The sequence below is a fragment of the Rana temporaria genome, chromosome 1 (genome assembly GCF_905171775.1).
Source record: "Rana temporaria chromosome 1, aRanTem1.1, whole genome shotgun sequence".
NCBI lineage: Eukaryota > Metazoa > Chordata > Amphibia > Anura > Ranidae > Rana > Rana temporaria.
The window spans coordinates 42,279,451-43,432,883 of NC_053489.1; the positions used below are offsets into that span (position 1 = coordinate 42,279,451).

General features: G+C 43.3%; 1 protein-coding gene across 1 annotated transcript; it reads left to right on the forward strand.

Annotated features, from left to right (window-relative positions):
• The first annotated feature begins 60,366 nt into the window (after positions 1-60,366).
• On the forward strand, positions 60,367-893,904 carry DCC (DCC netrin 1 receptor). The gene is made up of 29 exons (XM_040337108.1): positions 60,367-61,109; positions 371,613-371,933; positions 478,750-479,034; positions 492,071-492,221; positions 499,213-499,349; positions 588,094-588,248; positions 595,592-595,712; positions 656,988-657,144; positions 679,404-679,558; positions 706,195-706,343; positions 712,524-712,662; positions 716,320-716,369; positions 744,589-744,730; positions 751,520-751,630; positions 764,067-764,261; positions 790,240-790,335; positions 795,378-795,616; positions 795,871-796,009; positions 800,336-800,443; positions 809,777-809,971; positions 820,774-820,806; positions 833,861-833,926; positions 849,342-849,501; positions 856,316-856,539; positions 858,026-858,142; positions 864,034-864,189; positions 869,077-869,289; positions 890,071-890,213; positions 891,963-893,904. Exons 1-29 carry the CDS (start codon positions 61,022-61,024, stop codon positions 892,050-892,052), a joined length of 4,335 nt encoding a protein of 1,444 aa, XP_040193042.1. The 5' UTR covers positions 60,367-61,021; the 3' UTR covers positions 892,053-893,904.
• Positions 893,905-1,153,433: the final 259,529 nt, after the last annotated feature.

Here is a 1,153,433-nt window from a genome sequence, read left to right on the forward strand (position 1 = left end):
AAAATAGTTTTTTTAAAAAAAATTGGGATATTTATTATAGCAACAAGTAAAAAAAAAAAATATTTTTTTTAAATTGTTGCTCTTTTTTTGTTTATAGCGCAAAAAATAAAAACCGCAGAGGTGATCAAATACCACCAAAAGAAAGCTCTATTTGTGGGGAAAAAAGGACGCCAATTTTGTTTGGGAGCCACGTCGCACGACCGCGCAATTGTCAGTTAAAGCGACGCAGTGCCGGACGCTGAGATTTCGCCTGGGAACGAAGGGGGTTTATGTGCCCAGTAAGCAAGTGGTTAAAGGGTAAAAAAGTTTGTCGGCATTCCACAAGCGGACACAATTTTGAAGCGTGACATGTTGGGTATGAATTTACTCGGCGTAACATTATCTTTCATAATATTAAAAAAAAATGGGGATAACTTTACTGTTGTCTTATTTTTTAATTAAAAAAAGTGTAATTTTTTCCCCAAAAAGTGCGCTTGTAAGACCGCTGCGCAAATACGACGTAACAGAAAGTATTGCAACAATCGCTATTTTATTCTCTAGGGTGTTAGGATAAAAAATATATATAATGTTTGGGGGTTCTAATTAGGGGAGGGAAGAATATGGCAGTGAAATAGTGTAAAATGACATTAGAATTGCTGTTTAACTTGTAATGCTTAACTTGTAATACCAACGGCCACCACCAGATGGCGCCAGCTCACATCTGGTGGTAATAACTTGTAATACCAACGGCTCACCACCAGATGGCGCCAGCTCAAAAAAAAAAAAAAATTATTTTTTTGCTCCCCTCACTTCCACCCTGCCTGCGGGCCATTTATAACTTGGTCCGCGGGCCGCAAATGGCCCGCGGGCCGGTACTTTGAGACCACTGCTCTAAGGCCACCTGCGCCTGGGTATTGAGCTTAGTGCTGGTTTGGGTCCCTCGCCAGTGCCGGTACTCCAATTCCCCGCCAAAGGCATTGGGCTGGTATGTCTACTGCCGGATCTTGTTGGCAATCCATCAAGCCTATGTCTGGGTCCTGAGGAAGCCAAATGGTTGGCGAAACGTTGACCGAACAGGCAATATCACATCATACCCATTGTATGGATTGTACCTTATATATTGAACCTAACACACAAATGTTATATGTTGTATATTCTATATATAGTGTACTACTATTCTCCTTTGATTGAGGTTAGACAAGTATTGCTCCTATACTTTTTAACCTTTATACAACAAATATTATGTGATTTTATCTATTTTGTAGTGAGCTATTGTAGGATACGGGGGCATGTCTCCGGAATTTACTTAACCAATTCCTCTGTAATTTTGGATGAGACCAAAGTCCTTTATTGAACCTATAAGATTTGATGGTGGTAATGCACTAGGCGTTTGTGCCCTCCTGTGTTTTTCTACGCCGGGTGTAACACATGTAATGTCATGTTGAAGGACAAGCAGCAAGTCTGAACACTTTCGTTTTCAGCACTATTTCATGCTTTGATGATAAAACAGACTGATCTATGCACTGATTGACCACACGGGACAGTGTACTTTTATGTGCATCTTACAGGGGACACGTTGTCTTTATTAACTTTTGTAGCTAGATTCAGGTAGGGCGCGCAACGTTAGGCAGGCGTAGCGTATGGCATATACGCTACACCGCCGTAAGTTAGATAGGCAAGTACTGTATTCACAAAGCACTTGCCTTCTAAGTTACGGCGGCGTATCGTAAATTGGTCGGCGTAAGCGTGCCTAATTCAAATGAGGATGTGGGGGCGTGTTTTATGTAAAATAACTGTGACCCAACGTGATTGACGTTTTTTACGAACGGCGCATGCGCCGTCCGTGTACATATCCCAGTGTGCATTGCTCCAAAGTACGCCACAAGGACGTATTGGTTTCGACGTGAACGTAAAAACCAATCCAGCCCCATTCACGGACGACTTACGCAAACAACGTAAAGTTTTCAAATTTCGACGCAGGAACGACGGCCATACTTAACATTGACTAGGCCAGCTATTTGATGAAATAACTTTACGCCGGAAAATGCCTTATGGCGTATCTTTACTGCGACGGGCGCACGTACGTTCGTGAATCGGCGTATCTAGGCATTTACATATTCTACGCCGAACTCAACGGAAGCGCCACCTAGCGGCCAAAGGAAAAATTGCACCCTAGGATACGACGGTGCAGGCCATCGTATCTTAGCTAGGTTTAAGTGTATCTCAGTTTGAGAATACACTTAAACTTAGGACGGCGTAGATTCCGAGTTAGGTCGGCGTATCTACTGATACGCCGGCCTAACTCTCTCTGAATCTGGCTATTTCTTTTTATTTCACGTTTATATTTTATAAGCATTGGATGTTGTGTTTAATGGCGTAGAATTGCATATCCATTGCACTTAGTGACCCCATTCTCACTTTTATTTGGCTTTTAAAAGTGAATGAAGAAAGAACACACCCTGGACTGCAGCACTCCGTTGAATGGCGTCTTTATTGTATAAAAACAATATAATCCAAAATACAGTCAAATGAAAAGTGGACAAAATAAGGACAAGATGGCTAACGTGTTTCACATCGTAAGATGCTTACTCATAACTATGAGTAAGCATCTTACGATGTGAAACGCGTCAACCATCTCTCCTTGTTTTGTCCAGTTTTCATGTGACTGTATATTGGATTATATTGTTTTTATACAATAAAGACGCCATTCAACAGAGTGCGATAGTCCAGGATGTGTTCTTTCTTCATGGACCTGTGCAGAGCCAACACCTGTCGGTTTTGAGTAGGGCGGTGACGTTTGTTGGTGCAAGGGTTTTTCACTTAATCATTAACAAATTGAAACTGATCTCCAGCAAATACATCAAAGGCAGTTAAAGCGAACGGTTTTGTTCGTTTTGGGATATAGGTTTAATATAAATACAGTATATACTGTATAAGCCGACCCGAATATAAGCCAAGGCACCTAATTTTACCACAAAAAATGGGAAAAACGTATTGACTCGAGTATACGCCTGTGGTGGGAAATGCAGCAGCTACTATAAGTGGAAAAGAGGGTCAACAATGCCCATCTGCAGCCTCACTGTACCCATTTGCAGCCTCACTGTGCTCTTTTGCATGACTCACTGTGTCCTTTTGCATGACTCACTGTGCCCATTTGCATGCCTCACTGTGCCCATTTGCATGCCTCACTGTGCCCATTTGCAGCCTCACTGTACCCATTTACAGCCTCACTGTGCCCATTTACAGCCTTAATGTGCCCATTTGCAGCCTCACTGTGCCGATCCGCATACCTGATCTTGCGCTGTGTCATGCAGTTAGTCGGCGGCCGTCCAGTGTAACAAAGCCCCGCCTCCTCCTCATCCTCCTCCGTGATAGACGGAACACTCAGTTTCTCAGCAGTGAGTCAGTGTTCAGTGTTCCGCCTATCACAGATGAGGACAAGGAGGAGGTGGGGCTTTGTTACACTGGATGGCCGCCGACTGACTGTGCATGTTACAGCGGGAGTTCAGGTATGCAGATGGGAGAGACTCGAGTATAAGCCGAGGGGGGCTTTTTCAGCACAAAAAAATGTGCTGAAAAACTCGGCTTAAGCCACGTACACCCGGCCGTTTTAAATGTCATGGAAAAAACAAAGTTTTTCTCGACGTAATTCTTGTCAAGCCTGCCTTGCATACACACGATCGTGAAAAAAAAAATGCTCGAGCAAAGCGCGGTGACGTACAACGGCACTATAAAGGGGAAGTTCCATTCGAATTGGGCCACCCTTTGGGCTGATTATGCAAATTTCCCTTCTCATAACCTGCTTCTGAGCATGCGCGTTTTTTCCCCCATCGTTAAAGCCTACACACAACCATTTTTCACGACCTGAAAAACAACGAGAAAAAATAGAGCATGTCCTAAATTTTTTAATGCCCATTTTTCATGTTGAGAAAAATGCTCTGGAGCCCACACACGATCGTTTTTAATGACCAATTTAAAAAATTGCATTTTTCTCATCATGAAAAACGGTCGTATGTACGCGGAATTATACTCTAGTATATACGGTAGATAAAATCTGATCATTGTAAACCCCGTCAGTCCTGTAACTGCTACATCTGGTAGAGAGCTTGTTCTTTTGAAAAACAGCAGCAGACTTAGGCCTCGTACACACGGATGGACTGTCCGATGAAAACGGTCCGCCGGACCGTTTTCATCGGACATGTCCGCTGCAGGATTTTGGTCTGATGGTTGTACACACCATCAAACCAAAATCTCCGCGGACAGGATACGCGGTGACGTGGCCACGCCGCGACGATGACGCGGCGACGTGCGCGACCCTGGAAGGTCAATGCTTCCAAGCATGCGTCGAATCACTTTGACGCATGCGAGGGCTTTCGGCCGAGCGGACATGTCCGGTGAGTCTGTACAGACGACCGAACATGTCCGACGGACAGGCTTCCAGCGGATATGTTTCTTAGCATGCTAAGAAACATTTGTCCGCTGGAAACCTGTCCGATCCGCCGAAAAATTTTCTGGTCGGACGTACAGCCGACCGAACATGTCCGCTGAAACTGGTCTGCGGACCAGTTTCAGCAGACATGTTCGGTCGTGTGTACGGGTCCTTACTGGCTGGATCACCAGGTGAAAATAAATGAGAGAAAGCCTAAAATAGGAAACAAATGCAGCCAACACATCTAAGCAATAGTAAGCTGCAATATAAATGCTTGCCCTTGGATTTAATATTGCTTTAAAAATTGATCTTGAGCTTTAACTAGTTTTAAATAAATGTTGGAACAAATGCCATCTTTGAATAATTAAATTGGCTACATGGAGCTATCATAATAATCTATCAATTACGTTTTCTAATGGTTAAATGCTCCTTTTCTCTGCATAGAAGCTTTTGCAGCTTGCCAACAGAATGGTGGCCGGGCCTGGGTGCACAGTATAACATTGATACAAGAAAAAAAGGGGGAAATAAACTGCACTAATAAATATAAAAATACCCGTGTGACCACAGGTGTGTTGCTAATGAAGCAAGGTGTAAAGCGGCGACTTGCTGTGTGACATCAAACAGTGACCAAAAGTGTAAAAAGAAAAAATTGTGCTAAACATATGTAGCGCCCCCTTGCTTTTAGCATGGGCACTAAATTTAATTTAGTGGGGAACGGGAGAGTTACCTTGCTCCCATTTAATGTTTGCCCAAATTTGATGATCTCTGTCATTCTGGAAATTCCACTGGGTCAGACTGTGGTCAGGGAGTGCAGTGCCACCCCTGGCCGGCAGCTGGCGCCAGAGGGGTTCTGGCAGAGCAGATCTTCTCCCAGCAGCCAATTGGAGGATGCTTTCCCTTGCGGGGCATGCTGGGTGAGGGTATATCTGTGAGAGAGGTCATGTGTCGAAAACTTTCCGCGGGGTCCCCGTTCCAGGTGCGGTACCCACCTTCAGGGTACGCGCATCCATGGACCCTGCCGGCGTGGCCCACCTGGCCAGAGCTGAACTCTGCAGCAAACCTCTTCCTGAGGAGAGAAGGGACCCCAGTGCTCCACTGGGTTCCGAGGCCTATTGAAGGGATCCTAGTTTGGGATCGGGTGTCCGGACCACTGACAGGTATGCTTGCTGTCATCCGGGGACCATTTGCAAAAGAAGTTTACTGGGAGGATTCATTTCTCTGTCCTTATTTACTTTAAGTTCTCTATTGAAATTGGCCTGTGGCGGGGGCCCTAGAGACAAGTCTGTGTGGTAGACCTGTTCCTCCCAGTACTATTCAGAGGTGACGCTCCGGCTGCCAGGCCTGTGGTAGGGGTCTGCCGGGGGCACCTTACCCACTCCGAGCAGAGTGGCGATGTGTATGCATTCAGTTTAATGCCGAGCAGAGTATTGCTCAGTTCTATATCCAGGCCTGATACCGCATGGTTCTATTTCTTCCTTCATCAACCTTGACCTTCCTAATGTATGTTGATGTTGGCCGTGTTTGGCCTGGACAATAAAGTATTGAAAACTCTTTATTGGATGTCTGGACCTCCACTCACTGTTGTTATTCTCACAATTGCACCCTTAGACACTGCCAGGGTAACTTGGTAGGCCGGTCCCAGACATCACCGGATTCTGGGGACAGTCCCTGGATTGAGGACACTGTCCCCAGACCAAGTCTGTCCCCGGATTTGAATAGGGGCTGCGGCAATTTCAAAGACAGTCAGTGCAAAATAAAAATAAAAATCTGAATTACACCCCCCCCCCCCCGCTCTTACTAGCTTGATCACGTGCTGGTCGGAGCGGAGGGAATATTTCTTCCATTTCGGGTGCCCATTCAGCTCCGCTCGCATGTTCTTCTGTCTTGGCTCAAGTCCCAGCCAGCTGCCTGCCTGCTTATCTCCTTGCCTTCCCTGGTGGAATGATCTTCCTCCGCTCCCCACCCAGCAGTAGCCGGGGCCCGGAGAGTAAGACTTGACAGGCTGTGAGGCGGCAGCAATGGGCAGAGAGTCGCTGATTGCCACCATTACTAGTAAAAAAAATATGTCCCCGGATTTCATTAAAACAATCTGGCCACCTTACTCGATAGCGTAAAACCTTATGGATATTTAATAAATAAAAGCATATAAAATGTACACTCACAATTTTGCAGTGTTGGAAAAGCCTAAAGTCTGCTGTGCCGGCCGGACACAAGCAGGACAAACCCGTCCATCTGGGGAAACCGAGCAATCCAGGAGGGTGACGTCAGCACGCCGCTCGTTCCGCCCTACCGGTTTCGGTAGGGCGGAACAAGCCCTACCAAATTCTCACAAAACCGGTAGGGCGGAATGAGCGGCGCGCTGACGTCACCCTCCTGGATTGCTCGGTTTCCCCAGATGGACGGGTCTGTCCTACTTGTGTCCGGCCGGCACAGCAGACTTTAGGCTTTTCCAACACTGCAAAATTGTGAGTGTACATTTTATATGCTTTTATTTATTAAATATCTATAAGGTTTTACACTATCGAGGCCTTTTGTGTTTCTTTCCATACCTTATGCAATTCGGTGTCCCACGCTATGGAGTATTGAGATGACCACCAGCAGGCTATAGCAGTTTTCCATACCTACATTCTACCTAGGGTCCCCTATAATTAAGGGACCACCGGGATCTGGTAAGCAGATCTGTGTGCTTTGTCGGTGGAGGATTGAACTGAATGGGTTGTCACTTTCATCTGTGATATTATTTGACTTTATCGATTAAGAACTTTTTCACATTGGTGGAGGAAGATCTTCTTTTACCACTTTGAACTCTGAAGCAATGCACATTGAATTATTCACTTAATCTATGGACTTTATGGTTCGATAAACTATCACTGTATTTGTTCACTATTAACATATGAGATGACTATCCCCATGGGTAATAGGACTGTCAGTATAGTTAACGTTTTAAGTCTTACTGTTACTCGTATATACGTGTCTTGTATTCATTGTAATGATGTTCTTCATGACGTTATCTGTAATACTTCTGTAATTGTTGAAAATCAATAAAATGTTTTGAATAACATATGAGATTGTTACCGTATTTATCGGCGTATACCGCGCACTTTTTTGCCCTGAAAATCAGGGCAAAATCGCGGGTGCGCGATATACGCCGATACCCGCTTCCCGCGCTGAGTTTGAACCACTGCGCCGGCATATACCGAGCGCAGTACACTCGGGTATAGTTGGGCAGGCTCGGCTCCTCTCGCGGTCACGTCCTGTGCGTCCTTTACGTCCTTTGCGCGAGAGGAACCGAGCCTGCCCAACTATACCCGAGTGTACTGTGCTCGGTATATGCCGGCGCAGTGGTTCAAACTCAGCGCGGGAAGCCGGGGATCGAGCGGGGAGGACACCACGATGGCCTGAGAAGGACGCGGGACCTGACGAGGCCACCGATGGACGCGATGGACGACGGGCAGGACGCGATGGACGACGGGAAAGACACCGATGAGGGGCATCCAAACTAAGTTTTTTTTTTTTTAGGAATTTTTCAGGAATTTTTCTTCAAGTTCAGGGGTGCGCGCTATACGCCGATAAATACGGTAATTCTGATATTTATTCAGTTTATGCCTTTATTGGCTCATGTATATATGTTTAGCGCAATTTTTTCTCTTTACATTTTATAACATTGATACAGCAAGCCGTATTTCCTCGCCTTTGTATATAGAGAGGACCAGAGGGGCACCTGTAAGCACCAACAATCCACCAACTGGTCCGCTGCCTAATGTTGCTGGAAGCATTGAGAGTAGATCAGCAGCTTCCAGCATAGAACTGGGTATGACTGAAATCTCTGTGTATAGCCACAGCTGCACACATTTACTGTGCCACTTATCCGGCTATGCTCTACCATACTCGGGTCCTGTGGCGCTACAGACAGCCAGATTCCAACTGTCACGGCAGACCTCCTACGCACAATAGAGCAGTTACCTTGAATTGAAATGTACGGTTGACTTTCCTGCAGGTGGGCCTGCAGTAGGTTAACCACTACATTACCGAGCCTATTTCTGAGATTTGGTGTTTACACATTAAAAAATGATTTTTGTTTTGCTAGAAAATTACTTAGAACCCCCAATATATATATATATATATATATTTCTAACACCCTAGAGAGTGTTACAAGCGCACTTTTTTAGAAAAAAATAAGACAACAGTAAAGTTAGCCCAATTTTTTTTTATATTGTGAAAGATATTGATACCCAACATGTCACGCTTCAAAATTGCTCCCCCGTTCGTGGAATGGCGACAAACTTTTACCCCTTAAAATCTCTATAGGCGACGTTTAAAAAATTCTACAGGTTGCATGTCTTGAGTTACAACGACCGCCATTTTATTCCCTAGGGTGTCTGCTAAAAAAAAATATATAATGTTTGGGGGTTCTGATTAATTTTTCTAGCAAAAAAAATTTGATTTTAACATGAAGGAGAGTAGTGCCAAAATAGGCCCGGTGGACTAGTGGTTAAAATTGGGCTTAATAAAAATGTAAAATGTTTCCTGTATTTTTTTTGTGATAATGCTACAGGCCTCTGCCAAACATTCCTTTACTAGCAATTTGCCGAGGATCCATACTGCTGCACTATATAAGAACAATGGTCCGGCTCTCTAGAGGTCACACACGCCCCCTGCACAGCTATGTGGTTGAAACTTTTAAAGAGAAAGTAAACCCTGAAAGTAAACCCTGCGCTGGTGTCAGGGCCAAAGCGCTGTACTTCCTCCTTTAACACACCAGCGTAGTAGATTGGCTTCCCGACGGCTAACTGGGCACTTTAGGCGTGTGCGCATACACATGTGACCTCTCGGGGCCAATCACCAGCGTGACCGCCCTATTTAAACTAGCTCCTGTCAGTAGACAGGTTGCTGGTTTATCGTCAGCTACTTCCTGAACCTGTGTCTCTGGAAACCATTTCCTGTTGGAATTCCGTTCGACTCACCTCTCACCTGGAACCTGACCTCGGATTGCTTCACCACTCTATTGAACTCTTCTGACCCCGACCTCGGCTTGTGACCTGGACTCTGTTGTTGTTTCCCCTGCCCTTGAACCTCTTGGCTTGTGACCCGGATCTGCTGTCTTCTCTGCTCCCCGAACCTTGGCTTGCACCCCGGACTTTCCAGTTTGTTTCTTGGACTCTTTCAGTACCGGTTATCCGGCTTCAGTATCGTTTGTTCCTGTTTCCGTCTGCAGTCACCCAGAAGCACCTGTCATCTACAACCGTCACCGGTCAACGCTTCTCCACTGGCACCGGTACCGCCTCGTGCTTCCGCCACCTGTTCCAAAACTCAGTGGGCGGGCGTGCTTGGTCGTAAAGGTGAACCACCCTCGGCAGTTCGGTCTCGGTGAGTACTTGATTCCTGATAGTATAAACCAGCCGAAAACAAAAAATGTCCGAGACCGACAGGGTGCGTTCACCTTTCGAAACACTTTGCCAGCAGGTGTCCGCGCTTACCGAGGCGGTGCAGAAACTTCAGGAGGGATATGTCCAAGTCGATGGCCGTCTACAACAGTTAACTGGGTCTCCTGGGGTAGCACCCCCACCTGCTGCATCTGCTGTCGGGACTTCCTCATCACAGTCCATTCCCAGTTCAGCTGTCGGATTGATCCACCCGGAACCTCGGGTCCCTCCTCCGGAGCGTTTTTCTGGCGAACGCCGAAAATACCGGGCGTTCAAAAACGCTTGTACTTTATACTTAGACCTCCAGCCTAGAACTTTTTTCTCCGAGGCCGTGAAAGTTGGATTTGTTATTTCCCTCTTGTCCGAAGAACCCCAGGCTTGGGCGCACAGCCTAATGGAAAAACGAAGTCCGATCCTAGATTCACTGGACTCTTTCTTTGATCATATGGCTCAGTTATATGATGACCCGCAGCGTATGGCTTCTGCTGAGACCGTCCTCCATAATCTAACCCAGGGGAGGCGTCCGGTAGAGGATTATACCGCGGAATTCCGCAAATGGTCAGCTGACACCGGCTGGAATGACGCAGCACTAAAATACCAATTCCGCCAGGGACTCTCAGAAACTCTCAAGGATGAGTTGGCAAGAACCGAGGCTCCCGCTTCGTTAGAGGCCTTGATCCAGTCCGCCACCCAGCTGGACCGACATTTACGAGAACGACGCACTGAGCGCTTCCAGACTTCACGCCCTGCTTGGGTTCCACCCAGGGTAGTTCCAGCTGCATCCCCTCCTGTGGCTCCTCAACACGGCAGTCTTCCAGACCCGGAACCCATGCAACTCGGACTGGTTCGAACCCCTCTCACCAGTGAGGAAAGACTGCGTAGACGCCAGAATAACTTGTGTCTGTATTGCGGTGCCACCGGTCATTTTCTTCGCACCTGCCCCATAAGACCGAGTAAGTTCCCGATTCAACCCGTTTTCAACCTTCATGTCTCAAATAGTTCTCAAACTCATCTTGTACTCTTCGTCTCTTTACAGCTACCGGAAAAGACCATCCGCCTCCCGGCCATCCTTGATTCAGGTGCATGCAGTAATTTTCTGGACTCCAATTTAGCCCTTAAACTCCACATACCCCTTCGCAATAAGGATCAACGCCTGCAAATACATTTGGCCGATGGCTCTCTTCCTAAATCGGGACTAGTCTCACAGGAAACTGTGCCTCTTCTAGCCATTACCGATTCAGGTCATCGGGAATTTCTACGACTAGATCTCATTCCTTCACCGCTTTTTCCTATTATTTTAGGACTCCCCTGGTTGCAAACACATCAACCTTGCATCGATTGGCTGAAGAAAGAGGTCAACTTTACATCTTCCTTTTGTGCCCAAAACTGCTGCGCACCCACGGTAGCCACCTGTTCAACCGTGGTAACCTCACCTGAACTTCCACCTCACGTCCCCTCTGTTTACCATGAATTTAAAGACGTTTTTGATAAACAGCAGGCTGACTCTCTCCCTCCCCATCGGCCTTATGATTGCCCGATTGATCTCTTACCTGGCTCTGAAATACTTTTCGGCCGCATCTTCCCGTTATCTGAAACCGAGCTTGCGGCTCTTAAGGAATACATCAACGAAAACTTACAAAATAACTTTATCCGACCTTCTTGTTCTCCAGCGGGGGCAGGTATCTTTTTCGTTCAAAAGAAAGACGGCTCGTTACGACCCTGTATCGACTACAGAGAACTTAACCGGATCACCATCAAAAATAGGTACCCGTTGCCTCTCATACCAGAGCTTTTTCAGAGATTTCGAGATGCCCAGGTGTTTTCCAAATTGGATCTGAGGGGTGCCTACAATCTTGTTAGAATCCGAGTCGGGGATGAATGGAAGACCGCCTTCAGGTCACGGTTCGGTCATTTTGAATATCTCGTCATGCCATTCGGGCTCTGCAATGCCCCGGCCACCTTTCAACATCTGGTCAATGATATCTTTCGTGAGTATTTGGACGATTTTTTAGTTGTATACCTGGACGACATCCTAATTTTTTCCCCTTCTCTTGAGCTTCATAGGCACCACGTCAAGAAAGTTCTTACTATCCTCAGGAAACACAAATTATTTTTGAAAGCCGAAAAATGCGAATTTGAAAGAACGACGATACAGTTTCTAGGTTTTGTCATCTCCACCGGCGGTGTCGCCATGGATCCCCAGAAGATCAAAGCCATCTTAGACTGGCTGACACCAGTGGATAAGAAGGCAGTGCAGCGGTTTATTGGCTTCGCCAATTTCTACCTGCGATTTATCGTCGGGTTTTCTGCCATCGTGATTCCTATCACCAAACTTACCCACCAAGGCAGCCATTTTCACTGGTCGCAGGAGGCTCAGGAAGCTTTTGAGAAACGAAAAAAGATTTTTTCTTCAGCACCTGTCTTACAGCACCCTGATCCAAAGTTGCCCTTTACTTTGGAAGTGGATGCCTCTGAGACAGCCCTAGGAGCCATTCTTTCACAAAGGCAAGGGTTAAAGTCCCTACTCCATCCCGTGGCCTTTGCCTCCAGGAAACTAACAACTCCAGAGAAGAATTATGACGTAGGGGACAGAGAACTCCTCGCTATCAAATTTGCCCTCGAGGAGTGGAGGTACTTGTTAGAAGGAGCAATTCACCCGATTATAATTTTTACGGACCATAAAAATCTCGAGTACTTGCGCTCCGCAAAACGTTTGAGACCTAGACAAGCTCGATGGGCTCTTTTTTTTTTTACGATTTAATTTCCATAGTACTTATAGGCCTGGTTCGAAAAATGGAAAGGCGGACGCACTTTCCAGGATGTTCCCAGAGACTCCTTGCACAGCGGAACCAAGTACCATCCTGCCTTCCCGGAATTTTCTCTTGGTTTCTGAAACTGATCTGTTAAATTCCATCAAAATTGCATCCAGACAAATCTCGGACCCAGTATCATCGTCACTAAAGGAGCGCGATGGCTTATTTTGGCTTCAAGACAGGATCTACGTTCCCACCGAGATCAGGCAATCAGTTCTGAGCACCTTCCACGACCGTAAGTTAGCCGGTCATTTTGGGGCAAGGAAGACCTCTGAACTACTTTCCCGTTATTTTTGGTGGCCAAAATGGAAACAAGACTGTAAAACTTACATTTCTTCATGTGCAATCTGTCAACGCAACAAGGGTCCTAAAACCAAGACCTGGGGGTTACTTAAGCCTCTGCCAGTTCCAGAACGTCCGTGGGCTGATATTGCTCTAGATTTCATCGTAGATTTACCTCCATCGGAGGGCTTCATGACAATCCTGGTAGTCGTGGATCGCCTGTCTAAAATGGCACATTTTTTACCCATGGTTGGAACCCCTTCTGCTGCCAAAACGGCGAAAATTTTCTTCAAAGAAATCGTTAGGCTTCACGGGGTCCCCAAAACCATTGTCTCAGACATGGGGTCCAATTTACCTCTAAATTTTGGAGAGAGCTTTTCAGATCCCTGGAAGTCAAAACATGTTTGTCATCGGCCTACTACCCGCAAAGCAACGGGCAAACGGAAAGGACGAACCAAACTCTTGAACAATACCTCAGATGTTTTTGTTCTGCCTCCCAAGATGATTGGTCATCTCTATTGCCCACCGCAGAGTTTGCCTACAATAATTCTGTTCACACTACCACCAACCAAACACCCTTTTGGGCTAATTGCGGTTTTCACCCGGCCTTCCTACCAGACCCTCTCCCGGAGATACCTGTCCCAGCTGCCCAGGAATGTATAACCACCTTACAGTCTAACTTTCGGAAACTCAGGGATGTAATGCAGCAAGCCCAAGAGGATTATAAGAAATTCTATGATAAGGGAAGGAAGGACTGTCCCTCTTTTGAAATTGGGGGAGAGGTCTGGCTCTCTGCGGCTAATTTGAAGTTGCCAGTTCCTGCCCGGAAGCTAGGTCCGAGATTCATTGGCCCGTTTAGAATCAAACGCAAGATCAACGAAGTAGCTTTTGAACTTTCATTACCCAACTCTTATAGAATCCACCCGGTTTTTCATGCCTCCCTCCTAAAACCTACCATCCCCGACCCTTTTCAGGGAAGGACAGCTCTTCCTGCACCACCAGTGGAGATTGATGGAGAAGAGGAGTTTGAGGTCGAGGCCATTTTGAGCTGTAGAAAAAAGGGGAGACAACTCCAATACCTGATCAAATGGAGGGGCTACCCTCCAGAAGACAACTCATGGGAACCTTCAAGAAATGTGCATGCCCCTCGGCTAATTCGTGTTTTTCACCAGGAGCATCCGGAGTTGATGGCCAGTTTAGGCGTCCGGAGTCCGCCCCTTGGGGGGGGGGCACTGTCAGGGCCAAAGCGCTGTACTTCCTCCTTTAACACACCAGCGTAGTAGATTGGCTTCCCGGCGGCTAACTGGGCACTTTAGGCGTGTGCGCATACGCATGTGACCTCTCGGGGCCAATCACCAGCGTGACCGCCCTATTTAAACTAGCTCCTGTCAGTAGACAGGTTGCTGGTTTATCGTCAGCTACTTCCTGAACCTGTGTCTCTGGAAACCATTTCCTGTTGGAATTCCGTTCGACTCACCTCTCATCTGGAACCTGACCTCGGATTGCTTCACCACTCTATTGAACTCTTCTGACCCCGACCTCGGCTTGTGACCTGGACTCTGTTGTTGTTTCTCCTGCCCTTGAACCTCTTGGCTTGTGACCCGGATCTGCTGTCTTCTCTGCTCCCCGAACCTTGGCTTGCACTCCGAACTTTCCAGTTTGTTTCTTGGACTCTTTCAGTACCGGTTATCCGGCTTCAGTATCGTTTGTTCCTGTTTCCGTCTGCAGTCACCCAGAAGCACCTGTCATCTACAACCGTCACCCGTCAACGCTTCTCCACTGGCACCGGTACCGCCTCGTGCTTCCGCCACCTGTTCCAAAACTCAGTGGGCGGGCGCGCTTGGTCGTAAAGGTGAACCACCCTCGGCAGTTCGGTCTCGGTGAGTACTTGATTCCTGATAGCCGGTGTCTTCGGAGGAGATATTTCCAGCACCTACAGGTAAGTCTTAATCTAGTGGTTGTACAGGGTTTACAACCACTTTAAATATGTAGCACGGCCCCCTTGAGCGCTGCTTTGATTTACCTGTTCAATTGCACCGCTCTGACCCTGTGAACACTCCAACGCACCTGACACTCTGGGTTCAGACATCTTCTCGCAGACACCTTTAAATGCCACTCCAACACAAGTTAAATAGATAGTATCTTAGGTTTCACTGGAATAAAGGTATATGTACAGAGAGGGAAAGATCTGAAGAGGGGAACAGGCTACTGGGGGGTTGAGGGGGGGGGGGAGTGAGGTCCTTCCAAGTACAGGAGGGATAAGTATAGATGGGAACCCTGTCCTCAACGGACCGGTGGGACGAACAATGCCTTTTTTTTTGCTATTGATGGGATCAGAAAAGGGGGGAAAGGCGTTAGTAATAGGAAAGAGGAGGGACGGGAGAAAAAAGGAAATAGGAGAACTGAAATGCCCGAAATATATGAAGGAAGGGAAAAAATAAAGAAAGAGGTATGGATAGATGTATGGAAATATGGTACCCTTTGTAACTAATCGGATGTGATGTAAATTTATCTGATGTGACAGTATGGTGGTTTTCATTTTGTAAAAATAAAGAATTATAAAAATATATCCGGCAAAACAGCCCTGACCCTTTGGGGCATGGACTCCACTAGACCTCTGAAGGGAAGGTATCTGGCACCAAGTCGTTAGTGACAGGTCCTTTAAGTCCTGTAAATTGCAAGGTGGGGCCTCCATGGATTGGACTTCCTGCAAATGCTCAATTGGATTGGAAAATTTGGAGGCCAAGCCAACACCTCAAACTCATTGTTGCGTCCCTCAAACTATTCTTGAAACATTTTTTTGCAGTGTGGCAGGGGCCTTATCCTGCTCAAAAAGGCCACTGCCACCGGGGGAAACTATTTCCTTAAATTGGTGTACTTGGTCAGCAACTATGTTTAGGTAGGTGGTACGTTACCATCCAGTGACATCCATGGAAAGGCTTCCCAGCAGAACATTGCCCAAAGCATCACACTGCTTCTACCAGCTTGTCCTCTTTCCATAGTGTATCTTGGTGCCATTTCTTCCCCAGGTAAGCGCTCCCCCCCACCATCCACATGATGTAAAAGAAAATGTGTTTCAGACCAGGCCACCTTCTTCCATTGTTCTGTGGTTCAGTTCCGATGCTGGCTTGCTTTATTGTAGGCACTTTTGTCTGTAGACATGGGTCAGCATGGGCATCCTGACCAGTGTGTGGCCCTATACTCAACAAACTGTGATGCACTGTGTGTTCTGACACCTTTATTATCGGAACCAGCATTGCCTTTTTTTTTGTGTAATATGTAGCACTTCTTTTGGATCGGACTAGACAGTGGAGTCTTTGCTTCCGACATGTATCAGTGAGCCTTATCCACCCATGACCCTGTCACCAGTTTTCCTTTCTTAACCACTTGCTTACTGGGCACATATACCCCCTTCCTGCCCTGGCGAAATTTCAGCTTTCAGCACTGTCACGCGAAATAAACAAAAAAAGAGCGACAATTTTGAAAAAAAACTAAAAGCTATAATAAATATCCAATTAAAAAAATATATATATATAATTTTTTTCTCAGTTTATGCCGATACGTATTCTTCTACATATTTTTGGTAAAAATAAAAATCGCAAGAAGCGTATAGTGATTGGTTTGCGCAAACGTTATAGCGCCTACAAAATAGGGGATAGAATTATGACATTTTTTTTATTATTATTATTATTTTTTTTTACTAGTAATGACGGCGATCTGTGATTTTTGTCAGGACTGCGAAATTATGGCGGACACATCGGACACATTTTTTGGACCATTCACATTTATACAGCGAACAGTGCTATAAACATGCACTGATTACTGTATAAATGTGACTGGCAGGGAAGGGGTTAACACTAGGGGGCGAGGAAGGGGTTAATATGTGCCCTGCAAGGTGATTCTTACTGTGGCTGGAGGGGACTGACTGGGGGAGGTGACCGATGGTTGTCCCTATATACAAGGGACACACCATCGGTCTCCTCTCCCTGACAGGACGTAGATCTCTGTGTTTAAACACAGAGATCCATGTCCCTGTCTCTGTAACGGACGATCGCGGATGCCTGGCGGACATTGCGGCCGCCAGGCACGCGCATCGGCACCTGAGTGACGCGGCGGGCGTGCACGCGTGCCGCCCAGTGGCTGGAAGCCGGAGGCTGTATATAGACGGCCTCCCGGCAATTAAGAGCCACATTGTGGCCGTAAAAAGTCGTTGGGCGGGTGGGAAGTGGTTAAAATACTTTTGGTTGGTCCTGACCAGTGTTGCCAACCTACCAGATTGAAATTCACTGGCACGACACCTGAAATTTACTGGCGCAGCCACGTTTTTACTGGCATTTCACAAAAGTTACTAAATTACATTTTTAGGTGCAAATTTCAGTATTTAGGCTACAAACAAATACACTAGGCAAATAGCAATGTGATTTAAAGCGGGGGTTCACCCTTAGAGGGCACTTTTCCCCCTTAGATTCCTGCTCGTTTTTACTAGGGGAATCGGCTATTTATTTTAAAATATGTGCAGTACTTACCCGTTTACAAGATGCATCCTCTCCGTCGCTTCCGGGTATGGGCTTCGGGAATGGGCGTTCCTTCTTGATTGACAACCTTCCGAGAGGCTTCCGACGGTCGCATCCATCGCGTCACGATTTTCCGAAAGAAGCCGAACGTCAGTGCGCAGGCGCAGTATAGAGCCGCACCGACGTTCGGCTTCTTTCGGCTACGAGTGACGCGATGGATGCGACCGTCGGAAGCCTCTCGGAAGGTTGTCAATCAAGAAGGAACGCCCGCTCCCGGAGACCCATACCCGGAAGCGACGGAAGAAGATGCAGCTCGAAAACGGGTAAGTACTGCTCATATTTTAAAATAAATAGCCGATTCCCCTAGTAAAAACGAGCAGGAAGCTAAGGGGAGAATTTTTTTTTTTTTACAAATGGGTGAACTCCCGCTTTAAGGTAGATACTAAGGTACAATTTTCGATATAAAAAGGGCAAATTATTTAGTCACATCACTTCCTGCCTCCATCCCCCTCTGCCACCAACACCCCCTGCCTTCACCCCCCTCTACGGTGCCACAATCTCCCCCTGCCTCCAATCTCCCTCTGCCTCCAATCTCCCCCTGCCTCTAATCTCCCCCAGGCCCCCTGCCTCCAATCACCCCCTGCCACCATCGTCCCCTGCCTCCATCCCCCTCTGCGGTGCCACCAACAACCCCTGTCTCCATCCCCACCCTCTGCGATGCCACCACCCCCCTCTGCGGTGACACCAACAACCCCTGTCTCCATCCCCCTCTGCGGTTCCACCAACACCCCCTGCCTCCAATCACCCACTGCCACTAACACCCCCTGCCTCCAATCTCCCCCTGCCTTCATTGTCCCCTGCCTCCATCCCCCTCTGCTTTGCCACCGCAGCCACCATTACCCCCTGCCTCCAATCTCCATGCGCAGTTCCAAGCCAAACCGATCTCGGCTAATTTTTACTGGCACATTTCCACAACCACGGACATTTACGAACGGGGGAAAAAAGTGCCCGTTTTTACGAACTGTCTGTAAAAATATGGATGGTTGGCAACACTGGTCCTGACCACTGCAGACTGGGAACATCCCACAATAGCTGCAGTTTTTGAGTTTCTCTGACCCAGTCATTTAGCCATTACAATTTGGCCTTTGTCAATGTCGCTCAAATATTTTCACTTGCCCATTTTTTCAACACTTTAAGTTCAGGGACAACATTTTCCTGTGCTGCCTAATATATAACCTCCAATTTTCAGGTGCCATTGTAACACCATAATCAATGTTATTCACTTTACTTGTCTGTGCAGCAATGACGTTTAGTGGAAAAAAAAACATATACTGTCCTTCTTTTGTCTTAGCCAGGCTAACAAACAAATACAAAAATAAATATATAAAGGGCTATAAAAACTACACTGCTTGTTCTTAAAAATACTAACATACTTTACATAATTGAAAGACAATTTGTAATTGAATTTCACTAAAAATGGCATTTTATTTTGAATCGGCAGCCGCTGTAATTTTCTAAAACAGTACGAAAAAATCATGTTATTTTCTTACAACTATCAGTTTACAAGCCACCTCAAGAAATCTCATTTCCTTCTTGAATGATTGGCTCGCTGTTTTTTTTCTTTCTCAAGTCAAAGTTTAGGCACTCACTGCTATTGGAGGTTCATTTTTTCTGAGCTGCTCTTTGGTAAATCTTTGGGTTGGTAAAACAGTGTAATATTCACTTAGGCCCTGTACACACGATCGGATTTCTGATGGAATCTAATCCGATGGATTTTTTCATCAGATATCCGATGAAGCTGACTTTCATCAGTCTTGCCTACACACTATCAGACTAAATTCCGACTGTGCCAAAACGCGGTGATGTAAAACACTACGACGAGCCGAGAAAAATTAAGTTCAATGCTTCTGAGCATGTGTCGACTTGATTCTGAGCATGCGTAGGATTTTTCTCCGATGGAGTTCCACACAGACGATCAGAATTTCCTATCGGTTTTTTATCCATAGGAAAAATTTAAAACATTTTAAATTTTTTTACACAGATGGAAGAAAGACCGATGGGGCCCACACACAATCGGTTTGTCCGATGAAAACAGTTCATCTGTCTTTTTTCATCGGACAAACCGATCGTGTGTACACGGCTTTAGAGTTTCAATCACAAAACCTTCCTATGGATGGCACTAAAGTGGCCTGTTGCCGCGTACACGCGACCGTTTTTCATGACGTGGAATATGCCATTTTTTTTAATGGTTATTAACCACTTAAAGTGGAGGTTCCCCTAAAAATAAACTTTTAAGATTAGATTGATGCTCATTTTGTCTAGGGGAATCAGCTAGTTTTTTTAAAAAATGAAGCAGTACTTACCGTTTTAGAGAGCGATCTTCTCCGCCGCTTCCGGGTATGGTCTTCGGGACTGGGCGTTCCTTCTTGATTGACAGGCTTCCGACGGTCGCATCTATCGTGTCACGAGTAGCCGAAAGAAGCCAAAGGTCGGTGCGGCTCTATACGGCGCCTGCGCACCGACGTTCGGCTACTTTCGGAAAATCGTGACGCGATAGATGCGACCGTCGGAAGCCTGTCGGAAGACTGTCAATCAAGAAGAAACGCCCAGACCCGAAGACCATACCCGGAAGCGGCGGAGAAGATCTCTCTCTAAAACGGTAAGTACAGCTTAATTTTTTTTAAAAAACTAGCCGATTCCCCTAGACAAAATGAGCATCAATCTAATCTTAAAAGTTTATTTTAAGGGGAACCTCCACTTTAAGGACCGCCTAACGCAGATATACGCCTGCAGAATGGCACGGCTCGGCACAATCACGTACCTGTACGTGATTGTTAAATGCCCAGCCATGGGTCGCGGGCGCGCGCCCGCGATCCGGTGCGAAGCTCCGTGACCGCGGCCGCAGGACCCGATCGCCGCCGGAGTCCCACGATTGGTCCCTAAGGCTGAAGAACGGGGAGAGGTGTGTGTAAACACACCTTCCCCGTTCTTCACAGTGGCGCTGTCATTGATCGTCTGTTCCCTGATATAGGGAAAGGCGATCACTGACATCACACGTCCAGCCCCACCCACCTACAGTTAGAAACACATATGAGGTCACACTTAAGCCCTTCAGTGCCCCCTAGTGGTTAACTCCCAAACTGCAATTGTCATTTTCACAGTAAACAATGCATTTTTATAGAATTTTTTGCTGTGAAAATGACAATGGGCCCAAAAAATTTTCAAAATTGTCCGATGTGTCCGCCATAATGTCACAGTCACGAAAAAAATCGCTGATCGCCGCCATTAGTAATAAAAAAAAATGTATTAATTCAAATTCAAACTATCCTTTATTTTGTAAATGGTATAAATTTTGCGCAAACCAATCGATAAATGCTTATTGCGATTTCTTTTACCAAAAATATGTAGAAGAATATGTATCGGCCTATTTTTTTATATATTTTTGGGGGATATTTATTATAGCAAAAAGTAAAAAAATTTGGGCCAGATTCACGTAGGAGCGCGTATCTTTGTTCCGGCGTAGCGTATAGTGTTGAGCAGAATATGCCATATTCGATTTCGCGATATATCTCGAATATATATTCGAATATTCGAGATATATTCGCTAAATTCGAATATTCGTGATATTTTATCGAAATTAATTGAATGCGATTTTTCGCTATTGCGAATGCGAAAATAATTGCGATTTTTTTAATAACTGCGGTAGGAGCGCTCTGATTGGCTTAGAATATTCGTGATATTTTATCGAAATATCGCAACATGCGAATGCGATATTTATTGCGGAATTTCGAGATATGCTGGAGGAGCGCTCTGATTGGCTTAGAATATTCGTGATATTTTATCGAAATATCGCAACATGCGAATGCGATATTTATTGCGGAATTTCGAGATATGCTGGAGGAGCGCTCTGATTGGCTCAGAATATTCGTGATATTTTATCGAAATATCGCAACATGCGAATGCGATATTTATTGCGGAATTTCGAGATATGCTGGAGGAGCGCTCTGATTGGCTCAGAATATTCGTGATATTTTATCGAAATATCGCAACATGCGAATGCGATATTTATTGCGCAATTTCGAGATATGCTGGAGGAGCGCTCTGATTGGCTCAGAATATTCCTGATATTTTATCGAAATATCGCAACATGCGAATGCGAAATTGATTGCAGATATTTCGAAAACTGCTGTAGCAGCACTCTGAAATCGAATATGTATGATATTTTAACCAAAATACATATTGCGATTGCGATTTTTCGATCGCGCATGCGCAATTGCGCGAACAACACGCGACCATTTCCTGGAGCCTTGCCAGTTTCCAACTTATGATCGCAGCGCAATCACACAGCAACATGGTTGGAAGCAATTTCACTAAGTCTGAGGAAAAGTTGCTGATTTGTGTAAGTATTTTGACCACTGTTATTTCATCATCTTCAACTGCATTTTAGTCTAGTTTAAAAGTTAGTATATATGATCAGATATTAGTATTTCACAAAAAATGTGTCTCCTGCTTTTACAAAACTACAAGTCCCAGCATGCCTGGACAGCTGCAGACACCCTGGTTGGCAAATGTGTATTTAGGCACTTTTCCTTGTTATTTAGCATAATGAATTTAACATTTTATTGGACATAGGACGTATGCGAACGTCCTGACTTCAGTGTCCTCAAGGCCCAAGGACGTTCGAATACATATTGCCCTTTAGATGTTGCAGAACTACAACTTCCAGCATGCCTGGGAATGCTGGCACTTCTAGTATTGTAAGTTCTGCAGGCCCCCATTTTTCAGGCCTTTATGCACGGGTCTCTAAACTGTGGCACCCTAGATGCAGCAAAAGTAAAATTCTTAGCATGCACTGACAGACCGTGGCTGATGGGAGTAGTAGTTTTGCAACAGCTGGAGTTGGACTGGTCTTGAAACCCAGAGTTAGGTAACAAACCCGTAGTGTTTTGCAACCATTCTGCCTCCAGCTGGTTATTTTCTGTTGAAAAGCCTGTGGCGTGCAAAACACAACCCAAAAACTCCACCCGGTGCAAGGAAAAATTTGCACACACCTAAAGAGTGACATCACAAAAAACTGCGACGGTTGCATACGTCAGTGGTCCTCCGAAAAGGTCCCGTCTCTGACCCCCCGGGGCGTTAGGCTCCTGACAGGGAAAAGAGTTACTGTGGTCCATACAGCCGAAGCCATATGGACCCATCTCGGTCCAAGCAGCGCAATCAACACGCGAACAACACGCGACCATTTCCTGGACCCTTGCCAGTTTCCAACTTTATGATCGCAACGCAATCGCAGAGCAAGATGGTTGGAAGTAATTTCACTGTATCTGAGGAAAAGTTGCTGATTTGTGTAAGTATTTTGACCACTGTTATTTCATTATCTTCAACTGCATTTTAGTCTAGTTTAAAAGTTAGTATATATTCATAATTATGCAAATGATAATGGCTGCTATATTTATGTAAAAAAGGTGGCGACGGAAATGGCAGTATATAAAATCTGTCATGTTACCCCTGTCATTGATTAATAAGGCGAGAATGCTTCCAATTGTTGAATAGCATACATTTATGTCATATATCCATAAGGCTGTCAACAAAAGTATTACAATATACTTTGTTCTTCATCTTGCAGAAGTTCCTGGAAACAGGATACGATGAGCTGCGGAGGCAGCAAGAAAAACAGGGAGTTATAAGCTCCCTGATTGAGGAACTAGGCGAAGAACACACTCGCATGGCGATCCTCAAAAAGTGGTCCGACCTGAAGAGGCGCCAGATGAACCGGGTCAGGCGTATCCGGAATAAATATCATCCTGGTAAGTTATTGGTCACAGTTATGTTTTTTTTTCCCTAAAGTGTATTTTGTGCGTGTACTCGAGAGAGGAGCCGGACTGCAGGAGTTGGGAGTAGGCAGGCCTCCCCCAGAGGTAATCTGCCACCTTTCTCCATGCCCCGGGTGGCAATGGCGGGTGTGAGGGGGTCCTCCCACACAGACCGTCCTACCTGCTCCGCTTCGAAGCCCCACGGGGCAGAGGGACTCCCTATAAGGGAGTGAGAGGATTTGCCCGCTCAACCAGCCCCGTTAGTCCTTCGCCTCTCTTTTTAGAGACCGCATGGTCAGAGTGCGTGCATGTTAACCCAATTGCGAGTGCGTGTGTAAGTGTGGTGGTTTTTGTGGGAGGGAGGTGGGCATACTAAGCGCAGGCTTACCTCGCATAGCACACCCACCGGGGGCCGAGCTGAGACCACCAAACTCAATTCACATGTAGCCGAGAGCGGGATCCGAACCCCTAGCTGCAGAGGTGAATGGCTTGTCAGCGCAGTGGCAATCGCGTTGAGCCAGCCCGGGTCCCTTGGGGACAGTTATGTAAGGTCATATGTAATTAATGTAAGGTCAGATGTTGTTAACCAAGACGCCATGTTGTTGTAACATATATCACCACCAGCCAAGGTATTCATAGTACTGTTGGAAAAAAACATGGGACAGCAGACAGGAACACAGAAGTTATGTGGGAACATACTTTTCCCATTGCTTTGCATGGGACTTTAAACAAAAAGCCCGACCCTCACCAATGGGGTTAGTTAAGGGATAAATTAACGATCCTATACTTTAAGTGGACGTATAGATAACATGTGACCAAGTGTTATCGAAATATCTACAGCTGTTATGAAATAACATGTATTTCCCATAGAGTTGAATGGGACTTTAAAGAAAAACCCTGACCAAGGCAAATGGGGGTGGGTATGGGTTAAACCACCAATCCTATATTTGTGGCTGACATATAAGTAACCTGTGTGCCAAGTTTCATGTAAATATCTTTAGCCGTTTGGACGTGATGGTGGAACATACATACATACATGCACACACACGTTGAGTTTTATATATATAGATTCCCACTAAATTCCTGTGTTAGGCGTGGGGTTGTTATAGTAATCCTGTGTACTCCATCAAGTACTTTTTTTTAACATGAGATCGTCTGAACAAAACAAAGGAGACAAAAACAGCTCATTTTACCATGGTGGCAGCCCAGCTCACGCTCAGTCCCCTGTAGTGCCCACAAGACCCTTTAATATAACATTGTCCCATTGGTTAACTGTCTATATAAATTAATTTGTATTCATATACAATACAGTAGAGTACACAGAATTTGCATACGTCATTAGAAAACATTTTTATAATATATGAACATTGTGTTATTATAGGAGCTCCGCTACCAACTGTGCGCCCCAAGCGCACAAGGCGACAGGCCGCAGAGGAGGAGCAGGAGGAGGATGTGGAAGAGGAGGAGAGGGATGAGGAGGAGCAGCCAGGGCCATCCACATCACCACCCCCAGTTCCTGTGGAGGAGCAAGAGGAGGAGCTGCACCCCCCCCCCGAAACTTCTGGTGGAGTAGTGGGTGACGAGGAAGAGGAGCAGGATGAGACGGTTAATTATACCGTCAATCAGGAGGGTAAATATGTGCACATATATTAATAAAATTTCAACAATAAAATGTAGCTCTAAAAATGGACAGCATTTAAAGCAGGGCTGTGGAGTCGGTAGATAAATTTTTCGACTCCGACTCCTCAGTTTTATGTACTTCAGACTCCGACTCCCCGACTCCCCGACTCCCCGACTCCGACTCCTCTGTATTAATATGCGAATGTATTTTATAGATTCCTTGAGGGAAAGAAACGCAAACTACCACAGGACTACTGGCTGGGAAGCCAACAGTCTACTGTATTGCACAGTTTAAGCAAAAGACAAACACAATGAAAACAATCAAGTGACTGGATAGTAGCAGCAGGCTTGAACATCAGGAACATGATCTTTAACAGTTCAAAAATACAGACCACATTATTTGGCTGTTTTAGAACCAAAACAAAGCTTATCTATAATGAACCCAAAAAAAAAATATGAAAAACCTAGAAATGGTTTATATTAATCTTGAAATGTAGTTCTAGGCTTAGCAAATGCAAATAAATGCAATGTAGAGTTCTAAGGAAGAGAATTGCCTCTGCCAGATCCTCTTTCATAGAGTCTCTTAAGTCAGACTTTATTATTTTTATGGCTGAAAATAATCTTTCGTAACGGTCTTTGAAATCCAAATGTTTTTTTCTTATATCCTAACAGTTCTAAAAAAGCTAGAGGTGAAACAAGCTGCCATGAAAAACCTCACGAAGAGAGTAATGGCAAATGAGCAGCAGATACTGTTTTTGATGCGCCAAAATCAACAACTGGTGCAACAACTGGCGAAAAACATGGATGAGGTGACAGAGCTTCAGAAGTTAATGTCCTAATTTTTTTTTTTTTTTTTTTTAATAAAAAATGTTATATTTTGCAAAGGTTTCATTTCTTATTGAAATTGTTAGTTTTTTAAACACATCTAACTTCACATCTAACTTCACATCTAACACATCAACATCAACATCAACACATCTAGCTTAATAATAACCGAAAACATTTTATACTATTACTAGCTGAATACCCGGCGTTGCCCGGTCTTCCTATCTTAACCTTTTGGGGAGGAAAATCATAGTAATATAAATATACCCATCTTTTATATAAGGGTGTTGGTAAGGGTTAATTTAACTGTTATATATTTTTATTTGGCATATAAGTAATATGTATAGCGGGTATTATTGAAATATCTCCAGGCGTACAGAAGTTATGTGGGAACATACATTTTCCATTGATTTGCATGGGACTTTAAAGGAAAACCCCGACCCTCACAAATGGGGGTAGTTAAGGGATAAATTAACTATCAGTGGTATCAGTGAACAGCAGTGGTAATAGGAGTATATATAGAGTGGGAATTAACTTTTTACATAGGTGTCTTGACAGAGCAGCAGCAGCAGCAGTAGTAGTAGTAGTAGTAGATACAGAGTCATATCACTTGGGCAGGAGGTGCCATGATGAACAGCAGTGGTAATAGGAGTATATAGAGTGGGAAATTACTTTTGACATAGTTGTCTTGACTGAGCAGCAGCAGCAGCAGCAGCAGCAGTAGTAGTATTAGCAGTAGTAGTTGATACAGAGTCATATCACTTGGGCAGGAGTTGCCATGATGAACAGCAGTAGGAATAAGAGTATATAGAGTGTGAAACAACTGCTGACATAGGTGTATTGACTGGGCGGCAGCAGCAACAGCAGAAGCAGCAGTAGTAGTATTAACAGTAGTAGTTGATACAGAGTCATATCACATGGGCAGGAGTTGCCATGATGTACAGCAGTCTTAATAAGAGTATATAGAGTGTGAAATAACTGCTGACATAGGTGTATTGACTGGGCGGCAGCAGCAGCAGAAGCAGCAGTAGTAGTATTAACAGTAGTAGTTGATACAGAGTCATATCACATGGGCAGGAGTTGCCATGATGTACAGCAGTCTTAATAAGAGTATATAGAGTGTGAAATAACTGCTGACATAGGTGTATTGACTGGGCGGCAGCAGCAACAGCAGAAGCAGCAGTAGTAGTATTAACAGTAGTAGTTGATACAGAGTCATATCACATGGGCAGGAGTTGCCATGATGTACAGCAGTCTTAATAAGAGTATATAGAGTGTGAAATAACTGCTGACATAGGTGTATTGACTGGGCGGCAGCAGCAGCAGAAGCAGCAGTAGTAGTATTAACAGTAGTAGTTGATACAGAGTCATATCACATGGGCAGGAGTTGCCATGATGTACAGCAGTCTTAATAAGAGTATATAGAGTGTGAAATAACTGCTGACATAGGTGTATTGACTGGGCGGCAGCAGCAACAGCAGAAGCAGCAGTAGTAGTATTAACAGTAGTAGTTGATACAGAGTCATATCACATGGGCAGGAGTTGCCATGATGTACAGCAGTCTTAATAAGAGTATATAGAGTGTGAAATAACTGCTGACATAGGTGTATTGACTGGGCGGCAGCAGCAGCAGAAGCAGCAGTAGTAGTATTAACAGTAGTAGTTGATACAGAGTCATATCACATGGGCAGGAGTTGCCATGATGTACAGCAGTCTTAATAAGAGTATATAGAGTGTGAAATAACTGCTGACATAGGTGTATTGACTGGGCGGCAGCAGCAGCAGCAGAAGCATCAGTAGTAGTATTAACAGTAGTAGTTGATACAGAGTCATATCACATGGGCAGGAGTTGCCATGATGTACAGCAGTCTTAATAAGAGTATATAGAGTGTGAAATAACTGCTGACATAGGTGTATTGACTGGGCGGCAGCAGCAGCAGCAGAAGCAGCAGTAGTAGTATTAACAGTAGTAGTTGATACAGAGTCATATCACATGGGCAGGAGTTGCCATGATGTACAGCAGTCTTAATAAGAGTATATAGAGTGTGAAATAACTGCTGACATAGGTGTATTGACTGGGCGGCAGCAGCAGCAGCAGAAGCAGCAGTAGTAGTATTAACAGTAGTAGTTGATACAGAGTCATATCACATGGGCAGGAGTTGCCATGATGTACAGCAGTCTTAATAAGAGTATATAGAGTGTGAAATAACTGCTGACATAGGTGTATTGACTGGGCGGCAGCAGCAGCAGAAGCAGCAGTAGTAGTATTAACAGTAGTAGTTGATACAGAGTCATATCACATGGGCAGGAGTTGCCATGATGTACAGCAGTCTTAATAAGAGTATATAGGGTGTGAAATAACTGCTGACATAATTGTCTTGACTGATCCAAAGGAGTCATGGGAGAAAATCATGTGGTCAGATGAGACTATAATATAATTTTTTGATCATAATTTCACTAACCGTGTTCGGAGGAAGAATAATGATGAGTACCATGCCAAGAACGCCATCCCTAATGTGAAGCATGGGGGTGGTAGCATCATGCTTTGGTGGTGTTTTTCTGCACATGGGACAGGGTGACTGCACTGTATTAAGGAGAGGATGACCGGGGCCATGTATTGCAAGATTTTGGGCAACAACCTCCTTCCCTGAGTTAGAGCTTTGAAGATGGGTCGAGGCTGGGTCTTCCAACATGAGAATGACCCAAAGCACACAGCCAGGATAACCAAGGATTGGCTCTGTAAGGAGCATATCAAGGTTCTGGCGTGGCCTAGCCAGTCTCCAGACCTAAACCCAATAGAGAATCTTTGGAGGGAGCTCAAACTCCGTGTTTCTCAGCGATAGCCCAGAAACATGACTGATGTAGAGAAGATCTGTGTGGAGGAGTGGGCCAAAATCCCTCCTCCAGTGTGTGCAAAGTTGGTGTAAAACTACAAGAAATGTTTGACCGCTGTAATTGCAAAGAAAGCCTACTGTACCAAATATTAACATTGATTTTCTCTGATGTTGAAATAGTTATATTCAGCACTGTAAATACATCAGGTCCGGGGCTTCATCAGGGAATGCATGGCAAGGGACCCTTCAGCGCCCTGAACCGACGACGGGTGCCAGAAAGTCACCGCCGATCCAGGACTCATTCATCTTTATGAATGTCAGTCTGTCCACGGAGTCTGTGGACAGACGGGTCCTCTTGTCCGTGACCACCCCACCTGCCGCGCTGAATGTCCGCTCAGATAGTACGCTGGAGGGGGGGCAAGACAATAACTCCAGCGCATACTGAGCGAGCTCGCGGCAGGTGTCCAATCTGGCAACCCAGTACTCCATGGGGTCGTCGGTGCTCATACTGTCAGAAGCACCGACGGACGCCATGTAGTCTGCCACCATGTGGGCCAGCCGCTGGTGGTGACTGCTGCTGCTGCTGCTGGTGGTGGTACTGGGTCGCTCGGTTTGGAAGAACATCCTCATCTCTTCCATTAGGTCCCCTGCTCGGCTGCAGCTGGGTGCAGCCACCTGCTGGGTGAGATGAGGGGGGACAACTGGAGGCCGGGGAGTTGCCTGCTCCAACCGTCTGACAATGGCTGCCTGCAGTTCCTCCATCCGGTGCTGCCTCCGGCTGGCTGGGATGAACTGCTCCAGTTTCCCCTTGCACCTGGGATCCAAAAGGGTGGCCATCCAGAAATCATCCCTCGTCTTGATGGTCTTAACCCGGGGGTCCCTCCTGAGGCATCTCAGCATGTGGGCAGCCATGGGGAAGAGCACAGCCCGCTGTGACTCCTCAATGCTGGCCAGGTGAATGAGGTGCGACTCTTCTTCCCTGAGGCGCTGCTGGTCAAACTCAGACATGCCCAACCCCCGGACTATCGGTGCCCCCAACACCGGCTCTCCCTCCTGACCAGGCCCTGACTCCGGGACGACACCAGCAACCACCTCCTCCTCCTCTTCATCATCATCCTCCTCCTCCTCCTCCTCCTCCTGGTCCTGGCCCTGGTCTCGGTGGAGCATTGCTGACTCCTCCTGCTCCACCAAGGCACTCTCCCCAGCCTCGAGCAGGCGATCTAGTGTCCTCTCCAGCATGAACAGTATTGGCAGCACGCTATTGAGGCCAATTTGCTCACTGCTGACCATCTTGGTCGCCTGCTCGAAGGAGGACAACACTTGGCAGACCTGGTTTATCTGCCCCCACTCCGCACAGGCGATGAAAGGGAGTTGTGGTGAAGCCCTCTCAGTGCCTAGTTCCATCAGGTACTCCCTCACCGCCCTTTGCTGCTCCCACAACCTCTTCAGCATGTGGAGGGTGGAGTTCCACCGCGTCACACTGTCCACAATCAGCCTGTGAAGGGGCAGATTGTACTTCCGCTGCAATTTGGACAGGGACGCGGTAGCGGTTGGGGAGCGCCTGAAGTGGCTGGCAATCCTACGCGCCTTTGCCACAATGTCACTCAACCCTGGATAAGTGCGCAGGAACTTCTGCACCACCAGGTTGAGGACATGTGCCAGACAGGGCACGTGCGTCAGACTGCCAGCATGGAGGGCGGCGAGTAGGTTGCTGCCGTTATCGCAGACAACCATACCTGGCTGGAGCCTTCGGGGTGTCAGCCACTTCTGGACCTGAGCTTGAAGTGCTTTCAGCACTTCTTCTGCAGTGTGTCTCCGGTCCCCTAAACTAACAAGCTGGAGCACGGCCTGACAGCGCACGTGCCCCACACTTGAGTAGCTACGGGGGCGCTTGCTGGGAGGCTCAGCAGCTGCGGAGACAGTGGCTTGAGGGAGACCAGCAGTTCTCCCCTGGACACCCCGGGGCGGCACCACAAGATCGGTTGCCGACGATCCCTCACCGACGCCTCGGAGGGAAACCCAATGGGCCGTGAAGCTGATGTAGCGTCCCTGCCCATGCCTGCTGGTCCAGCCATCCATTGTCAGATGAACCCTGTCGCTGACAGCGTGATCCAGCGACAGGGTTACATTCTGCACAATGTGCTGGTGTAGGGCAGGGACACCAGTCCTGGCAAAGAAATGGCGGCTGGGGACACGCCATTGGGGTTGGGCCTGCTCCAACATCTGCCTGAAGGGGTTGCTGTCAACTATGTTGAAGGGCAGCAGATGTTGGGCAATAACCCTTGCCAGGAGCCCATTGAGGGAACGCACACGTCGGTCTCCAGGGGGGAAGGGAGTGGTGCGGTCAAAGGCGTCTGAAATCGACGCCTGGCGCCGGACGGCAGTGCGGGACACAGACGTGGAGGGTGCTGTGGAAGTAGAGGTCTGGCTGCCGGTACCAGTACCTCTACTAGAGGGAGCGGGGGGGCATGACCTGCTGGAAACAGATGAAGATGTGGCAGGGGCTGCTGTACCCTGCTCACTTGTGGTGGTGGCGCTGCTACCACCACCACGCTTCATCTCGTCATACAACGCCCAGTGGTTTATCCTCAGGTGCTGGTTCAGGGCTGTGGTACCCACCCGAGCCAAACACTTCCCTCTCTTCACCCTCACTTTACAAATCCGGCAGATGGCCACGGTAGGGTTGTCTGCCACCAGGGTAAAGAAATTCCAGACAGGTGACTTCAGCACCGCCCTCCTGTCAGATGGGGTGACGCTTACTTGCACCTGCTGGGATTCGGTGCGCACAGGTGGAGCTGCCTGCTGCTGCTGCTGCTGCTGCTGCTCCTCCTCCTGACACCTCCTGCTGCCATCACCAGTGGAGACCCTGACGATGGTCTCCCTGGTGGTGACCTGGCGCACCGTTTCACCAGGGTGCCTACCTTCCCCGTCGTCACTGACGTAGTGAGCCGACGCGTCAGATGGCAACCATGATGGGTCACCCTCTTCGCCCCCAGAGATGTCAGACCAAGGGCTGAGATGTGTTGGTCTGAGGGAACCACGTGACATGGAGCCTCTAGCCTGGCTCCGCTGTCCCCTCACCCACGCCTGGGTCTGACTAGGTGCTGCTGTTTCCTGCACCAAAACAGCAGCACCAGTTTGAAGGGATGTCTCTGGGATACTGCCAGCAGGTATCCCATCCTCCTCATCCATCCCTTCAAAAAGGTCCTGACCATCAGGACAGAGCTGGAGGTCTGCCTGATGCATGGCCTCCCCCAAGAGATCCCTATCACTGTCGCTGTCGAACAGTAAGATGCTGGACTCTTGGGGGCTGGGGGGGGGTAGTACAGGCAACGGTGTAATGGTGGTACTACTGTGAGTCGGGACCGACGACTCAGTGGCACTGCTGTGCCCCATGTAGTCCACCACTACTTGAGCCTGAGATGGCAATATCGGGCGGCTGCCCGATGGGAAGAACTCCCGGATCAGGCGTACTCCCCTTGCACCCGATCCTCTACCACTAGTAGGGGCACGAGAGGTACCCCGTGCTGGCAGCGATCCAGCACTGGGAGTAACTCCCCTACCCCTGCTGCCACGGCCACGGATGCCGCTCATTATTGCTGATATGTGTGTGGGGGGGTTAAACTTTATTGGGGGGGAAAATGTGAACAAAATGTGTTTTTGTGTTTTTTTTACAAGACAGGCACGCAGACAAAGACGTACACAGACAGCTACTAAACTATAAGAAAAGTAGTACACCAGACAAGGACTACAAAATTAAAGAAAAAAAAAAAAAAGCACTAAACAAACACTAACTTTTTTTTTTTTTTTTTTTTTTTAAACACAAAACACAGACACTAAACACACACTAAGCTAAGCTAGATGAAATAAATGTACACTAACAGTGTGTACACTTACTACACAAAATTTAACTAAACTGAACACAAAACTTAGCTTTTATAAAAGCTCTTTAGGGAAAACTAAACAAAATTTGAACTGAGATGCCTATCAAATATCACTGAACAGCGAACCTGCAAGATCTAACAGTAACACAAGATGAACAAAACTTAGCTTTTAGAAAAGCTCTTTTATAAAGCTCAGCAAAATGTGTTCTGAAATCTCTTGCAAATATAACTGAACAGGGAGGATTGCAGGATCAAACAGTAACACAAATGAAAAAAACAGCACAAAACAGCACAAAACGTAGCTTTGAAAAAAGCTCTTGGGTCTATTGCTTTGAAAAAAGCAGTTGATATACTGGAAAAGATCCACTGGAATCACTAAATAGCAATGCTGGTGATGATCTAAATCAATCAAGAACAAAGACACAGGAAACCAGGAACACAGAAACAGCCTCCACACTCTATAGCCAGCTTCTGAATCTGCAATGAAATGGTGCTGGGAGTGAGCTTATATAATGTCCATGCAGGCAGGTTCCTATTGGTTGCTAACCTGTGACGAGTGTGGAAGGAGAACTCTGATTGGCTCTGATGCAAAAGGGCGGAGCAAATAATCGCGCAATATTCCTATTGCCGAATATTCGCATTGCGAATATTCGGCAATATAAAATGATCGCTTCAGCTACTCGGCCCAATGGCTCTAATCATACCAGCAATGCTTTCAGACGTCTATGGAGATCACTAGGATGTGATCTGTTTTAAAAATGAAACTGTAAAAATCGCTCTGATGCGGAAGATCGGGGCGAGGAAAATAATCGCGCGATATTGCGTTTGCCGAATAATCGCATTGCGATCTTTCTGGAAAATTCAATGAACGCTTCAGCTACTCGGCCCAGGGTCTCTAATGATACCAGCAATGCTTTTAGACGTCGATGGAGATATCTAGGATGTGATCTGATTCAAAAAAAAAATTGTAAAAAATCGAATATTCGGAATTGCGAATATTCACCGCGAATTTCGAAATATAGCGCGATTTCTCGAATATGCTATATTCGAGTCGAATATTCGCAATGCGAATATTCGTGAGCAACACTAGTAGCGTATCGTATTTACGCTACGCCTCCTCAACTTAGACGGGCAAGTACAGTATTCACAAAGCACTTGCTCCGTAAGTTGCGGCGGCGTAGTGTAAATTGGCCGGCGTAAGCCCGCCTAATTCAAATGTGGAAGAGGTAGGCGTGTTGTATGTAAATCAATCGTGACCCCACGTAAATGACGCGCTTAAAGAACGGCGCATTCGCGCGCATGCTCAGTATCACGTCGAATTTTTTCCCTAAGTTACGCCGGCTCAATGCCTGTGACGTGAACCTAACCTACACATAGCCCCATTCACGTACGACTTACGTAAACGACGTAAGAAGATACGCTTGTGCCGACGTCCACTTTGCATTGGCTGCGCCTCATATAGCAGGGGTAACTTTACACCGGACGTAAGCCTAACGTAAACGGCGTAGCGGGCGCAAGTACGTTTGTGAATCGGCGTATCTACCTAATTTACATATTCTACGCAGAAATCAACGGAAGCGCCACCTAGCGGCCAGGGTAAATATGCACCCCAAGATACGACGGCGTAGGAGACTTACGCCGCCCGTATCTTGCCCAAATCTATGCATAACTGATTCTATGAATCAGGCGCATAGATACGACGGCTCGGATTCGGACATTCGACGGCGTACGTGGAGATACGCCGTCGTAAGTCCTTTGAGAATCTGGCTCATTGTATTTTTTTCAAAATTGTCGCTATATTTCTGTTTATAGCGCATAAAATAAAAACCGCAGAGGTGATGAAATACCACCAAAAGAAAGCTCTATTTGTGGGAAAAAAAGGACGGCAATTTTGTTTGGGAGCCACGTCGCACGACCGCGCAATTGTCAGTTAAAGCGATGCAGTGCCAAATCGCAAAAAGGGGCCTGGTCCTTTAGCTACAAAATGGTCTGGGGCTTAAGTGGTTAATAATCATTTTTATTTTTCCCTTTTTCATTTTTTCACATTTTCATCTTTACTGCATTACATTAGATGTTTTTTTTTTTTTTTTTTTGCACTTTGATCATTAAGGTCATGGTTTGACAGTGCTACACTTTTTTGATTTTAATTCTTTGAAAGAGGCAATATTCTAGGTGTCAGGGTTGACCGTTGTTGTTAATAATGTGCTGTGCCATGCAACTATTTCTTTCCGCGTTCCTACAACTTGAATACAACTTAATTTGCATTAAGGGAGATGAATTTAAAGCTTCAGTTTATACCCAGGACCAGTGGTGTATTTAGGTTTTGTGCTGCCCTAGGCCTGACGAAACTCATGCACACCCCTAATTTAAATATGACCCACAGCTTCCCACCCTTTCCTGTCAAGGCCACACCCCCACTTAAGACCTGTCCTGATATTTTCCAGTGGGGGCACCAGTTCTGAGGGCCTTGGGGGGCAGTTGTGTCCCCTAATTTGCAGGGATTTACTCTGACTTCCTGTCTTGCTTTGGAGCCTGTCAGCTGACTGTTTGACAGTTTTTAGCCTCCCAACATGGCATCTGTCTCTCTCTAGCTGAGAGCTCAGGTGGGAGGTCCACTGTTATGATAGGACAGCCAAAACTAGAAGCAACACAAAACCCCGCCCCCCAGTTGCAAAACGCCACCCGCCCACACAACTTATTGGTTGGGGTCTGACTCCCTAGCCTCCTCCATGTGTATGGGCTGCCCCCCCCCCCATGGTGGCCCTGCCAGTATCATTATACCGACAGTAGTGTGGTCGCTTTATGGGGGCACTAGACTGTTTTCCCCCCCGCTCATTCCTCCAAAGACTGGCGCTACACTAAAAGTGTAGTGCAAGCTACGGGGACTCTTTTCGTGCTGCCCCCTTGCAAAGTGCTGCCCTAGGCCTGGGCCTTGTTGGCCTAGGCCAAGATACAGCATTGTCCAGGACAGTCACCATGAGTACCTCTTGGAGCCATTTGGCTCTTGTAACTTCTGCATTCTTTAAGCACTTTGTCAACAAAATAAACTTTTGCCGTCTTGAATGATATACACATTTTCTCCTGCACCTGCCCACACAAAAACATCATGTCTGTACTGTATTGCAATGCCTCTTTGAAAATGAACTCTATGCTAAGGCCAAGAAGTTTCATTTAATACTCCCCGCTGTGCCTTTTTTTGGGCTATAAAGTCTCCAATGTTGGTCTTTTCATGGACCTTGAAAAAAATGCTACCTTCTTCAATTGGCCCCTGCCCAGCAGTTGCAAAGCTACACAGTGCTTTAAAGGATTCACAAATGACCTACAGTTCATCAACAACTACAAAGTTCCTATTGCCGTATTGGAGCTCTCACTTGGAAAGATGCCAACTCCAAACACTGGCCTCCCAATGCAGTTGAAGCATTCCCTGTTTGAAGCAAGCCCTCCTTTCTGGTCCACACATCACAAAACCCTCCTGCAATGAGGTCAATACAACTTCTGTGGGAGTTATGCCATCCTATTTCAGGCCCACTGTAGGCATAGGTGCCTTCTCCTCATAGAAATTCTCTCCAGGGAAAAATTAGACCACCTGGATTGGGAATATCTTGCCATTAAAATGGCTTTTGAGGAGTGACAATATGTCCTAGAATGCTTACCTCATATCTCGATATACATGAACCATAAAAGCCTTCACTTACAAATGGCCCATTGCCTAATCCCAGGAAAGCTTGTGGGTCTTTGTTTTTTTCTCACTTTCAGGATCCCAGGCCACCAACCCCAGAGCTGACTCTGGGCTTGTAAAGGTTTGTTTTTTATTTTCTAAATAGGTTCCTTTAAGCTAGTGCATTGTTGGTTCTCTTACCTTTTCCTACAATTTGCCTTCTAATGCCGCGTACACACGAACGGTTAAACCGATGAGAATGGTCTGATAGACCGTTTTCATCGGTCAAAACCGATCGCGTGTGTGCGCCATCGGTTACTTAACAATCGGTTAAAAAAAAAGCCAACTTGTTTTAAATTTAACCGATGGATTCCTAACCGATAGAAAAAAAACGATCGTTAGTAGGCACAACCATCGGTTAAAAATCCACGTATGCTCAGAATCAAGTCGACGCATGCTTGGAAGCATTGAACTTCGTTTTTTTCAGCACATCATTGTGTTTTACATCATCGCGTTCTGACACGATCGGTTTTTTAACCGATGGTGTGTAGGCACAACTGACCATCAGTCAGCTTCATCGGTTAACTGATGAAAACGGTCCTTCAGACCGTTCTCATCGGATGGACCGATCGTGTGTACAGGGCATCAGTCTGCTACAGAAGCCATCTCCATCTCAAGGTACTAAAAATGTTTTCAAGTTTCCTTTGCTTTAATGAGAGTATATGATGAGTAGACATGTGCACAGAAAAAAAAAATCGTTTTTTTTTTTGTTCTGTTTCGTATCGTTCCGTAGGTTCGTTTCCGTTCGTTTTTCGTAAGACGCCCGTTTTCCTGTTCGTTCCCGTTCGTTTTTCGTACGACAAGATTTTTTCGTATTCCGATCGTTTCGTATTTTCGTTACCGTTTTATTTTCGTACATGCGGGATGGTTCGTTATTCTGTTTAATTCATGTTTGTTCCATGAATTTTCATCAATGATTTGCATTCTGTGTTTTGGATTCCTTTTTCTGTTTGTGTTTTCGGTCGTGTGTTCGTGTGACATCTATGACAATTTGTTGTGGATGTCATGTGGGCATGCGACTGAAAATACAAACAGAAAAAGGATTTTCGTCATTTTGTACTTTCGTAAATATATCGCGGGATTTGCGGCACTTTCAACACGCGGCTCATCCATATTAACAATTGTTAAGCCCCATACACTTGGTCCGACTTTTTTAACAACAAACATAAAAACAATCGTTTTCCGTTCGTTCTCAGAAAATTTGTTCGTTTTTAAACTCCATCAGAAAACCATTTTTGGGTTCAAAAGTCTGGCCAACTGATCTCCCTTCAGATGAAAATCCAAACAGAGAGGGGATTCAAACAAAATACAGAATGCAAATCTTTTGTTGTAGGTGTCATGTGGACATGTGGCTGAGGATACGAGCAGAGAGGGGATTCAAACAGGATACAGAATGCAAATCTTTTGTTATAGATGTCATTTTCGTTCTTTTGCCGTTTTCGTTTTGTCGTATTTTCGTCGGATCGTTCGTTCGTATTTGCGGTTGTTCGTTATGCGGCTCATTCGTAATCCCGTAGTTTTCGTATTTTGGTGCTTTAATTTTTTCGTATGTACACATTATTCTGCGTACGAAAATAACATTCGTATGAACGGGAATGCACATATCTAATGATGAGGAGCTGGCAACTCACTCCCAATAAAAGTGCTTTATTGATAAAGGTTACAGTGTGCAAGTTACAGCAGCTTATGCATTTCAGTAAAGAATCGTATTCGTAGCCATTTCCTTGCTTTAACCTTTGGTCATGAATAGGTTTTCTTGTCCTTTGTCTTTAGGCACTCCATTCCAAGAATATGAGGTACACCAAATCCTGACTCCAAGATTACTAACGTAAAATTCAAAACTCAAATTGACTAGAAGTGCTTCCACCCTGAAGAAAGGTGCTGAGCCCTGTGTTTCAGCTCCCCTACCTGGAACAATGGCCACTTTCTATTAAAACCAGGACCTTGCCAGGTGGGGAAGTCCTGTAAAGGATCTTCTCTTCTGTTTAACCCAGAGTGTCAGCATGTGGCCAATCAGGGGACAGCTCTCCTAATCGGTGCTTGCTTAAAGGACCGGAAAATACATGACTTGGTGTTCAAGCAATTCGTTACTATATAGTTAGTCAGTTTGAAAAAAGTCCATCTAGTTCAACCTGTGACAAAGCAAAGCCAACCATGCTACTACAATCTTCCTTGCATTCAGTGTTTCTTTTTGGTCCATGACCCCTGTGTCTCAGCCTCTCCAGAACCATTGTAGCTTCCCTGTGCATCTACATCTTCCTCTACCTCTTGTTCATGGGCGTCCGCAAAACTTTTTCCAGGGGGGGCATCATTTTAAGGTCACTCCTGCTCCGCCCCTTCTGGTTCCAGGCATGTGCTATGTAAAGGGTGCAGGTTCCAGCCATGTGCTATGTACAGGGTGCAGATTCCAGGTGTGTGCTATGTACTGGGTGCAGATTCCAGGTATGTGCTATGTACAGGGTGCAGATTCCAGAAGTGTGCTATGTACAGGCTGCAGATTCCAGGTGTGTTCTATGTACAGGATACAGATTCCAGGCATGTGCTATGTTCAGGGTGTAGATTCCAGGTGTGTGCTATATACAGGGTGCAGATTCCAGGACTGTGCTATGTACAGGGTGCAGGTTCTAGGTGTGTTCTATGTACAGGATACAGATTCCAGGTGTGTGCTATGTACAGGGTGTAGATTCCAGGTGTGTGCTATATACAGGGTGCAGATTCCAGGCGTGTGCTATGTACAGGATGTAGATTCCAGGTGTGTGCTATATACAGGGTGCAGGTTCCAGCCGTGTGCTATGTACAGGGTGCAGATTCCAGGAGTGTGCTATGTACAGGCTGCAGATTCCAGGCGTGCTCTATATACAGGGTACAGATTCCAGGTGTGTGCTATATACAGGGTGCACATTCCAGGCGTGTGCTATGTACAGGGTGTAGATTCCAGGTGTGTGCTATATACAGGGTGCAGATTCCAGGTGTGTGCTATGTACAGGGTGCAGATTCCAGGCGTGTGCTATGTACAGGGTGCAGATTCCAGGAGTGTGCTATGTACAGGGTGCAGATTCCAGGTGTATGCTATGAATAGGGTGCAGCTTCTAGGTGTGTTCTATGCCAGTATGCATAACCAATCCCCCTGCAGAGCTCTCTTCCCCCCACAGAAGAGAATCGTCTAACTCACAGTGGCAGGTCAGGCTCCTGGTAGAGGCTTCTGTTTATACACGCTGCAGGCTTGAGCAGTTGTGGATAACCGTCCACCCCCTCCTCTGTTGAATATGCAAAGATATGAGAGCAGGAGGGGTTTGTGTATACTTATTCCCGATGCTAGAGGCCAGTGCTGTCTTAAAATCGGACGATGAAAAGCCCTGCTGCCACAGTGCAATCTTCCTTCTTGTGCCTCCCTGATTCCAGGGGGGGGCACTTGCCCCCCCCTTGCCCCTACCTACGAACGCCCATGCTCTTGTTCGCTCCATTGTCCCCATGCCTTCTCTGCCTCAGGTGATTAGGGTGTGCGTGCCTGGGCACATCCCGTGATTAGGGTGTGCGTGCCTGGGCACAACCCGTGATTAGGGTGTGCGTGCCTGGGCACAACTCTGCCTCAGGTGATTAGGGTGTGCGTGCCTGGGCAGAACCCGTGCGCACGCCTATGGCGGACACCTTGAAGATCACTGATTCCAGGGGGGTCACATTCCCCCCCTTACCCCTACCTGCGGACGCCCATGCTCTTGTTTGCTCCATTGTCCCCATGCCTTCTCTGCCTCAGGGTTCCAACACACCCTTGTGAGCCCCATGTCCTCATCACCTGCGTATGCGGGTGCAATCACCTTGACTGACCTTTCCTCAGTAGATAGTTGTCCATGACAAGCTGCAGCCAACTGCATAACAGTTGCCTTTTGCTTGCTTTTTGGTATCAGCGTCCACATTGTAGTTTTTTTAACACCTATTGATTGGTCTTTGACGCAACTATTGCCTCAAAGGATAACGTTGTTGCAAGGGTAACATACTGTAAATGTTCCATGCATGTGAATGTGAAAACACACAAGAAGGAAGGAGGCAGACATTTCAGTGCAAGCACCTCTGAGCGAGGCAAGACAACATAATTCAAAATGTGTTCCTATTAATGAAGTCAGTTATTAGGATGATCTTGGAAAAGGCTAAAATTGTAATTTTTGTTTAGCAAGCGGTAATTATTGTCAATACAAACTCTCTCAAATTAATCAGCAAATCTCACTAATTCATTTAACCTTTATTTTACACAGGAAAAAAAACTCCAAATAGCATATTAGCAAGGCAAATCTCTATCAATATAATTATGATCCGAGAGCATTAGGAAATTCATTATTTTGCAATTCCTCCCATCATTAAAAGGAGAAACTTTTTCACATTTGAGCAGAAAACAAATCATTCCAACTACCTTAAAGCGGGGGTTTACCCTAAAAACAATTTTCTAACATTACATTGGGCTCACTCTCGACATTGACAGTATGCCGTTTTTTTTTTTTTTGCTGTACATACCTCGTATAGCTATGTATCTAAATTCTTCTTTATAACATATATCATCTATTTTTCGTAACCATTGAGCTAAGTTCGGTGTAGGTTTTTACTTCCAATACATAGGTATTAAGGGCCAAATCCACAAAAGGGATACGACGGCGTAACTGCTGTTACTCCGTCGTATCCCTGTTCCTAACTATGGAACTGATCCACAGAATCAGTTTTCCATAGTTAGGGAGAAGATCCGGCATGTGTAATTGAATTACACTGCCGGATCTTAGGATGCAGTACCGCATTCGCCGCTGGGGGCATTTCGTGTCGAAATGCCGCCTCGGGTATGCAAATTAGCACTTACGGAGATCCACGAAGCTTTTCAGCTTTGTTTTTTCTCCATAAGTTTTAGTTTGCATACGCAAAATTAGGGCTGCTTTTACAAGGTGTAAAGTTAGTACACCATGTAAATGCAGACCTTTCTGTCCAGCGACGCGATTTTTTTTTAATTTAAAAAAAAAAAATTCCCGCCGTATCTTTTTTTTTCCCGACGCAACTTTATTGACCCGTCGCAATCCACAAAGCTCGACGTAACGTAATTTCGCGCTATGCATGTCGGGAAAATGACGTCACGAGCATGCGCAGTGCGGCTAGCGCTGGAGCGCGTCTCATTTAAATGGGAATCGCCCCCATTTGAAGAGGAACGCCTTGCGACGGCGGAATTTACGTTACACAGCCCAAAATTTCTAGGTAAGTGCTTTGTGGATCGGGCACTTAGGTAGAAATTTTAAGGCAGTGTAACTTAAATGGAAAAATTTACGTTAGGTACGATCTTTGTGGATTTGGCCCCAAGGTATTTTTGTTTCCCGTCCGCTGAAGGAGAAACCTAAAAAAAAAGCTCATGACCCTAACCCGACAATCTTCGCCAAATGACAGCTCTCCACAGTTGTCATCAGCAATTTTACAGAACTTTGTTGAAATGTCACAAACCGTATTGAAATATCAAAAGTGACATTTCAATACATTTCTTTTTTAAACATTTCAAGTTTATTGAAAGGAAAGAAAAGTAATCACATAACAGCATACCCAACACGTCATATGCAAGTACATTCATAACAAGAAGCAATGCAATACAATGCTGAACTGATATTATGAGGAATATGAAATGCTCCTTATACAAAGTAAGTATCTGAAGGCTGAAACTAAACCTTAAGGGTCAAGTCCCTTGGGGAACAAACATTCGAACTGTGAAGCAGTGACGCTTGTTGACAAATCAGTTCAATCTAACAAAGGGAATGACAAAGAGAGTCGCGGACCTATTTTCAAGGGAAATCCCACACATTCTGTATCTACATTAATGTACTTGCATAATGTCTTCATATTCCTGTGAATAACGAAAGACGAAAGACGAACCAAAGCTGCCATGTATTCTGGAAGGCCTCGACTCTGCCATATTCTTGCGCCATGGTGTCCTCCATTTCACAGATATCTCTGACTTTCTTTAGCCAGTCAGCGATGGAGGGCACAATGGCGGACCTCCAATGAATAGGTATCAATGACCTTGCTGCCTTAATCAGATGCTTGGAAAGCAAATTTTTGTATTTTGTGAGAGTGAAGTGATTGATATGTACAGGCGAAAGGACATTTCCAGCGGACATTCTTCCTCCGGATTTTGATCTGATGGCTTGTACACACCATCAGATCAAAATCCCAGTGGAAAACATACGCGGTGACGTGCCGCGCCGTCGCCGCGTCATCGAAAACATACGCGGCGACGTGCGCGACCCTGGAAGGTAAATACTTCCACGCATGCGTCGAATCACTTTGACGCATGCGAGGGATGGGGATCGGGCGGACTTATCCGGTAAGTCTGTACAGACGACCGGATAAGTCCAAGGGACTGGATTCCAGCGGATAGATTTGTTAGCATGCTAAGAAATTTGTATCCGCTGGAAATCCGTCGGCTGGATTTTTATCCGCTGGGAAATATCCGCTCGGGCCTACACACGACCGGATCTGTCTGCTGGAACTGGTCTCTGTTTTTTTTTTAAATCAATTTGGTAACTCTATCCCAAAAGGGTGTGATCAACGAGCACTGCCACCAAATGTGGAGCAATGCGCCCTTTTCCAGATGGCATCTCCAGCATGTCAGAGGTTTTTGAGGGCCCCATTTATGGAGCTTATCAGGTGTTTTACCAGTGCGTTAGCAGCTTGTAGCCCGTTTCTTGGATCAATGCACTTTATGAGCTAAAATGCAGGCATACCTCCATTGTTTGTTTGTGAGTTCCTCCCGCAGCTCCTCCGACCATCTCCTCCTGTACCCGTTCGCTCCACCACCTCCAGTCAGCTGCAACCATTTATACGAGATTGATATGGCCCTGGGCAGGGGTGTCCAGACAAGTCGACTCCAAGTTGGTCAGGGGTCTGTGAAAGTCTGTTTTGTGTTCTTGTCTGGTTAAGTAACTGTGTAATTGAAAATACGACCACCATTTTAACTGTGGAAGACCACTACTCGATTTCAGTGTTGAGAAGTCTTTAAATTTGCCCTCTGTGTAACAATCTCTTGCAAGCAAGGGGATGTCACCATGTGCTGGTTGGAACACATCGTTATCAACGTCCGGCGTGAAGTCCCCATTATCCCTTAATGGGGTCAACGGGCTGGTAGTGGTAGTGACCGATCCTAGTTTGGCAATGTGGTGCAAGATTCCCATGGTGTTGCCGGTGATTGGATGAGCGCCTGGGTTAAGTGAGTCGTAATTTTTTGGGGTCCACGGAGAGAATTTCAGCGGCTTTGCGCAGAGGGATTCCTCCAATGCCACCCAGTCTTTGGATTGTCTGTGGCAGTGCCAGTCAATCACCCTAGCAACGTGTGAAGCATAATAGTGGTGTTTGAAGTTCAGCAGCCCAATCCCACTTGCCTTCTTGGGCCTGGTCAGCCACGCCAGTTTTATTCTAAGTTTACATTGATTCCAAAGGTATTTCAATATGATAGAGTTGAGCAACCAAAAGAAATGTAGCTGAACTTTTATGGGCAGAGTCCTCAAAAGATAAAGAAGTCTGGGTAAGATGACTATTTTGACTATGGACGCACGTCCGAACCAAGAAAAATAACCAGTTTGCCACCTCCCAATGTCAGCCGCACAGCTTTTTAATAGGGGTGGAAAGTTATGTTCAAAAATATTCTGTAATTGTGGCGTTAGATAGGTACCAAGGTATTTGATGGCTCGGTCCTCCCATCTAAAGTTTGAGTCAGCTTTAATCTGATTCAACCGCCCAGAAGGCAGCGAGAGGTTCATGGCCTCTGATTTTGTGTAATTAATTTTTAGGTTGGAGATGTAGCCGTAATGTGTGAACTCGGTCAGAAGGTTGGGGATGCTGTGCGTCGGATTGGCTAAAAAGAAAAGAAGGTCGTCCGCGTACGCTGCCACCTTGAACTCGCCGTCCCAGACCCCGAATCCATCGATTGCCATATTCAGCTTAACTGATCTAATGAAGGGCTTAAGGGATAAGATAAAGAGCAATGGGGATAGGGGGCAGCCTTGCCTAGTGCCGTTTTTAATGCAGACTTTTTCAGAGAGTGTCCTATTTATTTTCAATTTCGCCATGGGGTTATGATACAAGGCAAAAATCCACGAAGTCATGCATGGACCCAATCCTACATGCTTGCATACTGCCTTCATGAAGTCCCACGCCACTCTATCAAAGGCCTTCTCCGCGTCCATGGACAGGAGAAGGCCTTCGATGTCCCCCACCTGCGACACCTGAATGAGGAGCAGGGCTTTGGTGACATTGTCTTTCGCCTCCCTGCTAGGCACGAAGCCCACCTGCTCCAGACCTATCAGGCCCGGGAGCAGAGGACACAAGCGCATTGCAAGAATCTTCGCGAAAAGTTTGGCGTCTAGGTTCAATAGGGAAATGGGCCTATAACTGGTGCAGTCCGCGAGATCCTTACCAGGTTTGGGAATTATTGCAACATGCGCGGATAAGAAATCTGACGGTATGTCCCGAGGTGTGGACATGGAATTCAAAGCAGCAGCGAACGGCTTGGTAAGTATGTCGGAAAAGGTTTTGTAATATATGGCAGTGTAGCCGTCTGGGCCAGGACTTTTCCCATTTTTCAGCATTTTAATCACTTGGGCAATTTCCAGGGGGGTTATTGACGTTTCAAGAAGTGTCGCGTCGAGGTCCGTCAGGCTTGGAAGCCCACTTTTGGTCAGATAGTCTTGTATGATTTGCGTCCTATCCCCAAGCATACCCTTAGGTCTGTGTTGGGGTGGTAGGTCATATAGCTTACTGTAATAGTCATGAAAATGAGCAGCTATTGCTTCTGTGGTCACATCTACTGTTCCGTTACCCCTTCTAATTCCTGCAATGTCGTTGGCTTAAGTGTGTTCTCTTAAGGCTCTGGCTAAAAGCTTGCCTGACTTATTGCCTGACTCGTAATACAGTTTTTTCCTGAAAAACCGCATGCGCTTTGACTTGGAGTCGAGTATGTGTTGTAGTTCCTTCCTAGCTTCTAGCAAGTCCCCAGCCGATTGAACTGAAAGCGAGTGTTTATGTAGAGACTCTAAGGAGTAGATTTGTGTCGTCAATCTGTTAATTTCTTTCTCTCTATCTTTTTTGCGTCTAGAGCCCATTCTGATCAGTTCTCCCCTAATTGTACATTTGTGCGCCTCCCAAATCATAAGGGGGTCTTCGTCAGGAGTGGAATTATGGCTAAAGAATTCCTGTAGGGAGGCGGTGATAGAAGGCAGAAGGTCTGGGTCAGTCAAAAGAGACGCATTAAGCCTCCATGTTGGTTGTTTAGGGGGTGCGGTTAAAAGATTTAAGCCTAGCGAAATAGGCGCATGGTCCGAGATCGATTGGATCCCGATGTGAGCTGCCTTTACTGAGGATAAGTTCCCCCGAGAGATAAAGATGTAGTCCAGTCTGGCGTGTCTGGCGTGGGGGACAGAATAATGAGTAAAGTCACGTCCTTCCGGGTTGAGGAAGCGCCAAGTGTCAACAAGGTGTAAAGTTTGGTGGGTATTCTATAGGTAATGCATGATCTGCCGTTTGAGGTGTCTGTCAGGGGGTTAAGCGGGAGGTTGAAATCCCCACCTAGTATGAGGCAGCCAGTGGAAAACCCCTGGAGTTCTGCAGTAAGTTGACCACAGAACGTGGCATGAGCTTTATTTAGGAAATATACGTTTGCTAGCGTCACCGGGGTGGTCCCATATTTCCCTTTTAGAAACGGGAATCGTCCGCCAGGGTGGCTTTTTTGTTCTGTGAGCTGAAAAGGTGCATCTTTACTCACTAAAATGGAAACCCCCTTTGACTTGGAGTCATTGGTGGCATGAAAGGCCTTCGTAAAGTATGAGTCAGTCAGTTTAGGTATATGTTGAGTCCTAAAGTGTGTCTCCTGTAGAAACACAAAATGGGGCCTACCTTTTTTAAGTTAGCGTAATAAGGTGGAGCGGCATTCTGGGATGTTCAGACCCCTGATGTTGTGTGAAATCACCGACGGTGCATGTCCTAGCGAGGAGTAAGCCATCGGTGCGGTACAGCAGGAGACGTTCCAGAGGGCCAACTGCAAAAGCGAAATCGGACAGATGCAAATTAGTACAACAGAAATAAATAATGTCAAACAGACGTCTTTCATCGATCCCCCAGGGATCTGTGACAGAAAAAGGGAGAGGCCAAAATAAAAAAAAGGAGAAGTGGGAAAAGAGTAGGGAGACACTAGGTCAGAAAGTGAGAAACAAGTTAAAGGAGTTCCTATGACAATTCAGAGGAGAATAAAGTAGAGGTATGTCCCCTGAGTGGGGCCTGCCCACCCAGGAGTGCGCACCTCCTTCGTGAGTAGTGTCCCCAGTGTCCTAAATCAGGAGCACTGGGTCACTCTGTGGGGTTGTAGGGAGGCACTAGACTACACGGCGTTACAATCCAAATATGGATGGCAACTAAGAAAAATACGTCTAGGGAAATAAGTGGCTGTTGTACACACAGCCGTACATAGAAAAGCATTAAACTGTGAGTCTGAGGTCCACATAAAGAACCGGGTAAGCAGTACTAACGTGACCAACATTTAACCATATGAACTCTCAGACTGGCAATATTGTTAACCCGACCTGGGTAGCGAAAAATTGCAATAATAAAAAAAATAAAAAAATAAAAAATAGAAAACAGTGCCAAAGAAAAAAGAAAAATTGGTAAAACGGTGGAAGGAAAGAAGGTGCAAAAAGGACACCACGGGTAAAAGGGCAAGTCTGCATCCCATTTCCAAATCTGAATGTTGGGCAGGCTGAGTGACCGATCCGATTGTGAGGTTCACCAACTGAGGGCCATCTCTGCAAGGGTATTCAGTTAGTCAGGCCACAAACACGACATAAAAATAAAAAAAAACCTTGTGCGGGTGGAACCGTCATATCGCCCCAGGGTGGTGGAGGATGAAAATGAGTTGTGCAGGTTCCCAAAGAGTTTCGTGGATTGAGCGCAGGTAACCCGTGTTGAAGTGCAACTTGTGGTAATAACGGGAAATAGGAGGTCATGAGGAGGTTAGTCCTCATCTTGGTCCTCATCAGGCCCAACTTGGCGTCTCGGAGTTCCCATCTTGGAGCATCTTGGAGCATCCCGCGCAACTTTGCTTTGGTTTTCTTTGCTTGTTGTTTCTCTGGTGTGGAATAAGGGGACCTGAGGAGGTTTTTGTCCACAGCTGGAAAACAAAAAACCGCGCTACCACAACAGAATCTCTAGGCAGCAGCTGACGTATGATAAACAAAGGTAATAAATAGTAAAAAAAGCCGCGCCAAACTTAAATTAAAATTAAAAAGTCTGTAACATTCAACGGATGGAGAAATGCTGAAATCCCCCGTAGAATCAATCAAATATTTCAGGTGGAGCCTTTAGTGTTGCTTGGTATAATGACACTGTGACTGGTCAAAACCTCAAACCGCCAGGTGACATGCATGCGTTCTGTGCAAATCCTCCACCATAAGTATAAGCAGCTTACCAGACAGCAAGCCTTTAATACAGTTGGCTATAGCCCAGCCACGGCCTTTCAATCCCTTGGACACTTAGGTTAGGACACTTCGTGTTCAGCAGCAGGATCCCAGGCTCGACGGTTTGGTGGAAATAGATTGCGGTTCACCCGCACTTACAACCCATCGGAAAACGGCTGCGTCAGTGACGTCACCACGCCAAGGAGGAGGGCTCCTCAAGCCGGCCGGCTTTATTTCTCGTTGCTACACGCTGTTTTTATCTTTACTTGTGTAAGTACACTACTGTTTTAATAAATATTGTACCCTGCGGTATCACGCTATTGTGTCCCTTTTTATCTCCCGCTATATGTTTTTTGGACTACTTGATTGCTGCCGTTTTCCGATGGGTTGTAAGTGCGGGTGAACCGCAATCTATTTCCACCAAACCGCCGAGCCTGGGATCCTGCTGCTGAACACAAAGTGTCCTAACCTAAGTGTCCAGGGGATTGAAAGGCCGTGGCTGGGCTATAGCCAACTGTATTAAAGGCTTGCTGTCTGGTAAGCTGCTTATACTTATGGTGGAGGATTTGCACAGAACGCATGCATGTCACCTGGTGGTTTGAGGTTTTGACCAGTCACAGTGTCATTATACCAAGCAACACTAAAGGCTCCACCTGAAATATTTGATTGATTCTACGGGGGATTTCAGCATTTCTCCATCCGTTGAATGTTACAGACTTTTTAATTTTAATTTAAGTTTGGCGCGGCTTTTTTTACTATTTTTTTGTCCACAGCTGGTTGGAGAAACTCGGCATACCAGTCAGGGAGATCTGTTTGACCCAGGTCCAGTGCAGAGCAAAATTCCAGCAGTTCAGCAGGTGTGCGAAAAACATGTTGCTGGCCATTGAAAGAGACTGCCACCGCAAACGGGAAATGCCAGGAATATCTTTCTCCCTTAACTTCTCCAGCAGGGTACGTAGTGCACGTCTATTTTTCAGGGTTATTTGGGAGAGATCCTGGAACAGCATTATGTTTTCCCCATTGAACACAATGTGGTCGTTTCTCCTTGCTTTACACATAATTTCATCCTTTAGAGCAAAGCACTGGCTAGAAAAAGCGCCCAGAGGCGATTCAGTTCGCATGAGTAGCGCTATACAAGTCATTCATTCATTCAAAGCTCTCAACGTAGCAGATTATGTCCCTGGGCAGTGCTGTGTCTGGGCCTTTCTGTCTCAGGGCTCTATGCGCCCTCACAAAGTCTATGGCCATGTCCTCTTGTCTTTCTAGTAGGCTATTAAAGACTCTCTGCAGTGCCGATACAATCTGATCGTTGCCCACTAATTCTCATTCAGCACTAACAGGTTGGTTTTTAAGTCAGTGATCGCTGCCGAGAAGGTAGACTTGATATCCGCCACGATCACTGACATGTCAGCGTAAGTCAGGGGGAGATCAGATCTCTTCTTACCCCTGCCTGTGTCCTCCGGAGTCGACTGGGAGTCCTCACTGAACTCTTCCTCGTGGTGCGACGGCGCCATCTTGGATTTTAGGCCGCTGTTCTGGGACACAGGCTTGCTTTTAAAAAGCTCTGAGATGTTCCTCGCTGGGTGTAGGGCCGTGTACAAGGGTGAGGGATGCTGTAGAGTTTCTTTCCGGGCATCTGAGTGCCGTAGGTCGGGTGAAAAGCTTTGTACGGCTGTGTGTGTCAGCGGAGCTCCCTCAGTGTGCTGCCGTCGTCATCGCGCACCAAGCCACGCCCCTTCAATACATTTCTATGCAGTGCAGTGGTGTTGAGATGTGGTGGCTCAGTCACGTCATAATCCATTGTGTTGGAAATAATTAAAAGTCCTTTTTTTTTTACCGGCAAACTGTCCTCCTTTTGGTGGGACTGTTTTGGGCAAACCTACCCAGGGCAGCCTCATCCCACCTGGTGTGAATGACCCCTAAAATGTGAAAGGAAAAAACTTACAGTGAGGGGAAAAAAAGTATTTTATCTCCTGCTGATTTTGTACGTTTGCCCACCGACAAAGAAATGATCAGTCGATAATTTTAATGGTAGGTCAAGAGACAAAATAACAACAAAATAACCAGAAAAACAAATTTCAAAAAAGTTATGAATTGATTTGCATTTTAATGAGTGAAATAAGTATTTGACCCCTTCACAAAACATGACTTGTGGCAAAACCCTTGTTGGCAATCACAGAGGTCAGACATTTCTTGTAGTTGGCCACCAGGTTTACACATATCTCAGGGGGGATTTTGTCCCACTCCTCTTTGCAGATCTTCTCCAAGTCATTAAGGTTTCGAGGCTGACATTTGGTAACTTGAACCTTCAGCTCCCTCCACATATTTTCTATGGGATTAAGGACTGGACACTGGTTAAGCCACTCCAGGGCCTTAATGTGCTTCTTCTTTAGTCCCTCTTGTGTTCGTTTGGCCGTTTGGTTTGGGTCATTGTCATGTTGGAATACCCATCCATGACCCGTTTTCAATGCCCTGGCTGAGGGAAGGAGGTTTTAACCCACAATTTGATGGTACATGACCCCGTCCATTGTCCCTTTGATGCAGTGAAGTTGTCCTGTCTCCTTAGCAGAACAACACCCCCAAAGCATGATGTTTCCGCCTCCATGTTTGACGGTGAGGATGGTGTTCTTGGGGTCATAGGCAGCATTCCTCTCTCCTCCAAACACGACGAGTTGAGTTGATGCCAAAGATCTTGATTTTGGTCTCATCTGACCACAACACTTTCACCCCGTTCTCCTCTGAATCATTCACATGTTCATTAGCAAACTTCAGACTGTCCTGTACATGTGCTTTCTTGAGCAGGGGGACCTTGCAGGTGCTGCAGGATTTCATTTCTTCACGGCTTAGTGTGTTACCAACTGTTTTCTTGGTGACTATGGTCCCAGCTGCCTTGAGATCATTGGCAAGATTCTCCCGTGTAGTTCTGGGCTGATTCCTCACCGTTCTCATGCTCATTGAAACTCCACAAGGTGAGATCTTGCATGGAGCCCCAGACCGAGGGAGACTGGCAGTTATTTTGTGTTTCTTCCATTAGCGAATAATCGCACCAACTGTCACCCTCTTACCAAGCTGCTTGGAGATGGTTTTGTAGCCCATTCCAGCCTTGTGTAGGTCTACAATCTTCTCCCAGATCTTGGCCATAGTGGAGAAATTGGAATCTGATTGATTGCTTCTGTGGACAGGAGTATTTTATACAGGTTAGGAGCACTTCCTTTAAGAGAGAGCTTCTAATCTCAACTCACTACCTCTATAGAAGAGGTAGTGAGTTGAGATTAGATCTTTCTGATTGACAGGGGATCAAATCCTTATTTCTTTTTTTTTATTATTTTATTTTTTCCTTTTATTATAAAACAAAATAATACAACACGTAGTACACAAACAATAATACAGCCACGGTAACAGTCCTACCTGTTCTTATACATCCCTTGCTGCATTATGATCTACATTAAACATATACATCAATCATACCTATCTCTTCCCCCCCCCCCCCCCCGCTTCCCGGGGAGGACATCCATGGAAAAAAAAATCCTTATTTCACTCATTAAAATGCAAATTGATTAATAACTTTTTTGAAATGCGTTTTTTCTGGATATTTTTGTTGTTATTTTGTCTCTCACTTGTAAAATAAACCTAACATTACAATTATAGACTGATCATTTCTTCGTCAGTGGGCAAACGTACAAAATCAATAGGGGATCAAATACTTTTTTCCCTCACCGTACCTGTTGGAAGTGTTCATTTGTTTTTAAACGTTTTAAATCTGGAGCTTTTATAAAAATAATACCTGGTTATCCTACTAAAAACATCCTTAAAGTGGATCTAAAGACAGAAGATTTTTTTACCTCAATGAATTATATCCATTAAAGCCTTGCTCCTCCCTCTTACCGGGTGCCCCCACAGCAAATAGCTTGCTCTGGGGGCATCCAAGCATGCGTACCCCCCAGCCACGGCTCTGTGTCCATTCACTAATGGAGCTGTGGCTTGGCCCTGCCCCCTCCGTCTCCTGATTGGCTCACTGGCTGTGATTGACAGCAGGTGGGGGGGTCAGTGGCTTCTGCCAAAGGCCAATTAGGAATGTGAGTCCCTGGCGAGGCAAGGTTCTCGTGGACATTTAGATTTAGAGGGGGCTCAGTTAAGTATTAGTGGGGACGGGAGGGGCTGCTGCACACAGAATTTGCCTTTACAACCACTTTAAGGCAAAAAACATTCTGGGTGCAGCCCCCGCTTCCCCCCAGTCCCCCTAATACTTACCTGAGCTACATCTCAATCCAGCTATGTACATGAGCGCAGTGGCTCTCCCATGTCTCCCTCTCCTCATTGGCTCACACAACAGCAGGAGCCATTGGCTCCTGCTGTTGTCAATCACAGCCAGTGAGCCAATGAGGAGAAAGTGGGGGGTGATGTGAATGGACAATGTCCATTCACATGAGCGTGACTCAGAAGCAAGCCTGCTCGAGTGCCGAGCACTCAGCAGGAGGGAAATGCCAAGGCCGCCAGCGGGGGACTTGAAAAGAATAGGATGGGGGCTGCCCTGTGTTTGTGCTGTGTTTTTTTTCCATGTCTTTATGGACCTTGCTTTATGTACTGGCCAAACTCATTTGGTGAAGGGGAGATTATAGTGTGGGGTTATTTTTTTGGGGGTTGGGCTTGGCCCTTTAGTTCCAGTGAAGGGAACGCTTAAGGCGTCAGCATACATTTTGGAAAATTTAATGCGCCCAACTTTGTGGGAACTGTTTGGGGACGGCCCCTTCCTGTTCCAACATGACTGCCCACCAGTGTACAAAGCTAGGTCCATAAAGACATGGATGAGGGAGTTCGGGGTGGAGGAACTTTACTGGCCTGCATAGAGTCCTGACCTAAACCGGATAGAACACATTTTGGATGAATTAGAGCGGAGACTATGAGCCAGGCCTTCTCATCCAATCTCAGTGCCTTGCCTATTTTCAATGAAAGTAGTGAAAGAAAACTGGTTACATTTCACAGGAACCTTTAGGTGTGGAATGAAAGGATGCAGATACTGGGCCGGATTCAGAAAGAGATACGACGGCGTATCTCCCGATACGCCGTCGTATCTCTGAGTTCCGCCGGTCGTATCTATGCGCCTGATTCAGAGAATCAGTTACGCATAGATATCCCTAAGATCCGACAGGTGTAAGTGTCTTACACCGTCGGATCTTAGGCTGCAATTCCGGGCTGGCCGATAGGTGGCGCTTCCGTATTTTTACGCGAGGGATATGCAAATTATGATTTACGCCGATTCAGAAACGAACGACCGCCCGGCGCTTTTTTTTTACGTTGTTTGCGTTCGGCTTTTTCTGACGTATAGTTACCCCTGCTATATGAGGGGTAGCTAATGTTAAGTATGGCCGAGTTTTGAAATTTCATGTTGTTTGCGTAAGTCGTTCGCGAATACGGCTGGACGTAATTTACGTTCATGTCGAAAGCAATGACGTCCTTGCGACGTCATTTAGAGCAATGCACACTGGGATATTTTACGGACAGCGCATGCGCCCTTGAAATAAAACGTAAAAAACGCGAGGTCAACACAAATTTAAATAAAACACGCCCCCTACATCCCCATTTGAGTTACTCTGCCTTACGCCGCAACACATACGTTACGCCGCCGTAACTAAGGGCGCAAGTTCTTTCTGAATAAAGAACTCACGCCCAAAGTTAGAGTGGCGTAACGTATCAGAGATACGTTACGCCGGCCGGACAGATACGCCATTGTATCTGAATCCGGCCCACTGTCATCATATCGAGACTGGACAGCACGTGCGCTTGTATTCCACTAATAAAGGCTTCGAAATAGAACAATTTATTAATTGCAATGTATAAGGATGTACTACAGCGCTACTACTTAATAATAAGCAAGAAAAAAACACAACAAAAATAACCAAATGGTAAAGCTGTATACAAAGAAAGGTGTACAAAACCAATAAAAGTGAAAAAAGATAATAGTGATGCGCTAATACCAACATTTGCTGCTGTTAGTATACAGTAAGCAACATGTGCTAATGATACCAAATGTAAAACCAAAAAATAGGAGGTATCAATCAAATACAATGTGAGGCAAAATTATATATCAAACCATTGTGTGAAAACAAACAAACACAGAAACACATCCCCCTTTTCCACACACAGACCAGTGCAAATTGACTTAGTATGAGAAGGAACAATCCTATGGTGTACTGGGAGTTTTCACGGTGCTTGTTTTAGTTCAAATAAATACAGATGGTGCAGCGCTCAAATAAAATAATAAAAGATGAATAGAAAGTCCATAAATCGCAGTACACCTCCAGTGAGTGCCAATGTAGACAGACAGATGACTGTGTAGGTAACTTCACACGTGCTAGACACACATCCACCACCACATGAAATGGCCTCTCACCTCACCACCTGGACCCTTTGATTATGGAGGGTCAAATGCGCTTTATGTGTAAATATCAGCAAATCCAACAGTAGTAGAGACGTCACAGAGAAACCGATAATTCATCCCAGGTCATGTAATAAACAAATGCCAAAACATAGTGCTCTCCGTTTGGATAAACGATTTAATCGTAATAAAGGTAAAAAAACACTCACAATGAAGGCACCACGATCAGTGCCGATGTATACAGCGTGTATATTGAGCGAAGTGATAGCCGCGGGTGACGCCACAAACCTCCCTCCGTACGCGTTACGTCCTCTATGGACAGGGACTTCTTCAGCGGTGAAGGAGGCATCTTGTTTTAGTTCAGGCTGACGCTCTGGTGATTCAGGGTGACACAGCTCATGAAAAAGACACATATATAGTGCAAAGTAATTTTTGTAGCACTGAGATTGTGGTTTCTGTATCTATAGGTAATCTGTGCAATAGTGGGTTGCATTTATACTGTGCAATAAGTTGTTTGTATTACAGTAATTATTTTATTTGTATTACTCTATGCATTTTATATGGTAGTTGGTACTACATTGGGGGGATTAACAAAGCAAAATAAAAAAATGTGGTGTATTTTCCCGGCACCAAATTAACAATGCAGTTATGCAAATTCTTTTGTTGCCCCTAATCATGTTAACGTTACGCTGTTTGTAGAAATGTAAAAGTCAGCAATAACACATACTTAGCAGTCCAGAGTATAGATAAACAGTCTACGGACTCCACCGCTGTCTTCCCCATGGTCAATTCTTCATCCGGCTTCATCTCTCTGGCACCATCAGCTTAGATTAGGGAGCTGGCTGTGTGTCTCCAGATATCTCAGCCCCTTACAACAGGGCCCCCATCAGAGTGCCCTTATACAGTACATCAGAGCCCTGCATTACATCAGGGTCCCCGTCAGAGCCCCGCCTTACATCAGGGTCCCCATCAGAGCCCCGCCTTACATCAGGGTCCCCATCAGAGCCCCTCCTTACATCAGGGTCCTCATCAGAGCCCCGCATTACATCAGGGTCCCCATCAGAGCCCCGCCTTACATCAGGGTCCCCATCAGAGCCCCGCCTTACATCAGGGTCCCCATCAGAGTTCTCACTTACATCAAGGTCCCCATCAGAGCTCCCCTTACATCAGGGTCCCCATAAAATTTCCCACCTACACCAGAGTGGCCGTTTACATCAGGGCCCCATCAGATTTCCTGCTTAAATCAGGGTCCCCATCAGAGCCCCGCCTTACATCAGGGTCCCCATCAGAGCCCCGCCTTACATCAGGGTCCCCATCAGAGCCCCGCCTTACATCAGGGTCTCCATCAGAGTTCTCACTTACATCAAGGTCCCCATCAGAGCTCCCCTTACATCAGGGTCCCATCAGATTTCCTGCTTAAATCAGGGTCCCCATCAGAGACCTGCCTAACTTCAAGGTCCCAATCAGAGTCCACCCTTACATCAAGGTCTCCATCAGAGTTCTCACTTACATCAGGATACCCATCCGACTTTCCGTTTACATCAGGGTCCCTGTCAGAGTTTCTATTTACATCAGAGTCCCTGCTTACATCAGGGTTAACATCAGAGTTCCCATCTATATCAGGGTCCCCATCAGAATTCCTTCTAACATTAGAGTCCCCATCAGAGTCCACACTTACATCAGGGTCACCATCAGAGTTCCCATCTATATCGAGATCCCCATCAAAATTCCTTCTAAAATAAGGGTCCCCATTAGAGTCCCCATTTACATTAGGGTCGCCATCATAAATGCTGCTTACATCAAGGTCCCCATCAAAATCCCTGCTTATATCAGGGTCCACATCTGAGTCCCCGCTTACACCAGGGTTCCCAGCGAAGTTCCTGCTCACATCAGGGTCCCTCCAGAAGTGGAGACTATATACATCCTCTGCTGACCTTTATCAGTGCACATTGAGGATATGTCCCTGACCCTGACCCTAGATGGGGATCATATGAAATGATATAGCGGGCTGGATGTAGCCATAGCGGCCATGGTTTGAAACCCACTGCACTAGCTCAGCGTATAAAATCCGAAATACTAACAGCATACAAAGCCATCTACAACTCTGCCCGCAGTTAAAGCGCCAACTTCATCTTAAAATATTGCCCAAATAGTCAACTCCACTCCTCCCAAGACCTCCTGCTCACTAGCCCCTCATCACCTCACCTCACCTTCTCGAAGGCTCACTACCAGACCCTCTCCAGAGCCTTTCGCATCCTCTGGAACTCCCTACCTCCTACTCTGTCTGCCTTTAGTTGATCCCTGAAAACCCATCTCTTAGACCTGCCATGCCTCCACCTAAAAACGGTACTTCAACCTTTTCCATCAGCTCATCCCTCACAGTTATTTATGTTTTGTACCACTTCCCTATTTTAGACTGTAAGCCCCACAAGCAGCCCCCCCCTCCCCTCACACTCTTGTATTCAATTTTCTATCTCCCTTAATTTTGCAAAGTGCTGCACAAACCATTGGTGTTATATTAATCCTGTATCCTGAAGCTCCTCTTTTTCCCCTTCACTTCAATTTGTTTAGATCAAGCAGTGTGCATTAGTTGCAGTCATGTACATTGCTCTATGCACACGACAGAGCCCATTGACCCTAGACCATTGCGAGCGAAAAAGAGAAGGTAGCTATGTTCCTACTTACAGTTCAACCATAGAGAATGAACAGAGCCACCAATTTTTTTTTTTTTTAAAGGGGGCTGAGAACAATAGAAGGTACTTTTTTGATTTACAAATTGATTCAATTTTTTTTTATTTTTTTTTTAAACCAGAGTTTAGTGTCGCTTACAAAAAAAATCCCATACTATAATGCCAAGTTAAACTTATAGATGATGAGGTCCCCATCAGAGTCTCTGCATACACCAGGGCCCCCATCAGACCATCAGAGCCCCCCCCCTTAGACCAAAGTCCCCATCAGAGTTCCCACTTACATCAGAGCCCCTATATCAGGGTCCCCATCAGAGCCCCCCTTACACCAGAGTCCCCATCAGTAATCCCACTTACATCAGTATTCCCATCAGAGTTCCCACTTACATCAGGGTGCCCATTAGAGTCCCAATTTACATCAGGGTTCCCATCAAAGCTCCCACCTACATCAGAGTTCCCACTTACATCAGAGTCCTCATCAAAGCTCCCACCTACATCAGAGTTCCCACTTACATCAGAGTCCCCATCAGAGTCCCTGCTTACATAGGGGTCCCCATCAGAGTCTCTGAATATCCCAGGGCCCCCATCAGAGTTCCCGCTTACATAAGGATCCCCATCAGAGTTCCCACTTACACCAGGGTCCCGACTCCCCATCAGAGTTCCTGCTTACATCAGGGTCCCCTTAGAGTTCCCACTTACATCAGAGCCCCTATATCAGGGTCCCCATCAAAGCCCCCCCTTACACCAGAGTCCCCATCAGTAATCCCACTTACATCAGTATTCCCATCAGAGTTCCCGCTTACATCAGAGTCCTCATCAAAGCTCCCACCTACATCAGAGTTCCCACTTACATCAGAGTCCTCATCAAAGCTCCCACCTACATCAGAGTCCCCGCTTACATCAGAGTCCTCATCAAAGCTCCCACCTACATCAGAGTCCCCGCTTACATCAGAGTCCTCATCAAAGCTCCCACCTACATCAGAGTCCCCACTTATATCAGAGTCCTCAACAAAGCACCCACCTACATCAGAGTTCCCACTTACATCAGAGTCCACATCAAAGCTCCCACCTACATCAGAGTTCCCACTTACATCAAAGTCCTCATCAAAGCTCCCACCTACATCAGAGTTCCCACTTACATCAGAGTCCTCATCAAAGCTCCCACCTACATCAGAGTTCCCATTTACATCAGAGTCCTCATCAAAGCTCCCACCTACATCAGAGTTCCCACTTACATCAGGATCCCCACCAGAGTCCCTGCTTACATGGGGGTCCCCATCAGAGTCTCTGCATACACCAGGGCCCCCATCAGAGTTTCCACTTAGATAAGGATCCCCATCAGAGTTCCCACTTACACCAGGGTCCCGACTCCCCATCAGAGTTCCCACTTACACCAGGGTCCCGACTCCCCATCAGAGTTCCCACTTACACCAGGGTCCCGACTCCCCATCAGAGTTCCTTCTTACATCAGGGTCCCCTTAGAGTTCCTGCTTACATCAGGGTCCCCATCAGACTGTAAGCTCCACCAGCAGGACCCCGTCACCCTCTTGTAATTAATTGTTCTATCTCCCTTATTTTGCGTAGTGCTGCACAAACTGTTGGTACTATATCAATCCTGAGTCGAGTGTTCCCAGCACACAACGGGCGATAGACGGGATGTGACGGAATGCCCGTCTTTCGCCCGTAGCGTGTGGCCGGAAGTGGGTGCAAATACCTGTCTTTAGACAGGTATCTGCACCCATCTCCCCCCTGAAAGGTGTCAAATGTGACACCGGAGGGGGGAGGGTTCCGATCAGCGGGACTCCACTTTAGGGTGGAGAACCGCTTTAACAGGAAGTCAGATCACAGCAAAAAGAAAATAAGGATTTTGAGATTTAGAGGGGGCTCAGAACAATAGAAAGTACGTTTTTATTTATTTACAAATACCTAATTGAATCGGTTTTTTTTGTTTATTTGTTTATAAACTGTTGACTTGTTACTTAAAGTGGAGGTTCACCCGAAAAGTAAATTTTTAACCTTAGATTGATGCTCATTTTGTCAAGGGGAATCGGCTAGTTGTTTTTAAATCGAAGCAGTACTTACCGTTTTAGAGATAGATCTTCTCCGCCGCTTCCGGGTATGGACTGCGGGACTGGGCGTTCCTATTTGATTGACAGGCTTCCGACAGGCTTCCGACGGTCGCATACATCGCGTCACGATTTTCCGAAAGTAGCCGAACGTCGGTGCGCAGGCGCTGTATAGAGCCGCACCGACGTTCGGCTTCTTTCGTTTACTCGTGACGCGATGTATGCGACCGTCGGAAGCCTGTCGCAAGGCTGTCAGTCAAATAGGAACGCCCAGTCCAGAAGACCATACCCGAAAGCGGCGCAGAAGATCGCTCTCTAAAACGGTAAGTACTGCTTAGATTTAAAAAAAACTACCGATTCCTCTTGACAAAATGAGCCTCAATCTAAGGTTAAAACATTTTTTTCGGGTGGACTCCCGCTTTAAAAAAAAAAAAAAAGAAAGTCAAACTGAAAGACCGGTACGACGCTGGATACCAAGCGCCTTGAGGCGATTAAGTTCGCAATTGCTGCGCTATTCAAGTCACTCACTCACTCACTCACTCACTCACTCACTCACTCACTCACTCAAACTCTATTAGATTGTAAGCTCTTCTGAGCAGGGCCCTCCTAATCCTCTTGTATTTTATTGTATTATAACTGTATTGTCTCCCTTTTATATACCATCCCGAGTATATAGAAAAATTAAAGCGGAGGTTCACCCTCAGAGAGCACATTTTCCCCTTAGATTCCTGCTCGTTTTGTCTAGGGGAATCGGCTAATTGTTTTAAAAAATGATACGTACTTACCCGTTTACGAGATGCATCCTCTCCGTCGCTTCCGGGTATGGGCTGCGGGAATGGGCGTTCCTTCTTAATTGACAGTCTTCCGAGAGGCTTCCGACGGTCGCATCCATCGCGTCACGATTTTCCGAAAGAAGCCGAACGTCGGTGCGCAGGCGCAGTATAGAGCCGCACCGACGTTCGGCTTCTTTCGGCTACGAGTGACGCGATGGATGCGACCGTCGGAAGCCTCTCGGAAGACTGTCAATCAAGAAGGAACGCCCGCTCCCGAAGACCCATACCCGGAAGCGACGGAAGAAGATGCATCTCGAAAACGGGTAAGTACTGCTCATATTTTAATACAAATAGCCGATTTCCCTAGACACAACGAGCAGGAATCTAAGGGGAAAAGGGGAAAAATGTAATAAATGGGTGAACTCCCGCTTTAATACCTCAAAGAAATTGGATTTTAAGGGCAATGAAAATAATATACAAAAAAGTATAAGTAAATATAGAAAAATATAGAAAAATATAACATTTAATTTACTTTACAAAAGTTATGAAAAAAGATTTTACAGTTGTAACAATCGCTGTAACAAGTTTGTTTGCATAATATGTAGACCATACGGATCCTGTATGGTCTACAAATTATGCAAACAAACTTGTTACAGCGATTGTTACAACTGTAAAATCTTTTTGCATAACTTTTGTAAAGTAAATTAAATATTATATTTTTCTATATTTACTTATACTTTTTTGTATATTATTTTCATTGCCCTTAAAATCCCATTTCTTTGAGGTATTTATTTTTCAACTTATACATGTTTTTTTTTTTGCAAAATACAATACTTGCTAAATCTGAATCTGAGACACTACCAAGTCTCCACCCATAGAGGGCGCTCATGCTTATCCTTTCGGACACACATTGGCACTGAACAAAGCCTGTGCATTGCAAAGTCTGTCTTTTTTCTTCCCTGCAATCCTCATTAGAATCCTGTTCCTCAATCTCCCTTCCCATTTCCACATTTTCATTCCCAACCCCTCCACATCTCCTGATCAATGGATACACACACACACATCATCAGACTCTAAGCTCACATACACTGCTGCTGGACCTCTCTGCTAACAAGTCAATGCCTTTTTTTTTAACCTGCTCTCCCAAGAAAATATAGGAACCTGGGATTTTTCTATTTTGTATTTTTGCTTTTTTTGTGGCTTTTTTCTTCTTCTTTTTTTTTTTAATGCTCAACATGGAACTAACTCTATATAGATGATCTGCCCCAAAGGATTTAATTCTCTCCAGGATTTTTGGATATATTAAGAATCTTCTCATTTTTTTTTTTTTTTTTGGATGGTTACTGTAGAGCCTGCAGCTTTCCTTCTTGAGCTTTTTGAGTGAGTTGGATCTATTGGATTGTGCTGTGTTGGGTTGAATTAACTTTGCCTGCTACTACTACGACAAGCTTACAGTCTAACCTGATACTGGGCTCTGCATGAAGGTGCCAGGGCTCAGGGTACCAGCCTTCAGAGGTGCATGTTGAAATATGGAGGGATGCCTTGGATTGTACTCATTGCCAAAGGTGGGAATTGTCATGCTTTTGACATTGCTGGGATCACATCTATCACAAGCTGGTAAGTCACATCTCTGCTGTGTGGATACAGCAATCCTTCCCTTTTCATTCTGCTGTACTTTTTACTATTATGCTATATTTTACAGCTTCGCATTACAAAACATATACATATTAACAAACCTAAACCTTGCACCTGCAGCAAGGATGCCATGAATTATTTAAAGCTGGTCTCTCAAGGTTTCATGGGACTTGATGGATGATATATAGTAAATTAGCACATGTTTGGAGGAAATTATGCACCCCCCCCCCCCCCCATAGCCTCATCCCCAGGCTTCAGGCACTTTGGCACAGTTGTGAACTGCTCTAGTATATAGATACATTGCTACAGCTGTGGATGGGTGTACCTTATAGATATACTTCCACAGCTGTCAATTGATGTAGTAAATATACACACTGCTGCAGCTGTCACATGCTGTAGCATATATAGCAAATCCAACTATAGCGTTAAATTGCTGTAACCTATCCTTATCCCATAGAGATGTAAGTTGCTGTAGCATGTAGTTAGCCTATACAGCTTTATATTGATGGTAGCCTATTGTTACCCTATAGATATATTAGTTGCTGTAGTATGTTGTTAGCCTATACAGCTGTAAATGGCTATAGTATATAGTTATTGTATACAACTTTTAATTGTTTTAGCATATAGTTATCCTATAGAGCTGCAAATTTCTGTACCATATACATATTTAAATTGTAGTTACCCCCATAAATCTGAAAATTGCTGTAGCATATCGTTACCCTATAGAGCTGAACATTGCTGTAGCATATACAGCTTTAAATTGCTTAAGCATGTAGTTAACCTATAGAGCTATATATTGCTGTAGCATATAGTTACCCTATAGAGCTGCAAATTGCTATAGCCTACAGTTACCCTATAGAGCTAAAAATTGCTGTAGCATATACAGCTTTAAATTGCTTAAGCATGTAGTTAACCTATATAGCTATATATTGCTGTAGCATATAGTTACCCTATAGAGCTGAAAATTTCTATAGCCTACAGTTACCCTATAGAGCTGAAAATTGCTGTAGCATATCGTTACCCTATAGAGCTGAAAATTGCTGTAGCATATAGTTACCCTATAGACCTGAAAATTGCTGTAGCATATACATCTTTAAATTGCTTAAGCATGTAGTTAACCTATAGAGCTATATATTGCTGTAGCATATAGTTACCCTATACAGCTTTAAATTGCTTCAGCATACAGTTATCCTATAGATCTGAAAATTGCTATAGCCTACAGTTACCCTATAGAGCTGAAAATTGCTGTTGCATATACAACTTTAAATTACTTTAGCAGATATTTACCCTATAGAGCTGCAAATTTCTGTACCATATACAGCTTTAAATTGCTTTGGCATGTAGTTAGTTACCCCCATAGAGCTGAAAATTGCTGTAGCATTTAGTTACCATCTAGAGCTGCGAAATGCTGTAGCATTTACAGCTTTAAATCGCTTTAGCATATAGTTACCCTATAGAGATGCACATTGTTGTAGCATACAGTTACTCTATACAGCTTTACATTGCTTAAGCATACAGTTACCCTATAGAGTTGCATATTTCTGTAGCATACAGGTACCCTATAGAGCTGCATATTTCTGTAGCATACAGGTACCCTATAGAGCTGCATATTTCTGTAGCATACAGGTACCCTATAGAGCTGCATATTTCTGTAGCATACAGGTACCCTATAGAGCTGCATATTTCTGTAGCATACAGGTACCCTATAGAGCTGCATATTTCTGTAGCATACAGGTACCCTATAGAGCTGCATATTTCTGTAGCATACAGGTACCCTATAGAGCTGCATATTTCTGTAGCATACAGGTACCCTATAGAGCTGCATATTTCTGTAGCATACAGGTACCCTATAGAGCTGCATATTTATGTAGCATACAGGTACCCTATAGAGCTGCATATTTCGGTAGCATACAGGTACCCTATAGAGCTGCCTATTTCTGTAGCATACAGGTACCCTATAGAGATGCACATTGCTGTAGCATACAGGTACCCTATACAGCTTTAAATTGCCTAAGCATACAGTTACCCTATAGAGCTGCGAATATACACTATTACCCTATAAAGCTGAAAATTGCTGTAACACGCAGTTACCCTTTACAGCTGTAGCTTTTAGCGATCCGATATAGCTGTGAATTGCTGTAGCATTTAGTCATCCTACAACTGCTAACATTGCTTTTAGCATATACAGTGGTTACCCTATACAGCTGAGAATTGCTGTAGCATACAGTTAGTTACCTTATGCAGCTGCGAATGGCTGTAGCTTTTAGGTACTCCGCTGCTACTTAGAATTACTGTAGCATATGCTTACTTTACTAGAGCTGTGGTCCGTTACAATATATAGACAGGCACACTAATGCAGTTGTAAATTGCTGTGATGTATAAAGATACACTAATTAAATTCTGAAATACAGTAATATGAAGGTGAGATGCTACAGTTGGGAATTTCTGTGGGTGCTAGTGCATATAGGTACGTTATAGCTTTTAAATGCTGTACATGATATAGGTACCCTACTACAGTCGTTAATTGCTGTAATATACAAGAGTTCTATATTGCTATAACATATACTGGCAGTCATGTACCCTACTAGTGTGAAAAGCTGTAATATACAGGTACACCATAGAGTGCCTTATTGTTGTAACATAAAAAGTACCCTAATGCTATACAATGCTGCAATATACAGGTATACATATACTACTGAAGTTTTATATTGCTATATCATGTACAAGTACTCTGTTACTACAATGAAATGCTGTAATATACCCTATTACTATAAGAAATACTGTAATATACAGGTACCCTACTACTATAAGAAATGCTGTAATATAAAGGTACCCTACCACTATAAGAAATGCTGTAATAAACAGGCATACTATTATAGTTGCATATTGTTTTGCCCTGTTCAGATACCCTACTATACTACCCTATTAGGTACACTACAGTTCTGTATTGTTATATATGGGCACAATACTAGTATGAAGGGCTGCAATCTACAGGTTCACTACTAGAATTTCGAATTTTCTATATAGGTTTCTTCTGCTACTATGATAGGATGTAATATACAGGCACACTACTAGTTTTATATTGCTATAACATATACAGGTACTGTACTCTACTGCTATAACCTACTCTACTACTACGAAATACTCTAATGTTCAGATACGTTACTACTATTATGAAATGCTGTAATATGCAGGCACACTACAAGAGTTCTACATTGCTATAGCAGCATATACAGGTTCTCTACTGTTTTGCTATAACATACTCTACTATTATGAAATGCTATAATATGCAGGCACACTACTAGTTCTACAGTGCTATAGCATATACAGCTTCTCTACTATTTTGCTATAACATAATCCACTACTATGGAATGCTGTAATATGTACTTACCCTTCTCCTATGAAATGCTGTAATAATAGGTACCTTACTACTATGAAATTCTCTATATGTAGGTATCCTACTACTATGAGATGCTCTATATGTAGGTATCCCACTACTAGGAAATGCTCTATATGTAGGTACCATACTATGAATTGCTGTAATATGTAGGTAGCCTTCTACTATGAAATGCTGTAATAATAGGTACCTTACTACTAGGAAATGCTCTATATGTAGGTATCCTACTACTAGGAAATCCTCTATATGTAGGTATCCTACTACTATGAGATGCTCTATATGTAGGTATCCCATGAGATGCTCTATATGTAGGTATCCTACTACTATGAGATGCTCTATATGTAGGTATCCCATGAGATGCTCTATATGTAGGTATCCTACTACTATGAAATGCTCTATATGTAGGTATCCCATGAGATGCTCTATATGTAGGTATCCTACTACTATGAGATGCTCTATATCATTGATGGCGAACCTTGGCACCCCTGATGTTTTGGAACTACATTTCCCATGATGCTAAACTACACTTCAGAGTGCATGAGTATTGTGGGAAATGTAGTTCCAAAACATCTGGGGTGCCAAGGTTCCCCATCACTGCTCTATATGTAGGTATCCTACTACTAGGAAATGCTCTATATTTAGGTATCCTACTACTATGAGATGCTCTATATGTAGGTATCCTACTACTAGGAAATGCTCTTTATGCAGGTATCCTACTACTATGAAATGCTCTATATGTAGGTATCCTACTACTAGGAAATGCTCTATATGTAGGTATCCTACTACTAGGAAGTGCTCTATATGTAGGTACTACTATGAAATGTTCTATATGTAGGTATCCTACTACTAGGAAGTGCTCTATATGTAGGTACTACTATGAAATGCTCTATATGTAGGTATCCTACTACTATGAAATGCTCTATATGTAGGTATCCTACTACTAGAAAATGCTCTATATGTAGATATCCTACTACTAGGAAATGCTCTATATGTAGGTTTCCTACCACTAGGAAATGCTCTATATGTAGGTATCCTACTACTAGGAAATGTTCTATAATGTTGGTATCCTACTACTAGGAAATGTTCTATAATGTTGGTATCCTACTATGAATTGCTGTAATATGTAGGTAGCCTACTACTATGAACTTCTGTAATGTAGAAGTACTACATTTCTCTATACCATATACAGGCACCATACTACTGTGAATTGATGTAGTTTGCAGGCATACTAGTTCTATATTGTTATAACCTGTACATATACAGGTCTGTTACTACTACTAAATGTAATATACAGCTACCCTTTTACTACTATGAAATGCTGTAAAATACAGGTACCCTTCTACTACCAAGCAATGCTGTAATATACAGGCACCCTACTGCAGATCCATATTTCTATAACACACAGTTACTCTACTACTAAGCAATTCTGTAATATACAGGCACACTACTACAGATCCATACTTCTATAACACACAGGTACCCTTCTACAGATAACAGACTGGCACACTGCTATACACTGGAGAATTGTGTAGAATATAGACAATTGCCACAACTGTGATTTGCTGTAGGTTGAGGCTGTGATTTGATTTTCTGTATAGTACAGACACATGGTCACAGTGGTGACTTACTGTAGAAGATAGGTACATGTGCTTCTTGAAAAAGCTTAGTGATGATGTACATTAATCCATGGCAACCAATGGCATGTTAGCTGGATGCCAGGGACTTCCATTTCTACTATAGATGGCTGCATTTGCACGTTATCCTTATCTGTACTCCTTTATTTATCAAGCCCCCTAATATAAGCTTTAAAGGGTGTTCAGATGTAACACTGGGAATGTGGGGTCTCCATAGTGCCTTATTATAAGGAAGATCTTGCTTCCCTTGAAGTTGCATGATGTGTTTGATAGCTTGTGCCAGTAGAAGGGTGAGTGAGGGTTTAATGTATTTCTGCTGTAAACGTGCTGTGCAATGGTAATGAGTTTCTGCAAAGGGATGCACAGGCTGAGCCTATATGCTTTCCATCAAGGATGGCTCTCCAGCTGTAGTGGGACTAGAAATCTCAGCATAGGTGTGTGCACACAGGGTGTGCCAGGTGTGCCCAGGCACACCCTAATAACCCTATGCAGCACAGATTCCCTCTATTGCCCTGGCTCCCATCTAAAACAGCGGTGCCGGTGATCTGCCGATATGGTTCCGGCTAACGTGAAAGTTCCTGCGCAGGCGCAATCTGATCTGCCGATATGGTTCTGGCTAACGAGAAAGTTCCTTTAAGGACTGCGCAGGCGCAAACTTGCAGACGGAAATCTCCGAACCTCGGCCGGCATCCAGGATTTCGAGGAAAGTGGGCAGTCGGCCTCATGTCCTCGCTTCACTCGGAAGGCTCGCTCCGCTCGCTCGGCCTCCTGGCTCTTTTTTTTAACATCCTCCAATCCACGGGGATGTTAAAGAATGAGCCTGGATGCCGGGCGAGGTTCGGAGATTTCCGTCGGCAAGTTTGCGCCTGCGCAGCCCTTGAAGGAACTTTCATGTTAGGGGAACCTTAAGGACAAGTCACCGGCTTCCCTCCTCTCCTATCGGTTGTTGCTGCTGGGATGTTTTAGGAGTGGGGAAGGGGCCAGTAAATATGTAATTTACAGACCCCTTCACTTTCTGAATGAACACCATGAGCAATCAGTAGTGTGTGTTTGGACTTTGGGGTGCACACCCTAATGCAATAAGTTGCGCACACCAATGAGTCTCAGCATGCTCAGGTCTATAGCTACACTACAAAAGATGAATCAGATATCTCTGTATATTGATTTCTGGGCAATGGGTGGCTTGCAACAGTGTCTTAAAGTGTAGCAGCTCCACAGTCAATGTGGCCACCCACCCCAATTTCCCAGCACAATAATTGAATGATCTCCATAGAGGGGATCAGGCTGGGCATTGCTGCAGAAGGCGATGACCCAGAAGGTTGGTAATGCAATTAGCAATAAATCAGAAGGGCATATAGCTGTGCTGATACGGATTCTGGGGAACTAAAAGTCCCAGCACACCCTGCAGATCCCCCATCAGCTTGCATTAGACCCGGTCCCTAGCTCTGCTGTAGTCCCCTCCATGCGTGGTGCTGAACGGACAGCGCACCGAGCTCTATGACAGCCTATGCACCCGACACACCATGCATCCTGATCTCAATGAACCGCTTCTGAAAATCTCATCTAATATCCATTGACTTTAAGAGGGGCTGCTAAGGCTTGACCATTCTGAACTGAAAGAAGCATTTGTGTTCCTGCAGGGCAAAGCAGCTGCATTTAATTCCTTGCACATTCATGCTCTGCTCTCCCCTAAGAAACAAGAAGGGCAAGGAAATGAGCATTAGAGGGAAGGAAGAGCCTGTAGGAGGTGCCCACAAGGAATCTATCTATAGGTAGTAGCAGAATCACATTCAGTTTTCTCTGCTTGGCAGCCTATACCACACATGCATCTGTTTGGAAGCTTGTGCTTTCCAAGGTTGAAGATTGAATAATGCATTCATTGTATCTCACTGGCTGAGAGAAGCTGAGGAGTGCCAGAGCAGTTGGGTATTACTCACAAGTGTGCTTTTTTTATTTATTTATTTGTAACTGCTTTCAGTGTCACTTTAATTAAATACTAATAGCCAGATTCAGGTAGTGTTACGCCGGCGTATCTAGTCTAGTTCCGCCAGCCGCTAGGGGCGTGAACGCTGATTTACGCCTAGAATACGTAAATCAGCAAGATACGCCTATTTACGAACGTACGCTTGCCCGTCGCAGTAAAGATACGCCGTTTACGTAAGGCGTTTTCTGGCGTGAAGTTAGTCCAACAAATAGCTGGCCTAGCCAATGTTAAGTATGGACGTCGTTCCCGCGTCAAATTTTGAAAATTTTACGTCGTTTGCGTAAGTTGTCCGTGAATGGGTCTGGACGTAATTTACGTTCACGTCAAAACCAATAAGTCCTTGCGGCGTACTTTGGAGCAATGCGCACTGGGATATGTCCACGGACGGCGCGAATGCGCCGTTCGTTAAAAACGTCAATCACGTCGGGTCATGGTTTATTTACATAAAACACGCCCACCTCTTTACAATTTGAATTAGGCACGCTTACGCCGGCCCATTTACGCTACGCCGCGGTAACTTAGGAGGCAAGTGCTTTGTGAATACAGCACTTGCCTCTCTGACTTACAGCGGCGTAGCGTAAATACGATACGCTACGCCGGCTGAAACATACGCCGCCCTACCTGAATCTGGCCCTAAAATATCATCTTTTCTGTCAAATGCAGCCAACACTATAATAAAGTCATGGGTGAGATGGTAGCATGGGCAGTGGGGTGCGTTATGGAATTTGGATTTCTTGAAATTTGATTTCTTTCTATTGTATTCTTTTACTTGACAAAAGGAGAAAACCTAATAAAAAGTATTGCAAAATAAATGCGATTGATTGCTGCACTGTACAGTTTACGAAAAATCAGCCTCCATGGCATTTCATCTTTCAGTGGCATCACCATAGGCTTGCGCAGGGGTTGTGCCAGGTGTGCCTGGGCAGGGCCGGGACAAGGAGTGGGCAGGAGGGGGCGGCTTCCCTGGGCACTGTGGTATCATGTAAGGCGGGAGGGCGCCACAGGGAGACTGGTGGGGGGAGGGGACTTGTGCTGAAAGGGGGAATTTTGGGGGCGGCAGGGGTTAAGTATTGTTCTAGATGGGGAAATTTGGGAGGGGGAATGCTAAGAGTGGTGATTTAGGGGGATTTGTGTTGGGGGGGGGGGGGAGATGTTTGTAATGGGAGAGGGGATAAGAGGGGAATTTGTACTGGGAGGAGGAATTGAAGTTGGTGGAGGGGGGGGGGGATGTGTACTAGGATTGGATTTTTTTCCTCTGGGGGGGATTTGTACTGAGAGGGGGGATTTCAGTAGGGGGTGGATTTGTACTAGGAGGAGGGGGATTTATGCTTAGGGGGAAAGCATGCATCTTTTTTTAGTGTCCTGCCAGCGCAACGCTCCAGTGGGAAAGCCCTCGGGCTTTCCCAATGGATATAAGGGGGCGGCTCTTCCAGGGTGCTTTGCAGGCGCTATTGTTAGCGTACTAGCGCCTGCAAAGCGCCTCAGTGTGAAAGCAGCCTAAAGGTTAATACCACCCGAAGATGGACCACGCGTTGTGCAGTGACTGCCATGCGATTTGAAAGATTCTGCTGCGACTCCATATTGTGAAGTACGAACGGAGATTTATGCCGCGAACACACAATCTAATTTTCCTTCAGAAAAACCTTGGATGGTTTTTCAGATGGAATTTCCGCTGAAGCTTGACTTGCACACACACGGTCACACAAAAGTTCTCTGAACTTTCGTCCGTCAAAAACGCTGTGGCGTGCAACACTACAACCAGCCAATAAAATAAAGTTCAATGCTTCCGAGCATGCTTTAAACTGTTTCCGAGCATGCGTTGAAATTTTGCGTGTTGGAATTGCTACAGACAATCGCATTTTCCGATGAAAATCTGAAAATTTGGAAACCAGCTCTCAATCTTTTGTTGGCGTAAAATTCGACAGCAAAAGTCAGATGGAGCCTACACACGGTCGGAATTTCCGTTCAAAAGCTCACATCGGACTTTTGCTGTCGGATTTTCTGATCGTGTGTACGGGGCATTAGACTCTTTCCCACCCATAACCTTCTAACAGCTGAATTCTGATGTGTTTAAAGGAACACTAAAGGCAAAGTATTTTTTTTTTTTTTAAATAACAAACATGTTATACTTACCCCCACTGTGCAGCTAGTTTTGGATTGAGTGTCCCCTAACCCTGTCTTCTGGGGTCCCTCGGCGGTTGTCTCGGGTCCTCCTCGCAAAAGCTTTCCACCTTCATGTGAACAAGCTCGCATGGTGGAAAGCTTTTGCGAGCGCGCTCCCGTGATACAGCGGCGGGCATAGCCGCCGACTGTATCACTCGTTCCCGCCCCCCGGCGCGCAGCGTCATCCGCTGTGATTGACAGCAGCGCCAGCCAATGGCTGCGCTGCTATCAATCCATCCAGCCTAGCCAATCAACGGCCAGGCTGGGAACTGAAGAGGATCACGTAGACGCGCACGGGACTTTCGAGGGGGCAGGTAAGTAAAACGGGGTTCGTGGGGGGCGGTACCGTCGGATGTTTTTTCACCTTCATGCATAGGATGGTGAAAAAACATTTACCTTTACAACCCCTTTAAGGCTTGCATCATTTTTCCCTTCCAAATTGGGTCCCATCCCTAAAAAGAGCCTGACGGAATCATACTTTTCACTTCCTAAGTAACCAATGAGATTCTTTCTTGCTTGCAACCCAGCATAGGAAAATGACAGGCAAATCCAGCCGGTTGCTGTAGGGAGCAAGAACGGGGCTATCTTCTGACACTTCTATGCATCAGGCTTAATTATGTTGATAAAGGCCTTAAATTCCTTCTTGCAAGTCAAACTCTTTATTTGTAATACACGCACATATGTCTGTGGGCATCATGTGTAACAAGTAAATGTAACAAGTTGTGAGATTTTATACAATTTGCCTTGAAATCCTGTTAGGTTTACTGGTGCATGTTGCTGAATAAATCAACAGTGACAAGTCCCAGCATCTGTTTTATGTTCTTTATTGCTGCCCACTGTGCTGCTGTGCATCGCGCTAACGTTGCTGATGTGAGGAGTATTTATTGGCATGTTAGCTAGAGGGGTGTAACAAGGGAACATCTGTAAGATAAGATCAACGATGGGAGCTTTTCTTTTTTTTTTTTAATACAAATACCCATATCTTTATTTGGTATAATTGCAACATGTGCGCTAATAAATGGCGCTAATGATATGAATTCCCTTCGCAGGGTCAGGGAGAGTCTTTGATTTTTAAGTATCAGTGAACCCCCAGATGGGCAATACAATGTGTAGCCGAGATTTATGGGAAAATCAAAAGCTGTTTATGAGGCCATTGAGAACCATGTAACAGTGTGGGAATAGCACTGACAAGGCTCTCTGCATTACCTTCTAGCTGTGATTTCCTGCATCCGTGTCAGCTTTGCAAGAATGTGGCTGTTAACTCTGAAGCCTCGTACACACGACCGAGAAACTCGACGGGCTAAACACATCGTTTTCCTCGTCGAGTTCCTTGTCAGGCTGTCGAGGAACTCGACAAGGCAAGTTTCTCCATTCCCGTCGAGGAAATAGAGAACTTGCTCTCTTTTTGGCTCGTCGAGTTTCTCGACAGTTTCCTCAACGAAAATGTACACACGACCGGTTTCCTCGGCAAAAAAAATATCTCCCAGCAAGTTTCTTGCTGGTTTTTGCCGAGAAACTTGTCGTGTGTACGAGGCCTAAGACCTCGTACACATGACAGAGTTTCTCGGCAAAAACCAGCAAGAAACTAGCTGGGTTTTTTTTTTTGCGGAGGAAACCGGTCGTGTGTACATTTTCGTCGAGGAAACTGTCGAGAAACTCGACGAGCCAAAAAGAGAGCATGTCTTCTTTTTCCTTGATGGGAATGGGGAAATTTGGCTCGCCAAGATCCTCGACAGCCTAACAAGGAACTCGACGAGCAAAACGATGTGTTTCGCCCGTCGAGTTTCTCGGTCGTGTGTAAGAGGTCTTACAGTGTAAGACCTCGTACAGTTCATCAGTCAAAACCGATCGTGTGTGGGCCCCATAGGTTATTTAACCATCGTTTAAAAAAATGCCAACTTGCTTTAAATTTAACCGATGGATTCCTAACCGATAGGTCAAAACCGATCGTTAGTAGGCACAACCATCAGTTAAAAATCCACGCATGCTCAGAATCAAGTCGACGCATGTTTGGAAGCATTGAACTTCATTTTTTTCAGCACGTTGTGGTGTTTTACGTCATCGCGTTCTGACACGATCGGTTATTTAACCGATGGTGTGTGGGCACGACGGACCATCAGTCAGCTTCATCGGTTAAGCGATGACAACGGTCCTTCAGACCGTTCTCATCGGATGGACTGATCATGTGTACGAGGCTTTAGAGTGTCGCAGAACTGAAATATTATATATAATAATAAGACTAATGCCCCTTACACACGATCGGAATTTCCGATGGACTTTTTTCCATTGGATTTTCCGATCGTGTGTAGCCCCATTGGAGTTTTTTCATCAGAAATTCCAATGAATTCCATCGGAGTTTAGATATAGAACATCTATTTTTTTCCAATGGAATTCCGAAGATTTGGCTGGGCAAAAGCCTGATCGTGTGTACGCGGCATTGCAGTATTAATGATACTAAGAATAATAATTAATATTATAAGAATAAGCATAGCAATTACTCTAGACCAGCCATTCTCAGCTAAGGTTCTGTGGAACCCTTTGGTTCTTCTAAAGTTTATGAGAGTTTTCTTAAACTCTGACCGATTGACCTCCCATCTGATGGTGCCTGCATAGCTCTAGGTCCAATGCCACTTGGCAGAGCCAGCGGCTTGACACCAATGATCTTTTTAGATGTCTGTATAGGTGACATTCTAACCACTACTTTAATGCCGCGTACACACGATCGGAAATTCCGACAAGAAAACCGTGGATTTTTTTCCGACGGAATGTCTTGCATACACACAGTCACACAAAATTCCGACCGTCATGAAAAATAAAGTTCAATGATTCAGAGCATGCGTCTAATTGATTCTGAGCATGCGTTTTTTTTTTTGCACGTGGAATTTCCGACAAGAACTTTTCCCGTCAGGAAAATTGAGAACCAGCTCTCAAATTTTTGTTGTCGGAAAGTCCGATGGAGTCTACACACGGTCGGAATTTCCGACCAAATGCTCACATCAAACTTTTCTTGTCGGATATTCTGACAGTGTGTAGGGTGCATTTTTCCTACTGTCTAATGTAAAGGGCATTTTCTCAATTTTTTTTAGCAGGACTTCCCTGAGACCTAAAAAATAAAAATATGTGTTCCTCAAGGGTAAAAAGTTTGAGGAAGATTACTCTAGACCCATGATTCTCAACTGTAATTGTGGCATTCTAACCACCATTGAAGGGAATCAAACCTCCTACTGACCACCAATGTAAGGGGTATTTTTGACCCCCAAAAAGCTGGTTCTAGTAAGGGTTCCCCCAAGACCTGCAGGGTTCCTCTGGGGTAAAAGGGTTGAGGAAGGCTGCTCTAGACATAAAGTTACAGTTTAATTTTTGAACCACAGTACCACCTTCTGGTTGGTGCAATTTATAAATATGATTCTCTATGGAAATCATTGCTGTGGCCAGACTTTAGCCTTTAGTCTACTTTTAACTAACAATTGGATTTTGCTTTTATTAGTAGCAAGCATTGCAATGAGGTTGATTCACTTAGCAAGGTGAGGTACAGGAAAATGTGTAATACTTAGCAACTACATTTGCATAAGTTTGAAGAAAACAAGCTTGCCTTCATGTCCTTTTTATGCTACTATAAGAAAGGGGCCTAAGTATGGAGGTTTTTAAAATACTTAAAAAATTCAGCTTTTTCTTTTTTTGAATTGCAGTACTAGGATAATGTAGCAACTACATTTTTTTAATTTTACCATTGATTAATGATTGTAGACAATTAAGAGTTTAATGGATACATTTTATTGATTAAATTATTACAGATACAATCTCTAAGAATGACTTAGGTCCCAGATATTTTCTTCAGGCTTTATATTGAATTATATAAGGTCTGAAAAAGGTATCTAAGTCACCCTGAAATCTGGCATATTTAATAACCTAAGTTAGCTAATAAAAGTTATCACTTTTATTTATGATAAAATATTATTTATTATATATTTATTTATTTATGTCTATCTATCTATCTATCTATCTATCTATCTATCTATCTATCTATCTATCTATCTATCTATCTATCTCTATCTATCTATCTATCTATATATATATATGTGTGTATTTATATATATATATATATATATATATATATATATATATATATATATATATATATATATATATATATATATATATATATATATATATATATATATATATATATAATATTTATTTATATATATTTATTTATTATTATATAAAATATTATATATGTTATTTATCATATATATTTTATTTATCATATTTATTTATGGGCCTATATACTCCAAACTTTCTTTATAAGAATCATATATTTTTCTCAGTGTGCAATGTATTATATCACAATTATCTTGGATCCCCTATAGAAATGGGTCTTTGTTTCATACTTCTGCTGTGTTCATACCTCAAATATTTAGTTTTATTTATTTTTTCCAAATTGATTATTATCAAAAGCCTAAAAACATGAGAATTTAATAGGCAGTTAACAATAATCTTTTTGGGCTTACACGATATTCAAGCATATAACGCTTTTGTGACTTATACTGATGACATGGAATTTTAAGATTACAACTAAACAAAGGCTGGGGTTGCCCCCCTAAAGTAACAGATGCCTTTTAGGTATCTGCTATTATCCCAGCTATCCATTCAGTAAAAATACAAATGAACAGTGGGCATTCTGCAAATGTAGTCTCTCATCAATTGATATGTTTACGCGGGAAGGTCCTAAAGAGGACCTGCCTCTCCAGGGGGCCATGCAGTTAACAAAAAGGGGTTGAACAACAATGCTTGAGGCAACAGATGGAGGGTACAGAGGGGTCAAACAGCCTTCACTGCCCAGCTAAAGCCATTGACTTTGGGATTAGGGTTGGTTCACTGATGATGTTGTGTGGAGAAGACAAGGAAAATGGCCTTTATACAAAATTACAATTGCATAGTTGCAAACCATCTCCGAAAAGTCAATTCTTTAGCCGAATGTGCAGCTGAATCTCTTTTTACTGTTATATACGTCCTGATAAGGCATATCCTTCAACTTTTTCTTATAGATATATGAAGAGAACCAATGTTTTAAAGGGATTCTGTCACCACAAAGGCACACAAACAAAAGACAACTGTTGGCAAAAGCGGATTGTATCAGACCTAATTTGCTGATAATTGGGGTGCACATGGGTTTTATAAGCCTTGTCAGTTGTTACTGCATCAGATATCATTTAGATTATATAAAACATTTGTTTTCATGGTCTCTCTTGTCCCCCAAAGATCTTAAAGTCCTTCAAGAGTGATAGATAGGGATGAGCTTTATGTTCGGGTCACACATGAGTTTGACTCCAACATTGGCTATTTGCCCTTTCGCCGAATAGCGAACAATTTGGGGTGTTCGCGGCAAATTAGAAAGCCGTGGAACACCCTTTAAAAGTCTATGGGAGAAATCAAAAGTGCTAATTTTAAAGGTTATTGTCATAAAAAGTGTTTGGGGACCTGGGTTCTACCCCAGGGGACATGTATCAATGCAAAAAAAAGTTTTAAAAACTGCCATTTTTTCGGGAGCAGTGATTTTAATAATGCTTAAAGTGAAACAATAAAAGTGAAATATTCTTTTAAATTTCATACTTGGGGGGTGTCTATAGTATGCCTGCAAAGTAGTGCATGTTTCCTGTGTTTAGAAGTCCCTGCACAAAATGACATTTCTAAAGGAAAAAAGTAATTTAAAACTACTCGCGGCTGTAATTAATTGTCGGGTCCCGGCAACACAGATCAAAGTCATTAAAAAAAACGGCATGGGTCCCCAGTCCTTTACCAGGCCCTTTGGGTCTGGTATGAATATTAAGGGGAACCCTGAACCAAAATGTAAAAAAATGCGTGGGGGTCCCCCCAAATTCCATATCAGGCCCTTTAGGTCTGGTATGGATTTTAAGGGGAACCCCATGCCAAAATAAAAAAAAAATAAATAAAAAAAAAATGGCGTGGGGCCCCCCAAAAAATTCATTCCAGACCCTTATCCGAGTACACAACCTGGCAGGCCGCAGGAAAAGAGGGGGGACGAGAGCGCGCCCCCCTCCTGAACCGTATGTTGATGGGGACAAGGGCCTCATCCCCACAACCCTTGCCCAGTGGTTGTTGGGGTCTGCTGGCGGGGGGCTCATCGGAATCTGGAAGCCTGCTTTAACAATGGGGACCCCCAGATCCCGCCCCCCTATGTGAATTGGTAACAGGGTATATTGTACCCCTACCATTTCACCCGAAAAAGTGACAAAAAAAACACACACACAGCTTGGGACTTTAAAGTCCTTTAATAAAAAAAAAAATCCTGTAATCCTTCTTTGATCCGCTGCCACCATAGGAAGTGCCCACCGAATGACATTTGACCCATCTTCTCTCATGGACATATGCTCCTGCACAAGGATTAGTTCAGTAAATTTCCAGCTGTACAGGGCATGATACATGATATGATTATTGACAGTGTTACCAACTGTTGGTAAATTTACTGACAGTTTGTAAAAGCTAGAGGAAATTTTCCATGTGTTGTCAGTAAAAAATGCTGCGGGACATTGGCAACACTGATTATTGGTGATTTTATAACCAGATTCAGAGAGAGTTACGCCGGCGTATCAGTAGATACGCCGTCGTAACTCTGAATCTGCGCCGTCGTAAATTTAAGTGAGATACACTTAAATCTAGCTAAGATACGACCTCGGGCGCCGTCGTATCTTAGCTGTCTATTTAGGCCGGCCGCTAGGAGCGCGTACGCTGATTTACACCTAGAAAGCGTAAATCAGCGAGATACGCCTATTCACGAACGTACGCCCGGCCGTCGCAGTAAAGATACGCCGTTTACGTAAGCCGTTTTCATGTCTAAAGATATTCCACCAAAAAGATGGCACAGCCAATGTTAAGTATGGACGTCGGACCCGCGTCTAATTTTAAATTGTTTACGTCGTTTGCGTAAGTCGTCCGTGAATGGGGCGTAATGTGAGCGTAATTTACGTTCACGTCGAAACCAATAAGTCTTTGCGGCGTAATTTGGAGCATGCGTACTGGGATATGTCCACGGACGGCGCATGCGCCGTTCGTAAAAAAACGTCAATCACGTCGGGTCACGTTTCAGTAGCATAAAACACGCCCACCTCTTCACAATTTGAATTAGGCGCGCTTAGGCCGGCACATTTACGCTACGCCGCCGTAACTTAGGACGCAAGTGCTTTGTGAATACAGCACTTGCCTCTCTAACTTACGGCGGCGTAGAGTATATGCGATACGCTACGTCTGCCTAACGTTAGGCACGTGTACCTTAATCCAGCTATTAAATACCATATGGATTTCAGGGTGCACAATTTGTTTTCAGAATTTGCCAAAAAGTTAATTATTTTTAAGGTTTATTTATTACTATAGTACGCTCCTCATAAAAATAAAAATAAAGACAAAGAAGACCTCATACAGGGGACATTAATTCATCAGCTTCTGATCTATAGAAGTCCCCCTCCCCCACAATGAGGAAAAACGGATTGCGAAATGATCAGCCTTTGAATGGTAAATAGTATATATGTGTAGCAATGCTATGAATAACCAAGCATATGATATTCTGTTTTCTACCTCCTTATCATCTGGGCCGTTGCCAGCCTGGAATATGGCTTGCGTTGTTGCATGAAACACATAACACACTCAGATTAATTGCACTAGTCATTTGTTGTGCTGTGGACCCCTGATAAGGAAGGAGGTGGGCATGCTAGCCTACATATAATAGAACCATCTGGCGCATCTCACATATGTTGCTATACATGGCTTCAAAATCCCTTCATTGTGCTTATTTAATCATTAATTCATTTCATGTTTAAATATCAATTAGGGTAAAATGGAGCACATTTAATCCAGGTGCTGATAATGGAATTATGTGCGATAAATATCGCTGATATCGGCTTTTGTGGTTTGAGGGTTGACGCTGTGCAAATAGCTAAATAAATAGTAGACATGCGTTTTCTGAGGCTGTTTTACCTTCCAAAGGGTTTGTAAGTTTGCCTACAATTTATACTGTTCCCCTAGACCAGGGGTCTCCAAACTTTACAAACAAAGGGCCACTTTATTGCCCTTCAGAATCCGCCCCAATCCGCCCTTCAGTGGCGGATTGGGGCCAGCAAGGGAAGAAAAAGTCACGGGCCCGGCATCAGTGAGAACAAATATGGCCTCAGGGTTGGTGGTCAATAGGAAGAGGAGTATTCCCCCTATTAGTAGGAGGAATAGTATCCCATCATTGGTATCAGTGGTTAATATAGTGCCCCATTGTTGGTGTCAATGGGAGGAATAGTGCCTCATGTCAGTGGGAGGAATTGTGCCCCAAGGGCCGGATAAAGGCTAGCAAAGGGCCACATCTGGCCCTCGGGCCACCGTTTGGAGACCTCTGCCCTAGACAGCACAGTCCAGTCGGAGACCTCACTGTTTAATATTGCAGTTAAACAACACAGCCTGGTCACTGCCTAACCCTCATCTGTGATTGGGTAATGAGAGAGTAGGGGACTGATGACATCAGAGCTCTCCTTCCTTGCCGACACATATGAATGCAGCACAGCTGTTGGCCGATTTGTGTAGGATGTTATATACACAGACAGGGGTTGACAAATTTGCTTGGAATCCAGGAGCCAGCTAAAAAAGTTAGGAGCCAGAAAACGCGCCCCGTCCCGGCGAGCTCGCGCGCAGAAGCGAACACATACGTGAGCAGCGCCAGCATATGTAAACGGTGTTTAAACCACACATGTGAGGTATCGCCGCGATTGGTAGAGCGAGAGCAATAATTCTAGCCCTAGACCTCCTCTGTAACTGAAAACATGCAACCTGTAGAATTTTTTAAACAACGCCTATGGAGATTTTAAAGGGTAAAAGTTTGTCGCCTTTCTACGAGCGGATGTAATTTTGAAGCGTGACATGTTGGGTATCAATTTACTCAGCGTAACATTATCTTTCATAATATATAAAAAAATGGGGATAACTTTACTGTTGTCCTATTTTTTAATTAAAAAAAGTGTAATTTTTTCCCAAAAAAGTGCGCTTGCAAGACCACTGCACAAATACGGCGTGACAGAAAGTATTGCAACGATCGCCATTTTATTCTCTAAGGTGTTAGGATAAAAAATATATATAATGTTTGGGGGTTCTAATTAGAGGGAAGAAGATGGCAGTGAAAATATTGAAAAATTACATTAGAATTGCTGTTTAACGTGTAATGCTTAACTTGTAATACCAACGGCCACCACCAGATGGCACCAGCTTACACATCTGGTGGTAATAACTTGTAATACCAACGGCTCACCACCAGATGGCGCCAGCTCACCAAAAAAAAAAAGCCCCCCCTTCCAAGCCAAGTCGCCAGGACCCTATTTCTAGTCGCCATGGCGACCTGGCGACCGGGATTTGTCGAGCCCTGTACACAGATATATATATATATATTACAGTGAAACCTTGGATTCTGAGCACAATCCGTTCCAGGGGAATGCTTGTAATCCAAAACACTCACATATCAAAGCGAGTTTCCCCATAGTCATGTTAGGTATGGACGTCGGAAACGTACGAACAGCGTCGTATTTTACGTCGTTTGCGCAAGTCGTCCGTGAATGGGGCTGGGCGTAGGTTACGTTCACGTCGACTAAGCATTGAGCGGGCGTAATTTTCTTTGAAAATTCGACGTGAAACTGAGCCTGCTCGCGCATGCGTTGTTCGTAAAGCGCGTCATTTACGTGGGGTCACCAATCATTTATATACAACACGCCCCCTACCAGCCTAGTTTGAATTAGGCGGGCTTACGCCGGCCCATTTACACTACGCCGCCGTAACTTAGAGCGCAAGTCCTTTCTGAATATGGGACCTTCCGCTCTAAGTTACGGCGGCATAGTGTATCTGAGATACGCTACGCCCGCCTAAAGATAGGCGCTTCTTTGAGAATCTGGGCCTGTGTGTCTAAAACCCTTCAGCACCAATCAGTTTCGTTTTCCAAACCATCACTGCCCTGTATTGGCTCTGTGGCTCTGTACATTACAGAAGCAGGAAACAACATGCAAAAATGAAACTAAAACTGCAGGTACATTATATGATTGATTTTTATCTATTTTTAATCATTTTTAAAAGGAATCAGTTAACTATTATGTCTCTATACCCTGTAATCATTTTTTTAGAAAAAAAAAATGTTTCCTTTACAACTCCTTTTTTTTTTTTTTTTTATTATCAAAATTTTTATTCGTTTTTCAACATTTCCATTTAACAATATATTACATTATATCACATCCTTGTACAATAAACATCCTTATCTGTATCCCATACAACTCCTTTTAACCACTTCCCGACCTCCTCATGTACATTTACGTCGGCAGAATGGCACGGACATCAACGTACCTGTACGTGCCTGCCTAGACGTGGGTCGGGGGTCCGATCGGGACCCCTCCGGTACATGCGGAGGTCGGGTCCGCTCGGGGAGCGATCCGGGACGACGGCGTGGCTATTTGTTTATAGTCGCTCCGTCGCAATCGCTCCCCGGAGCTGAAGGACGGGGAGAGCCGTATGTAAACACGGCTTCCCCGTGCTTCACTGTGGCGGCTGCATCGATCAAGTGATCCCTTTTATTAGGGAGACTCGATCAATGACGTCAGTCCTACAGCCACACCCCCCTACACTAGTAAACACATACACAGTGATCCCTAAATGTTACAGCGCCCCCTGTGTTTAACTCCCAAACTGCAACTGTCATTTTCACAATAAACAATGCAATTTAAATGCATTTTTTGCTGTGAAAATGACAATGGTCCCAAAAATGTGTCAAAATTGTCCGAAGTGTCTGCCATAATGTCGCAGTCACGAAAAAAAAATCGCTGATCGCCGCCATTACTAGTAAAAAAAATAAAAAAAAATAAAAATGCAAAAAAACTATCCCCTATTTTGTAAACGCTATAAATTTTGCGCAAACCAACCGATAAACGATTATTGCGATTTTTTTTTACCAAAAATAGGTAGAAGAATACGTATCGGCCTAAACTGAGGAAAAAAAAAATTATATATGTTTTTGGGGGATATTTATTACAGCAAAAAGTAAAAAATATTGCATTTTTTTCAAAATTGTCGCTCTCTTTTTGTTTATAGCGCAAAAAATAAAAACCGCAGAGGTGATCAAATACCACCAAAAGAAAGCTCTATTTGTGGGAAAAAAAGGACGCCAATTTTGTTTGGGAGCCACGTCGCACGACCGCGCGATTGTCTGTTAAAGCGACGCAGTCCCGAACTGTAAAAACCCCTTGGGTCTTTAGCCAGCATATTGGTCCGGGGCTTAAGTGGTTAAGCCTTCCATTGTGATAACGGCAGCACAAAAGATCATAAACCATAGTAAGACCCAATACCCATCAGAGATTAGAACATACAAAATGAATGCTGAAATTTTGTCCTCCTAAACTTGTTGTACCAAAACTCCCACCACGCTCCAATCCCATCACAGCAAGTTTAAGATGCCGAAAGCCAATGATCCGTCCCCACACTTTAGAATGATACGTTCTCTTCTCTCTTGCTCTCTTCCATGCCTTCAGCGATGTTCTTATATCATCAGATTTAGTGGTTTGCTTTTGTTGCTTTTGGAATTGACACCGCTGCTGTGTTCACTGTGGTGGATATAATGGATGGCATCCAGAAAACTAATTTGTGTTATATCAAAGGGCAATGTAGGCGAAAATATGTTCCCAGGAAATGTTTATAAGAAACTCATCAAAGGCCATTGGCTTGCCAATGAGATAACGTTCTTTGAAGGCATTGATGCTCATTTAAAGGTTTAGTGCATGTTTGTGAAGAAGAAAAATTTGAAATGAAATGTAATATCCGTCTTCTTTATTCAGCTGGGTGGATTTACTAAAGGAAGGAAAACTGTTCACCTAGGAAAGAGAGAAGGCTCACTTTGCTTAGTGAATCCAAAACTGTGTTCATTTAAATCATCCAAGAAAAAATTCTATTGTTTTTTTTTAAATTTCCATTGCATATGATTTGGTATTCAGTATATATACAGTATAAACCAAAGTATATTTAAAAAATATATAAAATATACACAATATTGTCAGAAGCACAGTGCCACAAACAGGGGATCCAGATCCTGACACTGAGGCCCGGATTCACGTAGAATGGCGTATCTTTGTGCGGCGTAACGTCTCCTATTTACGTTACGCCTCCGCAACTTTTACAGGCAAGTGCCGTATTCTCAAACGAAAGTTGCGGCGGCGTAGCGTAAATCGGCCGGCATAAGCCCGCGTAATTCAAAGTAGGCTGGTAGTGGGGGCGAGTGATGACAGGGCTGCATGACCAATCTTCCTCCAATCTGTGCCTACACTTAGAGTCCCAATGAGATTGGCGGCCGAAGAGGAAAGGTGCATGCTCGGGAAAAGTAGTCTGTTGAGCAGAGCAGGCAGAGCAGTACACAGGTGCTTTCCTTACAATTCTCATTAAACCATGGGACCTAACAGTATGACCTCTCTGAGCCTGCCCCCCCTCCCCCGGGCCCCGACCAATGTAGCTGGAGAGCAGAAAGTAATGAGTGAGGTGGAGGATTGCCAAAATTACCACCCTGGTGCAGCGCTCACTGAAAGTTGCCCTGACATGAGAGCGGCAGCCTTCTAGTTTGTGCAGTTTTCTTCTCCTTGTGCTCTATGTAAGTGTCCAACAGTTTAGCCTGAGCACTGTGAACAGACTGGTCTCAATGTGTGCTGTGCGCTGTCAGTGTGCGCTGTGCTATGGTGTCAATGGCTGTGCAGTTGTGTGGATCTCAGCGCTGGATTGTACTCCCTCCCGCTGTGCTGCAGCTCCTCTCCTCTCTGCCAGCCTGAATAAAAGGGGGAAGTGGGGACATGCAAGCGTGGAGCCGCACACACAGGCTCCTGATGATGAGATGAATGGGGGAGAGGATGGATGGGAGTTGCAGAGGAGACAGCAAGAGAATGGGGAAGAGACCCAGTTCTAGTGCCCTGTCCCTCTGGTCTGCCCCCAGTGCCCTGTCCCTTTGGTCTGCCCCCAGTGCCCCGTCCCTTTGGTCTGCCCCCAGTGCCCTGTCCCTCTGGTCTGCCCCCAGTGCCCTGTCCCTCTGGTCTGCCCCCAGTGCCCTGTCCCTCTGGTCTGCCCCCAGTGCCCTGTCCCATTTTGTTAAAGTTGTTGTTGGTAATATTAATCCACTTTATTTGTATTTCTTTTCTTTTCTTATTTCATACATAGATATGCCTATTCGGCATCCATTTCATTTGACATACATTATACCACATTTTTATATTCCTATACTATTCCAATGTACGTCTCTATCTTTTTATATCCCCCCTCCCCCCCTGTCCTCTGCACCCTACGTAGAAAATCTATCCGTCACCAATTTTGGTGGTGCGACACTCGCATCTCTCAACCAGGAATACCAAATCTCCTCAAATTTACCCTCTGCTTTCCTACGTTTGTAAGCCAAGTGTTCTCTTCCCAACAGAAAAGTTGTTGGTAATATTGAATTTTGTAACTTGATTCTGCATAAAACATTGTCATTCCATGAGATAATCTACAAGGGCGTGTTTACGGGTGCAATTAGGCGCAGGGCAGTGTATGAATTAGGTGGGGCAACTGGTGGCGAGTAACTCTTGAGGCCTGGCTAGTAGCTCAGGACTTGAAATTTTGAGCCCTGCCCTAAGATACGACGGCTCAATGGCAACGACGTGAACTTAACCTACGCCCAGCCCCATTCACGTACGACTTACGTAAACGACGTTAAAATAGAGAGAGAGAGAGAGAGAGAGAGAGATTAATTCATATAGGTAGATTCAGAGAGAAGTGCCTACAGTTACGGCGGCGTAGCTTAGTGTGTTTAGGCTACGCTGCCATAAGTTAGCAAGGCAAGTACATGATTCACAATGTACTTACCTGCTAAGTTACGGCGGCGTAGCCTAAATCGGCGGGCGTAAGGGCGCCTAATTCAAATGGGTTTGAGGGGGGGCGTGTTTTATGTTAATGGGGCTTGACCTTAAGTTTTTTAAGTTTTTTTGTTACTGCGCATGCGCCAGGCGCCTATATTTCCCAGTGTGCAATGCGGCTAAGTACGCCGCACGGGCCTATTGATTTCGACGTGGACGTAAACGACGTAAATCCCAATTCACGGACGACTTACGCAAACGACGTAAAAAATTTGAATTTCGACGCGGGAACGGCAACCATACTTGACATTACTATTCCAACTAGGGCTAAGCTCTAACTTTACACGGCCTATCTCTTACGTAAACGGCGTAAAAGTACTGCATCGGCCGGGCGTACATTCTTGAATCGGCGTATCTCCTCATTTACAGATTCTACGCCGACCGCAATGGAAGCGCCACCTAGCGGCCATCCAAAATATTGCAATCTAAGATAGGACGGCGCAAGCCTAAGTCGGCGTACCCTTAAACATAAGTCCTAGATTCTGAGTTAGGTCGGCTTATCTACTGATAAGCCGGCCTAACTCTTTCTGAATCTACCTAATAGTGCCTAAGGTGCCATTATGCTTTAACTCTCACCTATTACATTAAGACATAGGATCAGTTTATTGTCAGCTGCAGTCTCGTGTTGGTGTCCATCTTTGATCCATAATGAATGTCTCCGGCTTTCTTCTTGCGGGGGGGAATGTTTGATTTAATCAATAGGAACAATATCCAGAGCTTACCCCATACCTGAATCCCCTATGCTGCCATCCTCCCTGCTTACAATTCCTCTGCAGTCCTTCCAGACTGATTTTATGCCGTTCTTTCCAGGACCAGAACCCTCCACACCATCTATAATGCCGGATAGTTTTATGGATCTTTCTAATAGCTGAATCTAAAAGTGTGTCGGGATTTTCTCTGGATCCGTTAATGGGGAGGAAAAAGCTACACGACTCTCTTAAAGATTTTCATGTATAATTACTCAAAAACTTGCGCCGGCGTAACGTAAATCAGATCTAAAGATCCGCTAACCTATCTGAATCTAGCCCAGTGTCTCCTGGGAAGCGGAGTGTTCGGCCTATAAGGGAACAGCAGAAAGAGGGGCACGGCTTTTCAAAAAAGGACGGCCGCGATCTGCATGTCACGGTCCCGGATAAGGTAAGCATTAGGTTACCAGCGTATAAGACGACCCCCAACTTTGAAGAAGAATTTCAGGGGTTAGAAAGTCGTCTTATATGCCGGAAAATACGGTACTTATAATTACTTTCAGTAAGAGCGATTTTAAACAAGAGAACATGCCATAAATCAAAGACTAATCAACGCAAAGGGCACAGTACAGGGGGAGGCAGAAGGGCACAATGAAGGGGGGGGGGGCTGAAGAACACAATACTGGTATCAGGAGGACACAGTACAGGTTCTGGGATGCTTCCCGGGACACAGCCATCCCGGGACAGCTTAGTAAAAAGCGTGACTGTCCCAGCAGATCCGGGACAGATGGAAAGTATGATGTAATGCAAGGTTATCATGGGGCCCCATGATTAAGACATCCCTGGGTTTTACAGTATCAAAGTTCATCTATACATTGAGTTAATTTACATACTAAGGGCTAGATTCACAAAGATCTGCCTATCTTTAGGCGGGCGTAGCGTATCTCAGATACACTACGCCGCCGTAACTTAGAGCGGCAGGTCCTGTATTCAGAAATAACTTGCGCTCTAAGTTACGGTGGCGTAGTGTAAATAGGCCGGCGTAAGCCCGCCTAATTAAAATTGTCCAGGCAGTGGGCGTGATGTATTAAAATGAGCCTTGACCCCACGTAATTGACGTTCCTAACGAACGGCGCATGTGCCGTCCGTGAACGTATCCCAGTGCGCATGCTCAAAATCACGTCGCAAATAGACAATGCTTTCGACGTGAACGTAACTTACGCACAGCCCTATTCGCGTACGACTTACGCAAACGACGTAAACAACAGAAAATTTTACGCTGTCCCGACGTCCATACTTAACATTGGCTACGCCTCATATAGCAGGGGTAACTTTACGCCGGAAAAAGCCTTACGTAAACGACGTAAAAAAAATCCGCCGGGCGCACGTACGTTTCTGAATCGGCGTATCTAGCTCATTTTCATATTCTACGCGGAAATCAATAGAACCGCCACCTAGCGGCCAGCGTAAATATGCACCCCAAGATACGGCTGCGTAGGAGACTTACGCCGCTCGTATCTTGGCAACCGTGAGGCGTATCTGATTCTTTGAATCAGGCGCCAAGATACGACGCCTCAGACTTACGATGGCGTATCTGGAGATATGCCGTCGTAAGTTGTTTCTGAATCTTCTAGCCCAGAATCTTAGTTATTTTCTTTTAATTATTCAACCATTTTAATTGGGATTTCTGGTGCCATTCTCGTTTTTACAATTAAAACTCAGACTTCCTTTTTATAAACATTTTTCCAGATTCATTAACAAGCCGGCCATGCAAACTACCAGTCAGAGGTCATCTTAAATTAAAATGTCTGAAATATGGGAACAGTTGTTGGAGTTAAGTAAAGTATGTGACGGGCATTAATCTATTAGAACGCAAGTCTGTTCATGCTGGATTCCGGTAATTGCCGCATACAAGTAGGACCACAACCATCTGGCTTATCAACAAAAATTGGGCCACTAATGAATATAAAACTGATGTCTTGACACATCCCGGATTTCATTTGAATTCCGAGTACTGAGTGTTTTTTGTTTTTGAAAGGACCCGACTAGACCTGGTAAGTTGTGTCCTGAACAGGAAATAGCTGCAGGTTTTTATTGGATTTAAATTGCGGTTTAATTTGAAGCAATCATTTTAGAAAAAAATATGTTATTTTTTTTGTGTAAAGCCTACTTTGAAGATCTAAGGGGAGAGTTCTCTTTACAATCTAATTGGTTCTATCAATTACTCCAACTTAGACATGCTTTAAATACCCAATTATCTTCTGCTAGGATAACCTTGTTTTTGATGGTTGAGCGAGTTTGGGATGGAGGAACTTAACTGGCCTGTACAGAGTCCTGAACTGAACCCAACAGAGCACCATTGGGATGAATTAGAATGGAGACTGTAAGCCAGGCCTTCTTGTCCAACATCAGTGCCTGACCTCATAAATGCGCTTCTGGAAGAATGGTCAAACATTCCCATAGACACACTCCTAAACCTTGTGGGCAGCCTTCCCAGAAGAGTTGAAGCTGTTATAGCTGCAAAGGGTGGGCCAACTCAATATTGAACCCTACGGACTAAGACTGGGATGCCATAAAAGTTAATGTACGTGTAAGGGCAGGTGTCCCAATACATTTGGTAATATAGTGTGTGTGCATATATATATATATCTATATAGATTTATATATATATATATATATATATATATATATATATATATATATATATATATATATATATATATGTTTACATATATACATAGATTTATTCATAGTGCCTAAGGTGCCATTATGCTTTAACTCTCACCCTACGGGCTAAGAATGGGATGCCATTAACGTTCATGTGCGTGTACAGGCAGGTGTCCCAATACTTTTGAAAATATAGTGTATGTTTATATATATATATATATATATATATATATATATATATATATATATATATATATATATATACACACACACACACACATTTTGCTTGTCAATTGCTAGTTGTACAGGCAGACGTCCCAATAGTTTGGTAATATATAGCTAGATTCACAAAGAGTTAAGCCGGCGTATCAGTAGATACGCCGTTCGCTAGGGGCGTGAACGCTGATTTACGCCTAGAATGCGTAAATCAGGGTGATACGCCTATTCACGAACATACGCTTGCCCGTCGCAGTAAGGATACGCCATTTACGTAAGGCATTTTTCAGGCGTAAAGTTATTCCAACAAAAAGCTGGCCTAGCCAATGTTAAGTATGGCCGTCGTTCCAGCGTCAAATTTTTAAAATGTTACGTCGTTTGCGGAAGTCGTCCGTTAATGGGGCTGGACGTAATTTACGTTCACGTCGAAACCAATAAGTCCTTGCGGCGTACTTTGGAGCAATGCACACTGGGATATGTCCACGGACGGCGCATGCCGGCTCAAACATACGCCGCCCTACGTGAATCCAGCTAATAGTGTATATGTAAGATGCCATCAATCCTGCCATGCAAGTAGAGTCAGGATGGTGGTGTTTAAAGGCAGTGCATTCCTTCTAATGCCCCATTATGCCCTGGAAACATGAAAAGGAGGAAACTGTGATTTCAGATATGTGACCTCGTAGACTTGGTACTGATAACGGGTTAAGCCTAGGTTCACACTGCTGCGAATTCAAAATCGCGGTAAAATGCGCGATTTTACCGTGATTTCGGCCGCAATTTAATGTAAATCGCGGCCCGAAATCGCAAAAAGTAGTACAGGAACTACTTTTTGAAATCGCACATGCGGCGTCGCACTGATTAGGACAGTGCCATTGCCGACAATTGCCGCCGATTTGAGATGCGATTTGACATGTCAAATCGCATCTCAAATCGTTCCAAATCGTACCCAGTGTGAACCAGGGCTCAAAGCATCTCCAACTGGTAGAAGTAAATAAAACTTGGATGAATCTTATCTCAGTAAATCTCCTTTCTGTTCTGTTCAGCTCTTAAAAGGACGGTGTTCCTCCACCCATTAAGAGAAGAAACATGCTGTTAATTCATAATTCATTGTGTTCTTTATAGCCTTGGAATCGTACCAGTCAAGTCCCCCGAGAGGGTTATCAGTAACACAACTGAACGATGAGTTAAATGTATTTCTATCAGCTGTGAGCAGTGTCATGCCCCGATGTTAAGGGGACTGTACTTACTTTGCTGTAGATCCGAGGGGGACATGCAAGGGAAATTAAAAAAAAACAGCATTTTAGCTTGCACATGATTGGGTGATAAAATCAGCAGAGCTTCCCCTCATTTCAGGTCTACCCCTCAGATTTACAGAGACTGTACTTCCAAGTGCACTTTCAGTCTAATTTCAAGTGCACTTTGCACTTGTAGGGCCAGATTCACGTACTTGCGCTTTGGCGTAACGTATCCCCTTTACGTTACTCCGCCGCAAGTTTTCATCGTAAGTGCTTGATTCACAAAGCACTTGCGTGTAAACTTGCGGCGGCGTAGCGTAAAGCCGTCCGGCGCAAGCCCGCCTAATTCAAATGGGGCGGGGACCATTTAAATTAGGCGCGTTCCCGCGCCGAACGTACTGCGCATGCGCCGTCCCTAAAATTTCCCGACGTGCATTGCGCTAAATGACGTCGCAAGGACGTCATTGGTTTCGACGTTAACGTAAATGGCGTCCAGCGCCATTCACGGGCGACTTACGCAAATGACGTGAAATTTCTAATTTTGACGCGGGAACGACGGCCATACTTAACATTGGCTAGACCACCTAGGGGGCAGCCTTAACTTTACGACGCGTATCGGTATGGAAACAACGTAAATTTACAGCGACGGGCAAAGCGGACGTTCATGAATCGGCGTAACGAGTCATTTGCATATTCTACGCCGACCGCAATGGAATCGCCACCTAGCGGCCGGCCTAGAATTGCACCCTAAGATCCGAAGGCGTACAAAGCCGTAAGCCTGTCGGATCTTAGCCAAATGCCGTCGTATCTTGTTTGTGAATTACAAATTAAGATACGACGCGGCAAATTTGAAAGTACGCCGGAGTATCAGCAGATACTCCGGCGTACTTTTTCTGTGTATCTGGCCCATAGTTTGCACTTGTAGTGCAAAGTGGATTTGCCTTTTGTAAATAAGCCCCAGTGTGTAGCGTGTTGGTGTAACAGATTAAAACAGACATTTTGCTACACGTTGGCACATTGCATTAGTGTGATTGGACCTTTGAGAAAAGGACGAGATTTTTCACTAATCTTGTTTGTTTTTTGGTGAGTTTGTTGCGAAGCGGCGCGGTTCTCCCCATACAGAAGAAAAGCGAATGATTAAACAAAGTCCGTGACTCTCTTCTGAACACCCAGGCTGAATTCATCCAAAAGAAAGAAAATTGTAGACTGTTACTACAAACATCATCACCTTCTTTCTTCCCCCCGCTGCTGACTTCACTATCTGGTGCAGCCATGCAGAACCGGCAATGCTTTTAAAGTAAGTAGCTTGCGAGTGAATCCAATTAAAGTCCACTATTTCTGAAATTGTCCTAATTAAGTGCCCTCTCGCCAGTCATTCAGAAAATCCTCGAAAATATAATTTCACCCAGGAAGGTATGAAATAAAAAAAGCTGCTGCAAAAGAGAAAAAAACTAAAAGCAACAAAGTGATGCTAAAAAATAATACAATTTTTTATTTTATTTTTTGTGCTTATATAATCAAATCCAGTTCCTTCAAATATTTTATCATAATTCAAGTAAAAGTCTAATTACCTAAATCTACCATGTACCTAGACCTGTTAAATTATATTTGTTTATAATCCGTTCCAGGAGAATGCTCATAATCCAAAGTACTCGCATATCAAAGCGAGTTTCCCCATTGAAATCAATGGAAACGAAAATAATTTGTTCCGCATTGACTTCAATGCCATGCAATACCGCATGTGGTCAGGGGTGGGAGGGGGGCGCCGGAGAGCCTCGGAAACAGCCAGAAAGGCCAGAAGACAGCTTGGCAGACCTCGGCAAACCTCTGAAAGTATTTCCATGTCTTTCCAAGCATTTCCAAACGGTGCCGATCAGCTCCGGCGCCCCCCCCCCCCCCCCCCCGCCTCAGGCTAAATGCCGTACTGCACACTGCTTTGGCCTGAATCCTGCTAGTTTTGCGAGAAAACACTGGCAAAACGAGTTAGGATTTTTAAAAATACAGTGCTCTTATTGCGAAACGCTCGTTAACCGCGTTACTCGCAATTCCACTGTAAATGGATCAGAGATAAGCACAAAAAGGGCTTAGTCAGATCCTAGGCCCAGGCTATGCATTGGACCTTGGTTTATAAGTGGGCTTCACCAGGGACAGGGATCAGCTTTAAAGTGAAACCTTCACCTAGATTATGGCGAACCTTGACACCCCAGATGTTTGGGAACTACATTTATCAGGATACTCAACTATACTGCAGAGTGCATGAGCATCATGGGAAATGTAGTTCCAAAACATCTGGGGTGCCAAGGTTCTTCATCACTGAGCTAGATTGCATATTCTGAAAAAGCATTACAAGCACTTTAAAACAAGCCACCATTTACCTATGTAGCTATAGGCAGTGTGGATAAATTCATCATCAAAATTTAAAAACTCTGTCCTTCCCCTTTACTTTTTTAGGGAAGCAGAATCTTGGCAGCTGGGAAGGCGCTTGTAAACTAGAAACCAAATTTAGAGTCATTGCGATCTTTGAGCATTACTTATTTCAGATTACATACAGCTAGGTAGGACATGGTGGCATGTTTTAAAGTTTCTTTTACTGCTTATTACGTTTATGTAAATACTTACATGTCCATAGTCTTTGTACAGGTGCACATTAAGACTAACATGGATACTTAGAGACACCACAAGGTGCCTGAGCTTCAGAACTGTTGCTATTTCAAAAGCATCGCAGACCAGATCTGGTTATAGGATTTGCTTAGAAACGCTCAGTGGTGGATATATTAACACCAGAAGACAGCATCATAGGTTAACTAGTTACTTTTCTCCTGAATTTATCCTCATGCTTAATTTACCAGCAGCACCATGCCATCTTCCCCAGCTTCCATTAACAATCAGTTGACAGTCGCAGAATCTGGAAATTACGCATAGTTTGATCTATTGCGTAAATTAGTCGAACAAAGTGGTGTGCTGCGTCTTCATTAAAGGCAGAGAAAGTAATCATAGAATCGCGTTCCGTTCTGTTGTGCCGCTGAGATAAAAAATGAGTGTTCAATGCAGATTCTGTTTAAGGATGCTAACCAAGTTTCAAGAAAAGCATGTTCCTACTCCCTGGGACCACCATGACCAGGATAACCCATTGGGTGGTCTAACACCCAGTGTGAAATCTGAGGTCCCAATGTGAAAGGGCGTGTCAATAGTTTTATAATGTTATCAAATATGATGTAAAGCAAGATTATCATGGGGCCCCCATGCACTTGGGTCCCCTGGGCAGTGCACTTACCTTTTCCTTTGATTTCCCTTCTAAATGTTTGTTTTCTTTGTCTGAATTTCTCACTTCCTGTTTCTCCTCTGTAAGCTTGCCCCCATCATCTGGCTGGGGGTTAGTCAGCCAGAACAGCTTACTGAGGAGAAACAGGAAGTCAGAAATTCAGACAAAGAAAACAAACATTTAGAAGGGAAATCAAAGGAAAAGGTAAGTGAACCAACAATGCACTAGCTTAAAGGAACCTATTTAGAAAATAAAAAACTAACCTTTACAATCCCTTTAAGGTTTAACAAATACATATAATTATCAGGTTAGAAGAAACCTATATACTTTTTTTATGAGGTTGGCAGTTGACATACGAGTGGTTTTTCATGTGCGCACAACCTAACCAGCCTCAGGGCAACCTGTCTACAGAATGCTCCATAGTAAGGTCAGCTCCCGGCCACCCTAACAGGTGTATGTCAGTGGAAGCGGAAGGGTTTAAGGGCCGGGAGCAGAAGGCCTACAGTGCTTATTACAGGGAAACATAAATCAATTCAAGGTTCAACATTTCCAACTGACAGCAGCTGGTAGGGGACGGGATTGTCACCATATCAAATTGAAACGGGGCCGACAACTTTGTTCTCTTGTGTCTGTTTGTTCCTTGGGTTATACAGTATATATCAATGATTAGTTGTTACAAATCCTATCAATCTTAATGGTTTAAAAATGTGTTCATAGTTTGCAAATACATATTAACATGGGGGGAAATATTTACTCAATATACATGGGGGCCGCACTTATCGCTTACTAGCCCTACACAATGGCTGCTTCTTTCTCAATGCAAGTCATGGCAGTATGTTATTTCTGAGCAGGGTGACTTTCCATTTTGGTGCTAGGTAGCTTGGGAGCTGAAAAATTAAAGTGGTCATAAAGGCTCAAGATTTTTTTACCTTAATGCATTCAATGCAATAGGCAAAACACCTTCTTGGTGCAGCTCTCCCTCAGACCCCCCCTCCCTGTTATACTTACCTGAGCCCCATTTTGATCTAGCAATGTGCACAAGAGCAGTGGCTATCCCGGGTCTCTCTCTCCTCATTGGCTCATACAGCAACATTGGTTCCTGATGCTGTCAATTACAGCCAGTGAGACAATGAGGAGAGAGTGAGGGCAGGGCTGAGCCATGCTTTGTGTGTGAATGGACACACAGAGTACGGCTCGGGAGCGAGCCTGCTTGAGTGTCCCATAGCAAGAGGCTTGCTATTCAGAGCATTTGGCAGGTGGAGGAGCCAGGTCCGCCGGTGGGGTACCCCAAAAGAAGAGGCTTGTGGCTGCTCTGTGCAAAACCATTGCACAGAGCAGGTAAGTATAAAATGTTTTTTTTTTAATCTTTCCTTTGGAACACTGGTTCTCAACCTGGGGGTTGGGACCTCTCGGGGGTCGAATGACAATTTGCCAGGGGTCACCAAATCGTGGGCTGTTCCTGAAGTCTGCGCTTCTCTCCCAGTCTTTTCGCAGCCGCCCAGAAAGGCTGTCCCTGGAGCTGCCCAGCTGGGCTGTTCCCGGAGCCTGCAGCCGCCCATTCGGTTCACGGCATGGCTGGGGCGAAGAGACTAGAGGTCTGCTGACTGGTGAGGAATGTAAAGTGGGAGGGGCTGGAGGAGACGCCATATCCTGATTTTGGCATAGGTGTCACTGCTACGAGACACCACAAAGTTGGAGACACAGTGAAGCTGGAGACAGTGAGTAATACTACCTGTGATTATAGTTCCCACTAAAAGTCCCCACTACATTTCTCAGATCAGCAGATGACCTTGATCAAGACCTAAGTTGGCTGATCAGAACTCCACCCAGCACTGCCACTAAATCCAACTTCCTGCCAGCACGGCCACTCATCACATTAACCCCCCCCCCCCCCTACCAAGGAGTAATACATGCAATGGAGAGGAAAAGAGGGGGAGGACCAAAGAAAAAGGGAGAAAAATTGTAAAAAAAAGTGGGCTAGAAAGAGGGATGGGGGAAAAAAACAAGAAATTTGCATAAAGAGAGATAAAAGGTAAAGAAAGGAGAACAAAGAGAAAGAGTAGTACATACTAAAATGTACCATAAGTGGTTTTAATACCGTACAAGTGGACAGGACTCGTGGAGCGCTAAATGCCTGTGGGTTAGGGGCGCAAATTACTTATCTTGCCTTCTGTGCCAACAACCCACGCTACAAAAATAATTTTACTGTTAGGGGTCCCCACAACTTGGGAAATTTTATCACGGGGGTCACCGCACTAGTAAGTTTGAGAACCACTGCTTTAGAATCACTTTAAGGCTTCATGTACACTGGCAGGTCCTAAACTTGAGTTTTTGGGCTAAACTTCTAAACTCAACTAAATGTACACACTGGCTTTTAGCAGAGTTTAGGAGCTGCCCATTTAGGTGAGGTTAAACCTCCCTCTAAAAAACATGGAAAAATCGCATTCAGGTCAGGAACGTTTTGACCGCCGGCCATGGAAAAACACAAAACGCTGCAAAATTGTGACAAAATCATGGCAAAAAGACTGTTTGCGAAAGATTTGTTGGAATGCACAAAGGTGAGTAAGAACATCCAAAACTCCCAAGCGGAAAGAAACAATGTTGGGAGCTACAGCATGGAGATTTCGGATGTTGGAGCATCCAATACAAATCGATAGCCAGGGGATGACTTATGCCTTGTACAAAGGGTCGGACTTTTGACCAAGCAAAACTACGGAAGTCTGACGGAAAGAGAACAGGTTCTCTATTTAAGGTCCGTCGGACTTCCGACAAAAAAAGGATGGAGGCTACACACGGCCGGACTTTCCGACAAAAAAAGCCTGTCTGACTTTTTTTGTTGGAAAGTCCGGCCGTGTGTACGAGGCATTAAATTGTATTTTCACATTTGCAGACAAATTGGGATAATCACACCTACTTTATATTTGTTACAAGTTTCCATTAACATAGCATAACTCTATTCAGCAGCAGCTGCTGATCAACAAAAAATTTCCGGCATGTCCATACGATGGTAGTCAAGTAGAGACGACCACACAATGGTCCCTGGTGAACCATCTACATTTCAGTATCTATGGTCAGCTTTAGCCCCCCTCGAGGCCTCATCTATGACTAAGATCTAGATGTGAGCCCTTCGCCATTGCAAGTCCTGTGCTCCCCAGTTTGGGGCACCACCAATGTTGTGTGTAGCAGTTGGTTGCACAGCAGAGAATGTTCTAACTGCTTATATAAGGAAATCGTAAACACACATCTGAGAATTCTTCGCACATTGCTATGACCTTTACACCAAACTCAATTATCTCATTTATCAGATCAAACGACCAACAGGACACATATGTATCATTAATTTTTACAGCGCAACACTGATCTCTCTACAAAATGTTTGAGGGTGGTTTAGGGCTCCTGTAGCCGCTTTATACGTGAAATTAATTCCTAGCGGTGCGCGCAAGAAGGAGAAAAATCCATTCTCATTATAACTTTTATTTGTACTAAATAATTCTCTAACAACTTTTTATTGATCATACAGTTCTAGGAACAAAACGAGGATTAGCTGGTATTTGGGGGCTGGCACATGCTGCCTGCCGCTGCTGCAAATGTATTCCTGTATTAACTCCCAGCGTACTGGAATGTATCTGGCTGATTGCAATCATTTACTTAATGTTAGGAAGTGGGTGTTTAAAGGGAACCTGTCACTTAACCCCAGCATCTAACACAGTGATGGCAACCCTTGACACCCCAGATGTTTTGGAACTACATATCCCATGATGCTCAACTACACTGCAGATTGCCAGGAGCATCATGGGAAATATAGTTCCAAAACATCTGGGGTGCCAAGGTTTGCCATCACTGATCTAATACCACGTCATATAACCTTAATATCAATAGCCAATGTAGAGGTACCCACATTGGACTGATGTATTGGTGGAGGGCCAAAGATGAGGATGCACCCAGGATTTAGGTTGAACGAGGATAAGTTTGATACAATATAAAAGTACAAACAGACTTCTAGGTGTACCTACTGAGATATATTAGGAAAAGTGACAAGTTTGCTTGAATAAATGTACCAAATACCAAAATAGGTCCTACTCAAAAGAAGTTAGTGCTAATACAATACAGAGAACACAGATTAAAGAGAACCTATCAATTTTTTTTAGTGTTGTGTGAAAATGTAACACTTCCAGGTATTACCAGCACTTTCTTGACGATGCCTTTTATGCCTGTCATATATAGCACCATATTTGTGCACTCATCATTTGTAGAAATTACGGGACTCCCCTGACAATAATACTGGAAGAAAAAATTGTGATACTAGATCAGTGGTCTCCAAACTGTGGCCTTTGCTAGCCTTTATCCGGCCCTTGGGGCACTATTCCTCCCAATGATATGAGGCACCATTCCCTCCCACTGACATCTACAAGGGGGCACTATTTCTTCTACTGATACCAATGAGGGGATACTATTCCTCCTACTGATAGGGGCACTATTCCTCCTCTTACTGACCACCCCTGAGGCCATATTTATTTTCACTGATGCTGGGCCCAGGACATTTTTTGCCCCTGATGGCCACAATCCAGCCCTCCTAAAATCTGAAGGACCATAAGCTGGCCCTTTGTTTGAAAAGTTTTGAGATCCCTGTACTAGTCCAACATGTACTTATTTGACTACATTTGTAATATTGCTTATATCTTATATCTACATATATCACTATATGTCAACGTGTATTTGTACCTTGTCCACTTTTATTATGACATATCTACTATGTCTTATTTTTAATCTTAATATGGAATACATTTTGTATATTTTATGTAAACTGGTATTAATTTTATTTGGTGAACTGGAAGTCCCATGGGCACAATTTTTACTTCCTGTACTATATGAAAATAGGGCCTGAGTTCTGCCAACATCTTTGCACTTGTGGCCCTCTCATGTTTATGGCTACTCCCCTGACAATAACTTCATGTCATAATTGATACCATTTTCATTCAGGTGTCTTCTATGGCCACCATTTACCTGGTTGGAATGAGATGCACAGTCTTGTAAATCCAGTTTGTAACTGTATTCACACATCTGCCACGGATCAGCCCCTGTTGCAGCCTCTCATCTTGTGACTTGCTACAAATTTACAATCAGGGATGAGCTCAGCATGTTTCGACACAAGTCTGAACCAACCTGGGCTATCCCGCCGGGAAGCTTTCAAAGTCAACAGCCAATCATAGGTAATGAAAATATTTCCTGCCACACGAATGGATTGGGGTATATACGTGCGGCTGCAAGGCGGGGAATGCCTTCACCATCTATGATTGGCAGTCAACTTTGTCAGTTTCCTGGCACAATAGCTCGGGAAGATGACTGTGACATTGCAGTGGACAGATCGGACACCTAACTGACATTTTTGACACTTTTTTGGGAACCAGTAACAGCAGTGATCAGAGCTAAAAATATGCACTGTTATTGTACTAATTACACTGGCAGGGAAGAGGTTAAAACCAGGGGCGATCAAGGGGTTAAATGTGTTCCCTCGGTGTGTGTTCTAACTGTATGGGGGACATTTTGACTGGGCAAACACACAGATCCATCTTCCTGCTTAGCAGAAAGACATGATCTGTATGATCTTCCTTGTCAGAACAGAGATTTGCCTTGTTTACACAGGCAGATCCCCGTTCTGTCACTGCGGAGAATATTTGCGGGTGGCCGGCGGACATTAAGTCTGATTGGCTTCTCCACTGGCCAGTGGGCGTGAGGGTGTGCCCTCAAATCGCCATTTACGTGCCAACATACAAGGACGATGATTTGACATTGCCACTGGATAGCATCGATAACTAATCAATTTCTTTTGAAATGGTTACTCTGGTGCAAATTGTAGTTCAAATGATGCCAGAGAACCTAAATCTGTGTTATTGTAATGGGTGTGGATCAGGGGAGAGCACAAGCCGTGCAAGATGGATGGTAATATCCAGGGATGAAGAAGAAACAGTCCATAACTCAGGGCGGGCCTCTTCAGGATAGCAGAAGCACATTTCAAAACATGTAGAACAAGGTTAAAGAAAGAGGCGCCTTCTAAGTATGAAATGTAGAAACTTTATAGTACAATAAATAAAAACACTTACATTGAGGTTAAAAATGATCAGCATGAGGAAAATCCTGCAGCGGTGCATCTCCTTGCTCGCTGTTTCAACAGGCTGTGTCACTCAGGAACCCATAGAAGTTGGTAATACAGAGGAGAGGTCTGAGGCATCAGGCGAGGTTAGACCTCTCCTCTGTATTACCATCTGAGCCACAGAGTGTACAGAGCCAGCGGACGGCTTTCTATAGGTTCCTCAGTGACACAATCTGTTGAACCAGCAAGCAAGGAAGATGCACCGCTGCAGGATTTTCCTCATGCTGATTGTTTTTAACCTCAATGTGGTTTTATTTATTTATTGTACTATAAAGTTTCTACAGTTCATACTTAGAAGGTGCCTCTTTCTTTACCCTTTTTCAAATCGATTGCTTTCACCAGGGGTCAAGTCCTGGGGAAAAAAGTGTGGGAACTCCCACCCAAGATCCACTCCCCCACCAAAAAAAAAAAAAATGATACGCTCATATGCATAATTACTAAACCGTTCTTTCTAAAGTTCTTTCTAAATCCCACGATAACTCGCGGCAGACCTATGCAATGTCTCCTGGGAACAATGACAAAAGCTCCCAGGAGACATTGCAGGATCGAGGAAGTGACGGAATATCCGTACACTACCTGATGAATCCATATACAGGAAGCGGCCAGTAACATAAAGGATTACTAAGGTTCGCCTGCCCCTGACAGTGACTCGAGCTGGGCATCGCTGCTTGGTGAAGGATTGGCTCGGGCGGCTCGGCTGCTGTCAGCTGGTCTAGTCCCTCAAAGGGAACTGAGTTCCTGCTGTGAAAAAAGTGCAGGAACTCCGTTCCCACACGTTCCCGCAGGACTTGAGCCCTGGCTTTCACCCAGTGCTTGGAATTACATCTTCAATATCCAAAATCTGACGACTCTTGATGTTTAGAAGTTCTTTCAAGTTTGCATTCCCATGGGACTTTAAATGAAGCACATGACATCAAAGTATTAAAAATCAATACACATGATTACAAATTTATCAGTCCAATTATAAACAGATGTGATAACGAAATACATATATAATACTGAAGAGCTGATAAGTAGCAAGAATACAATATCAATACATGGGTAATACAATTGCAATAAATTCATTCATAGTACAAAAAATAAATAAATATTTAGAGGTTCTTTAGACGTGTGCGTAATACCTTGCAACTGCTTATAAAGTCTGTAATCCATTTTTATTTTTACCACAAAAGTGCAGTTGTTCTTTAAATTTGCTTTACCGAAGAAATCAGCTCCACCACTGATGTCTTCATTTTCTAGGTCTGTTAGATCTGTTTAGTGGGAGAGTCTCGTTTATCTTGCAGGTCACAAAGATAATTAGGACAATGATAATGTCCCGCTGTGTGATCAATATATACTGGACAGGTGGGGAGACAATGGAGCCGGGATGATTACAGGTTTTCAGGAAAGCTTTGTTTACCACATGGAAGCCTTTGGGATCTTCATTATGTTAGAAACAGAATATGCAGAAGGAGCGGTTTACCAGAAATAGCTCCTATCTTTGCCCGTACCGCCAATACATCTGGCCCTCGGTATTAGATGACAGCCAAGCCGTTTAAAAACCAACAGCTAAACATTTTCTTTTACATCACTATAGCATGGTGACATGTCTATAGAGGAAGATCTTGCTGTGAATATCTGGCTCAACAACTGAAGGGTCGGCGTAAGGGGAGCTGATACTTCCATTATACAAAGATACCCAGCAGGTTATTTCACTTAAGCAGGCCATAAATTCTGCAATTTTTTTCATTCCTCTGCAGCCGGAAGGAAAGAAAATTGCTCAATTCCCCCAGTAAGTGTTGATGGGAGCAGTGCTATTGTGTTCTGCCGGCTGGGAGCCTTCACTGCCAGCAGAGCACAATGATCGCCGCTTTTGGCTATAAGCGCCAACAGTGATCACGTAAAAAAAATCCTACAGGCTGGTTATACTGAAGTCAATCGATTGAGGCCTCGTACACACGACGGAGAAACTCGACGGGCGAAACACATCGTTTTGCTCGTCGAGTTCCTTGTGAAGCCGTCGAGAAACTCGACAAGCCAATTTTCTCCATTCCCTTCAAGGAAATAGAGAACATGCTTTATTTTTGGCTTGTCGAGTTTCTCGACAGTTTCCTCGACGAAAATGTACACACGACCAGTTTCCTCAGCAAAAAAATATCTCCCATCAAGTTTCTTGCTGGTTTTTGCCGAGAAACTCGGTTGTGTGTACGAGGCCTAATAGATTTCAGTTCAACCATCCTGCCCATAGATGGATAAGATCACAGCCAGACCCTGCTGAACCGGCCAACATTTGATCTATCTATGGCCATCTTTAGCCTCTTTTTATATCTCTCCTGGACTATGCAGTCCTTGTACCATTGGGGAAATTCGTTTTCACTTCCTGTCCCAGAGATGCAACAGGAAGTTAGTTTTTTTCCCACAAGTGAGGTTATTTTCCTCTAATACAATTGTTCCCAGAAGAAATGTCTTTATTGAAAGATTTCTATTTACTTATTGTTCAATGGACAACTCTAACATTTTGGATTACCGTTATTGACAACGATGGTGAATCTCGTGGTGAATCTCCCCCAAGAGGCATAAAAAACCTAATAGAGGGCTGGTTTAAACTTTCCCCACTGTAGCCAAAACAAACTAGCATTTTAAGAAGGAAGTCGTCAATGGCAGCCTTTATACCAGCTATTCTCAACCAGGGTTATGTGAAACCCTAAGGCCTTGTACACACGATCAGTCCAAACTGTTGAAAACCGACCGTGTGTGGGCCCCATCAGTCAGTGAACCTTCAGTCCAGAAATTTATAACTTGCTTTAAAATTGAACTGATGGATTGGTAACCGATAGGTCAAAACCGATGGTTAGTACACAAAAGCATCGGTTCCAAACCCGGGCATGCTCAGAATCAAGTCGAGGCATGCTTGGAAGCATTAAACTTAATTTTTCTCTGCACGTCGTTGTGTTTTACGTCACCACGTTGAACTCGATCGGTTTATGAACTGATGGTGTGTAGGCACATCAGACCATCAGTCAGCTTCATCGGTTAACCGATGAAACTGAGCTTCAGTCCGTTTTAATCAGTTTGGCCTGATCGTGTGAACAGGGCCTAAGGTTCTGTCAGGAACCATGAATCAGACGGAGATGCAGAAAATGCAGTAAAAATCACATCTTTTAATATAATGGTAAAAATGGTACAAATAGTAAATGTAGTCAAAACATAGCCAGGGTACAGTAGGCAGAGCGGGCAGACAGAACAAGCCAGTAAATCAGGAAGCCAGAGATCAGCGTAGTCGGAGGCAGCAGACCGGATCAGGAACCAGAAGGGATGTCAGGCAGGAAAGTCTTCAACAGAAACGCAACAGAGAGTCTCCAGATATGTTTGACCAAGGTAAAAGCACGGAATAAATGAATCAGGCCGTTTATTAGCCAGAAGGGGCTGGCTGTAGGCTGGACTGACAAGCAGGAAATGATCACCAGGTGAGCCACTGTGGAACGATGAGTATTGGCAATTAAACGACAGCCGAGCAACCTGGGCACTGAGAAGGGAGGGCTGAGAGCCCAGCCCTGACAGGTTCATCCAGTAGTTTCTAGGGGTTCCTTGAGCCGTGGCTGATTGACTCCCCATCTTATGTCCTTCTGGGCCCAACACCACTTGGCAGAGTCAGCAACATGACACCAGAGATCTTTTTACCTGTCTGTAAGGGTGGCATTCAGCCATTTTTTCCATTGACCACCAAAGAAATGAGTTTTAGCAGAACCTGGGAATAATTTTAAGGGTTCCTCTTGGTTCAGAAAGGCTGCTCTATATTCTCTTTTAGCAGAGGTTCTTCAAGAAATAACAGCACCCCGTAGCTGTTTAGTATATATTTGGTACATGTCCTATTAAAATGAATGACAAGTGGGAATTCTGCCCACAGATTCCTTCGCACAGGTGTTTGAATCAGATTTTTTTTTTTTAAGGCAAATCCAAATTGAGGAACTTGTTATCTATGACCTCTATATCTAGAGCTGTGACATTTTATGGATGAAATAATTATAAGCCGCATGAATTAATTATAGGTGAATTTATGAAGGTCATTCGTAGTCACAGCTGCTGATTAGAACAGCTTACTGGAACTAGTAGAAGAGGGCTCTAGGGAGGAGTTAAAGAGTCTTCCTGTCTTCTCATCTGTGTAACCAATTACAGGCGGGACGAGTTATACCGCAACAGCTGGCGTTCAGTCCAGAGTGGCGTTTACAGTACAGCGTTACAGATACCCATTTATAGACGGAGCTATTTGTATCACGTCAACGTCTCTGATGCATGCTAGCCATGGAGGATCTGTTTGGCTATTATATTATTATTATAATTTTTTTAACTATTGATCTTTATTAAAGTTGTTTAGAAATAATAATGCAAAGAGTAGCATCAATTGCACCATTAGGTGGGATCACAATGCAAAATTCAAAGAAGAGAACCATGTTCGTAGATGAAACAACATAAAATGTTGGGGAACTTGGTTAAAGTGGAACTTTACTCTCTCAATCAACATTGACTATGTTGAATCCTTATTCTGCTAACATTAGTAAATAGATAGTAAATTATTATGGTAAGTAAATTAGTAAATAGATCTGACTGTGATGCTGTTTGCATGTTTAATTTTGAAAGCCTAATGCCGCGTACACACCATCACTTTATGTGATGAAAAAAAATGACGTTTTTAAAAACGTCACTTTAATTGACTGTGTGTGGGGGAAAACGTAGTTTTATGTCTTGTAAAAAACGACCAAAAAAAATTGAAGCATGCTTCAATTTTATGTGTCGTTTTTCAAAAGTGCACTTTTTACTTCACAGAAATTGACCGTGTGTAGCAAAAAACGTCGTTTTGTAAGACGTTTTTTCATCCACGCATGCCCAGAAGCTACTTCAATGGTAAAACGTGGTGGAACGTAACCTCACTTTGCAAGAACATTGTGAGAAAAACGATGGTGTGTAGGCAACTTCGTCTTTGAAAATTGAAGTTTCAAAAACGTCATTTTTTACTTCACAGAAAGTGTCGTTTTTTTTCATCACATAAAATGATGGTGTGTATGCGGCATTAAGGTTCAAGCCCTGTACACACGGCCCAAAATCTCATCAGGAAAAAACATAGGCCCGAATTTACATACACTTACGCTGACGTATCTACAGATACGCCGCGTAAGTGCACGGATGTGCCGTCGTATCTATGCGCCTGAGTCTGCAAGCAAGATACGCCTGAAATTTGGCTTCATACGACCGACGTAAGTTTCCTACGCCATCATATCTTGGGCGCATATTTACGCTGGCCGCAAGGGGCCCTTCCATTGATTTACGCGCCAAATATGTAAATGACCGAAATACGCCTATTCACAAACGTACTTGCGCCCGTCGCTGTAATATGCGCCGTTTACGTAAGGCGTACGTCCGGCGTAAAGTTATTCCACCTAAAGGAGGCGCATCCCATGCAAAGGTATGGACGACGGAACAGCCGTCAAATTTTACGTCGTTTACGTAGGACTACGTGAATAGGGCTGGGCGTAGCTTACGTCACGTCGTAGGCAGTGATTCGACGTATGTTATGGAGTATTTTAGACGTGATTTTGAGCATGCGCACTGGGATGCGCCGTTCGTTTGGGCCATCATTTGCATGGGGTCACGGTTCATTTAAATGGATCACGCCCACCGTCCACCTACTTTGAATTAGGCGGGCTTACGCCGAATAATTTACATTACGTTGGCGCAACGTAGGGAGCGAGTGCTTTGTAAATACTGTTCTTGCCTCTCTATGTTACGTCGCCGTAGCGCATATGAGATGCGCTACGCCGGCAGAAAGATGCCTGGCTTTCTGTGAATCCGGCCCATAGTTTTTCCTGATGAGATTCTTGGCAAGAATCTCTTGCCGGCCGAGTGTACAGACACTCCATTCAAAAGAACCGCCGTTCTTTTGAATGGCACGAACGCGGTGACGTCATCGACTACGACGAGCATGCACTCATCAAATTCGATGCCGTCGCCGCCATCTTGCTACACCCTACCTATGCCTTGGAAGCTCAGGTTTCTCGGCAGGAAAACACTGCCAAGAATCTCACAACGAGAAAATAGAGAACATGTTTTCTTTTTTTCTCATCTAGATTCTGGGCAGTTTTCTTGACAAGAAACCTCAAAGCCCCGTACACACGTGCGGTTTAACCGAGCGGATGTACAATGTTTTTGCCCTGACCAGGGAGTGGTGTACCAACTTGGCCTCCGCCACCTTCCTACTGCTGGCGTCCAGCTTCTTTCAAAATGTAACATCAAAACAGCATCACAGATGTCAATATACGATATTTATTTATATACGCTCACTTTATTGCTAAAATTACTCTGAAATTCAAGAAGTAGCTGGGTGTAGTAAGATGTCCGCTACTGCCTTCTGACTGCAGGTGTTCTGTCAGATTAGCAAACCTGGTAGCCATGGAACGCATGCGCTTACCTGACAGAACACCCGCATGCCTGAGCCAAGGGCATATGGATTCCATGAAGTAAATGCTCCATGAATCATCTGCCATTTCTCAAGATGGCCACGACCATAAATGCTTGGGCGGTGTTTTTCAAACAGTCCTCCTCTATTTTTTTTTTAGCGGACTGCATTGGTCCCAAGTCCGTTTACACCCGCCGTTCCATAGTAATGCATAGACCAGTGATGGCGAACCTTGGCACCCCAGATGTTTTGAAACTATATTTCCCATGTTTCCCATCTACACTGCAGAGTGCAGGAGCATTATGGGAAATGTAGTTCCAAAACATCTGGGGTGCCAAGGTTCGCCATCACTGGCATAGACCTTCCACCTGAAAAACTGAAAGGCGGACCTGATCGGATTGCCCATGTCAAAGGGCCTTAAGGTCAAAACTGGGTCTGGAGAGCAGAGAATGTGGATTGTGAAGGTAATATGGAAATGGAAAATGTCTTTCTATTGTATTTTTTTTTTTCGGTCTGCAGGTGTAAAAATATGACATGTGCATTGGATAGCTTTAGCCATAGTGAACCACATAAGTGATAGAGGGCCAGATGCATTTTATAAAGCTAAAGAAGTTTATCTAGGTGGGCGTTTTTTAATTGTTGGGTAATGGAACCAAATTATGGGGTACAGGACTAAATCTCAGAATGATTTAAAAAAAAAAATGGGAATGCCTGATTTTGGCTTCAACGACTGCACTCTGTGATTCTATCCGCTGATTCTTACATCATTGCAGCATATATGGCGCAGGGATCAGAAGGAAGCACAGAGTGCAGTATTGATCAAGCATCTGATGCACCTGGAATCGTGCCGCATGTTGAAGATCATTCATTAAGCTTTTCTCGAGTTCTGCAGTGTGGGCAGAGGGACAGGTAGGTATTAACTGTTTGTTTGGTAGGCAGCTGCTGTTTAGAGCTTTTAATTTCAATTTTTTATTCTATGCATCCAGCCAAAACTTAGTTTACACTTGCAGTTGAGTCGCGTTTTTAGCAGCCGCCAACCAATTCCTCTAAGCTGCAAAGGCAGCCATAAGAAGATGTCCTTATCACCTGTTTTAACCCATAAAAGCCAGCAGCACCGTGCTGCATTGCATGCAGTTACAGGGCAGCCAAATACCCTCTGCAAAGAGATCCACTGCGGCTCTATCTTCAGAGGGCTAACGCAAATGTAAACAAGCCCTAAGGATCTGATTTTCAGATCATCTGCCCAGTGGCGTAGCGTGGGTTGTCAGCGCCTGATGCGAGGCAAGTAATTTGCGCCTCCCTGACCCATGGACTTACCTATTTTCAGCTAGCTTCAGTCTGGTCACATGATCCACTGTGTGAGACAGCAGTGGCTGTAGGGAAGAGGAGAGTGTGCTTGATAATGACTGGTAAAGCCTGGAGTGGTGGCATCATGCATAAGTTCCTATGTCCCATCTGTTGTTGGCGCTCCCTCCTCTCCACACTCGTGACAGCGCCCCTCTAAATTTTGCGCCCGGGGCGGTGGACCCCCTCGCACCCCCCATGCTAAGCCACTGCAACTTCCACCCCTTTCCAACAATGCAATGAATGACCTTATTGCCTACAGATTTTTGCCATTACTAGTAAAAAATAAAATAAACGCTATATAAATGCCACAAATCTTTCCCATAGATGCAAAAACTTTTGCGCAAAAAAAAAACAATCAATATACACTTATTGCGATTGTTTTTGCCAAAAATATGTAGACTACAAATCGGCCTAAACTGAGGAATTTTTTTTTTTTTAAATTGGGATTTTACTATAGCAAAAAGTAAAACCGCAAAGGCATAGGTGTGCACAGCCTTTGGCATTAGGGTGTGCACCCCTAAGCTCAAACACACTCTACCGATCACTCACAATGTTCATTCAGAAAGGGAAGGGGCCAGTAAATGGCATATTTACTGGCCCCTTCCCCCACTCATCCTAAAACATCCACAGCAACAACCAGTGGGAGAGGGGGGAAGCCGGCAGTGCTGTGGAGGGAAGGAGAGGGAGCCAGGTCAGTAGGGGGAATCTGTTCTGCACAGAGTGATTAGGGTGTGCCTGGGCACACCTGGCACACCCTGTGCGCACGCCTATGCACAAAGGTGATCAAATACCACCAAAAGAAAGCTCTATTTGTGGGGGGGGGGAAGACGTCCATTTTGTTTGAAAACAACATCGCACGACCGCGCAATTCTCAGTTAAAGCGACGCAGTGCCGTATCGCAAAAAAATAGCCCATTCATTGAGCAGCCAAATCTTCTGGGGCTGAAGCTATTAAAAACACAAAACGAGGTAAAAACGCACAACATGCTTTTCTGCAGCTTCTCCATTGAAATCTATTGAACCCAAAAAAGAAAAAAAAAGCAGTTTTGCGTTTAAAAAAAAGTCCCGACCCTGTCCAAAAATGCAGAGACACAAAAATGCGTTGATGTGAACATCGTAGCATAAAGACATGGCTCAACCGCAGACGGGAACAAGCTTTTAGTATGTTGGGCGGCACATAGTAGTCAATAGCCAAATTTCTGAATAGGTTTTGATGCATTGGCTACATGTATTATGAAGTCTTTGCCAATGGCTAATAGGAAAAAATATTGGATGCACTCCAATTAGCTCTTCTTGCAGTATTTTTAATCATCAGTGAATTTACTGCATACACTGATGTTTCCAACCCAAGACCAATCTTCCTTTAGGCGTTTCACCACTCTTGGCTTGCTTCCAAGGATAGGAGAAGTTTGCCTTATCCCCTATCCTTGGAAGCAAGCCAAGAGTGGTAAAACGCATCAAGGAAGGTTGGTTTGGGGTTGGAGACATCAGTGTAGGCAGTCAATTCACTGATGATTAAAAATACTGCAAGAAAAACTAACTGGAGTGCATCTGATATTTTTTCCTATTTTCAATGAAGAGTGGAGACAGACTGATGGTTGGCATCCAGGTTGGCTATGTGCAGGAGAGGCCATTTTTGGATCTGTTTTTGGCCAATAGCTGTTATACTTATCCACCCATATTCTGAATTCAAAAACTCACGCACGTGAAATTGTAAGTCAACTCAACCAACAAAGAAAAAGGAACATTGACTCGTGACAATGTAGGTGCCTAAAAAAACGCCCAGACCTAAATGGGTCCTTTAAGATGAAAAACGTCTCACTTTAAGGCATGGTACCTTTTATCTTGGCTCAGACACCTGCGAAAGTGAAAATAGCAGTCCGTCTAATGTAATAGTTCTGGGAGATTCAGACGGTGCAGTGTGAAAGAGGATTAACACAGCGTGCAGCTATACCCAGCTGCAGGTGACTGAAATGCTGCACGAGCCTTGTCATTGTTAGGCTTGAAATATGCCTGGATCCAGGGATGTCTATTATAATTAATGCAGTTTTTGGCTTCAGTCCATTTTCAAAATGGGTTACTTTACTTTGCTCCCGGTGCTCCCAGACAAAAAAAAAAAAAAATCTTCAAATACGCTCTTCACCTCACAATCAACACGCTGATGAAAATACTCGGGGGGGTTTCACAGTAAATGCAGGTTCATTAGATTTTACGACGGCCACCGCTGAGAGCGCCACAGGCTGATTAAAACCATTTTGTTGACAGTAAAGGGGTTATATTGAAAATTAACACGTTCCTCGCTTGGTCCTGGAGTGTTTTCGATTTTATTCTTTTTGCCAACTAAGATTACATTTATTTTATTTCATCATAAGGCCCTTCTTTTTTTTATTGAACCATTTGCGACAGTCTGTCTTGAGGGAGCTTACAATCTACTGTCCAACATGGCTACAAAAAAAAGGCCAATTTGGGAGAAAGCCAGCTCTCCATGTAGCCCCAACTTACCCATGGGCAGATAAGGAGGACTCACAGGTCAGGTGGCTTAGTGGCCATTGCAAGGAGTTCTTTCTGCACATCCAATAGGGTACTAACCTGTGCCATTGGTTATTCTTTGTAGTATTTTACTACAAAGGAAGTCTGGAGCTGCATTTTTGTCTATTTTGGGGGTATCCTGCACCCTCTTTCCTGTAATTTATTTACTTAGAAAAAAAAACGTTTGCCATTCTAAGGTGACCTTTTTTTCTCAAAACAAGCCAAGGATTCCACCTGGAGAGTTTAAATGCTAGCCCATCAAGCCTCCTGAGGGTCTTCCTCATCTGCCTATGGGTAAGGGGGTGCTACACCTTTAATCAGCCATTCTTAATCAGCTCTTGAGTCATACACTCGGCGTCCATAGATGCAGAATGTATGACTCGGCCCTGCCGCTCGGTGCACGCGTCATTGGATTTGATTGACAGCAGCAGGAGCCAATGGCTGCACTGCTATCAATCTATCCAATCAAACCTGAGAAATTTGGGTAAGTAAAATGGGGGGGGGGCTGGGGGGGCCAGACGCTGCAAGTTTTTTTTCCACCTTAATGCATAGGATGCATTAAGATGAAAAAACACGTAGGTTTACAACCCCTTTAAAGTAGGAAAAATTCGAAAAATAATGAAACATAAGAATGTATAAACTTACTAGAACTATTAAGGTTTTAATAGCAGGCAGACTTGAAACTTTGTTCCGTAAAAAAATAATTTTGCTTCATTAAAACAAAAATAGGGTATTTAAATGGGAGCTTTATTACAAGAAAGAACTCTAGGGGCCGGGATTAGGACAGAACTCACCGCAGTCTCAACTATAAGACGATAAATTACATACATTTTTCAATTTCCTAAAAATGCACCACAATTAAACCATCCTTTGGCCATGATAAATTACCCCGATGAAAACAATAAAAATAAATAGGAAGTTGCCCCTAAAACAGCAATTATGAAAAAAAAAATGTTATAAACGAAACAAAAGAAAGATCTAAAACCGTAATGTCAATGAAGGAGAGTAGTCCAGAAAGGGCAATTTGCTTTTTTCGAGGGTAAAAGCTTTTGTTACTTTGTTTTCCTTCTGGCGACCAAGAGATGAGCGGCACGTCACATTTGCAGAATTAGAAAGCATTAATCACTTAAAGACAATTGGATAAAAGCTTGGTGCATGTGGCGTGCATCAACTTGTTCAAACCAATTATCTTTGTTTATTTGTGAAGGTGCTTTCAAAAATGCTCAGCACTAAAGTTTCATCTTGGGCAGCGGCGAAAAATTTATTTTGCATTACGACTTCCGTGGGGTAAAAAGAAAACAAAAAAAAAAAGTTATTTTGTTTATTTGAGTGGTCCGCGGTTCTTCAAATTAAATAACTCAGCAGAATTATTAACTCACAGCAAACTGTTGTTTAAATTAAAATCAATGCCGCATACAATTGCTATTTATTTTGCTTCACAGAAAAGAGTCAGAATGATTAATAAGAGGAAAAATAAAGTTATTATGTTGATTTTCTTTTTTTAAATAAATGCAAGTCTTAGTCAATTAGCCAAGTTTGCATTGTACACAAATAGCTAGATTCAGGTACAATGGAGCAAACTTGCGGCGGTGTAGCTTAGTGTGTTTAGGCTACGCCGCCGTAAGTCAGCTAGGCAAGTACATGATTCACAATGTACTTGCCTGCTATCTTACGGCGGCGTAGCCTAAAGCGGGCGGGCGTAAGGGCGCCTAATTCAAATGTGTTTGAGGGGGGCGTGTTAATAAAGCTTGACCTCACGCTTTTAACGTTTTTTCGAACTGCGCATGCGCCGGGCGCCTACATTTCCCAGTGTGCATTGCGGCTAAGTACGCGGACGTGGACGTAAACGACGTAAATCCTGATTCACGGACGACTTACGCAAACGACGTAAAAAAATAGAATTTCGACGCGGGAACGGCGGCCATACTTGACATTACTATTCCAATAGGGCCTAGCTCTAACTTTACGCAGCCTATCTCTTACGCAAATGACGTAAAAGTACTGCGTCGGCCGGGCGTACGTTCGTGAATCTGCGTATCTCCTCATTTACATATTCTACGCCGACCGCAATGGAAGCGCCACCTAGCGGCCATTCAAAATATTGCAATCTAAGATAGGACGGCGCAAGTATCTCTGTTTGAGCATACGCTTAAACATAAGTCGGCGTAGATTCTGAGTTAGGTCGGCTTATCTACTGATAAGTCGGCCTAACTCTTACTGAATCTACCTAAAAGTAATTTTTTAGTTTGCTAACCATTAATGATAGATCATGTAGTGGTTGATTATAATTATTGCACGGGTAGGGGGCCATTTACATTGTTGCGTTTTAATGCATGCTTGCATTACGCTGAAATAATAAAAATAGTGTCTGTTTACATCTCAGTGCCACAGTGTATTTAAAAAAATACAATGGAACCTTGGATTACGAGCATAATCTGTTCCAGGAGAATGCTCGTAATCCAAAGCCCTCGCATATCAAAGCGAGTTTCCCCATAGAAGTCAATGGAAACTAAAATAATTTGTCAATGTTTCAACGTTGACTTCTATGGCATGCAATACTGCATGTGGCCAGATGTGGGGAAAACCCTTGTAAATACTAGGAAAATCTCGGGGACAGCTCGGCTGAACTCGGAAAACCTTGGAAAGGCTCGGGAACTGAGTATTTCCGAGTATTTACAAACGATTTCGATCGGCTCCGCACCTCTGGACAAATGCGGTACTGCACAACGCTGTGGCTGGAATCCTGCTTGTTTTGTGAGACAACACTCGCAAACCGAGTCAGATCTTCCCCCAAAAAAATGCTTGTATTGCAAAACGCTTGTTAACCGCGTTACTCGCAATCCGAGGTTTCACTGTACAAAATGTTCCTTTTTCTGCATTTTAGTGCATTGGCAGGCCCATAGAAGTCAGTGGTAATGTACCAATGTATATAACGTGCATTTTGATGCATTAGCAAGAGGTATTAATAAGTCATGGTCAATGGCTGTTAATGCTATCTATCTACCTCTACAAATACTAAAGCAAAAAACACATTAAAAACACACGTCAACACGTGTCAATAATACATTTCAATGCGCTAAGGAAACACACATTGACACATGGCAAAATGGAACCCCAATGAACTAATTCCCAAAAGGAGTCATATGTATTCTTTGGTCCAGGTGCGTTATCAAAAGTGACATGTATTTTTTGGTTTGTTGCAGTGTTTTAGCAATCCATTCATATTGATAGGGCTGCCTTAAAGTGGAGCTCCACTCAAAAGGGGAAGTTCCGCTTGCATGCTTCCTTGAGGAGGAATAGGATAGTCAGCATAGGCAGTCTTCAAGGGATTCCAGATCCATAGCAAATTCAATCAGTTACATCAGCATCAGGTGTTTGATAGCTGATGATCCAAGACTGATTCATTTTTATGAATGTGAGCCTATCAATGGAATCTGTGGACTCCTTCCCCCCTCTGCTGCCATATTTGGCACCTTTTGGGGGCACCTGTTTCTAACAGGTACTCGCCCCCACTTCTCGGGAGACTTCGCTACATTTGGCCCCCCTTCTCCTTTGAACGCTTCCGGAGCATTCAGAAAGAAACACTCTTCGTGCATGCGTAGTAGGGAACCGGTTATGAAACCGCAAGATTTCCCTTTCAAGGAATGGCAGCGGTAGTACCCAAGAGCCAATTGGAGAATCGGATGGGGGCCAACATTGCGAGATCCCTGGACAGGTAAGTGTCCTAATATTAAAAGTCAGCAGCTACAGTATTTTTAGCTGCTGACTTTTAATTATGGGGAGGGGGGCTGGATCTCTTCTTTAAGGTGGTTGTAAATAAAAAAAATTAACAAAGCTTATCCTTCTATAGTGATTATTTGCCTCAATCCAATGCACTGAGTGTGATTTCTGTTTGCTGTCTCATTCTTCTGCTATTTGCATGAGTCATACTAACAGGCTGTGCTGACTCCAAGTAATCAAGAGCAAAGAGAGGGGGGGCTTCCAGCACACAGCCTGTGAGTGACAGCCTCAGCTGTTCATGTTTTCCTATGAGACTGCGCAGAGTGAGGTGTGTCCATTCCAACCCATAGGCCAATTATAACCAGTCCTTTCATACAACTGCCACTAGGGAAGGTAGGAGGATGGAAGAAAAGCAGTAGAACCCACTGCAAGGTATACATGCTTGATTTGCCTAGGGGAAAATAAATAAGACAATATACCTACCTTATTTTTTGCTCCAGCAAGCTTCCTCCTCTTTGTGCAACCAGTCTCCTGAAGCATCTTCTCTTTGATGCCCAACTTGCCACAGCTCTCTGGCATCATTGTGCACAATACAGGAGCAACAATCCTGCATTGTGCAGAAGGATGGTGAGGACCCGTCACGTTCCAGAATGCAGATCAATGGAGAAGAATGCCAGCTGCCAGGGGAGCAGGAGCGGACTGACCAGCACTGCCCGAGGGCCCTATGCCACTAGGGGGCTCCATTAGGGTTGCCAGTCTCAGTAAAACCTGGGACGGTATGTAAAAATCTGTGTTTTTTTTTTTACATCTGTCCTTGAAATGTCCCTTACCGACATCCTTTTGGTCTAAAAATCCCAAGATTTTAGCTGCCCCGCCTCTCCGGTACCTTTTCAGTGTGTGTATGTGAATTCTGTGTGAATGTATACTGTGCCTGTATACTGTGTATGCATACTGTATGTGTGTGTGTGTGTATACTGTGTGGCCCCATAATCTATTGCCTGGGGACCCCATTATCTCCTATTGCCCGGGGGCCCCATAATCTCCTATTGCCTGGGGGCTCCATAATCTCCTATTGCCTGGGGGCCCCATAATCTCCTATTGCCTGGGGGCCCCATGAGTTGTAAGTCCGCCCCTGCGGGGGAGGGAGGAATAACGCAAGTATACCACCTCATTCCTCATCCCCTAGGTGAAACAAGCAGGTAACCCTTGCGGAAGCGCACCTACTGCAAATGTAAAGGTTTTCCATCCCTGGAGTTTAACCTCATTGGTGGAACTCCCAAAAGCAACAAACACCCAAAAAATTTACTATTTACGCTAAAAGGAGCTATAGCTCCTGAAAAGAACCAAGTGTTGGATATTATACAACACTATCAAATATTTTTAGCATACATTTTTTTTTTTATGCACATGTGACAAACTGTAAGTACCAAGATGTATAGCTCTGACAAATAAGTGAGATTAATTACGATTTCTAAAATTATGGTTTCAATATTATTTAATAGATGGGGAAATAATACAGGGAGTAGCCTTGTGACCGAGCGTGTGTTTAAGAAAAGACGTTAAAAGATTTGCCATAAACCCGTTTGAATCACTATGTCAGCAACTTTGAAAAAAATCTTATTAGCGTAGCAGCAGTTTCATTTGTAAACCACAGTTTTCCTAAAGGCTCGTTCCCACCAAGTAAAATAAAGTGTCACATTAAAATTTTGTTGCTGTACATTACCCAGAATCCAGTTTACTAATTGTAGGAGCCTTGCCTGAAAGTTTTCCTCTTGCCCCATTATATGCTATAGATTGTCATGAAGCAGCGCCCCTAGTGGTCAAGGTGTGGGCTAATTTTCAGCCAAAACTGCTTTTGTTTTTTATTTCAGAAAGAATTAGGGCCCTTTCACACGGAGCAGATCCGTATTGATCCGCCCCATGTATGTCCGTCGGCTCAGCGGGGATCATCCGTAAATCCCCGCTGAGCTGTCGGCGGACAGGGCGGTCCCAGCACACTGTGCAGAGATCGCCCTGTCTTTCCTCCGCTCTCCCCTATGGGGAATCGGATGAATACGGACCCTGTGTCCGTATTCATCTGTTCCGTTCCGCCGAACGGAAGAAAAATAGGGTTGTCTTCCGTCCACAAAAGCGGATCTTTGCAGACGCGGATGTTTGCGGATGCATCATCCGCTAACGTCTGAAATCCCATAGGGATACATTACAAGTCCGTAAACGGACTTGTAAAAAACGGACCGTTTGCCCGTACGTGTGAAAGGGCCCTTAGGTTTATATTACAAATTTTACATTTTGTAACATATGTATGTTCTTATGGACATTTTAGGAATTTTTGGAATATAATTTGCAGAAAATTACACTTTACTGAATGTCCCATTAGTTTGTGATTATTCTTATTTATTATGTCCAGAACTTTAAAAAATATATATTTTTTTAAATGTTTTAATTACAGTCTGATAAATATTTAAAAAAATACATGAATATATTTAAACATTTCAATTCATAGTTACCATTTAGGCTCCTTTTCACAGACCAGGGTATAATTTCCATTAAAGGACATTCCTGTGAATTTCCCTTTAAAGGATTTTTTTTTCTATTTATTTGTATTCATTTTTATTTTTTTTGCTCAGGCCTAAAAAAATATATTGCAATTAATTTTATAAAAAAACTTCATAGAATTATTTTATATCAACAGTTAATTTTCTCATGTTTACTAGAGCAGAATATAGGTTCCATAAAAGGACACTTCTGTGAATTTACCTTTAAAAGGAATGTTTTTGTTTTTCTATTTGTTTTTATTCATTTTTTTTTTCAGGCCTAAAAATTCTATTGTAATTAATTTTAATTAAGTCACATAAATATAAAAAAATCCATAGAAATATTTTATATCAACAGTTTATATGTTCCCCCTAGGCTCCTTTTCTAATGTTTACTAGAGCAGAATATAATTTCCATAAAAGGAATATGAATTTCCCTTTAAAAGGATTTTTTTTTTCTATTTGTTTTTATCCATTTTTTATTTATTTTTTTGTTCAGGCCTAAAAAGGACATTGTCATTTTAATTAAGTCACATGAGTATGAAAAAATTCTACAAATATTTTATATCAACGAATTATAGGTTCCCTCTATGCTGCTTTTCTCATGTTTACTAGACCAGAATACAATTTCCATAAAAGGAATGTGAATTTCCCTTTTAAAGGTTTTTTTTTTCCATTTGATTTTATTCATTTTTTTTTTTCAGGCCTAAAAATGACATTGTCATTTTAATTACAGTAAGTCACATGAATATGAAAAAATGCTACAAATATTTTATATCAACAATTTATAGGTTCCTTTTCTCATGTTCGCCAAGGTAATCGCAATTACCCTGCTTAAAAAAAAAATGTACTGGGCTGAAAATAGCTGAAGCTCAAATTACGCACCCAGCTGGATCATCCTCCACACCCCCCCCCCCCCCCCCACGCACACACAAACACACCTTTTCTTAGCAGCCCCATCCACTGTTTCAACTAAAAATAGAGTCTGTCTTCCATTGTGTTCTCATTTTAGAAAAAAAAAAAAAGCAGTGTTTATTGCAATGGTTGCACCCTGTATTAAATGCAGATTTATTAAAATAAATTTATTATATAAACAGTAAAAATAAAAATGTAGCATACAATTGCTTTAAAGTCATTATAATTTCTCTCGTAGAAGGCTAGGTGACATGATGAAAACACGTAGTGGGGCATTATGGGAAGGCACAGCTGGTTTCCACTACACTTCATTACACAATAAAACTAAGTAATCTACCAAGTCTCTGATGAGCATTTTCTTCCCAACACAAAATATTCCTTGGAAAACAAGTCGTTTCTTAAAAGCTACCTTGACATCGCTGCCATGCTGCTGGGAGATAGGGAGAGTGTAATTGTAAGAGATAATAAGAAAATTTCATTTTCATCAAGGTGAGGCTATATTCATCTCTCAAGGTTAGAAAATAAAGTGTATTAGCAATACAGTGAGGTCGGTACTTTCACAGTAAAGTAAGGCCTCGTACACACGTCCGAGTTTCTTGGCAAAAACCAGCAAGAAACTTGCTGGGAGATATTTTTTTGCCGAGGAAACCGGTCGTGTGTACATTTTCGTCGAGGAAACTGTCAAGAAACTCGACGAGCCAAAAAGAGAGCAAGTTCTCTATTTCCTCGACGGGAATGGAGAAACTTGCCTTGTCGAGTTTCTCGAAAGTCTAACAAGGAACTCGACGAGGAAAACAATGTGTTTCGCCCGTCGAGTTCCTCGGTCGTGTGTACGAGGCTTTAGGCCCCATACACACCATAGAATCTATCCGCAGATAAATCCCATCGAATGGGTTTCAGCGGATAGATTCTATGGTGTGTACACTCCGGCGGATATTTATCCGCGGATATTTCCGAATTCCAGCAGATATATATTTGTCGACATGCACAGAATATCTATCCGCTGGAATCGGATCCCACGGATGGATCCGCTCGTCTGTACAGACTCACCGGATCCATCCGTCCAAAGGGATTCCCCGCACGCGTCGTAATGATTCGACGCATGCGTGGAATTTCTTTATATGACAGCGTCGCGCACGTCGCCGCGTCATAATCGCGGCGACGGCGCGACACGTCATCGCCAGAGGATTTCCGCGCGGATTTCAATGCGATGGTGAGTACACTCCATCGCATAGAAATCTGCGGAAATCTTTGAGAGGATTTATCCGCGGATACGGTCCGCTGGACCGTATCCGCGGATAAATTCTCTCGTGTGTATGGGGCCTTAGAGTTATGTGGGACTTTAGGTCTTCATTGTCAGGTCGGCTCTGTAAATGATCAAACTTTTATTGGATCTCAAACATCAGGGTTGCCAAGCATTGGGTCAGTTGGCAGTAACCTCCTTCTGTTTTTTAAATTGGTGACAGCCCTAGGACAGGCACACACTGAAACACCAGGTAAGTTGTAAGAAAAGTAAAGTTAAAGTAGTTTATAACTGAACTTTAGCCAGGCAGGCAGTCAAATATACAGTTGGAAGGTAAGATCCAACACCTCCATTTAGCATCAGTTGAACAGTGAAGGAGCAACAGCTCACTGATGAGGTCATCCCTGTGCTTAAAGTGATTCGAAAAGGAAAGAATTAAAAACATTTTTTTTTTACTGACAATTTTGCACAGAGCATTCCCGTTCCCCCTCTTTTTGGGTCCCCCATTTGTGCTTCTGACTCCTCCACCTTGCCAAGGGCCCCTGACAGGTGCGTATGTGCTCCTGCTCCGTCATAGCTGCTGATTCCAGCATCCTGGTTTTGGCTGTGGCATTTTCCTTGTCTGTCTGTCCACCTGCAAGGTGATTGATTGTGACCAGACTCTGGGTGGAGACCAAACCTGAATTAAGTCAGCCAAACCTTCAGTCTCATGCTTTGTACATGTTTTCCAAGCTGGGACCGTGTGCTCCTCAGAAGATTGGTGGTTTACGCCAAGTTTTTGGAAGCGCAGGCACGCTGATTGTTCAGGTGTGGACTGGCTTCACAATAGACCCTGGGGGTTGAGCTCAGGACTCAACCTAACAGACAAGAGGTCTGTGCATGGGAGTCAGGTGGACTCCAATCCTCTCCAGGAGTCAGAGAGGCTGCATGGGGCAGCCAGAGCGTGCATGTCTGTAGGAGGCATATTTTGTTTGGGACAGAGCAGCAAGGAGATGATTGTGAGTAAGCCACAAGAGAGACTTTAAAGAACTCTTTGTATTGATCGGAAGAGCAGACCTAAGACTTAGGCTTGAGGCCTGAAGCAGCCGAGTGTCCAGAGAGTAAGCTAGGAGGCTGAAGTATTCTGATTTGTGCAAGTTACATAACCCCTTGCGTGGGCAACTAATGTAATTTGTGAACTTTTCCGTTCTTTTAAATAAAAGTAGGCTACCATGCCCCTAAAAATACAGTTTTGGACTGGCACAACCTTCTTGAAAATGCACCTACCGCTTGGGTCTAATCACCCCAATCTTACAAAGCTTATTACCTTGCAACCGAAAGGTGGGATCTCCCTTAAAAATGTCTTACATGGTGACTTCCTTCCTTTAATACTGGTTTTACGTGGCGCCATTCGTTGTAGTCACTACGAGTACCGTCGGGACTGTGCACAAGACTTGCTTTACAGTACATGCTCAAACAATCTCACATTGGGGCTATTCCCAGCCCTATGCAATTGCCAACTTTCAGAAAATCACGTGCATTCGTTTTCGTCCGCATGCATTTTCATCTGAATTTCAGGGATTTTCACAAAATTCCGAAACAAAATATATCAGTGTACACATGTCTACAATTTTATGGAATTACAAGGAGCTGTTTTGGCAGACTGGGTAAATGCATGTTTTTTTCAGTTTTATTTCTTCGCCTAGGTGGCCTTGATTATAGAATCATGCTAAATAGAAAAATATATATATATATTTTACAGAAATCTAATTTTTACATGCTTGTTTGACATGTCTTTTACTGTCCTAGGTTGGCAATAAACAGTTAATGCCTTAGCAAGCTTGAGTTTTTTATGCCTTCCCCTCTTTTTTCTGGGGCATGTCTATATCTTATATCTGTGAAGGTTCTCATTTATCTAGGTCATGGTATATCTAGTAGTAGTTAGTAACATGCAACTATACTTCTTTTGTTCTGTTAAAGACATTTTGTAGCTTCTCCAAACCATTTTTTGTCTTCTAACGAATGTCAGGAAATATCCACACAGGTTGCATCGATACTTTTATCCTGTTACTAGGGAAAGGCAGATGGTATTATCCAAGAACAGTATAAAATAAATGAAAGTTGTGGAACCACCATGTTCTAGTGACATATTACCATCACTGGTGTCAGGAAGGATTCAAAGGTGTTATTCCTTTGATTTACTGTAAATGGCTGTATGAATTTTTAAATGTATACAATTTTAATATCTCTACCCTGGTGGTTTGACAACGGTTCACACCTTTAAGCCATGTCAATATAACGATTGATGCCTATGAAACCTCCCAGACATCAAAAATGGGATTATACATTATACTGTAAATAGAAGAGGTTGGTTCCACAGCTCACACCATCCATCCTGGTTTTGGAGAATACCATCTGCCTCTCCATTGTGATTGGATCATGGTGTCGGTGCTACCTGTATGGATATGACTACTGGGGTATGTTGTGTATACCTATAGAACTGAAGAAGTGGCTTGGATGAGCTAAAACACTTCTTCAAACATTACAGAACAAGTCCAGTTGAATTTGACTAAGGCAGACCATATACAAAGTAGACATGTGCATTTGTTTTTGTCCGAATTTCTGGGATTTTCGCATTCGTTTTAACAAACGATAACGAACACGCAGAGTCCAAAATCCGAAAAGATCTGATACAAAAAATGATTTATTTTCGTTTTGTTGCGACAACAGTTTGATACAGATAGAAGTTTCAACATGACGGTTACAATAGCGATCTGTGTCTATTGAACCTGCAGTTGAATGTGCCTAACCTAACTCTATTAGTCCGAGATTATTCGACATAAAGAAAAAATATTCTACATAGAGAGAAAAGATTCGACATTATAGAGACATGAAGATTCAACGAAGCAGCTAAAAACATACGATTGACGCAAGCGGACATTTATGGTCAAATGCTCTGCCCATAGGCTATAGAAGAATTCTAATGTCCGATGAAGCCTACAACCGGTCCTAATTTCTGACAACAAGGTCCCATCGAACATTTTTTGTCGGAAATTACGAGCATGTGTACGCGGCATATGAGTTAAATTGCCACCTCAACAAAGTTTGGATCTTTACATCTCTACGGGACATATAAACCATAAAATCCCTATAGAATTTTTTTCCTTGACGTTTTACGAGTCCATTCGCTTTTTGCTAATCTGAAGGCTCCATCTCTCCTTTCTCTTGTCACGTTCCCACTACTCGTAGAATTTTTAAAGCCAGATAATTTATAATTTAAATTGTCCATCCCTCTACTTTCCCTGCACCGAGTCTCATCACAAAATTTCATGATCAATTTTCCCTTTCATCTTTCTGGAAGTATATGAAAGGGAGCCAATTATATTTTCTTAATAAAAAATGTGGAACTTGATTAATTGCCTATGTAAAGAGATAGGAGATGTGAGGATGAAAAGATCTATATAACGACACCGTGATTAATATCGCCGCTCGTGACGGCAGATAATGTGCAGCTTACTCTTTGTCACCGGGTGAATGTACGGTTAGTGGGGGGGTGTTTATGAGGTAGAAAACTCCAACTACACAGACTGATTAAAAGGGTGACCTGAGTGTACAACTTGCATATAAAGTGTATGAACTTCTTTTATTTGCTTCCATGCTTTTCAGATGCTGCAGGTGAGCAGGCTCCTTCTGCATTGCCCGGCCTCCATCATGGCACCTGTGGGTCAGTGTGTACCGCTTCAGTGCTAGAGGGGGCAGCACTAAGCCTCACTATTTAAGAAATTGTGATAACTTTTTTCCCAATTAAGTTCTGTTCTTCTGTCCTCTGGATATTTTTGTAGCAAAAGAACTGTAGGGGGGAATGGGCGCAACCAATGTTGAAAGGGGTCAAAGTTAAATGACATGTGATGTTTGTCAGTCCATCCAAAATGTCAGTTTTTGGTAGTCGAAGGCTGATCATTTTAATTTAAGCAACATTATGAATAAATGAATAATATTCATTATTCCCTTGAATAGTTTACGTACATGGGGGAAGCCATATATGTTCATTAACTATACAGGCTATGCTACTTGCATTTTAGTGCAGCATAGTGATTGGGCTTTACTGCTCCATTCTTGGGAAAGTCAGATTTGAATAAAAACAGACTTTCTACAAGACTTTAACCACTTCTTTTGGTGGTGTTTAATCACCTCTGCGATTTTTATTTTTTGCGCTATAAACAAAAATAGTGTTAATGGCACTTTTTCACTTCTCCTTCTAGGAAGATCACAACTATTGAAGAGGATTGGAATATTTTCTTTATAATTCATACTATTGGGACTCTAAATATTCCATATACATTTGACCTTTAACACATTGAATGACATTGATGTGCTATCACTAAATGTGCAGCGCCGTCTGCAATATTTGGGACTTTATTTAATTATTGTTTCTAATTTGTTTTGTTTCCTTAAAATATTGAACAATTTTTTTAGGTACCAGCAAATCTTTGCTAATTAGTTGGTTTGATTGGCCTTTTTGGCACCTTGCACTGATTATTGCTTAATATATGTGTAATTTAGCGCCCTCTATCTTCACTTATAATTTTTAACTATTTGCTATAATAAATACCCCCAAAAAAGATATAATTTTTTTTTCTCAGTTTAGGCTGATACGTATTCTTCTACATATTTTTTGGTAAAAAAAATCACAATAAGTGTTTAACGATTGATTTGCGCAAAATTTATAGCGTTTACAAAATAGGGGATAGTTTTATGGCATTTTTATTAATATTTTTTTTTTTACTACTAATGGCAGCGATCAGTGTTTTTTTCATGACTGCGACATTGCGACATTGACATCGGACAATTTTGACACATTTTTGGGACCATTGTCATTTTCACAGCAAAACATGCTATAAAAATGCATTGTTTACTGTGAAAATACAATTGCAGTTTAGGAGTTAACCACTAGGGGGCGCTGTATGGGTTATGTGTGACCTCATATGTGTTTCTAACTGTAGGGGGGCAGGGCTGGACATGTGACGTAACTGATCGCCTTTCCCTATATCAGGGTCCAGGGAACAGATGATCAGTGACATTGCCACTGTGAAGAATGGGGAAGATGTGTTTACACACACCTCTCCCCGTTTTTCAGCTCCTGTGACCGATCGCGGCCAGGCCTTCTTGTCTCCATCATAAGTGCCTGACCTCACAAATGTGCTTCTGGAAGAAAAGTCAAACATTCCCATAGACACCCTCCTAAACCTTGTGGACAGCCTTCCCAGAAGAGTTGAAGCTATTATAGCTGCAAAGGGTGAGCCAACTCAATATTGAACCCTTAAATTAATATATATATGTTTAAAGGTGGACCAACTCAATCTTGAACCCCATGGGCTAAGACAGGGATGCCATTAAAGTTCAAGGCAGGTGTCCCAATACTTTTGGTAATATAGTGTATATACTGTATATAAAGCCAAGTAGGGGGAGGGGTTAAAACCGTTCTGTTTGTCCTGGTGACCATTGTCTCTGGAACAGAAAATTATGGAATGGAAGAGAAATCATTTAATGGGGACAGCTGTTCTGGTGACAACTGTCTAAGAGGGGGGTTCCATTTACTTTGGAGAGATTTCATCTCACTGTATAAGAAGAAACTGTTTTAGCTGTGCTTAGCTTATTACATCATAAGTAGTTTTTTGTTTGAGCCTTTTAGATGCACCTGAAGCATGTGTGTTTATCACATTCCCTGATCTTGAGGAGACCAACAGGGGGAGCAATTGCAACTCTATATACAGAAGGCATTAATGAAAATTTGGAGCATCGAGCAAGTAAAAAATTGTGAACAACTTGTCAGATATTACTTTTAGGTAAATGGCGTAATAATGAAATGCATACTTACTGAAAAATCACAGCAGTTTTCCTTTCAGTAAAAGAAAAAAATAGTAATAATCGTAAAATTAGATGAGAATTGTTTCCCCGGCATATTGTTTGGCTGAAAGGTTGGGCACCTCGAAAGTCTTGTGATACCAGCAGGATAATCCTTTAAAAAAAAAAAAACATAAAAATTTATGAAGCAAATAGTTTAATAAAGCATAATATATCCACCGCAGAAACGGCTTATTTTATGCAGAAATCTGCTACGATAGGCAGGAATTTTCACTGTTGAGGCACTTCTTATTTTTCTTTGTCAGACCTGGGCCCATTATCTGCATACATATTCCAGAATCCTAAACGCAGAATAGTAATTGATGTAAAGTTGAGGTTTAATGAAGTGACATTAAACAGGCATCATTAGGCACTTAGCTTTTCTATTAGGTTAGACAGACTGTTGATAAATACATTATGTTCCTTCAAACTCGGCAATGAGAGTAGAGGTTATTCATAAACAGATTGCAGAAGAGGCAACGCATGGTGAACCACAGCGACCAATCAGCAACTAGCTTTGATTAATGTAGGGAAAGTTGGACAGGAAGAAAAATATCTATCTATCTATCTATCTATCTATCTATCTATCTATCTATCTATCTATCTATCTATCAATTTTTTATCTGTCCATGAGGCATTAATATGAAGCAGGCTCCCCCTTTGCATCTTTACCAGCCTCCACTCTTCTGGGAAGGCTTTCTATACGACTGAAGCCTCGTAGTCGTACACACGACCAAGGAACTCGACGGGCGAAACACATCGTTTACCTCGTCGAGTTCCTTGTTAGGCTGTTGAGGAACTCGACAAGGCAAGTTTCTCCATTCCCGTCGAGGAAAAAGAAGACATGCTCTCTTTTTGGCTCGACGGGATCCTCGACAGTTTCCTCGTCGAAAAATGTACACACGACCAGTTTCCTCGGCAAAAAAAAAATCCCAGCAAGTTTCTTGCTGGTTTTTGCCGAGAAACTCGGCCGTGTGTACGAGGCCTTTGGAGTGTCTGTGGGAATTGTTGCCCGTTCATCCAAAAGGGCATTTGTGAAGTCAGATACTGATGCTGAACAAGATGTAAAATCATCAGTACTTCCAATGTATGTTGCACACCTTTAGGCTCCATTCACACCTAATGCCGATGCGGCTCACAGCAGGGGTCCAGTGTGTCCCGAATTTTGGGCTGAATTTGGACCTAAAACGTACCAAAGGACCCACAGGGCTCCTGTGCAAATTTGCATCGGAGCCGCATCAGAGATATGTGAACCGGCTCCATAGAGAACCATTCACAATCTTCTGCTATTGCGTATTGGATGCAGGGATCCCGCATCCAATTCACAGTAGCGTGAACCCGGCCTTATTGTGGAAACAGCCAATGTTTCGGGGCCTTGACTTTAAGAAAGGGACCATGCGAGGCCCTGAAATGTTGGTGTCAGGTATCAACAGCAGGGATAACCAAATATGCCTTGCTACAGCAAACATAACGATAGGTGAACCAAAACCCCAGTAAACAACCTAACAGAGTAACAGAAAGAATAAGGCAGGCCATAGACAGTGCACATTTCTTTCATGCAACCACGGGATGCAGGAACAAGGCAGCAGGGTTAAGAGCATAGGTACAAGGCAAAGAGCACAATCAGGAGCCTGAACAGGACAGGAAACGGCTAGCAGTAACTGGCAGCAAAGCAAACCACTGGAGCGAGAAGGACATGTAGAGGGGGAACTTAATACCCTCCCAGCAGCCAGCATCAGGTAGAAACTGATTATTAGGATTTGCTGGCTGCTGGGAGACACCCGCTGGTGGAAACTGGAACCACAACATACTGCTGTGGGAAGCACAATTCCACAAGCAGGTGATCCAGGTGCTGACAGTTAAATTCTGATGTATGTGACACTATTTTCACAAACAATTTGTGAAACATATATCTGAAGTGCTGTTGACTTTACATCTCCTTGTTCAGTATATGCATGGCATCACTTGTTGCAAACACTACCCACAAATTCTAGTGGTCACATACTATAAGGAGTTCAGATCCCACTACGGCCGATTTAAGGTACTAATGTGCGATGAGAAACGTTCCAGCTAACCCCAAAGGTGCTCAATAAGGTGGATGTTAAGGATCTGTGTGAGGCCACTTGGGTTCCTCTACACCAGTGGTCATCAACCCTGTCCTCAGGACACACTAACAGGCCATATTTTATGTATTTCCCTGGAGAAATGCAGACTAGAATACTGCAATCACTGAGCAGCAAATTATATCACCTGTGATGTATTTCCGTTATCTTGCAAACCTGGCCTGTCAGTGGGCCCTGAGGACAGGGTAGAAAATTCCACGCACTTCATGCCCCGTGTCACAATGTTGTCTCTGGGATAGGAAGAGAAAAATCTCTTTAGCTGAACCACAGACATTTAGGGACTCTTAGTATATTTCAGTATATACTTCATTATATAAAAATGTTATTTAAAAAAAAATGGTCACTTGAGTTCCCCTGTTTTGGTACAGCATTTTTTTAAATAATTGGTGATGTCATTTTATTATTCAATATATTTTCTGTGTCATTTCTTTCTATTTCTAAAAGAAAATATGGCAGTACAGTGCCTTAGAGGACGCGTTTTCCGTGAACTCCAAATTTTACTCACCTCATCCCCGTTGCAGTTCATGAAAGTAGGCGGACAGATATCAATCACTTGTCGTGACTCAATGCCAAGGTGAAAAAAAGCTGACTAGATTGGCAGCTTCTTGCAAAGAGTTGAAAGTGTAACATCCACATAGTGTTCTAATTTTTTTTTTTTGGGCACAACTAAAACTCAGCATTCTAGAGTGGTTAAAAAATACCTATTTCCCTGTATTTGTTCTGTGTCTTATTCCTGCCCAAGTTAATTTTTATTACGTATAACAATGGTACTGTTATCTTTTTAGGCTAATTACAATTGGGGTTGTTGAACATTGTGGGGAGGGCCATCGGGACCCCACTGTTTGGTCAATGACACACTGGGGTTGATTTACTCAAGGCAAATAGACTGTGTGTAGGCAGGTACAGTCTATTTTCTTCACAGTAGATGGTGCTCTTTCGGAGTGGTACTGTAGCTGGAGGACTTGGTTTCTCTGTGGTTCCCTCGATTCCCTGGAGAAGCGTTCCTGTTGTCTACACTGCATCCAGATGACCCTGGTGGCCATCTTGGGTGACGCAAACAGTACTCTTGCTGACTCTGAGGTGAACTCCCTGTCGGGTTGTTATACTGTCTGCAAAATCATTTATTACACCGTTTAATGCACTCCGTGCCTCTGTGTGATTACTGTCCCCACACCACACTGCACCTACCCAACATGTGCACTTTGCAAGTGTAGTTTGGTTGAACTCTGAAAGTGCAGTTGCTCCAGAGCTTCATAAATGAGGGAACACTCTGCTGAATTCTAGCATCCAATCATGTGCAGGCAAAAATTAAATTAAAAAAATATATATTTTCCTTGCATGTGATTGTGTATGATTTGCAAAGTGAAGCTTTAACTCATTTACTAAGCTCTGGAGCAAATGCACTTGCAAAATGCACAGTATATTTGCCTTATGTAAATCAATCCCACTGTGTTATTTGTCAGTGTTCATACTGGGAACTCTTGTTTCTATAATAACTTATACTAATTCATATTACTAACATAGGTGTGCGCACAGGGTGTGCCAGGCGTGCCTGGGCACACCCTAATGACCCTGTACTAGGCAAATCCACTCTTCTGCTTGGCTTCTGAGAAAGGGACTGGATAATCTCTGTCCTCAGTCCCTTTCTCTATCTGAAAGGTGAGACAACGGAGGTCTGTTTATTTCACCAAAGCCCACCAATGGGGCACCTATAAAAATAGTAAAAAACAATAGTGAAAAAAATACTGTAAAATACATATTGTAAAAAATGATAAAGTAATATTCAAAATATATAAAAAATAAACTACTGACACCAATCTCTGCCCTTCTGACGCCGTCCATTTCTCCACTGACACCAACCTGTGCCTTACTGATATTGATCCCTGCTCTACCGACACTGTCCATTGCCCTACTGCCCTGTATGTATATACACACGGGCGTGGGTGCACACCTATAATTACTAATATGATAAATCCTATAAATTACATGTTCACACCACCATATATGATGTAACTGTGTCTCTTGACCCCTGTTATTATGATTTTTTTGACTTTTGTGTTGGTATTAATGCAAACTTTAAAAAAAATCATCTTAAAAAAGATAACATTGTCCAGCTGAAATCCTAAACCTTTTGATCTCCTTGAAGTCTTGAAAATGCTTAAAAATACCTTTTTCTTTTAACAAAAATTCTCCTTCTGGCCCTCACATTGCAGTGCCCTGTGCAGGCAGAGCTGGGTAACAGCCACACCCATCAGCCCAAGTGTTCTCACATAGACTTGCATTCCAGAGAAGGGAAGGGGGCGTGTCTGACCAGTTTGCTACATTGCTGTTAGTGTTAGTGTTGGGTCTAACTCTGGTGTTTGTTGAACTGCACAGTCATTGCTAGAGGAGGAGGTAAAATTAGAAACATGGAGGTTGTTAGTTGAAAGTTTGACTGCATAACAGTAAAGCCTCGTACACACGATAGGTTAACCAGAGGACAACGATCTGAAGGACCGTTGTCCTAGGTTAACCGATGAGCTGACTGATGGTCCGTCACGCCTACACACCATAGGTTAAATAACCGATCGTGTCAGAACGCGGTGACGTAAAACACAACGACGTGCTGAAAAAAACGAAGTTCAATGCTTCCAAGCATGCGTCAACTTGATTTTGAGCATGCATGGATTTTTAACCGATGGTTGTGCCTACTTTTGACCTATCGGTTACCAATCCATAGGTTAATTTTAAAGCAAGTTGGCTTTTTTTAACCTATGGTTAGATAACCTATGGGGCCCACACACGATCGGTTTTGACCGATGAAAACGGTCCTTCAGACCGTTGTCCTTTGGTTAACCTATCGTGTGTACGAGGCCTAAGAGATCTTACCACTGGAGTCCCCAACAGAGATAAAAAGAAAAAAAGGATTCACCTCACCAAGATGTGCCAATAAGTGGCCCACAGTATTAATTTTAGTGTTCTTATGCAATCTCTTAAAATGCAAGCATGTGAGCACTCCATCCTCCCGTTTGACTTTGTACTATACCATGCCTTTGATAAAAAATCTTTGAAAAATCTTGTAAAAAAAACTCTTGGAGGAGGATGGTGGTGATGGAGGGGAAATTTTTCGTCACCCATTTATTACTGGATAAAAAGAATCATTTTACGTATGTCACACAGTGAATGCATCAGCCACACTTTTCTCTTGTTCCGTCCATCCCACTCCATCCCTGCAGAGCAGCGTCAAACTCTTCATGTTCAGAGATTCTAGCTCTGCCTGGGTAACCCATGCTGTGCTTCAAAGGACGGTTCATCCCAAAGGCACATAGAGTTCCAGGATGATGTTAAGAAACAATCACAGAGTCTCAGTGGGAGACCATTTACATGCCATTATTTAGAAGCCTAGTCTCAGCTCGCAGTATTGGCGGGGTGTGTGATTACAGTGCTGGAAGTTGGCGAACTTTGCATGTGTTTTAAAGTCAAAATGAGGTATTTTTTTTAAGGTTTTCCTAAGGCAGTTTTACTCTGTTCATTTCTGAAAGGGCTCATTGCATAGCCAATTATGTTTTAGGTGACTAGGGTCAGATCAGATATTAGCTGTTGTTGGCTCCTGAATGGACCTCAACCTAAGTTCTAAAGCGCTTTGCCAATAAGGCAAGCATGAGCATGGGAGTGAAGGGACAAAAAGTGAGCATAAATCTAACAATCAGGTGTAAAGGTAGATTACGCAGTTCCAACATCTGGGTTTAGGTGTTGTGGAACAATGATGTGTTGCCTTTCTCCATGGGGGAAACCATCTATGTATAAGCCTGCAGGAAGCCATCGAATTTTACGTCGTTTACGTAAGTGGTACGTGAATGGGGGTGTGCGTTCACGTCGAAAGCATTGAGCCGACGTTTCTTAGGGAGTATTTGCGACGTGATTCTGAGCATGCGCGCGCATGCGCCGTATGAACGGCCATTCATTTACATGGGGTCATGGCTAATTTACATGGAGCACGCCCCCTACCTGCCTATTTTGAATTAGGCGGGCTTACGCCGGACCTATTTACACTACGCCGGCGCAACGTACGGCGCTAGATCTTTGAGAATACTGGTCTGGGCTCCCTGTTTTACGTCGGCGTAGCGCATATGAGATGCGCTACCCCGGCCAAAAGAAGCGCCAAGCTACCTGAATCTAGCTCTTAGTCTTTATGCAGTATCTGAAATATATGAATGTTCCCATATTCCAGATTAAAATACATCTACAAGCCCTTCCACAGAAAATATACAAATGAAATGAATAGCATGCACAATAGAGCATCTGGGGTTTTGTTTCTGTGTTGTCTGAGTACAGGTACACTTTGGATAAAACAAAAGGCAGCCATGGAGCCTGTTCATTAGAATATTTAGGACATAAGGAAGTAAGTTTAACTTTACGCTAAGACGAACTCGGAATTCTCCTCGAAGGTGTTGGCAGCTTTTCCGCACTATTAAGGGCTACGTTAATTAAACTGTCTAAAACACAGTGCTTGCTAATTGTCATTATTTTACATGATTAGCTGCTAACTAGTAAAAATGGGTTATTTCATTTTAGTAAATAGCACTGAGAACTTGTTAAGAGGGTGATTGCTTTGCCGTTGGCAATGTGCAAACATTCGGTACAACCTAGAAAGTGTCCTTAGATGACATTAAGTTTTAGAGTTGGCTGGAATTCAAAGGACCAGTAAGTCTATAGTCTTAGTGGTGTAAAAAGACTTTCTTGAGATAAACTTGAAAAGTTTTGCTATATATGTACAAAAGATAATGTAGTCTGCATTGTATTTACAGTAGGGTTAATCTTTAATTTCGAATGTTGTCAATTTTCTGACCAATTTGAATGGCCATATTTGCGTCCGAATTTCAATCTAATTTTTGGTGGTTCATATTCCCAATAATTTTTTTTTTTTAAGTGACCAAAGGCTGATGCAAAGGCTTCAACTGCTTATCATGTTGTCTGGGCATCCTTGGCCTGACTGCCCGTGCCACCAGGTTCCACTCTTCTATCTTAGTATCTCTGGTAGAACTTTTTTTTAAAAAAAGTGTCTTAGACTGCTTTTTGAGCTCATTGAGGCTAAAGGGTTTACCAAACCGAGTAATTGTGAATATTTTTCTGTTCTGTAATGTACACCTTTTTGGAACCATATTTCCATTGGGTTCAGTAGAAATTCTAGTTCAGAAATTAGGAATTATGATCCTGATTTTCAAATGGTGTTAAAATTGTGACCACTTTTCACAACTTTGGATGGCCAAATCTGAATGCAAATTTCAGTCTTAATGTTGGTAGTTACAATTACCAAAAGATTTGTAAAAGAACATGACCAAAGGTTGCTCCAAAAGCTTCAGCTGCTTCTACTGTTGTCTGGCCACCCTTAGCTTGACTGCCTGTGCCAGCAGGTTCCACCCTTCTATCTTAGCATCCCTGGTAGAACTTTAAAAAAAAAAGTGCCTCGTACACACGACCGAGAAACTCGACGGGCAAAACATTGTTTTGCTCGTCGAGTTCCTTGTTAGGCTGTCGTTGATCTCGGCGAGCCAAATTTCTCCATTGCCGTCGAGGAAAAATAAGACATGCTTTCTTTTTGGCTCGACGAGATCCTCAACAGTTTCCTCGTCGAAAAGTGTACACACGACCGGTTTCCTCGGCAAAAAAAAAAAAAAACAGCAAGTTTCTTGCTGGTTTTTGCCGAGAAACTTGGTCGTGTGTACGAGGCCTTATGCTGCTTTTTGAGCCCATTGAGGCCAAGGGGTTTACCAAACCATTCTGAGTAATTGTGAATATTTTTCTGCTCTGTAATGTACATCTTTTTGGAACCTAGTTCATATTTCCATTGGGTTCAGTAGAAATTCTAGTTCAGAAATTAGGAATTATGATCCTGATCCTGATTTTCAAATGGTGTTAAAATTGTGATCAATTTTTACAGCTTTGAATGGCCAAATCTGAATGCAAATTTCAGTCTTAATGTTGGTGGTTACAATTACCAAAAGCTTTGTAAAAGAACGTGACCAAAGGTTGCTTCAAAGGATTCAGCTGCTTCAACTGTTGTCTGGCCACCCTTAGCTTGACTGCCACCAGGTCCTACCAATTTATCCTAATATCCCTGATAGAATTTTTTTTAAGAAAATGCTCCAGACTGTATTTTGGCCTCAATATCTAAATCAGGCAAGGTTGCCATGGGTTTAGAAAACTATCCTGCATAATTCTTAATAAATTGCCGATCTGTAATATACACATTTTTGAAATCTGCTCCTCATTTCCTTTAAGTTCCATAGAACTTCTTGTTTGGAAAACATGTATGCTTATTTTTAGGGTTTTTCTGAACCACAACTGTTTGCACTTTTAAGAAGTTTGGTTAACAGTAATTTATAGTGGCTTCAAATACCAATTGCACCAAGTCAAACCGAAGCTATTTGCATTGCCCATTGTAGCCAATCAAAATGAAAACCTGTTTTGAGCACTAAAAGTTATTTTGGTTTCTGAAAGCCAAAGTGTTTGTGTTTTATAAATTAGGGCCTCATCATGCCCCCCCCCCCCCCCCAAATAAACACCACCACAACACCAATTGCAGCAAAGTCAAACAAAAGCTGTGTGTTGCCCCATAGTAGTCATTAAAAATTAAAACCTGTTTTGAGCATTAAAGTTATTTTGGTTTCTGAACGCCAACGTGTTTGTTTTTTTATAAATGAGGGTCTCATCAGGACCCCCAAAAACATTTTGGTTCTCCTTTTGAAGGTTCTGAGATTCAGTAGTAGGAGAAGGTAGTCGTATGACCCGCTAGTTGCTGCTGAACAAGGTAGATGAGAAGGAAGTAAACTACAAGATTCTGCTCCAGAGTCTCAATATTCTTCTTCTAGTTCATTATTCATGACTGAACAAGACGCGGTACACTGTAGCCTGCGGTATGGCAGGGTCCTTGCTTACCTCTGTTCCTCTGTTCCTTGTCTGCTGTCACTGCATGAGCTTGTCACTAAAGTACTTCCATGACCACTTTTAAATATGAATAGATCCCTCCGTTTTGTTTTTTTCATAAAACCTTGTCTGCTTCGGTGGCATTTTATTGCTCCTCAGAATTCCTGGTCTTTGTATAGCTAAAAGTAGTTCAGTTGGGAAAACTAGATTTAGATAAAAACATATTAAAGTAGAACTCCCAGAACAGGAAAGCCAACAATTATTCTGTACACTTACCTATATTCTGTTTGACCTTCTATGGGAGTCACTCCCATTACACCTGAACGAACACCAGTGGAGTTTCCGCTGTCCATTGACACAAAAAAAGTCTTTGGCATTGGCGGAATCCCATGAAAACACAAGTATGAGCATGCAAAATATATGCAGATAGTGTTTTGACTGGGATGCAAACCATGGACACCGGTCCTACAAAGGCTTTCTTTAAAGGGTTGGACTTTGAGGTGAGATTTGTAGCCTTTGAACATTTCACAGACCTGCAATGAGTACAGCCAAAAGAGTCCCCTATCTAAACAGGTGTAGTTTAAATGTACAGAACAAATCAGCCTTATGCCGTGTTGTTGGCGATTCCCAACAACAAAATCGTGGAATTTTTTCTGACGGATGTTGGCTCAAACTTGTCTTGCATACCCACGGTCATACAAATGTCAGAAATTCCTGAACACCAAGAATGCGGTCACGTACAACACGTACAACGGCACTATTGAAGGGAAGTTCAATACCAGTCGCGTTAGTAGAAGTTTGGTGAGAGACGATTTGCGCTTTTCAGCCTCGTGTTTTTCAGTCCATTACAGCGTGACAAATGTGCTATCTCCATTACGAACGCTAGTTTTACCAGACCGATCGTTTCCGTCTTGTACTTGATTCAGAGCATTGTCGGAATTGTCTACACACGATCGTAATTTATGAGAACGGATTTTGTTGTTGGAAAATTTGAGAACCAGCTCTCAAATTTTTGTTGTCTGGAATTTCCGACAGAAAATGTTCGATGGAGCCTACACGCGGTCGGAATTTCCATCAACAAGCTCCCATCGAACATTTGTTCGCGGCATTAGAGTAAAAGAGAGAAGGTCTCTTTGTGTCTCACTTGGATTACAAATCCAAAATAAATAGTTTCAATAATAAAAGGTGTTTCCTGCTTATTTTGGGATAGTAGGCATACATCTATTTCTGGCTTGTTGGCCATCATCAGTGCAGTATGTGGAAATAATGGCTTCTATTGCACAACAAGGAATAAACCTGATATTTTATTTGTTTTTTGATGGAAGTGACACAAACAGGTACCATCTACCGTGCTTCGCACTGGTTTATTGTAGGGTGTGTTGGTTCTTTTCAGCCCATATCCTGTCTGGTATTATTTTCATTTTAGTAAAACCATTTTTGTGAATGAAGATTGAACACTAACATATAATATGTGTTTTTTTTCTGGTGGCTGGAGTTTACGCAAGAGCTTTTATAAGTACTTTCAATGCTTTGGTACTGTTTTTCTTCCAATCATAGAATTTGAGAAGCAATTTATGAGTGCTTTACAAGCCTATGCGCCATATTGTAGTCTTTCTGGGTACTAAGCACTTAAAATGAGTGTTTTACAAGTATTCAGCTTTGAAGGCTTAGATTCGCTGCATGCAAGAGATTTTCAAAATGCCTTACAGATTGAGCAGCACAGACAGTGCAACTGCTGATGTTCTTCAAATTTTGTAAGTGTGAACAGGCTTGACTGATTCGTTAATTTTATCCCCTTGATGAATCCCAATAATAGATTTTATTTAACCACAAAACAATTAATGGTTCCATGTAATAGAAACCAAATAAAAAAACAAGTGTTGGTTATGAGAATGGGTCTTTTTTTCCGCTAGCAAAAAAGCTTCACAAAATTCCGCCTTCGTTCCCAGCCACACCCCACTGGTTTGAGAAAAGCTCCAGAAAACAAGTGACACCAACCGGGGGCGCACAATGAATGAATGGGAAACTTATATAGCATGACACATGCGAACTTAATCGCCTCTGGGCACTTGTTGTTCCTGTCTCTTTTGATATCAAAAGAGATGAGTTTTGATCTTTCTCCTGAAGGCTAAGTGGTTCTCCTCCAACCGAATGCTGGTTGGTAAAGCGTTCCATAGTCTGGGACCTTGGACCGCGAATCTTCTATCTCCTTTGGACTTGTAGTTGGCTTTCGGTATCTGGAGAAGATTTTGATTGGTGGATCGCAGAACGCGATTGGGATTATGAGCTTTTATTTTTTCGCATAGATAATGGGGAGCATTCCCATGGATACATCTATGGGTTAGATACCATGAGATCAGCCCCCCTGCTTTGTAACCTTCTTCACTTGTTGACCCAACAGGGGGGCGCACAATACCATGAGATCAGCCCCCACTGCTTTGTAATCTTCTTCACTTGTTGACCTTCCATCCGGAGCCTCCCTTATACCTGATCCTCGACCTTCAGTCAGGCAAGGCCTACTGTCTTTTAATCGTTTGTGTTACTATTCTCCAACCCAGTAATGCAGTCCCTTAGTTTCCTCCGGGTCTGTCTGTATGGCCATATGGATTGTGTAATTTTAAGCAATTTCAGTAAGTTATTTAAAGTGTTTGTAAACCCTTACGCATACCCGCTGAAGTGACTAGCATTAGATAATACACAGAGATAACACAAATTCTCCTACATAAGTTGTACATGTTTAGCTACTGCCATTACTTCTCTACAGCCTCCTAAAGCACACATTTTACACAACAATTCTGAGCTCTAGCAGGCACGGTGTGAGGATCTGACTTCATACCCTAAATGAGCAGGGAATGGGAAGCTAAGTGTAATTTGAGACGTGAGTGAAGGAAAAGGACACACCTCCTTCTACAGAGTCTTATAGGGAAAAATTCACAGCTGAAGCTTTCAATCGCCTTCTTTGTTCTTGGAGGAGGGGGGGGGGAAAGGCCACCCCCCCTGGAATTCTGTAGTGTTGGCACATAGTCTGTCACAAGTGACTCATTCTGATAGCAGAGGCAAAAGAGAGTAGGTAGGAAACACACTAGGTGCCTTGGACTGATGCCAATACAAAATACTGATGTATTTGCTTTGTTAATTTCTAATTCTAACTGCTGTTCTCATCGTGATAGGTTCTCTCACTCTCTGGTATATTTTTTTATTTATTTTTATACGTTATGAGAATGCAACAGGCAGGGTTGGGGTACAATAAAGTGGGTGGGAACACCTAAAACTCATAGGTTGACCGGGGTAGAGCCAGGACTTAAAGAGGACAGATCTTGTTCTTGAAACATATAAGGAGCCAGGGATCGACTCAGCACACCAGACTCCCATCTATAGCTAAATATCATTTTTAAATGGAACAACCCTTTAAATGCTGGTTTATGGACTATTCATATTTTATTATTATTATTATTATTTTTATATATATGTTCTGAGAATATTCACTTTATTTATTACAGGTATTTATGCAGCACCAAGAAATTATGTACATACTGTACAAACCCATTGAATAAGGAGCTTACACTCTAAGGCCCGCACACGCATACACATATTAGGACCAATTAAACAGGAGCAATTTATCCTGCCAGTGTGTCTGTTTTGACTGTGGGAGGAAATTGGAGTACCCAGAGGAAACACAAGCAAGCACATGGTTTGGTTCCTTGGTTTGCATCTCAGCCAGTACACTAATAGAGTACTCACAAAGTTTCCATAACTCTGTGAGTACTCTAATAGTGTACTGTCTGAGATGCAAACCAAGGACCCCAGTGCTGCAAGCCAGAAGTTCAAACCACTAACCCACCCTGCTGCCCATTTGGATTTTGTTTGGCATAGCACGGTCTTAGCCCTCTCATTACCAAAATTAGTATTGCCTGCGTAAAATAGTTGGTCATATTTTCCACATTAAAGTGGAGTTCCACCCATAAATATAACATTACATCAGTAGTATTAAAAAAATGTCATTAGTCCTTTACAAATTTTTTTTATTTTTTAGATGCCTTCAAAGTGTTGTTGCTAGGCAGAATAGTTAATCTTCCCACTTCCTGCACCTAGGTGCTTAATGCTTCCTAACCTACACCGCACAGACTCCTGGGAATGTAGTGGGTGTAACTTTCCAGGAGTCTGTGCACTCCCCAGTCTCAAAGAATCATGTGACTTGGACAGCACAGGTGCTGAAACCTGATCTGACACTGCTTGTGCAGCACTGAGCATGTGCGAGATCTGCAAGGCTGAAATCCAGGAAGTCATACAGTCTGGCTTCATGATGCCCACACTTAAGATGGCCCCAGTCAATTTCTATTTTATAAAGTGTCTAAATGCTGTAACAACCTAACAAAACGGACCTTAGTTTACAGACTAACTTTACTAGAATACATTAAGCTTGTGTATTACAGGGGTATTTATATTTAAAAAGTGAAATTTGTGGCCGGAACTCTGCTTTAATACTCATTTTGATGGAAGTTCTATAGGCACCCCCAGTGCGGATCAGCACACTCTCCAGAACGAATATTAGAATGTAATCAACAATGCTGCTGTCACTTTATTGGCCTATGGGAGATTGCATATTCATTTTTATTAACTTTAATTATACCAGCTCTATAAAATACTCTCGTTCGGTGTTGTGTGAAAAATGCGCAAGTTAATCGCTCGTGACATTTAATTGGTGTGTTTTTTTTCTCTTTTTTTTTTACAACACAGTCTTGATCTGCAAAAGGGCGAGTGAAGAGAATGTTTTTAAGATATTGACACACATTTAATCCATAAAACATTTATTATGTTGAACCTTCAATATCAAACTCAATATAAAAAGTTTGAGAATTAGATGACTCTGGGGTACCTATAATTGCTTGTCATCATCCCCTGTTACAAGAAAAAAAAAAGTAAAGAAATACATTTAGAAAAAGATATATATATATATATATATATATATATATATATATATATATATATATATATATATATATATATATATATATATATATATATATATATATATATATATATTATATCTATCTATATATATCTATATCTATATATATATATACATACATACATACACACACACAAGAGAGAGAGAGAGAGATCTCTCTCTCTCTCTCTCTCTCTCTCTCTCTCTCTCTCTATATATATATATATATATATATATATATATATATATATATTTATAGATCTATCTATCTATCTATCTATCTATCTATCTAGATAGAATATAATGTATAGCATTGCTTCACAAGACACTTTGTAATTTAAAGCTGCTTTTAACCGCTTGAGGCCCACGCTATAGCCGAATGACGGCTACAGCGCGGACCTGAAAATCCAGCAGGACGTCAATTGACGTCCGCCCATTTGCTTGTTCCCCGCACGCGCTCCCGAGCACGCAGCAGGGAAATTCTGTGCTGGCCGTGTCCCTTGGACACAGCCAATCACAGATCGCAGTGAACGGCCAATCAGAGTGGCCGTTTGCTATGCAATCTGTGCGGCCAATGAGAGATGATTTCAAATGTAAACATATGAGATCATCTCTCATTGCTGGCTTACACAGAGACAGCGTCCTGTCAGGGAGAGAGGAGACCGATCTGTGTCCCTTGTACATAGGGACACAGATCGGTCACCTCCCCAGTCAGTCCCACTCCCTCACAGTTAGAACACAATGCAGGGTACACATTTAACCCCTTCCTCACCCCCTAGTGTTAACCCCTTCAATGCCAGTCACATTTATACAGTAATTAGTGCATATTTATAGCACTGAGAGCAGTAAAAAGTGAATTGTGCCAAAAATGTGTCAAAGGTGTCCGATGTGTCCGCCATAATGTCGCAGTCCCAATAAAAATCGCAGATCGCAACCATTACTAGTAAAAAAATAAAAAATAAAAAATAATAATTCTGTCCTCTATTTTGTAGGCGCTATAACTTTTGCGCAAACCAGTCGCTTATTGCTATTTTTTTTTTTTTACCAAAAATATGTAGAAGAATACGTATCGGCCTAAACTGAGGAAAAAATGATTTTTTTAAAAAAAATGGGGCTATTTATTATAGCAACAAATAAAAAATATTGTATTTTCTTTCAAAATTGTCGCTCTTTTTTGTTTATAGCGCAAAAAATAAAAACCGCAGAGGTGATCAAATACCACCAAAAGAAAGCTCTACTTGTGGGGAAAAAAGGACGTCAATTTTGTTTGGGAGCCACGTCGCACGATTGAGCAATTGTCAGTTAAAGCGACACAGTGCCGGAAGCTGAAATTTCACCTGGGCAGGAGGGGGGTATATGTGCCCAGTAAGCAAGTGGTTAAATCACATCACATCAATTATTTTTAAATAGCTGAGTGTACCAGCTTTGAAAATATAATTTATAATTTTATTTTATTTTATTTTCCTTTTTCTTTTCTTTGTGATTTGCCTGGCTGTTAGGTCACTCCTCTTGCTTCAGTACTTTGTACTTAAGTGCTTTGAGCGAAGCATCCAGACTCCTGACTTTTCTTACAAAGTATTACAACCAGTGGGGGTGACGAAACTGTCAAGCAACTTAGGAAGGCTTGCACTGAGCAATGCATTATGAGACACGGGGTATACCGGGGAATTTAACGGGACATGTGTAAGTAGGTAATTGGACAAATATTGCTAATTAAATACGCACTAGCAGGATGTACAGAATCCTTATGGTGTTTATTATTATATCATAACTCAAGCCGATTTCTCTACTGAAGATAGGATCGGTTTAAATTCAGTTGACATCTGTTGATATTTTCGAAAATGCTTAAAATGAATGTGGCCTAAAAATAGCATTCCATATGTGTATTCTGATTATATATAAGCCTCCTAATCGAGATCGGTGTGTGGTAAGCTTAGAAACACGTGCAAAGAATGCCCGGAAAAAGGAGAAATGACTTCTAGGTAAGAGTGTTGACTGGTCTGTTAAGCTGGCCATACATGGTCAGCCATTGAATGATGTGAGACCTCCATCCATGCATTCGAGGTGGAGGGGGAATCCTTCCCGCTGTGGTATTGACAGCGGGTAACCTTCCCTGTCGTTAGAATACACTGATCAGTGTTGTCGGCTATAGCTGGCAGCACTGATCGTTTAAGGAAAAACAGGCTGGTTATACAGAAGTCAATCGATAGATCAACTTGTGTATAACCAGCCAGCCAATACATAGATTGAAATTCATCCAGTCCCTGCTGAGCTGGTCAAATTTTGATTCATGTATGGCTTCAGTGGCTTAAGTGACTGCCTTCTCCATAGCTCTAAACTGTCCCTGATTTCAAGGGACTGTCCCTGATTTGGAGCAATGTCCCTCCTCATTTGTCCCTCATTTTGGTCTAATCTATAAAGCTGTATATAAAATGCACTTTTTATCTTTCAAAAAGTGTTTCCCAGTGCTAAACCTTTCATCCAAATTCTAAATTGCTGCATGTGTACATTTTAAAAGCCAACATAAAGGAATAGTAGTGGTAAACAAATTCCCTTGTGGACTTAACCTTTTTTGGGGTTAATTCTCCTTTAAGGGGATGTGGCATGGGGCGTGTCCCATGCCTACATATGTTTGCTGGTAGGTGTCCATCATTCCCATCTCAAAATGTTGGGAGGTATGGCCTTGTCCACTGAAAATTTTGACGTGTCATAATGTACAGCAAGCACGAAGCCTCGTACATACGACCGAGGAACTCGACGAGCGAAACACATAGTTTTCCTTGTCGAGTTCCCTGTTAGGCTGTCGAGGAACTCGACAAGGCAAGTTTCTCCATTCCCGTCGAGGAAATAGAGAACTTGCTCTCTTTTTGGCTCGTCGAGTTTCTCGACAGTTTCCTCGACGAAAATGTACACACGACCGGTTTCCTCGGCAAAAAAATATCTCCCAGCGAGTTTCTTGCTGGTTTTTGCCGAGAAACTCGGTCGTGTGTACGAGGCTTAAAGCGGGGGTTCACCCGAAAAACAAACTTTTAACATTTGATTGAGGACATAGCCGATCGTCGGTGCGCAGGTGCCGTATAGAGCCGCACCGACGTTCGGCTTCTTTCTGCAACTTGTGACGCGCTGTATGCGACGGTCGGAAGGCTGTCAATCAAATAGGAACGCCCAGTCCCGCAGACCATACCCGGAAGCCGCATAGAACATCTATCTCTAAAACGGTAAGTACTGCATTGATTTAAAAAAAAAACACCCGATTGTGCTTCCCACAATTAGCCTCAATCTAATGTTAAAAGTTTGTTTTCGGGTGAACCCCCGCTTTAAGTGTTTTCAAAAAGTCTATGTTTGAATGCCTTATAGCTTGTACATTTGCTGCAATATCTGTGCATTAACCTATGTTACTGCATAGAAGCAAGTTCCAACATTTTTCTGCCTTTGTAACTTTATTTATATATATATATATATATATATATATATATATATATATATATATATATATATATATATATATATATGAAACTTTTTACACTAAAAACTATTGAAGCAAAAAAAAAACAAGTTTTTTATTATAGAGCAAACCTTGAGCTTTAATCGCTGACATTTCCTAGGCTAATATCAGGACCTTGCCACCCTTCACCCATGAGGCCTATTGAGGTGCCTCCTCAGGTAGCACTCATGGAGGCATAGAGGAGGGTGTCACTTAGGCTGGATTGTCCATTCTGAACACTCTTTCTTCAGTTAATGTTTAACCCTGTGTATGTTTAGCCCCTGAGCCCCACAGCATCATGGGAGTTATGGTGCAGGCAGTTGGCTGCCTTATAACAAACAATGACAATTTCTGGACTAGCAACCAATGATGCTCTGTTGCTGCCAGCTTCCTAGCAACCAACCATGCAGCATTTCCAAAAAAAGAGACAGAGGATCACTCACGGTATTAGATGACTAAAATCCATTTATTCATCAGTCCAACAAACAGATCAGTCTATCCCAGGTACAAACAGCTCCAACATGTTTCACTTGATAAGGAGCTAATCCTTATCGAGTGAAAGTGCTGGGATTGTTTATACCTCGGATGGACTGGTCTGTTTGTTAGACTGATGAATAAATGGATTTGAGGCATCTAATACTGAGTGGCTACTTTTCTCTCTTTTTTTTTTTGTATAATCTCTTTTTATTAAAGAAGAAAAATAGAATTTCAATACAATGAAATAAAAAACAGTACATAGAAAAGAAACAGAGGGTGTGTGAACCATCATTCCAATCGATTGAGGTTAGGGTTGAGGTTAGGGTTGGGGTTAGGGTGAGGATTGGGGTTGAGGTTGGGGTTGATGTTAGGGTTAGGGTTGGGGTTAGGGTTGGGGTTAGGGTTAGGGTTGGGGTTGGATTTGGGGTTAGGGTTGGGGTTGAGGTTGGGGTTAGGCGTGGGGTTGAGGTTGGGGTTGGGGGTTAGGGTTGGGGTTGGATTTGGGGTTAGAGTTGGGGTTAGGGTTGGGGTTAAGGTTGGGGTTGGGGGTTAGGGTTGGGGTTGGTGTTTTTATTTGTCATTGACTATAAGGAACCTGCTCCTGATATTGGTGAGAATGTGGGGATTATAGCCTTGAGCAGAGCATTTCCTTTCTTTTTATCAACCGATCATGTTGTGTGGCTGCCAGTGTCTTAAGGCAGAACTCAACCCAAAAGGGAAAACTCCGCTTATTTGCCTCCTCCGCTGCCACATTTGGGGGGCGTGGGGGGGAGGCTGGAGCGAGTACCTGGTTTTGGCATGTACCTGGTCCCACTCCGGCTGAGTTCCCCATGGCAAACTCATCCAGAAGTTCAGGCCCCCTCCTCCTTCCCCCACTGCATAGCCATTCACAAAGTGCAACATGCTTTGTGCATGTGCAGTAGGGAACCAGCTGTGAACCCAAGATGTCTGCAGCAGCACCCAAGAGCCGATTGCAAAATCGGCTCGGGTGAGTACATCGCTGTATTCGGGGTCAGGTAAGTGTCCTAATATAAGTCAGCAGCTACAGTATTTGTAGCTGCTGAGTTCTATTATTATTTCTGAAGAAGCCTGGAGCTCCACTTTAATAAACCAATGACACCAATTGGCCACCAACACCCTAGCAACCAATGATCTTAATACCCAATGATGTCATTAGTTTCTTGCAGACAGAAGTAAGCATTTCCTAAATCTCCTATCCCTCAGTGATCAGATCATTCATTGTAACTTTGTAGCAAGTCATACGGTTAGAGGCTGCACCAAGGGCTTATCTGTGTCAGGTATTTGTGAAAACGATCTGCATCGGCACTAGGATTTACAAGACTGTATTATCTCTGAACCAGCATCCCAGTCCAGAAAATGGGTGAGGACCCTTGATTATACCTAAACAAATACGGTGCTGTCCTTTTTGGAGAGAAAAGCAGATGAAGGCATCGTAAGAGAAAGTACTGTGGTCTCAATTAGGTAGATTCAGGTAGATGTGCCTACACTTATGGCGGCGTAGCTTAGCGTGTTTAGGCTACGCCGCCGTAAGTTAGCTAAGCAAGTACATGATTCACAATGTACTTGCCTGCTAAGTTACGGCGGCGTAGCCTAAAGCGGGCGGGTGTAAGGGCGTGTGTGTAAGGGGGCGTGTTTTATGTTAATAAGGCTTGACCTTACGTTTTTTAATTTTTTTTGTTTTTTACTGCGCATGCGCCGTGCGCCTACATTTCCCAGTGTGCATTGCGGCTAAGTACGCCGTACGGGCCTATTGATTTCAACGTGGACGTAAACGACGGAAATCGCTTTTCGCAGATGACTTACGCAAACGACGTAAAAATTTTGAATCTTGAAGCGGGAACGGCGGCCATACTTTAACATTACTATTCCATCTAATAGATGGAATAACTTTACGCCTGATAATGGCGTACGGAAACAGCGTAAATGTACTGCGGCGGCCGGGCGTACGTTCGTGAATCGGCGTATCTACTAATTTACATATTCTACGCCGACCGCAATGGAAGCGCCACCTAGTGGTCATCCGAAATATTGCAACCTAAGATAGGACGGCACAAGTCGTCCTATCTTAGATATGTTTAAGCGTATCTCTGTTTGAGAATACACTTAAACATAAGTCGGCGTAGATTCTGAGTTAGGTCGGCTTATCTACTGATAAGCCAGCCTAACTCTTACTGAATCTACCTATGTGAGAAGAAATACAGATCTATAAGTGTTATACATTTCTTAGCATGTGCTGAGTGTGATCTGATCCACTGTAAAGACTCCCTATTGTTTTTATGTATTCTTTTGACCTTATAAACAAACTGTAACCAGAAAATAGTTGTTTGCTTTATTTTCTTTTTTAAACCACTAGTGGCAGTCATGCACGAAGACAGGGCACCATTCTTTTTTATTATTATTATTTTTCCACATTATATTTTTGTGGAAAACATTGTTTTTGGCCACGTTGTTATAGATGACAGAACTGTCTTTGTTATGTCCATAAATGTCATCCGGGGAATTGATGGGCTCTCGCTAGTGACAGGTATCGTTACCGAGCCTGGAATTTAGGGAGGGGGGATGGGGGCGGAGGGCGTTAGGAGAAAATGCGATTGAAATTCTATCAGGACCTTTCAGTCAGTCTTGCAAATTTCCTGGTTTTTGAATTACCCTTGCATTTCATTTGAAATCACTGGAGATTATAGGCTGACACTGAGCGATGTGCGGGCGGAATTCTAAAGACCCCAAATGCAGCAGGTGAGATTAGGATCTGGAATTGCGACCAGGCTCTGGCTGCCTGTGGAAAATAAGCTGTCACCAATCTCTAGATGGTAGGCTGGGACGCCTAAGTCATGCCGCGTGCTGCCGCAGACTGACAGGACTCCGCGTCCATTGCACCAGCTGCAGGTAACGTGCGTTTAACACATTGGGGACGGATTTACTAAGGTTGCACACTCGCTGGCCAGGCTGTACAATCCAGCATGGATGCCTAACCCTGATTTTCTAAAAGAAAACCCTTCTTGCCATACCAGACCAGGCAAACAGAAATTGTAGAAATTAATAAAAAAATTGCTCAATGTTCAACTGTACTGATGCATGAATTTTCCTAATTTATTGTAATTCGATCAGAGCCAATGGTAAAAATCCTGCTCTTGCAACAGTTTGCCTAGTGTGTTCCAGCAACCTCATCCACGAGTTTCTTTTTACCAATTTGCTCACAAATTTTTTGAACACATTTGAAGGGTGGAGGGAGGCCAGGTTGTAGGCACTCCTGAGGGAAGGAATGACACACACAGTGGTTGGAGTTGCAGGAATTGTATTGTCAAAAATGTTTCAACATGCGGTAACAGAGTCTGTGTATCTTAGAACTGGCGGCAACACTCACCGATGAATATACAGTACTGGAGGAGACCGGAGACCTAGCACAGGAGGTGGCTGGTAGGCAGTAAGCAGCATAGGAATAGTAGAGGGAAGGGTTCCCCACAGCAGCACTAATGATCAGTCCCTCTGGAACTTCTCCCTCACTCTAAGACCGCGCACACACGGTCGAACATGTTCGCTGAAACTGGTCCGCGAACCAGTTTCCGCGGACATGTCCGACCGTTTGTACGGCCTAGTGGACAGGTTTCCAGCGGACAAAAGTTTCTTAGCAAGCTAAGAAACTTGTCCGCTGGAAACATGTCCGTCGGACATGTCCGATGGTTAGTACACCTAATCGGACATGTCCGCTGGTTATGACGTGTAACCAGCGTCCCGAAATCCCGCGCATGCGTCAAATTGATTTGACGCATGCGTGGAAGCATTGCACTTCCGTGTTTGAGAACGTCAGTGTCTTCTATGTCACCGCGTTCTCTGTCCGCGGGGATTTTGGTCTGATGGTGTGTACACACATCAGACCAAAAGCTCCCTGGAGACATGTCCGATGAAAACGGTCCGCGGACCGTTTTCATCGGACACGTCTCCTCGTGTGTACGGGGCCTCAGGCACACTCTCCCTGTCCAGTGGGATCCTGTCCCTGACCTAACTACATGCAAAATGCGTGCCAACTGCAGTGAACCATTGCCTTTTATAAGCACTGCCCTCACTAAAGATGGCCGTATTAGTCATCTGGGTCAGCAGCCTCCAATTGGACAGCAGCTCACCCAATGACACTTACGGAGGCCTAAGAGGAATGTACATTCCTCCTGCCCTCTACTTTCTCTGCTAGGTGGTTTCAAAAGTTCTACCTGTGTAGGGAGGTCAACCTACACCTGCCTACACCTATCTGATGGCTCTTGCCAGCCCCTTAGGGGATTGTCAATGCTGGAGGCTGGCTCACCAGCTCCTGATCGTAGACATAGACAGCTCGGTCACAGTGCTGGGGGCACCGAGCGAGTACATGAGAACATAACAACAGCACCAGCTGTACACATATATGTGTATAGCTTTAAAGCCCACCATTATGCTGCCACATATGTGTACAGCTGGTGTTGTAGTTATGTGCTGGGAGCACATTCACTCGGTGCCCCCAGTATAGTGACTAAGTTCTCTATGATCGGGAGCCAGTGAGACGGGATCACACCTACCAACTTTAGCCATGGGGTAAAGCCCACCATAGAGGTGCTATCCATATGTGCACAACCGACACTAAACATATTTCTAGGCAAAACTATTTTTTTCATTTTGGATGAAATGAGGAAGAATTTTTATGACTTTTGGCACCCCTGATGAGGGGGCACGCCCCTTTTCTTTGTACGGGAGTCCATTGTCACTGAGAAAGAAGGCGAGGAGCAAAATTGTCCCTTGAACAAAAGGTATGGGTAAATCTTCCAATGGGGATGCCTGTTTTGGGGTCAACTGTGTAAGAGGGGAATTCCTCTCACTAAGGGAGATCTCCCTTAACTTACTGTTGCAAATCAGGCAGGAAGTAAAGAGAAATTTCCCCAATGGTACACAGACAGCAAAAAAATAACCTGGTTGGTCTTTTAAATCTAATTTACTCTATCCATAACTAAGTTTTGGTTATAGATGTACTTTAATAATGTGTGTACTTACACCAAAAACACCAAGCATGCTTAATAATAGTTGATCTCCCAGTAGAATAAAGTTCTTTTGAGGCTAACGTCACCAGCCTGTACAGGGTTTTCAACCAATATCTTACTGGCAGGGTGGGGGTGGTAAAAAAGATTGTCTGCCAATGTCTGTGACTCATTCAGTGCCAAGTGCCAGCATCTCATGATAGCCCTCATTGCCAAGGTCTACCCATCCCAATACTGTTGCCTGCTGCAGGACTCCACCTTGGAAATTAAAGGTGTCAGATCTTACTTGCCTGTAATAGATAAAGTGACAGGGTCTCTTTAAAGGAATCCTGTACAAAGAGAAATATGGGGGCCACGTTTCCTGATACCCAACTGAAAATGCTTGGCTGTCATATTTATATCTGGTTTACTTTGAATCTCAGACCTGGAGGACCCATGTAGCAACTAACATCAAGGTCAAGTCAGAATTTCCTCATCGGCCCACTTGTTGCTTGTCAAAGACTTGGAAAGTACCGAAGACTGTGGATAAATATGACAACCATTTGGATAGCATTCCTAAAAGAGGTTTTTGTTGGCAGCCTCCATTCCCTTAGTACAAGTTTTCCTTTTATTCAAAGAATATTTTAGCACGGTACTTGAAATTGGCAAAAAGGTCTCCACAGAAATTCTCAGATTTAGGCATCCCCATATATAGGAGATCTTATACCTTTATGTATATGTAAATGTAGATTTAGAAATCCCCAACAGCCTCACTGTGCAGAGCTTTGCTTTATCTCGCTCCGTCTCATAAATATGAATGCCATGAGAAATACTCTTTGAGGCGTGCATAATTCAGCGAGATCCCGTCTCGGTGATTGTCACCTGAGTGACACCTTCTGATCTGCCAGTAATAGGATGAGGCTTGGCCTCCTGTGTGTCTGGCTCGTCTCTTTCTTGTGTCTTTCCAGCCTCCCATCTCTGTCCAGACTGCTCATTAAAAAATGCCCTGACTTTAAGAACAGCTGCCTGAATAAGCATCATGTATCCGCCAGGCATCATACAACTTTATTAATGACAATGCATTGATCAGAATGGGCTTGCAGTTTATTATCGATAGATGCATCGATAATAAGGTTATTTCAAGAGAAATTAGAATTGAATAATCCTTGATCCATTGCAAGATGAAGAATTATCTCCTTAAAGCTCAACCCCACCAATTTGTTATAGTGTTAGATACAAAAGAAAAGAATAAAAATGTTAAAAAAAATGTCAGGTTCTCATTTCTTTCTGTGACCCAATTAGGGATTTTTTTTGCCCTTGTGAAACCCATAAAAGAAATGGGGGGGGGGGGGGGGTTTCTCACCAGGGCAGGAACAATGTACTAACAAATAAGTACACCCATGAAAATATAGGATGTCAAAAATGATCTTTAGCGTATAAGTCCCTGTGCTAAACAATGACAAAATAGTCATATCATTTGAGGAGCAATATAGAACATTGTTAACATACATCAAAGTCTTCGATGCAATATGGAATACCTATAACAGTCTAGGCATGGCACAAAGGGAATAATAATGTCCGTAAGGTCAAGAAAAGAAGAGGTCCAATGACGACACTTCTTTCTCAGAAGAGCCTTTTTTGAGAAAGGGGTGACAAACACCCTATATACAAAACACATATACAAAAACAGCATAGACATATAGATACACAGAGTAAAAAGGAATATCAATGGTAATAAAGTCCAAGTTCATGCTTCAATGTATACAACACCCTTTCTCAAGAAGAACCTTTTTTGAGAAAGGGATGTTGTGCACCCTATATACAAAATACATACTGCATATACAGCAACAGCCTTGGCATATAAATAAAAAAAGCAAAAAAGGAATTCCAATGGTAGTAAGGACAACAGCCCATCATATAGATACAAAGAGCAAAACAAGAATACCAATGGTAGTAAGCACAACATCCCAACTAAAGCCTCGTACACACGACCAAGGAACTCGACGGGCGAAACACATTGTTTTCCTGGCCGAGTTCCTTGTTAGGCTGTCGAGGAACACGACAAGGCAAGTTTCTCCATTCCTGTCAAGGAAATAGAGAACTTGCTGCTCTCTCTTTTGGCTGGTCAAGTTTCTCGACAGTTTCCTCGACAAAAATGTACACACGACCGGTTTCCTCTGCAAAAAAATATCTACCAGCAAGTTTCTTGCTGGTTTTCGCAGAGAAACTCGGTCGTGTGTACGAGGCTTTATACGTAGATACAAAGAGCAAGAAAAGAATACCACATGCAGTAAGGACAACAGCCCATCGTAAAGATACATGGAGCAAAAAAAGAATACCAATGGTAGTAAGGACAACAGCCCATTATATAAATACAAGAAGCAAAAAAAGAATAGCAACGATTATAAGGACAACAGCCCATCATATAGATACAAGGAGCAAAAAAAAAATACCAATGGTCAGGGCCGGGTGCATTGCACCCAGGCGCCTGCAGAGGTGGGGGCGCCGAACATCTAACAGACTCTCTAACAGAAGCCCTCTCTGTGTCCATTAGAGGCCCCCCTCCAGGTCCCAATAAAGTACTCTGCTTCTCTTCCTGTATTTTGTTTATTGTTAATAGATCACTAAAGGATCCCAGATTAATGAAGACTTTGTGGGGGAGCATCTCTGTGGCGAGTCATTGCCAAAGAAACATTTGTAAAGGGGAGGAGTTGGTAAAATTGCGACGCCCATGTGGGGGCGCCAGAAATATTTCTGTACCCAGGCGCCTGTGACCCTAAGATCAGCCCTGCCAATGGTAGTAAGGACAACAGCCCATCATATAAATACAAGAAGCAAAAAAAGAATAGCAATGATTATAAGGACAACAGCCCATCATATAGATACAAGGAGCAAAACAAGAATACCAATGGTAGTAAGCACAACATCCCAACTTATACGTAGATACAAAGAGCAAGTAAAAAATACCACATGTAGAAAGGACAACAGCCCATCATAAAGATACAAGGAGCAAAAAAAGAATACCAATGGTAGTAAGGACAACAGCCCATCATAAAGATACAAGGAACAAAAAAAAAAGAATACCAATGGTAGTAAGGACAACAGCCCATCATAAAGATACAAGGAACAAAAAAAAAAGAATACCAATGGTAGTAAGGACAACAGCCCATCATATAGATACAAAGAGCAAATAAAGAATACCAATGGTAGTAAGGACAACAGCCCATCATATAGATACAAATAGGTAGATTCAGAAAGAGTTAGGCCGGCTTATCTACAGATAAGCCGACCTAACTCTGAATCTGCACCAACCTATGTTTAAGTGTATTCTCTAACAGAGATACACTTAAACATATCTAAGATAAGACGGCTTGCGCCGTCCTATCTTAGATTGCAATGTTTTGGCTGACCGTAAGGTGGCGCTTCCATTGCGGCCGGCGTAGATTATGTAAATGAGCTTGTACGCCGATTCACGAACATACGCGCAGCCGCCGCAGTCGAATTACGTAGTTTCCGTAAGAGATAGGCCGCCTAAAGTTAGAGCTATGCTCTAGTGGACTAGTAATGTTAAGTATGGCCGCCGTTCCCGCAGCAAAATTTGAAATTTTTACGTCGTTTGCGTAAGTCGTCCGCGAATCGGGATTTACGTCGTTTACATCCACGTCAAAATCAATAGGCCCGTACGGCGTACTTAGCCGCAATGCGCACTGGGAAATGTAGTCGGCCGGCGCATGCGCAGTGTAAAAAAACGTCAAAAACGTGAGGTCAAGCCTCATTACCATGATACACGCCCCCCTCCAAGTCATTTGAATTAGGCTCCCTTACGCCCGCTCGTTTGAGGCTACGCCGCCGTAGATTAGCAGGTAAGTAGATTGAAAATCACTACTAGCCTAGTTAATTTACGGCGGTGTAGCCTAAACAGGCTAGGCTAGGCCGCCCTAAAGTTAGTCCAATCTCTTTGAATCTACCTAAAAGAGTAAAAAAAGAATACCAATGGTAGTAAGGACAACAGCACAGCATATAGATACAAAGAGCAAAAAAAAAAAGAATTCCACATGTAGTAATAACAGCCTAGCATATAGATAAAAGGAGTAAAAAATTAATACAAATGGTAGTAAAGACACCAGCCTGGCAGATAAATATAAGAAGCAAAATGGAATGGTAGTAAAGTTAGGAAAAAAGAGATCCTATGTCAATGTTTCGGGGTGTACAACACCCTATTTCTCAAGAAAGGCCACAAAACACAGTATTATATTTACAACAATAGCCCAGCAAGTAAATAAAAAGAGAAAAAAAAGTCACGAAAAACAGGGCGGCTGCTGCACACAGAAACTTTTTCTATCATAAGGCATAAAATGCCCTAAGATAAAAAGCCTTCTACTTTTACAACCACTTTTAAGTGATTGTAAACGACGACCTTGTAAAACAGCCCATTCAGTTTAAGAAATGAAAGGCAAAACATTTTTGTATAGATGTAAAGAACATCATAAATAACTTTTTCCCTATTGTTTTTATTATAAGTGATCACATTCCTCTGTTCTCAGCTGCATAGGAGCTAGGGGGGAAGGATAAGCTGGAGCACACTGAGCTTGCCAGTGAATGGCTGTGCAGGGGTGAGTGTCAGGACAAGTCTTATCACTTGAGTTCACTGCACAGCTAGAGAACTGACCACAATGTGCTCTTCTGCATAGTGTGGTCAGTTTTTAATAGGAAAGCGAAGGGACTGGCATGACCACCAGGGATTTCACACAAAGGAAGCAGAACAAAGAGAGCAGGAGACTTTCTCATACAAGTACATGGTACAGCAGGCACATATCAGGAATATGAAGTATTGGGGTAACAAACGCTTAACAATAATTGTGGACATTTTCTTTCAGTCTGACAGCATCACAGATTTTTACTGACCCTAAACTGTCCAGTACTACAGTGGTGGAATTTGTAATGGAATGAAAAAAATAGATACCTTATTTTCTAAAATAAACTTTACTGTGTTTCACAATGGAGTGCCGGTGACCATCTTCAGGTGTAGGCGGTAATCAATGTCATATGAACCAGTAGAAGGGTGACGATTCTCGGGTCTCTGCCACCCCTTGTCATACCAATTGTCAGACCTGGTAGCTGGTATCATCCTTGACATGAACTTGATCTCACTCACAAAGAAGATAAAAACCACCAACAAAAGCATCATCATTTATTAGCCTAATATTTAATATGGAAAACCATGATCTACATTCATTTCTCTCCTCTCATCAACGATGGCTAATCTTTGGCACGTCAAGGTTTCCCTTAATAATGTATGGCTTCTTATTTTTCAACAGTCCACAAATGATGTGTCATTATCTTGACTTTCAGAGTAATAAACAACACAGCACATTAAAATTCATGCTGAAAGCTTATTAGAAGATTGGCTCCTTTTGAGCTGTCGGCCCGAAGGTGTGAATGAGTGGCCTATATCAGTGGCAGCCGTATTAACCTCTAGAATTACTCATTGTATTGACTGACCCAGAAAAAATGGTTAGCCTTTAGTTTTTTTGTCAAGGAGAATCTGTTATTAAATCAAAGCAGCTTAAAGAGAATGTATACTGTATATAGACTCAATTTTTTTAGCTAACGTATATACTCGAATATAAGCCAACCCGAATTTAAGCCGAGGCACCTAATTTTACCACAAAAAAATGGGAAAACTTATTAACTCGAGTATAAGTCTAGGGTAGGAAATGCAGCAGCTACTGTAAGTGGAAAAGAGGGTCAACGATACACAGCTTCAGCCTCACTGTGCCCATCTGCAGCCTCCCTGTGCCCATTTGCAGCCTCAGGCCTCGTACACACGATAGGTTAAACAGAGGACAACGGTCTGATGGACCGTTTTCATCGGTCAAAACCGATCCTGTGTGGGCCCCATAGGCTATTTAACCATCGGTTAAAAAAAAAAACTTGCTTTAAATTTAACTGATGGATTCCTAACCGATAGGTCAAAACCGATCGTTAGTAGGCACTACCATCGGTTAAAAATCCACGCATGCTCAGAATCATGTCGACGCATGCTTGGAAGCATTGAACTTCATTTTTTTCAGCACGTCGTTGTGTTTTACGTCACGGCGTTCTGACACGATCAGTTATTTAACCAATGGTGTGTGGGCGCGACGGACCATCAGTCAGCTTCATCGGTTAACCGATGACAACGGTCCTTCAGACCGTTCTCATCGGAAGGACTGATCGTGTGTACGATGCTTCACTGTGTCCATTTGCAGCTTCACTGTGCCCATCTGCAGCCTCACTGTGCCCATCTGCAGCCTCACTGTGCCCATTGCATGCCTCACTGTGCCCATTGCGTGCCTCAATGTGCCCATTGCATGTCTCACTGTTCTGATCTGCATACCTGTCATGCAGTCAGTCGGCGGCCTTTCAGTGTAACAAAGCCCCCTCTCCTCCTTGTCGTCATCCGTGATAGACGGAACACTCAGTTTCCCAGCAGTGAGTCAGTGTTCAGTGTTCTGCCTATCACGGACAAGGATGAGGAGGAGGTGGGGCTTTGTTACACTGCACGGTTGTCGACTAGACTGATGTCACAGCGCCGGGATATCAGGCTTACAAAGCTGCAGATGGACACAGACTCAAGTATTAGCGCACATGCACCCCTAGTGGCCACAGGGCGAAGTAACATAACGTCGTTTTCGCCGAGCCATGTTGCCGCAGTAAAACTGCGGCGGCTGGTCGACAAGTGGTTAAGTAAACTTTCTGCTTAACCTTTGGGTACCGAGATAGTCCAACCTTCTCTGTTTTTGCCAGGGGCATGTTTTGGGGCAGCCCCAGGTTTTTCATTCCAAATCCTCCCTTAGACCCCTTTCGCACTGAGGAGTTTTTCATGCGGTTAAGCGCTAAAAATAGCGCCTAAATACCGCCTGAAATACTCCTGCCATGCAGTCTTAATGTGAAAGCCCGAGTGCTTTCACACTGAGACGATGTGCTGGCGGGACCGCTCCAAAAGTCCAAAAAGGTGTGTTTACCGCTCCTCCACCGCTCCTTCCCATTGAAAACAATGGGACACCGCGGTAATACTCTCTGCAAAGGCGCATTGTGGGTGGTATTAACCCTTTTTCGGCCACTAGCAGGGGTTAAAACCGCACCACTAGCGGACGAATACCGCCGCAATTCCGACGGTATAGCGCCGCTAAAAATAGTGGCGCTATACCGCCACCGCACCTCCCGCCCCGGTGTGAAAGGGGCCTAACGCTATCCAAAATGAAAAGATATTTTTTTTGCCTATAGTTCTACTTGTAATATAAATCATTTTATGGTTGTACTACACTCACATTGGTTTCAGTGCAGCAGAGGTAGCGTGTTGCAAACTCACTACAGAAGGTTAGCAGCACACGGGAGACAAAATATGCAGAAATGTAGATGTACTGGAGAGAGATGCACTAAATCAGATTCCCCCCCCCCCAGACATACACTTTTACTATGATAAGAAGTGATATGGCAGAGCAGGCACGCAAGAATGTAGAAATGCCATCATAAAATATTGAAGACGAATGTTACAATAATTAGTGGAAATACACAAGAGTTTCCCCTTAAAGATAAGTTTATCCACCTTGAAAAATGCTATTATTCCTTTTATGGTGACTGCATCTAAGTCGTACCGAACATAGATTTATACCTCTGCTGCTTTTGGAATTCTACAACAAACCCCCACTGACAGTAAACCACAATGCACGGCTATCACGCAGCTATGACAGTGATAAAAAGGAAAAATATATCTCTTTAGCTCAGTAAGTGGTGATTCAGTTTCATGTGACCACCTTAGGAGGTCAATTTTCCTCTCACCTGATGTCTATAGGAAGTGGCGGTCAAATAAAGGGAAGCTAAACACGAATCTTCCAAATAAATGTCAGACGCTGCAGAGTACGCTGATAATTCTGTTCCAATGGGGCTTAAAGAGAACCAGCCACCTCCTTACAAACTTTAAATCGTATGCAAAAACCAATAACGAACTTCTCTTAATTGCTTCTTTTTATCTGTTAAAGCGGTTGTATACCCAAAAACACATACAAATAAAAATAAAAACCTGCAAGACAAGGGCATAATGAGCTAGTATGACTAGCAAACTAGCTCATTATAAATGACTTACCATAGATCGAAGCCTCCGCAGCGACCCTCGTTCCTCTCAGTCTTGTAGAGTCAGGGCTGATCCTAGGCAGGGTGCACAGGGTGTATTGCACCCAGGCGCCTGCAGAGGTGGGGGTGCCAAACATTTAACAGACTCTCTAACAGAAGCCCTCTCTGTGTCCATCAGAGAGGCCCCCCTCCAGGTCCCAATAAAGTTCTCTGCTTCTCTTCCTGTATTTTGTTTATTGCTAAGAGAACATGTAAGGATCCCAGGGTAATGAATACTTTGTGGGGGAGCATCTCTGTGATTGAGTCATTGCCATAAAAACATTTGTAAAGGGGAGCAGTTAGTAAAATGACAACGTCCATGTGGGCGCGCCAGAAATGTTTCTGCACCCAGGCGCCTGTGACCCTAGGATCGGCCCTGTGTAGAGCGGAAGTATTACCATTTTATCTCTGGAGTTAATCCCCTTTTTAATGCATGCCAATATTCTGTTTGCTTTGTTAGCAGCAGCTTGGCATTGCATGCCATTGCTGAGCCTATCATCTACTAGGACCCCCAGGTCCTTTTCCATCCTAGATTCCCCCAGAGGTTCTCCCCTCGGGTGTATAGTGCCCCATCATTGGTATCATTGGGAAGAATAGTGCAGTGTCGTTGGTATCATTGGGAGGAATAGTGCCCCATTGTTGATGTCAGTTGGCAGAATAGTGTCTCGTATCAATGGGAGGATTAGTGCCCCATGGGTCAGATGAAGGCAAGCAAACTGCCGGCCGCAGTTTGGAGACCATTGTTCTACAGCTTCCCACAGGTATGGCCAGGGCTCAAGTCCTGTGAGAACGCGTGGGAACGGAGTTCCTGCACTTTTTTCACAGCAGGAATGCAGTTCCCTTTGCAGGACTAGAGCAGCCGAGAGCAGCCGAGCCGCCCGAGCCAATCCTTCACTAAGCGGCGATGCCCAGCTCGAGTCACTGTCAGGGGCAGGCGAACCTTAGTAATCCTGTTACTGTCCGCTTCCTGTATATGGATTCATCGGGTAGTGTGCGGGTATTCCGTCACTTCCTCGATGCCGCAATGTCTCCTGGGAGCTTTTGTCATTGTTCCCAGGAGACATTGCGGAGGTCTGCCGCGAGTTATCGTGGGATTTCTTTCTAAAAAAAAACATGCTGTTTATTATTATTTTTTTTGGTGGGGGAGTGGATCTTGGGTGGCAGTTTCCACACTTTTTTCCCCAGGACTTGACCCCTGGGTATGGCACATACCGTATTTATCGGCATATACCGCGCACTTTTTTGCCCTGAAAATCAGGGCAAAATCGTGGGTGCGCAATATACGGCGATACCCGCTTTCCCGCGCCGAGTTTGAATACTGCGCCGGCATATACCGAGCGCAGTACACTCATGTATAGTCGGCCAGTCTCGGCTCCTCCCGCGCTCACGTCCTGGACGTACAGGACGTGAGCTCGACTGTAGCCGAGCCTGCCCGAGTGTACTGCGCTCGGTATATGCCGGCGCAGTATTCAAACTCGTCGCGGGAAAGCGGGAAACGAGCGAGGAGGACGCCACAGAAGGATGCCGGACCCGACGAAGAGGACACCCGAAGCCGCAGACGGACCCCGGACCCGACGAGGCCGCCAATGGACGCCACGCAAGACACCAAAACTGTAAGTACAAAATCCTTTTTTCCACAGGAATTTCTGGCCAACTTTAGGGGTGCGCGCTATACGCGGGAGCACGCTATACCCCAATAAATACGGTACTTATTTTGGTCCAAGCTGGACCGATGTAATGAAACAAAAATAGCCATACCTAAACTTCAGTTTTAAAACAGATCTAACAGAATGCCTTCAATGGTATATATATATAAGAGACCAAAAAAAATAAAAGAAGTTCATTGCTAGGTTTTAAGACTGTCCAACTATATAGTGTGGGGGGTTCAGGTTATAAATAACTGAAATGGGTTGTTGGTGTGGCAAAGTACATGCCAGTTTATAATCCTTCATTGTCAAGAGATTTTATCTTCTCAGCCTGAAGGACATTAACCTATAAAACTGCTCATGGCCTTGATAAGCTATGCCTTGAATAATTACTCCCCTTTATGAATAATCACACGCTTTTAAAAAATCCACTTAGCGCAGCTTATAAATCTCATCCCACAGAGCGTCAGCAGTAATAAAAGTTTCTGGCTGATGCTAAAGTACTCACAAGAGATCATCTGCCTCTTCGTCTCCAGCGTGTCATTCCCATCCTTGCAGAGAAGACAGCTGCACCACTCCATCAAGCCCTGCGGAGGGCTGGAGCATGACAAAAGCTGGATGCGGTGGCCATAATTATCCTCACATGGATATGCAGCGCGGACGAGTACCTGTTACTAATACGGCTGGATTAGATCAGTTTCTTAGCTACTCTTCTCAAGTTAACTAAGTCACGTCTTGAGGATTCACCGATTCTCGAACCAAGCATGATATTTCACGCACTGAGATTATCTATTTATTCCTCAAGTAGTGGATATCCATACGGCTTTGTGACAAGCATTGTTATTTTACTTTTAAAGCCACATCCATATCACTAACGCACTCTAGGCCCTAAATTGTACTAAATTGTAATGATCAGTATTTTTCATATTGCCCATTATTTTCAGAAATAAGAGCCATTGATGAATGAAAATAACAGTTGCCCACCCCTCCTCCTACACCCTCTCCCTCCCCTCTCCCCCCTCACTCCATCTCCCCATACCTCACCCCTTTCAGGTATCCCGCTTAAATACCCACTTATAAGTACCACCTTTCCACTTCACACAGTTCCAAACCACTCATCCCAGAAATAAGGCTCAGGACAAAGACATAGCTATCTCTTCCCAACTACTGACCACACCCACACTCAATTGGAAGTCTACTACAATAGTATCCCATGCCCAACAAGTCCTTCCCCCTATAACACAGTTCTAGCAACTAGACAACTACGGAACATTTTTTGGACCTTTCTCCGAGTTATAGTTCGCTGCCGAGTTTCAGTACACTTACACTTAGGCCTTGTACACACGATAGGTTAACCAGAGGACAACGGTCTAAAGGACTGTTTTCATCGGTCCAAACCGATTGTGTGTGGGCCCCATAGGTTATTTAACCATCGGTTAAAAAAAAGCCAACTTGCTTTAAATTTTACAGATGGACTCCTAACCGATAGGTCAAAACCAATCGTTAGTAGGCACGACCATCGGTTAAAAATCCACGCATGCTCAGAATCAAGTCGAGGCATGCTTGGAAGCATTGAACTTCATTTTTTTCAGCACGTCGTTGTGTTTTACGTCACCGCGTTCTGACACGATCGGTTATTTAAGGCGCGACGGACCATCAGTCAGGTCCTTCAGACCGTTCTCATCGGATGGACTGATCGTGTGTACGAGGCTTTACAGGTTGGGTCCTAATCCCTCACCAGCTTTCTTTTTACATCCATCTTCTCACTGAGTTTCATGTTGGCAGAGACCATCATGGCTTCCTTGATGGTTAAATGTGGTAATAACATATCATCTTGCACTACATAACAGGACATCTTCCTGACTGCTCATTGTTCCCTTTAATGCCAGGGCCAATAGTCAGTAGGCAACAGGCTACCCTGCAGTTATCTCCAAAAGCCACCCGGTTGGGTCTGTCACAACCATGGCTTCTATGCACCAGAGATTGGGAACCAATGAGAAGGTATAGCCTAAAGAGTTATGATGTAGTGGGCCAAAAGGAACCAACTGAACCAAAAAAAAAAAGAGAGGAATCTATTTGTCTAGGTTTTGTACTTTTTCCCAACAATCCCCAAGTTTTCAAACCTTCTTCAGCAATGAAGATATATACCAAGCAAGTAACAATTGAGGAACTCACATTGAGTGGTTTCGGAGGTCCCTAATATCATACACATCCTCTTTGAGGGTATTGTATCATTTAACACAGCCTCTGCTAGGAGAAATAAAGCGTATTTAAGCTTAGATAACCTTACTGCTTATTCAAATAGCACTGAACATTTCTTTGCCACAGTACAACTGTTATGGATAGATGGCCTTGTCCGCTTTTTTTTGGCTACATTCAAATCTTTGTCATGAGTACAGCTTTATATTGGTCTCTGTAAGCCGAAGAGGACATGTTATGAATGCACATTTCCTTTGCTACATAAAACGGAATCTGAACAAGATGCTTCCATTAAAAGCTCCATTTCAGGCATAAATATTGTTTATGAATCTGTTAACAGTTCGCTTGCGGTTTATGTAAATTCCCCCTTTTCACCGCTGTTTTCAGGCTGGACGCTCGTGTTCAGTGATATTTAATAAGGCAAAGCAAACCTGAGCCTCCATATCTTTCCCTTTTTGTTATTATTATTTTTTTCCCCTTCTCCGCGTCTTTGAGCTTCATTGTTGACCTCTCATCCCTTTGCCTTTTGCTTCGTCAATGAAAATTCCTATCGTAGAAAAGCCAGCTGAAGCCCTTTCTTCCCCCTACATTTTATGAGATGAACAGAGTAATCTTTCACACTGCTGATCTGGAACTAGAAGAAGGAAAAAAAAAATCGAGCAAAACCAGACCGTTCTCTAGTCTAGTCACGTCCATCAGACTCAATTGTCTTGCTTGGTGCCTTCTCAAACATCTTCACTCCGGCCTTGCATTCTCAATGTTATCTCCGCTTCGTGCCTTTTTTTTATCTTCATTATCTTTTTGTCCTTTTGTGTGCGATCTCTCAAGCAGTGGTCACTGTTCTCTGCATTCCGTATTTATTAGTTTAATTGTGAAAAGCTATTCTAGCGACACATACTTCTTAGCTTTTAATAAGCAAAGTAAGCTCGTAAACATATTTTATGAAATGTTGTTGTGTTACGTGGAAACCGTGGTTAAAATTATCATCAAGTGGAAAAATGTGTCATTCTACAGATGGCCAAACCATTTGATGTTGTTTATTAGTATTCTTCGTAAAATTTTTATATTTTTTTTATTTCCTATTTAGCATGTAAACAGGGTATCTTTATTTTTATTGCAAAAAACATATTACCATTTAAATATAACCTGAAATGTGGAAGCTGTGCTCAATAATAGAAAGCAGAGGACAAAGGATTAGTCACCAGTATTGCCTATGATCTCCCTGCAGCTGAACCTTTCTCTATTAATGACATACCAAGCCTTGTTCTGCACTGTGTCTCTGTGTGAAGGTGGCCATCTTGATAGAGACAGGGCTTTGCTTCCTCTTGTCAGAGCTGCCCCCCTGATGACTGGTGTCCTGATGGTTAAGAAGCAGCAAAATAAGTTCAGGTAGCACATATTCACAGGATGAATTAAGTAAATACAGGGAGAACCTTGCACTAGTACAGCTTCCTCTCCAGTAAGGAGAACAGTGAGCAACACAATAGTGACATCATAGCTCCCAACTGTCACTGGGGCTGTCCCTCTTTTGGAACAAAGTCCCTCTGACAATTTGTTCCTCATATTGGTCTGATGTATAACAAAATGCACTATTTATCTATCAAAACGTGTTTTACAGTGCCAAACCTTTCATTCAAGCATGTAGGAAGGGAAGACCCTCATCAATGCCAACATCCAATATATATATATATATGTAAGGATTGAGAGACTTGAAAAATAGGTGGACTTTGTGGGCACATAATGAGAGGAAAACTGATTAACAATGTATATATTTTATTACAACATGTTGTAATAAAATGTATAATTTTTCAATCAGTTTTCCTCTCATTATGTGCCCACAAAGTCCACCTATTTTTTTGAGTCTCTCAATCCTTACATATTTTCATTCAAGCTCTAGATTGTTGCATTTGTATATTTCAGAAGTAAGTATATAGAAATAGGGCTGGCAGGAGTGTGTCTCCCGTTTGCCTACATACTTTTTGCTCATAGGTGTCCCTCTTTCCAATCTTAGAAAGTTGGGACTCAGGAGGTATTTTGAAATACACTATATTACCAGAAGTATTGGGATTTCTACCTTTACACACACACATATGAACTTTAATGGCATCCCAGTCTTAGGCCCCATACACACGATAGAATCCATCCGCTGAAAAATCCCAGCGAATGGGTTTCAGCGGATAGATTCTATGGTGTGTACAATCCAGCGGATCTGTTTCCGCGGATTTTTCTCCCATGCGATGGATTTCCAGCAGATAAATATTTGAAGACATGTCTTCAAATCTATCCGCTGGAATCCATCCCAACGGATTGATCCGCTGGTCTGTACAGACTCACCGGATCAATCCGTCCAAAGGGATCCCCCGCATGCGTCGTAATGATTCGACGCATGCGTGGAATTCCTTATATGACTGCGTCGCGCACGTCGCCGCGTCATCATCGCGGCGACGGCGCGACACGTCATCGCCAGAGGATTTCGACGCGGATTTCGATTCGATGGTGAGTACACTCCATCGCATCAAAATCCGCGCAAATCCTCGAGAGGATTTATCCGTGGAAACGGTCCGCTGGACCGTATCCGTGGATAAATCCTCCCGTGTGTACGAGGCCTTAGTCCGTAGGGTTCAATATTCAGTTGGCCCACCCTTTGCAGCTATAACAACTTCAAGTCTTCTGGGAAAGCTGTCCACAAGGTTTAGGAGTGTGTCTATGAGAATGTTTGACCATTCTTCCAGAAGCGTATTTGTGAGGTCAGGCACTGATGTGGACAAGGAGGCCTGACTTGCAGTCTCTGCTCTAATTTATTTAGTTATTTTTATTTCAGGTACTTGTATAACGTTGTCAAGTTTACGCAGCGCTTTACATATACATTGTACATTGACACCCTCAAGGAGCTTGCAATCTAAGGTCCCTAACTCACATACATAATAGGGCCAATTTAGACAGGATCTAATAAACCTACCAACATGTCTTTGGTGTATTTCATCCCAAATGCATTCTATCGAGTTGGGGTCAAGACTCTGTGCGGGCCAGTCAAGTTCCCCCACCCCAAACTCGCTCAACCTTGTCTTTATGGACCTTGATTGTGCACCTACCAGCTGATTTCCTGGACTTTCAGTGTCCTTTTATAATCAATGTCAACAGCTTGCACAGTGAGCAAAAAAAGGCCCTGTGGAAGGGTGCTAATAATTCATGCGTGTGTTTCGAAATGTTCAACATGTTTGAAAGTGTTATTTGTCTGTGTTATTCCTTCAAAAAAAGCTAATACTATAACCAGAGCATATATGTAAGTGCTCATTGTCTATATGTATCAAGTCTTTTGTTAACAACCATAATCGCATGGACAGATGACATGTTAGTTGTCTAGTTGAGAGATCTTGGTGCTCTTCATATGGCATTGCTATGAAACGTGTTATAAAAGAATCTCCCTTTGTTTGCCATCATTACTTACATCATAGGACACAAGGAACATCACTAAAGTGGTATCTAACCCTCTTTCTTAATTTCTGCCTTCCCACTGACCTAATTGATCTTTTTAGCTATCTGTAAGGGCATAATTCTTCTTAATGACCACAAGTGTAAGGAGCATTCTTCCCACTGACCATCACACTAATGCATCATGAGTTGTAGATACCGTAAATTATGGCAGGGGTTCCCGGAGACCAGAAAGTCTTTACATACAGTAGGTTCCTATGTGCTGAAAAGGTAGAGAAAAATTGCTCTAATTTCTGTGCCCATCCTAAAGTAGGCCTTGTATAGCAATACAAAGTCCACTTATTGCCTGGTTCTTCACTCCCTGAATAAAGAATGCAAAGAAAAACTATTTATTATGACTGACCTTACACCCCAGTTTCTAGTGCACTCCAAAATATGGCGGTGTCACATATCTAGTGGAGATGGAGCTGTAGAAAGGGCTTCTGTTGCACCTCCTGTCCAACGCCCCTGGTAGAGATGACAGGGAGTGAAGGACACAGAGTGGCACGAGGACCGATGTAGTAGATGGAACCGGTTGGGCCTTGGCAGGGACCTGATGGCTGGAGATCACCGGGCAGGTACTGAAGACAGGAACACGTGTCGCTGGAACAGCAGGTGGAGGCGTAACCGGAACGAAAGCCAGGGGGTCATCAACAGCCGAGCAGAGCAGGTACTTAGACATGAGGCAGAGACATAGACAGGGTACAGGCTGGTTCGGTACACAGTCGGGCAGTAGGGTACAGAAACATAAGGCAGGAGCAGAGTCAACACAAGCCGAGGTCGCAGGTAGGCAGGCGGAGATCCAAAGACAGGTACAGGTGAAGCCGGGTCAAAAACAAGGAACTGGAGCAGATCTGGTAACAGGGAACAAGCTGAAAGACCACACAGCAAAGTGTGCATGTCATTGCCTGCTTTAAATAGGCGGACTGGCGCCAATGCGCGCACGTGTATCTGTGCGCATACCAATGCATACACATGTGCGAGCACCGGCTCACGCCTGCGCACGCTTGTGCATACCCTTTCTTGTGCACATCCTGGTATGCCCATGCCTGCGCACCAATGCGTGCTTGTTACCAGGGTTTATCTTACAGGCGGTGACATCACTTGGCCTTCTTGTGGGATCCACTTCTTTTTTTTTTGGGGGGGGGGGTTGCTAGCTTATCAATAAGCAGAATTCGCATTTTCATGCAAGGCCTGCTTGAAAGAATATTCCTTTGCTGGTACCCGACAGGAAGTAATGGAATAGGCTAGATAGTGCAGCCAAAGAGTTAATCAACTACACGGTTCTGACACATGTGTCGCCCCATCCGATTCCCAATAAATCCATGACATCTCATCACCTGCTAGGGATTAAGTGAAGCCTTCAAGTAAATGCAGAAAGTGTGATGGCTCAGCCATTTTTTTCTAGGAAAAGCAAGAATCAATCCATTTTTTTGCGTGGCGGCACACTCCACGCCTGCAGCGCAGCTGACAAATCGCACATGACAGCTGATTGCATTGCAGGTAATTTTTGTACATGAGAAGCAATGTACAGGTACCCGGTTTGTAAATGTTAGCATCAGATTACATTATTTTTGGAATCTTTTATTTATAAGTCACCTGTGTGTTGTGCTGACTGGGACTCTGCGGAAAATATATTTTTGTAGCTTTGTATTGCAAATCGTTCTGTACTGTCAGCATAATAATTAAATGAATGGGTGTATATATATATATATATATATCTATATCTATATAGATAGATAGCTTCCGACAGGCTTCCGACGGTCGCATACATCGCGTCACGATTTTCCGAAAGTAGCCGAACGTCGGTGCGCATGCGCCGTATAGAGCCGCACCGACGTTCGGCTTCTTTCGGCTACTCGTGATGCGATGTATGCGGCCTGTCGGAAGCCTGTCAATCAAATAGGAACGGCCAGTCCCGCAGCCCATACCCGGAAGTGGCGGAGAAGATCGCTCTCTAAAACGGTAAGTACAGCTTCGATTAAAAAAAAAACACCCGATTTCCCCTTGACAAAATGAGCATCAATCTAATGTTAAAAATTGTTTTTCGGGTGAACTCCCGCTTTAATTTGGTCTTATGTTTTAGGAGAGGTTACCACCATGGTAGTGAATGCATAGACTTCTCAGTGGTCAAAGAACCCAAGCTTTGGACCTACAAAGTATATTTGATTTCTTAGCCCACCAATAAACACAGGTGTTAAGTAATAATGTACCTGTACGTCTCTGCTCTTGGTGTCAGCAGAATGATAACTTGGTTCCCATATGGCTTTGTTGGCATACAACAGCTGCACACCTGATCCCATTATAGTTTCACCACTGGGACCATTTGCTAATGTCCAGCTGCTATCTGATGCCTCTAGCCATATTATTGTGTGGTTATTTTTCAGAGGATTTCAACTCTTCAGAGACGGCCCTTGTAAAGCATTAACATTTTAAAAGATTATTATTGTGGTTTTGTGCCATCTTCTTTATCTTGATAACATTGAACAGCGGCTTTTAACTACTTCTCAACTTAGAAAGTTTGCGCAGGTTGGAGTGGTCAAAAGGAAAATTAATGTGTGTTTAAAGGGGTCGTAAAGGTTCGTTTTTTATTTTTTAAATAGGTTCCTTTAAAGGGGTTGTAAAGGAAAACATTTTTTTCATAATAAGCATCCTTTACCTGCAGACTTTCCTCTTTTCACTTCCTCATTGTTCGTTTTTGCTCAGAAGTTGCTCTATTTCTTCTCTGTTCTGTTTACTTCCTGCTTGTCTAATTTTACTGACCACCGTGATGGGAGGCTTTACTGCGGTGGTCAGTGACGTGCTTGCCCCCTCCTGGGAACTACATCTGTGCGGCAGGACGCTCTCTACGTGTTAGAGACCTCAAGGAGGTGTGAATTACTGGGCGTGCCGCAATGCATACTGGGAAATGTAGTTCTTACATGAACGATGCAAACCAGGAAGTGAATGAGAGAACAGAAACTAGAATACCGGAGGTGATATAGATGAAGGAATTTAATAGGTATTTACTCGTGTTTTAACAGAATCATTACACTATTCTGTCTGTCTACTTTGCAGAAGTTAATTTTAGCCCCAAAAAAAATCCTTTACAACTCCTTTAAGCTAGTGCATTGTTGGTTCACTTACCTTTTCCTTCGATTTTCCTTCTAAATGTTTTTTTTCTTTGTCTGAATTTCTCACTTCTTGTTCCTCCTCAATAAGCTTGCCTCCATCATCTGAGCTATTCTGGCTGGGGGTTAGTCAGCGTGCTCGCCCCCTCTCTTGGGACTACATCCCTGCGGGGGGATGTGAACGTTCACAGCGTCACCCCACAGGGATGTAGTCCCAAGAGAGGGGGCGAGCACGCTGACTAACCCCCAGCCAGAATAGCTCAGATGATGGGGGTAAGCTTACTGAGGAGGAACAGGAAGTGAGAAATTCAGACGAAGAAAAAAAACATATCTTCACTTCCGGGCGCATGCCCATTCAGCTACAAACGCAGCAATTTAGAAATCAGATGAAAGGTTTGGCACTGGGAAACACTTTTTGAAAGGTAAATAGTGCATTTTATATACAACTGTATAGATCAGACCAAAATGAGGGACAAATGAGGAAGAAAGAGGGACAGAGGGACATTGCTCCAAATCAGGGACAGTCCCTCCAAATCAGGGACAGTTTGGAGATATGAAAGTGCAATGAGTGAGCATTGCCACCCTAGGACAGGAAGTAACTGACTCATCAGCTGAAAACAAACAAAAAAAAAGCCTGGGAAGAAAAACCAACGCAGCCACCACATCTAATGGCTGGTAAGCTGCAATATATTACATTTGTGCTTATGGGTTTATATACACTTTAAGACCTCTGCAAAAAGCATTTTCTTTAGCGTTTCTAAGCGTTGCATCCCAATGAGGTTTTCTGGTTAACTATGATAGATATAACAATACGTTTTGTTTGCTCTGTTCTCTTTCTATTTGCTGGTAGTGTTGCCTTCATTTTTACGGCCGTTTGAAAGATGGAGGTTACGTGCATTTCAGCAAGTGAAATATAAAAAAAATAATAATCATGCCTTGCAATCTCAAGGGGATCATTTTAGAAAATGTGCCTATATATTACTTGGTAAGATATTTTAAGTTATTGCCATATTAACAGCATTGCAGATTTAAGTTGGGTAATAACTGCTGGCGTTTACACACTGTCACGGCAAAAAAATCCTCAGCACGAGTCATAACTAACTCCCTCACATCGTGTGAAAGGCTTTTCTGCACACAACCCCTTTTATTTATTGTAACTTCAGATAGATATTTCATAATCTGTTTATTTGAAGTCTATATTTTAGTTATATGTGTGAGTAAAACTAGGGTCTTATCTTGGAAGGCGCAATAGGACCCAACCAGTGACATACAGAGAGGTGGGTGTAGGGTCAAGAGCGTTCCTTGAGCACCATCAAAAGGAACAAAGGGCCAGATTCACAAAGAATTGCCCTTGCGCAGCGTATCAGAGATACGCTACGCCGCCGTATCTTACCTGGCGGAATTTCGAATCCAGGAAGATTTCGCGCCATAAGTTACGGCGGCGTAGTGTATTTCTCGGCGTGTATTTCAAATTGGGCGGGTAGGGGGCGTGATTCATTTAAATGAAGCACGTCCCCGCGCCGATTGAAATGCGCATTCTCCGTTTTGAAATTTCCCGCCGTGCTTAGCGCGAAATGACGTCGCACCGACGTAATTTTTTGAACTTAGACGTGAGTTACGTCCTTTCCTATTCACGGACGACTTACGCAAAAAATTTTTTTTAATTTCGACGCGGGAACGACGGCCATACTTAACATGGCAAGTCTATCTATAGGCCGCAAAATACCAGCTTTAACTATAAGTCGGGAAAAGCCGACTAGCGACGACGTAAGAGAATGCGACGGCCGTGTTTACCTTCGTGAATCGACGGAAAAAGCTAATTTGCATACCAGACACGCAAAACAACGCGAACTCCACCCAGCGGGCGCCGAAGTATTGCACCTACGATCCGAAGGCGTACGAAGCCGTACGCCTGTCGGATCGAAGCCAGAAGCCGTCGTATCTTGGTTAGAGGATTCAAACTAAAGATACGACGCGGCAAATTTGAAAGTACGCCGGCGTATCAGTAGATACGCCTGCGTACTCGCTCTGTGAATCTGGCCCAAAAGGTCTATATTCCTATTAAGCTTGGTTCAGACAAGGGTGGACCTCACTAAAAACAACAGAACTGCCATGCTTCAGTTGAGCTGATTCTAGTTATGTCCATGTCTAGTTGAATTAATACAATTCTGAAACTGAGATTGAGTGCAGACTTTTTGTTCCTTAACCACTTCATTACCCGCCCATAGTCATATGACGTCCTGGGTTTCCCGGCCGTCTAGGGGGCACGCCCCCGCCGCGTCACTCCGAACCTGGTGCTCGTGCCCGGCAGCCGCAATTTCCGCCGAGCACCCGCGATTGCCCATTAACACAGCAGGAACAGTACAGAGGAACACCGATCGGTCTCCTCCCCTTGTGAGTCCCCGCCCCCACAGTTAGAATCACTCCATAGGACACACTTAACCCCTTGATCGCCCCCTAGTGTTAACCCCCTTCCCTGCCAGTCACATTTACACAGTAATCAGTGCATTTTTATGGCACTGATCGCTGTATAGATGCGAATGGTCCCGAAAATATGTCAAAAGTGTCAGATATGTCTGTCGCAATGTCACAGTCACGATAAAATTCCCAGCTCGCTGCCATTACTAGTAAAAATGACATAAATATATTCCCTATTGTGTAGACGATATAACTTTTGCGTAAACCAATCGATATGTGCTTGTTGCGTTTTTTTTTTACAAAAATATGTAGAAGAATACATATCGGCCTAAACTGATGAAAAATGTGTTAGTTTTTTTTTAAACTTGTCAGTCTTCTTTTGTTTATAGCGCAAAAAATAAAAACCACAGAGGTGATCAAATACCACCAAAAGAAAGCTCTATTTGTGGCGAAAAAAACATTCATAGGTTACAGTGTTGCATGACCGCGCAATTGTCATTCAAAATGCGACAGCGCTGAAAACTAAAAATTGGTCTGGGCAGGAAGGGGGTGAAAATGCCCTTTATAGTGGTTAAAATAGAGATACATATGGTTTGTCCCAAAGTTTTTGCTGGATAGCATGTAAATGTGCTGAAAACGTAAAAAGGCATGTGAAATAATAGAATTAATTAATTTATTCATAGAATTATAATCATACAATTTGCTATGGTGGCCCTTTAGTATTCTTCTCTGTATCTAAGCTTGGTGCGTTTTTCGTATGAAGTTTGGTTCATGTCTTAAGCCTTGAGGAAGAAGGTTACCAAAGCATTACTGGGTTCAGGTAATAAAGTGCAGTAAGGAGAAAAGAGAAATTAAATTAAGAATTATCATCACCCTGAAATGTGGACAAAAATTTTGGTAAAAGGTCACCATTTTGGCGCATAAGTCTGTTTTTTGGTGTTCTTTTTTTTAAAGGTACAATGAGCTATTATTGTTCATGTGCTGAAAAATGGCCCCCCCATTAAACAATTTAGCAGTTTCCAGAAAAAAAATTGGCAAATGGTGATCCAAAATATTTACAGTAAATCCCCGAAACAAGAGTCTTTTTAATGGGAGCAAGGACACGTGTCCACAACCATGTCCACAAAAACTGGGCCACGCTTGTAAAATTTGAGTCCAGTCTGTCTTGGGACTTGAAAGACTGTCTTGAGACATTTAGGCCCAGATTCTCAAAGGAGATACGACGGCGTATCTTCATATACGCCGTCGTATCTCTGAGTCTGATCCATCGTATCTATGCGCCTGATTCTTAGAATCAGTTAGGCATAGATTTCTATTAGATCCGACCGGCGTAAGTCTCTTACGCCGTCGGATCTTAACTGCATATTTACGCTGGCCGCTAGTGGGGTGTACGCTGATTTACGCCTAGAAATATGTAAATCAGCTAGATACGCAAATTCACTAATGACGCCCGGCCGACGCAGTACAGATACGCCGTTTACGTTAGGCTTTTCCCGGCGTAAAGTTACCCCTGCTATATGGTGGCGTACATGCGGCGTACCAATGTTAAGTATGGACGTCGTTCCCGCGTCGAATTTTGAAAAATGTACGTTGTTTGCGTAAGTCGTCTGTGAATGGGGCTGGACGTCATTTACGTTCACGTCGAAACCAATACGTCCTTGCGGCGTACTTTGGAGCAATGCACACTGGGATATTCCACGGACGGCGCATGCGCCGTTCGTTAAAAACGTCAATCACGTCGGGTCATGGTTAATTTACATAACACACTCCCACCTATTCACAATTTGAATTAGGCGGGCTTACGCCGGCCTATTTACGCTATGCCGCCGCAACTTTCTTTTGAGAATACGGCACTTGCCTGTAAAAGTTGCGGAGGCGTAACGTAAATAGCATATGTTACGCCCGCACAAAGTTACGCGCATCTACGTGAATCCGGGCCTTAGACTTTAGCACTATTTAGGAAACCGGCAGTAAAGCTTTAAGTATTTATTTTTTTCAACTTGAAAAGAAAGCTATTGGAAATGTGAGCATGGACAGATGGTCTAGACTCACTCTTGAACTGAATAGAGGCAATTTTCAAGAGATCGCAAATCAATTTGGCAATGGAAGAGGTTTTGTTGTGGCAAGTGGTTTGGATGTTTGTGTATGCAGTTAATTCTTATCTTCTGGTCCTTACAGAGAAAAAAAAAGTCTGGTGTAGAGAGAAGGTAATGGTCAATCTGTCAGAGCTGTGATGCAGGCAGAGTTACCGGGCTGTGCATATCATCAGGAGAAAATGCTGGGTTTAGATGTCTCAGTTCATCCATGTGCATTATCTTGGGAAAAGCTTTTATCAGGATGTCATGAATGGGAGGGCACAGCCTGATAGAGGCCCTCTGAGGTTATTCTGGCAAAAAATAACTCCAGGAAAATAGTACAAAGCACCCACAGGCTTAGAGGAGTGAAAGCCTCACTGAAAGCATTGCGAACTGAATAGGTCAAATCATAACTCTGTGCTTTATGGCAAAGTTGTTAGCCAGTCCTGGGCTTACAGGTAGTTTTAATGAAGAGGTGAGGGAGTATGGCAATGAACTGGAGAAGGATGAAGAAGAGGGATTGGGACACAAGATTTAAAATGGTCATATTGATCAACTGTGACCTCTGAATAAATTGCTTTTCTCAAAAAAAAAACTCTATTTTGTGGGCTTTACCATCAGTTGATGGTAAAGCCCAGCTCTAACCTTAATTCCAAATACATTTTCCTTCCGCTCTCTGCACAGCCGTTGTGCTTTTATTAAAAGTTTTTCCCTCCACTGCCCTTAAAACCCTTTTCCAGGTGGTGCTCACATGACCTATGACCTCCTTGGTCCTTGATCCTGTGGTGTCTAATGAACAAACAATGATGGCATGTGTAAGTGCTGGCAGACTGGCTGATGGCTTTCCCTTCTGTAGTCCAGAGGATTACAGCAGGTGGAATTATGGCTGCCCATGTGCTGACTTTTATTTTAATTGAGGTTGGACACCATTAAACTTGGACTGTAAGCAGGTGCAGTCTTTATCCCTCACTGTAGGTGGCGCTTGACCAAAGCGGCAATTCAGAAAGAAAACAAAGTCATAGGGAACTTGGTTCCTCTATGACTTCCTGTGGTCACTAGAGAGACAGCTGTCCGATTGAATGCTGGTGCCCCATGTGACCTCAGCAGCCATCTTGGGGAAAGACAGAGTGTATTTAAGCCTCCGGCTCCCAGGCTTGGTGTACTTTATGCGAGTGACTAAAATAGGGGCAGGTTCCTCGTCTGTCAGAGACAGGACATAGTGGCAGGAAAGGTCCTTAAGGAGTAGGGAAAATGCAGGGACTATGCCATCTCCCTGTAAGAGGCCTCCAGTTTGGGTGTGGGCCAGCCAGGTCGCAGCCTCGCTGCAGAAGCTCATCATTTCAAGATCACAATCCCCTGCTACTCTTTGTAAATGGCTCCAGTTGGTTGTGCCTACCTGTGGGACTTGATTATACATTGCTGGATCTCTCTCAATATACTGTTCTCTTTCACCATGACTTCTGAGTGTTTTCTCTGCCGCTGGGGCACTATGCTGCACCCTTGCCACAGGAGTAAATATAGTGTCCATCCTGACTCCCCACAATCCTGGGGGGGCACTCCATCCACCCCAAAAAAAATCACTTATACAAGAATCAGAAGAATGCGTAAAGATGACAGGAAATTAACCATAGTTATCCAAATGTATCAAAAACAATATATCTGTTTATTGCTCATATATACTGTGTATGTATATATGTAACAGCACTTCTCTAAATAATGGAACTATCAAGACAGCTAGTTTGAAAGGAAAGTGCTTTTATATATTTTTTTTGATATGAGCAACAAAAAAATCTATAATTTTTGATATGTTTGATTAAATGCATTAATTTCCCATCAGCTTTACCTATTACTTTTTGCATTCACTCCTGAATATCACAGATATATCACTATCACTATCACTATCACTATATAGTTTTGGCTCTCAGTTGTTTTTCCCAACCTGTGCTACAAGAATGGCTGAGCTACAGGAATGACTATGCATGGCTTCATTCCACAGAATTGTATTATTATTATTATTTTTGTGGGGCTAAAGCAGCCCTAACACTGATTGGCTGCAAAGGCTGTCACGTGTAGCTTCACCCCCACACCTAACTCTGCCATAAAAAGGTATTCAAAATTCTATCCTCAGTCATCACCATGTATCACTTTTCCGCAGTGAAGCATTTTATGTGTTTTATAAAAAAACAAACAAAAATCCTGTACCAGTAAATCTGGCAGAATTTGTTCTTGATATCCACTGCTCACCGTACAGAGCTTTTCCATTGTTTATTTTCAATTTTCAAAATTCACAACTGTACCCAGCACAGCTCTCTCCATTGACAATGGATTTAAATCCCATTTTATGCTTTTCATTTCGCCTTGAACTGCAGTGTTTGCCTTTGGTATTGTGAGACGTTGTCATTTAACTGCCTGTGACAAAAACCAAGTAGGCAAACAAGAATATGAGAGAGGTTCCTGTTTCCTGCAAGTGTCAATGTTTATTCTGAAGATTGTTTTGTTCCGTGGGTGTCGCTCTGAACGCGTGATGGCCGGGAATGTTGGTATGTAGCGGCGACCTTACTGTACTTTGTGTGTGTTGCTACGTTACTGCTTAGTTCCCCCCAGTAAACACTTTCTTTACATGGCACATTTAGAGAAAGAATTCAAAAAGAATTCTGAAAAAAAAACGTATTTTACTTTCAGTGCTTTACAAATGTTGAAAATAGAAAAATGTGAAAAGAAACTTGAAAAACTTGATAAAAGGTTTTCAATTTCATAGTTAAACTATATAATTATTACACTGTTTTAGAAAACGTATTTTTCTTTCCTTCCTTCCCTCCTTCCTTCCTTCCTTCATTTATTCCTCCTTTTATTCTTCTTCCTTCCACCCCTTCCTTTCCCTTCCTTTACGCTCCTTTCCTTCCCTTCTTTCCACCTCCTTTTTTCTTCTTCCTTACTTCCACTTCCTTCCTCCTCCCCCCTTGTCCCCCGTCCTTCATTCTTTCCTCCATCCTTCTTTTTCTTCTTCCTTCATACTCCTTTCTTCCCCCTCCTTTTTTCTTATCTTCCTTCCTTCCTTCCTATCTCCCTCCCTTCCTTCCTATTTGTTACCCCTTACCCCTTCCTTATCATTCCCTTTTCGTTACTCCTCCCTGGCGCCCTGTCCTTCCTTCCTTCCTTCCTTCTTTCCTTCCTTCCTTCCTCCCTCCCTCCTTTTCTTCTTCCTTCATACCCCTTTCTTCCCTTTCCTTCCTTCCTCTCCTCTTCCCTCCATCCTTTTCTTTTTTTTCATACCCCTTTCTCCCCCCTACTTTTCTACATTCCTACCTTCCTTCCTTCCTCCCTCCTTTTTTCTTTCCCCTTTCCCCTCCCTGGCCTACTGTCCTTCCTTCCTTCCTTCCTTCCTTCCTTCCTTCCTTCCTTCATTCCTTCCTTCCTTCCTCCCTCCCTCATTTGCTTCTTCCTTTCTTCCTTCTTCCTTCATTTTCCTTCCCTCCTCCCTGGCCCCATGTCCTTCCTTGCTCCCTCCTCCCCCCATTCTTTTTGCTTCATACCCCTTTCCTTTCTTTGCTTCTTCCTTCCTTCCTTCCTTCCTTCCTTCCTTCCTTCCTTCCTTCCTTCCGTCCTCCGTCCCTCCCTTCTTTCCTCCCTCCTTTTCTTTTTCCTTTATACCCCTTTCTTCCCCTCCTTTTCTGCCTTCCTTCCTTTCATCCTTCTTCCCTCACTCACTCCCTCCCTCCTTATTTCGTTTCCCTCCCCCCCTCCCTGGCCCCCTGCCCTTCCTTCCCCCCTCCTTTCCTTCTTTCATTCCTACCCCTTCATTCCCCCTTTTATTTTTCCTTTCCTTTCCTATCCTTTTATTTTATTTTATTTTCTTTCCTTTACTTGTCTTTCCCTTCCTGTTCCTTTCATTGTCTTTCCCTTCCCTTCCCTTCCCTTCCTTTCCTTTCCTTCCCTTTCCTTTCCCTCCCTCCTTCCCTTACCTTCATTTTATTTTTTCCTCCCCCTACCTCTCCCTCTTTGACACTTTCGCTGCTCTGCTTTCTTTCCTATTGTCCACCGTTCCTTCCTTTCCTTTTTCCATTTTTTATTTCATCCCCACTTTCTTACAACAACCCAGTACTACAAAAGGAAAAAAATAACTTTCAGTATAGTTTGACATTCACATCCTTTCTCTTTCCCTTTTCCGAGCATGTAAGGGATCTTACACACTTTTGCTACTCTGCAAGTTATACACATTTTTCCAAATTAACAGAGAACAATGGTTCCGTTAGAGTCCTGCCTCTCCAAGGAAAAATCCAGTTATGTTCCAAGGCAAGAAAGATTAGCAGGCAGTTTCTGAGTCCTCCCTGTTGCATGTTCTCTTTCGTCTAATGAATGAATGTAACCCATAATAAAAAGTCTTGGGGCTTCATCAGAATGCAGGCCGCGGAGTCAAGTTTCCTCGTGCTGCCTTCAAATGAGGTCTGCCTCATAAACTGTAGACATCCATCATAGAAAAGTAGCTAAGACATTAGACGGAAAGCTCTTTTCATGAAGTCAATCAAGTATTCTTATCACTTTGGTGACGCGCTTCTCTGCTGGGAGGAGTGGCGGCAGAAGGGCCTTGCATATATTTGCAGGCTGCGGAGACTATTATTAAACCCTTGGCAGTTGTAGAAAGCAAACATGGACATAATTGTAATTGGAATAATCGTACTAAACAAAGTGTTTTAGAGCAGTATGGGTCTCTCCCAGGAACCATCTGAGCTTCCTTTCCATATGTTTAAATTTACACGCAAAACGCGGCCAACGCGTTTTGACAAATACTTTATTAATTGCCTGTGAGCTTATATTTCCCAACTAACAGGTGCGAACAACTTTAAATCAAAAGCTGAAATGTAATTATCACATTGGGAAGTAACAAAAATATAAACAGCTTACTATAAGCGTCAATGTACAACATATAAGATGGCGATGGTGCTAAACCCTGTTCTGGACCTGATAACTAGGGATGAATTATTTTTCCAATTTTGATTTTGTAGGGGCATTACTAATTTCATCCCCAGAAAAAATTGATAGGAATTAGCCTTTAATTGCACCATGTAGAGTGCTAAAGTGAAGTTAGCGTGAAAAAAAAATCACCTGGCATGGTTTTCAACAAAGCCATGTGATCACCATATTAACACTGAGATGGAGATCAACAGAGATGAGGTTTGTATTCACAATGAATTTTGAGAATTTGCAAAGTTTGCAAATTGCTAAATTTTGACAGATTCATTTATCCGACTATGTTGATAAATAAAGCCCACTTCAACACTTATGCTAACTCTAACCAATTGCTTATAAACAAAGTCATTTCAGCACTATCATGGTGTTCATGGTGTTTGTTGCCATCCAAAATGAAATAAAATATTTTGGCTGGCTTAAGGTCAAGATTGTGGTCATCTGACCATTATGCTTATAAGAGCTTGTAGGAGGCTACGTTAGGCACCGTAGAACGGGTCACTCAACTGGGGGTACCTTTTTTTATATACACTTGAATAAATAAACTGGACTCCATGCATGCACTTAGTTAAACTCTTCTACTTGCACAGGCTGGGGACCTCTGCAGAGCTGACCTGCCCCCGTTGCTCAAGGAGAGAGTGCTGATGACAACTTCTACTGCAAGAAGCTATCCCACCTGTCACTTATGCACACTTATGGCAGGCTACTAGAGAAACCTTTGTTATCCCTAGTAACCACTTGTATTAACTCTTGTACTGATGTCTTCATAGCCCAATGTGCTTAGTGTCCTGAGCTGTAGACTACGTGTGTCGGTTACTTGCATTACACCCCTTGAGCAACTTTAGACCAGGCAAGGACAACGTTTCAAAAGCTTTACTGGAACTCTCAGCATAACAGTTACCAAAACAAAGTGCACAGTCATTTTCCTAAACAAATGCCTAACCCCAGGGTACAGACAAGAGCCCATACAAAGCAGAGTCCACAGTGGCACTTCTCCCAAATGGGTGTCTTAAGGAAGGACTGCAAATAACAGCAACTACCCTTCTCTCTTCTCTGTAAGCAGCTAAAGATTACATGCTGTGGCTTGTCTGTGTATTTTCTTCCAATGCAGACTGTGGGCCAGATTCATCAAGAGATACGACGGCGTATCTCCTGATCCGCCGTCGTATCTCTGAGATCCGATGGTCAGATCTATGCGACTGATTCATAAGAATCAGTTACGCATAGATCTCCCTTAGATCCGACTGGTGTAAGTGACTTACACCGTCGGATCTTAGGCTGCAATATCCCGCCGGCCGCTAGGTGTCGCTTCTGTTTTTTACGCGAGGAATATGCAAATTCCGATTTCCGCCGATTCAGAAACGAACGCCCGCCCGTCGTTTTTTTTTTGCGTCGTTTGCGTTCTGCTTTTTCCGGCGGATAGTTACCCCTGCTATATGAGGGGTAGCTAATGTTAAGTATGGCCGTCGTTCCCGCGGCGAGTTTCAAATTTTTACGTCGTTTGCATAAGTCAGTCTGGAATACGAATGGCCGGAATTTACATTGCCGCCGAAAACAATGACGTCCTAGCGACGTCATTTGGAGCATGCGCACTGGGAAATTTCGCTGGCGGCGCATGCGCAGTTAAATCGGCGCGGGAACGCGCCTGATTTAAATTGTACACTGCCCCTAGCCGCGGAATTTGAATTCTGCCGGGGAGTTACGATCCGCCGGCGCAAGTTTGGAGGTAAGTGCTTTGTGAATCATGCACTAGCCTCGCCAAATTGCACCGGCGGATCGTAAATCACATAGATTACGCGGATCTAAAGATCCGCTAATCTATGTGAATCTAGCCCTGTGTGTCTGGGCAGAGTCCTTCCCCCTTTTATTATCAGCACAGGGAGAGAGGCAGAGCTCAGCAAAAAGAGCAGCAAACAGGTTAGCTGTTAACCTCCCAGCTGGAGCACCTGCTAATTCACTAATTGGCATTTTTAGTCAGCTAACAAGCTTGTTAGACATCCAAAAAACACAGGCATTAATATGGAGTTGCTCCCCCTTCCACCCTACAAACACACTTACAGCTATAACAGCTTTCACTCTTCTGGGATGGCTTTCTTTATGATTTTGGGGTGTGTCTGTTTGAATTGGTGCCCATTCAGCCATAGGAGCATTTGTGAGGTCAGGGACTGATGTTGGATGAGAAGATCTGACTTGCAATCGATGTTCCAATTGACCCTAAAGGTGTTCATTAGAGTTGAGATCAGGATTCTGTGCAGGGCACTCAAGTTCCTCCACATCAAGTTCATTAAACCATGTATTTTATGGAGCTGGCTTTGTACACAGGACCATGGACATGTTGGAACAGAAAAGGGCCTTTTTCCAAGCTACATAGTTACATAGTAGGCATACCTCCCAACATTTTGATATAGGAATGAGGGACACCTACGAGCAAACATATGTAGGCATTGGACACACCCCCTTGCCACACCTCCTTAAAGGAGAATTTACCCCAAAAAAGGTTAATTAAATCCACAAGTGCTTTTTTTACCACTACTATTTCTTTTTATTGGCTTTTAAAATTTACAAATACAACAATTTAGAATTTGGATGAAAGGTTTAGCACCGGGAAAAATATTTTGAAAGATAAAACGTGCATTTTATATACAGTACAACTATATAGATCAGATCAAAATGAGGGACAAATGAGAAGGAAAGAGGGACATTGCTCCAAATCAGGGACAGTCCCTCGAAATCAGGGACAGTTGGGAGCTATGACTAGGTGAGTTTGAAAAAAGACACAGCACCAGCTGTTGGGCCATACAGTATATAAGCTCTGGTTGCCCCCAGAACCATGAGTTGGGCATCAAGCAGTCAAAGCTAATTCTAAAAGTCTGATGTCTTACGTAAACAGTATAAAAAATGCTTTATAACAAAAGAATATTTGTTGATAATCCCAGTTCCTGTCAGAAACAAAATTATACCCTGTCATCAGAACCATATTTTGTTGCCTCCACTTATGTTGTTTTCAGAAGAATAACAAATTTGCATTGTTGACAACTCTGAATAAGTAACCACTGATTTACGAAATCTTAAACCACTTTTCACTTTTTTTTTTTTTATTATTACTTCTATTATTTGTTGGCTTTTTTTGCACAGATTACAAGCTGCGTCCATCAAAATGGTCTCAGATCTTCTAAATGTCACAGAAATGGCTGGATACATTAACTTAAGTCTTAAAGGACCACTAAACCACAAAATTGAAATTTTCATTAATGGACCATAAAACTATAATGGAATGTTCCGTGTTAACCCGACGGTCCGTTGCAGTGGTGGTAAAATTTCATACTGGATGTTAACATTCAATTCCATTATGATCAAGTTGAGTTGAAGAAATAAATGCAGTTAAACGGTGCATGGAAACTACAACAGAAATGTTCTTCGCCGACGTCCATAGATCTGTTCATGTGAACATGTGTGTTGTACTAAGCTGCATTTTTTTAATTGCTGCATGCTGCAGTTTGGCAGACACTGTACATACATTAACTCACAGAACGATGAACACATTCAGCTGAATGCACATTTTGGAGTCATATTGAGTGGAAACTCTACGAAGCATTTACTGGGTGAACATTTACCTGGTGCAATCCATCAAAAGGGCATAAATGCAAAGCCTTGTCCTTCTGCTAATCCTTTAAGCTGATCTTTGAATAAGAGTAAAATTTCCTCTTGCAAGGAAACTAATCCACCACATATAAGGATTAGCAAATTGCATTATATTACATTTTGTTTTTGTTTTTAATACCTCTTTAACGTTTTTTTTTTTCAGACTGGGAAGGGGAGGAGACAATCACTTGGATTATGGTAATCCTGTTTGCTAACAGGAGGAGAGAGCAGAAAGATGAGCTCATTAGTCTGCTCCTGCTTTATCACTGTCCAAATCATTAGTAAGACCTCATCTGGAATATGCAGTTCAGTTTTGGGCACCAGTTCTCAAAAAGGATATCGGGGAACTGGAGAAAGTGCAGAGAACGGCAACCAAACTAATAAGAGTCATGGAGGAGCTCAGCTATGAGGAAAGATTAGAGGAACTGAATTTATTCTCTCTTGAGAAGAGGAGAATAAGGGGGGATATGATTAACATTTACAAATATATAAGGGGGTCCATATAGTGAACTTGGTGTTGAGTTATTCACTTTACGGTCAACACAAAGGACAAGGAGGCACCCTTTACATCTAGAGGAACAGAGATTTCATCTCCAAATATGGAAAGTTTTTTTCACAGTAAGAGCTGTGAAAATGTGGAATAGACTCCCTCCAGAGGTGGTCCTAGCCAGCTCAGTAGATTGCTTTAAGGCCCCTTTCACACTGGGGCAGGGGCGGCGGCGGTAAAGCTGCGCTATTTTTAGCGGAACTTTAGCATCAATTTTGCAGCGCTATTCGGCCGCTAGCGGAGTGCTTTTACCCCCCCACTAGTGCCTGATAAAGGGTTAAAACGCAGGTATAGCTGCGTGTCCATTGATTTCAATGGGCAGGAGCCATTTAATGGGCAGGAGTGGTGGAATGAGCCATTCAATGGGCAGGAGTGGTGGAGGAGCGGTATACACACTGCTCCTTCACCACTCCAAAGATGCTTACCAATGAATCAATAGCAGTGTCCATCATCCATCACCAAAAACCACAGTGAATCCACCACGAGCTGGGGGTCGAGGTACGCCCGTGGCTTTTTTTTCACTAAAAATATGTAGAATACATGTCGGCCTAAACTGAGGAAAAAAAGAAAACATTTTGATAAAAAATTTGGGATATTTATTATAGCAAAAAGTAAAAGATAGTGGCCCGGATTCACAGACACTGGCGCATATTTATGCCGACGTAGCGTATCTCCTTTACGCTACACCGATGCAGCGCAGAGAGGCAAGCACTGAATTCACACAGCACTTCCTCCCAAATCTGCACTGGGCTTCTCAGGCGTAAGTGGAAGTGGGCGTGAGCCATGCTAATGAGGCATGACCCCATGCAAATGATGGGCCGAGCACCAGACAGATATGTATAACCAACTGCGCATGCGCCGTCCCGTGGGCGCATCTCAGTGCGCATGCTCACAATCACGTCGGATCCCTGCCTACGGCGTGAACTTAACCTACGCCTAGTCATATTCACGTCCTACGTAAACTACATAAAATACGTCGGCTTGTGTTCCCTGGTGCAGCCATTTGCATGGATGCTGCTGAGTTACACCTCCTTTATTAGGGAAAAACTTTACGCCGGACGTATAACTTTACGCACACTGCGTCGGACGGACGTACGTTCGTGAATCGGCGTATCTCCCTCATTTGCATATGTGAATAAAAAATCAATGGGTGCGCCAAATACGTCCAGCGTAAATATGCACCCACTCTATGCCGGCGTAGGCAAGTTACGTCGGTCGGATGAAGCCTATTTTCAGGCGTATATCAGAGTTTCTGAGTCCGGAGCATAGATACGACGGCGCATATTTGCACTTACGCGGCGTATCTTGAGATACGTCGGCGCAAGTGCTTTGTGAATCCGGGCCAATGTGTTTATTTCAAAATTGTCGCTCTTCTTTTGTTTACAGCGCAAAAAAACGCAGATGTGATCAAATGCCACGAAAAAGAAAGCTCTATTCGTGGGGGGGAAAAGGACGTCAATTTTGTTTGGGTACAACGTCGCACAACTGCGCAATTTTCAGCTAAAGCGATGCAGTGCCGTATCGCAAAAGTGCTTGGTCATTGGGCAGCCATATCTGGGGCTGAAGTGGTTAAGGATGGGTCTTCCCACAAGACCGTCATGCTCCTAACAGTCTAAGCATCCTTTTCATCATAGCTCAGGCTATATGTGGGTGTAAGGGGGCCCCATTGTGTACAGATTTCCAAATTCATACTGCACCATAGAGGGGTTGTCCTCCTCGGCCTTACAGGTCTGGAGCAATATACATCTTCTCCTTTTGCTGCATTTATTTAACTAATCTCCTCCCTGACCCCATGCTACTTGATGCAGCTCTTCTGGAGGAAATCTTCATTTCCTAGAGAGTCTGTGTCACGCATTTGCACACAAGATGGAGAAATAAATGTGGGGAAACGAGCAATTGTAACCCATCAGGATTTTTCTGTGGTCTGTCATGCCATCCGTTCTCTTTCATTACAAGCAACTATATCAATAAGAATAAAGAACAAAAAATTCCCCTTAAAGGAGGTTTATAACCCTTGAAATGCAACCTCGTTCCAACTCATGCAATGTACTCGAATAATCCAAGCTCACATTTGTATAGAGATACGATTTCATAATATGATCTCATGTACTAGCCAACACTAATCTACTGCATAACCACAAATGTACATTAAGTTAATGAAGTTATAGAAGTCTTTATATAATGCGTCGTGTTAACATGTGTTTCTGTAAAAATATCTCAGCGTTTAAATCACCTTTTAAAATTAGATGGCTTATTGCTTGTTGGTAACTCCCTCACTTGATTTTAAAGTGGTTCTAAAGGCTCAAGGATTTTACCTTCAAGCATACTATGCATGAAGGTAAAAAAACCTTCTCTGTGCAGCAGCCCCCTTAGGCCAACCCCCCCCCCCCCCCCCCAATGCTTACCTGAGCCCCATTTTGATCCCTTGATGTGCTCTCTGGACTCCTGGGACTCCCCCTCCTCATTGGCTGAGACCGCATCAAGAGCCAATGACTGCCAATCACAACCAGTGAGCCAATATGAATAGTAGCAGGGTGGATATTATAATCTCTCAGGGAGAAATTAGTAAACAGTCCAAACCAGGGAACTTAAAGGGGTTAAAAAGGGAAGGATGAGACAGAGGTCTCAAATAATGTTTTGTAAAGCATGCCATTCAGCATAGTAGCGCGAGCTACAGTATGCCTTTATATATTTTTTTGGCGCCGTACTCACTGTTTAATCGCGTAGTAAAGTTTCAGGGGAATGGGCGTTCCTATGCAGAGGGAACGTGATTGACGTCCGGCTATGGCGCGTCACGCTTCCCGAGAAGAGCCGAAAAAGGGCTTTGCTCTTCACGGCGCCTGCGCAGTCAGCTCCGATGTCTGTGCGCAGGCGCCGTATAGCGCCGTGAACAGCCGAGTCCTACTCCGGCTCTTCTCGGGAAGCGTGATGCGCCATAGCCGGCCGTCAATCACGTTCCCTCTGCATAAAACGCCCATTCCCTGCGGGGAGTCTGAAACTTTACTATGCGATTAAACAGTGAGTACGGCGACAAAAATATAAAGGCATACTGTAGCTCGCGCTACTATGCTGAATGGCATGCTAGAAACTTGTTTTTCAGGGTGAACCACCGCTTTAAGGGAGAATCAACAACAGGGTCGAATGCAATGATAACAACAACTTTATTGATGAATACAAACACAGTATAATATATAAAGGTCCAACTGGGGTGGTACAAAGACCTAATAAACTTTTATTATACAACGTTGTCATTTTGCATGTAATTTTTATAGATAATTTTACATTGGAGGAATGGGTCCCACTTGGGAGGTCTTTGTACCACCCCAGTTGGACCTTTATATATTATACTGTGTTTGTATTCATCAATAAAGTTTTTGTTATCATTCCATTCGACCCTGTTGTTGATTCTCCCTTAAAGACATTATTTGAGACCTCTGTCTCATCCTTCCCTTTTTTACCTGTTACTCAGCGTCTATTGGGAGGTATCCTGTCTTGTACAGACGTACCAGAGGTTTGGAATATAAATAATACACCCCAGGTTGAATTCCATTATTTTTATTTTATTAACTTAAAGGGGTTGTAAAGGTTTGTTTTTTATTTTCTAAATAGGTTCTAAATCGCAAAAAGGGGCTAGGTCCTTTACCTGCATATTGGTCCGGGTCTTAAGTGGTTAAGCTAGTGCATTGTTGGTTCACTTACCTTTTCCTTCGATTTCCCTTCTAAATGTTTTTTTCTTTGTCTGAATTTCTCACTTCCTGTTCCTCCTCAGTAAGCTTGCCCCCATCATCCGAGCCTTTCTGACTGGGGGTTAGTTAGCGTGTTTGCCACCTCCCTTTTGACTACATCCCTATGGGAAGACGCTGCGTCTCCCCGCAGGGATGTAGCCCCAAGGGAGGACGCAAGCACACTGACTAACCCCCAGCCAGAACAGCTCGGATGACGGGGGGCAAGCTTACTGAGGAGGAACAGGAAGTGAGAAATTCAGACAAAGAAAAAAACATTTAGAAGGGAAATCGAAGGAAAAGGTAAGTGAACCAACAATGCACTAGCTTAACCACTTAAGACCCGGACCAATATGCAGGTAAAGGACCTAGCCCCTTTTTGCGATTCGGCACTGCGTCGCTTTAACTGACAATTGCGAGGTCATGCGACGTGGCTCCCAAACAAAATTAGCGTCCACAGCTGAGCTCTTAAAGGCGACATACAGGTACGTGCCTGTGCCCAGGCGTGCCATTCTGCTGACGTATATCGATGTGAAGGGGTCCTTAAGTGGTTAAAGGAACCTATTTAGAAAATAAAAAACAAACCTTTACAACCCCCCCTTTAATATATTTTTAAATGCTGCCATGAAATTTAATTTTTAAGTATAACTAAAATCCAAACTTTTTTTGTGATAAGCGCTGTATCCATCACAAGTTGTCTTATTTTTTACTCACGTGAATATTTTAATATAAAAAATAATAATGGGGCAGTTTTGGAGGCCACTTATCCCTTTTTCTTCCATAAGGCCTCGTACACACGATAGGTTAACCAGAGGACAACGATCTGCTGGACCATTTTCATCGGTCAAAACCGATTGTGTGTAGGCCCCATAGGTTATTTAACCATCGGTTAAAAAAAAGCCAACTTGCTTTAAATTTAACCTATGGATTGGTAACCGATAGGTCAAAACTGATCGTTAGTAGCCACGACCATCGGTTAAAGACCCGCGCATGCTCAGAATCAAGTCGACGCATGCTCGGAAGCATTGAACTTCTGTTTTTTTCAGCACGTCGTTGTGTTTTACTTTACCGCGTTCTGACACGATCGGTTTCTTAACCGATGGTGTGTAGGCGCGACAAAACCATCAGTCAGCTTCATCGGTTAACCGATGAAAACGGTCCATCGGTCCGTTCTCATCGGATGGACTGATCGTGTGTACGCGCCATAACTCTTCTATTTTTCTGTTTCCATGCACAACTGCCTGAGCGATGGAAGAATTAGACAATTCCAGGAATCTTGATCTATGGATTGTTACGATTCTCTGCAGATTGCTTCCGTGTTGGGAATTGCTTGTCGCAATGATGCCATCACTACTCGCCAAAACACACGCTGTCATTTTCTCAAGGGTTTGCAGCATTCCCTAGGAACATGAAGGCAAGTCATTTGTAGTGGAAAACTGGAACACTTAGCTATTCCGCATTAAAACATAATGAGATCATAATATTATAGTAACAAATTTTTTTTTCAGAGGCACAGAAGTTTCTGCTCCTATTTTGCGACTTACGGCATCAATAAAATATCAACCGGTGAACTTTCCCAGAGGTGAATCGTTCTGGGTTGATGTTTTCAAGCTGAACACGCTCAGAGCTGCCTTTCTTCTCCTATTCTTCTCCATCTAATTATAGAAATTATTATCTAAATTGACTTGATTTGATTCAGCAATACATGGCTATAGACTTTAACACATTACTTCTATGATGAGTTGCGATGATGGAAAAGATAACAAAATCAAAGTTTTTGAAATGAAAACGATTTCACGGGTACGACGCGTCAGAATCATACATTTGAATAAATTAGCACAAACTGTATAGGCCGTGTACATTCAATTCTGCATATTTTAACATGATTCTACTCTTAAGAAGCTGTCATAAAATCATCACATGCATTTGACTGTTAGGTGACACTTGCTAAAATTTCATAAAAATAGATTCCTATTGAAAAAGAAAAAAAAAAATTGTAAAAAAAATAAATAAATCTAGTGCTGGCATTCCGACAAGAGTGTACTGGAGCAAAATAAAAAGTAAAGAATAGAATAAATAGAGTAATAATCAAGAGGACACATTAGCATATGGTTTGCATATTTATAAGTTTCTATTTTGAGGAATAATGAATGAATCTTATTAATTACATTCATTTTTTAAATGCTTCCATGAAATGCTATTTTTAAAGTATAACTAAAACCCAAACTTTCTTTTTTTCTTTTTTTTTTTTCCAATAGTGGGGTGATTAGAACCTCAGTTTGGCTTTTATTGCTGTCTCTATCCCCCAATCGGATCTGTGGAATTTTGTCCGAAAGGCGTTGGCTGTGAACTTGTATTGCATACAGACAGCAGAACTTTTTCAGCCAACATACACAAAACCACGTTGTTTTTCCACTCTTTAGCGCCACCCTTTGGGCAACTTCTGCCAATGTTGTCTGATGGTTAGCATTGGTTCGGAGCCGATGGAACACATTTGTTGTCAGACAATTTTAGAGCATGGTCATCCAACATTTGTTGGAGCATACAGACGGTCAGATTATCCGACAAAACACGTCCATCACATAATTGTTGTTGGAATATCCAATCGTGTGTACGAGGTTTAAGGATTATCGGTATTTACTCTCTATTTGTTCTGGTGACAGCCGAGATTAGAGAAGATGTCAAATTTCAGTTGTCACAGTAATAGCTGGACTGGTAACAGGAATTTATTGTTTCTTCTTACAAGAAACAAAATAGGTCTCAAGAAAAAAATATATAGTTGTCATGTTAATAAACCCAACAAAAAACATATACCTAGTTGATACCCAGATTGTAGATGGATAGTAGAGTTGGGCCCTCGGCCCCATGTTGCCTAGTTAATCTGGTTCCTGTGTATATATATATATATATATATATATATATATATATATATATATATATATATATATATATATATAAATAAAAAATGTACATACACTATATATACTGTATATATAGATATATCTATCTATACTATTTATCAGGGCCCCTAAGGTAGAAATAAGGAAAACGTAATAATCCCACTGCCAGATGTTTTTTGGCCATCTGTGTCCCAGAAAACTCCTCCAAAGTTGGAGAAATCCCTTATAGTCATCAACGTTACCATAACTGAACAACTAAATGCATAGCTCCCAACTGTCCCCGATTTCAAGGGATTGTCCCTGATTTGGAGCAAAGTCCCTGTGTCCCTCTTTCCTCCTCATTTGTCCCTCATCTTGGTCTAATCTAATTAAAATGCACTTTTTATCTTTAAAAAAGTGTTTCCCAGTGCTAAACCTTTCATCCAATTTCTAAATTGCTACATTTGTAAATTATAAAAGCCAGTATAAAGAAATAGTAGTGGTTAAAAAAAAAAAAAAAAAAACCTTGTGGATTAAATTAAACATTTTTTTGGTCAATTCTCCTTTAAGGGGGTGTGGCAGAGGGGCATGTCTAATGCCTACGTACGTTTGTTAGTAGGTGTCCCTCATTCCCATCTCAAAACGTTGGGGGGTATGTAATTGGAAAATGTACTTCCTACCCCGGTTCGGGTGATCAAGATTTGGGATTTTCTTTCCCTTTCATATTTAGTGATAATGATCACCAAGGCAAACAGTAAAGGCGAATCTCCCTAAAGGCACAGATGGTCACACAAATAAATTAATAATCAATTATAAATTAAGAATTTGAATAAATAAAATCATATATATATTGATATACAGTGTGTATATATATATATATATATATATATATATATATATATATATATATATATATACATATATAAAAATGTATTTTATTTTATTTATTTGAATTCATTGTGTGAGATGCTAATGGTCTTTGGTTTACATTTTGCAGTGGGACCTAGATAATTCATTCTATATCTATATCCAACAGTGACAGTGTCAGAGTCAGGGTAACAAATCATTTGCAGAAGGTGGAATCTGCCTATGACAGCCAGCATGGTGTCACTTCTCACTTATATCACGAGTAAGTGACACTCTTTCCATCAAGAATCCAAGTGCCAAATTTATCACAACATTCCACTGCCTTTCTTATTTACATCTATTATTTATCTGATCAAGATTCTGATATGTTAACTTTGCTACTTATAATCACTGAAACAATTTGTATGTTTGTTGTGTTCCTTGATCTCCAGAATGAATAATGCCCTGGGATCTGACTGCTTGTTTAGTGTTAAAACACCCGACATAAGTATTTTTTTTTTGCTATTTCTGCGAATAATAAAAGATATATTTACAGATCTGGGGGAAGCTGCTGGCTGATGACACATCTTCATGCAGTTACGTCAACTCATGCTTAGATCCCTAGTGTATTCGTGTTTTGCCTTTGTCTCAGTGAAGACAAGACACCTTAGGTAACCTATGGAATTCCTGTAACATCGGATGACGCATCCGCAAAAAGCACCTGCATTATCCGTAGGGAGAATATCGGAAGTTGTAATAACAGCTGAGTAAAAAAAGACTCTGGTGGATTGTAGTGCAAAGCGAAGCCTAGAATGCCTTGTAACATGTTATGTTTTTGTAAAATTGATGCATACGTGCATCTATAGAGGACTTTCTACCATAAGTTTAATTGATCATGTCCATCACTACTCACCATTTACACATATTTATACAGTATATGTATACTTCATTATTTTTGGTCAAAGTAAATTGGCTATGGTGGCATTGGTTGTCTCCATGTTGTGGTCAAGTAGACCATATAAGTTGAAAAATGTCATTTTTAATTCCCCCAAGTCTACCAGCGGATGAGGAATATGGAGCTCATTTTCCTAGAGCAGCCGGGGTTCTTAATCAGGGTCCCATGTACCCCTAGGATTCCTCCAGAGGTTGCTAGGGGTCCCTTTAGCAATGGGCAATTTCTGCCTCTCTGGTGGATGTTAGAGACCTTGCGCTCCTCCACCTTTTGCTTGAGGATGCCCCACAGATGATCAATAGGGTTTAGGTCTGGAGACCTGCTTTAGCAATGGGCAATTTCTGCCTCTCTGGTGGATGTTAGAGACCTTGCGCTCCTCCACCTTCCACTTGAGGATGCCCCACAGATACTCAATAGGGTTTAGGTCTGGAGACCTGCTGGACCAGTCCATCACCTTTACCCTGAGTTTCTTTAGCAAGGCAGTGGTGGTGTGTTTGGGATCGTTATCATGTAATTTCCCACTGACATCAATATTCTTTTTAGCTATCTGTAAGAGAGGAATTCTCCTAACTGACCATCACACTCATATTTCATGAGTTTTAGCTATAGTTATCTTACTAGGTTTCTATCTCATCTTAAAGCAGTTGCAAACCGCTGAACCCCCCCCCCCCCTCCTCCCTTACTATGCACCCCTGAAAAAGGAGTCAAATATACCCCGAAACGTGTAGGGTGTGAGGAAGCTTTCCATATACCCTTCAGCACAGTGACAATTACCGATAGTGTTCAGATAAACCAATACTTCATCTGTATTTGTACCTACATGTTTTTAATGATGTTTAGATTTGAATAAAAATCATTTTTTTACCCCAAAACTTGTATGCTCACCCATGACTACTACGCCTTAAACATCCGCTTAGGGGAAATCTCTCTTCTGTACTTGACTATTGGATGTGGCACGACACCAATATAGATTTTTGCCATTCGCCAATTCTTCTGCAGGACAATTATAAAATACTCACCTTAGAACAAAGCCCCCCAGCAGCGCCCGTTCACCGCTGAGAGGGCTGACATCTTCCCCCGGCCTTTCTACCAGGTTTGCGGGAACCGGCGCTGTAAGTGGCTGGAGCTGCAACGGTTCCGGCAAGAAGCTCTAAGGATCTGGCACAGTATCCCGGACCTTCAGAGCGTATTCACCGCTGATGTCAATGGCTGCATAAAGGGTGAATATATCCTAAACGGTGCATCGTTGGTGACACTGGGTGCCATCATTGGTGCTATTGGGAGGAATTGGGCCCCATCCTTGGTGTCATTGGGCCCAATCCTTGGTGTCATTGGGCCCAATCCTTGGTGCCATTGGGAAGAATTGTGCCCTATCATTGGTGTCATTCAGCCTCATTGTTGGTGTCATTGGGAAGAATTGTGCCCCATCATTGGTGGCATTCAGCCTCATTGTTGGTGTCATTGGGAAGAATTGTGCCCCATCATTGGTGGCATTCGGCCTCATTGTTGGTGTCATTGGGAAGAATTGTGCCCCATCATTGGTGGCATTCAGCCTCATTGTTGGTGTCATTGGGAAGAATTGTGCCCCATCATTGGTGGCATTCGGCCTCATTGTTGGTGTCATTGGTAGGAATTGTGCCTCACGATTGATGTTCTTGGCAGGAAATGTGTTCCTTCAGTGGTGACCATGGATGAAATAGGGCCGGAAAAAAGCAAGAAAAGGGTTACATCTGGCCCCCGGTCTGCAGTTTAGAGACCACTGCTCTAGAAAAGGGGGAATCTATTCTTCATCGGATGAGAGGGGAATAAGGGGAATCTATTCTTCATCAGATGAGGGGGAATAAGGGGAATCTATTCTTCATCAGATGAGGGGGAATGGGGGGGGGGGGCAAATTCATTTTTTTTAAAGACTGCTGACAGCTAAAAGATTCCATTCAATTTACCTTGATCTGAGAATACTGTAATCAGCTGCAGCAAGAATCAAATTAGCCCCTCACAGGGTGACTGGGAATTTTCTTCCTGAAGCCTTTGCTGTGTAATCATCTATATCCCTTTGTTTGGTGTAACAAACTTCAACGCTTTTGGGTTTTGAAGCACCAGTTGTATAGTGTGTGGACCGGATTATTTAATAAACTTGAATTTCGGCTTTTACTATGGTGAGCAGCGCTCCACTTTCTTCCACGTGGCAGAAAATACCTGGTGTTCTTGCAAGAACTGTTGTGTCCTTGTCACTTTCTGAGTTGCACAGAAGAAAACCTTCTTTCCAAGTTTTGTTAAGTAAGCTACCAATTGCCTTGCCCCTATGTAATGGAGACAAAGAGATTTGGACATGTTTGTAGTCCATATCAAGAGAACTTTCTAGGGTGACGACCATGGCTCCCTTCATAGATACAGTGAAGGAGTGAGATAGCCACCCAGGGAAAGGAAGTTCATTATTTGCAGGATTACCAGGTGGAAATTAAACAAAAAAAGAAGCTTAAAAAAAGACTTTAACGTCTTTTCTTCTGTCTCTTTGTGCCCATGCTGGGATTAACAAATTAATTTTCATTTATATTTATTCCACAAGTTAGAGGGAAACTTGACACAAAATGTTGAAAATAATTTGCACAGCCGTAGGAGGCCATTTTTCTTCTATGAAGAAAAATAATAATTTTAACTGGTGTGACTTCTTTTATATCATTAATTGCAATATCTTCGCTGAACGTCTGCTGTAGTCATTGTAAAGTTGTCATAAAAGTCTGGGTCCTTAAGCCACACTTACATTTTTACAACATCCTTTCTGGCTGTTATGCTGAAAAAAAATAAAAAAGTCAATTTTATTTTACATTATATTTAGTAACAGAATGTTCGCCCAGGAGAAAAAAGGTGAAAATAAATGGGCCGTACGTGCTTTAAAAATATAGATTTTGTGGATGTAAGTGTAAGTGCTATCGTACCTGAAAATAATTATCTAATAACTTTAGTTATTGGCTTGAGCTTGTTCTAGTTTAGATTTGCTAAATTCGCTCCCGTTTTCCTTTTTTTAGTGCTCGTGATTTTTGCCGAAATTTTATGTCGCCGCATAGTTGTACTTAAACTCAAAAGCTGTGATGTATTTCAGAGTAACAGATAAACCAAATTGATAAATACAGCATGAGACAGCGAAAGGTATATTTATATAAAAAAAAATTATAAGGTTATTTCCTGAGCTGGTTAATTGTTTTTCATTGATTTAAAATAGTAAATGTGGCATCAGGCCACTAGATGGTGCTAAGGATCAAAGGAATGTATTATGATACTTAGTGCCATCATGTGGCCGAAATGTGGTATTTTCTGTTTTAAATCAATGAAAAACACAGAATTTTTTTTTCTGTGCAAGTTTTTGATAAATACAACCCCCAAGTGTATAATTTTGCTTATTTTAGAAACAATAGAGCATTAATATTAAAATGGTTCTAATGGCAGGACATTATTTTACCTTAATGCATTTCCTGTCCATTGGTTATGTTGCCCCCTCACCTCCCTAAATACTTACCTGAGTCCTATCTCTCAATCCAGCGCTGTGCCCGAGTGCAGCAGCTCTGTTCTCTCTTCCTTTCCTCACAGGTGCCATTGGCTCCGGCTGCTGTCAATCAAATCCTGTGAGGAGGGAGTGGGGCCGAGCTGTATCTATAGATGCAAACAGCCCGCAGCTGCTCCTTCATAGGAAGTGGCTGCCTATGGGGGGGCACCTAGAGCAGGAGGAACTGGGAGTGCTGGCGGGGGACCTAAGAAGAGGAGGATCAGGGCTGCTCGGTGTAATACCATTGAACAGAGCAAATAAGTATAACATGTTTAATATTTTATTAATAATAATAATAATAATAATAATAATAATAATAATAATAAAAAAATAAAGTATAACTAAAGGAAAAAAATGTTTTTTGTGTTTGGATTGGAGATGGATTAGAACCCCAGTCAGTTTTTATTGCTGTCTATGCCCCATTAAGAAGATCCGCCCTCTCTATTTGTCCTGTTTAACATTATTTTATTATTATTATTATTATACAGGATTTATATGGCGCCAACAGTTTGCGCATCGCTTTACATGATCATTAACATTATCATCAAAAGTGAAAGTAAAAGAAAATCCCAAATTTTGGGTTGTCCAGAGAAAGGTGATAGAGGGGAAATCTTCCAATGGGGTTATTGGTTCTGGTGGCTTGGGGGTCCCCAGGAAATTCCCTGCATTTGCAGGGATTTCCTCTCACTTCCTGTTTGGCTATGGAGCAGGAAGTGAAGCAAAATGAAAAAGTTTTGCCTATAGTTATACTTTAAACTTTACAGTCACCTTAAGGGTCAGGCCACCTAAAATTCATAGTCAAAGTATAGGTAGAACCCGGTAGGCCAGACACTGGTTGCTTATAAGGTATACTTTATCTTGGGTACTCCAATAGCAAGATTTTCCTACGACTGTTGCCAGCTTTGTTCCTGTCCTTTAGGAAACTTGGGGTATCCCCCCCTAACTTTGTGTGTTTAAGCTTTTCCTATTACATTCTCCATCACATAAAATAAAGACAAATCCAGCAGGGATGACCAACAAAAGGTATACAGAACCCAGGAACTCAGGGCAGGGATGGTGGAAGCCCCTCATGATGGGCACAACAGGTGTGCAGACCTCAGAAATACCCTTCCTCTACTTAAAGCATTTCCAGTTATGTGTAAGTTGCTGTTAGAGCAACTCACACATATGGACACATATACAGGGCCCTCTGATCCCGCCTGTATTGAATTGTATTGTGACTGTACTGTCTTCCCTGATGTAAAGCGCTGCGCAAACTGTTGGCGTTATATAAATCCTGTATAATAATAATAATAATAATATACATAATTTCCCATACGAGAACAACCTTTTTACCAGACAGGAAGTGAAGAATTTGCTCCAATGGCACCTCCGAGGATGCTAAAAGTGAATAAGAGTTCTAAACCTTCCCCACTTTATCGAAAACTAAAAAAAGTTTTGGTTATGGATACAAATTTTAAAGGGGTGTCAAACTCTACTTACTTACCATGCCTTGTTTCACACTGTCTCTGTGTGTAGTTGGCCATCTTTGTAGAGGCAGGGCTTTGCTTCCTCATGTTAAAGCCACCAACAAACTTCCCCTCCGGCAAAGAGAACAGTGAGCAGCAAAGTAGCGACCTCACCAAATCCCACTTGAGATCTGATACTAGCAGTCAGAGGCAGCAGTGCCTTGGATTTCACACTGTAGATATGCAGGGGTATACTCAAGGTATTGGTGTGCCTAGGCACACTCATATAGCAGGAAGTGCACTGCTATTTAGTAAGAAGAACTGTGTACTGCTAGGGCACAATTAACATTTCTAGAGGTCCCCTATAACAAAATAAATCTTCATTTTTTGAGTCCCCATCCACTTAAATTTATGCATGCATTATAAATACATTTTAAAGAGGTGTTGCACTTTCCTGGCTTACCATGCTGTGTTCCATATTGTATTGTATACATTTTGTTAAAGGCAGGGCTTTGCTTTCACATGTCAGATGCTCCAGCAAGCTTAGTCTCTATCAAGGAGAACATTGATCAGCACAGTAGTGACCTCACCAAATCCCACTCCAAATCTGAGACTAGAGGCATCATAGCCTTAGATCTCACACTGCGGATATACAGCTACGAAGATGTAGGCACAGGGGTGCCTAGGCACACTGACCTACCTGGAAGTGCACTGCTACTTTGTAAGATCAATTCCACACAAAAAGAAGATTTTTCATGGTACTGTTTAGGCATAATTACCATTTCTTGAGGTCACTTATAATATAGTGTTCAAGTCCACTTAAAATTGTGGAAGCATTAAATCTTGGCCTTGTTAGACACACATTGATCAAATTTATAAATAAATTAAATGATTGAGGAACAGCACTGACCTTTTACAGGTCATTCCTCCATTACAAATCCAAAAAAAAAAAAAAAAAAACGAGGGGTTACTCTCTCTGCGGCTTGGTAGTGCCGTGCAAATCATTGCCAATTTTGTGTCCAGAACCGTTGAGTTACAAAGCAAGTATGAACTGTTCTTCCAGCCCGTGCATTAATGTTGTAAAAAAAATTGAATGTCTGCCCAAAATGTTTACCACCAAGACCAGAATACAACAACCAAGGTACTAGATTCATTAAATATATACCAGATGTATTGATTTTTTTATACTGTTTTTTCACTATGTGTGCTTGTTGGACGCTTCGGGATGCAGTTGAATTTCCCATCTCTAAGTCTACAATAGGAAACCATAGGGACTGGATCATCTGATTTCATGGTTTGACTACCATAGTCTCCCCTGTGACTCCTCTGTGTGTCTGCATGTGTCAATCACAATATGTCAGGAAGACGGCTAGTTATGCAGCTTTTGCAGCCTGGAGTGTGAAGGTCACTTCATACGGACAGGTCACAAATGAATCACAGACCTTTAGATCCTGAGATTGTTCACAGACCATGACTGGTGTGAGGTTACCTTGGGACTGTGGTTTGTCCCGAAGTTTAGAACAAAAATTTGAATAGATGAATGCTTGCCAGATGTGTTAAAGAAGAATTCCAGGTTTGGATATTTTTTCTTGGGCCAATGTAAATATGTATGTATCCCATACCTAGCCAATGACCCTGAAAGCTTGTAGGTGGGGTTCAACATTGAGCTACGGCAATAATTCAGTCAGGTGCAATAGAAGTCTCGTATTGAAGTAATGCAGCAACAGTTTGTAACAAATCCTGTAGGAAGGCTGGCCAACTGGATACACTCACAGTTTCCAGTAACGTAAATAGAGCAGGGATAAGCCGGACTGACAGCATCTACTAAAACTGCAGAATGCAGCCTGGTTGTCTCGTGCCCAAGTGGGAAGATGTCCAGAGGAGTTGCGACTCTACGCTTTCCCTCCTCGTCAGGAACCTTTCCCTACCACTAATACTGTCCCTGACAGATGGGGTGTCTCTCCCTATGCTCCCCACTTGCATAAAGTGTGCCAAGACCCAAGATGGCTGCCAGAGTCACATGGGGATAGCTTCCCCAGTGACCCAGGAAGCCATAGCGGGACTATGTTCTGCTTGACTTCCACTCCATCTACAAGGCCGCTGCATATGAGCGCCACTTGCAGTGGAGAAAGTAATAAGCTGGACATCGCTACTTGCCATCGCCATTTGCTTCCGCTTCCCACGACGAGTGGCTGCACTGCTGCATTCCGAAAACAAGAGGTTGGCCAATCAGTACCAGCGGCATTCAAAGAATGCTTTACATTTTCTGAATGATTCCTAAGCTTTCTTTGATTGAACGAGGTAGAGAGGCAGAGCGGTGACGCGCGGTGAAGTATTCTCTGAATGGTGCTCATGCCAAGCGGACCAATCTTCTGTGTTCAAAATGCTTCAGGCCAGCACCTCAGCATGGGGTCCGGAAGCAAGTGGAGATCACTGGAGTACTGGTGTCTCTTATAGTGATTTCCAGCTTCCTGGCTTCCTAGCTTGGCATCGGCCAAGTATGGTATTTACATATATAAACCCTGAGTCTTGGGTTTAGCTCGCATTTGGTGAGTGGCTACTGTAGAGATCCCCCATCTGTTAAGGACAGTAATTAGAGCCAAGGAAAAGTTCCGTAGAAGTAGGGAAAGTGCATGGGCTATGCCAACCCTCCTGGAAGCCTCCCATTTGGGTACAGACCAGCAGGCCACATTCCGCTTCTCAAGACAGATGCTGTTGGCATCTACGGTTCTCCAGTCTTCTGATCCGTCTCTGTTGCCCTGTTAGTCAGGTCGCCTCCCTGCTGGGCCTGTTGTGTACTACTACTGAGCATTTGTTACAATATACTCCTGTTACTGCAATTGGACTTGGCTTAGTGCCTATCAGTGTAAGTGTTTAAGGGTTAAGGGCTCTTCTCAAGAGCCCTCAACCTAGATGCATGTAGTGGGTTTGCTTTTGAGAGGAGTCATGCAAATTTCAAAATGGCTTTATGAGTAGGTATCAGTCTAGAGGAGTGAGGGTTCTTAGGCAGGCTGTTTTTGCATGCAGACACCCACATGTGATTGTGAGCCCCCATAATAGAAAGAACTTGGTGAGCCAAGGATGATGTTGGATGTGATTCAGCCACCAAATGAGGTGGGCTGTATCTAACTTGCTGCAACTTCTAAGGCACACTGTGAGCAACTCTCACTGTGCAGCAAAAATCAGAAAAGCAATTTCATTACAGAAGAACAAAACTGAAAATCAGGCTGGATTTGATCTTTAATATAGAGTTGCAGTAATTTGCAGGGTCTTTTAAATCTGTCTGTAGTTCTACTATACAATAGTGGCTTAAAGCAATATATTTCTCTCAGCCAGTTAAAAAGAATGAGCCATTGTGTAGGAACCTCATTAACTTTGTTTAGGAGCGGAATCCATTACCCTTTTCCATCCATGTCCTGGTGGTGAATGGAGCGTGCAGCGGTTGGAGGAGTCCTTGAAGTAGTGTACACATTTCCCGATCATATATTTGTCATGTGCCCAGGATAAAAAAAAACAGCGGAAAGTAATTAAGCATGAAAACTCAGCTCAGCCGCAGAACACTAATCACTAGTATTTGTGCCAAATGTCACCTAAAGCAAGGAAACGCGCTCTTTAAATACGGTTATTTACAGTAATCGGATACAATAATTGCGAGCTGTATGACACCAGCGCCATGCCTGATCGCCTCCATACACAATACATGTGTCCAAAACATTGGGTATGACAAGAAAGGTATCGAGGGGTGAGGAATTTATACGCCGACGTGGTGAGGGATGACGCCATTATTTATTGTGAGTTGTTATAGAATACCCGGCGTGCACGTTTATCACAGGCGACCGATTGTCCAATGTCATCACCTCCTTCTTTAAGGTAAGAGTGCATTGCTTCGATTTCACTTGACCTCTTTACCTCTATTATGTTTTGTGCCCGGCTCATTTATTCTTACAGACAATAATACTTTAGCCTTCCATAGGGTTATAACGCTTTCTTAGACTGCTTTGGTTGTCCTTAAAGGAACACTAAACTCTGGTTTAAAAACAGAAAGATTATATTCCTGTATGTATTTCTAACTCCAAAAAATCCCTTCTTTTGCTCTCAGCCTCCTCCAAATCTCCAAATTCCTTGTTTTTTGCTGCTGTAATCTGACTTCCTGTTAGAGGGTGGCTACGTTCATTCTTCATGGTCCCACTGTATGTAGGAATGTAACTACCCTCCCTTGCTCACTGATGAGATGGATTGTGAGCTATGGGATTTGTAGTGTGCATAGAGCAGTATATACTGTATAAGATAAAAGATGAGGTACGGCGCAAAACCAATGTATGTGAGAATTTGATAATGCTACCAAAAAAATTAAAAATGAATACAAAGTATTTGAACAAAAAACTGAAATCTAAAAGCAAACTACCACCTGACGTGATTAGCTATAAATCATATGTATATATCAAAAATTAGATATGTGAATAACCATCTGATGATAACCAAAAGTAAACACGTAAAATACAAAAAAAGTGACATTAACACAAAATAAGGTATAAATGAATAAAAAGTCCATAAAACAGTCCCAAGTGTGAAAAGAGTTTGTGAAAAGTAAAATCCAACAATCTTCTTATAGTGGGTGTTGTGATATTTAGGAATGACACCTCCTTCCACCAAGTGTACACCCGATTGTGAGAGATGTAGTCTCCTTACCAGACACTATGACCACAATGAGGCGGTCAGACCAGGCACAGGGTATTTTAAAGTCACCCAATGAACTGTAAGCCAGAGCTGGTTCCAATATAATCAATCAGATGCTGGTAGGTATCTCGGGCAGAAACACAAAAAGGAAACCCGTAGTGTAGACTTGCGATGCAAATTTTAATAAGACTCTTTACCTGACTCTTTACCTGACACCCTGCAACAACGATCGCCGTGATGCGCGCCCCCGGGGGGCGCGCAGCGGCTCAATATTCTGAGGACGTCATATGACGTCCACTCAGGATATTGAAACCACTTTGCTAACGTCAATCTGTCATTGGCGGGCGGCAAGTGGTTACAATTTACAAATGCAGCAATTTAGAATTTGGATGAAAGGTTTAGCTCTGGGAAACACTATTTTAAAGGTAAAAAAATCATTTTAAATACAACTATATAGAGCAGACCAATATGAGTGACAAATGAGGTTGGAAAGAGGAACAGGGGGACATTGCTCCAAATCAGGGACAGTCCCTCGAAATCGGGGACAGTTGGGAGCTATGCACATGTAGGTAGGAAGTGGTTGCGGGAGATCAGCAGCACTGAGTGGCAAAAAAGGTCACAAAAAATGAAAAAAACATTTTTTTCGAAAAGAAAGTGTTGGAAATTATTCCGCACATCTTCGTTCATTCTGCCTTTTCACATAAAATGGAAAAAAATACCGGCTCTCATCGTTATCCATCGGCAAGAAATAAGCAGATCTAGTTAAAAAAAATGGCGGCCAGGGCAGAGCGAGGCACAGGTTGATTTCCAGGGCAGAGCGAGGCACAGGTTGATTTCCAGGGCAGAGCCTCCTCAGCAGCTGCAGAATCTCTTAGGAAACCAAGTAGTCAATCACCGTCCACTGGGCAGAATAATGAGTTGTAGCCCGGCTCCCCAAGAGGTAGGACAGAAGCACAGGACTACCCTTCATTAGCCTCCGTGTTGGTTTTCTGATGTTATCATTAAAAGCACACCAGCTGGGGAGCATCTGCCCTTCCCGACGCTCAGCGCGCTTCTCAAAGTTCAGGCCACAAATTATTTTCTCTGTAAATGTTCACAGAACAGAAGTCTTTTTTTTTTTTTAAATATAAAGCAGGAATCAACCACTGCCATTTAAAACACATGGACCTTGAAGATTCACCGGCAGTGAATGCTCGATGAATGTCAGATTCAACGCTTCATAGATATGAATAGTGAAATCAAACCAAAGAATACTCCATGTATGGCTATAGCAACCATTAACCACTTAACCCCCGGACCATATTGCTGGTCAAAGACCAGAGCACTTTTTGCGATTCGGCACTGCGTCGCTTTGACTGACAATTGCGCGGTCGTGCGACGTGGCTCCCAAACAAAATTGTCGTCCTTTTTTCCCCACAAATAGAGATTTCTTTTGGTGGTATTTGATCACCTCTGCGGTTTTTATTTTTTGCGCTATAAACAAAAATAGAGCGACAATTTTGAAAAAAAAAAATACTTTTTGCTATAATAAATATCCCCCAAATATATATATATATAAAAAAAATTCTCCTCAGTTTAGGCCGATACGTATTCTTCTACATATTTTTCGTCAAAAAAATCGCAATAAGCTTTTATTGATTGGTTTGCGCAAAAGTTATAGCGCTTACAAAATAGGGGGTATTTTTATGGCATTTTTATTAATATTTTTTTTTACTAGTAATGGCGGCGATCAGCGATTTTTTTCGGTACTGCGACATTATGGCGGACACTTCGGACACTTTTGACACATTTTTGGGACCATTGGCATTTTTATAACATTGTCCCTTACTTGTTTGGAGAGTTCCTTGGTCTTCATGGCAGTGTTTGGTTAGTGGTGCCTCTTGCTTAGGTGTTGTAACCTCTGGGGCCTTTCATAAAGGTGTGTGTATGTAATGACAGATCATGTGACACTTAGATTGCACACAGGTGGACATCATTTCACTAATTATGTGACTTCTGAAGGTAATTGGTTGCGCCAGAGATTTTTATGGGCTTCGTAACAAAGGGGGTGAATACATACGCACATGCCAATTATCATTTTTTTATTTCTGAAAAATAGTTTTATGTATATATTTTTCTAGTTTTACTTCACCAACTTAGACTATTGTGTTCTGATCCATCACATATCATTCAGATTTAAAAAAAACATTGAACTAAAAGATGTAGGGGCAGATCCACGTACAACGGCGCATATTTCTGTTGGGCGTAGCGTATCTAAGATACACTACGCCGCCGTATCCTCAAAGAATGCGCGCCGTAAGTTACGGCGGCGTAGTGTATCTTTGACGGCGTAAGGGCGCGCAATTCAAATCGATGTGATGGGGGCGTGTTTTATGCAAATACGTCGTGACCCGACGTAAACAACGTTTTTTTTGAACGGCGCATGCGCCGTCCGTGGGGATATCCCAGTGCGCATGCTCGAAATTAAACCGGAACAAGCCAATGCTTACGACGGTGACGTCGTTCTACCGAAATCCCTATTCGCGAACGACTTACGCAAACGACGTAAAAAATTCAAATTTCGACGCGGGAACGACGGCCATACTTAACATTGAGTACGCCACCATATAGCAGGGGTAACTATATGCCGGAAAAAGCCGAACGCAAACAACGTAAAAAAATGCGCCGGCCGGACGTACGTTCGTGGATCGCGGTATCTAGCTAATTTGCATACTCAACGCGGAATTCGACGGAAACGCCACCTAGTGGCCAGCGTAAATATACACCTACGATCCGACGGCGTACTAAGACGTACGCCTGTCGGATCGATCCCTCATTCCGTCGTATTTTGTTTTGTGGATACAAAACAAAGATACGACACAGGAACAATAGATACGCCGGCGTAATTTCTTTGTAGATCTGGCCCGAAATGTAACAAAATAGGTAAAAAGCCATATAGATAGATAGATCGATACCGTAGATAGATAGATAGATAGATAGATAGATAGATAGATAGATAGATAGATAGATAGATAGATAGATAGATAGATAGATATATGTGTGTGTGTGGATAGATAGATAGATAGATAGATAGATAGATAGATAGATAGATAGATAGATAGATAGATAGATAGATAGATAGATAGAGAGATAGATAGAGAGATAGATAGAGAGATAGATAGATAGATAGATAGATAGATAGATAGATAGATAGATAGATAGATAGATAGATAGATAGATAGATAGATAGAGATATATGTGTGTGTGTGTGTGGATAGATAGATAGATAGATAGATAGATAGATAGATAGATAGATAGATAGATAGATAGATAGATAGATAGATAGATAGATAGATAGATAGATAGATAGATAGATGTTTAAGAGCCAAAAATGTCACCACTAAAATAATATAAAAAAAATGTTTTATATTATATTTCATTTTTATATAATAATTTTTAACATTTAATAATAAATAATAAAAGAATTCTTCTCAAACCTCATTGGTTTGATGTGGGCCGATGTTTCTCCATCAACCTTCAGTCAAATGAGCTCAACACCAGTAAATATGTCATAATTAAATAAAAACAAAGTATTTCTCTGCTAATAACTCAGCTTGAAGTCTTGCGCCTGACCAATCGACTAAATTGAGTGAACTGAGTCGTAGTGTAACTTGCGCTCTTTGATGAGAACAATTAGCTCGCGTGCACTTTTTCTAGAAGCGCTTGCTTTGATTGCTCCATTTCGCTGTCCCCCTCCGATGTGTCCCTGTGAAAGGGCGACCTAAACGGTTCCAAATGGAAATGAGAGAATCTATCAAGGCTCGCCTTGAATGGAGCCACTTCAGCCACTAGACCTATAACAGATGCTACTATTGGCAAGAATAATAGAGTCAAAGCTTCCGTAGGTGGCCATTGTCATGCAAAGTTTCCCCGGAGACTGATCTAAAAATCCGAGTGTTCCGAGGTCCATGCTGTGCACATTGTATCTTAACAACCGTGCAGTGAAGCCTTCTTTGTACAAAGAAATAGAAAAAAAAAAAGATGGGGGCGCACCTGGAGTATTGAATAGCTTGCGGTGACAAATAGTAGGAAGGGAATTAGGTGGGCAAAGCAGAAAAAAAATAATATATATAACACAACAGGAAACGTGGCGACAGATGTCTATTCCCAGACTGGGAGTACGTCAGCCTGGCAGAAATACATGGGGTCCGCTGACTTCTAACTTGAAGACACTCTATACTTCCCTAAAGAGCACCAAATCCCCAGTAAATTATTACACCTACCAGCATGATTTCAAATTTTTATAGCCCTTAGGGGATAATAAAAAAAAAATTATAAAAAAGAAGGCAACATAGAAAAAAATAGAAGAAAAGTAAAATAAAAATAGCAAACTAAAAATTGATAAAGTAAAATAAAGAATAAAAAGGCAAGATAGAACACTGAAAAAAGCAAACTTAAAAATCAAAGGGGGTAATCCACAAAAGGGATACGCCGTCGTATCCCTGTTTCTATCTTTGGAACTGATCCACAGAATCAGTTTCCAAAAGATAGGCAGAAGATCCGACATGTGTAATTGAATTACACTGTCGGATCTTAACCTGCCTGGCGGTGTTCCCGAGACTGACTCGGGGTTAGATTTTCCTGCTACGATCGGTAACCCCGAGTCAGTCTCGGGCTTGCCTCGCTAGATCCACAGGCACTTTTTACTTACCTTGTCCCTGGATCCAGCGATGCCACCGCGCTGTGTGAGCGAGCGGGACCTCGCTCGATTCACATAGTGCCTCCGTGTGACGCCGATCTCCGTTCCCTGCGACGTTACGACGCACGGGGGCGGAGAACGGCGCCAAATTCAAAAACGTAAACAAACACCTTACATACAGTATACTGTAATCTTATAGATTACAGTACTGTATGTAAAAAAAACACACCCCCCTTGTCCCTAGTGGTCTGCCCAGTGTCATGCATGTCATTTTATATAATAAAAACCTTTCTTTCTGCCTGCAAACTGGAGATTGTCCATAGCAACCAAAAGTGTCCCTTTATGTCAAAAATGGTTTTAGATCAGCTAAAAAACAGCGATAATAAATTGTAATCACTTGCAGAATTGTGCGATAGCGATTTGTGGGGAAATTCGTCATAAAAAAAAAAAAATAATGACAGCAACAATTCTGCAACTGAGCAAATTTCAGTGATTTTAATTTGATTACATTATTGAATAATTTTTATTATGATTATATTATTATTTGTTATAATTATTTATAATTATTTATTATATTATAATTTATAATTTTGTTTTTAAAAAAATGTCATACCCGGGATGCCTGTTAGAATCTTGTTTGGTCAGATTTAAGTGAGTTCTTTCTAAAAATGACAGACCTACAATATAAAACGCCAAATTTCCTTGCAAATAATGGTACCGCTTTCAGCATGTTTTTTCTGAAAGAATCATACCGCCAGGGAGGTTAAGGATGCAATTCTAGGCCGGCCGCTAGGTGGCGAGGCCAATGCGGCCGGCCTAGAATATGCAAATGAACACTTACGGCGATCCACGAACGCTCCGACGGGCCCGTCGCTCTAATGCTACGTCGTTTACGTCGAGTTACACCGTGTAAAAATAGGGCTGAGTCCTATTTGACTAAGCCCTATTAAGTATGGCCGTCGTTCCCGCGTCGAAAATTTAAACTCTACGTCGTTTGCGTAAGACGTCCGTGAATGGCGCTGGACGCCATTTACGTTACCGTCTAAGCAAATGACGTCGGAGCGACGTCAGTTAGCGCAATGCACGTCGGGTAAGTTACCCGACGGAGCATGCGCAGTACGTCCGGCGCGGGAGCGCGCCTAATTTAAATTGGACTCGCCCCATTAGATTCGGCACGCCTTGCGCCGGACGGATTTGAGTTACACCGCCGCAAATTTCCAGGTAAGTGTGTTGTGGATCGATACCTAACTTAGGAAATTTGCGGCAGTGTAACTTAAATCACTTAAGTTACGTTGCGCTGCGGGGCTGTGGATTTGGCCCCAAAAGTATAAAAAAAAAATAAACAAAAAATAAATAAATGTATAAAGTAAAAAAAAAATAAGAAGAAGAACGCAAAATAGAAAATAAAAGAAAAGACTAACTAAAAATGCATGAAGTAAAAAAAAGCCAAAATAGAAAATAAAGAAAGCAAAGTAAAAATTCATAAAGTTAAAAAATAAAATGTTAAAGTAGACATAAACCTTTGCTTTAATTATTTGATCCCCTGCAGATTTTGAAAGTCTGCCCACTTACAAAGAAATTAAGGGTCTATAATTTTTATCATAGCTTTGACAAAAAAATAACAGTATTCAGAATCGCAGTTTTTGTCGATCTGAATACTTTGCAGCGCAAAGGAGGGATTTGGTGTCTTTTACACCTCCGATCACTTCATAAAGAGTACCTGTCACCACCTATTACTGTCAAATGGGATGTTTACATTCTATGTGACAGCAATAAAAGTGGTAAGAATTTTTTTTTTAAAGTGACAATATAAGAAAATAAAATAAAATAAATAAATAATAATAATAAAAAAAAATGTTTTAAATTGCCCCTGTCAACATGAGCAAAGAAACCGCATGCGTAAGTCGCGCCCACATATGTAAACGGTGTTCAAATCACACTCATCGCGATCGCAATAATTCTAGCAAAAGACCTCCCCTGTAAACTCTAACCTGGTAACTGTTACATTTTTTTAAAGCGTTGCCTATGGAGATTTTTAGGTACTGTAGTTTGTCGCTATTCCACCAGTGTGTGCAATTTCAAAGCATGACATGTTTGGTATCTATTTACTCGGCGTAATATCATCTTTCATATTATACAGAAAATTGGGTTAACTTCACTGTCTAGTTTATTTTTTAATTCACGAAAATTTATTTTTTATCCAAAAAAATGCATTTGAAAGACTGCTGAGCAAATACTGTGCAACATAAAATATTTCAATGATCACCATTGTATTCTGCAAATTTTTTATATCTATATATATATATATATATATATATATATATATATATATATATATATATATATATATATATATATATATATATATATATATATATACATTTTTATGATTTGGGGATTCTACTGTAAGTAATTTTCGAGCAAAACATGCAGGTTTTAACTTGTAAGCAACAAATGTCAGAAATAGGCTTAGTCATGAAAGGGTTAAAGTATACCTAATGGCAACACTTTAGGTGGGGGGCACTTTAATACCAGAGGTTTGTTACTGGCTGGATCACTAGGTGAAAACAAAGAGGAAAAAAGCCTAAAAAAATAAAACGAATGCAGCCCCCACATCCAATGACTAGTAAGCTGCAGTCTGTGAAATTTTCGGTTTTGGGTTATTACCGCTTTAACAATTTTGTCATTACATAAGAAAAAAAAAAGTCCTTTTTATATGGTAACACAAATGCAACTGATATATGTTTAATTAAGTACAGTACTTATGCTCCTCATTTATGAGCATCTAAAGTATATGCGCACGCACTAACCATTATGGCTTTTTAACGACCGTTTATTCTAAATACTGTTAACAACCGTTTACGGTCTTTGGATGTCATACAAATATCCACTACAAATACAAAAAAAGTGTTGAAATCAAAGTTGCTATTAAGTTTTATGAGAGGTGCTTATGAAGATTGTTTCAGCCTTTCATACATTAGAGGCATTTTGTAGCAAATTCTATGGAATAAAACTTGTTGTACGGTGTATGGAGAGGAGCCGCAATCGCACTACTGGCTGGCCTACCCATAGTGGTCCATAGGCTGGGCTACCTATAGTGGTCCATAGGCTGGGCTACCTATAGTGGTCCATAGGCTGAACTACCTATAGTGGTCCATAGGCTGAACTACCTATAGTGGTCCATAGACTGGGTTACCTATAGTGGTCCATAGACTGGGCTATCTATAGTGGTCCATAGGCTGGGCTACCTATAGTGGTCCATAGGCTGGACTACCTATAGTGGTCCATAGGTTGGGCTACCTATAGTGGTCCATAGGTTGGACTACCTATAGTGGTCCATAGGCTGAACTACCTATAGTGGTCCATAGACTGGGCTACCTATAGTGGTCCATAGACTGGGCTATCTATAGTGGTCCATAGACTGGGCTATCTATAGTGGTCCATAGGCTGGACTACCTATAGTGGTTCATAGGCTGGGCTACCTATAGTGGTCCATAGGCTGGGCTACCTATAGTGGTCCATAGGCTGGGCTACCTATAGTGGTCCATGGGCTGGACTACCTATATTGGTTCAATGGCTGGCCTACCTATAGTGGACTAAAGGCTGGGCTACCTATAGTGGTCCATCGGCTGGACTATCTATAGTGGCCCATAGGCTGGGCTACCTATAGTGGACCATAGGCTGGGCTACCTATAGTGGTCCATAGGCTGGCCTACCTATAGTGGACCATAGGCTGGGCTACCTATAGTGGTCCATAGGCTGGACTACCTATAGTGGTCCATAGGCTGGACTATCTATAGTGGCCCATAGGCTGGGCTACCTATAGTGGCCCATAGGCTGGGCTACCTATAGTGGACCATAGGCTTTGCTACCTATAGTGGCCCATAGGCTGGGCTACCTATAGTGGACCATAGGCTGGACTACCTATAGTGGTCCATAGGCTGGGCTACCTATACTTGAATTGACCTTGAGGGTCCATAGAGATCTATGAACATGCCTAAAGGAGCAATCGTTCGCTGTGTTGGCTTGTATCAACCTGTGTTTTTTTTGTGCGTTGCCATGCGATTTGACGCGTGCTGATGTGCATTTCCTATTGGTTTTGAATGTAGAATTTGGAGTAGATCCGGTTAACAGCCATTTACCGAGGCTTGTTAAAGTGGTTGTAAACCTCAGACATGAAATATGAACAAAGCATATCCCTGTATAGTGTGTACTTATCTCAGTTCAGAGCACTAAGGGGTTCATTTACTAAAGGCAAATAGACTGTGCGCTTTGGAAAGTGCAGTTTCCCTCTGCAAGTGCAGAGCTTAGTAAACGAGGTAAGACTTCACTTTGCAAAGAATACCCAATCACATGCAAGGGACTGCGATATTGCGGCGGACAAATTGGACACTAAGTGACACTTTTGACAGGTTTTTAAGGAACAGTGATCAGTGCTAAAAAAAAATGCACTGTCACTGTACTAAGGACACTGGCAGGGAAGGGGTTATCAGGGGCGATCAAAGATTAAAATGTGTCCCTAGGGGATGTTTTCTAACTGCGGGGGATGTGCTTCAACTGTGGGAAGACAGAGATCCGTGCTTAGCAGAAACACAGGTGGCTAGATTCACGTACCGCGGCTTAACTTTCTGCGGGCGTAGCGTATGTTATTTACGCTACGCCGCCGCAATTTAGATAGGCAAGTGCAGTATTTTACAAAGCACTTGCTCCGTAAGTTGCGGCGGCGTAGCGTAAATTGGCCGGCGTAAGCCCGCCTAATTCAAATGTGGAAGAGGTGGGCGTGTTTTATGTAAATTAATCGTGACTTCACGTAAATGACGCTTCGAACGAACGGCGCATGCGCTGTCCGTGAAAGTATCCCAGTGCGCATGCTCCAAATCACGTCGCAAAAAGTCAATGCTTTCGACGTGAGTGTAACTTAGGCCCATTCACGGACGAGTTACGCAAACAACGTGAAAAATTTGACGGCTGTCCGACGTCCATACTTAACGTTGGCTGTGCCATGTTTTTGGTGGTTTATCTTTATGCCTGAAAACGCCTTACGTAAACGGCGTATCTTTACTGCGATGGCCGTGGGTACGTTCGTGAATAGGCGTATCTTGCTGATTTACATATTCTAGGCGTAAAGCAGCGTACACGCCCCTATCAGCCAGCGTAAATAGACAGCTAAGATACGACGGCGTAGGAGACTTACGCAGGTCATATCTTAGCAACATTTAAGCGTATCTCAATTTGAGCATACGCTTAAATATACGACGGCATGGATTCGGACTTACGATGACGTATCTACTGATACGCCCGTCGTAAGTCTACCTGAATCTAGCCCAGGATCTCCATCTTCCCTACTAGCAGAACGGCGATCTGCCTTGTTTACATAGGCAGACCGTCATTCTGCCTCTCTCATGAACCATCGATGGGTGCCGGCCGACATTGGGTCTGCCATACGCACTGATTGTCTCCCGCTGTGTCAGCAGGGGCGGGACGCAAGCAGCGCACGCCCCAAAACAGGTAGAGCGAAATCACGTACAGGATAACGTTTTTACATAGATAAATAAAAGCTGATCATTGTAAGCCCCCCTGACAGTGTTAAATGGTTTGTCCCATCCATGTAAACTGATACAGCTGGAGAGACCTACTGGCTGGATCATCAGATAAAAATAGAAGAAAGAAAAACGAAAACAAAGAAAACAAATGCAGCCAACATATCTAAGAATTGGAAAGCTGCAATATAATAAATGTTTGTACTGTTTTCATTTATCTTGCAGCCTAGGTATGAGTGTATGGAAAGCTTTGCGCCTGCCATTGATCCCGGACACATGTTCCCACTTTGCAGAGTTTTGGGTGGTGTTGATTAGCATTGCCTTCCATGTGCCAGACGCGGATCCGCCGAAGGGAGATGTACTTACACTTTTAATGAAACAAGTTGCCCACAGGATGCCGAGTCTGTGTACTTGTGAGCCGTCCTCACTCTGCGAGCACATCTGGGTTGTTTAATTAACAAGTCTTCTTATCTGATGATTGCTATTAACACTCCCCCACCTGACTGCCGATCGCCGCACTTCCCAACGTCTCACTAAACACCGAGCGCTGATCATTAGGCAAAGCTCATTAAAGGGGGCCTCATATCATTTCTCATGGTGAGTGTATATATGATAAGACAAGTAAGATCTGCAGGTATTTATGGCATCATCCAGGGTCATCATCATCCACTTTCTGGACTGGCTCAGGGATGACACGATCATGTAAATCCTGGTGCAGTCATTGGGAGGAATGGAGACATAGGAAATGCTTCTTCCTGCTTGCAGCAGACTGGTGACATAGGCCCAGATTCACAGAGTGTGGGCGCACATTACGCCGCCGTAGAGTAACCAATGTACGCTACGCCAACGCAGCGCAGAGAGGCAAGCAATGCATTCAGCAAGCCAGTGCTCCCAAAGCTGCGCCAGCGTGGCGTGGGATTCGAAGGCGTACGACGGCGTAGGTGGAAGTGGGCGTGACCCATGCAAATGAGGCGTGACCCCATGCAAATGATGGGCCGAGCGCCAGACAGATACGTATCACGAACTGCGCATGCGCCGTGACGTGGACTCATCCCCCTGCGCCTGCTCACAACCACGTCGGTACAACTGCCTAAACTATGCCGGATCACTGCGTACGGCGTGAACGTAACCTACGCCCAGCCAGACACAAGTCCAACGTAAAATACGCCGTCTTGTGTTCCCTGGTGCAGACCTTTGCATGTCTGCTGATGGGTTGCACATCCTTTATGGGGAATAACTTTACGCCGGACGTACAACTTACGTGCACCTCACGTAGCTTGCGTCGTGAATCGCAGTATTTCCCTCATTTGCATGTTTGAATGGCTAATCAAGGGGAGCGGCAACATGCACCCAGCCTAAATGTGCACCCAACGTACGCTGGCGTAAGCAAGCTACGTCGGCGGGGTGTAGCCTGGTTTTAGGCGCATATCTGTTTGTGGGTCTGGCGCAAAGATACAACGGCACACATTTGCACTTACGTCGCTGTAACTTGTTATACGTTGGCGTAAGTGCTTTGTGAATCTGGGCCATTATTTTAGCCTAGGCCAGGGGTCTCCACCGACCTTGGGGCACTATTCCTCCCACTAATACCAATGATGGGGCACTATTTCTCCCACTGACACAACAATGGGGTACTATTCCTTCCACTGACACCAACAATGGGGCATTATTCCTCTTACTGATATCATAGATTTCAGAGATAGAGAACTAATTTTCCCACTGACACTGATGATGGAGCATGATTCCTCCTATTGACACTAATCATGAGTCACTATTCCTCCCACTAATACCAATGATGGGGCATCAAATTACACCAACTGCAGGGCACTATACCTCCCACTGACACCAACAATTGGGTAATATTATTTCCAGTGACACTAGGGTTAGGGATCTAATTCTGCCACTGACATAAATGATGCAGCATGATTCCTCCTATTGACACTAAGGAAGGGGCACGATTCCTCCCACTAATACCAATGATAGGGCACTATTCCTCCCATTGACACCAGAGATGAGGAGCTCATTCTCCCACTGACACCATTGATGAGGCACTATTCCTCCCACTGACACCAATTATGGGTCACTATTCCCCCCACTAACACCAAAGATAGGGCACTATTTCTCCCACTGACACCAAAGATGCAGGACTGCTTCCCCGACTGCCACCAACAATTGGGTAATATTCTTTGCACTGAAACCAGAGATACGGAACTAATTCTCCCACTGACACTTATGATGGGGCGCTATTGCTCCCACTGACACCAAAGATATTCCCTTCATTGACACTGATGATGGAGTATTATTCCTCCTACTTACACCAGATATAGGGAACTCATTCTCCCACTGACACCATAGATGTGCCACTTATCCTCCAACTGACACCAACAATTGGGTAATGTTCCTTTCTCTGACACCAGAGATAGGGAACTCATTCTCCCACTGACAGCAATGATGGGGCACTATTCCCTCCTCTGACACTGATGATGAGGCACTATTCCCCCCACTGACACCAAAGATAGGGCACTACCCCCCACCCTCGACACTGATGATGGGGCATTATTGCTGCCATTGACACCAATGATGGGGCACAACTCCTCCCACTGACACCAACAATTGGGTAATATTCCTTCCACTTAAATCAGAGATGGGGAACTAGTTCTTCCACTGACAGTAATGATGGGGTACTATTCCCCCATTGACACCAGTGATGGCAATATTCCTTCTATTGACACCCGACATACATAACTAATTCTCCCACTTACACGAGTGATGGGGAACTTCCACTGAACTCCAAGCTTATGGCATTGTTTAATATTGCTGATGCCAGGACAATTTCAACCCCCCAGTCCGTCCCCACCCCCCCCCCCCCCAAAGTTTGAAGGACAGTAAACTGGCCCCCGGCCTTGGCTAAGTCACTGAATGGCCTATATTTTGATGAGGCCATCGTCCATCTTGGTTGTGCTACAAAAGCTGTAAAGTCTTTAATGCCAATTTTTTGTTCCCTGAGCGCTCACTAATAGGGTGACAACACTTAGCATGCACTGTAAGAAGCAGCGTTGTCATCCTTCTAAGTTGAATTTTTCAAAATTTCAATAGTACATTTCTCCTCATTGGGACTCAAAATGCTTTATCTGCTGTTGTGTCGGCCTTCTTGGCCACATACAATTGAATTTCATACTAGAGTCAGATTTAGACAGGGGTCAGTTCACCTACCAGTATGTCTTTGGAGTGTGGGAGGAAACTGGAGAAACCCATGCAAGCATATGGAGAAAATGAAAACTGCTTGCAGATGACCACCTGACCGGGACTAAAACTAAGGACCCCTGTGCTGAAAGTACTAACCACTAATGGGGGACACATCTTGCCAGGGGCATTTATCAAAGGTAGGATCTTTGTGTATTTTCTTTTCACTTCCTGTTGTGTCTCTGGGATAGGAAGTAAAGAAAAATCTCCCTAATGGAGACACAATTACCAATAAAAATCTATCAGAGATTCTAACCCTCCCTGAAGTTTGGCTGGGGTCAGTGGCAGCCCGTCCATTAGGGGCACCTGGGTGCCACCCCCTCTCTCCAGCCACCTCCCCCCTATATGCAGTGGATAGGTTCATGCATAGCGCCGCAGCCACCTCCAATTCATGTGTCTGATCCCTTTCAGGGCACCGGGCGCATGAATTACAGCTGTCATTTTTTTTTGGAAGAACCTGATTAGAGTCAGGCCCCGTACACACGTCCGAGGAACTCGACGGGCAAAACACATCGTTTTGTCCGTCGAGTTCCTTGTGAAGCCGCCGAGGACCTCGGCGAGCCGAAATTTCCCATTGAACAACGATGAAATAGAGAACATGTTCTCTATTTCCTCGCCGAGGTCCTCGTCGGCTTCCTCGGCCGAAAGTGTACACACGGCCGGGTTTCTCGGCAGAATATGGCTCCGACCGAGTTTCTGGCTGAATTCTGCCGAGAAACTCGGTCGTGTGTACGGGGCCTCAGAGGCTCTAATAGGGTGGACTCGGGACGCAGAGCCTTGCATCTAGAGCCCACCCAGGTGTGTTGCAACAGTGAATTAAAATTCACTGTTGCAACACTGTTCCTCCTCCTGGCCAATTGGGAAGCATGTACGAAACTTGTTTCCTGATTGGCCAAAACATGAAGCGATTCTATTGGATGCCTAGCGCCGGGAGGAGCAGAGAGGAGACACCACGGAAGCTGCTCCAGGAGAGGACTCCGGAGCAGCTTTCCACAAGCCCGCCACCCTGGAAATGGCCACCTCCGACCGCTGCTCTCACATCCAGGATAACGACAGCGTGTGGTGGTGGTGGGGTGTGTGTGTTAGTACTGCGCCGTGGGGGGGTAGGTAGCAGTTGTGCTAGTGCCGCTCCACAGACAGCTCATGGGGGTTGTTTGCCACCCCCCCCAAAAAATGAACCCCACCAGCCGCCACTGGCTGGGGTTTAAGCTCAATAACGAGCAAAATGAACAACGCAAATCAAAACTTAAAAAGGATGAATTTTAGTAATCCAATGGTGTACCAGTCACCATGAAAATCCCGCTTCAGGATATTTATTTTCTCGTGCTTTGATAATGTCAACAATCGGATACAAAGCAGAGGAAGAGCTGACGAGATTCCTGCCAAAGGAAAATTGATAGATTGATTCATTGCCGTCTCTTGGAAGCGAGGTCTGCCGTGTAACATATTATAGAGGTGTGAAGAGAGACACAAAGCTGGCCTGTATTTCATTACCCAGAATCCTCCACTCTTGACCACAAAGTCGCTTGACGATGAAATGATTGAGGGAAGCATTAGTGAATGTATTGGGGTCTCAAAGAGTCATTCATTTTTAGGTTTGTGTGGAGATTTGGCTTTTCGTCTCCTAGGTGACAGCAGCATGATAGGAAGACGGGAAGGATTTTTTTTTTTTTTTTTTAAGTGTACCTGTCTACTGTAGGCAGTAAGTAACCCACATCTCTCACTGTGGTGTAAGGCACAAAGAAAATCCTGCTGAGTTATGTTCTTTCATTCATTTACTGACTGCTCCCTCTGAATTTCTGAATCTACTAATGAAATGGAGGCTGTATATGGATGGTCGGCACATTTTAACTACTTAAGCCCAGGACCTTTAGGCAGCTAAATGCCCAGGTCAGGTTTTGCGATTCGGCACCGCGTCGATTTAACAGACAAATGCGCGGTCGTGCGACGTGGCTCCCAAACAAAACTGACGTCCTTTTTTCCCCACAAATAGAGCTTTCTTTTGTTGGTATTTGATCACCTCTGCGGTTTTTATTTTTTGCGCTATAAACAAAAATAGAACGACAATTTTGAAAAAAATTCAATATTTTTTACTTTTTGCTATAATAAATATCCCCCAAAAACATATATAAAACCTTTTTGTTTTCCTCAGTTTAGGCCGATACGTATTCTTCTACCTATTTTTGGTAAAAAAAATCACAATAAGCGTTTATCGATTGGTTTGCGCAAAATTTATAGCGTTTACAAAATAGGGGATAGTTTTATTGCATTTTTATTCATTATTTTTTTTTACTACTAATGGCGGCGATCAGCGATTTTTTTCATGACAACGACCTTATGGCGGACACTTCGGACAATTTTGACACATTTTTGGGACCATTGTCATTTTCACAGCAAAAAATGCATTTAAATTGCATTGTTTATTGTGAAAATGACAGTTGCAGTTTGGGCGTTAACCACAGGGGGCGCTGTAGGAGTTAGGGTTCACCTAGTGTGTGTTTACAACTGATGGAGGGTGTGGCTGTAGGACTGATGTCATTGATCGAGTCTCCCTATAAAAAGGATCACTCGATCGATGCAGCCGCCACAGTGAAGCACGGGGAAGCCGTGTTTACATATGGCTCTCCCTGTTCTTCAGCTCCAGGGAGCGATCGCGATTGGGCGGCTATAAACTAATAGCCGCGCCGTCGTCCCGGATCGCTCCCCGCGGGTTACCGACCGCCGCATGTACCGGGGGGGGGGTCCCGATCGGACCCCCACCCACTGAAAGGCGGGGACGTACATGTACGCCCATATGCCTGTACGTGCCATTCTGTGGACTTACATGTACATGCGGCGGGCGTTAACCGGTTAAAGAAGGGCTCCATTCTAAAGGCAAATAAACATTTTCGTTTTTTAACCACTTACGCCTTAAGGACCGAACCTGTTTTCAGATGTGTTGTTTACAAGTTAAAAACTATTTTTTTTTGCTAGAAAATTACTTAGAACCCCCAAACATTATACATTTTTTTCCAACACCATAGAGAATAAAATGTCGGTCATTGCAATAATATTTGTCACACCGTATTTGCACAGCGGTCTTACAATACAATTTTTTGCATTAAAAAGTAAGACAACAGTAAAGTTAGCCCAATTTTTTTTTTATATATTGTGAAAGATAATGTTACACTGAGTAAATTGATACCCAACACGTCACGCTTCAAAATTGCGTCCGCTCGTGGAATGGCGACAAACATTTACCCTGCATGGGCCAGGTAATGTAAGGCCTTGTTCAAACAGAGAAGTACTATGGTGTACGCCCGTGTGAGGCCTGTGTTCACACGTATTGTGATGCATTGGTGTTCCATGCATCCCCATGCAAGTGGTCCCATTCATGTCAGTGTTATAGTACACCCTGTGTGAACAAGGCCCTGAGGCCCCTTTCACACGGGGCGGATCAGTAATGATCTGCCCCGCGAACCTCAGCTTGCTCAGCGGGGATCGCTCCGTTGATCCCCGCTGAGCTGGCGGATGACAGGGCGGTCCCCACACAGTGTAGGGACCGCCCAGTCTTTTCTCCGCTCTCCCCTATGAGGGGATCGGATGAACACGGACCGTCTGTCCGTGTTCACCCGATCCGCCAAACGGATGGAAAAGTAGGTTTTTCCTCTGTCACACTTTGGCGGGTCGGATGTCAGCGGGCATGTCAGCGCTGACATCCGCGGTTCCATAGAGGAGCACGGAGCGCCCATTCAGGTCCGCCAAAAAAACTGTGAAAGAGCCCTAAAGGGTTAATTCACAGATGCAGATAGGAGGTGTCTGTAGATAAAAACAAACTGTGCAGCTTTGAATAAAGTTGAATAACGCCCTTGCTATAGGTGTAGGCTATTTATGTACCTCATGAAGCCTGACTGGAATACTCCCATGACGTTGGTTGCTAGGACGTTGCTAAGTGAGGTCTAGTTGTTAACGCTCACTTCCTCCATCACAGGGAAGAGTTTTTTTTTCTCTGATTCAAACCCCCTCACATGGATCTTTCTCTCCCTTGATGCAGTAGCTCAGTGTTTGAGGGCTCACTCCTGTGATGGTGGAGATGAGCAGTAACGACTAGGCCTCACTTAGCAACATCCTAGCAATGTCCTGGGAGAATCCCAGATTGGCTTCATGAGGTACATAAATGGCCCACACCTATAGCAAGGACATTATTCCACTTTAGTAAAAGCTACACAGTTTGTTTTTTATCTATAGATGTCCTTTTATCTGCATAGGCAGTTTTTTTTTTATAAAGGTGAACTAATCCTATAAATGTCTTCATTCAGGAACCACATCCTGAGCATTATCAAATACAAGGACATTGACAAACTACCAAGGCCTTGGTTCAATAAAAAATGGAACCTCCTTAAAAATTATTATGATATAAACGCGGACGATTTGCCTCTGAAAATATGTGAGGTAATTATGCATTTGTTCCGGTAAATTAAAACTAAAATATCGCTGGGTTTGAAGTTCACCGCAGAAACAACAGTGAGGGGATAAAAAGGCCGTCAACATAATTATTTCTACAATAGCTTAAACAGTTTTGACCTCCACGGTCTCGCCGAGCCTCACAGCGCCTTAGAAATTACTTGTCTGGGCGCATTTTTTCCTTTTTTTTCCCCTCATGTGCATTTTGGTTTGTTGATTTGGGCCTTGTCAGAATTTCCAGTTTAGGGCTTCAATCTCGGGCTGGTAATGAATTTTAACGGCGAGCTGGGTGACCTGCTGACACAGTATTAGCTCCGCCACGCTTGTTGACAGGCTACTGAACTGCTGGATGTGACTCCTGTCATCTCTGCGGCTCCTGTCTCAAAACGGAGGAGGTGGTGGTCATGCTGCCGGCGACATGACAAATTCAATCTCTCTGACAACACTAAAAGTGAGTAAAAACAATTCTTGGGGAATATGTAAGGCATAATTGCAGAGGTAACGTGCTGAGATGCAGTGTGTTGTTTGTAAATAAAGTTTTATAGTTCAGACTTATGCTCGCAAGATGGCTGACAGAATACATTAAATTAAAAAAAAAAATGGCCATTTAAAGTGAACCTGTCAGTTTGGTCATGCAGGGCAAAGTGGCAGATTATCTTGCTAGCCTGCCACTCTCAGGCTGACACTTACTGGTCGGGTTCACATATGTGCGAATGGGATGCGGTACTGCTTCTCTCACTGGACTCAGGCACTGCAAGAGGTTTATACCAGGTCAGATTCAGGTACTCACTCTACTTCCATTAAAAAGAAAAAAAAAACATTTAATTACATAATAATATAAAATTAAGCACAAGTTTACTAATGTTAGTAGATTTATACTTTTTGTGGAGAAGGTTGCCAACCCCTAATCTGACTTTATATTTCATCAAACTATTTGAATACATCCCTGAGTGTTGTTGTTTGCATAGCATTCTTTAGGTATTCAAGGTCTCAGCCGGATAGCCGTACAATGCAGTGTTAGCCATTTTTCTACTCTGTCTTATTAGAACCTTTTTTGTCCATTTAGAGCAATTGTGGATTTCAGTTCCATTGATTTCCGACATTCCACAAATGATCATTTACTTAAATAGACCAAACGATGACTCAGTGGGATTGTTATAGACGTCGTTGGAAGCTGTTTTCAGTGCATGACTTCTCCTTGGAGAAAAAAAGAGTGATGGCGTTAAATGAGAACGAATGTTAAGTGTAATCTATTCCCTGAATTTCTAAGTTATTCCAAATGCATCATTACTGTTCGTGCTCTATTTACTTAATTTTTACTTTTTTAATCCTTAGCTATATCAGCACATACTATCAAATATTTAACCTTTTCCATCTGGAAATCTAGAGCCCCTACATGGGCTTTCCAGTCATGTGATCACTGTGACAGGCTATAGGAGAACATCAGCCGCACTCCAGTTAGCTCTTCTTGCAGTATTTTAATAATCAATGTGTTGACTGCTTACAGTAATGTCCCAAACCCAAAATCAGCCCTCCTTACCACGTTTCACTACTCCTGGCTTGCTTACAAGGAAAGGGGAAGTTCCTAGTCCATCAATATATACCAAAACCAGAAATGCAAGATCTACTGCTCATGTGCTTCCATGGGAAGAAGCCACCCAGGTATAATAAGGCTTACACGTTTCAAGGGGAGTCCCCTCTTCCTCAGATCCCTTTTTATTGCTGTCTGTGTCCCTTAGTGTTGAGCGGAATACGCCATATTCGATTTCGCGATATATCACGAATATATAGACGAATATTCGTGAAATATTCGCTAAAATCGAATATTCGTGATATTTTATAAAAAAAAAATGTTGGCGAAATTTCGCTAATGCGAATGCGAAATTGATTGCGAAATTTTGACAACTGTGGTAGGAGAACTCTGTTTGGCTCTGATGCAAAAGAAGGGCGGAGAAAGTATTCGCGAATATTCGTGATATTTTATTCGAAATTTTGCTAATGCGAATGCGAAATTGATTGCGAAATTTTGACAACTGTGGAAGGAGAACTCTGATTGGCTCTGATGCAAAAGAAGGGCGGAGAAAGTATTCGCGAATATTCGTGATATTTTTTGCGAAATTTCGCTAATGCGAATGCGAAATTGATTGCGAAATTTTGACAACTGTGGTAGGAGAACTCTGATTGGCTCTGATGCAAAAGAAGGGCGGAGAAAGTATTTGCGAATATTCGGAAATCGAATATTCGCGATTGCGAATATTCGGCAACAGAAAAGGATCGCCTCAGCTTAGCTACTCGGCCCAGGGTCTCTAATCATACCAGCAATGCTTTTAGACGTCGATAGGATGTGATCTGTTTTCAAAATAAATTTGAAAAAATACGAATATTCGGAATAGCGAATTTTGGCTGCGAAATTCGAGTTATTCGCGAATATTCGAATATGCCATATTCGTAATGAATATTCGCAATGCGAATATTCGTGAGCAACACTAGTCCCCATTGGAGAGATTCGCCCATGAGTTTTTTTCACAGTGACCATAATCACCAGCATCGAAACCAATGGGAAATCCGATAATTTTCAGTTGTCACCAGCACAAAACTAGAGTAGCAGTTTCCTGATGAGGTCATCTCTATGCTGTCCCCTCCTGTAAGATTCTGTCGGTGTTAGACTGACAGCGCTGTTCAGTAAAGTATTATCTAGATTCTAATGCAGGGGATACTATGAAGATAATATAAAGACAGACTTGGATATTTTTATTAGCTAAATGTAAAAATAAATAGGTGTTTTAATAAATATATGACAAGGAAGGATTCAAAATGAACATTGCTGGATTGGGGGGGGGGAGGTATGTTACTGGGTGGCAGTCTCTCAGGAGGGTGGAGTGGGGGAGAATTGAAAGGACAATTAACCAATATGAAGTTGTCCTTAAAGGTTGATTGTCTTGGGAGGTAGTTGGGTGTTGAAAGTTATTTTTTTTAACTGCTTACTAAAACAATAAAAAGAATATCCCCAACCTGGTTTATGTATGTCATGCATGACTGAATACCTAAACATATAACATACAACACATTTAATACAATACTATACAATACAATAATACAACAGCTGTAGAGTAGCCTCGAAGTAGGGGCTTCTGCCAACCATGCCCTGGCCTGTACCACAAGCCAGAACATCTCAGTATTACTATATGGCTTCTGAAAACAATTTTCTAAGCCAAAATATATTCATAGCGATACAAAAAATGTACTTTTGATAACTGTTTTGGGAATTTAAGCGGAATAAATTCTGTAATTGGTATCTGTCAAATGCCGAAGATGACAACTCTGCAATTTTCTGAAGATCTCTAAAATGGGTTATAAATTAATAAATAATCTGTAAATTATAAGTAAAAAAAATAGCAAAAATAACACTTGAAAGGTATGTTTTGTTCTACGTATATTTTATGTATGTATTTTTAAAAAATGGAAAAAAAAATGTGTAGTGGAATAAAACCTGTACTGCCAATCCTTCCTATGAAAATCTCAATTGCCTGGATTTCATGATGCTTTTAAAGTGCATGTTAGGCTAAAACTTTTTTATTTTTTTTATAAAATGTGGGAAATGTAAAATCCCCTTTGCTGTTCTGGAAACAGGACAGAATATTAGATACAATTTTCCCAAAGAAAGGGAACATTCCTATCCTAGACAGCTGTCACCAGAATATTTCCTTTTTTCTGGTGACATCAATTTTAGACATTCCATCCATTTTTGTCAATAGTCACCAGTACAAGCAGAAGGGTAAATCTTCCCCATGTGGGTACAAACAGCAATAAAAACCTCTATTCCTCTACCACTCTACCCAGAACAAAGGATTTGCCTCCAAATAGACTTTAATAAAGAGAATGTACTGTACAGTCTTTTTATTTAATTATTTTAAATTTGTTGTTAATATATATATATATATATATATATATATATATATATATCTATATATAGATATAGATATATTTATGTAGAGATGTGAATATATAGATAATAATACACATATATATATATATATATATATATATATATATATATATATATATATATATATATATATATATATATATATATATATATATATATATATATATATATATATTTATATTTATATATGTATCTATTTTTTATAAACATAAATTAAATAGATCAGCTTGATTGATATCATATTATCAGTACAGTTAATATTTTATAAACCTTCTCCCCTCATATAAATTAAAATTAGATGTGTAGATGGTGGGAGCCATGTTTGTCCATTACTGCTGATAAATCCAATGAGATTTCACTGAAGCGTAAACTTTCCATTTCCCTTTATTGAGCAGCTTAGATATAATCTGATTGCGTTTTTGGGGAGGGGTGAAAGAATTTATTTAGGGTAGTTTAGTTATTTTATTTAGCGTTCTTTGTATTTGTGTGTTTTTGACCTTTTTTTTTGTGTGTGTGTGTGTTTGTCTCTGATTATTCACATACTGCCGCTTTAAGTTTTTTATTTTACATTTTGCTTTAAAAAAGCTTAAGTGGCTTAAGTGGCCTTTCTGGCACAAGAACAAGTCCAACATAGTTGCAAGCAGTAACCATACCAGTAAATATCAGGGGCCAGTAACGCCCATTATACCCTTAAAAAGGTATTTCAAAGACCAATTTGCTATAAGGATGTATGTATGGTGCACTGGGCTAGTATATATACTGTAGGCAGCATTTATTGACATGTGAGGAAAAATTTAAAAAAATAAAATGAATAGAAAATGAAGCGTAATTTTCATGCAAGTCCTAACTAATTAATGTTTATTTTTATTTTTTTAATATTGTTATCACATTTTTCATCCTTGCATTTCAGTGCTGCAGTATTTTTCCACTTTATGCACTCCAGCCATGTCTGCCTGGTACTTCTAAGGACAGGGTTCTGGATGGTGACAAAAGGTGGGGACATAATGTATGTTGGCATGGCTACATGTGGTCTCCTTTAGTAGAGAGACATGGTGGCAATGCAGGAGCACCATTTAAAAATAAGAGTGGGGTCACCCTATACAGGAAGTACAGGAACAAGGGCCTTGGTCTAAACAGAGCAATCTAGACCCCTGAACAAGCTGCTAGTGGGCTTATCTATCTCTGATGGGTATCACTGTCCTAAAAATACTCATAAACTCACATGTTACAAACAGATCTCTCAAGAGGAGAAGGAAATCATCAGCTCTTTACAAGACACGTTTCCACGATTTATTGTAAATATGTCACCATGGTCAATCTGCCAACGTTTTGGGGCCTCACAGGGTTCACCTCCTCAGGGTGACCAGTGACTTTAAAAGGACTGAGGAAGACTCATCAAGCGGGACACCCTGAGGAAGGGACCCTCTGAAGCCCTGAAACATTGGCAAGTTGACCATTGTGGCATGATATATTCACAACAAATCACGGAAATGCATCTTTTCGAGTGCTGGTGACTTCCTATACTTCTATTTTGGTTTTACTCAAGACCATCCATAATGGTCATTACAAGCACTCCTTGAAGTTATTTTTGGTCCAAATGCTGTCAGAACCATGCATCTTCATCATTGTTTTTTTTTTTTTGATTAGCAGAAGAGTCACCAGCTCTCCACCATTTATTGTAAATATGTGACCACGGTCATTCTGCCAATATTTTGGGGTTTCACAGGGTTCCCCTCCTCAAGGTGACCAGTGACTAAAGAAGTTCTGAGGAAGACTCGCTAATGGGTTGCCCTTAGGAAGGGGACCCATTAAAGTTTTATTTGGCCTAAGCACTGTCAGGGCCATGCTTCATCCATAAGGTTGAATTACTAAAGCTGGAGAGTGCCAAGTCAGACTCACTTCTGCAGGGAACCAATCAGCTTCTAACTTCAGCTTGTTCAATTAACCTTTGGCAATAAAACCTGGAATTTGATTGGTTTCAAATGCAGAAGAGAGCCTGATTTTGCACTCTCCAGCTTTAGTAAATAAACCCTATGACTTTTATATGATTAACAAAGAGACCTCTGCAGAAGAGTTATGCCCTGTACACACGAGTGGAACTTCAGACGTAAAAAGTCAGACGTAAGCTTTTCATCTGAAATTCCGTCCGTGTGTATGCCCCATCGGACTTTTTCCATCTGAAATTCCAAAGGAAACATTTTTCCGATGAAAACAATTTCTCGCGGAATTTCCGTTCGTCTGGATGCAATTCCGACAGACTAAAAACCATGCATGCTCATAATCAATTTGACGCATTGAACTTCATATTTCTCGGCTAGTCGTGGGTTGTACCTCACCACGTTCTTGACGGTCGGAATTTGGTGTGACCATGTGTTGCATACACATGGTCACACCAAATTCCGACCGTCAAGAACGTGGTGACGTACACCACGAGACAGCTTAGGCAGAATTCCGTCAGAAAAACTGTCAGAGTTTATTTCGACGGGAAAATCGATTGTGTTTACAGGGCATAAGGAAGTCACCAGCTCTCCAAATGTCGCATTTCCATGATTTATTTAAAATATGTCACCATGGTCAATCTGCCAACATTTTAGGGCCTCAAAAGGTCCCCTTTTTCAGAGTGACCAGTGACTGAAAAAGGACTGAGGAAGACTCGTCTATTGGTCAAAATGAGGAAGGGACCCTCTAAGCCTCAACACCTTAGCAGGTTTACCATTGTGACATGATGTGTTCACAATAAATCTTGGAAACAATCTTTTGGAGTGCTGGTGACTTTGGGCCAGATTCACCAAAGAGATATGACGGCGTTTCTCCTGATACGCCGTCGTATCTCTGTTTCTATCTATGCGACTGATTCATAGAATCAGTTACGCATAGATATCCATAAGATCCGACAGGTGTAATTGTTTTACACCGTCGGATCTTAGGATGCAATACCGCGGCCGCCGCTGGGTGGAGTTCGCGTCGTAAACCAGCGTCGGGTATGCAAATTAGCAGTTACGGCAGATCCCCGACGGATTTTCGCGTTCGCTACGTCGTCCGTAGTCAAGTTTCCCGTCGCAATTTTAGTCGTTATTTGACCTGCCCTAACTTTAGTCAGCAATCGTATTGCTGTCTAAAGTATGGCCGTCGTTCCCGCGTCGAAATTTAAAATTTAACGTCGTTTGCTTAACACGTCCGGGAATACGGAAGTACGCTACGCGCGTCGCCCTTCGAAAAAATGACGTCACGGCGCGCAAAGCACGGCGGGAGTTAGGAAACGGAGCACGCGCAGTAGGTCTGGCGCGGGAGCGCGCCTAATTTAAATGGCACACGCCCATTTGAATTGGCCTGCCTTGCGCCGGAGGCCGCCGGCATAGTTTTCATCGCAAGTGCTTTGTGAATCAGGCACTTGCGATGAAAACTTGCGATACGTTACGCCGCCGCAGTTCTATGTGAATCTGTCCCTTCATGTTCTTCTACTTTGGTTATACACAAGGCCATCCATGACCATCAATACCGTGCAGATCCATCTGCACAAAGCGTTGGTGCTATATAAATCCTCAATAATAATAATAATAATAATAATAATAATAATTATTATTATTATTATAATTATTATTATTATTATTATTATTATTATTATTATTATTATTAATAATAATAATAATAATAATAATAATAATAATAATAATCTATGGCTGGCTGCAGTCCTGACATAGGTTGTTTTCTTTTTGTTGAAACAAAAGGTAGACAGAGCCAAAAGGCAGACAATACTATTGTTAAGGCCTATTTATTACCGAGTTCTCTCTATTTTCAGGAGTCCTGCTTTAAAACAAGCGGCGTCCTCTCTTCCATGGCAAAACCATCTATTTTCGGAGGTTCCCAGATCCCTTACAATAATTTCATTTATTCACCCTGACAGTATCATCCATGATTAAATGGGACTATTTTCTGGTACATCCAGGTTTTTTTTTTTTCTTTACCCCAAATCAGATTGCTGTGCTGTTTTGCATGCTGGAATTGATAGCTGCAATTTCACAGAACACTGTTGCTAGCGCTGTCTGACGGGAGGTGGGGAGAGGGGGGAATGTATTAGATACCTCTGCTGCGCATAAGAGCCTAATAAATCAGATCACGGAAGTGAAAAGGATCCCAAGAGAGGTGTAACTAAAATGCGGTGAAATTGATGGCTGTCTGCGGTGTAAGAGTAACCTGTTTGATGCGTGCACAGATAATGGCGCCATTTATCTTTACACTGCTTGAAGTGTCAGCTCTTTGGGTCAAGGCTTATTCAGATGAATCAAGGATTGGTGCGATCCAGCTTCCTAGTGAATCAATAGCAAGGGCATTAGGATATTGGCTAGGGGGGGGAGTATGAGCAAACCGGCGAACAGTCGTTTTCACAAATAATTATTGCATAAACATGCATGCACATATTTTGCTTGCAGACAGCCCGCCATAATAATCAATTGCTATCTGCAAGGAAAAAAAATTCAGCTTGGCCGGTTATTGTCCTGAGAACAATAGGCCAGGGATGTTTACTGTTTCTGTATGAACATCTTGTGTCTATGCGGTTCTTACATCCTTGCTGGAATATTAAACTGAACTGAATATTGGTAATGAATACTGATGACTATGGAAGCAAACTAAATATTCTATCTCAAATCTCTGCTATGCATAAGAGGCGGGTCCTCTTTAAAGGGGGCAAACTGACAGTGTAAGGAAAAGGCCAACCCAAGACTCATTTATATTTCCCTCTCCAGCACTCCCCTGCCACTTCTGCCTTTAGCTCCACCGGCAAACAATTCCCTCTAGCTTCTGGGTATGGGGTAGCATGTGACTTTCTCCCAAGCTTCAGTTAAAGATCTCTCCAGTTAAATCTGATCTTTCTTATGCTGGGTAGAGAATATTAGGTGGACGTTCACCCACCTGCTTCTTCTGTGCCTTATGGACTCAAGTGGCATGTTCTTCCCTTATCTCCTTTATGGTTTCTGAGTCCCTCTCCATTTTGTGCAATATCCACAGGCAGAAGCCATTGCATATTTGCCAGCATACCCATCTCAGTCCCCAGGATGATGTCACCCCTACCCACAGACTACACTTAACATGCACACCTTATAGATCACGTCTACTAAGCAGAAACTACCCACTTTTAGATATAATCCTCTTAGTTCAGTGGTCTCTAAACCATGGTCAGGGGGCCAGATGCAACCCTTTGCTTGCTTTTATGCGGCCCTTGGGGCACTACAGCATTTCATCCACTGATACCAACAATAGGGCATAATTACCCCCACTGATGTCAATGAAGGGGTTCAATTTATTCCAATAATACCAAAGATGTGGCACTATTCCTCCCACTGACAACAACAATAATGGGGCACAATTACTCCTGCTGACACCAATGATGGGCCAAAATTCCTCCCACTGATGGGCCACAATTCCTCCCACTGACACCAATGATGGGCCACAATTCCTCCCACTGATCCTCCCACTGATACCAATAATGGGCCACAATTCCTCCCACTGATACCAATGATGGGCCACCATTCCTCCCACTGATACCAATGAGGGGCCACAATTCCTCCCACTGATACCAATGATGGGCCACAGTTCCTCCCACTGATACCAATGATGGGGCACAATTCCTCCCAATGATACCAATGGTGGGCCACAATTCCTCCCACTGATACCAATAAGGAGCCACAATTCCTCCCAATGACACCAATGATGGGGCACAATTCCTCCCAATGACACCAATGATAGGGCACAATTTCTCCCGCTGAAACAAACGATAGGGCACTTTTGTTTCCCCACTGATGTTGGGACATTTTCCACTCCCACTGGCTACACTCTGGCCCTTCTAAAGTCTAATGGAAAGTAAACTGGCTCTTTGTTTAGAAATTATGGAGACCCCTGTTTTTCATGCTTTACTGTGCATGCTCATTCACTCAAATGAGGCTGACGTGATGACTTAAGGACACACCCGGGACACAGCATCATTGAGACAAAGCACCTAGATGTCACTTGCCACATGCCACTTGAGTCCATGAGGCATACAAGAAGCATTCTCTACCCAATATCCTGGCCAATCTGGCACATTTGGCATCTATGCCATTGTAGCGATCATGATGGTATAAAGATCTCATCATCTAGAACAGACTTTCTCTACCTTTTCAACACAGAGAAGCCCTTGGAATAACATTCCATTCTTAGGGAACCCCTGCTTAAAAATGACTCAGTCTACAACTCATGATACATTAGTGTGATTGTCAATGAGAAGGATGCTACTTACACTTGCGGTCAATGAAGAATTCCAGCCTTGCAGATAGTGAAAAAGGATCAATGGTGTCAGTGGGAACTTATATGAGAGGCAGAAATTACTCATTGCTCAAGTAACCCCTACCATCCTCTGTAGGAACCCTAGGGTGCCATGGAACCCTGCTTGAGAAGCTGTTACCTCAAAGCTGATGGTGTATTAGCTCACTGGTGCTCATAATGGATTGACCCTTTAACTTATTTTTTTCGGGTTCATTTGTCAATATATGATGAAAGAAAAAGCAAAGAATTTTGCAGGGAAATGTTTTGACAAAATGCTTTTTTTTGCTGGAGCAGCAGGTCTTTTGTAAAAATCAATACCCATAATAAAATGGCGAGGAGATGAAGCAGCATGCACGTAAGCCAGTATTGGAGATGAGAGGGCGGTACCGCTGTGGTTTGCTCTCTGGTATTACTGCCATTGCTAACATAAAACATTTTTTGGCACCCTGTCTAATTATTTTTATTTCATTTTAAAATAAAACACTTAATCCGTTTAGGGTTTCAGCATTGTGCATCCCCGACCAGCTGATATTGAAAGGCTGCATATGGATGTCTATTATATACTTAGTTAAGGAGAGATAACTGGATTTGGAAAGTACATGCATAGGACGTAGTATTTTTCTGTGTATCGGCTCTCATTAAGACCCGGTTCACACTGGGGCGACACGACAGGCATTCAATGCAATCGAACCGTTCTAATAGGCGCGACGCAAGTCGCTCTGACTTAGAAAACGGTTCCTGTACGACTTCAGTGGCGGCTCGGGGCGACCTGCATTGACTTCTATACAGAAGTCATTTTGCAAATTGCCTCTGAAGTCGTCCTCAGGATGACTTGCAGAGTCGCCCCCGAAGTCGTGCCGCTGCTGTGTGAACCGACTCTAAAGAGGTAACAAAGGGAAAAACAACATTCTTTTAGTGTAAATTTCGGCACCAGATCAAAATGTCATTACCAAAGTCTTCTGTGTCGTTGCGCCAGCCAGGCCAAATAGTGATTGAGATCTCTTTTTAGCATGCCTTAAAAGTATAGTTTCACTTTTCAAGAAAAAAATAATAAATGCCCATATTTGTGCAGGAAAAAAGGTGTGCATCAATTCTGATTTATTTTTACAGGAACCTAATCAGTGCATTAGGGGTGCAATCTCAGGCTTCTGCAGACAAGCCCTGCAGATTTCTGCCTGTACCTTTATACAGGCTGTCTATTAAAGTAGCGGTGGATGTTGGTAGTTGTAGTTCTCTCATTCACAGGAAACTGTGGCTTCATCTAGTTTTTTGACTATGTGCTGTCAGGTCTTTTGACCACTTAATGGCAAATCACATACATGTACCTGATTTGGCTTTAAGTGACTGTACCAGGATGATGCCTGCAGCTTAGAGCTGCACAATTCTGGCTAAAATGAGAATCATGTATTTTGTTGCTTAGAATAAAGATCAAGATTCTCGTGGTGTAACATCATCTTTCACATTATACAAAAAAATGGGGCTAACTTTATTGTTTATTAATTTTTTTAATAATTAAAGTGTATTTTTTCAAAAACATATTGCATTTGAAAGACCGCTGAGCAAATACGGTGTGACATAACATATTGCACTGACCACCATTTTGTTCTCTAGGGTCATTTACAGACTGAAGTTCATCCCTTTGATCTAAGAACTAAATGTTACAATGTTTCTCTTTATCTCCGCCTAAGCGATGTTGTATAAAAAACTTGTCAGACTGCCTGTTTTTTTTTTCACAGCCGTCAGCAGTGAGCAGAGAATGGCTTTGCACAAGCAAATGTGACATGCCAGGAATGTAACTGTTTTTTTTAAAACTGTAAGGCCTTGTACACACGATCGGATATCTGATGGAATCTAATCCGATGGATTTTTTCGTTGGATATCCGATAAAGCTGACTTTCATCAGTCTTGCCTACACACCATCAGTCAAAAATCCGATCGTGCCAAAGTTCAATGCTTCCAAGCATGCGTCGACTTGATTCTGAGCATGCGTGGATTTTTGACCGATGCAGTTCCATACAGACGATCTGATTTTTCTATCGTTTTTTTTATCCATAGGAAAAATGTAAAATATGTTCTATTTTTTACACCGATGGAAATAAAACCAATGGGGCCCACACACGATCGGTTTGTCCGATGAAAACAGTCCATCGATCTGTTTTCAGCGGACAAACCGATCATGTGTACGCGGCTTTAGGGCTCTTTCACACGGGCAGACCGTATGTCCGCTTTTTCATCCATCCGTTTACGGATGAAAAAGGGACATACATTGATCCCTATGAGATTGCGGGTGTCAGCGGATGAACATCCGTTGACACCCAATCTCATCCAGGTACGCAATCCTCCGATTCTGCAGATGGAGGAAAACCCTATTTTTCCATCCGTCTGCGGATCGGGTGAACACGGACAGACAGTCTGTGTTCATCCGATCCCCCCATAAGGGAGAGTGGAGATCTGACAGGGCAGTCCCTGCACAGTGTGCGGGGACCGCCCTGTCATCCACCGGTTGAGTGGGGATCAGTGGAGAAATCCCCGCTGAGCAAGCGGAGGTTCACGTGGCGGATCATCACGGATCCGTCCCGTGTGAAAGAGGCCTTAAATTAATGGGTTTAGGTCTATTTTAACTGTTTTCACAATACAGGTATATTCAAAGCATGCATGAATAATAGCTGTCAGTCTTTTATTCCTCTATGGAACTGTCAAGTTATCAAATTGCTGGATTCAGAATTGATTGCATGTGCAGTACCATGACAGATCAAACAAAGGCTAATATGGCAACGTCCTTGGCTGTAAAGAATAGGGGGGTTTAGTTCTGTTTTAACATGGAACCAAACCCTCCTATCTTTTTCAGCCAAGGAAGTTGCCATCCTACAGTAGCCTCTGTTAGATCTGTAATTGGCATTGTGCTGTACATGGGATCAGTTATGACACCAGCCTTTTGATGGTTTGACTGTTTGGTTGGGGACACAAGCAAATGTGTCAGTTAGCAAATCCAGCATTGCAGAACTGTTTTTTGAAATTGTTAAGTCGCTGGGTTTAGTTCCGCTTTTAGCCCCCGTTCACACCTAGGCGTATATACGCCTGTAGTGCGACGCCGCTGCAGCCCTGAGACGCCAGAGGGATGATTTTACATTGCCCTCTATGGAGATGGTTCACATCTCCACGCCGAACGCCGTACGCCTGCCGCCTGAAAAAAAGTCCCGAAACCTTTTTTTCAGGCGGCTTTCGGCGTTCGGCATAGGAGATGTGAAACATCTCCATAGAGGGGGTGAAGGCTGCATTCACAATCGCGGCGTTTTGTCGCCGCAAATCGCGGTACAAAACGCCGCTATTTGTCGCCGCAATTCGCGGGACAAAACACAGCGATTTTGTACGCCGAAGTGTGAATGCAGCCTAAGTGTGGTCAGTGGGTAACAACTAGGTTTTAACATATATAGCTAGCTCTAAATTTACCAATAAAAAATAAAACTTGAAGACCTACCAAACTGAATACAACTGAATTTTATAGGTGAAATTAAATTTAATCAAAAGCAGATTGTAGAGAGATTGTACAATCAGATTGTGCTGCATTTGGTGTACTTTAGCATGAACGCTTTTAAGAATATTTGTTGATGTTTCTCTACTTAAAATATTGCTGTAATATTTAAATACTGCCATTTATGTAAACACGAAATTCAATAAGACGAGCGTGTCTAAATAGGGAAATGGAGCAATCTATAACTTTTACTATCAGAGCAAGGCTGTGCTGTAATTGGAATAGGGAATGCAATGCATTCAGTTTATATAGGATTATAATTCTATGGCAAGATATAAAAAGGGCAATGTACTTTAAAAGGAGTGCTGATGTGTTTGAAGACAACTGCGGAGCTCTTTACGGCTCCTTAATTTTAAAGCTCAGGGTACGCCACAAATCTGTCCGGCCGATAAAACGCTGTGCGGAAGGTGATCCCATATACTATTTATTAGTAGCGTTTTAACTGACAAGCATTAATACAAAATAATCCACATCATTAATTTCATCCAGAGAGAGGTGACTTTACCCAGGGGCACAAGATATCGAAGTGAAGTAGCTTGAGTTTTGGCTGTTTGCCGATACCAGAGAGCACCCTATTGCATGCGTCCTGTTGAGAAATGGCAAATCTCAGCTATCTATTGCTACCTTTCCAAACTGTAAAAAATATTGTGCTGGAACTAAACTTATTTTTGTCTGACTCATTAGACTTTTCGAGCCAGATTCATAAAAGAGATACGACGGCGTATCTCCTGATACGCCGTCGTATCTCTGAGATACGAAGGTCGTATCTATGCGCCTGATTCATAGAATCAGGTTACGCATAGATCTCTCTAAGATCCGACAGGTGTAAGTGACTTACACCGTCGGATCTTAGGCTGCAATTCTAGGCCGGCCGCTAGGTGGCGATTCCATTGCGGTCGGCATAGAATATGCAAATGACTAGTTACGCCGATTCACGAATGTACGCTTTGCCCGTCGCAGTAAATGTACGCCGTTTCCGTAGAGATACGCGGCGTAAAGAGAAAGCTGCCCTCTAGGTGGTCTAGCCAATGTTAAGCATGGCTGTCGTTCCCGCGTCGAAATTTGAAATTTAACGTTGTTTGCGTAAGTCGTCCGTGAATGGCGCTGGATGCCATTTATGTTAACTTTGAAACCAATGACGTCCTTGCGACGTCATTTAGCGCAATGCACGTCGGTAAATTTTAGGGACGGAGCATGCGCAGTACGTTCGGCGCGGGAACGCGCCAAATTTAAATGGTCCCCAGCCCATTTAAAATTAGGCGGGCTTGCGCCGGGCGGATTTACGCTACGCCGCCGCAACTTTACAGGCAAGTGCTTTGTGAATCAAGCACTTGCCCGTAAAACTTGCGGCGATGTAACGTAAATGTGATACGTTACGCCGCCGCTACGTTACGTGATTCTACCTGAATCTGGCCCTTCATGTTTTCAACTTTGTTGTTTTAAGTAAAGCCAACTCGATTTTTTTTCAGTTTATAGACCATAGTGTTTTAAGTTAGGAATACATACTTTAACTTGTCTGGAACTATAGTTTTAAGTAAAGCCAACTCATTTTTTTTCCAGTTTATAGACCATTAGGTTCAAGTAAAGCCAGCTCAATTTTTTCAGTTTATAAACCATAGGTTCAAGTAAAGCCAACTAAATGTTTCCAGTTTATAGACCATAAGTTTAAGTAAAGCCAACTCATTTTTTCCAGTTTATAGACCATAGGTTCAAGTAAAGCCAACTAAAATGTTCCAGTTTATAGAAAAGTTTAAGTTAGGAACATATACATTACCTTATTTTTCCAATATACTTAGAAAAAAAAAATGTCATATATATATATATATGACATGTTTACAATAAATTGTAAATATATCAGTATGTCATATGTATAATTTTTTTACCCCAAATATATTGGAAATATATTTCTCTTCCATGTGGGAATCCTCGTTGCTTCCGGTTTCATAGACCATAGAAATGACAGGGAACTTCAGCTCCTCCTCCATCTCTATGGTCAACCGGTTTCAGTCCAAGGCTCCCGGGGGAATGGGAAAGTCTGGGAAGGTGGTGGGAAGGGTGAGGGACCCCCTTCTGCCACATGTATAACTGATCAAATTACTTTTACATGATAGAGAATCACTGGATGAAAAAAGATACTGGGGTCATGACTGCAGCTGCAGCCATTACCCCGGTATAACAACTGGAACCCTAGGATGTACAGGAATGTCCTATGTGGGGGACATGGTTAAATAGGCACCAACTCTACTTTTTAATAAATTTCACCCTTTTTTTGGGAACCAACCACATCTAGATCTGGTCAACGCTGCTACTTCCAGATGATCGATAATAAACTGTAGCCAGATTGGAAAAAAAGCATTCAGATGTAATATAAAATGATCAAATTATTATTCCAACATGAAACAATGCCAGTTTTGAAGTACCTTTATTGGTAAAGACAGAAACCCAAACTACTGCACAGAAATTTCTCTGATGGAGTTTTAAAGAGAAATCAAGATGGTCAGGTGATTTAGGTGTCCAACCAACCTGGAATATCAATATAGAATGGAACAACACTTTAACTGAAACATGTAGAATTGACAGTTTGTGGCTACGTTGGCTTAGACAATAGAACTCATTAAAAATCACCATTTCTTATCTTAATGCCCAAAAATGCTAATTGATTTAAATTCAACACCTCCGAGAGATGTGCTCACATCTGTTCTCCCCAAAGGTGATGCTGGTGCTAAGTCTTGCATACAGAGCTGTGCCCATTAGAACACTTCTTCAAGGTTCCTGAATCCAGCCCCCTTCCCTTCATTGACATCCGCTGCATGTTCCTCGAGCCCCATCTCAGGATTAATAGCGTTTTATCATGGCTGGCCTGGCTTCCTGTCTGATTGCCATTGGATATTTATACCTTCATTTTATATGGGTACAGATTCATTGGCGTCTGCAAGGAAGATGGGTAGAGAGGATGAGGGAATCTGAATTTCCAAGGAGTGAAGTCTGCATATCAATTCACATTTTAATGCATGAATGGCCTTGACAAGCTGGCATGCTAGAGCTCATATGTTCAGTGAATAATAAAGAGAACCAGTCACGATTAGGCTAAAGCAAGACTGAATATTCTGTCTTAAATTATTAACTTTAAGCAAATTTTTCTTTTTTTTTTTTAATCAGGATTTTATTTTTTTATCGAAATTCAACAAACAATACAAATTTAAATCGCATTCCAGAGATTCAGTTCACAATTAAGCCTGTCAATGTTGTTTACAAATACTTTTAGTACAAAGTGCATTGAATTACAGATCTACACATAATTGGTCTGCTGTACCCACAACCCATCTTAAAAACATACTGTGATAACCCCCACCCGCCCCAACCCCACAGAACATAATGTGTTATATTCATAAATAGTGTTGCTCACGAATATTCGTATTGCGAATATTTGGCTCGAATATGGCATATTCGAGTATTCGCGATATATTTCGAATTTCGCAATGAATATTCGCAATTCCGAATATTCGCATTTTTTCAATTTTTTTTTTAAAACAGATCACATCCTATCGACGTCTAAAAGCATTGCTGGTATGATTAGAGACCCTGGGCCGAGTAGCTAAGCTGAGGCGATCCTTTTATGTTGCCGAATATAAAAAAAAAATTGCGAATTTTCGCTAATGCGAATGCGAAAATTATTGCGAATTTTCGATAACTGTGGTAGGAGAACTCTGATTGTCTCTGATGCAAAAGGGGGGGGCTTTGTGTATGTTTCTGTTATGAATATTTGTATGTTTGCTATTATTTTTTTTTGTAAGAAGGAAAAAATTGCGCATACCTTAAAAAAAGGGGAGAATACAGCAGCAACTCAAAAATGTTATACAACATAAATTAATACAAGACAGAAAATGGAGTCGCTCTACAAGAATAAAAAATATGTCTAGTGACAAGACATGTGGGCAAATTATAAAATAAGCAAGCGCAAATAACTTGTGAAATACACAGTGAAACAAATATATAAAGAAATATAGTCCCAATAATAGAAAAATAATCTTTCATAAAAATGTCTTTGATATGTGAAGTGAAAAAAAGTCCAAAGCATGCAGCATGAACGTGTTCAATCTTCAAGGTGTTTGATTGACAAACGGCTGTGACAGATGGATAGAGTAAAGAATCACCACCAATGCAAAACACTTTTTATTTTCTATTGTAAAATATCAAGAATATTCTGAGCCAATCAGAGTGCTCCTTCCGCATTTGCCGAATATTCGCAATTATTTTGTATTGTAAAATATCACGAATATTCTGAGCCAATCAGAGTGCTCCTTCCGCATTTGCCGAATATTCGCAATTATTTTGTATTGTAAAATATCACGAATATTCTGAGCCAATCAGAGTGCTCCTACCGCAGTTATCGAAAATTCGCAATTATTTTCGCATTTGCAATAGCGAAAATTCGCAATTATTTCATTTCGATAAAATATCACGAATATTCGAATTTAGCGAATATATCTCGAATATTCGACTATATATTCGAGATATATCGCGAAATCGAATATGGCGTATTCTGCTCAACACTATTCATAAACACCAGATTGTTACAATAGCAGTCTATCCAATACCAGATCTACTGCAGCTAGGCCTGCTGTAGCTAGCCAATAGCCACCTACTTTATCAAATTTAAATGGATTACCCCTGTGCTGATAAATTAGACGCTCATAACGAAGCGCAACTCCCATGTGAGCTATCTACATCCTTGTCGTAGGGGGCCACTGTGAGATCCAATTCTGTAAAATTAGTTCACAAGCTTGAAAGATGCAACCTCTCTAATATAGACATCCTGTACTACATCATCAAGAATGGCCAATAGGCACAGTTTAGGATCTAGTGGTATAGACAGTTGAAAAATAATGTTGATGATAGTACCAATAGAATCCCAATACCCATGGAGCATTGAGCATCTCCACAATAAATGTATTAGATCCCCCTTGTCCCTACATCTTGCGCATAATTGATCAGAGCTTAACCCAAGAGAAAACAATTAAAGGGGAGTACAGTGTGATCGTAATAGTACCTAAGGCCCCTGTCCAGTGGTCTCCAGAAATGGTTCCTACATCTTGCTTTCATCTCTCCATTGCCGAGTTAGGGAATTGTTCCAGGTAATCCACCAGCAGCATAACGTAAACTTCTAGAGATAGCCTTTAGTGGAATCGGATTACTGCATGATATTGAAAGACTTCCTTTTAAAATATATATTTTTGCCTATTTTTAAATAACTTGCCATACCAAGGTGTGCCATGTATTGTAGATATCTGCAGATTCTCATAGTGCATATTGTATGTTCACATTATGCAGTCAGCTGCTTTGCTGGATGACTTCTGAGATAAAGTCAGTTGTATAATAAAACAAATTAATCATTATAAATCTCCATAGAATTATAGAGATGTACTAATATAAAAGGGGCAATAGAACATAATTACTGTTGGAGCAGGAAACGCAGCATGCAAAATGGGCAAATATGGCTGCTGCCTGTACATATATAAGTGCAAGCTAAGCAAACTTCTAAATTGCCATCCATCAATAGATGGATGGAATATATTACTCATAAAGTCACATCATAGTCAAATGGAATGTGGCATTTTAAAGTGCCTCAATCCACAAGTTATATAAATACACTATTAAAGTGATTGCAAAGGATTGATTTTTTTTTTAAATAACACACATGTTATACTTACCTGCTCTGTGCAGTATTTTTGCACCAAACAGCCACAATTTCTTCTTCCGGGGTCCCCAGCTGGTACTCCTGGCTTCTCCCCTCCCATCGAGTGCGCTCATAGAAAGCTGCTTGCTATGGGGGCACTCGTGCATGCTCGCTCCCGAAGCCTGCTCTGTGTGTCCATAGACACAAAGACAATGCCTCTCAGCCCCACCCCCCCCTGCTCCCTCCTCATTGGCTGTGATTGACAGAAGCAGGAGCCAATGGCTTCCACTTCTGTCTCTGAGCCAATAAGGATGAAGAGACCTGGGAGAGCGGCTGCTCTTGTGCATATCTATGGTCTGAGATTAGTGTATTGGCCATTGGTGATTATTAGAATGAATGCCCCCTTACACTGGAAGCATGCCCTCTTTACACTGGAGGTCAGAATGCCACCATTACAGACATCTAAAACGATCTGCCAAGTGGCTCTGGACCTAGAACTATACAGGCACCAATTGGCCACAGCTCAAGGAGCACCTAGCAACCTCTGGAGAAACTCTTATGCTGCCTACACACGCTCGGAATTTCCGACAAAAAATGTTCGATGGGAGCTTGTTGTCATAAATTCTGACCGTGTGTAGGCTCCAAGGAACATTTGCTGTTGAAATTTCTGACAAACAAAAATTTGAGAGCTGGTTCTCATATTTTCCCGACAACAAAATTTGTTCTTGTAAATTCCGAGCGTGTGTAGAAGTACGAGATGGAAGCGCTTGGTCTGGTAAAACTAGCGTTCATAATAGCGATAGCACATTTGTCGCGCTGCAAATTTGTTAATCTTTTAATGCAGCGCAATCTCTTCTTCTTTATAATGCTAGAATAATGAAGTTGTTTTGCTGCTGATATTCACACAGAGTTCTGACAAACTGAAGAGCAGTAACGGACTGAAAAGCACGAGGCTGAAAAAGCGAGAATCGTCTCTCACCAAACTTCTGCTAACACGAGATTAGCTTGGTATTGAACTTCCCTTTTATAGTGCCGTCGTACGTGTTGTACGTGACCGCGTTCTTGGCGATCAGAATTTCCGACAACATTTGTGCGACCGTGTGTATGCGAGACAAGTTTGAGCCAACATCCGTTGGAAAAAAAAACACGATTTTGTTGTCGGAATGTCCGATCGTGTGTATGCGGCATTAGGGTTACATGGATCCCTGGTTGACGATAGTGGAAGCATGGAAGAATGTTTCCTACATTGGCCAGTGATAAGAATGCACCTTACATTGGTGGTCAGTGGAAAGAATGTTCCTTACATTGGTGATCGGTGAAAGGAATGCTTTTTACATTGGTGGTCGATTGGAAGAATACCCCCCCTTACAGATAGCTAAAAAGATCATTGGTGTCAGTGGTAGCTTACAGGCAAAAACTACCCAAGAAACCCCCTAGCAACCCCTGGAGGAACCCTAAAGTTCCACAAAACGTTCTTTGAGAAAGGTTGCTGTACCCAATCAGCTGAGATTTACTGTACATATCAAATTATTACAACGCTAAGTGTAGATGTCCCTAACCTCCAGTCAAAAACAATTTTCTTAAGAAAGAAATTAAAACAAGCGTCCAATTGGTCAAATGGGTTAAAACCTGCAGTTATTCTACAGAACCGTCTGCGGTTACCTGAAAGACTTCTAGAACCTGGTTAAGATTGAAACCTGTTTCCACAGTCCCGGGGTTTTATTTGTTTTTCACTTTGTGTATCGGCTATGAATCAGAGTGCTGATTAATTACCTGCCTCTGCATTCTAAGTGCTGAATAATTAAGAGCTATATATTATATTGTGCTACAGAGATTTAAATCAGAAAACTGCCGCTGCCAAGCAAGCGTTACTACCGCTGGCATAGCCGGTGTTTAATGACAAATATTTTGCAGCCTGGCGGGATTTTGGCTTTGATGATTGTATCTATCTAATAACGAATAACTTTACGGATATTTTTTTTCCTCAACTCATTTTCAAAACTGAGCACATACAGCTTTTCTATTCTAGATATTGCCTATTTATTGTTCCGTGTCCTTGGCTGTTACTTGAAGGGATATTAATATCTATCCCCTCCAGCAAAAAAACAAGGATAAAATATAGAAGAACAGGACACCACTGGATTCTGTGATTGTACACTTTCTCTCTTTGCTTACGCTCCTTTTTCTTTTATAATACTTTGAAATTTGGTAAGTTTTATGTTGCTGGTTTATGTGCAGTGCTTTACAAAAACGCTTTGCTTTAATAATGGCTTTAAAAGTGTAAGTGTGCCTCTTGCGATCTCCCAACACGTGGTTGATTCAATGCCTACATTGTCAACAGCCTTGAAATCAGGATTTTTATACAGTAACTGCCTTCAAGAAAGTGTCTAGAAGTATGTACAGCGGTCATATTTTATTTTGGGGGGTGGAGGGGGGTAGGTTTGGAAAAAGCAGTATACTGTTTTATTTTAAAAGGAAGTATCCTACAGCATCCCTGGAGATGTGTATGAGCCTCCATTGATGTCTACCTCCAACTCTAGTGCTAGATATAAAATGGTACATGTACCTCTTAAAGGGATTCTGGGAATGCTTTATTTGATATTAGCCTGACTGCAGGTGACTTCATCATAAAGTAGAAAAAAAACTAGCACAATGCTTGATGAACTCTAATGCCGCATACACACGTTCGGAATTTCCGACAACAAATGTTCGATGGGAGATTGTTGTCAGTAATTCTGACCGTGTGTATTCTCCATCGGACATTTGCTGTCGGAGTTTTCGACAACAAAAATTTCAGCGCTGGTTCTCAAATTTTCTGACAACAAAACTTGTTGTTGGAAATTCCAAGCTTCTGTACACAATGCTCAGAATCAAGCAGAAGAGCCGCACTGGCTATTGAACTTCATTTTTCATGGCTTGCCATATGTGTTGTACGTCATACGTGTTGTACGTCACTGCGTTCTTGACGTTTGCAATTTCCGACAACATTTGTGTGACCGTGTGTATGCAAGACAACTTTGAGCCAATGTCTGTCGGAAAAAAATCCACGGTTTTGTTGTCGGAATGTCCGATTGTCTGGACATGGCATAAGTATAGTTTTCAATGGACAGAAGAAAACATTAAATGGTGATTGGTTATTCTGACATACTTGCATGTCAAATATTTTCAACGTTCCCTGAGTTTCCTAAATTAAGGATAATAAAAATAAAGCAATGACTAGAATATAATATTATGGGTCCAGGAGGGGATATGATCAGTGTTATGAGCCGTCTTGTCTGCCTTTGTTGGCAGTTATGGGATTGAACTGATGGGAATGTCCCCATCATATTTTGACCAGACTGAGGTGGGATCTATTAATTGACTTGGTACTTTATAGAAAACATGTGATTGGTTTACAGTATATGAATTACATGAAGATATAAAAGGGCTCATAAACTTTACATTCAACGAGATTGGACATGTCTGACTATAGGATTTTATAACTCTGCAATTTTGAGGTTTGTTTTAATGATGCTTTATATAGATCTTTAGGAGGTACAGTAAAAGGATGATTTTATTAAAGACGTTATCAGTCTGAAATGCTGTTTATAGTATTTTGGGAGACAGGAGATATTTTCGCAACCAAGTCAATAGCTCCACTGCTATAGGAAAACCAGCATAAAAAATGGTTAACAAAATATAGTGTAGCGCGACCAAAAAATCAAGTCCAAATGTTATTTAAATTCCACCGTTGTGCAACTTTCAGTGACAGTTCTTAATATCCAATGACTTTAGTGGCCACCACCTCTAGCTGAAATGCCTTCTCACCTCCAAAAGTTGACCCCACTACAGAGTCTCACACGCCTGGTATTATATCTCTCAGGATACCTCGGGAAAACAATTCCTTCTCCTGGTGTTCCTGGACAACAGAGACCTCCTCCCGGGTTCTCCCAATGTAGACTCCACCACAGAGTCACACAAGCCTGGTGTTATATCTTTCAGGATACCTCGGGAAAACAATTCCATCTCCTGGTGTTCCTGGACAACAGAAACCTCCTCCCGGGTTCTCCCAATGTAGACTCCACCACAGAGTCTCACACGCCTGGTATTATATCTCTCAGGATACCTCGGAAAAACAATTCCTTCTCCTGGTGTTCCTGGACAACAGAAACCTCCCCCTGGGTTCTCCCAATGTAGACTCCACCACAGAGTCACACACGCCTGGTATTATATCTCTCAGGATACCTCGGGAAAACAATTCCTTCTCCTGGTGTTCCTGGACAACAGAAACCTCCTCCCGGGTTCTCCCAATGTAGACTCCACCACAGAGTCACACACGCCTGGTATTATATCTCTCAGGATACCTTGGGAACACAAATCCTCCTCCTAGTGCCCCTGGGTGGCTCAGACCTCCTCCCGGGATCTCATTAAATCATGTGTGGCCATATAATGACAAAGGCAAACCATAGTGCTCTCTGCTATTAACATTTATTTAAAACTTAACTCAGGGATTAAAATACTCACATAAAAACAACTTTGATGTAAACAGAGAAAAACATCCTGAATGGCTTCACCTCACACCTGTACACACCACGCTCTCTAAAGAGCTTCTTCAGCAGGTCTATAAAACTGGTTATTTATGAAGTAAGAGTGTATGGCCCATTTCATTAAAGTGAGTGTCAATCCTAACAATGAACTTTTTTTTGCTGGTGTTCTGATAAACATCACCTAACACTTCTTCTATATTTACAGTCTACAGACTAGTGAACTAGAAAGGTGGTGAAGTAGCTTTTAAATGCTTAGACTAGCTATGTTGATGATCCGAATTTTTTTATTTAGTTCAGCCAATGTATCTGTCTACTTCGGAACTTGTTTTTCTTTAATAAAAAATACATTGAAATATAAAAGCTTAGACTAGAAATAAGCAAATTTTATTTTTTAAGCAATCAAGCCACTTAACATGGACAAAGCCACTCATCGCTTTCAGACGTGGAGGGGAATTCTTGTAATGAATATTCAATTTTTGAGACAAAATGTAAGGCTGAATATGGAATGGAAAGGCAACAAACTAACTATTTTGCATATATATATATATATATATATATATATATATATATATATATATATATACACACACACTCATATGCTGATAGATCTAAGCCTATTTCTAACGGGAATACATAAACTTACTTTCTTTCTTATTGCTTTAGTAATTCCCAGGGAATTTCTCTTCTTTAGCTCAAATAAAACAGTATTTTTATCAATGAGACACAGTCATCAATAATATATCAGATAAATGCCTTACAGCTATCTATGAAGAAAGGATGAAAAGCTTATTGAAGGGTCCAGTCTACAGGGATGCCAGTGTCATCACAAGGGCGTAGGGTTGTAGCTTTGAACTGATTGTTTAATAAGTTCTCAGAAGCAAGTAAATGTCCACTCAAAGGGTATCCACTGCTCAACTTTCATGCAGTTTACATAATCATATATTCTGAAGGACATCTACTGCATCCTCTGGTTATTTTCCCCACCAATAGCACCTGTACTGATATCTCCAACTGTGACCTATGGACAACTTGGGACCTAATTAAAGAAGGAGTTTTATGTAGTGCTGTCTGTTGAGATTTTGCCTTATGGCAACAATTTAACCAACGAAACTTACTTTAATGGATATGGTAGGATTTCATAAATGAGCATATATGAGAAATCTAAGATCATAGATTGCATTAGCTTATTTAACTACAAGACTGGACAGAGTGTAGTCACAGGATTTAAAGTGGTTGTAAACACTTATATATACTCAGTGAGGTGACTATCCCCAGGAGATACACAGAGATGAAACAAATCCTTCGACACAAGTTGTATCTATTCATCTGCAGTCTTCTCTTCTCTACATCTGTTCAAGGTGCTTGGCTGAGCTGTGTGAAAAAAGGGGGCGGACAGCTGAAGTTTCACTCTGCAGAGCTCAGTGAGTAGAGCTCTGAGAGCTGATTGGGGGGAGGGCCACAACCCCTTCCACACAGCACATGTACACAGAGCTGAGGCTGTCAATCAGCTGGAGCTCCCCCCTTTGTTAGCCTTTTTCTCTTGGTGTCAGGAAAACTTGTCAAAAGTGATTTATTCTGCTAGCAGAGGAATGAAGCTGCAGACAGAAATGACACTTAAGCCCCATACACACCATCAGATTTTCTGCAGATTTTTGTCTTCAGATTTACCAAAACCATATAATATGATGTCAAACCATAAAGCCCCATACACACTATCAGTTTTCCTGCTGGTTTTCTCTTCAGGTTTACCAAAACCATGTAGTACAAGGACCTGCCTGATTGCATTCAAATTGAAACGTTAAGGTTTGACCTCATATTAGATAGTTTTGGTAAACCTGAAGAGAAAACCATCAGGAAAACTGATAGTGTGTATGGGGCTTAAGAGTTTCAATTTGTATGCAATCAGGCAGGCCCTTGTACTACATGGTTTTGGTAAATCTGAAGACAAAAATCTGCAGATAATCTGATGGTGTGTATGGAGCTTAAGTGCTCTTAATTGAGTACACACTATAAGGCAGGGATAGGCAATTAGCGGACCTCCAGCTGTTGCAAAACTACAAGTCCCATCATGCCTCTGCCTCTGGGTGTCATGTTTGTGGCTGTGAGAGTCTTGCTATGCCTCATGGGACTTGTAGTTCTGCAACAGCTGGAGGTCCGCTAATTGCATATCAGTGCTATAAGGGGATATGCTTTGTTCATACTTCAGGTCTGAGGTTTAAGGCTACTTTAACTCACCCTTAGTTCTAACTTACCAACGATAGAAAGTGACCCTGTTTGGTTTGCATAAGGGACAATAGGAAACACATTTTCTTGTTTTATGGTACACTTTTCGAGCGAGAAACCTATAATTTTTCAAAACTAGCCACAGCATGCATTATGGAAACCACAGAACAGTCTAAGTGTTCAAGCAATTACATGGTGTTAAAAATATAGCCTTACATTATCTAGTAGAGTTGGAAACATTTAATTAGACTTGTTCTGTAATCGTAAAGATGTTTCGTAACTTATCCACGCCACTTCATCAGTTCTTAAAGCTGAAGAAGTGGCTTGGATAAGCTGAAAAATTATGTTCAAAATGACAGAACAATTTCATTTGAATGTTATTACTACTTGATATACCGTGACCTGGTTAACAGAAAACTTTGATAGACAGTGGGGTTGATTTAATAAAACTAGAGAGTGCAAAATCTGGCGCAGCTGTGCATAGAAACCAATCCGCTTCCAGGTTTTTTGTTTTGTTAAAGCTTTATTGAACAAGCTGAACTTAGAAGCTGATTGGCTACCATGCACAGTTGCATTACATTTTGCACTTTCCAGTTTTAGAAAATCATCTCTATAGTCTTATGTTATAGCAAATGTACCAACTAATGAAAAAAAAATGGGGTTTAAAGTGGAATTCTAGCTTAACCCTAACTACACATTATATGCCCCTCTCCCCCCTTCTAACAGCTATGCTTAGAATTCCTCCTCTGATAAAGGGTGTGGGTTCCTTCTCTGGTAGAAGGAAAGGTGTGTGTTCATCTTCTGGTAGAGAAAGGGGTGTGGGTTCCTCCTTTGGTGGAGAAAGGGGTGTGGATTCCTCCTCTTGTAGAAGGAAAGGTGTGGGTTCCTCCTTTGGTAGAGGAAGGGGTGTGGGTTCCTCCTCTGGTGGAGGGGGGGGGGTGTGGGTTCCTCCTCTGGTAGAGGGAAGGGCATGGGTTCCTTCTCTGGTAGAAGGAAAGATGTGGGTTCCTCCTCTGGTAGAGGAAGTGGTGTGGATTTCTTCTCTGGTAGAGGAAGTGGTGTGGATTTGTTCTCTGGTAGAGGAAGGGGTGTGGGTTCCTCCTCTGGTAGAGGAAGGGATGTGGGTTCCTCCTCTGGTAGAAGGAAAGGTGTGGATTCCTCATTTGGTAGAGTAAGGGGCGTGGGTTACTTCTTTGGTAGAAGGAAAGGTGTGGGTTCCTCCTCTGGTAGAGGAAGGGGTGTGTACTCCACCTCTGGTAGAAGGAGGGATGTGTGTTCCTCTTCTAGAAGATGGAGGAGTGTGTCTTCCTTGTGTAGTAGAGGGAGAAGTGTGTGTTCCTTTGCTAGCAGAGGGAGGACGTGTGTGCTCCTCCTCTATTAGGGGTTGTAGAAGGACAAATTTTAGGTTACTTCTTATTTTCTGTTAAGCTGACAGTAGTCACCAGGACAAATAGAGTAAATCTTTCCATTTGTGACACAGACAGCAAAAACACATGGCAGACATTTAAAGGAAAACTTTAGGCGCTACATACACCTTAGGCAAACAGATGTAAGCTGCTGTCATCCCTTTCCACAATAAGTACCAATAGCGGTTCTTTCCTAATTGCCTCTGTTCTCTTTGGATGCATGATTTGGAAGAAAAAACGTAAAAGATTCCCCCAATCGCCTCTGTAACGTCTTGTCTCTCTACCATCTTTATATGAAACAACATAAAGTAAAGCCCACGTGGACCGGTTCACTTTAATTCTCCAAATTCTTGCTGTTACTGCACGGCGAATAGACAATGTGGAGCTCAAGCAGGGAGATAATAGGAAGAAAACATCTGGCTTATTGCCATTCTGGCTGGAGAATATCTGGCAGCACAACACAGGCTGGTTGGGCTGCGGAGGGGGCAGAGTTAAAGCACTTCCAGTGAACCGCGATGGACAGAAGCCATCAGAGATAGAAAGAAGAGGAATGATAGAATGTCAGCAATCCCTGCATGGACCTGCGTGATAAAATGGAATGTCACTGTCACCCATAGAGTGAAGACAGCTCCAGCTGCACCAGAATAATACTGCATCATTGGATGGACTGCATGTATTGCTGGGCTCATTATTAGGGGCTACCTAAAGCTTATTTAAACCCTAATTTATTTTTATCTAGCTAGCTAAAGCACTTGTATCATGAATAATTGACATTGTGTTTTAAATAAAGAGGAACTTCTTACACCCTAATGCTGATCCCTGCCCAATTATCACCACCAGTGCGGCCAACTTTAAATGTTTGGCGCATATGCTCTGACAAACAAAGGTCTGGGACCTCCTTAACTGTGTGCACAGGCACAGCACAACAGGGTAAAAAAAGCACTTACAAAATCCGGTGTGGGAGAGGAAGGGGGAGAGGGGGCTGTAGCAAGTTGCAATTTTTTTGGGGGGGGTAGGGGGTAAGGGTCCTGTTTAAATAATTGTTTCTTCCATTTCTTATTCTCTTATCCTACGTTGCTGCTGATCACATCCAGCTCCTTTGCAGTTACCTCCTGTCTACATGCACTCCAGTGATGGCGTGGTGCAGATTTCCTGATTGTGACCAAAGTGGACCTCAAGCCTGGGCCATGTGTATTGTGTAAGCCTCCATCGGAAGCTCATGTGACATTATGTCAACGCAGGAGCACAGTTGGAAGGCAGGGACATAGCATTGTTACTACTGATGAGTTAAACTGCCCTGGGTTCGGATCAAGCAGGGTTCGTTGAACTTCAACTTCATCCAACCCCAACCCCACTGAAACCAATTTGAGTTGAATCTGTAAAATTAAAAATGCCCATTTCTAGGCTAATAGGCAAGGGGGTGTCCAATAATATCATGGATGTGGGCCCTGCCCTTGGGAACATATACCCAGGGCTTTTTTTCTCCGACAATAGGTGCCAGGACTCCCCCTTTCTGAGTCACCCCTTTTATCCACCCCTACCCACCTCCGAGCACCGTCCCTTGATCCCATCCCATAACCACCTCCCAGTACCGCCCCTTTTAGGCAATACATAGTATTAAAGCTTAAGAAGCATTTATGCTTCTTAAGCTTTAATACTACACTATTGGAGGCCCTTTCTTCTGTCCCTCTTGTTCCCGGGTACGGAGTCCTTTTAGGTACTTAATGGAGACGGGTTAAGGCTTAAGCTATCCGAACCGTGAGACACTCAGGAAGTCCGTGTATTGAATAGTGTATACATGTGGATACATCTCTTATTGTACCGCTGATTTTATCCATTGGTGAGGTGAGAGTTCTGGGAGACCAGATTGAAGTCTTTTTGGTGCAGTTTCTCATTCCTCTCTGGGATTGGTGGACATCTATTCTCCTTTAGCAGTGTTTACTGCCACTTCACGTATGGACTTTATTATTATTTGTCTTTATAATATTTGAATTATTTGGTCACCTACAGCACTCTACACTATTTATTTTTTGGTCACTACATATTTTTGGTCACTATATGACTATATGTGTTTTATATATTTTTGCGCAACAACCAGACTCCTAAGGATATTTTGTCACTTGACCAAACAGTCCCTAGCTGTCACCCTATAACAGGAAATGCCTGAGCAATGACCTTCATAGCAGGATCACCGGCCATTATTTTAAGGAAAGCTGCAGATTTAAAAAGATTTCAAATGACGAGATAAACTTTGTAAGGTTTATATGGAAATTTTAGTAAATGAGTGCACATATTCTTAAAAAATAGCACTCACAGCTTTGTAAATTGAATCTTATGTGTTACATAGCAGTACAAAACTGGGTACTTTACAGCCCTAGCTATGCAAGTTGGCTGCCAGACTCCACCGATAAAAATAGATGCCCTCAGCTCAACACTTCTTCAAAATTTGCATCAAGTGCGAAGTTATAGGCCCAGCTCCAACGGGGGACCATAAAACCCACTCATTTTACATTCGGATAGTTAGAAGTACCTGGGAAATAAAACGCCTTTATGGAAATAAATTGCCAAGTAGAGCTAATTGTCGTGTTTGCTTGAATAAGCTTTCCATATGCACTTTATTACCTTGGGAACTTGCTAAAAGCCGGCACATCATCTGTGATAAAAAATGGATTCGGAAGGGTTACAATATTTATAGCTGGGAATATTTAAATCATTTTTTCAGTCTATTTCCGGTTGCACAGCACACGCCGTTTTTTCTTTGTTTTCCCCAATCGCTCGGGTTGCGCTTTAAAAGCCCCTGGAAAAGAAGTTTAAATATTTATTTGTGTAGACTAGGTAGACATTAAAGCAACCTTCACGCTCAGAAGGAGAAGAAAATACAATCTTTTAAAAAAAAAATTATATTCCTTTTTATATGTAGCGAGTAAAGAATTCATTAATCATAGGTAACATGGAAAGGCAATCAAATGGGTTTTGTTCTGAGCTGGTGATCATAGGACAAATCTCAAGTTTTTTCTATCTTCTGCGCTATCTCTATGATTAATGTCTACAAGGCCAGGTTTTGATTAATGTGTAAAATAAAAAATAAAAAAAGGCTTTGTGTAGACAAACATTTGTTGAAATGCTGTTTGAATCAATTGTTTTTTTTTTGTTGTTTTATTGCCTTTTTGCTTATGGAGCCTTTCAAACTAGCTGTAAAATTTCAAAGACGGATAATGGAAGAACATATGCTGCATCTAAACAATGGCAGTACAGATTTCCAGTTTCCATTGGTTCCACCTGTGTTCACTTTTAAACAACCAATCGTACTCAGGGGAATATGAAAACTTGAGAACTGCTTCTGCTCATGCTTAGATGCAAACACATTGCATCTACTTTGCTCTTTAGGCTCTGTCAAGGATGATGGATGGAACTTCCTGGTCAAAAACCAACCCATTGATGAATACCTTTAAGCTAATTCTAAATAAAAATGAATGGTCTGCCTTACGGTAATTCACACTAATACAAGACACCTGTCAAACAAACACTTAGGGGTCTATTTATAAAAATATTCACTGTGCAGATGTCTTCAGCATTCACACAACACATCGAATGATCACTGTATTGCTTGTAATATAAATATTATATATGATTGTCAGCTTCATCTGGTGGCCATGGTGTGGCCTATGATTGTCAGCTTCATCTGGTGGCCATAGTGTGGCCTATGATTGTCAGCTTCCTCTGATGGCCATAGTGTGGCCTATGATTGTCAGCTTCCTCTGATAGCCATAGTGTCGCCTATGATTTTTAGCTTCATCTGGTGGCCAGAGTGCGGCCTATGATTGTCAGCTTCATCTGGTGGCCATAGTGTGGCCTATGATTGTCAGCTTCATCTGGTGGCTATAGTGTGGCATATGATTGTCAGCTTCACCTGGTGGCCAGAGTGTGGTCTATGATTGTCAGCTTCATCTGGTGGCCATAGTGTGGCCTATGATTGTCAGCTTCCTTTGATGGCCATAGTGTGGCCTATGATTGTCAGCTTCATCTGATGGCCATAGTGTGGCCTATGATTGTCAGCTTCATCTGGTGGCCAGAGTGTGGCCTAAGATTGTCAGCTTCATCTAGTGGCCATAATGTGGCCTATTATTGTCAGCTTCATCTGGTGGCCATAGTGTGGCCTATGATTGTCAGCTTCATCTGGTGGCCATAGTGTGGCCTATGATTGTCAGCTTCATCTGATGGCCATAGTGTGGCCTATGATTGTCAGCTTCATCTGGTGGCCAGAGTGTGGCCTAAGATTGTCAGCTTCATCTAGTGGCCATAATGTGGCCTATTATTGTCAGCTTCATCTGGTGGCCATAGTGTGGCCTATGATTGTCAGCTTCATCTGGTGGCCATAGTGTGGCCTATGATTGTCAGCTTGCCTATGATTGTCAGCTTCATCTGGTGGCCAGAGTGTGGCCTATGATTGTGAGCTTCATCTGGTGGCCAGAGTGTGCCCTAAGATTGTCAGCTTCATCTGGTGGCCATAATGTGGCCTATCATAGTCAGAATCATCTGGTGGCCATAGTGTGGCCTTTTTTCTTTTCTTTATTGAAGCGTTTCAGAAAAATACTGTATTATGACCACCAGATGGAGCTGATAAGAGATTTAGCATCCATAAAAAAATATATATTAGTGCCTCTTTTGGGACACAGGATATAAAGAGCATACAAGTTTGCACCACAACCTTTATGAACAGGTCGAAATTGTAAGAGTTGGAGCAAAAAAAAATTCCTTTTTTGTAGCATTGACCATGGAAATAGCATACAGGTTTGCACCACATTTAGAAAGTCTTTTTTAACAGGTCACGGTTTCTAAGAGCCCCATTAGGCATTTTACATCTGTAAAAAAAAAAATATATAGGTTTAAAGTGGTGTTCCGCCCCCAAACAAAGAATTACAAAACAGCAGCTACACATACTGCAGCTGCTGGCTTTTAATAATAGAACACTTACCTGTCCTGGAGGCCAGCGATGTCGGCACCCGCAGCTGATGTTTCCATCAGCTGTTGGGTACTGCCGCTGCCATTGTGGGTAAGGGTACCAGACAGTGTAGCCTTCCTCCAATTTAAGTATAATGCAAACATCTAAATATTCATTATTAACACATACAATTATTAGGTTGGCATAAATCCAATGACATATTAAAATCTTGAAAAAAAAAAAATAAGTAACAAAAGTAGACATAGTACTTTAGCTATAGCACAGTGCTAATATGGAAACTGGGGACAAATATATGATTTTTAAACCAATGCTGGCCAAGGATTACCATAACAGATGTTCGAATCTCTACACGTTCGCATTGCCGTGTCCTTGGTCAACATAAGGCCCGTAGTTGGCCTATAATAGAGTGGGTTGATAGAGTGCATATTTAATTGAGGCTCTGTTCTGGGCAGCTAAAATAGTCGCTGGTGACATATATCAACAGCAACAACTCAGCGTGTTTACTCAGTTCTAATGTCGCCAAGAGGTCCTTTGTTTCCATGTCTTATTCATTCTCCTCCTCCCCGCCGCGCTCTCGTGACATATGGCTTACCGGCCTCACTTTTCTAGACTATGAAATCGCAGCGGCCGAGCTGAAAAGAACTTTAATGACAAAGTAACAAAAGGGATCTTTCAATGAGCTTGGGCGGATTTAGTCTTTTGTCTTTAATGGTGGAGGGACAAAGTCGTCTGATAGACCAGGACGAGCGTACAGCGAGGTATTGTGTGTGGGCTCTGCGACAGCTTTTCATTTGTATTGAAAATACAAGGATGGGAACGCATTAAAGAAACTTTATTTAGAGATAATGGAGGCTAGGTGAGACTTTAATGAGGGCTTGCCTATAAAAGGGATCTCTGAACTTCTCAGTACAAAGGCCACATTGTATATTTTTACAAGTGTTTGTGGTCCAAAAAAAATATGTTTTGTTAAATGAATGAACCGCAATAAAAACAATGAATAGGTTTTACTTGGATCTCCTTTGTAATCAGCATGATGTGACTCAGAATAAAAATGTAAAATAAACAAAGAAAACTCCCCCTTAACATAAGTATCCACATCAGAGTCCCCCCTTATGTAAGTGTCCCCATCAGAATCCCCCTTTACCTCAGTGTCCCCATCAAAGTCCTCCCTTTTGTCAGTGTCCCCATTCATGTCCCCCTTATGTAAGTGTCCCCATCAGATTCACCCCCACAGCAGTGTCCCCATCAGAGCCTCCTCTCACATCAGTATCCGGATCAGAATTCCCCTTTACATAAGGGTCACCATCAGAATCACCCTTTACTCCAGTGTCCCCATCAAAGTCCTCCCTTTTGTCAGTGCCCCCATCAAAGTCCCCCTTATGTAAATGTCCCCATCAGATTCCCCCTCACAGCAGTGTTCCCATCAGAGCCTCCTCTCACATCACTATCCGGATCAGAATGCCCCTTTACATAGGGGTCACCATCAGAATCACCCTTTACTTCAGTGTCCCCATCAAAGTCCTCCCTTTTATCAGTGTCCCCATCAAAGTCCCCCTTATGTAAGTGTCCCCATCAGATTCCCCCCTCACAGCAGTGTTCCCATCAGAGCCTCCTTTCACATCAGTATCCGGATCAGAATTCCCCTTTACATAAGGGTCACCATCAGAATCACCCTTTACTTCACTGTCCCCATCAAAGTCCTCCCTTTTGTCAGTGTCCCCATCAAAGTCCTCCTTATGTAAGTGTCCCCATCAGATTTCCCCTCACAGCAGTGTTCCCATCAGAGCCTCCTCTCACATCGGTATCCGGATCAGAATGCCCCTTTACATAGGGGTCACCATCAGAATCATCCTTTACTTCAGTGTCCCCATCAAAGTCCTCCCTTTTGTCAGTGTCCCCATCAAAGTCCCCCTTATGTAAGTGTCCCCATCAAAGTCCCCCTTATGTAAGTGTCCCCATCAGAGCCTCCTCTCACATCAGTATCCGGATCAGAGTAGAGTGTCCCTTTACATAAGGATCCCCATCAGATTCCCCTCTTACATAAGTGTCCCCATCAGAGTCCCCCTTTACATCAGTGTACCTATCAGCGTCCCCTTTATATCAGGGTCCCCATTAGATTTCCCCCTTACATCAGTGCCCCCTTCAGATTCCCCCTTACATCAATGTCCCCATCAATATCCCACCTTTATGTCAGTGTCCCCATTGGAGCCCCGCCTACACCAACTGCTGTTGTTTTTTTCCTTCTTTCCTTCCTTCCTTCTTTTCTTACTTACATTTTGCCTTCCTTCCTTTCTTCTTTCCTTCCCTTCTTCCTGCCTTCCTCCCTCCCTCCATCCCTCTTTTCTTCCTTCCTTCCTTTCTTCCATTTTTTTCCCTTCCCTTTCCTTCCTTCCCCCCTTTTTTCCTCACCCTTCCTCCCTCCCCTTTTTCTTCCTTTCTTCCTATAATCTTGAAAATAAAATTACAGCTGGAATTTATTTCCTGCAGCCATTTGTATTACAAGGCACACAGTGTTTCCCCTCTCTATAGTAAATGATGGGTTATTTCTTGCTGGTAGTACATAATTGATAGGCTAAAGTGATTGGCAGGCTATTTCCCTCACTCTATAGAATGTTTCTCTGCTAAAAAATGTAATCAGATTCTCCCACAGCTGGTGAAATCTACGGATCTCCGTAATGCAAATGATGCTGGGATTTCGAGTGAGAAATGGTGCAGGTTAATCTGAAGATTACCGTTGTGAATCTGAATTAGAAATGATGGGACGTCACTTCTGTACTGGGGGTTGGAGACGTAGAGATATTTTCAGGCAAACAGCTAAATGCACATTGGAAATACATATATGTGAAATGGCTGGATTGCCAGAGGATTTACAACTCTGTTCGGCTAGTCTTAGGAAATAACATGCAGCGGTACAAGGATATAAGGTATAAAAAGGTATACTGTATCAATTTCATATTCCAAATGTATGTTGAGGTTAAGGGTCATTAAGCGACTATTACATTTTCAGGAGTTGAGTGATAGGAGTATAACTCGTGCAATTATTGGCCACAATCTGGATGCCACTTTTCTTGCACCAATACTCCTATGCTACAAACAACCAAACCAATTATCGTTCACAAGCCAAAAGCTAACCTATATGTATTTATGTATTCGCCTGGAGTTATTCTATGCCTTGGCTTGGGTTTAATCACGGCAGAGGATTGTTTGGCGGCTTTCAGAGATTGCCTGTGATCTGCTTCCACCCTAAGCACAGCCATGTACAAATATTCTGCTTGCATTAAAGGGGCAAATAAAGCATAACGATGGTCACCACATATCAATGCGAAGAACACCCGGAGTGCAACGCTGTGTGTTACCATCTCTCCAGGGGGCATTATAATGAGGTAAGGATAAGGAAGCTCAGGACCTGCGATGGTAGACTCACAATTTATCACTACCTTCATTTATACATGTTGGTTGCTCTGCAGTTTATATATATTTATATAATATATTTGTTTATTCTTCATGGGGGTCAGATAGTTATTCAAACTATTGCAGAATAAAAAATATATACAACCTTGTGATGCTGACTGTTTGAACATTATCTATGTAGTACATCTCTGTTTGTACTGCATGTTCTGAAATTCAATAAAAATTGTATGCATAAAATATATATATTGCAGCTTAACCACAAGTGTTTTTTTTACCACTACTATTCCTTTATACTGGTTTTTGGTTTACAAATGTAACAATTTTTAGAGATTGTATAAAAGGTTTTGCAATGGCAAACACTTTTTGAAATATAAAAAGTGCATACCGTATTCATCGGGGTATTGCGCGCTCCGGCGTATAGCACGCACCCCTAAAGTGGAAGCGACATTCCTGTAAAAAAACATCTTAGTACTTACTGTTTTGGTGTCTTGCGCGGCGTCCATCGGCAGCCTCGTCGGGTCCGGCGTCCGTCTGCGGCTTCGGGTGTCCTCTTCGTCGGGTCCGGCGTCCTTCTGCGGCGTCCTCCCCACTCGATCCCCGCTTTCCCACGCCGATTTTGAATACTGCGCCGGCATATACCGAGCGCAGTACACTCGTGTATAGTCGGGTAGGCTCGGCTACTCTTGCGCTCACGTCCTGTACATCCAGGATGTGAGTGCGAGAGGAGCCGAGCCTGCCCGACTATACACGAGTGTACTGCGCTCGGTATATGCCGGCGCAGTGTTCAAACTCGGCGCGGGAAAGCAGGTATCGGCGTATATCGCGCACCCACGATTTTGCCCTGATTTTCAGGGCAAAAAAGTGTGCGGTATATGCCGATAAATACGGTATATACAACTCTATAGATCAGATCAAAATGAGGGACACATGAGGAAAGAGGGACAGAGTGACTTTGTTCCAAATCAGGGACAGTTCTTCAAAATCAGGGACAGTTGGGAGCTATGGACATGTAATGGAAATGAACAAAAGCAAACATGTTTGAAGTCCAACCTGCATGACAACCATGGCTGTCTCCATAGATACAATTCAGAAATTAGTGTAGACACAAATGGGGGGGGATTTACTCAAACTGGAGAGTGCAAAATCTGGTGCAGCTCTGCATAAAAACCAATAAGCTTCCAGGTTTTATAGTCAAATCTTACTTGAACAAGCTTAAGTTAGAAACTGATTGACTACCATGCACAGCTGCTCTGGTTTTAGTAAATCAACCCCAGTAGGTCAGGAAGTGTTTTATTAGCAGGATCATCAGGTGAAAATAAAGTGGGAAAATAACTGAAGAAAAGAAAACAAATGCAGCCAACATATCTAAGCACTGGTAAGCGGCAATATATTATATTTTTGTTTCTGGGTTTAGATATTATTATTATACAGGATTTATATAGCGCCAATAGTTTACGCATCGCTTTACAATTTGGAGGGTAGACAGTACAAATACAATACGGTACACTTTAATACAGTAGGAATCAGAGGGCTCTGCTCCTAAGGCCTCGTACACACGATAGGTTAACCAGAGGACAACGGTCTGACGGACCGTTTTCATCGGTCAAAACTGATCGTGTGTGGGCCCCATAGGTTATTTAACCTTCGGTTAAAAAAAAGCAAACTTGCTTTAAAATTTAACCGATGGATTGCTAACCGATAGGTCAAAACCGATCGTTGGTATGCAAAACCATCGGTTAAAAACCCGCGCATGCTCAGAATCAAGTCGACGCATGCTTGGAAGCATTGAACTTCGTTTTTTTTCAGCACGTCGTTGTGTTTTACGTCACCGCGTTCTGACACGATCGGTTATTTAACCTATGGTGTGTAGGCGTGACGGACCATCAGTCAGCTTCATCGGTTAACCTAGGACAACGGTCCTTCAGACCGTTGTCCTCTGGTTAACCTATCGTGTGTACAGGGCTTTAGAGCTTACGATGTAAGAGGGAAGGTCAAGAGATACAAGATTTAATAACTGTGGGGCATGTGCTGATGAAATAGATAAATGGACAGTTGTTAGGTGGGGGCCAGATAGGTTTCTCGGAAGAGATTGAAATTGGATAAAGTAGGAGAAAATCGGACAGATTGAGGTAGAGCATTCCAGAGGATTGGAGCGGCTCTGGAGAAGTCCTAAAGGTGAGCATGGGATGAGGTGACAAGGGAGTTAGAGAGCAGGAGGTCATGGGAGAAGCAAAGAGAACGATTAGGTTGGTATTTTGAGACTAGGCTAGTGATGTAGATGGGGGCCAGGTTGTGGGTGGCTTTGTAAGCTATAGTTAGTATCTTGAATTTAACTTGTTGGCTGAGTGGCAGCCAATGGAGGGATTGGCAGGGGGTTATAGAAGACATCGAATGGTTTGTGAGGTGGATGAGCCTGGTAGAAGCGTTCATGATGGACTGAAGGAGGGATAGCCTATTTAGAGGTAAGCCAATGAGGAGGGAGTTGCAGTAGTCAAGGCGAGAGATGACCAGGGAGTGGATTAGAAGCTTGGTGGTGGCATTGGTTAGGAAGGTAGCGTATCTTGGAGATGGTGCGGAGGTTGAGGTGGCACTTTAAATGATAAGGAAACTTTCAAAAATATTTTTCGTACAGTTTCCCTGACCATTTTGCCACCCCGAAGCCCTGTACACACAGGCCAGAATCTCATCAGTAAAAAAACTTCTTGGCAAGAATCTCTTGCTGCCCGAGTGTACAGACACTCCTTTCAAAAGAATTGCGGTACTTTTGAAAGGCAAGAATGTGGTGACGTCATGCGCTTGTCACATTTGATGCCGTCGCCGCCATCTTGCTGCACCCTACCTATGCCTAGGAAGCTACCGCGCATGTGTCAAAGTCATTTCGAGCATGCGTGGGTTTCCACAGCGACAGGTAAGTATACACACTCTCGGGTTTCTCGGCAGGAAAACACTGCCAAGAATCACGACGAGAAAATAGAGAACATGTTCTCTATTTTTCTTGTCGAAATTTTAGGCAGTTTTCTTGATGAGAAACCTGAAAGCCTCGTACACACGCTCGGTTTACTCGGCAAGAAAGCTCTGCCAGCTGTTTTCTTGCTGGTTCTTGCCGAGTAAACTGAGCGTGTGTACGAGGCTTTACTGGGCTAGGCTGGATCTGGCTATGCTGGCTGGCTGGGACGTCTGGACCCCAGAATAGGTGTATACAGATCAGTCAGGAATCAAAGTCGCACATTTTGTTGCGAACGCAGAAGGCAAAATAGAATATGAAAATCACCAAAGAATCCATTTCACTTGTATCCAATTCAGCTAACCGATCAGTTGTTAGCTTGCAACAAAGTAACGCCATCAAGCTAATAAAAGATGGTTTCTAATTGGATGCTCTGGGTTTTCTTTAAATCCCTGCCCTCTGCTATGCCATTAAACAAATCCCTTTATCTTTCCATATACACACAGATCTTGTAGTTAAACACACATACAAGGGCCCACGAATTGCACCGCAATGGCAGCGTTCCTTCATTTGCACATGAATTATAAGATCATCCCGAAGGTTAATACAGGGCACTGCTGCTAATTTCCTCAATAATATATTAATTGCTGTTTCTGACATTTGCAAGCTCACAACCAAGGATGATGCATTATAAAGTGCTGCAGCCTGTGAGGATAATTTTTTTTTTTAAGGAGTTGAAAGGCACCTTCTGTAATTGCCACGGAGGAAAAAAAGGGGGTGCCTTTTAGATCAGGCTGGCTTGCGTTCATGTGCTAATCAGGAAGGCCTATGGTACAGGTGTTATTATGCCAAGAGCCGAGAGACTGAAGAACTGCTTGCAATTACTGCACTTAGCTCCTTCGATAAAGCTATTTTTGTCCATGGCTTTAATTATAGTGTTGCTGTTGGAGAGCATAAGGCAGGTGCAGGTGGTCCTCACTCCCAGAATATATATAAAGATCTATTGATGCTAATGACCTAGAAGCAATGCCTTTAGGAGGAATGCCAGCCAAAACACAAAATAGAAGTACTGTATTTATCGGGGTTTACCGCGCTCCGTCGTATAACGCGCACCCCAAGGTAGTTTAAGGGAAAAAAAACTAAAATTTTTGCCCTGCGTCCATCGGTGGCCTTGTCCGGCGTCCGTCTGCGGCCTTGCGCGGGGTCCGTCCAGCCTTGTGGGTGTCCGTCTGCGGCTTCCTTGCACGGGGTCTGTCCAGCCTTGTGGGTGTCCATCTGCACCTTGTCCGGGGTTGCAGCGGTGTTTGTTTTTGGATTTGGTGCCTCGGCCGAGCCGAGAGGAGCCGGATTTCCTGTGTGTTCGGCTCCTATCGGCTTGTCTCGGCTCCTCTCGCGTGGCTGCGGGCGGACCCGAGCGTGGCCGAGCCTAGCCCAGTGCGCAGTACACTCGGCTCGGCTCTAGGCTGCGGCGGGCGGAGCCGAGCGTGGCCGAGCCTAGCCGAGTGCTCAGTACACTCGGCTTGGCTCTAGGCTGCGGCGCTCAGAGACAGTGGGGATCGGCGTATATCGCGCACCCACGATTTTTCCCTGATTTTAAGGGGAAAAAAGTGCACGGTATACGCCGATAAATACGGTATATGTCAGCAAAGTAAGGCTGAGTTTAGACCAGCAAACAAACCCCGTCCCATATAATGCTCTACTCCTGTGAAGTCATTACACATTCGAAATTCTAGGTTTGGAGGACCTGTAGGACTGGCTGGTAGAAATTTTAGAACTTTCCTGGCATATGTTCTTCCATACTAGGTCTCTGTTTGGTGAGGGTACTACAGTAATGCCCCGCACACACAATCAGAATTTCCGTTCAAGCTGTCTTGCATACACACTGTCACACCAAATTCCGACCGTCCAAACCGTGGTGACGTACAACACTACGACAAGCCAAGAAAAATTAAGTTTAATGCTTTAGAGCAGGGATCCTCAAACTACGGCCCTCCAGCTGTGGTAGAACTACACATCCCATGAGGCATTGTAACACACTGACATTCACAGACATGACTAGGCATGATGGGAATTGTAGCTCCTGAACAACTGGAGGGCCGTAGTTTGAAGACCCTTGCTTTAGAGCATGCGTCGACTTGATTCTGAGCATGCATGTTTTTTTCTCCGTCGGAGTTCCATACAGACAAACGGATTTTACAATTTCATCAGAAAAAAAGAGAACATGTTCTCTTTCTAAATCCGTCGGAATTTCCAAAGGAAAAACTCTGATGGGCCACACACACGGTCGGAATATCCAATGAAAAAATTCCGTCTGACTTTTTCAGAAAATCCGATCGTGTGTACAAGGCATAAGAACGATCATTCCTCCAGGACAATAGGTCTAGGGATTGGAAAGCTGCAAGGATCTTGAACCCTTGGAGATTTTCTATCTTGGGCCTAGAGCAGTGGTTCTCAACCTCAGTCCTCAATTATCCACAACAATCCGTGTTCTGGGAATCTCTCTAAAGCCTCGTACACACGATCGAATTTTCCAACAAAAAATGTGTGATGACAGGGTTTTGTCGGATAATCCGACTGTTTGTATGCTCCATCGGACAATTGTTGTCGAAATCATAATGGTAGATCAGTCTTTCAACATGGGCTGCAGTGTTGCATGAATAAGGGTAATAACGATCTTCTATAAGACAGAGTATATTTATTATGTGCCAGTGTTATAGATCATTTGATAAAAGATATGACGGCTGGGAAAATAAACACTTCTGCAGTAAAGAGCGTGCGTTACATGCTGCATGTTACAACGCACACATTTGTCTCACTTTGATGTGTCCCTGGGCTAAGGCTGGTAATCCATACAAAGAATAATGCAAAGACCCCTCCGCCAACACATCTTCTATGGAAAAGGAACGTTCTCTGACAAGTGGCCGCTCCTATCATCTGTGTGCTATCACCAGTAATTGATTCTACTGGGAATCCATCAAAGTTTCCAAAGCAATATCACTTGTAATTTGTGGTGTGTGAGCCATTATGACACCATCTAGACTGTGTGCTCTCCCCATCCACATATGTAGGAGTTCTGTGTACAGGGCTGTGTGTATGAGTTATCTGCAGATGGGAAAACTTGTATTCACTTTTTTCTACCTCTGTACCCAGGGGGGCTCCAAACCACATCCTATATTCTACTGATGGTCACAGGATGGGAAATATCAGTATTACAAATCAACGTTAATGTGCCCCCCCTTACATCAGAGTACCTAGAGTCACCCCTTACATCAGAGTATTTATTATTATTATTAAAATACAGGGTTTATATAGCGCCAACAGTCTGTGCAGTGCTTTACAACATCTGGGCAGACAGTATAGTTACAATACAATTCGATACAGGAGGAATCAGAGGGCCCTGCTCATTAGAGCTTACAATCTAGAAGGGAGGGTCATGTGGAACAAAGGGTAGTTAAAGTGGAGGTTCACCCTCAAAAATAACTTTTTATCTATGCTATCTGCAGCCTTAATAAAGGCTTGTAGCGTTGTCATTTTTTTTTTAAATCTGGACACTTACCTGTCTTCAGCCTCACTTCCGGGTCTTCTTCCTTGTGGGGAGTGGGCGTGTCGCTCCTTTTCCCCGACGGGGAGCTCTGCGCAATGTCTCCTGGGAGTGAGTGTTGGTTCCTCCCAGGAGACGATTGACATGCGGGTAAAGCGCGTCATCACCTTTCGAAAAGATCCGACGGGGACTCGGCTCTTTACGGCGCTATACGGCGCCTGCCGTATAGAGCTGACTGCGCAGGCGCCGTAAAGTGCCGAGTCCCATCTCGGATATTTTCGGAAGGCGTGACGCGCTTTACCCGCACGTCAATTATCTAGGCCTCGTCTTAGGAACGCCTACTCCCTGGGAGAGCGAGAACCCGGAAGCCGGGTGAAAAGAACGTAAAGGAAAAGTAAGTAAAGCGAAAAAAATAATAATCCAGCATACTGTTGATGTCAGCAGTATGCTGGAAGTAAAGATATAGAGATGTTTTAGGGTGAACCCCCGCTTTAATGTGGGGGTGATCAGATGGACAAAATGAAAATACAGTTGTTAGATGTGGGTAGGATAGGCTTCTTTGAAAAGGAGGGTTTTCAGGGATCATCTAAAAGCTAATAGAGAAGAAGATAGATGGACAGATTGGGGTAAGGAGTTCCATAGGCTTGGAGAGGCTCTGGAAAAGTCCTGGAGATGAGCATGGGAGGAGGTGATGAGAGAGCTAGAGAGTAGGGAGTCTTGAGAAGAATGAAAGGAACAATTAGTACCCAGAGTCAACCCTTACATCGGAGTCCCCCTTTACATCAGAATCCCCTTATATCAGATTCCCCATCAGAGCCCCCCCCTACATATTATTATTATACAGGGTTTATATAGTGCCAACAGTTTGTGCAGAGATTTACAACATCAGGGAAGCCAGTACAATTACAATACAATTCAATAAAGGAGGGATCAGGGAGTCCTGCTCGTTAGAGCTTACAATCTAGAAGGGAGGGTCAAGTGGAACAAAGGGTAGTAGCTGTGGGGGATGAGGCGATGGAAAAAATGAAAATACAGTTGTTAGGTGTGGGAAGGAAAGACTTCTCTGAAGAGGAGGGCTTTCAGGGATCGTCTAAAAGCTAATAGAGTAAGGCCCCGTACACACGGCCGAGAAACTCGACGAGCAAACACATCGTTTTGCTCGTCGAGTTTCTTGTGAAGCCGCCGAGGATCTCGGCGGGCCAACTTTTCCCATTGAGGAACGAGGAAATAGAGAACATGTTCTCTATTTGGCCCGACGAGATTCTCGTCGGTTTCCTCGGCCGAAAGTGTACACACGGCCGGGTTTCTCGGCAGAATACAGCTCCGACCGAGTTTCTGGCTGAATTCTGCCGAGAAACTCGGTCGTGTGTACGGGGCCGAAGAGATAGACGGACAGATTGGGGTAAGGAGTTCAATAGGCTTGGCGAGGCTCTGGAAAAGTCCTGGAGACAAGCATGGGAGGAGGTGATGAGAGAGCTAGAGAGTAGGAGGTCTTGAGAAGAATGAAAGGAACAATTAGTACCCAGAGTCAACCCTTACATCGGAGTCCCCCTTTACATCAGAATCCCCCCCCCCCTACATACGACTGTGTTTCTGAACTGCAGATGAGCAGTGTCCGGTCAGGAACCTGACTATGATGTCTGGTGGTAGGTCGGTGTAAATCTCTGAATGCCCAAAACAAAAAATTCTTTGGCAGCTAAAACATCTCCCATATACTGTATATATTTCAACAGTTTCGTTTTTTCTGTATCAGCTTTAATATTCCAACAGAAGCTGTAAGTAATCTGAACGATTAAAAGGTATCTCAGCTTGGGGGGGCCCTTGGATCCCTGGAACCCAAGACCAATTGTCCCTTCCCATCCCTCTTTAATTCCAGCTCCGTTTTTTACAAAAGTAATTTTGAAGCAAAAATTTGTAGCATGCTCAGGAATCTCATTAACATGTTTGGTGGCAGAAAAAAAAAATGAGCTGCAGTCAGTGTAAGGTCAGGGCTGCAGAGCAGCACAATCAGTCAACCGTCAGATCTTACTGATGGCTGTAGAATGGTCACCTGAGATTTAAGGCTGTGTAAATATATTGTGACTATTTAGCCCTGTATATTGTGCTAAAAATGTGTGTGTGTGTGTGTGTGTGTGTGTGTGTATTCTACGTACTACTAAAAACCATCATAATGCATGATCACCCCAACACACAACTACAGCAGCAATGAAAGCACACTGCACACTGCAGAGCACACAGTGGGCCAGATTCACAAAGAGATACGACGGTGTATCTACAGATACACCATCGTATCTCTGACTTACACTGGTCCTATCTATGCGCCTGATTCATAGAATCAGATACGCATAGATAGGGCTAGATCCGACAGTGTTACACTGTGTTACACTGTCAGATCTATTTTTCAATTTAAAAATGGCGCCGGGGGCGTTCCCGCTGATTTACGATAAATAATATGTAAATCAGCGAGATACGCAAATTCACGAACGTACGCGGACCCGACGCAGTCTTCTTACGACGTTTCCGTAGCGGCTTACCCATCGTATACTTACCCCTTCTTTTATCAGGCGCAGCCAATGTTAAGTATAGCCGGCGTTCCCGCGTCGAATTTGAATTTTTTAACGTCGTTTGCGTAAGTCGTTCTCGAATACGGACGGACGTCGTTTACGTAAGCGTCGAAACCACTGACGTCCTAGCGACGTCAGTGGGAGCAATGCACGCCGGGAAATTTCGCGGACGGCGCCTGCGCATTTAAATCGGCGCGGGAACGCGCCTGATTTAAATAGTACACTCCCCTAGCCGCGGAATTTAAATTCCGCCGGGGGATTTAGGATCCGCCGTCGCAAGTTTGGAGGTAAGTTGTTTGTGAATTAGCCACTTGCCTCCTAAACTTGCGGGAGCGGATCTTAATTCACGTAGATCGAGCGGATCTATAGATCCGCTGCGCTACGTGAATCTGGCCCAGTATGATGTACATTGGGCAGGAAGGGGGTGAAAATGCACGGTATGGAGGTGGTTAAAAATACACATAAAATCTACTTTTTTTCTTCTTTTTTTTTTTATGTGGACAATGCAAGCCACCCCTGGCTGCTGAAGCCAAAACCATCTTGGCTCAGTTCTGCCGTTTCTCTTACTATTAATATTTTCCTTAAAAGAAAAAAAAAAAATACTACTACTAATAAAAAAACAATAATAGTAATAACAATAACAATAATACTAATATAAAATAATAATAATATTACATTCATATTATTATTATTTCTATACAGTAAATACTACTAATAAAAAATAATAATAGTAATAATAACAATAATACTAATATAAAATACTACTACTAAAAAAACAATAATATTAACAACAATAATACTAATATAAAATAATAATAATAATAATAATAATAATAATAATAATAATAATAATAATAATAATAATAATAATAATAATAATATTACATTATTATTATTATTTATATACAGTAAATACTACTAATACAAAAAACAATACTAGTAATAACAATAGCAATAATACTAATATAAAATAATAATAATGATGATAATATGATAACATTCAACCTGGAGAGAAAATAGCAAAATCACATTCGATTTTTTCCCTATTCTATTTTATTTATTTATATATAAACACACCTCTATGTGTTAAAGGGTTTACAGGGTATAGAGATATAATAGTTAACTGATTCATTTTAAAAATGATTAAACATAGATAAAAATCAATCATATAATGTACCTGCAGTTTCTAGTTTCGTTTTTGCATGTTTCCTGCTTCTGTGATGTACAGAGCCACAGAGCCAATACAGGGCAGTGATGGTTTGGAAAACGAAACTGATTGGTGCTGAGGGGTTTTAGACACACAGTAATCACACCTCCTTGATTAGTGACCACAGAGAGAAAGCTCCCAGTACTGTGGTTATCAGGAAACAGACAACCAGGAAGTGTGGAGATTAGAGAAGAATTACAGCAACTTGAGAGCAAAAACGAACAATGAGGACATGAAAACAGCACTGCATTAAGGTAAAGGAAGCTATTAAGATAAAAAAAAAAAAAATCCTTTACAAACCCTTTAACCCAAGCGTGAATGGACCCACACTCATGCAAAAACTCTTATGCCTTGTACACACGATCGGATTACCGGAAAGGGAATTGTGTGATGACAGGCTGTTGTCAGAAAATCCGACCATTTGTACGCTCCATCGGACAATTGCTGTCGGATTTTCCGCCAACAAATGTGGGATAGCGTGCTATAAAATTGTCCGCCAACAAATGTGTGTTGTCGGATTATCCGATCGTGTGTATGAGGTTTTAGGCTGCTGCAATTCTCCAGAGAAAACAATCCGAGTGAATTGGGGCAGCTACAAAGTGGTGATTGGGTCCAGAATGGGCGGAGGATTCCCCATCCATGGTTCTTTGTCAGACCAGGGCCGATCCTAGGCAGGGTGCATTGCACCCAGGCGCCTGCAGAGGTGGGGGCGCCGAACATCTAACAGACTCTCTAACAGAAGCCATCTCTGTGTCCATCAGAGGCCCCCCTCCAGGTCCCAATAAAATACTCTTCTCCTCTTCCTGTATTTTGTTTATTGTTAAGAGATCATGTAAGGATCCCAGGGTAATGAATACTTTGTGGGGGAGCATCTCTGTGCTTGAGTCATTGCCATAGAAACATTTGTAAAGGGGAGGAGTTAGTAAAATGACCACGCCCATGTGGGGGGCGCCAGAAATATTTCTGCACCCAGGCGCCTGTGACCCTAGGATCGGCCCTGCGTCAGACAATCTGTAAACTCAGGTCCAGGCTCCCATTTGATTTAGATTAGGCTGAAACGATCTCCATTCTCCATGTACTGAGAATCCGACTCTTATGATGTGTCTGTAATCAATCACAGCTCTCCTTAGAGTATTCCCAAATCTTCAACCGCAGGAATCTTCTAGATTAACTTAAAAAAAAAAAAAAAATTCTCTGTTGCTCATCCGTCTTTATCTTGTGAACCCCGTCTATATATTTCCGTGGAAATCACGAGCGAGCTCCTTAATGGAGGCCTCAGTGTTGGGAAATATATGGAGGGCAATTTATCAAACGCAACCCGGCAATATCAAGTCAATAAAAAATGTATAAGGTTCATCTGATGTTATTGTATTAACGAAGCGCACCTGTCTTTGTCATTCATGCGACTTTCTTGTTTCAAATATTGAATTGAATTTTATAATTATCAACAAAATTCCATTAACAGAGCATGTACAATAATATAATAGAAATAGATATTATATTAACCACTTCAGCCCCCCCGGAAGAATTGACCCCTTTCCTGACCAGAACACTTTTGGCGATTTGGCACTGCGTCGCTTTAACTGACAATTGCGACGTGGCACCCAAACAAAATTGACGTCCTTTTTTTTCCCACAAATAGAGCTTTCTTTTGGTGGTATTTGATCACCTCTGCGGTTTTTATTATTATTATTATTTGCGCTTTAAACAAAAATAGAGCGACAATTTTGAAAAAAAATGAATATTTTTAACTTTTTGCTATAATAAATATCCCCAAAAATATATAAAAAACTTTTTTTTCCCTCAGTTTAGGCCGATACGTATTCTTCTACATATTTTTCATAAAAAAAATCTCAATAAGCGTTTTTTGATTGAAAAGTTATAGCGTCTACAAAATAGGGGATAGTTTTATGGCATTTTTATTAATATTTTTTTTTTACTAGTAATGGCGGCGATCAGCGATTTTTATCGGTACTGCGACATTATGGCGGACACTTCGGACACTTTTGACGCATTTTTGGGACCATTGGCATTTTTATAGCGATCAGTGCTATAAAAATGCATTGATTACTATAAAAATGACACTGGCAGGGAAGGGGTTAACACTAGGGGGCGGGGAAGGGGTTAAGTATGTACCCTGGGTGTGTTCTAACTGAAGGGGGGGAGGGACTGACTAGGGGAAATTACTGATCGCTGTTCATACATTGTATGAACAGACGATCAGGCATTTCTCCCCCTGACAGGACCGGGAGCTGTGTGTTTAAACGTCAGTCTAGTCATGGGCACAGTGAGGCATGGGCACAGTGAGGCATGGACACAGTGAGGCATGGGCACAGTGAGGCATGGGCACAGTGAGGCATGGGCACAGTGAGGCATGGACACAGTGAGGCATGGGCACAGTGAGGTATGGACACAGTGAGGCATGGGCATAGTGAGGCATGGGCATAGTGAGGCATGGGCACAGTGAGGCATGGGCACAGTGAGGCAAAATGAGGCACAGTGAGGCATGGACACAGTGAGGCATGGGCACAGTGAGGCATGGGCACAGTGAGGCAAAATTAGGCACAGTGAGGCATGCAGATGGACACCCTAGGCTTATACTCGAGTCAATACGTTTTCCCAGTATTTTTGTGGTAAAATTAGGCGCCTCGGCTTATATTCGGGTCGGCTTATACTCGAGTATATACAGTAATTATTTGGGATAGTCCCCATTCTGTCTTCGGATGGTCTGCATGAGTTTGTATGGTATAGAAGTACCATGCGTTCCGGCTGCAGTGTGTTTTATAAAGTAGTGCATGTACTGCTTTCAGTGTGGTCCAGTGCGCTTTATCCATAAAAAAAAAAAAAAAAAAATGGGGTCAAATTGTACTTTGTACTACACTGCATGCGAATCGCACAGAAACGAGCAGCAGGCATGGGTTGCCGGCAATATCTTGTGAACAAGACCTGTTTCATCACATCAAAGCTAAAACTTCATTTTCCAGTTCCTTGGCTGGTCATATAATGGATTGTTGGGATGAGGAGATCAGGAAACACAAAGCACATGACGTAGATGAGGTGGACCCTGAAATATGTATTGATCTGTTGTGCACATAACACCCCTCTGTTAGGGAAGACGTATGGTGTGTCTGATGGTGTGCTGACATGTCAGAGAATATGATGTATATGTGATGAGTGTGGACACCACCGCTCCCCCTGACAAGGATGGATATTCATAGGCATGCTTCCATTTCCTCCATACCGCGGTGTGTGCGCTCACTAAGAATGCAGGAGACGCTCTGATCGCCCTCCCGTGACCTCACAGACGTTCTGGAAGCATCAAATCAATTGTTTACATATTGTTATCTGTATCCGGAGATAGAACATTCTATAGTATAAAAATAAAAATTGCGCTTATCCAGCTAAAAAATTAATGCACATAAATTAATATACCACAAGAAATATATAAATCAAGGAGATATATATATGAACAATAGGGAAGGCAGCAGTTCTGGTGCCAAAGCACAAAATATAAGAACAAGGAAAAGGGGGGTTAGAACTGCGCCATGGCACCCAGACTTCGTGTGTTATAAAGTCAATTGAATAAAGTGGACGTCGGGATTTTAATGAAGAAAGTCAAATAAATTTCTCCAGGGATTCCACGATCATATATATGGGATGGTGAATCCCACCCAGATGGTCCACACTTGTTCCGTATGAAACTAGACTGCCAGAGTTATGAGCAGCTTACCAGATCATTGGTTTAAAACAGCAGTCGACTGTGACCCAGCCGCGGCCTTTGAGGGGAGGAGGAGGGGGGGGGGGGAAGACCCACTTCCTAGATGTATCACTCACTCCCCAGAGATTAAGAGAGGCACAGAGTCAATGAGAGAGGGTCCACCGTGATTCACAGCACGCTATGTGTGAAATCCCACCACCGATAATAGAAGCAGCTTACCAGAACTCCAATCATAAACCACAGTCGGCTATGACCCAGCCGCGGCCTTTGGGGAGATCCCACTCCCTGACTGAGAACACCACTGGCACCCTCGATAGTAAACAATGGTGTCACCGCACAAAAAAGAAAACGGCAAACATAGCGTAACTCCGTGGGATAAGTTATTTAATAAAAACAGTAGAACAATAAAAGGGTTACTCACATTAAGTAGTAATCACGAATAGCTTTTGAAATTGCCGGCCGGCATGTAACAGAGCAAAGCCCTTACTCCAAAAACGTAATGACGTCACCGCACGTCCTCCCAGACGCGTTTCGTCATTCGACGTTATCAATGGGATAGGGCGTTGCGGTGCGTCATCCTATTAATAGGCTCAGAACCCACCATGAGGTGCGAGCAACTATGCAGCAGACGCCATCTTGGTCGTGGGCAAACATGCCCATACCTAACAAACATCTAACTGGACCCAGCTTAATTTGAATGAACAAGTAAATAGGCAGTGTTGGCATAAATTAAAAATTATAAAATTAAGTAAATAAATAAATAACTAAGCAGTCTATTGCGAACGGGCAATAACGCAACAGACTGCTAGAAGGTATCAGGATCTGATTTGCAGGCGCACGCTGTACGCAGTGGCGGTACCAATACCGGCATATAGGAACAAAGTGTCACCTAGTGGTGGCTTCACGATAGTGTACCATGAATTCGATTAAAGGAAAAAGGTGAAGAAGGAATCCCTTAGGGAAATCCTCATGTGCATAAATCCATATTAAAGCTCACAGGGGACTGATAGCTGCCAATCTCCGGAGCCAACATGGAAAATTACTAAGCGTGTACATATATAATTACTAAACGTGTACATGTAAAAATACAGTGTATGTACAGGTGAACAAATTAACGTAATTCTCAATTATGTGCAAAATTTTAGGTGAAAAAGACATATGAATAAAAAACATATGAAAAAAACTATTTAATATAACACCTATAATTCTTTTAGTCATATAGGTGACAGGGTTAGACTAAATACTGCTTCATATTTGAGCAATATTGTGTAAATGCAGAACAAACAGCATGTGACCAAAAAAATATAAAAATATAAAAATAAGTGGGCAATATGACCATAAAAAATTATTTCATAATGAGTGAAAAAAGATGAATAAAATTGGATAAAAAATAATGAAAAAAGAAGAAGGGGGGGGGGGGAGGAGGGGATGCATTTATAATAGCCCGTAAGTTGTTCAAAAAAACCCATGCCTCCCATAGGGGGATTGATGACATTAGGGGCTAATTGGGACCTTAAAGATTGGGCCCCTCTAAAAATAACTCTAGGTTTAGCTGGAAGAGCTTCCTTTAAAACATTGTCATTGAGCGCCAAATGCCAATGCTTGCTACATTCTAGAACATTCTATACCAAAGCCATAAATCGTGACACATCACAAATCACCCATCTATCTATCTATTTATCTATCTATCTATCTATCTATCTATCTATCTATCTATCTATCTATCTATCTATCTATCTATCTATCTATCTATCTATTTATCTATCTCTCTACAGTATCTATCTATCTTTATTATATTATTCTATCATCGATTTATCTATATATATATATTTTTTTTATCTATCTAGTCTATTGCTCTCTAGGGGCCAGATTCTGGTAGATTCTGCGTTGGCGTAGCCATTTACACTACGCCACCGCAACTTACTGGAGCAAGTGCCGTATTCCTCAAGCACTTGCTCCGTAGTTTGCGGCGGCGTAGTGTAAATGGCCCGGCGTATCCCCGCGTAATTCAAAGGGGGCGGCTTGTATGTAAATTAAGCGCGCCCCCGCGTCGATTGAACTGCGCATGCGTTGGGCTGAAAAATAGCCCAGTGCGCATGCTCCAGCTCACGACGGAAAACGTCAATGACGCCGACGTGTGCGTCATTGACGTAAAGTCGTATTCAAGAACGACTTAGGAAAACTACGTACCCGACGGGAAAAGACGACGCGGACCCGACGCCATACTTAACATGGCATACGGCGGACTGGCGTAAGGTTACCCCTCATATAGCATGGGGTAACCTTACGCCTACGGAAACGACGTAAGTGACGACTACGCGACTCAAATTTGTTCGGGAATCGGCGTATCAGGCTCATTTGCATAGTCAAATGAGACCTGAACGTAAACGCCACCTAGCGGCCAGCGGCGAATTACATTTAAGATCCGACAGTGTAAGTGACTTACACCTGTCGGATCTTCAGCGTATCTATGCGAAAATGATTCTAGGAATCACTCGCATAGATACCCGGGGCCAAAAACAAAGATACAACGGTGTTTCCTGAGATACACCGTCGTAACTCTTCTGAGAATCTGGCCCTCGGTCTATACTTCTAGGCAGGGCTTTTTTTTTCAGACAATAGGAGCAGAGGGGTAGCCTTGATTAAAAGAAGGGTAGCACTACAAGTCACAGCAAAAAAATGAAAATAAAACCTGGCTGCTGACGCGTTTCGTACTGGTACTAATGCTAGACTAAGCACTAGTTCCAGTGCGAAACGCGTCAACAGCCAGGTTTCAATTTCATTTTTTGCTGTGACTTGTAGCGCTGTCCTTCTTTTAATAAAGGCTACAATTTGTTCAGAATGCGGCTGTCCAGAGACATTTTTTGTTCCTGCCTAAATCTTTTCTAGAGTTTTGGGGAAAATGCTTATAAGACACTTGTAAATGCACCAATTTGTACAATATGTTCCATAGGAGCATTTTTTTCTGCTACTTTTTTTTTTTGCCAACAGTTATGCATTTTTTTTCTGCTACCTAGTGTGCATGGACCCTACCAACCAGTGAGCTTTTAGCAATATCCACTTTGAATTATAAATGAAAAAACACATTGAAAAACACATGTCAATGCCCAAAGGAATCACATCTTGGTGCATGACAACAACACCTGCCTATGGCTACAACCAAACCTCTAAGCACACCCACAGAAATGAATGGCCCCCAATACACATTGTAAAGAAAAGCATAACTGAATTCATTTATATATATATATATATATATATATATATATATATATATATATATATATATATATATATATATCAGCTTTAACGACAAATTCTCGACAAGTGGAAATTACTCATGGTTGATCAAAACACTTATCGATCGCTCAGCACTAGAACAATTAAGCTCTACAGAACAAGACACATGGTTGAGTGCAGCTCAGATTATCTGCAATTAACTACGCTTGGTGGTGGCTGGCTGTGTGAGATTGTGCTAACTGCAGCAACACACATCTAGAATTCCAACTCTGGAGCTCCTCATCATTCACATGTATTGTAAGATCAGTAGGAGGTCATTTTCAGGTCTGTGGGCCTAGGCCCAGATTCACGTAGAATCGCGGCGGCGTAACGTATCGTAGATACGTTACACCGCCGCAAGTTTTCATCGCAAGTGCCTGATTCACAAAGCACTTGCATGAAAACCTACGCCGGCGGCCTCCGGCGTAAACCCGCGTGATTCAAAGGGGCGTGTGCCATTTAAATTAGGCGCGCTCCCGCGCCGGACCTACTGCGCATGCTCCGTTTTGACATTCCCGCCGTGCTTTGCGCGAAGTGACGTCATTTTTTTGAACGGCGACATGCGTAGCGTAATTCCGGATTCCCAGACGTCTTACGCAGAAACAAAAAATGTTTAAATTTCGACGCGGGAACAACGGCCATACTTTATACAGCACATACGTGGGCTGTGTAAAGTTAGGGCAGCTAAAACGACGACTAACTTTGCGATGGGAAACTAGACTAGCAGCGACGTAGCGAACGCGAAAAACCGTTGTGGATCGCCGTAACTACTAATTTGCATACCCGACGCTGGTTTACGACGCAAACTCCCCCCAGCGGCGGCCGAGGTATTGCATCCTAAGATCCGACAGTGTAATTCAATTACACCTGTCGGATCTTAGGGCTAACTATGCGTAACTGATTCTATGAATCAGTCGCATGGTTAGGAAGACCCTAAAACAGAGATACGCCGTCGTATCTCTTTTGTGAATCTGGGCCTTAGTCCTTAGTAAGTTAACGTATAACTAAATGCAAAAGTTTATTTTTTTTTTAGATTGGAATAGGATTAGAACAAGTTTCCAGGAAAGTTTGATGTGAGCTTTTGGTCAGAAATTCTGACCGTGTGTAGGCCCCATCGAACTTTTTCTGTCGGAATTTCAGACAGCAAAAATTTGAGAGCTGGTTCTCAAATTTTCCGACGGGAAAAGTTCTTTTCGGAAATTCCGAATCGTCTGTATGCAATTCTGACGCGCAAAAAAAACATGCGTGCCTGGAATCAATTTGATGCATGCTCGGAATCATTGAACTTAATTTTTCTCGGCTCGTTGTAGTGTTGTACATCAACGCGTTGTTGACGGTTGGAATTTTGTGTGACCATGTGTATGCAACATTCCGTAAAAAAAAAATACACGGTTTTCTTGTCGGAATTTCCGATCGTGTGTACGCAGCATAAGAGTTTTGGTGTTCTCCATAATACGAATAGATGGAAAATCAGATGCAAGTTCTGATGACTACAAGAGATTCCCTGACTTTGGAGCGATTTCCTCTCACTTCCTGATCTGGGACAGGAATTATAGGGAAATCTCTCAAATGGTAGACAGATGGCAAAAAAAAAACCCCACCTCTGCCCCACTTCCATGTCTTGTATTATACCACATGAGGTTACCATTTTTTCCCCCATAGAATACTGACATCTAGTGGAGACAGCTTATTTACAAATGTGATTTTGGGATCTTCCTCTGTCCTCTCATTCTGTTTAAGTGCCAGGACCTGGGTCTGAACCTGTGGCCTCTACCTGGTGTCTGATGATATCCAATGCTGTATCTTGGCCTAGGCCAACAAGGCCCAGGCCTAGGGCAGCACTTTGCAGGGGGGCAGCATGAAAAGAGTTACCGCCGGCTTGTGCTACACTTTTAGTGCAGTGCCATTCTTATGAGGACTGGGCCGCAAGACAAATCGGTCTTGCGCCCCCCATAAAGCTGCCACACTGCTGCCGGTATGATAGGGGTGGCGCAGACACAAGTGACACAGACATGGTCACATATACCTGGCAGGTAGGTAGTAGGACTCTCCTGCAATCCTTTGCTTGTGTCAGTTGTACACATTAACGAATCTTAATTTTATTTCTGTTGATTGCCATCCGTTCATTTCCCTTCATTTCCTGCCCCATAACCAAACAGGAAGTGAGAGGAAATCTCTGCAGATTAAGGTAATCCCTCCCCCACCAAAGCCCTCAGAACTAGTGTTCCCACTGGAAAATTTCCGGGCAGGTCTTAAACAGGAAGGGGTGTGACCTTGACAGGAAGGGGCGTATCATATTTAAATTAGGGGTTCCACAAAATTAGTCAGGCCTAGGGCAGCACAAAACCTAAATACACCACTGGTGATATCTCTTCTTGCTGAATCACCTGGCATGCTGGACAGCTTCCTGAACAATTCCTTGAATGATCTAACCTTGAACCTTGAACCCTTTGCTCCTCCCATGAACTTCCTATTTTAGCTATGCCTTTGCACTTCTTGTTTGCCAGATTATTGTGCTCTCTCCAGCTGCCATCCATATCTTCACTGCCACTTGTTACCAACCTTTAGCTTGTTTCTCACCTATGTTTCTGCTTGATCCCAGCCTGCTATATCTGATACTAGACCCCGGCTTCACCTCCTGTCCGGGTGATCCTGTAGACTGCGACCTGGTACTAACATCCAGCAAAACCCATCTGCATCATCAGAAGCTCTGGTGGTTGGTGCTTAGAATCCACACCTCTGGGGAGCCCTTGTCCTCCGCCAGGATGATCTGCTGCTTCAGTTATCCGGCTGGTTAGTGGGAGCCTCTCTACTAGGGTGACCAGACATCCCCAGTTTCAGGGGACAGTCCCCTGATTGAGGACACTGTCCCCGGACCAAGTCTGTCCCCAGATTGGATTTAATAGGGGACAGGGGCAATTTCAAAGACAGTCAGTGCAGAATAAAAAATAAAAAAAATAGAATTACACACCCCCTCCGCAGTGCATAGGGGGGTTGTATTTTCCCATTATCTGTGCCCCTTTCTGATGCTCATGTGCTGGTCGGAGCGGAGGGAATATTTCTTCAGTTTCGGGCGCATGCCCATTCAGCTTCTCTAGGCATGTTCTTCTGCCTTGGCTCAAATCCTGGCCAGCCACCTGCTTACCTCCTTGCCTTCCCTGGCGGAGTGATCTTCCTCCGCTCCCCATCCAGTAGTAGCCGGGGCCTGAAGAGTAAGACTTGAGAGGCTGTGAGGCGGGCGGCGATGGGCAGAGAGTCGCTGATTGTTGCCATTACTAGTAAAGAAAAAATATGCCCCCGGATTTCATTTTAAAAATCTGGTCACCTTACTCTCTACTGCTATGCAGTAGCTACTGGTCTCCAATCTCCCTTCACTTCCTGCTCCATAGTCAAACAGGACATGAAAATAAATTTCTCCAAAGTGTAAAAATTTTGCGCGAAGGCGCCCAAGAGTCAACACCAATTCAAAATAAAACATAGGACTATTGCCAGTCTGAAAATGCCCAACAAAAACTTATGCTTGCTTACTTGGAACATTTCAGATTGCCTTGTGAATAACTTTAGACTCCTACAAAACAACAAACTAATTTGGTCTTGTAGAATTACTTCTATGCCTGCTTCTATTTTGTAAATGAAGATTTGTGATATTTATTTTATAGCAATAACTATCTGGTAACTTTCATGATTTATGCATTAGCATCTTGCGCCTCTCCACCCAGGCTTTGTCTTGTTTGTACATGTAAAATTAAATGGAGGCTATCACTTCACATGTCTTAAAGATGTCAGGCTGTACAAATGAAGAAACATGTCTGCTGCCTACAAAAATTAGCTGACAATGAAGATAAATTGGTTCGGTTCATGCTTTAAGCATTTTACAGCTGAACAGGAAACATTACATTTTCCCAGGATCTCATCAACTGAGGCTGAATCGGGGAAGCTGTGCGGTTTCGAGGTTCTGCTTTTCTGTTTTAAGTGGACCTGTCATAGGCACACAATTGAATGGCAGCTCGATTTTGCTTGTTTTGGCCAAAAGAGGCATGGATCTTTTCACATGGACAATGGAGCTCATTAAACAAATAGGAGTTAAAGGGGATCTGTCAAGGAAAAGAAAATATGTGTAAATAGCCATAATAGAGACTTATTTTGTGGTGTATTTAGGACTGTAATTCAATAAGTTTAATTTCACTGCTCCGGAATTTGGTATGTTGGTGTGTGGCCAGAGAACTTGCAGTGGTTATTCTCAATGTGCTTTCTGCAATTGAAACCAGTTTTTTTAAAAAAAAGTGTGTAAGCAGGTCCCTTGTTGGCCAGCAGCAATGGCCATGCTGGCCCTTTGTCTACCTAAAGGGGGAAGGAGATGGGGTATCAATCATGTTTATTTTGGAGGAACTTCTTGGATAATCACGCAATGAAGCCCACTCTATACTCTCCTGTCTCAGGTAGACAACAGGGACCCTTTGTTTATCTAAAACAGGAAAGAAATAAGGTATCAATCATGTTTATTTTGGAGGAACTTCTCCATCTTGGATAATCACGTACTGAGGCCCACACTACACTCTCTTGTCTCAGGTAGACAACAGGGAGCCTTTGTCTACCTACAACAGGAACAAGATGGGGTATCAGTTACCTGTATTATGGAGGAACTCCTCCATTTTGACTAATCACGTACCAAAGCCTACTCTTCACTGGGATTTTTCCATTGGTTGCCAATAAACGATTGTTCACAAAGTCAGCCTTTAAGAATGCTTTACTGCAAATATGAGCAGGGAACAAAGTAGTCTTCCGCCAGGTCATACGTTTCCTCCTTGTTCACATCGATTAACCATACCACTGTCTATTTTTATTTCAACTCAACATGGGGATGCCAACCATCTCCTCCTGCTTCCCTCCTTTGTGAGGTTCTCTCTTTAATGGGCTCTCCTCCCATCTCTACTGTGGGCCCAATGTTTTGTAGCTCACATGGTAGCTCACAGCAAGTTCCCACTTCCAACCACTTCCAACCAACCTGCCTACTACCCCGCCGGGCTCTAATGCCTAGTACACTCGATCCTTTTTCCCATCGGGAAAACTGCTGTGTTTTCCTTTGGCCAGGAAAACCCGCCGTGTGTATGCTCCTTAGCAGTTTTTACGACAGGAAAACTGCGGTTTAAAAAATGAGAACATGTTCTCTTTTTTCTCGCCGCGGATCGCAGCATTTTTTTCGCCGCAGTTTTCCTATGGCATACACATGGCCGATTTTCCCAACCAAAGTTCTCCTGGCAGTTTTGCTGTCGGGAAAACCGGCCAAGTGTACAGGGGAAAAGGGACCGAGCCAGTTCTCGGTTTTCCCCTCGGTTTTCCCGGCGGGCTTTTGACCATTGGGAAAAAACAATCGTGTGTACTAGACATGAGACTTTCATGGGAAAGGGATAGCCCAAACCACATTACAAACACAAGGGTGGAATTTGCCTTAAGAGAGTACTAAACCCCCACCTACAAGTATTCTTTTAATTATTTCTAAACCCTAACCATAATCTATTACTTAAGATAATTCTAACACTTAACCACTTAAGGACCTTGCCTATTTTTCAGATTTGGTGTTTACAAGATTAAAACAGTTTTAATAATGTTACGCCGAGTTAAATGATACCCAACATGTCCCGCTTCAAAATTGCGCTCGCTCGTGGAATGGCGTCAAACTTTTACCCCTAAAAATCTCCATAGGCGACGTTTAAAAAATTCTATAGGTTGCATCTTTTGAGTTACAGAGGAGGTCTAGGGCTAGAATTATTGCTCTCGCTCTAACGATCGCGGTGATACCTTACTTGTGTGGTTTGAACACCGTTTTCATATGCGGGCGCTACTCATGTATGCGTTCACTTCTGCGCGTGAGCTTGTGATCCCCTTTAATACTCCCCCACTGCACCTATCTATTCTTCGGCGGTGCAATATACTTGCTTATTCCAGCTACCAAGGGGGGTGGGATGTGACTGCTTCCTGTGTGACAGTGATTGGGTATAGTGGCCAGTTGTAGGGTTCTGTATAAGGAGGTTTCCAATTTACTTATTAATTTTCTATTTTCTATTGATCGAACTCAAAGGACTTGTGTCTTGTTTAACCTGTCTATCTAAGTATCTATGTAACTTTAGGAATATAAATAATCTAGACACAATATATATATATATATATATATATATATATATATATATATATATATATATATATATATATATATATATCCCCTTTAAACTAACCCTTGCAATGCCATACTAAGGTAAGATAGGGAATGACAGCAATGATGGCACAGTGCTGGACCTCACAGCAGCACAGCAGCTAAGATTTCATATTTGCGGGATTTGCACTTTTAATTCAAATTTTTAATGGTATAAAATGTAGCAAAATGCCATTCCCAGTGGCACCATTTAGCGACATTAGGACTTTTTTTCTTTCTGTCGCCTATTAATGGGAATGGATGATTGAATTGCCATGTATCAGGGATATTGCTCAGGATGTAGAAGGTGCTGTATAGCAGTTTATCAGCCAGTAAAACCATTGCACATTGTGTCATGCCATAGGCTGAAACATTCCATCCATTGTTCTGTTGTACTCGCAATTAATCTCAGCACACTGAGCAAAAGCAAAGGATCTATTTGCATAATTATAGTGGTACAGACCAATAAAATATTAGACTGGAATTGCTTAATTTAATTAGGCTCAGATCCAGCTCTACCCTACTCAGCAGTTTCAATTCGTTCCCTATTCTTTTGGGTTATCATAGAATATTTGTAGGGGTTACATGGAGAAATTATTTGTGTGTTTTTTAAATGTTGTTTATGTTAGCTCTCGGTGCATGTACCAGCTTGTATCCAAGCTTTTAAAAACTGTACCGACATTTGCAATCTTCAGGGCAAAGATTGCGTTTAAAGAGTATTGACAGCGGCTCCTGTAAGGATCCTGCATTTGTGAAATGTTCCCATTTATCCATTTTTACCACTGAATAGTCCTGATTAACTATATTATCTCCCTTTGTGTTTTTGTCCATTGTATAACTTGTTATATAGTTTTATATATAATATTATATTTATTTTATACTGTATATCATTTTCCATAATTTTTGAAAATATAGTATTATCAGTTTATTTATCATTTGTGTCTATTTTGTTAATTTTTGTAGTGCTATAGTAAAATAAAATCCACAAAGTCTCATTATATAGCATTAAGCATTTATTTCATTTGTAAACAATGGCCCAGATTCACAGAGAGCAAGGCGCACATTACGCCGCCGTAGAGCAAACACTGTACTCCACGCCCACGCAGCGCGGAGAGGCAAGCGTTGCATTCAGCAAGCCAGTGCTCCCAACGCTGCGCCAGCGTGGCATGGGTTTCGAAGGCGCACACTGGTGTAGGTGGAAGTGGGCGTGAACCCATGCAAATGAGGCGTGACCCCATGCAAATGATGGGCCAAGCGCCAGACAGGTACGTATCATGAACTGCGCATGCGCCGTGACGTGGACGCATGCACAGCACCCCAATGCGCCTGCTCACAACCATGCCGGCACAACTGCCTAAGCTACACAGAATCACCGCGTACGCTGTGAACATAACGTACGCCCAGCCAGACACATGTCCAATGCATAATATGCCGGCTTGTGTTCCCTGGTGCAGACCTGTGCATGTCTGTTGCCGGGTTGCCCCTCCTTTATGGGGAATAACTTTACGCCGGAAGTACAACTTACGCGCATCTCGTGAAACATGCGCCGGGCATGCGCACATTCGTGAATCAGTGTATTTCCCTCATTTGCATGTTTGAATGGCTAATCAATGGGAGCAGCACCATGCGCCCAGCCCATATGTGCGCCCACCCTACGCCGGCATGTGCAAGCTACGTCGGCAGGGTGTAGCCTGTATTTAGGGGCATTTTGGTTTGTGGGTCTGGCGCACACATACGCCGGCGCACATTTGCACTTATGTCAGCGTAACGTGTTATACGTCGGCGTAAGTGCTTTGTGAATCTGGGCCTATGTCGCTATATTTTGCACCAAAAAACATTAGTTTAGCACCTCCATGAAGTGGCCATTTGGCTATGGCCATCATTCAATGCTGGTGGCTTGGGAAGGTTTGCATGGGACAAGGTCTAGCTTTTTTCCACTTTTAAACATTGGAGAATATAATATAGTAATGCAAATCACAGCATCATACTTAGTAGCAGAAACATAAGCTTGGCGTCTCCGTAAAATGGACATTTGGCTTTGACCACAATTCAGTGCTGAGAGGGTTGGGAAAGATTGCACAGTACAAGGTGTATCTCGTTTCCACCTTTAAACATTGAGGGGTATGACATAGTAATGCAAAAAGAAGGCACCATTCTTTATACCAAAAAACATAAACTTAGCACCTCCATAAAATGGGCATTTGGCTATGACCAAAGCTTAGTGCTAGAGGACTTGAGAAGGTTTCTACAGGACGAGATGTACTTTTTTTCCCACTTTTAAACATTGGAAAGTATAACATATTAATGCAAATAATGGCGCCATTGTACCAAAAATGTTATGTGGTTTTAGATATTCTTTAAAGTGATTTGCATGAAATGCGTCAGCCTTATGTTCATTGTCTAAGAAAGCTGCTTGGATGAGTGTTCAAATGTCTTCAAGATTAGAGGACGAGTCCAGTTAAATGCAAATGACCGGTATTTACTGTTAGAGGGGAAGTGCATGTTAATTAAGCAAGCGCCAGCATGGCGGTGACCCTGAACATTCTGGAGGAATAGACAACAAAATAGACAACAGCCGCTCTTTATGCTTGAGTTCAGAGTTGACACACAATGAACTTTACATGAATGTTTCCCTCAAATATTTAACTATGCAAGCCATGAATATAGCCCATAAACAGGATTGCATTCAGGTAATAAAGTTTATGCATCAGACAATAAATCATAACATTTCCACTTACCAAAAGCAGCATGACACCTCGTCCTTCGCTGTCAGGGAAGTAAACAGGCCGTATTTCCCACCAGTCCTGTCTGTAATAGGCGATTCATCAGCGCGGGAGAAGGGATTGGCTGATTGCGCCTCTTAGGCCCATGTGTCTCTTTTAAATTAGTAAATCAAATGGCCATTATTGCAAGTCATAAACTTGTTTTCATTACCTTTCCGAGGCGCCAGTGACGGCCGTCGCTCCACTCGCCTGTGTTTGGAGACAATGAACATTTTAAACGACCGTTTCTTCGAAAGTCGTAATTAATATTGATGGGTTTCTCAGTAATAAATACACAAGGATCTTAAGGAGCAGTATTGATAAGTTCCGAAAAAGGGGAACTCAAGAACTGGTGTATCAGTGAATAGAACTAAAGCAACTCCAGACAGCAGTTCATTTGATTGGTGAATCGGTAATGCCACAGTTCAAAATAATTTGCTCAAATACTTTATATCCAAGTCCAAGTTATATCTGTATATCACCAATTTCAGTTGAATTCTGCAAGGTCATTAGCTATTCTTCTTAGGGGGACTGAGGTACCTTGTCACATGACTCTGTCCTATAAAACATTGCTCTCCCTGTGAGACAGCAAGGAACCTAATGTGGACGAAGTTTAGACCACTCAACACGCAGGGTTAGAATCTTAATATGGGCAAAGTCTAGACCACTCAACCTGCAAGGTCAGGATCTTAATATGGGTGGAGTGTAGACCACTCAACCTGCTGGGTCAGGAACTTAATGTGGGTAGAGTTTATACCGCTCAACTCACAAGGTCAGGAACTTAATGCGGGTGGAGTTTAGACCACTTAACCTGCAGGTTCAGGATTTTAATGTGGGCAGTGTTTAGACCACGCAACATACAGGGTCAGGAACTTAATGTGGGTGGAGTTTAGACCACTTAACCTGTAGGTTCAGGATTTTAATGTGGGCGGTGTTTAGACCACGCAACATACAGGGTCAGGATCTTAATGTGAACAGAGTCTAGACCACTCAACGTGCAGGAACAGGAACTTAATGTGGACAGAGTTTAGACCACTCTACCTGCAGAGTCAGGATCCTCATGTAGGTAAAGTCTAGACCACTCAGCCTGCAGGGTCAGGATCTTAATGTGGGCATAGTTTAGACCACTCGACCTGCAGGGTCAGGAACTTAAGATAGTTTAGACCACTCAGCATGCAGGGTCAGGTTCTTAATGTGAGGAGAGTCTAGACCACTCAACCTGCAGGGTCAGGAACCTTAATGTGGGTGGAGTTGAGACCACTCAGTCTGCATTGTCAAGAACTTAATATGGGCAGAGATTAGACCACTCATTCTGCAGAATCAAGAACTTGCAAAAATAAATTGTTTTGCTGGAGTTAGGCCTTAAAAAGGAACAGATGAACTGACAGTATTTCTGATTGCACACGATTGGATGATGGAAGTCAGCGGAGCTTAATATTAAGCCAAGAGAACAGCCCATTTTCCTTTAGTAAACCAACCCCCTTAAGTACAAATAGAAGAACTTTGAGAGAACCATCTTAACCTGCTTGTACATCTATTTTACATTTACTGACAACTCTGCATTACAAGGATTAAATTAATAGTTTTGGTATGTCCACAATGGTTGCTGGCAAATCTAAAGATTATACATTGTTCTGCAATTACTGTATACTGTAACATATGTGGCTTGCATTACAATCCAACATTGTTTAGACCCTTAACATGATCCCCCTAACCCTAGCTGAGAATCTCTCCCTGGCCCCTACCCCCGGCATACCCACCTCCGATTTATCTAGAGCAGACCTTTTAACAGAGTTATTAAAATAACAAACATGGAAATTGAACAATATCCTTGTTATAGTAAAAGGCTATAAGTATACTTCATTTTAATGACTGCCTCTTGTCAGGTGGATAGAGCTCTCCTCTCATTACTTCCATCCACAATCAAAATGAAAGTTGGTAGGACAAGCTCATAGATAAGTGAACATTACTCTGTAAAGCTTCATGATGCTGGAAAGTTAATTTAATTCAGTGAAGTTAACGTGATCAGTATGCTGGCATGAATGTTTGACCTCTCCAGTTGAACTAAGTGGAATTATAGACAGGTCGGAACAGGTTAATATAGAGCACATTAGACTTGCCCTAAACTCTGATTTTGCCAAAGAGATTTAGGGGCAGATTCACGTAGAAGTGCAGCGGCGTAACATATCATAGATACGTTATACCGCCGCAAGTTTTCATCGCAAGTGCCTGATTCACAAAGCACTTGCAATGAAAACCTACGCTGGCGGCCTCCGGCGTAAGCCCGCGTAATTTAAATGGGCGTGTGCCATTTAAATTAGGCGCGCTCCCGCCGGACCTACTGCGCATGCTCCGTTTCGAAATTACCGCCGTGCTTTGTGCGAAGTGACGTCATTTATTCGAACGGCGACTTCTGTAGCGTCTTACGCAAGAAGGAAACATTTTTTACATTTCGACGTGGGAACGACGGCCATACTTTATACAGCACATACGTGTGCTGTGTAAAGTTAGGGCACCAAAAACGACGACTAACTTTGCGACGGGAAACTAGACTAGCAGCGACGTAGCGAACGCGAAAAACCGTCGTGGATCGCCGTAACTCCTAATTTGCATACCCGACGCTGGTTTACGACGCAAACTCCCCCCAGCGGCGGCCACGGTATTGCATCCTAAGATCCGACAGTGTAAAACAATTACACCTGTCGGATCTTAGAGCTATCTATGCGTAACTGATTCTATGAATCGCATAGATACTCTGAGAGATACAACGGAGTATCTTAGATACTCCGTCGTATCTCCTTTGTGAATCTGGCCCTTAAAGCCCAACTGAACTATAAAATCTTGTATATACTGTATAACATGTGCATAAAAAGTGTGTCAAGTTTCACTTTCTTTTGAAAGCAGCCACAGCCTGACTAGAAAAGCCTGACCCTAGCCAGCACGATGCATATGAGTGGCATATCCTCTGCTGGAAGAACTAGAACTCTCCAATCTGCACCCTTACTGCTGATTGCAGAATAGTAGGAGGCGTGTTGGATCTCTGCAGAGAGAGCATTTCTTCCACACACAGCGAAGACCCTTTTCTGCAGCATGATTGCAAGGGACAGGTTTTTCTATTCGGGCTGTAGATCAGGGGTCTCAAACTGGTGGCCCTCCAGCTGTTGCAGAACTACAATTCATATATGCAGAGGCAAGATGGGACTTGTAGTTCTGCAACAGCTGGGGGGCCACCAGTTTAAGACCCCTGATGTAGATCATGTGATCAGCTAAAGAGGAGGACTGGACCTCAGACACTACCTCCACCAGCCAGTTCCCTTAACCCCTATTGACTAAAATGACATGACTAGTTCTCCAGCATGTCATGATGTCCTTGATGCTGGAGAGAGCTGAAGGTATTGAAGCTGCCATTATGATCTTTCAGGGATGGGGTATTTCCATGGCTCCATACTCATGCTATTTTCCCAACGTTTTCTGGTCCTTTAAATACCACAGCCCCTGAAATATTTATACCATAAACCCCAGAAATTAGCCCTGTGCCCTTTGTTGACTGTTCTGCTTAACTTTTTGAACGCCCCACCGCCATAAATTAATCATTTTCTAATTTCTGCTTTTTTATTCCAATCAATAGTAGCCCTGAAGCGTCTATTGATTGATTAAAAGAATGTGCTTTGTAAAAGATAGACGGGATTTAGTGCTCCACGTACGGCGATAAACTTAGAAATAAAAGTTGCGTGTAACTGTAGGAGATTCAACATTTGGCTCTGTTGCTTAATAAAGGATTTTGATAGCTGCGTGCTTAGTTGTTACATTCTTGTAAAGAACGCCAGTATTGTTCTTTCTTTCGGCTAATTAAATGTATATATTCACCTATTTGCAAACAAGCCTTGAGAAAAAAAAGCTGTTTAATAGCAAGGAATTTTTTGTCAGTTTTTAACAATGTAGCAAAGAAAGAAAAAGTGTAATTTAAACAAATAGTATTTTTTGTTATTATTGTACCTTTTTTATATGTTTTGAGAAGAAAAGGCTATTCTAAATCAGGGTTCCATGTAACCCCAGGAGTTCCTTCAGAGGTTGCTAGAGGTTCTTTGAGCTGTGACCAATTGATCTCCCATCTGATGGTGCCTGCAAAATTCTGGGTCCAAAGCCACTGGGTGGATCTTTTTAGTTGCCTGTGATGGTGGTATTCTGGCCACCAATGTATAGGGGGCATTATTCCAATGTAAGGGGTATTTTTCCTATTGATCACCAACCACCATGTAAGGGGACATTCGACCACCAATGTAAGGAACATACTTCCAACTGACTACCAATGTAAGGGGGCATTGCTCTCATTGACCATCAATGTAAGGAACATTCTTCTCACTGATCACCAATGTAAGGAACATTCTCCCCACTGATCACCAATGTAATGGAGCATTCTTCCCACTAACCTCCAATTCAAGAGGAATACTTCCCACTGACTAGATGTAAGAGCATTTATCTCACTTACTACCAATGTAGGGTCATTGGCCAGATTCGTAGATACGTTACACCGCCGCAAGTTTTCATCGCAAGTGCCTGATTCTCAAAGCACTTGCATGAAAACTTACGCTGGCGGCCTCGGGCGTAAGCCCGCGTAATTCAAAAGGGCCTGTGCCATTTAAATTAGGCGCGCTCCCGCGCCGGACCTACTGCGCATGCTCCGTTTTGAAATTCCCGCCGTGCTTTGCGCGAAGTGACGTCATTTTTTCAAACGGCGACGTGCGTAGCGTACTTTCGTATTCCCGGACGTCTTACGCAAGAACAAAAAAATTTCAAATTTCGACGCGGGAACGACGGCCATACTTTATACAGCACATACGTGTGCTGTGTAAAGTTAGGGCAGCAAAAACGACGACTAACTTTGCGTCAGGAAACTAGACTAGCAGCGACGTAGCGAACGCGAAAAACCATTGTGGATCGCCGTAACTACTAATTTGCATACCCGACGCTGGTTTACGACGCAAACTCCCCCCAGCGGCGGCCGAGGTATTGCATCCTAAGATCCAACAGTGTAATTCAATTACACCTGTCGGATCTTAGGGCTAACTATGCGTAACTGATTCTATGAATCAGTCGCATAGATACTCTGAGAGATACGACGGAGTATCTGAGATACTCCGTCGTATCTCTTTTGTGAATCTGGGCCACAGTTCCCATTGACCACCGATGCAAAGGACATTCCTCCCAATGACCACGGATGTAAGGGGCAGGGATGGACTGGCCATTGGGACTACAGGGAGTTTCCCGGTGGGCCGATGGCTCAGTGGGCCAGCTTCAGTGACAGCAGACCGCCGCCCCCCCCCCCCTCCGCTCCTCTGTCTTTCCCTTCCCACAGTGCTCACCTCCTCTCCCTCCCCGCAGCGCTCACCTGGGGGGAGCAGAGAAGCAGGGGGAGGACCAGAGGAGCAGGGACGACGACAGAGGAGCATGGGGGAGGGGACAGACAGCTGACTCAACAGCTATGACTTGGGAGTTTCTCACTTCTGCCTAATCTTGTCCCATAAGGGGGGGGCACCGAACTGATCCTTTGCCCCGGGTGAAATAATGTCTAGCTTCCCCACTGGTACTGCCTATAAGAGTACCAGTACCAGTCGTTCTACTCTAATAAAGTAGAATGGCTAGTTGCTAGTGAAGGGGGAGAGGGGGCTTGGGTGGCCGAGGGGGGGGGGGGTGCGCGGGAGTTGTCAGGCCGCCATGGGAGACACCTGGCAAAGTGGGCCAGTGTGGATGAAGTCCAGGGACACATTTTTGTCCCAGTCCAGCCCTGGTAAGGGGCATGCTTCCCACTGACGATCAATGTAAGGAGCATTCTTCCCACTGACCTCCAATGTAAGGGCATCCCTCCCACCGAACACCAATGTAACCGCGTTCTTCCTACTGACCCCCAATAAACTTGTTTTACCAGGGGTGTTTGGAGATCGGAACATTTTTTCAAGGGGTCCTCTGGGGTAAAAGGATTGAGAAAGGCGGATAACGTTTTTTTATTATCTGTAGACTTGGGATTAGAAAATTTGGGAGTTTTTACATCACAAAAATGTCAACAAATTTTAGGACATTTTAGCATTAATAGCTATAAAGCCCAAAGAAGGGATCTATGTCATACTGAAAGCTACCGTCTTTAATAACGCAAGTTATCCAACAAAGGGTATCACTTAAAGCGGGAGTTCACCCGAAAAACTTTTTTTAACATTAGATTGAGGCTTATTTTGTCAAGGGGAATCGGGTGTTTTTTTTTTAAATCGAAGCAGTACTTACTGTTTTAGCCCTGGTTCACACTGGGTACGATTTGGAACGATTTGAGATGCGATTTGACATGTCAAATCGCATCTCAAATCGGCGGATATTGTCGTCAATGGCACTGTCCTAATCAGTGCGACGCTGCATCTGCGATTTCAAAGAGTAGTTCCTGTACTACTTTTTGCGATTTCGGGCCGCGATTTACATTAAATTGCGGCCGAAATCGCGGCAAAATCGCAGCCGCGATATCGCGGTAAAATCGCACATTTTACCGCGATTTTGAATTCGCAGCAGTGTGAACCTAGGCTCAGAGAGCGATCTTCTCCGCCGCTTCCGGGTATGGTCTTCGGGACTGGGCGTTCCTATTTGATTGACAGGCTTCCGACAGGCTTCCCGACGGTCACATACATCGCCTCACGAGTAGCCAAAAGAAGCCAAACGTCGGTGCGGCTCTATACGGCGCCTGCGCACCGACGTTCGGCTACTTTTGGAAAATCGTGACGCGATGTATGCGACCGTCGGAAGCCTGTCGGAAGCCTGTCAATCAAATAGGAACGCCCAGTCCCGCAGCCCATACCCGGAAGCGGCGGAGAAGATCTCTCTCTAAAACGGTAAGTACAGCTTCGATTTAAAAAAAAACACCCGATTCCCCTTCACAAAACGAGCCTCAATCTAAGGTTAAAAATTATGTTTTTGGGTGAACCTCCACTTTAAACTCCAATCTTTTTGCAGGAGCTTTCGGTAAAAATTGGCTTGGAGTCATTGGGGAACATTGAATCAAAGTGTTTTTTGGTGATTTTTAAGTGTGTGGAGGGCTTTAATAGCTCTTAAGATTTACAGGAGTTATTTTAAATGGGAACTTTATTTATCTCTAGGTCTTAACCTTAAATGGGTTGTAAAGGTTTGTTTTTTATTTTCTAAATAGGTTCCTTTAACTACTTGCCGACCAGCCGCCGCAGTTATACGGTGGCAGGTCGGCTCCCCTGCGCGAGGTCACGTAGATCTACATCACCTCGCGAATCAGCCACTAGGGGCACGTGCCCCTGGTCCCGACGCGTGTACCCGGCGGGCGCGATCACCCTTGGGCACCCGCGATCGCTCGTTACAGAGCGAGAACCGGGAGCTGTGTGTGTAAACACACAGCTCCCGGTCCTGTCAGGGGGAGAAATGCTGATCCTCTGTTCATACAATGTATGAACAGCGATCAGTAATTTCCCCTAGTCAGCCCCTCCCCCCTTCAGTTAGAACACACCTAGGGAACATAATTAACCCCTTCCCCGCCCCCCTAGTGTTAACCCCTTCCACAGTGCTCGTATTGCGAAACACTCGTTAACCCCGCGTAAACCACTGTAAATATTAGTTCAGTGATTCACAGGAAAGCGAAATCTTCAAGTATTTTTCAGTTTATAAAACGTAAATGTTTGAGTTTTTTAAGAAACATTTAGACGCTGCTGTTTTTGGAAAAGCCTAATATTGCTTTTTCCTCACTTTCTGTAAAGTAATACATTTGAAACATTTTTCTTCATGTTTTGATTTGGAATAGACTGAGCAGTGTTCCCAATGCATTTACAGGTGTGAAAATAAAAGCTGTTATAAGGATTTTAACTCCCGGTCCTGTCAGGGAGAGAAATGCTGATTTTCTGTTCATACAATGTATGAACAGCGATCAGTCATTCCCCCATGTCAGTCCACCCCCCCCTACAGTTAGAACACACCCAGGGAACATACTTAACCCCTTCCCCACCCCCTAGTGTTAACCCCATTCACTGCCAGTGACATTTTTATAGTAATCAATGCATTTTTATAGCACTGATCGCTATAAAAATGCCAATGGTCCCAAAAATGTGTCAAAAGTGTCCGAAGCGTCCGCCATAAGGTCACAGTACCGATGAAAATCGCTGATCGCCGCGATTACTAGTAAAAAAATAATATTAATAAAAATGCCCTAAAACTCCCCCCTATTTTGTAGATACTATAACTTTTGCGCAAACCAATCAAAAAACGCTTATTGCGATTTTTTTTTAACAAAAAATAGGTAGAATAATACGTATCAGCTTAAACTGAGGAAAAAATGTTTTTTTTATATATTTTTGGGGATATTTATTACAGCAAAATTTAAAAATATTCATTTTCAAAGACGGAGGGTGCCCACCTGATGTCCTCAATGATGTACCTACCACACGTTCCTTTCCCTTTCCTATCCCTATCACTAACCATATTATGACTTTGTTTATCAAAAAAGGAGAATAATCATCTTGTGAGATACAAAGTGAAAGGATTGTTCAATAGGCCCTCACACTTTCCAGCTTTGATAAATCTAAATTATATAGTACAATTAGGTATTAAGGTAAATGACCAGCTTCGCAAAATGGGGTTTTAATGACAGAAACAAGAACTAGCTTCAATAAAAAAAACATTTTACCAGCAAACCAGAAATATTTGCAGGTACACCTGCCCTTCTGGCAGATGCCCATATTGCCAGATTGTTAGTCCAGGTTTGTTTGGATAGCCTTTAAATATATTTTCAGTAATATTTGCCTTGAGTTGTTGGTAACATAAGTATTTACATTTGCACCGGCCCTAAATTGAAATCCTAATTGACAGCAGTGAGAGTGTTTTCAGTTGGCGCTTCTGCTCTGGCAGGTTTAAAGACCCTTGGTGCCACTTAAATGTTTATTTAATTGGCTTATCGTCTTTTCAGGCTTGGGATTTGGCACGATTGCCATAACAGCATGTATTGGACTCTGCCTAATCTGTTGCCAACAGGCCAAATGGCAAAACTGCTTGGTTGTCTAATTATTGGGAGATGCACCATCTTCTTGTTATCAATTAATCATTCAAAGAAAATTAATTCTAAAAAAAAATGATATTATATATTATACTGTATATCATTTAATAATGTAAATAATCAAAACAAAATTACCAAAATTGTTTTTGTGAAATGTAATAAACTTATAAAAAATAACCTTTACCCTATATTACTTGTTATAGTTTGCATGCTTATCTAAGTAAAAAGCTATTTAAAAAGATTTAGGGCCAGATTCTTAAACGAGATACGACGTCGTATCTCTGAGTTGCGCGGTCGTATCTATGCGCCTGATTCTTAGAATCAGTTACGCATAGATTTCCTGTAGATCCGACTGGCGTAACTGTGTTACACTGTCATATCGTAAATGCATATTTACGCTGGCCGCTAGGTGGCGCTTCCGTCGAATTCCGCGTCAAGTATGCAAATTAGCTAGATACGCGAATTCACAAACGTACGCCCGGCCGACGCAGTACATTTACGCCGTTTACGTTACACTTTTTCCGGCGTATAGTTACCCCTGCTATATGGTGGCCTAAGTGCGGCGTACCAATGTTAAGTAGGGCCGTCGTTCCCGCGCCGAAATTTTTAAATTTTTAAATTTTACGTCATTTGCGGAACTCGTCCGTGAATGGGGCTGGACGTAGGCATATGCATTTCGTTCCGAATGGAAATTTGGACAAATTTTTCATTATTCGGACATTCGGATGCATACGAATTCCCGAATTGCAACAATTTACCGAATCCGAAACCCACGGACGAAATTCGATCGGAATTCGAAAAAAAAAATTAAAATTAAAATCGAATTCGAAAACAAATTCTATTTGAAAAGAGACTATTTGTTTTCAAATCCGGTCGCAATATTTTCAAATTCGACCAGATTTTTCGAAATTCGGTCGAAAACGAACGAATTCCGAAAACGAATTTAACACATGTAACAAATCTAACTTAATGAAATTAATTAAATAACAAATTAAAACGAAACAAAACAAAACAAATTTTTCCCTTTTGCACATGCCTAACTGGACGTAATTTACGTTCACGTCAAAACCAATACGTCCTTGCGGCGTATTAGGAGCAATGCACACTGGGAGATTTCCACGGACGGGTCACACAACATTTACATAAAACACGCCCCCTCTGTTCCAAATTTGAATTAGGCGGGCTTACGCTGGCCGATTTACGCTACGCCGCCGCAACTTACGGAGCAAGTGCTTTGAGAATACAGCACTTGCCAGTCTAAGTTGCGGAGGCGTAACGTAAATCAGATACGTTACGCCCGCACAAAGATACGCGATCGTACGTGAATCTGGCCCTTAGCATTTATAAAGATCATGGTGTCAATATTTATCGTCACATAATTTTAATAAATAGCATGCCTACGGAATAATGTGATGCAAACTCTTAAAAGGAAATTACACTGCATCTGAGCACCACAAACCAAAAACCATTGTTTTATATTAAAAGCAAACTCCGCCATCCATCCATGTCTCTATGTTTAATCTCTCTGAGAAATCACTCATCGCCCCCTAGTATTTCCCATCTTGAGTAAGAGCAGATGATTCATGTAGCATTTACTCCCTGGATTTCATCTGCCCTTAGCTCAGGCATGCAGACAGGAGGGTGTGCTTAGCTGAGAAAACCCCTCCCTCTTCAGAGGCGATTCAGTTCGCATGTGCCGCGCTATATAAGTTTTTCATTCATTCATTCATTCTTCTCTTGAACTTTCATGGGATGTATGAAATAATTTGCCTAGGCCAGAAACCAGGAAGTGACTGAAGAAGTTTAAAACAAGAAAATATACAATACTTTCTATCTATTCACTAATGCTAGTTGCATTAAAAATAGTCAATGTTAAAAGAGTGAAATTCCACTTTAAAGCAGAGCTTCGGCCCCCCCTCCAAAAATGTAAAGTCAACAGCTACAAATACTGCAGCTACTGACTTTTAATATTAGGACACTTACCTGTCCAGGGATTTCATGATGTCGGCACCCCAGTCGATTTTCCCATTGTGGTAAGGAAAACCGGTAGTGAAGCCTTTCCGCTTCATGGACGTTCCGTACTGCACAGCCACGTTTTCTGACTGGCCTGGCGGCGGAGGAAGGAGATGGGGGGGTGGGGCGAACTCCCGTGGGACCTCGCTGCATCACGCCGCAGCCAGGTTCCCCAAAAGTGGGGATGGGTACCTGTCAAAATCAGATAACGGTTCCCCCCTCCCCCTGAAAGGCGCCAAATGTGGCATCGGAAGGGGGGGAGAAAACAAGCGAAGCTTCCATTTATGATTGGAACTCCGCTTTAAGATAATTTAAGATCAGCTCTGTCTGTGATAATGGTGGTAACATTGGGTAACATGTTAGGAGAGCGATAACAGGTTTGCTTTACAAATTGATAAAAATGTGTTCAATTAGAGATATTGGGGCAGATTCACATAGAATGCGCGTTGACGTAGTGTAAGCCATTTACACTACGCCGCCACAACTTACTGGAGCAAGTGCCGTGTTCTCCAAGCACTTGCTCCGTAATTTGCGGTGGCGTAGTGTAAATGGCCCGTCGTATGGCCGCGTAATTCAAAGGGGGCGGCCCCGCGCCGATCGAACTGCGCATGCGCCGCCCGAGACAAATGAGAAATCATCGTAAACGCCATCTAGCGGCCAGCGTGTAATTACATCTAAGATCCGACGGTGTAAGTGACTTACGCCAGTCGGATCTACGCCGTATCTATGCGTAAATGATTCTAAGAATCACTCGCATAGATACCCGGGCTCAGAAACAGAGATACGACGGTGTATCTTGAGATACACCGTCGTATCTCTTTTGAGAATCTGGCCCTCTGTGTGCAGTCAGGTCAAGCTGCCCAACAAACATCCCCTGGGGGAAAGGAGCGGTGAAGTACAACCATTGTGTAGCACTACGAAAACTTTAATGCTGAGACTGTCTCTGGTCTCCCAAAATTGTCCTTAGAGGTCAGTGAGGGATCACATGAGCATAGGTGTTTATTTTTTAAGGTTCTGCTGGAAACTGTTGGATAATGACAACATTTCTGTTTTGGTAATAAAAAGGGGAGGAGCAAGACAGACAGTCCGAGATGGCTTATCTCCAGGGAAATAAAGATTGCCGGAGTGTCCAATCTTTTTGTCCTTTAATAAATAACTGTTTGCTGATGTGAGAGGGAGACACCTTTGGGAACAGCTCCAGGGAAAGAATAATTTCCAATTTTTTTTATCCTTCAAAGACAGATATGCAAGACTGATTGTGGATTCCCAATGCATATATATATATATATATATATATATATATATATATATATATATATATATATATATATATATATAAAGAACAAAAAAAAAAATATATATATATATATTCATTGAGAATCCACAGTCTTGCATGTCTGTCTTTGAAGGATACAAATATTGGACTCTTTGGCGGCAAAGGTGGACCTACTCAATATTAGGTGAGTGGTCAGAAGGTAATGGCTAATTGGTGTATATATATATATATATATATATATATATATATATATATATATGATATATATATATAAAGAACATATATATATATATATATATATATATATATTATATATACCTGGTCAGCAACAATATTTAGGTAGGTGGTACGTGTCAAGTAACATCCATATGAATGGCAGAATCCTAGGTTTCTTAGCAGGACATTGCTGGCTTGCCTTCTTCCCATAGTGCATCCTGGTGCCACCTCTTCCCCAGGTAAGTGATGCACACACACCCAGTCCTCCACCTTTAAAAGAAAACACCATTCATCAGACCAGGCCACATCTTCTATTGCTGCTTGGTCCAGTTCTGATGCTCATGTGCCCATTGTAGATACTTTTGGCTGTGGAAACGAGTCAGCATTGGCACCCTTGCCAGTCTGCTCCCACACAACACATTGCAATAGCAATTTTTTTTAGCTTTCAATGCATCAACTTCAGGAACAACATGTTCATGTGCTGCCTAATATATGTCACCAACTCTCAGATGACAGTATAACAAAATAGTCAATGGTCATAAAGTTATGACTGATCCTGCCTTTCTGTTTGTCAGAGGACTTCGGGGCGGGTAGGTGACGGTAAGGAGGAGGCCTTGCCTGGGCACAGGATGTTCCCATTAGGGGTGCCTGGGTCAAGTATGACCCCCTCGACCAACTATCCCCTTATCCCATATGTCGAATGCTTATACTGACATGCCAGGGGAAATGACTTGGTTTTCTCCCATTAAACCCACATTGGCACCTTGAAAGACCTGAAAGGGCCTTGTTGCTGATACTTTGTAACACATCCCATCCCTTTACGATGTTTAATGTCTTGTTATATATTGTGCTGATATTATGTTCTGTTTATCTTCTGCAATGAAAAATAAAAATCTATTGAAAGTAAAGTTATGACTGATCAATGTGTGTATATATATATATATATATATATATATATATATATATATATATATATATATATATACTGTATATTTAAAGTATACTGCAGTTTCATTTTACTAATGAGCTATTTCTCATTATAAGTTTTACTATGCGGACCGATTAGCTAAAAGCGTCTTATATTCATAGCACAATTATCTTTTCACACGTGCATATCCTACACACATGCTACAGAAGATTTGCCAGCAGAGCCGAGTAAGACATTTATATATTAGTTATTTTCTACTCATCCATACCACAGCAGGCAATATAATACCCCAAGAGCCCTTCTATTATTGTGATATAACCATTTGCCATACCCGTGAACCAGAAAAAAAAAAGGCTCCAGTCTTTCATTTCAGTGGCATCTTCGTTTCAGGGTCTAATAAAGAATTTAATTTCTAAAGATCGGATCATAATTCATCCTGGACAATTTCAACACTTTTATTTCTAACAATGCGCCAAGCGTAGAGTCGAGGAAGGTCTGTTTACATTCTCTCCACGTGAGCAGCAGAGCCAAATGCAATTCCATCTGCTAAAGTCAATTTGCAATAGCGTTTCCAAACAGAGCCTTACGAAATTGCAGGGCGACAGGTTTCCTAACCAGCGTTAGACACTTTGCTGCTCTAAAACTGTCAATGTAAAAGTTGACCCTTCACCCCAATAAATTTGGAATTTCATCATACCTGCTGGAAGACCTGACTGATCATAGTTGTTAGGTTAATATTAACCAGAAAATGTGTGCCTTCTCTAGAATGGCCAAAGTTGGGGTGGCTTGACTATGGTTGGGATGGCTTGAGTATGGTTGGGGTGGCTTAAGCATGGTTGAAGTGGGTTGAACATAATTGGGGTGACTTAAGCATAGTTGGGGTGATTTGAGCATGGTTCGGGTGGTTTGAGCATGGTTGGGGTGGTTTGAGTATGGTTGGGGTGGCTTGTGTAGTTGGAGTGACTTGAGCATGGTTGGGATGGCTTAAGCATGGTTGGGGTGGATTGAGCATAATTGGGGTGACTTGAGCATGGTTGGGGTGGTGTGAGCATGGTTGGGGTGGCTTGAGCATGGTTGGGGTGGTTTGAGCGTGGTTGGGGTGGTTTGAGCGTGGTTGGATCAGAAAAACTAACAAGGCCCCTCTAAGTGCAGAAATTGAAAAACACTTTTAATATGACCTTTTTAGTCACTGGCTGAAGAAGGAACCAATGAGCTGTTCAGAAACACGTCCCGCCTTTATGACACACTTCTTGCCCTCTTCCTGTTTGTGTTCCATGCTGGTTTTTGTCTCGCTTCCTCTGACATCATCACCAGGCTCCATCACCATTGTGTTCCCTATCCCTAAACACTCATAGCACAAACTGGCTGTTATTTTGTGGATTACCCTGGAAGATTTATCGTCAGACTGGGACTGCCCTGCCACTGGAACATCTTCTGGACACACTTACCTGCTACATGCTTGATTCATCCACCATCTTGTAAGTGTTTTTAACCCCTTTAGGGGATATTAAAAGTTTTATATTTCTGCACTTAGAGGCGCCTTGTTTGTTTTTCTGTTCCCATTAGAGATTGCTTGTCTCCCTGAGTGCTGCCTAAAGTGTGTGAAGATCTGCTACCCTCTCCAACACAGACTTTATCTGTCAGTATTCAAATTCTTGGAGCTCCCTGGATATACACATTTTTCTGAGCGTGGTTGGATGGCTTGAGTATGGTTGGGATGGCTTAAGCATGGTTGGGGTGGATTGAGCATAATTGGGGTGACTTGAGCATGGTTGGGGTGGTGTGAGCAGGGTTGGAGTGGTGTGAGCATGGTTAGGGTGGCTTGAGCATGGTTGGGGTGGTTTGAGCGTGGTTGGATGGCTTGAGTATGGTTGGAGTGACCTGAGCATGATTGGGGTGACTTAAGCATGGTTGGGGTGGCTTACACATGGTTGGGGTGGATTGAGCATAATTGGGGTGACTTGAGCATGGTTGGGGTGGTGTGGGCATGGTTAGGGTAGTTTGAGTATGGTTGGGGTGGCTTGTGTAGTTAGAGTGACTTGAGCATGATTGGGGTGGCTTAGTTGGGGTGGCTTGAGCATGGTTGGGGTGGTTTGAGTGTGTTTCGGGGGGCTGATGGGCTTTTAAGTGTGACAGTTAAAAGCAGGGGTGAGGAAGGATAATTAGGTGAGGGTGTAAAGTGTGTGTGTGTGTGTGTGGGGGGGGGGGGGGGGTTATGCATAATATGAACATTGCTGGTTGCTAGCATGTTGTGTTCCTTTTAACACCCCAGTTTGGTTGGGTAAGACCAACAATAGAGAAATTAATAATGATCAAAGAAAAAGTACCCACACTGTCAAGGGTGGTGGGCGGATGTGGGACAGTGGGGGAGTTTGAGTTTTTTTTTCCAACTCTTTGATTCAACAGATATGCCTTTCTTCCCTAAATGCGTTCCAGGCTGGGGAAGAAGTACAGTAACCTCAGTGTGTATCTAACCTTAGTGTGTGCCTTGAACTTGTTTGGCTACCAAACAATGGTCACCAGTTAGGGAGAAGACATTTAATTTAAAAAGAAATGAGTTGCATTTGATGACACCATCATTAAATATAAATATATTCTGACATTCCCCATGACAACCAATATTATATTTTAATTAGCTGTTCCCAGAGTTATTGATTTAATAAAACAATCTGTTCCACTTGTAGGCTTTCATTATGCATGCAATTATTCTCAGCATTGCGTTAAATCTTATTATATATCCCACAAGAAATATACAATACCCATTTGTTGAAAGGTTGTTTACTGCTATCTTAAAGTGGAACTCTGGACAAATGCTAAACGGACATGTATGATGGGGCCCATCACTAACATAAGCACAGTCCCTTCTGTAATATAGCTTGAGGCCCCGTACACACGACCGAGTTTCTCGGCAGTATTCAGCCATAAACTCGATGGGAGCCGTATTCTGCCGAGGTTCACCCTAAATTAAAGTCCACCTTAATCACAGGGGATCAGTGTGTACATTTTGCGTCCGCTGTCCAAAAAATAAAAAATAAATTCCATACCTTCTTTTCTCCTTTGTGAACCCGCGGAAGTGGGCGTGTCACTGTAGCTGCGATGTCTCCTGGGAGCACAGCGTGACGCTGCCCAGGAGACGATTTCTTAGCTGAACAGAGGAACTCTTGCGTGATTTCCTACGTCACATGACTCGTGCAGCCGGTCATGTGACGAGGGCGGATACAATTCCGCCATGTTAAGTGATGGCAAGCGAGTGAAATCGCCGGCCTTTGTGATGGAAACTGTCCAGTGTTGACGGCGCGGCTCGCCGTCAACACTGCAAATGCGCGGGATAGAGCGGTGAATGCTGGGACATCAGCATTCACCGCATCTCTGAAGGATTTGCTTGTGGGCTTCTGAGCGCCCACAAGCAAGATGGAAGCCTCCAGAGAATATTTTTATAAGTTATGTTTTGCGGCAGTAAGACATTGCGGGGCCCTACGAAATAAGGACACGTGAGTACAAGAATAACTGTGGGATGAGCGGAAGATGCATATAACAAAAAAAAAACGTATTCCAGCAGAACCCCCGCTTTAAAGGAATCTATTTAGAAAATAAAAAATTAACCTTTACAACCCATTTAAGGAATTTTAAGGTGTAGATATAAATGTTGGGGTATCAGCCTGGCGCTCATTGGAACTCAAAAAGTGGCCTGTATAAGAAATAAAGTGTCTTCGGCATTACAGAACAAGTCCAGTTGCATGTGACTTACAATTACTATCTATGGGAATAGTTAGTACTGGAACAGAGAGATCGTGTTCTCTAGTTGGATAGCTTTGACCATAGCTTGGATATCAGTAGCATTGTGCTCCAACAAAATACTTCTATATAAAATAAAATCTTCTTTAACCTTAGCCAAGGTAGAGTGACATCTGCAACGCAACACCCACCTATCCTTTGCAGGGCAGAATTAAGAGGATTTGGGTGGAAGCTGTTCTACATATTGATTCATGGGCCAATATTTAGGCTGTAATTCTCATAGTTTATTGCCATTGACCAGGTCACTTTGTCAAAGTAGGTATTCGCACATTTTTGGCAAGGCTTCAGGCCAGGGCTGTCTTAATGAGAGGGCACACCTGGGCACTGCCCAGGGGCCCCAGCTGCATGGGGGGCCCTGTCTTTTCCCCAAAGCAGCTTGTCCTTGAGCAAGGGCTGCCCCAAAATTGGGGCAGCCCAGGCTGTCCCTCTACATTCCAGATGTTCCCCCAGCACTCTGACCCCTCTTCACCCTAGATATCCCCCCAGCACTCTGACCCCTCTTCACCCTAGATATCCCCTACCTACTTGATTTCTGTTTACCTGCACTGTCTCCATTGTAGGGGCCCCATAGCATTACTTTGCCATGGGGCACATGATGCTATTAAGACGGCCCTGCTTCAGGCTCTGTTTGAAGAATAACATTGGCAACTGTGCCCAGTGTAGTAGCCAATGGGTCTCTGTGGCTATAATTACGCCCATGAGTGTAGAATAGGTCAAAAGGACCAAAGAGAAAAAACGATTGTAGAGGATACCAAGCTAAATGTAGAATTAACAATGGGAACCTGATCATAAAAAAAAGAAGGTGGACTAGGAGGAGAGCGATGAGGACAGGTGACTGATTTAAAGACCAAGCTTGGAGAACCTTTGACCTTCGGCATCTAATATTGCATTTTTGATTGTTTGGGGGTGTGTCCGGCCATAGCTTGAATATATTAATGGTGGTAGTAAAGGGTGAGGTAGAATGTCAGTTCACAATAGAATTCCTTGCACGATTCAACATATTTCACTAGGTGACATTCTTAAAAAAAAAAAAAGAATTCAGTATGAAAGTCTTTTTCTGTTAGATTCTTCAGGCTGTACTACATGAAATGCCAGTTACAAATATAGCAGTGAGATTCTCCTGCAAGATACACAATGGTATCTCAGCTGTAAGCTCTTCTCCATTGAAAGTGATCTCAATAGATTGTGGGTCTTTGAAGACAATGACTTTTCTTTGGTCCTAACACAGTTGCCTCCCTGCCTGGTCCTGCTCCCGAACCCCGCGCTATCAGAGAGGGATGAGTTCTTTAAGGATTACTTTTAATAAACACCCAGAAGATGTCAAAATAAAGCTACCTAGTTGTGCTATTTCATGTTGAGACTTTGAGATATATTTCAGCACTCCGGTGACAAGGGAAATAAGATATTCGTGACATTCAGGTGACATTTCTTATAAAACAGAGGACGGCAGTGAATCAGCTCCACACTAAATCGCATGCAGAAAAAACTGTAAAAGAAAAACAAATCTCCTTTTGAAGGACAGCCAGGTTGCAGTTGTGTTATTACTGATGGATAGGTGAAAGGAACAGTTAAGGGCTTCACATTCCAGCTTTCCTAATTCTAGCATTGCATAATGCTGTTGATCCAGAAAAACAAAACTCAATGTATAAAGAACACGAAAAAATGTATAATAAATATATTGCGCTAATCTGTAAAACGAAAAATAGGCAGCCAACACAACAATGGAACATTGTGACAAAGATAAAGGAGAAAAAGTGCAGCGCCAATATAAACACCCCCTCGATGGCAGGAATTCACATAACAACCAAAAATATAAAAATATGTAATGGTATAAGCGATCAGGAGCAAATATTACTCCAATGTATGTCCCTCCCACCGTGATGGTGGGGACAATAACAAAAACTTTGAAGTAAAACCCTGTGAAAGGAAAACAGCAAGCAATGTGCTATAAGTGTGAAATAAACATTTCAATAAAGTTCTCGTAGATATACTTCAAATCAAAAATGGACGACAGTCCATACACTGTGAAAGTGATAAGGGAGTGGTTCCCATAAGGTAGGCGAAAGATGAGGTATATTCCCAAAGATACAGTCCCCGGAACAAATGAACAAATGAAAGGTGAAGGTACCCTTACCGGATGGAGTGGACCCACAACTCACCGTACGGTGGGGGGTCACAAAGGCTTTTTTGGGCCGATTGCCCTCTCAGGTCACCGTCTCGGTCCACTGGACTGCTTGCGATAGGCGTGGTATGTACCAGGTTCGATCAAGATGTATCCGCGACCAGTTAACAGGCCCCAGACCGGATTCCGTAAAGGGAAATAATTCACCAGAATATTCCAATAGGGGGAACAAAAAAGAAAAGAGATCGTCTCCTCATAGTGTAAAAATGTAAAATTTATTCTAAAAATATCAAAGATTAACACTGAAATCCAGCACACTAGCAAGCCAAATCCACATCAGCCAAAAAAACGAAAACCAAACAATCCAAAAGAAGGTTACAAAGATGGAAGCTGTCGTGAAAAATGCGCAGTGAGGAAATGGTGAGGATCAGTGTACCCAACCAGTTTCGTCTCTAAAAGACTTCTACAGAGGCGCATTGCGGGCGGTATTAACCCTTTATCGGCCGCTAGCGGGGGTTAATACCGCACCGCAAGCAGCCGAATCCCTATTTTTAGCGGCGATATACCACGACCGCGGCTCCCGCCCCAGTGTGAAAGGGGCCTTATTCAACTGGTATCGGGGCATCCCTAAAATAAGTAGTACTTCTGAGTATGGGTATCCTCCCGTGATGCAGCACATGGTGTCTGAGCAGCCAACTGGGCCGGAGTAGTGTCACATGGGGGGGGGGGGGTCCTTAGTGTACAGGGCTTCTTTTGAAAGTTTTTTTTTGGGTAAAGCAAGTAGCTGAGCCTGTTGCTTGGCCCTACGTGACAAAAGTAAAGTATCACTGTACACAAAACATTATGGAAGACTACACAATAAAGAGCACGAGACTGTAGACTCAATTAAAACGAAGGAAGTTTCATTTTAGGAGGTCCATCAACATTCCAACCCAGTGACTCCAAATTCGCTGGACTTAAAACATCTCATTGCAGACAGAATTTATTATTATTCTTTTTTTTTTCTTTTTATTTGAACTGTGTTTTTCCAACCCCGTTACTCGGAGACCTGATACAGATGATAAGACATGCATCCTATTAGTGTAACACACAGGATCATGCCGTCCATTAACAGATATATAGGTTAGGCACTTCAGATAAATTAGTTAGCATACAAATATTTCTAACCATTTCTACAAATTAATTAGCCATAGAGGTAGCCCATGTCGCGCTGTGATCTCTTCAGTTCATACCATTGCCTTTGAACAAAACGTCTGTTTTTAATGAGCCTATTAATACCCGTATAGCTACACAATGTTGTTTAATGACTGAACGGAGGTGTCAATGCACTGGGGCTCTTTATAGAACATTAATGAATGTACAGAAAATCCCTGATGCCATGGAGCCTTGCACTGTACGCCTTGTTTACATCTCTGTGTATATATTATTTATAAGGCAACGTACGCAATGCCTTTACATGCCTTCCATTAAACATTCAGTGGAGATGTGTTGTGCCAACCCTCTATGCAAATTGTATCAAATATCTTCCAATTACATTGGCAAGTCTGCCAGACAGTCATTAGGGAAATAGATTTGAAATTATCTTATAAAAGTATAGGGACGCCTGCCTTTACACGCACATGAGCTTTAATGTCATCCCAGTCTTAGTCCGTAGGGTTCAATATTGAGTTGGCCCACCCTTTGAAGCTATAACAGCTTCAACTCTCCTGGGAAGGCTGTCCACAAGGTTTAGGAGTGTCTATGGGAATGTTTGACCATTCTTCCAGAAGCGCATTTGTGAGGTCAGGCATAGATGTTGGATGAAAAGGCCTGGCTCACAGTCACCACTTTAATTCATCCCAAATGTATCCTATCAGGTTAAAGTCAGGACAGGTCAGTCAAGTTCCTCCACCCCAAACTCGCTCATCCATGTCTTTATGGACCTTGCTTTGTGCACTGGTGTGCAGTCATGTTGGAACAGGAGGGGGCCATCCCCAAACGGTTCCCACAAAGTTGGGAGCATGAAATTGTCCAAAATGTCTTGGTATACTTTAAGAGTTCCCTTCACTGGAACTAAGGGGACAACCCCCACACCATCCCCCCCCCCCCCAATCAAATGATTTGGACCAGTGCACAAAGCAGTTTTGTGTAGTTGATTTTTTTTACAGTTGGTTTTGGTGTATAAAAAGTAAATAAAAATTGGATGGGGTTGGACTTTAAGACGTTGCCCTAAGGCCAGTTCAAGGTTAGTGTCAGGGCATGTGGGGGAATACTTTTTTTAAACTTGATTTTGGTATCAAAAACATTGTTCTCAAACTGGCACTGGGTTCCCGGCACCAATGATGAACATACTGCATTAATTACTCTGTTCGAGGAGATTTTTGACTTTTCGCCATTGAAAGATTTTTTTCCAGGCTTAAGCCTCGTACACACGGCCGAGGAACTCGACGGGCGAAACACATTGTTTTGCTCGTCGAGTTCCTTGTGAGGCTGTCGAGGAACTCGGTGAGCCAATTTTCTCCATTCCCGTCGAGGAAAAAGAGAACATGCTCTCTTTTTGGCTCGACGAGTTCCTCGACAGTTTCCTCGTCGAAAAATGTACACACGACCGGTTTCCTCGGCAAAAAAAAAAAAACAGCAAGTTTCTTGCTGGTTTTTGCTGAGAAACTCGGTCGTGTGTAAGAGGCCTCAGAATTGTTAGCTGGTAACTGAACCTTCAGACCCTGTGACCCCTCTATGATAAGCATATGAAAAATAATGAGGATAATAAGGATGATAAGGATGTCAATTAAACGATTTAGTCTAGAGGGAAATGTCATGGGGTCAGCTGTTGCATGGTTTCAGTGACAATCCTTAACCGCTTTGTGTCCAGCCAGCTTTCCTCCTGTCCTGGGGGCAGCTTTAAGGTTTTCGGGAGGCATCAGTGTGTTCTTTGATTTTACTAAAACTAACTGAACTTGACATTTTGATGTCAATGTCCTTTACCCCTTCTCAGTGTAGAAGAAGGACATTATGTCTGATTAAAAGTACAAAGCATACCAATAGAATTAGAATGGATTGAGTTGTATCTAAATCTCCACTCTCCATTTTTTTTCTTCATGTTTTGGATAGGATAGGAAGGGTTAAGGGTTTTTATTGCTCTCTATGTCCCTCAATGTATGTGCTGGTGATCACCAGGACTGTAAATGAGCTCAGGCATATTTGGATCCTAGTTCGAACATGCCTGAGCTACCCTGCCAGGAAGTCACCACTGTTGACCACTAATCATAAGTAGTGTTGAGCGGAATATATAGACATATATTCGTGAAATACTCGCTAAAATCGAATATTCGTGATATTTTATAAAAAAAAAAAAATTGGAGAAATTTCGCTAATGCGAATTCGAAATTGATTGCGAAATTCTGAAACATTCAATTTCACCTGCCCTTTGGAAAAAGTGTGGTTTTACGTAATGGACCCTGCAACTAACAAGGTATTAATAAAATAAATACATTATTATATAGATTTGAGGGTTTACTTTGACCAATTTGTATATTGATTAGTTTAATAAATATTGAATAACCATAGATTTAGAAAATACAGATCTCTCCTCTAGACTGACCTGTATTGAGTTAGGTAAAGATCAACCGCACACTGGGGCCCCTGATTATGTTGAGTTAAAAAAAAGCCAAGTAAACCGTTTACGTTGACATCTCTTAAATGTCTTTATGTTAAACAGTTATTATTCTCATTAAAGAGGTGAAATGCAAATGATGACACAAGACAAAAGATGGAAAATTCTTTGAAGATGTGATGCACTGGAAAAACGCACAGAAACACTCCACTCTCTCTAGCCACCTTGTGAATCTGCACTGAAATACTGCTGGGAGTGATCTTATATAATGGTCGTGCAGGCAGGTTCTTTTTGGTTGCTATAGAGGTTGTTAACCTCTGACAACTGTGGTAGGAGAACTCTGATTGGCTCTGATGCAAAAGAAGGGCGGAGAAAGTATTCGCGAATAATCGTAATACGAATATTCGCGATAGCGAATATTCGTCAACATAAAAGGATCGCCTCAGCTTACCTACTCGGCCCAGGGTCTCTAATCATACCAGCAATGCTTTTAGACGTCGATGGAGATCACTAGGATGTGATCTGTTTTAAAAATAAATTTGAAAAAATGTGAATATTCGTAATAGCGAATTTTGGCCGCGATATTCGAGTTATTCGCGAATAATCGAATATGCAATATTCGTAACGAATATTCGCAATACGAATATTCGTGAGCAACACTAATCATAAGCAGCCAAAGTATTTCCTGCCCTGTAGTCACTTATATGCAAGGGGCATGTATGCACATAGTTGTTGGATGGGGAATATTTCTGCTGCTTATGATTGGCAGTTCACAGCGACAGTTTCCTGGGTGGATAGCTGACGTAGGTTCCATCTAAGATCAACACATGCCTGAGCTGATCCCAGATCAAGACTGAAAGTGAGGGAAAATCCATACGCAGAGACAAAATCTTCCAATGGGGACACTTGTTCGAGTTACAGCTGTCCAATAGTGAATTTCTCTCAATTTGGAGTGTTTTTTCTCTCTCTTCCTGTTGTGTTTATGGGAAAGTTTCTTAAAATATGAACTTTGGTCTACATTTTTATCAAATGAGAGCTATGAATATTAGGCTGGATTAGGCTAGGACAGTGATGGCAAACCTTGGCACCCCAGATGTTTTGGAACTACATTTCCCATGATGCTCATGCACTCTGCAGTGTAGCTGAGCATCATGGGAAATGTAGTTCCAAAACATCTGGGGTGCCAAGGTTTGCCATCATTGACCTAGGACAAGGGTGTCCAACCCTTTGACTTACTTTGCAGGAACACAGGATTCATGCCTTTCCTATGTAAACAAGGCAGATCGCCGTGCTGGATAATATTGCGGCTTCACAGCCGGATCCCTAGTACGCATGCGAGAAGCATGCTGCACTCTCTAACTTGCCCGGTGGTGGGGGAAGGAGGAGGGAGGAAGGGGGCCGGACTCCTGACGTACCTTGACGTGGCGAGGTACAAAGCAAGTGAGGACAGGTATCTGTAAAAATCAGGTACCCGCTCCACCCGAAAGGTGCCAAATGTGGCACAGGGAGGGGGGGGGACAGATAAGGGGAACTACCACTTTTGGGTGGAACTCCACTTTAATGATCACTGATATAGATAATGTACCTAAAAAAATCAACATTTTTAAGTAAGTTTGCGATTTTGTGTTGGGCTGCATACATAGCCATCTTGGGCTGCAAAAAAAAACAGAATTTCTTCATGCACATGATTGGATGATGGAAGTCAGTAGAGCGTCACCACATTCACTATGGTAATTAAGGATAGAAAACCCTTGCAAAGTGAACAGCCTATTTGCTTTAAGTAAATCAAGCCAGTTTCCTTTGCTTCAAATACCACCCCCCCCCCCCCCAAAAGGAAAATAAGCATTATTGCATGATACAGATCTGCCTTCAGAACTCACCAAGGGGTTAGAGAATGGTCTGTTGCCACAAAACATGCGCCAACCTGCCAAATGACCATTTTCTTGGCAGTCAGCTTGTTTGTAAACAAATGCCAAAAGCCTCCTACGTAATGATGACTTTTTTTTTATTTCCTTCCAGGCGAAGATGCTGAACCATGAGTAATGTTAATGCTGAGTTTGGCCTTTGTAAATACGTATATTAATGATCGGAGCTGGACAGTCATTGTATTAGACATTCAACAATAATGTCTACCCCATACAGCATACTGCGGATCATTACCATACAAATGTCCTGTGCAAGTGTATTGATTACACTACCCAAGAATATTAGCACTGGATGAACTGCTAAATTAAAATGCAGATTTTTACATTTACATTTTCCATTAGTACAAGAAAAACACACAAAGCACAAATCGCTGCAGAGAAAATGGGTGGAAGAAACAAGAATAACATTACATTACAAAAAAAAAAAAGTAATTTAATCCCTATATGTAGATGGGCGAATAAAATCATCAGCCATGGAATTTATAGCAAAGGCATTAATTATGATTATTATTACTATTAGTAAAAAGATAGGCAAAATAATTAGTAGTAGCAGGAGAAGTAATGTTGCAGTTGTTGGAAAAGGCATAGATGTAGTATAATAACTATAGAAAGTATTAGAACTAGAACAACAGGTAGTTTTAGAAGCAATAGAACATAAAGCTGCAACAGTATCAAATGCAGTAAAAGTGGAAGAGCAAGTAGAAGAAGTTATGGAAAAAGCATTACTAGTTGTGTTACTAGAACTAGGAAAATTAGAAGTAGAATTACATGTTGTACAACACATAGCAGCAGTTGTAAAAAAAAAATGAGAAACAACAAATAAAGTAAACTAGTATTTGTAAAAGTAGTATTAATAGAAGAAATAGCTGCAGGAGTGTAACAGCAGAAGTAGTAGTGGAGTAGTATTGCAAGAAGTGGTAGCAGTAGAACAAGTATTACCATATTTTTTGGACCATAAGACGTACTTTTCCCCCCAAAAAATATGGGGGGAAATGTCTCTGCGTCTTATGGTCCGAATGTACATTAGGCACCGCTCCCCGCTGCCGCTGGCAACGCCCCACCGCCACTGCTGGCAACGTCTCCCGCTGCCGTTGCCACATTAATAACCGGAAGAGAGGCAGGAGAGTGGAGGTAAGACATCTCAAGCCCTCACGAGCGCCGGGCAATCTCCAGGCTGACACTTGCGGAGAAGACAGAACAGCCCGAGCGATGGCATAGGTCAGGCTGCAATAATGGCATAGGTAGGTTTACACACAGAGATCCACGTCCCTGGTTCTGTAAATGCCAATCACGGGTACCTGACGGACATCGCGGCCGCCTGGCTCGAGCATCGGTACCCACGTGATGCGGCGGGCACAGATTTTCCCTGATGCGCACCGGGGGGAGCATGCAGGGAACTAGAAAACATGAGGACGTCCAGGGATGCCCTCCCGGCAATTGAGCGCCGCGCTGTAGATGTCTTTTGTCTATAGCGCGCGCGGGAAGTGGTTAAAGTTCCACCATATTAATAAACAGTGGTAGGCTATCTGCCATTGGTGGCAGCTGTATTGTATTTTTGCTCCTCAAAATATTGCAACGAATAAGAAAATATTCGTCTTCACGCAGAGTGAAATAAAAGAGTGATTTCTGATGTTTAGTGCCTGAATTGAAGATCCACATTTGCTTTATATATTTGCTTTATATATTCACTGTAACTTGAGGTCACATCTTTCGAAGGGAAAAATATCTTTAATGGATGAAATAAAAGAAAAAAAAAACTGAAAACATTCAGTACATTGCAACATGTAAATGTAGTTTAATATACAATCATAGAGAAATGTAGAAGAAGGCATATCTATATCATATCTCTTATAATTCTCAGGGCATGACCTTCACAATTCTGAGCGGCTCAGAAAGCTGTGTTAAAAAAAAAAAAAAAAAACATTTAAATAGCAGCTGGTGCTTCTTTACAGTTTATAGTTTTAAAGTCTAATCTCTAATCTTTTTTTTTTTTATTTAGTCTGCTGTAACGTAGTCAGTAAAATAAGCAGCAAATTTAGAGTATAGCATACATACATCTGAACAACTTAACAAGCCTAAATGCAAACTTTGGACATTGCGCCTGAGCCTTCGCTTTGTTGTGCTCCCACACTTGAGCACACTTCACTTTCTCTCTCTTTTTCTCCCTCTCCCCCTCTATCTCTCCCCCCTCTCCCTCCCTCTCTTCCTCTCTCTCTCTCCCTCTCCCCCTCTATCTCTCCCCCTCTCCCTCCCTCTCTCTCTTCCTCTCTCTCTCTCTTTCTCCCTCTCCCCCCTCTATCTCTCCCCCTCTCCCCCCTCTCTCTCTTCCTCTCTCTCTCTCTCTCTCTCTCTTTCTCCCTCTCCCCCTCTATCTCTCCCCCTCTCCCTCCCTCTCTCTCTTCCTCTCTCTCTCTCTTTCTCCCTCTCCCCCCTCTATCTCTCCCCCTCTCCCCCCTCTCTCTCTTCCTCTCTCTCTCTCTCTCTCTCTTTCTCCCTCTCCCCCTCTATCTCTCTCCCTCCCTCTCTCTCTTCCTCTCTCTCTCTTTCTCCCTCTCCCCCTCTATCTCTCTCCCTCCCTCTCTCTCTTCCTCTCTCTCTCTTTCTCCCTCTCCCCCTCTATCTCTCCCCCTCTCCCTCCCTCTCTTCCTCTCTCTCTCTTGCCCCCTCCCTTTCTCTCCCCATCCCTCCCTCCTTCTCTCTCTTTCTTCCTCTCTTGCTTCTCTCTCGCCCCCTCCCTCTCCTCTCTTTCCCCATTCCTCTCTCCCTCCCTCCCCTCTCTCTTTCTCTCTCGCTTCTCTCTCTCCCCCCATCCCTCTCCCCATCCCTCTCTTTCTCTCTTCCTCTCTCTCTCTTCTCTCTCTTCTCTCTCTCCCCTCCCTCTCTCTCCCCATCCCTCTCTCCCTCCCTCCTCCTCGTTCTCTCCCCATCTCGCTTCTCTCTCTCTCTCCCCATCCCTCTCCCCCTTTCTTTCTCTCTTCCTCGCCATCCCTCACTCCCTCCTTCTCTCTCTCGTCCTCTCTCTCGCTTCTCTTTCTCTCCCCATCCCTCTCGTCCTCTCTCTCTCTCTTTCTCTCTCGCCCCTCCCTCTCCTCTCTCTCCCTATCCCTCTCTTACTCCCTCCTCTCTCTCTCTCTCTCGCTTCTCTCTCTCTCCCCATAACTCTCCCCCTCTCTTTCTCTCTCTTTCTCCCCATTCCTCTCTCCCTCCATCCGTCTCTCTCTCTCTCTCACTTCTCTTTCTCTCCCCATCACTCTCCGCCTCTCTCTCTCTCTCTTTCTTCCTCTCTCGCTTCTCTCTCACCCCCTCCTTCTCCTCTCTCTCCCCATCCCTCTCTCTCTCCCTCCCTCCTCTCTCTCTTTCTCTCTCACTTCTCTCTCTCTCCCTATCCCTCTCCCCCTCTCTTTCTCTCTCTCTTCTCTCTCTCCCCCTCCCTCTCTCCCTCCCTCCTCCTTTCTCTCTCTTCCGCTCTTGCTTCTCTCTCTCCCCATCCCTCTCCCCCTCTCTCTCTTTCTCTCTCTTTCTCGCCATCCCTCTCTCCCTCCCTCCTTCTCTCTCTCTCTCTTCCTCTCTCTCGCTTCTCTTTCTCTCCCCATCCCTCTCCCTCTCTCTTTCTCGCTTCCTCTCTCTCTCCCTCCCTCCTTATCTCTCTCTCTCTTCCGCTCTCACTTCTCTCTCCCCATCCCTCTCCCCCTCTCTTTCTCTCTTCCCATCCCACTCTCCCCTTTCTCTCTCTCAACCCCCGCCTCTCTCTCCCCTCTCCCCTCTCTCTCGCCCCCTTCCTCTCTCGCCCCTCTCTCTCACCTCCCCCCTCTCTCTCCCCATCCATCTCTCCCCCCTCTCTCTCTCTCTCTATTCCTCTCTCTCTTTGTCTTTATTTGTCTCTCTCTTTGGACCATGAAGTAGCTTTAGCTTTAGCATGGTCGTCACAAATGCTATGCCCCTGCAGGATTAGTTTGTGTAGTTGATGAACATCAACAGCATGCTGCTGATGAGCTGATGGTCTCTTCCCCATGCATCATCCCCTGTGGTCAGATCACAGAATAAAGCATAGGGAAGCATGTGCAGGCGAGGGATGACTGAGAAGACTTCTCTGTGGTCAGCACCTCTCCTCTAATTTCAATATTTTGTGAGTGTTACCGAGGAACAGTAATTGGTAAAAGGTTCTTGTCACAGCCCCATACCCTCCTGATCACAAAGGCAGGCGACCATGCTTCTGCATGTTGGAGAAATGAATAACTCACATTTTCTGTCAGTAATGCGTTTTACCTATTTTAGTCCAGATTGCTAATTAAATTTGAATGCTAGGCAGACAAGAACAACACAAATTAACACTGCTGTGTAAGCATTAATACTATTTCTAATTCAAGCAGTGTAAGAAATTCTGGATTTGATATCTGCTTCTTGCAGTCCCATTACCACAAAGCTCAGAGAGTGGAAAGAGAAAGCAGTACAAGGAGCCAATCAAGTCATGTATGGACAAAAAAACACTGATAGACAGGGCTGGTGCAAGGATTTTTGACACCTTAGGCGAAACCTTATTTTGCCGCCCCCATTGGCTCCACCCCTGAATCCACCCCTTTACCCTACCCATGTGACAGGAGGCAGCGCTATACAGGAAGCACCGGCTTCCTCCAGCGCTGGTTTCAGTTCTGCGATAGGCCTCTAATTACACCACCGGTCTGACAGGGCAGCTGCATGGGACTGAGTTAGTTACATGCTGCAGCCTGCAGAGCATGCAGACACGGAGGGAAACTAATGTCTGGCCCTTAGGCAGCAGTGCGTCCTAGTCTGCTGCCTAGTTTGCCTAGTGGTGGCACCGGCCCTGCTGATAGAAGGCAAGAACAGAGTGACAGAGACTGAGAGATGAGCTTATAACTATGTTACTTCTTCTTTCACTGTCCAGTCACATGTTGAGGGGAGGTCCAGGAAGACCTGAGCTTGGAGTAAGTGGGTTGAATTATGCTGGCCATCAGACTGAGGATACATAAGAGGAAATACGTTGATTGAAGCAACATTTTGCAACAAAATCTGTTCTCCTAATGTTATCTTTTAATTTGATATTTCATTGTTATCTTGTATTTGTTGGCTGGAGTTCTGCTTTAAAGAACTTGAGATCACATGACCCATCGCATGCTGGTAAGAGATCAATTGAGACAGGTAACCTCTGTCATTTTAGTTAATCTTAGACATGAAAAAGATTTAAATACATAAATCATAATAATAATACTATAACTATTATCGTTTGACTTTGACTTTCCTGGTCTATCTAATTGTCAACTAATCTTAGTTATAAAAATATTTAAGTACAAATAATAATAATTATAATAATATTATTTGGCTTTTTTGATCAGCTCTACAATTTTTCAGATACAAATTATGATGTATATAGAGTTAAATACATAAAATAGATAGATAAATAAATAAATAAATAAATACATAATAATAATAATAATATACTTGTTATTCTTAATCTTTGACTTTGACTTTCCAAATGTACCTACATTTTACAGCTAATCTTTAGATATAAAAGGACTTAAATACATCATATTAATAATACTACTACTACTACTACTACTACTACTAATAATAATAATAATAATAATAATAATAATAATAATAAAATACAATTAAAAGCTTGGAGTCTCATTCAATAATAGTAGTTTCATTTGTGCTTTTTATTTGATTTTATAAAACCTATTAGCTTTGATGACAGCGGTGTGATTGGAGTTTAAATGTGCCACCTTCTCACTCTCAAAACCCACAACAAGTTTTCAAAAAGTTGCCGCCGTTGTGAAAGTTCCCCAGGAGCTAGCTCTTGCTAGTTTGAAATGACGGGGAATTATTATTGCCTCTCTGTTATTAATAGCACATTGTACATTGCTTTGAGTTGAATTTTCAATTTGAAATGCCATCGCTTAGCAACAAATATGATATTCTGTTGATGGCGGTGACAGCGGATAATAAATCTTCCTATCCACCCCCCCCCCCCCCCATATTATATATTTCTGGAAAATATACAGAGCCTGCTTAATATGATATGCTATGATGTGTCACTCGTAATCCTGGGGACATTTAACCTAACGATGATGTAGCAGAACGATTGTTAATCTTGAAATATGAGAGATGGGAAATGTCAACTTGTAATATCTTTTAAAAAAACAATTAAAATATTTTGTAAGTACTGTAGATGGAGCTCCCTCCCCACTCCTTCCTTCCGCTCCCTCACCACTCCTTCCTTCCTCTTCCTCACCACTCCTTTCTTCCTCTTCATCGCCACTCTTTCCTATCCCTCCCCCCCAACTCCTTCCTTCTTCTTCCTCCCCACTCCTTCCTTCCACTTCCTCACCACTCCTTCCTTCTGCTCTACCCCCACTCCTTCCTTACACTCCCTCACCACTCATTCCTTCCTCTTCCTCACCACTCCTTCCTTCCTCTTCCTCACCACTCCTTCCTTCCTATCCCTCCCACCCCACTCCTTGCTTCTTCTTCCTCCCCACTCCTTTCTTCCACTTCCTCACCACTCCTTCCTTCCTCTTCCTCCCCACTCCGTCCTTCCGCTCCCTCACGACTCCTTTCTTCTGCTCTCTCACCACTCCTTCCTATCCCCCCACCCCTCTCCTTCTTTCTGCTGCCTCCACACTCCTTGCTTCCACTCCCTCCCAACTCCTTCCTTCTGCTCCATCCCCACTCCTTCCCTCCACTACCTCACCACTCCTTCCTTCTGCTCCATCCCCACTCCTTCCTTTCCGCTCCCTCCCCACTCCTTCCTTCTGCTCCATTCCCACTCCTTCCTTACTCTTCCTCCCCACTCCTTCCTTCAGCTCCCTACCCACTCCTTCCCCCCACTACCTCACCACTCCTACCTTCTGCTTCCTCACCACTCCTACCTTCTGCTTCCTCACCACTCATTCTTTCCTCTTCCTCCCCACTCCTTCCTTCCATTTCCTCAACACTCCTTCCTTCCGCTCTCTCACCACTCCTTCCTATCGCTCCCACCCCACTCCTTCCTTACGCTCCCTCATCACTCCTACCTTCTGCTCCCTCAGCACTCCTTCCTTCCGCTCTTTACACACTCCTTTCCTCCACTACCTCACCACTCCTACCTTCTGCTCCCTCACCACTCCTTCTGTGACCATGGCAATACCTGGGCCTTCTGGGTTTGTGGGAGCATGTGACCTCCTCCCATGTGACAGTAATTATGTCTAGGAGGCAATCTCTAGGCCTGAGAACTGTCAGATGTTGGAGCGTTTTCACCAATTTTCTTAGCATCCGAAACAAACGGATCCTAGGACTGATTGGGATGAAGAAAAGAGAGGCGAGGTAGTGTTACCAACTATTAGGGGGTCAGAGGTCCCTTTGCAGGATTAAGGCCCTTTTGCCTTTTATGTTATCTTTAAAGTGATTGTAAACATGAGACATGAAATATGAACAAAGCATATCCCTTTATAGTGTGTACTCTCAATCAAGAGAGTGTACTTTCTGTCTCTTGCCTATATAATATTTTGGGGGTTCTAAGTCATTTTCTATAAAAAAAAAATACTGATTTGAAATTCCAAACAAAAAGTGCCAGAAAATTCCTGGTCGGCAAGTGGTTAATTTTACATTCTCTGTTGCCTCCAAATTTGCAAAATTTTTCTAAATTATACAAATTAATTTTACTGAACTTTTTCAGAAATTAAAACTGTGATCCACTCATACCTATTCTTTGGTGGACTCTGCTTTTTTTTTTTTTTTAAATATATGAATTTTGAATAAACTGTTGAAATAATCATTATTGCCAGAAAAAAATTATTAAAAAGAGCAATAAATTTACTAAGCACACAGAGGTGTCAAAATGGAACAATTCACTGTGAGAAGGGCTTGGGCTGTCTGTGCTGTACTTGGCATATACAGCAGTTTTGCTCTACATGGCATCTAACAGTGTTTGAGCATTTATCCGCCTTCATATTCTGAGTTCTGACTATAAAACCGCTCTTTCTGTCAATAAGTGAAGCAAGCATAAATGTTTAATTGAACATGGCTGATCTTATGAAGAAGCAGAGATGGAAGGCAGTAGAAGGAGCACCTCTGCTCAGGCTGTCAGTGAAGTGATATTATTTTCTGGTGTTACATTGATACACTACATTACCAAAAGTATTGGGACACCTGCCTTTACACTAACTTGTACTTTAATGGCATCCCAGTCTTAGTCCATAGGGTCCAATATTGAGTTATTGAGTTAGCCCACCTTTTGCAGCTATAACAGCTTAAACTCTTCTGGAAAGCCTGTCCACAAGGTTTTGGAGTGAGTCTATGGGAATGTTTGACCATTCTTCCAGAAGTGCATTTGAGAAGGTCTGGCTCACAGTTTCCGCTCTAATTCATCCCAAAGGTGTTCTATCACATTGAGGTCTGGACTCTGTGTAGTCTAGTAAAGTTCCCCCACCCCAAACTCGCTCATCCATGTCTTCATGAACCCTGCTTTGTGCACTGGTGTGCAGTCATGTTGGAACAGGAAGGGGCCATCCCCAAACAGTTTCCACAAAGTTTGGATCATGAAATTGTCTAAAATGTCTTGGTATGCTGACACCTTAAGAGTTCCCTTCACTGGAACTAAGGGGCCAAGCCCAACCCATGTAAAACAACCCCACACCATAACCCCCCTCCACCAAATGATTTGGACCAGTGCACAAAGAAAGGTCCATAAAGACATGGATGAGCTAGTTTGGGATGGAGAAACTTGACTGGTCTGCACAGAGTCATGACCTCAACCCGATAGAACACCTTTGTGATTAAATTAGACAGAAACTAAGAGCCAGGTCTTCTCGTCCAAATCAGTGTCCCATAGACACACTCCTAAACCTTGTGGACAGCCTTTGCAGGAGAGTGGAAGCTGCAAAGGGTGGGCCATCTCAATATTGAACCCTACCGACTACAACTGGGATGCCATTAAAGTTCATGTGCTTATAAAGGCAGGCGTCCCAATACTTTTACTGCCAGCGTCATCTTTCCTCTGTCCTAAAAGTTTTTCATTACTTGTGGAGAAAAGCAATTTTTCCATTTTCAATCTTATTGGAAGATTTTCCCTCTATTTCGGTTCCGATTACTTTCAGTCACAGTGATAACGCTAAAACAACTTTAAAAGTATTAAAGCCAAATACAACCTAACAAACCAGCATTTTTAGAAGGATGCCAGCAATGCCAGCCTTAATACAGGTTCTCTTTAAAGTCCTTGATATTTCTTTGGCAAGCAAAGCCGGTGAAGGCATCCAGATCCAAGCTTGTGAATACTCGTGGACTGAACCTCCTTTATATAGTAATGATCAGTACAAGAAGTTCATCTGTATTACAGCTACACACAACTACAGTACAGTTGAACAAATCTTCCACAATCCGCAGAAGTGCAGTTGATTTCATTACCGGAAGACACGTAAGCCAACGGTAGATGGACAAGACTGAAGCGCTTCTCAGTTGTAATGAAATAACTTGTGTCTTCTATCCCAGAACTAATTTAAAAGAGATTTATGGATTTGGTGGTGGCAAATGAAATGAGGTTGGATAGCCTATTGGAGGCGTCCAATAATAACATGGGCTTAAATGAAGTAGGGGCTATATGTAACTCTAGTAGGGAATGCGTACCAGAGCCTGGCTCCAAGCGGTGGGGGGGTCACTTTATCAGATTGAGTTCATGGGCCTGGACGGCAGAGTTGGCATCTCATTTCAAAACCGACTCCGATCGCCTTTCAAGAAAAGCCTACAGGTCACCTCTAGAGCACCGCTTGAAGGGCTCACTGTCTAGCCCTTTACAATTCTCTCGGATAGATAAATGGAAGACTTTCGACCCTGGAGCTGTTGTAGGCTTTCCCGTAACAAGTCTGCAGCGCGAATGTAATAAAATAACGCTGCCTACAGAGCTTAACTTGCACAGGTCAACCCCGGGCAGTCCTCTGAGATTTTATCTGGTGTGTTGCTTTAATGCCTCTTGCAACTTTGATGGGGAAGAAAAAAAAAATGCTTGGAGCCTACTTGGTGAGACTGGTGTGCGTATCGGGGGAATAAAAATGGTTTCATACCACCGTGAAAGACTCTTTATTTGGTGCGGATGGTTCAGTTTCATACGTGCATCTACATACATGCAAATGTATTATTATTATTATTACGACTATTATTAATATTACTATTTTCATTATTTTATATTATTTTAATTATACAGGATTTATATTGTGCCAGCAGTCTAGACAGTGATTAAGGCTGCATTCACACCTTGGCGTATTTACGCCCGACGCCCGACGCTCGTGCCGCTGGAGGGGTGATTTAACATTGATGTCTATGGAGATGGTTCACATCTCCACGCCGAACGCCGAAACGCTGTATGCCTGAAACTCAAAACAAGTTCCGGACCCTTTTTTTCAGTCGGCGTTCGGCATAGACAACAATGTTAACAATGTTTTGTAAAAAAAAAAAAAAAAGGTTAAAACGACTCGTTTTGTCGCGGCAAATCGCGGTACAATACGCCGCAATTTGTCACGGCAAAATACGCTGCGTTGTAGTGTGAATGCAGCCTTACAATACAAAACAACACAGTGCATTTACAATGCATTTAAGGACAAGAGGTTTAAGAGGGTCCTGCTCCTGTGAGCTTACAATCTAAAATGGAGCAAAAAGGTTATAAAGTAATTATGTGGGTTGGGAGGAAGCAGACGTGACGGGTCCTATTTTTGAATGATATAAAGTGGCTCATATACAGTATACATATATCTATATATATATAGATATACATATATCTATATGCATATCTATACCTCTATACACACACACATATATATAGTATATAATATATATATATATATATATATGTATATAGATATATATGTATATAGATATATATCTATATATATATATATATATATATATATATATATATATATATATGTGTGTATTGTTAGTTTTTAACCTTTTATTATTAAAAAGATGAACAGGGCCTTTGCCTAGGGTAGGGTTTTCTCTCCTCCAGTGAACATTTTCATGTAGGGCGATTTGCTCCGTGCCCCACGCAGGGCTGCCTTTTATCGGCACAGGTGCTGCCTACATCCCCGTGGCAGCGTCTCATTATATTCTTTTGGATCATGTGGCTGCACGGACACACCCTGTGTGCGTTCGTCGGACCCGCACCCGCATACACCTACATATCATATAGGGATACAATGACTGTGTCCCTGTAGCCACTTATCCCAATAGACTAAAATGGGATGCCGGTATGGAGATGCCCATAGCATCTGTGCATCCCTGTGCTAGTAAAATACGACCCTGCACAGGGCATGGGTAGGGTTGCCACCCGTTTGGGATTCACCTGGAGAGTCCGGGTTTTGAATCAGCTGGACTGAAACCCAGACACATGCTTCAAAATCCAAACTTTGCCGACATTATTCAGACAGGCATGTGGCTTGGGACAGAACTGCTCAGGAAAACAGGATTTACAAGCCTATGTCATCTGTGAGATTGTATCTCAACCCTGGAAGTAGATGCTGACCCTGGATGAAGTCTTAACAAAGATGGCTCCATTCTTCTGGATAGAAAAATGCGGATGAAGTAATTTTCACGGGGAATATTGTGATCTCTGTGAGACATAATAACTGTCTGTTACGCTTTAGCATGCATGTACTTATGGTGAATAAAAAAATGTATGTGACGATAGGTTTACTTTTTGGGTAAGCAAATTGATGTGGGTAGGGGGGTAGAGGCAAAATATAAGCAGATTAAACTTCAGCTTTAAAGGAGTTGTAAAGGAAAATGTTTTTTCACCTTAATGCAATCAATGCATTAAGATGAAAAAACATCTGATGTTGCCGCCCCCCCCCCCCCCCGTTATACTTACCTGACAGTCCCGCGCGGTCCCGAAATTCTCTTCGCTGCTCAGCCTGGCTGCTGATTGGCTAGAGCGGATGGATTGAGAGCAGCGCAGCCATTGGCTGGCGCTGCTGTCAATCACATCCAGTGACGCTGCGCACAGAGGGGCCGAGTGATACAGCGAGCGGCTATGGCCGCTCGCTGTATCACGGGAGCGCGCCCGCAATTAGTGACCACCATGCGAGCTCTCGCATGACTGTGGTGACTAATTGCGGGGAGGACCGAGACAGCCGCCGAGGGCCCCCAGAAGATGCGGATCGGGTGCACTCTGTGCAAAACGAAATGCACAGTGGAGGTAAGTATGACATGTTTGTTATTTAAAAAAATAAAATAAATTCCTTTACAAACCCTTTAAGTGTATAGCGGTATGGGTGGTTGGATATCTGTATACAGCATGTGATGGAAAGTTGATAGCGCTGTTATATTTAACCGGGGGGGGTTCATGATAACCCTATTCTAGCCCCCCCCAGTAGCAAGTAGCATTGGCTTATGATACCTTAAGAATCCAGGTTATCCTCTCCGGCAGCTCACGGCCCCATGATATACAGAGATGTTCCTGGCAGTCTGCCGCTCATCCAATCTTTTTATGACATAAGTGCTTCATAAATCAGCCCCATGGGCCCGCCGACCATGGCGCACAAATCCCCAGGACACTGTTTCATCGCTGTAACGCTTGATAAATGACAGGGACTCTTCTCCAGGAGCTCTGCAGGAAAACGCACACAGCCAATGGGGACTTTTGATGGATTGTGACAATAGTACCCAAATTGGAACTGGCATTCAATATAAAGATGAAAAATGTTCCTTCATTTCTTGCATCGTGTCTTTTTTTTCTTTCTAATTTCAAGGATCTATCCACCTGAAACAGATGTTTTAATTTTGAGTGGAAGCCAGTAGATTGAATCACTTCCAACTTGCTAGATCTAGAAAAAATTAGGGGGAAATCTGCCCCTGACAATAGAACTGATGAAATATGGCATTATAGTTCCCACAAACCCCTCTACAGCAAAACTTCAGCTGAGAATCTTAGGCACTGTGCCGTAAGGCACTACTGCATGGTACATGGCTGCTTTCAGGCACTGGGCGCATGTACTGTATATATGGTGTTATTTTCCCAATAGGCAGACAGGGGACTCAGGGAACTGCTGCAATAGTAAATCAGTAAATATATTTCAAGAGTGTTTAAAGTACAGCTATACCCCAATTTTATAATTACCCAGCGCCTACACCTTGCTGAATTGATGCTAAAAATAATGGTGGCCACCCAAAATATTGACACTTTGGGCCCAATTTGGACATTTTCACTTAGGGGTGTACTCACTTTTGTTGCCAGCGGGTTTAGACAGTAAAGCGGAGGTCCGGCGGTAGAAAATAAAAAATGTAAAGTCAGCAGCTACAAACACTGTAGCTGCTGACTTTTAATAAGCACTTACCTGTCCAGGTTGCCTGCGACGTCGGCCGCCCAAGGTCGATCCATCCCACGGACCGTGTCCCGGCGCCACCATCCTCGCTAAGGGAAATTTGCGGCTTCACTGCACGTTTCCTACTGCGGCTTTTTGTGAATGGGTACACCATCCTGTGTGTCCCAGAAGGCAGCGCACCTCCATTTCCCAGGAGGCAACACGAGGAGAACACAGAACCTCACCGTGGGCGAGGAAGAGGCAGATTAGGACGATCTGCCTACAGTAGTAACAGCCTTTTTCTGGTGAGTATAAATGTTATTTATTTTAAATTTTTTTATTTTTTTAGCCTTTTTGGCTATTTTTTTTTTCTTAGGGTGGACCTCCACTTTAATGTACACTCACTACTTTACATTGTAGCAAAGTGTCACTGCTTCAGTGTTCTCACGTGAAAATATTTACAAACATGTGAGGGGAGTACTCACTTTTGTGAGATACGGTATATATATTGTATTACTAGGTGTATTAATATTAATAGTAATAAAAAATATATAATAATAATATTGTATAATATTAAATATATATTTATAGATAGATAGATAGATAGATAGATAGACAATTATTATTGTTATTATTATCAATGATAAATGCTGTATATAATATATTATTAATTCCAATAATAATGTTAATAATAATAATAATAATAATAATGATAATAATATCAATAATAATAATAATAAATATCATTAACCTGCCTGGCGGTATTCCCGAGTCTGACTCGGGGTTAGATTTTCCTGCTGCGAGCGGTAACCCCGAGTCAGACTCGGGCTTGCCTCGCTAGATCCACAGGCTTGGTTTACTTACCTTGTCCCTGGATCCAGCGATGCCACCGCGCTGTGTGAGCGAGCGGGACCTCGCTCGATTCACACAGTGCCTCTGTGTGCCGCCGATCTCCGTTCCCTGCGACGTTACGACGCACGGGGACGGAGAACGGCGCCAAATTCAAAAAAGTAAACAAACACATTACATACAGTATACTGTAATCTTATAGATTACAGTACTGTATGTAAAAAAAACACACCCCCCTTGTCCCTAGTGGTCTGTCCTGTGTCATGCATGTCATTTTATATAATAAAAACGTTTCTTTCTCCCTGCAAACTGTAGATTGTCCATAGCAACCAAAAGTGTCCCTTTATGTCAAAAATAGTTTTAGATCAGCTAAAAAACAGCGATAATAAATTATAATCACTTGCAGAATTGTGCGATAGCGATTTGTGGGGAAATTCGTCATAAAAAAAAAATAATAATGACAGCGACAATTCTGCAACTGAGCAAATTTCAGTGATTTTGATTTGATTACATTATTGAATAATTTTTATTATAATTATATTATTATTTGTTATAATTATTTATAATTATTTATTATATTATAATTTATAATTTTGTTTTTAAAAAAATGTCATACCCGGGATGCCTATTAGAATCTTGTTTGGACAGATTTAAGTGAGTTATTTCTAAAAATTACAGACCTACAATATAAAACGCCAAATTTCCTTGCAAATAATTGTACCGCTTTCAGCATGTTTTTTCTGAAAGAATCATACCGCCAGGGAGGTTAATAATAATATTAATAATGATATTATTATTATTAACAATAGTAATAATAACAAAATATTAAATATAAGCTGTTGAGCTCAGGTCACATTATAATTTACCCACTGACTTTAAACGACTGATACCCCCATAGATTTTATTTCATCAGGATCATTTGATGGTGATCTAACATTATAGCACATCAGGGCTAGGACGCGATACAATCATATGGCCTGTGGGCAGACCATATAACCAAGCAGCTATTGGGAAGTGATATGATCCATTTCGTTACTAGCTTCTGTACATTTTACAGCTGCTGCAATACAGCAGTTGGCAGCATGGTACTGCAATCTTCAGAGGACTACAGTCTGACAGGGTTTCCCTATGTGATATCCAAAGAAAAATTGGCTACAAAGGTAATGCCATCTGGAAAAAAACAGCCAGCTCATTGAAACAAATAGCCTGAGTGTAGGGCTCTTCATTTTAATTAGATTGCTGATCCATCGGCCCTGCACTGGAGGAAGACAGTGCTATATTATCTGTGTGGACACATCATAGAGTGATGATAGGAGCCCAGAGTGTCTATCGATCTCCTGGTAACTAGCCACGCTAGCAGATTCAAGCCAAACAGACTGACCTTTACCCTTCTTCCGAAATGAAAGGAAAATCATTAAGAGTTAGCCGCGGTTCTCGTAAGGTTTGCTATGAGGGTTTAATGAAGCAGTAGAGGCTTCTGGGAAGGACCCTTTCATGTCCTTCCAATGGCTGCTAATCCTCTGTCAGCACTGCAAAATACCACAGTGTTGAAGATGAGGCTACCAGTACCAAAATAATGATTAAAGAAGAGGCCAATAGGAGAGCTAACCATAAGATGAGATGCTACATGGAGAGCTGACCATAAGAGGAGATGCTACGTGGAGAACTGACCATAAGAGGAGATGCTACATGGAGAGATGACCATAAGAGGAGATGCTACGTGGAGAGCTGACCATAAGAGGAGATGCTACGTGGAGAGCTGACCATTAAAGGAGATGTTACGTGGAGAGCTGACCATAAGAGGAGATGCTACATGGGGAGCTGACCATAAGGGGAGATGCTACATGGAGAGCTGACCATAAGAGAAGATGCTACGTGGAGAGCTGACCATAAGAGGAGATGCTACGTGGAGAACTGACCATAAGAGGAGATGCTACATGGAGAGATGACCATAAGAGGAGATGCTACATGGAGAGATGACCATATGATGAGATGCTACATGGAGAACTGACCGTAAGAGGAGATGCTACGTGGATAGCTGACCATAAGAGAAGATGCTACATGGAGAGCTGACCATAAGAGGAGATGCTACATGGAGAGCTGACCATAAGAGGAAATGCTACACATGAGAGATGACCATAAGAGGACCTATCCGTTGAGGTCTACAGATGTCCAAAAAGCAATGCTAACCTGAGTGTATTTAATTATTACAGGTACTTTTATAGTGCCAACAATTTACCTAGTGATTTACATATATATAGTCCATTTACATCAGTCCCTGCCCTGAAGGAGCTTACAGTCTAATGTCCCTAACTCACATTCATACATACACATATTAGGGCCAATTTAGACATTTTGACCTACCAGCATGTCTTTGGAGTGCGGGAGGAAACCACCAGAGAACCCGGAGGAAACCCATGCAGGTACAGGGAGAACATGCAAACTCCAGGCAGGTAGTGACGTGGTTGGGATTCAAACCACAGACTTTAGTGCTGACAGGCAGAAGTTCTAATCGCGAAAGTGCTAGCCACTGCCCGTATTGCCTTCTACCATAATCAGATGATGAAACAATTGCATTTACCATTGGAAGGCCAGCCAATATCCTGCACTTTGGCACTCTTATTTATTTTTGTACTTTTTGCACGTGGCGCTTTACTCTCTCACAACCAGTAGGGTGTAGGCTCTTGGACTTGGCCTGAAAGTCTCGGTAGGAGAAGGTATGTGTCCCTATGGCCAGGTTCTCCCCCTTCCATGTGGCCTCTGTTCAGGGAAGCCCCACCTAGTACTTGGGTGGACCTTGCCTCGGCAGGTCTCCTAAAGAATGGAGTACGCCTGATTACCTTGTCCCCGTCTGGAATATTGCACCCTGGGAATTTAGGGCTAGGGTCCTTTCTTTCTCTTCCGAGGAGGACCATGTGTTATGCCGCGTATACACGATCTGATTTTCCGTTGGAAAAGGCTTGGATGGTTTTTCCCGCGGAATTCCGCTCAAGCTTGGCTTGCATACACACGGTCACACAAAAGTTCTCTGAACTTTCGCCTGTCAAGAACGCGGTGACGTACAACACTACGACGATCTGGGAAAATTAAGTTCAATGCTTCGAATTGTTTCCGAGCATGCGTCAGAATTTTGCGCGTCGGAATTGCTACAGACGATCGGATTTTCTGATAGGAATTATTTCCGTCTGTAAATTTGAGAACCAGCTCTCAATCTTTTGTTGACATAAATTCAGACAGCAAAAGTCCAATGGAGCATACACACGGTCGGAATTTCCGTGCAAAAGCTCACATCGGACTTTAGCTGTTGGAATTTCCGATTGTGTGTATGGGGCATTACACCCCATGTACTTTTTTATTGCACCTGTTTGTTAGTTTTGTATGTGCGTACTGCGACGCACATCAAACCATGGTAAGAAAGAAAGCTCATGGTGCTGCAACCTTTTAAGAATAGTAAGTTGCAATACATTACTTCTTTTTTTTGGTCTTGGCTTTAGATACACTTTAATAGACAATCTCTTCACTCATTTAGCAAACCAACCTCAATGTGTATCTAAAAGGATACATTTGTATTCAGTTTTTCCTCTAAGACTTGATCACATTATCCCTTCCTTGAGTTAGGTAGTGCTGCAAGTATAGTGTGTTCTTCCTGAAATGATTGCTCTTCATCTCTGGTAATGTTACTAATAGAAGAGATCATTAACATGATGCATTTATGGTGGATGAAGCTCAATCTGTTGGAATTGAAGCTGAAACAGGTCAGGGTAATGTTCTCAGCGCCAGCATATAAATCATAGCGGTGTCATTCAAATAAATAAAACTTTATATACAATGGAATTACCTCTCTATGCGCATTAACCTTGCTGTCGGAGAATCGCAGTGCCCTGAAGCTAAGAAAGAATTAATCTGACTTCCCTGATGATACGGTTGTCCGTTAGATTTATTGGTTAGTGAGTAGGTAAAGGGTGAAGAAGCGGCGTAGAAAGTCCAGTGCATTGTGCGGGGTATAAATTGTGCTGGAAAGTGGCGTATGTTTCAGGCGCGGCTCACAGAAGGGTGCCTGTGTAAGACGCCGCAGATGGAAGTCGTCTCACCCAATGGCTGCATGATGTAGCTTTAGTCACATCTTAGGCCTTGTACACACGACCAGTTTCATCAAGAAACTTGGTGGGAGAGATTTTTTGCCGAGGAAACTGGTCGTGTGTACATTTTCCATCGAGGAAACTGTTGAGGAACTCATCGAGCCAAAAAGAGAGCATGTTCTCTTTTTCCTCGACGGTAATGGAGAAAATTGGCTTGTCGAGTTCCTCGACAAGCCTAACAAGAACTCGACGAGGAAATCAATGTGTTTCGCCCGCCGAGTTCCTCGGTCGTGTGTAGGAGGCCTCAGATCTAAGGGGAGTAGCAAAATTCACTCACATAGACAAAGTAGAAGTCTGAGAGTCAATTGTTCCTCCCAAAACTAAAAATATTAGTTCTGATATACAGTAGCTTGATCTTATGCTCTTCCTTAAAGTGGTTCTAAAGGTACAGTTTTTTTATTTTTTACCTTAATGCAGTCTATGCATTAAGGTAAAAAATATATTTTTCAAGCAGCCCACCCCAGGCCCCCTTCTTTCCTATACTTGCCTGAACCTGATCTTGATCCCATGATGAGCATGAGAGCAGCGACTCTCCTGGCTCTCTCTCTCTGATCATTGGACAGAGAGGCAGCAGTGAATCCATTGGCTCTTCCTGCTGTCAATCACAGGCAGTAAGGAGGGATCGGGGGGGGGTCAATTGACACACAGAGCCAGCTTGGGAGGGAGCATGAACAAGTGCTCCCCATAGCAAGTGGTTTGTTATGGGGCCACTCGGCTGGGGGGAGGAGCCAGGAGCGCTGGTGGGGGAGCCGAAAATAGGAGGATCAAGGATGCTCTGTGCAAAACCATTGCACAGAGCTGGTAACTAGAACATGTTTGTTATTTTTTTCTATACATTTTTTTATGAAAACATTTTTTTTCATAAAAAGTTTTTACCTTTAGAATCAATTTAAGGTGTGTGCAAACCCTAAACTAACAAAAAAAATCTTAAATGAGTGCGCACTCTTCATGTAGGTTATGTAATCTTTATTTGACGCAGGTTTCTTCTGCTTCAGTTTTGGTGATCCTGCCAAAATCAGCTTTCCTTAGAACTTCTTGTCCTTAAGCCCTGGTTCACATTGCAGCGATTTGGCATGCGATTTGACATGTCAAATCGAGTCTGGGATCAAAAGTTCTATTTCAGTCTTTGCAGATGACACCAGATGACTTGGGATGATTGCCCAGATTGGCAAATGACACCAAGCTATGCAGTGGAATAACGTCCTTACAGGATGTCTCCAATTTACAAGCCAACCTCAATGCTCTGTCTAATTGGGTGACTGTGCGACAAATGAGGTTTAATCAGGGCTGTCTTAATGTGAGGGCACACCTGGGCACTGCCCAGGGGCCCCAGCTGCATTTACTAAAACTGGAGATTGCAAAAACTGGCACAGCTCTGCATTGAAACCAATCAGCTTTTATTTTGTCCAAGCGTTTTAGGAAAGGGCCGGGGACTTTTTCCCTGCAAAATGCAGCATTTTGCATGTAATAGAATTTAATGGACCAACATTCAAAACGCAATTTTGATGCAATTTTGCCGCGTTTTGCTCTTCTTTTTTTTTTACACTGTACAGTATATACTGTAGCTGGTTGCTAAGGAGGGGGCCAGGAAGCCGGCTGCCGAGTCCTTAACAACCAATGAGTCATCAGCTGTCAGCTGGCTTCCCTCTCAATGTAAACAAAAAAAAAAATGCAGGCTAAAAAAAAATCCTGAAAAAAAACAGCACGGGGTCCCCCCCAAAATCCATACCAGACCCTTATCCGAGCATGCAGCCCGGCAGGTCAGGAAAGGGAGGGAACGAGCGAGGCATCCCCCTCCTGAATCATACCTGGTCGCATGCCCTCAATATGGGGGGATGGGTGCTTTGGGGCAGGGGGTGCTCTGCGCCCCCCACCTCAAAGCACCTTGCCCCATGTTGATGGGGACAAGGGCCTCTTCTCAACAACCCTGGTCATTGGTTGTCGGGGGCTGCGGGCCGGGGTCTTATCGGAATCTGGAAGCCCCCTTTAACAAGGGGACCCACAGATCCTGGCCCCCCCTATGTGAATGAGTATGGGGAACATTGTACCCCTACCCATTCAATAAAAAAAAGTAGGCTGTAGCATGCAGCTGACATGTAGCGGGCCGAATATTTCCCAGCTACTGCACATGCTGAGCTGTGACCTGCACACAAACCAGAAAGCCTGTCCTGAGAACCACAACTCTGGGAATGGTGTGCGATGGTTTAACTGGCAAAAAGTATGTTTGAAAAATAAGGATTTAAAAATAAGGATATTATTTTTTTATTTAGTTTAATTACACTTTAATAGCAGCATCTGGACTTACCATACAGAAGGTATATATAGAAAATAAATATGGACTATTTATAAAAAAAAAAAAAAAAAATCATAGATTGGCCATAGGATTAAAAATCAACAATCTGAAGAATAAACAAAGATTACAAGAGAAAGTGTACAATGTACTCTGTAGCTATAAACTGTAAAGCCAATAACCAGCAACTACAACAGTGCCACCTGTAGTTTTAGAGGAAGAAATGCACCAGCTTTTATTAAAGAGAACCTGTCAGGTCCTAATTTTCCTGGATCGGCCATGGCTATTGCCAAGTACAAGGGGGCAGGATTGGTGCAAATTGTGGAGCACTGGTCAGTGGTAAATTATCACTCACAGCGGCGTATCATCACCACTCCCCTAGTTAAATGAAAGTAACCCCAGTGCCTCAATAAGATCCTCCGCTGAGCCAGGTCAGTAAGGTTCTAATAAACTCATTTTAATAGAAAAACAATAAAAAAATAAGGAGAGCACATTTGATCATTTTTTTTAAAGAAATTTTAACATTTTGTCACACGACTAAGCCTTTTATAACAAGTTATTCAATTAGAATAAAATAAAATAATAATGGTGATAATAATATTACGTTTGTGGAATCAGTATTGGGACATATATGGAATGAAAGTGAGAACAATATTAATAATGCATTAAAATAATAATAGTAAAAAAAAAAGTTATTATTATTTACTATTATTACTATTTTAATGTATTATTATTATTATTTATTTATTTATTTATTTATTTTTTTGTCTCACTTACATTCCATATATATCGCATGCCCTAATACTGATTCCACAAACTGAACGTATGACTTTATATTTTACTGATTCAAAAAATAATACATTTTCTACAGACCTATAGGTAGATTCAGGTACGAGTGCTTAAAGATGCGGCGGCGTAGCTTAGCCTGTTTAGGCTACGCCGCGGTAAATTAGCTAGGCTAGTAATGATTCTCAATATACTTGCCTGCTAATATACGGCGGCGTAGCCTAAAGCGGGCGGGCGTAAGGGCGCCAAATTCAAATGTGTTGGAGGGGGGCGTGTTTGATGGTAATGAGGCTTGGCCTTACGTTTTTTACGTTTTTTTTTAAGTGCAAATGCGCCGGGCGCCTACATTTCCCAGTGTGCATTGCGGCTACGTACGCCGCACGGGCCTATTGATTTTGACGTGGACGTAAACTACGTTAATCCCGATTCGTGGACGACTTACGCAAACAACGTAAAAAATTCGAATCTCACGGCGGGAACGGCGGCCATACTTTAACATTGTTATTCCACCTAATAGGTGGAATAACTTTAGGCCTGCTAATGCCTTACGGAAATGGCGTAAATCGACTGCGGCGGCCGGGCGTACATTCGTGAATCGGCGTATAAACTCATTTACATATTCTACGCTGGCTGCAATGGAAGCGCCACCTAGCGGACATCCAAAATATTGCAACCTAAGATAGGACGGCGCAAACCGTCGTATCTTAGATATGTTTAAGCGTATCTCTGTTTGAGCATACGCTTAAACATAGGTCGGCGTCGATTCTGAGTTAGGTCGGCTTATCTACTGATAGGCCGGCCTAACTTTTACTGAATCTACGTATTTGTTATATTTATTTATTTATTAAAATCCTTTTTTGGAGCGCAGTTATTACCCGAAGGCCTCGATTGTCTTATTCGAGCCGTGCATCCTAACATTATCATTATTAAATCTGGCATTGTCCACGTTCGTCTTCCTGTCTCTGTATGAATCGATACATTTTCGCTATCATTTTTTATTTTATTTTCTTGTCCACTGTTTTAAAAAACACTACAAATACAAATATTGTCTAGGATTTTTTTTTTTGTATGTGATTAGGGTGGAGATTATAGAAGAAAACATTCCTGTAGGATTATTTAAAGGAAATCGTACAAATAAATAAAAAAAAAAATGAAATAAAATATTTCAAGCATTTTGATGTAAAATATGCAGCCATGGTTTGAAATATTTGAGCTTTTGTTTCCGCGGGAGGTGGCTGCATGCTGTTTCTCAGCTGTCCCACGGTCCATGACATTCTCGCTGCTCTTTCTATTCCCACACAGGCAGATATTGTCAGGGTAACCTACTGACAGGAGGCAGCCTTCACATCTGTGCCCGCCAGCAGTGCTGGTGTGTCATCCACCCCCCATTGACCATCATGTGCCTGACAGCTGACAACAACAAAAAAAAAAAAAACGGAGACAAAAAATCTCAGGCCATTTATTTTCCAGCAGTATTAGTCACACCCATTGCTCATCTTTGTGAAACCTATCAATAGATAATTGGTCAGCATGTTCCAGCTTGCCAACTGTTACACACCTCCCAACTGTCCTTTTTTCAGATGTGGATCCCCTTTAAGTTCCCCTTTTCCATTCCAGTTTTGGATATATATATTATTATTATAATACAGGATTTATATAGTGCCAACAGTTTACACACCGCTTTATAATATTAAAGAGGAGACAATACAGTTATAATACAATAAAATACAAGAGGATTAAGAGGGCCCTGCTCAGAAGAGCTTACAATCTAAAAAGGGTTGTAACTGTGGGGAAGTGGTAAAAGATTGGAGATATGATAGGCTTCCCTGAAGATATATAATATATATATATATATATATATATATATATATATATATATATACATATATATATATATATATATATATATATATATATATATTATAGATTGGACTAGTGTAACATTTCTGTAAAAACAAATGCTGAACGGATTGCTCAACTACAGCACCATTGGCATGTTTTTTGGAAAAGGGTCAGGGACTTTGTCGCGTTTCTCACGCATTTATTTCAATGGGTTGCCCCAAGAACAACGCGCAGGCAAGGCTGTCTTTTTGCATGGGCACGCTGGGAAGTTGCCCGGGGGCCCCACTTGCCTGGGGGGCTAAGAGAAGGGGCACGGAAGCTGTGGCACGCCGCACGCTGCTCACTCGACTACACTGGTTGCTAGAGTCGCAGGCCGCCCAGCGCCTAGCAACCAGTGGACCCTAGTGACGTTAGAGGCTGCCCTAGCATTTAGAGCATGCTGCGGCCGCCCCAGCATTCAGAGCGTGCCACCAGTTTCTTGCTGTTTTTTGCCGAGAAACTCGGTCGTGTGTACGAGGCCTGATTTGTAGTGGAGATGTGAACCATCTTCATAGAGAATAGTTGATTTTTTTTTTCTCCTCCAACGTTTTGGAGCTTCGAGCTTCAAGCTACAAATCGCTGAGGTATGAATGGGGCCTTATTGTTTATGGCACCCCACAGCACCATGTAGTTGAGTGCGCCATGTTTTTTTAGAAAGGGGTCAGGGACTTCTTTTCCATGTGTCTTGTGTTTAGGAAAGGCCATTGAAAAAAAAAAAAAATGGGCACATGCACTCCATTGTACCTATATGGTGTGAACCTAGCCTTGTTTAACTCTATAGCCTTTTCCTGTCATCCATTGCCACTGCTGTTTTTTGTTCCGAGCTGCATAAACCCAATGAGGACCCTCCTCCGCTTTCCCTAGCATTACCTGGCTTGTCTCTGTCACCACTCATGCACACAACTGAGGCCCCGTACACACGACCGAGGAACTCGACGTGCCAAACACATCGAGTTCCTCGGCGAGTTCAGTGTGGAAGCCGCCGAGGAGCTCGGCGGGCCGACTTTCCTCATTGAACAACGAGGAAATAGAGAACATGTTCTCTATTTGGCCCGACGAGTTCCTCGACGGGTTCCTCGCTGAAAAGTGTACACACGACCGAGTTTCTCGGCAGAATCCAGCTCCGACCGAGTTTCTGGCTGAATTCTGCCGAGAAACTCGGTCGTATGTACGGGGCCTGACAGTTACTGAAGCAATGCATTAGGAAGGTGATATCAGAGCAGAAGATAAAGTTTTAGCTTTAGCCAAAACCAGAGTGTACATGTTAAAGCAATAAGAGCCAAGGGAATAGTTTAGCACAGGCAATTAAATTTCATGCGGCACGTTGTCTCAAGGGTGGATGGAAGACAATGGAAGACGTACTGTATGTCATTTTATGCTTAATCTCCATGAATCATTCAATGTCAAACCCAGTGAGACCAGACCCAACAAATGTCATTCTTGACATTGGCTGCCTATTTACCTAATGATCATTAGGAGACATGTCTGGTGCATTTCGTGGTAAACAAATATTTATTGTGCCAAGAAAAAAACATGAAGAGACCTTCAAGCAAAGGTAAAGAAGTCCAATGACTCTTAGTGAAAGTTATTGGAAATGCTTCTTTCTATTTAAACTGTGCTTTAACCTATAATTGGTTCTGATGTTGAATGTTCTTCACCCCCTATTTATAAATTCAAATGGTTAAATTGTAAGCAGGCTGTGTTCGAATGAGAAACTAAGGCAAAGGCAAAAAGCCTAAAAAGTATCTGGCTTTCTCCTGAACCCCATATGGTGAGGATTATATTGGCTGTGTGGCAGCTCTCAGGTTAAGGCCCTTATGATTACCCAACTGACAAAAGATGGTGGTCATAGAAGACCAGGCAGAGTTGTCCAACACAAGCCAATTAGGGTGACCACGTGTCCCGGATTGCCCGGGACAGTCCCACATTTTGCAGGTCTGTCCCGGGCACCTTTATTCCAGGGCAATACAGTGTCCCGGAATGAAACTGACACAGCCACCACCCAGGCCAATCTGATGCCCCCAAAAAAGGCTGCCACATAACTGCTTTAATCACAGTACTTGTCCTGGCCGGGAATGCCTGGAGGAGCGCAATCCTTGCCCCCTGTTTGTGATTGGAGAAATCGTAAATCCCGCCTCTTGGGTCGAATCACTGTGCTGTGATTTGTTACAGCACAAGCTGATTTTTGGGAAGGGGGGTGTCCCTGAATTGTAGTTTGGAAATGTGGTCACCCTAAAGCCAATGGCTGGAAACAGGCATAGCCAAAGGACCATGCAGAAGGTCAGGGCAGGCAGCAAACAGACCAGCAAGCAAATCATAGGACAGCCAAATTCAAACCAGAATGAAAGTCAGCAATGCAAGGAACATTGAAGTTCACAAGAAACTTTGTTTAGGTTTTTATAAAATGCATGGTGCTCAATTCTATCTGGTCTTCTACATGGCAGTCATGGCCCTCAACTCTGTCTAGTTATCTATAGAGCATGCATGGTCTTCACCTCTGTCTGGTCCTCTGCAGAGCACGCATGGTCTTCAATATTGTCTGTCCTTTACAGAGCATGCATGGTCCTGTCATGATCACGTAGTGCCCCTGTTCCTCATTCCAGCACCCAGGTGTTGGCTGTTGCTTTTCCTCCCTGTCTGTGTTCACCTGTTAGGTGATTGATCTGCTGAGTCACCTGATCTACGCAAACCAAACACTATCCCTTGCTTGTGATAGAGACCTGTATTGTTCTGATCAAGTCTTCCGTTTGCTTTCACTACTTTTCTACTTTGCTTTGCATTAGGGTGTTCAACCCTAAGCCCAAACACACATTCATGTGTGTGTGTGTATATATATATATATATATATATATATATATATATATATATATTGTTATATATATATATATATATATATATACACACACACATACATTACATATATACATAAACACACACAGACAGACAGAAACACTTTTATAAATAAAAGTAAACAAATATTTTAAAACATGGACAGTGTCAGTAGAGCAGTGGATGTGTCAGTTAAACAGTGGACTGTGTCAGTGGTGCCATGTACTTTGGGGAAATCTGCACTGCTCACAGGGTGATTAGGGTGTGCTAGGGCACCCCCAGCACATCCCCCAGCACACCTATAGACAAGGGTATGAACATTCAAGTTTTTACTTAAGTAAACAAGTTGTCAATGTCTTTTGCAACTTGTTTTCTCTGAGCTCTGTAGCTACAGGCATTGTGGAGCTATTGGACTTCAAAGTTTACAGCAAAAGCAATAAAGTCCTTCAAGTCCTTAACTCGGCAGCTTAGCTTCCACTTTTAGACGATCTGTTTTTGTATTAGAGGTTTGAATGCCGCTGAATCACTGCTAGGGGAGGGAGCAGGGGGAGTTAAGATGCAGAGTCACTGCTGGCAGAGGAATCAGGGGGAGCTGAGCTGCTACATTACTGCCGGTAGGAGAAGCAAGGGAGAGCTAAGCTGCTGAGTCACTGCTGAGACAGAGAGCTGAGCTGCTGAGTCAAGGCTGAGAGGAGCAGCAAGGGGAGCTGAGCTGCTGAGTGATGGCTGGGAGGGGAATTGGGGGTAGCTGAGCTGCCAAGTCACAATGAGTAGAGGCAACAGTGGGAGGTGAGCCACGAGTCGAGGCTGTGAGGAGCAGCAGGAGGGAGGAAGGCTAAGTTACTACTACGAGAGGGGGCGGGTGGGGGGAAGATAAGTTGCAGTCATTGCTGGGAGGGGGAGCGGGGGGGGGTGAGATACTGAGTCATTGCTGGGAGGGGGAAAACTGAAATGCTGAGAGATCAAATACAAAATAAGTTGATAATGAATTACTCCACGGTGCCTGCATTTACAAAGATGAGTGAGGACTTCTTTTAAACCAAATCACTGCTTGTCAAGGATATGTAAGTTCTGCGATGTCCATAGATCGACCACATATTCACTTCAAAAACAATCCAGCTGTGTTGGCTTTCTTACATCTATCCTCACATGTCCTCTTAAAAAACTTGGCATGCAATCTTTTCGTGTATTTCTTATTTTTCCTGAAATTCTGTATCTTGTAAATGTGGGGCTGACTGTCCTCATTCTATCACAAAATGTTTCCTTTGAAATAACAGGCAGGGGGAATGGATACACAAACACCCATTTGCAGTTTTTGTATATGTTTATAATAGCGCTTGAGCGATTTTCCCCAAGGTTCAGTGCTCACTGACACATGTACAACGTCCAGAGGCAGCGGCTGTGCCTGCGAGACAGCACTGTCATGTGCGAATCGCGTACTGAATGGAAAAACAAAGTTACATAACTGTGCATTTAGTAGCAATTTTAACCGAAAATAGATGCCGGCGATCCACAGCCTTTTTCGGCTGGTGAGGAGCTGACAATTCCAGCTCACCCGTAGGTCCATTTTTATGAAAGAGGAACCTCATCTTTATACTACAAAAATGGGGTTGATTTACTAAAACTGGACAGTGCAAATCTGCTGCATGTGCCTGGCATCCAATCAGCTTCTAACTTGTTCAATTAAGCGCCTTTGACAAAAGAAAAAAAAAAACTTGGAATCTGATTGGTTTCTGTGCAGAGCTGCACCCGATTTTGCACTCTCCTGTTTTAGTAAATCAAGCCCCATATCTTGTCTCCTGCTTTCTAATTTTCAGCCTATGAGAAAAGCGGGGAGATACTGGGGCAGATCCACAAAGGTATTACGCCGGCGTATCTCTTGATACGCCGCGTAATTTCAAATTTTGCGCGTTGTATCTTTGTTTTGTATCCACAAAACAAGATACGATGGCATCTCTGCTAGATCCGACAGGCGTACGTCTTAGTCTTAATTTTTCGGCGGCCGCTAGGTGGCGTTTCCGTCAAATTCCGCGTTGAGTATGCAAATTAGCTAGTTACGGCGATCCACGAACGTCTGTCCGGCCGGCGCATTTTTTTACGCCGTTTGCGTTCGTCTTTTTCCGGCGTATAGTTAAAGCTGCTGTTATGAGGCGTACTCAATGTTAAGTATGGCCGTCGTTCCCGCGTAGAAATTTGAAATTTTTACGTCATTTGCGTAAGTCGTTCGCGAATAGGGATTTTCGTAGAATGACGTCACCGTCTAAAGCATTGGCTTGTTCCAGGGTTAATTTCGAGCATGAGCACTGGAATACCCCCACGGACGGCGCATGTGCAGTTAAAAAAAAACGTTGTTTACGTCGGGTCACGACGTATTTACATAAAACACGCCCCCATTACATCCATTTGAATTCCGCGCCCTTACGCCGCCAAAGATACACTACGCTGCCATAACTTACGGCGCAAATTCCTTGTGGATTAAAAAAAAAAAAAGTAAGTTACGGCGGCGTAGTGTATCTTAGATACGCTACGCCCGGCGCATAAATGCGCCGCTGTACGAGGATCTGCCCCACTATATTTACAGATTTAGGACTTTAAATGTGTTTTTCAAAAAAGCCAATTGCCTTATATTATGTATGTACTGTGAGGCCCCGTACACACGACCAGTTTCCTCGGCAGAATTCAGCTTCCGACCGAGTTTCTGGCTGAATTCTGCCGAGAAACCTGGCCGTGTGTACACTTTCGGCCGAGGAAGCCGATGAGGACCTCGGCGAGGAAATAGAGAACATGTTCTCTATTTCCTCGTTGTTCTATGGGAGAACTCGGCCCGCCGAGGTCCTCGGCGGCTCCAGGACTGAACTGGCCGAGGAACTCGATGTGTTTGGCACGTCGAGTTCCTCTGCCGTGTGTACGGGGCCTGAGAGTGCAGGCTAATGGAAATAGCCTTATCAGTGTGTCAATGATTTAACAGATAATATAAAGCAGGGCCGGTGCTACCACTAGGCAAACTAGGCAGCCACCTAGGGTGCACTGCTGCCTAGGGCGCCTGGCTACTGGTGTTCCTACTCTCTTCTCTCTGCAGCAATCATCTAAGTCTTAGCATCAGAAGGCAGACGGTCCGTGTTCATCCGATCCCCCCATAGGGGAGAGCGGAGATCTGACAGGGCGGTCCCTGCACAGTGTGCGGGGACCGTCCTGTCATCTGCCGGCTCAGCGGGGATCAGCGGAGCGATCCGCGCTGAGCAAGCGGATGAGACATGTACGGATCCTCACGGGGCCCCCAAACCTCTCCCATAGCATCATTGTTTCTTGGTAATTGGATGCTCAAGCGTACGGGGCAACATTGCGGCAAGACTTTTTTCTTGCCCCCGATTGGTCAGGGGAAGGATGGAACCGTGATTATGTGGTGCTGGTGTGAACAGTAGCTAAGCAAACCTGTAGCCCTTACCCACTTTGGAACAACACAGGTCCACTTTAGGACCTTGTACGAGCCATTTTTGCTAAAAAAAATCCAATTTTTTTTTATTTTTCGCCCCAGGCATGGGTTTATACAAACATAAGTGCTCAGCTACCGAGCCCGTCTCGCCTTTTATACAAGGAGTGATTATTATGCAGGCTGCATGTCAGGCCTGTGTCTGCCGGCAGCCTCTGCTGTTCGGGGTCAGCGTCTTAATAGACAACTTAACATTTTTTTATCCCGCGAATGCACAGTCACAGCAACAGACTCCGGATCGGGTGTGATGCTGCATAATCACAATGCCTAATGACTGTTTATAGGCTCACACTTCTTTCTGGTTTGTAAATATTTGGGAATGTTTCCTATGCCAGGCGTCATTGTTTTGGCCAGAGGGCCAGGTGGTGAAGTGCGCCAAACGCCAATTATCGCTTCCCCAAATCAATCTGCAATATGCGCAAGTCATACCGAAGGGAGCTCGGATACTGTTTGTTGCCTGAATAAGATATTAGATTAGATTAGACTTGTATTCTGTTGTCACACGTCTAATAGTACTACCTCTCTCTAGATGGGAATTTCCGTCATAGACCCAGCCAATGCGCTAATGGCTCTAATTTTTATTCTAGCATTCATTGTCTGCCCGCGGTTGTCCTGCTCATTAAAATCCCATCATTACTGGTATCCTTATTATCTATACAATTCTAAACCTGAACCTTTGAAAATCCAGTGTGCTAAAGTTCTAGCCCTCATAGAGGAAGATTGAACAAAGAATCATGGGACAGGAAACCGCACTTTCCTTAAAGTATATGTGAACTCTCACTTTGTAAAACAATCCATTCCGTTTAAAATAGAAATGCAAGGAAAACAAAATGTGTGTGTGTGTGTATATATATATATATATATATATATATATATATATATATATATAAAAATATATATATAAATACTGGCCCGGATTCAGCTAGATTTGCGCATTTATTACGGAATTTTTTTGCGCTGCCCTCGATTCACGGAGCAGAAGCTCCGTAAATTGCGCGGGGGCGCGCCAGCAAAATGCCCGGCGCAAGCGCGCGCAATTTAAATGATCCCGTAGGGGGCGGGAATCATTTAAATTAGGCGCTCCCGCGCCGATCGTAGAAACTTTCCCGACGTGCATTGCGGCAAATGACGTCGCAAGGACGTCATTTGCTTCAAAGTGAACGTGAATGCCGTCCAGCGCCATTCACGAATCACTTACGCAAAGTACGTAAAATTCAAATTTCGCGACGCGGGAACGACGGGTATATGTAACATTGGCTGCCCCTGCTAATAGCAGGGGCAGCCTTACGCAAAAACCGCCGTACGAAACTGACGTAAATTGCGTACGCAGGGCTCGCGCAACGTTGTGAATCGGTGTTAGTATGCAATTTGCATACTATACGCTGAGCACAACGGGAACGCCACTTAGCGGCCATCGCAAGAATGCAGCCTAAGATATGCGGGCATAAGAGCCTTATGCCGCGCAGATCTTAGGCTGCAGTCGGCGTAACAAGGTTCCTGAATCAGGAGCACTCGTTACGCCGGGGCAAGTAAGCAATTGCGCTGTGTAACCAATGGTTACACAGGCGCAATTGCTTCTTGAATCCACCCCACTTTTTTTTTCTTTAGAAGTGATCACATAATCTCATCTGCATAAGGGATTGGAGAGCTGGGGGTGGAAAAACAGCAGCACACTGATCTTCCCAGTGAAGGGGGGTGGGGGGGGGTAGGGTGACCACATTTCCAAACTACCATTCAGGGACACCCTCCTTTCCCAAAAATCAGCTTGTTCTGTAACGAATCACAGCACAGTGATTGGGCACAAGAGGCGGTATTCATGATTTCTCCAATCACACGCAGGGGGCGGGATTGTGCTCCTCCAGGCATTCCCGGCCAGGACAAGTACTGTCAGTGAGTAAAGCGGTGATGTGGCGGCCATTTTTTGGGGGCATCAGATTGGCCCGGGGGGTGTCTGTGTCAGTTTCATTCCGGGACACTGTATTGTCCTGGAATGAATGTGCCCGGGACAGACCCGGGCAATGCGGGACTGTCCCGGGCAATCTGGACATGTGGTCACCCTAGGGGGGGGGGGGGTGTCAGCACAAATCTTGGTAACTGGAGGATAGGCAGGCTGTTCTCCCAGCACATGCACAAAACTGACCACACTGGAATGGATGTGCTCTCATGATTAGCGTGGTGAGTTTGCAATAGCAAAGCAGAGGGACTGGCAGAATCACCAGGCATTTATTTATTTTATTACTGATACTTGTATAGCACCATCAATTTACGCAGCATTTTACATATGCCCGCAGGGGAAAGGACCCGATGGTCTCCGCCGCTACCAACGGCTACGGTAAGCGGGGAGGGGGTGGGCACCTCTCCCACCACCAATAAAAGTGATCTTGCGGCGAATCCGCTGCGGAGACCACTTTTATCTGAAAGCGGACCGTCCGCTGTTTAAAAAAAATAGCAGGGTTATGGCAGCTATCTTCTGCCATAACAACGGCATTCAACGTCAAAGGACTGATGTATATCGACGGCGGGCTGTCCATAAGTGGTTAAAAAAAGTGTGAAGCGCGCTTTCCGACGTTACAAATGGCTTCTTCCTTCCATGCCACTAGAGGGCACCATCAGGGTTGCCAGGCTCAGTAAAACCAGGGACAGTATGTAAAAATCTGTGGTTTTTTTTTACATCTGTCCCTGATATGTCCGAAACCGACATGCTTTTGATGTGAAAATCTGGAGATTTTAGCTGCCCTGCCTCTGTACTGCCTCCTGGCATGGTGGCCATCTGTAAGCCCAGGGGCCCCATAATCTTCTATTGTCCGGGGGCCCCATGAGTTGTCAGTCCACCCCTACAGGTACCATATGAGCACTAAACACCGAGCCTTGGAGTAAATTGCTAAGGGGACTAAATTACCCTTTTTACAAGGTTCACCTGGGAAGCTGGAGCATGCAATGAACAAAAAAAAAACAGCAATTTTTATTTGCACATTATTGGATGATGGAAGTCAGCAGAGCTTCTGCTCATTTACTAAGCTATTGCTGTTTCAGAGTGCAACTGCACCTTACAAAGTGCACAGTCCATTTGCCTTTAGTAAATCCATCCCCCTGCCTGGCAGATTTGCTCTTTTTTCTCTGGTGAATGCATTTGCCTATCTCCAGTCCCTGTATATGTTCAATAAATGGATGAGGGCACACCGGAAAATCCATGGCACAGCAGGATATGAGACCTCTTATGCTTCCCCAACGCATCTTGTATCCTCTTGTGCCGTGTTTTCAAAAGTTAATAAAAACAGCCGCATGGATTTTCCGGAGTGCCGCCATCCATTTATTGAATATATTTGGGTTTATTTAACCACTTGAGACCCGCGCTATAGACAAAAGACGTCCACAGCGCGGCTCTCAAGTGCCGAGTGGACGTCTTTAGACTGGTGGGCGCGCAGCGGGTAAACACTGTCCCAGCGCATCGCCAAAGAGCCGATGCGTGTACCTGGCGGCCGCGATGTCCGCCGGGTACACGCGATCGTCGGGAACACAGCAGGGACGTGGAGCTCTGTGTGTAAACACAGAGCTCCACGTGCTGTCAGAGGAGACTGATCTGTGTCCCTTGTACATAGGGACACAGCATCGGTCACCTCCCCCCACACAGTTAGAACATACCCAGGGAATACATTTAACCCCTTCCTCACCCCCTAGTGTCAACCCCTTCCCTGCCAGTCACATTTATACAGTAATTAGTGCATTTTTATAGCACTGATCGCTGTATAAATGTGAATGGTCCCAAATTTGTGTCAAAAGTGTCCGATACGTCCGCCGCAATATCGCAGTCCCAATAAAAAATCGCAGATCGCCGCTATTACTAGTAAAAAAAATAATAATAAAAAAAAATCATAATTCTGTTCCCCATTTTGTAGGCGCTATAACTTTTGCGCAAACCATTTTTTTTTTTGTTTTCACAAAAATACGTCGAAAAATACGTATCGGCCTTAAAGCGGAGGTTCACCCATACATAACTATTTTTCCCCTTAGATGGATGCTCGTTTTGTCTAGGGGAATCGGCTAGTTGTTTTAAAATATGATCCGTACTTACCGTTTACAAGATGCATCTTCTCCGTCGCTTCCGGGTATGGGCTGCGGGACTGGGCGTTCCTATTTTGATTGACAGTCTTCCGAGAGGCTTCCGACGGTCGCATCCATCGCGTCACGATTTTCCGAAATAAGCCGAACGTCGGTGCGCAGGCGCAGTATAGAGCCGCACCGACGTTCGGCTTCTTTCGGCTACGAGTGACGTGATGGATGCGACCGTCGGAAGCCTCTCGGAAGACTGTCAATCAAGAAGGAACGCCCGCTCCCGAAGACCCATATCCGGAAGCGGCGGAGAAGATCACTCTCTAAAACGGTAAGTACGGCTCATATTTTAAAACAACTAGCCAATTCCCCTAGACAAAACGAGCAGGAATCTAAGGGGAAAAGAGAAAAAAAAACTTAATTGGGTGAACTCCCGCTTTAACTGAGAAAATTTTTTTTTTATATTTTTTTTTAAATTGGGATATTTATTATAGCAACAAGTAAAAAATATATATATATTTTTTAAATTGTCGCTCTTTTTTTGTTTATAGCGCAAAAAATAAAAACCGCAGAGGTGATCAAATACCACCAAAATAAAGCTCTATTTGTGGGGAAAAAAGGACGTCAATTGTGTTTGGGAACCACGTCGCACGACCGCGCAAATGTCAGTTAAAGCGACGCAGTGCCGGAAGCTGAAATTTCGCCTGGGCACGAAGGGGGTTTATGTGCCCAGTAAGCAAGTGGTTAACAACTGAAAATGGAGACTTATTGAAGTCAACAGTTATGATCTGGATTAGCACCTGGTCTTCAGCAGGCAAGCGTAGACTGACCCGGAGTCTGACTTTTCCTAGTATCCCATAAAAAAATCCTCAGCGATATCACCTGATGTTTTTCTAGCATGTAAATCAGCACAGATTGTCTTTCATCCGAACACAAGGTGCATCATTTGGTGGCCACAGGGAGTCTGGGTAATCTTCTGGTGCCTGGAAGCAGTGCAGCCTATTGTTCCAAGAGTAATGGTAGATTTAAACTTTAGAAGGAAGCATGTTATTACCACTGTCAGCCTGTATTTTTCCTTTATAGACAGGGGTAATTTTTTTTAGCCCTCTTCACACTAATTTACGGCTTAACTTCTCCACCAGCTCTTAACCCATCTGCTGCAAAGTGGGGATTATACGTGTGCCACCTGAGTCAGTAGTCACAGCTGAGCTCCGGCTATTGTGCTCCTTGGGTGCTGCTGTGCCTTGAAGGGGGACGAGGGAATAAAGTCCCTCATTGTCTCGTGTTTGTGCTGTGGGTTACCGAGCTGGGCTTCCCTTTGTCTCCATCCTTTTACACTTCCACGGCAAATTAGAGCAGTTGATGCTCTGTTTAAAACATGCCAAGTCATGTGAGGCTCTTTCATGTAGTCCTGCTGGATTAAGGATGAACTGGGGATCCATTGTGTCCGGCATTGTCTGGTCACATTTTCTGGATCTTCAATACATTTCTGACTGCGCAGCTGATTCAAATCCAAAAATTGGGCGACAGTTGCCTGTTGGATTGTTGTAATTCACTAAGGGCCCATTTAAAATAATGCATTGTAGTAACGTGTGATAGCCCTGGAGCATGCACTACCATGTGTTGCAGCAACCTTAGTATATTGGACTGCCTTTAAAAATTTATAAAAAATTTGTAGATACCCAAAGCCAGATACAAGTCCAAAGGAAATCGAAGATTTGCAGTCCAGGGACCTCACCTGTGGAATGCACTACCAACCACCGTCCGACTGGAGTCGGACCACTTGGTCTTCGGGAGAAAGATTAAAACCCATCTCTTCTGAGGTCAAGGGGTTCCTTACCCATGAAATGGATACAGCGCCCAGAGGCGATTCAGTTTGCATGTGTTGCGCTTTACAAGTCTCTCACTCACTCACTCACTCACTCACTCACTCACTCAGTAGCAACCCAAAGTAACACATGGTACATGCATTAACCCAGTGTGGTAACCCAATGTCAATGAATGGCAACCCAAGGTGCTAAGGTAACATACCAGTGTTGTAGGGTGCTGCTATGTATGCTAGTACAGTGCCCTGATGTAGTACCTAAAGACAATGCATGGCAACCCAAGGTGCTAAGGCAATACACCAGTGTTGTGGGGTACTGCTACGCATGGTAGTAGATTACCCTGATGCCGTAAACCCAATGGCAATAATGGCAACACATGGTGCTAAGGTAAAACCTTAATGCTGTAGAGTGCTGCTATGCATGGTAGTGCATTATCCTGATGCAGTAACCCAATGCAGCAACCTTAGTATATTGGACTGAATTTAAAAAAGAATAAAAAATCTGTGGCAACCCAAAGTAACACATGGTACATGCATTAGCCCAGTGTGGTAACCCAATGTCAATACATAGCAACCCAAGGTGCTAAGGTAACTTACCAGTGTTGTAGGGTGCTGCTATGTATGCTAGTGCAGTGCCCTGATGTGGTACCCAAAGACAATGAATGGCAACCCAAGGTGCTAAGGCAATACACCAGTGTTGTGGGGTGCTGCTACGCAAGGTAGTGGATTACCCCGATGCGGTAACCCAATGCTAATAATGGCAACTCATGGTGCTAAGGTGAAACATTAGTGCTTTAGGGTGCTGCTATGCGTGGTGGTGGATTATCCCGATGCAGTAACCCATTGGCAATGTTGGAAACCCAGGGTGTTAAGGCCACACACCAGTGTTGTGGGGTGTTGCTACGCATGGTAGTGCATTATCCCGATGCAGTAACCCAAAGACAATAAATGGCAACCCAAATTGCTAAAACAATACACCAGTGTTGTAGGGTGCAGCTACACATTATTGCGCAATTCCCTGTTGCAGTAACCCAAAGAAAATGAATTGAAAACCAAGGCAACCAAAACAATGACTGACCTAGGGCCAGGTTCACACCATACGGGGGCGTCCGAGAGCGCTCACTGATTCTGCGAGTTTTCTGTGCATTCCTCACGTGTCACATGTAGGGCAGCCCATTCATTTTAAGGGCTGCCCCACGTGAAATAGGTGCAAAAAAAGACCCTTTCTCAAAATCACAGCGCTGTAGTGCCATGCGATTTGGCGCATTCATGAGGGTGCCATTAACAATGCATTACTGTGCATCTGCTAAAGGGCAGCACGTTTTAGGGAAACCTTTCAATTTTGCGCACATTCCTGACGCACACAAGGTGGAATCCTAACAACGTGTGCCATAAGGTGCGTTTCCACAAAGAAGTAAATGGGCTCTAAAATAGTTTTTTGGGGCATCCAACGTAAATTGCGGCCATATTTCTGTGCCTGGGAGACAGCTGCAGTATACAGCCACCCATAGTATGGCCTGTATATGTCATGCATGCATGATCTCTGCATCCCTGCATGGATTTAAGTCCCTGTAGGATTTATAGTGGTGCGCGTGCTCCACTTTACTTAAACGTACCTCTGCACAGATACACAGGTTGTCACCCTATTACATGGACTTTAAATGGGGACTACAGGGGCCAGGGCTTGTGTACACTGTGCAGGCATGGTCCACTGCTGTCTCTATGAGGAAACCCAACTTGAGGAAAGCCATGTGCAGGGCCAGGACAAGGGGTGGGCAGGAGGGGTGGCTGCCCCTGGGGCAATGGTTCATTGCAGGGATGGGGGGTACCCTGACCCTAACCCTAAGAGAAAGGAGGGGCGCAGTTTGGCATCTTTGCCCCGTGCGCTGTATGACCTTGTCCCGGCACTGTCCATGTGCATAGAGAGTGCAAAAAGATGGAAAGTGGCTGCAAAGGAGCTGCAGGAGATCAGATTTGTTTAAATGTTTAGGTGCAAAAAATGCCGATTGATTTTTTTTCCAATACAAGAAAGATGTAATGATTGATATATTAGAGCTACTCGTAAAGGTGAAGGTTCCAGGACCTTCATCAATCTTTATTGAGTTTGTTTCGGTGGACACTCTGTTGCTGATGTTACCCAAACCATATGCCATATCTCTATCGATGACACATGAATGATACTAAAAACAAGGACAACTTCCAAGGACAATTTCTAGGGATGAATCCTTCAGCTGTCAGGTCAACCATGAATGTCAAGACTTCTTCCTCCTGGGAATTATGAAAGGGATCCATGAGTACAGGAACTGAGAGGATCCCCAGCCTCCTCTATGTGGGGCCTTTACATCCTAAATTATTGGTGCTGATCGGGCCAGATTCACAGAGAGATACGACGGTGTATCTCCTGATACGCCGTCGTATCTCTGACTTAGGCCCGTCGTATCTATGCGCCTGATTCATAGAATCAGTTACGCATAGATATGCCTAAGATCCGACAGGTGTAACTGTGTTACACCGTCGGATCTTATCTGCAATTTAAAAATGGCGCAGGGGGCGTTCCCGCTGATTTACGCTGAGAAATATGTAAATCAGCGAGATACGCCAATTCACGAACGTACGCGGACCCGACGCAGTGTTGTTACGACGTTTCCGTAGTGGTTTTCCCGGTGTATACTTACCCCTGCTTCTATGAGGCACAGCCAATGCAAGTATAGCCGTCGTTCCAGCGTCAATTTTTTTTTTTTTAGGTCGTTTGCGTACGCCGATACGCTCACGCCAAAACAACTGACGTCCTAGTGAAGTCAGTGGGAGCAATGCACGCCGGGAAATTTCGCGGACGGCGCATGCTCATTTAAATCGGCGTGGGAACGCGCCTAATTTAAATGGTACACTCCCCTAGCCGCGGAATTTGAATTCCGCCGGGGGTTTTACGATCCGCCGCCGCAAGTTTGGATGTAAGTGGTTTGTGAATTACACACTTGCCTCTCAAACTTGCGGCAGTGGATCTTAAATCACATAGATCACGCGGATCTAAAGATCCGCTGATCTATGTGAAGCTAGCCCGAAACCTCTAATACAGAGCAATCGGCATCACCGGTCTACCAGGGATTTCAACGGTGACTGCCGCAAGTCTGACAAAGCTGATTTTCCATGTAATAGTTCTGGGAAGGGAATCTCTCTAAATGGGGAAATTCATGAGGTAACAATATAATGATATCACCAGGAATTCTATTCTCTCGGTTTTATCTATAACCTGAGGAGCCCCGAGGCATAAAGGAAATAAAACTCCGAGAGAGGGATGGGGAGGCCAAGGATGACAGATACTGACTACAGGGGATTCCAGAGGAGCAGATCATCACCACCTAGTGGGGCTACAAGAGAAGGCTTTTTATCTATTCATCTATCTATCTATCTATCTATCTATCTATCTATCTATCTATCTATCTATCTATCTATCTATCTATCTATCTATCTATCTATCTCTCTATCTCTCTATCTCTCTATCTATCTCTCTATCTCTCTATCTATATATCTATCTACAGTATCTATCTCTATCTCTCTCTCTCTCTCTCTCTCTCTCTCTCTCTCTATCTATCTATCTATCTATCTATCTATCTATCTATCTATCTCTCTATCTCTCTATCTATCTCTCTATCTATATATCTATCTACAGTATCTATCTCTATCTCTCTCTCTCTCTCTCTCTCTCTCTATCTATCTATCTATCTATCTATCTATCTATCTATCTATCTATCTATCTATCTATCTCTCTATCTCTCTATCTCTCTATCTCTCTATCTCTCTATCTATCTATCTATATCTCTCTCTCTCTCTCTCTCTCTCTCTCTCTCTCTCTCTCTCTCTCTCTCTCTCTCTCTCTCTCTCTCTCTCTCTCTCTCTCTCTCTCTCTATCTATCCACAAAGGTCCCAGAAGTTTTGAACATTTTATAGGTGACTCAGTAAGAACTGGAACATAAGGTAGACGCAGTAAAGGACTTCTGGCCTTTCCTACAATTAATAATGTCCATGTTTATAATAATGAATTTTTGGATGCAGGGAATGGAAACAATTACCATTATGTAGTTAGAAAAGTACCTACACCCCTACCCACCGTATCCCTAAACTCAATGCCCAGGGGGTTTTCTGTTTTCCCTGTGAAAGGTTCACTTTGATGAACAAGAATGATTTTTCAGCCTTATTAACTTTGTAACAATGCATCTCAAAGCCCCTCAAAGCCACTGGCATCGAGTAGACCTATAGAGATCTGAACAGGCAGACCCCTTGCTTTACAGTAAAGTAGTTGAGAAAAGCATAGGTTTTCTTATTCAGAAAAATGAGTAAGATGGATGGAGCTTCATCAAAACTTTGACAATAAAAGCACTGCTGTTTTTGATCTTCCTCCTCTGCAAGACCCATGAGTCCCTTTAGTTTTGGATTCATATGGATTTCTGTGTGGGTGAGCATTGACTTGGGCATTGACTTCAAGCATAAAGTACCAAGGCTACCCTTGGAACTATATATATATATATATATATATATATATATATATATATATTTATACACCGATCAGCCATAACATTATGATCACCCACCATAACCTGTTGAGGCCTGGACTCCACTAGACCAATGACGGTATGCTGTGGTATTTGGCACCAAGCTATCAGTAGCAGATTTTTTATGCCCTGTGGGTTGTGAGGTTGGGCCTCCATGTATCGGACTTGTTTTTCTTGCATATCCCACATATGCTCAATTGGATTCAGATCTTGAGAATTTCGAGGCCAAGGTATCGCCTCAAACTCATTGTTGTGTTCCTCAAACCATTCTTGAATTCACCAGACCAGGCCACCTTCTTCCATTGCTCCGTGGTCAAGTTCTGATGCCCATTGTAGGCTCTTTTGGCTGTGGACACGGGTCAGCAGGGGGACCCTGAATGGTGTACAGCTACACAGCCCCATACACAAAAAAATGTGATGCAATGTGTGTTCTGCCAGAACCAGCATTAACTTTTTCAGAAATTTGACCTACAGAGCTACAGTAGCTCTTCTATTGGATCAATGCATCAGTGGACCTTGGTCACCCAAAACCCTGTCACTGGTTTGCCAGTTTTCCTTCCTTGGACCACTTTCGGTAGGTCCTGACCCCAGACCGGGAACTTCCCACCAGAGGTGCAGTTCTGGAAGCTCTGACCCAGTCCTCTACCAATTACAATTTGGACCTTGTCAAAGTCACTCAAATTCTTATGCTGGCCCATTTTTTCCTGCTTTTCAGTACATCAACTTCAGGCACAACATGTTCACTAATATATAAAACCACGCTGTCGTAACAAGATAGTCAATGGTATTCACTTTACCTGTCAGTGGTTGTCATAATTATTATGGCTGATTGGTATGTTTGTGTATATATATATATATATATATATATATATATATATATATATATATATATATATATATATATATATATATATATATATATATATATATTTGTATTAAAAAAATATGTATAAATATTCATATGGATTTCTGTGTGGGTGAGCATTGACTTGGGCATTGACTTCAAGCATAAAGTACCAAGGCTACCCTTGGAACTATATATATATATATATATATTTTTTTTATTTATTTATACATATTTTTTAAAACAAATATACAAATATACTGTATAAATATGAATATATATATATATATATATATATATATATATATATATATATATATATTCATATTTATACAGTACATATTTTTTAATATATATATATATATAATATATATATATATATATATATATATATATATATATATATATATATATATATATATATATATTTATACATAGTTTTTTAATACAAATATATATATATATATATATATATATATATATATATATATATATATATATATATATAAAATATGTACTGTATAAATATATATATATATATATTTGTATAAAAAAAATATGTATAAATATATATATATATATTTCATATTTATACAGTATACATGTATATTTGTATATTTGTATTAAAAAATATGTATAAATAAATAAAAAAAATGTTTTGCCTGAGCACAATAAAAAAAAAAAAAAGCTAAATTGCACTTATCCTTTAACTGACCAATAGTTCCCTCCGGTATGGTGGTTGTTGCGTCCTGTGCTTCTACAATGCCCACTGTCTTCCGCTCCTTTGTGAATTTAATGAAGAATGTTAGACTGAAAAATAAAAGAAAAAAAAAGCCCCACCGCCGCTTTCCAAAGCCGTCCGCTAATGAAAACCTCTTTTACTAAATCCACAAAATGAATTTGCATTTCATCCCTGTCTGATTCCTAAGCAGTAAACAATTATATCATATTTAATAGGATTAAGGCCAGTAATGCTGCAAACAGCAGTTTTTTTTTTTTTTTTTCACTGGTGGCTTTGTTTATTACATCGCCCACAGCCAGCACTGAGAGGAAAATGTATGTAGGTTAATAAAAAAATCCCTTTTTTTTTCCTTAGTGAAGGTAATTTCAGCGTCTCAGTGCCTTGGTGCCGAATTTTATTAGCCCGGCCTTCTAAATCTCGAATGTCATATTTTTGTATTTAATGAATAGATTACAATAAATTGTTCATTGTTCACCTAGAACATAATAGTGAGCTTATCGAGGAGCAATTGAATATTATGCATGCGAACGCCATGGCATAACTGCAATGCGAACATTACCATTTTTATCTTGAGATTAATGAATAGAAATGGTGATTTCAACATTTAAGGAAATAATTTGTGTTTGTCAGGCAACGTGATTACACGCTTTGCCACCTAACTTACACCTACACTTTTTCCCTTTTTTTAATATATATTCTATGTGGTGCTGAGTGAAGTCATTTCAGAAGATTTATAGCTTACTGGGGCCTATGAGCGCACATTGATTCTTTTAACCACTTCAGCCCGGAGCGATTTTCCCCCTTAACGGCCATGTCCTTTTTTGCGATACGGCACTGCATTGCTTTAGAACTGACAATTGCGCGGCCGTGCGATGCTGTAACCAAACAAAATTGACGTCCTTTTTTCCCCACAAATAGAGCTTTCTTTTGGTGGTGTTTGATCACCTCTGCAGTTTTTAATTTTTTTTGCGCTATAAACAAAAGGGCCAGATCCTCAAAAGAGATACGACGGCGTATCTCCAGATACGCCGTCATAGCTCTGAGTCCGGCCGGTCGTATCTATGCGCCTGATTCTTAGAATCAGTTACGCATAGATATCAATTAGATCCGACAGGCGTAAGTCTCTTACGCCGTCGGATCGTAACTGCATATATTTACACTGGCCGCTAGGGGCGTGTACGCTGATTTACGCATCGAAATATGTAAATCAGCTAGATACGCGAATTCACGAACGTACGCCCGGCCGACGCAGTACATTTACACCGTTTACGTTTGGCTTTTCCCGGCGTATAGTTACCCCTGCTATATGGTGGCGTAAGTGCGGCGTACCAATTTTAAGTATGGCCATCGTTCCCGCGACAAAATTTGAAAAAGTTACGTAGTTTGCGTAAGTCGTCCGTGAATGGGGCTGGACGTCATTTACGTTCACGTCGAAACCAATGACGTCCTTGCGGCATACTTTGGAGCAATGCACACTGGGAAATTCCACGGACGGCGCATGCGCCGTTCGGGAAAAACGTCAATCACGTCGGGTCAAGCCTGATTTCCATAACACACGCCCACCTCTTCACATTTTGAATTAGGCGGGCTTACTTTTTTTTGAGAATACGGCACTTGCCTGTAAAAGGTGCGGAGGCGTAACGTAAATAGGATACGTTACGCCCGCACAAAGTTGCGCCATTCTATGTGAATCTACCCCAAAGACTAAACATTTTGAAAAAATAAATATATATATTTATACATTTTTGCTATAATACATATCCCAAATAAAAAAAAAATTCTTCATCAGTTTAGGCCAATATCTATTCTTCTACATATATACATATTTTTAGTAAAATAAAATCATAATAAGTGTATATTTATTGGTTTGCGCAAAAAGTTGTAGCGTCTACAAAATAGGGTATAGATTTATGGCATTTTTAGTATTTTTTTTTTTTTTTTTACTAGTAATGGCAGCGATCTGCGATTTTTAGCAGGCCTTCGACATTGCGGCAGCCACATCAAACACTTTTGACACTTTTTTGGGACCATTGACATTTATACAGCGATCAGAGCTAAAAATAGCCACTGATTACTGTATAAATGTCAAGGTCAGTAAAGGGGTTAACACTAGAGGGCGATCAAGGGGTTAAATGTGTTCCCTGGGTGTGTTCTAACTGTAGGGAGGGATGGGTTACCTAGGACATGGCATGACTGGGAACAGAAGATCTCCGACAATCACTAGGCAGAATAGAGAATTGCCTTGTTTACATAAGCAGTTCCCTGTTCTGCCTCTGTACACCGCCATTGCGGGTCGTTGGCGGACATCGAGTTTGCGGAACCCACGGGCACACTACCGCAGTGCATGCGCGCCCGATAGCCTTCCTGCACAGACCGGCGTATGGAAGAATGATGGTACTTTCCTTGAATGGTATAATTTATGAAAATGTATTAATTAATAATTTCATGCCATCAATGAAATAATGCGCAAAACCTCCATACATTGGGGTAGATTCAGAAAGCAATTACGCCTGCGTATCCATAGATACGCAGCGTAATTGCTAAGTAGCACCGGCGTATCGACGTTCTGTATTCAGAAAGCTAGATACGCCGACTGTAGCCTAAGATACAACTGGCATAAGTCTCTTATGCCGTCGTATCTTAGGGTGCATTCTGACGCTGGTCGCTAGGTGGCGCACCTGTAGTTGTCAGCGTAGAGTATGCAAATTGCATACTTACGCCGATTCACAAACGTATGCACGGCCGGCGCTCGTTTTTTACGTCGTTTGCATACGTCGTTTTCGCCGTAAGGCTGCTCCTGCTATTAGGAGGCGCAGCCAATGGTAAGTATGGACGTCGTTCCCGTGTCGCGATTTTCAAAATTTGCGTCGTTTGCGTTACTTGTTCGTGAATGGCGCTGGACGCCATTTACGTTCACGTCGAAGCCAATGACGTCCTTGCGACGTCATTTACCGCAATGCATGTCGGGAAATTTTCCCGACAGAGAATGCGCAGTACGTTCGGCGCGGGAACGCGCCTAATTTAAATGATCCACGCCCCCTACGGGATCATTTAAATTACGAGCGCTTACGCCGGCCACTTTTACGAAACGCCGCCGCAAATTACGGAGCAAATGCTTCGTGAATGAAGCGTAGCGCAAGTCATTTACAGAGGCGTAGTGTAAGACCCCGTTCACACCTAGGCGTATATACGCCTGTAGTGTGAACGCCGCTGCCGCCCCGACACGCCAGAGGGATGCTTTAGCATTGCCCTCTATGGAGATGGTTCACATCTCCACGCCGAACGCCGGACGCCTGACGCCTGCCGCCTGAAAAAAGGTCCCAGACCTTTTTTTCAGGCGTCTTTCGGCGTTCGGCTAGGAGATGTGAACCATCTCCATAGAGGGGGTCACAGGCTGCATTCACAATCGCGGCGTTTTGTCGCCGCGAATCGCGGTACAAAACGCCACTATTTGCCACCGCAATTCGCGGGACAAAACGCCGCGATTCAGTACGATATAGTGTGAATGCAGCGTTAAAACGATACGCTGCGCCACCGTATCAGTGCGCGCCCCTACCTGAATCTGGGCCATTCTTTATAACACAACTTGTTGAACTGTATTGACAGAACGTCCACTCACACTATACATGCACACCTAGAAAATGAATGTTTGCAATGCTTTACTCTAGTCTATAATCATCATATTGGTGGCCAGTCAAGCTTGAGTCATAGCGTCATCATAATACGGTCAGTTGCCAAGATGCAATTTTCTATGCGTTATACGTCAATACCCGGTAATTACAGTTCATAAAAGAATCATTATACCCCATACTGTACTCCAAGTACTGCCTCATAATGATGTTTTTTTTTTTCTTTTTAAAGATTCTCTCTCATTAACTTGTCTCTAGGTAATTGTGCAATTAAGTGTAATCAGGGGCAGGAGAGAGTGTGAATCCTTTGTACAGTGAGTGATTGCAGTTCTTGACTTGAAGATCTGGCTCCTGTTGTTTTGACAACAAGCGTGTTGGCGGGTCACGTCACTGTAAATTACGAGCGCTAGGAGTCATTTCGGAAAATTCGAACTATAGGGGTGTTGGGTTGACAAACAATCTTCTCCTTTCCTGCTCATCAAATTCAAGGCACGGACAGCAGGCTTTCGGGTCGTCTACGAAATAGAGGAGATGTTATCGGTGGACTTCCTAGCAAAATGAGATCAATGCTATCTTTCGAGGCAGAATATCAATAAAGCTTTTAAAGGTTTTTTTTTTTTTTTTCTAACGTTCTTGTTACCAGGAAAATGTTGATGAATGTTTAAAGTAAACCTGTCACAAGGCCAGTGGCATCTTAAGAGCATTATAGGCCCCCGGGCAATACAGTGCACTGGGGCCCTGTCTAGACAATCGTGCACGAATTTACTGACAAAAATCATGAAATTTACTGGCAGAACCACATTTTTTTTACTGACACTGCAAAAAAGTACCTAAAATTACAGTTTTACAAATTTCTTCATTGACATGAAAGTTAGGTTACTATAACCCAGCCTGCTCAGAGTTTCCTCTTACATCAGAGTCTGCAGGATTCCCCCTTAGGCCGCGTACACACGGTCAAACATGTACGATGAAACCGGTCCGCCGGACCATTTTCACCGTACATGTCTGCCCGGGGATTTCTGTACGATGGCTGTACTAACAGAAATCCGCGCGTAAACAATACGCGTGGCGTGTCCGCGGCGTCGCCGCGACGATGACGCGGCGACGTGGGCGGGCCTGCCAGTTAAATGCTTCCACGCATGCGTCAAAGTCATTCCACGCATGCGACATGTACGGTAGGTCTGTACAGACGACCGAACATGTCCGAGCGGGCAGGATTCCAGCGGACTGTTTTAAAACAAGTCCAGAAATATTTGCCCGCTGGGAAAAGGCCCGGCTGGCAAATGTTTGCTGGAATCCTGCCCACTCGGGCCTACACACGACCGAACATGTCTGCTGAAACTGGTCCGCGGACCAGTTTCAGCAGACATGTTCGGTCGTCTGTACGGCCCATTACAGTGAAAGGGAACTCTTATGTGAAGGGGAACACTGCAGATCATGATGTAAGGGGGGACTCTGGTGACCAGAGACCACCTTATATCAGAGTTCACTGCTTTCTCTTTACATGAGATTTCCCACTTACATCAGGGTCCTTGCACTGTAAGAGGGAATCCCGCAGACTCTGATGTAAAGGGGAACACCAGGAACTCTGATGTGTGGGGCACTCTGGTGACCAGAGACCACCTCTTGTAGAGTAAATACACTAAGATAAGTGGGGTAACTAATATTTTTGTATTCACTCCCCCCTTACATCAGCAACCACCCGCCCCTTAGACTGGCCTGGCGGCGCTATCACTGACCTCCTCTCAGGTGCAACATGCACGGCTCAGTCAGATGGCTCCAGCTTGGCTGCTCTGGTTTTATCCTACTGTCTCCTCATGTCTGACTCCTCCCGTGACCCCCATCCCGGCGGCGCTCCCACTCTTGACTCCTCTTCAGACTCTTCCTCAGAGACTGTAGACACAATACAGTTCAACAGTTCTGACCCGCTGCTCTACACCATTTTTTACTGGGGTCGCTGGGCAGCCGATGGGGGCCCCCCAGGCAAGTGGGGCCCCTGGGCAACTTCCCGGCGTGCCCAATGGAAAAGACAGCCCTGCACAAGGCTAGACAAGGCCGTTGGCGCTTATGATGGGAAAAATACAAGAGCAGAGGTTGTCTTCAGTGAAAAATTATCGAATAATCAGTAGACCAAAGATACAAATCATAAGCTAATCTCAAATATTTCCATAGAAGTCAAGCATGGCCAAGACTTCCCTAATGGTCAGCAAAGGGTGCCCATCGCATTATAGGAATAGGACTAGTAATGGCCGCGCGCGCCTGCGACCCGGCCTGAAGCTCCGTGACCGTGACAGGAGCTGAAGAACGGGGAGAGCTGTGTGTAAACACACCTTCCCCGTTCTTCACAGTGGCGCTGTCATTGATCATCTGTTCCCTGATATAGGGAAAGGCGATCAATGACGTCACACGTCCAGCCCCGCCCCCCTACAGTTAGAAACACATATGAGGTCACACTTAACCCCTTCAGCGCCCCCTAGTGGTTAACTCCCACACTGCAATTGTCATTTTGACAGTGAACAATGCATTATTATAGCACTTTTTGCTGTGAAAATGACAATGGTCCCAAAAATTTGTCAAAATTGTCCGATGTGTCCGCCATGATGTCGCAGTCACGAAAAATCGCTGTTCGCCGCCATTAGTAGTACAAACAAAAATTATTAATAAAAATGCAATAAAACTATCCCCTATTTTGTAAACGCTATAAATGTTGCGCAAACCAATCGATAAACGCTTATTGTGATTTTTTTTACCAAAAATAGGTAGAAGAATACGTATCGGCCTAAACTGAGGAAAAAAATGTTTTTTTATATCTTTTTGGGGGATATTTATTATAGCAAAAAGAAAAAAATGTTGATTTTTTTTTCAAAATTGTCGCTCTATTTTTGTTTATATAAGTAAAAGTGATTCAGCGCTGGAAAATCAATAAAATTAAACTAAATTGCAAGCCAGCACTGTAGATATAATTTAAAAATATCTCAAAGTGAATATGTAGAAAAATAGTGCAGCGCAAATAATACAATAAATACAATAATAAATCAATATTTATATTGATTTATTATTGTATTTATTGTATTATTTGCGCTGCACTATTTTTCTACCTATTTTTGTTTATAGCGCAAAAACTAAAAACCGCAGAGGTGATCAAATACCACCAAAAGAAAGCTCTATTTGTGGGAAAAAAAGGACGCCGATTTTGTTTGGGAGCCACGTCGCACGACCGCGCAGTTAAAGCGACGCAGTGCCGAATCGCAAAAAGGGGCCTGGTCCTTTACCTGCATATTGCGGCTTCTTTTGTTTAGCTTCCAGGTACAGGGGACAGGAAAAACATGTAGAATTTTCAGAAGGGATGGACAGCCACACTCCAAAGGAACTTCAAAAGTTGTCTTTATTTGTAAAATCAATGGACATACATCACAGAATACAGTCTGAAAAGGGACAGCCGACGCGTTTCACACTGATTCAGTGCTTAGTCATGGCTCAGGAAAACAGGAAAAACATGCATGCACCCTGTCTTTGCTCAGACACACCCATAAGACTCCTTTAGCTATTATTCATTGGTTGTTTGTATTAACTCATTCTGTTGGAAGGATTTCCTGTGATGTCACTTCCCATGGAGTAAGCGATTGGATGCTGGAGCCATTACTTCCTGTTTGTCAATTGTTTTGTGATTTACGAATAAAAAGCCAAGCCCACTGGTTGCTGGGGCAGTCATGCTGATGGAGCGGAGAACGTGAGCTGTGGTGATGTCTGTTTACTTGGGGATATATACGGGAAATAGAGTGCTAGGCAAGATGCATTATATCATTAGACCAAATGTGTGCTTATTAGCACAGGAGATAGTGGCCCAGATTCACAAAAGAGATAGGACGGCGGATCTCCAGATCCGCCGTCGTATCTCTGAGTCCAGCCGGTCGGATCTATGCGACTGATTCATAAGAATCAGTTCCGCATAGATCTCCCTTAGATCCGACTGGTGTAATTGACTTACACCAGTCAAATCTTTGGCTGCAATCTACCGCCGGCCGCTAGGTGTCGTCGCGTTTTTTTACGCGTCGGATATGCAAATGAGGAGAACCGCCCGCCCGTCGCTTTTTTTTCACGCCGTTTGCGTTCGGCTTTTTCCGGCGGATAGTTACCCCTGCTATATGAGGGGTAGCTAATGTTAAGTATGGCCGTCGTTCCTGCGCCGAGATTCAAATTTATACGTTGTTTGCGTAAGTCGATCGGGAATACGGATGGCCGGAATTTACGTAGCCGCCGAAAACAATGACGTCATTTGGAGCATGCGCACTGGGAAATTTCGCCGGCGGCGCATGCGCAGTTAAATCGGCACGGGAACGCGCCTGATTTAAATTGTACACTCCCCCTAGCCGCGGAATTTGCATTCCGCCGGGGGAGTTACGATACGACGGTGCAATTTTCGAGGTAAGTGCTTTGTGAATACTGCACTAGCCTCGCTAAATTGCACCGGCGGATCTAAAGATCCGCTAATCTATGTGAATCTAGCCCATGGTGTGCGCATAGCGTACAGCCTAATTTCCATGACACTACGTAATAGTAAATAATAGTAGACTCTGCTCAAGGTCTTACAAAATCAGACATGCGGTTACATAATAACACAGACATCTGACATAAAGCTTCCAGACATTGAATATGTCCGCTATTGATAGACTTCATTTTTAATAGCAACCACCCAGGCTATTTATAGAGCATTAATAGTGTCCTTTATCAGCTTCACTGACTCAGCGGTGGATTCTAGGATTAGAAAGAGGACCTCATAGCGCACACAACACACTGAATCTGCTTTGTCCAGAGATTTCTGAGACTTGTATTACACTACTGTTTATGAAAAACATTTAAGGCCAGTATTCAACCCAAAAACAAAGATGTATTATACTGCAGCTTATCAATTCTTACATGTGATGGCTGCATTCGTTTTCTTTTTTAGACTTTCCTTTTTCTGTTTTCATTTGGTGATCCAGCCAGCAAGTCTGTTGTTTTTCAAAAGCACAAGCTCTCCATCAGAATGTCTGATGTGCCTCCTGTTCTCATTCATCCAGAGCAGTGTCTCACTAATACAGGAGATGTTTTACTGGCCAGATCACCAGGCGAAAACAGAGATAAGAAAGCCAAAGAAAATAAAACCTAATGCAGCCACCACATCTAATTACTGGTAAGCTGCAATATACCGTATTTATCGCGGTATAACGCGCTCCCGCGTATACCGCGCACCCCTAAAGTGGCCCCCAATCCTGTGGAAAAAAAGTTTTTTTGTTTTTTTTTGTACTTACAGTTTTGGTGTCTTGCGCGGCGTCCATCAGCGGCCTCGTCGGGTCCGGCGTCCTTCTGCGGCTTCGGGTGTCCTCTTCGGTGGGTCCGGCGTCTGTCTTCGACGGGTCGGGTGTCCTCTTCGGCGGGTCCGGCGTCCTTCTGCGGCGTCCTCGCGTCCTCCCCGCTCGTTTGTTTGAATACTGCGCCGACATATACCGAGCGCAGTACACTCGTGTATCGTCGGGCAGGCTCGGCAACTGTCGCGCTGACTTTCTGTACGCTCAGGACATCAGTGCGAGAGGCGCCGAGACTGTTGGATGGGAAGAACTGGCACACAATCGCATTCTGACCCATCGTAATGTTGTTCAGTAGGGTTGAGGTCGTGTTCTTGTGCAGGCTGCTTTTGTTTATCTACACTATAGGTTAGAGTTCCGTGCAAGCCACTCGAGTTCCTTCACAATAAACATCAAATTGTGTCTTTATGGAGCTTGCTTTGTACATAGGGTCACAGTCATGCTGGAAAAGAACATAGACTTTCCCAAACTGATACCATAAGGTTAGAAGTGCATAATATGTCTTTGTACTGTATGTTGTAGCATTAACAGTACCCTTTACTGGAAAACCCAAACTCAATAATTTCGAGGGGTCCCCAACATTTATATATACACACATCCAATTCTATTTCATCTCCACTTACCAGTAATTGCTGTCCATTAAGGGGACATCAGGTATAGAATTAAAGAATATATATGTAATATGCACCACAATCTAGGTAAACATCCCTGATGAGCTTCCCTGCTGGGGACGAATCGTATATGGCTTAATGTAAGTGGTGCCATTAAGCGAATGTCTCTTCAGTACTCCAGCACAATGCTCTCTTGTCTAATTGGCTTTCAATTTCCTCCCCATTTTCTGCCTCTGAAAACTGAGGGTGTGCCTCTCACCCCCTTTTTTCCTAATTAAGTCACATAATTGGTAGGAATGAGCCATTTGGGAGCTAATGTTTCTTCTGCAGTTAACAGCAAAGTGACTAAATGTTGTTGATTCTAGAAAAAAAAGACCGCTGTTAATTTCATAAAAAAAGACTGCTGGGTCACCTTTGCCCCGCTGGGGGTGGCTGTTCCATAATCAGAGCATTTTGAAAAGATGATGTTTAGTGCATTCTAATTAATGTAGAAATATGTTCTTTAAATAAAAGCCTAAAGCAATTAAGAGGAATGATAATAGGAAAACAAGAAGCTGAAGTGTTTATCACAGATGTTTTTTTATTTTATCAATGTATATAGCACCAAAGTATTCAGAAGCGCTTTGCAAGGAAAACTAAGCCGTTCGCATCCGCCACTTCCCCAGTGGGGGTTTACAATTCCTCTTGGCCGTACTACACATTACATAGTGTACAATGTGTTGGGCTACCCATGGCTATAGCCTTAAATTGGACATGCCCCCCTCAGTGCCATCTTAAGAGCATTATAGGCCCCCGGGCAATACAGTGCACTGGGGCCCTGTCTACACAATCACGCACAATGGCGTTTGAATGGCATAGTAGCTGTGTTGAATGGCACAGTGGCTGTGTTTGAATGGCACAGCGACTGCGTATGAATGGCATAGTGGCTGTGTTTGAATGGCACAGTGGCTGTGTTTGAATGGCACAGTGGCTGTGTTTGAATGGCACAGTGGCTGTGTTTGAATGGCATAGTGGCTGTGTTTGAATGGCATAGTGGCTGTGTTTGAATGGCACAGTGGCTGTGTTTGAATGGCACAGTGGCTGTGTTTGAATGGCACAGTGGCTGTGTTTGAATGGCATAGTGGCTGTGTTTGAATGGCACAGCAAATTACTTACAGGGTGAGGCCGAGGGTCAGGTCAGGTGCAGTGCAGTCACTCACACTCCCAGCAAGGCAGGCTCAGGACAGGCTCAGCTCAGTCAGGCAGCTCCTCTCAGAAGTTCTCCGCTGTCCGCTTGCTCCCCTCCCTCTGAACAACGCTGAGTCTGAAGACGGCAGAGGTGGGTGGGGCTAGTTTTCCAGCCGCGGAGGCGGCATGCTCTGAATCCTGGTGTGGCCGTGGCGCGCTCTAAATGCTGGGGCGGCCAAGGCCCGCTCTGAATGCAGGGGAGGCCGCGGCGCGCTCTGAATACTGGCTTGGTTACACTTCTCCCAGGTCCTCCAGAGGGACAGTCTCACTCCAAAGAACACTTGGCATGGCCTAAAAGGCTTTTGAAACCCACCCTAGCTTCCTCCACTATAAGAGCCAGAATGTCTACAGCTGGCTCTTCTGGGTGCAGGTTTACCTCTGAGATGGCATCTCAGTCTAAGAAATAGATGAACAAAGATGGTGCCATCCTTCTGTTGATGTCTAGGGAAGGATTATGATTTCTGTGAGATGTAATTAATACCTAGAGGTGTTACATAATACTTAGCATGGGTACAAAAAAATATAGCTGATGCTAGGTCAGTTTTACGAAAGGCAACTCACAGGCATGCTGGGACCCCTCAATGGCTTTTTTTTAGCTCAATTTTAAAGCATTTGGTAGTTTAGTATACGATTTAGCATGAAATAAATTCAAGTCTCATTCATAACCTCCTATTATGTTCACTAAATAACAAATCTATAAAATGCACCCAGCTCCCAGCATCGCATCCGCCTGTAGATTGCATGCCGCAGTGTCATTTTTCTATATTTCAGCTATCAAACGTGATTAAACTTGTCCACGCTGTGTCCTCTGAGACGTTAATGTGACATATGATGTCAATCAGTATTTAATCATTAAAGATGAACTCGGTAGAGTCGCCTATTTTGAACAGACTTTAGAAGACACGCCGTTATTGATCCCATATGCTTTCCCTGAGCCTCGGTTTTGCAGAAGATATTAAGGGACATCTCCACAAGAAAAATAAATATCTCTTTTTCAAGCACTTCAGCCACTGTCTGCTCACAATACATATTTTTTCTGTGCAGCCAGTCAATATTCCATCTGTAATAAAATGTTGTTAGGAGGTGCCAAACCTAATCTGAGCTTTATAAAATCCGCAGGGTTTATATATGGGCTGTGGGCTCTCTTCATACAATGTCATGCTGCTATATCCCTTTGATCTTTTATTGCAGTGGTTATTAACCATCGGGCCATGACCCACTGCTGGGCTGCGGCCTTCCTTCTCCCAGGGTTTCAGCTGACCCTTAACCTTCCACAGTGCCTCCCAGATCTCATAGTAAACCCTCAACCACCCATAGTGGCCCACAATGCCCCCTGAGAGACCTTAGCCTCCCACAATGCCCCCCAGGCTGCTGCAGAGCATCCAGTCCACCATAGTGCCCTCAATCTGCCACAGTGGCCAACAGTGTCCCAAGGCCCCCTGAGAGCCCTCAACCTCCCACAGTGCCCCACAGCCTGCTGCGGAGTATCCAACTTTCCATAGTGCCCCCCAACCATCCATAGTGGCCCACAGTGTCCCCCAGGCCTCTAAGAGACCTCAGCCTCCCACAGTGCCTCCCAGGCTGCTGCAGAACAACCAGTTTTCCATAGTGCCCCCCTCAACCTCCCACAGTGCCCCAAGGTCTCCTGAGAGCCCTCGGCCTCCCACAGTGTTTCCAAGCTTCTGCAGAGCATCCAGCCTCCCATAATGCCTCCCAACCTTATATAGTGGCTCACAGTGCCCCTATGCTCCCTGAGAGACCTCAGCCTCCCACAGTTCCTCTGAACCTGCTGCAGAGCATCCAACATTCTATAGTGCCCCCCAACTTCTCATAGTGACCCACAGTGCCCCAAAATCCCCTGAGAGCCCTCAACCTCCCACAGTGCCCCCGAGCCTGCTGCAGAGCATCCAGCCTTCCACAGTGCCCCCAACCTCCCATAGTGGTCCACAGTGCCCTTAGAACCCCTAAAAGACCTCAGCCTTCAACAGTTCCTCCCACAGTGCTTCCCCAGCCTGCTGCAAAGCATCTGGCCTTCCATAGTGCCCCCCGACCTCCCAGAGTGGCCCAAAGTTCCTCCGGAACCTATGAGAGAACTCAGCCTTCAACAGTTCCTACCACAGTGCCCCCTAGCCTGATGCAAAGCATCTGGCCTTCCATAGTGCCCCCAATCTCCCAGAGTAGTCCAAAGTTCCTCCAGAACCCCTGAGAGAACTCAGCCTTCAACAGTTCCTACCACAGTGCCCCCTAGCCTTCTGCAAAGCATCTGGCCTAACATAGTGCCCCCCAGCTTCCCAGAGTGGTCCAAAGTTCCTCCAGAACCCCTGAGAGAACTCAGCCATCAACAGTTCCTACCACAGTGCCCCTAGCCTGTTGTAAAACATCCAGCCTTCCATAGTGCCCCCCACCTCAAGCTCACATAGTGGCCCACAGTGACCCAAGGTCCCCTGAGAGCTCTCAACCTCCCACAGTGTCTCCAAACCTCACATTGCTGCCCCAGCTTGCTGCAAAGCCTCCAGCCTTCCACAGTGTCCTCCAATCTCCAACAGTGTCACACCACTCCACAACCTCCATCCCCTCACAGAACCCCATCTAGACTTTCCATTTTTTTAATACATGTTTTGCATTACCATACATTTTTGGATTAGTATACATCTCTATCTTTTTACTTTTGGGGCATGGAAGGTTTTGGAAGACTTTACCGGGCCCTGGTCTGGAAACGGGTAAGAACCGCTGTTCTAGTGTCCGTGGATAAGAAGGAGCAGTGCAAGAGTCTCCCCCATAATTCTTAAAGGGTCTGTCTACCCAAAAGTTATATTTTACGTAGTGGTAAAGACTAATAGGCTGAGTCAGCTCCTTGCTTCTTATATATCTTCGATTGTCCAGCATTTAGATCTTCCTGTTATAAATCTTGAATCTGTTCATACCCACCTGGGAGTTTGGGTGTTCTCACCCACATTTGTGTGTTCCAGCTTCTCCTGTCCTGTTACATTCTCCATATTATAAAAGAAATACAAAAATCCATCAGGCATGGTATAGCTCTTTATAATGGGCACAGCAGGTATGCAGAGCAGATAGCTTAGCTCAGAGCTCTTACCAATAGAGTCATCAAATATAAGAAATTCGTAAGTTTTTTTAACCATTCATCCTCCACCAAACATTGAAATATCAGGGAAAATATATTATGTTCACTATAAAAACAGAATGGTAAAAATAGTTTTATTTGGCATAAAGTGATGTTAAGTGATGTGACAATAGCCAGAGCAGACCAGACAGCTGTAATCGGCTTGGGGAAAGCCCCATTAGGGAGCCATCACAGATGGGGGGCCACCCCATCAAAGTTTTGCTATGGGGCCCATAAAAAAATAGTTACACCCTTGCTGATTGTTTTTCATGCTAATACTGACACATTGGTGTGACCGTGACCACATGCTCCAGCATCATTAAAGGCTTCCATACATAACCCAATAGGCTACAGTTTGCATGGGAATCCTTGGAATTTTATAAGTCTCAGATTAAAGCAGAACTTGGAATTTTTTTTTTTGTATTAACGTGCATCCTCTAGGCCTTTTTACACGTCATACAGGTTACAGCCATAGGCGTGCGCACAGGGTGTGCCAGGTGTGCCTGGGCACACCCTTATCACCCTGTGTGGTGCAGATTGCATTGAAACGCGCACTAACAGGAAAATACAGCATTAAACGGCACATAACACACAGAAATATACAACGTTAAACGTGCACTAATGCACAGAAATATGCTGCATTAAATGTGCAGCAACACACTGGAATATACTGCGTTAAACATGCAGTAATGCACAGAAATATACTACGTTAAGTGTGCAGTAACGCACAGAAATATACTGCGTTAAGTGTGCAGTAACGCACAGAAATAGACCCCTGATATTTCACCAAAGCACCCTAATGGGGCTCCTAAAATAAATATATAATAAAACTAAAAAAATACCAACACTCACCACTGCCCTACTGACACTGTCCACCGCTCTGCTGACACCATCAGTATACTGTATATACACATGCAAATATGTTTGAGCTTTGGGGTGCATACCCTAATGCAATAGGCTGCGCACACCTATGGTTACAGCATTAACATAGTGATTTAAAAGCCCTATAAAAACACCATCTAGTGGCCAAACGTGATATGTTTTGCTTTAAATCAATGAAAAACCTTTGATTAGCATAGGAAATAGCCTACAAATATATTCTTTTGGGTTTGTTTTGCTCCATTTGCACTTTCAATGAATTAATTGAAATGCATTTAAAAAAAGAAAATACACCCTTTTGTAATAAGTAGACATTGCCTTTTAGTACAAGGATCGCTTTAAAAGAGCTGTATAAACTTTTACAAACATTTTCAATACTTTTCCTGCCATGAAATATGCCCAGAATAAATATACTTTGTTTTCAAGAAAAATTAGATATAATAAACACATACTTGGAATGCATTCTTCTATAACTAATTCCTGTTTGAACAGATACTGAAATTATTTGCACTTTATCATGGTTTTTCCCGAGCAGACGCATGGTTTATTTATTGTGTTGTTGTGCTGTTTATTACATCGCATTGCTGGATTTTGATACATGGTCTTATTTGTTTTTGCGCTTTCAGACTTATGTTTGTATCAAATATATCTACAATTTTTCTGCCGCCGAGTTCCAAAATGCAATGTATAGCTGAGTACTGGATTCTTTATGAAAAGTTGTTTATTTTGAGTAATAATGTTTGCTGTTGGAGGCCGTTAAATTTAAAACAGCAATCTTAACAGAAAGATGTGCTATGAGATGTGTTATCTCGTTCAATACACTTTAAAGAAGCAAGCATGTGGCAAGTAATATCAACTGGTAGTGCTAATACCATTCAGGAAGCATTGCAACTGTGATAAAGTCAGAAGGTTAACTTGGGTAAAATATTTTATGCAATCTGATTTTCCGGCTTCTCATGGGACTTCTGGATGGGACTGCAGCCTCTTGCCGCTCTTAAGCTGATCTTAGGCTGGTTCACAGTTATGTGTTAAGGTAATGAGCAGAGACAGAGGAAAGTAAAAAAAGAGAGGCTAGTCATACATGTATGGATTTCTTTCCTTCAGGTCATGGGCTGAACAAGATTCCTCCATCCAAGCTGAACACATTTCTACTGATGGCTATATCATTGTGGTAGCCGAGACCTGTGACTACCAGAATACACGAGCAGTGACTGCATTTGATTAGATGCAGCCATTGTTTTTTTGAGAATTTTCCACCTTCTGCAAAAATCAATTGGAAAAATAAATAAATAACTGAAGTGGTGCCAACAGTACAACTTATGGCTCAATAATTTCAGCTGATTTATCAAGAATATATAGAAATCGGGTCTTTGGACCCCAAACCAAAGAGCCAAAAGAAGGGGGGGGGGGGGGCAATTGCACTATTACGGTAACAGTAAGTAGATGAAATCAATTGTAGAGATACAGGTATAAAACATTTAATTTAAATTTTATTAGAACAACATCAAAAACACATAATAGTGTACAATTTAAAAACATAGTGACACGCCATAACATCACCAGTATAATGATCCCCAAAGGGGGAAGATCAGAGTGGAATTGAGGGTCACGACAATCATCTCAACTAGTTTCGCGGCCAGTTGCCGCTTTATCAGGAGAATATCTGTAATTGGATTGACAATCAATCAATAGTTATACAGTTAACAAGAGCAACAATGTGTGAATTGGGGAGTAAGGGATGAGCTGCTTACCTAAAAGACACCACCGGTCGAGGGAAACAAAGGGCACCAAACAGGGTCTCCCAAGGCGACCAGGGGGGACGTACATGTAAATGGACCTACTTCATGAATATATGAGATAAACAAAATTGATATCTATAGCCCATACCTTAAGGCTAAATGGGGGTGCAAACACACGTGGTCACTATGTGCAAGTGGTGAAAAGTGGTGGGGGGGGGGGTGGTGTGGGAGAGTGAGTGAGTGGAAGGAAAAAAGGTACAGGGAACGGATGGGAGCTGGAAGGGGGGGAGCGGCAGAAGGGATGGGGGGAGAAGAGGGGAGGATGAATCTGGGCAGGGGGGGGAAAGAATCTGGAAAATTTAAATGTGTATGGCAATCTTTAGAGCAAGGGAGAAAATTAGAGCAAAATGTAAAGAGAGAAAGAAAGAAAAAAAGGGAAGACATGAGGACAAGGAGAGAAAAGAGAGAGAGAAGGGCGATATAAGAGCAAGGAGAGACAGGGAAAAAGAAGGAAAGGATAGTAAATGTGAAGGAGAGGAAGGAAAGGAGGAAGGGAGGAAGGAAAGGAAGAAAGGGGAAGGAAAGGGAGAAGAATTGAGGAAAGTAAGGAAGGGAAAGGAAGGGAGAAAGGGAAGGGGAAGGAAAGGAAGAAGAATTGAGGAAATGAAGGAAGGGAGAGGAAAGGAACACGAATTGAGAAAGGGAATAATGGGGGAAAGGAAGGAGAAATAAGAGAGCAAGGCAAGAAGGAAAGGAAGAAACAAGGAAAGGTAGAAGGGGGAAGGGAGAAGAGATGAAAGGAAGGAGGGAGGGAACGAAGTCAAAGAAGGGAGGAAAAAAAGAAGGGAGGAAAGGAAGAAGGGGGAAGGAAAAAAGGGGAATGAAAGGAAGAAGGGAGGATAGGAAGCAGGATGAAGGGAGGATAGAAAACAAGGGGAAGGAAAAGAGTTAGGCCTCGTACACACAATAGGTTAAACAGAGGAAGACAGTCTGATGGACCGTTTTCATCGGTCAAAACCGATTGTGTGTGGGCCCCATCGGTTATTTAACCATCGGTTAAAAAAAAGCCAACTTGTTTTAAATTTAACCGATGGATTTCTAACCGATAGGACAAAACCGATCATTAGTAGGCACGACCATCAGTTAAAAATCCATGCATGCTCAGAATCAAGTCGATGCATGCTTGGAAGCATTGTACTTAGTTTTTCTTCAGCACATCGTTGTGTTTTACGTCACCGCGTTCTGACATGATCGTTTTTTAACCGATGGTGTGTAGGCATGACGGACCATCAGTCAGCTTAATCGGTTAACCAGTGAAAACGGTCCATCGGTCCGTTCTCATCGGATGGACCGATCGTGTGTACGCGGCATAAGTCTTCTCTCCTTTCTCCAAGCTCACCGAAGACAGCTCCAGAAAGAAAGATAAGAAGGAAGGATAAGTAAGAAGGATAGAGAGATAATGACAAGAGGGGAGAAGTAAGATAGAAAGAAAGATAGAGAGAGAGGATGTAGAGAGGGGGAGTAAAAAGGCATGGTGAAAGAAAGGATAGGGGTGCCAGAAGACATGGGGTGGAGAAACAGCATTAGAGAGAGAGAGAGAAATTGAATTGAGACAAAGCGGTAAACAGAAGGAGAGAGAAATAGTGGAAACGAGAAAAAGATGGGGAGGGGTGGGGGGAGAGTAGAGTAGGTGAGTAGGGAAAAGAGTGAGTGAGAGAGTGGACGAATGATACTTTGGGGGAGATTTACTAAAACTGGTGCAGCTGTGCACAGTAACCAATCATCTTCTAACTTCAGCTTGTTGAAATAAGCTTTCACAATAAAACCTGGAAGCTGATTGGTTACCACGCACAGCTGCGCCAGATTCTGTGTACACCAGTTTTAGTAATCTCCCCCACCGTATATTTTAAATACATATGATTATTTTTTCTTTTTTTACCCTTGTCTTTTTCATCTTATTCTCAGTAAATTTACACAGCTACTAACTTTGAGAATTTAAAACATCATTTTTTTCCTCCCATAGTCCAGGCCTTCTCGTTGTGGGAGAATTTACTGTTTATATAAACATAAATAAAATGTTAATAAGGCGCAGATCTAGTGTGGTAACCGGCTGCTAATCTTTCCTCTTTGTTATGCCTCGGAGGACATATATAACGGCCTCAGCCGGTTGCCGACAACAAGTCTTCTCTCCTTTTTCCGTGCTTGCTGAGATATATTATGAAGACAGCTCCAGCCATTACGTTGCTTGCAGAAATGATCGTTTGGCCGAAAAGTGGCCACATATTAAAATACTGTGGGGCCAGCAGTTTTTATGTGATGCATCGCTTATTAAATCACAGGCAAGTTCGTTACTTGTTATTCCCCAACACTGAAATTTATGATCAAGTTGTGATTCAGTATTATGCTCACTTTTCAATAAATGATTGCAGCCTGGGAAGCTGGACCCTTCAATAATGCATGACCCGTAGTTATGCGAAAGGCTTGCTAATATAATTGGTACTTGTTTAGCTGTATTTCACTTGTTTAGGTTGTCAGCTTTTTGACACCTTCACAAAAAAAACAACAGTAGACTTAATATTGCAGAGAGGAAGCTCTAGGAAGTTAGGTAATGAGAGTTGAAGGGGTCAGACACAGTTGTTGAGTGGTTGCCTGGAGGGGTGATGGAGTTCTTAAAGCGGTGGTTCCCCCTAAAACACATTTCTAACAATAGATTCGTAAGACCCGTTACACTGCGGGTAGGCTGGCTTTTTTTTTTTTTTTTTCGTACATACCGAGATCTCGGCGTCTCGTCCCTTGGCGGTGGGCGTTCCTATTTGATTGACGTTCCTCGGACGGGCGAATACGTGACGTCACGACTTTCCGACAGAAGCCGAACGTCATTGCGCATGCGCCGTATAGAGTCGGCTCTATACGGCACCTGCGCAGCGACGTTCGGCTTCTTTCGGAAAGTCGTGACGTCACGTATGCGCCCGTCCGAGGAACGTCAATCAAATAGGAACGCCCACTGACAAGGGACGAGACGCCGAGATGTCGGTATGTACAAAAAAAAAAAAAAAAAGCCAGCCTACCCGCAGTGTAACGGGTCTTACGAATCTATTGTTAGAAATGTGTTTTAGGGGGAACCACCCCTTTAAGTTCTTCAATGGCTTGAGTAAGTCAGAATAGTCTAAGGCCCTGTATACATGATCAGTCCAAACTGATGAAAGCGGACTGAAGGTCTGTTTCATCGGTCCAAACCGACAGTGTGTGGGCGCCATCGGTCAGTTATCCTTCGGTCAAAAAAAATAGAACTTGCTTTAAAATTTGACAGATGGACGCCTAACCGATTGGTCAAAACCGATTGTTAGTACACAAAAGCATCGGCTCCAAACCTGCGCATGCTCAGAATCAAGTCGACGCATGCTTGGAAGCATTGAACTTCATTTTTCTCTGCACATTGTTGTGTTTTACGTCACCGCGTTGCACTCGATCGGTTTTTGAACTGATGGTGTGTAGGCACATCAGACCATCAGTCAGCTTCGTCGGTTAACCAATGAAACGGACCTTCAGTCCGTTTTCATCAGTTTGGACTGATCGTGTGTATAGGGCCTAAGGCCTCGTACACACGCACGGTTTTCTAGGCAAGAAAGCTGCTGGGAGAGATTTTTGCTGAGAAAACCATGCGTGTGTATGGTTTCTCGTTGGGAAAACTGCCGGGAATCTCAACGAGAAAAGTAGAGAACCTGCTCTCTATTTTCTCGGCAGTGTTTTCCTGCAGAGAAAACCGAGCGTGTGTATATGCTTACCTGTCCCTGGTAAGCCCGCGCATGCTCGATGAGACTTACAAGGGCAATGTAGGGTGTAGCAAGATGCGGCGACGGCATCGAATGTGATGAGCGCATGCTCATCGTAGTCGATGACGTCACCATATTCTTGCCATTCAAAAGAACGGCGGTTCTTTTGAATGGCCCATGTGTTCACTCGGCGAGCAGAAAAGCTTGCCAGGAATCTCGTCAAGAAAACCGATGTTTTTTTCCAGACGAGATTCCAGGCCTTGTGTACAGGGCTTAAGATGTATTTTAGTGGTGGGTTTTCTGTACAATTGGAGTCCATGCACACTAGGCTTAAAAAACGCTGCTTCTAAAGGAATTTTGTGTTTTGCCTATAGAAGCAGCTCAATGTTATCTTATGTGTCCATGAACATTGGGACATTTAGAGGCATATCTTAAGCTCAGCATTTAGCAAATGAAAAAAACCCTTCTCTTTTATGCTATTCAGAGGAGTTTTCTATTAGCAAAAAATGTTCCTTAACGTGTGTACATAAACGCTCTATATGAGCATTTTTTTGTTCTGCCAAGGGAACTGGCGTTTTTTTTAAGCTAAGTGTGCATGGACCCTTAATCTTAGAAGACCAATAAACCTAAAACAAAAAGTGGTGTAAAATAAAAGTCCAAAACCATCCAATTTTTTTATTTCTTCTTGGATAAACCAGAGAAAGCATTAGAACCCTTGTTTGGATCGTATTGCCTGTTTCCTTGGACAATCAACATCCTATTTGGCACATTGCATTGTGATTGGATTAAAGTGTATGTATTGCATACATATTGGATAGAGTGGCAAAGGGTTAAAACCACAATCTATCATTTTTTGTTGTATCCCATTGGGGAAACTTCCTGTTTCAGTAAATTCTCAACTTAGACAGCTGTCAACGGATCTGGTGTTGCTATTGGCGGTTTTGGCAGCCATGGCCCACAAGACAAAAAGAGCGAGTGAATCTACCACCTAACGGGAACACAGACAGCACTAAAAAGGTTTATTCAAAAGTAAGATCAGGGGGAGATTGTGCACATGTCCAAAGTGTTTTGGGTGCCAGGTCTTGTCCTTTCATCGGGGCTTAAAATATGGGAATTGTCGTATATGGACTTGGCAGCAAAAAAACTTTGACTGGCGTATTTAAAAAGGCACATGCTTGAAATCAACTTGCATTAGCAGAAAAACTTTTGCTACAAAGGCCAGTGTCGACGAGTGAGTGTTGCTCCCTAAAACACAAAGGGGTTGACTTACTAAAAATGGAGAGTGCAAAATCTGATGCAGCTCTACATAAAAACCAATCAGCTTCTATTTATTTTTGTCAAAGCTGAATTGAACAAGCTGAAGTTAGAAGCTGATTGGCTACCGTGCACAGCTGCACCAGATTTTGCATTCTCCACCTTTAGTAAATCAACCCCAATGTGTAGAGTCTTCCCCTGATTTTACTTTTGATGAAATCTGTATATGGACCCTTAATAGCACAGAGAGGTGCCTCACTTTGGTCTACTACTACTATATGTCCAGCTCAAAAGACACTCTATACTAGCCCTGTGAAATAGTTCTCCTTTCTCCCCTCACATAAGCTTCATTTATATTGTGAACACTCAACAGGTGATAAAACATATGGCAATAGAGAGACAGCATTATTACCCCCATATGCCAATGATTGAGATAATGATTGTTCTGTTAATTAACCTTGTAATTAGACGTACAGTAGATTAAGCTCTTCACAATCACCCTGACAGGGTGACTAATTCCTCTTTCAGCAAGGAACAGGTTAAACCTTCCTTTGAAGGTACTATATAACACTGTAATGCTTTACCATAATAATGATAAAGGCTTACTAATTTCCTATTTTCATGTGTAGGCATCTGAAGGGGGGTTTCTACAGCTGCCCCTCTTTTTAACCATGTTCGCAATCGCAATTAATGTGATCTTCCATACATGTAGTTATTTAATTTAAAAACAACCTCTGTTCTTAGATATTCATGACTTTTCAAGTTCAACTGGTGCTGTAGCTCAATGCGTCAAGTGTCCAGTGGAGATATTGGATTAGGAATGCCCACGCTCAACCTCCCTACGCTGCTCATGCCATCTCCCTGGCCTGCAGTGTATTAGACCAATGGTCTCCAAAATGCAGCCAGTGGGCCAGATGTGGCCTTTTGCTTGCCTTTATCTGGCCCTTAAGGCACCATTCCTTCCACAAACACCAATGATAGAGATATTCCTTCCATAAATATCAACAAGAAAGCACCATTCTCCTGCTGATACCAACAATGGCGCACTATTCCTACCGTTAAAACCAATGAGGAGGCACTGTTTACTTCCTCTGATGCCAGTGAGTTTTCTAATCCCACTGACCACAGCCTGGCCCCCCTAAAGCCTGAAGTACAGTTAACTGGACCCCTGTATTAGACTAATCATTACGAGCATATTTGTGTGTCTAGGCATAACCCAAATATACCTCTAAACCTTCCTTCACCCTAGATCATGTCTCATATTTTACTTTACCTTATTCCTGTAGTGTGAAACATTTTTTTATTACTTGCTGTAATATTTTTATCTTTGGCTTAGCAGTGGAACCTCGGATTACGAACATAATCCGTTCCAGGAGAGGAAAAACATATAGGATTACTCAGAGGGGGTAACCAATGGTCGGACTTTAAAGGGCGAAGCAACAATAGAAATGCCAAAAAATATTAATATTTATTACAGAAAATACAAAAAAATAAACACAACGTTCAAAAATAAAAAAAACATACAATATATTGTAAAGTATGAGTTGGGTTCCTTGTGCGTCGCATTGGGATGGGCATTGTGAGTGATTTCCCTTTCCTCTTTATTACCCGTTCCAAGAGAATGCTCGTAATCCAAAGTACTCGCATATCAAAGCAAGTTTTTCATTAAAGTCAATGGAAACTAAGTAATTCATTCCGCATTGCGGCCAGAGGCCAGAGGTGGGGGGGCGCTGGAGAGCCTCAGAAACAGCCGTAAAGGCCCGAGAACAGCTCGGCTTGGAAAGGCTCAGGAACTGAGTATTTCCATGTCTTTCCAAACATTTCCAAACGGCACCTCTGGCGCCCCCCCACCTCAGGCCAAACGCGGTACTGCACACCGCTTTGGCCTGAATTCTGCTCGTTTTGTGAGACAACACTCGCAAACCGAGTTAGGATTTTTAAAAATACAGTGCTCGTATTGCAAAACGCTTGTTAATCGTGTTACTCGCAATCTGAGGTTCCACTGTACATGCAGCCATTCTCAACCAGCAATCCATAGCATAGTAAACCCTAGGGTTGCTCCAGAGCAGCCTTTCTCAACTTTTTCAACACAGAGGAATCCTTGAAATAGCTTTCCAATCTCAGGGAACCCCTACCCAAACTCACTATATCTACAACTCGCGATACATTGGTGTGATGGCCAGTGGGAAGAACGCTGCTTACACTTGTGGTCATTGGGAAGAATTTTCCCCTTACAGATAGCCAAAAGGATCAATGGTGTCACTGGAAGGCAGTCATTTCTCATTGCTAAAGAAATCCTTAGTAACCTCTGGAGGAATCCTAGGGTTTTACGTCACCTTAGGGTTACTGAGGTTTACTAGAAGCTATGGCTGATTGACCTTTCACTTGGTGGTTCCTGCTTAGCTTCAGGCCAACACCACTTGGAAGAAGGTCATTCATCCCATTGACCAACAATGTAAGTAGCATTTTTCTCAGTGACCCCCTGATGGATTCGTTCTTTTAGAGTACTCTGAAAGGGTAGAAAGGTTAAAAAAGTCTGGTCTAAGGGAACCAGGGGTACTTTAGAGACCTGGGACCAAACAGTGTTAGAGGTCGACCGATATGGGTTTTTCTCTGGCCGATGCCGATGCCGATATTTAGAAATCGCGGCGGCCGATAGCCGATTTATGATACCGATTTTTTTGGGCCGATATGTTAAGCCGATTTTTCAGGCGCTTTTGGGCTAAACAGTAAAGTTAGCCCATATTTTTATTTTTTCGTCCAAAAGTTTTCATTACCTGTTTTTGTGTATTACATTTTATATTTATATATATATAAATATATATATATATATATATATATATATATATATATATATATATATATATATATATATTATATTTTACACAAAAACAGGTAATGAAAACTTTTGGATGAAAAAAAAAATATGGGCTAACTTTACTGTTTATTTTTTTTTTTGTTAAAGTATATTTTTTCCCACAAAAAAATGTGTTTGAAAGACCGCTGCGCAAATACCGTGTAACATTAAATATTGCAGTAATCGCTATTTTATTTCCTAGGGTCTCTGCTAAAAAAAAATATATAATGTTTGGGGGTTCCAAGTAATTTTCTAGCAGAAAATACAGGATTTTTACTTCAAGTGTCAAAAAAGATTTAGCCTTTAAATGGTTAAACTGAGAATTCTCCTACACGGAGTTCAGTTAATTGATAAGTAGCAACATTGTATATCTTTTCTAAAACTTGGCAGACTGCCCAGGAGAGAGAGAAGGTCTTCTACGGGAAGCTTCAGGCAACTTGCATTGACTTCTATTACAAAAGCTTTTTGCAAGTCGCGGTGCTGAAGTTTAAATCGGCATTTTTTTTTTTTTTAACAGTAAAAGTAAATCGGCATTTTTAAAGCACAAATCGGCCGATGCCGATTGATTTAAAAACGCCAAATATCGGCCGATATATCGGCCAACCGATATATCGGTCGACCTCTAAACAGTGTATCTAGTAGTAAGTGGTCACATTCAACTGGACTTGTTCTGTAATGTCGAAGACATTTTGTAGCTTGTCCAAGTCACTTAAAGTTTTAAAGAGTATTGGGAAAATACCCCCTTCTCATAACCGAAGAAATGGCTTGGACAAGCTCCAGACTCAACATTACAGAACAAGTGCAGATGATTAAATGTGACTAACTACCACTGTATATACCATGACATGGATACATTAGAACCTTCACAGACATATGGACCAAACAGTGTTTTAGTGTTTGCGAATGCAGTCAACTGGAGGTCTTATCCAGCTTAGCCAATGAAACTAGTGTTTTTTTTTTGTCCCCTAGTTTTAAAGAGTGCTGAGGGGTTAGAACCAATGTCAAGTTGTTATTGCATTCTTTGTCCATGTTTGGTAGTTCCACCCTCACCATTTTTCTGGTGACCATTACGACATTTGTTACAGCTGTCTTAGCCCATGCTGGGTAGTTCCACCTCACCATTTGTCCTGGTGACCAGTACTACAGTTGTTATTGCTGTCTTTGTCCAAGCTTGGTAGTTCCACCTTCACCATTTGTCCTTGTGGCCATTACCACAGTTGTTACAGCTGTCTTAGTCCATACTGGTAGTTTCACCCTCACCATTTGTCCTGGTGTCCATTACCACAGTTGTTACAGCTGTCTTAGTCCATATTGGGTAGTTTAACCCTCACCATTTGTCCTGGTGACCATTACCACATTTGTTGTAGCTGTCTTAGCACATGCTGGGTAGTTATACCTCACCATTTGTACTGGTGACCATTACCACATTTGTTATAGCTGTCTTTGTCCAAGCTTGGTAGTTCCACATTCATCATTTGTCCTGGTGGCCATTACCACATTTGTTATAGCTGTCTTAGTCCATACTGGGTAGTTCCACCCTAAACATTTGTCCTGGTGACTATTACTACAGTTCTTATTGCTGTCTTTATCCATACCTGGTAGTTTCACCCCCACCATTTGTTCTGGTGATCATTATCACATAGACAGAATGTGATGGGAATTTAAAAATGTTACAGTTGCCACCAGAACAAGAGATAATAGAATCCTTCTAGTAAGGAAACATGTGCCATTGCCAACTGTCTAACAGGGGAAGTTCCTGGAACAGCATTTTCTGCTGGGGAGGGGCAGTGAGGGGTGGGGCAGTTGTCTGTCTCTGTGTATGTCTCTGCCGAATGTTCCAATGGAGTTTTATTGACAAGAGTGGAGACTGGGCAGTGATCTGATGGGGCGTGGTGTTACAGAGCAGAGAGGAGGAGGACTGATTGAAAACTGACCGAGGCGGGCACAAAGCTCCGCTGCGCTGACTGTACTAGGATTTATGCAGGAGGATAGCAGAGGCGGCTCTTTAGGCAAACTAGGCGGCAGCGAGGCCCCTAAAAGGGCAAGGCCTTAGGCGATCGCCTAATTAGAGAGCCGCCCCTGTTCCTACAGTGTGTACAGATTTCCTCATACTTCCTATTGTATCTTCCCCAACAGGATACCAATACCAAAAAAAATCAACAACAAAAAAGCTTTGGTTTTACATACACTTTAGCATCACTGTTAACAATATTTGTTCTCTTCCTGCCATTGAGGCTGCATTGTGGAAGAATCTCTGGGAGATAATTGGTATTTATTTATTTGTCTTTTTGTAATTTGAGGCTTTCAGCTTGCTGATGATGGGTATAAATCACACATGTACACACAGCGCGGACATGTTTATATCTATTAAGAGTCCCTAATAAGAAAAGGCGTTGTTGTTCTATGTTTTTTACTTTAACACCCCACTGTGCAAGATTAAGATTGATTGAAGTGCTTTTTTTGTCCCTCGCAAAGCACTCTTTAATTATTGTGCCATTATGCTAATGCAAGCAAATGCTAAAAAGTGTTCCCTTGGTTGGGAGTGCAGGGAGCACACAAAAAATAAAAGATTAAAGTGTTATTCTAAAGTACAAATTAGTTTATTACATTACTAAACAGCCTTCTAGGATGCAGGTGTCCTGCGTAGAAAATAAACAGCACTGTTGTAAGGGATAAAACGCGTTGGGATAATGTTTTGTTGTGACTCGCAATGTACTTAAAGGTGTTTGGAAAAGCAATTACGCGTGTTTATGTGGTTGTTGTGGCGGCTGTATGTTAAGATTAAGCGGCGATCTTGTGTATAAAAACACTGGTATTGGTGGGCTTTTCAGTAATCTTGTTAATTACATTCTTGGTTTACACATTTATAAATGTATACAGTAAAGCCTTTCCTTAAACTGGAACGGAAGACATTATTTTCACTAAGCTGAAGTCGTTAAAACTGAACTCCAGGCAAATAGCCAGATAAACAGGTGCCATACATATATACGTGAGCTGTTTTATCTGCCAAGGTATTTGTATTCCTGTCTATCCAGTTCTGAGATTTGCACAGCTCTGCCACATAGCACGTCCCTGTCTGACCTGATTTTTCTCTGCTGCTGGTTGGCTGTAAATCTTTAAAATTAAAAATGAACAAAGCACATCCTTCTATAGTGTTTACTTGTCTCTATCCACAGCATCTATTGTGATTTCTGCCTCCTCTCTCATTCCTCTGCTATTTGCATGAGTCATTTCTGACACCAGATAATCATGGGAGACTGCCTTGCCCGCCCCCTCCAGCACACAGAAGGTGATTGACAGCCTCAGCTCTGAATGCTTCCCTGTAGAAGGGGATGTGTACATTCCCTCCAATCAGTTCTCTGTGTGATGTCACAGTGTGTGACATCACGAGATGATGATTTTTCTACTAGGACAAAAATGAGTGTCCTATACCGATACAGACATAAGCTGCACCTTTATCTCCGTAGGCTGTAGACACATGCTTACTTGGCTTAAAGCGGAGGTCCACCCGTTTTTTTTTTTAAAGCCAGCAGGTACAAATACTGCAGCTGCTGACTTTTAAAAAATGGACACCTACCTGTCCAGCGTAAAAAACAACGTTATGTTGGGACTGTAAGTGAGACCACGGCTAGTAGTATATACCATGGTCTCTATTCCTATTGCTTGTAGAAAAAGAGAGAGCATATATTGGGGAAAGGAAAAAAAGGGGAGGGAAGGGGGAGGAAAAAGGGAGAGGAAGGAAATAGGAATAGTGGGACTATCACAGTAAATAATATACAGATAATGATAGGCATGATTGGTAAATCAAAAAATTACATAACATAATAATACCTATGGTGTAACATAGTATGCATCACTGTATCCAAATTGATATATAAGCTATAAAATAGAGAGTATATAGACCTAATTGTCAAAGCACATGATTAATATGATAGTGGTTGACAGGATATAAATTAATTGAGTCATGATTCTCAGAGATAAAAATCGTATGATATGATAAAGTTGCTGTGACATAACATCAGTAAAAAGTTTGACGCGTTTCGTGGATAAACTTCCACTCGTCAGGAGCAAGTATAGCCTGGATATATCTGTAAATATAATAAAGATTCACTAAATAATAGTTTAGTTCATATGACAGAAAGAGGAGGGGGCATAAAATATAGTCCCAATGCTCTTACCTTTGAGTAAATTGACAATTAGAAAACATAAGTGATAACTGTCGATGCTGGCATCTAGGGGCAATGTGGAAAATATAATCCCCAAGCCATCATAAAGGGGATCCAGTAATACTGATCATCTACTCTTTCTGTTTCAGGTTCCCAGGTTAAAAGCTTCACTTCATTATGGTTCACCACTGAGCCTTTAGATGTGGTTACGATACGGGGGAGTTTTGTGGTGTTAAACTGTTCAGCGGCCTCGGATCGGGGGTCTCCGACCATCAAGTGGAAAAAGGATGGCGTTTACCTGAACCTTGCCATCGACGACCGAAGGCAACAGCTGCCCAATGGCTCTCTTATAATACAGACTGTGGTACATTCCAGACATCACCGGCCGGATGAAGGTTCTTACCAGTGCGAGGCATCTTTGGATGGTATTGGCGCAATTATTAGTCGGACGTCTAAAGTATTGGTTGCTGGTAAGTTTATTTCAAAAGCAATTTGTTTATGTGAAATCATGTGTTTTTGACGACCATGTTCATTGGGATGATTCTACCTTCAGGATTTGACTTGATTCTACCTTCAGGATTTGACTTGCCCTCCAAGAGTCCTTCAGACTCTTGGAGGGCCGGACTTTGGCCAGCGGGAGTGGAAATTTTCTGGGCATCATTGTTAGTAAATATCTGGTATTAGGGGGAGGAATAGTGCCACATTGCTGGTATCATAGGGAGGAATAGTGCTCTATTAGTTGTGTCAGTGGGAGAAATGGTGCTCCATTGTCAGTGTCAGATGGCAGAAAAGTGTCTTGTATCAGTGGGAGGGATAGTTCCCCAAGGGCCGGATAATGGCAAGAAACGGGCCGCATCCGGCCCTGGGGCCAGCAGTTTGGAGACCACTGCTGTAGAGGGTACATAGGCATCCCATTCTCCTGAAAGCATCAGATATGAAGAGTTTTAAGGTGACCATAGGTCTTGAACATAGCAAAGATTTAAGTAATGGGCAGTGGGACAGGTGTGTTTAAATAATCTTCTATTGCAGATGTGCTTTTAGGCTGGGTTCACACTTGTCCAACAACGGTCCTACATTGGGAGCTCATGTAGCATGACGTGTGAAAATCAATGTTTCCCTATGAGGCTGGGTTCACACTACTACACTACTTTGATCCTACTTTGCTCTGTGTTCAATGTTTCCCTATGAGAGCGTCTTGTAGTGTCCTACACAAGTCGGTCCGACTTTGAAAATGCTCCCTGTACTACTTTTGGTCCTACATTGATCCTACTTCAGGCCCATTGAATATCATTGAAGTCGGACCAAAGTAGTATCCTGTTCATGAAAGTAGGATGGATGTAGGACCAATGTAGGATAAATGTAGGACCGATGTAGCAGAGCAAAGTAGGATGAAAGTAGTGTAGTAGTGTGAACCCAGCCTAAGGAATCACTCCCAGTGAGGCCTTCAAAAAAAAAAATGCAGGAAACTGTATTTTTTTTTACCTACATTGTAAAAGCTAAGGAAACCTAATACATGTAATAAAAGTAACCCATTTCTAAACTACCGCTTCCTGATTTAGCTCCGTTTATAATTGAATCTGACGTTATTACAGTGTAGAACCACCAAAACATTTCATTCCTGCAAATTCTCCATAATAAAAAGCGCCTGGAATATAAAGTGATTTAAATTCTTAATTACCCTGATGTACAACAATGTCGGTTAATGTCTCTGTATAGATCTGCCGGGACTGACACGAGCACAGCTGTGTTTCTGTAATTTCATCCAAAGATCTGTTCAGTAAGTAACTCACAATCTCCTGTGAATTCTTCTCGCAGTGCAGTTCTCAGGAATACTTCCGCCTCGATACTGAATGAAGCCATATAGTGGAATAGCATAAAGATGTAATGGGCTTCCTTCAAAGGTCAAGTTAAGCTGAAAGATTAATTGTGTGTGTTGCAGATTAATAAACATGAAATTATTCATTATTTACTTAAATAAACAGTACAAAAGTACCGTATATACTCGAGTATAAGCCAAGTTTTTCATCCTTTTTTTGGGGCTAAAAATGACCCCCTCTGCTTATACTTGAGTCAGCCTACCTGAGTCCATTGCCGCATGACCTCACCGTGCCCATTGCAGAATCCGAGTCCGTGCAGTGTTAAAAACTTGTGATGTTCCGTAATAGGCGGAACACTTGGTTTCCCAGCAAACACTGTGTTCAGTTTTCCGCCTATCATGGACGCCCTCTCGAGAGGACAAGAGGGCATCCGTGATAGGCGTAACACAGTGTTTCCTGGGAAACCGAGTGTTCCACCTATCACGGCGCCCTCTCGTCCGTGATAGACGAGAGGACGAGAGGGTGTCCGTGATAGGTGGAACACTGAACACAGTGTTTGCTGGGAAACCGAGTGTTCCGCCTATCACGGAACAGCACAAGGAGGAGTGCGAGTTTTTAACACTGCACGGACTCGGGTACACAGATCGGACTCTGCAATGCACACGGTAAGGTCAGGCTGCAAATTACAATGGGTGCTATGGTAATGGGACCTGCCGGGGCAACCAACTGGATCCTGCCATACTACGAGTACACCCAGGAAGACTCACATCCCCACAGTGATGGCACATTCCTTAATGTTACAAACAGTACAGAGAATGTAGGTGAGAGGATGGAGAATAGAGGATCTGGTTCTCACAGCCCAAAACAAAAGAGAGCAATACACCAAAACATGATCAAGCCAGGGTTAAACACAGGAAGACAATCTGGAACAGGCAAGAAGCAGGTCGAAGCAGGTCCATGAAACAAGCCGGGTTCAGAGCCAGGAGAGAAGCCAGAGCAGGTCAGGGTAAGCTGGGTCGGTAACAGGTAAGCAAAAGGAGCAAGGAACACAGGAACACAAGAACACAGGATACAGAGCTGACGATAATCCAGCGATTTATGAGAGCAATTGGATCCTTATATAGGCTAGCAAAACACTAGTAATTGGCACGTTTGCGTACGAACGTTAGCACGTATGTGTATGCATGTTAGCCGTTGCTACTGTGCGTTCGCCGCTACGCGCCGATTTCTAATGCGCAATAAAGGGTATTGCCATATCTGCCAGTTCTTCTCCAGTTTCTTTTCCGGCCCTTAGGGCACTATTCCTTTCCCTCTACACAAACAATGGGGCACTATTTCTCCGACTGACACGAACAATGAGGAACTATGCCTCCCACTGACACCAATGATGGGGCCTTATTCCTTCCCCTTATACCAACAATGGGGCATTATTCCTCCCACTAATGCCAATGATAAGGCATTATTTACTCCTATTGATGCCGAGACATTTTCTACTCACACTGGCCACAGTCCAGCCCCTTTAAAGTCTTAAGGGTAGTAAACTGGTCCTTTGTTTAGAAAGTTTGGAGACCCCTGCTTTAGGGCATAAGGACATGGGAAAGCATGAAGGAAAGAAAATGCAACAGGAAAGAAGGAAGGAAGGAAAAGACAAGATGGTACTGTCTACTTTTTCCTCTAGATTCACCTATCAAAAACATTTAACGCACTCTTGAGTTGCTTTATAGCCAATCAGGTTCTATCGACTGATGATGCTGGTACAGAATTATGGTACCTCCCATTCTATACAGTCATGATGGTGTGCATTATCACCTTTACATGTATGGAAAAGGTGATGCCAGATTAAAGCTGAGGTTCACACAAAAATGGAACCTCCGCTTTTCGGAACCCCCCCCCCCCTCCGGTGTCACATTTGGCACCTTTCAGGAGGGAGGGGGTGCAGATACCTGTGTAATACAGGTATTACCCACTTCCGGGCATTGACTCCCGCCCCTTCCCGTCCCCATCCCCCGCTGTCTTCTGGGAAACACACAGGTCCCAGGAGACAGCGGGGACCAGTGAGAATGCGCAGCGCGACTTGCGTGTGCGCAGTAGGGAACCAGGAAGTGAAGCCGCACTGCTCTACTTCCTGATTCCCTCACCGAGGATGGCGGCAGGGGCAGCCAATACCCGAGCGATTGCTCGGCTTCGGCTGCCGACATTACGGGCACCTTGGACAGGTAAGTGTCCATTTATTAAAAGTCAGCAGCTGCAGTATTTGTAGCTGCTATCTTTTAATTTTTTTTTTTTTTTTTTTTTTTTTTTAGGCGGACCTCCGCTTTAACAGATTAAAGTAAGCTAAAAATTAAAAAAGCTGTTTTTTGCCTCTAGAAATGGCAACAAGACAAAACGGGTGATGTCACATTGACATCTCTGATAGCTTAATGGCTTTATTCAAGCTGCTGAATCTTCCCTCCTAACAAATTAAATGCCTTTTCTATTTAGGCTTTGAAAATCGTGACTTTCTTTTTTTTTTCGTAATGCGTCTATTTTCTTATATATAAGTGAAAAGGTTTTCTTCAATCACAGGGTAATGCCTTCTGCTGCTTTCATTGTATAAATAAAACATAAACATCCGCCAATATAAACTGTGCACAGTGGCTTCCAAATAGACAGAACTAATTGCTGCTTCCTTGTCTGCTTATTATTCCTGTAAAAAGGGTGATTATGAACATTACAGCCCCAGGCAAAACACGTGTACTTAACCAGCTGCATTTTATTTTCTAATAGATTAAAAAAAAACAAAAAAAAACATGGCATGGCAGTTTTAGAGTGATTTCAGTGCACATAGCCGGAGTATTCCTCTGCCCTATTGGACCTGGAGACAAAAAATGTAATCGGGTAGGAGCTTGGCCAAACTTCTTGGGCCCTTTATGCAATATCTGATCCATGACCCCATGATATCTTCTTTGTTTTAAACTACTATAGTTTTTAGATGATCCTAATTTCACAGATTTTGAAGATTTGCCCCTGAATTGTGTTTACCCTGGTATGTTTCACTTATGACAAACTGAAATATTATATATAAATTAATTTTTCAATGCACATGCCCACTTGGGCCTGAAGATGAACAATATCATTGGGCGGGACCTTGGCCAAACTTCTTGGGCCCTTTATGCTATATCTGATCCATGACCCCATGTTCTTGCCATATCTGATCTTTGAACCCACGTCCTTGCCATATCTGATCCATGACCCAACATTCTTGTCATAGCTGATCCATGACCCCATGTTCTTGCCATATCTGATCCATGACCCCTATGTTCTTGCCATATCTGATCCAGGACCCCATGTTCTTGTCATAGCTGATCCATGACCCTATGTTCTTGCCATATCTTATTCATGACCCCATGTTCTTGCCATATCTTATTCATGGCCCCATGTTCTTGCCATATCTGATCCATGACTCCAAGTTCTTGCCATATCTGATCCATGACCCCATGTTCTTGCCATATCTGATCCATAACCCCATGTTCTTGCCATATCTTATTCATGGCCCCATGTTCTTGCCATATCTGATCCATGACCCCATGTTCTTGCCATATCTGATCCATGACCCCATGTTCTTGCCATATCTGATCCATGACCCCATGTTCTTGCCATATCTGATCCATGACCCCATGCTCTTGCCATATCTCATCTATGACCCCATGTTCTTGCCATATCTGATCCATGACCCCATGTCATGTTCTTGGACCCTTAATGCATTATCTGATCCATGACCCTTTGATGTCTTCTCAGTTTTACCCTGCCATAGTTATTAAATTACCCTGATTTCACAGATTTTAAAGAAGTGTTTCTGAATGGATTTTGTTTGCCCTGGAATGTTTTACTAATGACAAACTGGGAAATGTCATAAATTATCAATTTTTCAATGCACATAGCTTTTGTACCATTGGGTCTGGAGACAAACAATACTGTTTGGGCAGGAACTTGGCCAAATTTCTTGGGGCCTTTGTGCCATATCTGAACCATGCCCCAATGATGTCTCCTCTGTTTTCACCAACCATAGTGTTTAAATATCACTGGATTTGTTGTCCTGGAATATTACACTAATGCCAAACTGGTAAAGGTTATACAATTGTTAGTTTTCCATGTCTGGGGTAGTTCTGGTGTAATTTGATATTAATTCCCTCTCCCTCCCTTTCAGCCACAACAGTCTTCCTTTTTCTGGTAAGGATCCTTTCACATGGGGCTGTCCGTGTGCGGGGTCCGTTTTAGCTCAGCGGGGATCGCTCCGTCGACAGACAGGCAGATGACAGGTCAGTCTCTGCACACTGTGCAGGGGCCGACCTGTCAGACTGCCGCTCTCCCCTATAGGGAATCGGATGATGGTGGGCCGTAGTGTCCGTTGTTCCGATCGGATCTGTCAGACGGATGGAAAAGTAGGTTTTTCCTCCGTCACACTTTGGCGGATCGGAGCAGGTCGAATGTCAGCGGGCATGTCACCGCTGACATCCGTGGCTCCATAGAGGAGCACGAAGCGCCCATTCAGGTCCACCTGAAAAACTGACAGGTCTGCCCGTGTGATAGGGCCCTAAGGCTTTCCACAAGATTTGGAATGTTTGTAGGCTATTTTTTTCAGCCAAAACGGAATTTGTGAGGTCAAGTACAGATGTTGGATGAAAGGCCTGGTGCACATTCATCATTTCAATGCATTCAAAAGATGTTCAGACGTTCAGAAAACATTCAAAAGATGTTCAGTTGGGTTGAGAACAGAAGTATGTGCAGGCCGCTTGAATTCTTGCACACCAAATTGATTTCAGTCATGAGTTTGTAGCAGACTTATTTTTTAAGATGTTTTTAACATCTATTTAAATTGCTTCTTGAAGCTAGATGAACCAGAGCTAGTTGCTCTACTGGCCATCTGGGTGTTACACTATTACAGTTGCAATAGTCCTCTCCAACACAACTCAGCAAGCCTAGTTGTATAAACACCACATGCAGATAATATTCTTTTGGCTCTTGCCCCTATTCTGTGCCAAGACCTAGTATGCCTACTCCACCCAACAATTTAAACCCAAATGCCAACCTTGTTGACCCTCTCTCCCAACAAGGTAGTTACATACCTGCTATTCATTTGCAAAGCCACAAAAAATTGTCATTGAAAACTGTGTACAAAATACACATCTTATTTTCCAGGTTTTTGTAAAAAATATAAATACATATGAGCTATGGTTGACATTTTTTCCTGTGGTCCCTTTATTGCAGCAGTTTTTGCTATTAGAATGAACTTATTTTAAAGGACTACAAATTTTTCCAATGTTCCACTGGCTAATTAGACTACTGTCCTGGCACTTAAAATCATTTAGTCAATTTATTGAGAATCAGCCGGTCAGACAATGGGATTGGGATGGAGTCACATCCCCATGCGCCTTCCGCTCTGCTCTTGGAAGCAATTTAACCTGCACTGCAGAGACGACCTTTTCCATTTGAAATCCATATGTGTTTCGGAGGTTAGATTTAATAGGATAGTCAGGTTGTTTACAACGTGAAATTGCTGACCTTTCCGAGCTGCTCGAAGAATATAAAGAGGATTTGTTGGTAGCTTCAGGTTAGGAAAAAACTTCTTCAAAGGGCTGTCCAGCAACTCTGGACTTTCTTGAGGCCTTAATTAAAGGGACACTTAAACTCACCTTATAACTCTGACAAAGCATAAATAGGTATGGGCATAGAATAAAGCCAAACTACAGGCAAAAAAATAAATAAAAAATCCCTTGCAGTGGGGCTGTGCCTGCACCGCTAAGGTTAATTTATTGTTTATGACTAGAGGAACAATAAAAGGAGATATACTTACTCGAACCTTTGCTCCCCCCCAGACCGGTCTTCGCAGCTTCTGCGCTCCCCACGCACTAGCAGTCTAGGATCCTGAATGTACTCAAACCCATAGCAGGGTTCATAGCCCTGTTCTGGACTTTAATAGTTAAGGGACAGTACACCGGGGGATCATGGGTTAACACCTCAAGCCCTTTCATTCATTGTACTTCAGTTCCTTCAAAAACAGAGGTTCAGCATTACAGGTGGGTGTTACCTAGGGTGGTTTGCACGCATATACAGCCTGCTAGGAATGCCCACTCCTCCAGATTGACATCAAGGCTTTTTGATATTTGCATAGGTCCTTCCAAGAGTCAACCCACTGCTTGCATCAGGTTTACATCACTACTTGTGTAAATCCTTACATGGCTTCGGGCATACAACCTTGGATGCATACAGACTGCGTCCAGGGGAAGGTGGCTTAACCACTTGCCCACGGGACGAATTCCAGCACTCCTCTCCTACATGTAAAAATCATATTTTTTTTGTTAGAAAACTACTCAGAACCCACAAACCTTATATATATTTTTTTAGTAGAGACCCTGGGGAATAAAATGGCGGTCATTGAAACTTTTTTGTCACACAGTAATTTTTCAAACGTGATTTTTTTTGGGGGAAAAAAACACTTTCATTGCAAAATTGAATTGCAAATTCATTGCAAGTTGCAAAATATTTTTTTTACAGGTTACAGAGTTGTTTAGAGTTACAGAGAAGGTCTAGGCATTTTTTTTTTATTGTTAATTTTATTTACTTTTTTTTTTTTGATCACTTTTGTTTTTATTACAAGGATTGTAAACATCCCTTGTAATAGGAATGGTGTGTGACAGGTCCTCTTTATGGAGAGGTGTGGAGTCTAAAAGACCCCACATCTCTCCTCTAGTTAAGAAAGGCTGAGATAAAAAAAATCACGATCTCAGCCTTTCCTGCCGAGTCCCTGACTTTATTTACTTCCGCCGGCCTGGATGTAACATCATAACGTCGCACTCGGGCCTCCGAGAGTCATAGAGATTGCCGTAGACCATCTGTCCCTCCGAAATCTCTATGGCTAATTTCCACCGGTGGTGGGTTCCTTCTCCGGTTCGCTGATGGTATGGATGACTCGGGAGTAGCACCGAAGGGTTGAGGAAGGGGAGGGGGCTGGGACGTCCCCTCCCGCTGCCTGTAAGAACGATCAAGTGGATGAACAGCCGCTATGATTGATCTTACGGTGAAGGGAATCAACAGCGGAAAGGATTGATATCGGAATGATGCCTGTACAGTAGCTGCAGACATCATTCATATATCACCACTAAATGCCCAGGACGTCATATGATGGCCAGTGGTAGGCAAGTGGTTAAGGGATGCACAGGTTTATGCAAGTAGTGGTTGTAGTGGTGTAAACCCACGTACAGCCATTCATTACTATGCGTGGCTGTGTGCAACAACTGTGTATACCTGCCAAGAACTGGATCACCTGCTGGCACTGTGGTTTCCAGACCAGAAGGTTGTAGTTCTGGTGTCCACTAACTAGCAAGTGTCTCCTAGCAGTCTGCAGATCTCAGCAATTAGTCTTCAACTGATGCTGGTTGTTGGGAAGGTATTTAATGCCTCCTCTACTATTTCCTCTAGTCTCAATGTTTTGCCTGCTAGCCAGACACCACTTGCTGATTAATCCTGAGCCTTATTCCTGCCTGAACCTCCTCCTGCCCTGTACCTGTTCTCAATACTATTCTGACTTTTTATCTGCTCTCCTTGTTCCTGATCCCAGTTCTGGTTCCCCTTCCTGACTATTCCTTGCATCTCTGGTTTTACTCTGTTTACTCGTACTCCCCTTTTGTTTTTATATATTGCATTATAGCTAGTTTATTATTTATTTTTTGTTACTTAGTTTGCTAGTTATGTATTTTGCTTCTTGTTTGCTGTGTAGTCTGTTGGTGTTTGGATTGGTTTTGTTACACTAGTAATACATCTTATTTAAAGGCTAAGTTCACCTCTTGTTTGTCTAAATTCCAGCATCAATATATCATTAATCTACTTCTGTTGCAGAAAAGAAAAAGCTTGCTATGTATTTTAGGACAGGGCCTTACCTCAACTTCCAGCTTGTTCCATACAAAAGCTCATGGCTTCCTTGTATGTAGATGTAATGCCGCGTGTGTACATACACACGATAATTTTTTGGCATGAAAAAAAACGTAGTTTTTCAAAAACGTAATTTAAAATTATCATGTTTGGGCTACACATTATTTTTCAGGTTCTGAAAAACGACAAAAAAAAAATTCGAACATGCTGCATTTTTTAACGTAGTTTTATGTGTGGGCTAAAACGACGTAAACAACCTGTGCATGCTCAGAAGCAAGTTATGAGATGGGAGCGCTCGTTCTGGTAAAACTACCGTTCATAATGGAGTAAGCACATTCATCACGCTGTAACAGACAGAAAAGCGCAAATCGTCTTTTACTAACACGGAATCAGCTAAAGCAGCCCCAAGGCGAATGGAACTTCCCCTTTATAGTGCCGTCGTACGTGTTGTACATCACCGCGCTTTGCTAGATCATTCTTTAAAAACGATGGTGTGTAGGCAAGGTCATTTTAATGATGAAGTTGGGAAAACGTTGTTTTTTGGACATGCTGAAAAACTACGTTTTTTTCATGCTGAAAAATGATTGTGTGTATGCGGCATAAGGCATGGAAACTGTTAAGACACAGGAAGTAATTTGCCAGCTGACTTCATTAACACAACCCCAGCACCTGCCCTCCCCCTCCAGAAGATTGCTCCCACCAACCTCTATACTGACATGCAGTCAGTAGTATTGAAAACAGAAGCGTGTCCCTGGAAGTCTGTAAAGCTCACCATATACTGTATAATCTAATTGTACAATCTGCTTTAGATCTACAAGCAACTATGTAGTGCAAGGGCCTGCCTGATTGTATACAGAGAGATTGGATCAGCAGCGGTCCGTCCATACGGCGCACAGCCCCCCTAATCCACGTGCCTAATTTACTTGTAGGCCGCCAGATGTATGGATTCCAATGTTTTTGTTTTTTTTAAGCGTATGATTAGAGCCCAAGGCTCTAATTGACTTCAAAAAGGGTTGGCTTGGGGCGCAGAGCACTGTTCCCCGATACCACCCAGTTGTGTAACAATAGCAAATTAATATTCGCTATTGTCTTCCTGATTCTCCTCCCAACCAATCTCGGCTTAGGAAGCGTGTTCTGAGATCCGTTGGCCAAGAGGAGAAGCAATCCTATTGGTCAGCCGAGGGGGAGGAAGGAGGAGACGCAGGGTGAAGCCGTCACCCGGAGGAAGCCCGCAACATAGACGGGGTAATTGTGGGGACCGATCCACTGACCGGAGGGATAGGATTGCTGCCCCCTCCCCCAAAAAAATACCACCAACCGTCCCTGGATTGGATAGATAGATGTGTCCTCCTATTATAAAAAGTGTAGCCTTTAAATTATATATAGCCATGTTTCAGTTTCCTGAGTGCAGCTACATAGATCTGGTCATTGCTGCTGCTGAGCGCCTGCTTTTAGTATCCCTGACAATACCGGATGTGGAAATTCACCTGCAATTTACATTGCATGCCCAAAAAGGCATAAATCCTTACATGATTCATTCCTGTGCATGATCTCGCTCTTGCTGCAGATGTAGGAGGATAGCATGGTGAACCAAGAGAGGGTTTTTTTCTTCAAACCATGGTATTTTTAACATGGAACAAGTGACAACCCTACTGAGTGCTTATTCAGCTCATAAAATGACAACGCCAGAACAAAATGGCTGACTCAGCCCCATTTTTTATTTTTTTTTTCGTTTTGATGTTCCGAGTTGTTTGCATTAAGTAAATAAGTCCCATTGCTGCTTTCATCCTCGTAAACCATGAAAACCACTAAAAGTTCAATCATTTTTAGGATTAACATTATCATATCTTTTCATATAGGGAAGGGCAATACATCAGCGGGGAGATGGTGTATGCGTATAGCGCGTCTGTTTTGCAAATTTGAATACTGCTGACAATAACAAGTTTAGTTTAATGGAGATGAATATTTTTCAAAGAAGCGGTAATCTCCGCATTTAAGTGTGGGGATGCATATATTTAAATAACAGAACTGTCTGGAATTATTGCCCGTCATGTCCCATAATTCAACGTTTTATGTCATGTATTTGTCTGCAGTGTAAAATCATTTGAAGGACTCTGGGAAAAAAAAAATGCACAAAGCTCACGTTGGTGGGGTAATTCAACACAATGGCCCATATTCTCTCTAAAAATCCGCGGGCTGCGCTTAAGGCACTTACACTCCGCTGTCCCAACTTACAGGAGCAAGTGTTGTATTGTATGGGACGGTGGAGTGTAAATGCCCCGGCGTAGCCTGGCGGATCTCCAAGGGGGCGGCTTGTATTCAAATTAAGCGCGCCCCCGATTCTAATGAACTGCGCATGCGCCGGGCTTCAAAAAGCCCAGTGCGCATGCTCCAGTTCTCGGCGGAAAACGTCAATGACGCCGACATGTGCGTCATTGACGTAAAGTCGTATTCAAGAACGACTTACGGAAACGACGTACCCGACGAAAAAACACGACGCGGACCCGACACCATCCGTAACATGGCCTACGTGGGACTTGCGGAAACTTACTCCTCATATAGCAGGAGTAAGTTTCTGCTTACGCAAACGACGTTAGCGACGGTTACGCGACGCAAACTCATTCGGGAATCAGCGTAGAAGGATCATTTGCATACGCAAATGAGTCCTTCACGTAAATGCCATCTAGCGGCGGCCGGCGTCATTACATTTAAGATCCGCCAGTGTAAGTGACTTACAGATGGCGGATCTTAAGTGTATCTATGCGAAAATGATTCTAAGAATCAGTCGCATAGATACACGGGCCAAAAAAGGGAGATACGATGGAGTATCCTGAGATACTCCATCGTAACTTCTATGAGAATATGGCCCAATATCCTCAGACTGAAGCCAAAGGGGCTTATTTAGAGTAAAACTAATTATTGAGTGCGGTCTTGTTCTCTTTAACCACTTGAGCGCCAGAATATATATAGCCCTTCATTACCAGACCATGGCTCGTTTTTCAGTGCTATGATGGTCTAAATGACAACTACCCCATCATTCAACAAGGGTCTGGAATGGATATTTGGGGGGAACCCCACGTAATTTTTTTTAAATTGACGGCGGGGTTCCCCTTAATATCCATTCCAGACCTGAAGGGCCTGGTAATTGAATTTGGGCGGACCCCCACGCTATTTTTTTTTTATGAATGAATTTGCTCTGAATTGCCAGAGCCGACAATTCATTATAGCCGCAAGTCAGTTTTAAATGTCTTTTTTTCTTTCAGAAATTACACTTTGTGCAGAGACAGTTCTAAGTACGGGAAACATGCGGTATTTCACATGCTAACTTTACACTCCCCCTAGGTACGAAATTTAAAGGAATATTTCACTTTTAGCATTATTAAATTCACTGCTCCCGAAAAAACAGCCGTTTTTAAAACTTTTTTTTGCTTTGATACATGTCCCCCTGGGACAGGACCCAGGTCCCCAAACATTTTTTAGGACAATAACTTGCATATTAGCCTTTAACCACTTCCGGACCGCCTCCTGCACATATACGTCGGCAGAATGGCACGGCTCGGCACATATACGTACAGGTACGTCCTGTACTAGTACCCAGCCGTGGGTCGCGGTCCGATTTTTTTAACCAAAAATAGGTAGAAGAATACGTATCGGCCTAAACTGAGGAAAAATTTATTTTTTTTATATATTTTTGGGGGATATTTATTATAGCAAAAAGTAAAAAATATTGCATTTTTTTTAAAATTGTCGCTCTATTTTAGTTTATAGCGCAAAAAATAAAAACCGCAGAGGTGATCAAATACCACCAAAAGAAAGCTCTATTTGTGGGAAAAAAAGGACGCCAATTTTGTTTGGGAGCCACATCGCACGACCGCGCAATTGTCTGTTAAAGCGACGCAGTGCCGAATTGTAAAAACCACTTGGGTCATTTAGCAGCATATTGGTCCGGTCCTTAAGTGGTTAAAATTAGCACTTTAGATTTCAAACGTTCGAGTCCCATAGACTTTAATAGGGTTCTAAAGTTCACACGAACATTTGGTGTGTTCGCAAGTTCTGGTGCGAACCGAACAGGGGGGTGTTCGGCTCATCCCTACAGTGGAGTCTTCTCTGACATGCTGATCGTGATGCAATCCAGGTGATGCTCTTAGTCAAATCCTAGTCATAAATATTAGTGATTTTATTGATCAAAGCCCACACTTTACAGGCATAGAGCCCACATGGCTGCTGATCATATGGTTGATTATATTTATGTGGTTGTACTCTTGATGCTAATAAATACTGTGTTTATTAGATCTGACTGGGAGCATCACCTGGATCACAAATGCCGATCAGCATGTCAACAGAGAAGGTTATACAGCAATACTGCTGCTAGGTGACCAGCTGGGGGCTCTCTATAACCAATATTGCCAGCCTTCCCCTGCATGCACCCATAATGTTACCAGCACTAGGTCCTAATAGACTGCCGCCGCTGCCAAGGAGACAGATGCCAGACCAGCGCTGTAAATAGCAGGGACAGGATAGCTGGGGATCCCCACAGTGGCAGAACACCATGGCCCGGTGGCAAGACAACCTTTGCAACAATAATTGTTCTCCCACTGCTTTGGACCCTTATATTTTCTTGGTGTGCTGGTGACATATATCTCTTGTTTTCTGCCACCCTGGGGGGCCCCAGTATAGTAGGAAGGGAGCTCACTGCAGAACATGTGAAAGGGCCCATAGTGGGATCGTAGTAAAGGGCCCCAGGATATATATATATAATTGCATTTTATAGTTGGCCCCCCTACTTTTGTCCCTGTCCCCCCATGTGCCTGCCTAAATATGAAAGCTGGAGACGACACTGTAAACGCCCCACCTTTGAAAAAAATTCTAACTGTCATTGGTGGTGGAGTTTCAAGCCCACCCAAAAACAATCCCACAGTCATGGAGGTCAGTACACTTTATCCCTCCCCTTTAAAAAAAAATCTCAGTCGTTGGTAGTCAGCAGGGCTTTAAACCTCCCAAATAACAATCCCATCATCATGGTGGTCTATAGCACAACAACTCCACCACCTTAAAAAAAAAATGTTTGGTGGTCAACGGAACTTTAAACCCACCCAAAAAAACAATCCCCCAGTCATGGAGGTCAGTACACTTAACACCCCCCCCCCCCCCCGCATCCTTTAAAAAACATATATATATATATATATATATATATATATATATATATATATATATCACAGTCATTGGTGGTCAGCAGGGCTTTAAACCTCCCAAAAAACAATCCCATCATCATGATGGTCAATAACACAATCCCCCTACCACCACCACCTTAAAACAAAAAAAAACTAGTCATTTAACCAAACCTCACCATATTAAAACAAACAAACAAACAAAAAAAACACTTTAGCACTTTAATATTCCTATGATACTTAGTGCCATCTAGTGGCCAAATGTAGTGTTTTCCATTTTTCAAATAATAAATAAAAAAAAATCAACCAGCACAGGAAATAGCCTTATTACTTTTGTTTTGTTTTTTGTCCGCTTTTGTACAGAATGAATGTACATGCATTTTAATTGGGTGAATTGTGTTATTGTATTTTTTTTTTCATATAAATACACCCCTTAGTATCTAAAACACTTTCCCACCCTGTGCCATGCCTATATAGATATCTCACATGCTGAGTCCAACAAAACCAATACAGTAACAGAGAAAAAAGAGGGAAAACAACGTGCAGATTTGCCATGCCGAACGTATACGACTGTCTGGGCCAAGGAATCAATAGCGTGTTTCAACAGGAAAGGCAGGCAGACGACTGCACATGGAGATCAAATAATGAATTTTGATCAATTCCCCCTGCAGGAAATTATGATGAAGCATATCTTAGCTGTCTATCTACAGAACAAGCTGACCTTCTGATGCTCGCAGAATCTCTGCTGACATGCTGTCATACCGGAGGTCAGACAGCCTGATCAATTTTCATTGTGGGACATGTGACCTCTACAAGCTATAACATCCCATAACAGCATATGAACAGTAAACATGAACCCGGCGCTGCAGAAATCTATCCCTAGCATCACATAGATGTGTTTTCTTTTCACCAGGTTCAAGTTTGGGGGTCGTTTACACAAGGCGTGCTGATCTGCTTTGATCAATAACGGCTCAAGTCAAGGACATTGACAAAACAATTGTTCTCTATCGCCGCGTACACACGGTCGGAATTTCCGATAAGAAAAGTTCGATGTGAGCTTTTGGGCAGAAATTCCGACCGTGTGTAGGCCCCATCGGACTTTTTCTGTCGGAATTTCCGACAGCAAAAATCCAAGAGCTGGTTCTCAAATTTTCCGATGGGAAAAGTTATTGTCGGAAATTCCGATCGTCTGTATGCAATTCGGGCCCCTGGGGACCTCTGGGCCCCTTACAGGTGTACTGCCTGTACCCCCCTAATGGCGGCCCTGTATGGGCCAATGGACAGCTGAGGTTCCTGTGCTGAAAGTGTACTCACTGCGACCTCCCAACTTTCAGTCTCTAGTTATGATTGGGAGCTGCTGGCATAGGCTCTTGATCATGTGACCACTGTGACAGTCATTAGCAGTGGTCATGGGACCAGGAAATCTCTCCAACCCCCTGTCATCCCTTTATAAGGGTCTTTACCCTGGGACATGACAGCTCGGTCGCTGTGGTGGAAGCACAAGGTGAGCACTCTCTCAGCACAGAAACCTCAGTTATCTATAAACGTCTGCACAATGTACATATGGACAGTTGATCAAGCTGCCATGGACAGCTCTCGGTCTCTAGTCATGACTGAGAGTTGGTGGGATGGGTTACTGATCATGTCACCACTGTGACAGTCAATCACAGTGGTCACAAGGTCCGGAAGTACATCCCATCCAGCGGGTGTAAAAACCTTTTTAAAGTGATGCTAGGGATGGGTGGAAAGGGGTTAAATTACCGTATTTATCGGCGTATAACACGCACAGGCATATAACACGCACCCTAACTTTAAGAGGAACTTATAATAAGGAGCAGATAAATTGTTTTTGGTCCGAATGATGTTGCAGACCTGCGTGGGGGGGGGGGGGACAATCACATGTTGGTGGTTAACTAGTTGAGATTCATAGCAGGCAGGTAGAAGGTACTCTTGGATTATGGTGCCTCCTGCAAACAGTCAGGATGCTATATATGCACAGAACACATCTACCCAATTATAGAATGGACAGTATTGCACCTAATTACAATAATTAAAGTGTATGTGATTTAATATAATGTAGAAATGCTGTTAAAATAAATCTCATTGTTGGTGTTCAACTAGTTGAGATGCATAGCAGGCAGGTAGAAGGTACTCTTGGATTATGGTGCCTCCTGCAAACAGTCAGGATGCAATATATGCACAGAACACATCTACCCGATTATAGAAGGGACAGTATTGCACCAAATTGCAATAATTGCAGTGTATGTGCTTTAATATAATTTAGAAATATTTTAAAAATAAATCACATGGTTGGTGTTTAACTAGTTGAGATGCATAGCAGGCAGGTAGAAGGTACTCTTGGAGTATGGTGCCTCCTGCAAACAGTCATGCTGCTATATATGTAAAGAACACATCTGCCCAATTATAGAATGGACAGTATCGTACCTAAAAACAATAATTATAGCACAGCTATATTTGCATTTGCTGTATTATTTTTCATGAAAGTGAAGTTACCCTTTCGGAGGCTGATATTAAGAGTAATTGAAGTAATAATAGTATTTGCATTTAAAAATAAATGTATTATTGTATCACTGAATTCATTTTTTATCTGTACATATCTTCCTGAAAGGCAGATTTAAAAAGGCAAGTGTTTTTAGTAGTATAACGGGACGGTTTGTCCTTGCACATCACAGAGAGGTTTGCTTGACAGGTACACTTTAATGACCTGCTGTACCTTGGCACGCTGCTTATTACTAATGAGTACACCACATAAAAGATAAAACATACAAGCAGGAAAATTTAGGCTTAGCTTTATATCCATCAAAATCAAGAATCCAAAGATGCTTATAATAATCCCAACCCATCTTCAATCTGTAATCTCCTTATTTGATTTTAGAAAGGCTGAAGAAGGAGAAAAAGTCTTTAAGGAGCGGATTTCCCAAAAGCCTTGGAATAACAGAAGGCATTGTCACACACCTTTGATGTTAAAAAAAAAAGAAAAAACATTGAAAAAGAGAAAGAAAATCAGTGCCTTTTGTATAGAAAGCAACAACAAAAACCTGTCTAGTGTATTCTGGCTGCATGACGGCAATGAATAGCTGGAGCCTTTCTTTTAGTAGTGAGACCCAGAGGCAGTCGGCTGTGCTGTTCTGTAAAGATTTACCAACACAATACACAGGCTGTAGCTGCAGCGCTTAATTCCTACCATAGGAATTATGGAAAGGCTAATGTGTCCGCCGACCATGGACAGGCAGCAACTTGTATCTGGTTCATGGTCAAATTGCTAACATGGACATCAAGGAAGAGGGGACAATTGCTGATGCACCCAGATTAAAAGCCTTTCACCTCTCGGTGTGACTCCAGGCTTCACATTGGATTATTGCTGTTGCTGGTCATCAATCAAAACACTGACAGAGCTTTAGGGCTTTAATAGGGGTCAGACCTCCTGAAACTAGAGATGAGCAAACTTCTGAAAAGTTTGATCTGCTGTGGTTCGGCCTAACTTTTAAAACAACTAACAAAGTTGCCATTATAGCAGTACCGTATTTATCGGCGTATACCGCGCATATTTTTGCCCTGAAAATCAGGGCAAAATCGTGGGTGCGCGGTATACGCCGATATCCGCTTTCCCGCGCCGAGTTTGAATACTGCGCCGGCATATACCGAGCGCAGTACACTCGTGTATAGTCGGGCAGGCTCGGCTCCTCTCGCGCTCACGTCCTGGACGTACAGGACGTGAGCGCGAGAGTAGCCGAGCCTGCCCGACTATACACGAGTGTACTGCGCTCAGTATATGACGTTGCAGTATTCAAACTCGGCGCGGGAAATCGGGGATCGAGCGGGGAGGACGCCACAGAAGGACTCCGGACCCGACGAAGAGGACACCCGAAGCCGCAGACGGACGCCGGACCGGACGAGGCCGCCGATGGACGCCGCGCAAGACACCAAAACTGTAAGTACTAAAATCTTTTTTTACAGGAATGTCGGGTCCACTTTAGGGGTGCACGCTATACGCCGGAGCGTGCAATACCCCGATAAATACGGTAATTAAAGGGGTTATAAAGGTTTGTTTTTTATTTTCTAATTAGGTTCTGTCATGGACCTTGGAATGCTGAAGTATATCTCCTTGAAATCTGTTACACAGTGGGGGGGTCTTCTGCCCTGTCTTAAGGCTAACCCCCCCCCCCCCCTCCAGACGGCTCCATGGTCTGGAGGAAAAGCATTGTTATGTGTCTAGCTGTTTGTGTACTGTGATTGCCCCCTGGGGCTTCTGTCTCATTACACATAGCAGTCCTCCTGTTCAAGCTATCAGACCAATCCCTGCTGACCCTGTTTCAAGTCCTCATTTACATGGCTAAGAGGACCTAATTGAGAACTACAATGTACTTTACAATTGACCAATAGGAAAGCGGTTGTTGGGGGCGGGGTGTTCAAACTGCTGTATAAAAGTGTGTTGTGTGCATCCAATAAAAGAGTCGCCTGTTTGAACTTACATACAGCCTGCCTGGTGTTTGTTCTGATGGATTTCGAACGGCACATAGCTGTAGGTCGAATCCCGGAGCCTTGGATGACCGAACCATCAGACGTTGCGATCTGCAATCTGATTCAATAGGAGCAGAGGAGTGTCGGGAGAGTGGAACCGAGCGAGCAAGGGTCTCGTTACTTTGGTGTGGCAGCAGTGGGATTGGTCCGATAGCTTGAATAGGAGGACTGATATGTGTAATGAGACAGAAGCCCCAGGGGGCAATCAATGTACACAAACAGCCAGACACAGAACAATGCTTTTCCTCCAGACCATGGAGCCATCTGGAGGGGGGCTCCCAGCACAGCCATGGCTAGAACAGAGGCTAAATTGTGCTTAATCATTCTGGTCTGAGCCAAATAACAGCTCAGACCCCCACTAAATTTAGAGCAGCACCTGTTCTTCAGGAGCAGGGCGCTACATGTATATACTTTGTGAATGTGATACTATGACGCCGAGATGTCTCCAGTAGAATTCTTAGCGCCATCCAAACACCTTGTTAATTGCATACCGATACACCTATAAGGGATTGCCAAAAATTTACAGTAATCAAATCATTGGGAAATCAGCTAATCAATGAATTGGCCATTGGATCCTCCAGGAAACAGGAGAAGCTTGTGCTTTTCATATCTACAACTGCCTCGTCTATAACTATCTATGACTGTTACATCCCGAAACTAAAACATCAGTTTTAATGAAAGTCGGCTTTAAAAAAAAAAAAAAAAATGTAGGGATGACTGACAGACACACTGTAACAATAAGGGATAAACGCTAATGGATAAATCCTGTTTGCAATGGAACAAGTAACCTAATCCTTAATCCGCTGTGATTTCCTGGTTTTTATCGCTTAGCCTTTCAGGCCAGCATGTGAATGGCCACAAATCTATTTAGACATTCAAAATGTCACAGAGAAAGAACTTTGGAGCGATAACACAAGCAGCCAAGGAAAGAGGTGGAAATAATGTATTTGTCCCCCAGGCTATTGAAAGGATTGGAAATATTTCCATTTCCCTTCCAAGCAACAGAGTTTTTATTAAAAATCAGTCATAGAGAGTTAGTTCCACTCGTAGTTGCGCAAGCTGCCTCTGGACACTTATGACAAAAGCCATTCGGGTCCCAATGAAGTTCTGCTGAACTTTATCTAAGACTTCAGACAACTGAGCGCACAATTTATGACCGCTCTGCTCATATCAATCATATACAGGGCAAAACACATTTGTATGGCACACTTGACATTCTTCAAGTGAATGTGTGATCGTTTTATATCTTAAAAATGGATTTAAGAGATAACGGTAAAATAAAGCTTGCTGGCAAAAAAATCTTACCAAGGTGTATTAAAGAGGAAGTAAACGCCCTCTGCCTATAAGGCTTACCTATAGGTAGCTTAACCAATTAAGGACCCCTTCACGCCGATATACGTAGGCATACGGCGGCGCGCACCAATCGATAAACGCTTATTGCAATTTTTTTACCAAAAATAGGTAGAAGAATACGTATTGGCCTAAACTGAGGAAAAAAAAATTTTTATATCTTTTTTGGGTATATTTATTATAGCAAAAAGTAAAAAATATCAATTTTTTTTTAAATTGTTTATAGCACAAAAAATAAAAAACGCAGAGGTGATCAAATACCACCAAAAGAAAGCTCACCTTGTGGAAAAAAAAGGACAATTTTGTTTGGGAGCCACGTCCCACGACGTCGCAATTGTCAGTTAAAGTGACGCAGTGCCGAATCGCAAAAAGGGGCAAGGTCCCTAACCTGCATAATGGTCCGGGTCTTAAGTGGTTAATGGAGTTATAAAGGTAAATGTTTTTTTACCTAATTGCATCCCATGGCGACATTAAACACGTCCACCTAGACAGCAGTCCAGGTGGCACAGGACCCCGATCACCTGACTCCACCCAAATAAACAGGCTCTCCCAGCAGGCTAAGGGACTAACGAAACCCCTGCCAATTGGCTGTGATACCCATCCATTCGTGATCTGACCTTGTCAGTCTAATGTCACCAGCCACAGTGCCACCTAGTGACAAAAGAGAAAAGGTGAAACAATTCCAGAGTTAGAGAGGAATCAATTGATCTTCGAACAATTAACCAGGACAATTACCCCCTGGCAAACTAAATTTATTAGCAACCCTGCCTAAACACCAGGGTGCTGCACAGTCATGGCAATTACACTCCCTGGTATACAGGTGACTGTTAAAAGGGAAAACTAGATCTGTATGTGAAAAAAAAAAAAACGAAATGTGCAACAACAAGGAAATTAAAATAAAGGCCATGGCCTCATCAAAATTCATTTTCGGGTAAAGATTATAATAACTCGAAAATCTGTACCTTCTGAAAAGAAACCACGCTTTTCCTGTAAGGCAATTGCTTCTATTCAAACATTTTATTATACCTTGTCATACTTTGTATTCTGGGTCAGATTTCAAGTAATTAGATTTCAATTGTATTATACAAACCTCTCATAGGAAAAATACATGTTTCTCATCTGTGACAAATGTTTATTTCCCAATGCTCTTCTCATTTCTTAAGCGCCTGATTTAAGGAACGAAATATGTTACACTTAGCAAGCAAAGGACAGCTTGCTGCCCCCTATATTTTTGGGCATTGGTCACATCTACATGGTTTTCAGAGGCAGAGCAGTGTCATGATATGTAGGGACACCATGACAAACTGAGAATCATGATCATGAATAATGATCTTACTGCATTGTGGCATGCTTTTAAAGGAGAAGTCCAGCCTGAGCTTGTTTGGCTGGGCTTCTCGCATTTCTGTGACCCGTTTTCAGTAGAAAGTGGTCTAAGGCCTCGTACACACGAGGGGACATGTCCGATGAAAACGGTCCGCGGACCGTTTTCATCGGACATGTCCGCTCTGAGATTTCTGTCTGATGGTTGTACACACCATCAAACAGAAATCCGCGCGGACAGGATACGCGGTGATGTGGCCGCGCCATCGCCGCGACGTGCGCGACCCTGGAAGGTCAATGCTTCCACGCATGCGTCAAATCACTTTGACGCATGCGAGGCCTTTCGGCCGAGCGGACATGTCCGGCGAGTCGTACAGACGACCGAACATGTCCGACGGACAGACTTCCAGCGGACATGTTTCTTAGCATGCTAAGAAACATTTGTCCGCTGGAAACCTGTCCGAACCGCCGGAAAATTGTCCGGTCGGCCGTACACACGTTCTAACATGTCCGCGGAAACTGGTCCGACGGACCAGTTTCAGCAGACATGTTCGGTCGTGTGTACGAGGCCTTATTGTCCGCTCTCTGCTTACATCACACAGATCAGTCCAGGCACCGCATCATCCTGACTCTGGGAGTGATAACCGTCTCAACCTCTCAGCGAGCCGCTGAGAGGCTGAGACGACCGCTCCCCACCCCTTCCACAGCTCAGAGCTCCAATGAGCGTGGAGGGGCAGAGCAGAGAGCTGCTGATTGACAGTCAGCAGCCCTCCTCTCGGGAGCTGAGAGAACCGAGGCTTTGGCAATGTTCGATTGCTCGGTTCTCAGTGAAGAGGCGGCGGGGGACAGATGCAGAAGTGGTCTGATCCACCTAGGTAAGTAAGATGGGTTAAAAAACAAACAAACTTGTACTTCTCTTTTAAATGAAAGTATGGCCATATGAACATTCAAATATTTATATATTCCAAACAGATAGTCAATATACTTTACTGAAGTCCACGGGCTCTACCAGGGTTGCCAACCTCCCGCAGCATTTTTTACTGACAAAACATGGAAAATGTACTGACGAAAACAGAACTCCTATTGAAAACTAACACAGTGAATATTTGAAGAGTATGAAAAACATGATATGGAAACACTGACAATAACTATAACAAATGATTTTTTTTTATTTACACTTAAAAAGTCAACACAACATGAATCTATCAGCTCCTGATATTTACTGGCAGTTGTAAAAAAATCACATATTTTTACAAACTGTCAGTAAATTTTCTGGCGGTTGGCAACCCTGGGCTCTACCCATACAGGAGCCTCTGATTTGTGTTCCAGTTTTTTTCCACTATGTGTAACAGCATGCAGCCAAGCAAACAGCAACATTCATTCCTATGGCTAAAATAGGGGTTGCTTTTTTTCTATAGTTTATTGCAGAATAATTTGGATGGGGCTCAGGGAAGCTCTGGGATACTCCAGAACACTGGACTGAAATATGAGGACAATTTTCCCCTTTGTAGCTACTTCTCAGAACAGTCCCTTAAGCAGTAGGACATGAAGTGGACAGCACTGGGACACCGTCCAAAGCAAGGCAGGCCTTACTAGTGCACCAGGGGTAAACGGCATAAACAGTTACTAGGATCTCGATCTCAGGTCTGTACTCAAGGACTTAGATGTCTCCAGATTCAGGCAGCCTTCACACTGAATCCTCAGTGAAACCCCTTGTTTAGGAACTTGCAGCGTTATAGGCACCACAGCTATGTGTAGCAGAGACCTTGATGAGACTAGCAGGATCTTCAGCTGAACTGCCAGCAAAGGCAGCAGCCCTTCTGGTTGGGAACCTCTCCTCCGGGGGGAAAAACAATTCTCTCCCAGACTCTAAGCCTATACTCCCCCAGCCATTATCTGGGCACCTGCCCCCAGGGATTGACTGGGGCATAAATATTCAGCTAAATTCTAGATGTCTCCAAAAGGCAGGGGGAAGCAAGCAAACTCACAGTCCACAGAGCCCAAGGCAGACCAAACCAATCAGAAGCAGGAACTAAAGAACTACACGTAACTATCCTAGCTAGTGCTCAACTAGGGTGGTGGTACACGTATGTGTAGTTGGATTATACACAGCCCTGAAAGGGGTTGTAAAGGTTTCCTTTTTTTTATTATTAAAATAACAGCCTCGGCGGCTGTCTCGGCTCCTCCCTGCATCAGCTAACCCCCCCCCGGAAGCGCTCTCCCAAGGGGGTTAGCTTGCGGGTGCCCCCCCCGAGTCCTGTATTTGGTGTCCATAGCCGCCAACTACAGAACTGGGCCCTCCCCCCGGCCCTCTCGTCATTGGAGTTCATTGACAGCAGCGCAAGCCAATGGCTGCGCTGCTATCAATCTATCCAATGAAGAGCCGAGAAGAGCCCAAAGCCAGCACGTTCATGACGAGGGTTCAGGTAAGTAAACGGGGGGCTGGGGGGGCATTAAGGTGAAAAAAACACGAAGCTTTACAACCCCTTTAAGTCTCCTGGAACACATGACTGGGGTATCCCAAGAGTCCGATTACAGCAGAGCCACAAGAACGAAATTTGCCTATTCCTTAATAGCAGCCCATCTAGGAGGGTGCTACATTAGCAAAAAACGAAAACTGTTCAAATACATATATTGTATGGAATCTGTTTTAAAGGATTTCCTATGCTGCCCATCCAGTCCTTAGATTTACCATGCCATACAGTACAGTGTGGCTGGTGACCTCACTTTTTTTGTTTTAACCACTTGCTGACGGCCGTACGACTTTGTACGGCCTCAGCGCGGCTCCCAATCCCTAACAGGCCGTCTTTTTACGGCCTCCCCTTTTCGCGTTCCCCGCGCGCGTTCCCCACGCGCGCTCCCGAGCGCGCAGCGGGGAACTGCTGTGCTGGCCGTGTCCCTCGGACACAGCCAGTCACAGATCGCCGTGAACGGCCAGTCGGAGCGGCCGTTTCCTAGGCGATCTGTGCGGCCAATGAGAGATGATCTCATATGTTTACATATGAGATCATCTCTCATTCCCGGCTCTCGCAGACAGCGGTGCTGTCAGGGAGAGAGGAGACGGATCTGTGTCTCTTGTACATAGAGACACAGATCGGTCACCCCCCCAGTCACCCCCCCTCCCCCACAGTTAGAACACTAATTAGGCTACACATTTAACCCCTTCCTCACCCCCTAGTGTTAACCCCTTCCCTGCCAGTCACATTTATACAGTAATTAGTGCATATTTATAGCACTGATTGCAGTATAAATGTGAATGGCGCCAAAAATGTGTCAAAAGTGTCCGATGTGTCCGCCATAACGTCGCAGTCCCAATAAAAATCGCAGATCGCCGCCTTTTCTAGTAAAAAAAAAAATTTATACAGTAATTAGTGCATATTTATAGCACTGATTGCAGTATAAATGTGAATGGCGCCAAAAATGTGTCAAAAGTGTCCGATGTGTCCGCCATAACGTCGCAGTCCCAATAAAAATCGCAGATCGCCGCCATTTCTAGTAAAAAAAAAAAAAAAAAAAAAAAAAATAATAATAATTCTGTCCCTTATTTTGTAGGCGATATAACTTTTGCGCAAACCAGTCGCTTATTGCGATTTTTTTTTTTTTTTTACTAAAAATATGTAGAATACGTATCGGCCTAGACTGAGGATAAAAAAAAAACGTAAAAAAAAAAATTGAGCTATTTATTATAGCAACAAAGTAAAAATATTTTATTTTTTTTCAAAATTGTCGCTCTATTTTTGTTTATAGCGCAAAAAATAAAAACCGCAGAGGTGATCAAATACCACCAAAAGAAAGCTCTATTTGTGGGGAAAAAAAGACGTTAATTTTGTTTGGGAGCCACGTCGCATGACCGCGCAATTGTCAGTTAAAGCGACGCAGTGCCGAATCGCAAAAAGTCCTCTGGTCAGGAAGGGGTTTAAGTGCCCAGTAAGGAAGTGGTTAAAGTGTATTTTGTACTCGAGAGAGGAGCCGGACTGCAGGAGTTGGGAGTAGGCAGGCCTCCCCCAGAGGCAATCTGCCACCTTTCTCCATGCCCCGGGTGGCAATGGCGGGTGTGTGAGGGGGTCCTCCCACATAGCCCGCCCTACCTGCTCCGCTTTGAAGCCCAACGGGGCAGAGGGACTCCCTATAAGGGAGTGAGAGGATCTAGCCCGCTCAACCAGCCCCGTTAGTCCTTCGCCTCTCTTTTTTTAGAGACCGCGTGGTCAAAGTGCGTGCATGTTAACCCAATTTCGAGTGCGCGGTGTAAGTGACCTCACTTTTCCCTTTTGCAGTTGGGCAGTACAGCTTGGTCACCTCCTCACTCTCAGCTTGTGATTGGACACTGATGGAGAAGACTGTTGAGCCCAATGAGGCCATGACCTAAAACAAACTGAGAGGAGATTGAACATCTTCTTATTTCATCCAAAAAAAAACAAAAAAAAAGTTTTGTCTTATGATGTACTTTAAGTTGATCATCTTAACATTTTGCCATTGTGTGCTCTCAAAAGCGAGGCACCGTTCTTACATGAGATACAAAATGTGTTCCGTCAGGCTAGAGTCAAGCCACTGACCTGTGCAATTCCTGAAAAGCAGCGAGAATTCTCCGCAGAGCAAAAATACTTCTGAATTCTGAGTTCATTTTCCTTGATTACATCTTTTTCCTGTTTCCATGGTCACTAATGCTCTTCTCTATTAGCTATTAAACCTATTGCACGCTCGTGAGTTTGGTTAGAACATATTTTCATTGTGAGACAACACAGTGTCACACCAGATTTTTATTAGAAGCAAAACTCTTCACCAATCTGGAAACAAATAATTTCTGAAACAGCAACACTTTTTTTTCCTCCACTTTACAGAGAACACTGAATAATTTAAATCAGTTAAAGAGCTAAAAATGCAATGAAACTAACGAAGTCATAAAAAAATAAAAAAATAAATTTAAACATCGACCTCAGTGCTACAAAACAAAGAGCTTAACCACTTAAGACCCGGACCTTTAGGCAGCTAAAGGACCTGGCCAGTTTTTGCGATTCGGCACTGCTTCGCTTTAACTAACAATTGCGCGGTCGTGCGACGTGGCTCCCAAACAAATTTGGCGTCCTCTTTTTCCCACAACTAGAGCTTTCTTTTGGTGGTATTTGATCACCTCTGTGGTTTTTATTTTTTGCGCTATAAACAAAAATAGAGCGACAATTTAAAAAAAATAATCCAATATTTTTTACTTTTTGCTATAATAAATATCCCCCAAAAAAGATATAAAAAACATTTTCTTCCTCAGTTTAGCCTGATACGTATTCTTCTACCTATTTTTGGTAAAAAAAAATCGCGTTTATCGATTGGTTTGCGCAAAATTTATAGCGTTTACAAAATAGGGGATAGTTTTATTGCATTTTTTTTTTTTTTTTTTACTACTAATGGCGACAATAATCGATTTTTTTCGTGACTGCGACATTTCGGACATTTGCGGACACTTCGGACAATTTTGACACATTTTTTGGGACCATTGTCATTTTCGCTGAAGGAGTTAAGTGTGACCTCATATGTGTTTCTAACTGTAGGGGGGTGTGGCTGTAGGTGTGACGTCATTGATTGGGTTTTCCTATATCAGGGAACACACGATCAATGACGGCGCCACAGTGAAGAACGGGGAAGCTGTGTTTACACACAGCTCTCCCCGTTCTTCAGTTCCGGGGACCGATCGCGGATTCCAGTGGCGATCGGGTCCGCTGGTCCCGCGGCCGTGGTCACGGAGCTTCGGACCGGGTCACGTGCACGCGCCAGCGTGACCCCATGGCTGGGCTTAAAGGGCCACGTACAGGTACGTGGATGTGCCCAGCCGTGCCATTCTGCTGACGTATATCGGCGCGAAGGGGTCCTTAAGTGGTTAAAGAGTAACTCCACTTTCGTGGGGGAAAAAAATAGCAAATAAAGAAAAAATAATATAGCGCATATAATTGCGACACTAATCATTTTGTAATTGAATGTTATTAAAAATATCTTTCCTTTTTTATCTGCAGCCAATGTAATTTTCTGAGAATACATTGCAATAGGGCTACCTGAAGTTGTTCTGTACACAGAGTGTGTACTGACCACTCCCCAGAAACATCATTTCCTGCTTGTGTGATTGGCTCACCAATTTTCCTAGAAGTCTGCCTAAGATACAAGTCAGATTTCAGGCATCCCTTGCAACAAAAATTCTCCTCCTGGCCAATCGGGAAGTGGGTCTGATACCCGTCACCTGATTGGCTGAAAGGACAGGCGATCATATTGAATGCTTAGGAGGAGGGGAGGAGACGCACGGCGGAATTGAGGAGAAGAGCCGCTGGTCGATGCCTGGATGCCTGATCGCCGCCGGGGGGGTTGGGTGGTTTGGTTGTTTGCCACCCCCCTCCCAGAAAAAAAAACACTGCTACTGTTTTCCAGTGTATCATTGGATAGCTCATACATGTGTCGCCTTTAAAGCAAAACAAAGCTAATCACTAAATAAAAGCCCCACAAAAGCTTCAGGTGCTGTATGTGAGCGTTATCATAAATTTCTAGGATGGCTTTGGAGACGCTTTGAAGCACCAAGAAAGCGACATTGGGGTATCATTTTTGAAGCAAAGCAAACACAACAATATGAACAGGACTATAAGGAAACCAATTTATTTAGTGAGAGGTACTTTTATTGGCATTCAGAATGCTTTAAAAAATCTGATGCCACATTTTGAAGCAAGTGATTTGTTAAATACTATGGGGCAGATCCACAGAGCTAGTACGCCGGCGTATCTACTGATACGCTGGCGTACTTTCAAATTACCCGCGTCGTATCTTTGGTTTGAATCCTCAAACCAAGATACGACGGCATCTGGGTTAGATCCGACAGGTATACGTCCCTGTACGCCTTTGGGATCTAAGATGCAATACTTCGGCGTCCGCTGGGTGACGTTCACGTCGTTTTCCGCGTCGGGTATGCAAATTAGCTATTTCCGTCGATCCACGAACGTACGAGCGGGCGGCGTATTTTTTTACGGCATCTCTAGTCGGCTTTTTCCGGCGTTTAGTTAAAGCTGGTATTTCGTTGCGTATAGTTAGACCTGCCATGTTAAGTATGGCCGTCGTTCCCGCGTTTTTTTTTTTTTTTGCGTAAGTCGTTCGTGAATCGGGATGGACGTAATTTACATCTAAGTTAAAAAAAAAACGTTGTTGCAACGTCATTTAGCGCAATGCACGGCGGAAAATTTAGAAACCGAGCATGCGCAGTTCATTCGGCGCGGGGACGCGCTTCATTTAAATGAAACACGCCCCCTAATCGCCGATTTGAATTCCGCCGCCAGAGATAGACTACACCGTCGTAACTTACGGCGCGAATTCTTCCAGGATTCGAACTAAAGCCAGGTAAGATACGGCGGCGTAGCGTATCTCTGATACGCTGCGCGGGTGCAGATCTCTGTGGATCTGCCCCTAAATGAGAGGGAGTGTCAGAGCAACAGAGAAGTAAGATTGAAAAGGAGGGTTTGTGTAGCCTTTTCATTTACTTTAAGCATCTACTTTTTTTACAAGATCCTTTCAGCTCAGCAAACAGAACACTTTGCCAGCAGTGACTTGATTATGCCGCGTTTTAATAGGGCACTATCGAGGCTTGCAGCAAACATTTATTATGGAATAATAAATATCCTAAGTAGACAATGTGCTCCCTCCTTTACGCGAGTCAAAGATAAAGCCAATTTTATGCCTTCGCCAAATTTTGCAATGCTAAGAATGCCGCCGAGATTTAATGTAGCAATTACCAAGCCTTCAAAAAAAAAACAGGTACTGCATTTTGATTTTGTAAAATGATAGTATGCCACTGTATAGCAAATGGTTTCCATGGAGCCCAGTGGTTACATTAAACTAAAGGGTCGCGTCTATAAAAGTGTATTTTTTTTTTTGCGTGCCGCCAAGACCTGAATAAGGAAGCCCTGAAGCAATGTATCTATTAAGTTATCTTCACATGATCAAGCAGTACTGAGCATAATAATCGGCAGATGATAAAATTATTAGCTTGACATTGCATCACAAAAAATGCTCCGGATGTTGCATCTGGCTGGGGAGTACTCTACTGTATTCATTATTCGAGAATACCAATAGGTCCCTACAACCATCAATCAGTGTCTGATCTGGTGCATAGCAGGTCCTGACAGGAACACTTAATTCAAGGACTCAACCATTCATTCCATTTTCTTCTGAACGTCAAAAACGATCAGGACCTGCAGTTACACACTTAGACATACAACACCGAAAACAGCTAGAAAACGGGCAATTTGAAATCTATAGTAAAAGAGCCCTGTGCAGGGGAGCAAAAGATAAGCTTCTTTACTAGTTTTAAATGCTTTTAGCTGGATTCAGGTAGATCGGCGCTTCTTTAGGTTGGCGTAGCGCATTCCATTTGCACTACGCCGACGTAACATAGTGAGGCAAGTACTGTATTCACAAAGCACTTGCCTTCTAAGTTACGTCGGCGTAGCGCAAATGGCCCGGCATAACCCTGCCTAATTCAAAATAGGCAGGTAGGGGGCGTGTTGTATGTTAATGAATCGTGACCCCATGTAAATGAAGGCCGTTCGTCCGGCGCATGCTCAGAATCACGTCGGAAATACTCAATGCTTTCGACGTGAACGTCACCTACGCCCAGCCCCATTCACGTACCCTTACGCAAACAACGTAAAATACGACGGCTGTTCCGTCGTCCATACCTTGCATGGGCTGTGCCATCTTTTTGGTGGTTTATCTTTACGCCTGAAAAACGCCTTACGTAAACAGCGTATCGGGCGCAAGTACGTTCGTGAATCGGCGTATCTTGCTAATTTACATATTCTAGGCGTAAATCCACGTACACGCCCCTAGCGGCCAGCGTAAATAGGCAACTAAGATACGACGGCATAGGAGACTTACGCCGGTCGTATCTTAGCAACTGAGAAGTGTATCTCATTTTGAGAATGCACTTAAAGATACGGCGGCGCGGATTCGGACTTACGACGGCGTATCTACTGATACGCCGTCGTAAGTCTTACTTAATCCGGCTATTTGTTTCCATAAGTTTTAAACCTGAACATGGCAATCCGCCCAATATACATAGTATACAGTACATGCTCTACCTGGCCAAAGGTTTTTGGACACCTGATGCCTTGTACATTGGAAAGAAAGAGAACAGATTCTCTATCTAAGATCTGTCGGACTTCCGAAAAAAGTCCAATGGAGGCTACACACGGCTCTGACTTTCCTAGAAAAAAGGCCTGGCTGATTTTTTTTTCTCTGAAAATCCGGCTGTGTGTACGAGGCATGACCAACTCACCTATATGAGCTTGTTGGACATCCCATTCCAAAACCATGGTCATTAATATGGAGTTGCCCCCTTTTGCAGCTATAACAGCTTCAACTCTTCTGGGAAGACTTTTTACAACATTTTGGGGATGTGTGCCCAATCAGTCAATAAATCATTTGTGAGGTGCTAATAATGGAAGTGTTGGCTTGCAATGAGATTCCAATTCATCCCAATGTTTGGTTGAGGTCAGTTGCTGTACAGGTTACTCAAGGTACATCATATCATGTCAGGTTTTAGTGATAGTGAGCCCTTGTAGATCTCCGATTTAGGGTTCCCCACCCTTGTAGATCGCCACTTTAGGCTTCCCCAAGGTGTAGAGTCTAAATCTTAGTACACACCCAGCATGTTGAACGAAAAAAACTGACAGCCCCAGTCGGAGCCACTGTACTAACAACCAGATTTGAGTATAGCGATCTCCCCTGCTGTTCTGTTGTGTTCTGACAGGGAGATGACCAGAACCCACCAGAACACTCCAGTCAGTGCTCTCAGCCATTGGTTAACTGGTCAACTTTGTCTAGGGAGAGGAAAAAGGAGATTTGCTTACCTAATCCTCCGATCCTCCCAGCACATGATCGGTCCAGCACCCCTGTGCTCTAGCGATCTTGAGTTGTTGACTGTTCCCGACATCATCAAACCCAGAGCAGGCTCCACAGACCAGGAACGGTCCACGGCTGGATCCTGGGGGTGCACATTTTTCCAGTGAAACAAAGGATTGGGTGAGTATAAGCTTTCTCTTCACCCCCTAGACATAACGCACAGTCCCACTGCATGGAAAAACTTTGGGCTTTAAAGGATATGTCAAGCCAAACGCTTTTTTCTAGTTGGTTTAGTTTAGTGGATAGAGTATGGAAGAATTAGAACCCCTGACTATTTTTACTGCTGCCTGGAGTGATTTCCTTGCACTTCCTGCACTGCTCTCAATAATTTTACCAGACAGAAAGTGAGGGAAAATTGACAACAGGGGCACATACAGCAATTAATTAATAGTAGTTCTAGCCTTCCCATATGCTACCAAAGGAAAATATTTTGATTGTTGTCTGTGTTGCTGTTGCATAGTTCCTCAACTTGTTTGGGAAAAAGGTTGTCAGCAGGACAGGAAGTGAGATCAAATATCTCTATTTCAGCCACAGATAGCAAAAGCCTGACAGGGGTTCCTTTTTTTTCACACTCTATCCACAACTAAGAAAAAAATTGGCTAGACATACACTTTAAGCAGTCAGTAATTAACTATGCAGATAATTTACTGTAATAATAATACAAAAATATATATACACTGACTCCATATAAAATTCATACTGTTCTTGTTTTTCTCAAATAGTTTTTGCTATGCCCTATATTTCACATAAATGAGATAATTAACCATGAGGCTGCCTGTTGTCTCTCCTGAGCACGCCCCTAAAATACAAGGGTATACAATGAAATCTTTGCACATCTAATCTGATCTGATGGAGAGGTGAACATAAAATATGGTCAAGAAGAGGCACCATATTTTGTGTCCTTGACTCCCATATCTGCCAGGAGCTTGGATAGTTTTTTAAATATTCTCTATTCTTCATTCTTGGAAGAAATTCCTAGAAACAAGCCATAGATTGTCGTTCTCACTTCTCTTGACAGCTTCAATAAGGGGATAAATTATTAACAAAGCATTGTACCAGGAGATGTAAAAGCATAAGTCATATACTGAAAAAGGGAAAATGCTCAACTGACATTGGCAGCAGTAAACCATGCATGAGACAGGGACACCCGGGTACAGTTCAAGCAGGCTTTGCTCTGCACTTTTATTCAGTATGGCAGTGAATAAACACAGGGCTTTGTACAACAAGTTCATAGCATACAACAAACAAAACATCTGGTTGTCCAGGCCACTTATTAAAGCTATGTCAGTTTCTGACTAACAGGGTTACCCAAATGGGATCCCCAAAACAAACAGACAGGACCTAAACTTTTTTAGTGTTCTGTCAGCAGTCAGATTTTCACCCAGCAGTGGGCTGTTCCAGCAGAGAGAGTGGAAGAGAGATTCTAGCACAGCCATTGTAAAACCAAGGTTCTGTGGAACCTTAGGGTTCTTCAAGAGGTTGATAGGGGTTCCTTGAACTGTGGGTGATTGATCTCCCAGCTGATGGTGACTACATAATTTTTGGTCTAATGCCACTTGAGAGATCAGATATAAAAAGGCCTGTGGACTACTTAGTACAGGTAAGAAGTCATCTAGGAATGAAGGCATTATCCCATCCAAAGCCCTGTAAAGACTGCAGGCTCCAGGACCCAGAACTGAATTTATTACAATCTGGGAACTCAACAAGGTCTGTTTCCACCACACAAACCCTGGAGCCCCTGAAATGACAATGTTGTGATAGTTTTAGAGTCTTAAACACAACAGGTTTGTGAAAGTTCTCATTAACCAGGTCATGGTATAGCTAATAATGATCAGTCATGCTCATTTAGGCATGTTAGGGTTAGGGGTTAGGGTTGGGTTAGGCTAGGACTCAGGAATTGGAACAAGGACCTCCCCCAGATGTCAAAGGTCAGAAGGCAGGTTTCCCGGGGGTCAATGGTCACAAGGCTTGACTGACCCAACCCCACTAAAGTGTACCACCTACCCCAACTAAGTCGGAGAATGAACAAGTCGGGAATGGCATGTTTTCTAATGGTGAAGATAAAGGTTCACAACTATGGCTTCCTCTGTCCTTTTTTGAAAGAAAATTTCTGGGTACCTTAAACTTTATTATACCTGAAAAATGTCCCTTGACCTTAACTCCAACCCAGCCATTCTCAACTAGGGTTACTCCAGAAGTAAGTGGGGATGGCTTGAGCTGTGACTGATTGATCTCAAATTTGATGTTGTCTACATAGTTTTGGGGTTAACCCAACTTGGCAGAGTCAGTGGCAATGATTTTTATGGTTATCTGTAAGAATGGGGGGGCATTTTGACCACAGCTGTAAAGGGGGCTCTCTTAGCACTGGGTCACCGATATAAAGGGAATTGTGCCCTGATTGTGAAGTCAAACCTGTAAATTATTTCAAGGGTTCCTCTAGGGTCAAAAGCTTGAGAAAGGCAGCCTTTAAGGTAATCCTAGACCCAGTCCTATACCTGAAATCAATCCCCTAACCCATGTGACACAGATCAGACCCTGCTGCAACCTAACTTTCCACAAAATTACAGTGTTGTAGTCTGATCACTGGGGGGGACTAAAAAAATGCTTTTTCCTGCCTGCAGCTGACTGGTGATATCTTCTCAGCCTAGGTAAGTCTCTTGAGTGCAGCGTGTGGATGGTGTATTGATGATAACATTTATAGCATTTTTTAAAACAATTAAACTGTTTCTGTATATTGTGATGTGCCAAAAGTTTATGTATGCAAATTTGTAAAGTTACTGAAAGGTCTACTTTGAAATTCTGATGATTTTTACACCAGGGATGAACTTTATGTTTGCGCACAAACGTATATACACAACTCATGGAGAAATTCTTTCTTGCCTGTTACAAATTAGCTATCCTGGGGCCCAGCCTTTCGACTCTCAATACCTTGACCCCAGAAATATCTTACCTGTATTATCAAGAAATTGTAAGTTTGACAGCTGAGAATCAATACATACAAATATTCTCGCAAACTATGCATAAGCAGGAGATAAAAAATCTATATTGTGCTGCAACAGAATCTAAAGGTTTAAATTAATGCAATACATAGATAGCCAGATTCAGTAAGACTTACGATGGCGTATCAGTAGATACGCCGTCGTAAGTCCGAATGTGCGCCGTCGTATATTTAAGCGTATTCTGGAAACCAGATACACTTAAATTTGGCCAAGATACGACCGGCGTAAGTCTCTTACGCCGTTGTATCTTATGAGCATATTTACGCTGGCCGCTAGGGGCGTGTACGTAGATTTATGCGTCAAATATGCAAATGACCTAGATACGCCGATTCACGAACGTACTTGCGCCCGATACGCTGTTTACGTAAGGCGTTTTTCCGGCGTAAAGATAAACCACCAAAAAGATGGCGCAGCCCATGCAAGGTATGGACGACGGAACAGCCGTCGTATTTTACGTTGTTTGCGTAAAGCGTACGTGAATGGGGCTGGGCGAAGGTGACGTTCACGTCGAAAGCAATGAGTATTTGCGACGTGATTCTGAGCATGCGCGCGCATGTGCCGTACCAACGGCCCTCATTTACATGGGGTCACGGTTAATTTAAATGAAGCCCGCCCACTACATGCCTACTTTGAATTAGGCGGGGTTACGCCGGGCCATTTGCACTACGCCGACGTAACTTAGGGAGCGAGTGCTTTGTGAATACAGTACTTGCCTCACTATGTTACGTCGGCGTAGTGCAAATGGGATGCGCTACGCCGGCATAAAGATACGCCGCCATACGTGAATCTGGCTAAGAGTGTATGTATATTGAGCCTTGCTTTGTTGAACCTGTCATTTATAACAACACGGGTAATTCAATTATCTTCCAATCATGATAAAATGTGTTAAGTCAGATGCTGATTGTCTAAGAACATGATGGAAGGTATGAAGGTCTGTGAAATCATTTTGTTCTAATGACAAAATCCATCCCCCATGGTGCCATGAAGTCTGTGACAGGTGTTAATGGTTTGATTTACATGGTTGAACATGTGTGAACACCTGGAAAAGAAATGTTAAGCTCTGTATATACAGTATCTCTCAAAAGTGAGTACACCCCTCCAATTTTTGTAAATATTTTATTATATCTTTTCATGACACTTTGCTACAATGTAAAGTAGTGAGTGTACAGCTTGTATAACAGTGTACATTTGCTGTCCCCTCAAAATAACCCAACACACATCCATTAATGTCTAAACCGCTGGCAACAAAAGTGAGTACACCCCTAAACGAAAATGTCCAAATTGGCCCCAAAGTGTCAATATTTTGTGTGGCCACCATTATTTTCCAGCACTGCCTTAACCCTCTTGGGCATGGAGTTCACCAGAGCTTCACAGGTTGCCACTGGAGTCCTCTTTCACTTCTCCATGATCACATTACGGAGATGGTGGATGTTAGAGACCTTGCGCTCCTCCACCTTCCGTTTGAGGATGCCCCATAGATGCTTAATAGGGTTTAGGTCTGGAGACATGCTTGGCCAGTCCATCACCTTTACCCTCAAGGCAGTGGTGGTCTTGGAGGTGTGTTTGGGGTCGTTATCATCTTGGAATACTGCCCTACGTCTCACTTTTGTTGCCAGCAGTTTTAAACATTATTGGCGTTGTGTCGAGTTATCGTGAACAAATTTACTGTACACTCACTACTTTACATTGTAGCAAATTGTCATTCCTTCAGTTTTGTCACATAAAAAGATATAATAAAATATTTACAAAAATGTGAGGGGTGTACTCACTTTTGTGAGATACAGTACATGATTTTCATTTTGTATGATTTGTCAACTGCAGCCTACGTCATTACCATAGATGGTTTGAATCTTGGCCGGTTCAGCCGGGATTTAAACCATCTTTGGGCAGGTTGATTGCACTCAACTCGATCCATTGATCGACTTGGGTAAAACCAGCATGTTGGATTTTTACATGTGATTATTGCCAGGACCTATAGCCCCTCATCACTGAGGGTATATCCCCTCATCATTGTGTTCTCCTGGTAGAGAAGGCTCCAGACTACCCTCCTGCCGGGAGAGCACAAGAGCTCCGTGGGAGCGATTCCTCCATCAACACTGACCGAGGTTGCAGGAAAGAAAATCGTGTCATCTATGGCCTGCCTAACTCTTTATGTACTCACATTCCTAAGACTCTTATAAGAAACCAAACTGCCTATATGCTGCATTGTAATATTAAACTGTAATTTTGCAATTTTAAAGGGCCAATCCCCCCAAAAAATCATATCTCACTTACTGTATAGTTGGAATCTGATGCCCCTGCTTACCTACGTATATTATCTTGGATTCCCCAACACTGAGACCCCCCTGGCATAATTTTCTGTTTCTGGCCACCTAGGTGTTTTGGGTTTTCCCACCCACCTTTGTGTGTTCCAGCTCTTCCTGTTACATTCTTCATAATATAAAAAGTCTGAGCCCCAGATAATGAGCCCGGGAACTCATCACAGAGGTCTCACCAACAGAATTTCATGAGAAATAGAAGATACTGAGAGGTGGTTTAACTTCCCAGCATCTACCAAAAACTGAAATGCTGACTTGGGTGAACTGACCCTTCAAACAAACTATTTTATAAGAGGATTATAGAAACTAAAATCTGATGACTATGGAATGTGGTTGGTATGTCCTTAATAGATAAGGCACCTCATCCCTGAATTTTAGGAAGAAATAGAGAAATGCGAGTGGGGATTATTATGGTGCCAAAACAACTCAATCAAAAGTATACGTTAAAATGACAATTTTTATTACATTATAGAAAAGTCACATGAAATAAACAATCAAAAATGGGAGCATATAAAATATACAAATGGCCCAGATTGAAAAGGCCTGTTCTGGTGACGGATCCAATCTTCCCTACATGTTTCGCCGAAACATCGACTTCTTCAGGGGAATAGGCCGTGACCAATGTAGCATATATTGCTCTAAAAAAGAGAAATGTAACAATAGATACATATAATGGGAGATTTTCCTAGCTTGTGACGGAAAATATTAATTATATGAAGACAGGAGGCGAGTATCTTATGCATTATCTTTCTTTATTTTTAATGCTCACAGCAGAAATGTGTTTCTAAAATCTTCAGTGTAAAAAACTTAAACAACTACCACCCCCAGCAGTCCGTACAGTCACTAACCACACCCCAACGGGGTCTCCATAAAAGGGGCTGCTTGTGGTGGTTCCTCCTCTTTCTTGCTGCGACACTCCCTTGAGTAGAACGGCATCAAACGAGTTGTAGAAGGTGGAACCTTGGACCTAGACCGGCCGGCCGACGTCCAGAGTCTTCTGTGAAGAAGAAGTAGTCCTCCACTGTGACCCAACAGGGGTCCAGGAAATGAACGATCCCAACGGGGAAAACGAAGCAGGTCTATGTTTCAACCCCCGGACGGGATGACCTCATCCTTTAAACTGGATATTCCGTCTGCAACACGCAGGCTGTCGGTCAGTAACCTGTGAAGAAGAGAAAAAACAACCGTAATAGGGAGGGTAGGGAGGGAAGATACTCGCCTCCTGTCTTCATATAATTAATATTTTCCGTCACAAGCTAGGAAAATCTCCCATTATATATCAGACAGGAGGCTCATATCTTATGCAAGTTCAAAGCTGATGCAACAAACATATCAATGACATATTATATGATAACCTTAAGAGAGAACCGACCTAGAAATATGGTCCCTAGGTCTGAAATAGAATTGACGGAACGTGGTCTCCGAGGACCAGTCCGCTGCCTTCAGTAGGTCGTAAAGGGAGCCTCCTGAGACGAGCACCTTGGTGGCCATGGCACCCCTGGTGGAGTGGGCCCCGAAAAGGGTGACGTCAATCCCCGCCATGTCCATGGCGGTTCTAACCCATCGTGCTAAGGAAGCAGACGAGACTGGGAGATGGGGTTTCACATAGGACAGAAGGAGTTGAGAAGAGCCCACGGGGCGTAAGGCGGAAGTCTGGGATTCGTATGTCTGCAGACAACGAACGACGCAGAGAAGTGGATGATCCGGAAACGAGGGGTAGAAAACCGAGGAGATGCCGGTTTTCGTCCTGCGCGTAATGGAGAATTCAACTCCCTGTGGTGAGAACTGTCGTCTGGAAATGTCCAGGGCTCTAACGTCTGACACTCTCTTAACGGAGATGAGGCAGAGAAGAACCGTCAGTTTAATGGATAACATTTTAAGAGAGAGATCTGAGTTGTCCCCCCAACTGGCGAACATATCCAGCACCTTGGAAACGTCCCAGGTCGCTTGGTATCTAGGCCTGGGGGGACGTTGGAATTTTGCGCCTCTCAAAAGTCGACACACAAGAGGGTGTCTGCCAATGGGTAGGGAATCCACGGGATGGTGATATGCTGAGATAGCTGATCGGTAGATATTAATGGAGCTATAGGAGCTACCGGAGTCAAAGGAATCGGCCAGATAGTTAACCACTAGTGATACAGGAGCTCGAACGGGATCAACCTGTCGTTGATCACACCAACAAACCCATCGTCTCCAGGCTGATCTATATGCCGATCTAGTCCCGGGGGCCCAGGCCATGGCGAGGAGGTTCCGAGCTGACTCTGAAAGTACTCTATCAGGGGTTGTGATCCCGACACTAACCACGCGAGAAGCGGAAGGTTGCCCTCGAGGACTAGGGGATGAGGATCCCCGGTCGGGTTGGTGAGGAGGAGAGGAAATTGTGGAAGAAGTCTGGGAAAGTCTATCGACATTGCTAACAACAGTGGGAACCAAGGTTGGGTTGGCCACCACGGTGTTAACAGTACCACAGTTGCTCCCAGGTTGGTTATCCGGAGGAGAAGTCTGGAAAGTATTTGAAAGGGGGGAAAAGCGTAGTGTGTTCCCTCCGGCCAAGGTTGGCGGAGAGCGTCCACCGCATAAGCTTCCGGGTCTGGCCTCCAGCTGAAGAAGCGAGGCAGTTGACGGTTGAGTCGAGAGGCGAATAGATCGAAGGATAGCGGACCCCAAAGCTCCTGCAAGAGGAGAAACATTGATCGATCTAGTCTCCAATCGCTGGAATCCCGAAGATATCGAGAGTTCCAGTCCGCCACGGAATTGAGGGTACCCGGGATGTACTCCGCTATAGGAGTGATGTTGTGGGTCAGACAAAAGTGCCAGAAATCCTTCGCGATATACGCCAAAGTTTTGGATCTGGTGCCCCCCAGGCGGTTGACATATTGTACCGCTGCCACATTGTCCATGCGAAAAAGAATACAGCGTGCGGGAGAATGAGGCATGAAGCTCTTGAGAGCAAAAAGAGCTGCCAATAGTTCTAGTGCATTGATATGGAGGGATGTCTCTGCATGTGACCAGGTCCCTCCTGTAGAGGCTATGCCGCACCGGGCGCCCCAGCCCAAGCGGCTGGCATCCGACTCTATGATCACATCCGGATTGGGGCTGAATATGGTTCTGCCGTTCCACTCGACGGCATGGTGAAGCCACCATTTCAATTCCTCTGTGGTCTCTTGACAAAGCGGGATCTCGTCCGAGTATCCGAGGCCTTGTCTTAAGTGCATGATCTTGAGCCTCTGAAGGGCTCTGTAATGCAGAGGGGCTGGAAATATGGCTTGGATAGAGGCCGCCAGCAGACCCACCAGCCGGGCTAAAGTACGTAGGGAGAGGCATCCCCTGCGGAGGGCAGAGCGAATCTCCTTGCGGATGAGCGTAAGTTTGGTCTTGGGGAGGCTGAGGGTAGATTGTATGGTGTCCACTGTAAACCCTAAAAACTCCATCTGTCTGGATGGGATAAGAACCGACTTGTCGTGGTTGATTATGAATCCTAACCTCTGTATGAGTGACATGGTCCATGACATGTGGAGAAGAGCTTGGGGTTTTGAATGGGCCATTATGAGGATGTCGTCCAGATAAATTATCAGACGGACTCCTCTGCTCCTTAGAGCTGCCACCACGGGTTTCATGATTTTGGTGAAACCCCATGGGGCGGACGATAGGCCGAAAGGGAGACAAGTGAACTGCCACATCTTGCCCTTCCACGGGAAACGCAGCAAATGCTGGGATTCCGGATGTATGGGGACCGTCAGATATGCGTCTTTGAGATCTACTTTCACAAGCCAGTCTCTGGGTTGGAGAAGGTCTCGCAGGAAGTGAATTCCTTCCATTTTGAAGTGTCGATACTGGACGTGTTGATTTAAACCTCTGAGGTTGATCACTGGGCGGTAGCCCCCCCCTTTTTTGTGTACCAAAAATAGGTTGCTCATGTACCCTGGGGAAGAAGGGTCTACTTCCCTGATGGCCTGTTTGGTAAGCAGGTCCCTCACCTCCCTGTCTATGAGACTGCTGTTTCGTTTTGCGAAACGAATGGGAGGGGGAATGACATTGAGGATTGGAAGGGTAAGTAATTCTATCCCGAACCCCTCTACAGAACTTAAGATCCACGCGTCTGCCGTAATCGCAGACCAGGCGTGGGTAAAATATCTCAGGCGTCCTCCCACTGGAATGTGATCGAGTGTGGTGTGGTGTATACTCACCGGTATAGGGTCTTGTCACGTACCTTAAGGATGAGCCCGACGTGCAGGAAGTGGCTGCTGTTGCTCCTCTGATCCCGGACCCCTGGTAGAGTAGACAGGGGGAGCGGGAATGCAGAGTCGCACAAGCGCCAGGGATGACGCTGGTGCAGGGGCCGGATGGAGCTTCTGCGGAGTCCGAGGAAGTCTCTGAAAGGCAGGTGCAGGCTGGTAAGTAGCAGCCTGGATGCAGGAGCACTGGAACAGCAGGCAAGCCGGAAAGGAAGGTATTCTGAAAGTCTGGCCGCAGCAGGTCCCAGAAGACTGGACAGGGTCCCAGAAGACTGGACAGGCAGGAGCAGCCGGACTGGTAACCGGAGAGGCCCAGGTAACAGAGAGGTCGACTAGCCGGGTCGGCAACAGACGGTCAGCGGAGTACCAGGGGTCAGGCAGAAGGATGGTCAGAGCAAGCCGAGGTCAGGGCAGGCGGAAGACAGGAACAACGGAGACAAGCCGGGTATCAGGATCTGGATCAAGCAGGAGTAGTTGGTACAGGTACAGGTACAGGTACAGGTGGTCTCAGGAAACGCTGCAGACCGGACAGCAAGGGGCCAGGCTTCCAGGACACTTTAAGTAGGTTGTTTTGGCGTCAAATAGACGCATGCACGTGCCCGCGCGCCGTTACCGCCGATGCGCGCTCCCGTGCGCCGTTACCGCCGGTGCGCGCGTGCACGAGCGCGATGCCGTGGTTGCGCGCGCATTGCGCGTGCCGATGCGCCGCTAGCGCCCTCTGGTGGCCGAGATAATTCATGACATTGCCCCCCCCCAAGGGGCAGCCTCCGGATGCCCAACTGAGTCATCTTCAGCGGGTGAGAGTCTTTAAACAACTGAATTAGTCTTTCGGCGTGTATGTTGTCCTCCGGTTCCCATGAATTTTCCTCTGGCCCATACCCCTTCCATTTAACGAGGAACTGAATTTGGTTGCGTCTCTTCCTGCAATCCAGGATAGATTCCACCTCAAATTCCTCCTCACCGTCGACTAATACTGGTTCTGGGGGATCGGTATCCCGTCCAGGGAAGGAGTTGGGGACGTCCGGTTTGAGCAGGGCCACGTGAAACACCGGGTGGATTCGAAAGGACTCTGGTAAGTCAAGTTCGTAGGCCACCTCGTTTATCCTTCTCTTGACAGCAAAGGGACCCACGAATTTAGGACCCAGCTTCTTCGTAGGGCATGCAAGCCTTAAGTTCAAAGTGGACAAGTAAACTTTAGTTCCGGGTACTAAGTTGAGTTCCCCCCTTCTTCTCCTGTCAAAGATTTCCTTATTACGTTCCTGTGTTTGGGTCATGGTTTCCTGCAGGATCCTGTTATTTGAGTTAAAGAAATCCAAGGTGTCTTGAACGGCGGGTACCGTACTTTCCGGAACAGAATTAGAGAGGAACAGTGGGTGGAACCCATAGTTGGCAAAAAAAGGAGACTGTTTGGTGGCCGAATGGATGGAATTATTATAGGCGAACTCCGCCAAGGGCAGCAGAGAAACCCAGTCTTCTTGCGAAAAGGACGAGAAGCAGCGGAGATACTGTTCAAGGGTCTGATTCGTCCTCTCCGTCTGCCCATTTGACTGTGGGTGGTATGCTGAGGAAAACGATAGGCCGATCTCGAGACTGCTGCAAAGTGCCCTCCAAAACCTAGATGTGAACTGTACTCCACGGTCGGACACAATATCCGCAGGAACACCGTGGAGTCTGACAATTTCTCTGATGAAGGCTTTAGCCGTCTCTGGAGCCGAGGGTGTGCCCTTTAAGGGGACAAAGTGTGCCATCTTAGACAGCCTGTCCACTACCACAAAGATAGTGGTGAAGCCCTCCGATGGGGGAAGTTCCACGATGAAGTCCATGGAGATCCTTCTCCAAGGCCTTTCCGGTACGGGTAATGGTTTAAGGAGTCCCCAGGCTCTGAGTTTACTCCCCTTGTTTCGAATGCACGTAGTGCACGATTCCACATAATCTTTGCAGTCCTTTAGAAGTTGGGGCCACCAAAAGGTGCGTTGCAGAAGTTCAGCGGTCTTTTGTATCCCAAAGTGCCCAGCCAGCTTGTGGTCATGACAGGAGCCCAGAACATTAACTCGCAGCCCCTCGGGTACGAAGATCTTATCCCGGTACCATAGCAGACCGTCCCTGGATTGTAGCTCCGGATCAGGTGGAGAAGAAATGTCAGCGGATGCCTGCCTGATCTGGGGTACCAAGTCTCTTTGTAGTAGCAAAAAGTTCCCTGAAGACAGAATAGTATCCGGAGGGTTGGGAGGCTCCGAACTGGCGTACATGCGGGAAAGAGCATCCGGTTTGACATTTTTCGACCCTGGCCTGTACGTGATGTGGAATGAAAACCTTGTAAAAAAAAGTGCCCACCTGGCCTGGCGTGGTCTAAGTCTCTTGGCTACTTTTAGGTACTCCAGGTTTTTGTGATCTGTAAAAATCAAAATCGGGTGCGCTGCTCCTTCCAGGAGGTACCGCCACTCCTCCAAGGCGGCTTTTATCGCCAACAGCTCTCGGTCTCCAACATCGTAATTTTTTTCTGCTTCAGATAGTTTACGAGAAAAGTAAGCGACGGGATATAGCAATGCCTTGGGACCCTGCCTCTGAGAGAGGACTGCTCCAACCGCGGTTTCAGATGCATCCACTTCAAGGATGTAGGGCAGGCTTGCGTCGGGATGTCTCAGAATGGATGCCGAGGTGAACAAGCCTTTCAGGGTTTCGAAGGCTGCTTGGGCCTCCGGTGTCCAGCAAAACCGAGCAGACAGTTTAGTCAAGTCCGTTATAGGAGAAATGATGTTGGAAAAGGCTTTGATGAACTTCCTATAAAAATTCGCAAACCCGACGAATCGCTGAACACCTTTTCTGTCAGTCGGAGCTGGCCAGTCAAGTATTGCGGAAACTTTCTGAGGATCCATCTCAACGCCCCTTACAGAGATGATAAGTCCCAGAAACTGTATACTGGAGCGCTCGAACTCGCATTTGCTGGGTTTTGCGTACAGTCCGTGGATACGGAGACGTTCAAGCACCTTCCTCACATGTACACGGTGTTTCTCTAGGGAAGGGGAGAAGATTAGGATATCATCCAGATAGACAATCACAAAGAGGTCCAGATAATCTCTAAAAATGTCATTGACAAAATGTTGGAATGTTGCCGGAGCATTACAGAGCCCAAAGGGCATGACTAGATATTCAAAGTGCCCGAAACGGGTACGGAAGGCGGTCTTCCACTCGTCGCCTTCGCGTATGCGGACAAGGTTGTAGGCCCCTCGGAGGTCCAATTTAGTAAAAATGACCGCGGACCCCAGACGCTGAAATAGTTCGGGTACCAAGGGAAGAGGGTATCTGTTTTTAATAGTTATTTTGTTGAGTTCCCGGTAGTCCACACAGGGGCGAAGGGAATGGTCTTTCTTTTCAACAAAAAAGATGCCTGCACCCGCGGGTGACGTGGAGGCACGGATGAACCCCCTCCTCAAGCTGTCATCGATATAGGTTTTCAGGGTCTCAAGTTCAAGTCCGGTTAAGGGGAAGATCCTTCCGAAGGGGACTTCGGCACCAGGAAGGAGTTCGATGGGGCAATCATAGGCCCTGTGGGGTGGGAGGGTCTCGGCCCCCTTTTTGCTGAAAACATCCAGATAGTCATGATAAATTTCTGGGACGGATTGACGAGTCTCAATGTCAGAGTCCGAACAGAGTAATGGCAGGGGTGGAGACGGTAGTTGCAGGCAATGCTGTCGGCAGAATGGAGAGTTGAAGTCAATTTTACCAGTGGCCCAGTCAATCTGGGGGTTGTGGACTTGGAGCCATGGTACTCCCAGTATGACAGGGAACAGAGGGGAGTTGATCACATCCAAGCATAAGAGTTCGTGGTGGTTATCGGCAATGGTGGTGGCAAGAGGCTGGGTCTCCTGGGTGACGGGACCAGATTTTAACACCGAGCCGTCTGCTAAGTACACAGAAAGTCCAGTAGACCTGGGGCGGAGAGGAATCTGATATCTGAAGGCAAATGATTGATCCAAAAAGCAGCTACAGGCTCCTGAATCAATAATGGCGCTGGTTTGTATAGTTCTTCCTGGAAGCTGAAATAAAACAAGGATAGCCAGATGAGTGGAATTGCTTGGACGGACAGGTAGGGATACAGACGACAAGGATTGACACTTACGCAGCTTGGCAGGACAGGTCCTCACGTAGTGTCCGGACTCCCCGCAGTACAGGCACAGGTTGTTGGCCCTACGGCGTTGTCGTTCCTCCGGAGTAAGTGAAGGGCGAAGGAGGCCTAGCTGCATAGGCTCTGAATTATCAGGGGTAGAAGAGGCTGTGGGCGCTGGTAGAGGTGGATTGAACGTGGAAGGTACCCGTGGCATCATCCAGACCGGACGGGATGGGGCAGTGGTCCTTTCAGTCCTGCGCTCCCTCAGGCGCCGATCGATCTGGATGGTCAAGTTGATTAAAGCGTCCAGGGTCCCAGGAACTCCTACCCGGGCCAGCTCATCCTTTAGCGGTTCGGACAGGCCAAGGCGAAACTGGTAGCAGAGAGCCGAGTCGTTCCAGGTTGTGTCAGAACACCATTTGCGGAATTCGGACACATAGTCTTCGGCGGGTCTACGACCCTGTTGTAGAGCATGTAATGCGGCTTCTGCAGTGGCGGTCTGATGCGGGTCCTCATAAAGCAGAGACATAGCCTGGAAAAAGGCGGTTAAGTTGTCAAGTGATTCATCCTTGATCTCCATGAGGCGATGAGCCCAGGTTTGCGGTTCGCCAGACAGTAGCGAAACGACGAAGCCCACCTTAGTAGCTTCCAGAGAGAAAGTCCGGGGTTGGAGGGCGAAGTATAATTCGCAAGCGTTGCGGAAGGCTCGGAATTTGTTACGTTCTCCCGCAAACCTCTCGGGCATGGGAACTTTAGGTTCAGGTGGCAGCATTATTACTGATGGCGAAGCGGATGCCCCTGAAGTCGCAGAGGCTGTGGCAGGAGTGGACAAGGCTTGGACCCGATTTTCCAGACGTGTGTAACCTTCTTGCAGGGTTCGGACGGCCTGGGTTAGTCCTTCCAAATGGCGGCAGAGTTCCTGCATCGGATCCACTCCCTGCGCGGGCTCGGACATGGCTGTCCGGTACTGTCACGTACCTTAAGGATGAGCCCGACGTGCAGGAAGTGGCTGCTGTTGCTCCTCTGATCCCGGACCCCTGGTAGAGTAGACAGGGGGAGCGGGAATGCAGAGTCGCACAAGCGCCAGGGATGACGCTGGTGCAGGGGCCGGATGGAGCTTCTGCGGAGTCCGAGGAAGTCTCTGAAAGGCAGGTGCAGGCTGGTAAGTAGCAGCCTGGATGCAGGAGCACTGGAACAGCAGGCAAGCCGGAAAGGAAGGTATTCTGAAAGTCTGGCCGCAGCAGGTCCCAGAAGACTGGACAGGGTCCCAGAAGACTGGACAGGCAGGAGCAGCCGGACTGGTAACCGGAGAGGCCCAGGTAACAGAGAGGTCGACTAGCCGGGTCGGCAACAGACGGTCAGCGGAGTACCAGGGGTCAGGCAGAAGGATGGTCAGAGCAAGCCGAGGTCAGGGCAGGCGGAAGACAGGAACAACGGAGACAAGCCGGGTATCAGGATCTGGATCAAGCAGGAGTAGTTGGTACAGGTACAGGTACAGGTACAGGTGGTCTCAGGAAACGCTGCAGACCGGACAGCAAGGGGCCAGGCTTCCAGGACACTTTAAGTAGGTTGTTTTGGCGTCAAATAGACGCATGCACGTGCCCGCGCGCCGTTACCGCCGATGCGCGCTCCCGTGCGCCGTTACCGCCGGTGCGCGCGTGCACGAGCGCGATGCCGTGGTTGCGCGCGCATTGCGCGTGCCGATGCGCCGCTAGCGCCCTCTGGTGGCCGAGATAATTCATGACAGGTCTGGAGCGAGGGTAACCGCGTCCCCCACGTCCGCGCCAGGGTCTGCCTCTGGGAGGGAAAAACGGTGCAGGTTGAGCCACCGGGGTGGAGTAGGTTGGAGCCTGGTACTGGTATTGGGCGGAGTTTCTACCCTGTGGCCTGTAAAAATTAGCGCGGCCGGCAGAACGGCCTCTACTTCTGCCGGCCCTGTTGAAAACCTTATTGGTTCCTGTGCGTCTCAAAGAGTTTTGCGCTTTGTCTAAACTAGAAAATAAGCCGACAAACTTGTTGATGTCCTTTATGACCGAATCCCCAAATAGCATGCCCTCGGCCGATGGGCCGGGTTCAGACTCTGCTAGGTGTGAGAGTTGGGGATCCAGGCGCATCAGGATGGACCTGCGCCGTTCTACAGAACATGCCGTATTGGCGGTGCCTGCTAAGCATAGGGCTCTTTGCGCCCAACCCCTCAGTTGTGGTAAATCAACTGCTTGTCCCGAGGATACTGCTTGCTCGGACAAGTTGAGGATTTTGGTCAGTGGTCCCATAAGGTCCAGGACGCGATCTTGTATTGACCGAAAGGACCTCTCTATGCCCTTTTTCTGAAATTTACCTGTTTTGATTAGGTACTTTGTAAGGACTGGATCTACTTCCGGGGTAGCTACCACCTTCTTGGGCAACGAGGGTCTGGGGCACTCGGCCCTCAATTTGTTGCGAGCTGTTCTGTCCAGGGATTTCCTGGCCCATAGCTCTACATACTGTGCCACATGTGGCAGGGGGGTCCAGTCTCCGGAGCGCGGGTGCGTAATCGCGTCCGGGTGGAAAAATGGCTCCCCCAAAGCGTCCAGGAGGACATCGTCCTGCGTAGCAGGATTGGCGATTGTGTCGGTCGCCGTGGCCCCAGCATCGTGACTAATAGATTCGGAATCTGATAATTCTGATCCCTCAGAAAAGTCTACTGATTCCTCCGCAGAGGAATCCTCGTAGGAGTCCGGCTTAGTTCTTCTAGCGGACCTATACCCCTTTTGAGTCTCCCTGGGGTCCAGGGGTCGAGTCGAGTCAGATAGATGCTGGGGGCGATAGCCCGTGGTAGGGGCTATCTGTTGCACATTATTTTCTTCCCCTGCCGGGGAGTCAAGTACCACCAGGGTGTGTTTTCTTTTGTGTAAAACTTTACCCTTTTTTAAAGGTGGTTCGCCGCTCTGAGGCGGTGGTGTAGGTGTAGGTACCACAGTGGGTTGTAACGCCCAAGCGGATGGGGCGGTGGAAGCCAGGGCCGCTTGTATGGACATTTGAATAATGTCTTGCAGTTGTGAAGCACTTAGGGTATGTGAAGTGCTATTGGGGTTGCCTTCCCCATTGAGGGATTGAGGGTTAATCTCAGACATTTCAGTAAGAGTATATATATAGACTGTATGGTAATAATCAAACTAGTGCAGGATTAGCACTGCAGGTATCTTTAGGTTATATATATATATATATCTCTATGCCCTTATATTGAGAACCTGCTGCACAGTGTCTCTATGCTGCTCTGTATAGCCCTCTCAGGGACAATAATGTATTCTGTGCCCTGTAGTGGAATCCTGATAGGGATGTTATAGGGCCGGGGGAGTGGGCGGAATCGCTATTACCCGGTATAATACGGGAGATACCTAGTGTCTCAGGCTCCAACTCGTCCTCCCTTCCGTAGGCGCCGAATGGCGCCGGAGGGGAGGGGAGCCTGGACTCTCCCAGCGGCCCGGGAACGAAGTCTCGCGAGACTACGGCCGCTGGGTGCTGATTGGACGAGCGCTCGAGGAAGACGCTCCGCCCCCCCGAACGCGCGCTGCAAGCAACAAGAGCTGAGGGAGACGTGTTCTCCCTCAGAATGGCGGCGCAACAGTAGATACACTGAGGGGAAGTCAGCGGGAAGATGCGACGATGCTGCTGGTCACGCCAGCCAGCAAAATGACACGATCACAGGGGGAAAAAATTCCTGTCAGAGTAGTAATATAAGAGAATAAGACAGTGATAGGAATATCACCGTGGGGAATTAAGATGGCAATCTATAAACAGTACATAAATAAGATTGTCAAATTACAAAAACGGTAAATAAGATGATGATAGGCATAATCAGAGGGAAAAATAACAGGGATGGAAGGATCCCTGATGATCCTTAATGAAACAAAGCGATATCAATCAAATGGTAACAATAAAAGTACTTATCTGTTCTGTGAGCAGAAAGAAAGAGGAGGAACCACCACAAGCAGCCCCTTTTATGGAGACCCCGTTGGGGTGTGGTTAGTGACTGTACGGACTGCTGGGGGTGGTAGTTGTTTAAGTTTTTTACACTGAAGATTTTAGAAACACATTTCTGCTGTGAGCATTAAAAATAAAGAAAGATAATGCATAAGATATGAGCCTCCTGTCTGATATATAATTAGAGAATGCAAAAACAAAAACTACACATAATGCATGATATTAGAAATGGGACAGCAGGGCACCCGGGACACCAAACACCCCCCACCCACTAATAATCTGATGGCATTTTTGTATGGTATACATTCTCTCTCTATACCCACAATGTCCCAGCATTTATCAGCCCATCAATACAATAACCAACTTAGCCATTAAAATAAACTCAAAATGACCTATGTGCAGCGTTGACCAAAGAGTCTACCAATTATACTACGTTTTCTGTTTTGGGTGACAAATCTGTTGTTTTTCCACTGATTATAAAGAAATGTGTGAGCCATTCCATCATCACAAAACAAGCAGCTCTGCTAGTCTCTAGGATTTATTTCTTTTTGTGCTTCATGCTTGCAAATACATTGATCTGAAATGATATAAATTAGACAGGAGAAAGTGAAGGTGAAGACCTCGCTACATGCTTCATGATTACCATGACCCTTTGTGTCTAAACAGGAAAGTGATTGGCCCCGGTGGTCTCAATGGAAAACGTGACCTTAAGCCTCGCCGTGCAATCTTTCCACTTCATTGGTGACACCTTCTATTTCATCAGCTGCCGGTACAGAGCGATGACGGAATGAACTGAATGCACCTTTCCTGCCGCACTAAATTTTTAATCTTCTCTTGCCTGTAAATGCCATCTTCTTCCCAAATTACTTTCTACCTGCTGAAAATGATCTTTTTTTGTTTTTTAAGATCCCCTCCCCTTGTTTTATTGCTTGCAGAATGTTTAAAATACTGCAGTCAGTTGATGCATAGGTTTATATACCATCTGAATACAGAGACATTTATATAAATGGCTGAATTTGCAGTGCAATATTATTAGTGACCGAAGCAGCTCCCTTCTGTTAGCTCGGCGTACCTTTTGGCCGGCGCACGAATGCTCAGAGTCACGTTGCATATACTCCCTAAGATACGTCGGCTCAATGCTTTCAACGTGAACGTAACCTACGCCCAGGCCCATTCACGTACCACTTACGTAAACAACGTACATTTCGACGGCTGTTCCGACGTCGATACTTTAACATTGGCTGCGCCTCATATAGCAGGGGTAATGTTACGCCGGACGTAAGCCTTGCGTAAACAGCATAGCAGGCGCAAATACGTTTGTGAATCGGCGTATCTAGGTCATTTACATATTCTACGCGTAAATCGACGGAAGCGCCCTAGCGGCCAGCAGAAATATGCACCCTAGATACGACGGCGGACGGCGTACTAACACTTACATCGGTCGGAGGAAGCTATAATTTAGGCATATCTAGTTTCCAGAATGGCATGCATATATACGACGGCGCATCTTTCTACTTACGCGGCGTATCTATAGATACGCCGACGTAAAACAATGCTGAATCTTGCTCATACTGTATATATATATATATATACACACACACACACAGATTTTCTTTCTTATTTTCGAATGTTCGAATTTACGAATTGCGATCATAATGAATGACACGGAAAAACAAAAACAGATTAATAAAAATTAACACATTTTTCAGCAGTGCACATGTATAATAAAACACATGTGTGTTTTGGCCCTCAGGCTTATGAGCCATTGATAAGCCATGATTAATGCCACGTACACACGATCGGTTTGTCTGATGAAAACGGACCGTTTTAATCAGACGAACCGATCGGGTGTGGGCCCCATTGTTTTTTTTATCCATCGGTTAAAAAACTAGGAACTCGTTTTAAAACTATGTGATGGTTAACTAACCGATAGAAAAAAACGATCGTCTGTGGGCACGTCCATCAGTTAAAAATCCAGGCATGCTCAGAATCAAGTCGACGTATGCTCGAAAGCATTGAACTTCATTTTTCTCAGCACGTCGTTGTGTTTTACGTCACCGTGTTCTGCGGCTCCCAGCCTCAAAGGTCTCTGGAAACCTCCAATCTACAAATATACAAAAGTAGAGGCTGGAGCCAGTGGAAAACAGCTAAAATGTATAGTCCTTTATTAAATGTGATGACAAACAGTCATAAAAATACAACGTTTTTCAAACCTCAGGCCTTAATCATGGCTCATGAGCCATAATTAAGGCCCGAGGGCCGAAACACGTTGGCTTTTTATGGCTGTATGTCACCACATTTAATAAAGGACTTGGCCAATAAAGCTGTCCGTACTGTGGACGTCTTGAACTTGGTTGAATAATGTTAACTGTCCGAACTTGGCTTAATAATGCTAGATGAGCTGAAATTCAAGCCATGGTGGCCTTGCACCACCCAACAAAAGTGGAAAACGATCAGCCAAACAGTTATTGCATCCTATCAGGTTTAGTTAATGCTTGGCAGCTCAATTATATTCATGCAACTGTGGGTGCTGCAACAGCCTAAATACGATAAAGGACCTCCAACCACTCTGTTAGCATGGATGGGGAAATCAAGCAATTTTCTCTCTGTCTCTTGTGGGCTGCACTTCCAACATTTAAAAAGTCTATGGCCGCGTACACACGATCGGTCCATCCGATGAGAACGGTCCGACCTATCGGTTAGGCGTCCATCGGGTTAAATTTTAAAGCACGTTCTCATTTTTTTGACCGAAGGTTAACTGACCGATGGGGCCCACACACGATTGGTTTGGACCGATGAAAAGGTCCTTCAGTCCGTTTTCATCGGTTTTGACCGATCGTGTGTACGCGGCCTTAGCCCAGTCTCAGAACCTTGCTGCAAAACAACCAGCTTCAAATCCCACACCTAGCAGAGAAAGCAAGCAGAGTAGTCCTCAATTATAGCTGCTCATGCCATAACTAAGAAACAACCAACAATAGGTAGCCTATTGATGTAACTCTCCAGAAGAATGCTGTAGCCTGTAGTATAAGAGGGAAAGCCTGTATCACCAATGCAAAGCGATCTGGGGCTCTGTCACCATGCCAAAGGTAGGAAGCAATAGTTTAAGTCGGAAGATTAATTGAGGCATTTTAATTCATGTCTGTGTTTGTGTACAAGACAGTAATGATAGTTAGCTGTGTGTAGGAAAACTCTTTAACACCAGTCACACAGTGCTCTTTTCCGCTGATGAATATGCAATATTTGAAAACTCATTAAGAGGTAATGGGATTTTTCTTGTACTGGGACTGAGAAGACAAACACATTTCAAAGTGAGATAAATTTAAATAAGAACAAAAAAAAGTTTTCACTGCCTCGTTATGAGTGGCAGCCTGCTATTCCCTCATTGGGATGTAATTTGTGAACAGTGTAACTACGTAAATGAAAATTTCACATCTGCCTACAACTTTTGTCAGTTGTTAAACTCATTTTTTATTATTCATTAGAATGTAGAAAGTTTTTTTTTATGTAGTCTTGTGAAGGAGAGAACCTGTACTGTACTAAGAATATAAAAGAAAGAAACATTTAATGAAGAAAATGGGGGAACAGGTTTGATTTTGATAAGGGTTTTAGTGTATTTTGGAAGTCTCAATTGTGAGGTCTGCAAAAGAGTTTCACGTAGAGCTTCACAATCCTGATGGTGCTTAGACCAGATATAATTTCAAGGGGTGCTTGTGGGGACTGCAATGTATGGCACCGCACATAACCAGAGCCGCCAGCAACCCAAAAAAATGCATTTCCATGATTTACTGTGAATGTATCTTGTCACATAGGTCAAACTGCCATGCTAATGTTTTGGGTGTCTTACAGGGTTGTAGGCAGGTGCAGTCTACTTTCTCCACTGTGTGTGGTGCTCTTTTGTAGCAGTACTGATGTTAAAGAGAGAGTCAAGAGAAACAGGACAATTCAGACAACATTTTTATTATTCGGAGATTTGGATGCATCCAAATCTAATGGTAATGGATTTTAACAATTTCAAAATAAACTATACAGAAAATAACAAAATCATTTGTATTTATTTATGTCATTCAGATGGCCGGATGCAATAGTTTTAGCCTTTTGCTAATGTTTAAATTAGGGGTCTCTAAACTTTCTAAATAATGGGCTTCAGACTTTGGGGGACTGAACTGTGGCCAGTCAGAGTATAAAATGTCCTAAAATAAGTGGGAGTAAACCAGTCCTCCTTTGGTATGTGGCGAGGAACAGTGCCCAATCATTGTTGTCAGTAGAAGAAATAGTGCCCCATTGTTGGTGTCAGTGTCAATAATTATCCTCCATTGTTGGTGTCAGTGTCAATAATTATCCTCCATTGTTGGTGTCAGTGGCAGAAATGATCCTCCATTGTTGATGTCAGTGGCAGGATTAGTGCCTCAAGGGCCGGATAAATAAAAATAAAGGGCCATGTCCAGCCCCATGGCCACAGTTTGGAGACCACTGGTTTAAAACATCTGAAATAACGTTATGTCATAATGATTGATCCGAATTGATTTGGATCCATTCATTTTTATTCTAGTTTTGTCACACACTGTATTGTTATGATTGGCCAAAGTTGCAAAACATCAAAGTTTCATTAAAGATACATTGACTATGCACTAAAGTCACATCAAGTCGTAATGCAAAGCCGCACACATTCGGGGTTGCCGCAGTATGAACCGAGCCTAAAAGTGAAATATTGTAAGATGATTCCTACTTATTGGGGGTTATTTATGAAAGGAAAATCCACTTTGCACTACAAGTGCAAACTACAAGAGCAAAGTGCACTTGAAATTGCACTGAAAGTGCACTTGGAAGTGCAGTCACTGTAGTTCCGAGGGGGACATGCAAGGAAAATAAAAAATAGCATTTTATCTTACACGTCATTGGATGATAAAATCAGCAGAGCTTCCCCTCATTTCAGATCTACCCCTCGGATTTACAGCGACTGCACTTCTGAGTGCACTTTCAGTGCAGTTTTATGTGCACTTTTCACTTGTAGTTTGCACTTGTAGTGCAAAGTGGATTTGCCTTTCGTAAATAACCCCCATTGTGTTTGGGTTGGATGAAAGTGGATCCATCAGAATCTCTCAATCGTAACATAACAAATGAATCTTAATCTTCTGAAATAACCTCTGAAAACACAAATCGATTTGCAACAACGAATATACAAAATTAATCCGAACATACAAAATGAGGTCCGGAAATGAATTATTCTAACATAACGAATCTGTCAAAGCAAAATGAATAACTTAATGAATGAATGTGAAACAAAACATTGTGCACATGAGGAAAAAATGATCCGCACTCTGGTCGTTGCTCTTTAAAAAATCTTTGTTTTGATTGACAAGCCACAGTGAACAAACAAATGAGAACAGTTGACGAGTTTCAACCTATAAGGCCTTAGTCATAACCAACACTTGTGCACGTCTCTATGGATTTAGGCTCACCAAGGCATATGGCCTGGATACGTTGTCTGGCAAGGATGTGTGGGTTGTAGGAATAACTGAACAAAATCACAGTCACTTTAGCAAACAAAATATCTTGCATATATGCATATCCCTCCTTTGTACCTGTTTAACTTGAAAAGGCTCTTTAAAGTTGAAATTCTCTTTTCATGGAGATGCTGCTTTAACAGAGAACAGAGAGACTTTTTGCTCTTTAAGCAAATTAAAGACTGCAAAAATAACACGCTGTCCATCGCACTTCTAATAAATGCCGAAAACTGTAATGCGAAGCAGTGCCGGCTGTTAAGAATACAAAAGTATAGACATGGGGATGCATTTTTACACTCAATTTGAGAGAAATTATGCATTAACCTGTACTGAAGTTTCGGTCAAGCACTTACCACCGAGGCCTTCGAGATTTCTCAGTTTCTACTTTGTTATTACCCAACAAAAGGCTCTCAAAGTATTTTTTTTTTTTCAAGTTGAAAACTTGTGTTTTTTTTTTTATTTTATTGTAATTAACTGAATTCATTTGTATGGAAGAACTGAGTGTTCCATGCAGAGAAGATAGCTTTAAACCATTTGAAAGATTTAAATCATATGATAATCCTCATGCAGTGGACGTCCGTCCTAAAACTATTCACTTCCCGCTGTCAAGTTGGCAGAAAGAAAAAAATAGGTACGAAGAAAAAAATGTCCAAAGGGAGCCCATTACCCCGGAATAATTCCAGGCAGTGACAGAACTGGACAGTAAATTGGACTTAAACAAGCCGTTATAAGCGAAAGCAGAAAATCCTGACCTTTTACAGCCTTTCTGTATTGAATGCACGGTCTCTTGCTTGTTATTTGGCAGTTAGTGCATTCGACTCTCTAAAATGTATATTTTTCATTTTATCTAGGCAAAGCCCCTCAGTGGAGGGAAAGGTTAGAGGCCGCTTATTATTGGCTTTGATATGCTGCTTTGTGTTTTAGTTCTTACTGAACAACAAAATAGTTTAATTTTTTTTATTTTTTATTTTTTTAAACCACTTTAGACTTCACCACAGCAAGAGACTTGCTCATGATTTCATTCTTTAATGTTGTCTCTTCATCGGTTTCGCATCATTTGTGGTTTTCCAAATACTAAATTTATATAATTATCTTTTACTTTATTTTATATATACCGTATTTATCGGGGTATAGCGCGCTCCGGCGTATAGCGCGCACCCCTAAAGTGGACCCGCATTCCTGTGGAAAAAAGATTTTTGTACTTACAGTTTTGGTGTCTTGCGCGGCGTCCATCGGCGGCCTCGTCGGGTCCAGCGTCCGTCTGCGCCTTTAGGTGTCCTCTTCGTCAGGTCCGGCGTCCTTCTGCGGCGTCCTCCACACTCGTTTCCCGCTTTCCCGTGCCGAGTTTGAATACTGCGCCGGCATATACCGAGCGCAGTAGACTCGTGTATAGTCAGGCAGGCTTGGCTACTCTCGCGCTCACGTCCTGTACGTCCAGGACGTGAACGCAAGAGGAGCCGTGCCTGCCCGACTATACACAAATGTACTGCGCTCGGTATATGCCGGTGCAGTACACTCGTGCCCGACTATACACGAGTGTACTGCGCTCAGTATATGGCGGCGCAGTATTCAAACTCGGCGCAGGAAAGCGGGTATCGGCGTATACCGCGCACCCACGATTTTGCCCTGATTTTCAGGGCAAAAAAGTGCGCGGTATACGCCGATAAATACGGTAATTATCTTTTACTTTATTATATATATATATATATCCCCCCCCCCTCCCTTCCCCTCCCCTCACCCCTATCCCCTAATGGTTTGTTCCTTCCTTTTTTTATTTATTTTTCCTTTCATCTTATGTTGTCCTCTATTATTTTTCCAAGGTATTCCTCCGATAATTTAAAATCTTTCCACTGTCTCCATCTTTTATTGTGTATATTGAGTTGGCCCGCATCACAACTACATAGATATTCCATTTTATTATAGTTTTCCACTCTTTCAAACCATTCTTTTATATCTGTTTTTTTTGTACTTCGCCAGTTTCTTGGTATCAGTCCTTTTACGGCATTTATTAATGGTGGAATTAATGTTTTCCTATAACTTATATTTGATTCTTTTGATTCGTGGAACACACACGCCTGTATGCTATTAGATATCTTTTGACCAGTTATTACTTCTACATATTCCTGAATTTCCTGCCAATATTCCTTTATCTTTGGACAGTCCCACCATATGTGTGCAGTTGTTCCAATCTGTCCACATTCTCTCCAACACAATGGGGATCTATCTTTACTGAATTTATGAATCACTTCAGGTGTCCTGTGCCATCTCGAAATACATTTATAGTTCATTTCAATTGTATTCATATCAGTTGCAGTATTATGTACGGATGCTATCATTCAAATGGTTGTTTTTAATAATAGATCTGAATAACATTTACTCATTACATATGCACGGTTTGCTTCATGCTCAGCATGGTGATTGTGCTTCATGGACAGTTCTGTCAATAGTATATCAATGAAAGCAACAGTATCAATTCTGGTTAACCTGACTACCGGTAGAAACCTACCAGCAGCTTTTTGTGGTTTTGGACCCCTTCCCCCTATCCATATAAAAAATTGGGATAGATTTTTTTGTTATGTGTATTTGCCCTATCCCAATTTTAGCCTAGGCAAGAATGATGTCTCCAGCACTGTGAAGCCTTCTGGGATATGTGTGACTTCTTCCAGGATGCTTTACTTCCATTCACAGAATTCTGCACTAAATTTCTTTGAAATTGCTCAGCCCCTGTTCAAATCCAATCCGGGGACAAAACTGGGGACAGACTTGGTCCCGGGACAGTGTCCTCAATCCCGGGACTGTCCCCGGAAACCGGGCATGCCTGGTCACCCTATCATAAGTGGGCTTGAACCAGGAGGAGGCACCCTGCAACGCAAAGAGCAAAGATGCCAGCGCAGACTATAAGGCCCCGTACACAAGAGGAGACATGTCCGATGAAAACGGTCCGCGGACCGTTTTCATCGGACATGTCTCCTGGGAGCTTTTGGTCTGATGTGTGTACACACCATCAGACCAAAATCCCCGCGGACAGAGAACGCGGTGACGTAGAAGACACCGACGTTCTCAAACACGGAAGTGCAATGCTTCCACGCATGCGTCGAATCAATTCGATGCATGCGCGGGATTTCGGGACGCTGGTTACATGTCATAACCAGCGGACATGTCCGATTAGGTGTACTAACCATCGGACATGTTTCCAGCGGACAAGTTTCTTAGCTTGCTAAGAAACTTTTGTCCGCTGGAAACCTGTCCGCTAGGCCGTACACATGGTCAGACATGTCCGCGGAAACTGGTCCGCGGACCAGTTTCAGCGGACATGTTCGACCGTGTGTACGCGGCCTTAGACAGCGGTGCAACAGGTCACAGCACGACAGCACTGGATCCTCTGGGCATGCAAGCTTGTGAGTTTGGAACAAAGTTGCATTACAGGTATAACAAGGAAAAAATGCTGGTGGGTAGACCAAAGTTTCTTTTTACGGGTTCGTACACACCACCGCTAAGCTGAACGTACAATGCACTGATCCTGGCAATGTACTGGTTCACTTTTTTCTTTTTTTTTTAAATAGAACTTTGCAGAAATGTTGCAAGTGACGTTTTATCATATCACTGAGTTATACTGACCACAGTGTGGTATTATACTGTGGATTGCATCGCCGCATTGAAAACAAATATTGCAGCCCATACTTTTTTTCACTGCTGTGAACTGGCCTCGTATGAAAATGCGCTGTCCCAGGATGCCCAGTGTGAACGGGCCCTAATTCCGTTCATTAGCCTTTCTGCTGTACAATGCCTCTAAATATAAAAAAAAAAACGCGCTGTACACAGTCCAGTACTGTACAAAGTCTGCGTTTTGCACTTGGCTGCACAATTTGTACGCTCGCTGCCATATATTAAACTATGTATAGAAGATTTATATTAGAAGAAAGCTCCCATGACTATTAGCATTACATGTCAGAGCAAATTATCCATGTTTTTTGTATACATGCATTAAAAACAGCGTGCGTTGTCACATCACATTATTATCCCGTCCGACTGTAGCAAAAATAAAACAAAACGCATAAAAATGAAAAGACAAACGAAAGATGCTTTGAAGTTCAGTACACGGATTTCTATTGTTTTATTTGGTCTGCATTGTACAAATTAAAAAACGCAAAGATAAAAGGATGTACAGTATGCTTTGCTACAACTCTTATAGACCTCGAGGCCGATGTAAACCATTTAATGCAGTTTTTTATTCTTTGTTTCATTCGGTTATTTAATGTAGCAAAACTTCTACCTATTCTGCTTTTCCTCCTCTTGCCCCCTCCTCTATAACCTTTGAAAATGTTTTTTTTTTTTTTTTGGGGGGGGGGGGGGGTCAGGCTTTAACAGGCGTTCTGAATGGAGAAATTGTGTTGTGGATAACTCTGCGCTGCTAAGTGAATTTTTTTTTAAAGCCGCTAACACAGCTAATTGAAAAAAAAAAAACAGGTGAAAGATTGTGTTGGTAAATGTGTAGTGCCTAAAAAATACAATATATGATAAAATAATTGTATTCAAAGGTGACATAAATAATGCATACTAGTAGAAACAAACACGATAAGACAACTAGTCCAATAAAGTCTCTTAAAAATTTAGATAGTGAACCAAATAATGAATGTCCATATGTGACCATAACAAAACATCCACCACGTGTCACAATTGTGTTTGAAACTGGAATATTGAAGTGATGAAACAAATGATGAAAGTGACTTCTTATGTGCAGAAATGACCCTCCACCGATAAGGATGTAGGCCTACCGGAACATATGGACTCGAAAAGATGTATATCTCATATGAGTCAAACAGGCTTAGGGATCGATACAAACTCCAAAGGGATCTCATTGAGAAAAAATAGGTCGACCAATGGCTCTTCAGCAGAGATGCATTCGCCCAATGACGAGTAGACAATAGCCACAATGACTTACAGCAGGCATCTCCAAAGTCCGGCCCGCGGGCCAAATGCGGCACGCATTCCAGTTTAGTATGGCCCCCCTGGTGATTTGGATGCATATCTTTTTTTTCAAACCCCGTACTCCATAGTCTATAGTCCATCTTGGAATCGAGCAAGTATGTTCCTACATACAGTGGGGGACCATACAGAACTAATGTAGCCACCCTCTAACAGCTATTCAGATTTCAGTAGTGAAAACAAATAAAATCAGAGGTCTGGAGGAGGCTAAAATCAATACAAGGAACTTTTTTTTACAGCTAAGAACACATACTGGAATAGATTTTTTTTAAACCAGAATGTAGTGTCTCGTTATTTCTTGCATCAAGTGGCCTTGCCTCACTCTTGCCCACCAAAACTCTTCAAATGCCATGTAAATGCAAATATCAGATAGAAACCTCATAAGAGTCTAGTTCTTGACCTTCATCAGTTCCTCTGTTTATGCAAATATAATTGTAATACCGCTTCTCATTGATTGATGGTCATGTATTCCTCTCTCTCTGCTATCTATGCTCTATGCTCTCTGTATTCGTACATACATTATCTAGAACTGTGGAGACAGATAATAGGAACACTTGAATAGCAGTGACTCACTGACTCAAAGGTCTACTAGTGAATTATCTCTCATGACTTGGCCTTCTAAGATACTAAAGAAGAGGTTGTATTCATTGCCCTGAAGTTTGAAATGTCTGCAATAACCATGGAAGCGCTGATGAAAAAGGCATCAAGATCAATTTATTCTAATTCTTAAAGTGTTGATCCTGAAAAGGCCAACACAAGAAGAACGCACTGGGACAGATGTTTACTTATTCCCGACTGGCTCTTGGGTGTTGTCCCGAATCTGGTGGGGTGCTGGCACAGTGGCATGGGGCCACCAGAATCCCAGTGCTGGTCGTAACTTTACAGGACACCTGAAGGGCAACCCAGCCTGGTCTAACAGTATTCCCCAAAGTCCACTTCTACTTGTTGCAGGCTTAGCCAACAATGGATCACGCTATGACCTCATACTTAGGGCCATTTCCAGGAGCTGTCTCATATAGATTAGAGGAACATTTCCACACACTAAATTAAAATGTTTCAGCATAACAGTTCAGCCACCCCTGGGGTACAAATGCCAGCATTTCAAGTGTAGAGAGAGGGGCATAAAGCAGCAGGAACTACACTACCTAGCAAGGAGGAGTGTTCAAAGTCCCAACATTGCAAAAGTCAGTCCTGTTTCAAAAAGTACAAAAACAGCCCCCTGGCTTCTCCCTAAGGGGAAGCTAAAATTAAGATGGCTTCCCACTTACATAAAAGAAAAAGGGGGGGGGTTAACTAAGGCCGCGTACACACGATAGGATCGCCAGAAGAGAACGGTCTGAAGGACCATTTTCATCAGTCCAAACTGATCGTGTGTAGGCCCCATAGGTTTTTTTAACCTTCGGTCAAAAATTGTAGAACTTGCTTTAAAATTGAACCGATGGACTGGTAACCGATAGGTCAAAACCGATCGTTAATATGCAAAAGCATCAGTTAAAAACCCACGCATGCTCAGAATCAAGTCGACGCATGCTTGAAAGCATTGAACTTTGTTTTTTTTTTAGCACGTCATTGTGTTTTACGTCACCGCATTCTGACATGATCGTTTTTTTAACCAATAGTGTGTAGGCGCGACGGACCATCAGTCAGGTTCATCGGTTAACCGATGACAACGGTCCTTCAGACTGTTCTCATCGGATGGACTGATCGTGTGTACGTGGCCTAAGTGTAGTATGCAAGATATCTTTAGCTCATTTAAAGGGGTTGTAAAGGATTTTTTTTTTTTTCATAATAAGCATCCTTTACCTGCAGACATTCCTCTTTTCACTTCCTCATTGTTCGTTTTTGCTCAGAAGTTGCTCTATTTCTTCTCTGTTCTGTTCACTTCCTGCTTGTCTGATTGTTACTCACCACCGTGATGGGAGGCGTTACTGCGGTGGTCAGTAACGTGCTCACCCCCTCCTGGGAACTGCATCTGTGTGGCAGGACGCTCTCTACATGTTAGAGACTTCAAGGAGGTGTGAATAACTGGGCGTGCCGCAATTCATACTGGGAAATGTAGTTCTTACATGAACGAGCGCCACAAACCAGGAAGTGAATGAGAGAACAGAAACTAGAACACCAGAGGTGAGATAGATGAAGGAATTTAATAGGTATTTACTCATTTTTAACAGATTCATTACACTATTCTGTCTGTCTACCTTGCAGACATTAATTTTAGGCAAAAAAATGTTTTCCTTTACAACTCCTTTAATGCAACATGCTGTCTGGTAGATCAGCCAAATGGTGTGCTCATGGAAGGTGAAAACACTCATGCAGCCATGCGGCCCTTTAAGTGTGTGCAGGGCGCTGGACACACAGCTGCTATGGGAAGCATGACATGTTTTCAATCACATGATTGAAAACAAGAAGCTCTATGGGCTTCTTTTAGAAAGTCCTCGGGGCGCTGAGCTCTGCGCCCTAAACACACCCTCTGTAGCATTGTTACCTGCTGTGGTGTGGTATTGGCGGCTCCTGTGCCTTTACTTCCGATTTCTCTGACTCATCCTGGCCACTTGCAGTTGGATGACTTGTGTGAAAGCTGCGAGTAGGAGGTGGACTCTGATGGGGACATCTGATGTAAATGGTCCCTAGCCTAGTCTCAAAATACCAACCTAATCATCCTCTTCATTCCTCCCAAGGCCTCCTGCTCTCTAGCTCCCCCATCACCTCCTTCCAGGACTTCTCCTGAGCCTCTCCCATCCTCTGCAATTCACTGTCCCACTCTCTCAGACTGTCTCCAAATCTATCTACTTTACGGCGGTCCCTGAAAAGTTTTCTCTTCAGAGAAGCCTATCCTCCCTCCACCTAACAACTGCACTTCCATTTTCTCCATCAGCTCATCTCCCACAGCTATTACCCTTTTGTATCACTTGACCCTCCCTCCTAGATTGTAAGCTCTAACGGTCAGGGCCCTCTGATTCCTCCTGTATTGAATTTTATTGTAATTGTACTGTCTGCCCTCATGTTGTAAAGCACTGGGCAAACTGTCCGCGCTACATAAATCCTGTGTTATAATAATAATAATAATAATAATGAAGGGGCGCTGATGGTGACATCGGATGTAAAGGGGGACTCTGATGGGGACCTTATATTAAAGGGTTTTATTTTCTTTTTCTTTAAATGTGGATGTGATTGGCCTACTGTGACGGGCACAGTGAGGCTTAATATGATGGGCACATTGAGGCTGCAATTGATTGGCACAGTGAGGCTGCAATTGATTGGCACAGTGGGGCTGCATATCACGAGCACAGTGAGGCTGCAATTGATTGGCAGAGTGGGGCTGCATATGAGGGGCACAGTTTTATCCAGCAGTAATGATACACAATCACCTGATAAATGGCTATTACAGTCCTGCATTACTAAGGCCCCGTACACACGAGAGGATCCATCCGCTGGAATTGATCCGCGGACCGGCTCCAGCGGATAGATCCCCTGGTGTGTACAATCCAGCGGATCTGTTTCCGCGGATTTTTATCCCCTGGGATGGATTTCCAGCGGATAAAAATTTGAAGACATGCTTTCAAATCTATCCGCTTGAATCCATCCCAACGGATTGATCCGCTGGTCTGTACAGACTCACCGGATCAATCCGTCCGAATGGATCCCCCGCATGCGTCGTAATGATTCGACGCATGCGTGGAATTCCTTATATGACAGCGTCGCGCACGTCGCCGCGTCATCATCGCGGCGACGGCGCGACACGTCATCGCGATGGGATTTCGGCGCGGATTTCGATCCGATGGTGAGTACACTCCATCGGATCAAAATCCTCGGAAATCCTCGAGAGGATTTATCCGCGGAAACGGTCCGGTGGACCGTATCAGCAGATAAATCCTCTCGTGTGTACTAGGCCTAACAGTTTCCATTTTTTAGTTTGCATGCACCCTCCAAACATTTTTGAGCACCAGCCGCCACCAATATAACTATTATAAACAGAAAATAAAGTTCAAAAATGCTTTGTCTATATGATATCTACTAAACAATAATTTGCTTTGAGCAGAGCTGACTTTTAGAAAGTGCAAAGGTCTGTGCTATTTATGGATACATTTAACCCGTTAAGCGAGACTAATTTGACGCACATCTTCAGCGAGGTGCAGATGCATATTACCTAATTCACTGGATGTATGGCTATTATGGGATTATGCATGCACTCTAAAATATAATTTGTTTAATGACATCTTGTCATAGGAGAGAAAGCAATTCCTTTAAGCGCTCAAATGAGATTGAGAGCTGCCAATTAACCCTCAAAGTTTCATGTTTAACCTTGAAATCAACAAATGTGATGATAAATAAAGAAAAAAATTTAACTTTTTAAAATTCCCATGTGTGTTCCTAATATAGGAGTGTGGAAAACATTAGACTCTTCTTATAATCTTAGCTGCAAGCGCCATATGTACACCCTACCTTGTTTGTATAGCAGCAGTCTACATGAAGAGTTTAACACCCTTCTGAAAATCTTGTTTATGGTAGAATCTCATGTAATAAGTGACTACAGGAAAAAAAAAAAAATTATGTTCTCCTTCCTTAGTCACCTTCCTTATCATAATTTTTTTTTACAAATCGCAACATTCAGCGATAAGGCCGAAGTGATAAAAAAAAGTTGTGCTCGGCACTCACAGTATGTTCTCTGTCTTTTGGATTGAACCGGTATTATTTAACCTGGCAGACTGGGGACATCTAGTGGTAAAACAAAGATTACGGTGGGGAAAATATATATACACTATATTGCCAAAAGTATTGGGACGCCTGCCTTTACACGTGCATGATCTTTAATGGCATCCCAGTCTTATGGCCCGTACACACGATTTGAATATCGTACGACAGATCATACGACTTTTTCCTATTAATAGTCGCAAGTAGAAATTGAATAGGGTACTAAAGTCACGAAAATTCTCGTACGGCAGACAAAAAAATTGGAAGTGATGTGTAATGTATTTGCATTGTATTTTCAGACGACAACTATATTGACTAAACGAAAATTGTACGATCTGTTACCGTAGGGGGGAAATTTTCGTGCTTGTCCGAGCGAATATTATCGGATGAACTGTCGTAAACGGGTCTCGAAAGTAGTACACGATCCGAAAATCGTACGATTCTTCCTCGGACTACAGTTTTCGTCCGATATTCAGATCATGTGTACGGGCCATTAGTCAGTAGGGTTCAATATTGAGTTGGCCCACCCTTTGCAGCTATAACAGCTTCAACTCTTCTGGGTAGGCTGTCCACAAGGTTTAGGAGTGTCTATGGGAATGTTTGATCATTTTTCCAGAAGCACATTTGTGAAATCAGGCACTTATGTTGGATGGGAAGGCCTGGCTCGCAGTCTCCGCTCCAATTCATCCCACCCGGCCAGTCAAATTCCTCCACCCCAAACTCGCTCATCCATGTCTTTACGGACATTGCTTTGTGCACTGGAGCTCAGTCATTTTGAAACAGGAAGGAGCCATCCCCAAACTTTTCCCACAAAGTTGGGAGCATGAAATTGTCAAAATGTCTTGGTATGGTGACGTCTTAAGATTTCCCTTCACTGGAACTAAGGGGCCAAGCCCAACCCCTGAAAAACAACCCCACGTCATAATCCCCCCTCCACCAAGTAACAACAAATTTAACACACCTGCTCCCCATTTACACCTGAGGCCTTGTAACACTAAGGCCCCGTACACACGGTCGGACAAAACCGATGAGAATGGTCCGACGGACCGTTTTCATCTGTTCACCTCTGAAGTGGCCGTACGGCCTGATATGTGTACACACCGTCAGTCCAAAATCCGATCGGGTCAGAACGCGGTGACCTCAAACACATGTTAAATGATATACCCCAACATTGTCTCTATAATGTCAAATCGTTTCTCTGTATGTCGAATCTTTCCTCACTATGTAGAATAATCTCGGACTAATAGAGTTAAGGTTAGGCACATTCGACCACAGGTTCGATAGACACAGATCACTATTATCAGCGTCACGTCGAATCTCCTATCTATATCGAACTGTTGTCACAACGAAAATGAAAATAAAGCATTTTTTTATGTCGGATCTTTCGGATTTTGGATTCTGCGCATTCGTTTTCGTTTGTTAAAACCATAACGAAAATACCCGAAATTCGGACGAAAACGAATGCACATGTCTAATATATATACCAATAAAAGACCCCTTTGTTCCCCTCTAATTTATTTATATTTATTTCTGCAGCTCCTTAACATTTCATAGAACAGCAGATTTTATTATATGTAATTATTTCTTTTTTTTTTTAACTTACCAGTGATTGCTACCCTATCTTTCATTAATTACGGTAAGAAACACAAGTAGCTGATTGCTAATCGTCTCCAGAATGACTGCCATTTAATCAGCGGATCTTCCGCCGAGATATGCGCATGTAAATGTCTGTTGTATGTATACATTATGTTTAAGTCAGCACTGATTGATTCCAGAGTCATCAGGATCCCGGTGATGGAAAATCATTGCACAGTCACTGGCTGAATGACATTGTCAGCCGGTGTCTGTGTGCATGCAGATGAGCCCAACGGTCAAATTGCCTGTGCCTGTGAGATAATGTGTCTGTGTGTCGCTTTTAAATCAATGTTTAATTATCCGCATTCTCTTGGAGGTACGGAGCGCTTCATCTGCATAGCTCAGGTGTGCTAATTGCAGCCTCTAAACTGTGATTTTTGTCCCTGTATCATTAACCCCATTTTTGCAGTTGTCATGCTCTCGGATGCTAGTCATTTGAATGGGGGGGGGGGGTAGAGTGATTGCAGGATCAGAGTCTTGGGTAGGCGCTATCTTAAAGCATATTTAGTATCAGATATATGTTACATGTTTAGTGCATGTAACTTGTCATTATATAGCCTCGTACACGCGATCGAATTTTCCGATAACAAATGTGTGATGGCAGGGTTTTGTCGGGTTATTCGACCATCTGTACGCTCAATCGGACAATTGTCTGAATTTTCGACAAAAAATGTTTTATAGCATGTCTTCAAATTTTCCGACAACAAATGTGTGTTGTCGGATTATGCTCCGAATCAATGCTAGCCATAACAACATTAGTAGAAGTTGCCCAAAGGGTGGCGCTAAAGAGCTGAAAAACAACCTAGTTTGGTGTATGTTGGCTGAAAAGGTTCTGCTGTCTGTATGCAGAACAAGCTCCTGCCAATGCCCTTCGCACAAAACTCCACGGATTTGTCCGATGGAAATCCAATTGTGTGTATAAGGCTTAAGGCCTTGTACACATGACCGAACATATCTGCTGAAACTGGTCTGCCGGACCAGTTTCCGCGGACATGTCCGACCGTGTGTAGGGCCTACCGGACAGTTTTCCGGCCTAGCGGACAGGTTTCCAGCGGACAAAAGTTTCTTAGCATGTCCGATGGTTAGTACAACTCATCGGACATGTCCGCTGGCCCGAAATCCCACGCATGCGTTGAATTGATTCGACGCATGCGTGGAAGCATTGACCTTCCGTGTCAGAGAACGTCGGTGTCGTCTACGTCACCACGTTCTCTGTCCGCTGGGATTTTGGTCTGATCGTGTGTACACACATCAGGCCAAAACCTCCCAGCAGACATGTCCGATGAAAACGGTCCACGGACCGTTTTCATCGGACATGTTCGCTCGTCTGTACAAGGCCTAACACTTGCAGGTATGTATTACCTCTTAAAGAGATCACACTACCCCTATGACAATGCCTCTATCTATTTTCCCACTAGAAGGGCAGCACCATCTTTGTCCATGCATCATCCAGGGTAAGAATCTGTTTCCTGGATTGAGATGCCGGATCAGAGATGACACAACCATAAAAATCCTGGTCTGTGCAGTTCTTGGATGTGTAGCACGGCCCCTTAGAGGGCTGCTTTGATCCACCTGTTCATCTGCATCGTCCTGACCCTGTGAACACTCCAACCCACCTTACACTCTGGGTTTAGACATCTTTTTGCAGGCACCTTCAAATAACACTCAACACAAGTCAAAACTTATAACTGCGAGTAACGCGGGTTAAGAGCTGTTTCTTTTTCTAAATCCTGACTCGATTTGCGAGCGTTGTCTCGCAGGATTCAAGCCTCTGGGGTGTGCAGTACCGCATGTGACCAGAGGTGCAGTGGCGCCGGTGACGCTCGGAGACGCTTGGAGATGCTTGGAGACACTCGGAAACACTGTCTCCGAGTGTCTCCGGCACCCCCACCTCTGGCCACATGCGGTACTGCATACACTAGCAGTGACACTGAAACAAATTATCTGAGTTTCCATTGATTTCTATGGGAAAACTTGCTTTGGATTACAAGCATGCTTCTGGAATGAATTATGCCCATAATCCAAGCTAATACTGTATACTACTGTGTGTATATATATATATCGTATTTATCGGGGTATACCGCACGCCGGCGTAAAACGCGCACCACAACCTTAGAAAGGTAGTTTCAGGAAAAAAAAGAAAACTTAAATTTTTGCCCTGCGTTCATCGGCGGCCTTGTCCGGTGTCCGTCTGCGGCCTTGCGCGGGGTCTGTCCAGCCTTGTGGTTGTCGATCTGCGGCTTCCTTGTGCGGGGTCCGTCCAGCCTTGTGGGTGTCAGTCTGCGGCTTTGGAGGTGTCTGTCTGCGGCTTTGGAGGTGTCTGTCTGCGTCCTCCATCCAGGTGTCCCTCTCCGTCCAGCGTGTCCGTCTGCACCTTGCCCGGGGTTGCAGCGGTGTTTGTTTTTGGATTTGGCGTCTTGGCCGAGCCGAGAGGAGCCGGATTTCCTGTGTGTTCGGCTCCTCTCAGCTTGTCTCGGCTCCTCTCGCGTGGCTGCGGGCGGAGCCGAGCGTGTCCGAGCCTAGCCGAGTGCGCAGTACACTCGGCTCGGCTCTAGGCTGCGGCGGGCGGAGCCGAGCCTAGCCGAGTGAGCAGTACACTCGGCTCCGCTCTAGGCTGCGGCGCACAGAGACAGCGGAGATCGGCGTATATCGCGCACCCACGATTTTCCCCTGATTTTAAGGGGAAAAAAGTGCGCGTAATACGCCGATAAATACGGTATATATATGTATCCGTCGTCCGTCTGCGGCCTCGATGGTGTCCTCCCGGCTTCTCCAGCTTCTCCAGCGCGCGCCTCAAGTCGAATCCCCGCTTCCCGCGCTCAGTTCGAACGCCTCCGCCGACATATACCGAGTGCAGTACACTCGGGTACATTCGGCAAGGCTCGGCTTCGCTCGCGCTCACGCTCTGTGACGTTTATGCGTGAGCACGAGCGAAGCTGAGACTAGCCGAATGTACCGAGTGTACTGCACTCGGTATATGTCGGCGCAGGATTTCAAACTGAGTGCGGGAAGCGGCAATCGGCGTATATGGCGCACCCACGATTTCCCCCTTATTTTAAGGGGAAAATACTGCGCGATATACGCCGATAAATACGACAACAAAGGGCAATTGATCAACTGAGTCCTGGATAACAGCCACACTCAGAAGAGGAATCCCCTTAAAGTGTGTTTTTGCCAGGATTTTGCGTTTATAATTTGCCCAACAACAAATTGGCCAAAAAAATAACACATAAAAAAGCAAGAGGCTATAGTCGCTAGAAATAATCGCATGTAAAAATCCAACATGCTAGTTGTACCCAAAATGATCAATGGTGGATTACCTTGGGTACAATCAGCCTGCCCATAGATGGTTTGAATCTCAGTTGGTCACTACCGAACCGGCCAAAATTTGAATCATGGTCTAAGATTTTGATATTTTTTTTTGTTATAACCACTTGAAAAGTATTTTCCATTTGAAACTGAAAGTTTTCAGTGCTTCCCCCTGAGCAGAGGCTTCCCGACTAGGTGCCCTTTTTGTACAAATCAGTAGTAGTATTTGTGCTGGCAGAGCAAATGAATTTTTATCTTTCGATGTTATCTAAAGGCATCACAGCCATGCTCAATGTTACTTAAAACAAATTCCTTGCACGACATATCCCTTCAGAAACTACTGGGAAAAGTACGGACTAGCATGCAGCTTTCCCATCTAAGACTTTTTTTTAGTTTACATTTTTGACAGCCAATTTAGATTTGAAAGAACCCGGCTAAAAGATATGACATTGCAGCTCACCCTTTTGGGCGTATTAAATAGAAGTTTTAAGATTTTGATCTTTCTGGCTTGCTGCATGCTTATTCTCCTAGATAAAGTGAGAAAATTGAGACTGGTATTATCTAGTGGAAGACAGGCTAATCCGACGGCTGAAGTTCATTACATGGCTTGTCGTAAATGTGAAATCCATCGGCAAAACAGAAACGCACGCTAAAAATATCCATTTACCATCAGGGAGAAGCGGTCTGAAATGCGGGTATAACGAGGGGGCCATTTGGGCTCAGATTTATCAACAATTTTAACAGCTAAAATGGCTTAAAATTGTCCATGTTGGTAAAGTGTCCATTGTTAAAACAGATCTACGCTTGGAAATATACACTATGGGCTAGATTCACATAGCCCGCCATAACTTTGCGGCGGCGTAGTGTATCATGTTTACACTACGCCGCCGTAAGTTAGCGAGGCAAGTACATGATTCACATAGTACTTGCCTGCTAAGTTACGGCGGCGTAGCCTAAAGCGGGTGGGCGTAAGGGCGCCTAATTCAAAATAGGCTGAGGGGGAGTGTTTAATGTTAATTTTGTTTGACCTGACGTGATTGACGTTTTTTTGGAACGGTGCATGCGCCATCCGCCTACATATCCAAGTGTGCATTGGTGATCTGCACTTTGATAGACAGATCACCCGTCCAATCACAAGCAAGGGGGAGTGTCTATACGCGGCACGGAACAGACAGCTATTCAAATGAAAGCTGTAATGTTCCCCGCACGCTGATTAAATAGGCGGCGGGGGCGTTGCGGTATGCGGCGGCATTACGGCGGCGGGGGGTAGTATCGGATCTGGCATCGGGGGCATTTGCGGGAGTACAAGTACTCCCTCAAATGCTCAGTATCGGTCCCGATACCGATACTGGTATCAGTATGGGGACAACCCTAGTTATAATGACTGATTGCTGGAGCCTAAGCTGCTGACAGAAATTCATACCAGCCCACAAACATTTGTAGGAACAGCCGCCCTTCTGGCAATTTCCATAATTGCCTGACTAGCCTTCTGGGTCAGTTGTACATCAACCTTGTTACTGTCCATAGTTCTTGATATAGCGCATTGTTCTTTTTTTTTTTTTTCTCCTAGTTATGAGTCTTTATATCCTACAGTTCTCTAGTTACAAAATCTGTCCATTTTTTATACACCCCAAGGCCAGAAAAATTCACTCAGCAAGTGATGATAATAATTTCAGCACAGCTTATACGTTTGGTTGTCATTAAGTGTTTCCAGCATCATTATCAGGAAAGCTAATTGTGTGAAAACTAACGAGGTCTTGAACAATGCGTATTAGCTGTTCCCTTTCATGTGTTGTTAATTCAAAAATAATAAGTAATTGACCACCTGCTAATTTATGAGTGCTACATCAGGCTCTTGGGTTAAAAAAAAATATGTGTGCCATTAAGATGTATTCATTTGCATGTTTTTGTGTGTAGTGTCAGCTTAACGCCCAGCTCAAGGATTTTTTTGACTACTTGAGGTGGGACACCCTGCGAGGGTTGATTTAGTCTAGGGGTGCAGGAATTGGAAATAATACTTACCTTGTTCCAACTTCTGGCAGGGTCCCTCCAGCAATGCAACCAGTCCTGCAAAGCCTCCTCTTTAAAGTGTAGCAGCTGTGGCCACATTCCTGCGAAGCCTCCTCTTTCAAGTGCTCCCAGCTGTGGTCACACTCCTGCCCCTCCACTCACAATGCAGGTTGACTAGCCCTGTGAGAAAAATATAAATCGCGTTACCTCTAAACCGTGTGAAACAAATGTTTGAATCACATAACACACAAAACTATGTGATATATATTGATATAAATCATAAACTATGTGTTAGATGATGGTATATATAAATCACTAATATACCAAAAAACAAGAGAGGTTGATAGCCACTAGAGGGCACTATATAGCATTCTCAAGTCCCTCAATAACAGTAATACAGTGATAAATGAACATAAAAAAAAATTGGGATCATATCATTAGATCAATAAATACTAACCAAATAAAAATATATATAGACATATAAATAAAACAAATATTGTAGCAATAAAGTCCATAAATGTTTAACACATACAGTAGGTGAAGCCGATTTTGTGTCAATCTCGCTCTCTTTCTCAGCGAGATTGAGCACCTACGAGCCCCATCGCGGGAGCCAGCGCCGAGCTGGCTTGCCGCGATGGAGACAGAGCCGTCATAGAAGCGACGGGAGATCCGACTTGGATTCCCGCCAATTCTACACGTGTGCGGCGTTTGTTATGAATCCTGAGGGGAAGTCCCGCCGGATTTTAAATAAAAATCCGGCATGGGTCCCCCCCCCTCAGGAGCATACCGGGCCCTTAGGTCTGTTTGGGTTGTAAGGAGAGCCCCCTACGCCGAAAAAAACGGCGTAGGGGGGTCCCCCTACAATCCATTACCAGACCCGTATCCAAAGCACGCTACCCGGCCAGCCAGGAAGGGAGTGGGGACGAGCGAGCGCCCCCCCCTCCTGAGCCGTACCAGGCTGCATGCCCTCAACATGGGGGGGTTGGGTGCTCTGGGGCAGGGGGGCGCACTGCGGGCCCCCCCACCTCAGAGCACCCTGTCCCCATGTTGATGAGGACAGGGCCCCTTCCCGACAACCCTGGCCGTTGGTTGTCGGGGTATGCGGGCGGGTGAGGCTTATCGGAATTGGGAGCCCCCTTTAATAAGGGGGCCCCAGATACCGGCCCCCCCACCCTAAGTGAATGAGTATGGGGTACATCGTACCCTACCATTCACCTGCAAGAAAAGTGGTAAAAACACAAATAAAACCACACAGTGTGATTAAAATATTTTATTTTTCTGCTCCGGAGGCCGCCCCTGTCTTCTTTATTAGCTCTTTTACCAGGGGGAGCTTCTTCTTTGACGTCTCGGGTGGGTGGGGGCCGCGTCTGTTCTCTTCCACCGCCGGGGGGGATGGCTTTAAAAAAGCCCCCACCCCCCGGCGGGTTTCCTCCGGCGTCTTCGGCGGGCTCTTCTTCTTCGCTATCCCGACGGGTCTTCTCAACTCTCCGGGGTTCTCCTTCTGTCTTCGCCGCTCTCCGTTGTTGACTCGTCGCAAACCCGGTTCTTCGTCTCGCAGTCCGGTCCCTTCTTCCGTGCTGTACGTCTTCTTCTGTGCTGTGAGTTCTTCTTCCGCGCTGTACGTCATGTTCTTCACTTCTCTTCTTCTCCCCATGTTGACTCGCCGGTCCTCCTCGCGGAAATGACGGATGCGCGCCTTGCATCGGACCTAATAGGCCTCGCAGTCCCATCATGCTCTGTACCTACCCATGTGATACCTACCCACGTGGTGTAGGTATCACATGGGTAGGTACCAGAGCATGATGGGATTGTGAGCCTATATAGTCCGATGCAAGGCGCGCATCCGTCATTTCAGCGAGGAGGACCGGCGAGTCAACAATGGGGAGAAGAAGAGAATGTGAAGAACATGACGTCACAGCGCGGAAGAAGAACTCACAGCACAGAAGAAGACGTACAGCACGGAAGAAGGGACCGGACTGCGAGACGAAAGAACCGGGGTGCGACGAGTCACAACGGAGAGCGGCGAAGACAGAAGGAGAAACCCGAGAGTTGAGAAGACCCGTCGGGATAGCGGAAGAAGAAGAGCCCCGCCGAAGACGCCGGAGTTAACCCGCCGGGGGGGTGGGGGCTTTTTTAAAAGCACCCCCCCCGGCGGTGGAAGAGAACCAGACGGCGGCCCCCACCCCACCCGAAGACGTCAAAGAAGAAGCCCCCCCTGGTAAAAAGCTAATAAAGCAGACAGGGGGCGGCCTCCGGAGCAGAAAATAAAATATTTTAATACACTGTGTGGTTTATTTGTGTTTTTACCACTTTTCTTGCAGGTGAATGGGTAGGGGTACGATGTACCCCATACTCATTCACTTAGGGTGGGGAGGCCGGTATCTGGGGGCCCCCTTATTAAAGGGGGCTCCCAGATTCCGATAAGCCTCCCGCCCGCATACCCCGACAACCAACGGCCAGGGTTGTCGGGAAGGGGCCCTGTCCTCATCAACATGGGGACAGGGTGCTCTGAGGTGGGGGGGCCGCAGTGCGCCCCCCTGCCCCAGAGCACCCAACCCCCCCATGTTGAGGGCATGCAGCCTGGTACGGCTCAGGAGGGGGGGGGGGGCGCTCGCTCGTCCCCACTCCCTTCCTGGCTGGCCGGGTAGCGTGCTTTGGATACGGGTCTGGTATGGATTGTAGGGGGACCCCCTACGCCGTTTTTTTCGGCGTAGGGGGGCTCTCCTTACAACCCATAACAGACCTAAGGGTCCGGTATGCTCCTGAGGGGGGGACCCATGCCGGATTTTTATTAAAATCCGGCGGGGACTTCCCCCTCAGATTCATAACACGCCGCACACGTGTAGAATTGGCGGGAATCCAAGTCGGATCTCCCGTCGCTTCTATGACGCGCTTGCTGGGATGTGCTGTCACTATTCCAGTGAGTGTGAGATGCCGGCGAGATCTCGGCACCCCTGTCGCCGAGAATCAGCGCGACGCTTGTCGTGCTAAAAGCACAATATCACAAACACCTACTGTAAAATGCCAAACACTCGTGCTCTGTGCCAAGTTCCAAAATCAGTTGAAAATGTGTCCAATGAAAAGTGATGTATCCTCCACCAAACTATAGATTGGCTCCTAACCAAATCGCCATGATCCCTTATGACAGGGGATCATGAACAGCATATAATAGGTAGTCACTCCCAGTCTTGCAGTTCAGACAGATACGATCCTCAACATTGGGTCTCATCCACAAGTGATTAAACTTCACCAAAATCAATGCCCACCATGTAAAAAACAATAACAGCTCCACATAGCGCATTACATGAGTAAAAAAATGTATTAAAAGTTGTATTGCACTTACAAACATGCAGTAAAAAAATGCCTCGAATCTGATGTGCCGGCCGGTACACAAATTCCCAGACACCCATCCACTGGGGGAATGTTTGAAGCTCTTGGGTGACGACAGTATGCCGCTCCGCCCAGGTTGACTAGCCCTGCATTGTAAGTGATGATGCCAAGTGTCACTTACCTGATGGGAGACTGAAAGGACAAGGTCGGCCTCTCTTGTATCTCCAGGCCCCACTGGAAGTGGAACAGAGGGTAATGAGTGACAGGAGAAACACAAGTGCCAGCAAATGTTGATAGGTGAACATGCAACAGGAGATATGGTTCCAAGGAGACTGATGGGCCAACGGTTCAAGATCAAGAACAGTAGCTGGGTTCTGTAAACTAGCCCATGTTTAAGGGGCACACCGCTTGTACTGCAGGTTCAGGACGTGTGTCTTGTCAGAGCTCTCAGCAGACTTGAGGCAGGAAGACTCAGAGGTGCACAGAGCTTGTACAGAAGACTGCCAGGCAGGCACTCAAGCAGGACAGAAAAGCCAGGTTCAGAGACAGAAGTGTGGTTTACAGAAATAGCCAGGGTCATCAACAGCCAGGCGCAAGGTACCAAATCATGAGGTAAAGCCAAAGTAGGACAGAGCCGGAATCAGGAACTGGCGACAGTCAGGAGCAAAATCCAAGATCTGGTCAGGAGCAAGTAAGAACAAGGGAATCATACAGGATAAATGTAGGACACAGGGAACAACAGCTGAGGATCAGCCAGCACAGAAACGTGGGACATGAGCATCCTTTAAATAGCCTCGTCTGGCACCAGTGCACATGTGCGCGTACGTTGTGTGCATGTGTGCGAGTAGTCATCTTTCTTTGGGAAATACCATACACATGCGCATAATCTGTTGCGCCAGACGTCTCAAAGGGATTCCATTACACCGAGGGACTGCCCACCGCCCAGGTCACCACGGGCAGAGGTGAAGAGCACTAGAGCTGGCCACAGTGTAAGGTAAGTAATGCATACTTTTCAGCTCCCCCTAGACCTAAGAAGCCAGTAACCCCTTCCAGTGTGGGGGGTGCCCTACTACAGGGGTAGATTTTGTCTAGTTCCTGGAGTTGGGCTTTAACTTTGGTGTGCCTTTCATAACTAGGGATAAGCAGATAGGCTCATCCAACACAACATTTGCTTTTAATTGGGTAGATTTATTTACTCAGTAGGTGATCTGTAACAAATATCTGTTTACTATAGGTCATCAACCCAAGCAATCCTTTGCAAAATAATAAAGGGGTCCCTAGGTTCACTGATACACCGCCATCTATGCAGAGCCAGATCCCTAACCCTCTGTGACATCTTTGCTTACCTCGTGAACTAATAAGGGCTTCCTAGAACCCCTTTAATACTTCCTTATATGCTGTGCCAATATCCAATAGGCAGGGGGATTATTTGCAAGAACCACAATCTATTTGAGATTAACAAAGGTCAAAAAGTAACTTGCAGCAGCCACAATAACACCAAACACACATGATTACATCTATGCCCAATGTTATGCTTTATCCATAGCGCATTTTCTTATTTTCCCAAGATGCCCATATAATGGCTGTCTTAAGGAAGATGCCAAAACACTATGGGGAAGAGTCCTGTAGCTAAATGTCAACAGATATTAGGATTATTGGTGCTGTACACAGTTTAAAATCTTCCAAGCTCAACATTTCTTTGATATACGGGGTAATTAAGTTCTAACACATCTTTCGCAAGAGCCTGGAAATAAAAAAAAAAGATTGCATAGGGCGATGAGTGATTACTGATCATTAGCCTCACAAGCTAAATAACAAGATATTTTGTATGGCTCTGTAGCCGGTGTTTGGATAAAATTTTCATCACGCAAAAGACCAACCACCCATCCCGCTGGTTGAGATCAAAGCTTCAAAGAGTTATACCCAGCTAATGTCACTAACTCTATTATATTGTAAGGCTTGGGCATCCATAACCATTTTGTAAAGCAATTGGAAAAGATAAGCAGAACAGAAAACTTAATTCTGTAATTATTAGAATAATTGAAATCCACAGGGGGCCTTGTGATGAGGACAACTTCTGACTCGATTAAAACTTCCACATTACTTTGAAGTTGGAGTTATTAGAGATGATCGTGATAACCTGTACATGTGTGAGGCTCATCTGCTGGTGATGATATGTAAAATGCCAAAGTTATGCTCCTAGCAAACAGCAAAACTCACAGATGAAATACTGAATAAAGGAAATACTAAAAATATTGGGGACATTTCATCTTTGTACTTCTTTTTTTTTTCTAAATTCAATATTTAACATTTTAAGTAGCAAGGATTTAAGAAAATAAGAAAGAGATTAGATTCCTCATGTCGGGCTTAACACTCGTATGGCAGTATAAATAAAATCAGGCAGACCCACACAAATAGTATATTTAAGTGAGTCTATACAGTACAATCCATGGACGTGCCTATTCATCACATTGAGCAATGGTTCCACGTTGCATTGAGCAATGGTTCCATGTTGCACGGTCAGCACATTGAGCAGTGGTTCCATGTTGCATGTTCATCACATTGAGCAATGGTTCCATGTTGCATGGTCATCACATTGAGCAATGGTTCCATGTTGCATGGTCATCACATTGAGCAATGGTTCCATGTTGCATGGTCATCACATTGAGCAATGGTTCCATGTTGCACGGTCATCACATTGAGCAATGGTTCCATGTTGCATGGTCATCACATTGAGCAATGGTTCCATGTTGCACGGTCATCACATTGAGCAATGGTTCAATGTTGCATGGTCATCACATTGAGCAATGGTTCCATGTTGCATGGTCATCACATTGAGCACTGGTTCCATGTTGCATGTTCGTCACATTGAGCAATGGTTCCATGTTGCATGGTTATCACATTGAGCAATGGTTCCATGTTGCATGGTTATCACATTGAGCAATAGTTCCATGTTGCACGGTCCTCACATTGAGCAATGGTTCAATGTTGCACGGTCATCACATTGAGCAATGGTTCCATGTTGCACGGTCATCACATTGAGCAATGGTTCCATGTTGCACGGTCATCACATTGAGCAATGGTTCCATGTTGCATGGTCATCATATTGAGCAATGGTTCCATGTTGCATGGTCATCACATTGAGCAATGGTTCCATGTTGCATGGTCATCACATTGAGCAATGGTTCCATGTTGCATGGTTTGGTGTCACAATAGAAGGTCAGAGGGAAAGAAAATAAGGGAAAGCTAGAAGGAATACTGGTGGAAATAAACAGAATGGAGACTTTTTAGGGCAAGAGGGGAGAATAGGGAAGCAAGAAGGGGGGAGAAAAGAAGGGAACCACTTCACCACCCAAATATGGGGACCACTATGAAAACTGTATTTAAGGGGGCTGAGTTGGACAAACACAAATGGTATTCTGAATAAAAGGTGAGGTAATGCCAGTAAAACTAAAGGCCCATGCACACAATCGGATTTTTCGACAACAACGGTCCGAAGGACGTGTTTTAGCGGACAATCCGACTGTCTGTATGCTCCATTGGACAATTGTCGGTATTTCAACGGACAAATGTTCGCTGTGCATGCTCTCAAACTTTCCAACAACAAATGTCTGATGGAGGATCATCCCATCGGACTAAAGTCCAAAGTACAAACACGCATTGCTCTGAACCAATGCTCAACATCAGACAACAATAGCATAAGTTGCCCAAAGGGTGGTGGTAAAGAGCTGAGAAACCACATGATTTGGTGAATGTTGGCTGAAAAAGTTCTGCCGTGTGTATGCATACCAAGTTCACGGCCAACGCCCCTTCGGACAAGAATCCACGGAAAAGTCAGATGGAAGTACGATTTTGTTTTCATAATTGTTGCTCTTTTTTTGTTTATAGCGCAAAAGAAAGCTAGCGCAAAAAAAAAGTCAATTTTGTTTGGGTGCAACGCCGCAATTGTCAGCTAAAGCGGCGCAGTACAGAATCGCAAAAAGTGCTCTGGTCAGAAAGGGGGTAAATCCTTCCGGGGCTAAAGTGGTTAAACTGGTCCAAAATAAATCAATGTACCTATGTGAAAATTGCCATACCTGGAATTCAGCTTTGAACCCTTTGAACCTTTTACACTAAATTATTTAAGAAGCAAACTTGTGTTTATTTTCTGATACTTTTAAGAGTACATACAGTACTTGTTCTTGTTCAGTGGCTCAGAAAATAGTGAAACCAGCGGATAAGCAAAAGGCTTAGTTCGTCTATGGTCTGGACAACGACTATCTTGGATCTCCTTCAAAGAACCATTCCTCCCATTTGATTGGCAGCTGAAGAGAAAGAGTGGTTTGCAAAGAGATCCTGGACATGGTATTTCTTTATACTGTACTGATGTGTGTTGTGCCGGGGGACATCATGCTAAATTAATGTAGTGACACGTGCAGGTCTTACACATTCCCCGGATTACATTCGCTTTTAAGTATTCAAATTCAAACTTTCTACTTTGCATCTCATTGTCCTGTAGGGCAGCTACAGGCAGAAGTGATTAGCTTTTTGCTGTGGTTATCTCAGTCTAAATACATTAAAAGAAAATGCTTTTTATTTTCTTTCATTGGAATGATGAATTTACTTATTTGCAATGTTTCTATTTAGCGTCAGGGCGTGTTTTATTGATTCACTTTCTCCAATTTTCTTGAGTAAATACAGATTCTGCCGAATGAGAGGAAGAATGATTGCTGTTAAGGCTGAGCTCTGGTCTTCTTCTGGACTTCAAGGATTAATTACTCTTTTTATTTTTTGTCTAATGCAATGGCAGCTGGTGCCCAATTTTCTTGGGGGGGTCAGCCTGTGGCCTCCCCAGCCACCCCTCCCCCCAACCTGCCAGCCAGCCAAACCAACCCCCCCCCCCTTCCCGGTGCTTGCTTGTCACTTCCCCCGTCACTCGATAGCCGCATCGCTTACCCATAGCCCTCCAGGCCCTCTGCCAGCCCCTGCACTTACCCCATCCAGGTCATGGCTTTCCCCCCTGTGTCTCCTCCCAAGTCCTGGTGGTTGCTTCTCCTCCCAGCCAATCAGCCCCACGGCCAATCGGGTCCTAGGACTCCCAGCCAATCGTGTCTCAGGACCCACTTCCTGATTAGCCGGAAGGAGAAACAGGAAGACATTAGCGAATATTTTTCGCTAATGTCACACAACTGGGTGAGCTCTGGGCGCAGTGCTCTTTTTAAGCCAATTAGAACCTCTGGCTATAATCATGTGCTTCTAAAAATAAAAATAAAACATTGGAATCCATGCATCCAGTGCCCTGCATGTAGATTAGGGGCGGACGCATGGATTAGGGGGGCGGCACCCCTGTTCCCTGCATGAGCGGCCACCACTGGTCTAAGGTAGCATTAAAGCATGGCTTCACATCTATTCCTCACAGAAGTCGGCACTCTCCAATTTTTGGGGTTGTTGGTGGGACCTCCGTGCTGATCCCACACTGTACGTGATGACGCAGATTACCCCTCTCCTCTATGAGGCAATCGGATCCATCCAATCTGAACCGCTCTGTGATCCCGCGGCTCTCCTCTAACTCCAGTCACTCTTCTACCTGGAGAATGGCTCCCGATCAACTCTGCCCGCCACTCCCAGGCAGCCCAGCTACTCGCCAGCCCTCATTTTCTACTCGCAAAATGCGAGTAGGCGAGTGGGAAATTTGAGGGCTGTATACACACCTTAAAACAGAAAAGCAGAACCATAGTGCTCTCTCTATTTAAGGCTGGGTTCACACCTAATACACAGCAGGGGGCCAGGGAAGAATCAGGCCCGAATTTTGTGGCTGAATTAGGACCTGAAACTGAGCCAATTAGGATACCTGTGCAATCCGCTCCGCAGCCGCCACGGGGATGTGTGAACTGGCTCCATTAAAATTTGGTCTCAATCTCCTGTCATGCAATTGGATGAGGTAAACCCACATCCAATTCACACTGAACCCAGCCTAAAACTTTTATTTACTCCCACAAAGGCCACGACAGCCTAACACTCCATCTCCCTCTTCCACCCAAACATTACACTCCCCAGCTGGGCTAACCTTGAATATTTGAGGAGGCCTACCCCCTGCCAGCCCTTCTTTGGGGATTGGTCAGGGCTCTCAGAATACTCCAGGAAGCTCCACCTTACTTTCCCTCCGATTCTTCTAGAAGGTTCCAGTACATTATAGTAGGGGGGAGGTCTCAGTGATGCTGCCCACGAGTCATCTTGCTCTCCCTGGATCTCTGCCCAACCCAGAAAAACACACAGGCTTGGCTACCAGCCAAGCCTGAAAATGTAACTACACTAACACAAAAACTCTAGCACTCTAGTAACACTAGGGGGTGCTACAAAAAAAATTGCCTGGAGTTGTACTTAAAGTAAATTGTTTCGAAATAAATACGATCTAATTTGCCTAAAAACAAGGACACATCTTTGTTCAAGTGGCAGAGGATCAGTTTACAATTCAGAATTTTCAGATTCTTGAATTGCATGGCTCTCTGCAGACATATCGATACTCGACTATCATAAGCTAGCACATTGTCTGGTAATATCACTTATTTATTTTCTTATCTTTTTTTTTTTTGCAACAAATTCCTGGCTTCTGCGTCTTTACTATTCTTGTTTTTTTTTTCTTTGATAAATAATTCATTCCAAAACAGCTGTCTGAAAAAACATTATTATCAGTTAATAACAAGTGAGATGATAAATGTCATTCTCCAGTCTTCAGTGTCAATTATCCTTCTTGTAAAATATTATTCTCACCGCACGGCCCTTGTGAAAACGCCACGGCGGCCTGTTTCCGAGTTCAGCTACTGCATGCTGTTATGGCTTACAGTATAATTACTTTCACTTCAAACACATGGAGATGAGGTGGCTCATTCAGGTCAGGAGACTGCCATATTGTCGAATTACACAGAATCTTCTGCTTCACAAACCTTTACGATGAAGACCCTATTTAATTCTAATAACGCGGAGCCTGTGAGCCCCAAATGGTGGGGTGAGCTGGCTTTCCGAGGCAGCCACGCGATTGACTTGTATCGTTTTGAATATATATTTGCTTCTTGGTGGAAAGACTGCATCAACCTCGGGGGGGAAAATATCCAGATTATATCAACAGTCATTTAAATTGAACAATGTGCAAAAACAAAGATAGCCAAAGAGAGGTAATAAGCTGGGAATATATTAAAGCAAACTGGAATTGAAATACGTGAGAAAATTTATATATGTGCAGACATAAAGAATATATAAAAAAAAAACATCAAGAAGAGCAGAAATTAAAAACTATAGAAGATAAAGAGAGAGGAATTTGGTAAAATAAAGATAAAAAAAAGAGTTATATTGATAGAACGGCTATAATTGTACCATTAAAGTGTCAGTTGGGTCAGTGACCCACTTGGTTCCCATGGCTCTCCGTTGGCAGTATGTTACTTCTTGGCAGGGACACCTTAGGATGGCTTTTTGGTTAATAAAATTGGCAAGGAGCCCCAGTTTTACAGGTCAGGAAGGCAAAATAATGGGCAAGTGTAAATGCAAAATAATGGGCAAGTTTGAACTCTCCCTATGCCTGCATACTGACACTGTAACCCTGCTTTAAATCCCAATTGCTGGTGCAAGGTTTAGTAAAATAAGGCTCGTTGTTGCTCTCAGAAGGAGTAAAATGAGCCCCATTGTTGGTGTTAAGCTTACCACACACGAAACAGTCTGTTTGTGCAATTTCCTGTAGATCTACCAACAAGTATGTAGTACAAGGGCCTGCCTGATTGGATACAAATTGATAGGACAGTTTAGGTAGATCCTGATATTACATAGTTCTGGTAGCTCTAAAGTTGATCGTACAGATATTGTATGATCAGAACATGTAAGGTGGGCCTTTATAGGGTAGAGTAAAACCAAATCATTGGTGTCAATGGGATAAGATAAACCTCATCATTGGTGTAAGTGGGATATTATAAGCCTCATCATTGGTATCAGTGGGATAAGATAAGCCCCATGGTTGGTGTCAATGGAATAAGATAAGCCTCATCATTGGGGTCAGTGGGATAAGACAAGCCTCATCATTGGGGTCAGTGGGATAAGATATGCCCCATGGTTGGTGTCAATGGAATAAGATAAGCCTCATCATTGGGGTCAGTGGGATAAGATAAGCCTCATCATTGGGGTCAGTGGGATAAGATAAGCCTCATCATTGGTGTCAGCAGGATAAAATAAGCCCCAGGGTTGGGTGTTAGTGGAATAAGATAAGCCTTGTCATTGGTGTCAGTGGGATAAGATAAGCCACATGGTTGGTGTTAGTGAAATAAAATAAGCCCCATTATTGGTGTCAGTGGGATGGGATAAGCCCCATGTTTTTTGTCAGTGGAATAAGATAAGCCCCATGATTGTATCAGTGGGACAAAATAAGCCACGTCATTGGTGTCAGTGGGATAAGATAAGACCAATGCTTGGTGTCAGAAGGATAAAGTAAGCCCCATAACTTGTTTCAGTGGGGGTAAAATAAGCCCCATTGTAGGTGTCAGTGGGAGTAAAATAAGTTTCATCATTGGTGTCAGTGGGAGTAAAATAATTATCACGGTTGGTGTCAGTGGGAGCAAAATAAGTCCCATCATTGATGTCAGTGAGATTAAAGGGGTTGTAAAGGATTTTTTTTCTCTCTAAATAGGTTCATTTACCTTAGTGCAGTCCTCCTTCACTTACCTCATCCTTCCATTTTGCTTTTAAATGTCCTTATTTCTTCTGCGAAATCCTCACTTCCTGTTCTTCTGTCTGTAACTCCACACAGTAATGCAAGGCTTTCTCCCTGGTGTGGAGAAAGCCTTTTTGAGGGGGGAGGGGGAGAGCAGAAATGTCAGGATGCCCACTAACACACAGCTCCTTTCTCTATCTGCAAAGTAGAGAGTGTCCTGACTTGCCTGCTCGCCCCGTCCCCCCTCAAGAGGCTTTCTCCACACTAGGGAGAAAGCCTTGCATTACTGTGTGGAGTTATAGACACAAGAACAGGAAGTGAGGATTTCTCAGAAGAAATAAGGACATTTAAAAGCAAAATCGAAGAATGAGGTAAGTGAAGAAGAACTGCACTAAGGTAAAGAAAGCTATTTAAGGGGGGAAAAAATACTTTACAGCCCCTTTAACTAAATCCAAATCATCGGTGTCAGTGGGATAAGATAAGTCCCATGGTTGGTGTAATTGGAATACAATAGGCCCCTTTGTTGGTGGCAGTGGGAATAAAATAAGCCCCATCATTGATGTTAGTGGGAGTAAGAAAAGCCCCACAGTGTTACCTTTAGGGGGAGCGAAAAATCCTCATTTGAATAAATTGGTGTTTAGTATATATTTACGTAATTACACGCTCCTTGGCTGCCTCCTCACTAATTGGAGCAAGAACTATCTTGCAAGGCAAAAGCTACCATCTGTAGAGCCAAGCTCCAGAGCATTCCAACACATGGCGCTCTCTGTGCAGAACACACCTTGAGTAAAGCTTGTTGCCAAAAAAAGTAGCAGCAGCTTCAACAAATGCTGATTCACTTCAATGGGCTGCCCTTTGCACGACATGCAAAATCACCCACACAAAATCACGGGTGGGAACATGAGCTCCCAGTATGCAAAGTGTGAATGAGGCCTTTGAAATACATTTTACATCTCTATTAGGGATGAGCTTCGTATTCGATCGAACATACGATGTTCGAGTCAAACATCGTATATTCGATCGTTCGTCGAATTACGAACGTTTTGGCCCATTCACGCCAAATTCGAGTGGCGTTTCACGGCCCATAATTCACTGCGGCATCGCAGTGCATTGCTGGCTGATGATTGGCCAAGCATGCACTATGACCCGCATGCTTGGCCAATCACAGCTTGCAAAAAATGGAAAGCCATAATTGACCAAAGCCAGGGTGGCTTTGGCCAATTATGGCTCAGGGGGTTTAGTACACGCCCCACACTATAAAAGGCCGCCTGCAGGTCGGCCCTGTGTAGTGTGTTGCGGTGGTTAAAAGAGAGAAGACAGAGAGAGAGAGAGAGAGAGTGTGTCATTTTTAGTAGGTAGATAGAGCAGACAGGCAGGCAGGCTAGTCAGTTAAAGTTACAGTGTGTAGAGGATATATATGCATCCCAGGTGTTGTATATATATGTATACACTGTATGCACTTCCTAATTTACTGGCAGGCAGGTGATTGTGCTAGCTGCAGTTTTCTCACATGGTGTACTGCCTGTGTCCTCTGCAGTGTGCACCTAAAGCTACATGGTGTGTGTACTGCCTGTGTCCTCTGCAGTGTGCACCTAAAGTTACGTCGTGTGTACTGTCTGTGTCCTCTGTAGTTTGCACCTAAACTACGTGGTGTGTGTACTGTCTGTGCCTGTACTATTTTTCTCAATTATTTTCATCCATATTGCAGGGACCAGACATTACATTAAAGCTGCAAGCAGTTTTAAATTACTTTTTTCTTAAAGTAATCTAATTTTGTGCAGGGACAGTTCTAAACACGTGCCACCTCACAGGCATACTATAGACACCCATCAGGTACAATATGTAAAGGAATTTTTTTTTTCCACTTTAAACATCATTAAAATCACTGCTCCAGAAAAAACGACCGTTTTTAAAACTTTTTTTCCATTGATACATGTTCCCTGGGGCAAGACCCGGGTTCTCAAAGACGTTTTACAACAATAACTTGCATATTAGGCTTTAAAATGGGCACTTTTGAATTCCAACCTTCGAGTCCCATAGACGTCAATGGGGTTCTGAATGTTTGCGCGAACGGTCGGTCCGTTCGAAGGTTCTGGTGCGAACCGAACGGGGGGGTGTTCGGCTCATCCCATATTTCTTCCCTTCTTTGTCCTTATATGCTCTCATAGGTGTCCTTGGCCTATTGCATTAGAGTAGGCACCCTAAAGCTCAAACACACATGCGTGTGTGTCTACATACAGTATATATGACTACAGCACATTGATCTCTCTGCCGACACAGTCAAAGTGTGTAAACACTTTTCTTATGGCAGAGCCGGTAAGAGGGAGATCTTTCACATCTTCCTGCTGGCACACAGAGCAATAATGCCAATGCTCATATGGTGATAAGGGTGTGCCCAGGCACATCCGGCACACCCTGTGCACACACCTATGGATGCTTTTTTTTATGTCACAATGTAGAGAATACAATTTCCTATCATCTGTGCCCAGTCTTGCCACACAGAGTTAATCCAGCGCTGAGCAATCTTCTTTTTATTGTTCAGTGAAATAAAACTGACTTCCAGATAAAGACCAACGTCTTTGCTTGAGTGACAGGTTAATTACATATCTCATGCACTAGCTTGCAGACATGCACAGCTTCTTGTCTATGTATATTCTGATGACTGTTTACACTGAACTGTGGATCACCCCATATTTTGAAAACATTTAATCAAAACACAGGAAAGACAGCCAATCCTGGGACAGCTGGACGGGAGAGGAGAGGAGGAGAGGGGAGAGGGATGTGAATTGTGCACTTTACAGAAGCTGTGCATGTCTGCAAGCTAGTGCACAAGATATGTAAATAACCTGTCACTCAAGCAAGGACTTTGGTCTTTATCTGGAAGTCCGTTTTATTTCACTGAACAATAAAAGGAGGATTGCTTAGCGTTGGATTAACTCTGTGTGGCAAGACTGGGCACAGATGATAGGAAATCTTATTCTCTACATTGTGACATCAAAAAAATAAATACAAATTGGGGGGTTTACATCCACTTTAATATTAACTAGCCATACTTTATACTTCATACTGAAAGTCTCCCCCTCCCAGCAGTTGTATAACCTCTGAATATTTAGTAGCTGTGCATGTTCGAACCCCAAAGCCTGTCTCCTTAATGATAAGTATGTATATTAAGTGAAATTTAATTACTTAGGGCCATATTCTCGTAGATCGGCGCATATTTACTCAGGTGTAGCGCATCATAGTTGCGCTACGCCGGCTTAACTTGGAGAGAGCTCTCCCATATTCCCGTACCACATGCGTCCTACGTTGCGCTCGCGGAGCTGAAATGTGTCGGCGTAAGTAGGCGCAAGTGACGGTAGGAGGGATGTGGGCGTGAAGAATGCTAATGAACCGTGACCCCATGCAAATGATGTCCAGACCGAACGGAGCATGCGCCGGACGTGCCCCGCCCTCTGCGCATGCGCAAAACAACAGTAGGCGTAAATCCCTGCTGAGTTGGGCCGGCCCAGTGTATAAATGCGTCACCACATGCGCCCAACGAGTGCAAAGTGACTCCATATTGATTCTGTTGGTGGAGATTTTTCTCTTTAGCTTTGCAATGCCTGGACCCAGGAAGGAAAGGAGAAAAAAGAATTTCACCCAAGATGAGAGGGCCATCGTAGTCTCTGCCATGGAGAGATACGATTCAAGACTCCATGGTGCTGACAGTGGCAGCACAAGTAAAACCAAAAAGGAGGAGATCCTTAGGAAAGTGACTGCCCAGGTCAATGCCTTAGGCCATGAGGCAAGGACCCCCCAGGAAATTCAGAAAAAAATGAATGACCTGCGTGGTGTGGTCAGGAACAAGATGGCCATCATTGCAAAGCATGCCAGGGGCACAGGAGGGGGGCCACCCTGTTCTACCCGGCTCACTCAAGAGGAGGAAGTGATTGCCCGCTGCCTTCGGAGGGAGCAGGTGGAGGGCCTGGAGGGCCATGACTCAAGTGAGCCACCCATGAGGACAGGTAAGTGTGTTTTATCTTCTGGTGTGTTGCATGTGTGGTGGGGGTGGTGGGTTATGTGACAAGTGTGTTGGTCCACCAACATGTGACTGTTTTGTGTCATCCACAGGTGAGCAGGATGAAGCGGGGCCATCCAATGCTGCCAGTGGCCGTCACAGACCATCATCCACTGAGCAGTCTGCTTCTGTGACTGACCTCCTGGGAAGCCAACAGGCCTTGGTGGAGGGGAGTGGTCAGTCCTCCGCGCAGGAGGTTGTTGAGGAGGAGGTCCATGAAGAGGTGGTCCAGGAAGAGGAGGTCCAGGAAGAGGTGGTCCAGGAAGAGGTGGTCCAGGAAGAGGTGGTCCACAGCGAGCAGGAGGTCTTCCTTTTTTTGGAGGAGTCGCATGTGGTGGCAGGACCATCACAAAGCCCCCGCATATCCAGCCCCTCAGGGTCCTCCAACACCCTCTCCAGTCCCTCCCGTCCCATCCCCCTCATCTCCAGCCCCTCCAGGTCCTCACTCTATGCAAGGGGCCCAGCCACTCCTGTCCCCAGGAGGGCTACCCACAGGACAAGGGGTGCGGCAGAAATGCTTCATGAGAATCTGGCCAGGCAGCAGGACCAGCAAACCCGTCATATGGGTGAAATCTTGGTGGAGTTGAGGCGCCTGTCCGACAGCTTGGCCTCCTCGGGAGCAGTACCAGATGCTCTGCAAGATGTGGCTGGAAACTGCGCAGCCACAATCACCAGCCTGGGTGAGCTGCAGACTACAACTGCCGAACTTGTGGGGGAGGTCAGGTGCCTGCGAAGGGCTGTTCAGGCCCAGACAGCTACCCAGGAGTCATTGCTCACCCGCATAGCACTAGCTTTGGAGGGCAGACAGGCAGGCAGGGAGGCACCTGGGAATGTTCCTCCACCTGGAGATGTTCCTCCACCTGATGCCCCAGCTCCCCCCAGGCAAGTGAGGGCCAGGAACCTGGGCACCAGGCGTAGCCCGCGCCGGGGCAAGTGATTATTTATTGTTCATTTGCTCTGGTTAAGAGCTTATTTTATTATTTGCTCTGGTTAAGAGCTTATTTTATTATTTGCTCTGGTTAAGAGCTTATTTTATTATTTGCTCTGGTTAAGAGCTTTTTTGATTATTTGCTCTGGTTAAGAGCTTTTTTTTTAATTTTGGGTGCTGCACACAGGCAGTGTTGCAGAGTACAGTGTGAATGGTGTGTGAATGTGGGGTGGTGACATTCCTGCCAGTAAGGGGTGTCACCCTCGGGCGCTGGTGATAAGTTCTCCCCAGGTCCGTATGAATGACGTATGAATGGACAGCAACATCATTGGGGCCTTGACGCGGCGTTGCTGCTCCTTAGTACCGTGCGGTGTACTTCGGTCTAATCCAATGTTCTGTGCATGTGGGGTGTGTGTTAGGGACCACAGTGGTGTGCATGCGTGCATTTTCTGTGTGCCATGTTTAATGTTTGTGTTTAACGTTCAAAGATTCGCTCCACGAGACATCTCCTGACTGCTGTACCATCAGCAGACGGGGTATCCTCGGTTAGGGGGGGACATGGTGGTTGGGGGGTCAGGTCCTCACGTAGGTCAATCTGCAGGCCCTTTCTCACTGCGAAGTTATGCAGCACGCAACATGCAGCGATGATTTGGCACACGAAGTTGGGGGAATACAGCAGGGTACCCCCAGTCTTATCCAGGCATCGAAATCGTGACTTAAGGAGGCCAAATGTTCGCTCAACCACTCCACGGGTGCGTGCGTGTGCTTCGTTATATCTTCTCTCTCCTGGTGTTTGCGGATTGCGGAATGGAGTCATGAGATGAGGTCCCAGGGCATATGCAGAGTCACCTGGAAGGGAAAAGACAGGAGGATGTTAGTCATGCATGTGCCCCTCGTGATGTCTGCATCATGGGGGGGGACAGTCATACCTGACACCCATGTCACTCACCAACCAGCCAACTGTCCCCATACACATTCTGCTCAAATTGTCTTGGGATGTCACTTTGCCTGAATATAAAGCTGTCATGGCTGGATCCGGGGTGTTTTGCACGGACGTGCCATATGAGGCCATGTGCATCCACGATCACTTGGACATTGATAGAATGCCAATGTTTTCTGTTGCGGTATATGTGCTCGGTCTCGTGGGGGGGCTGTATTGCCACATGGGTACAATCAATTGCACCCACAGTGCGTGGGAAACCATCAATTAGGCAGAAATCTGTCATTGCCTTCAGCCGCATGTCCTCCTGGGTGGGTCTGATTATGTGGTGCGACATGCGTCGGAGTATTGCGGGGACAACTTGGTGCACGCATCTACTCATGCTGGTTTGGGATATCCCAACCACGTCTCCACTGGTTCTTTGAAAAGAGCCTGTGGCAAGAAAATGCAATGTTGCCAGGACCTTCACCAGTGGCTGCACTGCATGGGATCGTTGTGTTGGGCTGCTGATGTCATTCTTCAGGGCTCTGGTAATTTCAAGTATGGCATCAGGGCTGAATCTATAACGGTGAAACACATCCACATCAGCCATGCCAAAGAGGCTAATGCGCTGTGGGTAGATCCTCTCACGTGCCCTCCTCCGTGCCCTCCTCCTTCTAAGTGCCTCTTCCTCCTCACACACTAGCAGTGCTAAGACCACGCCTGCCCCTGGCATGTTGGCATACGAATGTGTTGTCCTCAAAATTTGGTTGCTCAGCTCGTCCGGGATGGTGCTGCTGTATTTGCTTTTTTCAAGCTAACTTACTCAGGTCTGGAGCAAAGTTAACCGAGCTTTATAAGGGGTAACTTTCAGCCGGACAATCGTCTTACGCGCACAGCGCGTAGCCTAAGCCGATCGCGCGTAGGTTCGGGAATCAGCGCATCTACATCATTTGCATATTTGAATACTAATTCTATGGCAGCCTAGGATGCCATCAGCTGAAATATACGCCTACGCTGCGTAAACTTAAACTAGTTAAGACGGACAGGAGTAGCCTGATTTCTGGCGGATCTGGTTCTGTGACTACGGCGCATAGATAGGACGGCGCATCTTTACACTTACGCCGCGCATCTCCATATACGCCGGTGTAACTTGTTTGAGAATATGGCCCTTAATAATTATACCTTCTGCAGGGGAGGAGAAATGGGGAGTCCCGATAGGCTCCCATCAACACCCCGGGCTAAGTTGCAGCACTGTGCACAGTTTTTCCAGATTAGAATTGATTTCCAGGTACGAAATAATACATTGCAGCACCGTCTGCAAAACAAGACTCCTGTGGGAATAGAAGCATGAGAGTAAATTGAAAGAGATTTCATTTCAAAACCAAGTCTCTTGTTTTATGTTGTGTTAAAGGGGAGTTAAAGCTTATACTGCATTGTCATCAAACAATACAAAGGTTCCAAAACAACCATGTTGTGAAGTAAATGAGGCTATACGGAGCAATGGGATTGAATGAGGTCCTAAAGAACAATCTGATTGATTTCTGCAGCCTTGGGGCTGACCCTTCTAGATTCAAGTTTTCTCTGCCCCCCTTGTAGTCCCCTCTACAGGTAGGCATGAGATATAATGAATCCATGAAAGACACTCTGGGTCAGTATAATGATTGATCACTCACTCTTCTCTGAGAGATAACATGAAAGCTGTGTGATTCCTCAACTGTCCAATAGAGATGAGCTTATTCCTCCAAACTCATATCTAGCCAAACTCTGAGCTTGAACCTTGAACTTGTTTTCTTTTCCCAATGAGCCACAGGCTGGGTCATTCCCATTTGACCCCATCTAACAGGGGGTCCAGCGTATCTGGTAAGAGTACCCACCTACCTCTCTTCTGGTGTGATCTTGAAGATTCTCTTCCTTTAAACTATCTTCTTCTGAACTGGTGGTGGACTGCATCCTTCCAATTTTTCAAAGTTTTTTTGGATCCATTTTGAAATGGGACAATTGTTTTCATTAAATTTCTTGATTCACTTGGTGTTTTCCTTCATATTGGATATATGTTATTTTTGACTCATGGTATTATTCTGATTACCTTGAGTGATCAGGTTTCACATTATATCTACATAAGTTTGTTTAATGTATAGGAATAGCATATTAATATTCACATTTTAATTTATTTCTGTTTTTATAATTCAACTAAATATATATTTTTTTCATAATATTTTTACTCTATACACATATAATCAGGTTGTATTTAGTTTTCTAGCGCAACCCTTTTTTCTTTGTTTCCATATTGTTACGTGTATATCATATGTGTTTAGGTGGTGCTGCTTGATTTATTAATTTATATTTACGTTCATTCATCAAATTTTTCAGTATTATTTTCACTATTTCCTTAGCGCAATATAATTTTCCCTTGGTAGACTACACTCCCATTTAACAGTCTGACACTTTGGGAATGACCTATCCACAGCTTATTAGCATCTAAAATTTCAGGGTTTCGCTAGAGATAAGTTTGGAGGACGCTCAAATTCATCTCTACTGTCCAATAAAGATGAGCTTATTCCTCCAAACTCATATCTAGCCAAACTCTGAGCTTGAACTTTGAACTTGTTTTCTTTTCCCAATGAGCCACAGGCTGGGTCATTCCCATTTAACAGTCTGACACTTTGCTTTGGGAAGGACCCATCCACAGCTTATTGGCATCTAAAATTTCAGGGTTTCGCTAGAGATAAGTTTGGAGGACGCTCAAATTCATCTCTACTGTCCAAGCTTGCAGGGAGGATGGAGCACTAGTATCTCAACTATGTTACTTTTTCATGTACCCAGCTTTATATTTCTGACCATCAGCAATGTAAAGCCAATCTAAGCCCAAATTGGGGTGCTCATTTAGAGTATATACTGTATATATCCCCTGTAGTACTGAACAAGATGCCATCAGTCGGCAAGGTTGAACAACATCCATTGTCACTCAACCTGGAAGAACGAAGAGATACTGATAGGGCAGGGTGTCATGGGCCTGTCACCATGATGTACCCAGCTTTATATTTCTGACCATCAGCAATGTAAACCCAATCTGAGCCCAAATTGGTGGGCTAATTTAGGGTATATACTGTATATGAGCATTTCTTGTACTCTATGTATATCCATGCTTTTCCTTTGTTGTATAATCACAAACTTTTAAAAGGAGGTATGAATATATTTCTAGTGCGTTTAAGTTGTATGTTAGTATTGCAAAATTGACCTGAAAACAAGTCTTTACCCAACTTTTGCACTTGTACTTGCATGTTGTCCCATATTTTCCTTGTATTCTATTTACATATTTAGAAATACTGCCTCTAGTGGTCAGCTGTATATAGGGCATTGTGATCAATATTTCTGCCTAAAAAATGTTGTTAAAGCGGAGTTCCACCCATGTTTTAGTTTATTAAAAGTCAGCAGCTACAAAAAGCATAGCTGCTAACTTTTAATAAACAGACACTTACCTGACCCACGGTCCAGCGATGCGGCCACCCGGATGCTTGCTCCTTTCCTCCTCCTCTCCTTGGCACCGTCATCATAACTGTGGGCACCCGGCCATAACAGCTTACGGCTTCACGACCGGGTGCGTGCTGCACATGTGCGAGTTGCGCTGTGCTCTCCTATTGACCACCTGATCTTCTGGGACCTGAGTTGTGTACCAGAAGATCGCTGGCAGTGAGGGGCCACCTAGGGCGAGAGGAGGAGTCACCTAGGCAGCCGAAGATAGGAAGGAGGAAGTGGGACAGGAAGTCCCACTAAAAATATGTTACCCTCCCCCCCCAAAAAAAAATGACATGCAAATGTGGCATGTCAGGGGACGAGGAGTGCCTAAAGTTCCACTTTTGGGTGGAACTCAGCTTTAACCTCATAGAGGTTTTTAGTAAGGTCTGATTTGAGCTCTAGACCTGCCCTAAGGAGGGAAGCAATTAAAGCCAAACTATTTTATAAAACTGAGCCCCAGCTGGTATTAAACATAAAAAAAGCAGCACTGGCTGCAATACTCATCTATAATTCAGTGTTGTCCCCTGTAGTACTGAACTAGATGCCCTTAAGCCCTGTACACACGATAGGTTAACCAGAGGACAACGGTCTGAAGGACCGTTGTCATAGGTTAACCGATGAAGCTGACTGATGGTCCGTCACGCTTACACACCATAGGTTAAATAACCGATCGTGTCAGAACGGAGTGACGTAAAACACAACAACGTGCTGAAAAAAACGAAGTTCAATGCTTCCAAGCATGCGTCGACTTGATTCTGAGCATGCGTGGATTTTTAACCGATGGTCGTGCCTACTAACGATGGTCATTAGTATACCGCTTTGGCCTGAATCCTGCTCATTGTGCGAGACAACACTCGCAACCCAAGTTAGGAGGTTCCACTGTATACCATAGTAATATCTGACAAAAAGATCTAAAAACACTGAAGCAGCAGACTTTGTGAAAATTAATATATAGTCACCTTGCAGCACTAGTGTGCAAGAAGCAAAACAGGAATATACTGTATAATGACCTGGAACAAAAAAATGCAAATAACGATAATCAGAATCAATTCGGAACACTTGTCTGTATACTTGTTTTGAATCAGTAAGTACTGAAACCACTGATTCACCATGGCAGCCAGGCAACTAGCATTTTCAGCAGAGGGCACAATGGCATCCTCCGTACTTCTTCTTTTCCTTTAAACGTGTTGAACAGAATTGGTACAAAGGAGAAGATAGTTGACTGTATTATTCGGTTTGGTTTGTAACGTTTCGGATCGCAGAGCTCAAGGTTTACATTTTAATAACAAAGGACAGATTTGGCTTCTTAATTGTCTGCATTCATTTCACAGTTATTATGGAATCAAAAAAGGTGTCAGTATTAGCAACATTATGAGAAACGTGCCATTCATTCCAAACATTGCAGCATACTATGATGTCCCTGGAATGCTAGTGAGCAGCCGAGAAGAATGTGTCATATTTTTCTATGATTTTTGAGAAAAACAGATCAGGTGGATGTTAAGAATATTAGCAATGCGCGTTTTAGAAACGTTGCTTCTGTATATAGTTTTTAATTATTTAAGTTCATGGTGGCAGCCTTATTTGCTCACTACATACACTTCATAGTACTGCCTCTGTTCACATCGCCAGTTTATGACCCAACGAAAACAATTCACTGTGCGGCTCAGACTTTATGGCAGCAGCTGATATGAAGAGAGGCAGAGTGACTGAAAACGGAGCGCCTGCTCCCTCTAGTGGTTAAAATATAAATCACTCTATTTAACACAACTATATATAAGAGCAAGGATATCAAAAAAAGGTAAATGTCACATCAAAATGTACTTTGTCTAAAAATACTTACAATATGTCTTCAAAGAAAAGACACTGTACTTTTCCTATAGCTGTAGAAACAGCCAACAAACCCCGCTCCAGGTCTTTGTGCATAACCTCTCAGCTCAGTTTCCACACTAGATGCTGATTCCAGAAAGGAGCATGTCCTGCGCCACACAAATGCTGAATTATAAAACTCCAGGCCGCACTCTAAAGACATCAATTATTCGGTTTATTCTAAACCACCTGCTTCTGCACAATCCCTGCCCCATACCACACACCCTGATGATTTTCACCTGAATTGAGATTATTCAAAGAGGTAGAAACTATAGTCTTGTTTGCACTTATAGTCTTGTTTGGAGCTTTTATTATTTATTATTATTATTATTATTATTATTATTATTATTATGACACCTCCCCATTGCATGTGAGACTGTGGTAGTTGTGACCAGGTCTCCAGGTGAAAGATTTTACCTAAAGATTGCAAATGACTGTTAAAACTGGAGAGAGTCTTTAACATGTAAACCTCAGAATAATAGCATATCCCTCTATAGTGTGTGCTTGTCTCAGTCCAGAACACTAAGTGTGGTTTCTGTCTCCTGCCTCATTCCTTTGTTATCTGCATGAGTCACTTCCTGACACCAGAAGGTAAAAAGGTTACAGGAGAGAGAGCTCCAGCATGCAGCCTGTGATTGTCAGCCTCAGTTCTCTTCAGGGATGTCTTTAAAGCAGGGCAAAAGGGACAGCTTCCTTGGGCCCTGTAATTGTCGTGGGGCCCAAAGCAGCTGCCTCATACTTGCCAACTATTCCAGTTTAAATGTCCTTATCCCTTGATGTTTTAGTCCTGTGCTGTGTCCTAATATCTCAGTGTGAAGTGCTGCTACTAATGCTGCCCAGCTCTGCCTATTGTTTGTGTACAGATGACTCACCTGCATACCCTGAGTTTATATGTAAATAACCGTCATTCATATGTAAATAATGGGGACATTCATATGTACATAGCTGAGGTCGGCAGCATTCATGTGTAAATAAATGTATATCATGTATATCATGACCCTCTGCAGTGAAGAGATGATGTGCTGTAACCTCTAGCAACCAATCAGTGAGTAGTATTACTGTACAGTAATCTCTAGCAACCAATCAACAAGAAGAAAGCATGTGCTGTAACCTCTAGCAATAAAATCAGTGACCCATAATGCATGCTGTAACCTCTAGCAACCAGTCAGTAAGTGGTAATGATATGCTGTAACCTCTGGCAACCAATCACAATCACTGCCTGATCTGATACAGTAAACTGATTTGAAGTCTAGCTGATATTTATTGTATGTCTCAGAGCAGATGGAGACCAAGAAAACTGTTGCCCAGGGTCAATCAACATTAAAAATTACCCTGGCTCTCTTCCTGTGTTCTGTGTGAAGGGGGGTGTGTCCCTTCCCTCCAATCAGCTCTCAATGGCCCGGATTCACAAAGCACTTACGCCGACGTATCTCGAGATATGCCGCGTAAGTGTAACTATGCGCCGTCGTATCTGTGTGCCTTGCCCATAATCTGAGATACGCCTAAAAATAGGCTTCCTACGACCGACGTTAACTTGCCTACGCCCGTCGTTTCGTGGGCGCATATTTACGCTGGGCGCATTTGCCGCTCCCATTGATTTTCTATGCACATATGCAAATGAGGGAGATACGCCGATTCACGAACGTACTTGCACCCGGCGCATAATATACGCGGTTTGCGTAAGTCGTACGTCCGGCGTAAAGTTATTCCCCATATATGAGGCGCAACTAATGCTAAGGTATGGATCAGGGAACACAGCCGTCGTATTTTACGTAGTTTACGTTGTACGTGAATAGGGCTGGGCGTAGGTTACGTTCACGTCGTAGGCAGTGATCCGTCGTATCTTAGGGAGTAGTTCCGAAGCGATTCTGAGGCATGCGCACTGGATGCGGCTACAGGACTGCTGTAAAAACTGCAAAAGGAAGAAACAGCTGCCTCTTTCTCTGTCCAACAACTGCGCCTTCTTTTTTTTATCACTGAATTCCTCTATGGCAGATTCCACCTCCTGTTGGCCACTTGCAAACTTGCCCACACTGGCAATGCTCACCCTGAGCTTTCTTCTTTTTATGTACAGTATGCAATAATCTGTTCAATCTTAATCTCAGCTTTTCTATGGGTCAGCTCACTGGGCACCATGTCTGATGAGCTTAAGGGTTTTCCATAGAAATTTCTGGGCAATTTTTACGAGGTAGGTTGCCAGATCTTTTCTCAATGCTCTTCAATTGCTTAGCTTGGGACTGGCATACAGAATGGGATAACACGTGTGCATAGCCAATGTGTATATGTACTAGAGCCAATTTAGACAGGAGCCCATTAACCCACCAGCATATCTGTGGAGCGTGGTAGAAAACCAGATTAACAAGAGGAAACCCACAGAACCACAGGGAGAACATGCATACTCATGCAGATGTTGTCCTATCTGAGATTTAAACCAAGGATCCAATGGAGCGTACTGCCTTAACCACTTAAGACCCCGAACCTTTAGGCAGCTAAAGGACCCAGCCAAGTTTTGCGATTCGGCACTTGCGTCGCTTTAACAGACAATTGCGCGGTCGTGCGACGTGGCTCCCAAACAATATTGGCTTTTTTTTTCCACAAATAGAGCTTTCTTTTGGTGGTATTTGATCACCTCTGCGGTTTTTATTTTTTTTGCGCTATAGACAAAAATAGAGCGACAATTTAAAAAAATGCAATATTTTTTACTTTTTGCTATAATAAATATTCCCCAAAAATATATAAAAAAACAATTTTTTTCCTCAGTTTAGGCCGATACGTATTCTTCTACCTATTTTTGGTAAAAAAAACTGCAATAAGTGTTTATCGATTGGTTTGCGCAAAATTTATAGCGTTTACAAAATAGGGGATAGTTTTATTGCATTTTTATTATTATTTTTTTTTTTTTTACTACTAATGGCGGCGATCAGCGATTTTTTTCGTGACTGCGACATTATGGCGGACACTTCGGACAATTTTGACACATTTTTGGGACCATTGTCATTTTCACAGCAAAAAATGCATTTAAAATGCATTGTTTACTGTGAAAATTGCAGTTTGGGAGTTAACCATAAGGGGCTATGTGTGACCTCATCTGTGTTTCTAACTGTAGGTGGGTGTGGCTGTAGGTGTGACGTCATTGATTGTGTATCCCTATAAAAGGGATCACACGATCGATTACGCCGCCACAGTGAAGAACGAAGAAGCCGTGTTTACACACAGCTCTCCCCGTTCTTCAGCTCCGGGGACGATCGCGGGACTCCAGCAGCGATCGGGTCTGCGGGTCCCGCGGTCCCGGAGTTTTCGGACCCACGGCTGGGTACTAGCACAGGACGTACCTGTACATGCATGTGCCCAGCCGTGCCAGTCTGCCGACGTAAATGTGCAGGAGGCAGTCCTTAAAACGAAACCAACAAATTAAAAATTTGCTCCATTCTATGCATTAAGATAAAAAAACCTTCTGTGTGTAGAAGCTACCCCAGCACCTCCTAACATCATTGGTTCTCACGGCTGTCAATCAAAGTCAGTCAGCCAATCAGGAAGAGAGGGGGCAGGGCTGGGTCAGGGCTCCTTGTGTGAATAGACACACGGAACTGTGACTTGGCTCCAGTGCCCCCATAGGAAGCTGCTGACTGTGGGGGGGGGGGGGGCACTCGATAGGAGGGAGGGGCCAGGAGCAGCGAAGAGGGACCCGAAAAGAGGAGGATCTGGGCTGCTCTGTGCAAAACCAACTGCACAAGGGAGGGTAAGTATAACATGTTTTAATTTTTTTAAAACAAGATTTTACAATTACTTTACAGTTTCAGATCTGGCCGGAGAGTTCCCTTTAATTATCCCAGTGCTCTTTTTTTAGAATCTGCCGCAGCATTTCTCATATAAACGAAATGTCAAACGATAATAGGAATTGCTTTTCGCGGAGCAGATGAAAGCGTTAATACCGAACACAAGAAAATATATGAAAAGAAAAAAAAAAAAACCTTGACTGCTGAAATGCTGAGCCCAGGGGCAGAACACACATTTTGTTTGTTTTGGAGACGTAATGGAGTGAAAATAAGTTGAATGACTGATTTGGTAATACGTAAATGGTAGCCTGACAGAGGGATTTACACGCTGGTGCTTTGGGAAACAGGTTCTCTGTGCGCTATGCATATAGAGTCACAGCTCTCGGCCATACACCATGCGTCTTGAACCTTCTATGCTAGGGGTAGTCTATAGATGTAAGACTCATGGCCCATTCCTTGGTCATATAGAGCTTTCTGTACAACTTCTGTATTATACATTAAATTCTGTATTATTTTTCAAATATCTTATGATGGAAAAAGCTATCATTAAAGTGTTACTAAACCCAGGAGCCTGCATTCACTATATCTGGTCTCCCACAGAACACAGAACATGGAAATGCAATCGTTTTAGTAAATATAAACTGATAAATACCCTTTCTCATCAGCAGTATATAGCAGTCTTGTGACTTCTATCAGTGTCTGGTTAAAGCTTGTGGGAGGAGTTTTCATACTGCACTGAGCTGTCCTATCAGGGTCCAGGACCCCTAAGCCTGTGTTTGGACAGTGCTGATTGGCCCTGTGTTGATAATATGCAGGGGTGGACTGACCATTAAGGCACTCGGGCACTGCCCGAGGGCCCCATGCCACTAGGGGGCCCCATCAGGGTTGCCAGGCTCATTAAAACCAGGGACAGTATGTAAAAATCTGTGGGTTTTTTACATCTGTCCCTGATATGTCCGAAACCGACATGCTTTTGATGTGAAAATCCTGAGATTTTAGCTGCCCCGCCTCTGTAATGCCTCCTGGCTTGGTGGCCATCTGTAAGCCCTGGGGCCCCATAATCTTCTATTGCCCAGGGGCCCAGTGAGTTGTCAGTCCGCCCCTGATCATATGCACTCTCCCAAGGAAAAAACTCTCTAGAGATATACACCAAACTGAGCATGTGCAGCCTGACTCCAGTAACTCTCTCTTATCCGTACATGTTCTGGAGTCAGTGGAAGAAGGGGAGGATCCAAGAAGATATGATCAAGCAGCCTTTTTACGCAATGCAGAGGATTAACCCCTTTAGGTTCCACAGTGAGCATAACAAGCATGCTTTACTGCATGAACAGACTGATTTTACTGTTGTGGGTTTAGTATCTGTGACGGGAGGGCCCATGGAACCAAGAATCGCTTGGAGAGGTTGGGAAACCCTTGTTTCAGCTCCCCATGCACCTCCTATGTCTAAGGCCTTGTACAGACGAGCAGACATGTCCGATGAAAACGGTCCACGGACCATTTTCATCGGACATGTCTGCTGGGAGATTTTGGTCTGATGTGTGTACACACCATCAGACCAAAATCCCTGCAGACAGAGAACGTGGTGACGTAGACGACACCGACGTTCTCTGACACGGAAGGTCAATGCTTCCACGCATGCGTCGAATCAATTCGACGCATGCGCGGGATTTCGGGCCAGCGGACATGTCCGATGAGTCGTACTGACCATCAGACATGTCCGACGGACATGGTTCCAGCGGACAAGTTTCTTAGCATGCTAAGAAACTTTTGTCCGCTGGAAACCTGGAATCCGGTCTGCTAGGCCGTACACACGGTCGGACATGTCCGGGGAAACTGGTCCGCAGACCAGTTTCAGCAGACATGTTCGGTCTTGTGTACGAGGCCTTAGCCACCCTGTGTCCATTAGAGGCACAGGGTGAATGAGAAAAATGATGGACAGCTGTTTAATGGACAATCAGAAGGTGGTTACTTTAATATAACAGTAATATTTATTCACAATATCTCCCAGGATATATATAAAGAGCTGATCACAGGCCTCTAAAACTGGGAAGGAGCCGGACAGTCTACTCCTACTATAGTTTTCTGCCTACTAGACTGAGGAGGGGGGAGATCACTGTTTGTATTGTTAATTGTAATTAGTTTCTGCTATTGTGAGAAGGTTTTCTGTATTTTTTTTTTATGATAACGTTGATTGTGTCTTCTGAGCTAAAAGACGGCAAGTCTGTCCTGAAAGGTCATGCTTCTGTGCTCCACATCCCCCATCTTTTACATCTAGTCATTTTTGTCTATTAGAAGGATCATGTCTTATTCAGACAAATCAGTCCCATGGCGGCTCTCTCGGCTCCTCCCTGCCTCAGATACCCCCCTCTGGGAAGCGCTTTCCCAAGGGGGTCACCTTGCGGGCACGCTCCCGAATCCTAAATTCAGCGTCCATAGCCGCCAAGTACAGGACTCAGCCCCGAACCCCCAGGTGCCTGCTTCATTGGATTTGATTGACTGCAGCGTGAGCGAATGGCTGCGCTGCTATCTATCTATCCAATGAAGAGCCGAGAAGCCCGGGCAAAGAAAGAGCGCATTTGTGACGCAGGACTTTCCAGGGCTCAGGTAAGTAAAACGGGGGGGGGGGGGGGGGCGGTAATCGTAAGATGTTTTTTCACCTGAATGGATAGGATGCATTAAGGGGGAAAAACATGAACCTTTACAACCCCTTTAAAGCGGTTGTAAACCCTCCTATCTTTTTCAGCCAAGGAAGCTGCCATCTTGGCCTTTGTTCAATCTTCAACTGCCATGAAGCTGCACATGTGATCAGTTATGACACCAGCCATTGGATGGTTTGACAGTTTGGTTGAGAGCACAACCAATGTGCAGTTAGCATTCCCGGCATGCCGGGAATGTTAACAGTTTTTTTTAAGTGTTACATCGATGGGTTTACAACCGCTTTAAGTTTTATTGTCTGCCGCACAGTATAAGACAGTCGTTTGCTTAGAATTGCATTGTGCTGAAAAGAAGCAGAACCTGCTATACTTTTTTCAGTGCACACTACCATAATGTGGTGGCATGAACTGGCCAGGTAGGAGATAAGGCATTTTTCTGTTGAGACTATGCTGTAATGGCCGCCCAACGTAGTCGTTTAGCACTTGGTATGAATTTTCCTTCTAAAATATCAAAAAAATATATTTTACGCTAGAGCCACTAATGACTTCCTCTGCTGGCTGCCCAAAATAAAAATATATCTTTTAGATGGAATTAAAAAACTTTTAGGCCCAGATTCTCAGAAGAGATACGACGGCGTATCTCCAGATACACCGTCGTATCTCTGCGTTGCACGGTCGTATCTATGCGCCTGATTCTTAGGCATAGATTTCCCGTAGATCCGACTGGCGTAACTGTGTCACACCGTCGGATCGTAACTGCATATTTACGCTGGCCGCTAGGTGGCGCTTCCGTCGAATTCTGCGTCGAGTATGCAAATTAGCTAGATACGTGAATTCCCGAACGTACGCCTGGCCGACGCAGTAAAGTTACGCCGTTTACGTTAGGCTTTTCCCGGCGTATAGTTGCCCCTGCTATATGGTGGCATAAGTGCGGCTTAACAATGTTAAGTATGGCCGTCGTTCCTGTGTCGAAATTTGAAAAAGTTACGTCGTTTGCGTAAGTCGTCCGTGAATGGGGCTGGACTTCATTTACGTTTACGTCTAAACCAATGACGTCCTTGCGGCCTACTTTGGAGCAATGCACACTGGGAAATTCCACGGACGGCGCATGCGCCGTTCGGGTAAAACGTCAATCACGTCGGGTCACAGTACATTTACATAAAACACGCCCCCCTGATCCAAATTTGAATTAGGCGGGCTTACGCCGGACGATTTACGCTACGCCGCCGCAACTTACGGAGCAAGTGCTTTGAGAATACAGCACGTCTAAGTTGCGGCGGCATAACGTAAATCGGATACGTTACGCCGCCGCTGGACGAGAATCTGGCCCTTAGTATTTTCCCCCAAAATATGATACCAAACAGTAAGCTCAACATACTGTAGTTACTGTAAGTGGCAGTGGGGGGGGGGCGCCTCTATTACATAAATAAAAGACTAAAACATTTATATTCTTCATCTGCTCTGTAAATGATTGACAAGTTAATGACATTTTATTTTCACCTCCAACGCAATTTGGCTTTCTCCCATGCTTGGCTCACTCTTTGCTGTTGTTATTGCTGTCAGTACTTTTTGCTGTTTACATAAAGGTGATCAAACTTAAAAAAAATCCTTTATGATTTTCATATGCCCAATACACGCCTAATATCCACTTTAAAGGAATAATCTAGTGAAGACCGGAAAGCAAACCTTCAGATATACACAGGTAGAGTAGTCTGCCTCTTGGGTTGTTCCATTATTCCATCCAGACATTGATGTAGTACACCAGTCCATATCAGCCCATTGTGTCTGTAATCTGATCATCCTGGAACACGCCTGCTGGGGATGCTGGAACACCCTCTGCACTGCCTCTCACACAGAGAAAGACTTTTGTAGATCTAAAAACATTTCTCATAGCCACAAATTACATTCAAACCTGTCTTGGAAGTTTAAAAGGGATTGGTAATACAGCAGAGGGATAAGTTACACAAAACAGAATTCAGTAAGTAGAATCCTACTGCCCTCCTACTTAGTGCCAGGAATAGACCATCCAGTGCCCAAGGCGAAGACGCTACACCGTGCCTTCCCCTTCCTCCTGATTGGAGTACCCATACCCAATCATCTTCTGCAGTTGGGATCTATGATACTTATGTAGAGCTCACTCCTGCAGGAGCCCGCTGTTTAGGTCCCTAAGGTCTTTTACCCGCAGTCGGGCACAAAGTCACAGTCACTCCTTTGGCTCAATGAACAGTCTAGGGGTATGTTTTTCTGATGCTTTCATATAGAATCAAAACTTATATAGGGTAGGGTAACTGTACTCCAGTAACTTTGGCAGCAACTTGAAGACACTAATCTTCCTCCTATTATTCTGAGCAGAGTCCTTGCACAAGCGGACTGAGCTATACCAGGACAACTGGCAAACTGGGGTTGATTTACTAAAAGGCAAATTCCACTTTGCAATACAAGTGCACTGCACTCACTAATGTCCTTGGATCTATGGGTGCCTCTTTCCAGTATCTTCCAGACACCACTCCAGTAATACCAGACCAGATCCCCAGACGAATGGCCCCCCTAGCTGTGACCTCAATGAACAGCAGACCCATGGCAAGCCTGCTGGGAGGGCAGCAGTTCTTCAGGCTGAAATTTCCTCTTTCTAGGACAAGAACCCCTCTTTACCAAGTCGCAGATTATTTATGCTCCCTCCCAGACACCATCTGGGCATCTCTCCCCAGGAATTTGCTGGTGTGCATAAGTATTCAGCTGCTGATTTGACTCTCCCAGCCCACTATCTTCTAGAATCTTTCCAGACAGACAGGGGGAAGCAGTCAACCCTGCAGCCAGTGAAACCCAGAAAAGACCAAAACAATCACGCGCAGCTCAACTGATTACACTAAGTCAGTAAATGCACCTAACCTAGCACCTATCTAGGAGGGTGCTACACCAGCACTACAGTGCTGCTTCTGCTTGTTTGACAGTTGTAATGTGCATGGAGACATTCATGCTCCTTTGCTTGGGCTCCACCTGTCAGGTAAGGCAGCCCCAAAGCAGGATAGTAATGGATGGAAAGGGTGAGCAGCTTGGTTGAATGAACTGTACATACTGCTTTCTCCTAGTACCTCCATGACACATAAAAACACTGTGCCCCAGGCAGCTTCCCCTTCAACCCCCCAGTCCCAGCCCTGCTCCTACTGACCCTCTATGGCAGTGGTCGCCAACCTTTCAGACCTCACAGACCACTAAACCCACAATTTTGAATCCCATGGACCACTAACTTAAATTTTACATGCCTTATACACACAATGCTCCAGCTCTCTAACCCCCCACCCCCCCACCCCCTTCAACTCTTTGCATCACACTGCTGCCTTACATAGACTCACCTCCTTATCAAGCCAGTTGCTCAAGCTCCGTGCCCCCCCCCCCCACAGTCTGTAATCAGCGATGCCATTGGAAATCCCCTCCTTCTTCACCTCCCCCTCTTTGTAGTACTCATCTTTGCAGTACTCCCGGCGCCTCCTTCTGAGTTCACAGGAGCCAGCTAACTACAGAGGAGGCATCGGGTATTAACTGTCAGCGCGCATTGAGGACAACACTGGAAACAACATTGCTCGGTATACATCTGTCACAATGTTGATTTGAGGCAGAACCCCTGAGGACCACTAAAATTTTCTCATGGACCATCAGTGGTCAATGGACCACTGGTTGGTGAACCGCTGCTCTATGGAACTGTGTCTGCTTATTCTGCAGCATAGAAACTATATTAAAGGTAAATTAATGTAATGCTCTGACTTTGCCCCTATTGCTTTGTTTACTGGTTGGCATAAGTAGCTGAATGTTTTAACTTGGTGCATGGGATTGCTATTTAAAGTAGAATCCCATGCAAAATGTTATATCACCACAACAGTCAAGCAACTAGCATTTTTAGAAGGAGAGGTCAGCAGTTGCACCCCGAAACCGCCCCCCCCCCCCTCATATTATCTCAGCACAGGTTTTCCTACCCAAGATATCTCAGCCCTTGTGATGGTCTATGATTTGCGTTGATTTTGTTTTTCATCTTTTGACATGCAAAGGCAAACTCGCTTTTAAATGTTTTTTTTCTTTGTCTTGTTGTTGTTGTAGACTCCGAACAGGCGCAGATAAGAAAATGGCAAATTGATTTTCTTGAGCGCAGCTGAGTCACTATAGATTCTCAATACAAGGATTTATCTTGGTGATTGCTAATTACATTTCTTCTCTAATATCTCAGTTTCCACCCAATGAACACGGAGGGACCGATGCGTCCTTGCGGCGCGGTTGCCTTGTGCCGTCTCCGCTATCTGCTCGCGATATCATTTGTCTGCATTGCATGAAACAGGCCCCTTGCGCATTCCATTACGGCGCACAAACGCAATTATTGGCAAACCGCAGTGTTTTACATGATAAGTGCTTTGTAATTGCCAACATGCCTCTATATTCATCAATCTGAATCTATTTCCAATTAAAGAGTATTTTTACAGAACGTCAATGGCTTTTTCAGTAACTTAGAAAGAAAAGTTGGAAGATGGACTTGATTAATACTTGAACAAAATAACACACACTTTCAGAACAGTGTAGTCCCCTGGTGCTCAACTTGCTGCCTAAGGGCTCTTTAGTACTTACAGTGTGGCCCATGGCCCCCAGAAGCCAGTACCAGTAGTGACAATACTGATTTGTACAGTAGAAGGGGCTGTAATGTTAGTAAACTCTTAATATAAGTATATATATATACAGCCAGGTCCATAAATATTGGGACATCGACACAATTCTAATCTTTTTGGCTCTATACACCACCACAATGGATTTGAAATGATTTGAACAAGATGTGCTTTAACTGCAGACGTTCCGTTTTAATTTGAGGGTATTTACATCCAAATCAGGTGAACGGTGTAGGAATTAAAACAGTTTGTCTATGTGCCTCCCACTTTTTAAGGGACCAAAAGTAATGGGACAATTGGCTGCTCAGCTGTTCCATGGCCAGTTGTGTGTTATTCCCTGATTATCCCATTTACAAGGAGCAGATAAAAGGTCCAGAGTTAATTTCACATGTGCTATTTGCATTTGGAATCTGTTGTTGTCAACTCTCAATATGAGATCCAAAGAGCTGTCACTATCAGTGAAGCAAGCCATCATTAGGCTGAAAAAACAAAACAAACCCATCAGAGAGATAGCAAAAACATTAGGTGTGGCCAAATTAACTGTTTGGAACATCCCTAAAAATAAAAAATCCAGTGAGCTCAGCAACACCAAAAGATCTGAAGACCACGGAAAACAACTGTGGTGGATGACCGAATAATTCTTTCCCTGGTGAAGAAAACACCCTTCACAACAGTTGGCCAGATCAAGAACACTCTCCAGGAGGTAGGTGTATGTGTGTCAAAGTCAACAATCAAGAGAAGGGTTCACCACAAGATGTAAACAATTGGTGAGCCTCAAAAAGAGGAAGGCCAGATTAGAGTTTGCCAAACAACATCTAAAAAAGCCTTCTCAGTTCTGGAACAACATCCTAAGCAGCAGGATGAATTCTGAAGTGTTTTAGGCAATTTTATTATCGGCTCATATTCAGCCAAATGCTGTTTGCAGTGATATCATCAGCTATTTCAGTACAGAAGAGGAACTGTACAATTGTGCCAGGCTGAAGGGAAGGCTGGAGTTTAGCTTTAAAATATTTAGAAGTTTTAATATCAAACAACTATTTCATTACTTTAAATTTCGAATATATACACACCTATATGACAAGGACATTGTATTTTTCATTTTGTAGGTTTAACCCCTTTTGTGTTATATTTTCAGGTCCGCTGAGGTTCCTGTCCCAGACGGAATCCGTCACGTCTTTCCTGGGTGATACGGCTTTACTGAAGTGTGAAATAGTTGGCGAGCCCATGCCCTCTATCCATTGGCAGAAGAATCAAGAGGATCTGGTACTGATTCCTGGTGACACGCGTGTGCTGGTCCTGCCTTCGGGGACACTGCAGATTAGTCGACTTCAATCGGGAGATGCTGGACTCTACAGATGCTTGGCCAAAAACCCCGGCAGCTCCAGGACAGGGAATGAGGCTGAAATCCGCCTATTATCCGGTGAGCATACTTTCAGATTTTTACATGCTTAACTTTGGATAAGGGCATTTAATGCTCTTTTGCTTTCCCTTCATGTGGCGCGGACGTGGCACAGACAACTTTGATTGAACATTAGAAGACTTAAGTGTGAAAGTGGCTTGGGATTTCTTACCTTCCTTTTTGATTTCACGCCCTTAACCTACCTACCATCGTTTCATTAAAGTCACCACCTATAACTTAACCTTCTAGTGCTGCCATGTTGAAAATGTCTGTAGTGCTTTCCCCCATCAGAGCCACTTAGATGAACTGGTTCTGGTGCTGAGCCAGACACACAGCAACAGTCCATTCACTAAGGCTCATTGAATAGTCTAGGGCAGGGGTCTCAAACCAACGGCCCTCCAGCTTTTGCGAAACTATAATACCCATCATGTCTCTGCCTGTGGGAGTTATTCTTTTAACTGTCATCCTTGCCATGCCTCATGGGACTTGTAGTTTCACAACAGCTGGAGGGTTGCCAGTTTGGGACCCCTGGTCTAGGTGGTTTGTCTTTTTCTGTATTTTATTGCTGATAGGAACTATGGAAGGGATTTGGGGTGGTGTCGAATATGCCAAAACTTCGAACAGTAATCTACGGAGGACAATTCTCTAAACAGCGAAAAGCACAGTTTCTTTTCACTCCCAGCTGGGCACCATGAGATATTTTGTAAATCATATTCAGCAAGACGGGAACAATCTTTAGATTCATGGCTGAGGACCATGAAGTAGTTTACAGAACAGATAGGCATAGGCTAGACTGGTACAGTATATAGGTTCACAGATGGGGACCATGAAGTAGCTTGTAGAACAGATGGATTAGACTGGAATAGTATTTAGGTTCATAGCTGGGGACCATGAAGTCATTTGCAGAACAGATATTGCCAGACTGGAACAGCCTAAAGGTTCACAGCTGGGGACAATGAAGTAGCTTGCAGAACAGATATGGCCATACTGGAACTATCTAAAGGTTCACAGCCTGGGACCATGAAGTAGCTTGTATAACAGATACGCTAGACTGGAACAGTATTTAGGTTCATAGCTGGGGACCATGACAGTCTATGGCTAGACTGGAACAGTCTAAAGGTTCACAGTTGGAGACCATTAAGTAGCTTGCAGAACATATATGGCCGTACTGGAGCAGTTTAAAGGTTCACATCTTGGGACCATGAAGTAGCTTGTAGAACAAATAGGCTAGACTGGAACAGTATTTTGGTTCATAGCTGGGGACCATGAAGTAGCTTGCAGAACAGATAAGCTAGACTGAAACTGTTGCCTCGTACACGCGTACGGGATTTCCGATGGGAAAAGTTCCTGTCGGAAATCCCGAGGGGAAAGCCGAGAATCTCTCCCCTACACATGGCCGGTTTTCCCGACAGGAAAACTGCCAAAAAAACATTGGGCAAAAGTCTGCCGGATTTACCGGCAGGAAAAAAGAGAACTGGTTCTATTTTTTTGTCCGGTGGATTTTGGGCAGTTTTTCCCTCGGAAAAACTGTGAGGAGCATACACGCGACCGGGATTCTAGGCCAAAAGCTCTACCCCGTCTGGAAAACTGATCGTGTGTACGAGGCTTAAGTATAGGGTTCACAGCTGGGGACCATTAGGAGGATTGCAGAACAGATAGGCCAGCCTGGGACAGCCTATAGGTTCACAGTAGGGTGCCATTAAGTAGCTTGCAGAACAGATACAGCCATACTGGAACAGTCAAAAGGTTCACAGCTGGGGACCATGAAGTAGCTTGTAGAACAGATAGGCTAGACTGGAACAATATTTAGGTTCATAGCTAGGGACTATGAAGTAGCTTGCATAACAGATAGGCTAGACTGAAACCGTCTATAGGGTTCACAGCTGGGGACCATGAGGAAGCTTGCAGAACAGATAAGCTAGCCTGGAACACCCTATAGGTTCACAGTAGGGTGCCATGAAGTAACTTGCAGAACTTATATGAGGCTTACTCACCCAAATTCAGGTGCAGCCCATTTTTAGTAGCTCAGCATCCAATCCCAAGGAGGCCAGGGCCAATCAGCCCCTTTCTTTTTTTTCTGCTCACTTATCCATTCCCTAAGGAGGGAGAATGAGAATGAGATCTCCTCAGGAATCCAAACTATTTAACAGCTCTCCCAGCCACCAACTTGGTACACCTCTCTAGGGATTGGCTGGACTCTGTTCAATATTAAGGCTGGTCATTTAAATGCTCCCTCCCTAAACCCTAGAAACTTATTTTAGAGCCAGGGGGAAGCAATCAAGACTACGACCAAACTGTCATGGACAGCTCTAGGTCTCTACAGGACAAGCTCTTGATCATGTCACCACTGTTACGGCCAATCACAGAAGTCACAAGCTTTGTGTGCTCCCAGCACAGTGACTGAACTGTCATAGACAGCTCTGGGTATCTACAGAACAGCCGCTTGATCATGTGACCACTGTTACTGCCAATCACAGAGATCACGCGCACTGTGACCAAGCTACCATAGACAGCCCTGGGTATCTAGTTATGATCAGGAGCTGTCAGGATAGGCTCTCAATGATCTGACCACTGTTACAGCCAATCAGGGCCGTTGTTAGAAATCATGGGGCCCCATATAGCCCACTCTGAAGCAATCGCCAATACTATGCAGCAGCCGGCATGAGGGAGAGGAGAAGAAGCTGTCAGCACTGCTGGGTGAGGATGATAATTGGTGTTGCAGGGGACTTTTACTAGAACAGATCCCCTTTAGTTCCCCCCTAAAACAGCCAAAAGCTTCTGCAGGCAGAGTCATACAGGGGATCAGTTCTAGTAATTCCACCCCCCACCGCACTGGTTACTTCCTCCTGTCCATGATTTTATTCTTCATGCTTCCTGGGCCCCCCTGCTGAAGTGATGGGGCCTTTGCCCCCGTATAGGAGGACAGCGTCACACGACCGTGCAATTGTCGAATGGCAAAAAATGGCCCGGTCATTGGGCAGCCAATTCTTCCGGGGCTGAAGTGGTTAAAAAAACAATTGAATCTTTAGTATATACACCAAGCAGAAGGGAGAGATTGTAGTATAGTCACTTTCTGTAATTCCCCGTCAATTCCGGACCCACCGCCGTCTTTTCTCGAAACGGTCCCCAAAGCACAGCGCTGCCTAAAACTTTATCCGGCCCGTCAGTCTCCCAGCGTGCTCCACCTAGCGAGCGCGCTGTTCAGTCTGAAGCGTAATTAGGAGATCTTGCAGTCGGTGTCTTGTTTGGGAATTTGTATTTCGTTAAACAATAGAGATTTATCACCGCCGCTCGTGCTGGAAATGACTGATCTTTCAGATCGGTATAATTTTACTAGACTGGCAGATTTCCCAGCTTTTTTTTTTTTTTTTTAACTCGAAGAAAAACTCCTGATGTGAGAGCTGACATGATGTACTACCACCGCGCAACAAAAAGTATCAGCTGTGTCACACAATAGAAGCAATGAATGGCTTTTTATTTATGGAACGATAGATAAATAGCAGCGCTGGAACAGGGAAATATTTTAGAGTGTTTACCTGAAACAAGCAATAAAAAGACAACAGAAAGGCGATTGTATGCGGCAGTGAACACTTTGGCCCAGTGGTTGTCAACTTATGAGCTAAAGGACGCCTCGAATGTGGCCTCTGACATCACCAAAGGGTCGTACATAATGTTCAATACACACTATATCACCAAAAGTTTTGGGACATCTGCCTTTACACTCACATGAACTTTAATGGCATCCCAGTCTTAGTCTGGAGGGTTCAATATTGAGTTGGCGCACCCTTTGCAGCTATAACAGCTTCAACTCTTCTGGGAAGGCTGCCCACAAGGTTTAGGAGTGTGTCTAGGGGCGGAGTGATCATTCAGGCACTCGGGCACTGCCTGAGGGCCCCATGCCACTAGGGGGCCCCCATCAGGGTTGCCAGCCTCAGTAAAATCAGGGACAGTATGTAAAAATCTTCTTTTTTTTTAAATCCCAAGATTATAGCTGCCCCGCCTCTCCAGTACCCTTTCAGTGTGCGTATGTATACTGTGTGTGTATATTGTGTGTCTGTGTGCGTATACTGTGTATGTATACTGTATGTGTGTGTATACTGTGTGGCCCCATAATCTAGTGCCTGGGGGCCCCATAATCTCCTATTGCCCAGGGGCCCCATAATTTCCTATTGCCCGGGGGCCCCATAATCTCCTATTGCATGGGGGCCCCATGAGTTGTCGGTCTGCCCCTGAGTGTGTCTATGGGAATGTTTGACCATTCTTCCAGAAGCGTATTCGGGGGGGGTCACACACTGATGTTGGATGATAAGGCCTGGCTAGCAGTCTCTGCTCCGATTCATAACAAAGATGTTCTGTTGGGTTGAGGTCGGGACTCTGTTCCTCCACCCCAAATTCCCTTTTGCATGTCTTTATAGACCTTGCTTTGTGCACTGGTCCAAATCATTTGGTGGAGGGGGGATTATGGTGTGGGGTTGTTTTTCAGGGGTTGGGCTTGGCCCCTTAGTTCCAGTAAAGGGAATTCTTAAGGCGTCAGCATACCAAGACATTTTGGACAATTTCATGCTCCCAACTTTTTGGGAACAGTTTAAGAGTAATGCCGCGTACACACGATTGGTCAAACCAATAAGAACGGTCTGATGGACCGTTTTCATTGGACCAAACCGATCGTGTGTGGGCCCCATCGGTTATTTATCCATCGGTTAAAAAAAAGCAATCTTGTTTTAAATTTAACCGATGGATACCTAACCGATAGAAAAAAATTGATCGTTAGTAGGCACAACCATCGGTTAAAAATCCATGCATGCTCAGAATCAAGTCGATGCATGCTTGGAAGCATTGAACTTCGTTTTTTTCAGCACGTCGTTGTGTTTTACGTCACCACGTTCTGACACGATCGTTTTTTTAACTGATGGTGTTTTTTTAACCGGTGGCGCGGCCTCATCGCCGCGTATCGTGTACACGCGGATTTCTGTATGATGGTGTGTACAGCCATCATACAGAAATCTCCGGGCGGGCATGTACGCTGAAAACGGTCCGGTGGACCGTTTTCATCGTACATGTTTGCCCGTCTGTACGAGGCCTTAGGGTGACAAGGACAGATAGTGTAAGAATTTGATCTTAAGCCCCGTACAAACGATCGGAATTTCCGACCGCGTGTATGCCCCATCTGAGAAATTCCATCGGAAATTCAGATGAATTCCATTGGAGTTTAAATATAGAACATCGGGATGTAAACCCGAAATGTTTTTATTTATTTTTTTTATGTCACAATGTACAGTATAAGATTTCCTATCATCTGTGCCCAGTCTTACCACACAGAGTTAATCCAGCTCTGAGCAATCCTCTTTTATTGTTCAGTGAAATAAAACGGACTTACAGAGAAAAATCTTAGTCCGTTCCGCCCCCTTCCTGTGAGTGACAGTTTATTTCCATATCTCATGCACTATCCTGGAGACAGGCATTATTTTTCAATTCCCACCCCCACTTCTTTTCTGGTTGTTTTTTTTTTTTTTTCCTTTTAAAGTGTATTTTGTGCGTGTGCTCGAGAGAGGAGCCGGACTGCAGGAGTTGGGAGTAGGCAGGCCTCCCCCAGAGGCAATCTGCCACCTTTCTCCATGCCCCGGGTGGCAATGGCGGGTGTGAGGGGGTCCTCCCACACAGCCTGCCCTACCTGCTCCGCTTTGAAGCCCAATGGGGCAGAGGGACTCCCTATAAGGGAGTGAGAGGATCTAGCCCGCTCAACCAGCCCCGTTAGTCCTTCACCTCTCTTTTTAGAGACCGCGTGGTCAAAGTGCGTGCATGTTAACCCAATTTCGAGTGCATGTAAGTGTGGTGGTTTTTGTGGGAGGGGGGTGGGCGTACTAAGCGCAGGCTTACCTCGCATAGCACACCCACGGGAGCCGGGCTGAGACCACCAAACTCAATTCACATGTAGCTGAGACCGGGATCCGAACCCCTAGCTGCAGAGGTGAATGGCTTGTCAGGCGCAGTGCCAATCGCGTTGAGCCACCGCAGCTCCCCACTCCTTTTCTGAAGTCATGTGGTTACTTTTCTGGATTTTGACTGGATGTTAGTGATCATAGCAGAATTTAGTGTAAGGAATACACAGGAAAAAATGCATGTTGACAAGGGGAGTGTAGAGGTGTCTACTGACATCACAACTCCACCCACCGAGCTCCAGACAACAGACCCACCCACAGAATCTGCAGGTTTTCAGTTCTTATAACAGACAGAGGGGAGACATTTGACAGGTAAGGATACATGCAGGAGGCATCTATATCCTTATAGATCAGCACTATGGCAGGAGTTTAGAAAGGATGAGAGAGGATTTACATCCACTTTAAGGTTACAGATGAATTTAGGGTAAATGTTGGTGTGAGATGTACGGGTAAATGTTAGTGCAAAGCTTCTGAGTAGTCGATTGCTTTCTTCAGCCATGCATCGACCACTACCTGCATCGAAATGGGTCCGTTTGGAATAACCATTATGTGGATAATGTGCCGATGCAATCAACCAAATCTCTAGGATGCCCATTGACTCCCTTATACAGAATTGTATCCACTGATAAGATTTCTCTACACCATCGGCAGTTGTCACCCTGCAGCAGTGATTTCCTACCATTTAAGCATCATCCCATTATCAGAACCTCGTCTACATTCACATTTGATGTCTGTTAATCCTCCGAGCCGTTATCTCTCATTGGGGAAATTGTCATTCCCCTCGCAGGCGCAGCACACCTTTTAAAAGTAGTTGTAGCCAGTTTTCTTCTCTCCCAATTACCGCTGACACACTTGACCTGGCTGACACCACTTACAGCAAATGCAGTGCTCCGTACATCTCCCATCACGCCATTTTCTGCCGGGCCCCGTCACCTGAGAACTCGGCACTTCCATGAAATCATCACTAGGACATTCCCACACGTTTTTATTTCTACATCACAAAACCTTTTGGTCATTTCCATTTTATCGGCGGGAGAAAGCAGGATTGACGTTACATATTATGTTCTGTTTGAAAAGAAGCAACTATTATGGGTAGAATGGTCATGCCATTTACATGGTTTGATTCCTGCAATCAGGGGATTGCTATGTGGATAATGTGCCGATGCAATCATGGAAATATGAATAGACATGGTGACCTCGGTCATATGGCATCAAAATTGCAGCGGAAAGGGTTTTCTCTTCTCCACAATGGAAGTAGTGCATAGCCACTTCCGGAAACACAGTGGGGTAGATTCAGGTAGCAATTGCGTCTGCGTAACCATAGTTACGCAGCGCAATTGCTTACTTGCCCTGGCGTAACGAGTTCTCCTGATTCAGAGAGCTCGTTACGCCGACTGCAGCCTAAGATATGCGTGGCATAAGGCTCTTATGCCCTCATATCTTAGGCTGCATTCTTACGTTGGCCGCTAGGTGGCGTTCCCGTTGTGGTCAGCTTATAGTATGCAAATTGCATACTAACGCCGATTCACAACGTTACGCGAGCCCTGCGTACGCAGTTTACGTCATTTGCGTACGTCGGGTTTCGCGTAAGGCTGCACATGCTAAAAGCAGGGGCAGCCAATGCTAAAGTATACCCGTCGTTCCTGCGTCGCGAAATTTGAAATTTTCGTTGTTTGCGTAAGTGAATCCTGAATGGCGCTGGACGCCATTCACGTTCACTTTGAAGCAAATGACGTCCTTGCGACGTCATTTACCGCAATGCACGTCGGGAAAGTTTCCCGACGGCGCATGCGCCCTACGCTCGGCGCGGGAACGCGCCTAATTTAAATGATTCCCGCCCCCTACGGGATCATTTAAATTGCGCGCGCTTACGCCGGGCATTTTGCCGGAGCGCCCACGCAATTTACGGAGCTACTGCTCCGTGAATCGCGGGTAGCGCAGAAAATTTGCAGGGGCGCAGGGCAAAAACGGTGCCCTGCGCCTACGTAAAAAAAGCGCAAGGCTACCTGAATCTGGGCCAGTATTTTGTCAAAAGTATTGGGACGCCTGCCTTTACACACACATGAACTTTAATGGTATCTCACTCTTAGTCCGTAGGGTCCCCACCCTTTGCAGCTATAACAGCTTCAAATCTTCTGAGAGGGCTGACCACAAGGTTTAGGAGTGTGTCTATGGGAATGTTTCACTATTCTTCCAGAAGCGCATTTGTGAGGTCAGGCACTGATGTTGGATGAGAAGGCCTGAATCGCAGTCTCAGCTCCAATTCATCCCAAAGGTGTTCTATCGGGTTGAGGTCAGGACTCTATGCAGGCCAGTCAAGTTCCTCCACCCCAAACTCACTCATCCATGTCTTTATGGATCTTGCTTTGTGCACTGGTGGGCAGTCATGTTGGAACAGGAAGGGGCCATCCCCAAACTGTTCCCACAAAGTTGGGAGCATAAAGTTGTCCAAAATATTTAATAGATGGAGAGAAAAAAAATGACTGAAGGTCTGCTTTAAATCAGCTTCATGCATTCCAGTTGCATCAAAACAAAGTTGCCCAGTGTCTAAGGCCTCGTACACACCAGCGGATCTGTCCGCTGTGTCCGCTGCCGGATTTCTGTCTGATGGTTGTACACACCATCAGACAGAAATCCACGCGGACACGATACGCGGTGACGTGGCCGCGCCGTCGCCACAACGATGACGCGGCGACGTGCGCGGCCCTGGAAGGTCAATGCTTCCACGCATGCGTCGAATCACTTCAACGCATGTGAGGGCTTTCGGCTGATCGGACATGTCCGGTGAGTCGTACAGACGACCGAACAAGTCCGACGGACAGGCTTCCAGCGGACATGTTTCCTAGCATGCTAAGAAACATTTGCCCGCTGGAAACTGTCCGATCTGCCGGACAATTTTCCGGTCGGCCGTACACACGACCGAACATGTCTGCTGAAACTGGTCCGTCGGACCAGTTCCAGCGGACATGTTCGGTCGTGTGTACGGGGCCTAACAGTTCATTTTCTTTCTAAAGCAGCCATAGGCTGAGTAGAAAAGCCTGTCCCCTGCCCGCAGCTGCACAGAAGGACCATTGCTCTCTGTGGGGAAGCAGTGATCTCTCTGCAGAGGTCCAACTCCCCCCCCCTCCGCTGAACCAGAGCTCTCCAGAAAGCATGATCTTTGCTGATTGCTGAACTACATTTATTATAGTAGAGGGGTCTGGGGCAGGGTGACCACGGGTCCCGCATTTTGCAGGTCTGTCCCGGGTACCTTCATTCCAGGACAATACAGTGTCCCGTAATGAAAGTGACACAGCCACCTCCTCTGAGTCAATCTGGTGCCCCCAAAAAAGGGCGCCACATCACCACTTTACTCACTGACAGAACTCGTCCTGGTTGGGAGCACAATCCCTGCCCCATGCTTGTGATTGGAGAAATCATAAATCCCGCCTCTTGTGTCCAATCACTGTGCTGTGATTCGTTACAGCACAAGCTGATTTTTGGGAAGGGGGGGTGTCCCTGAATGCTAGTTTGGAAATGTGGTCACCCTAGTCTGGGGCTCCTGGGGGGGGGGTATACCAACAATATGTTCCATGAATCAGTGAAAGAACTAACCAATCACATTGCTGGTATTGGTATGTGGGGCCCTCCCAGGAGCCCCAGACCCCTCTGCTATAATGAATGTGAACCATTTATTCTGCAGCGGGAAGACATGGAAGGGCTAGAGCCGGTAAGAACGCAATAATAACATATTTATATTATCACTCAACTTTGACTGCACTGCTTTACATAGCAGCTATTCAGTCTAATCCCGTAATGAACAGAGGCCATCATAGTGTGGCAGAGCAAATGGAACCCCGTGTACCGTCCTCCCTTCCCCGGCTTATCCGCAGTCTGCTCCCTTTCTCTCAGATAAACCTCTTACCATTATTTTCTCTGTGCCGCTTATTATGCACCATTATTTTTTCTTTGTGGATCGGACTGTTTTGTTGACCTGAAGTTTAAACTCTGGGTTTGCAATTTAAACATTGTGCTTGGATCACTGGGCAATTATGTGATGTGGTCTCCGATAGTGGAGGAAAGTATTTATAGAGCTAAACATTGTACAATAATCCCCGGGATGGAGGGAGCCATGCAAAATAAAGCACTACAGTATTCTGTACTGAGCCAACGTGGGCACCACACACCACAGGGGGCCACAGGGACCACCATACATGGGGACCGGGGGGTCCTATGAACAAAAACTGCTCACCACACACCACAGGGTGCCACAGGGACCACCATACATGGGGACCGGGGGGTCCTATGAACAAAAACTGCTCACCACACACCACAGGGTGCCACAGGGACCACCATACATAGGGACCGGGGGGTCCTATAACCCAACACTGCTCACCACACACCCCAGGGGGCCACAGAGACCACCATACATAGGGCCTGGGGGGTCCTATGACTAAACACTGCTCACCACACACCACAGGGTGCCACAGGAACCACCATACATGGGGAACGGGGGGCCCTATGACCAAACACTGCTCACCACACACCACAGGGTGCCACAGGGACCACCATACATAGGGACCGGGGGGTCCTATGACCAAACACTGCTCACCACACACCACAGGGTGCCACAGGGACCACCATACATAGGGACCGGGGGGTCCTATGACCCAACACTGTTCACCACACACCCCAATGGGCCACAGGAACCACCATACATGGGGACCGGGGGGTCCTATGACCCAACACTGTTCACCACACACCACAGGGGCCACCATACATGGGGACCGGGGGGGGTCCTATGACCAAACACTGCTCACCACACACCACAGGGTGCCACAGGGACCACCATACATGGGGACTGGGGGGTCCTATGACCCAACACTGCTCACCACACACCCCAGGGGGCCACCATACATGGGGCTAACACTGCTCACCCCACTAGACAGGCAGGGGAGGAGTTCAGGGGCAATAGCTGAGAAAAAGTGCTATCTGTCTATCTATCTATCTATCTATCTATCTATCTATCTATCTATCTATCTATCTATCTATCTATCTATTAGATTGTAAGCTCCCAGGAGCACAGCCCATCTAACCCTCTTGTATTGAATTACATGTTGCTGTATTTTCTTCCTTATATATTATAAAGCTCTCCACAAACTGGCGGCACTATATAAATCTAGTATAATAATATCTATCTATCTATCTATCTATCTATCTATCTATCTATCTATCTATCTATCTATCTATCTATCTATCTATCTATCCCATTAAAATCCATGCGTCCAGCACCCCACATGTAGATTAAGGGGCATGGATAGGCTGCCACTGCCCATTATTGGCTGCCACTGCCCAATGGGTTCCCCAAAACAGCAGCTCTTGGGCCAGATTCACGTAGATCAGCGGATCTATAGATCCGCTCGATCTACGTGATTTAAGATCCGCTCCCGCAAGTTTGAGAGGCAAGTGGCTAATTCACAAACCACTTACCTCCAAACTTGCGGCGGCGGATCCTAAATCCCCCGGCGGAATTCAAATTCCGCGGCTAGGGGGAGTGTACTATTTAAATCAGGCGCGTTCCCGCGCCGATTTAAATGCGCATGTGCCGTCCGGGGAATTTCCCGGCGTGCATTGCTCCCACTGACGTCACTAGGACGTCAGTGGTTTCGACGTGAGCGTGACTTGCGACGCACGTGTTTGTGAATCAGCGTACGCAAACGACGTTAGAAAATTCAAATTTGACTCGGGAACGCCGGCTATACTTAACATTGGCTGCGCCTGATAAAAGCAGGGGTAAGTATACAACGGGTACGCCGCTACGGAAACGTCGTAAGAAGACTGCGTCGTGTCCGCGTACATTCGTGAATTTGCGTATCTCGCTGATTTACATATTATTTATCGTAAATCAGCGGGAACGCCCCCGGCGCCATTTTTAAATTGAAAAAAAGATCCGACAGTGTAACACAGTGTAACACTGTCAGATCTTAGCCCTATCTATGCGTATCTGATTCTATGAATCAGGCGCATAGATAGGACCAGTGTAAGTCAGAGATACGATGGTGTATCTGTAGATACACCGTCGTATCTCTTTGTGAATCTGGCCCCTTGTATCTATGTATCTATGTATCTATCTATGTATCTATCTATCTATCTATCTATCTATCTATCTATCTATCTATCTATCTTTCATTAAAGTATCTAAGTATCTATCTATCTATCTATCAATCGATCTATCTATCTATCTTTCTATCTATCTATCTGTTATTTAATAAAGTATCTCTGGCTATCTACCCCATTAAAATCCATGCGTCCAGCAGCCCGCATGTAGATAAGGGGCCGGATGCATGGATGGGGGGCGGCACCCCTGCACAGCATCTCCTGTATCTATGTATCCATCTATGTATCTATCTTTCATTAAAGTATCTATGTATCTATCTATCTATCTATCTATCTATCTATCTATCTATCTGTTCTTTAATAAAGTATCTCTATCTATCTACCCCATTAAAATCCATGCGCCTAGCGGCCTGTATGTAGATTAGGGGACCGGATGCATAGATAGGGGGCGGCGCCCCTGCACCTTGCATTATGGGCCACCACTGCCTAATGGTTTCCCCAAAACAGCAGCCCTTGTATCTTCTTAGTTTTCTGTCAGCAGTCGGCCTTTTCGCCCAGCAGCAGGTTCCTACATAAAAGCTTATGTGAATGGGGGGGTGGGTAAGTGAACCTGTTTCTTTGGCCTTTATGGAAATGCACCTATTTACTGTATTTATTGTACGTGGTAAAAGCCGAATATTCTTTGTGAACTGATACATACAAAATGATACAAATATTGATAAGAAAACTATAAAGAAAAATATAAATTCAGTGGATCTGATTGTTGAATAAAAAGTTTATTTTTGGGTAGTAAAAATGAGCAAGCAGCGAGCAGATACCGTCTCCAATATATTACTAAATGCCGGTAGAGAACACACAAATCTTTTCAGCTGTTGAAAATTCCTCCAAAAACAGGCCAATCATACGGAGCTAATTAGGCTGATTGGAAACGCAAATGATGTTTTTCACAGTTTGAATATCATAATGCACACCACAGGCTTTTCCTTTTCTTAGAAGAAGTAACCAGCTTTTCTTGTTTGCAGAATCCGGCTTACATCGACAACAAATCTTTCTGCAAAGGCCTTCCAACGTCGCTGTTGTGGAAGGACAGGATGCGGTCCTCGAATGTGCTGTTTCTGGATACCCAACACCCACCATCTTCTGGATGCATGGAGAGGAACTCATCCTGACCAGGCAAGTCCTTTACTTTGGATTTGTTTCATGATCACCTAGATTTCTATAAACCTCAACAAACAATTAATTTTAGGACTACAACGCTTTAACCATATTATGAGAACGAATGAATGGATCGGTGCAACCTGCATCTAGTGATGAGCGAGCCAAACAAAGTTTGGTCGGCTGGACGTTGGCCAAAAAAAGTCCTAAACCCCAAACCTAGCACCGAAACCCCCATTGAAGTCTATGGAAGCCAAACCTTGTTATTTTTTTCTGTCTGTTTTTAACCCCTTTGCAACCTTCACATGTGTTAGTAAAACCGTATAGATCCTCACAGGTACTTTGTGCATCCAGGTGAATTATACTGCGTTTTTTTTTTTCAGGAAAAATTATCCTTTCATATGGTGGTAAATAATAATGGATATTTCCAGATTTTTTTTTTTATTATTATTATAAAAAGGAAACTGGCCCAAAATAGTAAAAAAAAAAAAAAAAAAAAATTAATGTAGCTGTATATTTTAGCTTGTTACTACCCTTAACTTTCCACCGAAGTACAACCCAAATTTTTCCTGCTCCTGATGATCTCAGGTATACCACATACCGTATTTTCCGGCGTATAAGACGATTTTCTGGATGCAAAAACATGCATCCAAAGTCAGGGGTCGTCTTTTACGCCGGGTACGGTCTCAGTACTCACTTTTTTTTTTCCAGCGGTGACAGTCTCCCGTGCTGCGAGCGCGAGCGTGAATGATTTCAAAGCCGCGCCTTCTCTTCAGAGTGTTCTGTGATAGGAGGAACACAAATCTTCCCAGCAGCGCCTCTGTTCTGTGTTCCTCCTATCACAGATGCCTTCTCATCCTCGGACGAGGATGAGAAGATTTGTGTTCCGCCTATCACAGAACACTCTGAAGAGAAGGCGCGGCTTTGAAATCATTGATGCTCGCGCTCGCAGCACGGGAGACTGTCACCGCTGGAAAAAAAAGTGAGTGTTTACGGTTATTGCACTGGGGGGCAAGTGGTGACACAATGAGAGGCAAGTGGTGACACAATGAGAGGCAAGTGATGACACAATGAGAGGCAAGTGAGGGGCAAGTGATGACACAATGAGAGGCAAGTGAGGGGCAAGTGATGACACAATGAGAGGCAAATGATGACACAATGAGAGGCAAGTGAGGGGCAAGTGATGACACAATGAGAGGCAAATAATGACACAATGAGAGGCAAGTGAGGGGCAAGTGATGACACAATGAGAGGCAAATGATGACACAATGAGAGGCAAGTGAGGGGCAAGTGATGACACAATGAGAGGCAAGTGAGGGGCAAGTGATGACACAATGAGAGGCAAGTGATGACACAATGAGAGGCAATTGAGGGGCAAGTGATGGCAATGTGGGGGCATGTAATGTAATGGCACAGTGAGGAATGTAATGTAATTGCACAGTGAGGTTTGAAAAAGCCTGTTTCTATCAGCGGTTCTGGCTACCCCTCAGCTTCCAGAAAGACTAGTAAGAAGGGGGTAGTCTTATACAGTGAGTATATCCCAAAACCAACATTTTTCCTGGAAAATTAGGGGGGTCGTCTTATACGCCCAGTCGTCTTATACGCCGGAAAATACGGTAGTTGTCTGTACTCAGAAACAATAGTGCACATTGGTGCAATGCGCAGGCTCCTACAGACTATGATGCTGCGTACACACAATAGTTTTTAATGGTCTAGAAAAAACAACGTTTTTTCGACGTGATTCTTGTCAAGCCTGCCTTGCCTACACACGATTGTGAAAAAAAAAACGTTTGAGCAAAGTACGGTGACGTACAACACGTACGACGGCACTATAAAGGGGAAGTTCCACTCAGATGGCTGATTTCGTGTTAGTAAAAGTTTGGTGAGAGACGATTTGCGCTTTTCAGTCTTCGTGTTTTTCAGTCTGTTACAGCGTGACGAATGTGCTATCTCCATTACAAACGCTAGTTTTACCAGAACGAGCGCTCCCGTCTCATAACTTGCTTCTGAGCATGCGCATTTTTTTCCCGCCGTTAAAGCCCACGACGTGAAAAACGACGCGAAAAAAAAAGAGCACGTTCTAAATTTTTAATGCCCATTTTTCACGTCATGAAAAATGCTCTGGAGCATGTGTACGCGGCTTTACTTTTCAGGCTCAAATTCCAAAAATATTAAATGCAGTTTTGCTTTTTGCTATAAAGGTGCAATTGTTAGTAATATATATATATATATATATATATTTCATTTTTATTATTTTTTTTGAAAATAGGTAGAATTCTAGAAATTCCGTAGAAACTGTTTGTACGGTTTGTTTAGCTCTATCCCTTTTTTTTTCTGTTCAGACATTCCCATTATAGTTAGGAGTCTGCTGAATTCCTGAGTATTATTTTTCAATCACTACAAATCCTGAGAAAATTCAGCTCTGTGTAATGGCAGTACGGCGCAATGTGCAAGAGATAACAAGTGTCACCTGCATCTCAAGATGTCATTAATTCTGATTGTAATGTATTGTTCCATCTGAGAAAACGGCTGTGCTTCTCCACAAGCATCATCCACCTGACTGGCTGTGGAGGGGGCAAATTATAGGACACGGAGGCAGAGAGCGTTCCGTAACCTACCAACACCGAACTATCTAATAAACACCGTCATAAGGAATGAGCCTTGCTCTGGTATAAACACACAAAATAACCAAGGAGGGTGAAACATTTTACAACAGATTTTATTTGCTTGGCCTTTAGAGCGTATTTGTAATCGAAAGCAATTTTCGCTGTTATTTTTTTTATGCTTTGTTTGTGTTCTGATTATATGTTATAGACTGTTATTCTATGTTATAGGTTATGTTTTATGTTTTTTTTATGCTATGCTCTGTTATTATTTATCCTTTTCCACTGGCCTTTTAAAGTGGAGGTTCACCCGAAAAGTTAATTTTTAACATTAGATTGAGGCTCATTTTGTCAAGGGGAATCGGGTAGTTTTTTTTTAAATCGAAGCAGTACTTACCGTTTTAGAGAGCGATCTTCTCCGCCGCTTCCGGGTATGGGCTGCGGGACTGGGCGTTCCTATTTGATTGACAGGCTTCCAACAGGCTTCCAACGGTCGCATACATCGCGTCACGATTTTCCAAAAGTAGCCGAACGTCGGTGCGCAGGCGCCGTATAGAGCCGCACCGACGTTCGGCTTCTTTCGGCTACTCGTGACGCGATGTATGCGACCGTCGGAAGCCTGTCGGAAGACTGTCAGTCAAATAGGAACGCCCAGTCCCGAAGACCATACCCGGAAGCGGCGGAGAAGATCGCTCTCTAAAACGGTAAGTACTGCTTCGATTTAAAAAAAACTACCGATTCCCCTTGACAAAATGAGCATCAATCTAATGTTAAAAAAAAAAAAATTCGGGTGAAAAAGGTCAGGTTTACCTTTTCATGAAAAATAAAAAAGATAAAAAAACAGCTGACCAGCATTCTCACTAATACAGTGGAACCTCGGATTATGAGTATAATCTGTTCCTGGAGAATGCTTGTAATCCAAAGTACTTGCATATCAAAGCGAGTTTCCCCATTGAAGTCAATGGACTTCAATGGCATGCAATACCGCATGTGGCCAGAGGCAGGGGCTGCACCGGAGAGCCTCATGCTGCATACACATGATCATTTTTCGGGATGAAAAAAACGTTGTTTTTCAAAAAAGTCATTTAAAATGATCATGTGTGGGCTTCACATCAGTTTTCAGGTTCTGAAAAACGACAAAAAAAAAAATCAAACATGCTGCATTTTTTAACGTCGTTTTAAATTATGTCGTTTTTTGGGTTGTAAAAAATTATTGTGTTTGGACTAAAACGACAAAAAAAAAACGACGCATGCTCAGGAGCAAGTTATGAGACGGGAGCGCTCGTTCTGGTAAAACTACCGTTCATAATGGAGTAAGCACATTCAGCACGCTGTAACAGGCAAAAAAGCGCGAATCGTCTTTTACTAACACGGAATCAGCTAAAGCAGCCCAAAGACAAATGGAACTTTCCCTTTATAGTGCCGTCGTACGTGTTGTACGTCACCGCGCTTTGTTAGATCATTTTTTTAAAATGATGGTGTGTAGGCAAGACCGTTTAAATGATGAAGTTGGGAAAACGTAGTTTTTTCGACATGCTGAAAAACAATGTTTTTTTTCATGCTGAAAAATTATCGTGTGTACGCGGCATAAGAAACGTCCGAAAAGGCCAAAGGGAAACATTGGCTGACCTCGGCAAACCTTGGAAAGACTTTGTTCCCGAGATTTGCCGAGGTCAGCCGAGCTGTCCTCTGGTCTTTCCGTGCATTTCCGAACGGCTCCGCTCAGCTCCGGCGCCCCCCCCCCCCCCCACCTTAGGCAAAATGCGGTCCTACACATCTCTTTGACCAGAATAGTGCTCATATTGCAAGACAACACTCACAAAGCGAGTTACGATTTTTAAAAACACAGTGATCGTATTGCGAAATGCTCGTTAACCGAGTTACTCGCAATCCGAGGTTCCACTGTACCCACAAGGAATTCGACAAAATCTGTGACCTGTGGATCACATATTTTCCTCCCAAAGATTTAACTAACTAGAACCTTCGGAGCAGGGCTGGTGCAAGGATCTTTGACACCCTAAGCGAAACCTCTTTTTACCGCCCCCATTGGCCCCACCCCTCTTTGCCCTGCCCATGTGACAGGAGGCAGCGCTATACACGAAGCATCGGCTCTGCTTCCTCTAGCGCTGCCTCCAGTGCAGCGCTGCCCCTCAAATTACATTACCGGCCAGATGGAGCAGCTGCCTGAGTTAAGCCTCGTACACACGATCAGTCCATCCGATAAGAACGGTCTGATGGACCGTTGTCATCGGTTAACCGATGAAGCTGACTGATGGTCCGTCGCGCCCACACACCATTGGTTAAATAACCGATCGTGTCAGAACGCGGTGACGTAAAACACAATGACGTGCTGAAAAAATGAAGTTCAATGCTTCCAAGCATGCGTCGACTTGATTCTGAGCATGCGTGGATTTTTAACCGATGGTCGTGCCTACTAACGATCGGTTTTGACCTATCGGTTAGCAATCCATCGGTTAAATTTAAAGCAAGTTGGCTTTTTTTTAACCGATGGTTAAATAACCTATGGGGCCCACACACGAACGGTTTTGACCGATGAAAACGGTCCATCAGACCGTTGTCCTCTGTTTAACCTATCGTGTGTACGAGGCCTAAGTTACATGCTGTAGCCTGCAGAGCATTCAGACATGGAGGGAAATCAGCGGTCGGGCAGCCGACCCTAGGCAGCAGTGCGACCTAGGCGGCTGCCTAGTTTGCCTAGTGGTAGCACCGACCCTGCTTCGGAGCCCCGGTGCCAGGGTTAAAGTTAGGGTCAATGTCAGGGTCAAAGGTCAGGGTCAGTATTTTTTTTTTTTGGTTAGGATTTTTTTTTTGTATCAGTGTCAGTGGGCCAAATCCACAGACGAAGTACGCCGGCGTATCTACTGATACGCCGGCGTACTTTCAAATTTCCCGCGTCGTATCTTTAGTTTGAATCCTCAAACCAAGATACGACGGCATCTGGGTAAGATCCGACAGGCGTACGGCTTCGTACGCCTTCGGATCTTAGATGAAATACTTTGGCACCCGCTGGGTGGAGTTTGCGTCGTTTTCCGCGTCGGGTATGCAAATTAGCGATTTACCATGATCCACGAACGTACGCGCGGCCGTCACATTTTCTAACGTTGTCTGTAGTCGGCTTTTTCCGGCGTGTAGTTAAAGCTGGTATTTTGCGGCGTATAGATAGACTTGCCATGTTAAGTATGGCCGTTGTTCCCGCGTCGAAATTTTAATTATTATTTTTTTTCCATAAGTCGTCAGTGAATAGGGATGGACGTAACTCACGTCTAAGTTCAAAAAATTATGTCGTTGCGTCGTCATTTCGCGCAAAGCACGGCGGGAAAATTCAAAGCGGAACATGCGCAGTTCAATCGGCGCGGGGACGCGCTTCATTTAAATGAAACCCGCCCCCAACCCGCCCAATTCGAAATCCGCCGCCAGAAATACACTACGCCGCCGTAACTTAAGGCGCAAACTCGCTGAGGATTCAAATATACGCCAGGTAAGGTACGGCGGCGTAGTGTATCTCTGATACGCTGCGCCGATTGCAATGTATGTGGATCTGGCCCAGTGTGTTTTAGGTAAGATAAAAAAATCTAAAATCAAAATGTGCACTATTGTTACAGAGATATACACATACAGGGATATACAATGTAATACTGACATATAATCACACACATAGGTTGGACTTGATGGACTTGTGTCTTTTTTCAACCTCACCTACTATGTAACGTAAACATTCTTGAGTTTGGCTTTAAGAAAAGTGGTTACTGTAAGGCCCCATACACACGAGAGGATTTATCCGCAGATACGGTCCAGCGGACCGTATCCGCGGATAAATCCTCTCGAGGATTTCAGAAGATTTCTATGCGATGGCGTGTACACACCATCGCATTGAAATCCGCGCTGAAATCCTCTGGCGATGACGTGTCGCGCCGTCGCCGCTATTATGACGCGGCGACGGGCGCGACGCTGTCATATAAGGAATTCCACGCATGCGTCAAATCATTACGACGCGTGCGGGGAATCCCTTTGGACGGATGGATCCGGTAAGTCTGTACAGACGAGCGGATCCATCCGTTGGAATGGATTCCAGCAGATGGATTTGTTGTGCATGTCAGCAAATATCCGATCTGCTGGAATCCATCCCAGAGGAGATTTATCCGCGGAAACAGATCCGCTGGCGTGTACACACCATAGGATCTATCCGCAGAAACCCATTTGCTGGGATTTATCTGCGGATGGATTCTATCGTGTGTACGGGGCCTAAGAGGTCGAAGCCAAACCTAAAAACAGATTTTGTCTTTCATACACTTTAAGCCTTATTATTCGTTTTACCTTACACAGCAACCAGTGAGAACCCCATTGCTTCTCTGATACATTTTTTTCATTTTCATTTATTATTTCAGGACAAGGAAATACTCACTGCTGGGAGGCAGCAATCTGCTGATTTCCAACGTAACAGAAGGCGATGCGGGGACATACACGTGTGTGGTCATCTACAAGAATGAGAACAGCACCGCCGCGGCAGAACTAAGCGTCCTGGGTAAGCACTACATGCTGATTTCAATATTCTACAAAAGGTTTAATTATTATTTAAAATGCAGTTAATGGCTACATGCGACTTGCTGTGATGTAGCTCAAGAAGTAATAACCGTGAATCTCTCCCCTCTGCTTGTTCTGCATGTCAGCAATAATCCAATGTTTAATTGCACATACAGTACTATTAATGCAGCTGCTTGTGAACTTGGGCTGTGGTTACGTTTTTTTGGGTGCTATTTGCAATTCTTCTGTAAAAATCTATATTCCAGGATGTACTCGGTTGTTTCTGCAAGTTTGTGCAGGAAATGTATGACTAAGGTTGCCAGCGCTTGGCAAGTAATTGAGTTTTTGTGGTAGGGTTGTGGAGTGTGCGCCAATTCCAAATAAGAAAACATTATTATAAGACAGGGCACTGAAGTAATGACATTTTTACTATGCTGGATAAAGTGTGTCTTGGACCAAGTAGTATTGCTGAACTGCAGTAGAGAAAAGTGAGGTCAACAACCTGGTTGTGCTGCCTGATAGACTGACTGAAAATAACTACAAATGTCTTTGCTGGTAGAATTCACATATACACTGTGGGCCAGATCCTCAAAAGGGATACGCCGGCGTATTTACTGTTACTCCGTCGTATCCCTGTTTCTATCTTTGGAACTGATCCACAGAATCAGTTTCCAAGAGATAGACAGAAGATCCGGCATGTGTAAGGGACTTACACTGCCGGATCTTAGGATGCAGTACCGCATCCGCTGCTGGGGGCATTTCGCGTCGAAATGCCGCTTCGGGTATTCAAATTAGCACTTACGGAGATCCACGAAGCTTTTATGCTTCGTTTTTTCTCCGTATGTAAGTATTAAGTTGCATGTGTAAAATTAGGGCTGCTTTTACAAAGTGTAAACTGTTTACACCTTGTAAAAACAGACCCTTCTGTCCAGCGACGCGTTTTTTTTTTGTTTTACATTTTTTTTTTTTCGCCGTATCTTTTTTTTTTCCCGACGCAACTTTATTGACCTGACGCGATCCACAAAGCTCGGCGTAACGTAATTTCGCGCTATGCACGTTGGGAAAATGACGTCACGAGCATGCGCAGTACGGCCGGCGCGGGAGCGCGCCTAATTTAAATGGGAATCGCCCCCATTTGAAGAGGAACGCCTTGCGCCGGCGGAATTTAAGTTACACAGCCGCAAATTTCTAGGTAAGTGCTTTGTGGATCGGGCACTTAGGTAGAAATTTTAAGGCAGTGTAACTTAAATGGGAAATTTTACGTTACGCCTGCTCTTTGTGGATCTGGCCCTATATTGTGAAAAGTATTGGGACTCCTGCCTTTACATGCACTTGAACTTTAATGGAATCCCGGCCTTAGTCCGTAGGGTTCAATATTGAGTTGGCCCATCCTTTACAGCTAAAATGGCTTCAACTCTTCTGGGAAGGCTGTCCACAAGGTTTATGAGTGTGTCTATGGGAATGTTTGACCATTCTTCCAGAAGGGCATTTGTGAGGTCAGGCACTGATCTTGGACGAGAAGGCCTGGATCACAGTCTCCACTTTAATTAATCCCAAAGGTGTTCTATTGGGTTGAAGTTAAGACTCTGTGCGGGCCAGTGAAGTTCCTCCACCCCAAACTCAATCATCCATGTCTTTATGGACCGTGCTTTGTCCATTGGCCAAATCGCTTGGTGGAGGGGGGATTATGGTGTGGGGTGGTTTTTTAGGGGTAAGGCCTGATTTCAAGGATTCCTCATTGGGAATAAGGTTGATAAAAACTGCCATAGACACACTCCTAAACCTTGTGGACAGCCTTCCCAGAAGAGTTGAAGCTGTTATATCTGCAAAGGGTGGGCCAACTCAATATTGAACCCTACGGACTAAAGCAGGCCATACGCGGTCGAATTTCTTTTCAAAATCAGAAAGTTTTTTTTTTTGTGATCCGATGATACCATCATTGATTTTCGAAATTCACATTCCCGGGAATATTCTTTTCTTTCCGGGAATATTCTTTTCTCTCCGGGAATATTTTTTTTCTTGCACATGCGCATTTTTTTTCTATTACATTTCTCGCACGATTCTCCCATCATTTATCAGAAAATCGTTTGTTTTTCAAAAAAAATTCCAACATGTCGGATTTCTCAAATTTGTTTGCCGCACGAAAATCGGTTGTTGCTGCAGCCTACTAACGATGCGAAATTCGTACGAAAGTTCTTTGATACGATTTTTCGAAAGAAAATTCTTTCGAAATTCGAACCATGTATTGCCGCCTTAAGACTTGGATGACATTAAAGTTCATGTGCGTGTAATGCCCGGTACACACAATCCGATTATCGTGCGTTTTTATTTGTATGCTAATCTCATGTCAAATCTAAAGTCACGAAAATTCTCGTACGTCAGAATAAAAAATCGGAAGTGATGTCATGTGTTGTAATGCATTTGTATTGCATTTTCGAACGACAGCTGTACTTTCAACAAAAATCGTACGATCTGGCATTGTACGAAAAAAAAATCTGTACATGTCCGATAGAATAAAATTGGATGAACTGTCCTGATCGGCTCTTGGAAGCTCTGTACTAACGATCCGATTATCATACGATCGTTTTGAAAGCGGCATTTTTCGTACGATTTTCGGATCGTGTGTACGGGGCTTAGGCCCCGTACACACGACCAAACATGTATGCTGAAACTGGTTCGCGGGCCAGTTTCAGCATACATGTTCGGTCGTGTGTAGGCGCGAGCGGGCCGAATTGCAGCAAACATTTGCCCGCCGGGCCTTTTCCCAGAAGACAAATATTCCTGGACGTGTTTTAAAACCGTCCGCTGGAATCCTGCCCGCTCGGACATGTACGGTCGTCAGTACAGACCTACCGTACATGTCCGAGCGCCCGCCGTCCCTCGCATGCGTCGAATGACTTCGACACATGCGTGGAAGCCTTTAAATGGCAGGCCCGCCCACGTTGCCGCGTCATTGTCGCGGCGACTACGCGGACACGCCCCGCGTAGTGTTTACGCGCGGACTTCTGTACGATGGTTAGTACAACCATCGTACAGAAGCCCTCTGGCAGGCATGTACGGTGAAAACGGTCCGACGGACCGCTTTCACCGTACATGTTTGCTCGTGTGTACCGGGCCTTAAGGGCAGGTGTCCCAATACTTTTGACAATATAGTGTATGTATTTGAACTGTATACTTGACTCTTTGCTTGAGGTGTAATTACTTTAGTTCTAGCTTGTAATACCACTTTAGTACCAGGCATTTTTTCAGTTTCTAATGCAAAGTGGTTGTGAGGTCATTAAAAAAAACTGTAAGGCCACAAAAATAGTACCCGACATCGATGACTTTGTTATTCAAAGTGTAAGTTACAGGACTGGCATTAATTTTTATTACCGTATTTATCGGGGTATTGCGCGCTCCGGCGTATAGCGTGCACCCCTAATGTGGACCCACAATTCCTGTAAAAAAAAAACATTTTAGTACTTACAGTTTTGGTGTCTGCGTTCATCGGCGGCCTCATCGGGTCCGGCGTCCGTCTGCGGCTTTGGTGGTGTCCTCCCGGCTTCTTCCGCGCTGTCTCCCCGTCGAATCGCCGCTTCCCGCGCTCAGTTTGAATGCCTGCGACGACATATACCGAGTGCAGTACACTCGGCTGCATTTGGCCAGGCTCGGCTTCGTTTGTGCTCACGCTCTGTGACGTTTATGCGTGAGCACGAGCGAAGCCGAGCCTGGCCGAATGTAGCCGAGTGTACTGCACTCGGTATAGGTCGTCGCAGGCATTCAAACTGAGCGCGGGAAGCGGGTATCCGCGTATATCGCGCACCCACGACTTTCCCCTTATTTTAAGGGGAAAAAAGTGCGTGGCATACGCCGATAAATACGGTATTTCACAACTTGCTAGCTTACTGCCTTGAAACAAGCATGCAGACAGTGCAGACGATTTTCACATGTTTGTACGGAGTCAGTAACTCACCAGGCAGTGAGCAGGGATTAGTATGATGCCTATGGAGATTGCACCTTCAAAAAGGAGTCAGCAATGGCATCTATCTTAGTTCTGTCCTGGTGGGTTTCCTTCAAAGCATATCTAAGGCCATGAAGATTTTTTTTACAGTTTACCAGTTCTTGATGTGGTTGCTGCATTAGTTTTCCTTTTCAGGCTAAGTATATTATCTGGGAGTACAGAAAAATACCCACTGACTGGTAAGCTGCAATACATTACATTTTTTTCTTATGCCGCGTACACACGATCATTTTTCGGGTTGTAAAAAAGGACGTTTTTCAGGCTCTAGAAAAAACGAAGTTTTTTTCAACTTCATCATTAAAACGATGTTGCCCACACAAGATCGTTAAAAAAAAATGCTCTAGCAAAGCGCGGTGACGTACAACACGTACGACGGCACTATAAAGGGGAAGTTCCATGCGGATGGCGCCACCCTTTGGGCTGTTTTAGCTGATTTTGTGTTAGTAAAAGACGATTCGCGCTTTTCTGTCTGTTACAGCGTGATGAATGTGCTTACTCTATTATGAATGGTAGTTTTACCAGAACGAGCGCTCCCGTCTCATAACTTGCTTCTGAGCATGCGTGTTTTTTTCACGTTGTTAAAGCCCACACATGACCATTTTTTACAACCCGAAAAACGACATAGTTTAAAATGTCTTGAAAAAATAGAGCACGTTCGAAAAAAAAATTGACCGTTTTTCAGAAAAATGCTCTGAAGCCCACACACGATCGTTTTAAATGACATTTTTAAAAAACTTTGTTTTTTACAACCCGAAAAATGTCTTAAAAAGTAGTAAATGACGTATTTTTTCTTTTATTTTTTGTAAGCACAGCTTGTGCCTATGTAGACTTTGACGCAAATATCTTTCTTATTCAGTCCCTTTAACTTTCATACAATACATTCAGAGCTTATCTTCTTGTCAGTTATGTAAGGAACCTAATTATACAACATTTTCCCAAAGTATTTTTGTAACCAAGAAAGAAAAATTGTTATGTGACTAAAAAACGTAATTGTCAGTAAGATGCAGCGATACATGAGTCACAAAGGCTGGTAAATCAGAAGAAATGGATCTTAGGAATCGTCTATAAACAAATAAAAAGGGAGAATGAAACTCTATCTTCTATCCATTGTTCCTGAGCACAATTCCATAATCAGAGGAAAGCCGAATCCAATCCCGTATCATTTACAAGCAGAGGACATGAATGCAGCAACTTTTCACTTTTTAAAAAAAAAGACCATTGTGTTTTGATTGAAGTCAGATATACAGCCGGAAAACATAACACACTCTCTTCTCCGATGTACGTAGATGGCTGACGATGTACGACACTGGAACGAGGGACTTTTTACTCATCATTCTTGTTTGTTTCAGAGTTTACTCTAGGAGTTAATGTCACCAACTTCTTTCTTTCTTCCTTTCTTTCTTTCTTTCTTTCTTTCTTTCTTTCTTTCTTTCTTTCTCTTATTTTTTCTCTCTTTCTTTCTCCCTCCTCTCATCTGTCCTTGTATTCCCCTCTCAGTCCTAACTTCAAAACTTTCTTTCCTTCACCTTTCTCTCTTTCCAGCCTATTGTCCTTCTCCCTCCTTTTTTTCATTCTTCTTTTCCTTCACCTTCCTCTTTTCTTTCCTTCTTTTTACTCTCTGTTCCTCTCTTCCTGCAACTTCTTTCCTTCTCCCTCCTCTCATCCACTCTTCCTTTCCTTCTCCCTCCTCTCATCCACTCTTCCTTTCCTTCTCCCTCCTCTCATCCACTCTTCCTTTCCTTCTCCCTCCTGTCCTCCGTCCTTCTTTTCCTTCTACCTCCTCTATTCCATCCTTCCTTTTGTTCACCTTCCTCTCTTTCATTCCATAATTTCTTTACCTTCCTCTCATCTGTCCTTCCTTTCCTTTTCCCTCTTCTCTTCCATCCTTCTTTTCCTTCTACCTCCTTTCTTTCATTTTCCTTTCATTCATCTTTATTTCTTCTATCCTTCTTTCCTTTTCCCTCCTCTCCTTCATACTTTTGTTTCTAATTCACCTTCATCTCTTCCATCCTTCCTTTCCTTCACCTTCCTCTAATCCGCTCTTTCTTTCCTTCACCTTCCTCTTATCCGCTCTTCCTTTCCTTCATCCTCCTCTAATCTGCTCTTTCTTTCCTTCACCTTCCTCTTATCCGCTCTTCCTTTCCTTCACCTTCCTCTAATCCGCTCTTTCTTTCCTTCACCTTCCTCTTATCCGCTCTTTCTTTCCTTCACCTTCCTCTTATCCGCTCTTCCTTTCCTTCATCCTCCTCTAATCTGCTCTTTCTTTCCTTCACCTTCCTCTTATCCGCTCTTCCTTTCCTTCACCTTCCTCTAATCCGCTCTTCCTTTCCTTCACCTCCCTCTAATCCGCTCTTCCTTTCCTTCACCTTCCTCTAATCCGCTCTTCCTTTCCTTCACCTCCCTCTAATCCGCTCTTCCTTTCCTTCACCTTCCTCTAATCCGCTCTTCCTTTCCTTCACCTTCCTCTAATCCGCTCTTCCTTTCCTTCTCCCTCCTCCCATTTGTCCTTCCTTTCCTTCTCTTTCCTCTCTTTCACCCTTCTTTTCCTTCTCTTTCTTCTCTTCCATCCTTCTTTTCCTTCTACCTCCTCTCTTCCATTTTTCCTTTTCTTAAGCTTTCTCTTTTCCATCCTTCTTTTCCTTCTACCTCCTCTCTTCCATTTTTCCTTTCATTCACCTTCTTTTCTTCCATCCTTCTTTTCCTTCTCCCTCCTCTCATCCATCCTTTCTTTTGTTCTCCTTCCTCTCTTCCATCCCTCTTTTGCTTCTCACTCCTCTCTTCCATCTTTTATTTGCCTTACCTTCCTCTCATCTGTCCTTTCTTTCCTTCACCTTCCTCTCTTCCATATGTATTTTCCTTCTCCCTCCTCTCTTCCATCCTTCTTTTCCTTCACCTTCCTCTCTTTTGTCCTTCTCTTCCTTCTCCTTCCTCTATTCCATCCTTACTTCCCTTCTTCCCCTCTCTTCCATCATTCCTTTCTTCCTCGTACCTTGATTTCCTCCTTCTGTAGCTTCTTTCTTTATTCTCTCCTACTTATTTTTGCTTTTCTCCCTCCCACCTCTATTTCTGTACTTCTTTTCCACCACACTCCCTCACATCCCCCTACCCTCCACCATTCCTTCCTCTCTCTCTCCTTCCTTTATCCCATCCTTCCTGTCTTCCTCCTTCCTTTGATCCTTCATACCTTCTCTCACTCTCTCAACCTTCTTTTCTCCCTCCTCTGTTACTTCATTCCTGTATTCTACTCCCCTCCATGTCTCCTTTCTTTCTCCAATCCTGACTTTCTTTTTGCTGTCCTATGTCTTTTTCTGGGCACCTCTCTTCACTCTTCTCCTTCCGTTCTGTCCTTCATCCACCCAATGATATGGCAAGCCATTCCTTGCAGTAAGCTCCAGAAATTGCCGTATGAGTGCGCACATCGCAGTCATGCCACACAGAACATCCTCTTTTGCTTTCTCCAGCCTGTGGAAACATGCAGTTCATTTTTTTTAACTCCGCTCTAAAGAGACAGTGTTTTATGAAGACGTAGAAGACTTGGCTCTATCTTATAAATTGGAGAGATAATTGGCCCATTGGGGGGAATGAGACTTCTATTATATCAAATCCGCCATCATCCATTAGCATGCCGTTGCCTGGAATAATGCTTAACGTACAAGGAAGGCCAGCTTGGCCCATAAGTGGTTGGTAATGATGCAGGTATTAGCGAGCAATGCTCTGTGGTTTCATCCTCTCAGCTGTTTGGGAAGGTGACGCATGGCTGAGCAGTCACTCAATGAGTTATGAAAATGTATCTGGGTAGCGGAGAAGAGGAGGCGACCTGGAGGGTCTGAGCGTCAGAGGTCAGATCAATGAACGTCTGCTGACAGAGCAAGGTGAAATCGCACTCTGGGGAACCTCAGCCATAAACTGGGCAGATTCCTGGAAGTAGAATTGATGCATTTTTAACAACACATAGAGAAATGCAGAAATTCACACTTAAAGGAGCCGCAATACAAAAAAACAAAAAAAATGGAGACTAATAGCCAGATTCAGGAAACTTACGACGGGCGTATCAGTAGATACGCCGTCGTAACTCTGAATCCGCGCCGTCGTAACATTAAGCGTATGCTCAAACTGAGATACGCTTAAATGTTGCTAAGATACGACCGGCGTAAGTCTCCTACGCCGTCGTATCTTAACTGCATATTTACGCTGGCCGCTAAGGGCGTGTACGCTGATTTACGCCTAGAATATGTAAATCAGCGAGATACGCCTATTCACGAACGTACGCCCGGCCATCGCAGTAAAGATACGCCGTTTACGTAAGCCGTTTTCAGGCCTAAAGATATTCCACCAAAAAGGTGGCGCAGCCAATGTTAAGTATGGACGTCGGACCCGCGTCGAATTTTAACATTTTTACGTTCTTTTGAATGGCCGTCTGTATGCACGGCAAGCTTGACAGGAATCCCGTCAGGAAAACTGATGTTTTTTCCCTGACGGGATTCCCGGCCGTGTGTACAGGGCCTCCCTCACACATTACTGTGGCACGTTGTAAATCATCAATGCCAAAATAAATAAAAAAAGTTTGGGTGATGTGAAGCCTCTATGAGACATAATTCTGATGAACTATCTGTAACAGCAAATACTATAACATATGTTTTTTCCTGTTTTACGCCAAAGGTAGTAAATCAGTTAAACTTTCTGCTAAATTGTTAATGTTCCAGGTCCCTACAGAGGGAATTTGCGTACACATCATTTAGTAGGAAAACAACAGATTGCTTCAAATTTACTTTTACATACATAGTCGACTTCTTTTCTTTTTCTTTTTTATTTGCTGAGGATGGAGGGTGTACATGATGCAGTGCTACTGTCTCTTGTAAAGAGTATGCTGCGTACGCACGATAATTTTTCGGCATGAAAAAAACGTTGTTTTTAAAAAAATTTAAAATGATGGTGTGTGGGCTTCACATAATTTTTCGGCTTTTGAAAAACGACAACATTTTTTTTTCGAACGTGCTGCATTTTTTAACGACGTTTTAAAATATGTCGTTTTTCGGGTTGTAAAAAATGATCGTGTGTGGGCTAAAACGACGTTAAAAACCCGCGCATGCTCAGAAGCCAGACGGGAGCGCTCGTTCTGGTAAAACTACCGTTCATAATGGAGTAAGCACATTCACCACGCTGTAACAGACAGAAAAGCGCGAATCATCTTTTACTAACAAGGAATCAGCTAAAGCAGCCCCAAGGGTGGCGTCATATGCATGGAACTTCCCCTTTATAGTGCCGTTGTACGTGTTGTACGTTACCACGCTTTGCTAGAGCATTTTTAAAAAACGATGGTGTGTAGGCAATGTCATTTTAATGATGAAGTTGGAAAAACTTCGTTTTTTCTACATGCCGAAAACTACGTTTTTTTCATTACCGAAAAATGATCGTGTGTATGCGGCATTACAATTTGGTGGAACTGCAAAGCTGAAGTCCTGAGTTTTTTTTACTCTCCAAAGTGTTGCCTGCATGAACTTTGTACATCCTCCCTATGTTTGTGTAGGGCCCCCTTTATTCAAAAACATACTAGATGCTTAAAGCGGATGTCCGCTGAAAACAAATATATTAAAAGCCAGCAGCTACAAATACTGCAGCTGCTGACTTTTAATATTAGGACACTTACCTGTCCTGGAGTCCAGCGCCGTCCGCAGCAGAGGACGAGCGATCGCTCGTCACTCTGCTGCCCCCCCCCCCCGCCATCCTCGGTGAGGGAACCAGGAAGTGAATCGTTCCTGCTTTACTGCCCGGTTCCCTACGGTGCGTGCGCGAGTCGCGCTACGCCTGCTGATTGGCTCCCGCTGTGTTCTGGGAGCCGAGTGTTCCCAGAACACAACGGGGGAGGGGGGGTGACGTCCTGCCCGCAGTTTACCCGAGACTGTGTGGCCGGAAGTGGGTGCAAATACCTGTCTAAACAGACCCCTGATGTCTCACTTTTAAGACAGAGAAAGAAACTAAGACAGCGATTCCTCAGTCCCTTTCTCTGCAGCCTGCAGTAAACATAGTTTACTACGATTTAGTTAAGAATGAAGACAGGAACAATTAGTACAGTTCATTCAAGAAAAGGAAAGCCAGTTAATGACATGTTTACCAGCCCCTTTCCCGCTCCTGAGAGGAGAGGAGGGAAGCTGGCAGCACTGCAGGGGGAGATGGGAAGCAGCGGGAATCTGCACCACACAGGGTGATTAGGGTGTGCCCAGGCACACCTAGCACACCCTGTGCGCACGCCTATCGTGGCAATGTAAACTGACCTGAGCCTGTTCATTTGTAAGTATGTTGTCATGAGGTGATAAAATGCAGATCAACATTCTGTTTTCACCACCCCTTGGCCACCTGCGTGAAACTAACCTAATGTCGCGTACACACGGTCGGAATTTCCAATGGAAAAAGTCAGACGGAATTGTGTGTATGCTCCACCGGACTTTTTCCGTCGGAAATTCTGACGCACTTAGAAAGAGAACATGTTCTCTTTTTTTCCGAGGGCAGTTTCTATCCAAAATTCCGTTCGTCTGTATTGAATTCCGATGGAGAAAAAAACATGCTCGGAAACAATTCGACGCATGCTCGGAAGCATTGAACTTCATTTTTCTAGGCTCGTCGTAGTGTTGAACGTCACCGCGTTTTTTGACGGTCAGAATTTGGTGTGCCCGTGTGTATGCAAGACAGCTTGAACGGAGTTCCGTCGGAAAAAAACGGTCGCGTGTACGCGGCATTAAAGGTTGTTCCTGCATTTCAAAACCCAATGCACACAGTCCGACAGATAATCAGGATTGATGAAAAAAAGAAACCATTTTCCATAAACATGACGGAACAGGAAAGGTGAATTCTCTGGGGTTAAAAGTCATGTCAGTGCTGGCAGGTTAATGAGCCAGTTAATCTTACGAGTTAGCGATGAGGCCAGCAGACGTTCATGGCAGCTTCAAGACTGTTTCATAGATGTCGGCTGGCTTATCTGTCACGTACCCTTTGAAGTTACCAGGCGAGGTGCCAGCTCTCTTCCCGTTTGTAGAGAGTGGACCTGAACAAATGAGCGTGGGTCAGCTGTCATGTAATGGGCGTTTGGCTGGTCTGCGAGTGAAATGTTGGCCTCGTTCTTGGCCTACTCACCAAATTCTAGAAGCCAACCCTGCTAATGAATTGTGACATGAGATCACAGGGACAGTCATATCTGTGACAGAGAACCTCATGTACATCTCCAAGCAGAAACATCTCCTTTTCATAACAGCCATGCAGTAGAACATATATTGTGTATTTGCTATGGTAACAGAATATGAAAAAGCATCTTCAGGAACTTGTATAATGAATAACAGAACATATTCCAATTACAGGCTGGGGTTTAATGGAACGCATCGGAAAAAGTATAAATCTCACTTTGAAAAAGCCTCTTTGATTTGAAGTGAATCTTCAACTTTGTTATTATTGTTGTAATTTTTCAAAATGGGAGTCAGACAGGGGTTTCTGCATGGAGGGTGAAGCTATTAGCCTTGCATTCTGTATTTGAAATTAGAATTTCATATTCCATAATACTAGTCTAGTGGAGTACCTGATGGAGGCTGGGAGAATGCTGCATGACAACAAACGTATTATTCATAAGTGCATTGTATGAAATCTCCATAGCATTACTCTAGGCCAGTGGTTCTCCCAAGGTCTGCAAGCATGGGACCCAGTTTTCCCTTAAAGCGGAGGTTCACCCATGGAGAACACATTTTCCCCATAGCTGGATGCTCGTTTTGTCTAGGGGAATCGGCTATTTGTTTTAAAATATGATCCGTACTTACCCGTTTACGAGATGCATCTTCTCCGTCCCTTCCGGGTATGGGCTGCGGGACTGGGCGTTCCTTCTTGATTGACAGTCTTCCGAGAGGCTTCCGACAGTCGCATCCATCGCGTCACGATTTTCCGAAAGAAGCCGAACGTCGGCGCGCAGGCGCAGTATAGAGCCGCACCGACGTTCGGCTTCTTTCGGCTACGAGTGACGCGATGGATGCGACCGTCGGAAGCCTCTCGGAAGACTGTCAATCAAGAAGGAACGCCCGCTCCCGAAGACCCATACCCGGAAGCGACGGAGAAGATGCATCTCGAAAACGGGTAAGTACGGATCATATTTTAAAACAAATAGCCGATTCCCCTAGACAAAACGAGCATCCAGCTATGGGGAAAAGAGAAAAAAAAACACAAATGGGTGAACTCCCGCTTTAATAAGTGAGTTCCATGGTGCAGAAAGGCCGAACACCAGCACCATCACAACCAATGATACACTAGTATTGGTAGTACTGGTAGTGGTTTCCAAAATACAGCCCAGGGGCCAAATGTTTGCCCTTTTTCGGCCTTTGGGGTATTATTACATCCACTAACACCAGTGATGAGGCACAATTCTTCCTACTGACACCAACAATAGTACACTGACACCAACAATAGTACAATGACACCAATAATGGGACACTAGTCCTCTCAATCATACCAATGATGGATCACAATACCTCCTACTGACGCCAACAATGGGGCACAACTCCTTCCAATGACACCAATGATGAGGTTCTATTCCTCCAATTGACACCAAAAATGGGACACCATTTCTTCCGAATGACACCAACAATAGGGCACTACTCCCCCCACTGACACCAATGATGAGATATTGTTTGCTGCCACTGACACCAGAAAATGTTCTATTCCCACTGGCCACAGTCTGGCCCTCCTAAAGTCTGAGGGACATATCACAGGAGTGCAGAACAAACTGCACACCTGTGATCTGTAGGAGAAATATGGCCAAAAAAGCTTTGTCCATACTTCTCCTTTTTTTAAATAACAAACATGTTATACTTACCTCCACTGTGCAGCTAGTTTTTCACATAGTGGCCCCGATCCTGGTCTTCTGTGGTCCCTCGACTGCTGTCTTGGCTCCCCATCGCAAAAACTCATCACCTTCATGCGAGCGAGCTCGCATGGTGATGAGTTCTTGCTGCTGGCGCCCGCCTGTGATACAGCCGGCGGCCATAGCCTCTAACTGTAACACTCGCCCCCCCCCCCCCCCGGCGCACTGAGTCATTGGATGTGATTGACAGAAGCGCCAGCCAATGGCTGTGCTGCTTTCAATCAACCAATGAATGAATCGAGAAGCCGGCCGAGAAGCAATCGCATTTCACTTTTACCTTTACAACCCCTTTAAGCCAAAACTTTTTATTTTTATTTTGTATGGAGCAGGTACCTTTTTTGACAGAAAAACGCTCCCACTTCCTCAATCCTTGCTTAGACAAGGATGAAGTTTGGCGTACTCCTGCCTGCAGCAACATGTGACACGTCCCAGGAGGCTGAAGGACCAGGTTCATAGCACCACAGTAGAGGGTGGGGGGAACTGGCTATGTGGCATCCGAAAGTCACAGCTGATTGCAATATCCATGATTGAGGCACTGGAGATCAGAATAGGGTGACCACATTTTTAAACTACCATTCAGGGACACCCCCCTCCCAAAAATCAGCTATTGCTGTAACAAATCACAGCACAGTGACTGGACACAAGAGGTGGGATTTTTGATTACTCCAATCACAAACAAGGGGCGGGGATTGTGCTCCTCCAGGCATTCCCGGCCAGGACAAGTACTGTCAGTGAGTAAAGCGGTGATGTGGCGGCCTTTTTTTGGGGGCATCAGATTGCCCCAGGGGGTGGCTGTGTCAGTTTCATTCGGGACACTGTATTGTCCTGGAATGAAGGTGCCCGAGACAGATCTGCAAAATGCGGGACTGTCCTTGCCAACCTGGGACACGTGGTCACCCTAGATCCGAAGCTGGGTAACGAATTTGTTCTGGGAAAGACAGCGCTGGACTTCATGGGCTGGTAGGTGCCTGTTTGTTACTAGTCAGCAGCTATGTTATTTGTAGCTGCCGACCTTTAATTAACCTTGGATGAAGTGTCTATCTAATTGAGAAAAAAAAACAGTAGCAATTTAAAATAACTTTTTTTTCCTGACCGGAGCCCCCCTTTAAGTGGTGTAATGAAGAAAAAAGAAAAAAAAATGTATCAACTGATCATTTACAAATAATCCAAGCAATCTATCTTCCCTGCCTTTCCTCTTTTCAAGAATTCATTGATTCAGTATCTCGGTGAAGACCAGGCTTTCTCTCCATGCCATCATTAGCATTTTGTATTGAGTGAATATGACATTTAATGAAATGGTGGCATTGTGTTTTGTTCAGACTATTGATACAAACAAAGCCACGGTGATGAATTATCTCAGAGTATCATTGCGAGCGCAGAGATCAGCGGGTGTATGCAGGAACGTGCTGGAGATCTATATGATGGATTAATTCTTAACAACGTTAACAGGATAACTGGATATAATAAATGTTTCATATGACAGGTGGGAGATTCATATTTTGTTCTGTAAACAAGAGAATTACTTTACATTTAAGTATAAAACATTTAATTTCTGTAATAATTTCCACATTTAAAAGTGATAAAATTGAGCGATAAAAAAAATGTGTAGACCAAGACTTCCATAGAAAGATTTGGGCCATAAGGTTATAGATCTTACCTCTAATGTCTGGAAAAGCCAGATATGTTCAATCAGGAAGAAAGCTTAACTCAAGACAAATATTAAGGGAACTTTACCTTCCCCCCCAAGAAAATACAATTAATAAGTCCTTCACCTCTTGTCTATTTTCTATGCTGCATAAATATACTCTGAAGCCCAGTGGATCCAACGTCATCTTCTTCTGCACCATTCATCACCTAAAGGTCCCATCCCATGCCGCATCATCAAGGGGTAGCTGTCTTTTCTGGGTTCTTGCAACTAACCCATGATGCTGTCAGGTGTCTATGATAGTGAACCCTTGCCGATCACCATTTCAGGGTTCCCCAAGACCGTGAAGTCTAAGGCCCCGTACACACGACCAAGTTTCTCGGCAGAATTCAGCCAGAAACTCGATCGGAGCCGTATTCTGCCGAGAAACCCGGTCGTCTGTACACTTTTGGCCGAGGAAACCAATGAGGATCTCGTCGGGCCAAATAGAGAACATGTTCTCTATTTCCTCGTTAGTCAATGGGGAAACTTGGCTCACCGAGATCCTCGGCGGCTTCACAAGGAACTCGACGAGCAAAACGATGTGTTTTGCTCGTCGAGTTTCTCGGACGTGTGTACGGGGCCTGAACCCCAGCCTGCTTCTTCACCAGGGCCCCTGATACTGGGCATGGACTTGCACCAAGGTCTCCTTGTTGATGATAATGGGATCCCTCCTCTGGCCTTCCAATTGTACTCTCCTACTTCCTGCCTTTCCAACCAATACTCTTCCTTTCAGGCACTTATACCACGTCATCAAGGGGGTAGCTGTCTTTTCTGGGTTCTTGCAACTAACCCATGATGCTGTCAGGTGTCTGTGATAGTGAGCCCATGTAGATTGCCAACTCAGGGTTCCCCAAGACCGTGAAGTCTGAACCCCAGCCTGCTTCTTCACCAGGGCCCCTGATGTTGGGCATAGACTTGCACCAAGGTGGAACCAGGGCACGGCCCCCAGGTACGCCCAGCTGCACATACAGAGACCACTAGCGTGTGCAGAGTACAATGACAGGAAACAGAAGGAAATCCAGGAAACCTGCTGGAGACAGGGCAGGCAGCAGGCAAGCACAGATGGTAAACAAAGCTGAGGTCGGTACATGGGAAGCCAGACACAGAATACTTGTAAAAGTAGGGAAATGGGAGCTCAGAGGAGAGTGAAGTTGCTCAGGCAACACAGGCTGCATTGAGTAAGTGTATATATAGGGAAGAAAACTGGGAGGCAGGCAAGGAATTGATGGAAGGAAAAGGAAATCTGAACTTAGTAGGTAGGTGAGCTCAGAAGCCAAACTACACATGTGAAAGGAATCGGGACTAGGAGAAGCACTGCAGCAAGGAATTACACAGGCAGGGATACTGCAGGCTAAATCATGACAGACGTACGCCATGGTTGCACCAAAGCCTTCTGGGATGAATGCTGTAGGCATCCCAGTTGGCTGTGGACAATGTGGGCTATGCTCTTCTCACTTAGGCAAGAAACTATATGTATTTTTGAGCACTGTGGTGCTTTGTGCATTGGGCTCTACTGTACAATATGTGCCACAATCAATGGTATTGAAATGCGTCGCACATAGAGCAGGTTTGTTACCGTGCATTGTGACATAATGTGAAACGTATCAAAGTATTTAAATCAGAGAGAGCCAGGTGGATATTGTTTTCAGACCTAGATGAGCAATGGCGGCTTCCATATTTCTCTGTTACAAGGTTTCCTTTGGAAAGGTTTAGCCCTGCTAGCAATTGAGATCTGTTCTTGGAGGAGGCTGATGAGCCCAAATTCTGGCTTCCCAAACATTGGAACTTTTTTTCCTTTTTCTACTGAGCTAGCTTGTTATAAGTGACCCCTCGCTTCATCTTCATAAAAAAGCTTATCCGTTGTGTTAAAGACTCCGATGCAAGCAAGAAGGTTCATTCCGAGCCGGCTCTGTACACCATTGTAGTTTGTCAGCTTCTATTATGCTGTCTCTGTCGGTGCAGACTTCAAAAACTACAGTTCAAGCTCCGTACACATTTGACAGCGGTACACGGGTGCGGTGCAGCCCACACACTCATTATACATCTATTCAAAGACAAGGGAATTACAGCATGACACCAGGCTCTGCACATTTCTACATAACCCTTCATTCTCGCAAACACTTCCAGATAATATTACCTTTGCCGACGAGCAAAACGTAAAAAAAAAAATGCATTTTAGTCAAATTGTCTCACAGATAATGAGCGCGAAAAAAATTATAAACGAGGAGCGAACATACAGGATCCTCACCAAGATCATTTGTGTAATTGGCTTTGTTATGGTAAATACATACTCTCCATAGCAGGGAATGATGTGTCACGCTTGGCACAGCTGCTAGCAGAGGTGATAATAGAGGTTTCAGGCAAAAATACTTTATTACTGGTGGGATAAGCTTGTGTTGAATACCTCAAGTGCCAAGATCCAGTCAGCTGGCTGCCTTTGGCATAATAAGCCTCTACATACAAGGGTTTAGTCTTAAAGTGGTACTGAGTTCCACCAAGTTCCACCTGAAAAAAAAGCCCTGGCGATGTATAGCAGAGCAGGTCTTGGATGTGCCAACATTGTCTGTCTTGAGGGGCGGAATGTGGCCTGGCCGGTCCGTACCCAAATGAGTAGGTTTCCAGGGAGTATGGTGTGTCCCTATTCTTTCGCTACTCATCTGAAACCTCTCCCTGCGTCTAATCACTGTCCTAGTCAGATTGGTGACCCGTTCCTGCACTACCCACACACGGAATGCGCACCAAGCCTGGGAGCGATGGCCTAAAATATGCTCTGGCAAATCCAAGATGGCTGGCAGAGTTACATGGGAAGGCAACATTTAATCGGATATCTACCTCAGTAACCAATTGACTTGACTTCAACTGAAATGTCGCTTCGGTCGAGCACCACCAACAGTGAAAAAAATTGACTTTTGCCTGCTTACAAAGTTGCACGGATCTCTGCAGCATTATTTTATGAGTTCAGGATGTTGGTGGAGTCATGAGACCTTGCGCTTACAGGAACTGTGTTGAATTACGCTGGGTGTCATTGAACAATGAAGTAGGGTGGCGCTACACTGGTAGATTGATAAATCTGCTGGGGATAGTGATGGTGGACAGAAGATGAGTATACCAGCAGGAGTTGCTATAGGGCAAGGGTGTCCAAAGTTTTTCAAAGAGGGACAGATTTCATGAAGTCACCATGCGTGAGGGCCGACCATTTTACCTGACTTTCTTTGAACCATTAAAATGAAATGCAAATGAAATATTGTATACAAAGTTTATTGCTCAGTGCCTGTGATTGCCTCTGCGCGCTGTCAGCTTCATAGCGGCTCTGGCAAATAGACTTGTGAACACGCCCAGCTACACGCCCCGCAACACGCCCCCCGCAACACGCCCCGCAACATGCCCCGCTACACATCCTAACAATGAGAGCTGCATGCTGAAGGGGTATCCAATTTTTTTTTAAATAACACGCGAAAATACTTGGGGGGCCACATTAGAATGTATATGTAATTCCCAAATCTGGGCCCCATCAAACCGGAACGCGGGCCGCAAATGGCCCGTGGGCCAGACTTTTGGACATGCCTGCTATAGGGGAACCATTTATTTTGCATAAGCTGGAATTAGGCTTTAAAAGGGTGTTCCACTCATTTTTAATGTTTATTAAAAGTCAGCAGCTACAAAAAATGTAGCTGATGGCTTTTAATAAACATACACTCACCTGCTACACGTTCCAGCGCAGCGCCGGCCGGGGCTCCGCTCCTCTCCCCCCCTCTCCGGCCGGCATCTTCATTCCAAGTGTGGGCACCCGGCCGTGACAGCTTTCGACTTCACGGCCGGGCACCCACTGCGCATGCGCGAGCGCCGCCATCCGATCGGACAGGCGATCGCCTGGGACCTGTCACGTGTCCTAGGCAATTGCCTACAGGGAGGGGCTGCCAAAAGGCGATTAGATTTTTCGCCTTTGCAGCCCCTCGGCGGAAGGAAGAAGTGGGACAGGAAGTCCCACTCCTCCTGAAGCCCCCACTCCCCCCCAAAAAAATGACAATGCGGCAAGTAAGGGGGCGAGGAGTGGATTAAGCGGAAGTTCCATTATTGGGTGGAACTCCGCTTTAAGCAAACTGTTTGTATTTATTTGTTTGCATTTTAAACACATCTTTTGACTTTCAAAATATGTCAGTTTATTGTATTTAGTATTTCGTTTACCACATTATAAACTTACGCCTGAACTTTGCCTGTAGATAAACACTGACAGCTTTTTATATTTTAAGCCTGATAATATTTGCAATATGAACTTACTAGTCTGAATGTCAGAGCCCGCTGTCAGTGTGTTTTTATTTAAGTTTATTGTATTACAGGCTAAACCAATTGGTGGAAAAGACACCTGCTGCAGCGCTTTATCATCAACAAATGTCACATCTCAATTATATATTCCGCAGATGATTTAACCCACCTACCTGCATTATATCACCAGGGATGTCATTAGATAGGAGTTGTGTGATTTCATTCTAAAGGTCACAGTTAGCGTCCCGTCCCTCTTATCAGGGATACAGTTAGATAAATAGTTTATGGCTTGTCATTTTTGTCTGCAGTTAAATGTGACAAACACTGGTGACGGAATGCATATCGGCTTTAATACACCAGTTATTCTCGGTTGCATTTCTGTGTAAATGAAATACACTATATTACCAAAAGTACTGGGACGCCTGCCTTAACACGCACATAAACTTTAATGGCATCCCAGTCTTAGTCTGTAGAGTTCAATATTGAGTTGGCCCACCCTTTGCAGCTATAACAGCTTCAACTCTTCTGGGAAGGCCGTCCACAAGGTTTTAGGAGTGTGTCTATGGGAATGTTTGACCATTCTTCCAGAAGCGTATTTGTGAGGTCAGGCACTAATGTTGGACGAGAAGGCCTGGCTCGCAGTCTCCACTCTAATTTATCCCAAAGGTGCTATCAGGTTGAGGTCAGAACTCAGAACTCTGCAGGCCAGTCAAGTTCCTCCACCCCAAACTCACTCATCCATGAAGCACTTTGCGGTTTAACGTGCTTTGAAGGAACAGGATTTTTTATGGTTACAACCACATTAAGTATGGCAGAGGAAAAAAAAATTTAGTTACTCAGAGATTTCCATTATGCCATAATCTTATAGAAGTAGGTGGAGGTGAAGGATGAGCAGTAGGGGAAGGAGGAGGTGGAGGAAGAGGTGAAGGAGGAAGGGGAGTAGAAGAGATGAAAGAGGAAGAAGAAGGAAAAGGACTAGGAGATGGAGGAAGAAAAAGGGGGGGGAGGGAAAGAGGAGTAGAGGTAGGAGAAGGTGGAGGTGGAGGAAGATGTGAAGAAAGACGAGGAGAAGGAGTAGTGGGAGTATGAGGTGGGTTCAATAAATTTGTCTCTAGTATACTTTAACTACAGCAGAGAAAAACTCAGCTCCTCTGAAATTTCCATCACGCCACAGTTTTATAGAAGGAGGTGGAGATGAAGTGGGAGCAGTGGGGGAAAGGTGGACGAAGAGGTGAAGCGGGAATGGGAGAAGACGAGATGAAAGAGGAAGAAGAAGGAAAAGGAAAAGGACTAGGAGATGAAGAGAGAAAAAGAAGGCTGAGGGAGGAAGAGGAGTAGAGGGGGGAGAAGGTGGAGGTGGAGGAGGTGTAGAAAGAAGGGGAGGAGGAGTAGTGGGAGTAGGAGGTGGGATTATTAACTGTCTCTGGTATCCCTTTAACTACAGCAGAGAAAAAAACTCAGCTCCTCAGAAATTTCTATCACCTGGTAGATGGAGGTGAAGGAGGAAAGGAAATAGCAGTAGGAGGATGAGGAGGTTGAGGAAGAGGTGAAGGAGGAACAGGAGAAGAAGAGATGGAAGAGGAAGAAGAAGGAAAAGAAGGCGGAGATCAAGGAAGAAAAAAAAATGCTGAGGGAGGAAGGGGAAGAGGAGTAGAGGGGGGAGACGGTGAAGGAGGAGGAAGAGATGAAGAAAAAAGGGGAGGAGGAGTTGCAGAAGTAGGAGGAGTGGTAGGAAGAAGGAAGAGTAGAGGGAGTAGGCAGTAAAGGAGGAAGGGGAGGTGAAGTAGAGGGAGTACTTGGTAGAGGTGGAAGAATCGGTGAAAGAGAAAGTGGAGGAGGAATAGAGTAGGAGATGGAAAAGGAAGAAGAGGTGACAGAATAAGGGGAGAAGGACTAGAGGGAGTGGGAGGTAGAATAGGAAGAAGAGGTGAAGGAATAAGAGCAGAAGGACTAGAGGGAGTAGGCAGTAAAGGAGGAAGGGGAGGTGAAAGAGAAAGTGGAGGAGGAATAGAGTGGGAAATGGAAAAGGAAGAAGAGGTGAAGGGATAAGGGCAGAAGGACTAGAGGGAGTAGGAGATAGAAGAGGAAGAAGAGGTGAAGGAGAAAGGGGAGGAGGAATAGAGGGAGGAGGAGATAGAAGTGCCTATTGACACTAAGGCCCCGTACACACGAGAGGATCCATCCGCTGGAATTGATCCGCAGACCGGCTTCCAGCGGATAGATTTCCCTGGTGTGTACAATCCAGCGGATCTGAAGACATGCTTTAAAATCTATCCGCTTGAATCCATCCCAACGGATTGATCCGCTGGTCTGTACAGACTCACCGGATCAATCCGTCCGAATGGATCCCCCGCATGCGTCGTAATGATTCGACGCATGCGTGGAATTCTTATATGACAGCGTCGTGCACGTCACCGCGTCTTCATCGCGGCGACGGCGCGACACGTCATTGCGATGGGATTTCGGCGCGGATTTCGATCCTATGGTGAGTACACTCCATCAGATCCAAATCCGCGGAAATCCTCGAGAGGATTTATCCGCGGAAACGGTCCGTTGGACCGTATGAGCGGATAAATCCTCTCGTGTGTACTAGGCCTAAGAGGAAATTCATAAAACGTGACAACTCTATTTTGTTTTTTCCTCGATAGCTCCCCTATAACCTTTTTTTTTGTAAGGAACAGTATTTTACAAATGCATTTTACAAGTCGAAAGACAAGTGCCATGAGTGGCACGAGGTCTCATTGAGCAGGCTGGCACTCTCTACAGATATCCGCTGTCAGGCAGCAGGTGGTACTGCCGATTTAAGCGGTAAAGCAACATCCAGTTCGCGGTTACCTGTTCAACTTCACAAATCAATTTGCCCTTATCATCAAACTACTCTGCTGGAAATGCTGTGAATCTGATACTAGAGTAGTTATTGAAAACCAATTCAATGCAATGCTTTGAAAGTGCTCAACAACCAAAAATCCAGCTGTTGGGCAGCAAACCTCAGGCCTCTTGGACTTGTAGTTCCAACCAACTGCCATTACCCTTGGTTTTAAAGCCAATAAAGGCATTTTTTTTTCCCTATATAGCTTCCTTACCTCAGTGCAGTCCTCCTTCACTTACCTCATCCTTCGACTTTGCTTTTAAATGTCCTTATTTCTTCTGGAGAAATACTCACTTCTGTTCTTCTGCCTATAACTCCACACAGTAATGCAAGGCTTTCTCCCTGTTGTGGAGTGTTGTGATCGTCCCCTCCCTTGAGGGAGGAGGAGGCGAGCAGGAGAGTCAGGACGCTCTCTACTTTGCAGCTAGAGAAAGGAGCTGTGTGTTAAGCCTTTTACACACGATCAGTCTATCCGATGAAATTGGTCTGAAGGACAGTTGTCCTAGGTTAACCGATGAAGCTGACTGATGGTCCGTCGCACCTACACACCATAGGTTAAATAACCGATCGTGTCAGAAATTCTTTCTGTCAGAATACTTCTTTATTCATTTTTATAAGTATAACAAAGTACAATAATTGTCATGTTAGGCAGGTTATTGAGAAAAATGAGAATACAGAATAAATAAGTGACAATAAAATCACACAGCATTAAGTTTGCTTGTCACATCCAATCACTTCACATGTACTGACATAAGGATCCTTGTATTTCTGTCATCTAAGAGGTGTTGTGCACTCAAGACAGCAGTATAAATTATTATTAAGAAAGGAAAGGAATGGGTTTAGAAGTAGAAAGAAACAATATAGTTTTTTGATGCCAACAAATACAATTCAAAGTACTAACAACAAATTACAAAGCCATCCACAACTCTGCCCCAGCTACATCACTAACCTGGTCTCAAATTATCCTCCAGGACTTCTCCCAAACTTCTCCTATCCTTTGGAACCCCCTACCCCAATCTGTCCAACTATCTCCTAATCTATCCATCTTTAGATTTTTCCTGAAACCCTTCTATGCAAAGAAGCCTATCCTGCTTCTAACTAAAACACTGTGGCCCAGATTCACAGAGACTTATGCCGACGTATCTAATGATACGCCGCGTAAGTCCACGGATGCGCCGTCGTATCTATGCGCCTAATTCACAGTACAAGATACGCCTGAATTTTGACTTCCTACGACTGACGTAAGTCTCCTACGCCGTCGTAGATGGGTGCATATTTACACTGGCTGCTAGGGGCTCTAAGTGGGCATCACCATGGTGCCCTTTATTTACAGTGTGCTGGTGCAATAAGAGGCACTGACATCATATGCATCAGTAGGGACCACCAAGCCCGAAGTAGAGGCAAATATGAAGAGGATCTTTTGTTGTCACAGGACTGGCCTTAAGACTTTAGAAAAGGACTTTCGACAGACTCACAGCGGACTTTTGCACGGTCAAAAGTTCGACCGTGTGTACAAGGCATTACAACCAGCGGGGGCCAGAGGTGAGAGGGACGTCTTTTTAAGCTAATGCTGTGTACACACAAAAGTTCTTATTGGAAATTAACGATTGTCTGTAGCCAATTCCAACGCAAAAAAATCCTACGCATGCTTGGAATCATTGAACTTCATTTTTCTCGGCTTGTCGTAATGTTGTACCTGAACGCATTCTTGACGTTCGGAATTTCCGACACCATTTGTGTGACCGTGTGTATGTCAGACAAGTTTGAGTGAACGATCCGTCGGAAAAAAATCCACGGTTTTGATGTCAGAATGTCATCAAAAACGTGACATAAGAGTTGGGCTTTAACTGTCCATCATTACCAAAAAAAAAATTCTTGTATTTATTTATTTATTTGTTTGTTACAGGTACTTATATAGTGCTGTCAGTTTACGCAGTGCTTTACATATATATTGTACATTAACATCAGTCCCTGCCCTCAAGGAGCTTACAATCTAAGGTCTCTAACTCATATTCATACATACACATACTAGGGCCAATTTAGACCAGTGTGTTTTTGGAGTGTGGGAGAAAACTAGAGTACCTGGAGGAAACCCATGCTGGTAAAGTGAGAACATGCAAACTCGGTGCAGGTAGTGCTGTCGTTGAGATTCAAAATATCAGACTTAAGTGGAATCCATGGTAAGGCACACCGCTCCAACATCCTGAATCCTGGGTCCTCCAGCCATTGGGAGGTGCCCACCCGAGAGCGCATCTCCGCTCCATAGTGGACTGACCCTCTAAGGATACACAGAATATAGCATACAATTGTTATTTTAGATTGTACGCCTAGAGAATTTTTTTTTTTATGTAATTGTAAATTTTTCACTGCTCAAAGAAAAAAGGATAGAGATAGTAAGCAGTATCTTTTGTAATTTCCGAAAACAAACTGCAGGGAAGTTATGGGATGGAAAGGTGCTTATTCCTTTACACGAGTAAGATCAGATTTATAGAGTAACATATAAAAAATGCAGCGCGTCTCCAAACTCTGTAGATTTTCCCATTAGCTGCAAGGTATGCTAATGTTATGCAAGAGTTAGGCCAAATGATTTGTCTAGCACAGCCACTAAAAGTTCTGGCCGGAAAGCTTGGAACAACCGAGGAAAAAACACATCACAGAAAGCCATCAGATCATCCTCTAGACTCTGTGTATGCATTCAAGCCGGTTTCCACTTCCATTTTCTCTTACCCAGCATGGTGTAACCAGATGGGATTTGAACAATTGCAATAATGTAGCAACAACAAAGCACCTGCTTGCTTAAAGGAAATCTATTTAGAGTGAAATGCGTAGGCAGCTATTGTTGACCTCTTCAGAACCTGCTGGTTCCCTGGCTGTCATCCTGATGCTTTGACTTCAGAAATTTTTTGAAATGTTTAACAACTATAGTGATATGTATTTCTAACATCAAATGTTTCATGCATATGATTAAGATGTACTGAAGTCAGAGGCAGCCAGGCAATGGTAGCTTGTTCATTTCTTTCTCATGCCAGGTTTGCGGTTAAAGAAAAATCACCATGACACAGGATTCCTGGAGCAGTGTGGGTTTTCTAAGGGCCCATTTACACTTGTTTTGATGCTTTGCAGTAACGCATGCACTACCACCATACACATTAGCACGTGTTACGTGCATTAGTGCGTCGCTGTGCACCTCATGTATGTTTACCTTCAGGCTCTCAATCTGGTATTGTAACTCAGTATACCCGTCTAAACCTTCCAGTCAGGGAGGATGCTCTGACTTATTCACTCATTTGGGTGTACATATAGGCTTGAGATACTGAACTCTGTAAACAGGAGATGATCTAGGGACAGCCTTCAAACATGTAAAAAGTAGCCTAGAGCTTCTCCTGGTGGACAAGAAAGGTAATTTAAAATATATTTTTTTGTCCTGTCCATTAGAAAGGAAATGTAGGGAGTAAGGAAGGAGTAGGTAAGGAAGAAAGGGAGCGGAGTGGAGGAAGGAACCAAAATAAGGATAGTATGGAGTCCAAGAGTGGTAGGAAAAGGACAAAGAGAAGACAAGGGAAGGGAAGGAAATGGAGAGAGATAAACAGGGAAAAAGAGAAAATAATAAAAGGAGGAATGAAGAAGGAGGATGTAAAGCCAGCCCTACATGGATCTAAATTTGGCCGTTTAGCAGGGCCAGCCGAATTGTGATCCATGTATGAACAGGCTGGACTATATCCAAGTTAATCCATTTTTGGCATGTTCCCAACCCAGTTGGCAAGCGATTACTGCCAATGGCTATAGCCACTAGCAGTAAATTTTGACTAGCCATTAGAACACAATAGTGCTGCAGGAGAGGTTCCCCCAACAACAGTGACCATGGTGGAAGAACAGAAAATCTAGTCATCTATGGCTTGCTATAGGAAGATATGGAGTATAGTGGAAAGAAGGAAGGAAGATAAGTAGGTAAGAAGGGACAAAGCGAAGCTTGAGAGTAAAGAATGAAGAATGGAGGGCAAGAAGGCTCCATTGTGAGCCAGTGAGGTATGTCTATGTAGCATTGTACATTTACTTGTGCTCACAGAGGCTTTAGGTGACCCCACTATGGCTAGGAGGATCCGCCAAACCCATGTTTAGTAGTAAATGTGATGACGATTGTGTGGTAGTCCCTTTAAGTATTCTATGCACAGGCAGTGCTTAGATGTGTCTATAAGATGGCATTATAGCTAAATGTAAATGAAAAGTTCCAGAATGAAAGATTATCCAATTTATCAGGTGCCCTAGGAAGTGTAGGGCTGTATCACAATTCTCTTCCAAGAATTGCGCTGAAGGTCTCATTCAGTAAACAGGATTGTAATCCGATTTTTTAAGGGCAGATAATGTTTGACAAAGTAGCTCAGTTGTCTTTGCTTTGAAGCCAATAGCTGTTCTGTATTTAATGTATCAATACACTGCAGAGTCGAGCAGATGCCTCCATTCGCTCAGTGTCAGAAAGTATTACCTTTCTCTCTCTGCCAGATTGGCATCTTCTGTGGCCTTTTTATGCCTGGCTTACCAACTGGCAGGCAGAACGCAGTCAGAGCTGACTGATGCACTTGACTGCTTGAAGCCGTAGAAAAAGATGACAAGAGAAAGGCCATCAGGAGCAAGATTTGTACTTCATCTGCATATAGACAACACTGTGACTAGGAAATTCACTGCCAATGCTGAAAAAGTTTTGTGCTATTTTACTATATTATATTTCTCATAGTAGATTACACTTCATCCAGCCTCACCGGAACCAGTGCTGGTTTACTTTTAAATTGGTGGGCTAGAATCTGAAACCTCAGGGCAGAATTCTTGACCGTATGTGGGGTGGAAGAAATTGGGCGCCAGTCACTTTATAGATTTTAACAGAGTTTATTTGGCACAATAAACTCAGGATAAGATGGTTACTTAGTTACATTGTTAGTCAGGTTGAAAAAAGACACAAACCCATCAAGTTCAACCAAAATAAAAATACAATCCCATATACACAAACCTACACCCTCAATTGATCCAGAGGAAGGCAAAAAACGCCAGCAGGGCATGTTCCAATTTGATAGCAACAATTAGTACAGAAATTAGAGTCTTTAATCCAAGACCAGCTGTTTGTATTCTTCAGACTGTTGAGCAGTTTCAAGCAAAACAAATATCTTTTCAGTTGAGCCATCAGACCTCCTGCAATGTCCACCACCAGCATCTTATACCCAGTTCTCCAGGATATTCTTCATCAACAAAGCTCGAACAAGGTTCCAGCTTCACTCTTCCTGAATGTGCCTTCCAGTAAAGCATTTGCCTGACGAAGGGGCCCTGCATGATTCCAAAACTTTGCTGTATGTTATGTGACCTTGAAAATAAAACTTTGGCCCCTTTCGAGGAATCCTTGGTGTGCTGATGACATTCTTCACTCCAGCACATCAGTGTAATCCCCTCTGGCTCACTCTTGACTTACTCAGGTCTAGGTGGTAGAGACCTCCAACACAGTCTCCCCTCCTGAAAACAGCCCAGGTTGCAGGACAAACGACCTTTCTGGAAGGTCAAACCAAATATTTATATCCTTCCTCAGCATGCACCACCGGCAATGAACCTTGTATCGGTTGGCCATGGAAACTTACATTCACTCATAATGCAGTTTTGTTTTATCTTGAGTGAGTGAGTGAGTGAATAACTTATATAGCGCTACAAATGCGAACTCAATTGCCTCAAGGCGCTTGGCATCCATTTTCCTTCTATTTAGCCTTCAGAAAAGATGGGTCTTGAGTTTCTTTCTGAAGGCCCGATGATTCTCTTCCGTTCGTAAATGAGTTGGTAATGAGTTCCAAAGTCAAGGTCCTTGGACTGCAAATCTTCGTTCTCCTTTGCTCTTGTAACAGGCCTTGGGGATTTGTAGTAGATTTTGGTTGGCTGATCGGAGAATGTGATTGGGGTTGTGGTATTTTATTTTCCCACATAGATATTGGGGGGCAATGCCTTGTAAACACTTGTGCGTCAGGCAGAGGGCCTTGAATGTGATTCGGTCCTTGACGGACAGCCAATGGAGGGACCAGTCATGCTGCCGTGTTCTGGACGACTTGCAGACGGACAATCTGGTATTTTGGGAGACCTGGGTACAGGGAGTTAGCATAATCGAGCTTGGAGTTTCTTGCTGTTCTGCCAGGGGTACTCCATAACAGCAGGCAAGAAGCAAACAATAATCTGGGTTTAGGGAAGCCCAATGAAAAAAGTACTAACCACTGAAACTCAGGCTGACTACAGCCTAGCATTGGCACTAAATTTCAGCTTGGCCTCTCCTGCATAAGGCTGGAACATACAGGCCCGGATTCAGAAAGGAGTTACGTCGGCGTATCTCCAGATACGCTGTCGTAACTCTGAGTGTCCTCACTGTTGCCTAGATACGAGCGGCGTAAGTCTCCTACGCCGTCGTATCTTGGAGTGCATATTTACGCTGGCCGCTAGGGGCGCTTCCGTCGGTTTCCTCGTAGAATATGCAAATGAGCTAGATACGCCGATTCAGAAACGTATTGGTTTACGTCGTTTACGTAAGACTTTTTCCGGCGTAAAGTTACCCCTGCTATATGAGGCGTAGCCAATGTTAAGTATGGACGTTGGGACAGTGTAGAATTTTGCGTTGTTTACGTAGTTTGCGCAAGTCGTACGTGAATAAGGCTGTGCGTAAGTTACGTTCACATCTAAAGCATTGACTATTTGTGGCGTAATTTGGAGCATGCGCACTGGGATACTTTCACGGACGGCGCATGCGGCGTTCATTAGGAGCGTCAATTACGTGGGGGTCATGATTAATTTGCATACAACACGCCCCCTACCAGCCTATTTTGAATTAGGCGGGCTTACGGCGGCCCATATACGCTACGCCGCTGTAACTTCGGGCGCAAGTTCTTTCTGAATACGGGACTTGCCTCTCAAAGTTACGGTGGTGTAGCGTATATGAGATACACTACGCCCGCCTAAAGATAGGCAATTCTACGTGAATCTGGCCCACACTCTTTATACAGTATAAATGCAATCTGAACTCCAAGCAGATCTATAAAGCACTTAAGTGCAAAATCCACCTGTGTTTGTACAACATTAAAATGGTTCTTAGGGCCGAAGGTTTTTTACCTTCATGCATTTTGTGCTCGAAGGTAAAAAAAAACTTCAGTAGGCAGCTATCTTTGCAGCTCCCCCTAATACTTACCTGAGCCTGATACTGGTCCAGTGATGTGCACAAGAGCAGTTGCTTTCCCAGGTCTCCTCATTGGCTGAGAGCCTGCAGGGGGAGCCATTGGCCAGTGGGGAGAGAGAAAGGCTGAGTGTAATCCCGGTTCTGTGTATCTTATGGACACACAAAGCGGGAACCGGGAGCGAGCATGCAGTGCCTTGCTATGGGGGCACATTAAGAGGAGAGGAGGAGGCAGGAGTGCTGGTGGGTGACCCAAGGCTTCTCTGTGCAAAACCATTGCACTGACTCGCTGACCAAGACAATCACTTTCTCTCCAGTTATCATAGTTTTACAAAAAAAATAAAGCAAAAAATAAATAACAAATAAAGCAAAAAAAATAAAAAAGTTAAACCTCTCGGAAACGACCAATTTGGCTCCAGGTTTGTCTGATTGCTATTGGCAAAATACATTTTTTTTCCTAGATAGTTTTGCAAATGAGCTGAACCACGTTGGAGATGCTCAGGATCCAGCTCTCCCTCTACAGCAATTACCCTCTGTGCAGACATGGTAAATAATTAAGTAACTGTTGTTCCTCCACAGCGGCTCATATTCCCGGTGAGGAGTATGGCAGGAATACTCCAGCTCCAGAGCGAAACTTTCTCATACTCTGGCACCGGCGCCAGCTCATTTTTCAGCATGCCCACAATGCTATTAAGTAAATGAGGTTGGTAAACATATCATAAAGTAAGCTCATTATAACATGGCAGGCGGCGTTGTTGCTTTCATTCTGAACATGAAGATCGGCTTTGCTCCATGATCACCGTTTAAATTAGTAATATTGTTTAATGTTAATCTTAATGGTGTTTCAGCGGGAATGTACTTTTTAAAATGTCTGGTAATTGCTGGTCTCTGGAGTTTTCTGCCTTAGGTTGGCGGGGATTCAAAGAGAACCTGCCACCTTGGCATGCTCATAGCGGAAGCTGATCTAGCTTAAAGGGCAACACCATATAGCATTCAATATAGGAATGTTTTATTTATTTGTCAGAAGATTAGAATGTCACGCAAGCACTGTTGTTATCCACCTTTCCCTGCTGTGTTATATATAGTTGAATAGTAATAGCATGGGTTGGGAAGCGAAAACATTCTGCAGAGATCGCAGTTCTGCCTATTCTGTATTAAATGTATGTAATTCGAAACATGTGTTTACTAGGGATGAACACAATTGTCAGATATTAGATCAGAATCAGAAAGTGGATTTATCATTTTACAATAACATATCATAAAATGAAACACAGTTGTAGCTCCCTCACAAGAAATCCCACGTCTAACATAAAAACACTTCAATGAAAACAACACACATACCATAATAAATGTATAACTCCAATCAGTCTATACCAAAACACCTTGAGCATTCAAGAGCCGTATGGATTGCTTTACTAACATTTTGCCATTTCAGATACATGCATTGGACTCAAGAGTAAATGCAAAATATAGATATTTTTGTTGGTTGGTAAGGGTGTGCTGGCTTTTAAATGGCTTTTTATAGATAGAGAAACTCTTATCAACTTAAAAAAAAATGCTAATCCTCATACGAACCCTAACGCTAACCCTAAAGCCGTGTACACACGATGGAAATTTCCGTCGGAATGCCGATGAATCTGACTTTCATCAATCTTGCATACACACTGTCAGACTAAATTACGACCATCCAAAACGCGGTGACGAGCCAAGAAAAAATAATTTCTGAGCATGCGTCGACTTGATTCTGAGCATGCATGGGTTTTTTCTCCGTCGGAGTTGCACACAGACAATAGGAATTTCCTACCGTTTTTTTTTTTTCCATCGGAAAAAAATAAAACATGTTCTATTTCTAAACACAGACGAAAAAAAGTCAGATAGGGCCCCCACACGATCGGAATTTACGATGAAAAAAGTCCATCGGAATAACACTATTCCTAGCACTAACCCTAATTCTACAGTTCATCCTAATATTTGCACTTACCCTTGCAAAAGCCTTATGCCGCGTACACACGACCGTTTTTCGGGTTCTAAAATTTTTTTTTTTTTTTTTAATGTCATTAAAAACTATCGTGTGTGGGCTTCAGAGCATTTTTCACGAACTAAAAAATGGCCATTAAAATTTCGAACATGCTCTATTTTTTCACAACGTTTTTAAGGTTGTAAAAAATGGTCGTGTGTGGGCTTTAACGACGTGAAAAAAACACGCATGCTCAGAAGCAAGTTATGAGACGGGAGCGCTCGTTCTGGTAAAACTACTATTCGTAATGAAGTAAGCACATTCATCACGCTGTAACAGACAGAAAAGCACAAATCGTCGTTTACTAACACAAAATCAGCTAAAGCAGCCCAAAGGGTGGCGCCATCCTAATGGAACTTCCCCTTTATAGTGCAGTCGTATGTGTTGTACGTCACCGCGCTTTGCTAGAGCATTTTTTTTTCACGATTGTGTGTGGGCAACGTAGTTTTATTGATCGGGTTGAAAAAAATTGTTTTTTCTAGACCCTAAAAACTTATTTTTTTTAACCCGAAAAACATGTGTACACGGCATTAGAGTTAAACCTTAACCCAACACTAACACTAAACCTAGAGCTAACCCTAATACTAACACTTTCCCTAATGATAAACCTGGTGGTCAGACGCTGAAGCTGGCTACTGTGTTCTTCACCTATATAAGCCACTCTTTTCCATATGGCAAGCAAGCCTACCAGGTTTTGGTTGCCCCCCAGGACTTAAATACAATATTATAGTGCCTGGATACTATGCCAGTGCATGCCCAAACTGAGCAAAGCAAACAAGTACTGCAGGTTGCAGACAGGCAGAGTGGTTCAGTAGACAGTCCAGGTAAAAACCCAGCAGGGTTTAGAGAATAATCCAATATCCAATCTGAATTCATACATAGGGAAATCCAATCTAGCAGAGCAAGGCAGACAAACAGGCAGCTTGATCCGTCATTACACACTCTAACCAGGCTCGAGTCCTGCGGATCGCATGGGAACGACGTTCCTATACCTTTTCCACAGCAGGAAAGTCGTTCCCATAGTAACCGGGGGCGCTCTGTCCTCCCCTCCCTCGGTCCGCCTATCCTCCTCCTCCAGCGGCTGCCGTAACAAAGTCTCGGCTCTAGTGGTGGGGTGCAGTTTCACCCTAGCACCTGCAGAGGTGGGGCGCCAAAGTGCCATAATGCTCCCATCCATCCTCCCTCTCCTTGTTTGTTTCACACACGAGTCGGGCTGTATCTGCTTGTCTTCCTAGCTCATCCCCACTCGGCCGTCTGGTCCAATCCAAATTCCTCCTCCCCTTTGTTTCCGCCCACAGTCCAGCCTGCATGGAGCCTCCAGCATGGACTTATATGACTAACCAGAGTTGTAAGGTACGTGAGCTATCTGCAAAACCCCCCTCTCCTCCCCCCTGAATTATGTTTTCTTTGCCTCTGCTTCTCTCTCATTTCTTCCCCGTGCAACTGGGGGGGGGGGCGTTTGCGTAATTGTGCAGACTGAGGGAGTAATTGTGAGGGATGGGGGATGGGGGGGAGTAGTTGTGCAGACTGGGGATGGGGGGGGGAGTAGTTGTGCAGACTGGGGGATGGGGGGAGTAGTTGTGCAGACTGGGGGATGGGGGGAGTAGTTGTGGCAGACTGGGGGATGGGGGGAGTAATGTGAGGATGGGGGATGGGGGGAGTAGTTATGCAGACTTGGGGGATGGGGGGGGAGTAGTTGTGCAGACTGGGGATGGGGGGAGTAGTTGTGCAGACTGGGGGATGGGGGGAGTAGGTGTGCAGACTGGGGGATGGGGGGGAGTAGTTGTGCAGACTGGGGGATGGGGGGGGAGTAGTTATGCAGACTGGGGGATGGGGGGGGAGTAGTTGTGCAGACTGGGGGATGGGGGGAGTAATTGTGCAGACTGGGGGATGGGGGGGAGTAATTGTGCAGACTGGGGGATGGGGGAGTAATTGTGCAGACTGGGGGATGGGGGGAGTAATTGTGCAGACTGGGGGATGGGGGGAGTAATTGTGCAGACTGGGGGATGGGGGGAGTAGTTGTGCAGACTGGGGGATGGGGGAGTAGTTGTGCAGACTGGGGGATGGGGGGAGTAGTTGTGCAGACTGGGGGATGGGGGGAGTAATTGTGCAGACTGGGAGATGGGGGTAGTAATTGTGCAGACTGGGGATGGGGGGAGAGGTTGTGCAGACTGGGGGATGGGGGGAGTAATTGTGCAGACTGGGGGATGGGGGGGGAAGTAGTTGTGCAGACTTGGGGGATGGGGGGAGTAATTGTGCAGACTGGGGGATGGGGGGAGTAATTGTGGAGGACTGGGGGATGGGGGGAGTATTTGTGCAGACTGGGGGATGGGGGGAGTAGTTGTGCAGACTGGGGGATGGGGGGGGAGTAATTGTGCAGACTGGGGATGGGGGGAGTAATTGTGCAGACTGGGGGATGGGGGGAGTAATTGTGCAGTACTGGGGGATGGGGGAGTAATTGTGCAGACTGGGGGATGGGGGGAGTAGTTGTGCAGACTGGGGGATGGGGGGAGTAGTTGTGCAGACTGGGGGATGGGGGGAGTAGTTGTGCAGACTGGGGGATGGGGGGAGTAGTTGTGCAGACTGGGGGATGGGGGGAGTAATTGTGCAGACTGGGGGATGGGGGGAGTAGTTGTGCAGACTGGGGGATGGGGGGAGTAGTTGTGCAGACTGGGGGATGGGGGGAGTAATTGTGCAGACTGGGGGATGGGGGGAGTAATTGTGCAGACTGGGGGATGGGGGGAGTAATTGTGCAGACTGGGGGATGGGGGGAGTAGTTGTGCAGACTGGGGGATGGGGGGAGTAGTTGTGCAGACTGGGGGATGGGGGGAGTAGTTATGCAGACTGGGGGATGGGGGGGGAGTAGTTGTGCAGACTGAGGAAGTTTATTTGTTAAAAAAAAGTAGTACATAAAACACACACATGCAATTTAAATTTTTTTGAGGCGGGTGGGGAATCTTGGGTGAGTTCCCACACTTTTTTCCCCAGGACTTGACCCCTGACTCTAACACACTCTACCACAAGCATGAGACTGCAAGCTTGTCTAGCTTGTATCCAGTTTGGTCTCCACCCAGAGACTGACCACATTAATCACCTTTTTGGTGGACAAACAAGGAGAATGCCACAGCCAAAACCAGGATGCTGAAACCAGCAGCTATGATGGAGCAGGAGTGCACCTGCTCCTGACACCCTGGCACTAACACTAACCTTAAAGTTCCTTTTTATTCTAACACTTACCCTAATATTAACCTAACACTAACCCAACTAACCCTAACCCTAGAGCTCACCAAACTGCTAGCACTTATGCAAGCAAACCCAATACTAACACTAATCCTATAATTGTCACTGAGCCTATGACTAACCCTAGCAATAATACTCATCCTAATCTCAAAGGTAACTTTAACCCTTGCTTTAATATATCCCTAACCCTAGCTATAACCTTAACCCTTTTTTGTAAACTGTGGGCCAGAAAAAAGATCCGACAGTGTAACACAGTGTGACACTGTCGGATCTCAGCCCTATCTATGCGTAACTGGTTCTATGAATCAGGTGCATAGATAGGACCAGTAAAAATCAGAAATACGATGGTGTATCTGTAGATACACCGTCGTATCTCTTTGTGAATCTGGCCCAAAAGGTTTAGGGATGTCACTGCGATCAAAGAGCAAAATTTGTTGATCAAAGAAACTGGGCCTCATAGCTAGGAGTGCTAAAAAAAGGAAACGTTTCCTATATGCTAATTTCTTTAATATGGTGAAATTAAAAGACCAAGTTTTTTTAAATTCAGTAATTTTTGTAATTGTTTTCAACAACATCATATACAAATTAGAGCATTCTACATTCAAAATACATTTGAAAAATCCAGATACAGTAGGCATACGCATATAGTAGGAAGACCAAAAGACCAAGTTTAGTGAAATTTTGGCAAATTTCAAAATTGCTTATTTCACAGAAAAATCAAGTTGACCAAAATCTCTACACTCATTTTAGTACTTACTAAAAAAAAAATGATATTTTATGTTGTGGAGCCAGAACTTGAATGCAGTACCATTTGATGGTGACATAGGATGACCTCAACCCCTGTGCCGAGATTCTATATCAGGCCATTGGCATAATGGCACAGAACTTAAATCCCAGCACTGACTTTGCTGAAAACACATGATGATTTCCCATTGAAGAGCCCCAGATATAAACACACACACCTCACATCCACTCCTTGACAATTCTGCCTAATTGGTTTGGAACTTATTTGTGCATCGCTGGTTTTGATAATGAAGCAGCAATCCATTTGATGAAAATAATACAATGCTTTCAATCAACCGGGATGGAAAGAGCTAAAACAGATCGAGCCTTGAGATTGTGGCAACATCTCTATATTCTGAAATTGATAAAACTATTGTATTAACTTTCTTAAAATATTTCACTGTTATGAAGATACGGCACACAAAGTAAATTTACATTTTAATTATAATGGGAGACAAAAAAAGTGACACAGCAGTTTTGAAACCCGGAGTTATGGAAAAGAGAAAAAAAAATAAAATAAAAGAATTATGATTTTCCACTAGAAGATTAATGGGTGTATTGTATCCCGCTTCGGCTCTGTTCGGGAATGTGGGTTTTTGTTGGCTTCTTTTCATTTATGAAAATATTTAGCTTTTTTCCCTTTTGAATTCCATATCAATAATGAACCATTGTTTTGCAAAGTGACTGTCAAAAAGATCATATCTGATGAATGCATTTCCTGGGGGGGGGGGGGGTGGAAGACAGTACAGCATTGCTTTCTTTACTCAGAAGTACAAAGTATTCTCTATGCCTTTGAAAATATCAAACAAATTGGTCTTTTTTCCCTCCTTTACCCTGGTTCAATTGTGCTACGGCTCACAAGGTGGTCAAGGCAGGGATGACATTTCTCACATGTGCTAATAAAACAGATTTTAAAATTCCTTTGCATTTTATAGCTATATACTGCTTATAAATGTGATATAGAACCAACCTTGGCACTTTCAGGAGGATGGAGCAGCCTTCATATATGCTCTCAACAGGTTTCCTTTAATCATTTATTTATATATTCTATCAAATTGCAAGAATACAGGAAATATGGATTTTCAAGGTGCCAAAATCAATACGTCAAAAAAAGCATTATTAACTATATAATAAAAAAAACAATAACAATAAAAACACATTATATAGAAGTGCCATAAGTATAGAAACGTTTTGTTGTGGTACCTTCGTCCCATCAAAATGTGAATAGATGGAGAAAGAGGCTGTATTTGGACTTTGATGGTATCATATATTAACTGATATTAAGCAGTCAGAGATTAAAAATATTGAAAATATTTTTAATATTAAAATATATATATTTTTGTAATAAAAATATTTTTAATCTCTTTAACCTTGACTGCTTAATACCAGTATGGTACAATCAAAGTCCAAATACAGCCTCTTCTCCTTCTCCTATCAACAATAAAAACATAAGAATTTTTAACACGTCAAATTAACAAAACAATCATTCACAAAACATACAGTATATAGAGCATATTGGAGGGATATCCTACAGGGATACTCAGAAGAATAATGCTGCGTACACACGATCAGTCAAACCGATGAGAACGGTCTGATGGACCGTTTTCATCGGACCAAACCGATCGTGTGTGGGCGCCATCGGTTATTTATCCTTAGGTTAAAAAAAAGCAATCTTGTTTTAAATTTAACCGATGGATACCTAACCGATAGAAAAAAAAACTATCGTTTGTAGGCACGTCCATCGGTTAAAAATCCATGCATGCTCAGAATCAAGTTGACGCATGTTTGGTCAATCAGACCGTTCTCATCGGATGGACCGATCGTGTGTACAGGGCTTTAGATAACTCAAACACAGCGTGCATCAAACATAAAAAGGAAGGCTAGTCCAGGAAGATATTAGTGACCATAGGAGGAAAATGTGCTACTAAACCCACAACAGTAAAATCCGTCTTTATATGCAGCAAAGCATGCTTGTTATACCCACTGTGGAACCTAAGGGGTTAATCCTCTGCAGTGTGTAAAAGGGCTGTTTGATCCTGTCTTCTCTGATCCTCCTCGTCTTGCATTGTCTCCAAAACATGTCCAACTACCACCAATTTTTTTTTTTAGACATTTTTCCTGATAAGCATGGGGTTAATTTAATTACATTGATAACATCCTGCGAGCTGTAGATTAAAATTTTAGCAGGGGCTCCCTAAAACCTGAAAATGAATTCATGGGTTCCTCTGGAGTGAAAAAGGCTGTATTACAAAAAAAAAAACCCCATCATAGTTACTAGGATCATTAGTGATCGTTTTTACTTGTAGCATTCACTTTGATGGCAGCCAGAGAAGGACTTGGAGAATTGGTGTGATGTGGGAACGGTGGCACTCATTTTTCAGCATTCAGCGCTGAGATCAAAACAACAGTCAAAGATAAAACACCTGCTGATTTTTTTTTTCTTTTTTGGCAACAAATTAATTTGCTTGTTTCCATGCACAGCGCTGCGATTTCGGGATACATCCTCTGGGAAAAATCCATTTCCATATTCAGCCATCCCGAACAATGTCAATGCCTTTGCACCTTCTGGATGCAATATTTATGGTCTCGTTCCAAATAGTGCGCTTACATTTGTGGCCTTTTAAAATTAATAATCCATTTCCAGGGGGAAATTAAAAATGTGAATATTGATTTACCAAGGATTACTCTGTGACTCACATCTTTTTACTAACCTCCACCTCCTTGCTGGGAGGATGAGAATAACCTTTCATTTTATAGCAAATGTCACAGGAAACAATGTGACTCATCACCGCGGAGTGCGCGGCACAGGAGAAGGCAATCTGTAGTTTTCAGGTATATTGTAATGCCATAATTAAAGGATTAGCACAAATGTCATTTAAAATCTGAAACACGTTTGTTGCTTTGCAGTGTCCTGGGGGAAAAAAAGGTTGTTTTCTTGCATTGACCCATTTCAAAATTAGTGAGCATGCTCATGAACATTCATTTAGGTGATAGGAGTTGTGTAAGGTCTCGTACACACAATAGGTTAACCAGAGGACAACGGTCTGATGGACCGTTTTCATCGGTCAAAACCGATCGTGTGTGGGCCCCATAGGTTATTTAACCATCGGTAAAAAAAAAGCCAACTTGCTTATGATTTCCTAACCGATGGGGAAAAAACGATCGTTAGTAGGCACAACCATCGGTTAAAAATCCACGCATGCTCAGAATCAAGTCGACGCATGCTTGGAAGTATTGAACTTTGTTTTTCAGCACGTCGTTGTGTTTTACGTCACCGCGTTCTGACACGATCGTTTTTTTAACCGATGGTGTGTAGGCGCGACGGACCATCAGTCAGCTTCATCGGTTAACCGATGAAAACGGTCCATCGGTCCGTTCTCATCGGATGGACTGATCGTGTGTACGAGGCTTCAAAGGATCTCAGCTAGAGAGAATAGCTTAGCATGCTCATAAATAAACACACAAGTGTGAATTGGCGCTTAAATTGCAACTCCAAGTTTGGGGCCTCTCCCTATTTCCTGACCTCCACAGCCTCCCCCCAACCCTTAACCCCTCTTGGCACTCCTCTTTTGCTTTACCAAAAATGTTGATACATGTACCTTTTTACCATGGTCACACCATGAGGCCGTGACCTCACAAGGCCTCTTCCTCCTTCTCTTTTCAGGAAGCGTTCCTAAGAATTCCATACCTTATCCAAAACTAGAATCCAATTTAAGGATTAATAAAGGTATATACAATAATATTAGTTGAGTGGCCACACAGTATTCTGTAAATGGATAAGAAGGAGGAGATGGTGGCTAAATGCTGAAGTTACTCAACTGCTGCTTTCATAGCCACAGTGGGCCAAAAGGACAATGATAGTGGTAGTATCTAGTGTCAACAAAAGTAGTTATTTTGAAGGTATAATAAAACAAAAGTGCAGCCCAAATATTATGCTATAACCATAAAGGAGTGATAATCATAATACAACACAGTAAATAGTGAAGATATCAAGGTTATACAAAAAAGGTTGGCCCCCTGATGACATCATCTTTGACGAAACACATTGGGTGGAGCCACTTACACAAGCTACTACACATGTGTGGCCGAACAACGACCATTTTGGTTTCTGGAGGAGGATTCTGGCATTTTTTATATGCTTTCCTGCAAGTTTTAACCATGTAAGTGCAATACTTTACAATAAATTAAGGTGTTTTACAATATTACACTATTTTGGGTTTTTACTTCATATATGCCACTATCTGCTGAGAGAGAGTTTCAAAATACATTTCTATTGTTATCAAGAGGTTCCTGTGTTGTTGTTTGTTTCTTCCATGAGACTCGTTATCTTATAGAACGAGCTTTGACCACCCCAAAAAGGGGGTCACTGGCAAGCCTCTGGTGTGGATCTTTCTTTGGGTGTCACCATGGCTATTCCTGGATTGCTAACAACTTAGCCATTGTGCTACCACACAGAATCATCCAGCACCCAGGGCAAGGATGCAAAACTGTGCCCCCCAACCTCCGCAGCTAATGCATGACATAGAATGTGTGTACTACCCTATTCTCATTCTCCCCCCCTTGCTCCAGCAGCCCATGGTTCGCATGGAGTGTGCATTGCACATGGATGGCCAATTGCTTGTTTTCTAGTAACTAGAAGGTAGTTGCCCATGCATGGTGGGTTTTTCAAGTCAGCTGTGGGTGGATGGGGTGGAGAGTGGGCATATTAGACAGTAGTACTGTAGCTGTCAGAGCAGACATTAAACTCTGGCCCTTTAGTTGCCAGCTACCGATCTGGAGTGTGCAATTAGAGGGCACCCCATCGCCATTGCGTCTTAGGTAGCTGCCCCACCCCTTATCCCAGCCCTGACTGTATGCACATCTGATATTAAAGTGATTGTAAAGTCTTGTTTAAAAAAAAAATAACAAACATGTTATACTTCTCTTTTCTGTGCAGTTGGTTTTGCACAGAGCACCCTGGATCCTCCTCTTCTCGGGTCCCTCTTTGCTGCTCTTGACCCCTTTCTCCTATCGTGTGACCCCACAGTCAGCAGAATTCTATGGGGGCACTGGAGCCGAGACACAGCTTCCTGTGTCCATTCAGACACAGAGCCCTGACCCGGCCCTGCCCCTTCTCTCCCCTGATTGGCTGATGGTGCCGCTGCTGTGTCTCAGTCAATCAGGAGGAGTGTCCCAGACAGCTTAGACATTCGTGGACATCCCTCTAGAGAGATGGGGTTCAAGTAAGTAATTAGGGGGGTGCTGGGGTGGCTGCTACACACACACAAGGTTTTTTATCTTAATGCATAGAATGCATTAAGATAAAAAAAACTTTTGCCTTTACAACTCCTTTAAGGAAAACAAATGTGCCTGGAGTGCAGCGTTTAATATCATTGCTCCTTGGTGAATCAGAGTCGGGTTTACTTTATTTAGTGTCCTTCCAACTAGACAGAACTGTCACAGCTTTTCTTAACAGGTTAGAATATAGACAGTATTGATTTATTACATCACCCGACAGAATACTCTTTTTGAATATATTCATATCTACCGCAATTTTCAAAACCTTAACATATTTTAAAAACTCTTTTACATAAACCTATTTGCAATTTAAGTTTAGTAGCATTTTAACACATACAGCTTGTGTTTCTAATCACAGAGATTATTGACCCTCACATTTTCAGTTAGGGGTAATGCAAACCCAATTTATGAATGCAGTTCTGATGCGTTGACATGCAGCTTTTAAAGTGATCATAAATCAAAATGAATGCGTCCTGTTATTACCGCAGAAGAGTTATGCTGTTCATGCCATTATCATAACAGAATGCACAATATACGTTAATATATTCATTCCCAACAACATGTTCTCTTTCTCTTCACTGATTCAATCCATTTTCCATTAAATTTGGCTTTAGTGAATGCAATGCTGTTTAAATCCCCAGGTCTGGCTGTAAGACAACGGATAAGGATTGGTATGAAGGAAATTGATATGCTGTAACATAATATGGAATATATTTACAAGAAAATCATCGCGCTTTCTTTATCTACAAACAATGAAGAAATAATAGAGTCTGAAAGGATGAGCCAACCCAGTATTGAAATCTCAGTTATGGGTGGTTATGACGTGGTTTACGCAAACTCTAGCCTGATAAAACTTTGTGGGCTTGTTAAAACGGCAGCTGTAGGAAGTACATACAGCATACAATGTTTACTACAGCTTCTTCAGTTCTCTGCTCCTATCCCTTTCTATGTTTTTTTTATACCTGTAGGCATAAAGCTTACCTACCCAAACTTTAATTTCCCTGGACAATGTAAAACAAAAGGCTGTGTTGAGAGTTTCTGAAAAGTATTACACTGCATTATGCAGAAATAATTGTAGCACTGAAAATATCCAGGACTATAAAGTTTTATAGGTCTGAGGTTAAAAAAAAACTGTTGGGAAAAGATCCAAACTAACCATGCCATTGAGTAAATGGCCCTAGACCATGTCAGCAAGATACTATTGGCTGTGTTGGGGGTTTCTGGAAACTCCTATAGTGCAGAATGTTAAAATAACTGGAACATTAGCAATATCCTGGACTTCAAAGTTCATGGGGTCTGAGGTTAATGAACACTGTTGGAAAAAAGACCCACACTAACCATGCCCCTGTGTAAATGGTATCCTTCACTGCCCTTATTTTTGTTCCCTACATCCCTCTGCTTCCAATACCAGTGCTGCAACCCAGGTAGTAATCTCTTACTTTAAATTATTGAGCCTATCTCTGCCCTGTTATATTGCAGGGCCTGGAAGGCCAGGTGTTGGACCAGGAGTGGTCCAAGTGGTTGTGCCTAGAAGAGTTCCAGTGCTACTACTCCTAATAATTGTGTATGAGCTGCAGTGGTGGCCAGGGTGGCAGATATAACTGCTGAGAAACATAGGCGTAAATGCTACATATAAAACACCATCCCAAAACGGAATTTAAAAAGAAGAGCAATGAGTTTAATACAAGTAAACCCACTGAAAACTGGTTGTGTGGGTACATAGCAAGGCTAACGATGTATTGCCTTATCATAACAGCAAACATCCAGTCAATATCCAATTGCTCAAACCCCTTGTGCCAGTCACAGATGATCTGTAAACAACCAAGTACTAGACTGTAGCTGTCTAAGGCCCGGATTCACAACGGAGTTATGACGGCGTATCTCCGGATACACCGTCGTAACTCTGAGTTGCTTGGTCGTATCTATGCGCCTGATTCATAGAATCAGTTACGCATAGATTTCTATTAGATCCGACTGGCGTAAGTCTTTTACGCCGTCACATCTTAACTGCATATTTACGCTGGCCTCTAGGGGCGTGTACGCTGATTTACGCCTAGAAATATGTAAATCAGCTAGATACGCGAATTCACAAACGTACGCCCGGCTGACGCAGTACAGATACGCCATTTACGTTAGGCTTTTCCCGGCGTTAAGTTACCCCTGCTATATGGTGGCGTGCATGCGGCGTACCAATGTTAAGTATGGACGTCGTTCCCGCATCGAAATTTTGAATATTTTACGTCGTTTGTGTAAGTCGTCCGTGAATGGGGCTGGACGTCATTTACGTTCACGTCGAAACCAATACGTCCTTGCGGCGTACTATGGAGCAATGCACACTGATCCCAGTGAAAAACGTCAATCACGTCGGGTCACAAGTTATTTACATAAAACACGCCCCCCTGTTCCAAATTTGAATTAGGCGGGCTTACGCCAGCCTATTTATGCTACACCGCCGCAACTTACGGAGCAAGTGCTTCGAGAATACAGCACTTGCCCGTCTAAGTTGCGGAGGCGTAGCGTAAATAGGATAAGTTACGCCCACACAAAATTACGCCGATCTACGAGAATCTGGCCCTAAATGTTTAGTTCATTTTCTCTATTGATGCTCTTTAAATTTCCCAGTGGTATTTGGTTTCCTAGGTACTGTATGTCCAACATGGGTTTGGGTTATTCTGAAACTGATGGTGAGGACAGTTTTGAAGACTCACCATCAGTTCCAGAATATCTTGTACTGCCCCCTTTGGCAAGTATCACAGCTTGTAAATGCTTTTTGTAGCCAGCCAAGAGTCTTTCAATTCTTGTTTGAGGTATCTTTGCCCATTCTTCCTTACAAAAGTCTTCCAGTTCTTTGAGATTTCTGGGCTGTCTGTCACGCACTGCTCTTTTAAGGTCTATCCATAGATTTTCAATTATGTTGAGGTCAGGAGGTTGTGAAGGCCATGGCAAAACCTTCAGTTTACGCCTCTTGATGTTAACAAGCTGTGATACTTGCCAAAGGGGGCAGTACAAGATATTAACTCTGCACAGTGCCCAAACTTTTGCAGACGCCATTTTTTTGTTTTCTGTAATTTTGAAAGTGTAAATGATGGAAATAAAATCTAACTTTTTTTGACATATTATAAGAATGTCTAATCTGTAATTTGATGCCTATTGGAGATTTTTCCATCTTTCCTTGGCTTCGTTATGCACATTAATACAAATTTTTACCTGCGGTGCCAAAACTTTTGATCCCCACTGTTTATACACTTTTCCTGGAAATAAAAAACAAACTACATATTTTATTGGTATAGGAACATGTCCAGGATAGTTGAAAGGAACTTTGGAACCTTCAACATCCACTTTAAGCCCACTTAAGCAAGTCCATTTAGCCTTTAATACATTGCAGCTAGATTTATTTGAAATCAAGTGCCCAGATCCAGAGTGAGAGTACGCCGGCGTATCTACTGATACGCCGGCATACTTTCAAATTACCTGCGTCGTATCTTTAGTTTGAATCTTCAAACCAAGATACAATGGCATCTGAATTCGATCCGACAGGCGTACGGCTTCGTACGCCTTCGGATCGTAGATGCAATACTTCGGCGCCTGTTGGGTGGAGTTTGCGTCGTTTTCCGCTTCGGGTATGCAAATTAGCTATTTCCGACGATCCACGAACATACGCGCGGCCGTCGCATTCTCTTACGTCGTCTCTAGTCGGCTTTTTCCGGCGTATAGTTAAAGCTGGTATTTTGCGGGGGTATAGTTAGATTTGCCATGTTAAGTATGGCCGTCGTTCCCGCGTCGAAATTTGAATTTTTTCTTTTTTTTGCGTAAGTCGGGATGGACGTAAGTCACGTCTAAGTTCCAAAAATTACGTAGTTGCGGCGTCATTTCGCGCAATGCACGGCAGGAAATTTCAAAACGGAGCATGCGCAGTTCATTCAGCGCGGGGACACGCTTCATTTAAATAAGTCACGCCCCCGATTTGAATTCCACCGCCAGAAATACACTACGCCGCCGTAACTTACAGCGCAAAATCTTTGAGGATTTCAAAGAACGCCAGATAAGGTACGGCGGCGTAGCGTATCTCTGATATGCTGCGCCTATCCATTTTTATGTGGATCTGGCCCAAAGATCTCAATTTATTTTCTCCCCATTTATAATGCATAATAAGAAGCAATCATTACATCTATTTCATGTTTTTGTTTCTATATATGTCTTTTCATTCCCCAGGGGCTGTTTATAAATGACAGTTAAGAGCCATTTTTTTTATTTTATCTTTTAAATATTATTTGTCCCTGATAGTAGAAACAAACAGCAATAGTCAAACATCTGTTATGTTGACTTGTAAAGATTTGCTTATCCAACGTTAAGTACGCCTTTTTTTTCCCCCACCTGAGATGATTGTCTGTGACATGGTAAATGTAATCATTGTAGCTAATATCCTTTGAAGGAAAGCAATGTACTGCCATGTCTGGTATAGATAGCAGTATAAAAGACAAATATATCCTTTGATATTGCACAGAAACTCTTAGATAAATGTTAAGAGCCTTTCAGATCCTTCCATTAGAAAAGGCGATGTTTTATAAACAATGGCGCTTTTTATGTATTTATTGACCGCGCAACATAACCCTAGTGCATTTTCAGTAATAATAAAAAGAGCAATTCTTTCTTTAGAAGAAAACATGTTTATGGAGTTTTTATGCCTAAAATAGTCAGGCATATGTGGCAATATTATTGTGTGTGGCCAATCCTTGTCTTCATTGTGTCAAAGCTGGGTTGGTTGGAGGGGTGCCACCTCCCAATGACACCCCATAATGTTAAATGGAGAAAAAGACTGGACAGCCGCACGAAATTCTTAAAATGTTGCTTTTAATGGTAAAAAAAGGAAAGAGCACTACAGCACTAAGCAGTGATTCCCCCTGTGCGAAACGCGTCAGCTATCCACCCCACTGTCTGCTGTGATCTGTAGTGCTGTTTCCATTTTTTACCATTAAAAGCAACATTTTAAGAATTTCGTGTCCAGTCTTTTTCTCCAGTCTTCGCTCCTTGCATTGCCTGCACCCACGCTTCCGAGAGGACACTGATTGCTGAGTGCACTCACCTGGAGCGGCAGTTTCCCTTTTCTCCATAATGTTAAATAGTATCTAAATCTAAGCCTAAGAACAACTGAGTATTATATTGCAGCCTACCAGTCCTCATACATTATATTGCCACAAGTATTAGGACGCCTGCCTTTGCATGCACATGAACTTTAATGGCATCCCAGTCTTAGTCCGTAGGGTTCAAAATTGAGTTGGCGCACCCTTTGCAGCTATAACATCTTCAACTCTTCTGGGAAGGCTGTCCACAAGGTTCAGGAGTGTGTCTATGGGAATGTTTGACCATTCTTTTAGAAGTGCATTTGTGAGGTCAGGTACTGATGTTTCATGAGAAGGCCTGGCACACAGTCTCTGCTCTAATTCATCCCAAAGGTGTTCTATCAGGTTGAGGTCAGGACTCTGTGCAGGCCAGTCAAGTTTCTCCACCCCCAAACTCGCTCATCCATGTCTTTATGGACCTTGCCTTGTGCACTGGTGTGCAGTCATGTTGGAACAGGAACGGGCCATCCCCAAACTGTTTCCACAAAGTTGGGGCCATGAAATTGTCCAACATTTCTTGGTATGCTGATGTCTTAAGAATTCCCTTCATTGGAACTAAGGGGCCAACCCCTGAAAAACAACCCCACACCATAATCCCCCCTCCACCAAATGATTTGCACCAGTGCACAAAGCAAGTCAATAAAGCCATTGATGAGTGAGTTTGAGATGGGGAAACTTGATAGGCCTGCACAGAGTCCTGACCACAGCCCAATAGGACACCTTTGTGATAAATTAGAGCCGAGACTGCAAGTCAGGCCTTCTCGTCTGACATCAATGCCTCACCTCACAAATGTTCTTCTGGAAGAATGGTCAAACATTCCCATAGACACACTGGATGGACAGAAATAAAAATCTTTGTGTGAGTAAAAAATCCCCCATATATGTATTTGATCCATAGCTGTGCTCAGCCTATTGCATTAGGGTGTGCACCCCCATGTGTGTATATATGCTGACAGTGTCAGTAGGGCAAAGATTGGTGTCAGCAGGGCAGTAGACAATGTCAGTAGTTTTTTTTATTATTTTTTTATTTTTAATAATTTTTTTAAATTTTATTTTATTTTTTATTTATTATTTTTAGATGTTTTTAGGAGCTCCATTAGGGGGCTTTGGTGAAACATCAGAGGTCTAAACAGTGGGAATCTGGACCACACGAGGGGAGATTAGGCTGTGCCCAGGTACACCTGGCACACCCTGTGCACATGCCTAGGATTTGATCAATGTATTTAGCTGCATGCCTGGAGTTCAGCTTTAAATAACTTATTACTTTATCTATGCTATCTATAACCTATAAATTCACAGCAATGCATTATTTATTAAAACAAGCGCACATTGTCTGTATCGTACACTAATGCGTTTTATATCAGAAGAGATAATACGGGGTAAGATGTGTAGATATGTTGGCCATTCTTACCCAGGACAGGATATGAAGTCGATCGTATCGCTAGATTATCTCACTGCTCTACCCCGGTTTACTTAATAACACAGTGTTGGCTTTGCTGAAAATCAGCTTCAAGGAAATTGAACCAGAATGGTATTGTCTTCTTTTGTGTCTCCATCACATGCAGGAAACATCATTAAATGTGAGTCCAAGATACTGTACTCCACCCAAACCAAAATGGAGGGAGCAAAATAATAGATTATTACTTGCAAGCTAGATAAATAGTATCCGGCAGCAGCCTTCTAAACGACCCAGGTCACCCCAGGCCACTTCTCTGGGATTATAACAGTGGGACATAATTCTCTGTAAATCCACTTGTGACATATGTATTATGTTTATTTATTTTTTCTCCAAGCAAAGTCCATGTATCACATCCCCTATATAAATACCAGTAATAAATACAATTAATAAATGCAGTTATGTACAGTATATTACCCCAATACGTTTCCCTTTAAAACTAGGAGCTTGCTGTGCGTCTTGCTATCGGTCCCCGACACTGTGTTAGATTACTTTATTCATAAACAAAGCCATGTGATCACCATCCTAGCGCTGACATGGAGATCACATGACTTTGTTTACAAACTTTGACCTCATAAACACTATTAGATTTTTTGCAGATTTTTGTCTTCAGATTTACCAAAACCATATAATATGAGTTAAAACCTTAAGGCCTCATACACACGATAGGATAGCCAGAGGACAACGGTCTGAAGGACCGTTGTCTTAGGTTAACCGATGAAGCTGACTGATGGTCCGTCACGCCTACACACCATAGGTTAAATAACCGATCGTGTCAGAACGTGGTGACGTAAAACACAACGACGTGCTGAAAAAACGAAGTTCAATGCTTCCAAGCATGCGTCGACTTGATTCTGAGCATGCGCGGGTTTTTAACCGATGCTTTTGCATACTAACGATCGGTTTTGACCTATCGGTTAGGCGTCCATCAGTTAAATTTTAAAGCAAGTTCCTATTTTTAAATAACCTATGGGGCCCACACACGATCGGTTTTGACCGATGAAAACGGTCCTTCAGACCGCTGTCCTCTGGCTATCCTATCGTGTGTACGAGGCCTAAAGCCTCGTACACACGCTCGTTTTTCACGACAAGAAAACTGCTGGCAGAGCTTTTTGCCGAGAAAACCGTTTGTGTGTATGGTTTCTTGTCGAGAAAACTGTTGTGAATCTTGAGGAGAAAAAAAGAAAACCTGCTCTCTATTTTCTCGTCGGGAGTCTCAATTTTATCGTCGTGATTCTCGTTGGGCTGGTTTACGATGAGAAAAACGTTTGTGTGTATGCTTTTCCGAGTCTTAAAAACATGTGCATGGTCAGAATCAAGTATGAGACGGGAGCGCACCTTCGGTAAAACTAGCGTTCGTAATAGAGATAGCACGTTTGTCGCGCTGTAAGCACGAAGACTGAAAAGCGCGAATCGTCTCTCACCAAACTTTTACTAACATGTGGCAACGTGAGATTAGCAAAAGCAGCCCCAAGGGTGGTGCCAGTGGAATCGAACTTCCCCTTTATAGTGCCGTCGTACGTGTTGTACGTCACCGCGCTTTGCTAGAGCATTTTTTAAAAACCATGGTGTGTGGGCAACGTCGTTTTAATGATGAAGTTGGAAAAACTACGTTTTTTTCTACATGCTGAAAAACATCGTTTTTTTTTTCATGACGAAAAATTATCGTGTGTAAGCGGCATTAGTGTCCCCACTTTCTCAATTCACAGTGCTTCCACTACCTGGTGATCCCAAATGAACAAGCCTCTTACCAGATCCTGTGGACCATTATAAAATATGCGTGTTAAATCCCTTTGAATAGAACTCCAAACACCAGGTACATATCCCGTCCGGGTTGGTTCATCAGCTTCTACATGGATGGTGTAATAATCTCTCTGTATATGGTCTCCTCTACTGTATCCCATCATTGTTCAGGGTCACATTGTATATGATCAGACTTCCATTCTCTAATATCCTTGTATTGGGATAATATCTGAAATCAGACAGCTTCCAGTGTTCAGCTATTCCTTCCTATTGTTCAGGAATTTCCTCATAGTACCACAAACGCCTCACATCACCATCTATCTGTATGGTTGATGGAGTCTGATGGGGAGGAGAAGGTCAGATCCCGGCCAGGTGAATATTTCCCAGTGAACACTCTGGGCATTTTCTGCGTTACAACAGAGAAAATATATACTTGTGCTACCCTTTATTTTTTTAATTGTGTATTTATTTTTTCAGACTTCTTCATTAAGACATGGCTGTTGTCTGCTTAATGTTGTCCAAAATCAGCTTTAAGTGATACAACTGCAATTACAATACAAATCGCAGTTTTGTGTTTTGTAAGTGACACTGAACTGAATAATCACCCTTCTTGAAAAGGCTTTGAAGGGAAAGATAAAAGGTTTTTGGCAGCAATCGGGTAAAGGTAATACCAGCTATGATGCGTCAAAGGTTCTAGGCCAGCCAAGGTTTTGCATACTGATGTGTTAAGTGTTGTATAAATGAACAGGAGAAAAAGAAAACAGATGAAGGCACTTGTAAAAGATAAGCTGAAAATTGACTAATACAGTGAGAAAACTTGACAAACTTACCCTTTTAAGCTAAAAACGTACTTATAATAGCCGTTGACATATGAACAAATGATTGGGTGTCCTGATTTAGCATTTACTGAATAATTGTGTGCGGTTTTAAGTCAAATTTCCTGCTAGCTGAGTAGAGGTTTTAAAACTGAACCCCAGCCAGATAGAAAATAAACAAAATAATGCAGATCTGTATTCTTTATGCTTTGTTAACCCATTGGCATCATCTACATCTGGCCCTTTAAAGGGTTCTGAAAGATGAGAGGTGGTGTTCATGATTATTTGACCGCTGTGATTGGCAGTTGCAGTGGTCACATGATCTCTGGCAACCCTCCGAGTACGTTCTTTGGAAAGAAACGTGTTTGGACGAAACCAAGTGGTGACAGTCTTCTACTGCTACTTTTAACTGTCTAGTCATAGGGTGGAGGAGAAACAAAACCTGTAATTTGAAATGACATGCAGCAGAGAAAAATCATATCTCCTGCCCTATTAGACGGGGGTTGTGCTCTGTTATCGTGTACCAGGTGCTGGAGGCCAATGGAGAGAGGACTTCCTTTGCAGCTAAGTTTCAGACTCCCCTGAAGGCGAGACAAGAGGAGTAGCACAGGTTGAATGTGGAGTTGCTTGCAGATGGACTCAGGAATACTGCTGATGTGACGAACAGAGCCTGCAGGCAGGTGGCGCCTGTGAGATGTGACAGGTCTGTAGAATCACTGAGACAGTGGGATAGTCAACAGAAGCTGGGATCAGGAACCAGGTGGGAAGCAGAGCCGACAAAGTCAGGTGAAAGCTGAGGTCAGCACGAAAAGCAGGCAGATTGTATCCGTTAGACAAGGCAGTGGTCAGGGACTGGAGACAGGTAAGGAACAAGCTGGGTCAGAAACTAGGGATCACAGGAGCAAGAAACGACAGGAACACAGGTAACAAGCTGAGGATCAATCAGCAACTTCAACCACTGCCAGGCTTCCTTATAAAGACCCATATGAAGTGCTGGTGGAGATGCTGGGTCCTAGAGTCCTTCTCCTGTCATTGGTGCTCTGACAGATACTGTGTCCTAGAGTCCTTCTTCTGCCATTGGTGACCTGACAATTGTGAAGGACCAACATGAAGTTGAGAAGGGTAGAGCTGATCTCAGCTTTTACATAAAAAGTCAGGATGTGTATATGAACTAAATTGCCTTAGCCACTGCCAGGTTTTTATCACATCTGTGTACTAATTTGGGAGATTTCCCCATTCAAAGGGTGATGGGAAATATTCCAATAAGGGCACAGAGAAAAACAAAAAATCGAGGAAGGCATCGAACTTCTGACATTGCTTTTATTTATTTCCATGCCTACCTGTCCCAGGGACAACCCCTCCTACCAATTTTTTGTGCTGCCTTTATAAGAAGAGGAAGTGATGTGGAAAATCTTCCCAATTGGGTCATAGTCAGGAATATGAGCCTAATAGAAACGTTACCACTTTCAACATTATCGAAAACTATAAAAAAAATTATAATAATTTAGGGCCTGTTTAGAATATGTCCCCTTTTCACGCTGCAACATTGCCTTCAGGGTCATTGTTTTTTTTTTTTTTTTGCTTTGCAAACGAGTGACTTTAACAATTCAATGAAGTAAAATAGGAAAACAAATAGAAAAAAAAAGACAAATGGTAGCCACAATGTATCTGTTAAAGGATTAAAAAAAAGATTGTTGTAAAAAGGACTGTGGAAAAAAAGCATTATTTTAGCATGAGGCTAATGTGAACAGATTGTTTAGTGGCGGGGGAGGGCCGATCAAAGAAAAGGCAAGAAATTAAATGGAAAGGAAAGCTTCCATATATACTACTTGCTCCGGAGCATTTCTGTATTTTTGTATATCTGTGAAAATTATGGGATAATTAGATGATGATGTATCACACATATTAAAGCGGTGGTTCACCCTCCTTAACAACAGTCTAGCATTAAATTCGGCATAGTAGCGCGAGCTACAGTATGCCTGTCTGTATTTTTGTATCCCCGTACTCACTGTGCAATTGTATATTGAAGATTCCGACTCCCGCGGGGAATGGGCGTGCATATGGAGAGGGAGGCACGTCACGCTCCCCGAAGACAGCCGGAGTAGGTCTCGGCTCTTCACGGCGCCTGCGCACAGGCTATGCGCAGGCGCCGTGAAGAGCCAAGCCTATTTCGGCTATTTCCGGAGAAGCGTGACGTGCCAGGGCCGGCCGTCAATCACCTTCTCTCTCCATAGGAACGCCCATTCCCCGGAATCTTCAATATACAATTACACAGTGAGTACGGGGATAAAAAAATACAGACAGGCATACTGTAGCTCGCGCTACTATGCCGAATTTAATGCTAGAGGAAAAAAATATATATATTTTTTTTTATATAGGGTGAACCCCCGCTTTAATGCTGATACCATTTGGAATGGAGACTTGGTTCAAATGTTTTTTTTTGTGTTTTTGTTTTACTGGTTTCTATTGTTTATTTGGTATGAAGCAAAACATTAAAAAAATTAAATCTGAGGGAAAAAAGTTGGGTTTTAAAACCTTCTTTCCATCATCCCACTAAACCAGGTCATGGTCAACTTTAGTAGCAAGTCAACCACAACCACAAAACAACCACTTACCTCAAGTGAAAGCAGTCTCTTATGCATCATTCATACGACCGGTTTTCTCGATGAGAAAACTGCCATTTTTTAGATTGGTCGGGAAAACCGGTCGTGTGTATGCTCCATAGCAGTTTTCCCGACGAGAAAACTGCCCGCAAAAAAAATTCAAACCTGCTCTATTTTTTCCCGTCGTGTTTCCTGTCAGTCTTTTTCTCGTTGCGAAAACCGCTCGTGTGTATGCTTTTTCAAGGGTAAAAAAAACCCACATGCTCAGAATCAAGTATGAGACAGAAGCGCTCGTTCTGGTAAAACTAGCGTTCGTAATGGAGATAGCACATTCGTCACGCTGCAACGACTGAAAAGCACAAGGCTGAAAAGTGTGAATCATCTCTCACCAAACTTTTACTAACACGAGGATCAGCAAAAGCAGCCCAAAGGGTGCCGCCATTTGAATAGAATGTCCCCTTTATAGTGCTGTCGTACGTGTTGGACGTCACCGCACTTTGGTCGAGCATTTTTTTAAAAGAACGTGTGTATGCAAGGCAGGCTTGAGAGGAATCACGTCGTAGAAAAACATCGGGTTTTGGCATGTCATGAAAACCGGTCGTGTGTACAGGGCATTAGAGTTGCCACTAAATAGCCCAATCCTCATCCAAGCATCTCACTGGGTAGCTGGTTGGTACTATTGAATCAGTTTTACAGTATATAATCGATGGAAGCAAAGCTGGCCATAGACAGTTCGAATCTCGGCCAGTTCAGCAGGGATCAGGCAGGATTCTAACCATGTATGGGCAGGCTGAATGTATCCACGTTGTTTGATTGATCAACTTGTGTACATCCAGGCTGTCGGATTTTACATGTGATTATTGCTATTGACTATTATTGGGCTAGATTCACGTACATTGGCGTATCTTTGAGCGGGCGTAGCGCATCTCATATGCACTACGCCGACGTAACATAGAGAGGCAAGACCAGTATTCACAAAGCACTTGCTCCCTAAGTTACGGCGGCGTAGCGTAAATAGGCCGGCGTAAGCCTGCCTAATTCAAAGTAGGAAGGTAGTGGGCGTGTTGTATTAAAATTAAGCGTGACCCCATGTAAATGAAGGGCCGAACAAACGGCGCATGCTCAGAATCACGTTGCATATACTTCCTAAGATACGACGGATCAATGCCTACGACGTGAACGTAACCTAGGCCCAGCCCCATTCACGTACGACTTACGTAAACAACGTAAATACGACGGCTGTTCCGTGGTCCATACCCTAACATGACTTACCCCTGCTTTATGTGGAATAACTTTACGCCGGACGTACGCCGTACGTAAATGGCGTAGCTTACTGCGACGGACGCAAGTACGTTCGTGAATCGGCGTATCTAGGTCATTTACATATTCAACGCGTAAATCAATGGAAGCGCCCCTAGCGGCCAGCGTAAATATCCGCCCAAGATAGGAGACTTACATCAGTTGTATTAAGCCAAAATTCAGGCGTATCTTGTTTGCTGAATAAGGCGCATAGATACGACGGCGCATCCGTGGACTTACGCAGCGTAACAATAGATACGTCTGTGTAAGTTGTTTCTGAATCCGGGCCATAGTCTCTAGCAGTAACCACAGGGATGGCTTCCTTAGACCCCAGTTTCTTATGACTATGTGATGCTGCCTTTACAAAAAATATGTGAAACACATTTATTTGGACTACTGGTAGCTGTGTAGTTTCATATTGAGTTTTAACTTGGCGTCATCTGTAGTAATCTCTGTGAGCTTCCACCAGCTATTTAAAGTGTAAGTAGGAGAGCAGCTTCTATTTAGACTTTACTGGTGAGTAAAACACACACCTTTACCAAACTGCCGGAAACCATTCAACTTTTAACCTTCAGAAATCATCGAAAGTTACTATAAAACAAGGAAGGTTCCTTTCTGAACCGCTTTCTAGATGCTTTTACAAATTTCTGAGCCCCGTCTGAAAATTCTAAAAAGCTTTTTCCCCGCAGAATTGAATTTAATATTGTCAACATGATGTTTTATCCCTTTTTTTTATTTATGCGATATTGGCAAGACGTGCGGCAGAACATGTGCCAGTATTTACTAGAACTCAGAATTGCTTTCGGCATCACTCAGTTTTGCAAATAAATCTCAAAATGCAGACTACCAGTGAGGTGTTGGAGGTGTATACTACAGACGGGCGGAAGAGTGTTCTCTTATAAATCCTCCATGCGCACATTATTTATTCCCAAAAGGATAATCAGTGGATTGTTCAGAAACTAGGACAAAAGGAAAATAAAACATGATAAAGTAGATTCACTTTGCTGTCGGTGCTGTACCATACGTTCCAACTTTCCTAGAGGGACAGAAAGAAGACACATCTTTCCTCCATAATGCCTTCATTATTTTGCACAGAACATAGCACCTACCAAGGTCAAATGGAAACACATAAAAAACACACCTTCGTTATTTCACAAAGAAAACAGCACCTACCAAGGTCAAAACGAAAAGAAAAAAGAAAAACCATCACAAACAGGTGAATGCAAGGTTGAGTGGGTTGAGGTAACATCACAGTTTTTTTCCTTCATACAATGACCAACCAAAGAAAAGAGTTATATAACTCTATGAAACATGTAGGTTTGCTGCACTCTCAAAAGTTGTTGACCATTGCAATATGGAGCGCACAGTTACTAATTGTTGATACTGTCAAATAGCAATATATCCAGTAGTGACTAATGGCGCGTACACACGGTCGGAATTTCCGACAACAAATGTTCGATGGGAGCTTGTTGTCGGAAAATCCGACCGTGTGTAGGCTCCATCGGACATTTGCTGTTGGAATTTCCGACAACAAAAATTTGAGAGCTGGTTCTCAAATTTTCCGACAACAAAAGTTGTTGTACACAATTCAACGCACAAAAATCCTATGCATGCTCGGAATCAATTCACCGCATGCTCGGAATCGTTGAACTTAAGTTTTCTCGTTGTAGTGTTGTACGTCACCGCGTTCTTGACGTTCGCAATTTCCGACAACATTTGTGTGACCGTGTGTATGCAAGACAAGTTTTGCGTAGTCAAGTCGGGAATTGATGATTGTTCCAACTACTACTGCTGTGTCTCCTTCCGGGATGAAGGGGATGAGTCTCTGCAGCAGGCAAAGAAGGTGGTGAGATCTGCTGACTACTGATCCTAGTTGTGCATCCATAGTCATGTCTGAGTCAAAGATGACTCCAAGGCTTTTGATTTTGTTGCTTAGGGTGATGGTTTGTCCAAGGATGGTGGGTGGTGTGCATGTTGTGCTAGGGTTTTTCTTTTGGTTTGTGTGGAGAAAGAGAAGTTCTGTTTTGGATCCATTAAGTTTGAGGGAGCTCTCCGTCATCCAATCGTCAATCAATGATAGGCAGTTTTCTAGTGCGTGGTATTGGTCTTTTTTGTTGGTGATGCGAAGATAAAGTTGGGTGTCATCAGCGTAGGAGTGATAAAGCAAGTCCTGTTTGATGATTTTTAGGAGTGGGCAGAGGTAGATGTTGAAGAGCACTGGCGATAGGGGTGATCCTTGAGGGACTCCGCATGTAATTTGATGTGCTTCCGAAGTGAAAGCTCCAAGTTTCACTTTCTGGGATCGATTCCCTAGGAAGGATGCGAACAAGAGTAGAGCTGAGTCTGCTATTTCTGAGAGACGAGTGAGCAGAGTTTTGTGGTCTATTGTGTCGAAAGCTGTGCAGCAGCACCGGGAGGCACGATTCTCCGTCATCTGCTGCTTTGAGGGCGTCATGCCAGATTTTGAGAAGTGCAGTTTCTGTCCCGTGGCCGGGGGAAAACCAGATTGTAGTGGGTCCAAGAGTTTGTAGGTGGTCCTATTTCCTCTTCACAGTTTTTTTTAGTTTGACCTCATTTAGACCAGTTCTGGGGACCTCACTTACAGAAAGATATTGATAAGATAGAAATCGTAAAAGGTCTGGGGGATAAAACAAATCAGGAACTTACTGTAATATGTACAGTCTTGAGGGAAGAAGGGATGTGGAAAATGATTGGTACTTTAAATATTTTTATATTGTGAATAAGGTAGGATAGTATTTTAAATTTGAAAACTAAGATTATTATGAACATTGACTTCAAAATGGCAGGAGTTCAAAGTTCAAAACTAATCTTTAAAAAGTATAATTTTATGGAAAAAGCAGTTGATGCTTGGAAAAGAATTCCAGCAGCGGTAGTGCGCTAGTCAGTATTAAGTGAATTCAAATATGTTTGAGACACACAAAGATCTATACTCAGATAAAAAATAAAATAAAAAGTTAAGAAAAATATAATGACAGTAATTGGGGCAAACTTGATGGACCATGTTGTCTTTTTTTCTATATGTTTCTATGTTTTTGATCTATGAATAGAGAGGTGAGGGGTTAAAATCTCTCTGAGTTTATTTTTTCCTGTCTGTGTTCTCACTTGGGGAATTTACTCTATCTGTACTGGTGACCATTATCACAGGGACCAAAAAATCAAACATTTTCCTTTGTCACCAGAACAGAAATAGAGTTCTTTGTGTGTTCTTCCAATGAGGGCACATATTCTGGTGCCAACAGTCTAAGAGGGGATTTCTCTCACTTGGGAGATATTTCGACATTTCTTCTCACTTCCTCAAGTCTACGGGACAGAAAATGAAGGGAAATCTCCCCAATGGAGCATTATTAAAAAAAAAAAAAAACCCTTATCTACTTTATTCCCAATAAAATAAGTGGATGATTGGACAACGTACAAGATCACTATTGTTATGTACAAGAAGTGTATCCCTCAGTAGCTTAAGGCCAGCAGGCAGTCTGTGCCATTTTCAAGTCTTGTTGTTGAACAGGAAACAATGTAATTGGGGCTCTGAAGCTCTTAAATGTCACGTCATAGGTTTGTATAATAATAGGTCATGGCAGTGATTCTCCTGTAACTCAGAAAACATTACTGAACTGGAAGTCCACTTGCTGTGTTCCTTTTTAGGTGCCTTATTGTTAGAGGTCTGTCTGCCAAGTTTGATAAAAATTTCTCCTCCTGTAAAGGTTACAGGAATTGCAGGTTTTAACCTTTGATGGAATATGGTGGAAACAAATTATTTTCTTATTGTGCTATGGTTTATCCTAGCAGCAACATACACAGGTCTTTCAGCCTTCCAAAACAAAATAAAAAGTTAAAGGGGATTTTTAGCATCAGTCAGTGTAGTACTGGCTTGCGTTTTTTAGGTAGAGGTTGGCAGGGAGAAACAGTCTCCAGATTCTTACATATATATCGCTCAAGAATTCTGAATACAAAATAACTTTTTTTCCCAAGTTGCCCAACTTACCATCACAGTAATGGTATCTTACTGTCTTGGCTGATTGTGTGCACAATAGAGCTCAGACTGGGGGAGGTAGAAGAAGCACAAGGAGCCAGCCAGTTGGTACACAGTACAAGTGCCATGTACTGGGCACAGGTGCTACATAATTTTTTTAATCCCACTGACCACCAAACCGGAGACTTTGGCCCAGATTCACAAAGCACTTACGCCGACGTAAGTGCAAATGTGCGCCATCGTATCTGTGTACCAGACCCACAAACAGATATGCGCCTAAAACCAGGCTACACCCCGCCGACGTATCTTGCTTATGCCGGCGTAGGGTGGGCGTACATTTAGGCTGGGAGCATGGTACCGCTCCCATTGATTATCCATTCAAACATGCAAATGAGGGAAATACGGCGATTCACGAACCTGCGCGCGCCCGACGCAGGCTACGCGAGGTGCGCGTCCGGCGTAAAGTTATTCCCCATAAAGGAGGTGCAACCCAGCAGCAGACATGCAAAGGTCTGCACCAGGGAACACAAGCCGGCGTATTTTATGTTGGAAGTGTATCTGGCTGGGCGTAGGTTACGTTAACGCTGTATGCAGTGATCCGGCGTAGTTTAGGCAGTTGTTCCAACGTGGTTGTGAGCAGGCGCAGGGGGATGCGTCCACGTCATGGTGCATGCGCAGTTTATGATACGTATCTGTCTGGCGCTCGGCCCATCATTTGCATGGGGTCACGCCTCATTTGCATGGGTCATGCCCACTTCCACCTGCGCCCTCGAAACCTACGCCACGCTGGCGCAGCGTTGGGAGCAATAGCTTGCTGAATGCATTGCTTGCCTCTCTGCGCTGCGTTGGCGTAGCGTACATTGGTTACTCTACGGCGGCGTAATGTGCGCTGCTCTCTGTGAATCTGGGCCATTGTCCGTTACTGTGGCATTTTCTACTCCCACTGGCCACAGTTAGGCTTCCCTAAAGTCTAAAGGACAGTAAACTGACCCTTTTATAAGAAAGTTTGGAGTCCCCTAATGTAGGTAATTGCACTCCAACACAACCACCTTGCAAACTTTTTTGCATGTATTCAAACAATAATTTTTTGGGTTTACCCTTTTGCATGCTTCCATCTGAACAAAGCATGAACTGGGAACAAAAGTCATGCTGGCATCTACCCACAGCTTAGAGTTGGCTCATGTAGTCACCTTATAAGATCTGCTAGTCCACAGTTGATCATGCATTTGAAGACTTGATTGGTCAGGGCTGACAAATCAAGCCTGATATTTGCCCCCTATACTCCTGCAGTATTATCCATATATATCTCCATTCTCTTCTTTTTTATTAAAAGAAGTTGGCAGAAAGTTGAACTTCATGCTCCAACCTGTCAAATCCTGCACGGTGTGACTTTTGAGTCATATCATGCATCAGTATATTGTGTGTATGGGCACCGTATGGTCAATCTTTGTTTTTACTTTCTCCTTGCTTGAACTCCACTGACACCTTTTATCAGAACATATTAGTAGCTTTTAATGGTCCCATTGTTTATTGTTCAAGCAAGGCTGGAGAAACCACTTAGTGCACTGGCCCGTAACACTGCTCAGGGATAAAAAGCCAACATTGGGTCTCTATTGCAGGAACGAACACAACCAATTACAGCTAGCCTGCACTAGAGAATATACATTGCCTGGTGTTTTGACCTCATCGGTGTCTGAGTGGCCTTCCCTAGAGACTTGTGTCATTAAGACCAATCTGCAGTGCATGAAGGCTCTGCAGTGACTATACATCACAGGATATTGAGGGAAAATGATGGCTGACAGTAAGGTTAAGGACTTTAAACAAACTCTGCAGTACTCCATGAACAAAAAAAACACAGAGAAGAAAATTACACAATAGGCATGATTAAAGTGATCCTTTTTGTCTGACTTAATAGAGCTCAGGGCAAGCAGGTTATTTGTTATCTTAGAATTTCGCAGTTTTCAGTTTTGAGTTTATCATGAAACTCTACACTTGGGACAGAAAAGAATCCCTACCAGGCCATTTGTACAAATCGCCTGGATTGTAGAAAATGTTTGTTCTGTAGATACTAAGACAAGTCATATCAGTAATGTCCTCAAACTGATTGCTAAGTGTTGGAGTCTACATGAATGTGCTCATAATGCACCCAAGCAGCACTGTAGCTTTGCATTTTTATTATTTATTTTTTACCATGTCACAAAAAATGAAAGCCTCATTGTAGTAAACAATGGGGCACTGTTTGGGATGGCAGAAATTTGACCTTAAACTCTGTGCAGATTTCTGGTAAAAGACACTAATGCCACGTACACACGATCGGACATTCCGACAACAAAATCGTGGGTTGTGCCTTAAAACTCCATGCCTTCTATTCCAATTTTCTTGTTCCGCATGTATATAAGTATTCACAGCCTTTGCTCAATACTTTGTTGAAGCACCTTTGGCACCAATTACAGCCTCAAGTCTTTCAGAGTATGATACTACAAACTTGGCAAACTTTTGGTCAGTTTCTCCCATTCTTCTTTGCAGGACCTCTCAAGCTCCATCAGGTTGGATGGAGAGCGTTGGTGCACAGCCATTTTCAGATCTCTTTAGAGATGTTCAATCGGGTTCAAGTTTGGGCGCTGGCTGGGCCACTCAAGGACTTTCACAAGGTTGTCCCATAGCCACTCCCTGTTGGAAGACGAGCCTTCACCCCAGTCTGAGGTCCAGAGCGCTCTGGATCAGGTTTTCATCAAGGATATCTCTGTACATTGCTGCATTCATCTTTCCCTCGATCCTGACTAGTCTCCCTGTTCCTTCTGCTAAAAAACATCCCCACAGCATGATACTGCCACCACCATGCTTCACTGTAGGGACAGTATTGGCCAGCTGATGAGTGGTTCCTGGTTTCCTTCAGACATGATGCTTGCAATTAAGTCCAAAAAGCTCGATCTTTGTTTCATCAGACCAGAGAATTTTGTTTCTCGTGGTCTGAGAGTTCTTCGGGTGTCTTTCAGCAAACTCCAGGTGGGCTGTCATGTGCCTTTTACTGAAGAGTGGCTTCCCTCTGGCCTCTCTACCGTACAGGCCTGATTGGTGGAGTGCTGCAGAGATGGTTGTTCTTATGGAAGGTTCTCCTCTCTCCACAGAGAAACGCTGGAGCTCTGTCAGAGTGACCATCGGGTTCTTGGTCACCTCCCTGACTAAGACTCTTCTCCCCCGATCGCTAAGTTTGGCCAGATGGCCTGCTCTAGGAAGCGTCCTGGTGGTTCCAAACTTCTTCCATTTACGGATGATGGAGGCCACTGTGCTCATTTGGGACCTTCAATCCTGCAGAAATGTTCCTGTACCCTTCCCCAGATCTGTGCTTTAATACAATTCTGACTTAGAGGTCTACAGACAATTCTTTGGACTTCATGGCTTGGTTTGTGCTCTGACATTCACTGTTAACTGTGGGACTTTATATATAGACAGGTGTGTAACTTTACAAATCATGTCCAATCAACTAAATTTACCACATGTGAACTCAAATCAAGTTGTAGAAACATCACAACGGTGATCCGTTAAAACAGGATGCACCTGAGGTAAATTTTGAGTTTCATGGCAAAGGCTGTAAATACTTAGGACTGGATTCAGGTAGATCTGCGCATTTTTACGGCGGCGCAGCGTACTGTATTTACTCTACGCCGCCGTAAGTCAGAGAGGCAAGTGCTGTATTCACAAAGCACTTGCCTCCTAAGTTACGGCGGCGTAGCGTAAATGGGGCCGGCGTAAGCGTGCCTAATTCAAATGAGGGGGCGTGTTAATTATCGGTGACCCGACGTGATTGACGTTTTTCCCGAACGGCGCATGCGCCGTCCGTGTAATTTCACAGTGTGCATTGCTCCAAAGTACGCCGCAAGGACATCATTGGTTTCGACGTGAACGTAAATTACGTCCAGCCCTATTCACGGACGAGTTACGCAAACAACGTAAAATTTTCAAATTTCGTCACGGGAACGACGGCCATACTCAACATTGGCTACGCCACCTAGCGGCCAGCGGAAAAATTGCACCCTAAGATACGACGGCGCAGGCCGTCGTATCTTATCTAGGTTTGAGGCCTTGTACACACGACCCGACATGTCCAATGAAAACGGTCCGCGGACCGTTTTCATCGGACATGTCTGCTGGCAGAATTTGGTCTGATGTGTGTACACACCATCAGACCAAATTCCCTGCGGACAGAAAATGCGGTGACGTGGCGGCGACGTAGCGGCGACGATGACGCGGCGACGTGCGCGAACCCGGAAGTTCAATGCTTCCACGCATGCGTCGAATCACTTCGACGCATGCACGGGATTTCGGGCCAGCGGACATGTCCGATGAGTCGTACTGACCATCGGACATGTCCGACGGAGAGCTTTCCAGCAGACATGTTTCTTAGCATGCTAAGAAACTTTTGTCCGCTGGAAACCTGTCCGCTCGGCCAGGAATCCGGTCCGCTAGGCCCTACACACGGTCGGACATGTCCATGGAAACTGGTCCGCGGACCAGTTTCAGCAGACATATTCGGTCGTGTGTACGAGGCCTGAGTGTATCTCAGTTTGAGCATACACTTAAACTTATGACGGGCTTAGATTCCGAGTTACGTCGGCGTATCTACTGATACGCCAGCGTAACTCTTTGTGAATCCGGCCCTAACAGTATGTACATGTGATTTTTTTCGTTAATATTTTTTATAATTTTGCAAAGATTTTAAATAAACTTTTCACGTTGAACGGGAAGATGTCCAAGGAGATTTCAAGCCCTATGCTTTCCCTTCTTAGCTGGAACGTTACCCTGCTGCCAATACTTTCCCTGACGGACAGGTGACCTCCCACTACACTACCCAGAAAATTACAGCAGACTGCAGATTGAAAATGAAAGACTATTTTTAATAACTTTAAATTACAACATAGAGTGTGTAGCTGTGTGTAGTTTAATATGTTAATATGTTAAATCGTTTTTTCTTTATTTTCTGTATTTTTTTTCAGTGGAAGTGGAGTTATCCTTTTAACATGCTTTTAATATCCTTTCAAGAGTGCAGAACACAGATAGAGCAGTGCTCTTGTTGTCAGTAGCTTCTTTCCGCTAGTGTATAAAATTTAACCTGCTGTACTTTATAACACTCGAAGGACAGTTTTGCTTTATGCAGAGAAAGTTTCCTCAGTGTTTATCACAGTCAATGAAGTCTGATGCTAAGATTTACGTCCAGGGTCTGCTTGGCTTGTTCTTTATATTCTGTAGAGTACGGTCTGTCACTGCCGTTGTTTCTGAACAAGTCGAGGGGAACAATGACAAACTGTTGGCCTTGAAGAACATTTGTAGTTCATCTATTTTCATTGTGAAATAAAGAACATGTTTTGATTTATTAAGGGAACCTGAGGATGCTCAATAATTGTCGTTTCTGCTAGACTTTACCCAGTGACCTTGAAGTAAAATATATTGTAATATACTAGATAAAGAAAACATTATAGGGCTTGTTGGCCTTATACACAGCCAGGATCTGCACTCATGACCAGGTCTTGATTTTACATACTGTACCTCCCAACATTTTGAGATGGGAATGAGGGACACTTACCAGCAAATGTATGTAGGCATAGGACACGTCCCTGTCATACCCCCTTAAAGAAGAATTAACCATTAAAAAAGGTTAATTAAATCCACAAGGGCTTTTTTTCTACCACTACTTCTTTTATATTGGCTTTTAAAATGTACAAATGCAGCAATTTAGAATTTGGATGAAAGGTTTAGCACTGGGAAAATCTTTCTGAAAGATACAAAGTGAATTGTATATATACAGTAGGTGAACCCGATTTTGTGTCAATCTCGCTCTCTTTCTCGGCGAGATTGAGCACCTACGAGCCCCATCGCGGGAGCCAGCGCCGAGCTGGCTTGCCGCGATGGAGACAGAGCCGTCATAGAAGCGACGGGAGATCCGACTTGGATTCCCGCCAATTCTACACGTGTGCGGCGTTTGCTATGAATCCTGAGGGGGAAGTCCCCGCCGGATTTTAAATAAAAATCCGGCATGGGTCCCCCCCTCAGGAGCATACCGGGCCCTTAGGTCTGTTATGGGTTGTAAGGAGAGCCCCCCTACGCCGAAAAAAAACGGCGTAGGGGGTCCCCCTACGATCCATACCAGACCCGTATCCAAAGCACGCTACCCGGCCAGCCAGGAAGGGAGTGGGGACGAGCGAGCGCCCACCCCCCCCCCCTCCTGAGCCGTACCAGGCTGCATGCCCTCAACATGGGGGGGTTGGGTGCTCTGGGGCAGGGGGGCGCACTGCGGCCCCCCCACCTCAGAGCACCCTGTCCCCATGTTGATGAGGACAGGGCCCCTTCCCGACAACCCTGGCCGTTGGTTGTCGGGGTATGCGGGCGGGAGGCTTATCGGAATCTGGGAGCCCCCTTTAATAAGGGGGCCCCCAGATACCGGCCCCCCACCCTAAGTGAATGAGTATGGGGTACATCGTACCCCTACCCATTCACCTGCAAGAAAAGTGGTAAAAACACAAATAAACCACACAGTGTATTAAAATATTTTATTAGTCTGCTCCGGAGGCCGCCCCCTGTCTTCTTTATTAGCTCTTTTACCAGGGGGGGCTTCTTCTTTGACGTCTTCGGGTGGGTGGGGGCCGCCGTCTGGTTCTCTTCCACCGCCGGGGGGGGGTGGCTTTTAAAAAAGCCCCCACCCCCCCGGCGGGTTTCCTCCGGCGTCTTCGGCGGGGCTCTTCTTCTTACGCTATCCCGACGGGTCTTCTCCGCTATCCGGGGGGTCTCGCCGCTCTCCGCTGTTGACTCGTCGCACCCCGGTTCTTCGTCTCGCAGTCCGGTCCCTTCTTCCGTGCTGTACGTCTTCTTCCGTGCTGTGAGTTCTTCTTCCGCGCTGTGACGTCATGTTCTTCACTTCTCTTCTTCTCCCGATGTTGACTCGCCGGTCCTCCTCGCTGAAATGACGGATGCGCGCCTTGCATCGGACCTATATAGGCCTCACAGTCCCATCATGCTCTGTACCTACCCATGTGATACCTACGGGTAGGTATCACATGGGTAGGTACAGAGCATGATGGGACTGTGAGGCCTATATAGGTCCGATGCAAGGCGCGCATCCGTCATTTCAGCGAGGAGGACCGGCGAGTCAACATCGGGAGAAGAAGAGAAGTGAAGAACATGACGTCACAGCGCGGAAGAAGAACTCACAGCACGGAAGAAGACGTACAGCACGGAAGAAGGGACCGGACTGCGAGACGAAGAACCGGGGTGCGACGAGTCAACAGCGGAGAGCGGCGAGACCCCCCGGATAGCGGAGAAGACCCGTCGGGATAGCGTAAGAAGAAGAGCCCCGCCGAAGACGCCGGAGGAAACCCGCCGGGGGGGTGGGGGCTTTTTTAAAAGCCACCCCCCCCGGCGGTGGAAGAGAACCAGACGGCGGCCCCCACCCACCCGAAGACGTCAAAGAAGAAGCCCCCCCTGGTAAAAGAGCTAATAAAGAAGACAGGGGGCGGCCTCCGGAGCAGACTAATAAAATATTTTAATACACTGTGTGGTTTATTTGTGTTTTTACCACTTTTCTTGCAGGTGAATGGGTAGGGGTACGATGTACCCCATACTCATTCACTTAGGGTGGGGGGGCCGGTATCTGGGGGCCCCCTTATTAAAGGGGGCTCCCAGATTCCGATAAGCCTCCCGCCCGCATACCCCGACAACCAACGGCCAGGGTTGTCGGGAAGGGGCCCTGTCCTCATCAACATGGGGACAGGGTGCTCTGAGGTGGGGGGGCCGCAGTGCGCCCCCCTGCCCCAGAGCACCCAACCCCCCCATGTTGAGGGCATGCAGCCTGGTACGGCTCAGGAGGGGGGGGGGTGGGCGCTCGCTCGTCCCCACTCCCTTCCTGGCTGGCCGGGTAGCGTGCTTTGGATACGGGTCTGGTATGGATCGTAGGGGGACCCCCTACGCCGTTTTTTTCGGCGTAGGGGGGCTCTCCTTACAACCCATAACAGACCTAAGGGCCCGGTATGCTCCTGAGGGGGGGACCCATGCCGGATTTTTATTTAAAATCCGGCGGGGACTTCCCCCTCAGGATTCATAGCAAACGCCGCACACGTGTAGAATTGGCGGGAATCCAAGTCGGATCTCCAGTCGCTTCTATGACGCGCTTGCTGGGATGTGCTGTCACTATTCCAGTGAGTGCAAGATGTCGGCGAGATCTCGGCACCATGTCGCCGAGTATCAGCGCGACGCTGTCGTGCTAAAAGAACAATATCACAAACACCTACTGTACCTACTGTGGAACCTTGGATCCGTTCCAGGAGAATGCTTGTAATCCAAAGCACTCACATATCAAAGCAAGTTTCCCCATAGAAGTCAATGGAAACAAAGATAATTTGTTTTCCGCATTGGCTTCTATGGCATGCAATACCACATGTGGCCAGAGGTGAGGGGGGGCGTCGGAGAGCATCGAATATACTCGAGGACAGCTCAGTTGATCTCGGAAAGACTAGAGAAAACCCGGGAACCAAGTGTTTGCGAGTATTTCTGAGGATTCTGAATGGCTCCGAGTGTCACCGGTGCCCCCGCACCTCTGGCCAAATGCAGTATTGCACACCCCTTTAGCTTTAATTCTGCTCATTTTGTGAGACAACATTCGCAAACCGAGTCAGATTTGTTTATTTTTTTTAAAGTTGCTCGTCTTTCAAAACGCTTGTGTTACTCGTAAACCAAGGTTCCACTGTATACAGATCAGGCCAAAATGAGGGACAAATGAGGAGGAAATAGGGACTGCTCCAAATCAGGGACAGTCCCTCGAAATCAGGGACAGTTGGGAGCTATGGTTTTAGGTCAGTACCATAGGCTACTTTAAAAGGAACATATAAGGCCCGTACACACGACCGAACATGTCCGATTAAACTGGTCCGCGGACCATTGAACTTCCTGGTTTGCGCAGATTGAACTTCCTGGTTTGCGCACGTTGCCGCGTCACCGTCACCGCCACGTCACCGCGTTCTCTGTCCGCGGGGATTTTGGTCTGATGGTGTGTACACACATCAGACCAAAATATCCCAGGAGACATGTCCAATGAAAACGGTCCGCGGACCGATTTCATCGGACATGTCTCCTTGTGTGTACAGGGCCTAAGGGTTTTTTGTCAGTTCTAGTTTTGTTTTGTTTTTTTTAAACAAAGTTCTGAGGAAAACAGAAATGACCATTTGCAGTGGTTCTGCCCAAGGGTTAATTGCTCATTTGAACTCATTTATGACCCCATCCTTACCCCATTCCACAGGCTCCCTCCTTGCTGCTAGACTGGTCCCCACATCCCCTATGCTTCAGCGGTCACATTGATCTCTGATCTCATTAAGAATAATGCAGGGCCAATACATTGGACGTTAGGACGCAGATTTTGCATAGGTGAGTAGGGATAATGCTGATTGTTGAAGGACAAACCGGAAGCTAGAGCACAGGACAGTAGAGGAGAACATCTCCTGCCAAGTGAGCAGAGATCAGTAAGTGAATGCTTACCCCAAGACCTGACTGAGCATTTAAACCCTGCAGTTTGACGTATCCTTCACTACAAGAGAGAACTTTTATTTTCTCTTGAGATGGCCTTTAAGTTAGGCTCTGTCTGTCACTAGCATTTACACAACAGCTTTTGTTGTTCTGAGTCCCCATATAATATAATTGTATTACCTGTTGAGGCCGGCAGATGATTATCTCCTTTTTCACTTACTGGAACTGGTGACAACATTGTTCATTCGTCAGCATTGCCACCTTGTAGACAAGCTGGTTTGAGATGGACTAAAGTATTTTTGTTTGCTGTTTGTGTACAATTGAGATGATTTTCCTCACGTTCTGTCCCAAGACACACAAGAAAGTGATGTAGATCTCTCTAATGTTGTTACCAGAAGAAGGCTTCCCATTGGCGACCCCACAGCTGGGCTTAAAGAGCCACGTACAGGTACGTGGTGGATGTGTCCAGCCGTGCCATTCTGCCGACGTATATATATACTTATTAATCCTTTTTTTTTTTTTTACATGACAGAATAAAAACAATGATCAAATACATACAAATAAAAAAAAACTCTAAAGGATATAAGGTAAACTATGTGTATATATACCCCACCCACAAACACATTTTTAAATAATAAAATCAAGAAACTATTATTTCTTCTAAGCAGTTCAACTTCATTACAAATAACTCTCATCCCAAACAATTATATATAAAAAAAGCAACAATGGTGGACACCTATTGATGGATTTTTAATAACTGAGACGAAGCAATATTTAGATGTGTTTAGTCTCAATATCTTATAATGTATATTCAATTTGTTCATCTGTCATGAATTGATAGCTTTTTTCTGTTTTCGTACAGATCCAGTCACAATGATAATGTTATTATAAGTACCAGATGCTTCTTCAAAATTAAAAAACGAAAATTGTACAAGCAAATACAGAAAGATAAGGCATTCACAGATGCCCATAGCTATTGTATGGGGTGTCAGAATAGCTATTTGAGTTTAAATTGCAAACTGAATTACTCTGGGAAAATTATCTTATGATAACTTTATTTTAGAACCGTCAAATTAATTTATTAAAGCAAAAAAGTGAACTGTATCTATGAAATTCCTTAATGAATCGCTTACCAGTTCCTGTAGAATTCAGGCTTGCAAATTACACAGAGGCTAATATTGAACATTTACTGAATCCACATTTCATCGCTAAGGCACTTGGGGGGTAGATTAACTTTTTACATAAAAAATGTAGGTTTAAACAAATATTTTGAGAAGGTTAGAGAAGCACAAAGTGTTTCAAGAAGTTTAGTGAGAAACTTGGTTCATAACCTTCAAGTCCAGCTTCTGTTATGATGTATGTGGCGCCCTTCTAAAGCTCCTCAAAGTCCATCCCGGAGCACCTCTCAGTCTCTTCCAGAAAGGCAACAGCCAGAACCTATACCAGTCCCACCTGATACCATACCCCAATCCGTCAGGGAACTCTCTGGAGGACACATTGACAGTGTTGCCAACCTACCAGATTGAAATTTACTGGCATGACACCCGAAATTTACTGTGCAGCCATGTTTTTACTGGCATTTCACAAAAGTTACTAAATTACATTTTTAGGTGCACATTTCAGTATTTAGGCTATAAACAAGTACGCTAGGCAAATAGCAATGTGATTTAAGGTAGATATTAAGGTAAAAAAAATATTTTATATTTAATCAACCCCTGCCTCCACCCCCCTCTGCCACCAACACCCCCTGCCTTCACCCCCCTCTGTGGTGCCAGAATCTCCCCTGCCTCCAATCTCCCTCTGCCTCCAATCTCCCCAGGCCCCCTGCCTCCAATCACCCCCTGCCTCCATCCCCTCTGCGGTGCCACCAACAACCCCTGTCTCCATCCCCCACCTACTGAGGTGCCACCATCCCCCCAGCGGTGCCACCAACACCCCTGCCTCCAATCTCCCCCTGCCTCCATCCCTCTCTGCGGTGCCACCGCAGCCACCATCACCCCCTGCCTCCAATCTCCCTCTGCCTCCAATCTCCCCCAGCCCCCTGCCTCCAATCACCCCCTGCGGTGCCACCAACAACCCTGTCTCCATCCCCACCTACTGCGTGCCACCATCCCCCCCAGCTGTGCCACCAACACCCCCTGCCTCCAATCTCCCCCTGCCTCCATCCCTCTCTGCGGTGCCACCGCAGCCACCATCACCCCCTGCCTCCAATCTCCCTCTGCCTCCAATCTCCCCCAGGCCCCCTGCCTCCAATCACCCCCTGCGGTGCCACCAACAACCCCTGTCTCCATCCCCCACCTACTGCAGTGCCACCATCCCCCCCAGCTGTGCCACCAACACCCCCTGCCTCCAATCTCCCCCTGCCTCCATCCCTCTCTGCGGTGCCACCGAAGCCACCATCACCCCCTGCCTCCAATCACCCCCTGTCTCCACTCTCCATGCGCAGTTCCAAGCCAAACCGATCTCGGCTATTTTACTGGCACTTCCCGCAACCACAGACATTTACGAATGGGAGGAAAAGTGCCCGTTTTTACGAACTGTCTGTAAAATACGGAAGGTTGGCAATCACTGCACATTGACCATGTGTTCCTTCATTTCAGATGCAACCAAATACAATCCCAGACTAATTGGTTTAACAACCAATTCATATCTGAAGCTTTCACTAACATTACACATGGTGGTTCTGCCATGATGGGCCTAATTCTGGTAAATCCTGCAACAAAGTCCAGGAAAAGCGTAACACCGCTCAGGCAGCAAATGATTAACAAATCATAGCAGGGGCTCATCCTGGCTCATCACCGTCAGTAGTCAATATAAGGAAATGGAGGATGGCCGCACACCACAAAGAGATGAAATACTGTATGAATATTCTTTATTGTCAGAATACCAGATGGATGTCACAGGAGCATTTGTTGATGCATTTCACACAAGTATTGTGAACAAGCACAAACTGCTTGTGGTGGTGAGCCGGGATGAGTACCTACAATGATTTGTTAATCATTTGCTGCCTGAGTGGTGTTACGCTTTTCCTGGACTTTGTTGCAGGATTTAACAGAATTAGGCCCATCATGGCAGGGCCACCATGGTAATGTTAGTGAAAGCTTTAGATTTTATATGTAAAAGAAGACTTGTAAAATTCATTTACACGTGAAAGCTTACAAAAAAATCAATTTTAGGTTTTGGATTTGAAGATAATTAAATATTAATTAATATGTTTATTGAGTGTAAAATTAGTTGGCATCAAAAACTCTCTAAAGTCAAACAACACATTTTATCAAGCCCATTTTATTAATACTTTGTACTCTATAGTTTATTCTTTGTAAGTGTTTTTCCTTTTAAAACAAAACTTGAACCTGCATGTGAAGCTAGCCATGGGCGGGGAACAGTTGTGCTTGTTTCCTGTTGCTTAAAGAGGACTTTGGCAGTTGCCCGCTTACTGCTGGACTCCAGCAAATCTTAAGCAAAAAAAGGAGTAAGAACATAGACAGCATTTCACAGGCATAGCTGTATTCATCACCACCCAAACAGTGAAATTTCCTTTCATCATCCAGTGAGCGGGCCTTGGGCAGCCAAAACGAATCAAGACTTAGACACTTTTATTACAAATGTAATAAGGCGCTAGCTGATCCAACTACAAAGAGACGTCTTAACATTTTCAGTTGTTGGCTAAATCTTGAAAGCTGGAATTAAAATGTGTGGGAATCCCTGAGTCAATAACTGGCACCCCTGCACTATTAGGCATTCAGCTGTTGGCAAGCTTTGCAAAATAAAGACTTGCTGTTCGGGAAAATACACATTAGGCTGAATAAATAACCTGTTAATCTGGAGCTGCTGTCGCCTGGGTGGATTTGTAAAATAAACAAGCCCTTTAAATAAAAGAACATCGTAGAATGTAGATTTACGGTGCCTTTTGGTTGAAATAAAACCACCTTCCTGTGGTTGATGTAAAAGGTCCCAACATATATGTAGGGAAACATGATGGAATTGGCGTGTTGCCTTATTGGCCTGTGACACTTGTGGACCAATACAAGGCCAGTAGTGTAAGATAGGGCAATTTAAAAGTAATGATTTTATATTTTTTGCCATGTATGGCTGTTTCAGAACACTAGTATCAGAAATTGAAGGTGCAAGGTGATGTTGGTCGGTGAAGTACTGTATGGTCGGTGATGTATGGTCGGTGATGTATGGTCGGCTGGTCTTGAATCACAAAACTTTTGGTAGCTCAAATCATATGCAGGCTTCTGTCAGATGGGCTTTTCGGCCTAGATTACTTGGGGCAGATCCACAAAGAGAGTAACGCCGGCGTATCTACTGATAATCCGGCGTACTTTCAAATTCCCGCGTCGTATCTTTGTTTTGAATCCTCAAAACAGATATGACGGCAATCTGGGTTAGATCCGACAGGCGTACGTCTTCGTACGCCTTTGGATCTTAGATGCAATTCTTCGGCGTCCGCTGGGTGGCGTTCCCGTCGTTTTCCGCATTGAGTATGCAAATTAGCTATTTTCGACGATCCACGAACGTACGAGCGGCCGTTGCATTCTTTTACGTCATCTCTAGTCTGCTTTTTTTGGTGTATAGTTAAAGCTGCTACTTGGTGGCGTATGCAATGTTAAGTATGGCCTTCGTTCCCGCGGATAATTTACAAATTTTTATTTCCGTCCACGTCAAAACAATGACGTCCTTGCGACGTCATTTAGCGCAAGGCACGGCGGGAAATTTAGGGACGGTGCATGCGCAGTTCGTTCGGCGTGGGGACGCGCTTCATTTAAATGAAACACGCCCCCTACTCGCCGCATTTGAATTGCGCGCCATTACGCCGCGAGAGATAGACTACGCCGCCGTAACTTACGGCGCAAATTCTTTCTGGATTCGAAGCCAACATAAGTAAGTTACGGCGGCGTAGCGTATCTCAGATACGCTGCGCCGGGGCAGATCTTTGTGGATCTGCCCCCCAGTATTTATTTGGAGATTTGTTTATAAATGAGACTCAGAACATTAGCAGGAATCAGAAGAAACTTCTAGTAGAATCTGGAAGAACTGTTTTTCATATTATTTTTATTATTTGGGAAATGCCATATGAAACATACCGGAATATAATTGTTACAATAGATATCAAATAAAGGCATATCTCATCAAAGCGAGATTATAGCATTTTGGATACATGATAATAGCATGGCACTTCAAGAGCAGAGTTTTCTTTCCATAGTAAGATGTAGAAGAGGTAGTAGGTATCAGACAATCTCTGCAAAGGTGCTAACAGCAATGTAATCATAGATGTGCGCACAGGGTGTGCTGGGTGTGCCTATGCACACCCTAATCACCCCATGTGCATTAGCATTATCGCTCTGTGTGCCAGCAGGAAATGGAAAAGATCTACCTCTTACCAGTTCTGCCATAAGAGAAGTGTTTACGCACTTCTCTTTCACTGTATCGGCAGGGAGATCAATGTGCCAGGGTTATATATATATGTAGAAACACACACTTGTGTGTTTGAGCTTTAGAGTGCACACTTTAATGCAATAGGCTGCACGCGCCTATGAATGTAATCGATGGTGAAGGTGGCGGGATGGAGGCTCTCACATTGGACGCTGGAACCAGGTGTGCAACTGTGTTTTTCACTTGCACCCAACTTGGTCAGTGATTAGGATCAACGTGAAGACATACATATTGTGTGAGAATGTGCTCTAAATAGGATCCTTTGAATGCCAAATGTACTATTAAAAATGACCAAACATCCAACCAACCAACCAGAGTAGGGAAAGGAATAGTCGGCACTCAGGTCACTTTTTTTATGCTTGTTTATTTTATATGCCTATACCTTCTGTGATGTGTTCCTTTGCATGGAGTCATGTCGGGGTTTCCCTTTTTCATTTTTAATTCACCTGGTTGATTAATCATGTGACCTTTTTATATACTGTTTAAGTGTTTTTTATCAGCCATGACTAAGGACTAACGTCTGAAACGCATTGGCTGTTTTACAGCATTGTACATTTTTACCTAATAAAGAAATGCTATTTTAGATGTAATCCTGAGTGCCGACATCCCTTTCCTTACTCTGGTAAGTTGGAGTTGTCAGCAACCTCAAGGTCTTTGAACCGGGCGGAGCTTTTTGTGGGTAGGTTGTAGTACCTATACACCTGTCAACAAACCAACCAATACTGCAGTATCCAATCAAGACATTATATTGTCATTAAACCCATAAATGACCTTAAAATCAGGTGTCTATTCTCCCAGTGGTATCTACCATTAATAGCTAACCCTAGATCAGGTATATTCTCCTGGAAAGAAGTAGAAAACCTGGGCCTTGCAGAGTCCCACCATCAGTAAGGCCAAATTCCCACACATTTTACACTTTCAGAAACATTTGCCTGAGTAATAGTGGCAGTGTGTGGTGAACTAGAAGGCTGCAAGCCTCCAAAGCATCCCTATATTTGGATATCCAGGGGAATGGTTTCACAGAGATATGAAAGTAGTTGGATGATCAAAGTAGAGCTTGTGCACAAAAGGCAGTCGCTTAAATCTCGAGATTTAAACAAAGGGAGGAACTTTGAGGTTACATGTTCAGTGCTTAGACTTTATAATTTCTTTAGTAGAGCCCTGAGAAAGGGAGAGTGGGAGTTGCAGTTCTTAGAAGTCATGTGGACCAACATTTTAAAGAGGAGAATTGGAGGATCAGGGAAGCAAAGGTTAGCCTAGATTAGAGAGTACGTAAAATCTCTCTTGCTTTTCTTGAAGACTTACCCAGAAAACATATATTAATGTGAGGAAACTTGCTTCAAACTTAAACTGTCTCACATTGAGACTTCCAAGAAAAAACGATCGTGTCAGAATGCGGTGACGTAAAACACAACAACGTGCTGAAAAAAACGAAGTTCAATGCTTCCAAGCATGCGTCGACTTGATTCTGAACATGCATGGATTTTTAACCGATGGTCGTGCCTAATAATGATCGTTTTTTTACTATCGGTTAGGTATTCATCGGTTAAATTTAAAACAAGATTGCTTTTTTTTAACCTATGGATAAATAACCTATGGGGCCCACACACGATCGGTTTTGACCGATGAAAACGGTCCATCATGCCCTAAGCGTGAGCATAGACGGGTGATTTGAAGGCTTGTTCGCACATTTTTCGTAGGTTATAGTACAGGAGCAGAGTCACATGTTTTTGGCCCCTAGACTTTTTTAATAGGAGCACATAAAGAGCACGCTTAAACCAACGTTATTCAAGCACATTTTATTTGACAAACCCTTTGGTGCTGTTAGATTCGGGAGGCCTGATTGATATTGCCTTAGGCCCAGATTTATGCGGCCTTGCTACAAATCCTGCCCTGCTCTGTAGAGTCCAGGGTCTGCAGTCAATGTAAATTAATCTAAGACTACACAGTGGAATATATTAACCAGATATTATCCAATAAACATTTCTGAACAGGCCCCTCTGGCACGCTTGTCTTTCGATGAACAGACGTGAACTTTACCCACAACACAGGCCTGGTAGAACCTTGATTATGGAAAACCTCGGGCAGAGAACAAGTCAATCTTCTCTCTTCTCTAGTGTAATAAGAAAGTCTCACTAGTGGGAATTGGCAGTGTTCTAATCTAGGAAATAAAAAGGTTCCAATGGAGACCTTTTGCCCTTACATTGTGGACGACTGACCTAACTCCAGCTCAGCAGCTATCAGGAGCAAGCCTGCCTTTGTTAATATCTGAAATCTAAAGCGTGCGCTCTACAAACGCTTTTCGGAAAGAAAATATATAGTGCGGTTCTTTTTTATCACAGCAACTGGCGGTTATTTCTCCTTCACCTAACGGTCCTTTTGCCTTCGTATCTGGCGGATATCATATATAAGTCACAGAAGTTACGTCAGGCAAAAAGACTTTAAACTACAATTGCTTTAACCTTGCTTTTAACCTCTGCCAAACATCTACTACCGCTCGTCATCACTGTCCACTGTACTTAAATGTCGAGCCCGATAAATTTAGTAAGTCTAAAGGAGAAGGAAATCTATACTTAGAGATATACAGGGGCTGCTATTACTGACCTCCTTCTGAAAATGCTAGATACCTGGCTATCTCTGCCATCAATATTTCCCAAGAAGCAAGCAAATCCAGGAAAGTCATAATTGGGTCAGGTCTTCTGATCTGCATGGTTTTTCAAGGTTAGTGATTCAGAAAGTACTGAAGCCACTGGATCAGAATGACAGCCAAGGAACTATTAGGTAGATTCACAAAGAGTTAGGCCGGCTTATCTGCAGATAAGCCGACCTAACTCTGAATCTACGCCGGCGTTTGTTTAAGTGTATTCTCAAACAGAGATACACTTAAACAAAGCTAAGATAGGCCGGCTTGCGCCGTTCTCTCTTAGCTTGCAATGTTTCTGGTGGCTGCTAGATGGCGCTTCCATTGCGGCCGGCGTAGATTATGTAAATGAGGGGATACGCCGATTCCCGACGATTTACGAGCGTACGCCGGGCCTACACCGCCGAGTTACGTCGTTTCCGTAAGGGATAGGCCACCTAAATTAAGAGCTATGCTCTAGTGGACTAACTATTGTTAAGTATGGCCGGCGTTCCCGCCGCAAGGTTCGAATTTTTTGCGTCGTTTGCGTAAGTCGTCCGCGAATCGGGAGTTACGTCGTTTACGTCCGCGTCAAAATCAATAGGGCCGTACGGCGTACTTAGCCGCAATGCGCCCTGGGAAATGTAGTCGCCTGGCGCATGCGCAGTACGCAAAAACGTTGAAAAACCTGAGGTCAAGCCTCATTTCCATAGTACACGCCCCCAAACAAGTCATTTGAATTAGGCGCCCTTACGCCCGCTCGTTTTAGGCTACGCCGCCGAAAATTAGCAGGTAAGTGGTTTGAGAATCACTAATAGCCTAACTAATTTACGGCGGTGTAGCCTAAAAAGACTAGGCTAGGGCGTCCTAAAGTTAGGCGCCCCTACGTGAATCTACCTATATATATATATATTTGTTTTTTTAGAAAGGGCAGCAGTGGCAGCCTCCATCCTTCCTCAGTAAGGCCTTGTTTAAAAAAAAAAAAAAGCGGGGTATTAAAAATGTGTAGTTGAGCTGCGTTTTTAGTTCTACCCCTTAACCACCTTCCCTTAAACTACAATGGTTGTGAAGGGGGCACATGTCACAGTTGTGATGTTTTGCTTTGCCCCTATGGCAAAAACTATTCAACATGTCACAATCAGCGGGCAGAAAGCTACCCATTCAAGCGATTGAGGAAACACCACAATTGTCCCATAACTGTGTGCAATGCAGGCTGTTACAGAGCTTGTGTTTGGGAAAAATGGGGTTAAAAGAAGCAGTGAAGAGGCATTACATCACCTCCTCGCTGCTTGTCAACTGATTTTGAAAATCAATCCTAAAAATGGATTGCTTTTCAGAGGTTTTAGGTGCATGTCTAAGCCTAGCCCTAGGGTTTCTTTTAAAGTAGATCAGAACGCAGAATGCACATGTGTTATTAAAAGAGGTCTCTACTTGTTCTCCAAGTCCCTACTTATGATATACAGCAACGCTATATATTAAGTATATTATAGTGCATCAAAAAATAAGAAAAGTCACTCCTACTAGTAAAATACCATTGTTGAGGGCCAGTCCAATGCTGAAACATTGTTATCAGTCTGATACATGCACGAAGAAGCATTGTCCCAGTCTCCCCTCCTCCAAAAATTTCACTGTAACATTGGAAATTTGTAGCAAGGCACAAGGTGAGAGGATGCAGCAGGGGCTGATCTTTGTCAAATTTAAGTGGGGGCACTGCTGAGTTTTCCACTGGCCCGTACTGACAGGAGTGACTGCAGTGTCACTCCTGTCAGACGCATCAGCAGCCGAGGGGAGGATTCAGCTTTCTCCTCCCTCCAGCCTGCATGGGGCGGAAAAGAACTTCAGTCTTGGTACCTTGCTTCTGAGGAAATAGGATGGACTGTGTCGGATCTTAGGCTGCAATCTCCCGCCGGCCGCTAGGTATCGCCTCGGTTTTTTACTCGTCGGATATGCAATTGAGGAGAACCGCCGATTCAGTAACGAACGCCCGCCCGTCGCTTTTTTTTCACGTCGTTTGTGTTCGGCTTTTTCCGGCGGATAGTTACCCCTGCTATAGCAGGGGTAACTGCGGCGTATCCTATGTTTAGTATGGCCATCGTTCCCACGCCGAGTTTTAAATTTTAACGACGTTTGCGTACGTCGATTCAAAATTCGGCCCGACACAGGTTACGCTCACACCGAAACCACTGACGTCCTAGCGACGTCAGTGTGAGCAATGCACGCCGGGAAATTTAGCCGGCGGCGCATGCGCATTTAAATCGGCGCGGGGACGCGCCTGATTTAAATACTACACTCCCCCTAGCCGCGGAATTTGAATTCCGCCGGGGGAGTTACGATCCGCCGTTGCAAGTTTCGAGGTAAGTGCTTTGTGAATACTGCACTAGCCTCTCAAAATTGCACCGGCGGATCGTAAATCAGATAGATTACGTGGATCTAAAGATCCGCTAATCTATCTGAATCTGGCCCCCTGTGTCTATTAAGGGTACAGGGTGACTGAGAAAATGATGGAAAGCTATTTAATGGACACTGAGAATGTGATTTGGATTACTTAAAATGGAACAGTAATATTTATCAACAATATCCCCCAAGAAATCTATAGTACATTAATTCCATTGTATCAGAAGTCTCTGTATCAGTTGACCTCTGAGTCAACTAGACTGGTTAAATGACTAGTTAATTGGTTCATGTTAATTTATGTTTCTGGTTACAATTTGTATTGTTAGGGTAATACAATGTTTCTCAATTCCAGTCCTCAGGCCCCCCCAACAGGTCAGGTTTTCAGGATTTCCCTCAGATGAGAAGGCTGTGGTGATTACTAAGGCAGTGAAACTGATCAAATCACCTGTGCAAAATAATGGAAATCCTGAAAACCTGACCTGTTGGGGGGGGCCTGAGGACTGGAATTGAGAAACACTGGGTTAATATGATCAGCAGGGGGAACCTCCTTCTCAAGTGTATAAAAGCCTGTATTCTTGATAAAATAAACAGTTCTTATTCTGGTTTACTGCAAAACTGGTATTGCCTAGTTATTGGGGTAACTATAGCCAGAGCTGCGGGTCTCATGTTTCAGAACTTGGGAAGCAGCTTCTTGGCGGAGATACCCAACAGGGTGTCCTGAGTCTGCCACACAAGGGGAGGGAAATAACTTGGGATCATGGGGGCACCTCATGTAAATGGGGACTCCATCAGGGACACCTAATGTAAAGGGGAACTCTATTAGGGACGCCTGATGTAAAGGGGGATTCTATTGGGGACACCTGATGTAAAGGGGGACTCTACTTGGGACTCTACCTCATGGGGGGTGCAAGTCGCCATCTTAGGCACTGGATGATATTGTCCCAGCACTGCTAACCACCACTAGCTATCCCTTGACCTGGATGATTGAGAACATTCACAAACTTACATCATGAATTATAAATATGAAGAGATCTAGCTCAGCCCATTAGAACTAAAGGTCTTGTGGCCACTGAGTTGGGTCAACAGGTACAAAAATGTTTTTTTTCTTTATCCTCCACAGTGAAGGACAGAGTCACTGAATGGCCCCTATGCAAGACCATTTTTGGGGCCTCCCATTCAACTACTAGCAAAGTAAAAGACTTATTTACTCTGTAAAGCTAGACATAAATGAGCAGTGTCAACGTCTATGTGAGTCCCAGCACAGATCTGACCCACATTTAGTAAAAAATGGATATCCCAGAGGGGTCCCCGATCTACTCTAGGATAGAGATTGTAGTTCCCGAATAGCTGTGTGCTGACTAGGCAGTTCTAAAGGATGCAACTTTCCCTCTTATCTCTGGAGCATTTGATTTTTTAAACAAGATACCTCCTTTATCTGAAACAACCGTCCCTTTGGTTTCTTGGTTTCACTTGAATTCCAATCTCGAACATTATCATAATGGAACATAATTGAATTACTCTATTCTGGACGGACTAGAAAACAAAAGCAATATATTAAACAGCTACAGGACAACCATAATTACCATTATAATTTACTTTGTCACACAGTGCTGAATCTGTGCCCAGTGCAGCCACTCTCATTGCTTCTCTAGAGATATATGGTTATTCCTAACAATTTCCCGCGGCGATGATTGTGTGCCTTTTAATTGTAAACAGGGACTTTGACTACTCTATAAACCCTGAAAGAACTCTACGTTATCTAAGGGTCATATGGGCATGAAAGTGTCTCTTAAAGGGCCAGTCCACCTAAAATTGGTGTTTCAGTTAAAAAAAAGAAGTCTGATGGGCTGACCTTGTATTAATGGGTGCTTGAATTGACTGCCACGCATGGCGACCTGCCAGAAAAGAATGAAAAGTCATCAGCTCTCCAAATAAATGCTTTTTATGAGTTTATTGTTAAGACGGTGTCACATAAGGCATAGCTTTGTAGAGTCGTTTTCTCAAGGCAACATAGTGACTGTCACTATCTTGCCTTGAAAAGGGGACCCTGCAAAGCCCTGAAACATCATGCCGTCTTCTTGGTGATTTCTCTGTTGTAGTTCCTGACTCTATTGATGCCCACCTGGAACTTGAGTGGCCTGTTTCAGAGTCTTAATCTTAACCCTACAGAACACCTAGGGGATTAATTGAAATTTGCTTGCAAGGCAGGTCTTCTCATCCAACATTAGTACCTGACCTCACAAATGCTCTGTTGGCTGAATGGGCACAAGTACCCACAGACACCCAAAAATCTTGTGGAAAACCTTACACGAAAGTGTAGATTGTTATAGTCACAAGACCATATATAATGGCCATGTTTTTTGGAATGGAATGTCCAATAACCTGATATACAGTAGGTGTATGGTCAGCTGTCATATATGTTTGGCCATGTAGTGTACCTTTTAGTCTTTAGAGCAGCCATTTTCAGCTAGGGTTCCTCAAAAGATTGCTAGGGGGTTCCTTGAACTGTTGCTGATGAACCTCCTTTTGATGGTCCTGCATATTTCCCAGGCCAAATCTACTTCACAGAGTCAACAGGATGACAATCGTGATCTGTTTAGCTACCTGCAAAGCCCCTGATGAATTTGTTTAAGCAGAGGTTCACCTGAGACTTGAAAATAATTTCAAGGGTTCCTCTAGGGCAAGAGTATTGAATTAACATTCACAGAGGTGGGGGCAGTCAGTAACATTTTCTTGGAGCAGAGGTATACATATTTTTCCAATGACTCAGATCCCTTACATCCCCCGCCCCCCCACATTTATATCACAGCCCCCTTCTTACACCAGTAATTTTAGTTCCACCTTCTCTACTTACACCATTGTCTTTAGTTCCCCCTACACATCACAGTCCCCTCTTTACATCAGTGTCTTCAGTCCCCTTCTTCACATCAATCTGACTCACCCCCATTAGCCCTACTTTATAGCACTGTCCTCTGCCCCGCCTTAAAGCAACATCCCCCCTGCCTTTATAGCAGTGTCCTCCACCCCCTTTAAAGCAATGTCTTCCCCACCTTTATAGCTGTGTCCTCACCCCTTCCTTTTCACAGCAGCATTCCAGCCCTACCTTACACAAGGCAGGTCTGGACAGAGCGTCCGAGTCCAACTTTTCTTGTTCACAAGCTAGTGATTAGTTGCAGTGTCCTGTTGCGAGGATCATAGCTCAAAACTCTGCAAGAATCATAGCTCTAGGGAAAGAAGTTGGAAAAGTATATGTGCAGTGGCCAAGGCAGAAAGAGTGACCCTAAATGGTGGGACCACGCCGGTCTGTCATGGGACTTAAGCCTCGTACACACGGTCAGACTTCAAACAAACTTTTCTGTGGATTTTTGTCCGAAGGGAGTTGGCCGGGCACCCATAGCATACACACTTTCCTAAAGCTTTCCCAACATCACATGGTTTTTCTGCTCTTTACCGCCACCCTTTGGTCAACTTCTACTATAGTTGGTTGATTTTAACATTGGTTCTGGGCATGCATATTTATACTTCAGACAAAAGTCAGTGTCAGGAATAGGATGGGAGACTGATTTGATGAGGTCGGCCTCTCTTATATCTCCTGTCCTGGCTCCGCTGAAGGTGAAACAGAGGAAGCCGAAGGACAAGAGGGACACGAGTGCCTGGAGCCAGGGGTACCGGGAGAACAGCTTGGCAGGGTTCAGCGGCCTGGAGCAGACTGTGATGAGTTGCGCAGAAACAGGTGATAGCCAGGCAGGTAACCGAGGGTTAACAGCAACCAGGAACATAGACGGGAGCAAGGTCTCAGGGATAGCCAGGTTCGTCAGCAGGCGGGCAGTGAGGTACCGAATCATAGACAGAGCCAGAGTCAGGAACGGAGCCGGGTCAGGGATGGACATCAGTACAGGAACAGAACACAGAGCCAAGGTCAAGAGCAAGCCGGGTCAGAATACTGGGAAGACATACAGGATCAGAGCAGGATATAGGAACAAGCTGAAGATCAGTCAGCAAGGCACAAGAGTCCAGACTCCCTTTAAATAGGCTGTCTGGCGCCAAACTGAATTAGGCTCCTACGTGTGCACGCGTGCCCGTATCTGTACGCGTGCCCGTATCTGTGCGCATGCGTGCCCGCAATTGCGAGCTCTGGCAAAGGCTATGCGCTTGCGTACGTCTATGTGCAAAACGTCTTACAGGAGTTCCCTGACAGTCAGATGGATTTCTGTACACACGATAGGACTTTGCACCGTAGGACTTTTGTTGCCGAAAAGTTTGTCCGTTTGCAGAGCGAACTTTTGTCCGAACAAAACCGAAAAAGTTTGTCCGATGGAGCGTACACACAGTCGGATGTTTTTGAAAACGTGCTCATTTTAAAGTCTGTTGGCAAAAAGTCTGATCGTGTGTACGGCCTTAACACTCAGTTCAGATCCGGACCATGGTCCACCATTTAGTTATGCCTGCTCCAGGTTGAAACGGACGAGAAAGGCTGCATTAGAGGGTGTACCTTTCTGAATATAAAGCAATGCATCCTGGCTGAAAGATGAGAAAAATTTATTTTTATTTTTAATATTGTAAAATACAGACTTGCAGATACCAGAGAGCACTTCTACCAATATATGAGTCAAGGGTCATCAATATCCTTGCTGAAAGTTCATAAAAGCGATCATTTTATCTAGAGATTTTTTGGTCAAATAGAGATTGGATAAGACATTTGACCTTTCCAGTGCTTCTATAATGATCGTTATTAATGGTAAAAGCAGCAGTACGCTCGGAATGTCCCCTCCATAATATTTCACTTGATATTTTTTTTTACAATAAAGTCACACGAAACTGCAATATTCAATATAAGTACAGTGCTTGAATTGGAAAGATGTCTCAGTTCAGTTAAAGGAATACTACAGAGAGGTCCACCAGTTTTACATTATTATCCGATGGTAAAGTCGCTCCGGAGGCATCTCATGCATTGGAAATCAGACAATGAAGGGCTGCATTTGCAGTGTTCTAACCCTTCATGCTGAAATTATACAGACTTCTAATAATGTTCCGAGGAGCCATTGCTCCAGGGAAGGATGGCGGGGGAGGGGGGGGTCACTCTTCTTCGAGGTTGCAGATAATCATAGCCACATCCGCTACATCATTTAAAGCTTGAGATCCTGTCATATGGCAGTTAGAACTTATGCAGAATGATTTAGGTGATCTTTACAAAATACTTTTCCCATATAGACGTTTTAAAACGTGATTTATTTGTAAGTGGCACCTGTAGATATCTTATTTACTTTTCATTTTAGTTTTCTGTTTGTATTTTTTCTCAGAATGTCAATAAAGTTCAAAAAAGTACATAAATAGGTTGATTCAGGTACAATGACCTAACTTTGCGGCATAGCTTAAGGAATTTAAGCTACGCCGCCGTAAGTTAGCGAGGCAAGTACATGATTCTCAATGTACTTGCCTTCTAATATACGGCGGCGTAGCTTAAAGCGGGCGGGCGTAAGGGCGGCGGATTCAAATGTCTTGGAGGGGGGCATGTTGTATGGCAATGAGGCTTGACCTCACGTTTTGATGTTTTTTTGTTACTGCGCATGCGCCGGGCGCCTACATTTCCCAGTGCGCATTGCGGCTAAGTAGGCCGTACGGGCCTATTGATTTCGACGCGGACGTAAATGACGTAACTCCCGATTCGCAGACGACTTACGCAAACAGCGTAAAAAATTCGAACCTCGCGGTGGGAGCGGCGGCCATACTTTAACATTGTTATTCCACCTCATAGGTGGAATAACTTTAGGCCTGCTAAGGCCTTACGGAAACGGCATAAATCGACTGCGGCGGCCGGGCGTACGTTCGTGAATCGGCGTATCAACTCATTTACATAATATACGCCGACCGCAATGGAAGCGCCACCTAGCGGCCATCCGAAAAATTGCAATCTAAGATAGGACGGTGCAAGCCGTCGTATCTTAGATATGTTTAAGCGTATCTCTGTTTGAGCATACGCTTAAACATACGTCGGCGTAGATTCTGAGTTAGGCCGGCTTATCTACTGATACGTCGGGCTAACTCTTACTGAATCTACCTAAAAGACATAAAAAAACAACCATACAGCTATGTATATAAAAAATGCAAATGTTCTGCTATCATGTTATTCATCAGTTACCTACGCATTTCTTATACCCTTGCGTCATGTTCATGTTTAAGTGTCTAGAGGATTACATTTGTATTTGATACTTTGGTGAGGGAAGAAGTTGAGTGAATGAAAATGCATTGGTAGAGAGTTGTAATTCTTAAAGTGGTTGAAAACCTCAGATATGAACTATGAATGAAGCATATCCCTCTATATTGTGTACTTGTCTCAAATAAGAGCACTAAGTGTCATTTCTGTCTGCTGCTGCATTCCTCTTCTATCTGCATGAATCTCTTTTGACGAGTTTTCCTGGCACAAAGAGAAAAAAAAGTGATAGGGAAGGGAGCTCCAATATACAGCCTGTGATTGACAGCCTCAACTCTGTCCCTGTGTGTTGTGTGAAGGGGGTGTGTCCCTTCCCTCCAATCAGCTCTCAGAGCTCTCTTAACTGAACTCTGCAGTGTGTAATTTCAGCTTTCCTCCCCCTGTTTTCTGAAAGCTCAGACAAGCTTTATAAATTACGGCCTTTGAACAAGTAGCATGTAGGAGTACTTGTTTCATCTCTGTGTATCACCTGAGGTCAGTCTCTTCACAGAGTATATGTGTGGGTTTACAACCACTGTAAGCTTAAAGGGTTGTAAACTCTCAAGGTTTTTCACCCTAATGCATTCTGTGCATTAAAGTGGAGGTTCACCCAAAATTTTTAACATTAGATTGGGCCTAATTACGAGAAGCAGAATCGGGTGTTTTGATTAAAATCAATGCAGTACTTACCTTTTTTGAGATAGATGTTCTCCCGCCACTTCCGGGTATGGGCTGCGGGACTGGGTGTTCCTATTTGATTGACAGCTTTCCGACCGTCGCATACAGCGCGTCACCAGTTTCCGTCACCAGTGCGCTTGTGCCCGCCGCATCACTGAGATGCCGATGTCCGCCAGGCACCCGCGATCGGCAGTTACACAGACAAGGACGTGGATCTGTGTGTGTAGTGACATCATCGCGGCCTGCTCAGCCAAGGGGCTGAGAAGTCAGAAGCCAAAAGAAAATCTGGTTGAAAATGTCAGCACCCATGTCCCCTTCGTTCCTTTACCCTCCACTCCAAGAAAGTTCAGAATTTCGTACGTCCCGAGCAAATTCTTCTAAACTTCTTTGCCTTTTTTAATCTTACCCCTTAAATGTTTACAATCAACAAACAGGTGGCCTGCTTTAATATGCCGAGCCACTCTTCTACTTGTAAAAATTGTAATTATTCGGCAACTTCAATCAGTAACATTATTAAAAGTATTTAAGTAATCAGCGCAATCTACTAATAAATAACCAAGTTGGTCCATAAAGCCGGCACCAGGAAAAAAGACTGATGTCTGCAGACTCATCAGAAACCCGGCAGCAGTAAAAGAAACTCACTTCCACAAGGGTTTTATAGAGCATGTGATAATTCTCAGCTCTCATTTTAACTGGAATCAAGATTTTTTTTTTCTTTGCTGTGCATAATTAAAAAGAATTAATGTGTGAACGGAGACCTCGTGCCATTAGATGCTTCAGACATTTTATGATTAAAAATCTAAAATGTGTGGATGGAAATGGAAGGGAAAGACGAGGAAGTGGAGTAAGCGGTATCTTATATACAATGTATGCATTTTCTTTTTTTTCTTAAGCATTTTCTTAAATCTTTTTTTTTTTTATTATTATTTAATTTTTATTTCTATTAACCACTTCCTGCCGGCCGTACGACTATATACGGGCGCAGTGTGGATGCCAATTGCTGGGAGGGCGTCTATATACGGCCTCCAGCCACTGGGGGGCGTGCGCGTGCCTGCCGCATCACTGAGATGGCGATGCGCGTGCCTGGCGGCCGCGATGTCCGCCAGGCACCCGCGATCGGCGGTTACACAGACAAGGACGTGGATCTGTGTGTGTAAACACACAGATCCATGTCCTGTCAGGGAGAGAGGAGACCGATCTGTGTCCCTTGTACATAGGGACACAGATCGGTCACCTCCCCCAGTCAGTCCCCTTCCCCCACAGTTAGAAACACTATGCAGGGTACACATTTAACCCCTTCCTCACCCCCTAGTGTTAACCCCTTCCCTGCCAGTCACATTCATACATAATAGTGCATATTTATAGCACTGGTCGCTGTATAAATGTGAATTTGTGCCAAAAATGTGTCAAAAGTGTCCGATGTGTCCGCCATAATGTCGCAGTCCCAATAAAAATCGCAGATCGCTGCTATTACTAGTAAAAAAAAAATAATAAAAAATAATAAAAATTCTGTCCCCTATTTTGTAGGCGCAATAACTTTTGCACAAACCAGACGCTTATTGCGTTTTTTTGTTTTTTTTTACCAAAAATATGTAGAAGAATACGTATCGGCCTAGACTGAGAAATTTTTTTTTTTTTTTTTTAAATTGGGCTATTTATTATAGCAACAAGTAAAAAATATTGATTTGTTTTTCAAAATTGTCGCTCTTTTTTTGTTTATAGTGCAAAAAATAAAAATTGCAGAGGTGATCAAATACCACCAAAAGAAAGCTCTACTTATGGGAAAAAAAGGACGTCAATTTTGTTTGGGAGCCACGTCGCACGACCGCGCAATTGTCAGTTAAAGCGACGCAGTGCCGTATGCTGAAATTTCACCTGGGCAGGAGAGGGGGTATATGTGTCCAGTAAGCAAGTGGTTAAAAGGCTGAACTCCAGGAAACCAGCTAAATAAAAATACAAGAGACTTGTTTTATCTGCCAAAGGGTTTTGTATTCTTGGCCATCCAGTTCTAAGATTTATAGAACCCTGCCATCAGTCCTGAACCCTGCACTCTGTATGTAGCACACTCCTAAACGATGCACTCTATATGTGAAACACTCCTAAACCCTGCACTCTGTATGTAAATCACTCCTGAACCCTGCACTCAGTACGTAGAGCACCCCTAAATGAAAATAATGCACCCCTAAACTCTGCACTCTGTACTTAGTGCACACCTAAACCCTGCACTCTGTATGTAAATCATTCCTGAACCCTGCACTCTATATGTGAAACACTCCTAAACCCTGCACTCTGTATGTAAATCATTCCGGAACCCTGACCCCAGTACGTAGAGCACCCCTATACCCTGCACTCTGTAGATAATACACCCCTGAACTCTGCACTCTGTACTTAGTGCACACCTAAATCCTGCACTATGTATGTAAATCACTCCTGAACCCTGCACTCTGTACGTAGCGCACCCCTAAACCCTGCACTCTGTAGATAGAGCACACCTAAACCCTGCAGTCTGTAGATAGTGCACCCCTAAATCTTGCGCTCTGTATGTAAAGCACTCCTGAACCCTGCACTCTGTACGTAGCGCACCCCAGCCCTTTGAGGGCAACCAAACTGCTAAAGTGGCCCACGATTAAATTGAATTTGACACCCCTGTGTCATCAATGTGCATTTGTGTGTATCTTATTTTATTTTTTATTTGTTATAATACATTTTTGTAGCTGGAGGTGCTCTATATGAAAATTTTGCGCACAACCCCATATATCCTTGGAGGATTACCTGTTCGCTAGTCCTATGCTAACAGGGCCAATAGATGTATATAATGGCATGGCGCATCTATATTTATAGATTCATTTTATTTATTTATTATAGGTATTTATATAGTAATCATTTCTAATTTAGGAAGCGTTTACATGTCTGCTTTACATAACTGTTCCCCATTGGCCAGTCCACTAATTCTCCTCAACTGTCCCACATTTCATTTCTTATTCAGAGCAATTCCAAGAGATATACAAAAAAAAATAAAAAATGAATGCGCAATGACATATTTGCATAGTTGCATTCCTTTCAAAATTTTTCATTTATTTGTATTTAAATGATATGCAAATATATGGATGTCAGCTCAGTGCGCATCACCGGTGAATTAGTTCAGTGGGCAGATGTCATAGAAATATAAATATTCTGAAATGTTAATTTTTTCCGACAAGAGGAACAAGCCAGCGAAATACGATGATGTTTATATCATTATTCAGATATTCGGCCTTGCTTGGAATCATTGACAGAAGTGATGGATCCAGAACAGAGAGTGGGGCCGCATTAAACTGGAACGTGGGCCGCAAATGGCCCATGGGCCGGACTTTGGACATGCCTGATCTAGAAGATTTGCCTATTCATTTAAAGTGGAACTAAAATCCACTATACTTAGCTCTGTTCCAACGGTCTGTCATCTGCAAGGTCACTCGCCAACTCTCTCCTGCTTTTTCCTAGTGCAGCTCTCTTGCGGGGGGCAGCATTGAAGATATCATAGCTGCTATTTTAGTCTTGTGTGCACTGGACTTGGGTTGGGCTTTAAAGTGGAGTTCCACCCATAAATATAACATTACATCAGTAGTTTTAAGAAAATGTCATTAGTCCTTTAAGAATTTTTTTTTTTTTTTAGATGCCTTCAAAGTGTTGTTGCTAGGCAGAATAGTTCATCTTCAATCTTCCTGCACCTAGGTGCTTAAAGCGGAGGTTCACCCATAGAGAACACATTTTCCCCTTAGATGGATGCTCGTTTTCTCTAGGGGAATCGGCTAGTTGTTTTAAAATATGATCCGTACTTACCGTTTACGAGATGCATCTTCTCCGTCGCTTTCGGGTATGGGCTGCGGGACTGGGCGTTCCTTCTTGATTCACAGTCTTCCGAGAGGCTTCCGACGGTCGCATCCATCGCGTCACGATTTTCCGAAAGAAGCCGAACGTCGGTGCGCAGGCGCAGTATAGAGCCGCACCGACGTTCGGCTTCTTTCGGCTACGAGTGACGCGATGGATGCGACCGTCGGAAGCCTCTCGGAAGACTGTCAATCAAGAAGGAACGTCCGCTCCCGAAGACCCATACCCGGAAGCGACGGAGAAGATGCATCTCGAAAACGGGTAAGTACGGATCATATTTTAAAACAAATAGCCGATTCCCCTAGACAAAACGAGCATGAAGCTAAGGGGAAAAGAGAAAAAAAAAACGAATTGGGTGAACTCCCACTTTAAGCTTCCTAACCTACGCCGCACAGACTCCTTGGAATGTAGTGGGTGTAACTTTCCAGGAGTCTGTGCACTCCCCAGTCTCGAAGAATCATGTGACTTGGACAGTACAGGTGCTAAAAACCTGATCTGAAACCTATTACACTGCTTGTGCAGCACTGAGCATGTGCGAGATCTGCAAGGCTGAAATCCAGGAAGTCATACAGTCTGGCTTCATGATGCCCACACTTAAGATGGCCCCAGTCAATTTCTATTTTATAAAGTGTCTAAATGCTGTAACAACCTAACAAAACGGACCTTAGTTTACAGACTAACTTTACTAGAATACATTAAGCTTGTGTATTACAGGGGTATTTATATTTAAAAAAGTGAAATTGTGGCCGGAACTCCGCTTTAAGTTGATGAAGGCTTCCCTTTAGTAACGTATTCTTCTGTTTCCTTACAGTGCCTCCACGGTTTCTAAACCACCCAGCCAACCTGTTCGCCTACGAAAGCATGGACATTGAGTTTGAATGCGCTGTCACTGGAAAGCCAGCTCCGACCATCAAGTGGATCAAGAATGGAGAAGTAGTTATTCCCAGCGACTACTTCCAGATAGTGGTAAATAGATTGTTTATATTTCTGGTTTCCAGCAAAGTTTAAAGTAATGTATATCTAACTTGTGTCGTTTTGGATAGAGCGGAAAGTGTTGGAACCTTTGTCGGGTTTGATTGCTGCTTGTTTCCCAGTTGGAGAGATTTCTCTTCATTTCCTGTCTAATGCCGCGTACACATGACCGTTATTCATGCTTTTTTCTTGACGTGATTCCTCTCAAGCCTGCCTTGCATACACACGATCGTGATAAAAAATGCTCGAGCAAAGCGCGGTGACGTACAACACGTACGACGGCTCTAAAAAGGGGAAGTTCCGTTCGAATGGCGCCAACCTTTGGGCCGATTATGCAAATTTCCCTTCTCATTACTTGCTTCTGAGCATGCGTGTTTTTCCCCCCGTCGTTAAAGCCTACATACGACCGTTTTTTACGACGACAAAAACGACGACGTGAAAAACGACGAGAAAAAATAGAGCATGTTCTAAATTTTTAATGGCCATTTTTCTCGTCCTGAAAAATGCTCTGGAGCCCACACACAACCGTTTTTCACATCCAATTTAAAAAATGTTTTTTCTCGTCATGAAAAACGGTCGTGTGTACGCGGCATTAGACACACAGAAGGAAATGAGAAGAAGCCTGCTCCTTCACCTTCCAATCATAGGCAAGTGACCAAGTTATCTAGCTTAACTGCAGCAGAGAAAAGTTGGGTCACCGACCTGTCTGTATAAGGCCCCGTTCACACCTGCGGACTGTTTGCCCGTTTTTCATCCATCTGCTGACAGATGAAAAACGGATATCAATGCATCTCCCTTGAAAAACGAATGTAAACGGATCTTCATCCGTTTACATCCACTTCTGCCAACATCCGTTTTTAAAAAATGGATCAAAGCCCCATATTTCTTCCGTTAAATAAAACAGATCGGATAAAAAAAAAACGGATGTAAACGGTCAATGGTTCAGTTTTTACATTAAAAAAATGGCTCCAGGACTCAATTGGTTAAGGACCACAGATGAAAAACAATGGAAACTTCATCCATTTTTTTTATTTTAAACAACGTGATTGAACTGATAAAACGAACGATCCGCATGTCTGAAAGGGACCTTAAAGTGTTACTAAACCCACAGTAAATATCAGTGTAGGTGTATATGCAGTAAAGCATACTTGTTATACTCACTGTGGAACCTAAGGGGTTAATCCTCTGCAGTGTGTAAAAAGGCTGTTTGATCCTGTCTTCTCTGATCCTCCCCTTCTTCCACAATCCTCAATCCATCTGCTGATAGTACAGAGCCTTGGGGGCACTCTGCACATGCTCAGTTTGGTGCGTATTGCTAGAGATTTTTTTTGGTATTGGAAGGAGGGTGCATTTGATTAGCATGGGGCCAATCAGCACTATCCAGACAGGGGGTCAGGGGTCATGCAGCCCTATAAGACAGTCAGAGAAGAGTGAAAACTCCTCCTACAAGCTTTAACCAGTGCTTGGTTGGACACTGATAGAAGTCACAGCTATATACAGTACTGCTGATTAGAAAAATGTATTTAGCAGTTTATAGTTACTAAAATAATTGCATTTCCATGTTCTGTGCATATGTGTGGTTGTGTCTCCACTGGGGAAATGTGATTTTCTTATTGGGACAGAGAGAGATCACAAGTCTCTCCAGTGGCGACACAGACCTTTTATTTAGCTTTACAGTGGAACCTTGGATTATGATCATAATCCGTTCCAGGAGAATGCTCGTAATCCAAAGCACTCGCATATCAAAGCGAGTTTACCCATAGAAGTCCATGGAAACTAAAATAATTTGTTCCACATTGACTTCTATCACATGCAATACCGCAGGCGACCAGAGGTAGGAGGGGGCGTCGGAAAGCCTTGGAAATACTTGGAAAAGCTCGGGGACAGCTTGGCTGTACTTGGAAAACCTCGGAGAGGCTCCAGAACGGAGTATTTCCATGTTTTTTCAAGGTTTAGCCAAGCTGTTCCAAAAGCCTTTTTGAGTATTTCCAAGGCTCTCTGAGTATTTCAGAGTATTTTGGCTCTGGTGCCCCCACACCTCAGGCCAAATGTGGTACTGCACATTGCTGCGGCTTGAATCCTGCTCCTTTTGCGAGAAAACACTCCGAGACAGGATTTTAAAAAAAATGCTCGTATTGCGAAACGCTCGTTAACTGCGTTACTCGCAATCCAAGGTTTGACTGGGAAGGGTTAGAGTCTCTGTCAGGTTCTTATTACTGTATGTGTCTCCCCGTCCCAGTGATAAAAGCTCCCCTCATTTCTCACTCCGGTGTCACTGATAAAGGAAGTGAGGTGGGATCTCCTTATTGGGGGTCACAGATTGCAATAAAAACTTGGCAGCAGTTTGGCGCTGGACTTTATCAGTTGAATTGTAGTATGGAGTCATTCTATTCCAAGGGCAATCTAATATAAGCCTTTATACCCTGTCTAAATAAATCAGATTCTTCCCTGTGCGGGGGAACTTATTAAAGTTTAAGTGACTCTTTTGATATGTGTGAGCCCTGTCTGTGCTGTGAGATGACGCCGGCTTTTACCAAAAGAGGTCTTGCGTAGAATCGTCCTCTGCTTCTTAGACAGCTCCTGCTGTGACCTGAAGGACGATATAATTACTGGAAGTCTTTCATTATATATTAATAGAAGAGTGTCAAACCGCCACAAGGAAATGTATATAATTGAAGATCTCCGCTAAGCACTGAACATGAAGTGGCCACACACCATATCTTCGTGACTCTATAGGTTAACACTTCCAGACTAGTGACTCCAGCAGGACTTACTTTTTCTGATAATAATTTGATTAATGTGGTTATAAACAGGGCTTTTTTTTCAGGGGGAACTTGGGGGAACTCAGTTTCACCGCATACTAGCTCATTATGAAATACTTACCTTGGAACGAGGTGTCATCTTGCCTCGGCGTGTCTTCCGGGTATCGCCGCTCCAGCGCTGTGATTGGCTGGAGCGGCGATGGCGTCGCTCCCGAGCATGCGCACGGGAGACTTCATTCCGGGCAAGGTCCGGCGGCAGCCGGGCCTTTAGCCGAGTATCCCCGCTGTGCATGTGCCTCTGCAATCAGCGGCGCATTGCGAGGGGAATATCTCCTAAACCGTACAGGTTTAGGAGATATTCTTTATACCTACAGGTAAGCCTTATTATAGGCTTACCTGTAGGTAAAAGTGGTAGTAAAGAGTTTACTACCACTTTAATGCATCCTATGCATTAAGGTGAAAAAACATCTGATAGTTACAGGCCCCCCCGAGCCCCCGTTTACTAACCTGAGGCCCGAATCTCCGTGGGCGCGATCCAGTGTTGGTTTCCCCCAGCTCTTGTGGCCTCGTCTTTGGATGATTGATAGCAGCACAGCCATTGGCTCCCGCTGCTGTCAATCAAATCAATGACGCGGCGTGCCTGGGGGGGGGGGCGAGTGATACACTTGGCGGCTATCAGGGATGGACTGTCCATTGGGACTACAGGGAGTTTCCCGGTGGGCCGATGGCTCAGTGGGCCGGCTTCAGTGACAGCGGACCGCCGCCCCCCCCCCGCTCCACTATCTCTCCCTTCCCACAGCGCTCACCTCCTCTCCCTCCCCACATCGCTCACCTGGGGGAACAGAGAAGCAAAGGGAGGACCAGAGGATAAGGGGGGACGACAGAGGAGCATGGGGGAGGGGACAGACAACTGACTCAACAGCTATGGCCCGGGAGTTTCTCACTTCTGTCTAATCTTGTCTCATAAGGGGGGGCACCAAACTGATTCTTTCCCCCGGGTGAAATTATGTCTAGCTTCCCCACTGGTACTGCCTATAAGAGTACCAGTACCAGCCATTCTACTCTAATAAAGTAGAACGGCTAATGGCTGGTGAAGGGGGAGAGGGGGCTTGGGTGGCGGGGGGGGAGGGTGCAGGAGTTGTCTGGCCGCCATGGGAGAAACCTGTCAAAGTGGGCCAGTCTGGATGAAGTCCAGGGCCAAATTTTTGTCCTGGCGGCTATGGCCACCTCTGAATCACACTGGAGCGCGCCTGCAAGCTAACCCCTTTGGGAGAGCACTTCCCAGAAGGGGGTTAGCTCTTGCGGGGAGGAGCCGAAACAGCCGCAGAGGGACCCCAGAAGACGAGGATCGGGGCCACTCTGTGCAAAATGAACTGCACAGTGGAGGTAAGTACGGTATGTTTGTTATTTTAAATTTTTTTTTAACCTTTACAACCCCTTTAAAGTGTCTCAGAACTGAATATCCAGATTCTTGAATAAGCTGATAACTGGTTCCTTTATATGTATGTTTAGGCCAAGAGTACATTTTTAGGAAGTGACACACTGATAATATTTGCTGCCTTTGGCCACCGTCACGGTGACATCTCAGCAGACTTGAGCCTTAAAATGCCACCTGTATTCTCTAAGCCATCATCTCGCTGCTAAGCACAGCTGACAGCGCATTCACAGCACAGGAGGTAAAGCTAATGTTTGCGTTTTTGGATGGCCTCAAGTTTTTTTTCAGGGCGACGACTGAATTTGATTTGCTGGTCTCGTTCCCCAGAGCGAAACAACACGCTGCTCTTCTCGTCTGCAAATATGCTCTCTACTTATTTCAACCACAGCCGGGCTTCTTGGAAAGGGTTCAGATGTGACGGGATGCCACGCATTTGTCTTATCCTTGAAAGCAGCGCCCGCCAGCAAAACATTTTCGATTAAACTTTTGCTCCGATGATAATTCCCACAGGTGCCCTAACATAAAGAGGCCTTAAACTGCGGCAACGAGCGGCTGACAGGTTCACACTTTACATCGCTCCCAGACACGTCTTCTCATCCCGAAACACAACGAGGACCCGAGACAAGCCGGTTATTAAAATTGTCATTCCCTGTCTGCAGCTCGGGATCATCATCGCGCTTTATAATATCGCCAGACGTGGAACACTATGGGATTTATTAAGTAATGTTGTGCAAAGAGCAGCAAAGGGCATTCGTTTGCCTTCATCAAAGACCTCAATCAAAAGTCGTTACCACCTGCGTGGCATTTTTATGTTGCATTTCTGTAATTAGGTTTAAGATACAGCAGTCATTTACACTGCCAAGGGAAAGTTAAAGATGAAGTTTAGTGATCTTTTTTTTTTAAAACCAGTGCAAGGAACAGTACTTGTGGGGATGCACAGCATGGTGCCACGGCAGTGAGCTCACAGAGTCCATATGCAGAGAACAGAACTTGTATTAATGCAGAATCCAATAATTCACAACAAACCTGGCGGGAATGCACCCAACCAGGAACATTTATGGCATGTAACAGCAACATGTAGCATAGCAGGTCTTAGATGTGCCAACAGCATCTGTCTTGAGGGGTGGAATGCGGCCTGGCCGGATTGAACCAAGATGAAGAGATCTCCAGAAGGATGGTGCGTCACCAGCTTCCATCTGGAAACCCTCCCTGATACTAATTATTGCCCCTGTCAGATGGGTGACCTGTTCCTAAACTACCCACACGTGAAATGCACACCAAGGACCTTAAATGGATCTGCCTGACCCAAGATGGCTGCTACAGTCACATGGGCGGCAGCATCCAATCGCATAGCTTCCCTAGTGACCCTGGCAACCATAGAGGAACCGTGTTCAAAATTCTTTTGATCGATCAAAATTATTGACGTCACCGGACAGCCTGGACAGTGAGACTTACCCTGCTGGATGCGAGCAAACTGTACCCATTGGATATAGGTACCTTTGCATCTGTGGAGCAGGAGGATGCATCAGGCTCCATCAGGGGAAGGGGCAAAAATAACCATCGTTTTCCTGTCCTAAGCAGTTTTGTGCAGACAATTCTTTGTGTATCGGCAACATCTGTTCCGTGCGAAAGACTGTTCAGTTCTTCAGGGTATATTGTCAATAAAATGCGATCATGTCTGCTTCCAGAAAATGTAAACACTCTGGTATGTCTGTGTGACTGGCTAAAGTGATGCCTACTTGCCTACTATAAAGTGACTGACAGTGAATATACTAGATACGTTTTATAATTAAAGTTAAACTAACTTTCTACATTTTTCTTAAAGTTTAATAAGAAAAAATTACTTACCTGTTCGTCAGTGCTACAATTTGAATTTAAAACGTTTTTGTGTGAACTGTGAAGTTAAGTCATGGATTGTGGAAACTAACTAGTGTCGGGTGATTGTATATAGTGGGGTAGATTTAGAGAGAATTTACACCGGCGTATCTATAGATACGCCGCGTAAATTCAAATCTGCGCCGGCGTATCTTCTTTCTGTATTCAGAAAGCAAGATACGCCGACATTAGCCTAAGATACGACTGGCATAAGTCTCTTACGCCGTCGTATCTTAGGGTGCATTCTCACGCTGGCCGCTAGGTGGCGCTCCCGTAGTTTTCAGCGTAGATTATGCAAATTACCTAGTTACGTCGATTCACAAACGTACGTGCGCCCGACGGTATTTTTTTACGTCGTTTGCGTAAGTCGTTTTCGGCGTAACGTTGCTCCTGCTATTAGGTGGCACAGCCAATGTTAAGTATGGACGTCGTTCCCGCTTCGAAATTTGAATTGTTTGCGTTGTTTGCGTAAGTCGTTCGCGAATAGGGCTGGACGTAATTTACGTTCACGTCGAAACCAATGACGTCCTTGCGACGTCATTTGAACCAATGCACACTGGGATATGTACACGGACGGCGCATGCGCCGTTCGCCAATCACGTGAGGTCATCACATATTAGCATAAAACATGCCCCTCCTTCCACACGGGCTTACGCCAGCCCCATTTACGCTACGCCGCCGCAACTTACGGAGCAAGTGCTTTGTGAATACTGCACTTGCTCCTGTAACTTGCGTCGGCGTATCGTAAATACAATACGCTGCGCCACCGTAACTAGGCGCGCAGGTAAATGAATCTGCCCCAGTGTATACCACATTTACCACTGATTAATGCAGAGTTGCAATGCAAGGAGATCAGCTAAAAGTAGTTGGATCTGTATGTGCGTTATAATTAATCGAAATTAGTCGATTAATCGATTAAAAAAAAACAATTAATCGAACACGAAAATTTTAATCAGTAACAGCCCTACTTTTTTGTCTTTTGTGCGGTTGCCTTGTTATATTATATGTTAGACCCTAATGTATTTTACAATATATGTATGTAGCCACACTTTCTCCTGAGCAGGACTTATGGTAGTTAAATTCTAATCCCATGATGGAATGTGAGTGTTCCCCTTATCTGCGTGATTTAATGGAAGATATTTTATATTAAAAGGAAATATGCTGTTACAGTTAGCTGCCCAGGTGTAGCTCTGATTATCTGCAGGACATGCCGTTTTCCTTTCATCTGCCAGAATCTTCATAATGATGTATTTTGCTCATTGCAGAGTGGCAGCAATCTCAGGATATTAGGTCTTGTGAAGTCGGATGAAGGTTATTATCAGTGTATCGCTGAGAATGAGGCTGGGACTGCTGAGACATACGCTCAGCTCATCATCCCTGAACCCGGTAAGTAATACATTTTATCTGTAGTGTATGCTTGCCGGTGATTTGTGATATGCAATGTCTGAAAATTGGATCAAATGACATTTTATTAGTCTGTTAAAGGGTCTGTACATTTAAAATTGATATTTTAGTTCTGCTGGGTCCCAGATAGTTCAATCATTGCAATTTTTTTAGATGAAAAAGCAAAAATTATGTATTCATTCTTTGCCACACCCCTAGTTATGGAGACCACCAAAAAGTGGTTGTAAAAGTTCATGTTTATTAAAAAACAAAAACAAACGTGTCATACTTACCTCCACTGTGTAGTTCGATTTGCACAGAGTGGCCCTGATCCTCCTCTTCTGGGGTCCCACGGTGGCTCCTCCCCACAGTAGATAACCCCCTCTGGGAAGCTCTCTCCTGAGGGGGTTACCTTGCGCTACCGTGTCATACACTCAGCGTCCATAGCCGCTGAGTGTATGGCCACGTACACACGATCAGTCCATCCGATGAGAACGGTCTGAATCGTGTCAGAACGCGGTGACGTAAAACACAGCGACGTGCTGAAAAAAACGAAGTTCAATGCTTCCAAACATGCGTCGACTTGATTCACAGCAGCGGGAGCCAATGGCTGTGCTGCTATCAATCTATCCAATGAACAGCCGAGAAGCCGCGCAGAGAGCGATGCAGGATCGCGCCTACGGAAATTCGGGGCTCAGGTAAGTAAAACGGGGGGGGGGGGGGGGCTGAGGGGCCCGGATGGATGCATAGGATGCATTAAGGTGAAAAAACACAAAAGTTTACAGCCCTTTTAATATGCAAAAAAAATTGGTTAAACTAAAGCTGGCATTAGAATCTTGGCTGGTTCAGCAGGGACTCACCGAGATTAGATCCATGTATGGGCAGGCTAATTTTACCCAAGTTGGTTGATCGATCAACTTTTGTACAACCAGTTTGTCAGATTATTCATGCGGATATTGAAATTCACCAGAAGAACACAATAGTTCCATTGAGGGGATTCTTCCATCAACACTCAGGCCTCGTACACACGACAGAGTTTCTCGGCAAAAACCAGCAAGAAACTTGCTGGGATTTTTTTTTTGCCGAGGAAACCGGTCGTGTGTACATTTTTCGACGAGGAAACTGTCGAGGATCCCGTGGAGCCCAAAAGGAGAGCATGTCTTCCTTTTCCTCGACGGGAATGGAGAAACTTGCCTTGTCGAGTTCCTCGACAGCCTAACAAGGAACTCGACGAGGAAAACGATGTGTTTCGCCCGGCGAGTTCCTCGGTCGTGTGTACGAGGCTTCACAGTATGGATGGGGGAATCAAGCGCTTTCCTTTCCTGCGACCATGGCTCCATCTATAGCCGGTTTTCATTTTTTCATCACTTTTTATCTTTAAAAAAATTGCAATAATTTAAAGGATGATTACATAGTTTAATGTAGAGAAAATGTCTGGTTAAATAACACATTTTTTAGAAAGGCCATCAGACCAAAAATGGGGACAACCTAGGAGGAAAGAGGGGCAGAGAGATTTGGTACTAAAAAAAAAGTCAGTCTTTCTAAACGAAGGGCAAAGTTTTGGCAATGAGATATTTGGATCTAAATTTCGAACCCCACCCATACTACAACCATAATAGAGAAGTGAAGAATGTAGCAGTGCAAGTGAGATTCATGAAGCTCTGGTGTGAACACCTTATATGGCGTACACACGACCGTTTTTCGGGTTATAAAAAATTACGTTTTTAAGGGTCTAGAAAAACCTGACCATTAAAACGGCCTTGCCAACACACGATCGTGAAAAAAAAAAAATGCTCTAGCAAAGCGCTGTGACGTACAACGGCACTATAAAGATGAAGTTCTATTCGGATGACGCCACCCTTTGGGCTGCTTTAGCTTATTCCGTGTTAGTAAAAGATGATTCACGATTTTCTGTCTGTTACAGCGTGATGAATGTGCTTTCTCCATTACGAACGCTAGTTTTACCAGAACGAGCGCTCCCGTCTCATAACTTGCTTCTGAGCATGCGCACATTTTTCACGTCATTAAGGCCCACACACGACCATTTTTTACAAACGACAACATTAAAAATATCGTGAAAAAATAGAGCATGTTCGGAAAAAAAAAAAATTTAGAACCCGAAAAATGCTCTGAAGCCCACACTCGGTCGTTTTTTAGAACCCGAAAAACGGTTGTGTGTACGCGGCATTACTGCTTGGGTTTTTGAAACCCAATTATTCCACTTAGCAGTATCACCCAAATTTGAAAACTTGGATGTGGGTGATCTTGGCATTTAAATTATGCCATGTTGAAGTGTGAAATGTCTTTTCAGTCAGCACAATACAATCAACCCCTTCCTGTAGATTATATGAGTCTGTAATGTAACTTATAAGTCTGGATGGCCAATTGTTTACTGAAACACATCTCAAACTAATGCTTTGATGGATAATGGATGGATAATGTAAAATATGGCACCCAGTTCTTCAACACAACACAGCCATCCAATCTCCTTTCTACTCATAATTACTCTATCCACTTCCTGTGAGCCCAGGTTGTCCTCTACACACCTCTGGGGGGTGTAACATCACACAGCCTGAAAACACAGTATAGGACAGTGATGGCGAACCTTGGCACCCCAGATGTTTTAAAACAATGTTTTCCATGATGCTCACCTACACCGCAGGGTGCATGAGCATCATGGGAAAAATAGTTCCAAAACATCTGGGGTGCCAAGGTTCGCCATCACTGATATAGGACATCATTCACATGTCACAACATAAGTGCTGATCAATGCAGCATTGATAATTGCCCATCAATATTGATAAAAAATGTAAAAAGATGCACCCCGGCTCACCATGTGGAAATAAGGGGTGTAATAGAGACATGAAGGACTGGAGTGGGGGTAACCATTAAACAATCTAATTCATGCTTTGTTCTAGCTTCAGTGGCTCCACTCCTATCTGAACAGAGACCTACTTTATCCTGGTGTTGAGTCTATGGAGCCTGATCCAAGCTTTAGAGTTGGGGCCTTGCCAACCATATTGCTGAGTTCAGGTAGACTTAGGGTCAGAAGGGTGCTAACTGCCTTGCTCAAAGGTGCTAAACGTATCTAAATCTGCCACTGTGGACTGTAAAATGCATTTTGTGTGGCTTAACATGAATTAACGTAATGCCACTCAAATTAGTTTACAGGGCAAGTTTGGCAAAAGACATCTTGATGATTGTGGTCATGATGTCCCCTCAGATTCTTGGAAACATCCTTTTTACAGATTAATTTTGTCTGAAAACAATATTACTTTTTGACCTTGTGTTTTCTTCATTGCAGAATGTTTTTTATAATGATATATTTTTAGAAATGTCGTTTTTTTTCCTGTAAATTAAATCTGAACATCAAACAGATACAATATAAAGAACAGTCTTGTTATATAGGCTTTAAAAAAAAGTGTTCCTAGATCCAACTGCTATTATTATCAGAATATGCCTTTGTATTGGAACTCTTTTATTCTTTGCATCGTAACACTTAGACCAGCCTTTCTCATCCAGGGTTCCATGGATCCCTGGGGTTCCTCCAGAGGTTGATAGGGGTTCTTTGGGAAGAGGTTCCTTGGCAGACTGAGCTCCTGCCTACACTAACGACCACCAATATAAAGGTTCACTTCTACAGTGACCACCAATGTAAAGGGTCACTACAATTTTTACCATCTGTATTTATTTTGTGGCCATCATTATTTATTTCTTGGTTATTAAGTAACCCCTATTCTTTATTATTTTATTCAAAACTCTCCTTCTGAAGGTCTAATCATTTTAGTAAGGTTCCGCAAGACCTAAAAACTATTCCAGGGGTTTCTCTGTTGTAAAAGAGAATTGAAAAAGGCTGACTTTGACTAAGAGAGGGAGACAGTCAGAGCTACATTGATTAGCAGAGTGCTGTCAGTCTGACACTGTGAACATGCTTACAAGAGGTGAAGGCACATGGGAAACTTCATCTGTAGGATTCCGCTCCTTTGTTGTCCAATTAGAATGATAGGTAGGTTGTGTATTCAGCTTGTGGGTGGGTACAGCATGGTGCTGTGGCAATAGCACGCGCTCGTCCAGATGTAGATGAAAACTTGTATTGACGTCAAGGTATAACAGTTCACAAACAAGCCTGGTGGAAGGAGGCCCAACTGGGAAACACTCATGTATGACAACAACGTATAATGGAGCAGGTCACTGCCGAGCTGGCAGCATCTGTCTTGATGGGCGGAATGTGGCCTGGCCGGTTTGAGCCCAAGTGGGATGGTCTCTAGGAGAATTGAAAATCCCTCCACGTCTGGAACTTTTCCCTACTGCTAATACTGTCCCTGACAGACAGGTGACCTGTCCCTACATTACCCACATGCTAAACCCAGAATCCAGGGTGTTAAATCGACTCACATGGGCAGCCAGCACTGCCCCAATGACCCAGGAAACCATAGAGGAACCATGTTCCTCTTGACTTTCTCTCCCTCTGCAATTCTGCTGCGGTTGAGAAAGTGGACTTCACCTGCCTACAAGCTGTAAAAATTAGCTATAGCTTTCTCATATCTCTGGATCTAATGGTGCTTTTGACAAGATAACCTCTACTAAAGCTGGTCATACACTATGCAAAATTTGGCTAATCCTGATGAAATTTGCTCTATGGGTGGCCCTGTCTCCACCCTCCCTCCCGAAATCCTCCTATAAGAAAAAAAAATCAAAGGAGCCAGATGGAAAATTTTTGGCTGAAAAGTGACTGCATCCAATCAGATGCAGGGTATGGTGTTTGGGATGCTGTTTGGGTATTTTGACAGCCAGTGCTGGGAGACTTGTCCATATGCGCTGTATAGTGTGGATGGAGGAATCTGTACAATTGTTTTCATTCAGCTCACAGGCTGAAGGAAAATAAATCTAAGGCTGGCCTTAGATGAATCTTTTGTTTTTTCCATTCAACCAGAGGTTTCAAGTGGCAAAAATGGTAGAACAACTGTAAAACCACCCTGCCCCAGCATGTATCGAAATTCGTCAGTTCGCTGCTGAATTGGCCACATTTCAATTCATGTACGGCCAGCTTTAAGGGTCTATGCCCAATTTTGACCTCTACTTTTAGGTCGCCTGTACAAAGAATTTGGAGGCATCCATTGCTGTCCTCTTCTCTTTGTTTCTTGAAAGTCATTGGTTTTAGTATTTCCTGGGTCACGGACCTGGAACAAGTATGCAGATCAGAAAGTCTGACTTAAATTTGACTTCCCTAAACTGTATGCATGGTGTGGGTCGGTGACCTACAAAGTACTGCAGCCAGGAAATGCGTAATGCAATGGTCAGCAATGGTGGTGTACATATTCCCCTCAGTACAGCTTTCAGTTTTGCATATTTCTTGATGTGCTAAGGTTGTATTGTTCAGGTTTGTGACAGGTTGGCTTTACGTGATAGAGAAAATGATGAAAGTTGAATTTCAAAATGTGTTGTTTCTGCAAAAGTTCCCGAGCCAGCCTGATGTGATATATCCTTTGTTATCACTGGATTTAGGGGGAATTACACACCAGGGGCCTGTCTGTTTTTATCTGTAGCTTTGGGTACCTGAGCTTCTCACACTGCCCCACCTGACCTCCCTCATCTCAGCTCAATGAAAAGTACCAAAGCCATAAAAGTTGCTCCCGGTGATGAATTACTGGCCTGGGAGATTCCACAGACCTGTAACTTGCAGAGACAGTAAAAGCTGTGCTTGGATTTTTCTTTCCACTTTCTGGGGATATAAGGGCAAGCGAGTTTCTATATAAGTCTAATTTATGAGATTCTATGTCCACTACTATTCTATTTATAATAAAACATAATACAATGGTAGTCTTTTCCATGGTTGGGAACTTTATGAAATACAAAACCCTACAAGATTTGATTGAAATAAAGGTAGAAATAAAAAATAAAAAAACAAGCCCTTAAAAGTAAAAAAAAAAAAAAATATATATATATATATATATATATATATATATATATATATATATATATATATATATATATATACAGAGCTTTTTTTCTCAGAGAATAGATGCAGGAAGTCCCACTTTCCAATCCTTTTTCTCCACCCCTACCCACCTCCGAGTACGCTTCGTTGGTTTCACCCCCCTACCCTCCTCCGAGCACTGTTCCTTGGTTTCACCCCCCTACCCTCCTCCGAGCACTGTTCCTTGGTTTCACCCCTCTACCCTCCTCCGAGCACTGTTCCTTGGTTTCACCCCCCTACCCTCCTCCGAGCACTGTTCCTTGGTTTCACCCCTCTACCCTCCTCCGAGCACTGTTCCTTGGTTTCACCCCCTGCCCACCTCCGAGCACTGTTCCTTGGTTTCACCCCCTACCCACCTCCGAGCACTGTTCCTTGGTTTCACCCCCTACCCACCTCCGAGCACTGTTCCTTGGTTTCACCCCTATCCACCTCCAAGCACTGTTCCTTGGTTTCACGCCATACCCACCAACGAGCACTGTTCCTTGGTTTCACCCCCTACCCACCTCCGAGCACTGTTCCTTGGTTTCACGCCCTACCCACCTCTGAGCACTGTTACTTGGTTTCACCCCCTACCCACCTCTGAGCACTGTTCCTTGGTTTTACCCCCTACCCGCCTCTGAGCACTGTTCTTTAGTTCTACCCCCTACCCTCCTCTGAGCACTGTTCCTTGGTTTCACCCCCTACCCATCTCCGAGCACTGTTCCTTGGTTTCAACTCCTGCCCACCTCCGAGCACTGTTCCTTGGTTTCACCCCCTACCCACCTCCGAGCACTGTTCCTTGGTTTCACCCCCTACCCACCTCCCATTACTGCCGTTTTGGAGAATACAGAACCAAGTATCATTTGTGGTGATAAGTCATTTGTATGAAATATGTTAATGCTAGCAAGAAACACAGTAAAATAGATCCCCTGCAGCCAATGACAATAGAGCCCCCTCTAGCAACAATAGATTCCTTCAACAACATTGGACCACCTGAAACAAACCCACCCCCCAGAGACAAAAAAATCTCCCAGTAATAATAGACCCCCCCCAGCAGCAACAGATCTTCCCACAGCCAGCACCAATAGACTCTCCAGCAGCCTGCAACAATATATATATATATATATATATATATATATATATATATATATATATATATATATATATATATATATATATATATATATATATATATATATTGTGTATATACCTTATACTGGCTGTATAATGTATATACACAATATATATGCAAAAAAGGTGTAAAAAAAGGCCTACTGAACACCTCCCAGCGCCCGTATGGAACCAAATTGCAATGAATGTAAATAAAGACTACACACTGGAGTGCAATACACCTAGAAGAACCACTGACAACTAAGAATTCATTTTTAAATTAAACAAATCAAAAAGGAAGTATAAAACTCAGCAGCTGTTTAAAATAACACAAATATCAGAAATAAATGGTAGTATAAAACTTGTATGGTCAAATGTTCAAGTCCTTTACCACAAACAGCGCTAATGTTGGTGGTAAACAACAAAACCCCTCATAAAATGCACGTGCTGAAAAATAGAAGGAGTAAGCGTATAATCACCGTCTCCACATGAGGAGAAGAAGCCGTGCGGACCTAACGTGGATAGCCGAACGCTATCACTTCCTGGTTCCGGGTATGGCAGCGGTGGAACGCAAACGTCACTTCCTTGCGTCGTGTAGGTCACACCCTGGCATGTGGAGACGGAGATTATACCCTTACTCCTTCTATTTTTTCAGTACGTGCATTTTATGAGGGGTTTTGTTGTTTTGTGGGGGGCTTCCTATATCTGCAATAAAACGGAATTACGCTATTGGCATCTTTCTGCCTTTTTGAATTGGAGCCTCTAGCTGTTTATACATCCCTGGGCTGTGACGAGTGCATCATCCCTTTGGAGTTTATACATTGCCTGGCTTTATTATCCATCTGGTGAGTGTGAAACCCGAAGGGGGAGTGTCTGTCCCACGAGGTGGATTTGGATTTTGTGGTGGAAGGTGCACGCCGTTTTCTTCAATAGGATCACTCATGGACTTTCTTTTAATGTTTTGCACTCTATCATCCTCCTTTATTACTGCTGTGGAGTTGGTCATTTATTTATGCTATATATATATATATATATATATATATATATATATATATATATATATTTTTTTTATTATTATTATTTAAAGTGGAGTTCCACCCATAAATATAACATTACATCAGTAGTTTTAAAAACATGTCATTAATCCTTTACGAATTTTTCTTATTTTTTTAGATGCCTTCAAAGTGTTGTTGCTAGGCAGAATAGTTAATCTTCCCACTTCCTGCACCTAGGTGCTTAATGCTTCCTAACAACAAAAACCTGGGGAATGCCCAGGGAAAAAACCAAGCCTACTTACTGCTTCCTAACCTACCTAACCTACACCGCACAGACTCCTGGGAATGTAGTGGGTGTAACTTTCCAGGAGTCTGTGCACTCCCCAGTCTCAAAGAATCATGTGACTTGAACAGCACAGGTGCTGAAACCTGATCTGACACTGCTTGTGCAGCACTGAGCATGTGCGAGATCTGCGAGATCTGCAAGGCTGAAATCCAGGAAGTCATACAGTCTGGCTTCATGATGCCCACACTTAAGATGGTCCCAGTCAATTTCTATTTTATAAAGTGTCTAAATGCTGTAACAACCTAACAAAACGGACCTTAGTTTACAGACTAACTTTACTAGAATACATTAAGCTTGTGTATTACAGGGGTATTTATATTTAAAAAGTGAAATTGTGGCCGGAACTCCGCTTTAAGTAATCGGCTAGTGTAATTATTATATTAATTCTCATAATAATTTCCTGTTATCCCTTGCACAACCTAACTGAGCCTGACAGTGGCTGTGAGTCAATCACACTCATTTATAGCACCCCATATAGCCACACTAACATGTTTCAGGCACTGGGGATGTTTAGACAGCTTTCCAGGCAGAGCATGGATGAGACCTCATTCATAATGCTATGAGCATATTGGAGGTCAGGACACAAGACAAGAGAATGCAGAGATGATTAGTGTAAACCTCCAGCTACACAGTGTGGAAGGAAGGTGTGTGAATCATAGGGCTGTCTAATAAAATGTCCGTTCTTCTGGCAGCTTTGCAGTTATTATTTATGTATTTCAGCCATGTGTTTGGCTCTTTGGCTGGAGTCTTGCTTTAAAAGTGATTCCTGTTCATTCCACTCTGGATAGTTTTTATTTTTGCATAAATTATTCAGCTGTTATGGTCCAGTACCCAGAGAGAAATTACAATCATTTGAAGGCGAGGGATTTGCAGAGAAAGGTGTCACTTGCCTTCTGAAAACCAATCTTATTTTCTTTTTTTTTTGTATCTTGTTGGGTGACTTCCGCTTCATGTAATTTCAGATGGCTTCATGGTGGGAATAACAATGCGCCTGCCATTTCACCCAAGCTGTGTACTGAATTCCAGATCTGTAATTCAAACGGACCTTCCTTTTAATTAAATTCAAAGCCATCCGTGCATTTTTGTTGTTCATTATTTATCTATTTGTTACAGAAAGGCAAGTCAGACGCTCGGGTTAGTGCAGATGGTAGCGGGGGGGTCATGCAGAAAAAAGATCGACATAAAAAGCAAAATTCTGTTTTGTGGGGGGGATCAATGTAAAAACAAACAAAAAAAAGAAAAACGTGAAGAAAAAAAAAAAGCACAGAGATTGTCACAAATCATCACACTTCTCCAAATCCTTCCCCAAACCTCTTCCCCTTCACACTAAATACATAAATACATAAAGCATAATAATATAAAAAGCATAAGAATATATATATATATATATAGTACATATCTTCTAAAACTGTGCAAGTTTAGGAGATATTTACAGTACTTACACAGTCCCGCCGCACTCAGCCCTCCGCGGTCCCCCCACACTCAGCCCTCCGCGGTCCCCCTGCACTCAGCCCTCCACGGTCCCCCCTGCACTCAGCCCTCCACGGTCCCCCCACACTCAGCTCTCCACGGTCCCCCCACACTCAGCCCTCCATGGTCCCCCCGCACTCAGCCCTCCATGGTCCCCCCGCACTCAGCCCTCCACAGTCCCCCCACACTCAGCACCCCCTGGGTCCCCCCACACTCAGCTCTCTAGGTCCCCCCACACTCAGCCCTCCACGGTCCCCCCGCACTCAGCCCTCCACAGCCCCCCCACACTCAGCCCTCCACGGTCCCCCCGCACTCAGCCCTCCATGGTCCCCCCGCACTCAGCTCTCCACGGTCCCCCCAGACTCAGCCCTCCATGGTCCCCCCGCACTCAGCCCTCCATGGTCCCCCCGCACTCAGCCCTCCACAGTCCCCCCACACTCAGCACCCCCTGGGTCCCCCCACACTCAGCTCTCTAGGTCCCCCCACACTCAGCCCTCCATGGTCCCCCCGCACTCAGCCCTCCACAGTCCCCCCACACTCAGCCCTCCACGGTCCCCCCACACTCAGCCCTCCATGGTCCCCCCGCACTCAGCCCTCCACGGTCCCCCCGCACTCAGCCCTCCACGGTTCCCCCACACTCAGCCCTCCACAGTCCCCTTACACTCAGCCCTCCATGGTCCCCCCTGCACTCAGCCCTCCATTAGGGTGACCACGTGTCCCGGATCGCCCGGGACAGTCCCGCATTTTGCAGGTCTGTCCCGGGCACCTTCATTCCAGGACAATACAGTGTCCCAGAATGAAACTGACACAGACACCCCCCGGGCCAATCTGATGCCCCCAAAAAAGGCCGCCACATCACCGCTTTACTCACTGACAATACTTTTCCTGGCCCGGAATGCCTGGAGAAGCACAATCCCCGCCCCCTGCTTGTGATTGGAGAAATCATAAATCCCACCTCTTATGTCCAATCACTGTGCTGTGATTTGTTATAGCACAAGCTGATTTTTTGGAAGGGGGGTGTCCCTGAATGGCAGTTTGGAAATGTGGTCACCCTACCCTCCATGGTCCCCCCACACTCAGCCCTCCATGGTCCCCCCGCACTCAGCTGTTCACAGTCCCCCAACACTCAACCTTCCACAGTCCCCCCACACTCAGCTCTCCACATTCCATCCACACTCAGCCCTCCACGGTCCTGGCACTTGCCCTCCACATTCCCCTGCACTCAGTCCTCCCAAGCCAAGTAGAGCCTCAGGCTCTAACCATGTGGCTTGAAAAAAAAACTCATAGAAACCTCTGAGTCTGGCGCCCCTCATGCAAACTAGGGGGGCGGTGCCCCTGCGCCCCTTATGGAGCTGCTCCTATAAGGTTAGATATATGAAGCTTTTCAATGCATTTATTTTCATTGGTTGGATTGATTGAACGTGTGCCTTTTTTTGCTGGCAGAACGGAAAGAACCTGGCTTCATTAGTTACTTATAGCACAGAAAAGTCAGGTCACCACCCTGGCTGTGCAGTCTGGCAGGTCTGCTTAAATCTCAGGACCAGATCTAGCGAATTACAAATCCCTTTTTCAGTTTAAACCGCTCCCATTTCCTATTTTAATTCTAAATTCATCCGTTTGCCTTTTGGCTTTAACAATTTACTGTAAGGATACATTATTTCATATGTAACTTGTATTACCTTTTATTAAACTACCGGCATTTGGGAAACTGCTAAAAAAAAGAATGATGCAGTTAAATATTCTTTTTTGTCTGCGCATAGCCTCTCTTTTTCTCTGGATCCAGTGTAAATAATATATTTCCCACAGGATGCGATTCTTTGGCTGTGATAATATTCCTGATGCGTGGATCATGTCAGCACTATAAGGTTTCCCTCCCCATGGAAATCACCTACTTTCTTTGCATAGTAGTGAGATATAATTTTCGTGTTATTTTAATGCAGCGGCGAGGACAGCGTAACGGCCTTTTAGGAGCTGAATGTAGTGCGCCGGTTGTTTGTAACAACTCTGGGGAGCTCTAAACGAATCTTTTAAAAAGCCAAGTGATGATTACATAAGGACGCATTTACATTTGAAATGTATGTCAGAGAATTGCAGAAAGGTAAGCAGGAATCGAGCAGGCGCGTGCTCAGGAGAGGTAAGCCGTGGAGGCTGGCAGTCCTCTCCTTTTCTCCTCCATAAATAGTTGCACGTTTTCTTGTGTCTTTTAGCTTCATTTAAAAGGGAACAGAAATAATAAAAGTTATATAAAATACCCCCCTTGATTCCTTGTCAGCTATAAGAAAATATGTAAAATATAAAATATAGCTGATCTGATCGTTATTAAAAGGAATGTTTAGTGCTTCTGCACACATTTTTTTATTTAGGAGATTAAAAAAAGGGAAAATGAAAACATAATTTTTTGCTGGATTTATTGCAACATATTCACCTGTCTTTTCTTAGCTAAACTGCTGAAAAAAAAGCAGTTGTTTACAGACCTTAATAGCTGAAGCTGAAATCTAAACACACGAGTCTGAGCAGTCAGGAGAATTGCAGTTTTTCCAATTAATTTTCATTTATTTATTTTTGCTGCCATCAGGGGCGGCCCGTCTATTAAGGGTGCCTAGCATTAATCTACAGTAGGTGCCGCCGATTTTGTGTTTCCAGCGTGATGGAAACCGGCGATGCGAGGCAGTCCTTCTCGCACTCGCCGCCCCCACGAGATGCACAAAAGCACCTGATTAGAGCCATAGTGCATCCAAAGGAATTTATTGGGGGGCGGCGAGCAGGAGGAGTGACAGAGCTCAGTGCTGGCTATCGCCGCTGCTGAGCCTCCGGAATACACAATGTCGCGGTCAGGTACTGTATCCATGGCCACTGCGACCATCCCCTATTCATATGTCTGGCCCCTTTCATCGGCGTGGGTGTTTTTTTGAAGCACCTGATTAGAGCCACAGGCTCTAATATTATTATTATTATACTACACAATTTATATAGAGCGAACAGTTTACACAGCGCTTTACAATGTAGATGTAGTACAGCACAATTACAGTACAGTTCAATACAGAAGGTACAGGAGGGCCCTGCTCGTAGAGCTTACATTCTAAAGGGAGGGGGTGGTGGTACAAAAGGTAATAGCTGCAGAGAATGATTTGATGGGGGTGGCTCAGGGACAGTTGTTAGGTGGGTGTGGGATAGGCTTCCCTAAATAAATGAGTTTTCAGGGATCTCCTAAAGGTAGACAGGGTAGGGGCTGATCGGACATACTGGGGCAGGAAGTTCCAGAGGATGGGAAAGGCTCTGCAGAAATCCTGAAGGCGAGCATTGGAAGAGGTAACAAGGGAGCTAGAGAGCGATGTTGTGAATAGCCTTGTATAATGGCCTCTAATAGGCTTCAAAATAGAGTGGACTCGTGGCGCAGAGCATTGCGCTCGGAGCCCACCCAGATGTGTTAGAAAAGCAAATGAAAATTCACTTTTCTAATGCTGAATCGCCTCTCCGCTATTTAAGAAAGTGCGGGTCTTTTACCCGTTTCCTACTTGGCTGAAAGGTCAGGCGATCCTACGCCTGGGAGGAGGAGACGCAAGGTGGAAGCCACTGTGATCTCAGAAGGGAAGAGGACACAGGAGAGGCTGCCAAATGCCCGCCGTAGCCAGTCCCCTTGTCTGATGTGCCCGCCGATCCCCGATGTGCCGCCAACCCTGATATGCCTGCTGATCCCAGATGTGCCTGCTGATCCACACCGCTGATGGGGTAAGTGCCGGTGGACCGGCAGACAGTGGGGGGAGGTTTGTTTGCCACCCCCCAAAACAAAAAATCACCAGCCACCACTGGCTGCCATAGAGCAGTGTTTCTCAAGGCCTCAGATAGTTTCCCGCCTATCGTGTACCTGGCTGTTTGTATCATGAGTTGTAGATATAGTAATTATTAGTAGGGGTACCCTGATACCTAAACGTTATTTCAAGGGAACCTCTGTGTTGAAAAAATTGAGAAATGCCTCGTACACACGGTCAGACTTTTGACCATGCAATAGTCCGCCGTGAGTCAGTCCGAAGTCCAACGGAAAGAAAGAGAACAGGTTCTCTATCTAAGGTCCATCGGACTTCTGACCAAAAAAGTCAGATGGAGGCTACACACCCTGGGACCTTCCAAGCAAAAAAGCCAGTCCGATTTTTTTGCCCAGAAAGTCCGACCATGTGTAAGAGGCATTAGGCTGCACTAAGGAATAGAACTCAGGACAAATAGTGGGAACCGTTACGGGTCTGCACGCTACATAGTTGTAGGCGTGATGGTGAGATGTCCACAAATATTTGGCCATATACTTCATTATAAGCAGGGCAATCAGAACATCTGTGTTGGCACTGAGCAGTATTCCATGTGACCGTGGGTTCCTTGGCACTGTTATGTAGGCATCCATGTTTTTTTTTTCATGGACGTCAAAATAAAGACATTTCATATACAACATGTACAGCAGGGGAAAAGATGGAAGAATCCATGTGAATGTTTTTGATGACGTAAAGAACTCTTTGCTCCAAGGGTTGTTCGCTCTCAGAAGGTAACATTTATAAATGAAATGTAAGAACAGCACTTAAGCAGAAGTAATTTAGCTAAATGTTTGAGATGGGAGAAACATATGTTCCTATTACTGGGAAATATTTCCTTTAACCAAACAGATGTCTCGGTAGCTCGTTTTTCACGAAGAACAGTAGATAATAGATAGATAGTATACAATATCTAGCTACCTTCCTGTCCTGGGGGAATGACAAGTTCAGTGCTGTATACAATGCTGTATACATTGCTGGAGGAGGTAACACAACTTTTGTTGAGAAAAAAACACTCCCCTCTGGGTGATCTATGTACATTGCAGGGATTATAACACTTTGTTGCATATTCCTACCCTTTGTTATTTTGAAGAAATAGCGGTTTGTCTGTGTCCATGTGTAGAATGAGTCTGTATGGGAGTGATTTTATTATTATCAATCAGCTGCTGCGCCTGCAGGGCTATAATGAGGTAAGTGTCAGGGTCTGCATCCCTTTTAGATGTGATTTCTCTTTAGGAGTATTTCACCAAAAATACAAATTTTATAAATCTTTTGCAAAATCTGACTTATATCTCAGTGTAGACTTCTGGGACAAATTAGTAAACCAATCACACAAGCAGGAAATTACATTTCTGGTGTGTGTTTGGTACACCATCTGTGTACAGAACTCCTCCAGGTAGCCATATTGCATTTTACAGAAAATTACAGCGCTGCATATTGAAAACAAATGATCATAACATTCAACACGATCAAAAGATCATAACATTCAATTACAATATGACTTGTGTCCCAATTGTATACGCTATATTATTATTTTTTGTTTGCTATTTTTCCCACATAAACTCCAAAACCGGAAGGTCTTTAACGCAACAAAATCCAATATCAGACAAACACTGTAAGACAGCTGACGTGTTTCGAAGGCTATACCCCTTCTTCAAACCAATCTCCCTGATCCTGTTTTGATTAGGGTGATACAGGAGGGAAGGGTTAATGGTCCCTCCACTCTTGTATCTTAAGTAAGAGGTGTTAGGAAGTCCAGACCAGTTTTGGTCTGAAGAAGGGAGTATTGCCCCCGAAACACTTCAGTAGGTTTAGATGTTAGTCCCATATTGGATTATTTTAAAGACCTACTGGTTCTGGAGTTTATGTACAATGCTGTTACATTCATTGCTTTTGTTAGTATGTACTTTTTTTTTTTGCCTAAATTAAGAGCAAATGATAATGCACTAGGCCTTTGCGCCCTGTGTTTTATCTTTTGTGCAGTTGCAAGATTCCCAAATTTCAGGAGGGCAGCATCAATTCCATCCACTGGTCCAGTTTAAGAATTGATGGTCTCTATCTGAGGTTAGCAGCCAGTCTGGTCTTTATGGTCAAGCCATTATCTTGATGAGCAAATTATTTTCACTGAATGCAAGCTGATCTGTGAATAAAGGAGGTATGGGTGATTGTCACACTCCCCCTTCCTGCAATCACAAGATACCTTGTATCCATTCATTTAGTCGTTAATTTTTATATATTCATTCGTGGCCTGCCATTGAAGGTGTAGATGAGCATGCAGGCCAGTCAAGTTCCTCCACCCCAAACTCGCTCATCCATGTCTTTATGGACCTTGATTTGTGCACTGGTCCAAATCATTTGGTGGAGGGGGGGGTTATGGTGTGGGGTTGCTTTTCAGGGGTCGAGCCCGGCCCCTTAGTTACAGCTAGGGATGAGCCGAACACACCCCCCTCGTTCAGTTGGCACCAAAACCTTCGAACGGACCGAACATTCGCGCGAACATTTAGAACCCCATTGACGTCTATGGGACTCGAATGTTCAAATTCAAAAGTGCTAATTTTAAAGCCTAATATGCAAGTTATTGTTGTTGTTTTCAGGAGCAGGACTTTTTTTACATTGATACATTATCCCTTGGGCAAGACCCGGGTTCTCAAAGACGTTTTCACAGGAAAACTATAGACACCCAGCAGGTACAATATTTAAAGGAATTTTTCATTATTATTTTTTTTTATTTAAGATTTTACAATCACTGCTCCTGCATATTGTACCTGCTGGGTGTCTATAGTATGCCTGTGATAATGTCTTTAAATAGCACAATCACCTGCCTGCCAGTAAATTAGGAAGAACTGATCTAGCTAAACTATACAGTGTATAAATATATGTACAACACCTGGGATGTATATATATCCTCTACACACTGTAACATTAACTGACTAGCCTGCCTGCTCTATCTACCTGCAAAAAATGACACTCTCCCTGTCTCTCTTTGTTCTCTGCTAACTGCCGCAACACACTACACAAGGCCGACCTGCAGTATAGTGTGGGGTGTGGCCAATTATGGCTCTCCGTTTTTTGCGCGCTGTGATTGGCCAAGCATGCGGGTCATAGTGCATGCTTGGCCAATCATCAGCGTGCACAGTGAATTATGGACCGTGGCGCGTCACTCGAATTTGTTGCGAACGACCCGTTTTGTTCGTAATTCGACGAACGATCGAACATACGATGTTCGAGTCGAACATACGTTCGACTCGAACACGAAGCTCATCCCTAGTTCCAGCTAAGGGAACTCTTAAGACAGCTAACCAAGGCATTTTGGACAATTTCATGCTCCCAACCTTGTGGGAACAGTTTGGGGATGGCCCCTTCCTGTTCCAACATGACTGCACAACAGTGCACAAAGGAAGGTCCATAAAGACATGGATGAGTGAGTTTGGGGTGGGGGAAATTTGACTGGCCTGCACAGAGTTCTGACTTTAACCCGATAGAACACCTTTGGGATGAATTAGAGCGGAGACTACTCACAAATGCGCTTCTGGAAGAATGATCAAACATTCCCATAGACACACTCCTAAACCTTGTGGACAGCCTTCCCAGAAGAGTTGAAGCTGTTATAGCTGCAAAGGGTGGGCCGACTCCATATTTAACCCTACAGGCTAAGCCCGGAATGCCAAGTTAATTTACATATAAAGGCCAGCCTCCCAATACTTTTGTTAATATAGTGTAGGTTTAATATTTAAATACATAAAATAGCATGAAATCCAAAATCAGATCAGGTAAACTCACATGGAGAGCCCCTGGCGTCCCTCCGCAGCAAGACGTCAGCACCAAAGATCCTATCTGACGCATTTTGTCCAATGGGACGTTATCAAGGGTTGATATGTACATGTCCCTTGCTTATGTATAGCTGGGGAATGCCCTGGCCACAGCTGATTGGGTGGCAGTGAGTGGGAGTGACAGCTTCCTTCCAGGTTAAGCCTGACCCAAGTTTGGACCAAACCAGAGCTCATCCGTAAATGTAAATCAAACATTTGCTGCTAGCTATACTGTATGGATGAAAGTAAAACTTTTACAGAACGCTGCAGCCTACACAAATGGCATATGCTTCATAAGTGCTAATTTATTTTTACAAAACACATGTCCAAAAGTTGTTTTTGGCCTGAGTTCGGCTATGAAGAAAGCAGAGGATTTAAAATGTATTTGAAAATAGCCTTTTAAATGCCATTACCGCATTAAAGCTCATACTGTATGAGTTTAGTGAATGAATGTACATTAAATGCATATTTTGATAAGAATATCTCTGCTGCATTTCATGCATGGCGCCACACTATCACCGCAACTTTGTAAGCGGGTGGAGAGACTCTTGGTGCATCTCACAATATGGCCACCTGCCTAGCATAAGAATGGCTGGATGGATTCACCCCATCCTCACCTCTGCTGCTGGCGGCTGTCGATACTTTTTTCCTACAGAGAATGGAAGAGAGCAGTGTGAGACATTTGTTCGGAGATGATTGATACGTTCAGGGCATATTATAGAACATTAGGACGTTAGATACCAGGCAATAGAGTCTGCACGGCGCACACAAAAAGACCGCAGGGAATGCTGCTAGTGCATTCTGCCTCATTCTTGCAGCAGACGTACATTCAGTTTAAACAAATGACTGATCATTGAATCAGCCTGGAGATGAGCGCTTATTAACTGCATGTAGACTTTTCACAGCCGACATCCAACTCAGGAGGAGAAGCAAGCACAGAATACAGAAGCTGCTGCTGCAGATCGTGCTCAGGCATTGATTGGAAGGGGCTATTTTACATATGCTGAGTTGATGTAGCTGATCTTTGGTGACAGTTTCCCGCTGGGTCAAGGCTTTAACATGTAATAAATGCATCCGCTGGTGGAAAAAAAAAACGCCTTTCTTTGTGCCCGGTCACAGTTATAGGTCATGGAGACTTTGATTAAAGGAGAACTCTGGGAAGTCCCACCAATGGTCATATTTGACATCTAAAGACTGGGTCTAGATTTGATCACCAGCTCCTAGCTTACAGTGAAGCTTTTAGTAACTTTATAATTCTGTGGGGTGGGATTTACTAAAACTGGAGCAGACAGAATCTGGAGCCATCTTATATATTGCCCGCACACACGTTTATGGGAACAAGGCTCATCGGTAGTGGGTACTGCAGCGAATACCAGCTGGTTATTGGAAAATCACAGGTAGATCCACATATTCGCCAGCATACCAAGCAGTGGCGACTGGTACTATATTTTTTGGGGGGGGCGGCAAACAATCCATCCACCCACCTCTCTCCCAGTCAGTCTGTCGGTCGGATGGTTCACCCATGCCCACCCTCTGTCGGTCGGTGACCAACACCTCACTTACCCCATCTAGGTTAGGGGCAGCGCTTCCTCCGGGCGTCTTCCTCTATTTTTTTTCAACAACAGATCAAAAAGAGTCTAAGATGGCAGCTTAGCTTTCTTAGCGGTAAAGTATAGGTGGGTTTAGTTCTGCTTTAAGGTTTGAAAATAAACACTAGCAGCTGATTGGTTGCCATGCACAACTTCTGTCTGCTCCAGTCTTGGTAAACTCCCCTCCTGATGTGTCACAATGTATAGCAACAATTTTTTTCTTCAAAAAAGCTTCACCTTGTATTATTAAAAGTATGTGATCCAAGTGTAATAGAGAAAAGAGTGCGCCAAATGGAAAAATCATTGGGTGTAACATGTAACATGCTCCAAAAGCTAAACATATCCTTTAAGGGCCAATGTTGATGTCGCCCATCATCAAGCACCAGCAGGGTTTAGTTCAGCCTTTCAGAAATTTTTCTAACATGGAGGAACCCTTAAAATAATTTTCAGGGCTCAGGGAACACCTGCCAATAATTACTATGTCTACAGCTCACTGAACCCTTAGCATGGTGGTCAAAAGGGAGACTGCTTCTTATATTGGTGGCCACTGGCCAATGGACAGAATGCTTCCTACTTTGGCGGTCAATGGGAAAATACTTCCTACATTGGTGGGGGGAAATGCTTCTTACGTTGTTTGCCAATTAGGAGAATATGTCTTACATTGGTGGTCAATGAGGAGAATGCTTCTTACATTGGTGATCAGTGGGAAGATGCTTCTTACATTGTTGATCAGCGGGAAGAATGCTCCTTACTATGGTGATTAGTGTAAAGAATGCTTCTTACATTGGTGGTCAATGAGAAGAATACCCACATTACAGATAGTCATTGGTGTCAGTGATTACATAGATGGGGGAGTGGGGGGGGGCAAAAACTGCTCATTGCTCAAGGAACCACTAGCAACCTCTGGAGGAAGCATAGGGTTCCATAGAGCCCTGGCTGAGAAAAGCTGGTGTAGAGGAACCAAGGGGAGTGAGTCACATGCAGTCTGGTTACCTTTGTTCGCTCCCTGTAGTGCAAAGGCAGCAGTTAAGTGAATCTGTAGCTTCTCCCTGCATAGACATCGCACATATTCACATTAACGCCCCTTATTAATTCAGATTTCCAGGCTAAAACTTATTGCGACATTGGTGTTCTGCTCCTCAGGTATCCCACCTCCAGTAATAAAATTCAGTCTTAAAGTGTATATAATGCAAAACTTTTTATTTAAGTTCTTGATTGGGAAACATTGAACTCACTGTCAAGTTTTGATTGTTACCTGTGTCCCTGATAGGTAGATCCACCCCTAGATCCTCCTGTCCAGGAGAAAGAAAGTGGCGAGGAAATCTAAAATGTTAGAGTTGTCCCCAGAACCAGAGGAGAGGGGAATCATTTAATGGGAACAAAGGTTCTGGTGACAAATGTCCCTCATTTTTGGGTGTTTTCCCCTAATGTCATGTTTCGTCCTTAGGAAATAAAGTTAAAACCAATCTCCCCAGGGGAAACCAGATAACAAAAACTAACCTGTCGTGGGTGTAAACCAGGGTTCTTCAAACTTGTTTACCTGTTTATTGTTCTTCAGAATTTAGGGGGCCGGATTGTGGCCAGTGCGAGTAGATAATAGCTCAGGCTTGGTGGTCAATGAGAGTAGCAAACCCCTGTAGTTAGGAGGAGGAGAAATAGTGTCCAATCACTGGTATCAGTGGGAGGGATAGTGTCCCATGGTTTGTACCAGTGGGAAAAATAGTGCCCCATTCTTGGTGTCAGTGGAGGGAATAGTGCCCCATCATTGGTGTCAGAGGAAGAATTTATGTTCCATCACTGGTGTCAGTGAGGGGAATCATACCCCATTGTTGATGTCAGAGGGGGGAATAGTGTCCCAAGGGTCGGATAAAGGCAAGTAAATGCAAGAAAAGGGCCACATCCGGTCCACGACCCACATTTTTGGAGACTGGCACTGGTGTAAACCATTTCTTACTGTATGCCTTGTACACACGATTGGAATTTCCGATGAAAAAAGTCAGACGGAATTTTTTTATCGGATATTCCGATCGTCTGTGTGGAACTCCGACAGAGAAAAAAACACGCATGCTCAGAATCAAGTCGACGCATGCTCGGGAGCATTGAACTTCAATTGAACTTTCTCGGCTTGTCGTAGTGTTTTACGTCACCGCGTTTTGGACGGTCGGAATTTGGTCTGACAGTGTGTATGCAAGACAGCTTGAATGGAATTCCGACGGAAAATTCCATCGGATTTTATCCCATCGGAAATTCCGATCGTGTGTACAGGGCATTACTCTATCTGAAAAAAAAAAAAAGATTTACTATGCATACACTTCAGATTTCCCCAAAACATCACAAAACACTTTTTTTCCCACCTTTATTCAACATGACATTTCTTATCATTTGCTATTTTTTACAAACATCCTCAAAATCCACTTTATTGTAGCTTTGAATTCATGAAACTGTTTTCCTTTAGATGAGAAAAATGACAAATTTGATTTATTTTTTTTCTTCCTAATGAAAAACAAACTCGTTCAGGCATCTGTAATTCCTGCAGACCATGTGACCCATCAAACTTTATCTTCTGAACATAATCAGGTCACTTTCAGGCCAAGTGCGCTGCCTCTGCCATCCTATATCTGGCTGTCTATTCCTTCCTGTAATGTCTCAGTCCCGCACCTCCACAGGCCCACTGATTACAGTAGGTGCCACACTGTGAAATTAATAACAAGAAAATCATTTAATAAGACACCTTGCAGCTGAGGCCGCCGGGCCAAGTATCTATGATATATTTTGGCGTCGGCGACTGCTTTTGAGGAATAACAATGCCGGGTAAACATCGGCCAAGATGGTGCAAGTCCAACGGAGACTAAAAAAAAAAAAAAAATGATCCCTGTAATGAATTATCGCACTTTATAATGACGGCATGGCCGGCACAGATAACCAAGAACAAATCGGTTCACTTGGTGCCCTTTAAAATGCCCGTCATAAATATTTGGAGTTTGGCGGATTTGGCGTCCTGCTCATACATACATATTGACATTTATTTGATTTCGTCTATCTCCCCCAGTCGAGTGCGCCACGCGCCCCGTGGATCGTGTAGATACATCACTGTTGCCAGAGCAAACTGATTGGCATTCATGGCTCAGTATCTTTTTTTATTTTCTCCTTGGCTGATGGGCCCAGCCTCAGTAGCTCCAAAACTAAAGAGCTTCATCTATTAAGCGTGACAGATTTGTATTCAGCGGTAAATGCCTGACCTTGCTCAGACTCCTTCATCCATTCCCATCATCCTTTTCCCAGATGAAAGGTTCTGTTTAACGCATGCTTCCTGTCTGTTGCCTTAGAAACGCAGAGTAAAAGACGAACAAATCCTAAATGAAGAAAAGAATTGAGATTTAGAATAAATATTAAAATATTATGTAAACAAATAAATTAATAAATTACTGAAAAAAAAAAATTGACAAAAAACTGTAGGAAGAAGAGATTCAGTCTAGTTGAGGAGATCAATACCATTTAAAAACAAGGAGCCGTTAAAATGGCCAAGTACAGCCAGTTTAAGGAAATCTATTGGGCAAGGAGGCATTCACTGTTTGTATTGTACACATGGACATTGTTGACTGACTTTTGCATTTTGTGCTCGCAATGATCAGACTTGAGTCTGCACCATCTGCTGTTTGTTTCTCAGCACTGTAGATTGGATCTCCACAGCATGCACCTGTACCCTAATCAGGAAAGGTTAAATTGAATGCTGGGAGTTTGCATGTGCAACAGGTTTGTCTGTTTGCCCATGACTTGGAGAGAAGGCGGGTCTTTCTTTGAATTCTGGCCATAGATGATTCATTTTTTTGGGGGTGATTTAAAAAAGAACAGAGTCCCCCATCCACACAAGCCAGGTGGATAGAGGAATCCTCACCACTGTGCTATTGTATTCTGACATACTGATCAGCATTACAGCTGATTGGCTGCACCCACTGATCGAATTTTTTCAACAGTCCTGTTCTACAAAAGTCAATCATTAGAATGACTTCTTTCGAAGGGGAACAGCCACAGGTGGATCGACATTTTGATCCATCTATGGCTAGGTTTACTGTTATTGCTTTGGGTTTTCCTGTGAACTGTATAGGCAGTGTTTGTACTCAGTTTGTCTGTGCCTATCTTGATCGTCAAGCTGTTCTACCCAGTTGTAGACATGTGCACACTGAAATATTTTGTTTCAGAATTTCGTTTTCGTTAAAAAAAATTCAGTTATTTAGTTACTCCCTAAATTCGTTTTTATTTATTTTGTTTTGTTAAAAAATGCATTCGTCTGAAAATGAATTAATTAATTAAGGCTGAATCTGTCATTGAAGGCTTATGGTGTCTGTTGAAAATTCTAAGAAGATTTGACGGAGCAACAAAACTGTACGGCGCCGCAATTGTACATTTCCGGTCGAATGTTCCGCCTACAAGCTATAGAATTATAATGTTGTATGACACTAGTAATAATTATATTTATAAATTATTATTATTATTATTATTATTAGTCAACCAACATTCAAAAACTTCTATAGCCTATGGGCAGAGCATTTGACTGGAAATGTACGATTGCGGCGTCGTACAGTTTAGCTGCTTGTCGAATCTTCTTAGAACTTTCGACAGACACCATAAGCCTTCAATGACAGATTCAACGTTGTATGTTTTTTGCTGATTCGTGGAATCTTCGTCGTTCATGTTGATTTGGTCAAACCCAACACTGTCTCTATAATGTTGAATCTTTCCTCTCTATGTAGAATATTCTTGGACTAATAGAGTTAAGGTTAGGCACATTCGACCGCAGATTCGATAGACACAGATCACTATTGTCAGCGTCATGTCGAATCTCCAATCTATATCGAACTGTTGTTGCAACGAAAACTAAAATAAAGCATTTTGCAGGGATCCCTTGTAAACAAATACAGCCATACAGTAGCCTATGAATGTAATCTTCATCACTCACTTTAGCCCTTCCTAGGCCAAAATGGGCAACCGGCCTTTCCAGCCCTTGCTGCACAAACCTACAGGTGTGCTGAACACCTGCATCCCTCTCTTCCTCTTCCCAGCACAAAACAAAGAGGGTCCAGTCAGGCTTGAATAAATTGAACACAAGCATTACTGCAAATATTGTTTTACATATTTATTTTCTTCTCCAATAAAGTGGCAACGTGATTCCTTTAGGGTGGCATGCAGCATTGTACAAGATGTATTGTGTTTGGTCAGACCTGCTTCTCATGAAACAACAACACAAGAGTATTTCAAAGTATTTAGTGGTCCTAGAAACAAAATCCAATTGTTTCCTCCCTGAGGACAACATATTTCTTTGTAACTGTTATTGAGTGACATTTTGACAGCACATAGTGTTATAAAGCAGTATCGTGATTTTCCTGCTAAATAGTAAAGCAGTATGGTTGTCTGTATAGATACGTGTTGTTTTTGGAACTTATTTGGAGGCAATGCAAATATAGGTTATCTCAAATAAGCAATTAATACAACAGAGGGGTAGAGGGTTTAAAACAGCCTTTCTCAACCTTTTTACCCCAGAGGATAATAATTTTTAGTTCTTAGGAAACTCCCGCTAAAACCAATTCATTGAGAGTCAAAAGAGAGTGGACAAAATTGTATTAATGGCCAATTGTAAGGATGCCCCCTTAAACTGGTGGTTCGAATGACGCCTATATAGACAGCTACAAACTCCTTGGTATTATACCTCTGGCTCTGTCAAGTGGTGCTGGCCCTGGGACTATGCAAGCACTTTCTTTTTTTAATTCAGATTTAATTGAAAAAATGTTTTTAACAAATAAACAAAAACAACAAAGATCATCGCTCTAAACAACCACATCTAGTTTTCGCATGACATTCACAGATACTCATAAAGCTATAAACAAAATTATTCAAAGAATTTTTAAATATATTCAGAAGTATTCAGAAACATTCAGAAATATTCAGCATATAGAATTACTCTAGCACAGGTAATATATACTGTAGAACTTTTGCAGGGAAGGAAAAACATCCACAACATCCCCCTAATATTTAGCAGGGATTTCAATTAAAATGAGAACACGATACATCAATCCATTTTTTCCAGATACTTTCAAACTTCCAAAAGATATTGCGTCAGACATAGGTATGTTTTTCAAACGTTAAATATTTACCCACTTCCCGAATCCAGTCCCCCAAAGTAAGGGGATTGGGTGAAACCCAACGAGAAGCTATTAACTTATGTGCTATAAAAAGAGATCTCATAATAGCCACTAACTTCTCACGATCCATACCATTAGGATTCACTTAGCCCAAAAGATAAAAAACAGGGTCTAAATTCAGCATCATATCGTATATGGAGTTTAGCACGCCCAACACTTCCTAGCAATACCTGAATACCTTTGGGCATTTCCAAAAAATGGTGCATGAAGGAGCCGGGAGATTAAGCGCATCTAGTGCATTCTGAATTTTCCCTACCCTGTGCAGCAATTCCAGAGAGGGATAAGCTTTATATAGAATGAAAAGTTGAGTTACTCTGTGGGTAGGTAATATTGAAATAACTGTACATTCTTTAATATTTAATCCCATATATCCCCCCAGATCTTTGCCTATATGGAAAAGTAAGGCCAGAGAGCATTTCTGTCAATAGTCGCATATATAGCTAGATTCAGGATGGCCAGCGCATAGTTGTGGCGGCGTAGCGTATGGCATTTACACTACGCCGCCGTAAGTTAGCAAGGCAAGTACATGATTCACAAAATACTTGCCTGCTAAGTTACAGTGGCGTAGCGTAAATCGAGCGGGCGTAAGGGCGGATAATTCAAATTTGGCTGAGGGGGCGTGTTTTATGTTAATGGGGCTTGACCTGACTTGATTGACGTATTTTACAAACGGCGCATTCGCTGTCCGCCTACATATCCCAGTGTGCATTGCGGCAAAGTACGCCGCATGGTCCTATTGATTTTGACGTGGACGTAAATGACGTAAAACCCTATTCACGGACGACTTACGCAAACGATGTAAAATTTTCAAATTTCGACGCGGGAACGACGGCCATACTTAACATTACTATTCCAGCTATTTAATGGAATAACTTTAGGCCTGATAATGCGTTACGTAAACGGCATATCTGTACTGCGTCGGCCGGGCGTACGTTTGTGAATAGGCGTATCTAGTGATTTACATATTCTACGCCGACCGCAATGGAAGCACCACCTAGCGGTCAGCCTAAAAATTACACTTTAGAATACGACGTTGTAAGACACTTACGCCGCTCGTATCTGAGCCTAATTTAAGAGTATCTGGTTACCAGAATACGCTTAAATTAGCGCAGACGCAAATTCAGACTTAGGCTGGCGTATCTACTGATACGCCAGCCTAAGTCTCTCTGAATCTAGCTAATAGACCTTAGTAATAAGGCCCTTCGTAGTGTCTGCTTTGGCTATACTGTCCAAAATAGGAACCGAGAAGGAGGAGACCGTTGAAGTCAAACCTCAAATCTTTAGAGCATGTCTTGATTGCAAATACTGAAAAAATAATTATTTGGTCTAGGTTATATTCATTACAAAGTTGTTGCTATGTTTTCAAAACCCCATTAGAATATAGTTGTAATGGAGTGGTGATCCCTGCACGCTCCCATCTGGAAGATCCTTTTCGTTTTAAAATTCCCGTAAATGCTCTACTTGACCATGGTGGCGTAAATTTTGTATAGCTTGACCTACCCACTATTTTTTTGGGTGGACTGCAAAACCTTGTATATGAAATATAGTGTTGGATAGGTAAATTGGTTTAAAAGGTGGAATAGTGGGATCTATGGTCAGCAAAGGATTAAAATGATGAAATATTATAAGAAGATGCATGCAAGCTGCCTATTTCCCAGCCTACAAGATGCTGGAGTTGGGCCGCCCAGAAATATGCCCACGGATTTGGTGCTGATAACTCCCCCTGGTTGTTTGGATATTGTAGGAATTAATTTCTAATTCTAGCAGTGTTATTGCACCATATCCTAAAGATCATAGTAAATTCTTTAAAATATATAAGCAAAATCCAACAGGGCAAATTATGTAAATAAAACATTAATTGAGGCATCAATATCATTTTTAAAAGATTGATGCGTCCAGCCACAGAAAGTGGCACCTCGCCCTGGAATTTAAACTTCTAAACTAGTGGTGCCAAATTTTGAGAGATCTACTCTCTCTAGGATGATTAGAGATAAATACTCCAAGATATTTAATTTTAGTGTCAATTTTAAGTTTTGTTACTATAGACGGAGGGGGGCCCTGTAATGGGTCCAATGGGAGCAGTATAGATTTATCCCAATTTATTTTGAGACCAAAGAAGGAGCCAAACTCATTCATAGCAGACATTGTGGTGGATAGCAATCCATGAGTATCAGCTAGATATGGCAACATATCAATCGCCCGCATACAAAGCAATTTTTTACAAAAGCACTTTCAAATAGAAGCCCAATCAGCCACAGCTTAAGAAACAGCTATTAACCTCTCGAGGAACCCTAGGATTCTGCAAAAACTTGGTTGAGAATGGCTGGATTAGAGCAGGAGTCCCAAAACTACGACCAACAGGCCTCATGCTGCTCACTACAAAATTTGTCCAACCCCCCCAACAATAACGGATGTGAAGTGGGATTCTGATTTAAGAGTAGATTCTGATGGGACACTGATATAACTGGGGACTCTGAAGGGGACATTCAGGGCTGCTGATAGGAGGGGACCAATAGACCTCTTGTAGGGGGCCCCTGGCACATAGGGGGCCCAAACAGCAGGGGGAATCAGAGATGTTGGGCATAGGGGCAATTACAAAAGGATGCCCTTAGTGAGACACAGACCCAGGGCATCATTCCATTAAATGCTTGATGCGCACAGATCCCCCTCCTTATTCTGCCTTCTTCAGACCCCCCCCCCGTGTGCCCCCTGTCACTCAGTAAATAATTCTTAATAATTGTAAAATATATACATTTTAAAAATGTAAAACATAATTAAAGAAGGCTAATTCACACAGGTTCTCTGTGATGTTTGTGTCCGCTAATAATGATTTTAGTGCATTTTAAGTAAAAATATAGGGCCATATCCACAAAAGAGATACTCCGGCGTAAGCCGTCGTATCTCTGGTTCTAACTTTGGAACTGATCCTCAGAAGCATTTTTCCTAAGTTAGGCAGAAGATCCGACATCTGTAAGGGACTTACACTGCCGGATCTTAGGATGCAGTACCGCACCCGCCACTGGGGGCATTTCGAGTCGAAATGCCTCTGTTAGTATGCAAATTAGCACTTAGGGCGATCCTCAAAGCTTTTGTACCTAGTTTTTACGCCGTAAGTGTTAGTTTGCCTGGTGTAAAACTAGGGCTGCTTTTACAAAGTGTAAAGTTAGTCACACCTTGTAAAGGCCCATTCAAGCGACGGCATTTGGTATGCATTCCCGAGGGAGAACTCCATGCCAATTTTCAATGAAAAAAACGGCATGGGTTCCCCCTCAGGAGCATACCAGGCCCGTAGGTCTGTTATGGGTTGTAAGGAGACCCCCCTCCGCCGCAAAATTGACGTAGGGGGTCCCCCTACAATCCATACCAGACCCGTATCCAAAGCACGCTACCCGGCCAGCCAGGAAGGGAGTGGGGACGAGCGAGCGCCCCCCCCCCCTCCTGAGCCGTGCCAGGCCGCATGCCCTCAACATGGGGGGGTTGGGTGCTCTGGGGCAGGGGGGCGCACTGCGGGCCCCCCCACCCCAGAGCACCCTGTCCCCATGTTGATGAGGACAGGACCTCTTCCCGACAACCCTTGCCATTGGTTGTCGGGGTCTGCGGGCGGAGGCTTATCGGAATCTGGGAGTCCCCTTTAATAAGGGGGCCCCCAGATACCGGCCCCCCACCCTAAGTGAATGGATATGGGGTACATCGTACCCCTATCCATTCACCTGTAGGCAAAAAGTAAAAGTTAATAAACACACAACACAAGGCTTTTTAAAATATTTTAATATTCTGCTCCGGACGCCCCCCCTGTCTTCGTTATTAGCTCTATTTCCAGGGGGGGCTTCTTCTTCCACTCTCCGGGGGTCTTCCGCTCTCCGGGGGTCTTCTCCGCTCTCCGGGGGTCTTCTCCGGACTCCGGGGGGCTTCTTCCATCTTCTCCCCTCTTCCGCTGTTGACTCGGCGAACCCCGGTTCTTCTGCAGCTCTCCGGTGCCTTCTTCTTCAGCGCTGGCTGCCTGCTATGTTTGTGTGTTAGCTCGATTTCAAACAGGCAGCCGGCGCGGTCTTCTGTGATGTCAGGGTCTTCTGGTCTTCTGTTCTTCCTATGTTGCCTCGTCGCCTGTTGTCGCTGTAATGATGGAAGCGCGCCTTGCATCACATTTATATAGGCATCGCCGTCCCATCATGCTCCGGTAGGTACCCACGTGGTGGGTGCCTACCCACGTGCACCCACCACGTGGGTACCTACCGGAGCATGATGGGACGGTGATGCCTATATAAATGTGATGCAAGGCGCGCTTCCATCATTACAGCGACAACAGGCGACGAGGCAACATAGGAAGAACAGAAGACCAGAAGACCCTGACATCACAGAAGACCGCGCCGGCTGCCTGTTTGAAATCGAGCTAACACACAAAGATAGCAGGCAGCCAGCGCTGAAGAAGAAGGCACCGGACAGCTGCAGAAGAACCGGGGTTCGCCGAGTCAAGAGCGGAAGAGGGGAGAAGATGGAAGAAGCCCCCCGGAGTCCGGAGAAGACCCCCGGAGAGCGGAGAAGACCCCCGGAGAGCGGAAGACCCCCGGAGAGTGGAAGAAGAAGCCCCCCCTGGTAATTGAGCTAATAACGAAGACAGGGGGGGCGTCCGGAGCAGAATAATAAAATATTTTAAAAAGCCTTGTGTTGTGTGTTTATTAACTTTTACTTTTTGCCTACAGGTGAATGGATAGGGGTACGATGTACCCCATATCCATTCACTTAGGGTGGGGGGCCGGTATCTGGGGGCCCCCTTATTAAAGGGGACTCCCAGATTCCGATAAGCCTCCGCCCGCAGACCCCGACAACCAATGGCAAGGGTTGTCGGGAAGAGGTCCTGTCCTCATCAACATGGGGACAGGGTGCTCTGGGGTGGGGGGGCCCGCAGTGCGCCCCCCTGCCCCAGAGCACCCAACCCCCCCATGTTGAGGGCATGCGGCCTGGTACGGCTCAGGAGGGGGGGGCGCTCGCTCGTCCCCACTCCCTTCCTGGCTGGCCGGGTAGCGTGCTTTGGATACGGGTCTGGTATGGATTGTAGGGGGACCCCCTACGTCAATTTTGCGGCGGAGGGGGGTCTCCTTACAACCCATACCAGACCTAAGGGCCTGGTATGCTCCTGAGGGGGAACCCATGCCGTTTTTTTCATTGAAAATTGGCATGGAGTTCTCCCTCAGGAATGCATGCCGAGCGACGCTGTCATTTTTTTTTAAAATTATTTGTTTTCCCGGCGCGTCTTTTTTTCACCCGTCGTAACTTTAGTGTCCCGTCGCAATCCACAAAGCCGCCCGGCGTCAATTACGTTCGCGCGATGCACGTCGGGAAAATGACGTCACGCGCATGCGCAGTACGGCCGGCGCGGGAGCGCGCCTCATTTAAATTGTAAACGCCCCCCGGAGAGGAGGAACGCCTTACGACGGCGGCACTTAACTTACACTGCTTGAAATTTTTACGTAAGTGCTTTGAGGATCAGGCACTTAGGTAAAAACTTTAAGTCAGTGTAACTTAACTGCTGAAAGTTAAGTTACGCCGCCTGGCTGAGGATTTGGCCCATATATTTTAAATATTTGGGGGCTATATGGGTCCTCGTGATTTCTAACAGCAGCCCTAGGGACACTGATGTAAGTAGGGGACCTTTATGAAGACCCTAATGTAAGAGGGAACTTTGATGGGGACCCTGATGTAAGAAGGAACTTCGATGGGGACCCTGATGTAAGGGGGAACTTCAATGGGGACCCTGATGAGGACACTAATATAACCAGGGACTTTAGTGAGGACACCAATATAAAGTAGGACTTTGCTTTGTTTTAATAAAGCGGAGTTGCACCCAAAAGTGGAAGCTCCGCTTATCTGACTCCTTCCCCCTCCAGTGTCACATTTGGCATCTTTTGGGGGGGGGGGGGGCATGTTTTTTTTTTGACAGGTAGCTGTCCCCACTTCCGGGAGAACACGCAGCGGCGTGATAGCTCGGAAGTTCGGTCCCCCTTCTCTTTCCCCATCGCAGAGCCATTAAGAAAGCACAGCGCGTTTCGCACATGTGCTGTAGCGAACTGGCTGCGAAGCTGCAAGGCTTCACTGCTGGGTTCCCTTACCACAAATGGCGGCCGCAGCACCTAAGAGCCGATGGAAACATCGGCTGTGGTCCCGACATCGCTGGAATCTAGGACAGGTAAGTATCCTTATATTAAAAGTCAGCAGCTACAGAACTCCTCTTTAAGTTCCTTCTCTTGTGTTCTGAGTCATACTATGCTGATTACAAAAGGGATCCAAGTAAAACATATAAATTAATTTTATTAATTCATTGGTAAAACTGATTTTTTTTTTTATTATCTCACAAGTATTTATTAATTTATACAATATGGCCCTCGTCCTGAAAAGTTTGGAGACCTCTAGATACGAGGAGTAAAAAAAAAGGGTGGTGATTGGTGATGAATATGAAGGGGGGAAAATATATATATATATATATATATCTCAATATTGTACCTTGACCGATTAATCACTTATCACAAATGTGGCAGGCTCTCTTCAAACACACAAAAAATAAAAAATAAATAAAAAAAAAACTCCTTTGAAACAAGAATTATCCATAACCCGGCCTGTTAATAGCTATACTATATTGCGTTCCTCTGTGCTGATGTGAATTTCCAGCTCTGGATATCAGAGTGTGGAGCTGGAGAGCCGTCAGTCACATTGTCAGAGAGCAGACAGCTGACTGGCAAGATATGACTCTCATCAATGCCGGCTTCTAACAATTCTCTGCTCAAATGGGCTTTCTCCATCTGAACTCAGGACAGAGCACACTTAGACATTAAAAGAAAAAAAAAAAAAAAAAATTCTACTAACAGATTAGACCAAATCTAGAGATTTCTTTAAAAGCACACATTTTAGATTAATTCAAGAATAGGTCTTTTAAAGCTTTCCACCACAAGGGAGCGCTGCAGAGTCTTCCTCATTTATACTGCTTGGAACTAGCAGTGTCAGTGATTTGTATCACATACCTGCTATGGTAGCTTTAATGGAACCGTATCACTTAAAATACTGTGAAATACTGTAATGTATTAAATATAAAGACAGTTGACAGTAAAAAAAAAAGCAAACTTGTCTCAAAAATGCTTTGGGCCAGATTCACAAAAGAAATACGACGGCGTATCTCCTGATACACCGTCGTATCTCTGAGATACGTTTGTCGTATCTATGCGCCTGATTCATAGAATCAGGTTACGCATAGATAGCCCTAAGATCCGACAGGTGTAAGTGACTTACACCGTCGGATCTTAGGCTGCAATTCTAGGCCGGCCGCTAGATGGCGATTCCATTGCGATCGACGTAGAATATGCAAATCACTAGTTACGCCGATTCACGAACGTCCGCTTTGCCCGTCGCTGTAAATTTACGTAGTTTCCGTAGAGTTACGCCGCGTAAAACTAAACCTGCCATCTAGGTGGTCTAGCCAATGTTAAGTATGGCCGTCGTTCCCGCGTCGAAATTTAAAATTTCACGTCGTTTGCGTAAGTCGTCCGTGAATAACGCTGGACGCCATTTACGTTAACGCCGAAACCATGCGACGTCATTTAGCGCAATGCACGTCGGGAAATTTTAGGGACGGAGCATGCGCAGTACGTTCGGCGCGGGAACGCTCCTAATTTAAATGGTCCCCGCCCCATTTGAATTAGGCGGGCTTGCGCCGGGCAGGTTTACGCTACGCCGCCGCAAGTTTACAGGCAAGTGCTTTGTGAATCAAGCACTTACGCTGAAAACTTGCGGCGGTGTAACGTAAATGTAATACGTTACGCCGCCGCAGCGTAGGGCGATTCTACGTGAATCTGGCCCTTTATCTGTGAAAGGGAAATCGGTAATCTTTAAAACATGCATTTTTACAGTGTGTGTGTATATATATATATATATATATATATATATATATATATATATATATATATATATATATTTTTTTTTTTAATTATTATTTATTATTATTATTTAAAGCGGCGTTCAGCTACAAATACTGCAGCTGCTGACTTTTAAAAAAAAGAGCACTTACCTGTCCAGGGAGCCTGTAATGTCCTCATCCGAAGCCGATCCCTACTTGCTTCAAAACATGGCTTCGAACACGCTTTTTTAAAGCTCTCTGACATCCAGTTAAAGCTTCTGTCACTATATAAAATGGTTAGCTTATAGTCCTGTTTACACCTTGCTTTTGCTTGGTACTTTGATGAGGCTTCGATGAGGCTTTGGTGAAGCTTCGATAGAGCTTTGTGGGGCTTCGGTGAGGCTTCTTGGGGCTTTGATGAGGCTTCAGTGGGGCTTCAAGCGAGCTTCGTCATAGACCTCTATGGATGCTTTGCAGACGCTTTGAAGCACCACTGAAGCTACATGAGGTTTCATTTTTGAAGTGAAGTCGAAGCAAAGAAAAGCAAGGTGTAAACAGGACTGTAAGTTAACCATTTTATTTAGTGACAGGAGCTTTGGTTAGCATTCAGAGAGCTTTAACAAAGCCTATCCAAAGCCTTGCTGAAGCCGAAGCAAGTGTAAATGAGCCCTAAGGGTGATTTCCTTAAACACAAGGATAGCTGCTGACATTGGCTTAACCAGTCAGATTGGGTACTGGTTCAGGAGGTGCACATTCAGGAATAGCTGACTTGATGGATGTGGAGGTCTGTGGTGAGAAACTTATCACAATCTGTAAGCCCCCTTTATAATAAGTGGGACCCTAGATATAATAATTGGGACCCTAGATGTGCCCTCTAAGGAGTAATCCCTTGCTACTCATTTACTCTTTATTGTAAAAATAATATAATAAAAACTAAAGTGTCTCCTGATGAAAATCATCCACTGATATAGATCCATATCAATCATTATGACCTGTCAACATGACAATCCCCAAGGACCAACAATCTTCACTTGTTGCTACTATTGCCCCAGTAGCAGAACCCCAGCGTTGCTAAAGACTAAAAACACAGTGGTAGGAATTCTGGGTGACATAATTGCCAAATATAGCCAAGACCATAGACCAATCAGCCAAAACATTATGGCAACCCACCAAAGCCCATGGAGACATGGACTCCACTAGACCTCTGAACGTATGCTGTGGTATCTGACACCAAGGCATCAGTAGCAGATCTTTTAAGTCCCATGAATTGCAAGGTGGGACCTCCATGGACTTGCTTTTCCATCACATCCCACTGATACTCAATTGGTTTTTAAGAACTAAAGAATTTGGTGGTAAGCCAAGCCAAAACCTCAAACTGTTTGTTGTGTTCCTCAAACTACTGTTGAATTCATCAGATCAATCCAGTTGTGATGCTCACATGCCCATTGGAGGTGCTTTTGTCTGTGGACAGAGGTTGGCATGGGCACCCTGAGCTATGCAGCCCCTATAAGCAACAAACTGATGCACTTTGTGTTCTGACACCTTTCTATAAGAACCAGCATTAACTTTTTAAGCATTCTGAGCTACAGTAGTTCTTCTATTGGATCGGAATACACACGCCAACATTTGCTCCCCACGTGGATCAGTGAGTCTTGGCTGGCTATGACCCTTTTGCCAAATTGCTGACTTTCCTTCCATGGACCACTTTTGGTAGGTCCTGACCACTGGGAACATCCCACAAGAGCTGCAGTTTTGGAGTTGCTCTGACCCAGTCCTATAGCCATTACAATCTGGCCCTTGTCAAAGTCACTCAAATCCTTACACCTGCCCAATTTTTTTTCTGCTTTCATCAGCTCCTGGGAAAACATGTTCACTTGCTGCGTCTAATATAACCCACTCACTTTCAGATGCCATTGTAACAAGATTATTATTATAATTTTACAGGATTTATATAGTGCCAACACTTTGCACAGTGCTTTACAACATGATAACAGACAGCGCACTTTCAATACAATTCAATACAGGAGGGATCAGAGGGCCCTGTTCAATGTCATTCACTTTACCTGTCAGTGGTCATAATGTTGTGGCTGATCAGTGTATTTGGACAGTGATGTCACCCAGGGTTGCCAGGCCATACTGCTATTGTTGCTAGTTGCTAAATTACAGTTCCCCTGGTTAAAAAAAAAAAAAAAACACAAACTGGCGGGGAACTGTCGTTTAACGGTGGGAGTGGTACTGCTGCTAAATGACAGATCCCTGCCTGCTGTTTGTAAAATATAAAAAATAAAAAATGATCTTTTTCAGTTAATTAGGTAGCCTACGCTCTGGAACTTTATGGTTATGGTTTCCACACACTAGCTGAAGATGGAAATAAGACTTTCAGAAGGTGTGTCTATATCATAAACTGACTGCAAAGGTGTCTTTAAAAGAGGGAGAGCGCTCAGGGGCCACAATCATGTTGACAAACTTTAGTAGACCAAGAAACATGGAGGAGACAGGGAAGTGACATAGAGTCTAGGGATTGCAGTATCTGAAAACTGTTTGTCACCCTCATTATACTATGAAGCCATAAAATACAGCGGAGGTGGGCACTTTACATGTCTTCTAGCACATGAAACAGTTGCAGTATATATGTTTTATGTGTGTATTTAGTGGCATGGGTGGAGCTGCCCTTTAATAGTGACCAAGGAGCTATAGTACAGAGCAAAATGGAAAGATAAATTGCATTTCGTATCATTATTTTACTCCATCCGCTGCAGTACATTCATAAATAAAAATGCCACGCGATTTATCTATTAAATTCAAAGCGTGATGTACACCAAGGGAAAAACTATACATTTCAATGAGCCATACTTTATGTTTTATCTTATTGCGTGCTGCCCTTTACATAATATGTGTGCATTGCGGCGGTGTTATTTCAGCTTAGCGTGAATTTATAAGGGCGCTGGAAATCCGAGGGAGCCTCAAAGATGAGCCAGTATTTCTTTATCATCCTCTGACAACTTCCAGCCTGAAATCTTTATGTTCCACCATCACAGCTGACTTCAAGGATTATCCCGGTGTGACTGGGGTTTGAATGCTGGATCTGCGGCTGATTTTTAGTGCCGGAGGCGGCCTTGCCGCCAGATGTTGTTACATTACCCAGATGACCCCAGAAGTTAAAGCGGAAGCTGACAGGCTGTCTTTAGGCGAGCAGAGTCCGCTTAGATTGCCGGAGATTTACACCTCCTGCTTAATTCACATTCTACATTTATATAAGACGCCTGGGGGGAGTTCAACACATAGACAATTGTAAATTGGGGAAGATAAAAGGAAAATATGATTTGTAAGCTCATCCGAGTATCTGTGTGTGTGACATATAATTATAAATCATGAGCTGAACATTTATTTCCTTATATCACAGAATATCTATCTATCTATCTATCTATCTATCTATCTATCTATCTATCTATCTATCTATCTATCTATCTATCTATCTATCTATCTATCTATCTGTAGTGTATCTGCCTTTCTATATGTTGGAGAGCCATTAAGTTCACCCACCTCAAGCTCTGTTGGTGAGCCAGTGAGTGCAAACTCCTCAAACATGGTTGGTGAGCCAGTGAGTGCACACTCCTCAAACTTGTTTGGAGAGCCAGTGAGTGTACACTCCTCAAACTTGTTTGGAGAGCCAATGAGTGTACACTCCTCAAACTTGGTTGGAGAGCCAGTGAGTGTACACTCAAACTTGGTTGGCGAGCCAGTAAATGCACACTCCTCAAACTTGGTTGGAGAGCCAGTGAGTGTACACTCAAACTTGGTTGGCGAGCCAGTGAGTGCACACTCCTCAAACTTGGTTGGCGAGCCAATGAGTGCACACTCCTCAAACTTGGTTGGAGAGCCAGTGAGTGCACACTCCTCAAACTTGGTTGGCGAGCCAGTGAGTGTATACTCCTCAAACTTGGTTGGAGAGCCAGTGAGTGCATACTCCTCAAACTTGGTTGGAGAGCCAGTGAGTGCACACTCCTCAAACATGGTTGGCGAGCCAGTGAGTGCATACTCTTTAAACTTAGTTGGAGAGCCAGTGAGTGCATACTCCTCAAACTTGGTTGGAGAGCCAGTGAGTGCACACTCCTCAAACATGGTTGGTGAGCCAGTGAGTGTACACTCCTTAAACTTGGTTGGAGAGCCAGTGAGTGTACACTCCTCAAACTTGGTTGGAGAGCCGGTGAGTGCAAACTCTTCAAACTTGGTTGGAGAGCCGGTGAGTGCAAACTCTTCAAACTTGGTTGGAGAGCCGGTGAGTGCATACTCCTCAAACTTGGTTGGCGAGCCAGTGAGTGCAAACTCCTCAAACTTGGTTGGTGAGCCAGTGAGTGCACACTCCTCAAACTTGGTTGGAGAGCCAGTGAGTGCACACTACTCAAACATGGTTGGAGAGCCAGTGAGTGCACACTCCTGAAACTTGGTTGGAGAGCCAGTGAGTGCACACTCCTCGAACTTAGTTGGAGAGCCAGTGAGTGCATACTCCTCAAACTTGGTTGGAGAGCCAGTGAGTGCACACTCCTCAAACATGGTTGGCGAGCCAGTGAGTGCATACTCCTCAAACTTAGTTGGAGAGCCAGTGAGTGTACACTCCTCAAACTTGGTTGGAGAGCCAGTGAGTGTACACTCCTCAAACTTGGTTGGAGAGCCGGTGAGTGCAAACTCTTCAAACTTGGTTGGAGAGCCGGTGAGTGCATACTCCTCAAACTTGGTTGGCGAGCCAGTGAGTGCAAACTCCTCAAACTTGGTTGGTGAGCCAGTGAGTGCACACTCCTCAAACTTGGTTGGAGAGCCAGTGAGTGCACACTACTCAAACATGGTTGGAGAGCCAGTGAGTGCACACTCCTGAAACTTAGTTGGAGAGCCAGTGAGTGCACACTCCTCGAACTTAGTTGGAGAGCCAGTGAGTGCATACTCCTCAAACTTGGTTGGAGAGCCAGTGAGTGCACACTCCTCAAACATGGTTGGCGAGCCAGTGAGTGCATACTCCTCAAACTTAGTTGGAGAGCCAGTGAGTGTACACTCCTCAAACTTGGTTGGAGAGCCAGTGAGTGTACACTCCTCAAACTTGGTTGGAGAGCCAGTGAGTGCAAACTCCTCAAACTTGGTTGGAGAGCCGGTGAGTGCATACTCCTCAAACTTGGTTGGAGAGCCAGTGAGTGCAAACTCCTCAAACATGGTTGGTGAGCCAGTGAGTGTACACTCCTTAAACTTGGTTGGAGAGCCAGTGAGTGTACAATCCTCAAACTTGGTTGGAGAGCCGGTGAGTGCAAACTCTTCAAACTTGGTTGGAGAGCCGGTGAGTGCAAACTCTTCAAACTTGGTTGGAGAGTCGGTGAGTGCATACTCCTCAAACTTAGTTGGAGAGCTAGTGAGTGCATACTCCTCAAACTTGGTTGGAGAGCCAGTGAGTGCACACTCCTCAAACATGGTTGGCGAGCCAGTGAGTGCATACTCCTCAAACTTAGTTGGAGAGCCAGTGTGTGTACACTCCTCAAACTTGGTTGGAGAGCCAGTGAGTGTACACTCCTCAAACTTGGTTGGAGAGCCGGTGAGTGCAAACTCCTCAAACTTGGTTGGAGAGCCGGTGAGTGCATACTACTCAAACTTGGTTGGCGAGCCAGTGAGTGTAAACTCCTCAAACTTGGTTGGTGAGCCAATGAGTGCACACTCCTCAAACTTGGCTGGAAAGCCAGTGAGTGCACACTCCTCAAACTTGGTTGGCGAGCCAGTGAGTGCACACTCCTCAAACTTGGTTGGAGAGCCAGTGAGTGCACACTTCTTAAACTTGGTTGGACAGCCAGTGAGTGCACCAATAGCTCTAAGATTGATGCCTATTAAAGTGGTTGATGTTAATTTTCTCCAAAAATTCAGCATTGCTACAAACAAAATGGCAGCTTCTAATACCAAGAGAAAACATTGTCAGTATTCACACACATATTATTATTATTATTATTATTATTATTATATAATTATTTGTAGTACTGTTGTAAAAATATTTTCATTTTCTTAATGTTTGTAGTGCTCATGAACAATCTAAAACTCAATACAGGGGTCAATGAGATGAAGTGCATGAGAGCCCCTTGCTTTGGATACATCTTAAGCTTGTTTTTGGGCCGAAGCCTAGTGAGAGCACAGACACAAATGAGATTGAAACATTGGACTCTTAACACGCACACGATTGCTAACAATTCAATAGAGCAGAGAAAGGTTGCCAAAGTCATAATAAACTCCCATGGGCCTGCCGCTCGCCTGAAACCGACAAGCGACTTCATGAAATGCTTATTTCATCCCCCTCTATGTGTTTTATTTCATTTCTAAGCATCCATGCTCTTTATGCTGATTACGGAAAAAAAAAAGACAATTAGGAATCTTTTTCAGCACAAAAATATGAACATGTTTGTTTGCTTAACAATGGTAACTGGTAAATGATCCACTACACATCTAAAAGCACATTCCTCTGAGAAATAAAAGACAATTTCAAACAGACCATGCAAAGGCAGCAGAATACAGATTACACACCAAAGCTGATTTGGCTTTATGCAAACTCCCAAGTTTAACCGTCCATTCCATATTGAATAGACCACACTTCCTGCATGGTTGAATTCATGACTAAATCCACAATGTTATGGTTAAAAAATAAAACATAACACAAAAACATTTGTTATACAGCAATACAGAAATACAAAAAGATATAAAGTGCTGTATTTTGAAAGTAAATGTGATTGAGTAAAGCTAGACCCATAGAGGAAGAATGGTTGGAAAGACTGCATGATTAACTACTTAAAGGGTTAGTAAAGGAAAAAATGTTTTTCCTTTAAAATAACAAACATGGTATACTTACCTCCACTGTGCAGTTCGTTTTGCACAGAGTGGCCCCGATCCACGTCTCTGGTCCTCCCCGCAAGTACTGACCACAGTCATGCGAGAGAGCTTGCATGGTGGTAAGTAATTGCAGGCGCGCTCCTGTGATACAGTGAGCGGCCATAGCCACTCACTGTATCACTCGGCCCCGCCCCTCGGCACGCCGCGTCACTGGTTGTGATTGACAGCAGTGCCAGCCAATGGTTGTGCTGCTCTCAATCCATCCGCTCTAGCCAATCAGCGGCCAGGCTGAGCTGCGAAGAGGATCTCGGGACCGCGCGTGGGACTTTCGAGGGGTCAGGTAAGTATAACGGGGGCTCGGGGGGGCCATCAGGTGAAACATCCTGACAAATTGCGGGGGGGAGAGCGGCACGGACGGGGGAAGAAGACTGCACAGACATGGGGAGAAGACTGCACAGATGGGGAGAGAAAACTGCACGGACGGGGGAGAGGACTGCACAGACGGGGGGAGAAAACTGCATGGACGGAGGGAGAAGACTGCACGGACGGGGGGAGAAGACGGCACGGGGTAAAAGACAGCACGGGGAAAAGACAATACGGGGAAAAGACAACACAGGGAAAAGACAGCACGGAGCACGGGGGAAAGACAGCACAGGGGGGAGAAGACTTGCAACTCCCCTGCCTGTCCAGGTATTGGGTGAGGCATCGGAGCATTTCCCCCGAGTACAAGTACTCAGGGAAATGCTCAGTATCAGTACCAATAATAGTATCGGTATCGGGACATCCCTAATATTTACTGTAGTTGCTGCCTTGAATTCAGTTTTAATGTAGCTTTACGTTATCATCAGAATATAGGTCTGCTTCGAAAGATGTCTTTATCGGAAGAGTGTGTGGAGCTCTTCTTAAACATATGACCCTTGTGTTACCATACTTTAAAATCTTTATTTGCGCTTGCTTTTCTTTTTATTTCCTTCAATGAAAGCAAGAGATGACAAACACTTAACGGCAGATGATGGATTTGCTGGAACAGAGCTTATCTACAACCCTTTCTGAATTATAATCACACTTATTGATCTGAGAAGCTTCGCCGGACAGCTCAGGTCACATGTGAACCTTTCATCTCCTCAGGACTTGCACTTGCTGTATCGATTGAAACTTGTATCGAGAGCTATCTCACTTACTCTCTGCTGTGCACCAGTATGAAGTCTTTCAGAAGGCTGTGATATTTTCCAGGAATTTAAATGTTTCTCATTTCAAAACATGTATTTTCCATGATAAACAAGGTTGGTAGCTGGTTGGTGCTTGCTAGAAACCGGAGCTTCTCCAACTTCTAAGGCCCACAGAGGCACTTCAAGCAAACCTGCCAATAAATTGTGTGTTTGCTCCACATTGTTCAAATCTGCTAGCTGTTAAGATTGACTTTCTTAGGTGTGTAAAAGGATAGTGTTTATTAGAAACGTTCTTAACTAAGGCTTGTTGGTCAAAATGTTATGCATAGAAGGGGGAAGGTTGGGACTTTGAATGAGGTGTATGTGATGGAACCAAAACATAATCATATGGCTATAGATAAATAATATTTATTAATACACCAATAATTGACATTTCATAAAACAATATAATTTGCATAAAAGCTGAAAAAATTCAATATTCACGATAAAATTATATATTAATACAGCACATAGTACATGAAATTTTCATATATAATCCCCCATGTAGTGGATAAAAGAGGTCACAAAATGGAATCTAACAACATAGTAAAACCATCTAAAATTATTGGAATATGGTAGATGCATCAGAAATAATCTTTGACACGTTTCGTGGCCTTCTACCCACTCGTCAGGAGCACAATGCATCAAATTCTACAAAAGAAGGGAATAGAAGAACCAATGATCAAATGTGACTACCCATATGGGGAAGATAGGGATGAGTAAAAGTGAAGACTGTCCATGCCTACTAAATACTCACGCAAGAACAAATATAGGCGGCCGTGTAAAACCATATGCCAAGGATCGGCTAATAAAGTCCCAATTTGTCCCCCCTTCTTCGTTGGTCAAAATGTTGGTCAACCAACTGTATCCAAGGTTTTAGGATTTTAACACTATCAGAGACTTTTAAAGAAACGAATCACTGGCAATGAGAGTCTTTGGAAAATCATAGGAAGAAATCACCCAAGGATGCCCATGCCCATGAATACATATACACTATATGGATAAATGTTTGAGGACACCTTACAATCACACCTATGTTATATGGCACATATCTAGTAGTATTTAGTCACATTCAGCTAGACTTTTGAGTTTTCATTAGGTAGAAAGACAGTTATTATTAATGTTACAAAATAGGTACCATTATAACATATAATATCCCTGAAAATTAGGAGAGATTCACTTTATAACATTCAGATGCTTAAAAAATTTCACTTCAAGAGTTCGTGGGGCTATAGAGCAAAGCAAAGGTTGTGTGCAAAGCCAAACTGAGGACTGAGAGGTTTCCATCTGCAGTCCAAATTGTCAGATCATGATAGACTTAAGCCACCGAAGTAGTCAACTTATTCAGGGACCAGTGCAATGACGCAATCATACATTTCTGGTCGAATGCTCCGCCCACAATCTATAGTAGGATTCCACTGTTGTATGACTAATAATAATTATATTTATTTACTATTATTAGTCAACCAACATTAGAATTCTTCTATAGCCTATGGGCAGAGCATTTGACCATAAATGTCCGCTCGTGATGATCGTATGTTTTTAGCTGATTCGTTGAATTTTCATGTCTCTATAATGTCGAATCTTTTCTCTCTATGTCGAATAATCTTGGACTAATAGAGTTAGGTTAGGCACATTTAACCGCAGGTTCGATAGACACAGATCACTATTGTCACCATCATGTCGAATCTTCTATCTATATCAAACTGTTGTCACAACGAAACGAAAATTAAGCATTTTTTATGTCGAATCTTTCAGATTTCGGACTCTGCACATTCGTTATCGTTTGTTAGAACGAACGCGAAAACGAATGCACATGTCTAGTCGGTATTAGAATTGAAAAAGATTTGGATAAGCTACAAAATATTACAGTTAACTTAAATGTGACTAACTACTACTAGATAAACAATGACTTAGGTAAATGAGAACCTTCACAGATATATATTTTATTAAGTTAAGGTAAGTTTAGGTGTTTCCAGTAAACTGTGCCTTTTCAATCTTCTAAAAACAGTTTGGGAAAATCTCTTTTGTGTTCCAGCATGATTGTGCCTCGTCCACAAACTCAGCTCCATTAAAGTGGAAATAAACCCACCTATAATTTTCAGCCAAGGAAGCTGCCATCTTGGCCTCTGTTTAATCTTCAACTGCCATGATGCTGCACATGTGATCAGTTATGACACCAGCCATTGGATGGTGTGACAGTTTGGTTGAGAGCACAGCCAATGAGACAGTTAGCATTTCCAGCATGCCGGGAATGTAACTGTCTTTGGAAACTATTAAATCGTTGAGTTTACTTTCGCTTTAAGACATAGTTTGATAAGTTTGATGTAGAGGGCCTGTGCAGAGCCCTAACCTCAATTCTACTGAGCATCTTTGGGATGAACTGGAACAGGTCCAACATCAGCACCTGACCTCACAAATACTCTTTTGGCTGAATAGGCAAAAATTCCTACAGACACTCCAAAATCTTGTGGAAAACCTTTTCCAAAAGAGTGAGGTTATTACAGCCATAACTTCACAATAATGCCCATTATTTTGCAATGAAATGTCCACCAAGTTCATATAGTTGTGATGGTCAGGGAAATTCAAACCTTTGACCACATTGTGTACTTCGGTATAGGACATATGTCCCCCATGAGAGTCCATACATCAGTAAGTAGTGTTCTGAATATGATATACAGTATGTAAAAGTTTAACATCCAGTAGATACATAATTTGGTCCACCAAGTGAATACAAACAAAAGCAGGTCTTTTTGTGCGTTTACGCAGTCTTAAGAGTTTACTGAATCACAACACTGGTACCAAACATAGAGTCAGCATAGAATAACTCCACTGTTTCAACTCTACATTACATATAAAATATTATTACTCAGCTCCAAACTTTATTCTTTGTGAAATGTGAAAGTCATTTTAGTTTGCTCATATTGAGATTAGTGCTGTTTCAAAGTTAGGATTTTAACTGCAAAATCTTTATAATTTATCCAGAAGGTCAAACCTACTTCACATTTTCCCATATAAAAACTTCACTCCCTGGGTACTCTATCTGCTTTTGGATTCAGACAGTCTGGATGTCCTCCAACTTCTAGTTAAATGCAATTAGGATGCCAGAATCGAGGTGGAGATGTGAAACAAGCTACCTCAACAACTTTGATACAGTGGTTGTGTCCTTCTCTACTCATTAAACATATCACCGGGTGTTGAATGTGGCAGGTATATATAATCACTGCCTGTTCTTGGCAGATGTACAGGCGTTCATAAATTTATCATTGCCAATCTCTACAGAACACTTGTAATCCAAATCAATCATTTCTTGTCACTTGTCATTCATAACTCATCAAAACTCGGTCATTCCTCGTCCCTTGTCAGTTGTCCCATATCAACAACACAGAAATCATGGTATTGTGAAATGTTCTTTGTTTCTTGTCATTCATTACCTGTCACTGCCTGGTTGTCATTTGACCCTCCTCGGATGTCACTTGTCAATTGTCCCTCTTCAGTCGTTACTCACCAAACCCTTTTGTTGTGGTCGGTTAAGGTTTATGAGATTTATCTTTCTTCCTTTGACATATGCCCCTAGTCACTCTTCAGTTATAAATTGTCTTTTTTTGGACATAACTGGAAACGTATTACCTATTATTCCTCAGTCAATGTGAGTAATAAGTCATGCTCTTCTATTTTGAGCAAGTCTGATAATTAGTGATAAGCCAAAAATGAGCACCATGCATGGAAATATAAACTAAATGTCACATAGTATTAGATTTCTAATGGTTTGTAATATATGGATCTATTTAAAGTTAGTCTAATATTAACTGGACATCTTTCATTGTAGGAAGGTTGGCCTTAATTTATTTATTTTAGATACTTATATAGCACCATCAGTTTACTCAGTGCTTGACATATATATTGCACAATCACAACAATCCCTGCCCTCAAGGTGCTTACAATCTAAGGTCCCTAACTCACGTTGGGATTTGAACCAGTGACCTTAGTGCTGCCAGGCGGAAGCCACTATGCTGCCCACAGCTACATCTTGATTCTGGCATCCTAATTACATTTAACCAGAATGGTCTTAAAGGGGTTGTAAAGGTACAATTTATTTTTCCTAAGTAGCTTCCTTTACCTTAGTGCAGTCCTCCTTCACTTACCTCATCCTTCCATTTTGCTTTTAAATTATTTCTTCTGAGAAATCCTCACTTCCTGTTCTTCTGCTTGTAACTCCACACAGTAATGCAAGGCTTTCTCCCTGGTGTGGAGTGTCATGCTTCCCCCCTCCCTTGGACTACAGGAGAGTCAGGACGCCCACTAACACACAGCTCCTTTCTCTATCTGCAACGTAGAGAGCGTCCTGACTCTCCTGTAGTCCAAGGGAGGGGGCGAGCACGACTCTCCACACCAGGGAGAAAGCCTTGTATTACTGTGTGGCATTACAGACAGAAGAACAGGAAGTGAGGATTTCTCAGAAGAAATAAGGACATTTAAAAGCAAAATGGAAGGATGAGGTAAGTGAAGGAGGACTGCACTAAGGTAATGGAAGATATTTAGGAAGAAAAAAAATTGTACCTTTACAACCCCTTTAAAGAACCATTTTGTAGTAGAAGTGGAAATGCAAATGAGGGGCTAGGTTTACATTAGTGTTAGGGTTGCAGGGAAGGTTATTGTTGGAGTTACAGGAAACATTAATGTAAACTTTAGGGATACAGGGAACGTTAGTGGTAGGTTTCGTGTTAGTGTTACAGGGAGAGTTAAGCCCTGTACACACGTTCGGTCCATCCGAAGGGGAACGGTCTGAAGGACCGTTGTCGCACGGTCGCACAAATGTTGTCGGAAATTCCGAACGCAGTGACGTACAAGACGTACGACGGCACTATTAAAGGGAAGTTCATTACCAGACATGTTAGTAGAAGATTGGTGAGAGACGATTCGCGTATTTCAGCCTCGTGCTTTTCAATCTGTTACAGCGTGATAAATGTGCTATCTCCATTACGAACGCTAGTTTTACCGAACACTTCCGTCTCGTACTTGATTCAGAGCATGCATGGAATTTTGTGCGTCAGAATTGTCCACACACAAAATTTACGAGAACGGATTTTGTTGTCGGAAAATTTGAGAACAAGCTTTCAAATTTTTGTTGTCGGAAATTCCGACAGCAAATGTCCGATGGAGTTTACACATGGTCGGAATTTCCGAAAAAAAAGCACGGTTTGGGCAATAACAATTATTATTTTTTTTCTTAAAAATGGCTGGTCACTATTTGTAAGTGACAGTAATACTGTATATCTTCAATGAGCCTATCATGGTAGATAATTAAAAAAAAAAGTTTTGTTTTGCTTGAAATGTATCAAGTATGAAAATTTCAAACTCAATAACGACAAATCACAACTTGTTTTGCTCCTACTTTAGCACATTTGATTGTGTTGTATACAAACACATTCATCCCATGGGGAAATGTCTTGAATACCTTGTTTTCTTGTATAATCAGCAGCGCATTTCCTTCCTCCTTGTTTTTTTAGATCACTAATCGATTATGACAGGTGTCAGTTGTAACAGAACGGCGAGCGAATCTCAATGTCGCACCTTTCTTTAGCTACCAGATGGTAAAACAATATTGATTTTTTAGAAGAGGGCTGAACTCTTATTTTCTGTATCGATTTCCCCCGGTTCTGGTATCGGCGTAATTGTGTGGAGCCGGCTAATAAGAGGGACACTTGTAGGAGTCGGGTGTTTGGAGGATGCCACAAGCAATTATTAAGCTAAATGCAGCTCTGCAGAAACATTATCAGTCGTTTGAAAAAACGGAGAGCTCAATATAGCAGTATATCCCAATAGACACATGTAAAATATACAATATCTCACACAAGTTAGTACGCCCCTCACATTTCTGAAAATATTTTATTCTATCTTTTCATGTGACAACACTGAAGAAATGACACTTTGCTACAATATAAAGTAGTGAGTGTACAGCTTGTATAACAGTGTACATTTACTGTTCCCTCAAAATAGCTTAATACACAGCCAATAATGTCTAAACCACTGGCAACAAAAGTGAGTACACCCCTAAGTAAAAATGTCCAAATTGGGCCCAAAGTATCAATATTTTGTGTGGCCACCATTTATTTTCCAGAAGTACCTTCACCAGAGCTTCACAGGTTGTCATGGAGTCCTCTTTCACTCCTCCATGACGACATCACGGAGCTGGTGGATGTTAGAGACCTTGTGCTCCTCCACCTTCTGTGTTGAGGAGCCTCACAGATGCTCAATAGGGTTTAGGTCTGGAGACATGCTTGGCCAGTCCATCACCTTTACCCTCAGCTTCTTTAGCAAGGCATTGGTCATCTTGGAGGTGTGTTTGGGGTTGTTATGTTGGAATACTGCCCTGCGGCCCAGTCTCCAAAGGAAGGGGATCATGCTCTGCTTCAGTATGTCACAGTACATGTTGGCATTCATGGTTCCCTCAATGATCTGTAGCTCCCCAGTGCCGGCAGCACAAATGCAGCCCCAGACCATGACAGTAATCCATGTCCTTAGTCTGCTTGTCTTCAGCAAACTGTTTGCGGGCTTTCTTGTGCATCATCTTTTGAAGAGCCTTTCTTCTGGGACGACAGCCATGCAGACTAATTTGATGCATAATTTGTATGGTCTGAACACTGACAGGTTGACCCCCCCGCCCCTTCAACCTCTGCAGCAATGCTGGCAGCACTCATACGTCTATTTCCCAAAGACAACCTCTGGATATGACGCTGAGCACGTGCACTCAACTTCTTTGGTTGACCATGGCGAGGCCTGTTCTGAGTGAAACCTGTCCTGGTAAACCGCTGTATGGTGTTGGCCACCTTTCTGCAGCTCAGTTTCAGGGTCTTGCCAATCTTCTTATAGCCTAGGCCATCTTCATGTAGAGCAACAATTCTTTTTTTTCAGATCCTCAGAATTTTTTTTGCCATGAGGTGCCATGTTGAACTTCCAGTTTTCACTTAGGGGTGTACTTACTTTTGGTTGCCAACAGTTTAGACATTAATGGCTGTACCTTGAGTTATTTTAAGGGGGCCAGCACATTTACACTGTTATACAAGATGTACACCCGCTACTTTACATTGTAGCAACATTTAATTTCTTCACATGAAAAGATATAATAAAATATTTGCAAAAATGTGAGGGGTGTACGATTTTGTCTGCTCCAATTTTTATAAATTTCCTTCATAGTGTTTTACAACATCTGTGGAGTGTCTAAACCACTTTTAGGGGAGTATCTTCATCCCGTACATACACTATATTGTCAGAAGTATTGGGACGTCTGCCTTTACATGCACATGAACTTTAATGGCATCCCAGTCTTAGTCTGTAGGGTTCAATATTGAGTTGGCCCACCCTTTGCAGGTATAACAGCTTCAACTCTTCTGGGAAGGCTTTCCACAAGGTTTAGGAGTGTGTCTATGGGAATGTTTGACCATTCTTCCAGAAGCACATTTGTGAGGTCAGGCACTGATATTTTGGTGCGCAGTCATGTTGGAACAGGAAGGTGCCGTCCCTAAACTGTACCCACAAAGTTGAGAGCGTGAAATTGTCCAAAATATCTTGCTGACGCCTTAGAAGTTCCCTTCATTTGAACTAAGGGGCCAAGCCCAACCCTTGAAAAACAACCCCACACCATAATCCCCCCTCCACCAAATGATTTGGACCAGTGCACAAAGCAAGGTCCATAAAGACATGGATGAGCGAGTTTGGGTTGGAGGAACTTGACTGGCATGCACAGAGTCCTGACCTCAACCTGATAAAACACCTGTGGGATGAATTAGAGCCGAGACTGCGAGCCAGGCCTTCTCGTCCACCATTAGTACCTGACCTCACAAACGCGTTTCTGGATGAATGGTCAAACATCTCCATAGACAAATTCCTAAACCTTATGGACAGCCTTCCCAGAAGAGTTGAAGCTGATATAGCTGCAAAGGGTGGGATAACTCAATATTGAACCTTACCGACTATGGGCCAGATCCAGAGAGAATTGGATCCGCACAGCGTATCAGAGATACGCTACGCCGCCGTACCTTACCTGGCGGAATTTCGAATCCTCAACGATTTTGCGCCGTAAGTTACGGCGGCGTAGTGTATTTCTGGCGGCGGAATTCAAGTCGGCGATCAGGGGGCGGGTTTCATTTAAATGAAGCGCTTCCCCGCATGCATCGTCCAGAAATTTCCCGCCGTGCTTTGCGCGAAATGACGTTGCAACAACGTTATTTTTTTAACTTAGACGTGAGTTACGTCCATCCCTATTCACGGACGACTTCCGCAAAAAAAAAATGTTGACGCGGGAACGACGGCCATACTTAACATGGCAAGTTTATCTATACGCCGCAAAATACCAGCTTTAACTATACGCCGTAAAAAGCCGACTACAGACGACGTTAGAAAATGCGACGGCCGCACGTACGTTCGTGGATCATCGTAAATCGCTAATTTGCATACCCGACGCGGAAAACAACGCAAACTCCACCCAGCAGGCGCCAAAGTATTGCATCTAAGATTCGAAGGCGTACAAAGACGTACACCTGTTGGATCATACCCAAATGCCGTCGTATCTTGGTTTGAGGATTCAAACTAAAGATACGACGCAGGAAATTTGAAAGTACGCCGACGTATCAGTAGATACACCGGCGTACTCGCTCTGTGGATCTACCCCTAAGACTGGGATGCCATTAGTTCATGTGCGTGTAAAGGCATTAGAGAATAGATATAGACAGAAAATAACTTTCCTGGGATTTTAGGGTACTACATTTATAGGTAACTTTTAACCCAAAAAATTGAATTTATATTAATAAACTCTCAAAGCTATAAGGAAACGGCTAGTACAAGTAGAATATCCTAATGCTATTGCACCCCCTCTAGGTATAGCCCCACCTTAGAAGATAAGAGTCATAAAAGATATCCAACTTTCTTGATGTAATCAATTTATAGGACTGTGATGGAAGCTCTTGATGCATTTTGTAGGCGTTAAAAAGTCTGCTTCTCTGAGGAGAAGTAGGGGGTAACAAGTTATAACATTTAAGTGAACAATTAACATCATATATACAGTATTTAGAATGTAGTAATCATAGTTTGCTGGGAAGCATAAGTACACTTACAATTAATATAGCAATATGAGAGCAGAGCAGTCATGGAGTTTTACATCTACTTTAAAGTACTGAGGGGAAATGATCGCTTGTTATGTGCTGATGAAGAGGTCAGAAGACTTTTCATACTAAGCACTACCTCCATGGTGACTATATATATCATCATTCACCCATAAATAGCAAGATGTGACTGAACAGATGAAGGCCCGGATTCACAAAGCACTTACGCCGATGTATCTCAAGATACGCCGACGTAAGTACAAATGTGCGCCGTTGTATCTATGCGCCGACCCACATACTAAGATATGCCTAAAAATAGGCTTCCTACAACCGACGTAACTTGTCTACGCCGTCGTATCGTGGGCGCATATTTACGCTGGGCGCATTTGCCGCTCCCATTGATTTTCTATGCACATATGCAAATGAGGGAGATACGCCGATTCACGAACGTACTTGCGCCCGGCGCATAATATACGTGGTTTGCGTAAGTCGTATGTCCGGCGTAAAGTTATTCCACATATAGGAGGCGCAACCCATGCTAAGGTATGGACCAGGGAACACAGCCGTCGTATTTTACGTCGTTTACGTAGTACGTGAATATGACTAGGCGTAGGTTACGTTCACGTCGTAGGCAGTGATTCGACGTATCTTAGGCAGTTGTTTCGACGTGATTCTGAGCATGCGCACTGGGATGTGGCCACGGGACGGCGCATGCGCCGTTCATTTTAAGTATTTCTATGGCGCTTGGCCCATCATTTGCATGGGGTCACGCCTCATTAGCATGGCTCACGCCCACTTCCACCTACGCCGGCTTACGCAGAGGAAACCCAGCGTATCTTTAAGAGCGAGTGGGAGCAAGTGCTTTGTGAATCCAGTGCTTGCCTCTGTGTGCTGCGTCGGCGTAGCGTATATTAGATACGCTACGGCGGCATAAATATGCGCCGATGTATTTGAATCCGGGCCATAGAGCACAAGTATTCAGAAATGGTCAGAATCATTATTATTACACAATCTTGAATGCTTTATATGGATGCCTTTGTTGTGACAGAGAGGGAGTGTGAATGTGGGTACATACACAGTGGCACGGCTACTACCCTAGAAGCCCATGCAGCTACTATGGGGGCCCGAGGGGATAGAGATGAGCCCGGTTAGTATCAGGAGGGGTGTCCATTGGGGTCCAGGGTCACCATCCCTTACTTGCCTTGCGTGGGGCATGCAGTGCTTCTTTCATGCCTAGTACACACAATCGGTTTTCCCGACGGTCAACAGACCGCCGGGAAAACCGAGGGAAAAACCAAGAACCGGCTCGGTACCTTTCCCCTGTACACACGGATGGTTTTCCTGACAGGAAAACTGCCAGGAGAACATTGGTTGGGAAACCCGGCCGTGTGTGTGTGCTCCCTTGCAGTGAACCTGGGGCAGGTTTTTGAACAATCAACCTCTGCCTTGACCATTCAATGGTGAATGGATCAATGTGTGGGTGCTACCCATGTGGATATAAATGTGGGGTATGTTCTAAACCCTCATTAAAAGTGAAGTAGTAGCTTGGAGAAGCTACAAAACGTCTTCAACAATACAGAACAAGCCCAGTTAAATGGGACCAACTACTACTAGATATATCATAACCTGGGAAATGTGAACCTTCACAGACATAATTAGAGTGTTTTTTGTTTCTGTAGGGATGGGACCCCCATAAAAAAAGTTTTCTATGGAGCCCTGTGATTTCTGATTACGTCCCTGCACACGCATGTGCCAAGCAGCGGGCTCAAGCAATGTACCGGTAGCCCTTTAATGTGGAATTGGCACCAAGCTGGCTTCAGATGCTAAATTCTTCAAATGAAAAAGAGGATTATTTTTAGCTGAATGAAACAAACATAAACTGCATCAGAGCATTATTTCGGGGATGTGATTTCCTCTTTTGAATTTGCATAAATTAGCATGCCAGTGATTGTTTTGTAATGGTTGTCAGTTTGGACAAGTGGCTGTTTACTGTTGTTCCAGAATTCAGTAGTACACAAAGCCTATTGCATACACGTTTGGAAAGCATTATACAATGCTGTTCTGCGAAGAATAAACAGGAAATTGACTGCTTTTCACAACTGGTCTTCATAAATAAACGCCTAGTGAACCAAGGCTAGGAATTTAGGCCGCTGTTCTTTAAACGTCGCTAGGGCAGAAAATAGCATTGTCTATATTATAAGACATTGTGGCTGTGATTTACTAAAGCATTTGCAACACTTTTCTAATGTTATTGTCTCACTAGAAAGGACTGCGTCCTTTCATAAAAGCCTTCTGACAATGTTGGTCATAATTTCAATGCGTGCTACGAATTAAGGTACTTCTTATTTGCAATACTTTCCTAATGTGTTTTGAAGCAAGTGTAAACTAGCCGTTAATTTGTGTTGAAGCCGAAGCAAGTGGAAATGAGCCCTAAGTGTGCTGACTAGGGATGAGCTCCGGCGTGTTCGCACACTCCACATGCAGAGCCCGCCAGGAAGTCGGCGCTGCGCTAATCAAAGGCAGCGAGACATTTCCCGGTCTCTGCAGCTGCGCATCGGGACAATGTCTCCCTGCCTATGATTAGTGCAGCGCCGTGTCGACTTCCTGGCGGGCTCTGCACGTGGAGTGTGCAAACAGGCCGGAGCTCATCCCTAGTGCTGGCCATGGTAATCATGATACCGTGGTCAGTTTACTTGCCTCTGTCAGCCAACAGTCTCTTCCCTCCCTCCCTGTCTGTCAGCTCAGGAGTCTGTGTGTGAGCCATCTCCTCCCCGCCCCTCCCGCCGCTATACCTGTAAAATCACTAATCCCAAATCCGGCATGCCCATGTGTTACAGAAGAATATACTGAGCAGTATTTGTGTTTTAAAAACTGGCGTATAAGACTACATTTTACACTTAAAAAAACTGGCCAAAAAGCGGGGGGTCGTCTTATAGGCCGGGTCAGCTGCTCAGATGCCTGCTGGATGTGCGGTAATACTGTATGTAGCTTCGGATACATACATTATATACCGCTTAGCCAATCCCGGTGAGCGTTGTATTCAAATGAATACAGAGCCTGCTTGGATTGGCTTTGAGAGTCAGAGAGGCGTGGGATGATAATGTTACAGCCTCTGCCAATCCAATCAGGCTTTGTATTCATTAATAATACATCGCTCGCCGTGATTGGCTCCAGCTCCAGCAAGAATGAAGAAGAATATGGCTTCAAGAGGGAAGAAATATGAAGCGTCGGAAGCCACGGAAGGGTCGGCTTATACGATGAGTACAGGCAAAAAATCTTTAAAAAAATGTAAAATTAGGGGGTCGTCTTATATGCTCGGTCGTCTTAGGCGGCATACACACGGTCGAACATGTCCGCTGAAACTGGTCCGCGGACCAGTTTCCGCGGACATGTCCGACCGTGTGTACGGCCTAGCGGACAGGTTTCCAGCGGACAAAAGTTTCTTAGCAAGCTAAGAAAGTTGTCCGCTGGAAACATGTTTGTCGCACATGTCCGATGGTTAGTACACCTAATCAGACATATCCGCTGGTTATGACGTGTAACCAGCGTCCTGAAATCCCGCGCATGCGTCAAATTGATTCAACGCATGCGTGGAAGCATTGCACTTCCATGTTTGAGAACGTCGGTGTCTTCTACGTCACCGCGTTCTCTGTCCGCGGGGATTTTGGTCTGATGGTGTGTACACACATCAGACCAAAAGCTCCCAGGAGACATGTCCGATGAAAACGGTCCGCGGACCGTTTTCATCGGACATGTCTCCTCGTGTGTACGGGGCCTTATACACCAGCAAATACGGTACCTTATTTCAGAGCACTGTTGTGTGCTCACGTGACCTACCACTGCTGCTCTTCTTCTCTCCTCTTGGCCGTAGTTCTCTAATTGGGGAAGGAGAGCGTCAGGATGTCACGTGAGCGCACAGCGACGCTCTGAAATAAGGTATTTCGCTGCATAATTAAAAAAAAACACATACACTGCACAGTATATCTTTGTGTAACAGAGGGGATTCTGGGAGTTGTGAGTACAGTAGTGACTTTACACCACTTTAATGTGCCTTGTTAGACTTATTTCCACATAAAACATTCAAATAATCATAAAGGTATAAATCTATAAATATTTTACAAAAAACGCATAATAGTAACAATTGGAGTAGGAGCCAATTACCCCACCAGCATGTCTTTGGAGTGTGGGAGGAAACCAGAGTAACCAACGGAAACCCACGCAGGCACAGGGAGAACACGATAACTCCATGCAGATAGTAACAGGGACAACGGGGCCGCAAGGCAGAAGTGCCTTTATGAATACCAATTCAAAACGATCTATTAAAAAGTATATACTGTATTTTCTGGCGTATAAGACTACCTTTTACACTTAAAAAAACTGGCCAAAAATCAGGGGTCGTCTTATACGCCGGGTCAACTGCTCGGATGCCTGCTGGATGTGCGGTAATACTGTATGTAGCTTCGGCTACATACAGTATATTCCTCTTAGCCAATCCCAGTGAGCGATGTATTCAAATGAATACGGAGCGTGCTCGTATTGGAGTAACAACCTCTGCCAATCCGAGCAGGCTACATACAGTAGCCTGCTTGGATTGGCTTTGAGAGTCAGAGAGGCGTGGGCTGATGATGTTACAGCCTCTGCCAATCCAAGCAGGCTTTGTATTCATTGATAGAATACATCGCTCGCCGTGATTGGCTCCAGCTCCAGCAAGAAGGAAGAAGAAAATGGCTCCAGAAGGAAGAAATATGAAGCGTCGGAAGGGGGGTTGTCTTATGAATGAATGAATGAATGAATGACTTGTATAGCGCTACTCATGCGAACTGAATCGCCTCTGGGCGCTTTTTCCAGCCAGAGTCTGCTTGGCTGGTGCAGTCATTTTACCCCGTAGGATCGTGACACGCTTGGGACACACAGTCATACACACACATATACATATATATATACTGGGCCAAGTACAGGCAAAAAATCTTTAAAAACAACTGTAAAATTAGGGGGTCGTCTTATACGCCCAGTCACCTTATACGCCGGCAAATACGGTATATTTTTATATTGAAGTTAAATAGATAATTAGATTTTTTGGTTTATCATTTGTCACATATAAAAAAAATAAAATAAAAAAACATCTTGGCAATGGCATTTTAAATGGGTAGATATCGATGTTCTGAATTTTGCCATGTTTCCTCATAGCTGTGTGTGGATAATTACAGGCATATTGTATCCCACAAGAGCCTCAACCACCCCTCAATATAATATAATAAGCACACCGTCTACATCTTTCATCAACATTGAGTTGGTGCTTTTTCCATGACAACCGATAAGTGATATGTCGCCATGGTAATGGTTTGCATGTCTAGGCCGTGCAAGGTAAGGTTTAATGATTGCTAATTCCTAGATTAAGCTTTGCAAATGAACCAGCCTGAGACAAGTGGCAGAAATTGCAGGAGTTGGTTCAGCCAAAGCGTGTTAGAAAGGGAATCTGCAATTATGATATGGTTCAAATGGTTGTGAAGTTCTCCGATTTCAATGCAGGGCAGGCCTCTTTATGTAAACGGCTGTCTAAAGAGGGCTTTGGTCTAGTCCAGGGGTAGGCAACCTGGGTCCCTCCAGCTGTTGCAGAACTACAAGTCTCATCATTCCTCTGGGAGTAATTGTAACTTCCAACCTTGCAATGCCTCATGGGAAATGTAGTTCTACAACAGCTGGGGGGCCCCGGGTTGCCTGCCCCTGGTCTAGTCTGTAAGGAAACTGGGGCATAGATAAAAACATAGCGTCTCCCCGCAGGGGAATGGCTTGCATGATGGGGGCAAGCTTACTGAGGAGGAACAGGAAGTGGGAAATTCAGACAAAGGAAAAAAAAACATTTAGAAGGGAAATCTAAGGAAAAAGGTAAGTGAACCAACAATGCACTGGCCTAACCACTTGCCGACTGCCGCACGCCGATTTACGTTGACAGAATGGCACGGGCAGGCAGATTGGTGCACAGGTACGTCCCTTTAAATCTGACGCCCGCCGCGTGCTTTGCAAGTGCGGCCACGGGTCCTGGGTACTCGATGTTCCCGCGATTACGGTTGGCAAGGGCAGAACAGGGGAATGCCTTTGTAAACAAGGCATTCCCCTAGTCTGCCTAGTGACACCAAAATGACACCAAAATGGTCCGGGGCTGAAGAGATTAAAGGAACCTATTTCGAAAAATAAAAAACGAAACTCTACAACCTCTTTAAAATCAGAAAGAATGATTATAATTTTTAATATTATTACTACTACTACTACTACAGATAAATAATTTACACCTTTAAATACATGGTGTGGTTTTTGTTTAATACTTTACACTTGTAGGCACCACCTTTACTTTGAAGGTGTAATAATAACCTATTAGAATGTTGAAACAGTTGAAAGGTTGACAATCTCAATAAGTTGGAGTTAACATGGACATACAGTAAAACCTTGGTTTGAGAGCGTTTTGCAAGACAAGCAAAATTTTTTTAAAAATTTGACTTGATATACAAGCAATTGTCTTGATATACAAGTAGCACCATGTCACAACTAAATGTTGTACCTTCATTAAGTGTAATCATATTACTACACTAATGCCCCGTACACACGATCAGAAATTCCAACAGCAAAAGTCTGATGTGAGCTTTTGAACGGAAATTTTGACCGTGTAGGCTCCATCGGACTTTTGCTGTCGGAATTTCCTCTAGCAAAAGATTGAGAGCTGGTTCTCAAATTTTCAGACGGAAAAAATTCCTATCGGTAAATCTGAAGCAATTCAGACGTGCAAAATTCCGGCCCATGCTCGGAAACAATTTGATGCATGCTCGAAAGCATTGAACTTAATTTTCTTGGCTCGTCGTAGTGTTGTACATCACCGCGTTCTTGACAGTCGAAAATTCAGAGAACTTTTGTGTGACTGTGTGTATGCAAGCCAAGCTTGAGAGGAATTCTGTCACAAAAACCATCCAAGATTTTTCCGACGAAAATCAGATCGTGTGTACGCGGCATTAGAGGCGCCTCTCTTCTCTTTTATACTCTGGAGCTCCTGCTGGATTTTGCTTCTAATCCCCTTGTGAAGGCTTCCATTTGTGGATGGGCATTTTATGGTTACACAACTTATCACATTGCTATAATCTTTTTATATCGATTATAAACTGAAGGACTTATGTATAAATGGTTGTGGAACGAATCATGTGAGTTTCCATTATTTCTTATGGGGAAATTCGCTTTGATATAAGAGTGCTTTGGATTACAGGCATGTTTCTGGAAGTAATTATGCTCGCAATCCAAGGTTTTACTGTATTTCATTTAATGTTTTGTATCTATCTATAATATAAATTAAAATTACCTGTTGGTAACAAATATTATGTGTAAAAGATTGAATTGAGAAAGAAATAGTTCCTAAAAGAATAAGAGGAAAGAAAATAATAAGAAGAAGAATAAGAAGAAGAAGAAATAAGAGTATGAGGGTAGGGAAGACATCAGGGTTCCAGAGGCAAATATTTTTATAGACTGTGATGAAATGCTTCTCCAAATTTTTGACACATGTCTGGTTTAGATCTATCTATCTATCTATCTATCTATCTATCTATCTATCTATCTATCTGTCTGTCTGTCTGTCTGTCTGTCTGTCTGTCTGTCTGTCTGTCTATCTATCTATCTATCTATCTCAAATCTATCTCTCTCAAATCTATCTATCTATCTATCTATCTATCTATCTATCTATCTATCTATCTATCTATCTATCTATCTATCTATCTATCTATCTATTGGAGAGCCATTAAGTTCACCCACCTCAAGCTCTGTTGGCGAGCCAGTGAGTGCAAATATACATATACATATACATATATATATATATATATATATATATATATATATATATATATATATATATATATGAGAGAGAGAGAGAGAGAAATAACAAAGGGTACTTGATGGACCCCTTGGTCTTTTTCTCTGTCACTTTTCTATTTCTAAAAATAAAGTGAGTCTGAAAGCTGTTATTAGCTGGTGTTTATTGCTGTAATTATCTTTAAAGGGGAATCGTTATCAGAGATAATATAACCTCATTGGATTGTTAGATGATAAGTAGTAGCTGTGCAGAATGAGACAGGTGTTAAGTGGCAGCACTGGAGCTGAGCTGCTGGCAGCCTGGCAGGACCATTCCCTGCTCTTTCTGGATCTGGGAACGCGGAATGAATGGAATGACTCTAATGCCGCGTACACACGTTAATTTTTCGGCATGTAAAAAACAACGTTTTTAAAAAATGTCATTCAAAATGATCGTGTGTGGGCTTAACATCATGTTTCGGGTTCTGAAAAACGACAATTTTTTTTCCGAACATGCTGCATTTTTTAACAAGGTTTTAAACTATGTAGTTTTTCGGGTTGGAGCGTTCTGGTAAAACTACCGTTCGTAATGGAGTAAGCACATTCATCATGCTGTAACAGACAGAAAAGCGCGAATCGTCTTTTACTAACACAAAATCGGCTAAAGCAGCCCAAAGGGTGGAACTTCCCCTTTATAGTGCCGTTGTACGTGTTGTACGTCACTGCGCTTTGCTAGAGCATTTTTTTTTACAATCGCGTTTTAATGATGAAGTTGGAAAAAACTTTGTTTTTTCTAGAGGCTGAAAAACGTTGTTTTTTACATGCCGAAAAATGATCGTGTGTACACGGCATTAGGACAGTTGCATGGTGAGCAAATTCTTTATCGCTAGAGACACTAACACTGTAATAACGGCTACTAAATATAAATTGTATGGAAGGTTATGTAAGGCTGGGTTCATATATGAGCACACAGCGGCTCACAGCAGGAGTCTGGTGCGGCTCCGTTCACCATTTATTATAGGATGTTTTCAGAAAACGCATGTTTGGGCTATTACTGAAATATTTACCTTAAATATATTTTTGTCACATCTTTTATATTTTATTTACTTTCTATCTAATAATGTGATTGTTCAGTTTTCCCACAAAGCTTCTTTATTGGTCACATGGTGTCAAAGATGAGGGTCATTGCTCAGTCAGACCCACTGGTTAGCCCTCCCAAGCATCTTCAGCAGAGACATTGGTCACATGATTTGATCCAGAACAGGAATCCTCCTTTTCTTGGCATTGTTGAGTAGCTGTGATCCCAGACTAGCTATTGTTTTCACAGCAACATAGAAACTTAACTTTGAGCGCCTTGGTACACACCTATAATATGATACAAATGTATATTCTATATGGAAGTTTCTGTGAGCCACACTCTACTAGAGCCTTTCTCAAACGTTTTAACATGGAGAAACCCTTGAAATCATTTTTGGGTCTTAGGGAACCCCTGCTGATAATTACTCTAGGTACAGCTCATGAGAGGTTAGCATGACAGTAAGTTAGAAATAAGAATAAATAAAAAAATTATATTTGTGGTGTAATTACCATATTTATAACCTACATATGCTACGTATGCTACATACAACAAAATAATTTTCAGCGAATATACACTACCTGCGTTCGTACATTACGTAGCACCAGGACATCTCCGGCACAAAATATGCAGCGCGTTTACGCTGTTCAGGTGAATGGGTTCATGTGTATGAGTTCTTACATTACTGGTCAGTACAGTACATCTTACACTGGTGATCAGTGGGAAAGGTGCCATCTTCCACTGGTGGTAAGTGGGAGAAGAGTCCCATTACACTGGTGGTAAGTGGGAGAAGGATCCCATTACATTAGTGGTAAGTGGGAGAAGGGTCCTATTACACTGGTGGCAAGTGGGCATAATGCTCCCCTCAGACTCTCACAAAGAGAGAGTCAACAACTGTTTATTGCTTCAGGAACTCCTAGCAACCGCTGGTGGTTTGTGGAGATCTCTCTTACATTGATAGCCATTGTAGACGGACCCCCTTACATTTGGTGCCACTGAGAGTAGTTCTGCCTTCTATTGGTGGTCAATGGTAGGCTGGTCCCATTTTTTACTGGTGGGAAGTGGAAAGAATGCAGATGGTAAAGATTGCTAATTGCTTAGGGACCCTCAAGCAACCTTTGGTGGTCTGTGGAGAAGTGCCCCCTTACATTGGAGAAAGACTGTTTACATTGGTTGTCTAAGTGAGAAGGGACACCTTCTACAGGTGTCTATAGAGAAGTGCCTACTTTTACTGGTAGCTACTCGAAAAGTACCCCCTTCCTTGGTTGTCACTGGATAAAGAGTTGTCTTCTACTGATAGCCAATGGAGGAAGGGTCCCAATATGCTGGTGGTAAGTAGAACGAATGCCCCCCTTACAGATAGCTAAAGATTGTTAAATGTTCAGGGACCCCCCAGCAATCTGTGGATAAGTGCCCCCTTACATTGGTAGCCAGTAGAGAAGGCCACCGTTTAGTGGTGGTCAGTGGGAGAAGAATCTCACCACACTGTTGATAAATGGAAAGAATGCTCCTCTTGCAGATAGGTAAAAATATTGGAATCTGTGATTACTTATCTGAGAGTCAGAATTTGCTCATTGCTCAGGGAACCTCTGAAGGAACCAGGGAACCTTGGCTGATAAAGTCTGCTCTAGTGCATTATGTGTGACTGCTGGCTACAATTAGCTTGAGTTTATGATGTGCCATATACCTAGATACTGTTGCATGCACAGATCACCCAAGGCAGTAAGCAACCCTAAAAAAGTGGGCTAGGTCTGAAGGAAGCAAAGCATGAATATGACAAAACGTTGGTAAAAATACTTCACTACAACTGGGAAATGATTGTCATAGGTTGTGAAATCTTGCACAAATTGTATGCTATTGATCTCCTCCAGAAATGTTTTTGCTTTCATTGACAAGTATGAAGCTCTTTTTGTCACATATGTCTTTAATTTATATATTTATTCCTGCTCCACATCGCTTGGCCCTTTGTGTTTATGAATAAATTAGCTTCTCCCCCCACATTTTACCCTTCTGAGTTCCTGACCTCTGTGTTGCCCACTTCTCTGACTGAATCCACCCGTTCCCCCGCAGCTGTTCCCAGCTCCAGTGTCCTCCCCTCTGCTCCCCGCGATGTGGCCCCTGTCTTGGTCTCTAGCCGATTTGTACGTCTCAGCTGGCGACCCCCTGTGGACACGAGAGGGAATATACAAGCCTACACCGTCTACTACTCCAAGGACGGAGCACACAGGTAAGCTTGTGTAACTGAGTGTTTGTATTGGATCATTAGAAAGTAATGCAAAATTCCAACTTCAGCCAAAACTTTAAATTTTTGTTTGGATAGAATGGGTTTTTATTGTCGTCTGTGTCTTTGTTTTGGAAAGTGATGGGAAATCTCATCAACTGGGTTAAAAACAAATTTTTAGTTGAGCAAGGAAGGGTTAGAATATCAGATAGTTCTTTCATTTCTATCTGTAGTTTTCTGTCCTGGTGACAAGGACACTCTCCATTTGGTGTACAAGGGACATTGCCTGGACAGTCCAACATTTTGGCCCTCTGTCCTGCCAATGCTTTGTCCTAAGCTATGTCCTGGGATCACAGCATCAAGCTTATCGGAGTTACTGTTTAGAAAGGCTTTCATCTTGGGGATCTGGTCCGCTAGTGGGCAGGTCTGGGTGGGACCAACCTGTAAGTAGACATGAAGAGCATTCCCTTCAAAGACGAATTTTGAGAAGGGCCAATTTGTAGAGTGGGTGTGATTTGTGCAAGTGGGTAAATGAAATGCAGATCATGGGGGGGTAACAGTGTCCCAGAATCCAGGACTATGGCCTCGTACACACGACCGTTTTCCTCGATAGAATCCATCAAGAAACTTGGTGGGAGAGCTTTTTTGCCGAGGAAATCGGTCGTGTGTACGTTTTTCATCGAGGAAACCGTTGAGGAACTCGACGAGGAAAAAAGAGAACAAGTTTTCTTTTTCCTCAACGGGAGTCTCAATTTCCTCGTCGTGTTCCTCGTTGGGCTGGTTTTCGGCGAGAAACGCGAGCGTGTGTATGCTAAGAAACCCGCGCATGCTCAGAATAAAGTATGAGACGGGAGCGCACCTTAGGTAAAAGTAGCATTTGTAATGGAGATAACACATTTTTCACGCTGTAACAGACTGAAAAGTGCAAATCGTCTCTTACCAAACTTTTACTTAACACGCAGTAACATGAGATTAGCAAAAGGGTTGTGCCAGTGGAATCGAACTTCCCCTGCCATTGTATGTGTTGTACGTTACCACATTTGAGAACGAGGAGATTTTGTCTTGACCGTGTACGCAAAGCAAGCTTGTCGAGTTCCTCGACAATTCTAACAAGAAACTCGTCGAGGAAAACGATGTGTCTTTTCCGACGAGTTCCTCGGTCGTGTGTACGAGGCCTCTGAGGATAATATGTATGGTCACAGGCACAGGTAGTGAGGGAATATCTCCCTATTAGGTTTACAGACAGAAATAAAACCCAAGAGAAATGTTATTGATTCCACGCTCTATCAAAAAAAAAAAATTGGCTGGAGTTAGGCTATAAAGGACACATTCTATGTCACATTTGTTGTAAAGTAATTTTGCATGCGACTTTCATATTTTTGCTTGCTTGGTGTTCCATATATTTATTTTATTTTTATTATTGCATTATATTTATAAATTTGTAAATACTTCCATTAGTGGTATCTGTGTTTCCGTGATTAACATGTTTGTTGAGATAAAATGACTTGGCCTTCTACAGTCGGGTCATGCCTGACGTACCAACTTGTATTAAAACACATAAGAAAATGATTCCGGATGGCTGCACTGCCAAAACGTTTTTTGGAACTCTACTTTAAAGTGAAACTGTCAATTTAATAAATATCCAGATGAAGGTTTCCTGCGAGGGAAGAGGTTGTATACTCACCTCCCTGGTGCCTGTGTCTACTATCTCCCCTCCATTTAAATGCTTCAGTTGGCATTCAACGCTTTCTGGAGCTTGGATGCCTGTCCTCCCCATATCCTGTGCTTTGAGGTTCCTTTCTTCCAAACGCCTACGCAACTGCTGCTTAGTCCTGTGGTGACATTGGGTTTGGAGCAGTGGCGGTCAAGTTTCATGGGGACTCTGATGTCACCAAAGGACCAAAGATATTCTGTGAGTATACTTCTAAAGAAAACTGTCAGAGACTGCAACATAACATGGCCAGAGACTGTACACCTGCTACATTTTGATGGTCATAGACTGCAGAAATGCAGAAAGTGATGGTTGGAAATGCAGACACATGACAAGACATAGACTGGAAGATGATCACAGATCATGGATGTGGAACAGGACATGGTCAGTGACTGTAGACATACAACAAGAGACGCTCAGAGACTGCATGCATGCCACAGGAGATGATCAGAGACTGTAGACATGCAACAAGAGACGCTCAGAGACTGCAGGCATGCCACAGGAGATGATCAGAGACTGTAGACATACAACAAGAGACGCTCAGAGACTGCAAGCATGCCACAGGAGATGATCAGAGACTGTAGACATGCAACAAAAGATGGTCAGAGACTGCAGACTTTAAACAGGAGATGGTCAGACCGTTCTCATCGGATGGACTGATCGTGTGTACGAGGCCTAAAGGGTCACTAAAGGAAAACATTTTTTTTGCTGAAATGACTGTTTACTGGGTATAGAGACATAATAGTTAACTGATTCCTTTTAAAAACGATTAAAAAATAGATAAAAACCAATCATATAATGTACCTTCAGTTTAGTTTAGTTTTTGCTGTTGTTTCCTGGTTCTCTGATGTACAGAGCCAGGGAGCCAATCGAGGGCAGTGAAGGTTTTGCAAAACAAAACTGGATTGGTGCGGAGGGGTTTTAGACACACAGTAATCACACCTCCTTGATTAGTCACCACAGTGAGAAATCTCCCCAGTACTGTGGTGATCAGGAAACAGACAATCAGGAAGTGTCCAGAACAGAGGAATTACAGCAACATCAAAGCAAAAACGAACAATGAGGACATGAAACCAGGACTGCAGTAAGGTAAAGGAAGCTATTTAGCTAAAAAAAAAAAGTTCCTTTAGTGACCCTTTAACCTGCCTGGCGGTATCCCCGAGCGTGACTCGGGGTGGGTTTTTTATGTTGCGATCGGTAACCCCGAGTCACGCTCGGGGTAAACTATGCAGAGCCTGCAGCGTGCGCTGGCTTACCTTGTCCTGGATCCAGCGATGTCACCGCGCTGTGTGAGCGAGCGGGACCTCGCTCGATTCACACAGCGTCCTCCTGTGCCGCCGATCTCCGTTCCCTGCAACGTTACGACGCACAGGAGCGGAGAACGGCGCCAAATTCAAAAAAGTAAACAAACACATTACATACAGTATACTGTAATCTTATAGATTACAGTACTGTATGTAAAAAATACACCCCCCCCCCCCCTTGTCCCTAGTGGTCTGCCCAATGCCCTACATGTCATTTTATATAATAAAAACCTTTCTTTCTCCCTGCAAACTGTAGATTGTCCATAGCAACCAAAAGTGTCCCTTTATGTCAAAAATGGTTTTAGAGCAGCTAGAAAACAGCGATAATAAATTATAATCACTTGCAGAATTGTGCGATAGCGATTTGTGGGGAAATTCGTCAAAAAAAAAAAATGACAGCGACAATTCTGCAACTGAGAAAATTTCAGTGATTTTGATTTGATTACATTATTGAATAATTTTTATTAGAATTATATTATTATTTGTTATAATTATTTATAATTATTTATTATATTATAATTTATAATTTTGTTTTTTAAAAAATGTCATACCCGGGATGCCTATTAGATTCTTGTTTGGTCAGATTTAAGTGAGTTATTCCTAAAAATTACAGGCCTACAGTACAAAACACCAAATTTCCTTGCAAATAATTGTACCGCTTTTGGTACGTAATTCCAGACAGAATCATACCGCCAGGGAGGTTAAGGCTTACCGGTAGGTGCTTGCAATATCTCCTTAACCTACATGGTTAAGGAGATATTTGCAGAAAATCGGGCACCGATGTCTACGCAGCATTCACACCGTAGACAATGGCGCAGGCGCACTGAGCGTGCTGGGTCTGGAATGTGAAAATGCCGGAAAGTACTGGAAACTCGCTCATGCGCGTGGATCGTGTAACGTTATCGCCGCTCTGGCCAGTCACAGTGCCGGAGTGGCGATACCTGGAAGTCTCTCCAGGTATCATGGCGGCAGCGGAGGAGAAGAACGAGGGTCACTGCGGAGGCTTCGATCTAACGTAAGTAATTCATAATGAGCTAGTATGCTATGCCTTTTTTTATGTGTTTTTGGGTATACAACCACTTTAAGCTGACATGGTTGCTTTAACCAGACAAAGATAAAGAATGTTTTTTTTTGTTTTCCCTTCTTTTTTAATTATCTTCTTGGAATGGAATCTCAAAAAAAAAAAAAAAAAAAACCTTAGTTATATTATTCAACCCATAAAACTATTTCTCTGTGTGTGTGGAAAAGATAGCGTTTGTTTGTTTGTTCCGGAAATGAACTGAAAAAATGTATTTCAAATCTCGGGCAGTGTTATTGCCCGGAGCCACTGCTAATCTTAGAAAAACGCTAATTAGATTTTTTTCCCCCCCCCTTTTATTATGGTCTTTCAGTAATTAGTCTAACTTGTCAGATATTTGCAGATGGAACATTGTAAATGAGTCAGCATTCTCCAGCAGAAACAGTATAGCTTTCAGAAAGGATCTGACATGCAAGGACTATAGAAAATAAAATGCAACTTGCTCGTAATGCAGTATTCCAGATATTTATGATCGCTGTAAGACTGGTGCAGGCTTCTAGGAGGCGAAGAGAACACAAGTACTTTTCCATTTACTAAAAAAGAACTTCGGGCACAATACAAAAGTTAGCAATAAAGGAGCCAATCGAGCTATTGCGTCTGCAGTTTTTGCCGCCTATGGAAGAAAACTCTAATATCCTTCCTTGTATTTCAGTCTGCCGTAACCCCCCAAAGACCTGCATAGTGGTGTCCAGACCAGCTTGTACTGCTCAGCAGCAGTGTAGTCTGTAAAGAGGTCTTGGGGAGCGCTGTGCTATCTGCTTCACAAAACTGGCTGAGCAAAGTTTTCATAGTTATCGCTTTTTAACCACTTAAGACCCGGACCTTTAGGCAGGTAAAGGAACAGGACAGTTTTTGCGATTCGGCACTGCGTCGCTTTAACTGACAATTGCGCGGTCGTGCGACGTGGCTCCCAAACAAAATTGGCGTCCTTTTTTCCCCACAAATAGAGCTTTCTTTTGATCACCTTTTTTTATTTTTTGCACTATAAACAAAAATAGGGCGACAATTTTGAACAAAATGCAATATTTTTTACTTTTTGCTATAATAAATATCCCCCAAAAAAAATTTTTTTTCCTCAGTTTAGGCCGATACATATTCTTCTACCTATTTTGGTAAAAAAAATCACAATAATCGTTTATCGGTTGGTTTGCGCAAAATTTATAGTGTTTACAAAATAGGGGATAGTTTTATTGCATTTTTATTACATTTTTTTATTTACTACTAATTGCGGCGATCAGCGATTTTTTTTGTGACTGCGACATTATGGTGGACACTTCGGACAATTTTGACACATTTTTGGGACCATTGTCATTTTCACAGCAACAAATGCATTAAAAATGCATTGTTTACTGTGAAAATGACAATTGCAGTTTGGGAGTTAACCACTAGGGGGCGCTGAAGGGGTTATGTGTGACCTCATCTGTGTTTATAACTGTAGGGGGGCGGGGCTGGACGTGCGATGTAATTGATCGTGTTTCCCTATATCAGGGAACACACGATCAATGACAGCGCCACAGTGACCGATCGCGGGACTCCAGCGGCGATCAAGTCTGCGGGTCCCATGGCCGCGGTCACGGAGCTTTGGACTGGGTCGCGGGCGCGCGCCCGCGACCCACGGCTGGGCACTTAAAGAGGATGTACCTGTACGTGCTTTTGCCCAGCCGTGCCATTCTGCCGACGTATATCTGCAGGAGGCGGTCCTTAAGTGGTTAACAGTGGGGTTTATTTTATTTATTTTTTTACGAAAAGCAAATCCACTTTGCACTACAAGGGCAAAGTGCACTTGATATTACACCAAGGGGGACATGCAAGGAAAATAAAAAACAGCATTAGCTTGCACATGATTGGATAATAAAATCAGCAGAGCTTCCCCTCATTTCAGATCTACCCCTCAGATTTACACCGACTGCACTTTCAAGTGCACTTTCAGTGCAATTTCCAGTGCACTTTGCACTTGTAGTTTGCACTTGTAGTGCAAAATGGATTTGCCTTTTGTAAATAATTTTTATCAGCTGTTATGTTCAACTTTAAAATGAACCTGTGCCTGGACTATGCACATTAAGGCCCCATTCACACCTGAGCGTAGCGTTTTTGAGCGTTTTTCTGGCGTTTTGTCGTGCGTATTCGTGAGTATTTGCACACAGCGTTGTTCGACGTTTTTGAACTTCGTTGTTTTTTATTTTAGCCAATAGGAAAAATTATCATCTCTTTCATCATTTGTTGCTGTGTTTGTAGATTATTTTTATCTACTTCCCGGGTGAATATTCTATTTCACAGAACAGATTAAAGCGACAAAACGCCCGTAGAAATGCTCGTTGTCTCGCTAGACGCTTGAATCGATCGTTTCCATTAGTTTCTATGGGAATACAAACGTTCAAAAACGCCCAAATCAACCCAATACGTGCAAAGGGTCCAGAACTTGTTTGAGCTTCAGGCGTTCGGCTTCTGGCGTTTTGGAGTGGAGATGTGAACCATCTCCATTGAGAATAATGAATTTTTTCCCCTCTAGCGTTTTATAGCTTCAGGCTACAAAATGCTTAGGTGTTAATGGGCCCTAAAGGCTTTACATATATACAGTACAGTAAAAGCATATTCATCTCTGTAGCCATAGGCATTGTGGAGAAATGTATCTTCAAAGTTTATAACAGAGACACAAAAATCTTTTTATTTCCCTTACTAATTTCTACCAATAGAAGCATTTTGCTGCTGTTAAAGCGGTAGTTCACCCTCCTTCACCTCATTATTCCATTACTTTCGGCATCGTAGCGCGAGCTACGGTATGCCGGTCTTAAATTTTTAATCCCCGTACTCACTGTGCTATTGTTGATTGAAGAATCCGACTCCCGCGGGGAATGGGCGTGCCTATGGAGAGGGAGGATGATTGACGGCCGGCTCTGGCACGTCACGCTCCCCGAAGACAGCCGGAGTAGGTCTCGGCTATTCACAGCGCCTGCGCACAGGCTATGCGCAGGCGCCGTGAATAGCCAAGCCTATTTCGGCTATTTCCGGAGAAGCGTGACGTGCCAGGGCCGGCCGTCAATCACCTTCTCTCACCATAGGAACGCCCATTCCCCGGATTCTTCAATCAACGGTAGCACAGTGAGTACGGGGATTAAAAATTTAGGACCGGCATACCGTAGCTCGCGCTACGATGCCGAAAGTAATGGAATAATAAAAAAAAACATTTTTTTTTTTTTTTAACAGGGTGAACCCCCGCTTTAAGTTCAACTTTAAAGTGAACCTGTGCCTGGACTATGCATATTAAAGGGGTTGAAGTCAGAAGATTTGTTATCTTAATGCATTCTATGCAAAAAAGCTCTGCCACCAAGTTTCTTGATGGATTCTGTCGAGGAAAACGGTCATGTGTACGAGGCCTAATTTACAACATTTTATAACAGAAACAAAGAAAAACATATTTTTTTTTCCAAATTTTCTGTCTTTTTTTATTTGTTTAGCAAAAAATATAAACCCCAGTGGTGATCAAATACCACCAAAAGAAAGCAAACAAAATGATAAAAATGTTGTTTGGGTACAGTATAGCATGACCGCGCAATTGTAATTTAAAATGCGACAGCGCTGAAAGCTGAAAATCGGCCTGGGCAGGAAGCGGGAAACAGGGCGGGTATTGAATTGGTAAGGCCCCGTACACACGAGAGGATCGATCCGCTGGAATTGATCCGCGGACCGGTTCCAGCGGATAGATCCCCTGGTGTGTACGATCCAGCGGATCTGTTTCCGCGGATTTTTGTCCCCGGGGATGGATTTCCAGCGGATCAAAATTTCTTGACATGCTAAGAAATCGATCCGCTGGAATCCAGTCCAACGTATTGATCCGCTGGTCTGTACAGACTCACCGGATCAATCCGTCCGAATCCATCCCCCGCATGCGTCGTAATGATTCGACGCATGCGTGGAAGTCCATATATCACAGCGTCGCGCACGTCGCCGCGTCATCATCGCGGCGACGGCGCGACACGTCACCGCGGACGGAATTCCGCGGGGATTTTGATCTCATGGTTAGTACAACCATGAGATCAAAATCCGCCAGAGGATTTATCCGCGGAAACGGTCCCCCGGACCGTTTCCGCGGATAAATCCTCTCGCGTGTACCCGGCCTTAGACTTGTGTGCAAAAACTCAAAAATGGCTCTGGCAGCGAAAAGGTATTGACCTGCAATACCTGAGTGTTGGGAAGGTGCCATTCACAAAAATTGGCACTGTAGTGCACCAACACATGTAACGTGTGTTTCTGCATGTTACTACACATTATTGCAGTGTGGTGGTGTGAATAGGCCCTTGGGGAGTAGTTATTGGAGCCTGTGTCCCGACTGGATAATGTTCTGGTGACAGATCTATAAATTTGGGGTTTTCCCATCAGTTTTTGTCTCTGTGACAGTGGTCACCGGGACAAATATAGAGAGAGAGTGAATCTGCCCAATAAAAACCTTCCAAAGGTCCAACCCCTTACCACTTTAACCAAAAACGAAAAAAAAAGTTTGCATTTAGTTGCAATTTGATCTTTTGTTGCTTATTTATCATGACTCTAATATATTGTAATATAGAAATTCTTAATGCACATACAGCTGTGTTGTCTTGCTGGTTAGATGAATGCATATACATGTTTATACATAATTATAAATAAATTCATTGTTATCCTAATAATTCCATAGTTCTATTCAATCCACATAACGTGTTTCGCATTCAGCTGTGACACCAGTAATTCTCCTATCCGGTCAGTCTCTGCTGGTTACAAGCTTTAATGAGAGGATTTATGCAAGCACCATCCAAAGCCTGTGCATGAATTTCCCTAATATGTTTATCCATTCTGCCCTAGTGATGTTAAGGAATAACGCCGGTATAATTAAAACGAAAGGCGTTGTTTTTAAATGAGTTGCTGATGGAATCATTAAATCAGTTTATTTACATATTTCATTCACTTGTTTATAGAGCTCCTAAACTTTTTAAACTTAAGATTAAGAAGAGCTGATCACATCAGATTTGGTCCTGAAGAAGCTCACTGTTCACTTTCCCAGCTACCAGGGCATTGGTGCTTCAGCAGGAGGAGGGACGCAAAAAAAGGGCAGGACCTGTAATCTATGTTGCTAAATTAGTTGACAGCTCACAGGGTTCGAGGGATCTACTTTGGCCTTTTTTTCTTGAGTGGCCTACTTTGGCCTTTCACCTTAGATGCTAAAGGGCATTGTCTTGGCACTGCCTACCACACTGTCATGCACACATGACACCTACCAGTGTCTTTTATAATTGTGTGAGCAAATATATGATGGAAGGGGAGTAAAGAACAATTAGAGTGAGGAAGATAAGAGAGGTCATGAGAGGAGGAGAGCAGATGAGAAGGAAGAGAGAATAAAATTAGAGGGTTGGAGGTAATTAGAATAGAGAAGGAAAGTAGGGATTGGTTAGACGCAAGGAGAGGACATGAGGGTAGAGGTGGGGAAAAGTGTACAGGAGGTGAAAAAACAAAAGAGGGGATTTCATGGGAGAAGAGAAGTGATTAAAAGAGAAGAGGAAAGGAAAGGGAGAGGACTTCCAGGAAGAGATGGAGGGGGGGGGGGGCCTTGGAGAGGAGAGAAATGGGGGGGGGGCGCAATGATGGTGTAGGTGAGGAGAGGAATACAGAGGGAAGACAAAAGAACAGGTAAAGATGCTTCAAGAGGGGAGGACAAAAAAGAATAATGCCGCGTACACACAATCAGGCTCTTGTCCGGCCAAATCACATCGGAATTCCAACGGAAAATAGAACATGTTCTATATCTAAACTCTGATGGAATTCATCTGAATTTTAGATGAAAAAACTCTGATGGGGCTACACACGATCGGAAAATCTGATGGACTTTTTCCATCGGAAATTCCGATCGCGTGTACAGGGCATAAGAGGGGAAATGATGAGAAAGATGGGTAAGGGGAAGGCATGGGGAGTAAGGGGCAGAAGAAGAGAGTAAAAGGAGTGAAGAGCAAGGGAGGAGAGGACAGGAATGAAGGAGAGATGAGGGCAACAGGAGTGGAGGGAAGTGAATAGGAGGAAAGGACAGGTGGGAAAGGGAGGAATGGAAAACAGAGGAGTGGTGGTCAAGGGCAGAGAGAACAGGAACTGAAGAGAGGGCAAGGGTGAAAAATATAGGAGAGGAGTGGAAGGAAGAGCATGAGAGGAGAGCACATGAGTGAAGGACAGGGGAGGCCAAGGGAGGGAGGGACATAAGTAGAGATTAGGGGAGGGGAGCAGAGAACAGAAATGAAGGGGAGAGGAGCAGTGGCGGAAGGGACAGGAGTGGAGTGTAGGGGAGGGAAGCAGAGGACAGAAATGAAGAAGGGAGGAGCAGTGGAGAAAAGAGACAGGAATGGAGTGTAGGGGAGGAAAGCAGAGGACAGAAATGAAGGGGAGAGGAGCAGTGGAGGAAGGGACAGGAGTGGAGAGTAGAAGAGGGGAGCAGAGGACAGAAATGAAGGGGAGAGGAGCAGTGGCGGAAGGGACAGGAGTGGAGTGTAGGGGAGGGAAGCAGAGGACAGAAAAGAAGGGGAGAGGAGCCGTGGAGGAAGGGACAGGAGTGGAGAGTATGGGAGGGAGGCAGAGGACAGAAATGAAGAAGGGAGAAGCAGTGCAGAAAAGGGACAGGAGTGTAGGGGAGGGAAGCAGAGGACAGAAATGAAGGGGAGAGGAGCAGTGGAGAAAAGGGACAGGAGTGGAGTGTAGGGGAGGGAAGCAGAGGACAGAAAAGAAGGGGAGAGGAGCAGTGGAGGAAGGGACAGGAGTGGAGAGTATGGGAGGGGAGCAGAGGACAGACATGAAGGGGAGAGGAGCAGTGATGGAAGGGACAGGAGTGGAGTGTAGGGGAGGGAAGCAGAGGACAGACATGAAGGGGAGAGGAGCAGTGACGAAAAGGGACAGGAGTGGAGAGTAGGGGAGGGGAGCAGAGGGCAGAAATGAAGGAGAGAGGAGCAGTGGTGGAAGGGTCAGGAGTGGAGAGTAGGGGAAGGGAGAAGAGCATAGGAGAGGAAGAAGGTAGAGAACAGGAATGGGTAAGTAATAGAGCAGGGGTCTCCAAACTGCGGCCCGAGGCCTTTGCTAGCCTTTATGCGGCCCTTGGGGCACAATTCCTTCTACTGATATGAGGCACTATTTCTCCCACTGACACCAACAATGGGGCACTATATATTTTACTGATACCAATGATGGAATACTATTCCTCCTGCTAATAGGAGGAATACTCCTCCTATTGACCACCAACCCTGAGGACATATTTATTCTCACTGATGCTGGGCCCGTGACATTTTCTGCCCCTGCTGGCCACAATCTGGCCCTCCTAAAGTCTGAAGGATAATAAAGTGGCCCTTTGTTTGAAAAGTTTGGAGACCCCTGTAATAGAGGAATGCAAAAAAGGACTACAGTATTCTTTTTTTTTTTCTCCTTATTCTTCCACCTTATAAACTCTCCTCACCTTCAACACCCTCTATTTCATTTTATCCCCTAGTAAATAAGTGTCAAGAAGTACCTATTTAGTTTTGAAAATGAAGCCAAGTCTGGCATTTTTATACGCTGCACGTTAAACCATTTCTATAATCAGTTAATAGGACTTTACTTGACATAAGCAGTTAAGCAGGCCAAAAATTTTAATTATTCATTGTGCAGACAATGAGAAATATGGTAATGCTATAATGTATTATTGGGTGCATGCATTATTTTGGTTTGCACGGCTTAAACTGATGTCAGTTTGAAAAATTACAGGTCAACCCTTTTATGTCTAACACTAAATTAATCTGGGAAAATATGCGCCGATGCTAAAGAGTAGCTGTTATTTCCGCACATTCATTTGAGAGTGTTCGGCACTTGGATTTTGTCTGAAACTACAATTCACATTAGAAGGATTAAACATTAAACACTCTTTCCATTCTAAATGTGTTTGTATAAATTTAGCATGGCACAAAACACTTCACGCCCCTATTTACATTATATATATATATATATATATACTGTGTATATATATATATATATATATATACTGTGTGTATATATATATATATATATACTGTATATATATATAAGTGATTTTGATGCAATGCAGGGCTTGCTGGAAATTGCACAAAAGCATTTTGTCACACATGAGCAATAACAAAGTGTCAGGTGTTCTAAGCCCTCTCTACTCCATACAAAACAACAACAAAAAGTTTTGCCTTTAGTTATATTTTAAAGTAAAACTGCAAGCATTTTTTTTTATATAATTTTGGATACAGTAAGATAGGATTACAGTATAACCCCTTCTCAACCACTCCCACTCTCAGATCTCCACAATATAAATTTCTAAAATAATTAAAAAAAAAAAATGTTCCTTGCACTAATTAAACAGATATAACAAAATACTTTTAATGGTGAATAAACAAGGCAAAAGCAAATCAGAGACGTTCATGTTTAGGGTTTACATACCTTTTCACCACTTTAGTGCTGCGCTATAGCCGAAAGACAGCTACAGCATGGCTTTCTAGTTCTGGGAGGGTGTCCATGGATGTCTTCAGGGAAAACGCAACGGGCGTTCTCTGTGACCACTGTGTCCTTTGGACACAGCTCATCACGATAAAAAGCCCATCAGCACAGCTTATCAGTATCCATTAGTGCCACCTATCAGTGCGCATCAGTGACGTCAATCAGTGCCGCCTATAAGACCCCATTCACACCTGGGCGTTTTGTAGCTTGAAGCCTGAAGCTACAAAACGCTGGAGGGGGAAAAAATCTATTATTCTCTATGGAGATGGTTCACATCTCCACTACAAAACGCCTAAAGCCAGAAGCTCCAAAACGCCTGAAGCTCAAACAAGTTCTTTTTTTTAGGCAGATGCAGGCGTTTTTCTGTTTTTAACATTGGTGACCCTAGACCTGTCCAAATTTGCGACAAAACGCGGTAAAAATCACGGCAAAAATCGCGGCAAATCGCGGAAAAAAAAGCTGCCAATATCGCGGCAAAACGCGATAAAAAACGCTGCAAAATCGTGACAAAATGCTACGCTCAGGTGTAAATGCAGCCTAAGTGCCAATCAGTGCCACCTCATCAGTGCCTCCTCATCAGTGCAGCCTCATCAGTGCCCATCAGAGAAGCCTCATCTGTGCTGCTTTATCAGTGCAGCCTCATTAGTGCACATCAGTGAAGAAGAAAAATAACATGCATTTATGTTCAGTAATTTTTCATTTGTTTAGCAAAAACAAAACCCCAGTGATGATTAAATATCACCAAACAAAAGCTCTGTCTGTCTCCAAAAAATTATAAAAATGTCATATGGGTACAGTGTTGCATGACCGCGCAATGGTCATTCAAAGTGTGACAGTGACGAAAGCCAAAAATTGGCCTGAACAGGAAGGGATTGAAAGTGCTCGGTATTGAATGATGTTTTCTTCAGCGGGGACAGGAAAGCTGGTCAGAGTTGATGGGAAGATGGATGGAGCCGAATACAGGGCAATCTTAGAAGAAAACCTGTTAAGCCGCGTACACACGATCGGATATCTGATGGAATCTAATCCGATGGATTTTTTCATCGGTTATCCGAGGAAGCTGACTTTCATCAGTCTTGCCTACACACCATCAGTCAAAAATCTGACCGTCCCAAAGTGCGGTGACGTAAAACACTACGATGTGCTGAGAAAAATGAAGTTCAATGCTTCCGAGCATGCGTCGACTTGATTCTGAGCATGTGTGGATTTTTGACCGATGATCGTTTTTTTCTATCGGTTATTTATGAATAGGAAAAATGTAAAACATGTTCTATTTTTTTTTCACCGATGGACAAACCGATCATGTGTACTGGGCTTTAGAGTCTGAAAAAGACATGAGACTGGGGCGGAAGTTCACCTTCCAGCAGGACAACGACCCTAAACATGCAGCCAGAGCTACAATGGAATGGTTTAGATCAAAGCATATTCATGTGTTAGGCCCCGTACACACGACCGAGTTTCTCAGCAGAATTTAGCCAGAAACTCGATCGGAGCTGGATTCTGCCGAGAAACTCGGTCGTGTGTGTACACTTTTCAGCGAGGAAGCCGACGAGGAACTTGTCGGGCCAAATAGAGAACATGTTCTCTATTTCCTCGTTGTTCAATGAGGAAAGTTGGCCCTCCGAGATCCTCGGCGGCTTCAACACAGAACTCGACGAGGAACTCGATGTGTTTGGCACGTCGAGTTCCTCGGACGTGTGTACGGGGCCTTAGGCCTCGTACACACGACCGAGTTTCTCGGCAAAAACCAGCAAGAAACTTGCTGGGAGATATTTTTTTGCCGAGGAAACCGGTCGTGTGTACATTTTCGTCGAGGAAACTGTCGAGAAACTCGACGAGCCAAAAAGAGAGCAAGTTCTCTATTTCCTCGACGGGAATGGAGAAACTTGCCTTGTCGAGTTACTCGACAGCCTAACAAGGAACTCGATGAGGAAAACGATGTGTTTCGCCCGACGAGTTTCTCGGTCGTCTGTACGAGGCTTTAGAATGGCCCAGTCAAAGTCCAGACCTAAATCCAATTGAGAATCTGTGGCAAGACTTGAAAATTGCTGATCACAGACACTCTCCATCCAATCTGACAGAGCTTGAGATATTTTGCAAAGAAGAATGGGCAAAAATGTCACTCTCTAGATGTGCAAAGCTGGTAGAGACATCCCCAAAAAGACTTGCAGCTGTAATTACAGTGAAAGGAGGTTCTACAAAGTATTGACTTTGGGGGGCTGAATACAAATGCACACCACACTTTTCACATATTTATTTGTAAAGAAAGATTAAAAAACATTTATAATTTTCCTTCCACTTCACAATTATGTGCCACTTTGTGTTGGTCTATCACATAAAATCCCAATAAAATAGATATACGTTTCTGGTTGTAACGTGACAAAATTTGGGAAATGTCAAGGGGTATGAATACTTTTTCAAGGCACTTTACTATCAACCCAGCTGTACCTGCTAACCTACTGTATTTCTTGTACAGTAGCAACATTTCTATTATAGCCCTAGCAATACGACTGGTATTACTTGTTTCTTGTAGTTAAAAAAAAAAAACACACTCCTCTAATAGAATTTATTCTTTGGAATCACAGGAAAAGGGTCGGCTTGTTTCCGTCTCCTTAAAGTCACTAATTAGGCATTTGACATAACGTGAGATCATTTGTAGCTGTACAGGAGCAGCCTAATTACATTGTGCACATTTGGAGGATGATCTACAGTCACTTTGTAAACGGTATAATGAAGACTCTGCTTTTGAAGCCTTTCACTGCCCAAACGTGTCTGGGCAGAGGCGGCCTCTACATCGAGATCACCTATTCCTTCCCTTCCATTGAATTACATTCTGTAAGTGAGAAAATGATGGCCTGCAGCTGCCTGCAGATCACCCCTGGATATTACGTTTTGTGCATTCCTTATGGGATTTAAAGGACAACTCCTTGCAATATACAAAACTTGGCTTTAAAGGGGTGTTCCAGGCTTTTTTTTATGTTGATCCCGTGGGGGGCAAACGACCACCCTTGCCCTATGGAGCGGACGCCAATGATTACTACCCCTTCCCATTCCAAACCCAGTCATGCAGGCCATGCACAGATACAGATACCATGCTCAAATACCTCTGTCTACTGCTTCAGGCCTGACTCACATATTTAAAATACATTAACGTAATGTAAAAGTATGAACAGGTACTAAAACAGCAAAAAATAAAAATAAAAAAATAATGAAGATTTTCAGCTTAAAAAGTATTACAAAATGTCTCTCAGCTTACAGACAGGTGTTAAGTGCAAGAGAAAAACATGTCTATATTTAAGTAAAGTCAAAATGCATTGACAGCTGCAGCAGGTGTTGGTGTCATGTTATCACAGGAAGTGTTAAAGATATAATGAGACGGTGCTAGAAAATTTCACAAAAGTCTTACTTAAAACACATTAAAAAAATGACTAAAAAAACATTAACTGACTAATACACCTATATTGTAATAAAGATAATATTGCATTGAATTTTTTTAAAGTGTACGTACACCTGAACAAAGAACTTCTCCTATTTGCTGCATTTTGGTTTGTTAAAGTGGAGATTCACCCTAAAACAATTATCTAACTTTACATCCAGCATACTAACGCTGGTATTTTTTTTTTCTTTCGCCGTACATACCGTTATATTGTTATTTTCCCCCCGGGTTCTGATTCCTGCGGGACTAGGCGTTCCTATTGAGAGGTAGATGATTGATGTCTGGTGAAAAACTTCCCATGGCGCATAAGGCGCGTCACCAGTTTTCCGTAAATAGCCGACCTGCGAGTCGGCTCTATATGGCGCCTGCGCAGTGAGCTCTACACGGCGGGCGCAGGCGCCGTATAGCGCCTACTCGCAGGTCGGCAATTTACGGAAAACTGATGACGCGCCATGGGAAGTTTTTCACCAGCCGTCAATCATCTAACCTCTTAATAGGAACGCCCAGTCCCGCGGGAATCAGAACCCGGAAGCCGGGGAGAAAATAACAATGTAACGGTATAAACGGGGAAAGAAGATAAAATAAAAATACCAGCATACTGTACATGTCGTTAGTATGCTGGATGTAATGTTAGATAATTGTTTTAGGGTGAACCTCCACTTTAAATATCCCATTAGAAGCGTTTTTTTTAGATCTGTTTATAAAGTACAAAAAAATTACTTGGCAAAGCTGTCCTGTGCACACATTTTGTGTTATCTCAAGGAACCTGATTAGTCCTCCCAGTTCCTATTGTGAGCTACAGAATGATTAGCCCTTATCTTGGGATGAGAACTAGGGAAGAATTAAGGAGTTTAGTAAAAGATAAAAAGGCAGGGCTGACACTTTTCAGTCCACAAAAATGCTGTATGACTTCAGCCCACAACAAGAAATTGGGAGCTGAGTCCATTGCTGGTAGATCAACAGGTATTTTTCTGTACTTGTAGGGACTAACAAAGAGATGTTTAACAAAAAAGTAGCCATGACATACACTTTTAAAATAACTCTACTAGTTCAGGTGTGGAACGAAAAACAGGAGTTCGCCCCGGGGCGTTAAATGAGGTGAATGCAGCTAGCCAACAATTGACAGAGTAAATGTAGTCTCAAAATGTATTAAAATTGTCATGCAAACATGAACAGGAATCATAGCCAAGCCACTGAAATGATACATACAGTAAAAAATGTCGTAACACGTATCATGGTATAAAATGTAAATTGCAAAGTACACAGGCATTAAAAGTATACCAACGCATTTCGCAAGACCATGCTCGCTTCATCAGGGGTAGATGCGTGTGTAGTACATCAAAGGCTGGATCAGACTACCCATTGCTGGATACCCAGAGGCGGCAGTAATGAGCGTCTGGCTCGTGAACTGAGGAGGCAGAGGAAAAAACAAACCAAACAGAGCTGAAACATGGGGGGAGACATGGCTGGGGTGAGGGAATGTGTCACCAAAGATCTCCCAGTATACATTAGTAATGTCAACTTGAATGAAGTGAAACTGCTGCATGTGAGTGAAACAGGAAACAGGAAGTGACAAACAGGTTTGATGGGATGGGAGATCTTTGGTGTCACATTCCCCCAAATGTATCATTTCAGTGGCTGGGCTATGATTCATGTTCATGTTTGCTTGACAATTTTGATACATTTTGAGACTGCATTTACTTTGTCAATTATTGGCTAACCGCATTCACCGGTCCTGGGGCGATCTTCTGTTTTTTGTTGAATATATTGGGATGGAAGTGGTTTGCGGGTGACACCAGACCTTTTCCTTTTTGTCTAGTTCAAGTGTGGAGACCATCATGGTGGGTTTTCCATGTCTTGGACCTTGATGGGGACACACACATTGGGGCTGATTTACTAAAACTGGCGATAGCAAAATCTTGCGCAGCCCTGCATAGAAACCAATTGGATTCCAGGTTTTTTCGGACAAGCTTCATTGAACAACCTGAAGTTGAAAGCTGATTGGCTACCATGCACAGCTTCACCAGATTTTGCACTCTCCAGTTTTAGTAAATCAACCCCATTGTCTAGTATTGTAAGGAAGGTTTATTATCTTGTAGGATTGTATTGCTTCATAATATTGATGCACACATTCTATGCATTCCAACACTTTTCTCGACATCCCTCTGAGGGCTCTGTTACACCTGTGGTCGGCAAACAACAAAAAATAATTGGCTGCGCTGTTTTCTCACATCTCAACTGCTCCCTATAAGCAGAACTTCACCCTCAATAGTATTTATTTGCTCCATTCCCGTCAAGGAAATAGAGAACTTTCTCTCTTTTTGGCTCGTCGAGTTTCTTGACAGTTTCCTCAACGAAAATGTACACACGACCAGTTTCCTCGGCAAAAAAATATCTCCCAGCAAGTTTCTTGCTGGTTTTTGCCGAGAAACTCGGTCGTGTGTACGAGGCCTGACATGTGTCTATTATGAAAAGTCTAATTTTAGGGATTTCTTCTCATTTCCTGTTGTGCCTTTCCCTGTTCACCACTGGGTAATTTTCCCAGTGGTGAATAGACAGGAAAAAAAAAATATTGACAAGGGTTTCAACCTTCTCTACCCTATCCAAAGCTAGAAAAATATGTCTCTACATAATAATTGCATTGCAAGAAACCTGCTTAAAATCAGCTGTACAGAAAAAGTAGCGTTGAGCATATCAACCAATCAGAACCTAGCTTTCACTTTCTATGCACTCTGATTGGTTTCTCACAACTTTAACATCTTTTTTCTAAATAAACATATCTAAATACAAAAACACAATCCTTTCAGCATTGCTTCCCGCAGGATCAAATCCTCATCTGTTTTTATTTTACAATGTTATTTCACATTATTAAACCCTAAGAGGGAAAATGCGTAAAAAATGAAATGCATTTTGTAGCCAGAAATAATAGTATGAAAAAATGATGAGCCTGGTAGTTTTCCTAAAGTAAATTATCTATATTCTTGCATTATTTAGGCACTATGAGAAAACCGTAGCTCCAGCTCAAAGCCTGCTAACATCCTGTAGACCTCACAGCTTCTTCTTATACCTTTTTGTATTAGTGGGATCTTGTCATGTCAGGTTTCCTGGCAAAGATCAAACCTAGTTAAGAGAACAGCAGAATCCCGTATCTCAAGTCAAGATGGAGAGGCTTTCAAATGTTAGGTGACAAAGTACCTCATATCACTTGGAGTCGCTAGCTAAGGTGGAAGGAAGTCATGTGCTGTCGACATGTGTTCTAGTCTTCGCAAACCCTCGTCTTTTGTGTCGCATAACAGCTGTTCAGGCCTCATTCATTATTCCTTTTGATTACTTTTTATTTTTGTCCTCTCTTGAGCATCTGAATGTTCAAAAAAATTTCTCTTGAGCTATTTCATTGTTCACAATACAAGGTCTTTATATATGTACCTCTATCTCGGTTTCTAAGCAGGCCACTCAAGAAGGTATTAGAAAGCTGAGGCTCTGTTAAAGGAAGGACAAAAAGGTTCTAAAAATAAATCAATAAATAAAGACTAAACAATAGAATAAAGACTTTTTAGCAGGTCTAGGTACTGAAGCCTCGTACACACGACCAAGGAACTCGACGGGCGAAACACATCGTTTTCCTCGTCGAGTTCCTTGTTAGGCTGTCAAGGAACTCGACAAGGCAAGTTTCTCCATTCCCGTCGAGGAAAAAGAAGACATGCTCTCTTTTTGGCTCGAAGGGATCCTCAACAGTTTTCTCGTCGAAAAATGTACACACGACCAGTTTCCTCTGCAAAAAAAAAATCCCAGCAAGTTTCTTGCTGGTTTTTGCCGAGAAACTCAGTCGTGTGTACGAGGCCTGAGAGTTTTTTTTTTTTTCAGTGAGATTTTATGGTGCAGATGGGTTCTGCTCTCTTCTTAATGTATTGGGCTGTGCTTTTGGGTAAAGGCCAGCTCAACAAAAGGCTTTCTTTTTTTAGTTCAAATAGGTCTTCAGGTCTTTTAGAAGTTTGCAAGTTCAATGTTAAACATATTGATATGCGTTAAACAGTAACAAAAGTTAAAGGCAGGGCTCAAGTCCTGTGGGAACGGAGTTCCTGCACTTTTTTCACAGCAGTAACTCAGTTCCCTTTGCAGGACTAGTGCAGCCGAGAGTAGCCAAGCCGCCCGAGCCAATACTTCACTAAGCAGCGATGCCTATCTCGAGTCACTGTCAGGGGCAGGCGAACCTTAGTAATTCTTTATGTTACTGGACGCTTCCTGTATATGGATTCATCGGGTAGTGTGCGGGTATTCCGTCACTTCCTCCATGCCGCAATGTCTCCTGGGAGCTTTTGTCATTGTTCCCAGGAGACATTGCAGAGGTCTGCCACGAGTTATCGCGGGATTTCGAAAGAACTTGCGGGTAACTTGCGAATACCCGCACACTACCCGATGAATCCATTGGTCGGGGAATGGATCTTGGGTGGGAGTTCCCACACTTTTTCCCCAGGACTTGACCCCCTGGTTAAAGGGGTTTTAAAGGTACAATTTTTTTTTTCTGAATAGCTTCCTTTACCTTAGTGCAGTCCTCCTTCACTTACCTCATCCTTCCATTTTACATTTAAATGTCCTTATTTCTTCTGAGAAATCCTCACTTCCTGTTTTTCTGTCTGTAACTCCACACAGTAATGCAAGGCTTTCTCCCTGGTGTGGAGTGTCGTGCTCGCCCCCTCCCTTGGACTACAGGAGAGTCAGGAAGCCCATTAACACACATCTTCTTTTTCTATCTGGAACGTAGAGAGGGTCCTGACTCTCCTGTAGTCCAACGGAGGGGGCGAGCACAACACTCCACACCAGGGAGAAAGCCTTGCATTACTGTGTGGAGTTACAGACAGAAGAACAGGAAGTGAGGATTTCTCAGAAGAAATAAGGACATTTAAAAGCAAAATCGAAGGATGAGGTAAGTGAAGGAGGACTGCACTGAGGTAAAGGAAGCTATTTAGGAAACAAAAATTGTACCTTTACAACCCCTTTAATAGGGAAGGGGGGACAGAGAGTAAGGCCTCGTACACACGATCAGTCCATTCGATGAGAACAGTCCGAAGGACCGTTCTCATCAGTTAACCGATGAAGCTGACTGATGGTCCGTCACGCCTACACACCATAGGTTAAATAACCGATCGTGTCAGAACACGGTGGCGTAAAACACAACGACGTGCTGAAAAAAACTTAGTTCAATGCTTCCAAGCATACGTCGACTTAATTCAGAGCTTGCACTGGTTTTTAACCGATGGTTTTGCATACTAACGATCGGTTTTGACCTATCGGTTAGGCCTTCATCGTTTAAATTTTAAAGCAAGTTGGCTTTTTTTTAACCTAAGGTTAAATAACCTATGGGGCCCACACACGATCGGTTTTGACCGATGAAAACGGTCCATCAGACCGTTGTCCTCTGGCTAACCTATCGTGTGTACGAGGCCTAAGGGGAAAACCAAGGAAAGATGGAAGAGGATAGGTGTAAGGTGAAGGCGAGGGAGGGTGGAAGGTAGGAAGGCAAAAGTAATCATGATAACAGTCATTTCTTCATAATGTATGACAGTCATTATAGAAAGGGTATATATCTGAATAGAGTTGTAGGGGGAGATACCCCATAACAAACATTGGTGAGGAGGCCAGGGTTGTTAGGGTTACCTAAAGGTATAGGGGGTGGGCAAAGGAAATAGTTCAGTTGAAACCAAAGGGGGAAAATTTGCCTAATGCAAAGTTAAGACACACAAAAGAGTGGAGTCTCTGTGAGTCCACTATCAGGTCCACAAGGATATTAACATTTTTGGAAGATGCTAGAGAGATAATCTGACAGTTTATTTCATTTCTCATGGACTATTGGTACGATCTCTTCGATGAGTTCCCAGGGTTGCCCACCTGCTGTTTCTATTGTGAAAGTTCCTCTGTTTCCCTATTTATTTTATAATATGGTGAATGTAACAGGAGGAGCACACCCAAAACTACAAGTTGGATAGAGAGTTCAGTTCATCAGTTCCTGCTGATTTTGCTGTTGGATAATCCAAGACATTAGAGGCCAGTTGCTGACTCAGACAGCCAGGCTCCATTAGGAGCTAAATCTTTTGTCTAACCCTTTACTGAAAGTTTTATAATCGGTTTTGCCAACCTCAACTAACAGTAACTTGTTATATTTGCGAATGGCTTGCAAATTCACAAAGTTTGGAGAAATGTAAAAGTTATATGCTGTTTCTGATGTGCTGCTGTCTCTCTCTATAGGGAACGCGCCTTGAACACAACGCAGCCAGTTGCCTTGCAGCTAACAGTGGGGAACCTAAAACCCGAGGAAACCTATTCTTTCCGAATTGTCGCCTACAATGAATGGGGACCAGGAGAGAGCTCACAGCCTGTTAAAGTTTCAACACAACCAGAATGTAAGTATAAAATTAACCAAATAACTCCTATTCGTAAAATAGTTTTTGGTGGATTCTTTACCTGACATCATTGTACATATATCACTCTCAGAGACAATTAACGGTCATTTTCTTTGTTTTGTTTGCGGATTGGCCTTCTGCTGTGATCTAGCACACCATTCTTTACTTCTCCCAGCCGACAACTCCCCTCCAGTGGACTGGACCTGAGCTTATATGGGAGGCCTGCCCCCTGCCAATTCCAGTTGGGGATTGGTCAGGGCTCCTCACATGAGCTCCCTGTCACTCCAGCTCCCAGACCTGCCCCTCTTCCAGAACATTCTCCCTGGAAGCAGGGGAGGTGCCCAAGAACTGAAGCACATGTGGTCACACCCACTGCTACTCTAACCACTCCCTGCCCTCATATCAAAACAAGCAGGCCTAGCATGCAGCATAGGCCTGCCTAAATTTACCTACCTGGCAGCTACCTTACAAAAAATCCTCACCTCTAGCACCTACCTATGGTAGAGGGTGCTACAGTTGCATATTTCAAATCCCTGCATTGTTGCAAACACCAGCTTTTTGAAGCTGACTTCTTTATTTTGAGAAGATTTGTCCAGGCCTGGTAATGACACTCATCTGACTAATGATTACAAGAAAAAAATGGCTGCTGAACTCTTGCTTCCCTATTAACGTCTCTTCCAACAACCTTGACTGCACAGTGAAGGAGTGGGGAAGCAGGAATGTACATTCAAAGATGCAGCCAACATTCAGAAAAACTACCAGCCCACTTTAAAGTGGACCTGTCTTTTGAGAAAACTTTGAGTGACTGATCAGGAAGCATACAAATCGTGAACGTCAGTAAGGATTTAGAAGTCCTTGGCCCGGATTCAGATACATTATCGTATCTATCGGCGGGCGTAGCGTATCTCAGATACACTACGCCGCCGTAACTTAGGGCGCAAGTTCCGTATTCAGAAAGAACTTGCGCCCTAAGTTACGGCGGCGTAGTGTAAATGTGTCGGCGTGAGCCCTCCTAACTCAAATGTGGATGATGTGGGCGTGTTTTATTTAAATTACTTGTGACCCCACGTAATTGACGTTTCTTCCGAGCGGCGCATGCGCCGTCCGTTAACGTTTCCAAGTGCGCATGCTCCAAATTACGCCGCAAACTGTCAATGTTTTCGACGTGAACGTAACTTACGTACAGCCCTATTCGCGAACGACTTACGCAAACGACGTAAAATACGACACTGTTTGTTTGTTTCCGACGTCCATACCTAACATGACTTAGCCCTGCTTTATGAGGGGTAACTTTACGCCGGAAAAAGCCTTACGTAAACGACATATAAAAAATGCGCCGGGCGGACGTACGTTTCTGAAACGGCGTATCTACCTAATTTACATATTCTACGCGTAAATATACGGAAGCGCCACCTAGCGTCCAGCGTAAATATGCAACTAAGATACGACGGCGTAACTCATATCTGAATCCGGGCCCCTATCTTCTTGGTTGTTCCTGGTCCCTGGCTCAAAGTATAGAAGCCAGATGAACAACATTACAACCAGACAACTGGCATTTTCAGTAGATGAAAGCATCAAAGGTATCCTTCAGTTCTTCTTGTTTTTAATGACCAGTTCTCTTTAACCTCTTAAATGAAAGAGAGCTAAGATGTCCTTTTATTTTTTTTCAAGAGTTCAGTCAGTCAAAGCAGCCTTAATTTTTCCTTTTTCTACATAATCGTCACAATTTCAAGAAATGAACAGAAGCGAAGATTAAATCCTTATAAGCTCACCCTTCCGTCTTTGCTTTCATAATGTATAATTTCACCAAAGTCCAATAAGTCGTGATTTTCAGTGACGGCAGATAGAAACGATGTACATAATCTTTTTATACCACATACTGCGCGCAAAAGATTTTACAATTTATTTTCAGTTTTTCCACTTCTTCAGAATGTCAAAAGAGAAGCATAATTAAAAAGCGAATCTCTTTTTTATTTGTTAAGTAAATGTTGAGGAGTTTATTCTTCGGATAAAAGTATTAAGGAAAATTACAATAATCTGCGTTTTATGCTCTTATCGTCACACACCCAGCGGATTAATTGTGCAATGCCGCCGTGTATATTGACACTTTGAATGCTCACTGGTAATTGTCATTAGGTGGAAAAGCTACTGGTTTTAAATAATTTTTTACAAAAGCCGATGAAAGTGAAAAACTTTAAGGCGGCGTAGCATATCGTATTTACGCTACGCCGCCTTAAGTCAGAGCGGCAAGTACTGTATTCACAAAGTACTTGCCTCCTAACTTACGGCGGCGTAGCGTAAATGCGGCCGGCCTAAGCGTGCCTAATTCAAATGAGGATGGGGGGGCGTGTTTTATGTTAATTACTCGTGACCCGACGTAATTGACGTTTTTTTACGAACGGCGCATGTGCCGTCCGTGTACATATCCCAGTGTGCATTGCTCCAAAGTACGCCGCAAGGACGTATTGGTTTTCGACGTGAATGTAAATTATGTCCAGCCCCATTCACGGACGACTTACGCAAACGACGTAAAATTTTCAAATTTCGATGCGGGAACGACGGCCATACTTAACCACTTAAGCCCCGGACCAATATGCTGCCTAAAGACCCAAGGTGTTTTTACAGTTCGGGACTGCGTCGCTTTAACAGACAATTGTGCGGTCGTGCGACGCGGTTCCCAAACAAAATTGGCGTCCTTTTTTCCCCATAAATAGAGCTTTCTTTTGGTGGTATTTGATCACATCTGCGGTTTTTAGTTTTTGCGCTATAAACAAAAATAGAGCGACAATTTTGAAAAAAATGCTATATTTTTAACTTTTTGCTATAATAAATATCCCCCAAAAACATATATAACATTTTTTTTTCCTCAGTTTAGGCCGATACGTATTCTTCTACCTATTTTTGGTAAAAAAAATCGCAATAATCGTTTAACGGTTGGTTTGCGCAAAATTTATAGCGTTTACAAAATAGGGGATAGTTTTATTGCATTTTTATTTTTTTATTTTTTTTTATTTTTTTTACTACTAATGGCGGCGATCAGCAATTTTTTTCGTGACTGCGACATTATGGCAGACACTTCGGACAATTTTGACACATTTTTGGGACCATTGTCATTTTCACAGCAAAAAATACATTTAAATTGCATTCTTTATTGTGAAAATGACAGTTGCAGTTTGGGAATTAAACACAGGGGGCGCTGTAACATTTAGTGTTCACTTGGTGTGTGTTTACAACTTATGGGGGGTGTGGCTGTAGGACTGACATCATCGATCGAGTCTCCCTTATATAAGGGATCACTCGATCGATACGCCGCCACAGTGAAGCACGGGGAAGCCGTGTTTACATATGGCTCTCCTCGTTCTTCAGCTCCGGGGAGCGATCGCGACGGAGCGGCTATAAACGAATAGCCGTGCCGTGGTCCCGGATCGCTCCCCGAGGCTTACCGACCTCCGCATGTACCGGGGGGGGGTCCCGATCGGATCCCCCGACCCACGTCAAGCAGAGGACGTATAGGTACATGCATGTGCCTGTCCGTGCCATTCTGCTGACGTATATTTACATGAGGAGGTCGGCAAGTGGTTAACATTAACTACGCCTCCTAGGGGCAGCTTTATCTTTACACAGCGTATCTCTTACGGAAACGGCGTATCTTTTCTGCGACGGGTGCACGTACGTTCGTGAATCGGCGTATCTAGTCATTTACATATTCTACGCCGAACTCAACAGAAGCGCCACCTAGCGGCCAGCCTAAAAATTACACTACGGCGTAGGAGACTTACGCCGCTCGTTTCTTAGCCTAATTTAAGCGTATCTGGTTTCCAGAATACGCTTAAATTAACGCCGGCGTAGATTCAGAGTTACGACGGCGTATCTACTGATATGCCTGCGTAACTCACTCTGAATCTGCCTAATAATGCCTATATTTGGGCTCTGTGCCCCCCTTTCCCAATGGCCCCCCATGAGAATCTCATTGGCAGTATTTTATGATTTTTTTTTTTTTTTTTATATCTTTCAGGTAACTGACCTGAGCTCTGGCCAAAAGTTTGTGACTCCCTGACCATCATATCCATTATATGGCCAGATGTATGTGGATAGCCCTTAATTTTTTTTTAGTTCATGTGTTTCCAGTGAAAGTACTGTAAAGCCTCATACACACGATCAGACTGCCATCAGACTTTTCCATGGATTTTTGTCCGAAGGGGCGTTGGCTGTGAACTTGTTCTGCATACACACGGCAGAACTTTTTCAGCCAACTTTCACCAAACCACGTGGTTTTTCAGCTCTTTACCGCCATCCTTTGGGCAACTTCTGCTATTGTTGTCTGATGTTTAGCATTGGTTTGGAGCATGCATGTTTTTACTTTGGATTTTAGTCCTTTGGACTTGTGTACACACGATAGGATTATCCTCCATCGGACCTTTGTTGTCGGAAAGTTTGAGAGCATGCACAGCGAACATTTGTGAGTGAGTGAGAAACTTATATAGCACAACACATGCGAACTGAATCGCCTCTGGGCGCTTGGTATCCATTCCCTGGGCCCTCAGAAGAGATGGGTCTTGATCTTTCTCCTGAAGGCCAGGTGGTTAACCTCCAATCGGATGGTGGTTGGTAGAGCGTTCAATAGTCTGGGTCCTTGGACCGCAAATCTTTGTTCTCCTTTGTCCATTGAAAAACTGAAAACAATTGTCCGATGGAGCATACGCACAGTCGGATTGTCCGATAAAACACATCCGTCGGACCGCTGTTGTCGAAAAGTCTGATCGTATGTATGGGCCTTTAACTCTTTATCACTCCAACTTTAAAGCAGGGGTTCACCGTACATTTCGTTTCTCCGTACATACCGTGATATTCTGATTTTGTCTAGGGCTTCCGGGTTCTGATGACTGCGGGACTGGGCGTTCCTATCCTTGGATTACATGATTGACGGCTTGTGAAACAGTTCCCCTGTCGCACAAGGCGCGTCACCAGATTTCCGGAAATAGCCGAGCCGTGAGTCGGCACTATGCGGCACCTGCGCCCGCCGTGTAGAGCTGACTGCTCAGGCGCTGTATAGTGCCGACTTGCATCTGGGCTATTTCCGGAAATCTGGTGACGCGTGTTGTGCAACAGGGGAACTGTTTCACAAGCCGTCAATCATGTAACCCAAGGATAAGAACGCCCAGTCCCACAGTCATCAGAAGCCCTGGACAAAATCAGAATATAATGGTATGTACGGAAAAAAAAAAATGTACCTGCATACAGTAAATGTCCTTAGTATGCTGGCTCTAATGTTAGAAATTTGTTTTTAGGGTGAACCCCCGCTTTAAGGCCCATACACACGTTTGGATTTTCCGACAACAATTGTGTGATGGCAGGGTTTTTGTCAGATAATAGCCATTCTCTCAAATTTTCCGACAACAAATGTGTTTTGTCGGATTATCCGATCATGTGTACACAAGTCAGTCGGACTAAAATCCAAAGTACAAACACGCATGCTCCGAATCAATGCTACATTACAACATTAGCAGAAGTTGCCCAAAGGGTGGCGCTAAAGAGCAGAAAAAACACGTTTCGTGTATGGTTGCTGAAAAAGTTCTGTCATCTGTATGCAGAACAAATTCACAGGCAACTCCATTCGCACAAAATTCCACGGATTTGTCCGATGGAAACCTGACCGTGTGCTTTATGACGCATACACACCAAACCCGAAAATGTGAGCTTTTGGTCAAACCGACCGTGTGTATGCTCCATCGGACATTTTCTGTCAGAATTTCCGACAGCAAAAATTTGAGAGCTGGTTCTCAAATTTTCCGACAGCAAAAGTTATTGTCAGAAATTCCGATCGTCTGTATGCAATTGCGACGCACAAAAATCCTATGCATGCTCGGAATCAATTCGACGCATGCTCGGAATCATTGAACTTAATTTTTCTCGGCTCATCGTAGTGTTGTCTTGACAATCAACATTTGTGTAAAGCCTCGTACACACGACCGAGGAACTCGACGGGCAAAACACATCGTTTTCCTCGTCGAGTTCCTTGTTAGGCTGTCGAGGAACTCGACAATCCAATTTTCTCCATTCCTGTCAAGGAAATAGAGAACATGCTCTCTTTTTGGCTCGTCGAGTTTCTCGACAGTTTCCTCGACGAAAATGTACACACGACCGGTTTCCTCGGCAAAAAAATATCTCCCAGCAAGTTTCTTGTTGGTTTTTGCCGAGAAACTCGGTCGTGTGTACGAGGCCTGACCGTGTGTATGCAAGACAAGTTTGAGCCAACATTCCGTCGGAAAAAAATCCATGGTTTTGTTGTCGGAATTTCCGATCGTGTCTACGCAGCATTAGAGTGCTACTATAGAGGAGCAACTATACGGCTTTGAACAAGAATTGATGTTGAATTACTAGTGCAAACAAAGTAAAAATCAAAACAATAAAGAAGGCCTGGGAAAAAAAAATACAAAATTAACTGCATTTTTTAAACCTCTATTGTGTCCTTTCATCATTTGAGAGAACAGCCAGCAAGCAATTCAATTTGCTTTGCTTACATTTGTTTAATATCGCCTTTTTCAACCACATATAAAAGGCAGCTGCTCTTTTTTTTTTTCGGAGGGACAAAAGGTCGATCGATAAGTTGATCAATAACATTACCTAAAGCTGTTAAGTCCATCATTGCTGGTAGGACCAGTAACTGTGATGAATGCATGGCAATGCATTGTGGGCCTTTTCGGCTCCAGTGAAGAAGAAGAAGAAGAAAAAAAATGAGGCTGTTAATGCATCAGCCTGGTAATCGCTCACAGAGAAGGGGGCCGCTGTGTGGAATAGGATTTGGAGGCTTCTCCTAACCGCTCCTGCCGGCCTGCCTGCGCCCAGCTGCATTGAGCAGTTGTTTTTTCTGATTCTCTTCCATTCAGGCGCGCAGTTTGTCGTACATGAGGATGGCAGCTGTTCAAGAACACGAGGAATGGTTTGAAACGGAAAGCCATCAGGTGCTCATCTTCCGCCAGGCTAATCGGTTTTGTATCAAAGGAGCTGTTCAGTGTCTGTGTGCAGGTGTTTTCCGGGTTTTTGTCTCCATCGTTTTCTGGCTTATCTATAAAGATTGTTGAAGCGTTTTAATCTTGCAAGAGTAAAGTAATGTCCTCCGAAAGCAACACTCAAGGCAAACAATACACATAAATGTGGAAATTATAGCGTCTGTCAAAAATGAATCCTAATCTTCTATCTAAAAATATGTATAGGTGTTGTAGTGACCGTCTCTATTCCTTTCCCCAAAATTAGTTTATAGACAAAAAAAAATAAAAAATGAACAAATAATTTTAGTATCATATTAAAGCGGAGGTCCACCCTAAAAAAAAAAAAAGTTGCAGCACTGAGTGCTGTTTTTTCTGGACAAGTCGGGGCTTTTACAGCTGGTGGGTTAAAAAATGCTGATGACAATTGGCAACAATAACCAGGAATCATCATGGAGGGACGGCCTCTTCCTGTTCTAACATGATTGTGCACCAGTGCACAAAGCAAGGTACATGAAGACATGGGTGAGTGCGTTTTGGGTGGAGGAACTTGACTGGCCTGCACAGAGTCCTGATCGCAATCCAATAGAACACTTTGGGATGAATTACAGCAGAGAATGTTATAGCTGTTATAGCTGTAAAGGGTGGGCAAACTCAATATTGAACCTTACAGACTAATATCTAGATTCAGGTAGGCAGGCTTATCCTTGCGGCGGCGTAGTGTATCGTGTTTACACTACGCCGCCATAAGTTAGCGAGGCAAGTACATGATTCACAAAGTACTTGCCTGCTAAGTTACGTCGGCATAGCGTAAATGCGGCGGGCGCAAGAACGCCTAATTCAAAATAGGCTGACGGGGCGTGTTTTATGCTAATTTGGGTTGACCTGACGTGATTGACGTTTTGTTGGAACGGCGCATGCGCCGTCCGTGTACATATCCCAGTGTGCATTGCGGCTAAGTACGCCGCACGGTCCTATTGGTTTCGACGTGGAACGTAAATGACGTAGATCCCTATTCACGGACGACTTACAATTTTAGAATTTCGACGCGGGAACGACGGCCATACTTAACATTACTATTCCAGCTATTTGATGGAATAACTTTAGGCCTGATAATGCGTTACGTAAACGGCGTATCTGTACTGCGTCGGGCCGGGCGTACGTTCGTGAATAGGCGTATCTAGTGATTTACATATTCTACGCCGACCGCAATGGAAGCGCCACCTAGCGGTCAGCCTAAAAATTACACTTTAGGATACGACGGTGTAAGACACTTACGCTGCTCGTATCTGAGCCTAATTTAAGCGTATCTGGTTACCAGAATACGCTTAAATTAGCGTCAGCGCAGATTCAGACTTAGGCTGGCGTATCTACTGATACGCCAGCCTAAGTCTTTCTGAATCTAGCTATAAGACTGGGATGCCATTTAAGTTAATGTGCGTGTAAAGGCAGATGTCCCAATACTTTTGGTCATTTAGTGTATGTTTCTAGCATCAACACAGCAGTTTTAATATCCTAATCATTCAGTACAGAAGACAAGATCTGTAGTCATAGACAATGGATTATACGCCACTACCTTCAGGAGTTTGGACAATAGCAAAAACTTTGCTGGGAATGGCCCCTCCAATGCACACTCATATAACCTCACCCACTCCATTGGACTCCATTCTATAATAAAGACTTCCTATCTTCCTTATTGCGATATGCTTTAGAATATACACATAGGTAGCTTGGTGTACATTCTCAGCAATACTTGGTGCCAGGATGAATGAACTCTTGTGCACTTGTGCAGGAGTAACATGGTACCGGCCCAGCCAATCAGATTAGATGAAGACTGGAGCAGATGATTCATGTAGCTCCTGGAGTCCACCTGCACTTGGCTCAGGCATGCAAGCAGGAGAGGATGTGCTTAGCTGAGAAAGCCAATCCTCTCCTCCTTCACTACTGAAGACTCCTGGGATGTATGACATCATTTGCCTAGGCATGGAAACCAGGAAGTAACTGAAGAAATGTAAAAACAAGCAACTACGATGTGCTTTCCTACCAATTTACTAATGTTAGCAGCATAGGGAATTAAAAATAGTTAATAGTGAATGAGAGAGTGAAGTCATTTTCCTATCTCTACTCATGATCCCAAACATATCTACAGAATGCTTGACATTGCATACTCTATTTTGCACATTTTTCTCAAATCTCACTTAGCAAATAAAGTATTTATTATTTGCAGCTTATACATTTTACTATCGCCCTGCTAGTTTACAGTGATTAACGCCCAATAACTTTAGGCAAATAAATAATAAAATTATGTGTGAGTATATTTGGCTTGATCTCCGTGGAATGACAAGAGGCTAAGTGATGTCTAACGTTATTAAATCTTTATTTTTCTCTGTAACACTCAATAAAACCTCAGAGTAATAAATGAGCTGGCATACAAAGGCCATGTATTCCCACACTAAACAGAGCTAGTAAAAAGCTGCAGTAATAAGCATTTCTTTGGTGTCTTCTCTACTTAAGTACACACAAAAAAAAATCTCCCTGGACTGATTAATGTACAATGCTGCCTTGTCTGGTGCCCAAATATAAAAAGACAAGCCCATATCTCTGCACTTCCATTGACCTTTTCAGCAGACAGCAGGCTGGAGCCTGCTGTCAGGTGACGTCATGGAGTCGGTCCAGGCTCGGGCAAAATTGCCACAATGAAGTCGGGATCTACCCACATGCCTGATCTGGCACCCAACTCAACCTCTCTGAGCTGCTGAGAGCCTGAGCTGGCCACTCCACAGCCCAGCGCTCCAATAAGCAAGGGGGGCGGGGGGGGCAGAACAAAGGGAAGTGACTGAGGCCCCGTACACACGACCAAGTTTCTCGGCAGAATTCAGCCAGAAACTCGATCGGAGCTGAATTCTGCCAAGAAACCCGGGCGGGTGTACACTTTTGGCCGAGGAAGCCGACGAGGATCTCGGCGAGGAAATAGAGAACATGTTCTCTATTTCCTCGTTGTTCAATGGGAAATTTCGGCTCGCCGAGATCCTCGGCGGCTTCACAAGGAACTCGACGAGCAAAACGATGTGTTTTGCCTGTCGAGTTCCTCGGACGTGTGTACGAGGCCTGACAGTCAGCAGATCTCTGCTCACGGAGCTCTGAGAACGGAGCAATCGGAGGTGTTTGATCGCTCGGTTCTCAGTGTTCGAGCTGGCAGCACGGCGGGGAGGGGGTAAGTCCCCTCCCGTTGCCGCTAAGAACGATCAATTGGCTGAATCAGCGGCTATGATCATTCTTAAAGAGGAAGTAAACCCCCGCCGATTTTTCATTTTTTTCAATTTTCAAATACAATAGCTCATTACAAAGTATAATACATTAAAATCTGCCTAAAACGAGGTCTGTAAATACTTTATTTAGCGTCTTTCTAATGTCTCCATTTCCAGGTATTGGCCACACCATTGCTTCTACTGTTTTCTGAATCTATTATGGACGTCACTTCCGCCCTTACTCTGTTTCCCTTTGGAAATCTTGCGCATGCGCTGTAGTGCCGTAACCAAGCCAAGGAGAAAACGATGTGTCTTTTCCGACGAGTTCCTCGGCCGTGTGTACGAGGCCTAAGAGTCATAAACCTGTCAGGAGATATAATGCACCTCCTTGGACTTAACTCATAAGGGTCGATTTACTAAAACTGGTGCACACAAAATCTGGTGCAGCTCTGCATAGAAACCAATCAGCTTCCAGGTTTTCTTGTCAAAGCATATTTGAACAAGCTGAAAGGGGAGTTCCAGCCATTTGTATGTTTATTAAATGTCAGCAGCAACAAAAAGTGTAGCTGCTGGCTTTTAATAAACAGACACTTACCTGCTCCAGCGCTCCAGCGACGCGCCAGCCGGGGCTCCGCTCCTCTCCCCCCCTCCCCGGCCGGCGTCTTCAATCTCAGTGTGGGCACCCGGCCGTGACAGCTTTCGTATTCACGGCCGGGCACCCACTGCGCATGCGCGAGCGGCACTGCGCAGCCGCGAGCGGCGCGGCCCGGCGACGCACCGTGTAATTGGCCAGGAGATCGCCTAGGACCTGTGACGTGTCCTAGGCGATCGCCTACAGCAGCCCCTTCCTGAAGGCGATTAAGCTTAGTCGCCTACAGGAAGGAGGAAGTGGGACAGGAAGTCCCACTCTTGCTGAAGCCCCCACTCCCCCCCCAAAAAAATTACATGCCAAATGTGGCATGTAAGGGGGAGAGGAGTGGGTTAAGAGGAAGTTCCAAATTTGGGTGGAACTCCTCTTGAAGTTAGAAGCTGATTGGCTACCATGCACAGATTCTGAGTGTGCCAGTTTTAGTAAATCTCCCCCATAGCGTGCCGGAAATTTTTACCAAGTGCTCTAAAAAAAAAGAAGGGATGATTCCCTTTAATTTACTGTTGAAGCAAGGCAGGTTACAAGTCTAGCTGTAACACTAGTAATACTGTAGACATACAGTAAGAATGACTATTAAAAATGTAAGCCATGTCTCGAAATGAAAAAAAAAATACAATTCTTCCATTCAACAGATTTTCATTACATATCTATTTTTTTTTAGTCATCCATTCTGGATGCCAAGAAACCCTCTCCAGCTCCCACTGACGTATTTCATTAAAGGCGAACGTTATATTTTACGCCATCAAACCTATACCATGAGATCTGCAATCTCCCGGCCAGAGATTATTTATAATGCGGCTGATAAAGAGCCATTTACTGTCGGCTATCTATCTGCTGGATCAGGACCATACTTCTCCAATGACAGAGCCACAGTTTGTATTAAGTTTCTTTCATTTTCAGAATTTCAAAGATAAGGAGTTCATTAACTTCTTGGCAGATTCTGTCTCCAGTGGAGATAAATAGAGAAAGACAAATAGATTTCTACATTAAATTATTGAGCAGAAGTTTGCGAATGGCTTCAATTAAGAACGAATCTCCCGTGTTGGGAAGCTCGGGGAGATTGCATCTCTTGCCTCCGTGTTAATTGATAAATTCTGTTTGATTATGTCATCCTGACATTAAATGAAATTGCAAGGTTTACAACTGAAATGGGATTGTTTAATTGTGTTTGGAGAATAAGTCTTTATTTGTTGACGGCAAATGATTATTTCAAAAGGAAAGCCCATTAGGTGGAAGCAAAACAAATGCACATTTTGAATTTGCTTATAATAGGCATATCAAACTTAGGGCTTTTTTTCCTTTATTACTTTCTTGATTGCTTGCAAAAAGAGATGAGCAAGTAATGGAAAATCCCCCTGGGGGACCCCCAGCCATGTAGTGGGATTCAGCGAGGTCCTCCTCCCAGTCTAGACACTGTACATGACTGATTGCCTGGACAAAATAAAAAAATAAAAAACGCATTTTTAGTATGTCTGTAATATATGTACATTTCCACATCCAAAGAAGTCTTTCTCAACAGGGATTCACAGAACTCTATGGTTCCTCCAGAGGTTGCCAGGAGTTTTATAAGCTAGAGCCATTTGTATTGCTGTCTGTGCCCCCATTAAGGAGATTTAACCCTTCTATTTGTTCTATTTACCGTTATCATTGAAAGTAAAAGAAAATCCCAACATTTTGAGTTGTCCCAAATATAGTAAAACAAGGCGAATGTTCCGATGGGGACACTAGTTCTTGTGACCTGGGGGTCCCCAAGGAATTCCCTTAAGTTGCAGGGATTTCCTATCACTTCCTGTTTGGCTATGGGACAGGAAATGACGCTCTCTACGTTGCAGATAGAGAAAGGAGTTGTGTGTTAGTGGGCGTCCTGACTCTCCCGTAGTCCAAGGGAGGGGGCAAGCACGACACTCCACACCAGGGAGAAAGCCTCGCATTGATGTAATGAGCTATAGATCTAGAATTCGTATCAGGGGCTTCCTGAACCAAGAAAGTTATTTCAAGGGTTCCTTTATGTTAAAATGCTTGCGAATGCCCGTATTTTCCACCAAAAAAATAATAAAAAAAAGCTTGCTTCAAACACATTTTCCTATATTCTATCCCGTTAAACAATTAAATAACAGAAATATACCCTCTGATCCAGAGATTCAGTATATGCCTAATCTCCTGTTTGGGCTGAAAACACAATGCCATTCCAATACTGAAATCCCAACCAGCGTTCATAGCCTGCTTGCTGGACTACAAAAATCTGCCTATTGCCCACCCTGTTCTGTTGTCTCCACATGCTTACATTGATATGCTGCTGTCTTGACTCCCAAGAGTCTGCCCACACACTGGGGTTGATTTACCAGATCTGGAGAGTGCAAAATCTGGTGCAGTTCTAGAAACCAATCATCTTCCAGGTTTTTTTTTGTCAAAGCTTAATTGAACAAGAAGAAGTTAGGCCCCGTACACACGTCAGAGGAACTCGACGGGCAAAACTCATCGTTTTGCTTGTCGAGTTCTGTGTGAAGCCGCCAACGGTCTCGGCGAGCCAACTTTCCTCATTGAACAACGAGGAAATAGAGAACATGTTCTCTATTTGGCTCGACGAGGAACTCGTCGGCTTCCTCGGCCGAAAGTGTACACACGCCGGGTTTCTCGCCAGAATTCAGCTCCGATCGAGTTTCTGGCTGAATTCTGCCGAGAAACTCGTCGTGTGTACGGGGCCTCTGAAGCTGTTTGGCTACAATGCACAGCTGCACCAGATTTTGCACTTTCCAGTATTAGTAAATCAACCCCACTGTGTGTAGGGAAAGAGCTCCTTGGGAGATGTTGTTTTGGGGGTGCGCTGGCCTCCTACCAAAATATTTTACAATTCTGGTGGTGATGCACAGGGAGTAATACATATATGCTGGGGCATGATCAAAAGTTGAATAGGTAGGTTTGGGGATACATTTGGGAAATGCCTGACTATACCTTTTAAATGGTTTCGTTTTTGCCTGTAGTTTAGTTTGAATAAAATCCCTTTACTACATCATTAGCTTAATATAAAATGTAATTCTTCAACGCAATGATGCTGACTTTTTTTTTTGCCTATTTGCCTTCTCCTTATTACCAACACAGAGAGATACGACAAGGGGAATAAGGGGTTAATCCATTCATTCAATTGAGCAAGAATCCATTGTTCTGAAGGTCATGGTTACCAAGGTTGAAGTGACTTCACAAAGTTTGGTGCCCTGGTGTGTGAAAATACCAGAAAACACCTGAGCTGGGGCCCAGAGCTTCTTATGAGTAATACGAATTACTGTAGGAAGGAGATTGAATTGATACAATTGCTGCTGAGAAGAGAACAGAACAGTATGTACTGATATAACTGATGCAGACAGCAGATACAAACAGTGTGTACTGATGTACAGCTCACAGTCTCTGCTGGTAAAACTCAAATTACTACACAATCTACACAATTGTATGTCATAGCTAACATTGTCATCACTTAAAGTAGTGGTTTCCAAACTGTGGAGCGAGGACCAGTTGTGGCCCTTTTATCACTTTATCTGGTCCTTGGAGCACTATTAATGTGAATGTTCTGCTGATTTCCATCATCCAATGATATGCAAGCAAAAATGTTGTTTATTTTCCTTGCACCTGATTGGGTATTCTTTACAAAGTGATCTACAAAGTGAGCATTTACTAAGCTCCAGGAAAAAATAGTGCAAGTACACTTCCAAAGCACACAGTCTATTTGCCTTTAATAAATCCATCCCATTGTTCCCTCGTACTAATGCTGGGGAATTTTCTACCCCACGGTGTACACATCATTTCCCTCCTAAAGCCTGAAGGACAGTAAACTGGTCCTTCGTTTAGAAAGTTTAGAGACCCCTGGCTTAAAGGGTTATTCTTTCCTCCTAACTTTTTATGTAGGCTAACATCGTAGCAAATAGAGATGAGCTTGAGCACCCTCCAAACTCATATCTACTCAAACTCCGAACTCAAATCTACTCAAACTCCGAACTCATATCTACTCAAACTCCGAACTCAAATCTACTCAAACTCCGAACTCATATCTACTCAAACTCCGAACTCCTATCTACTCAAACTCCGAACTCATTTCTACTCAAACTCCGAACTCATATCTACTCAAACTCCGAACTCATATCTACTCAAACTCTGAACTCAAATCTACTCAAACTCTGAACTCAAATCTACTCAAACTCCGAACTCATATCTACTCAAACTCCGAACTCATATCTACTCAAACTCCGAACTCATATCTACTCAAACTCTGAACTCATATCTACTCAAACTCCAAACTCATATCTGCTCAAACTCCGAACTCATAGCTACTCAAACTCTGAACGCAGTTTCTCTTTTTACTCAAATGAGCTCATGCAAAGAAAGAGGTGGGCTACGGGGTTGGAGTGACCTGGCCGGCAGTTCATTGGAGTAAAAGTTGGATTGACCTGGCCGGCAGTTCATTGGAGTTCGGAGCTTGGGTACAGATGAGTTCAGAGGATGCCCACGCCCATCTCTCATAGCAAGCCACCAAGCCCAGGCTGATCTGTGTTGGACATTTTCAAACACAGCCAAGAACTACACAAGAATCGGGACGAATGCACTTAAAACAATATATATATATATATATATATATATATATATATATATATATATATATATATATATATATATATATATATATATATATATATATATATATATATATATATATATATATATATGTTTTTGGAATCACTTTAAAATCCTGGCAAGCATACATTCAGGGTTGCAGGATCCTGCATTCAAAGTATGTCCTCAATCTTCCCAGCATCATTCAACCCAGAAGACTAAGGACATCTTGTGGGGGGGGGAGTAATGGGCCTGACTGTACAGAAATTTAGGATATCCCTGCCATAGCTGGAAGAAGACCAATAATGTACAGCTGCTGATAAATGTTCTGTACAGATCTGTGTAGTGCATGAATAATGACTACTGTAAAATTGCCATTTATTTCAATCAGTGAATTAATTAGTATGAATATAGAATTTCCTTTGAATCTATGAATCTTTCATATGGGTCACCATTAGATCTGCTTCACCCTGTATTCTGTGAATTATTACAAGAGACCGAACATTCTTCATGTGCCTGGCTATATCTCAGGAGCATGAACATTTTTTATCTTAGCTAAACCCTTCGCATTCTTAATGAACGGTTCCTTTTACCATAAATGTATAGACATATTAAAGGGACATTTCCATACGTTTACTTATGAGCTGTTAACAAGTCAGGCTTTAGTTTGTTGATCAGTCACCTAATCACTTTATCTGATGTCTTTTTATGTTTTTTTTGTTCTGCATATTTTTGTCTTTTGCCATTGTTTCATCCATAGTGGAGCTCACAGTAGGCTTGACAGAGGAGTTCATAAAGGGGAGTGTGAGGGCAACTTTTATTGCCCTTCTCGCCTTATAATCCCAAAATAAAAAGGAGAAAACACATGAAAGGATATTATGAATTTAAATGTTAAAATTCGAGTTTAATTTTAAAATTAAAGGGGGTTGTAAAGGTACAATTTTTTTCCCTAAATAGCTTCCTTTACCTTAGTGCAGTCCTCCTTCACTTACCTCATCCTTCCATTTTGCTTTTAAATGTCCTTATTTCTTCTGAGAAATCCTCACTTCCTGTTCTTCTGTCTGTAACTCCACACAGTAATGCAAGGCTTTCTCCCTGGTGTGGAGTGTCGTGCTCTCCCCCTCCATTGGACTACAGGAGAGTCAGGACGCTCTCTACGTTGCAGATAGAGAAAGGAGCTGTGTGTTAGTGGGCGTCCTGACTCTCCTGTAGTCCAAGGGAGGGGGCGAGCACGACACTCCACATCAGGGAGAAAGCCTTGCATTACTGTGTGGAGTTACAGACAGAAGAACAGGAAGTGAGGATTTCTCAGAAGAAATAAGGACATTTAAAAGCAAAATGGAAGGATGAGGTAAGTGACGGAGGACTGTACTAAGGTAAAGGAAGCTATTTAGGAAAAAAAGTTCTACCTTTACAACCCCTTTAAGGTTTTCTTTTTAATCCTTTATTGAGGTACTATTTTTTTTTATTTATTTTTTTACTTGAGTTCTGTTTTAAATGTAAATATTACAACAATTTATCAAATTCCAGGCTCACTGAAACCACATTAACTTTCGCTTTAAACTATTCTTCATGCTATAGTCTATCTAGTAAATCACATAAACCAATTATTTACCACGGACTGCTCTGCTGCTGTCACATATATTCATAAAATCCTTTGGCCTTCTATTTATTTTAACTGTTTTTATTTTCCTCTACCGGTTGTGTTTTCGCCTGTGGAAATGTTCTTACCCCATCTAGGAAATTGTGGATTGTGGGGGTTATAAGTCCTGTATAGTCTGCAGAGACTCCACCCCGGTGTCGGGCAACGGCATGATAAATTACATTTCTTTTCTACAATAGTCACACAAATCTTAATAGCTACATAAATCACTCGCTATAGCACCCAAGTTTTCACCGGCCTTGATAAATGGGCCGCACGTTACAGCGACATACGCAAGCCATGGCTACATTTAGTAAAATTATAAATCATTTCTACCGTACTGTATCTGGTTTACATATCAGCAACATTTGGTTAATATCCCGGCCATTGTTCTTACCATTCCAATTACGGGAAAAAAATAAATTCACAATATTATTCAATGTCCAGGAAAAAAAAAATATATTCTTATGCATACACCCATTTTTTTATTATTTCAGTTACAAATTTAATCCGGTTGGGCCGTCTCTTATGTGTACAATTAAAGTTAAAATCGTACGTTTCCTGTAATTGGTGGTAAAACAATTCTATTGTTTTATTAGTTCTCCATACAAATCATTTAGTCATTTAAAAAAAAAAGGAACTGCAGAATATTTTCTCCAAGTGCACATATTAAATCATTTTTAAAAATTTACCTAAAAGGACCTGATGTTGCGTATTTTTAATATATATATATATCTTTATTATTTTATGTTTACTAAGAATTTTCATTCAAAATAAAAAATATATAAATATAACAGTGAAGGCTCCAAGACAAATAACATAGCCTTCACAGAGTAGAACATAAATAACAGTAGTGTAGAATCAGCCTTGATAGCATGGTTAAAGTCAGAACAAACATGGTTAACTGATAATAGCGCATCTGGTGTAACAGGAGTAGCTAACTAAGAAATTGCACCAAAGAAACAACCTAGGGAGTGGAAGCGAGTAGACATTCTATTTTTTTTTATATTTTAATAATATGAAATATATTTTTAAAAAAAAATCAAGAATTTAAAGTGACACTAAAAAAAATATTATATTCAAGTATTTAATTAACTAACTTTTTTTTTCAACTAACTTTTTTTTCCCTATTACATTATTCCTACATTTATTGAAAAAAAAAAGGATTTTTCCGGAGTAAACTTTACACTTGAGTGAAGCCGCCGTGTAATGTATTTGGTTCTTTTGTTTTTGAGCGGCACCATTCATATGCTCCCTGTACCAAATTTAGGCACTAAGCCAGGTTCGTTTTGCATCATGCATTTTTTGCTTTTTTTTACATGGGAAGCGTTTTTTTTTTTCTTGTGGAAAGTATGCAGCACAATTTGTGACTGCTACCCGCATTTAGGATACCATTAAGAAATAATGGTACCACAAGTGCGTAACACATTTCTCGGGCATTTGCAGAAACGCTAATTTCTTGCTGTGTTTCTGCTAAGCCCAGGTCTGAACAGGGTCCTACTGTTGAAGTGAACGCTACAGGGAATGCTATGTTATAGAGAAGATCTTCTCATGTTAAAAGCAAGAAGAATGTCCATACGGAGAAAATCTCTTTTTCCCCACTGTATTTTACCCTGCCTTGGATTTTATGTAAATGTACAATAAAGTGGATCGTTTGGGAATGTGGCCCTCCGGACATTCTTCTTGCCTCTAGTGCAGCAAGGCATTCTTGCCTTCCAAAAGAACCGTGGTTCTTTTGAAAGGGGTGCCTGTACACTCGGGCGGCAAGAGATTCTTGCCAAGAATCTCGTTAGGGAAAACAACGTTTTTTTCCTGACGAGATTCTGGCCCGTGTGTACAGGGCTTGAGCTGTACATCAGCAGTGTGATATCTAAGGTATGAGACCTTGGTAAAGTCACTACTATGCTGCTCACTGTTCGCCATACTCTACTATGCGGTAGTAAAGCCCTGCCTCTACCAAGATGGTTGCCTCCAGTGCAGAATTTGGCTCCATGCACACTGAAGCTAATAAACTGCAGTTTATTGGCGTATTGCCCCATAAACTGAACTCTATGTTAGCCTATGTGCCCATGCACACCTGGGCGTTTTTTAGTGTTAATGAGCTTTGGAGTTTATTGGCTTTTTTCTGAACGGCCGAAATTTGCGTTCAAAGTGCAGTTTTTCGGCAGGGAAAAAATGCAAAACGTCAAAAAACACTCAAAAACACTGGCACCAGCGTTTTTTAGCGTTTGTTTATCTATTAAAAAAAGTAACAAAAAAAAAAAGTAAAAAAAGAAAGCTACACTGAAAAACGCTGATTAAAGCTATTGCAAAAAACTCTAAATAACGTTGAAAGGCTCCCTGCAAAGCTACTGGCGTTTTTTTATAGCTTTTTCTAGCTTCAGTGTGCATGGAGCCTAAGGCATGAGAAGTCGATGGGGAAATGATCAGCTGCTGGGAGACCACACGCAGTACCGATGACTAGTTCTTTGCCCTCTGTCTGCTTTTTTGGGCACAGCTTCCAGAATTCAGGTACTCTTTAACTCAAGGACTGCATGACAGAGGCAGAAAATAGGGACTAGGGAGGGCTTGAAAAGAGTTATGGGAGAAGCTAAAACCCTGTACACACGATCGGTCCATCCGATGAAACCGGTCTGATGGACCGTTTTCATCGGTTAACCGATGAAGCTGACTGATGGTCAGTCGTACCTACACACCATCAGATAAAAAAACGATCGTTTCAGAACGCGGTGACGTAAAACACAACGATGTGCTGAAAAAAACGAAGTTCAATGCTTCCAAGCATGCGTCGATTTGATTCTGAGCATGCGTCGATTTTTAACCGATGGACGTGCCTACAAATGATAGTTTTTTTTCTATCGGTTAGGAATCCATCGGTTAAATTTAAAACAAGATTGCTTTTTTTTAACCTATGGATAAATAACCGATGGGGCCCACACACGATCGGTTTGGACCGATGAAAACGGTCCATCAGACTGTTCTCATCGGTTTAACCGACCGCGTGTACGCGGCCTTACCGTTAGAAGAAGGTGGTCAGCTTAGGTAGGTAGGAGCTTTAGGGGCTGCTTCCAAGAGGACTAGGGACATTCTAGAAAGATCTTTTAAGCTGAAAAGTTGTCCCGCCTGCCCACCCAATAAGAATTGTGTTAAGGTCACCGGGGAGGTAATTTGTTATGGCAGCCAAGTTGTTAGGAGGTTTTGGCATTTTTAAATTAGCAGGGGATTTGGTAGATGGGATTTGGTGGTTGTAGTGGTCCCTATGTGGTTTTTACAAAAGGAGGTCCTCGAGTCATGGAGGTGCAGCTAAGAACAGGTGACTTTAAAAACATATTTATACCAAACATCACTGATTCATTTTTGTTATGCTTTTATAAAAATGGCTGACAAATTAGATTAATGTGATACAGTCTGCTGTTTTTATTAAAAACTTGTGGTAAGAAAATTGGACCCAATTATTAATAACGCCTTCAATTAATTGTGTTGTTTCTTTCTTTGCTTCAAAAAGAGTTAAAAGTTAAAAACAATGTGATTTTCTATCAAATAAACTGTATACCATTGTGTTTTTGATCATGGGATAAAAGCAACAAAATACAGTACACTGTATCCACATGGATAGAAGAGAAAACAAAGCAGAAATTACTTTGAAATGATGAACGCAAGGTCTATAATAAAGCACAATGAGCAGCTAAATCATCTCCTCACTGATAAATCTTCCAGGTTTCCAGCCTTCATTTAGCATTGTTAGGTTGGGTTTTTCTTTTCCTACTGTCAGAAAATCCAATTAACTGTAAAAATGTCCTTTCCTTTTAATGTGCCTTTTTTTGGAGGCTGTTAATCAAATTCTTCAGGATTAAAGCTAGGGGGCAATGAGAATATGTGGGTTGGAATGGCTATTGTGACTTAATGAGGTTAAATGTATTATTTAATTGTTGTAATCTAGGATGGAAGACTGCTACCTGCTTAGTTTAGCCACTGGGGGATACACCCATTTATAGTAGAGGTGTATTATAGCTGGCTGAGCATCAAGGATCAATACGGCATCAGGAGAACCGGCAAGACAATATGATTCCAGATAATGTGATGGGCATCCAAAGCTAGGTTCCTATAGCTAGGCATTTGCAACCGGGCATCTTGTTGTCAGGCTCCTAAGGATCTATGACCAGGCATTGCACCTTAAAGCGGAAGCAAACCTGTCGATTTATAAGTTTTGAAGTTTCGAAAATCCGTTACATTTCCGTCATGTGCCCTCAACCAAACTGTCAAGCCATCCAATGGCTGGTGTCATAACTGATCACATGTGCAGCATGATGGCAGTTGAAGATTAAACAGACGCCAAGATGGTAGCTTCCTTGATATAAATTGAGGGGTCTCAAGGATTCTCCACAAACCCTGAAACTCCAGTGAAAAAATGTGGGCAGGGAGGACTATACCGGTACTTGGTGTATAGGTTCAGAAACCTGAATACTTCATATTGAGTAAATTTAAGAGAATATTTATTTACATATACACATTAGGACAGGAGACTGTTGGGACTAGAGACTGTTGGTCTCATGATACCAATTTGTTCACCGATACCCTACCCCGTCTGTATAAAATGGGGGATTGCACATCCGGTGACCTGATTGTGGTCAAGTTTGTATTTCTGTATATGTTTTAATGTAATGTAATTTTATTTTCTGTCCTAATGTGTATATGTAAATAAATATTCTCTTAAATTTACTCAATATGAAGTATTCAGGTTTCTGAACCTATACACCAAGTACCGGTATAGTCCTCCCTGCCCACATTTTTTCACTGGAGTTTCAGGGTTTGTGGGGAATCCTTGAGACCCCTCAATTTATATCATTGAACTAGGATGATGGTACACCCCCTACTATATTGTATGGTTTTAAAGATAAAAGGTTAAATCATATTATGGTAGCTTTCTTGGCTGAACGTCCTCTTTAATTCCGGTATCTAAGGCCTGGCACTGAAGGCCCAACACCAATGGTCAGACATCTGAGGTCCAGCACCTAAGGCCAGGCTTCCAAAGTAGAGCACTTAAAGAGGAAGTAAACCTGATGGGTTTTACTTCATCTTTGTTTCCCTGCAAAGGTAAAGCATAATGGGCTACTATGCATCACATAGTAGCCCATTATGTGACACTTACCTGCAGGAGAAGCCCGTGATGTCCCCGTCTTTCTTGCTGGCAGCGAGCGTCCATTCTTTACCCCTCTTCCTTCCGGGGCCGCAAGCTCAGGCTCTGTCACTGGCCGGAGTCGCATGACGAATGCCAGTTACAGCATGACCCCAGCTTGAAACGGCACAGCATGCCATTTCAAGACGACGCATGCGCAGTAGAAGCTGTGGTTCGGGGAAATTGAAAATATCTCATAAACCGTGAAGGTTTAGGAGATATTTCAAGCACCTACAGGTAACCCTTTGCAACCACTTTAAGGCTTCATTCAAACCCCAGTATCTAAAACCAGGTGTCTCATTGCAAAACACATAAGGCCAGGGATTTAAAACCAGGTACTTATGGCCAGGCATCTGAAGTCAGGCATCTAAGGCTAGGAATCTGACATAAAAAACTGTGCATGAGTCTTCAGCCAGTTCAGTTTGTGGGCCACCACCAATATGGAATATCTTCGGAGCCATGCTGCAGCTGAGCGAGCTGGAGTGGCCACACAGTTAAACATGGCTTGATACATTTTATTCTAGTGCAGTGGTCTCCAAATTGCAGCCCAGGGGCCAGCTGTGGCCCTTTGCTTGCCTTTATCTGACCCTTGGGGCACTATTCCACCAACTAACACCAATGATGGAGCATCATTCCCTCTACATCATCAATGGGGCACTGTTCTTTTCATTGACCTCAGCCCCTACCCTGCCCACCTTTAGGAGATCCCTGAAAACTCTTTTATTCAGGGAAGCCTATTCCACACCCACCTAACAACTGTCCCTGAGCCACCCCCATCAAATCATTCTCTGCAGCTATTACCTTTTGTACCACCACCATCTCCCTTTAGAATGTAAGCTCTACAAGCAGGGCCCTCCTGTACCTTTTGTATTGAACTGTGCTGTAATTGTGTTGTCCCCTCTATACACTGTAATGCGCTGAGTAAACTGTCGGCGCTATATAAATCATGTATAATAATAATAACATACATTAACCACTTAAGGACCGCCTCCTGCAGATATACGTTGGCAGAATGGCACGGCTGGGCACAAGCACGTACCTGTACGTCCTCTTTAACTGCCCAGCCATGGGTCGCGGGTGTGCGAAGCTCCGTGACCGTGGCCGCGGGACCCGCGGACCCGATCGCCGCTGGAGTCCCGCAATCAGTCCCCTGAGCTGAAGAACGGGGAGAGCTGTGTGTAAACACAGCTTCCCCGTTCTTCACTGTGGCGCTGTCATCGATCGTGTGTTCCCTGATATAGGGAAACACGATCAATGACGTCACACGTCCAGCCCCGCCCCCTACAGTTAGAAACACAGATGAGGTCACACTTAACCCCTTCAGTGCCCCCTAGTGGTTAACTACCAAACTGCAATTGTCATTTTCACAGTAAACAATGCATTTTTAATGCATTGTTATCTGTGAAAATGACAGTGGTCCCAAAAATGTGTCAAAATTGTCCGATGTGTCCGCCATAATGTCACAGTCACAAAAAAACCTAGTTAAAGCGACGCAGTGCCAAATCGCAAAAAACTGGCCAGGTCCTTTACCTGCCTAAAGTTCCGGGTCTTAAGTGGTTAAAGCACAACTCCAGCCCAAACTTTCTCTTTTTGTTTTTAGCTAGAATGGAGAAAGATCAGGACTTCTATCAGTTTATCTCACTGTTTTCAAGATCAACCTTCATTGTCTGTTCTTCCCATTCATTGCAAAAAAGAAAAAAGAAAAAAAATGTTGTTGTTGTGTATCCCTGTTAAAGTGATTTCCAATTTCTTCTCACCTCTGGGCCTTCGCAATCTTCCCAGTGGGGACACAGGCAGCAATACAATTCTGAAAGAGGTTTTAACCATTATCTCACTTTTTGCATGGCGAAACAAAACATACTGGCTGGAGTTTGGCTTTAATCCCAACAAACTTCTAATTTAAATACGCTAAAATCATTCCAGGTGCATAAAAACAAAAAGTGTGCAAAGTCTTACAGCTTGTTTTCTTTAAGAAAACCACTGCTTGAGTAGAACAGCCTGTTTCCTATAGTTCTGCAATCAACAATGTTCATGTTACCTGCTGATTGGAAAGCTCTAATTCTGACTCTGCAGGTGCATATTGGACCTCTGCAGTGAGACCACTACTTCCACACACAGAGTAAGGGTCCTTCTCTACAGCATGCTGGCAGGGGTCAGGCTTTTCTACTCAGGATGCAGCTGATTTCTACGAAAGACAAACTATAAGAATTTATTTAGCTGCTCAAACTGAGACTTTTATTGGATCAAAATTACAGCTCTTTTCCAAAACATTTTTATCCACCGCAGTGGTCTTTTGTGCTTTAAAATTTCAGAAAATTATATCTTTCAATACTTGTAGATGAAAATAATGCATGCTATTTGTCACTCTTAGGCCTTGTACACACCAGTTTCCGCGGACATGTCCGACCGTGTGTACGGCCTAGCAGACAGGTTTCCAGCGGACAAAAGTTTCTTAGCAAGCTAAGAAACTTGTCCGCTGGAAACATGTCAGTCGGACATGTCCGATGGTTAGTACACCTAATCGGACATGTCCGCTGGTTATGACGTGTAACCAGCGTCCCGAAATCCCGCGCATGCGTCGAATTGATTCGACGCATGCGTGGAAGCATTGCACTTCCGTGTTTGAGAACGTCAGTGTCTTCTACGTCACAGCGTTCTCTGTCCGCGGGGATTTTGGTCTGATGGTGTGTACACACATCAGACCAAAAGCTCCCAGGAGATATGTCCGCGGACCGTTTTCATCGGACATGTCTCCTCGTGTGTACGGGGCCTCAGATAAATAAAAAATAACATAATAGAAGTACATGTGTAGTTTCATAGTTGGTAGGTTTGAATAGAGACTCCAGTCTATCTAGTTCAACCTGTGTGTGTGTGTGTTTCCGCACCGCAACCCATATCCCTGTATATTGTGTTCAGTAAGATGCCCATCTAAAATGTTTTAAATTATTGACACTTCCTGCTAAAACCAATTGTGGAAACGAGTTCCACATTCTTTCTGCTCTAATAATAAAAAAAACCTCCACTTCATTTAAAAGGGTTGTAAAGGTACATTTTTTTTCATAAATAGCTTCCTTTACCTTAGTGCAGTCCTCCTTCACTTACCTCATCCTTCCATTTTGCTTTTAAATGTCCTTATTTCTTCTGAGAAATCCTCACTTCCTGTTCTTCTGTCTGTAACTCCACACAGTAATGTAAGGCTTTCTCCCTGGTGTGGGGTGTCATGCTCGCCCCCTCCCCTGGACTACAGGAGAGTCAAGACGCCCACTAACACACAGCTCCTTTCTCTGTCTTCAACGTAGAGAGCGTCCTGACTCTCCTGTAGTCCAAGGGGAGGGGGTGAGCAGGACACTCCACACCAGGGAGAAAGCCTTGCATTACTGTGTGGAGTTACAGACAGAAGAACAGGAAGTGAGGATTTCTCAGAAGAAATAAGGACATTTAAAAGCAAAATGGAAGGATGAGGTAAGTGAAGGAGGACTGCACTAAGGTAAAGGAAGCTATTTAGGAAAAAATTGTACCTTTACAACCCCTTTAAGGTTGAGATGCTCCTCATCTAACTTCATTGAGTGGCCCCGTATCTTCTTGAGTGACTTGTGTAGTTATTTTTTTTATTTAATTTTTTCATATTACTATGTTTATGTGCATTTTTGTATTTATACACTTTTAGGCTGCATTCACACCTGAGTGTTTTGTCGCCTGAAGCGCGACGCTCAAATACACTAGAGGAGAAAATATACATTATTCCCTATGGAGATGGTTAACATCTGCACGCCAATACGCCTGACGCCTGAAGCTCAAACAAGTTCCGGACCCTTTTTTGTCGCGCGTAGCGCGTATTTTTTGTCAGGCGGTTTGGTTGTTTTTGAGCGTTTCCATTTCCCATAGAAAGTAATGGAAACGCTCGATTCAAGAAACTTGCGCGACAACAAGCGTTTGCTATGGGCGTTTCGTCGCTTTAATCAATAGAACATTTCACCCAGGCAGAAGATTAAAAAAATCTACCAACATAGCAACAAGTGATGAAAAGATGATCATTTTTCCTATTGGCTAAAATAAAAAACGTCGAAGTACAAAAACGTCGGACGACGCTGTATGCAAACGCTCAAATAAGCATGAATACGCGCGAACGACCGAAGCTCAGGTGTGAATGCAGCCTTATAGGTTTGGCTGGAGACTGTTAATATAACTAAATATGTTAGTTTCTAAAATAAAGTTTACTATTTTCCCTTAATCTAACTGGAATCTACTGAATAATAATAAAAAAAAAAACATGGAGCAATTTCCATAAAGAAAACTGTAAAGTTAATTTTTTTTCTTTAATTTTTATTCTTTCCAGTACAAGTCCCAGGACCAGTAGAAAATCTTCAGGTGGTCTCTACGGCTCCTACATCGATGCTGATAACCTGGGAACCCCCGGCCTATGCAAATGGCCCCGTACAAGGCTACAGAGTCCTCTGTACAGAAACCATATCAGGAAGAGAACAGGTGAGCCTTCAGCAATTTAAATTCCAGCGTCAAGAAACTCTGTGAGGCTTTTTTTTTTTTATCTTTTAAATGCCGGAGCCTAAACATTAAAAAGCAGATTGCATGCTTAAGAAAGAAACGGGTATGCAGTGTCGTTTAACCCTTTTGGCTCTGCTTACATCTGTGCACTGGGATAGTGTCATTTTTTGAATGGCACCCCTACACACAGTCACTGCACCACAACGCACAGGAATGTTAGCACACCACAAAGCTTTGATGCAAACCCTCTGTGCATTGAAAATGCTATTGGTCTGGTGATGCACAGAAATATATTGGCTATCTCAACATAATGCATGTTAACAAGCTATATAACATACCTCAGCCTGCATCTGCCATTTTATGTCCACTTGCAGAAAATCAGCTTTCTAGTAAATTAGGTCTTGGACCTTAGATATAGGTCTACCCTAGTGAAAAACTGCCCCCTCACCTCTTATAAGCCTGTGTATTTGTGTTTTCTTGCACACTTTCCACCAAGAAAAATTTGAGAGCTGGTTCTCAAATTTTCTGATGGGAAAAGTTCTTGTGGAAAACTCTGATTGTATGTATGCAATTCCGACGGAGAAAAATCCTACGCATGCTTGGAATCAAGTTGACGCACGCTCGGAAGAATTGAACTTCATTTTTCTCGACTCGTCGTAGTGTTGTACGTCACCGCGTTCTTGATGGTCGGAATTTGGTGTGACCGTGTGTATGCAAGACAAGTTTGAGCCAAAGTTCAGTCGGAAAACAAAAATCCACTTTTTTTTTGTCTGAATTTCCGATCGTGTGTATGTGGCATTACAGTAGTGGTCAGAATGTTACCCTTACAAACATCTAAAAAGATAACTAATGCTTCTGGCTTTGTCAAGTGGTGTTGGTCCTAGAACTGTTCAGGCACCATTAAAATTAGAGGTTAAATCAACCACAACTCTAGGAACCCAATTCGAACGTTGGTTGAGAATGGCTGCTCTAAACAGTTAAACCAGAACCTCCTTCCTCTTGCTGATGATTGTTCTATTGCTACAACCCAGAATTCTGTTTCCCCCCACTGCCAGGCCACACTGTTTACTCAGTTTGTATTTCTGAAATTGCCCCCCCCCATACTTCTCTTCTGTAATTCATTGTAACACTCATTAGTAGATAACGATAGCACAGAAAACAAAAACTGAAAGATCCGACATAAACAAATGCTTTATTTTCGTTTTTGTTGCAGTCGAATGTGCCTAACCTTAACTCTATTAGTCCAATATTATTCTACATAAAGAGAAAAGATTCGACATTATAGAGACATGAAGAAGATTTGACATAGAGAGAAAAGATTTGACTTAGAGAGAAAAGATTCAAAATAGAGAGAAAAGATTCGACATAGAGAGACATGAAGATTCGACATAGAGAGACATGAAGATTCGACATAGAGAGACATGAAGATTCGACATAGAGAGACATAAAGATTTGACCTAGAGACAGTTTCGTTGCTCCGTCAAATCTTTTTTTATTTTTTTTAAAGATTCTGTCGAATCTTTTTTTTTTTTTTTTTTCTTAGAACATTCGACAGACACCATAAGCCTTCAATGACAGATTCGACCTTAATTCATTTGGATTTTCGGACTAATGCATTTTTTTAACGAAAAACAAAATAAATAAAAATGAATTTCGGGAGTAACTAAATACATTTATTTTTCGGACGAAAACGAAATTACGAAACAAAATATTTCAGTGTGCACATGTCTACTCATTAGTAGTCATTAAAGTACTGCTGTGTTCTACAAAATGGTTTATGAAATTTCAACAACCTGTGAGGGCAACTGATCGCTTAGGGCTTCTTTCCTGATATCAATGGACCTTCCTATGCCATTTTCTGTGATCGGCAACTATGAATAAGCATGTTCGGGATAAAGCGGCTGGGAGCCAAATGCCTTGACTTCAAGTTGGTGACATTGGCCTTTTGAATGGAAAGGGCTTTCAAACATGGCCTTACTCTTTGAATGTTTTGCTTGTTGTTTTTTTTTTTTTAATAATTAACAGCTAAAGTATTTTGACAGGCACAATTAAATGATATCTGATAATGATGTTAAACAGTAGGTAGAGATGTGTAACAAGCCATTGAATCCCTGTACAATATTAGGAAAGACAAGCATCGCCCTATTAGCAATTAGCTGGAGTTTGAAGATCTTTGTAGATCATTAGCCAGGCTGAGCCTAAAGTAATTCCGTTCTGATGTGGAGGTCACATCTCCGGAAGGACATAAAACAGCGATCAGCTGAAGATGGACTTACACAGTGCGCGGTTTGCTTTTAAAATGCTTGTGAACATTATGAAAGAAATGAGGGAGAACATGAGCTAATGGATACATTCTCTGATGATGGATAAATGTCTGAGGACAATTTTTACTGAGAGACAGAAAGCCGGAAGAGTCGAGCAAATGTTGGATGAGCTATTTTTATTTTATTTTATTAAATTGCACCTGTGACGGCAAAGTCATAATACACCTGAATATAAGGCAAATATGGCGAAGAGGGTTGTTTTTATTTTTTTTCGGACCAGATTTTTTTTTTTGTATTTGGAAGGGTGATAAATAAATCAGTATTAAACCCAAAAGCAAACATTTATTATATTTCAGCTTAAAGTGGAGTTCCACCCTGATTTCTTTTTTCATTAAAACACTCATGGAAACATATAAAAAAACATTTGAAAAAACATATTTTTTTACTTACCAGAAACGCCCTGTTGCTATGCAGTTGTCCTAATCTGCCACTTCCTATACCGCGGAGCTCCTAGGTCACTTCCTCCATCACCAGTGTCTTCTTGGAACTGTGTGCGTCCAAGAAGACAAGCCATTCACAAAGCGCCGCGCGACAGGAAACGGGCAGTGAAGCGGCACGGCTCCACTGCGGGTTTACCTTATTTAGAATGGTGGCGCCGGCACCCGATCCAATGGATGGATCGGCCTTGGGGGGGCCGACATTGCGGGCTCCCTAGACAGTTAAGTGTCCTTATTAAAAGTTATGCCGCGTACAGATGATTGGACATTCCGACAACAAAACCGTGGATTTTTTTTCCGATGGATGTTGGCTCAAACTTGTCTTGCATACACACGGTCACACAAATGTTGTCGGAAATTCTGAACGTCAAGAATGCGAGCATGCGTGGAATTTTGTGCGTCGAAATTGTGTACAAATGATTGGAATTTACGACAACAAGTTTTGTTGTCGGAAAATTTGAGAACCAGCTCTGAAATTTTTGTTGTCGGAAATTCCGACAGCAAATGTCCGATGGAGCCTTCGTCTGAAAATCCAAATTAAGGTTGAATCTGTCATTGAAGGCTTATGGTGTCTGTCGAATGTTCTAAGAAGAAGAAGAAGAAGAAGAAGAAAAAAAAAAGATTTGACAGAATCTTTAAAAAAATAAAAAAATAAACTGACTCTTCATGTCTCTCTATGTCGAATCTTCATGTCTCTCTATGTTGAATCTTTTCTCTCTATGTCAAATCTTTTCTCTCTATGTCTACTCTTCTTCATGTCTCTATAATGTTGAATCTTTTCTCTCTATGTCGATTCTTTTCTCTCTATGTCGAATCTTTTCTCTTTATGTAGAATAATATTGGACTAATAGAGTTAAGGTTAGGCACAATTAAGGGTGAATCTGTCATTGAAGGCTTATGGTGTATGTCGAGTGCTCTAAGAAAAAAAAAAAAGAAGATTCGAGAGAATCTTAAAAAAAAAAAAAATTGACTCTTCATGTCTCTCTATGTCGAATCTTCATGTCTCTCTATGTCGAATCTTCATGTCTCTCTATGTCGAATCTTTATGTCTCTCTATGTCGAATCTTCATGTCTCTCTATGTCGAATCTTCATGTCTCTCTTTTTTTAATCGTCATGTCTCTCTATGTCGAATCTTTTCTCTCAATGTCGACTTTTCTTCATGTCTCTATAATGTTGAATCTTTTCTCTCTACGTCGAATCTTTTCTCTTTATGTAGAATAATATTGGACTAATAGAGTTAGGCACATTTGACCGCAACGAAAACGAAAATAAAGCATTTGTTTATGTCGGATCTTTCGGTTTTCGTTTTCTGTGCTTTCGTTATCGTTTGTTAAAACGATAACGAAAATACCTGAAATTCGGACGAAAATGCATTCGAATGAAAACGAATGCACATGTCTATAAAAAACCTCACAGCAGATCTGACCTTTCCTATTCTATCCAAAACCAAAACATGTTGACTGGAGATGCCTATTACTGTTGCAGTCAAATATTTTTTCTTTTTCCTGTGTAAGGTCAGAATCGTGCCCCTTGTATGGCTATGCCATTTCCAGATATCTTAGAGATTTAGAGATTTTTAACACCCCAGCATTAGAACTATTATATAATGTGAATCAGAGAGCCCTTTCTTCCTTTAGTTTAAAAAGTCTCATTGATATTCTGCTTAAGTCATCTTAAAGTATCTTAACTTTCATCTGCACAGTCATAAATCAAAGTCGTTTAATATCAAGTCGGAGTCAAGAGAGAGATGAAAGTGTGGAAAGTAGCGGGTCCTATTAGGGCTGGCGATCTCATAATTGCTGTGAAGCGTAAATGAATTTAATAATCCTGAAACCAAAATGATCCGTTATGTCATTAAATATTGAGTCTTACTATGCAGTGATCACCCACGAGGGATCGGTGACAGTCCCAACACCAGCCCAGATCATTGTCACTATTACCATAGACAGAATATGACTTATCGCACATTACAATTACTTCTGAAAGCCGTGACCTCAGGGGCACCACACCTGAATACTCTAATGAGTTGAAGACCAAAGATTTCTTATATAATCTTTTTTGCAGTGAGATGAATTTTTTACGTTTTGCTTAGCAATGTGATAGAATTATCTAACACCACCATAGACTGCACGGCCATATAGCAAACATTGAACACATTTTTACTGTTTATTTTTCCACCCATTGTTTGCTGGAAGGGTTCAACCAATGGAGTCAACAATTTTTAATCTCCTTTCCTGCACACTAGGTAGCATTGACAAAATGAGCATCTTTAACCTCTTGGCACTGGCTGCGTGCAAATATTCCTTGGACGACGGGTGGGCCTTGGCGCTGAGTGGCCACATATTTACGTGCATTAGTGCAAATTCAGCTGTGCGTGCTCTCACAGTTACCAGCGGCTAACAGAAAGCTCCCCATCGCTGCTTGCAATGGGGAGTTTTCCGATCATGTGACCACCGTAACAGTCAATCGGTCACATCATCATAAACCTACCCGCCTCCTGGCATTCTACGCCCCTTAAGGGGGCGGGAGGCACTAGCTCCAAGGGGATAAAGTGAACCTGTTCTTTGACCATGCAGGTAAACCAGCGACACCAGGACAATTAGGGGAACATGTGTCAAGAAAATACAGACAGCAATTTAACCTTAGGTGGGTTATAACCCTACAGACTTTAACACTGTACAGAAATACGGTTGTTGTCCCTATCCCAAATAAAGATTTTAGAGAGATTTTCCCTCACTTTCTGTTCCCGTGACTTATCACTGGTAGAGAAACAGCAGTACACTAATCTTCCCAGTGAATTGCTGTGCAGGGGGCATATCAACAGAAGTATTGGCCATTGAATGACAGGCAGAAAACTGACCACGCTGGGGTACTTCTGTGCCTAGTGTAGTCTGTTTGAAATAGGAAAGAAGGGGGACTGGAGAAATCACCACATATTTCACACAAAAGGAAGCAATACAAAGAGAACAGGAGACTTTTTAACAAGAGTATGTGGTACAATGGGCACATATTAGAAATATGAAATGTTGGGGTAACATATTCTTTAGCCTATATGCCCATGGGTCTATTTGTCCATGTTTTTCTTTGGCTGCTTTGGGTAAAATCATCCCTTAAAGTCCTTATTCTTGTGTTCTGTACACAGAAAATGGTTTTAGAAAAGGGATGGTCGCTGTAGGACAGAACAGTTTTTGTCTTTGGTTTTGCAGGTCATATCGATGTAGCGATAGATGGGGCACACATTTCTAGCTGCGTTTAGAGCTAATAGCACCCCATATTCATACCTTAGCTGGCAATGCCTACCTAGTGCTCCCTTTGGTCTATATTGGAAAGTAGTTTATAGGTTGTCAACAGTTAACATAGGACTTTGGGCACTAACTGCTCTTCTTTTTTCTTTTCCCAGAACATCGAAGTTGATGGACTTTCGTACAGACTTGAAGGCCTTCGGAAGTTTATGGAATACAGTATAAGAGTTTTGGCCTACAATCGTTATGGCCCCGGAGTCTCAACAGAAGAACACGCAATCATGACCTTATCAGATGGTAAGAGTGGTTCATTGTATTGCCTGTGATAAAATGATTGTTAACAGCTATTTTGGGTTTTAAAAAATGACGTTTTTTTTTTTAATGTCATTAAAAATGATCGTGTGTGGGCTTCAGAGCATTTTTCAGGTTCTAAAGAATGGGCAAAAACAAATTCGAACATGCTTTATTTAACGTTGTCGTTTTTCGGGTTGTAAAAAATGGTCGTGTGTGGGCTTTAACGATGTGCACTTGGGTTTGCCTGTAGAAGCAATGGTATCCACACTAATTTCATTGGAAGCTAGTGATGTACTTCTAGTTTTTATTTCAGTACTCTTTGTCATGCAAAGGCAGTGAATAGTCTAATATGCGTTTTTTTCTTTTCTACATAAAATGTATACTATAGCTACATGACACTTTATGGCATTTATGAAAACACATTCATAAGAATGTGTAATTTTTTGCACAATCTCATTTGCACATAGCAGATATACTGTGTGAACACCAAGATGTTTTCTATAGTGCAAGGCAGGTGTCATTCCGAATGGTGGCTCAGCAGGTAACGGCATGAGCCAGCTGCTGGGCCTTGATCTCTAACCTTATCAAAGGCCAGAATAATTACTGAATATATATTGTTTCATAGTTGATGTGAAATTCCATATTCTATCAGAGGAGTTATCTCATTAGGATATGAGTCTGGTTTTCTTTTGGGTACTTATTAATTCACTGAGGGTATCATTTATTTTATTTTCCTTTTCCATTTCCCTTTGCTTTCCTTTTCCTTTTCTTTCCTTTACCTTGTCTTTTCCCTGTTCCTTTCCTTTTTCTTTTCTTTTTTTCCCCCACTCCTCTACCTAATCATTTTCCTTACTTTCACATTTTCTCTGTTTTCCTTTTTCCATTCCTTTCCTTGTTTACTTGTTTTTTTTATTATTATTTATTTTCTCAATGCTTTCATTAAATTGTCTCCCTTTCCTACCCTTTCCCACCTTTCCTTTGCCCTTACTTTCCTTTCCCTTTTATTTTTTTATTTTTTCCCTGTTCCTTTCCTTTGCTTTCCTTTCCCCTTTTCCCTTTTAACCTCTCTTTCCTTTTTTCTCTTTTTAGTTTCCTTTCCTTTTTCCCAATCCTTTGCCTTTTCATTTCCTTGTTTACCTTTCTTTTTTTTCTTCCTTTTTCTCGTTACTTTCTGTATTTTTCCTTCCATTTTCCACTTCATTTTCTCTTTCTTATCCTTTCCTTTGCCCTTATTTTGCTTTTACTGTCCTATCTTCTCCTTACCTCTCCTTCCTTCTCCCTTTTTCTTTCCTTCTCCCTTTCCATTTCCTTTCCTTTTTCCTTTCCTTTTCTTCTCCTTCTCCCTTTCTTTTTCTTTTCCTTGCCTTCTCCCTTTCCTTTCTTTCTCCCTTTTCCTTTCCTTCTCCCTTTATTTTTTCTTTCCTTCTTCCTTTCCTTTCCTTCTCCCTTTCCCTTTCCTTCTCCCTTTATTTTTCCTTTCCTTTTTCCTTTCCTTTTTCCTTTCCTTCTCCCTTTCCTTTCCTTCTCCCTTTCCCTTTCCTTCTCCCTTTATTTTTCCTTTCCTTTTTCCTTTCCTTCTCCCTTTCCTTTCCTTTCCTTCTCCATTTCTTTCCTTCTCCCTTTCCTTTTTTCCTTTCCTTTCCTTCTCCATTTCTTTTTCCTTTAATTTCCTTCTCCCTTTCCTTTTCCTTTTTTTTCCTTTCCTTCTCCATTTCTTTTTCCTTTCATTTCCTTTTCCCTTTCCTTTTCCTTTTCTTTTTTTCATTTCCTTTCCTTCTCCCATTCTTTTTCCTTTCCTCTTTACTTTCCTTTCCTTTCCTCTTTACTTTTCGTTCCTTCTCCCTTTCTTTTTCCTTTCCTTCTCCCTTTCTTTTTCCTTCCCTTTTCCTTTTTCATTTATTTTTCCTTTCCATGTGCTTTTCTTTTTTTATTTTCTTTTTTCCCCCCACTCCTTTACCTATTCTTTTCCCTTCCTTTTACATTTTCTGTTTTCATTTTTCCATTCCTTTCCTTTACTGTTTTTTCTTCCCTTTCTCATTACTTTCAGCACATTTTATCCCTTTCTTACATTTTCTTTTCTCATCTTTCCTTTGCCTTTACTTTCCTTTTGCTGCCCTCTCCTCTTTTCTGTCTTTCTGTCATTCTTTTCTTTCTTTCTTTCTTTCTTTCTTTCTTTCTTTCTTTCTTTCTTTCTTTCTTTCTTACGTTCTTTTTTTTTCTTTCTCCTCCCGTACCTTCCATTCCCTATGGGTTACATATACAGTTAGCAATTCTGACACCAGATTATTCTGCTGTACATCTAACTTACTGGTAGTCATGTTGTGCGCTGGGCATAAAGCCAGCATACTCAGCCCTGAGCAAACCACGTTCTTGCTTTCAGAAACCAATCGGCTCATCTCTGTTTCAGCTTCATATTTAGCTATTTGCCTGGAGTTCAGCTATAAGAAAACAGGCACTCTTCTAAAAAAAATAGTACATGAGGAGTTCTATAGAGATCAGTGTACAGCAACAGCTCAAATATGAATAAAAGAAACAGCTAAAACAATGGTCTATTTCAAGTCATTCTTTCATTCAGCAGAGAAAAAAAAAAAAAACTTCTTTCACTGCCTTTTCTATACATTGACACATGCAGCTTTATTCCCCACTGCAAGCTGAATGGATTTTCTTAAAGAAACTCTTTCAGGCGGTTTTGGTTTCACACGGAGGTGCGTGCGCGCAAACTGACAAGCGTCACGGCACAAAGCTTGCTTTGTGATTGCTTAGCGGGCTGTCAGTAAAAGATCAAAGTTGAAGTCAGGTTTAATTACAGACCTGTCAGATTTTATGTTTTCAGCAAGCAATACACATTCTTTTCTTTCTGCATCGTTTCTGTCCATTATAAGGTTGACATAAAATATTGTTTAAAAACAGAATCTGAAAGCTGAACTCTTGGTTTTGAATCGAATGATGAAGGCTTGGATCGTCTGCAAGGCTTTCCTTTCATCTACTGCTGCCATCACCAGAGGTCATTGACATGAGCTGCATGATCCATATTTCCCAATTATTATGCTGGACAATCCATGTTAATATTGATGGTCAACTTACTAGAATTAATGGTTCCACCAGTCTTGTCCCTGATGTACCAAGGCTGTCTTTGGATTGTGTGTTGGATTATAGGATTGTATAATCTCTTTAACTCGATTGAAAGTCGCCCAACTCTGAAGCCGCCCCACACAGCGCGACTTCAGCGTGGCTTGCAAATGACTTATTTAATAGAAGTCAATGCAAGCTGATCGAAAGTCGCCCCCAAGTAGTGAAGGAGCCTTTTTCTAAGTCGGAGTGACTTGAGTCGCCTGACAAGTCACCCCAGTGTGAACCAAGCCTAAACTAGGGCTTATTTTCGGGGGAGGGCTTATATTGTAGCCATTCTGTGTAAAATCACAGTAGGTCTTATTTTCGGGGAAACACGGTAGGGTTAGGCTATAAATCATTGTAATATAATGTGGAAATAAATATATATATATATATATATATATATATATATATATATATATATATATATATATATATACATTTACATATTGATCCATTGCTGATTGCTTTACAAAATTATTGAAAAATGCAACATAGTCTTATAGTAAAGGAGTTGATGAAATTAAGTTTCCATCTTTTCTTCTCTAGTGCCAAGTGCCATGCCTCAGAATGTCTCCTTAGAAGTGGTGAACTCCAGGGTAAGTGCTGTAAAAACAATATTATATTATTTGCAATGCACTAACCTAATACCAATAACATTGATTATGTGTGGTTTCCTCATTTAAAGGGTTAGGCCCCGTACACACGTCCGAGGAACTCGACGGGCAAAACACATCGTTTTGCCCGTCGAGTTCCTTGTGAAGCCGCCGAGGATCTCGGCGAGCCAAAATTTCCCATTGAACAACGAGGAAATAGAGAACATGTTCTCTATTTCCTCGCCGAGGTCCTCGTCGGCTTCCTCGGCCGAAAGTGTACACACGGCCGGTTTTCTCGGCAGAATTCAGCTCCAACTGAGTTTCTGGCTGAATTCTGCCGAGAAACTCGGTAGTGTGTACGGGGCCTAAGTCCACTTTTCCACGAAATATGAAAGAATGAGATGAACTAACGAGTGAGTATCCATTATAATGCTCACAATGGCAAGTGCTCTTTGATCAGCTCAGCCAGGTGACCAAGGAGAAGAGCATCTGAGACTTCTTCTTCTTCTGGTAAGGCGAACCAAAAAGAAAGAAGTTCTTCTCATTGGTCAACACGGTCACATTGCTGCGCCGCCCAAGAAGCACTTGTCATTGTGAGCATTATGGTGGATACTCACTCCATGGCTGTGTATTCCAGTGTATGGTGTATGGACTGCTACACCAGCAGCACTGGGCCTCACGGCTCCTGTGTGCAACGGGGTCTTGAAGGGTGGCCAGGATATTTGGAGTTAGTTCACCTTTTCATTTATTGCGAAAAAGTGAACTTCGCCTTTAAGATGTATAGGAAATGCTCACGTTGTGTTTGTCATGCACCAGCAGCTAATGAGCAACCCAAGAAACCGCCATCAAAAGCAGTGGACTATGCAACTTCCCACCTGGGTGCCCTCAGTACATAATACAATCTGATGCGGAGTGCTTCCCAGTAAGGTGTAAATGACATTGTGGGATGTACTGTTAGATCACTTCATTCTTAACTTTTGCAAAATTCTGAATTTCCCTACTGCAGCTGCTGGTTTTGTGGGCGCAAAAGGTGCATTGCAGATGTGTTTTTGAAAAAGAAACCTTGTGGGAGATTTACTAAAACTGGTGCACATAGAATCTGGTGCAGCTGTGGATAGTAACCAATCAGCTTTGAACTTTGGCTTGTTCAGTTAAAACCCTTTCACACTGAGGTGCTTTCACATTAAAAAAAAGCACCTGAAAAGCTCACAAAAACCTATTTCTATTAAAATCAATGAATGCTTTCACAGTGTGGCAGGGCAGTGTCAGGGTGGTGATAAAATGCACATATATCTGCAGTGTTTTGTTATCTCTCTTCAAAGAGTCCTATAGCTCTCTCCTGACCTGTTCCTTTGTTATCAGCTTGATAACTCCTGACAAATTCTCGGACACATCAGATAAAAGCAGCCTGACATTTCCGTCCGGAGAGGTTGCTATAAATAGATAAGCAGGGAGCTGGCCCTGTAACAAAACACCTCTGAGAGTCTCAGCCTATGATGAGAGGGGGTATGTGCCTTTCCTCCATTCAGCAATGTTAGCTATCTTGACTGTATGCCCAGACATCACTCTCTGTGTAAGGCCCCTTTCAGACGTACAGATCCCGTGAGGATCCGTACCTTTCTTATCCGCTTGCTCAGCGGGGATCGCTCCGTTGATCCCCACTGAGCTGGCAGATGACATGCGGTCCCAGCACACTGTGCAGGGACCGCCCTGTCAGATCTCCGCTCTCCCCTATGGGGGGATCGGATGAACACGGACCGTCTGTCGGTGTTCACCCGATCGGCAGACGGATGGAAAAATAGGATTTTCCACCGTCTGCAGAATGGGAGCATAGCGGACACCAATGAAATCGTGTGTCAGCGGATGTTCATCCGCTAACACCCGATATCCCATAGGAATACATGTATGTTCCTTTTTCATCCATAAATGGATGGATGAAAAAACTGACATATGGGCCACACGTGTGAAAGGGCCCTTAAACAGGAAGAGAAAATCTCCTAACATGATCTAAACTTTCTAAACAGTATATAAAGATGAATACAGCAGATATACATGTAAAACTTATGTAGGGAGATTTTTTTCATCTCAGTGTATCATCTGAGGCTGTTCACTTCACTGGGTGTATGGAGGGTTTACCCAGTTTGTAAAATACTTAATCCTAATAGAATTCCTATTGACAACACCTGATCCCTCTGTCCGGACAAAACCCGACAAATTTAATAGGATGCTGTAAGTGTTTCGGCGCTAATAAAAGTGGTGAAAATACTGCGTTTTACAAGCATAATACAGCATTGAGCCGAGTACAATGCTCAGGGAGAGGAAGCATGGCCCATGAGAGACAGGCGGATTCTGTAGGCCCCGCTACATCCACTTGACATTTATCATAAATAGGAAGGCAGTCAGCCATAGCGAAATTTGAATAAGAGGTTGAAATGAAGTGACTGACCCATTATTCCTCTACCAGTGACACTTATTTTGACCCTAATCAATCACTCAAAAATCACTCATCATTTTAAACCTAAACTCGAGCGCGAGCGGCGTCTGGAGGATGGAGAGGCGAAAATTGGCCTTTTAAAAGCTTTCGTTTTCGAAGGTGTTATTGTGCGGATGTTCACAACAGAGTGCTCAAGGAGAAGAAAGGAAAACTAGATGCACTTGGCAGAACAACGACTTCTACACTCCAAAAGGACCATTTTAAAACATTTTTGAAAAAAATTACATTTTGTTAAACAGCCCCTGATAACATTTACAACGCACGAGGATGACATCACACTTCTTCTAGCTAAGTCCTGAGGAATGCAGAGCATGAGAGATCCCGTGAGAAGATGCCTTTGCAATTGTCTTGTTCTTGCAAAATGTAGCTTGCTCTTAATTTGCCAGGAATTCTTCCTAAGAACAGGATTGTCACACCTAGTGATGCACAAAACAGGGGTTATGCCCCGTACACACGATCGAAAATTCCGACAGCAAAAGTCCGATGTGAGCTTTTGAACGGAAATTCCGACCGTGTGTATGCTCCATCAGACTTTTGCTGTCGGAATTTCTGCCAACAAAAGATTGAGAGCTGGTTCTCAAATTTTCAGATGGAAAACAATCATATTGTCTGTAGCAATTACAATGCGCAAAATTCTTCCCATGCTTGGAAAATTCGAAGCATGCTCGGAAGCCTTTACAGCTCATCAGTTTTGAGTTAACTTTGGTCCTAGAATTATTGCTCTCACTCCGAAATTTGCGGCAATACCTTACATGTGTTTTTTTTAATATATTTTATTATATATATATATATTTTTCTAATGTATTTATTTGTTTATTTTATTTAACTTTATTGCTGTCACAAGGGATAACAAAGGCTCATGTGATAGTATTAGGCAGGAGATTTGGTACTCTTTAAGGCAGGGGCCTCCAGCAGTTGCAAAACTACAAGTCCCATGAGGCATTGCAAGGCTGACAATTACAAGCGTGACTCCCGCAGGCTTTAAGGAAACATTGGGTGTCTAATAGACTCCAGTATCTCCCCGGCCCTTTCAAAGCATGTAACCAAGCAGAGATCTGTTCAGTTGCATGTTTCTCTGTCTGTATAGTGGAGGGATTATTAGTATGATATGGCCCTTAGAGCAAAGGCTACAACAAAATGACAGCTGGTAGTCTTATGCAGGACTACTAAACGGAAAACCAACCATAGGTATTATAATTATTCTTGAGACAAAAATTGGTGCATTGGCAGAATCTGGCCTCTTACGGTGAATTGTTAGTTAATTGTGTAGGCAGGTGCAGTCTATTTTCTCCACTGCAGGTGGCACTAGTCTGCAGCAGCAATGCAGGCAGAGGAGGAAGTCCAGAGGAAACTAGTTCCTCTATAATCCCCTTGGTCACAGGAAGGCAGCATCTTATTGGATGCTGGCACCCCATGTGACTTTGATGGCCATCTTGGGTCAGGCAGAGTCTATTGAGGTACCTGACTCCCAGGTTTTGTGCTCATTTTGCAAGTGGCCTGTCTGTTAGGGACTGTGTTTAGCACTAGAGAAAGGTTTGGGAGGAGTGTGGAAAGTGCAGGGACACTACATCCTTGGCTGCATTATGCTCCTCGAGACAGACGCTGTCAGCTTCCCTGAGATGTTCATATACTGGCAGATCGCTGGTACATCCTGTGAGTGCTCCCGGTCGGGTTCGTGTTCCCACTGGACCTGTTGTGCATTGCTGGACTTCTGTTATAATATATTCCTGTTTTTGCACCTGGACTCCAATTTTTTACTGCCCATTACCATGCTGTACCTACCCACATGCACAGTGTAGCTCACAGAATGATATGCACATTAGCCCAAACCCTGCGGTTCCAGTATCCAGAGTGCACAGGTGGCGGTATAAGCCCCAGCGGCATGTTCCGATCACTTTCCTGCGTTGTAGAGAAACAAGGCTGGTTCTACTGGCAATAAGCTTGAGGCCGCAAAAAGGCAAACGCTGCTAAGTGCTTCCTGGCTAGAAGAACAGATCAATCCTGTTTCATTCTGTCCTCTCTCAAAGCATTGGCAGATTATCTGGCCTTGTCCGAGCGAGACAAGAGGATTGAGAATGTGCTCCGTCACATACTGCCTCTGCAATTACAGACCATCTGTTACTTTCTCCTGGAACCCAACTGTGCCGTGCTTCCTGTGCAATATCAGCCCGCTCTGCCACGCTCTGCCACCGCTGAGATGTGAGAATCATTCTGAACTAACCGAGTCACATCACCTATGTTGATTCCCAACATGCGGTCCCTGAAAAAAAAAACACAAAAAAAACCCAAAACATTTGTTTATAAGGAGTTTATATTCCAAGTAAAAATGAGCGAACATTCAAAAATTCAATATGCTTGCCTAGTTATGTTTTTGTATCTGCCAGGATTTTTCTCAGTTGTGCATTACTTTTTATCTTTTTTTTTTATTTATTTTTTAAGTACATGTATTGTTATAATTCACACGCGGTATGCGTCAGGTGGCAGATGTCAACATAACCAAATTAGGTCATTATTTGGAGTACAAATAAAGGTCATTATTGCCACAAATAAAATGTTTGCTGATGTTGAGCTTGCTCATGTGTCCTAAAGCCTAGGCCAAAGATTTGTGACTACCAGAAGCATTATGGGGGTTTTTTCATGAAAGAACCCTATTTGACATTAACACTGAGGGAGCAGTAGTTCTGAACTCTGAAGCCTCATACACACGACCGAGTTTCTTGGCAAAAACCAGCAAGAAACTTGCTGGGAGATATTTTTTGCCGAGGAAACCGGTCGTGTGTACATTTTCGTTGAGGAAACTGTCGAGAAACTCGACGAGCCAAAAAGAGAGCAAGTTCTCTATTTCCTCGACGGGAATGGAGAAACTTGCCTTGTCGAGTTCCTCGACAGCCTGACAAGGAACTCGACGAGGAAAACGATGTGTTTCGCCCGTCGAGTTCCTCGGTCGTGTGTACGAGGCTTCAGGCTTCCAGCACTAGTCTATAAATGAATCTCATAATGAATGAATGACTTGTATAGCGCAACGCATGCGAACTGAATCGCCTCTGGGCGCTTTTTCCAGCCAGTATCTGCTTGGCTGGTGCGGTCATTTTCACCCCGTAGGATCATGACACTCTAGGGACACACAGTCATACACACATATATACTGGGCCAATTTGGACGAGATCCAATTTACCTACCAGCATGTCTTTGGAGTGTGGGAGGAAACCGGATTACCCGGAGGAAACCCACGCAGACACAGGGAGAACATGCAAACTCCAGGCAGATGGTGTCGTGGTTGGGATTCGAACCAGCGAACCTTTTGCTGCTAGACGAAAGTGCTACTCACTGCACCACTGTGCTGCCCCTCATAGCAAAATTACTATGTTTAATTTTAGAACATTCCCTATCTATCTATCTATCTATCTATCTATCTATCTATCTATCTATCTATCTATCTATCTATCTGTCTGTCTGTCTGTCTGTCTGTCTGTCTGTCTGTCTGTCTGTCTGTCTGTCTATCTATCTATCTATCTATCTGTTTATAAAATTATATTTTACTAAATATTCTTTCGTTGACATTTGCTATATTGAAACCCTTACCCCTTGATCCTTTAGGGTTCCCGATAGGAATTCTGAAAAACAAAATGGTCTCAGCTGGGCTGCCCTGCGTGAAAGACCTCTCACTGACCCGCTGATGTTTGATCAGCTCGCTCAATAACACGCTGAGGTTATAACCATCTGATCTAATAAAGTTTGCATCTATAGCAGATACATTTAATTTCTTTGCCATTTTGTGCTCTAACTACAGATATAATTGTTTTTCGGCCATAAAAGAGAAAGTACTTTGAGGTTTAAATGGTTCTCTTGTGAAGGATATTTTTCAAAGATTATTGCCTTGGCGTCGCCTCAGAGCTCCTACTAAATACGTAATATTTGATTTCTAGTCAAACACAGGTATCCAAACTGCAATTTCATGCGGTCCCCAAGGTGGATTTTACCTTGCAACAAGAGTAATATTAAGTGCCATCATTTTGTTTTGTTTCAGAATGATTTTTGGGGTATTTGCTTAATGAGCCTAAGGCAGTCTTTTCTATGGCTCTGCGAAAATCAAGAGCAATCCAATTTTAACATCAAAGTTATAGCAAAATCAATCAATAAAAAAGTTTCTAGGGCTGTTTTGCCTAGCAGATGCGAGTGGCGGTTTCCCACTCTCCAACGAAAAGGTGAAAGCTTTCATCTTCAAATAAAAGCACGGCGCATTGAAATGGTGGGATATTAAAAACGGCACCCAGGTTACCCAAGCTTCCACCGAATTTACATTTTAATGTTTTTGTCTGAGTTCATTAAACCGTTCGCTTTTATTAGTTCGCATATCTGTTTTGGGAGTTTTTAATGGCTGTTTGAGAGCGAGGATATGACATTCAGAAGTTCTATATAGAATCTTAACCAGCTCCATTCTGGGTTCTTCCCCTCCCAATAGAACCAGGACTAATTAGTCTGGAGATGGTGTCATGGACCCAAAACCATTGATCCCCAGTGGTAGTTTTTTCTACAGAAAGATATGGCGAATGTAAAGACATACAGTATGTTATATGTGGTTACAGTTCATGGGTTAAAGTGGAGCTTCATTTTAAATATACAATATTTTTGGAGTGTTTTGGAAGTCTTTTTCCCTGCTTTTTTTAACCAGTTGAACAATAACTATTTTGGACTCCTATGGATTTTTCATTTGGCGGTCCCTTTGACCTGTGAAGCCTCGTACACACGATCAGTCCATCTGATGAGAACGGTCTGAAGGACCGTTGTCATAGCTTAACCGATGAAGCTGACTGATGGTCCGTCGCTCCCACACACCATCGGTTAAATAACCGATCGTGTCAGAATGCGGTGACGTAAAACACAACGACGTGCTGAAAAAAAAACGAAGTTCAATGCTTCCAAGCATGCGTCGACTTGATTCTGAGCATGCGTGGATTTTTAACCGATGGTTGTGCCTACTAACGATCGGTTTTGACCTATCGGTTAGGAATCCATCGGTTAAATTTAAAGCAAGTTGTCGTTTTTTTTAACCGATGGTTAAAAAACCTATGGGGCCCACACACGATCGGTTTTGACCGATGAAAATGGTCCATCAGACCGTTGTCCTCTGGTCAACCTATCGTGTGGACGAGGCCTTACTGTATACTTAGGTTCTTTATTGCTGTCTGTGTCTTTATTAGGGAGATTCACTCTCTATAATTGTTCTGATCACTAATATGTCCAGGAATGAAACCGAAAATAGATTGAAAATCTTGTGTTGCCACGAAAATAGGAATAGAGAAGAAATCTTCCAGTGGGGGTCAGTTGGTGCTCTGTTTGACCTATTACACTTGGATTTCCCAACTTTGGTGAATGTCCTCTCCTGAGGGATCCCTGTCTTTATATTAAACTGCTGAATACAAGCCTGTTCGGTTCAAGTAATGAATTTGTCCACATTTTGATAACCTGTGAAACTCTGTGCCCAGCACCCCTCTACCATTACCTCTTAATCAATAAAAGACCTGACTGGGTTCTCAAGCCTCACCACTCCATTAAAATCCCCCAAAAAGTTTGCCTTCATTTATAATTTACTTTTTTCCCCCAAATTATTTTTATATTTAATTTTAAAATGCAGAAAAAGACAAAACAGAGCCACTTGGGCATACCCTGACTCGCTTAATTTCAAAAGAACGTTACAAAAACAACAGCACAAATCCACACTGCCGTAAGCACTCAGTCTAAAATAGGGGAAAAATGCAAAAGTAGCTAAAAAAAGGAATTTAATGGCACCGAACTCTCAATATACAAAAGCCTACTTGAGAAGCAGAAATAACTTGCACCATACTAGAACTCCTCTGTAGGGGGGACCACCTACTGCTCAAACCTTTCATGGCCAAGTCTGGGAGGTGTCTTCCAAGGCAGCATTTGTGGACGGGGAGTTAAAGGGTTTGTAGAGGTAAAACATATTTTTTCCCTAAATAGCTTCCTATACCTTAGTGCAGTCCTCCTTCACTTACCTCATCCTTTGATTTTGCTTTTAAATGTCCTTATTTCTTGCTGTTCTTCTGTTTGTAACTCCACACAGTAATGCAAGGCTTTCTCCCTGGTGTGGAGTGTTGTGCTCGCCCCCTCCCTTGAAGGGGAGGGGGCGAGCAGGAGAGTCAGGACGCTCTCTCCGTTGCAGATAGAGAAAGGAGCTTTGTGTTAGTGGGCATCCTGACTCTCCTGCTCGCCCCCTCCCCCTCAAGGGAGGGGGCGAGCACGACACTCCACACCAGGGAGAAAGCCTTGCATTACTGTGTGGAGTTACAGACAGAAGAACAGGACGTGAGGATTCCTCAGAAGAAATAAGGACATTTAAAAGCAAAATCGAAGGATGAGGTAAGTGAAGGAGGACTGCACTAAGGTAAAGGAAGCTATTTAGGGAAAACATTTTTTACCTTTACAACCCCTTTAAGCCATTTATCCCATACCTTGAGAAATGTCTTGGGGCAAAAATGTATAGAGTGACATGGCCAAGTTAACCAAGTGCTTCCAGTAGTCAAGTGTAGGGACCACTGGAGATTTCCATTTCAGAACGATGGCTTTCACTGCTTAAAAGAAGAGAAGTCCCAACTGGTTAACTGGACTCTCAAGAATAGTAAGAGCCGGCGGTTGAACCAAACCCAATGTACAAATATCAATGCTCATTGGAACTGGAGTAGTTGTCAACTTAAAAATAAACATGTGAGTTCATCCCAAACAGTTTGAATGAAAGGACCAAAAAATATGGGCAAAGTCCGCTGGGTCTGTCACATATCTACATTTTTGGTCACTTTGGTGCCCAATCACCTTAAAATCTATTCAGGATCACTGATGGCTCCAAGCTTCTTAATGGATACTGATATAAGACCATGTGGAGGAGTCTGAAGGGTTTTTGGGGTTTAGGATGTTGTCAATCAGAAACTTTATTTTTTTACTGTAAATCCCCAATTAATTACCTGGAAGCCAAGTATTATTAGGGAAACTCAAGCCATTAATCTATTGGTACATACATCTATAAGGCTAAAAGATCCTGCTATAACATACGTTAATACAGTATATAACTGTGACAGACAGAGTGGGAGGCTCATCTTTCCAGTAGGATGTCAGCAGTCAAAAACGATAGCAGCCTGCCTTTGCGGTCTTCTCAAGAACTTGGCGAATACTCATGAATGGTTGCCTTGCTTTTTCAATCACTGTTGGCTTATGTTTCTCCTCAAACCTTAACATAATTTTATATTCAGACATTCCGGAACCTGTCTTAATAATTTCTGCTAAACAATAAATCAGCAAGGACAGAGCATCTAAATTATTTATTTGTTAAATAAAGACGGCTCATATCAAATTAAAGAGATTGCTTCATGTGTCAAGATGTCAAAAATCTCACTGTAAATAGAGCAAAGTACGAGAACCTGCCCAAATCTGGGACACTCTGCAGGATACTCTGGGACCTTGTGACAGCTTTATTGTTTATGATCATACTCTGGCTATGCTGTAATTGGAAGATCATGCCACTGATGCCCTCTACCGGCTGGTGACATTATCAGACACTGTGGCACTCATTGCTTAAAGGAAAACTCATTATGGCTAAGAGATTTACATATTGAATATGTTAGGAAGAAGGAAACAATATAGGGGGGGGGTGCAGACCAGAAGACACAAGAAATATGTAAGGGAGAAAGTGACCAAATAAAAAGGAGAGAGAGGGAGGAGAAGAGAACATTGAGGAATTTAGACATGGCGTTAGAGGGCAGAGAAGAGAGAGAAGCAAATGAGGATAAAAAATGGAAGGACAGACAGGGTGCAAACTAGGAGGTGCAGGAGAAGGGTATAAGAGAGAATGACCATAAAGAAAAGGAGAAACTAGAGGACCAAGATCAATAATAGAAAGAAAGGAGACAGTACAGGGAGGGTGCAAACTAGGAGACACAAGAGATGGGTTTGGGAGAGAGTGACCACATAATAGAGAGAGAGAGGATATAGGAGAAAATTGAGGACATTAGAAGGCAGAGAAAAGAGGGAAAAAGCTGAGAAACGGAAGAGATGGTATAGAGAGGGTGCAAACTAAGAGAAACGAGACATGGAAGAGGGGTAAGGGAGAGATTAACCGCATAGAAAAGAGAGAGCATAGGAGGAAGTTAACGAATAATGTGGCTAGGGTGCACCGTGGTGCGCTGGCAGCAGAGAATGGAAACAGCGTATTAAGAAAGTCCCACAATGCACAATTACAGTAAGCCCAGTAGGTAGGCACAGCCAACCGGAATCACTTACAACAGTAACAAAGGAACTTTATCTTGCTTCTGCAGCAAGGAGTGGGAATGCAGATTTGCTGGACCAGACCCAAAAACAAAGGCCTGAGAGGAGATAGCGTAATCCCTGCACTTTCCCTACTGCTCTGGAACCTCTCCCTGCCATTATGCACTGTCCCTGACAGAAGGAGAACCTGTCCCTACACTAACCACTCGCACAATGCACACTAAATCATCCAAGATGGCTTCAGAGGTCACGAGACGCACCAGCATCCAATCAGACAGCTGTTCCCCTGGTGACTGCAGGAAATCAGAGAGGAACCAAGTTCCTCATGACTTCCTTCCCCTTCTGAATTGCCACTTCGGATGACCACCACCTAAATTGGGGAGTACAGACTGCACATGCCTACACTCAGACAGGGCATTAGAAGGCAAAAGAGAGAGGCAAGAATCTGAACAAAGAGAGGATAGAGAAAGCAGAAAACAGTGTAGAGGGGGTGCAAACTAGGAGACATAAGATGCAGGAGAGGAGTAAGGGTGAGAGTGACCACATAGAAGAGAGGGAGACTAGAGGCCTCAGATAGCTAATTAGAAGGCAGTAGACATGTGCGTTCATCTTCGTCCGAATGGATTCTTGTCCGAATTTTGGGTATTTTCTTTATCGTTTTAACAAACGAAAACAAACGCGCAGAATCCAAAATCCAAAAGATCTGACATAAAAAATTGCTTTATTTTCGTTTTCGTTGCTACAACAGTTTGATATGGATAAAAGATTCGACATGAAGCTGACAATAGCAATGTGTGTCTATCGAATCTGCGGTCGAATGTGCCTAACCTTAACTATATTAGTCCAAGATGATTCTACATAGAGAGAAAAGATTTGACATTATAGAGACAGTGTTGGGGAAGACCAATCGACATAAATGACGAAGATTTGACGAAGCAGCAAAAAACATACAAACGTCAAATCTGTCATTGAAGGCTTACGGTGTCTGTCGAAAGTTCTAAGAAGATTCGATGGAGCAGCTAAACTGTAAGACGCCGCAATCATACATTTCCGGATAAATGCTCGGCCCATAGGCTATAGAAGAATTTGAATGTTGGTTGACTAGTAATAATAATTTATAAATATAATTATTACTAGTGTCATACAACATTAGAATTCTTCTATAGCTTGTGGGCGGAACTTTCGACCGGAAATGTATGATTGCGGTGTCGTACAGTTGAGCTGCTCAGATGAATCTTCTTAGAGCATTCGACAGACACCATAAGCTTTCAATGACACATTCGACCTTAATTAATTCGGATTTTCGGACGAATGCTTTTTTTAACGTGACAAAATAAAAAAAAAACTAATTTGGGAAGTAACTAAATAAATGTATTTTTTGGACGAAAACGAAATTCAGTGTGCACATGTCTAGAATGCAGAGGAGAGAGAGAAAAAAGGAGATGGTATAGAGAGGGTACAAACTCAAAGACACAAGAAAGGGGTAAGGGTGAGAGTGACCACATAGAGAGAGAAAGAGAAACTAGAAGGCTCTAGCAGTGAGTTAGAAGGCAGGGAAGAGAGAGTAGCTGTAGGAAATTGTGTATAAAGGGTGCCAACTAGGAGACACAAAGAAAGGGGTAAGGGAGAGCGTGACCATATAGAAGAGAGAGAGAAAAAGAAAAAAATGGAGGACACAAACGGTGTCCGATGAAGCTGACTTTCATCAGTCTTGCCTACACACCATCGGTCAAAAATCCGACCGTGTCCAAACGCGGTGACGTAAAACACCACGACGTGCTGAGAAAAATTAAGTTCAATGCTTCCGAACATGCGTCGACTTTATTCTGAGCATGCATGGATTTTTGACCGATGGACTTCCACAAAGACAATCGTTTTTTTCTCTTGGTTTTTTATCCATAGGAAAATTTTAAAACATGTTCTATTTTTTTTACCGATGGAAAACAAACCGAAGGGGCCCACACACGATCGGTTTGTCCGATGAAATCGGTCCATAGGTCTGTTTTTATCAGACAGACCGATCGTGTATACACGGCTTGAGGGAGAGAGTGACCACACAAAAAGAAATGCAAGCCCGTATAGGACCAGTTAAACGGACACAAACGGAGAACAAACTGTAAGCAGTCAAAGATCACATTTGTATTATACTAATATAACCGTGTTGGGGACTCGTTCTTCCCTCTTCGGACTCTAGAACGCCTTGCATAGAAATCTGCTCACTGACACCCGGTGGAGAACAGAAAGTACATCTGTACGCCGGTCTGAGAATACACCATTTAAACAAAACCCAATAAATATTACCATTCATCCGGCAAGGTAAACAGCAGTGATGAAGTACAATTTCCACCTAAAAAAAAGTAACTATCAATTATTGATCGGCTTGACTAAGAATAAAGAGCTTATTTAGAGATATGGGATTTGGCTTACTGGAACCGGCATCTCATTAAACGCACCGCCGGTGCTTTATTGCTCGCATTCATTCCAATTCTATTACAAATAGAGTAGAATAGAGCTGGATTGTTGCAGGGCCAAATCACATATTAATAATAAAATGACTGAAACTCAGTTTATAGGGACTCCAACGCCGTCTCATTTTTCATTTCCATTTGAAGCATCCTATTAAAACAATGGTTAACTCCATCAGATAGATGGGGAAATAGCTTATATTTCCCATGATCCTTTGCAGTTAGATTAAGCAGGACTTTTAGACTGCCTGTGGGCAGTAATGCAGCCTAATGATGGCTGCTTCGTACTGTACAACCACTCCGATAAATGTGGAGATGGGTGAAAGGGGGTACTGGGGTCATGCTGCCTCTCATATAAATGGATAGGTAGGGCATTTATATAGACTTTTATAACTAAACCTGTTACAATGAAAACTGTTTTTTTTTTTATATATATATATATTTTTATTAACACCCACAATGGGCGAAATCAGGTCAATACATCCATTGAACATGACACTTAACTGAAGACTGTTTTTTTTTTATGCAGAGCTAGATTCCAACAGTGATGAGAAAAAACACCAGGGGGTCATTTAAAAAAAAAAATTGCAAAACCTTTTTTTGCCCAGTGAAAGTGCATGTACATTACTTCTGTGACAATAGAGCAAAAAAAACAAAACAAACTGGCATGTAATGGCACAGTGAGGCATGTAATGGTGGCACAGTGAGGCATGTAATGGTGGTGGCACAGTCTGGCATGTAATGGTGGCACAGTCTGGCATGTAATGGCACAGTGAGGCATGTAATTGTGGCACAGTGAGGCATGTAATGGTGGTGGCACAGTCTGGCATGTAATGGTGGCACAGTGAGGCATGTAATGGTGGTGGCACAGTCTGGCATGTAATGGTGGCACAGTCTGGCATGTAATGGCACAGTGAGGCATGTAATTGTGGCACAGTCTGGCATGTAATGGTGGCACAGTCTGGCATGTAATGGCACAGTGAGGCATGCAATGGTGGCACAGTCGGGCATGTAATGGTGGCACAGTCTGGTGTGTAATGGCACAGTGAGGCATGTAATGGTGGCACAGTCTGGCATGTAATGGTGGCACAGTCTGGCGTGTAATGGCACAGTGAGGCATGTAATGGTGGCACAGTGAGGCATGTAATGGTGGCACAGTCTGGCATGTAATGGTGGCACAGTCTGGCATGTAATGGTGGCACAGTCTGGCATGTAATGGCACAGTGAGGCATGTACTGGCACAGTGAGGTGAGGCGAGGCATGACTAGTAGGAAGGGGGTCGTCTTATAAGGTGAGTATATCCCAAAACCAACATTTTAGCTGGAAAATTAGGGGGTCGTCTTATACGCCGGCAAATACGGTATATATTAAAAAAAGCTTTCATATATACAAAAAAAAAAAGCTCACGTTTTGTATTCCGAATACACAGTCTAGTTTAAAGGTAAAATTAAAGAAGTAGCAGGTATAAATTGTCGTTATGTATAATTACTTTTGTGTTGGCCGGAGCTCTCGCCGAATCACGCAGGCCGTTATTTTGCCATTCTGCTGTTATCAGACTTTGATTCTTTGTTGCGTCTAACAAAGATCTGCCTGTGTATGGTCATTCGGAGGCGTCATTGTTTTTTTCCAGTGTGAAAAAGTTGGAAACGGGGTGACTGTGCTAAATAAATGTTTCCTGCGTTGCTCTTCATTTTACTCTGCCAGCTAATCTGTTCAGGCTTTGTGTAAACAATAAAAGATCACAAACTACCCTTTCACTGCTTTATGGTGCACACTGTCGCATTAATGGGATTTTATGCTTGGTTAAAAGCAAGCGTCCCATCATGCCAAGGAATGTTATACACTCCCGTCAGAAGATTATAGTCTCGCATGCCAACTCGTGACAGGTCTCAGCACTTCTCATGTCAAGCCAGTAAGTGTGGCAAGAAGTCTGTCTTTAAAGTGAACTCCAGGAAAACAGCTAAACAGGCAGATGAGGAACGTATTTGTCAAATGCTTCACCTGCCAAAGAGATTTGTAATTCTGTTCAGCAGTTCCTAATGTCTAAGCAGGCCTACCAGACAGCGCAGCCAAGTCAATGACCCCACTTTCTTCTGTACTGCAGTTAAGCAACACAACTTAGGTTAGGCTCATACTTTGCGTTTGTGTCGTGAATGCGTGCAAAATTGCAAGGTTTTTGTTTAATTTGCTGTGACTTGTAGTGCTGTTCCTAATTCAATAAAGGCAACCATTGTTCAGAGTGCGGCTGTCCACAAACATCCTTTGTTCCTGTCTTGCTGAATGCATTGCCTGCAAAAAAAAAGTTCATGTGCGTGTAAAGGGAGGTGTCCCAATACTTTTGACAATAAAGTGTATGTGTTACGTCAGCAGGAAGGGGATAACAAAGCTGGTCAAACACAGCTTTCTCCCATTGCAGTGGCAATGCTATTAGCCCCACCTCCTGCAACAGTCTCCTCCCACTGTAGTACAAACAGTCACAGCCTACAGGTGAGTGGTAACTCACTGAATTCATGAGCAGTGCAGCATTGTTGCCACCTCATCACAGGAAGCTGCATTAGGTACATTTCACAGACAGGATCATCGGGTATTTGTGGGACTTTGCAGGGGGACAAAGAGAAAACTGTATGTTTTGATGCATTTACAATCAAGTGCTTCAGAATATCATTTGCATCCAAGAAAGTTCTAGTTTAATTGTTAAAAAAGGGCAACGACCCTGCTTACCTGTCTATCTGTGTGTCAAGCTGACCCTGTTTCCCCATAGACTCCCATGTCCTTTTTTGGAGGCACGGTATTGGCCAGCCTTAGGTGCCAGTGACACCACCTTTGGTAGACATGTAGCCGAGAGTCTCCCCTACAAATGTGGGTAGTTTAGAGGTCCTAGCCCCAAAGGCCGGAGCTGTGATGTGCGCCAAACTGACCCATTTTCCCCATAGGTGCCCATGTTAATCAGTGTCCTAGGGGCACTGCTATTGGAGACACGTTACCGGCCGGCCGTAGGTGCCCTTGACACACCGGCATCCAAGAGTCTCCCTTACAAGTGTGCGAAGTTTGGAGGTCCTAGCACCAAAGGGGGGAAAGCTCCCCAAGGGCGCCCCCCTAGGGGCGCTCTGCGCCGTTCCCCAACATTTTTACTCCACTCCTGAGCAAGTCCTGCCCAGCTTAAGGGTCGTTGGCCAGCTTGGGGAGGCAACGTGGACCCACCAAAGCTTAAGAGTCGTTGGCCAGCTTGGGGAGAGCTGGCCAATTCTGTAATACTGCTGGTGCTCCTGAAGTAATTTCCAAGGCTTGCACGTCTTGCCATAACATTGTTGTTACTCTTATAAAACTTGATAGCTTTTTAGTGTGAAGCTAAGCTGTCACCCAGCACAGTAGTTGATTTAGTGTAAGTAGTTTCCATTAGACTTTTTACACGGCCACACATCACATCTAGTCCGCAGTATCCCGCTGACACGCTGTATGAAGGCGAACGGCGAGCTCGCTGTGCTTTAGAGCTTGCAGTATATTGGATTGAGAGCGGCTCATAATCATCAGCCATTTACTGACATTTATTCCAATTCAGGCTGAGAATCTGTTTAATGTCACACTATCTGTCACCAAGCCGCAGATATTTGTTATCTGGCTTTTTTTTTTATAGCTTCTTTCAATCTTTTGGTATTAACAAGAAACAAGTATGAAACGCGTAACTTTCTAAATAATTCCCCCTGGTTTAGGGCTCGGTCACACCATGTCCATTTATCTGCATAGGTCAGCATATGCTCAGTGCAAGGGCCAAGGAGATTGCTGCTATCACTGTAGTAGCAGTGACTACTACAGTGATATGCAGCTTCTACATCGATCGATCGGGTATGAGGACTGCATACAATTGTTTTCTGTATGTCCTATCACAGCATGAAGGTACATTGCAAAAAACAAAACAGCATGGGCCAGATTCTCATAGTTCTGCGTATCTCTGCGGCAGCGTAACGTATCCGATTTACGTTACGCCGCCGCAACTTAGACGGGCAAGTGCTGTATTCTCAAAGCACTTGCTCCGTAAGTTGCGGCGGCGTATCGTAAATCGGCCGGCGTAAGCCCGCCTAATTCAAATTTGGATCATGGGGGCGTGTTTTATGTAAATGTACTGTGACCCGACGTGATTGACGTTTTTCACGAACGGTGCATGCGCCCTTCGTGGAAATCTCCCAGTGTGCATTGCTTCTAATACGCCGCAAGGACGTATTGGTTTTGACGTGGACGTAAATTCACGGACGAGTTACGCAAACGACGCAAAATTTTCAAATTTTGACGCGGGAACGACGGCCATACTTAACATTGTTACGCCGCACTTATGCCACCATATAGCAGGGGCAACTATACGCCGGGAAAATCCTAACGTAAACGGCGTAACTTTACTGCGTCGGCCGGGCGTACGTTCGGGAATTCGCGTATCTAGCTAATTTGCATACTCGACACGGAATTCGACGGAAGCGCCACCTAGCGGCCAGCGTAAAAATGCAGTTACGATCCGACGGAGTAAGAGACTTACGCCTGTCGGATCTAACAGCTATCTATGCGTAACTGATTCTAAGAAACAGGCGCATAGATACGATGGCGCAACTCAGAGATACGACGGCGTATCTGGAGATACGTTGTCGTATCTCAGTTGTGAATCTGGGCCCATGTCTACATTTTTTAAGCAGTGCAAGTCAATGTAACGGGTTGTCACTGCAAAGGGGAGTGCGGCTGAATGAGCTGCAGTGCATAGAATTGAATATAGTGTAATTTTCACACCACTACTGTACCTGCCACCATTCATTTCCAGGGCAGGAAGTCAATGGAAATCTATCCAATGGAATATATAGAGCCACAAATAGACAAGGGTTCTAACCCCCCTTCCTTCTCTATTCAAAACTAAAAAGAAAGGTTTTGACTATACATACACTCTAAACTCCATTGATCAGCATATAGCCGTATAGAAGGCTCCTTGCTTGCCATTATCTGGCCCTTGCAAAAATGTGATTGGGTATTCTTTGCAAAGTGAAGCTTTGTCACTTTTACTAAGCTCGGCAGCAACAGCACTTGCAAAGTGCACAGTCTATTTGCCTTTAGCAAATCAACACCTTTGATTTGTGCTTAAACACATTTAGTTTTATGGAAATTGTGTTCATACTTCAACTCGCAACAATGTAACATCCCTATCATCATCGCATGCATATAAAAAAAAAAAAAAGACATAAAGAGTTGGCGTTAGTGGTAAAGAAACTGCACAGATAATTCTACCAGGATTTACGAGTCATTATATGTGTGTCAGTGTACGGCGATGAATAAACTTTTCTCATTTGGTAAACATGCCTATTTAATTAAGAGATAGGTAGCGCCAGATTTGTGTCTGTTGTGTCCTGCAGATGAAAATGCATATTGTGAATTACTATCCTACTGTGCAGGAGAGATTAGCTGCATTACTGAAATGGGAGAGAATTGGAAGATGGGGAAGGCTGTTTAACAAAGCAGAGAAAATGATCATTTCTTCAAATGGAAATCCTTTAAATTATTAAGAATAATAGTTTTCCGTTTGAATCTTACTGTGCTAATTATAGTTTCAACATCAGATTCCTGCTTCTGAATCCTTTAATCCTCAGTCCCCAAGGCATCTTTCTGTATGTTCCCTGATTATGGAACCAGATAATTCACGTTCTCTAGGCATGGTGTTCGGTACAAGGCTAGAACACTTTGGTACAAAGAATATTGAGAGGCTGACATATTTGCTTTGCTGGATTTGGTGTGGACCCACTCTGGAGGTCTTAGGCTGCCTTTGGTGTAGACAAAAACTGAAGGTATTTCAGCTGCCTTTGTGTAGGCGCACACTGGAGGACTTCGGCTGCCTTTGTTGCAGGCACAAACCGAATATCTGCAGCTACCTTTGGTGTAGACTAGTGGCCATGTGCAGCCCTTGAGCCATGTGTCGGGATCCAGGAGTGTAGACACTCACTTGAGATTTTCAGTTGTCTTTTGTGTAGACACACACTGTAGGTCCTCAGCTACCTTTGGTGTAGACTAGTGGTAGTCAACTTGAAAATTGTAGGGTGCTTTAAGAGTGACACCCCCCCGAAAACTTCCAGAGGGCTACACAATAGCAGCACAACACCTGTATTGGTGGTCAGTGGAGTGAAATGTAACCCAGCGCTCCCCACATTGGTGCCGTTCTGCTTCCAATAGCTTGCAGTCCACATGTAGAGGGCCATGTGTCAGCTCCAGGGGTGTAGACACTCACTTGAGATTTTCAGTTGTCTTCTGTGTAGACACACACTGTAGGTCCTCAAGCTGCCTTTGATGTAGACACATACTGTAGGCCTTCAGCTGCTTTGGTGTAGACAAACATTGAAGGTCTTCAGCTGCCTTTGAAGACGACACATACTGGAGGCCTTCAGCTTCCTTTGTGTAGAGACACACTGAAGGTCTTCAGCTGCCTTTGGTGTAGATATACACGGACGGTCTTCAGCTTTCTCTTGTGTAGACACACACTGAAGGTCTTAAGCTCCTCTTGTGAAGACACACACTGAAGGTCTCCAGCTGCCCTTGATGTAGACACATACTGGAGGTCTTCAGCTTTCCTTGTGTAGATAACACTGAAGGTCTTCGGCTGCCTTTGGTGTAGACACACATGGAAGGTCTTCAGATTCCTTTGTGTAGACACATACTAGAGGTCTTCAGCTTCCTTTGTCCTAGACACACACTGGAGGATTTCAGCTGCCTTTAGTGTAGACATACCTTGAGATATTCAGTCGCCTTTGAGACAAACACTGGAGGTCTTCAGCTGCCTTTGGTGTAAACACACTGGAGGTCTCCATCGGACTTTGGGGTAGACACACTCTGGAGGTTCTCAGCTGCCAATGGTATAGACACACATCAGAGGCCTTTAGCTGTCATTGGTGTAGGCACACACCAGAGGTCTTAAGCTGTCATTAATAAAGTTCAATACTTCCGAGCATGCGTCGACTTGATTCTGAGCATGCGTAGGAATTTTCTCCAACGGAGTTCCACACAGACGATCGGAATTTCCCATAGGATTTTATTCCATCAGAAAAATGTAAAACATGTTCTATTTTTCTACTCGGATGGAAAAAAAAAACCTATAGGCCCACACACGATAGGAATTTCTGATGAAAAAATTCCATCAGACTGTTTTCATCAGAAATTCCTATCGTGTGTACAAGGCATAAGAGTCATTATATGTGTGTCAGTGTACGACGATGAATTAACTTTTCTCATTTGGTAAACAAGCCTATTTAATTAAGAGATAGGTACCGCCAGATTTGTGTCTATTGTGTCCTGCAGATGAAAATGCATATTGTAAATTACTATCCAACTGTGCAGGAGAGATTAGCTGCATTACTGAAATGGGAGAGACTTGGAAGATGGGGAAGGCTGTTTAACAAAGCAGAAACAATTATAATTTCTTCAAATGGAAATCCTTAAAATTATTAGCAATAATAGTTTTCCGTTTGATTCTGGGGGTCTTCAGCTTCCATTGTGTAGACATACACTGAAGATCTTCAGCTACCGTGTGTATAGATACATACTAGAGGTCTTTAGATTCCTTTGTGTAGAGACATACTAGAGGTCTTCAGCTTCCTTTGTGTAGAGACATACTAGAGGTCTTCAGCTTCCTTTGTGTAGAGACATACTAGAGGTCTTTATCTGTGTTTGCCCTAGACACACACTGAAGGATTTCAGCTGCCTTTGGTGTAGACACACATGGAAGGTCTTCAGCTTCTTTTGTGTAGGCACATACTACATGCCTTAAGCTGTGTTTGTCCTAGACACACACTGAAGGATTTTAGCTGCCTTTGACGTAGACATACCCTGAGATATTCAGTTGCCTTTGCTGTAGAAACACACTGGAGATCTTCAGCTGACTTTGAAGTGGTTCTCAGCTGCCATTGATGTAGACACACACCAGAGGTCTTCAGCTGCCATTGGTGTAGGTACACAGTGGAGGGCTTCAATGGGGATTTTTAAGTAGTGAAGTTTGGCGCCATTCCATGATCAGGCACAATTTTGAAGCGTGACATGTTAGGTATCTATTTACTCTGCGTAACTTCATCTTTCACATTATGCAAAAACATTGGGCTAACTTTACTGTTTTGTTAATTTTTAAAACACAAAACAGTTTTTTTTTCCAAAATATTGCTGGGCAAATATCATACGAGATAAAAAGTTGCAACCACCGCCATTGTCTTCTCTATGGTCTTTGATAAAACAATATATATAATGTTTGGGGGTTCTATGTCATGTTCTACATGTAGGAGAGACATTTCAGAATTGGTCTGGGTGGCAAGTTGCAGGACCAACACATTTTTTTTGTGCTCTTACTGAATAAATATAACAGCATGCTTTCAATTGTTAAGGTTTACATATGCCTCAACAGGGCTTTACAAGTAAAGAAATAATTGTAGAATCCAAATGAACACTTGCTGTTGTGAATGAAGCGCACATTTTATTATTTTTTTTAGTACTAATTAAATAACTGGAGATTTTTCAATTATTCAATCAGCAGATTGTTGGCATTCATACAGTTATATTACTTGTAATCAGTGGAATGAAATATTCAGTTGGTTTCGCAAACGGACATACTGCCAAACTGTTCATTTGTGGAGTGACAGATGCAGAGTTTTGAATCAAGTTTTGAAAGTCAAATGACTTCATGCCAGCAAGCGACTCTGTTGGAGGCTTCCAGTAAATTAGTAAAAGCAATACAATAGGTTTTGTCTGGAGTTCATCTTTAACTCAGCAGAATTTGCCAAAATAGTAGACGGACTGACTAAAAAATGACCTGCAGTCTAATTTGTTGCCTTTCTATAGCATCTATTAGTAGATATAAGAAAAAGAAGGGGACCAAGGGTGTACAACATCCAAATAGACTATAAATTGTAAAATTTAGGACAGTTATAGGCGGACTTTAAAGGTACCAAAAGGAATTCGCCATATTTTGAAAACATTTTTTTTTAATACATATTTATAAAAAAAGTTACAAAAATTCATATTAAAAACATACAGATTTGACTCTCCATAGGAGTCATACAATTTTAGCAATTCCCTAATGATACATATAGGACAATATAAGTCTATGTTTCGCTTGTCGCTTCCTCAGGACTTATTGTCACATATCAACGAAGAGGGAATTGAAATTGGCGGAAAACCTTCAAATATGCGCGTCATGCCTCATAACTCCCCTCTCCAGGCCGGCATATGAAAACTATTGGGTCATCAGCAGCACTCTAGATTCTAGCTTAACCCCCTTAGCGGTAAACGCGAGCGTGACTCGGGGTGGGTTTTCCATGTTAGGATCGGTATCCCCGAGTCACGCTCGGGGTGGACGTGCAGAGTGTGCACCGGCGCGGCTTACCTGCTCGCTGAATCCACAGGCAAGTTACTTACCTTGTCCCTGGATCCAGCGATGCATCCCTGCTGTGTGAGCGAGCGGGTCCTCCTCGCTCGATTCACAGTGTCCCCGTGTGCCGCCGATCTCCGTTCCCTGCGACGTTACGATGCACGGGGGCGGAGAACGGCGCCAAATTAAAAAAAGTAAACAAACACTATAGTATCGTATAGATTACAGTACTGTATGTAAAAAATACACACCCCCCTTGTCCCTAGTGGTCTGTCCAGTGCCCTACATGTACTTTTATATAATAAAAACTGTTCTTTCTCCCTGCAAACTGTAGATTGTCCAAAAGTGTCCCTTTATGTCAAAAATGGTTTTAGATCAGCTAGAAAACAGCGATAATAAATTATAATCACTTGCAGAATTGTGCGATAGCGATTTGTGGGGAAATACGTCATAAAAAAATAAAAGTAATGACAGCGACAATTCTGCAACTGAGCAAATTTCAGTGATTTTGAGTTGATTACATTATTGAATAATTTTTATTATAATTATATTATTATTTGTTATAATTATTTATAATTATTTATTATATTATAATTTATAATTTTGTTTTAAAAAAAAATCATACCCGGGATGCCTACAAGACTCTTGTTTGGTCAGATTTAAGTGAGTTATTCCTAAAAATTACAGGCCTACAGTATAAAACGCTAAATTTCATTGCAAAATAATTGTACCGCTTTTGGTACGTAATTCCAGACAGTATCATACCGCCAGGGAGGTTAGATAGGTGGCTCTGAATATCATGCAAACGATGGACTGCAGGACAAAATCTGACAATTACTTCAGTTGTCTGTAGCAATTATACAAGCAGATGGTGAAGCAGGGAAGTCCAAATGCAACAGTCAAGGACGAATTGATCAGCATATAATGGAATCCAATGTTGATCAGAGCAAACGTTTAATAGAAAATACCATCTCACAGTGGCTAATCTGTCATTATGGATCCATATAGTCTCCCACCGCACTCCATTATATGCTGATCAGTGCATCCTTGATTGTTGCATTTGGACTTCCCTGCATCACCAGGGAGGGCAGTTATGAGGCATGACGCGCATTTGAAGGTTTTCCGCCAATTTCAATTCCCTCTTCTTTGATATGTGACAATAAGTCCTGAGGAAGCGACAAGCGAAACGTAGACTTATTTTGTCCTATATGTATCATTGTATAACTATTATGGAGAGTCAAATCGGTATGTTTTTAGTATGAATTTGTGTAACTTTTTTATAAATATGTATTAAAATTATATTTTTTCAAATTATGGTGAATTTCTTTTGGTACATCTATTAGTAGAGTTATTTAGAAGCCCAGATATAAATCCAAAACATATATTTTCACTCTTTTTTTAAAGCTGGCATAGTTACTAAATCTAATGTGATATCATAAACCAGACAACAAGAATGATTTTCCTTTTCCAAAAAAACTAAAACTTTACTTTGATCAGTTCTGCTTCTCCATGATGACTTCTTTCTATAACTGTCTATATTTGGCTTGCTATAGTACATGGGAGTTGTGTTAACTTCACAAGAGCTAATGAAGAAGTTGCAAAGTCTGCGATGACCTCAGAATATCTGAAGTGCTAAAGTAGGAATGATATTTCCTGCTGTGGAAACTGTAACACATTTTTTTAAAAACAGTAATTACCATGACTTTGAGTTCCAAAAAAATACTTACGGTAACTTTTTTCCTTGCTTATGACTTCTTCATAAGTTATTTTTCTCTATACAATAATGGTTAAAGTGTACCTATCATTTACACATAACTAAAGCATGACTCAAGCCAAATCTTTTGTTTTGTGAAGAGAAATATAAGGTTTGAGTCTCTCTCTCTCTTATTATTTGTGTCTGTTCCCCTTTTGCAGATATTTCCCCTAATTTCCTTACAGGAAGTGATGGGAAAGCCATCACATGGGTACAATGGGTAAAGGTTAGAAAGTTTTCCTGAAGACGTCATTGTGACAAAACGCATAGAAGCGGAACTTCTGGTAATTGGAACGCACACAGGCTCCTGGTTATGGCAGACAGGTTGTGCAAGTTCTCTATATAATTGCAGAGTATATTTTTGCCTATTGGGCACTTTTTTTTTTTTAAACAAAGTTTTATTGTAATCAAATTAACAGTTGTACAATCATACTAGCATTTGTACATACATTTTTAGCATGGAAAATGTAACATTTAGTATAGCTGATATCAGTAGTGGAGTTTCTTTTTTTTCTCCTTTTCTTTTTTTTTCTTTCCCCCCTCTTCCCATTCCTCATTCTCCAGGGGACCCAACACCCTCTCCCAGCAAAGTTTGAGTTTATACGCCAATTTGGTCGAAATGGAGGCAATGAGCATACTGTAGAAGGCCAATGTTAATTTGCGGGGGTCACTACTTTTGATTATAGCTATAAGAGGATTAGGGGCAGACTGTATCGGGCACCTTTTAATGTAAGAGGCTAATCGCTTGTTTTATTGGTTTAGTTCCTATATATGAAATAAACCTACTACACTTTGGGGGTTATTTACTAAAGGCAAATCCACTTTGCACTACAAGTGCAAACTACAAGTGCAAAGTGCTCTTGAAATTGCACTGAAAGTGCACTTGGAAGTGCAGTCGCTGTAAATCTGAGGGGTAGATCTGAAATGAGGGGGAAGCTCTGCTGATTTTATCATCTAATCTTGTGCAAGTTAAAATGCTGTTTTTTATTTTTCTTGCATGTCCCCCTCGGATCTACAGCGACTGCACTTCCAAGTGTACTTTGCACTTGTAATGCAAAATGGATTTGCCTTTTGTAAATAACCCCTTTTGAGTATATTTCTCCCTTTGTGCTTACTTTGCTATATGTTGGTAATTAATTAGAGGAGAAATGTTCCACCAGCCTAAGTTGGGTGTTCCTCGCTATGTGAGGAATGATATCTAATGCTTATTGACCACTTTTAACTAAGCAGTCAATGGTGGTCTGGTGAGTGTTTAGCATCTTCACTGCTTACTGGGTGTCACTATATAGTGTGAAGTGAATCTTCAAACTAAAAGCGGCTCATGGACTTTAAGGCTTAATGTAAACGGGCCGTTTTACAACCTCTCCAGAACGATTTAACTTGACAGATAATAACCAACGTTTAAAAATGTCCGTTTTGACGCGTCTACATGCCGTGGGTTTAGCCGCATTTGCGTTTAGAATCATTTTTTTTTTTTTAGAAACCTCTTATAAACGAAACGTGGCTAAACACGAGTTACCGCGTTTATACGTGTTTACAAGCTGTTACAGGTGTTTGACGTTTCAAATGCCTCTGAACATCTATTCTGAACGCATGTTTTTGCTTTCCAAATAATGGGCCAGATCCACAAAAGGGATATGACGGCGTATCTACTGATACGCCGTCGTATCCCTGCTTCTATCTTTGGAACTGATCCACAGAATCAGTTTCCAATAGATAGACAGAAGATCCGACATGTGTAAGGGACTTACACTGTCGGATCTTAGGATGCAGTACCGCATCCGCCACTGGGGGCATTTCTCGTCGAAATGCCGCTTCGGGTATGCAAATTAGCACTTACGGTTGGAGCAAAACCACCTGTCCTTCAGAAGGCAGATCAAAACCCTGCTTTTCTGATAGGCATGAGACACAAACAACAAGCGCCCAGAGGCGATTCAGTTCGCATGTGCCGCGCTATATAAATTTTTTCATTCATTCATTCATTCACGGAGATCCACAAAGCTTTTACGCTTCGTTTCTTCTCCGTAAGTATTAGTTTGCAAACGCAAAATTAGGGCTGCTTTTACAAGGTCTAAACTGTTTAGGCCTTGTAAAAGTAGACCCTTCTATCCCGCGTCGCCGTCTTTTTTTTTTTTTTTTTAATTTTTCCCGCCGCAACTCGTATTTTTTTTTTACTCCCGTCGCGATTCTCAAAACCCGGCGCAACGTAAAACCGCGCAAAGCACGTCGGGAAAATGACGTCGTGAGCATGCGCAGTATGTCCGGCGCGGGAGCGCGCCTAATTTAAATGGGACTCGCCCCATTTGAATAGGAACGCCTTGCGCCGGCCGGATTTAAGTTACACAGCCGAAAATATCTAGGTAAGTGCTTTGTGGATCGGGCACTTAGGTAGAAATTTTCCGGCAGTGTAACTTAAATGGGAATATTTAAGTTACGGCGGCTGGCTGTGGATCTGGCCCAATGCTTCTAAACTCAACTGCCTAGAAACTACTATAAATGACCCTGTGAACAGGAGTTCAGGGGCAGCTAAAAAAACGTTGGTCCAACTGTTCGTAAACATTCGTTTACCAGCAGCAGTGTACATGAAGCCCTAGGTGGCGTGGATATTATATGGACTTTATTTTGCACAACATCGTTAGTATTTATTGGTGTGGTGTCACTACATGCATTGCTAATTGCTAATATTTGTTGCATCGTTAATTGCACGTCTAATTATTAATATTCATTGATTATTTATTCTTGTCACTAGATGATTAGTTTTTTTGGCACATGTTTATTCATTTATACCACATGATATATGAAGCTCACTATTTTTAATTAAGTTTTTCACTATTTATTATTCATGTAATTGTATACATATTTATACATTTTGTTAAGGGCTGGAATATCAATTGGTTTCACACACATTTTTAACTTTTATTGGTTGGATCTTTTAGGCTTATTATCAGTGCCCCCTCTGTTTTTTTATTCATTTTTTATTTAGTGTTATACACTAATTGGGTGGCAGCTTACTATTATTCCTTTCACGATTGTTTTGCAACAAACATGTTATACGTACCTGCTCTGTGCAATGATTTTGCACAGAGCAGGCCCATTCCTCTTTTTTTTTTGGGTCCCCCATCGGCAGTCCTGGCTCCTCCCCCCTTCCGAGTGCTCCCAATAGCAAGCCCCTTGCTATAAGGGCACTCAAACAGGCTTGTTCCCAATCTGTTATACGCCAATTTGGTCGAAACGGGGGCAATGAGCATACTGTAGAAGGCCGATGTTAATTTGCGGGTCAGTACTTTTTCAGTACTTTTGATTATAGCTATAAGAGGATTAGGGTCAGACTGTATCAGGCACCTTTCTATGTAAGAGGCTAATCGCTTGTTTTATTGGTTTAGTTCCTATATATGAAATAAACTTACTACACTTTGGGGGTTATTTACTAAAGGCAAATCCACTTTGCACTACAAGTGCAAAGTGCACTTGAAATTTCACTGAAAGTGCACTTGTCTTTGTATGCTGTGGCATTAACAGGATCTTTCACTGGGAACACCTGAATTCAATAATTTAAGGGTAGGTCCACCTATATTTGGTCATAGTTGTTTAGTTTGCGATTTAGTTTGCATGAGTTGCGCTATATAAGTCTCTCACTCACTCGCTCACTCATAGTTGTAGGTGTAATTTCCAGGTATCCACAAACCTTTCTCTGTATAGTATATAGGTTTTGGATATGTTGCCCTTTTGTAAAGGTTTTCTTGTATTGTAGTCTACTTTAACTAGTACCATAAGAAGATTGCAGCGTTTTAAAACCTCTTGGTCAAGTGCAGTAGAATTTAACACAATGAACTGATGATTTTTTTCTTTTCTTTTTATTTCAGAGCATAAAAGTAAGCTGGCTACCACCCCCCTCAGGAACTCAGAATGGATTTATTACCGGGTACAAAATCAGGCACAGAAAAACCACCCGACGGGGGGAGTTGGAGACAATAGAGCCCAACAACCTATGGTACTTGTTCACAGGTAAGTTCTCCCTGCCAGGTCCACCCCTTGTGTAACTAACACTGTAATCATATTAAAACTTTCTTGAATAGATATAAACGTATATTTGATTTACTTGTTTTAAACTTTTTATATATATATATATATATATATATATATATATATATATATATATATATATATATATATTTCCTAAATTACTTCCTGGTTTCTGGCTTAGGCAAATTATGTCATATATCCCAGGGGGAGGGGAGGAGGGGGTTTCTCAGCTAAGCCCACCCTCCTGCCTGAATGCCAGAGCTAAGGGCAGGTGGATTTCATAAAGTAAATGCTACATGAATCATCTGCCCTTAAGCCTCGTACACACGATCAGTCCATCCGATTAAAACGGCCTGAAGGACAGTTGTCCTAGGTTAACCTATGAAGCTGGCTGATGGCCCGTGGTGCGTACACACCTTAGGTTAAATAACCGATCGTGTCAGAACGCGGTGACGTAAAACACAACGATGTGCTGAAAAAAACGAAGTTCAATGCTTCCAAGCATGCGTCGACTTGATTCTGAGCATGCGCGGGTTTTTAACCGATGGTTTTGCATACTAACAATCGGTTTTGACCTATCGGTTACCATCCATAGGTTAAATTTTAAACAAGTTTTAAACAAGTTGCCATTTTTTTAACCTAAGTTTAAATAACTTATGGGGCCTACACACGATCGGTTTGGAGTGATGAAAACGGTCCTTCAGACCGTTTTAATCGGTTTAACCTATCGTGTGTACGAGCCTTTACTCAAGAGGGCCACAGCCAGAAATGCTAGAACAGTGTTTTTCAAAGTGATTTCTCAGCTAAAAAAAAGCATGGAGACATGAATGGATGGGGGAGTTTGCGCTAAATATTAAAAATAAATTAAAAAACTTTTTTGGTTTGTGGTGCTCAGATGCAGTATAGTTCCACTTTAAGCCACCAAGGCCTTGAGTGGGTATAGGCCTAGTCATATGCAAATACTGACTTTTGGATATTAGGTGTTTGCATATAATGTATGGGGGCTTGGGTGGAATAAAGGGGCACCTGGTTACTTTATTTTTCAGAAGTGTTTTATAAAGCTATCCGTTGCTTTAAAACCAAAAATAGTCTTTTTGAAAAAACGTAAATCTTAATTTTATACAGTGCTAAAATACTTACCCCTACCTATTTATGAAAAAAAAGATAAAAAAAATAAATACATAGTTAATCTGGTTGAAAAAAATACATACTATGGCCCAGTTTCTTGTACACTGGGCGTATCTCTGCGGCAGCGTAACGTATCCTTATTCACAAAGCACTTGCCTGTAAAGTTGCGGCGGCATAGCGTAAATCACCCGGCGGAATTCAAATTCGGCGGGTAGGGGGCGTGTATCATTTTAATGAAGCACGTCTCTGCGCCGAATGAACTGCGCATGCGCCGTCCATAAAATATCCCAGTGTGCATTGCTCCAAATGACGGCGCAAGGACGCCATTGGTTTCGACGTGAACGTAAATGACGTCCAGCCCCATTCACGGACGACTTACGCAAATGACGTAACTTTTTAAAATTTCGACGCGGGAACGACGGCCATACTTAACATTGGCTGCGCCTCATATAGCAGGGGCAACATTACGCCGGGAAAAGCCTAACGTAAAAGTTGTAACTTTACTGCATCGGCCGCGCGTACGTTTGGGAATTCGCGTATCTAGCTAATTTGCATACTCAACGTGGATTTCAACGGAAGCGCCACCTAGCGGGCCAAAAAAAAATTGCAGTTTAGATCCGACGGCGTAAGAGACTTACGCCTGTCGGATCTAATGGATATCTATGCGTAACTGATTCTAAGAATCAGTCGCATAGATACGACGGGTCAGATTAGGACTTACAACGGCGTACATGGCGCTGCGCCGTCATAAGTCCTTTGAGAATCTGGCCCTGTAAGTTCATCCAGTTCCAAATATTTTTTGGTTTGTGACTTGATTGCATCTAAAAATGTTTTAATGTATTTATTTTTATTTATTTATCAGTAGGTCATGTCTGCACTGTCTAAAATTTGCATTTGTATTTTATTTAAAATAATTATATTCTCTTTCTACTGAATAACATTGGCATATTCACCGGCCATTGATGACAGGGACAGCCAGACAGCTGGAATTTTCATTAAGGGGTCGTGAGCAGCAACACCCATACGTCTCTTCTTGTGTATTTATTAAAGTCCAGTCATTCAAAAATAATGAAAAACGGTAACATGCCAGTAGCTGCAGATCAGACCGTAGCAAATACACATTTTATAAGTGCCGTGTCTGCTCCATGAGCCTCACATTATGAAGATAGGAGTTATAAAACTAACAAGTCCAATTTCGAAAATATAGCAGATAGAAATCCTATACAGGCAGCCTTCATCCTTCTTCATAGACACAGGACGTCTCAGTGAGCTGTAATATCATTCACGTTATGAGGAGCATTATCTCATGTAATATCACCAGCCACTGAAGCAAACAAAATTACTGTGGCATCACTGAGCAAGTGTGCTGTACGTAATCTTGTGTGAAAGTAAGTATCATCGGGAAATAATGGACTACATCAAGTAATATGGCTACCGAAAGAGCCGTAATCAAAATAGTTAACTTAATAGACAGACTCGCTGACATGAGATAGCTAGATGGATAGATAGATAGATAGATAGATAGATAGATAGATAGATAGATAGATAGATAGATATTTTAGGTAAAAGATGGAATGAAAAAGAAAGATGGATGCATGTCTAGATACAAAGGTTGATACATTCATTGACAATAGAAAAATAAATAATAGTAAACGGATAATGTCAAGAACCATGAATCAGACTGAGACAGTGCAGTAAAAAATCACACTTTAATAAAATGGTAAAATGGTATAAACAGTGCAAACGTAGTCAAAACATAGCCAGGGTTCGGAAATCAGGTAGTCAGAACAAGCCAGTAAAACAGGAATCCAGAGATCAGTGTAGTCAGAGGCAGAAAACAGGATCAAGAACCAGAAGGGAATTCATCCAGGCAAAAGTCTTTAACATGAAAACACAGCAGAGAGTATCCGGATTTGTTGACCAAGGAGATCTGATGCAATTAGCTTAAATAGCCAGCAAGCTGATTAACAAACAGCATGAAAGGCTGAAATGGGCACAGTGGGGCTGCAATGGGCACAGTGGGGCTGCAACAGCACAGTGGGGCTGCAACGGGCACAGTATGGCTGCAATGGGCACAGTATAGCTGCAACGGGCACAGTATGGCTGCAACGGGCACAGTATGGCTGCAATGGGCACCGTGGGGCTGCAACGGGCACCGTGGGGCTGTAATGGGCACAGTGGGGCTATTGTGGGCACAGTGTGGCTGCAATGGTGGGTGCAACGGGCACAGTATGGCTACAGCGGGCACAGTACTGCTACAGCGGGCACAGTGGGGCTGTAATAGGCACCACAAGGCTGTAATGGCCACTGTAAGGCTGTAATGGGTACCGTAAGGCTGCAATGGCACAGTGGGGCTGCAACAGGCACAGTGGGGCTGCAACGGGCACCGTATGGCTGCAACGGGCACCGTATGGCTGCAACGGGCACCGTGGGGCTGCAAGGAGCACAGTGGGGCTATAGTGGGCACAGTGTGGCTGCAATAGTGGGTGCACAATGTGGCTGCAATGGTGGGTGCACAGTGTGGCTGCAATAGTGGGTGCACAGTGTGGCTACAATGGTGGGTGCACAGTGTGGCTGAAATGGTGGGCATAGTGTGGATGCAATGGTTGGTACACAGTGTGGCTGCAATGGTGGGCACAGGTGAGGCTGCACTGATAAAGTTGTTGTTAATATTTATTTTTGTAACTTATTCTTGCATAAAACATTTAAGTGTCATTTCATGAGATCATTTATGAGGGCGTGTCTAGGGGCGGAATTAGGGGCGGAGCAGGGTAGGGATTGAGTGGGGCACTGGTGGCGAGTAACCTTTGAGGCCTGGCTAGTAGCTCAGGACTTGAAATTTTGAGCCCTGATACACAGTATACACACAATATACACGCACAGTATACATACACACAGAATACACATACACACACTGAAAAGATACTGGAGAGGCGGGGCAGCTATAATCTTGGGATTTTTAAAAAAACACAGATTTTTACATACTGTCCCTGGTTTTACTGAGGCTGGCAACCCTGATGGGGCCCCCTAGTGGCATGGGGCCCTCGGGCAGTGCCCGAATGGTCAGTCCGCCCCTGACTTGAAGTAACAGGCTGGCACTGTAATTGGCCTATTCTCTATGCAGGGAGTCCAGAATTGTTCTTCTCTATTTTTTGATGCATTGGGAACACCTGTACTAACTGTTGCTCCAACACTCATGAGAAGGGGGAGGAAGAAGATAGTCTTTCAGTTTTTGCACATTCCTTCCCATTCAGTTTGGGTCCACAGTGGACAGGGACGAAAGTATGAAGGCAGTAAGGTTTACCTCTGATCCATCACGTTTCAGTCTGGAAAAAACGGAAAAGGATGCAGTCACATGTGCAAAGTGGGTGGAACAGTGACTTAGTGGTTAGCACAATGGAGTCCGTAGCTTAACTCTTGGCCATAATGCTACCCGAATGGAGATTATGGGGCAGATTCACGTACATCGGCGCATATTTCCGCCGGGCGTAGCGTATCTAAGATACACTACGCCGCCGTAACTTTTTTTTTTTCGAATCCTCAAAGAATGCGCGCCGTAAGTTACGGTGGCGTAGTGTATCTTTGGCGGCGTAAGGGCGCGCAATTCAAATCGATGTGATGGGGGCGTGTTTTATGTAAATACGTCGTGACCCGAGGTAAACAACGTTTTTTTTAACGGCGCATGCACTGTCCGTGGGGGGTATCCCAGTGCGCATGCTCGAAATTAAACCGGAACAAGCCAATGCTTACGACGGTGACGTCATTCTACGCAAATCCCAATTAGCGAACAACGTAAAAAATTCAAATTTCGACGCGGGAACGACGGCCATACTTAACATTGAGTACGCCACCATATAGCAACTATAACTATACGCCGGAAAAAGCCGAACGCAAACGACGTAAAAAAAAATGTGCCGGCCGGACGTACGTTCGTGGATCGCCGTATCTAGCTAATTTGCATACTCGACACGGAATTAGACGGAAATGCCACCTAGCGGCCAGCGTACATATACACCTACGATCCGACGGCTTACTAAGACGTACGCCTGTTGGATCGATCCCTCATTCCGTTGTATCTTGTTTTGTGGATACAAAACAAAGATACGACGCGGGAACTTTGAAATTACGCGGCGTATCAATAGATACGCCGGCATAATTTCTTTGTGGATCTGCCCCTATATGTTCTCCCTGTGTTTGTGTGGGTTTCTGCCTGCTTTTCTGCCACATATATTGTATGATGAACCCACATGATCAGGAGCTTGAAATATAATCGACTTTTTTGTAAACAGGCTTTTATTCCACACTCTGAAGACATGCTTGTTGGTTAATTGGCTCCCATCTATATTGGCTTTATTATGTATGTGCAAGTTGACTATGCAATGTGCTATGACATTCTACATACCAGTCCCAGGCTGAGCAATTGGAACAGTTGAAGAAAGACCTGGTGACCTTCTCTTTGCCAAGAGAATTCTATGGAGTAGGCTGTCAATCACATCAGACATGGTTGCAAGAGAGCCGGCCCAAGACAAAATGTTTGGCTTTTAATATTATTTTGTTTGAGTGAAATTTTCTGCTTTCTGCAAGCTGTTGTCTAAGCTAAGTGCGTATTTTTCCCGGATAATGAGACGTCTGCCATAGCAGAGTAATTTCACTTGTATTAACGGCTAAATATCCTGCATTATCTTTACAGAGAAGAGCCTTGTAACTAAACCTGCGAGTACTTTTTTTTTCTTTAATGATACTATTTTTTTGGTAAATTATTTGACATTTAGCAGCTTCATTTGAGTGTTTTAATACATAATAACCCACTACAGAAAATGAGAGCATTAGCTAGATTATATGTTTGGAAGTAAGTGTTATATATGGTTTTATCTGTCTACAGTATCTATCTATCTATCTATCTATCTATCTATCTATCTATCTATCTATCTATCTATCTATCTATCTATCTATCTCTATATCTATCTATCTATCTATCTATCTATCTATCTATCTACCATATTGGTTGGGGTATAGCGCGCTCCCGCGTATAGCGCGCACCCCTAAAGTTGGGCAGAAATTCCTGTGGAAAAAAAGATTTTGTACTTACAGTTTTGGTGTCTTGCGCGGTGTCCATCGACGGCCTCGTTGGGTCCGGCGTCCGTCTGCGGCTTCGGGTGTCCTCTTCGTCGGGTCCGGCGTCCTTCTGCGGCGTCCTCCTCGCTCGTTTCCAGCTTTCCCGCGCCGAGTTTGAATACTGCGCCGGCATATACCGAGCGCAGTACACTCTGGCAGGCTCGGCTACTGTCGCGCTCACGTCCTGTACGTCCAGGACGTGATTGCGGAAGGAGCCGAGACTGCCCGACTATACACAAGTGTACTGCGCTCGGTATATGTCGGCGCAGTATTCAAACTCGATGGCGGGAAAGCGGGTATCGGCGTATATCGCGCACCCACGATTTTGCCCTGATTTTCAGGGCAAAAAAGTGCGCGGTATACACCGATAAATACGGTATCTATCAGTATCTCTCACTCTATCTACCTATCTATCTTTTCTTATTTATCTATCTCTTTATTTATTTCCCATATAAAGTTCAGTTTAGGCTAATTGGTATTGATTCAATTGATATTAACCAGTTGCATATTTGGCATTCTGTATTATAGGTCTTGAAAAGGGAAATCAGTACAGTTTTCAAGTCTCTGCAATGACAGTTAATGGAACTGGGCCTTCATCTGATTGGTATACAACAGAAACACCCGAAAATGATCTTGACGGTAAATAAAAGCCTATAGATGTTTCTCTGCAGGACGATTTAGAGACCAGTAGAGACCAGTAGAGGGGCTCATATTTCCACCAGCATTATAAAGTATTTAAACATGACAAACAATGAGAACATGTTGTAGCATTATAGTATTTAAAGGCATATTTACTTCAAGTGTGATTACACAATAACAACCAATCCCAATGTATCTTTCACTCACCTGACTACTACACTCATCTGTTTGACTTCTTGGCGTTGATGCACTTTTTATAATCATTCCTCTTGTTTTTTTCTAACTTCTCAACAGTATTATAAATTCCTGAATTATCACTAACGGCTAAGGCCCCGTACACACGTACACACGTACGGATAATCCGCTGAAAACGGTCCGGCGGAGATTTCTGTCTGATGGTTGTACACACCATCAGACAGAAATCTGCGCGTAAACAATACGCGGGGCGTGGCCCCCGCCGTCGCCGCGACAATGACCCGGCGACGTGCGCGTCCCTGGAAGTTCAATGCTTCCACGCATGTGTCGAATCAGTACGACGCATGCGAGAGATGGCGGTCGGTCGGTCGGACGTGTCCCGTGAGTCTGTACAGACGACCGAATACGTCCGACGGACAGGTTTCCAGCGGACAGATTTCTTAGCATGCTAAGAAATTTTTATCCGCTGGAAACTGTCCGATCCGCCGGACAATTGTCCGCTCGGGCCTACACACGACCGGATCTGTCCGCTGGAACTGGTCCGGCGGACCAGTTTCATCGGATCTATCCGGTCGTGTGTACGGGGCCTAAGAATCACAGCTCTATTTTCCATACCAGCAGCTAATTTACATAAGATAATTGACAATACTTTAAGGAAGAGAGACCAGTTAAAGTGAATTTTCACCCTCCTCTTTCATATGCCATCACCCCTTGCTACACAGTTGGATGTTCAACATTTTTTGCTGTGTTTATTATCTTTTCTGTGGGACCCGCACTTCCTGCTTTCTTGCCCAAGCAATAATGATGTCACTTCCTCCCTTCACCCAAACCCTCCTGGGCTACCAACACCATGCATTCTATGAGGCTTCAGGTCAATTTCTGCTGCACTGTGCATGGGCCAGGCTATCTGCGCTGTGCATGCACCTTGGCACGTCATCAGGGGCCAGGTATAAGAACTAGGAAGTGACATCAGGCCTCCTGATGACCTCAGATGAAAAGATGCTGATGCTGGATCCATAGGGCTGAGACATAGCCGTGGCTTATACCATACAATGCTGAATTTGCTGGGCAAGTGAGTGTGTTTTTGTGAACAACCCAGTTCCTCCTAAAAAGCTGGAATTTGTCAGAAATGGAAGGCATGCTAATCATTGTAAAATTATGTAAAAATGTCAACCACTCAGGTCCGTTTATACCTTGCAAAGGTAAAGTACAGAACAATATGAGATAAAAGATTTCTCAAAACACTTACCAGCTATTTAGTACAAAAACAAGGCCTGAAATGTTTCAACAGCTTGCATTAAAGAGGAACAACATTTTGGAAAGCTCTGTTTAAAAGAAGGCAGACAGAGGGTAAAGGACTAGTCTCCAGTATTTCCTGTGTTCTACCTGCTGCTGATCTTTTCCCCATTACTGACTTACCAGGGATTATTTACAACATTTTCTAAAACTGGAGCTTGCAAAATCTGGTGCAGCTTCGCATAGAAACCAATCAGCTACCATGCACAGCTGCACCAGATTCAGAGTTCTCCAGTTTTAGTAAATATCCCCCACCATGCCTTGTTTTGCACTGTGTGCCTGTGTGGGGGTGGCCATCTTGGTAGAGGCAGTGATTTTCTTCCACATGTTAGTGCTTCCAGCAAGCAGAACACCATCACACCTCACTCCAAATCTACTGAGAGTATCAGTCAGAGGCAGCAGTGCCTTAGATCTTACAAAGCAGATATAATATACAGCTATGAGGCTGTAGGTACTGGAATGCCAAGGCACACTATTGTGATGTGCACTGCTATTTCTCGGGAGAAATTGAAGAAGAAAAAAATTCTAGGGTATTTTTTAGGTATTATTATCCCTCCTTCATACTGGCACTACTGTGTTTAGCTTTTGCTTCCCAGATCACTTTTTTTGCCTTAAAGGGGTGGATGCCATCCAAGGCAGCCATTTTTCTGCTCTCCTCCGGGCGGCAAGGGTGGCTGCCTATGGCGGTAGAACTGCCGGTGTATGTGCCAGTAAGGGACACCGTGGCCAAGGCAGGGAGCTCAGTAACAGTATGAACACTCTGGCATCAGTGCCGCCCCCACTTCATGAGTGCCCTCTGAGGTAGACACCTCGAATAGCCTCAGGCGTGGTGTGGCCATGCTCAGAGCTCCCATCGTTGGGGCATTAAAAGTAATAAATAAATGGAGGTAAGCCTTTGAGGTAGCCCCTTGCACCAGTAAGTCATCTTCAAGTGACATGGCTGTACCCAGGACCAGTCAATATTATAACCATTTCCAACCAGAGGACAGAATCATTAAAATTTTCTCTTTTTATTTTTAATCTACACTTGGATAACAACCTGAAACCTGCTATACTAGAGGATGAGGGCTTGTTCTTACCATGGGCTTGACTTTTTGTGGATTAGACCAAGTGCTATGGGGACTTGCACGACCATAACAATTTCAAATTTTCCCCAAGCTATGGAATTTACAATACATTTTTGCAAAACATTGTGAAGGAGCAGGCTACAAATATAGGATTGATTTGAGAAAGCACAGCAACAAATTAAAAACTACACTACAGTAAAAATAATACATTCTCACTGCTGCAAATATCCTGGGTAAGCAATGCAGTCTATCAATTTACTGACATAATGGATAGATAGATTGTGACAGAGTTGATATCTATGTCTGCAATGCAATAACAGGTGAAGAATACCAAAAATACATTATTTGTCTCCTATTTTCCGGGAGAAATCGGGAACAGGCTTAAACATGAAAAACACAATAAACAAGCTTGAGACTTTCGCTCCCTACCGTTTGCAATATTAAGGCATGCTTCAAGTACTTTTGCATGGAAGTTTCAATTTTACTGACGCCACGACTCCAAAGGGAGTCGCACACACCTATTAGATGCTGAGACTCTTCGACATGTCAGCCAAATATACATAGCACTGCCAGACAGATTGTTAATGGCGGTTACATTACAGCTTTCCGATCGCATGTTTTTCCCCTCTCCCTCACTGTACGTGTGATAGAACTTGGCTTTGACGAGAAAAACACTACATCTTGGAGCTAGTCAGAATCCCTGCGGATAGCCCTTTTAATTAGTGTGTTTTGTTAAAATGACTTGAAGGCCCCAAAATGCTGAAGAGTGTCGACTCCCCGCGAGGCTCCCATGTGTTTGTTGACATCTGGGATGTTATCAAATATTTATTTTCTGCCTGGAGATTCCTGTGCCACCAACGCACTCCAAGCATTATTGCCCTTAAAGGTTTTTTTTTTTCATTTGGCTAAATGATGACGCACAGGGCTCCCAAGATAAATACTTTTACAGAATAAAATGTTCCAGCTGTGCTTAAAGTGAACCTGCCATCCTTTTTTAAGAAAAATTCCTGCCTGGCTGCACTCAGCAACCACCACCTTGTCTAACAGGAGCTCCTTAGGTGCCATTTAGAATATTTTTATTTGATGAGGCATGGTGGTGGCATTAGAAGGGCACAGGGAGGTAGATATTCTGGCTTATCAAAGTAGTAATAATCCCTTAGTGCTGGTTTCAGTTTTCCCTTTAGGTCCACCCAAGGAAATAAAGCTGTATTTAAACATTTATTTTTCAATGTTTACAAAAGCTCATCACTCAGCCCCTCTTAGCAGCACTCCCCCAAACTTTTGGTTGGGGAATGCGCATTGATCACATCACAGACGACTCAGGGAGGTTTGGAAGCCACTGTCAATCAAAGCCTGGATGAGGCACTGATGAGTGGCTTGGAATGCAGAGAGGCACAATAGCCAAAGTTAATAAAAGCCTGAATAAGGGGCAGGGAAACAGAATGGAATGCAGGGAGGCACGGTAGCGACCATCAATCAAAGCCTGAAGTAGGTGCAGGGGAGTGGCATGGAATCCAGGGAAGCAAGGTAGCTGCCATCAAGAAAGGCTTGAAGGAGGTGCAGGGGAGTATCTTGGAATGCAGGATGGCATAGTAGCCATTGCCAATCAAAGCATGGAATAGATGCAGTGGAGTTCCTTGCAATACAGGGAGGCACAGTAGCTACTATCAATCATAGCCTTAAAGTGGAGGTTCACCCAAAAAAATTTAACATTAGATTGAGGCTAATTACAGGAAGCAGAATCGGGTGTTTTTTTTTTTTAAAATCAATGCAGTACTTACCGTTTTAGAGATAGATGTTCTCAGTGGCTTCCGGGTATGGGCTGCGGGACTGGGCGTTCCTATTTGATTGACAGCCTTCCGACCGTCGCATACAGCGCGTCACTAGTTTCCGAAAGTAGTCGAACGTCGGTGCGCAGGCGCGTATAGAGCCGCACCGACGTTCGGCAACTCGTGACGCACTGTATGCGACCGTTGGAAGGCTATCAATCAAATAGGAACGCCCAGTCCCGAAGACCATACCCGGAAGCGGCGGAGAACATCTATCTCTAAGTACTGCATTGATTTAAAAAAAAACACCCGATTCTGCTTCCAGTAATTAGCCTCAATCTAATGTTAACAATTTTTTTTCGGGTGAACCACCGCTTTAAGGAGGTGCAGGGAAGTAGTATTAAATGCAGGGAAGCGGGGTACATGCCATCAATCAAGGTCTGGAGGAAGGACAGGGGAGTAGCTTGGAATGCAGGGGGGCATGGTATTCACTGTCAATCAAAGTCTGAAGGAGGTGCAGGGGTGTGGCTTTAAATGTAGGGCAGTAGAATAGCTGTCATCCAAACCCCGAGGAGGGCAGACGAGTTGGAAAGCAGAAATTGGGAGCTGCCTGCTTGCACTAGTTCCATCTACGAACATGCATAAAGAAAAGTCAGAGGTGTGACTTGCAATGCAGGGAGGCACTATAGCCACTGTCCAACAAGGCTTGGAGGAGAGGCAGGGTGTGGCTTGGAATGCAGGGAGGCACTTTGGCTGCTGTCAATCAAAGCCTGGAGGAGGTGCAGGGGAGTGGCTTTGAATGCAAGGAGGCAATTGTTTAAAATATCTTTGTGTTCTGTAACATTATAATAACCCTTCACTTGAAATACCCGAACTCATCCATTTGAAGGAATGTCCATATAGGTAAATGTGATGGTCAAGTGCCCACTTCCTTTTGTGTGTATATATATATATATATATATATATATATATATATATATATATATATATATAGTGAACCTCTGCATTAGGCACAATCTAGCTATAGATTTTAAAAGTGTATTACATGACACAAGTCATTACCTTTTAGTTTAGCCAAGAAAAAGCATGAAGTCTACATATAGCTCTGGCTAGAGGTAGATCTTTAGTAGATGTATGGATTAAAAGGCTATTTATAAAAGAACCCAATACCTTTGAAATAAAAAAATAAAAGAAGGGACCATTTCTCTAGCCCCCTCATTTACAGGTAGAAGTATATGGTACACTTTGAAAAAATATATTTACTGACATGAATGCAGATAGTCATTAGTCACACCTTGCTGGGTCTCTCTTCAGTTTTTTGAGACAATATTAAATTAAAATGTCATCCTGACACCCCCCTGACTAAATGAAGAGTTTGGTGCATTTTAATGGAATGTTAGAGGGTTTAAATGGAACTTTTCTATTCCCTTGGATAACTTTCCATCACCAAACTCTCTTTATCTGCTTCAATCTGAATAATACATGTCATTTAAATTTCCCCCAGGGCTGCATACATTTTGGCCAAAGAAACTGTTCAGTCATCAGTAAAGTGAAGCCTTCTTCCTCCCCAGTTGGGTTGGTTAATAGAGATCTCTGCTCCGAGTGTTCATTACTGCGATCAGTTTTATTTCTTTCCCTATTACAATTTAATTTCCCTTTTAATAGTCAGAAAGATAGAGCAGAATATCACATGCGAGCACACTGGGCCGGTTTTTCAAAATGACTTAAAGAAGAATTGTCAGTACTACTTTTCACAGACAATCCAGTTCTGTTTTTAATCTTTCTAGAGATAGCTGATATATACTATTTTGACAAAAGTTTTGGGACGCCTGCCTTTACATGCACATGAACTTTAATGGATTGGCATCCTGGTCTTAGTCCATAGGGCAGTCTTTTTCAACCAGGGTGCCCAGGCACCCTGGGGTGCCTTGAGGTTTATTCACTGGTGCTTAAGCAAAATGGTTAAAAATGGATCAAAAATTGTGGATCAAACCTGCTCTTTAGTTACATTATGCACCATCATGACTAGACACTGGCATCCTTACAACCAATGATGTCATCGGTTGATAAGGACTGTTAGGTAGATTCAGTAAGAGTTAGGCCGACTTATCAGTAGATAAGTCGACCTAACTCAGAATCTACGCTGACCTATGTTTAAGCGTATGCTCAAACAGAGATACGCTTAAACATATCTAAGATACAACGGCTTGCGCCGTCCTATCTTAGGTTGCAATATTTTGGATGGCCGCTAGGTGGCGCTTCCATTGCGGCCGGCGTAGAATATGTAAATGAGTTTATACGCCGATTCACGAACGTACGCCCGGCCGCCGCAGTCGATTTACGCCGTTTACGTAGCGCATTACAGGCCTAAAGTTATTCCATCTATTAGGTGGAATAACAATGTTAAAGTATGGCCGCCGTTCCCGCCGCGAGATTCGAATTTTCAACGTAGTTTGCGTAAGTCATCCGCGAATCGGGATTTACGTCGTTTACGTCCACGTCAAAATCAATAGGCCCGTGTGGCATACGTAACCGCAATGCACACTGGGAAATGTAGTCGCATGCGCAGTGAAAAAGAAACGTCAAAAATGTGAGGTCAAGCCTCATTACCATCAAACACGCCCCCCTCCAAGTCATTTGAATTCGGCGCCCTTACGCCCGCCCGCTTTAGGCTACGCCGCCGTATATTAGCAGGCAAGTATATTGAGAATCATTACTAGCCTAGCTAATTTACGGCGGCGTAGCCTAAACAGGCTAAGCTATGCCGCCGTAACTTTGCACTATTGTACCTGAATCTACCTAAATATCTGTTGCCTCCACCACATCCTTATTTGACCCTGACTGATGGCGAGAAATTGAGAGAGAAGAGAAACATTGGAATACTAGTCAGTACCAGTGTGGAAAAGTGCATTTGCTTTGAAAGAATAAATCACCTCTAGCATTGTCCTACGTGTGTGGATGTTGCTGCATTATGTAAAACTACTAGAATAGGTTTTTTTTACAGTTTAGAATGGTGTGCCTTGAGACTGTCCATAGTTTTAAAGGGTTTCTTGAGACGGTCCATCATTTTAAAGGGTGCCTTGACTAAAAAAAGATTGAGAAATACTGCTGTAGGTTTCAATATTGAGTTGGTCCACCCTTTGCAGCTATAACAGCTTCAACTCTTCTGGGAAGTCAAGACTCTGTGCAGGCCAGTCAAGTTCCTCCACCCTAAACTCTCTCATTCATGTCTTTATGGACCTTGTTTTGTGCATTGGTCCAAATCATTTGATGGAGGGGGGATTATGTTGTGGTGTTGTTTTTTCTCAGGGGTTGGGCTTGACCCTTTAGTTCCAGTGAAGGGAACTTTTAAGGAGTCGGCATACCAAGACAGTTTGAACAATTTTATGCTGCCAATTTTGTGTGAACAGTTTGGGGATGGCCCCTTCATGTTCTAACCAGTGCACAAAGCAAGATCCATAAAGACATGGTTAAGCGAGTTTGGGGTGGAGGAACTTGATTGGCCTGCACAGAGTCCTGACCTCAGCCTGATAGTACACCTTTGGCATGAATTAGAGCGGAGATTGCGAACCAGGCCTTCTCATGCAACATCAGTGCCTGACCTCACAAAGAAGAATGGTCAAACATTACCATAGACACAATCCTAAACCTTGTGTACAGCCTTCCCAGAAGAGTTGAAGCTGTTATAGCAAAGGGTGGGGCCAACTCAATATTGAACCCTACGGACTAAGGCTGGGATACCAATAAAGTTCATGTGTGTGTAAAGGCATGCATTCCAATACTTTTGACAATATAGTGTATTTGACCCTCTTCCTTTTTGGAATATAAAAAACTACCGTTGCACTGGGGGTTACATCATCCCTAGCTTCCCCGGCAGCTGACGCTCATGACTTCTCTTTGAAGCTCTGGCTTATAGGTAGGTCTTTGGCATCTTCGCTTACAATGCAGGAATGATGGTCCTTCATTGCACGTGATGATGTCACAACTGAGATCGCTATCTGTAGTGCTAAAGGGAATACACAGCAGGGGAGAGTCTTGTGGAAGGAGGAGCCTGTGAGAGCCAGGGATAAGGTAAGTAAACAAGCATTTAACTATTGCAGTGCAGGAAAGCACTACTGCAAGGGTATTTCATTTTATATACCCTGAGTTCCGCTTTAAATTAATGCCTTTCTTTAGTCATTATTTTAAACATTGTAGGTTACTGAATTTGACTTAATATCAGCCTCTTGCAATCCCCTGTACAACAGAGCTTAAACTACGGGAAAGAAAAGCAGCACAAGGACCTAGTCAGCTGTGCTGCAGTGTTTACTGCGTTGTACTATTGCAGTCAAGGGACAGTCACAATTCTGGGGAGAGATGGGGGGAGAGCAAGACCTGTAAACCTATACATGCATTGTATGTGGATTATAATACAAGGGGTACCCTGTCCCTGAAACCAAAAAAGGAATTAATTCTGGTATATCTACAAACATGTTTCGGGAATCAAGAAACATAGATTTCCTAAATGGAATTGCTGCTCTATACCTTTTCCTACGTCACTGCTACTAAATCATGGATGCATTATTTATAAATGGCTTATTACACCTAATGCTACCCTACCTTATTAAATAGGCCTATGAGGTTGGGTTACTAAAGGCAAAGAGGCACTTTGCAAAATAATCTTTACTTTTTAAGGCAAATTTCCTTTGGCTTAGTGAATGACATGAATCTTTGCAGACTTCCATTATCCAATTTTTTTTTTCCCTCCTTGCACATGATTTGGTATTCTCTGCAAAGTGACTTGTGGCCACCTTCACAGGGCTAATGAACAAATTCCTTGCCTAAGCGAGCAGCTTATTTTCCTTTGATAACTCCAGCCATTTGAGTCAAAAGACACACAATCACTGGTGATCGCTCCATCCCCTAATCTATGCGCCTGGCCCCTAATCTCCATGCAGGGCGCTGGACGCATGGATTTCAATGTTTTTTCTTTTTTAGAAGCACATGATTAGAGCCTGGGGCTATAATTGGCTTAATAAAATGGTAGGTTTGGGGCACAGAGCACTGTGCCCACCCAGTTGTGTGACATTGGCAAATTAATATTCGCTAATGTCTTCCTGCTTCTCCTCCCAGCCAATCAGAAAGCAGATCCTGCGACCAGATTGGCCAGGGAGTTTTAGGAGGAGGGAGGAGAAGCAATGGCCCCGGCTCTTCCCTCAGCAAGCTGGAGCAAGGGGCAGCCAAAACCTCTTCCAGGAGCCCAACCCCCAAATCCAGCACCACCCTGTCATCGGACGGTAAGGCACGGATCTCTGTCTTCCTGTCCGACCCGCCGGGGGGTTAAGCACCAGCCACCACTTCACACAATACTGATTAACTCTACTCTGCACAGTTAACACAAGCTAAAACTGTTTATAGCAACATATTGGGGTTGATGTACTAAAACTGGAGAGTGCAAAATCTGGTGAAGCGAAGTATGGTAGCCAATCAGCTTCTAACTTGAGCTTGTCAAGTTAAGTGTTCACAAAAAAAACTGGAAGCTGATTAGTTTCTGTGCAGAGCTGCACCAGATTTTGTACTCTCCAGTTTTAGTAAATCAACCCCATTATCTGTGTGCTTTTCAAGTGGAACCTAGCATAAAGCAAACTACCTGTGCAAAAAGTCTATGGTGGGAGTTTACTTCCTCCAGGGTGCATACTAGATGTGGAGCAATACAGTAATTAGGCAGGTTTACAATGCAAGTGTGCAGCCTGCAATTTAAAAATTTTACACCTTTACACCCAATATTTGAAAAACAAAAAAAAGGACACCTTGTTCGGGAAATTGTCACAAGGGTATTTAATTTGTGATAATTTTCCTTTTTTTGCATAAAATGTTACATTATGTTATGTTTTCATTATATTATATTATTTGTTTTTATAACATTTAATGTTGTTTTCTATTGGTTTTATTTGTGCCTTTTATGTATTTATTTATTTATTTATTTATTTATTTATTTTGCTGTTGGCTACTATATTGGAAATGATTCAGCCAGTAGAATTATGTTAATGTCACTTCTACACTTCTAAGTAGCCGGCTGCATGTACATTTTTAGAAGTAGCTCTTCTAATTATAAAGACTGCTTTTGGGAATACTTCACAATGACTACAGTCTGTCTTATGATGGCTCAGCTTTTCATTTTTTGGTTTATTTTATTTTAAAATTATATGTTACTACTGTGTTGTAAGTGTCTTTGATGATACCAAATATTGGCTTGCCCCTTCCGCTCTCAAAGAGGCAAGCTTCTATGCGATGCTCTTAAAGCTGCTTGCAGCACAGCAGAATCCTTGATGTCTGACTGTGTGCCAACATAAGACACTCACGCCTCCGGTAATAGAGAATTCTGTACTGAAACCAAACCCCTTGCATGTGTTTGTTGTTGTCTAGTAGGGTTCGCTACGCAACCTAAACAAGATACATTAGAACATATTGCCACCAGGCCAAAAAGGTGTTCCATTTACTTGAATGGTACTGGTGGAAGCAATGAGAAGTGTATATTATATAAGACAGGCTTAATGTCTACCATACTCTAATAAGTATATAATTTAAATACGTTTAATATACAGTTCTGTGTTAATGCATGAGATTTTGCTAGATTAGTAACAGATTTGTCTTCTGCTAAATTGTCCTTTTATAGAGGTAACGAATATTGGAAATGTTGGTGACCCATAGAATTATTATTATTATAATTTTTTATATACAGTATATAAGTTCCCCGTAGTTGCTGCCGAATTGGCATGTGATTTTCATGTCAAATCGCATCAATGTGGACCAGGGCTTAATTTTTTTTTTAACCCAAATACAAATGTTAATTGTATTTAATTAATCAATAGATTACCTTTTAGGACTTTTATTGCTCCCTTTTGCATACAAAAAATATAGATGCGCATATACTGCTTTAAGGAATGAAACTTTTTGAAATATTTAACATTTGTTGAGACTACCATTGTTGGTCATCAACCATCAGACAATCATTGGTTGCCAACAAGCTTTAAAACAATTAAATATACAACAAAATAAAGTTTGTTAGCTTTACCATTAAACTGAACAGCAATTATAATAAAGGAAAGCTATATATAAGCAATACAAAATGTTTTCTCTCATTTCCCATTCTGTGTCAATATACTATACGTGACAAACTCTTGTCTCCATGGCTCAATGTCCCTGGGCTACCCCCAAGGGAGCTCATTCTAATGCTGGTACTGCAATGTCCCATGGGCTGAGTATAGTTTGGAAGCTTCCAGGGAACATAGGTGAGATATGGGTGAGCTGTCTGGCCTTCTGTGGGTCCCACAAACCCATTACATTAATTAGAAAAATTGGATAGGGGAGGTTCAGAGGGAGATGACACAGGTAACTTTACAGGATAGAGATGCGGTTTAACAACGTACCAAATTTGCATGGAATGTGAGTTGTCTTTAACTGTGTTTATTGGTATAATGGAATAGAAACAGCTTTTGTACTTGCTCATTCTTCTGTTATTCTTTGTACTTTGTATTGTCTCATTCAATAAAAACGTTTCTGATTTAAAAATATATATACTATACCTTCTGTATTTTACTTTTACAAAGGTGTACGTAAAAAAAAAACAAGCATCATACTGCATTGGCCTAAAATTAAACCTCATATGTACAATTGTGGATTTCTTTATTTTATGGAGTTATCTACTTTATCGTCTTCAAAATGCCTAGATAGTAAAAAAAAAAAAAAAAAAAACACCTACTGTTTACTCTTTTATTTTAAAGAAGCACGTTTTGTGAACTCCTGGGAACATCGGTAAATTAAACATGATGTGTAATGAGGTTTGTGAGAATTTGTTTTTGTTGGTCCATGTGGATATCACACTTGGCTACCAATAAATACTACATTGTTTTGCATTAATCATAACATTCATTTCATGTGCTATAACACTCATAAGAAATCTATTTTTCTGGCTTCCAACTAGTTAGGAGCTTCAGGTCCCTGAGTTGGGATTATCTATTTATAACACAACATCCAACATTGAGAAAATGATCAAAACATAATAGTCAGGCTTTGGGCTAGAATGAGGAAGTCAACAGAATATTAATGCTCTTTTTGTTTGATTTGTAGAATCTCAAGTGCCAGACCAGCCCAGTTCTCTTCATGTCAGACCGCTCTCCACCAGTATCATTATGAGCTGGACACCGCCGCTGAACCCCAACATTGTGGTACGGGGGTACATCATAGGCTACGGCGTCGGGAGCCCCTATGCTGAGACGGTGCGGGTAGACAGCAAGCAGCGGTATTATTCCATAGAGAATTTAGGTAAGTCTTTGCACAAGACAACGCTGTTAACCATTTTCTTTGTGTCCTTATGTGAACTGGTACTTAATAAAATAAAGCAAAAATACAAAACATAAATAAAGAAGCAAAAAGATAAAACAATAATCAAGAGAGATAATTAGAACAACAGGCTCTTTTTGTAAAAAAATAAATGTATAGCTACAGTATACTTTTGTTTTATGTGAATCAATTCACAAACTGATTTTTGCACAATATATCAAGCTGTTGTGTGAATAGGGCAAAATCGAATGTTCTTTGGTTCTATTTGAGCATTGCTGATGGGAGAAATGTACAGATTCGAATGTCTATTTTAATGTAAATATTGTCTCATCCTCACATAGAAAATAAATGTTGTTGTTTGAATGTTCTTAGGGTCGTTTCTCTTCTGATCAATCATTATTCTCTTAGGATCCAATGTTCTTTTGGATGTTCTCTTAGGATTGTATGTTCTCAGGGTATTTTTTATTCTGATTGGATGTACTTAGGGTGTTTTATCCTAGGATCAAATGGAGTTAGGGTAGTTTATTTTCAGATCAGATGTTTCTAGGATATTTTCTCATAGGATTTAATGTTTTTATGTTATTTTGACTTTTGGGCGAAAGATCTTAGTGCATTTTGCTTTCTTACTAAATGGTCTTAATGTATTTTCTCTTATGCCACGTACACACGATCGGAAATTCCGACAACCAAATCGTGGATTTTTTTCCGATGGAATTTTGGCTCAAACTTGCCTTGCATACACACAGTGACACACAAATGTTGTCTGAAATTCTGAACGTGAAGAACGTGGTGACGTACAACACTATGACGAGCCGAGAAAAATGAAGTTCAATGATTCCGAGCATGCGTAGGATTTTTGTGCGTCGGAATTGCATACAGGCAATCGGAATTTCCGAAAATAACTTTTGCTGTTGGAAAAATTGAGAACCAGCTCTCAAATTTTTCTTGTCGGAATTTCCGAAAGCAAATGTCCGATGGAGCATACACACGGTCGCAATTTCCGATCGTGTGTATGCGGCATTGGAATTAAATGTTCTTAGGGTATTTTGTTAAAGGATTAAGAGTTCTTAGGGTGTTTTCTCTTAGGATCAAATGTGGTTAGAGTAGTTTCTCTTCAGATCAGATGTTCTTATACCTCGTACACACGATTGGGTTTCCGGCTGACTTTTTACCGCCGGGAAACCCGAGGGCAAAGCCAATAACCGGTTTGGCAGCTTTTCCCCCTACACACAGCCGATTTTCCTGGCAGGAAAACTGCCATGAGAGCTTTGACCGGGAAACCCGGCCGTGTGTATGTTCCACTGCAGTATTTGCCATAGGAAAACTGCCGGAAAAAAGACCGCCGGGAATCGCGGCAGAAAAAACAAGAACATGTTCTCATTTTTCCCGCCACGATTCCCGGAAGTTTTCCTGCTGGGAAAACTGCCATGGAGCATACACACGGCCAGTTTTCCCGGCCAAAAGCTGTCACGGCAGATTTCCTGATGGAAAAAAACTGGTTGTGTTTACGAGGCATAAGAGTATTTTCTCATAGGATTTATGGTATTTTGACATTTGGTTGAAAGTTCTTAGTGCATTTTGTCTTCTCACTGAATGGTCCTAATGTATTTTCTCTTAGAATCAAATGTTCTTGGGATATTTTCTCATAGGATTGAGTGTTTCTAGGGTATTTTCTCTTAGGTAGGATTGTTTTCTTTTTATGGGGTTCAGTAAGCAGAGCATTTATGACTACTATAGGTTAAGTTCACAGGGTAGTCCTAAGGAGCTGGGAAGGGTGGGGCAATCAGCACATCAGCACAGATCACAGTGCTACAGCAAAAGAGTTAAGATCAATGGTAGCTATCCAGAGTATGGCCAGGGTCAATCAGCAAGCATCACAACAAAGGGGTTAAGTCCAGTATCAATCTAGAGTGCAGGCAGGGACAACAAACAAGGATCACAGAGTGAAAATATTCTGAAGTAATGGAAGGGTTGACTTTCTTGGTGAACACTATTAAGTATGGGAACTGGGGTGTGCTGTACCCACTGTTGGGCGTCTGTAGGGAAGAAGTTCTTGGTCCCCATGTGGGGAGTACACAAGCAGGCATAGCAGGAGATTTAATGCATTGTAGACAGGTGGTGAGGGGAGGCACGGAGCTGTGTGCAGGTGTTGGTTACCAAGACATGGGAGATGTAGATGAGGTAGGAGGTGCGCTCCATACGCAGGGGCGTCACACTTAAGGCTTTTATACAATGTGTTTATTGAAGTTTGCAGTTCACAGGGTACAACTAGAGCCAACATGGCAAAAAGCAGCCCCCTTCATCAGAGCGGAGGTGGCAGACGAATTAACAACTTGCCTGGAACTGGAAATTAGTTATCCGAGCTCTTGTGAGGCTGCGGAACAGAGCCATTCAAAGCTGGCCTCTATGCAACCTTAGTGGTGGGGTACACGGAGAAAGCAAAAAAGGGGGTGTTGTTACAATATATATGATGGGTGAATGGAAGACTGAATGGGTAGAAAGATAGATACATTTATCTGTTGTGAAAATTCCACACTTGACCATTGTAATATAGATACAATACTAATATATTTTCTGGAATGAGATGACCATTTGACCTTTTTGACCCATCTTTTTCGTAGAAAGGTCTCCTTGAATCTGTTTAATTTCCATGTGCATTGAAATAGGTAATCATTCCTTTTTATTAAACGGGGCCATACTGGAAGCCCTCCAATGGAATGAATAAGTTATGTAGGCCACCTTTCCAGTGATGAAATTCATTGCAGTAAGTGTAGCGGCTGACGTTCTTGGAATTCAGAGCTTTCAATCACAAAGTCTTATTACGATGTGTGACTGAATGCGGCAGAGAGGTGACTGACAGCTTGCGGTCTCAGGGGGGTTCTCTAGCAGACTTCTTGTTTCCTAATCGTTACCATGAAAGCTCCTTGAAGGAATCTTAACAGTCAGATTCTTTAATATCAAGCTTTCATGACGTACTATTAAAGGGATGTTTTCATGGAGAAAATCCAGGAAAATAATATGCTTTCTCCTCTTTGAATTAACAATCTGCAAAGCTAAACCAAAAAAGTCACTCTGTGTGTAAAGAGGGGCTAATAATATGGGGCAATATGTATGTAAATATTCTCATCTCTGCATAGATAATGATATATTTGACATTTATAAAATGTTACCATGCAGCCTATTGTTCTGTGTAATCAGCCTTAATAGGCTAAAGGAAGATTAAAACTGAATTCTAAGCAGATTATGAAACACCACCTAGGTCCGTTGTTATTTATTAGACAAATGTGTATCTTTTAAATACAACTGATTATGACTATATTTTAACTTCCATCTACTTATACTGGAAGAGGGGGGTAAGCAGTCTGCATTAAACATGGCTTTGCATAGTGAAGTCACTGCAAATATGCTTAAAGAAAGGAGCGCAAGCAAATGACCTGTTGAGATTCCTATGGCTTCTTCATTGTCACTGCATAGGGTATGGGTAAAGTGTGTGTGTGTGTGGGGGGGGGTATTGCCTGAATGCAGTAGGGAAAGGTGAGGTCAAGGACTTTGTTGTGATTTTGGACTAGTTTGGGGCACTGGTTGGTGTTTCTCATGCTCTTTACCCGAGAGGACCCCTTGAAACAATTTATGAATGTTCAGGTTGTGGGTAACTGCTGCTAAAACCATTAATACAAAAAATGGGAGCTTGGTGCAAATTTACAGGGTTATAATGAAAAAATATTATTTATTATGAATTGACAATGACATAATCCAAATATAAATATCGAATCATACAATACAGTACAGTTGAAAAGTGCAGACTGAATATTTCTCTACGTGTTTTACCACAAGTAGTAGCTTTCTCACGAGAATTTATTTATCAGGCCCTGTAAACACTAAAAATAGAAAAAAAAATATTTTAGAAAAACATACAAGAGACATAATAACAGTATAATACAATTATATAAACATACACAAATATTATAATTTTCCTGGATCACAGTGGCAAGTTAGATCCAAACTTGTAGGAATTACCTGTATATTCAATGGTAGCTAGTAAAAGTTTTATTTTGTTATTGAGTCCGCAGAGTCATAGGGATGCAATAAAATGGATAATCTGGTGTAACCATAGCAGGGATCCTCAAACTACGGCCCTCCAGCTGTTGTAGAACTACACATCCCATGAGGCATTGTAGCACACAGACATTCACAGACATGACTAGGCATGATTGGAATTGTAGTTCCTGAACAACTGGAGGGCCATAGTTTGAAGACCCATGCCATAGAGGAAGATGTATTTAGATACACACAAAACCCGCTTAATGGTCCACCTAGGTTATGGAGATAGAAATAAAGATAGGAACCAGTCAGTATATACTGTATTTATTGGTGTATAACACTCACTTTTTTACCCTGAAAATAGAGGGTAAACTGTGTCTGTGTGTTATACGCAAGGGGCTGTGGAAAGCTTTTTTCCTGACAATTCCCTCTTAAAGTTAGGGTGCGTGTTATACGCATGTGCGTGTTATATGCCGACAAATACAGTATATTACATACGCTGCTAAAACCAATTCATAGGTGGTCAGTGGAAATAACGCACCTTACATTGATAGCTAGTGGTGAGAATGCCATCCTTACAGACAGTAGGAAACCGGCCATGAAGCAAGAAGGCTTCACTACCAGTTTCCCTTAGGATACTGGCAATTGCACCTGAAGCCGATTAAAGAATCGTCTCAGATGAGGACATCACTGGATCCCTGGACAGGTAAGTGTCCTTATATTAAATGTCAGCAGCTACAGTATTTTTAGCTACTAACTTTTCATTTTTTGGGGGGGGAGACTGGAGCCCCTCTTTACACTCACAATATAAATCCATGGTCCAATATTGTCACCATCTGGAAACCCACCCTGAGAAATAGAAAAAAGAGGCAGCTGAAGCTCAGAATTCCCGAGATAAAAAAAAATATGGATATTTGATGTTGAAAAGTTGAAATTGTTTTTGGCAATTGCCTCGTACAAGGGTGCATACTAGACTTTTAGATATGTCTCCTCGTGTCAAGCACCCGCATTCCACCTTCACATACGCATGGTCACTAGACATGTGCACACTGAAATATTTTGTTTCGGAATTTCGTTTTCGTCTGAAAAATGAATTTATTTAGTTACCCCCAAAATTAGTTTTTATGTATTTAGTTTTTTGTTAGAAATTGCATTCGTCCAAAAATCCGAATGAATAAGGCTGCATTCACACCTTGGAGTATTTACGCCCGACGCTCGTGCCGTTGGAGGGGCGATTTTACATTGTTGTCTATGAGATGGTTCACATCTCACGCCGAACGCCAAAACTCCGTACGCCTGCCACCTGAAAACAAGTCTCAGACCCTTTTTTTCAGGCGGCTTTCGGCATTCGGCATAGACAACAATGTGTTGTAAAAAATAAAAAAAATGTTAAAATGACCCGTTTTGTCGCGGCAAATCGCGGTACAATACGCCACAATTTGTTGCGGCAAAATACGCTGCGTTATAGTGTGAATGCAGCCTTAAGGTTGAATCTGCCATTGAATACTTATGGTGTCTGTCCAATGTTCAAATTAGATTTGACGGAGCAGCGAAACTGTACGTCAAATCATACATTTCCGGTCGAATGTTCCGCCCACAAGCTATAGAAGAATTCTAATGTTGTATGACTATCAATAATTATATTTATTAATTATTATTACTAGTCAACCAACATTAGAATTTTTCTATAGCCTATGGGCCAAGCATTTGACCAGAAATGTATGATTGCGGCGTTGTACAGTTTAGCTTCCCTATTCTTCTTTGAACATTCGACATACACCTTAAGCCTTCAATGACAGATTCAACGTTTGTATGTTTTTCGATGCTTCATCGAAACTTCGTCGTTGAATTGTCTAAGTTAGTTCTAACTATTTTACTGCTCCTCCTCTTTGGTTACAATCAGCCAATAACATTCACCATCATCATTATTTGTATTTTACTTCCCCCACCCAATTCCAGCAGCGATCTTTTCTCTCTATAATGTCGAATCTTTTCTCTCTATACTGTAATGTCGAATCTTTTCTCTCTATAATGTCGAATCTTTTCTCTCTATAATGTCGAATCTTTTCTCTTTATGTAGAATAATCTTGGACTAATAGAGTTAGGCCCCGTACACACGACCGAGTTTCTCGGCAGAATTCAGCCAGAAACTCGGTCGGAGCTGTATTCTGCTGAGAAACCCGGCCGTGTCTACACTTTCGGCCGAGGAAGCCGACGAGGATCTCGGCGAGGATATAGAGAACATGTTCTCTATTTCCTCATTGTTCAATGGGAAATTTCGGCTCGCCGAGGTCCTCGGCGGCTTCACAAGGAACTCGACGAGCAAAACGATGTGTTTTGCCCGTCGAGTTCCTCGGACGTGTGTACGGGGCCTTAAGGTTAGGCGCATTCGACCAACGAAAACTACAATAAAGAATTTATTTATGTCGGATCTCAGTTTTCGTATTCTGCATTTTCGTTTTCGTTTGTTAAAACAATAACAAAAATAGCTGAAATTCAGACGAAATTGTATTCGGACGAAAACGAATGCACATGTCGAATGGTCACTCAAATGTTAACTGATTTTGGCAACTGTTATGCTTCCCACCTGTTTTTAGTCCATTCTTAGACCACTGCCTACTTTGATTGTAACATAAATTGTCTAATAAAATGTTTGAACAAGAAAAGTTTAAATTGTTTACGATACCCAGTGTTTTAGCAAACTAAATCTCATTCAGTTAGGTTTTACATCATATCGGTTTTGGTTGGGCTGAATATTTAAAGTCAAAAGGGCTTTCTGATATCTATCCACATCTGATTGTAGGAAAATCTTCTACCAGTTTGGTTTACATTACTCTGACTAAACAAGCAAGTACTACTGTCAGCTAGTTGATATAATACTTGTAGCAGTTTGTTAGTTTTTTCAGCCAAGTGGCATTACAAAGAACAGATCAAGAAAGAGATCAATACGTTTCCATGAAACTGATAGTAAAAACCAGACAGAGGTACTAACTCTTCCCCACACTACCCAAAACGAAAAAAATAAAAAATAAAGTGTAATATGCAGTTGGGCTAGAAGAATGACTTCTTGAAGGAATGCCTTATTATATGTTACTAGTCTACAGGATTTGGAGTATCAACACTTAAACTTGCCAGGCGGTTGTGATGAACGGCTTTTCCAACCTTTCCGCGTAGTGTTATTTACAGGGCTTTAGATCTCCATGGCAAAAGTCAAAAAACTTTTCAGAGTTTCTTGGTTTCTAAGATCCTAAACAATATTGTGGAAACAATATAAAGTAAGAGAAAAAAAAGGAGGTCCTCCATCATCGAGGTGATAAAAAAAAAACAATGGCACTTTTATCTTCTTATATTCCTGCATTCGCAGCTTAGTTTTCTCTGCAATATGGGTATAATAAACCAAACCTGATAAGGCAGAACAGGTGGGCAGTCAGGAGGAACTGCACTGTAAGTTTTAAATGGGATGCTTCATGCATCCATAATGCTTTATCCCAGCTATTTATGGAGGATGAAAGCTGCTATCCTGCAAATTAATGTTTTTTTTTTTCAATGTAAGATCAAAAAACAATTCTAGGTTCATTTTTTAAATGTACCCAAGTAGGTGTTAAAAAAAGAGCTTAGCATGCAACTCTCCCTTTCACTGTGCTCTGCAGTAACCCATGGTTTGGCCATAAGAGGCCATAAGATGTCTTTAGTCTTCTAAGTTGAATGACACCTAGCACCATTCAACCTGGAAGACTGAGGATATCCTGTGAGTACAGGATCTCAACTCAGTACCCTGCATTCATCATAGGCATGCACACGAGGTGTGCCAGGTGTGCCGGGCCTGAATGAACACAGTGATTAGTACCATGTGTTTGAGCTTTGTGGTGCACACCCTAATGCAATAGGCTATGCACACCCATGGACATCATCACATTAATGTCATGCTCTATACCAGAGGTCTCCAAACCTTCTAAGCAAAGGTCCAATTTGCTGTCCCTTAGACTTTAGGCCAGTGGGTTGTAGAAAAAGCCCTGGCATCAGCGGGCGTAAACATTTCCTCAACTTGATGGTTAGTGGGAATGAAAACATTACTTACCACTGTGGTCAGTATGAGGAATAATAATGTCCCATCACTAGTATTAGTAGTATTAGTGGAGGAATGGTGCAACATTATTTGTATCTGTGGGAGGAATAGTGGCCTATTGTTGGTGTCAGTAAGAGGAATAATGCGTAATTGTTGTTGTCAGTTGAAGGATTGGTGCCCCATTGTTGGTGTCAGTAGAATGATTAATGCCCCATTGTTGGTGACAATGGAAAGATTTATGCCCCATTGTTGGTGTTAGTGGAAAGAATTGTGCCCCATCATTGATGTTCCGAAGCCACAGGAAACGGCATGCTTTTATGCTAAACATATTTTATGCATGCCCATATGCATGAGGCTTAAGACTGCACCTGGAACCCCTAAGGATGCCCTGATTGATAGAGAGCTGTATTAAAAAATGTAATCTTAAGTCTTATCCATCCTGTTTTAGGTTCCGCGCTCTACCAATACACCTACTGGCCAACTGGGGGAACAGTTGGAAGATTTCTCCCCAAATTCTATAAAGATTTCAGATGCGCTATTCTGTCTTAGTAACTAGAATCTCAAAACAAATATAGAGGCCAAATCTTACCAGCCCTGACATAGACATCTCAGAACCTGAGGTTCTAATTCTTCCCAAATCTATCCAAAGGTAAAACAAAAAAAAGTTGGAGATACACTATGACAGCCTACTTTTCCTTTAAGCCTCGTACACACGATCAGTCCATCCGATGAGAACGGTCTGATGGACTGTTGTCATCGGTTAACCGATGAAACTGACCGATGGTCCGTCTACACACCATCGGTTAAAAAAACGATCGTGTCAGAACGCGGTGATGTAAAACACAACGACGTGCTGAAAAAAAACGAAGTTCAATGCTTCCAAGCATGCTTTGACTTGATTCTGAGCATGCGTGGATTTTTAACCGATGGTTGTGCCTACTAACGATCGTTTTTTTCCCATCGGTTAGGAATCCATCAGTTAAATTTACAGCAAATTGGCTTTTTTTTAACCAATGGTTAAATAACCTATGGGGCCCACACACGATCGTTTTTGACCGATCAAAACGGTCCATCAGACCGTTGTCCTCTGGTTGTGTGTACGAGACCTTACAGCATTTTTATAATAATGGAAATCCACATGATATTAGCAACCATTTCCCGTTAAAGGTGGTTTCAGGAAGCCAATGACAATGACCCTCTACCTTTTTGTTCTTTGAGAATAATGATAATTTGATTACAGTAGATGATTCTATGTTGGCATTTGCCAGACAAGCAATAGATTACCTCTGGCTGCTGCGGCTGCTACATGGTCATTACCAGTATGATGAGTTTTCAAGAGGCATAAAGGAAAGAAAGTATGTCAGACCTCATCTATCAGTCGTTGAGCTCCCATGTAAGATGTTTTGTTGGGTATATTGGTTTGTAATGGGACCATACGTCAATCCTATGAGCTTGACGTACATCGGTGAACTTACTCAACAAACTTCCTAATTTAGTTTTGTTCCACTCCAAGGATTTGTTTTTCTTTTTTGCAGCACTGACATGTTCACCTGGCTTCACAGAGGACATTGACACACAAGTTTTTAAAAAAGCTTGCAATCTTATGCCCCCACCACAGTCACACACAAGTGTCGGTTTGGGTGGAAGCTGAATAACCTACTTATTTATTTTATGACTGCTAGAGGAAAATGGTGTACGGTCATGGAAACACAGGGAGATCTTGTAATTCCTTGTAGATGGAAACAGGGGCAATCAAATTGGAGACCAAGTGCTGCATGGCCACAGTGCAAATAAATAGGCCACAATGGTGCTCCCAGTGCTTTTTTCTGAAGGTTTAATAAAACTGATTATTGGCTTTTAAAACATGGGTTTAATTATTGAAGTCAAGAAAATCACAAGCTACATTTTCTCATATATTAAAAAATATATATTTTAACTTAGAGACCTTATCACCAACTTCAATTAGAAGTTCAGTCAAAATCTAACTAAGGCTGGGTTCCCCCACTCTCCCTTACATCACAGTGCACCCCCTTTCCTTATGCTTCTGCTGGGAAGAAGCTGAATGCATTGCTCAAAAGCAGAAAGTAAGGTCTGAAGTAGGACCAGAGGAGGGTTGGAGCTCTCCTTCAGCTGCAGGAGAGGTGCGAGGGCCACATGAAATGGCCTGGAGGGCCGGATTCGGCCTGCGGGCCTTGTGTTTGACACCTGTGCCTTAGTGTGTTTTTAGGTATACATTGTCAAGGAGTTTGGGGGAGCTCTGACTTTGGAGTTTAAAACTGATATTCAAGTAGGGATGTAGGTGTTTAGGAAGAACAGTAAGGGTAAAAAAAGCTATGCCTCAATGTCTGTTTTTAACATGAAACTCAATTTTGTTAAAAAAAAGAAAAACCTTACCTGGTGAGCTATATACTGTAGATCAGAAGAGAAAATATAGAAAACGTTGGCACCTGCCTCTGGTATAGTGATTTTGATGTACACCTTGTCAGGACTTTGCTCAAACTGACTGCTAAGTGGGAAGGTATGACTTCCATATAGCCATTTAATCAATCTCAGAATATGACTTCTAAGTGGGAGGTTCTGCCTTCCTTATAGCCATCTAATCAATCTCAGCATCTGACTGCTACAGGGGTGGCATCTGCCTTTTCTTTACCATCTATTACATCTTAGTGTCTTTAAAAAAAGTATTTGTTATTGTTACTAACATTGACTTTAAAAAAGTGCAGATTAAAAAAAAAAAATCAGTGAGCCAATCATAAGAGTTTTCTGGGTGGCATCACGATTTTGGGGAAGGGTTGGACCCAATTACAAAATGACAATGGTGTCAGAAACTAGGTTGCAAAATTAGCTATACAGTAACGTGGTTTGAGAGCGTTTTGCAAGACATGCAACGTTTTTTAATACATTTTTACTTAATATACAAGTGATGTCTTGATATACAAGTAGCGTCATGTCACAACTGAGTATAAAAGAGAAGAGAGGCGCCTCTAAGTGTAGCAATATGGACTTTGTGGAAGAGATGATAATATGACAAAGAGGCTGTAGGGGCCCCCTGGAGCGGGGTTGCGATTGTGACCCCTGCAATCCCTTATGCTACGCCCATGATTAGAGGACCATCAAATGAGAACAATGTGCAAAGCAGGACAGAACTGACTGCCTCACGTTGCTGATCACCCCTTCTCCATGCATATTGCTGCAGTGGAGGCCTACAGAAGGTTGATGTAAGGACAGGGAACTTATTTTAGTTTATATATATATATAAATGTAATCAATTTATTTAATACTGCCAGAACTTGATTTGACTGTGTTCTTTTATATCTGCATGAAGTTCTGCTTTCACTCCTAGCTCCATATGGCTTTCTTTGTTTACCAAGTTATCGATGACACTACCATATGTTATATTTTACACTTATTTATGAATACAATACAACACATTTACTAGTGTATGTACATTTTTAAAAACTGTAAATTGAAAAGAAAAGAAACTTGAAAACAATTAGGGAAACTGCAATAAATATTTAATATATTTAAAGTAATTATGGTCTGGGGTTGTTTTTCAGGGGTTGGACTTGGCCCCTTAGTTCCAGTGAAGAGAACTCTTAAGGCCCCATACACACGAGGAGATATGTCCGATAAAACGGTCCACGGACCGTTTTCATCGGACATGTCTCCTGGGAGCTTTTGGTCTGATGTGTGTACACACCATCAGACCAAAATCCCAGCGGACACAGAACGCGGTGACGTAGAAGACACCGACGTTCTCAAACACGGAAGTGCAATGCTTCCACACATGCGTCAAATCAATTCGACGCATGCGCTGGATTTCGGGACGCTGGTTACACGTCATAACCAGCGGACATGTCCGATTAGGTGTACTAACCATCGGACATGTCCGACGGACATGTTTTCAGCGGACAAGTTTCTTAGCTTGCTAAGAAACTTTTTTCCGCTGGAAACCTGTCCGCTAGGCCGTACACATGGTCGGACATGTCCGCGGAAACTGGTCCGCGGACCAGTTTCAGCGGACATGTTCGACCATGTGTACGCGGCCTAAGACGTGAAAATACCATGACTAATATCGTTGATCTATTCAGCTGTGATATCCTCAAAGAAACCCCCACTGAGGCCTTATCACCTCCAATGGGAGAAGGAGTTGGGGAAGCAGCTAGACCCTGAGGACTGGCGGGTGATGACACTAACCTTGTCCAAGTGCTCACGTAATGTGTTGATTTTGGAAAATGCCTATAAAGTATTGTATAGGTGGTACTACACACCGGCGAGGTTGGCTCGCTTTACCACAAATGATTCTCCGCTCTGTTTTAGGGGGTGCTCTCAGGAGGGCTCCATGGCGCATATTTGGTGCCCCTCCTGGCGGGCTTGCAGACTGTGGATTAGAGTATACACTCTCCTTCGTAATCTATTTCAGATTAACATTAAAAGGGACCCTTATGTAGCACTCCTTGGTAAGCCTATCGTGGAATTACTGCGTCCTGAGAGGCAACTAGCCCAGCATCTCTTTACTGCAGCTCGGTTGACAATTGCGAGAGCTTGTAAGACCCCCACACTTAGCTTTGAGGCAGTCAAAAACCGCCTGAATGATGTAATGGTTAATGAGAAACTAACGGCTGTCCTTTCTGATACGCACGACAAGTTTCTCAGGGTTTGGCAACCTTGGATCACATACTACCACCCTGCATTATTGTGAATATAGGACTCCTCTTGCGCGCACCCCGTGGACCTTCCACCCCCTTCTTTTTTCTCTCCCACTTCACCTTCTATTCTTCCTCTCGCTCTGCTCCACTTTTCTCTCTTTCTCCACTCCTTTATAGTCTCCTCCCTGGCTGTTATCTCTTTTACTTTTTCTAGAGGATGCTAACCTTCAGATTTTTTTCTTTGTTGTGAATTGCACACTCATTCTACAGGTTTACAGACAACCGGGCGATGCCCGGACTTTAGACCATTTTGTTCTAATGACTTTTTCATCTCTCTTTTCAATAGAGTATAGCATAAGATCTTGCTTCCTGTATGCTGAGGTTGGCTCTCGGGTCCAGATCTACACTGTTGTGAACCTGTACTGTTGGTTTATATGACAATAAAAGCTTTGTAAAAGAGAATACCATGACATTTTGGACAATTTCAAGCTTCCAACTTTGTGGGAACAGTTTGGGGATGGCCCCTTCTTGATTGATATATATTTAGATATATATCTATATATATCTATATATATAGATCTATATATACATATAGATCTATATCGATATAGATATAGATCTATATTTATATAGATATATATAGATACTTTTTTTTAGAAAATATGTTATTAGATTTATTTCTATCAGCTGACACTTTGTTCGACGGCCTGTTGTCATTGAAAGCTCCCGCCCCCACTGATAATCGGGAACCAATCAGTGTGGTTCCTGATATTGTGATCATTATGTCTGCCATAACACAGCGATAACATGCTGGATGAAGACTTCAATCACAAAATAAGCCTTCAGCCTACAGGTGGCATTGTTCACTTGTTTAATAATGTAATTACCAGATACTGTTACAGTATTAAAAACATAATACATTCATTTGTTTTTTTTGTTTTGCTTTTAGAAAGCAGCCCCAGCATGTGTAGAATAGCATAGAAGAGACTGTCCCTTGCTAACATGCTGTAGAGAAGGATCCTTGCCCTCTACATGGAAGCTGTGGTTTCTCTGCACCCCTTCCTGCTTAGGCAGAGTTTTCCAGCAAATCATCTAAATCATATTACTCATGCTACTTGTTTAGTGGTGAACACTAAGGCCCCGTACACATGGTCGGACAAAACCGATGAGAATGGACCGAGGTTCAGGTTCATTGGTCCAAACCGACCGTGTGTATAGCCCATCGGTCTGTTTTCCTTCAGTCCAAAATTTTAAAACATGCTTTAAAACTGAACCGATGGACCGCTGCCCGATCGGTCCAAACCGATGGTTAGTACAGAAAGCATCAGTTCAAAGCCCGCGCATGCTCAGAATCAAGTCGACGCATGCTTGGAAGCATTGAACTTCGTTTTATTCAGCACGTCGTGTGTTTGACGTCACCGCGTTCTGACCCGATCAGTTTTTGGAACGATGGTGTGTACACACATCAGACCATCAGGCCACTTCAGCGGTGAACCGATGAAAACGGTCCGTCGGACCATTCTCATCGGTTTGGTCCGACCGTGTGTACAAGGCCTAAGTGTACAGGTTGATCACAGAGTTATTGTCAAGTTAACCAATGCATGCTGATGCTATCACATTTGGCCTGGACATCTAGGCATCGGTAACTTCTAGTCATGACTGAGTTAAAGTTATGCAAAATTATCAAAATCCAAGAATTTAATTACTTAGATAAAAAAAAATGATATTTTTTACCCAAACCGTTTCCTTTTCATTCCCTTGTACTCTAAAATCATTGCTCTCTAGTACAAAGCTTTACATTTTTTCCTTTTTTTATTGTAGAAATGGTGAGCAAAGCCAGGATTCCTGTGATACTTTCCCCATTATGCATTGACCTTAAACTATAATGAAATCCTAAATGAAAGGATAGCAATCATCTTTAGCGCAGTCTCTTGTCTGTGGCTAGGTCCTCTGAGATTTTCTTTCTCCTTTGGATAAAAATGAGCCAAGGTTTCATTCATTGCCAAGGGTGAGAGAGGGCTTGATGCTTTTGCATGGTTTTAGTTTCAACAATGGTACAATATTTTAAGGTACATTTGTCAGTTTTTAACCAAAGTAGCACCAGGGTGGCTAAGTGCCTATTGCTGCTGCTTTACATTGCCAATTAGTTTGAGGGTGTTTGAGTGCAATCTGTCTTGCATTAGCTCTATCCTTTTTTTTTTTTATAGGGAAGGGATTGTCCTTTGTAGAATTTTTCTGTTTTTATTAAGATCAGGAAGAAAAAAATAAAAAGCCATTTGTTTTACAGTTAAGTGCTTAGTGATTCTACTTTTCAGAGCCATGGAGTTTGGGGGGTTGGCTTGAATTCAATCTTGCATTATCGTTCTCCTTTTTTATAGGGAATGATGGTCCTTTGTATCAATTTTATATCTTTCATAAGAAAAAAATACAATTGAAAAGCCATTTGCTTACAGATCTCAGTAGCTCAATTTAAAATGTAGATGCTCAATTCAGAGCCCCCTTTTCCCATCCAAGGCTGTCTAGATGGTGATAGCACACAAAAAATTCTCCTGCGCTCTGGTGTTTCCCGCTATAGGGCAACGTAATCCAGTTTCAAGGCAAAGTCTAAGATCTTGCAGCCCTCCTCAGAATCATGGGACTTCATAGAACTAAAAAAGAAAAGAAAACGGAGGGCGCACCGACCTAGTGTATTACCGTTTAAAAGGATTTTAATAAATAAATTAAAACAATGATCATACTCACAAAAGGAGGTATGGACAGCGCTTAACAGACAATAAAACAGAACACCAAGGCTCTGATGAAGGAGGTTTGCCTCTGAATATTTCCGGCTTGTTACCATCTGATCCGCGCTGTCACTGTGTTCGTTTGGCGATGCTGTGTACCAGTTTTATTGTCTGTTAAGCGCTGTCCATAACTCCTTTTGTGAGTATGATCATTGTTTTAATTTATTTATGAAAATCCTTTTAAACGGTAATACACTAGGTCGGTGCGCCCTCCGTTTTCTTTTCTTTTTTAGTTCTATGAAGTCCCATGATTCTGAGGAGGGCTGCAAGATCTTAGACTTTGCCTTGAAACTGGATTACGTTGCCCTATAGCGGGAAACACCAGAGCGCAGGAGAATTTTTTGTGTGCTATCACCATCTAGACAGCCTTGGATGGGAAAAGCGCTGTCCATAACTCCTTTTGTGAGTATGATCATTGTTTTAATTTATTTATGAAAATCCTTTTAAACGGTAACACACTAGGTCGGTGCGCCCTCTGTTTTCTTTTCTTGTCTAGATGGTGACCCACAAAGTTTCATATATATACAAATATCTGGCAAGGTATTGAGTTGAGGTGTTTCTGACGAAAGGTTATTGTGAATATTTTAGCATACAAAGACATGTAAGACAATTGTAAGCTTTCAACAGTTTGCGGAAGGTATTTTCCTTTGGGCGCATAGTAAGCTCCATAAGACATGTTTTGATGTAGAGGAGGTTAATTGGCTTACACAGAGCTCAATCCTATTCAACGGCTTTTGGAAGATTTGGCATGCTGACTGTGCCAGGTCTTCTCATCCAAAATTAGTATTTTGAAACTTCAAAATCTTCTTAAAAGAATTGTTAAAATATAATTAATCAATAACCATTAGTTTATTTTAAAAGTTGTCCCATAAACAAAATTACTGCCAAAACTAGCTTAAAGTTCTTTCTAAATCCAGCGATAATTCGTGGCAGACCTCCGCAATGTATCCTGGGAACAATGACAAAAGCTCCCAGAAGACATTGCGGCATCGAGGAAGTGACGAAATACCCGCGCACACTAAACGATGAATTCATATACAGGAAGTGGCCAGTAACAAAGGATTACTAAGGTACAGTGGATACAAAAAAAACAAAAAAACATGCGGTTTTGTAATTATGCATATGAACGTATCATTTTTTATTTTTTTTGGTGGGGGAGTGGATCTTGGGTGGGAGTTCCCACACTTTTTTCACCAGGACTTGACCCCTGACAGAGATCACAGCTCCCGATGACAGGGAAAAGTAGCTCCCTGTCATGTTGCTAGGCAGAACAGGGAAATGCCTTGTTTACATCTACCAGTTCTGCTGCTCTGTGACACGAGCATGGGCCCTCGGCGGACATTGTGCTCGCGGGATCCGCGTGCATGCTCACGGAGCATGCAACGCGTGTGCGTTCCCACAATGTTGAGATTAAAAGGGGGCGCACAGGTACGCCCATTTGCCCAGTAGTGCCATTGTGCCAACGTAAATCGTTGTGCGCTGGTTGGCAAGGGGTTAAATATGTGCTTTTTTTTTGCTTCTTTTACTGTTTGTCTTGCACTACCATCAAACCATAGAGTTGGTCCCTGGGAATATCACAGTGTCTTGCATTTACAATAGTATCCTGTGTTAATGAGGTAGTAATGAACTAATTCATTAGAATTTCCACAGCTTATATTATGTACCGTATTCTTCGTTTTCAGAAAAGATATGAAATATCCAATCTACTGCTAATGATAAATTAAAATGTCCACTGCGGCATTGCTCTTATCAAGGGCAAATGAAGATATTTTGCATTCCAACATTATTTAGCAGCCATCTGCAGGGAAGGTAAAACTGGGATGACGCTATGCCCTTGCTATCAGTTTTAGGTTGATTATTTGGCTTAATTAAAGAAATGTAAGATTGTGTTTCCTTTTCAACTTCTTATTTGAGATAGCAAGGAAAAAATTGAATTCTGTGTTTATTTTTCATACAGACAAGGACATAATGAAATGGAAGGTTATGCTGGAGGAAGAAGTTTAAATAACCAAGATTCAATAAAACTGAAAATAGTGTAAAGACATTATTTCATATAAGTTTAAAATTTAAATACAGCTTAGGTTGAGAAAACTTTTCTCTTACTAGGCTTTATTTTGGATTAAAATGCTTGGAAATAACCAGTGATGTCACAGCCCACTCATAAGAGCTACCTAGGCCTAGGGGGGCTTTTCCTGAGCAATAGCATCCAGTTTGAGATATACATATATATATATATATATATATATATATATATATATATATATATATATATATATATATATATATATATATTACTTATGTATTGTTATCTGCCAGTGTTTGTTGGACACTTCCTTATACAGTGGAACCTTGGATTACGAGCATAATCCATTCTAGGAGAATACTCGTAATTCAAAGCACTAGCATATCAAATCGAGTTTCCCCAATGGAAACTAAAATAATTTGTTCCGCATTGACTTCAATGGCATGCATTGACTTCAATGGCATGCATTGACTTCAATGGCATGCAATACCAATGTGGCCAGAGAGCCTCGGAAAGGCCCGGCTGACCTCGGAAACCCTCGGAAAGGCTCAGAAACACCCGGGAATGGAGTATTTCTGAACGTCTCCGACTGGCTCCCCTCGACTCTGCTCGACTCCACCGCCTCCGCACCTCTGGTCAAATGTGGTACTGCACACCCCATAAGCTTGAATTCTGCTAGTTTTGCAAGACAACTCTCGCAATCCAAGTAAGAATTTGAAAAAAAAGTTGCCTGTCTTTCAAAATGCTCGTTAACTGCGTTACTCGTAAACCGAGGTTCCACTGTATATGAAAATCATACATACCAGAGCTCATCCTGTTTTTAATTGATGTTCTAAACCCACATTTTTGCACTAAGATTTTTTGTATATACTTGATGTAGTTCACCTTTTTTTAAGCTGCCTAAAAGCCCTTGGGAGCAATCTTTTGGTTTTGCTAGTACACTGTAGTATGTATAACATTAGGAAGAACATACATAGATTAGCTTTCATTGATTAGAACTCATTAGTAGAACTTCTACTAATGAGTTCTAATCAATGAAAGCTAATCTACTGTAGAAGTATTTGGCATGGGAGCGTAAGGCCCAAAGAAATTGAAAACTGTCCTCGCATGTCTTGACCCCTAAACTTAACCTAATTCTTAGGTTGGCCCCAAAAATGTAATTTTTACCTTATGCCCACATCTGAGCTCCAAAACCCCAACCAAACTTCTAAAGTCATCCCATAACTCTTAACCTTCCTTAACTGCTTGCTCTGCTGGACGAGATCACGTAGCTATACGTCATCTCGCCGAGCAGCCAATAGGGGCGCTCCCCCCGCTTGCCCCTGACGCCAGTCGCGATCACTGCCGGGCACCCGCGATCGCTTGTTACAGAGTGAGAACCGGTCCTGTCAGGGGGGAAATTACGCGTTTCGTGTTATTACACGTCATCTGGGGTGTCACACCCCAGACAACGTGTAATAACACGAAACGCGCCAGGACGACTCCATTGCCGGCTCATTTATATACTTGTATGCGCTGCATTTTTCAACATTCATGTAAGTGCAACTATCTATTAAATTTCACTATTTCATACGAGATTACACTATGTTGCCTACTCTCTCCTTCTCCATCTCCTTCCACCATTGATTCATACTGAGGGCAAGTTGTGTGCAACTTTCGGTACTGTTCAATCTACATTGGTCGAATCTGCTATGGTTGATGATCGAGTGTATTGATCCATTGCCTATAAGGACGCTCCTGCCGTTCATATCAGTTTTCACGCTTGTTTGACTCATAAGAGATTGAAATTTCTTTGAGTCCACGCGCTCTGGTAAGCCTGCAATCCTATCGGTGGAGGGTTAATATGTTATTCACAAGAAGTCACGTTTATGTTATGAATCACTTCAAAGTTTGAGTTCCAGAACACGTGGTGGACTATCTATTCATTTATGTTTACATATAATTTGTCTATGGACTCACTTTTTCTCACATCTGTTTGTCACTGTGAGAGATTCTTATGTATTATATATACACTGTTTGCATACAGTGAGTGATCACTATTTATGTTAATTTTTGATACAATCATTTCACTATTTATTGTATTGTTTTGAGCGCTACACTTACACATCTCAGATGAGACACAGGAATGAAACACATCTCCCTACTTACATTTTACATATCTGCTGTCTTCAGCTTGCTATTTTCTTTAGAATTCTAACATGGGTTAGAATTTTTACTTCCTCATTCAGCTGTGCTGTGACAAAACAAGCTCCCTGCTAAATTATTTATAGCACCCACTCTAACACAAATTGCAGGCTGGTTTTATCTCAGTTGTGGAGAACTTGTCAGAAGTTATCATTCTGATAACAGAGGAATGAAACAGCAGAAAGACACACGAATTAGTGCTTTTGAGAAAGATAAGTAAACACTACAGATATATGTGCCTAGATCAAATTTCATGAATCGGATTTACATCCACTTTAAAGTAGAACTATATCTAAAATGAAAAAAGTTTTGCCTTTAGTTATACTTTAATCCTTAACATCACCCTAATCTTTAACCTTCAACAGAGACTTGCCACTGAACCCTTGACCTAAATTCGGAACATATCCATAAGCACTTAACTTTACCCTTACACTTAATATTCATCTTCACCACATAAAGGCTACTGGACTTTGATCTGAATCAAAGAGTTTAGATGAAGAAGTATCAGGATGGTAGACATTGTGCCGATTTTGATTAAATGCTGAAAGTTTTTTTTTCTCTTTACAAAACGTCTGCTGTACATCAGTCTTTTTTTTAACTCCCATAGCCCTCAAATAATAGTCACCTTTTTCCTTTACCCACTTCAGTCCCTGAAGAATATACCCCCTTCCTGACCAGAGCACTTTTTGAGATTCGGGGCTGAGTCTCTTTAACTGACAATTGCGCGGTCCTGCGACGTGGCACCCAAACAAAATTGATGTCCGCAGAGGTGATCAAATATCACCAAAAGAAAGCTCTATTCGTAGGAAAGAAAGGGCGCTAATTTGTTTGGGAGCCACGTCGTACGCCCGTGAAATTGTCAGTTAAAGCGACGCAGTGCCGAATCGCAAAAAGGGGCCAGGTCCTTTACCTGCATAATGGTCCGGGTCTTAAGTGGTTAAAGCTTGACATGTTAGGTATATATTTACTCAGCTTAGTATCAACTTTTATTTTTTATAAAAATAATTAGGTATTATATTGTGTTTGTGTGCAATACAATTAATTAAAATGTATTTTTCTCCCAAAAAATTGCATTTGAAAAGAAAAACGCTGCACAAATACTGTGCGACATAAAAAATTGCAACACATAATTTTATTCTAAAGGTCCTCTGCTAAAAAAATAAATAAAAAATATCTATATCTAGATATAGAAATAGATCTATATATCTATATACTTATAGATAGATAGATAGATAGATAGATAGATAGATAGATAGATAGATAGATAGATAGATAGATAGATACATAGATAGATACATAGATAGATACATAGATAGATATAATGTTTGGGGGTTCTGAGTAATTTATTAGCAAAATAAAGTCGATTTTTACAGGAGAGAAATGCCAGAATTGGCCCGGTTGGCAAGTGGTTAATAAATACGATTTTTCTACAGGGAGAGGTCCTCTTTAAGCTCTTAAAGTTCCATATATTGCAGCCCTTTCATTGGTTGGCTGTACACTTATAAGCTGGAAGCCTTACCTATAAGCACATGAGCTGTTTGGCAAAGTTACAAAGATGAATAATTTGTGCATTGATTGCGGCTCGAAAGTATCATCAGTTCATTATTCCACTTAAAATATATTGCATTTATTTCTAAACTTAATTTCCAAAGGACAATTATACAACTAAACAAATACCTTAGATTGTTCTGTCATCATGAATATGAATTTTATATCCAACGAGGATCGAGCAACACTTCACATCAAGTCCCTATTGTTTATTAATTCATTTGGCTGCCGTCCTAACGATATTCACAATGAGCTAATCAATTATTCAGTAATCTCCCAGGAAGGTCTTGGCAATTAAACCCCTTCATATCTGGAAGGAGCGTCATTTGCAATGCATTATGGGTTTGCTGTGCACTAGAGGGATTAATAGTAATTATGATGCTCTGCAACAAAGCATAACTGAGGGAGGATAAGGGTCATTATCATTGGGTTATGAACCAGAAAACCAGAACTCCAAAGCACAGGACTTTGACCTCTGCAAAGTCAATCGTCTCCCTGTGATTCAGGTATTATGAGTCATACTGGTATTTGAGAGGAACTGTGCAAGACAGTTAATGGTGAGAAAAAACTCTCAAAAAAAGCATTAGGTTGCTTACAACCTTAAAGGGTTAGTAAAGGAAGAAAAAAAATTTCCTTTAAAATAACAAACATGTTATACTTACCTCCACTATGCAGTTCATTTTGCATAGAGTGGCCCCGATCCACATCTTCTGGGGTCCTTCGGCGGCTGTCTCTGGTCCTCCCTGCAAGTACTGACCACAGTCATGCAAGAGAGCTCGCATGGTGGTGAGTAATTGCGGGCGCGCTTCCGTGATACAGCGAGCGGCCATGGCCGCTCACTGTATCACTCGGCCCCGCCCCCCAGCGCGCTGCGTCACTGGATGTGATTGACAGCAGCGCCAGCCAATGGCTGCGCTGCTCTCAATCCATCCACTCTAGCCAATCAGCGGCCAGGCTGAGCCCCGAAGAGGATCTCGGGACCGCGCGCGAGACTTTCGAATGGGTCAGGTAAGTATAACGGGGGCTCAGGGGGGTGGGGGGAGGCAGCATCAAATGTTTTTTCACCTTGCATAGATTGCATTAAGGTGAATTTTTTTTTACTTTACAACTCCTTTAAAGCTGAACTCCAGGGAAACCATTAAACACACAGATACAATATGTATATGGCAACTGTTTTACCTGCCAAAGGATTTGCATTTTTTTCCATCCAGTTCTGAGATTTGCTTAGCTTTGTCACACTGCACAATCCTGTCTACCAGGGCAGGAGACCTATTTTTTCTCTGCTGCAGTTTAGTTACACTTACAGGTCTTGTCCCTCCCCCAGCCTGTGGCTGGACAGTCAAAGGAGAAGCAGCAGACTGATGAGCTCATCTCTCTGTCACCCCACCCTCTCCTCTAACTAATTAACTAATTTCTAAATTCTACAAACTTTTGACAACGATTGGATTTGGGGCTGAAAGGACAAGTCAGACTCTAGGATTACACCTAGTACCCTGGCGTTAGGGGAGGGACTGATGGTTGCATATGCATCCTTGGGAGTGGTTTCTGTGTGCTAAGAATGTACACCCAGGACAGTAAGTACGATGTCATGAGCAGCTTCCAATGCACACTTGTGATCGGGAGCTTCCGATCATGTGACCGCCGTGACAGCCAGTCATGGAATGCCCGCCTCCACCTCCCAGCATTTAGAATCTCTTAAAGATCTATACGTTCACCTATACTCACAGTTTTTTGGCCCCTTGCTCATGGGCGTCGCAAGTTCCTGAGTAAACATAAGTAAATTAAAAGGCACACGCTAGGTAAGAACCGGCTCGGAGGGCCGTTTCTTTACTGCCCATGCGCTGATGACATCATCAGCACACTACAAAGCACTACGGGCCAGATTCACATAGGAAATACGCCGGAGTATCTACTGATACTCCGGCGTATTTTCAAATTTGCCGCGTCTTTTGGCTAAGATCTGACAGGCGTACGGCTTCGTATGCCTTCGGATCTTAGGATGCAATACTTCGGCCGCCGCTGGGTGGAGTTCGCGTCGTTTTCCAGCGTCGGGTATGCAAATTAGTTTTTACGGCGATCCACGAAGGTACGCGCGTTCGTTACGTCTTCGCTAGTCGGTTTTTCCCGTCGCAAAGTTAGGCCTGCTTTTTCATGGCCTAACTTTAGACGAGCCATGTTATAGTATGGCCGTCGTTCCCGCGTCAAATTTCAATTTTTTTTTTTTTTGCGTAAGACGTCCGGGAATACAAAAGTACGTTACGCACGTCGCCATTCAAAACATTACATCGGGCAACGTCATTTCACGCAATGCACGTCGGGTAATTTTCACACGGAGCATGTGCAGAACGTTCGGCGCAGGAACGTGCCTAATTTAAATGGTACGCGCCCCATTTGAATTAGGCGGGCTTGCGCCGGACGGCTTTACGTTACACCGCCATAAGTTTACACGCAAGTGCTTGGTGAATCAGGCACTTGCGCTGAAAACTTACGGCGGTGTAACGTAAAGACGAAGGTTACGCCGCCGCAGTTCTTTATGAATCTGGCCCTACATACCTATATGTAAAAATAGGTCACTTTAAAGAGTATATTACAATACAGATACTCCTGGTTTAATGACTTACCTGTTTAACAACCACTTGGACTTAGCTCTCCCCACCCGAACAACACGATATACATCATTGTATTGTACAGTACAGATTTTTCATTTGTGTTCTGTACTTAAGCAAATGAAAACAACATTATTGAGCTGGGGTTTGTGTTTAGACCTTTTTTTTCACAATACAGTACAGTTCAGTAGTGCTTAAAATATTGATTACTTATGGTTCCTCTTTTAACAACCAATTTGTTAAATGACCTGGTCATTGGAATGGAACCTGGTGGTTAAGTGAGGGGTACCTGCACTGGCAATGAAGAAGAATTTTACTCCTCTATACTCGTCTATATGCTCGCCTATACTCAACTTTATTCAGGTCTTTACACACAGTTTGTTGGCCCCTTGCTCATGGGCGTCACAAGTTCCTGAGTAAACATAAGTAAATTATGAGGCCCCTGTGTTAGGGGCCTGAGACATTAGCATGATAAGGTGTAGGATCTGAACAAATGGTTGAACTTGAGAAATAACTTTTTGAATTAAACCCTATGTGTGAAAAGGTCTAAGCCAAGAAATAGAAGCATAGCTTCCATAATGCAACAATAGATGCTCTATGTTAAAGCGGGAGTTCCGCGGGAAAACGTTTTTTTAAAGACGTTTTTGTAAAGCTGATGGTACAACGAAAATTGTACTCACCAGTCTCCTAGTCGCAGCCGCCACCAGGACGATTTCCCCCAAAAGTAGATTTTATAAAATCTGATGATGGACATTGCCATCTTAACTGCTGGCACCGTGAATCCCTCCTGTATTATCTTCCGGGATGCGGTGTCTCCTGAGAATCCCAGGAGACGCGCCGTGTTTGAAATCTCGCGATATCTCGCGGGTCACGTGACTAGTCACAGCGGGGAGTGTCCTTTTCAGGACGCTGCCGGCTGTTGTCCTAGCAACTATGCAGTGTGACGGCGAGCCGCGCCGTCAACACTGCATAGTTGCTAGGACAACGGCCGGCAGCGTCCTGAAAAGCACACTCCCCGCTGTGACTAGCCAGACTAGTCACGTGACCCGCGGGATTTCAAACACAGCGTGTCTCCTGGGATTCTCAGGACTCGCTCCCAGGAGACATAGCGCTGACGGGGGATTTTTCGAAACCACGCCCACTCCCGCGGGGAAATGTGAGTGACAGCTCACAAAAGGCCCTCATTCCAAGGTAAGGAGGCCTATTAAAAAAATAAAAAAAACGGATAGATACAGTACAATGGCTGCTGGTTTTAACAAGCAAAACTTGACAATTAGGGTGAACCACTGCTTTAAATGAGCTATTTTGCAATATTAATGATAGGGGTTGGCACAATCACATTTTTTTCTGGGTGTCAGATGCTAAACTTAATATTATTTGCATTTTCGCTCATTTAAAATTGTCAACGAGCTTTATTTAAATACATCAGCAACTTCCCATTTGAGACAAGAGCCCTAGATTTGAAACGGGCCATATGGCAAATTTAAAAAAAAGTTGTGTCAATATATAAACACACAAGCTTGACTCACGTTTACCTTTATGTCGCTTAAGAAATTCAAATCTGTTTAGATGTGTGTCAACAAAACATATTTGTGTTGGTGCATGAAAACTGGAGAAAATAGAAAGAGAGCAAAATTGTAGTTGCCCCCAATAGCAATCACTGAAATTATTAAATAAGAATGTTTGGTCACCATAGGTATCATAGATGTCTTCTCAAATTTGTGCAATTTTTTTTATTTTTAACCTCAAATACATCAGCTCCTAATTCTGTACAAGGTGCATCAAACAGGAATTGTTCTCTAAATAATTCCTCTAACAAAAATGTATGTCTATGAATAATAGCAAGCAGGAGCTTATACGCCATTTTTTTCCAATCAGAGCCTTATTTTAAATAATAATAATAACTATAACGAAAAAAAAAGTATATATATATATATATATATATATATATATATATATATTAAAGTTATCAGTACTTTGTTGTTAAAGTTATTATTGTTGTTGTTATATACCATCACAGCCATTTACAAAAATTTTTTATGTGTTTGTTGTTCCTGCAGAACCAAGCTCCCATTATGTAATTTCTCTGAAAGCTTTCAATAACGCTGGTGAAGGCGTCCCTCTTTATGAAAGTGCAACAACCCGCTCTCAAACCGGTAGGTTGACAGAGTTTTCTTGCCTGATTCCCATCTTTCCTTTTTTATCCCAATGTATAATTTGTTCAAGTTATAATTGCACAAAATGAAAAGGTAAGTGTATAGAAATTAGCTAGTACAGCATAATGTTTCATAATTGAGATGATTAAACATTTATGTTCTGTACTTAATGAAGAGGTAAAATATTTTCCAGGAAAGCTCCTTTTACTCAAAAACAAATTTTTAAATAGAATGTAAATGTTATTACGTTCAATTGAAAAAAATTATATATTTTACAAGTATTGGCTTATTTTCATGCCATTTTATTGAAATTTTTTTACAAATGTTAAAATATGTTTTATGATAAATTAATATATTTAGAAATATCATTTAATCATGATAAAAATGATTTTATATTTTGACACAGTAATTAAAAAAAAAATTCAACTGCCACAATATTCATGCCATTTGTATTATCTTCCGGGATGCGGTGTCTCCTGAGAATCCCAGGAGACGCGCCGTGTTTGAAATCTCGCGATATCTCGCGGGTCACGTGACTAGTGACTACATTGTATGAACAGAAGATCAGCATTTCCCCCCCTGACAGGACCGGGAGCTGTGTGTTTACACACACAGCTCCCGGTCCCCACTCTGTAACGAGCAATCGCGGGTGCCCGGCGGCGATCGCGCCGGGCATGCGCACGGGAGTCGGGGGCGAGCAGGAGGCGCTCATGCGTGCTTCCGGCGCCGCGGGCGCGCCCCTAGTGGCCTGCGCGAGTGCCGACGTAGAGCTACGGGCTCTCGCACATGGGAGCCGACTTGCCGCCGTAAAATGACGGTGGGCAGTCGGCAAGCAGTTAAGATAGTTTTCACCAACAATATATATATATAGAGTTCACCAACAATGTGTAAACCCAAAAGATTTAGTAAATTGCTCAAATTGGCAAGAGATTAAAATTGGGAGCACAGAGGACTATTTTTTCCTTTTATTAATGCTTTTTTGATAAAAAAAAATTTTTTTTAATGGGAAAAGGGTGGGGAATGTAAAAGGAAAGTCATTGGAGATATCATATAGCAAAGTCCAACATACACTCTAAACTTCTTGAAATTTAAAGTGCCTGGGCAGAATATTTTTCTTAAAAAAAAAAAAAACTCTAACTGGCCACTAAAGATGAATTTATTTTTATTGTAAAATATTTTACAACAAAAAAAAGTACAGAACTGTGTAAATAATAAAAAAATAAATAAATGGGGGATATTGACTTCTTGTGTGACATTCTTGACTGTTTTCATTTGATGCAATATTCTGAAGTTCCACATTGGTAAGAGCTGTACGTCTGTGAGAGCACAAAAATCTGAAGACATGCAGTATTTCAAAAGGGAACTGTGAAGAATATTCCAATCAAATCAAATCCAAGAAGTAGCACAGCAAGCAAAAATGTAATGGTGTCGATCTTTCGTGAAGTATTCCCAAAAGGAATAAACCAGGGACTACAGCTTTACACTTCTGTTGTACACTGTCTCAACAACTGGGTTAAATCAATATGTAATTTATATTTCATTGTAAAATATTATAATATATGTTGCTTGTTTTTTTTTAAGACAATTGTACTAAGAAATATTGTGGAACAAAAATCAATACATATTACATCAACAGCTTTCTCTAATAAACAAGATGGAGCTGGCTGAATTAAATAGAATAATTTTATTCAATCTTTTTTTCCCCCCAAAAACTCAATAAAATTTGAACTAGGCCACATAGTTATTTATTAAGTCATGTTTATGTTATCGTTTGTTATTTTATCCACCTTTCTTTCTTTTTATTTCTACAACTCAATCTTTTTTTTATTACTCTGGAGACAGATGGAGAAAGCCATTTTTCATTCCGAGGTTAAGTTCAATTGAGAGACACAAGGTCTATAAGTGTTAGTTTTGCTCCTTCAGATAGAACCTGTTATTCATGGTCACACATCTATCATATTGAACTACTTATGCGTGTCATTATAGTTCAGCATTGCAGTCTGGGTTGACCTTACGGTTACCTAAAGTTGTGAACCAATTACTTTCAGGATTGATAAAAGTTCTGAAAGTTCTCTTTCCAGCAAGACAATGGACAATCACAGTATATAAAAAAGGGAATGGGGGAATATGCTATTTTATTGTCTTTATTTTTTAAGGAAAAAAAAATATTTGTGGCAGAGTTTTTTATAAGTCCTGGGGTTATTTTACACTATTTATACAATTAAAGTAAATCTAAGCCAAAGCTTAGGTCAATTACAACGTTATTAATTAAAAATGGATAACTTGAATAATTAGGCCTTAGTTTTATTTGTCAATCCTTCAACTTGATCTGGATGCACTAGGAAGAATAGGAAAGTCAAAGGTTCCATAGGCCCCAAACAAACATGCTGGGGTTAGTTAAAGCGGAGGTCCACTCTAAAAAAAATATTAACATTAACACACTCCTTTTAATCTCTTAAAAAAAAATAGAAAAAAAAAGTAATTACCAGAAATGCCTGTTGCTAGGCAGTCGTCCTAATCTGCCACTTCCTTCTCCACGGAGCTCCTCGTTCTCGTCTTCCCACACGTTGTCTTCTGGGAAATGGGGTGCGCTGTCTTCTGGGCAGTAGGAAACGGGCAGTGAAGCCGCAAGGCTCCACTGCCTGTTTCCCTTAGTTCGAATTGCGGCGCCGGCAGCCAATCTGATGGACAGATCGGCCTCGGGGGGCCAACATTGTGGGCTCCCTGGACCGGTAAGTGTCTTTATTAAAAGTCAGCAGCTACTGTGTTTGTAGCTGCTGACTTTAAAAAATTCGGCTGGAACACAGCTTTAACTATACGGAAATAGGCTGTTCAATTTGCAAGAGAAGTTGTACTTTGCAAGGCAATATTCCTCAGAGCTTAGTGTATAAAGTAAAGCTCTGCTGACTTCCATCATCAAATCATGTTCAAGCAAAAATACTGCTTATGTATTCTTGCACATGTATTTTTTGCAATGTGAAATTCTACCGCACTCACTAAGGGTCAAATTCCTTTAAAGCGCAACTTATTCTGCAAAGTATGCAGCTAATTTGCCTTTAGTACAACCCCATGGTATCCAGTCAGTAAAGGGAACTTCTTTCATCAATGCTTTGCTTGATAAACCTTACTATCATCGGTCGAAGAACTTGAAACGTCTTCCTATTAAGTTAATCTCAGGACCCTCTATTTAGTCCATCCCAAGACCACAATAATAATAACCTTCTATTTATCCATATCTAGACCACAGTAGTAGGAGATTCCATCCCAAGACCAAAGTAATGGAATTCTTCTGTTAAGTCCATTCTAAGACCACAGTAGTAGGGTTCTTCAATTTAGTCCAACTCAAGACCCTAGTAGTAATATCCTTCTATTCAGTCCATCCAAAAACCACATTAGTAGAAGCCTCCTATTTAGTCCATCTCATGACCATAGTAGCAGGTTCCCTCTATTTAGTCCATCTCAAGACCATAGTAGTAAGAGTCTCCTATTTCATCCACCCCAAGACCCTAGTAGTAGAATCCTTCTATTTAGTCCATTCCAAGACCACGATAGTAGAAGACTCTTATTCAGGCTATCCCAAAATCACAGTGGTAGGAGCCTTCTAATTAGTCCATTCAAAGATATTAATAGTAGGATCCTTCTATTAAGTCCATCCAAAAACAATAGTAGTAGGAGCCTCCTGTTTAGTGCATTCCAAGACCCCAGTAGTAGGATCCTTCTATTTAGGTTATTCCAAGACCACAGTAGTAGGAGCCTCCTATTTAGTCCATCCCAAGACCCTAGTAGTAGAATCTACTATTTAGTCCATCCCAAGACCAGAGTAGTAGGAGCTTCCTATTTAGTCCATACCAAGACCCTAGCAGTAGGATCCCAACCCAAGATGACAGCAGTAGAAACCTCCTATTCAGATCATCCCAAGACGACAATATTGGGAGCCTTTGGATGTGTTAAGATTTGAATTAGCAGGCATTTTATAAGTGATTTCAAAAGAATGTGCCAGCTTTTTTTCATTTAAAGTAATTGATAAATATTTTTATGCAGTCTTGCATAGAACCTTTTCTTTTTCAATGAACATTCAAGGACATCTTATAAGTCAATAGAAAAATAGGTGTTTTTATGCCATGAGTATTCACTGTAGAAATGCTGTTACAATTCGTATTCGGTATTGTTAATATATTACAAAAAAAATAATAATCATACCATTAAGGATACAGTCTTTTCTTCTACTTTCTTCTTAGACATTTACCACAGATCATATATTGCCTGAATTAAGTGATAATTAGTATTTTAGACATCCCTCATATACAGTATATAATCTAATTTCAGTATGTACTTTTGACTACTTCTTGCACACTATTAATGAACATAATCCTATTCAAATCATCTTCTTACAGTATTATGATACGTTAAACTACAGCAAAAAGCAATCCAGTTCACTTTCAAGTTAATAGACATCATTTGCAATCCATTGTTTTAAACTGATCTTGTATTTCATTAGATGAAGAAAAAAATAGAAAGGTTAGGTAAGTGGCTAGATAGATGGATGGATGGATGGATCGATAGATAGATAGATAGATAGATAGATAGATAGATAGATAGATAGATAGATACTGTAGATAGACAGATACTGTAGATAGACATATAGATACTGTAGATAGATAGATACTGTAGATAGACAGATAGATACTGTAGATAGACAGACAGATACTGTATATAGACAGATAGATACTGTAGATAGACAGATAGATACTGTAGATAGACAGATAGATACTGTGGATAGATAGACAATTCTATCATTATATATTATTATTATATATATTATTATTATACCATATACATATATTCTTGATATAATGCTATATAACAGTATATAATGATATTAATATATATTTAAAATGATAGAATATAAAAAATATAAAACATAAATAATTTGTATTCTTTTCTTCCCTCTCACTCCTTTCTTCACCTTTATGTTGCATTTAACCCATTGTGTTATTATTTGCTGTGTGACATTTATTTTAATTTGCTGCATGATTATCCAGACCCCCTGGATCCCTCAGAAATTGAGTTTTATCCTTTTATTGATGATTTCCCCACCTCCGTCCCAGAAATGTCCACCCCCATGCTCCCACCAGTAGGTGTTCAGGCCGTCGCGTTAACGCATGATGCCGTGAGGGTCAGCTGGGCAGATAACTCTGTCCAAAAGAACCAGAAGACAGCAGAGGTCCGTTTCTACACCATACGATGGAGAACCAGCTACTCCACAAGTTCGAAATACAAGGTACGTCATATCTACAATGGTAGAAGAAACCACTGGATGATAGAAAAGTCTTTTTGATCCCCATATACATTTTACTTTGGCCTTTTGTTTTATATATATATATATATATATATATATATATATATATATATATATATATATATATACAGTGTTAAGGTATAACCCCAGCAACAATATTTTTTTTTCTTGTTTTGGATAATGTGTAAAAAGTTAGAATTGATGTGAATTGATGGTGTCTTCTTTTTTTCTGCAAGTCTGCTGATACAACGGCTTTAAGCCACACTGTTACGGGTCTCAAGGCAAACACAATGTATGAGTTTTCAGTCATGGTCACGAAAGGAAGGCGATCGAGCACATGGAGTATGACCGCGCACGCCACTACTTATGAGACAGGTAAACACAACTAAATTGACAAAATGTGTACCTGAAAGGGTCAGTCCAGTTGCCTAAGAGAATAATTGGGAGTCTAATGTGTTCTTGTTCTGGCCACCTTGAAATCAAACTGCTATTACTATATTGGCAATATACCTGTTGCCAGTGAAGACTGATAACTGAAAGAATTTCTAAAATACATGTGTATATATATATATATATATATATATATATATATATATATATATATATATATATTTGAAAAATAAAGAAACAATTTTAAGGGGAGCAACGCTTAAACTTTCTTCATATATATATATATATATATATATATACACACACACACACAGTCTCTCAGGCCCCGTACACACGACCAGTTTCCTCGGCAGAATTCAGCTTCCGACCGAGTTTCTGGCTGAATTCTGCCGAGAAACCCGGCCGTGTGTACACTTTCGGCCGAGGAAGCCGACGAGGATCTCGGCGAGGAAATAGAGAACATGTTCTCTATTTCCTTGTTGTTCTATGTGAGAACTCGGCCCGCCGAGCTCCTCGGCGGCTCCAGGACTGAACTGGCCGAGGAACTCGATGTGTTTGGCACGTCGAGTTCCTCGGCCGTGTGTACGGGGCCTCACATAAGTGAGTAAGACTGTATATATATTTTTTTAACAACAACAATGATTTATTGCATATAAATGTAACTACAACTGTGTAATCAGCAAAACTCACGCTACCTGCTGATTGACAGGCTTTAGCTGTGATTCACAGGATATATGTAGGACAACTGCAGAGAGACTGCTGCTTCCACACAGAGCCCAGCACTCCTTCTCTGCAGTGATTTTTCAGGACTCAGAATGTTCTGTTGTTGCTGGGGGCTAAATTATAGAGGAAACCAATAATACAATTTCAAAATCAGAGGTTTTGTGCTGCCTAGTTTTAAATAAAGACTTTTTGCTGAAACTACCATTGGGCTTTAGGATGCCTTTAATGTTATTGCAGCTAAATGAATCCGGGCCAAAGTTATATTTTATCACCACCTGAAAAGGCTATTTTTTATGCTTTCCTCAATGGATACAATACCCATTGAAACTCACAGTTATCATTGGCCTAAAGCTAGTGGTATTTTAAGTGATAACCTTCCTTGTAATCTTAGTGAATTGACATTGATTTTATCATAGTGGCTATTAAAAACATGCTGACGGTTTTATAGTAGAACAAGTCGTGGTGAATCATGGCCAAATTCAGGTATACAGCTAACAACTGTGAACTATGCCGGTGTTTCATCAGATTAGGCGACCCCGTCAAAAAGTGTAACGGAAGTGACATTTCGTCGCCGCCATCTTGCTACACCCCACACTAGCCCATAGTAATGATAAACAGAGAAAAGGGGGTAAGCGGACATCTTGTTACACCCACCAGAGTTTTGCATACTACACGTTTTTCTAACAGTAAACTAAGTTTATATAATCAAATACAGCACTTATAACTCAGTCTTACTGTTTAGATGTTGAATTATAAATGCAACAAACTTCTGTCAGATTGACAAACCTGCAAGATCAGCAGGTTTGCCGCAGCTTTGAAAATTCAACATCTAAACAGTAAGACGGAGTTGTAAGTACTGTATTTCACTGTATAAACTCAGTTTAATGTTAAAAAAAAACATGTAGAATGCAAAACTCTGGTGGGTGTAATAAGATGTCAGCTTACCCCCTTCTCAGTGTATCCTTACTATGGACGAGTAAAGGGTATAGCAAGATGGCGGCTACGAAACTTCACTTCTAACGGGTCGCCATATCTGACGAAACATCGGCCTTGTATCTGGGTGGTGTGTTAAATCTTCATTCTCTTAAAGAGGTTCTGTAGTGATGTAGCCACTGGTGAGAGGAAACAGTGCTTAGCAAGGGCCATGCTATCTGACACACCCGGAAGTGTCGGATAGTAGCAGCATTTGCACCTCTTTATATGCCTGAGCAAAGATTTACCACACCCCCTCCTTGAAATGTATTATTAAATGCCTATTATAAAAAAAATGATACCCTCCCATCCCACTCCACCCATCCCCACCCTTCTTGTAGTGCCTATGTCTCTTCCTAGTAATGTGGGCAGTAATTGGATGCTGAATATGTATCTTATCTTGGTCCTCTGAGGGGGTCCTTTGACCTTAAGAGACTGGCTTTGGAATGTCATCAGGGGGTGGTTACAAGAGTGGTCAGGAGAATGGCAGCGACTAATAGAAAAATGCTGTTAAAGTATAACTAAAGGCCAAACCAGTTGGTGGTATGGATAGAGTGGAGAGGGATTAGAACAACTGCCAGGTTTTAATTGTTGTCTGTGCCCTCGTTCGTGTGATCCCTCCTCTCTATTTGTCATGTTTACCGTTATCACCGATAGTGAAAGAAAATACCACATTTTGGCTCATCCCAGAACAGTGATAGAGGGGAAATCCTCTGATGACCCTGGTGATGACAATCAAGGATTCCCTCAGTTTTCCATTTTCTGTTTTGGCTATGAGGCAGAAAGTGATAGGAAATCTCCCCAATAGGACATGAATGGCAAAATAAAACACAGACTTATATTATAACCCTCCCTAAAGCCTCGTACACACGATCCAACTTTATGGCCATAATTGTCTGATGGACGTGTTGTGTCGGATAATCCGACCATGTGTATGCTCCATCAGACAATTGTTGGCTGAATTAACGACAACAAAAGTTGGATGTTCATGCTCAACAACTGGTGGGCAATAAAGCTGTTACATTGGTTTATCCGATCGTGTGTATGCAAGTCCATCCAACTAAAATCCGATTTACAAACACGCATGCTCAGAACCAATGTTAAACATCAGCCAACAATAGCAGAAGTTGCCCAAAGGGTGGCGTTAAAGAGCTGAAAAACCATGTGGTTTGGTGAATGTTGGCTGAAAATGTTGTGCCGTGTATATGCAGAACAAGTTCACGGCCAACGCCCTTTGGACCGAAATCCACGGAAAAGTTGGTTGGAAGTCCGATCGTGTGTACAAAGCTTTACTCTATCCAACAGGATAAAAAGGTTTTGACAATTTTGGCTTTAGTTTTACTTTAAAGTGGTTGTAAAGGCCGAAGGTTCTTAGACCTTACTGCATTCTCTGCATTAAAAAGAAACTGTCTGTGTGTAGCTCCCCCCAGCCTCTGCCTTATACTTACCCAAGCCCAATATTGATCCAGCGATGCACGAGGTCTCTCTCTCTCTCTCCCTTTTTCTCTCTCTGCTTACTGGTTTAGAAGCAGCAGCAGGAGCCATGGACTTTTGCTGCTTTTAATCACAAGCAGTGAGGAGGGGGCGGGGCCAAGCCGCACTGTGTTTGTCAATGGACTCACAGACAGCATGGTTAAGTAGCATGCCTGTGTGATCGCCCGCAAAGCAAGTGGCATGCAATGGGGGGCACTTAGCGGAGGGGTTCAGGGGAAAGTGAGCCAGGAGCGCTGGTGGGGGTCCCTAGAAGAGGAGGATCAGAGCTGCTCTGTGCAAAACCATTGCAAGGAGCAGGTAAGTATACCATGTTTTTTATTTAAAAAAAATTCCTTTACAATCACTTTCATTTAGTAGGTATTTATGGTAAAGAGGATCCTGGAATTTTGCCCCAGAAATGGCCTTTTGGAGTCTTTTTACAGATGCATGTTGTGGTATCGGGCGGTAAAGTGTGCTACCACAACATGCAGTAATGCACCATACTTGCCTTGGTGCAATGTGGTGTGATGACATTCCCAACATACCTCCAGAATGCACCTGTTCTAAAAATAAAAATTGCAGCATACCCTACATTTTTGTGCATTGAGTTGTGTTGCATTCTGTATAGGCTACCTAACCCAGTTTGCTACAAAATGCGTCAATGCGCTAAAATGCTTGCATTACAGTGCAGGGCAGTGAGGCACAAATGGACCCTAAGCCTTTGGCAATATGAGATACATAAGGTGAGATACCATGAAAATAACAGCTTTGGAAATTGAGCTTGAAATGTGTCTCTTTGTCCAGTTATAGAATTGTAAACATTAGCATGTACTGTAAAATCGGTATTATATGGTACATGAGTTTACCCATTCCCATCCCCCCGCCATAAAAAAATCAAGGTAAAAGAAGATTGCTGTAGACATTCAACACACTTATTCCTTTCATGCCAGAGTTTATCTCCTGTGCTAGTAAAAGAAAACTCTGGGGCACAAATGTGTCAAAATGTCAAAATTGTACATGTGAATTTCCCTGATAATTCCCTCCGCTATGATCGGAAGAGCTATCAGCGCCTGTATTGTCGTGCTGTTAATTTATACTTCCTACTTGGCCAACTAATTTTTTTTTTCTCTTCCACACTTCAAGCTCCAACATCTGCCCCGAAGGACTTAACGGTTATCACAAGGGAAAGGAAGCCTCGAGCTGTTATAGTCAGCTGGCAGCCACCAATCGAAGCCAACGGCAAGATTACCGGTACTGTATACATTTGCTTGCTTTGCAGATTTCTTTATTCACCCTTTACTTCCTTTCTTCGATTTTGTTTGTGTATGAGTGTAGAAAAAGGAAAAGTCTTCTGCGCCTGTTGACGTGTGCCTATCACTGGGTCATGTAGCACAACCTTTATCGGCCTCCAGGGTTGAATGAGTCATGTGAACATATGGCAAAGCATTATTGAGAATCTCTGCACATTATTCTCAGGCCTCGTACACACGACCGAGTTTCTCAGCAAAAACCAGCAAGAAACTTACTGGGTGATATTTCTTTGCCGAGGAAACCGGTCGTGTGTACATTTTCGTCGAGGAAACTGTCGAGAAACTCGATGAGCCAAAAAGAGAGCATGTTCTCTATTTCCTTGACGGGAATGGAGAAAATTGGCTTGTCGAGTTTCTCGACAGCCTAACAAGGAACTCGACGAGCAAAACGATGTGTTTCGCCCGTCGAGTTCCTCGGTCGTGTGTACGAGGCTTCATACTTGGGAATCTTTATGATTGCTTTGGTGGCTTTTATATTGATCAACTGTTAACCACCACAGTCGTAGAACAATGGACCCCTGAGGTCTGGTAGTTGCTGCCCTGTTGACTGCCTGACTTCTTGGGGCCCTTCAGCACAGGAAGACCTACCACAGCTAAATGTGCTGGAATGTAAACTGGGGTGCGCACAGGCAGCTCAGTGTACATTCTAAAGAAGACTGTAAACAGGCAGGTAGTTTTATTTTATTGCAGATGAGCCTGCCTGCTCAGTTTTTTATTTTATTTTAGATTAAATCATTGGTCTGCAAACTGTGGCCCAGGGGCCACAAGAAATATATGTAATACATATCAGCATTACATACACATTTCCCCGCATTAAAAACACTGCAAGCTCTTGGTGCACTCTGACTCTACTTCACTGATATCCCCAGCAGTGTTGTCAGCCCTGCCTAAGTTCTTCCCTGCTGGACTACAGAAACTCTATGTCAGGGCCTGGATCTGAACCAAGAACCTCTGATGTGTCTGCCAGTAACTCTTCTTACTGAGCCACCTGAGATGCTGATAGGTTCACTGTCGGATCCCGTAGACAATCTTGCTTCGTATCCTGTTTTTCGTGAAACTTGAATTCTTTGCTCCTCCCATGAACTTCCTATGTAAGCCATGCCTTTACACTTCCTGTTTGCCAGATAATTGTGCTCTCTCCAGCCAATATCTTGCTCTTGTCACTCCTGCTGTTGTCTGTATCTTCGCTACCACTAGTTACCGACCTTTGGCTTGTTCCTCGACTACACTTCTGCTTGATCCCAAACTGTAGCTACTTTTTACCAACCTTTGGCTTGTTAACTGACTGCGCCTCTGTTTGATCCCTACCTGCTATATCTGCTACTGGACCCCCGGCTTCCTTACCTCCTGGTGAAGCAATCCTAAAGGGACCGCGACCTGGTGCAAAGACACAGCAAAACCAATCACCACCATCAGGATCTCGTAATCTGATCTGGTTAATAGTGGTTAGTATTTGGACCCTGCTCCTCGGGGGAGCCTGCGTCATCCGCCAAGATGACACGCTTGTATACCTATCCTGCTGGTCAGTGGGAGTCTCTATACTGCTATAGCTTCTGGTCTCCGAATTTGACCTCTGACCGTGACACTACCTTTTTCCTCATCTCCATATGGAAGGTGTACTGTAGTCCACCAAGGCTGATAACACTACTTGGAGTTTCAATGAAGTTGCACCAATCAAATGATCCAAGAGAACAACAATAATTTATTGGTTTAATAAATGCTTCATTGCTGAATCATTGTTTCACTGGTCCTGATCATATCAGACGTACTTTTCACACAGTAAGCAATCAAACCCTACATTTTATTGTACTTAAAGGTTAAGTTCAACTTCAAAATTATTTTTCAAAAATCCCCCAATTCAATTCTATATCCTCAGAATAGTACATATCATGGAAAGGGCAACAGTAAATGTTTTTTTTGGTGGCCCATAAGCCTTCCCCTTCTTTAGGGATTAAAAGATCTTCTAAAAACCCTTTTATACAATTCTATATCCTCACAATAGCTGTCTCTTCATTCCCCCTCCATTCTGCTGTTTGCAGGACTGGCTGCATTACAGTAATGTTCTCCCTTTTGTCTGGTCTGGGCTGTTCCAACTACGCATTCACGCAGTTGTACGCATGTGAGCTGTTACTGCTCCAGCTTGCTCAGTAGTGGTTGCTTTGGGTCTTCCAACCCCATTTGGGCAGCCTTCTTCTCTAGCTGTGCTGTCAGATGGCATGACATCGGGGGATAAGGGGCCATCTGGTATGTACTATTCCAAGGATATAGAATTTCAAAGGTTGTTTTTTTCAATTCTTCCTGAAGGTGAACTTACACTTAAAGCCTGAGAAATATAGAGATTTCTGGGCCATGATTAATGCCTCTTTGGCTGAAACGCGTTAAGACTGCTGTATCAAGACTTCTATAAAGAGCATTGTACATTCCCATGACTGCACATACATAGATCTCTGGGCCCCTAAAACACATTGGTTGTTATCCTTTCTATGGTTATTTACTGATCCAATAAACCATGGTGGTAAAACTGTATAGAGACCAGAGCTTTTTTTCTCAGAAAATAGGTGCAGGAACTCAACCATGACCCGCTTAGATTTCACAAACAGTAGAAGGGTCTTAAAGGGGCATTAAATACCAGAATTGCATTACATACAGAGTTCAGGGGGTTACAAAGCTGTCACTTGTAAACACAGACACCAGACTTCTGTGTTTACAAGTGATTGTGGTGAGCAGGCACCAAAGGGTCTGAGCCAGAGGTGGTGGAACTGAGTTAAGTTCCCCTGAAAAAAAAGCCCTGATAGAGACTACTTAATTTGGTTGACCCCTATTTTTAAGGGGCCCCCTCTTTGTGGAGAGTCTCCACAAAAGAGCAATTTGGCTGGCCTAAAAACCTAATTTCAATTGGTAAAGATCCCAGCAAAGATCCCAGCAATTGGTAAAGATCCCAGAATCTGGGATTTCAGTGCAGCAGAAGTTAGGAGTTTGCTTGATTTCTGGCAGGAGCAAAAGGTGTAAATATCTCTCCACACGTCATGTTCCTATCAAAAAAAAAAGGGGCAGATCCACAAAGATCTGCCCCGGCGCAGCGTATCTGAGATACGCTACGCTGTCGTGACTTACTTGTCCTCGGTTCGAATCCTGAAAGAATTCACGCCGTAAGTCACGGCGGCGTAGTCTATCTCTGGCGGCGTAGCGGCGCGTAATTCAAATCGGCGATTAGGGGGCGTGTTTCATTTAAATGAAGCGCGTCCCCGCGCAGAATGAACTGCGCATGCGCCGTCCCTAAATTTCCCGCCGTGCATTGCGCTAAATGACGTCGCAAGGACGTCATTTTTTTTAACATAGACGTGAATTACGTCCATCTCGATTCACGGACGACTTACGCCAAAAAAAATAAAAATTCGAAATAAACGCGGGAACGACGGCCATACTTAACATGGCAAGTCTAACTATACGCGTCGAAATACCAGCTTTAACTATATGGCGGAAAAAGCCGACTAGAGATGACGTAAGAGAATGCGCAGGCCGCGCGTACGTTCGTGGATCGTCGGAAATAGCTAATTTGCATACCCGACACGGAAAACAACGTGAAGGCCACCCAGCGGACGCCAAAGTATTGCATCCAAGATCCGAAGGCGTACGAAGCCGTACGCCTGTCGGATCTAACCCAGATGCCGTCGTATCTTGGTTTGAGGATTCAAACCAAAGATACGGCGCGGGAAATTTGAAAGCACGCCGGCGTATCAGTAGATTCGCCGGCGTACTTCCTTTGTGGATCTGCCCCTTATTATTTTCTGTACTAGAGGCATTGGTCACTGTGACAAATAGGGTGAAGCTTCAAAATGGGGGCACAGACAGCAATATAAATCTGGGGTTTCTGAACTTCCTAGTTCTATCCACAACTAAAAAATAAAAATTATTGGTTTTAGATAGACGTTACCAAATGGTGGTACCAAGTTACCGAATAATCCCTAAGCAGCTGCCTGTTCTGCCCGTGTGTCTCCCCAGACTGGCCCCTTAGTTCTCTGGAAATCTTTTGCTCTTGCTTGCTGGGCAAGAAGATATGTTTTCCCAAAATTCTCATTTAACTAAGTTAACAAAAAATAAATGATTCCCCTTGTTTAAATTTCTGTTAAAGTACAAAACAGCTGTAGATGTTGTCGCTGAAGTATCTCCAGGCGCCCACACAGCGTCTATTGTTGCATTGCCGACATTTTTTGAAAGGCTGATAAAAAGCCTAGAACTGTGTAATTTTCCCCAGACATATTATCATGTTTATGCATTATGAGATTAAGTGGTGTTTGATTAAAGTCTTCTGGTTGAACAGAGCAACAACAGATCCTGTCTGGAATATTTTGTGTACCACTTTACTGGTAAAAGGAACGTTACAGTTCTATTAAAGGCCCTAGACTTTCTATGGGAACAAGCACTGTGAGGGGCTAATACTATGTCTGTGGTTATCTGTTTTACGCAGCAGTGTCCCCAAAATAAGTGGCTATGTTCGGTCACTTAACCACTTCAGCCCCGGAGGATTTGGCTGCCCAATGACTGGACCTTTTTTTGCTATTCGGCACTGCGTCGCTTTAACTGACAATTGCGCCGTCGTACGACGTGGCTCCCAAACAAAATTGACGTCCTTTTTCCCCCAGAAATAGAGCTTTCTTTTGGTGGTATTTGATCACCTCTGCGGTTTTTATTTTTTGCACTATAAACAAAAAAAGAGCGACTATTTTGAAAAAAAAGGCAATCTTTTTTACTTTTTGCTATAATACATATCCCCAAAAAATATATATATAAAAAAATAATTTATTTCTCAGTTTATGTATTCTTCTACATATTTTTGGTAAAAAAAAAACAACGCAATAAGCGTATATTGATTGGTTTGCGCAAAAGTTATTGTGTCTAAAAAATAGAGGATAGATTTATGGCATTTTTATAAATATTTTTTTTTTACTAGTAATGGCGGCGATCTGCGATTTTTATTGTGACTGCGACATTATGGCGGACACATCGAACACTTTTGATGCTATTTTGGGACCATTGTCATTTATACAGCGATCAGTGCTATAAAAATGCACTGATTACTGTGTAAATGACACTGGCAGGGAAGGGGTTAACCACTAGGGCACGGGGAAGGGGTTAAGTGTGTCTTAGAGAGTGATTCTAACTGTGTGGGGGCTGGGCTACCAGTGACATGACATTGATCACTGCTCCCGGTGACAGGGACCAGTAGATCAGTGTCCTGTCACAAGGCAGAACATGGAAATGCCTTGTTTACATAGGCATCTCCCTGTTCTGCAGCTCAGTGACATTATCGCGGGATACCAGCGGACATCGAGTCCGTGGGTCCCGCGGGCATGGTCATGGAGCTCGTGGCGCCCGCACAGTGGCAAATTCAAAGTAACATACCTGTACGTTGCTTTGCGCAGCCGTGCCATTCTGCCGACGTATATCTGCAGGAGGTGGTCGGCAAGCGGTTAACTTGATTCCTGCTGGTTTTGCTATCACCTAAAAAAGCACAGAGGAAAAAGGGGCAGTTTCACTGAGGACAGCCACTAGTGTGTGTGTGTAGCCTTTTGGTTCATGCTCCCTGTCCATTTTGTGTTAATAGTAGTTTAATATAGACTGGAGAATTATTATTCAGAAGCATATACTGTATAAATTGCAACACACATAAGGGTCTATGTATTAATGGTGAATATATCCGTTTACACTATAAAGTGAAACTAAAGTCTAAAAAAAAATTAAAACATTTTTCCTGAGGACGCGCATAAGGTGTGAAACGCGTTGGGTGGAGCTATGAGCATCACGTCCTGCCGCCACATCGGTCTCCGTAGTGGTGGCATTTGATGTTAGTTTGCAGCGGCATTGTCTGTAAATTTTGGCCCGTTCAGAGGGATGCTTTGTGCTGTTTTTGTGTGGTGCTCTGTAACGTGTGGAGACTTTTATAATAAATACCACACTGTGATGATCATTTTATTCCTGGTTCCTGGTGTTGTCATATGACTTCAAGTGTGGAGTGTTACTCCCAGTGGAGGAAAAAAGCTGAGGAGGTGACCAGACTTGCTGAAAATTAGATTGATGCCTTCATTAACGGTGTGAACACTGCTGCTTTCCACCTGGCAGCATATCCCTGCGGTGAGTTTGCACTCTATCTGTTGGATCAAAGGAGGTTTACACTGGCTTTGGTGTAACACTTAATGACAGTGGTGGGCATTAATAATGTATTTGGATTGTCACATAGTGGGGCTTTACTTCAAGTATTATTTTACATAATGTTCATGTACTAAAGAGCTGCCATTATTGATTTAATCCAGGGGTCTCCAAACTTTCTAATCAAAGGGCCAGTTTACTGTCCTTCCGACTTTAGGGAGGCTGGACTGAGTTGAGAGTTGAGTTGAGAGGTATCTTAATATAGCGCGGTCTAACCCCAAAGGGTCCCGACGCGCATAGCAGAGTTCCTGGGAAAAGAGGACCCAGGAACCAGAAGCAGCACAGAGCGGCAGAAAGGGTGGAAGAGAAAAGCCAAGTCTTCATTAATGAAAGACCGGAATAGTAGGGGCCTCCTGAAACTCGACAGGGAGGCTATTCCATAGAACGGCACCCTGGTAGGAGAAGGCCCGGCCACCACGCCGGATCTTCTTGGGCTCCGAGATCTTTTTTTTTTTTTTTTTTTTCTCCTCCACCTCAGACTAACCCCAGCAAGAGACTTGTCATGATTTTATTCATAATTCTGTCTCTACTTCCGGTATTGCATCATTTGTGGTTTATATACATGTTTTTATACATGTTATTCTGCTTTTTATATCTTGTTTCCTTTTTTTTTTTTTTTTTTTCCCCTTTAATTATGCCCCTCATTTCATTGCCCCTCTACTTGGGACTAAGGCGTTTAACACCGAGACAGAGTTACCAAATGTATTTATCCTTAGTGGACCAAAAAAAAAAAATATATATATATATAAACCTCCCCTCGCCCCCACCTCCCTCCCGCCCCCCCCCGACCATCTCACGACTCCACCTGAAGAAACTATTCCCTTTGTTCCGACTATTTTTCTAATCCTCTTTCAGGTTTTCTGCACAACTCCAAGATTTTTTAAATTCTAACCAAGAGACCCAGCTGCCCTTGCACTCCTGTTTGTTTTTATCTATACCAAATTTCAATTTCTCCCTCCTATATGTATCCTCAACCGAGTCGATCCACTCCCACATTTGTGGGGTATCCGGCTCCCTCCATTTTAGCGGGATCAAGCGTTTCGCTGCGTTCAACAAGTGGGGGATCAGTGAGGCTTTATACTCTTTAACTGGCCCCTCCCCCCCATGAAAAAGGACTACCCATGGGTTATCTTCTACTTCTTTTTTTGTTATGGTTTTTATCAGGGACAGGATTTTTTTCCAATACATTTTTATCTTTGGGCAATTCCACCACAGATGGGCCATCGTTCCCCTGTGCCCACATCCTCTCCAGCATTCCTCTGATTCTCCTTCTCTAAATTTACTCATTTTGTCTGGGGTGGCGTACCATCCCGTCAGGCATTTAAAGTTCATTTCCGCGGTTCTTACATCAACCGCTGAGGTGTGAGTTAAATTCAAGATTCTTCCCATGGTTGTCTTTCCCCTTGGGACATTAAGGTCTCTTTCCCACTTTTGAATGTATTTTAACGTGTCCGACTCCATTTTTTGCAAATATTTATATATTTTAGAAATATTCCCTTTTGAGGTTTTAGTGCTACACATTTGTTCCAATATGGTGTACTCCTCCCGTGACCGTATAGGGTGTGGAAGATGCTTGACGAATGATGACAACTGCAGGTACCTCCACTCGTCAAGCATCCTAAATTCTATCTAAAGGAGATCTCTGCCGATAGATCTGAGTGATCTAACAAAAGCTTGTTTATGAAAACGAGAGCAGAGATAGCTTGGGGCCAGGCCTCTCATAATCTTAAACATAATACATCCAGCCTTAAATAAGGTGCGATAGTGGACCGGCAGCCAGTGCAAGGCGCAGAGGACAGGGGTGATATGATCCCTCGGTGTGGCCAGTGAGGGTAGAAATTGTCCTGGTATCACTGGGAGTAGACAGTGCCCCATCTTTGGTATTAGGCATAGGAATAGTGCCCCATTTTCAGTATTAGTGATAGGAATTATGCCCATTGTTGGTGTCAGTGGGAGGAATAGAGTTTTGTATCAGTGAAGGGAATAATGCCAAAGGGGCCAGATAAAGGCAAGCAAAGGGATGCATCCGGGCCCCAGGCCACAGTTTGGAGACCACTGATTTAGTCTAAAATAAAATAAAATTAACTGGGAGCAGGCAGTCTCATCTGCAATAAAATAAAACTGAGGAAAAGAGACAACTATCCCAGTTTAAATTCCCTTGTCCCTTGAAGTTTTAGTCATTTGCTGTGTCCTAATATCTCAGTGTGAAGTGCTGCTACTAATGCTGCCCAGCTCTGTCCTATTTTTAATCCCCCCAGGAGCACTCTGGTCGTTGCTTTTAAAAAATCGCTGTATTTATTAACAAGCCACAGTGAACAAACGCAAATGAGAGCAGTTTACACATTTCAGCCTATAAGGCCTTAGTCATATAAGGCCTTAGTTATGACTAAGGCCTTTAAGGCTGAAACGCGGCAACTGTTTTTTAAGAGCAACAACCGGAGTGCGTATCATCTTTTCCTCATTAATCTACTGAGCCAGCGACTGTGGATCGAGCACCCGAGAGCTCTGCTTTCTATGTGATGTATGGGTAGTAGCACTGACTTTTTTGTTTATAATAAAATAAAACTACCTGCCTGCTCACTGTCTTCTATAGAATGTACACTGAGTTGCGTGTGCGCACCCCAGTTTACATACCAGCACATTTAGCTGTGGTAGGTCTTCCTGTGCTGAAGAACCCCAAGAGGTCATGCAGTCAACAGGGCAGCAACTATGAGTCCTCAGGGGACCATTGTTCTATGGCCAATATAAATGCCACCAAAGCAATCAGAAAGACCTGACACAATGTTATAAGTGGCACCCTCCATGAATATTACAGTACAGGTTTTCTTTAAGATTCTAAGATGAAACTGGCATGTAAGGACTCAGCAGTGAAGTTGTAGCCTGCATGGTTCAGTGTAATGAGAAGTAATGGAGGTTGGCACTTACCACGCTGAAAGAATAATTTGTTATGATTTTGATACTGTAGCTACAAATACATAATGCAAGACTCAACGGCATTAATAATTCATAGCCTGCTTAAAATGTTTTCCTAAAACTGTCACAATATATATTGTTTGTTTACTTTTAGCGTATATCCTGTTCTATACAATGGACAAAAACATCCAGATAGACGACTGGGTCATGGAGACGATCAGTGGTGACAGGTTGACTCACGAAATCTTGGATCTCAATTTGGACACCGCTTATTACTTCCGAATTCAAGCACGCAATGCTAAAGGACTGGGACCCCTCTCCGATCCCATACCCTTCAGGACACCAAAAGGTAAGAATCGGCTCATTGTTTTTTTATATATATTGTTTTTTTGTTTAGCCACATGGGAAAAGCCATTGCAGAAAGTCTGAGAAACTTCCATAGTCTTGTTTAGAAAAACAAATGCAAATTTGCTGGTTTAGACACTCATAGAGCTGAATGAACATTCATGCTAATTTTAGATAAGGGTTCAGATTTCACACAGCATTTAGATATGCAGTGGAAGCTAATGAGACGAGGGCCGTAAATCACTGAACACCTTTGTCTGCAGTGGAAGTGGAATGAATTTAACTCCTTCCTGGAGATTTTTTTTTTAAGAGATCCAACGTAGAAGTTTTATGGCTAAGGCAAGCTAGCAAGTCATTGTATTCTGCACATTATGGGCCGGATTCAGATACGACGGAGTATCTCCAGATACGACGGAGTATCTCCAGATACGCCGTCGTATCTCTGAGTGCGGGCCATCGTATCTATGCGACTGATTCAGAGAATCAGTTACGCATAGATTTCCCTAAGATCCGACCGGCTAAGTGTCTTACACGGTCGTATCTTATGCTGCATATTTACGCTGGCCGCTAGGTGGCGCTTCCGTATAGTTACGCGAGGAATATGCTAATTAGGTATTTACGCCGATTCAGAAACGTACGTCCCGCCGGCGCATTTTTTTACGTCGTTTACGTTAGGCTTTTTCCGGCGTAAAGTTACCCCTGCTATATGAGGCGTAGCTAATGTTAAGTATGGATGTCGTTCCCGAGCCGGGTTTTTAAAATTGTACGTCGTTTGCGTAAGTCGTTCGCGAATAGGGCTTTGCGTAAGTTACGTTCACGTCGAAACCAATGAGGCTTTGCGGCGTAATTTCGAGCATGCGCATTGGGATTCTTTCATGAAAGGCGCATGCGCCTTTCACAAAAAATTTAAAATACGCGGGGTCAAGTGAAATTTAAATAAAACACGCCCACACTATCCCCATTTGTATTAGGCGGGCTTACGCCGCCACACATACGTTATGGCCGCCGTAACTAAGGGCGCAAGTTCTTTCTGCATACGGAACTTGCGCCCAAAGTTACGGCGGCGTACCGTATCGCAGATACGTTACGCTAGCAGATAGATAGAGAAATCTATCTGAATCCGGCCCTATGTTTCTCATCAGGATAGCCTATGCAAGGAGAGTCATAACACGGGCACAGGAAAGGGCAGACAATAAGACAAAAAAAATCTGATTACTGTTGATAGACCAGAGAGCTAAAGTCCAACATAGGAACACAAGATACGTTTTGGCTCCAGCACCATCTCCATTTGCCAAACAGACTTTCCTTTTGATGCCTGGGAACAACATTGGCATCCTTGAGCATGTCTGAGCTGCATTCTCTATATTGATAAGCAGATGGCACATACTCAGGAAAACCCTGCAGGGCTACAAGGAAGCTTCCAGGTGATCCTACCAAAATCTAGTTAGATATTACATCAGAGATGTAACTAGAACTTTCAGTGCAAGAACCCTGACCACTGGGCCTTTTTCATTAGTCTTGGGGGCCCTTTGTTCCAAGCTTGGGGCCATTCTCAGGGCCCTTTACTCCCATCGCAGAGCCCTTTAAAGGCCCTTTTTAAAGTCGCATTACAAGTCAAAACTCATTCATTTCAATAGGTGCCCCTTTAAATAATGAAATTCAAGTCACAACGACCAAAAAAGAGGTTCCTGCACTACTTTTCTGTAACTTTGGAATGATTTGAGCGCCATAGACTGCAATTTTAAATCTCAACTTTGGGGTTGCAGCAGTGTCAGCCGAGCCTAAAGCCCTGTACACACGGGCCAAAATCTCGTCAGAAAAAAACTGTTGTTTTTCCTGACGAGATTCTTGGCAAAAATCTTGCCGCTCGAGTGTACAGACACTCCATTCAAAAGAACCGCAGTTCTTTTGACTGGCAAGAACGCAGTAACGTCATTGCGAACGACGAGCATGCGCTCGTCACATTCAATGCCGTTACCGCCATCTTACTGCACCATACCTATGTCTAGGAAGCTACTGTGCATGCGTAAAAGTCATTTACTTTCCACGGCAACAGGTAAGTATACACACTCTCGGGTTTCTCGGCAGGAAAACACGACGAGAAAATAGAGAACATGTTCTCTATTTTTCTCGTCTAGATTCTGGGCAGTTTTCTTGTCGAGAAACCTGAAAGCCTCGTACACACGCTCAGTTTACTCAGCAAGAAAGCTCTGCCAGCAGTTTTCTTGCCGGTTCTTGCCGAGTAAACCGAGCGTGTGTACGAGGCTTTACGGTCCTGCAGTAGGGCCCTTTCACATCTTCTGCGGGCAACCTTCCTGCCATCTTGGGGTCCCCCCGGTTGCAAATACGACCTTTGCGACCCTGGCAGTTCTACCACTGTATTACATCTAAACTCATAACAAACTTCTTCATGAGAGAATTGGGCCACCATACAGTCCAGTTAGAAAGTCAACATATGTAGGGAAGCCAACCATAGATACAGGACAAATGTTCCAGAACGGCACCAGAAATGAAGAATTTTGGCAGATAATTAGCCCCCATAAATAAGATTTATTTTGGGAAGAAAGAACACAGTAAAAATGTCAAATATTATCTTGAGCTTTGGCTGCACTATCAAAAGAAATAAAAGCTAAAAGGTTAAAAACGACTTTACTTTAACAGTTTCATTTTTAATTTATCCCAGAGAATATTAAAAAGCACTGACCCATTAAAAAGTAAAAGAAACGCACTCCGCAGCTATGTGAAATAATTGTCTATGAGCACCATAACTAACCCCAAGACATAAATGTTTGATGCCGTTCCCTTGCACAATATGTAAACTTTCATTAGAATCAATCACCGCAAGTGAGAGCTGTCACTACATCTGAGGTGATGGAACCTTCTGAAGTCTGGAGCGCTATTTCAGTAATGCAAATTTCGGGGGCATTTTCTGAGGGTGGGAACAAAATCAGAATGTTGGTCGTGGCCAAAATTCTGAAACGTAGATGAGCGAGCATCCATAAAACATGACCCAGGCCCCCGAAATCCTTTAAACTGAACCTGCCACCCTCTGCGCTCCTCTGTACTTTAAATTGAACATCAAAAAAACTCCCATGCCCTTTCATTTGCTCCATGGAGAGATTCAAATGATTTAACTTTTAATTTATAGTTATAATTACATATAGCGAGGTATTGGGAAACCATAGCGATGAACCGATGGTAGTTTACGTGATAAATGTATTATATGAAAGAAAGTGTAGAAAAAAATGATTGTAAAAGCTAAGAATGTTTTTGTTGAAGATGAAAAACAGAGCTGTCAATTTTTGTATAATGCTGTGAGAGTTCACATTGTACTAAAATTTACATTTGTTGTATTGAAAAAGGAAGACAATACCAAACATAGTACAGCTTGGAAAACATTGCACAACAAAACTTTTTTTTCCCTTTCCCCATCAGTTTACACTTTCCTTTTTATTTCTCTTTCCTTCCTTTTACCTCCATTACTTTCCCTTCCGTTCATTTTCCTTTGCTCCTCTTTTTTTCCTTTCCCTTCTCTTTATTTCCTTTATATTTCCTTTTTTTTGTTTCCTTTTCTATTTCTTTCCGTTCCTTTTTATTTCTCTTTCCGTTCTTTTCCTTCCTTTCCTTTTTATTTCCCTTTCTTTTTCTTTCTTTTCCCTTTCCTTTCTTTTTCCCTTCTCGACTTTTACTTACATTTTATTTCCTTTTTCTCTTTCCTTTATTTTCCTTTCTTTCCCTCTCCCTTTTCCTTTTCCCTTTCCTTTCTTTTCCTTTCTTTTTCATTTTCCCTTTTTCTTTCCTGCTTTCTTTTTTTCCCCTTTCGTTTCCTTTCCGTTTCCCTCCCTTTCCTTTCCTTCCTGCTTTCTTTTTCCTTTCCTTTCCTTTTCCTTTTTTGTTTCCTTTCTTTTCTCTTTCCTTTCCTTTCCTTTTCCCTTATCTACTTTTACTTTAATTTTATTTTATTTCCTTTTTCCCTTTCCTTTACTTTTTCCTTTTCCTTTACTCTTTTCTTTTCTTTCCCTTTCCCTTCCCCCTTTCCTTTCCTTTCCTTTCCTTTCCTTTCCTTCCTGCTTTCTTTTTCCATCTTTTTTTCCTTTCCTTTCTTTTCTCTTTCCCTTTCTTTTCTCTTTCCCTTTTCTTTCATTTCCTTTCCCTTCCCCTGATCTACTTTTACTTTCATTTTATTTCCTTTCTTATTTCCATTTCCTTTCCTTTTTCCTTTTCCATTCCGTTTTCTTATTTCCTTTCCCTTTTTCTACTTTTCCTTCCCTTGTATTTACTTTCTTCCCTCATTCCTTACCTTTTATCTATTTCCAAATATGTACCTTTCCCGTTTTTCTCCTTCTTTCTTTTCATTCCCTTACCTTACATTTTTTCTCCCCTTCACTTTCCTTTCTTTTACTTTCTTCCCTTCCCTCACTTTCCTTTCCTTTTTTTTTTCTTTGACCTTACATTTCTTTCTTTTGCTTCCCCTCTCCTTTCTTTCCCTTTCATTTTGTTTATTCAATTTCCTTTTCTTTGCCTTGCATTTATTTTTGTTGCTTCTCTTCCCTTTCTTTTTAAATTTGTTATTTCTTCATAAAATGTATACATAGTTACTTCATAATAATTCCAAACCACACATGTATTTCGAAGTCCCACCCCTACAGGTATTTGAGACACAATCTTGTGCTATCATCAAATAACCTTCACCACACCTTGGCTCAGATCCACAAAGAACTTACGGCGGCGTATCTATTGATACGCCGCGTAAGTTCTACGATGCGCCGGCGTAGATACGCCTGAATGTGGGCTAGATCCGACTGATGTACGTCTTAGTACGCCGTTGGAACTTAGGTGCATATTTATGCTGGCCGCTAGGTGGCGCTTCCGTTGATTTCCGCGTAGAGTATGCAAATTAGCTAGATACGCCGATTCTCAGAACGTACGTCTGCCCGGTGCATTTTTTTACGTCGTTTGCGTAAAGCTTTGTTCCGGCGTATTGTTACCCCTGCTCTATGAGGCGTACGCAATGTTAAGTATGGACGTCGGGCCAGCGTCAAATTTTCCATTGTTTACGTTGTTTGCGTAAAACGTTCGCGAAAAGGGCTTTGCGTAAATTATGTTCACGTCGAAAGCATTGACTATTTGCGACGTGATTTCAAGCATGCGCACTGGGATACCCCCACGGACGGCGCATGCGGCGTTAAAAAAACCGTCATTTACGCGGAGTCAAGTTGAATTAACATAAAACACGTCCACATCTTAGTCATTTGAATTTCGTGCCCTTACGCCGACACATTTACACTACGCCGCCGTAACTTAAGGCGCAGATTCTTTGTGGATAAGGAACCTCCGCTCTAAGTTACGGCGGCGTAGTGTATCTGAGATACGCTACGCTGGCCTCTATATGCGCCGAGGTACGTGGATCTGGCCCCATGTGTTTTTACAATAAACCACATTTCAAAAGCTTTTGTATAATACAAAAATTGTTCAATACACCGACAACATGTTCTTCTTGTACTATTCATAAATGACTCATCTTATAGAAGGAATAAAACATACCAACAGATAAAAAAATAAGCAGAAAGAAGGAAGGACACTTTTTTACTAAAAAAGCATTGAATGACCTTACAGCTGGAAATAAAGATGTGGTTCAGTTATTATTATTACCTTCACTATTCCTATAAGATATGATTAATATATATAATGTAATCTATTCATATAGAAGATCTATTTTCACTTATCACAATGCAGAGACCCTGGCGCTCAAGAGTCTAAGCGTCATTTTTAAATGTGTAGTGCCACCTAATGCCTCTTATTGGTAATGCAGTTAGCTATCAGTTTTTATATTGGCTGGTTCTATCTATCTATCTATCTATCTATCTATCTATCTATCTATCTATCTATCTATCTATCTATCTATCTATCTATCTCTTCTATCCCTATATTCTTTTCTCCTATTTTCCTTTCTTTCGTTCATATATATTCTTTCTAACCATCACTTTCTTTCTTTCTTTCTTTTTTTCTTTCTATCTGTCTTTTGCACACATTCATTTATATCAACATAACCCTCCGGTCTTTCACCTTTCTGTCTTCTGACAGCTGGGAATTTGTTATCACAATTCACAGTGTACACCACAGAAAGATTTATTTCCTTCTATTTTTCTTTCATGTATTTATTTGTATCTTAATATCTATGTATTAATTTATTTCTGCTTGTCTTTCTTTTTTTTTTTTTTTTTTTTATTATTTCTCTATCTATCATTCTGTCTGTCTATCTATCTATCTAACTATCTATATGTCTGTCCTCTTATCACAGTGTACACCACATAGAGATTTATTTTTCTTTCTTTCTTTCTTTCTTTCTTTCTTTCTTTCTTTCTTTCTTTCTTTCTTTCTATCTATCTATCTATCTATCTATCTATCTATCTATCTATCTATCTATCTATCTATCTATCTATCTATCTGTCTTTTGCACACATTAATTTATACAAACATAACCCTCATATCTTTCACCTTTAGATATTTTCTAATAAAGAGAGAGAGAGAGAGCGGGACTTTAAATGAAGCATGTGCAGGGATCAGATTACAATGGATAGGGGGAAATAATAATTCTGGAATAAGTTATAAGTTATTAATTTCAAAACTTTAAAGGAGTTCTCTGACCTAAAACTTTTAACCCCCGCTGTGCCCGGGCTGTAAAAAAATAGAAAATAAACTTTCAATTACCTGCCTACGATCCCCCGTTGTTCCGATATCGCCGTCCCGATCTCCGGTCCCGTTCTCTTCCGCTTCCTGTGTGTCGGTGACTCATAGTGCGCTCAGCCTATCAGTGGCCACGACGGGACATTGCTGCGCCCGCTGATAGGCTGAGCGCACTATGAGTCACCGACACACAGGAAGCGGAAGGGGCCCGGGACCGGAGAACGGGACGGCGATATCGGAACAACGGGGGATCGTAGGCAGGTAAGTGAAAGTTTATTTTCTATTTTTTTACAGCCCGGGCACAGCGGGGGTTAAAAGTTTTAGGTCAGAGAACTCCTTTAAAATAATGCACCGTCCATGACTATATTGCATTATTAAAGACTTTTGGTAAACATATATACTTGACAGAAAAAACTGGGGTATTTAATACAGAAAAAAGGGGGGGGGGGTTGGGTATTTTCTATTTCTTATCACAGTGTACACTACAGAGAGGTTTCTTTCTTTCCTTCTATATTTCTTTCATTTAATTATTTTCATCTCACTCTATCTATCTATCTATCTATCTATCTATCTATCTATCTATCTATCTATCTATCTATCTATCTATCTATCTTTCTCTCTCACACATTCATATATATATATATATATATATATATATATATATATATATATATACACACACACACACAGACTTATACAACCCACGTCCATCAGAGTATGTTGTCCATACAGAGCCAAAGAGAATTCATTTGAGTCATCTTGGCATGATGTTGGCTGGTGATACATACACATGGACCATCTACACTTCATTCTACAAACCCCTCATCTCTTTCACCTTTAGAGATCATCTTCTGGAAGCTGGGAATTTCTTATCACAGTGTACACTACAGAGAGATTTATGCTCTGGCCTCCTTTAATGCATACATTATTTCCTTTTCAACTTATGCAGCCTGATATAGGTGTGGATACGGAATAGAAAATTACTTTATGACAGTCCTGAATGGTTGTGCTTGGAATGTTGAATCTCTGCCTCAGCGTTGACAGCCTTTCATTTCAATGTTTTTGATCCACTGTACATAATTTCTGATATTTTTTGTTGATTGGGGAGTCAGCATTCAAGTCTCATAATTGGCTTTGTCCAGATGAATGCAAAAGCATTTTCTCCTTCACTCCAGAAACCTTAACGTGAGCCTGTGCCCAGACTGTGCACTTTAAAGTATTACTGTGTTCTGAACAAGCAGTTAGAGCATTTATATACCAGTGCTTACTGAACTCTGTGGCAATAGGCATTGTGGAGAAATTCATCCTAACATGTCACAGCAAAGGCACTGAGAATTTCGCTCTTTTTCGATTACTTTCCTGGGAGCCTTCCAGCTCTCTAAGAACATTGTTTTAAAGCTTTTTTACTGTTTAAAGGTAAAGTCCAGCCTGAGCTTTTTAGGCTTGGCTTCTCCTAAGAGTCACAGGAGTGCAATTCACTTTGCACTCTTATGACCGTTTGCAGCGGAGAGCGGTCTGAATTCCGCTCTCTGCTGACCTCACTGCCATCAGTCGAGGCAGCACGTCATCCCGACTTAGGAAGTCTGCATCCACCAGCTGCCTGGACTGATGGCAATCTCAGCAAGCTGCTGAGATGGCCGCTCCTCGCCCCTTCACAGCTCATCGCTTCAATGAGCGTGGAGGAGCAGAACAGGAGAGACGCTGACTGACAGGCAGCAGCTCTCCACTCAGGGAGGTGATAGAACCGAGCCATCGGCGATGGTCGGTGGCTTGGTTCTCAGTGTAGAGGCGGCAGGGGACAGCATTGGTCTGATGCTGCATCCGCCTTGGTAAGTATTAATCTTAAAAAAAAAACATACTTTTAAGAATATTTTTAAAATGTATTGTTCATAGTCTTGGCACAGGTGTTCCTTAAAATAAAGTTTTCAAAGACAATGCCACAATGACAGTATGTAGTAGATACCCTACTCTGGGGGTCTCCAAACTTTCTAAACAAAGGGCCAGTTTATTGTCCTTCAGACATTAGGGGGACCAGGACTGTGGCCAGTGGCCACCATGGGTGGAAGGAAATTGCTCAATTCCAATGGGGAATCCCTCCCACTGCACCATCCACTGCACCATCCACTGCTTTACTGACACAATCCACTGCTCTACTGACCCCGCCCTCTGCCCTACTGACACAATCCACTGCTCTACTGACCCCATCCTCTGCCCTACTGACACAATCCTCTGCCCTACTGACCCCATCCTCTGCCCTACCGATACCATCCTCTGCCCTACTGACACCATCCTCTGCTCTACTGACCCCATCCTTTGCCCTACTGACACAATCCACTGCTCTACTGACCCTATCCTCTGCCCTACTGACCCCATCCTCTGCCCTACTGACCCCATCCTCTGCCCTACTGATACCATCCTCTGCCCTACTGACACCATCCTCTGCTCTACTGACCCAATCCTCTGCTCTACTGACCACATCCTCTGCCCTACTGACCCCATCCACTGCTCTACTGACCCCATCCTCTGCCCTACTGATCCCATCCTCTGCCATACTGACACCATCCTCTGCCCTACTGACACCATCCACTGCTCTACTGACCCCATCCTCTGCCCTACTGACAAAGTCCACTGCTTTACTGACACCGTCAACTGCCCTATTGCCACTGTCCACAGCCCTTCTGACAAAATCCACTGTCCTACTAACACTGTCCACATACTGTCCACTCACACTGTCCACTTCTAAGGTAGGCTAAGTTTATATTTTTACAGTGACATTTGTTTTATTATATTTTTCTAAGTTACTTTCTTGCTAGGTCTTGGAAGTTTATTTCTTAAAGGAAAAAGAGTCACCAAACACCTGGTGATTTTTTTTTATCTCTTTCATGTTGTTCAGATAGAGCTCTACCTCTGAAAGGTTGCCCTCTAAACTATTTAGGATGAACATTTTGTAAACTGGGTGCACACAAATCTGATTGAAGGACAAAAGTTAGAAACCCTAACAGCCCAAGTTGTTACAATTGCAAAATCATAATGATAATAATATAAGTAGTAATAATAATAATACATTTACTAATATTATTATCTTATAAAACAATCCAAAAGATAAGGTGGCACTCATGGGGCTTAAAAGGTGAACACATATTAATAAAGCTTTCAATGGGGCACAAGCTTGTCTTTCTCAGGACATTATAAAATGTTATTAAACTAAAAAAAGGTCTGATTATAATATTATATTCGTATAGTATTGTTATTGTTATAGATTATTGAAAAAATATACAATTATATTATTTTCATTAGAATTTTTATTATTATTATTATTATTATTATTATTATTATTATTATTATTATTATTATTAATAGTATTAATAAAATAACATATCATATAATATTACTAAAGTATATAATTGTAATAATAATAATAATAATAATAATAATAATAATAATAATGATGCAATTATATATTACAATTTTCTTTTCTTTTTTTATAATCTTATATAATATTGTTATACATTTAGTTGCAAATGTTTTCACTGTATAGATCGCTACAAGTTTACCCAAGGGTACAGCTACCCTATAAATGGAAGATTTTACATTTAACGGCGCCAACAAATAGTAATGAAAGCAATAAGTATTTTTCTTTTATTATTATTATTATTATTATTATTATTATTATAAACATGATTAAATACAATTATTTTAACCATGTTAATAATACATTTCATGTTTTAATTACTTATTGCTTCCATTATTATTTGTTTGCACCATTATAATCCCACCCCAAACAATTTTTCTACCTATAAATGGAAGCCACATTCATTTATAAAAACATCAGTAATAAGAAGAAGGGAAGAATATCTGGGACTGTCCAGGTTATCCTGTATCTTAAGTCTCTTTTTACTTTCTGCCATGGCTTTTCAAAGTGCTACAAATCGAATCTATAGATACTCATGGACTAGAAAAAATGTTACGAAAAAAAGGCCTTTCTTTTTTTCCATTTAATGCTAGTTAAGATTGCCTCTCCCCATAAAGTCTGTTACGCATCTGCTGGTTTGATATGTCAACCCTCTTATGAAGAACTGTCATAAAGTAATGATAATGTCTCTCTCTTTTCCTTTGTAGTGGAACATCCTGACAAAATGGCTAATGACCAAGGTACGGTGGCCCCATTCTGTCAAGCTTTCCTTAGAAAATCAATGCTGTGTTCTGTGTGTGTGGCAGTGATGTGAGTCCTGGAGACACTCGTCCCCTTTTTCACCTGGTCCGCACACCTGATTAGGCAGACGCCAACACGCTAATTAATCTCGTTAATGATGTTCAGCTCGGCGGAGGCTGACGTGGCTTTGATGGGGAGATGTAAATATTCTTGAGAGGAAATTGTTTTGTCTCTCTTCTGAAGGGCCAATTAAAATGTCAAGCTTCTTTGTATGAAATAAATTTTTGCCTCTCTCCCCGTGCCTCTGAATAATTCACATTAAGCATAATTAAGCTGCGCATAATTCCTAGGCGTCCGGGGGGGCGCGCTCATTGGCTGTAGAATGTATCTACTGCTTTTATATTTGGAATTGTTAGTAAATTATTCTTCTGTGCCAGACAGTGTTTGGGGTCTAATGCAAACAGAGTTTATATTCAACTTCTTTCTTTTTAGATTTTTTTTTTTGGATGATTTTTATTATTTTGCAATGTATGCATTTGCCATATTGATAACGGTTTGAAGTTTCACCATAAATTGGTATTTGATGTTGTAACTATAAGTATGAGAATCGTGCAAAAAGAAAAAGCTACTAATCCAGTAGTGAATTAATACAAGAATTATTTAAAGCTGAACATTGACAATTTAAAACCACCCCTCCAGTGTGGCTTTTAAAGGGGTTGTAAGGGTTGAAAAAAAACAAAACAACAACAAACATACCATACTTACCTCCACTGTGCTGTTCATTTTGCACAGAGTGGCCCCGATCCTCATCTTCTGGGGTCCCACGGCGGCTGACTCGGCTCCTCATCGCAAGAGCTAACCCACCTCTGGGAAGCGCTCTCCCAAGGGGGTTAGCTTACGGGCGCGCTCCCGTGTAATACAGTGGTGGCCATAGCCGCAAAGTGTATCACTCAGCCCCGCCCCCCGGCCCGCCATGTCATTGATTTGATTGACAGCAGCAGGAGCCAATGGCTGCTCTGCTATCAATCTCCAATGAAGAGCTGCCTCAAGCTGGGGGAAAGCATTGCAGGATCGCGCCCACAGAGTTTCCTGCATAGGATGCATTTAGGTGAAAAAACATGAAGCTTTACAACCCCTTTAAGACACTGTGAGGGTAATATCCTAGTTTTTGCCTAGGATAGCTTTAAATTAAGTTTTCACTTCATCGCTCAATGGGTTACACTATGTTGTCATAACATACAATGCAAGACAAGCAGTCGTGCATTGTAAGTAAGGACACAGAGGCAGTGGTGTATTTTGGTTTTGTGCTGCCCTAGGCAGGTCTAGGCACCCCCCCATCTAAATTTGTCCCACCCCTTCCTGTTTAGGATCCATTCCTTTATCTGCAAACTGAGAGAGAGGGGGTGTGAGAGAGAGAGAGAGAGAGAGAGAGAGAGAGAGAGAGAGAGGAGTGTGAGTTACAGAGAGGGGGATGACAGAGAGAATGAGAAAGAGGTAGGGGGAAGATAGAGGGGGTAAGGTGTGGGGGAGAGAGAGAGGGGGATGATAGAGGAAAGGGTGAGAGAGAGGAGGGCTTCCCTATCCCCCATACTACACCAGAACCTCTCCTTCTCGCAGCCTGTTGGCTCCTTTTTACCAACTGTGGGTAGTGAGGCTGCTGAGGTATGATCACAGCCCTGGTCTCCGACTTGCTCTACCAAGTGAGCTACTTCCGGGAGCAGGAGGCTGTAGCCAACACCACCACCTGCTTCCGCTTTGCTCCTTTGTCACAAAACGGTCAGCCATGCCTGGTGTCACCCCTCTGGCGGGTGTCACCCGGGTGTGGTCCACACCCCCTGAACCCAGTAGTGACACCACTGGCCATAGTGTCCCTTCTGCCTAGGGGCGGCGTCCACTGTCTGAACGTGGGGAAGTCACCTTCCAGGGGAGCAGAATAGCAGGTAAGTAAAACTGTTTATCCTCCCCCTAGATAAAAGGCCCCAATCCCAACAAGGGATCATTTCAAATATTTCCAGAGTTGGGCTTTAAAGTGCGTTGATTGATTAGGAGTTAGGATTAGGGGTTACATTTCGCTCTTGTGTCAGATAAACAGATTTTTTCTGTGTGTTTGATAACATTTATTTTTTAGAGTGTGATAATTGTGATGATTACATAACAAAATTCTGTAAAAGTTATCTGTTCCAAAATTTTGTTTGGCAAAAATGTTGAGTGAAGGAATTCCTATGCGGAAAAACAACTAAAGCAACTTTTAGAAGTCAGAAACTAAAATCACCTTAACATGTTCTTTTGTGTTTCCCTCAAGTGCTGTTAGCAAGGACAGATTGTCCATTGATCCATGTATATGGTGAGCACAGGTGAGGTTTGTACAGATAGTAGTAGTTAATCACATTCAAATGGACATAATGTTGAAAACATTTAGTAGCTTCTCCAAATCTCTCTGTCAGTTCTAATGAGTGTTGGGAATATACTCCAACATTTATATCCAGACCGGTACCTCACATTAAACCAATCACCATTGAAATTGTCAAGGCAGATGTTGATTGTCCAAAAACAGGATGAAAGATTATGAGAACACCCTGTTCTAATATTTCATGGTGCCAGGAAGTTTGCAAATGGTGTTAATTCCTCAGTATACAGGGCTGAGTGTGTGAATTGTAAAAACACCAAGGCAGCTGTGTTAAAATGGCATTATATGTTGGCGATAAATTCATTTTTATGGATAGCTTCTTTCATGCCTCTTGCGAACAAGATGTTGCTAGGCCCGATATGCGCACATCACTATGCTCAAAAGAATGTCCCTTTTCCTTACGGAGAAGGAAAATTGTAGAGGTTGCCCTCCTACGTTGGGCAATTTGCAAGATGGTTGAAGCTTCCTTAAACAGTCGTGAGAGTCTTCAACACCATTGGTCACCCACATACTATATAAGGCTATTTTAAAATCTCAACAACAATCTTCAGCTATGTTAATCACATCATTATGGCCTAGTTTACTCTTGCAGTTTAGGATTCGGGGAAGCGTTTAGCCACGTTTTTAACCACCTCCCTAAACTGCATACGCAGCCGTATGGGGTATTAACATGCCAATGCTTTGCATCACAGCATGGCATAAAATGTTCCCTCCATCGCATTTGGCAGGCCATACTGCCACCCAAATGTGATCCATTCAAGTGATTAGGGCCACACTGCAACCACACCCCAAAATCGCATGCAAATCACAAGTGTGGTTGTGAGTGCTTAGGGGTTGAAACAGGCAGTGAGTAGGCAAAATAAAGCCTTCTCACCATCTGTCAAAAGCAATCCACCACAAATTGCTTTTAGGGCTAAATGAGCAGACTTCCTGGCACCATGAGATTTTAAAACAGGGTGTTTCCACAAACTTTTACACCTCTCATCCTATTCTGGGACAATCAACATCTGTCTTGACCCATTCCAAAACCGCTAAGATGTATTCCTGATGCCTATTAAAACTGAGGAAGTAGCTTGGATATTCTGAAAAACATTTCCAGCCCAGTGTACTAAGTACTACTAGCTGTACCATGACCTGGCTGTTTTAGAACCTTTAGAGACATGGGTGTGAGTACTTATTAACAAGTTGCCAAGGTAATCTGAAATACTCCAAGGTTCATCTTAAGTGGTCAAAAAGATGTTTGCAATGGTTATTAGCTGTGGTCTAAGAAGGGGAGGTCTGTATTAAAAATAGTTGTGGTGCAAGGACATAAGCAAAGGACCTCTGCAAGCTCCATTGTTGGTGCCAACATCTTCTACCTGTTTTTTTGGGTTTGGCATATTTGGCCAAGTTGGGGTGGCATGGGCATGGGAGGTTTATCCATTCAGGCACTCAGCAGCGTACACACAAAAGAATGAGGAGAGCAGTAATAAGAGCAGCTGCAGATCAAGGACGGCAGCCAAGGACATCTGCAAGCTTCATTGACGTGCCAACATCTTTTGCCAAGCTTCTTGGGTTAGGGATCTTGGACTGTCTTAATTGGAAGGCTTGTTGTGACATAACTCCTGTGCATGGACATGGAAGCTTTATTTTTCCAGACACCTGGCATGTACACACAAAAGAATAGGGAGGTCTGTATTAAAAGCAGTTGCAGTTGAAGAACAATAGCCAAGGAAATCTCTGAGCCCCATTGTCAGTGCCAATGTCTTCTACCTGGCTTATTTTGGGTTTGGCAACTTCAGCTATCTTGATTGGCAGGCCTGGGATGGGCATGGAAGCTTTATTCTTCCAGGCACCTGGCATGTACACACAAAAGAATGTGGAGGACTAATAAGAGCAGCTGCGAACCAAGGACAGCCAAGGACATCTGTGAGCTTCATTGCCGGTGCCAACATCTTCTACCCAGCTTCTTCTGGGTTAGGAATCTTGGGCTATCTTGATTGATTGGCTTGTGGTGACATAACTCCTCTGCATGGACATGGAAGCTTTATTCTTACAGGTACCTGTAATTTACACACAAAATAATGGGAATGCCTGTATTAAAAGCAGTTGCAGTCCAAGGACAACAGTCAAGGACATCTGTAACCTCGATTGCCGGTGCCAAGGTCTTCTACCTGGCTTCTTTTGGGTTTGGCAACTTCGGCTATTTTGATTGGCTGGCCTGGGGTGGGCACGGAAGCTTTATTCTTACAGGCACCTAGCATGTACATACAAAAGAATGGGGAGGGCTGTAATAAGAGCAGTTGCAGACCAAGGATGACAGCCAAGGACATCTGCAAGTTTCATTGCTGGTGCCAACATCTTCCCAGCTTCTTCTGGGTTAGGCATCTTGGGTTATCTTGATTGGTTGGCTTGTGGTAACATCTCCTACCAAACTTCTTTTGGGTTTTGACTTATGCACTGGACATAAGTCCAGTGCATAGCATGGAAGGTTCATTCATTCAGGCACCCGGCAGCATACACACAAATACATACAGGAAGATAAGAGCCCTCTTTTTTGAAGAAGATGTCCCTTCCTGCTTGCAACTTTTTATAAAAAGGGGTTTTGCTTTAACATGCAAAATATACAATATCTGCCACTAGATCCTCATTGACGTTAGCTGTAGTCTTTTTTTTTTTTAGTTTAAACCTGTTTGAAAATAAGCAGCTGTGCTGTTTTAAAAATAAGTATGGCTTCTGTCAACATCACATGAGAACAAAAAAAAAGTAATTGTCGAAACTCCTGGCCAAATCCTCAGCTGAGATTTCCTTTCCAAGAACGTGACTCCACGTAGAAATGACAGGTCCACTTAAAATCAGGAACCATTCCCTAGAGAGCTTGTGAAATCCTTCTCTTTTCATTCCACCCACACCAAACAGATCTAGTGGTATATATGCTTTGTATAAGTGACGTGCATACAAGCTGAGACTTTAAAAGGTTTTGAGCCAGCCATGGCTTAAGCAGGGCTCTGAACAAATCAGGCCTTTGCAGTTATTCATACATCCTCCTGTGTCTGTAATGGAACATGACAGCGCTCTTATTTCATCTGACAGGGAAATCTACATCCAGACACACAGCGCGGATGAGATGGTCCGTCACCGCTTCACATAATAAAGACAATTTTATACACGCAGCCAGGGAAATGTCAGATGGAAGCCATCAAATGGTATGGGCAGATAAGGAGTGAAGGGACCTGTATCACCATTGTCATGTGTTACATGATCTCCATGGCCCATCGGAGTTTGTCAAACAAGTGTAAGACTGTGATATAGACAGGAGCAAGAAAAAAAGGCCAGTGACTGTAATTGCTATAACTTAGATCTTACGCTTTGCAGTTCCTCCATCAAGGCCTTCTTAGGCCTCGTACACACGATAGGCTAAACAGAGGACAAGGGTCTGATGGACCGGTTTCATCGGTCAAAACCGATCGTGTGTGGGCCCCATAGGTTATTTAACCATCGGTTAAAAAAAAGCCAACTTGCTTTAAATTTAACTGATGGATTCCTAACTGATAGGTCAAAAACGATCGTTAGTAGGCACAACCATCGGTTAAAAATCCACGCATGCTCAGAATCAAGTCGATGCATGCTTGGAAGCATTGAACTTAGTTTTAAGTACGGCACCGTACTTAAAACATACGTTCTGACACGATCGGTTATTTAACCGATCGTGTGTAGGCGCAACGGACCATCAGTCAGCTTCATCGGTTAACCGATGACAACGGTCCTTCAGACCGTTCTCATCGGATGGACTGATCGTGTGTACGAGGCTTTAAAGTGAACGTTTCACAAGTTTCAAATATTTAAGGTATATGTAAACCCTAATTCTGAACTTCTCTCATCTCTTAACATTGAACTTCTCAAAGGTGTACAATAGGGATGAAATCCCTGGAGGTGCCTGTAACAAGGAACGCGATTCGGCATTGCTGGAAGATTAGTCAAAACAATGGAAACTTCAGTTCAGTGTTTCTAAGGTCGGGTTCACACTATTGCGAATTGGATCCGAGATCACCGCATCCAATACGCAATAGCGGGAGAATTTGAATGGCTCTCTATGTAGCTGGTTCACATATCTCTGATACAGCTCCGGTGCGAATTTGCACAGGAGCCCTGTTCTTCTTTTGGTTCATTTTAAGTTTGAATTTAGCCAAAAATTCGAGCTGAAATCGGACCTGAAACAGTGAACCAGGACGCACTGGACCTCTGCTTGTAGCGGCATCGGCATTAGGTGTGAACAGGGCCTAAATATAAACTAATGCCCCTAGGGAAAAAGAGTCTCTTTACAGAGTACAATATTGGGGTACAATGTTGGCCAGCACTACAGAGGAAAGAGATGTGTGGGTACTTTTTGTAGATGATTGCAAAATGAGCGAACAGTGGGGCCAGGTAGGGGAAAAGCAAATTCAATTCTAGAATTCATCACTACAGTGGTCACCAGCAGGAAGGAGGTCCTGATTCCTCTATATGGATCTTTACTTATCACTAGAGGGATCACTAACATGGTGAAGACGGTCCTCATTCCTCTATTTAGATCTTTAGTTATCACTAGAGAGATCACCAACTGGAGGAAGGAGGTTCTGATTCCTCTATTTAGATCTTTTTATCACTAGAGGGATCACTGGCAGAAGGAGGAAGGTCCTGATTCCTCTCTTTAGATCTTTAGATGTCACTAAAGGCATCACCAGCAGTAGGAAGGAGATCCTGATTCCTCTATATATATATTTTCTTATCACTAGAGGGAACACCAACAGGATGAAGAAGGATATCATTCCTCTATGTAGGCCTTTAGTTATCACTAGCTGGGTGAAGCAGGTCCTGGTACTTCTATTTAGATCTGTAGGTATCACTAGAGGGATCACCAGCAGAAGGAAGGAGATCCTGAATCCTCTATATAGATGTTTTATTATCACTAGAGGGATTACCAACAGGATGAAGGAGGTCCTGATCCCTCTATTTAGATCTTTAGTTATCACTAGAGGGATGACGAACAGGATGAACAATTCCTCTACAAAGATTTTTAGTTAGCATCACTGGAGGGATCACTAGCAGGAGGAAGGAGGTCCTGATTCCTCTACTGTATATAGATCATTAACTGCTTGCCGACCAGGCCGGCGGCAGGTCGGCTCGGCTGCGCGAGATCACGTAATATTACGTCATCTCGCGATTCAACCAATAGGGGCGCGATCACCGCCGGGCACCCGTGATCACTCGTTACAGAGCGAAAACCTAGGAGCTGTGTGTGTAAACATATATAAAAGGTACTACAGCGCTAATATGAGCAAATAAGGAAAAAACAACAACAAAAATACCCAAATGATAAAGCTGCATACATAAAAAAGGGGCTAAACCAGTGAAAAAAAAATGGATAAAATAGGATGAATGTGTGTGTATTACACATTTATATTGTTTACACATATATATATATATATATACACTTGTGTGTGTAAACAAACATATACTAAGACAAAAAAAAAAAACGTATAAAATCATTAATAACTCAAGAAAAAAAACATTCACTTGGTCTTTTTTCTCCCATTACCTTTCTATGTTTCTATTTGCCCTGTTTGGTCTGTTAAAGAAACATTCCAGGAATGGATATTTTAAATTGTACCGCATTCCCCCGAAAATTAGACCTAGTATTATTTTCCAGGAAGGCTGCATTATAAGCCCTAGTTTAAAAATCTTGTAAAATCCTACAATCCACTCTATTACAGTAGAATATAATGTACAATGTGTGTGTTTCTGTAACATAATTGCGGGGAAGAGAGCTCCGCCGGGTCACAGAAGCGCAGAGCGGTGCTATAATGAAGGTATTTGGCACAATTGTATTACAGAAACACACAAATTGTACATTATATACTACTGTAGTAGAGTGGATTATAGGATTTTACAAGCATTTTAGTTCAGTTCACACTGGGGATTCTTGACAGGCAGGGAGAGTGAGGGGGAGAGAAGACAGAACATTACATGGTAAGACCTACCCCGAAAATAAGCCCTAGTGTGTCTTTTGTTGCCAAAATTAATATAAGACCCGGGCCTATTTTCAGGGGGAAACACGGTAACATTGGTCCAGCTTGGACCAATGTAAATATGTAAATGCCATACCTATGAGATCCCTCTGGAAACTGGAAATCATCGTCGCCACTACTCCAGTGATCTCTACTAGCTCCAGGGTCCCGTGCTGACTTAGCATCTTGTGGTTCCTGACTGTAGGCCTTTACATTTTAAAAGAGCTTACAACAGCAAACAGGGTTACTTTAAGGACAAAGCCGTGGAGTCAGCAAAGTAAAAAAAAATAAAAAATAATCAAACATTTTTATGGTCTGTTTGCTCATTGGCTAGGGGCTTGAAAGTAGTAACACGCATTATAATTTTCCGCGGCATCTGTTAGTCATTATATATTTAAAGACAGAGAGAGGCTGCTGGGATATATCTTCTCATATCGGATGCTACTGTAATGTTTTCTGTGCATAAGAGAGCAGAACAATACAGCCTTGCTGAGAAAAATACAATCCCCTCCAGGTGACCTATATACATTGCAAGGATTTATACCAACGTTATTGCAGATCCTTGCCAGCTTCTGTTCTGTAAATTCTGATTAAATACTCTTAGTACAGTTCTCTTCGTACAGTTATCCTTTAAAAAATGACAGTTCAAGAGGAACTGCAGTCACATAATTTGTAATAAAAATATCTTTGCCATTCTGAAGCTTCCCTCCAAACTCTTTGCACATTATTTTATATATACTGGGCTAGATTCAGGTACCTGCGCTTGTTCTTACGGCGGCGCAGCGTATCGTATTTATGCTACGCCGCCGCAACTTACAGGAGCAAGTGCAGTATTCACAAAGCACTTGCTCCGTAAGTTGCGGCTTAGCGTAAATGTGGCCAGCGTAAGCGCGCGTAATTCAAATGTGGAAGGGGGGGCGAGTTTTATGTAAATCTATGATGACCTGACGTGATTGATGTATGTGCCGTCCGTGTACATATCCCAGTGTGTATTGCTCCCAAGTACGCCGCAACGTCGTATTGGTTTCGACGTGAACGTAAATTACATCCAGCCCTATTCGCGAACGACTTACGCAAACAACGTAAAAAATTCAAATTTCGAAGAGGGAACGACGTCCATACTTAACATTGGCTGCGCCTCCTAATAGCAGGAACAACCTTACGTCGAAAAAGCCTAACGTAAACAACGTAAATAAATTGCGCCGGCCGTAAGTAAGTTTTCGAATCAGCGTATATATATAGCGGCCAGCATAGAATTGCACACAATTATACGCCGCCGTATTCAAGGTACGTCGGCGGAGGAAGCTTATTTTTTGAGCGTATCTGCCTTTGAGAATCGGCGTAACGATACGCCGGCGCAGATTTGAAATTACGGCGGCGTATCTGGAGATACGCCGCCGTAACAGGTACCTGGATCTAGCCCACTGTGATTCTGTACTTGCCAAAAATGCTGCATAAATCTCCCTCCACTGAGTCTGGCTGCATCCATTTTAACTGTGGGCAGCTGAAGCTGCTGCCTGTTCACTTCCTGGATTTAAACAGATACACACATAGGCAGACCTGCAGCTCTGATTGGCCCTCCTATGACTCCCCCCCTCCCTTCCTGGCAAACTCTGACCAGAGTGAGAGAGAGAGCTGTGCATGATGTCATAAGCCTAGGCTAATGACCAGACAAGAAACAGGAAGTGGGCTCTATAAGGAATTCACAGGCAGAAAATAAATGTTTTACTATCCAAAGTTAAAACAACAAGGGCAGAAGATTTAATGAATGTAAAGATGAAAAAAATGACTGAAGGTCCGCTTTAAATACACAGATGAAGCACATATAAGAGAGTTTTTGTACCCACTTAAGGAATTGTATTTCTGTCCATCAATTCCTGGGATTTTAACAGCACAGTTGTGCCTGGTAAGGCAGGAGACTGGATTTTTCTCTCTAGTAGTAGTAGAAGTAACAATTACAAGCATGTGACTGGACAGCCAAAGGAGAAGCAGCCGACTGATGAGCTCATCTATCTGTCGTTCTTCTGTCTTTTGCTATCAGCATGTTCCTTGTTAACACATGAGTCCTGCAGCACGACTGATTGGCTCCTTGTGCTGCTCCTCCTTCTTCTTGTCTTAGCTTTGCTTTACAGGGACTGCAAGCATTTAAAAATGAAATAAGGATATACTGTATAAATATTTGGGAGAGTTACAGGGGTTGACTTACTAAAACTGGAGCGTGCAAAATTTGCATAGAAACTCGACATGTGCGGTTCGTCTCGTTCCGAATTAAAATTCAGACACATTTCCGTTATTCAGAAATACAGATGTATGCGAATTTCTGAATTTGAATACTACCGAATTTAATTGAATCCGAAATAACGAAATTCGAATTCAAATCATTTTCCAATTTCCAAAGAGAATAAAATAGAATAGAAAATAATGTAAAAGATTAGAAAAAAACAAATTCCTTTCCTATTCCTTTATTTTCTATTCTATTTTATTATTTTTGGAATTTGAAAAATATTTGCATTCGAAAACTTTTCAAATTCGAAAACTATTCAAAATTGATTAGAAAACATTTTAAATAAATTTGAAAAGGAATAAACAAAACTAATCTTGAAAAAGAATTAAACTAATTTAACTAAAATATTTTATGTAAATAACGAATTGAAACGAAACAAAACATTTATTTTTTTGTTCTGGACATGTCTAATAGAAACCAATCAGCTTTCAGGTTTTATTGTCAAAGTCTAATGCCCTGTGCCCATCTGATGAGAAGGGTCTGAAGGACCGTTGTCATCGGTTAACCCGATGAAGCTGAATGATGGTCCGTTGCGCCCACATACCAAATTACCGATCGTGTTACCACGCGGTGACGTAAAACACAACGACGTGCTTTAAAAAAATGAAGTTCAATGCTTCCAAGCATGCGTCGACTTGATTCTGAGCATGCCTGGATTTTTAACCGATGGTCGGCACGACGGTTTTGACCTATCGGTTAGGAATCCATCGGTTAAATTTAAAGCAAGTTGGCTTTTTTTTAACCAACGGTTAAATAACCTATGGGGCCCACACACGATCGGATTTGACCAATGAAAACGGTCCATCAGACCGTTGTCCTCTGGTTAACCTATCGTGTGTACGAGGCCTAATTGAACAAGCTGAAGCTACAGTAATTGGTTTCTATGCAGATCCACACCAGATGGTGCACTTTATTAAATCAACCCCACAGGATCTTAATTTTAACCACCTGATCCCAATCTGTGTTTAGTAGAAATTAGTGATTTTTTTTCTTCTTTTAAAAAACAAACATGTTATTCTTACCTGCTCTGTGTAATGGTTTTACACCGAATAGGCCTGAACCTCCTCTTCTTGGGTCCCCTGACGGTACTCTTCCTTTTCCTTAGTGTGCCACTATAAGAAATGCTTCCTATTGTGGCACACCTGCGAGCTCAAGCCATGCTATGTATGTCCACAAGGTTTAGGAGTGTGTCTATGGGAATGTTTGACCATTCTTCCAGAAGTGCATTTGTGTGGGCGAGAAGGCTTGGTCGCAGTCTCCTCACTAATTCATCCCAAAGATGTTCAATATGCTTCTGGAAGAATGATCAAACATTCCCATAGACGCACTCCTAAACCTTGTGGACAGCCTTCCCAGAAGAGTTTTTATTGCTGCAAAGGGTGGGCCAACTTAATATTGAACCCTACGAACTTATGACGCGTACACACGGTCAGAATTTCTGACAACAAAACCGTGAATTTTTTTCTGATGGATTTTTGCTCAAACTCGAAGCTGGGCTCGGGAAAGCTCTTATCCGCCCGGCCGGGGCGGCGAATGCGCAGTTGCGTAATGGCACCACCCGGCGCTATTTTTGAATAGCCGATGGAGTCAGGAGGACTCAGGAGGGACACTTTGGCAGTGACACTCTTTGGCTCGTGCAGTGCACTCGGACGGAGCGGGACAGCCCAGCGGACATCTTTTTTACGGGCACCCGATACCCATTATCGGCAATTTTTAAGCTGTTTCGGCATGTCGCCAAAACAGCTGTTTTCGGTCGATATGTATCGGCACCGATATATCGGTGCATCCCTATAATAAAGCATACCCTCCTGCATTAATATTTTATATATTTCTACGGAATAATATATAGTGTTGTATATATTATCAATTTTAATTATATTATTTTTTAAACTATAAAGTTTAGTTAGTTAATAATATAATAATATTTATTTTAGTACATTATTAATTCATTACTGTACAACCTCAGAAAAGTAAAAGTCCACACAATTAACACCAACATGGAAGAGGTATACTCTACTACTCCTTACTATATCGTAAATTTCATAGATCCCATATTGTCGGAAATCTTATTAAATCTGTAGAAATACTGAGAGACAATAAAATTGTGGCCACTATGAGCTGCTTGAATTTGGGGCTCCTGTCAGTCTTCTAATGAAAGTGTCACGCTGTCTTTGTGAAATGGACGTATGGCTTGTACCAGTATCTACACTGACAGTAATGTGTCTGAAATGCCTTATTGGATCCCCCCTATCTACTGGGAACTGAACCCAGTTGTGTTTTGTTGACCATTACCATTGGAGCAACCAAACTGACATCAGGTTTCTCTCTTCCAACAGGCCGCCATGGTGACGGATCGTTCTGGCCACTGGATACAAACCTAATAGACAGAAGTAGTCTGAATGGTAAGTAGTTGGTCTTATGTTTCCTTAATGTACCCCGCTTCAGGTCAAATTAGCTGTTACTATTATATATAAGGAACCCTTTATTAGTTCAGCTTTCAGTTATTTTAATATGGTAGACAATAGCAATTTAACTACATGAAATGTGAAGCATTTTTTAGAGATAACAGAATGGAACTATTTATTGTATATTTTCAACAGTTGATTTTTTTTTTATTTCTTTTTTATGGGGAGGTAAAAAGGACTTATATGGTACAGTGCATACAACATCAAGATTTTTCTCGCTGTTATGTCTTTAACTAACATATCCATAAAATCATATCTTGTTACCAATATATTTCACCTTTTGGAAAAATGTAATAAATGCCTGTCAACAGTACTTTATTTTTATTTTTTTATAACATTTTTGTACAATTGACAGTCTATAATCTTAAAGTATAGAGGCCCAGATTCACGTAGAATCGGGGCGGCGTAACGTATCGTAGATACGTTACACCTCCGCAAGTTTTCATCGCAAGTGCCTGATTCACAAAGCACTTGCATGAAAACTTACGCTGGCGGCCTCCGGCGTAAGCCCGCGTAATTCAAAGGGGCGTGTGCCATTTCAATTAGGCGCGCTCCCGCGCCGGACCTACTGCGCATGCTCCGTTTTGAATTTCCCGCCGTGCTTTGCGCGAAGTGACGTAATTTTTTCGAACGGCGACGTGCATAGCGTACTTTCGTATTCCCGAAAGTCATACGCAAGAACAAAAAAATTTTTAATTTTGCAGCGGGAACGACGACCATACTTTATACAGCACATACGTGGGCTGTGTAAAGTTAGGGCAGCTAAAACGACGACTAACTTTGAGACGGGAAACTAGACTAGCAGCGACGTAGCGAACGCGAAAAACCGTCGTGGATCCCCATAACTACTAATTTGCATACCCGACGCTGGTTTACGACGCAAACTCCCCCCAGCGGCGGCCGAGGTATTGCATCCTAAGATCCGACAGTGTAATTCAATTACACCTGTCGGATCTTAGGGCTAACTATGCGTAACTGATTCTATGAATCAGTCGCGTAGTTAGGAAGACCCTAAAACAGAGATACGACGGCGTATCAGGAGATACGCCGTCATATCTCTTTTGTGAATCTGGGCCATAGTAATTATATAGTAAGTAGTAGCTTTTTTCCTGGATTTGGCTTTTTTCTTTATTTATGTCTACTTTTTATGTACTTTTGTTGTTGTTGGATATGCAGTTTGCTAAAGGATAGATTCCAGTGGTTGTAAATGGTCTTCATTCAAAACAGAGACCAGTCACTTGTGTACCAGACGGCTCTGTACTAGGTCCTGTTCTATTTATTCTATATGTAAGTGATATACTGTATTTATTGGCGTATAACATTCACCTTTTCACCCTGCAAATCGGTTGCAAATAGTGTGTGCGTGTTATGCGCCAATACTGCAATTGGGCTGCATCAGAGAGAACTGGGAGGGGGACGGGACGAGCGCCGTCAGATTACATACAGTGAGAATCTCCTGTTTACTCAGCGGCCTCTGTAATAGGAAGTCCCGTCTCCTGGGCCGGCATTGGACCAGTGTTCTGTCTATCATAAAAGCCGGTCCAGGAGGTGGGACTTTGCATTAAAGAGGCCGCCGAGTAAACAGGAGATTCTCGATGTATGTAATCTAACAGCGCTCATCCCACCCCCCTCCCTGTCCCCTCTGAGTCAGCAGAAATCTTAGGTGAGATGGGCATTGATCAGACTGCATTCATGGCAATTGTGAGGCTGCAAATGGGCATTGATCAGGCTGCATTGATGGGCACTGACCCTTATTTTACTTCAAACTTCAATGTTTATTTCCTGAAATGTCCCATTTAAAATAAAGGTGCGTGTTATACGCCTGTGCATGTTATATGCCGATAAATACGGTAACTAAAAGTTTGTTGGGGATGACACAAAGGTGTGTATTGGGCAATAGCGGCTGGTAAAAACAGTAAAACAGTCAAAAGTAAATAGCATCAAACATGTTTGGGATAAACATAGATCTATAGTTAAACAACAAAGTTAACAAAAAAAACTAAACTAAAAAACAAAACAAACAAAAATATAAGCAGACTCTGGCCTACTGACTTTTTCTGCCATCACTTTTCTGTGTTTCTATGTTTTTCTGTTCTCATAATTTGCCAATTATTGTTTTTAGCTGTAACTTAGACATTTGCACTTGTTGATGTCATCACATTTGGGTGATAATGATGGGAGGGGTTTTAGGGTATATATGTTGCGCTGCTTCACTTGTTTGTTGTCCTGAGGAAGACAAGCTTGTGCCTTGTCGAAAGGTTAAAATTAAATCTTCAATCCCCCCCCCCCTCCCCACTTCCCCTTCTTTGCTCTCCCCCTCTCGATCTCTTCTCTTCTTTGTTCCACCCCCCTTTAATTTGTATTTGTTTTGTTGAAATTTATGTACTTTTTTAACCCTGGTAAGACATTGTTTTCTTAAGCACACGATCGTGAAAAAAAAAGCCTGGTGACATACAACGCGTACATCGGCACTATAAAGGGGAAGTTCCATTCGGATGGCGCCACCCTTTGGGCTGCTTTTGCTGATTTTGTGTTAGTAAAAGTTTGGTGAGAGACGATTCACACTTTTCAGTCTTCCTGTTTTTCAGTCTGTTACAGCGTGACGAATGTGCTATCTCCATTACAAACGCTAGTTTGTAATGGAGCATAACTTGCTTCTAAACATAACTTGCTTCTGAGCATGCAAGTTTTTTTCCCGTCGTTAAAGCCTACACACGACCGTTTTTAATGACCACGTCATGAAAAACGATTGTGTGTACGCGGCATAAGGGTATGGAGGGTACCCCCCACGACCGGAAGAACTAGACTCCCCCGATAGACAGATGGGGAGCTGGTGTTTCCTTGCGGGCGGGACATACTCTATGGCCTATGATAGGGAACACGCTTTAGGTCATGAACAAAGTGGTACTGTGTACAGAGTAAGAATTTTGGTTGAGTATGGCCCGTACACCATAAACATTTGAGCGAATAAGGTACAGTCCACATGAGGATACGACAATGTGCCATGCATTCTATAAGTAGTAGATTCCGCGAATGTTTTAAATGACTCCCTAAAGATGTTGTCGGATGCACAATGAAAAGCCAAGATAATTGTTCTTTGTACTGTAAAGTTCAATAAAAAATTATTGAAACATAAAATAAAATCTTCACTGTGCGCTCACCTCTCAAGATCTGTGAGTGTCGCTCTCTCTTTTGGACTACATGTACTACAGGCTTTGCTGCGCACCCAGGCTCATTTTTCTTCATAATATATCTGCTGTGGCAACCACTGGATGATATATATAATAAAATATCCAAGCAGTGGTATTTTGTTTTTTTATCTGTGTACCAATAAAAGCCTCATATTTTCTTTTAAAAAAAACAACAACATAAAAAATCATTTAGGTGTGCAAATTAGTTATAAAGTTAAAGTTGTTAACTGGAAAATAGTAAATAAAAGTAATGAAAATAAGACAAGACAGCTAAGGGCTAAATGAAAAAAAAATGGCGTAACTGGAAATAAATTGGGAAGACAATTCATTATTATTTATTTATCCTCACTCACGCGAAATGCGGGGGATTCTATTTTGTATAAACACTTATTTACCTTGTTTTGCCTTAAAATATTACTATGATCTCCGTGACAGGCTTTCTCAGCGTTCACACGCCTCAGGCACCCTTGTGAATAATTACCGAGGAAGGGAGGCTGTGATCTGAGTTGTCTTATGTCGGCAGTTGTAACAGGCTTCAGGTGTTATGATATTAAATGAGTATGTGTTCCGCTTCTCAAAGCCATGTGTATTGTCTACCACTGTGCATAGAGGATGGGATAAAGGTAATTGGAGCTACATGTTTCCTAGAATAAAAAAAAACAAAAAAAACAAAAATGAGAGTCTTTCTTCCATATTGTAAGGCCGCGTACACACGATCGGTTAAACCGATGAGAACAGTCTGATGGACCGTTTTCATTGGTCCAAACCGATTGTGTGTGGGCGCCATCGGTTATTTATCCATCGGTTAAAAAAAAGCCAACTTGTTTCAAATTTAACCGATGGATTCCTAACCAATAGAAAAAAAACGATCGTTAGTAGGCACGACCATCGGTTAAAAATCCACGCATGCTCAGAATCATGTCGACGCATGCTTGAAAGCATTGAACTTCATTTTTTTCAGCAGGTCTTTGTGTTTTACATCACCGCGTTCTGACACGATCGTTTTTTTAACCGATGGTGTGTAGGCACATCAGACCGTTCTCATCGGATGGACCAATCGTGTGTACAGGGCTTGAGAATTTTGGATACTCTTCAGTTTTAAAGAGACATGGGCTCTAGAAATGGTGCCAAAAAGCAATGAAAGGGTTGGTCACCAACTTTTCCCATGTACTGGACTTACTATGCCTTGTTCTCCATTGTGTCTTTTTGTGGAGATGGTCATCCTGGTAGTAGCAGGGCTTTGCTTCCTCGTGTCAGAGCTGCCCCCCCCCCTGATTACCAGTGATCTAATGACTGGTGGTAGGATATTTATGAAACCAGCAGAAAAGGTTAAGGAAGTACACAAAATGAATGAGGAAGAAGCAGGGAGAACCTTGCACTGCAGTTCTTCAGATACAACTTCCTCTCCAGTAAGGAGAACAGTGGGCAACAACAAAAGTAACATCACTAAATCTCACTCCAAATCTCCTTGCAGTTGGTGGAACTTCACCCTAAATGATCTCACTCTGATCGTATACATATACAGTGATATCTCGGTTCACAAACTTAATTTATGAAATGACTCGGTTGCAAACCGAATTTGTCACGAACCGAGAAAATTTTTCCCATAGGGTTCAATGTAAATCAGATTATTCCATTTTGAACTTTTTTGTTTGTTTTTGAACCACAAAATATGAAACAAATTTCAGTACAGTATGAAGAGAGAGATCACTAACCTTGCTTGAGACGACTTCTGGCATGGAGGGACATTTTTGTCACCTTCATTACTGCTCTGCACTTTCTTCTTTCCACCATGCTTGCTCTGAATTTTCTTTGAAGCCATACTGGATGTCCGGTACAACAGTACTGTGCTAAAAATCACGCAAAAAAGCTTCTCTATATAGTGTCAGAACAGAGAAGATGGTCATGGCTTGTGTTCATGAACTGAAACGAAGTTCACGTACCAAAGCAACCCGTGTTGTTCATGAACAGGGGCATTCGTGAATTGAGGTAGCACTGTATGAGGCTCAAGGGACAGGTATGCCTAGGCACAGACAGTACACTGCCTTTCTGCAGGAAGAAACGGCCGATTGTCAGGGTACTGCTTAGCCACATTTAAAGCTGTAGTAAGCTGCTGTTTTTTTTCTTTCTTTTTTTTTAAACCTGCAAGGCAATGTGGTAATGTGCTAGTATGCATCGTACACTAGCACCTCATGTGAAACCTTCCTTAGAGCCAAGCCCTCCAGCGGCTCCTTGTCACTGCTAAACACGCTTTAATCTTCACCCGGTCTTGCTTCTGGGTTCGCAGACTATGGCTGTGTGAGTGGCCAGAGCCATGATGAAATCACTCATGTGCATGCGCGCAGGAGCTGTCCGGACTCTGTAGGAACAGCACGTGTATGCTATTCTATCATTTTCAGCCAAAGAAGCTACCATCTTGGTGGGGCTGCGGTGGGCCTGGCGGGTGAGAGGGCAAGTCAGCGACTGGGGGGGGGGGGGGGTGGACAGTGCTGTCAATTGTGTGCAATAATCGGCTAGTGAAATGGGAGGGGGGAGGCTATGGTCAGGTCTGTCTGCCGCCCCCCCCCCCCCCCAACCAATGAAGTTCCAGCCTCCCCTGGTCGGCACCTAGGGGTTAAGGGGACTGACTGGGTGTTACTTAGAGCAAGAAGAGGCAATGTTTTCAGAAGAGTAGGAAAGTGCTAATTTCCTATTCTTATCCTCCCAGTGTTCTACCTATACAGGTCATTAATCACTTTATTCAAAGCTTGCAATTCAATAATCTACATGAGCAACATAACTGTGAGGAGATGTTTCTTAATGAAATGCAAATTACAAAGCATTAACCTGGGAATCTGCATTCATCGCCAGTTCCGTGCGCGTTATTAAAGTGTATCGGGGTTAGTACAGTTTCATTAAATTAGATCATGATTAACTTCAATATTTAGTGTTATGAGGGTGAATTAAGCACAAATGGCATGTGGGTGTCATCAGGAGGAGATTATTGCTTTCATGGCTGTTCCAAGGCAAGGTAACAGTCTTGTCTCAGGCTGTGTTCTCCAGGGTAGAGGAGGAAAGGATTCTCTTACTTCTGTATGTGGAAGAAGGGAAGTGAATATGGGGCTGCATCCATGCTGGCGCAATGAAGTCTTGCTCCCATTCACTATAAACACTGGGGCTGATTTACTAAAACTGGAGAGTGCAAAATCTGGTGCAGCTGTACATGGTAGCCAATCAGCTTCTATCTTCAGCTTGTTCAATTAAGCTTTGGCAGTAAAAAAAACTTGGAAACTGATTGGTTTCTATGCAAAACTGCACCAGATTTTGCACTCTCCAGTTTTAGTAAACCAACCCCAATGTGTGTACTTGTGGCGAACATGATCATTTTCTACAGCAAACTTTTTTTTTAATTGCAAAAAGGAAATAAGATGAGATTTTACATTATAGTGTATGTGCATCTCTAATTAATTTTCTAGTTAGTCTTCTTTACCATCTATCTTGCATAAGGCAGTAGGTCAATGCACTTAGTTTTAATGATGTAGTACATGGCCTTGTGGGTGTGCTAAATTCTTATTATCTACTTCATGATGATGCATTCTTCCATGTGTTGTAACATCAATAAAATAAGTGCTCCTTATTGATCCATTTATTGGTTAGCTAGGGTGTGTAGGAGACCAAAGTGGGAGAAGAAAAAACACATTTCCTTGCACTAGTGAAAAATTAACAAGCAGCTGTTGCTACAATACTTTTTTCTATGGTGATCCAGCATTAGTACTATTCAGAGTTGAATGATACCCACTGTCATTCAATTCATGTCCTGTAAACAACAGCCGCCACACAGGGATCCGACATGGCGGTGTGACGTCACACATGCTCCGCCCTATGCATTTTGCAGAGCCGCACGTCCTCAGGGGCGTAGCTCCGCCCTATGCATTCTGCTCCTCCATGCATCCTCAGGGGTCTCTCCTATTTGGAAGACCTGGAAGCAAAAACAATGTTTCTCTTTCTCGTGTAAACTACCAATCCATCACCATTCCCCCATGTAATGGAGATGAACTAAGGCATCTATGGTTAAAACTTAAGCCCCGTACACATAGGCTGAATGTTGGGAGACATCAGGCGGTTCAAAAATACCCGGCCGACATTTTCGACCAGTGTCTGTATGCCAGTCTGTCCGATAGAAGCCGGCCATTTGGCCCGTCTTCTGTCGGATGAGCATACCGGAAAACCAGCAACCAGATGACTTCAGATCAGAGCTCTCAGCCAATGGCAGAGAGTGCTGATTGGAGTGTTCTGGCGGGGGGGCTGTCCCATTGTCAGAACACAGCTCAGCGAGGAAGAGCGCTGTGATAACTTTGGGTGGTTGGTACAGTGACTCCGACCAGAGCAGTCAGTTTTTTTCATTCAATCTAACGGATTGAACAAAAAAAGCTTAGACCCCTTTCACACTGGGGTGCTTTTCAAGCGTTTTAGCTCTACAAATAGTGCCTGTAAAGCACCTCTCATGTCTCCTCAGAGTGAAAGCCTGAGTACTTTCACACTGGGGCGGTCCGCTTGCAGGATGGAAAAAAAAGTCCTGCAAGCAGCATCTTTGGGGCGGTGCAGGGTATATACAGCACCCAAAACGCCCTGGCCATTGAAATGAATGGGCAGAGCTGCCGAAAGTGCAAAGCGCTTCGTCAGCGCCTCAACACGGGCGCTATTAACTCTTTCTTCCGCCACTTGCAGGGGTTAAAAGTGCCCTGCTAGTGGCCGAAAAGTGCTGCCATAACAGCGGTGAAGCGCCGCTAAAACTAGCGCCACTTTACCGATAACACCCACACCGCTCCAGTGTGAAAAGGGTCCTATAGTGTGTCTCATACACACTAGTAGTTTTTTTCTATCCGATGTTAGTACAGCGATCTCCCCTGCTGTTCTATTGTGTTATGACAGGGGGAGCCCCCTCAGAACACTCCGGTCAGTGCTCTGGGGGGGAGCCGATCGGCAGACCTTTTTCGTACATGCCCCTGTCGAACCAACTCCCGTACACATTGGCCGAATGTCAGCCAGTTTCTATTGAACTGGCCGATGCCCCCCCCCCCCTCCAACATTTGGCCCGTGTGCTAGACTTAAGACTCCTTCCATAGACACAGTGCAGAAGTAAGTGTAGATACCCCAAAAAACAGAATATAATGCAGCCACCACATCTAGGGATTGGTAAACTGCAATATATAACATTTTCCTTTTTTGGTCCATATATATTTTTATGAGTTTTTTAAAGAATTAAAAACAAGTGTTCCTTAAAGTATCAGCTACACAGCTGCCCATGCAATTCATAGTAAAATCTTTATCAAAGGGTTGGTTTATTTTTTGTATGAAATAATCAAAGCTTGACTCGGTCAAGTAACAGCTGTGTTTTTGCCAAACAATTTTGGCGCTTGGAGTTATCCCTCTCCCCCATCTCAGCAAGCTGGTAGATAAGTAATAATAGCTCTTAGCGCCACTTACTGAGTCTGCCTTTGACTGATCAAAGCTAATATTTGGTGGCAAGCAGAGAATTACACTATGTGTTTTCTCCTACCTTAGGAAACTGACTCTTAAATATGAATATAAATTGAAATTCAGGAAATCCATAATGATTAATAAAGACAAATGTATTTTATAATTAGGGGAGGATACAAACAGAGCCTACACAACAGCCTCTGCATGCTTAGCCAAGCTGAAAATTAATATTGCAGCAGGATACTATGTTTAATTTTCTTCAAAATGTCTGTGGGGAAATAAGATATTAATTAAGTGGAGGTTTGTGCAGGATGTGGCAGGAATTCATTGATTGCTACAGATAAATTACTTGCAACCGGTTTTATTTAAAACCATAGTCAAGTCTCTCTCTGGGAAACCAATATTAGGCTCGGCATTTATAGAAAAACATTTCAGTGGTTTATAATCACAACATGATCAGACATTTGCCCACAGCTACATCTTTCACTTTGGGCTTATTAATGGGGCCACATCATAAAATTGATGAGTCTTTCACTCAAATCGTCCAGGTGTGTCAAACAGCAATTTATGCAGAGTTCAACGTTCTTTAATTCCAGATGTCTAGGAAGGTTTTCATGTTTCTAGGTCATGCTGGTAGTTGTTATGGATATCGTCCGCCCGTAAAAGTTTAAAACCCCATGCTAGCGACCGAATAGCGTCACGAAATTAGCCGTAAAGTGACGCCGCTCTCGCCCCATTGTAAAAGGAGCCTAATTGTCTGGGTCTGTGCAGATTTCCCTTCACTTCCTGTCCTGCAACACAAAGTAAAAGAAAATCTCTATAAGTGAAGGAAATTCCTCTCTTATGGCTTGTTTAGGCCTCATGTACACTAGATAACCTGAGAAGGCCAGAACTGCTAGCAGGAATAGACCGGAGTTCAGGGGTCAAGTCCTGGGAAAAAAAGTGTGGGAACTCCCACCCAAGATCCACTCCCCCACCAAAAAAAATAAATGATACGCTCATATGCACATATATATTTCACAGGAAATACTGGTGCTGGCCTGGCTGGTCTCGGTACTGGCCTGACTAGTCTCATGCTGGCCTGGCTGGTCTCAGGATGCTATCTGGCTGGCTGGCTGGCTGGCTGGCCTCAGGGTACTCGGTACTGGCCTGGCTGGTCTCAGGGTGCTGGCCTGGCTGGTCTCAGTGCTGGCTGGCTGGCTGGCCTCAGGGTGCTGGCTGACTGGTCAATCTATAGATATAAATATATATTTTAGCAGGGTACAAAAGGGGCTCTTTTCACAGCTCACTGCACACACAGTGTCAGCGTGTCAGGGCAGAGTACGCGTGGCGGTGTGAGGAGAGGAGACGCGGGCTCACCCTAGCGTTGCTGTGTGACTCCGATGTCACACGCAACCGGCCGCGTTTAGGCCTCATGCATCGCCGCTTAGTGAAGGATCAGCTCGGCGGCTCGGTTGCTTGAGGCTGCTCTAGTCCTGCAAAGGGAACGATGTTCCTGCTGTGAAAAAAGTGCATGGACGCTGTTCCCACGCGTTCCCGCAGGACTCGAGCCCTGCCGGAGTTGAAAGCGTGCAACAATTTTATTATGCGTTTCTGCACATTTTTGAGCATTAGCATATATATATATATATATATATATATATATATATATATATATATATATATTAAAGTTCATGTGCATGTAAAGGCATGTATTTCAGGACCTGACTTTTTGCCCTGCCCTGAGCTTAGTAATGTGGGGTTACAACATTTTGACCAGAGAGTGTAAGAAACAGCAGAGTAATCTTAGTGACTAAGATTTGTCTGTCACCAAAAAATTGCTGGCCAAATGTAAAAACCTAGGCCATGGCCAATGAGGCCCATGCAAAATGTTAAGTCTTTGGAAGAGTTAATGTAACATTTGCATTTCATTTTTCTCTTATGAGCCAAGTTAAATGGAATTTTGAGAAAACTTTACTTTAAGAGCTGATTCTGAAATGCCAGTAATAAGCAGTTCTCTGTCAATTCTGTGTGCCTTCAACAAGCCTTTCAACTTCCCACAAAACCGAAGATCATGGCCGCTTTTGAAGAGATTCTCTTCTTCTTGATGAGATAAAGGCATGCATTTGAAACCTGGCTCTGTGCACCTGAGCTTGGTAATTTGAGGTTTCTACATTTTGGCCACAGAGTGTAGGAAGTAGCAGAGTAATCTTAGAGTACAAACAACCAAAAATTTTCCAGCACACTTACCAGCTAGCTAGCAAAAAAAGTTGACCATTTCAAACAATTCAGGTTAAAAACCATAGTTTAGTTGCACACATTTGCAAATATATGTGAAAGCTGCAGTGCCTATATTAAGGCTCCTCCATGTACTGCGGTCCTAATTCCAGTGGCGGCGCAGGGCGCCGCCCCCCATCAATACATCCGTCTCTTGATCTACATGCAGGCGCCAGACCATGAATTCCAATGGGGGGGGGTCTGAAGCACGTGATTAGAGCCCGAGGATCTAATAGGCTCTAATAGGCTTCAAGGCTCGGGATGCAGAGCATTGAGTTCCAAGCCCACCCAGTTATGTGACAATAGCAAATGAACATTCGCTGTTGTCACACTGATCCTTCTCCCAGCCAATCAGGAACCCGTCACCCTATTGGGTGCCTAGGAGGAGGAGAGAGGAGACATATGGCGGAAGCTGGCGTTATGCAGAAGAGGAGGAGAGGACACAGGAGAGGACCCACTAGCCGACTGACCTACCTAGAGTGGGGGGGTAGTTGTTTGCTGCCCCTCCCAAAAAAAACACCAGCCGCCACTGCCTAATTCTTTATTTTGAAAGTCTCCAAATTGGAACAGTTGGTAAATAAGGGCAGGTTTTTCTGGAGGGAGCCCTTCTTTAAAGGCATAAGAACACTGCAAGCCCAGCAAGAGCACAGTGGTGGCACGAGTTCCGAGTGGTAATCACTCGTCTGCAAGTCGTTCAAAATACGGCCGATCGACTTGTGACTGGGAAAAAAACATGGGAATCAATCTCACCTTCGTTGAGATCTCTTCATTGGTTTTCCGTAAAAGACAGAATCACTTTCAAAGCACTCTGTCTAACGCATTAAGAGTATTCTGGGAAATGCCCCCCAATATCTATGCGAGAAACTAAAAACTCACAACACCAATCGCATTCTGCGATCCACCAACCAAAATCTACTCCAGATACCCAAAGCCAGATACAAGTCCAAAGGAGAACGAAGATTTGCGGTCCAAGGACCCAGACTATGGAACGCTCTACCAACCACCATCCGATTGGAGGTAAACCACCTGGCCTTCAGGAGAAAGATCAAGACCCATTTATTCTGAGGGCCCAGGGAATGGATACCAAGCGCCCAGAGGCGATTCAGTTCGCATGTGTTGCGATATATAAGTTTCTCACTCACGAGGCGTCCTATGTGTCCTCACTCCAAATCTAGCAAACAAGCTATACAAAAGGATAGCAAACAATTTATAACTAGCCTTGGCAGTAAGATGCACATGGAAGGGCAACTTAGTAACTAAGAGGAGTGGGTATCCAAAAAATGGCTGGTAAAATTTTCAAATTTAGCAGATACAAAGGTTTTTCTGGAGTTTCACTTTAATCTTCAAACCTTGCCATCCATCCTGTAACGTTAGGTCATGGAAGATGAAGCCCATCCAAAATCTTTGGAAGGGTTAACATAACATTTGCATTCCACATTTCTCTTATGAGCCAAGCTGAATGTCATTTTGAGAAAACGTTACTTTAATGGCTGATTCTGAAATGTCAGTAATAAGCCAACATTTCTCTGTCAGTCCTGTGTGCGTTCAACCAGCCTTTCAACTTCCCACAAAACAGAAGATCCTGGCCGCTTTTGAAGATATTTTCTTCTTCTTGATGAGATAAAGGGAAGCATTTTAAATCAGATTTCTTTATTCTTCAACTCCATGTGTAAAATGTAGATTCATCATAAAGGAGAGGGGCATTTGCTTGGGAAGAACTCCAGCAAATGAGCAACGGAAATGAGCTTATGTAGGATTTGACATGAAATGCCATTGGCCTCCTATGGCATGCTTTGCTTGTGGCGAGAAAGAACCTTAGCTTACTCAAGGACATTTTATGAAAGTTGGGGCAGCGTTAACATTTTGTTTGGTTTCAGGAGGAATACAAAGCTCCCCCTATCCTGGGTTTAAGAACAGGAACAACATAATCCCAGACCCAGTTATTCTCTCGTCCTTTACATATTCACAGTGTTACGGTAGCTGTAAGAAAATCAGGGTGTAAAACAGTCTTTCATGTCCAAATCTTTGTTACAATAGGCTAGGGGTCTTTGAACTTTCTAGCAAAGGGCCAGTTTACTGTCCTTCAGACTTTATGGGGGTTGGACCTTGGCCCATGGCGGTAGAGAATATACAAGTATCAACGAGACTAAATAATTACTCAGGCTTTGTGGGCAGTGGGAGTAAAAAAATTACATAACACATTTGTGCTCAGTAGGAGGAATAAAAAGGCCCCATAATTGGTATCACCGGGAGCAATAGTTCTCCATCGATAGTGTCAATGGAAAGCATAGTGCCCCAAAGGTCAGATAAAGGCCAATTCCAAACTTCAGCATTGGATTCCAGACAAGTTTAGCTATCCTTGAAGCCAAAATTTGCCGGAGCACCAATATAAATAAGTCAAAATAAATTCTGAACATAAATTAATACAAGAGCCGAGCATGACAACGCACACGGGGGGCCTGGAAAAATACCACAACACATTACCCATGAATCACATTGATTGTGAATATTGTTTCCACATCAATATTGGATAAAAGTCCATAGCGCAGCATCACTGCAGACATCAAGGTCTTCCCATAAATCTCTTGCACAGAAAATATACGTCAAGACATCTTACAGATTTCGTGCAGCTTATGTGACGGATGAGCGGTGCAGTTTGCTGACTGTGCAGATGGCATTTTGACCGTTAAGCTTTTATACACAATTTATTTTGTTTTTGTATATTACCTAAGTACCTGAGAACATGCCATATTGAAGGAGAACTCTGTTTAGAATACAGATGACCAGTAAAGGTATAAAATATCAGAATACTGTACGAGCACTTGGAAAATGTCATCTTAAGCTGCAACAAACTACTCAAAGGTTATGTATAAGTTTCCAGGAAAGTTATATGGACATTTGCGGGTCCAGGTATAATGGTTTGGAGCAGGACCATAGTTAGATATTATGCTAGATCACTCTAAACCAGTGGTCTCCAAACTGCGGCCCAGGGGCCGGATGCAGCACTTTGCTTGCCTTTATCTGGCTCTCGGTGCAGTGTTCCTCTCATTGATACAAGACACTATTCCTTGCACTGACACCAATGATGGAGCACTATTCCTCCCACTGGCGCCAATGATGGGACACTATTCTTTCCACTGACACCAACAATAGGGCACTATTCCTCCCACTGACACCAACGATGGGGCATTATTATTGTCACTGACGACAATGACGAGGCACTATTCCTCCCACTGACACCAAAGATGGGGCACTATTCCTCCCACTGGCATTAATGATGGAGTACAATTCCTCAGATTACCATTGATGGGGTTCAATTCCTCACATTACCATTGATGGGACACTATTTCTCCCATTCACACCAACAACGGGGTACTATTTCTCTCATTGACACAAATAATGGGGCGCAATTCCTCCCAATGACACCAATGATAGGACACTATTCCTCCAACAGACATCCAACAATGGGGTACTATTCCTCCCACTGACATCAACGATTGGGCATTATTCCTCCCACTGACACCAACATCTTGCCCCCTTAAAGTCTGAAGGACAGTAAACCGGTCCTTTGTTTAGAAAGTTTGGAGACCCCTGCCCCTCCTCCTTTGTACAGAGCTCCTCCTATTTTAAATAAATGCTTTATATGGAATAACAGGAAAGAAGCTGTATTACACAGGTATCTGCTCCCCCCTCCCCCTGAAAGGTGCCAAATGTGACACCAGAGGGGGGGGGGGGATTCCAAAAAGTGGAAGTTCCATTTTTGGGTGGATCTCCACTTTAAGGCTATTCGAGCCCAAGCCCTATGAGGGATTACTGCCAGTTTCCACTGTTTGGTACAACCTACTGGAGGTGCATCTCTTTACTCACCCACAAAATCACCCACCCAGGACCTGTGACTGATCCAGTCAGTCCAGCGTGGCCTTCAGCACAAACTGAATACTTTATTAGAAGCTACTTTTCAACTGTATAGGCCATCAAAGAAAGTTCATGAACTTCTTCTGAACTATAAAGAACTTTGTGACTCATCTCAACATTTTCCATTCCCCTGCGGTTCTCTTTTTCAGTTTGGCCCTATATTTTGAGGCTTGGTGCTGCTCCCTCTAACCCTACCACCCTAGGCAGTGTTCATTGTCTTGAGAGAGGCTTTAGGTTGCATTAAATGACATCCAATTGTATTTACAAATCACAATCAGAGAAATGGAGCCATGAAAAGGTTTCAATTGCTAAAGCAATCCAAAATCTTTCATGTGTTACATTTTACGCCAACAGTGCATCACAAAAGTCAATGGTACTTCACCTGACAGTGTATTTTTAGATTACTCCAGATTCCTAGTTGATGAGTTGAAGTGGAGAAACCATTTTTTCCTTAATTTTTTTTCAACAAACTGAAATTCCTATTTGTGATCTTTTAACAATTGGTTATATTATTTTGTTTCATATTCTAGAGCCTCCCATTGGACAGATGCATCCGCCACATGGTGTCACCCCGCAGAAGAACAGCAATCTCCTGGTCATCATTGTGGTTACTGTTGGAGCAATCACTATTTTGGTGGTAGTCATAGTAGCTGTGATCTGCACGAGGAGGTCGTCTGCACAACAGAGAAAGTATGTAACTCTTTTGGTCAATCAATTTAAATAATTGAACTGAACTGAGCTATCCTTCTATGAATGTGGCTACAACAGTGCCATGGTGCAAATTTATGATGATACTGTATATGTCTAACACATGATGTCAAGAAACAATTGTAAGAGAAATCTGTAATCTTTAAAGAAAACACTAAAACATTTAAAACAACTAGCTCACACTCCATCACATGGCCATGTGTGATCACCAGGGCATAGTAGTAATCCACATTTCGAGCTGATGAGTTTAAAGCAGATCTACACTGTATCTGAACACAACAAAATACAAACACTTGTAGCACTACCCCCGAAGGAGCTGCTGGTTTGTTTTGGGTGGCATGTTACCTCTGTACCTCCGCCATCTAGGGTACTTGATGAGAGTTGTAGTAAATGGAATGTCCACACAACCCCTGACTAGCTGACGCCCCCCCCCCCCCGGTGCCGGCCCCGGGCTGAAGCGCCACCGACGTCTCTCCCCCCCCGGTGCTGGCCTCGGGCTGAAGCCCCTGGTGTGCTTACCACTTAGCAACGCCCCTGATGATGGGACTGTGACATCATAAGAGGCTAGGCTATCTCTTCCTATTTTTGCAGTATGCTTTGGGTCTGGATGGACCTTTCCCCAGACTGCACCCTCACTAGCCAGCAACATCCAACCCATTGGACCTTGCCAGCCTGAGTGGGGGTCCTTAAGCATTTATCGTGTACGTATTACATAGTATACAAGATTGCAGCAATCACATATAATATGGTCCACAAGGTTGACGCGTTTCATGTAGAGCTTCTTCAGGACCTTTCCTTAGGATCCAGTGAGAGAGCAAACCTAACTATATAGAAAATCACTTTAGTTACATAATTCTATACATCAGTACATATGTATCAATATTTTATCATTCATGCATGTCTACATACCAACTATGACAGCTATAAGAAAAGACAGACCCCAGTGATATGGTGACACGATTCCATGTAAGCAGGTAGGATATTCTCTGTAGTAACCAATAACAGTCCCGGTTCTCAAACAACTACAACAAAAGGGTAGGAACACTGCATGGGGAAAAAAATATAAATAATTTATAGTCCAAAAGCTTATTCAAAATCATAATCCATTCCATCAAGGCTTCAGATATAGAGAGGTTGGCTTTGGGTTGAACCAATATGCTTAGTACAGTAGTTGCTGCCTGTCCTTGATCCATTTTCTTAAAAAAAATGGGTACACTTTAAAATGTGGACAGATCTTTTAAAATATATTCCCTGGATGCCCTGAAATTTGTAGTTGCACATTACAGTAGACATTTTAATTGTCAATCCTTTCTTTGTGTTTACTATTTTTTTTTAATTCCCTTTCCTATTTTTTTTAATCAATTTTAATTGTCAAACCTTTAATTACATCCACTAGTTGTTGTTTTTTTATTCCACCCTATAAACAACTCCTGCAGATTGGTACCCTAGTATTGTCTGGAGTCCCCTGAGCAGCATTTCAGTATAATGCTGCCACATTCAGCATCCAGTGAGAAAAACGTTGCAGGATTTGTTAAGAATTATATATGAAATTACGTCTTTTCTGAAGACATTTCCAGACTGCAGTTCCCCAGCTGCTGGCAGGGTAACAAGACAAGCAGATAAGACGAGAGCAGTGAAATTTCAGCTTGCAGTCAATTTAGATGTTTGGAAAGAAAAGAGCATCTATTATGACTTTTACAAGGCTGTGTACTCGAGAAGCAGCAGATATGTCTCTCTTAACTGCTCAAAAACCTCAGGCCTTCCAGACATCCAGCGTAGCCCTCTTCAGTGTGTACGGCATTGATCGAAACAGAAGTTTGCTACTAAAAACACAGAAACAAAGCGCATTCAGAAGTTGCTAGCGGTCCATACGCTATCTGAATGCTACCTTTAATTTTTATCCCGGTATAGATTGTGTTCACCAGGCCCCCTGTACTGCAAATCTCCATGGCTATCGGTTATCAGGCTTCCATCACTCCCTGTTCCTGAACCAACGATTCAGGAAATCCCATGAGCATCAACCTATAAACTCTGCAAATCAACAAATTTAAGAGGGATTTATCTTAAAGGCTAAATTTACCTTTGCCAAAAAAAAATAAAAAAGTAATAGTTCTCACAGTCAAAATTTAAATATAGTTTATATTTAAGTTTATATTTAAATTAAATAATAAAATAAATAAGCAGCTTTGTAAAATGTTTATTAATTTTATTGTCATACCTGTAGGCCATTCCCCCTGGCTGAAAAACTCTCAGTTGGTAACTCCGACATCCTTTTTTGTTGCTAGGATTTGAAAACTAGACATGTGCACAGAAAAAAAAATCGTTTTTTTTTGTTCCGTTTCGTATCGTTCCGTAGGTTCGTTCCCGTTCGTTTTTCGTAAGACGCCCGTTTTCCTGTTCGTTCCCGTTCGTTTTTCGTACGACGCAATTTTTTCGTATTCCGATCGTTTCGTATTTTGGTTACCGTTTTATTTTCGTACATGCTGGATGGTTCGTTATTCTGTTTAATTCATGTTCGGTACTTGTTAGACAATAATTTTCGTGAATTTTCGTCATTTTGTACTTTCGTAAATATATCGCGGGATTCGCAGCACTTTCAACACGCGGCTCATCCATATTAACTATTGTTAAGCCCCATACACTTGGTCAGACTTTTTTAACAACAAACATAAAAACGATCGTTTTACCGAACGTTCGTTCGTTTTTAAACTCCATCAGAAAACCATTTTTGGGTTCCAGGTTCAAAAGTTATCTCCCTTCAGACGAAAATCCACAGAAAAGTACTGTACTCAGCACAAAAGAGAAGCTGCTTCACTAACTAACTACACTCACTGCCCATTCAAAAAAACGAAAATTACATCTTATAACAAAAGATTTGCATTCTGTATTTTGAAACCAAATTACGAACAGAAAAAAGGAATTCAGAATACAGAATACAAATCTTTTGTTATAGATGTCATATGAACATACAAACAGAAAAATGATTCAAACAAAATACAGAACAAAAATCTTTTAGATGTTAGATGTCATATGAACATACGACTGAAAATCAAAATACGAACAGAACAAGGATTTAAACAAAATACAGAATGCAAGTCTTTTTGTCATTTTCGTTCTTTTGCCGTTTTCGTTTTGTCGTATTTTCGTCGGATCGTTCGTTCGTATTTGCGGTTGTTCGTTATGCGGCTCATTCGTAATCCCGTCGTTTTCGTATTTTGGTGCTTTAATTTTTTCGTATGTACACATTATTCTGCAGGTACGAAAATTAACATTTCCGTACGAAAATAACATTCGTACGAACGGGAATGCACATATCTCTTGAAAACCATTGGGTACTAACACCTAGCAATACAGGAACCAAAACCAACATTTTCACACCCTAGCAACAAGGCAGGATGTGGGAATTTCTCCTTTTTTTTGGTTAGGCTTACGGGAGGCCCAAATGGCCTCCAGGTATGACAATAAAATTAATAAACTTTTTACAAATCTGCTCAGTTTATTTATACCTATTGGGGCCTCTTGACTGCGTATACGTGCTCTGTAATAGCCCCATTTTTAGTCACTGGCTATCCTTATCATTGCAAGGGATAAATGTTACAACCTATTACCCCATCTCCTAAAATGATGTTGGTTGAGTTGCATACAATTAGTCCTTCCTTTATACCGTCCTCTCTACGCTTCCCCTCTACACTTCTCTTCTCTTCTTCCTCCCTTCCTTTCCTCTCTACGCTTCCCCTCTCCACTTCTCTTCTCATCTTTTCTTCCTCCCTCCCTCCCTCCCTCCCTCCCTTCCTTCCTTCCTTTCTTTCTTCTCTACTCTTCCACTCTCCATTCCTCTTCTTCCTTCCTTCTCCCTTTCTTTATCCTGTCCTCTCCACTCTTCCTCTCTCTCCTTCTCTTCTTCCTTCCTTCCTCCCTTTCTTTTTCCTGTCCTCTCCACTTCCCTTCCTTCCTTCCTTCCTTCCTTCCAGTCTACTCTCTACTCTCTACCTTCCTTCCAGTCTACTCGTCCTTCCTCCCTCCCTCCCTCCATTTCTTTCTCCTGTCCTCTCCACCCTTCATTCCTCTAAATCTACTCTTTACTCCTTTTTTCTCTCCATTATTCACTATTCGCTTGTCCTCTTCAATCTAACCCACCCCCCTCTACTCCTCTCCAACTCTGTTTGGAAATTTTATAAATAGGCAACTCCTATCCTCATATTTATTAGTGGTTCCAAATTAATAACTACTTCAGTAGGGAACAGACACAAAAACATAAACTCAATTGATGTTCTTCACACACACGATTAAGTAGATATTACATTAATATTACAATTGTACTTTTATGATCACAAGGGACGTAACATAGTCAGGCCAAATTCTAATCAGGACTCAGAAGAAATCAATATGTAATGAAAACCTTATTAGTGCCGTGTGCACAATAAGTACAGTGTGCAATACATAGGCAAAGCATACAAAATAGAATACAATTTTATACAGAATTTACAAATTTCCATTACAAATCTTAAGCCCTGTACACACAACCGGGAATCCCATCGGGAAAAAAAAAGTTGGTTTTACCGATGGGATTCCTGGCAGGCTTGCCCTGAAAAGCCGTGTATGCACACGGCCACACAAAAACCCGCAGTTCTTTCGAGTGGCAAGAACGCGGTGACGTCATCGACTATGACGAGCTGATGTCTCGTCACATTCTATTCCGTCTTGCTACACCCCAGACTAACGTTGTATGCTACCGCGCATGCATCAAAGTGTTATCGAGCATCGAGCATGCGCGTTTTCTACACTCAGGTAAGCATACAGACGGCCGGTTTTCTTGGCAGGAAACACTCTGCCGGGAATCCCGACGGGAAAATAGAGAGCATGGTTTTCTATTTTCTCATCAGGATTCCCGGCTGTTTTCCTGACAGGAAAACTGCTAGGGAGCATACACACAGTCGGGATTCCCGGCCAAATGTTCACCTGGCAGTTTTCCTGTGTATGTGTATGAGGCTTGACCCTCTCTTTCTTTCTTTCTTTCTTTCTTTCTTTCTTTCTTTCTTTCGTTCTTTCTTTCTTTCTTTCTTTCTTTCTTTCTTTCTTTCTTTCTTTCTTTTGATGTGGGTAATGTACAGTAATGTATCTTATGCTATCAATGTAGTTATACCTGTGTTGGGAGACTGCCTTTATCTAGAATATGTGATTGTGATTATGATTGGCAGCCACTCTCCCCATGGGGATTTGAATACAGACAGTATCATCTACCCATGGATAAATAATAAGCATGTGAAAAGTTTTGATGGCCTGACATTGTAGATATTTTGCCCTACAGACAAGGTTTTGTTTCATTTCCCATAAAAAAGCCCAAAACCTTGAATCCCCAACTGGAATGCTAGGAATATTTATTTTGTTATTCAGAGTTTCAGATGAGTTGCTGTCATTGGAAGTCCTTGTAGTTACCCAGGGGACTTCCAGCGTAAAACTTACACTCTGGATCAGTAAGCAGCTGGTGCTAAAGTGGCATGGCACCCGTCACCAAGCCCCCTGAGAATCCAAATGTCAACTTTCTTCAACATCAATATCGGAAAAGTTTTCACAGTCCATCCCGAGCATCTGTATTTAATGATGTTTCCTGTCTTCACTCGGCTGAGCACAAGTCTGATGAAACTGATCACATACCGTTACCCCATATCAGAATAATAACTCTGTCCAGGTCATTTCAATGGCTTCTCCATGCTTCTAACAGCCAGACACATGTGAAAAAATTAGAATTGTATGTAATGTGCCTGACCACTAAATCTTTTTTTTTAAATATAATTTATGAATGGCTTCAAGCCACAAAAATTATATTCTGTAAATTAATAAAAAAAACATTAATTTGACTCTTTGTTATTCTTGTAAACTGAGATGTCTCTGTGATGAAGTTGAGGGAAAGAGCACCTTTGCAAACTATATGAAGGTGTCAGACACTGGACTGCAATTTAAAGTGTATTGCATAGAGTAAGGGCGGGTTACTACCTATCACAGTTTTATTATATTGCTGTCTGTGTTACCACCTGGAAGATTTACACTATGATGTGCATTTATGCATTTATGAAAGATTTTGCATAGCTATTTGTACATTCATTCTGTTCAAAAGGAGCAACATTGAGTGTTCTCCTTCTATTTCCAAATCAGATAGGATGATATTCATTCATAAAAAGAGAACCGAGAAGTTGGGGAAAATATTGCATTATGACCACTAGATGGAGCCAAGGATCATACGAATAAATGAGATACTGAGCTCCATCTTATGGCCGCGATGCAGTATTTTCCCAAGCCACTCTATTTTTTTTTATACACAAACAGATGCTGGAGGAATAGCTTTTTTAAAAAAATATATCTTTCTATATGTTTTTTACTGATGACTATTGTTATCTGGACAAAAAGTGATGGAAAGTTTAAATGTTACAATTGAAATAGAAGAGTTCATCCAATGGGGCAGTTGTTTATAATGTGATATTTTTTTTTTTTTTAAGACTGATGAGATTTGATTACTTCCTGTTGTGTCTCTGGAACAGGAAGTAAAGGGAAAAAATTTGCAGTAAAAAAAAATAATAAATAAAAAAAAACAGATAGGATTTATTATTTCCTACTCTATAAAAAACTAAACTAATAGGTATACTTTAGCTTTTCTTCTGTTGCAAGGAAAGCAGAAATACGTTTGAATTGATTGTATTTGGTAACAGTTCCTTGTTCCAAAGTAATAATTAAGGTGGAATATATCTTTCCGATTTGTTTAATTTCTAGATGTTTTAATTGCCATTTTTCTTTTTTTTAGAAAACGGGCCACACACAGCGCTAGTAAACGGAAAGGTAGCCAGAAGGAACTTAGGCCTCCAGATCTTTGGATCCACCATGAGGAGATGGAGATGAAGAACATAGAAAAGCCAGCTGGATCGGAAACTCAGGGGCGGGACTCCCCCCGGCCCAGCTGCCAAGATATCACACCAGTTAGCCACAGCCAATCAGAGTCTCAGCTGGGCAGCAAAAGCTCACATTCCGGTATGCCGTACTAGCAAACCAAACTAATTAGTACCAAAATTTGTTTTTATTCCTTGAAAAGCAATTATCATGTACAGTAGTAGTCTAAGTATATGGAAGTCAGCATTGTTGTATACCAAATGCCCCAGTGATCTCAGGTGTTGCTCGTTTGATTGTTTACATTTTCCTCAAAGAATGAAGACACTGCAACTTTTCTCTTTACAGCACTGAGATTGCTCAGGTTGTAATGTTGAATACTAACCCTACCATTCAAAAATGTAAAACACAAAGAAATTCCTTTGGAGAAAGGTAAAAATGTTGCTGAAGGCCCCATTCACATGGGCCGGCCTCTGCTTTGCTCTAGTTTGCTCAGCAGGAGAACTGTCATTTGATCCCCCCCGCTGAGCAGAGTAAAACGGGTGAATGACAGTTCCGTGTCTGCTCAGTTAATGCAGAGCAGATACGGACACAGGCCACTCGGCTCTATGGACAGTCAGATGTAAACGGACCAGCTCTCATGTGAAAGGAGCATTAGGCAGAACTTCACTCAAAAGGTGACGTCCTGCTGATATGTTCCCTCTCCCCAGGCTGTAACTGAGTTCTTTTTTTGGGGGAGTGAGTACAGTTTTTTGTCTTTAGCCGTTCCTACTTCCACAAACCTCTCCTAGTAGGCAAGGATGACATCCCATGCCCAGCACCCTCCAGCTGAGTGACCAGGCTCATGTGCAGTTGGGAGCCAGCTGTGGTTCCTCAGGTCCACTATATCCTAAATACCGGCACTAGGGTCCTGCAACGGTCAGAAGAACCGCCTGTGGTAAGGCAGCATTGGACCCCAAGCATGGGTAAGTACCTGATTTCCCAAAGTCAGCAGCTACAGTATTTGTAGCTGCTCAACAAGAAAAAAAAACCTGAAGTTTCTCTTTAAATTACATGTAAATGCCAACAATGAGGTTCTCTTATTTACCCTCATTTGGTCTGTTATATAGTACTAAAAGCAATTTGTTATTGCAAAAAAATATGTATGTGATCCTGCCAAAAATCCAATGCTGCCCTTTGCAATTTGCAGTGCTATCTCAAGCAGAGTTATTATCCCTTCCCAGTTTACCTCTTTGAACTACATAACAGCTCCTCCTATTCTCCTAGTCACAGTTTTACTGCCCCCAGCAACCCCCACGGATGATGACATTACAGCATGACAGGGCTGTACACATGCTGCGGCCATGATGCTTTGCTTCGAGCTGCAGTTTGATAGGTGGCACAGCCTGTCAAACTTGCCAATTGAGATCAATGGGGCCACACAGCAAAAAAAAAAGCATCAAGAGGTGACAGCTGTGTTGCAGATAGGTTTTTTTGAGAGCGGTTTACATTACCGCCAGTGTAAAAGAGCCCTTCCTCTGTATATAATTTATTGGCACACTTGAAGATGAACGGAATGTTGGTAGGGTTGAAGTGTCTTATTGTTAATTGTGTCTATGATCTCTACTAAGAAGGAATATTATCCCCCCAGGTCCAGATACAGATGAAGTCGGGAGTAACATTTCCACATTGGAGCGCTCTCTAGCTGCCAGAAGAGCCACAAGGGCCAAGCTCATGATTCCAATGGAGTCGCAGGCCAACAATCCATGTAAGTGTCCATTACAAAAAAAAGACCTCTGCTGACCAGCCTGTGGTTACTGAGAACTCATCAGTAGAACGAAGGACCTTGTACTTAGCACTGATTGCATCTAAATTAGCTGCATAATATGAGCTCAATTAGCTGCATAATATAAGCTCAACTTTCAGAAGAATAGCAAACCTTTCTGGGGAAAAAAAAAATTGGCAGAAGACAATTAAACGAGTGGGAGAGCCCACACATTGATTCAAACTTGGCCAGTCCAGCAACATACTGATCCGTGTTTGAGTCAGCTTAAAGGGGTTGTAGAGCTTTGTGCTTTTTCACCTTAATGCATCCTATGCATTAGGGTGAAAAAACACCTTGGGCTAGATTCAGGTAGCTGCGCGCATTATTACGGCGGTGCAGCGTATCGTATTTACGCTGTGCCGCCGTAAGTTATAGAGGCAAGTGCTGTATTCACAAAGCACTTGCCTCATAACTTACGGCGGTGTAGCGTAAATGGGGCCGGCATAAGCGTGCCTAATTCAAATGAGGGGGGCGTGTTTAATTTAAAATGATGTTGACCCCGCATATTTTACGTTTTTACGAACGGCGCATGCGCCGTTCGTGAAAGAATCCCAGTGCGCATGCTTGAAATTCCGCCGCAAATCGTCATTGCTTTCAATGTGAACGTAAATGCCCTATTCGCGAACGACTTACGCAAACGACGTAAAAAATGTAAAATTTGAAGCGGGAACGACGTCCATACTTAACATTGGTTGCGCCTCCTAATAGCAGGAGTAACCTTATGCCGGAAAATCCTAATGTAAACAACGTAACTAAATTGTGCCGGGCGTACGTACGTTTGTGAATCGGCGTATCTAGGTCATTTGCATATTCTACGCCGAAAACAACGGAAGCTCCCCTAGCGGCCAGCGTAAAATTGCACACAATTATACGCCGCCGTATTCAAGTTACGTCGGAGGAGGAAGCCTATTTTTTGAAAGTATCTGCCTTTGAGAATCAGCGTAAAGATATGCCGGCGCAGATTTGAAATTACGGCGGTGTATCTCGTTGCTGAATCTAGCCCCTTGACTGTATCATGGGAGAGTGCCCACAATCGAACCCCCTTGGGAGAGCGCTTCCCAGAACGGGGGTTAGCTGTTGTGGGGAGGAGCCGAGACAGCCGCCGAAAGACCCCAGAGGATGAGGATCGGAGGCCACTTTGTGCAAAACGAACTGCATAGTGGAGGTATAAATACTTTTACAACCCCTTTAAGTGTCCATCTAAGATTACCCTGCCTACGGGGTGACAACATTGTTGTGCAATTTCACTGCAGAACAAACATCTTTGTCACTCTATTACAGGAAGTGGAAAAAACAATGGATTAACTAGCTAAATCAACAGGCAAAAAAAATGTTAGGATTAACCTCCATGTTAATGCTGATGACAGATTATGCCCAGCGTTCTACTTTGCATACCACAAAAGGAGTAAAAAGCCCCCCAAAAAAACAAGATAAATGAGTTTTGTGTGCATAAATAATCCCTGATTTATTGCTAATCTGTTAAAGGGAACCTGTTATGAAGCTAAATATTGTATGAGAAGCCCCAGGTAGAAGCTACTATTCCCGAACCTCCATGCAGACTAGTAGTCAGGAAAAAAAGGCAGTTTCAATATGAGGCTTCTCACAGGTATTTTTCTGCATGACAGGTTCCCTTTAGCAATAAGTCAGGAGTTATATATGATGAAAGGGTCACTTGTGTTAAAGGTAAAGCAGCAGATGTTTTGCTAAAATTAAATGGCTGCCTCTAGAAGCTGAAATCTATACAGAGAGCGGAATTTGCCTTTAATCTCAGGGAAAACATGGTGGATGATGTGTGTCACCGGTGTATCTCCACATCCATACGAGGCACAGGTTCCATTAGCCATCACTGGAAAAATATAGAGTACACGGCGACTAGCATCAAGGAATTGTATCTTTTGATCTTGAAGAACGCAGATGGCGATGATAAGAAGGGAGACAACAGTGAAATAGGTCAAACCTCCATAGCAAAGTGCTTACAAGCTTCGGCGCGTCAACCTTTATTTTCCTTTTTTATATGCTCCTTTGTGTAAATCCCCTTTCAAGACATTCGAGGTGAGCAGAAGGCTGTTATATGTCTTTGTTCAGAACACTAACATGTATTTCTCTGTGATATCATGGTGAAAGGGAGCTAATGGGGTCAATGTAGGCAGGATATGGATTCCCTCGCCCTGCGTGCTTAAGGAAATCAATTATTTTATGAGTTCACGCCAAGGACAGAGGTGGTAGGGCCTTCCATCTTGTGAAAAAAATAATGGCTATAGCAACATCTGGAATAGAATAGATTTTTGAAATGACAAGAATATTTTGCAGATGGTCATTTTGAAACTCAACCTAAGCAACCAATATGGGCAGGAGTCTAGCTTGGAGTATTTATTTATTTAGGTGTTATTTCTTATGGGGCTTTGTGTATAGTGGCATAGTGTATGAATAAGCAGATGGATGAACTAATCTGTGTGCTGCTGCTCCTTTACTGGCAAATCACAGAATGAGGGCAGGGCTCTGATGAGAGAGGGGACTCTGATGGAGACCCTGATGTAAAGGTAGACTCTTATGGAAACTCTGATGTAATGGGGGATTCTGATGTAAGTGGAACATAGATGGGGGTTTCTAATATAAGGTAGCTCTGATGGGGACTCGTATGGATTCAAGTTTATATTTTTTATGTAGGTGTTATTTCTTATACTTGAGTAGGGATAAGCCGAACTGGCCCCCCCACCCCCCGGTTCGGTTTGCAGCAGAACATGTAAACAGGCAAAAAATTTGTTTGAACATGCAAACACCGTCAAAGTCTATGGGACATGAACATGAAACATTTTAAAGGTTAATATGCAAGTTATTGTCATAAAAAGTGTTTGGGGACCTGGGTCCTGCCCCAGGGGACATGTATCAATGCAAAAAAAGTTTTAAAAACTGAAGTTTTTTCGGGAGCAGTGATTTTAGGTGAAACAATAAAAGTGAAATATTCCGTTAAATTTCGTACCTGGGGGTGTCTATAGTATGCCTGTAAAGTAGTGCATGTTTCCCGTGTTTAGAACAGTCCCTGCACAAAATGAAAATTTTAAAGGAAAAAATGGCATGGGTTCCCCCCCAGTCCATTACCAGGCCCTTTGGGTCTGGTATGAATATTAAGGGGAACCCTGAACCAAAAAAAAATGTGTGGGGGTCCCCCCAAATTCCATACCAGGCCCTTCAGGTTTTTTAAATGGCGTAGGGGTCCCCCTCAAAATCCATACCAGACCCTTCAAATTGATGGGAATGCTAATATAAAGGAGTGCTGATGGGTTCAAGTTTATTTATTTTTTATGTAGGTGTTATTTCTTATAGAGTCCTATGTAAAAAAAAATTGGTAAAAAAATGTATAAAGTTCATTCATAGTGAAAGCAGTCCACAAACAGCCAAGTGTCCATAAGCAATACAATCCACACAGGTGCTTGGAGTAAATATCACCAGATCCCGATGACCACCAACGTGACAACCCCGCCACCATGGGTAATGTAAATGCGCTTACCAGAAAAAGTAACTTGTGGCAATAAGTCACACAGGCAGGAATAATTAAACATCAAATATGGAAGCCCAATCGCTCAGATGTCTCCAGTGTAGATGGATCCCACAAATCCCCTGGGTTCTGGTAGGTATGGACCTCTGCTTAGGTGGACCCTGATCCTGCTTTGATCACATGTCCCTTGGACAGAAGTCAATTCAAATATCAACTACTGTCAAGCAGGGACAGCCACACATTGATTAAGAAATTGATCATTCTATGCCCAGTTTGAAGTGGAAGAACAGCTTGGAGTGTTACTAAACCCCTGTTTCTCCTTTCACTGTCCAGTCTCAGGCTGTGGGAAGGACAAGACCTGTAGTGTCGTGTACAGATGATCGGAAATTCCAAAAACAAAACCGTGGATTTTTTTTTTTTCGACGGATGTTGGCTCAAACTTGTCTTGCATACACACGGTCTATGTCGGAAAATTTGAGAACCAGCTCTCAAATTTTTGTTGTCGGAAATTCTGACAGCAAATGTCCGAAGGAGCCTATACACGGTCAGAATTTTCGACAAAATGCTCCCATCGAACATTTGTTGTCAGAAATTCCGACCGTGTGTACGCAGCACAAGTGTTACTGAAATGCAGAAAAGAATAACCAGGTCTCCTCAATGGAAATAGAAATCCTTTGGCAGCTCCCTATCTCAGTTTTCTAATCTGCATGCCAATTCCTGGCCAACGACTCAAACAAGAGTTTCCCTTTAAGTAATGGGTTCTCACAGATCCAGCATTGCATTGTCAATGCAAATAATATAGCGCACAAAAAAAGAAAAAGTCTTCTGTATGGAAAATAAATCAAACAATTGAACATTTCCTTCATTCGCTTTTTTCTTTTTCTTTTTTTAAAGTTATTACTGTGAGATCGGATCTGATTGAAAACCTGAAGAAACGACTGTAGCTTGTTGACAATTGAATTCCAATGTGACACTAATGTTAAGAGTTTGCAAGCTGAAATGCTTTGCACAAATCACGTTGGGTTTTTACAACTCTGCAGTTCTCCATCAACGGAGGCAATTTACTGCCGCCTGTCACATTTTATATTCAGTGAATGAATGCCTTTACATCGGGAAAGAGATATAAACAAAACAGATTTGGCCTCAACAACCGCTATATTTCCGCGTGCCATTGTTCACGCCACTTCCCAGCATGCACCTCGAGAGACGGATTACTCAGAGGGGACAAAAAATTGAATTACACTCACTTCATGTTATCACTGCATCAACATAAAGGCAATTTTCTATCAATGTGTTGTGTTATTGTTGAAGTTAAGCTTTCTAATATTTTCTTTCAAAAGCCTATTGCATAACTTCATCATGGTGGATGTTGTATAGTTAAAGTATGACTCAGACCTGAATAAAAATCTTTATATGGGGAAATCATTATATAGGGATTAACGTGTCATTGCTTATGGACACCTGGCTGTTTGTGGACTGCTTTCACTATGAATAAACTTTATATATTTTTTTACCTATTTCAGTTTTGATTATAATATTTTTTTTACCACTTTCAGTTTGATGTCATTACTTATTTATGTGATTTATTTTTTATAATATTAATATTGTAACACTACATGCAGTGGCGTCACTGGGGGGGGGGGTATGGGGGTGTCGGGCCACACCCGGGTGACACCCGTAGGTAGCGACACCGCACCCTGTCCTGCACTGATCTGCACCTCTCCATTCTCACGGCTGTGTCCCTCAGTGGAGTGGACCAAAGCCACTTCCCCCTCCTCTCTGTTTACATCCACACAGGAGGAGCCAGAGGGACACACACCGCTGTGTATATCCATCCACACTGTTCTGAGGTCTGTACACTTTACTATATGTAGATGGGCATGTGCAGGGGGGGTCTATACTGATGATGGGGAGGGGGGGTCTACAGTAAGGGGGTGTCTATACTGATGGGGGTCTGCTTAGTGATGCCACTGACTACACTTATCATTTAGTGCTGCACTTATGTGATTCATAGTTTTATGCAATTTTTGTCAATTGTTAGCAGCTTTATTTTCTCTTATTAGCACGGTCATTTTCTCTTTTGTTGAAGGGACGGCCAATCAGCTACAGCTGCTGATTAGAGTATTCTGACATTGGCGGGTGCAGCTGTTATAATAAAATGTTTGGGCAAGGAGACGGCTGGCTGAACGAAAAAAAAAAAAAACTGTGTATGGGCAGCTTTACTTTTTTTTATACTTTGCCACTTTAGAGACAGCCAATCACAAAGTACAACTACAGACTTGAAACTGTTGTGTTGCCATGTATAAGACGTTGTTTGACTTTTTATTTTACTTTACAGCTGTGGTCAGTGCCATACCGGTTCCCACCCTAGAAAGTGCCCAGTATCCAGGAATTCTACCATCGCCGACTTGTGTCTATCCGCACCCACAATTCACGCTTCGTCCCGTACCCTTCCCTACGCTGTCAGTGGATCGGGGGTTCGGCCCTAGTCGAGGTAGGATATATTTTTTAGTCCGATTTTGGTTTACTGTTACTGTATCCGATTGGTCAATATGTTTTTTTTTTTTTTCATTTATAGTTATAGATCTGTGGACTGCCTTACATGTAGGTGTATCTTTGTCTATTCTTCTTATAGATTATAACAGGAGTATTTATTTTGACATTGGGGTAAAGCCCCCCGCCGCACTGTTCTCTTCAAAGCCTTGTGCTGTCCAAAGGTGATATAAGAAATCCCTTCTTCCTTCTGAGTTTTGACACATTAGACTTCAAAAGAGTAGGACTTCAAAGGCTGGTGACAAAACTCTGTGCGGCTTCAGAAACAAACAACATCACAAACTGCACAACATTTTTACAGGAAACAAGTCGCCCTTCAAAAGGCGAGATCCGACCACTTTGATAGCGGTAGCGGTGACCGAGCGCACCTTGAACACGGCAGAGCGATAGAAAATGTTGTGTGATGTGTTGAGGAAATATTTTTAGCAGCTTCAATGTTTTAAGAGATGTTTTGAGGCATGGTGACAGAGCTGGGTTATACTTTTTTTTTGCATTTATTTTCCATGGTCTTAAAGGGTTAGTTCACCTTTAAACAAAAATACTCTGTGCAGTCCATGAATGCTATTCCATCATTTTAAATAAATCCGATTGTCCCATTTCAAATGCAGCTTTATACTTTGACATACCTCTTTAGACCCAGTGTGCCAGATTCTCAGAAGAGTTACGCCGGTGTATCTACTGATACACCGGCGTAATTCGAAATTCCCGCCGGCGTATCATTATTTTGTATTCACAAAACAAGATACGCCGGAATTAGGCTAGGATCCGACTGGTGTAAATCACTTACACCGTCGGATCCTAAATGCAATACAACGCCGACCGCTAGGTGGCGTTTACGTTCAGGTCTCATTTGTTTATGCAAATGAGCCTGATACGCCGATTCCCGAACAAATTTGCGTCGCGTAGCCGTCGCTTACGTCGTTTATGTAAGCGTAAGGTTACCCCTGCTATATGAGGGGTAACCTTACATCAGTCCGCCGTATGCCATGTTAAGTATGGCGTCGGGTCCGCATCGTCTTTTCCCGTCGGGTACGTCGTTTTCCTAAGTGGTTCTTGAATACGACTTTACGTCAATGACGCACACGTCGGCGTCATTGACGTTTTCCGTCGAGAACTGGAGCATGCGCACTGGGCTATTTTAAGCCCGGCGCATGCGCAGTTTGATCGGCACGGGGGCGCGCTTAATTTAAATACAAGCCGCCCCTTTGAATTACGCGGAGATACGCTGGGCCTTTTACACTACGCCGCCGCAAACTACGGAGCAAGTGCTTGAGGAATACGGCACTTGCTCCAGTAAGTTGCGGCGGTGTAGTGTAAATGGCTTACGCTATGCCCGCCGCAAAAGTATGAGAATCTGGCCCCCTATGCCTGGACAGTATGGTAATCTGCTGACTTGATACCAACCACAGGCTGCTTAACTCTATGCTCTTCAATAAGGCATAGCCCAATCTTCTGATCTGTAGTTTATCTATGGTTACAAACGGCTCCAGTAGTGTGCTGTCCATCTTGTGGTCTTCAGCTGCAAGAATTCAGACGGTTTTAGTCTGCTCCCAATAACTATTAAATATTTATTTGTTTATTACATGTATTTATTTATTTATTACGTTGATTGTTAAATAGTACATTTATTGATATAGATCTTTACACCAGAGCTAATAAAGGGACTTGGTTTTAGAATTTGGTTCTCGAAAAAGGGACAGTCCCTTCCAAGGAAGACCAGTTGGGAGCTATGTATAATTACAGCTACCTTCAAATTCTTCACACTCAATAAACCCAAGTGACTAATACATACCAGTATCGGCTGTGACCAACTGTGCATAACAACGCCATATTACCTGCCGTAGCTTCAGATTACACAGGACTTTATAATTACTCATACAATTTTAAAAGAGCCTTCGCTACTCAAGTGTGACCTGTGCCAAAAGAAGCTTGTTTAATACTCCCCGGTTTTATTATGAAAGTACAATGCATTGCAATTGCTCAAGTAAAACGGAACCGGTTGTCACTAGGGGGCCACGAAAGTCTTTATCGGTAAAAATGGAGGATGATATTGGGGATAATGAATTATCTCAGGGGCTGCAGGAAGAGCCCGGCGCCTTTTTTATTCCCCTGCATGGGCTGCTTTGTTACGAGTATTCCGAGCAACATTTTCACCTTTCACATTTAAAAAGTGCTTTGTCTGTAATTTTTCCGGCAATTACTTTTACAGGCTTCAATAATTATTAAGGAATCATTAAGGGGCAATTTAAGTTAACAAACTTGGGGCAGGGATAAAATGTTTTATTTTTGGTAATAACCTTCACTGTACGGTATTTTTATTGTTAAAAGACGCTGAATATAAATACAAGTTTGTGTATGGAAAATAGCTTTAAAGGGTTTATAGATAATTAAGAAAATGCTCACAGGTCGGAAGACTCAAAGACAGTTTGCAAACAAGGCGGTTCATAAAAACCCAAGTGAACTTTTAGTTTGAATCAGCTAAATGCTTTCATGTATATAAAAAAAAGGCACCCAACGTCTTAGGCCGGGTACTCACGACCAAACATGTATGGTGAAAGCGGTCCGTCGGACCGTTTTCACCATACATGTCTGCCAGAGGGCTTCTGTACGATGGTTGTACACACCATCGTACAGAAGTCCGCGCGTAAACAATACGCGGGGCGTGTCCGCGGTGTCGCCGCGTCGATGACGCGGTGTCGCCGCGTCGATGACGCGGTGTCGCCGCGACAATGACGCAGCGACGTGGGCGGGCCGCCTTTAAAATGCTTCCACGCATGCGTCGAAGTCATTCGACGCATGCGAGGGACGGCGGGCGCCTGGACATGTACGGTAGGTCTGTACTGACGACCGTACATGTCCGAGCGGGCAGGATTCCATCGGGCGGTTTTAAAACACGTCCAGGAATATTTGTCCGCTGGGAAAAGGCCCGGCGGGCAAATGTTTGCTGGAATTCGGCCCGCTCGCGCCCACACACGACCGAACATGTATGCTGAAACTGGCCCGCGGACCAGTTTCAGCATACATGTTTGGTCGTGTGTACGGGGCCTTACAGTTTGTATTCTTTCTATAGCAGATGCAACCATAGTAGAAAAGCCTGTCCCCTGCCAGCAAGCTATAGAGAAGGACCCTTGCACTGGTCGCAGTGGTCTCTCTGCAGAGGTCCAAAACACCCTTTTTAGAGTCAGACCTATAGCTTTGCAATCAGCAATCAGAGATCCAAACTGAGATGCACAGTGTGGTATGACACCTTTCTATCTGAGCCAGCATTAACTTTTATCAACAATTGGAGCTACAGTAGCTCTTCTATTGGATCAGACTTCATGTTCCAGCCTTCCCTCCCCATGTGCATCAATAAGCCTTTGCTTACCAGGACCCTATCACTGGTTGACCGGTTTTCCTTCCTTGGACTATGCTATGTCTTGACTGGGAAAATCCCACAAGAGCTGTGATTTTGCAGTTGTTCTGACTCAGTTGTCTAGCCATTACAATTTGGCCCTTGCTAAAGTCACGTAACTCCTTAAAGAGGAAGTAAACCCTCTCTAAAAAAAAAAAAAAACACCCTGCAAGGCAAAGGCATAATGAACTAGTATGCATAGTATACTAGCTCATTATGTAGTACTTACTGGAGATCGAAGCCCCCGCATCGGTCCTGGGTGACCTCCTCCGTTGCCGCCATGATACCCGGAGTTACTTCAGGGTATCGCTGCTCCGGCGCTGTGACTGGCCGAAGCAGCGATGACGTCATTCGCGCGGGTTCCGCCACTAGCAGCATGATTGCTGCTAGAAGCGGCACGCTCAGTGCGCCTGTGCCCGATGTCAGTGCCGGTATTTTCTGCAAATATCTCCTAAACCTTTAGGTTTGGGAGATATTTGTTGCACCTACACGTAAGCCTAAATCTTGGCTTACCTGTAGGTTAAAGTGGTTGTAATGGGTTTACAACCACTTTAAGGCCTCGTACACACGACCGAACATGTCTGCTGAAACTGGTCTGCGGACCAGTTTCAGCAGACATGTTCGGTCGTGTGTACGGCCGACCGTACAATTTTCCGGCGGATCGTACAGGTTTCCAGCGGACGAATGTTTCTTAGCATGCTAAGAAACATGTCCGCTGGAAGCCTGTCCGTCGGACATGTTCGGTCGTCTGTACGACTTACCGGACAAGTCCGCTCGGCCGAAAGCCCTTGCATGTGCCAAAGTGATTCGAGGCATGCGTGGAAGCATTGACCTTCTAGGGTTGCGCACGTCGCCGCGTCATCGTCGCGGCGACGGCGCGGCCACGTCATCGCGTATCCTGTCCACGCGGATTCGGTTTGATGGTGTGTACAACCATCAGACCGAAATCTCCGAGCGGACATGTCCGATGAAAACGGTCCGCGGACCGTTTTCATCGGACATGTCCCCTCGTGTGTACGAGGCCTAACAATACAACACATCAACTTCAGGGACAACGTGTTCACGTGATGCCTAATATATCCCACCCACTTTCAAGTGCCATTGTGACAAGATCAATGTTTTTCACTTTACCTGTCAGTGGTCATAATGTTATGGCTGATCGGTGTATAACGGACCTAAAGGGAGCAACTAAGAGAAGTTCATTGTCAGGGTTTACTTGCACTTAGAATACTGGCATTGCTTAGCTCATATATACAGTGTCAGCTCTCCCCAAGAGATATAAGAAATTGTCTGCTGCTCTAACCCTCCAGCAGTGTGCAGATGAAAATGACTGTTTATTTATACTGTTATATGGAGGAAGGTTGTGTAGCTAATTTGTGACTGGCGATAAATCCTGCTCTGTTTACATCTCCCTATGTGTGTTTTTTTTCCCAGTAGTGAATGAAGTTGCACAATCCCAGCAATCATCGGTGATATCCCACGCGCAGCCAGAACATCCAAGCAATGAGGATGCTCCAAGCCGGACGATTCCTACCGCCTGCGTCCGGCCGACACATCCGCTGCGCAGCTTTGCCAATCCCTTGTTACCTCCACCAATGACTGCCATGGAACCTAAAGTCCCTTATACGCCGCTGCTATCTCAGACAGGTAACTGCATGGGCTGACCTATAAGATATTTTTTTTTTGGGGGGGGGGGGGATCTGCAGGTTTGCAGGCTTCGAAAAGGATTATTGTCATAACAATAATTTTTTTGTACAGAGCAGCCCGAATCCTCCTCTTCTTGGGTCCCCCGCCAGAGCTCCTGCCCCCTCCCTCATGCCAGGTGCAAGTAGATTGCTGTGGGGGCACCCAAGCAGGATTGCTCCCGAGCCATGCCTCTGTTGTTACCTCCACCAATGACTGCCATGGAACCTAAAGTCCCTTATACACCGCTGCTATCTCAAGCAGGCTTGCTCCCAAGCCACAGCTCTGTGTGTCCATTCAGACACGGAGCCGTGGCTCGGCCCCACCCCTCTGTTTCCTGATTGGCACACTGGCTGTGATTAACAGCAGCGGGAGCCAATGGCTAGAATGAAGGACTCACCGCTCCAGGTGGATAAATTAGTGCCTGATAGGAATGTCCAGCCAAGTGCTTGCCCTGGCCTGCCTCAGTGGGTAAGTAGATAAAGGAAGAAATGGCTGCACATCAATTGAAATCCAAAATGTTGTTTATTGATCACCAAGATTACATAAAAGGACACCAACACACAGGTCTTGTAGACACGTTACAAGGGAGCCAATGGCTTCATTGTTAAAAATGGATCATCAGTCGTCGTGTGTTGGCAGCCCTTTCATAATAAATGGGCTGCCTTAATGCAACTCAGGTTAACATGTTCATTAATGCACCACAACGGAATGGTTAAATCTGAATGGGTCCTAAGCAGTATTATAGAATGTAAGAAAAAGAAGAAATGGCTGCACATCCAAAGTTTCCAAAAGTGCCTTTTATTGCAGACGGTCAAAATACACCAGGGACCCCAGGTGTTAGTCACGTAGACGCGTTTCACACATGCTTAATCATCATTGGTAGTGATTAAGCACAGATCGGATGTGTGAAACGCATCTATGTGACTAACACCTGGTGTCCCTGGTGTATTTTGACCGTCTGCAATAAAAGGCACTTTGGGAAACCTTGGATGTGCAGCCATTTCTTCTTTTTCTCAAGTTTTTCTCAAGTTTTTACGGAGGCGGGCCGGGGCTAGCACTCCTACTTGGTTCCAATCAAGGTATTGCACACAGGGCCAGCTTTTGGGGTGTGCGAGCTGTGCGGCCGCACAGGGCGCCATGGGCAACAGGGGCGCCGTGCGGCTATCACAGCTTGCAGAATGTGAGTCGCAGTCAGTTACTCACATGCAAATTGCCGTCAGCCCGCCATCCCGTTCCGCCCGCTCCACTGAGCCGACAAATTTCCGCCAGTGTTGCCAACCGTCCATGAATCTGGGTGTCCATAAAAAGATGGGCGTGAGCCAACCATGCAACTGCGCATGTGCCGTTCCGAAGCCGGCCGGGCTCGGGAAAGCTCATATGCGCTCGGCTCAGTATGCTGTGTCCTCCTCCTGGGCACCTTTCACCTCTCCACATGTCAGAGCTGCCCTGATGGTGGACAGAGGAGGAGGCCAATGTAAGGGGTCACCATCGTATCTGCAGCCTCATTTTGGTGGGCGTGATTTTTTTTTGGGGGGGGCAGCATTTCGTTCTTGGTACCAGGGAGCACAATGTCTTGGGGGCGAGGGGTGAAGATGGGGGGGGGCGCCACAGGATTAGCTAGCACAGGGCGCCTGAACACCTAAGGTCGGCCCTGATTGCACACACCTGTAGCAGATTCCACTTATTTGTATTATAGAATGTATTCAGTGGTTTATAGACAAAACTGTTTTTTAGTTAATTTGCCTGAAGTTCTGCTGTAACTTTTTGCCAATTTTGCCGAAAACTATTTCAGTCGGTCTTACCTTTTCTTCTTGACATTGTCAGATACGCCCCAGAAATCATTTTGTTCCCTTCGGCGTCATAAATATTTTATGAACGTTTTCAAAGCCTGCTTTTTCTTATATGTAAAAACTCGGTGTCCTCCTTCTGCTTAATCCGGAGATAAGATGCCCGATCCTTCCTCCTTCTCGCTCCTTAGCGCTCTGTTCTGCCGTTCTTCAATAATAATCATAAACACGGCTATATAAGTGATTTGGTTTAGTCCGCTTTCAAGTAAATTGAAAACTGTTTGATGGAGTGTTAAGCCCGCTGCATTATGGATCCAACATAAATTCTTTACTTTCCCCTTTTATAAGTGAAAAATCCCCTTAAGCTACTAAAATAATCATCTGCATTTCAGGAAAAAAAACTGGTTTAAGAGAAGTTTATAAGCCTATGGAAGAATTTGATCTTTTTCTCAGATTGCATATCGTTTTTCATTGCGTTTTCATTGCTCTTCCGTTAATGCTTTCTGTAGAATTATTTCTGCTCAAGTGACGTTCTTGAATGTCTCCGGGAAAGCTTGAGAAAATCATACTAGAACAGCAATCAGTTTTTGATAGGACTCCTATTATTATTGATCAGCTGTGCTTTATTTAAAGTGCAACTATCCTGCAAATGTTCTTTTCTCATTACCTATATGTATTACTTGTCAATTAAATAGGTTGTTTTGTGCGGGTTTTGAAGTGTATTTAAACCCAAAAAACAATTGTAGCTTACCAGTTCTTAAATTTGATGGCTGCATTAATTTTATTTTTTTCTAGCTTTTCTTTTTCTTTATTTTGCATGATTTCTTTGTGCTTGCATGGGGTTCCTCTAGTTTTCTTCCACAATCCAAAGACATGCTGGTAGGTTAATTGGCTCGTATGTAAATTGGCCCTAGTATATGTATACAGGTCAGTGGCAGGCGGTGGAATTTTTTTTGCCAACCCCCCCCAGTCATTCGGTAGCACTTACCCCATCACCTGCTCTCCACAGGTCATCAAGGCGATGGTGGCGGTGGCTTCCGTTTCCTCCGTCCTCCTCAGTGGCCAATCGGCAGTCTTCTCTTTTCGGCCAATGGGAAGACGGGTCTCACACCTGCTTCTGATTGGCTGCATTGAGGATCAGTGTTTCAACAGTGAATTTTCATTCGCTGTTGTAACACACCTGGGTGGGCCCCGTTCGTATTCTCAGTTTTGCAACTCGAGCCCACCCTATGGCTCTGATCGGGTGTTTAAAAAAAAACATGGGCGCTGTAATTCATGGGCCTGGTGCCCTGACAGGGGCCGGACACATGAATAGGTGTGGCCGCGGCGGCCATGAATAGATTCATGCAATGCATGAATCTATCCATTGCATAAAGGGGGGTTGTGTGGAGAAAGGGGGCAGCTCCCAGGTGCCCCTATAGGACCCCTGATACAGGTCTAAATATCACAACTGCCACCAGCTAGGCAGACTCTGGTAACACGCTATTGGTTGGCTAGTGCAGCTCTAGTATTCATTTTAAACATGAAGGCACAGAAAAAGTAAGTTTCCAAGGTTTGAAGTTCACCGAAGATCACAACGTGGTCATGGTAGTGGGATGGGATCCTGTCAGTAACACTAAGAGGTTGATTTAATAAAATTAGAGAGTGCAAAATCTGGTGCAACTCTGCACTGAAACCAATCAGCTTCCAGGTTTTTATTTGTCAAAGCTTAATTGAACAAGCTGAGATTGGAAGCTGATTGGCTACCATGCAGAGCTGCACACAATTTTGTAATCTCCAGTTTTAGTAAATCAACCCCTAAGTGTTTTAGGGTGATTCTCTATTGTAAACAATCTCCTGTCCTGCCTAATAACCGGGACACATGATTTGTTGAGCCAATGCCCCTGGAACTGGAGACTGGAACTGCTACTCCAGTGATCTCCATTTGCTTCCAGGTCCCGCGCTGATTGGCTTCCCTATTGCTTTACGAACAGAGGAGGTCGGCCAGCCAGCATTTCATTTGAAGAAGGCTTTGCATTCTCTCAATGAATACAAAGTGTTCTTTGATTGGACAAGGTGGAGAGGCAGGGTGGTGAAGTCACGCTCTCCACCTCGTCCAATCAGAGAACGTAAGTGGAGAATACAGGGGTAGTGGTGTCTACATCAGTGATTTCCAGCTTCCAGGAGCATCAGCCAAGTATGGTATATGCATAGTTACATTGAGGCCCAAGGCATAGTTACATTGGGTCCAAGCTGGACCGATATAACTATGCACAGGCATGGTAACCATCTGGAAATTTGACCCGAATCCTTTAATCCTCTAATTGGCTAAAGTCAGTGCAGTCTGTCTTGGCTCTCAAAGCCAAAGCCAAAACTGGGCTTAGAATGTAGAACTGTATAGCCTCGTACACACAATACAATTTTTTGGCCATAACTTGTCTGATAGACGTGTTGTGTCAGATAATCCGACCGTGTGTATGCTCCATCAGACAATTGTTGGCTGAATTAACGACAACAAATGTTGGCTGTTCATGCTCACCAACCGTTGGGTAATAAATCTGTTACATCAGTTTATTCGATCATGTGTACGCAAGTCTGTCCAACTAAAATCCAAAGTTCAACACACATGCTCGGAACCAAGTCTGTCCAACTAAAATCCAAAGTTCAAACACACATGCTCGGAACCAATGCTAAACAGCAGACAACAATAGCAGAAGTTGCCCAAAGGGTGGCAGTAAAGAGCTGAAAAAACACGTGGTTTGGTGAATGTTGGCTGAAAATGTTGGGCCGTGTGTATGCAAACTAAGTTCACGGCCAAAATCCACAAAAAAGTCCGCTGGATGTCCAATCGTGTGTACAAGACTTATGACTGACCATGATAGAGACATTAGATTGTCAACTCCTTTGTGGGAAGGGACTGATGCGAACAGTTCAGATTTCCTTTAAAAAGTCGTAAAATGTACCAGTGCTATATCTAATGGTAGTTAATCACATTTAACTGGACATGTTCCGTAATATTGAAGACAGTTTGTAGCTTCTCAAAGCTACATTTTCAGAACTGAAGAAAATGGCTTGGACAAGCTAAGCAGCTTCTTCAATATTACAGAACAAGTCCAGTTGGATGTGACTAACTACCACTAGATTTACTGGATATCTCATGACCTGGATAACTGAGAACCTTTAAAGACATACCAGTGCTATATCAATTGGTAAAATGTAACATTACTCAGAATTAATGCCATACAATTACTTTTAGCAATAGACTAGGGGCCAGATTCAGGTAGATCCGCGTAACTTTGCCCGGGCGTAACGTATCCGATTTACGCTACGCCTCCGCAACTTAGACGGGCAAGTGCTGTATTCTCAAAGCACTTGCTCCGTAAGTTGCGGCGGCGTAGCGTAAATCGGCCGGCGTAAGCCCGCCTAATTCAAATGTTGAACAGGGGGGCGTGTTTTATGTTAATGTGCTGTTACCCGACGTGATTGACGTTTTGCACTTACGTCCGTGGAATATCCCAGTGTGCTTTGCGGCAAAGTACGCCGCAAGGACAAATTGGTTTCGACGTGTACATAAATGACGTCCAGCCCCATTCACAGGCGACTTACGCAAACGACGTAAAAATTTCAAATTTCGACGCGGGAACGACGGCCATACTTAACATTGTTACGCCGCACTTACGCCACCATATAGCAGGGGTAACTATACGCCGGGAAAAGCCTAACGTAAACGGCGTAACTTTACTGCGTCGGCTGGGCGTACGTTCGGGAATTCACGTATCTAGCTGATTTACATATTTTGATGCGTAAATCAGCTTACACGCCCCTAGCGGCCAGCGTAAAAATGCACTTAAGTTCCGATGGCGTAAGACACCTACGCCGGTCGGATAGAATAGAAATCTACAGTATGCGTAACTGATTCTAAGAATCAGGCGCATAGATACGACGGCTCGGATTCGGACTTACGCCGGCGTACATGGCGCTACGCCGTCGTAAGTCCTCTGAGAATCTGGGCCAGAATTTATAAGAATGTCATGCCGATTGCACAAAGGTATGGGCTTATCATGTTTTGAACATACAAAAATTGAACATTACACATCAAAGCCTGGGGCTGCTTCCACTGGAAAATCACTGACCTGTGCGTCTCCGTTCCTCCCTAAGAACATGAAAACGAAATTAAATGTATGTGTTCTGTACCGCTGTGTCCTCGGGGAGCCAAGGCTGATGTATATATCATGTTTGGTTAAAAGCTGCGGCTGTTATGCAGAGGTAAAACTTAGACGCATGAGAGGGTGAGTCCGTTTTTACCTCTCCCGTAAATGTCAACAAAGTGCCTTGAAGTGTTTGTGCCGCAGAATGTATGGAGCACCCGGGGGCAGGTGAGTGCTTAGAAAGCTTACTTTACATTTAGTCCAATGCAGTGGTATGTGGGGTGAGATTAAAGGGAACATGTTGCTTTGCTTTTACGAGCAAAGCACAGGCTCAGTTTAACCACTTCAGCCTCCAAAGGATTTACCCCCTTAATGACCAGGCCAATTTTTTGCGATATGGCACTGCGTCACCTTGACTGACAATTGCACGGTGTTGCGGCGCCGTACCCAAACAAAATTGACGTCCTTCTTTTCCCACAAATAGAGCTTTCTTTTGGTAGTCTTTGATCACCTCTGCGGTTTTTATTTTTTACTCTATAAACAAAAAAAAAGCGACAATTTTGAAAAAACATAATAATTGTTTTACTTTCTGCTATAAAACATTTCCAAAAACAAAAAAACAAACAAAAAATGTATTCATCAATTTAGGCCGATATGTATTCTGCTACATATTTTTGATAAAAAAATCCCAATAAGCGTATATTGATTGGTTTGTTATCGCGTCTACAAAATAGGGAATAGATTTATGACATTTTTATTATTTATTTTTTTTACTAGTAATGGCGGCGATCAGGGATTTTTAGCGGGACTGCGACATTGCGGCAGGCAGATCAGACACCTAATGGACATTTTTTACACTTTCTACTGTTCTAACTGTATGGGGGAAGGGCTAACTGGCACAACACACAGAGCCTGTCTTCCTGGACAGCAGAAAGACAGGCTCTGTGTGATCTCTCCTGTCAGAACAGAGACTTGCCTTGTTTACACAGGCAGATGCCCATAATGTCACTGCAGGGAACAATCCGCTGATTGGTTCCTTCGCTGGCCAATGAGAGGGTGCGCAAGCCTCAGGTGCCAAGCGCGCGCCCACAGATCGCAGTGTACGAGCCCGACGAATCCCTCAATGAACTGTAGCTCCCCAGTGCCAGCAGCACCCATGCAGCCCCAGACCATGACACTCCCACCACCATGCTTGACTGTAGACAAGACACACTTTGTACTCCTCACCTGGTTGCCCCCACACACGCAACTTAGGGTATAGATGTCCCCTTACCTTACCGCTGTAAGGTAACAGCGTATGAGTGTGTCTTTCAATCGCCTGGTGGCTCCTGACGTCTCAGTCTCTGCTGATATGTATCTTTACTTTGGCATTAAAGTCTTCTTTAAGTGTCCCTGGTGTATCTGTATCAGATAGCCTCACATTGGGGCATGGGGGGATGTAAAGAGGGATGCTCCATAGTGTAGTATTTAAAAGATTTATTGGAGTCAGCAGCAATAATAAAAACAGGTACTCACAATGTGAAGTATCAGACAGGCATATCAAAAACGAGTTGCGAACTCGTCCAATGTCACTTCCGGTGCACTGCGTTCCCGCACGTGTTCGTTACAGTCACGTAACTTCATCAGGGGATGCCCTGATACATACCAGCAGAGACTGAGACGTCAGGAGCCACCAGGAGTTTGAAGGACACACTCATACGTTGTTACCTTACAGCGGTAAGGTATTGGGACACCTATACCCTAAGTTGCATGGAGAACCAGCAGCCACCTATCGGTAGCACTCCATACCAGAGATTGACTACTAGCACCAGCACCTTCACCCTGATCACTGTGCACACACAGCCATTTATCCACCTTGCATCTTAGGCCTCGTATACACGGACAGACCGTTTTCAGCGGACATGTCCGCCCGGAGATTTCTGTCTGATGGTTGTACACACCATCAGACAGAAATCCGCGCGTAAACAATACGCGGGGACGTGGCCACGCCGTCGCCGTGACGATGATGCGGCGACGTGGGCGGCCCTGGAAGTTCAAAGCTTCCACGCATGCGTCGAATCAGTACGACGCATGCGAGGGATGGGGGCCGATCGGACGTGTCCGGTGAGTCTGTACAGACGACCGAACATGTCCGACGGACAGGTTTCCAGCAGACAGGTTTCTTAGCATGCTAAGAAATTTTTGTCCGCTGGAAAACGGTCGGCTGGACAAATGTCCGGCCGAAAACGGTCCGATAGACACGACCGAACTTGTCTGCTGAAACTGGTCCGCGGACAAGTATCAGTGGACAGATCCGGTCGTGTGTACGAGGCCTTATGGACATTATCTGCACTGCGTTTTTTTTTATTTTTTTTAATACATTTTTATTTAATTTTATGGAATTTTAGTGAGAATATATTTATTTATGGTTGCACATGTCACATGATGATGTCATTTTAAAGATTTTATGAGTTTATTCTCACATCTATTTTGTGTTACACTTTTCACAGTATTTGGACACTTTATCAGTCCATTGTTTATACTGTCGCAGCTGATTATTTATATTTTATTGTTGCTATTTTGACCATTCATTTATTGCCTTTCAAGTGTACCTGTCACATAAGCACATTTGCACTTCATCACCTATTTATGCACAGCTCAGCGCTACTTCTACATTTATACTAACGAGTCACATGACACCGGGGAGGGAAAATGGCTAATTGGGCCCAATTTGGAGATTTTCACTTAGATGTGTACCCACTTTTGTTGCCAGCGGTTTAGACATTAATGGCTGTGTTGAGTTATTTTGAGGGAACAGCAAATGTACAATGTTATACAAGCTGTACACTCACTACACAACATTGTAGCAACGTTTACTTTTTTCAGTGTTGTCGCATGAAAAGATATAATAACATATTTACAAAAATGTGATTTTGAGATAGTGTAGGTGCTCTCTACACAACCTATGCAAAAATGTGTACCAACAACCCCTAGTCACAATTCATAGGACCACTGGAGCTTACAAAGACACCTCCAGCCTTGGTAAATCTACCTTATCCAGCTGTATTCTTTAGAGTCATACCTGCTCATATAGACCTGATATAGTACCTTAAGGCCCCTTTCACACAGGGCAAATCAATAATGATCTGCCCCGTGAACCTCCGCTTGCTCAGCGGGGATCAACGGAGCAAGGGCGATGACAGGCGGTGACAGGGATGACAGAGCGGTCCCCGCACACTGTGCAGGGACCGCCATGTCTTTTCCCCCACTCTCCCCTATGGGGGATCGGATGAACACGGACCGTCTGTGCGTGTTCACCTGATCCGATCCGCCAGACTGATGGAAAAGTAGGTTTTTCCTCCATCACACTTTGGCGGATCAGAGCGGGTTGGATGTCAGTGGGCATGTCACCGCTGACATCCGCGGCACCATAGAGGAGCACGGAGCGCCCATTCAGGTCCGCCTAAAAAACTGACAGGCGGACCTGAACGGGCCACCCGTGTGAAAGAGCCCTAAGGCAGTGTTTATCAATTCCAGTCCTCACGGCACACCAACAGGTCATGTTTTCAAGCTTGCCATTTTTTCACGCTTGTGATTTGATCTGCTTCACTGCCTTAGTAATTACCACACCCATTTCATCTGAGGGAAATCCTGAAAACATGACCTGTTGGTGTGCCTTGAGGTCTGCAATGACTTAAGGCACATGCTTCTGTAGTAATATGCATCAACAACCCCTAGTACCCATCCTTAGGGCCACTGGCCCAGATTCTCAAAGGAGATACGCCGTCGTATCTCTGAGTGTGAGCGGTCGTATCTATGCGCCTGATTCTTAGAATCAGTTACGCATAGATTTGTATTAGATCTGACCGGCGTAAGTCTCTTACACCGTCGGATCTTAACTGCATATTTATGCTGGCCACTAGGGGCGTGTACGTTTTAATTTACGCCTAGAAATATGTAAATCAGCTAGATACGCAAATTCACGAACGTACGCCCGGCCGACGCATGAACAGATACTCCGTTTACGTTAGGCTTTTCCCGGCGTAAAGTTACCCCTGCTATATGAGGCGTACATGCGGCGTACCAATGTTAAGTATGGACGTCGTTCCCGCGCGGAATTTTGAAAATTTTACGTCATTTGCGTAAGTCGTCCGTGAATGGGGCTGGATGGAATTTACGTTCACGTCGAAACCAATACGTCCTTGCGGAGTACTTTAGAGCAATGCACACTGGGATATTCCACGAACGGCGCAATCACGCTGGGTCACAAGTTATTTACATAAAACACGCCCCCCTGTTCCACATTTGAATTAGGCGGGCTTACGCCGGCCTATTTACGCTACGCCGCCGCAACTTACGGAGCAAGTGCTTTGAGAATACTGCACTTGCCAGTCTAAGTTGCGGAGGCGTAACGTAAATAGGATACATTACGCCCGCACAAAGATACGCAGATCTACGTGAATCTGGGCCACTGGACTATTGCAGTTGCAGGATTATTGTACCCCGAGGAATCCCTCCCCTCTTTCCTTCCATGACTGCCCTTGATACAGTACTATCCATTGAATGCCGCATAACTGATAAGGTACAACAACTATCTTTTAGTTTTTTTTCCTTATATGAAAAGTAAAATAGCATTTTTGTAACCCTGTGGGAATCTGATGATAACAGTTAAGAGCAGCACCATTTTTCCAAATCGTTAGTTTAGATTCTAGAATAGTTTATCTGCCAAGGCGCTTTATGCATCTCTGCTTTGGAGTGCCGGGTATGTAAAGGATCAGTGGGCGCTGAAGCATACAAATGAAAAGAAGTTAATTAGATCTTCCAGTCTTCGAAAAAGGAAGGTTTTGAATAAACAGAAATTGGTCGGTTTTCATTTCTAAAGCTGTCTCCATCTAAATGCGGAAGCAGAAGGGAAACCGATATATTTTGTCAGGGCAAATATACGTTAAATCCTCAGCAGATGTCACCTTTTTTTCAGACCCGTCTTCTTCCTTCCACAGAAATCAATTTGGAATATCAAGATTTAATAGGTTGAGCCGTCATCAGTGCTGATAATGTCTCATCACAAAGGCTGAGGAAATTGTAAGGTGTTAGTGACAAACCACAAGGTTATCTCCTGTCATTTGCCAGGAAGGAGAATATGGTAATTATGAATTATGCGGCAGGATTGGGTTTATTCCATATTTAGCGGGAAACTTTGCAGGATGGGTAGCAGTTTATAAAACAAAAAAACTTAGTTTCACTGGTTTTTATTTAAAGCGGGGGTTCACCCTAAAATAAAATTTTTGGCTAACCTACTGTATCTGTAGCCTTAATAAAGGTTTGTAACGTTGTCATTTTTTTTTTTATGTGTACACTTACCTGTCTTCAGCCGCACTTCCGGGGCTTCTTCCTTGCGGGGAGTGGGCGGGGAGCTCTGCATAGATGATTGACGTGCGCGTCATCGCCTTTCCGAAAATATCCGACGGGGACTCGGCTCTTTACAGCGTTATACGGCGCCTGCGCCTGCCGTGTAGAGCTGACTGTGCAGGCGCCGCAAAGTGCCGAGTCCCACTCGGATATTTTCGGAAGGCGATGACGCGCACGTCAATCATCTATGCAGAGCTTAGGAACGCCTACTCCCCGGGGGAGCGAGAACCCGGAAGCCAGATGAAAACGACAGAAAAAGGGAAGTACAGACCGAAAAAAAAAATATCCAGCATACTGTTGATGTCAGCAGTATGCTGGATATAACAGTCTACAGTTTTTTTTAGGGTGAACCCCCGCTTTAAGTATAGAGGCAGGTGTGCACTTACCTTCAGGTAGATCTAAACCTAATGCCGCGTACACACGACCGTTTTTAATGTCCTAAAAAAAACAAAGTTTTTCTCGACGTGATTCTTGTCAAGCCTGCCTTGCATACACACGATCGTGAAAAAAAAATGCTTGAGCAAAGCGTGGTGACGTACAACACGTACGACGGCACTATAAAGGGGAAGTTCCATTCGGATGGCTCCACCCTTTGGGCTGCTTTTGCTGATTTCGTGTTAGTAAAAGTTTGGTGAGTGACGATTCACGCTTTTCAGTCTTTGTGCTTTTCAGTCTGTTACAGCGTGACGAATGTGCTATCTCCATTACGAACGTTAGTTTTACCGGAACGAGCGTTCCGGTCTCATAACTTGCTTCTGAGCATGCACATTTTATTCCCTGTCGTTAAAGCCCACACACGACTGTTTTTCACGACGAGAAAAACGATGACGTGAAAACCAACAAGAAATAGAGCATGTTCTAAATTTTTAATGCCCATTTTTCTCGACGAGAACCTGACAGCCCCTCTCAAAAAAAAAAAACAGTTTACTATGCTTCAGTTATGAGTGAACACAGTACGTGATCAATACCAATCACTCATTGTGTTCATTCAGGAAAGGAAGGGGCTGGAAAATGTGACATATTTACCGGACCTTTCCCACCCTCTCTATCCTGACGGATCATATTATGCACTTTCAGCTGCTGGTGGGAAGGAGAGGAGGAAATCTGGCAGCACTGCAGGGAGGGTTACACTCCTGGTCAGCAGAGGTAAAAATATGGTGCACAGGGAGGGTAGTGGGTGTGGTGGGGGGGGGCAATTACTTGAACCAATCCCCTGTTTGGCCTTCTTTTCAGCAGATGAAATCTAGCAGCAGGGAGAGGAGAAGAAGCCAGATTTCAGCTTATGCAGAGAGAGCTAAAAAGGGGATCAGTTCCAGTAATTCCCCCCCTGCTATGTCGACCACCCTTCCTGACCACATCCGATTCACCCAGCTGCCTGAACCCCCTGCTGGCCTGGTCCCCGTACAAGAGGACAGGTGGAACCCCCTTATACACAGTCCAGGTTGTTTATAATATACTACCTTAAATGGCATATGTACCTCTTTATCAAATTTTGCTAAATCCACCTTCCTCCCTTAGCTAAACTGTGCAACCCCTCTTTCCTCTTGCATAGGATTCCTCCAAAGGGTGATAGGGGTTCCTTGAGCAATGAGCAATTTCTGCCTCTCAGATAGATTCCCACTGAAACCATTGATCTTTTTAGCTTTATCATATAAGGAGGGGGGGGGGGGGGATACTTCACAATGTCCGCAAGCATAAGGAGCATTTTTCCCACTGACATCACACTATTGTAGTGAGAAGTAGATGAGTAGATAAGTAGATATAGTCATTTTTTGCAGGGGATCCCAGAGAACGGAAAGTTATTTCAAGAGTTCCTCCTATGTATTGAAGGGTTTGGGAAAGGCTGCTCTGGCAGCTTTCTTATCCTAACCACTTCACACAAATCGCCGTACCTGTACGTCGGTACTTTGACGCTAAATACCGTTGTTATGACAGCAGCTAGCTACCATAACCCCATTATTTTCAGGAACGGCATGCGTTTCTCTTTAAGACAAAAGTGGTCTCTGTGGCGGACTCGCTGCAAGATCACTTTTATGGGTAGTGGGAGACTTACCAGAGCCCGCTATTTTATTTTCTAGGGCAGGGGTAGGCAACCTCGGCCCTCCAGTTGTGGTGAACCTACAAATCCCATCATGCCTCTGCCTCTAGAAGTCATGACTGTAAATGTCAGGGTCGTGCAATGTCTCATGGGACTTGTAGTTTCAAAACAGGACCGAGGTTGCCTACCCCTGCTCTAGGGTGTCTGGTAAAACAATATATATACCGTATTTATCGTGGTATAACGCGCTCCCTCGTATAGCGCGCACCCCTAAAGTTGCCCTGAATTCCTGTGGAAAAAAGTTTTTTTGTACTTACAGTTTTGGTGTCTTGCGTGGCGTCCATCGGCGGCCTCGTCGGGTCCGGCGTCCTCGCGTCCTCCCCGCTCGTTTCCCGCGCCGAGTTTGAATACTGCGCCGACATATACAGAGCGCAGTACACTCGTGTATTGTCGGCAATGCTCGGCTACTCTCGCGCTGACGTCCTGTACGTCCAGGACGTCAGCGCGGGAGGAGCCGAGACTGCCCGACAATACACGAGTGTACTGCGCTCGGTATATGTCGGCGCAGTATTCAAACTCGGCGCGGGAAAGCGGGTATCGGCGTATACCGCGCACCCACGATTTTGCCCTGATTTTCAGGGCAAAAAAGTGCGTGGTATACGCCGATAAATACGGTAATGTTTGGGGTTCTAAGTAATTTTCTAGCAATAAAACAAACAAACTGATTTTAACTTGTAAACAACAAATCTTAAAAAGGCTTGGGGCTGAAGTGGTTCATTTCAGAGTTGTGGCCTTCTCTAGGGTCGTATACTGAGACCAGAGATTTTCAAAATGTGTGTACAATAAAATTAATAGACTGGCCAGTCATAAAGAGATTTTCATAAGAACAGGCTTTAAGAACCAGAAAAGGTCACAGCTCTGGGAATAAGGTAGGTCAGAAGCTGAGGAGAAAGGGAGGGTTAGTACAGTGTAGCTCAGGGGTTGGGGACAGATTTTGCAAAAGTTGGAAAAAAGGTACAGCTATCCTTGTAAAGGACCCTATGACAAAGGGGGCAATATTATAATTACAATTAAAGCACTACTACATAAACATTGCAAAGAATGTCAATCATTCTGCTGGTGTTTTTTTTTTTTAAGTAATATGTGGGCTAGTGCCTAGGGCAGCAACTTTAGAGGTGGCAGCTGTTCTTTAAAAAAATGAAATTCAGAGAGCTCTCCCACAACCAGGGTTACATTATAATGCCACATGTGGGCCAGTGCCTACGGCAGTTGGGTTAGAAGGGGCAGTGTCAATTACAATATGTACATACTGTGATATCATATTGCTTATTTTTTACCCCTTTCTGCTCACCTCTGGGCATTTGTGGTTAAATTTACCAAGAGAGATGCAGGGGGACTGTATTTCGGCTGCTGACTCAAATCTTATAGCGTGATAGGAACAGCTGTTCCCCTAAAGAGCTGATGAGAAGTGAGAGTCAGGCAAGGCTGGCTTGTAGCTGTTTATTTCTCAGAATAACTACATACATAAACACGGTCCTTTGGAAACTGGCAAAATAGAAATTTCATTTCGGCTCCCTGTTTTTTTTTTTTTTTTCTCCATGGGCACCATACAGCCACCTTGGTCACCGACATGCCCTCATTATTTATAATTACACAGCTGCAAATCCATGTTAACTCCAGCAAGATTAATACAAGCCGGTACCATGGCTCATCCTGAAACAAAGACAAGCATGGGCTAGAAATGGAAATGTTTTAGAAATTCTTTGCATTGTTCGAATTGTGCTTATTGTGCAAGGTGCCACTGTGGGCACCGCAAGAACATTTTGTTAATGAAACAACGGGGGACATTGTTAAAGCAGAGAGCACGGGGGTTATATACGGGACTCCAAAGAGGTTATTTGTCAATGTCTGAGGACCATAGGCTAAGGACAATGCAATTGTTGAGTTTACGGTTTGATAGCAGTATTTGTTTTAATGTAAATTCTACCTGTTCAACTTTAAATAATCTTAAAAAATAAAGTTTATTGGGGTTATATTTTAAAATATACACATCATATTCAAATGCATATACATATTTTGACCTATTTTACAGACACTTATTTACATAATTTTGTCATAGAGGATGACCCCAATATTTATAAGCTCTACAATTCTGTTTTATTGTCCCCTTTGCTCATTGGGCTCTGCTTTAGTGCCCATGTGGCTTACAGTATAAATAAAGATATGCAAGGATATAAAGATAGATATTAAGTAATTACAGTAACATTACTTAGTGTCAACACCTTTTTTTAGTTTTTAGATTGATGTAGGATTAGAAGCACTTTTGGATTTTTACTGTTTTCTGGGGCTTTGCGACAACAGCTTCATCAGGCAAAAATCTGTAAGTACAACATCTGGTGGTGGTGGTTTGGAGTCAAGGACAACTTTTGGGTTCTCCTTTCTCCCACCCTCCTATTTTTGCAGATTTGTCCTAAAGGTGAACTCCACCCAAAACCGAGTGAGTCTCACCGATTGGACCAGTGAGACTTTTGCTCATCAGGATCCTGCCTGTTTTGAAATATTCTTTGATCTGGTGGGAATTACTATGAAGAACAGTGCTGGAGAGAAGAGGACTATTGCACCTTTCCTTTTTTTTATTTATTTTATAGTTCTTGGGGCAATATTTATTTAATTTTTACCAAAAAAAGGGTACATAACCCTACTATGTCTGTACAATCAGCTTTAGGCCTACCAAAAGTGTGTAATATTAGGACCTACCCTATCCAATCAATCTGTATCCAATTATACAGGTCCTTGAACTGCATACTTGTTTGTAAATGTAAGGAAAATAGTATAATTAGATTTAACCACGTAGAATCTTCACTAATGTATTTGACTTGACTCCTCCCTCTGCTACATTTATATTGGGTTCTTATTTATATTTTTACAGTATGTTTTTTTGTTGTTGTTTAAGTATTACTAGACCCACTATAGTAAAATCAGACTGGCTATGCAGTAAAGCATGCTTGTTATACTCACTGTCGATCCTAAGGGGTATATCCTCTGCATTGTGTAAAAAGGATGTTTAATCCTGTCTTCTCTGATTCTTCCCTTCTTCCACTGTCATTGCCTGTTAGAACATAGCATTGGAAGCAAGCTACACATGCTCAATTTGGTGTGTATTGCTAGAGAGTTTTTGTTTTTTCTTTAGAGAGTGCATGAGATCAGCACGGGGCCAATCAGCACTGTTCAGACAGGGGGTCAGGGGTCATGTAGCCTTGTAGGACAGTCAGGGTAGAATGAAAATTCCTCCTACAAGCTTTAACTATATACGGCTGATAAGAAAAGGTATTTAGCCGTTTATATTTACTAAAATAATTGAATTTCCATGTTCTGTGTACTGTGGGAGATCAGATATAGTGAATACAGGGTCCTGTGTTTAGTAACGCTTTACGTTCCCCCCCCCCCCACCCCCATCCACCATAATTTGCTTAGGGGCTTTACACAGAGTTGTCACAGCTGCTATCTAGGGATTGCTACAAAGCTGTGACATAAGAAAGGAAACAAAAAAGTGCTTACAACAACCTCTACGAACCGGTTAATAATAGCCGGCATAGCAGGGGAATGGCATCAGCTTTACATTTTCCCGATTGCAAAAATTTAGAAAACTACGGGCACTTAAAAGCTATCATTTTGCTATCAAAATGAACAAGTTTGTGTCGCTTCTGACTCCAGTAAGTAACCAGGAGCTAAGGCTGTGTTTGTTATCACAATCATTGGCAGATTGGAATTGTCTCCAAGAATTGGATGTAATATATTGGCAACCTACAGTCTTTGGATCAAATGGCAACACAATCTCATTATGTATTTATTCCCCGTTCCACCTCCCACTGCTCGCTATCATGCTTCTGGTAATTACTTGGGATGACGAGCAAGTGTTCTTGGCGCACGATCGGCATCACAAGTTCAATTAATTCCCTTTACTTTCAGCCTCTTCTACATGATGACATTTCATTTTGCTGGAAGATGAGAGTTAATAACCAGCATTTTTTTTTTGTATTGCATCTCCTAAGAATAAGAGAGTCACAAACTTCTGTATCTTCCAGAAAACACAGAAATGACACCGTTATTGTTGTGTTATTTAAGGTGTTGAGTCTTTCGCACTGTACATTGGGTTTAAAATTCATCTCATGCCTCCAAGATTGTTGACCCAGCATCATATCTGGATTTGAGGAAATAAAAAGCGATTAAGAACCATTTTCTGCCTCGTAGTGAAAGGGTAAGGGCGTAATTAGGAAGATGACTGTCATCTAAAATGCTAAGCGGTCATATTTTAATCTCTTTGCAGTAAGATATTTGGATGTAATTATATAAACTGAGCTTTCACTGGTAGAATCAACACCTTGTATGATATTTATATCATTGGATAGCACTGAGTTAAAGTAATTGACTGTCAATTAGCAGAATGAGGGGAAAAAAAACACATACAATTTACTGTTATAGCATCTAAGAGATGGTTGAATTTAAATGGCAAATCCATGCAAACTGATCATCAAGAAAAAATGGTGGGCTAAAGAGATTGTAGAATATAGAATCGTCATGCCACCCAAACTGACTCTGCTCTCTCAAAGGGGTGACATAGACTGACCCTGTTCTCTTTATAGAGGCACAATTCAGTTTAGCACCAAGAACCCAACAGTGTTAGAGAGGCACTCCACACACTCTGATTAGTAACCTAAATCTTGCCTTTCGGGTGACCCTGACATTTAGGTTTTCCCTATACCAAATGCTAAATCGTGACCTAAAACTTTATCCTTCCTTTGCTCACACCCTCAAACTTGAACAAATTCTTTAGATTATCCCACTCGCTACACACACATTTATCCTTGAAACCAACCCTTAACACTTAATTTGAACCCGTAACCTTACCCTCACCGTAACCCCATATCCTAATTCAAAAAATTCATCCTTAACATTTAATCACCCCCCCACTACATAACCCTTAATAGAAGAAGACAATACGCAACTCCATACATGCTCTTAAATCTATTCAAATATATTGCTACTCCATAAAAGCTTGTAGTACAGCATGTATGAAGTTGCGGATTGTCTTCTTCTACTTATTGTGCTTGTAGCTGTGCGACTGCTCATCCTGTACCTGGCAGCTCTAGAGGTATTTCTCACATTCCAGGGTAGTAGCACCTTACTCTTACTTTATGGATTACATAACCCCTTAAAGTGGTTGTAAACCCTTAAGCCTTGTACACACGACCGAGAAACTCGACGGGCGAAACACATCGTTTTGCTCGTCGAGTTCCTTGTGAAGCCGTCGAGAAACTCGACAAGCCAATTTTCTCCATTCCCGTCGAGGAAATAGAGAACATGTTCTCTTTTTGGCTCATCGAGTTTCTTGACAGTTTCCTCGACAAAAATGTACACACGACCGGTTTCCACGGCAAAAAAATATCTCCCAGCAAGTTTCTTGCTGATTTTTGCCGAGAAACTCGGTCGTGTGTACGAGGCCTGACACACCACTTTTACCTACAGGTAAGCCTATAATAAGTCTTACCTGTAGGTACTTGAAATTTCTCCTAAACCTTCACGGTTTAGGAGATATTCACCATATACCCTTGCGCCGACATCAAACTTGAACTAATTCTCCAGACCCGTAACCTTACCCTCACCATAACCCCATATCCTAATTCAATAAATTCATCCTTAACATTTAATCATCCCCCCACTACATAACCCTTAATAGGAGAAGACAATCCGCAACTCTATACATGCTCTTAAATCTATTCAAATATACTGCTACTACTTGTAGTACAGCATGTATGAAGTTGCGGATTGTCTTCGTCTACTAATTGTGCTTGTAGCTGTGCGACTGCTCATCCTGTACCTGGCAGCTTTAGAGGTGTTTCTCACATTCCAGGGTAGTAGGACTTACTTTTTGGACTACATAACACTTAATGTGGTTGTAAACCCTTAATGTGGTTGTAAACCCTTACACACCACTTTTTACCTACAGGTAAGCCTTACCTGTAGGTACTCGAAATTTCTCCTAAACCTGCAAGGTTTAGGAGATATTTACCATATACGCTTGTGCCAACATCATCGACGCATGCACATTGAAGAAAGTGCTGTTTTTTATAGAACCCATGCCATGACCATCGGCTCCTGCACGCATTTGTGGGAGTGACGTCACACGAATCCAGCCAGTCACAGAGCCGGAGTCCATGGCCATGGAAGGAAGAGGGATGAGGATGGACGCGGCCACCAGCGGGGACATTGCGGGCTTTGCAAGCAAGTGCGATGCATACTAGCCCATTATACTTTTACTTTGCATGGGAATAAAGAGGAAGTAAAACCCATCATGGTTAACTTCCTCTTTAACACTCAACCTAACCTTAACTCTTTACCTAAAATGAATAAGGAGGATTTAACCCTCCTCTTGTGTTAGGGTCAGAACTGACCCGTTTTCAGGTTTTGAATGTCTATAAGTATCACATAAATTTGTTTATTGCATCAAGATTTTTTTACTTTGTCAGGGACCTCTATTTAAACAATGTTATAGAAAAATAATCCTTTTCACTAAATTATAAAATAATGTGCTGAAAATTAAGACGTTTATGGTGTTAGGGTCAATTCTGACCCAGTTATAATATAGGATTATAGGACACTAATAAGTGCCAAAACTGAAATCATAAACACTCTCTCTGCTTAGTAACACTGACAGACAATCTCTTTGCCTGCTTGTCTGCTTCTCTAAACAAAGTAAAGAAACATAGGACCAATTTATAATATTCTATTGAGGTTTATTTTACCATTTTTTAAATTTGAAAATGAGAGGTATGCTATCAAAAGAAAGGTCTAAGGGGTCACACCAAAAATATTAAAACCAATCCTTTCAAGGATAAAGAAGCCTGACAAGAGGTAAGAAACAAATTGGATGATAAATAATTGTTCAGAGGGTATTTTATGGCTGATTTAAGACACGGGTCAAAACCGACCCGTTAACGGGTCAAAACCGACCCGTTAACGGGTCAAAACCGATCCGTTAACGGGTCAAAACCGACCCATTAACATCATGGATAGTAACAGAAAGCTAACATAAGCGGAGGGTTAAAGAACCCTAACTCTAAATCCCAACCCAAACCTTAACTCACCACTGAGATATTTTTCTACTACATAGGTGTATTAAAAATAATGATTTTATGATTGTTACAGACAACACAGACATGCCATCCTCAAAGATATTGATAAATGAGAGGGGCTGTAACTATGATTTATGACACACATTAGAAGATGCTTCAATTGCTAGATCCAGTCATACTGAAGGTTATTCTACCAGGAACAGTCCTATATGTAAAGTTTCTATTGATGCTGAATTATAATATAATTGTCTGTTCTCTTATGTTTTTAGGGTCCAGCCTACCTAAGCCACAAGTAAAGACGGCATCGTTGGGGCTGGCAGGAAAGGCAAGATCCCCACTTCTCCCAGTTTCAGTTCCCACAGCCCCAGAAGTGTCAGAGGAAAGCCACAAACATACAGATGACCCATCCAGTGTAAGAGTGCATTCCCCTATGCTCAATTTGTGTTTTTTTCTGTTTCTTCCTCTTTTATTTTAGTATTAGAGTTGCTCTAGTTATTTATATAAAGATCCACAAATTGGTGTTTATTCATTAAGGGAGTAGATTGTGATCACTTTTCAAAGTGGATTTTTATTTAGCTTAGTAACCATAATGTTGTCCCGGGGTGGGATTGGTTTCACTCCTGGCAGATGGTGGTGGTTGGTGAGACACTTTCAGACCATTGATTGCTTTTGTTTGCAATTTTGTCTGGTTATCTTCATATCAACAGCTCCTATGTCCATCACCAACTATACCCTGTTTCCCTGAAAATAAGACAGTGTCTTATATTAATTTTTGCTCCCAAAGATGCGCTAGGTCTTATTTTCAGGGGATGTCTTATTTTTCCATGAAGAAGAATATGGTACACATTTATTGTTGAACAAATGTCATTTTAAGTGATCCCCCTTCCCCCACCCCTGTGCCAGTGGACACCTTCACCAGACATCCCCCCACCCCTTTATCAGACATTACCACCCTACCTCAGTCACCCCTGTGTGTCCACACAATGTGCCTGACTCCTCCTCGCTACTCACTGTCTAATTGTGAGTCGGCCAGACTCCGTCAGGGCAGAGTGAGCAGCAGGAGGCAGCTTGTCCTGGCGGCGGCACGGGCTCTATGATGAAAAGAGACCATGCACTTCCTGTCTGCTCCGTCTGCGCTGCGGGCAATAGTGAGCTGTGCGACGTATGGTCCAGGGTACAGAGTTATGGTAGCTTCGGGTGGCCTTATTATCGGGATGTCTTATGTTCGGGGGAGGCCCTATTATCAGGGAGGTCTTATTTTCGGGGGATGTCTTATATTTCAGCGAGAGGCAAAACTGTAAGTAGGTCTTATTTTTGGGGGATGTCTTACTTTCGGGGAAACATGGTACTTCTTTGAGGAAGAGGAAAGAGGCATTCTCTTGAAATGCATTTGGTGTATGCCCCTTTGGGGATCACTTTGAAATGTATAAGCATTATATGAGAATTGAGGAGATTCTTTGGTTATCTCTGTGCCATGCTGTATTTTTCTAAATTACTAAACACCAGCTGATATACACTATATTGCCAAAAGTATTGGGACACTGCCTTTACACGCACATGAACTTTAATGGCATCCCAGTTTAAGTCTGTAGGGTTCAATATGTTCAGTGAGGCATGCAGATGGACACAGTGAGGCACACAGATGGACACATTGAGGCACAGTGTGGCATGCAGATGGACACAGTGAGGCTGCAAATGGGTACAGTGAGGCTGAGGCATGCAGATGGACACAGTGAGGCTGAAAATGGGCACAGTAAAGCTGCAGATGGGCACAGTAAAGATGCAGATGGGCACAGTGAGGCTGCAGATGGGCACAGTGAGGCTGCAGATGGGCATTGTTGACCCTCTTTTCCACTTACAGTAGCTGCTGCATATCTTACCCTAGGCTTATACTCGAGTCAATACGTTTTCCAAGTTATTTGTGGTAAAATTAGGTGCCTTGGCTTATATTCGGGTCAGTTAATACTCAAGTATATACGGTATATTTAATAATACTTTTCTGCCTTTTGAGCACTCCTGGGTTTGGTGGCTCTGAGAGCACCAAGGTATATGTTAAAAAATTTGCAGTAACTGTATTATTACCTAAAATACCATAATGGCTGTTTTTTTTCCACATTACCTTCTATTCAACTGTTAACTGGAGTTTTTGGTCACCCCACAGGTATACGAACAGGACGATTTAAGTGAACAAATGGCCAGTCTGGAGGGTTTGATGAAGCAACTCAACGCTATCACAGGCTCCGCTTTCTGAGCTTGGAATTGGCTCTTTTTGCTGCCTCCGGAGCCTGGAAAAACATTGCAGAGCAATGCACTTTTAGCTCCTCAACGGCAGCAAAGGGGTTAATGGGACACCTAGGAGCATTGCAGCATACCCGTGTATTAAATCTCACCAGTGAAAACATCCGCACAGACCACACAGGAAATAACCGTGGATTTATTACATCAAGAATCCTCATGACATCCTGGAATAATTTGTTACTCCGAGAACTCTTTTCATCGAATCATTTTTATTTTCCCTGGAAACGTCTGGAGGGAGTTTGGTGCAAAGGCCACATTTTCTGAAAGACAGAATTCAGGAACGCTGATATGCCATACTGACTGCTTTCCTAGCTATAAAAGGGAAAAGATATTGGCGATAGGATAAAGAATCTGATCATTCCAAACTGCTATTGTGGTTCTAGGTTGATGACCAGGGCTTCACAAAAAAAAAGATCATCATGCCGAAGCTCCCAGCTCTAGCTACCTACTGTGGCCTTTATAGAAGAGTCTTACTTCCCCTGTTGGGTTTTTCAATAATGTTTGAAAATTGCAACAGGAAAACTAAAGCATCTTTGTCTGCAAAATGCAAGACCCCCCGTGGTTGGGGGATAGAGTTGGGAACTTAAGCAGGGAGAGCCCCAAAGCATATACAAAGCTTGTATTCAGTACAAGAAAATACAGTTGCAAAGCCAAGAGGTTAACACGATGGAAACAAAAAACGTGTATTTCTATCAGTGGTTTGGTAATGGCGGTGTTTTTGCCTTATGACAGCTTAAAGTGAACGTGTGATATGCCCATTTCTCTATAGCAAAATAATATAGGCACATTTTACAATGGATCTAGTGTGCAAGCCCCATCAGTTAACATTTAGAAATGCAGAATTTTTGTGTACTGAAAACGGATACTATACGGACCTCTGTGAGCAAGCTTTTGAGCTTGCCATACACGTCAGCTGGGCTCAACGTGAGAAATTCATAGATTCCCTAACAACGAGGATGGAGGCAACTCCCCTGGTGGTTATTGGTAGCCGGAACCTGCGGCCATCAGAATACCTGCACAGTGGCTGGAGCTGATTGGCCCATTTTTTCTACCCAGCTCCTTTGATATATCAGTTGACGTTTGTTGGCCATGTGGTGTTGTTAGGACCACCTACGACTCGCATATTAGCCAATTCACAGGAATCGGCTGATATTCGAGTTGTGAATGGCCAGCTTTAGTCATGCAAATCTACTGATACATGATAGGTTTTGTAGATGGTTTCACCACAAATGGTTCTGTTGGACAGAACAGACAGGAGTAGCGTACACCATCCTACAGTAACCAATTAAAATCCAGCTTTTAGCAGCTCAGAGTAAACCTTGGAAAGCTTTTGATTGGTTACTGTGCCCACTGTGATTTTTTTTTTTATTTAATCCTAGAATTAATTTTACAGCACAGTGCAAACTATTGGTGTGAAAACCAATGATGAGGTATGAGATGCATTAGTTAATTTATAATCTACAAATGATACAGGAACACTGCTGCAGGAGTTAGGCCTCATTCGCTGCAGCATACGCCCGTGTCAGGGCCGTGTTTACCCACACACTCTCTGCATTCGAGGGTGTCCAATTGGGGGCAGCAGCTGTGTCTACACAGCCACTGCAGCCCAATTGACATAAATGGGATTGTCTGCTTGGGGATGCATAGAGCACCTGTGTATCCCCATGTGGGTAAACACTGCCCTTTGCATGGAGGTTTGCTGTAGAACACTGTGCATTTACAAGGCCTTAGGTGCAAACATGGGGGTTGATTTACTAAAGGCAAATAGACTGTCCACGTTACAAAGTGTAGTTGCACTCTGCAAGTGCAGTTGATCCGTAGCTTAGTAAATGAGTTACGGTTTCACTTTGCAAAGAATACCCAATCACATGCAAGGAAAATAAATAGACAGCATTTTTGCTTGCACATGATTGGATGATGGAAGTCAACAGAGCTTCTGTTCATTTACTAAGCTCTGGAGCAACTGCTCTTGCAGAGTGCAACTTCACTTTGTATTGTGCACAATTTATCTGCCTTTAGTAAATCAACCCCATGGACTTTTTACAACCAATAAAACTTCAATCCTTGCCGAGACAAAGCCACACTCATCTTTCTGGACTTCAGTAAATATTTATGACATATCCTGTACTGTAGCCTACACAAATCCTCAAATCTCACTGGATTTACACAAAATATTTACTGAAGTACAGCGTGAAGAGCGCAGACTGCATGGAGCGTTAGGTGCATTAACCCAGAGAAACCAATCATAAGTCTATAATCTGATTGGTTGCTCCGTGACTTTATACATCATCGTTTCCCTTTTGTATTGCTTTATTTGATCATTCCCTGTCTATTTTTTCGGTTATTTTTGCTTTTCACGATCTTAAACCAAGACTAGCCTATGTAGCGTGGATTCTAGAAAACGGATCTCTGACCTGAAACGTACCTATACTTATGATTTATGTCTGCCACTAGTCACTAGAAATAGAGCACAGATGAGTGGGTAGAGGACACTGTCTGTTATCGTCGCTATAAAATTGATACTATATATCATACAGTGTCACATAGTCATCCTGTCTCGTTTTATTGAAGCTCTGGTTACATTTCTGAAGTTTGTATACAGCTGGGTGACTGTGTCAATAGGTTTATTTTCTTTAGAAAAGTTGGACATAGTTTCCTATGAATTCAAAATAAGTTCCTGGGGCACCATGATGCTCATGCAGAAAATGTGAGCTTTCCAATATATGGCACTGTTTTTGCAGATCACAAATAACAATATACCCAACGATGATGACTATTGCACTGTAATATAAAACCCTTCTGGCTATTTCTCTGACTCAGCCATCGCAGATCTTAAAGGGAACATGTCTGGATAGAAATGTGAAAGTCATCTTTATAGCTTCAAACAACAGGGTGTTCACCCTTTCTTCATTACTTACTGAGTCATTGACCTGTTCAATATGGAGGCAGAGAAAGACTGAGCATGGGGGGCATGCACAAATAATATAAGTTGAGATGGTAGCTTTTAGGCCTCTTTCACACGGAGTGGACCCTTTTTGTGTCCGCTCCGTGTGTCCGCAAAAGCTCAGCGGGGATCATCCGTAATCCCCGCTGAGCTGTCGGCGGATAGGGCGGTCCCCGCACACAGTGCAGAGACCGCCCTGTCTCTGCTCCACTCTCCCCTATGGGGAATCGGATGCAGACGGACCGTCTGTCCGTCTGCATCCGATCCGTTCCGCCGGACGGAAGAAAAATAGGGTTTTCTTCCGTCCGCAAAAGCGGATCCCGACGGACGCGGATGGTCGCGGACGTTAGCGGATGCTCCATATGCTAACGGAAACGATCCCATAGGGATGTATTACAAGTCCGTAAAAGACGAGCGGAGCGGACGTCTGAAAGGGGCCTTAGTAGAGATACTCTCTCTCTACTGGACCTAAATCAGATCGAGACCGGTGGTCATTGACAACCCCTGCACCTTACAGAGCTATCTGCTACCCGTTTAGACCTAGGATCACAGCATCAGGTAGCACCAAATGCAAAGAGCTGCACCCCAGCTCATTGCTGGGAGAATACAAAACTTTTTTAGTCATACACACTATGCGTTACCATGCTTTAAGTGCACTGTGCACTGTGCTAAAGGGTTAGTTCACCTTCAACAAAAAACTGCCTATACAAGGGTGGTCTGTAAATAAAAACAAACTGCGCAGGTGTGACTAAAGTTGGATAATGTCCTTGCTGTAGGTGTAGGCTATTTATACACTGTACCTCTGGAAGCCTGACCAAAAACTCCCACAGATCCCATCCCGCATTGTTGTTAGAATGTTGCTAAGACACTCCCAGTCATTACTGCCAGGGCTGCTGTTAGAAATCATGAAGCCCCTTATAGCCTTCCTGATACGGCCCCCCCAAGCCCACCTACACCCCTCTCCACCCCATCTCAAAGGTGCAGCGGAACAGTGTTATTGACTTTATCCGCCCCCCGAAAATGAAAAAAGTCTCCTCTGCTCCCACCTTCTGGCCCCCTCTGTTGACCTTTTGGGGCCCTGGTAAGCAAGTAAGAGCAGGGGCGTGGTCTGATAAAATCCAATTATTCATTGAACAATAAACAATAAATCTGCTTTGGGCTTGTTTTAGCTGATAAGGCCGTGGCCCAGTGCAACAGGACCAGTTGTACTGCCTTATCAACGACCCTAATTACTGCTCACCCCCACCATCACAGGAGTAAGCTCTCTAACCCCCACACATTGCAGCATTGCTGAGCTCAGAGCTACTGCAACAGGGAATAGAGAGCACCTGCAATGGGGTTTGATTTGGCTGGGAGTATTTTAGCAATGTCCTAGCAACAAGACAGGATGATGTCATCTGTGGGAGTCGGTTGCATTTTTCTTTGTTGCATGTTTTAGCCCAGATCAAAGCACTTCTACCATGATAGGGCCAGATGGTTGTGTTTGCCTCCCAGGCCAAAAGTTCCTAGTCCTCCCTTGTATAGAGTTAAGGCATTTTAGAATTACTAGATGCATAGTTGTACTAGGTCAGTGACTTACCAGGTAGTGAAGTCTAGTTTGAGACTACATGTTCACAGTCCAGACTGTTTAAAGGGTTAGTCCACATAAAAATTATATTTCAATCTTTGGTAAATGTTGGACAGTTGAATCACCTTTTAATTTCCCAAGACATTTGGTGATGGGATTGTAGTTCTCAGGCTGTGACCCCATAACCGAATCTTGGAGAAATGTCGGAATCTAATGATTCTGCCTTTCCAGCATCCATTCATAGTTGAATCATCTTGGTGGATCGACATATTCATTTTTTTATTTAAACCCATGGCTGTCCATATCAGCTTCCACCATTCTGAGGATATCTACCAACCTTATAGAACCCATCTTTTCCAGGCATAAACATTTTTACATCCATCATAGCCTTAGGAAGTCTTATCAGCACCTTGAAACATAGAGCATTTTCAGTTTACTTCCAAGTAAACATTTGTAAGAGACTCCTAGTATTATGTATCCATTAAAGTCTGGACATATACAGGTACCTCTCCATTTCTAAAATATTGTATTTTACTGAATCGCATGGTGGAAAATGGGGAAAAGTTAGCCACATCAACCAAAACAGAGACCATATATAAGAAAGCTACTTGATATAAACAAAACAGAGACCAGCTTTTATTAACGCGGCTACACACATTTAAGATTGGTTGGTATGGGTAACATCACGCCATTATTTTATGCACTGTGTTGGGAACAAAAAATCACAGCATGTTGGAAACATTGCAGATTCAAAAAGGGAATTTAAAAAAATACTGTATACATATTTCAAAGTCTGTTAATGGTGTTACCTATCTTTAAGAATATTTGACTGTTTCTGTAAGACGTTCCGTTACACAGAGTTTTTTTTTATATTTTTGTACTTTCAACCTTATAACACAAGATACAATAGTATTCTTAACAGAAGGCAAATATCACAAAAATTCACAAACTCTAAAGGCTTTATTCGTTCCTTACTAGTATAATAATCCCGCAAAACTGATGTGCCGATTTTACTGAGATTCACATTAAATGCAAGAACCTATCTAGAGGTCAGGCCATCCAGTGCAGTACAGAATATGAAAATAAAAATAGAAATGGTTGCTATGTGTAAGAACAGATTCGTAGGCCATATACATTTATAGTGAACCTGTGTGGGTAGCAATATAGAAGCAACATAGGTGTCTAGATCCTGGATACACATTTTAGTACAGCCATTCTTAGCCATGCTTTCCTGAAACCTTTGGCTCCTCCAAAGTTTGCTAGATTCCTTGAGCTCACTGACCTCCCATCTGATGGTGCCTGTCTAGTTCTAGAGTTAGTGGTCCTTGGTAAAGCCAGATTGAATGAACTTAGTGAACTGTTTTGACCACCATTGTAATGGAGAGTATTCTTCCCAGTAGCCATCAATATAAGGGACATTTTTCACACTGACCACCAATGAACTAGTTTAAGCAAGGGTTTCTCAAGACCTAAAAAATTATATCAAGGGTTTCTTTGGGATATAAGAGTTGAGAAAGGCTGATCTAGTAAGTTACTAGCTTAGAACAAGCATGCAGCTAGTAATGTCTGAAGATCAACGATTTGCTAGTAATTATACATGTCAGCAATGGCAAACCTTCCTATTGCTATACCGACACATTTACTTTCAAGTGGGAAACCATTATTTTGTAGTTTGTGGAGCAGAGGTAGGTAATGGGAATAGGAACACTCACATCCGTGCCACTGTTCTGTCTACGGGCCAGTTTGAAGTCCAGGTATTGTCCTCAGGCTCTCCCCTCTGGTTCCCTAAAGTGTTTGAAAGACATATGTGGTGAATCTCTAACAACCAGCCAGAGAAGGGTACGGTCGGAGGGTTTATGGAAGTACACTGATTGGTGAAATTAGCAGATAAAGGTCAATGTTATTCTCACATTAGACTCCACCCTCCCACTCCATCTAAGTGCACTTGCCCTTGAAGTGTTTTTCGATTTTTTTTTCAGCATTTTTCCTCATAACAACTCTTCATTACATCCTTCAGAAGTGTATTCAGGCCCTTTTCATCCCATTTATTAAAGGAAGGATGTATATGCTCCATTCATGACTAGTGTGGGTCATTTGTCACAGTATGCTGAACATCTTACAGCTCAACAGAAGTGAGGTGGTAGAAAAAAAACAAAACAAAACATTTTTTTATAACTGTAAAATAATCCCGCCAGTTCAGGACTTTGCGAGCTGGCGGCAGCGTGGGGGAGGGGTTGGGGGGCAGAGGGGTGTGCTTTTTTATAAGTATTATTTAATTTATTATTTAGAATGTTTCCTTTTAGGTAAATTATGGTAAATTTGGTAACTGAAATGGAATAGTTGACGCCGGGTTTGAAAACTGATGTGCATCCCTTGTGTCCTGTAGAAACATAGTTCTTCTCATCACACAATTGCTAAGCTTTCCTGAACTTGATTGGCTGCTGATTTTTTGGAATCTTTTTTTTATTTGCAGTGATTGTCGTGCGTCATGTTGTGGAAAACTTTGTTCCTAGTAGCTGTAAATTGAAAATTATTTACTAAGACTATGCATTTGATTGTAGCTGTACGATGTGTCCCATGCTTTCTTCATACCTTTTAAGGTCTCTCTTGCTTCCAGGAAAGATGTTTCTTGAAACAAAAAGAAGGTGCCTCTCAACAGCTCTTTCATGACAGAATTGAAGTCAGGATTTAGGTTGATAACATTTATTTGCTAACTAAATCGATTTTAGCGCAAGCTTTCTAGGTTGGCCTTTTCTTCAGGCATTACTGGCCAGTGTGCCTAGAGACCTTGCACTACAATCTACTTAGTTAGCCAAAAAACGCTATCACCCAAAATCTGAACTTTTTTTTTTGATGGCTAAGTGGAAACTCCTGCCCGCCCTACTTTTTTAGGATTGGCTTAATAAAAAAAACTAAAAACAGAGAAAACAATATGCAATGCTGTTACGCGCACCATTAAAATAAACGGACGGAAGGCGATCGGTCAACCAGTATAGGGGGACCAATCAACAAACATTTTGGTAAAATCAAATTTTTTATGTTTTCAGATAAATAGGACCCTAGTGATCCAGAAAATAAAATCATTCTCAATTGGAGAGACAATAGATTGCTTTATAGTGTTGATAATTTGAAGAGATTATTAGCTGATTAAAAATAAAGTTAGTACTCCAAATAAAGCCTGTAAACATTGTTTTAGTCCAGTAATGAACAGTTAATCCTGCGAGCAGCTTTCTTGGATGCCCATCTTTTTTTTAGATATAAACACCCTTGGATATACGTAAATGTGGGCTAATTTAATCATTGCTTGGGGAGGGGGGGCTATTTTATGTCCTTAATCAGCCCTATAGATAAAGGTTTTCAAGCACCAACTAACACCTGTTTCACGCTGCACCACTGGCCAGACCTCCTCTGGAGAGGATAAGGGATTACAAACATGCACCATCTGGCCATTTATCATTACTCTTTAAGAGAATAACTAAATCTTTAAATCCTCTCACAACCAATTTGATCTGTTTGGCTAACCTGAGCTTTTCTCCAGTTGGCCATTGGGCTGCCTATCAGGTCTATCAGATTGGCAGCCCAAAGGTCAACCAAAGGAGCTCACACTGTAAGCTGACAACACTGATTCTAAGTGCAAGGCAGAAGCTTAGCGTTGTCAGCCTACAATAGGAAGTGCTGTTACAGGCTTTACAGGAAAGGGGCATTTAATGAAAAATACAGCTATAGTTCGGTGCCCGGGAGCCACAGGTTTTCATGTAGTCAGCTGTACAAATTAATTCAATGTCAAAGACAGCTCTTGGTTTCTAGTCATGATCAGGAGCCAGCAGGAGGACCTCCTGATCACGTGACCAATTTGACTGCCAATCACAGTGGTCACGTGATGATGAAGTCCATCCTGCCTTCTGGGGCTCCGTGGGAATGGGTTAGGCTAGAAGCTGTGTATACCCGCGTACAGCCATATCCTGTAATTTGTTTGTACAGAAAGCTGCATGTAACACCCATGGCTCCCAGGAGCTGGATTATGCCCATTATATGCCCCAATACCCCCATGTGCATGAGCCCTGAGAAGCTTTACAACAGATTCACAAAATATAATGGGCTTAAGAAAAACTGTATACAGTGAGTCATAATGCCAAGCATTCTGAAAAATTGATTAAATAGAATCTTCAGGCTGTATAAAAAAAATTAAAAGTCAACAGCTATAAATACTGTAGCTGCTGACTTTTAATAAAGGAATCGTCCTTACTCGGGCCGGTTCTTCTCCGGGTCCCCTATACCGGCATGTTTACTAAGGGAAGCCAGCAGTGACTCCTTGCAGCTTTACCACTTGCTTCCCATGCTGCGATTTGTGAATGGTCCGGCAGCCTTTTGGGACCTTGGACCTGTTCCAGAAGTCTGCGGGCAAAGGGAGGGGGCCCGAAACTTCTGCTCAGATCACTTAGGCAAAACCAGGTACACACTCCCCCCCCCCCCCCCAAAGAAAATGTATCCAAAAGCGAAAGAGGAGGGTAGGGAGGTGGAAGAAAAGCAGAACTTCCCCTTTTGGGTGAAATTTCGCTTTAAGGGGTTTCTTGGCTTGGAAGGCTACCAGACAAAATGTAAACACCTTTTTGGGCCAACATCAACCCATATTTTTTTTTTTTTTGGTGGTTATTGTCCTATTATGAGGGGTCCAGGGTAACAATATTTATTCTGACTTTTTATTAAGAGCATATATTAGCCAAGCGGTGTCAGAAGCTGATGAGGCATTTCCATTTCCAATGGGAAGCAAGAGAGTGCATGTTTTAGACTTTGCTTTATGTCCTACTACAACCTGGCACAAAACAATTTCCAAACTCACGCTTGTGGATTACGATATTTAAGCTTCTTTACCCTTTACAACTAAGAAGCGTTGTTCGTCTATGCTTAAAACTGCAATGTGTGTTCTTTTTAGCCCTAATGTAACCGGATATACATCAGCAACAGGCAACGGCGTCAGCTATCTCCAGTACAAAAAGCCTCCACATGGAACTGAGATTGAGTAGAATTTCTTAAACTGTAAATCAAATTAGATTAGTGATTGCAATATTTAAATGTCATTTCTGTTTCTCAGAAAGGAAACGTAACTTCTAGTTTAAATCTGACTGTTTCTACATGAAATCTTGTATACGATTCCAAGGAGAAAAAAAAAACAAAAAAAAGGTTCTTTTTTTAAAGCACTGTAGGACGGTCCATATTAGTTTTTTTTATAGAAATGGTACCCAATGTTGCATTCTTTTGTTTATTGAATAAAGTTTTGATACAAAACAAACTCTTCTCTCTGTTTTTTATATAGTTGTATCCAGGGCAGGACTTAGGGTGGTGGGGGCCCCTGGGCTTGAGTGTTGAAGGGGCCCCCTGGAGCCGAGAACTGGGGGGGGGGGTCGAAGATGTTCAGCGAGGGGGGGGTCATAGTTGTTGAGCGGGGGGGGGCGCATTAATGCATTAAAGTTGTTGAGCGGGGGGGGCGCATTAAATTTGTTGAGTGGGGGGGTGCCTCTCACCTGTGCACGGAATGTGTCAGCTCTCTTCCCTTAAGCAGACATCCACACACCGCTCCGGTTCCTCCTGGGGGGGTTTTGCAGTTGTTGAGCGGGGGGGGAGTGCCTCTCACCTGTGCCGACAGCCGGGGCCACAGACTGTCATTAGCCCGGCTGTCGGCTTTCTTCCCTTCAGCAGCCACAGTCCTCCACACACCGCTCCGGTTCCTCGTGCTTCCGTGCTGCCTCCTCTTGCAGGAAAATTAACCCTTTCGCGGGAGAAAATTAACCCTTTCACGGGACTGCGGGAAGAAGCTGTCTGTGCGGGAAAGTCCCGCAGAATCCGTGTGTGTTGGGAGGTATGCGCAGGGCTGCCATCAGGAATTTTGGGGCCCCTTACTAGGGTTGCCACCTGTCCAGGAATCACCCGGACAGTTCGGGTTTGGGATCTTGTGTCCGGGTTTCAGTCTGCCTGAAACCCGGACACATTATTTAGACTGGGCTGTGGCTCCCCAAGTAACTGAGGTAGTCTCACAAAAATCTGTTGCCATTCGGGAGATGCGGGCCGCTGTCTGGGGGCAGGTTTGGCATCACTGAGGGGGAGCCATGATGTCAGCAAGAGCAGTTTGGCCACACCCACTGTTTGCCGCAGCGCGCTGCATTACCAGGTCTTTTATAATCTTATTGTGTATACTACAAAAAAATGTGCCCTATGCCGCTAAAGTGTTCGGGTTTGGCTTGAAGAAAAGGTGGCAACTCTACCCCTTACACAGCTTAAGGCATGGGCCCCCTGGAGCAGTGGAGCATAGAACCGGGGAGGAGGCGGGGTGCTGCCACCTGAAATTGAGAAGCGGGGGGGGGCTGCCACAAATTGAGAAGCGGGGGGGCCTTTACAAAAAAAATAAGAAATAAAGAAAAATATATATACAGTACAGACCAAAAGTTTGGACACACCTTCTCAATCAAAGAGTTTTCTTTATTTTCATGACTATGAAAATTGTAGATTCACACTGAAGGCATCAAAACTATGAATTAACACATGTGGAATTATACATAACAAAAAAGTGTGAAACAACTGAAAATATATTTCATATTCTAGGTTCTTCCACCTTTTGCAGCAGACACATCTCTAGGACTGATAAGAGGAGACTGTGTGAATCAGGCCTTCATGGTAGAATATCTGCTAGGAAACCACTGCTAAAGAAAGGCAACAAGCAGAAGAGACTTGTTTGGGCTAAAGAACACAAGGGATGGACATTAGACCAGTGGAAATCTGTGCTTTGGTCTGATGAGTCCAAACTTGAGATCTTTGGTTCCAACCCCCGTGTCTTTGTGCGACGCAGAAAAGGTGAACGGATGGACTCTACATGCCTGGTTCCCACCGTGAAGCATGGAGGAGGAGGTGTGATGGTGTGGGGGTGCTTTGCTGGTGACACTGTTGGGGATTTAATCAAAATTGAAGGCATACTGAACCAGCATGGCTACCACAGCATCTTGCAGCGGCATGCTATTCCATCCGGTTTGCGTTTAGTTGGACCATCATTTATTTTTCAACAGGACAATGACCCCAAACACACCTCCAGGCTGTGTAAGGGCTATTTGACCAAGAAGGAGAGTGATGGGGTGCTGCGCCAGGTGACTACCTCTTGAAGCTCATCAAGAGAATGCCAAGAGTGTGCCAAGCAGTAATCAAAGCAAAAGGTGGCTACTTTGAAGAACCTAGAATATGAAATATAGTTTCAGTTGTGTCACACTTTTTTGTTATGTATAATTCCACATGTGTTACTTCATAGTTTTGATGCCTTCAGTGTGAATCTACAATTTTCATTGTCATGAAAATAAAGAAAACTCTTTGAATGAGAAGGTGTGTCCAAACTTTTGGTCTGTACTGTATATATAAAAAAAGGGGGTAGCCATCTGGGGCCCTGGGTACCTCTGGGCCCTTTAATAAAAAGAAAAAAGAAACCTCTGGGCCCTTTAATAAAAAAAAATAAAAAAAAATAAACATTTATAAAAAATACATAAAAAAAGAGAGGTTGCCATCTGGGGCCCTGGGGCCTCTGGGCCTTTTAATAAAAAATAAAAAAATATACACAAAAATAAAAAAATAAACATTTATAAAAATAAATAAAAAAGGGGGGGTTGCCACATGGGGCCCTGGGGACCTCTGTAAAAAAAAAATATATATATATATATATAAAATAAAAGGGGGTTGCCATCCAGGGGCCCTGGAGACCTCTGGGCCCTTTAATAATAATAATAATATATATATATATATATATATATATATATATATATATATATATATATATATATATATATATATATATATATAAAAAACATATTTTTTAATAAAAAAAAAATAAAAAAAGGGGGGTTGCCGTCCGGGGCCCGGGGGACCTCTGGGCCCTTTAATAATAATAATATATATATATATATATATATATATATATATATATATATATATATATATATATATATATATATATATATATATATATAAAAAATATATAAAAAAACATTTTTTTTTTATAAAAAATAAATACAAAAAGGGGGGACAAAAAGGGGGGACCTCCGGACCCCTAAAAAAAAAAAAAAAAAAAAATTTTTTTTTAAAGGGGGCCCCCTATTGGGCGGGGCCCATGGGCTTGAGCCCAGTCAAGCCTAATGGTAAGTCCGGCACTGGTTGTATCCTTTGCTGTGTACACTAATGCAAAAAAAGTTTCATTTCTTTTTTTTCTTTTGTTGATTGGGTTGGAACATAAAAGGTTTGATAGTAGATAGTAGATAGAGGAGATGAAGCTCTACAGACCAACCGCCATGACAAACATGTGAGGATTGGCTTCAGCCTACATGTCTCTGCCAACTAACCACGCACTAATGCGTTTCACCCTGCCCACTGGGCGAAATGCATCAGGGGGTGTGGTTAGTTGATGGAGACATGTAGGCTGAAGTCGATCCTCACATGTATGTCATGGTGTGAGAGCGTGAGGGGTCCTCCCCCCCATAGCCACTGTAACATTTAAAATTAAGCATTGCTGTGCAGGTGGAGATCTGTGAATGAAGAAACTACAAGTCCCATATTCTACCGTGGCAGATGGCTTGTAGTTCTCAATGGCCTTCTAGGGAGATGATGAGAGCCCTTGTAATTTCCTGCAGCTTTCTGCCAGCTGCAGGAGCCTGACATTGCACCCATGATCCACTAAACATGAATGTCCACGAAACCAGACAGTGAGCTGTCCAGCATTTCTGGTGGCACAGCAAGAAGAGCCACAGCTGGACACTACAGAGGTATTGGGTTTTTTCATACGTTCGTTTACGGACTGCAATGCTTTCCAATGGGATAGCGTACGTTAGCGGATGAGCATCCGTTAACATCCGTCTCCGTTAAGCTCAGTTTTTTTGAACGGAAGAAAACCCTATTTTTCTTCCGTCAAAAAAACGGAACGGACGAAAAACGGATGTTAGAGGACGATCCGTTTAACATCCGATCCGCTAACATCCGTTTTTCATCAAAATATGTAATAAAAATAAAGTTCTAACAAAAAAAAAAAAAACGGATGAAAAAACGGATGAAAAACAGATGACAACTGATGAAAAACGGATGTAAAACGGATGAGAAACGGATGAAAAAACTCATCTAAAAAACGTTCCGCACGTGTGAAAGGACCCTAATGCATTGTACACATGATCGGATATCTGATGGAATCTTATCCGATGTTTTTTTTCGTTGGATATCCGATGACGCTGACTTTCATCAGTCTTGCCTACACACCATCAGTCAAAAATCCGACCATGCCAAAACGCGGTGACGTAAAACACTACGACGTGCTAAAAAAAAAGAAGTTCAATGCTTCCGAGCATGCGTCGACTTGATTCTGAGCATGCATGGATTTTTTACCGATGGACTTCCCCACAGACGATCGTTTTTTTGTATCGTTTTTTTTATCCATAGGAAAAATGTAAAACATGTTCTATTTTTTTTTTACCGATGGAAAACAAGCCGATGGGGCCCACACACGATCGGTTTGTCCGATGAAAACGGTCCATCGGTCTGTTTTCATCGGACAAACCGATCATGTGTACAGGGCTTGAGGGATATAAAAAACAGCAAGTGATTCAACTTAGCTAAAGTCTTGTAAAACCTTAACAATTAACCCATATAGGGTGTCATTGGTATGTGAATGCTAAAAACGCCCCAATCTTATCAATAAAAAATGACAACTGGATTCTTGGTTTTGGAGGTGGCACAGACTATTTGCTCTGTGCTTGTTTTTGGAAACAAGGGCCCAGATTCTCGTAGGAGATACGACGGCGTATCTCCAGATATGCCGTCGTATCTCTTAGTCTGAGCCGTCGTAACTATGCGACTGATATACCCAAGTGGAATTTTAATATATTTTTTTACACAAATAGAGCTTTTTTTTGTGTTATTTAATCACCACTGGGCGTTTTATTTTTTGGTTAAAAAAAAAGACCAAAAATTTTGAAAAAATATTTTTTTCTTTGTTTCTGTTATAAAATAAAATAATATTTTTTCATAAATTTAGTTCAAAATTTATTTTTCTTCATTTCTTTGGTGAACATAACCCAAAACAGTCTATATTATTTAGTCTGTAGGAGAGTTATAGAGTCAACAAACTATGATATATACAGTATACTGTATCTAAAAATGATCTATCCTGATGACATAGAATCAGTTACGCATAGATTTCCCTAAGATCCGACCGACGTAAGTCTCTTACACCGTCGTATCTTAGACTGCATATTTACGCTGGCCGCTAGGTGGCGCTTCCGTTGTTTGCAGCGTCGAATATGCAAATGAGCAAGATATGCGAATTCACGAACGTACGCCCGGCCGAGGCAGTACAGATACGCCGTTTACGTTAGGCTTTTCCCGGCATAAAGTTACCCCTGCTATATGAGGCGTACATGCAGCTTACCAATGTTAAGTATGGACGTCGTTCCCACGTCAAATTTTGAAAATTTTACGTTGTTTGCTCAAGTCGTCCGTGAATGGGGCTGGACGTCATTTACGTTCACGTCAAAACCAATACGTCCTTGCGGCGTACTTTGGAGCAATGCACACTGGGATATTCCACGGACGGCGCATGCGCCGTTCGTGAAAAACGTCAATCACGTCGGGTCACAAGTTATTTACATAAAACACGCCCCCTGTTCCACATTTGAATTAGGCGGGCTTACGCCGGCCTATTTACGCTACGCCGCTGCAACTTACGGAGCAAGTGCTTTGAGAATACAGCACTTGCCCGTCTAGGTTGCGGAGGCGTAACGTAAATAGGATATGTTACGCCCGCACAAAGATACGCGGATCTACGAGAATCTGGCCCAAGGTCTCTTATTTATTTTTTTTACTTTAAATTTGTTCCTACACAAATTCCTTGTTGGTATAAAAATCTGGGTTATTCTTTAGCTGACAAGGCAGAATAAAACTAGTAATTTAAGTATTGTTTGACCTGCTCCAGTGCCTCCGTCTAATAATGGGGTTTTCTACTGGAAAATAATGAGGTCTAAAGCAGCCACGCAGGTTGGCCAATGCATACAAATGTATGCTTGAAAATACTGCATTTTTAAGGGAAACATTTTTTTTGTATAACTGTATATGCGGTTTTGATAAGCTTAAAAGAACACTCCAGACATATATAACAAAAACTCAAGTAATATAGTTATACATTCATTAATAAAAGTAATTAAAGCGATATTAACCACTTGACCTATGGAAGATTTACCCCCCTTCATGACCAGGCCATTTGTTTGCGATACGGTACTGCATTACTTTAACTGACAATTGCGCAGTTGTGCGATGCTGTACTCATAAAATTTGTGTCCTTTTTTCCCCCACGAATAGAGCTTTCTTTTGGTCACCTCTGCATTTTACATTTTTTGTGCTAAAAACAAAAATAGAAGTTTGAAAAAAACAACAACATTTTTTACTTTCTACTATAAAACGTTTCCAATAAAAAAAAATAGAATTTCTTGATAACTAGGCCAAAATATATTCTGCTACTATGTATAGTGCATGGTTTGTGCAAAAGTTATATAGCTAGATTCACGTACGGCGGCATATCTTTCTGCCAGCGTAGCGCATCCCATTTGCACTACGCCGACGTAACATAGTGAGGCAAGTACTGTATTTACAAAGCACTTGCCTCCTAAGTTACGTCGGCGTAGCGCAAATGGCCCGGCGTAACCCCCGCCTAATTCAAAATAGGCAGGTAGGGGGCGTGTTGTATGGTAATGAATCGTGACCCCATGTAAATGAGGGCCGTTGGTATGGCGCATGTGCGCGCATGCTCAGAATCACGTCGCAAATACTCCTTGCTTTCGACGTGAACGTAACCTACGCCCAGCCCCATTCACATACGCTTACGCAAACAACGTAAAATACGACGGCTGTTCCATCGTCTATACCTTGCATGGGCTGCGCCATCTTTTTGGTGGTTTATCTTTACACCGGAAAAACGCCTTACGTTAACAGCGTATCGGGCGCAAGTACGTTCGTGAATAGGCGTATCTTGCTCTTTTGAATATTCTAAGCGTAAATCCATGTACACGCCCCTAGCGGCCAGCGTAAATATGCAGCTGAGAAACGACGGCGTAGGAGACTTACGCCGGTCGTATCTTAGCAACATTTAAGCGTATCTCAGTTTGAGAATACGCTTAAAGATACGCCGTCGTAAGTCTTACTGAATCTGGCTACTAGCGTCTACAAACTACATGTTATGGGCTTGGAGGCATTCTTAAATATTGTGAGACAATTAGACAACTTTAAATAAGGAAATATGTAATATGCAATTTCCAGATCACCAGGTGAAAAAAAAAGCCCCAAAAAAGATGAGAAAAATGATTGGTATGCTGCAAAATATAGCATTTTTGGTTTTGGGTTTAATATTGCCTCCATTGGTTTAGAATGGCCTTGGGGGCCTATGAAGAAGCACCCCTTGTGTGTGGTGGGAACTCCTAAGTGTAAGCCATCTGTGAGAGCATCTGTAACCTATGGGAAGGTGTAGGGAAAGGAAGTCCTAAAAGTTGAACATCACAGCAAGACCCTTTAGCTACTTAAGCCCTGGACCATATCGCTGGCCAAAGACCAGAGCACCTTTTGCGATTTGGCACTGCGTAGATTTAACTGACAATTGCGCGGTCGTGCGACGTGGCTCCCAAACAAAATTGTCGTCCTTTTTTTCCCCACAAATAGAGCTTTCGTTTGGTAGTATTTGATCACCTCTGCGACTTTATGGCGGACACTTTTGACACATTTTTGGGACCATTGTAATTTTTACAGCGATCAGTGCTATGAAAATGTACTGATTACTGTGAAAATGACACTGACAGTGAAGGGGTTAACCACTGGGTGGCACTGAAGTGTGTCCTAGGGAGTGCTTCTAACTGTAGGGGAGATGGGCTGTGTGTGACACGACACTGATCACCGCTTCCGATTACAGGAAGCTGTTATCAGTGTCCTGTCACTAGGAAGACTGGGGAAATGCTTGTTTTTCATCAGCATTTCACCGTTCTTCCTCTCAGTGAGATGATCGCGGGACCCGCGGTCAGACTCGCGGAGCTTGCAGCGGGCACGCGAGTGTCCACAATGCCGCTTCTTAAAGGGAATGTATATATACGTCCATCTGCCTGCCCATGCCATTCTGCCGACGTATATTGTCGTGCAATGGTCGGCAAGTGGTTAAAGCGGAGTTCCACTCAAAAAAAAACAACTTTGCAGAAATCAGCATTGTGCATCAGCTAAAACATTTGGACATTTTTGTTTTTTTCTCACCCCTTCAGCACTGTTGCTATCTGGTCCTCTGTATTCTGCCACTTCCTCTCTGTGGCGCCTGACGTAATTTCCCTTGGCCCCCATGCTCGCTGGTGCTCCTGGGAGATGTGTGTCATTATTTCGCAGGAGTCAGTGAGCAGCACCGAGAGCTTCGTTGCCATCACAACGGATGGCAACATCTGAAGTGTACGGTGCTGCGAGCCGTAGATACAGCGCATGTGCGAGAACGGGCGGTGCATGCTGGTCGCTCAGCTGCACCGTGCCCTGGAAGATTGCGCTTGTGGGCTTCACATGCCCACAAGCAATATGGAAAATGCCAGAAAGGCAAAAAATAAGTTATTTTACTATCGGCAACCTATCGGCGATCCATCCATAAAATGTGAGTAATATAAAGATGATTAAAAAAATTATATTCATGAAAAAAAAAATTAACAGTTGGAACTCTGAGTTAAGGAGGTGTATGACTACCTCAGCATGGGCTTCAGCCAAACTACGTCCAATGCCTTTCACTTCACCCCTGGAGCTTAACCATGGGGATAGAGATCCCATGTATAGGGGGGAATAAATATATGCATCATTGGCTGCCATTTAATTAAAATCTCCACTTTTGTTGAGAAAAAAACATTCCCCTCCGGGTGATCTATGTACATTGCAAGGTTTAGAACAACCTTTGTTGCAGATTCCTACCTTTTGTTATTCTGAAGAAATCCCTGTGTGTTAGGTCTAATGGGAGTGGTTTCATAATTAACTGTCAGGTGCGCAGCTGGAAAGCAATAGTGAGGAAATCTGCTGGGCCTGCATCTCTTTAGATGTGCTTCCAATGAAAATATCTCTCCAAAAAAAAATTGCTGCAGAGAATGCCTTAAATCTGACTTGTATCTTAGTGTTGACTTCTGGGAAAATTGGTGAGCCAATCACACAAGCAGGAAATTATGGGGCAGATTCTGGTAGATTTGCGTAAAAATGCAGCGGCGTAACGTATCTCATTTACGTTACGCCGCCGCAAGTTTTACGGGCAAGTGCTTGATTCACAAAGCACTTGCCTGTAAAGTTGCGGCGGCGTAGCGTAAATCCCCCGGCGCAAGCCCGCCTAATTCAAATGATCCGGGTAGGGGGCGTGGATCATCTAAATTAGGCGCGTTCCCGTGCCGAACGTACTGCGCATGCGCCGTCCCTAAAAATTCCCGACGTGCATTGCGCGAAATGACGTCGCAAGGACGTCATTGGCTTCGTAAATGGCGTCCAGCGCCATTCACAGACGACTTACGCAAACAACGTAAATTTTTAAATTTCGACGCGGGAACGACGGCCATACAGTACTTAACATTGGTTACCCCTCATATAGCAGGGGCAACTTTACGTGTCGCAAAAGATACGGAAACGTCGTAACTTCACTGCGTCGACCGAGCGTACGTTCGGGAATTTCGCGTAAATAGCTAATTTGCATAGACGACGGGGAAAACGACGGAGGCGACACCTAGCGGCGAAAAAAAAAATTGCATTTAAGATCTGACATCAGTCGCATAGATACGACGGCCCAGATTAGGACTTACGACGGCGCAAACGGCCATTTGCGCCGTCGGAAGCCCTTTCAGAATCTGGGCCTATGTTTCTTGGGAGTGGTCAGTACACATTCTGTACAGAACAACTCCAGGTAGCAATATTGCATTCTCAGAAAATTTCATCGGCCGCCGATTGAAAAGGAAAGATAATTTTTAATAACATTAAATTATAATATGACTTGTGTCTCAATTATATGCGTTATATTATTTTTTCTTTATTTGGTATTTATTTTCCCCAATAAAGTGGAGTTACCCTTTAAAAAAAACGTGTGTCAGGTGAATGTGTGTCTTGTACTGGAATAACAGAGCAAGTGCAGGGGGTAATGTTCAAAAAACACCAGTATTAAAAGACCAACTGCGGCAAACAGAAAAAATAAAACAAAAAATGTGGGAAGGTGGCTGCAGTGGTACATTGTGATGTTAAATTTTTTTTGCTAGTGACTACTGTCAGGGTGTCGTGCTGTGTACTGTGAGAGATGTACCAGTGGCCAGGATTATGGAGGAGGTGAGCGCTTGGCCAGATGAATGGATGACACAAGAACTCTCAAGAAGAACAAGAAGTACTCTCCTGTGCCTTACAAGTCCCAGCAGTCAACGCCCATGAGGAAACTTAGCCAACCAATCAGCTAATAGGTGGGAGGTGCAAACGGATGGGGAGCCAATCATCTGAAACAACAGTAACAAAATCTTACTGCACTGCTGATGTAAGCAGACACTATTTTGGTTAGGCAGACCGTGCATGGCTTGATCTTTTGCGGACTAAAGGGTATTAGGTTTATATTGCTGAATTACAAAGTGTGCTAGGCACATTACAATATTGATGTGTAACCACTTCAATACCGGGCACTTTCACCCTCTTCCTGCCCAGGCCAATTTTCAGCTTTCAACGCTGTCACACTTTGAATGACAATTGTGCAGTCACTGTACCCAAGTGGAATTTTAATATATTTTTTACACAAATAGAGCTTTTTTTGTGTCATTTAATCACCACTGGGCGTTTTATTTTTTGGTGAAAAAAAAAAGACCAAACATTTTGAAAAAATATTTTTTTCTTTGTTTCTGTTATAAAATAAAATAATATTTTTTCATAAATTTAGGTCAAAATTTATTTTTCTTCATTTCTTTGGTGAACATAACCCCAAATCAGTCTATATTATTTAGTCTGTAGGAGAGTTATAGGGCCAGATTCACGTAGATCAGCGGATCTATAGATCCGCTCGATCTACGTGATTTAAGATCCGCTCCCGCAAGTTTGAGAGGCAAGTGGCTAATTCACAAACCACTTACCTCCAAACTTGCGGCGGCGGATCCTAAATCCCCCGGCGGAATTCAAATTCCGCGGCTAGGGGGAGTGTACTATTTAAATCAGGCGCGTTCCCGCGCCGATTTAAAAGCGCATGCGCCGTCCAGGGAATTTCCCGGCGTGCATTGCTCCCACTGACGTCGCTAGGACGTCAGTGGTTTCGACGCTTACGTAAACGACGTCCATCCGTATTCTAGAACGACTTACGCAAACGACGTTAAAAAATTCAAATTTGACGCGGGAACGCCGGCTATACTTAACATTGGCTGCGCCTGATAAAAGCAGGGGTAAGTATACGACGGGTACGCCGCTACGGAAACGTCGTAAGAAGACTGCGTCGGGTCCGCGTACGTTCGTGAATTTGCGTATCTCGCTGATTTACATATTATTCAAGATAAATCAGCGGGAACGCCCCCGGCGCCATTTTTAAATTGAAAAAAAGATCCGACAGTGTAACACAGTTACACCTGTCAGATCTTAGCCCTATCTATGCGTATCTGATTCTATGAATCAGGCGCATAGATAGGACCAGTGTAAGTCAGAGATACGATGGTGTATCTGTAGATACACCGTCGTATCTCTTTGTGAATCTGGCCCATAGAGTCAACAAACTATGATATATACAGTATACTGTATCTAAAAATGATCTATCCTGATGCACTGATGGTGTATCTAATTTCTCAAGACCTGTAAACGCTAGAACAGTAGAACTACCCCCCAAATGACGTCTTTGGAAAAAACAGTCCAAGGTATTTAGTAAGAGGCATGGAGAGTTTTTTGAAGTTATTATTATTTTTCGTCACAATTTTTTTTACTTAAAAAAAAAATGTTTAATGATTTTTTCAGTTTCCACATTATCATTGCACTACTCTGTGGCAGTGATTAGGATTTTTTTTTTTTTTTTTACACATTATGATTGCTTATACTGTACCAGTACATTTCACTGTTATAAACAGCCATTGATACTGAATGAAATTGATTCATTCAGTGCCTACTATAGTGGTTAGCTGTGATTGTCCCTGTTTGAACCATGTGATTGCTGTGACCAATCACATAGATCAACACAATAGCATAGCTCCCAACTGTCCTTGATGTTGAGAGAAAGTCCCTCCGCCCTCTTTCCTCCTCGTTAGTCCTTTATTTTGGTCTAATCTTTATATTTGTATATAAAATACACTTTTCATCTGTCAAAAAGAGTTTCCCAGTGCTAAACCTTTCATCCAATTTCTAAATTGCTGCATTTGTAAATTTTAAAAGCCAATATAAAAGGAAAAATGTTGGTAAAAAAAAAAAAGGACCTGTGGGTTTAACTAACCATTTTTTTTGTATAATTTTCTTTAAGGGGGTGTGGTAGTAGTCCTATGCCTACATACTTTTTTTAATAGGTGTTCATTGTTCCCATCTCAAAAGGTTGGGAGGTATGCAATAGTACATCAATTGTGTACAATTATAATGTGATCTGCTATGATTGGCCACAGTGATCACTTGGTACAGCCTACAGCGGGTGACAGATCGCACTGCAGTTCGACCCGTGGGGTGCACATGGGGCAAGTTCTGGTATGTGAATGTCCTGCCCAGCCATCATTTGTCAATAGGCTGGATGGGAACTGGTTAAAAAAAAGGTGGGAATGCTCTTTAGAAGGATTCTAAAAGTAATTTTTAATATTTGTAGAGCACCCACCTAAGGAGCCGCAAGTAACTAGGATCCCTCCACCCTGCACAGTCAGGCACACTGAATTTTCACAGGCATTCTTGAGACAGGGAACAGTCCATGACTTTTTTTTGTGTATTGAGGGTTAATTACTTGGATAGGGATGGGAATTTCAGTGTCCAGCTTGCACTATTCCTGTGGCTAGTGATCCCAGCACCACCTCTTCCAACACTGCCAACCCACCTGGCTGCAGTTGCCCCTTTCCTAGCCCTCCAGGCTAACTTCTCTCCACAGTCCTCCAGACTGACACTCACCAGCCCACCTGACTGACTCTTAAAAGATTTCAGTAGTGCTGACCTGCTCCTGCTGTCCTCTCTGCTTGCTTCCATGCCTTCAGGAAGGGCTTCCTTTGTGTGTTATAGCAGGATCCTTCCAGAACCCAAGCCCCAGCTTGAGGTCACCCCTCCTCCTCTCCCAGACTAGAGTGCACCCTCAAGATCCACCGACATCCTCCTCAACACTCCATCTTCCACTTGACTGCTCCTGCTGGCATGGCGCATGCCTATTTATGAGGTGGCATGCCTGCTTCCAGTCCTTCACTGGGGATTGGCTGAGGACCTCATAAATATACAGTGCCTTGAAAAAGTATTCATACACCTTAAAATTTTACCACGCTTTGTGACGTTACAACCAAAAACATAAATGTATTTTATTGGGATTTTATGTGATGACTACACAAAGTGGCACATAATTGTGAAGTGGAAGGAAAATTATTTACAAATAAATATCTAAAAAGTGTGGAGTGTGTTTGTATTTAGCCCCCTTTACTCTGATACCCCTAACTAAAATCGAGTGGGACAAATTGCCTTCAGAAGTCACTTATTAGAAAATAAAGTCCACCTGTGTGCAATTTAATCTCAGTATAAATACAGTTGTTCTGTGAAGCCCTTTATAGAACCTTAGTAAACAAACAGCATCATGAAGGCCAAGGAACACACCAGACAAGTCAGGGATAAAGTTGTAGAGAAGTTTAAAGCAGGTTTATGTTATAAAAAAAATATCCCAAACTTTGAACATTTCACGGAGCACTGTTCAATCCATCGTCCAAAAATGGAAAGAGTATGGCACAACTGCAAACCTGCCAAGACATGGCCGTCCACCTAAACTGGGAGAGCATTAATCAGAGAAGCAGACAAGAGGCCCATTGTAACTCTGGAGAAGCTGCAGAGATCCACAGCTCAGGTGGCAGAAAACGAACGCTGCACATCACTCTGAAAACACAATTCCCAATGTGAAACATGGTGGTGGCAGCATAATGTTGTGGGAATGCTTTTATTTAGCAGGTACAGGTAAGCTGGCCAGAGTTGATGGGAAAATGGGTGGAGCCAAATACAGGGCAATATTAGAAGAAAACCTGTTAGAGTCTGCAAAAGAATTGAGACTGGGGAGAGGTTCCCCTTCCAGCAGGACAACAACCCTAAACATACAGCCAGAGCTACAATGAAATGGTTTAGATCAAATCATTTTCATCAATTGGGACCTAAACCTAGAAACATTGAACACTGTAGAAAATGTTTAATGTTTTAGGAACATATTAAAAGTATCCCACAGTGCATTCCAATGGGAAATAAATATAGAAGAGCAAAGTGTCTAAACTGTAAAGTAAAAATTCGTATTGGAGAGAAAAAATGTCCTTTAAAAAATATATAAATCAAAGGGGGCATTTTCAGAATTCCAACACTACAAGGAATGCAAAAAGAAGTGTAAGAACTAAATCAGAGTGGCTTAAAAAAGACTACGAGAGGCACATGGCAGAGGAAAGTAAAAAATAATCACAAGTGTAGCGCCCCCTTGCTTTCAGCATGGGCGTTACGCTAAAGTTAGAGGGAATGGAAGAGTTACTTTGCTCCCATTCGTGTTTGTCTAAATTTGGGACTTCTGTCATCCCAGAAATGTCCACTGGGTCAGTCTGTGGTCAAGGGGTGAAATACCACCCCTTGCCAGCAGTTGGCGCCAGAGGGGTTCTGGCAGAGCAAGTTTTCTCCAGCAGCCAATTGGAGGAGTTTTCCCTCGCGGGGCATGCTGGGGGAGAGTATATCATGTGTTGAGAGGTCTTTGCGGGGTCCCCGTTCCAGGTGCGGTATCCACCTTCAGGGTACGCGCATCCATGGACCCCGCCAGCGCGGCCCACCTGGCCAAAGCTGACAGCTGCATTGAACCTCATCCTGAGGAGAAAAGGGACCCCAGTCTTCCACTGGGTCCCATGACTTGTTGAGAGGATCCCAGTCTGGGATCGGGCATCCGGACTACTGACAGGTATGCTTGCTGTCATCCGGGGGGCCCATATAGGAAAAGTCAACTGGGAGGATTCGCTCTCCTTATGCACCTAAGTCCTTTATTGAAACTGGCCTGTGGCAGAGGCCCTAGAGTCGGGTCTATGAGAGAGACTCGTTCCTCCCAGCTAGTTCAGAGTGACGCTTCGGCTGCAAGGCCTGTTATAGGGGTTTGTCCGGGGGCACTTTACCCACTCCGAGCAGAGTGGTGACGAGTTACTACAATTGGTACTATACAGAGCAGTATTGATTGCTCCATTCAACATCCAGGCCTGATACTGCAAGGTTCTCTTCTCTTTCCTTCATCAACCTTGACCTTCCTAATACGTGTTGATGTTGGCCGTGTTTGGCCTGGGCAATAAAGCATTGAAAACCCCTTTATTGGCTGTCTGGACCTTCGCTCACTACCACTGTTCTCACAATTGCACCCCTAGACACCGCCAGGGTAACTTAGCAGGCCGATCCCAAAATCAACCAGCGGCTCCTTCGGGGGTGAGCGCTACACAAGGAATTCTTTAGATATATTAACAGTAAAAACGTGGAATCAGAGCACATTGTCCACATACAGTAAAAGACAAAGGGAGCATGGTTACAGATGACACAGAGAAGACAACTGTACTAAATGTTTTCTTCTCCGTTTTTACACAGGAAAAAGAGGGGTGTATTGACCACGACAGTATTGTTAGTATCACAACACCTGATATACCCTTGTGGCTAGCAGAGGCCAGGAGTCAAGGAGCTTAACACAAATAAATCTCCAGGACCAGATGGCATACACCCGAGAGTCCTCAAAGAACTCAGTCAGGTTATAGCTAGACTATTGTTCCTAATCTTTGTGGACAGCATACTGACAGGAATTGTACCAGCTGATTGGAGAAATGTCAAATGTGGTACCAATATTCAAAAAATGCATAGATATATTCCGGGGAACTCCAGGCCCATCAGCCTAACATCATAAGTAGGTAAATTATTGAATTATTGAAGGGGATGATAAGGGAATATAGCCAAGCATTTGCTGATGAAAACAGTATCGTTAGTAATAATTAGCATGGGTTTTACGAAGAGTCGTTCTTGCCAGACCAATCTGTTAACATTCTATGAGGAAGTGAGCTGCCATCTACAGTTCTCTTCCGCCACACATAGCATTTTGCTTTTAGACCAAAAAGTTACATTTTGGTCTCATCTGACCAGAGCACCTTCTTCCACATGTTTGCTGTGCTCCCCACATGGCTTCTCACAAACTGCAAATGAGACTTCTTATGGCTTTCTTTCCACAATGGCTTTTTTCTTGCCACTCCTTCATAACGGCCAGATTTGTACAGGGCATGATTAATAGTTGTCCTGTGGACAGATTCTCCCACCTGAGCTGTGGATCTCTGCAGCTCCTCCAGAGTTACCTCTTGACTGCTTCTCTGATTAATGCTCTCCTTGCCCGGCCTGTCAGTTTAGGTGGACGGCCATGTCTTGGTAGGTTTGCAGTTGTTGCCATACTCTTTCCATTTTCGGATGATGGATTGAACAGTGAGATGTTCAAAGCTTGGGATATTTTTTTTATAACTAACCCTGCTTTAAATTTCTCCACAACTGTATCCCTGACCTGACTGGTGTGTTCCTTGTTGTTGTTGTTTGTTTACTAAGGTTATCTAACAAACCTCTGAGGGCTTCACAGAACAGCTGTATTTATACTGAGATTAAATTACACACGTGGACTCTATTTACTAATTAGGTGACTTCAGAAGGCAATTGGTTCCACTAGATTTTAGTTAGGGGTATCAATGTAAAGGGAGCTGAATACAAATGCATGCCACATTTTTTACATATTTAAAAAAAAAAAAAATGAAAACCATTTATCATTTGCCTACCACTTCATAATTATGTGCCACTTTGTGTTGGTCTATCACATAAAATTCCAATAAAATACATTAACGTGGAAAAAATCAAGGTGTATGAATACTTTTTCAAGGCACTGTAACTATGTGTTTGAATCAGTCAAAGTCCAGACCTAAATCCAATTGAGAATCTGTGGCAAGATTTGAAAATTTCTGTTCACAGACGCTCTCCATCCAACCTGACAGAGCTTGAGATATTTTGCAAAGGAGATTGGAAAAAAATGTCTCTAGATGTGCAAAGCGGGTAGAGAGATCCCCAAAAAGACTTGCAGCTGTAATTGCAGCAAAAAGGTGGTTCTACAAAGTAGAATACAGAGTACAAACACACGCCACACTTTTCACATATTTATTTGTAAAAAAAAAATTGAAAACCATTTATCATTTTTCTTCCACTTCACAATTATGCGCCACTTTGTGTTGGTCTTTCACATAAGATCCCAATAAAATATATTTACGTTTTGGTTGTAACATGACAAAATGTGGAAAATTTCAAGGGGTATGAATATTTTTTCAAGGCACTGTCCAAGTAGCTCCTCCTAACTTCCACTATGTCTAGAACCTTCTCCAATGTCCCAGAAAATGGGCGGAGGCACCAGAGAGGCTGCTAGGATGAGTCACCCAGCCCTGAGTCACTGAACCCTGACCCAGATAGATTTATAGCTCAGGCTTAACCCTAAGCTAAAACAAATTTTTATCTACGCTAACAACAAACCTATCTACATCTAGCACACATACTAGAGGGTGCTACATATTTCAAAACCGAAAGTTTCATTTATATGATACTTAAATAAAATAATACTTGATGATCCTGCAATGAAGATCATTGTTCAGGCCCTTCCTGTTGTAGGGTGACAACACTTTGCCCCATCTCCAAAGTGTTGTCATCCTGTCACAAACTCCAAATTTTACTCCTGTCTTTCAGACAAATGACCGTTTCAACACATATTGCGCAGGCATTATCCCCCACTGTCACATGAAGAAAATGCACCCAAGGATGAAAAGGATGTGAAAAGAAGTATTTTATTTTAAAAATTACAGTCATTTAAAATGCACAGTGCACAGAGCAATCTAAATTGTACTTGCTTAGAGTTCACATCTACTTTAATAAATCTCCAGCGCACATAAGTAACGTTTGCTGTTTGTAACGCGTAATGGTTCCCCTTCATCCCCTATGATATTTTAACTGCATTATTATTCCATTTCAATCCAAAAGCTTTTATCATCTTGGATTCTGAGGATGCTGCAGGATTGACTTGACCGATGCTCATTCTAATAAGACAAGCGACTGAGTCAGCTTTGGCAAATTTTTTAACGGTGAACCTTCAAACATTGCATGCGCTCTGCAGAGGGAGCAGGCCCACGATTATGCTGACTTTAATTATTTCAGATTAAATCTCTCTTGGAAAACAAAAAGTAATTTTCCTTATTTCGCTCTATGCTAAACTTATGCAAAAGATTTTTTTAAGACTATCTCTTTGCCAACCTTTTTTTTTTTCCATTTGACAGAGCAAAGAAAATGAAATAGAATTTCAGTATTTAAAATTCCACAATACCGCCACATATTTCTGATGTAGCTGATATTATAAAACAGGACTGAAAAAATATTCAATACGGTTAATGATAAACAGTAGCAATGATAAGCTCATTGATTGTGCCAATCCACAGCAAGTGTTCACGAGGGATGGGCGAACAGTTCGGCCTGAGCATGAGTTCAGGCAGAACATTGGCTGTATGTACGTTTGCTGAACATACAAATTATCAGGGCGTTCGACCATTTGTTTGGCCCGCCGCACAGTGCATTGAAAGCTCTGAGTGGCTGAAGCAATGAAAGCTTTGCCTGATCCGGGAACAGAGCACTGTCAGAGCCATGATTGGACGCTGTCGTGATGACTCTGTCCAATCATGGCTCATTGCTGTTAGTCCCGACCCACACTACAAAAGTATTCTTTCAATAGAAGCCATTTTCAGCGTGATATCAGCATGGCGAGAGATAGAACAGGGCTCTGTTCAGTGCTATTAGACAGTTAAGCCTCATACACACGATCAGACTTCCAACTGACTTTTCCACGGATTTTGCTCCGAAGCATGTTGTCCGTGAACTTGGTATGCATGCAGATGGTAGAACTTTTTCAGCCAACAAATACAAATGTAGTGACGTAATAGATGTACTACGTGTTTTTTCTTTGCATGCGGTCGGATTGTCTGCAAAAACAGGTCCGTCTGAGGTTTGTTGTCAAAAAGTCAGATCGTGTGTATGGGCCTTATGTGTGCTATACTGTGCTATTCTGATTCGATTTTCAGTGTAGAATATCATCTTTACATTAAGAATATAGTGATAGTTCAGTCAGTGTGAGTGAAGTGCGACCACCATTTATCTTTACACTGTGTGAATGTAGGGATAGTTCAGTCAGTATGAGTGTAGTGATCGTCTAACATTTATTTCATTGCGTTACTGCAAGTTTAACGCTATATATTTCAGTGTGTTACGTGGCGTTTGACGCAGTACATTTCTGTGTGAGTTGCTGTGCACTTAACGCAGTATATTTCAGTGCATTACTGCAAGTTTAACACCGTACAGTTCAGTGCAGTACTGCAAGTTTAATGCCGTTAATTTCAGTGCATTACCTTCTGTTTCACGCTGCACAGTTCAGAGCTTTACTGCAAGTTTAACGCTGTATATTTCATTGCGTTATCTTCCATTTAACGCAGTTAACACAGTTTCTGTGCGTTAGTGCACGCTTAACGCAGGATAGTTTAGTGCATTAGCTTCCATCAGTGCGCTACTGCAAGTTTAACGATGCATATTGCAGTGCAGTACCTTACATTTAACGCAGTACATTTCTGTGCGTTAGTGCACGTTTGATGCAGTACAGTATATTACAGTGTATCAGTGGAGTGTGTCTTTGTAGTAGTGAGTACTTGAGTTAAAGTGCATCAAACACCACTTTCCATTGATTAAAGTGCATCCACGTACACATTTCCACATCTTTATTACATTTTGTTAATACGCACCCCCCAATCATGTCTGGGAGGACAACAAGGAGAGCAGACATTCCCATAGCACTGTGAAGGGCCCAGCAGCGTATGTGTCCACAGGCAAAGGTAGACATGGTCAGTCCTCAGGCAGGGCATCATTTCATCTGTTTAGTGAGGTTGCGCATGCTATCCAGCCACAGCATGCAGAGGACTGGCTTAAACCAGCCTCATCCTCCGTCACCCAATCAGAGACTGGTGCAAAGTCCACTACAGCTGCGAGACTGGCTAAACCTGCCTCCTTGTCCACAAGCTATTTCTGCCATAGCCCCAGCATTAGGCATGGAGAAGTCAGCTGAGTTATTTAAACACAGCGGCAGCCACTTTCTCCTTGACGATGCACAGCCATTACTTGATTCAGATCTTGGTTCTGAGGTTGAGGTTGAGGAAGGTAAAAACATGAGCCTACATAGAGGGGAGAACACTGGTACACAAATTGGCAGTCATGTTCCTCCAGACGCAGTGTATTGCCAAATTGCCTCAAGTGGTAATGAGGATGGGGGAGATGATGAGGGGTGCCAGATAATGCAGAGAATAAAAGTAAGGGTGAGGCACAACCCCAACGAGGCAGCGATCATGTCAGAGTAGAGAGCAGCCACCCTATTCCATCACATTGTGGAGCTGTAATCCCCCGGCCCACTTCCCACAGCTCAGCAGTCTGTGCCATTTCAATTTACAAATTGTGTCTCAAGCCCATCAAGCGTGACAAAAACACCAGCCATTTGGGTACCACATGCTTGACAAGGCATTTAACATCCCACCACTGGAGGAGGGGCCAGGAGCTCTGTTGGGGGGACTCAAGAAGTGAAGGATATGGGCTGCTCTGTGCAAAGCCATTGCACAGAGCAGGTAAAGCCCTGCACACACGATCGGTCCATCTGATGAGAACGGACTGAAGGACCGTTTCATCGGTTAACCGGTGAAGCTGACTGATGGTCTGATGTGCCTACGCACCATCAGTTAAAAAACCGATCAAGTTCAACGTGGTGACGTAAAACACAACGACGTGAAGCGAAAAATAAAGTTCAATGCTTCCAAGCATGCGTCGACTAGATTCTGAGCATGCGCGGGTTTGTAACCGATGCTTTTGCATACTAACCGTCGATTTAGACCTATCGGTTAGGCGTCCATCTGTTCAATTTTAAAGCAAGTTCTAATTTTTTTAACCGAAGGATAACTGACCGATGGGACCCACACACGATCGGTTTGGACTGATAAAACGGTCCTTCATTCCGTTTTCATCGGTTTGGACTGATCGTGTGTACGAGGCCTAAGTATGACATGTTTGTTATTTTTTAATGTAAAAAAATCCAAAGATTTAATATCCCTTTATTTACTTCCAAATGAATGCAGACACTGCAACTTTCCTCATTAAAACACTGCATTGCATCAGCTGATTAATAATGAAAAAATCACTCCTATTCAGACTCTCACTGCACACAACAAATTCTTATTTCTTCAGAACAGAAACAGGTAGGAATCTGCAACAAAGCAAATCGTTTTTTTTATTTAAATCCCAGCTATGTACATTGATCCCAGATGGGAATGTTTTTCTCAACAAAAGTGGAGTCTTTAAATCAATGTACTCAGATGGGATGATAGGACTGATCTAAGGATTCAGCAGCATTGCCAGGCCGGAGCTTTCCTACAAAGAAGAAAAGATGAGGGAGAGACACAAAAAGACAGCAAATTATTTCTTTTTTAATGGTCATTTTTATTGCTGACAAAAGTCTATGTTTTCAGCATTGACAAAGCTGCTATTTAAGCCGCCTGTCAAAAGAAGAAATAACATTTGCCTTAACAGGAACACTGTGTCCGGCTCTTCTTCAATAACAATGAGCGACATTGGTAATGTACACTGGCAGTAACACCTCTATTTCAGAGAGAGAAATTTCTGCACATCTTATGACAGAATTTCAAAGTAACTTTTATGGCTGACTTCTAAGTCAGAAATGGAACATCTAATTGTAGCAGTTCACTGAGCGATTTCACAGGACGAATATATATTGATGAGAGCTCTAGAAAGTTCTGTGCGGAGACTTTTGCTATTTTATATAACGCATAAACTCCCTCTTCTAGGCACACAGGCAACGCCAAGCAAGGAAAAGATTTCATATGTATGTATATATATATATATATATATATATATATATATATGTGTGTAGCACTACCCCCGGAGGAGCTGCTGGTTTGTTTTGGGTGGCAGATTTACCTCGTGGCTCTCCGAATTCCTAGGGGTGTATGGTGAATATAGCAGAAGTAAAGGAATGTCTGCAACAGGTGTCTTTTGCTGTGCTCTTTATTACCCAGCTGGGTAAAAACAATAAAACTTGTGGTGAAGAAGGTAAAGTTGAAATTCAAATTCAGGCGTAGTAATAGGGAAACAGTCCTGCTCCCAAGTGTAACACTCCTTGCGCCACTCCTGCTTGAGTGGGAATAGCATACCTGGACAGGCCTCTCTCACCGACCTGGCAGCCAGGGTATCGCTCGAACCTTTGAGGAAAAGTCTCTGCCACAGACCCTCCTGGAATGAATTCAGTGAGAAACCTCTGCCACAGGCCCTCCTGTTTGTGGTTGCGGAGATAAACCTCCTTGGTGAAAATACGGCTGGATCTCCTTCAAGTTGCCTTCAGGTACCGACTGACAGGTGACCAGCCTCTCAGTGTCCGGATACCTCGTTCCCCGGTGGATTGTCGAGACCCTATTGGATCGCCAGCCTCTCATTGGCTCTCCTCAGATGGACTCCCCACCGAACAGCTATACCACTTGGGATCTTCAGGATTGGGAACCCAGTCGACCACTGGGCTCCCGGCCATGACTTAAGTGTTCCCGACCAGCCTGGTCCCAGAACCAGGAACTCCGCGTAGCACGTGTGCCCCGGCCCGGTAGGCCATAACGCTGGGGCGCCGTGGTGATCAGATTTTTAAAATGAAATCAGGGGACATATTTTTTTTTAGAAAGAAAAGTAACCGTTCAGATGTAACCAAAGAGCCTCCTCATTGGATTCAAACCCTGGTTGCCGGCAATGCAATGGTACCGCAATGGTGCAATGCCACAGCAAAAAATAGAACAGAAGCTGACGCGTTTCACACTGTAGCCCAGTGCTCAATCATGATTTAGCACTGGGCTACAGTGTGAAACGCGTCAGTCCTGTTCTATTTTTTCCTGTGGCATGTATTTTTTGTGACCAGTTTTAATAAAAGGAACGTTTTTTGGAGTGCGGCTGTCCAAGTTTTCCTCTATAATATTGCAATATATTTTTTTTACTAGTATTGGCGGCAATCAGCGACTCTCTGCCCGCCGCCCGCTTCACAGCCTGTCAAGTCTTACTCTCTGGGCCCCGGCTACTACTGGGTGGGGAGCAGAGGAAGATCACTCCACCAGGGAAGGCAAGGAGATAAGCAGGCAGGCGGCTAGCCAGGACTTGAGCCAAGGAAGAACATGCGAGCAGAGATGAATGGGCATGCACCCGATACTGAAAATATATTCCCTCCGCTCCGACCAGCACATGATCATCAGATAGGGGCATAGATAATGGGAAAAAAATACACCCCCTAAGCTAGTAGGAGCAATTCAATTATGTTTTTATTAATTATGCACTGACAGTCTTCGAAATTGCCCCAGCCCCTGTTCAAATCCAATCCTGGGACAAAACTGGGGACAGACTTGGTCTGGGGACAGTGTCCTCAATCCAGGTACTGTCCCCCAGAAACCAGGGATGTCTGGTCACCCAACCCTAAAGGTGGATGCCGCACTTGAAGAAGGACCCAGAACTAATGGTGTCTGCCCCATAAATACCCTCCCCCAGCATGTACAGTGAGGCTTAACCCTCCTGATTGGCTGCTGGGGAAGAGCACCCAAACCTTGACTCCACTGCTGCCATTTACTGCACTGGTGTTGGAAGAACACCCCAGCACAACAGAATGGGCCCACAGCACAGGCAAGCTGAGACAGAGACCCAATTTGAACAGTTTAACCAGATCAGAGTTTAACTACACTCTGATCTCTATCTAAATTTAAATAGCACCGGTACTTTAAAGTAACCAGTCGCTACACACTCCCCCCACCTGAATAGACACTGCCCACAGTGTCCCAACAAAAGGTATTCAAGCCTGAATACCTGGCCTGAATCTGCTTTACAATAAAGAAAAGAGATAGAAAAATAGAAAGATAAAACAATACAAAACATTCTTTGTACAATCCTGCCAGTATCAATTTAAAACAACAAAACATTCCTGACTATCTATCCTGCCCCATTCTCCGACAGTTTTGATAGTAGATCACGACCTGTAAGATATAGAATGGAAGAACATACATACAAATATACATCACTATACAGTTGAAGTCACTAAGGGTTAAACTGAAGCTGCACCTTCCCCAGTAAAAGGAGAAACCTCCTTTTCCTCCCAAAGAGACACATCAAAAAAAAAACTAAGTGCTGAGAATTTCTCAAAAATGCAAGGCTCATGATAAATATATTTACAAGTTAGGCCCCATACACACGTCCGAGGAACTCGACGTGCCAGACGTGAAAAGTGTACACACGACCGAGTTTCTCGGCAGAATCCAGCTCCGATCGAGTTTCTGGCTGAATTCTACCGAGAAACTCGGTCGTGTGTACGGGGCCTGAGTCTCTGCAGTGGTAGATGTTGCAGAACACTGCCCCTAGCGGTCAGTGCACTGGTACTACCATCATAGACAGTCCATGCTCAAATCAGAGCAACCAGAAGAAAAAGAGAAATGAAAAAAAACTTTTCCTCTTCTTCTTTTCTCTTTCTTATGATGTGAAGAAGCCGGCGGGACCCTATTCTTACTAACCCATAATACCCCCCGAAGTTCTGCACAAACAGCCAAATGTGGATCCGGTGTAAATGAAAACAAAACTGAAAAGGGGCGATCATTCCCATTCGTAACTTCTTTAAAGCAGCAAACAAAGGTGACAATGCAGGCATTGGGCCTACTTGCCTTCCCTGGCGGAGTGATCTTCCTCCGCTCCTCACCCTGTACTGTAGTTGCCTGGGCCCGGAGAGTAAGATTTGGCAGGCTGTGAGGTGGGCGGGCGTGCCGATGGGCAGAGAGTCGCTGATTGTTGCCATTACTAGTAAAAAAAAAAATATGTCCCCGGAATTCATTTTAAAAATCTGGTCACCTTACCTTTAACCCTCCATTACAACATCACAGAGCTGGTGGATGTTGGAGACCTTGCACTCCTCCACCTTCCGTTTGAGGATGTCCCACAGATGATCAATAGGGTTTAGGTCTGGAGACATGCTTGGCCAGTCCATCACCTTTACCCTCAGCTTCTTTAGCAAGGCAGTGGTCGTCTTGGAGGTGGGTTTGGTGTCGTTATCATGTTGGAATACTGCCCTGCGGCCCAGTCTCTGAAGGGAGGGGATCATGTTCACCTTCAGAATGTCACAGTACATATTGGCATTCATGGTTCCCTCAATGATCTGTAGCTCCCCAGTGTCGGCAGCACTCATCTTATAAACCCCAAGGGGCAGATCCACAAAGATCTGCCTATCTTTAGGCAGGCGTAGCGTATCTAAGATACACTACGCCGCTGTAACTTACTTTTTCTTCTTGTGAATCCTCAAAGAATCCGCGCGGTAATTTACGGCGGCGTAGTGTATCTATTGCGGCGTAAGGGTGCGCAATTTCAAATGGGAGTGATGGGGGCGTGTTTTATGTAAATATGTGACCCGACGTAAACAACGTTTTTTTTTAACTGCGCATATCCCAGGGTGCATTGCGACAAAGTACGCCGCAAGGACGTCATTGGATTTGACGTGAAAGTAAATAACGTCACATTCCTAATTACGAACGACTTACGCAAATGACGCAATTTTTTTAAATTAGACGCGGGAACGACGGCCATACTTAACATTGAGTACGCCACCATATAGCAGCTTTAACTATACGCCGGAAAAAGCAGAACGGAAACGCAGTAAAAAAATGCGACGACCGCTCGTACGTTCGTGGATTGTCGGAAATAGCTAATTTGCATACTCGACGCGGAAACGCCACCTAGCGGCCGCCGAAAAATTGCATTTAAGATCCGACGGCGTACTAAGACGTATGCCTGTCGGATCAATCCCAGATGCCGTCGTATCTTGTTTTGTGGATACAAAACAAAGATACGACGCGGGAAATTAAAAATTACGCCAGCGTATCAATAGATACGCCGGCGTAATCCTTTTGTGGATCTTCCCCCAAATCTCTCTATAAAGAGTACATGTCAATGCCTATTGCTGTGACAGAGATGTTTACATTCCTTTTCACAGCAATAAAAGTGATAATAGAAAGCAAAAAAAAAATTAAAGCAACAGTGTAATTTTTTTTATTAATAATTAATTGATTAAAAAAAATGTAAATGCCCCCTTCCTCCAATGCTCGCACACAAAGGCGAACGCGCATTTCGGTCCCGCACGCAAGTAATCATCCCACACATGTCAGTTATCACTGCGAATGTCAGTTAATGGGCATGCACAATTTTAAAGTGGCTGGGGTGGGACAAATTGAGTTGGGGGGGATTTCAACAACAAACTAGCCACCAGGGGCGGTCCGTCCCCCTCTGTCATGTCATCCCCTATATGACAAATGGATAGATTCATGCATTGCATTGCATAAATCTGTCCATGGCCACCACTGCAGCCCCCTGATCAGGCATCCGGCCCCATTTCGGAAGCCGGGCTCCTGGATTTCAGCTGTGTTTTTTTTTTAAAGCACCTGATTAGAGCCATAGGCACTAATAGGCTTAAAAAAAAGGTGGACTTGGAGCGCAGAGCATTGCGCTTGCAGTCCACCCAGGCGTGTTAGAAAAGCAAATGAATAACACTGAACCGCCTCTGCGCCAATCAGGAGGCGCGGGTCTAATACTGGTCACCTGATTGGCCAGCTACCAGAAGTGAAGAAGAGACGCACAGAGCACACTGGAGCCATCGCCTGACCCGCGGTACCCGTCCCACAGCTCGCTGCCGTCACTCGCTGCCTCACCCGCCATCAAGATGGGGTAAGCTCCGGTCAGACAGCAAGCGGGCACAGTGGCTGCATATAATGGGCACAGAGGCAGCAATTGATGGGGCACAGTGGCTGCATATGATGGGCACAGAGGCTGAAATTGATGGGGCACAGTGGCTGCATATGATGGGCACAGTGGCTACACACGATGGGCACAGTGGCTGTATATGATGGGCACAGAGGCTGAAATTGATGGGGCACAGTGGCTGTATTTGATGGGCACAGTGGCTACACACGATGGGCACAGTGGCTGTATATGATGGGCAAATAGCTGCATTTGATGGGCACAGTGGCTGCACATGATGGGCACAATGGTTTCATATGATGGGCACAGTGGTTGCATTTGATGGGCACAGTGGCTGCATATGATATGCAATTGATGTTTTTTTTTGTATATTTCTGAATTTTTCAGTTTGTTTGCGTGACAGAGATGTGTGCATTTCAAGGGCACAGAGGCTGTATATGATGGGCACAGTGGCTGCATTTCATGGGCATAGTGACTGCCTATGATGTGCACAGAGGCTGCATTTCATGGGCACAGAGGCTGTATATGATGGGCAAAGTGGTTGCATTTCATGGGCACAGTGGCTGCATTTCATGGGGCACAATGGTTGCATTTGATGGGGCACAATGGCTTCATTTGATAGGGCACAGTGGCTGCATATGATGGGCACAGTGGCTGCATTTGATGGGCACAGTGGCTGCATATGATAGGTACAGTGGCTGCATTTGATGAACACAGTGGCTGCACACGATGGGGCTGCATTTGATGGGCACAGTGGCTGCACATGATGGGTACAGTGGCTGCGTTTGATGTGCACAGTGGCTGCACATGATGGGCACAGTGGTTGCATATGATGGGCACAGTGGCTGCACATGATGGGCACAGTGGTTGCATATGATGGGCACAGTGGCTGCATTTGATGGGCACAGTGGCTGTATTTGATGGGCACAGTGGCTGCATATGATATGCAATTGATGTTTTTTTTCAGAATTTTTGTTTGTTTGCGCCCCCCCCGAAAATGTTGAGCACCAGCCACCACTACACACAATGCTATTCAGTCAAACAATGGACCCTCCCATTATCTACACTCTGCAGCGTCAATGTTAGCAACTGATGCATATTTGCTAAAGCTGCACTTTTTAAAGCTAAAACACTGTTGATAAATGGCTGACACATGGTTATGTATGAACCCACTTCAAGGACAGAATATCTCAGTCCTTGTAAATCTCCTCCTGCACCGAAAACACCTGAATAATTGATGAAAATCTGTTTCCCCTTAAAACAATCAAAGGAACCTCTCTTGATTATGTGAAGTAGGAAAAAAAAACACACAAATCACATTTTAACAAGTCATATCGGGATAAATGGATAATACGGCCTATAGATGTCAGCTCTGCCGAACAAGCAAAGTGCGGTGCAGGCGGCATTAAATAGGATTTGGATTTTTTTAAGAACTCTAATTGCTTTGTGAATAATTGGCCTGCTTCGCATTAAAGAAATGTTATGGTACACAGAGACGGCTGGCTTGCTATAGGTTTATGGTCCTTGCAAATTAAAGTCATGCTTTCGGTTATTTGTTAGCAAGCTTATAAAAGGTGAGTGCGCCAATTAATAAAACAGCCTCGCCTTTTAAATGTTAGATGTCTTCTATAAAAACACATTTGAGGCTCCGTCTCTCCAAGCGGCGGCGGCTGCACAAATCAGGCCGTGTTGTAAAATGAAATGAAATTGTTTGCTACTTGGAATATGTTTAATTAGCGATTAGCGTTGTTGCGCCGCTTGCTGTGATTAACGGTGTTGTTCATGTTGCCAGCTTGTACTTTATGGCTTTGCTTGAAGTTGAAAAGACAGGAAGTGAAGGTGACGCAGAACTGAGCCATCGATTTCTATGAAAAGGGGGAGATTCCATTTAGTTGAGACATTAATTACCGTATTTATCGGCATATTACATGAACAGGCGTATAACACGCACCTTTATTTTAAGAGGAAAGTTTCAGGAAAAAAATTGAATTTTAAATAAAGAACTTTAAAAGCAAAATAAGGGTCAGTGTCCATCAATGCAGCTTGATCAATGCCCATCCGCAGCCTCACCATTGCCCATCAATGCAGCTTAATCAATGCCCATCTGCAGCCTCAACATTGCCCATCAATGCAGCTTGATCAATGCCCATCTGCAGCCTCACCATTGCCCATCAATGCAGCTTGATTATTGCCCATCTGCAGCCTCCCCATTGCCACGAATGCAGCCTGATCGAAATTGCCCATCAATGCAGCTTGATCAATGCCCATCTGCAGCCTCACAATTGCCCATCAATGCATCGTTAGTGGGCTGCAGCAACAGCTGATTTTTGTGCGGCCAGCGAATTTGAGGAATCGGACATGTTGGAAATTTTTGGAAAAACAAACAATTTTCTAATCAATGATGGGAGAATTGTGCGAGAAATGTAAATGCGCATGTGCAAGAAAAGAAAATTCCCAGAAAGAAAAGAAGATTCCCGGCCACAAAAATTATTTTCTGTAGCATCATGAGGTGAAATTGAAGGCTTGGCTGGTCAAGTTTCGAAATCAATGGTGGCACCTTCGGACCACAAACCGAATGAATTTTATGATTTTCAAACGAAAATTCTTTCGAAATTCGACCCATGTATGACCAGTCTTGGTCCGTAGGGTTCAATATTGAGTTGGCCCACCCTTTGCAGCTATAACAGCTTCAACTCTTCTGAGAAGGCCGTCCACAAGGTTTAGGAGTGTGTCTATGGGAATGCTTAACCATTCTTCCAGAAGCGCATTTGTGAGGTCAGGCACTGATGTGGACAAGAGGGCCTGATCGCAGTCTCCGTTCTAATTCATCTCAAAGGTGTTTCTATTGAGTTGAGGTCAGGACTCTGTGCAGGCCAGTCAAGTTCCTCCACCCCAAACTCACTCATCCATGTATTTATGGATCTTGCTTTGTGCACTGTTCCAAATTATTTGATGAAGGGGGGATTATGGCCTGGGGTTGTTTTTCAGGGGTTGCGCTTGGCCCCTTAGTAATAATAAAGGGAAATTTTAAGGCGTCAGCATACCAAGTAATTTTGGACAATTTCATTCTCCCAACATTTTGGGAACAGTTTGGGGATGTCCCCTTCTTGTTTCAACATGACTGCACACCAGTGCACAAATGCTCTTCTGGAAGAATGGTCAAACATTCCCATAGACACACTCCTAAACCTTGTGGACAGCCTTCCCAAGAGAGTTGAAGCTGTTATAGCTGCAAAGGGTGGGCCAACTCAATATTGAACCTTACGGACTAAGACTGGGATGCCATTAAAGTGTATGTGAGTGTAAAGGCAGGTGTCCCAATACTTTTGACAATATAGTGTATATTACAGCCCACTAGGGCATGGATGTGCCCATTGCAGTTTCCTTGTTCCCTGCTAGATGTTACCATAGGAAGCAGTGAGATAGGCCCTTGATTTCTTAGGGGGTAAAGTGGTACTTGACTCCCCCCACCCCTACCCATGTTTTTTGCCCTTTTACCTGAAGTGCTGCATTTTCTTCAAAACAGTTACCGTATTTATCGGCGTATACCGCACACTTTTTTGCCCTGAAAATCGTAGGTGCGCGATATACGCTGTACCGACTTCAAGGGCTGTGTTTGAACCACTGCGCCGACATATACCGAGTGCAGTACACTCGGGTATAGTCGGGGAGGCTCAGCTCCGCTCGCGGTCACGTCCTGTACGTCCTTTACGCGAGAGGAGCCGAGCCTGCCCAACTATACACGAGTGTACTGCGCTCGGTATAAGTCGGCGGAGTGCTTCAAACACAGCGCGGGAAGCGGGGATCAAGTGGGGAGGACACCAAGGTGGCCGCAGAAGGACGTTGGACCGGACAAGGCCGCCGATGGACGCTATGGACGGCGGGCAAGACACCGACGAGGGGCATCCAAACTGTAAGTATTTTTTTTTTTCAGGAATTTTCCTTCTAGGTTGGGGGTACGCGCTATATGCCGGGACGCGTTATAGCAAGATAAATACGGTAATCATCCATACAGTGATTACAGTATTGTCCTATTGTGATCTTCTGCTCAGGTGCCATACAGCTGGTCCTGTGGTGCCATATTGGTCCTTTACCGCCGATTGCCTCTTCTGGGTGCAGGCAGCCAGTTCCAATGGTGCGCCACCCATCAGCTGCTCTTTTTACCAATCCTAAAGCCGCCTGGGATACTTATATCCCATTACCCAGGACCATCATTCTGGCCTAGGCTGGAATGGTATTAGGGACAAGGTAAAGAAAAAAAAATTCAAGAATTCTGCTTGGGGAGGGAGCATCAAAACAGAACTACCTCCCTTCTAGTAAGCATATGACCTGCCCTGGGCAGTGGAAGGGCGTCCTATATATAGTTTAAGCTGGCCATACACTAATTGAATTTCATGCGAACATCTGTACACAAATTCCCATCAGAACAGTCTTAGAATATTCTTTCTTGCCAATGTCAAGTCAACTAATTTAATTCGAAAGCCCTGAAAATTAATCCACATCTGCTATATAAATTTAATCACAGATCTACATTATTAAACAGGTTTCATTACAATATACATAGCTCCCAACTGTCCCTAATTTTGAGGAATTGTCCCCAATTTGGAACAGAGTCTCTCTTTCCTCTCCATTTGTCCCTCATGTTGGTCTGATCTATATAGTTGTATATCAACCACTTAACCACTTAAGGACAGAAGGGGCCTGATTTACCAAGCCTTTACTCCATGACTCATGGAGTAAAAGCAGGAGTAGCAGCCGTTTGGCCATTTACTAAAGAAATACGCTGCTAGTGCAGTGTATTTCCCTAGTTACTAATGTGCTCCGTGCGCCCAGGAGAGGGTGCATTGTGCACCAGTACAGACCTGGCGCACGGCACATTAAACTGTAAATTGCGGGGGTTTGGGCGGGAGTTTATTAGGGGGGGAGGTGGGGGGATGCAGGGGAAGTGAAGTGACATGTGTTTTAAAGTGTTTGGCGGGCCGAATTGAAAGGGAAAGTGTTTTTTGAAAACAGATCCCCGTACGCTTGCACAGTGCGCCTGAACCTCGGGAGGTTCATTTGCATACTGGGCATGCGCAGAGAGAAAAGTCAGGGATTCCCGTGCGCCTTGTCAGTACGCCGTGAAAATCTTGGTAAATACCAAGCGGCGTACCCGTGATTGCGCTGCGTGACGCGGCGCACGGGAATCTCCGAGCTGTTTTCAGCCCTGAAGGGGAACTCGGCGCCAAATTTCAAACTTGAAATCGGCGCGGGTCCCCCTTCAGGGCTACATTAGGCTCTTAGGCTTGGTCCGGAACGTGAGGGGTTAAACCCGCGCCGATTCGGCGCGGGGGTCCCCCCCAGATCCAAACCCTCATCCCAAGCATGCAGTCTGGCCCGGACAGGAATGGGGGAGGGGACGAGCAAGCGCCCCCCCCCCCCTCCTGAGCCGTACCAGACCGCATGCCCTCAACATGGGGGAGTGTGTGCTGTGGGGGAGGGGGGCACTGCCCCCCACCCCACAGCACTCTTGCCCCCATGTCGATAGGGACAAGAGCCTCTTCCCGACAACCCTTGCCATTGGTTGTCGGGGTATGCGGGCGGGGCTAATCGGAATCTGCGAGCTCCCTTTAATAAGGGGGCCCCCAGATGCCGGCCCCCCACCCTATGTGAATGAGTATGGGGTACATCGTACCTCTACCCATTCACCTGGGGGAAATGTAAAGTAAAAAAAACACCACACAGAATAAAATATTTTATTAATCTGCTCCGGAGCCCCCCCTTTCTTCTTTAGCTCTCTTAGAAGGGGGGGTTTCTTCTCTCCCGATCTTCCGCCGGGACCCTGGGCTTCGGTGATTTCTGCCGGGGGAGGGCGCCATCCCTCGGTCCTCTCCGGAGCCTTCCGCCGGATGCCCCCACCCCATTTAAGCTCTTTTTCATTAGGGAGGGGCATCCGGACTTCGGGGTCTTCTGCCGGGGGATGGCGCCTATCCCCCGGTCTTTCCGGTGCCTTCCGCCAGGGTTCCGGTCTTCCTGGTCTTCTGCCGGGGGTGCGCCAACTCCCCGGTCTTTTCTCTTCTGTCTTGTCTGCTCCCTCTTCTGCCTGGCTCCCCCGCGGAGCCAGGGCTTTCTTCCGTCTTCTTTCTTCTCTCTTCCTTCTTCTGCCTGTCTCCTCCGCGGAGCACAGGGCTTGTCTCCGCTGTCTTCTCCCTTCTCTTCCATTGGATGTTGACACGACGAGGTCCGGCGCTGGAATGCCGTCTGAGCAGTGGGCATGGACTTATATAGGGCAATGCCACCATGTGACCTCAACCCATGTGACATCACATTCCCATCATGCCCAGGGAATGTGATGTCACATGGGTTGAGGTCACATGGTGGCATTACCCTATATAAGTCCATGCCCGCCGCTGACACGGCATGTCAGCGCGGAACCTCGTCGTGTCAACATCGAATGGAAGAGAAGGAAGAAGACAGCGGAGACAAGCCCTGTGCTCCCGGAGGAGACAGGCAGAAGAAGGAAGAGAGAAGAAAGAAGACGGAAGAAAGCCCTGGCTCCGCGGGGGAGCCAGGCAGAAGAGGGAGCAGAGAAGACAGAAGAGAAAAGACCGGGGAGTTGGCGCACCCCCGGCAGAAGACCAGGAAGACCGGAACCCTGGCGGAAGGCACCGGAAAGACCGGGGGATAGGCGCCATCCCCCGGCAGAAGACCCCGAAGTCCGGATGCCCCTCCCTAATGAAAAAGAGCTTAAATGGGGTGGGGGCATCCGGCGGAAGGCTCCGGAGAGGACCGAGGGATGGCGCCCTCCCCCGGCAGAAATCACCGAAGCCCAGGGTCCCGGCGGAAGATCGGAGAGAAGAAACCCCCCTTCTAAGAGAGCTAAAGAAGAAAGGGGGGGCTCCGGAGCAGATTAATAAAATATTTTATTCTGTGTGGTGTGTTTTTTTTACTTTCCATTTCCCCCATGTGAATGGGTAGAGGTACGATGTACCCCATACTCATTCACATAGGGTGGGGGGCCGGAATCTGGGGACCCCTTTATTAAAGGGGTCTCTCAGATTCTGATAAGCTCTCCGCCCGCATACCCCGACAACCAACGGCCAGGGTTGTCGGGAAGAGGGTCTTGTCCCTATCGACATGGGGGCAAGAGTGCTTTGGGGTGGGGGGGCAGTGCCCCCCTCCCCCACAGCACACACTCCCCCATGTTGAGGGCATGTGGTCTGGTATGGCTCAGGAGGGAGGGGGGCGCTCGCTCGTCCCCACCCCCATTCCTGTCTGACCAGACTGCGTGCCTGGGATAAGGGCTTGGTTTGGATCTTGGGGGGGACCCCACGCTATTTTTTTTGCGCGGGTTTAACCCCTTATGTTCCAGACCAAGCCTAAGAGCCTGGTATGCACCTGGAGGGAACCCACCTTATTTTTTTTTTGGGGGGTCTGGAGTTCCCCTTCATGAACAGCGATCTGTCATTTACACATGTCAGTCCCCCCCCTACAGTTAGAACACACCCAGGGAACATATTTAACCCCTCCCTCGCACCTAGTGTTAACCCCTTCCCTGCCAGTGGCATTGTTTGAGTAAGCAATGCATTTTTTACAGCACTGATCGCTAGAAAAATGCCAATGGTTCCAAAAAAGTGTTCGATGTGTCCGCCATAATGTCGCAGTACCGATAAAAATCGCTGATCGCCCCAATAACTAGTTAAAACAACAAAAAAAAAAATTTGTAGACGCTATAACTTTTGCAAAAACCAAACACTAAACGCTATTTGCGATTTTTTGGAACCAAAAAGATGTAGAATACGTATCGGCCTAAACTGAGGGGTTTTTTAGTTTTTTGAATATATATTTTTGGGGATATTTATTATAGCAAAAAGTAAAAATAAATTTTACATATGTGGGCGGGACTTACGCAAGTCCCGCCCACATATATAAACATCGTTCAAACCACACATGTGAGGTATTGACGCGTGCGTTAGAGCGAGAGCAATACTTTTACCACTAGACCTTCTTTGTAACTATAAACTGGTAACCTGGAAAAAAAAGAAAAAGGTTGCCTATGGGGATATTCACGGAATTCATTTTGGCCCCATTGCAGGAGTGTTTCCAATAGTAAAGCGTGACATGTAAGGTATCTATTTACTCAGTGTAACATCATCTTTCACATTATCCCCAAAAATTGGGCTCACTTTTTTGTTTTGTTAATTTTTAACCACTTGAGCCCGGACCATATTTCTGGTCAATGACCGGGCAAGTTTTTGTGATTCGGCACGGCGTCGCTTTAACTGACAATTGCGCAGTCGTGCGACGTGGCTCCCAAACAAAATTGGCAACCTTTTTTTTCACACAAATAGATTATTAAATGTGCGTGTTTACTTCTGTCTTTAAGGCTGGGTTCACACTACGGTTTTCCCGTCCGTCAGCCGCATACGATTTCAGTATCGAAAACGTACGGGCCCGGACGGGAAAACGTATAGATAGAGAATGCATTGCAAATCGTATGCACCCAGATGCATCCGGGTGCGTACGATTTGCTGGCAAAACGTTTTTTAAACATACGCAAAACCGTGTTCAACCACGGTTTTGCGGTCGTTTTTAAAACAGTATGGCAACCGCATACGTTTTCCTTTAACATTAATGTCAATGGAAAACGTACATATGTGCGGTTCCATACGTTCCCGTCCGTTTCAGCCGCATACGTTTTTTCATATAAATCGTATGCGGCTGACGGACGGGAAAACCGTAGTGTGAACCCAGCCTAACACCTCCCCTTCAGGCTGGAAAGCATCAGATCAGGGGAAACAAAAAAAAAAAAGCTCTCATTCCATTGCAGCTTGGTTCCTACATATGTGATGAACTGAGCATGCTCAAACACTTAGAAAAAAAATATCCTTTCTTTTTAAAAGGTGAAAAACACTCATTGGATGCTCATAGAGTGTGGTTTGGATTAATTGCAGGTGTGCCCAATTACAAGCTCACCCAAACTAGAGACTGCAATTTGTTCATGTGATTTCAATTGCTTCATTACTAGCACTGTTATAAAAAGCTTGAATCGATCAGTCCTCAGCTGCCCTCAGAAGGGGCAGGCTGGCAGAAATGCTGTTGCTAAACACAAATGTGGTTTGTTGCATGGGTTTTGTTTTATTTTGCCAATGGTTTTGGTTTATTTTTAAATGATGTTCACTTTGATGTATTTGTCTATGTGGCCTTATTTTATGAAAAATGTGTAAAGCTATGGTTATTTAGAATTTTGAAATGTATTTTTGTTTGTTTGTCTTTTTTTGCTTTCCTTGTTTTGTTGACCAATAAAAATTACTTTAAAATTGTTAAGTTTGTCTTTTGTTACTTTTTCATGCTACATATGTTGACAGCTGCAGCTGAACTAGGTTTGGGCCTAACAAATTATGTGTGATTTTTGTCTAAGCTTCTTTCCTGGTGTGTAATCATGAAATGTTTGCCATGTTTATTCTCCATGACTTTAAAGACAAAAACTGGTAAGTATTTTATTTATTCTGCAGTGGTCCTCAGCCCTCAAGTACCCCCGACAGGACATGTTTTGGGGATTTCTCTTATCAAGAATTGCTGTCCAGACTGTATTTTAAAGCACATGTGCAAGATGAAGGAAAACCTGCAAACATGGCCTGGGGGGGGGGGGGGTTTGCTAATGGTGGACAGGCTTGACGTGCTGATTTACAGCACTGTGCTTAAATCTAGCGCAAGGCAATCCTATTCAAATTGTGGGTGTTTGAGGGAAGCCAAGTGAGTGTTAGAACCCCTGCTTTGTGTTTTTTTATTTTTGTGTTGAGCTTTGTGTCCCTTTTCTTAAAATTGGCTTCACTTCCTGTCACACAGCTGAACAGGAAGTGAGGTTAAAACCCTACCAGTGTCATTTCTTGGGGACACAGGTCAATCTAACTAGTGTCCCCATTAAGCAAATTGCACTCCAGCACTGCTGTGTACACCCCAAATCATGGGTCTTCAAACTACGGCCCTCCAGTTGTTCAGGAACTACAATTCCCATCATGCCTAGTCATGTCTGTGAATGTCAGTGCATTACAAGGCCTCATGGGATGTGTAGTTCTAAAACAGCTGGAGGGCCGTAGTTTGAGGATCCCTGCCCCAAATGATTATTTAGTTTGGGGTTTAGTAAAGGCAAAGCCACTCTGCAGTACAAGCATAGTTGCTGAAAATCAGAGAGGAAGCACTGATGGTTTTAACATCCAATCCTGTAGAAGCAAAGTTGTTTTGTTTTCTTTCTTCCTTGCTTTGCACTTGTAGTGCAAAGTGGATTTGCCTTTAGTCAATGGACCCCAAAGTCCAAGATCCCTAATAATTTGGGGTGTACACAGCAAAATGCTAGAGTGCAATTTACATAATGGAAAACTATTTAGATTGATCTCTGTGTCCCCAAGAAAAGATATTAGTAAGGTTTTACCCTCACTTCCTGTTTGGCTATGTGACAGGAAGTGAATGAATTAGAAAGGGTGAAGACACCTCACAAATGTTGTCACTATCAGGGGTGCAGACATCCCCAAAAAATGAGCAGATAATACTTATTTGCAAATTAATAATTTTTTAGTTAACATTGGGTGGGGTGCTCTAACACACACATTCATACATATTAGCCACGCTGTATCCTGGCCTATTGGCATGGTTATATTTTCTTAGGGCTCTCAATAAAACTCTATGAAATTTGTGCTTAAACTAGAACCAGGGGCGGACTGACAACTCATGGGGCCCCTGGGCAATAGAAGATTATGGGGCCCCTCTGGCTTACAGATGACCACCACGCCAGGAGGTAGTGCAGAGGCGGGCAGCTAAAATCTTGGGATATTCACATTAAAAGCATGTCATTTTCGGACATATCAGGGACAGATGTAAAAAAAACACAGATTTTTACATACTGTCCCTGGTTTTACTGAGCCTGGCAACCCGGATGGGGCCCCCTAGTGGCATGGGGCCCTCGGGCAGTGCCCGAGTGACTCAATGGTCAGTCCGCCCCTGACAAGAACTATAATCAACAAGTTTTATTTTCTTTAATTTTGGATAGAGTGAGGGAGGGTTATAGGCCCTGTCAGTTTATTTTGTATTATCTGTGTCCAATTGGGGAGATTTGCCTTCACTTCCTGCCCCATAGCCAAACAGGAAGTGAGAGAAAAACTATGCAAATTAACCACTTCCCGCCCAGCCTATGGCCGATTTACGTCCGGGAAGTGGTTACACAATCCTGACAGGACGTCCTGCAGGATTTCATGCCGCACGCGCCTGTGGGGGCACGCAGCGCGGCGATCGGTGATGCGGGGTGTCAGTCTGACACCCCTGCATCTCCGATCTCGGTAAAGAGTCTCTCACGGAGACGGAGACTCTTTACCACGTGATCAGCCGTGTCCAATCACGGCTGATCACGATGTAAACAGGAAGAGCCATCGATGGCTCTTCCTCACTCGCGTCTGACAGACGCGAGTATAGGAGAGCCGATCGGCGGCTCTCCTGACAGGGGGCGTTCGCGCTGAATGTTTATCAGCGCAGCCCCCCCTCGGATCACCACACTGGACCACCAGGGATGCCCACCCTGGACCACCAGGGTGTGCAAAAAACAAAAAAAATATAGAACAAAAAACAAAAAGCAATAAAAAAATAAGAAAAAAGATGCCAATCAGTGCCCACAAATGGGCACTGACTGGGAAAATCAGTGCCACCCCACAGTGTCCATCAGTGCCACCCCACAGTGCCCATCCATGCACAGTGCCCACCTGTGCCACCCATAAGTATCCATCAGTGCCACCCATAAGTGCCGCCCATCTGTGCCGCCCATGAGTGCCCATCAGTGCCGCCTATGAGTGCCCATCAGTGCCGCATAGCAGCGCCGCCAATCAATGCCACCTCATCTGTGCCCGTCAGTACTACCTCATCGATGTCCATCAGTGCCATCTCATCGGTGCCCATCAGTGCCGCCATATCAGTGCCCGTAATTGAAAGAGAAAAACTTATTTACAAAAAAATTAACCTAAAAAAATAAAAACGTTTTTTTGTTTTAAAATTTGCAGTATTTTTTTAGTTGTTGCGCAAAAAAAAAACGCAGAGGTGATCAAATAACAAAAAAAGAAAGCTCTATTTGTGGGGGAAAAAGGACGCCAATTTTGTTTGGGTACAGTGTTGTATGACCGCGCAATTGCCATTCAAAGTGCGACAGTGTTGAAAGCTGAAAATTGGCTTGGGCGGGAAGGTGCGTAAGTGCCTGGTACGGAAGTGGTTAAGGGAATCCAGTGCCCCCCAGAACTAGTGTGTGGGTCCCCTGAAAATTACTGGGCGGGTCATACAAAAACAGGGTGTGGCTTTGACAGGAAGGGGTGGGTCATTTTTTCTATTAGGAGGTGCAGATATGTAGTCAGGCCTAGGGCAGAACAAAACCTAAATATACTACTGCATATTAGGGCTTATTTAGACCAGATCCGATTTACAGCGTGATTTTATATTGTGGGAGGAAACCCACGCAGGCACAGGGAGAACATGCAAACTCTATGCAGATGCTGTCACGGGCGGGATTCGAACCAACGACTCTTTTGCTGCTAGGTCAAAGTGCTATACACTACACCACTGTGCTGAACGAACATGATTGCAGCTGAAAGCATGAGAACTTTTATTTTTTTTTTCAATACCATGCTTTCCAGCCTTATTGACCCCGCCTCTCTGTTTACATTCCTTGTAATAGGAAGAAAAGTGATCCAAAATCAAAAAAAGTGTCAAAAAAGTGCAAGAATAAAAATATGAGGTAAAAAAAAAAAAAAAAAAAAAAAATAACGCCCCTGTCCCTAGAAGCTCGCACTCAGAAGCAAATATGCATGTAAGTCCCGCCCACATATGTAAACACCATTCAAACCACACATGTGAGGTATTGACAAGTTAGGTATCTATTTACTCGGTGTAACATCATCTTTAACATTATCCATAAAAATTGGGCTAACTTTACTTTTTTTTTTTTATTCATGAACCGTGTTTTTTTTTTGGGCCAAAAAAAAGTCGTTTGAAAAATTATTGCGCAAATACCGTTGGAAATCAAATAAAAAATGACCGCTAACTTTATTCCCTAGGGTGTCTGCTAAAAAATTATATATAATGTTTGGGGGTCCTGATTAATTTCCCAGGAACAAAATATAATTTTTACATGAAGGAGAGAAGTGCCAGAATAGGCGCGGTATGGAAGTGGTTAAAGTGAAATAATAAAAGTGAAATATTCCTTTAAATTTCATACAGGGGGGGAGGGGGGGTACACGCATGTTTCCCGTGCTTAGAACTGTCCCTGTACAAGATGTCATTTCTGAAGTGAAACAAAAAAAAGGAAGTTTAAAGTACTCATGGCTATAAAGAATACAGTCATTGCTCATTAAAAAAAATAAAAAAATAAAATAAAAAGGGGGGTCCCTCCAAATTAAATTACCAGGCCCTTCAGGTCTGGAATGGATATTAAGGGGAACCCCGCCGTAAAAACCCCCCCAAAAAATGGCGTGGGGTCCCCCCAAATATCCATACCAGACCCTTCAGGTCTGGTGTGGATTTTAAGGGGAACTCCACCCCAAATTGAAAAAAAAAATGGCGTGGGGTCCCCCCAAATATCCATACCAGACCCTTCAGGTCTGGTGTGGATTTTAAGGGGAACTCCACCCCAAATTGAAAAAAAATGGCGTGGGGTCCCCCCAAATATCCATACCAGACCCTTCAGGTCTGGTGTGGATTTTAAGGGGAACTCCACCCCAAATTGAGAAAAAAAATGGCGTGGAGTCCCCCTAAAAATCCACACCAGACCCTTATCCGAGCACGTTGACCTGGCCGGCCGCAGAAAAGAGGGGGGGACAGAGTGCGGCCCCCCCCCTCTCCTGAACCGCACCAGGCCACATGCCCTCAACATGGGGAGGATGTCCCCATGTTGATGGGGACAAGGGTCTCATCCCCCACAACCCTTGCCCGGTGGTTGTTGGGGGTATGCGGGCGGGAGGTTTATCAGAATCTGGAAGACCCCTTTAACAAAGGGGACCCCCAGATCCTGACCCCCCCCCTGTGTGAAATGTAACGGGGTACATTGTACCTCTACCATTTCACCCCAAAAAAAATGTCAAAGTGTTAAAAATGACAGTAGCGGTTTTTGACAAATCTTTTAATAAAATCTTCTTTTCTTCTTTCCTTCGGGTTTCTTCCGCTGCTTCTTTCTTCTCGTCCACATCTTGCCCGACGTCTTCTTCTATCTTCTCCGTCCGTCCTTCAGCCTTCTGGTCCCGCATCTTGTGTCTTCTGCGGTCTTCTTCTCGGTCCGCCAGCCTTCTCGTCCGCATCTTGTGTCTTCTCCGGACCCAGCGTTTGAATTTGAATTGGCCGTCGTCTTCCCGCTCCTGGGACCCGCCCCCCTCTGACGCCACAAGTAAACTCCTTAGAAGGTCATGTGCGTCAGAGGGGGGCGGGGTCACATGAGTGTGACACGGCGGGAACTTCTTCTCCGGGCGGCGCGATTGAAATTGAATTCCCCCGCTGTGTGACGCTCTGTGACCCCGCCCCCCCTCTGACGCACATGACCTTCTAAGGAGTTTACTTGTGGCGTCAGAGGGGGATAGTTTTATTGCATTTTTATTACTTTTTTTTTTTTTACTACTAATGGCGGCGATCAGCGATTTTTTTCGTGACTGCGACATTATGGCGGACACTTCGGACAATTTTGACACATTTTTGGGACCATTGTCATTTTCACAGCAAAAAATGCATTTAAATTGCATTGTTTATTGTGAAAATGACAGTTGCAGTTTGGGAGTTAACCACAGGGGGCGCTGTAGGAGTTATGTTTCACCTAGTGTGTGTTTACAACTGTAGGGGGGTGTGGCTGTAGGAGTGACGTCATCGATCGAGTCTCCCTATAAAAGGGATGACACGATCGATGCAGCCACCACAGTGAAGCACCGGGAAGCCGTGTTTACATACGACTCTCCCCGTTCTTCAGCTCCGGGGAGCGATCGCGAGGGGGTGGCTAGAAACGAATAGCCGCCCCCTCATCCCGGATCGCTCCAACACAATTAACGACCGGCGTATGTACCAGGGAGGGTCCCGATTGGACCCCCGACCCACGTCTAGGAAGCGACCTGCGGGCACGTCGTTCTGCCTGTCCGTGCCATTTTGCCGACGTATATGTACATGCGGCGGTCATTAAGCGGTTAACAGTCAAACGAGAAAAGAAAAAGAGGGCGCACCAACCTTATGCATTATCCTTAGGTATATTTTATTAGAAGTAAAGTATAAAGAACTACTAACAAATAGATGTTAAAAACTTGTGATACAAGGAATCTCCGGATGACAGCAATTGATCTGGAGACAACGGACTCCAGGTGGTACCAGAGGAGATTTCAAGGGCCACTGCCGCTGACGCGTTTCGAAGGAATACTTTATTCCTCAGAGCCCAGGAGTGCTATCTCCTTCGGCTTCACATGTGTATATATAGGGGGACACACAAGCCCCAACATGCATTCAAAAGACACCGCACGAGAAGGGGCCTCGGGCCTGTATCATATTGTGCTATATTACACTACACTATACTATGTTTAGTTTAACTGAATGAATGCAACATCCACCATTATGTATTCGATCAATCCCACCAGCCACTCGTTTTTTTAAGCAAACGCTAGTATTGGTGGTGCCCATGTTTAACCTAATGTGCGTTACCCTTTCTCGTGTTCCTCCCTTTGGGAGGTGTCTTTTGAATGCATGTTGGTGCGTGTGTGTCCCCCTTGTGGCATTGGGGGAATTAAACTCAAGTAGCAGGTGCATTCATAATGAGCTGTGCCAGTCCTAAATGTCGTTTTAGGGCGTGGCAAAGTTCACTTATACAGCAGTTGCCCACGCAGGGGTTTCTTCCACAAAACAAGAATTAATGAAAATACCAAGCCACCTGGCTTAAATGTTGGCAGCATTGCTGCTCCTCTTACCAGTCCTTTGACAGTGTTATTCAGCTCTTTCGCACACTTGGCTCTTTAGCCTTCAGTTGCAGCGCCCTGCTGCATGGCTCACCTCTGGCCTAGGAATTGGGGGTTCACCTGACACCCCTGATAGGAGCTGACTTCAATCCTGGAACCAAGATCCGCTGCCTTGTGGCTGGGTCCTCTGACCCCTTGATGAGACCTCTGTCCTATGGCTTCTGGCTGGGGCCCCCTGACCCCAGGTGAGACCTTCTGTCTCCCACAATGGGAGCGGTCTCCAAACTGCAAGCTGTGTCCAAAATCAGAGCTATGAGCAATGACCTGACTATATAATGACCCTGCACACCTGCGTAGTGAGTCAGGTTGCAGGCATCTAGAAAAACCTGGACCCAGGATTGAATGTTCTGATTCAGAACTACAGAATCTGGAGTGATGCTAGTTCTGAACCTTACATTAACCCTTAATGAGACTCCTGAGTCACCTTTTCCTATAAACTTATAGTGGCAGAGCCTTTCTCTGTCACACCCATAGGCGTGCGCACAGGGTGTGCCAGGTGTGCCCAGGCACACCCTAATCACCCTGTGCAGAACAGATTCCCCCTACTGACCTGTCTCCTCCTCCTTCCCCCCTCTCCCACCGGTTGTTGCTGTGGATGTTTTAGGATGAGTGGGGGAAGGGCCAGTAAATATGCCATTTACCAGCCCCTTCCCTTTCTGAATGAACATCATGAGTGATCGGTAGAGTGTGTTTGAGCTTTGGGGTGCACACCCTAATGCCAAAGGCTGCGCACACCTATGGTCACACCCTATATATACATGTGAAGCCGAAGGAGATAACACCGCTGGGCTCTAATGAAGGAGGTATTTATTCGAAACGCGTCAGCCAGCAGTGGCCCTTGAAATCTCCTCTGGTACCACCTGGAGTCCATTGTCTCCAGACCAATTGCTGTCATCCAGAGATTACTTGTACCGCAAGTTTTTAACATCTGTTTGTGAGTACTGCAGTTCTTTATACTTTAAAAATATACCTAAGTAAAAGGGGGGCTCTGGGGGGCTGCTGCCCTACAGAATGTTTTTCCCCTTAATGCACAGGTGGCAAACACAAGGCCTGCGGGCCGAATCTGCAGGCCATTTCATGTGGCCCTCACATCTCTCCTGCAGCTCCAGCCCTCCTCTGGTCCTACTCCAGACCCTTACTTTCTGCTTTCAAGCAATGCATCCAGCTTCTTCCCAGCAGCAGCATAAGGATAGGGAGGTACACTAATGTAAGGGAGAGTAGGGGACTTCTGATGGTGGGGTGGCTCTTGACATCTAATGTAAAAGGATGTGCGCTGGACATCTAATCTTACAGATACAACCATAATGCGGCCCACAACGAAATTAAGTTTGACACCCCTGCCTTAATGCATAGAACCCATTAGGTTAAAAACCTTGAGGGTTTACAACCCCTTTAAAGTTCATGTGCGTTTAAAGGCAGGTGTCCTAATACTTTTGGTAGTATAGTGTATATCATTTAAAAAAAAAAAATGTTTTGGCCCTGGCAAGGTGGGGTGGCAAATGGATCCAAAATTTCATTGTGAAACTGTCTAATTCAATACAAATATCAGTTTAACTATATCAATTTGAGAGAGGAAAGGAAGGAAATGCTCATGGATTTGAGGAATATATTAATGCCCATCACACAGCACGTGGCCCTACTTTCACCTAATAAATCCTGCTTTTGCCTCCGGCCCTCAGTGATGGTGAATGGCTAATGATGTGTGGGATGGAAGTTGCATAAGAGAATGTACAGCATGAGAGGAAGCCAAGAAAACTGTTTCACTGTTACTTTACTTGTACTTTTTTAACTGTCTAAGCAAAAAAAAAGCTAATGGCCTCCAAGACATCAGATCTGTGCCGGGGTAACTGCAAATCGTGAAGAGTGACTGCACACCGTGATTTCCGTTTATACCAGCTACAAATCAACTCATTAATATAATCATGAGAACAGCTGTTACAAGAGGACACACACAAGATATATTAGACTCAAGCCTCCAGGTATGGCCCGAGAATCTCATCCTGCCACCGAGGATTACCTTATCAGCTGAAATAACGCCAACAAGACAGCTTTTGGCTGCAACAAGACTTTTGCCATTATGTCTGGGAGATGAGAACTTGCAATTAGCTAATTCCACACATAAAATGTCACTTTTACTATTCATCAACACAAATGGCATTTAATTACCAATTAGGCAGTCTGTAGTATAATGTTCTTTAACAGGAGAATGGAAACATAGTGTATATTCAATAAAGAAAACATATGGGCTATTTAATAGAACAGTGCCAAGAGGTATCACTGTGTACAGTTGTAGTCCATGGCAACCAATCCAAATTTTTTGTATTGGAGTCAGATCATTAAGACCATGACTTCTGGGAACTTTTGATGCTACAAATACAAGTTGCCTAGCCTTAACCCTGACCCTCTAGTTTCAAGGGCTCTAAGCCTCGTACACACGGTTCGATTGTTGGCAGGGTATTGTCTATTGACAGACTGTTATCCTAAAATCCGACCGTTAGTATGCTCCTTTTGACAATTGTTGTTCAACTTTTGGCCAACAAATGTTGGATGACAGACTAGTACATTTTTGGCGGACAACGGCTATGAACATCAGATTTTTGTATGGTCAGTACACAAATCAGTCACACAAAAGTCAAAAGTACAAACACGCATGCTCAGAATTAATGCCCAAACACAAAATTAGCAGAAGGGGCCCAAAGGGTGGCGCTCAAGAGCTGAAATTCCTTGTAGTATGTCACTACATTTGTGTTTGTGGCACCACAATTGTGTAATGTTAGAATGCAAGACAAGATCCTGACACACGCCCTTTTGACAAAAATCAGACACTAGGTTGGCCAACAATTGTACCGTGTGTACGAGGCTTAAGACTCTGAACCAAAAAAAATACTTTCTCTCCAGCTGTCCACTCTGTGGCATGACGCAAAGGGAAATTACTGCCCGAACACACTTAAAGAAGAACATAATCCTATTTGTCCAGCTTGCAAAGCATTCTCTGAATGGCATCCATGCAAAGTGGTCAACCTCCTGTGTTCAGAATGCAACAGGCCAGTCACTCAGCACGGGAAGCAAGTGGAAATCACTGGAGTAGTGGTGTCTAGTGGTGTCTACCCAATGATTTCCAGCTTTCAGGGGCATCGGCCAGGTATGGTATATGCAGATGTAGCGCCAGTGGTGGTACATCCATCTCTCCTGCACCGCTCTACCATCGTAGATAGATTTATGCATTGCATGAAACTATCTATGGTTGCCGCTGAAACCCCCTATTCAGATGTCCGGCCCCTTTTCGGCACCTGAATTACAGTGGCTATACTCCGCTGGATCTTTCTACAAATATTTGTGTAGGGGCAGCTGCCCAGGCCAATGAAGACATGGCCTATTTTTGGCAGGTGGTTTTAGCACCCTCCTAGGTAGGAGCTAGTGTAAGTGTATATCGTTTTTGGTTTCTCTGCTTAACTGGGAGACAGCTACGCAAATCTACGTGCTGTCTGCTTAACAGAGAGCTGTGATTGTTTGATAGAGTCTGATCAGTGTGCTCTGGTGTGGCTCATGCTGTATTGATGCTTCACCCTGATCTAATAGCAATGAGGCATATTGGATAGTGAGTGGAATCTGGCAGATGAGAGCAGGGATGTCCATACAGCCCTGGCCAATTAGAAGGGGATGTGCCCCAAGGAATGCTGGGTACCTGTATTTATATCTGAAAAAAAACATGGGCCCCTGGTCGAGTCCCATCGAGTCTTCCTCAAAGGGGAGTCCAGGTGGGGAGTACTGCCTCTCTCCAGAACAGGCTGCCAATGCGGCCTCAGGTGGGAGACCTGAGGGCCAGAAATACTGAAGCTACAACCCATGATTCTCTTGCATGCTGTACACTTCCTTCAGAAATAAAGTTACCCCCCTCCTAGACAGATGGTACAGCTAACTGCTTAAACTGCCACTATGTAGACGATGGAATCTGGCCAACCTATAATGCTATCCTGACAAGAAGAAGAATGGTCGCTGGAAGAGTTTTATATAAGATACTTTCTACAAGTAAGGGCAATAAAGTCCATGTTGCAGATCTGATGTTCTTCACCGGCTAGTTGGAGCTTGTTAATTGTAATCCGATAGAGTGTGGTGGGGCAATAAAATCCTTTCAAAGGAGAAAACTAAAGATGTCTAAGCACAGTGTTTAAATAATGCAGTAAAGTATCCTTGAGGTAAAGATGCCTGTGCAAAGTGTCTCAATGCAAGTGTGACAAAGAATGGATAAAGGTTGAGCGATTTGCCCTCTCACCAATGCCCAGATTACTCCAATGTCTTCTGAACAGGAACTCGTGTAGCGGATCCACTTGATCTCTCGACGTGAAACTTAACACACCGACAGGCACCTGACCGGAGTGGTGCTGGAAAGGATGTCCGACAGCAAACTGCAATGCAAGGCAATATTGAAGAATTTGCAAAAGGCTCTCCAGAAGCGAGACGTAAATTGAACACCCCTGTCAGAAACAATATGAGAAGGAACCCCATGGAGGTGGAAAATTCTCGAACAAAAATGGGGACCAAGGCAGGAGCAGAAGGAAGACCAGGAAGGGGAACAAAATGAGACATCTTGGAGAACCAATCGACTACCACCCAAATGACGTATTACCGTCAGACAGTGGAAGATCGGTGATAAAATCCATGGCAGTATGAGCCCAGGGCTCCTTAGGAATGGGCAAGGGCATGAGGAGACCAGCAGGATCTTGTGTGGAGGATTTAGACTGAGCACAGACATGACAAGCCTTGACATAGTCTTTGACCTCCGAGCGGAGATTAGGCCACCAATAGTGACGACTAATGAGTAAGAAGGACCGGAGGAAACCAGCGTGGCCCACCACCTTGGAATCATGTCCCCAACAAAGGATCTTAGCTCTTAGCTCAGTGGGGACAAAGGTCTTACCAGGAGGATGTTTTTAGTCCAGGGTGGTAGAATGGGCAACAATGCATGAAGTTGGAATGATTGGCTCAGGTTCAAGAGTGGGCTCCTCGTCCAAAGTATCAAAGGACCTAGAGAGAGCATCAGCCCGACCGTTGCAGGAACCAGGTTTGTACGTAATCGTGAAATTAAAATGGGAAAAGAAGAGACTCCACCTGGCCTGTCTGGGATTCAGACATTTAGAATTCTGTAAGTACTGTAGATTATTGTGATCGGTGACGATCGTTATAGAGTGAGGGGAACCCTTCAAAAGATGATGCCACTCTTCTAGCGCCAATTTGATTGCGAGAAGTTCCCGGTCGCCGATGGCATAATTTCTCTCTCCCTTTTTTGGGGGAAAAGAACGCACATGGTTGACGTCGCTTCTCAAAGCATTGAAGAAGCACCGCTCCCACCCCCAATGAAGAAGCATCCACTTCAATAAAGAATGCCTTCCCAGGATTTGGTCTCCTCAAGAGAGGTCCAGAGACAAAGGCCTGTTTCAGATCGTGAAACGCAGAGACAGCTTTGGGGGGCCAGTCTTTGGCATTTGCACCCTTCTTGGTCAAAGCGATAATAGGCGCGGCAATGAAAGAGTAATTCCTGATGAACTGCCTATAATAATTTGTGAAGCCAAGAAAGCGCTGTGTGGCCTTGAGGCTAGCAGGAAGAGGCCAGTTGGTAATGGCTAAGACCTTCCCAGGATCCATATGAAGACCCAAGCTTGAGACAAAGCATCCTAGAAACAGGACCTCAGAACATTCAAAGGAGCATTTCTCCACCTTGGCATAGAGATTATTCTCTCTAAGGTGCTGGAGTACAGTGCGGACATGGTTTCTGTGGACACGCAGATTTTCCGAAAAGATAAGAATGTCATCCAGATAGATGACAACAAACTGGTACAGCAGGTTCCTGAAGATTTCATTGACAAAGTTTTGAAACACGGCTGGGGCATTACACAACCCAAAAGGCATGACCAGGTATTCATAATGGCCGTCTCGAATGTTAAACGCAGTCTTCCATTCATCACCTTCTCGTATTCGAATGAGGTTTACGCCCCTCTGAGATCCAACTTAGTGAAAATGGAGGCAACCCTCAACCTATCGAACAGCTCAGATATTAAGGGTAAGGGGTAACGATTTTTAATAGTAACAGCGTTTAAGCCTCGATAATCAATGCAGGGTCTCAAGGTACCATCCTTCTTGGCAACAAAAAAGAACCCTGCTCCTGCAGGCGATGACGATTTCCGGATGAAATTTCTCTCAAGATTTTCTGTGACATACTCAGACATGGTCTGGGTCTCCGGGATGGACAAAGGGTATGTACGACACCTGGGCAGAGTTGCTCCAGGAACAAGGTCAATGGCACAGTCAAAAGAAGTGTGGGGAGGAAGAACCTTAGCCGATTTCTTACAGAACACATCCCGGTAATCGCTGTATGCAGTGGGAAGATCAGAAGATAACGATGTGGTAGCAACCGGAAGTCTCTCCTTGGGGGTCACCTTGGAAAGACATGACGAGAAACATGAAGGACCCCAAGCCAGGATCTGCCCAGAGACCCAGTCCACATGGGGAGAGTGGAGCTGTAGCCAAGGAAGGCCCAATACAATGGGGGTAGAGGCTTTGGGAAGGATGAGAAAGGATATCCACTCCTGGTGGAGAATCCCTATCGACATCCTAATAGGTAGTGTCTGGAAGCGAATATGGCCCCCTTGGAGAACAGTGCCATCAATTGCCGAGACTACCAGTGGCGTAGTGAGGGGTTAAAGGGTGAGCTTCATAGAAGAAGCAATTCTCCAGTCCATAAAGTTGCCGGCAGCCCCCGGAATCCAGATATGCAAGGATTGATTGGGGAGAAGTGCTTACATTAAAGGGACACTGGAAGAAGCAGACGGGAAGGTGAAGTTTCTGGGTCCAATACTCCACCTTCTAAATGTATTAGACCCGAGCATTTCCCGGGCGAAGCGAGCAGGAGTCATGAAAGTGGCCCTTGCCTCCACAATAGAGGCACAAGCCCAGAGTTCTGCGGCTAGCACGTTCTTCGGGGGTTAGTCTGGTCCGGCCCAGCTGCATAGGTTCCTCAGCAGGCAGAGGATGGTCCACGGGACGAAGTGAGGGGAGCTCAGACTGGCTAAGACCTAGGGAGTGTTGGCGTCTTTTTTCTATGGACCTCTCCTGAAAACGAATATCGATCTGGTTGCATAGGGAGATGACATCGTCCAGACCGACGGGGATGGTTCTTCCCGCTAATTCGTCCTTCACTCGGTCAGAGAGGCCATGTAAAAAGGTAGCGACCAGGGCCTCATTGTTCCAGCTCAATTCAGCTGAGAGAATACGGAACTGAAGAGCATATGTTCCCACTGAACGGGATTCTTGGCGGAGACGTAGAAGAGCACTAGCCGATGAAGAGGCCCGAGCCGGGTCCTCGAAGATGTTACGGAAGAGCTTCAGGAAGTCGGACAGGCTGGAAACTACCAGATCATTCTTCTCCCTCATGGGGACAGCCCAGGCTAAAGCTTCACTGGAAAGGAGGGAAATAATATAGGCTACCTTTGCCCGATCAGACAAGAAGTTTTGAGGCTGAAGTTCAAAATGGATGGTGCACTGGCTGAAAAACCCCCTGCAGGCCTTGGAGTCTCCAGAAAAACGGATTGGAGGTGGTAGCTTCAGTGAATGCGACTCTGCGACTGGTGCGACAGGCGCAGCCGCTGGTTGTACTTGGGGTTGCGGATTCGGGGTTCCCAACGAGGTCTGAAGCTGATCAAAGCGGGAAGCCAGATCCTGAAGGAAACGCATCACCTGAGCTTGATTAGCTTCATGCGTCTCGAGTCTGCAAACAATGCCCTGTAATGGTTCGTCTGCGAGGAGCGGCACGTCAGCCGGATTCATGGCTGTTCAAACTGTCAGGTCACCCGTGGCACCCCATTGGGGTCAGGGATGCCCCACAGGGTAGTGAACCCTATAGCCGACTGCTGCTATCAGAGAGGAAGTGTAAACCCAATATTCCCCAGGGCGCAGAGTCTAAGACTCAGCTTTGTGTTCACCAGAGCCTCTAGTGGTGAGGATGGCCTTTGTCGCAGCTGGATCCAGGTCGCGACCCCTGGGATCCCCTATGTCACGCTCAGCAGGGAGAGAGGGGAAGCAGCAAGCAGGACAAGCGGTAGTGATGGGTAAGCCGAGGTCAGGGCAACAGGCAGACAAGGGTAACCGAGGGACAGGCAAAAGGTCAGGGTCACAGGCAAACAGGAGAAGTCAGGGACGAGCCAAAAACGGTACACAGGAAGGTAATCATAGCACACTGCAGACAGGAACTAAAGCTAACAACACGGTTGAACAGCACTGCAGACCTGTAGTGCAACAGTTAATATAGACTTCCTGGGATGGCCTGGGTGGGGCCATACAGGAAGGAGAGGTGATAAAAAGGCAATCAGAACAGAGTCAGGCCTCTAATGAACAGATGGAGACAGGTAAGCTGCCAGACTTTATTGCATATCTATGACACCCTGATTTGGGCTGCTACCTAGAGAGTGTGCTGTAGGGAGCACAATGCAGCCCTGGAAGAGAACTTCTGCTGATCAGGCCTAAGGTACTACCCAAAGAGGCCCCAGAGACTGTTTAGTGAAATTTCTAATCCACTGAGTGGCCGGGGTAGTACTAGTTAAATACCTTTCGGCTTTGGGCCCTTTATTTATAGTTGTGTGGTTTCTCTCCAAATTGGAAGATTGTAATCCATTGCACATTCCCCTTCTGGTATAACTCCTTCTCAAACAGTGACAGTGGGCATAATATCAAAATGAACACTTCATGCCTCGGAACAGCTGAGAATATCCTTTAGGGCCCTTTGGAACAGTATTGACTGAAAGAGTAGGTCTGGGATCACAACCCTAGAACTGCTCTGGAACAGCAACCTTGGAGCAGCAACTCTGGAACAACAGCTCCGGGACCGCAGCAGCAACATTGGAGCAGCAGCAACCATGTGATCTTCACAACAAAGTCCGTTAGAGCTTTTCTACTACCAGGCCATCCGCGGGTCCTGCTCTCCTTCAGTTCTGAGAGCTATGGACAGGCTTCATTTACACAGTCATAGCAGTGGCCAAATGCAAGTTCTCATGCCACAGCAGCCAATACACTATTGCTAGGGGTGGGACTTTGAAGCTGCAACACCAGCCAATGGAAGTCCTCAGTCCAGTGTCCCTCTCTCTGTGCTCTGTTTCTAGAGCAACATCCTGCTGGGTGGTTTTAAGGGGCCTTCAGCAACCAGTGCTACATTGACATTTCCTGGGGCGTTGATTTCTTGGTTTCCCAATGTATTCAGTGATTTTTTTCCCACGATCCCTATTGGCTTCAGTAAATTTGAGCCCTCTGAAAAAGTATGTGGACGAAACGCGGCAAATGCAAATGGACTCAACACACTATCCTGGAGGTGTTGCCATAACTCTGAGACATTCAAGAGCCGGGTGAGAGCTGGCACACTGACAGAGGATGTGTGAAATAGCCAACTGCGCTGCTAGTGATCAGCTGAGATAAATGATATGCCTATGTCTTCTTTGTGTTTGTGAGTAGTGTATTGGATGTTTAATACATTGTAATGTCTTTATGGTAATACACTATGCAGGTTCCCTTTTTTTTGACCACCAGAGTATTACTCATGCTATCGTCTGGGAAGACTCTTCAGAGGAAGTGGAGCATTCTGAGCGATTTATGCTGAGCATGTATATGTAAGACATAATTATTCGGTGAGTGAGACTTACATAGGGAGAGCACTTGAGGTGATCATCTATGGAGTGGATTAATCACATCATATTTCCTGCACAATTGGAACACGGTTATTTATCTGATTATACCACTTGTGGGTCTTTTGTATGGATTTTTTATAAACTTTAATACTTTATGGTTTGATTTTTACTATTACTCTAGCACCCTCTAAAATCAATTTTAATATTATCACTTCAAAGTGATATAGGCTTCAGTAATTACCTAGGATCAGTGGTATTAAGCACTGATCACAAAGGGGGTCCAGGAGTTCAACAATTTCTGAAGTGTTGGTCCCTAAAGAGTCTTTGGCATACATTTTTCTTTATCAGGGTTGTGTTTGGAAGCGCAGACAGCAGGAGACATAAGTATTTACCAATGTTTTTTTTGTGCTGATCAGTTTTTTAAGGCCCGTACACACGATCTGATTTTTTGATGGGAATTGTGTGATGACAGGCTGTTGTCGGAAAATCCGACCATTTGTATGCTTCATCGGACAATTGTTGACGGAATTTCTGCCAACAAATGTGTGTTGTCAGATTATACGATCGTGTACAGAAGTCTGCTAACCATAACACAACATTAGCATAAATTGCTCAAAGGGGGGCGCTAAAGAGCTGAAAAAACACGTAGTTTCATGTTTGTTGGCCGACAATTCTTTGCCGTTTGTATGCAAGACAAGTTCATGGCCAACACCCTTCAGACAAAAGTCCAAAGCTTTGTCTGATGGAAATCCAATCATGTGTACGAGGCTTAAATAAACCTATGTTTGCCGATGCAAAGCAACTGTCACAAACTACGGTGAACGGGAGTGAACCACAACTGCGGTTAGGGAAAGAATTCAATGCACCTCGCTATATTATGTGAGATTTCAGTACTAGGCCCCAGGCGTCACTCCAATCAGAGAACAGGAGTTTGGGGGGTCACTACATCATCTCTCTCACATATAGGAATGCGTTGAGCTACTAAGGGCAGAGGTATCTCAACATGCCTCCAACTGCTAGCGTAGAAAATTTACAATAAAGATCAACGAGCACAACTGCATTAAAGATTCCAATGCACTTCTCTTATGCAAGTGATTATCAGTACGGGACCCTAGGTGTCACTCCAATCGGAGAACAGGAGTTTGGGGGTTCTCTACATCATATCACTTAACACAAGGAATGCATGTATTACAACATACGTTCCAACCTTAGCCAAGAAAAGGTATAACGAACATGTTCAGTATTTTAGGTTGGAAGCCTGTATACAAATAACAACGAATGTCAAGCACGTAGCATATGATAATACTGTATGCAAGTAGGAACAGTTGTCAAGCACGAAGCATATGAAAATACTATATGCAATTAGCAATTACTTGACAGAAATAACTTTAGCCTAAATGATCTGACAGTGTATGTGGCTTTAAGATATCCCACAACTGTTATTTGAAAGCACAAGTAATGCCAATCAGCATAGTAGTAATGGTACTTATCCATTTGCAGAGGATGAGAGTACGCAGAGTATTGCAGCAGCAATGGGATTCTGTCATGGTGTGTCTCCTGGTGCAGGATATCTTAGGGTGTCCCCAGCCACAGCAGTAAGATGGGCAGCGTGGAAGAAGGCAGTAGATCACCAATAGGTAGCATGGATCTGGGTTACGCTGGTACTCAGTTGAGCGGATTTGCCAGTAGCTTGCATGTTTTAAAGTAGCCAAGCCAAGCTGGTCGGCAATAATAGAACAGCGTGCAGTATGTACGCTGTTCTCTTTATTGGTGCGAGGCAGATCGTATGGAGAAACAGTGCTGATCCACAGCGCACTTCTGTGTTCCAGACTGGAACGCACGCGGCGCCGGGCGATGACATCATTGCGCGGTCGCCGTATGCGTTCCAGCAAGGGCGCCTGTTACAGCAACAGGTGTACTTAACTGACTCCCTTAGCTCTTTGTTCATAGCACACAAAGACTACTCAAAGGGTCAGTATGAGGACAGTAGATGATTAGTTCATGACGCTGGTCCTCCAGCTTCTTCTTTCTCTGCTTCCTGCATAGCCAGTTATATTCCATATGCTAAGATAGGTTTGAATATGATTAGTAGCTGTATTTTTCTCTAAACAGGCTTTCTGTACATTAAAGGCACCAAACAGGTGTGTTCCAGGATCAACATATTGCCATATTGCTAACAAATAGAGGAGAGCAGTGGACTGGAACATTATAGGGATGTTGGATGAGTAAATAGGATGTGTCTCCTGCATACAACCTTCATTTTCTATTTTGGCCAAAGAGCACCTGTAGAGGTATACATGGGATAACACCAGGAGAGGGAAAGGCAAGACTGGGATATAATCAGATGAACTACATGTAAATGTGCTAGCAGGGAACATGCTTACAGGGGAAGAATTTAAAGAGAGATGACCTCATCATTTCATTGCTACTTCTTCACTGTCCAGTCACAAGCTTGGGGTAAAGAGAAGGCCTAGCTTAAATGCCGTAGAGAAAAGTCAAGCCAATAGACTGACATAATAGAGTGACTCCCTATTAGGGCTTTGCACATCTCAGACATTAATTGACAGAAATACAAATCCTTAGGCAGGTAGAACACTTCCCATAAATGCATTTTGTCTGTGAATCTAGCTTTTCAGCCTGGAAAAGGCCGTTTTAAGTCACACTTTCTAGACCAGTGGTCTCTAAATTGCTTCCCCCAGGCTCATCTTTAACTAGCCCTTGGGGCACTATGGGAAATGGGCAATTCTTTCCATTGAGCATTTTCTGCTACCATCGGCCACAACTGCCCACCCCCGTGAAGTCTGAAGGACAGTAGACTGGCCCTTTGTTTAATACGTTTGGAGACCCCTATTCTTGACAGATATCTTCCTTATTTCTCCACTGCTTTGGAGATCCCTGTCCTAGACAGTCATCCTGCTTCTTTCTCCGCTACTTTGGATACCCTCGTCCTAGACAGTCATCCTCCTTCTTTCTCCACTACTTTAGAGACCCCTGTTCTAGCCTTTATCCTCCTCTTTTCTCTACTACTTTGGAGACCCCTGTTCTAGACTGCAATGCCCCTCTTTTTTGCACTACTTTGGAGACCCATGTTCTAGACAATCATCCTTCTTCTTTCTCTACTACTTTGCAGACCCCTGTTCTACACTATCATCCCCCAATTTTCTCCATTTCTTTGGAGACCCCTGTTCTAGACTGTCAACCTCCACCTTTCTCCAATACTTTGGAGACTCCTGTTCTAGACTGTAATCCTCCTCTTTTCGCCACTACTTTGGAGACCCCTGTTCTAGACTGTCATCCTCCTTTCTCCACTACTTTGGAGACCCCTGTTCTAGACCGTCATCCTCCTTTCTCTACTACTTTGGAGACCCCTGTTCTAGACTGCAATGCCCCTCTTTTCTGCACTACTTTGGAGACCCATGTTCTAGACAATCATCCTTCTTCTTTCTCTACTACTTTGCAGACCCCTGTTCTACACTATCATCCCCCAATTTTCTCCATTTCTTTGGAGACCCCTGTTCTAGACTGTCAACCTCCACCTTTCTCCACTACTTTGGAGACTCCTGTTCTAGACTGTAATCCTCCTCTTTTCGCCACTACTTTGGAGACCCCTGTTCTAGACTGTCATCCTCCTTTCTCCACTACTTTGGAGACCCCTGTTCTAGACCGTCATCCTCCTTTCTCTACTACTTTGGAGACCCCTGTTCTAGACTGCAATGCCCCTCTTTTCTGCACTACTTTGGAGACCCATGTTCTAGACAATCATCCTTCTTCTTTCTCTACTACTTTGCAGACCCCTGTTCTACACTATCATCCCCCAATTTTTCTCCATTTCTTTGGAGACCCCTGTTCTAGACTGTCAACCTCCTCCTTTCTCCACTACTTTGGAGACCCCTGTTCTAGACTGTAATCCTCCTCTTTTCGCCACTACTTTGGAGACCCCTGTTCTAGACTGTCATCCTCCTTTCTCCACTACTTTGGAGAACCCTATTCTAAACTGTAATCCTCCTCTTGTCTCCACTTCGTTGGAGACCCCTATTCTAGACTGCCATGCCCCTCTTTTCTGCACTACTTTGAAGACCCATGTTCTAGACAGTCATCCTCCTTCTTTCTACACTACTTTGCAGACCCCTGTTCTATCCTTCACCCTTTTTTTCCCCCTACTACTTTGGAGACCCCTGTTCTAGACTGTCATCCTCCTTTCTCCACTACTTTGGAGACCCCTGTTCTAGACTGTCATCCTCCTCTTTTCGCCACTACTTTGGAGACCCATGTTCTAGACAATCATCCTTCTTCTTCCTCTACTACCTTGCAGACCCCTGTTCTACACTATCATCCTCCAATTTTCTCCATTTCTTTGGAGACCCCTGTTCTAGACTGTCAACCTCCTCCTTTCTCCACTACTTTGGAGACCCCTGTTCTAGACTGTCATCCTCCTTTCTCCACTACTTTGGAGACCCCTATTTTAGACTGTAATCCCCCTCCTGTCTCCACTTCTTTGGAGACCCCTGTTCTAGACTGCCATGCCCCTCTTTTCTGCACTACTTTGAAGACCCATATTCTAGACAGTCATCCTCCTTCTTTCTACACTACTTTGCAGACCCCTGTTCTAGACTGTCATCCTTCAATTTTCTCCATTACTTTGGAGACCCATGTTCTAGACGGTCAACCTCCTTCTTTCTCCACTACTTTTAAGACCCCTGTTCTATCCTTCACCCTTTTCTTTTCTCCACTACTTTGGAGACCCCTGTTCTAGACTGCCATTCTCCACTACTTTGGAGACCCCTGTTCTAGACTGTCACCCTCCTTTCTCCACTACTTTGGAGACCCCTGTTCTAGACTGTAATCCTCCTCTTTTCGCCACTATTTTGGAGACCCCTGTTCTAGACTGTCATCCTCCTTTCTCCACTACTTTGGAGACCCCTATTCTAGACTGTGATCCTCCTCTTGTCTCCACTTCTTTGGAGACCCCTGTTCTAGACTGCCATGCCCCTCTATTCTGCACTACTTTGAAGACTCATGTTCTAGACAGTCATCCTCCTTCTTTCTACACTACTTTGCAGACCCCTGTTCTAGACTGTCATCCCCCAATTTTCTCCATTACTTTGGAGACCCATGTTCTAGACTGTCAACCTCCTCCTTTCTCCACTACTTTTAAGACCCCTGTTCTATCCTTCGCCCTTTTCTTTTCTCCACTACTTTGGAGGCCCCTGTTCTTGACTGCCATCCTCCTTTCTCCACTACTTTGGAGACCCCTGTTCTAGACTGTCATCCTCCTTTTTACACTACTTTGGAGACCCCTGTTCTAGACTGTCATCCTCCTTTCTCCACTACTTTGGAGACCCCTGTTCTAGACAGTCATCCTCCTATTTTCTCCACTATTTAGTGAGTCACTGATCTGTAATCAGTATACAGATGAGTGATTTTGTCATCACTGGCTGCATATCTGTTCCTCAGGTATTTAGTGGAGCAAGGGCGAGGATGACAGTGTCACAACCTGCACCTTTAAAAACAAGCCACTAATGTAGACCCTTTATATTTTCACCCAGACAGGTTCTTTTAAACTTTCAAGCATTGGTATATATAGTATTCCTTCTAGATCCAAGGTGGTAATTATTCATTTCCTTTCGAGCACCTCGATTTGCTCACCATTTTGCTTCAATATTTAGGCCAAGCCACCGACCGCTCATAAATCCATCCACATTCAATTAACTTCAAGGATCATACATTTACACACATTGATCTATTCTTGAAGGTAGAATTGCAGAGTCTGAGTCTCCCCTTCCTCCGGTCCCTGAGCCCAAATGAATTTTACATTTTCTGAACTGCAACCTTTTCTCTTTCTCTCCTTTGCAATTTCCAAAAGTCATTTTTATTTAAGCGGCCCTGATATCCTGTGCCTGAAAATTCTCTCTTTTTACCCAGGCTGAGTAATTGGATATTAAATGCATTAGTCATGCTAACTGGTTTTAATCAAGAGAAGTTCAATGTTGCCTTAAGTCAGCATCTGTGTTTCACATATGTGGTCGGTGCATGTCTACACATGATAAAAATGCACTGCTGCTCTCCCCCTTCTGTGATCTGAAAGAAATTAGGAACTTTATCAAGGTTTCTACAGATACACACAAAAGGATGTGCTTGATGTATATAATCTGATCAGTGAGTGTTAGAGTCTTAACCACTTCAGCCCCCGGACCATTTGGCTGGCCAAAGACCAGAGCACTTTTTGCGAATCGGCACTGCGTCCCTTTAACTGACAATTCCGCGGTCTTGCGACGTGGCTACCAAACACAATTGATGTCCTTTTTACCCACAAACAGATATTTCATTTGGTGGTATTTGATCTGCGTTTTTTTTTTTTTTTTTCGCTATAAACAAAAATAGAGCGACAATTTTGAAAAAAAATAATATTTTTTACTTTTTGCTATAATAAATATCCCCCAAAAATATATAAAAAAAACATTTTGTTTCCTCAGTTTAGGCCGATACGTATTCTTCTACATATTTTTGGTAAAAAAAAATCACAATAAGCGGTTATTGATTGGTTTGCGCAAAAGTTATAGCATCTACAAAATAGGGTATAGTTTTATGGCATTTTTATTAATATTTTTTTTTACTAGTAATGGCGGCAATCAGCGTTTTTTTGTTTTTTTATCATGACTTTATGACAGACACATTTTGACACCATTTTGGGATCATTTTCATGTTTACAGCGATTAGTGCTATAAAAATGGCCCTAGGCTATGGAACGCTTTACCAACCAGCATTAGGTTGGAGGAGAACCACTTGGCCTTCAGAAGAAAGATCAAAACTCATCTCTTTTGATCTCAAAGGAGAAAGGAACAACAAGCGCCCAGAGGCGATTTAGTTCGCATGTGCTGCGCTATATAAGTTTCTCACTCACTCATTACTGTATAAATGACACTGGCAGTAAAAGGGGTTAACCAGTAGGGGCGCTGAAGGGGTTAAGTGTGTCCTGGGGATGTGTTCTAACTGTAGGGGGGATGGGCTACGAGTGACACGGTACTGATCACCGCTCCCGATTACAGGGAGCTGTGATCAGTGTCCTGTCAATAGGAAGAATGGGGAAATGCTTGTTTACATTAGCATCACCCCATTCATCCTCTCCGTGAGACGATTGTGGGTATCCTCGCGGACATCGAATCCGCGGGACCCATGGTCAAACTCGCATAGCTCGAGCCCACAATGACGCGTCTTAAAGGGCAATGTATATATACGTTAATCTGCTCGGCCATGCCATTCTGACAACGTATATCAGCGTAAAAACAGTCCTAAAGGGGTTGTAAAGGTACAATTTGTTTTCCCTAAATAGCTTTCTTTACCTTAGTGCAGTCCTCCTTCACTTACCTCATCCTTCCATTTTGCTTTTAAATGTCCTTATTTCTTCTGAGAAATGCTCACTTCCTGTTCTTCTGTCTGTAACTCCACACAGTAATGTGAGGCTTTCTCCCTGGTGTGGAGTGTCGTGCTCGCCCCCTCCCTTGGACAACAGGAGAGTCAGAACGCTCTCTACATTGCAGATAGAGAAAGGAGCTGTGTGTTAGAGAGCGTCCTGACTCTCCCCAGAAGAATTGGCTGCCCAATGATCGGACAAATTTTAATGGTGTTATTCCATTAGTTATATATATATTTTTTTCTAAAGTGGACCTGAACTAAAAAATGGAAGGTTTTCTACGTCATAAGCGCAATGTAGAAATGTTAATTGTGCCTGAGCCGTACCCTGAAAGGTTTACTTTACCGAAAGGTCTCTGCAGAAGGAGAAATGATTGCTGGGTGAACGGCAATTTCACACGGCAGGGATATAAGTATACGAGATTGCCCACCGAGTTTCAAAAGTGCCAAATGGCCAATCCCAAAAGTTTTCCAAATATTTAATATTATAAAGGCCTTTGGATTGAAATGATAATAATATTAGGCCATTTGTTTGTTTGCTTGTTATTTGCAACATGATATATTTTTTTCTTCTTGAAATTCTCTTAAAAATAGCTTAACCACTTCAGCCCCGGAAGGATTTTCCCCCTTAATGACCAGGCCATTTTTTGCGATTCGGCACTGTGTCGCTTTAACCTCCCTGGCGGTATGATTAATTCAGATTTTCGGTGCTGAAAGCGGTACCATTATTTTGCATGGAAATTTGGCGTTTTATATTGTAGGCCTGTAATTCTTAGAAATAACTCACTTAAATCTGTCCAAACAAGAGTCTAGTAGACATCCCGGGTATAATAAAATTTGAAACACAAAATCATAAATTATAATACAATAAATAAATATAAATAATTATAACAAATAATATAATAATAACAATTATTACTTTGAATTTTTTGATGACGAATTTCCCCACAAATCGCTATCGCTCAATTCTGCAAGTGATTCTAATTTATTATCGCTGTTTTTTAGCTGGTCTATACCACGTTTGACATACAGGGACACTTTTGGTTGCTATGGACAATCTCCAGTTTCCAGGTAGAAAGAACAGTTTTTATTATATAAAAGTACATGCAGGGCACTGGGCAGACCACTAGGGACAAAGGGGGTGTGTATTTTTTACATACAGTACTGTAATCTATAAGATTACAGTATACTGTATGTATTGTGTTCATTTACTTTTTCAAATTTGGCGCTGATCTCCGCCCCGTGCGTCGTAATGTCGCAGGGAACAGAGCTTGGCGGCACTCGGCACTGTGAGTCGACCGAGGAGGACACAGCTCAATCACACAGCGGGGAGGCATCACAGGATCCAGGGACAAGGTAAGTATTTTGTGCCTGTGGACTCTGGGAGGCGGCCCTGAGTCTGGCTCGGGGTTACCGCTTTTGGTCCTGAAATTCCACCCGAGCCAGACTCGGGAATACCACCAGGGGGGTTAACTAACAATTGCGTGGTCGTGCGACGTGGTACCAAAACAAAATGTACATATCTTTTTCCCACAAATAGGGCTTTCTTTTGGTGGTATTCGATCACCTCTGCGTTTTTTGTTTTTGCGCTATAAACAAAAGGAGAGCGACAATTTTGAAAAAAAAAAAAAACACTATCTTTTTGCTATAATAAATATGCCAATTTAAAAAAAAAATTCTCGGTTTAGGCCGATATGTATTCTTCTAAAAAAATCGCAATAAGCATATATTGATTGGTTTGAGCAAAAGTTATAGCGTCTACAAAATAGGGGGTAGTTTTACGGTATTTTGATTATTATTATTTTTTACTAGTAATGGCGGCGATCTGCGATTTTTATCAGGACTGTGACATTCTGACGGACACATAGAAGACTTTTGACACATTTTTGGGACCATTGTCATTTATACAGCGATCAGTGCTATAAAAATGCTGATTACTTTAGGGGGCGATCAAGGCAAGGGCGGATCCAGAGTCTAGTCTCGGGAGGGGCACTGCCAGAAAATAAGGTGCTGCTTACAGAACGCAATTAGGTGTCCGGTGTGTCCGCTGCAATGTTGCAGTACCGCTAAAAAATCAATGATCGCCGCCATTACTAGTAAAAAATATTTAAATATAAATGCCAAAAATCTATCCCATAGTTTGTAGACGATTGTCAGGGACTGCAGACATGGTACAAGAGATGTATCTCTTCTTGTACAAGAGATGGTCAGAGACTGCAGACATGATACAGGAGATGGTCAGAGACTGCAGACGTGGTACAAAGGATGGTCAGAGACTGCAGACATGGTACAAGAGATGGTCAGAGACTGTAGACATGGTACAAGAGATGGTCAGAGACTGCAGACATGGTACAAGAGATGGTCAGAGACTGCAGACATGGTACAAGAGATGGTCAGAGACTGCAGACATGGTACAAGAGATGGTCAGAGACTGCAGACATGGTACAAGAGATGGTCAGAGACTGCAGACATGGTACAAGAGATGGTCAGAGACTGCAGAAATGGTACAAGGGATCGTCAGAGACTGCAGACATGGTACAAGGGATGGTCAGAGACTGCAGACGTGGTACAAGGGATGGTCATGGTACAAGGGATGGTCAGAGACTGGAGACATGGTACAAGAGATGGTCAGAGACTGAAGACATGGTACAAGAGATCAATGCAGCCTCATCAGTGCCCATCATTGCAGCCTCACTGTACATATGAACGCAGCCCCACTTTTGTATATAAATGCAGCCCCACTTTTGTATATAAATGCAGTCCCACTTTTGTATATAAATTCAGTCCCACTTTTGTATATGAATGCAGCCCCACTTTTGTATATAAATGCAGTCCCACTTTTGTATATAAATGCAGTCCCACTTTTGTATATAAATTCAGTCCCACTTTTGTATATAAATGCAGCCACACTTTTGTAAATAAATTCAGTCCCACTTTTGTATATAAATGCAGTCCCACTTTTGTATATAAATTCAGTCCCACTTTTGTATATGAATGCAGCCCCACTTTTGTATATGAATGCAGTCCCACTTTTGTATATGATTGCAGTCCCACTTTTGTATATAAATGCAGTCCCACTTTTGTATATAAATTCAGTCCCACTTTTGTAAATAAATTCAGTCCCACTTTTGTATATAAATGCAGTCCCACTTTTGTATATAAATATAGCCCCACTTTTGTATATAAATGCAGTCCCACTTTTGTATATGAATGCAGCCCCACTTTTGTATATGAATGCAGCCCCACTTTTGTATATTAATGCAGTCCCACTTTTGTATATAAATTCAGTCCCACTTTTGTATATAAATCCAGTCCCACTTTGTATATAAATTCAGTCCCACTTTTGTATATAAATTCAGTTCCACTTTTGTATATTAATGCAGCCCCACTTTTGTACATACATGCAGCCCAACTTTTGTATATAAATGCAGCCCCACTTTTTTATATAAATGCAGCCCCACTCTTGTATATACATGCAGTCCCACTTTTGTATATAAATTCAGTCCCACTTGTGTATATAAATTCAGTCCCACTTTTGTATATAAATGCAGCCCCACTTTTGTATATGAATGCAGCCCCACTTTTGTATATAAATGCAGCCCCACTTTTGTATATGAATGCAGCCCCACTTTTGTATATTAATGCAGTCACACTTTTGCATATAAATGCAGCCCCACTTTTGTATATGAATGCAGCCCCACTTTTGTATATGAATGCAGTCCCACTTTTGTCTATGAATGCAGCCCCATTTTGTCTATGAATGCAGCCCCATTTTGTCTATGAATGCAGTCCCACTTTTGTATATTAATGCAGCCCCACTTTGTATATTAATGCAGCCCCACTTTGTATATAAATGCAGCCCCACTTTGTATATAAATGCAGCCCCACATTGTATATGAATGCAGCCCCACTTTTGTATATTAATGCAGCCCCACTTTTGTATATTAATGCAGCCCCACTTTTTCTATGAATGCAGTCCCACTTTTGTATATGAATGCAGCCCCACTTTTGTATATGAATCCAGCCCCACTTTGTATATTAATGCAGCCCCACTTTGTATATTAATGCAGTCCCACTTTGTATATGAATGAAGCCTCACTGTGCATGGCACTCACCATGGCATTGCCTCAATCACACACAGCAGGTATCTCCTCTCCTGACGTGTGTCATGGAACAAACAGGAGCTGTAGGTCTGTGTTTGGCAGGGCAGTGTGCTCTAGCAAGGTCCCCCCCTAGACGGGCTTGTGTGATAGACAAAACACTGATTCAATCAGTGTTCCATCTCCATCTACTATCACATGAGCAGGTCTAGCACAGACAGCACAGCCGAACACAGACCCAGCTCTCACACACAGCGAGAGATGCCCGGTGTCATACACGCAGGAGAGAGGGGGAGCGCTGCAGTCAGCTACAGCTCAAAGCAGCCTCAGGACAAGCAGCCTACCGGGCTGCGCCAGATCGGCCCTGGTGATGACAGAGAGAGAGTGAGAGACTCGGCAGCGGCAGTTTTAAAAAAATATATAATTTTTTTTTTAAAGCCAATGTGACATGATTGTCTCGGGGGGGGGGGGGGAAATTTCCCTGTTGCCCCCCCCCTGGATCCACCGTTGGATCAAGGGGTTAAATGTGTTCCCTAATGTGTGTTCTAACTGAATGCGGGTGGGACTGACTAGGAGAAGAGAGAGATCAGTGTTCATACATTGTATGAACACACAATCAGTCTCCTCGCCCCTGAGAGAACCGGGATTTGTGTGTTTACACACACAAACATCCCCGTTCTGTAACGAGCAATCGCGCGTGCCCAGCAGCCATCGTGACTGCCGGGCACTGGCATTAACTCTGGGGACACTGCCGGAGGCGCCTTAAAGAGCCGACGTACAGCTACGACGGCTTGCACAGGGGGGCCAGCCTGCCGCAGCTTCTACCATCATTAACGGAGTTCATATCCACTTATACCCTTAACAGCAAACATCTTTTGCTGCTCGGGGACTTCAATCTGTGGGCCAACTCCTCACAGGATCCCATTGCGGATGCCTGCATCGATCACCTGGAAGGATTAGGACTACAGCAACTTATATGCGGACCCACGCATGCTTCAGGTCACACACTCGACCTAATTTTCAGACAAAATCTGAAAATAAACATTTTGGGAAATGAACCTTTGCCATGGACAGACCACCATGCAATTAGTTTCATAATTTCCAAAATTCCACCAGTGATAAAAGCACCCAAGCCGGTGACAATACACTGGGCTAGATCTCAGAAGAAGCTCCATTCGGAACTCTTCAAATCTACCTTGGGAAACCGAATCGAAACTATTCATCCTCAGTTAACAGCCTCAGATACACTGGATGCCATAAATGCAGCTCTGCTACAATCAGCCGACTTAGTAGCACCGAAACGCAAAGTCCGCATCCGGAAAAAAAAGTCCGGCTGGTTCAACAACCAGCTGTCCCTACTGAAGCAAGAGCGCAGAAGGGCGGAAGCCGCCTGGAAAAGAAGCCCTTCAGAAGATCACCTCATCATCTACAAGGCAATAACAACACAATATCATAAAGAAATCTTCAAAGCCAAGAAACATCATTTTTCTATGACGATTAACAGCGCCATGAACCGCCCCCGAGAACTATTCAAGATGGTCACCCAGACCATGAATCCGGGATGTCTTGAAGTCCCCAATTCAGACACCCAAGAGTTCTGTAATGAACTATCGGATTTCTTCATCGACAAAATCGAAAGAATCCGGGTAAGTATTCTGCAAAATAATACCCCCCTCAGCCCCCTCTTCAATCAACCACAAAACACCAACAGAAACCTTCTACAATCAACTAAGTTCACTCTGGAACCCATCTCCATCGATACCACCAAAAATATCATTGGTGCGTTGCGGAACAGCACAGCACCCAATGACATCATTCCCACCAAGCTGCTGAAGGAATGCGCCGACATTCTGGCGCCTCCCATCACACAGCTTATAAATCAGTCATTTAAGGAAGGCATAGTGCCATCCCTGCTGAAAGAGGGCACAATCCAGCCCATCTTTAAAAAACCTAACTTGGATCCCAAGGACCCAACTCACCGCCGCCCCATAACAGGCCTAAATATTCTCTCCAAGATAATGGAGAAAATAGTGGTACAACAGCTGCAACAGCATCTGGATACCCACAATCTACTCGATCCATTTCAATCAGGTTTCCGTCCCGGACACGGGACAGAAACAGCCTTACTCAAAATATGGGACGATGCCCTCGAGGCCGCAGACGAGGGAGAATCCTGTCTCCTGGTTCTGCTGGACCTAAGCGCAGCCTTTGACACAGTAGAACACAAAATGTTACTGATGCGACTGGCCGAGGTAGCCAGAATCGCAGAAGGTGATTTACCATGGTTTTCCTCCTTTCTTGAAAACCGATCACAAACAGTGAAACTGGGATCTTTCACGTCGGAAAAACGCACGGTGCCATGTGGAGTCCCCCAAGGATCCCCCCTGTCACCGGTACTGTTCAACATCTATCTTCGCCCTCTCTTTGATATTATCAGTAGCCAAGAACTACTTTATCACTCTTATGCAGACGATACGCAATTGTATTTTCGCATCTGCAACAAAAAGGATCATCATCTCAGTTTAGAGAAATGTCTCTCTTCGATAGAAAACTGGATGACTAAGAGTTATCTTAAACTCACCAGTTCCAAAACAGAACTTCTTATGTTTCACGCCAGCCGAAAGAGTCAACTGGCAACAACCTGGACACCGCCGCCCATTCTGGGCCAAAGCATCACCCCTAGCTCCAAAGTCAAAAGTCTAGGAGTCATTTTTGACACCTTCATGACAATGGACGCACAAATAGGGTCAGTAGTCAGCGGATCGCACCATTTGTTGCGCCTACTACGCAGACTTATTCCATTTATCCCCAAAGAAGACGTAGCAGTCGTGGTGGGAACAATCGTGAATTCCAGACTGGACTATGCAAATGCCCTTTACCTTGGGCTCCCAAAGTACCAAACATGGGAATCAATGGGAAAAAAACATGGGAATCAATCTCACCTTCGCTGAGAACCCTTCACTGGTTGCCAGTAAAAGACAGAATTGTATTTAAAGCACTCTGCCTGACACATAAGTGCATCCATGGGAAGGCGCCGCAATATCTTTGCGACAAGATAGAACCTCACAATTCTAATCACGTTCTGCGATCCACTGACCAAAATCTGGTCAAGGTGCCAAAAAACAAATACAAGTCCAAAGGAGAAAGAAGGTTTGCTTTTCAAGGTCCGAGACTATGGAACGCTTTACCAACCAGCGTTCGGTTGGAGGAAAACCACCTGACTTTCAGAAGACAGATTAAAACTCTGCTCTTTTGATGTCATGAGACACGAAACATCAAGCGCCCAGAGGCGATTCAGTTCGCATGTGCCGCGCTATATAAGTTTTTCATTCATTCATTCATTCAGTTGATCCGGAAGCAGTTAAAAAGTGAGAATACTGAGTTTCAAAGACTTTCTAACTTTTACTCTCAAAATTCTAACTTGGAAAGTCAGAAATCCGAGTTTCAAACTCAGAATTCTGACTTTAAAGTGGATGTAAACCCAAAAAATGTTTTTTTAATTAAGGCTTGCACTTTGTACAGTATAGGATTTCATGTCATCTGTGCCCAGTCTTGCCACAAGGAGCTCTGAGCAATCCTCTTATCTTTTTTCAGTGAGATAAAAACTGACAGACAGAGAAATAGGAGTAATTTTCTCCCTCTTGCTGTGAGTGACAGGTGATTTACATTTGCATGAGCCTGAGAGAAACATTCAGTGTACTTCAGATCCCCTCCTCCTTTCTTCTCCAGCTCTCCCAGGATTGGCTGCTCCACACCTCAGGATGATTTGGCACGCTGAAATCATGTGGTGACTTTTCTGGATTTTGATTGTATGTTAGTGATCATAGCAAAAGTTCAGTGTAAGAAATGCACAGAAGAAAATGCATGTTGTTGGGCAGCACAGTGGTGTAGTGGATAGCATTCTCACCTAGCAGTAAAAAGGCTTGATGATTCAAATCCAAACCACAACACTACCTGCCTGGAGTTTGCATGTTCTCCCCGTGCCTGCGTGGGTTTCCTACCACACTCCAAAAGACATGCTGGTAGGTTAATTGGCTTCTGTCTAAATTGGCCCCAGTATATGAATGTGAGTTTTAGGGACCTTAGATTGTAAGCTCCTTGAGGGTAAGTGAGTGAGTGAGTGAAAAACTTATATAGCGTAGCACATGCAAACTAAATCGCCTCTGGGCGCTCGTTGTACATTTCTCCTTTGTCATCAAAAGAGATGGGTTTTGATCTTTCTTCTAAAGGCCAAGTGGTTCTCCTCCAACCGAATGATGGTTGGTAAAGCATTCCATAGTCTGGGACCTTGGACTGCAAATCTTCTTTCTCCTTTGGACTTGAATCTGGCTTTGGGTACCTGGAGTAGATTTTGGTTGGTGGATGGCAGAACGCGATTGGGGTTGTGAGCTTTTAGTTTTTCGCATAGATATTGGGGGGCATTTCCTTGAATACACTTATGCGTCAGACAGAGTGCTTTAAAAGCAATTCTGTCTTTTACTGGCAACCAGTGAAGGCTTCTCAGTGAAGGTGAGATTGATTCCCATGTTTTTTTCCCAGTCACAAGTCTGGCGGCCGTATTTTGAACAACTTGCAGACGGGTGATTTGGTACTTTGGGAGTCCCAGATAGAGGGCATTTGCATAGTCCAGTCTGGAGTTGACAATTGTTCCCACCACGACTGCAATGTCTTCTTTGGGAATAAAAGGAATAAGTCTGCATAGTAGGCGCAGCAGATGATGCGATCCGCTGACTACTGACCCTATTTGTGCATCCATTGTCATGTAGGTGTCAAAGATGACTCCGAGGCTTTTGACTTTGAAGCTAGGGGTGATGGTTTCGCCCATAATGGGTGGAGGTGTCCAAGTTGATGCCAGTTGATTTTTTCATGAAACAGGAGAAGTTCTGTTTTTGAACTATTGAGTTTAAGATAACTCTTTGTCATCCAGTCTTTTATCAAAGAGAGGGATTTCTCCAGACCGAGATGATGATCCTTTTTGTTGCAGATGCGAAAATACAGTTGTGTATCATTTGCATAAGAGTGGTAAAATAACTCTTGACTACTGATGATTTCAAAGAGAGGGCGGAGGTAGATGTTGAACAGCACCGGCGATAAGGGGGATCCTTGAGGGACTCCGCAGGACACAGTGCGTTTTTCAGAAGTGAAAGGCCCCAATTTCACTATTTGTGATCGGTTTTCCAAAAAAGAGGAAAACCAAGATAGATCACCTTCCGCGACTCTGGCTACTTCCGCTAGCCGAGTCAGTTATAGTTTGTGGTCTACCGTGTCGAAAGCTGCGCTTAGGTCCAACAGAACTAGAAGGCAAGATTCTCCTTCGTCTGCGGCCTCGAGAGTGTCATCCCATATTTTGAGTAGTGCTGTTTCTGTCCCGTGTCCGGGACGGAAACCCGATTGAAATGGATCAAGCAAATTATGGGTGTCTAAGTGATGTTGCAGCTGTTGTACCACTACTTTCTCCATTACCTTGGAGAGGACATTTAGGCCTGTTATAGGACGACAGTGTTTTGGGTCTTTGGGGTCGAGGGTGGGTTTCTTCAAGATAGGTCTGATTATGCCTTGTTTTAGGCAGGCGGGCACAATACCTTCCTTGAATGACTGGTTTATAAGCTGCGTGATCGGTGGTGCCAGGATATCGGCACATTCATTCAGCAGTTTGGTGGGGATGATATTCAGCGCTGTGCTGTTTCGCAGGGTATCGATGATGGTTTTTGTGGCCTCGATGGAAATAGGTTTTAAAGTGAACGTTGTTGATTGCGGCGACTTTATGTGGGTGTTGGGCGTATAATTGAGGGGGGAGTTAATGGGAGTTCTATTTTGCTGAATGCTATCACGGATTCCATCAATTTTTTTAACGAAATAATCCGCTAATTCATTGCAAAATTCTTGGGTGTCAGAATTGGGGGCTTCAAGACAGACTGGATTCATGGTCTGGGTGACTAGCTTGAAGAGTTTGCGGGGACGGTTGAGGGCATTAGTAATGATATTGGAGAAATAAAAAAATTTTCTTTAGCAACAACAGCTGGTCGTTAAACCAGCTGGAGTTTCTTTTCCGGATGCGGATTTTGTGTTTGGGCGCTACTAAGTCGGCTGACTGTAGTAGAGCCCGGTTTATGGCATCCAGTGTTTCTGTGGCTGTATGATGTGGTTGGATTGTTTTTATTTTGTTCCCTAAAGTGGTTTTGAAGTGTTCCGAATGGAACTTCTTCTGCGATCTAGTCCAGTGTGTTGACACTAGTTTTAACGTTTTTGTTAAGGGGGCATTTATGGTAATTGTGAATTTAATTGCATGGTGGTCTGTCCATGGCAATGGTTCACTTTTTAGAATGTTTATTTCCAGATCTTGTCTGAAAATAAGATCGAGCGTGTGACCTGAAGTATGTGTAGACCCACATACTAGTTGCTGCAGCCCTAATCCTTCCAAGTGGTCAATGCAGGCGTCGGCAACGGGATACTGTGAGGAGTTGGCCCAGAGGTTGAAATCCCCGAGCAGCAAAAGATGTTTGCTGTTTAGGGTGTAAGTGGAGATGAACTCTGTCAAAGGTGAGAGAAGCTGTGATTTTGGACCCGGTGGTCTATAGCAGAGTAGGATATGGACAGTCTCCTGGGGATTTGTTTGTAGTTGCAGAGTGAGGGTTTCCATGAATGGCAGTGGGTTTTGAAGGATTGGTTTGGAGATCGAGAGGTGGGTCTTGTGGATCACCGCCAGGCCTCCTCCTCTTTGCCCCACTCTGTTTTCTGTTATAATGCGATAATTTTCTGGCACCAGTTCTCCTAGAATGGTGTTACAGTCGACTGTGAGCCAGCTTTCTGTGATAAAGAGGCAGTCTAAATCGCATTGTAGGATGAAATCGTGGATTTCTTGTCGGTGTTTTACTGCCGATCTTGTATTGACCAAAGCGCATAATATGCGCTTAGGTTGAGGTGAATGCTTGTAATTTTTAACTGTCGATCCACGATCGATTCTTAACAGTTGCTCACTTCTTAGAGCTGTTTTGGTGACAACTGGTAATATTGAGGCGAATAGTTTTAGTTCCCAGATGGTTTCTGCAGAGTATCTCAGATTACTCATGGTCGCAGAAAAACGCATGGAAGTGAAGTTGATTGGGGGTTTTTGATGGTGGATGGGAAGGAAGATTTTCCAGTGGGCCACCATTTGTCGGTCTTCCCTCCCCAATTGGTCCAGAGGAAGGCAAAAAAAAACAGGCGTGCAGGCCAATATGCACCGACCGGGGAAAAAATTCCTTCCTGACCCCTCAAGGGCGATCGGCAAAACCCTGGATCAATACTGAGTAAGCAATTAATGCTGATGGGTGGGTGAAGTGCGTTCCGCCTGTGATCCCAGGTGGTAGGCAATCCTTGGAACCTGGGCAGCAGAAGTGAGGTGGGGGTGAGCTATAGTGGTGGAACTATAGCTTGGGTGTAGCAAGATGGCCGCCGACCGGGACTAGGCCCGAGCCGGGGGCTGGAGTACTGGGGCAGCCGAGGGGGGCAGGCAGGAATGGATCCTGGGGCGCTGCTGGGCGTCCTCGGTGACCGGGTATTAGGAGGAGTTTGAGAGGGGGCTTGTAAAAATAGATTGCGGATGCGCCGCTAGGCCTCGGCTGAAGCCGCGGCCTTTCCTAGATGCGGCTGCCGCGATATCCGATGTGGATAGTTAGCTGCCCCGATGTTTAAAGGGTGGGGTGGGTGGTGGAGGGGAGCAGGCAGGAAGCTATCAAGCCGCGAGGGGGGGGTCGGGCCGTAGCCTGGGCTGGAGCAGTGGCTTATCCTAACAAGGACGGCCACATACCGTCCCAGGGTAGGGGGAAAGAAGTAAAGGCCAGATCTTACTGGACCTTACCTGTGGCAGGTTGCTGTGTGTGGTGGTGGAAGCCGGAGGCCAAAGGGGAAGGAAAAATCCTGGGTGCCTGGGATCAGAATGCTGCTGCAGCAGCTGGCTGTCTGACTAGGCCCTGGGTGAGAGCAGACTCGAGAGAAACGTCCTACTCCACCACTATGCTCAGCCTGACTGCCTGTACAGAGCTCCTGTCACACACGCCCGATACGCTTGACCGTGTGTGCGGATTGCTCTGTGAAGCGTTGAGATGCCTGTTCCTAGCTGTAGGGACTGATGCGAACGTACAATGTATATGTAAAGCGCTTGGAGAAAAATTGACAGAGCTATAGAAGTACCTTAAATAATTATGTTGATAAAGGGAGTGTAGAGGTGGGAGGGGAGTCTACTGACATCACAACTCTACCCACCTAGCTTCGGACAACAGATCCACCCACAGAATCTGCAGTTTTTTGGGTCCCATAACAGACAGAGGGGAGACATTTGACAGGTAATCAGCGGCGGTGCCTCCATAGTGGCCGCAGGTGCGCCGCCCCCTCTCTCCCCTGCGCCGTCACTTAAGTGTACAGAGATTCATGCATTGTCGCCGCTGCCGCCAATACTCTTAACAATTAGCTAACTGGGGGAGGGATTAGAGGCATCTAATCCCTCCCCCAGTTAGCTAATTGTTAAGCGTATTTAAATGTATGCTTTCCGTGACCTAGCACGCTTCCTGAAGACGTGCAACACGAAACAGCTGTCGAGGCATTACTAGGTTACGCATTGACATCACCTCCGGTCCCTCTGGCTTACTGCCGCACAAGGTGGAACGCACGCCAGAGCACCTCCACTCGGGACATTGTTTGTCCATATTTCATCGCTCTCCAGCCTCAGTACCGAGTCCGTGGCACCCCTCCATGTAAGCAGGCATTTGGCTTTTGTACTTTTCTATTGATTTTAGCATATTAAAATGGGATTCGCTATTGCCGTTTACTTTCATTTTTCATATCCTGATCCGGGCCTTTGGTAAGGCAGGGTTTCTCTCCATATACACCATCTCCACTTATGCCAGCAATTTGGTTTGCTACAAGCGCTACTGACTTATTTTTTAATTAAAAGAGTCAATTATTTCTGGTAAGCTGCTGTCCTTACTTCGCGCACGATTTGGGTGTTTTGGTTTACATTTTGGTGAAGGTGAACATAGCAAGTTGTCACTTCTGGCTACTGGTTTCACAGGACTCGTTTCAGAATATTTCACAAGGACTTTTTTGTGTTTAATATATCAGGACTGTCATAGCCCTGTATCATCTTGGATTTAGCTGTATAATGCCATAAGTTTAACACTTTGCACTTTTGTTGTGGGCATTTTTTATACTGTATTTTTATTTCAGTATATTTATTTAGTGTATCAGCATCACTAATTTTTTATTTCAATGTAAATCACATTTATGCACCATTTTAGTTTTTTAGGCAGGCTGGTGTTTTATTTAATATTGTGTTCCAATATAAATAATCCTATTAATTTTACTAGCGCCCCCATCAATATATTTTTATATATTTATTTTCAACTTTGGTTCCATGCACTGGGATGTTGGGGTTAGCAGATTTATTCTTTTTTTACATATACATTTATTTACTTATAGGCGCGAGATTCCCCTTTTTTCTACAAGGTGTTTGAAAGTGCCTATCAGAGCCAGCGGCTTTCCGATTACAGCTTGTTGGCTCTAATCGGCTTCCAAATAGTTAACCAGGAGACGCAGGGGGTGTGCGTTCCCTGATTAACACTGACACTCGTCTCAGTCAATCAGGTTTACCGGTAACCTGATTGGCTGAAGCGACATCGGGAAAAGACATTGAGGGAGCGTGGCTGACCCAAGAAAGGTAAGTGCCAGGGGAAGGGGGAAAGCAATCTGGCGGTTTTTGAGGGGGCAAACTGGTGGCAATTGATGGGCACAGTGGCGATCGTTGATGGGCACAGTGGCGACAATTGATGGGCACAGTGGCGACAGTTAATGAGCATAGTGGCGACAATTGATGGGCACAGTGGCGACAATTGACGGGCACAGTGGCGACAATTGATGGGCACAGTGGTGACAATTGATGGCACAGTGGCTGCGTTTGATAGTATGGCACAGTGGCTGCGTTTGATGGCATGGCGCAGTGGTTGTGTTTGATGGCATGGTACAGTGGCGACAATTGATGGCACAGTGGCGACAATTGATGGGCACAGTGGTGACAATTGATGTCACAGTGGCTGCGTTTGATGGCATGGCACAGTGGCTACGTTTGATGGCATGGCACAGTGGCTGCATTTGATGACACAGTGACGACAATTGATGGCACAGTGGCGACAATTGATGGCACAGTGGTGACAATTGATGGCATGGCACAGTGGTGACAAATGATGGCATCGCACAGTGGCGACAATTGCTGGGCACAGTGGCTGCGTTTGATGGCACAGTGGCGACAATTGCTGGGCACAGTGGCTGCGATTGATGGCACAGTGGCTGCATTTGATAGGTACAGTGGCTGCGTTTGATGGGCACAGTGGCTGCATTTGATGGGCACAGTGGTGGCAATTGATGGGCACAGTAGCTGCGTTTGATGGGCACAGTGAGGCTGCAATTAATTGTTTTTTTTTTTCGTTTGTTGGCACCCCCCAAAAATGTTGAGCACCAGCCGCCACTGCAGGTAAGGATTCATGCAGGAGGCATGTATATCCTAATAAATAACCACTATGGCAGTAGTTTCGAAAGGAGAGTGGGTTTACATCCACTTTAAAGCCTGTGAAGAAAATAGACTTTATTCAGTATTTTCTCATAGGTTCGGTTTTTGTTTTTAAGAACCCCTGGACCGATCTGGGTGAAATTTGGATATGTTGGTCCTCCAGATCAGGGCTATCAGGGGATATGTAATTGTAGGGATACCTTGTGTGGAAAGGGGTGTTCCAACTTTTGGGAAAATTGTGTGCTCTCTGCCTGGAGATAATTGGTTTATTCCTTAACTGATCTCAATATCTCCCAGGCAGAGAGAGGGTGGGTGTACTATAAAAGCTTGCTGTGGTAATGTCGTCTGCTACAGGGATGTAAATGAACCTTAGGATGGCTCCTAAAGACCTTACATTGTGTTATGCTAATGGGCACTGTATTGTGTGAATTTCTATTGACGATAAATGTGGATTGTGAGATAGCACTTTTAGCTCATGTAGATTATCTCGGAGACAGAATGTCTGTCTACTAAAAGATGTGTATTGAGGGGGGCTCGTTAGTAACCATTGTATGCTGTTGTGGGTGGAGTGTGTCATTGTCCATTCGATTACTGCAAGTATTCTTTTTGGTGTATATAAGAGCCTGCCTTCTCAATAAAGATGTTCTATGCCTGGTACACACTTCATGAAGTTTTGGCTCATGTTTGGGGGAATATTCTAACCATTGGGAAGAATCATCCTGGAAACTGCATTCATCTCCCCTACCTCCTATGGTAGCTATAATCACTTATGCTTGGCGATTGAGGGATGGAAAGAAGGCCGCAGTACCATAACCACTGCAGGTCTTAACAAAGCCCAACTTCATGAAATCTGAGTTCATAATTTTAAATGAAATCAGTTTAACAAATTCCAGGTATATTGGGTTTGTCACTACCGGCTGAGCTTGGCTAAAGTTTGTTGAGTACAAGAACGGGAGGTGACGGGTGACCTGAGGTCACATTGGGTTTGATGGGAGATTGTGAATGATAAGCACTGAAACAATTTCCAGGAGTGCAGCAATAGACACTCAGCTGATAACCTTCAACACTCAATGTTTTCATATGTGCCAAAAGAGTAGAAAATCTGGTTAAACAATCAGTGACGAGTGGCAGTTAGTAGGAAGAACGAGTGTGTGATTGAATATTCAACTTTTGACCCCCCAAATAACATAATTTAGACAAATCAAACATGTCCAGCTATGTGTTCTTTAAAAAAAAAATTGACAAGTAGATAGGGCAGGCATCATATCACATATTTCATGGATTTTTAGATTACAGTGCCTTGAAAAAGTATTCATACCCCTTGAGATTTTCCACATTTTGTCATGTTACAACCAAAAAAAATAAAAAATTGAGGATTTTATGTGATAGACCAACACATAATTGTGAAGTGGAAGGAAAATGATAAATGGTTTTCAATTTTTTTTTACAAATAAATATGTGAAAAGTGTGGTGTACATTTGTATTCAGCCCCCCGATGTCAATACTTTATAGAACCTCCTTTTCCTGCAATTACAGCTGCAAGTCTTTTTGGGGAGGTCTCTACCAGCTTTGCACATCTAGAGAGGGACATTTTTTGCCCATTCTTCTTTGCAATATAGCTCAAGCTCTGTCAGATTGGATGGAGAGCGTCTGTGAACAGCAAATATCAAGTCTTGCCACAGATTCTCAATTGGACTTAGAATGGCCCAGTCAAAGTCCAGACCTAACGCATGAATATGTTTTGACCTAATCCATTCCATTGTAGCTCTGGCTGTATGTTTAGGTTTGTTTTCCTGGAAGTTGAACCTCCGCCCCAGTCTCAAGTCTTTTGCAGACTAACAGGTTTTCTTCTAAGATTGCCCTGTATTTGGCTCCATCCATCTTCCCACCAACTCTGACCAGCTTCCCTGTCCCTGCTCAAGAAAAACATTCCACAACATGACGCTGCCACCACCATATATCACAGTGGGGATGGTGTGTTCAGGGTGATGTGCAGTGTTAGTTTTGCGCCACGAATAGCGTTTTGCTTTTAGGCCAAAAAGTTCAATTTTGGTCTCATCTGACCAGAGCATCTTCTTCCACATGTTTGCTGTGTCCCCCACATGGCTTCTCACAAACTGCAAACAGGACTTCTTATGGCTTTCTTTAAACAATGGCTTTCTTTTTGCCGCTTTTCCATAAAGGCCAGATTTGTGGAGTGTACGACTAATAGTTGTCCTGTGGACAGATTCTCCCACCTGAGCTGTGGATCTCTGCAGCTCCTCCAGAGTTACCATGGGCCTCTTGGCTGCTTCTCTGATTAATGCTCTCCTTGCTCGGCCTGTCAGTTTAGATGGTTGGCTATATCTTGGTAGGTTTGCAGTCGGGCCATATTCTTTCCATTGTCGGATAATGGATTGAACGTGAGATATTCAAATCTTGGGATATTTTTTATAACCTAACCCTGCTTTAACCACTTGCCAACCGCTGCACGACTATGTACGTCGACAACATGGCACGGGCAGGCAGATTGGCGTACAGGTACATCCCTTAAAATTTTCCGTCCAAAGGGGCACACACGCACCCGCTGTGTGCCTCGTGAGTGCGGCCATGGGGCCTGGAAACTCGATGTTCCCGGGAGGCCTGCGATTGCGGTCGGCTAGGACAGAACAGGGGAATGCCTTTGTTTACAAAGGCATTTCCCTTATTCTGCATAGTGACACTGTCACTGATGACCGTTCCTTGTGATCGGGAACGGTCATCAGTGACGTGTCACGTGTAGCCACGCGCCCTAACAGTAAGAATCACTCACTAGTACTGATTTAACCCCTGCAGCGCCACCTAGTGTTTAACCCCTTTACTGCCAGTGTAATTTTTACAGTAATCGGTGCATTTTTATAGCACTGTTCGCTGTAAAAATGACAATGGTCCCAAAATGGTGTCAAAAGTGTTCGATGTGTCTGTGATAATGTCGCAGTCACGATAAAAAATAAAATATTAATAAAAATGCCATAAAACAGTCCCCTATTTTGTAGACGCTATAACTTTTGTGCAAACCAATCAATAAACACCTATTGCAAATTTTTTTTACCAAAAATATGTAAAAGAATACATATTGGCCTAAACTGTGGAAAAAAAATGTAATATTTTTTGGGGATATTTATTATAGCAAAAAGTAAAAACTATTGAATTGGTTTATAGTGCAAAAAATTTAAATCGCAGAGGTGATCAAATACCACCAAAAGAAAGCTCTATTTGTGGGAAAAAAAGGACGTCAATTTTGTTTGGGAGCCACGGCGCACGGCCGTGCAATTGTCAGTTAAAGCGACGCAGTGCCGAATCGCAAAAAGTGGCCTGGTCTTTGACCACCAAAATGGTCCGGGGCTGAAGTGGTTAAATTTCTCCACAACTTTATCTTCTAAGATTGCTCTGTATTTGGCTCCATCCATCTTCCCATTAACTCTGACCAGCTTCCCTGTACCAACTGAAGAAAAGCATCCCCACAACATGATGCTACCACCAACATGTTTCACGTGGGGATTGTGTGTTCAGGGTGATGTCCAGTGTTAGTTTTCCACCACGCATAGTGTTTTGCTTTTAGGCCAAAAAGTTTAATTTTGGTCTCATCTGACCAGAGCACCTTCTTCCACATGTTTGCTGTGTCCCCCACATGGAATTCTTGTGGCTTTCTTTCAACAATGTCTTTCTTCTTGCCACTCTTCCATAAAGACCAGATTTGTGGAGAGCATGATTAATAGTTGTCCTGTGGACATATTCTCCCACCTGAGCTGTGGATCTCTGCAGCTCCTCCAGAGTTACCATGATAAATGCTCTCCTTGCCCGGCTTGTCAGTTTAGGTGAACGGCCATGTCTTGGTAGGTTTGCAGTTGTGCCATAGTCTTTCCATTTTCGGATGATGAATTGAACAGAGCTCTGTGAGATGTTCAAAGCTTAGGATATATTTTTATAACCTAACCCTGCTTTAAACTTCTCCACAACTTTATCCGACCTGTCCTGTGCGTTCCTTGGCCTTCATAATGCTGTTTGTTCATTAAGGTTCTCTAGCAAACCTCTAAGGCCCCGTACACACGACCGAACATGTCCGCTGAAACTGGTCCGCGGACCAGTTTCAGCGGCCATGTTCGGTCGTGTGTATGCCCGATCGGACAGGTTTCCAGCGGACATTTGTCCAGCCGACCGTTTTCCAGCGGACACAAATTTCTTAACATGCTAAGAAACATGTCCGCTGGAAGCCTGTCCGTCGGACATGTTCGGGCCTCTGTACAGACTCACCGTACATGTCCGCTCGGCCGAAAGCCCTTGCATGCGTCGAAGTGATTAGACGCATGCGTGGAAGCATTGACCTTCCAGGGCCGCGCACGTCGCCGCGTAATCGTCGCGGCGACGGCGCGGCCACGTCACCGCGTATCGTGTCTGCGCGGATTTCTGTTTGATGGTGTGTACAACCATCAGACAGAAATCCGGCAGCGGACTGTCCGCTGAAAACGGTCTGGTGGACCTTTTTCAGCGGACAGTCCGTCCGCGTGTACGAGGCCTAAGGGCTTCACAGAACATCTATATTTATACTGAGAAAAAATTACACACAGGTGGACTCTATTTACTAATTAGTTGATGTCTGAAATCAATTGGTTTCAATAAATTTTAGTTACAGTAGGGGTATCAGAGTAGAGGGGGCTGAATACAAATGTACCCCACACTTTTCAGATATTTATTTGTAAAAAATTTGGAAAATCTTCCTGGAAATCCAATTTGGAGTCCAAATAGCAAAACACATTTTCTGCAAATTTCTCCATATTGAACAATATCATTGAATCCTGCAACCAATTATAAAACATGTGAGCAATCAGTTTATATCTACACCTGTCCTCATCCTTAAAGAGGGGGGGGGGGGGGTTCTGCGGGAATTTTTTTTTTTTTTTTATCGTTCTTGGGCTCTTACCTTACTCAATCTGCTACCCTCGTGAGCCATTCTTCTAGCCGCCAGGATCGTCATTCTCCAGGAAAGAATATTTTTTAAAAAAGATAGATGGACGTTTCCATCTTAATTGTGGGCACTCTGAAGCCCTCCTGGATTTGCTTCCGGGATACGGTGACTTGAAATGGCGGAATTGTATCCACCCTCGTCACATGACCGTCTGGAAGAGTCATGTGACGTGCAGAAATCACGCGAGACTACGTGTGCTGGGTTATAGAGAATGATCTCCTGGGCAGCATCGCGCTGTGCTCCCAGGAATCATTGCGGCGATTGCAGCCGAAGCGACACACCCACTCCCACGGGACTCAGACCAGGAAGTGCCTGGTGAAGATCACAGAAATAAGGTATGGAAGCATTTTTAATGATTTTGGACAGCGAACTGTTATAACATCCAGTCAGCCCTTGTGTTTAAGGCTAACTTGTAAAATCGGGTGAACCGCCACTTTAATGTGACCCTTATCCTTTTCCTATTGGCCAATCTAAAAAATAAATAAAGTGCCTAAAGGGGAAAGGTACCGACATATATTCATTATAGATACTTGCCCCTCTGCAGCTGGCAAGAATAACGTTGGGCAGTCCAAGTTATGTAGGAGTGTGTGAGCAGCTCTCCTGTGATGGTGGAAGGACCCAGAAGTCTATTGCTGGGCCCAAACACTTACTGGCTACCACCCCCTGTACTAAAATTGTTTGTAGATTTGATAGATACTGTAAGTCACAGTGTCCCCAGTCCAGTGAATTCTTCCACTTTTCCATTAGTAATCCACCCTATCTCTTCCAAATCAGTAGTAACCTGGTCTACTGAACTTGCCCACACTATGAGTGATAACCTGCACGGAGAAGACTGTACCCTGCATCTTAAAGGACAAAAATAGATTGAGGATCACCTGTGGTGTGTAGGTGGCCAACTGTGGCATGGTAACTCCAGACTCATCAATGTTTCAGTGAGACCACTGCTTTGGATGCTCATTGTTCTCAATTTCTTTTTATTGGTCTTTTTCTCAGATACCAACATTTTTCATTTACACAAGATTCATTTACAGTATACATTATTCCCATTAATTATCGAAAAACCAAATCTTGATAATTATCATTTACTTTATCATTAAAACGATCCCCGTATATCTACATAAACTCCTAATATCTACATATCCATTCATCCTCACTACCATTCACACAAAAAGGAAGAATCCAAAAAAAAATAAGGAAACACATTCTCCCCCACCTTCCCCTTTTTCTTTCATATTTTCCGCTTCATTTACTTATCACTTTCGATTATCTCCTAATTTTCCATTTATATATATTCTTTCATTCCTTTCGAAAGCCGAAATTCATCCCAATTTTCCCATATTTCTGGCGTTTGACTATTTACTGTACGTATCCTTCTTCTCTTATCTGTCTTTCCATATATTGTATTTTGTTAATTTAACATAACCAGTCTACTATACTTGGGCTTTTATTTTCTCTCCGATTGCGAGCTATTATTGTTCTAGCTGCCGTAGTCATATGGTGAAAAATATCCTTCTTGATATTCTTTATTGAGTCTGGAATCAAAGATAGCAATGAGATATTTATGTTTAGATTTCTCTCTACTCCCGACACTTTCCAATATATTTTGTGAACTTTTTCCCCAAAATTTCTCAGTAAATGACAGCTGAACCAAATGTGGTCCATTGTCCCCCTTTCGACCTTACATCTCCAACACATGTCTGTCTGTCCATTATTTGTTTTGTTTAACGCTACTGGGCTCCAATACCATCTCATTGATATATATAATTTTGGATGCTCTTTGACCTGCAACACCTAAGGTGGAACATGAACCTGCCTGAACCTGGGTATGTCTAGCCTCTGGAGGACCCAGTCTCTGCATAATGCTTGGGCATGCTTCTGTAGCCAAGGGCCTTGTCCCGAAACCAGTGAAGGAAGGAGAAGAAAGAAGATACCCTTTAGCCACGTAGTCAAGCTGGTGGTCACGCTACCAACCAGCACTCTTCTTACACATCCAGCCTCCCCACCTAAGGTTGCCTACTTTTTTTTTAGCTTTATGGGTTTATAATGCCTCTTCTCTGACCTCCTTAGCTTCTCTCCTTTACTTATTGTTGAATTTTACCAGCCCTCTCCCTTTCTGAATATAGAGATACCTGGCTCCTCTGTACCTCCCTGCCAGCTGTTCCTGGCCCTCTATGGTCTTGAGATCTCTCTCTCTGTCTCTTACACCAGCCAAAGGATTTACAATGCCAGTGCCAATGGATCACTACGTGTTTCGCTCTTAGCTTTCTCAGGAGGGCCTATTGGTATTTAGAGTGCTTTTCAGGAATAGTTGTTTAAATTGGATACTAATTTTTATTGTATTTTAATGATATACAGAGAGGTCCCATTTGTTCTCTTGACATAGAAATTATATCTGAGCTATAAATATAACAAATCTTGTTTGAGTCCTCTGAGTAAAAATAAGTAAAAATACTAAAAAAGTGTTGCCTTCTCCAATAGAGCCTTTGAGCCCCTAGGTGTCGGTTTGTGTGGTAAAAATCACCCCCGTCACAGGTTTAGTGGGATATGAAGGGTTTGGGACAATCGTTGCCCAGCTATATATACAAGGGTGTTACGGGTAAAATTTTACTAAAAGAAAAAAAATCTAAATTTGCATGTAAACCATTTAGATCTATTTTTTCATTTTGCAAGTAGTACTGCAAAAATGGAATCTGGTAGGGCTATAAAATGTTTCTGTTAATACACCTTTGATACATTATGACGCCAGTGTCAATGGATCACTACGTGTTTCGCTCTTAGCTTCCTCAGGAGGGCCTATTGGTATTTAGAGTACTTTTCAGGGGTAGTTGTTTAAATTGTATAATAATTACATTTTTATTTTAATGATATACAGAGAGGTCCCATTTGTTCTCTTGACATATACATTTTAACTGAGATATGCATATAATAAAGAAAGCAGAGAAAAAAGGAAAAAGGAATACAGGACTTTTTAGCCTATACATAACAAATCGTGTTTGAGTCCTCTGGGTAAAAAAACTCAAAAAGTGGTGTCCTCTCCAATAGAGCCTGCGAGCCCCTGGGTGTCGTTTTGTGTGATAAAAATCACCCCCGCCACAGGGTGAGTGGGATTTGAAGGGTTTGGGACAATCTTTGCCCAGCCTTATATACTAGGTGTTATGGGTAAAATTGTACTAAAAGAAAAAGAAATCTAAATTTTCATGTAAACCATTTAGAATTCTTGTTTCATTTTGTACTGCAGAAATGGCATTTAAAATCTGGTCAGGTAATAAAATGTATTCCTGGTAATACACCTTTAATTCCATATGAAAAATGCACTAGTGACATGCCCATATCAACCAATCGCCGTCCAACTGTCATTTGTTCAGTCCCGGATAGAAAATGAAAGAAGGAATGCTGTGAACAACAGGTTTATTTTTATTAGCCTCTGGTGAATGAAAGTTCCAGCATATGAAAAATGAGAAGTGAGTTTTGATTCTCAGCATCCCAATCTGCAATCTGGCAGCTGATTGCGAAGGTTTGTGCTGGCGACAGAAGCTTGTTACATGCGCTCATTTCATTCTCTCCCAGGTTCTTAAAAAAATATTATTATGATAATTATAGTAAGCCTAAATGAATATCAGCAATACCTCAAATGAAAAATGACTGAATACCTGGGCTGTGAACTTAGTGGGATCAAGCTGTATAAATTATCTTCTTCAGTAGCTGAGGCCGCACTGTTCCGTTGTATCCTTCAGCGATGAATTTATTTGACATTTCCTACAATCTGTCGAGTAATTTCTTTTCATCCCTAACTTTCGACTTTTTCCTCATTAGCGGTCTCGGAGGGAGACCTTTTTTTAAGGAGATGGGGATGAGAACTGTCAGCTTGAAAAATGCTATTATGTTGCTGCAGTATGGAGCAGATCTCAGTCTGCCATGCCTGTGACAGCTAGGAGTTTAACCCCTTTGTGAGCAGCGATAGTAGTCACAGCGTGTTCTGTTCAGATGTCTTTGAAGAATAACTGTATGTTTAAAAACATCTTTGCCCATTTTATATTTATTTATAGGTATACCAAACATTTTTGGATATGTGACCTACCACCTCTGTTTTTAACAGCTGCTAATACAGGCTTCATGCCGCGTACACACGGTCGTTTTTCTGCATGAAAAAAAACACAACGTTTTTCAGCATGTGCAAAAAACGAAGTTTTTCCAACTTCATCATTAAAAACGATGTTGCCCACACACCATCGTTTTTGAAAAATGATGAACAAAGTGCGGTGACTAAGGATGAGCTGAACACCCCCCTGTTCGGTTCGCATCAGAACTTGCGAACACACCAAATGTTTGTGTGAACTTTAGAACTTGGGACTCGAACATTTGAAATCTAAAGTGTTAATTTTAAAGGCTACTATGCAAGTTATTGTCCTAAAAAGTGTTTGGGGACCTGGGTCCTGTCCCAGGAAACATGTATCAATGCAAAAAAAAAGTTTTAAAAACGGCCGTTTTTTCAGGAGCAGTGAATTTAATAATGCTAAAAGTGAAACAATAAAAGTGTAATATTACTTTGAATTTCGTACCTAGGGGGGGGGGGGGGGGGTGTGTGTAAAGTCAGCATGTGAAAAAGCGCATGTTTCCCGTACATAGAACTGTCCCTGCACAAAGTGTCATTTCTGAAAGGAAAAAAGGCATTTAAAACCGGCTTTGCGGCTCTAATGAATTGTCGGCTCTGGCAATTACAGAGATGATTTATTCATTTAAAAAAAAAGCTGGGGGTCCCCCCAAATTCCATTAACAGGCCCTTCAGGTCTGATACGGATATTAAGGGGAACCCCACCGTCAATTTAAAAAAAAAATGACGTGGGGTTCCCCCCAAATATCGATACCAGACCCTTCAGGTCTGGTGTGGATTTTAAGGGGAACTCCACCCCAGATTTAAAAAAAAATGGCGTGGAGTTCCCCCAAAAATCCACACCAGACCCTTATCCGAGCACGTTAACCTGGCCGGCCGCAGAAAAGAGGGGGGGACAGAGTGCGCCCCCCCTCTCCTGAACCGCACCAGGCCACATGCCCTCAATATGGGGAGGATGTCCCCATGTTGATGGGGACAAGGGCCTCATCCCCACAACCCTTGCCCGGTGGTTGTGGGGGTCTGCGGGCGGGGGGCTTATCAGAATCTGGAAGACCCCTTTAACAAATGGGACCCCCAGATCCTGCCCCCCCCTATGTGAATTGGTAATGGGGTACACTGTACCTCTACCATTTCACGAATGAAGTGTAAATAGTTAAAAAAAACACACAGACACCGTAGAAAAAAATCCTTTATTAATAAAAAAAATGTGATGTGAATCCACTCTCGGCCCGGCCCGGCCTGGCCCGGCCCCCCGCTCCAACGTTGTCTTCTATCCAGCGATGGATGATCTCTCCAGCGACGGATGATCAGCGGTCCGGTCCAGCGATGAGAAGATCCATCCGTCCAGAGCGCAGCAGGCGAGCTCCACTCTCCGCTGGACACAGCCCAGCGGAATGACGCGCTGGAGCTGTGACATTACTTATATAGGGGAAGCGGCCACCCGTCACGTGACCACGCCCCCTCTGACGCACCCTCGTACGTCACTGGGAAAGCCCGCGGGTCTTGACAGTCTTGATTTTGTTTACAACTGCCAGTCAGGCGTCATGCACACTGGATGTTTTTGCAGCAGCTGTTTTTGGCAGTTGACGTTTGTATCTACAATCATTAAACTCTCCATCATGTTATCCTATGTGTCCATGCACACATAGGCTGTTATCAGCAGTTTTGGGCAGTTGCGTCTTTGATCAGTAAAAAATACTCAAAACTAGTGGGTTCTGAGAGACTTTTTCAGCTGTAGAAACGCTCTAACATTGATAAATGCTGATAGACGCTGATAAACGATCAAAAACGTTGCTCACCAGTGTTTTTTAATGTTTTTGATTCATTGAAAAAGAAAAAAGAAATTTCTTTAAAAAAACGTAAAAGAAAAAGATAACCCCCAAAAAACGCTATTGCAAAAACGTTGAAAAAAGCAAAACATTTTTTAAAAACTTACTGCAAAGCTACTGGCATTTTTAGAACGTTATTTTAACGTCCAGTGAGCATGAGGCCTACATATCAGGGGCTGATAATTTCATGCTGTGTTGACTTTTTAAGTGTAAATCAAGCAAATTACTTTGTTATAGGTATTGTCAGTGGGCCAGATCCACAGCCAGCGGGTGTAACTTAAATATTCGGATTTAAGTTACACCGCCGGAAAATTTCTACCTAAGTGCCCGATCCACAAAGCACTTACCTAGAAATTTTCTGCGGTGTAACTTAAATCCGGCCGGCGCAAGGCGTGCACAATCTAATGGGGCGAGTCACATTTAAATTTGGCGCGCTCCCGCGCCGGACATGCTGCGCATGCTCCCGACGCGATTTTCCAGACGTGCATTGCGCGAAAATACGTTACGCCGAGTTTTGTGAATCGCGCCGGGTAAAAAAAGTTGCGTCGGGAAAAAAAAGAGATGCGGCGGGAAAAAAAGAAAGTAAAACAAATTTGACAGCGTCGCGGGAAAGAAGGGTCTACTTTTACATGGTGTACTAACTTTACACTTTGTAAAAGCAGCCCTAATTTTGCGATGGCAAACTACTACTTACGGAGAAAAAACGAAGCGTAAAAGCTTTGTGGATCTCCGTAAGTGCTAATTTGCATACCCGACGCTGGATTTCGACGAGAAATGCCTCCAGCGGCGGCTGCGGTACTGCATCCTAAGATCCGACAGTGTAAGTCCCTTACACATGTTGGATCTTCTGCCTATCTATGAGAAACTGATTCTGTGGATCAGTTCCATAGATAGAAACAGGGATACGCCGGCGTATACCTTTTGTGGATCAGGCCCAGTGTTTCCCTATCATGTTTATACTGTTCAAATATTCACTGTGTTAGTTTTCAATGGGAGTTCTGTCATTTCTCAGGTTGCCAGTAAAAAATGTGCTCCGCCAGTAAATTTTCCATGTTTTGTCGGTAAAAAATGCTGCAGAGGGTTGGCAACCCTGCCAGGCTTAGGCTGGTGTAAACATTGCATTGTTTACATTCAACCTCTCTGCAGTCTGCATTGTAACTTCAAGCAAGGACTAAACCAAGCAACAAATGCATCACATTGCACAATTGTCAAAACTGTGACAGCTGACTATGCAGACACCGAATTTTGTGCAGGAACCAAAATACAAAATACAGTTTCAAATTGCAGAGCAGAAATGAAGTCAGTAGAGGCTGAATGCCATGCCAGACCACTGTCAAAAGAACAAGCCAAATAATAAAAGTTGTAATGGGTAACATATAAGCTACCTGTAAGGGGCCTTGTGCCATAGCTGCCAATTTTAATCGTAATGTGGAGGTCTTGGTTTACAGGTTCCTCTTAGTCACTAAGAAAAACCTGTCCCTAGAAAGACACTCAAGCTAACAGAGCTCAATAGCTCAAGCTAAAGTTTACACATTTGTGAATGGGTCAGAGGAGTACATATGGCCTTAAATGACAAATAATTCAAAACAAGGTGCGCATGCCCATACAGATGTCAGAAAAGTCAGATGTGAGCTTTTAGTCAGAAATTCCGACCATGTGTATGCTCCATCGAACTTTTGCTGTTGGAATTTCCGCCAACAAAAGATTGAGAGCAGGTTCTCTATTTTTCAGATGGAAAATCCGCTTGTCTTTATGGAATTCCGACGTGCAAAAAAACACGCATGCTCAGAATCAAGCAGAAGAGCCAAACTGCCTATTGAACTTCATTGATCTCGGCTCGTCGTACGTCTTGTACGTCACAGCGTTCTTGACGGTCGGAATTTCTGACAAGATTTGGGTGACCGTGTGTATGCAACAGTGGCGGCTGGTGAAGTTTTAGGATGGGGGGCAAGACCCCGCCCCTCCACATTTGGTCCCTCCCACTTTTCATAAGCCACACCTCTTATAGAATCCATCCACTCCGTCCCCTGTATTCCACTTGCTTCCACCCATAGTGTCAGGAGTATACATCTTAGCATCACAGGACAGAGTATATAGCCCCAGCATCACAAATCATGGTATATAGCGCAGCCTTACAGATCGGTGCAAACAAACCAAAAAATTACACTGTTAGTAATGAAGGACTCTAAATGGACATTAGATTATCAGAGACTGCGGACATACTGCACGAGATTACCAAAGACTGCGGACATACTGCACAAGATTACCAGAGACTGCGGACATACTGCACAAGATTACCAGAGACTGCGGACATACTGCACAAGATTACCAGAGACTGCGGACATACTGCACAAGATTACCAGAGACTGCGGACATACTGCACAAGATTACCAGAGACTGCGGACATGCTGCACAAGATTACCAGAGACTACGGACATACTGCACAATATTACCAGAGACTGCGGACATACTACACAAGATTACCAGAGACTGCGGACATACTGCACAAGATTACCAGAGACTGCGGACATACTGCACAAGATTACCAGAGACTGTGGACATACTGCACAAGATTACCAGAGACTGCGGACATACTGCACAAGATTACCAGAGACTGCGGACATACTGCACAAGATTACCAGAGACTTCGGACATGCTGCACAAGATTACCAGAGACTGCGGACATACTGCACAATATTACCAGAGACTGCGGACATACTACACAAGATTACCAGAGACTGCGGACATACTGCACAAGATTACCAGAGACTGCGGACATACTGCACAATATTACCAGAGACTGCGGACATACTACACAAGATTACCAGAGACTGCAGACATACTTCACAAGATTACCAGAGACTGCGGACATACTGCACAATATTACCAGAGACTGCGGACATACTGCACAATATTACCAGAGACTTCGGACATAATGCACAAAATTATCAGAGACTGCGTACATCCTGCATGATATTACCAGAGACTGCGGATATACTGCATGATATTACCAGAGACTGCGGACATACTTCATGATATTACCAGAGACTGCGGACATACTGCATGATATTACCAGAGACTGCGGACATACTGCATGATATTACCAGAGACTGCGGACATACTGCACGATATTACCAGAGACTGCGGACATACTGCACAATATTACCAGAGACTGCGGACATACTGCACAATATTACCATACTGGGGACATATTGACTGCATGAGATTAACAGAGGCTGCGGAAATAACTGCACTGGGGGGGGGGGGGAATAAGGGCGCTATTTTCCTCAGACATTAAAAAAATAAATAACAAAAGTGTTAATGCATCCCCCCCCCCCCCCCACTTATTAACAGTTTTTTATTTCATGTTCGCCAAAAATAGCAGCATGGAAACCAAATGTCGTCCGTCCCTCCCCCTGCTTATTAAAAAAAAAATTCTAAGGTTCGGCGGAACTAGCTGGGACACTTGCATTGGTCCCAGCTAGAGCAATACCTAAATTTTAGCTTTAGGGCTCAGTCAAACCATACATGCATTTTTTTTAATGTTCAGCTACAAACAGCCCCATAATAAGTGGGGGGATGCATTATGGGGCTGTTTGTAGCTGAACATTAAAAAAAATGCATGTATGGTTTGACTGAGCCCTAAAGCTAAAATTTAGGTATTGCTCTAGCTGGGACCAATGCAAGTTCCCCAGCTAGTTCCGCCGAACCTTAGAAAAAAAAAGTAAATAAGCAGGGGGGGGGGGGGGGACATTTGGTTTCCATGCTCTAAACAATAATCAAAGAACTGTAATAAGCGGGGGGGGGGGGGGGTTGGGTGACTAATCCAGCGGCTATTTCCGCGATCTGAAAAAAAACAAGTTAATAGGGGGGGGTGATTCAATGGGGGATGCCGGCCGTTATTTCCTCCGCAGCCTAAAAGAAGAGAATAAGGGGGGGGTGCCGCGGACGCTATTTCCGACGATCCACCGAATCTTAAAAAACAACTTAATGAGCGGGTGGGTGGATGGGGGAAACTGCTTCTGAGATGTTTTACCTACCTCCATGCTTGGCTCACGGAGGTGCGTCCCTTTGGGCTAGAGAGAGCCGACGCCACTTCCTGACGTCGGCACAGGAACAGAAATATACTGGGTGCCGTGCACCCGCACGGCCAAAGTGCACGTCCATTGCACCGGAAGCTGTGGCGCGATGGGCATAGCCACAAAGGCATTTTTTTGCTGCCAATGTAGCGCCACGTCTGCAATCTCGTGATTGTACAGACGTGGCACTACTCATACTGCACTGTGCCCGGCGCCCAGCGCCCAGACACAGTGCACGTAAGGACCTTTTTTCGTTTTTTTTTTAATTTAAAGAGACATGTTTAAATACATTTTTTATTTTTTTTATTGACTTGGGGGGGGGGGGGGGCGGCGCCCAGGCGCCCCAATGGACGGGCCGCCACTGGTATGCAACACAAGTTTGGGCCAACATTCCGTCAGAAAAAATCCATGGTGTATGGGGCATTAGCGACGACGCCTAAAGATTATTAGGACTTTGTTAGATTGATTTTTTGGGTGTGTGTGTTTTCACTTATAGGGAAGGGTGTATTTAACACATTTCTCTCAGTCTGGTTACCTCTATCTGCAATGCAGCAATTAGAAGGAGTATATTGGGGAGGTCTCAGAATTACCTGCCACAAAATTTCCACCCTATTTAAAGGCACTCCTGAAAAAGTGTCTCTGAGGCCTCATACAGACGAGCGGACAGTCCGATGAAAACGGTACGGCGGAGATTTCGGTCTGATGGCTGTACACACCATCAAACCGAAATCCCCGCGGACAGACAGCGCGGTGACGTTGACGCCACCACGTCACCAAACCAGGAAGTAAAATACTTCCACGCATGCGTCGAATCCATTCTGTCTGCTGGTTAGGTGTACTAACCAGCAGACATGTTCGCCGGACAGCTTTCCAGCGGACATGTTTCTTAGCATGCTAAGAAACATTTGTCCGCTGGAAATCTGTCCACTAGCCTGTACACACGATCGGATCTGTCCCCTGAAACTGGTCAGCGGACATGTCCGGTCGTATGTACGAGGCCTAATCTTTCTATTCTAGCTGGACCTAAAAACTGTCCTATGCTACATTATACTAATCACTCCTATCCCTGATCTAGGACATTAGCCAGACTGATCAAAACCCCTCCCCACCAAATATATCCCCATGTTGAAGTGATCGTGCACCAAAACCTGTGAACCCAAAAATACCCTACAGGTTTCTCTCAAAAACAGAGCTTTGTCTGGGGTGCAACAAATAAATCATAAGTGCTCAAAGAATAAAGTGCTATAAACCTCACAAGACTTAAATGACAAATATGTTCAAAGCTTGTTTTAGCCCTACTTCTCCTATGGATCACAGCAGTGTAGTTCATTTTGTATCCCTGTGCTTGGTTTTCAGCTGACAGTGGGTTAAAGCTCTCTGTCAACTGATGTCACTCAGCTGGTCCAGGCTCTGAATAAATCTGACTTTAGATTTGGGATCCACCTTGATGCCTGGACCAGCAGCTGGCTCAGCCTCCACAGCCCGGTGCTCCAGTGAACACTGGGGTGGGGGGGGGGGGGGGGGGGGTAAGAGCAGACTGACTGACAGTCACTGGCTCTCTGTTCACTGAAGTCTGGGAACTAAGCAATCAGCAGTCTTTGATCGCTCAGTTCTCAGTCTTAGAATTGGACAACTGTAGCAACAGACTATGTTGCATCCACCTAAGTGAATATAATTATTTATTTTTAAAGAAGCCCATAAATCTATTTTATTTATTGTCATCCTTTGATGTTTCTCAGACAAAGTTAACCTAGGTAGCGTCTACCGTGTTGTCTCTTTGGCTAGCTAATCATTTTTTTTCCTGCCAACCTTGCCCTTTCACTTATGCAGCTCCTCAAAATACATTTTACAGTGGTAAAGGACCCTTTGTGTTGCAAGGCTGAGGCCAAAAAAAGTGTCAAGGCAAAGGGTCTAAGAGGCCACCTAGTGGTCACCAGAGCATGCCCCAAGGTAGGATAGACTTTTTTGAATGGCTCCCAGGCTGCGGCCCTCAGTTGCACTCAAACTGGCAATGAAAGATTAAAGCAGGCAAAAACAAAGCTTGGTCCAAAATTGGCAAGCAAGACTGTAGTCAAAAAAGCAAAAGGTCAGGCAAGCTGATAACAAGGTTTGTCGAGAAACAGGCAGAGGTCATAAATGGGTCCTGGAACAAAGATCTTGGGTACAGAGACCAAGGAACAGTTAGGTGGAAAGTGCTTTGGTCAGGCAACTAACAAGTACACTGGGAAGGTTTAAATTGCTTTGCTGGACATGACCTCAGAGGAAATGCCCAGCAGCACTTCTTGCTAGGAACCAGCAAGGGAAATTATAAGAATGTCTAAACACCCAAAATGGCCTAGGGCATGTGTCTGAGGAGGTCGAAAGAGGTTGCACAGATAAACAGGAATCAAGCATGTGACTCAGTGAAACAGCAAACTGATCCTTCTAGCACACAACAAAACACAGTGACAATGCTGATAGCCCTTGCGCAATAATATCCTCTTATTCCACTGCAGAGCAAGCAGGCACAGCCTACATGATTCTGACAACTCTGCTCTGAATGCTCTGCTCCTGCATGTTGGACTACAGAACTTGGTCTATTCCTGTTTCACTCCACATACTTACATTGATATTTTTCCTGTGCTCCTGCCTTGACTCCCAAGAGCCTTCCTATACAATTTTAGTGCTACCCCCATAGGAGCCTGCTACGTAGATTGCCCAGATACTTTTCCCAGTAGTCTCCTTGCCACACACACAGTCCCAGTCACTCTTTAGGCTCATTAACCAGTCTAGGGGTATGCTTTTTCTGTTGCTTTAATAAGAAAGTGGGTAGGTGGTGGGTAATGGTAGGATACTCCAGTAACCCTTACCAACGATTTAAGGAAACTGAACTGTCTCTTGTAGAACTATGAGCCAAGTTTTTGCAGGTATAACGTGTGGACTGGGCTTTATAGTAGCAACTTGAGGAGATGTATCTTCCTCTCTGGACAATCCAAGTAAAGTCCTTTCAATAAGAATTAAATAGAATAAGCTCTTCAGGACATAGGATAGGTTGTCCCCTCTGAATAGGCTGACTATAGCACAAGAGGGATGATAACTGCATTCAGTCTCTAGATCTTTCATTAGTCTATACTCACATATGTCCTTGGAAAATTGCTTCCCTTATTCTAATATTCTCAAGACATTTTTACCCTGTGGTACCAGACTAGATCATCGGATGATAAGGTAGTCCCCCAGTCTGCTTCAGCAACTCTCAGTTGCATAGACCCTCAGTTAGCCCACATGAGGCCTCGACACCCTGCATCATCCTTAGGGAAAAAGACCAGGTTCCACTCAGTTCCAGAGTGTTTATACAGAATTCCAGTCAGCATATGTGCACCTCTCTCCAGTGAGTGGCCAGGGCTGTATTAATATCCAGCTGCCGATTAGACTTTTCCTGCCCACTAACTTCCAGAACATTTCTGGACCAGCTAGAATAAATCAGGTAATCCCACAGCCACTTAAACATAGAAAAAGCCATAACAATCAACACAGCCACACTGATTACAGTGAACCAAACCTAAATTTGGCTAACAACAAAATGCAAAACCACTGGATACAGTGAGCCAGAACTAAATTTAAATTATCATAGCACTTACCTAGGAGGGTGCTACACACTTTCTGTAGGAAATGTAGTCCTTCCTGGATCAAATGAGATGACCTAGAGCATCCCACTGATTCTCAGCATTTGCCCCTGCAAAAAATCTAGAAGTTTGGTGATGATATCATAGAAGGTAAAAAAATCAGTTTCACTTCATAGGAACATGGTTGCAGAAAAAATAACGTTGGGACAGGGCATAGAGAAGAAGAAGTTTTTCTTAGTTTCATCCCATTCCTACACATAATCCATAAAGCTACAGACTTTCCATGTGATCTCAATTTACTGAGAAACAGTAGGGAGGTAATCCACCTACCAAACCCCACATATGCTGAGGACCCAGGAACACAGGACCTTATCTACATTTCTTTACAAGCAATTATTTTATTATAAGCAGCACTGAGCAGCATTGCAGTCCAAAAAAAAAAAAAGGTTCTAAAACGTAAAAAAATTATCAGTTTGACTTGATTTTCAACCCTTGCAAAATAAAAACATGCATAATGAATGACTTTATAAATTATGAATAGACTCTCTTCTTCAGTAACACTGCCAGGTTCTAGACATGTTACAACAAATTCACAGGTGCTTTTTTTTGCCCCTGCCAATAACCCGAAACGCTGAATAATTTTCAACAAGAATAACCGGTAGCGAAAAACGAGTTGAAGGAAAACAGCCTGAAAAGAACCGCACCATCTGCAATTCTTCGTGACGCAGACTTTGCCCCTCAGAGATCACACCAGAAAGGGTCTATAAATATTCCATCTTTCACCACCCGTACGGAGAACACTGGTGGGACGTTATAACGACAGTATTTTTGGAAGATTTCTGACCTAGCCTTCCAACTAAAATGTCAATATCTATAAAAGCTTAACAGAAAATGTACTCTAAAGTCCATTTTTCACTTTTTTTGTGTTAAATCATTTTGGAAACATTAAAGGTTTTTGCATTATGTCCATTTTTACTTAAGAGGTGACAATAAATATTTTGGTCAATTTAAACCTTTTTTTTGTAAGTTTTTCAGTTTAGAATCTCCAATGTCAGGTTTTTTATTTGTAGCAAGTATGAAAATCATTACTTTACAGATATTTGTTTAATTTATTTTTTGCTAACTTTTTCTGTTACTTTTGTTTGCTTCTCTCATTTTTTTTCTGTTACTATAACTGAATTGTGTAAATGCAGGAAACGAAGCGGGTGGGACTTTAAATGAGGCGCAAGGGATAGGGCCAAGCGCTTCCATCCCCGATATTATGAACAATATGGAATAGGGTGGGACTTTAATTGAGGCATGCACCCCGGGAGAACAACAATAACAGTGGGATTTGGACAGGTGTGTGATCCAGCAGAACCGAGCAAATAACATGAAAGCATTGCACGAATACAATAAATAGTCAGTTTATGTTTCTGCCCTCCTAGTCTGTACCCTTGGTTTTGACACACCCGTAAGTACTTTGGGGATTAGTTACTACTGTGATCCTCTTCCCCCTCTTTCCAAAACTGGATCTATTATATATACCCTTATTCTAAATCATATTGTTTTTAATATTTACAGACATCTACCTCATACTCTGCTCCTGAAGAGTGGCACTAGCCACGAAACGCGTTGAGCCAATAGATGCCCCCCCTCTCATTCGTTGCCATTATACCTTTACCAACTTTTTACATATCGATTGTATTTTATATACTTTTCAACTATGGGTGTTATTACTATGGAGGAGCCACCAGATGCCCCCCCTCCATGCCCGTTGCTAATGTACTAATTATTATCATACATATCGATTATATGATCGATTATGGTCACTACTACTGTGGAGTTATTCCAACGAATTTGATCTCATTTAATGTTTATACTATGCATTAACATATACTGTTAGGAGCCATTAGAAGCCCCTCTGGTTTATATATGATATCTACTACCAATTAATTTTCCCTCTATACCAGTGGAGTGTACCAACGTATCAATATTCATTTATCATGGAGACACTTTCCAGTGATTTGGCCTCTCTTGATATCGTTTCCAGCATGAACCTATTATATTTATTTATTTATTTTTATCATTGTTACCATGAACTGTTGAAATGTATGCAATTTTCTCTGATTATTGTAACAGATCTACCATGCTACTATTGTATCTATTGTATATATAATTTTTTATACTATTAAATAACTGACTGTTTATTGTATGCGTGCAATGCTTTCATGTTATTTGCTCGGTTCTGCTGGATCACACACCTGTCCAAATCCCACTGTTATTGTTGTTCTCCCGGGGTGCATGCCTCAATTAAAGTCCCACCCTATTCCTTATTGTTCACTATAACTGAATTGTTTTTGTTTTTGTATGGCTTTTAGTACATCAGGCTGTCCATGACTGATACGGGATGACAGCTGCTATGGCATATACCAGGGGTCTCCAAACTTTTCAAAAAAAGGGACAGTTTTTTGTCCTTAAGACCTTAAAGACCTTAAGGGCCCAGCATCGGTGACAATACATATGGCCTCAAGGTTGGTCTCAGTAGGAGGAGGAGTAGTGTCCCTATTAGTAGAAGGTATAGTATCCCATCATTGGTATCAGAGGAAGAAATAGTGCCCCCTTGTTGGTGTCAGTGGGAGGAATAGTGCCTCATATCAGTTGGAGGAATAGTGCCCCAAGGGCCGGATAAAGGCAAGTAAAGGGCCATATCTGCAGTTTGGAGACCCCTGGGATATACTATACTTTTTCGTCAGGCCAGCAGTCTATGTGTAGCCAGGTGCTTGGATAGAGAAAGAGAAATTTAGAACACTGTGCTGCAGAGCTATTTGCGCTACCAATGGATGTCAGCTGAATGGGTTAACACTAACTTGCCTCCATCTACCAGGGGGAGATGACAAGTAGAAAGAGCTCAAAAGACTTGATGGTTGGTAACATTGAATCATAGGAGATGAAGTTTGGGGAAAAAACTTTACTATGGCAGTTAATGTACGATTGGACAACATCTCCCAATGTGATCCAGGTGTAAAGAGAGAGAGCTGTATCTTCACAGGCTGCCTGGAAGGCATTAGCCTTAGTACAGCTGAAGCCTCTAGACATCCACAGGTGCACAGGCGCAGATGTGTTGGTGCGCGTCTTTCTGTGCATAACCGTGCATAAATGCAAATGCACACGCGTTCCTGTATTGACTCCTGTTATCAACCTGGCTTGCCTTGACCTTGCTTGAACACTTCCTGCCCTGACCTTGGCCTGTAACTGGATTTGCTCTGTCTCCTGTTCATCTGCATAATTCTATGTTGCCGACCCCTGCTTGCATCCTGACCATTCTCTGACTGCCATCTATGCCTGTATCTGATTGTCTGTTGCTGATCTGGCTCATGTAGACCTTGCATCTAGTAATTCTCCAGTTCCATTCTGCATGGTACCTGGTCCCTGCTGGTTCTTCACCTGCTGAGTGCTACCATCCTGCCAACTGCCTATCAACTGCTGCCTGCTGTCTTCCCAGTCCTGGGTCTGCTGTCTCTGCTGCCATCCAATGGTCCAATAATCCAACCTGTCTCTGGCGATGCACCTGCTACCTGCACGCTGCTCCAAGGCTGTTTGCAGTTAAGGAATTCTTGATACTGTTGTGGAAACAAGACTGGGTGCCTGCCAAGGTCAACAACCTGGGAAATCCATGCAACAAAAAAAGAAGCAACACATCCAGTGATGAAAAAATATTGGGCTAGATTCAGGTAGGGGCGCGCATAGTTAGGGCGGCGCAGCGTATTGTATTTACGCTGCGCCGACGCAACTTACAGGTGCTAGTGCAGTATTCACAAAGCACTTGCTCCGTAAGTTGCGGCGGCGTAGCGTAAATGGGGCCGGTGTAAGCGCGCGTAATTTAAATGTGGAAGGGGGGCGTGTTTTATGTAAATCTATTAAGACCTGACGTGATTGACGTGATTGCGCCGTCCGTGTACATATACCAGTGTGCATTGCTCCCAAGTACGGCGCAACGACGTATTGGTTTCGACGTGAACGTAAATTACGTTTGCGAACGACTTACGCAAACGACGTAAAAATTTCAAATTTCGAAGCGGGAACGACGTCCATACTTAACATTGGCTGCGCCTCCTAATAGCAGGAACAACCTTACGCCGAAAAAGCCTAACGTAAACAACGTAAATAAATAGCGCCGGCCGTACGTACGTTTGTGAATCGGCGTATCTAGGTAATTCTCATATTCTACGCCGAAAACAACGGAAGCGCCCCTAGCGGCCAACGTAATATTGCACACAATTATACGCCGCCACATTCAAGTTACGTCGGCGGAGGAAGCCTATTTTTGGAGCGTATCTGCCTTTGAGAATCGGCGTAACGATACGCCGGCACAGATTTGAAATTACGGTGGCGTATCTGGAGATACACCGCCGTAAATGCTACATGAATCTAGCCCATTGTTGTTTATTGTAAAGTTCTTAAAGTAATTGTAAAGGAAAACATTTTTTCACCTTAATGCAATCTAACGCAGTGCCGTTAGGAAAAAAAATGGCCTGTTCGTGAAGGGGGGTAAACTTTCCAGAGCTGAAGCGGGGTAAACATTTATAGCTCCAGAAGAAAACCAAATTTGCAGAACTTCTTTTTTTTTTAATAATTTCTTGCTTCTCCATTCTTCTAGGCTGGACAATGGGGAAAAGTAATACAATAGAATACATCTAAATAAAACATTGAATATGTTATAGCCTTTGTATATCAGAAATGGCACAATCACAGAGCCAATGCAACTGGAGATTAATAAAATATATGCTGGTTTCGTATATGTTACCACATACTGAATAGTTGTTAGAAAATATTTTTTTCTCCTGTTTATCTAGAAAAACTGTGTTTTTTTGTGGTAAGAACTGAAATGAATGCTGTTTAAAGCTTTAGAAACTGCTTGCTGGTGGAGCATGTGATTTTCATGGCAACATTTTAGGACAGTAGTGGTCAAGTGCGTCAAGAAAGGCCCCCGACACCTGCAGAGAGTCACACAATAGCAGCACATTTTTGCACCTTTAGGCCCGGTTCACACTGCTGCAAATTCTATTGCAAATTTGAGCCGTTGGATTTCTCAAATTCGCAAGTCATTTAAATGACATTGTTTAACATTAGTGCCGTTCACATCAATGTGTTGCGAATATAAGCTGCGGGGAAAAAAGGGTCCTGTGCGAGTTTGATCCGTGTACAATGCAAATTCAGCTCTATAGACTGGCATTACCTGAAATCGTGACCGCGAATCGCTGCAAAAACGCAGCCGCGAAATTGCGGTAAAATCACGCGATTTTGAATTCGCAGCAGTATGAACCTAGCCTTATGCCGCGTACACATGACTGTTTTTCAGGTTGTAAAAAATTAAGTTTTTAATGGTCTAGAAAAAACAACGTTTTTTTCAACCCGATCGTTAAAACGGCCTTGCCTACACACGATCGTGAAAAAAAAAATGCTCTAGCAAAGCGCGGTGACGTACAACACGTACGACGGCACTATAAAGGGGAAGTTCCATTCGAATGGCGCCACCCTTGGGGCTGCTTTTGCTGATTTCGTGTTAGTAAAAGACGATTTGCGCTTTTCTGTCTGTTACAGCGTGATGAATGTGCTTACTCCATTATGAACGGTAGTTTTACCAGAACGAGCGCTCCCGTCTCATAACTTGCTTCTGAGCATGCACATTTTTTTCACGCCGTTAAAGCCCACACGCGACCATTTTTTACCGCATTAAAAACGACAACGTTAAAAACATTGTGTAAAATTAGAGCATGTTCTAAATTTTTAATGCCCATTTTCTACATCGTGAAAAATGTTCTGGAGCCCACACACCAGCGTTTTTAATGACATAAAAAAAAAAACGTCATTTTTTACAACCCGAAAAACGGTCGTGTGTACTGTACGCGGCATTACACCCAAAAATGTTGGTCCAGCTGCATTTTTTTGCTGTGTACTGTACTGTCAGCACAACACAGATAGGTCAATTATGACAATCAAAGCTTCTTATATACAAAGAGAACCAAGAAGGATTTTTGAGTGCTAGAGTTGCCAGTAAAGAGCATCTAAAATGGCAAGCACAATGGAAATATGTTTTTATTTTATACTGTAAATTGCTAAAGTTTCTGGCCAAGTGGCACAAGTGGCACAAGAGACTGAATAAAGGTAAAATAAAAGTTTCAGAAAAGAGTAAAAGCTCTACTAACAGCTTTCTATTTGCTATTGCACTGCTTATATATATCCTGTGTACAGTATGTCCTAATTTTAAAGGGTGAGAAAGAGAGACATCTTTTAACACAAGGTATACCCCAAGTTATGCAGACCAGGAAGGATTTACAGTAACTAGTTGTACTGCGGCAGGTTGGCTCCCCTGGGCTAATCTCCGTCATTGTACGTCGGGCGCGTACATGGCAATTTGTGGGTGCACACGTGCCTATTCGGGAGCCAACTAGTGGGTCCGGCGGACTCTATGTCCGCCGACCACCTGCGATCGCTCCAGAGATAGGCAGAACGGGGAGCGGTCAGTGTAAACAAACTGTCACCAGCAGGCGTCAGGCTTGAAGATCAATTGCTATAGCAGTTGCAGGACTACCACCGACCAGCAGGATAGGTGCACAGGCAGTCACCCTAGCAGATGCAGAGTCTAAGTACTAGCTAGTGTTCACCAGAGCTGCTGATGGTGGAGATGGATTTAGCTGCGAGCTAGTACCAGGTCGCGGTCCGCAGGTTTGCCCAACAAGACTGTGAGGAAGCCGGGGTCCGGTAGCAGATAAGCAGATAAGGATCAAACGGCAGCATAGTCAGTAAACAAGCCAAAAGGTTGGTAATGAGTAGTTGCAGGTTGGGATTAGGCCGTAGAGTAGTCAAGGAACCAGCCAAGGGTCATTCACGAGTGGTAGCAAAATACAGACAGCAGAAAAGGGAAGACAAGCGCAAGGCACTGGCTGAGAAGGCACAATAACCCGGCAAAGAGGAAGTGCTGAGACAAGGCTTATATAGGAAGTCCATGGGAGGAGCAAGGAGTTCAAGGTTCACCAGCAATCAAGGCACAAGGCAGGGTTGTCCAATGGATCAGATAGGATTGTCTGATAGATCAGGCAGGGAGCTGTCCAGCATCCTAAATTGCTCAGTGTCGACGTTGGCCACAGAAGAGGTCCCGGGTTCAAGCCCAGGTCCTGACAAACGGATCCCCATTCTGTCAGGGGAGGAGAGAGAGATCAAAAGCAAGGAAAGAAAGAAAGAAAGAGGTGCCTGGTCTGGTGAATTATCCTTGGTGAAAAGTTTTATTTAGAAAACAGAAGTAGGTGGAATACTCACATTTAGTAACATGAATAACATCACATAATGGACTATTCTCCCAAGGCTATACCATCCATCCAGTCCATTACTTATAAACAAACATACAGAACAGACTTGGTTCCATAAGGCTCTGAGGAAGAGGAAAAATCTTCGAAACACGTTAGCGATTACTCCGTCTCACCATCCCATGAGACATGAGTTTGTTTTCTGACCTTTTAGAAAAATTATGTGATGTTATTCAAGTTACTAAATGTTAGTACTTCACCTACTTCTGTTTTCTAATAAAACTTTTCGCCAAAGAATAATGCACCAGACCACACTCCTTTTTTCTTTCTTTAGTTTCTTAAACCTCCCCTTAGTTGACTGAGGCAGTGGAGCGTCCAAATTCCATCCAGTAAGCACCTTACGGAAGTACAACACATTTGTGTCTAGGCCTTCCGCATAGCGAAGGAGAGATTGTTCTGTTGATATTGAGAAGAGAGAGAGATTGTCTGTTCCTAGAGATTAGGAATAGCGATCTCTCTCTTCCTCCAGTCAGCCCATAATAATAATAAAGATGCCATAAATCTTTCCCCTATTTTGTAGAAGCTATAACTTTTGTGCAAACCAATCAATATACCCTTATTGCAATTTTTTAACCAAAAATATTTTGAAGAATGCAGATTGGCCTAAACTGATGCAGAAATTAGTTTTTTTACATTTTTGTTTGAATATTAATTATATCAAAAAGTTAAAAATATATATATTTTTTCAAAATGTTTTTTTTGTTGTTGTTGTTTATAGCACAAAAATACGCAGAGGTGATTAAATACCACCAAAAAAAAAGTTCTATTTGTGGAAAAAAAAGGGCGTAAATTTTGTTTGAGTACAAGGTTGCACAACCACACAATTGTCAGTTAAAGCGAAGCAGTGCCGCATCGCAAAAAATGGCCCGGTCATTACAGGGGAAAATCCTTTTGGTCATTATGTGGTAAAACAAATCATAACAGCTTTTTAAGCTTATTTATTTATTACACTTTTTGAGAGGTTAACACATCAGAACAAAAAGAAGGACGAAGATATTTGGTTCGAAAAGATTGACAATCCCTCTAAATGGGAAGGTTGGGAGCTACAGGCATACCCCACTTTTAAGTACACAATGGGACCAGAGCATGTATGTAAAACGAAAATGTACTTAAAGTGAAACAATACCTTTTTTCACTTCTAGGGGGTCAGGGGCTGTAGTGGGGGTGTCAAGAGCTGTAGTTGAGGTCCCAGGGGCTGTAGTGGGGGTGTCAGGGGCACACTAGAACAGAGTGGGGTATGATCTCGGAGCTTCAGCTCCTTCTACTGTAGCTGCAAAATGTCTGTACAGTATTTGTAAGGCACTTAACATACACTCGCGGGTATGTCCTTACTCGCGAGTGTATGTAAAGTGAGTGTACTTAAAGCGGGGTATGCCTGTATTTTATTATATCGCTTTGTTAGAGAGCCTGACATGTAAAATGATTGTACTATAGACAGCCCCCTCCTGTATGTAGAGAGGCTGCTTTAAAAAAAAAAAAAAATTCACATTTAAACATTGGAACCAATTTTATTCTTTTATGTAGACATGTGCATGATGAAAAAAATTGTTTAGTTCTGTTTGCGTTTAGATTAGTTACTCTTCTTATTTAGTTTAGTTAAAGCGGGGGTTCACCCTTAGAGGGCACTTTTTCCCCTTAGATTCCTGCTCGTTTCTCTAGGGGAATCGGCAATTTGTTTTAAAATATGTGCAGTACTTACCCGTTTACGAGATGCATCCTCTCCGTCGCTTCCGGGTATGGGCTGCGGGAATGGGCGTTCCTTCTTGATTGACAGTCTTCCGAGAGGCTTCCGACGGTCGCATCCATCGCGTCACGATTTTCCGAAAGAAGCCGAACGTCGGTGCGCAGGCGCAGTATACAGCCGCACCGACGTTCGGCTTCTTTCGGCTACGAGTGACGCGATGGATGCGACCGTCGGAAGCCTGTCAATCAAGAAGGAACGCCCGCTCCCGAAGACCCATACCCGGAAGCGACGGAAGAAGATGCAGCTCGAAAACGGGTAAGTACTGCTCATATTTTAATACAAATAGCCGATTCCCCTAGACCGAACAAGCACGAATCTATGGGGAGAAAAAAAAAATGTTAGAAATGGGTGAACTCCCGCTTTAAATTCGGTCGATTCGTTGAATTAATATTTGGAATCTGTTTTATGTCTTTTTTTGAATTGTATTAGAATTTTGCGTTCGAATGGATACATTTTGAATTGACCAAATCAAAAACTTTAGATTTTCTTTTTTTTTTTCAAATTCAAATGTGGTAAAGTGAACTAACAAAATAGAAATCTTCATCAAATGATTACAATGACTCTTTAACCAGTTCAATACCAGGCAATTACCCCCCTTCCTGCCCAAGCCAGTTTTCAGCTTTTAGTACTGTCACTTTTTAAATGACAATTGCGCTGTCATGCTACACTGTACCCAAACTAATTTTTTTTATTTTGTTCCCACAAATTTAGCTTTCTTTGGGCGGCATTTGATCAACTCTGCGGTTTTTAGAGAGAAAAAAAAAGGTTTTCTTTGTTTCTGTTATAAAATTGTGTAAATGAGTTTTCTCTTTTACTGATGGGCACTGATAAGCTGCACTGATGGACACTGATAAGGCGGCACCAATGAGATGGCACTGGCTTGGGCACTGACAATGGGCACTGATAGGTCAGACATTGATAGGTGGCACTGATGGGCACTTATAGAAGAAGGAAAATCACCGCTCAAGGTGGGTCTGCTATAGGGTCATACACAGGTGTAGGATTCCAAGGGTGCTGGCAGTGCACTAGGCAAGCATTGGCGTAAAATGAAGGATGGATGGCCGCACTCCAAACCAAACAGGTTGTCTTTATTTAAACGAACAGCAAAAACATACCAGATCACAGCAACAGAAACAGAAGGATGACCGACGTTTCGCACTGACTTAGTGCTCATTCATGGCTGAATGAATAAGCACTAAGTCAGTGCGAAACTTCGGTTATCCTCCTGTTTCTGTTGCTGTGATCTGGTATGTTTTTGCTGTTCGTTTAAATAAAGACAACCTGTTTGGTTTGGAGTGCGGCCATCCATCCTTCATTTTACGCTGATGGGCACTTATAGGTAACACTGCTGGGCACCGATAGGTGACACTGATGGGCACTGAAAGGCTGCACTGATGAATACTTATGTGTGGCACTGAGGTAGCACTGATGGGCACTGATAGGCAGCACTGATGGAAACTGATGGCTGGCACTTATTTATTGCACTGATAGGCATCACTGGTGGCACTGGCAGGCATTGCGGATTGGCACTGATTTCCAGCTGCCTGGGCACTGATTGGCATACACCTGGTGGTCTAGGGTGGCATACCTGGTGGTCCTGTGTGATGGTCATTCATGGTGGTCCGGGTGGAATCCTGTTGGTCCTGGGTGGGCACCTGTGGGGGAGGGGGGGGCTGCACTGATAAACAATCAGCACAGACCCCCCGATCAGTAGAGCCACCGATCGGCTCTCATCTACTCACCTCTGTCAGATGCAAGTGAGGAAAAGCCAATAAACGGCTCTTCCTGTTTACACTGTGATCAGCCGTAATTGGACACAGCTGATCACGTGGTAAAGAGCCTCCGCCAGAGATGAAATGCCGCACCACTGATCAGCACATGCCTCATTCCAAGTTCAAGTGTTTCTAAAGGCAGTTTTTTAGTTTTGGAAACAGCAATAAAGGTTCGGAGCCCCTATTAGGGTTCCCAGGCAGGTGGCTGCTACACCCCAGAGGAACTCCACAGTCTCCTTGGCTTGTATTGTAATGTAACAAAAATGTAAATTTAAGTGCCATACCACTTCTAAAAAGTCCAGATATTATTTTATTTCAATAAATTTAGGAAGACAATTAAAAGAGTAGTCCGTGCATTTTAGGGGTCCCTCTTCACCAGGGCTTTGGAACCCCAAAACATGTTTAATACTCTTTTGATTGTCCCCAAGGTCTTTATTGGAATCGAGTCATATATGGACTTTTTAGCAGTGGTGTGGTGCCACAATTCACATTTTAGGTTGTCACTGGCACATGAAAAGGGCTGAAATCTTTCATTGAGGACACTTGTTTTGATGACAACTGCCTAAGGGGGATTTCTCTTATTTTGAAAAGATTTCCTATTGTAACAAAGGTGAAGGTTTTTCCAATCAACAAGACACAGAACTCCAGTCATGGATTTAAAAAAAAATAAAAAGTGAATGTTCAAATTACTTTGTCGGCTTTGTGCACCCACCTTCTTTGCCATGCCTGAAACTGCACACCCTATAAACCCAAACTAACTATGGTAATCAGGTATGTAATCAACCAATGCACCAATTTAGCAGTTTAAAGCAGGGTTGGGTTATAAAAAAATATCCCAAGCTTTGCACATCTCACAGAGCACTGCTCAATACATCATTTGAAAATGGAAACAGTATGGCACAACTGCAAACCTACCAAGATATGGCCGGGCAAGGAGAACATTAATCAGAGAAGCAGCCAAGAGGCCCATGGTAACTCTGGAGGAGCTGCAGAGATCCACAGCTCAGGTGTGAGAATCTGTCCACAGGACAACTATTAGTCATGCTCTCCACAAATCTGCCCTTTATGGAAGATTGTCAAGGAGAAAGCCATTGTTAAAAGAAATCCATAAAGGGAGCTGTGGTGGCTCAACGCGATTGGCACTGCGCTGATTCACCTCTGCAGCTAGAGGTTCGGATCCCGGTCTCGGCTACATGTGAATTGAGTTTGGTGGTCTCAGCCCGGCTCCCGGTGGGGTGTGCTATGCGAGGTAAGCCTGCGCTTAGTACGCCCACCCCCCTCCCACAAAAACCACCACACTTACACGCACTCGAAATTGGGTTAACATGCACGCACTTTGACCACGCGGTCTCTAAAAAAAGAGAGGCGAAGGATTAACAGGGCTGGTTGAGCGGGCTAGATCCTCTCACTCCCTTGTAGGGAGTCCCTCTGCCCCGTTGGGCTTCAAAGCGGAGCAGGTAGGGCGGGCTGTGTGGGAGGACCCCCTCACACACCCGCCATTGCCACCTGGGGCATGGAGAAAGGGTGGGAATTTTAAAGTGACACAAACACATAAATTGTAGAAAAAATAAATATCAATTTTATTAAATATGTCAAATCGGGACATCAATAAACAATAAACAGACATAAGACCATATATAGTCCAACCCGACAGCCTTTTCGGTATCTGTGATCCTTCTTCAAGGGGTATTACAGACGATTGTAAGGTCAGAAAGTTACATGTCTATTAAAGAAGAGATATGTACAGTACATATACTGTATTACAGAGAAAATAAACTTTAACATTATTTACAGCTCAAGTGATTACAGTTGTTTGCATATGAAGAGAGAGACGAGAAGAAAAAGGACAGCAATGCATGTATGGTTTTTACAGAGTAAGCCATATTACTTACAGCAAGTGGGATCTGCAGGACATCTCCCGTCTCAGCGTCAAGCACAAAGGAACAAGAATGTATATAGAGACAAAAGTCTCTGGGGCAGATCCACAGAGATCTGCACCCGCGCAGCGTATCAGAGATACGCTACGCTGCCGTACCTTACCTGGCTTTAGTTCGAATCCAGGAAGATTTCGCGCCGTAAGTTACGGCGGCGTAGTGTATCTCTGGCGGCGGAATTCAAATCGGCGTTTAGGGGGCGGGTTTCATTTAAATGAAGCGCGTCCCCGCGCCGAATGAACTGCGCATGCGTCGTCCCGAAATTTCCCGCCGTGCATTGCGCTAAATGACGTCGCTAAATTAGACGTGAGTTACGTCCATCCCGATTCACGGACGACTTGCGCAAAAAAAAAAAAAAAAATTCAAATGAAACGCGGGAACGACAGCCATACTTAACATGGCAAGTCTAACTATACGCCGCAAAATAGCAGCTTTAACTATACGCCGGAAAAAGCCGACTAGAGACGACGTAAGAGAATGCGACGGCCGCGCGTACGTTCGTGGATCGTCGGAAATAGCTAATTTGCATACCCGACGCGGAAAACTACGCAAACTCCACCCAGCGGACGCCGAAGTATTGCATCTACGATCCGAAGGCGTACGAAGCCGTACGCCTGTCGGATCTAACCCAGATGCCGTCGTATCTTGGTTTGAGGATTCAAACTAAAGATACGACGCAGGAAATTTGAAAGTACGCCGGCGTATCAGTAGATACGCCGGCATACTCTCTCTGTGGATTTGGCTCTCTGTGTTCACAGAAAGGATATTCAAGCAAATGTCCTTCCCCGAGGGAGAAAAAAAAGGGGAAAAAAGGAGATTTGTAGTCAAAAATGAAATAAACGCTCACTTGCAGGGTGAAAAAAGCGTTATGGCACTATATATTGACTAATAGGTAGATTCACACACAATAGCCTAAACTTGCGGTGGCGTAGCTTAGCGTGTTTAGGCTACGCCGCCGTAAGTTAGCTAGGCAAGTACATGATTCACAATGTACTTGCCTGCTATGTTATGGCGGCATAGCCTAAAGCGGGCGGGCGTAAGGGCGCCGAATTCAAATGTGTGTAAGGGGGCGTGTTGTATGTTAATTGTGCTTGACCTTACGTTTTTCAAGTTTTTTTTTAACTGCGCATGCGCCGGGCGCCTACATTTCCCAGTGTGCATTGCGGCTAAGTACGGCGTACGGGCCTATTGATTTTGACGTGGACGTAAACTACGTAAATCGCTATTCGCAAACGACTTACGCAAACGACGTAAACATTTTGAATGTCGAAGCGGGAACGACGGCCATACTTTAACATTGGCTACGCCACCTAGGGGGCATCTTTAACTTTAGGCGGCCTATCTCTTACGGCGTAAATGTACTGCGGCGGCCGGGCGTATGTTTGTGAATCGGCGTATCTACTCATTTACATATTCTACGCCAACCGCAATGGAAGCGCCACCTAGCGGCCATCCGAAATATTGCAATCTAAGATAGGACGGCGCAAGCCATCGTATCTTAGATACGTTTAAGCGTATCTCTGTTTGAGCATACACTTAAACATAAGTCGGCGTAGATTCTGAGTTAGGTCGGCTTATCTACTGATAAGCTGGCCTAACTCTTACAGAATCTACCTATAAATATGGCAACTCAGAATAGGTCAACTTACCATACATGGGAATCCACATATGGGGTATTACTGCAGGAAAACCAGGTATAGGTCAACATACAGCAAACCTCCCCGAATACTCCTCAAAATAGGGAGAAGTGGGTTACTCAGTGGTAACGATGGTAATCTCTACAGAAAAAATGAAAATATAATGTAAATTGCCCATTTAGTGGGTTGTACTCAAAGGTACAACATCAGAGAAAATAGTCAGCCAAAAGTCAATAAAAAAAGGAGAGTACCTGTAGCTAGATTTTTCCCGATATCCCAGCAGACGCCAGGACAGTCTAAATCATGACGCAATCGTGGCATCAAAGACCGCGACGACGCTGACGTGATGACGCAATCGCGGCAAAAGAGCGTGACCCGCAATGACGCGAAAAACAATAGTCAATGCGGTGACTACATATTGAACATTGAGGAATGCAGAAGCCTCCACAGAATGGAGGGGACAACATCCAATCAATGCAGGAGGGAATAAATTCTCAAATGAGTAATACTGCAAGTGCAGATCCAACCTTTGTAAAAAACAGTGTAATCGCCGTTCTGGTAAAAATGTTAACCCAGAGGCGGTAACTTCTAGAGAGCCGCGCTATAGACGAAAGACGTCCACAGCGCGGCTCTCAAGTGCCGGGTGGACGTCCCTGGAGTCCTGTTATTTACATTCCCTGCGCGCGCCGCTGGGGACAGGCAGCGGGGAAATACTGTGCCCGGTGCATCACTGGGAAGCCGATGCGCGTGCCTGGCGGCCGCGATGTCCGCCAGGTACCCGCGATCGGTGGCGACAGCAGGGACGTGGAGCTCTGTGTGTAAACACAGAGCTCCACGTCCTGTCAGGGAGAGAGGAGATGGATGCTGTGTCCCTTGTACATAGGGACACAGCATCGGTCACCTTCCCCAGTCAGTCCCCCTCCACACACAGTTAGAACACACCCAGGGAATACATTTAACCCCTTCCTCACCCCCTAGTGTTAACCCCTTCTCTGCCAGTCACATGTATACAGTAATTAGTGCATTTTTGTAGCACTGATCGCTGTATAAATGTGAATGGTCTCAAAATTGTGTCAAAAATGTCCGATATGTCTGCCGCAATATCGCAGGTCTGACAAAAAAAAACTCAGATCGCCGCTATTACTAGTAAAAAAAAAAAAATCATAAATCTATCCCCTATTAGAAGAATACATATCGGCCTAAACCAAGGAAAAAAATATATAAAAAATAAAAATAAAAATTGGGATATTATTATAACAAAAAGTAAAACAATTGTCTTTTTTTGTTTATAGCGCAAAAAATAAAAATCGCAGAAATGATCAAATACCACCAAAAGAAAGCTCTATTTGTGGGAAAAATTGATAAAAATATAATTTGGGTACAGTGTTGTATGACCGCGCAATTGTCATTCAAAATGCGTCAGCGCTGAAAGCTGAAAATTGGTCTGGGCAGGAAGGGGGTTTAAGTGCCCAGTAATGAAGTGGTTAAGGAAAAGAAAAGTGGGGGGGGGGTGAAAGGGGAGGGGAAAGGGGGGGGGGAAGGAAGGACCTCTCGCACAGGGTATGCCGAAGACTGCCCAATGTGGACTGTGTCCGGCATAGAGTGTGCGCTGACGCATGAAAGCAGAATAAACTGCATTGACAGGGGGAAACCCTACACACCACAGGCGTATGAAACATCTGTCAGTGTGCGTGAAAACCCCCTACATGCGTTAGGTGGAGGCTAGAACATCCAAACAAGGAGACACTCCATTAAGGGGTGTATCCAAATGTAAGCGTGTGAGGCAGAGGCGGGATAGTCATACAGTCTAGGAGGGGCCATGAGGTAAATATAAATATATATATTCCACCCATCCCCCAGAGGAGAAACCCTCTAAGAAGGGGCGGTACTGACCATTTCATTAAGTCCAGAACAGAACGCCACACAGTATAGAACGCCCCACAGTGACATAGGAGTAAGTATACCACTCCAGGTGTTTTGCAGTTCGCAAAATGAATAGGTCTGAAGGGTTTGCCGTTTGGCAATAAGATGTTATCTTCAATATTCATATATTGGCATAAATTGCAACCTCCGCACCTAAAGGTGCCTGGTCTCTTACATGGATCTGTGCGGAATTCTCCCACATATTCACTTTGAGTAAAACTGTCTTTAAGTGATCTTGTCTTTCGATAAGTAATCAGAGGTCTCAATGGTACATAAGGAGCAAGTGATGGATCAACACTTAGCAAATGCCAGTGTTTGGAGATAATCCTACCAACATGTTTGCTCTGCCTACTAAATCTGGTGATAATCCGTAGGGCATTTGAGTTTACATCGGCCGGTAATTTATCGGGTTCTTGTTTTTTAATCAACAAGTCATTTCTTGGTCTAGCGGTGGCTTTTCTAAAGGCCTTCTTAAAGTGGAGTTCCACCCATAAATATAACATTATATCAGTAGTTTTAAAAAAATGTCATTAGTCCTTTACGAATTTTTTTTTTTTTTTAGATGCCTTCAAAGTGTTGTTGCTAGGCAGAATAGTTAATCTTCTCACTTCCTGCACCTAGGTGCTTAATGCTTCCTAACCTACACTGCACAGACTCCTGGGAATGTAGTGGGTGTAACTTTTCAGGAGTCTGTGCACTCCCCAGTCTCAAAGAATCATGTGACTTGGACAGCACAGGTGCTGAAACCTGATCTGACACTGCTTGTGCAGCACTGAGCATGTGCAAAGTCTGCAAGGCTGAAATCCAGGAAGTCATATAGTCTGGCTTCATGATGCCCACACTTAAGATGGCCCCAGTCAATTTCTATTTTATAAAGTGTCTAAATGCTGTAACAACCTAACAAAACGGACCTAAGTTTACAGACTAGCTTTACTAGAATACATTAAGCTTGTGTATTACAGGGGTATTTATATTTAAAAAGTGAAATTGTGGCCGGAACTCCGCTTTAAGGCAAGTTAGAGAATAGCCCCGTTTTAAGAGCCGGTCCCTAAGCATATCAGCTTCCATTTTAAAGATATCATCTCTTGTACAGTTGCGGTGTAGCCTCAAATACTGGCCAAAAGGGATAGATTTAATTAGGGGCATAGGATGTGCACTTTGTGCATGTAGAATAGAATTGCATGCTGTGTCTTTTCTAAAAAGTGCACTTGTAAGTTTGCCATTTATGTTCTTCTCAATAGACACATCTAGAAAATTGATTGAGACATCATTATGGGTCATGGTGAATGTTAGATTATACATGTTGTTATTCATGGCTGCAAGACATGACAGTAGTGTTTCGGGGCACCCGTCCAAACCATAAAGATGTCGTCAATATAACGACTCCAGTGAATAATATGGCCAGTTAGGGGTAAATGGGCCTCCTCTGACAGGAACCCCTGTTCTCACTCCCCCAGGTACAGATTGGCGTAGGATGGGGCACACAAAGTCACCATAGCTACGCCCTGTACCTGGAGGAAGTGGGAACCATCAAAGGAAAAAACATTCCGGGTTAGGACATGTTCCAGAGCCGAAATCATAAAGTCATCAAAAATCCCATTTTTCCGATGGGATTGTGACAGAGTATGTCTGATCACTCCAAAACCCCGCCGAAGGGGAATGGAACTATAAAGAGCTTTCACATCTATAGCCACCAGGAGGGCATTGGGGGGGAAAAGACAACTCGTCCAATTGTTGGAGAAGATGTAGAGTATCTTTGACGAAGGAAGGTAAATTATTGACATATGGGCGTATTTGTTCATCTATGAACTTGCTAAGGTTTTCTGTAATGCTGCCACAGCCCGAGACGATAGGACGTCCGGGAGGTGGTATCTTATTTTTATGGATCTTAGGAAGACTATAGAACGTGGGAATTCTGGGATGCAAAGTCCTGACAAAATTCCACGTTTGTAAATTGATAGTCTTCATAGCATACGCACTGTCAATCAGTTTGTAAAATTCTTCGTCAAATTTGTTAATCTGGGACCTAGGAATCTTGGTATACCATTCGCTATTGTTCCAAATTTTTTGGCACATCTCTTTGTAGTATTGCAGATTGTTCATAATTACTATGTTGCCACCTTTATCAGCTGGTTTGATAGTTAGTTGTGTTTGTTTGATAAGGTTGTCTAACGCATATTTTTCTTTCTTAGTCAAATTGGATGAGCTTGTAGGATGAAAACTTAATCTGTTAATATCCCTAGATGTCATAGTTAAAAAGGCATTCAAATTCATGTTGACATTTAAAGCAGGGAATTTATCCGTTTTTTTCTTTAACGATGATTGAATTTTAGGTAAGACTATTGGTTTCTCTGGGATAGTAAGAGTCAAAAGGTCTTCTAGATCAATTTTATCGATTAAATCCCTGTCGTCCTGATCTTCCGACAGTTCAACCAAGAGCTTTACATCATGGTAAAAACCATACATGCATTGCTCTCCTTTTCTTCTCGTCTCTCTCTTCATATGCAAACAACTGTAATCACTTGAGCTGTAAATAATGTTAAAGTTTATTTTCTCTGTAATATATGTACATATCTCTTCTTTAATAGACATGTAACTTTCTGACCCTATGATCGTCTGTAATACCCCTTAAAGAAGGATCACAGATACCGAAAAGGCTGTCAGGTTGGACTATATATGGTCTTATGTCTGTTTATTGTTTTATCAAGTAGGATCTGTATACCACTTGCATGTGGTTTTTATCCTCTATAGGACACTTATTGATGTCCCGATTTGACATATTTACCGTATTTATCGGCGTATACCGCACACTTTTTTGCCCTTAAAATCAGGGCAAAATCGTGGGTGCGCGATATACGCCGATACTTGCTTCCCGCTCTGTGTTTGAATCCGCCGCCGACATATACAGAGCGCAGTACACTCGGGTACACTCGGCCGGGCTCGGCTCCCCCCGCGGTTATGCGAGAAGAGCCGAGAGGAGCCGAGCGTGGCCGAGCGTGCCCGAGTGTACTGCGCTCGGTATATGTCGTCGGCGGCGTTCAAACACAGCGCGGGAAGCGGGGATCGGCTCAGAGACAGCGCGGGACCAGCGGGGAGGACACCACGAAGGCCGCAGACGGACGCCGAACCGGACAAGGCCGCCGATGGACGCCGGGCAAGACACCAAAACTGTAAGTAATACTATTTTTTTCCAGGAATTTCACGGCTAGATTAGGGGCGCGTGCTATACGCCGGTGCGCGCTATACGCCGGTGCGCGCTATAGCCAGATAAATACGGTAATAAAATTGATATTTATTTTTTCTACAATTTATGTGTTTGTGTCGCATAAAAAGTCCCACACTCTGGGTCCACGCTGAGGCACCGACGGGCCCGCTGCATCTCCTGGACCCTCCGAGTCCGTGTCCGATATCTTGCCTTCCAATCGCTGGTCCCCCTGACCAGCAGGGGACGCTGCCACTGCCGGCTGGGCCGGCTGCCCACCGGCGCCGCCAACCCCTGGATCACTCTGCGCTGCACGGTTCATCGCCTCCGCCTCTCCCCCACTGGGCCCTTTGCGCGCCCGCAGCAGCCGCTCTGGACCCGGCGCCGTCTCCTCCCCCAGGACCTCCGCTTCTGTCCCCGATGGCCACAACCGCTCTGGTGGAGCTGCTCGCAGCCGTTCTGGAAGGCCTCCCCCGCGGGGTAACGCTCCCCTGTGCAGAGAAATTAACTATTGGCCAACATCACTTCCTATGTGCACCCTTCACAGCGTCCCCCACAGTCATGTGGCCCCTGCACTTAGGTTTCCTTTGCTCCGGGGCTTTCTTTGTCTCCAATGTTTTTCTTTTATAGATTGACCTCTCCTCTCTTCCCCAGTTCTAATTTCACAATTATGTGTCACTTTGTGTTGGTCTATCACATAAAATCCCAATAAAAAATATATTTTTTGGTTGTAAATACCAAATACCAATACCAAGCGTGGAAAATTCCAAGCGGTATGAATACTTTTTCAAGGCACTATGTGCTAATAATGAGATTAAACATTTTAGCCAGTTATAAACAAAACCAGAAAATTGCATTTTGCACCACGATAACACTCTTATAATATAATAATCACAAACAATTGAGACTATGCTCTAGCTCACTGGAAATGAGGAAGAGATGAGGAAAGGTTGTGGAGATGAGGAGGAGGAAGAGAGGAGATGTCAGGGAAATCAAGGACGTGCATAAAGATGTGCACTTGCTTATAATTCTCAAGTGACAACTAGTCATGTTGGCATGCGCATGAGCATGTGTAAATACTTGGCGCTTACTTTTACGCTTAAAGTCGCTCCAGAGACCAGAAGATTGCTGAGTGGTCATCAGCTTCTACTGTCTGTGACCTGATACTGTGTTTGTTCCTGTGTATAGCCGGCCTGTTTCACTCTGCTAGTTCCTAATACCTTGTTGCTGACCCGGCTTGTCTCCTGACTCTAACTTTTGCCTACTGTTCCGGTGCCCCCTCTGCTCACCTGACCCTGGCTTAGCCCTGACTCTTCCTGATATTCGATTCTGCACCTCTGCTGCTTAGCTGTTACCGACTTCTGCCTGCCTGACCAATTCGAAATCCTGCATCCACCTGCTCACCAGCTTGGTTGCTGCCTACTTTTCTGCACCTGCTGCCGTGTATCCGCACCTGCCAGTCCACCCGTCTGCCTGCTGCTTGGTACCTTCCATCCAGGATGTCCAACCAGGCACCTGTGCCACTCCATGCCCTGTTATATACTGTCACCACCAGGGCCGTTTGAAGGAATTTGGGGGCCCCAAGCAAAATGGGGGCCCGCAAGCACACCCCCCCCACACGCAAAGCCAAGTTAGCGCTACACTAATTTTTTACACCAATGTTCTTACTCCTCCCCCTCCCTATGTTTTTCTATTCTCACCTCCCCTTCTTCACTGTAGGGTGCCACAGTAGCGTGGCCGAGCTCCTCTTCCTCCTGTTCAAAGTCCCCTATCAGATAGTGCCCGGGCTGGGCCGGGTAATGCACGGTACAGGATATTCTGTTTCCTGTGTTCACGGCCAGACTGAAAAGAAGTGAGCACTCAGTGTGCACTTACTGTCAGACCAGCCGGGAACAGGAAACTGAATCTCCTGTACCCGGCGTTGTACTCGGCTGGACTGACAGGACTCCAGGAGGAAGCAAGAGGAGCTCGGCCACGCTACAGCCTGGGAAGGGGAAGTTGAGGGCCCCAGGCCAGCTCGGGGCCCCAAGCAATTGTTTGTTTTGCCTGTCCTGTAGCGACGGGCCTGGTCACCACCTTCAGGAAAAACAGTAGAGGTTGTGTAAGGGAAAGCTTTCCTTCAGCTCAGCCTCAACAAGGTATGTGATATGAGGAGAGATTATAGAGATGAAGAAAGGGGAAAAGATGAGGAGGGTTTTTGAGAGATGAGGGGAAAGAGATGAGGAGGGATTGTGGAGATAAAGAGTGGGATGAGATGAATAGGCTTTATGGCGATGTGGAGGGAGAGGAGAGAAGAAGCGAGATAAGGAGGGTTTATGGAGATGAGAAAATGGGCGAGAGGAGGAGGGGTTATGGAGATGAAGAGGTGGAAAAGATGAGGAGGAGGAAGGGATGAGGAATGGGGATGGAGATGAGAAGAGGTAATGGAGATGAGGACAAGTAAGGGATGAGGAAGGGATATGGAGATGAGGAAGAGATGAGGAGGGGTTACTGAGATGAGGAGGAGTAAGAAATGAGGAGGGGTTTTGGAGAAAGGGAAGGTGGAAAAGATGAGGAGGGTTTTTGGAGATGAGGAGGGGGAAGAGATGATGAGGGGTTGTGGAGATAGAGATGAGAATGGGGATGAGATGAAGAGGGTTTATGGAGATGTGGTAGGAGAGGAGATAATGAGGATTTATCCAGATGTGGAGGTAGAAGAGATAGGAAGAGGTTATGGAGATGAGCAGGTGGAAAAGATGAGGAGGGGGGAAGGGATGGGGGATGGAGATGAGAAGAGGTTATGGAGAGGAGGACAAGGTAGGGATGATGAAGGGATATGGAGATGAGAAAGAGATGAGGAGGGGTTACTGAGATGAGGAGGAGGAAGTAATGAGGAAGGGTTATGGAGATGAGGAAGGGGTTATGGAGATGGAAAGGGGTCTGTGTTCTTTGTAATTCATCAGATGTAAAGTAGGCAGGGCTGAAACCATGTAATTAGAAGGTCAGAGATCAAAAAATACCCCAGGGTGTTTTTTGGCAGACCAGCCTAGTGCATTATCCTTTGGATATGTTTTATTAACAATACTCACAAACGTAGGTGAATGTCTCACAATGTAAATAGTCTCCAAAGTAGCAGCAATGGGTTTAAAACAGATGAACTCCAGGTGGTCACAGAGGAAATGACAATGGCCACTGCCAAATGACGCGTTTCGAAGGTTTACCTTCTTCCTCAGAGCTCTTTTTATCTATTTTTAATAAAACATATCCAAAAGATAATGCACTAGGCTGGTGCTCCCCTTTTTTCTTTTTTTTCGTTGACTGTTAGGATACCCCTATCACCGAGGGCAGCAAGGTCTGCGACATACACCATCACGATAAACAGACTGTCTGGTAATCCACTCGTGCACAGGAGTTTTCTGCTATCAATGTTTTTTGGCATAAACTATACAAAGGTATGGTAGCTCTTGTATAATCTCGATCTAGATTGTAGTTAATATGTATTTCAGTTGCAGGTGTTCACTTCAGTGTTAATGCATTATTGTGTTTTTTTTTCCAGAATTCACTAAAGATTGATAGCACAATAGTCAATAGAACGGAGGCAGCACAGTTTAATAAACTGTCACACAGAACCTTAGTTTGATAACTTTGTGTAACGATGAACAAATGCACTGTCACTGGCTGATACCCTGTTATTTGTCTTGCTGGTCAGCACTTTGATTTGACAAATACTTGATATTTCAAGTTCAAAAACCTTATTATAGGAATTCTGTTATGTGGTGTGGGTTGAGTGAATATAAGTGACAGAACCAGCAGGTTACAAAGTTATAGATCTGCTAGAGGACATTGTGACAAATCTTACCATGCAGGAAGTAGCCAGCCGTGTAAAACCAGGTGGGGACATTCCATAAAATTCCACTTTTAAAAAGTAATCAAGTAGGAGATAACCGCTGGAGTACCAGTCGGTATATACAGCATCTCTTTATTACGGCCATTTTACCGTTCTTAGTGATATAATCAGGCCCGGATTTACTCCCTTTGCTGCCCCAAGGCCGGGTCCTTCAATGCCGCCCTCGTCTACGCAGTACAGGGGGGACATTATCCGCCGGGGGACTTTTTCGGCAGGATACTGAGATGCATTGAGAAGTGGAGGGGGGGTGGGGGACTGGGATTGGTACTGCCAAAAATGACACTGAGAACCTGGGGGGTGCTGCTGCCAAAAATGACAAAATTACATTGAGAACCGGGAGGGGGGGTGCTTCTGCCGAGAACCATCTCACCTCCTCTTCCCTCTGTTTTCTCTCCTCTCACCATCCGCATGACAGGGGGAACTCCCGAAATTAAAGTGAAAGTGAAGTGTCCTCTCCTCTCAGCCACAGTGCCGCCCCTGCACCCACTGCCGCCCTGAGGCCTGGCCTTGTTGGCCTTGTCTGGAATCCGGCCCTGGATATAATTTGACTGACTCCATCATGCAACACTGTACCAAAATTTATTGTATATAATTTTTTCGAGGCAGATGTAGCTCACCCAATGTTTTACATCTACGCAATATCAATTCTTTTGTTTTGTTTTTTAAATTTTTTGGTTAATATTTGGGACCTATGGGCCAGATTCACAAAAGAGATACAACGGCGTATCTCCTCATACGCCGTCGTATCTCTGAGAGTATCTATGCGGCTGATTCATAGAATCAGTTACACATAGATAGCCCTAAGATCCGACAGGTGTAATTGACTTACACCGTCGGATCTTAGGATGCAATACTTCGGTCGCCGCTGGGTGGAGTTTGCGTAGTTTTCCAGCGTTGGGTATGCAAATTAGCTTTTGCGGCGATCCACCAAGGTACGCGCGTTCGTTACGTCGTCGCTAGTCGGTTTTTCCCATCACAAAGTTAGGCCTGCTTTTTCATGGCTTAACTTTAGACGAGCCATGTTAAAGTATGACCGTTGTTCCTGGGTCGAATTTCAATTTTATTTTTTTGCGTAAGACGTGCGGGAATACGAAAGTACGTTACGCACGTCGCCATTCAAAAAACACGTTGGGGCACCGTAATTTCACGCAATGCACGTCGGGAAATTTCCTAACGGAGCATGCGCAGAACCTTCGGCGCGGGAACGCGCCTAATTTAAATGGTACACGCCCCATTTGAATTAGACGGGCTTGCGCCAGACGTCTTTACGTTACGCCGCCGCAAGTTTATACTCAAGTGCTTTGTGAATCAAGCACTTACGAGGAAAACTTGCGGCGGTGTAACTTAAAGACGATACGTTACGCCGCCGCAGTTCTCTCTGAATCTGGCCCTATATTTCCCCTTTTTTTGAGAATTGATACACAGGACACTATTATTTAATATTGCCTATAGATGTTTGAGGTTCAAGGCAATCACAATATATATATATATATATATATATATATATATATATATATATATATATATATATATATATATATATATATATACAGGGTGGGCCATTTATATGGATCCACCCGGGTGGGCCATTTATATGGATACACCTTAATAAAATGGGAATGGTTGGTGATATTAACTTCCTGTTTGTGGCACATTAGTATATGTAAGGGGGAAACTTTTCAAGATGGGTGGTGACCATGGCGGCCATTTTGAAGTTGGCCATTTTGAATCCAACTTTTGTTTTTGGTGTATCCATATAAATGGCCCACTCTGTATATATATAAAATGTATTTATTTTTTTTGTTTGCTTTTTCATTTGCTTTGATATTTAGCACATTCTGTTAACCACTTAACGCCCGCCCACTGTATATATACGTCCTCTTTTTGAAGAGGGATATCTCGGTAACGGCAGCAGCTGCTGCCACAACCGAGGTATCCATCTCTTCTGTGGGGGTGGGCGTGTAAACGATAACGGCGGTCTCCGTGGCGGATTCGCCGCGAGATCGCCGTTATCGGTGGCGGGAGAGGGCCTCCCGCCGCTCTTTCGCGCCCTCCGCCGCTTACCGGAGCCTTTGGTAGCGGCGGAGGAGATCGGATGCTGCTGCCTTGTCTGTGAGGACTTGAGTGAGGGCAAGATGGCCCCCACCCGTCCTCATAGCTTTGCTGGGCTGAAGTGACGCCAAAACGTCAGTCCCGCCCAGCGTCTTAAAGAGACAATTTTTTTGTTGTCATTTTTTTAAATGACAAATTTTCCTTTTTTTTTTTTTCTTGCATTTAAGTCTAAATATGAGATCTGAGGTCTTTTTGACCCCAGATCTCATATTTAAGAGGACCTGTCATGCTTTTTTCTATTACAAGGGATGTTTACATTCCTTGTAATAGGAATAAAAGTGATACATTTTTTTTTATTATTTCAGTGTAAAAATGATAAAATCAATAATAATAAATAAGAAAACGAAAAAAAAAAATTATTTTAAAGCGCCCCGTCCCGACGAGCTCGCGCGCAGAAGCGAACGCATACGCGAGTAGCGCCCGCATATGAAAACGGTGTTCAAACCACACAAGTGAGGTATCGCCGCGATCGTTAGAATGCAACCTATAGAATTTTTTAAACGTCGCCTATCGAGATTTTTATGGGTAAAAGTTTGACGCCATGCCACGAGCGGGTGCAATTTTTAAGCGTGACATGTTGGGTATCATTTTACTCTGCGTAATATTATCTTTCACAATATATAACAAAATTGGGCCAAATTTATTGTTGTCTTATTTTTTAATTCAAAAAGGTTATTTTTTTCTAAAAAAAGTGCGCTTGTAAGACCGCTGCGCAAATACGGTGTGACAAAAAGTATTGCAATGACCGCCATTTTATTCTCTAGGGTGTTCTCTAGAAAAAAAATATATATAATTTTTGGGGGTTTTAAGTAATTTTCTAGCAAAAAAAAACAGTTTTAGTCTTGTAAACGCCGAATCTGAAAAACACCTTCTGTCCTTAAGTGGTTAATATTCGGTCATGGTATTGGATATGGTTTAACACTAATGCCCTATATGCACGATCGGTTCGTCATGCCCTATACACAGGATCGGTTTGTCTGATGAAAACGGACCCCATCAGTTTTTTTCCCATCGGTAAAAAAAAATAGAACCTGTTTTAAATTTTTCTAATGGTTAAAAAAACGATAGAAAAAAACGATCGTCTGTGGGGAAATCCATCGGTCAAAAATCCACGCATGCTCAGAATCAAGTCGACACATGCTCGGAAGCATTGAATTTCATTTTTCTCAGCACGTCATTGTGTTTTACATCACCGAGTTGGACGCAATCGGATTTTTAACCGATGGTGTGTAGGCAAGACTGATGAAAGTCAGCTTCATCGGATATCTGATGAAAAAATACATTGGTTTGTTTTCATCAGACGAACCGATCGTGTGTATAGGGCATTAAAAATTATACGCTCATATGCATATCTATTTCACAGAAAATACTGACCTGGCCTGGCTGGTCTCGGTACTGGCCTGGCTGGTCTCAGGGTGCTGACTGGCTGGCTGGCCTCAGGGTACTCGGTGCTGGCCTGGCTGGTCTCAGTGCTGGCCTGGCCTGGCTGTCCTCAGGGTGCTGACTGGCTGGCCTCAGGGTACTCGGTGCTGGCCTGGCTGGTCTCAGTGCTGGCCTGGCCTGGCTGTCCTCAGGGTGCTGGCTGGCTGCTCATATAAATATATATTATAGCAGGGTACAAAAAGGGCTATTTTTACAGCTCACTGCACACACAGTGTCAGTGTGTCAGGGCAAAGTGCATGTGACAGTGTGAGGAGAGGAGACGCGGGCTCACCCTATCGTTGCTGTGTGACTTTGCCTCCGCGTGATGTCACATGCAACCGGCCACGTACTGAAGGACAGGTGGCAGGTAAGGTCGGAGCCTGGAGGAGTAGCTCCGAGTCTGCTCAGCTCAGTTCGCCTGCCCCTGACAGTGACTCGAGTCGAGTCCTTCACTATGCGGCGATGCTGGGCATCGCTGCTTAGTGAAGGATCGGCTCAGGTGGCTCGGCTGCTCTAGTCCTTCAAAGGGAACGGCGTTCCTGCTGTGAAAAAAGTGCAGGGACGCCATTCCCATGCGTTCCCACATGACTCGAGCCCTGCCTTTACCCACATTAACATTTAATTGGAGGGCAGCGCCATACACCCCAATATCACACATCTTTTACCCAACGTTTTATTTTTTTTTATTTTATACCAAAGAAAAGAAAATAGAACAAACGTTTTGAAAAGCAAAATGAAACACATTCTTTGAAGCCTTAAAATGCACCCAAAATGATATATTATATATAGGGGTGCCCGCAGAGCCCTCTGATGTGGCCCACGACCTCCTGCTTTGGGATGGAATAAAATAGAATAGAATACTGTTATTAAAGGTACATTTTCTAAAATCACAGTGTATATAAGGGCATATATCTGTTCTGCAGTGGTTACTGGGCTGCTTTCAAATTGATTCGCAGGTGCAGAGTGAACCTGCAGGTTACCTGAACTGAGCCATAGACTTCTATTACTTGCGAGTTTTGTGTGCTTTCTGAAAGTGTACCACACCTACAGGATACAATAGAAGTCTATGGCAAAGTGCAGCTAACCTGCAGGTAAACAACAATGCATCAGTGTGAAAGCAGCCTAATGCTCTGTACACACGATCGGAATTTCCGATGGGATAAAATCCAATGGAATTTTCCGTCGGAATTCCGTTGAAGCTAAAAACCAAATTCCGACCATAACGCTGTGACGTAAAACACTACGACGAGCCGAAAAAAATTAAGTTCAATGCTTCCGAGCATGCGTCGACTTGATTCTGAGCATGCGTGTTTTTTTTTTTTACAACGATTCAGCGTTCAGTTCTTCTAGTGTTTCCTGGTGCATCAGGCCCTTACTAGTTATGCCCCATCATGTGGCTTCATCTGATGAAGCCACGTGATGGGGCGTAACTAGTAAGGGCCTGATGCACCAGGAAACACTAGAAGAACTGAACGCTGAATCGTTGTTTTACATTGCTTAACAAACCTTTATGTAAGTTTCTATGTTTTTATTTAGTAAGATTCAATGATATACTTCACTATGGGATGTCTCTCTGCTTTACACTTGGGCTAACATCGAGGAGAGATCCTGTGAAACCATCTACACCCACAGTGACAGACAAGAGCTGGAGACCAACGCAGAGGAACCATCCCTGGATTATTTATATCCGCACAAGCTGTTATACACCTGCCATAAGGTAAGCGCTCTGTGAGCACAACTTATAGAAGACTACATAAGAAGACTGTGAAGACATATTTGTTTGGATATCTGTTTACACAAGGACACTTCATCATCTATTTTGGGACGTTTTTGTTTATTTTTCGTCCTATGCATACATTGCACAGTATTGCTGCACTTTGCACAATCATTTTTGGCATTTTGCCACTTTGCACAATATTTTTGTCATTTTACCACTAAGTGAATATTCATTTTGGAATATTTATTTATGTATTATTTATTTACTTAATTTATGCGCTGATCACTTTTTATCACATCCACTTGAGGTTTATAATTATTTATTTATTTATTCAGATTAAGCAGCATTTATTTGATTGTTTATCCTTATCTTACATTTGGTGGCGCGGAAGCCCTCTTCACCTTTCATCTATATATATATATATATATATATATATATATATATATACACACACACAGATCAGGACTACTGTATGTCATTCACAGAACAACTTGTAGCTTTCAGTGGTCAGGAGCTAGCGCCCCCTTATGGCAGTAGTCGGCTGTGCGTGCCTCTGTAAATGTTGGAGGTCAGTGGTGAGTGCCCCATAATGTTGGTGGTTTGTGTCCCTTTAAAATAAAACTAAACTCTTTCAATCAACATTAGCTATTTTAATTCTTATGATGTTACTTTTATTAGCCACTTGCCCACCGGGCCTATTCTGGCACTTCTCTCCTTCATGTAAAAATCACAATTTTTTTTGCTAGAAAATTAATCAGAACTCCCAAACATTATATTTTTTTTTAGCAGACATCCTAGGGAATAAAATGGCGGTCATTGCAACTTTTTTTCTCGCACGGTATTTGTGCAATAATTTTTCAAACACATTTTTTTGGAAAAAAAAAAGGTTTCATGAATTAAAAAATAACAAAACAGTAAAATTAGCCCAATTATTTTGTATAATGTGAAAGATGATGTTACGTCGAGTAAATAGATACCCAACATGTCACGCTTTAAAATTGCACACACTCATGGAATGGCGCCAAACTTCGGTACTTCAAAATCTCCATAGGCGACGCTTTACATTTTTTTACAAGTTACTATTTTCGAGTTACAGAGGAGGTCTAGTGCTAGAATTGTTGCACACGCTCTACCGCACGCGACGATACCTCATATGTGGGGTTTGAACGGCGTTTGCATATGTGGGCGGGACATGCATGCGCGTTCGCTTCTGCACGCAAGTTACCGGGGATAGGGGCGTTTTAAAAAAAAAAAAAGTTTTCATTTTATTTTTATTTTATTTCATTTTTTTATTTTTACACTTTTATTTTTTTTAATTACTTTTATTGCTATTACAAGGAATGTAAACATCCCTTGTAATAGGAATGTGTGTGACAGGTCCTCTTTATGGAGAGATGCGGGTCAATAAGACCCCACATCTCTCCTCCAGGCTTACAAGCATGAAATCAGTGAAAAAAGATTCACCGATCTCACACTGACAGCCGCGATTGCGGCTTTGTTTACTTCCGGGTACCGGGCGTGACGTCATAACGTCACGCCCGGGCCTCCGACGGTCATAGAGATGACTGTGACTGTCTGGTCACCAGTCATCTCTATGGTTCTGCAGCGAGCGCCGGCCGATTCGCTCTCCGGGCCCCCGATGGCACGGGAGAGCCCGGAGAAGCACCGGATAGCGGCGGGAGGGGGGGGGACGTCCTCTCCCGCTGCCTATAAGAACGATCAAGCGGCGGAACTGCCGCTTTAATCGTTCTTATTGTGCACAGAGTCGGCGGCAGAAGACGGTGATATCTGAATGATGCCTGCAGCTGCACCCATCATTCAGATATCACCGCACAAAGTGAAGGATGTCTTATGACGTCCTGTGGTGGGCAAGTGGTTAAATAGATGGGAAGGGGCATTATATTTACTTGTTTTAAGCTTTTTTATATTTTTACATTTCTTTATCTGCTTCCAAGTTGTGACTCGCATTTAGAAGCGTTTCATTTAGCCCAGGTTCACACTGGGTATGATTTGGTACGATTTGAGATGCGATTTCACATGTCAAATCGCATCTCAAATCGGCGGCATTTGCCAGCAATTGTCGGCAATGGCACTGTCCTAATTGGTGCGACACCGCATCTGCGCCGCTGCACCGATTTCAAAAAGTAGTTCCTGTACTACTTTTTGCGATTTCGGACCGATTTTGAATTCGCAGCAGTGTGAACCTAGCCTTACAGACGTTTTCATAAAAAAAAAAAAAAAACGCTGCTAATTGCAGCATTTAAACGCGGCTAAACGGACATTTTTAGACGTTGGTTTCTAGCTGTCAAGTAAAATTGTTCAGGAGAGGGTTAAACAACGTCCCGTGTACGTGAAGCCTAAAGTCCTGTACACACGATCGGTTTGCCCGAAGAAAACGGACCGATGGACTGTTTTCATCAGACAAACCGATCGTGTGTGGGCCCCATCGGTTTGTTTTCCATCGGTGAAAAAAAATAGAACATGTTTTAAATTTTTCCTATGGATAAAAAAAACGATAGAAAAAAAACGATCGTCTGTGTGGAAGTCCATCGGTCAAAAATCCACGCATGCTCAGAATAAAGTCGACGCATGCTCGGAAGCATTGAACTTCCTTTTTTTAGCACGTCGTAGTGTTTTACGTCACCGCGTTTTGGCACGGTCGGATTTTGGACTGATGGTGTGTAGACAAGACTGATGAAAGTCAGCTTCATCGGATATCCGACGAAAAAATCCATCGGACTGTACAGGGCTTTAGACAGCAGAATCTGGTTGTTCGCAGGCTGGCTAGTGAGTTGAGCTGGGAACTTTCTTTGGTTTTGTTTGACTTGCGTCACCCTTCCATGTGCTACTTGAATGCGAAGGCCAGTCATAGGTTGGGCCGAGGCCAGTTGTTTGTATAGTAGGAAGAGCCATTGCCAAACACAACAGAGGTCCAAGGTTCGAATCTGGATCCTGATAGTTTTAGACCACTAGCCAACCAGCCGCCATCATTTTAAATCATCGTAGCTGTACATCGGCCCTTTTAACAGCTAGAGCAGGCACACGCGTGCCGCCAGAGGGGGAGCCGATGCACGTGGCCGGCGGTCACAATGACGATCGCGGGCACGAGAGACAGAATAGTCATACAAATCCTGGTTCTGTCAGGAGAGGAGAGACAGATTGTCTGTTCCTACTAGCTAGAAACAATGGGCCAGATTCTCGTAGAACTGCGGCGGCGTAACGTATCCCGTTTACGTAACACTGCCGCAAGTTTTCAGCGTAAGTGCCTGATTCACAAAGCACTTACCTGTAAACTTGCGGCGGTGTATCGTAAAGAGGTCCGGCGCAAGCCCGCCTAATTCAAATGGGGCGTGTACCAAACGTTCTGCGCATGCTCCGTTCGCAATTTTCCCGACGTGCTTTGCGCGAAATTACGGCGCCCCGATGTGTTTGTGAATTGCGACGTGCGTAACGTACTTACGCCGGAAAAAAAAACTAAAATTCGACGCGGGAACGACGGCCATACTTTAACATGGGCTGTGTAAAGTTAAGGCATGAAAAAGCATGACTAACTTTGCGACGGGAAAAAACTACGTTACGCACGCGAGTAGGTTCGTGGATCGCCGTAAATGCTAATTTGCATACCCGTCGCTGGAAAACGACGCGAACTCCACCCAGCGGCGGCCGAAGTATTGCAGCCTAAGATCCGAACGCCTACGAAGCCGTACGCCTGTCGGATCTTAGCCAAAAGCCGTCGTATCTTGTTTCTGAATCACAAATTAAGATACAACGCGGCAAATTTGAAAATACGCCGGAATATCAGTAGAAACTCCGGCGTATTTGTTCTGTGAATCTGGCCCAATGATCTGGCTTCTCTTCTAGTCAGTCACATCCCCCCACAGTTAAGCCTAGTACACACGATCGGATTATGCAACAGGAATTGTGTGATGACAGGTTGTTGTTGGATAATCCGACCATTTGTACGCTCCATCAGACAATTGTTGTCAGATTTTCCACCAACAAATGTTGGATAGCGTGTTGTGTGTTGTCGGATTATCCGATCGTGTGTACAACACAACTTCGAACAAAACTCCAAAGTACAAACACGCATGCTCAGAAGCAATGCTCACCATAACACAACATTAGCAGAAGTTGCCCAAAGGGTGGTGCTAAAGAGCTGAAAAAACATGTAGTTTCGTGTTTGTTGGCCTACAATTCTTTGTTGTTTGTATGCAATACAAGTTCCCGGCCAACGCCCTTTGGACAAAAGTCCTACGATTTGTCCGCAGAAAATCTGATCGTGTGTATGAAGCTTAAGAAACACACTGAGTGGACACATTTAACCCCTTGATCGCCTTCTAGTGTTAACCCCTTCCCTACCAGTGGCATATTTACACAGTAATCAGTGGCTAATTTTAGCGCTGATCACTGTATAAATGTCAAAAATGTGTCAAAAGTGTCTGATCTGTCTGCTGCAATGTCACAGTCCTGATAAAAATCGCTGATCACCGCCATTACTAGTAAACAAAAATAATAAAAATGCCATAAATCTATCTCCTATTTTGTAGAAGCTAAATGCATATTGTGTTTTTTTTTTCTTCAAAAAATGTGTAGAAGATTAGAATACATATCGGCCTAAACTGATGAAGACATGTTTTTATTTATTTTTTTAATTTGGGATTATTTATTATAGCAAAAACTAAAAAAAAAAAAAAAATATTTTCTTTCAAAATTGTCGCACGTATCAGGACTACTGTATGTCATTCACAGAACAACTTGTAGCTTTCAGTGGTCAGGAGCTAGCGCCCCCTTATGGCAGTAGTCGGCTGTGCGTGCCTCTGTAAATGTTGGAGGTCAGTGGTGAGTGCCCCATAATGTTGGTGGTTTGTGTCCCTTTAAAATAAAACTAAACTCTTTCAATCAACATTAACTATTTTAATTCTTATGATGTTACTTTTATTAAATAGATGACATTTCCCCTCTGCGTGTCTTCTGGGTATCGCGGCTCCAGGGCTGTGAGTGTCTGGAGCCGCGATGTCGTCACTCCCTTCTTTCCGGCAAGGTCTGGTGGCTGCCGGGCCTTAAGCCGAAAATCCCCAGTGCGCATGTGCCGCTGCATTCAGCGGCTAGTTGCGAGAGGAATATCTCCTAAACCATAAAGCTTTAGGAGATATTTTTTTACCTACAGGTAAACCTTATTATAGGCTTACCTGTAGGTAAAAGTAAAAAAAAAAAAAACCATACAACCGCTTTAAGGGAGCAAATCCTTCCGGGGGTAAAGTGGTTAAAGAGGAGGTAAACCCTCTTAAAATCATTGAGAAAAAATAAACCACCTGCAAGAGAAAGGCATAATGAGCTAGAATGTATACTAGCTCATTATGTGGCACTTACCTGAAAACGATTATCTCTGACTCAGCCCCCCCCCCCCTCCAATCACCAGTGCGGTGTGTTGAGAGACCTGGGGGGCGGAGCTCACTGTAGCTCCTCTCGGCTGGCCGGAGGAAGGGAGGAGGTGAGTTGAAGTTTCCTAGGGTGGATAGTAGTTGCAAACTTTCAAGGAGATGTTTTCTTCAGGAGAAGAATCTTGGAGGAGATAGTGAGGGGGAGGGTGAGGGGGGCAGGGTGAGGTCTGCAGCCCGATCACATGTGACAGATCACTTCTAAGCATGAACAGTCTGTGCAAACATCATCCAATCCAATTGTTCAGACTAGATATGTGGAGTCATTTATAGCCATTCATGTAATCTGTATATATGTGGTGAGTTCACACCTCTGATTGTACAGACTCAGAGCCTGGATAACACAGGGTTATATGAATGATCATATATTTACCTACACATTATCTGGGCATACAGAGTGCTAGGGGCTGGATTTCATAGATCTGTACTTACATCTAGTAGTACTGTTGTATGATTTATTGTTGTAAATGTCTTCAATGGATGATTTTATTTTTATGTTTTTATTATTATTATATACATCGCTATCTGACCACTTCTCAGCCCCCATCTTGCATCACCCCCCAGACCACTTCATACAGACACCACTCCGATCTGCTTCCCCCCCACCTCCAGCTGAGGGACATCATTCCATGGTCACTTTCCTTCCCTTATCTTCTCAACATCACTCCCTGATTACCCCATAGACACCCCTCCCCATTATGCCACTGCCAGTCCGCCATACCCTCCAAACTCCTCTCCTGTACTAACTGCGCCCATCATACCCTCCACACTCCTCTTCTGTACTAACTGCACCCATCATACCCTTAGCACTCCTCTTCTGTACTAACTGCACCCATCATACCCTCCGCACTCCTCTTCTGTACTAACTGCACCCATCATACCTTCCAAACTCCTCTTCTTCTGTACTAACTGCACCCATCATACCCTCCGCACTCCTCTTCTGTACTAACTGCACCCATCATACCCTCCGCACTCCTCTTCTGTACTAACTGCACCCACCATACCCTCCGCACTCCTCTTCTGTACAAACTGCACCCATCATACCTTCAAAACTCCTCTCCTGTACTAACTGCACCCATCATACCCTCTGCACTCCTCTTCTGTACTAACTGCACCCATCATACCCTCCGCACTCCTCTCCTGTACTAACTGCACCCACCATACCCTCCGCACTCCTCTCCTGTACTAACTGCACCCATCATACCCTCTGCACTCCTCTCCTGTACATACTGCCCCTGTCATACACTCCACACTCCTCTTCTATACATACTGCCCCCATCATACCCTCCACACTCCTCTCCTGTACATACTGCCCCCATCATACCCTCCACACTCCTCTCCTGTACATACTGCCCCCATCACACCATCCACACTCCTCTCCTGTACATACTGCCCCCATCACACCCTCCACACTCCTCTCCTGTACATACTGCCCCTGTCATACACTCCACACTCCTCTTCTATACATACTGCCCCCATCATACCCTCCACACTCCTCTCCTGTACATACTGCGTCATTTTCCCCTCCACACTCCTCTCCTGTACATACTGCGTCATTTTCCCCTCCGCACTCCTCTCCTGTACATACTGCCCCCCTCATACCTTCCCAACTGCTCTTCAATACATACTGTCTCCATCATACCCTCTGCACTCCTCTCCTGTACATACTGCCCCCCTCATACCTTCCCAACTCCTCTTCAATACAAACTGTCCCCATTATACCCTCCGCACTCATCTCCTGTACATACTGCCCCCTCATACCCTCTGCACTCTTCTTCTGCAGAACCCTGTGCATTCAGATGTAATGGGCAACCCTGTGGAGAACACTGTTGACTCTAATATAAAGGGGGACTCTTGTGATTAACTCCATATGATTAGAAATTGTATTTAATCACAAAAATACTGCATAAACAAATAGCTGTGCAACAGAGGTAATGAATTTAATGTACTACAAAAAAAATATATATATATATATATATATATATATATATATATATATATATATATATATTGGCGTGCGCTGCTAATGTGTTCGGGTTTGGCTTGACGAAAAGGTGGCAACCCTACTCACTGTCTGCCCTCACTCCGGGACACAGCCACTGGCAAGTGACAATCCACATCTGGTGGCAGGGAATGTGGCAAGTGACACACTCGGGGCTCCCACTGATTCTGCATTATTACAATGTAATAATAGAAATAATGCACTTCAATCATCCTGACACCATAACAACCATGGCGCTGTGATGATTGAAGCGCCAACACCAGCCATTGCCCCGACAATTTGCCCGCAAAATTTTCTGCAAGTGCCCCTCCCGAGACCAGACTCTGGATCCGCCCCTGCTCCAAAGATGCTGCTGACAGGAGATTTTTTTGTCTCCCGCCAGCGCATCGCCTCAGTGTGAAAGCCCTCGGGCTTTCACATTGAGTCTGCAGTGAAGGAGTTTTTCAGGCGGGATAGCAGCGCTATTTTTAGCGCTGTACCGCCTGAAAAACTCCTCAATGTGAAAGGGGCCTTAATCTAGGCTTACCTGTAGATGCAAGTTGTCAAAGTGGGTTTACAACCACTTTAAGCTATTTTTAAGAGCATTTCAAGAAAAAAAAAACAATATGTTACAAATAACTTAGAAAAATCTTATATTTTTTTGAGTTCAGTTCCATGTAAAAACCAAGCAAACAAACAAATGGCCTAAAATTATGATCATTTAAATCCAAAGGCCTTTATAATAATAAATATTTGAAAAACTTTTGGGATTGGCCATTTGGCACTTTGGCACTCGGTGGGAAATCTCGTATACTTATGTGCCTGCCGTGTGAAATTGCCGTTCACCCAGCAAGCATTTCTCCTTCTGCAGAGACCTTTCTGTAAAGTAAACCTTTCAGGGTACGGCTCAGGCACAATTAACATTTCTACATTGCGCTTATGACGTTGAAAAACTTCCATTTTTTGTTCAGGTCCACTTTAGAAAAAAAAAATATATAACTAATGGAATAACACCATTAAAATTTGCATTCAGAGAACTTCTAATAGCAAACATTTGGCAAGCTTTTTGGGATGAGTCATATGGCACTTTAGAAAATCTGTGGGCAATCTAAAAAGCTTAAAAAATAATAATAAAAAAAAAATAATAAAAAAGGAAGAGAAAGGACTAATGCCGCGTACACACGATCATTTTTCGGCATGAAAAAAAACCCGATGTTTTTCAGCATGTAGAAAAAACAAAGGGCCTAATCCTCAGAAACCCGGCGCAACGTAACTTTTTCCATTTAAGTTACACCGCTGCAAAATCTCTAACTAAGTGCCCGATCCACAAAGCACTTACCTAGAAATTTTGAGCGGTGTAACTTAAATCCGGCCGGCGCAAGGCGTTCCTCTTCTCCAGGGGGCGATTCCCATTTAAATGAGGCGCGCTCCCGCGCTGGCCGTACTGCGCATGCTCGTGACGTCATTTTCCCGACGCGCATAGCGTGAAATTACGTTACGTCGGGCTTTGTGGATTGCGACAGGACAATAAAGTCGGGTAAAAAAAAAGATACGGCGCCAAAAAAAAAAATTTTAATTAAAAAAAAATCACGTCGCTAGCAAGAAAGGTCTGTTTTTACAAGGTGTAAACAGTTTACACCTTGTAAAAGCAGCCCTAATTTTGCGTTTGCAAAATAAAACTTACGGAGAAAAAACGAAGCTGAAAAGCTTCGTGGATCTCCGTAAGTCCTAATTTGCATACCCGAGGCGGCATTCCGACGCGAAATGCCCCCAGCGGCGGATGCGGTACTGCATCCTAAGATCCGACAGTGTAAGTCCCTTACACATGCCGGATCTTCGTCCTAACTATGGAAAACTGATTCTGTGGATCAGTTCCATAGTTAGGACAAGGGATACGACGGCGTAACAGCAGTTACTCCATCGTATCTCTTTTGAGGATTTGGCCCAAAGTTTTTTCCAACTTCATCATTAAAATGACGTTGCCCACACACCATCGTTTTTAAAAAATGATCTAGCAAAGCGCGGTGACGTACAACACGTACGACGGCACTATAAAGGGGAAGTTCCATTCGGATGGCGCCACCATTGGGGCTGCTTTAGCTGATTCCGTGTTAGTAAAAGACGATTCGCACTTTTCTGTCTGTTACAGCGTTCTGAATGTGCTTACTCCATTACGAACGGTAGTTTTACCAGAACGAGCGCTCCCGTCTCATAACTTGCTTCTGAGCATGCGCGGGTTTTTAACGTCGTTTTAGCCCACACACGATCATTTTTTACAACCCGAAAAACGACATTGTTTAACCACTTAAGGACTGCCTCGTGCAGATGTACGTCGGCAGAATGGCACGGCTAGGCACATATACGTACAGGTACATCCTCTTTAATTGCCCAGCCATGGGTCCGAAGCTCTGTGACCGCGGCCGCGGGACCCGATCGCCGCTGGAGTCCCGTGAACGGTCCCCGGAGCTGAAGAACGGGGAGATGTTTGTGTAAACACAGCTTCCCCGTTCTTCACTGTGGCGCTGTCATTGATCGTGTGTTCCCTGTTATAGGGAAACACGATCAATGACGTCTCACATCCAGCCCCGCCCCCCTACAGTTAGAAACACAGATAAGGTCTCACTTAACCCCTTCAGCACCCCCTAGTGGTTAACTCCCAAACTGCAATTGTAATTTTCACAGTAAACAATGCATTTTTAATGCATTTTTTGCTGTAAAAATGACAATGGTCCCAAAAATGTGTCAAAATTGTCCGAAGTGTCCGCCATAATGTCGCAGTCATGAAAAAAATCGCTGATCACCGCCATTAGTAGTAAAAAAAAAAAAAAAAAAAAATGCAATAAAACAATCCCCTATTTTGTAAACGCTATAAATTTGGTGCAAACCAATCGATAAACGATTATTGCGATTTTTTTTTACCAAAAATAGGTAGAAGAATACTAGGGCTGTGCAAATTAACTTTTAATTAATCGATTAATCTTAAATTTTTTTGATCGATTAAAATCTTTTTGATCAATTACAATTCTTTTGATTGGTACTCACCTCTCCGCCGGCTTCTGGGCCTTCAGGGAGTTCCGTCGGAGATCCAGTAATGATAAAAAATGATCACAATTAAAAGAGCATAAATGCACAATTAAAACAATCACAAACAGCGCTAAAAGTGATGATTCTGGTGTAAATGCTCAAGGCACCACTATTACACTATCAAACAATATTGTGTGAAGAAAATCAGTCAGTAGAAGTAAAGTCCCATAAGAAGATGTGGTTCACTTTAAGAAAGGACAGACAGCGTAGCACCTTCCACCCGAACTCCTTAAAAGACACCGCGTGGGACAAAACGAGCCCCCTCTGGGGTACACACTTACCAAAAAGTAAGTTAAAACTGGCGTTGTATATTAAGCTCCAGACTGATATATATCCTTCAAACAGGGTAATCAAATGAATCTGTATGGAGGCTCCCAATTAATCCAAAAAAAGACAAAAACAGTGCCATAGCATAATTCCGTTTTTAATGGGTTAAAAATATAGATAGCCCACAGATAAGATAAACCCTTCAAACATTACACGTACAATATAAAAGATAAACAAGCGCATAGTCACCAACTCCTGTAAGCAAGGTAGAGCGTCGCGCTGGTCCTATTACAGTCTCAGAGAGCCTAGCAAACGTTGGTTCCAGCCGAGGCCCTGGTGGAGCGCAAGCGTCACTTCCTGAGCGTCGTGAGTAGCCACGCCCTGACGCGTTTCGTCATAGGACTTCGACAGAGGGCGTGGCCTCACGACGCAATCCACCAAGTTAAATACATATTGCTCTCACAGGCGCACCTATCGCCGTAGAGCCGAGGGCGGGCAAAGGTGCTGAGCCCGCCCCCCTAACTCATAGACACACGGCGTACGGGGGCGAGTGAGAGATATCACAAAAAGACTTCAACATCCGTCATGCACTGCCACACACAGGAGCCATAATAGATAATGACACCGGAAATACGAGTGATAGACAGCCACGGAGGTGAACATGTAATTTATACATAATAGTGACCTCATTAAACTATTACGAACACTGAAATGTCATAGAGTGATATATAGTCAACAACATAAAAACGGATATCATATAATCATGAAATGTAAGAACATCACTGAATAGATAATCAGTTGAAATTCATTACGTTTTAACTATAAAAATATATATATATATTACATATTAAAAATGTTCATTAATACCATTAAAAATACATTAATAACTGTAAACATTTAATAAATATATTTAAAATTTAGAAATACCTCATTAGTAAAGAGAATCTCAATAATAAAGAGTGATCACATTTTATATAATATAAAACAAATTGTGCAGTGATAGATAGACCACAAAGTATAGCACCATCTTGTGGTAAGCAGATATATGGCCAAAATATCAACCTTACACTCAAAACACAGGGAAATGTGATCATCATTTGCTATTTAACATGTGTCAAGAAATTCGGTGATCTTTCAAGAAAAACACAACTAAAACAAGAAAGAGAGAGCCGAACTAAACAGGAGCAGGCAAATGATAAAGCAAAAATGACACTTAACCACAACATAAAGAGAAATAAAATAGGTCATCAGCCTCAACTCAAATTGCCCAATTAATACATACTATCAGAAATCACTAATAAAGCAATTAATGTCTAGCTCGACATTCAAGCCCCTAGGGGCAAGAGTGTCGGCCGAAAAGATCCATTGGGTTTCTCTCTTTGATAAATCCCTGACAAGGTTGCTTCCTCTCCATGTCGGTTTCAAATGGTCCACACCCCAGAACCTTAGACCACTCGGATCTTGATTATGGAACAACTTAAAATGAAGCGAAACGTTATGGTCTTTAAAACCCAATAAGATATTGGCGATATGCTCTCCAATGCGCACCTTGAGTTGGCGTTTGGTCCGCCCTATATAGAGGAGCCCACAGGGGCACTGGAGGGCATACACCACATGTGTGGTGTTGCATGTGATAAATTCGCCAATAATGAATTCTTTGTTATTGGCACTTGAGGTAAATTTCTTTACTGCTTCCTTAGGCCGATTGGCCTCCCGGCAGGCTCTGCATTTGCGACATGCAAAAAAAACCATCGCAATCCCAAAAACTCGATGGCCTGATAGGGGGATCTAGTACCTTACGAACCAGTTTATCAGCAAAACTCTGGGCTTTTCTATAAATGAAGCCGGGTTTCTCTGGTAGGACAGCCATTAACACCTTATCCATGAGCAATACATGCCAATGATCAGAGAAAATTGCCTCGACTTCTCTATATTGGGCATGATACCCCGATATGAAATTCCATTCATGATTATTCAGTGACCTATTCAGAGTTCTATCTGCGAGGAACACCTCTCTAGGTTGTGCGGCTAATTCACATATAATAGTATCAAGCCCATTTTTCTTATACCCCTTCTCTAGGAACTTTCCCTTTATAATTTCTGCCTGATCTAAAAAATCTGTGGTGTCTGTGCAGTTCCTCCTTATTCGTGTTAGTTGTCCTTTTGGAATATTTTTTAGCCACATCGGGTGATGTCCACTGCACATTGGGAGGTAGCTATTTGCATCTGTAGCTTTAAAATAGGCCTTTGTAGATAATCCTGAGCCGGTCCTAGTAATTTCCAAATCCAAAAAATTCACTCTATCCTTACTAATAGTGCTAGTGAGCACAATATTATTAGTGTTAGAGTTTAGCTCATCCAAAAAAGCTTGCAGCGTAGTGAGAGGGCCATCCCAAATAAGCAGAAGATCGTCTATATATCTCCTGTAGAATAGGAGAGAAGGACGTACAACTGAAAAGATGACTTTATCCTCCCATTCACTCATGAACATATTAGCTATGCTCGGGGCAAATCGAGCCCCCATAGCTACTCCCCGGCATTGGGAATAAAACTTTCCTCCAAACCAAAAAAAATTATGTCCTAAACAAAAGTCCAGTGCATTTCTCAAGAACACCTTTTTATTATGGGAGATGTCTTCACGTTGGCTCAAGCTCCAATTAAGTGCCAGGAGGGCATCATCGTGCTGAATCACGGTATAAAGTGATGTAACATCTGATGTGACAAGGTATACTTCCTCCCTGTTGGTCAAATTAATTTCCTGGAGTAATTGTAGAAGGCTTTTAGTGTCCTTCAGATAAGCTCTCGTATGTATAACACTTGTCTGCAGATAGAGGTCCAAGTATTGCCCTAACGGGGATGTAAGCGAACCTATCCCATTGACGATAGGTCGACCTGGGGGGCATTGGGTACTTTTATGAATCTTTGGGAGAGTATAGATCGTGGGAATTCTGTTAGAACTTGGTAACAGATATTTTTTCTCACGATTGTTCAGCACTCCAGATTTAAAACCCATATTAATGAGTTTATTCAAATCAATCTCATATTGGGATGATGGATCTTTATCAAGTAAAACATAAGTACCTGTGTCGCTCAGCATTTCAGCCAGCTGGTTATCATAAAATGCTTTATCTAAGATGACAACTCCACCTCCTTTGTCTGCAGGACGTATTATCAAATCCTTTTTTTCTTCTAATGATTTAATACCATCTAGAATGTACTGAGGATTGACATTTTTTTGGGGGGCCAGTTGACGCAAGTCCCTCAAAACTAATCCTTTAAAAACTTCTATCTGATGGTTACCTTTATTTAAAGGGTTAAAGAGGGACCTGTTCCGTAAGCCACTATCAAGTGCTATTGAGGAAGACCCGGATAAAGAATTAGAGTTTTTATTAATAAAATACTTTTTCATGTTTATTCTGCGTATGTATTTATGCAAATCAATAAATACGTCAAATTTATTGATAGGTCTTTTTAGTCCGCACTTCAGGCCTAAATGCAAAATATTTGTCTCTTTGGAGGTTAATTCGGTATTACTTAGATTAAAGATACCACCTCTACTTAAACCCTCCTTCTTTTTTTGGACTTTCTGTCCCGATCTACACCCTCTTGTTCTTCTGACCTTGTGTTGGGGTAATACACATAGTCCTGTTCCCGATGCGGGGGCGGTTCCCTCCATTGCTGTTCTGCATAGCCCATTGCTTGTTGCTGGTATGCCGGGGGTCGCCCCCTCCAATGTGGGGCACCCCGGCCTCGTCCATGTCCTCCCCTCCCTCTCCCTAAAAAAGGTTTCGGGGATTGAGGACGGCTTCTTTCATCCCATAAGGGTTCAAATCGATTCTGAACTGGGATGTGATATTGTCTATCACTAGATGTACTTGGGTATACAGGGTTCTGTGACACCCTTGTAGTATTATTTTTTGCCTGATTCCCATTAGGCTGAATAGGGATAGATTGATTTCTAGATGGTTTAGGTGCAAGGGCAGCTCTTTGAGTGGAGTTGCGGATGGGTGTAACCCCAACCGTGTTTTCTGTAGAAACTTCCATATGAGCTGCATCTTCAATTTCGTTCTGTCCCACTTGTTGCCAAGTATAAGCTTTTCTAGACTGAAAATCACCCAAATCTCTATGAAACTTTTTAGTTTTTTTCTTTTGTGTTTCCTTATCAACTTTTTCAAGTTTTTTCACAATACGAATATTAAAATCTATAAGTTGTTTAGTATCATTAATTGGTTCAAGTTGTGTTTTTAATTCATTAATTTTTGCTACTAAAATAGCCATTTTCCTTCTCTTCCGTTTGAGAACTAATTCCTGTAGTTTAGTACCCATACCATCAAAGAAGTTATACCATTCATTTACAGAATCAATGTCATCAAGACCATCTTGTGGTGCGACATCCCAACGTAAACTTCTGGTAATGATCTTTTCTTTTGTATATTTTTCAAAAGTACATATGTCCCACCACGTACGGACCTGCTTTTCCAGCACATGGCCTAAGGTGGTCAATATAGCATTGAAATTAACTTGTGTGGATGTCTGCTCAGTTACGGTAAAAATATTATCTAAATCTATATTTCTGTTATCAAGAAATTGCAAGGCATCCATGGCTGCTAGGATAAAAATAACAAATAGAAAACGAAAAAAGTGTACTGAAGGCGTCAGGGCGTGGCTACTCACGACGCTCAGGAAGTGACGCTTGCGCTCCACCAGGGCCTCGGCTGGAACCAACGTTTGCTAGGCTCTCTGAGACTGTAATAGGACCAGCGCGACGCTCTACCTTGCTTACAGGAGTTGGTGACTATGCGCTTGTTTATCTTTTATATTGTACGTGTAATGTTTGAAGGGTTTATCTTATCTGTGGGCTATCTATATTTTTAACCCATTAAAAACGGAATTATGCTATGGCACTGTTTTTGTCTTTTTTTGGATTAATTGGGAGCCTCCATACAGATTCATTTGATTACCCTGTTTGAAGGATATATATCAGTCTGGAGCTTTATATACAACGCCAGTTTTAACTTACTTTTTGGTAAGTGTGTACCCCAGAGGGGGCTCGTTTTGTCCCACGCGGTGTCTTTTAAGGAGTTCGGGTGGAAGGTGCTACGCTGTCTGTCCTTTCTTAAAGTGAACCACATCTTCTTATGGGACTTTACTTCTACTGACTGATTTTCTTCACACAATATTGTTTGATAGTGTAATAGTGGTGCCTTGAGCATTTACACCAGAATCATCACTTTTAGCGCTGTTTGTGATTGTTTTAATTGTGCATTTATGCTCTTTTAATTGTGATCATTTTTTATCATGTTTTTTTGTTTTAAACGGCTGCTCCCATCATCGTAGTACACAGATTCTCTGTCATCTACGCTCTTTCAGTTATCAGCTTATTGCAATCAGCTTATATCCGGTTTTGGCGCTGGGAGGTGTTCTGTAGGCCTTCAGTACACTTTTTTCGTTTTCTATTTGTTATTTTTATCCTAGCAGCCATGGATGCCTTGCAATTTCTTGATAACAGAAATATAGATTTAGATAATATTTTTACCGTAACTGAGCAGACATCCACACAAGTTAATTTCAATGCTATATTGACCACCTTAGGCCATGTGCTGGAAAAGCAGGTCCGTACGTGGTGGGACATATGTACTTTTGAAAAATATACAAAAGAAAAGATCATTACCAGAAGTTTACGTTGGGATGTCGCACCACAAGATGGTCTTGATGACATTGATTCTGTAAATGAATGGTATAACTTCTTTGATGGTATGGGTACTAAACTACAGGAATTAGTTCTCAAACGGAAGAGAAGGAAAATGGCTATTTTAGTAGCAAAAATTAATGAATTAAAAACACAACTTGAACCAATTAATGATACTCAACAACTTATAGATTTTAATATTCGTATTGTGAAAAAACTTGAAAAAGTTGATAAGGAAACACAAAAGAAAAAAACTAAAAAGTTTCATAGAGATTTGGGTGATTTTCAGTCTAGAAAAGTTTATACTTGGCAACAAGTGGGACAGAACGAAATTGAAGATGCAGCTCATATGGAAGTTTCTACAGAAAACACGGTTGGGGTTACACCCATCCGCAACTCCACTCAAAGAGCTGCCCTTGCACCTAAACCATCTAGAAATCAATCTATCCCTATTCAGCCTAATGGGAATCAGGCAAAAAATAATACTACAAGGGTGTCACAGAACCCTGTATACCCAAGTACATCTAGTGATAGACAATATCACATCCCAGTTCAGAATCGATTTGAACCCTTATGGGATGAAAGAAGCCGTCCTCAATCCCCGAAACCTTTTTTAGGGAGAGGGAGGGGAGGACATGGACGAGGCCGGGGTGCCCCACATTGGAGGGGGCGACCCCCGGCATACCAGCAACAAGCAATGGGCTATGCAGAACAGCAATGGAGGGAACCGCCCCCGCATCGGGAACAGGACTATGTGTATTACCCCAACACAAGGTCAGAAGAACAAGAGGGTGTAGATCGGGACAGAAAGTCCAAAAAAAGAAGGAGGGTTTAAGTAGAGGTGGTATCTTTAATCTAAGTAATACCGAATTAACCTCCAAAGAGACAAATATTTTGCATTTAGGCCTGAAGTGCGGACTAAAAAGACCTATCAATAAATTTGACGTATTTATTGATTTGCATAAATACATACGCAGAATAAACATGAAAAAGTATTTTATTAATAAAAACTCTAATTCTTTATCCGGGTCTTCCTCAATAGCACTTGATAGTGGCTTACGGAACAGGTCCCTCTTTAACCCTTTAAATAAAGGTAACCATCAGATAGAAGTTTTTAAAGGATTAGTTTTGAGGGACTTGCGTCAACTGGCCCCCCAAAAAAATGTCAATCCTCAGTACATTCTAGATGGTATTAAATCATTAGAAGAAAAAAAGGATTTGATAATACGTCCTGCAGACAAAGGAGGTGGAGTTGTCATCTTAGATAAAGCATTTTATGATAACCAGCTGGCTGAAATGCTGAGCGACACAGGTACTTATGTTTTACTTGATAAAGATCCATCATCCCAATATGAGATTGATTTGAATAAACTCATTAATATGGGTTTTAAATCTGGAGTGCTGAACAATCGTGAGAAAAAATATCTGTTACCAAGTTCTAACAGAATTCCCACGATCTATACTCTCCCAAAGATTCATAAAAGTACCCAATGCCCCCCAGGTCGACCTATCGTCAATGGGATAGGTTCGCTTACATCCCGGTTAGGGCAATACTTGGACCTCTATCTGCAGACAAGTGTTATACATACGAGAGCTTATCTGAAGGACACTAAAAGCCTTCTACAATTACTCCAGGAAATTAATTTGACCAACAGGGAGGAAGTATACCTTGTCACATCAGATGTTACATCACTTTATACCGTGATTCAGCACGATGATGCCCTCCTGGCACTTAATTGGAGCTTGAGCCAACGTGAAGACATCTCCCATTTTAAAAAAGGGGTTCTTGAGAAATGCACTGGACTTTTGTTTAGGACATAATTTTTTTTGGTTTGGAGGAAAGTTTTATTCCCAATGCCGGGGAGTAGCTATGGGGGCTCGATTTGCCCCGAGCATAGCTAATATGTTCATGAGTGAATGGGAGGATAAAGTCATCTTTTCAGTTGTACGTCCTTCTCTCCTATTCTACAGGAGATATATAGACGATCTTCTGCTTATTTGGGATGGCCCTCTCACTACGCTGCAAGCTTTTTTGGATGAGCTAAACTCTAACACTAATAATATTGTGCTCACTAGCACTATTAGTAAGGATAGAGTGAATTTTTTGGATTTGGAAATTACTAGGACCGGCTCAGGATTATCTACAAAGGCCTATTTTAAAGCTACAGATGCAAATAGCTACCTCCCAATGTGCAGTGGACATCACCCGATGTGGCTAAAAAATATTCCAAAAGGACAACTAACACGAATAAGGAGGAACTGCACAGACACCACAGATTTTTTAGATCAGGCAGAAATTATAAAGGGAAAGTTCCTAGAGAAGGGGTATAAGAAAAATGGGCTTGATACTATTATATGTGAATTAGCCGCACAACCTAGAGAGGTGTTCCTCGCAGATAGAACTCTGAATAGGTCACTGAATAATCATGAATGGAATTTCATATCGGGGTATCATGCCCAATATAGAGAAGTCGAGGCAATTTTCTCTGATCATTGGCATGTATTGCTCATGGATAAGGTGTTAATGGCTGTCCTACCAGAGAAACCCGGCTTCATTTATAGAAAAGCCCAGAGTTTTGCTGATAAACTGGTTCGTAAGGTACTTGATCCCCCTATCAGGCCATCGAGTTTTTGGGATTGCGATGGTTTTTTTGCATGTCGCAAATGCAGAGCCTGCCGGGAGGCCAATCGGCCTAAGGAAGCAGTAAAGAAATTTACCTCAAGTGCCAATAACAAAGAATTCATTATTGGCGAATTTATCACATGCAACACCACACATGTGGTGTATGCCCTCCAGTGCCCCTGTGGGCTCCTCTATATAGGGCGGACCAAACGCCAACTCAAGGTGCGCATTGGAGAGCATATCGCCAATATCTTATTGGGTTTTAAAGACCATAACGTTTCGCTTCATTTTAAGTTGTTCCATAATCAAGATCCGAGTGGTCTAAGGTTCTGGGGTGTGGACCATTTGAAACCGACATGGAGAGGAAGCAACCTTGTCAGGGATTTATCAAAGAGAGAAACCCAATGGATCTTTTCGGCCGACACTCTTGCCCCTAGGGGCTTGAATGTCGAGCTAGACATTAATTGCTTTATTAGTGATTTCTGATAGTATGTCTTAATTGGGCAATTTGAGTTGAGGCTGATGACCTATTTTATTTCTCTTTATGTTGTGGTTAAGTGTCATTTTTGCTTTATCATTTGCCTGCTCCTGTTTAGTTCGGCTCTCTCTTTCTTGTTTTAGTTGTGTTTTTCTTGAAAGATCACCGAATTTCTTGACACATGTTAAATAGCAAATGATGATCACATTTCCCTGTGTTTTGAGTGTAAGGTTGATATTTTGGCCATATATATGCTTACCACAAGATGGTGCTATACTTTGTGGTCTATCTATCACTGCACAATTTGTTTTATATTATATAAAATGTGATCACTCTTTATTATTGAGATTCTCTTTACTAATGAGGTATTTCTAAATTTTAAATATATTTATTAAATGTTTACAGTTATTAATGTATTTTTAATGGTATTAATGAACATTTTTAATATGTAATATATATATATATTTTTATAGTTAAAACGTAATGAATTTCAACTGATTATCTATTCAGTGATGTTCTTACATTTCATGATTATATGATATCCGTTTTTATGTTGTTGACTATATATCACTCTATGACATTTCAGTGTTCGTAATAGTTTAATGAGGTCACTATTATGTATAAATTACATGTTCACCTCCGTGGCTGTCTATCACTCGTATTTCCGGTGTCATTATCTATTATGGCTCCTGTGTGTGGCAGTGCATGACGGATGTTGAAGTCTTTTTGTGATATCTCTCACTCGCCCCCGTACGCCGTGTGTCTATGAGTTAGGGGGGCGGGCTCAGCACCTTTGCCCGCCCTCGGCTCTACGGCGATAGGTGCGCCTGTGAGAGCAATATGTATTTAACTTGGTGGATTGCGTCGTGAGGCCACGCCCTCTGTCGAAGTCCTATGACGAAACGCGTCAGGGCGTGGCTACTCACGACGCTCAGGAAGTGACGCTTGCGCTCCACCAGGGCCTCGGCTGGAACCAACGTTTGCTAGGCTCTCTGAGACTGTAATAGGACCAGCGCGACGCTCTACCTTGCTTACAGGAGTTGGTGACTATGCGCTTGTTTATCTTTTATATTGTACGTGTAATGTTTGAAGGGTTTATCTTATCTGTGGGCTATCTATATTTTTAACCCATTAAAAACGGAATTATGCTATGGCACTGTTTTTGTCTTTTTTTGGATTAATTGGGAGCCTCCATACAGATTCATTTGATTACCCTGTTTGAAGGATATATATCAGTCTGGAGCTTTATATACAACGCCAGTTTTAACTTACTTTTTGGTAAGTGTGTACCCCAGAGGGGGCTCGTTTTGTCCCACGCGGTGTCTTTTAAGGAGTTCGGGTGGAAGGTGCTACGCTGTCTGTCCTTTCTTAAAGTGAACCACATCTTCTTATGGGACTTTACTTCTACTGACTGATTTTCTTCACACAATATTGTTTGATAGTGTAATAGTGGTGCCTTGAGCATTTACACCAGAATCATCACTTTTAGCGCTGTTTGTGATTGTTTTAATTGTGCATTTATGCTCTTTTAATTGTGATCATTTTTTATCATGTTTTTTTGTTTTAAACGGCTGCTCCCATCATCGTAGTACACAGATTCTCTGTCATCTACGCTCTTTCAGTTTTCAGCTTATTGCAATCAGCTTATATCCGGTTTTGGCGCTGGGAGGTGTTCTGTAGGCCTTCAGTACACTTTTTTCGTTTTGGAGATCCAGTAATGTCACAGACACCGACGGGGCTTGCCGTGTCCATCTGAAGGGCTCCTTTGCTGTGCCTTCATATCTGCATGCCGGCGGGACCTTACTATCTGCCACACGCAAGGGCTGTTACACTTCCCTCTATCACTTCCCTCTATCAACCTGGGATTCTACAACCATCCACTGGGAGTTGTGATAGTTCCCTTCATGGGACATCTACATGCTGACGGACTGATGTTAACCTCTCCTCATCTGGATTCAGCAGTGGTATCGTTGTACACATTTTTATACCAGTATCATACTTAGCTACATGTTTTTATGACTGCTTTTGGTACCGTTTGGTATTACTCGCGCCATTTTTACAGTTTATGTAGCTACATCGATTTTATCTCCAGTGCAATGTTTATTTTGGTACCTACTTAAAGACTATAAAAGTTTCAATGCTTTTCCCATTGAGCGCTGCCTTTGTGTGTTTTTTGTATCCTGCTATCCATTTTTCCAGTGGTTGGTAGCTGCACTGGGAATCAGCATGCAAGGAGATCAGCTAAAAGTAGTTGGATCTGTATGTGCGTTATAATTAATCGAACTTAGTCGATTAATCGATAAAAAAAAAAAAATGATTAATCGAACAGAAAAATTTTGATCAGTAACAGCCCTAAAGAATACGTATCGGCCTAAACTGAGGATTTTTTTATTTTTTTTATATATATATTTTTGGAGGATATTTATTATAGCAAAAAGTAAAAAATATTGCATTTTTTTCAGAAATGTTGCTCTATTTTTGTTTATAGCGCAAAAAATAAAAGCCGCAGAGGTGATCAAATACCATCAAAAGAAAGCTCTATTTGTGGAAAAAAAATGACGCCAATTTTATTTGGGAGCCAATTGTCAGTTAAAGCGACGCAGTGCCGAATCGCAAAAAGTGCTCTGGTCTTTGACCAGCAATATGGTCCGGGAGTTAAGTGGTTAAATTACATTTTTTTTTAAAACGACATTTTTTTTTCATGCCGAAAAATGATCGTGTGTACGCGGCAAAAGGAACTGACAATCAAAATGTGCATTATGGGAAAATTTTGAATTTTGCTTTGTAATCTGCTTTTGGGTTCTAGGCCTTTCCTACAAGCTTCATAAAATTAATTGGCCCTTTCAAATTGACTGAATAGGATATTATACTGACAAATCTTGTTTATGTCAGCTGTAATATGTTTTAGAATTATATACCTTCCTGATTGATATGAGCAGTAAAACAGAGAGGGGAGATTCAGCAACTGTAAAATACATGTTAGCGGCTTCTTATCTCCTTGATGGAAATTGGACTTTCCTTGCTGACACAGAAATTGCTCTGACATTTTTTTATTGCTACAAATATGTACTGTATGCAAGCATCAATCTTCCCTGTGATACTGTATTTAGGACAGGGTGTAAGTTTGCTGTAGAGGGAATTAAAGCGACTTCATAAAAAAATCCATATTTACCAACTTTCTGAGGGCACTTTAACCACTTGCCGACCAGCCGCCGTCATTATCCACTTGCCGACCTCCTCATGTAGATATACGTCAGCAGAATGGCACGGACAGGCACATCAACGTACCTGTACGTGCTCTGCTTGACGTGGGTGGGGGGTCCGATCGGTAAGCCTCGGGGAGCGATCCGGGACGACGGCGCGGCTATTTGTTTATAGCCGCTCCATCGCGATCGCTCCCCGGAGCTGAAGAACGGGGAGAGCCGTGTGTAAACACGGCTTCCCCGTGCTTCACCATGGCGGCGCATCGATCGAGTGATCCCTTTTATAGGGGAGACTCGATCGATGATGTCAGTCCTACAGCCACACCCCCCTACAGTTGTAAACACACACTAAGTGAACACTAAATGTTACAGCGCCCCCTGTGTTTAACTCCCAAACTGCAACTGTCATTTTCACAATAAAGAATGCAATTTAAATGCATTTTTTGCTGTGAAAATGACAATGGTCCCAAAAATGTGTCAAAATTGTCCGAAGTGTCCGCCATAATGTCGCAGTCACGAAAAAAATCGCTGATCGCCGCATTAGTAGTAAAAAAAAATGCAATAAAACTATCCCCTATTTTGTAAACGCTATAAATTTTGCGCAAACCAACCGATAAACGATTATTGCGATTTTTTTTTACCAAAAATAGGTAGAAGAATACGTATCGGCCTAAACTGAGGGAATTTTTTTTTTTTATATATATGTTTTTGGTGGATATTTATTATAGCAAAAAGTAAAAAATATTGATTTTTTTTCAAAATTGTCGCTCTATTTTTGTTTATAGCGCAAAAAATAAAAACCGCAGAGGTCATCAAATACCACCAAAAGAAAGCTCTATTTGTGGGGGAAAAAGGACGCCAATTTTGTTTGGGAGCCACGTTGCACGACCGCGCAAATGTCTGTTAAAGCGACGCAGTCCCGAACTGTAAAAACCCCTTGGGTCTTTAGGCAGCATATTGGTCCGGGGCTTAAGTGGTTATACAGCGGCAGGTCGGCTCATTCCCGCGAATCGTCACAGCTGTACATTGGCTCCTTTAAGAGCCATAGCAGACGTGAGTATGCGCACGCGCCTGCTGCACGGCGGGGGCGCCGATGCACGTGGCCGACGGCCGCAATGTCTACGACCAACCACGATCGTGGGAGAGAGAGCCAGAACGGGGATCTCTCAATGTAAACAAACAGATCCCCCTTCTGACAGGGCATGAGGGAGAGATCTGCTGTTCTTAGTAATTAGGAACAGCGATCCCTCTTCTCCCCCAGTCAGTCCCACCTCCCCACAGTTAGAAACATCTCCCAGGGAACACATTTAACCCCTTGATTGCCCCCTAGTGTTAACCCCTTCTATGCCAGTGACATTTACACAGTAATCAGTGCATTTTTTATAGTACTGATCACTTTATAAATGCCAATGGTCCAAAAAAAAGTGTCAAAAGTATCCAATCTGCCTGCCGCAATGTTGCAGTCCCGCAAAAAATCACAGATTGCCGCCATTACTATAAAAAATAAAATAATAAAAATGCCATAAATCTATCCCCTATTTTGTAGATGCTATAACTTTTGCCCAAACCAATCAACATATGCTTATTGCGATTATTTTTTACCAAATATATGTAGAAGAATACATATTGGCCTAAACTGATTATTGATGGGCACTGATTGGCATCTATAATGGGCACTTATTGGCACCTCTAATGGGCAATGATTGGCATCCCTGCTGGTCATGGGTGGGCATCTCTGGTGGGCACAGGTGGTCATTCTCAGGGGGGGCTGCACTGATAATCAATCAGCGCAGACACCCCCTGTCAGGAGAGCAGCCGATACGGTACTGCGTCGCTTTAACTGACAATTGCGTGGCCATGGGATGCTGTACCCAAACAAAATTGGCATCCTTTTTTCCCCACAAATCGAGCTTTCTTTTGGTGGTATTTGATCACCTCTGCGGTTTTTAGTTTTTGCGCTAGAAACGAAAATAGAGCGTCAATTTTGAAAAAAATTAATATTTTTTACTTTTTGCTATAATAAATATCCCCCAAAAATATATAAAAAAAATCATTTTTTTTCCTCAGTTTAGGCCGATACGTATTCTTCTACATATTTTTCGTAAAAAAAATGGCAATAAGCGTTTATTGATTGGTTTGCGCAAAAGTTACAGCGTTTACAAAATAGGGGGTATTTTTATGGCATTTTTATTAATATTTTTTTTTTACTAGTAATGACGGCGATCAGCGATTTTTTTTCAGTACTGCGACATTATGGCGGACTCATCGGACACTTTTGACAAATTTTTGGGACCATTGGCATTTTTATAGCGATCAGTGCTATAAAAATGCATTGGATTACTATAAAAAAAATGCCACTGGCAGCGAAGGGGTTAACACTAGGGGGCAGGGAAGGGGTTAAGTATGTTTCCTGGGTGTGTTCTAACTGTAGGGGGGTGTCCTCACTAGGGGAAATGACATTGTATGAACAGAAGATCAGCATTTCTCTCCCTGACAGGACCGGGAGCTGTGTGTTTACACACACACAGCTCCCGGTCCACGCTCTATAACGAGCGATCGCGTGTGCCCCGCGGCAATCGCACCCGCCGGGCACGTGCACGGGAGTCGGGGGCGAGCAGGTCGGCGCGCACGCGCCCCTAGTGGCCTGCGCGAGAGCCGATGTATAGCTGCGGGCTCTCGCGCAGGGGAGCCGATCTGGTCGGCAAGCAGTTAACTTTTGTGCACAAAGCCCACATTAAGCGGCAGCATTTCATAAAGATGTAAATGATTGTCTAAGCAAACCAGCAAACAGCTGTCATTGTCCCAGTCAGTTTGTGAGTTCCTGGGTCGTACACAGGGAATTGACAGCTATATTATATATGATATGGACCAACTGGAGATGTCTATAATGATTAATATGAACTGCTCCTCGGAGGGTCCCTGGCTATGATTTGCTGTAAATTATGTTCCTTTTTATTTCAAAGACTTTTTAACTGTTAGCACACACAATATGTAGTATAAAGTATATTTTCTTCAAATACAGCAGGATATAATTATTGTTACTATATCAGACATCTTTATAGCTACTTTAATGCCGCGTACACACACAATCATTTTTCGGCATGAAAAAAATGAGATTTTAAAAAATGTAATTTAAAATGATCGTGTGTGGGCTTCACATCATTTTTCGGGTTCTGATAAACGACAATTTTTTTTCCCGAACATGCTGCATTTTTTAACATCGTTTTAAACTATGTGGTTTTTCGGGTTGTAAAAAATGATGGTATGTGGGCTAAAACGACGTTAAAAACCTGCGCATGCTCAGAAGCAAGTTATGAGACGGGAGCGCTTGTTCTGGTAAAACTACCGTTCGTAATGGAGTAAGCACATTCATCACGCTGTAAGAGACAGAAAAGTGCGAATCGTCTTTTACTAACACGAAATTAGCTAAAGCAGCCCCAAGGGTGGCGTCATCCGCATGGAACTTCCCCTTTATAGTGCCGTTGTACGTGCTGTACGTCACCGCGCTTTGCTAGAGCATTTTTTTAAAACGACCATGTGTGGGCAACGTCGTTTTAATGATGAAGTTGGAAAAAACAACGGGCCAAATTCTCAAAAAAGCTGCCTAACTTAACTTTCAGCAGTTAAGTTACACAGGCGTTAAATTTCTACCTAAGTGCCCGATCTTCAAAGCACTTACCTAGAAATTACACGCCGTGTAACTTAAGTGCCTCCGTCGCAAGGCGGTCCTCCTCTCCGGGGGGTGATTACAATTTAAATGAGGCGCGCTCCCGCATCGGCCGTACTGCGCATGCGCGTGACGTAATTTTCCCGACGTGCAGCGCGCAAACGTAATTTACGCCAGGCTTTGTGGATTGCGATGGGACAATAAAGTTGCGACGGGTGAAAAAAAAAATACGCGCCGGGAAAAAAAAAAAAAATTGACAGCGTCGCTCGGCATGCATTCCTGAGAGGGAGAACTCCATGCCAATTTTCAAATAAAAAAACGGCATGGGTTCCCCCCCCAGGGGCATACCAGGCCCTTAGGTCTGGTATGGGTTGTAAGGAGACCCCCCCTACGCCGAAAAATCGACGTAGGGGGTCCCCCTACAATCCATACCAGACCCGTATCCAAAGCACGCTACCTGGCCGGCCAGGAATGGGAGTGGGGACGAGCGAGCGCCCCCCCCCCTCCTGAGCCGTACCAGGCCGCATGCCCTCAACATGGGGGGGTTGGGTGCTCTGGGGCAAGGGGGCGCACTGCGGGCTCCCCCACCCCAGAGCACCCTGTCCCCATGTTGATGAGGACAGGACCTCTTCCCGACAACCCTGGCCGTTGGTTGTCGGGGGTCTGCGGGCGGGGGCTTATCGGAATCTGGGAGTCCCCTCAAATAAGGGGGCCCCCAGATACCGGCCCCCCACCCTAAGTGAATGGATATGGGGTACATCGTACCCCTACCCATTCACCTGGAGGCAAAGTGATAGTTATTAAACACACAACACAAGGGTTTTTAAAATCATTTATTAGTCTGCTCCGGAGGCCCCCCCTGTCTTCTTTAGCTCTAATACCAGGGGGGGCTTCTTCTTCCACTCTCCGGGGGTCTTCTCCGCTCTCCGGGGGGGGCTTCTTCTTCCACTCTCCGGAGGGGGGTCTTCTCCGCTCTCCGGGGGTCTTCTTCTATCTTCGCCGCTCTTCGCTGTTGACTCGGCGCACCCCGGTTCTTCTCCAGCTGTCCGGTGCCTTCTTCTTCAGCGCTGGCTGCCTGCTATCTTCGTGTGTACCTACCGGAGCATGATGGGACGGTGATGCCTATATAAATGGGATGCAAGGCGCGCTTCCATCATTGCAGTGAGAAGAGGCGTCGAGTCAACATCGGAAGAAGGGAGAAGAAGAGAAGAGAAGAAGATGACGTCACAGAAGACCGCGCTGGCTGCCTGCTAGTAATTGAGCTAACACACAAAGATAGCAGGCAGCCAGCGCTGAAGGAGAAGGCACCGGACAGCTGGAGAAGAACCGGGGTGCGCCGAGTCAACAGCGGAGAGCGGCGAAGATAGAAGAAGACCCCCGGAGAGCGGAGAAGACCCAACCCCGGAGAGTGGAAGAAGAAGCCCCCCCTGGTATTAGAGCTAAAGAAGACAGGGGGGGCCTCCGGAGCAGACTAATAAATGATTTTAAAAACCCTTGTGTTGTGTGTTTAATAACTATCACTTTGCCTCCAGTTAAATGGGTAGGAGTACGATGTACCCCATATCCATTCACTTAGGGTGGGGGGCCGGTATCTGGGGGCCCCCTTATTTGAGGGGACTCCCAGATTCCGCTAAGCCCCCCACCCGCAGACCCCGACAACCAAGTGTCTTACACATGTCAGATCTTCTGCCTAACTTTGGAAAAAGCCTTTTGAGGATCGTTTCCAAAGTTAGGCACAGAGATAGGCAGGCTGAACAGCAGTTCCGCCTGCGTATCTCTTTTGAGAATTTGGCCCAACGTTTTTTCTAAATGCTGAAAAACGTAGGGCCAGATTCACATATACTTGCGGCGGCGTAACGTATCGTCTATACGTTACACCGCCGCAAGTTTTCAGCGCAAGTGCCTGATTCACCAAGCACTTGCGTGTAAACTTTAGGTGGTGTAACGTAAAGGCGTCCGGCGCAAGCCCGCCCAATTCAAATGGGGCGTGTACCATTTAAATTAGGCGCGCTCCCATTTTTTTGAACGGCGACGTGCGTAACATACTTTCGTATTCCCGGGCGTCTTACGCAAAAAAATTTAAATTCGACCCGGGAACGACGGCCATACTTTAACATGGCTCATCTAAAGTTAAGCCATGTTAAAGCAGGCTTAACTTTGCGACGGGAAAAAATTACTAGCGACAACGTAACGAACGCGAAAACCGTCGTGGATCGCCGTAAAAGCTCATTTGCATACCTGACGCTGGAAAATGACGCGAACTCCACCCAGCGGCGGCCTAAGTATTGCATCCTAAGATCCGACGGTGTAAGTCAATTACACCTGTCGGATCTTAGGGCTATCTATGCGTAACTGATTCTATGAATCAGCCGCATAGATACTCTCAGAGATACGACGGTGTATCAGGAGATACGCCGTCGTATCTCTTCTGTGAATCTGGCCCTTAGTTTTTTACATGCCGAAAAATGATCAGAGCTCATTTACACATTCACCACTCTATTGCCGCATACACACGATTGGTCAAACCGATGAGAACGGTCTGATGGACCGTTTTCATCGGACCAAACCGATCGTGTGTAGGCCCCATCGGTTATTTATCCATAGGTTAAAAAAAAACAATCTTGTTTTAAATTCAACCGATGGATACCTAACCGATAGAAAAAAAACAGATCGTTAGTAGGCACGACCATCGGTTAAAAATCCATGCTCAGAATCAAGTCGACGCATGCTTGGAAGCATTGAACTTCGTTTTTTTCAGCACGTCGTTGTGTTTTACATCACCGCGTTCTGACACAATCGTTTTTTTAACCAATGGTGTGTAGGCACGACTGACCATCAGTCAGCTTCATCGGTTAACCGATGAAAACGGTCCATCAGACTGTTCTCATCGGATGGACCGATCGTGTGTACAGGGCTTTAGAAGTGTGATCTGCGGTGGGTCGGTTTTCACAGAGCGTTGCAAGAGCAGATTACAGGCATTCAGGAATTGATACTAAATGCATTTCTGTGTCTTGGCCTAGGCCAACAAGGCCCAGGCCTAGGGCAGCCCCCCTGCGCGAAAAAATCCCCCCCACACCTCTTCCCGATTCCCGTACAAATACAGTCCCCAGCTGCTTGGCGGACTGGGAAGGGACAGGTGCCTGTTTTGGGGTGTACTTAGCCTGGTGGCAGGGGACTGGCGCCCTTATAAAGTGGCACAAAGTGACTGGCAGGGGCGGTCTGCATGGCTTGGCTCGAGCAGAGGGACGGTCTCCGCTCACCTTGGCTTGGCTGTGCTCGGGCAGAGAGGCAGTCTTGGCTCAGCACAGATCAGCTGTGCTTGGGCGGGGGCGCAGTCTTGGCTCTGCTGGGCTCGAGCAGAGGGGCGGTCTCTGCTCACCTCGGCTCGGCTGTGTTTGGGCAGGGGGGATGGTCTCGGCTGGTCTCAGACTGGTGACATGGTGACAAGGCCACACTGAGGTAAAGGTAATAGGCACATTTATTAGAAGAAGAAGGACGATGATCAGGTTACAGAAGATGCTGTAACTTCTCGTTGTTGTCATGTTTTAGAACTTCCTGTTTCCCACTGTGATTACAGTGAATGAACGGCTGGAGACTTTTCTATTCCCTATGATAACCACGGAGAGTCATGTCTGCAGCCTCTGACCATCTCCTGTATCATGTCTTGACAATCTGTATCATGTCCACAGTCTCTGACCATCTCTTGTATCATGTCAGTAGTCTCTGACCATCTCTTGTACCATGTCTGCAGTCTCTGACCGTCTCTTGTATCATGTCTACAATCTCTGACAATCTGCTGTATCATGTCTGCAGTCTCTGACAATATGTATCATGTCCACAGTCTCTGACCATCTCTTGTATCATGTCTGCAGTCTCTGACAATATGTATCATGTCCACAGTCTCTGACCATCTCTTGTATCATGCCAGTAGTCTCTGACCATCTCTTGTATCATGTCTGCAGTCTCTGACCGTCTCCTCTATCATTTCCGCAGTCTCTGACCATCTCCTGCAGTATGTCCACAGTCTCTGACCATATCCTGTATCATACCCGCAGCCTCTGACCATCTCTTGTATCATGTCTACAGTCTTTGACAATCTCCTGTATCATGTCTGCAGTCTCTGACAATCTCCTGTATTATGTCCGCAGTCTCTGACAATCTCCTGCACCATGTCCACAGTCTCTGACCATCTCTTGTATCATGTCAGTAGTCTCTGACCATCTCTTGTATCATGTCTGCAGTCTCTGACCATCTCTTGTATCATGTCTGCAACCTTTGATCATGTTTGCAGTCTCTGACCATCTCTTGTATCATGTCCGCAGTTTCTAACCATCTCCTGTATCATGTCGACAGCCTTTGATCATGTCTGCAGTCTCTGACCATCTCCTGTATCATTTCCGCAGTCTCTGACAAACTCCTGAGGTGGAGCTCTAATAGGAAAAGGTGGAGCCTAAAGAGGAAGGGGTGGGGTATACATACAAAGGGGTGGGTCTTAAACCGAAAGGGGCGGGGCATATTTAAATGCAGGAGCCCCGATTTTAGTCTTGCCTTGGGCAGCACAAAACCAAAATACACCACTGACTAAATATCAATACTGTCATTTCTGTAAACATTCTGCAGCCTTCTGTGGATGTTGGACAGCCTGAACCGCTCCTTTATTAATAACTCAATGACTGGACATTAGATGTGTGCATTTGTTTTCGTTTGAATGCATTTTCGTTCAAATTTCTGGGATTTTTGCGTTTGTTTTAACAAACGATAACGAACTTGCAGGATTCGAAATCCGAAAGATCCGACATAAAAAATGCTTTATTTTCGTTTCATTGCGACAACAGTTCTGATATGGATAGAAGATTTGTCATGACGGTGACAATAGCAATCTGTGTCTATCAAATCTGCGGTTCGAATGTGCCTAACCTAACTCTATTAGTCCAAGATTATTCGACATTATAGAGACACGAAGATTCGACATTATAGAGACATGAAGATTCGACGAAGCAGCACATACGATCACCACGAGCGGACATTTATGGACAAATGCTCCGCCCTTAGGCTGTAGAAGAATTCTAATGTTGGTTGACTAGTAATAATGATTATTAAATATAATTATTACTAGTGTCATACAACATTAGAATTCTACTATAGCGTGTGGGCGGAACGTTCAACCGGAAATGTATGATTGCGGCGTCATACAGTTTAGCTGCTTCGTTGAATCTTCTTAGAACATTCGACAGACACCATGGGCCAGATTCACAGAAGAGAGTATCTATGCGGCTGATTCATAGAATCAGATACGCCTCAATGTTGCCTAGATACGAGCGGCGTAAGTCTCCTACGCCGTCGTATATTAGGGTGCAATATTTACGCTGACTGCTAGGGGCGCTTCCCAAGACTTCCGCGTCAAATATGCAAATTAGGTAGATACGCCGATTCAGAAACGTACGTCCGCCCGGCGCATTTTTTTACGCCGTTTACGTAAGGCTTTTTCCGGTGTAAAGTTACCCCTGCTCTATGAGGCGTAGCCAATGTTAAGTATGGACGTCGGGCCAGCGTCGAATTTTGCGTCGTTTGCGTAAGTCGTACGCAAATAGGGCTGTGCGTAAGTTACGTTCACGTCTAAAGCATTGACTATTTGCGGTGTAATTTGGAGCATGCGCACTGGGATATTTTCACAGACGGCGCATGCGTCGTTTGTTAAGAACGTCAATTTAGCATACAACACGCCCCCTACAGCCTATTTTGAATTACGCGGGCTTACGCCGGCCAATATACGCTACGCCGCCGTAACTTTAGGCGTAAGTTCTTTCTGAATACAGGACTTGCCTCTCAAAGTTACGGTGGCGTAGCATATATGAGATACGCTACGCCAGCATAACAATACGCATTTGTATCTGAATCCGGGCCTATGTTTTTAGGACACTTTTTTCCAGATGAACCAATATATTGCTTTGTGGGTGTTCTCATCCCTGACATATAGAAAACAAAAGTGGCCGCAGTGCAAACATCAATATAAGCATATATAATTTATTAAAAGCATAAAAGCACACTTCACATTGCGAAGGGCTGCCAAACTGTGAAGATGGTGCAGCCAGCACAAACAGCTGTCATGCATGGACTCCAGGAACGCCAGAAGGGGCAGGAAGCGTCTGCAGGCTAACTGGATCAAAGTAGCAACCATTGAGGGTGAAAAGGGGGCGTGTGCAATGCATTTCAGAAGACCTACCTTTTTTTTTCAAGTATGCCCAATCATGGAACAGGGATGTCTTTTATAACGTGGATGATCAATATCCTTGCTTGTGTGTTTGGAATTACCAGTGCATAAGCAAAAAAAACGACTGTCTCTTCTGAGGGAGTGGCCGGCGATGGACGTGTCCTGCTGAAGCTCTGTCCTTTTCGGCTCTTAACGGCTCTCACAGACGCTCGAATGGCAGGGTAACTACAAAATAAATTACACCATATCACTCCCTAGAGCCCTGGGATCAAAACAATATGGTTTTTGGAGTAACCCGTGGAAAAATCGCAGCTAAAACCCTCAAAGAAAAGCCGCTCAAAGGGAATATGAAAATGGCACTGTCAAATTCTCCTCAGGCAGTCAAACCCCGCTCTGACAAGAAACAACATCACTTATCACAGGATTCCTTTGATACTGCTGATGATGAACACAGTGCCATAAGCCAGTCAAAACAAACTGATACATTACAACCTAAAATATTAAAAACAAATAGAGAAAATTTTTCAAAAAGCTTTGAAAGTGTCCTTTGAACAAATTACTGAGACTCTGACGAAAGAAATCAGAGACATATGTCAGCGCACTGCGGACCTTGAATACAGGATGGATGATATTAAAACTAGCATAGCAACCCATGACAATGAATTTGAAATGCTAAAAAAAGAAAATGCAGCAATGCAAGCCCGTTTGGAGGATTTTGAGAACAGGGCTCGCCGTTCAAATCTCTGTATAAGAGGTATACCAGAGTCAATCATTGACCTTCAATCGTCTGTGACCAATGAAAGCAAACTAAAAAGTTATATCATTGTTTAATATATATTTAGCCACTTGCCGACCACCCAATAGTGCTTTTACTGCTACAGGGTGGCAGCTGTGCTTTCACGTACCTGGTAGGAGTCTGAAATTCAGAGGTTGGCCTTTCTTGTATCTCCAGCCCAAGCCCCACTAGAGGTGGAACAGATGGTGGCTAGGGTCGGGAGGAATACGAGTGCCTGTAAGTGTTGCGTGCAGAACTTGTAAGTGGAGTTGCAGGCTTGGAGGTGCATGCAGAGCATCCGGTAGAGAGCTGGACCCAGGGAAGCTGAGAGGATGGACAGCCAGAACAGGCAGTAGGAGATAGCGTTGAGCCAAGCAAGAGACAGGAGCAAATTCACAAGAATAGCCGGGTTCAGTAACAGGCGGGCAGCGAGGTCACAAGGCATAAGCAAAAGCGAGGTCAGATGGGAAGCCAGGATCAGGAACCAGTAATCAGAGTAATCAGAGTCCAAAAGCAGGGTCGAGGAAAACCAAAGTTCAGCAACAGGAATCAAGCCAGGTTTAACAGGGTTCAGAATATCAGGACATAGCTGAAGACCAGTCAGCACTTTTCAGAAGTCAGGGCATCCTTTAAATAGGCCGTCTGGCACCAATTGTGGCTAGGGGGTGCGCTCCTGTGCGTGCACACATTGTGATGCGCATGCGCATTGGCGCGTATTTAAATCTGCTGTTGCCCGTAAGTGTGCGCGCCGGGCACATTTTAACAGTTCTCTTACATGTGCGCAGGATCACGTATATATACGTGACCCTGCACTTCCGGGGAGTGGGCATGAATGCATGCTGGTGGTGGCTCGCTCCCGCTGTGATTATGCACAGTGGGAGCCAATCAGCGGGAACAGCAGACTCGATGTCCACTGGCGCCAGTTGATAATTCATTACACAGGCAGAACGACAGTCTGTCTATGTAAGCAAGGCAGATTGCTGTTCTATCAGTACAGAAGCACGGACATGCCATGCCTTCCCTTAGTAAAAGCACCTCCCACAGTACCCGAAAACACTGGCTAGGCACACAGTTAACCCACTGATTTCCCTTGAAGTTAACCCCTTCTCAACCAGTGTTAATACAGTGACAGTCCATATTTTTAGCACTGATCACTGTATTAGTGTCACTGGTTCCCAAAAAGTGTCAAAAGTGTCAGGTTTGTCCAAAATCGCAGTCCCACTATAAGTCGCTGATCGTCACCGTTGCTAGTAAAAAAAAAAAAAATCCATAAATCTATCCCATGTTTGTAGACTCTATAAATGTTGCGCAAAACAATCAATTTTACACTTTTTTTTTTTTACCAAAAATATGTAGCAGAATACATATTGGCCTAAATTGATTGTTTACATTTTTATTGGATATGTTTTATAGCAGAAAGTAAAAAAATGATATTTTTTTTTTCAAAATTGTCGGTCTTCTTTTTTTTTTTATAGTGCAAAAAATAAAAACCGTAGAGGGGATCAAATACCACCAAAATAAAGCTTTATTTGTGTAAAAAAATAAACTTTAACCACTTCAGCCCTGGAAGAATTTACCCTATTCCAGATCGGGCCATATTTTGCGATACGGCGCTGCGTAGCTTTAACTGACAATTGCGCGGTCGTGCGACGTTGTACCCAAACAAAATTGATGTCCTTTTTTTCCCCACAAATAGCGCTTTCTTTTGGTGGTATTTGATCCCCTCTGTGGTTTTTATTTTTTGCTCTATAAACAAAATATTTTGAAAAAAAAATGCAATATTCTTTTCTTTTTGCTCTAATAAATATCCACCAAAAATATATAAAACAACAAATGTCTTCCTCAGTTTAGGCCGATATGTAATCTTCTACATATTTTTGGTAAAAAAAAAATCACAATAAGCGTATATTGATTGGTTTATGCAAAAGTTATAGCGCCTACAAAATAGGGGATAGATTTATGACATTTTTTTTTTTACTAGTAATTGCGGTGATCTGCGTTTTTTATCGGAACTGCGACATTGCGGAGGACAGATCGGACACTTTTGACACTATTTTGGGACTATTGTCATTTATACAGTGATCAGTGTTATAAATAGCCATTGATTACTGTATAAATGTCACTGGCAGGGAAGGTGATAACACTAGGGGGCGATCAAGTGGTTAAATGCGTGTCCTAGGGAGTGATTCTAACTGTGGGGGGAGGGGACTGCCTGGGGGAGGAGACCGATTGTTGTTCCTAAGCAGTAGGAACAACAGATTGCTCTCCTCACCCCTGACAGAACGGAGATCTGTCTGTTTATATTGACAGGTCTCCGTTCTGTCCTTCTCCAGAGCAATTGCGGGAAGCCGCCGGCCACGCGCCCGGGCTCCTACATAACACAGTGGGCGCGCGCGTGCGCCTATCCTCCTGTGGTGGTTGGCAAGCAGTTAACGGAGCGCTGTATCGCAAAAAATGACCTGGTCATGAAGGGAGGTGAATCTTTCCCAGAGCTGACGACTGCCTCACACACTTATATGTCAGCAGAATGGCATTGGCAGGCAAAGCAACATATATTTACTTTTCTTTAAATCTGCCTCCAAGCGGGAGCGCACCCGCTGCAGTCTCCGTGACCGTGCCTGCAGGACCCGCGGACTCGATGTCCGCTGGTGTCCCACGATCGTGTCACGGAACAGCAGAAGGGGGATGCCTTTGTAAACAAGGCATATCCCTGTTCTGCCTAGTGACAGGACAGTGATCTTCTGCTCCCTGTGATCGGGAGCAGTGACCAGTGTAGAATCACAGTAAGCCCCGCCCCCACACAGTTAGAATCACTCCCTAGGACACACTTAACCCCTTCCTAGCCCCCTAGTGTTAACCCCTTCACTGCCAATCACACTTATACATTAATCAGTGCATTTTTATAGCACTGATCGCTGTATAAACGTGAATGTAAACTAAATAGCGCCAGAAGTGTCTCATGTGTCCTCCATAATGTCGCAGTCACGATAAAAATCGCTGATCGCCGCCATTACCAGTAAAAAAAAATATATAGAAAAAAATGCCATAAAACTATCCCCTATTTGTAGACGCTATAACTTTTGCGCAAACCAATCAATAAACGCTTATTGCGTTTTTTTACAAAAAATATGTAGAAGAATACGTATCGGCCTAAACTGAGGAAAAACATTGTTTTTATATATATTTTTGGGGGATATTTATTATAGCAAAAAGTCAAAAAGATTGCTTTTTTTTTCAAAATTGTCGCTCTATTTTTGTTTATAACGCAAAAAATAAAAACCGCAGAGGTGATCAAATACCACCAAAAGAAAGCTCTATTTGTGGGAAAAAAAGGACGCCAATTTTGTTTGGGAGCCACGTTGCACGACCACGCAAGTGTCAGTTAAAGCGACGCAGTGCCGAATCGCAAAAAGTGAGGCTGAAGTGGTTAATATGCCTTTATTTTTCCACTTTTTTGGTGGTTTTATTTATTAAAACCAGTATCACTGACTTTTTTTTTTTTTCTTTTTTTTGTGAGTGCCAGTGGTTTAAATGATAGGTTAATAGACACTGACCCAAAACTGGACTGTAATTTCATTTTGTTAGAATGTTTACAATATTTTAAAGGTTACATGAAACGAAAACTGTCTGTTCATTATCTTCCCACATTACGTTTGTGTTTGTAATTCTCTTCTCTCTTTTCTGTAATTGGGAATTCATTCGATTTTAGTAGTTAGTAACTGTTCAGTCAGATTAAAATGTGGGACCATGTTTACAGAAATGCCATTTGCTGAAATGATTGTCTAAATATATGTAATTCCAAGACGATAACAGAAAATGTATTTTGGATGCAAATGATCCTATTTGCTGTGTAGTCCGCACTATTGAATTAATTTATGTTATAATTGTTTTTCTGAGAGTGAATAATCTTCTCGGCTTGCAGTAGAAGTCGCTGTGCATTTGTTGCCTTAAAGAGAGCCGTCAGGACTGGGCTTATGCAAGAATTCCTGCAAAAAGATATATGGAATTACATTCATATTTACCTATATAGGGCTAGATTCAGAGACAGTTACGCTGAGAAAGGAGCTGTGTGTTAGTGGGCGTTCTGACTCTCCTGCTCGCCCCCTCTGAAGTTACAGACAGAAGAACAGGAAGTGAGGATTTCTCAGAAGAAATAAGGACATTTAAAAGCAAAATGGAAGGATGAGGTAGGTGAAGGAGGACTGCACTAAGGTAAAGGAAGCTATTTAGGGTAAAAAAAAAATACCTTTACAACCCCTTTATAGCGGTTGTAAAGGCACATGTTTTTCACCTTACGGCATTCTATGCCTTAAGGTGAAAAAACATCCGAGGATTAGCCCCAGCCCCCCCTTTACTTACCTGACCCCTAAAAAGTTCCACGCCGTGAATGCGAAGGCATCTCGGCTCATTCATTGGTTGATTGATAGCAGCGCAGCCATTGGCTCCCACTGCTGTCAATCAAATCAATGATGCAACGCGCCAGGGGGTGGAGCCGAGTGATACAGTCAGCGGCTATAGCTAACCCCCTTGGGAGAGAGCTTCCCATGAAGGGGGTTAGCTGATGCGGGGAGGAGCCAAGGGACCCCAGAAGACATGGATCGGGGCTACTGTGTGCAAAACGAGCTGCACAGTGAAGGTAAGTTTGACATGTTTGTTATTTAAAAAAAATAATGGGAACCTTTAGTTTCCCTTTAAAGCGGTTCTAAAGGCAAAATATTTTTATCCTAATGCATTCTCTGCATTAAGGTAATACAAAAATAAACAAAAAATATGTGTGCAGCTCCCCCTTATACTTACCCATATCCAGCGATGTGTCCAAGAGCAGCATCACTGACTTAAAGGCAACCAATGGCTCCTGCTGCTGTCAATCACCGCCAATGAGGGGGGGGGGTGTGACCAAGTTGCACTGTGTGTGTTGATGTACACACAAAGCGCTGCCTGGAGCAGGCCCGCATGAATCCCCCTATAGCAAGCTGATTTCTATGGGGGCACTCAGCAGGGGGAAGGAGCAAGGAGTGCCAGCGGGGGACCCCAGAAGAGGAGGTTTGGGGCTGCTCTGTGCAAAACCTTTTTACAGAGAAGGTACATATAACACGTTTGTTATAATATATATATATATATATACTGTATATATATATATATATATATATATATATATATATATATATATACACACACAGTATCTCACAAAAGTGAGTACACCCCTCACATGAGGGGACAGCAAATTTACACTGTTATACAAGCTGTACACTCACTACTTTACATTGTAGCAAAGTGTCATTTCTTCAGTGTTGTCACATGAAAAGATAGAAGAAAATATTTACAAAAATGTGAGAGGTGTACTCACTTTTGTGAGATACTGTATATATATTTACCATTACAATCACATTGAGGTGACTTCTGACCAATACCACCCAAGCCTAAAGCTGGATACACACTATACAATTTTCTTTAGATTTATTTTTTCCTTTAGATTTACCAAAACCATATAATATGAAGTCAGACTTAAACACTTTCATTTGGATGCAACCAGGCAGGCACTTGCACTACATAGTTGAAGGTCAATCTAAAAAAAATGTTGTATAGTGTGTATCCAGCGTAAGGCCCACCTCTGAGAAACCTGAAAATGATCCCATGCACTGCAGGCACAGCTTGTTATTGCCTGGCTTGTTAATTGCCCTGATCATGGATCGGGGTAAAGGGCCAATCACAGCAGTCCTTTACCATGTGATCTAATTTGTCCAATGACAGCTGAGTGCCACCTATCAGTGCCCATCAGTGCCGCCTATGAATGCTGCCTATCAGTGCCCTTCAGTGCCACCGATCAGAGCCAATTAGTGCCGACCTATCAGTGCCACCTATCAGTGCAGCCTCATCAGTGCCTCCTCATCAGTGCTCACCAGTGCCACCTATCAATGCCCTTCAGTGCCACCTAGCAGAGTCAATTAGTGCTGTCTATCAGTGCCAATCAGTGCCACCCATCAGTGCAGCCTTATCAGTGCCCACCAGTGCCACTTAGCAGAGTCAATTACTGTGACCTATCAGTGCCCATCAGGGCCACATATCAGTGACTATCAGAGCCGCCTCATTAGTGCCACCTCGTCAGTGCCGCCCATCAGTGAAGGAGAAAAATTACCTGTTTGCAAAATTTTATAACAAACTTTGAAAAAAACGTATTATTATTATTTTTTTTGGTCTTTTTTTTCGCTTACTTAGCAAAAAATAAAAAATAAACAGTATTGATTAAATACCACCAAATAAAAGCTCTATTTGAGTGAAAACATTTATAAAATGTAATTTGGGTACAGTGTTGCATAACCGCGCAATTGTCATTCAAAGTGTAACAGCGCTGAAAGCTGAAAATTGGCCTGGGCAGAAAAAGGGGGGGGGGGGGGGGGTCCAGTAGGCAAGTGGTTAAAAAATGAATCTACTTTGTATACCAAATTATCAAAAATATTTTTATCTTGACATACACTTTGAAATCGGACAAAGTCAAAGGTCAGAAGTAAATTAGAAGACAGAATTTTTTTTTTTAGTACTTTAGCCTGCAATATTGTATATTATAATGTTTATAAGCTCTAATTTGACTTTTCTTTTACTTTATTACTGTGAAAGTCAGCCTCTTCCTGGTTCTTCCCAAATGATATCACAACTACAGCACTCAGAATGGTCCTTTTCCGAGTCTGTATTGATTCTCCAGCACATGGACTCACACTGGACCCCTCTGCAGCCAGTCTCCAGTATATGTGTGATAACCCCTCAGTGCCCAGCCCATGTACATCGATCCCTCAGTAGGGATGAGCCCTAACGGACCGAACGTTCGCGCAAACATTTAGAACCCCATTGACGTCTATGGGACTCGAACGTTCGAATTCAAAAGTGCTCATTTTAAAGCCTAATATGCAAGTTATTGTAGTAAAACGTCTTTGAGAACCCGGGTCTTGCCCCAGGGAACATGTATCAATGGAAAAAAAGTTTTAAAAAGGAGCAGTGATTTTAATGATGCTTAAATAAAAAAAAAAATTAAAAGTTCTGTAGCACTTACCCCCGAAGGAGCTGCTGGTAATTGATTGGGCCTGTACTCTGCTTTTCTACCCCAAATAATTTGTCTCAACCCGCTTGACACAGCTGTGTAACAGTGTGGATGTGAAACCTTCACTAAACGGAACAACCCCACATAACAGTGTGTATATAGTGTACCTTTATCGCTATCTGGGCATCCGTTGTTCCACCTGTTAGAATAATGAACAAGCCTCACACCAATTGTGATCAACCAAAATGTAAGTTTACTGGAACTAGTATAAAGACAGTAGTTATAATAACTGCATCAACATACAACTTACTATAATAGTGCAATGAGTGTACACAAATTATTAACACTTAAAGGTCCCTTGAGCCTCTACTGCGGCGCGTCTCCAAGTGGGACTAGTGCTCAGAGTGACAATGCCTTGACACTGGTCACCTTCCCACTTCCAGTACGGCCGCACCAAACATACCAATGCAAGGATATCAACACAGCACAGTTTCTCAAGAGCTTCCCCTGAGGTATAAGGCAGTCTTTTGTCTTACTGTATCCACAGCACAAACCCTCCCAATGAGAAGTGTAGTCTCTGGTCTTCTTTGTCTTCGGCTAGCGATTATACTGCAGTGTTTGTAATCCAATGGTTTAACAAGTAATGAAGTAACATAACTGAAGAGTGATAACAATTCCTGCTGTACAGCACACTTGTAGATGCCTTTGGTGTAGGTATAACTTAATCATCAGTCAGCCCTCAATGAAGCATAGGCTTTTAAACCTGATTGAACTCAGTCTATTTGAATGAGACCTCCCCGTAGGACTACAGGTCCCAGCAACACTGTGAAATGAGTCTAAGTGTGTTACGGGTGTTAAATAACTTCTGGGCGACAGCCCTCTCACCACTCCAGGTCTGAAAAGTTGTGAACCTCCGCTCCGGCTGTCTCAGTCCTGCTGCCAGTCAGCACTGTCACACTGCTCCGCTCCGCAAGCAAACCGGACATCCACTTTGCTCCTTCAAGGGTCCTGGGTCCTCAGACCCGATCACACTACCTCTCCAGCACACTGTGGTAAGGCAATGGATGTTGTTCTGCTCTGCACGATGTAGGCCCTCTTCTGAACACTCCTTCACAGATCCTTGCAGGCAGACCATGCATCCAGAAGAGACAGAAAAATGGCTGCACTCTGCCTTTTATTACCCACCCAGCATGCAGTTCAGCCATTTAGTGTTCATGGGTAAGTGAGTGAGCATTATGGGTAAGTGAGTATCTTCACAGTCAATAAACATTTTCAGCTCTGCCTGTGTAAGTTAATATATCTCTCTCACATTGGCATTTGGCTCCCTCTAGTGGTATGCAATCTTTAGCATTACATGACAAAAATACCAGTGCTACATACTCCCCCTGCTTTAAGTCTTTGGTCCCCAAAGATATTCAAACGCTTAGCTCTATTACACATTTTTGCCTCTAGGCGATTGCACAATACTGACAGAGGAGCCTCCCACCAGTTCTCATGTGATGGGAGACTGTTCTGTGCACTCACAGCTGACACTGTAGTGTCTGGTACAGATGTGTCAAGGGGTGGGTTGGGGTTCTCTCTTTCTGAATTGACAGTAGAGAGACCAGGCATTTCAGAATTTCTTTTGGCAGTAAACCGAGTCTGGTTGGAGCATTCACCCAGCACATCATAAGTTAATCTTTTGGGTGCATGAATCTCTCTTTTAACTCTTTGTCTCTTGGGTGTAGGCACTATCTTCGAGCAGGTACTATCCTCTCCCACTTCAGACTCTTGTACTTCAATGTCATTAAAGGACGAGTGATCCTCAGAATGTCCATTTTGTGGCACAAATTCTGGGGCTTCTGGTCTAAGAATTCCATTGTCCTTTCTTCTTCTGTGGGGTGAACAGTTTGCATCAACTCCTGGCATTTCAGGTGACCACAACCAGCTTATCTCCATCTCCTCCTCCTCACTACCTTCTGTGGCAAGGGATCCAGATTGAGACCTAGTTACAGGTCGAGGTACAGCAGTAGACGTGGACGGTAGTTCCTGTCGTGAAGTTATTCGGACTGCTTCTGTTAGAGGTAGGAGGTGATTCCGGTGCCACATTTTTAATGGTCCTGTACTCCCTTCCGGTTTGATCTGATATACCGGCAGTCCTGGGAGTCGTTTGCATACAATGTACGGCTGTGACTTCCAGCGATCAGCCAGCTTGTGTTTCCCTGGTATGCCCAGGTTTCTCAACAAGACTCGGTCACCAGGTTGTAGATCTTGAATCCGTACCTTGAGGTCAAAGTTCCTCTTGTTTCTACTTCCTCTTGTGTCCGATGTGGCTTGGGCTTTTTCATATGCGGCCTTCAAACTTCTCCGCAATCTGTCTACATACCCTCGGTGAGAAGTCTCTGAGGTGTGGTCCAGAGAAGTGCCAAAAGCCAAATCCACCGGTAGTCTGGCTTCTCGTCCAAACATCAGACGATAAGGCGAATACCCTGTAGCATCACTTACGGTGCTATTGTAGGCATGTACCATGGCTGTGATGTGTTTACTCCACTGTTGTTTTTGTTCAGAGGCCAGAGTCCCCAACATGTTGAGAAGGGTTCGGTTAAACCTCTCTGGTTGAGGGTCCCCTTGTGGATGGTAGGGAGTAGTCCTGGATTTTTTTATGCCTAGTAGATCCAACAGTCGTCTAATAAGGGTACTCTCGAAGTCTCTTCCCTGATCTGAGTGGATCCGTTGAGGCAAGCCATAGTGAATGAAGAATTTTTCCACTAAGGTCTTCGCCACTGTAGATGCCTGCTGATCCCTGGTGGGAAATGCCTGAGCGTATCGGGTGAAGTGATCAGTGACTACCAGGATGTTTCCTTGCCCACTCAGGTCAGATTCCAAACATAGGAAATCTATGCATACTAGATCCATTGGCCCTTGACTCTCTAAATGGCCCATTGGGGCGGCTCTCTGGGGTAAGGTCTTCCTTTGTATGCACCTGAGACAGGAATGACAGTAGCTCTCCACTTCAGTCCTCAAGTATGGCCAATAGAACCTGTCCCTCACCAGTTGGAGAGTCCTTTCTGATCCCAGGTGGCCATGGTGATCATGCAGGGCAATTAATACTTTCTCTCTATGCTTCTCTGGCAAAAACAACTGCCACTTCTCTTCAGAATCTTCAGAGGGGCCCCTTCTGTAGACCACCCCTTGCTGCAGCTGCAACCGATCCCACTCTTTGCGAAGCAGGCGAGCTTCCTTCTGAGCGCTCTGGAGAAGTAGATCAGGGTGTTGGCTCTCCAAAGCCTTCAATACCAGGCCACAAAGGGGATCTTCCTGTTGGTCTCTCCGGAGGTCCTTCCTAGATAGCTTAGGTAGACCCTCCTCCACAATTTGAGTGACATTACAATAGCACTTAGGCACCCCCGCAGCGGACACTCCGACTTCTTCAGCCCTGGCTCCACCTTTCACTTGTTGTTCCGCCCCCTCACAAAGGGCTCTCACACTCTCAGGGGTAAGCTGGGTCCATCCTCCTGAGTGGTCCTGGGAACAGTGGGGCCTTCTGGACAGTGCATCAGCGTCTCGATTCCCAACTCCTGGTCGATATTTCAGGCTGAAAGTAAATGCAGAGAGGGCAGCCAACCATCTATGGCCTGTGGCATCCAATTTTGCTGTAGTGAGCAAGTATGTGAGAGGATTGTTGTCCGTCTTAATCACAAACTCGGCGCCATATAGATAGTCTTTTAATTTGTCTACTACTGCCCACTTCAAGGCCAGAAACTCAAGCTTGTGAGTTGGGTAATTCCTCTCAGCAGGTGTCAGACTCCGGCTCACATAAGCAATAGGTCGTAAATGTCTGTCATACTCCTGATAAAGCACTCCACCTAGTCCATCTCGGCTGGCATCCACGTGCAGTTCGTAGGGTCTGGTAGGGTCTGCATAGGCCAAGACCGGGGCAGTGGTAAGGCTCCACTTCAGCTGTCTAAAGGTCTCTTCGCATTGCGGAGTCCACTGGTCTTCGATGGACTCTTTCTTCTTCCTAGGTCCCTCTTTTGGTTTTCCAGGTTTGTCCGAGTCAAAACCAGCTTCCTCTTGGTTCTTCAACAGCTCAGTGAGTGGATGAGCTATCTTGGCAAACCCTTCTACGAACCTACGGTAGTATGAACAGAACCCTAAAAATGACCTAAGCTCGGTCACATTCGTGGGTCTGGGCCAAGAGGTGACAGCTTCCAGCTTCTGAGGGTCTGTGGCCACTCCTTCGGCGGACACAATGTGGCCCAGGTAACTTACTGAAGGTTGATAGAATTGGCACTTCTCCATGGAGAGCTTCAGGCCTTCATCATGGAGTCTCCTCAAGACTTTCTCCAGGCGCTCTTCGTGCTCCTCCAATGTTCTGCCAAACACTATGACGTCATCCAAATATACCAGCACTTCAATCAGGTTCATGTCACCTACAGTCTTCTCCATCAACCTCTGGAAAGTGGCTGGGGCTCCAGACAGACCTTGTGGCATGCGATTGAATTCAAAGAATCCTACAGGAGTAATGAAAGCGGTCTTCTCCCTATCTTCGGGGTGCATGGGGATCTGGTAGTACCCACTTTTTAAATCCAGCACACTGAACCACTTTGCCCCCGACAGGCTCTGTAAAGCATCTTCTATTCGGGGTGTGGTGTATTGGTCGGGAATGGTCCTTCGGTTCAGTGTCCTATAGTCAATGCACAGTCGTAAAGACCCATTCTTCTTCCTCACTACCACTATTGGGGAAGCATACGGACTCCGAGACTCTCGGATGATTCCTGTCTTCTTCAACTCAGCCAGCTGTTCCCGCAGATCTTCCAAGTCTCCCAATGGAATCCGCCTGACCCTCTCTCTGAAGGGTTTATCTTCCTCCAATCTAATCTTGTGTTCAGCACTTTTTGCAAGCCCCACATCAAACTCACTTTTTGAAAACGCAGTTCTCCATCTCAGGAGCTGAGTTTTTGCTCTCTCCATCCAATCAGGTGTTAGGGGGGTGTTTTTCGGGTAGAACTCTTCCATAGGAATCTCTCCCTCTTGTCCACCCACGATACCATACGATAAGACTGGGGTTGCTTGATTCACCTGCCCCAGCAACACTCTAGCTGGCATCTTCACAGGTGAGGTTGTGGTGTTCCGGACACTGACTGAGACCTTCCCTCCGCTCCGCTTCAGCGCCTTGGTCGATAACAATTCTGGGATTATTTCCAACTCTTTATCTTCCTTCTCTCTGTCCGTCTCAAGGACGATGAAAGGGCCAGGTTGTCTCCAAGTCAGTTTGATAGAAGCTTTCAAACAGACTACTTCACCTGGTTGGACAATCTTCTCACTTCTGTCTAGGCGCCAGATTTTTCCCACTCCTTCCGCCGGGGCTTTCTGCTCATGCAATAGATTCTGGTACACTTGTGCTAGCATTGGGTGTACCTTCGTGGCTGGAGTGCTCTGTACTTGGACAAGCGGTGTCAAAAGTCTTCGGACCAGGTCGGTATTTGTCCCAATGATGAGAGAACTTCTATCAGCCCCTGGGGGGCGGGGACACACCACTGCCAGGGTATCGAAGGTTTCGGCCTTTCCTGCCACACTCGGGTCGAAGGTGAGCTTAATGGGTAGGTAGCCGTCATAAGGGAAATTCTGGGTCCCTAGGCCCCATATTTCCAATTCCTCCAGCTTCTGCAGTGGCAAGTGTCTGAGATGTTTTTCATAAAAGTCACTGTAAAGTAAAGTCACTTGGGCTCCAGTATCCAACAGGGCTTTAGTATAAATCCCTTCCACTTGGATGGGGACAATTGGAGAAGGTCCCACTAGCTCAGGAGGGAATCCATGGGGAGTGGCAGGTTTAGCCTGTTTGGTAGTTTGCACTTTTACGCCTCGCTTCTGTGGGCTCTTGACCGGATTCGGCCTAAGTGTGTCCCCAGGGACCTGGTATGTATGAGGTTGTTTGGAGCTGGCGGTTGTAACAGGGCGCCCAGCTGGCTCCTTCACTGGGGCCCTCTGAAGTTTTCCGCCGGCTTTTGACGTTTTGTTTCAGGATTTGCTGGGCTTGGGCATACTTGACGGTAGTGTCCAACTCCCCCGCAGTTGAAACAGGTCTTTGGCTTCGCCGGTTTCTCGGTCTGAGCGGCTGTAGGATCCATCGGGGTCTTAGGTGCCGGGACTTCCTCCCTCTGTGGTCCAACCAGCTTAGCAGTCAATAGGGCCATCATTTCCAACATCTCTTTCTGCATTTGAAACAGTTTTCCTAATTCAGACTGGGGCAGATGTTGTACAGGTAAGGACCAGGGCATTTGATCAGTGTTCACCGTCAGGACACTGGGTTCCTGGGAGCCCTGTAGAATTTCAGATTGATGCCCTTTGGTTCTTACTGTGGTGCTGGACTGAATTTTCCTTTGTTTCTTCTCCCTTTCCATCTCCATCTTGGCTGCTTCATTAGTCTCTTCAATGAGCACCTCATCTGTAGTGAAAGGATCGTCCAAGTACTGCCTTAACTGGAACTTGATATAGTCACTTCTCAGTCCTGTAGCCACAGACCTCAGGAATTTCTTTTGGATCAGTTCAGCCCCAAAGTGTTCATCTGAATCTTCTCCTTTCGAGACAGACAACAGGCGGTCTTTCAATTCAATGGCCCTGAATAAGAAATTCTGGGGAGTCTCCTGACTGCTCTGTGCCATATTTATCAGTTGATGATATAGCTCAGCAGCATCTTCCTCTTTGTAGTAGCTCTTTAGTATTCTCCTGAGTTGTACTAAAGTCAGTCCATTTTTCATTTCCAGCATGCCTCTGATACTCAGACCTGGGCTAATGGCGTTGACTACAGCCTCTACAATTTCGGATTCAAGATATCCTCTTTGGAGTCCCAGTTCAATCTGATGCAGAAGATTTGTATAGGACAGGTTGCCTTTCTGTTCCTTCTCTCCTATCTGACCTTCAATCTTGAAATCTTTCCGGATCGTCACCTCTGGCAAGTGGCTATGAGTGCGTCTCTGGATGACTGAAGCAGGTCTTTGCCTTTGCTTACCACTGCTCGAGTCCTTGCACGGGACACTTAACTCTTCAATGTGTCCTGCGATCATGCCGGAGGTCTCCTTGAACCTTTCTTGTATATTGCGGTACTGCCGTTTTAGGTCAGCTAGTTGTCGTTCCGACTGGGAACCTCTCCTGTGCGTGTCAACCACGGCCTCTTCCTTCTCCAAAGGGGGCCTTGTACTGATTTTGGTTGGAGTTGACCCAAAACTAACTCCCAGCATTGTTGGCTTAACATGTCTAGAGTTGGCAGAGCTCCCTCCAAGCCCCTCTGGGTGCGTCAGGTAAAACTTGGTTTTGCCAGCTAGCTGCACACTCGAGCCTCTAAAGTTCTCCGGAATTCCCTTTCTCCATTCCAACAGGGCATAAGTGTGAGAGGTCCCACAATCTGGTCTGATGGCAATCACCCAGGCCTTTCTATCTGGGGACAATGCCTTTACAATCTGGCTGACCTGTTCTTCCTCCCAAGCTTCTCCTGGGAGTGCGATTGCCACGCTCGCTTCTGAGCGAGCGCCTTCTGCTTCACACCACCGCTCCACTGTGACGGGGTCCATACTGGTGCCAAGAGGGTGGGCTTAATTTCAGAGTAACAGGATCCCGGACGAGCCCCCACTTGTAGCACTTACCCCCAAAGGAGCTGCTGGTAATTGATTGGGCCTGTACTCTGCTTTTCTACCCCAAATAATTTGTCTCAACCCGCTTGACACAGCTGTGTAACAGTGTGGATGTGAAACCTTCACTAAACGGAACAACCCCACATAACAGTGTGTATATAGTGTACCTTTATCGCTATCTGGGCATCCGTTGTTCCACCTGTTAGAATAATGAACAAGCCTCACACCAATTGTGATCAACCAAAATGTAAGTTTACTGGAACTAGTATAAAGACAGTAGTTATAATAACTGCATCAACATACAACTTACTATAATAGTGCAATGAGTGTACACAAATTATTAACACTTAAAGGTCCCTTGAGCCTCTACTGCGGCGCGTCTCCAAGTGGGACTAGTGCTCAGAGTGACAATGCCTTGACACTGGTCACCTTCCCACTTCCAGTACGGCCGCACCAAACATACCAATGCAAGGATATCAACACAGCACAGTTTCTCAAGAGCTTCCCCTGAGGTATAAGGCAGCCTTTTGTCTTACTGTATCCACAGCACAAACCCTCCCAATGAGAAGTGTAGTCTCTGGTCTTCTTTGTCTTCGGCTAGCGATTATACTGCAGTGTTTGTAATCCAATGGTTTAACAAGTAATGAAGTAACATAACTGAAGAGTGATAACAATTCCTGCTGTACAGCACACTTGTAGATGCCTTTGGTGTAGGTATAACTTAATCATCAGTCAGCCCTCAATGAAGCATAGGCTTTTAAACCTGATTGAACTCAGTCTATTTGAATGAGACCTCCCCGTAGGACTACAGGTCCCAGCAACACTGTGAAATGAGTCTAAGTGTGTTACGGGTGTTAAATAACTTCTGGGCGACAGCCCTCTCACCACTCCAGGTCTGAAAAGTTGTGAACCTCCGCTCCGGCTGTCTCAGTCCTGCTGCCAGTCAGCACTGTCACACTGCTCCGCTCCGCAAGCAAACCGGACATCCACTTTGCTCCTTCAAGGGTCCTGGGTCCTCAGACCCGATCACACTACCTCTCCAGCACACTGTGGTAAGGCAGAGTCAATGGATGTTGTTCTGCTCTGCACGATGTAGGCCCTCTTCTGAACACTCCTTCACAGATCCTTGCAGGCAGACCATGCATCCAGAAGAGACAGAAAAATGGCTGCACTCTGCCTTTTATTACCCACCCAGCATGCAGTTCAGCCATTTAGTGTTCATGGGTAAGTGAGTGAGCATTATGGGTAAGTGAGTATCTTCACAGTCAATAAACATTTTCAGCTCTGCCTGTGTAAGTTAATATATCTCTCTCACATTGGCATTTGGCTCCCTCTAGTGGTATGCAATCTTTAGCATTACATGACAAAAATACCAGTGCTACAGTTCCTTTAACCACTTAAGCCCCGGACCAATATGCTGCTAAATGCCCAAAGGCGTTTTTACAATTCGGCACTGCGCCGCTTTAACAGACAATTGCGCGGTCGTGCGACGTGGCTCCCAAACAAAATTGGCGTTCTTTTTTTCCCACAAATAGAGCTTTCTTTTGGTGGTATTTGATCACCTCTGCGGTTTTTATTTTTTGTGCTATAAACAAAAATAGAGCGACAATTTTGAAAAAAAAATCAATATTTTTAACTTTTTGCTATAATAAATATCCCCCAAAAACATATATAAAAACATTTTTTTTCCTCAGTTTAGGCCGATACGTATTCTTCTACATATTTTTGGTAAAAAAAAATCGCAATAAGTGTTTATCGATTGGTTTGCGCAAAATTTATAGTGTTTACAAAATAGGGGATAGTTTTATTGCATTTTTATAAATATTTTTTTTTTACTACTATTGGCGGCGATCAGCGATTTTTTTCGTGACTGCGACATTATGGCGGACACTTCGGACAAATTGACACATTTTTGGGACCATTGTCATTTTCACAGCAAAAAATGCATTTAAATTGCATTGTTTATTGTGAAAATGACAGTTGCAGTTTGGGAGTTAACCACAGGGGGCGCTGTAGGAGTTAGGGTTCACCTAGTGTGTGTTTACAACTGTAGGGGGGTGTGGCTGTAGGACTGACGTCATCGATCAAGTCTCCCTATAAAAGGGATCACTCGATCGATACACCGCCTCAGTGAATCACGGGGAAGCCGTGTTTACACACGGCTCTCCCCGTTCTTCAGCTCCGGGGAGCGATCGCGACGGGGCGGCTATAAACGAATAGCCGCGCCGTCGTCCCGGATCACTCCCCGCGGGAATCCGCCCGCCGCACACAGCGGGGGGGGTCTCGATCGGACCCCCCACCCGCTAGAAGGCAAGGACGTATATATACGCCCTTCTGCCTGTCCGTGCCATTTTGCGGACGTAAATAGTCGTGCGGCGGGCGTTAAGTGGTTAAATATTGTACCTGCTGGGTGTCTATAGTATGCCTGTAAAAACATCTTTAAGAACCCGGGTCTTGCCCGAGGGAACATGTGAAAACGTCTTTATATAGCACAATCACCTGCCTGACAGTAAATTAGGAAGAACTGATCTAGCTTAACTATAAAGAGTATAAATATATGTACAACACCTGGGATGTATATATATCCTCTACACACTGTAACATTAACTGACTAGCCTGCCTGCCTGCCTGCTCTATCTACAGTGCCTTGCAAAAGTATTCGGCCCCCTTGAACTTTGTGACCTTTTACCACATTTCAGGCTTCAAACATAAAGATATAAAACTGTAATTTTTTTTTCAAGAATCAACAACAAGTGGGACACAATCATGAAGTGTAACGAAATTTATTGGATATTTCAAACTTTTTTAACAAATAAAAAACTGAAAAATTGGTTGTGCAAAATTATTCAGCCCCTTTACTTTCAGTGCAGCAAACTCTCTCCAGAAGTTCAGTGAGGATCTCTGAATGATCCAATGTTAACCTAAAATACTAATGATGATAAATAGAATCCACCTGTGTGTAATCAAGTCTCTGTATAAATGCACCTGCACTGTGATAGTCTCAGAGGTCCGTTTAAAGCGCAGAGAGCATCATGAAGAACAAGGAACACACCAGGCAGGTCCGAGATACTGTTGTGGAGAAGTTTAAAGACGGATTTGGATACAAAAAGATTACCAAAGCTTTAAACATCCCAAGGAGCACTGTGCAAGCGATAATATTGAAATGGAAGGAGTATCAGACCACTGCAAATCTACAAAGACCTGGCCGTCCCTCTAAACTTTCAGCTCATACAAGGAGAAGACTGATCAGAGATGCAGCCAAGAGGCCCATGATCACTCTGGATGAACTGCAGAGATCTACATCTGAGGTGGGAGACTCTGTCCATAGGACAACAATCAGTCGTATACTGCAGAAATCTAGCCTTTATGGAAGAGTGGCAAGAAGAAAGCCATTTCTTAAAGATATCCATAAAAAGTGTCGTTTAAAGTTTGCCACAAGCCACCTGGGAGACACACCAAACATGTGGAAGAAGGTGCTCTGGTCAGATGAAACCAAAATCCAACTTTTTGGCAACAATGCAAAACGTTATGTTTGGCGTAAAAGCAACACAGCTCATCACCCTGAACACACCATCCCCACTGTGAAACATGGTGGTGGCAGCATCATGGTTTGGGCCTGCTTTTCTTCAGCAGGGACAGGGAAGATGGTTAAAATTGATGGGAAGATGGATGGAGCCAAATACAGGACCATTCTGGAAGAAAACCTGATGGAGTCTGCAAAAGACCTGAGACTGGGACGGAGATTTGTCTTCCAACAAAACAATGATCCAAAACATAAAGCAAAATCTACAATGGAATGGTTCACAAATAAACATATCAAGATGTTAGAATGGCCAAGTCAAAGTCCAGACCTGAATCCAATCGAGAATCTGTGGAAAGAACTGAAAACTGCTGTTCACAAACGCTCTCCATCCAACCTCACTGAGCTCGAGCGGTTTTGCAAGGAGGAATGAGCAAAAATTTCAGTCTCTCGATGTGCAAAACTGATAGAGACAAACCCCAAGCGACTTACAGCTGTAATCGCAGCAAAGGTGGAGCTACAAAGTATTAACTTAAGGGGGCTGAATAATTTTGCACGGACAGTTTCAGTTTTCAGTTTTTTATTTGTTAAAAAAGTTTGAAATATCCAATAAATTTCGTTCCACTTCATGATTGTGTCCTACTTGTTGTTGATTCTTCAAAAAAAAATTACAGTTTTATATCTTTATGTTTGAAGCCTGAAATGTGGCAAAAGGTCGCAATACTTTCGCAAGGCACTGTACCTGCAAGAAATTACACTCTCTCTGTTCTCTGTTAACTGCCGCAACACACTACACAAGGCCGCCCTGCAGGCGGCCTTTTATAGTGTGGGGCGTGTACTAAACCCCCTGAGCCATAATTGGCCAAAGCCACCCTGGCTTTGGCCAATTATGGCTCTCCGTTTTTTGCGCGCTGTGATTGGCCAAGCATGCGGGTCATAGTGCATGCTTGGCCAATCATCAGCCAGCGATGTCGCAGTGAATTATGGTCTGTGAAACGTAACTCGAATTTGGCGCGAACGACACGTTTTGTTCGTATTTCAAGGAACGATCGAACATACGATGTTCGAGTCGAACATGAGTTCGACTTGAATACGAAGCTCATCCCTATCCCTCAGCAGCCAGTTCTCAGTATATGTATACAACTTACGTGGGTACATAGTTAGTCTGATTGAAAAAAAAAAAGACACAAGTCCATCCAATGCAACAAGCCAATCCCCCGCCAAAAAAAAAAAAAACACTCACAAATCAAAAACCTCCACTCACACAATCCTTTACTCACAGCTGATTTAGAGGAAGGCAAAAAACAAACAAACAATAAAGCATGATTCAATTTGCTCCACCATGGGAAAAAAATGCCTTTCTGACCGCTCAAGAGATAATCTAATATTCCCTGGATCAACGTTACCTATAAATATTAGTATCCAGGGGAAATAACCCTTTAGTACCCAATACATGTACAATATAAGCAGAAATTGTAAAAGTAATAAAAGCAGTTGAAGCAGCAATATAGTAGGGATGGTAGCAATTTTCATAGTGGTAGTTATACAGTAGCAGTGGTATAGAAACACAAGTGAATGGGACAGCCTCAGTGATAGAATTAAATGGTCAGGTCTACCTTTAAGCACACAAAACTAACCAGGAATCAATTACTGTATAAAGAAGACATGGAGACTGGCAGTTCCACTGTACTTTATTTGTAGATGAGCCCCATTAGTGTAATCACTGTGTTCCTTTTTCTGAAGGTACTTCCTATAGTCTCTCTGTGGTATCCATTAGCTGATTGACTACTTGTGCTGACCTGTCAATAGTCTGTCCGGTACACAATACACCAATCTAGAATTCAGTATACAATTCTATTAGGTGTGTTCAATAAAATGTCAAAGCTATCAATAGTCACATTTAATCATATGTATTATTTGTGTGCGTGTATAATATATATATAGTATCTCACAAAAATGAGTACACCTCTCACGTTTTTACTAATATTTTATTATATCTTTTTATGTGACAACACTGAAGAAGTGACACTTTGCTACAATGTAAAATAGTGAGTGTACTCAGTGTATAACAGTATAAATTTGCTGTCCCCTAAAAATAACCCAACACACAGCCATTAATGTCTAAACCACTGGCAACAAAAGTGAGTACACTTCTAAGTGAAAATGTCCAAATTGGGTCCAATTAGCCATTTTCCCTCCCCGGATCATGTGACTTGTTAGTGTTACAAGGACTCAGGTGTGAATGGGGAGCAGGTGTGTTAAATTTGGTGTTATCGCTCTCACTCTCTCATACTGGTCACTGGAAGTTCAACATGGCACCTCATGGCAAAGAACTCTCTGAGGATCTGAAAAAAAGAATTGTTGCTCTACATAAAGATGGCCTAGGCTATAAAAAGATTGCTAAGACCCTGAAACCGAGCTGCAGCACGGTGGCCAAGACCATACAGCGGTTTATCAGGACAGGTTCCACTCAGAAAAGGCCTCACCATTTTCGACCAAAGAAGTAGAGTGCACGTGCTTAGCATCATATCCAGAGGGTGTCTTTCGGAAATAGACATATGAGTGCTGCCAGCATTGCTGCAGAGGTTCAAGGGGTGGAGGGGTCAGCCTGTCAGTGCTCAGACCGTACGCTGCACACTGCATCAAATTGGTCTGCATGGCTGTTGTCCCAGAAGGAAGCCTCTTCTAAAGATGATGCACAAGAAAGCAGGAAAACAGTTTTCTGAAGACAAGTAGACTAAGGATATGGATTACTGGAACCATGTCCTGTGGTCTGATGGGACCAAGAGAAACTTATTTGGTTCAGATGGTGTCAAGCGTGTGTCGCGGCAACCAGGTGAGGAGTACAAAGACAAGTGTGTCTTTGTGGGAGTGTCATGGTCTGGGGCTGCATGAGTGCTGCCAGCACTGGGGAGCTACCATTCATTGAGGGAACCATGAATGCCAACATGTACTGTGACATACTGAAGCAGAGCATGATCCCCTCCCTTCAGAGACTGGGCCGCAGGGCAGTATTCCAACATGATAACAACCCCAAACACACCTCCAAGACGACCAATGCCTTGCTAAAGAAGCTGAGGGTAAAGGTGATGGACTGGCCGATCAAGTCTCCAGACCTAAACCCTATTGAGCATCTGTGGGACATCCTCAAACGGAAGGTGGAGGAGCACAAGGTCTCTAACATCCACCAGCTCTGTGATGTTGTCATGGAGGAGTGGAAGAGGACTCCAGTGGCAACCAGTGAAGCTCTGGTGAACTCCATGCCCCAGAGGGTTAAGGCAGTGCTGGAAAATAATGGTGGCCACACAAAATGTTGACATTTTGGGCCCAATTTGGACATTTTCACTTAGGGGTGTACTCACTTTTGTTGCCAGAGGTTTAGACATTAATGGCTGTGTGTTGGGTTATTTTGAGGGGACAGCAAATTTACATTGTTATACAAGCTGTACACTCACTTATTTACATTGTAGCAAAGTGTAATTTCTTTAGTGTTGTCACATGAAAAGATAGAATAAAATAATTACAATAATGTGAGGGGTGTACTCACTTTTCTGAGTGTATATCTACAGCTCACGGTACAATAGTGTGATGATCACTGGGAACATCGTGACACACACCCACACACTTACAAATAACATAGAGGTTCATTGTTGTCAGCTGTTATTTATCTGATAGGCATTCATCATTGCTCAAGAAACACTTGGCAACCTTGGAGGAACGTTAGGGTTCTACATAACCTTGGTTGAAAAAGGCTGGTCTAGGCAAAGACATTGGACTGAAGCTCAAAGATGTTTTTTTCATTGACAACAAGTAGAACTTGCTGTATATTGTGACATGTCGTAAAAGAAATCATGTAGGCGTGTAAAGTATCTGAAAGGTCCACTTCAAGACGAGCCTGAAAAACATAAGAAGAGAAGCTGGCTTCATGTGTGTATATAAAATCACGTATGTGTAAGTTGAAGAAAAAAAAAAAAACTTACTTTAGGTAAAGAAAACCAACCAATCATAGCACCCTCTAGTGTGCTAGAATATGAGTGTACATCGTTGTTAGTGTAGGTAAATTTTAGCTTGCCTGAGAGCCAGGCTGGGTTGAATCTGGGTCAGGACTGAGTGCCGCAGGGAGGCTGGATGACTCAGCAAGCAGCACCTCTTGTACCTCCCCCTACTTTCTGAAACTTTGGAGAAGCTTCAAGAACAAGGTAAGGAGGAGCTGCTTGGAGTATTGTGGAGGACTCCAACAAATCCCCAGTAAGTGGGCTTGCAGGGGGTGGGCACCTCTCAAATACTCTGGGGTCATGCCAGCAGGGGCAGTCAGGTGGAAGATGGAGATGGAGTATTGAGGAGGCTGTCAGAGGCCCGGGGGCACCCCTAGGATTACCTTGGGCCTGGGGCTCGGGTGCAGGAAGGACCTTCTACAACAAACAGAGGAATCCTTGGCTGGATGCATGGAAGCAGGTGTGAGGACAGCAGGAGATAGTCAGCACGTTCAGGAGACCTGCAGGAGAAGTCAGACAAGTGGGCTGGTGAGTGTGCAGTCTGGGAGGACTGTGGTGTCAGTCTAGGAGGACTGAGGAAAAGTAGCCAGGTGGGCTAGAGAAAGGGGCAGCTGCTGCCAGGTGGGCTGGCAGTGCCTGAAGCGGTGGTGCTGGGATCAGTAGCCATGAGGATGTAAGCTGGAAACTGCATTTTGCTACAAAACCCCATGGGCGCAGAGTTCCTGCCTGTAAAGGGAATCTGCTTCAAAATCTGACTGTTGCCTTTTTGTCAGATTAACTATCAGTGTGCCAGCTAGGATATCTGAAAAAAAGTGTGCCGGAGGAAACAGTGGAGCCTATATAGACTGTATCTAGGAAAGTTCAGTGGCGGTGCATCCATAGTGGGCGCAGCATCGCTGCCCCCTCTCTCCTGCACGCACCCATCACTCAACAATAGATATATTCATGCATTGCGGCGGATGTGTTTTAAAAGTGCCTGATTAGAGCCATCGGCTCTAATAGGCTTTCCGATTAGAGCCCGTGGGCTTTAATCGGCTTCCAAATAGTTAAACAGAGTGCGCACGGCTGTGCGTTCCCTGTTTAAACCATGCTGTGTTAGGGAATTGCTTCCCTAACACTGACCAGACTCTCAGCCAATCAGGTGCACTGGATCTGGTTACCGGTCACCTGATTGGCTGAAGCGACATCGAGGACAGGAGAAGACATCGAGGGAGAGGAGGGAGCATGGAGGGGGACGGCGCTGAACTGAGGAAGGTAAGTGGGAACAAACTGGCTGCATTTGGGGGCACAAACTGGCTGCATTTGGGGGCACAAACTGGTTGCATTTGGGGGCACACACTGCTTGCAATTGGGGGCAAAAAACTGTCTGCAATTGGGGGCACAAACTGGCTGCATTTGGGGAGACAAACTGGCTACATTTGGGGGGGTCACTGGCTGCGTTTGTGGGGGGCAAACTGGCTGTAATTGGGGGGACAAACTGGCTGCATTTGGGGGCACAAACTGGCTGCAATTGGGGGGACAAACTGGCTGCAATTGGGGGGACAAACTGGCTGCATTTGGGGGCACAAATTGGCTGCATTTGAGGGGGCAAACGGGCTGCATTTGAGGGGGAAGACGGGCTGCATTTGAGGGGGCAAACTGGCTGCATTTGAGGGAGCAAACTGACTGCATTTGGGGGCACAAACTGGCTGCATTTGGGTGGACAAACTGGATGCATTTGAGGGGACAAACTGACTGCATTTGGGTGGACAAACTGGATGCATTTGAGGAGATAAACTGGCTGCATTTGAGGGGATAAATAGGCTGCATTTCGAGGGGGCAAACTGGCTGCATTTGGGGGCAAACTGGAGGTGTTTGATGGGAACAGTGGCTGCGTTTAATGGGCACAGTGGCTGCGTTTAATGGGCAAAGTGGCGGCAATTTTTTTTCTCAGTTTTTCAGTTTGTTTGCGCCCCTCAAAAAAATTTGAGCACCAGCCGCCACTGGGACAGTTGTCCTTAACCACTTGAGACCCGCGCTATTGACAAAAGACGTCAACAGCGCGGTTCTCAGGTGCCAAGTGGACGTCTTTGGATGTCATTTGAAATGCATTACCCGCGCGCGCCACTGGGGGGCGCGCAGCGGTTAACCACTGTGCCGCCGCATCACTGGGGACCCGATGCGTGTACCTGGCGGCCGCGATGTCCGCCGGGTACACGCGATCGTCGGGAACACAGCCGGTAACAGCAGGGACGTGGAGCTCTGTGTGTAAACACAGAGCTCCACGTGCTGTTAGAGGAGAGGAGACCGATCTGTGTCCCTTGTACATAGAGACACAGCATCGGTCACCTCCCCCAGTCACCCCCCTCCTCCCACACAGTTAGAACACACCCAGGCTACACATTTAACCCCTTCCTCACCCCCTTGTGTTAACCCCTTCCCTGCCAGTCACATTTATACAGTAATTAGTGCATTTTTATAGCACTGATCGCTGTATAAATGTGAATGGTCCCAAATTTGTGTCGAAAGTGTCCGATACGTCAGCCGCAATATCGCAGTCCCAATAAAAATCGCAGATCGCCGCCATTACTAGTAAAAAAAAATAATGAAAAAAAATCATAATTCTGTTCCCCATTTTGTAGGCGCTATAACTTTTGCGCAAACCAGTCGCTTATTGCGATTTTTTTTTTTTTACAAAAATAAGTCGAAAAATACGTATCGGCCTTAACTGAGAAAAAAAATTGTTTTTTTTTTTTAATTGTCGCTCTTTTTTTGTTTATAGCGCAAAAAATAAAAACCGCAGAGGTGATCAAATACCACCAAAATAAAGCTCTATTTGTGGGGAAAAAAGGACGTCAATTTTGTTTGGGAACCACGTCGCACGACCGCGCAAATGTCAGTTAAAGCGACGCAGTGCCGGAAGCTGAAATTTCGCCTGGGAACGAAGGGGGTTTATGTGCCCAGTAAGCAAGTGGTTAAAGTTGTTCTAAAGTCAAGTTGACATTTTTTACCAGGTAAACTAAACACGTTGTAATTTGCAAATTTGAACCTTTCTCTGTTGTGAAGAAATTGCTTTTTGCTTCACCAGGTGCTTCTCTTTTTGAGGGGCCTTTATTATTACAACCTGAGAAATCTCCATGTTGAAATAAAGAAAATGTGCAATGTCTGCACAGAATGACGTTATTAGAGAGCATCTCACCAAAAATAATACTCTCATTGAAATGTGACTATCCAAATTCAAACTTTGAGGGAAAACAGTGAACAATTCACAAAGGCAAGAAAATGACATTTGTGTGAGTATTCTGTTCACCAACTGTCTACAGAAGACCTACAGGTGTACATATTGCAATTCAGTGACATTTTCATTTTTTGGCAATTCAGTGACATTTTCATTTTTTGGCAATTCTAAAAAATCTCTGCATCTTTAGACAGGATTAGAACTGTAATGTTTTATAATATTAAGTTACAAAATGGCAAAATCAAATTTTTTATGAAATTTGATGATTCAACATTTTCTTTTCTGTGTAATTCCTCCTTTAACACTTTCCTAGCTTGTTTTCTATATTTTACCATTTTGTGCCAAGAGATAGCACGAAGGGATAACTGATGCCCAAATGTCCTTTCCTACCAAAATCATTATTGTTTGGTACACAGTGTTATTACAAAATCCTGTTATTATAGGTTGACATAAAGACAACTGTTGATGTAAAAAAAAAATAGATAGATAGATAGATAGATAGATAGATAGATAGATAGATAGATAGATAGATAGATAGATAGATAGATAGATAGATAGATAGATAGATAGATAGATAGATAAAATATATGTTTTTGCATTAAAATCACTTTTTTTTAATATGTAATTGTATATGACAGTTACAGTATTAACCACTTCTGTACCGTAGGACGTCATATGACGTCCTGGACTTCAGTGGGGGATATCTGAATGATGCCTGCAGCTACAGGCATCATTCAGATATCCTTTTTTTCAGGCGACGATTCTGCGCACCATAAGAATGATCATAGCGATGGTTCCACCACGTGATTGTTCTTACAGGCGACAAGAGGGGACGTTCCCCCTCCCGCCACCATCCGGTGCTTCCGGTGCTTCCCCGGGCTCTCCCGTGCCATCAGAGGCTCGGATAACAAATCGGCCGTCACCGAATGAAGAGCATAGAGATCTATATGTCCGTCTCTAGAGATCCCTATGACCATCGGAGGCCTGGGCACGACAATACCAAATGTACATCATTTTCATATTTTCACACAAATGCTACGTACACATTTTTTTCAGACGGAATCTTGGCTCAAACTTGTCTTGCATACACACGGTCACACCAAATTCCGACCGCCAAGAATGCAGTGACGTACAACACTACAACGAGCCGAGAAAAATTAAGTAAGGTTTAATTCCTAGGGCAAACTATGGACACATTTGGCCATCAAAGGTAGTCAGTTCAATTTCCTGGACCAAATGTTTCCATATTATCCTGTAGTAATTATAACTGTAGATGCCAGCTTTTTTTTTTCCATTACTACATTTGCCATTGCTGCTGATAAAATCATTATACTGAATATATTTAAAATGTAATTAAATCATTCTGAAGTGTCTTTTTCCAATGTTGAGAACTGGAGCAGTAATGATTTTTCTCATTTTTCACATTAAGGGAGAATTTCCATTATTTTATTGATTTAGTTGTCCAGCTACCAACCAACAAATTGACAAGAGATGGGTTTTCACAAAAAAATAAAAACATGAAGTAACACCCTACAGACTTCTTACCCTTTTTTCTTTAGGGATGCCAGGATGAATACAAGCAATTCTGATTGGTCAAAGCGGTCACATGCCTGCCAGCGTGTGACCAATAAGAATTGCTCCAAACCACCCAAGATCCCCCTGCGGCCCGGGGGTTGGGGACCCCTGTCTTAATGGACTAATTAGATACCGTATTTTTCGCTCCATAAGACGCACTTCCCCCCCCCCCCAAAAAAAAATGGGTGTGTGCATCTTATGGAGCGAATACTCACCAGGAGAGCCGCTGAAAGTCATAGCTATGACTAAGCACTAGTTTCAGTGCGAAACGCGTCAGCTGTTGGGTTTTATTTTACTTTGCTGTGACTTGTAGTGCTGTCCTTTTTTCAATAAAGGCTACAATTTGTTCAGAGTGCGGCTGTCCAGAGACAATTTTTGTTCCTGCCCCCTTACATTGGTTGTCAGTGTAAAAATATTATTTTGTGAAATTTTATTAAATATTTTAGTACACCATTTGGTTGAGGTTTTTCTTTTCATATTTTCCTCCTCTAAAATCTAGGTGCCTCTTATGGAGGGAAAAATACGGTATATCTTGTTAGTTTTGGCTGTAGCCTTCCTAAGTACTTTCGTATCACAGTACCCCTCAGGTTAAACATTATCATCACAGCTGCAGGTGCATACATCCCCAGGATCAGTTTCTCTTCAAACAGACCAACGCAGTATAACATGAAGCTACACGTCGCTACTTCCAAAAATTATAAAACCTATTATATTGTTCCAATACAAATAAGGATACTCTGCCCAGAACCTCTTCTTTCATGCTTCACCCCCTACTGGGGCTTGAAGAATATATATGTAGCACTACCCCCGGAGGGGTGAATGATGTGTATTGAATGATGTGTATTGCATATAGTAGAAGTAAAGGAATGTCCACGGCAGGTGCTCTTTGCTGTGCTCTTTACTACCCAGCCGGGTAAAAACAGTAAACTTGTGGTGAGGAAAGTAAAGTTGAAGAAGAATGGAGGATAGCAGATTCAGGCGTGATAATAGGAAACAGTCCTGCTCCCAAGCGTAACATTTCTCTTCACCACTCCCGCCGGGGGTGGGTTTAGTGTACCCGGCCTCTCTCACTGACCTGGCAGCTGGATTATTACTCTGACAATTGTAGGATAAAGTCTCTGCCACAGACCCTCCTTAGTGAACTTCAGAAAGACACCTCTGCCACAGGCCCTCTCTGGATTGAATACTTGGGGATATCCCTCCTTAGATGAGTTACGCCTGGATCTCCTTCAACTTGTCGCCCAGGTACCGATTGATAGGTGATCAATCCCTCAGTCCGGCTACCTCGATTCCCGATGGTTTGTCCAGGCCCTTTTGGACCGCCAGCCTCTCAATGGCGCTCCTCAGACTGACTCCCCACCGAACAGCAGTACAGCTTGGGATCCTCAAAGGTGGGAAACCAGCATGGTCCCGGAACCAGGAACAGGTGGGTGCCACACTGGACAAAGAAGACCCAGAACCAATAGCGTCTGCCTCATAAATACGCTCCCCAGCATGCACAGCGAGGACAAACCCTCCTGATTGGCTGCTGGGAAAGAGCACCCAAACCTTGACTCCACTGCTGCCACCTGCAGCACCGGGGCTGGAAGAACACCCCAGTACAACAGAATAAGCCCACAGCAAAGCCCAGCTGAGACAGAGACCCTGTTTTGCACTTAAAGTGGAGTTCCACCCATATATATAATATTACATCAGTAGTTTTAAAAAAATGTCATTAGTCCTTTAAGATTTTTTTTTTTTTTTTTTTTAGATGCCTTCAAAGTGTTGTTGCTAGGCAGAATAGTTAATCTTCCCTCTTCCTGCACCTAGGTGCTTAAGCTTCACCGCACAGACTCCTGGGAATGTAGTGGGTGTAATTTTCCAGGAGTCTGTGCACTCCCCAGTCTCGAAGAATCATGTGACTTGGACAGTACAGGTGCTGAAACCTGATCTGTAACCTATTACACTGCTTGTGCAGCACTGAGCATGTGCGAGATCTGCAAGGCTAAAATCCAGGAAGTCATACAGTCTGGCTTCATGATGCCCACACTTAAGATGGCCCCAGTCAATTTATATTTGATAAAGTGTCTAAATGCTGTAACAACCTAACATAACGGACCTTAGTTTACAGACTAACTTTACTAGAATACATTAAGCTTGTGTATTACAGGGGTATTTATATTTCAAAAGTGAAATTGTGGCCGGAACTCCGCTTTAACAATCTGGAGTTTAACTACACTCTGATCTACCCTTACATTTAATTAGCACCAGTACCATAAAGTACACAGGCGCTACATATATATACCCAAAAACAAAAAAATAATATATCCCAACTTACAGTCCTTAGATATGGTGGCTGCGTTAACTTTTTTCATTCAACATTTTCAAGTAGTGCAGAAAATGCCCTTTAACCACTTGCCGACCGTCGCATGCCTATTTACGTTGACAGAATGGCACGGGCAGGCAGATTGGTGTACAGGTACATCCATTTACATCTGTCGCTCAGGGGGCGCGCGCCTCACGAGTGTGGCCGCGGGTCCCGGGAACTCCATGTTCCCAGGAGTCCCGCGATTGCGGTTGGCAAAAGCACAATTAAGGCATTCCCCTATTCTGCCCAGTGACACTGTCACTTATGACCATTCCCCATGATCAGGAACGGTCATGAGTTACGTGTCACGTGTAGTCACGCCCCCTAACAGTAATAATCACTTCCTAGGGAACACTTAACCCCTGAAGCGCCACCTAGTGGTTACCCCCTTCACTGCCAGTGTAATTTTTACAGTTTTATAGCACTGGTCGCTGTAAAAATGGTCCCAAAATGGTGTCAAAAGTGTCCGATGTGTCTGCCATAATGTCGCAGTCGCGATAAAAATCACTGATCGCCGCCATAACTAGTTAAAAAAAATATTAATAAAAATGCCATAAAACGATCCCCTATTTTGTAGAAGCTATAAATTTTGCGCAAACCAATCAATAAACGCTTATTGCGATTTTTTTACCAAAAGTATGTAGAAGAATACGTATTGGCCTAAACTGAAGAAATTATTTTATATATATATATATATATATATATATATATATATTTTTTGGGGATATTTATTAAAGCAAAAAGTAAAAAGTATTGAATTTTTTTCAAAATTGTCGCTCTTTTTTTGTTTATAGCGCAAAAAATAAAAATCGCAGAGGTGATCAAATACCACCAAAAGAAATCTCTATTTGTGGGGAAAAAAGAGGTAAATTTTGTTTAGGAGCCACGTCGCACGACCGCGCAATTGCCAGTTAAAGCGACGCAGTGCCGAATCGCAAAAAGTGGCCCCGTCTTTAACCACCAAAATGGTCCGGGGCTGAAGCGGTTAATCTTTCTAGAGATGCAGAGATACAGAAAAGGGTCCCAGAAGGGTCGGACTTTAAAGGAACAGTAAACAATGGACAATGTAGAAAAATAATCACATTTATTAAGACAAAAAATACATATATGTTATGAAAATGAGCATGAAAAAAACAAATTAAATAGCATATATATTGAGACACATGATATATAGTGAGCCCTTGTGCGTCAGCGCGTTTCGCTGTTAAGCTTTGTCAGGACACATTCGGGGTTTGTTGGTTGCAAGGAAAATGAGAAACGGGTCTCACTATCTTAAATAAAACATATGTGTTTATAATTATGGTAACAATAACACACATCTTTAAAACCACTGTTCTGTCCCAATGAGAGATCACAACATATACAGTGTAAGGGGTTAGCTCGGTAGCGGGGGTGTGTGACCTCCTGAGTGGGTTCACTACATACTGAATTATACAGAGAGGCAGCCGTGGGTGGTTGAAAAAACAAGGGCTATGGTTTATTCTTCCATATTGCTGGAAACAAGTGCAAGCATCCAAACAGCATAAACAAAACATAAAATAAACCCTGGCCACTTGGGCCGTCTACCTTCACAACACAGGAACCTACCTATGGAGTCTGGCACAGCCTACTGCTGGTCTTCCAGCAGAAAACAATAGTCTTTTGGATTTTCTTATCACACAGCAAAAATATCAACAACCACTTCACCTTCAGAAGTCTTCCTCAGCTCACTGCTCTCCTTAACTCAACAAGCCTCAGGATGCAGCATTCAGTAGTAATCCTCTGGACAACTTATAGAGGCCTTAATTTTCTCATTCTGAACAGCTGAAGCTATCCAATGTCCTTAAACCTTTCTGGCTACCTCTGCAGCCGACACCTGATAGTAATTGGTGAATTTTCTAAACAAGGCAGAAATGTATCTCCCGTCTGTGACAACACCCCCAGATTTACCTGACTTCCTGTCACAATAGGTATAGAGATGGAGAATACCTTGCAAGAGAGTCAGCCTTGTTCAACAGGTAGTTAAAGAAGAAGTGAACAACAAAAAAGGAGGCTGGCTCCAATAATCTCGTAACAAGGATTCATAAAGGCCAGCAAGATTAATCAATATAAAGCCAGAGATCAGCTCACATATTGGTAGTCAGTATATATTAAGTATATATATATATATATATATATATTTCTTCTGTCTGTAACTCCACACAGTAATGCAAGGCTTTCTCCCTGGTGTGGAGTGTCGTGCTCGCCCCTCCCTTGGACTACAGGAGAGTCAAGACGCTCTCTATGTTGCAGATAGAGAAAGGAGCTGTTTGTTAGTAGGCATCCTGACTCTCCTTTAGTCCAAGGGAGGGGGCGAGCACGACACTCCACACCAAGGAGAAAGCCTTGCATTACTGTGTGGAGTTACAGACAGAAGAACAGGAAGTGAGGATTTCTCAGAAGAAATAAGGACATTTAAAAGCAAAATGGAAGGATGAGGTAAGTGAAGGAGGACTGCACTAAGGTAAAGGAAGCTATTTAGGGGAAAAAATTATACCTTTACAACCCCTTTAATGGCCAAAATATGAATAGACATAATCCTTCAGTCCAAAGTATCTCAATCATTACAAAGTCCTCCGGGAGAAAAGGCTCAGCTGTGCCTAAGCAGAATACTATAGTGCACTCAAAGCCATATAGTGAGACTTCCGCTCTCTCATTCCGCTCTCTCCCAGGGGGTTAATCGAGATCTCTCCATATTGTTAGTGAGTACACCCTGTCTCTTATTTTAATAGGTCTCTCTTATCCCTTTACAATATAGAGGGTCCTCAACAGTTTGTACTTTTTTGTCTTTTCATTAAGTTCATTCGAGGACACTATATGGCTTTGAGTGCACTATAGTATTCTGCTTAGGCACAGCCGAGCCTTATACTGGAGGACTTTGTAATGAGATTCTTTGGACTGAAGGATTCTATCTATTCATATTTCGCTCATTAACCTATGTTTCTTGTCAAGTTTTTGTACATCATCCCCTGTTTGAGGCCACTATATTAGGATACTTGGAATATATGAGCCAATAGGTAATTTTTTGTTTTTGTTTTATTTTATTTTACTCTTAATATCTACTGACTACCAATATGCAAGCTGATCTCTGGCTTTATATTGATTAATCGTGCTGGCCTTTATGAATCCTTGTTACGAGATTATTGGAGCCAGCCTCCTTTGTTGGACATCACTTCTTCTTTAACCGCTTAAGGACAGCCGCACGACGATATACATCAACAGACAGAGGCGGTTCTCTAATTAGGCAGGTTCGGCGTTCGCCTAAGGCCTCGCACTCCCAGGGGCCTCGGGCCGCCTAATCTGCCTTACACATGTGTAGCAGTGTCAGGGAATGTCCCCCTGTCGGTGTTCCCAGAATCCCAGGGCCGTCCTTAATGCGGGACCCGCGGTGCCTGCGGAGAGTTTTCCCTGACCAGGGGTGGGCTGAACGGCTGAGCACTGCCTGGGTCAGTGGGTGGCTATGAAGTACTCCCTTCCTCCGGCTCCTCCTCTTCTGCCGTGCTCCGCGGATCTCTGCCATGTGCAGAGCACGGATAATGTCCGCAGGTTTAACGGCCGTGCAGCTCCCTAATCTCCTCTCCAGGATGGACCTGTAACCTGCCAGAGCTGGCGCCGCAATCATCGAGGAGCCAGTCGGCGAGTCTGTCTTGATAGGAGAAGCTCCGGGGGATGGATCCCCTCCCGGCACCTGCTGCAGCCAACCGACCGCCCAGAGAGAAGGTGAGTCCCCGGCCGTGCCACCCTCCTGTGTGCCAGGATAGGAGGAGTGGCGGGGACAGCTGCATATGGAGGAATTGATCTTTCCATATTCCTCCTGCAGCCAATGAACGCCCGCAGAAGAAGCAGTCATTCAGCGGCTGCAGGAGGAATATGATGAAGTTGAAAAAAACATAGTTTTTTCTAGAGCCTGAAAAACTTTGTTTTTTACAACCCGAAAAATGATTGTATGTACGCGGCATAAGTTTAAGCAGGGCTTTAAAATATTTGTATGTTTTTCATATTATTGTTGAGAACGCTGTTATTTAGTACAATATTGTGCTTTGGGTTTTTGCCTTATTACTTTGTATTCAGACTGAGTTATCTCACCTCATCCCCGTCGCCATGAAAGATTTCAAAATACGAAGAAGAAAAAGGCAGAAAAAGAAAAGCATAGGAAAAAAAGCCTGAGATAAGCACATTGTTACCAGACACTGAAAATCAATAAGGAACATAAAAACCTCCAAGGACTCGGTTATCATTTTCCTAGAAGTTAGAACGGGGGAGGAGAGGAGAGGTCAATCTATAAAAGAAAAATATTGGAGACAAAGCATATATAAACCTTCCATCCTAAAACAAACACAGACGTTGATGGGGGAGGATATTGGTTACGTTCCATCACGTTCCGGCGTCATTGCTCTGTGCATCTTTTTTTTTTATGTTTCATAAAATTTTCTTCAGCAAACAAAAGAAATGTCCACTTTATGGTATTTTTAGCTTTGTTGGTTTGTGTCCTTCACCAGATTATGACCTGCTTCTTTTATCACAGAGAAAATGGATATTCAGGCAAACACACAGTGCCTTTAAAAAGTATTCATACCCCTTGAAATTTTCCACATTTTGTCACGTTACAACCAAAAACATAAATGTATTTTATTGGAATTTTATGTGATAGATCAATACAAAGTGGCACATAATTGTGAAGTGGAAGGAGAATTATTTTCAATGGCCCGGATTCAGAAAGAATTGCGCTCTATTTGCGGAGGCGCAGGGCAACGATTTTGCCCTGCGCCCCCGCAAATATTTTGCGCTGCCCTCGATTCACGGAGCAGTAGCTCCGTAAATTGCGAGGGTGCGCCGGCAAAATTGCCCGGCGTAAGCGCGCGCAATGTAAATGATTCCGCCGGGGGCGGGAATCATTTTAATTAGGCGTGCTCCCGCGCCGAGCGTAGAGCGCATGCTCCGTCGGGAAACTTTCCCGACGTGCATTGCGGCAAATGACGTCGTAAGGACGTCATTTGCTTCAAAGTGAACGTGAATGGCGTCCAGCGCCATTCACGATTCACTTACGCAAACAACGTAAAATTCGAACGTCGCAACGCGGGAACGCCGGGTATAGTTTAGCATTGGCTGCCCCTGCTATTAGAAGTGGCAGCCTTACGCTAAACACGCCGTATGGAAACGACGTAACTTGCGTACGCAGGGGGCGCGCAACATTGTGAATCGGCGTAAGTATGCAATTTGCATACTATACGCTGACCACAATGGGAACGCCCCCTAGCGGTCATCGCAAGAATGCAGCCTAAAATCTGCGTGGCATAAGAGCCTTATGCCACGCAGAATTTAGGCTGCAGTCGGCGTAACAAGTTCTCTGAATCAGGAGAACTCGTTACGCCGGCTCAAGTCAGCAATTGCGCTGCGTAACTATGGTTACGCAGGCGCAACTGCTTACTGAATCTGGGCCAATATTTTTTTTTACAAATAAATATGTGAAAAGTGTGGGGTACATTTGTATTCAGCCCCCCTGAGTCAATACTTTGTAGAACCGCCTTTCACTGCAATTACAGCTGCAAGTCTTTTTGGGGATGTCTCTACCAGCTTTGCACATCTAGAGAGTGACATTTCTATCCATTCTTCTTTGCAAAATATCTCAAGCTCTGTCAGATTGGATGGAGAGCGTCTGTGAACAGCAACTTTCAAGTCTTGCCACAGATTCTCAATTGGATTTAGGTCTGGACTTTGACTGGGCCATTCTAACACATGAATATGCTTTGATCTAAACCATTCCATTGTGGCTCTGGCTGTATGTTTAGGGTCGTTGTCTTGCTGGAAGGTGAACCTCCACCCCAGTCTCAAGTCTTTTGTAGACTCTGAAACCGATGAAAACGGACCGAAGTTCAGTTTCATCGGTCCAAACCGACCGTGTGTACGGCCCATCGGTCTTTTGTCCTTTGGACAAAAATGATAGAACTTGCTTTAAAATCGAACCGATGGACGGCTGACCATCGGTCAAAACCGATGGTTAGTACACAAAAGCATCGGTTCAAAACCCGGGCATGCTCAGAATCAAATCGACGCATGCGTGGAAGCATTGAACTTTTTTTTCAGCACGTCGTGTGTTTTACATCACCGCGTTCTGACCCGATCGGTTTTTGAACTGATGGTGTGTACGCACATCAGACCATCAGTCTGCTTCAGCGGTGAACCGATTGACTGTGTGTACGCGGCCTAACAGGTTTTCTTCTAAGATTGCCCTGTATTTGCCTCCATCCATCTTCCCATCAACTCTGACCAGCTTTCCTGTCCCTGCTGAAGAAAAGCATCCCCACAACATGATGCTGCCACCACCATGTTTCACGGTGGGGATGGTGTGTTCAGGGTGATGTGCAGTGTTAGTTTTCTGCCACACATAGCATTTTGCTTTTAGCCCAAAAAGTTCAACTTAGGTCTGACCAGAGCACCTTCTTACACATGTTTGCTGTGTCCCCCACATGGCTACTTTCAAACTGCAATCAGGGCTTCTTATGACTTTCTTCTTGCCACTCTTCCATAAAGGGCAGATTTGTGGAGAGCACGACTAATAGTTGTCCTGCGGACAGATTCTCCCACCTGAGCTGTGGATCTCTGCAGCTCCTCCAGAGTTACCATGGGCCCCTTGGCTGCTTCTCTGATTAATGGTCTCCTTGCCCGGCCTGTCAGTTTAGATGGACGGCCATGTCTTGGTAGATTTTCAGTTGTGCCATACTCTTTCTATTTTCGGATGATGGATTGAACAGTGCTCCGTGAGATGTTCAAAGCTTTGGAAATTTTTTATAACCTAACCCTGCTTTAGCCACTTGCCATCCAGGCCATTTCTGACACTTTGCTTCTACATGTAAAAATCTCATTTTTTTTTTGCAAGAAAATTACTTAGAAATCCCAAATATCATATATATTTTTTTTAGCAGAGACCCTATGCAATAAAATGGTGGATGTTGCCATTTTTTATGCCACACGGTATTTAAGCAGCAGTTTTTCAAAAAAAAAAATTGGGGAAAAAAAACACTTTCATGTATAAAATAAAAACAAAACACTAAATATAGTCCAATTTTTTGTATAATGTGAAAGATGATGTTGCGCCAAGTAAATAGTTACCTAACATGTCACGTTTTAAAATTGCGTCTGCCTGTGGAATGGCAGCAAACTATGGTGCTTAGAATTATTGCTCTCACTCTGACTTTTTCGACAATACTTCACATGTGTCGTTCGATCAACGTTTACATATGCATGCTGGTATAATGTATGTATTCATATTTGCGCATAAACATGGTGGGAAAGGACGCTTTAAATCTTTTAAAATATATATATTTTTTTTTTATACAATTTTTTTGTACTAACTTTATTGCTATCACAAGGAATGATCAACATGTGATAGCATGGGTCATGACAGGTCCTCTTTATGGAGAGATTTGTAGCTGTTCAGACACTGATCGGTCTGATTGGCTACTTACATGGCTACGGGTGGCCAGGTAAACAAAGGGGTGGAGCTGGAAGTGATGAACTACTCATCGCTCCCACTTCCCGGGTTTACAGAGAGAGGGGAAAAACGTCAGTTCCTCTCCCTCTGTACAGGACAGCCATCATCACTGGCCGCATTGCTCCCGACCTCCGCAATAGGACCAGAGAGCCCAGGAGAGGCAGCGGCGGGGGCATGAGGGGATGAGACCCCCTTCCACCACCCGCAGAAGTGAACCAGTGGCTAATTGGCCACTCAGATCATTTCTGCCTTGTACAGAATCACCAGCTGAAAAGATCGACACCAGCACCATAGGCTTCAAAATAGGGTGAATTTGGGACGCAGAGCATTGCATCTGGAGCCCACCCAGGTGTATTGCAACAGCGAATAAAAGTTTGCTGCTGCAACACTGATTCTCCTCCTGGCCAATTGGGAAGCAGGTATGAAACCTGTTTGCCGATTGGCCAAAATGTCTGGCGATCCTATTGGATGCCTAGAGCCGGGAGGAGGAGAGAGAGGAGACACCACAGAAGCTGCTCCAGGAGAGGACACCGGAGCAGCTTTCCACGAGCCCGCCACGCTCTCACCACCCGCATCCAAGGCAAGGACAGCAGGTGGTGGTGGGGGAATGTGTTAGTGCTGTAGTGGCGCTTCAATGGCGGCCAATGGGGACGGCCCCCCCCCCAAAAACAAACACCAGCCGCCACTGTACTTACCTGAACCCATCTCGATCCAGCGATGTTGCACGAGAGACTCAGCTGACTGGGACTCTCCCTTATTGGCTCCCACTGCTGTCAATCAAAGTCAGTGAGCCAATGAGGAGAGAGAGGGGGTAGGACCGGCCACCGCTCAGTGTCTGAATGGACCCACAAAGCAGCAGCTTAGCTCAGGTGCCCCCATAGAAAGGTACTGACTATGGGGGCACTTGGCAGGAGACAGGGGCCAGAAGCACCAAAGCGGGACCCGAGAAGAGGAGGATCGGGGGTTGCTCTGTGCAAAACCAACTGCACAGAGCAGGTAAGTATAACATGTTTGTTATTTTTAAGTGAAAACAAAAAACAGACTTTAATATCCCTTAAAGGCAACTTGACAGATACAACTACAAAATATATACATTTTTTTTAATGATTTTTACATTCAAATTGCCAAAAAATTAAATGCATAAAACTTGCCAAAATGTTGTGTTTCTTATTAAAATTACAGCATATTTTAGATTTTGAAAATGTAGCAGAAACGTCTCAGAAATGTAACTCTGATATAAATGAGTACTTTCACTGGGTAATCTTTATAGTGTCTTATTTGCATTAGGATTACAGCAATTTGTGCCCAAATAGTATACAACCAAAGTTTAGCTGAAATCCTTTCCACATATTACAGATAAATCTCTAAATTATCTAAAAAAAGTTCACTCTTGGCAAACTTGAATATGTGCATCTAAAGTAACTTTAGGACAGCTTGGCCAAGCAATAAAGATTGTTTAAAGAAGAACCCCGGGAAAAACTAAATATTTCCCATGTAGTGGGGCTGTGCCCGTACTACATGGGTAACTTCTTGTTTTTGCCTAAGTGTGACAAGAGCGGGCATATTCTTATTTAGTTCGCCGATCCTCCGCGTGCAAGACCAGTCCCTGCTACTCCTGTCCCCCCCCCCCCAAACACTAGTGGTCTTGAACATGGACTGTTCGTGGCCTCATCACTAGGGGTGCAACGGATCAAAAAACTCACGGATCGGATCGATTCTCGGATCAGGAGTCACGGATTGGATCATTTTCGGATCAACACAAAACGGAGCTCATGTGCTTAAATACAGTATTTGGAAATCTGACGGACTGTTTAATGTTAATTTTTAAAAGCCGCAGCAAACCTGCTGACCTTACTGCTAATGTGACAGAACACCTCTGATTTTCACTTTTAATTTAACATTTAAACTGTCCGTCGGATTTACAAATACTGTATTTAAGCAAATAAGCTCCGTTTTGTGTTGAAATTACTGCATCCCGCAATCCACCATTGCCCCCAGCCCCCCACTCATCATGTAATGTCCACCATTGCCCCTCATGGGAACCCATGAGTAAGTCGCGTGCCTGTGACGTAACGCGTAGGGAGGAGCCTGCGATCGAATCCGAGTGCATCGGATCGAGCTGAGGAAACAGCATACTGAGTGGCGTTTTCATGCTTTACTGAAAGCGGGGATTCGTGAGTGCATATGTCAATGCTCTGATTACATTTTTTTGATCTGTCATCGAATATTGCGCAATGAGAGGTTTTTTCTCTTTTCTTTCATGCAATCCCTGTCTGCGAGTGCCTGTATCATCTGATCACAGCGGTGGAGGGCTGGATTAGCATTCAGATTGAAGAGAGTGATTTTTTCCCTGCATGGAATCCTGCTAATCACTGTGCACTAATTAAGGACATATTAGTAATTCACAGTTTATGGAGTGTTCTCCCTGATTAGTTTTCTTTGTACGTTTTATCACCTTTTAAGTTAATATTAGCGCATCTATATTTTATATGTTTCACTAGTATAACATTGCCCCCACATGACAATAGTAATAATAGCCAATAGTACTAGTATAACATTGCCCCCACATGACAATAGTAATAATAGCCAGTAGTACTAGTATAACATTGCCCCCACATGACAATAGTAATAATAGCCAGTAGTACTAGTATAACATTGCCCCCACATGACAATAGTAATAATAGCCAGTAGTACTAGTATAACATTGCCCCCACATGACAATAGTAATAATAGCCAGTAGTACTAGTATAACATTGCCCCCACGTGACATTAGTAATAATAGCCAGTAGTACTAGTATAACATTGCCCCCACATATTAGTAATAATAGCCATTACCATTAGTTAGCCACTAGTTTAGGCATAATAAAAGCCAGTCCAAAAATGATCCAACTCACAGATGGGTGATGACGTCAGCGCGCACCGCCGACCGCTGGCCGACCGCTCCGGAGCTAGGCCAAAGCCTTTCCTAAGGCCGCGGCAGCGGTGCGTTCCGCGGATCGCAATCTGTGCCGATCCGTACAGGCCGACCCGTGCGGATCGGTCACGATCCGTTGCACCCCTACTCATCACGTCCATAGACAAGCCACATTTGTGGAGAATTTGTGATATTATTGTCACATGCACACAATGACCACTCTTTGTCATAAATTCCTACAACTGCTTCAGAGTTGCTGTAGGCCTCTTGGTAGTCTCTCTGACCAGTTTCCTCCTGGCTCTTCCATCCAGTTTGGAGCGATGTCCTGATCCAGGGAGGGTCTGTGTTGTATCAAATAACTTTCACATCTTAATAACCGACTTCACTGTGCTTCTAGGAATAATACATTTTTTTGTATCCATCTCCTGACTTGTGCCTGTCCACAACTTTATCCTGGAGATCCTGATGACAGTGCCTTACCAACTATAGTTGATTGCTTCAATTGCACTATCAGGGAATTCTCCAGGAATGCTTTTTTCCTGGAGCTAATTCAATTTCCACAACTTATCACAGTTGAAAGTCAAATGGCTTTGTGTGCCATTTAGAAGGTGATTTGCTACATCTGATTGAGATCACAATTAAATTAAAAGAGGGGGTGATCCTTTTTCCCACTCATTGATTTATTTTTTTGATTTGTTGGTGTTATATCTTTCACTTGGATGTAAAAACAGCTGGACAAAAAAGCGTGTCAGTCTTAATTTCTTGCTGCAAAGCAAAATGTTTTGTTTTATTTTAAAGGGGGTGATCCTTTTCTATACCCACTGTATATATACCATATTTATCGGCGTATACCGCGCACTTTTTCCCCTTTAAAATAAGGGGAAAATCGTGGGTGCGCGATATACGCCGATCCCCTCTTCCCGCGCTGTGTTTGAATGCCGCCGCCGACATATACCGAGCGCAGTACACTCGGGTACACTCAGCCAGGCTCGGCTCCCCTCGTGGTCACGCCCTGTCCCGCCTTCTAGCCTTTTTGCGAAAGGAGCCGAGCGTGCCAGAGTGTACTGCGCTCGGTATATGTCGGCGTTCAAACACAGTGCGGGAAGTGGGGATTGACTCAGAAACAGCGCGGGAGAAGCGGGGAGGACACCACCAGGGCAGCAGACGGACGCCGGACCGGACAAGGCCGCCGATGGACGCCGGGCAAGACACCGACGAGGGGCATTCAAACTGTAAGTATTTTCTTTTTTTCAGGAAATTTCCCTTCCAGGTTGGGGGTGCGCGCTATACGCCGGGGCGCGCTATACGAAGATAAATACGGTACCTGATTTTGCACACAATGGCCATGCTGTAGCAGTAAATCTAAAGGAGGTGATTGCTAAGTGGTTAACAAGGTGCTTTCTTTAGTACACCAGTCTCTCTTTCTTTTACCATTTTTTTTTTTTTTTTTAGATTTTGCAAGAAATGGGTTTTGCAAACAATTCAAAAAGGTACATTATTCGTATTTTATCAGAATATGGAGTAGGAACATGGGAGTGTGGCTTAACATAGCCAATTCGAGTAATACAAGAACATTAAAATTGTTTTGAATAAGCAATAGGTAGAATCAAATCCACAGCAAGTCGATGGCAGCGGCTTTGCCCGTAACACTTTAGGACTAGAGATGAGCATGAACATACCCGCGTTCGGTTCGCACCAGAACGTTCGAACAGATCGATCGTTCGCGCGAACATTTAGAACCCCATTGAAGTCTATGGGACTCGAACGTTCGAATTCAAAAGTGCTCATTTTAAAGCCCAATATTCAAGTTATTGTTGGAAAACGTCTTTGAGAACCCGGGTCTTGCCCCAGGGAACATGTATCAATGGAAAAAAAAGTTTTGAAAACTGTAGTTTTTTCTTGAGCAGCGATTTTAATGATGCTTAAAGTGAAAAAAAAAATTCCTTTAACCACTTAAGCCCCGGACCTTTAGGCAGCTAAATGCCCAGGCCAGGTTTTGCGATTCGGCACTGCGTCGCTTTAACAGACAATTGCGCGGTCGTGCGATGTGGCTCCCAAACAAAATTGGCGTCCTTTTTTCCCCACAAATAGAGCTTTCTTTTGGTGGTATTTGATCACCTCTGCGGTTTTTATTTTTTTGCGCTATAAACAAAAATAGAGCGACAATTTTGAAAAAAATAAATATTTTTTACTTTTTGCTATAATAAATATCCCCCAAAAACATATATAAATTTTTTTTTTCCTCAGTTTAGGCCGATACGTATTCTTATACCTATTTTTGGTAAAAAAAATCGCAATAAGTGTTTATCGATTGGTTTGCGCAAAATTTATAGCGTTTACAAAATAGGGCATAGTTTTATTGCATTTTTATAAAATTTTTTTTTTTTACTACTATTGGCGGCGATCAGCGATTTTTTTCGTGACTGCGACATTATGGCGGACACTTCGGACAATTTTTACACATTTTTGGGACCATTGTCATTTTCACAGCAAAAAATGCATTTAAATTGCATTGTTTATTGTGAAAATGACAGTTGCAGTTTGGGAGTTAACCACACGGGGCGCTGTAGGAGTTAGGGTTCACCTAGTGTGTGTTTACAACTGTAGGGGGGTGTGGCTGTAGGACTGACGTCATCGATCGAGTCTCCATATAAAAGGGATCACTCGATCGATACGCCGCCACAGTGAAGCATGGGGAAGCCGTGTTTACATACGGCTCTCCCCGTTCTTCAGCTCCGGGGAGCGATCGCGACGGAGCGGCTATAAATGAATAGCCGCGCCGTCGTCCCGGATCGCTCCCCGAGGTAAGCCGCCGGCCGCACGCAGCGGAGGGGGTCCCGATCGGACCCCCCACCCGCTAGAAGGCAGGGACGTATATATACGCCCATCTGCCTGTACGTGCCATTCTGTGGACGTACATATACATGCGGTGGGCATTAAGTGGTTAAATATCATACCTGCTGGGTGTCTATAGTAGTGGCACGTGTTTAGAAATGTCCCTGCACAACATGAGATTACTTTCAGAAAAAAGTAATTTAATACTGCTTGCGGCTTTAATTTAATGTTTGGTCCCTGCAATATGGATAAAAATCATTGAAAAAAATAGCATGAGTTTCCCCGCCACCACTCCCCCCAGGTCATTACAAGATCCAGTGCCGATCCTGACCTCCCTGGGGCCCTAAGCAAAATGACATGGCACATTAAAAATGAGAATCGCGGTCGGCGTAGAATATGCAAATGAGTCATTACGCCGATTCACGAACGTACCCTTGTCCGTCGCAGTAAATGTACGCTGTTTCCGTAAGAGATACGCGGCGTAAAGATAAAGCTGCCCCCTAGGTGGCGTAGCCAATGTTAAGTATGGCCGTCGTTCCCGCGTCGAAATTTGAAAATGTAACGTCGTTTGCGTAAGTCGTCCGTGAATGGCGCTGGACGTTCGGGAAATTTTAGGGATGGCGCATGCGCAGTATGATCCACGCCCCTACCCGGACAATTTGAATTAGGCGGGCTTGCGCCGGGCGGATTTACGATACGCCGCCGCAACTTTACAGGCAAGTGCTTTGTGAATCAAGCACTTGCCCGTAAAACTTGCGGCGGCGTAACGTAAATGTGATACGTTACGCCGCCGCAGATTTACGCGATTATACGTGAATCTGGCCCTTCACTTCTATTTTTGCTAGTTTTAGAATTGATTTGTCAATGTTGGTCTTGTTTAGTACCAGTGTTGGGCTATTTGTAATGATTGTACGTGGCAAGAGGCTTGCAAACAGCAATGTACCAATTAAAACATTCCGTTTAGAGATAATCATGCAGAGCAATGTCACATACAGTAACCTCGATAAAAGCGCTGAAATAAAACAGCTATGTCATTTGAGGTCTGTGCCATTTCATTGTATTCTTTGTAAGCTTTTCAAAGCAAAAGGTAATAATAATGTAGAACTCAGGGATCAAGCACACGGGGAACATGACCTCAAACTAGCAGGAGAAAACTTCACAATTTATCTTATAAAGTTGATGCTTGATGACAGACATAGATCTATACAATTTATTCTATTCTTTTTTATTCTAGATCTATATAAAAAAAGTTAAAGGCTGGGTTTACACATATTTGACATGGATGAGGGTTGTGCCATTTGCATGACAGAAGAGTGTGACCGGCCCAAAACGATCACGTACACATGATCGGATTTTCCTGGATGTGAGCTTTTGGTCGGAAATTCCAACCGTGTGTATACTCCATCAGACATTTGCCGCGTACACACGACCGTTTTTCGGGTTCTAAAAAATGACGTTTTTTTTTTATGTCATTAAAAACGATCATGTGTGGGCTCCAGGGCATTTTTTAAGATCTAAAAAATGGGCATTAAAAATTTCGAACATGCTCTATTTTTTCACAACGTTTTTAACGTTGTTGTTTTTAAGGTTGTAAAAAATGGTCGTATGTGGGCTTTAACGACGTGAAAAACCGTGCATGCTCAGAATCAAGTTATGAGACCGGGAGCGCTCGTTCTGGTAAAACTAGCGTTCGTAATGGAGTAAGCACATTCATCACGCTTTAACTGACTGAAAAGCGCAAATCGTCTTTTACTAACACGGAATCAGCAAAAGCAGCCCAAAGGGTGGCGCCATCCGCATGGAATTTCCACTTTATAGTGTCGTTGTACGTGTTTTTATACGTCACCGCGCTTTGCTATTGCATTTTTTTCACAATTGTGTAAAGGCAAGGCCGTTTTAATGATCGGGTTGAAAAAAACATTGTTTTTTCTAGACCATTAAAATGTAATTTTTTAGAACCCGAAAAACGGACGTGTGTACGCGGCATCAGAATTTCCGCCAGCAAAATATTGAGAGCAGGTTCCCTTTTTTTCGAGGGAAAAACTTCTTGTCAGAAAATCATATTGTCTGTATGCAATTCTGACGTGCAAAAAAACATGCATGCTAAGAATCAAGCAGAAGAGCCAAACTGCCTATTGAACCTCATTGATCTTGGCTCGTTGTATGTAGAGTTGAGCGAACCCGAACTGTAAAGTTCGGGTTCGGTACGGACTTTGGGTTTTTCCCGAACCCGAATAATTGGAAAAAGTTCGGGTCCGGGATCGGAGTTCGGGAAAAAAAATGCGAGGAGGTCCCCGCAAATTCAATAACCAGACCCTTTAAGTCTGGTATGGATATTAAGGGGAACCCCGCCGTCAATTTAAAAAAAAATGACGTGCGGTTCCCCCTAAATATCCATAACCAGACCCGTTATCCGAGCATGTTGACCTGGCCGGCCGCAGAAAAGAGGGGGGGACAGAGTGCGCCCCCCCTCTCTCCTGAACCGCACCAGGCCACATGCCCTCAACATGGGGAGGATGTCCCCATGTTGATGGGGACAAGGGTCTCATCCCCAAAACCCTTGTTAACCCCAGGAAGAGGGAAGACTCTGGGCTTCCCCAGTGACGTAGCAGAGGGTACATCAGAGGGGGCGGGGTCACGTGACGGGTGGCCCTGCCTCCTCTATATAAGTAATGTCACAGCTCCAGCGCGTCATTCGCTGGGCTGTGTCCAGCGGTGAGAGGAGGTCGGGGATGCTGCGCTCCGGATGGATGGATCTTCTCATCGCTGGAGCGGAGATCACCCGTCGCTGGATCTTCTCATCGCTGGAGATCACCCGCACTCGTCGCAGGATCGGGAAAACGTTGGAGCAGGAAGCTGGGAACGAGTGGATTATCACCGCTGGAGTTTTTTTTTTTTATTAATAAACGGGTCTGGTTATGGATATTTAGGGGGAACCGCACGTCATTTTTTTTTTATCCATACCAGACCTAAAGGGTCTGGTTATTGAATTGCGGGGACCTCCGCGCATTTTTTTTTCTAAAAGTCCGTGTCCCATTGACTACAATGGGGTTCGGAGTTCGGGTTCGGGTTCCCGAACCCAAACTTTTTTTTTAAAGTTCGGGTTTGGACCCGAACCCGAACATCCAGGTGTCCGCTCAACTCTAGTTGTATGTCTTGTACTTCACCGCGTTCTTGACGGTTGGAATTTCAGACACAATTTGTGTGACTGTGTGTATGCAACACAAGTTTGAGCCAACATTCCATCAGAAAAAATCCACGGTTTTCTTGTCGGAAATTTCTGATCGTGTGATAAGGGCATTTGTCTTTTTTTCTGCCGCTGCTCTTCTATTTTTCTGTTTCACTTGCTTAACCACTTAAGACCCGGACCATTATGCAGGTTAAGGACCTTCCCCCTTTTTGCGGTTCGGCACTGCGTCGCCTTAACTGACAATTGCGCGGTCGTGCGACGTGGCTCCCAAACAAAATTGGCATCTTTTTTTCCCACAATTAGAGCTTTCTTTTGGTGATATTTGATCACCTCTTTTTTTTCTTTTTTTTTTTCGCTATAAACAAAAATAGAGCGAACATTTTGAAAAAAATTCAATATTTTTTACTTTTTGCTATAATAAATATCCCCAAAAAAGATATAAAAAAACTTTTTTTTTCTCACGTTTAGGCCGATACGTATTCTTGTAGCTCTTTTTGGTAAAAAAATTGCAATAATCGGTTATCGATTGGTTTGCGCAAAATTTATAGCGTTTACAAAAATTGTGGATAGTTTTATGGCATTTTCATTAATAATTTTGTTTTTACTTGCTATGGCCGCGATCAGCAATTTTTTTTTTGACTGCGACATTATGGCAGACACATCGGACAGAATTCCAGTCAAGCTGTCTTGCATACACACTGCCACACCAAATTCCGATCGTCGAGAACGCGGTGACGTACAACAACACGACGAGCCGAGAAACATTAAGTTCAATGCTTCCGAGCATGTGTCAACTTGAATCTGAGCATGCGTGGGTTTTTTCTCCGTCGGAGTTCCATACAGACGAACGGAATTTCCGATAGAAATTATTTCCATCGGAAAAAAAGAGACATGTTCTCTTTCTAATGCCGAGTACACACGATCAGAATTTCCGATTGAAAAAAGTCTGACTGAATTTTTTTATCGGATATTCCGACCGTGTGCGTTTTTCCTTTGGAAATTCCGACAGACTTAGAAAGTTAGAAGTTAGAAAGAGAACATGTTCTCTTTTTTTCCGATGCATGCTCAGAATCAAGTCGATGCATGCTCGGAAGCATTGAACTTCATTTTTCTCAGCTCGTCATAGTGTTGTACGTCACCGTGTTCTTGATGGTCGGAATTTGGTGTGACAGTGTGTATGCAAGACAGCTTGAGCGGAATTCCGTCTGAAAAATCCGTCTGAGTTTATCCCAACGGAAATTCCGATCGTGTATACAAGGCATAAGTCCATCGGAATTTCCGAAGGAAAAACTCAGAAAGGGGACAAACACGGTCGGAATATCCGATGAAAAAATTCCGTCTGACTTTACTCCTTTTTCCCAACCTTATTTTATTTTGTACCTCTTTGAATTTGTTTTTCCATAATAAAAATACATTTAACCAAATGCCGCGTACACACGATCATTTTTCGGCATGAAAAAAACGTTGTTTTAAAAAAATGTAATTTCAAATGATTGTGTGTGGGCTTCACATAATTTTCCGGCTTCTGAAAAACGACAATTTTTTGTTTTCGAGCATGCTGCATTTTTTAACGACGTTTTAAACTATGTTGTTTTTCGGGTTGTAAAACATGATCGTGTGTGGGCTAAAACGATGTTAAAAACCTGCGCATGCTCAGAAGCAAGTTATGAGCCGGGAACGCTCGTTCTGGTAAAACTACCGTTCATGATGGAGTAAGCACATTCATCACGCTGTAACAGACAGAAAAGCGCAAATCGTCTTTTACTAACACGGAATCAGCTAAAGCAGCCCAAAGGGTGGCGCCATCCGCATGGAACTTCCCCTTTATAGTGCCGTCTTACGTGTTGTACGTCACCGCACTTTTCTAGAGAATTTTTTAAAAACGATGGTGTGTGGGTTTTAATGATGAAGTTGGGAAAATGTTGTTTTTCCTACATGCCGAAAAACATCGTTTTTTTCATGCCGAAAAATGATCGTGTGTTCCTATTTGAATGACAGCCTTCTGATGGTCGCATACAGCGCGTCACGAGTTGCCGAACGTCGGTGCGGCTCTATACGGCGCCTGCGCACCGACGTTCGGCTACTTTCGGAAACTGGTGACGCGCTGTATGCGACGGTCGGAAGGCTGTCAATCAAATAGGAACGCCCAGCCCCGCAGCCCATACCCGGAAGCGGCGGAGAACATCTATCTCTAAAACGGTAAGTACTGCGTTGATTTTAAACAAAACACCCGATTCTGCTTCCCGTAATTAGGCCCAATCTAATGTTAAAAATAGATTTTTTGGGTGAACCTCCACTTTAAAGTTGTGCCAGTGAAAATCATGGAGAATGACTTGTCATATGATTTTGCAGTCCAAAATCGTGAGAAAAGTCGTATAAGTGTGAAAGGGGACTAAGACGGCTCCTATTCACTTCCATTCATTTTCTCGACCGTGCGACTTGGGGCGACTTGAAGTCGGATCCCAGGTCGCCCTAGTGTGACCGGCTCTAAATGAATCATATAATTAGTCACTCCTGTAGTCTGTATCGTCTATAGAGGGGCATGAACTCATCAGGCTGTGCAACACTTAAAGCGGGGGTTCACCCTAAAAAAAAAATTTTTTTTTCTACCATGCCATCCAGCATACTAGCGCGAGCTACAGTATGCCTTTATTTTATTTTTTTGCGCGGTACTCACAGTTTAATCCCGTAGTTAAGTTTCAGACTCCCCGCGAGGAGTAGGCGTTCCTATGCAGAGGGGAACATGATTGACGGCCGGCTATGGCGCGTCACGCTTCCCGAAAATAGCCGAAATAGGACTTGGCTCTTCACGGCGCCTGCGCAGTCAGCTCCTAGTCTGTGCGCAGGCGCCGTATAGCGCCGTGAAGAGCTGAGTCCTACTCCGGCTATTTTCGGGAAGCGTGACGCGCCATAGCCGGCCGTCAATCATGTTCCCCTCTGCAGAGGAACGCCCATTCCCCGCGGGGAGTCTGAAACGTAACTACGGGATTAAACTGTGAGTACGGCGCAAAATAAATAAATAAAGGCATACTGTAGCTCACGCTAGTATGCTGGATTTCATGGTAGAAACTTGTTTTTTAGGGTGAACCACTGCTTTAAAACACAGCCTAAAGCATGCTAAAGCCCATACAAAACTTTCTGAGGATTGCTGCATACAAAAAGGACAGACATATTAAGAAAATAAAAGACTGCTATCGGTGCACACTCTTCTAGAGGAGATGAGTTTTGAAAATAAAATTGGAGTTCCACTTTAAGTACTTTAGCTATAAGACATTCAAGCTTCTCCAAACAAATGCAACATGGAGGAGATAAACAAGTGAAAGCATGACAAGATAGCAACATAACACCATCCAATGTGTATAAAGGTCCACCTATTATAAAACAGCTCCATCTGCTCATCAGATGATACGGTCAGTACATAACAGTAGGGAAGAGATAGACCATCTGTCTTATTATTAATTGCCATATGTGTTCACATTGGGGGAGATTCCCCCTCACAGACAGGTGTCACCAGGAGAGGAAGTGAGGGGAAGTCTCTGGAATGTGGGAACAGATGGAAGCAAAAACCATACAGAGGTGCTAACCCTTCTCATTGTATCCAACAAGTTTGTCTTGAGTTCTTCTTGTTTAAAAAAATAGATTAATTTTAAAATGTTAACATTTAAAATTAGATTGAACTGTATTTATTTATCAAAGCTGAACGTCATGCACAAAAACATTAAAATATATTCTTTAGTAGCCACAAAGGATTTAAAATAAACACAATGGTCTAGATTCAGAGAGAGTTACGTCGTAAATTTAAGAGTATTCTGAAAACCAGATACGCTTAAATTAGGCTAAGATACGACAGGCGTAAGTCTCCTACGCCGTCGTATCTTAGGGTGCATATTTACGCTGACCGCTAGGTGACGCTTCAGTTGATTTCGGCGTAGAATATGCAAATGAGCTAGATACGCCGATTCAGAAACGTACATGCGCCCGGCGGATTTTTTTACGTCGTTTACGTAAGGCTTTTTCCGGCGTAAGGTTACTCTTGCTATATGAGGAGTATCCAATGTTAAGTATGGACATCAGGACAGCGTCGAATTTTGCATCATTTACGTCGTTTGTGTAAGTCGTTCGCGAATAGGGCTTTACGTAAATTACGTTCACTTCGAAAGCATTGACTATTTGCGACGTGCGCACTGGGATACGTTCACGGACGGCGCATGCACCGTTCGTTAGAGACGTCATTTACGTGGGGTCATGTTTTATTTACGTAAAACACGCCCACCTCTTCAGAATTTGAATTTGGCGCGCTTACGCAGGCAGATGTGATGACATCAGGTCAGGCTGCATTAATGGGACTGGTAAGGTTGCATTTCTTTGGCACTTGTAAGGTTGCAGTTATGAGACTGGTACTGCATTTCTTTGGCATAGGTAAGCTGCATTTGGGGACAGGTAAGGCTGTATTTCTTTGGCACTGGTAAGGCTGCATTTATGGGACTGGTAAGGCTGAATTTATTTGGCACTGGCAGGGCTGCATTCATGGGACTGGTAAGGCTGCATTTCTTTGGCACTGGTAAGCCTGCATTTCTTTGGCACTGGTAAGGCTGAATTTATTTGGCACTGGTAAGGCTGTATTTATGGGACTGGTAAGGCTGCATTTCTTTGGCACTGGTAAGGCTGAATTTCTTTGGCACTGGTAAGGCTGCATTTCTTTGGCACTGGTAAGGCTGAATTTCTTTGGCACTGGTAAGGCTGAATTTATTTGGCACTGGTAAGGCTGTATTTATGGGACTGGTAAGGCTGCATTTCTTTGGCACAGGTCAGGCTGCATTTCATGGGCACTGGTAAATATTTTAGTACACCATTTGGTTCAGATTACTATATATATTTTTGTTTTACTCCTCTAAAACCTAGGTGCGTCTTATGGTCAGGTGCGTCTTATGGAGCGAAAAATACGGTATGTCTTTGTTTATTAATTATTAGTCATGATTGGGAACCACATAGATTTATTCCAAAGGTCTGACTTATAACCAAACTCACAACATACTTTTTTTTCAGCTGGGTTGATACTTTTTATTATGTATTTGCCACAGCTTGATACAATATTCTAAACAGGAACTACTACTTTATGCCAATTTAGTTTTTGGCTAAGCTAATTAGCTCAGACTGATTATACACCTGTTTTTTTCCCCAGGCTTAAGTTGGCTTGTGATTTCTCACTATCACCAGTAGATGTCACTGGTATCACTAGTCAAAGTATAAGATTTCACAAACAAGACTAAATTATGAATCTTTATATTTTCTTCAGCCAACCAAGTAGGAGGTTTATGCCACTGGTGCATGCTGGGGAAGAATATAGGGCCATGTGCTCTCTCTTTGCCTGGGCTGAGGCCTGAGGAGGTGCTGCTGGATGGAGCTGTGCTGTGTGGTCCAAAAGCCTTTTTCAGGGCTTAACATTAGGGATGGGCTATCTGTTCGAGTCGAACATGACTTAGACTCGAACATTGTCTGTTCGTCCCGAACAGCGAACAATTTGGGGTGTTTGCAACAAATTCGAAAAGCCGCGGAACACCCTGTTAAAGTCTATGGGAGAAATCAAAAGTGCTAATTTTAAAGGTTAATATGCAAGTTATTGTCATAAAAAGTGTTTGGGGACCCGGGTCCTGCCTCAGGGGACATATATCAATGCAAAAAAAAGTTTTAAAAACTGGATTATTTTCGGGAGCAGTGATTTTAGTAATGCTTAAAGTGAAACAATAAAAGTGAAATAATCCTTTAAATGTTGTACCTGGGGGGTTTCTATATTATACCTGTAAAGTGGCGCATGTTTCCCGTGCTTAGAAAAGTCTCTGCACAAATTGATATTTCTAAAGGAAAAAAAGTAATTTAAAACTACTCGCGGCTATAATGAATTGTCAGGTCCAGGCAATACAGATAAAAGTCATTAAAAAAAAAACAGCATGAGCCGCTGGCTCTGATAGACACTTCCACAGCTAACCAGCTGCCGTTATTCAGATGGCCAGCGCTCGCCAGGCGGCTGGCCATCTGAATAGTGGGCAGCAGCGGCGCCGGCGACAATATATAGATTCATGCAATGCATGAATCTATGTATTGATTTCAGTGGCGGTGCAGGAGAGAGAGGGGGGCGGCTCTCCGGCGCCCTCTATGGACGCACTGCCACTGCCGGTCATGCTGCCTGCTCTGTGTGAAAGAGAGCGTTGCTGGCTAGGTCGTTCTGTAATTCGCACCTCTTTAGCTCTCAGAAAGTGAGGGCACGCTCCTAAAAAAAATTGAAAAAAAGTACACCGAGCAGAAAATGTATCCATATCTGTTTTACAGAGCAGGGAATTGGGAAAATAGACCCTGAGCAATTCTCTACTGTAAAATAAACTTTCCTACATTGCTTTGAAATTGACTTCTCCATTTCAGTCCCCTGTGCCTTTCATAGCCTCAAACAAATATTTTTTTGTGTGTCTGGTTGACCTGATAGAGAACAGTCTGTTGAGCAAATTATTTGATGTAACTACCACAATATGCTGATATGGATATATTTGTACATAGCTGACTGGGAAAAACAGCTTCTGTTAACTCAGCAACATATACTGTTCAAAAATTAAGAGAACTCAAGCCAAGTATAAAAAAAAAAAAAAAAAATCCAAAATAGTCTCTATGTATATTAAATGAACAAATGGAAAGCTTAGATTTAAAGCAAATCTGTCAAGAACGAAGGCAGTTCACCATGAAGAGATGATGGGGAAATGCAGAGGCAGAAGATAACTTCTACAAAAAATATATGTAGAAAGGATCTGTACAGACAACTAAATTTATATAGAAAGTCAAGCCTTGTCTAATGCCGCGTACACACGATCATTTTTCAGCATGAAAAAAAAAACATTGTTTTTCAGCATGTCGATAAAACGACGTTTTCCCAACTTCATCATTAAAACGATGTTGCCTACACACCATTGTTTTTAAAAAATGATCTAGCAAAGCGTGGTGACGTACAACACGTACGACGGCACTCTAAAGGGGAAGTTCTATTCGCCTTTGGGCTGCTTTAGCTGATTCCGTGTTAGTAAAAGACGATTCGCGCTTTTTTGTCTGTTACAGCGTGATGAATGTGCTTACTCCATTATGAGCGCTCCCGTCTCATAACGTGCTTCTGAGCATGCGCGGGTTTAAAACGTCGTTAAAGCCCACACACGATCATTTTTTACAACCCGAAAAACGACGTTAAAAATGCAGCATGTTCGAATTTTTTTTTTGGACGTTTTTCAGAACCTGAAAAATGATGTGAAGCCCACACATAATCGTTTTAAATGATATTTTTGAAAAACAATGTTTTTTTCATGCCGAAAAATGATCGTGTGTACGCGCCATTATTCCCTGACAACTCGTTACCCTTCTTGTTAGTCAGTAAATTCTCCTATTCTATTAGAAGACCAATAAGAAAGCTCAGAGGGCAGAACCAAGTTAGATTTTTTGGGTAAAGTTGATATTTGTATTTAATATAATTTGGAGATATTTTTGGATCTACATATGCTGCATCTGCATATCTCCTCTTATGCTTGGCTTTTGACTTTCCAAGGTTTCCGAATGGTTTATTAAAGCGGTTGTATCCCCATTCTGAATAGTTTTCTTTACATGGACAATTGCAGGTTATCAAATTTGTTGCGCTAAATGAATGGCTCCTTACCTGCTAATTTTCCGGCAAGCATAGACCCTGGTAATGATTAAGTATAGGTTGAATGTGTGAAACGTGTCTACGTGACTAAAAATCTGGTGTCCATGGTGTATAATAAAGGCACTTTGTTTGAAGTAAATTAGAAGACAGACGCAGAAGACCAGAGTTGGTATGGCGCCGGCTAATATCGAGCAGCAGCGGTTCTACTATAAGGATTTATGACAGTAAGAACGATTTTTGGGCATACTCTTAGTGCCCAGTTTTTTGTAAATAAATATTTAGATTTGAATATTGTTTAAATCATGTATCTTTTGGAGAGTTTTCTACCAATTTAACCGCTTCCCGCCCGGCCCATAGTCATATGACGGCCGCAGGAACCTTTCGTCCCTCCGGGCGGCCGTCGTATGACATTCTGGGATTCCCGCAGTGTGGAACATGCGCACTCGCCGCATCACTAGGGACCCGATGTGCGTACCTTGCGTCCACGATGTCTGCCGGGCACCCTGCGATTGCTCGTCACAGAGCCAGGGACGTGGATCTCTGTGTGTAAACACAGAGATCCACGTCCTGTCAGGGAGGGGAGACCGATGGTGTGATGGTGTGTCCCTTGTACATAGGGACACCGATTAGTCTCCTCCCCTTGTGAGTCCCCTCCCCCCACAGTAAGAATCACTCCCTAGGGAACACATTAACCTGTTTATCACCCCCTAGTTTTAACCCCTTCCCTGCCAGTCACATTTATACAGTAACCAGTGCATATGTATAGCACTGTTCGCTGTATAAATGTGAATGGTCCCAAAATAGTGTCATAAAGTAAGTGTTCGATCTGTCCACCGCAATATCGCCGTCCTGACAAAAATCACAGATCGCTGCCATTACTAGTAAAAAAAAAATAATAAAAATAAATGTCATAATTCTATCCCCTATTTTGTAGGCGCTATAACTTTTGCGCAAACCAATAAATAAACGCTTATTCCATTTTTTTTACCAAAAATATGTAGAAGAATACATATCGACCTAAACTGAGGAAAAAAATATTATTTTTTAAAAAAAAATGGGATATTTATTATAGCAAAAAAATATTGGGTTTTTTTTCGAAATTGTCAGTCTTTTTTTGTTTATAGCGCAAAAAATAAAAACCGCAGAGATGATCAAATACCACCAAAATAAAGCTCTATTTGTGGGGAAAAAAGGACGCCAATTTTGTATGGGAGCCACGTCGCACGGCCGCGCAATTGTCATTCAAACTTGACAGTGCTGAAAGCTGAAAATTGGCCTGGGCAGGAAGAGGGTGAAAATGCCCGGTATTGAAGAGGTTAAAGTATGTTATTGGTTATTATCAGTTATCCCTTTATGTATTACATTTTCGGCATCCCATGCACACCAGCTGGAAAAGCAAATAAGCTGAAAATGGGAATCCATGCTGGCTGAAATGATAAACCATAACATGTTTGTTCAGAAATAATTATAATTGTATTGCTCACACTATGCTCTGTCATAGTAAGGAAATATAGTGCTCTCTTATTAAGGTAGTGATATCATAGAAAATGTGGATTCTGTCTCCATAACTTGCTGCACTGATATAAGTTGGACCCCTGTTGGATGTGGCTCATACTGATGGCTTGGGATGACTGGTATGGTAAGGGGAACAGGTAATTTACTAAAACTGTGCACAATAGTAATTAGAACTGCAAAAAGCATTTTTGTATTAACTCCTGTATATTTCTGCTCCATTCAGTCTTATCTTAAAGCGGGAGTTCACCCTATAAAAAATGTTTAACATTAGATTGGTGCTCATTTTGTCTAGGGGAATCGGCAATTTTTTTAAAAATTGAAGCTGTACTTACCGTTTTAGAGAGCGATCTTCTCCGCCGCTTCCCGGTATGGTCTTCGGGACTGGGCGTTCCTATTTTGATTGACAGTCTTCCAACAGGCTTCCGACGGTCGCATCCATCGCGTCACGAGTAGCCGAAAGAAGCCGAACGTCAGTGTGGCTCTATACGGCGCCTGCGCACCGACGTTCGGCTACTTTAGGAAAATCGGGATGCCATGGATGCGACCGTCGGAAGCCTGTCGGAAGACTGTCGATCAAAATAGGAACGCCCAGTGCCGCAGCCCATACCCGGAAGCGGCGGAGAAGATCGCTCTCTACAACGGTAAGTACAGCTTCGATTTTAAAAAAACTAGCCGATTCCCCTTCACAAAATGAGCATCAATCTAAGGTTAAAAATTAACATTTGTGGGTGAACCTTCACTTTAATTTTGTAACTTCTTACGCAAACCCGTTTTTCCTTCATGTCACAATGTAACAATGTGGAAAAATGTTCCTTCTGGTTTGGTTTGCTAGTTCATTTTGTTACATATAAAATCTTACTTGTGGTATCTTCATAGCCAGAAGGCTTTGTTAACTGTGTTTTGGATTGGAAATGTGAGATGCGCAAAAGCTACATTGAGAATTTATTTTTCTAAAACCTATACAATATATATTAAAAAAGTGTGCCTAAATCTGCTAATTTTTGTTTTATAAAAAAAATAGAATAGGCTACAAATTCAATAAACTATTTGACACTAAAACCAGTGATATGTCAGAACCCGACCCCATTAACACCTGAGTGTTTTGTAGCTTGAAGCCTGAAGCTACAAAACGCTGGAGGGGAAAAAATCTATTATTTGATTGGGGCCTAAAAAAGCTCTGGGGCTTAAGCCCATACACAAGGGATGGAATTCTGGGCGACATTTACCGTTACAAAAAATACCGTCCATCCTCGTGTCCATGTGTATGTTGGACAGAAGCTGGCCGAACGTGCATGCTGGAAAACCAGCAGCCGACCAACTCCTGATCAGCGTTCTCAGCCAATGAAGCTGTAGCAATGACTTCTATAAATGGAGGAGCTGGGCCCTCTTGAGTGACATTAGAGTGACATTAGAGCTCCCTTAGTTCTATTGCTGCATTGGAAAAATATGTGGCAGGGTGAAGGGGAACTTTGGACAAGGAAAATTTCTGTTAATCAAAGGACACATTATACTGAAGGTAAATTATATCCCATATGCTTATTTTTATTTTTGTAAGTAGATGTATCACCTTCTTAGATTTAGATGCTAAGTAAAGCTTGTTTTTGGGAGCAGTAATAAATTGCTCTGGTCTGCTGATGGTTTCATAGACTTGGAGTTTAATTATCTCCCCCTGTCTCAGGAAGAAGTTTCCAGCGCTTAGGGTGGGAAATTCAAATAACTGGTCTGAATATTTATCATGCCCTGGCCAAAACCTAGGGAGGTAGGCCCAGAAGGTGGTCTGGGAGGAGGTAAATAGTCAGGAGCCCTTGGGAGACTTGTCTTTTCCCCGTCAGGGAAGGTACAAAGATCCTCAGGGGGCTGGTTGAGGCATCCTAGGGCCTGAATTGCTTTTCTGCAGTTTCTCTGCTGTGGTGGTGCTGGAGACCAGGAAATAATCTGGAGCTCAATACATGATTTCTCTACAAGGGAATCGAGTGTGGAGAGGGAGAGCCTCACTCACTGGACTGTGTTCGAAAGAAGCTGGAAGGAAGCAGTTGTTTTGGGGACTGAGTCTAACTGGCCCCTTTTGACTATGCAGAACCCTAAAATGTGCCTATAGCTGTGCAGCCGTGAAGGGTAGTTAGACACCTAGAGATTCAGCTGTGAGGCTCTAGACCAGGCAAGGGCAAAGTCGGCCCTCCAGCTGTTTTGAAACTACAAGTCCCATGAGACATTGCAAGACCATGACAATCACAGGCATGACTCCTAGAGGCAGAGGCATGATGGGATTTGCAGTTTCACCACAGCTGGAGGGCCGAGATTGCCCACCCCTGCTCTAGACTGTCCCCATATTCAGAGAAGAGTGTCCTTTCTTCTTTTTTCTCTTTCTTTTGTCTTTATCCGGTATAGAGATGACATGTATTGAAGATATGTCAGAATATTTACTGTATGCTGTTAATATATGTTGATGGTCTTCATAGTTATGTATATGCCTGTTGTGTATAGGTAAACCCCTGTAATATCTATATATATAAAATAATAAAATAATATTGTAAACAGAGAAGAGTGTCCTCTAATCAATGTTACTGAGCATTTTGTAGTATCCCATGCCCCAACCCCTCTCCTATTGCAAGGTACACAAACTACAAAAAGGCAACCCCTAAACTTTTTTTTGGAGTCGGAGTAAATGGACTTTTGCTTGGATGGCTGGTGGACTCTGTACTATGGGACTAGCACTACCTAGACTTAGGCTTTAATGCCCTGTTCATGTACTTCTTGTTATCGAGTCACAGCTGTCAATATCAGGAATCTGGTTCAGAGCAATGATATGGAGTTGACACTGGAGTGAATGCATGTAGACAGGAAATGACTGAAAGATGCTGGAGGAAATCAACGCCTCCCATTCAAGTCTATGGTAACGCTCCACCAACAAACTGGCAGGCATGTTCAAATTAGTTTATGCAGGTGAAACTCAAAAAATGTGAATATCGTTCAAAAGTTCATTTATTTCACTAATGCAACTTAAAAGGTGAAACTAATATATGAGATAGACTCATTACATGCAAAGCAAGATAGTTCAAGCCGTGATTTGTCATAATTGTGATGATTATGGCTTACAGCTCATGAAAACCCCAAATCCACAATCTCAGAAAATTTGAATATTACATGCACTCAATAAAAGGATTGAATATCTCTCTATTTGACTTCAGTTTGATTACTCGTTTTTTTGATTTGATAAACTCAATATATGCTCAGACTGGTATAGACCCAAAACCCCCTTTGAAATTATTTGTCTTAAAAACTCCTCTCAGAGACATCTGATTTCGTCATTATATGCTATGTTTTTCTCAACTTGTGAGCTCAATACTGATTCTATGAATCAGAAATGGGAGATAGATCTTAATATTTCCCTTTCCAGTGAGGAGTGGGAGGTCATCTTCCGCCGTATACATAAGGGGTCTCTTAATGTTTTGACTCAAGAGGACGGCTTTAAACTCTATTCTAGATGGTATAAAACCCCTTGTATAATACACAAATATGATCCCAAAACTTCCCCTTTATGTTGGAGATGTAACCTTTCTCAAGGCTCATTATTTCACATTTGGTGGGAATGTGACCTTATTAAGCCCTTCTGGAAGGAAATCCACCGTTTAATTATCCTTATTACGTCCTACATCCCTGATTTCACGGCAGCACAATATTTGTTACATCACTCTTCCTTGCCTCATTCTGTATACAAAAATACGATCATTCTACACCTTATCAATGCAGCTAAACTTTGCATACCCACTAAATGGTTACAATCTTCTCCCCCTACTGTCTCAGATTGGTTACGCAGAGTCCAACATATTGCTAACATGGAAGATTTAAAGGGTCACTAAAGGATTTTTTTTTTTTTAGCTAAATAGCTTCCTTTACCTTACTGTAGTCCTGGTTTCATGTCCTTATTGTTCGTTTTTGCTTTGAAGTAGCTGTAATTCTGCTGTGATCTCCATACTTCCTGGTTGCCTGTTTCCTTATAACCATGGTACTGGGAGATTTTCACGGTGGTCTAAGCTGTCATTACTGTGTGTCTAAAACTCCTCAGAACCAATCAGATTCATTTTAAAAACAAAACACTGCCCTGGATTTGTTTGTTTTTGTTCTGTGAGTCTTCCCGACTCACCTCTCACCCGGAACTTCATGTATGTACCTTTGAAAGCGAAAGTGAAACTAGAGGCACATTATATGATAGATTAAATTACATTTTTAATCATTTTTAAAAGCAATCAGTTAACTTTTATGTCTCTATACCCAATAAACAGTCATTTCAGCACAAAAATGTTTTTCCTTTAGTGACCCTTTAATTCACCAATCTAGAGATTCTCCTAAATTTGATCTGTTTGTCTCCTTCTCCCTCTTCTTACCTTTCCCTATACTTCCCTTACCCTGCCCTACTCATATATATTTTTTCAATATGTTTATGGACACATCATGTATCTCTTTGTAATGATGTACCATGTTTTTGTTATATATTCATAACCTTTTATGTGCCTATTTATTGTTGTATATTTTTCTCTTGAAAATCCAATAAAATATTTAAAAAAATAAAAAAATAAAACAAGGATTGTACATAGAACAATACATAGAACAATATCGGACCTCTGAAAAGCATAAGCATGCATATGTACTCAGTACTTGGTTTGGGCCCCTTTTGCAGCAACTACTGCCTCAATGCGGCGTGGCATGGAAGCTATCAGCCTGTGGCACTGCTGAGGTGTTATGGAAGACCAGGATGCTTCAATAGCGGCCTTCCGCTCTTCTGCATTGTTCGGTCTCATGTCTCTCATATTTCTCTTGCAATGCCCCTAATAGCTAGGATCTAATCATCTCCTATAGTCAGTCCCCTCCCCCTACAGTTAGAACACACAGTCAGGGAACACAATTAACCCCCTTGAGCGCCCCCTAGTGTTAACCCCTTCCCTGCCAGGGACATTTACACAGTATTCAGTGCATTTTTATAGCACTGATCGCTGTATAAATGACAATGGTCCCAAAAATGTGTCAAAGGTGTCCTATGTGTCCGCCATAATATCGCAGTCCCGATCAAAAAAATTGCAGGTCGCCACCATTACTAGTAAAAAAATAAATAATAAAAATGCCATAAATCTATCCCCTATTTAGTACAGTAGATGCTATAACTTTTGCGTAAACCAATCTATATATGCATATTGCATGTTTTATTACCAAAAATATGTATAAGAATACATACCAGCCTAAAATGAGGAAATCATTTGCTTTTTTTAAAAAATGGGGATATTTATTATAGCAAAAAAGTACAAAATATTGTGTTTTTTTTTTTAAATTGTTGCTTTTTTATGTTTATAGCGTAAAAAATAAAGACTGCAGAGATGATCAAATACCACCAGAAGAAAGCTCTATTTGTGGGAAAAAAAGAATGTAAATTTTGTTTGGGTACAGTGTCGTACCACCGCGCAATTGTCAGTTAAATCGGCGTAGTGCCGTATTCCAAAAAATGGCCTGGTCATTGAGCAGCCAAATCTTCTGGGGCTGAAGTGGTTAACATGCCTTCACACGTCAAAACTGTGCATGGGGGTTTTATGGAGCATTTTCAAAGTGTCATTAATGCTTGTAAAACGCCAGTCTAACACCCATACTAATGTGCATTACCACCAGTCTAACGCCTATACTAAAGCACATTAATGCTATAGGAGCGTTTTTTGAGAGGTAGAAACTTAGTCAAGTGTGAACAATCCCTGAAGCCTCGTACACACGACCGGTTTGTCTGCCAGGAATACTGCGGGGAGAGCTTTTGGCCGGGAATCCCGGCCGTGTGTATGCTTCCTCGCAGTTTTCCCGACAGGTAAACTGTCAGGAATCCCGGCGGGAAAATAGAGAACCTGCTCTCCATTTTCCTGCCGGGATTCCCGGCGGTTTTAAACACGGCAGTTTTCCTATGAGGAAACACTGCGAGGGAGCATACACACGGCCGGGATTCCTGGCCAAAGCTCTCCCCGCAGTTTTCCCAACAGGAAAACCTCTCATGTGTACACGGGGAAACTTACCGAGCAGGTTCTCGGGTTTCCCGTCGGAATTGTGTACAGGGCTTTAGTCTTACTATTTCCAACTACTTCAAAAGGGACCATAGAGTGAAGGAAAAGGTAGACTCAGCCTGGTGCCACCGATGGCACTCCCGTCTTCTATGGATGTTTTCAATTACTCACAAAGTGGAAACTTGCAAAGAGCTGAGGAAACTTCCCTAGCCCTCATATGACACTGCTTGGACCTGCCAACTTTTCGCTGTGGAACTGAGCCTTGCCGTGTATCTTGAAACTTGGCACCACCATTATCTTCATAACAAGAGCTGATTGACAACATAGCCTCTTTTCACAAAATGAGCTGAGAAAATGTATGTTATTACTAGAAAAATACAGTCTTTGAAAAGGTAACAAAAATGCCTTATTTCATTGTAAGAATATTCAAATGTAATGCATATTTTTTTAAAGTGGTGTAAAATTAAAGATATTATTTATTTGGTCTAGTCTAAACCATAATTGTTAAGATAAATTAGGAAATGTGACACAATTACAGCAGCATTTCATTATCTCACAAGTAACTATTTACTCTTGGGGGCACACGATGACAGTTTAATGACAGTTCTAGAACTCAAGCTTGCCAGTCCTTAACTACATATCATTAAACGGGAGCCAAAAGCAAGCTTTCACTGTCTGATGTTTTATCTGCCACAAATTATGTCTAATTTCTTCTAAAAAGAAAACCTCGGCATATGGGATGGCAAACGAAATGAACTCAGCAGCTTCACTTCTATTTAGTTTCATGATTTAAAATGTATTGGATAAAATATGAATTTCTGCAAGAAGAAGATTAGTGTATAATTAATGGTGATACCGTTTCCTATTTATGCGATGCAGGTTTCAAATGTTTTCCATCTATTGGTGGTTGAATGGTTTATCGAAAGACAGTGGACCTTCAAGATATGGGAAAAAATAATTATATTGCTCCTCATAGCTGGTTATTTTGTTCATAGAAGCTTACAATTTGTTTAATTTTTACTTTTTTTGTGTACAGAAATTGCTTATGTTATCAATTTACAGTTAAAAATTAGGGACATCCGTCCCATGGGAAGTGTATTCCAAGATGTTTACACTATGCCCCCTTAGTTCCTTTCTTTACAGCAGCTTCAAGACCATGTCAATCATATAGTCCGCAAAGTTTAACTTTATGAGCCCTGCTACTCAACGTTAACACTTTAACTCTTTCACCAAACACCTATGCGGTTTTTCATTAACTACATGCTTATAACAACATGGAGGTAAGTCCAAATACACCAGGCACATGGTAGCTTCCCAGTCTTTTCTCACAAGAACCACCAGAAAGTGTCTTTTTCAGATATATTGCTTGATAAACTTGGATAGGGTGCAGAGTGAGACTTGGAATACTCCAGATTCAGTGCAAAAGGTAATGGAGGACACTCTTTGACAGTAAGGCCCTGTACACACGATCAGTCCAAACTGATGAAAACGGACTGAAGTTCAGTTTCATCGGTTCACCGAAGAAGCAGACTGATGGTCTGATGTGCCTACACACCATCAGTTCAAAACTGATCGAGTCCAACGCGGTAAGGGAAAACACAACGACGTGCTGAAAAAAAAATGAAGTTCAATGCTTCCAAGCATGCGTCCACTTGATTCTGAGCATGCCCGGGTTTGGAACCGATGCTTTTGCGTATTAACCATCGGTTTTGACCTGTCGGTCAGGCGTCTATCGGTCCAATTTTAAAGCAAGTTCTCTGTTTTTGGACTGAAGGACAACAGACCGATGGGGCATACACACGGTCGGTTTGGACCGATGAAACTGAACTTCAGTCCGTTTTCATCGGTTTGGACTGATCGTGTGTACGAGGCCTTACTGTCTCTTCACGGTGGAACCCTTCCTGAGGCTAGTGACAAGAGAACTGCAGCTCAGGGGGCTCCAATAAAAGTGTAATCCTAAGCCAGCAAGTCTGTGGCAGTCTCTTTGAGGCCTCGTACACACGACCGAAAATGTCCGCTGAAACTGGTCCGGCGGACCAGTTTCCGCGGACATGTTCGGTCGTGTGTACGGCCGACCGGACATTTGTCCGGCGGATCGGACAGGTTTCCAGCGGACAAATGTTTCTTAGCATGCTAAGAAACATGTCCGCTGGAAGCCTGTCTGTCGGACATGTTCGGTCATCTGTACGACTCACCGGACATGTCCGCTCGGCCGAAAGCCCTCGCATGCGTCAAAGTGATTCGACGCATGCGTGGAAGCATTTACCTTCCAGGGTCGCGCACGTCGCCGCGTCAACCATCAGACAGAAATCTCCGAGCGGACATGTCCGATTAAAACAGTCCGCGGACCGTTTTCATCGGACATGTCCCCTCGTGTGTACGGGGGCCTCAGAGTTAACAAGGACAGTCTCTAGGATTTTTTTCAGGCTGGTACTCACTTTGTGCGGGTACTTAAAAAAGTTTCCTGCAATATCAGACACCTTCTGTACTGTTTGCCTTTGGGTCACATCCTCTGTGAACTTCCTGCAAACTCCTCCCAGAAACTGGACATGGATCCCCCAGCTTTCCTGGAGTTGGAACTCAGATGGCTTTAGATCCTTTAAACTTCAGCTAAGTGACCCAAAGATCTTCTCCCACAGAAACAAGGCCCCCTCCTTTTTATACTCACTCCAGCCCCCTACTGCCCATTCTTCCTGCCAGTAATTGGCTAAAGAGGTATGCATATGCAAGTGAGGGTTTGCCTCTTCCACCCACTAAATTTTGGAACCTACCAGAAATGATGGGAAATCAGTTAAGCCTGCAAACAGCAGAACCCAGAACAACCAAAAGCAATCAAACTTCCCTCCACTGGCTACAATGAAGCCACAAATCATATTTGCCTCAAACCGCTAGCAACCTAACTAGGACAGTGCTACACACTGGTTCCTGTAGCTTCCTGTTTCCAGCCTACCAGGTTTTGACCTACTGTTCATGTTCATCAGTCTTCAAAATCCATGTCTGCTCTCTGACCCATGGGCTCTTGTTCCCAGATGATTTCTTTAGTGGGGTAAAACATTATAGTGAAGAAAAATAACTCTCCTTTGCAGCATTTCTTTTAGTTTATAAATAGGGTGACCACATTTCCAAACTACCATTCAGGGACACCCTCCCTTCCCAAAAATCATCTTGTGACGTAACAAATCACAGCACAGTGATTGGACACAAGAGGCGGGATTTATGATTTCTCCAATCACAAGCAGGGGGCGGGATTGTGCTCCTCCAGGCATTCCCGGCCAGGACAAGTACTGTCAGTGAGTAAAGCGGTGATGTGGCGGCCTTTTTTGGGGGCATCAGATTGGCTCGGGGGGGGGGGGGTGGCTGTGTCAGTTTCATTCCGGGACACTGTATTGTCCTGGAATGAATGTGCCCGGGACAGACCTGCAAAATGCGGGACTGTCCCGGGCAATCCGGGACACGTGGTCACCCTATTTATAAACCATATGCGAAGATGTAGAGAGGAAAACATTATGCAGTCATAGATTTGTTTGTTCATTTGTTACCACTGGAGGATTTGGGGGGGGGGGAGTAAAAAGTACATCCAGAAAGATGCCAGGAATGTGTTCGTTTAGGTAGAGATACTTACGTGTATCTACCAATGTTTATATGTTATCAGTCAGGGATGAACTGGCAGAATAGTTGAGTTTTAGTTGTACAATCAGGGGACAGCATGAGATAGGAATAAATTGAATGATTTTAAGCTTACTTGATCTTTTTTTTAGGATATATTATGGTTTGGTAAAATGTTGGTATGCTTTATAGCAGGGGTCTCCAAATGTTCACAACAAAGGGCCAGTTTACTTTCTTTCCCACTTTAAGGGGCCGGACTGTGGCCAATGGGAGTAGAAAATGTCCCAATGTCAGTGGGAGCCGACAATGTCATAAGCTTGGTGGTCAGAGGGAGTAGGAAAAATTACATCATTGGTGTCAGTGCGAGGAATAGTGTCTCATAATTGGTGTCAGTTGGAGAATTATAACAAAAAAGATTATAGCACACACATACAAAAATTACATTTAGAACATGCAAGGCTACTTAAAACACCTGAACGTATAAAAAAATATGAACTGAGTGACGCCGTATGCCCCGGGGCATAGCCTATGCTATACACCGGCTATCCCCCGGGGCATACGGCGTCACTCAGTTCATATTATTTTTCTGGCTGTCTTACCTTTTGAGGGCTTTCAGTACACAAGTACTTGGATATAGGATTGATGTACCTGGGTGCATTTTATCAGATAACTACGTTTCTCCGCTATTCCCTCTCTGTTCTGCCCCAGAATCAATGGGGAAGATCCACAGAGCAAGTACGCCGGCGTACCTACTGATACGCCGGCGTACTTTCAAATTACCCACGTCGTATCTTTAGTTTGAATTCTCAAACCAAGATACAACGGCATCTGAGTAAGATCCGACAGGCGTACGGCTTCGTACACCTTCGGATCTTAGATGCAATACTTCGGCGCCCGCTGGGTGGAGTTTGCGTCGTTTTCCACGTCGGGTATGCAAATTAGCAATTTACGACGATCCACAAACGTACGCGCGGCCGTCGCATTTTCTAACGTCGTCTGTAGTCGGCTTTTTCTGGCGTATAGTTAAAGCTGGTATTTTGCGGCGTATAGATAGACTTGCCATGTTAAGTATGGCCGTCATTCCCGTGTCGAAATTTGAAATTTTTATTTTTTTCGCGTAAGTCGTCCGTGAATAGGGATGGACGTAACTCACGTCTAAGTAAAAAAATTTACGTCCTAGCGACATCATTTAGCGCAATGCACGGCGGGAAATTTTTAGAACGACGCATGTGCAGTTCATTCGGCGCGGGGACGCGCTTCATTTAAATGAATCACGCCTCCTACCCACCGATTTGAATTCCGCCGGCAGAAATACACTACGCCGCCGTAACTTAAGGCGCAAATTCTTTGAGGATTCGAAGATCCGCCAGGTAAGGTATGGCGGCGTAACGAATCTCTGATACTCTGCGCCCATCTAATTATCTGTGGATCTGGCCCAATGTTTATATATCTTTGAACCATTAGAACTGGTCCTCTGAACCTATGGTGCACGTCCACAACCGTCACTCTAGATAAAGGGAGCCATTTTTGGAGATATTTCTGGCCCTTTTCTATGATATATGGAACTCCTTTTTTGATCTCCTCGACATATATGTATATGATCCGGATTATTCCAAGATAATGAAATTTATTTTTCTACTATTACTTTCTTACGCTCGTCCTGAGAAAGCCCAACAGCAAAACGCGTAGATGATGCACAGAGGATATTTTCCTTAACATATATACTATATGGTATTTATTGATCTGTTTTGTAAATTTTCTATCTTTTGTAATAAAATATATATCTTTTGATATTCCCGTCTTGCCTCTAAAGTCCGACCATCAATTACCGTTTTTCGAGTAACTGTTCCCTTTTTGTCTTCTAAACTTACGGATGTGGCAAATGTGAGTGCTCCCCCCTTTTTCCCATTTAGTAACCAATCAGCTTCTAGATTTTATTGCCAAAGCTTAAAGTGGTTGTAAAGGCAGAAAGTGTTTTATCCTAATGCATCTATGCATTAAGGTAAAAAACCTTCAGTGTGTATCAACCCCCCCTAATACTTACCTGAGCCCCATCCAGGACTTGGCTGACACACAACAGGTCTTGGCTGACACACAACAGCGACGCAATTGGCTCCCGCTGCTGTCAAAGTCATTTAGCCAATCAGGAGAGAGAGGGGGCGGGCCAAGCCATGGCTCCACAGAGCTGCGCCCATAGCAAGCTGCTTACTGTGGGGGCGCTCAACAGGAGGTAGGGAGCACCAAAGTGGGACCCGAGAAGAGGAGGATCGAACTGCTCTGTGCAAAACCATTTCACAGAGTAGGAATGAATAACATGTTTGTTATTTTTAAAGAAAAAAATATGAGACTTTGTGCCCGGCGCATAATATACGCGGTTTACGTAAGTCGTACGTCCAACGTAAAGTTATTCCCCATATATGAGGCGCAACTCATGCTAAAGTATGGACCAGGGAACACAGCCGTCGTATTTTACGTCGTTCGTGAATAGGGCTGGGCGTAGGTTACGTTCACGTCGTAGGCAGTGATCCGTCGTATCTTAGGGAGTAGTTCTGACGTGATTCTGAGCATGCGCACTGGGATGCATCCACGGGACGGCACATGCGCCGTTCGTTATTCGTATCTTTATGGCGCTCGGCCCATCATTTGCATGGGGTAACGCTTCATTTGCATGGCTCACGCCCACTTCCACTTACGAGGACTTACGCTTTCAAAACCCAGCGTAGATTTGGCAGCAAGGGGGAGCGAGTGCTTTGTGAATACTGTGCTTGCCTCTCTGCGCTGCGTCGGTGTAGCGTATATTCGATACGCTATGCCGGCATAAATATGCGCCGATGTATGTGAATCCGGGCCCATGTCTCCTTTAGGGCGATTCACCTTCTCTATTTGTTTACCATTCCTATTGAAAATAAAAGAAAATCACAAAAATAAATTTGCCCCCAGAAAAGTAATAGGTAATCTACAATTGGGACACGAGTTCTAGTGACCTGAGGAGCCAAATGGATTCCCTTAATTTGCAGGGATTTCCTCTCACTTATCACTTTGACTATAGAACAGGAAGTGAAGGGAAATCTCCCCAAATGGGACACAGATAAATAAAAAAATCTGACAGGTGTTATAACCCTCCCATACTCAATCCAGAATGAAACAAATGTTTTATCTATAATTCTACTTGAAAATTGCTGTCAGCTTTCTACCTGGTTTAAAGTATTATCTTAAAGAGGAAGTAAACTCTACCACTCTGATGCTTCTTTTTATTTAGTCCGTTAAATTAAGACATTATCAATCTATAGCCACTGTAATCCAGCCCAAATCACATATTACTTACTGTTTAAAGAAACTTTAAAAAAAACTTGTTTCCAGAGGTAAGGCAGTGCCATCTTAACCACTTAAGGATCGCCTAACGCCGATATACGTCCGCAGAATGGCACGGCTGGGCACAATCACGTACCTGTACGTGATTGTTAAATGCCCAGCCGTGGGTCCGTAGCTCCGTGACCACGGCCGCGGGACTCGCGGACCCGATCGCCGCTGGAGTCCCGCGATCGGTCCCCGGAGCTGAAGAATGGGGAGAGCTGTGTGTAAACACGGCTTCCTCGTTCTTCACTGTGGCGCCATCATCGATCGTGTGTTCCCTAATATAGGGACACACAATCAATGACGTCAGACCTACAGCCACACCCCCCTACAGTTAGAAACACAGATGAGGTCACACTTAACCCCTTCAGCGCCTCCTTGTGGTTAACTCACAAACTGCAATTGGCATTTTCACAGTAAACAATGCATTTTTTATGTGAAAATGACAATTGTCCCAAAAATTTGTCAAAATTGTCCAAAGTGTCCACCATAATGTCGCAGTCACGAAAAAAATCGCTGATCACCGCCATCAGTAGTAAAAAAAATAATTAATAAAAATGCAATAAAACTATCCCCTATTTTGTAAATGCTATAAATTTTGCACAAACCAATCGATAAACGCTTATTGCGATTTTTTTTTACCAAAAATAGGTAGAAGAATACTTATCGGCCTAAACTGAGGAAAAAAAATGTTTTTTTATATATTTTGGGGGGATATTTATTATAGCAACAAGTAAAAAATATTGATTTGTTTTTCAAAATTGTCGCTCTATTTTTGTTTATAGCGCAAAAAATTAAAACCGCAGAGGTGATAAAATACCACCAAAAGAAAACTCTACTTGTGGGAAAAAAAGGACGCCAATTTTGTTTGGGAGCCATGTCGTACGACCACGCAATTGTTAGTTAAAGCGACGCAATGCCGAATCATAAAACGGGTCTGTTCCTTTACCTGCATTTTGGTCCAGGTCTTAAGTGGTTAAGTATTGTTTTCTGAGTCCACATAGAGTGTATTTCCACCCATACATTGAGCACTTCCTGTACTGTTAACAAAGCCTCCTTCTCTTTTTTTGTTTACAAAAGTTTATTGGAAGTACAAAAGAGCGGTTACATAGTATAGTTAACAAAGACTCCTTCTCAATCCAACGGGGATGTTTTTCTTTTTTGCTCTTGCTTTACAAAGGTTGCTTTTGTTTCTACTACTGTTTCTACTCATAATGATCATTTTTTCAGAGTCTACTGTTCTTGAAGATAATTGGTTGTCAGTAGGAGCCATGTCAAAGTTTTCACAACTTCAAGACCACTCCAACTTTGGCAGCTGGGTGGACCTAGGAACTTGGGTGCACCTCCATTGTACCCAAACACTTTACATAACTAATCGGTGATACTACATCATTACCTGTCTCAGTTTGGTATACAAATGCAGGATTGGTCAGATAGTATCCATGTAAGTGGACACTTGTAGGGACGGAATCTATGGAGAGAATCAGAAACTGAGTATACCTCATCCAGTAGTTGTTAGGGGTTCCTTGAGTAGTGGTTGATTGACCTTCCATTGATAGTTCCTGAATAGTTCCAGGGCCAATGCCACTTGAGGGGTCAGTGGCATGACACAAATGATCTTTTTAGACATCTGTGTGGTGTTTTGACGAACATTGTAGGGGAGGCATTCTTCCCATTAACCACCAAAGTAAGGGGAATTTTATTCTACGGACCTCCAATAAATTTGTTTTAGAAAGGGATTCCCAGAGACCCAAAAATTATTTCAAAGGTTCCTCTAGGGAAAATTGGTTGAGAAATGATGCTATATATTGATGCCCAAAATCATAAATAAGCTACGAAAGTTTTTGAGGGTAACACTCTTTAAACTTTAGAAATGTAATTTACCTCTGGAAGATTTACAGCTAATCTTTTCGCAGTCTAGATCAAAGAGGGTAAAAATAATCCAATCACTTTTGAAATGCAAAAGTACGGCACAGATATATTGACTTTATAAATTTCCCTTTCCTCAAGTTTTCATAATAGCATTCCTCGGGGTATATTGAAGAACCTTCGAATGAAGTATGCGATGAAGATAAAATATAAAATAAACCTAAAATATACAGTACAGTAACAGTTTTATCTCATAGCAGCACCCAAGATGACATTACAGAGACAAGCCTGACAAATGATAGTTGGCAAGAACTAAGTCTTTCACCAAGACCTTACTAAGACCCTTCCAGTGATGGATAACTGAATGGTTATTATCAATCAACCAAACTTACTAACCTTTCACCAAATTTATATATCTATATAAAAATCATCCAAAGGTTTTCAATATTATAATTTATCAAAAGTCACATTACCCAGTTACATAAAGATATGGAATGAATTTCAGTAAAATGTGACTTTTATGCCAGTGATATACTAACCTGCAATGTCTTTACAAGCAGGATCATAAATTAAAGTCGGACAAAGTCTGATTTGGGGGTGGCAGTGTTTTTGCCATATAATTCCAATTTCTTACAGTGGAAGGCATGTTTTATTAGCCGGAGAGTCATATAGATTTATGATAAAGTTGAGAAACTGGCTTATAGCCTTACAAGTTGAATGCTCAAAAGTTTCTTCAACGTGACTAGGTCATCAATTTCCTGTCATTTTCAATCTACCTGTTTACGATGGGTTTCCAATATAAGCCCGGGCTTATCTTTGCCAGGTTATGAACTAAATTGGACCTTCAGTCCTAAGTGCCAAGTAATCCACTGAAACCAATATGAATTTACTTTACTAAAGTAAAGGGTTCTGACTGGGTCCTTTGGGTACTTCACTCTTCTTTTAGCACGTTTGTTTTTTAAATGATTAACAAGAAACTGTTGGCTATGGACTAAAAAATTAAATAAACAAGTTGGGCTAGGGTGGAATAGAGTAATGTTGTAGTTAGTGGACCCTCTGTGTCAACTAGAGGGGGGGGGCAGAATCTTAACGAAGCACAGCCCTGTTGGTGTCAAGTCCTCACTAGAGCCGATAATTGTGCAGATGTTGTGTTGCTTAACCACTTAAGCCCCGGACCATTTTGTTGCTAAAGGACCAGGCCCCTTTTTGCGATTCGGCACTGTGTCGCTTTAACTGACAATTGCGCAGTCGTGCGACGTGGCTCCCAGACAAAAAAATGCGTAATTTTTTTCCCACAAATAGAGCTTTCTTTTGGTGGTATTTGATCACCTCTATGGTTCTTATTTTTTGCGCTATAAACAAAAATAGAGCAACAATTTAAAAAAAAAACAACAATTTTCCCCTACAAAAATATATATATAAAAAAAATGTCCTCAGTTTAGGCCGATACGTATTCTTCTACATATTTTTGGTAAAAAGAAAATTGCAATAAGCATTTATTGATTGGTTTGCGCAAAAGTTATATCGTCTACAAAATAGGGGATAGTTTTATGCCATTTTTATTATTATTATTTTTTTTACTAGTAATGGAGGCGATCAGCAATTTTTATCATGACTGCGACATTATGGCGGACACATCGGACACTTTTGACACTATTTTGGGACCATTGTCATTTTTACAGCGATCAGTGCTATAAAAATGCACTGATTACTGTGAAAATGACACTGACAGTGAAGGTGTTAACCTGTAGGGGGCACTGAAGGGGTTAAGTGTGTCCTAATGTGTGATTCTTACTGTGTGGGGGCGTGGCTTGGTGTGTGACATCACTGATCGTCGTTCCCTGTGACAGGGAACAGACGATCAGTGACAGTCTCACTAGGAAGCACGGGGAGAGGTTTGTTTACACTTACCTCTCCCCGTTCTTCAGCTCTGTGACCCGATCGCGGGACACGGTCGACGAACTGGTCCGCGGGCTAGGTCACAGAGCTCAGGACCGGGTCGCGAGTGTGGCGGCGCGCACACGACCCACAGCTGGGATCTTAAAGGGGACGTACCTGTACACCCTTGTGCCCAGCCGTGCCATTCCGTCAATGTATATCGTCGTGCGGCGGTCCTTAAGCGGTTAAAGTATAACTAAAGGCAAAACTTTTGTTTTGAATAGAGGGGAGATGGATTAGAACGCCTATCGATTTTTATTATTGTATATATCCCCATCAAGAAGATCCCCACCCCCCTCTCTATTTGTCCTGTTTACTATTATCATTGAAAGTGAAAGTAGAAGAAAATCTCATATTTTAAAGCGGGGGTTCACCTGAATTTTTTTTTTAAAGCCACCAGCTAGAAATACAGCAGCTGCTGACATTAAAAAAATTAACACTGTCCAAGTCGCCGGCCATGTCGGCAGCCGAAGCCAAGCGGTGGCTCAGCTGTCGGCTTCCCCCGCCGCCATCCTTGGTAAGGGAATCGGGAAGTGAAGCGCTGCGGCTTCACTGCCCGGTTCCCTACTGCGCATGCGCGAGATGCGCTGTGCATTTCCCACTGGTCCCCGTTGTGTTCTGGAAGCCGGGTGTTTCCCAGAACGGGGGGGGGGGGTGACGTGGAGGGGCCGGGAGTCTATACCTGGAACTGGTGCAAATACATGTTTTATTAAGGTATCTGCACCCCCTCCCCCCTGAAAGGTGACAAATGTGACACCGGAGGGGGGGGGGTTCCAAAAAGCGGAGGTTCACTTTTGGGTGAACCTCCGCTTTAAGTTGTCCCCAGAAAAGTAATAGAGGTGAAATCTTCCAATGTGGCCACTAGTTCTGGTGAACTGGGGGTTCTAATTTAACAGTCAACAAGCATCTACATTCTAGATAAGTGGTCCACGTAAGTGTAGCACTGCCCCCCCGTAGGGGTTTGGGAGTATAGTTTTTTTCCTGGGCCTCCCTCTGATTATCCTGCGGCCAGACACTCGGGTATTTTTACACTATCATCCGCACACTCTTCCACTCATTATCCAATGATCAGTCTAGGGTATTTTTTTTTTTTTTTTTGGTATTTATTGGCAGAACTTGGATAGGAGAAGGGATTAGTGTTATACTCCAACTCGAACTATGCATAGTTCGAGTTGGAGTATAACACTAATCCCTTCTCCTATCCAAGTTCTGCCAATAAATACCAAAAAATACAGACGAGGACAACTCTCACTTGACCCCACTAAACTGAATTGGATAGCAGACTCCCTGCTGGACCACACTATAGCTCTGTGGGAGGATAAGTCCTTTGCTTGCTCTGGCAGCAAACTCAATGCACCTCTCTTCTTCAGGACACTCACCAGTTTCCCCTTTGGCTGACACTCATCCTCTGACTTCCCTAGCCGACAGGGATGGCCCTCACAGGACAGGCCACTAGATGCAGATCTGTACTTGCAGTAGTCAGGAACAGATCCTTCTAGATGCGTCTTCCTCATAGTCAGCTCTACAGGAAATCTGGGTTGCAGCTTCTGCAGCTCTGGCCCTCAGTTCGACCACCTGAGGCTGCATGGCAGCCTGTACAGAGGAGGGGCAGCTGCCCCCTCCCTCTGAGACCCTGCTCTCCAGCCGAAAACCCCAAGCCTATGTGCTCTAGGCATATATACATTCACTTAGCATGCCTTGAGGCACCTTCCCCTGCCAATGGCCAGGGCTGTAACTACACCTATGCTCCCATTTGTCAGGTTTCCTCCCACTGTCCAATATTCCCTGTCCTATTGGACCAGTGTGAATCAGGCAAACAACATAAGCAGCATCTGAGCACACTCAAGCAGACCCTATCAATGGATCACTGCTCCCTGGTAGGCAGAGAGCATCTAAATTTACCTAACAGTCCCCCTGTTATTCAGGGAAACCCAAAAACGATAGCACCTGCCTAAGAGGGTGCTACATCAGGGCTGGCGCCGCAAATTGCTGTGCGCCGCTAACGTGTTTAGGGTTGACTTGAATAAAATATGGCATCCGTACCTGCGCACCCTGGACTTATAGGGCCTATTGTACTTGATCAAGGAAGGATCATTATATCTACATTATGTGCTCCAGTGAAGAGAAAATGTTATAAGCAGCTCATTTATACCAGCCGACAGCCACCAAAAAAAAGAGTGCAGTATTCTCATAGCTGTCTTTGAAACCTGCTGATTTGAGCACAGCAGATATACTTTTCATCAGTGTCCTCTCGCCTTCATTGTGAAGGTGTGCAATCAACACACTGTTTAGGAGACGAGTAAAGCTTTGCTATCCCTTGGGGGTTTAATCATCTTGCGTTATTCCTCTAGAGTTATACATTGATGTGCAATGACTGGATATATATAGTTATTCTGATATTTTCTCCTGACACTGACCACATACTAGGACATAAACATCAATCACTGAGCTGTTTATTCAGACACAAGCAAGTTACCATCTACAGGACTGATAGCTACTGATCTTAATATGGAGGCACAGCTAGGCTTATTTTATACCTCAAATACATGTATATACCTCTAGAGCGGCATCAACGATAGTTATTTGTTTTTAAATACTGAAAATACACCTGAAAAACAGGCACAGTTTTTAAATGGGACACCCCATCCCAAACAGGCTTTACTGGTACCCATAGCTCCCAACTGTCCCTGATTTTGAGGGACTGTCCCTGATTTGGAGCAATGTCCCTCTGTCCCTCATTCCTCCTCATTTTGGTCTGATCTATATAGATGTATATAAAATGCACTTTTTAGCTATCAAAAAGGGTTCCCCAGTGCTAAACCTTTCATCCAATTTCTAAATTGCTGCATTTGTAAATGTTAAAAGCCAATATAAAGGAATAGTACTGGTAAAAAAAAAAAAAAACACTTGTGGGTTTAACCAATCTTGTTATTTTGTACAATTCTCCGTTAAGGGGGTGTGGCAAGGGGTGTGTCCTATGTATGCATACTTTGTTGATAGGTGTCCCTCATTCCCATCTCAAAAAGTTGGGAAGTATGCTGGTGCCTCTGGCAATAGTGTGGGAGGCTACCCTAGTTGGTGAATATTTATCTCTCCACTGACATTCAGTATTCATTGGGATGCGGCACCCCTTGGACACTTGGATATTTTAGGTTTTTCTGATAGAAAATGTATCTTGACATCCAGTGGTTCAGGCTGGGAGAGGGTATACATGTTCAGGGAGTGACCCAGGGGAGTCCAGTTCTCCTAGGGCCTCCTGCCTGGGGGAGGGATGTTTTGGCTACAAGACCCTCTCAGGCCCGGTGCTGTATGAGGGAGACCATGCAGCTTGCATTGAGGTCTAGCTTGTGTAACAAGGAGACTGAAGCACCAGGATAGAACTCTAGAAGTACTAAGGGTCAGAGAACATGGATTATGAAGCTTATGGTTCACTGAAGTACAGTATGGTGTCTTCCACCCAGGGTGTTGGGCCTCTGGCAATAGTCTGAGAGGCTGCACTAATCAGAGCTATGAATATTTATCATATATTTATCATTTATGATATACCGTATTTATCGGCGTATACCGCACACTTTTTTGCCCTGAAAATCAAGGCAAAATCGTGGGTGCGCGATTTACGCCGATACATGCTTCCCGCGCTTTGTTCGAACCACTGCGCCGACATATACCGAGCGCAGTACACTCGGGTATAGTCGGACAGGCTTGGCTCCTCTCGCGGTCACGCCCTGTGCATCCTGTACGTCCTTTACGCGAGAGGAGCCGAGCCCGCCCGACTATACCCGACTGTACTCCGCTCGGTATATGTCGGCGCAGTGGTTCAAACACAGCGCGGGAAGCGGGGATCGAGCGGGGAGGATACCACGATGGCCGCAAAAGGACCCTGGACCAGACGAGGCCGCCGATGGACGACGGGCAGGACGCGATGGACGACGGGCAAGACACTGACGAGGGGCATCCAAACTGTAAGTATTTTTTATTTTTTTGCAGGAATCTTCCTTCAAGTTCGGGGGTGCGCGCTATACGCCGGGGTGCGTTATAGCCCGATAAATACGGTATGATAGAGCATATGTAACACTATTACGTCAATCAGTGGTGGTGCGTCCATGAAGGGCGCACAAGTGCCGCCCCCTCTCTCCTGCACCTGTCTAGCACCAATAGATAGATTCATGCATTGCACGAATCTATCTATTATCGCCGCTGCCACCTCCTATTCAGGTGTCCGGCCCTTTGTCGGGCACCAGGCAGTTTTTTTGGAAGCACCTGATTAGAGCCGTGGGCTCTAATAGGCATCCTGATTAGAGCCATAGGCTCTAATAGGCTTCCAAATTGGTAAACAGTGGGCACAATGCTGTGCTTTCGCTGTTTACACAGTGTTGTGTTAGGGAAGCAAATAAATTGCTTTCCTAACACTGACCCGTCTCTCAGCCAATCAGGTGCTCGGGTCTGGTTACCTGTCACCTGACTGGCTGAAGCGACAGGCGCTGTGATTGGACACCTATCAGGCGGCCAATCATAGCAGAGGGCGGGAAGAGGACGGGATAAGACATCGAGGACTCGAAGCGTGGAGAACAGCGCCGTGACCTGAGACAGGTAAGTGCCGGATGGAGGATGCACACTGGCAGCATTTGATGGGGCACATTAGTGGCAATTGATCTGGGCACACTGGTGGCAATTGATGGGGCACATTGGCGGCAATTGATGGGGCACACTGGCAGCAAATTGTGGGGCACACTGGCAGTAATTGGTGGGGCACACTGGCAGCAATTGGTGGGGCACACTGGCAGCAATTGATGGGGCACACTGGAAGCAATTGATGGGCACACTGGCAGCAATTGATGTGTACAGTAGCTTCTTTTGATGGCACAGTGGTGGCAATTTATGGGTACAGTGGCTGCGTTTGATTGGCACAGTGGCTGGGTTTGATGGGCACAGTGGCTGCAATTGATGGGGTTTTTTTTTCAGTTTGTTTGCGCCCCCAAAAAATGTTGAGCACCACCCGCCACTGACGTGGATGTGTTGGAGGCAACTACGCCTTAGTTTGGAGGCTGCACTACTTGGAACTGTGAATATTTATCTCTTTCTGGACAACCAGTGGTTCAGGCTGGGAGAGGGTATAAATGGTAATGGAGTTACCTCGGGGAGTTCAGTTCTCCTGGACCTCCTGCCTAGGAGTGGGATGTTTTGGCTACCAGTCCCTCTCAGGCCTGGTGCCTGTGGAGGAAGACCATATAGCTTGCATTGAGGCCTACCTTGTGTAACAAGGGGACTGAAGCACCAGGAAAGAACTCCAGATGTCTTAAGGATCAGATAAGCCAGAATATGAAGTTTGTGTCCTACTGGAGTATGGTGTCTTCCACCCAGGGTGTTGTGTCTCTTGCAATAGTCTGAGAGGCTGCACTAATCAGAGCTATGAATATTTATCACATATGACATATTTATCATTTATGAGATATGATAGAGCACAGTGGCGGCTGGTGAAGTTTTAGGATGGGGGGGCGCAAGACCCCGCCCCTCCACATTTGGTCCATCCCACTTCTCATAAGCCACACCCTCTGTAGAATACACCCACTCTGTCCCCTGTATTCCACTTGCTTCCACTCATAGTGTCAGGAGTATACAGCTCAGCATCACAGCACAGACGTGATCCTGACGTCAGCTCCTAGCAGCGCTAATGCTCCTGGGAAATGATGAGTCATGAAGCCGTGCACCTCCCCTGTGCCTCCCCTGTACAAGAATCACGATATTACTAGGCAGGAAGTGACGCGATTATGATTAAACTTTATTAAATAAATTATTTTTTTATTAAAATTTAACAATACACAAATAAACAATTCATGAAATGGCAATCCTGTACGGTCCCGGCTTGTTGTTGATGGGTTGCCATCACAACGGCGTACATTTCCACAGCCGACGCTCGTTGCGATGGCAACCCAAGTCATTGACGGCGCGGCGCTGCAGCAGTATTGCGCATGAGCGAAATTGGGGGGGGGACGGGTCTTTCGTTCGGACGCGTCATCCCCACTATTCCAGGAAGCAACTGCTTGTGGGCTTCACATTGCCCACAAGCAAAATGGGAACGCTCAGGAGAAAGAAATATAAAGTATTTGTTTCATATAACTCGGCGGAGCGGCGGGCCTTTTACTCATAAGAAAGAAGTGATACTATATAGAGAGATAGAACGCAAGATGAAAGGTCATATTTTTTAAAATTTAAAAACGTAATGGAAACCCCGCTTTAAGGAGACTAAAAAGAGATGAACGAGTTACTCACTGCAAAAAGGTTCATGTAAGGTCAACTTGTTCTCTATGCATGGGGTGACCTTGCTGTCTATACATTTGCAGAAATTCTAATCATTTGCGCTGATAAAAAAAAAAAACGTTTCACTGACAAGATTCTCTTCTGAACTATTACATGAAGGGAATGTGCAGCTGATATTTTTTATGCATTTTCTTTACTTATTTAACATGATCAAGACTAAAACAAACTGTGAAACAAATGTCTTGTAAATATTAAATATCGGATGTGAGTATTCTGTATTGTCATATGCATCCAGCAGATGAAGCTCCCGACTACTTTTCAAATGTTTTGCAAGTTTTCCTATGCTCCCCTAATAAAAACAGCACTTTTTTACCTAAAGTCTACTTTATATTTGATATGTTTTGAGGGTTTGCAAGGCATCTCTCAGACTGCTGTGCTCAGAAGTTTCCTGTGCTACATTATCTGCCAGACTTTGTTGAGTAAACTCCACAGTGCTTTGTATGATACTGTTTGTTAGCTGGATAATCCTTGACAAGTTTGTCATCATTGGCTTGGATCATGCTGATGCTGAGCAGAGTTCTGGAAGGTTCCTTGGTGTCAGGGAATCTCTGTGAGCCATCTAGTGCACAGATACAGTATACTCATACATGCACGTTTTCTGTTGGCGCCAGACGGGCAGTTTAAAGTATGCTCGTGCCCATATTCTGTGCTGACTGCTCTTCAGCTGTTCCCTTTGTCCTGCATTTATCCTGTATGATTCCCTTGCTACTGACCCAGCTTGCTCTGAACATGATCTTGGATTCTGCTTCTGACCTGTCCTTAATTCCCGACCCGGCTTCATTCGTGACTTCGGCTCTGCTCATAATTTGGTACCTTGCTGCCTGCCTTTTGATGACCCTGGCTTTTCCTGTGACTATGCTTTTGTCTTTGATCCTGGCTTCCTGTCCTGCTCACGTGCCTGTTTGGCTGTCCACTGTACCAGCTCTGTGCACCACTAAGTATTCCTGCCTCAAGTCTGCTAAGAGCTCTGAACCAACAGCATAAGCAGAGTGTTCCTTTAACCTGGGCTAGACTTCTGAACCTTACTACTGTTCTTGATCCAGTCCCCTTGGGACTGCATCTCCTGCTGCAAGTTCTTCCATCAACATCTGCAGGAACTCAAGTTCCTCCTGTCCCTTAAATACCCTCTGACTTGGGAGAATAAACTTTAACTATCGTATAAGTGGTAGAGTTCAAATCACATATCAAAATTAGAAACCTCCCTAAAGGATCCTGAACTTGGTCATGCAGAGTCCACCCTTGGACTTGGAGTCCTCATTAGCTGTGAACACATGTGGGAACCTTCCATGGGAGCACTTCGGTGGTGCCTTGCTACTAAAGTGTGTCTCCTGGGCACAAAGAACGTCACTGTGATGTGTAAGTGCCTCCTTCCACAATGATTTCCGCTTTACCGGGTGGTTAAGGCCTTTAGCATTTATAGATAAGACGTTAACCAGCATAGTTGAGAAGGAAGAAAGATTGCAGGTGTGCTGGCTAATATAACGGGCTGATGGCCCAGAATGTCACTGGAAGACAAGATCCCGGTACTAAACCACAAGGAGGTCATCTCATCAAGAGATGCAATGTACTTACAGGCTTCAACGTAGGTTAGGAGGAACATCACTGAAGCAAACCAAACAGACACATCCATCAGTGGGACTGCTGGCAGGCCAGTAGAGACAGAGAAGTCCACGTGTAATCGTCGACATCTAAGCAATAGATCAAGGAGATGTGAAAAAAACAAAAGAAAACATAAAAAACAAAACGTAAGCAGAAAAAATAACACCATCTGAAAGAGATGATAAAGTTCACACGGAGGTTAGAGAACCTCCAGGGACAGCCATACGCTGCAACTTGTAACTAGGGGGTACGTTCAAATGTACGGGAACGTTACTGAACTTAGGGACAAAAGAACAAATAGAGAAGGAAAAGTTCATCAGGCTCTATTTACTTGTGGGTTTTAGCACTCCTGGCATTAACTTGCTTCCACTCCTGTTCCACCCGATGAGGGGTGCTGGTCATAACATCATCTGTGTCGGGTAGGATACCCCAGCTTTTAAGGAGATCAAGACTCTTTTATAAGGATGTCACCGTGTAGGTGTGATTCTCTTTTGTAATGGAAAGCTTTGTCGGATAGTAGACAATTTTATGATTACGTAACAGCTTGGTCACAGTATGCAAGTTTTTCCTCTTCAATAACGCATACTGGGACAGATCAGCAAAGAATTGCAATGACTGATATGATGATGGTATGTTATCCTGTTTTCTTATTGTTGCCATTAGTTGTTCTTTAACATGAAAAAAATGCAACCTGAGCAGCACGTCCCTGGGGACCTGATCTGACAGATGAGAATGTTTTGGCAGGTGGTGGATCCTGTCGATTGTAACATCCAGATCAGTCAGGCCTAGTACACACGAGAGGATTTATCCGCGGATACAGTCCACCGGACCGTATCCGCGGATAAATCCTCTCAAGGATTTCCACGGATTTGGATCCGATGGAGTGTACTCACCATCGGATCGAAATCTGCGCCGAAATCCCCTCGCGATGACGTGTCGCGCCGTCGCCGCGATGATGACGCGGCGATGTGCGCAACGCTGTCATAAAAGGAATTCCACGCATGCGTCGAATCATTACGACGCATGCAGGGGATCCCTTCGGACGGATCGATCTGGTGAGTCTGTACAGACCACCGGATCGATCCGCGGGAGCCAATTCAAGCGGATAGATTTGTAGACATGTCTACAAATTTTTACCTGCTGGAATTGGGAAATTTCCGCGGATAAATATCCGCAGGAATGTACACACCATAGAATCTATCCGCTGAAACCGATCCGCTGAGATTTTTCAGCGGATGGATTCTATCGTGTGTACGGGGCCTAAGGCTCGTATAAGTGCTTTAAACATGTCTGCAGCATAGAGGCGCAGGTCAGACTGTTGTACAGATTCAGGGATCCCCCTAATCTTCAGGTTGTTTCTCCTAGACCTGTCCTCCATGTCTGCTAATTTAGCTTTGAGCCATTTAGTGTCAGTCTCTCTAGCATCATTGGCATCTACTAAATCATTAATAGTTGTAGCATACTCCTCCATCTTTGTCTCTATATGAGCCACCCGACTACCCACCTCCTGGATATCCCTGTTGAGACGATGCATACATGATGCCATATCAGACTGCAAGGTACTTCTCAGGGAGATCAACATGTCCTTGAGCACCGTATCAAGTACCAGTTGATCTATGTGGGGTAGGAGATTATTGATTCAGGCAAGTCTCTCGTGTCATCCACTGAGTCAGAGGCCTGACTTCCATTCGGGCTCGTGCCTCGGTCAAATCCCCATTCATCCAGCCTAGGTTTTGATTTCACCGGGCTACAGGACGATGGGGTAGGGGGACTGGACGTTGAATCATCAGGGGCTAAAAGAATTTGGGTACGAGTACCTTTCTTTGATGCTTTCTTGGAGGAAGCCTGTGGAGGTGTATAGGCCTCTGCGCCATCTTGTCCACCGGCCTTGCCATGCGGCGTGAAGAAATCCATCAGACGCTGCAGTTTCTTCTCTGTCTGCTTCTTCCCTGGCATGGTGGCAGGACCCTCGGGCTTAGGAAGCAGTCCGATCATACAGATGAGAGCCGTAGATGGGCTGATTAGTGCCGCTGGTGTCCCGTAGCTCCGGAGCTCCGAGCTCACACGTCCATCTGGCTCCCGCTCCAAGCCACGCCCCCCCCAAATACTCTCTGAGTTAAAAGACATGGTTTGGGACTTTAAATGAGACACAGGTCTCCATCCCTATGCATACATGAAAAGTAGGGGTTTTGGGACTTTGAATGAGGTGGGCAAGTGAGGCCAAGGGATCAGTCACCATTGTACAAATTAATTTTATTGGTAGAAAATGACATAGAAGGGCAGCACAGTTGTGTAGTGGTTAGCACTTTCACCTAGCAGCAAAGGGGTTGCTGGTTCGAATCCCGACTACGACACCATCTGCCTGGTGTTTGCATGTTCTCCCTGTGTCTGCGTGGGCTTCCTCCGGGTACTCCGGTTTCCTCCTACTCTCCAAAGACATGCTGGTATGTTAATTAGATCCTGTTCAAATTGGCCCAGTATACATGTATATATGTGTGTACAACTGTGTCCCAAGCGTGTCAAGATCCTACGGGGTAAGTGACCGCACCAGCCAGGAAGACACTGGCTGCAAAAAAGCGCCTAGAGGCGATTCAGTTCGCATGTGTAGTGCTATATAAGTCACTCATTCATTCATTCATTCATTCATAGTACCATGATAAAAACCCAAGTATGGAATAACAGTCACATAGTATACACAATGATTGATACATTGTGGACAAGGTAAAAGCTCCCAGGTAATGCAGGGCAAATGATCCTTAATACGTGATAAAACCATTCTAGAATACACATGATCACAAGACTTCTGAATAAAGACATACTATTATATTTTACCTTGTCCACAATGTATCAATCACTGTGTAGACTGTTTTTCCATAATTGGGTTGTTATCATGTTACTATGTCATGTTCTACCAATAAATAGATTTTGTACAATGGCGACTGATCCCTTGGCCTCACTTACCCACCTCATTCAAGTCCCAAAACTCCTCCTTCTCTGTACCCTTTGTTCCACCTTCAGTGGGGCCCAGGCTAGAGATACAAGAGAGGCCAACCTCATCATTTCAGTCTCCTATCAGGTATGTGACACTTGGCTTGCAGGCTGTGTGCCTTGCCTGAGACCCCTTGGCTGGAGCCAGAACCAAAAGAACTTGGCCCTTCTGCAGACTGTGTATCTGGACTTTTAAAGCTGCGGTTAGTGAACTGGAACCGAGTACACACTAGAACATCATGTATTGTGCAGAGTTCACAGCTCAGTCAACTGTGTGCTTGGGAAGCTGTATTATACCTAAAGACTCAGCAGAGGAAGCTGTAGGGTCTTGCAGGTTAGGTATTCCGCTTTCTCATACCCACCTGAGTTTCTTTAAAAACCTTTGAAAAAATTGTTCTTGAGACCTGGTCCTGCATTACTCCAACAAGATGTGTAACTGCCTTGGGACAAGGTGTTCTCAGAAGGGGGTCCCAACTGAAAAGCTTAAAGCCCATCTGAGTGGATGTACTATGATAGAGAACAACTTGAAAAGTTCCCAACCTCTCACCAACACAAAAGCGAGTCTCCTAGTTTACTATGGGAATAAAAGAATGGTTGATCTAAACCCACAAAGTAGGTCAAATGAACCCCCCCCCCCCCCCCACACACACACACAAAATAAAACAGGATTACATTTACAGTGCTCAATGCCAAATCCAAACATAAGTAATAAGGGCCAGAGGAGTGAATAATCCCTCGCCCTCTATCCAGAAGACTCAGTACAAAGGTTCATTCAAAGAGTCTAAAAGTAATACATTTCTGTTTTTCTGTTCCTTCCATAGACAGCCCACAATGTTCTGAGAATCCCTTGTTGCTTATGTTAAGAAACCTTTGTTTATGTATGTCCAGCTAACTTTTTAAAAAGGTTTTGGATACAGAGTTGTAGGATTAGAACCCCTATTGAGTTTTTGCTTCTATCTAGGGATCCACCGGACAGATTTCCCCTCACTTATCGTAGCGCACCCCCAAAGGAGTCGCAGATTTACTGGTTCCCCCACTCCTGCACAGCCAGGCACACTAGATTTTCACAGGCACTCCAGAGTCAGAGAACAGTCTGTGACTTTGTTTTTGATATTTCTTTGAGGGTTAATAACTTGGGTAGGGATGGGAGGTTATGGGATGCTTCAGCAAAACTTCAGGGACATTCTTCCTATATACAGTACTCCTCCTGCACACACCTCACACCTCCTCCACACTACTTGCTCCAACTGAATCACTGTGTGTAGATCCGATGGGCCCACTACAGGCAGGAACCCAAGACCCCTTGTGGCGTAGCAAAAATACAGTAAAACAGCTTATACTTCTATTCCTCCTGTGGCTACTGATCCCAGCACCACCTTTTCAGGCATTGCCAACCCACCTAGATGCAGCTGCCCCTTTGACTAGCCCTCCAGGCTTACTTCTCTACACCAGTCCTCCAGACTGACTCTCACCAGCCCATCTGGCTGACTCTCAGGAGATCTCCAAGGGACGGGATGAAGACTTAAGCACACCTTTGTCTTCAGGGAGAACTTGCTATATGTTGCAGTCCTTTCTCCCCCTTGTAAGTCCCCAGTAGTGCTGACATCTTCACGCTGTCCTCTCTCTTGCTCTAGTGCCTCCAAGTAGGGCTTCATCCATGTGTTATAGCAGTATCCTTCCAGCAACTGAGCCCCAACCCAAGGTCACCCCCTCCAGGCTAGAGGGGCACCCCTGAGGGCTACCGCCAGCCTCCTCAGCACTATATCTCCATAGGCATTGTTCATGCCTATTTATGAGATAAGCTCTGCCCCTTGCCATCCCACTCCTGGGGATTGGCCAAGGCCTCAAATATTCCAGACAGCTCCTCCTAACCTCCACCCACTATCTCTAGAAGTTTTTACAACCTTCTAGACCAGGAGGAGGCACCAGAAGAGCTGTCAAGATGAGTCATCCAGCCCTGATTCACTGAACCCTGCCCCAGATTCAACAGCTCAGGCTTAGCCCTGAGCTAACTAAATTTACCTACACTAACAAATCCTACACTACATCTTAGCAATGTCATGAGTGCATGTAATTTTAAGTTTTGACATGTTTGATGTCTATTTACTTGACACAACTAAATCTTATATATTTTACCGGAAAAAAATGAATAATATTGAGTTTGTTTGCACTAAAATGTATTTTATCTTTTTCATGAAAATATGCTTTTGATAAACATAAATATTGAAACATGACACTCTTTTATTCTCCAGGCACTCTGCGTTCAGAAAATATATAATTGTTTGGGGTTTTAAAGCAATTTCAAGCAAAAATGCGGACTTTATCATTTGTGCATCAATGTTTATCATAATATGAGGTGATCCACAGGTCATTGTATATTACCAGGATGTGGGGAGGGGTGGATTTCTCACTTTTTATACTGTGGATCACCTCATATTATGATAAACATAGCATAACATGTGATAAACATGTCCAAGCTAGATATGTAAATAACCTGTCACTCAAAGCAAGGAGAGAGGAATGGACTTTGGGCTAGATTCAGCATTGAATTACGCCGGCGTATCTATAGATACGCCGCGTAAATTCAAAGCTGCGCCGGCGTATCTTCTTTCTGAATTCAGAAAGCAAGATACGCCGACATTAGCCTAAGATCCGACTGGCGTAAGTCTCTTACACCGTCGTATCTTAGGGTGCATATTTACGCTGGCCGCTAGGTGGCGCTTCCGTCGTTTTTGGCGTAGAATATGCAAATGACCTAGATATGCCGATTCACAAATTTACGTACGGCCGGCGCTATTTTTTTACGTTGTTTACGTTAGGCTTTTTCGGCGTAAGGTTGCTCCTGCTATTATGAGGCATACGCAATGTTAAGTATGGACGTTGTTCCCGCGACGAATTTTGAATTTTTTACATCGTTTGCGTAAGTCATTCGCGAATAGGGCTGGACGTAATTTACGTTCACGTCGAAACCAATGACGTCCTTGCGGCGTACTTTGGAGCAATACACACTGGGAAATTCCACAGACGGCGCATGCGCCTTTCGGGAACACGTCGGGTCACCAAGAATTAACATAAAACACGCCCCCTCATCCTCATTTGAATTACGCGAGCTTACGCCGGCCCCATTTACGCTACGTGGCCGTAAATTAGGAGGCAAGTGCTTTGTGAATACAGCACTTGCCTCTCTAACTTACGGCGGCGTAGCATAAATACGATACACTGCGCCGCCGTAACAATGCGCGCTCCTACCCGAATCTAGCCCTTTGTATTTAGACAGGGTTTTATCTGGAAGTCTGTTAATTTTCACTGAACAATAAAAGAGGATTGCTCAGAGCTGGATTAACTCTGTGTGGCAAGACTGGGCACAGATGATAGGAAATCTTATACTCTACATTGTGACATAAAAAAAAAATGTGGGGTTTACATCCACTTTAACCGCTTCCCGACCGCCGCATGTAGATATACGTCGGCAGAATGGCACGTACAGGCACATTGGCGTACCTGTACGTCCCTGCCTTTCCGCGGGTCGGAGGTCCGATCGGGACCCCCCCCCCGCTACATGCGGCGGTCGGATTCCCTCGGGGAGCGATCAGGGACGACGGCGCGGCTATTCGTTTATAGCCGCTCCGTCGCGATCGCTCCCCGGAGCTGAAGAACGGGGAGAGCCGTATGTAAACACGGCTTCCCCGTGCTTCACTATGGTGCTGCATCGATCGAGTGATCCCTTATATAGGGAGACTCGATCGATGACGTCATTCCTACAGCCACACCCCCCTACAGTTGTAAACACACACTAGGTGAACACTAAATCCTACACCTGTGGTTAACTCCCAAACTGCAACTGTCATTTTCACAATAAACAATGCAATTTAAATGCATTTTTTGCTGTGAAAATGACAATGGTCCCAAAAATTTGTCAAAATTGTCCGAAGTGTCCGCCATAATGTCGCAGTCACGAAAAAAAACGCTGATCGCCGCCATTAGTAGTAAAAAAAAAATAATTAGAAAAAATGTAATAAAACTATCCCCTATTTTGTAAACGCTATAAATGTTGCGCAAACCAATCGATAAACGCTTATTGCAATTTTTTTATCAAAAATAGGTAGAAGAATGTGTATCGGCCTAAACTGAGGAAAAAAAATGTTATATATGTTTTTGGGGGATATTTATTATAGCAAAAAGTAAAAAATATTGAATTTTTTTCAAAATTGTCGCTCTATTTTTGTTTATAGCGCAAAAAATAAAAACCGCACAGGTGATCAAATACCACCAAAAGAAAGCTCTATTTGTGGGGAAAAAAGGACGCCAATTTTGTTTGGAAGTCACGTCGCACGACCGCGCAATTGTCTGTTAAAGCGACACAGTGCCGAATTGTAAAAACCCCTTGGGTCATGTAGCAGCATATTGGTCCGGTCCTTAAGTGGTTAAGGATTCTTGAGAATTAATTGCTTCACAGTACAAGCAGCTTGGGGGGTCAGTGATGGCTTTTACTGATTGTAAGAATTAATAAATACTGTAATGTTCATAGTCTGGGGCTGGGCACAGGTGCACTTTAAAATAATTTAGCTATGGATTTGGTAATTATATAGTATTTAGTCGTTAATATCTAGTAGACATTTCAACGTTTAGGTTCATTTTAGCAGTTCCAGCAAGAGCCACCTACACTATTTTTACTTTCTCATTATTTGTAACAAAAGATCATCATCCTTAATAATTTCTGCATGCTTCAGGTTCCTTTTGTGCTAAATGTATTTTGCCTTAGCAATATTAAAAATTAATTAGATTTTATCGTCGGATGGCATATAGAACGGAATTGTAAAGCAGTATGATTTCATTTGTGCCACTTTACATTCAGGAACTACGCCTGTCCCCTTACCTTTATCACAATAGTATGATTCCGTGTTGTAAAAGAATAAATTAAAAGCATCCTTTTGGGAGTGTACACCATTACAATTCATTACTTATGTTCTATTTAATGTAATTCACCCTTTTATTCCCATTGTTATCTAAATATTTTGCTTTCTGAAACCTAATTATATCTTTGAAAAGTGATTTTACGTATTAATTATAAACCTATCCATAAATATTTAATGTAGTTGTATGCACAATGATACAGAAATATATAGTAAATGATAGATAGATAGATAGATAGATAGATAGATAGATAGATAGATAGATAGATAGATAGATAGATAGATACCGTGCCTTGCAAAAGTATTCACCCCCCCCCCCCCCCCGCGCCTTTTACCTATTTTTTTCATTGCAGCCTTTAGTTCAATATTGGGCACATGAGAACATGTCCAGAGGAGTCACAGACCCTATGCTTTCCCTCATCAGGAACCTTTCCCTTACCATTAATACTATTCCTGACAGGCAGAGAACTTCTCCCTACACTACCCACTTGCATACAGCATGCAAAATTTTGTAGTCAGGGCCTTAAACAGGCTCTGCCTGACCCAAGATGGCTGCTAGAGTCACTTGGAGCAGCATCATCAGGATAGTTTGCCCAGTGACCCAAGGAAGCCATATAAGAACCCTGTTCCTCTTGACTATCTCCTCCAATAACAGTGCTGCTGCGGGAGAGCACCACCTGTCATAAAGAAAGTAGACTGCATTTGTCTACATGCAGGTCTATCTCTCTCTGGCCTCCAGCTCTGTCCAGGGCCTCCACGAGGATGGCTACATCTGCCTGATGGTGGGGTCTCTGGCTTCCTTGCCCCAACCTGGCTTATATGTAGGGACTGACTCACCCATGACATCAGGAGAATTCTAACTAAAAGGGGTCTAGCACCTGATGACATTGCTTTCTGTAGCCAGACACTATTCTGGAACAGAGCCACCTAGTGGCAGACTAGCTAGCTGCACTCATTAAAATGTATGTGCATGTAAAGGCTGGTGTTCCAATACTGTTGGCAATATAGGCCCAGATTCTCAAAGGGCTTACGACGGCGCAACGCAATGTGCACCGTCGTAAGTCCTAATCTGGGCCTTCGTATCTATGCGACTGATTCTTAGAATTAGTTACGCATAGATAACCATTAGATCCGACAGGCGTAAGGCTCTTACGCTGTCGGATCTTAAATGCATTTTATTTTTTTGCCGCTAGGTGTCGCCTCCGTCGTTTTCCCGATCGAGCATGCAAATTAGCAAAATACTCAAATTCCCGAACGTACGCGCGGTCGACGCAGTGAAGTTACGACGTTTACATTAGATTTGCGACGCGTAAAGTTGCCCCTGCTATATGAGGGGCAACCAATGTTAAGTATGGCCGTCGTTCCCGCGTCGAAATTTAAAAAATTACGTTGTTTGCGTAAGTCGTCCGTGAATGGGGCTGGACGCCATTTACATTCACGTCGAAACCGATGACGTCCTTGCGACGTCATTTAGCGCAATGCACGTCGGGAAATTTTAGGGACGGCGCATGCGCAGTACGTTCGGCGCGGGAACGCGCCTAATTTAAATGATCATTTGAATTAGGCAGGCTTGCGCCGGGGGATTTACGCTACGTCGCCGCAACTTTACAGGCAAGTTCTTTGAGAATAAAGCACTTGCCTGTAAAACTTGCGGCGGCGTAACGTAAATGACATACGTTATGCCGCCGCAGTTTTACGCCATTCTACCAGAAACTGGGCCATTGTGTATATGTTTTGTAATTACTGAAGAATCATTCAATCATACTGGGGCAGGAACAAGGTTTGCTACAATATAAATTAAAGATATAAATAAGAGATATGAGTGTCCACACTTTTGGCAAATGGCTGCTAAGGCAATAATTTAGCTGTTCAAAAGATGAGGAGCCCCGCTGTCATCAAAGCATAATCTGCTCCATCTGCTGTTGTATTTTAAGGGCTAGGAAAACAACTTTTTCGTGGGAGAAGGCAACTGCTCTTTGACTCTCTAGAGGCAGCTTAAAAATAAATCTATAAACCGTAAGCATATTGTAACCGCATTGATATTCCTCGGAACGCCAGAGACAGGCTCTGTGTTTATTACTATATCCCTGGCAATACGATGGTTTTAATGAGGTTGTTAAATTGTATTATCTTTGTGTAATTCGCTCCTGCAACACTTTCTTGTTAACCTTCTACTTTGCTTGTTCCAAAACCACAGGTAGGAAGGCAGATCTCTCAGCAATTATGGTAATCCACCGAACCATCGTATATATATTTTCCACCTGACTTTGACATCATTTACAGGAAAACTATAAGGAATCGAGGTCCATTTAATTTACTCATTACTTTATTTTTATTTTATGCTTACAAGTGTTTAAATATTTTATTTGTTTGTATTAGTCTATAAAACAGTGGTTCTCAACCTGGGGGTCGGGACCCTCTCGGGGGTCAAATGACGATTTGCCAGGGGTCACCAAATCCTGGGCTGTTCCTGAAGCCCGCACCGCTCTCCTAACCTTTTTGCAGCTGCCCAGCAGGGCTGTCCCTAGAGCCTGCGGCCACCCACTTAGTTCATGGCATGGCTGGGGGGCAGAGACTAGAGGTCAGCTGACTGGTAAATAATGAAGTGGGAGGGGCTGGAGGAGACCCTATCTCCTGATTTCGGCATAGGTGTCACTGCTGCGCGACACCACAAAGTTGGAAACACAGTGAGTAACACTACCTGTGATTATAGTTGCCATTAAACAACAAGAAAGATGGCTGGAGAGAGTGATGGGGGGGGGGGATTAGGATAGAGAGATGAAAGGGAAAGAAAGGAGAACAAAGAGAAATGGTGGTCCATCCTAAAATGTAGCATAATGGGATTTAATACTGTATGTGTGGAAGAGACTCAGGGAGCTTTAAATGTCCCTGGGTTAGGGGCACAAATTCCTTGTCTTGCCTTGGGTGCCGACAACCCATGCTACAAAATAATTTTACTGTAAGGGGTCCCCACAACTTGGGAATTTTTATCAAGGGGTCACCGCACTAGGAGGGTTGAGAACCACTGCTATAAAATCTTTGGGCCAGATTCAGGTACAAATGCGGCGGCGTAACGTATCGTCTATACGTTACACCGCCGCAAGTTTTCATCGCAAGTGCCTGATTCACCAAGCACTTGCGTGAAAACTTACGGCGGCGGCGTCCGGCGCAAGCCCGCCTAATTAAAATGGGGCGTGTGCCATTTAAATTAGGCGCGCTCCCGTGCCGGACGTACTGCGCATGCTCCGTTTTGAAATTTCCGCCGTGCTTTGCGCGAAGTGACGTCATTTTTTGGAACGGCGACGTGCGTAACGTACTTTCGTATTCCCGGACGTCTTACGCAAAAAAAAAAAAATTGAAATTCGACGCGGGAAAGACGGCCATACTTTAACATGGCTCGTCTAAAGTTAAGCCATGTAAAAGCAGGCTTAACTTTGCGACGGGAAAAAAATACTAGCGACGACGTAACGTACGCGAAAACCGTAGTGGTTCGCCGTAAAAGCTCATTTGCATACCCGACGCAGGAAAACAACGCAAACTCCACCCAGCTGTGGCCGTAGTATTGCATCCTAAGATCCGACAGTGTAAGTCCATTACACCTGTCGGATATTAGGGCTATCTATGCGTAACTGATTCTATGAATCAGCCGCATAGATACTCTCAGAGATACGACGGTGTATCAGGAGATACGTCGTCGTATCTCGTCTGTGAATCTGGCCCATTGTGATTAATACACATCTATTACAGGCTGCACCAATGACACTGGTTTTGCAGAGCATTATGAATTTTCTAAAAAGAGAGCACAGCAGTAGCCTCTCCCTTTGTGACTGTGTCTTGTTTCTAACCAAAACCTAATACACACGATCGGAAATTCCGACAAGAAAACCGTTGATTTTTTTCCCCGACTGAATTGTGGCTCAAACTTGTGTTGCATACATACGGTCACACAAATTCTGACCGTCAAGTATGTGGTGACGTGCAACAATACAACGAGCTGAGGGAAATGAAGTTCAGTGATTCCGAGCATTCGTCGAATTGATTCCGAGCATGCGTTGTTTTTTGCATGTCAGAATTGCATACAGACGATCGGAATTTCCGACAAGAACTTTTCCCGTCATAAAAATTGAGAACCAGCTCTCAAATTTTTGCTGTAGTACTTTTGGACCTTTGCTGTAGAAAAAGTCCAATGGAGCCTACACACGGTCGGAATTTCCGACCAAAAGCTCAACTTTTCTTGTCGGAAATTCCGACCGTGTGTATGCGGCATAAGAAGCTGTACAGAGTAGGAAGAAAGAGAGTGAGGATGAGAGGATCGTGTATCCACTTCTGTCATTTGAGCCTTGGCTGCTCAGGTCTGTAATTTATCTGTTTTCAGGAAAGCGGTTAAAATGTTTGTTACCCTAAAATATATATATATATATTGATCCTGTTTCTTTAAAGCATGTTATACAGCACGGTGATTGTGCTGTGTAACTTGGCCTCTTCTATCACCTAAAATACCTGGCTGATCCTGCATGGTTCTTCCCTTCCCTCCACTAAACTGACCACAGTTTATTATGGCTGCTGAGCCCTGGCACTGTGGTCAGTTTTTGTGCCTCCGTCATTCACAGCTCTCTCCTCTGTCCTTTCCCCCTCCTTGTCTGTCTGCTAGTGTCATGGCCGATCGCTTCCCTCCTGCTGCACAAATTATTGATTTCTTGCTATAATCCCCTAGGTTCTATTACATTATGTGCCCCGTGCATGTTGTTTGTCAAAAATATGCAGCTTCATACCTAATTTCAGAGTGCCGCTCGGCACTCACGTGACCACTCGCAGCTCTCTTCCCGGCTGCCCTCAGTCGGGTATTCTTAGCTTAGGGAAGACAGCGGTGGGCGGTCAGGTGACCACACGCAGCCAGGGTTGCCAAACTCCCGCAGCATTTTATACTGACAAAACATGGAAAATTTACTGGCGGAGCACATTTTTTACTGCCAACTTGAAAAATTACAGAACTCCTATTGAAAACTAATATAGTGAATGTTTGAACTGTATAAACATGATATGGAAACACTGACAATATCTATAACAAAGTAATTGACTTGATTTACACTTAAAAAGTCAACATAGCATGAAATGATCTGCTCCTGATATTTACTGGCAGTTGTAAAATAATCACAGATTTTAAAAACTGTCAGTAAATTTACTGGCAGTTGGCAACCCTGCCCACAGCTCTCTTCCCAGCTGACATCAGTCGGGTATTTTTAGCTCCACATAGATCAAGGAAGACAGTGGCAGGCGGTCACGTGAGTGCCAAGCAGCACTCTGAAATTAGGTATGAAGCAGCAATTTTTTGATAAACATGCACAGGGGCACATAATGTAATAGAAATAAAACAAGGAGAGGGGCGCCTCTAAGTGTAGGATTAAAAGCAACTTTAATGATAACATTCAATTAGGAATTGTAGGGGGTCCCGAGGGGTGTCATCTGTGGAGATCTTAATCCGCTCTTCTGCTCCTTCCTTATATGGCTGCACTGTGTGCCTCACTGCTCACTGCTGTAGTTGTAGTATTAAACGTCTGTAGTAGTATATAGTGTGGTCACGGCAGACCCGAGGTGTACGGCTTAGATATCACTCTCACCCACTCCTCTAGCTTGAACCGCTATTCTCTTATCTGGTGTCCAGCGTGAAGTGCTTACAGGTGTTAGCATGAATAAGTCTGTATGACGAAACATATCGGGGGAGTGGCTAAACGGCAACCATCTGTAAGCACTTCACGCTGGACACCAGATCAGAGAATAATGGTTCGAGCTAGAGGAGCGGGTGAGAGTGATATCTAAGCCGTACACCTCGGGTCCGCAGTGACCACACTATATACTACTACAGACGTTTTCTCCAAGAGCTGTTTGCTGTGATTTTACTTGCTGGCTTTAAAGTGATGTGAGTGTAATGGTTGAAGTTTTTCGCATAGCGTTTTATTAAACTGGTTTTACAATATTAAACTATTTGGAGCACTTTTTATTTACATGTGGAGAGATCCTATTTACATGCTTGCGGCTGGATAACAGAGATCAGCTAACCCTATCTGTGTGGTTTAAAGCAATTTATCCCAAGCACGAGAGTGTAATGCCGCATACACACGACCGTTATTCATGTCATGGAAAAAACAAAGTTTTTCTCTACATGATTCCTCTCAAGCCTGCCTTGCATACACACAATCGTGATAAAAAATGCTCGAGCACAGTGCAGTGACGTACAACGCGTACGACGGCACTATAAAAGGGAAGTTCCATTCGAATGGCACCACCTTTTGGGCTGATTATGCTAATTTTCCGTCTCATAACTTGCTTCTGAGAATGCATGTCCCCCCCCCCCCCCCCCCCCGTTAAAGCCTACACGAGAAAAACAACGACGTGAAAAAGGACGAGAAAAAATAGAACAGGTTCTAAATTTTCAATGGTTATTTTTCTCATCGAGAAAAATGCTCTGGAGCCCGCACACGACTGTTTTTCATGACCAATTAAAAAAATGCAATTTTTCTCATCTTGAAAAACGGTCGTGTGTACACGGCATTAGGCATAAATATCTGCTGAGTGTGTTTTCCTAAGGGAGCGGAATTACTGGTACTTAGTGGTGTGGTGGATGATCAAAAAAGTTTACACTGGATCAACTCTTTTTCGGATGAATTTCATTATGCTTATGAACTTTTTATTGAATGTAGTATTATTTTACTTGTCACAGGGTGATATTGTTACACAGATAATTAGAATTATAACATTGTTATCTTTATAGCGATACTTTAAGTTGTACCGCATATGAAGTTGTCTTTATTACATTTTTAGGTTTATCTTTGCACTTTATTGGAGTTCCATACACATGGAGTGTAATTTAGTGCCACTTATTTTTTCACTATTGAGTTTGGATAGAGGTAAAAAATACAATCACCTTTCTACATCATTAAAGTGGCAGCAGGTTAGTCAGTTGTTTTTCCTTAAGACGCAGTGGTGGTACTTCAAGTGTGGGCGTACGAGACTTGCTGACCATCAGCCATAAGTAATATGACACAGCCATACTGTAAGTAATACTATACACTGATTTGGGTTATTTTCACCAAAGAAATGCAGCAGAATAAATTTTGGCCTAAATTTACGAAGAAAGATTATTTATTTGCAAATGTTATAACAGAAACAAAAAAAATTATATATATTTTTTTTAAATCTTCAGTATTTTTTTGTTTATTTATCAAAAAATGTAAATAAACAATGGTGATTAAATACCCCCAAAAGAAAGCTCTATTTGTGTGAAAAAAAAATGATAAAACTTTAATATGGGGTACAGTGTAGCATGACCGATCATTTGTCATTGAAATTTTAACACCGCTTGAAGCGCTTAATGTCTATAGTTTGGGCACAGATGCACTTTAAATATGTGTGGTTCATTTCGGTCCAAATTAATATGCGGACATATTTTTTGTTATTCAGAGATTCAGATATATCCGAATACCCGAATGACAATATTAACAAATTTTACAGAATGCTCCGAATAACGGAATTCCTACGAATTTCGGAAATTCGGACTGAAATTCTAATCCATATTTTACATTGAACTCCAGTCGAAATTCTCACTAAACATACTGTATTGCTGAAATCAAAGACTGTGTGTGTGTTCTTAGAGTACCATTTTAAAATAATACTGTAAAGAGTCATTGTAATCATTTGAGGAATATTTTTCTTTCGTTTGTTCACTTTGCTGCATTTGAATCTAAAACAATTAGGGCTGTTACTGATCAAAATTTTTGTGTTCGATTAATCGATTTTTTTTAATCGATTAATCGACTAATTTCGATTAATTATAACGCACATACAGATCCAACTACTTTTAGCTGATCTCCTTGCAGGCTGATTCCCAGTGCAGCTTCCAACCACTGGAAAGTGGATAGCAGGATACAGAAAACACACAAAGGCAGCGCTCAATGGGAATAGCATTAAAACTTTTATAGTCTTCAAGTAGTAATAAATATTGCACTGTAGATAAAATCGATGTAGCTACATAAACTGTAAAAATGGTGCGAGTAATACCAAACGGTAGCAAAAGCAGTCATAAAAACATGTAGCTAAGTATGATACTGGTATAAAAATGTGTACAACGATACCACTGCTGAATCCAGATGAGGAGAGGTTAACATCAGTCCGTCGGCATGTAGATGTCTCGTGAAGGGAACTATCACAACTCCCAGTGGATGGTTGTAGAATCCCAGGTTGATAGAGGGAAGTGTAACAGCCCTTGTGTGTGGCAGATAGTAAGGTCCCACCGACATGCAGATATGAAGGCACAACAAAGGAGCCCTTCAGATGGACACGGCAAGCCCCGCTGGTGGCCGTGACCGGATCTCCGACGCAACTCCCTAAAGCCGGCGGAGAGGTGAGTACAACTCAAAAAAATTTTGATCGATCAAAAAAATGTAAGATTAATCGATAAATTAATAGTTCATTTCCACAGCCCTAAAAACAATATACAATTTTCGTTTCGACTGATTCGAAAATGTATAGATTTGATCATTTCGAATAAAAAATAAATAAAAAATCTGTAAATTATAAGAAAATTTGAAAATTCAGAATTTAGAAAACGAATTGAACGAATCAACCAAATTTAACTACCCACTTCCTGCCCAAGGACGTCATATGACGTCCTGAACTTTCAGTGGGGATATCTGAAAGATGCCTGCAGCTGCAGGCATCATTCAGATATCCATCTCTTCAGCCGG

What these genes read in the sequence shown, in the direction of transcription:
- DCC (XM_040337108.1), top strand. Translation starts at nt 61,022, where the DNA reads ATGGAGGGATGCCTTGGATTGTACTCATTGCCAAAGGTGGGAATTGTC. An exon ending in ATCACATCTATCACAAGCTG is followed by an intron (nt 61,110 to 371,612) that starts GTAAGTCACATC and finishes TTTCTGTTTCAG; the next exon opens with GTTCCCAGGTTAAAAGCTTC. An exon ending in GAGGAACTCATCCTGACCAG is followed by an intron (nt 492,222 to 499,212) that starts GCAAGTCCTTTA and finishes TTATTATTTCAG; the next exon opens with GACAAGGAAATACTCACTGC.